We start from the raw sequence: 1,153,433 nt of genomic DNA on the forward strand, positions 1-1,153,433 counted from the left end.
TTGCACAAGCCACAATGGATAACGCTCTAGCCTTAAACTACACCCTGGTGGAGAAGAATATGTATGAATTAATATCACTAGATGGTGGAACAATTAGGGCCAAAGGTAACTATTAGAAAAGGCTACCCATCATGGGTCCCAAGAGCCCCTATACATCCTCCTCACCAAATGCACCAAACTGCAAGTACACCAACCAATCAATCCCCTGTCCGCCACCCAGCTGTAGCTAGTGATGTAGGTCAAGGCAACCACAGGATGACTGAGGGAGACTGCTTGCTCCCTGCCGGATCCCCAGCGAGGGGGACAGGCCTGCTTATCACTTGCTTCCATCGGTGTTACGCCCGTAGCCCTGGGCTCTGACACTGACCCAGCTCAACTAAAGCACAGCAACCATCCAGGCCCATCTCACTGTTCCTTGGGACTTGCAAGCAAGAGAATTCATGTGGTGATGCTGATGCTACTGCTGTTTGCTGTGCTACAATGAACTGTTCCTGCTCTCGTCTCTGAGTCTCACTGTCTACTTTCAGACCTACAGAGCTGTGGCAAGACATCCTACTTGCTTGCTTCATCACTTACTTTAGAGCCCTGGTACTCCTTGCCAACCTGCATGATGGCCAGCAAGTCACAGTACAAACCAACAAGAGAGTGACAACTTGTTCCATACACAGTAAGCCAGCACGTAAACCTTTAAAAGAAATTGTAAAAGAGAAAGTTCCACAAATCAGGATATTTACTTTGATGGATTTAACTTTTGATTTCACCAAACATCACAACTGATAATGCCTTAATATCACCTGAATGCATCTCCAAACAGAAAATTAAGTAAGCAGAAAGATAATGGGTCAACAGCTATAGAAATCATTTCAACTCTATCCTTTCACAAACAAACAAAAAAAAACTCCACTAATCATTTTACTGTTCTAAACACATTTATCACAAGTCTAAATAAAACAACCATTAGAAAAGTGATCTAGCACCATAAATCTTGCAACTAGTTAAAAAAAAAAAATGGTGGCATAAATTATCTCTTTCCTGCACTGCACAGCTCCCTTGAGACTAGGTCATCCTCCAGGGCCAAGATACTGTGTATATGTTTTTAAAAAGAAAATGATTTTATAGATTTTCATTTTCACTTTCAATATTTCAGTATGTACCCCTTGGTACATCCTCAGGAAACTGAAATCGAAGTGACATCTGGAAGACCACCAGTAACCAATCACCGAACTGAGTAAGTCCGTCTCTAAACAAAACCCAGCTTTATATAGTTACATATAATTTTCTTATGCAAACTGTGTTGAAACAAGTAACAGTTACTATCTTTCTCCTCTCTCTGGCCCTTTTCATCCATTGTTATTTCCTCACCAATTTGTAGTCAAGACTTAAACACCTACCACACAATGTGCAGAAAAAAACTGCAGTTCAGGCTATCTGAGGAAAGTGTCTGTTTTCTTATCAAAATCAACAATTTTCAGCTCTCTAAGGCTGTTTCCCCGGGTAACACTTGAGTTAGCATGAATGTGTTGGTCTCAATTTTTAAGAATACAAGAAAAAATACACTCATAAATTAACCAGCACTTCATATGTGTTGTTCACAGGTATGTTTTGTACTCAGTACAACACTCTCATTAGTGTGAGAAAAATTTCAGAGTAATAGTCTTTAATGTTTAAATCGGTTTGGGCACAATTAAGAAAAAGAAAAGAATTAAGAAAAAGAAAAGGCACACTCTTTGAGGTATGCTCCTTTTATATCTGTCGTATCAAACTTATTCCCACCACTCAGGAGACATCAAAAGGTCACTATAGAAGGCAATAAACAGTAACAAAAATAGCTTCCAAATCCATCATACCCTGGGGGAATGGGGAGATCAATGTTTTCCAAGAAAGGAAACATAAACATCAGCCACAATATTAAAGTTCTGAGGAGAACCTGATCAGTTAGGCAAAGCGAAAATCATACGTGCTAAAAACCCAGATTCAGTCGTTAGAAGGCAATATAGCTGTCACCTTAACACATTTAATGCATAGATAGCCACAAAATTAGGGGAGATAAAAATAAAACAATCATAGCTGATTTGGAGGAAGGCCCTGGTAAATTTATTTTTAGGTCAAAATGCACAATGGGAAGCAAGTCAGTATAATTATAGATCAAATCTCCTAATCCAATGTCTTTTCCAATTCTTGGCAATTCACAAATCACACCGCCTTTTTCTTCTATTTTCTTCAGACCCACTCAATTTGTGTTTCACTCAATGTCATGTACACTGACATCGTCAATGACACAGATCTAATTAAAAACCTTTAACTTAATCCATTTGAGTATTTTTATGTTTACACCCTTACCACATTATTTAAGGACCTATTATATTCCAGGGACTATTCTAGACTCTGGGCATACAACCTGCACAAAACTGACACGGGCTCTGCCCCCAAGGACCTTGTGATCTAGTTAAAAAGACTGACTTTGAGGGGTAGTGTGAGAAGTTTGACAAGTGAAAAATGCAAGGTGATAAGGGAGCATATAACAGAGCATGGGGTAGGGGACTGTCAAGGAACTCTTCCACTGCAGAGTATAAGAAGGTAAGCAGGAATTCATTTAGTAAGGGGATATGGGAGGGGGAAGGACTGGCGCAGAGAAGGCATTGCAGGCAGCACTGTCTCCATATAGGAGATATTCTGTCTCTTCCAAGTACTCATTATATACAGAAAGGTTACATTTCACGGACGGTCAGAGGTGGCTGTTAACTTTCAATATGTCAAAACTTGGTATTTCTTAAATTTCTTACGTTTTATATTAGACCACTATAATTCAAGAAATGACATTCTTAGTTCAAGTCAGAACAAGACTTGAATGAGACTTTAATAGATCTATCAAAAAAGCTTTACTGAGGCACATTCTGAATGGAGAGAAATTCATTCCCTCCCTCCCAGGGAGGTATAAAATGAAAAATGTACGTCTAAAGTAGTTTCACAAATCTGGATCACACACATAAGGAGACAATCATTGATAACACTTCTTTAAAACAAAATGTCTGCCAGAAAACCTGGCTTATCTCAACTGATGGATGCAAATTCCCAATCATAACAGAGCAAAGCTGAAACACAGACTAAGCAAAAAAGCCTCCCTTTTGAGAAAAGAAAAATAGAGAACATGGACAGTAACTGCTAAGTAAAAGAAACACCTCAGAGGGGGAAGATGGAAATCTATACTAATGTACCCAGTGTCTTGCTTGTTTGTATTCTGGAAACAGAAGAGTGAAGACATTCTTTTTAATACAAATGTTCTTAGTACCTTTCTGAAGTATCTTGTCCCCAGACTCTCCCAGAACCACCAGCAGTATTCTATTTTGGCTTAGAATGTTTGTCATTGCATTAATGAAGATAAGGATAATCTTGTAATCACTGCTGCCATCACTGTTGTGTTGCATTATGTGTATACATGCTTTAAAGTTGGTAAAGCTACTTTAAACACAAACCAAATTAAGAATCCTTAAGTCCACCATTAGTCCCAAATCTTCAAGATTTCTGAATGATCTAGAAAAATAATGCAAGAGCTCTATAAATATCCAAGCAGTTTAACTATTTAAAATGGAAAATATATTCTGAATTTTCCAAAAATAACCATGTAAAATTGGTCTCTCAAACAGGCTGACAGGAAGTCAGCCAAGCCTAACAATTGATGAAATAAAGTTCAGAATTGCACAGTGCTTTTATCCACTCATTCAAAAAAATACCACTTGGTTATAAAGTCAGAAACTAATTATCATAAAGAATTCTGATGCCTAATTAAGTAAAATATTATGCACATTTATTTATAATGTATCTAATGTATCTATTTATAATATATTTATATATTATAAATGTATCTATTTATAATGTATCTAATCATTTGTGAAAACAGTCCAATGAATAATGTCAAAGCCTTGCATACTACTAGAGAACTTACTATATCATGGATAATCAAGGAATATTAAGCAACATCAATATATTTTTTAAAAACAACAATCTGGCATATGCACATCTCATTAAAAAAATCAATTTAAAAAGAGCTACTGTTGATTAAGCATCAAACTGCTAAATGGAACAGGTACTACCAATACATACAACGTCCTAATAAGTCCAGGAGAGGCCTCTAAACTCCCAGATTTCTATCTGTGATGTCCTCTTACAAAAAAACAAAAACAAAAACAAACATATAAAAAAGAAACCAGAATACAAGAGAGGAAAAAAATTTTTTTTTATATTTTCTTCACATGATTTTTGAACTACTTAAGGGTTCCTGATGACATTAGACATTTAAAATGCCTTCTGAAGTAATTTGCTACGTTAATCTTGTTAACAGTGTGTCCCCAATGCTTAGAACATGTTAGACACACAATAGGCACCCAAGTATTTGCTGAATGAATGAAAAACATAAGGTCTACCTAATCCCACTTTGTCTTAGTGAACTTAAAAAGCTAGTGGTTAAAAACTTTTTTTTTTTCAAGATTTTATTTATTTTTGCGAGGGGGCAGGTGTGAGGGAGAGTAGGGGGTGGTGGGCTGAGAGAGAAGTAGGATTCCTGCTGGGCAGGGAGCCAGATGAGGGACTCGATCCCAGGACCCTGGGATAATGACCTGAGCCAAAAGCAGGTCACCGCTTAAGCAACTGAGCCACCCAGGTGCCCTAAAAACTGACTCTTATTGCTAATTCAGAGAAAAAAGAAAAAAAAATCAGGAATTTAGAATTTTGTTTCATGAACTGATTACTACACACGTTTTGGACATCATTAACTGTAAATGTTTATTTGCTGTAAGTCAGAAGTACTTCAGAGTAAAATGTTTATAAAGCTAACCATGCAAAATAATCAATTCACTGCAATTAAAGTAATCATCTTAGAATACCTGTCACTATATCTTCCACTGTGTCATTTCTTGGTTTAAAAATCTCTAATTGTTCTCCACTATCTTTAGAATAAAGTTCAAATTCCTTAGCCTGGATTGCAGGCCCCTATTTATTCAACAGGAATGTACTGACTTTCTTCTTTGAAGCTGGCAGGTACTAAGAATAAAAAGATAAACAACAAATGGACCTTTCCATTAAAGAGTTCACAACCTAGTGAAGAAGTGTTCAGAAGCATCTGGCAGAGATACAGCCAGTAAAAATTTTTTAAAAACTCTCAAGTTTCAGGCTCTTAGGTACAATCTCAAGATTGGTTCTCAGATGGAGAGTTATAGAGCTGGTTTTTCATTTTACAAATACCACTTTGGCATCTATAAGGGAAATGAATCAGAGCCTCATGTCCCACTACTTTTGCCAAACTGGCCATTTCTGAGCTTTAGAAATCCTAATTTCATCTACCGCAATGGCTTCCCCTCAAAGCACAGCACAAATCCCTATGCGCCCATGGGACCTTCATGGAGTCCATTCAAATCAAAAGAGAACTCCCCTTCCTTTGATGTCCCAGTAGCAGCCCTCTCCTAGGGCCTATTTCTGAGCCTCTAAGGACCTTCCTTATATTGTTAATGACACTATCAGTCCAGATTTTAAAGTCCTTGATAACAAAGGCTGTAGTAGATTCCTCCGAATCTCCCACCGTATTTACCACAGTTCTTTTTCCACAATATGCCTTCACAAGATAAAATGAATAACTATTGATTATCAGCAGTTGGATTGTATCTACTGAAACATTAGAGTGTGTGAAAGTCCATAACTAGGTGGTTAGCACAGAACAAAGAAAAAAGAGTTTAAAAAGAACAGTTCCTAAAGTCCGAAAACAGAAGCACTATTTCCAAAAAATAACCCTAAAAGCCCTGCATTGTTCTTTTCCAGAGAGCGTAATTACTCATAAGACTTACAGCAATCAAAGCCACAGGTCTAGCAGCAAGAATACCAACCAGAAAACCAACCTCAAGTCTTAAATCATGATTATAATCTTGGGCCATAATAAGAGAGCAGGCATACACAAATCTTTCTCCCTCTCCTCTCTCTCTCTCTCTCTCTCTCTCTCTCTCTCACACACACACACACACACACATACATTTACTCACGTCCATTTCCTTTCTTTCCAATTCAAAGCCTAAGATTAAAGCAGCCTTGCCCACTTAGAAATAGAGGTCAAACTGATCTACTTATTATTTAATATACAATTAACCAAAAGAGAAAAATCTAGAATGGTAAAACCATTAATGTATGTCCAACAACACCTCCCTAACTGAAAGCTAACCATCAGAGATTATGTACACATCTAACTCTTCTGGGATTTAGTTTTGTAGGCAAAAATCTTCATTATGGTCAAGTATATAGAAGCTGATTATCCTGATACCCTCTACTGACTTCTCTCTAATGCCTATCTTTTGATTATTTCACTCTTTATTTCCATCAAACAGAGATAAATCTAAAGAACATCTACCCATATCTTGTTTAATATGTCAAACACAAAGACATTTTTAAACTGTACATTTTAATCATTTTTTATATTTAAAAATAAAACCCAGTGTCCTAACAAATGCGATTATTTCATTAATTGACACAGTTTAACAAGGTCTCTATTTCAATTCAAGCACTTACCCTTTCACATGCTACCTTTAAGAAACTGATTTGCCGTACACTGGTAAACGTTAAAATAGTTTAAATTCATTATGTGGATTAGTCCACCATCCAGGTAGAATTTTCCAAATAATCATTTCTTCCATTATGGCACTGCATGAACTCTAAGAATCATGCAACCTGCTCATTTAGAACTTTATTTTTGTTACTGATTACTCCTTTGGTAATCTTACCAATATTATAGAGGAGAATCTCACAAACACAAATAATACAAGGGGAAAAACACTGGAATGTGACACAGAGGCGACAACTCTTAAGCCACTTTCTTTGTGACATCTGACCAATCCCTCAGAACCTTAGTTACCTCAAAGATCACATGAAGGTACTGGATTACATGATCTCCAAAATCCCTTCCAGTCTCAAAAGTCCACTCAATACTAATTTCTTCTGAAATAAACAAATAAGTCATGTTGTATAAATTCAGAGGTTTTTTATTCAAGTGGAACAGCAGCTATAGATTGTTATTATCGCAGAACAGAGCCTCCTAGGAATGCACAATTAATTCCCGAGCGATCCCTTATTAAAGTCTTCATGGAAGACAGCACTACTGGGGAACAGCCAATAAATGGTCAGTTAATTTGAAAAACAAAATACCAAGAAGGAAAAAAGGTTTGATTGCTTTGAATGACATATCAAGTATATAGCTGACCTCACAAAAAAATTAAGTTAATACTTCTGGGTTTGTTGTTTTCTGAATTATTTAAAGATGATGGATGCAATGCTCTAAGATTCCAATTTCTAATTATTAGTCTCCTCGAAGTAGCCTGGGAATTACCATGTGCTTAAAGTTAATGGGAAACTATATATAAAACAGGTGACATTCTCAGTTTCATAACTTACCCCCTTTTAACTGTTCCCACACAGATATTTCTCTCATATTAAAAGTCAATCTTTGGGGGCACCTGGGTGGCTCAGTGGGCTGGGCCTCTGCCTTCAGCTCAGGTCATGATCCCAGGGTCCTGGGATCAAGCCCTGCATCAGGCTCTCTGCTTGGCAGGGAGCCTGCTTCCCTCTCTCTCTCTGCCTGACTCTCCGCCTACTTGTGATCTCTGTCTGTCAAATAAATAAATAAAATCTGAAAAAAAAAAAAAAAAGTCAATCTTTGGGCACCTGCGTGGCTCCAATGGTTGTCTGCCTTCAGCTCAGGTCATGATCTTGGAAGGCCTAGGACTGAGCCCCACACTGGGCTCCCTGCTCAGTGGAGAGTTTGCTTTTCCCTCTCCCTCTCCCTCTTCCTCTTCATCTCCCCTCTGCTGGTAGGCTGTCTCTCTCTTTCTCAAATGAATAAATAAAACCTTAAAAATAATAATTTTTTAAAAAGTCAATCATGTTATAAGTGTATGTTTAAAGCATCATTACATAAAGTATTTTAAACAGTTTTTCCTATCATAAATCAACATTGAAAAACATGAGCTACAAACCCATTACTTATTCACACTTTTAGTAAACGACTGCGACTGTATGAATATAAATTGTTTAATAAGCCTGAGAATTTGTTTTCTGAAAATGGAAATTATATGTCTTCTTGAAAATACCTCATGTGGGTTCTCATTCAATAAGCAAAGCTACATTTCATTTGACTATTTTCCTAAAAGAGTATAGTGATTACCAAAAATTACTACACAGTCATAATTATCAACAAGAAAATGCTGTACCCAAAAGGGAAAAATATGTTAGGTAACAACAAAAGTTATGAATTCTAGCTTTGCCTCTATCATCACCCAGCAAATGCAAGATTAGGAAATCCACTTGCCTTCTCAGTGCCCTTCCTATGCCATCTGTCAAATGAGGAAAAGCCTGCCCATCCCTCAAGCAAACTCTTACCAAAAAAAAAAAAAAAAAAACCTCATTCAAACCTCTTTTGTCATATGCTCATCTAGCAATACAGTTAAAACAACAGGTTTCAGTGTACATCCTGAGTAAATTACACTTTACAATACGTAACAAAATGTTAGCAACATAAATACTGATTCTGAATTATTATGTAATGGCACTGCACATTAATTCTCTCTCTAATGCAAAGGCTTCTAAATATTTTATTTATTGAGAGAGAGAAAGAGAAAGCCTGCCTGTGTGCAGGAGGGGGCGGGGCACATGGGCCTAGGGACAGGGAGACAGAATCCCCAGCGGAAGATAAGGTGGTGAGCACTGAGCCCGCCCACCGCTGGGCTCAATCTGAGCCCTGAGACCATTACCTGAGCCAAAACCAAGTGTGGGATATTCAACAGAACTCAGTCACCCAGGCACCCCTACAATACAAAGGCTTTTAAATGTTATTTAAAAGTGCATTCTTAATTTGTGACTGAAAACCCAAAAGAAAAAAAAGGAAAAAAAATCTTCATGTTTCCCTATTGCCATGATTTTTATTTTCCAAATTCTGTGTTTACACATACTCTTCCAGCAAAATGAGTACCAATATGCTTTACTGACATCTTACACACTTACCAGTTTTGTACATTTAAAGAAGTTTTCACGGGTATCTTCTCAAAACTTCACAGTGGAGTGAATGGGAAAGAATTTTCGGATGACAGATGAGAAAACTCAAAAGAGAAAAGCTACAGGGCTTATCCAAGATCACATAAGAAGAAAACACTAGAACTCAGATTTCCCGACTCCTCTAAAGCAGTACCACATCCAGGCTATTTTGTGTGTTTACATACAGACACAGGCTGTAATGGCAGCTTCTTCCCGGAAATTGAAAGACTGCAGAAATCTGCATATGAATGAAATTTTCCCAGGCCCTGCAAAGCCACATTTCAAGGCTAGGGTTTCATGGGCTGTAAGGCAGTCCTAAGGCCATAGGAAAACTGTTCAGCTCAAAACCCAACCACATCCTGAACCAGCTCAGGTCCCAAATCCCCTGAGTTTCCTACATGAACAAACAGCTCTGCCATCACAAGAGTCCTCCTTATGCATCCTTCTTTACCAAGGATAATACTTCTGACCAGGAGAACGCTTGGGGCTTTCCAGTTTTACTGAGCAGTCATTGACAGCAGAAGTTTAAGGCATACAGTCTGATGGGTATACATACATTGTGAAATGATTAAAATGATCACCACAATGGTTCAGCAAGAATCCATGATCTCATATAAACACAATAGAGAGCAAAAACTGAAGAAAAAAAGAAAACAAAAGTTCTCCTTGTGATGAGAACTCTTAGGATTTACTCTTTTAATAACTTTCCCATATAGCGCTAACTATAATCAGGTTATACATTACATTCCTAATATTTATCTTATAACCGGAAGTGGGTAACCTTTAACCACCTTCCTCCAACTCTCCCTCTCCTCACCCTCCTCTGCCTCTGGTCACCACAAATCTGATGATCTCTTTTTCTATGAATTTGGTTATTTTTGGTTTTGGTTTCTTTGGTTTTAGATTCCATATATAAGTGAGGTCATACCGTATTTCTTTCGCTGACTTACTTCACTTGGTATAATGCCTTCAAGGTCCATCCACATTGTAGCAAATGGAAGTTAAAACCACAGTAAGGTATCACCTCATGCCTCTTAGAACAGCCATCATCAATTAGGACGGCCATCATCAAAAAGATGAGATAACAAAGGCTGGCAGGGACGTGTAATAATGGGAATCCCCATGCACTGCGAGTAGGATTGTAAACTGGTACAGCCACTGTGGAAAAATCCTCAAAAATTAAAATGGAGGATGGAGGAGCCTCAAAAAATTAAAAACAGAACTACCATATGATCCGGCAATTGCACTTCTGGGAATATATCCAAAGGAAATGGCAACTCTAACTCGAAAAGGTATCTGTACCCCCATGTTCACAGCAACACTTGAGTTTATGAATATAAGTTGTATAATTATTACATATATACAATTATATGATATATAACAGAGTATTACTCAGCCATAAAAAAACAGAATAATCCTTTTTAAAATAGTATTTATAATATCCCTTTACTGTTCAAGAATGCATATAAATTTCCTGTCACTTAACCATTAGACCAAATTTAAAACCACCTTAAGAATTCAAAGCTTGGGCGCCTGGGTGACTCAGTGGGTTAAGCCTCTGCCTTCGGAGCAGGTCATGATCTCAGGGTCCTGGGACTGAGGCCGGAGTTGGGCTCTCTGCTCAGCGGGGAGCCTGCTTCCTCCTCCTCCTCTGCCTGTCTCTCTGCCTACTTGTGATCTCTCTCTGTCGAATAAATAAATAAAAATCTTAAAAAAAAAAAAAATTCAAAGCTTGCTGGATAAATAAATAAAACAAACATTAAGGCCCATCCTGAAGAGTATCTATTTCAGTTTCCGAAAAACATGCTTTATGCTTAAAAAAGTATATAGCTTACAGTTTTAAAAATATTTTAAAACTGTTTTATTTTAAATATTTTAAAAATATTTACAGTTTTAAAAATATTTTACATGAAGAAAAACATCATTTTTAAATCCATTTTAAACTAAAAGTTACATAAGGATATACTTCTAAATGTTTTCATTTAACAGCTACAGAATGCTTAAAATGCAAGGTTCTATATCAAAATGGGTGACAAAAAATACATAAAAATCAATTTACCTCGCACCCAAAGAGCTTAAGATAGAGCGGGTAAGAAGTAATAAGGACAAACTTTCATGGAATTGTAATAAACTGTGATATTGACTATATTCCCTACCAAATTATATTCCCAAGTATCTAAGAGGCTTTTTTATATAAAAGGGGGGATTAGGTATCAAGTGATATCAAATGATTTTCTGTTTCATTTAGTTTATCATACAGGTTTTCTTGCTAAACCAAATGAGGTATTGAATCATCTAACTAGATCTTTTCTGTTAAACCATCTTCAAATGCTCAGGTAAAAATTTCTTGGTCATGATTAATGAATGACTCTTTAACTATTCCATTAATCTTAATTTTGTTACAGATTTGTATAGCAATATTCATTAAGTGTTTTCCAAACTCTGTTCCTTAAAACACCAGAATCCCATAAATTGTTCATTGGTAATTCATGACCAGAAAAATACAAAAGGAACCTGTAAAATCCTGGGCTAAATTTCTTGGAGATCCTAATACGCTACAGTGCCCTAGGAATCTCCAAAACAGTTCCTTATGCAGATTTTTCCAAACCAGTTCAGCCACAAAATTCTCCCATAAAACTTCTATGAAGATCTAGATCAACTCTAGTGATCTGTTGAACATAGCTTAGTCAATAGTTGATCTAAACATTTTCCTTCAGTACAATTTTTGGTATTAAGAATATCCTAACTCAAGGGCATGGATAGGAAGATTTCCATTTATTTAATTTAAAATTAAAATTTAAAAGCCAGGCCTAGAAGTCTGTTATGAAGGCAATCCGTGTAACTCTAATTCTTCCATAGTTACTGGTCTATTAAGTTAGTACATCTTCAGTCAATTTAAAAAACTACTCTTTTATCTTATTTAGTTCTTTTCTTCATTAAATTCTACTCTGGAATTTGTACTGTTACTCTTCTGGTCTTTTCTGTGGTGTTTTCCCAATAAATCTTGACCCACCTTTTTTTTACTTTTAACTCTTCTAGGTTTATTTGTGCTAAGTATACCTTTTAAAAACAGCACATAGTTGAGGATCATTTTTTTAGCCTGATTCAGTCTTTTAAAAGGGAAATTTAATAAACTATATGTAAACTGTTTTGCTGATACTTGTCTTTCTTAAACCTTGTTGCTTCCTTGCTGGTTGTTTTTTTTTTTTTTTTTTTTCCCCATCTCTTGCCATAATCTTTAATCTTGTCTAGCTATTTAGAAAACAAATATATATCTTCTCTTATTTTAAATTTTACTAACGGTGACTTCCCAGATTTTTTTATAGCTCTTCTTTCACCACTTTTTGGCGGATTATCAAAGGAAAAAATGAAATTTATCTTATGATACACAATCTGATGCAGGTAGGCCAAGGACTGATCATACCAGGACACTTGTCCCGCATACTCTATCCCTGAGTTCTCAGTCTGTAAATCTTATAACCACAGCCTATCTCTCTGAGTTATTTCCGGTACCCCGCACTATTTCCAATCCTGTATAGCAACTGTTTAGTCTTGTTTCTACATTTAATTTGTTTCAATGCTTATTTCCCAGTGCTTTGGACAAAAATGTCCTTTTCCCTAATTTTGACTTTTCTCATTTAAAAAAAAAAAATTTAAAGAGCACACATGCAATACGTTTTCTCGAACTCTTGAAAATCTAAAAATACCCTTCCATCTTCCTCACACATGAACCATAATTTAGCTGCGTATACAATTTTTTGGCCACAACCCTTTGTTTTGTTCTCTGCAGACCTCTGAAGCAACTGTTCTGTCACTTCTTGCATTTTGTGTTGCTGTGTTCAAAGTGTTCAAAGAGAATACTTTGATCCTTTCCAATTTCTCGGATAAAGATACCAGTTCCGGTGACTTTTGTCAGCTACAGTTAAGAAGTGTGTATGTAGAGGCGCCTGGGTGGCTCAGTTGGTTAAGCCTCTGCCTTTGGCTCAGGTCATGATCCCAGGGTCCTGGGATGGAGCCCAGCATCAGGCTCTCTGCTCAGCAGGGAGCCTGCTTCCTCCTCTCTCTCTGCCTGCTTCTCTGCCTACTTGTGATCTCTGTCTGTCAAATAAATAAATAAAATCTTAAAAAAAAAAAAAAAGTGTGTATGTATTTGCTATTACTTCATCTAGTACCAGCTTGGAATAAATTAAGATAGTAATGTGATTCACCACTCTAAGGGGCATGATAGGATATTCTTTTATCTGCCTTTTTCATTTCTATACAAAATACATCTTTCGCTCTATGATCAATAAGCAATTCTGCTGATCCTCTTGCTCAGGTTTCCTTTAATGATTCGTTCTCTGATTGTTTAAATCAATAATAGTGCATTTTCAGCTGGCACATAACCTGCCTCCTGCATACTAGTGATTTATGCACCAGGAGCTCCGGAACCTCATTTCCAATGCTACTTGTTCTTTCTGCCTGATTGCCAAAACAGAAATGTCTAAAATCTGGAAGATCTCCAACCTATTGTACACTGTTACTCCCTTTCTTAGTGAATGGCATTGCCACCCAGTCATCCCATATAGTTCCTAGGTCATACCAGACCCTCTTACTACCTCAATGCCATTTAGGTCCTCTACTCACTCTACCTCCCAAACATCTCTCTGCTTATCCTGAACCCTCAGAATTCTTGCTACTACTATTAACTTATCAACTGTTTTGCCTGACGTTGGCAATATAATTCCTACTCTGTGCACTCACCATAATGATCTATCTAAAATGAAAATCTAGTTATGGCATATTCCTTTAATGAATGAAACACACTTTGGTTAGCCTTACTTCTGGTTTGCCAGTGCTTTCCTTCTTATAAATCCTGTAGTCAGTCCTCATAACCACTTATACTTCCTCCAAATTCTAGGCTATTTCATACCTATGTGCCTCTGACAGAGGTTGTGCTAACTTACTGACAGCACCCTTCCCAAGCCAGTCTGCCCGGCCAACCTTGCTTCATCATCAGTGGTCCTCTGCCTGGGTGGTGCAGTTGGTAAGGCATCTGCCTTTGGCTCAGGTCATGGTCTCAGGGTCCTGGGACAGAGCCCAGCTTCAGATCCCAGCTTAGCGGGGAGTCTGCTTCTCCCTCTCCCTCTGCCTATCTCCCCCACCCCATACATACTTGTGTTCCCTCGTGCGCACTCTTTCTCTAATAATTTGTAAAAATATTTTAAAAATATAATAATCAGGGTGCCTGGGTGGCTCAGTGGGTTAAGCCTCTGCCTTCAGCTCAGGTCATGGTCTCAGAGTCCTGGGATCAAGGCCCACATCAGGCTCCCTGCTCAGCAGGGAGTTTGCTTCCCCCTCTCTCTCTGTCTGCCTCTCTGCCTACTTGTGATCTCTCTCTCTCTCTGTCAAATAAATAAATAAAATCTTTAAAAAAATATATAATAATCAGTGGCCCTTTGTAAATACCTTCTGAAATATTTGTCTTAATGTATTCTAGTGAATCAGTCATCTGTCCATCTGAGGTCCTAATCATTAACGACACTATAGCAACTACTACTTAAGGGCAGAATCCATTTCTTCTTCCTTTTACCTCCAGTACATATTAAGGTCTAATAAGTACTTGTTGAATAATTAAATTCAGAAAATGAGAAGTCATCAAAAATTCAGGTCCTAATTAATTCAAATTTACATGAGCATCTACTTCTGAATAATTAAAAACCAGCTATCCTCCCTAAGTCTCAGTTTAGTTCCCTCTGAATGAGGTTCGTAGTAAGCACATAGCATGTGGTAACAGCAAGGTCTAAATCCTTACCTTAGAGTAACAAATATAGGAGCTTTCTATGGCCAACAAATAGTTGGAAGAATAAAATATTAACGCTCCTCAAAAGTGTTGAGTGACATGTATACAAATGTAAGATAGTATTATCTTTTCTGTTTATCTTTACAGAAGAATCTCTCTGAGAGGAGGTAAAAGACAAGTGATCCCTTATCAGCCATTTCAAAGAACTTTGGCCCAAAAGCTTTACACAGACTTTCTATTTGTTTAGTTTACTGTGGGCAAAAGAGTCTGTTACAAATACAATAAATTTTCCCTTATATTTCTGCCATGTCATTCAGTTACTCACATAGCAACAACTGGCAAAAGCATATGATTACTAAGCTAACCATTCTGCTGTTAACACTAGAAAAATCATGGCAACTGAACAATACCATCCAGGCAAAAAAGACTGACACAAATAAAAAGCTATGATAAATAGGTTGGACCCATTTCCCAACCTGATTATAAAAAACATCCTACTGAATTCCTTGTACTAAATAATTCATAGCAGTGAATTCTATCATAACAAAGCTGATAAGACCCTGTGGAATACATAACAGTAGTTGGAAATGCTTCCATTTTTATGAATTATTTATTGTAAGGTCATTTGTTTTAACAGACTTTGGTCTGTAACAAGTACTCACTAACCAAAGAGTCATCAGAAAAAAATTAAAAACACTTCTCACTTAAATAAAGGGAAATTTTAATAGATTTTTTTTTCAGAATTAACACATGATTGTACATTTTATCCTTATTTTTAAAAAGCTTATTAATTGCTGTTTATTCATGCTTTTTTCACATACCCACTCTACTAGGCACTGTTCTATGTACTTTTCCCTGAATTTCCAAAATCCTCTTTTCTTTATGTACTACAGTTTATAGTAACCATAATAGTTTTAAAAAGATTTATCAATTATTTCTTTTGATGGTCCTAAAAACTAAACAAGTAAACTGACACCTAGAACTAAGTAGTAAAAAATGACCCCAACGTAGGTCCAGTGAACGTTTTCACTCAACCCTCACCCAGACCCTCAAAACGTTCCTGAGATCTGACTTGGTCATTAAAAACAGAGTCTGTCTAATGGATAATGAGGTTAGTAGGACATAATCAGTGTTTAAAAAACAAAGCTAGTGTGTTACTTTACTTCTGGGAAGACTGCCTTTTCCCTCTTCCTGCCCACTCTCCTCTCCACTCAAAAAGAAAGCAAGCAGAAGAACATCTGTATCTCTCGATGTTCTTCATCTCTTTTTTACTGTGCAAAGACTTCCAACGCAAAGCAAGTTAAGAGAAAATTAAGAAAGGAGGAGAAAAAGCAAGTATGTAAAAGTCATTTACTCCTAGGTTACACAAAACTTTCCTGACTTTAATAAAAATACTTTTCAACGTATTTACTTATAAGGTAAACCATGATTGTATTTTATAATTTAAAATTGGCCTCATGGGGCACATGGGTGGCTCAGTTGGTTAAGCCTCTGCCTTTGGCTCAGGTCATGATCCCAGGGTCACGGGACATGGGACTCCATGCTCCTTGGGGAGCCTGCTTCTCCTTCTCCCCCTTTGCCTGCTGCTACCCCTGCTTGTGCTCACTCGCTCTCTCGCTCTCTCTCTGTCAAAGAAATAAATATAATCTTTTTAAAAAAATAAATAAAATAAAATCGGCCTTCTAAGAAACTAAATGCAGTTGCTGCTATTTTATTCTTGATATCACAGAACTGAAAAAGTCTTTGAGTGGATCATACAAAATTAACCAAGACAGCTGCTAAGCAAACTTTCTCACCAAACTCTGCCAAGTTATTTCAATTCTGACCTGCACCATCCTGCAATCCCTCTCATGCTCTTTTTCACAGACCAGAAATCATGCCAAACTGTGTCCGTGTGTCTGTTAACATACACAAACAGATATACAAACAAATGTACTTTCTCTGGCACACTTACTATGTGAAACTATGATTTTAAGGAAATATTATCCAAAAAATAAAGATTGTTATTTTATTTTTTTTAAGATATTACATTTATTTATTTGACAGACAGAGATCACAAGTAGGCAGAGAGGCAGGCAGAGAGAGAGGAGGAAGCAGGTTCCCTGCTGAGCAGAGAGCCCGATGTGGGGCTCAATCCCAGGACCCTGGGACCATGACCTGAGCCGAAGGCAGAGCCTTTAACCTACTGAGCCATCCAGACGCCCCAGGATTGTTATTTTAAATTAGCAACAGGAATAACAAACACAATGTTTGTTCATCAGAAGCTATGTGGGATTTTATATGACAGACTTTAAATATAAATAACTCACAAAAAAATTAAAAATCAGGTTAATAGTGATTATAGACTTACAAACACTAAAATAGTTATACATAATTGATATCTAAATTTTATTTTCAGAAACCTTCTGAATCTATGAAAATCCAATCCTCTAACCAAAGAATCATAAAATCTCAGAAAGACAGCAAAGAGTAAGAAGCTTTAAAAGCACAGTTTTATTAAGGATGCAAATGGCAAAAAAAAAGATGCAAATGGCATTATTTGGGTTTTCACAAGAAAACACCTTACCTTACATAGTATATACTTAAAGTCAGACAGCAACACATGAGTTAACTTATAGCTTCTCTCAGTATTTTGTTGAGTATTTATTTATCTTCTTTTAAGTGAGCAAGGATGAACAGGACTTCTGACACACCTTCTCTAAACAGACTTCCGTGCTACCCCACATAACCCATTGCCCCTCTATACTGATGACACCAGAGTTCTACACCAGGCAAGACGTCACTGTTGAGCTCGAGCTCCATATAACCAATTGCCCAGATAGGGTCACTTGTATATCCCACAAACAGCCCAAACTCAACATGAGAGGCCTCCTCCTCCCACCACACTTGGTTAGTTTTGATGAATGTAGCGTCAATGAGAACTGAACACGTTATTCTCTACTCTCTGCTTAAACAACAGGACCCTGAATTTTAAGCTTATCCAGTTAAGATTTCTTTTTTGTTCTTCATCAGCATTAGGCACTATGACAACTTTATCTATGACTAAAGCAAAATGTATTCCCTTGTATCTTAGAGTACTACAACTCTCACTTTCTTTAGCCAACAAGAAGAAATGTATACACCATTTGATAGCCATTTGATTTGTAGGTACTCTGCATGGGAGGACCTATATGGTTATCTTAACACTAAAATGACATGCAAAGGCCAGCTGCAAACACATTTTGTAGAATACATGAGAAGGCTTCTAAAACCATACCGGGAAAAGTTTGATCATACTACTTACTGCTTATAAAAGATTATAAAGAAAGTCAAAATTGCAAAGGAATTAGAAAATATGCCAATAAAAATGGAAGACTATACCTTTCCACACTTAGTGAGAGCCATCTATATAAAGCAGTACCCTCAATGAGGCAACAAATACCACGGCATAAATAAAATGTCCTAAGTGAAGTTGCTAATTGCTTTATTTCAACCTTTCTCAGTAAAAGCCACAGTTACTCAAAGGTGGGGGTGAGTGAGGTAGGGAGAAAAAGGTGCTAGAACTTCAGGCCCCCTCCCCAAACTGTGGGCCCTCCTAGACTCCTCCTCTCTCTTACCTACTCCAACCCATTCACTGGGTCCACTTTTGAGCACAACCGACTCATCTATTACAGCTACTGGGAATACAAAAAGGATTCAGGCAGTTTGGATCCCTCAAGTTATTCCCAGGAGAGACAGAAGAAAGGACTTTTAGAGCATAAGGAAGCAAGTATTCTGACAGACACCATCCCAGGGAACTGCTACGAGAACTGGCAAGAGAGGTGCCTAAGCAGGCCGTCAGGTCAGCAAGGCTTTGCAAAGTAGACATGGGAAGTGAGTTCTCAAGAATGCGTGGGAGCTAACCGGGCAGAAAAGAGGCAGGACATTCCTGACTAAAAGCAGGGAGCAAGGAAGGAACCACAAGTGACACAGTAAGACAGGAGCATCTGACGCAACAGACACCAAGAGCCAACGGCCCAAATCATATTTTTAAGAGACGAAGGGATTAGAAATTATTCCAAAGATATTAAGTGAAGGATGTTAAGCAAGGAAAAAACAAAAAACAATAAACAAAACAAAACAACAACAACAACAAAAACCTTAAGTGGGTAGAAGGTATTGAGGGTGGTTCTTCAAAAAAATTAAAATAAACTTTAAAAAAAGCATACACAGATTGAATAAGGACATAAATACATAAATAAATCTAACCCAATACTAAATTTCAAAAGGGGGAAAAAAGAAAGCAGAAACTACAGTAGGCTCTGTTTATAAAAAACAAAATAACACTTTTTCTTGGTAAACTTAAAGTGTACTATACTATCACCAAAGCCTGGACTTTCTAGTCTAAACTTAATTTTTTCATATATCCCTTAACACATTTTCTTAACACATTTTTAAACAAATCTACCTCATAGCTGCCTTTATAATAATCTTGATTCAATTCTGACACTAGTTCCTGATACAGGATCACCTAAAAACCAGTAAAAAGATATCAAAGCACTATAGCTTTCATTGCTATTACAATCAAAATTTGAAAACATAAAGGTACAAAAAACTCTTTACAATCATATTAAAGGAGAGGAAGGGGGCCAATCTTCTTAGTATTGTATGTGGGGCCTTCCATAATGCAATATCTGGGTATCTTTTCTAGATTCATTTACTATGTGCTTCTCCATTAATTCATGAATATACACTGTATCTTTGGTCCACCTGACACAGGCCTTTTGTAAGTAACTTAAATGTTTTTAAAATAATTATTGACATTGTGATTGTTCTTTTAAACTTCCAGCAATGAAAAGATACTAAATAAAATATCTATTTGAAGTGGAACCACCTTTTTCTCTAGATCAGCATTTGTTGGCCACAAATCAAAGGATAACCCTCATCAATTCCCAATTAGTAGTTATTCTTAAGAGGGGACTTATTTCCAGTAGTCACCTAGTTACTTCTTTATTTAACTCAGTTCAATGTTTTCCTCATGAGGGGACTGTCAGAACATTAAAACGGGATTCATTTGGTGAACACAACATGGTCAGCATTTTTTTTGGCAGAGAGATGTCGCCTGGCCTCTGAACGTGAACTAGGAATGGGCTTGCCTCTAAGGAAGAGAGCTGTAAGGATATGTAATATATGGTTTAATAAATCAGCCTCAAATCAATTTAATCTGACTGTTGGTCCTCTTTTAACCTCGTGTCCTAATTTCAATTTGTTCCCTGTTGCCCCGGTCTCTAACTTGTACCTACCTGCTAAACTTACCCGTCTTGACTCCATACCTCTTCTCATTTCTACCAACTTCATGTCTACCCATTTTTCCTAGTCCTGGTTCCCATGTCATCCTATCCTGAGATCTTCCAGAACGTAAATTCAAAATCTGGATACCAAACCCCAACTCTCAAACTAGATCTCTGAATATCCCGACACTTACCACTTACTGATCAATCTTTCTCTATATCACACGGTAAGATGTTCCTCATACTCTGCCCCATGGGCCCTGCAGAGACATGCAGCTGGCCGTCATCACAGACTTCCCTGAAACCAACTGCTCAATTGTTCTGGACATTCTTTCACTCTAGGATCTGCCCAGACCTTCTGCCCCATATCATCACTGGGAGGAAATCACCTGTCATCCCCTGAATGGCTAGTTCTGGCAAAGATGGTCCCAGGCCCTGCAGGAAACACAAATATGTACAGCACATGATTCACACCTTCCAGAAGCTTATATTCCAGGAAGGAAGCTAAGACAAGTAACTACAGGGAGAGTCAATAGGTACTAAAGGCCCAAAGAAGCAGAAGGATGTCTTTATATTTGCTACACTAGGGAAAAGCCTTAAAGGATGAAGATTATATTAATATAGCGAGATTGAATAGCTAAAGCACAGAAAATAGGCATTAAACGGAGTGAGAAATGCATAAAGATAAAGTAGTGAAGCCAGAAAGGGTATAAAATTTAACTAAAAAAAAAAAAAAAAGGTCAAACATAACTAAAATATAGAAGAGTATAAAGAAGTGAATCTAGAAAGATAGGTCAGGGTCAGGCTGAAAGCAGAGGTTCTAATGTAGAGCCATGAGAGACTATGGACTCTGAAAAACAACCTGAGGGTTTTGAAGGGGCGGGGTGGGAGGGTGGGGGAACCAGGTGGTGGGTATTAGGGAGGGCACAGATTGCATGGAGCACTGGGTGTGGTGAAAAAACAATGAATACTGTTACGCTGAAAATAAATAAAAAATTAAAAAAAAAAAAAAAAAAAAAAAGATAGTTGAGCCAGGCAATAGGATGCAGCGTTTGGTCATTCCTGTGCTCCCATAATCCGTGATTAATAAAAACCGAAATATTTTCAAAAGCATAAAGCTAGATCTTTTTTTAGATTTTTTTTTCCACTACTCACTCCCAGCTACCTATCAACAACCCCCAAATTTCTCCTTCTTCAACCCATGAATTGGTGCAACCCAGTAGGAAAATAGGGAGATCATTAACGAACAAATAAAGTGAACAGAATCACAAAACCATTCATCTTACAACTGCTGGAGATCCCCAGAGATCAAATGGTCTGTCCCTCAGTTTGCAGGCATGTAAATCTTCCAACTTCAGAGAAACCTCACCTCATTGTGAAACTAAGCTTAACATTAAACCCTGTCCAGCCCACTGGATCATCTTCTGAAAAACATATGCAAATACTCCCACAATGTTCACCAAAAAAAAAAGAAAAATGGGCATTCATGTCTTACTGTGGAAACACTGACATTCAAAAGATGACAACACAACACATCAACAAAAAAGGCCTAGGAATGGTAGTAGCACTACCTTATCAGGGAACCACACACTGGGACAAGGGTCCCAATATACACTATGTCAACATCCTCATGGCATCATTACAGTCCAGGCTCCATTTTATTATCTGAACCATTCATCACATTACCAATGCTCTCTCCTAGGCTAGACACTCAACTCCTAAACTGAGTTCTATAAATATTAATTTAGTTCACACTAAGAGCTGGACTCTGTGCTTGGCATTTGAAAAGATATAAAAATGAACTGAACTTAATCCAGGACTTCAATACCTTCTTTATCAAGCTGCCTCTTCTTATTATATGAAAAAAGATGGGGGTAGAAATGAGGTCAAAAACGACAAAGGTCTAGACTGATTTGATGAACTCCAAATTAAGAAAAACATGTTAAAAAACACAAATAGAAAGTAATTTTTATTTTTTATTTTATTTATTTTTTTTAAAGATTTTATTTATTTATTTGACAGAGAAAGATCACGAGTAGGCAGAGGCAGACAGAGAGAGAGGAGGAAGCAGGCTCCCTGCTGAGCAGAGAGCCCGATGCGGGACTCGATCCCAGGACCCTGAGATCACGACCTGAGCCGAAGGCAGAGGCCCTACCTAACCCACTGAGCCACCCAGGCGCCCTAGAAAGTAATTTTTAAATGACCAAGCATTTGAATGAATGAATGAACTTAAAAGAACGAATGAATGACCAAGGAGGCTTTCTTGAATAAAGAACATAACTTGCATGCAGAGATCTGTATCTAACGACAAGGAGGGAAGTTAGAAGCCACTCAAGTACCAGACACTTGTTATCAGTGGAAATAAGACAGTCATGGAAAAAGGAACAGGTTACTCATCACGATGTTCTTGAATACTTTCCAACATGGCCAGATACGCAAGACATAAAAGCTTGGTGCAGCCAAGCCCAGAAACAAATTTGAGAACTACAGGTAGAAGCAAGGTAATGGTGACTAGAGGCAAACTCTCTAGGTGCAGGCAAAGGGCTTTTAGCCTTAAGCAAAAAGCAAACCATCTCAGAGGTAAGGAAGTGGTAAGCTTTCACACCTAGCTGAGAGAAATACTGTAGAAATGCCAAAAATGGTGAGAACAGCATGCACTATAAGCAGTACATTAACAAGGGACCATTTGTTGGGACAGAACAAAAACTAATACTTACATGGTATTATTTTCTTTTACTTGTTTGAAGTGGAATTTTCTCATTTGTTATTACTTCAATTGTTGTTTATAAAATATTCATACTTTATCTAAGTGATTTTCATTGATTTATAACCATCATTTCAATGACACCCATCCCCTGTTTGAGCTGAGACACAGGTTACACATGCTAGAAGAGTAATTATTAGATATAAACTGCTCCAAAGGGCTGCACACCCCAGGCCAGAAATGTTAACAGTACGAATGGGCTCTCATTACAAATAAGTATTTTTTTATTATGTTCAGTTAACCAGCATATAGTACATCATAAGTTTTTGCTGGAGTATTCAATGATTCATTAGTTGCATATAACACCCAGTGCTCATCCCAACACATGCCCTCCTCAATATTTTTTTAATTAAAAAATATTTTTTTAAAAGACCACGTGGCATTTCTTAGTGTGTCCTGAGGAACACCTGCATTAGAATCACCTGCAGTACTTATTTCAATGTGGGTTCCCATCACAGACCAGTGGCTTTCCAAAAATCATCTCAGTTGTTTACATTTTATTTTTTTAAAGATTTTATTTTAAAGCAATCTCTACACCCAACATGGGTCTCAAACTGACAACCCTGAGAGCAAGGGTCACATGGTCTACGGACTATCTAGCCAGGCGCCCCCGGGGTATTTGTTTTTAAATGCCAATGTTCATACTTAATAAATCAGAATCTCTGACACAGACATTCTGAGGACCACATTTTGCATTTTGAGCAGCGCAGTAATAGGACAAATCCTTTGAAAATACAACTTATCTTGGTGGTAGCAAAAAAGTCACCCATATACTCTTGAACAACTGTACAAATTTTGTAAATCATCTTCAATGTATAAACAGATATAACTCTTCCAAGGAATCATGAATAAATCCTTTAGGATTCATTTGATTAATCTCTAATCATTCTGCTTTGTAAAGCAGAATTTTCACTGAAACAGGGAACATATATCATAAACAAATTAAGAACCAACTTCTAAGAGATGGTTATGGCTACAGAAGTAAAGGAGACAGAGCCAATCATGATCTCTGAATCACAGCAAGAAGAGAAGATATTAGAGGGAGAAACTGGTCAGTGGCACTGCAGAACATTTCAGGCATATATACAAGAAGCAGTGGGGGCACCTAAGTTATTTTCAATATATCAAAATGACAAGCAACATGAAGGCTGGCTCTTATGAGTCAGGGTGTCTAATATAATGAAGTATGTACTTATGAAATATTGACCATACAACTACTCATGAACTTTCTAGTCGTTAGTATGCTATGAACTGCCTCTAACTAAACGCTCCTTCCTGGGACCGGCCTCCATAATGGTAAATTTCTTGTCCCACTTGGATCCTATTAAATAGTGAGGCTACAGCAACACACCGTACTGTTCCTCATTTTAGAAGGAAAAGAAATACTTCACCCCTGTGCAGTCAGGTACTCAAACACTTGCAACTTAAATCAAGGCCCTGATGTAGGCAATCGGAGATACACTGTCATCACTCTACCAGCAAGTCTCTATGAAGCAAGTACCATGAACAGAGCAAGATTCTGCTAATTCAGAAGTGGGGGAAAAAAGAAATCACTGTGCCTACTATCAAAAACATTACAAAGGTAACACAAGGCAATATTGACTGTTATGGAATCTAGCAGAGTGTGGGTTAGCAAGTTTACATCCTTGGGTTTTCGTTTATTCTCACAATAAATGAAAAGGTCAGTTTAGATAATTTGTAAGTTTCCTTTCAGTTCTGAAAATAACTGATTTAGTGAATCATACACTTAGGTCTCCTAAAGGAAACTATAAGATGATAATGGTAAATGGAAAACTTGAGTTTGGAACAGCTGTTTTGTGGTAGCAACAGACTACCAACTGCAGGGGCGCCTGCGGGGTTCAGCTGGTTGAGCTGCCGACTCTTGATTTTGACTCAGGTCATGATCTCAGGGTTATGAGATGGAGCCCTGCATCCAGCCCCACATCAGGCTCTGCATTCAGCGGGGAGTCTACTTGAGAGTCTCTCCTTTTCCCTCTGCCCCTCCCCCCACTCATGTGCACACGCACACTCTCTCTCTAAAATAAAGAAATAAAATCTTTTAAAAAAAGAGTACTAACTGCAGATTACATATGTACAGGATAACCTGGGCACCTTTATCTCTTGGGTATAATTTCTGCACAATCCCAAAACACTCTGCTCAGAACAAAAAGATCAGAAAACTATAATCTGTATGCTGAAGAATCTGGGAAAAAAAGTATCGATTTAGCTTGTTAAACTTTAAGTGCAAGAGTGACTGCTGTCCTTAAAAGAGGAGGAGAGACACAGACAGAGACACATAGGAAGAACGCCATGTGACAGAAGCAGAGACGGAAGTGATAAATGTCTAAAGCCAAGGAACACCAAGGAATGCTACCAACACCGGAAGCTAAGAGAGAGCATGGAAGGGCATGCAATACATTCTCCCTGGAGCCTTCAGAGGCAGCATGGTTGTGTGGACACCTTGATTTCTAATTTCTGGCCTTTGGAACTATGAAAGAATAAAATTATGTTGCATTACGCCATTCAGTTTGTGGTACTTTGTTGGGGCAGCCCTAGGAAACTAATACAGGTGTTAAGAGCCAGTGCCGGGGTGGGAGGTTGGGGGAACCAGGTGGTGGGTACTAAGGAGGGCACGGATTGCATGGAGCACTGGGTGTGGTGAAAAAACAATAAATACTGTTACACTGAAAAGAAATAAAACATTAAAAAAAAAAAAAAGAGCCAGTGCCCACAACATCCATTTCCTGGTCCACGGCAGGCAGAGTATGGTTCTAGAGATGCCAAAACAGCAGCATCTTCCTTATTGTGGCTGTGTCTTCATCAGGACAGAGACTGTGTACTCGCACACTGACAGATTTAGGATCAAGGATGAGGCAGCAACTCCCTTGATGGCCTTGCATTGGGAAACTTTGCTGAAGCAAAGTACCCCATGCCCCACAACCATCAAATACTATTAAATACAATGCAGTAAGTTCCTTTATAAAAACAAAGAGAATGATTATGGAACAAGAGAACTGTTTAATAAAATACAACTCTTTATCAGCAGCTCGTATTTTAAACACTCAAGGTCATAAAATGATAAAGCAGAGTTGAAAACGATATGCCATTCGACAACAAAAATACTTATCAAATGTATAAACTATATTAAAACTTTACTTTAGATATATGTTGAAGATGTTTAAAAACACCAGTTTTTACTGAATACGTTCCCTGCCACTACACTATTCTTACTGTGTTCTAACACCAAGGCCTATAAACAAAAGAAGTTAATTTGTAGGCCGCCATAAGAAACTGAGAATAAACATCAGTTTTTTTCCCTTAAATTCAAGCCATCAATAAGCATTCTTCCTGTCTATCTTTCAATTTACTTGTATTTGTTAAATAACAAACCATGCCTGGAAATAAATTGTTTGGATAAGGCCATGCCATTTGCCTAAAAAAATGACCTACTTTCCAGTTCTGGGTGTCTTTTTGACAGTATATAATCATATCGAATTATTTTACTATATGGTCCCCCTGTTAGATATAAAAGGCAATGGAAGATTTGCAATTCCTTACCTTTTAGAAGTATGATAACTTTTCTAAACACATCTACGCAATTTTCCCAATCATAATGTAATAGAGGATATGTGACTTTGTTATGGTTAAAACCACAACAAAAATTACATTAATCTGCCAGGTAAATATGAGAATATGAGGAAAACATTCTAAAGATTTTTTAAAAAGCCAAATTATAAGACTACTAGAAAGAATATTCTTAGTTTTGCCATTTTTAATCAGTACTTAAGGATCTTTTTTGCAACTCCCATTTTTTACTGTCCAAAATGTGAGCCCCCCACCAAACCTCATGTGCTTTTTCCTCCGTGAGGAACCAAGAATTGCCTTCTTCCCATACCCCAAAAAACATAAAAACATGAACTCAAACACGGGAACCACTTAATTATGAATATGGAAATCACAAGGTAAAGAGGAAAAAGAATTCAAGTAAAGAAGGTAGAGATGGCAGGAGAGCTAGGTAGGAGCCTGATGAGATAAAGCTGAGCCCAGGCAGAATGGGAAGCTGGGCGCAGGCTGGGCAACGGCACCTGCCACCAGAAAAACTGAGAACAGCAGATGCGTTTCCTACTGCCGAACGTCTAAAAACAGAAAGAGGCGAAATGAAACTAACACTTAGAGCCTACTATCCTATTTTTACAAAGATGTTTTCATTTATTCCTCAAAGCAATCTTACCTGAGTTGAGAAAACTATAGTCCCAACAAATCAAGTAACTCAACTAAGGAGACAAACCTGGGCTTAGTGTTTTTCATGGTAAAAACAGAAAATGATACTTGTGCACAGGGTCTGATAAAGAGGCTCCCTGTAGCTGGTGGCAACTAGCCTGGTAGCTATGAATGCCCTAGGCGCTACCTGACCGCTGAGAAAGGAAAATTCTGGCACACCCAGAACCCACTCCTGGCTAGGGCTAGGAAACTCGACCGAGTGATGTCAAAGCCGCTGCATTTTCCATTCCATTCTCAGGCTTCTCAGTAGCTGCACCCAGGTCAGCCTACAGCCAATTCTTCAAACAAAGGGAGGAGGTACCCACACATCCCCAGGCTACACACACCCTGACTGCTGGCCCTCTCACAAACAGGCCCTTTCCAGTATTTCTTTTTTTAAACTGGGGGGAAAAGTCTTTTATAAAAGACTAAGTCAATTTTTTCATAAAAAAAAAAAAGTCTGCCTATCCTCTCGCTTATGCCAGAAACTCCTTCTAAAAGCAACAAAGGTGGTGATTCCAATAGGTTTAAAATGAAAACTATGAGTTAAAGAAACACACAAAATACATTTATACAGTGTTATCTGTCAATCAAGCAAAGATTAAATATATGACATCAGATTTCATCTTGGTTTAGTAAGGAAGAAGCTGGATAGTTACATATTCATTCAATGTCACAGGATGGGTGTGGGATCCCTAAGGAGCAAAGAATGGTAGAAAACCCTGAAAAGGTAGATAAATCCAAAAGAGGTTCACATACTTACAAAGTTCTGAGATGAAACACAAAATTGGGGTATGAATAAGCGGGCATTATTCTCAGGGGATTGGGAAAGATCAAGAGATTGTCAAAAATGTCTAAAACCAAAAAAGGCCACAGGTACCAGATTCCTTGGCTGGTTAAGCCTCCAACTCTTGATCTCAGCACAGGTCTTGATCTCAGGGTTTTGAATTCAAGAAACAAAAAAGGCTATAAATACTCCTGTGGAAAATCCACATCACGTCAAGCATCAATGGCCCAAAATCATATTTAGATCTTTGGTATTACCTTCTAGAGCTGGGGTAGGCCTCCAACCTGTTTATATAAATAAAGCCTTATTGGAACACAGCCATGACCAACTGTTCAGGTACTGGCCATGACTATAAAGACCACATGGCTCACAAAGCCAGAATTATTTACTAGCTGGCCCTTTAGAAAGTTTACAAACTCCTATTCTATACAAAAGCAACGTGGAGTGAAAAAGTTACCTTTAATTACTTATACTGATTATCAACAGAAGACCAATGGCAAGGTTTATAGAAAAGTCTACTTCCATGAAGTAACAGAAAACATGTATTTCTAAATTTTTACAGGCCAATTAAATAAGTCATTCATTTATACACTGTTTTGATTAACACCTTGGATAGCTAATACAAAACAGCTTATTGTAAGCACATTATATAAACAGTATGGCAGAGCAGTTATTTTGACAAAAGTTTAAAAAAGCTTTCCTGCACAAGAAAATTAAGAAATGCTTCATGATCATCTGCCCTTCTCATTCCCACCGCTCACTAAAAACCATGAAATAGGTTCATTCAGTGTTTTCATCAGAATGAAAAAAAATATTTTATATAGATCTATAATGTATCATACAGAGATAATCAAACTATTAGTCACCAGAAGAGGCATAGCAGTTTAGAAGTTTTATAAATCTAAAAGTGAATCATTCTACATTAATTTTACATATATTTAAATATTCTAAGTGGCCATTATATCCTACAAATAAATATATTTCATTACAATCATATAACTAAATGTTACTCACCAATATTCCCTTCAAAAATGAGGGGAGGAGGAAGTAAACTAAAACAGTCAAAAGTATGAGGAAACACTTCTTAAAACATCTAGCTATATATTTATGGAACTGTCAATAAATTGTTGATAAAGCAATTCAGAGCAAACAATAACTATATGTGTCATTTCCAAGACACCCTCAAGTATTATACTAAGTATACGGCCATGTTTTATGCATACTGTACTAACTAGAGCAAATATCTGAAGGGACAAATATTTTAATTGAAGGAAACCAGGAATTTGGACAAAGTGCAGCTTTGTGCAACTGCAGCTACATTGCAAATTTTTTAAATACCAAAACCTATTTAAAAAAAAAAGATCAAAGGAAACAAAACCTGAAAGGAATTTTGCAACTTATTATCTAATTAAGCAACTTCTTTTCCAAAATATATTTAAGTAATCACTATTCTCTCCTGTCCAGATTCCCCAATGGTGGCTACATTTGTAACATTGCAAAGATACATTTTAAAACATGAGACAATTTGGTTCTAGAAACTCAGTAAACTCTCTAATGATATCTCAGACCACATCTTTAAGTGAAAAAAAGAAATCTACATTTTAGTAAAGGCACAATAGATGAGAAAAAAAAGAATACCTAAATTACGGTGATAAATTAGAGCCCAAAACTGTCAATTGTAACCACCAGGAAGACAAAGGGGAGGGAAGTATGAGGTTAAATACTTACACAAACTAAAACTGCACTTCTGGTCATTTAAAACGACAATTTTGATTTTTATGATTTGGATATGTTATTATACTGGCCTTAAATCTCCCCTCCGCCACCAGTATGTTGCCATCATACCAGATGTGCTTTCCTCATTCTTGGAGTAAGTGCTGTTTTATTGGGCTGGAAAAGAGCTCTTGAAATTGTCCAGCCAAGAAATGTGTAAGTGGGAAAGGGCCTGGAAGGTGCTACAGGTATGATCTTCATAAATAAACCGAAATAGTTTCAAGTATAGAATAAATCTGCACTCAAGTTACGCTCTTTACTTTTTAAATTGATCAAGATTTTTAACCGTGGCAAGACTCCCAAGTATTGTGGAAAAGCTTCACAATTTAGATTCTGACATTTCTTGGTTTTCATTTACAGATAATTTCGGAGTAAAACTCCATCAGTCCATCTGGACATTTAATTTGAGGGCCACCCTCGCTTCTTATCAACTATAAAGCTTCAGATGCAGAAGTGAGTTCAAGATGTAGCTCATTTATGAAACGAGACGTGCACGAGGAGTCAGAAGAAACTGGAACCTCCACACCTTTATTTTTACGCTTTTATTTCCCATCCCTCACACTAGAGTCCCTCAACCAGCAGACATCCCTGGAAGAGAACTTTCTCTCCCTCCTCCGAGCCCAGGGCCGAGGTAGGAAGTACCCGCCCTCCCGAGCAGGGAACGGCAGTGTCCTCGCCGCTCATTGGCTGCGGAGGCCGTCAGTGCTGCAGAGGGCGGGGCCTCCCGGCTGAGAGCAGAATCTCAGGCCCGCTCCTCTCCGAGGGTCCCTGGATTCCCCACCCCAGAAAAAGCGGCCAGCGTCCACTAGGGGTTCCTTCTCCTTTCCATTTTGCGGGCCCTCTTCTCAAAGTCCCCATCCAGTCTCTGTCCGTTTGACTCCTCCACGCGGCAATTTTTCAAAGCTCCAACATCTCTTCCCCACCCCCAGCAAGCTCCCAGTCTAGGACCAAACAGAAAGATGCTGCGGTTTTAGGAGTGAAGCAAGCTGTGGACTGGATCTCCCGAGGGTAGCAGAGGATTCCTTCCTCTGGCAACGAGATGATTGCTTAAGTCTTCTCTTCACTGTTTTAAGTGCACTGGCCTTCGCCAAGTACTAAAACCAAGAATACTTGGTGTCCACGCAGTAAGACTTGCCACAAGGTATGACAGAGTTAACTGAATCTCTTGTTGAACTGTCCACCGTTTTCAGTGTTTTGTCCGGTTGTCCCTAATACTGTGCCACTCTTCGACCACACCCGCAGCAGCTCAAGCCCCAGTACAGACTTATCACACGTGCATGCTGTACTTATCCTGTAAAGCATCCTGACAAGACACACTGCTCTTGCCTACACGGCGTGTGCATACTTCTGGAAACTACAAACTCTTCGGAGTAAGGATTAGAAACAATGGTTCTAGTCATGGTGGGCACACAACGCTCTACGAATTACGCGCATTCGAGTTTTTTCAACAGCGTCCTTATGATCAGTGGTTGAGGAAAATCATTTCGTTTTTGTGATGTTTTCAGACTTTCAGTTCCATCACCAGAACTGCTCGAGGATGAGCGAGAACCTACTGTAAAGTAAGTATATTTTTAGTATTTACCCCTAATAAGGACTACAGCTACGAGAGAGCACGATCTGTGTTTGACACATCATCTCCCAAGGTCTGCGGTATACAGGAAAGAGGCAACAAGAGTTCTTTAGATCTTACTGTACCATCCTCTAGGTTGCTGTGTTGCTTCCTGACACTGTCCTAAGACAATGTGGTCTTCTCGTTTTTCTTTTGTGGGGTCCCCTTCGTCCCTCTGACTTTGGCCTCAATTCTCAAAGTAATTACTTTCCACGGCCACCATCACATCACCATCTCTATTGCCTTGCAATCTCTCTCACATTTGCTGATCCCGACAGGACCCCGAGAAAGCCCATTCTCCAACAGGTTAGGCCGTCCTCCCTGTACTTCTCCAGCCACTTCAGCTTCTCCCTTCGCTGCACGGCTCCCACCACCCACTCTCTCCGTGAACTTCACTCCTCTCAAGTCTGGCTGCTGCCGAATCCTGACAGCTGGACCTGACCAATCCGCGACGGATAAATAACCGACGGCGCCAATGAGCAGCAGCCGGGGGGTGGGAGGCGGGACTTCGCCTAAGTTCCTCGGGTCCTGAAACCAAAGACCTGTTGCCGCCGCCGCGGTGGCCGCGGAGTTTCTTAGTTACCGCGGCGCCCACGGCGGCCTCCGGCCGCCAAAGCCAGTGCCAGGCACTAAGTTCCTGCCGCCCGCTCCCGCCACGGCCAACGAACCGGACCGAAACCCCCACCCAGCTCGAGGGCGGCGCGCCCCGCCCCACCTCCCCCGGCGTGGGGATCCTGGAGGCCGCCCCGCGCCCTCCCGGCCTCCCCTTCCCCGCTCGGCTCCCGCAGGCTGCCCCACCCGGCCGGGGCGGCCCAACCCCGGCGCCCGAGCCGCGGCAGCCACTCACCAGGAAGTTGGGAGTTTTCCGATCTCCTGCCCGCGAGGGACCCGGGGCGGGAGGGCGGCTCGGCCAGGCGGCGCCGCGGAGAGGCCCGCTGGGCCGGGGGCTGTGGCTGCGAGGCCGGGAGCTGATCGCCACCTCCCGCCGCGCCGCCCCCGCGGACGCTCGCTGCAGGCGCGGGCCCCTACCCTGCGCACGGCGAGGCGCGTCCCGAGTGCGAGCCTAGCGGCGGCCCATCCTCCCGCGACTCCCGCTCCTCCTCCCCCGGCCGCCGCTGTCAGGAGTGTAAACATCCCGGCATCCCCGAGGAGAGGGGCGGGGCGGGCGCCGGCCCCTCCCCGCGCCGGGAGCCCCGCGCCGCCGGTCCCGCCGACTGCGCGCCAGGGCTGCGCGTGGGGCTCCGCACGGCGCTGTGCGAACGCGGGGAGCCCCGTCACCTCCCCGATGGAGCCGAATCTGCTCTGAGGGGCCCCTCCGTCCTGCGGATCCCTGTTGTCAGACCCAGGGAGGGGTAGGGTGCGTCGATCTGCCTCCTGAGCCCCATTCCCCTCCTTTCGGCCAACTTCCCCGCGCTAAGCACACCTTACATTTAAGTAAGAGTCCTAGCATAGAGAACAGTGGCTTTTAGGACACTTCTGAAAAGTGAACGACTTTGTTTGGTATTGGAATCATTGAGGGGCGGGGTGGGTATCCCAGACCCCTAGTACAGGAACTGCAAAAGACTTTATTACTTGAATAATTGGACACGTATTACTGGAGATGACAGCTAGGAGGCAGTATGGAGTCAACCACGCCTTCATCCGAATCTTTGTGCAGTGATTAACTCTGTGACCTGGCAGCACGTTATTTCACCTCTCCCAAGTATCAGTCTCTTTATCTATAAAACAAGAATGGTAATAATACTGATCTCTGGGACTAAGGTTAGACTTAAATGAGATAAGCAAGGTGCTTAAATACAAGAACCTAGCTTATAAGTACTCATTAAGTAGTTGTTACTGCCCCTAGGTCTTTCATTAGTTTGACTTACCTACCCCAAAGGGATTCAACCCAAGAATGAGTAGATTATAGCTCAAAGACTTAAGAAGTTACAACTATGGAATTAAGATTTGGAAAGTTTATTTTTAGATGAAAAAAAATGTCAAGATCTCAAGAAGAGATGTTGATTCCTTTGGTTCAAGAAGTAATAATAAATGTACGAGTCACTGTTCTAAGGAATGAAGGTGCAACGGTTACCAAGATACAAAGTCCTTGCTGTGATGGAGCTTACATTGTACTAGAAAAGGCAATAATCGTCATCATAAGCCAGTAAATGCATACTATGTCAGATGGTGATTCATACAAAAATAAAGCAGGATAAGGAAACAGGACAAGGAGCATGCAGTTTGAAATATATTTACCTGGGAAGACCTCTCTGACATTTAAGCAGAGACCTGAAGGAAGTGAGAAAATAAGCCATATGTCTCTCTAGGAGTAAAGCGTTCAACACAGAAGGAACAGCAATGCAAAGACCCTGAGCGGAAGTGGGCTTGGCATGTGTGAGGAATAGCCAAGAGGTAAGTGTAGCTAAAATCCAGGGAACAAAGCGAAAGCCAAGCAGATGCGATCAGAAAAGGGGGTGGGGTACAGGAAGGGGACAAATGTAGAAACTTGTTAAGTTTTAGAATTTATTCTGAATGAAATGTAGAGTCATTGGAGGGGTGACCAAATCAGACTCCGTTTAGGATACAAGAGCTGCACTGTGAAGAATAGATTGCAAGTTAATAATAACAAGAAGAGGAAACTATTCTAAGGGTCAAGTGAAACATACTGATAACTTAGACCATAGTGCATATAGTGGAGGTAATAAGAATGGTCAGATTCCTGATATATTTCTAAAATTTGCCAATGGGTTGGATGTGGGGTAAGAAAGGAGGCAAAGATGAAGCCAATAAAGTTGGTATTTGAACTAGATCATTCTGTCACATTAGAACAAATTAACATCAGTCCCTCAAATAAGAACAGTGTCACTTGAGTCATACAAAAGCACACCTTGCAGGAAAAATAACCAGATATTCCCAGGGTGAAGACATTTCAACCCGATATGGTACAGGAAGTATGATTAAAGGTTTGGGGTGGGGGGTTGTATTTTACTGTCTTTTGGACCACCTTTTAAAAAATGTAGATAGATTGATAGATAGTAAAATATCCCAGTTTAAATAAACTTCAGATTCATCTATAGACCAGATATTATCGTTGGCATGGGGAAAAGTTTTATATACTTTATGAACACTAATAGGCAAGTAAATCAAAATTAGCTCACAAAGCCCTAGTAGCCACAAAGAATTTGTCTAGTTAATATCCTCTTAGTGGCTCTATGGTGCCCAAAGTATTGAAATCATCTGTATGTGCCCTCTTCTTTCACCTTAAAAGACTACAAAGCTACAGCCACGTAGTAAAGTGTTTTCAAGGTTGTTAAAACTGTCAGAACTGAATCCACTGCACTTTTTCATTGTGACTTTTTATCACCCTGTGTGGAGATAAGGGAGGGTTGCCCCAGCCACTGGCTCTTGGCCTGGAGCAAATGTTAATGGAGAAACAGAGAGATCTGGCCAAAGAGGCTCCTCTGGCCTCAGCCATCATTAGAACAGAGGCTGGCTTTAACTGCTTTTCTATTCATCTCCTGACAAACTTGCTCCAAAAATGTTGTTTGACCCCATGAAGTGCATTAATCACAGTGCTTTATATGAGCTGTGTTTACACCTAATTACTACATAATACATACCATTAACTATCAGGTTAACTTTGCTGTAAATGATATTTGATTATTTCACTGAGAGCCTGTCAGCTTATACCAAGTCTTCCTATTTTATTATTCATACAGCTTCGTTGGCCCACACAATTAAAAATAAAAATTAAATGTAGAATTGATTACTAAAACCATTTTTATCCATAGTCTAAACCAGACCAGATGTTACATACCATGTTCATGGTAAATGCAAATTCTCTGTAAGAAGAGAAGCTTGCTAGGGGGGAAAAAAAGTGTTTTCCTGATGAAGGATGGTGAAGTAATATTAAAAATAATTTTCCTTTGAAAATGATCCTAGCCACTGGGGTAGACCAGAAATGTCTAGTCTTCTTGACTCACAAACATAGTGCTGGCAACAGGTGTACTTAAAAAGCTACTAGTGATATTGGCAGCCACTGAACTTGGCAGCTAAATGGTGATGAGGCTTAGTCAAGCTGTTGAAATGTCTGGACTGAACTGGGCCAAGAGGAGGAAGTCAAAGTGCAGACTGCAGACAACCCAAGGGAGATCACTTTTCTCTAGTCCTGGCTGTGGTCACCGTATAGTGTCAGAAAATAAATCTTTATCTTTCTTTGAAAACACTCATGAAAAATATTAGAAAGCTACTTTTTCATTTTAATGGCCCCTTGCATTAATTTTTAATGGATCGTGTAGATGAGCTTCCTGTGTAAACAAAATAATCTGCCTTCATTTTATTCTCACATCAAATCCCTGGAATTCAAAATCACAGGAAGGCAATTCTGCTTGTCCCTAGAATCTACTTATGGTATTTTGAAAATACAGGTCATAGTTTAAAATTGGGGCATACTGATGGTGGTTTTTTTCCTGGCTATTTTTGTAGTAGTTACAAAACTGGGGAAACATTTCAATACACTACATACATATTTTTTAAATACATACTCTTAATGGAGGGAAATGTAACAGTTTATATTGCTTGCACAATACAGAAGAAACAGTACAACTGGTAGGTCATGTTTATATTATAACTTTCTTTGTTTAACAGAATCCAGTGGAATTTATGCTTTTTGTCTCTTTAAAAGCCAATATGCAATGGGCCAAAAGTCAAAGCAATGAAGGAAATATACTAAAAATCACTTCCCTTTTCACACTTGTACACTCTACCCTTGATGTGGAGCCAAACAGTGAGTCCATTTCACAGGACACGGTCTCCTCAACAATGATAGCATTTTCACATATTCACGAGCCCCTCTTAATTCTCTATGTTCAAAGAGAGTTGTGGTGATACAGTAACCAAATCCCAAAGATAATTTTTAAAAGTACAGATTTCTCTGGAGTATTTTATGTGCATGCATCTACCCTGAGAAAGGGATATTACAAATACCCTGTGATTTCACAAAGCTGAATGGAAAGATCTTGAAAAGGTCTACCTAATTTCTGCCTCCCTCTACATATTCTGACTCATCAAGCCCTCTTCTCTTAATCTTGGGATGCACCAAATCCATTCAGGTAAGAACAGCTGGAGCAATTTTCTATTTACTAAGTAGGGAAAAAATGGCAAATAATAAGTATTCCTGCTCACTTTTAGTATTTTCGCATGGTTGAATTGAGACAGTACTCTCAGGCTACAGATCCAAAAGCACATCCTAACAATGTCAACACAAGGGTGAAAAGTTGCATTCACTATTGTGTTCACCTTTCTAACCCTCTTTGCTCGTACTTCAGCCTTTATTGCTCAAAACCTACGTGTCTTCACTTTTCTATCTAATGTCCTAAGTGTACTTTAAAATACTTCAGTAATTATTTCTTTAGCAGTTCAACTGCACTGTTAATGTTCAATCTATTTGGAAATACAGGACGTGAGTAAACTAGATTTGGAATCTGGCCACATCAAACTCAAAGATATACTCAAAGCCAGCTCTTATTGTCTTTATGACAATAAACCTAGTTAATCATGAACAGCCTCAGTATCCTCCATAATTCTGCCACTGAATTCACTGTTGGGTAAAATTCAAATTAGGGAGACATTTTATTTCTTTAATCACTCTTGTTATATCAGCTTTTCCATCTAAAAGTTAGCATTCTGTAGAGGAAGGGCTCCCGAGAATAACACTCTGCAGAATAAAACAGGATCATTTCCAAAGCTGAGAATTTGAGGGCAAAAATCAGAGATGTACTTAAAAACTTTCATTTATTTATTTATTTATTTATTTATTTATTTATTTATTTGACAGAGAGAGAACAAGCAGGGGGAGTGGCAGGCACAGGGAGAAGGAGAAGCAGGCTCCCGCTGAGCAAAGAGCCCCCAGCAGGGATGTACTTAAAAATGTGACGAAGTGCCTGTTCTCAGGGGAAGAACCTTTAAATTCATAAACCTTTAAATTCATTCAACTACTGAAGAAGGCAAGCCAATATTTACCTATGGGTTTATGGGATAACCCGTTCTTTGAAACAGTGGAAGAGGACTAACAGTGGAAATAAGTCAAGTTTGTCCTTGTTTCACTCTTATTTTCCTTGGTACTGAGCTTTGTTCCCATTTACTATCATGGATTAATCATACATTTTCAGTTTTGCAGTTTTAAGAGTACTAAGCATTAGTGCCTATCTCTGGGGGGTTTTTTGTTTTGTTATTTTTTTAAGATTTTATTTATTTATTTGAGAGAGAGACAGTGAGAGAGAGCATGAGAGGCGAGAAGGTCAGAGGGAGAAGCAGACTACCCATGGAGCTGGGAGCCCAATGCGGAACTCGATCCTGGGATGCCGGGACCGTGACCTGAGCCGAAAGCAGTCGCTTAACCAACTGAGCCACCCAGGCGCCCCTCTGTGTTTATTTTTAATCTGAATCTTGTGATTAGTACGTCGTCGGCTTCTATTCCCTGGGTTCTAAAATGTGTCTTGATCTTCAATAATCTTTGCTAAAGTATATATGTTTTGGAAAGAAGCTACACCTTAAGCCCTACTTAAGGGGCACCTTGTGGGGATGATTAGACAGTCTGAAGAGAACAAAGGATAAGATGCTCTATGAGGGAATAACAAGACTGGATAGTCCAGGAATACCTCTCTGAGGAAATGACATGTAAATGGCAGCTGAAGGATAGAAAGGAGCCAGCAAGCCAGAGCACCTGCACTGGTCCAGCAGCAGCCACATCTGTTTTCCTTCCCTTCAACATGGAAGAAACGCACGCAGGAGCTTACAGGCCTGAGTTACAAAGATGTCAACTCAGGGGCTTCACTATGGATCACTATTGATATAATAAATAAAGTTTCCATCTGTGAAAAGGAAAATTGGAAAATTCTTCTACCAAGAAAATCTCAGAATTATGCTAATGCTTTGGGAAGAATATGTAATTATTCTTTGCTGACAGTTTTCTTGCTTTTCTTCCTCTCTCCCTTCTTATCCCTTCCCCCATAATCTTCTTCCTTGCCTGCTTCCTTCCTCCCTTTCTTCCTACCCTAGACTTATCTATTAAATGTCTTCCATGCATTAAGACTCTAGTGGATTCTGCAAATACAGCATTTTCATTGTTTCCCACTTTTTCTTTTCAACATTTAACCTCTGTGAGTTGGAATGCACCCCATAGCTAATGATATCTTATCATCAATGACCTAGGATACAATGATATAAGCAGTGAATCTCTGTTTTTTTTTTAAGCAGAATATTTTGATGAAATCTAAGTATAAAATACAAATTATAAGTAAATTATATGCAAGGATTATTGAGGAAGTCATTGAATCAAATCTTTTGTATTTCTTTGCAAGTTCTACTTAGAATTATTTACTTTACAATTCAATATTTTCTATTTTCATTGTTTGGATAATTTTAGAAATCTGAAAATAATGGGAAAATAATTTTGACTGGATCTCAAAAAATACATCTGTTAATTGGCCATTATGAATAAAGCACTTATCACCACCAAGTGGCTGAGTAGCTTAATTGCAGGCGAGAGTATGCAAGAATGAAAGAATGAGTTGCCAAGCAAACTCTTAAATGTTAAAAAAAAAAAACAAAAAAACTCTCTCAGGAGATAGCAAGTAGACTAGTTATATTCTCCACATTTTCCATAAATGAATTGAGAAAGAATAATAAGTGCCCAGAAAAGGTGGGAGTAACAAATACTTGCAAAGAAAAAGAAAGAAGTACTCCTTTACAGTATGATCTTGGAAAAGAGTTCCATAAAAACATGTATGTACACACACATATGCACACACACTTACACACACATCCACACACATACCCATAAGCCCAATTAGATGGATGCATGCATTTGGTAAAAATAGAGGTCCAAGGAAAGATACAGCTCAGTGGTCTCAACCTTGGCTCTGCCAGACCTCACCTGCACAAATTCGGCTTCAGTTAGTTTGAGAGAGAGGTCTTTGATAATTCATATTTTAAGAAGCTCTCTAATGATCTTAATGTTCAGCCTTGGTTAAGAATGACAAGTAATTGATATTTATTGATTTCCTACTATGGCTAAAGCTCCATATTAAGTACCCTTGGAGGATATAAAGGGTTAAGGAACATAAAGTTAAGTGTCCCAAGGAATATAAAGAATATGATATATAGGGGCACCTGGGTGGCTCAGTGGGTTAAAGCCTCTGCCTTCAGCTCAGGTCATGATCCCAAAGTCCTGGGATCAAGTCCCACATCAGGCTCTCTGCTCAGCAGGGAGCCTGCTTCCTCCCCTCTCTCTCTCTGCCTGCCTCTCTGCCTACTTGTGATCTGTCTGTCAAATAAATAAATAAAATCTTTTTAAAAATATGATATATAAAGAATTCACAATAATATGATCCTGAACCACCATAAACTCTACCACCATCATGCTAAGTACTTTTGAGACTTGTATTAGATAAGTACTATCATCTTTAGGTATTGGTAGGAGGCATGTGAACCTTCCATGTGCACACACACATACATACTCAAACAGCACATTAATAAGACATGTATTTAAAAAATTGAGAGTCTCATTATTTGTTTCATTGTGCTACACAAACAGTACCCTCTACCAGTGTTTCTCAAAACATGGTCTGCATTAAAATCAGGTGGATTTTAAAAATATCATTGCCCTACCCCAGGACTATAGAATTCCAGAGCCTAGGCCTAAGGATTCTAGAAATCTGCATTTTTAGTAAGCTCCCTGGTGATTTTAATTCACAGAAAAGTTCCAAACCACTAGCATAAACTACATTTTTTTTTTTTCCTTCTGGGGATAGCATTCACCTGTGTGAATGTGATCTTGGGGGTTAGGGGTAGGGAATGATATTATATCTAGGTATTGAAATAAATTTTGCCTGTAATCAAAAACATTGCCTTAAGCCTTAATTACAAAATATATTAATGACACAACCTTAACAGTCATTGTCTGGTGCAGGGGCATAGATAAAAAGGGTTGTTAACTATGTACAGTCCCCCCATCATAGCTGTTATCTTCATTGCTTCCCTCTAACTACAGAAAAGAAGTCCATGAGTGAGTTTTATTGTTCGAAAGATAACGTTAGATACACTCTTTATTTTTAAGAAAATGCTTGATATCCTCAGTATTCTAACTATTGTTGGTAACCCATTATTTGCTAAAACTGTGTTCATCACAGTGAACTCATCTAGGAATATTTAGGGATATTTTAAGTATTCAAGGGAATCACAGCGATACTGGAGACATTTGTCAGACATCTTATGAACTACTAACTCTAGGTAGTTCACTGTTTGGACATCAAATAGAGCTACCCTCCTTTTCATGACAGCATATCTTTGTGCAACTAAGTCTTGGAAGGTTGCTGAGGTTAAAAAAGCAAATAGCATGAGAAAATCACTGTAGGAACAAAAATGATGAGGGAGTGTCCAATCTGATACTGAGATTTAAGAAGCTAGGCATTGTCCAACACACAAGCATATCTTATTAGTAAGCAATTGTGATTGTTCAAAAATGAAATAAAAATAACATTTGTTCTTTCAAATTATATATATTATTTTTCAAATGACTACTAAGTTGTTAGGATGTAAGTTCTAAGTTGCTAGGGCATGAGTTCCAAGTTGTTTAGATTTAACTACTTGGTGAACTAAACTCCTAGGTTGGTTGGTTGGTTTTGCCAAGGACCTCAGTTTAAAAAAAAAAAATTACTGATACATGAACTGAGAAAGTTTGGAATCTCTGCTTATGGTATATCTGATTGCAGCATACCAGTGAATGGCAGCATTGGAGCTGAGAATTAGTGCTCTTGACGGTCTGAATTTTAATATACCTGCATTTGCTTTGTTTCCATCTCAACTTACCTATTTATTCAACCAGTATTTATTGAAGACTCATTATGAGGTACAAAATACCCACGGGCATGTACTGATGAATGATACAAGACTTCTTTTCTAAGTATCCTTTATATCTTCCTCCACAAATATGCTTTCTACAAAATGAACTATTTAGTTATAAGATCTTCCTTCTGTACAACACATGTAAGAATACCATATCCCTGAAGATAGAATTAGAGCAACTATTAATTCTACCACATTATCATTTTTACCTTCCCCAAATTATGCAGATTTATCAATAATTCAAGAAAACTTCATGTGCCATATACTTGACAATTTGAAACTGTCAGAACAATAGCTTTAGACAAAGTAGCAAGATGACATTTGTGGCTAAGGAACTGGAAGGCAGACTCAACATTCGCTAACATGATCATTACCCTTCAAGGGTGAAAAATTAGTCACTTCACCTTTAAGAGAGATTCCACCAGATGTGCTGGGCAACAAGAAAGAAGAATTTTAACTTTAGAACAATCTGATCCCACAGGATAAACACTCTTGGGAAAGTTCTACTAGTTATTTTTTTCTTTTTCTTAATTTAAACCAAATAATGCTACTCATATTTTAAATAAAGAGACTCCAAATACCAAAGTAAAGTGATAAAAATTTAGTACTAGAAAATGCCTAAGTGTTCATTTAAAGAATTATTTTATATTTTACCTCATAGCCATTGCCAAAGCACGCCAAAGGGGCATGGAAAAAATTCAGGCCCTCAAATATTTTAAAGTTCTGAATGTTTCCCAAATTTATTATGATTTCTTTTAGTGAGACAGACTTAGATTTAGAGTAAAGCATTGTGAAAAAAACTTAAATTTTTAAAACATTCTCTCCTATTTCTTCCACTATTCCCTAACTAGACTTTGAATTATTTAATTATCAAGAAAATGGCAAAAGAAGGGCACCGGGGTGGCTCAGTCAGTTAAGCGTCTGCCTTCAGCTCAGGTCATGATCCCAGAGTCCCCGGGGAAAGCCCTGCATCTGCCTTCCCGCTCAGCAGGGAGTCTGCTTTTCCCTCTGTCCCTCCCCCCCCCATGCTCTCTCTCTTTCTCTCTCAAATAAATAAGTGAAATCTTAAAAAAAAAAAAAAAAAGAAAATGGCAAAAGGAGGGGAAGAAAAAGGAGAAGGAGGAGGAGGAGGAGAAATAGATCAATATAATTACAAAAGAACTGAAATAAGCCAAATTTACAATAGTTATCCAAGCTGAACGTTGACATCCTTCTTGGCTTAGAAAAAAGAAAACAATCTCATTTTACATAAGTCTTCTTTGTTGAAAACACTCACTACATTGAATGGAAGACTGCCACCTACTGAGATCGCCAATACCTAAGGGAGGGAATTAATAAGCAGTCTTTATCAAAAATTTCCTTTGCTCCCCATATGTGTCCCAAATATGTTATTTCACCATTCCCAGGTTTCTTTGTTCTTTCCCCTATTCATCCATTAGGTGGAAAAGTGACTCCTCCTTCACTAACCATGAGCTGGTGGATTATCTATTTTGTAAATCTGAGGATAAATTAAACATATTCATTTACATAGGCAATTCTAACTGCTAACCATTTAGAATGTTTATAATCATTTTACCTATACAACTTCCTAAGGGCCAGTTGGTACTCTTTTCAATTTGAGTGACAACCGTAGGTAGCAGGTAGGCATATTTGGCAGGGGGGGTGGGGAGGTGGGGACATTGAGAAGGCTATCTGCAAAACTATTACTTAAATTCTGAAATACTGAGCTGGCTTGGCATTTGTGATGGACTGAATTGTGACCTTCCCAGGATTCATATGTTGAAGTTCTAACCTCTAGGACTTCCTAATGTAACTGTATTTGGAAATAGGGCCTCTAGAGAGGTGATTAAGTTAAAATGAAGATGGGGGGGGGGCTTAATCCATTCTAACTACTGTCCTTAAAGGAACAAGTTATTTGTAGACACAAAGGAGACACGAGGGATATGTGTGCACAGAGAAATGACCATGTGAAGAGGGAGCAAGAGGGCAATCATCTACAAGTCAAGGAGACAGAGCTCACGGGAAAACAAACCTGCTGACACTTGATCTTGAACTTCCAGCTTCCAGCACTATCAAAATAAATTTGTTGTTTAATCCATCTAGTCTGTGGTATTTTTTTTTTTTATTCATTTGACAGAGAGAGAGATCACAAGTAGGCAGAGAGGCAGGCAGAGAGAGAGGAGGAAGCAGGCTCCCCGCTGAGCAGAGAGCCCGATGTGGGGCTCGATCCCAGGATCCTGAGATCATGACCTGAGCCGAAGGCAGAGGCTTTAACCCACTGAGCCACCCAGGCGCCCCTAGTCTGTGGTATTTTGTTGTAAGAGCCCTAGCAAACGAATACGGCATCTTAGACAATAACTAGAGTATATTTGAAATCTTATGCTATTACTCAACCATGTTTTAGTCTGTCATAGAAGCTTCCAAAAATCAGAGGAGATTCAGTTTTCTTTTTTAAGGAACCAAAATGGAGCATGGTTTTTAAATAATTATTATAAAATTCTTCAATATTCTCCATTGATAGGAATGCTGGATAGAATTTTGGAAGAGAAATAAAAATGATTCTAGGTTTACTTTTGTTTTAAAACTCCATGAGAGACTGCCTGCCTCTCTGCCTGCTTGTGATCTCTGCCTGTGAATAAATAAATAAAATCTTTAAAAAAATAAAAAAATAAAAATTAAAAAAAAAAAAACTCCATGAGAGAAACAATGCTCTGCAAATTCCAGTTTTCTCAACTCATTTAACAACTATAATGTTTTTTGAGGTATGGCCAATTTACAGTGAAGGGTAGTTACTAAATTTGAGCTTAGCTGGAGTTTTACTGATGCTTAGTTAAATTTTATAGTACATTCTGATGGTTCTTTTTAATTTCATAGCTTTCTCTGAATTCTTATTTGCACAACATGTGCAAGTTCATATAAATCTGATTGGTTTTGGTGGTGTGTTCCCATGAAAATGAGATATACTTAGAAAAACATTGTTAGAGCTCTTTGTCTGTGAAGTCCTTACATTTATCTCAATAAAAATAATTAAATTCATAAAGTTTGTATTTTGTAAGCAACCAAAATGTAATTCAAGTTCTTAAAAATGTTGAGGTGACAGTAACATGGTTATGAAAAACTGGGGGCCCCACAAGAAGAAAATAAATGCTTTCTCATATCACTAACAAAATATTGGTCCTTAATGTGAGTTTAGTACAATCTGGAGTCAAAAATTTAATTCCCAAGGGTTTTATGTTAATATGTTTCTGCTGAGAATTCACTAGACAGTGCATAGGACCACTGTGCATAGTAACTACTTTCTCTGTTCCTATACATTCTACAGCTGACAGCTAGCTCAAAACCTAGGCTGTCTGTGAATCACTCATTAGGAAGGACACTAAACAAGTAGAAAGAGCTAAATTGGTAAGATTTTTCTTTTCATATTTTTGAGGGTTACATTGGTCGAAATGGTTAAGGGTGCTTATACTAATTTTGATCTTATTAAAATAGGTTATGCTCTTTCTCCTTTTTTTTTTTTTCTTTTTCTCCTTTTTAACTAAACTAGGTTTCTTTCTCCAAAATCTATCTCTCAGCCATTCGTCATCATGACAGCCTTACCAGAACTGGGGGAATTGATCACATACTCTCCCCTGAGGCAGGTGGTAATACAGCTCATTAATTTGGTGAGAAGACAGATTGAAGAGTGATGTGGCCTCCTCGGTCCCAAGTCAGTCAGCTGCCGCCCACTGTCCTCACTGAGTGGTAGACTGTAACCAGGTAAAAGAAATGTTTTAAAGAGTCATTAAAAGAGCAATTTAAAACAATATGGTGTGTTAGGGATAACGTTATCATACATTTCTTATCAAGACAGCATTATGTATAACAGATCAGAGATAGGGCTGCAAATTTCAATGGAAACAACTGGAATTAACATTTATTATTATTCAAAGGATGAACCTGGCACCTGGTAATCAGATTTCTAGAGTCATCAATGGAATTTCAGTTATGCATAAGAGTATATAACATCTTCATAAAGTAATTTTCAGATCCTGCTCTCCCACTTACATACATGTCATATATTCTTTTGTTTTTTTGTTTTTAAGATTTTATTTATTTGACAGACAGAGATCACAAGCAGGCAGAGAAGCAGGCAGAGAGAGGAGGAAGCAGGCTCCCTGCTGAACAGAGAGCCCAATGCAGCCTTGATCCCAGGACTCTGGGATCATGACATGAGCCAAAGGTAGAGGCTTTAACCCACTGAGGCACCCAGGCGCCCCTATTTTTTTTTGTTTTTTAATATTTTATTTATTTATTTGTCAGACAGACAGCACAAGCAGGGGAGCAACAGGCAGAGAGAGAAGCAGGCTCCCCAGTGAGCAAGGAGCCCGATGCAGGACTCCGTTCCAGGGTCATGACCTGAGCTGAAGGCAGACACTTAACCAACTGAGCCACCCAGGTGTCCCTATATGTCATATATTCTATACGTATTTTTGAGTTGCCAGAAAAAACAAACAAACAAACCTGTTTTTAGGGTTTCACTGCTATTTCTTATTACATAAAAATATTTAGAAATGCATTTCTGAACTATATTTTGCCTAGTGAAATGCAGCAGCATTATTCTACTTGTAATTTATAAAATTCCTTTCAGAGTATCATGTGGGCTATTATTACCTTTACCATTAAGAATGTGTAGAATTACCTGTCAATATTTTAGTTGCAAACCCCTTAGTTCATGAATCATCTATACCCGTATTTGGGACTCACATCAGGCAAATCAAAGAACAGGAAACTAAAAATAAGGGTCATGTTAGGATTTGATAAAGCTACGAGGTAGACACATGTATATTTATTCATTCTTTGCTCAAAATTTATCTTAACAAAAATAAAAAATTAGCAAGATATTTTGTCCAAAGGAATGTTGAAATTACTTCATTATTTTTATTATATTTGTTATATATGCTTTTTGCTTCTGTTTTAGTCAGTTGGAGTTTCTGTAACAAAGTACCATAGATTAGGTGCAACAGAAATTTATTTCTCCCAGTTCTGGAGGCTGGAAGTCCTATCAGGGTACCAGCATGGTCAGTTCTGGTGAGAGCTCTCTTCCACATGACAGACTGCCAACATTCTATTATATCCTCAAATGGCTGGCAAGAGAGAGCTCTGGGCTCTTCAACTCTTTCAAAGGGTACTAATCCCACCATGAAGGCTACACTGCCCCCCCATCCCGTGACCTTATCCAAATCTAATTATCCCCCTCAAAGACCCCTCCTCTAAATACCATTACATTGGGTATTGGGCTTCAACACATGAATGAGGAGACACAAGCATTCAGCCCATATCAACTCCTCATTGTAAATTCTGCCTTTTACTGATAAGGAAAATGTAATGATTTTTTTATTATATATTTAGAATTTTTATACACCATTATATTTCCTTGTATATTGATTATATTAAAACATAGTAAGTTTTTTGTCAAAATGTTATATGTACATGATTTTTAAAAATCAAAGAGTTCAGAAAGACTGCATGTGAAAAGCCACAGGGCTCTGCCCCACTTCTTTCTTCCTTCAGCCCTGTTCCGCAGTCAAAACCACTTTCTTGTTTTTGCTTTTAGCAATTCTGGTAGTTACCAGCACAATTCTAAATAATATATGCTTGGTTCATCAATTTTAGGACCTATCTATTGGTTTTCTGCTCTGATAAACCAGTTTGGGTAAATAAACTCCTCTAACTCTTCCCTAGAAAGTTCCAAGTCAATTATCCGTTCATCTGTCCATTCATTCACTCAGCAATTGCTTATTATTTTCCTATTCTAGGGAGATTTCTAAGTGCCTGGCTATATCAGCTGATAAAAGACACAAAATTACTGCCTTTCTTGAGACAGAAGATGAACATCATAATTATATAAATGATATATAATATATATAGAAGGTAATCAGAGATACAGAAAAAAAGATAAAGTGGTAAAGCAGAAAGGGTAAGTGAGTCTGGTAGGACTGAGTGTAGGTGGGTTTTCAAGACATGAGAGTGGGTCACACACATACCTGGAGAAGAGTGCTCCCTGGGTAGAGGAACCAATCAGTGCTAAGGGCCAAAGCAAGTGCTTAGGAGCCCATCACTCACATCTGGGGAATGACAAGAGACCACAGTGGCAAGAAGAGTGAGCAAGGGCAGAAGTACAAGAAGATGAGGTCACAGTGGGATGAGGGAGAGCAGTAGATCATGGAGGACCTGGAAGGCTCTGAGAAGGCCTTAGACTTTTACTCTGAGTTATCTGTGAATTCTTTGCATGATTGTGAGCAGAGACATAACAGGATCTTTCTTACATTTTGAAAGGGGCTGCTGAGTTCGAATATTTTGTAAAGGGACAAAGAATGAAGCAGGGGGACCAGCTGGGAAGCTATTTTAGTAATTTAGGGCAAAGACTGCAGGAGCTGGGATGAAGATGTTAGCAGTAGAGAAATTAAGAGAGGTCCTTTTCTGTATATAGTTCAAAAGGAGAACAACAGAATTTCCTCATGAATTAGATTCCGTTTGTAAGAAAAAGAGATAAACAAATTATCATTGCTTTATCAAGCAATAGGTTTAGTCTCCGTTTAAATTATCCTTATAACTTTAAATAACATGCCTTTATGTATTGTTCCTTGGTGTGGTGGACATCTGCCATTACCTCCAATAACCTTTTAAATATCATATTTGGGGGCAACTTATATTGTGACTCTTTTCCAAAAAAAAAGAGTCCAATTCCAAGTCCCATTTTCCTTGCATCAATGACAGAATCAGGTGACCTAGTTTCCCCCAACCAGATGCACCGATTTCATGGGAACAACATGAGGGAAAAGAAACAGGCTCCTCTGGAATTTCCATTTGTGTGGGTGTGTGGATGGCAGTGGATGTCAGATGGTGGCAATGATAGCGGCAATGGTTTGCCAGGGATGCATGATGGCATTGCTGAAACAAAGTCCAATTGGTTGGGCAGCTGAGGCAGTTTCTTGCAATCTTCAGTGGACAGCACCAAGAGTTACAGACCTGTTCTGCAACATGCTTTTGGGTATTGTTCTTAGAAATAGCCTTGAGCTTGTTTATTTGGGGGTGGAGGGGTGTTTTTTGTTTTTTTTGTTTTAGTTCTGCCAAAACTAAACTCATTGTTAGCTTTCCCATATAGTTTTAATGATCTCCTTCCTGCTTAGTAAAGTCAAAGTCACCCTCCCTTGCTTGGGTCTCAAGTAACACCCGTGGTCAATCCCCCAAACTGGAGACATTGTCTTTTCATTCCCTGTGTTGTAAGATGAGGACTCTTGGCCCTATCTTTCCCATCAGCTTACTCTCCACCTTCTACCTTCCAACTTCAATCATCTAAACTTGAGCTTTAAGGGAATCAAGGTTGACTTATATTTGGTTTTGCCCCCTACCTCAATCTCCTATGCTTTGTCTGTAAGTTAATTCCAGAAGTTAAGAGTCAATGAAACTTAATCTTTATGTAAATGTTGTTTATTTCATGTCCATAACCTAACTATCCTATGTACCTTTCTTGTTTATCTTGGAGTATCTCATTGCCTTTGTTTCTTGTACTGCCAGCATTTATTTCATTCTTCAGACCATTCAGCACCTTAAATCTAGGAATATGATCAAATTTCTGGATTTTGTATGTTGTCCTAGCAACTTCTAAAGTCCTCCATCCTCTGGTTCCAGTCAGGACTAATTGTCATCTCAGCCTGCTCAACAGGCTATTTTCAGACTTTTCTTTCTTTGTTATTGTCACTAATTCTTGCATTCCCTGTCTTCACCCCCACCCTTTTTTGTTTAATTCATTTTTAGGAGTATGTATTCAAATAATTTCCCAAGGAAGGTAATGTGGGCAATAATTTTCTAAATCCGTGCATGTCTTAAAAGATGTTTTAATTTTGCCCTTCTAATGGGTTGTTCTTTTTCTAGATACAGGAATATGGATTATAAATATTTTTCCTTTGAGATTTGAAAGGTATTATTCTATTACCTTTTCAGCATCTATAGTCTGATGTCTTATAATTCTCATTCTTTTGAACATGACTTTTCCCTCAAACAATACTTTTATAAGGCAGGTATTCTTCAAGGTTTTTTGTTTTTTGTTTTTTGTTTTTAAGATTTTATTTGTCAGAGAGAGAGAGAGAATGCATAAGCAGGGAGAGGAGCAGGGAGAGGGAGAAGGAGGCTCCCAGCTGAGCAAGGAGCCCGATGCAGAACTCAATTCTAGGACCCTAGGATCATGACCTGAAGGGCAGGTATTTTTATTGTTCCCATTTTGCTGAAGGGCTAATAGGAATTGAAGAAACTGAAGTAGAGAACAGGATCTTCCTAAGATTGCACAAATAGAATAGCCAGAGCCAGACTTCAGATCCAGGTCAGCTGGCTCTCAAGTCTGTACTCTGAACCACCATGTTACTCAGCTTCTCATTCACCATACAGTCTAGCATTTAGTATTGGTTCAGACCTGTGTGCGGACCTTGAGAGGAAAGAGAGCATGGCATGTTCCAGAACGGCAAGTGTAAAAAAAAAAAAAAAAAGTCCACTGTGGCTGTGGAGACTGGGGTCAGGATACAAAACACTGACTGGAATGTGGAGTGACTAAAAATACATGATGAGTATTTTGTTTTTAAAGATTTATTCATTTATTTGAGAGAAGGAGAGAGAGTGTGCACAAGCCAGGGGAGGGGCAGAGGGAGAGAGAGAGGAAGCAGACTGCTGAGCGTAGAACCCCTATGCCAGGCTCGATCTCAGGACCTCGAAATTATGACCTGAGCTGAAACCAAGAGTCAGATGCTTAATCGACTGAGCCACCTGGGAGCCCCATGATGAGTATTCTGAACAGCATCATAGGCCAAAAAGAAGCCAAAGAAATGTTTGAAGCAGAAGATTCACAAGTTATGATTGGCAAATAATAGTAGTAATACCTCATGTCAAAATTCTCTTTGACCTCTTTGTTGCCAGATCCATTGGGTACTTTTCTGTCCTCAGTTTATGCAACATTTTAGCAGTGTTTCCTCGTTCTTAAACCACAGTCATTTTCAACTTCTGTAATACCTCCTTCTCCTGTTTTTTCTCCTACCTCTCTGACAGTTCTTTCTTAGTCTCTATCGCTGGCTTTTCCTCCACTAGCCAGTCTCTAAAAGTGCCAGTTCCTTAGACTCATCACTGTGTCCATTTCCCTTACTATATTCCCACCCTCTGCCATTTTTCTGGCAATAAATACCATCTTCTACTGATGAGTCAAATTTATTTGATTAGCCCAAACTCCTCTGCTGAGCTCCAGATTTAGTATACAAGTGCTTACTTAAAAATTCAAGTAAAAATACTTGAATATACTGGATGCATCTCAAAATTAATATACCTAAGGTGACATTTTTTATTGCTTCCTTAAACTAATTCCTTTCTCCAGGTTCCATAATTTCCAATTACTCTCTTTCCTTCACTTCCCACATCCAATCCATTGAAAAGTCTTTTCAATTAAATCTACAAGATATTTCAAGGACTCATCCACCTCTCATCACTGCTTTTACCTCAGCCCAGCCTCCTCACCTCCCATCTGTACCACTGCTAAAGCCTCCTCATTACTGTAGTCTCTTTGATTCCACTAGTGCTCCCTACAATCCATTTTTCCACACAGCAGTCAAAGAAACCTTGAAAAGGGTAAGTCATTGCATGTGACTTCCCCACCCCCAAAACTCTTTAATGGCTTTCCTTTTCATTTGGAATAAAATTCAAACTTCTTTCCACGGACTACTAAGTCCTTCAGATCACACAGCTAATACTTGAAGACCTAAATTTAGTATTTTTGAAAGATAACTTTGGCTAATTAGGGAAAAATAGATTGATAGTGGCCAAGAGTGGATACAAGAAGATCAGTAAAGAAAAGTTTTGCAAAAATCCGGGTTACCTATTATGATGGCCTGACTGGGGCATTAACATTGACAATGGAGAGCAAAACTGGACAGATTGAGATATGCTTATCTTTTTAAATGATATAAATGTACCATCATGAAAAAAAAAAAAACCACCATGAAAAAACACCCACAATTAAAGATTGGAGAAAAGAAAATAAAATTTCAGAACAATATATATGACTTGATCCCATTATGGTATTGAGTTTGAGGTAACTGAGTCATCCAAGTAAGTATCAAGTATTTACTATACAGGTCTGAATACATATAGTTTAATTTACTTTAGAGAGGGAGAGAGAACAAGCAAACAGGGGCAGGGCAGGGGGAGAGAGAATCTTCAAGCAGACTCCACACTGAGCAGGGAGCTGATGTACAGTTCGAACACATGACCCATGCAATCATGACCTGAGCCAAAACCAAGAGTCAGATGCTTAACCAACCAAGCTACCCAGGTGCCTCGATAGTTCTTTGATTACTTACAAAATTACATATTCTTCCCTCTTTATCAATAATTAATACACATTTTCACCACAGACTCATTTGTTCCTGTCACGGTTCTTAAATTGTTGTGTATGATTTTTATGAGCTAAGAGGGAAATACACAGGACTATAGTACCCCCAGTAAAGATCAGCTCAATCTTAGGTAGATGGATCTCTTTTATTTAGACTTACCAATCTAAAAAGTGACACATACTACTAACAAGACAAATATGAAATGGCAAGTGTGATGTACATGAAATATGAAGTGTGAAATTACACATTTATAAAGGACAGTGGGACTATTTCTGAGGCTTCCTAACTGTATCTCTTAATTGAAAAATATAATTAAGTGCTGTCTTGAAATGAGATTTGACTAACTAAGCAAACTGAATCCTTGTAACTCAGAAATTCTGTGACCCGTCCACATAATATGATCACATCACCACATAGAATCATACACTTCATAGTAAGAAGGAAACTTGGAGACATCTGTACTCATTCTTTGTATTTCAAATGCATGTTTTGTACTCTATTTTGTTCCTTATGGGTTAGGAATTATTGTATTTGGTATTGTGTATAATAAAGTACATCATATTGCCTGACATATAACAGTCTTTTGATACAGTATTTTATATAACCCCCCCAAATATTCCATTTTGTAAATACAGAAAAAATCTGAGAACCAAAAAAGGGTAAGCGCTTTCATAAGCTCACTCAGATAAATGAATAGCCTATTGGTTGATAAATATGACCACTGGTTCAATCTAAAAATATAGAAGTAGTTTTGAGCAAAACATTTAGGCAGAAGTGACAGTCTAAGAGTAGCTACCCAATAATGTGAAACTACAACAGTAAAGTTGTTTTCTTTTTTTTTTTTTTCCCTCTGTTGTATTGTGACTGGTTCCCCTCCCCCAATTCAACCAACCTTTCCCCTTAAATAGATTAAAGGTAAAAACAAATACGCAATATTCAGCTTTTCAATTGCAATAATTGGTCTTCAAAGTCTGTCAGAAACAACAGATGGGAAACCTGGGTTATCCAATTCAAAAGCAAGGTGATTTAACCATACTGTAGTGAGAAAAATCTTGATGAGGGAGTGATTTTTTGCCTCACAAAGAGGAGGGACAGTTATTCCAGAGTGGGAGGGGGACCCTGGGGATAAAGAGAAAAGGGGAACAGGTTGGAGGTAGGGTATACCTCGGGATCAGTATTCCGAACTGCCTTTGGCCCTGTGGCTGAGAATGCTGGAAATGTGTGTCATTAGGGACCACCGGACAGATTTCCTGTCCTGAGCACAGGTGTTTATTCCTGTGCTACTTCCTACTTCCTCCCTGGAGCTCTGGGAAGAGAGGACCTCAAAGTCCTACCCCAACATGGGACAGACCCAGGGAAGTGTAAACAGTGATATGGCAGGGCTGGGGAGAGAGAAGAGGCTGAAATTGTGTAGGGACCATGGGCAGGCTGCCCCCAAATGGGCCACTTTGCCGCAGAGATTATTTTGAGTTAAAAGAAATGAAGACTCAGCAGATTCAGGAAAAGTCCTTCACTTCTCCCGACAACTGCCTAAAAAGAATTTGGATGAAAGAATTGCTCCAGGAAGAGAGTTTTCACTATAGATAACTACATTATGATATGAAGTAGGTAGAACAGTCCAGGAAAGAACCTAGCAAGGCTTGCTTGATCAAAGTCCTCTTTGACCCATTGTTTCTGAGTGGCCCAGCAAACACTGGTTTACCAAACATTTACTCTATTTCATCTTCATGAGGATTATATTCTTCCCCTTTGAAGTCCCAGACCCCTACCCCCCTTTCCTTAGTTGGAGATGATATACATATTTCATTTTGTGTAACCGTCTTTGGAATTTCCATGTCTATGGGGACTCCCTGTACTTATCCTATTAAATTTGATTTTCTCCTTTTAATCTGTATCATGGCAATCTGATTCTTAGTCTGCCAAGATGGACCTTTCAGGGAAAAATTCTTGCTCCTTGACAACTGTCCATAATTGTGGGACAGCACACACAGCTGCTGCAAGAAGTTCCACTTGAACTCCAACCCTTGGGAGACTGGAGAGTGTTGAAAGACCAGTGAGGGAAAGAGATCAGAGTCTGGATAAGGAGGCAGGGTTGCCAGAAAAAATACAGGATGCCCAGTTACATCTGAATTTCAGATAAACAACATAATATTTTAACATTAGTATGTTATATATAATACTAAAAAAAGGTCTTTATCTGAAATTCAAATTTAATTGGGCATCCACATTTTTATTTATTAAATCTGGCAACTCTAGTGCAAAACTAGATGCCAGGCTGATATATCATTATCATTCTTAAAGTCAGGAGTGACTTAAATATTGGTGACTGGAAAAATTATTGTGTCTACACTGGATTGGACAGCAGATCATGTTTTGAATTAAAATTTCTGCTCACCAGCAAATTTATTATTCACCTTTTCTGTGTTTTCAAATATTTAAATTTGTGCAATTGTATATTTCTGCCTCGGTGACAGTAGAGTCCGTGTTTTGTAAAATGACAAATGATATTGAGATGTAAGTTCATTTTCACCATTAGAAAAAACAGAACTTTCTAACTTCACTGATTGACCCTTTTAAATTATAAAAACATAAGATCATCTTAACAATATTTTATGAGATTTGGACTCCTAATGCAGCTAGTTACTAATTACCAGAAAATACCTGACCTAGGGGTCACTGTTATTATTGAAAGTGGCTTAGAATTCATAACATAAATATTACATAATCAATGTTTTATGTGTTGAAATGTGAGAAGTTGAATGGTCATTTGCCAACAGATTCTGTTCTGCTTGTACTTCTCGTCATTTTTTAAAAAATAGTTTAAAGAGTAGGAGAGTAACCAATTAGAAAGCAAGCTTTAACTCTCAACATTCCACTGGGTTTATAATATACAATAAACCTCAGGGCTACCACTTTTCACTAGCCCTGCAAATTAGCCTGTCTACATCGAGGTTGGAAACCAAGCCAAGAATGGAGTGTTAAAAGAAGTTAAAGTGGTCTCTATTTAATCCATAATTTCTGCAATCCAGACCTCACCACTGTTATGAGTGAAAAATGAGGAAGGTTTTAACACTGGCCAGTTCTATGAGGAATTTACACTGTGAGGAATTTGACAGTGATGAGTGAGCTCTGCTGTCTCAGAGAATGATTTCTTTGGTGGAGTGCCAGCATTCAAAGTCTCTGGTATTTAAAGCTCATCCTAATTGAGCCTTCTGTATTTTGTGCTCTCAGTGAAGATTCATGAAAAATTTTCACTCAGAGCTGCTTGGAAAGAGGGCATAATTTATTATTGGGGAGTTAGGTTTATTCTTTGCAGAATATTTATTTGATGGAAACATTTAACTGTCTATATTTCGATTCTACTCCACCACTCATTATAAGACACTTTGGATTTTAAGATAGCTTTTGGGGACAGAACAAGAAAGTAATATTAATTGTATATGTAATATAATGTATAATTAAATAAATACAGCAATTATAAATGTATTCTAATTTATACATTTAAATTTCTATGTAAATTATTTTTAAATTTCTATAAAAATATTACATTTTTAAATATTTTAACTTAAAGTTATTAAATTTATTATTTTATTCAACTAGTACTTATTGAGTTCCTACTTTTGCCAAGCTACTTTCTTAACAAGACAGACAAGGAACTTATATCTCATTAAATAAAAAAGAAATGTCTTAGAATTAGAGATATACAGTACACCTCAAGCGAGTTATTTAGAACTAGTACTCAATCAGGTGCTAGTGGAAATGAAGATGATTGAATTTGAATATTATACTTCCTTTTGGCTAGCTGGTAAGTGTGGCTACCTATTCATCATCTTTTTCACCATTTTAACAAAATTGTAATATGGAGGGGTTTTGTTTGTTTGCCTATCAAAGTCACTGACTCTCTTGTTTTAAAAAAAAAAAAAAATCTATACTGAGTCCTGTGAATATAGTTTTGGGCAACCTTCCACTAGAAGCTGCAGAGAGAATTAAAGATGACACATTAGTCCCTAGTTTAAAATTGCTAAATACCGTCATCACTTGTCTTGGAATTATCTCAGGTAGCTTCATAGAGAAAGGGAAGTATATGGGAACAGTTTCTGTGTTTTGATGCAGGCCCTTAAATCTTGTTATCACCTTTTCTATTAACTTCTATTTGCTTGCCAATTTCCTCATTTGAAAGGACTTTCAAGTTGCTGATTTAGTGAGAAATGAGGAATAGTCATTGCCAGCACTATCCTTTTTTCTACAATTAGTATTTCTAATCACATTAGACATGTTTTCAGTATCTAGAGAGGATGCCTGCTCCCTACAGCTATCATGAACCATTAACTTTAATTAAAATTTACAAGTCTAATGTTGTTACATCTGCTAAATGCATTAACTTCCATGTTAATTACCAAAATGTTAATGTTGCATTAAAATAATGTTCCCTTTTGACAGTTCATCTATAGTTTAATTATTTATTTTGTTGGGGAATATGTTCTAAAAATTGAAAAGAGAGTAGACTATGAAGTCAAATTAGAAAAATGAGATAGAGTAGCAAAACCTCCAACCAGTAAACCTTATGGTTCAGACAGACATTGATGAAGCAGCATACCTGTATTGTTTACTCTGCACTTCAAGGAAATATATCCTCTTGTCTTACATCTGAAATATTTTTTTAAATAACATTTCCTCTTTTTTTGCAGGTAGTTTATAGTGACTACTATTCATACTTATCCCTCAACTCCCAAGAGCTTATAAGGCTACGCATTCTTTTATCCATATAAATCATTTAAAACCCAATATTTCCTATTTAAATTAAATACTTTCGATTTAAATATTTATCTTTTAAAATAGATTTATTTCAATAAGCTAGCCAGTATACATTTGAGCAAATAAAAATATCCAAAGAAATTCTCAATGATCTACACAGATCACTGCAGTGAGCTAATCAGTATGAATACTAGTACAGCATCTCACACTTCACTGAGATATTCTGTAATAATAATATTCTATAATAGTATAATAATTAGCAATAGCATCTTCATGGGTATACTTAGCAGATATATCTTTGAAATATATAAGTCTAGGTAAATGAGTTAATTTTTAAATGGGATGCATCCTTCCAAAACAGGATTATAGTTGAGATTGAGCAAATCTTAACTAGTTTATAGGTTGCAGAGCCCTTGCCTCTGTTTTTTGTTTGTTTTTGAGAGACAGAGAGAGAGTGAGCACACGTGTGCACAAGTGTGCAAGCAGGGGAGGGGCAGAGGGAGAGAGAGAGAGAGATCTTAAGCAGGCTCCACGTTCAGCACCAAGCAGGACTCAGGGCTCAATCTCACAGCTCTGAGATCATGATCCGAGCTGAAATAAAGAGACGCTTAACCAGCTGAGCCACCCAGGTGCCCCACCAGTGTTTTTAACTGTGTGCCCAGTGCCTAGAACCCTACCTGGTGTATAGTAGGCACTCAATAAATATTTAATAGTTGGTTGAATGCCTTTGTACGTTTTTTTTTTTATAAAATATTATTGTGTACTTTTTTCCCTCTGTGAGCTTTTCTGTGTAACTATATAATTAAGTAAACATAACAAGTCTGTAGCCATCTCTTTAAAAATTATGAGTAGTCAATTGTCCACAGGTGCATATTATTTCTACTTATTGTATACAGATCAAATTAAGCTGAATATTTAGAGAAAATATTTATAGAATAAAGTCCTTTTAAATGAGAGTAGTAAGTTAGCTCTAAAAATAGCAAGCACTCTATCTAAAAGAAAGGGGAATCCCAATTTTTCTTGAACTGCCGAGTAATGAACCCTTAGTTCAAGTAGGTGCTCCCCTCAAATGTTGCTGAAAGTCGAGATGGGGAATTACAGAGCTCTATCTAGTGCTCCAAACCTTTAGTTGACCATATCTGAGACACACAGAAGGACTGTAAGGCAGTTGTTGAAAGACTAAAACTCTCATATTTATCTCCTATGTTTGTACATTTACAGTGATAGCTTAGAAAATGTTTCATATACATTATCTCTGATTGTATCAAATCTTGCTCCAAAAAGGATTTGAAGCAATTCACTGAAAACATATGTTAAAGAAACAAAACCAAACAAAACAAAAAACCTCTGGACCAACAGGGGGAAAATGGAATGGATGGTTAAGACCCAAGAGAAAACAATGCAAACAGATAAGCCACAAGTTCCTCATTGAGTTGGAATTTGGCCCTAAGCTTCCAGGATGACAAAGCAAAAGTTTACTATAATAAATTATGTAGTTCTCAATGTCCAGAGAATAAAGCAAATAGATTCCCCAGAGTTAACAAAGTTATTTTGAACCACCAGCTCTAGCCTCAGAAGAAATAGATCATGGATGGCTATTAATAAAGGGAACTGGAGAAATGAGGTATAGTGGTTTCTCCAACTTTGTTAAGAAAATAAAGTATTGGGGCACCTGAGTGGCTCAGTGGGTTAAAGCCTCTGCCTTCGGCTTGGGTCATGGTCTCAGGGTCCTGGGATCGAGCCCCACATCGGGCTCTCTGCTCGGCGAGGAGCTTGCTTCTCCCTCCCTCTCTCTGCCTGCCTCTCTGCCTACTTGTGATCTCTGTCTGTCAAATAAATAAATAAAATCTTAAAAAAAAAAAGAAAGAAAGTATTTTCCTTTAATTAATTAATTTTTAAAATAAAATCTTAAGACACATCCAATACATAAAACAAGTAAGAAAACAGCTGCTCTCATTGAACTGCAGCCCCAGGCAGAGTGCCAGCTGCTAAGCTTCCCCATCCCTTAGCCAAGACACTCCTGGGGCATTGTGGGGCAGCGGTACCATCCACCAGGTAGGAGTTCAGACCCTGAGTCTGACTAGCTCCTTCACCACTGCCTAGTTTGTAATCTGGAAACCTTCTTGACTTCTCTGTTAGTTTTCACACTGTAAAATAGGAATAGGCATAGAACTTTTGTCTTTCTTGAAACAGCATTGCAGAAGCCGATCACTCATTAGGTACTCTATCAATGTTTGTTAAATAGGTGAGTCAATGAAAGAAGCACAGGGGCTATGGAAATATTTTTGTAGATCTGATGGTGAGCAGTTTAGGTTGCATTTTTCTGAAATTTCACATTTTGTATGAAGTAGAAGTCAAAGTTTTCTGCTGAAAGGAAGGGAGAGGTTGGAGGGGGAGGTATGACCTAGCTTGCCAAGACAGAGAACATAGCAACTCCAGAAATACAGTGTTTACAGCCCATTAGGGCAAGTGCCCATGAACTCATACTGTACCAATCCTTCTTGCTGTGCTCAGTGGCCAGGGTGCAAGCATTAGAGGGTGGATCCTGGGTTGAGGAATGCCAGGCAGAAGCAAAGAAGGCATAAAAGGGTAAGAAACCTTACAGTTCAGGGAAGAAAAATACAAGGATTAAAACAAGTACTCACCTCATTAAGTTTCTGTGAGGGTTAAAAAATTAATACAGCAGAGGACTTAGAACAGTGTCTGCCACATGGTAAATACTTGGGAAAAATTATTATTATTATTATTACTATTAATTATTTTAAAAATCTAAGCTAAAGAGAGAGGGAACTGAAAACAAAAGAGAACACCTAAAGAAAAAGAATGCAAAGGGAAAGGCCTCATTATAACAAGAGCAGTTGTAGCGGGAACAATTGAGAAAATTATCTGGAAAGACAGGAGATTCTGGTTAAAGAATGTGATTTGGGGGTAGTTTTTCATGACAACCAAGTGTAGCACAGTGGATCTCAATATCACTTTGCCTAAGAATCACCTGGGAGGATTGCTAAAATACCAGGACCCCTTTTCAAAAACTGTGATTCAGTAGGACTGGGCAGTCAGCCTTAGAATCTGTATTTTATCAAGCTTCCTAGACAATCCTGGTCCAGCCAGCCCTAAGACCACACTCGGAGAAGTCTGGGCTAGGCTAAGACTCTGGCTGGTTGACATAGAGTTGAAGAGCAGGTAATTAGAGATGAGGAGACCAAGGAATTGGGAGGCCTGGGTGTAGGGTGACTCAGTCCAATGGCTGCTGAGGTCACTCAGGATGGAGACCAGACAGGGTGGAGAAAAGGACTGTGAGCCAAAAAGCAAAGTCATCAATTAATGGGGGAAGGTATAGTAAGGAGAGAAAAACAAAAGGCTCTTCATGACAGAGGTGCTGGGGGTGAGGTTAAAGGATGTAACTTCACAGCAAGAGTCTTATGGGAGTAGGAGTAATTCAAAAAGACTAGGAAGTAAAGGTCTAGTATTAGCTTTGAAAAACAAGTTAGTAAAAGGATATATAAGGAGATACTTAGAATAAGAAGCTTCCATTTAAGAATTGAAAAAGCCACATACACAGAGGAGGACTTGGCTTTGGTTAAAGAGTAGGATATATGCTGTTAAGAAATTCAGGACATGGGAGAGTCATTGAATCATGGACAAAGTTCCAGAGAGTACAATGAACAGAAGTTAAGGAGTATAAATCCAGATTACAGAACAGGAGGCAGAAAATATTACAAGATTGAGAATTTGGAAAAATAAAGTTGGCCAGAGAGGGTTGACATTTTGGGGAAAGACAGAGGAAATAGGATGTGAAGTACACAAAGTCAAATAATACTCACAAACTCAAGCAAACAAGGTACCTCCTCCTCACTAGGTCCTGGGGTGGCTTGGGAAGAGGAAAAGTAGTCAAGAGTTTTAAAATTATCTTTTCTTAAATTTCTGTCTCAGATGTGCAGGGTTCCCAAACTTCCTCAGTTTGCCATGCCCTTAGCAACTCAGTAATTCTTCTCACAGGAGTCCCAGGACAAATGAAATACCTAACAGTTCTGCTTATTAAGTAATTGGTCCAAACAATTCCCTAAGTAATTGTGTCTAAAAACATAACTCTTTGAAAATAAATTTATGTTCACATAAATTGAACAAAAAGGCAAATTTTCATATCATTCTTTAATAATCATTTACTAATGGAGTATGCATGTCTATCAGCCAATGAACAACATCTCAAGCTTTGGAATCAGATTGCACACCACCAGCCTTATTCCCAGTCCCACTCTGATTTTCACACTTGTTTTTTATCACAGAAATTTACTTGTTTTTCATCACAGAAATTACCCAAAACAAAGCTTTGCAAAGATAAGATATCACCACAAGAAAAGTAGCTCGAGCTGATATTGAAAGTCTTAATGACCTCAAGCTAGAGGTCATTTTTGCAGGATCTGACAGATGTCTCTGTTCATCTTGAAATTTTAAATAATCCACCTTACCACTCCCAAGTTTGATGAGATGTCCCTGAGTAACTTGGTGCACAGTTTATGCCACTATACTAAAAAATAGTAGAGAATTTAAGAGATTATTTATAACATGGGGAGCCATGAAAGGCTGTCAGAGAAGTAACATAGTCTTAGAAATATCAGCATGGGGAAGAGATCAGAGGAGAGTAAGAATAGAGGCAAGGAGACAAGCTGACATCCGGTGACAAGAGTTCAGGAAATATACTCGAAGCTAAAGCAAAGTGCTAATGGTGGCTGTGGAGAGGAGGAGGGTGTGGTGTGGAAGGAAAGAGCCACAGTGGTCTTGTAACTTGGTCCCTCAATTCTTTGACAATCTGCCCATCGAAAATTGTTATAACCCCTCTCCTCAAATCTGGGTTCTATGACTGCTTGAAAAAGAGAACACAGTTGAAGTGACAGTGTGCCCATTTCTGGGCCCAGGCCATAAGATACTAACAGTTTCCACTTCTTGTCTGTAGGGTGCTTATTCTTAGAATTTACCTCCTGTCTCCCCAGGACTCATTCTTTATACTGTGAGGACATCTAATGGGCAGAGGAGCACACATGGAGAAGAACCTCGGTTTCTGGGCCATAGCCCCAGGTGAACTCAGCTATAATCAGCACCAACTTACCAACCATCTGAGTGAGCCATCTTGAAAAAGACCCTCCGGTCCCACTGCAGTCACCCCAGCAGACGTTGCACAGGGCAGGGATAAGCTATCCTCTCCAAGACATAACTAATTTACAGTTTCATGAGCAAATATAGTCATCAGTTGCTTGTTTCAAACTACTAAATTATGGGGTAGCTTGTTACACACCAGTAGACAACTGATACAAAACCTAAAATTTACTTAAGGCATTGTATGTGCCAAACATTATCTGTGGTGCCTTATATGAATATTTCATTTAGTCTTAAAAAATATTATGGAGATCTCTATTTTGGTTATGAGAAAACTGGAGCCTAGAACATTTCCACAAGGTCATGCAGCTCCTTGGTGATGAATTAGGTGTAGGGAAGAGGAGGGCTGAAGGTGGGAGAGCCAAAGATGGTGACCAACTTGAAAGGTGGAGATGTTAGCAGGGTTGTTGCTAGCCATGATGAATATAAAATGTAAGAAAATACAGGATACATAAGAAAAGGGTTTGGGGGGAAGATGGTACTTGTAGTTTTGGACATTTAGGTGAGGATGCCTAGGGCCATTTGGCTGTCAGAGTCAAGAGTTTGAAAGAAGACTTATTACAGAGAGACAGAAACTTGGAAACTCCTAGAATATAAATGATAATTAAAACGTTGAGAGCTGGTGAAACCATCCAGGGAAAGAATGCAGATTTGGAGAATATGAAGAGGATGATACTTTGATTGTGATAAGATTTAAGATTTGAGGAAAGGAGAAAAGAAAACAGAGAGGCAGGAGGAAAACCAATCAAAAATGAAATGAAGAAATTCAAGGGATATGGTAATTTCAGACTAGGAGAGACTGGTGGATATTTTCAAGACTTACAGAAAAGACAAGCCAAATAACACCGGCAAAGAAGAGATGAACTGAGTGACAGAACTCTCCGTGGTGTGGTGAGACTAGAAAACGGATCATAGTAGATTGAAAAAATGAGTAACTGGAAACAGTGAGGAGTATCCCATAAGACATTTTTTTTTGCCTGAAAATGTCAAGGAAAATACAACTGAAACGACTTATGCAAAAAGCTATCTATTGGCTCATGTAACCAAAATATCCAAGACTATTTTTGGCTTTAGTCACTGCTGGAATCAGCAGCACCAATGACGTCACCAGGATCCAGTTTCTCTCCTTTTCTCCGCCAGTCTTCCGTGTCTGCTCCCTTCAAGGCTAGGATCTCTCCTTGTGTGGACAGACAGCCCATTGCAGCTCTAGCACCATGGATGTCCAGGCCCTGAGCCCTCGGAAAAGAATACTTACTTTCTCAATAACTTGTATACAATTCCCAAAGTTGAGTCTCATTGGCCTGACTTGGGTCACGTGTCCATCTCCGACTCAATCAGTGTTGCTTATGCAAATCAAGGCATTGGTTAGACAGGGTTTCCATCACTAGGGGGCAGGAGGGACTGGCTCCTCAGAGGGAAATCAGAAGCTAAGAAGGCCGGCTAGCAGCAAAAACAAGTGGGTCGTCACAGTGATTATGATCTGCCATCTTAGGGAGTCTGGCTGCAGAGGCAAGAAGAGAGAACTACAGTTAGAATAGGGATGAATGAAAATTTTAGGACAAACAGCTGAAACAGAGAGGCTGACTATGTCAGGAGAGTGATATGATGAAACAAACCCCCAATTAGGAAAGAAGTTGACTGGATCAAGAGAACAGCTGGCAGAATTAACTTCAAGCTTGGAGGAGGGTTACCACGTCCTCTGAGACCAGGCAGAAGGTGGAGGAGAAGCAAGTTTAGGAACGTAAGCCTCATGACCTGTTTTATCTGTGATTTAACAAGAAAGGACATGGGCAGAGATTGAGAAGGAAGAGTTAGCTGGGGAAGGAATGCAATGTTGTCTGTGGAGAAACGGGAAAGTTTGGACATGCAGAGAGATTGCTGGTAGATCATACTACATTTTAAAAACAGCGTAATTCCCAATTTAATATTTTTAACATTAATGAAATTAGGAATCTCAGTGAATAAAACAGAATATAGGCATCATCTTATAGGGTAAACGTGGGATAAATTATGCTAAACTATGAAGATACTTTTACTCACTGCTTAAGGATTATTTTAGTGAGAAATCTTTGCTGGGAAACTGATTAACACATTCACTTAGGATTCTAAGGTGGAGCTGATCTGAGGACAAAGAGAACAGTGTTTTCTTTGTTTCTTGAAGAGAGGAAGAGAGAGAGGCAAAAAAAAAAAAAAAAGCACAAAGAAGACAGCAAACTAAGACTGTATTTTGTTCTGTGATCTTCAAATCCTCAGTGAAATTTCTAAAATTTTAAAATGATTGGTAAGCGTAGTTTTTTTGTTTTAATAAAATTAGTGAAAAGCTGTGTTTCTAATCTCGTCGATGCAAGTACAATCAAGGCAGTGCTGTGGACATGAGAGCATGGAAGCTGGAGATATCTGGAGGGTAACTTTTCTTGGAGGGCATACTCACCAGTGAGCTTACGCATTTCTCTAGTCATCTTCTTACATTTACGAAAATAATACCAGACATGAGAAGTCATATGGGTTAAATAAAATATAAAACATTTTATTTACCATGGCATATAACCATTCAGTTCATAGAAGTTATTATTGGGACTCGACTCTATTGGCAAATGTCTTCATAATGTTCAGTCCTTCGCCATTCCAGTTTACTTGGCTTTTTCTTTCAGGGCTTGGATATATTCTAGAATAACAAGGGAATGCTGGTTGCAATGGTTACTGTAGCAGGCACCCTTTCAGATGCACATTGCCTTGAGGTTACACACTACAAGATAGTAAATATATGGATGTAAGATAGATTACACTCATTCTGTAAATACTTTTGTCCACTTGAGAAAAAAGAATTTATTCCTCTCATTCCAGCTTTGGATTTTGGAAGGCATAAGGTAATTATCATCCAAATTTACTCCAGTGTTACTTTATCCTCATAGTAACCTACGAGGAAGCAGGGAAGGGTGTTAGCCTTATTGTAATAGCTCCTATGATCTGATCAGGGCCACATATCCAGTAGTTCATTCATTTCGTCTCAGCCCAGGTGTTCGGCAAATAGGAGCATTCTGAGAAATACTGGTCCCCACAGCCTTCAAGCAACAGGAAATGCCCCCACTATACACACACACACACACACACACGCACACACACACGGAGCAGCTTCCACTTTGTACAATTACTATTTTTTACTGCACTGTGACATAAAAATGTGATGGAGGGGATGAGAGTCTGACTCCTAGTGTGGACCCAGTTCCACTCGACCCCACTGCCTCTTTGGGAAAACCATGGAATTCTTTTCTTGCAAATTAATTTATTATGAAAGAAGTAAATTATTCATACCTGTTGTCTTCATTCAATGCATTCAATATGTACTTAGCTATTTAGCTTTACAATGTGCCAGCCACTTCCTGGGCCAAGTTGATACTTCATCAAATCAAGATGGTTACAAAGAATCAGTGGGTGCTGCTGGAAAAATACCAGTGAGTCTGTTTTTTACTCTGTTAGCCTCTGTCTAGTTAAAAAAGATGCCCACACATCCTGCGTGACCTGAGCACCAAATCTTACAAACACCTGTGGTAGATCACAGCTGTAGACTCAATGTTTATGTCCCCCCCCCCACCAAATTAATATGTTGAAAACCTACAGCCAAATGTGATAGTTGAAGGTGGGGCCTTTGGGAGATGATTAGGTTATAAGGGCAGAGCCTTCATGAATGTGATTAGTGCCTTTATAAAAGAGACCTGAGAAAGGTCCCTTCCCCCTTCCTCTATATGAGGTGACAGCAAAAAGATGGCTTCCTCACCAGACACCAGATTTGCAGGACTTCCAAGCCTCCAGAACTGTGAGAAATAAATTTCTCTTCACAAGCTACCCAGTCTGTAGGATTTTGTTATAGCACCATGAATTAGTGAACACAAATTCCTCCCATCCCAGTATACTCACTCCCCTGCTGTGTGACTTTGCCACTTTTCTTATCCAGAGGTGGAATATATTTCTCCACCCCCTCGGATCTGGGCTACATCTGTTACTTGCTATGACCAAGAAAAAGTAGCAAAAGTGACACGACCCAATTCCAGGGCCTAGGCCTTTAGGGTTTCCAACTTGAGCCTCTTGGAGTGCTCCCCTAGGCTGCCATGACATAGAGAATCCCAGGATGTGAGACTACCTGGAAAAAGAGGCCCAACTGTCCCAGCTGAGAAGAGAAAATGAATGGAGAAGAATGAGTGAAACCAGGAAAAATCATCTAACCCACAGAATTGTGAGAAATCATTGTTACTATCTTAAATCGCTGAAGTTGGAATTGTTTATGTAGCACTAGATAACTGATAAAGAACTCTGGGGAGATGCTGGGGTATCTGTAGTGCTGTCGATCATTTTCTCTAATGGAATATTTCAGATACTTGGTAGAGAGACCATAAGTAACAAAATGACATATTTAGATTCTTTCTACATATCACTGGGTCCATAGATTTATTGGCCTTTCTGAAAGCCACTTTCAAAGGTGCAATCAAATATTTTGCATTTGGAAACATTTCAATTATGCACTTTTTTTTTTCCAAATGGGAAAAATGTGTATGACTTAGCATTGTGCTTTTTGGCAATGAAGAGGCTTTTGGGAAATGCACATAATTTCTGAAGGGCAAGGAATGGATTCAGCCAATCACTACATATTCCATTTTTGTGTTACCTCCTTCCTCCTTCCAGAGGAAAGGATGCAAATAATTGTAGATTCATTTCCTTTTACATAAATTTGAGCTCGTTTAAGAATCATTCTACTTTATATATCTTTAATGTAGAGCAATATTTAAAGAATCATATTCTAGAATAGAATAAGAGAAAGCCAGTTTTAGAGAAATCTTTTTTTCTAATAGTGCAGCAGAAGGCGGCCTTGCTCCTGGGCTTTGTTAAATTACATAGATTTAATTGCCTGGAGCAGGTCTTCTAAAGTCAAGTTTACTAAAATGTGAGCCTTTGGGACCATATTTTCTGGAAACAAATGCTTTTCAAACATCTCATTTTATAATATACTTGTATCCGGACTCTGCAGAATGTGAATATTTTAAGAATTAGGCCAGTGATTTGAAAAGAAATCGATATCAAATATACAATTCCTGAAAGTCACTCAAATTAAGGTAATTTTTTGCACATTTAAATGTTATTACCATTCGTAACTCACCCCACCCCCACCTCCTGAGCCTTTTAGCTCTTAAAACTGTCTGGAAACCAAACCGTACTTTAAAAATTATTTTTATGGAGGAAAAATGAAAACACATTTCACTTTTCTTTATGTACGATGGTGCACCTTCCCGTGACTCCTGTGGTTTGCCTGGGACCAGGAGTGGACTTCAGCACTTCTGCTTGGTCCCTTACATAGGGAAAGAGACAACAGCCACAAAGCCTTCATTTTCTAATCCCAGGACTTTTCTTCAAAATGCCTGCTCAAAATGGCAAACCCAACATAAATTTGCTCTAGTCAGCAGCCCCTGCTGCTCCTTTCTTTTTTTTTTTTTTTAACCTCACATGAGCTTAAGTATCTTTATTTAACTCTTTCACAGTGCAGCTAGACCTGTTTCTCTCATCAAGAATGGGGTGGGAGCAGGGGTGGTGGGTACTTGTCAGAATAAATTACAATTTTTGGCAAGCGTCTGTGTCTCTTACCCACTTAGGAACTAGAATATTGCCTTGTAAAACAGTGCAGCCCTTCTATTACTACTTAATTATAAGGCCAAAATAAGGACACCGTTTTATAGGCTCTTTTAAGGTCTATACATAGGATTTTCATCTTGGAACATATCAAAAGAGATTAGATTTTTCCCAGTCGCCAGTGGGCTGGTTCTGATGACACCAGCTCCACAGACTGGTCAGGATCGCCAGTCTCAGGGTCCAAGGGGAAGTTACACAGCACATTCTCTTTGTCTACTTTCTCCTTCCCATAAACGAAAGGTTCACACCCCTCAAACCTAAGCCAGGAAATCCCTGTTCTCACTCTTACAATACAACTCCATCTGGGTGCAAAGAGACGGGTGCACAATGATTAATCCATGATGTTGGAGGAGCAACAGGGCCCCTCGGCTCTGTGAGGCGCCTTCAGGTTGAGAGCAAAGTTCTCATATCTCCTCCAAACCCTTCTCAAGGGACACACACAGGCTCTGTCTCCCTGGCACCAGTGTCATCTTGAATCCCTGGCCTCTACCCTGCTTCCTTCACCAAATTTACAGGAGTACACTACAAAAAGGAGCAGATTCATAATCATGAAGAAATGACATTTGGGGAAGGGCATGGGATGGTTTGATATATTTCTGTAGGTCCTGATTTGATTCTCTACATCACTCCATCATAAGTCTTTAGAATCAATTTCTTCCAGGATCAAGAAACCCCTGGGAGAACTGGCTTTTACGACTAAAACTTAGGTAAGACAGATGTGAACTGAAAAATAGACTTGATATTTTAAAATAATAAATACTAATTCACATGCTACTAGGCGTCCAGCACATTTTACTTAAGGGTATTTATTGAGAAGACACACATTTCAGGGGCTTGGTGGGAATCTGGGGTTCCAACACAAGGGCTGAATCTGTGGGAGGAGTCTCTCAGGTTTTTGTCTAAGCTCCTTTACCAGTTTTAGGATTACACCAAGAACCAATTTATTTAATATATTATGTACAAAAGGATGTGCGGTCATCGACTACCGATGACAATAAAATTTTTTCACTTGTATTTGCACTGGATCTCAAGCTCTTTGGCTTTTATATTTTTAAAAGATTTTATCTATTTATTTATTTATTTGAGAGAGAGAGAGGGAGAGGGAGCATGAGTCGGGGGAGGGACAGAGGGAGAAGGACAAGCAGACTCCATGCTGAGCAGGGAGCCTCACTCTGGGCTCCATCTCAGGATCCCGAGATACAACCTGAGCCAAAGGCAGATGCTTAAACAACTAATCCACCCAGACGCCCTAAGCTCTTTGGATTTAAGGGGGGCAGGATTGATATTTCACAGTCTATATGCTGGAGTAACACAGTCAGTGGTTCTTGAGTGTAAAGGGCTGTTCTGAAGAAAAAAGAGTCAGTAGACCTACTCTTAGTTTCAAAGGGGAAAAAACATTTTGTTGATACTATAAAAATCAACAGAAACAGAAAGAAGGGAAATCTGTGCACAGATGAGGGCAATAGTAAGCACTAAAGGAAAATAAGAGTTCCATCGAATCAGGTACTTATGACATCCAGCCTCATCCACTGGGGAAGCCCCATGGAGACAGCCTGGCTGGTGTCCCCTCCGAGAGAGAGGTCTCCCCTCAGGTAAGACTTGCAACTGACCATCCCCCTAAGGCCCACGGTTATAAGGCAAAGGATAGGGTCTGAAATTAAACATGTGTTTGCCTACCTGCAGTTTGGAGCAAGCTGCATTCCTCTGTTATCACATCTTTACATATCTAAGGAGCCTGGGCTTCTGTGCTTGCCCAGCCTGGAGCCAGAGAGGGGATGTTAAGGCAAAATGTGTAGATAGCTCTTAGCATCCAGACCAGAAGGGCCAGTTTTGACCTGGAGGCCAGCTAATGTCAAACTCATCAGGCTCCTGAGGTCGCTTATGCAGCACAAGTCTCACAAACACTATGCTTTAGCCTGCCTGCCTATGGGTGGGCTGGGGAGGTGGGTGGTGTGGGACAAATCACAGAAACCTCCATCCATACAATAGAAGGGAACCACAAACCTGATTTCCCATGGCATCTCACCCAGGTCTTCGGTTAAATTTGTGTATCTGTTGTACCAGTTGAGAAATAATGAGCCAGATATTGATGAGAATAATAAAAAATTATATTTGTGTAAATGTCACTTTGTGCCACGTACTGTTTTAAGCACTTTTCTGGCATTTTCTATTAACTGTCATAAGTATCCTGTCTGCTGAAAGTTTTACTATTTGTTTTACAGGTGGAAAAACTGGGGCTCTGAAAGGCACCGTCATTTGTCCAAGGTCACACATGGGGGGAGCTGGTCTGTGTAGCTGAATGGGTAGCTATAGATGTAGTCTGGCTGACTCAGAGCCTTAGGACTTGAGGCACGGGTTCAGGCATGGGTTCTATATGGTGAGCCTCTGGATACCAACTTCTGTGACATGGTTATGGAAAGGACAACCTTAACATACAGCAGAGGAGACTTACCGTGACCCACACTCACCAACAGACACAGTCATTTCAATAATGCTAACAAAAGATTCAGTGAGGTGGCTGGCTCACCGGGGTGTTAAACACAAAGGGGAGAGATGAAAGAACGTGTAGGATGTATTAGTTTTCTAATGTTGCTGTAACAAATTACCACAAAGGTGGTGTTTTAAAACAATACACATGTATTATTTTATAGTTCTGGAGGTCAGCAGTTGGAGGTGGGTCTCACTGAACTAAAACAAGATGTGTGCATTCCTTCTGTAAAGGACCTGTTTCCTGGCCTTCCCCACCTTTTAGAGGCTGCCCACATTTCTTAGCTCAAGACCACCTTTCTCCCTCTTCAAACCCAACAGGAGCCAGTCCAGTTTTTCTCACCTCTCAGACACTGACATTTCTGTTTCTTCTTCCACATATAAGGGTTCTTGTCATTGTATAATTAACCTTGAAGAATGTAAGAGTTAAGGGCACTGACATCCCCTCTCCCCCGTACACACAGAGGAAAATCCAAGTATTACTTTTCATTCCCCCAAACTTAACTACTAATAGCCCGTTGCTGACTGGAAGCCTTACTGATAATGTAAACTGTCGATTAACACTTATTTTATGTGTTATATGTAGTATATACTGTATTCTTACACTAAAGTGAGATAGAGAAAATTGTTTTTAAGAAAATATTAGAGGGCACCTAGGTGGCTCAGTGGGTTAAGCATCTGCCTTCGGCTCAGGTCAGTCAGGATCTCAGGGTCCTGGGATGGAGCATTGTGCTCCCTGCTCAGCAGGGAAGTCTGCTTCTCTCTCTGCCTGCAGTTCCCCTTGCTTGTGCTCTCTTGCTCTGTCAAATAAATGAATAAAATCTTTTAAAAAGAAAGAAAGAAAGAAAGAAAATCATTAGAAGAAAAAATTCATTTACAGTATTGAATTGCATTTATTGAAAAAAAAAATCCACATATAAGTGGTCCTGTGCAGTTCAAACTCATAATGTCAGGGGTCAAACGTATTAGGCTTCTGTGAATAATCCAGAATAATCTTCCTAATTTAAAGTCAATGACTGGTGACCTTAATGCCATCTACAACCTTAATTCTACTTTGTCATGTAACTTAACATATTCACATGTTCCTGTGATTAGTATCACTGGGGGGTCATTGTTCTACACAGGTACCCATAGCAGCAAGTGGTCCAATGGCAGGTAACAAGGAGGTGTTTTTCAAGAGAAAAAAGGGAACTTTTCAAGAGGAAAAAGGGCTTCATTCTCTACTGAAATTTTATGGGCAAAGAATGAAGAACTGACAGAGAGCAGGGTTTCTGGTTTGGAGGTTTGCATTGAAGAAAGGGACTCAGGTTCCAAAGCATTCGACCCTGGAGCCGTATCCACAGCAAGGCCACTAATGCTGAACTACCTAAGTGTTCAATAGGAATGATGTCAATATCTTCGAAAGAAATTTAACCCCCCTCTCCCACAGAAAGCAAAACTGAACTCCCAAGTGCAGATCAAGTATTGGGTTTTGTTTACTCATTTAGAAACCATCAACTATGTGACAGAGGCACAGTAACGGGTTGTAGAAGGTTTCAGAAGCTCACAGAGATAATTGGAGGGTCAGTAAACTTCTTTATATATACCTCTCCTTGGTCTCTTCTTTCTCAATTCTTCACAGACCATTCAAATTGTAACTTGTGTCCTTTGTCAGTTTGTTTTAAAATTTTAAGAAGCTCCAAGGGTTTTCTTCAAAAAAAAAAAAAAAAAGTGTAGCTTGTTGGGGCGCCTGGGTGGCTCAGTGGGTTAAGCCGCTGCCTTCACCTCAGGTCATGATCTCAGGGTCCTGGGATCGAGCCCCGCATCGGGCTCTCTGCTCAGCGGGGAGCCTGCTTCCTCCTCTCTCTCTGCCTGCCTCTCTGCCTACTTGTGATCTCTCTCTGTCAAATAAATAAATAAAATCTTTAAAAAAAAAAAAAAAAAAAAAAAAAAAAAAAAAAGTGTAGCTTGTTGAAACTAAAAACAGAGGAGTACTCTAATGGAAATGAAGACCAAACCTGTTTCTCCACTGGAAGGGTGGGAAGCAAATTGCAGCTGGGGTCTTTCGTGCTGTGTGCCTTGGAATCCCAAGCCAACTGGGTGACTGATCAAAAAGAGCTCTCAGAAGCCTCCACCAAATCACAGCCAGCGATGATGATGGTCCCAGAATATCCAAGGAGAGACAAAGTCAAAAGAGCTACAATCTAAAAATAATTCCACTGCATTCCCTTCTCTAATATCATCTCTATCTTTGAAAAGGAAAGACAAGGAGGAAAGAAGAAGGAGCTGAAAGTTTGATGAGAGAAGACAGGGAAAAAAATGCTATCAGAAATTAGCACTTCGTATGCTATTTTCTTAGATTTATTTTTACTTCTTTTGATATTTTATGAAGAGCAAAAAAAATCATATTAAAGAATGTTTACTTACATAATAAACATAATTCTTTGATACTGTATAGACCAGCTGGTGGTTTTCCAAGTCATTAGTACGACAGCTGCTTAACATGAATTCATATCCTACATAGACCTCCATCATCACCCGGAGATAATAACACAAATAACAAACATTCATGTGGTATTACACAGTTTACAGAGATCTATACCCTGAATTCTTTTTAAAAAATCTTTCTGCCCTGAGCTAAAACCACAGTTTAATGATTTGGTTTCTGACCTGGTGACCTCATAGAAGTCCTTTCTTTTTCTCATATTTCTCAACCATAAAATGGGAAGAATTTTAACACTACATCTTTACTATTTGAAGACTACCATAAAAATATGTTGGCATGCTCTCTTTTGAGATTGCAAAATAAAATACTAATATCAAATGTAAAATATAATTTTGACTCTTTTCAAGGTTGTCTTTAAAAATTATACCTATAAAGTTCTTTTTTTCTTCTCACTATGCAAAATAATGATAATTTCCTTGACCTTAATGAGAAATTCTCAGATTCCAACAGAAAGCCAAAAGAATTGCTATTTTCCTTAGTGAATGCATAGGATTTTATCCCTCAGACTTCTAAAATCCAATTCATTTGCACATAGTAATAAGAATATAAAATATCTTACAGTGGTTTTTCTTTGGAAGCACCCAATATGCTAGACAATGCAGCTTGCTAGAGTAGAAGGCAGTATAATATAGTGGAAAGAAACTTGATTTATCAAACAAAAATGGTTTGAATTCTGCCTTTCACTTCTGTGTTTTAATTTCTGCATCAGCACAATAGGTAAAACGATTCTTGACTCCAAGAGTTTTTGCGAAGTTTAAATAAGATAATATATTTTTACATGCCTGGAAAATTAATCATTTTATAAGTATTAGATCTCCTTGTATTCTCCCTTTAAATAGGCTTCACTGCTTGGAGCTGTTACAGGTGGGGGTGTTTCCATAAGAATTTTACAGGATAAAACAAAGCATAATAATCAAAGTCTCTTGGCACCTCATGGACAGAAACAAACGCCAGATTGTGTGAAGGAGCCCTGCCTATTCCTGATTTGAAACTCACCCAGAATGCCTGAGACACTGGTTTTCTATGGTAATTTAGTAAGATCATATTTGATCTCTACGCCTTAGCACCATGCTTGGGCTCTCATGGTCACTGCTTAGGAGGGGTCCACAGTTAGGTTCTTCAATGTCATGGCATCAGGCTTGATGTGTCCAGGCTACTCCAGTGGTAGCCTTGATAGAAATGGCAGAGGCAAGGCTGGAACATGTATACTCTAACTTTAACCTCTAAGCTGCCAAAAAGCATAGTTGCATTTTTGTTCGTTGTTTACATTTGCCCAGCATTTAAACCAAGGTTAGATTTGCTTTCTGTCTTCTGAAGAATTTAATTCCAATTGTCCCAGAACCTAACAATGTCTAGAAATTTCCCATATTCACCTCCCATTACTTACAGAGTTAAGGTACTTGGCAATAAAATGATATACATAGAGGCTGTGTCTCTGTGTGATAGCCACGTAAAACCCAAACTAGCTGATATGGCACAAGAATTCAAAAAAACCCTCCAGGCTATAGCTAGAAAAGCAAGATTGTATCTGGTTTTGCATCTCTCACCATCTCTCTGCTTCTAGGCTGGTTATTTGGATCTCTGTTTTGTAATCCTTGCATTGTACAGTTGGCTATCATCTAAAGATCCAACTTATCACCCACAAACCAATGCCATAGACTTTTGACAAATGGCATTGTATCAAAATACATAAAGCAAAAACTCTTTTGACTATATAAGAAATGGACAAAAATGTAATTTTACTAGAAAAGCCACCTCTCATTGAGTAGGAGAAGTTCAAATGAGGGGGTTGGCTTTAGATGGTCTCCAAGGTTCCTTCCATCCTGGGAGCCTTTATTCTAGTTATGAGGTCACCAACGATATAGCTTCCCTGCTCCATCATCACATGGCAACCTCAACCCAACTCTGCATGTTCAGGGTCACAGAATGTATAAGGGAGAACTTCCAGGTTCTGTGTGATTAAAGCACTGCTTGTAGACAAAGCCACATCCTCAATAGCAGAATCTGGAACTTAAGACTGTCTCATGGATTTGACTGCTGATGAGCAGAACTCCCGGTTCTGAATGTATTCTTCCTCTATCCAGAGGAAGTGTTTATATGTTTGATTTAAGTGAAATGCATCTCAGGCATTTTCTTTTTCTTCCTTTTAACATCTATTTCTTTGCCACATTTAATGTTTTAGAGACCGCCCTCCTACTTCCTGGCATTACTGTGCTTAAGAGTAGATTGAAAGTTACAGCAAAAGTTAAACAGTTTGGAAATGTGGTTAACAGTGTGTTATGACTACTTTCAGCTGAAGTGTTAAAATTGCCAGTAAATCAGAAAGAAAAGAGAAGAGAGAGCATTTGCCCAAAGCCCAAAGCAGAATTTCACCAACATGAATAATTTTCAGGGCTTAGGAGGCTATTAAGCCTTTTCTTTACACATATTTCGAGGCTCCTTTGAGATCTCTCACTGAATTCACAGATGTTTATAATGTCTTGATGAGTCAAGCAACGTTCAATCTTAGAATCAAATTGTAAGTCCCCTCCAGCTCAAAAAATTTTCAATTTTATTATCTTTACTAATAGGTCTGGCATGCAGCTTTAAGACCATAATGTGAAACTGGATCAGACAGATGGTTGCACTAGTGGCTTATGACTTAAGTCTCAAAAATTTAGGAATGTGCTAAATCTAATTACCCAAATAATGCATTCACAAATTTTTATTTAAGTTTTATTTAAACAAACAATAATTGAGTCACTCCTCCCCACCAGTGCCCGGGTTAAGAGAGACTGCAAATATGTGGTCCCTGCGTTCATGGGGAGGTCTGAAATAGGCTTCATGTATATGCTGTTGGTTTATAGTTTTCATATCATAAAATTCCTTATTTCATCTTTTATGGAATAGTGCCACTGTTCTTAAACTCTGCAGTCTTAGGTACAACCAGCATACAAATGCATTACTTCAATGTGGTAATGAAACCCAAGGCTTTTCTGTGCTTCTGATTCTCATCACTTCCTCTGAAAATGAAGAATCAGGACCAATTCCTCCCTAACCCCACCCAAGTGTATGCAGAGACCCCAGGCTCCCTGTCTAATTCTCCCAGTACAATATGAATGGGTTTAATACGTTTGTAAAAGAAAAAGGAAGATTGTCACTTGCCTTGTGTAATCCTAGCTACTTAGGTAATTACCTTAGAAAAGATACCATTAGGTTTCTGCGAAATTGTGTTTTAGGACCAGAAAAGATATGATACAGAAAATAGAAAGATGTCTTCTTTTAATAAAATATCCCTGGTTACACTGACATGAGCTAGAATTAGTAGGTAATGTGATTTCCAAATGGGTATTTTCAGGACCCTTTGGATTCTTTTTAATTTATTTATTTGTTAGAGAGAGAGAGAGAGAGAGCACAGGCAGAGAGTGGTAGGCAGAGGCAGACGGAGAAGCAGGCTCCCCGCCAAGCAAGGAGCCCGATGTGGGACTCGATCCCAGGATGCTGGGATCATGACCTGAGCCAAAGGCTTAACCAACTGAGCCACCCAGGCTTCCCAAGACCCTTTGGATTCTTGAAGTTTTGCAGGGACTACTAGAGCAGCAGGTATACCTAGAACTCATTTGGTTATTTTTTAAACTGCATTTGTTTTACTTTGTTTAAGCCCTTTACAGAGCTTTAAAAAAAAAAAAAAGTGATGCAGGAGAGTATGAAAAGAGAATATAACAGAAAGCTCTTAAGTGGTCTTGGAATGATGGAGTTACATCTTTATTTAACTGCCCTTAGGTTCCTTGGTATGTTCAGGTATGAACCGGTTAGAGAAATTCAGTACAAATAACCTTGGCTGGAAGGGAATCTGAAGCTCAATCAAAAGCTGTGAGAGGAGTGCCTGGGTAGCTCAGTGGGTTAAAGTCTCTGCCTTCGGCTCAGGTCATGATCCCAGGGTCCTGGGATCGAGGCCCACATCGGGCTCTCTGCTCAGCGGGGAGCCTGCTTCCTCCTCTCTCTCTGCCTGCCTCTCTGTCTACTTGTGATCTCTGTCAAATAAATAAAAAAATAAAATAAAATCTTTAAAAAATAAAAAAAAAGCTGTTAGAAACAAACAAACAAAAACAAAATAAAACAATAAAAGCTTCTTATCAGATTCTGAACCCATTTCAGCAACTGTGGCTACAATTCCAAGATTATTCTTTCATGCTATATAGAGAAAACATGCCAAGATTTTCTAGTATAATTACAACTAAATCACCAGCCTCCATTGGCCCCTACCAGGCTGCCACAGGGTTAGAGCTAAACCCTTCCTGTCACAAAGAGTCACTGTCAATTCTGTAGTCAGAAAACAGAGGAAAATATGAAAACATCACAACCCATTCCTTCAGTATTTTATGAACCAAATACAGGCCCACGCAGCTTGTGTCCAAAATAATCAGGGCAGAAATAGTCAATGAGTCCAATTAGAATGGCTGAGCAGATTTAATACACATTTTAAATATATTCTGCATGTGTTTCCATTTTGCTTTCTTATTTATTAATTTTTTCAAATAAATCAGTCAAAGAAATTCCTTGAGTATTCCTTTTTCTGCAGGGAGAAAACAGATAAATTTGAGCAAGACTGATACAAATGTACTGAGTTTCTGAGACGAAAAATGCAGAAATCATTATATAAATTAAAAGGAAGGCACACTTACTATTATTGCTGTGTGTCAAATTTATTTGACCCACTAGTGAACATGCTATTCAGTATATCTAAATTATCTATGAAATAGAAAACATCAAAGCTACTTTTACCCTAAACATTCTGAAATGGAAATACTAGCAAAATAAAATAACCTGGACTAACCCAACTGTCTTTATTTCTGTTTCCAATTCTAGGCTGCTAGGAGTTACTGGATCAATTCCCATGATCCAGCTGGTTACATATCCCTGATGGATAATCTAATCAAAGTGCACAGGACACGTTGGTGAACCCTCAGTTTTTCTCCTATAGAAATCACCAGGTCAATTCTTTCAAACTGTTTTCCTTGTTAAGCCCACGGACATACTCTTTTGAGATACTACTTTGTAAACTAATTCATTAATGACGAGATAAACTTCTTCTTTCCTCAAATTTCCCCTTTCCCTTTGGTCTTGGAGGATGAAATGTCCTTTTTTTAAGGCAAAGTTTCCACCTGTTCTTTTGAACTGATTTATTATAATCCCCACCAGGTCCTTGCTTGAGAAAATTTACCTAAAAATTTATGCTTAGATCTTAAATACTATGGACAAATATAGTCACATCTCATCTAAAGGTACCCTCCAGGGACGCCTGGGTGGCTCAGACAATTAAGTGGCTGCCTTCGGCTCAGGTCATGATCCCAGTGTCTTGGGATCAAGTCCCACATCGGACTCCTTGCTCAGCGGGGAGCCTGCTTCTCCCTCTGCCTGCCACTCTGTTTGCCTGTGTGCTTTCCCTCTCTCTCTCCCCCTCTGACAAATAAATAAAAAAAAGTAAAAATAAAAATCTTTAAAAAATAATAAAAAAATAATAAAGGTACCCTCCATTCTCTTTAAATCATTCTGACCAGTGTCTGTACCTACCCTCATTACAACTGACCTGTGCAATGACATACCTAAGAGTCAGTTCTCAGCACTCCTCACACTTGCCCTGTCAGCAGCATTTTTACACAATCACCCACTATTAGTCGTTCAGGATGCTGTAACAAAATACTATGGACTAGGTGGCTTATAAACAACAGAAATTTATTCTGCTTGGTTCTGAAGAATGGGAATTCAAGACCAAGTCACCAACATGGTTGGGTTTGTTGAGGACATGCTTCTTGCTTCATAGATGGTCCTTCTTGCTATGTCATCAAATGGCAGAGAGGAAGGGAGAAAACTTTCTGGGATCTCTTTTATAAGGGCACTAATCCCATTCATGAGGGCTCCACTCTTATAATCGAATCACTTCCCAATGGCTCCACTGCCAAATACCATCACACTGGGTATTAGATGTCAACACAAGAATTTCATGGAGGGGCTCCTGGGTGGCTCAGTGGGTTAAAGCCTCTGCCTTTGGCTCAGGTCATGATCCCAGGGTCCTGGAATCTAGCCCCACATTGGGCTCTCTGCTCAGCAGGGAGCATGCTTCCCCCCCACCCCGCCTCTCTCTCTGCCTGCCTCTCTGCCTACTTGTGATTTCTGTCTATCAAATAAACAAATAAAATCTTAAAAAAAAAAAAGAATTTCATGGAGACACATATGTACTCTACAGCATACTCCTTCTTCAATCACTTCCTCACTTAGATTTCAGACCATGTTCTTCTGGTTTTCTCCCTTACCTTCTTCTGACCATTCTTTCTCCGGGTTCAGCTCTACTTCTTGATCTTTATGTGGTGCATTACCTAGGAACCCTTCATTATCTCCCCCACTCCTTGTGTGATGTCATCCAATCATTTGATTTTAGGAACAGCTTACATATTGATGATCCTAAGATATATATATACATTTCTAAATTCTCCTCAAGCTTTAGACTTATTATATCTGTTACTTAACATCTCCACTAAATATATAATGGGTATTTGAAACAGTATGTCTAAAACAGAATTTTTGATTTCCTACCTAAAACCTACTCCTCCATAAAAGTTACTTATCATTGAGTATTGTTTCCTTCCCATTTTCCCAGTAGCTCTTCCATGTCCTCACACCTCATATCCTAGCGTTCACTATCTCTTAGCACCAAACTTGAAACTGCATCCAAAACCCAAACTTACTCATCACTTCTACCATTACTACTCGGGTCTGAGCCACTATTAATTCCTGCCAGGACCTCAAAAGCCTTCTGTCCGGTTCCATTGCTTTTTATCTTATCTCTTAGGTTCCATTCTTCACAAAGGAGTCAAACGCCAATTTAAAATAATACATACAGGGGCACCTGGGTGGCTCAGTGGGTTAAGCCTCTGCCTTCAGATCAGGTCATGATCCCAGGGTCCTGGGATCGAGCCCCACATCAGGCTCTCTGCTCAGCGGGGAGCCTGCTTCCCCCTCTCCCTCTGTCTGCCTCTCTGCCTACTTGTGATCTCTCTCTCTCTGTCAAATAAATAAATAAAATCTTAAAAATAAAATAATACATACATACAATAATAAATATTCTAAGTTAATATGCAGAATAAAATCTACAGTTTTCTCCGTGGCCCTCAAGACCCTGCATGATCTGGTACCCAGCCTACCTCTCCAAATTCACCTCCTACTATTTTCCATTTGCTCACTGAGTTCCAGACACACAGACTTTCTTCCTTATCCTGAAATACTCTAACTTTGTTTCTAGCTTGACTCTTTCCTATCACATTTACTCTGTTGATAACCCTCTTGTAGATCATCAATGACTGAAGAGGCCAAATTCAATTAACCTATTATCAGATCTCAACTTACTGATTTTTCTACTATGTTTGAAGCCATTAACCAATCTGTTCTTTACTGAAGCTTTTGTCGCCTCCTGGCTTTCTTGATACTGAGTTTTCTTAGTTTATCCATTAATTCTCCAAATATTTCATTTTAGTCCTTGGGTGGAGTTCCTTTCCTCTGTCCAAACTTCAAATGTAGACTTTCAGTCACATCAACAAAAAACTACACGTAGAAAAATAGTTTGAAATAAATCACCAAAATGTTTTCCTAGAGAGGTGAGAGAATGTGTTACCTGTTTTCATTTTACTACTGTATATGTTGTTTTTCTTTAACGAGAATAACTTCTGGGTTTTTTTAAATCAATGCATGCACATGCTTAAAAATTAAATAGCATAGAAATATTTACAATGAAATGTTATGTTTATCTCCTATCCAACCACCACCCCACACTTGATTCTACTTTCCAAAAAACAACCTTTAATCATTTCTGTTTTGAGTCTTACATGTCTTTATGTCTCTAAACAATTATTCGTTCGATTACGATACAGGCTGTTCTAATATGGAACTCAAAAATACAGGGATATAAACTCTGGCCTCCTTGTGGAGGATGTGGCCCTTCTCTACAGGCTTGATAGACTTTCTACTTTGGCTGCACTCCAGCCTAGGGAAGGTGAAGAAAGAGAAGGCAGGACATGCTCCTTTATTTTAAGGACATGATCTAGAGATTATACAATACTGCATCTCAGCCTACTGCTGGTCATACCTAGCTGCAAGAAAATGTAGTTTTTAGCTGGGTAGCCATGTACCCAGATTTATTTTATTGTATAGAAAAGGATGATGAACACTAAGGGATCAATTAAAAGCCACATGTATTTAGTTCTTCTGGAATAATAAGCTTTAGTGTTATCTGTTGATTTCTGCAATGTTAAACATGAAGATCTAGTTCATCTGTAACAACCTTCTATTCTTCCCTCCTTTCCCAATAGAGTTATATCACTAATATTGATCCCACTATTGGTTATCTATATTCCATCTTTGTAAATGACCACATCATCACCTGCATCCTTCTCTCCACTTTTTAAATTTTACTTTTATATTGTCAAGACTGATAACATTTACATTCTTTTATGTGCCAGAACAAAGTCTTTGGTGTTTGCCTATAGGTTGATTCTATAAGTTGAAAAACCAATTAATAGCAGTTACAGCATTTGACAGCATTAACGACGATCACTTGTGCCAAGTTGTGTGTCTCTTCTCCAAAACACAAACTTATGAACATTCTCAAAGGAGGATCTTCCTGGAATCAAGCTCAGACTGATCCTCCTTTCTTATATCTTCACCATTTATTTAAAATCAAATGTTATATTGTAGTTTTTCTACTTTTGAACAATGAATTTATTGCAAATGAGACATGCTGAGTAGAACTCTTAAACCCCAACATTTCAATTCAAATAATATAATTCCTATGGTCAGTTAAGATTAATCATTCATCTATTAACTCAGGTACAAAAATGAGTTAGCATATTACCTACTCTTCTGATTATGCATTCTTCCTGGACCAGCAGTTATTTTGATTTACTGACAGAAGCATATGTTTTGTTTTCATGACATTTAGCAAGAATATGCCATTAATCAGCCTTTTATTTTTCCTAAATCTGAAAATTCATTCCAAAAGAGTTTCATAGAAACTCTTAATTACTGAAAGTCATGGTTCTGCTACTAAATAATGTTCTGAATAATAAATAGTATACTTATGGGGATTCATTATTAAATCCAGCTAGGAATCATAGCTAGGAATCAACTTTCCTAAGGCAAATAATAATAATAATTACACATAATAATGTCTAATTTCCATGATGGGTACTAAAAATGAAAGTGCATTAATGCTCATTAAAAATAGACAATAACAAAGGTTTTGTACATGATAGTAATATAATTCCAAAAACTCCAAGTAAAGTAACTGTTGGTCAAACTGATAAGCATGAAATATCTACTACCAGAAATCTATATGTCCTTCATGATGGATCTTTTAGGAACCTGTGTCTCTTCCAGCACTATCCATGGGAGGTGGGTGAGGCCAGAATAGGACAAGGTAATATAGATAATACTGGCTTTGTGGTCACACAATGTTGAGGTTAAATTCTGGCTCCATGTTCAACCATCCACTTGCTTTGTAATCTTGGGCCAGTTCTCTCTGATCTTTAGTTTCCTTACCTAAATAATGATTAAAAATACTACGATTCTAGGTAGGTAATTACAAAAAGCTTCACAGAAGGTGTCTTTTTTTCACATTCCTGAGTGACATAAAGAACTGACATTTCTAAGAAGTACACAAAACCTCAAACTCATAAAAGAAAAAATATATATAATTTCTTCATATACTGAGAAACCCAATTTGCAAGGAAAATGACAGACCTAGAGATGGTTTCCACAACTAATAAAGAGCTCACATAAATCAGTAAGAGAGCAATCAAGTACATTGAAAATGAGGTATAAAAAAGCAATTTAGAAAAAAAATACCTGCAGTCAGTGAGCATATGAAAAAAAATGTCTAAACTCTCTCATAATGTCAAATATTATCTCTTTGCCTAAATTTCTTCAAGGGGAACACTTGGGGGGCATTTGGTTGGTACAGTCAAATAAATGACTGACACTCAGTCTCAACTCAGGTCATGATCTCAAGGTCCAGAGACTGAGCCCTGCGTGGGGCTCTGTGCTCAGCACAGAGTTTGCTTGAGATCCTTTCTCTCCCTCCGCCCCTCCTGCTCATGCTCTCTCTCTCTAAAATAAAGAAATAAATCTCTAGAAAAAATAAGAAATTTATTTTATGTCTTTCTTCTCTAACATCCTGCACATTTTTTAAAAAATATTTAATTTATTTATTTGGCAGAGAGATCACAAGTAGGCAGAGAGGCAGGCAGAGAGAGAGGAGGAGGAAGCAGGCTCCCCACTGAGCAGAGAGCCCGATGCGGGGCTCCATCCCAGGACCCCGGGATCATGACTGGAGCAGAAGGCAGAGGCTTTAACCCACTGAGCCACCCAGGCGTCCCCGTCCTGCACATTTTTAATCAAGATTATGATATTTACTCATTTTGTTTGCTGTTGTGAATAAGAGTTCTTCATCCATTATAATTTCTCAATGTTTTTTTTTTATGTATATAGCAAAGGTCAGCCACCTACCAACCAACCAACACAGGTCTGCTGCCTGTTTTTTGGATAAAGTTTTATTGGAACGTAGCCATGCCCCTGTGTTTTCACCTTGTCTATAGCTGCTTTCATGCTGCAACAGCAGTGTTAAAGGATTGCAAAACACTGAATGGCCACAGTCTAAAACATTTACTGTCTATCCCTTTACAGAGAAAGTACGCCAACCCCTGATATATAGGAAAGCTACTAAATTTTATATATTAATTTATAAACAACTTCTCTACTGAATACTAGTAGAAAATAACAATAAAAAAATAAATAAATAAAAATAAAATAAATTTTATTTATTTACTTGACAGAGATACAGAGCATAAGTAGGCAGAGCAGCAGACAGAAGGGGAGGGAGAAGCATGCTCCCTGCTGACCAGGGAGTCAGATGCGGGGGGGGGGGGGGGATGTCAGGACCCTAGGATCATGACCTGAGCTGAAGGCAGACACTTGAACGCTTTACCGACTGAACCACCCAGACACCCCTCTTTTAATCATTTTTATTTTTCTTGGGTTTTCTAGATTTAAAAAACCCTATCACATGCCACTATGATAATACCGTCTTTTCTCTCCTTTACTTAAAACTTTTACTCTTTCTTTGTCTTCACTGCATTGATAGAATTTCCAGAGAACTATCATATAATTCTGGTGGTAGTGGGCATTCTGACTTTAACAGAAACTGCTTCTAATACTTCATTGTAAATTATGATCCTGGATTATAGCTTGAAATATGTGTTCTTATCATGCTAAGAAAAGGTCAATTTTATTTAACTAGAGTTTTAAGTAATTAATTATACAATTACAAAATTATAAAATTATTAATAATAAAATATCAATTTAATTAATTAATCAGACTTTTATCAAAAAAACATTCAATATTTATGATCTTTTTTTAAAAACAGTATTAACCCAATCTTATAGCACACTGGTAAATTTCCCAGTGTGGAAAACCCAAAGACACATCATCCATATCTCCCTTGTAGGCAGGATTTGCCACCCAGCTATAGAAAGTGTGGGGACAACATAGCTGCCCACTATCAGGGTCCTTCAGGGTCTGCCTCAGCTGCACGGAGTGGCCTCCTCCAAATCACACCCTTTGGGGGGCATCCCATAGGTCTGGTGACTGAACAAAGAAAAAGCATAAATTCCTTGCTAGACTACCTGAGATTTAGTAAGGCCTACTTTGCAGTTCTCCCTTTGCCTCAATCCTGCTTACTCCTTCTTCATTTCAGAGATACTGATCCCTAGTAAATACATCCCCAAACTCCATCTCAGCATACACTACCAGGGAACCCAATGTTTATGCCTACAGAGTTACTGAAGGGCTGAATCTGGAGTCATTACTATGGGAAACATTTAAAACCTGTATTCAATTCCTGACATGAAAAAAATATGAATGTCCTAAGAAATTGCATGTCACAGTAATTCTTATACTCTTGGTATTTCTACTATTAGTGGTTTATAATTTTTATTTTTATTTTTTAAGATTTTATTTATTTACTTGACAGATGAGATCACAAGTAGGCAGAGAGAGGGGAGGAAGCAGGCTCCCTACTGAGCAGAGGGCCTGATGCAGGGCTCGATCCCAGGACCCTGGGATCCTGACCTGAGCCGAAGGCAGAGTCTTAACCCACTGAGCCACCCAGGTGCCCCTAATTTTTATTTTATTTTATTTTATTTTTTAATAGATTTTATGTATTTATTTGACATACAGAGATCACAAGTAGGCAGAGAGGCAGGCAGAGAGAGAGAGGAGGAAGCAGGCACCCCGCGGAGCAGAGAGCCCAATGCGGGACTCGATCCCAGGACCCTGGGATCATGACCTGAGCCGAAAGCAGAGGCTTTAACCCACTGAGCCACCCAGACATCCTTTAATTTTTATTTTAAAATATAATTATCTAATCTATGCCAAAGATCCTTATTAAGTACAATGAAATGTGGCTGAAATTTAATGAATAGAGACAGTAATTACAAAATTATGTATTGGGCACAACTAAGTATCTAACAATAAGGAGTTTGTAGAGGAAGTTGGATATATCCGTGTGATAAAATATCTTATAACCATTAAAATTATACTTACAAAGATTTTTTAATGATAAAAGGATGAATAACTATGGAGTTTAAAAAAGAATATAGAGTGATTTTGTGCTTAAAAGGAGAGTATGAAATATGCTCCATTTGTAGAAAGCAATGAGTATAGAAACACCAAAGCATGTTCTCTGGGGGAAAGATGTGATCAGAATATAAAACTGTACATACAGAATGATTTCAACTTTCTAAAATAATTTTCATGGAATAAGGACTAAAAGAAAATAGCTCAAATGTCTATAGTGGTTATCACTTAGTGAAGAAATTACAGAGGATTTAAAATTTCTTTATCATGCATTCATTTTTATAATCAGAAAAAGATACTCTTAAAGAATTTCCACTAGTTTTCTGGAAACACCCAGTTCAACCGTACATAGTATAATTTGAATCTTTTGAACTTTATATTAATGGAATTCACAAGCACTTAAGAAAGGACATTTAGTAAGGCAATAGCCAACTTGTTAAATATAAGTTGGCATTTGGTAAGAGGTTTAGAATTTGATATTTATAAACTATACAGTTAGAAGCATTTAATATCTACAGTATGCCTGAAATTATCTTTTAAAACAGCTTCATGACCAATTATATTTCATGCTGATATTTATTCTTAATTTTCCTAAATAAAATTATTTTTTATTCCAAGTATTCTGTATAAAGTAAAATATATGAACTGCTAGATTAGAGTTAAAAAGTTAAATAGCCTTGCCATTAACCAAGTTCTAAGCTTGACGTTCTGTTTGATAAGAAGTATAATTACCTGAACATAATTTTAACACCTGTGTCAGCACACCCTCTATGAGTTACTTCCTCGGGTAATTAGTTCATGAAATATTATTTTTGAGAGGCATATTTCTCCCTAGTACTCCTTGGCTTTCTCCTTCTCTAGAATGGTCAAGATAGGTCACCCTCACTTCTTCACGGGTGCTTATGATTCAAGATTACATAGTGAAATGTAATTAGTGGAAAAATATATAATAGAAAAAAGTATATACATATATATATATATAGATATATATATATATATGCATATTCATAAGACTGTCTATGGTCACTGAAAATTCCAGTGAGAAAATGTGGTGTTTATTAAATGTCCATGTTCTCTCAGATGGCTGCCATGAGAAGACACTCAATTCCCCTTGGATTTGCCCCTGTCTGAAGTCTCGGCCCCATGTGATGCTTCCAGGACTTTGTATAACACTGCCACAAACACAATGGAAGGGAATTCAAACCACTGGTTGTCACCTAGGCTGTCTTGGTGTCTGTATCCCCTAAGGTTTATTTTCCACCACAGAGAACACACTTAGTTAAGGAAAAGGAGAGGAGAAGAGAGGAGAGAAGAGGAGGGGAGGGGAGTAGAGGGGAGAGGAGGGGGAAAAGAGAAGAGAAGAGAAAAATGCTCCAGTACCATTTGCTCAGTGCCTTTTCCTACATCATCATTTCTCCCAAGATGCCAAGGGAAAGAAAAAATTTATCTCTGTGAAAGTTGGGGCAAGTTTCAAAACCTGGCGAGGTCTCCCTCTAGTGACAAAGTCAATTCATTTCTTCCAAGATACACTATTTTTGGTTTTGGTTTTGTTTATTTCATAAAAATTCACCCCCCCACCTCCTTTTTCAGAATGTGAAACCTAGACCAAATTCTTTACAAAAATGCTATGGAGGGGGAGGAGTCAAGATGGCGGAGAAGTAGCAGGCTGAGACGACATCGGGTAGCGGGAGATCAGCTAGATAGCTTATCTAACCACTGTGAACACCTACAAATCCAATGGGAAATCGAAGAGAAGAAGAGCAACAATTCCAGAAACAGAAAATCGATCACTTTCTGAAAGGTAGGACCTGTGGAGAAGTGAATCCAAAGCGACGGGAAGATAGACCCCAGGGGGAGGGGCTGGCTCCCGGCAAGCGGCGGAGCAACGGAGCACAAAATCGGGACTTTTAAAAGTCTGCTCCACTGGGAGACATCGCTCCAGGGGCTAAACCGGGGGGAAACCCAGGCGGGGTCAGCATAACCCCAGGTCCCTCAGGGTCACGGAAGGACTGGGGTGTCTGAGGGCCGCGGAGCTCGCAGGTATTGGAGCGGGGAAGCTGGCTACAGCGACAGAGCCGAGGACTGAGCTCTCAGCCCGGGGTTACTTTGTGCAGGTTGTAGGCTAGGTGGGCTCGGAGCGCGGCCGGAGGCCACGGAGACGGAAGCGACCGAGCACTTTTCTCCAGGTTCCAGCAATTGACTGCTTTCCTCAAGGCGCGACCGCAGGCCAGGGAGGCAGGGCGGTTGGGCGCTTTTCTCTGAGAGCGCACTGAGGAGCGGAACGCCAAGCTCTCGGCTCCTCTGGGCCGAGAAATTGGGAGGCCGCCATCTTCATTCCCGTCCTCCGGAACTCTACGGAAAGAGCTCAGGGAACAAAAGCTCCCGAAAGCAAACCCGAGCGGATTACTTAGCCCGGCCCCTGGCAAGGGCGGTGCAATTCCGCCTGCGGCAAAGACACTTGAGAATCACCACAACAGGCCCCTCTCCCAGAAGATCAACAAGAAACCCAGACAAGACCAACTTCGCTCACCAAGAACAGCGGAATTCCACAGCAGGAGAAAGCGAATCTTATCTGGACAAAATGACAAGGCAGAAAAACTCACCTCAAAAAAAAGAACAAGAGGCCGTACCGAAGGCTGTAGACCTAATCAATACGGACATTGGTAACATGACAGATCTAGAGTTCAGAATGACGATTCTCAAGGTTCTAGCCGGGCTCGAAAAAGGCATAGAAGATATTAGAGAAACCCTCTCCAGAGAGATAAAAGCCCTTTCTGGAGAAATAAAAGAACTAAAATCTAACCAAGTTGAAATCAAAAAAGCTATTAATGAGGTGCAATCAAAAATGGAAACTCTCACTGCTAGGATAAATGAGGCAGAAGAAAGAATTAGTGACATAGAAGACCAAATGACAGAGAATAAAGAAGCTGAGCAACAGAGAGACAAATACTGGACCACGAGGAGAGAATTCGAGAGATAAGCGACACCATAAGACGACATAACATTAGAATAATTGGGATTCCAGAAGAAGAAGAAAGAGAGAGGGGAGCAGAAGGTATACTGGAGACAATTATTGGAGAGAATTTCCCTAATATGGCAAAGGGAACAAACATCAAAATCCAGCAGATGCTAAGAATGCCCCTCAAAATCAATAAAAATATGTCCACACCTCGTCACCTGATAGTAAAATTTACAAGTCTTAGCAACAAAGAGAAAATCCTGAAAGCAGCCCGGGAAAAGAAGTCTGTAACATACAAGGGTAAAAACATTAGATTGGCAGCGGACCTATCCAGAGACCTGGCAGGCCAGAAAGAACTGGCATGATATATTCAGAGCACTAAACGAGAAAAACATGCAGCCAAGAATACTATATCCGGCTAGGCTATCATCGAAAATAGGAGGAGAGATAAAGAGCTTCCAGGACAAACAAAAGCTGAAAGAATTTGCAAACACCAAACCATCTCTACAGGAAATATTGAAAGGGGTCATCTAAGCAAAGAGAGACCCTAAAAGTAGTAGATCAGAAAGAAACAGAGACAATATACAGTAACAGTCACCTTACAGGCAATACAATGGCACTAAATTCATATCTCTCAATAGTTACCCTGAATGTTAATGGGCTAAATGCCCCAATCAAAAGACACAGGGTATCAGAATGGATAAAAAAACAAAACCCATCAATATGCTGCCTACAAGAAACTCATTTTAGACCTGAAGACACCTCCAGATTTAAAGTGAGGGGGTGGAAAACAATGTACCATGCTAATGGACATCAGAAGAAAGCTGGGGTGGCAATCTTTTTATCAGATCAATTAGATTTTAAGCCAAAGACTATAATAAGAGATGAGGAAGGACACTATATCATACTCAAAGGGTCTGTCCAACAAGAAGACCTAACAATCTTAAATATCTATGCCCCTAACATGGGAGCAGCCAACTATATAAACCAATTAATAACAAAATCAAAGAAATACATCGACAGTAATACAATAATAGCAGGGGACGTTAACACTCCCCTCACTGAAACGGACAGATCATCTAAGCAAAAGATCAACAAGGAAATAAAGGCCTTAAATGACACACTGGACCAGATGGACATCACAGATATATTCAGAACATTCCATCCCAAAGCAACTGAATATACATTCTTCTCTAGTGCACATGGAACATTCTCCAGAATAGACCACATCCTGGGTCATAAATCAGGTCTCAATCGGTACCAAAAGATTGAGATCATTCCCTGCATATTTTCAGACCACAATGCTCTGAACCTAGAACTCAATCATAAGAGGAAATTTGGAAAGAACGCAAATACATGGAGACTAAACAGCATCCTTCTAAAAAATGAATGGGTCAACCAGGAAATTAAAGAAGAATTGAAAAAATTCATGGAAACAAATGATAATGAAAACACAACGGTTCAAAATCTGTGGGAAACAACAAAGGCAGTCCTGAGAGGAAAATATATAGCGGTGCAAACCTTTCTCAAGAAACAAGAAAGGTCTCAAATACACAACCTAACCCTACCCCTAAAGGAGCTGGAGAGAGAACAACAAAGAAAGCCTAAACCCAGCAGGAGAAGAGAAATCATAAAGATCAGAGCAGAAATCAATGAAATAGAAACTAAAAAAACAATAGAAGAAATCAACAAAACTAGGAGCTGGTTCTTTGAAAGAATTAATAAGATTGACAAACCCCTGGCCAGACTTATCAAAAAGAAAAGAGAAAGGATGCAAATAAATAAAATCATGAATGAAAGAGGAGAGATCACAACCAACACCAAAGAAATACAAACAATTATAAGAACATACTACGAGCAACTCTACGCCAACAAATTTGACAATCTGGAAGAAATGGATACATTTCTAGAGACATATAAACTACCACAACTGAACCAGGAAGAAATAGATAACCTGAACAGACCCATAACCAGTAAGGAGATTGAAACAGTCATCAAAAATCTCCAAACAAACAAAAGCCCAGGACCAGATGGCTTCCCAGGGGAATTCTACCAAACATTTAAAGAAGAATTAATTCCTATTCTCCTGAAACTGTTCCAAAAAATAGAAATGGAAGGAAAACTTCCAAACTCATTCTACAAGGCCAGGATCACCTTGATCCCAAAATCAGACAAGGATCCCACCAAAAAAGAGAATTATAGACCAATATCTTTGATGAACACAGATGCGAAAATTCTCACCAAAATACTGGCCAATAGGATCCAACAGTACATTAAAAGGATTATTCACCACGACCAAGTGGGATTTATTCCAGGGCCGCAAGGTTGGTTCAACATCTGCAAATCCATCAATGTGATACAATACATTAATAAAAGAAAGAGTAAGAACCATATGATACTCTCAATAGATGCTGAAAAAGCATTTGACAAAGTGCAGCATCCCTTCCTGATTAAAACTCTTCAAAGTGTAGGGATAGAAGGCACATACCTCAATATTATCAAAGCTATCTATGAAAAATCCACCGCAAATATCATTCTCAATGGAGAAAAACTGAAAGCTTTTCCACTAAGGTCAGGAACACGGCAGGGATGTCCGTTCTCACCACTGCTGTTCAACATAGTACTAGAAGTCCTAGCCTCAGCAATCAGACAACAAAAAGAAATTAAAGGCATTCAAATTGGCAAAGAAGAAGTCAAACTATCACTCTTTGCAGATGATATGATACTGTATGTGGAAAACCCAAAAGGCTCCACTCCAAAACTGCTAGAACTTGTACAGGAATTCAGTAAAGTGTCAGGATATAAAGTCAATGCACAGAAATCAGTTGCATTTCTTTACACTAACAACAAGACAGAAGAAAGAGACATTGAGGAGTCAGTCCCATTTACAATTGCACCCCAAACCATAAGATACCTAGGAATAAATCTAACCAAAGAGGCAAAGAATCTATACTCAGAAAACTATAAAGTACTCATGAAAGAAATTGAGGAAGACACAAAGAATTGGAAAAATATTCCATGCTCATGGATTGGAAGAACAAATATTGTGAAAATGTCTATTCTACCTAAAGCAATCTACACATTTAATGCAATCCCTATCAAAATCCCATCCATTTTTTTAAAGAAATAGAACAAATAATCCTAAAATTCATATGGAACCAGAAAAGACCTCGAATAGCCAAAGGAATATTGAAAAAGAAAGCCAAAGTCGGTGGCATCACAATTTCAGACTTCAAGCTCTATTACAAAGCTGTCATCATCAAGACAGTATGGTACTGGCACAAAAACAGACATATAGACCAATGGAACAGAATAGAGAGCCCAGAAATAGACCCTCAACTCTATGGTCAACTAATCTTCGACAAAGCAGGAAAGAATATCCAATGGAAAAAAGACAGCCTCTTCAACAAATGGTGCTGGGAAAATTGGACAGCCACATGCAGAAAAATGAAATTGGACTATTTCCTTACACCACACATGAAAATAGACTCAAAATGGATGAAGGACCTCAATGTGAGAAAGGAATCCATCAAAATCCTTGAGGAGAATGCAGGCAGCAACATCTTTGACCTCAGCCGCAGCAACTTCTTCCTAGGAACATCACCAAAGGCAACAGAAGCAAGGGCAAAAATGAACTATTGGGATTTCATCAAGATCAAAAGCTTTTGCACAGCAAAGGAAACAGTTAACAAAACCAAAAGACAACTGACAGAATGGGAGAAGATATTTGCAAACGACATATCAGATAAAGGGCTAGTATCCAAAATCTATAAAGAGCTTATCAAACTCAATACCCAAAGAACAAATAATCCAGTCAAGAAATGGGCAGAGGACATGAACAGACATTTCTGCAAAGAAGACATCCAGATGGCCAACAGACACATGAAAAAATGCTCCACATCACTCGGCATCAGGGAAATACAAATCAAAACCACAATGAGATCCCACCTCACACCAGTCAGAATGGCTAAAATTAACAAGTCAAGAAATGACAGATGCTGGTGAGGATGCGGAGAGAGGGGAACCCTCCTACACTGCTGGTGGGAATGCAAGCTGGTGCAACCACTCTGGAAAACAGTGTGGAGGTTCCTCAAAAAACTGAAAATAGAGCTACCCTATGACCCAGCAATTGCACTCCTGGGTATATATCCTAAAGATACAAACGTGGTGCTCTAAAGGGGCACGTGCACCCGAATGTTTATAGCAGCAACGTCCACAATAGCCAAACTGTGGAAAGAGCCTAGATGTCCATCAACAGATGAATGGATAAAGAAGAAGTGGCATATATACACAATGGAATACTATGCAGCCATCAAAAGACATGAAATCTTGCCATTTGCGATGACGTGGATGGAACTAGAGGGTATCATGCTAAGCAAAATAAGTCAATCGGAGAAAGACAACTATCATATGATCTCTTTGATATGAGGAAGTGGAGATGCAAGGCGGGTGGGGGGGTTGGGGGGAGGTAGGAAAAGAAAAAATGAAAAGATGGGATTGGGAGGGAGACAAACCATAAAAGACTCAATCTCAAAAACAGACTGAGGGTTGCTGGGGGGAGGGGGGACGGGAGAGGGTGGTGGGGAAATGGACATTGGGGAGGGTATGTGCTATGATGAGTGCTGTGAAATGTGTAAACCTGGCGATTCACAGACCTGTACCCCTGGGGATAAAAATACATTATATGTTTATTAAAATAAAAAAATTTTTAAAAAATGCTATGGAATGTATGGGAACACTATTAATGGGAATCCTGACTGCATGACAAATAAATATCACAATTTGCACATTAGGGAATAACTCATAATAAACTCCAAAAACAACACAAAGGAGCTCCAAACTATGACTGGTTAGCTAGTTATGTGGATGAAGTCATCAATTCAATAATACTAGAATTCTAAGATTACTTCTCCCAACACCATTGCTAGGTAGATGTTAGTATTCATTATTATTTTACTATGATGTGTTTATTTATGAAACTGAGGCTCAAATAAGTTGGTATGTTCAAGATAATGGAGCTAGTAAAAAGTGAACCTGGGATTTGAACTGTCCCCATCTGTTTTCCCAGTCTTCGAGCTCTGCCCCTCACTATGCTCATGAACATTCCACGCCACCCTACCATCTGCCCTCCCATCTTAACTGTACTGAGTCCAGCTTGGAAATCTAGTCCAGACTTCATGCTTTTGTGCATTATTATGTTCTAACAATTCCTGGTTATTCTTTAAGCTCAGTTCAGTCTTTGCTTCTTCAAGGCAGCTTTCTTTAGCCCCTGGGTTCCCATTTTATATAGTACTATGTATTAATATTCTTATAGGGATTCCAATCAAATAAAAATGTTGTCTGCCTCCACCCCCCATACCTCCTACACCCCTCAATTTGAGTCCCATAAAGGGAAGGACTTTGCATACTGATCCATAGATGTTTTCTGAATGAGTGGATGGATGGGTGGATGGATGAGCAAACCTCAAACAAGCTATGTTTCTTAACATCAATTTTTCTGGCACTTTTGCCTAGCTGAAATTCTGATTCCCATGTTTCTGATACTGATCTGATTATTTTACTCTGATTTCAATTTCTGGCTACATCCTTGCTCTAGAGTTGGCGTTTGGGGGCTGGGTTGAATCCCAAGTATCATACTTGTAGTTTTTTCATCCTAACTGGAAGAAAATAAACTCTATTCCATGTTATGATCAGTGCTATTAAACTAATGGGGAAAAAAGGAATAGAGGGTCCTCATCTCCAGGGGGATACAACTCTCCCCAAAGTAGATATATTTACTTATAACCCCCCATCTTTTGAGAAACCCATCTATTCTGCAGATCAAGAGAAATACAGTTAGAGGGAAGATACTTCACTTAATTGGTTAATATGTGGTATGTTTCTTGACCATATTGAAAGGTGAAATTTTCTTTTTTTTTTTTTTTAAAGATTTTATTTATTTATTTGTCAGAGAGAGTGAGCACAGGCAGACAGAGAGGCAGAGGCAGAGGGAGAAGCAGGCTCCCCGCTGAGCAAGGAGCCCGATGCGGGACTCGATCCCAGGACGCTGGGACCATGACCTGAGCCGAAGGCAGCCGCTTAACCAACTGAGCCACCCAGGTGTCCCGAAAGGTGAAATTTTCTATCTAGAGTCGATATGCTACAAACTTCACTGTGTAGAGAAATTCCACCGATTTTAATTTAAAACTATTTTATAAATACGTAAGAAGAGTACTATTTATTAAACATAATACAAAATGGTTAATTTTGATCCTGTTAGCATATGTACTACTTCAAAACAAAAGTTCTCCAGTGTTTGCACCTGACTGAAAAATACCTTGCAAATCTACGCATTTAACTTATGCATTTTACTATCTTGTAACCATAGGCTGTGATTTGCAACAATGCTTAGAATAAGCTGTTTTAATAGTTCAGTGACCCAGAAAGAGTACATATGTATAAAGCATATATATGAGGATATTTGTGATGGTGATTAATTATAGAGTATGACATCTTAGAAGCCTGCAAATGAATAACTGAATAACATATTCCATTGTTAACATTCCTCTGTGAGGTGAGAGGTACAGAGAAAATAGAACAATGGTGTGCAGGGAAGTTGGGTCAGACAAGTGATAAGTCAGTTGTGGAGAAATAGGGAAGGAACTGTCATAAGCATTAAGCTATCATTCTAACACAATGAATGCAGAACAAAAACAATAATAATATGGTAGTATTTATGATTATGATTATGTTCCTTATAAATTATAGATCAGTTCAGAAAATAGCACTTTTATATTTTTACATAAACATAGATAATATATCCACAACAATAATGAAAGGGTGCACAGTAAACCTCCATGAAATATTAAGTCTTAAAATATAGTTCTCTATATTAACTCAGGGTAGGAATTTTTAATTATTCCTATCTTCTTCATTAAGACCAAGAATTACTATATTCAATATCCTGAGCCTGCATACAATACTTCACCTGCCCTTCATCTCTGAATGCCAGCTAGGAAACCCTGCCAGTGACACTGTGCATAGGTTAAAACAACCATGACCTAGGGAAGCACTATCAATTTCTTGCGACTGGAACAGGTAGTGTAACGATTTTGCCTATAGCCTTACCATTTACAGGTTATCTTTGATCTCTCCTACCAGATTCTAACCTCCTCAAAAACTGGATTTTGAATGAGATTTTCTTTGCAACAACACGGATGGACCTAGAGGGTACTAAGTGAAATAAATCACAGAAAGACAATACCATATGATTTCATTCATATGTGGAATTTAAGAAACAAAACAAACAAATAAAGGAGAAAAAAAAGAGAGACAGGGAAGCAAACCAACAGTCTCTTAGCTATAGAGAACAAACTGATGGTTTCCAGAGGGGAGCTGAGGGGGATAGGTTAAGTAGGTGATGGAGACTAAAGAGGGCGCTTGTGATGAGCACTGGGTGATGTATGGAAGTGTTGAATCACTATGTTGTACACCTAAAATGAATATAACAGTGTATGTTAACTGTACTGGATTTAAAAAATACAAAGAGGGTGGCTCAATTGGTTAAGCATCTGCCTTCGGCTCAGATCATGATCCCAGAGTCCTGGGATTGAGTCCCAGTGCTGGGATCCCTGCTCGGTGAGGAGCCTGCTTCTCCCTCTCCATCTGCTGCTCCCCCTGCTTGTGCTCTCTTTATCTCTCTCTCTCGCAAATAAATAAATTTCAAAAATCTTTAAAATAATAATAATAAATAAAAAGAATTTTTAAAAAGAAAATGATAAAAAACAATCCCCCCAAAAATAAAACCAAAAACATACCATAAATAGAATAAACTTGTGGTTGCCAGAAAAGAAGGTGGTGTGGTGGTGGGCAAAGGGGAGTATGAGGTACCAGTTTCCAGTTATAGAATGAATAGTCACAAGGATAAGAGGTACAGCTTAGGAAATGTAGTCACTGGTGTTGTACTAGTATTGCATGGTGACAGATGGCAGCTGCCCTTGTGGTGAGCACAGCATAATATAAGGAATTGTCAAATCACTACATTATACACCTGAAACTAATGTAACAATGCATGTCAACTACAATTTTTTAAAAATTAGATCTTATTTGTATTTCCTAGAATGTTGCTGACAATGCTATGTACATGGTAGATATCTGGTAATTTTTTTTAAAAGATGTATTTATTTATTATTTTAGAGAAAGAGAGTGTAGTGGGGAGGAGCAGAGGGAGAGGAATTTTTTTTTTCAAGATTTTATTTATTTATTTGAGAGAGATCACAAGTAGGCAGAGAGGCAGGCAGAGAGAGAGGAGAAAGCAGGGTCCCTGCTGAGCAGAGAGCCGGATACGGGACTCGATCCCAGGACCCTGGGATCATGACCCGAGCTGAAGACAGAGGCTTTAACCCACTGAGCCACCCAGGCGCCCCGAGGGAGAGGAATTTTAAGCAGACTCCCCACTAAGCTGAGCACCAAGGGCAATGCCGGTCCCAATCCCACAATCCTGATATCATGACTTGAGCAGAAATGAAGAGCTCGACTGAGCCACCCAGGCACCCCTCTGGTGGTTTTTTTAAATGACTACCTTTAGAGGAAGGCTTGTTCTGTGATACAGAATGAAAGAGATTTGGAAGAATCAGAATGGAAAAAGCAAAGGGAAATCCAGTAGTTGGATGGATATCAGATCACCTCTGTAGTTTCAAAAATATACAGATTCCAGGGCACAACATCAGACCTACTGATCCCACATCTCTGAAGGAAGGCCTAAGAATCCTTACCTTTAATGTGGACCCAGGTGATTTTAATGTTAAGCTGAGAAAAAGAACCACTGTTTAGGTACCTAACCTTTCTTTTCCTAGCTGGTGTGCTATAAACGAGTGAAATAAATAACACCTTCTAGCTTTATATTTCTCAAAGTGTATACATATTATTTATATGTATATTAACATATATATATATTTTTTATCATCTCAGTTGAGCAATATATATTCAACAAATCAGTACCTTGGTATAAAATTGACCTGGGCAACTCCCTGCATAGTCAACGAGTTTGCTCCTAGTAGATCCCTCACCCAACCCGGGCCCTTTTGTGTATCATCTGTGCACTCACACCTTTAACCTCAAATGAAAACGAGTGAAAGACATCCAGCAGTCACGTCCAGATGGGCCAGTGTTTGAATCTTGGTCCTTTCACACATCCAAGCAAAGACCAGGCTTTCCCTCTACTCCAAATCCCTCTAGTTTGTTGACAAAAGGAAAAAAGAAAGAGTATCCCTCAACACAGACCAAAAACTTCAACATTTTCAGCTACAGTGATTGAAGTAAAACTTGCCAGGTTATGGACTTTATATTCCCTAAATAGCACTACATAGACACAACTTCTAATGCTTAATGCTGGCAAGATTTGTATCTTTTTCAGTCATACAAAAACATGCCACAAAGAAGGGAGGATTGACAAAGAGATCAAATTTACCTCAACCGACATGAATTCTGGAAAAGGGATACTAGTTACCTCATGGACTCCTTTAAGTCCATGATTACAGTTTTATTGACTCTAAAGATGGGCAATTTCTATACTCGTTATGACAATTTTGGGGCAGATGGCAGTAGGTGTCTCATTCTAATATGGTAAACGTATGTTATTCCACTTTGACTTAAAAAAAATTAACTTAAAAAACCTATTGATCTAACAACATCTAAAATAACCTCTGCTTTTAAACAAGGTGCAGTTTTTTTGCTTTTTAGACTGAAGTATTGGTAAATATCTCAATTTTTAAAAAATCTCTTGTTAGGGTATGATTGGACTGGATAAGTTGATGTTTCAAATGGCAGCTTTTGTCATCTGTTGTTTACTATGCTAGAACAGAATTTCTGAGTTCTCAATTTAAATACATGTTTAAATTAGTCATTGTGCTTCAAATCTTCATGTAATACCAATACTAACTTATCAATTATAACTCACAAGGTATTATTTAGACATAAATTATACATCTAATCATTACAGAATAATCATTATATAATATAATATCATTATATTATATAATGATTATATAATAATCTGATTATAACAATGTTTTTATTACAGAAAATCATCAATACAAAATTAACTGCTATTAAATGTAATAGATTATCACACATAATTTTTTCAAAATATTATAAATTTTTAAACAAAATACTAATCATAACATTATTTTTTTCACCAGATATCAGAAGAAAATATAAATTTAAAAATTTTCTGAGTCAGAAAACAGAATATGGAAAGCCATTAGAGAAGTAAAGTTTAAAATGTTTGGAATAGTGAATATATATGTGGCAAAAATAGATATAAATTTGCAGTAAAAGGACAAGTGTTCATAGCTACTACTTTGAACAAAGTGTAACCTGGAAACATGCTCTCTACAGAGAGTAGAGGTTGTGAATTTCACTTCTGCTTCCATGTCAACCAAAACTTATGATTAAAAAACTGCAAAACAAAACAAAATTTAAAAACTAAAAATTTCATTGAACTAAATGTATTTTCTGCCAACCCAGGTACATAGACATAAAATCTGAATATAATTTAATACAAAATTTTGTTGACAATTACCAAATCAAGTAAGAAATTTAAAGTTTAAAAAATGACACCACATTATAATATCAAACTATCAAAATGATAGTTTGAAGAATAAGAAGGGTGCAATTGTGGGTGGGCAGCACCTATTACAGATTTTAGTAAATATGAAGAAATGGAAATGTATGCCCATGCTAATGTGCTCAGTGTTAAAAAGTGTTATCTGATTTGAAAAATGTTATTAATAATGCTACAGCAAGAGAAGCATCTTGGTGGCTCAGTCAGTTAGGCATCAGATTCTTGATTTCTTGCTCAGGTCATGATCTCCAGGTTGTGAGATCCAGCCCTGCATGGGGCTCCATGCTCAACGGGGAGTCTGCTTGAGGTTCTCCCTCTTCCTCTCCCTCTTCCCCTCCCCCTCAAAAATAAATAAATAAATCTTTTAAAAAATAATGCTTCAGAAAGAAACAATACAAAAATGGGAGAGGGCACCTGGGAGGCTCAGTCAGTTAAGCGCCTGCCTTCGGCTCAGGTCATGATCCCAGGGTCTTGGTATTGAGCCCCACGTCAGGCTCTCTCTCTGCTGCTCCTCCTGCTTGTCCTGTCTTGCTCTGTCAGATAAATAAAGTATTTTTTTTTTAAATAATGGGGAAAACTGTATACTGTCATTGAACTCCTAAGTAATACCATTTTTGACAAGATAATCATGTGTTCAGAGAATCATCCAAGAGAACTTATGAACCTAGTAATGGGATTTTTTTTTCATTTTCCAGAAACCATAGCAATATCTGATAATAATATATACATTATATATCATGCATATATAATTTATAATATATATGCCATTTAGGGAATGAAACACAAAATCAAATTGTTAAAATTACAGCAGATGCAATGAATGATACTATTTTGGGTGATACAAAGCTTCTCAATTATTATATATTAATGTTAGTATTTCAATTATTATAGATCAAATTTTCCTGTAAGCCATGTAGCATTTTTTAAAAAGTTATTTCCAAATAATTTCCAAAATATAAGTATTTGGTCTAAGAACACATGGCTCCAAAAGAATTATACACATGTTAGTGACCTATTTTTAAAAACTGGATCTAGATAAAACTAATCTCAAAGGCTAAGCTTACAACAGTGTCACAAGTGTGTGTGGAAAACATAATAGATTGCAAAAAAAAAATGCTCAGAAAAAGAATTAGGTATTGTATATTACTTACAATGTACATTATGTAAATTTTATAATGAAAAATTCAGGTTAAGTTCTTTCTTGATATCATCAGGTTTATATTACCCAAGATCGATACGACCATTTTTCAGCTATAATCAAACTTTGGAGTGCAAACACACCTTGAGATTTTTGCTGACTAAACTATGAGATGGCCAAATTGATGCAATCATGTCACCAAAAACTCAGCTGAGAGTAGGATGCTTTACTCTTAGAAACTATTGATAATATTAATAAAAATTTTCTGGAACAAACCAAACTTCCAGTTTCAAATATTTCCTTTTTAAATGTTCAGGATTAATCAGTCATGATATTTGAAGTAAATTTAATGTTATGAGCAAAATTATGCAAGCATAAAAAATCAATGTACATGATTTTCTTGGAACTGTCAAAAGGATTAGTATCTTTTTTTTTTAATTTATTTATTTGACAGACAGAGATCACAAATAGGCAGAGAGGCAGACAGAGAGAGTGGGGGAAGCAGGATCCCCACTGAGCAGAGAGCCCAATGCGGGGCTCGATCCCAGGACCCTGGGATCATGACCTGAGCCGAAGGCAGAGGCTTTAACCCACTGAGCCACCCAGGTGCCCTGGATTAGTATCTTTTTGAAGAAAAATGAAGCAGTAATGTTGTCTAAAAATTGTTAATAAACAAATTGCAACCCCCGAATTAATACCAATATGTATCAATGTAACATAAATAATACTAGTGAAAAGAATAAAAGAACTGATTTTGGCTGCAAATTCCCTGATCAAGTGGGTCTATATTCCAAAATTAAATTCCCAAAATCAACTCACATTTTCTATTTTGGATATAGAAGTATTACCATGAAAAGGAAGATTTATGATACTGAAAAAATCTTGGCTTTAACTATTACATCTATGTCAACTTTTTCCCTTGAAATCAAATAACGACCCAGTACAGGCTGTGACATTAAAAGAATCAGAGGGGGAGACAAACCACTGAAAGACTGTGGACTCTGAGAAACAAACTGAGGGTTTTGGAGGGGAGAGGAGAGGGGTGTTGGGTGAGCCTGGTGGTGGGTATTAAGGAGGGCACATACTGCATGGAGCACTGGGTGTGGTGCATAAACAATGAATTTTGGAACACTGAAAAAATTAAATTAAATTAAAAAAATTTTTCTCAAACCAGACACCAGTGGAGAATATAGCATTTTCAAGTGAAAATATATTAAAAATTACTTAATGTCTGCAACATCTCAAGAAAAAACAAAATATTGGAACCAATAAACATCAAAAAGAATTTTATTCCAAAAGAGCAACTGGTAACCGTTCTTGATTTATTTTATCACAGTAACTCTGAGTGCCTATTTATTGTGATGAAATATTTGTATTCTCTCTTATTTCATGCTCAATAATTTCATTTAATTTGCCCCCAAAAATGACATTACATTTATTGCTATTATTGAGAAATAAATAATAGGCTGATCATTAAAAGTTTGTCTAAGAGAAAGGATAATTTGTTCAAATGCATACAAAGTCTCCTTAAAGTATTAGTGGAAGCCTGAGTTTTAAGAAGCTGGCTGCAAGCAGGTTCAAGTGCACACTTTCTTGTGTCATAACCTTAAAGACAAGCTGGACAAGTTCCTCCTAGCTAAAAAGTCTCAGGAAGAGCTCTCCTTGTTCCAACTTATGCTCATCAGCTCATCTCTGAACCCTTGGTGTGTAGGATGAATGGTTTGTGTGCCTAGATTCAACTCACACACCTAGTCTGGTCAGAAAGACGGGGGGTCAAGATACCATGGTTGATAACCTCAGGCATACTACATAGGGATGAGGGAGGTAAGCAATTTCTAAATGGGAGGGTTGAAGGCACAAATACCAAAAGGCAGAAGGAGAATAATTCAGCGGACTAAACCACAACCTCTGTCATCCCCTACTTCACATTTTGTATTTGAATTCTGGTCTTTGAAAAATTGCCAGCAAGCTGAGAATAGCCAGCAATGTACACTTTATCAGCCCTTACACAGGGAAAGGACCAATGTATTACAGATGAATATGACCAAGAAGTCTAAAAGAATGCAGAATGAGATGATAAATACAAAAAAGTTTGCAAATTAAGCTGGGAGAGGAGTAATTTCCTTAAATATATCAGGCTACGTACTTTACTTGCATATAAATGAAGAGAGCCTGAAAATTTAGCCTAGAATCCCACTGAATTCATTTCTGTATATTATTTGAATTTTGTAGCATAACATTTAATGTGTTTAGTGAACATTTTATCATCCATTCTAGATTGTAGTTTCAGTTATTATTTTTTGTCTTTAAAGATATACTGATTTATTTATGAGAGAGAGAAAGAAAGAGAGAGAGCAGGGAGGGAGGGGCAGAGGAATAGGGAGAAAGAATCTTCAAGCAGACTCCCCACTGAGTGCAGAAGGCTTATGCGGGGCTGGATCCAAGGACCCTGAGACCATGATCTGAGCTGATTGCTCAGGAGTCAGTGGCTTAACCGCCTAAGCCACCCAGGTGCCCTGTGGTTTCAGTCATTCTTAAGGAAAGCTTTTTGCCATATTGATAAAGCCCTAAGAATTTTCTCACCTTTTTAAAGAGAAAAACCTGAACTTAGTAGATCCCATCAGCAATTACAGTTGGATTATGGCGTGTGGACCAGGGAATGGTGCCGTTACAGAACACTTCCTAAATAATTTCTATTCTTTTCTGGGGGTGCTCAGTGAAAACTGTTTAATATTCTGTTGTTGTTTGATCCCTGGCTCTTGTTCAATAGCTCTTTATAAGTTCCGGCCTTAAACATGTTCTTTTGAATCTAGATTTTCAGTTGTATTACAGGTCCATAAATAGAGTAGGAAAGGGAAGTAAGCAATGATTCAAGTTTCCAGCCCCACATTTACCATCAGTTTATGATATCTCATTTATGTCACCTCCTTCTCTGTGCCTTTGGGTTTTGCTCATATAAAGAGAGTAATAATATGATTTAGCAAGTATGTATCAAGAGCTTCCCATGTCCCATATCAAACGTGCAGCATACAAGTAAATCATTTTCCTTCTTTGGGTGTCAGTGTAGCCATAAAATATGGACTTGGGGTAGACAATCTCTAGAATTCTCTGATCATACCATAGCATGTTATTGTAGAAGTCAAAAGAAAAAGACAATGGGTGTGAAAATTATTTGAAAAGCATAAAATCTTTCATAGCGATGATACTAGAGGACTGAAGGAATATAAATATATTTACATGATTTCTTTTAAAGAGCATATTTTATTAAAATCCCACTAATATCTAGACCTAATAGGAACTATCCAGCTGTAAGAGGAGCAAAGATGGAGTCACTTATCTTGGTCATGCTAAAAATTGGACATTTTAGATTATCAATATTACATCAGAGATGGCACCTCCCCCATTCTCCCCTTTAAAACTACCTTGTTACCATTATTAGCATCTGGTTCTTAAAAGAGTGGGTCTTCCATGAGTCTGCTCTCTCTTTTGTCCAAGAATCATTCTGAACTAGTTCAAACTACTGGTTTAATATCAGGCCAATTTTTTTTCTTTTTCAAGTGTAGAAGTTGGTTTGAAAACCGTTTGAAAAGAAGAAAAAAGGTTATAAACACTGAAAATAAGATAACATTAAAAACAATTTTACACTTGCATGCATCCACAGAACCATGAAGGGAAATTATCATTCATTGAAAGCATCTTCTTGCTGGCAGGTAATAATGATGGCTAATGAGACTGACATTTACACTGCTAAGCAAAAAAGTATTTTTCTAAACATGATGTATAATTAACATAACTTGCACACAAATCATATTCACAAAAAGCATCAAATTATCAAGACTTATGAGTGAATAATGTCCTCCAAAGATTTCTATTCAATCACTTTGTATTTTATGAGTAATTTAAGGCTACTTTAGAATTTTTTCTTCATTCTTCTAAGTGAAGATAAACCAGTTCACATTGATGAAAACTATCAGTTCTTTAATCTTGGACGAAAGAAAAAAGGACTGTAGGGAAAGGGAAAGAGGGAGGAGGAAAAAAAGAAACGGTAACCCTAGACTTTGAATAAAAGCCCTTTAAAAATGTAGGCTACCTTCCATAGAGTAGAATGTCTCATTATGTTTGGGTCCCTATTGTTTTTCTTCATAAGATGTATTTTCTGTCATTATGAATAGTGTTCCCTTTATTTCTATTAACAATTATTTATTTGTTTTCTGAATAGGTTTGGATCCTTTTTACATTAGCAGCTGAGAGAAATACTACTAATCACAGACTTTTATATATGATGAAGGATAAGCCTCTTACAAGGCTATGTGGAATTATTAACACCATGTGTGACTGCACAGGTAAATATAGTAAAACTATAAAGTTGGGGGTTTATTTTGAGAATATTGAACTTTATTATTTTACAACTTTAGAAAAGACTTTAAAGCAGACGGATGCAGGGGAATACTAACATGCTGAGAAAATAAATAGGAATCGCAATTTACATTGTTGAACAGTGCTAAGGAAGGTTCTAATCATAACTGTGGCTGAGTTCTGTACATGTTTTTATTTCCACCTTAAGAGTTTCCACAGAAGTCTCCACTGCTCAGTACTCACTCAAGGCAGGAATCAACTTTTCCATCAGCACTGCCTTTCCTGCAGCTTTCATTCCCCAGTTCATCCAAATCTTCCTGCGTCTCATTTCCTCAGAACTCTACATTCAGATAAACAAAGTCAATGTTTCAGCTTAGTGTACATTTGTTAGAATACCGCTGACTAATGGGTGTTAACATTTCTTTTTCTTCAGAATTTCTCCCCTTAGGTCTTTCTTGAACCTTACCAAATTTCAAAATAAAATTTCCTGTAAGTGCTATTTCTGTTCAAGAATCTGCACTAGCTCAGTGCAAGGGCTTTGTCAAATGATCTTCTCTTTTCCAGTTCAGTCTCTCTCTAGATAGTGATCTGTTCAACTCTGTGTCGTTAGGTCAGACCTCTTCACAGTTCCTCACGTGTACTGCTCATACCCACTCTGCGTCTGTGTAATTCTTTTGTCCTGAAATATCCTCCTGCCCAGTCACATCAATCTTTGTTCAACATATAATCAGCTAAGCATCTGCATATAAATACATGTATTTGCTAAAATATAATTCCATTTCCATATCCCTAATGAAGTCCCATGTCCATAATGATCTAATTCTTATTTAGTCTGTTTTACTAACTTGAAATGGTACCTGTTTATTTTACTTTGTAATCATAACTCACTATGTTAAAACATTTTTATATTAATTGCAGCTATTTGTTCCTTTAGGAACCTAGAAATCTTAAAACAGTCTGATCTTGATTGAGAAGGCTATGAGGAAGCATTCAAAATTTTTGAACTATGGGGAAATATGATGCGAGCTGCAATTTTTTTGACTCCATCTTCTCTCTATAGAATAGATAACAATTGGGACACTGCATCATTCCCAATGTTTAAAATCCTTTGGTGGTGTCCTACAGCTTTCAGCTAAATAATGCTCTAGCACTGATCTGCCTTTACAATCTTCTCTACTGCAAATTTCTGCTCCTCTTCCCTTTTGCTTTATGCCCTTCACTTCTGCTACATAGAACTATTTCTAAACACATGAATTCATCATGCTTCCGGATAAAAGACAGATGAGCAGCAGAGAAGGAGAACCCCAGAGTAGATAATTACTTTAGAAGAAAGAAAAATGCTTCGTCATAATCTATACATAAATAATCATTCATGAACCTGAAAACTATTAATAAGTCATTGATGGAACAATAAAAGGATCTATATACAGTTAATGGTTCAACTAATTAAGAGGGCCTGGGTTAGATTACAAAAGCTTGAAGAAATGTCCAGCTAATAGGATCAACTAAATATTTGGAAATGAAACCTGAAAAAATCTGCCACATGTATTAGCAACTACAAACACAGCATCATGATGCTTGCGGTTTTGTATTTAAGAGAAAATTTAAAATTCTGTTGTATTATTACTCATCATATTCCTCTATATGAAACATTTGTACATCTCTAGATTTCTCAAATTTTTATGCTGGAAAGCTGAAACTACTATAACTTCCAGGCTACCTGAAAGACATGCTTGGACTCATTCTGGTGGCAGTGACCAGTGTACAGACAACACATTATAAAAAACAAAATAGTCTCCTTAGGAAACAGTCTGAGATTGCACAGGTAAGTGTGATCAGTGGCAACAGTGAAAAAATGTCCTGTGACACCTGCAACTGTATTCAGTCCTCATTTCAGTAAACCAAAAAACTGAGGAAGAACATGCAAAGTGATCCTTTACTCCCTGGAGAAAACAAAAAATAAAACTGAAAATGGCCATGAGATAGCTGAGAGAGGCCCTTCTCCACTTGCAGCCAGTCTGATCTTTTTTGAAGATAACATCTTATGTCTTTCCCTTGTGAAAAACGTCCTAGTGCTCTTAGGATAGGACAAAACTTGTAATATGAACTGCAAGATGCTGTATCATCTAGGCTTGAGATGTCCAATACGGTTCCCACTAGCCACACGTGGGTATTATTTTTAAAATAATTAAAATCAAGTAAAATTTCAAATTGTGTTCTTCAGTTGTATTAGCCACATTTTAAGTGATCAAAAGCCACATGTGGTTGGGATTCTGGCAGGATTCTGTTTCTATTTCTTTTTTTTTTTTTTAAATAAAGATTTATTTATTTATTTGGCGGGGGGAGAGAGAGAATGTGGGGGGAAGGGCAGAGGGAAAGAATCCTCAAGCAGAATCCCCAGTCAATACAGAGCCAGACATGGGGCTGGATCCCACCACCCATGAGATCACAGCCCATGAGACCACAACCTGAGCTGAGGCCAAGAGTCAGACACTTAACTGACTGAGGCACCCAGGAGCCCCGGGACTGTGTTTCTTCATCTAACCACATATATTTATATACTTTCATATTTATATGTCCTACTTAAGCTATAAAAATTTTAAAATGCATTTGTTTCTTTTATTTAAATGTTTGGCTTCTAAAATATTGGTAAGGGCTTCCTTCTAGTTTGGGATGGCAGACGGAATATATTCATTTACTTCTAGTCTTTAAGGAGGTCTTCCTGAAAAGACATAAAAAGTGTTTTTAAAGGAATGAAACCAGAAGAGGGCTGGTAAACTAGAAGGAGGACTACCAAAGCACCAGAAAATTTCTGACTGATGGAGAAAATAAGTCAGGAAAAGTTTTATTCCCAAACACCAAAAAGAACAACTGCCCTTTCTAAAGAAAGGCTCAGTGTCAGCCACTACAAAGAGAAAGAATCAACGGTGATGACAATTAAATAGATAGCAGCTTTTGACACAACTTGATCATTTAGACAGCTTTTCCTCTTTCCCAGGCTCTTCATAGATAGAGTATATAAAACCGGGTTTTTAGCCCTCATGGATTGAACTTGATTTTGTTCCCCCAAATGGGAAAGGAGTCAATATATTGTTGGAGGCTGCAAGAGAAGCAGAGCAAAACCAAAGGTAGCAATGAACCATCACACTGGTCACTAAGGAAATTAACAGAAAGAGAAGGCAGCTCCATCCAGTGGTGAAATACACTAAAACACTCCACCCTGAGATAAAGCTCCCTTTAATTTAGGAATGATAAAACTTCCAATAGTCTTGAGGATATTGTAGAGTCTAGAACTAGCCTTCTCATTTAAGAGTCAGGAAAAGAGAACTGTACAAACATACAACTTCAGAAGAAACACATACCAAATGCCTACAATAATCAACTAAATCTTGATTCAAAAATATGAACAAAAAACAAAGATTCCAGTCACTTAAGGAAAACTAATAACGTAAAAAAAATACCATCAGAGAAAACAGAGATAATTTAAGAAAAAGAATAAACTTTAAAATACATACATTAGAATTTCTGTTGGTGACTTGGTAGGCAGTGTGAATACGAAGCTAAAGTAACTAACAATGATATAAAATAGAAAAACAACAAAAGAAATTAATACAAATTTGAACTTGGAGGAAAAGAGAGAAAATTCCTAAGAAACAAAAATAGGAATTGAAAAGCAAAGACATTAAATACAGTGTTGTAGATCTAGGGGCTTATAACACAAAGAAGTAAATTCGAACAAGGCACTTGGGTCCTAATTCCCATGGTGGAATAGAAGAAAAGACATTTGGTGCATAAGTGTGTAGTAATTGAAACTCAGAGATTTATATAAAACCAGTCTGTTTTCTCAGTCAAAGAGAGACTAGAATACTGTTCAATAGTTCATGTATATGACAAGGAAATTTATCTTTGCCCAGAACTTAAGGTTAGCAAAGAAAACATATCAGAGCCATATGGGAATTCAGAGTCAGAATTTAATCTATTTGATAAAAGACTCTCCATGCCAAAAAATAAACTGTTCCCAGTCTGGTTTCACTACATCTAATATCTGGCAGAAACAAACCTAAAACTGTTCTGTGTCACCCCTCCCACAAACAGGACCCAAGAACTGTCACAGAAAAACCACAATCCATTGAAGATGAACTCACAATCAAAAATTACAGAACACTTGTAAAAATGATCAAGCATAAGTAAGAGTCAGAAGATACAACAAACAAAAGGATCTGTATCTCAACCACTTAAGATGATATAATGCTCATAAATAGATCATAAGATAATTATACTTAAAATAATATAAATGCGAAAAGAAGGGAGAAACTACAAAAGATATAGAAGACACTATAAAAAGAAATAAACATATTTAAAGTGAACGAAATATAGCAGGTAGAAAAGGAAGACAAAGTCACTGAAATATAAACCAAAATGGATGGACTAAACACACTAGACACTGTTAAAAAGATAATTAGTAAACTAAATGACAGACTTGAGGAAAACATCTGATTATAGCACAAAGGTATAAAGGATTGGAGAAGATTAAAGAGAAATTATAAGACATGGAAGGTAAAATGTGAAGATCTAGTGCATATCCAAGAAGAGTTTCAAGAAGAGAATCCAGTGAAAATGAGGAGAGGCAATGAGATCATGGTTGAGAATTTTTCAAAATTGATGAAGATATGAATCCTAAAATGAGAGCTACCCTTAAAGAAAAATAAATAAAAGAAACTCACATCTTGGCCTACTGTTGATAAACTCAGGACATCAAAGGCAAGGAAAATCTTAAAATTAACCAAAAAGAAAGGACAAATTATCTCTAAAAATAGATTAACTGTAAGGAAAGGCCACAAACGATCTCTTCAAAATGGCAAATTGTTTTTCAAGGGAAAGAAAAATACACATTTTTAGAACTTCAAAGACTGAATTTAGCAAAATCTTCCCAGTGAAAGAAAGAACTGCTCAACAACATACTTTGAGAAGGAAATTAACTCCAAAGAACTGAGGGTTGGCAAGAAACAATAGGAAGCAAAGAAATTAGTGAACATGTGAGTAATTAAAAAATAACTGTGAGTAATTAAAAAATAACTGGAAATAAATTCTGATAAGAACATTTAAGTTTAAAGTGGTTATTCAGAGTTTAATTGTTGTAAGGTCCTAATTCTCTTTGGAAAAAAGATATAGGCATTAATTAACTTTAGACTTTTATGTCAAGTATGCATGTTCAAATTCCACCTTAATAATTAAAAGACTTGATTTAGAATCTGTCCGTTCACACCAATAGCAGGGAAAAGAGGGGAATAAGATAACTCAATCTAAAAGAAGTCAGAAAAAGAAAATAAAGAAGCTAAGTTAAAGCATTTGGGAATTGAAAGCAGTGTAATATATTTGGAAGTTATTATAATTACTCTTATTATTAAAGTAAATTATAGTCATCTAAACCAAGAATTACAATAATTATAAACTAATTTAATATATCTCTGTGTGCATATGCAATCCACAGAGATTAAAGGAATCACAAAGTTATGTTAAAAAAAAAAAAAAGAAGATGCCACCAAAAAAATAGCAATCAGACAATGAAAGACTTGGCATTTTAAAAAGGTGATTGTTGAAATAAAAATTCAATGAGTAATGTGATTAGAAAGAACAGCTCTCAAGTCCAAGTTAGTAACCAAGACATAAAAATCAAAGAAATCTCCAAAACATAAGAGTTATTTGTAGACTACTATATACTACAGAAAACATATTTTGCTCCTATTATGTGCCAGACACTGTTCTAAGGACATTACCATTACCAAATAACTGACTATTATTACTAACAAATTATATAATGCCATTACCAAATAATTGACATTACCAAATAATCCAACAACATATTATTACCCCCATTTTACAGATGGGAAAACTGAAGCACAGAACAATTAAATAATTTGCCAAAAAGACAAAAGAAAAATAGCAAAGTTCAGAAACACAGAGGGTAGATTCCAAAGTTCAAATATATAGGAATAAGAGTTCCAGAAGCAAAAATCAGAGACAACAGAAAGTAGAAGATAATTAAATTATAGACATTAACATTTTTAACTCAAAAGTTTTCTGAGTTAAAAATATAGTTGTGTATTTTGATTTAAAGAGTCTACCACATACAAGCATAATAAATTGTTAAAATTGTCTATGCCTATAAATGGTCTAGATTCTGAAAATAAAGAGAAAAATCAAGAAAGCTTCCAGAGTGGAAAATCTGGTATCTTAAAATGAAATGAATATCAGATTTCTCTTTAGCTTCAGTGAGTCCTAGAACACTAGGAAATAATTTCCTCTCCACATTTTGAAGGAATATTAATAGAAACTAACAGTTGTAAAAGAAGACATACAGAGAGAAAGATACAAAGAAATTTTGGCATATGCAAAGCAGCCGAAAACAATTACCATCCATGGACTCATGTGAAAAAGTGTGAGTAGATACCACAGAAAAACATAAAAGGAATACCCACAAAAATTATGTTTTTCTATCACTTTTCTGAGATCCAAGAAAGAACAGCAAAAAGAAAAAGTTATTAAGAAAAAATTCCATTGGACTGTGAGATTGAATCATTCATCTTAAGTATTAGAGGACTGGTTATATAAAACTGCATTCCCTTTTTACATGTCTCTTCAACTCAGTCATTTCTCTGGTATATAATATTTATATCATAATGTAAATGCACTTTAAATACATTTATGATACTATACTGGAAAAAATCCACATATAAGTGGATTCGCGTAGTCACACTCATATTGTCCAAGGATCAATCGTATGATACATGAGAATAACTATAGATAATATCCCTCATTAACATAGATGTACAATATCTAAACACAATTTTACCAATCTGATTCAACAATTTATAAAGCGGATAATACAACATGACCAGGTATGATTTATCTCAGGAACACACGATATATATTTCAGAAGAAATCAATTTGCAAATACAAAGTGAAACAAGCAGTGCTTTTAAATGTTTTACATTGTCTTTTTAAAGAAGAAGTTTTACATAGATAGTTAGAATTGAGTTCTTTGCACAATCCTGCAAATCCCTGAGCCCTTTTGAGATAGAGGGAGAAAAATATCATAAGCATTAAAAGGTGTCACTGAGGCTAATGTAACATGAATCTCCATTCTGGAAGAGTTCGCCTTGAGTTATTCTAGCTGAGCCAATTAAGCATCTGGCAGTGCAGGCAGGGAGAACACCGGGGCTCATAACCAGCCACCCTGATGCTTGAGAGGCACCTCCCAGGCCACTGTGATTCCTGAATGCTGGGGACCGGAGGAAGGGAGATACATGGTGATTAGAAAAAACAAAAAAGAGGCAGGTATTAACTGGAAAATTAAAAAGAGCTTTAACAGAAGTGCTAAAAATCATGCTTGTAATGCTTAATTTACTTTTATTTTCAGAATTGTCCCTAGAATTGTAAATCACTCTCCCTTATTTTTAGTACAAAAGATCTTTAAAAACGGTCTTTGTGGCCCTCCTAGGTTAATGGACCTCCCCCTTTGACCTTTTATTCTGTTATATATTCATAGGAAAATATCAGATATCTCTTTGTAATTAATAATAGTAGTAAATCTAGAAGAAAATAATAAATAGTAAGTTAGTTTCCAAAGTAAAATCATACATTGCTTTTAAAGTTTATTTCCACGAACTGCTTAAAATTCAAACTAAATTTGTATTATACCTTCCAATGAAAACCAGCAGGTAGATTAATTTTTATAAAACTACAAATTTACATAATCCATATCCTCAAAAACTGTTCTTTGTTCTTTTAAAAACATCTTTTAAAATTTAATTTTATAATCACCTTGAACTTACCCTTTCTGAAGGTCTTGCATAACCCATAGGCAAATGGAAGAAAATTTTGATGGGTGGGGCAAAAGGACTCCTCCCCTCCAAATCCTAGAGGAAAAGAACAATGAATCCATAAAGCAACCCACTTTCCAGACAAATGTTATTGGTCTTTATATTGTAGTTCTTTTGTGTGAGCTTTGTAATTAGCTGCTTACAGCACAGTGTTAATGACAATGAAGTCACAGTGTGAGCACTTATTAGCAAGACAGAAGTATGAACAGAAAAGGTCCATAACCATAAATCGCACCCAAATCCTATTCAGCTATCTTATAAACCACTATTGCTGACTATAAAGAGAACCAGGTAGGAAGCTACAAATGGTTCAGGGCAAACCATCATGATTAGAAAAAGAACTCAGTACTAATCCTGCTGACTGAGTTGCAGCATTGCTACATTAGAAAGAATGGCCCCTTTGTGATAACCGGTATTATCTCCTTAATAACTTGTAATACCCCGTTGTATGCATCCCCCTTATGTTTTAATGATAAGACATCACTGTAATAATTATTTTATTAAAATATTTAAATATAGGGGCGCCTGGGTGGCTCAGTGGGTTGGGCCTCTGCCTTTGGCTCAGGTCATGATCTCAGGGTCCTGAGATTGAGAGTCCCTCATCAGGCTCTCTGCTCAGCAGGGAGCCTGCTTTCCTCTCTTTCTCTGCCTGCCTCTCTGCCGACTTGTGATCTCTGTCTGTCAAATGAATAAATAAAATCTAAAAAAAAATAAAATAAAATAAAATTTTAAATATATCTACCTGCTTATACTCTGCTTATACTTATACCTTATACTTTGCTCTCAGAAGAGAAAAAATGTATATTTTTCAAATATTCATTGGCTTTGTTAATTTTTGGCCCTTCAAAAACATTATTTTAATCCCCTCTGCTGATACTGACATTCAGTGTGCACTTTTATTTATTTTTAATATTATTCTTTTTTAAAAGACTATTTATTTATTTATTTGAGAGAGAGAGCGCAAGCATGAACAGAGAGGGGATGGAGCAGAAAGAGAGGGAGAAGCAGACTCCCTGCTGAGCAGGGAGCCTAATGTGGGCTTCCACCCCAGGACCCTGAGATCTTAACCCAAGCAGAAAGCAGTCACTTAACTGACTGAGCCACCCAGGAGCCCTCGGTGTGCACTTTTAATCAGAAGCACAAGTCATCTATTTTTTTTAAGATACATTTATTTATTTGAGAGAAATAGAGAGGGAGCAGGGGAAGAGGCAGAGGGAAAGGGAAAGAGAGAATTCTCAAGCAGACTCCCCACTGGGCACTGAGCCTGATGTAGGGCTCCATCTCACAACCCCGAAATCATGACCCGAGATGACCTGAGATTTCACGATCATGAAATGAAGAGCCGGCCACCCAGGCGAGTCATCCAGGTGCCCCAGCACGAGATATCTGATTGGTAGATAATGTTTGACGCATTTATCTGTCATGCTGAGACCACAGGCAAGCCTTAGGATCATGCACTTTATATGTTCAAATATAGATTTAACACTAAGGCTAGACTCTTATTTATTCTATTCTATTTATTTCAATAAATAAATAGAAATTATAATTGGTTATGATTTGGTTATGGTTAATTTAGATTTTTCTATAGTAATGTCCTAGGCTGGGCCCTCTGAGAAGCCAGAGAAAGATGAGATCAAGAGTGGAGGAGTGCTATCAGAAAAAACACCTGGTAAGAGAAAATGGAAGGAGCTGTAAGAACTCAGACCATGATGCAAGTCTGACCGGAGGTGAGGAAATGCGGGAGGAAAGTTTGAATGGAAGGAAGCATCCCAGAGTGCCATGCAATCTAATGAAAGTTTGGCAGTTTCGACTCAGGTCATGATCTCAGGGTCCTGGGATCGAGCCCCGCATTGGGCTCTCTGCTCGGTAGGGAGCCTGCTTCCCCCTCTCTCTCTGCCTGCGTCTCCGCCTACTTGTGACCTCTCTCTGCCAAATAAATAAAATCCTTTAAAAAAAGAAAAAAAAAAAAGTTTGGCAGTAAGTTTGGAAGTCTTGAGCCAAAGTAGGCCATCAGAGGTGCCTCCGTGTTTTCAGTAACAGGCCTGCTTTAATATCCCTGTCACATTCAGTCACTGGCTGGAGCAGGGCAAACACATAAGTGGTTCTCAGAGGGCAGCGCCTGAGGCCCTTGGCCAATTACAATCCCCACAGCTGGAGATCAGCAAGGCTCATTTTCAAGGTTGCCACGACTGTCTGCTGTTAAACTTTTGGAAAATACTTTTCCAAAGTTATGAGATACATAATTTTGACAAAATACCACTACAACATCCTTTCAAACTGACATCTTTGGTTAGAAAAAAAAAAAAAAAAACCAAACATGTGGTGCCAGGTTTTTAAAACTCACAGAGATTTTAGAGACCACTGTTAATCTATTACTGTTACATGAATCAATTATGATATCAAATACCACGATAACAACATTTTTCACTTCAAATATTGTTCATGTTAATTCTAAAGAAAACTGTCTTGATTTCAAACAAAATGGTGGAGACACAGAAATTTAAAATATTTCTGGAGGTGGTTTTATTAAAGCAGATAAGAAGATAAATGACGCAATGGGATCAAAATTATATACCTTTTTCTTTAAAATATAGTATTTTAATCAATTACTGCTCATATTTCATTTGCTTTTCCAAAAAGCCCATGAATGTTGGTGTATCAACAAGCAAGGTAAACTTCCTTAAATGGCACGGAAATTTGTGACATCCCTAGAAAATGTCATCAAAAGGAAAGAAGTAACAATATTAAAACATCTCAGCAAACCCCGTAATGATGACTAATCTATTTCAGAATTTCAAGATTTTAAGTAGCTAGAGAATAATAAAAAGAAATTTCTACAAGCCTTTCATATGTAACAAAATGAAGCTTGCCATGCTCCCCCTGTGCATTTAATAATGCACACCTATTGATTTATGTTCACCAATCTCTTGTAGCCATTACTGTTTTAGGTCTTTCGCCTCCAAAACTGTCCTTGGATTTTTCAAAATTATAAATGTCAAGTGATTTGTTGTATTCCTTAAAAATACATTGAGCCAGAATAGTGAAGGGAGGATGCCAGGTCAGAAACAGGAGCATGGGTAACCACATCCAGCGTGCAAGACCCAGCATTCCTCCCCTGCTGCCCCCTGCAGACCTTCACCCCCACCACAGCAGAGCTAATCCAGAAGAAGCTGCAGGGAAAACTGGAGAAAGAGCTACAAGAGGACTTTATTAAATCTATGTCTGTGTGGCCGAAGCTTGAGATGCAACTAACTGGAAATGATACCATGAAGGAGAAACCAGCCTTGCTGGGTGCAACGTGGCCTTCACGCTTCTGGGTCCTGTGCTGGTCAGACAGGAGCAGAGACACCTTCGGGCCACAGGGAGCTAGAGGCTAGACTATCACCGCAGAAATCAAGTGATCAGAATCCCAGCTGTGGGCCCCTGAAGGACAGTTGGGGCAACTGAGAGAGAGCCTGGTGTACCCAGGCAGCCAAGGCAGAGGTTTCTGGGAAGGCCTGGCCCTGCAGTGTCAGGGGGGGTGGCAGAGGGTAGGCAGTGGGAGGTGAGGAGGGAATGGGGCAGCTCTAGGGTCTGTACTTCACTGAACAAAATGTGTAAACACCTGGGCTATGTTCTGACCAGCCAAAACAAAAATAGAAACAGAGAGAGCCAAAGTTAAATTATTCAGTAAACATACCCGGTGTATTTTAGGAGTTTGTTAACATTTTTCTCAGTTTGCTATTATAAAATACTTAATAGTACATTAATTCCTACATGTTTTTTTAAAGGTTTTATTTATTTATTTGACAGAGAGAGAGAGCACAAGTAGGCAAAGAGGCAGCAGAGAGAGGGGGGGAAGCAGGCTCCCCGCTGAGCAGAGAGCCCGATGTAGGGCTCAATCCCAGGACCCTGAGAACATGACCTGAGCCGAAGGCAGAGGCTTAACCCACTGAGCCACCCAGGCGCCCTACTTCCTACATTTTTTAATGCATTTGCTCCAGATTTAACGACTGAAATCTCACTCAAAGCAAGGATGCTATTTTTGTTTTAAAATATTCTGTGAAAACATACAAATAGTCACAAATATTGTGCTTTTGTTCTACTTCTAGATATTTATCCTAAGAGAATTAATCCAAAATGTTAGAAAATAATATGCTTTCAGATGTTCTTCACAGGATACTTATAATATTGATATTTAAGGGAAATTACAACATTAGGGGAAATGTACAATTATAATACACCTACTCAATAGAATATGAAGCAAACCTTTAAAAGTGTTTAAAAATTATAAGAAAATGTGAACAAGGATTATGATATCTTTTGTCAAAATATATGTTATATATGATACATAAGTAGCTCTATTTTTTAAAATCCTAAAAATACTATTAGAAACAACACTAACATTGCATTTATACGGTTGAGGTATATATTACTTAATATGTAGTTTCTCATATTTGGTAACATCCTTACCCTGCCTTTCAGAATGGAGAAATGATTAATTTATATCTTCCAGAAAATGAAGGATTATAATAGTTTTCAGTTCATTTTATGAGACCATCATTATTCTGATACCAAAACTTAAGACATCACAAGAGAGGGCACCTGGGTGGCTCAGGGGGTTAAGCCTCTGCTTTTGGCTCAGGTCATGATCTCAAGGTCCTGGGATCGAGTCCCGTATCTGGTTCTCTGCTCAGCGGGGAGCCTGCTTCCTCCTCTCTCTCTGCCTGCCTCTCTGCCTACTTGTGATCTCTGTCTGTCAAATAAATAAGTAAAATCTTAAAAAAAAAAAAAAGACATCACAAGAGAAAATAACTAGAGAATGATACCCCTCATGCACACAGATGTAAAATGTTTAAAGAGAATTTTCAATTTATAAGATGAATAATATATCATGACTAAATAAGATTTATCCCAGGAATGCAAGGTTGGTGTAATATTAAATATCAACCAATATAATTCACGAATAATAACAAATTTTTTAAAAATTGAATATGATTATCTCAGTAGACACAGAAAAGGCACTTGAAAAAAAGCCTGCATCCATTCTTTAAAAAAATTCTAAACTAATCTAAGAAGAGTTTTCCTGATACTAGGCATCTACAAAACATCTGCAGCTAACATCATATTTAATGGTGAAAGGCTGAATACTTTCCCCCCAAAGTGAGGAAAAACAACAACAAAACAAGATACCCATATAACAGATCAGGTTCTTGAACTCTTCTCCTCCCATAACCTTGTGTTCCACTCTACTTCAGCCACAAAGGCCCATGGTCATACATTAGGCCTAGTCATTACCAATGAATGCAACCCCTCTCTCACCTTAATTTCCAAGGATATACTTTCTAATCACTATCATCTATCTCTCTAGCTCCTCCTTTTAATCACTTAGCTATTGCTTTATAATTATACAACTCCCAACATTTGGTGACTTGAGATAACAGCTTTTTATTATCATTATGAGTCTATGTGTTGACTGGACCGTTCTGCTGGGCTGGGCTGCGCTGATCTCAGGGAATCTTATTCATTTGTGGTCAGCGGGCAAGTAGACTGTGGGCCAGCTAGGTTGGCTTCAGATGGAATGACTCAACTCTGCTTCATGTGATTTCACACCTCCCAGGCTGATTTTCATGACAGAGGCAGGGACCTAAAAGAATTAGCAGATATGCTTAAGACCTTATACCCTAAGATGACACTGGGTCCCTTGAACCACATCCTATTAGTGAAGGAAAGTCACAAGGCCAACCTAGATTCAAGAAGAGAGGGCTGTATCCATGCAGGTATTGAAAATTAGAGCCATATTTGGCAATCAGTCTATCACCTCCCTCTACAACTCTGATAACATCCTTCCACAGCACCACCTACAATCCTTCAAACCTACCTTCTGGTGTAACCTCATCCTCTGGTGTCCTCACATCCCTCCTATCTGATTTAAATGCAATGGTCAATCACTATCATCATTTTCTTGCACTCACCCTCAACACCACAGCATTCTCTTAAATAGATACAGGCTGGTCTAAAACACAGCTCTAGTTCAATGCAACTTTCTTTGAACTTCACTCCTGTGTTCCTATTGCTGAAGGTGGCTGGAGAACAAATGCACAATGACACTGACTTTTCTGACTTGAAATTCAAGACCGTGAACCTCACGAAGGTCCACAATGCTGCTGCCATTCCCTCCCATTTCCCTAGTGTTTTTACTTTGCATCTCCCAGAGAATTATTTCATGCCTTCCCTCTCCTCAAACCTTCAACAGTAGTTCTCCTGTGCTCACTCTCAGCTGGAGATTTGTTTCCTAGAGAGACAATGGAAGGAATGAAAAGATACCTTTCATACCTTATCTGCCACCTACCAGCATCTCTATTTCCTTGTACTACTAGAGATATAGAGATGCACCACAGGAGATTTGTAGTCCCACCTGCCTGGGGAAGCCAATCCATCTATTTCCATACTAGCTTCCATTCCCTCTTTTTCTTTTCCTGCATCATCCATTTCCCCCTCCTATTCTAGGTCATTCCCATCATCAATAAAAATCCTTAGAAAAAAATTAAAAACTTCAAAGAATCTTACTTCCCTTTCCAATGACCTCATTGTCTCCTGTTCTCTTTATAGCAAATTCTCAAAAGTTTTACCTGGTCTTTCCATTTCTCCCATTCTGCCTTCCCATTCTATTTTACAACCACTTCCTTTGGATTCCCATCTTATTTCACCTCCAAGAAACATTTGGCACAGCCATGATATCTTTCTTGAAAGCTTCTGTTCACTTGCCTGCCTATACATTACGCTTGCTTTTTAATACACTCATCTCCAGACTTTTGCACTTGCTGTTCCCTCTGCCTAGGATTCCCTTCCATCAAATGTAGGCATTTCTATCCCCCCTCCCTCTTCCAAATCTTTCTTCAAATATAAGCTCAGGGAGGCATTCCCTAACTACCTTACTTAAAATCCATAGCCTACATGGCACAGCTGGCACACACCATCTCCCTTAACTAAATTGTATCACTATTTCCATTCATTCTATGTATTTATTTTTTTCTGTCTCTCTTTACTAAAATGTAAGTCCTATGAGAACAGGGATATTTTTCTATTGTATTCACTCCATATCACTAGCACATAGAACAGTGTCTGACATAAGGTTAAGTGCTCAGTAAATATTCATTGAATGAACTTGATGAATTTCAATTATTTCACAACTGAAAAGAACACGTGTTCCACAGTGGTCATTGTCATGTTCTTAATTTGAAACTTCAGTTGTCATCAATCTGATAGCACACACAAATCTTAACTCACAAATAGCTTGGTTTAAGACATCATAAAGAAGTTCAAATAAAGATATAAACCTAGTAAACATGGTTCAGTTCAAGGAGTCGTTCCCAAATTAGATGATCCTAGGTTTCTCTTTAGATTTGCTCAATCACAGCCTTCAAGAACAATACCAGAGATCAGAATTTTTTTAGAAGAGTCTAGGTAATGCTAATGACCAGCTGGACTTGGGAATACCACAGTTTTCTCTTTGCCCCTATATTTAAAAACTTGGGGAAGCATGTTATTATGTATATTTTTATAACCAAATGCAAATGTTTTCAGCATCATACATTATACATTAATTATTTTCCCATTACCTAAGACAATCACAGCTGTTGTTTTGCCATATATGTCACTGAATAAGATCACTTTTTGTTCTGTCAGACCTTATGCTATCCGTCAAAATGTGTTGACATTCAACATCACCAAAGGGGAAGATTCTATCTTACTGCACAGAAAACATCTCTAGTCTCCTCTCTAGATTTCTCTAAAACACTTACATTGGTGCAATACATTTAGGTCAGCTCTATTTCCTTTGGTGAGAGAAGTTCTAAACAGCTGAAATTTGTTACTTGCTTTCATCATTTTTAAAAGAGGAATACAAACTCAAAATTATAAAATGACCTATCTATATACACTAACCATCAGCATAAGTTTTTGCTTTAACCTCACCCTTCTCATCAATGGACAGAGTTTAGCTTCACGTCTTCCTTATGGTTTCCAAGTCATCCTCTTCATAAAGAATGGATGAGGCTTACCTTGGGTGGAATGGAGAAAACTGGCTTCAGACTCAGGAACGTGTGTTCGTTTTGCCATGTGACTGTAATGAATGATCAGACGTCCATTGCCAGGCTGAGATACAGATATGGGCACACACATGTTCTTTAGATCTCCAAAGCAGAGCTGCATTCTCTTTTGAATTCAGCACTTATTAAATTGCAGAAGTACCAATAAATTGACACACAGTGATTCTACCTTCATCTCCTTCCCTTTGGAAACTTTTTATCTATGAAACTCATAGGCAGTCATGGTCTCAGGTGCAAAATAGATTTTAAAATATAATATAAAAGTAACAAAAATAACTGACATTTATTAAAAGCTTACTATGCACTAAGCACAGTAGTTAATGTTATAAGTACATTATTTCACTGAATCCTATGAGATAGGCATTATCATATTATTGTTGGTGTCTCCATTTTACTGTAGAAGAAACTGAGGTATAGACAGATGAAATCACTTGCCTGACCTCATACAACCCATAAGCGACTGATCCAAGACTCTGTTCCAGACCTGTTTGACTGCAAGGCTATCAATCACTTGGCCAAATTTCCTTGCCATGATGTAAAATTTAATCAAAGATGTTATAGGTTTCAAAATAGTTCTCTTAAAGAGATATTGTCCTGGAAATTGAGAAGAAGACTAATTCTTTATTCAACGTGGGTCCACTTCAAGAGAAATGCCAAGTGTCTGGGAACAGAGAAAGGAAAGGGGGCTTTAAAGAAAAAACAGACCACAGCTATAAAGAGTCAGATGGCCAACATCTGGACAGCTTGTGGTCGAGCTGAATTTGCTGCTGTGTGAATTACAAAGGTATGACAAATCTTTTACTCTGTTCTAATTTGGCTCAGCTAGCTTGCCTTCAGTTTTTTTGGCACAGCTTCCCACATTTGAACTAAAATGCCCTTTCATGAAGCAGTGTGTTGCTGAGGATTATCATGCAGACTTTCTGTTTTGTTTTCCACCTCACTTTGTTTATGTGCTGCAGGGGAGGGATCTCATAATGTTTGATGGCTCTTTACATCACATTCTCTACCCTGTGCATAGAATGTCCCTTTGCTTAAACCTTTGCAGTTATACAGGGATTTGTTATTTGAGTCTGGCTCTCCAGGACACCCATAGGAGTCCTCTTCTTGCTTACTTCTTTGGATAGTCATGGGCTGAGGGGCTCTTTGTGAGCTTTCTTATACCAATTTCTTCTTCAGCAGTAGCTCCCCTTATGTTCAAATGCATCAGGACAGTTTCTGTTGGCAACTGCAGGTTTCAAAGCAGATTTTAAGTCTTGATTAAACTTCCTACTATTATTATTATTATTATTATCATTATTATTATTGCTTTTAATTCCTACATAGGAAATAATTCATGTTGTGATGTGGCAGGAAACATAGCTGCAACAGCAATAATAATGAGTCACAGAGAAAGGGCCAGACAGTGGACTGAGCCTTGGTATGGATTACAAAAATGCCATTCATGCGATGGTGAGGCAGTCCTATGGATGAGGGAGCTCTGACTCTCTACATCTTATGGATGTGGAAAGTGAGGTATAGGGAGGTAAATGGGCACACAATTCTGGAGTGATACAGACACAATTAAAACTCAAGTCTGTCTTACTTGAAAGTCACCATTTTTGACTATCGATATTACACAGACAATGGAGGAGACCCATTTGCACTATGCTGGATCTGGAGTGTATTAACCCTTTGAGAAACTGGATAAATGTAATAAGGAAAACCAGTGAGAAAAGTAATAAATAGTCCATTTCTTCCTCTATAAAGAATAATACTGAGGTAAGCAACACACTTAAGAGACAGGAGACACAGGTTCTAATCCCAACACTATCAGACAAAGTTTCTACTCACGTGAATTAGGAAAAGTGCTTCATCTTTCACAGGCCTAGGTGTCCTCATTAAATGAGCTTCAATTAAGCTCCCCTTAAGACTATAACTAACTATATAACCACTGTGAGAGTATTCTATTTATAGAGATGTGACTCCAAATTCCTTTTATGCAAATGTTAAACTCTTCTCAGATGTCCTCTAAGATTCTTCACTTCCTAAATGTATTTCTAACATCGTTTCCATGTTTGTATTTAGAACTCTATTTTGAAAGGCACACCCTTGAGTTACCATCCCTGTTCCACTGCATGCTGGAAATTTTGTCTTATATGTACCTTGCTTTCAGAGATAGTTTGCAACTTTCTTCCTGAGAGGATACTGCTTTTTCTCTCACTGAAAGAAATTTTGGAGCAAAAGGAAATGATGTGTATGGTTTTGTCATCTCTCAAGCATCTAAGTACCCCCTGCAACTGAGTATAATTATTCACCAATCACCAACCCTGAGTCAGCCCACTACCAGCTTTATAATGACCACACTGGGTTGCAGATATAGGCAGGTGAGGGTTGGCAACAGTCTTAACCTTGCTATGGAATTCTAGAAACCTCTCCAGAGACCTCCAAAATCCTCCTATTCCTAAACTATTTTTCAGCAAAGTAGAAGAGAGCTGGGGGAGACAGCAGGGGGAGAGAAGATTAAAAAGCAAGCTGGAGGCTGATCAAGAAATCATCAGAAAGCTGAGAAGAAGTAAAACATAAACCGCTTGAGGTGGCCAATGATTGAGGTATGGGGTTATGATAAAAGCAATGAAATCCTTCCCTACAGATAATAGAAAGGTTTTAAGAAGGTGAAGAATCAAGTAGAGAAACAAGGAAATTACAGGCTGTTCTCACTTTCAAAGCTCTTCTAATGTCTTAGCACAAAAATGGATGTGATTATACAAGCAATGTGGGGGGAAAAGCCTATCTCCAGCATTTCAGGAGACTTTATTTTTAATTAAAAAAAAAAACTGCAATGAGAAAAATACGTAAGTAAAATCAACTTACTTCATCTTCATTTTATCTGCACCAAAAAACTTTATGATAACCAATGTATAGTTGCATTTTTTCCTAGTTGGTTTTAATATTATGTTTGTAATTATTTAGATCACAAAATAGACATCTGGACATTAGTTAAAAACTTAATTCCCTATAATAACAGAATATTCAGGTCTGACCTCCATTATTTAGATTTAGATGCTAATATCTAAAACCATAGTCCCCTGTAACTCAGAAAAAGTGTCTACCAATAATTCAAGACACATGGGCTCCTGGTTGGCTCAGTCAGAGCGTACAACTTTTTTTTTTTTTTTTTAAGATTTTATTTGAGAGAGAAAGCACACAGAGAGAAAGAGAGATCATGAGCAGGGGGGAGGGGTCGAAGGAGAAGCTGACTCACCACTGAGCAGGGAGCCTCATGGACTTGATCCCCGGATCCTGGGATCATGACCTGAGCCAAAGGCAGACACTTAACCAACTGAGCCACCCAGGCTCCCAAGACCATGCAACTCTTGATTTCAGGGTTGTGAATTCGAGACCCATATTGGGTGTAGACATCACTAAAATAATAATAATAATATTATTATTATTATTCAAGATGCATATGTATTAACTTTTAAAGTTGAAAATATTTTTAATGTGTGTGTAAGTACACAAACAATATTGTACAAATATATATCTATTATTCTAACTATATATCAAGCTATTAGAGGTTTTTTTTGAAGATGGTGGAATTCTTAGAAATTTATTTTCTCTTTGCTTTAGTGTATTTCCAAAAGAGAAATACTACTTTCATAATGAGAAAATGGCTATTTTTAAATATTTTAAAATTATATTTCATTTGTCATCTCTATCTTGATATCTGTTACCTAAATTATACTTTACATATGAAGTAACTATGTAAACTGATAAAGGTGAATGACATTTGCTGTCAGAATATCTAAACATCAGATAGAGTTACTAAACAGAGAAAATGTATTTCTGAAGATTAATAATATGAAACAATGGAAAGGAAGTGACAATTTTGGAATATCCAAAAAGTGTCATAGCTCTCTATGTGAAGATTTACTATTAATAGCTAGGCTGACAAAGATATCTGTAAACAGTGAGGCTTAATAAAATAAATGGCAAATCTGATGTGTGGGAATTTTAGAATTATTGTTCTTATAAAAATAGGGCTCAGATGACTTTCCAACTCTAATATTCTCAGTACACATGGTCCTTGAACAAACAAACATGGGTTTGAACTGCACAGGCCCACTTACAGGTAGATTTTTTTCAATAAATACACTATAATAGTGTAAATGTATTTTCTCTTCCCTGTGATTTTCTTAAAAACATTTTTTTCTCTAGCCTACTTTTTAAAGAACACAATATATAATACATAAAACAGACAGAATATGTTAATCAACTGTTTATGTTATCAGAAGGCCTCTGGTCAGCAGTGGACTATTAGTAGTTTGGAGGGTTTGGGGGAAATCAAAAGTTATATGCAGATTCCTGACTATGGGATTAATGCCTCTAAGCCTACACATAGTTCAAGGATCAACTGTATGTAAGTTTAGACTCAAACTCAGTTTATTTTGCAGGCTGAACAACCTAATAAGGAAGCAAGTTCTGAAAATATGCAATTGAATGCCATTAATTCATTTTTGCTATTTCTATTGAAGTCATGAAATAAATGTAATTTGCGTTTTTAGTATTTAAGAAATCATCTGTCAAATAAAGATTTGTCAAAATGCATTTTGGGGGAAAAATAATTTTATCTCTACTCTTCTAGGTTCCTGGCTGATAAGTAAATAAAAGACAAACGGGGGAAAAAAACGAATGAATGGAAGTTTAAAAACATGTATAACTCCTGTATAGAACTAGGAAAATGTAATTAACTCTCCAAAATAGCCAAGACCATTACATTAAATACTACTCTCCACTAAAGACAAAATAAGGATGTTGGGGTTTGAGGGGCCAGTTACAGAAGGTTACCAGGATAGAACAGTGAACAAGGGTGTGCAGATTTGACACCCTTATAAATGCAGATTTCCCTTATAAAATGCAAGTGTCTCTTACAAAAGACTAAACTTCTACTCAGTTTTCAGAGCCTCATCTGCCTCTGTGATTTCTTAAAAATAATCAGCCTAAAATAATCCTTGTACCAAAAAGACATATTTTGGGGCACAAATTCTGCCCCCAACAGCCAAAATGAAGATCTCACATTCTATTACTCCATTTAAAAAAAAAAAAAATCACTGGGGAAATAGTCCAGGAAAATAACTAAGATGACCCAGTGGAGTCAGGGGCTTCTTAAGAAGATTGGCTAAAAAGGCTGTCTGTCGCCCCTTACCTTGAGATGATTAATGCTGAAACTCAAGACTGAATAAAGAAAATAATATTTGAAACTTGAACAATATAGCAAGAGACATAAAATAAAATACTATTTATCTGACAGAATAAAAATGCACTTTTTTATTCAAAAGACTATAAGCTGAAAATTTAAATATAGTATGTCATGCTTTATAGAAGCAATGTACATGAAAAAAATGTTATAATTTGAATTTTGGTAAATAGCGTCATATGAAATGTACTGGGGGAGCTTGTGATTTAAAGTTAAATTTGTCTTACTTGTCCAAAGACTCAATCTTTTTCAAAATTATCTATTTTTCAAGTATTGGGTTTTGTATATTAGTGTCTCACAAGGAGGTATTATTAGAGATTTAAAGGCTTCTATAAAGTCATGTAACAACTGGTTCTTAATAGGTTATAAAGAATAGTTTGGGATAATTTTTTTTTAACTTTTGAATTTAGCTTTCTTAGGAGACTTTTGTGCTCTCCCAGAATATCCCCTCAGTTCTCTGTTATTAAAGAAACCACTGCCCTGAACCAGGATGGCATTTAAAATTCTTACTGGCTAGTTTAATTCTCAGCTCTATTATTTCCACAAAAAAAGGAAGAAGAAAAAAACCAGCTGATGGAGATGCATGCTTACAATGAGCAGATTATCTTCTCCCCAGTTAATTTTGTCATGCCGGATGCTTTTGCATCACCACAAATACAGAAATAAAAGAACAGACATTCAACTTTGTACTGCACATGCCAGTCTGTGTGAAAGAGATTCTGCCCATTCACATCACTTCAAATGGAGGATTATTTTAGATAGATACATGTATTACCTTTTCTAAAATGTTAAAACTCTAAATATTTCCAAAGATACCCTGTGCCAGGCACCATGCAGTTTCCATCACTTCAAACTTCCTAAAAGCCCCAGGAGATGAGTCCATATTACTTTCTTTGGACCGAAAACACAGGCTTAGCATGGTTATGTCCACACTGCTAAAATGTGACTGAACTGGGTTTAGTGGTCTTCCAAACTCATGCTATTTCTTAAAGTGTGGTCTTTAGACCTTCTGGATAAAAACCTGATTTTTCGTAAATACTTAAATTGCAGATTCCTGCCCCACCCCCCAGCCAATTCTTTTCTAGTAGATCTGGCTTAAGGCTCAGGAATCCTTTTTTTTTTTTTTTTTTTTTTTTTTTAAATAAACTCCATCTATGATTCTTCTCTGCCTAAAGTTGGAGAGCTACAACTTTACAACACTTTCTCCCTCCATCTCTTGGCTGGATAAACACATGTGTTTGGATCACCCCTCTTTTCTTGCATCCTCTCCCCTTTTTGCTCATATTGACTTGCGTAAGTATACCTTCTTCTTTGCCAAACAGGTGGTACAGGTGCGAGCATCCTTTTTAAAGCAAATATACACATTACTCCAGAAAAAAAAAAGTATGGCCATCCATTGTCCTAGTATACAATACCACCCTCAAATACGTGACATTGGCCCAGCACCAATATCTCAATGAGAAAAAAAACTGAATTTGTGTTTCCTAAGAATATGGAAATGAAACTGCTTTTAATCCTTCTTTCACACTGCTGTGGCATCAAGCTTCCCTGCCTTTGGCAGACTGTTGCGAGCATGACTCACACAAGAGTGAAAATCTCTTCAGCTGCCCTGTTGATCTCAGAGTGATTAGACTGCTTTTTCTTGCTTTTGTTTTCACCTCCTCACTCTTGGTGGACTTACAAGGCATACATTTTGCAAGAAAAAAGATTTTTAAACATGAAGTGCCTAGCATTATAATAGACACTGAGACTTTCTGGGGGTAGGGAGGGGTAGAAAATAGAAACGATACAGCAACAACAAATTGTAAGCTGATGGTGTAGGAAAGTATAACCATGACGTCGAGGAAGGCAAAGAAAAGACAATCTTGGAGGAAGTAAGGTGATTCTTGGGTTGGCGAAAATAGGTGGCTTCCACAGGTGGAAAGAAGACAGCAAGGTCTGAACAGGGGAAACCAGCATAAGCAAAGCCATGGGATGAAAAGGGAGGTAGTGGTTTAGAGAGTGGCTGGGAAGGAAATAGAATTGGCTGTAGAACAGGAATATATGAGGTCAGATACATCAGCATGCTTGTGGAAGTGTTCATCTAGATAGCTATTCAGAACAAGGTCCTTGACCTCTTGTGCGGAAAAGCTACCTGTCAAATCCTTGAACATCTGGGATCCCCACAGGAATCTACCAAAAAGATGCTGGAAGAGTGTGGTGGAAGAAGCTACCATTCCAGACACATTCTTTTCTCAGGCATGATTCCTGATAAATGAATAGACTGGATCCTGGGATGCAGAACCAGTTTTTTTTAAAGGCCTTTTAGTTGACCATGAATGATGATTTACTGGTTGACGACCACTCACAAAATGCTCATTGACAAACGATGTTACAGAGTGTGTCCTGATCTTAAAATGAAATCTTTTCTAGTACTGCTATTTCTTGGTACTATTGAAATTTCTACTGGAAGCTCTTTAGCCCACTTTTTCATAGATGCTTAATAAAATGTTGAAAGGGCTTCTCTACCATATAAACTGTATGATTCCCTTTGTATCTTAAGGATAACTGGGTAGTTTTCTTTTTCCAGAGATGTTGTCATCAACAAAGAATTTGGTCTATACCTATGATAAAAATAGAGTAAATTTAACTTTTTAAAATCTATTTCCTCAGGTGCCTGTGTGGCTCAGTTGGTTAAGTGACTGCCTTCGACTCAGGTCCTGGTCCTGGAGTCCCAGGATGTATGGAATCCTGCATCCGGATCCCTGCTCAGCAGGGAGTCTGCTTCTCCCTTTGACCCTCCCCCTTCTCATACTCTCGGTCTCTCTCATTCTCTCTCTCAAATTAATAAAATCTTCAAAAAATAAAATAAAATCCATTTCCAGCCTTCAGAAAAAATTAAAAAGTTGCATCCGGCTAGTAACATACTATGCTTTCTACAGAAATCCAATAATTATTTTTTGTCAGTGGGCCGTGATATTGAAGCTTCTACAATCAGATTCATCCATAATCCATTTAATGCAAGCTAGCATACCATGACCCCAAATCATTCATCATTCTTTTTATAGAGTGGATAAATTCTTACCTATCAGTTGTCCAAAGATTTAATTAGTACCATGCTCATTATTGATAGTATAATTTATATATTCTTTGCTCAGGTCAGAATCTTTGTCTTTCAGTTAAAGAACTTATTCAGTACACAAATTTGCAAGTAATACTTCTCTCAATGCTAGTGAAAATATCTATGGATACGTTGGAAGCCATGGAACAAAGTCCTTGGAAGGACTGAGAGGTGATGAGGGGGCCGGACACTGGAGTATATGACCATCATGGGCTACATTAAAACAAGAATTAGCAAGCTTCCAAAATTAGTATGTCTTATGCAAGCCAAGTTTGTTGATTTTCATAATAGTGGTGGTACTGTCTGATTAGAGTAGAATAAGCAGACAAGGGTGTGTGTGATGGACTGGAATGCTGGTGACAGTTTCCGGGGTGTTTTTATATTTCTCCATGTCTTGCAAGCACAGAAACCAACTGCCTTTGTTTGAGACCACCACTTCAAGGATGTTTCATAGCAAACATCTTCGGAAGGTAGAGATAAGAGCAAAGGGCAGATAAATTTACTCCTCAATATAAAAGATTTGGGTTCCATAAGCTGAGGGCTCCTACTTCAACTGAATGGTGCAGATGTCATCTGACCCTTTTCACATCTTCCTGTAGGAACAGGGGTTCAGGGGAGATCAGGGAAGGTGGAGCAAGAAAATACTGATACTCCAGCTACTGCTAATACTATGAGTAATAAAGGCCTTTGTCTTTGACCCAGAAGTCTCGTGTCTTCTTACTTTCATCTAAGTGGCAGGCTAACCTGTTTCCCCGCGAGTAGGATAAAATCTTGGGACCTTCCATATTCTTGACATAGAGTTGTCCTTTAACTCTCATGAGCAAATGAAGTTCTTTGATGTGATTATTTTGTCATTTGCAAGAAAGAAAGGAGGTGCTTTCGCAGGCCACTCAAGTGATAAAAACTATCCTAGATTTTTTGTTTTGTTTTTGGAGGTTGCTCAGTCAACTGAGCATCTGACTTTTGCTTTCAGCTCATGGCATGATCTCATGGGTTGTGAGATCAAGCCCTACTGCGGGGCTCCAAGCTCAGTGGGGAGTCTGCTTGAAGATTCTTTCCCTTTGCCCCTCTTTCTACTCATGTGCACACATGTGCTCTCTCTCCCTACCCCCAAAATTAATAAATAAATCTCTAAAATAAGTAAATAAACTTTAATATTTACCGAATGCTTTCTGTGGTCAATTCTTACATGAGACTTAAAATTCAGGACCAGTATGGAGAGGGCGGTTGGATTATAGACATTGGGGAGGGTATGTGCTATGCTGAGTGCTGTGAAGTGTGTAAGCATGGCAATTCAGACCTGTACCCCTGGGGCAAATAATACATTATATATTAATTTAAAAAAATTTTTTTTTAATTTCAGGACCAGTTCAATCTTTGATAAATAAGCCTGAGATGCTAATTCTATAACACGATCATCTTCAGGTCTAAGGCAGAATCTGGTTTTGGGCTGTTCTAGCAAAATATTCCAAACACTTCTGCTTTGCCACCTTCACTATAGAGGATAAATTCTAATTTCCTTGTTTCCTTAAAACCAGGAGAAGTTCAGGCCAATAAGATAAAACTGTAAGTCTGCTGAGGACTTTAGAAAGGCATTTGCTTTTTTATTCTTATTAACAGAAGCAAATATAACAAGTGTTGTACTCTTTTTCCTGCCTTGAACATAGATATGATGTTGAGAGCTGCTGGGGAAGCCAACTCTTGATGCTGAGGAAAATTTATGAGAATCTAAGAAGAGATCATTAACTGACCTCTCAGCAACTGGCCAACAGCAACATTGTAAAAATAAATTCCCATTTATTTAGGCCATTGTGAGTTGGTTTTCTGTTACATGCAGATGAGGGATTTCTAACTACTATTCTCTTCTAGTTCTTTTTGCTCGTAAAAGAGATAATGGCTTGCTTGCCATGCACTTTGAAGTTTATGCTTTGTTTGGAAATCCAAAAGCTGACTCAGCAGGCATGTGCAGCAAACAAATTTTATTTGTTCCAACATTTATTAATGAAAGCCAGGAAAAGGCCAATGAGATAAAATTTATATATGTGTGTGTGTGTGTGTGTTTGTATATATGTGTGTGTGTGTGTGTGTGTATAAAATTTTATAAACTGATAACTGGCTGTAGCTACATCACTTTTTTTATGTTATTATTTTTTAAAAAGATTTTATTTATTTGACAGACCGAGATGACAAGCAGTCAGAGAGGCAGGCAAAGAGAGAGGGGAGAAAGCAGGCTCCCTGCTGAGCAGAGAGCCAGATGTGGGACTCTATCCCAGGACCCTGAGATCATGACCTGAGCCAAAGTCAGAGGCTTAACCCACTGAGCCACCCAGGCGCCCCTAAAATTTATATTTTACTGCCACTAAAATACCCATATGATGGATAACTATTCATAATACTTAAAAGCAAGAGGAGTTGGTAGGAGATTTAAGGCAAAATGCAAACTTGAAAAAGGATCTGCAAACATTTACAATTCAGTAAGAATTCTGAGGAAAGGGAAAATCAAAAAAAGCAGGAAAAGAAATAATAAAGAAAGCAAATCTCAGTAGCTTTAAGGAGTGTAGTAGGCCCAAAAATACCACTACTGACCCTAAAAATATTCGCATCAAATCCCTGGAAACAACTGATGAAGTTCTAGAATATACATGACGTTTGGTGGGGTGAGGTCCAGAGCCGATGACCAAGACAGAATTCTTGAGACATCTTTGGTGCAAAATGGTGGTTTATTAAGGCACGGGGACAGGACCCGTGGGCAGGAAGAGCTGCTGCCCGGGTATGAGGGGTGGCAGTTTATGTACCATGGGGGTGGGGGAAGTAAGGAAAAGGAGGTTTCAATAGAACTTTCATATGTTAAAGAGGACCTACAAGATACTGGATACCAGAGGCCTTGCCATTGCCAAGGTCATTTTGCCCTTTTTAGCAAGCTATTAAGATAGTTGGGAGATTCCTCTCACTTATTTGTGGAGCATAACAAATAATATAGAGGACAAGGGTAGATGGAGAGGAGAAGGGAGTTGAGGGAAATTGGAGGGGGAGGTGAACCATGAGAGACTATGGACTCTGAAAAACAACCTGAGGGTTTTGAAGGGGCGGGGGGTGGGAGGGTGGGGGAACCAGGTGGTGGGTATTGGGGAGGGCACAGATTGCATGGAGCACTGGGTGTGGTGAAAAAACAATGAATACTGTTACGCTGAAAATAAATAAAAAATTTAATTAAAAAAAAAACCAGCAACAACTACACTCCTGGTACCCACAAAGTGGAAACAACCTAAATATTCATCAACTGATGAATAAAATGTAATATACTCAAAAAAAAAAAAAAAAGATAGTTGGGAGATTCCTAAAGAATGTCACAATATGTCCCACCCAGGAGTGGGGGTGGGGGCAGCGGTTGCAAGGTGTCAGCCTTTTGCTTTGTCCTCAGCCAGCCTTCTGTTCCCTCATCACAATGAATATTACTTTCTACTGTAAATGATACTGGGTGAAAGATACTGAAGAGAGTCCTTACAAAATAGAGGCAAGAGATTGTGGACACAGACCCACAGAGAAGTGATGTGAAGACAGAGGCAGAGATTGGAGTGATGTGGCCACAAGCCAAGGAGTATCAAGGAATGTCAGGCAGCCATCAGAAGCTACAAGAGGCAGGAAGCAGACTCCTTCTAGAACCTCCAAGAGAGTAGAGCCCTGCCAAACTTCAATTACAAGCTTCTGGCTTCCAGCACTGGGAGAGTTTGTTGTTTCAAGCTACCAAGTTTGTGGTAATTTGTTATGACAGTTCTGGGAACTAATACAAGGAATTAGTTGAGGGGTCAATGTATGATAAAGGAATCTGCTGATAACACACAGAATAAATAAATGATTCCATTCCTGTTTTTAAAAGATTTTATTTATGGGGGGGGGGAGAGAAGGAGAGGGAGAGGAAAAAAATCTCAGACACACTCTGTGCTGAGCATAGAGCCAACATGGGGCTCCATCCCAGGACCCTGAGATCATGACCTGAGCAGAAACTAAGAGTCAGATGTTCAGCCAACTAAGCCACCCAGGCACCCCAATGATTCCACTCATTTTAGCTAATGTTTCTTGAGTAATGACTATGTGATGGCCCAGGTTAGAAGTTTTAAGGTGAATAAAACATAATTCTTGCTTTGGGAGATCTCAATATGGTGAGAGAAGACATAATGTTTACAAAGATAATTGTAATATGAAGCAGAAGTGATAAATTTTTTATTAGTGGTACAAATGAAGTCTTCTAGGGATATGAAACAACTTCTATCCTTTGGAGTTTTAAGAAGCCTTAGTGACCATATTGGAAGACAGTAGGGTTTGAATTGGACTTTGAGGAGTAGACACTGTGGAAGAAGGACCCCAAGGCAAAAGACATATCTTGATTAAAGAGAAAAACAGGCACATGTATAGAGAGCTACACAACTGCTCTGGCTAGAATATAAAATTGTGGGGATCTCTGGACTTTCTTCTGTGTGCAGTGGGGAGTCACTCCAAGTTCTTGAGCATGAGCACAGTCTGATCATTCAGTCCTGTTTACAGTGACAACCCTGATGGCAGTGTATGGGACAGACTGGGCAAATGGTACAGAGAAATTGCAGGAAAGAGAACTGGGAAGCAGAGAGATCAGTTAGGAGACTATTGTAATTATCTGAAAAAGGGCCAAAAGACCTAAACAAAGCAATGGTAGTGGTAATAAAAAGGAGTAGATAAATTCAAGGAACATAGCAGAAGTAGATTCTTGGAATCAAAATTCTGAGTGTGGGGCACCTGGGCGGCTCAGTCAGTTAAGCATCTGCTTTTGGCTCGGGTCGTGATCCCAGGGTTCTGGGATCGAGTCCCACTGAGCAGGACGCCTGCTTCTGCCTCTCCCTCTGCCACTCCCCTGCTAGTACCCTCTCACTCTCCCTCTGCCAAATAAATAAATAAAATATTAAAAAAATAAAAAAGAATTCTGAGTGAACATGTAGTGAAAGAAAAGGGCGAGTGAAACATTTTCAGCCCTGAGTGGCTTGTTTTCTGTTGTCTATTACTGCAGAACAAAACATCCTAGACCTTAGTGGCTTAAGACAAGAACCAACTAATTATGCTCACTGTTTCGGATATCCATTGCTGCCTAATGAGCCACCCCAAACTTGATGTTGCAAGACAACAATTATTTCATTGTACTACTAGATTATGTATACTACTAGATTATGTACTACTAGATTATATATATATATGTATATATATATATATATATTTTTTTTCAGCTTATTCAGTGCTTTACTAAACCAAGGCCTGAATAGATAATTCTTCAAGGCCTTTAAGCACAGCCTTCCACACATCCTGAGATCTGGAATCCAGATGTGGCTCTGTCCTTGGCTTCATTGTTTCCATGACATTTTGTCTTGCATATTTCCAAACCTTAAAGTGTAAAGATTCTGTCCACACAGACAGACACACATATGCTCCTGCCACAGGCTGTCATGCTCAATGAAATGCTTCCACTCAGTGGTTTGTGTGTGCAGGGTATTAGGCATCCATGACTATCCATCCATCTATCATCCATCCATTTGCCCATCAGTCCATCCACAAAAAGATAGCAGGACTTTAGAAGGGCACAGTGGGGATGGTTTGTCTCAGTTCTGTAATGTCTGGGGCCCCATCTAAGAAGTCTCTATCATGTGAGAATGACTTGAACAGCTAGACCCAGAGCTATTTGGAGACTTATTTATTCACATATCTGCTACCTGGGCCGGGCTGATTGAACGGCTGGACTCAGCTGGAATGGCTGACTACAGTACCTACAAGTGGCCTCCCCATGGGGCTTGAATGTCCTTCAGCATGATACCTGGACTTTGAGTGGAAGAATTCCAAAAGGGAGCATCTAGAGAGAATGAGATCAAGGCAGAAGCTGCAAGGCATTTTACAACCTAGCCTCAGAAGCCACAGAGCAGCATTTCTTCTGCACTCAATTGATAAAGCAGTTGAGAGTCTATCTAGATTCAAGGGTAGGGGACCTAGATCTCACCACTCTATAGGAGGAGAGTCAAAAGACCATCTAGCATAGGAAGTTTTGTTGTAGTCATCTTTGGAAGACACAATCTGCCATACTTAGGAATTCTGTGGTTCAAGAATTCGAACATGGCACAGTCGGGATGGCCTATCCCTGCTCTACAATATCTGGAGCTTCAGCCAGAAAAAGTGAAATGACTGGGATTAACTTGATGGCTGGGAGCTGCAAGCACTGGAAGCTTCTTTACTCTCATGTCTGGTACCTAGTCTAGTGTGACTAATGGCTAGAGCTTATGGTGCCTCTCTCTGTCTCTGTTTTTCCTGGAGGCTATCCATGTGGCGCCTCCATGGTTGCCAGAGGAAAGTCAGACTTCTTACTTTGTGCCTTACGGCTCCAAGACCAAGTGTCCCAATATATAAGGAAGAAGTTCATTGCCTGTTATGAGCCTTGGAAGTCACATTCCCTCGCTTTCACTGTAGTCTATTGGTCAAAGGTGGTTAAACCTATGCAAAGTCACGGGGTAGAGATATAAAGCCACCCCTTAATGGGAGGAGTGCCAAAGAATTTGGAACCCCACCTCCTTTAATGGGAGGAGTGCCAAAGAATTTGAGGCTAGATTTTAAAATTGCCACGCTGGGAAATGGTGTTATCACTAACAGAAGTCAAGGATATATAGGCTTAAAAGTTTAAATGATGAGATTTGTTTTATTAATATCAAATTTGTGAGATCTAGTAGAATCTTGGCAACATGAATCTGAAGTTGAAGAGTCACTCCCAGAGAAATAATAAACTCATGAGTTAATTAAAACAATGAGAAAATTAAGAGTGAGTAAATGAAAAATCAGTGAGTAAATTAAAATTCAGTGAGAAGGGGCCAAAGAACCCAGGCCCAGTTGTAGTGGATCCTGTTGGTTATTCACCCAATATTCTTCCCCCAACCCTTCCTTCTGAGGGAATCTCTAGTCTGCTCATGGGCCCTGGTCACCATCCAAGATTAGAGCCTCATTTGTCTAAGCCAGCCCTGGGAGTCCTGTTCTCATTGACATGACTGGGTTTGCAACATCATTCTTGTCAGGAAACCCGAGGCAGAGTCCGTTGAGGGCTTCTAGGAAAGATTTCCATACTCCTATTAAGAGGCAGAGAGAGGGGGGCGCCTGGGTGGCTCAGTGGGTTAAGCCACTGCCTTCGGCTCAGGTCATGATCTCAGGGTCCTGGGATCGAGTCCCACATCGGGCTCTCTGCTCAGCGGGGAGCCTGCTTCCCTCTCTCTCTCTCTCTGCCTACTTGTGGTCTCTGTCTGTCAAATAAATAAATAAAATCTTTAAAAAAAAAAAAAAAAAAAAAAAGAGGCAGAGAGAGACGGTCCCTTTTTTCCCTTTGTGTGTAATCTAAGGATCTAAGAGTAGGCAGAGAAAAAGCATGGCAAAGAAGATTCTGGATGATCTTTCCATAACTGTGTACAGTTTGTTTTGTGAAAAACAAATACCTGTTATTTAAGTCAGATTGAGTTTATGGTTTCTAATACTTTGAACTAAAAGCTTCCAACCTAAATATAGTCCCTGCTAATTTTCCCAAATTCAAAAATTTCCAGGAAACACCTCAATGTTGGCTCTGAAATTGAGTTAAAGTAATTCAGTTAAAAAGGAACTTGAAAACATTTAGCAATATTCACTTAGTATTATTAATTACAGATATCATAACAATATCCTCTATTTGTATAGTACTTGACACATACTCTAACATATAATTACATCATTTGTGCTTTGTATCTTTTAGAAGTGGCAATGTGGAAATCATTTCTTTAATTTTCAAGTGAGGTAAATGAAATTCTGCCTAAATCTTTGTGAAATTGAAATGATTTAGATAACTCTCACTCTTCTTGTCATATTTCATCTCATGTTGTAGATAGTACCTGTTCAGTGCATATTTGCATATCTTAAATTTATAGCACTTGCGAAGATAATTCTGAAGGCAAAAAATAATGATTATGTTTAAACACTAGCCAATATAAAATACTCTGGCAAGGTTTTACTCATAGACAGGCAAAGAATCACAAGGTTTGTTTATATTAAATGCTCAGTCAGCTTGAAAAATGGTATAGACTTGTTTGGTGCTTAGTAACCCATATGCTTTATGGGAAGAGGTCAAAGAAAGAGGAGGAAGTTCAAGACATTATTCTTTGAGTCTAGCATAGTACCAGGAGCACAAGTGAGCCTATCTTATTATTTCACTGACAATAAATTTAAGTGCTGGGCTATGTCCCATGCAATGAGCATTTAGGAGCATGTTATCCATTTTAAATCATCTGTTTATGATGGCTCTTTCCTTAGCTGTTACAGATATTAATTGTAAAGGTAAACATTAATTTTAATGGCTACATCTTCCTTTACCATTTTTCTTACTCAAGCTCCATCAAATTTGACAAGGAAACTTTTACAAAAACATATTGTTTTACCATGTCTGCTAAATTAGCTTGTTGCTGTATATTAACTTAAAAGATTACTTTAACTGTTACACCAACAGTCAAAAACAGATGGGATTGCTACAAGATGGTGCAGAGAGAGAAGCTCTTGGGACGTAAATTGATTTTGTTGTCTTAATGAGACCTATTTGGGAATAATTCTTTTTTCAAGTCCTTGCCACAAAGGAGACTGATTTTGTTCTGTTTACAAAAATGTGGAAATTCTTAAACTAAAACAATATTCTCTAGTGGGAAGGTGTTATGCAAATCTAAAAAAATTTAATTATTCAAAGTGTATGTTCATACTACCAGAAGTCTATATGTATCTTGAAAGGAAAGTTGCTCTCCTTAAGCAATACTTTTGCAAGTATTTGCAAATTTTTTTAATGTAAAAAAGAATAAGAGCTTTGAGAAGGTAGATAAAATTGCAAATGAGAGAAAACCTGCAAGAAAAAAACCAGGAATACAAAAAGTGTTAAATTTCCTCTCAGTGCTCAGTAACTTGGGGTGTTTTTCTGTCCTCATATTTTTGATAACTCAGTAACAAGGCTATGCAGAGTTTGAGACTAGGCTTCTGACTCTAGAAATCATTTATTCATTCATCAAATATTTGTGAAGTACCTACCATATGCCAGGCATTGTAGTAGGTAAGCAAAAATGCGCACCACCCTGATCTCATTGTGTTTATAGTCAGGAAACTAAAAACACAAATGGCATGAGTTTACTACGTCACATTTTGCTATAAAATTCTGTAAAACTTTTGTTTTGGTTTTGGTTTTTCCTCTTTGGGCTATAATATCTACCATCTGGATTATTTTTATAGATGTCCATTCTTTTCATTTTCCCCATTGCCTCTCATTTCTTATTTTCTACCCATAGTCAAATCTCACCAATACATTCTTAGAATTTGTCTCATCAGGATATTCATTTTCTACCTAGGTATCCATCTGAGAGAGTTATTCCTCACTTGATCTTCCAACCAGTAGACATTAGGGGAAAGATCATTCCCAAATAAAGCAGCTGAAAAACACCAGGGAGTATTTCAACTTGGGATTCCGTGCCTTCCTGTTTTACAACTTTATCCCACCCTTCATTTTATTTTAAATGTTTGAGAATAAAAGAGCAGCTATGGGTACCATCTGCTTAAATCCCTCTACCTTGTCCAGATCATTAATGAAGGCAATAAAAAATAGTTCTCATGAGAAAATAAGCCATTATTAAAAGGAAATCAGAATATATACAACATTTTCTACTTCCTTTAAGCAACATATTTTAGATGTAATAAATGTCATATATTCACTTCAAAATAGATATTTCATGCATACCAGACATGAAAGGAACTATACTGTGTTTCATAATAGATTCTGCTTTCATGGACCATGGTTTTTAGTATGGAAGTTAGAACATACCCAAAACTATAACAACAAAATGAAAATTAGTATGTGCATGGAGAGACAGAGTTTTATGTTTTCATTTATGTGGTGCTTGTTGTGTGCCAGGCACTCAGCTAGGCACTTGGTATACAAAAGTAGATCAGACATGATCCTTCAGAGGTCTGGGTTTGCTGAAGTCTATGGTAGTTCAGTTACTTAAAGCTTACAAATGGCACTTGTCTATGCAACTCTAAATTTCATTTTCTTTGATTACTTTAAATGGATTTTATTCAGTTATTCTGGTAAAGCATGAAATTCATTTTTTTTAAGTAGGCTCCAACACAGAGCATATAATCATAACTGTGAGATCAAGATCTGAGCAGAGATCAAGACCTGAGCTAAGATCAAGAGCTGGATGCTCAACCAACTGAGCCATCCAGGTGCCCCAAGTATCAAGTACTTTAAGTGAGATATGCATGAAATTTCCTGCATGGTGTTGTCAAGCCAAGTAGGCTATATTGGATGGTAACTATACTTCTCATTCATAACTCATTCAAAGGCAAACCTGTGGGGGAAGAAGGAAGGCAGACATATTACAGATTAGGGGAAAAAAATCTATTTTATTGTTTAAAAGGCTTACTTTAGTGTTGCCAGGAAATGTTAATCTCAATATGATAGTAAATTTCCCCCAGTATTTTCTCAATTTTAACAACAAGAAGTGCTTAGCAAGTACCTGAACCCTAGCACATTCCATATCAAAAAGCCAACTTTTCTGTTCCCTTGCTAACCAGATGAGAGATGACAACCCTACTAGCACTTCACACAAAACTGATGTTTTGTTAATGGGGGAGCTAATTACTATGCCACTTCCTTGGCTTAAATGTCTTGAATTCTTCTACTTGCTTATGCCTGGGGCACAAAGAATAACAAAACCTAACAAAAGGTTTTCTATGAGCTACATTAATGAAATAACCCAGCTATGTTTTAGTGGAGTTGTTTGTCATCAAATAGACATGAAGGACCTGGTGCCCTACCTGACTAGACATGACAATTTAACTTGGTGTTTTCCATTGTGGCAACATGATCATAAACATATTAACAAGTCCCACAGTGTGATCAACAACAGATGTAGAATTAAAAGTGTTGACAAGTTTCATCAGGTATTTGGGCTTTATGTATTTTCCACCACATCTAAATCCCATTGCTCCTAAAAACTGCCCAAGCAACTGTTCTCTCTGAAAAGCTGTTTGCTGTGAAAACATTCCCTTTTGTTTCATGCTTCGACTGGATAAGCAGACATAGATTCCCTTGAACCGGCTCTGGGGAAAACAAATCTACTTTACAATGTCAGCTACTTACCACAGAATAGATCCTACACAATTCTCCAACATTTGAAACACGCACCCCTCAACACATTTTTACCATATACATCCACTAAAAGAAATACTTTTTAAAACAATCTTCTTGAAATAAAATCAGTGATTTGATTAATATCTATCAAAACAAAATTAATCTTTTAAATAATTTAAGGGGGGGGTTATTTAGCAAACCTCTGATGGTTTTTGTCTTCTAACATATTTCCCTTTGGAGAATTTTCCACTCTCCACTAATGGAGCTATCTGTACTTTGGCTTTAGGACCTCAGATACAAGACTGAGCACATCACCCAGGCTGGCTAATCAAAATCCTTCCCTCTCCAGGCCCTGAGATCCACTCCATCCATGAGTTCTAGTTCCAAGGCAGAGCTCTCAGCATTTTCCTCTGGGCTTTTGCTAATGCTCTTGGGAAATACACACTTTCTGGGTTCACTAACTATAAGAACAATTTAAGTCTAGGCTTAAATTGCAAGTGGTATATTTGCTACCACTTGGAAAGAATATTCCTGCCAACAAAACTAACCTAGAAAAAAGCAGAGCTGAGGGAGGGCAGAAAAGGAAGAATGTGTAAGAGCAAGAGTGAAAATAAGAATGAGACAGAGAGAAAAATCTTGGGGACCACATTAGAAGTCCCTAGTTCTAGCCAGGCCTAAAAACGTATCCACCTCTTCAATTTCTAGTTGGGTTAGCCATTTACTCCCACACCCCACATATATTTTTTTCCTTAAGCTGTCTAGTACCGGGGTTGGCAAATTTTTTCTCTACAGAGCCAGACAGTAAATAGGCTTTATTTAAGCTCTGCATGCCATATGATCCCTATTGTAACTATTCTCCCTGTAGCATGAAAGCAGCTGTAGACAATACATAAATGAATGAGCAAAATGTGTTCCAGTGGAACTTTTACTGTGGACACCAAAATTTAAATTTGGTATAATTTTCATGTGTCATAAAATACAATTTCTTAAATATTTTTTCAATCATTTAAAAATGTAAAAACCATTCTTCGCTTCTAGGCTGTACTAAATAGGTGGTGGGTGGCATATGGCCCACAGGCTATAGTGTGCCCAGTCCTGGTGTCCATCAGGTGTGGATTCCCCTATCCCCACCGCCTTCTGCCAAGACACCCGGATTTTTCTTTAGAATCAACTCTTTCCCCAATCTAAGCTATTCAGTGTGGGTGGGGTTGACAATACCCTTAGCTCTAGGAATGGATTTAACTGGTCTAAGCCAATAAGAGAATACCATCTCATTGGCCATAGAGTTGATTCAGGAGTGGATCCAAGATGGAATCTAATCCAATGAGAAAAGAAAACAGTTGCTAGGGCTCCTGAGGAAGAAGTTCTTCCCCTATGCTCTCCATATTCTAAGCCATCTATCAGAGGAGACACTCTCTTCTTTTTTTAGCTGGTAATGTAAGGAAAGAATATTTGAAAACCAAATTGTTACAGCCTTTTAAAAAAAACAAACAAGCAAACAAAAAAACAAGTTGGATTCTAGGAAGCAACCCTGTGAAGCCTGGGAGTACAGCTGATGCAGAGCTGAGAGATCCCATAAGCTAGTCATTGAGTTAGATGAATCCACATCTGAAGCCAAGCTACCCACAGGCTCTTCCTTTATATAAGCTGATAAATCTCTTTCTTTGCTTAGCTTTTAGGGCAAAAATTTAGGACGAATTTTCTGATAAGTTTTGCCCACTAAAAAGCTCCAAATTTCTTTTTTAAATTTTATTTATTTATTTGACAGACAGAGATCACAAGTAGGCAGAAAGTCAGGCAGAGAGAGAGGAGGAAGCAGGCTCCCCGCTGAGCAGAGAGCCCGATGCGGGGCTCGATCCCAGGACCCTGGGATCATGACCCGAGCCAAAAGCAGAGGCCTTAACCCACTGAGCCACCCAGGCACCCCAAAAAGCTCCAAACTTCTTACTCCTGCTACAAGGAGGCCTTGAATGGACTATCTCCTCTGCCCTCCTTTCTAACCTCACATCCCATCACTGTCCTCCCTGTTCACTCCATTCCAGCCAGAATGGCATCCCTGCTCTTTCTCAAACATGGTTTAAGTGAGAAGGATATTACAATTGCTTTTCCCTCCATCTAAAGTCCTCCTGATTCAAATCTTAATATGGCTCACTCTCATTTTATTTCGGCATCTGATGGAAAATCACTGCTACAGAGGCCTTTTCCTGACCACTTTGTCTAAAATAACATGCTCTTCCTCACCTACTTACATAACTTCATCCCATTTTTGCCCTGATTCCACTTTAGTATATTCAGAGAAACATCACCCAACTGAAATTATATTCTCATTGTTTTTAATAATCTGTTTTCCCCACTAATATGCAAATTCCACAAGGACAGGAAACTTGTTAACCCTATTCACCACTGTATTCCCCGTGCAGTGTCTAGAACAGTCTCTGATGCTCATAGGTAATTGCTGAATGAAACAAGAAAGAGACAGAGACAAGAAAGAAAGAAAGAAAGAAAGAAAGAAAGAAAGAACGAATGAAAGGGAAATCAGTCCATGCAGTCTTATTCCTCTAAGAAAATCCACAGATGCAAACAACTGACTTGCAGAAAATATCTGGAAAATATAAGTCATACTGAGATTTTCTCACCTAAAGATCACAGATGGATAATTTAAAAACAGACCATTATCATGAGTTTAAGTGTACACCATCTCCAGGTAAAGTATTTGCCAGATAACATAATTTAAGTGATTTACAAATATATAAGAATTTATAGCTTACAAAGCACTTTTCACCTAGATTTGCATTTAACTCTTATAAGACCTTTCTCAAGATGTTGTCATATCTCTTGTATTGACAGGAAACTGAAGCTCAAAATTTAAATAAGGAGTAGTTTATGGTTTCCAGGTGATAAATGGAAAAACAAAAACAGAATGTGAACTCAGAATCCTCTGATTTTGTTCTACTATAGTATGCTGCCTCCTTCTAGCAATGACAAATACCACCTATAAAGTGTTGATTTCTTTGCTTCAATTTCCCAGAGTGACCTAAACTTCTCTCCATTTTCTGGGACTTGACTGTACATCTATATAAGCCACCCTGGGAGTCCTGTTAAAGGGCAGATTCTGATTCAGTGTTTCTTGAGTGTGGCCTGAGTTGCTGGATTTCTAACAAGCTTCCATATTATCAGCCACAGGAATATACTTAGAGTAGCAAGTCCAGAGGTCATATATATATGGATTTTCAAACTGCAATGTAAGTATTACGATCTGAATATTTGTGTCCCTCTAAAATTCATATGTTGCAATCTCATCTCGAATGTGATTGTATTTGGAAATGGGGCCTTTGGAGGTAATTAATGTCCTTATAAAAAAGAGGCCAGGGAGCTAGCTAACCCTCTTTCTACCATGTGAGGATACAAGAAGATGGCTGTCTGCAACCTGAAAGAGGGTCTTCACCAGAATCCCACCATGCTGGTACCCTGATTACAGACTTCAAGCCTCCAGAACAGAAAAATAAACATTTCTCATGTAAGCCATCCAGTCTATAGTAATTTGTTATGGCAGCCTGAACAAAGACAATAAGTAATCAGTATCACAGTTAAGATCAAATATTTATTTATAATGTAATTGATGTTTGTCATCATTTTCTCCCCTCCAGCTAGTACCTCTCAGTTTTCCTGGTTTTCTCTGGTCCTGTTCTCTTTGGGCTAGATGCCTCAAACTCATCATTTGTCACTCTGCCTCTACTATCCCTTGTCTTCTTCAGAATCACTACTTGTTCTAAGGAGAACTGTACGGGCCAACATAGACCCTGAGTGATGTCAGGAACTATACTGAAAGGAGAAACCATTTACTAAAATAATGAGTTCTTACCCAGTTTATAGGTAGCAGCTAGCAGGCTAATGTGCTACAAATTCAAAACCAGTCACTGGAGGTCACCCAATGACCCATTTGCAGCTGAAATACACCTATCTGTCAAATAGTGTTGCAATATTTTGTTATCAAGCATAGTTTTGTCGGAGGAGCCAAGATGGCAGAGTAGCAGCAGGCTAAGATGACATCAAGCCGCAGGAGATCAGCTAGATAATTATCAAATCATTCCAAACACCTACAAACCCAGCAGGAGAGCAAAGAGAAGAAGAGAAGCAATTCTAGAGACAGAAAATCGATCACTTTCCTGAAAGGTAGGATGATCAGAGAAGTGAATCCAAAGCAATGGGAAGATAGACCGTGGGGGGAGGGGCCAACTGCCAGCAAGTGGCAGAGCAGCAGAGCACAAAATTCGAACTTTTAAAAGTCTGCTCCACCGAGGGACATCGTTCCAGAGGCTAAGTGGGGGTGGAACCCGTGCAAGGACAGTGTGGTCTCAGGTCCCGCGGGGTCACAGAAGGATCAGGGGTGTCTGAGTATAGCAGAGCACCCAGGTATCAGAGCAGAGAAGCCAACTACAGAGACGGAGCTGAGGAGTGAGCTCTCAGTTCGGGGTTACCTTAAACTGTAATCTATGGCACAGTCAGACCACTGCTCTTTGAGCAGGGACCCCACAAGTGGCAGATTGTAGAAAGAAAAAAATTAGAGAAAAATTTAGAAGAAAAAAATTTTTCTTCTAAAAAATTTTTGGAATATAATTTCTTTGAATAGATCAAAATATAGCCTAAATCTAGCAGAGGGCTTTGTTCTAGTCTCCAATATCCAGCCGGAGACTGGGAGGCCACCATTTTCATTCCCGTCCCCCAGAGCTCTATGGAAAGGGTTCAAGGAACTAAAGCTCCAAAAGCGAACCCGAGCAGATTACTTAGCCCAGCCCCTGGTAAGGACGGTGCAATTCCACCTCAGGCAAAGACATTTGAGAATCACTACAACGGGCCCCACCCACAGAAGATCAGCAAGAACATCCAGCCAAGACCAAGCTCACTGATCAAGGAGAAAAACGGAATTCCAGAGGAGGGGAAAGCAAAGCATGGAATTCATGGCTTTCTGTCCATGATTCTTTAGTCTCACAGAGTTAAATTTTTTTAATTGTATTTTTTTAACTTATCTTCTTTCTTCTTTTAATGTTTTTAAACTACTTTATCTTAACAATACCTTTCTTTTAAAAAAGTCTTTTTAAACCTTCATTATTATAGTGATACTTTATCTTTCATTGTGTCTAACTTCACTTTTTGTATACATATAGGGTTCTTTCTTCTAAAAAATTTTTAATTTCTTCTAATAGATCATAATATACCCGAAATCTGGCACAGGGCTTTGTTCTAGTCTCCAGCCTGAGTAAATTCTCTCCACTTTCTTTTCTTTCTTTTTCAAACAAACTTATCAATTCCTTTTTTAGGATTTTTTTTTAAATTTTCATCTTTACAGTCATATTCCAGTCCTTCATCATGTTTACCCTTATCTTTGTAAATATAAAAGTTTTTCTTTCTTTAAAATTTTGGGAAGTAGTTTCTTCTAAGAGACCAAAATACAGACAAAATCAAGTGGGTAGCTCTATTCTATTCACCAGTCATATATATATATGTATATATATATATATATATATATATATATATATATATATTTTTTTTTAATTCTTTTTAAACTTCATTTCACCCCCACACTTCTCCCTCTGATTTGGGGTCTCTTCTGATTCGGTTAGCATACATTTTTCTGGGGTCTTTGCCACCCTTTTAGTATTTTATTCTCTCGTTCATATATCCTTATCTAGATAAAATGACAAGGTGGAAAAACTCACAACAAAAAAAAAGAACAAGAGGCAGTACCGAAGGCCAGGGGCCTAATCAATGTGGACATTGGTAATATGTCAGATCTAGAATTCAGAATGACAATTCTCAAGGTACTAGGTGGACTTGGAAAGGCATGGGAAGATATTAGAGAAACCCTGACTGGAGAAATAAAAGTCCTTTCTGGAGAAATAAAAGAACTAGAATATAACCAAGCTGAAATTAAAAAAAAAAAAAAAACTATTAATGAGGTGCAGTAAAAAATGGAGGCTCTTACTGCTAGGATAAATGAGGCAGAAGAGAGAATTAGTGATATAGAAGACCAAATGATGGAGAACAAAGAAGCTGAGCAAAAGAGACAACTACTGGACCATGAAGGGAGAATTTGACAGATAAGTGATACCACAAGATGAAACAATATTAGAATAATTGGGATTCCAGAAGAAGAAGAAAGAGAGAGGGGGGTAGAAGGTATACTGGAGAGCAATATGGTAGAGAATTTCCCTAATATGGCAAAGGGAACAAGCATCAAAATCCAGGAGGCACAGAGAACCCCCCTCAAAATCAATAAAAATAGGTCCGCACCCCATCATGTAATAGTAAAACTTGGAAGTATTAGTGACAAAGAGAAAATCCTAAAAGCAGCCCGGGACAAGAAGTCTGTAACATACGATGGTAAAAAATATTAGATTGGCACCAGACATATTCACAGAGATCTGGCAGGCCAGAAAGAACTGGCATGATAGATTCAGAGCACTAAGTGAGAAAAACATGCATCCAAGAATACTATATCCAGCTAGGCTATCATTGAAAATAGAAGGAGAGATAAAAAGCTTCCAAGACAAACAAAAACTAAAAGAACTTGTAAACACCAAACCAGCTTTATAGGAAATATTGAAAGGGGTCCTCTAAGCAAAGAGAGAGCCTAAAAGTAGTAGACCAGAAAGGAACAGAGACAATATACAGTAACAGTCACTTTACAGACAATACAATGGCACTAAATTCATAACTTTCAATAGTTACCCTGAATGTAAATGGGCTAAATGTCCCAATAAAAAGACACAAGGTATCAGAATGGATTAAAAAAAAAAAAAAAAACAATCAGTATACTGTCTACAAGAAACTCATTTTAGAACTGAAGACACCTCCATATTTAAAGTGAGAGGGTGGAAAACAATTTACCGTGCTAATGAACATCAAAAGAAAGCTGGGGTGGTAATCCTTATATCAGACAAATTAGATTTTAAGCCAAAGACTATTATAAGAGATGAGGAAGGACACTATATCATACTCAAAGGGTCTGTCCAAAAATAAGATCTAACAATTTTAAGTACCTATACCCCTAACATGGGAGCAGCCAACTACATAAAACAATTAATAACAAAATCAAAGAAACACATTGACAATAATACAATAATAGTAGGGGACTTTAACACCCCTCTTACTGAAATGGACAGATCATCCAAGCAAAAGATCAGCAAGTAAATAAAGGCCTTAAATGACACACTGGACCAGATGGATATCACAGATATACTCAGAACATTTCATTCCAAAACAACAGAATACACATTCTTCTCTAGTGCAAATGGGACATTCTCCAGAATAGATCACATCCTGGGTCACAAATCAGGTCTCAACTGGTACCAAAAGATTGGGATCATTCCCTGCATATTTTCAGACCACTATACACCAGCAAATTTGACAATCTGGAAGAAATGGATGCATTCCTAGAGACATATAAACTACCAAAACTGAACCAGGAAGAAAGAGAAAACCTGAACAGCCCCATAACCAGTAAGGAGACTGAAGCAGTCATCAAAAATCTCCCAACGAACAAGAGCCCAGGGCCAGGCGGCTTCCCAGGGGAATTCTACCAAACATTTAAAGAAGAATTAATACCTAGTCTTCTGAAACTCTTCCAAAAAAAATAGAAATGGAAAGAAAACTTCCAAACTCATTTTATGAGGCCAGCATTACCTTGATCCCAAAACCAAACAAAGACTCCATCAAAACGGAGAATTATAGACCAATATCTTTGATGAACACAGACATGAAAATTCTCACCAAAATACTAGCCAATAGGATCCAACAGTACATTAAAAGGATTATTCACCACGACCAAGTGGGATTTGTTCCAGGACTGCAAGGTTGGTTCAACATCCACAAATCAATCAATGTGATACAACAGATTAATAAAAGAAGGAACAAGAACCATATGATACTCTGAATAGATGCTGAAAAAGCATTTGACAAAGTACAACATCCATTCTTGATCAAAACTACCTACAGTGTAGGGATAGAGGGTACATACCTCAATATCATCAAAGCCATCTATGAAAAACCCACCATGAATATCATTCTCAATGGAGAAAAACTGAGAGCTTTTCTGCTAAGGTCAGGAACACAGCAGGGATGTCCATTATCACCACTGCCATTCAATATAGTACTAGAAGTCGTAGCCTCAGCAATCAGACAACAAAAAGAAATTAAAGGTAGCCAAATCAGCAAAGAAGAAGTCAAACTATCACTCTTTGCAGATGATATGATACTTTATGTGAAACACCCAAAAGACTCCACTCCAAATCTGCTAGAACTTGTACAGGAATTCAGTAAAGTGTCAGGATATAAAATCAATGCACAGAAATCAGTTGCATTTCTTTACACCAACAACAAGACAGAAGAAAGAGAAATTAAGGAGTCAATCCCATTTACAATTGCACCCAAAACCATAAGATACCTAGGAATAAACCTAACCAAAGAGGCAAAGTATCTGTACTCAGAAAACTATAAAGTACTCATGAAAGAAATGGAGGAATACACAAAGAAATGGAAAAATGTTCCATGCTTATAGATTGGAAGAACAAACTGTGAAAATGTCTATGCTCCCTAAAGCAATCTACACGTTTAATGCAATCCCTATCAAAATACCATCAAATTTTTTTTTTAAAGAAATGGAACAAATAATCCTAAAATTTCTATGGAACCATAAAAGACCTTGAATAGCCAGAGGAATGTTGAAAGAGAAAGCCAAAGTTGGTGGCATCACAATTCCAGACTTCAAGCTCTATTACAAAGCTGTCATCATCAAGACAGTATGGTACTGGCACAAAAACAGACACATAGATCAATGGAACAGAATAGAGAGCCCAGAAATAGACCCTCAACTCTATGGTCAACTAATCTTTGACAAAGCAGGAAAGAATGTCCAATGGAAAAAAGACAGTATCTTCAACAAATTGTGTTGGGAAAATTGGACAGCCACATGCAGAAAAATGAAACTGGAACATTTCCTTATACCACACACAAAAATAGACTCAAAATGGATGAAAGACCTCAATGTGAGAAAGGAATCCATCAAAATCCTTGAGGAGAACACAGGCAGCAACCTCTTCCACCTCAGCCGCAGCAACTTCTTCCTAGAAACATTGCCCAAGGCAAGGGAAGCAAGGGCAAAAAATGAACTATTCGGACTTCATCAAGATCAAAAGCTTTTACACAGCAGAGGAAACAGTCAACAAAACCAAAAGACAACTGACAGAATGGGAGAAGATATTTGCAAATGACATATCAGATAAAGGGCTAGTATCCAAAATCTATAAAGGACTTATCAAACTCAACACCCAAAGAACAAAGAATCCAATAAGAAATGGGCAGAGGACATGAACAGACATTCCTGCAAAGAAGACATCCAGATGGCTAACAGACACATGAAAAAGTGCACCACATCACTCGGCATCAGGGAAATACAAATCAAAACCACAATGAGATATCCCCTCACGCCAGTCAAAATGGCTAAAATTAACAAGTCAGGAAATGACAGATGCTGGCAAGGATGCGGGGAAAGGGGAACCCTCCTACACTGTTGGTGGGAATGTAAACTGGTGCAGCCACTCTGGAAAACAGCATGGAGGTTTCTCAAAAAGTTGAAAATAGAGCTACCCTATGACCCAGCAACCGCACTACTGGGTATTTACCCTAAAGATACAAATGTAGTGATCTGAAGGGGCATGTTTATAGCAGCAATGTGCATAATAGCCAAAGTATGGAAAGAACCTAGATGTCCATCAACAGATGAATGGATAAAGAAGAGGCAGTATATAAATACAATGGAATACTATGCAGCCATCAAGAGAAATGAAATCTTGCTATTTGCAACGATGTGGATGGAACTGGAGGGTAACATGCTGAGCAAAAAAAGTCAATCAGAGAAAGACAATTATCATATGATCTCCCTGATATGAGGAATTTGAGAGGCAAAGTGGGGGATTTGGGGGGTAGGGAAGGAAAAAAATGAAACAAGATGGGATCGGGAGGGAGACAAACCATAAGAGACTCTTAATCTCACAAAACAAACTGAGGGTTGCTGAGGGGAGGGAGTAGGGAGAGGGTACTTGGGTTATGAACATTGGGGAGGGTATGAGCTATGGTGAGTGCCGTGAAGTGTGTAAGCCTGACAATTCATAGACTTGTACCCCTGGGGCTAATAATACATTATATGTTAATAAAAATTTTTAAAAAAGAATAGTTTTGTCTCATGCAATGAAATCTATAGTGTAGAGATCATTAAGTAGAACAAAAGCAGGGTACATTAGGGTGCCTCGGTGGTTTCAGCTCAGGTAGTGATCTCAGGGCTGTGATCTCAGTGTCATGATCTCAGGATTGTGAGATGGAGCACCCGCATTGGCCTCTGTGCTGAGTGCAGAGTCTGCTTAAGACTCTCTCTCCCTTTCCCTTTGCTCCTCCCCCACCACATGCATACGTACTCGCTCTCTCTCCAATATAAATAAATCTTAAAAAAAAAAAAAGCAGAGTGTATCTTACTTATGAGATAACCTCCAAATATACACCATCTGTTCTCTAGTCCCCTTTCAAGTTCTATTTCTGTAAAGGTCTAATTAGGGAAGCTGGTTTCCCCAGAAGTTTGCTGAGTATTTTTCAGTGGAGATAAGAACCTCTTTTTTTTGGGTACAACATAATAGGAAATTTGGGGTTTCTGGTTATTTAGCCTGTTGTGCTCATTTCCATCTATAAAGCCACCCAGTGGTTAAATTCATTTACCCAGGACACCAACTGATTACTGCAAGGAACTGGAGCCAAGGGAAGCTGAGTGGCCCCCTATACTAGGTAGAATAGTGCCCCACCCCCAATTCTTGCCCATCTAGAACGTGTGAGTGAGAATTTATTTTGTAATAGGGCCTTTGAGGATGTAATCAATTAAGATGAAGTTATACTACATCTTAGGGTGGTCCCTAATCCAATGACTGGTGTCCTTTTGAGGAGAGGGAGATTTGGACAAAGGCACATGGGAAATGCTATGTGGTGATGAAAACAGTGTTAGGAAAAAAAGAAAAAAGAAAAAGGAAACAGTGTTAGGAGTGATGTAGCCTTGAGCCCATGGCCACCACGGGGTGGGGGCAGGGGAGTAGCTAGGGAAAGACTCTCCCTTACAGGCTTTAGAAGGAGCAGATCTTGCTAACACCTTGATATTGGACTTAGAGCCTCCAGAACTATGAGGCAATAAATTGTTGCTTTTTTAGGCCATCTGGTTTGTGGTCATTTGTTATGACAGTCCTGGGAAACTAACACACTCCTAAATAAAGATATGCACAAACCCAGCTCTCAGTTCACTAATGAAGTATAGCATGGTACTGGGCTCATATCAAGGAATGATTAAGAATGCAAGAAGCAACATTAAGAATAGTGGCTCTATAAGTAATGTAGATAAAAGTAACTCTAAACCAGAAAAAGAGGGAAAAGTGTAGCTGGTTAACACCTAATTTACACCCACATTTCTACCAGTACCCATTTTCTGACCAGTTGGATGCAGGCATTCTATAATAGCCTCTTTGAACCTTTCCAGAGATTTAGTTAGGCTCTTGGGAAGTCTATCTGCCTGGCATAATGATCAATCAAGGTATTTCATTTTATTTTTTCAGTCTTCCTGGCAGTTATAAGCACCTACTCTTATAATAGCACCTACTTTTGTACAAGCACTTACTTTTGTAGTAGACATCTTAGGAAGTTTTGTAACACTCTAAAGTTCCTTAGGTTGCTGAGCATTCTTAATTGGGGTTCTTAATAAGGTCAGGATCCCTTTTTGTTCCAAAGTATTCCAAAATCATGTACCACCCCAAAATGGTATCTTAGCTGTATATTTATCCATCTGTAGCTAACAATAAGCTCTGTGTGCACAACAAGTTCTGCTATCTGGTCAGATTTTACCACTGGCAAGAAGTCATATTCTAGAAGTAAGATCTGTTACAGCATATTCTGCCTGATATTTTTCTGTTTCAGCTAGAAGATATGACCCACAAGAGAGAAGATTAAGTTCGTGTTTTCTAAAAGCATTGCTAACAAATCTATTTTGAGTACAGGTAGCTCATAACTAGAGGTTAAGTGGTCATGGACCTCCTCTTCTTCCAGTTATAGAAGAAGAATATCAGAATTTAAAATATTACAATATATGGAAATATGTCCCCAGAAAAATAATAGGATTTCATAGGTGGTCAGGCTACCTGTTGGTAAATGTGTGTTTTCAGCGACAAAGAATCTACATCATAAAAGACTCTCAAATTTAAAGGAAAGCCAGGATCAGGTCAGTAGAAACCTCTGCTAGTTTAGTTGCCCCTACTAATGCATTTAGACAAGGTAAGTAGACTTTTGCCACTAGATGTTCAAGAGAGAAACCAATGATCTCTCGTAATTACTATGAAATTAAATCAGAAGTCCAAAAGTTTATCCATATCTCTCACATATAAATAGACAGAAAGTCAAATGATAATTAAGGTCAAACCCAGTCCAGGTCGTAGGAGAAGGGCTTATTTTAAGTCACAGAAGTTCTGATCATGTTTAGATTCCCAGAAATGAGGCTCCACTACCAAGGATTAGTAAAGTTATTTGGGGTATAACAATTTCGGAAAAGTTACAAAACCATTGCCTAGAGTAGCCAGTGAGACTTAGATATCCACTTCACTGTCTCTTTGTTACTAGGGTAGGAAAGCTGAACAAGCCATGGTCCATCAGAGATAAAGAATTCATTGCCATAGGATAAATCATGCCTAGATAATGAACTTCACTTTGAGGAAATGGTAACTTCTCTTTGGAAAACCTACATCCTTTGTGAGCTAAAACAATAAGTACCTAAAGATACTCAGAGTTGGGGCACCTGGGTGGCTCAGTGGGTTAAGCCGCTGCCTTCAGCTCAGGTCATGATCCCAGGGTCCTGGGATCGAGCCCCACATGGGGCTTTCTGCTCAGCAGGGAGCAGAAAGCAGGGAGCCTGCTTTCCTTCCTCTCTCTGCCTGCCTCTCTGCCTATTTGTGACCTCTGTCAAATAAATAAATAAAATCTTAAAAAAAAAAAAGATACTCAGAGTTGACCTTACCTTTAGAACACAACAAAGACCATTCATATATTAGATAAAATTAGAATCACAATGAAATTTATGTCCTTAAAGTCCTGATTGATTATGTAGAGTAGGATGGTGCCTCAGCAAATTCTTAGAGCAAATAGTTCAGGTATATTGTTGACTTTCCCAGGTGAAGGGGAAAAAAAATATTGACTACTTTCATTTAAACTTTAGAATCTAAAGGGACATTAAAGAAATTTCCACAGAACACTAATCTACAAGTGTAAAATATGCCACCTCAAGGGCACCAGAGATGAAATATTTGGGTTTAGCCCAACAGGGATGTAGAGAATGATTATTCTAATAATGTCCCGAGGTCCTGTAGAAAGCCTTTAACCCCACCTATTGGGAATTTTAATGGAGAAGATGAGAGTTTTACAAGGGCTATGTAAGGTATGATGGATTTTATAATTATTGTTCTTTCAGCTATTAGTTTTAGTCTTTTTTTTAGCTTCTAGTTTAAGAAGGTATGGTGCAAGTTGGGGTAGACATTTAAATGAATCTGAACCTTGATGCATGCAACTCCAATAATCAGGACTATATCTGTGGAACTTTTTGTCCCTCTAAAAGCCTGCACCTCCTTGAGATCTTTAGTTTAGGCTTGACTTAGACATAAAGGTGCTGGTAAATCAATGTCCAAATTAACTATGACTGCATTATGGATGGGGTGGCCTTCAGGGGCTATGAAGAAGGCATCACCAGGCAAGTATTTAATCTGGCAATAACATTTGCACAGTAAATTCTTCCCTGTCAAGTTAGCTGGTATGGTATCACATATTTCTCAGTAAAGGTTCAAGGGTGACAGTTAATGGCTGGGACATGGAAAATATCTGAAGATTCTTAGAGACCATGACCTGAGTAGCTTGTTGACTTCATGGGTGATATTGGTAACAGTGGTAGGATTTAAGATTGATAAATCTATCAATATCAATTAAAAATTGCAAGTTTGTCTGTTAATATTCAGACAAATTTCTCTTTGTGAATTCAAGGGCCAAATAGGAAACTAGGTGCTCGCTTCTGCTTCCTCCAGAGCAGGGTCCAAGATGCCTCAGACCATTCTGTTCAATCTTAGGTGAGGGTCATAACCTCCTGCAGAGGTTAGTCTCAGATGGATCCCAGGGGCCCTACAAAATTGTTGAATGCCTAGTGTCCAAATATCACCGATTTTCCCACCCTGAGGATCCTGCTTGTTCCACCCCCTATAAAACCTGCTGCATCACCTCAGGATCTTGCTTACCATGAGCTGTTTTTCCATGTTAAATAAAATTATACCCATATCTTTAGACAGTGACTGGTAGAAATATAATTTGGTCTTAGAGACGGCCAGGATTTGAGTGAGCAACCACTTTCCAACTGAGTGACCTTTAATGGGCAAGTCCATGTCTCTGAATTTTTCTTACCTATGAAATGAAAATAATAAAGTATAAGCTTATAATGTAACATAAGAAACTAAATAAGTTTGCACTAAATAAATTTGTTAACTACAAAATACTAAGAAAAATTATTAAAATGATTAAAATAATGCAAAATTATTAAAAATGATAAGCAATGAAGTTAATGGTAGAAATTATAGGTTCTCTAAAACTGTAATGAGAAAAAGTATTTTTGTCAATAAACTGCACCACTATTTTATCCTTTATACGAATTTTTATTCATAGCACACAGAATTTTTCAATCTCAAATGAAAGCATAGTATCCTCCAGATTCTAAAGTCGTCATTGGCTAATATTTGTGCATTCTTTGTACCACTGTTTTCCAGGGTCGTTGTAGTTTTCTCCTCTCCTATGTGTAGTCTTGGGAATTTAGCTATATTAGCCACCATCTTCAACCAAATGAAACCTTATGAATTACACTGAGATGATACTGAAAAGTTCGGAAGAAGTTTAGAAAATAATCGAGTATCTCACATTAAAACAGAAAGCATAGTCTCAAACTAGCTACCTGGTATCACTGGGTAATTTTGCTGTTACCTTACCAAACTCCTCTGCCCCTGCCTCCTGGGTCCATTCCCTCATCTCTTGCCCTATGAGGCTCAGGTATGATACTTGAGCCCTTTAGTATTTTGCACTCTATAGTGCCAATTTCCTTTTCCAAAATTATAGAAGGCCTGAGATCTACAGAGGCAGCCTCATTCTGGCCACCTTAAATAGTTGGTCAAGGAAACAGAAATCCAAGAAGACTCCTTTGAAAGCAACAGCTTGGAAGTCACAGTCCTGATTTTCTTCTGGTGAATTAAGTATTCAGGTTACCTGAGTGACCTGCTCTTGCTCACAGTTGCTGCTGGTTTCATCTTTGCCTCTGCTCTGCCCTCGAAGACTTGCAAGTGCCTTCCAACATGCCCCTGCACATCCTCCCATGCTACACAACAGTCCATTTTCCACATTGCAGCCAGCATGATATTTTTAAACACACAAATCTGACTATATCCCTCCTTGTTTAAAGCTCTTCAGTGACTTCTTGATACAACAAGGCGGTAAAGCCAAGCTCCTCTTCTCAGATCACAGTTCTGACAAGATCTGGATCCCACCTGCTTCAAATCTCAACTCCCTATTACCTGCTCAATCTGCTCCATCCTTCCCCCTTCTTGCTGACTCAAACACAGAATGTGCAGTCCAATCTGTTTTACCTGCACTTTGCCCTCTCCTGAAATGTTCACCCAGACAACAGAATCTTTATCAGAATTCAAATCTCTGTTCAAGCATCATCTCTAGAGAAGACTCCCAGGCCACCAGCCAAAGCTGCTTCCTTTTCCCTAATTGTTCTCTATCACTCTAACCTGTTTACTGCCATGTTATTTTTTTTTTAAGATTTTATTTATTTATCCAACAGACAGGTCACAAGCAGGCAGAGAGGCAGGCAGAGAGAGAGGAGGAATCAGGCTCCCCGCCAAGCAGGGAGGCCAATGTAGGGCTCAATCCCAGGACCCTGGGATCATGACCCGAGCCGAAGGCAGAGGCTTTAACCCACTGAGCCACCCAGGTGCCCCTACTGCCATGATATTATTTCCCACTCTGGGTTTTTTAATTTTATCAATTGATGAATGTATTTACTTTCTATCTCCTCACAAGAACGTAAGCCCACCTGTCTGCTTCATTTTTAAACCCTCAGCACTGAGCTTGGCACAGAGTAAGTGCTCAATAAATACTTATTAAGGGAATAAACACAACCCATATAAATAAATATAAAGTTCTCAAATATTCTTAAGAGTCGTAAATGCAAACTTGACTATCTGGAGAGAGATACCATGTTTCCTCACTAGAGGGCTTAATATTATAAAGATGTTAATTCTCCCCAAGTTTAGCTATTTAATTAACACAATCACAATTCCAACTCTAATCAGTGAAAAGAATCTAAATTTTATCTGAAAATAATTATTAGTGAAAAATAAATTTGCTAAGCAGTCAAAATATTTTTTAAACTTTTTTTTTTTTAAGATTTTATTTATTTGGCAGACAGAGATCACAAGTAGGCAGAGAGGCAGGCAGAGAGAGGAGGAAGCAGGTTCCCCGCTGAGCAGAGAGCCCGATGCTGGGCTCGATCCCAGGACCCTGGGATCATGACCTGAGCCAAAGGCAGAGACTTTAACCCAATGAGCCACCCAGGCACCCCAAAATATTTTTTAAAACAAAGCATAATAAAAAAAAGAACAGAAAAGAAAAGAAACATCAGGAAGGGGGGCTTACCCACCAGACAATAAAACATGCAGATGCTTAAAGCACTAGGGATAGAAAAACAGAAATTCCAGAGGGAGCCTTAAGTATATTTAAGAAATAATGGTTGCCTCTATAATGCTGGGAAATAAAATCAGTAAAATTTACCTCTTGGATCTAATAACTTCTTTCTTTAAAAAAGATTAAAGATTTTATTTATTTGAGAGAGACAACAATCAAGAGAGAGAGAAGGATTGGAGGTAGGGGCAAGGGAGAAGCAGACTTCCCACTAAGCAGAGAGCCCAACATGGAGCTTGATCCCAGGACCCAGGGTCATAACCTGAGCCAAAGGCAGATGCTTAACTTAATAAGCCACCCAGATACCCCTCTGACTTCTACATAACAACAAAAACCCATAAAGTTGAGGTATGGAGTAGAATAACATTTTTACAATATACGTTATACTTTTAAAAGATTGCCTCCTCAATATATCAAAAGCTCTTCAAATTACTAAGAAAAAAAGGTAAATGTCCTAGCAGGAAACAATTTTAAAAATACAAAGCAGCAAAACACTGTAGGAAAAATACAAATGTCTAATAAATATACAAAAAATTATTCTCTCTAGTGACTTAACAAATGCACATAAGTACAACAAGATGAAATTTTCATTATCAGATTGACAAAGATTAAAAATAAACTACCTAGAGTTAGAGAGCATGGACAGAAATCAGAATCTCTTATCCACAAGAAAACATACAGGAATATTTTGGTATAGTTCTTATGGAAGCCATTTTTCCAATGTGATTTTAAAAATCTTTAAAATTGGCAACTTCGGACAAGTCTCCCTTTAGTAATTGATCATAAAAATTTAACTGTCATACATACAGGAGTGTTTCTTGTCTAGTTGTTTAGAAGAACAAAAAATTAGAGGCAACATAGGGACACCTGGGTGGTTCAATCAGTAAAGCATGTAGTTCTTGATCTCAAGCTTGTGACTCAAGCCCCAGGTTGGATGAAGAGATTGCTTAAAAATAAAAGTCTTAAAAAAATTAAAGACAGTTTAAGTGTATCTATCACATGAGTCTAACAGTGAACTATTATGCAGCAATAAATAATGACTGAGTAGCAGTATATGAAAAGATGTTCATATTGTGTGAAAAAAAGCATATTAACCGTTTGTAGAATTTAAATTGTTGTAAAACGAATATAAAGATATATGTGATTTATGTTATATATTATACTATATTGTTAGAAAAAAGTATAATCACTTAACAGAAGGTTAGCAGTTGTTATCTCTAGTGATTTTTTTCTTTGTGCCTACCTATATTTTCTAATTGTTGTATAATGAATACTGCTTACATAGTACAGAAAATTGGGGGGGGTGTGGAGGGGGAGTTAATTATTGATTTCTACTTGGATGCAGACAGTGTTTCCAAATCTATTTTTCATGAGCAAAATCTAAATTAAAAATTCAAGCATCCTTTGAGTTAAATAATAAAAAAGTATTACCCACACATAATTTCAGTACTCCACCTGCACAAGAAACCAGTTTGCAATTACAGCAGCCTCTTTTTCCTTTCTGTTACTACCAAGTAATGCAGCCAATAAAGAAGCTTTGAAAAGCAAAAATTAAGCAATAAGGTGTGACAGATAATGCGATTATTGTATGGTAATGAACTCCAGAGTCATCAAAAGTTTGATATATTGCTGAGCACAACTATTTCCCTTGAGTATAATTAAAATCTGAAAAACCTGCACTAGAATCACTGATATAAATAGTCCTTCTTGTAGATAAATATGTTTCCAACTGTTGTATGGTTGCCTTAGTTGTATTCAATTATACTGCATGGTAAAAACATAACTAAAACTGATTCTGAATTAAGGTTTGGGAACAATCAGAGCAGCCCAAATGACTACCCGTAATTCTAATAGCATAACTACACCAAATTAGTAAAAATGCTACAACAACAATTACCAACACAACATAGCTCAGAGATATTGCACATTCAGTTCCAGATGAACACCATAAAGCAAATATCGCAATAAAGCAAGTCAAATGAAATTTTTGGTTTCCCAGTGCATATAAAAGTTATATTTATACTATACTGTAGTCTATTAAGTGTGAAATAACATTGTGTCTAAAAAAAGCACATGCCTCAATTTAAAAATACTTTATTATTAAAAAATGCCAACCATCATCTGAGCTTTCAGTGAGTTATAATCTCTATCCTGGTGGAGGGTCTTGCCTCCATGTTGATGGCTACTGACTGATCAAGGTGGTTGTGGTAATTTCTTAAAATAGGACAACAGTGATATTTGTTTCCTTTCATGTGTATCATGCGATGCTATTTGATAACATTTTACCTACAGTAGAACTTTCAAAATTAGAGTCATCCCTCTCAAACCCTGCTACTGCTCAACTAAATTTAGGTAATATTCTAAGTCCTTGGTTGTCATTTCAACAATCTTCAGAGCATCTTCACCAGGAGTAAATTCCAAGACATCACTTTCTTTGCTTATCCATAGGAGCAACTCCTCTTCTGTTAAAGTTTTATCATGAGATTGTAGCAATTCACTCACATCTTCGTCAGGCTTCCCCCTAATTCTAGTTCTCTTACTATTTCCACCACATCTGCAGTTATGTCCTCCCCTGAAGTCTTGAGCCCTTCAAAGTCCTCCATGAGGACTGGGATCAGCTTCTTCCAAATTCCAGTTAATGTTGATATTTGACCTCTTCCTCCTCTTTCCACGAATCATGAATGTTCTTATTGGCATCCAGAATAATGAACCCTTTCCAGAGGTTTTCACTTTACTACTTCACTCAGATCCATCAGAGGAATCACTACCTATGGCAGCTATAGTCTTACAAAATGTATTTCTTAAATAATAAGACTTCAAAGTCTCGGTGGGCTATAGCATGGATGTTGTATTTGCAGGCATGAAAACATTAATCTTGTTATACATCTCCATCAGAGCTCTGACCAGGTATATTGGCAATAAGCAGTAATATCTTGAAAAGAATCTTTTTTTTTCTGAGCAGTAGTTCTCAGCACTGGGCTTAAAATATTCAGTAAACCACGCTGTAAATAGAAGTGTTGTCATCCAGGCTTTGTTATTTCACTGACAGAGCACAGGGGCAAGAGATTTAGCAAAATTCTTAAGGGCCCAAGATTTTGAGAATGGCATATGTGCAGTGGCTTCAACTTCAAGTCTCCAGCTGAATTAGCACTTAACAAGAGAGTAAGTCTGTCCTTCAAATCTTTAAGCCAGGCACTGACTTCTCTCTAAGTAGGAAAGTCCCAGATGGCACCTTCTTCCAGTAGAAGGCTGTTTCATCTACGTTGAAAATCTGTTATTGGTGTACCCACCTTCATTATATCAGTTAGACCTTCTGGATCACTTGCTGCAGCTTCTACATCAGCACTTGCTGCCTCACCTGGCACTTTTATGCTATTAGAGATGGCTTCTTTCCTTAAACTTCTTCAATCAACCTCTGAGGCTTCAAACTTTTCTTCTACAGCCTCCTCACCTCCCTCAGCCTTCACAGAATTGAAGAGAGGTAGTGCTTTGCTCTGGATTAGGCTTTGGTTTAAGGGAATATGTGGCTGGTTTGATATTCTATTCTGACCAGTCAAACTTTCTCCAGATCAGCAATAAAGCTGTTTCACTTTCTTATCATTTGTATATTCACAGGAGTAGCACTTTTAATTTCCTTCAAGAACTTTTTTTTTTTTTTAAGATTTTATTTATTTATGTGAGAGAGAGCGCATGAGAGGGGAGAAGGTCAGATGGAAAAGCGGACTCCCCATGGAGCTGGGAACCCAATGCGGGACTCAATCCTGGGACTCTGGGATCATGACCTGAGCCAAAGGCAGTTGCTTAACCAACTGAGCCACCCAGGCACCCTCACTACAAGAACTTTTCCTTTGCATTTTCAACTTGGCTGTTTGGTGCAAGAGGCCTAGTTTTCAGTCTGTCTTGGCTTTTGACATACCTTCCTCCTTGAGCTTAATCATTTCTAGGTTTTGATGTAACATGAGAAATGTGTGACTCTTCCTTTTTCCTGAACACCTAGAGGCCAGTGTAGGGTTATTCATTGGCCTGATTTCAGTCTTGTTGTGTCTCAGGGAATAGGGAGGCTGGTCCAAGGAGAGGGAGAGAGATGGGGGAATAGCTGGTCAGTGGAGTAGTTAGAACACATACAACATTTATCAATTAAGTTTGTCATCTGACATGGGTGTGGTTTGTAGTGCCCGCAAACAATTACAGTACTGACATCAAAGATCGCTGATCACAGGTCACCAAAACAAATATAATAAGAATGAAAGAGTTTGAAATATTATGAGAATTACCAAAATGTGACACAGAGACTTGAAGTGAGCGAATGCTGTCAGAAAAATGGTACCAATTAACACAGAATTGCCACAAATTTCCAATTGTAAAAAACAAAAACAAAAAAAAACCAAAAAACCCCCCATAACTTCTAAGAAGCACAGTAAGATAAAGTATGCCTATACAATTACAAATATCATAGTAACAGCGACAGCAAAAGACCTCTAAACACCTATCAGGACAGATAATCTCTTATGTCTTGGAGACCTAGAAAAGAAGCCCATTAAATATTTAACATTTTATTATTTCAAATAGAATGGATTAACTCAGCAGAAATTACATCTGAAATTTCAAGCCTATTCAACCTTATGTGGATCTTAATTAGAACACACAATTAAATGTCATGATACATTCTGAAATATTCAGAGATAAATGACATGACGTCTGGGATTTGCTTCAAAATAATCCAGTGGAGGCGGGTGGCTACTGATGAAATAAGACTGTTGTAGCAGAGTGTCAAGCTGAAAAATAAAACAGCCAGTTATTTTACCTGGAAAATGAATTTATTTGGGAATAACAGAGAAATTGCAATTTGGGACAAGCGAACTGTAACAAACCATAGGCAAGTCCAAAGAGACAAAGGGAAGGTCAGCTTGTTTAGGTTTTAGGAAGAAATTTGGGAGAATTATTTTTAACAAAATTGGCTGTAAGTGGTGATTGGAGCATTGTTGCCGGGGAAGGAAGGGAACTTCCTTTTTTTTAAATTTAAAAAAAAAATTTTTTTTTTGACAGCTAGTGATTGTGCACAAGCAGAGGGAATGGCAGGCAGAAGGAGAGGGAAAAGCAGACATAACCTGAGCAGAAGGCAGATGCTTAACCAACTGAGCCACCCAGGCATCCCTTCCTTTTTTTTCCTTAAAAGCAGGGGATAAATTCCTGTATGAAAAATGTCCTCCCTTGCTAAGATATCTTATCTTCCTCTTTCTTCCTGATTATGCAGGCTGCCGTGAGTGGTATGTGCTTGAGCACTCCCCCTCGAGGGTTTCCCAACTCCATTTGAAATGAGGTTTTTATTTTTTGATATGATTATCTGTTTTGTGTGTGTTGAATTTGAGGAGTTCTTTATAGATCCTGAATATCAACCTTTGTCTGTACTGTCATTTGCAAATATCTTCTCCCATTCCGTGGGTTGCCTCTTTGTTTTGTTGACTGTTTCCTTTGCTGTGCAGAAGCTTTTGATCTTGATGAAGTCCCAAAAGTTCATTTTCGCTTTTGTTTCCTTTGCCTTTGGAGACATATCTTGAAAGAAGTTGCTGTGGCTGATATCGAAGAGGTTACTGCCTATGTTCTCCTCTAGGATTCTGATGGATTCCTGTCTCACGTTGAGGTCTTTTATCCATTTCGAGTTTATCTTTGTGTATGGTGTAAGAGAATGGTCGAGTTTCATTCTTCTACATATAGCTGTCCAGTTTTCCCAGCACCATTTATTGAAGAGACTGTCTTTTTTCCACTGGATATTTTTTCCTGTTTTGTCGAAGATTATTTGACCATAGAGTTGAGGGTCCATATCTGGGCTCTCTACTCTGTTCCACTGGTCTATGTGTCTGTTTTTATGCCAGTACCATGCTGTCTTGGTGATCACAGCTTTGTAGTAAAGCTTGAAATCAGGTAACATGATGCCACCAGTTTTATTTTTGTTTTTCAACATTTCATTAGCGATTCGGGGTCTCTTCTGATTCCATACAAATTTTAGGATTATTTGCTCCAGCTCTTTGAAAAATACCGGTGTAATTTTGATCGGAATGGCATTAAAAGTATAGATTGCTCTAGGCAGTATAGATATTTTAACAATGTTTATTCTTCCGATCCAAGAGCATGGAATGGTCTTCCATCTTGACACTTCTCCAATGAAGACCTACAAATGGCTATCAGACACATGAAAAAATGTTCATCATCACTAGCCATCAGGGAGATTCCAATTAAAACCACATTGAGATACCACCTTACACCAGTTAGAAGGGCCAAAATTAGCAAGACAGGAAACAACATGTGTTGGAGAGGATGTGGAGAAAGGGGAACCCTCTTACACTGTTGGTGGGAATGCAAGTTGGCGCAGCCACTTTGGAGAACAGTGTGGAGATTCCTCAAGAAATTAAAAATAGAGCTTCCCTATGACCCTGCAATTGCACTACTGGGTATTTACCCCAAAGATACAGATGTAGTGAAAAGAAGGGCCATCTGTACCCCAATGTTTATAGCAGCAATGGCCACGGTCGCCAAACTGTGGAAAGAACCAAGATGCCCTTCAATGGACGAATGGATAAGGAAGATGTGGTCCATATACACTATGGAGTATTATGCCTCCACCAGAAAGGATGAATACCCAACTTTTGTAGCAACATGGACAGGACTGGAAGAGATTATGCTGAGTGAAATAAGTCAAGCAGAGAGAGTCAATTATCATATGGTTTCACTTATTTGTGGAGCATAACAAATAACATGGAGGACAAGGGGAGATGGAGAGGAGAAGGGAGTTGAGGGAAATTGGAAGGGGAGGTGAACCATGAGAGACTATGGACTCTGAAAAACAACCTGAGGGTTTTGAAGGGGTGGGGGGGTAGGAGGTTGGGGGAACCAGGTGGTGGGTATTAGGGAGGGCACGGATTACATGGGGCACTGGGTGTGGTGCAAAAACAATGAATACTGTTACGCTGAAAAGAAATAAAAAATTTTTTAAAAATGAAATGAGGTTTTTAAAATTTATTTTCACAAGTGTGATGATCACATGTGGGTTCATTATACTATTCTCTTCATTTTTTAAATGTCTGAAATTTTTCATCAGAAGTGTTTATAAAAAACCATTTGCTTCAGAAAGAGTTCCTATATTCTAATCATTCTGCATTAGTGTATAATATACACAATTTGGTGAACGAAGTCACTAGGAGGTAAAGTTGTTAAGAAATTAGCTTATCCAGTGATGCATAAAATCTCATTTGGTTCATAAAAGTCCTATGTTATTGAAAAGGGAAGCAATAATGATCATCAAAACATAAAATTAAATGAGTATAAGCCATTGAGATGAAAGCAATTAAAGCATAGAACTCTGGGTGTGAGTCAGGTTTCAATATTCCGGAACTAAGGTCATTCTAAAATGGAAGAGCTGGGGATGGCTAGAGAAAGCCTCCTATTTGAACTGAATTGAGATAAGTGCTGAAAGTAGTGATTTTTAAAAAATCAAATTCCTTCCAAACGACAAGTACTATCAAATAATAGGAGTCCCAGCAGTTGTTTATCAATGAAGTAGAAATAATTTTATTGACAAGATAAAAGGGCAAGATGGAGAAATAAGCAAATCAATTTGGTTTCAGATATAATTTGAAAGACTGCCAAACACCACACTTCCTCTCCTTAAATGGCAATTAGATTTTATTAACATTCTGTTTATTTTTTGTTTTTCAGATGTCTTCTTAAGACCGCTAACTGAGTACAAACAAAGTCTGTCTGTTCAACTGTCCACAGTAGGTCTATGCATAGAGAAGGCCGAAGAGAGTATCCCCTGGAGACTGTTCAGCTCCAGATACTTCATGCCTTCATCTATGTATTCTTCCCTTTATTCTCTTAACTACATATTGCTTTTCCTCTCTGTGTATGTGCCTGTGCAAGTCACTGGGAATATAACCAGGAAGAAAATACTGACGTGCGGCAATACTGCAGGTCAACAAAAGCCAGCTGACTGAAGCAGTCATGTATGATCTTACTCAACAAATCTGCCAATTTACTAGTTTGCTACATTTTTTTTAAAGATTTTATTTTATTTTATTTTATTTGACACAAAGAGATACAGCGAGAGAGGGAACACAAGCAGGGGGAGTGGGAAAGGGAGAACAGGCTTCCCGCAGAACAGGGAGCCCAATGTGGGGCTCGATCCCAGGACCCTGGGATCATGACCTGAGCTGAAGGCAGATGCTTAAGAACTGAGCCACCCAGGTGCCCTAGTTTACTACACTTTAAAAATATGTTAAAGTTCACGGAAATTCACATTGGATGGCTTGGCATCCTCTTCCCTGCACTAAAATCTCCTCTTCTCTCTAATTATTCTTTATTCTCCATTGTCTTCTCTCTTTCACCTTCTCCTTTCTCTGAATCTCTCCCCCTCTCTCGGACCCTCAGTCTCCTCTTCTCTCAGACAGTCAGTTTCCCTGAATCTGTTCCTCAGTTGCCCTAGTCCCCAAGCAGGCAGCTCAGAAGAGAGCTGTGTCTCAGTTCTTTGTCCCCATTCCCCCACATAGAGTCCCCACTGTGTTCCCAATCCTCCAGATGGAGCAGTAGGAAGCTGAGCTAGAAAGAGATTAAATATTTAAGTGTAATTATGAAAACCTACCAACTAGAACTTTTAAAAATTCTCCAAAAAACTATCTGAAAGCACTTTATTCTACAGAAATATCTATAAAGGTTATGAATATGTTTGAAACCAGTATTTTGAAGTCAGTAAGTTTAGAAAATTGGTCCTTGGGTGAATGGATTCTTTGATGAGTTGGCATTTGTAAATCTGGCTTTTGTTGAAATGTCATCAGGCAAATTATGTTACCTCCAAGTTTGAGAGAGACACTCCAGAGAGCCATGCAGGTGAAATGAAATACATGTTCAGAACTAGAGTCACTTGACTTTCTTTCCCCAAGCACTCCAGGCCCACCTCAGGCCATAGGATAGGGGAAAATGAAGACCTGCCCATCCATAGCTAAACCGACTTGGCAAATCCTGTGTGTGGATATAAAAACCAGATTCCTGCAATGAATCTTCTTCCTTTTTTTAAGGAAATAGAGGTATAACTGACCTATAACATTATATTAATTTCAGGTATACAACATATCAACTTGATATTTGTATATATTACACAATAATCACCACAGTAATCTAGTTAACATCTGTCACCATACATAGTTAACAAATTTTCTGTGTGTGTGTGTGTTGAAAATTTTTAAGATTTACTCTCTTAGCAACTTTCAAAATACGGCAATATGGTATTAACTATAGTTCGTACATTACACACCCATGATTGATTTATTTTATAACTCAAAGTCTGTATGAATTTTCTTATATTAAAAGCAAGGCTCTTCTCTGGATATTGAAAAGCTTTAATCAATTAATATAAGGCAACATTTCTCAAAGCATGTTCTGCTAAATATTGTCTCTATTAGATGTTCTGCCAAAAATCAGTTTAATCTTAAATAACTTGGGGGAAATAGGGAACACAATATCCTTTATTGATGATTCATAACACACACCAGTATATTGAATTCCTGCAATAAACTATGAATAAAAAGTCTCTACCTAAATCCTGTCCTATTGTGATTTTTGTTGTTGTAGTGGTTATTTTATCCCTTTCTCTTTGATTTATTTAAATAACTGTTACTACGTAGAGGTCATTCAGGACATGCCCTGCCATTTTGACACTTTGGAAGTTAGTTGTATGTTCTTTTTTATTCTAAAGTTTCTTTAAGGAGAGCCTTCTCTTGGCAGGGTATAGGGAAGGCAGGCATGGAGGAAATTAGCCACACAAAGGTGTGGTGAATGCATATATCACCCAAAATAATCAGAGCTGCACTCTAAACCAACAAGTGAACCCATAAGTGATATGATCAAAAATCTAAAATTAACAAATTACAATTGATGCTGTGATAGCTGTAGGGAGCTGAGGGTAAACTATAGACATAAAAAGTGCTAATCCCATAGAAGTTCTGAAAACCCCAATACTGAGCCTTGCACTGACTAAGTTAAGCAGAATTAAGGCCAAAAAGTCATATGAAAAAATAATGTGAGTGAGATTGTCACTTTCTCCAAGGGCTGATGAAGATCCCAAGTAAAAATAAGTTCGGTTTGATCTCCTTGCCCGGCTGTTTATAAAACTCAACCCAGACAGAAATCCTGCTGACAGATTCAGGGCACACCTTCCAGCAGTTATAAGTGGCAATTGCTCCACTAGCATTGTTCCCCATTTCATTCCAAATACTTCTGACTTCCATGACCTTGCTCTGTCTACACCCTCCCAAGGAATTCCAAGACACCTATAACAAAAAGGCAGTCCTGATCAAAGTTATTACTTCCCACTGCCTCCTGTATCTAATCAAAAGTAGTCTAGATTTTCACCAAGTTTCCTTTATTGCTTCTTAATTTTTTCTACTCTACCTACTTTTTTCTCCCCTTCTGTTCTGAAATTTTTAATTCCTATATTATAATAGCTTTTATCCAAATGATTTGAAGTGATGAATAAATATACAAATACGAACAAGTAAATAATCAGGACCCCAGTCTTAATGTTTAATTCTTGGCACTTCTATTGAGTATGAGTTTGTCACTTTTGACGTAATATTCCAATTTCTCAAATCCCAATTTTGTCCATTTTTTAAAACCATAAAACCTTAAATGAGGAAATAAAAAAGAGGCAAATGCCTTACTCTCACAACTTTGCTTTCTACTGCTTTCTTTAATTCAGGCTCAAATCATATCAACACAGAGTATTCCTATATTCTTTATGTTTGGGGGTTCCCAACAACCTCATATAATACATAATTGCCTTATTGTTTTGCATCATGGAAATGTTTTTTGCAGGTATGAAATCCTCTTATTTATGTACCCAAAAAGGAAAAAGAGAAGCTGTAGATGTTCAGCTCTGGGAGATGGAGTCAGAGTATGCTGAAATACCTAAATAAATCTTTAAGTGGCTCATAAATAATTGAATAAACCAACAAGCTAGCTCAATTATACCAAAAAAAATGATCACTCAGTACCCCATGTTATATCATTTGTGGTAAAAAGCATTTGAAGTTAAATATAAATTTAAACTCCCTTACCACTGCTTATGGTTTCCAAGAAGGCCTGTCTGGTAAGGTGAAATTTTCCATGCTTGGTTTCAGCCCAAAGGGGAAACACTGTTGGGGAGTTGAAGAAAATGCTCAACAAAGACTAATGATTTACGAAGGGTAAAAAATGTTGTGTTTTTTTTTTTATCACAAAGAAATTATTTTGAGAATACACAGTTAATCTAAAATATTTATGTTAAAATCTCTACATGAATTTGTTACATACTAAGGAAAGTTGTCAAATAATTTGAGGAAATTTATTTCCACCTGGCAAATTCTCAAAAGCTGTTAGATACATAAAACTTTGCTATTAAAAAGTGAAATGAATTTTTGGCTTTGCCTCAACTTGCTTTGATTTTATTTACCAATCTCTGTAAAGTCAACAATAAGTAAGCACAACTACTTTGAAAGCAACTCTTGACATCTTATTTGTGATCCAGAGTTTGTTGCAATGATGTACCTGATGGTCTTCTAATTCCTGAGTACATCTCACTTCCTACATGAAGTCTTCCCAGATTAACTCACCTGAGAGTTTGCATGCCATTCATCACAAGTGCTCTTTCATGAAGCAGCCCTTAGCAATGTGTTGTGTCCCTCCTTTATGATAGTAGAACTCACAAGCCCAGGATTCGGGCCTATTATTAATTTTATTTCTTCCCCAAACTCCTAATCCAAGAGAGTGATCTTGATAGATACATACCACATACATCCACTCCATCTTGCTCCTCACTGAATTTAGAAAAAGCCATCTGACCACAGAAAACATTCCCACATCTTCTATATTAGCACTATTATAACTGAACTAGAAAAATGAAACAGGGAAAAAAGACTTAGTGTTTCTATTTACAGTGTGATAATTGTTATCTTCAAATATATTAAATCTAGGGGTGCCCGGGTGGCTCAGTCAGTTGAGTGTCTGCCTTCAGGTCAGGTCATGATCCCAGGGTGCTGGGATTGAGTCCTGCATTGGGCTCCCTGTTCAGTGGGGAGCCTGCTTCTCCCTCTCCCTCTGCCTGCTGCTCTGCCTACTTCTGCTCTCTCTCTTTCTCTGTCAAATAAATAAATAAAATCTTTAAAAACATATTTATGGGGGCACCTGGGTGGCTCAGTGGGTTAAGCCTCTGCCTTCGGCTCAGGTCATGATCCCAGAGTCCTGGGATCGAGCCCCACATCGGGCTCTCTGCTCAGCAGGGAGCCTGCTTCTCCCTTCCTATCTGCCTGCCTCTCTGCCTACTTGTGATTTCTCTCTCTGTCAAATAAAAAATTAAATAATTTAAAAAAAAAAACATATTTATGAGGGGCACCTGGGTGGCTCAGTTGGTTAAGTGATGTTAAGTGACTGCCTTCAGCTCAGGTCATGATCCTAGAGTCCCCAGATCGAGTCCTGCATCAGGCTCCCTGCTCAGCAAGAAGTCTGCTTCTCCCTCTGACCCTCCCCCTTCTCATGTTCTCTCTCTCGATCTCTCTCAAATAAATAAATAAAATCTTTTTTAAAAAATGATTAAAAAATATATTTATGAAATCTATTTACAAAAATGTTCAAACTTATTTAGTGTTTTCCATAGTAACTGGAAACAGTAAAAAATTATACTATTTCACTTTAAGGAAGAATTTCTGAATGATCTGAGAAGTAAGAAAAATGGAATGAGTTTCATTAATAGACAGTAAATTCTCTCAACAGTGGAAGACATCAAACAGAAGCTGGATTACCAGTCAAGATACTGTAGAAGAAACTCAAGCCTTGGATAGAGAATTGCACCATGTCTATCACCTCTGAAGCAACACCAGATGCAGAGGTTCTTAGCAGATTCACTCTGATTTTCTAAACATCTTTGCTAATTTCTTTCAGGCCTCTGGTATTCAGGCAATTGCCAACACCTAAGACACTTTTAAAGAAAAGTTTAGGGGAAGAAAAAAAAGTTTAGGGGAGCCTAAGTGGCTCAGTTGGTTAAGCGACCGTCTTTTGATTTTGGCTCAGGTCATGATCTCAGGGTGGTGAGATCGAGGCCCACATGAGGCTCTGAGCTCAGCACACAGTCTGCTTGTCTGTTTCTTCCTCTGCTCCCCCGACCCCCACCCTGCTTATGTTCGTGTTCTCTCTCATATAAATAAAATCTTTTAAAAAGCTTTTAAAAAAAGAAAGAAAAGTTTAAATCCTCAACAGAACCATTCTTATCTCTTCTTTAAAATGCTCTTTAAAAACATGTTTTAAAAACCTTCATTGGAACTAGTCACTGAAAAGCTTTTGGTGAAGAGCTTTTACTGGAAAGAAGTCTACACTGAAGATAATTGCACCAGGAAATCAGAATTTTTCCTCACTAAGGTAACATTTTTCAAAAATCAATCTAACATGGCCAATTAATGTGTTGAAGAATAATATGCCTTCAGAAAGATAAATACTTGAACCTCCTTCCCATTGAAATAAATGGCATCCTAATGCTCGCAGAAGTTTCTTGGGAAATTTTTCTCTGACACTAAAATAAATACATACGATTCATCATCAGAGAATCAGAAATGAGCATTCAACTACTTGGTTTACTTCCACTGCAATGAACAGCTGATTTTGGTACCCCCATAGGGCAAGAGTCTGAAAAATGGAAGCTGTTCTTCTGCAGAACACCCGTTTGGTTAGGAAAAGAGGATATGCTTCTTCCCTCTGGTCTCAGCCTCACCATCTCTTCTACCATCTTTCTTCTTTGGCTTTCCCAGACTCAAGAGAATGTGATGGTATAAGAGGGATATTTAGAATTGGAATACCAGTTCGAATAGGCCATTTGGCCTGCTAATTTCTCCCACATTCTCAGGTCTTCAATGCAGTAAAATGCCTGTGCCTTTTCGACCAGAGCTCCTAACTTTTTTTCCAGAAAACCTTCCCTTATAAAGGTCGTTTAATCTCCAACCTACTAGCACTCTTTTTAATCCCTTTCCTCGTTTCTTCTCAGTGCATTCATATAATCACATAAGCCTTCCATTTATCTGTGCCAGACACAGCACACTTAACAGTTGCAGACTACATTTGCCAAATCTGATGCCATTCTGTGTTTTTTTAGGATTTTTTTTTATTATTATTATTTCAATGTCTTCGGTTTCACCATAGGTCCCACCAATCCCCTTACATATGCTAACATTCACACCTTTATATTACCTGTCTGGCCCCTGTAGGCATCTGAATTTGCATCTCTGAATTTTATGCCAAAGTACTTCCCTATTGACCATCAGGTTTGTGTCTCTCTCTATTATATTGCGAATTGAAGGTAGGATATGTCTAATATCTACTGAACATTTCCTAACATCTAAAACAGTGTAGGCATTGAGTATTGTATGCATTTGGCAAACACTTAATATTTGAGAAAAAAAGTGATTATCAGAAAGTCTATACTTCTTAGAGTTTCTTATGCATGTGTGTCGGACAGAGTCAAAATATGACTTTATTCTGCCTCCATCCTAAATAAAACTCCTGTTCCTTATTATGGCCTAATAGGTGGAAACATTTTTTTATAAACAGGTTTAAAATTTTTATTTTATTTTTTACAGAGGGCAAGGATTGGTGGAAGAAAGAATATGACTTTGTTAGGCCTAAAAAAAGCCTTTTTTTTTTTTTTTTTTTTTCATCTAACTGGGTCCTGGGCTTGATTATTAGCTCCCTGGAGGAGAATGCGGTGCCCATTTGACATTCTGGGCACACACAGGAAGAGATATTTTAATGAGGAAAGCTACTTTTTTTTAATCTTTTTTCAGTGTCCAGAGAAGTCTCATGGAAATAGAGTGTCTATTTAAATAAATATGATTTCAAATCTGTCATATGAACTTGGATATGCTTCTCCCAGAGCAAGATCTATCTTGAATTGAATGATTTTAAGTAAAATTTTCAGGATGGAAGTCTAAAGATTTAGAATAGGTGCAAGAGTCAAAAACAGGGAAAATATATAAACTTTACAAAGAGTTTTGCCAAGTACACAAGGAGAGATTTCAAATTAAAAAGACACAACTTAAAGTTGCAGATTTTCTTCACAAGTATAATTACCTACTTTTTGGCACATTTCCCCAATTCCTTTTTCCTCTTTTCTACTTTCTTGTCCCTGTTTTTTTCTATAGGTTCCCTCATCTCCTCCCCACCATCCTATTGCAACTCTGGCTTGTCTGGATGCACCATTTTTTCCAAATGACTCCAACGTCCATGTCCCGGTTCTCACAAACACCCACACCACTACCCTGCTCTCGTGCCTGCTTCCAGTTACAATGCACACATATCAGGTACCAGTCTACAAAAGCTATTTCAGGTACAGCACTCAACCAGCACATTAAAAACAACAGAAACAAGCACATGGTTGGGAACATTTATTGAATGGTAAAACATTTGTGTAGCTACTTCCCATAGAAATGAGTGGGTTTTGGAAAGGCCATTTCTTCTCTCACAGAAACTCAGATGTTCTTAATTCTTTTCCTCTCAGCACATTGGATAGCATGCCTCTTTCATTTATACACTCAACTCCCAGGCAAGAGGCTAAATCAGACTTTCAGGGCCCGCTGTTTCTGAACTTGCTTTTCTTTTTTAGTCTTATCCTCCACTGGCACATGGATATTTTTTTTAGTGTTTCCGGTAACACTGTTTTTATTTAGTTGCCATGTATTTTGTAAGGTTACACGCAATTCCTCTCGATAAACTTCTGCAGTTTTCATTGCTAAAACTTAGCATCTACAGCCAATGGCTAACTTTTGAGAGAAATATATGGCCCATCTGTCATCACACAGAAGCAGAGTTGACCACATGTCCTTTGAGAGTTTTCAAACAACTCCCAGAGCAAGTACCATGACCCTTTCTCTGCCTGGTTGAATTCTATCAATAGCCTTTCTTGGGGCCAAGGAGTGATATGGAAACTGATTAGGAATTATGAAAACAAGTGTGTCTAACAACTCTTAAAACACCCTTAAGAGAAAAGCACTATTTAATCCATTGTGTAGATAGCTGGAGACACAAAAAAATCTAGTTACGCAAGAGACTATCTTTCTTGATTTATGGTTTTTTACCATCTCATCCGTCAAATGTCTGAAGAGAGCTGATGTAATATTTTTAAGTGGCCTAAAATGCCAAAATGATCATTTTTCAAAGAATCATTTCTTCATTTAGACACATTGTCCCGGAGTCTTTTCATGAAAGCTTCTATCATGACTATAAGAGAGCACTCCTTTCCAAACCACTGTTAAGAAAAAGATTATTCATGAGAAACTTCTCATACTTTATTTAAAGTTTTCATAGGATTATGAATAACTTCAGAACAAGAATGCTTCAAAAGAACGCATTCCTGTTTAACTCTAATTGGAAGAAACTGTATTGAAATATTTCTTGCCATTTCATCCATTTTGATGCAGTGAAATTCAAGGGCAAGTATATGGGCTTAGGAGTTCAAACTCAGAATCTAGCTATCTACCATGCAATCTGGGATAAGTTACTTAAGCTCTAGAACCTTAGTTTCTTTATCTGTAAGTTGGGAGATAATGAGACCAGTTTTATATATTGGCTAAAAGGAGTAAATAAAATAATACTGGGAAAGCAGCAATCACAGTGCCTGACATACAGCATGCATTAACAACTGGAATTAACATTATAAATTAAATTTAAATGAAAATACTGCATAGTTACAATGATTTAGGTTAGACTTTAAAAATTGTAAAAGATACTTGTAAGAGAATAATCTTAAGGACTCTAGGTTAGGTCTATCAATTTATTCATAAACTTCTTTATATCATTATCACCATTATGACTTTCATGTAAAAAATGTATAAAATAAAAATGAAACTATTCACATAAACTGACTCTTAAAGTGGTTTGTATTAGAAGGGATCATGTGGACAGAAATATATTCAGTAATTCAAGTTAAATGTCACTGTCAGGCAGGTACTCCAGAAGTAAACACTGCCCTGAGATGAAAAAGAATATGACAGGGATAAAACGGGGAAGCACTCCCAGAAGAAACCAGTAACAGAGAGAGGAGGCTAGATAGGAAAAGGAAGAAGTGAAGCAAGGAGCCACTTCAAGACAAATCCCAGCCTTCCTGGGTCCTGTAGGGAAGCTCTAGAGTACAAATTACATACCAGGATTGCGTTTATACTTGCTCACAGCAAGAAAGCTGGACTTGGCACCCTTTAGTCTTTAGCAAAGAGCTGTAGATTGGGGGTGGGAAGAGTGGAGAATGTAAACTCCAAGCACTTCAGACCCTGTGGCAAATAGACCAAGCAGCTCCAGTAGGCCAAAGGCAGTCCTCCAGGAGAATGGCAGGTAGGTTATAAAAACCCCAAACACACAGAAGTGGGGGGAGGGTGGTGGGAAGAGACAGCACTCAGCAACAGTACAAGGGATAAAGGGATCCATAAGAATCTGAGTGGAGCACTGATAGTTTCCACTACCTTCACACACCTTACAATACACCAATAAACCCAATTTATAAGAGAAAATATTTGCAAATTCATGAGATTAAATGTTTAGAAGTAAAATAAAGACATAAACTAGCATATGTCTCCTAGCTGCCTGCTTTGCAGTCTTTCAGGAATGCCTTCACTTAAAGAAAAAGCTGAAAATTAAGCAAGTCCCTGAACTCACTCTGGCCCCAATTTGCCCCACTCTGTTTCCATTCCATTCCAAGAATGTAAGTCAAAGTATAATACAAAGCTCCAGTGGTTGATCACAGAGACTTCAATTCTAATGCACTTTGCAGTTTATAAGTCATTATCAAATGTGTTATCTCACTATCAACAACACCATGAAATAGGAATAACAAGTATTAAAAACTACCTCACTCCCCATCTTATGAATGAAAAACTGAGGCTTAGAAGTTGAATGGCATGCCCAAGGTCATACAACAAATGGAAGAACTGGAATTCAATCCCAAATTTGCTAATTCCAGTGCTCTGTCCATCATTTGTCTCAGTTGTCATCAGTTGTCTATGGAAGCAGCCAAAGTGCCCATTGATAGATAAATGGATAAAGAAGAGGTGTATACACACACACACACACACACACACACACACACACACACACAGGAATATTATTCAGCCATAAAAAAGAATGAAATCTTACCATTTGCAAAAACATGGCTGGAACCAGAAAGTATAACGGTAAGTGAAATAAATCAGAGAAAGACAAATACCATACGATCTCACTCATATGTGGAATCTAAAAAACAAAACAAATGATAAAAGGAGAAACAAGGAGACACAAACCAAGAAACAGACTCTTAACTATAGAGAATAATCTGGTGGTTATTAGAGGGGAGTTGGGGGAGATAAGGGAAATAAGGGATAAGAGCATACTTATCATGATGAAAAAAATAAATACAATAATAATAATTTTTAAAAAAGAAATCATCCTGGGGATAAAAATACATTATATGTTTATTAAAATAAAAAAATTTAAAAAAAAAAAAGAAAAGAAATCATCCTGTCCTCTTAAGGGAGCATGTCCATGAAGAGTACAATGCTAAAATTTTGAGATAAACTTGGCTTTCACCTCTCAATGAATGAATTCTTTCTATAAAAAGTTACTCATGGTTTTCAGATGACAATTCCTGATGAGAGTGCTAAGAGATTTTTGATACACATTTCTACAGAGTGAGATAAACATCTCTACATAATCAATCCTAAGCCACATTTTCATCTCAGCAAACAACAAAGTTTGCCACTTTCAAAAGAATGCCATGGTTCTACATCCTTATGTTATAGACATTAGTAGTCTGATTCTTCAGATACTAAATACTTGTTATAAAATTTATGAGAATAGATTTCTCAAAAAAAGAAAAAAATTCATACAATCCATCCACCTAGTTAAACACTAAGGTGCATTTACATGTGACTTAAAGTACCTTCTCACTGAGAGTTGGGCTCCCAGATGGTCAGATCCCTGTCTTGGCCATCTGTGGGTCCCTGGTGCCCAGCACTGGGTTTTGACCCCAAATGCTCATTGGTTGAGTGGACAAGTAAATTGAGAGCCAAAAAAATACAATTATAACATGTTTCTTCAATAATTTTCTTTAGTTGAGAAATTAGAACAGATAGTATCTCTGCAATTCCTTTTAGTTAAATGGTCTTAATTTTGCTGAACATACTTATATAATAAACACCAGAACTCTAAAATGGACGGGGGGGGGTGGGAGTGAGGGCCAATATCACTCACATTATGATCCAAACCCAGGCCTGTTTATATGTTCAATTTCAAGTAAAGGAATAATTTTGTTTTAGCTAAGTTCCCATTAGACTTCAACTTTTTAATTTTACCAATGTTTTATTTTGAAAATTTTTAAACTTACAAAGGTGTTGAAATAGTATAATGAACCTTCATATATTGCTCACCTAGAGTTACCAGTTTTCAGCATATTGGTATTTTTGCTTTATTTCTCTCTCAAATATCTGTGTGCATTATATATATGTTATATACACATATTATATATATTAATATATGCCTATCATATATATTTCAATTTTTTCTCAACTATTTGAAAATAAGTTACAAACATAACAAGCCACCCTAAACTACTCAGCATATATCTCCTAAGACCAAGGATATTCTCCTTCATAACCTTTTATCATATCATATCATCATACTAAATAAATGTAATATTACACAATAACACTTTAAAATATGAACCCACATTCAAATTTCTTCAATTGTCATCAAAATCTTCTTTATAGCTGTGCTCTGTGTGTGTGTGTACAGGTGTGTGTATGTGGTGTCCAGAATACAATCAAGGAATACACCTAACTTTCGGCTGCCGTGTCTCTTTTTATTTTTTTTTTATTTTTTTTAAAGATTTTATTTATTTATTTATTTGAGAGAGAGGCAATAAGAGAGAGCATGAGCAAGGAGAAGGTCAGAGAGAGCAGCAGACTCCCCGTGGAGCTGGGAGCCCGATGCAGGACCTGATCCCGGGACTCCAGGATCATGACCTAAGCTGAAGGCAGTCATCCAACCAACTGAGCCACCCAGGCGTCCCGTGCCGTGTCTCTTTTTAAAAGACTTCTTTGGGGGTGCCTAGTTGGCTCAGTCATTTAAGCAACCAACTCTTGGTTTCTACTCAGGTCATTATCTCAGGGTTGAGAGATCAGGCCCTGCACCCAGCTCCTTGCTCAGCTCAGAATCTGCTTGAAATTCTCTTCCTCTCTCCCTGCCCCTTCCCCATGCATGCGCACATGCACAAATAAAATCCTTTAAAAAATAAATAAATAGGGCGCCTGGGTGGCTCAGTGGGTTAAGCCTCTGCCTTCAGCTCAGGTCATGATCTCAGGGTCCTGGGATCGAGTCCCGCATTGGGCTCTCTGCTTGGCAGGGAGCCTGCTTCCTCCTCTCTCTCTCTCTGCCTGCCTCTCTGCCTGCTTGGTCTCTCTCTGTCAAATAAATAAATAAAATCTTTTAAAATAAATAAATAAATAAATAAATAAATAAATAAATAAAGATTTTAACCTATGGTAGTTTCCCTGTCTTATATTGTCTTTTATGATATTGATATTTTTGAAGAATCCAGCTAATTGTCTTGCAGATGTCAAAATTTTAATGATCTGGACTTTCCTGATTCTTACTTCATGATTATATTCAGGTTGCACATTCTTTGAAAGAGTACTACATGGGTGATGGTACGTCCTTTCCATGGCATCACATCAGGAGACACATGAAGTGAATTTATCCCATCACTGATGACCATACATTTGATGTCTTCTTTAACACAGTATCTGCCAGATTTATCCACTATAAACGTACTTTTCTCCTGTTTGTATTTAATACATAACCTGTGGGCAATAACTTAAGGCTGTGTGACTATCTTGTTCCACCACAAATGTTTACCTAACGAGTTTTATACCCCATTGATAATCCTTGCATGAGTTGATTATATAGGTGGTTGTGGAGTAGTGATTTTTTTTAAGTTCTATTATTCCTTTTACATTTATAAACCAGTATTGTTCTGCAGAGAATTCCCATTCCCTCTCTTAAAAATATCCTTATGCTTTCACACATTCTTGTTTATTTATGGTTATCATACATGCCCTTTTTTTTCTTTATGGATGTTTCTTTATGGATGTCCTATGTTTGTCTTATTGGATACTTTCTATGCAGCTCCTGTGTCCTTCTGACAAACACCCATCATTCTTTGTGTACTCTCTTGCTCTCTGAAACAACAGAATGTTCCAGACTTACACTGTATTTTTCCTTGCCCCAGGAATGAAATCAGCATGGAATCTCAATGGAGCCTATTTTCTTTAAGAGTGCAGAATGGAAACCAAGATCTGCTGGTTTGCTTATTGCTATAATTTAAAGTCTTAAAAACAGAGAAGGTTTCTAGCTTATTTTCTGTCACCAGTGCGTAAGCACATGATCCTGCTCAGTGTAGGTGCTCAATAAACACATGTTGAATGTCGACGTCCTATGAAACGCATGCACTTACAGAAATTACTTTGTATTTTTTAAGGGTATTAGAATTTGGAATATCTTTCATCCACAGGGTCTCCACTCACATTTTATTATGTCACATTGGCAATCCCAGACTTGGGCTTGGAATGGAATCTTAAATGAACTTATTATTTTCGTTTAGGAACACTGACCTAGTCATAAGTGTGCTCTCATTTTTAGGAGTCATTTTTGATAAGGATAACTATAACTGTGTGTGTGTGTGTGTGTGTGTGTGTGTGTGTGTGTGTGTATCCATGCAGAGGACCATATATATATGCAGCAAATACCACAGAAAAGAAATTTGAGATTTAGTGTTAAATTTTTTCCCCCAAATTTACAAATCATATAATTTCAAGGTTGCCCACTCCTTAGTTATTTGCTGATTTTCAGTGTGTCCAGACACAAGTGGAAGAAGGGTATCCATACTTCTTCGCTATGAGAGGAGCTGAGTTCTTTACACTGTATTTGGATGACAACTGCAGACGCTGTGATTTGGACTCTACTTCTACCAAACACTGAGTTTTAAAATAGGAATTAGGCATCTTTCTTGCTCACCCTACTTATTTTTTTCCTGAACTAACATTAGTTCCAAGGAGGTGAATTAAATGGCTTACTAGATTTTTTTTCCTCTTCTTTCAAAAGCTACAATTTTCCGAAATGGCAGCCTGCCATTAAGAGTAGGGTTGTGCGGCGCCTCTCTTGTGAATTTAATCTGTGGCTGCTGGCTAAAAGCTGAAAGGGCCATTTTTCAAGCAGCACTTAGGTTTTAGGAGCCAAGAGGGTCCTAAAATCTAAAGTGTCTCTACTTTTACTGGGGGGAAAAAAAGTTAATTTTTTTTGAAACCAGGAGAGAGTCAATGTTTTCACTAGTTTTTCTCTTTCACAGCCGTCGTAATTAAGAAAACCGTTTACCCAAGAGCTCTTACTAGCACACATTGGCATACAATATATTTTCCTGAAAGCATCACTAGTGTAGAAGCCACCTTCACTATTCCGATCTGAAACCTGGATAGGGACACTTCAAATATGCATCTTTTATGATTTTGTTTATGTAATTAACATTTTCTACCCATCTTCAGTAAATAAATATAATACATATTTAGTTATATGCTTATATGGGCCTTCATTTGTAAGCCAAGAAACTAGACATTGCTCATATTATAAAAGCATTTTGTTTACATAAGGAAAGGTGCAGCATGTTATGCTACAGCAACATATTTTAAATAATGTTTTTGCTATAATTTATCACCCATAACACTGAAGGCGACCCCCTAGGATTTCCATACCTAAGGAAAGGAGGAAAGGAACTTCAACATTTTCTAAAGAAAACAAAGAGAGGACTCTGATTCTAGGTGAAATACTCTAATGGCTGAATGATTTGAAGAAATCATTGAACAAATATGTGATTTATAAATAACAAACTCCAATCAGTCTTCCTTGGCAGCTTAGTTATTCCTGGTGCTGATTCCAGGCATTGCCTGGTCAGAGATGGCTCAGGGTTAGAAAGCCCTCATTCTTTTTGTTGAGGAACTTTTCTCTCTTGGTTCAAGTTTCTGTTATCAGAAATGGCCCCTTCTAAAAGGATAGATCCCAGGACAGCTTTTTCTTGACCTTCACCTCTTCATACACGCTTAAAATAATTCTAACAGTCAATAGTCAGAACAAATTTATTGATTGTCAACAGGATGCACAGTGCTTGCACCAGGTTGCCTGTTACTTTGATGCTTTTTTTTTTTTTTTTTTTTTTTACTGCTGCCAGGGAAACTAGCCTCTCTCTTTGCTTCAGCCAGCGGCACTTTGCAGTTGCTACCACTCATCTAAGGAAAGTTTAGTTTGAGTCTTAATTATAATCTATAGCAGCATTTGACTAAAGATGGAATTTTTCATCATAATTTGTTAAAAATGAGATAATGTTTATTAATTATATTCAGTCCACTTAGATCCATAAAAACAATCTAACGCATGGTATGGGTAGATGATTTAAAGGAAATTATTTAATGAAAACTCGGTTCGTTCATTTTCTGTGAGGTATAGAAATTATATGAAACAAACATTCTAGGGACTGAACAAGGAATGTCTAGGAATTATGCCAAATGAAATGTTGTCATTAATGCCCAAAATATTTGATGAGTTATTCATTTGACATCCTTTGTAAGAAAAGAGTAGTTAATAATTAAAATGTCCATCCACTCATGGTTAATTGCTAACTGATAATCTATTGATAAGAGACTGATTAATGAATAATGGGCTACCATGCACTCCACTAAAAATAGCTCTCTATAAATTGACTCTTTCAAGATACATTCTCTAGTAAAAAATGCAATTTGTTGACCAGTATGTATCATATGATCTCACGTCTGATATTACCTATATGCACATATAATTATGATATATATTTTAAATACGAAATCAAGTCTACAACCAATACATATATGTATGCATACTTCCCATACACACACACACACACACACACACACGCATGCACATATAATGAATATGTATCATTTTTACATTCAGAGGAAAGAAGCATTTTTTAAATAAAGAGGAGTCTTCAGTGATATGGCAAAATACTGATAAAGTACAAAACTTAGAGAAAAAAGTCACAAAGCAGCCTTATCATGGTGATCCCAACATTATTAAAGAAATATGCATACTCACATGCATTCAAAGGAAGCATATATAGTTGCATGGAAAAAAAAAAAAACTGAAATAGTCACCAAAATGTGGAAAGTGCCTATTTCTTGAAGGTAGAGTATGGTTGTTTTCTTTATCCTTCTATTATTTTCTTCATTATCCTTTTCTTTATATCCCATCCTCTAACAAATAGCAAATATTTTGCAATCAAGTACTTTTTAAAAGAAAAAGACTGTACATAAGAGAATTTATTGAAGCACTGTTTGTAACAGCCAAAATATGGAAAGATACACAGACAGTTAACATTGCTTACCTTGAGTGTGGGTGGGGTTGGGGACAGAAAGATAGGAATGAAGAAGTGTAGAGATTATATAATGCGCGTGTGTGTGTGTGTGTGTGTGTGTGTGTGTGTCTGTGCATAGTGTGTATATAGGTATGTATGCGAGTAACAGAAGACAGGAATGCCTTGAGGCCAGCCTCAGGTATTGTCTTGGATTATCTTCCTAAATTATAAAATTAAGAACCATGTTGTTGCCATTCTCTTGCTTCAAGGATCAACTCTGCCAGGAAGTTGTATTTCTATACCAGTTACCTACCTCAGTTGTTTCTCTTGGCCTTAATTCCTTCTGCTCTGGCTTCTCCCTTTTTACCCCCTGCCTGTCACTGAGGTCTCAACTGTCCAAATCTTGGCACCAAAAGCCTTTCCCATTATAAAATGTTTCTTATGACAATTTCATACCACATGGACTCTACCATCTTATAAATTATCACGTGTTACCTATTCCACATATTTTGGATTTTAACATTAGTCTCCAGTTCATCATTTCCCAAACTGTGTTCCATAGAACGCTAGTGTATTGAAAGATATGGAAGATGTTTCTTTTTTTTTTTTTTAAGATTTTATTTATTTATTTGACAGTCAGAAATCACAAGTAGGCAGAGAGGCAGGCAGAGAGAGAGAGAGGGAAGCAGGCTCCCTGCTGAGCAGGGAGCCTGATGTGGGGCTCAATCCCAAGACCCCAGGATCATGACCTGAGCCGAAGGCAGAGGCTTTAACCCACTGAGCCACCCAGGCGCCCCAAGTGGAAGATGTTTCTTTAATATGAATGGTGAATATGTCTACTATTTATTTAACAGACAGTATTTCTTAACACACAGGACTAGAGGAAAGAGAACTGTCCTGGGATCCACCTCTAGCTTTATTATAATTTCCCAGATGATCACAGGCATCCTTCTCTCTCTTCAGTCTCCAGTTGTTCACTACAAAATAACAACTTAAACAAGAGCCTCGCTGAGGTCATATCCAACCACGAATCTACAAACATTCAAGTAACATCCAGGATGAGAGTCTTTAAGTTATTTTCAGATAAAGAAACTTTTTCAAAAAGCTAGTTCCCACAAAGCTGCCACAGAGTGCACAAAGTATCAAATAAGAACATCTGATTTTTAAAGAATACATCCTAGCAGTTCAGTAACCAAAAGAAATCTGAGAAAGGAGTAACCAAAGCAAAATTTTGTTTTCCTTTAGATATTTACATTAGTCTGTGAACTTAGACATAATAAATAATAGATGCTCGGTCAAACTCCTGAATTTTCTGAGAATTGTGATGTTTTAAAACAGCATTTCTTGGGGTGCCTGGGTGGCTCAGCGGGTTAAAGCCTCTGCCTTCAGCTCAGGTCATGATCCCAGAGTCCTGGGATAGAGCCCCAATCAGGCTCCCTGCTCAGCGGGGAGCCTGCTTCCTCCTTGCTCTCTGCCTGCCTCTCTGCCTACTTGTGATCTCTGCCTGTCAAACAAATAAATAAAATCTTAAAAAATAAATAAATAAAACAGCACTTCTTTCTTAATCTCATACATTAATACTATATTCAATTTTGTATCCTAAACACCAATTTGAAAAGATCTATCCAGATTTATTCACTCATTCATTAGTTTGTGAATTAGAAATGTGAAGGTATCAGAACTGAGTTTAACTCATAAGTTCTTATGCTTGGGAAACCCCATTAAATCCTCTCCACTTTACCTTCTTCTTTGGCAGGAGCAACAAGGTCAATACCTGGCACACTGTGGCTGAGCAGTAATTGGCACTTTTTTTAAAGATGGTTCTTTAAAGAAAAATGAAGAGATTCAGACATACATAATTATGTAAAAGTCTCTCTGAACTTGGAGAGGACAGAATTTGTTGACCCAGTGATTTTCAAGCTTACTTATTAGTAATAACTTTTCTTTAGTGCATCTCTATTAATACTTATATGTAACACAAATATTTCTTGGGTATTCTAAACATATCTTGAATTAAACACAGTTATGATTTTATCACTTAAACTATCATTTAATCGCTTTCAATGAGATTTTAGTGTCTTTTATCTTTTAGAGCCAAAGTAGGACTGACAATATGATAGGTACTATGAATGAATACTTGTTAAGTTAATCTTAAAAGAACATATAAGGAATATAGGCAGGCTAAAGTTTTAGCAGATGTGGTACTCAATATGCTAGCATCTAAACTGGCCCAAGAATATTTGCAAAGAACAAAGAAGATGTTTCTGAGGCTACTGAGACTGCCAAGGGAGTCCAGAATGACTGACACCTTCTGTGTTTGCCACTTAGTCACTAGGGATATGCTGCAGGACACAGTGACTTCCCATTCAGCAAGAACAACTATGTAATTTGTAGGGTCCAGAGGAAGATGAAAATGCAGATCCTTTGTCCAGAAATTATTAAGAAAACAGTAATAGCAGAGCATCAGACCAACAGTAAGATGCAGTGTGAGGTGCAGTGTGTTTATACAGATTACATGCCCAAGAATGTCCAAGTTTGAGAGGAAAGTCAAAGAGAATAATAGAAACTGGAAAACTGTTCAGTGAGGAAATGATAGTGTACTAACTAAGAAGAATCTGGAGAGTCCTTTACATAGGAATGGTTTCCTTCTGAATCCTTCCTCCAGACCATGAGGCAGGCAGAAATACTTGAGGTCCTCATGGAAAAGGGAAAAGAGCAGCTCAATCCACGAATGAATGTACACTCTCTGCTTATTCAATGTATCACAAGAAGGCTAGCTGATCCCATGGGTGACTACTGTTCATGTAAGGAAGGGTGGTCAGTATAAAGATGGGGGGGGGGGTGGTTTGGGATTCAGAAGGAGCATCTGTAGGAGCAACAATGTTGCTACAGTGAAGCAGTTTCTTTTTAATATAGATAGGAGCTTATAAACATAAATGAAAAATAAATTTTAAAAGAACACTATGTATCTTGGAACACTGAAAAAATAAAATAAAATTTTAAAAAATTTAAAAAAAATTAAACTGCCAAAAAACAAAACAAACAAACCAAAAAACCCCACTGTTATCAAAGAGGTAGGTTAACAGATGAAGATACAGTATTATTTCTAAATAACCCAAAGGAATTATGTTGTCACTTATTCTAAAATAGTGACAATATATCAGAAACAACAGTCTACAAGTCAGTTCCCCTTTCAGCACGACGGTGTCAGGACTTTCAAGGACCCACTCCTAGTAAAAGTGGTGAAAAATATTTAAAGAAAAAAAAAACAAAGGACAATTTACTGGAAATAGTCTTAAAGTCACATACCAAATGAAGAAACATTTATTCAAGAAAATCTATAAAAACTCAGTAAGAAAAATGAGAAGTCGGTAGTATTTCATGAAGACCTACTCTTTTCTTCCCTACTCCCAGCTCACTGACTGAAACTTTACTCCAGATTGGAGCAGCCAGGAACTAGAGCTCCCTCTCCCCTCTGTTCCCAAAGGCCTATATTCTTAGGAAGGAGATGGGGCAGGGGAGAACCAAGATATCAACATTTATCATCCTGTCCCCAACTACCAGTTCTGAGTCTAATTTCCTGGCAAGTGCAGCCAAAAGGTAGAGGTTCCCTGCTTCCACCCCATATGGCACTCATAAGCTGGAAGCTCTGTCTTGGGAATGGCACTGCTAAGCATTCTAGAACACCAATTGCTCTTGCCCAAGCTTATAAAATAGAGGTTCTACACTTGGAGAGGCAAGCAAGAAAATCAGAACCTACTGATCTCCCATCCACAAAGCACTCAGTTTCTAAAGTGAAGATGTAATTAAGAGAGAATAGCATGCCATTGTCCCAATCCCTAGCTTCAGTCATGGCTCAGAGATTTGGCAGGGATGTGGGAGGGCATGGGAGGAGAAGCAAACTGTAAAACAGAGAACTCTGTATCTCTTTCCATAATTAGGAAGAGATTGGAAGATTCATCAGAGATGTCAGCTACACTATAGGCTTTCTAGTTTTCTGAAGACATCCGAGGAATGAGACAGCTAGGAGGAGCCCTCCTGAGGTCAGAACAAATCTCAAACCCTAACCACAAGGATTATTCTGTCAAAGGAGCCTGAATTTGACTGGATTCAACCGTGTAACAATTTATGCCTGGGGGCATTGTTGAAAACAATGGAAGAGCGGGCTGCCAAGGAGTTTAACAGCTGGTGTGCTCAGGAAAAGAGTCAAAGAAACTTGACAAAAACACCATCATCCAAAGGTGACTATGGGTGTACTCAAGGCTGCACCCTTGAGGAGAAACATCAAAATCTTCATGAAGTAGATGGAAATAGACTTCTCTATAATAATTCAACCAGTCACTACAAATAAAAAAAAAAAAAAGTCAGTAACAATCCCCTGAGTGAAAACCAGTACCCACAATTGCTATATTAGCTAAAATCCCTAGTTTCCAACAAAAAAAAAAATTATTAGACACACAAAGAATCAGGAAAGTATGACCAATGCATTGAGGCCAGAGGGGATGCAGAAGCAGGCAACAGAAACTACTTATCAGAGTGATCATATATCGGATTTGACAGATAAAGATTTCAAAGAAGTCATTATAAATATGTTCAATAAGGTGAGGAAACCATGATTAAAAAAATAAAGGAAAATATAACGATAATGTCACATCAAATAGAAAATATCAATAAAGAGATAGAAATCACACAAAAGAATCAAATGGAAATTCTGGAGCTATGTCTATGGCAACTGATTTTCTATACGGGTGCTAAGACCATTCAATGGGGAAAGAACGGTTTCTTCAAAAATGGTGCTGGAGGGGGTGCCTGGGTGGCTCAGTCATTAAGCATCTGCCTTCCGTTCAGGTCATGATCCCAGGGCTCTGGGATCAAGCCACGCATGAGGCTCTCTGCTCAGCAGAAGCCTGCTTCTCCTTCTCCCACTCCCCCTGTTCGTGTTCCCTCTCTTGCTGTCCCTCTCTGTCAAATAAATAAATCTTTTTAAAAAATTAAAAATAAAAATAAATTAAAAAGGATTAATCATCTTCAAGTGGTTGGCAGGTTGTTATGAGAAATGTCAGGGTTGTGCAGTCCAAAGACCATAGGAGGGACTTTGTACTCAGGGGGTAGGATGTGAGTAGGTATTATAGTATTCCTTCATGATCACAAGCTGACCAGAGAACCACTGGGGTTTCTCAACAGTAACATGTGCCTGCCTTTGCATCACCTTGAGATTGAATAGCTGTTGCAGATCAAATATCTATCATGTATCTTGCATGTACACTCAATAAAATCTGACTAATTAAACTGTCTATTATCTTCTACAAGTATTTTGAGAAAAATAAAATATTATGTTGGGGGGTAAGAACAAAAACTAAGACAACACAAACTAAAACTTACACTAACAACTAAAGAATCTTCAAAAGACACTTGAAAATGAAAATTATTATGTCAAAAAACAAACAAAATAACAACAAAAACACGATTACCATTAAATAGTCCATATTGGTTAAGAATATCACCATTCATTCCATTGCCCAAATTGGAAATCCCAACATCATCCCTGGCTCCCCGGCTCCATCTAAAAAACCACCTGTTCCTATTGATACTGCTTTAGTGATCTCCACGTCCATCATTGCTTGTCTAGACCAGACACTCATCCTTCATTCCTCCCTGAATTATCATTAAGGCTACTCTAATAAACCGCAGTATTTCTTCCCCTCCAACTCCCATTTTCCACATACATCTAACCTAATCACGTCACCACGATGCTTACAAACCTGCCTACAGCATCCAAACTCCATGCCTAAAAGGCTCTTCAAAATCTGCTCCTCTTTTGACTCCCCAGTCTTATTTCCCATCATCTACCAGCAGCACCCTCTTCTGGCTTGTTCCAGCAGCTTACCTCCATTCACTCTTCTATAACAAGCACTATGTTTTCCTGCCCCTGGGCCTCTTGCCACTGCCTAATATGATATTTCTCTTTCTCAGTCCCTCTCCCCTGCTGAGTTCTACTTTGACAGTAGTATTCACCTTACTCATCATTTCTCATTTCCTACCTGCAGTGCCCTCTCCTCCCCCTCCCTCAGGCAGAATTAATTTCCTCCTCATCTGTATTCTCATGGCCTCGTATACTTCCTTACTTATCACTTTGTGTTATGGTTATGTCGCTTACATGTCAATAAAATTTTTAAAGGAAAGGACTTATTTAGTATTATATTTTGGCACTGAGCCTGGTATAGAGTAGATACAGATTTTGTTGAATGAAACTTCCAGTAAAAACAATTCAGGCATTATGATCTTTGGACTTCAAGTTCTAAAGTTTCTATTGAGAGGTACTGAGAGTTAATATAGTAATAGGTAAGAGTTCAATTAGCAGTAATCGCGCCTCGGATAAACCTCATTGGCTACGATACTGCCACTGCGCAAAGCTAATAGGTAAGAGTTCAAACCTGTGCAGACAGCATAGACTCGAGTCATGGGTCGACTCATGACTCAAGTCAACTTCTCTGGGACTCAATCTCCTCTGCTACACATTGCTGATGATAGTACTATCAACTTCAAAGAACTGTCCCTAGGAATAAAGAAAATTACCCCTGTCAAGCACGTTCAATAATATTGAGGGCTAATTAAATGTTAGCTATATAAAACTTATGTCATATTGATGTGAAGACTCTGCATTACATATTTTTATTTCAAAATATAAGACTTCTAATATAATCAGGACATTTAAGGGCATTTAAGATTAAGATTAGGGCTCTTACAAAACTTAGGTATGAGTTATCCCCAGATAGTATAAGTAGGAAAAATCAACATTTGAAGGGGCAAGTTTTGAGTCAGACAGAACTGGTTTCAAATCCCAACTCAGTCAAAATTAAGCCATGCAAACTTTGGCAAGTCATTTAACCTCATCTAGCTTTGGTTTCTTGACCTCTAAGATGGGTGTTATAATACATAGTCCACAGACCCACAAAAGATAACATGAGCCTGGTGGTATATTATAGGCTCAAAAAAAATGGCAGTAATTATTACCATGAGATCAGCCAGCTGTGAAAAAAGCCCATCTTGAAATACGATCTAAGAGTAGATTGTCGAGAAACACTTAGAACCCCCAAGTCAATCAATCTTGCTAGACACTTAGCTACAGGAAAATATGATTGACTGGAAAAAAAAAAAACAGCAATGATTTACTAAAAGAATGTGTTAACAGAAGGGCTGCAATCTGCATAGAATGTGAAATGCATGGAAACACAAGACAATGTTTATCCAACTCTGAGTCAGAAAGGAAAAAAAGAGACACTGAGTCTAGAAGATGAGTCACAACAGAAGTATACCCTGTGGAGAAGCAGAGAAAATTCACCAAGATTTACCATGGCATCATTAAAATATCATTCAAAGTAATCCAACTCCTTTTGCTCTGATTCCACAATCACCAAGCAATATCCCATTTATTAATACATCCTCCCCTGTAACTTCATTCCAGAAACTACCTCCTTGAGTGGCAGAAACAAATACCTGGATATTGGAAGGGTATATTCTCTGGAAATTAATAAATTATTGCTGTTAATAAAATTAGATGTTTGTTGTTATTGCTGTTGTTCATAGAGTTAACATGAACCAGGCTTGATGAGCCTAATGAAGTCTGACGACACAGCCAAAACTCAGGATGTTTTGCTTTCAAACAAGGGGCAAAGTTCCCTGGGTAAGAAAACCCTACCACAAAGACTATTGCCCTGAGAAAACCTGTCTAGCTGTCCAGCCCACTTACCTCCATGACATCTCTACTCTGACAGTATGTCTTTAACATCAACCACTGAAGTGTAGTATAGATGACTCAGTTCGAGGATTTTCAGCCCTGAGAAGGACAACCATTAGATGCCATTCTCTTTATCACACAAAGAATAAGAAGACCCTCAAAATAATATTGGGTATCTTGCTGAAGTCCATACATCAAGTGTTAACAGAAAAGGGGTGAAAATCCTTTGTACCATCCTACACTCTGATATTATCTCAAAACCACCTTTATACAGATAGTAATTTTCTCTTATAAAATATTATTTGCTATTGCTAACACACCAATAACATGAAAGATTATATTAATAATACCTAAATAGGTATATTGATCTTGGTATACTACAATAATCTATGTATGTCCTAAAGTAACCTACGTGTCCCTAAAACTTCACTAGGAAAATTAAAAAAAGGCTATCCTTTATCTTCCCAGTCTGGTTTTTACTAAGATGTTTCTAACAACTCACCCACAAAAGATATTTTAAAGTTCTTTAAGTGAAAATGGAATCTAGCATTCTATTTTAAAAATACAGTCATATCAACACCACCAAACACAAGCTAAATGATTCCCAAGTATTTTAAATTAAAGAATCACAGAGAATTTCACAGTTTACTTCTTGGTTAAGGATGGCATCTCAAAATATGGGCCATCGGTTTTTAAAAGCTTCTCAGCAAGACAAATCTATAAGCCAAAAGGCATGCAAAACTGGGAAAAGAAAAATGAGCCCTAAATTTTATTTCCAAAATCTATTAAATGAAAACATATATCCTCTTAAGAGAGAGACACTCCCCTCCCCATTTTACTCTTAAAACTAAGGATGTGTGAAGTATTACAGCCCCGTGAGAGCAATATTTGACTCACAACAGACTACATGGTTTCACACCTTTGTTACTACAGTAATCCAAACAGTTGCAGAAATACACAGCCACTCATTCAGTAGAGTTTCTAGGTTACATATGAATCCAGAAATCTCCCCTAAAAATGCAAATTTCCCTTCTGTTAATCATGTGCCTACCACAGAAACATGCTACTAAATGAGCCTGTCGTCAAATTTGTTGAAAATCTTTGATACTGCAACTTCTTCAAATATTCTTAAATGTAATGAAATAAACACATTTAAATAAATATTTAGTAAATTGGTGTTAATGTGATCAGAGTTTAAAGAAAAACGAACTCCCCCTTAGTATCATCCATGATTCCAAGTCACTGCACTAGGAGAGAGAAGGGTCCAGAAGGCACCTAGCCCCTTGTTGGCCGGTGGTGAGCTCCACACGTTCATACCGCGTCACCGAGGCTTGTGAATACGGCAGGACGGTGACGCCGTGGAAAGAAGAGCCAGACTGAGCTAGCCATTAACGATGATGTACGATATGCCCCCAAACTGGTCAAGTCTCAGGAGAGAAATTGTTCGACATGTCAACAGGAACACAGTCGTACAAAAACCTGAACCACTACGCAAACTCTCCAATGCCCAAGTCCCGTTTAAATCAAGCCAGTGTATAAAGTCGTCCTCAGTCCTCAGTCCTGGGGCGTTGGCGCAGCCCACTGCCTTCTCAGAGAACGTCCGGTGCCCACCCACGTCCATGGGAACACATGGCCTTCTGGTCTGTACCCTATGACGCTGCGCGCCTGGCATGGCCCTGACCGCGTGCGGCTCTCAGAATCGCTCTCCAGGAGTTCGGAATGTTGAGACAGAAAAACCAGTCCACCGCCCTGACCTGTGCTCGCTACGCAGCAGCCATGTTGGTCACGTGTGGCGCCGCAGAAGTCGCACAGCCGGGAGGAGGGAGACGAGGAAGGCGGAGGAGCAGGGTGAGGAGAAAAGAGGGAAGCCGAGGCAAACAAAAACAAACAAAACCCAGTGAGGGCTGTGGGGCCGAGGAGGGGAGGGCAGGGAAAGAGAGACCCAAACCCGGTTCCCAGTATCTTTCCGCGTCCTCTTTCCAGTCCCTCACCTTCGGCGGCGTTTATTTCCTCAGGTCCGACTTGCCCTCGGGCGGGTGTGAGCGAGTTCCGCAGCTTAGTCTAGTCCAGCTCTTCGTACCCGCCTCGTGCGGAAGCACGCGTCCCGCCTTCTTCCCACGGTGTGGCGCTTGCCACCTGGAAATCGTGCGCTTCTTCCCTCCCAGCTGCTTCCTGCTCACAGAAGGCTCTCGAACTATTTCCACTATTTCCGTAGGTGTCTCTTGCTGCCGTAAAAGAGGCAAGTTTCAAATAATCAACCTTTGTTCTCACTTCGCTCTCGAATTTGGGGCTTTGAGGCCCCTTTACGAAAAAGTATTTTCTTTTAAAATCTCCTGACGTGTAATCAGAACCAGAAGCGGGCAGCCAACAGGCTACGACCACCGCCCGGCTGCACCAACAACGCCTTGCTTTGCCTTCACTTTGATTTCTGGTTAGTCTGTCTGGGGTGCTTGTTTCCAGGCTTAAAAAAGAAAAAGAAAGAAAGAAAAGACCTCCTATCTGACTTTCCATATTTTTTAATGATTTAGCACATTGACCTGCCAAAAAGCCTAAGGCTCAAAAACCGTAATAAGGCCTTACAATAATAGAGTTTCTCCTCAGAACAAACTTCCCCTCAAGAGCACCTGAGTCAGCTGGTTCACTCTGTAACAAGCCCCCTAACGAGCTGTGCTGCTTCAAATTCCTGCAAAACCAGAGTGGAGGGTGGTGGTCTGGAGCAGGCGACCAGAGGATTCCGGGTACAATTCAGGCCGATGCAAAGACCCAACAGAGAGCTCCCAGCTCTGATACAATATGGATTATTTTTTATAAATATATCAATTAAAAATAGAGTTTTGGAAATTTGAGTCTTACCTTTTATTCGAATTGGGGTTCACAATTTTTCTGAAAGAGATTTCATGCTATTCTTGAAAATACACATGAAGGTCATGCAGGTCCCACCCCAGACCCCCCGCAATGTGAAGGAGTGAGACTTTTTCATGTCCGTGAACTGTAAGGAATTTTCTTATGGGCCTTTTGCCATGAGAGATCTTTCTTTGTCTCCCTGCGAGATGAAAACCTTCTGCCAGATGACCCACTGGACACACAAAACTCTCTCTGGAAATTGCCTTCCAGTGTTTAAGGGTTACTGAACAGGTGATTTTTGACCTGTTCTTCTCTCCCCTAAAGGAAAAAAAAAAATTAAAGTACCCAGGCTTAAATTCAATACAAATGTTTTACAGAAACTATAACCTGATAAAGAGTTTTAGAGCAGAGAGAGGATTGAATTAGCTTAATGGTAACATTTCCTCTCCAAAGTGTTCAGACCTTTTGGGAGAAAGTGAGGTGATCTGAACTAGGACTTCTTGAAGTTGCTTCCAGTCATATAGTTTTATCATTACTAACTTCCCAAAATACACTAACAATTTTATTTGCCTGCACCCTGTTTGTGGAAATAGTCACAAATAGAAGTCATGGCTCCGGGGAACTCAGCCTTTATTTAAAACTCATATTAATTAATGGATTTCTACCTGTTAGTCAAAGGCCCTTCTGTAAATTGGATTTTGAGGAGTCAGGCTATAAGACGCAATCTCCATTTTAAGGCTCTCCCTGTCTGGTCTCCTCCTCCTGTCACCCCAGCTCACTTTCTCTGGTACCATGACTCCAGCAACACTTCATGGAGCTAGGGAACCTCAATCTGTTGATCCTGCCACCTTTTCAAGGTCCTCAGCCCCCTCATGTCATCACTCCTCCTCCGTAGCAGCTCAGCTTTCCTTGTCCATCAGGATAATTGCTCCCTTGGTTAGACCTTCACTCCCAGGACCCTCTCACTTTGTCTTCCTTGCTTGGCAAACCTCCAGCTCCTGCCTAATCTTTGCCTGCACCTGCTCAGCTGATTGTGGCTGGAGACAGGCTGGGCTCTGTTTAAATTCACCACCAGAACCTTAAAGGGGCCCTTACGGCTGGCAGGCAGCTCTGCCATCAGTCCCTAGTCCATTGTTCAGTCTCTACTTTTCGTCAAACATCCAACACCGCCTCACCTATTGTCTCTCTCAGCTGATCACCTCACTGCCTTTTCTACTGAGAAAATGGAAGTAATCACCAGAGAATTCTAACTCCCCTCCCCAGCTCCCTCTCCCTATCTTCACCATCACACTCACCCACACCTTGTGCCACAAACTCTACCTTTTTTAAAATTATTTTTTATTATTTATTATTATATTTATTATTTTATTATTATTTATTATTTTTTATTATTTCTATGTCCCTTGGGGGCACTCAGTCTCCGCTCACCTACTGGAGTAATATTCACCCCATCCCAGCAAATTTCCCCTCTCTCTTGCTACTATCAGTTTCCCATCTCTGCCACATCCTCCCCACCAGCAAGCACATATAACATCATTTATTCCATTTTATCCAAAGAATGTCAGTTATTCCATCATAACTCACCATCTCCACTTGAAAACCTAACGAGTACCTCAAACTTAACTTTTCTAAGTACAAGCTCCTGATATCCCATCCCCCCACCCCAAACCTTTTCTCCCATAGCTTTCCCATATCAGCCAATGACATCTCCATTCTTCTAGTTATTGATATTAAAGGTTTTTGAGTAGTTGTTTGTTTTTGTGTTTGTTTGTTTGTTTGTTTTGTTTTGTTTTGACACAGAGAGAGGGAGAAAGTGAGAGAGGGAACACAAGCAGGGGGAGTGGTAGAGGGAGAAGCAAGCCTCCTACTGATTGGGGAGCCTGATGCAAGGCTCGATCCCAGGACCTGAGCTGAAGGCAGACGCTTAACAAATGAGCCACCCAGGCACCCCTTTTGAGTAGTTCTTAACTCCTTCCTTTCATGTCCCATATCCAATCTGTCAACAAATCCGTTTTAATCTTAACCTTTAAAATATATCCAAACTTGATTGCTTCTTGCCATCATCATTGTTCTAGCCTGCTTAAACCCACTGTTTTCTCAACTGGTCTATCATAATGGTCTCCTAACAGGCCTGTTAGCTCCCTTCAAGTTTATTTCAACATAACACAACAAGTTATCGTGACGTTAAACATAGCGTGTCATACTTGAACTGCCAGCCCTCCAGTGGCTTCCCATCTCACACACAGTTAAAAGTAGAATCCAGGGGTGCCTGGGTGGCTCAGTGGGTTAAGCCTCTGCCTTCAGCTCAGATCATGATCTCAGGGTCCTGGGATCAAGGCCTGCATCGGGCTCTCTTCTTAGCTGGGAGCCTACTTTCCCCTCTCTTTTCCTGCATCTCTGCCTATCTGTGATCTTTCTCTCTCTGTTAAATAAATAAATGGAATCTTTGTGGGGGGAAAAAGAAAGAGAAGAATAGAAAAAAGAAAATCAAGACTTAAAAAAAAAAAAAAGTAAAATCCTTTGCAGGATGCCTGGGTGGCTCAGTCACCTAAGCATCTGCTTTCAGCTCAGGTCATGGTCCTAGGGTCCTGGGTTCAAGACTTGTATCGGGCTCCTTGCTCAGCAGGCAAGGAGCCTGCTTCTTCCTCTGCCACTACCCCTGTCTGTATTCTCCCTCTCTCTGTTGAATAAATAAATAAAATCTTTTTTTAAAAAAATGCTAGAGTCCAGTTAATCCTCTATAAGACTAATGATTGGCATCCCCTCCACCCAGTCGGATCTGAGCATAAGGCCTTTGGCTCTCCTGCTCCTGTCATGCTGGCCTCCCTTCTGTTCTTCCAGCATACTCTGGTCACTCAGGCCTGGACCTGCCTTTCCCCAGTTAGCCCCATGGCTCCCTCCTTCCCCTGTTTTTGGTCTTATTCAAGCTCAGCAACCTCAGCATCTGAAATTCTGACTCCTTCCAGCACTCCCCTCCTCTCTTGCTTTGCTGCGTTCTTCTCCATAGCACTCCATCAGCACCCACCACTATTTCTGTAGAGAACTTATGTCTGTGGTTCTGCTCTCTTTCACCATAACAGATAATGGGCTGGAATGCAAGCCTCATGAAGGCAAGACTGTTGTCTGCTTGCTGCTTTCTTCCCAGAGTGCCTGTCGTAAGGTAAGCCCTGGAAAACTGTTCGGTGAATCAAGAATTATGTTAAGTGATATGACTCTAGTTTGCAGCACATCTGTGTCTTAGGTAGTGCCCCATATTGCCTTTAAAGCAAGAATGGCAAAAAGTCACTCTCATCATCTCTTCTCTTTGGATGGATATAATTATGCTTTTCCTTCCCGATAGGATGATTGTGGGTCAATTTAATGCTCAAATTTGTTACAACATCTCATTCACCAAGACAAAATAAAAACACTATCTAGTAATGGAGTCTCAAGGTTCTACTCATGATCTGATATTTTAGTAGTAAATAAATGGTCCAAGATTAGCAAGTGGTCTTTCTTACTCCATTAATCCACCTACTAACATTTACTATGCTCGGGCACAAAGATACAGTCCACAAAGACCACAGAAGAAACTTGTAACACTGTCTCTGGGTTTAAGAAGCCTGTCTTCTTAGAGAGGAGAAATGAATTACACAGAGCACAGTGGTAAAATTATTACAAGACATGATAAAGTGGCAAATAAGGTGTCACAGACAGTACATGCTGTAGAATTAGAGATTTTCTGTGCCATTTGAACTAAATGAAGCCTCTTGATGGCATTTCTGCGTATGAAAGTAGTGTTGGCTTTTATAATCTCAGTCAACTTTGATCAAATATGCCATGTAAACTTCAAAAACAAACCAATAGAAAACAGTCGCGATCAGGATTGCAGAAACATCCCACAATACTACTTCTTATTAACCAGGGAGGAACAGATAACTGCTCTTTGGACACTGAAAGACTTTAAGGAAGAAGTGGAAAAGGGCTAGATACTGGTGAGAATGCCTTTGATTATACACTCACTGTGTTTTAAGTCTGGACAAAATTGTCAGTCCCGGAGGGAATTGACACAGGAGGCAAACTGTTATCTTGTAAAGTAAATGTGTGAGAGGGCAGAATGTTTCCTTAAATATTGCTTTCACACTTGTGAACGGGCAATAGAGTTTTTGAGGTCTTTTGGGGGAAAAAATTTTTTTTTCCTGCCTAATTTACTGGAATAAATACAAAACATTTGGCAAATTTCATAACATGTTTACTGCGTAACCTACATGAACATAAGAAATAAAATGCTCAAATTATCTGGCCATGTAGAAAGAACCTTAGTCTTATTTAATTCAGTTCTGTATCCATTGAGTGTTCATTACACAAAGAAAGTGATCCAAAATTTTTGATATTTCATAACACTGAAAAAAAATCATGTTTTTAAAGTGATATATTCTAAAACTAAGAGTTCCCTGAATATAAGTCCAACAGCTGTATTTCCTTTTTCTTTTTTTTTTTTTAAGATTTTATTTATTTATTTGAGAGAGAGAGAGAGCTGGCATGCACAAAAAGGGGGAGGAGCAGAAGGAGATGGAGAAACAGGCTCCCGCTGAACAAGGAGCCTGATGTGGGGCTCAATCCCAGAACCCTGGGATCATGACCTGTGCTGAAGGCAGACCCTTAACCAACTGAGCCACCCAGGCACTCCTAACAGCTGTTATTTCTAAAGACATTAATGACCAGTGGGGTGTGTCAAGTTTGACACCCTTTCACCCCGGTTGTGATTATGTGTGAACAGCTGGCCCCTTTTGAGGCCCAGTACTTCCTCATGACTTAAGCCCTCAGGTCCTGAGCCACATACATTCTACAATAGCCCTGGGAATTTTGCAATTTATCTCTGAAAATGGTTTGGTACAACAATAGCTGTCAAATCTACTCAGACAATAGTGAGGTTTTTAGCACCTTTCATAAAAAAGTAGAATCATAATGGTTTATGGTAACTTCTACCAGGACCTGCTTTTATCACCTGAAAACCAAGCATTACAAAAATGTCGACACTTTGGTTCCTACAATGTAGCTCTATGGATATCATATTAGAGACTGTAGTGGCAGAAGGGAGCATGGACTGGTTCACAGTACCCTCTGCCTTCCAGGAGGAGCCTCTCCTTTTCCCCAGGACCATTGTTCCCCTATCAGTGAGGCAGGTAGTAGAGAATGAAATATCAATATAGACATAATTTGGCTCCCCCCACATAAATGTTACTAACCCACCTTCTCTTAGGCTGCTCTCACTGCTCAGGGCCCTATTTTCTCTCCACTTTCTGACAATTTTATGTTCTTTCATACCTCCGGGTACCTCTTCTCCTCAGTATTATTATTCTAACCAGCCCTCTTTCTGATATTTTTCATCCTGCTCCACCCTCAGAATTCAGCTCCTCGACCCTTCCTAAATTCCTATAAAGCTAATTTTAAATCCTATGAACTATTTTTATAATAATTTCAGTCCAAAATGATTCTTCTTTTTCATAAACACCCATAGCAATTATTGGCCATAAAATTGAAGTAGCAATCAATAATAGATAATAGATCATAGTGTGTTTTTTTTCTATTTCTGGCTCCCATGATTTTTAAATACTGTATTTTTTTTACTCAAATTTCTCTTATCTATTATTTGCACTTGGACAAAATTATAAATTTCTTGAAGACAGGAACCATGTCTCAATCGTGTATTTAATTCCCCAAAGCAGTGGTCCTCAAATTGTGGTTCCTGAGCCAGCAACATGAGTATTACCTTGGAATTGTTAGAAATGTAAATTCTTATGTGACACCAGGACCTACTGAATCAGAAATTCTGGAGTAGAGGCCCACCAATCTGTGCTTTAACAAGCCTTCAGGTTATTCTGATGCTAAAGTTTAAGAACCAGTGCCCTAGAGCATCTAAAACAGTGCCCTGAACATACCATTATTTATTCAATCCACACTCACTCAATGAATATTTATGGGGTGCCTACTACATGCCAGGCATTTTGCTAGGGATATAGTGTAAGAGCAGAAATATCTCTGCCCTCATGAGTTTGTAGGCTACTTAGGAAGGCAGACATAATTAAGTAATCTCACAAATAAATATAAAATGGCAGCTGTCATAAGTTGTATAAAGGAAAGGCTATGAGGCTATGAAACCTTATAGTAGAGAATTGATCTTGTCTAGGCTGTGCTTCTGGAAAAGTGTCCCTTAAGCTAGAAATGAAGGATGAATATGTGTCTAACAGGTGCAGAGGGACTAATGCACATTCCAGACTGAAGGAACAGAATGTGTGCAAAGGCCTGTTTTGAGGGAGAATGTGGCCCGTGTGACTGGAGCCCAGAAAGTCAAGAAGAGCATGATGAAAGTTGGACCTTCCATCCCAAGTTAAAAATTGGTCTTTAAAAAAAAAAAAGAGGAAGAAGAAGAAGAAGCAATTTAAAGGAAGTGTAAACCAAGAAGATGGGGGGGGATGAAGGTGGTGATGTGATTAGACCACAGAGGTGGCAAAGGTGCAGGTGGAGATGAAAAATATTTTGGAATAAAAATTGATGCAACATGATGATGGGTTGGAGATGGGAGATGAAGAAAGCTAAGTGTGGGTATTAAACTAGGGTTTCTGGCTTGCATAATGGATAAATGATAGTGCCAGTCCCTCAAATTAAAAAAAAATTCAGATCAGTTGATATACAAGAGAGAAGATGAATGAATTACTATGGATGACTCCTGAAAACACTGGAGAGTCCATGGACCCACAGATGGAAGAATTGTATATAGGATAGGTAAACCTCCTTTATAGGGGAGGTACAAGCTGGCATCCTGATGTGGCTAGGTCTGTCTGTTTTAGCGAGAGTTGGTGTAGTCCTGTCTGATAGATTATATCTCTTAAGAAATGCACCAGGTCATCTGCATGCAAAGAGTAAGATGTGCAGATGGATGGTGTCATGGAGGAGATGATGTAGATAGAGGTTTGACAAGACTGGAGCAGATCTGAATTGTTTCAGAGGGTAAGAGGAATCCTCGGCCTACCAGGAACTAGTGAGGTTTCCATTGTGAATTTATCACAAAATCTATCTGACCTAGTATGCAAATCTCTCCAGCAGAGCTCAGCTGTTTTATTGTGGCCATGGGAAAAAAAGCATAGTGAGGCTCATCCAAGTCTGAATGTTTGTCACTCAAATGTGATGAAAAGATGGAGTGAGGGAACTTAGAGTATTAACAAAAGTGTATGGATGAGCGAATGAATGAATGATGAGTGATGAAAGAATTCTATTCCATAAATATTTTAAATTTAGTTCCTTGAACATTCATGTATGAAAAGAATCATAACCAGACCATATTTCATGTGCTTGTGTATCATAGTAACCTTACACTACTACTTCTAACCTTGCTTGAAGGCAGCCCTCATCTAACTATTCCAACATTTGCTTAGGATTTTGGCTGTCACGTCCCCTCTTCATATATTCCATCTGATGAGCCAAAATTGCAGTGAACTTGACTTTAACATCAGGGGCTGACCCTGGGGAAAGGTTCCAGGATCTCATTACTGGTGACCTGATTGGGAATGAAAGGGCTGGAGTTATGCCTGTGGCATTGATAGAAGCCACCATGTCTTTTCTTGTACTGCCTGTATTTCAACAAGGGTTGAAACCAGCCTCTCTATCAGCCTCACCTGGGTGATATGTATCTTCACTCTGAGTGAATAAAAACAGGAATATGGCCCTGGGAAAGTCAGGAAGAAAGAATGGAGGGAAGTTAGGAAGGAAGGAAGGAAGGAAGGAAGGAAGGAAGGAAAGAAAGAGGGAGGGGAGAGATCAGGAACTCAACAGGCCAGAAATCATACAAAAATTCATTAAGAAATTACATGAAAGTACAAAAATACAAGTTTTTTTGTATGCTCAGTTCTTCTGTCCTTTCCCTTTTTCTGATTTCTGCATTGTGAATATCCAAGCAAGAATTATTCTTAACAGAGAGAGAGGGAAGAATAGCCCAAGTAGTGAGGCATTTTCAGGTGAATGCAGAAATTTGGTGGGCGGGGAGGGGGCATTCAGCATTCATGTTACGGTTTCCAGACTCTGCAAAAGCCATCACAAACTGGGCCCTCATTTCATGACCATTGGGCCCTGCTAATCCAAATTACACAATGATCTGGGCATATCCTGAGTCATCTTCAGGAGTAGAAATATCACAAGGTAGGGTTATCCAGTCAAAAAACATCACCCTCCTCCTCCATGAGAACCTCCCAACCTCAGTGACTATGACACCTGCTCTCCCTACATCCTCATTTGGGAAATACAAAAGGGTGGTGGGTGTTATATCTTTTCTCAAATCTTGGATCTCTGGTATTGCTTACCACCCTCATCTCAGTCTCCAAACTTCTTCTTCATACATTTCATTTTTACTTACTGGAGATCTAATCATTATCCTCCCATTTTGTTCTTATATAGATTTCCTAAAGAATGCCCTTAATTGAAACAAAACTCAGAAAAAATTTATATGAAACCGTATCATGTCATAGCTTCAAAAATCAAAATATATGAACTCAAAGAGTACTACAGGTATTATAGAATGATCACTTTTCAAATTCTTGGTGGACCTTCATGTAACCAAATGAGGACAGAACAGCAGGAAGTTCGAGAGAGAAACAACAGCAATTAACTTGCTTGAAAAGGAAATTTCACTATTTTATAACTTTTAGAACACCTGTTCTCAAACATCTGGTCTCACTCTTACACTCTCTTTTTTAAGAGATTTTATTTATTTGTTTGTTTAAGAGAGAGAGAGAGAGAGAGAGAGTGGGGGGAGGGGCAGAGGGACAAGCAGACTCCTGCTGAATGCAGAGACCAACAAAGGGCTCCAATCTGGGCTCCATCGCACAACCATGAGATCATGACCCAAACTGAAGTCAAAAGTTTAATTGACTGAACCATCTAGGCACTGCTCAGTCTTAGATTCAATATTTGCTGAGGACCCCAAAGAACTTTGACTTTTACAGGTTATTGATATCAATATTTACTGTATTAGAAATGAAAATGGATTCTCATAACTGCTTCTGTTTTCAGTCTGTTACAACGTATTGTTTTGCTTACAGTATATGAAGAAAATTTGACCTTATTAGGGTATGTAATTGGAAAAGGGAGGAATATTTTAATTGCTTTTCAAATCATTATGAATAGCCTCATAACACCAGACCTTGACAATGGTAGTTTCTTAAAAGTTAGCTGCAATAGGGGATCTGGAAACATGACCATGAACTTCTCATACTCTGTACACTCATGAGAGAATAAGTGAAAACGGCAAGTTACATCTTAGTAGTATTGTGCAAATAATGATGACCTTGTGGAAGCCCTGAGACTCCCTTGGGAACCTCCAGTGGTCCTAGCACCATACTATGAGAACAGTTGTTTTAGAATATCCACAAGGAGATTTTATGACACTGACATGGAATGGATAGATTCAACTGTAATATAATGCACTGTGTATTATCACCTCCATCTCTGAAAGACATGTGTTTCACTGCCTGGAAACTGTAATAGATTTGCAGAGCATTAAAATCAAAAGGAACATTGGGAGATCATCCCAGTGGGATAATTTGTGTTTAGGATGAGGAAACTGTTAAAGAAGATCAAGGCTAAGTTAAATGGCAAACCTGAAGCCACCCTGGTATTTGGAGAGAGACAAAGAAACAAACCTTATCTCCTTTGTGGATTGTGTAAAGAAAACTGGGAACCTTAATTGTGTGGAGTATTTTCGTTGGCTCGGTTACTCTTATGCCACATCCCAAAGAGAAAACAACACACCTTTATGTTACTACCATTCTTTAAATCCTAGAGGAGCAAAAATACTTCTTTTTTTTTTTTAATTTATCTCATTTTCCAGCCAGACCCATTGGTGTATGTCTGATTTTAAAAGAAACCATCTTAGATTTCTGAATGGCAGACAATCTAAAGGAAAAACATGAGGGAAAAAAACAAGCAGAACAGTTTTTTATAATCATTTTATTCTCTGAAAATACTGTCTTTGGACTTGCACAGTCCACAGCCTGTGTAGCCATATGTGGCATCCCTGTCTACACTTCCAACAATGATAAAATGTTTATGAAAAAGCACAATGCAAAATTACCCCTTCCAGATGATCACAATAGTTTGAAAACATAACATTCCTGTATGGTTTGTCCAGCAGAGACTCATTGCCAGTCTTACTTCTCTGAGTCTCTTATCCCACGATATTCGAGGAAACAATCACATCACACCATTAGTTTATAGTGAGCCTATCTGGAACTAAAACTGATCACGTTTCTTTCACATTTACTGCTGCTTAGCTACTTCTTACTAAGAAGTAAGTACTTACTTACTTACTTCTTACTTAGCTACTGCTTACTTCAGTCTTCCCATTCCTTTCTCCTCAGACTCTCCCCAAACTCCCAGAGTCCAAGAGTTTTCAGACCGTGTTTTACCAAAACGGTGTTTACCAAAACAGAGATGCTTTGGGGAGAGGTGGCAAGGAATAGAAAGGGAGTCCCCAATTCTTCTACTCCCATGTCAACCAGAACAGATTTTATCTTACATACAGTGATTCTGGTAAGATTTTATTTGATGGAAGTATTATATGGTAAAATAAATTCAAACATAACCACCATAGTTTGTAATTGTGCAAGACGATTTTAGGACCTATATGTAGCTTTTTATCTTCTTTCTACTACATTTTATCTCTTGGGTTAAAACCAACCTTCCAATCTCTAAGGATCTTTTCAATTCTGATTTTCCCATGGACTGTACTTTCTGTCCCTCCCAGCTTTGTGCCATCTGCAAGTGTGATTAGCTTGACAGCTCTGTCCTCAAACTAATTCAGTAATATAAATGTTGAAAAGAACAGTCTTTGAAAAAGCCCCTAGCCACCTCCCTTGGGGTATATTAATTCATTAATTGGTACTCTCTGGGACTGGATTTTTTAAATCAGTTATCAATCTACATGGCTATATATAGTGGCTCTCCCACCTTGAGCCCAAATTGAGATTCAAATATATTGAATCATGTCTGGCAAAAGGGACAAGGCTAAGAAGAGTAGATTTGCAGGAGTTAGTTGTCTAATGACTTCTGGTTGGGGCTGAAGGAGGAAGGAGGATTGTGTACAGATGCCTGGGAGTAAAGGGGGGGTTAATATGAAAATGATATTTCTCCCACACACAGTCCTGTGTCCTGGTATCAAGGTCAGGCCAGAAGAGGCCACAGACAGAAATGGAGGGAAGGGCTGTACAAGGGGGTTCCCACAGCACTAGTCAGGTCCCAAGTGACAAGTGCACCAGTGAGTGGGGGAGAAGACATTCTCCTCCTTTGGAAACATTCAGGAAATAGCACCTTTGACACAAATGTCCTGTTCTCATGGTGGGTATGCTTGCATGGCTTTATAAGCAGAAGACACCCAAGGAAACCAGAACAGAAGGGGAGAATATTAGTGCACCTCCTATTATGTACCCGACAGACTGATAAATTAGTATGTCTAAAAACCTCCCCTGGGGACTCCCAGATGTTTCTAGAAGGGGGTGTTAAGAGAACAGTGGAAGTCCTTTAGAAACACAATGTGGGTAAACACTGAGATTTGGATATTTGAAGTTAATGTGATGCCTCCAAAGCCCCAGATTGACGAGGCCTGGACAGATGCAGAAATATACATTTCATTATTCAGTACACATTTCATCCCAAAGTATATTAATATTTTACTGAACCCCAAACGCATCCTTTCAATGTCCACCTTAGTTTTTGCTACATTCTAAAAGATTCCTGACAGCTGTTGAGGTGAGTTCTGTGGGAGGAAACACCTCTATACAGTTGCTATTTCTTCCATCTTGTTTAAGTTCCTGCCTTTCAGAGCTACTACACCCTTACCAATCTACAGAAATGTCCCCAGGTTGGTAGAATCCTAATAAATGTTGGTGATGAATGTTATCAAAGAAAGTATCTAAGCCTGTGTTTTCTTCCCAAATTCACATGATCACTTGACAATAATTATGAAATAACAGATTTCAGACCTCTTGCATGGAGTGAGGGTGGGATAAAACCTTCCCCTCCTTTTTTAGCAAGCTCTCCAGGTGAGCCTTAGGATCAGGTAAGTTTAGAAACAGGGTGGCCTTTCTTTCTTACAGCTGTTGAAACTAACACCAGCTCTGTTCAAGTGATTCATTCAAGATCATATATTTACTTAACATTTCTCTCCTTCCAGCTGCCACAGAAAATCACTTTTGTTCCTCTCCACACTTATCAAAATCTGTAACAAGATCTCAGGACTGGAGCCAAATTGTGGTTTTCGAATCCCCCAGACCCCATGGCAAGGCTCAGGGTTGTTGTGTCCGAAGAGGTTGGAGACAATGACAGATGTACAACTTCCCATATACCTTCTTCTTGCCACCCAAACAAGCCTTGTTCTTACTTGTTTTATATACTCAGTTCTGTGAAAAACCTTAGCAAGAAAGCTTTTGATTCCTAAAATAATTTGAGGGCAACTGATTTAAAATATTCCCATCTGCAAACTTGATTATACTTTCAAAAAATTCACTTACCACCTTGAGGCACCTGGGTGGCTCAACTGATTGAGTGCCTGACTCTTGGTTTCAGCTCAGGTAGTGATCTCAGGATGGTGGGGTCAGCCCCCATGGGGGCTTTGTGCTCCATGCAGAGTCTGCTGGAGTTATCTCCCTTTCCCTCTCCCTTCCCCTGTGCTCCTCCCCCTACCACTCCCCCTGTTCTCTGGCTCTTTCTATTTCTCTCTGTCTTTTAAATAAATAAATAAAATCTTTAAAAAAAAAAAGTTGATCTATCTCAAAAAAAAGAAAAATGCTTCAGAGCCTCTTATTTCAATGTTCATTAGCCTTTGTTGCTAGTAACACCTACATATATTTATCTAAAGGTCACATTTACTTTATTAATGGAAAAGTAACCAATAGTATACTGGTCGCTACTTAATCTCAAAAAGTTCATGCTTAATAAGGACTATTAGAGTGGATCTGGTAGAGGAAATTAATTTCTGTTTTCTATTGTGAAGAATACCAAAACCAACAGCCATCCTTGGAAAATAATAGGACCTATAAACACTAGAGAGCTGTGGCCTCTGGGAGAGGAAACAACATGCCACCATCTTACCATGGGGATTTTCAACCAGAATGAGGGAGCTGGTGGTCCTAGGCTGCGAATGCTTCGAAGGTTTGATGCCAAACCTGGATGTATGTATAAAATTTGGTTTTGCTCTGCATCTATATATTGATAAGATGATGCTGGTGGTTAGAGATTTGTGAAGCCAGGTACACTCGGTGCCGGCAAGAGGAGAAAACTCATCTGGCACCAAAAAAAAAAAAATATATATATATATATATATATATATATATATATGCTTATTGAAATGCAAAATTTGCCTCATGAATGTATGAGAAAGTCTGGTCAGGACAGTACACAATCCAAGACTCAGGCCAGAAGGATAGACAAGTGAAGGGTGTAATAACTAAATGACTTTGTCTCAGTGTAAGGCATTATGATTCAGTAGTATGATTGTGTTGTCATCATTAGTGATTAGTGCTCTTTGGGTTTTTTAATTCTTTTCAAGTGCACCTTCAAAAAGTAGGAGTGGGAAGTGCTCTTAATAAAATGGAAAGAATTTCCGTAGTAACATAACCAAATGGCTTAGGGCAAGGAGATCCTGTGCTTCCCAACCATGGCACCAGGACTGGTCCCTTGAGTGCTCTCCGTTTCAGAAATGTATAATGATGATGGGTTATTGCATTCTCCATTATATACCATACTATATGCTCATCATTCTGGAGAGGTCAACTCCAAGAAACACTTATTGATCTTAAAGAAGGAACGTAAGACTTGAGCAAGTCCTGCTAGACCCCCATCTGTAACCCTTCCCCTGAATTCCATCATCAAGAATTAACAGTGCTGGTAGTAATTCATAGTTAAAGCTGCTTTGTCCTCCAGAGTTCAGGTCAAAATGTCTTCATCAGCCTATACTATCCATTATCTGTGCTCCACAACTCAATTTTTAAAAATGCTTACCAAACAATTGCTGTTTTCCTAGCACCTTTAGAAAGACAATGGAAATATAAGACATCATCCCTTTTCTCAAGAAAAGTATAATATTTGAGGGAGACATAAAAAATAATTAGACATGCAATGTGTATATATTAAAGACCTAATATTACTCATGTCAAATGTATGAGACATACAGTGAGTTATACAGTGGTCAGGAAGGAAGACATCAATCATCACAAGTGTTGGTGGGAATGCAAACTGGTGCAGCTACTATGAAAAACAGTATGGAGATTCTTCAAAAAGTTAAAAATAGAATTACCCTATGATCCAGTTGTCACACTACTGGATATTTACCCCCCCAAATACAAAAACACCAATTCAAAGGGATACATGTACCCTTATGTTTATAGCAGCATTGTTTAAAATAGCCAAATTATGGAAGGAGCCCAAGTAATTGTCCCTCAATAGATGAATGGATAAAGATGTGGTATGTATAATGGAATATTATTCAGCCATAGAAAAGAATGAAATCTTGCCATTTGTAATGACATGGATGGAGCTAGAGAGTTTAATACTGAGTGAAAAACGTCAGAGAAAGATGAATACCATATGATTTCACTCATATGTGGAATTTAAGAAACAGAACAAAAGAGAAAAGGAAAAGAGAGAAAAACAAACCAAGAAACAAACTCTTAACTATAGAGAATGAACTGATGGTTACTAGAGGGGAGGAGGTGGAGGGCTTGGTGAAATAGGTGATAGGACTTAAGGAGGGCACTTGTGATGAGCACTGGGTGTTGTATAGAATTGCTGAGTCACTAAATTGTACGCCTAAAACTAATATAACACTGCATATTAACTATATATACCGGAATTTTTTAAAAAATTAAAGATTTTATTTATTTCACAGAGAGAAAGAGAGACACACAGAGAGAGACCAGGAGCGTGGGGAGGGTTAGAAGGAGAGGGAGAAGCAAACTCCCTGCTGAGCAGGGAGCCCAGTTGGGGCTTTATCTCAGGACCCTGAGATCATGACCCTAGCCAAAGGCAGACTCTTAACCAACTGAGCCACCCAGGCACATCTGAATTAAAATTTGTTAAATAAAATTTAAAAAAAACAAGTACTAATGAAGATAATTTTCATGGTGATACAATTAGAATAATTTGAAGAAATGATAGTTTTGAGATTCAAAGCAATTACCATTTATTAAGCGTTTCTCATGTCCCAGGTACCACACCATGAGCTTTAATGAAATTATTATAATTTCGCAAAAAATACCAGACTGGAAAAGAACATAGGAAAAAGTTTTGTAGATGTTATGTGATGCTTTGGGAGTGCTAGATGATTTTATTTCTTCTGAAATGTTGATTTATTGGTGTTATATATGAAATAAATAATGAAGAAAAAGGAATTTGTAAGATTTAGGCAGATAAGAAGTCACAAAAAATATCTTATGACTGGAGAAGATATGGTGTGCAAAACTGTGATGGTGAGAATACCCCTGCGATACCAACAATGAAGGATTAGTGTTGGGAAGGAGTGAGAAGTAAACTGAGAAAGTATGACAGTCGTATTATGAAGAATCTTAACTGTTTCCGTGAGTTTATATTTAATCATATATACCATGAGAATCCATTAAAATTCCTGAGGAAGAAGGTGTCACGGAAAAACAATATTTTGAAAGATGACCCTTGTCACATATGGGAAGGATTCTGAGTAGAAAGAAGCAAGAAGCAGAGGGACCCACAAAGTTATAATGGCAGTATCAGAAAGGTGGACAAATCAGGGCTTAGACAGAATCTCGGGGGAAGAGGTAGACTATGAACTCAGGTCTGCCTGTCCAAAAACTGTGATTCTGCTTCTTCATACACCTGTCACATATGGTTGGAACCAGAAAGAATCTTGGAGACTGTCTATGCTTCACAACTTCTCAAACTCCTCCACCTAGGTGTTCCTAAGGAACTGGGGTCCACCTGCAGACCATAATGTTCTTTGAAGTAGATTTTATGTTCCCAAGTCAAATGACACTTATTTTCTCCTATTGTGTATCTCTTTTGTTTTAATATGCAATTGACATTTTAAAATGTTTTCAAGTAAAACTAATGATAGGTATATTCTATTCCAGTTATACGTGGACTGTGAAAGCTCTTCTCCAGATCCTCCAAATAAATGATAACAAGGCTCTTTTTAAATCACCACAGAGAGTTCACCATCTTTCAGGTTATATGATTCTACATTAGTAAGAAAGCGATTTCCTATAATTCATTTGAATATAATCTTTTTTTTTCTTTTTAAGATTTTATTTATTTATTTGACAGAGCGAGGTCACAAGTAGGCAGAGAGGCAGGCAGAGAGAGAGAGAGGAGGAAGCAGGCTCCCTGCCGAGCAGAGAGCCCGACACGGGGCTTGATCCCAGGACCCTGAGATCATGACCTGAGCCGAAGGCAGAGGCTTAACCCACTGAGCCACTCAGGGCCCTAAATATAATCTTTTTTAAAATCCCCAACCATTGGTTCTACTCTTAGGGCACAGAAATGAGGAAGCAAAACAATAATGGAAATATCTTATGACCTCCTACAGAGAATATCTTCTCCCATGCTAAGAAAACCTAGTTCCAGTGAGTATAGTGGTAGAGGTATGGCAAAAAGAGGTAGATCAAGAGGGTTGATCAAAGACATACAATAAAGAAAGGATAAATAGGATTTGGTAACAGAATGGTATAAAATAATTTGTAAAGGAAAAGGCAATGGAAAAATTGCTAACTCAATGATTCTCAGCCTGCATGACCCACCAGGAGAAGAGTCCTATCATTACCAGAAATGGAAAAAGTCCAGAAGGACATTTGGCCAAAGAGAAGAAAATGTGTTCAATTTTATTTATGCTGGGCTGCAACGAACAGATCAGGTGGAAATAACCAAAGAAGTATATTTGGAGTCATCACTAAAAAGTTGAACCTTTAAGAAAGAATGCAGTTTCGAGAGAAGCAAGCAGAGGGGAGAGGCGGTGCTGGCCTGTGATGGGCTCGCTCTGAGTCGGCAGAGCCGGGGAGAGAAGCAGCAGGTGCGCTGCCTGTGGCAAGTGCCAATCAGGGACATCGTTTCAAGGACATGCAAGTAATAACGGGTGTAAAAATCTGGCAGGAAAGCAAATGTGAATAAAGGCAAGGAAAATGCCATGATTTGGGTAAGAAAAAGATCATTGCTAACTTGAAGGAAAAGGGTTTTAATAGTGTCATGGGAATAGAACTGAGATGAAAGAGAATTTCAGAGGGATGAGGGTGAGCAACTGATGAGCTAAGGAGAAGCTGTGAACATTTATAGAAAATTCCATTAAGGGGGTGCCTGGGTGGCTGAGTGGGTTAAGCCTCTGCCTCCGGCTCAGATCATGATCTCAGGTCATGATCTCAGGGTTCAGGGATCGAGCCCTGCATTGGGCTCTCTGCTCAGCAGGAAGCCTGCTTCCCCCTCTCCCTCTGCCTGCCTTTCTGCCTACTTGTGATCTCTCTCTCTGTCAAATAAATAAATAAAATCTTTTAAAAAAAGAGAGAGAGAGAGAGAGAGAAAGAAAATTCCATTAAGTAAAAGCCGTCAGTGTTTTGTAACCATTGTAATGTTTCTCGGTGGAATATGAATTGCACTAACAATGCAGCAGTGATAGATAAAAGGTTTTAGCAGTGGCTATATTGCTGCAATGACACGTTTTAGCAATTGTTTTTTTCTTTAAAAAAAAAAAAAAAAGCAAATCTGCCGAGCTTTAAACTGAAACTCTTTTGAGGTCCATACTTTTCTGAGAAGGGCCCGCAGTTGTCTGAACTAAAAAAACGATACATGTCTGTCTGAGTGTTCACTGTTTCAACTGAAAATAATAGTAATAAATGGGAATTTGAACCACACAACCTAGTAAGGCTCTTTCCAGCACAGAGAGTGATTCTGTGAGTTTATCCATTTCTGAGCCAAAACGCAAACAAAAACAAAGCCCATGGCGATCATCTTTACTAGTAATACATCCCAATGCGAGGTACTCCAGAAAAAGAATACCAGAATTGAAACCGCATGCTTCATAGTGCAACACTTAATAGGTTTTCAGGCTACTAAGGTGCATATATGGTGACAGGTCTTGGGAAGCCTCAGAATCTAGCTCAGTCCATGATATAACATGCATATTTAGCCTACCATAGTCTATGTTTATGTGTACATATACACAGTAGATGGGCCGATTTATACTTCTTGTTCACTAATGAAATCATGGGGGTTCAATCACCTTAACACACTAGTAATGCTCAATTTAAACCAAAACATCATCTTCCAATTGTAAAAGAAGTATTTGTTTCTAATGTGCCTCTTTTAATAGATGAAGAAAATTAAACTACTCATTCCAATGAAATCTGCCCTTGGCTGTTGTTATGGTTGTTGGTGTTGATATGCTAGCCTTCGTCAAACTTTGTTGAACAGAAAAGTTCAAAACAGCAACATGATTCCAGTAAAGAACAAAGTTATGGCCAAGCTCTGTGAAGATAGTAACCTACACAGAATCTAGAAAGATTATTGGTATTAATGGGAATACTTCCAGGAGCATGGCTCCGTGTTCAGTTAAAAAGAAGGCCTATTACAATATCTCCAACTGACAGAAAATTGCCATTATTTTGATCTTTTGTTTTGCTTTTAATTAAGAATTGGTTTACAAGAAATGAGCCTTCTTTCTTAAAAATATATATCTTTTCATGGCTGTTAGAAAATATACAAAACACACACAGACACTGACTGGTGATACTTAAGAAGAAAATTGAATTAAAAGCTATATTAGAACGCTTGGAAATACAAAGATCTCATTAAAATATCCAGAAGGAGACTGCATATGTATGCGTACTGAAATAATAAAGTAACTACATAATTATATTTATATAAATAAGTTGTCTCAATTTATATCATAGAAAAATACCATCATTTAATTATTCACATCATAACATTTTGAAGGTTTTATAGCTCTTTAAAATTCCTGCAGAGCACCTAGGTGAATCTGGTAAGATGCTGCAAATATTATATTTAAGTTAATTCTCCACTATATTTTTCCTTCTGAAAAACCACTCCTGAATTCAAACAGCTTTAGCTGCTTGAAATGGTGAAATACCTCTGTGCTTTTCAAAAATCACGTTTCATAAAGGGCATTTATTCTATAGAATTAAAGTTTACTGAATAATAAATATAACTTTAAATGATGCAAGCCGTCAAAACCCTTGAATGTCAGAGTTGAAGCAGATAGCCCCACATGATTTTAGCTACTTCAGAGACGGAAAAGAAGCAGAATGGGAAATACATAAAGGCAACTTCACCTTTGAATTTCTTCATCTTTATATATTTGTCATAAATAACAATTTAAATATCCTTTGAGGTTAATATTTTCTGGTTCAGTGGGAAAGTACTGGAAAAAATTAATATATTCGTGAATAATATGAGGCAACAGAGACTGGAGCATCTTATTTGTAACAAATTTTATTTTCAAATAACCATAAAAGGTATCCAGTTACTCTTCAGATTAATTTATAAGATCATGCAAGATGTAAACAAGAAGTTCCAAAGGAAAAAAAATTGTTCCTGACAATTCTAATATGTGAAGAAAAAGTACACAGAAATGCACACCAGGAACTTTCTAATACCTGGATCCTTATTCTTGCCTGCTTTTTGTCATTTCAGCACAAGATAAATGTAGTGCAAAGAAGCAAAAATTAATAATCCAAGGGGGAAAAAACTTGTTAATGTAATGCAGGATAAAGGTGGGTTTACTATATTAATATTCACAAAGAAACGTTGGAAGTGGGAAGTGATGTTGGATAAAAATAACTATTTTGCAGCACAGATAAAAAGGAATTTCATTGCGGTGATTATATTGCTACTTACATCATATTCATAGACTTTTCCTTGAGTACAACGCACAGTTCTGAGCTTTTTTTTTTTTTTTTGCTTTTTTTTTTCTTTTTCTTTCTTTTGCTTTGAAAACAGGTTAAATAAAAAGATAATTTTCCCAGAGGGCATTCAAAATAATATATTAACTTAGAATGATAATATATTTTGAAAATAAGGTAAATGGTAATATTACTCTGAAAAAAATGTTGGAAGGGCAGAGTAGGTAATATAAAAATGTTTCAGAATCAATGGCACACCGTAAAGAAAATAACTTCCGTTTTCACATTGGCTGTAAAGCAAAGGACTGTGGCTTTACATCAGAGGGCTTTTATTTATTTGGATATTCAGAGTTGGTTCCCAATTGCTAAAAATATAAAATCCAAAAGGCGAATCCAGAGTTTATGTATGTATGGTTTCAAAGACCACACAATGCCGTTTCTCTAATTTGGAATAAGTCCCAGTGTCCTTATTTAATCCTTGCATCCAGAGACGATACACGTAAAAAGTATTGAATCACCTTGAGAGTACACAAACTCTCTACCAGTAAAGCTAGCTTTGTTTAAAGCATAGTTGAAAACTAAATAGCTAACTCCATACCAAATTAGGTGTTTATATTTATCTTTTATGACAACGGTATCCTCCCTAGTATTCTCCTTAAGAGCCTAGAATGACATGATTCCACGTTTCCATTCCAGAACTTCCCACTTCTAACACTTTTCTCCATGATGCTCTTTGCAAGCACGCTGAAACAGAAAATGAGATGATAGGAATATGTGGTTTATAAAATGCTTTGACTTCAAAGAAACGTTATTGTAAAAGAGTGTGCTGTGGAGTCTACAGGGGTTTTGTTAAATAAAGCTATCTATCTTTTAGGTGATGAAAAATCACCCAGGTCTTAAAAGTGTTTGCTTTGGGTCCTTTATTATGGAATTTTATCCTTATTTGAGGTATGAAAAGCCTACCTACTCTGTAAGTCAACATGAAGGAGGCCACTCAACCAAAACTGACAGATGCTAACTCTGTAAAGCTTTTTTTGCCCGAGATCAATTTGCCAGAAGTTAGACTAACCCAGGCATCTGGGAGGTAGAAACTATGAAAATTTAGTACCTTGTTCCCTTCTAAGAAGTCCACATCCTTCTCTTCCATGCCCAAAAATAAATGTGTGGTTGCCCAGACTGAAAAACCACGGTACATCACAGGAAAGCATGACAGACCTTCCAACTCTCTCCATCGCAAACTTTTCTTCTCTTCCCACTCACATAATGAGTGCTCCTTTCTTTTACTTTTTAAAAATGTGTCTGTTTCAAATTTGTATTATTTTTTTCAGATGTCTAATTGCAGTTATGTTTTTTCCCTCTTTGGTCTCCTCCTGCATTTCACATACCAGACAAATATTTAAAGGTCTGTAAAACCAGGCGAGGCTTCAAAATATTTCTAACCGAAACTGTCATAGGTGATAGCACAGGGAGAGAAGGCAAAGCTGTAGGACAAGGATTTGAATAAACGGGGTGGAAATGTATTGGAAAATCTATTTAAGTTGCTATAGCCATAGATGAGGTTTCAATGAGGCATAAACATTCAAGTTACTGACAAAACCAACATGTTTCATGATCCCTCAAAATAGTCTACTTGTCATGGTGCATTGCTTTTTTCTTTTTTTATTATTAGTAAGTTGCTCTCTCTTTTTAATTTTTTTCCCTTCTTTAGCATTCAGGAAGTGAAAGCATTTAAGAAAACATTCAAAGTTCTGAGAATACATGTAAGTGAAATATTTAATGTCTGTCATTCATAAAAGTTACATCATTTACATAGGGTTCATTTGTATATAATAAAAATTTCATCATAATGAAAAATTTTCTGGAAAGTTATATGTTAATTTGTTTAACATATGCTTTGGATATACAGCTAAATAAGAATCGTTAAAAAATTCTTTCTTCAAATATTCCCTTTAACAATTAAAAAAAACCTCATTCTTACATATTTGTTTTTCTTTCCACTTGCTCCTTTGTTTGTAATATCATATGTAATTTGAACTATGCAAAGATTGGATCTTTTCATAGTTCAGGATATATTTGTATACTTCAATAAATTTGCTCATTGCATAGCAAACATGTAAACTTACAGAGGATCTATAAATTTTACCCTAATAATCTAAAAACATTGCTGAAATTTTATAGGATAGTTTACTCTAAGGTTTATTTTTTGTTGTAACTTGTGTTTGCTTTTTTTTTTAAATTTTTAATACATGGGTCAATTGAATACAACAAACAAAAAATCATGAAAAGTTAAAAACCAAGTAAGTCCTTTTATCCTAGACTACCAGAATTTCGCTTCATTAGATTGTTTGGACTTTTTTTCCCTAAGTATCACAAGTTGGAAATGTACGTGCTGCCTCTTAAGACAGTGTTCAAAAGGAATTTCAACAGTGTGTATTTAACATAAAGTTAACTATGTTTGCATCAAATAAAATGTTTATTAATGAAAGCTATTTATCATACAAGAAACAGCAAAGATAAGTCATCATACAGAGATGTACACTAGAAGTGACAGATGTAAAAGTGCATGCAGAGATTTCTGTTTAAAAAGGAACGAATAAACAATAATACTAAAATTACTGGGTTTTGATCCTATACTCTCAAAGGAGTGATAGCTTTCTTTGAATTTACAATTAGAAAATGCCATGAACAGATAGGACTAGTACACATTAGCAAGCAAGTGAAATGGATGTTTTTGGACTTTATTTTACAATTACTGTGCTTGACAAATGTGTGGGTTTTTTTTTTTTTAGCAATAATAATTTTCTTCAAATATGGGGTGGGCATATTACCGCCAGGCTGCTCTCCAGTTTTTACACGGCTTATCTAATTTTGTTTTAAACCACATAACTTTAAGCCTCCATTTGTGTTAGACACCATAAAGAACAGAATTTTTGTTAACATTCAGTAAATGACATTTAAGTCTCTCTCTCTCTCTCTCTTTTTTTTTTTTTTTGGCTCAATAGATTTTAAAATGTATGATTATCATAACCTAATATTGTCTTTGTCTTCACTGCAGTGGATTTCCGATCAAACTTTTCCCCTTCTTTTAATACTTTAGGGAATTTTCAAACGTCGGGATGTTTGGCTGTAATGCCCCAAGATTTGTTCTCCCTGAAAAAAATCATAGTGACAATTTATTAACTACAGAGCAACTTGGCTTTTAGGGGTCTGCAATTTCTATTTTGATTTACAAATATCCATTTGTGCTCAATAGACCTAATATTAAATCTTAATCATAGTTAAGTTTCTTTTCATGCAATTACTTTATCTGCTAATGATCTTGTTTTTAATTCTAAAAATTGGGCGGAGTCAAATCAGTGGGGCATTACTTTTATTATAAGAAAATATATTTAAAGGCAATTCTAAGTTGAATTACATTGCATATGCAATGGTGTGTACATTTAAAATGAATCAGAAGTTTGGAAATCTGAAAACTATTTGTATGTTTGAATATTTAAAAATTTTTTGTATTACCACTTTAATAACTTTTACATACAGATTTTGGAAACACACTAGTACAATTAAACCTTAAATAAAACTGATGGGAAATAAAACTCCTTAGATTCAAAATGGTTTATTCACACAAATTTAATAGGATATATCACAATTGTTTGGTCCATAAATATTTAGGGGAAATAGTTTCTATACAATGCATTTATCAATAAACAAAGAAACATGGACAATTTTGCTAGACCACTTACTGTACTATAAACACGAAGCTCAATATATAAGATTATTGAATTTATCAACTATATTTGAAAGAGTGCACAACTGCTTTCTATGACATGTTTGTCCCCTCTAACAGGATACACCATAAAAAGAGTTTCGGAAATAAGAGGTAAAACAGTACAAAACTAGTGAGGTGTCAAAAGGGCTTAAAACAGTTAATTTAACAAACAACACATATATCCTGATTTTTCACAAACTTACTTCCAAGTTATATCATAAGGCACATAGGAGAACTGAGTTATAATTAGTCTACTTAATAAAGTAGATCTATAGTACCATACATTGTTCTGTCAAAGAACAAAATTTATAAGTATCAATATTTTACCTGTAAAAGTGTATTAATAAGATCTCAGCCTTACCAAGGTTGTTTGGTCTGGTTAGTGGTAAATGCCCAAAATGTAATAGAAATATGAAAAGTCAAGATTTAAGCTCCATATAAGATGATAACCACACTTGCTAAATATATAATGGCAATCACACCTTTCTTCTGTTACAGTGTTAACTTATCTTCCACCATCTTTTTTTTTTAAAAAATAAGCTACTTTCTGTGCTAATTTTCTAAAGACCCTGAGCAAAAGTTACAATAATGCACTTTAATGTGGGCAGTGAACTGTCAATATGTAACCACACATTTATACAGCCAGAAGGACACCTTTAAAATCTATTAAATAGCCACTTTGACCACCGAAGGAGATTTAAGGGGTCCAAAAAGTGGAGAATATGTGCAAAGTTATTCTTAACAATCCACTAAAGCAAGACATATATCTTGACTTCTTTTTTATTTATTTTTTTTTTTAGGAAATCCACAATCTAATTGGTATTTAACTACAACAGAAGCATATAGATGAACATTCACCACTGCCCAGACCATTAAGATTTTAGCTTAAATTAAAAGAAAAAAAATGCTACTGTAAACTAGGAAATATATTCAGATCAGCATCCACAAGGCTTCTGAGTTTATCTACTTTAAGACTAATAACTTTAAATCTGTAATGTCAGAAAAGTCTCTTTTTCTGACAAATATATCAACCTATGCTGAAGTAAAATAAAGCAAAACAAACCATAGATTTCTTGTTGTTGAGATTAGTCTACTAAGGTTTAAAAAAAAAAAAAACATTATTCATTAGAATGCCAGATACAATATCATGGTACAGCTGAAGCCAATTAATAGATCTATCAATTAAATTATACTGATTTTTTAACTTCTTAAAAAATTATATTTTGCTTATTTCCATTTTCCCTAGGAAAAAAATTAATTTAGGAACAATGGTTTTACAACTATCATTTTTAGCTTTCAGTTAAAAGTATAGAATTTCAAACTTTATATGGAATTTTCATAGATACAGAGGGAGTATAAGTATTTTCCAAATGTTGAGAAACAAGTAACTAACTAACAAGTTTTGCTGGGATGTACATCCCGAAAAGAAGGAAAAGTCATATTCTTGGAACAGATTTCCCACCTAATTAATCTTTAGTATTTGGAGCTGCTATAGATAATGCTTTTGTTTAATTGTAGTCCTCATTTGTAGGAAAAAAGAATAATCAAAACATTTTTTCAGTTTTTTAAAATTAAAAAAACAATGTGAAGTTTTCAAAATTCCATAAATACACATACAATCCCAAGATTTAAAAAATGACTTTAATTATCTGATTATTTATTACCCTAATCATTTAACTGGGAATATAATTATTTACCCATCATAATACCACTTTTTTTTCTTCGAGATTCTGGAAATAAGTAACATACAATTTTAAGAGGCACTTATTAGAATAATTCAAAAACTCCCCTTACCAACTGAAAAGATCTAATTTAAAAAAAAAAAAAAACAAATACACTTTGTAGACAAAGAAAAAAAAAACACTTTGTAAAGAAGACAATACTGTAAACTCATTTGCCAAGTGGCTGCAGATGCTAATAACACCAAGCTGTTGTTTTTATTTCCCAAATACCTTGTGGGTTAGAAAAAAAAAAGTATTGTAAATAATAAAATAATAATAATTAGAATAATAAAAGAAGAGGAAGAATTAGGAAAAAAAGAAAAACCAATGTTAGAAAAGGTTCGTTAAGGTAGTTTGTGAGGGGCTTCCGGATTCGTGGCTGTCCATGTTAGAGGTCACGGATGTCACTACAGAGATAGTGGGATTGGTCAGGTCTGTTAAAGTGGTCGCAGTGCCGGGTGGAGTAAGAGCGCCGCTGTCTGCTGAGGGCGGGGCCGGAAGCGACGTGCCATCAGCTTTATCAACACCCCCATTCTCCTGCCGCAAAAGGTTCCTTCTGAATTTGGCTCGTGCGTTTTGGAACCAAACCTGCAAACCAATCCCAATTGATTTCTTTACCGATGTTTATTTTATACTTCTTTTGTTGTTTTTTTTTTTCTCTTTCTTTCCTTTTTTTCTCTCTCTCTTTCTCTCTCTCTCTTTTTTTTTTTTTGTTCTTGCTTGCTTTTCTTTTCTTTCTTTCTTTCTTTTTTTTTTTTTTGAATGTATGTTTTCTTTTTAAAATTGTTTATTTTTCTTGGGAGAGGAGGGTTTTTTGGGGGGGAAGCCTTCTTTTAGAATAGAGTAATTCAAGTAATGCTACAGATACTCTCTCAAGTGCATATATCCCCCCAGCATTAACAAATACTACTTGGGACAACTGATACTTAAGTGGAGATACCCTGGAAATGAAGGCACAGAGATAAAGGGGGAAAATATATCCTGATTCCTTAACTGTTTGTTATCTTTTGAGAATGGGGGAGGGGCAGGATCACTGAAAGTTTTGCAAAGTAAGAATAACTTGTATGAAATGAACATCATTGAAACAGATTTCAGGCTATCCTTGAGTCTGACACATGGTAAGTAGTCTTTGCATAGGAAAAACCCAGGGCCACAGAACACAGGCAGCCAGAAACTGGTTGGTGGAATTTTAAGTGTGTACAATTTGCCACTGAGAAGTAGAAGAGGATCACAGGTGACCCACAGCAACCCACAATTTCATTAATTGTATATTCCTACCATTGTGAGTTTAGGAAAACAATTGGACAGCACATCAAACCCTCAAAGTTTAGTTTGGAGATATGGTTTACTAAAACGGGAAAATACTTGCTACAGTTGGTTGCTGAGACACTATCTGTAGTTGTGGCTTTTCAGGAGTTGAAAAAAAAAGGGGGGGGGTTGATCTGCATTTGGAAGGTCCTGGCCTGTGAGTGAGGCTGCCAAGAGTTTGCTGAAATACAAAAGCCCCAGCAGGTCCCCCCTTCAACTCTGTACTGAGCCTAGTGTGAATGGAACTCTCTGAAGCCACAACGTGTACAAATAAGATCAGCCACATTACAGAGCAGTGAGGCAGAGATGGGTGGCCCCATCTCTCCATCTACAGCGAGAAGGTGGCCGCACTTTAGAAGATCCTGGGTCTGTCTTGGGACACCCTCCAGGAAGCCCCTGCAAAATTTCTGCCTACACTCTAGGGAGATAACTAAGGTAAACTAACGAAAAGCAGTACAGGAAATATCTGTATTGCTCTAAACCGGGAAGAGAACTCTTTTTGCTGGCAAGGATAAGGGAGAGGTATACATAGCCAAGGATGGAGGTTTCTTACCTGCAAAACTCTTTTGGTGAGGCCTGTTTTCTGAGCAAGCTGCTTGAGATCCTTGGCATCTGGGTTGTGGTTGATGGCAAAGTAGGATTTCATGGTCCGGAGCTGGTGGTGCTTGAAGGAGGTTCGCATGCGCTTGGTCTTCTGCGAGGGTGGGTAAGGCTGCTGATCCCGGTCCAAGTGGTCTGCCTCGTTCTCATTACAACCTGTTGCGGTGACAGCAAACGAGCAAGTGCTCAGTGTCAAGTCAGGCATTAGGGGCAGTGGTGGCAGGCCGTATGATGTTATGATAATAAAGCAACCAGGGGAAAGGCTGTCCCCCAAGTTACAAATGGTATCTAGACCAAACAAAGAGGTTAATTGCCAACGTCAGCCAGTCTCTTAATATGGACACAACCAAAGTTTATGTAATAGAAAAGTATTAGATAAATCCTCTCTTTTGCATAATGGTTCCTAGAAAGCTCGGGAAGACGAGTAAGTCCTAAAACTAAACTGTGTGAAAGAAACATCCGAGAGTGAAAAGGAAAAGCTCTAATGTGTTTATGCATATCGGCACCTGCCCTTCCACACACACACACGGTTTTTAGAGACTCCGTATTTTGTCTGTTTGTGAAATGAAACATACTGTCTGAAGGCACAGTTCTTTACCATGAGGAATATGCAAATGAGTAATTTCAGCTCTCTCAAATCAGAGTTACTGAGAACCCACCAACTAAGGAAGAACCTAAAGTCAGTTCCCAATTTTTAGTTTTTTCTGATATTCCTAGAGTCTTCGCAATCAGGAAAAAGGTAGGAAGTAGCTGGAGAAAAGGAAGAATTTACAAGATAAGAACTTGTAAATTTCCTATGTAATCCTAAGACTATTACTTTGGAGGGGTTTTAGCTATAACTGGTTAACACTGGGCAATCCCAGGAAGAAAACACTTTTCCCTTGGAGTTATTTTAGTAAATATTTCTGAAAGAGAATGAGCCCAGACTTTTCTTCACTCAGTTCATGCCTGAAGCACTCCCCACAGCTCACAGTTCAGAGACACTGATGGCGCTTATGTCTCAGCTCAGATCCTGGCCCTTTTTCCTGTGGGTGTGTGAGTGGCATTTGAGCTATGCCCCCTAGCCGGCCTGGCAGAAAGAGGGTGACATCTCTCTCGTTGCAGAACCCTTCTCAGCATTGAGGGCAAAGCAACCCAGCTTTGAAACCAACCTGAAAGTCATCCTCCCAGGATGTGAAGTTGCACGTTTAAAAGGCCATTTCTAATAACCTACTAGCTCTGCAAAGAAAATAGGATTACAAAATGAAATCTCTCCCTAAATATTGACTGATTCAGCGAACTTCTCAACTTAAAGGGCATGGCATTTTTTTCCCCTCAAACCCTGACTTCAAAAATAAATAAATAAATAAATCCTTACTTCGGTTATTAACATGATGCATTTTCAGATCTAATCATCCTACATTTTAGTACATTATAATAGAATATATAAAATCAACCTGATCATGTCACTTGGTGGGGGGCAGACAAAACCTGAATCTGAAGAAAGTAAGGCATTTCTTAATATTAGCTCTTCTGCCAGATTAAGTATTATTTGTCTGCTATGATCTGGTTAGAATTATGTCCTAAAACTTATTTTTAGTAAGTCAGCATATATACGGAAACCGTAGTTTTGGTCATCAACCAAGAGGTGTTCAGATTTCATCACAAAATCCATTTAATGAGAAATTCTCTCTAACGCAAGAAGACATTACATTAAGCATGAATTAATGTCTCCTTTGTTTATATTTCCATAAGGTACATAAGTAGGAGAGCACATTTGGTAAAAGGGCGGATGAGGGAAAGATTATATAACATTCACTTTGGGTCCCCTAATCAAGTACAGGGCCAGGACTCAAAAGCATTTCACCCAGATTTGGAATCTTTGCTCATCAGTAAAATTGAGTGACTATTAATGAAAAATCAAGTCAACTCAAATGGAATCCAAGGTAGATATATACATATAAATGTTGAACATAGACTCCTTAAACTGCATCAGAAGAGTAACATGTACTCAGAGGTAAGAGAAAGAATGTACTTAACATTATATACCATTTTAGCCCAGTGGGGATGTGTTGGGTTCAAATATTCTACAAAACTGTACTTTCCAATCCTCGAATGAAACAGCATCCTATGACCTATGATAAAACTACACTTGTCTCCAATAAACCGAGCTATATTTCACAACCAGATTATAAATGTGCCCACAACAAAATGGTCAAAAAGGCACAATTCAGTCATTGGAGGCTTCTTCAAATACAATTTCATTCCTATTATATGTGAGTAACATGTAACTTTTCCTGAACAGCACATCAAATTGAATATTACACTTGGGATAGAAGACTTAACTCGGTGTTTAAATAATGCCCTTAGCTATTCCCCTACCCCAGGATAATATTTCTTAGAGATGAGTATGATTCCTAACCTCACTATGTACTTCATTAGTCTTTAAAATGAAGTTTATGAAAAACAATTATAGAATAGTTTGATTAAACTGCTTTTCTGAGTATGCGTTCTCTATTCATTATTGCTGATTAAAAACTCAGCAGATAATTTTAGTTCATTAAATGTAATAATGGGACTTGTTTTCACATAGACCACAATCCAGTGTATAAGGAGATTCTTAGCCCTTTATTAAAAAGAGATACTGTGTGTTTTTCCGGTGACAGTGTCATCATATTATTCAACTTAAAAGAGCAATCTGTTTCTTCCACAGAGTAACTCAGTGCATTATCCTAAACTGTTTGTGTTTAACAACAAATGCATTATATAAACTTGCAAGTGATTGTGTTCCCCTGGGTCTACTTTGAAAGCTATATGTGTTTTTCCCCCTGAATTATGAGATGAAATGATAACGCTCTTCAAACTGCTTTAACCATACACTTGTAAGTACACATCTGGCATTATAAAGTCAGTGAGAAGATCTAAATATTTCATTTTCCAGTCGCTTAGGAAATGGTCACCTGTACTAGAATGAGTTTCTGTTCTGAAGGTGTGTAACCTTCTGAGAACTAACTGATCCCTGGGAGACCACTAGGGGTCAGTGCCAGGCTAATTTAACAACCATCAGGAGCTTTTGAAGTTTGGAATCGTAGAAAAACCTAAGGAAGAGAGATTTTTTAAACTAGCAAAGATGTACTCTCTACATTAATGCCAAATCACCCAAATAACAGCTGCCTATCCTGGACTAAATCTTCTCACCCCTGGAGGGCTGCATTTCAATCCAGCATTCCAAATAAACTCTGTCTCTTTCTAAAATATCTGCCGGGTATCTGCACAAGGAAGTATAAACTAAATTAGGAATATTTTCATTAAAAGGCATTTGCCAGATGTCAAGCACTAAGTTATCTTTACCAAGTTTCACATATTCTCTGGATGTCTTTTCTGTAAATGTTTTTTAAAATATACAAAGGTATAAATTATATTTGTTTTGTGTAAATGTTACTCTTTCTGAGACTAGTTTACATTTCAGCAGAGATGGCAATGTAAGATCCAGAGAAAGCTAAAATAGTGAGTTAAAACTGGGGACACATTTTATTTTCTACCATTTAATATGTTTTAAATTTGCCGAAGCTTTTCTTTTGCTAGTTTTGTAACAAACTGGCATTAGAGTCATAAAGTTTTTTTTTTGTTTTTGTTTTTAATTATGGGGTTGATTTCTGGTCATGTATCTTTAACCCAATTTCTCAAGATTATTTTCATCTGATTTTAAAGAAGTATATCCTCTTCATTTGTATCTCTAGGAAAAGTCCGGAAAGGATGGGGTGGATGCTAATTAAAAAGCATCCAGTCTGAAGTGGTGTGATCTACAAACTCAGGATAGGGAGGCCTCAGCAACCCTTTCTTTCGGCAGGAGCAAAACAGCATCACCTTTCTCAATAAACCTTGATGGCAGCACCAATCTGCAAACTAACAACCTAAGTGGAAGGAGATTTTCTTTCTTTCTTTCTTTCTTTTTTTTTAAGAAATAAATGTGCCCTCTCTAGAAGTAGGGGATACTAAATTCTACTGTTCTTAAAGTTCCCCAGATCCTTCTAACATAAAGACCCAAGACAAAATCAAATTTAGCTAGTTAGATTAAATAAATTAGCACAAAAATTAGGATTGCTGCCGCATGGCTAGAAATCTCCATCCTTCTGCACACTTTCTCGGAGCTGAAGGATTCCCTCTCTCCAAAGGACTGGCTTGTTATGTGGGTCTCGGCCTCTTGGTCTCTGTCTCTGTCTCTCTCTAATTAGGGCATTAGGGCCTTGGTGAGCGCCTCGAGATTCCGATGTCATCTTCTATTAATAAAGAACAATTAGTGCCCTGCCTGTCCTGCTCCGGGGACCTCGCATCAAAGGAGATGAAATGAGCGCGCTGGGCAAAGTGGCCCCGAACCAAAAGCCCTTGCGGAAGCGCAGCAGGGGCGAGCGCGAGGCCGCGACCCGCAGCCGGAGGTTGGCAAAACCCGGGGCTGCACCCGCTGCCCTAACAAAAACACGCCGGGGTGGGGTCTGTAGCCAGCCGGCTCTTTTCCCTTGGTCTAGCGACCCTGGCATGAACCCTCTAGGGACAAGCAGTGGCGCTGAGCTCCCGGGTCCCTAATCTCCGTGGGATGCCACCCGCGGCGATGACCAGGAAGGGATTCCTTCTCCTCGGTTAAATCAACAGTGAACACCAGGAGGGAACCGAGCAAAAGGCTGGGAGAGCCCGCTCTTCAGAGAGGCTTCCCCTAAAAACTCCCAGCTCAGAGCAGGACTATTAGTTCCAAATGGTTCACACTGGCTATGTGACCGTGGATAGATCACTTATCCGAGTGGATAACGTTCCTTTACCATTGAGCAAGAATGGCTCAGCCACCCCACCGGGCACTGAGGACTGGAAGACAAAAATTAGCAAGACCTGTGTTCTGGGATGTCCATGCTTTGGCTGGTATCTGGGTGCTCATGGTATCAGAGTGGGGTTGCCCCAGGGAGGTCCCCAAGGTCCCTTCCAATAGAATGGACTCCCTAGCCTGAGTCTCCTGCCTCTGGGATTCCCATCCAGGACTGGGTGTGGCATGAGAAACCAGTCCATAGTTTCCCAAATATTAACCTTGGGCTTTCCAGGCCCCTTTCCCCAGTGTCTGGAACTCAAAGAAGAGCTTCCATCCTGCTTGAAAGAAGATAGAATCTGCAGTGTCCTACTCCGTCCTCACCTGGGGGCTGGAGAGCCCGGCAGACTACCAACCATGGAAAGCGGTGAATGAGAGAGATTGATAAATGATAGGTGTCCCCCAAAGCAGGGAAGAAAGTGTGTTGTCAGGCCTGTTGCCTGCATTTTGTTTTTAATTAAGAGGGAAGACCGGTGGAGGACAGAAGAGCAGCCTGTCACACAACTAAGACTCCTCAGTGGGCCGGACCTGGAGTTTCTTTCAATTTTCCAAAGGGTCTGGTTGTCCGGATGGTTTATCATACAGGGAATGAGCTGGTTGGATGAGTAGCCTGACCTACAGAAGGGGCAGGCCGGCTCAGCTGTAGAGAGTGATTCCTACCCCCACAGCTGCTTTTCACCCAGATACAAGGATTTGGTTTTCAACACTCTTGCCAACTGTGTTCCTGATTAACTCTGTGCTGGTGACCACAGTCTCTGCCCTCTCTAGACAGACTGGAGTTGGGCTCTGAAGACTTTTTTTTTTTCTTCAGTATATAGGAAAACCTCCTCTAGGATCTATAATTTGGCTTCCACACAGGAATTGCCCTGGGGCTGTTTGGCTCCAACTGGGAGCCAGAAACTAATGGGCTCATTAACTAATGGGCAACAAGGATTTGGCTCTGCCTGTTTGGGGGAAGTCATTGCAGCCCCATGGTCATGAGTGTGTTTTCTGCCGCAACCTAAATAAAGGTCTTTCTCTCCCCTCCCCATTTCTCCTTCTTTCCCCCTCTCCTTCTCTCTCTTCTTTCCCTCTCTCTCCCCTTCCTTTGGGTGAAAGGGAGTTGTACTGACGAAAGAGGCAAGTTAAGCAAAACCCCCTCTTGCCACCAGATCTTGAATGAGAAAGGAGCTCTATGGAATCCTTCTCAGGACAGCCAGAGGCCAGGGCTGAAGGGGGGGGGGGGGAGTAGTAAGGGCCCACCTGAGTTGTAATTGACGATGTCCACTCCCAGCGCTGGGCTCTTCCGCTTCCGGGGCCGCCCTTTCTGCACCGTGCCAGTGCCATTGAAGTAAGGCAGGGCCAAGCCGCCGCTCTTGGCCGCCAGCTCGGTGTAGCTCAACTGCGGTGGATACTCCCCTTGCAGGAGGGTCTCGAAGTGGGCGCGGCAGTACACCAGGCTGTCCTTCATGCCGAAATGGTCGCCGGTGGTCAGGGTCTTGTTGCAAGTGGAGCAGGTGAAACAGCTCAGGTGATAGACAGAGTCTCGGGCGCGCATGACCATCTCGGAGGCGGAGATGCCAAGGTGGCAGCGGGCACATCTCTGCACAGAGAACCTTCTGGAAAAAAAAAAAAAAGTCAGGTCAGGGAGCAGGGTGAGGCAAAGGCAGGCCATTTCCCACCCGTGACACCTGGGGTTTGGTCAGCAGTGGTCCTAGACTGATACCTAGGAGGGCTCCGGAGAAGAGGATGCTGGTCCATTTGGTCATTAAATTTATTTCCTCATTGACCTGTTCTGGTGAACCAGGACAAAGAACCCTTATATTAAAATGAGAAGAATAGGGTAACATCTTCAGTTTCCTTCTCTGTAAAGTTAAGACTTAAAAAACAAGCTAAAGCCAAAAAAGGAAAGAAAAAAAAAAAGCCCAACAATCAAAAAATCCGTACTAGCTAACTCAAACGCTACGTAAAGAATATTTAATTGCAATGCCAAGGAGAGGGTTTCATCTGTTACAAAACATTCTCCTAAAGGTGGTATTATTATTATTTAGGGATGTGTGAGTGTGTATGAAATCATTCAGACAGACGCTTTTGCAGAAGAAATCTAATTCTTTTTTTAATCACCTCTCTCCCTTTGGTTGAGAGCAGAGCTAGGTCACTTGCACATAGTTCTCTTTCCCACTCCAGAAAAAAAAATAGCTGGGAAGCACCAAAAAACATCCCTGGAGTTTACTCTCCAGGCTAGCCCGCATGGTTCTAACTAGCAGCAAGTGGAACTCAGTACTGAGTGGCTTGGGTTTCACCAACGGCGATTATTCCTTTTCATGGTCATTTACGTGTTCTCCCGCCACCCTCACGAAAACCTAACACCGGGTCCCCCCCGCCCAGGACATCAGTTCAGTTCCAAGGTGCGGTCTCGCCCAGTTCGCAGTAAACGGAAAAAAAGAAAAAGAAAAAAAAAAAAGCCCTCTTTAGTCTCCAGGTTCCCTCTACTGAGCTGTGAAGTGCCGGGAGTGGGTGATAGTCACTAGTAGCTCTTGAACTTGGTGTTCCTCCCACCCATCCTCACCGCCCTTCGCGGGGTGGCTCAGCTTGACTGCGTGTGCAGTGGACTTCCCCGGTCTCAGGACTGATAACAGTACCCCGAAGGGGCGAAAAGTGGGGGACGGAGAGGAGGCTCCCGGGCTGGGGTAGGTGGCCCCGCCAGGTGTACCGGGGCGTAAGGGATGGGGAGGGAATACCTGTAGTAATCCTCCTTGCAGTAAATGCTACCGTCCTTGGCGAAGCAGGTGAGCTCAGACTCGAGGGCCAGCTTACATTCACAGCACTTCAGGCACCTCAGGTGCCACTGTTTGTCCACAGCCAGCAGGTAGTACCTGTCCGAGATCTTGCCCCCGCAGCCGGCGCACAGAGCAGGCTTCTCCGGGCTTAGCGGGGGCATGACCTGCAAGGCAAGCACATCGCACCGGTGAGGACCGAGCGAGGACGCGGCGCGGCGCGCACGCACAACCCGGAGTTCCCTCACCGCAGCGCGAATTCCAGTCGTTTGGGGAGCGCGGCAAGGGTCAGGGGCCACAGCGCAAAGGCAAACCGCGTCGGGGAAAAGTTTGCGATTTTTCCTTCTGCAAGTCATTCCCTTTCTGCAGTGTCTGCCTGAACCCCGCGTTCGCGCTCTCCCGGGGCTAGTAACCTAAGACAGGCTGGCCATCTCCACCCTCTTAAAACCTTAAAGACAAGCCGTCCACCTCGAGCCTCTTTTAAAAAGGCTAGGAGCGCATTGAGTATGGTTTGGCGGATGCTCCCAAAGTCGAATATACATGCTAAAAATTGTGGCTTTCAACGCACACAAAATAAAACAACGGAAATTTTTACCTGGGAATGGAAAGGAGATTTGAACGAACACAGGTTGTTTTGAAACCATTCCATTTCTCTAAATTCTTATATGCAGCGTTAACTTAAAAGGAAGGAAGAGATTATGATACCTGTGGTCGACACTGTTTTGACCGAGGTATATTTGACCGTTCTTTAATTTTCAGGGATACCGGTCCTATAAATATTGGTGCCTGTTCCCAGGAAGAGTCTGTTGTTCCGTCCCTTCTGCACAGTCCCCCTTTCCCCATTACTAACATAGCGGGGAGACCTGTGTCCTGAAAATCTGTTTGGTGCCCAGGTTAAGCTTTCCTCGCGCTTATCCACCGACCGGGCTGAAGATGAGGAGACCTCACAGTGACGAGCACAGCCCCGCCACGAGATTCGGGTTTGGGTTGCTTTTTGGCTTTAAACAGGATAGCCACAACAAGGAAAAAGAAAAAGAAGAAAGTAACCACTGGTCCTTTCCCCTCAAGACTAGCAGAAATGGGTTGGACTTCCCCCACAAAACTTTGGCGGGCCTGGAAAAGTAAAGTTTCTTCCTTTTCCTCAGACCTGGGGCCCTACACACTGCATTTGTGTTGCAAATGTGGAAACCTCCACCCACTCGGCTCCTTGGTGGAACCCAAAATACCACTGACCGCCCGGGGCAGTCTACGGGGTTGGTTTGCGCTACAATGCCCGGTGTGATGCCGAAGGATCTACACAGCTCTGTTTGGCTGAAATCATTTCCGGAGACTTCTGTAGTTTCCCCCTCCGGCTCGTTAGAGGGAAAGGGAAGCACATAGATTATCAATTGGTTTTCTTTATTAATTGGACGTGACTTTTATTAATATGAATAGTAGTAACAGTGGTAGCTGGTTATATCGTTTAAGGGTTAGAAAGTTCTCGCGCTTAGACTAGGTGCCCCGCTCCTCCGGATTTTTATTAGATTTCCCCCTACCCGTTACACCCGCCCGGCCCGGAAGTTGAACGCAGTCCTGTTTCGCTAGAGGGGCCGGGCCGGGCTGCCCGAGACCCCGAAAATCGCTGGGTTAGGCAGTGCCGAGCTCCGAGCGTCCCGAGACGCTCGAGCCCAGTCGAGTCTGAGATCTCTCCAAATACCCCGTCATCACACCCAGACTAGAGCCACCTGGGCTGCCGCTGGGCCGGGACGCCACGGCCGCGCGCGCCTCGGCGCATCGCCCGCACCCAGCTCGCCCTCCCTGCCGCGATCCTCGCCCGGGGGGCTCCCGGAGACCGGAGTTTGAGGTCTGCAGAAGAGGACATCCCGGTCCTCTCACTCCTGGCCCTCCCTGCTCTGCCGGGAGCAGCTGCGGCAGAGAGTGGGGAGCTCGGGGTCTCCGTTGCAGAGACATTTCAAGTCAGAAAGGGGGTTTTCTTAGCCCCGCAGGCAGTCACACCCGAGAAAACCCACCCGCCGGCCTGGAAAGGACGTCTCTAGGACCCTCCATCCTCAGCTCGGCCGGCCAGGGAAGGGAGGCTCGGTTTCGCAAAGCGCGCAGGGGCGCCAGGCTACCGCCGCCGAGGGGCCCTTCCTTACCGCATCGCGGCCGTTGAGCTGAGCGCCTTTGGCCAGGCGGGCCTCGGTCTTAGATCTGCGCTCCATCTCCTCCATGATGCCTTGGATGTGGCCTCCGGAGATCCCGTGGAAGAGCATGGCTGGGGGACGGAAAGGACACGCGTTGTCTTCTGCTCGGCACCCCACTATTTCCATATACACACGCCCGCGGCTCTCAGCTCATCCGAGGGAAGGAGCAGAAGGGACGGCGGAGAGCTGCGTGTTGGAGGAGTGCAGAGACGCTCGGGGACGGAGGGCAAGAGGAAGAGAGGGAAGAAGAAAGAGGCAGACAGAGTGGAAATTGGTCTGCTTGGAAAAGGGGGGGGGAGGAAGAAGGAAAAAGAAGGGGGGAAACCCCAGCGGCTCCCTGAAGGAGGTGTGCAGAAAACAGACAAACAGGGGCGGAGGGGAAAGGAGACGAAGAACGCGAATCTTCCTGCTCCGAGAGACCGAGAGATCGAGTTACTAATGGGAACCGACTGCAGCGGAGGGAGGAAAACAAAATCTGGTGAAGAAAGAAAATAGTTTTGAACACAAAGAAAGAAAAAGAAGTGCTATTTTCAGCGGTCCCTGGCTGCTTGCAAGTTCCCAGTGCCTGTAGGTTGGGTTGGGGACTGCTCCTGCCGTAGCTGTGTCCAATTTGTTAAGAGACTAAAGCCAGCCCATTTTTGATAATTTAGTAGGAGGAGTTCTCTCCCCGGAGCTGCCACGGATTTTTATTCAGACAACAAAGACCTGTCATACTCCTCTCAACCCCCTGGTGATGGGCAAGCAGGGACAAACATTACAAAGGGGAGGGGGCCGAAGGGGGGGTTAGTAGGAGGGGGCATTTACTTCCCCAACACACACGCACACACACACACACACACACACACCCTTCCAAGAGTTCTCAGTAATCATGTTTTAAAGGAGGAGAAGGAGCCCTTATTGTCCCCGCCCTGGTGCAGGAGGCAGAAAACAGGCCTATTTGATCCAAGTTCAAGATCAGACCCCAGCTCAAGGCATACAGGATGTCAGCTCCAAACTTTGGGTCTCCTCCTTGTGGACTTTATGGTCCCTAACTTACAGGGGACCCCAAATAAGGAAATGTTAAACACATATTTCTCCCTTCCCCTTTTCCTCAACTCACTTTTTAGAAGCAGGCCCCCTCACCTCCCCTAGAGGCCCTCCACCCTACCAGGGCCTGGAACATCACCCAAAGTGAAAAACGGACAAGGAGAACCTAAGATTCTGAAGTTTACTTTTGGCAAAAAGGTTTTGTTTGAAAAATGAATGTAGAGGACAGGGCATGGAGGAGAGAATCCTCCACTGAACCATGACACAGGATAAGATATCTTTTACCCCAGTTCAGGTTTGAAGGTAAACAGCTGGTGATTCTCGTGTCCCACTTGAAACTTCTGGACGTGAGCCTCTGTGGGAGGACCCCTGCAGGACTAGGTGCACGGCCTATTGCGTGCCATTCCCACCACCCTGGCAGGACAGGGGACTTGTAAAACTGGATGCGCCACACATTTAGGAGGATGTGAAAGGGGCTCCTTGCTGCGGAGGAGGGGAAGGTGAGAGCTGACAAGCAGAATGGCAGACCTGAGCCTCACAAGAGGCGGGATTGTTCTGTCTCCCTCTGTTCCCGCTAGCGGTGGCCCCTCCTTGGCCCTATTAAAAAGTGTCCACAATACTCCGATATTGTCGATTCATTCAAACCAGCAGAAGCCCCCTAGGGGCCCGAAGCATAGAGCAGCGGCAGGAATCAACCCAGCTTTAACCAGAGAAAGGAGAAAGCCAGGGCTACTCTCTCCTTCTTTCCTTCCTCCTGCCTGCCCTGTTTCCCACCGCTCCCCACCATCGGCTCTCCCAGGAAAGGCTCATGTCTCGACACATCCTGGATACCTCAGAGGAGTATCCTAGCGGCAGACGTGCTTCTCTCTAGGGGAACCGTGGTCAAAGCTGAAAAGATGAAGGAAGAGAGGAGGAAGAGAAAGAGGAGGGAAGGACGAAGGAAGAATAAAAGGGGAAGGGAAGAAATAAGAGGATGAGAATGAAATGGGAAGGAAGGAAGGAAGGAAGGAAGGAAGGAAGGAAGGAAGGAAGGAAGGAAAAAGAAAGGGAGGGAAAGAGGGAGGGAGGGAGAAGGAGGGAGGGAGGAAGGAAACTCCTTGTGCAGCAGTCTGACTTCCTGTCCCAAAGCATTGCCTTCCGAAGCTGCTGGAGTCACCTCTTCCATGAAACCCAAGACTCCACTGCTTCCCCTTGCTCTTTTCTCAGGGTCAAAAATAATGTTATTCGCAGACTGGACGCTGTTACAGTCCTCCGGGTGCCAGAATACAGCTCATAAAACACAATTTCACACAAAAATGAAGCCAATCAAGTGAACTAAGCTGGAGACCTCCCCCCCTCACTTTGGCAGCCCTACCGGACAGCAGGGCTGCTATTTACTGTAAGTAATGTAATTAGCCCCTTTCGATGGAAATCAATGAGCTTTTCAACCCCACGTGCACAAACGAAGGGCCCCAAGGAGGGGCTGGGAGCAGCAACCCTTTCAGAGACAGCAGGTCCTCTCACAAAGGGGCAGATTGCCTTCCCACAAGTCAGCAGCTAAATGGACTCAGACCCTAAGGAAGAGGAGGAGGAGGAGGAAGAGGAGAGACTCTGAGAAGAAAATCAGTCAGTTAACCCAAGGAAGCTCCAAGGAAAATGTAAATTTGGGACCTCAATCCAGGGACGTGCTTTGTCTCGTTTCTAGATTAAACTACCACTCTCCCCCATCAACTGCCTACCAAATGGGGGTGTTGGAACTGGGTTTAGCTGTTGTTGAATTTTGGTCCTCCTCAGCCAAAACAACAAAGAATCCAAGAACACAACCCTGTTCTGGTAAGAGACAAACTTTGGAGATTTAATGAAGTGAAAATTTAACAAACAACTCCAGGAAGAAGCCAGAGTTCTGTGAAGACTCCAAGGAAGCCAATCACAGAAGTCCTGTAAACCAGCCTTCATCCATTCATCTGTTCCACAAGTATTTGTTAACCGTCTATCAGGTACAGGCAGCACAGAGCACCTTCTACAGTCAGCTTTGGGTTGGATCCCGGTGATTCCTGCTTTTTCTTATAAAACTCAGGTTGTAAGTTCCCGCACCCAGTGGGTGTTGCTACTTTCCGTAAAGAAGTGTACTGCCAGCAGTCTTCTTTCCCAGCCAAAGCGGGAAGTTTGCAGAAAGCTAGGGGGTGCTGCTGGAGTTTGGGAGGTCCTTTCTAGTTTTGCAGAAATTACTCCCCAACCGCCCAGCTCTGCCTCCTCTCGCCGTTCCTTAAAGAGGATGCCCATGGTGGGGAGGAGATATTCCAAGAATTGGATGTGTGATCTGGGCTATCCTTTTTGTCTTGAAGCCCCAAAAGTTTACCTAAGAGGGCTCACCTCACTACCTCTTACTCAGGAAGGGCAGTAAGCACTTTAAGGAGAGCATCTTTGTAGCTCTGTCTTCTTTCACCTCTGGAGAAGAGGTACTGGAGACCAGTGTCCCTCAGAATAGCCCAGAGTGCTCTATAAAAGTTGGAGTGCTCCCTGGTTCATTTCCTGGGACTCTGCCTCTCTAAATGGGACAGGTGCAAGGGGGCTCGCCCCTCCTTTGTGGCCCATAGTAGGATCTCAACGCTCCTCCCTGAACTCAAAGCTCAATTCAGAGCAGTGGGGCAGAACCCTGGCCTGTGGCAACCCTCCTCACAATTGGGCACACACAATCCATTCTCTTCTTTGCTCTGCGATCCATCCATCTGGCTACAGTTGCCGCTTTCAGAAAAGCTGGCGGCGGGTTTCTAGCTGGGCAGAGCAGTAGGGGATTGATGGTTCAAGGTCCTGGAATCTCCACGAAGGAGGCAAGTTTGTCCCAAGCTCTGGCCCTGAAAAACTCCCCAGAGGGCAGGAGAGGGGAAATAAAGGGAATGCATGGCTTTACCCAGGGAGAAGAAGAGGCTTTTCCAGAGAGGAAAATAACCCAGTAGACCCATCTCTTGAGAGCACTAGCAACTTAAGTTCTCTTTATATCTGACTTTTGGAAGTCAAGAGCCTGTACCCCCGGTTTGCCCTACAAAGGGCAGAGGTCACCTTTCCTCCTGACCCTGTTAAACTGGTTGGGGAAAGATGCAGCTCTTGAAGCAGTGTCTGGCTTTTGGCACTGTCGGGAGTACCCCAGGGCTCGGCGAACTTGACGTCATCTGGGGCTGGGAACCGAGCGTTCAGTCCTGGTCTTCCCGGCTCCATTGGGCACGGGGTGAGCGGATGGCCCGGAGCCGCTAGGCCTTTCTCTAGTCGGTGGGCATAGGGAATCTCTATGTTCAAAGAGGTCCAGACTGGCACTGCTCCCCGGCGCATCTCTGATTCGGTCCTGCTGGGAGGGCCTCCCTCCAGACAGATGGGAGCAGGACGGGTGCGAGCGGAGCTGGGGCCGGGAGAGCCCTCCTGCTCTGAGGGGAGACTCGGGGCCGCGCCCCGGCCGCGCGCCGCTAGCGCCCCAGGGCCTTACCTTTCCGCGCGCCCTGACCCACGCACATCTCTGTACCCTTAAAGCCACGCGACTGTCGCTTGGTCCCTTCAAATCTCTGTCCTCCGTGCTCCCTGGTTTCGGGGGGAGGGGCGGTTGCCACATCCGAAATCCGAAGCCCCTTTACCTGACATTTGCTGCGCCGTGGGCCCTCAGCCGCCTGAGGAATAAAGGGAGACGTCCCGCACAGCGTCCTCTGAGGTCGCGAGCATGAATGGCTGCGCGGGGTTTGCATAGAACAAAAAATGCGGGGGAAGCCAGTTTCCAGTTAAGCCCTGCACAGGTGAGAAACGGTGTCAGCCCTGCCCCCCACCATCCCTTCCAGTGGGGAGACGCCCCCAGCAGCATGACGGAGGATCCAGGGCGCATCCCTCATGCTGCCAACAACTCTCGGCTCAGCTGCACGAAGACCTCCACCTCCCCCTCTCCATCCTCAAAGAAGTCAAAGACATTCAAGAGAAAGGCAAAAGGAGGGAAACGCAGCTTTCAGGAATCCTGGCAGGAGACTGAACGAGACTGCATTTTTAGAGCCTTCGAAGCTCGGTGTAATTTCTAACACACACACACACACACACCTCTCTTTCTTTCACCCAATGAAGGCGCGCACACGCGTGTGCGCACACACACACACACACCAATGTGCACACCAGCCCAAGAAAAAGGGCAGAGGAAACGATAAGAAACCTGGCGTGTAACTCACCTGCCTCTAGAGTGGTGCCGTTCAGCATTCTTAGAGCAAAAGGAGCTGATCACGCCGTAATGGTGGCTGCACTGGCAGAGAAAAGCCGCGCGTCAGCGGGGCGGTGCGGCCCGGGGCCCCCAGCGCCTCCTACCACCCCGCTGGGGCGCGTCCGAACTGCTCCTCCCGCCGCGACCTCGGAGCTTGGGCGGCTTCGAATGAAGCCCAGCCTGCCTCCGCTAGCGCTTGAGACGCTCTTGGGGTGCCCGGCCGTCCGGGCGCACGCCCAGGCCAGAAAACCGCTCCGACGAGACAACCCCCGTGGGATCTTACCTTGAGGTCCAGACGTTTTCCCCAAGAACCCGGTCCTCGGCGAGGGAGGGCGGGGGGCGGCGGCCAGAGGTGCGGGCTTGTACCCAGGTGTTGCCGAGGGTTCCTCTGTTAATCCAAATAAATAAACCGTTGGATGGAAATCAATCTCTCGCTCTCTCTCTCGGAATTGACCCGAATCCCTCACCTCTGACCCGCAGCTCCTTCCACCTGTCTTTTATTTTCAGTTTATGCTTCCAAATCGGGAGGAGGAGGAAGGGGTGGGCAGAGGGCACAGACGTGGGCTGGTGCGCGGAGACGCGCTCTGAGACTGCGTTCAGCCCTTCCAGCCTCTCAATAATCAGGGGAGGTGTTAATGGAGGACTCGGCCGTAACTGAACCTCGTAAAGCCCAGAACATCTTGAGGCTTGGGCGCAGCGGGGATGCTGGGGTCCCGCGGCGCGCCCTGGGCTCCCGGCCCCCCAGCCGGCCTTTGCCTTCCTGGAGCTTGTACCTAAAAGATGCTGCCGCCAGCTGGTGCCTGCGTAGACCGCGAATGGGCGGTAGCTCCTGCGGGAAGCCGGGCTAAGCCATGGATTGCTCCCCCGCGACATCCCCGCCTTCCCCTCCCGGTCCTTCACTCTCGGCGCTCCCGGGCGAGGAGCCAGGAACCCAGCACTTCGGGATGCACGCCGCGCGTCACCGCGGCGTTCCCAGACGGGCCAGCGCGGGGCTGGAGGTGTCTCTCCCACCGGCCCGGGCTAGGAGGTGGGGATGGCGATTAACCGGGAGAAAACCGACTCAGACCTTGGGAGATGAGCATTCTCGGGAACACAGACACCCAGACCCGGGACGGGGCGGGGGCCAGGTTACCTGGTCTCAGGTTCCCGAGGGGCTGCGTCGCCCCAGCAGCCCCGGGCGCAGTCAGGCCGCAGGGAAGCAGAGTGAGAACCGGGAAGCCGGGCCTCTGGCCAATTATTTACTCACTCCCCCATCCAGAGCGCTCCTCGAAGTCGGAGATGGGGGGCGGGGGATTGCTGGGAGGCTCCTGCGCGGAAGCAGGAAGGGGGTGTGAGCCGCGAGATTGGCCGCTCCGGGATGCGAGTCCGGGTGCGGCGGCGGCCCTCCCTCTCCGCCCCTCCCCGCTGTGCCACCTGAGCTGTTCCTCTGCGGTGCGTGGGCTGAGGGCGCCGAGGGCTTGGGCGCCCGCGCTCCTACCAGCCTCCTGAGGAACCCGCGTGGGATGGGGGGCGCCTGGGGCTGCGCCGAGCGGGGCGCGGGGCAGTGCACCTCTTAGCCAGCCCCGCAAGCTCCGCCACACAGTTTAGGGATGGCAAGGGAACCAGCGGGAACCACGAATCCAAGCCCTCAGTCTTTCTCTTTCCATCCCAAATCCCGAATGTGGCTCTGAGCACCCAGGACAGAGACCCTCGTTCCACCGGAACACTTGGCTTCACCAGCCAGTCCCACCAGCCGACTAGTTCCACTAGTTTATCTCCTATCCCCTTACCGCCCCACCCCCTTCCCATTCTGGTCTCCTTAGCTCTTTCTTCCTGGAGAACCCCTCTGTGTCGGTGGGTTTTCTCAGCCAGAGAGGGGACAAGCCTCTCAGGTTTAGCTTCTATGCTCGCCAGCTAGGCCATCGCACAGATGGACGGCAATACCGACGGAAGCGCTTAGGTGCTTTCATTCACTCCTATCCAAAGCAGACGTTTTTATCCTCTTTGGGGTCACGAACCGTTTTAGATATTTGAACAAAATAAAACAAACAAACAAACAAAAAGGCATTCCTTCCACACGCGCGCGCGAGATGCGCGCCCATTGAAGCGCACGGAGGAGCTCACACTTTGGCACAAATTTCGAGTGGGAAGATATGGTCGTCACCAATCTCCCAATCCCTCTACAGCCTATGATCCCCCGGTTTACACTTTTTTACATCCAGTCTCAAAAAACAGGGGGCCGTGAGTTCTGGAGATTTTGTGTCATGAGCCCAACCTTGAAACTATTTGTAGAGACGAGGGTCACTCTGCTCTCAGCGCCCAGGGTGCTCTGTCAGACATGCAACAGGGTGTCCAGAGACCCCTGGTAGGCGGGGAGTCCCAGGAATGACTCAACGTTTAGGTAAAGATATCTGTGGGCTCCTCTCCAACCTTTTGTCAGGAATCAAGTTCTCACAGAGGTGTGCAAGAGGGTCATGACAATCCCCTCCCCCTTACACACACGCACACACACTTAAACATATGACTTCTTTTTCTTTGTTTTTGAGGAGAGAGGATAGTTTTGGCACCCAGAAGTACCTTTTAATTGTTGCAGGATGCTGAAAAATAGCACCGACTTTTAAATCTTCCAACATGAGCAGACATCCAGGAACTCAAGCCGCCGGTCCAAAGTAGAGAAGATGAAAAGGCAGGTGTTGGTCTGGAGTGGAGGGGGAGGTTCCTTCTGGGCTAGCCACCGACTGTGAGGTCTCAAAGTGCTCGCAGGACAGCAGCGCGCTGATTGTCTTTTGCCTGGTGGTGAGCCCGCTTCCCTGGCTTTGTCTGGAGGTTCATTGAAGCCGGACTGGTTTCTGGCAGTGGAAACGGGTGTGCGCAATGGACTTTGCAAATGCCTTGGATAAGGGGCACTGCGGTGGAACAAAGGTTTGAGCAGGGCCCAGTAGCATCCCCCCTTCTCTTGGGTCCTTCTTTTCCAAACACACCAAGGCTGGGAGTCGAAAGTTTCACTCGGAGGGAGGGGAGTCCTTCTCTTCCTTGCGCTGCAAAATCAACGGGGCCAGTGTGTCTTCTGAAGAGAGGGAATCGTGCATTGCAATCCACCTGCAGCGAGGACTGCCGGGGCAGGGCCCTTTCCCCAGAGAAGGGAAGCACCAGTGCTTCAGGAATCGATGCCCATCCTCCACCCGGGGAAACCCCATAAGAAGCTTCCCCAGTTTCCACTGGGTCTTTCTGTGTTGGAAACAATCTAGAAATCAGTGCCCCTTGATTTATGGTGACTTGCAACTTTCTGAGTCTCCAGAAACCATGAAAGTGGAGCAGCACCAGGGTTGATTTAAACTGGGAAGTTTCTATTTCTCAGCATCCACATGTGTTTGTATACACACACCCAATAAGAAACCTGAATTTTTACTTTACAATGTGTGAATACAATATAGCTCGAAGCTCTTGCAGTGAGGCCCGTTTATGTGGCCATATTGTGTTTCATGTGGGAGCACCGACCCACCGCCACCCCTGATGTGTGGTTCACAAGCATCTCCACAGAACCACAGCGGAGAACTTCAGGCCTTGGCTCCCGGGCTCCAGAGGTGGGAGAGAGTAAGAGCACCCCCCACCCCCCAACAGTGGCTCCTTTGCTGCTGCCCACAAGGCTTCAAGTTCTGCCAGGAAGAGTTCCACAGGAGTATCATCTGGGATGGGACATCCAGTCCTTTCTCTTGGGCCCGTTCCCTACCTCAGGAAGAGCACTAGGAGGAGGAAAAAGCTGCCTCTAGGAAGGAGGAATCCCATAAGTTATTTCCTTCTGTCAAGGGGCTTTCCCAAAACTCTGCCTTAAATCGGGGCCCCTTTTCAGAATGAACTTTCTTCCCTCTCTCTTTTTTCTCCAGAAGGATGACCTTTTCAGGCTCCATTTCTTTCTCTTCTCCCTCTTGGGACTGCTGAAGAAAGAACCATCCAGCCCTCACCCAGAAATGGCCTTGGTAATCTTCAAATCCAGTGGAAAACATTGAACTATCTGGTTGCTTCTTGACCTGAGGATAGAGAGGAAATTGGCTCCCAGGAGTCCATAAACCTGTCTGGAAAGTCTAACTGCCTCCACAGTCATAATGTTGACCCCCTTCTCCTATGCACCTCCTCAAAACGATTTCTAGAGAGGACAACACCAGGCCACGAAGAGGGGTTTTTGTTTTGTTTTGTTTTGTTTTGTTTTTAATATCCAAGGCAGCTGCCCACACCTCACAGGGTCCACGGACAGGGTTGCTTACTGCACCACAGTGGGAGGACTAGCAAAATTGGGGCACTAAAATGCCAAAAATTGGGGGAAACAATTTAATATTTGACATACAAATAACAACATAAATCACAATCAAGGGGGAAATCAGAGCCTTCCTGGGCTTTTCACTTATTTCACAGTTTAGAATAGTTTTTACTTTAAATTGAGTATGTGAGAAGGCACCAGAATCTTTTGGTTGCCTCAGATCTCTAAAACTCTTATTGAGGCCACAGGCAGAGAGTAAGGAAGACCCCTGAGATGTTTGAGAACCTTTGGGATTCTGTTGGGAGAAAGGGCTGAAGGTTAGCTCTGGGCAGAGTGACAATGGGCAGCAGCCTCATTTTACAGAACAGCCTCCACTGGCAGGAAAAGGCTTTCTGGGGCCCTTGGGGAGAAAGTGTAGGAACAATAGTCCCTGTGAGCCCCTAACCCAGGTTGGATACTGATGCCCAGGGGTATCACTGCAGTGAATGGGATGGGTATAAAGATGATAAAATGTCCTAAGGCAGATTTGCCTGGGAAGTGCCGTAAGACATGGAGAAGGAAGCTGTGGGGGAGAGAAGTGAGAATGGTCTAATCAGAGGCATCTTAAGCGGCCTGACCTCCAAGTCAGGATGATTTAGAGTTTTTATTGAGAGAACAGATGGAAGATGAGAGCATTTCTTGATGCAGAATGGTGCTTCTTGGGCACTCATATGCTGCACAATATAGCATTATATCAATCTTCTTATAGTTCAAGATATAAATAAAATGAAGAATGTATTCAAACTCTTCTATTTGCCAGCAACCTCCCTTGGGTTGCTAACACAGAGGAGAAAACAGTAGGAGAACGGAGGCTATAAGAAAAATCGAGAGCGACTAATGTGACCCGATTGCTACTATTTATTTAATGGAACAGTCATTATTTTCTTTCTTCAACATATGTGTCTGATAATGAAGCAAAAAGAAAGGAAAATAACTATCAATGTGCCACTTCAGAAACACACAAACATTTGCTAGCTTTTTCATTTTATTGATGTTCTTTTAATATATGTACTTATAATTAAACTAGTGTTCAAGGACTAACAGCACAGGCAGCAATTCTGGATTAGGGTTTTTTTTTGTTTTTTTTTTTTTTAAATACAGGCTCAATTAGATGGAGAACAGAGATGAAATTGTTGTCAAACATAAAAATATGAATTGAATTTCTTCCTTTTAGATGGATCTTTAACATTGACTTGGCCATATGGACACTGCAGAAGAAATAAAACAAACCATTATTGAATTATTTCACAGGGATCTTGAAAAAGTACAACACTCCTCATGGTGGAAAAGGAGACTGCTAATCATGTTATACAGATCATTTGATCTACTGGGTCCTGCAGACTAGGAGGAGAATAATGGCAACCTCCGGCAAATGGTCCTAATTAGGGTCCAAGAATCACTTCCTAAATGCATCCTTCCAACTTAAAGAATTCTACTGTCAAAAACTCACTCTTAGAAAATTCTCAAGTCCTCAATTTATGCAAAGCTCTTAATGCTTTTGATTAGAAACAGCTAATGGCACAGGTAGGAACATACATAAAAGTGAAGGCTTAATTTTTCAATACTGGCTCCAGCCAATAATATATGCATTTAGTGTTTAGTCCTTAACTGTAAAGTGCATTAGTTAAAGGAAATCATGCCTTCTTGCTCCCAAACATAAAGTCCAAGTGGTCTGTAAATAGAGGTTGTTACCTGTTTACAATCTTAACACTGTAACAATTTACCTTACTAGTATGCTTTTAAAAATTTACAGTGATAAACCCAATCTCATTCATTTTTCTTGCTCAGCATGGGGAAGGATTAGCTAGTTCATCTTAATCAGTGAACATAGAGATACATTCACTGAAATACACATTTTAGGAAATGTACAGCACTAAGTTTGGGATAGATAGCTTCATGGTTATTTTTAAGATAGAGTACAAAACAGCCGTGGAAGGCAATGAGAGAGAGAGAGAAGGAAGGGAAGAAAAGAAAGGAAGGGAGGGAAGGACAGGAGAGGAAAAGGGTGGGAGGGAAAGAGGAAGGGTTAGAGGAATCATTATCATGTAAAGGAAACCCACTTCACAGTGCTGGTCAAATTGCTATTTATTCAGCTAATAATGCAGGCAAAAACACTGTCTGAGATCTAGTTTGTAATATTCTGGATTTCTTTTCCTGCCTTCTTTGTACTTGCCGAGTGAACGTACTTATTTGAAACCTCATGAAAAGTTTCCTTGTAATAAAGAACTCCCATGAATTTCAAATCACAACATTTCAAGGAACTGATGCTCACAAAGAAATGTTACAAAATTCCATTAACTTTAAAGGTCCTATGTTGGTCCTAAGGACTTCATTGTCCTTAGCTAAAGTAGCTTGTGAAAAGTGCACTCCAGGTCTATTTAGCTTTTTTATTTGACTTGTTTTTCAAATAATAGGTATTTACGAAGTTACAGAAGCACCGAAAGCTGCTGCTGTAATGCGAGAATTTGCTACTCACGTGTCTGCAGGCAGAACCACAGCATTTACCTCTCTGCAAGTGGGCGAGCTGCGTGAGCACGGTATAGCCAGTAGCTGGATCCACATAGTTTAACTGGCCAGTCTGAAGAATAATGAAATAAAACAATTCATTAATCTCAATACTCACCATAGCTCCTCACCATACTTTCTACTCATAAAATACTGCAAAATTTTCTTTAAACAATATTAAACTTCTTCCCAGCAATTTTGGTGGCACCTGCAATTAAAGACTGAATGCATTCCAACATTATATGCAATCCAACGTTTGTGACATAAGGAGAAAATATACAGTTTGAGAAAAATGAGAAGTTGATGGAAAAACAAGAACTCCTCTATACCCAATAACGATGTAGCCACTGCTCAGGTATTTTTCATTCAGTTTCTAGGTAACAAGTTTAATAACAGGTGATTTAGATGACTTTAAGAGCTTAAGAGGCTGAAAATGAACTTTCACTCAGAAGTTGCAGTTGCAATTTCAGTACTTAAAATATGTGGATAATGATTTAAACTTACAGAAAAGGTGCTAATCAAAACCAACAGTCCTTACAGAAAAGTATGACCTTGCTATTATTGAACACTTTTCTTTACCTTCATGATGTGTTACTCCATTGCACATTTTACACTATTTTCTTTTTGGGGGAGGGTTGTTAGTTCTGTTTTTAAGTGAAAAAAGTATTGTTTTAACATATTAACACTCACTGCTTTCACGAGTTTGATCAAAAGGAACTTTTACTACACCACTTCAGATGTCAAGGAAGCATACTCTACCAACATTCGAACACGGTTTTTAAAAAGTGTCCCAAGTACATTGTATGAAGGCAAAGAAAGTAATGCAGCCTATTCTATGGATTTGGGCCATGTGGGTGATTATTATCTATCCTCGAGATTCTGTAGAGGAACTTTCTCTTGGGCTTCTTATATAACCCTTTTACTCTGCATCATTCTTGTATGGAATAGAACCTTTTCATTAAAATATGTGTGACATGTGAATGTCTTCTAGCATATTTTAGTATGTTCCACAAGTTACTTCTTCAGAGTGTCTTTCTTCATAGCTGAATATTTTAATCTGGTGGAGAATTTAACCAATAATAATCTGGTTGAGAATTTGACCATGAATGGGGCATAAAGCAAAAAGACACATAGAGTTCAAGTCTAGGTCTACTCTCAGGTATTCTAGCCGAGCCAGACCCTGGCAGCAGAAATCCAGCAAGCAAGTCTCAAGGCCAGTCTATAGGGCCTCTCAAATCTTTTGGGACCACAGAAGTAAATTACATGAAACCAAGAACACTGAACTTTAATGACCAATTGTCAAGACCTTTAGAATGACCAGTTGTGAAGATCTCACTTCTTTATTTAAGAAACCCATGTTTGAAGACTTGGAAGGAAAACAAAAACAAACAAACAAACACTGGGAGCTCTGTTAGCTCTCTTCTTCTCACTTTTCATAGTTTCTGGAGGTCTTCTGAAGGCAATTATGGAGCAACTTGGAAGCCTAACAAACAGATTGCTTCTGCATTTGTGCCTGTTCTCCTGCTTTCCAAGTTGATTGCGAAACTTTGAGCTTATTGGCTGCTCCCACAAACTTAATTTGTCCACAGTAAAGGAGCCTCAGGTATAGTGGCAAGAGACAAAGGTGTGACAGGAGTGCGAACAGTGGCTGGAAAAGAAGATGTTCGTTCGTGCAGATCACCCCAGAAAGAAAGGTAAGAGACCCATCTGCCTGGAGGTGTGGGAAAAGGACAACTGAGAGGGGACTTCTGATCTGTTGAAAAAGAAAAACAACAAACTTGTTTTTGGACTTACTCTTGGTCTCCTGGACAACCATTTCACCTGTGATACTGACACTCATTGATGAAACAAGTGTGGGCTTCCTAAGTCAGAAAAAGTCCTTCTCCTTTCCCAGGCTGACTGACCTGTATTGACAAGTGACTGTTCTTTGCTCTAAAAAGAATGAAACCTCTGCTTATATTTACCATATTTATATGGTGATGTGTGGCAACAAATTATACATGTTATTTTTATTTTTTTTAATGGAGTATAAACAAGATCAATCAAAAGCTGTTAGTCATTTCCTGATGAATTTTTATGCAGAAGTGTCAACACCTGAGTGAGCCAGTGAATTCCCAGGGCCTACTAACTAGCAGTGGGGGAAAAAGTCTATTTTAGAAAATCATCAAGGTTTTCTTTTCTACCCCCGTTGCTCAAGCAACACCAGGTAAGTAACTCTCCACCGGACATCACGTACTAGTAACACAGATTGTATTAAATAGGTTACTTTTACATTGTTCTTGCATTTTTCACGCTAGAACTCCTTTGCTCTCTCAAGATAATAAAAATAAAAATATGCTCCCTTTAAACTTATGTAGTCTGAGGTGTCAGAAACTGAACGAAGATGGTAAGTTGTTATATTGGTACTAATGAGTGATTCCCTAAATCCTGCAAACAGAAGAAAACATAGCTCAAAACTGGGAAGAATGTAAACGCCTGATTACAGTCTCCTTTACAACTCTGCTCCATTAGAGCAGAGAGAAAAGAGGAAATCATAGTAGCAAAAATTAATATTTTTAAGTTTTGCATTATTAGTATGGTTGGATGGCAAAGTGTTTAACTGGTAACACAGATAAACACACAGCCTATTTTTCCTGTGAGTTCTCAGCTCCTCTCTACCTCCTCCATCAATGCCTTAACAAACACCCCCAACACACACACACACACACACACACACTCTCTCTCTCTCTCTCTCTCTCTCTCTCTCTCATGATGGGTCCCAAACTGCCACCAGTTTAGCTCGGACGCTGATCAGAAAGGACCCACACCTACTACAAATACACGTTAACTCTTTGCGCATAACAGGGAACAGGCTAGTTTTCAAGCGAAAGGGTCGGAGCGGGAAGCAAGCGTGCTTGTCAAGAGCCAGAGCAAGGACCGCGCGGGCTTCCAGCGACCTCTCCTCGCCTTTAGCCTAGGGCGCGCAGGCGCACGGATCCCGGGGCTGGGCCCGGGTTGGGTTGGGTTGGGTTGGATTGGGTGGGGCGGGCGGGGCGGGTTGGGTTGGATTGGGTGGGGCGGGCGGGGCGGGGCGGGGCAAGGCGGGGCCCGGCGGGCAGGAGGGGCCTCACCGCGCAAGCTGCGGCGTGCAGGTCCACGATCCGCCGCTCGGCCGCTGTTAACTCTTCGCTCTCCGGACGCCTGCCGTCTCCCTTTAGCCCGCCTTGCAAGCGGGGCCCAGAGCCTCTGCGGTCTTCCTCAGCAGCGGAGGAGAGGGTTAAGCTGAGGTGCTGCCGGAACCCTCCTACGACCCGGAGAAGTCGCGGCGGCCGGGAAGCTTGAGGTAGCCTTCCGAGGGCGGCGAGCGCCGACGCTGGGATCTGCCTGGCCGCCATGGCCGCCGGCGGCCGGGAGAGGCGGAGCGCCCGCCCCAGGGGCCCGGCGGGGCGGCCACGCGGGCCTGGGCGCCGGCGCGCGGGTCCCGGGATGCGCGCTGGGAGGCCGGCCGGGGGCCTGGGGGCTCGAACCCCGACCGCGCTGCGAGGGCCGGGCCTTCCGCAGACGCCGCCGGCTCTGCTGCGGAAATAAAATGGACTTTTTAGGCGGCCGATGAAGCTCTAGCAAGATGCGGGGACACGGAAGAGCGGGCCATTTCTTTGGGCCTACATTCTAAGTATTCCGTTTCTCCTCGGTGATGGAAAGTGTACATTTTATTTTCTCATGTCATGCGCGGCTTGGGATCATTCCGCATTTTCCCCGGCTTGGGTTTCGAAGAGTCGTCATTTTGTTCAGTGTCCTTCAGTGTTGAACAGCCGAGGGCTGGGGCTGGTCCCTGAGGGCGAGGGGGGACTTCTTCAGTTGCACCTAAGTTTGACTAAGCTGCCACAGGGCCATCACCATCCTTTTTTCTTTCTTTCCTTCCTCCCTCCCTTCCTTCCTTTCTTTCTGCATTTACCATGCAACCCTGCAATTGTATTTGGAATTTTCTTAGTAGGTGGTGACTGAACCGACCCTACTGGGCCATAATCAATCTCATAGCGAATTAATAAATTGGAATCCTGTTTTGGAAATCTGTTTCCTTTCTGTTGGAATAATAAATTAGTTATCAGGATCTCGAGATTTCTCGAGGTGTGAGAAAAGAGTTTAAAACCAGGAAAACTAACGACGGCCCTTAGGAAAAGCTATGAAAACATGGGACCAAACCTGAGAAGCGAATCCACCACAAATCAGGTGTGTTTGTGTGTTTTTTCCCAAACCAAATGCTGAAATAAGGGAAGTAAGTCTGGAAGATCAGATTGATTGCACTGTTTCTTAAATTGAAGATGAGGACCTGTTAATCATGACATTAATTCAAAGGGCGGGGACAGCATTTTACAGAAATGAGAGACTAGACCAGGTTCAAATGGAAATTAAATATTCATCTTACAACAGAGTTACAAAACTTTTGTTATTGGTGGATGAGGGGGTGGGTGTGAATGTACACATCAGAGCAAGGGAAATCTTTGTGTTAAAATAGTTCTGTATTTTTTTTTAAGATTTTATTTATTTATCTGACAGATCACAAGCAAGCAGAGTGCCAGGCAGAGGGAAAGGGAGAAGCAGGCTCTCCACTGAGCAGGGAGGCCAAGGTGGGGCTGGATCTCAGGACTCTGGGATCATGACCTGAGCGGAAGGCAGCTGCTTAACCCACTGAGCCACCCAGGGGCCCCAAAATAGTTCTTTATTATGATCATGATGGTCACACAAGTCTACGGGTATGATAAGATGTAGGACTATGTATACCTTGTTCCTATGTCAAATTCCTGCTTTTGGTCTTGTAAGTATGTAAGATGTAACCATTGGGGGAAACTGGATAAGGGGAACCTCTCTGTATCTATTTTTGCAACTTCTTGTGAATCTATGATTATTTCAAAACTTAAAAACAATACTTTTTAATAAAGATGTAGAAATGGTTTTCAAATTACTTGCTAAGATAGATGACTGAATTAACCAGAAGCTTTTCATATTGCCTCCATTCCCAGGTTTAAAAATCATCCTTTTCAGGGGCGCCTGGGTGGTTCAGTCAGTTAAGTGACTGATTCTTGGTTGACTCTTGGTTTTAGCTCAGGTCATGAGTCCAGGGTTGTGAGGTGGGGCCCCCTGTCCCACTCTGTGCTGAGCATGCAGTCTGTTGGAGATTCTCTCCCTCTCCGCTTCCCACTCATGCTCTTCCTCTACATCTCTCTCTCTCAAATAAAAAAAATAAATCTTTAAAAAAGTTTCTCAGTTAAGGCCTTTGGGCACTTAGACTAAGAAAGATGTTTTGTAATGTTCAATGTTAACCTGCATGTGCATTCCTTTTTTTAAGATTTTATTTATTTGTTTGACAGCACAAGCACAGGGAGTGGCAGGCAGAGGGAGAGGGAGAAGTAGGCTCCCCGAGGAGCAGGGAGCCCTATGCGGGCTCAATCCCCAGGTCCCTGGGCTTGTGACCTGAGCTGAAGGCAGATGGTCAACTGACTGAACCACCGAGGTGCCCCATTTTATGTGCATTCTCATAGACATTTATTTTTTAAATATAATGACAGGTAGAAATCTAAGAGTTTAATAAAATGTATTATTACAAATAATTTCCAAACATTTGATAATTGAGTGTCAGTATAGACACTGAATAGATTATCTGCCTCTTTCAATTTTCATTTGATCTTCGTATTAGAGTCAGTGTCGTTTCACATCAAGTTTCATTCATTGTGTCTCTAGTTTTAAAAAGCCTCCTCAGGGCTTGAACCTTACCTTAAGCTAGCATGTAGCATAATCTAGCATAATCAGGTTCTCTGCGCTCACAGTAGACAAAACTATACAAAAGTGGGGGCACAATGTTCTACCTTAGAAGGTAAAGTAAGCCCTCACTTTATTTGCAAGGCATTTACATCCAGATTTGCTTTAGAAAGAGTTATTTTGTGTCACATCTCTGCATGTAACATGAGATTGGATATATTTTATAATCCTTCCCATCATTTGAGATGTTTATGTTTATGTTGATACTGAACATGCTGGTTATTTGGGGGAGGAGGAGAAAGGGAGTTCAAAGAAATGCATTCCTCTAAGTTTCATCTATATTAATTTTTAAATAGTTATGTTAGGCTTCCCTAGGTTGCAAGAAATAGATCACACGACTTTATCTGGTGACTAAAAGGAATTTGCTCACATAACCGTAATGCACGACTTCATTTCGGGCCCAACAATATTACTAGGTCTCAGTCTTTCCATTTCTCAATATGCCTCTTCAGTCCTATTCCCCTTTTTCTTTTCTTTTTTTTTTTTTTTAAAGATTTTATTTATTTGTTTGAGAGAGAGAGACAGTGAGAGAGAGTATGAGCGAGGAGAAACTCAGAGGGAGACACAGACTCCCCGTGGAGCTGGGAGCCCAATGCAGGACCCGATCCCGGGATTCCGGGATCATGACCTGAGCCAAAGGCAGTTGCCCAACCAGCTGAGCCACCCAGGTGCCCAGTCCTACTCCCTTTTTAAGCAGGCTCTTTTCTCATTGGTGAAAGATGGTCGCAAACAGCTTTTAGGGCTTCATCCTTTCTCACCCTTGCCCACTTGAAAAGAGAGTTTTGTAATGAAGCTCCTAGACAAGAAGAAGTCTGTCTGCCCCCCCAGATTCCTAACAGCCATTTCTTTACCATGTGTCCATTCCTGAACCAATCTTTATGAGTGCTTGTTATCCATAAGCCAAACAGGGCCTATCCCCGGAACTGCCTATGTACAGCCCCACCCAAACCCATGGCTGAGAACGGCCCGTATTGATGGTGGAGGCACAATGAACAAATGTCCACAACCGTGTGACTTGCAAAGGAAATAAATTCTACCAGCCCACCCAGTTCTTTCAGTATTTAGTATTTGTTTGTCATTCCAAAACATGTTTTCAGTGTTCCTCTGGTTCCCCTCTAGACGTCATTTTGATCTCCCATAACGATTTGCTACATTTTAGCATTCCCTATGAATTTTATCTTGCACTGTTTTCCCAACAGATCCTAAATAAGACAGTAGATAACATGTCATTTTCAACTTTGTATCTCCATAGCCCCTCTTAGTGACACTTAGTGAATAATAAATAATGAATTTTCAAATGGATAAATGAGTCAGTGCTAATTCATTCTCAAATACATATTCCTAACTACTGAGGGGCAACTGGGTGGCACAGTTGGTTAAGCGTCCAGCTCTTGATTTCGGCTTGGGTCATGATCTCAGGGTCGTCAGATGGAGCCCCAGGTAGAGCTCCATGCTCAGCCGGGAGCCTGCTTCTCTTCCTCTCCCTCTGACCCTCCTCCCACTCGTATGCATGCATGCTCTCTCAAAAAAATAATTTTTTTTTTAAACCTGTATTCCGAACTACTGGGCAAAAATTCCATATGAAATTTTATTTTTTTAAAATATTTTATTTATTTATTTGACACAGAGAGAGAGATCACAAGTAGGCAGAGAGGCAGGCAGAGAGGGGGAAGCAGGCTCCCCGCTGAGCAAAGAGCCTGATGCCATGCCATGCCATGCGATGCGATGCAATGCGGGCCTTGATCCCAGGGCCCCAAGATCACGACCTGAGCCGAAGGCAGAGGCCCAACCAACTGAGCCACCCAGGCGCCCCTCCATATGAAATTTTAAAATTAACATGCTATACATAGGCAGATTTGGAAATATGTATATGATTTGTTGCAAATAAATACTTCAAAAAACTAGTTGATGAAGACACTAACTCTGATATCTTATTAAACTGTATTTCTTAAAGAACATGGGATCATTTTGCTGACAAACAGGACAGATGCATACATCATCAAATTATCTGATCTAAAGCTCCTGAAATGCTGCCTCTAAATAATTTTAAGTGTCATTTTTTAATACATTATGAATGTATTGCCCTATTAGTGGACGAATTAGTGCCAGAGTCACAGAGCTACCCACAGATTTCTTGTCCATACAGTGCCTGTTTTGCACAGTTCTTTTTGGACACCGATTTATGTATTTGATGTTTTTCAAATAGCTGAATGGTGTGTTATGACATGTCACGCTCCATGTAGAATGCATTTTCACTATCAATTCTTATGATTGAGAGCAAATGTTACATGCCCTTAAGGTTGCCTATAGGGAATCTTTGTTTCATTTAATCGGACATCCATAGCACACTTTTGTTTCACAGAGCTGGTCTTAGAAAATTCTTTGGGGAATTATAACCATTTTTATTTGCAAGCCCAGTGAATCTCTGCTGACTTCACAATGGGCACTCCTCCACCAATGCCACGTGCCCAGAGCACTTCTGCACTCGGCCCTTAGCTTCCTAGTTTGTTTTTGTTTTCTCAGATGAGCTGTAGAAAGGCTACACAATATGAAGCCATTTAGCCATTTACCTTCTCTTCCATCCTCTTTGTCATTCTTTAATGAGTAGTAGTTCTGTGTCCTACCCAATTGTCAGCTTGAAGCGTCAGGGATGAGTTGATGGTTAAATCCAGTGCACCTGATTAAAACTGCATGCTGCTTTTTTTTTTTTTTTTAAGATTTTATTTATTTATTTGACAGACAGAGATCACAAGTAGGCAGAGAGCCAGGCAGAGAGAGAGGAGGAAGCAGGCTCCCTACTGAGCAGAGAGCCCGATGCGGGGCTCGATCCCAGGACCCTGAGAACATGACCTGAGCCGAAGGCAGAGGCTTAACCCACTGAGCCACCCAGGCGCCCCCTGCATGCTGCTTTTTCAGCACTCAATGGTCTCCCCTTCTTCAGTAGTTCTCAGTCCTTCTCACTGTAAAATACTTCCCTGAGTTTTTCTGTGTTTATGTTCTAAATATAGTACATATATGCTAATGGTCTCTGCTTCAGAGTCAGTATGAGAACAACACACTTATCTATCCATCCACCTGCTGGACATACATACACACTTAAAAATTCCCCAACTTCATTATATCCAAAATGCACTTAGTCATCATTCCCTTTGAAATCATCTCTGTTTACTTTCTATTTTAAAGGTACTGCTGTCCAACAATACATCTAATTCAGAGATCTTAGAGTGATCCTTAACTCTTTCCACATCTTCCCCTCAATCACCAAATTCTACCAGTTTCAGTTTTGCTTATCTATGTCTGAACTGGTCCTCCTTTGCCTCCATCATTGTTCTAGTTCAGTTCCTTATCATTTTTTCCCCCATGATTACAACCAAAACAGAATAGTTCATTGATGTAGATAATAAGTAGTGGGACTTATTCTGAATTAGGACCCTCTGCTGAATGCTGGAGACTTAGTTTCATACGCTGTATGTGCTGTTTATTCTGAAAGAAAATATCCTTTATCTTTTTGGAGTGGTGAAGTTAGACTTGTCCTTAAATCCTCAGCCCTTATGTTGTCCCCTCTAGTAAACTTTCCCTGACTGTTCACTTGGCTTAGTGTTTCCCCAGCAACTCTGCAGGCTGGTTTGGGGCATGACCTCAGTGCTCCCAGTGTGTCCAAAATGTGTCTTTACACTGTACTTTCTTATTGTGTAGTTTTATGGTTATGAGGGCTTTTTAAAAATTGCCACATTGTAAGATCTTTAAGGGTAAAGACTGTCTTAATTATTTTTGTAATTATCTAGTAGCACAAATACATAAGAAAGGCTAAAAAAAATTTGTTGAAGTGAGTGGATGAATGAATAATGGGAACGCATCTGATTTGCATAGTCAAGAAATGATACAAATACCTTCTCCCCTAATATTTCATATTTGCTTTTATCAACACATCAGTTGTTCTCAGAATATTGTTCTGAGACACAAAATACTAAGATAACAAGGTAACTATGATTTTATTTGGCAATCTATTTATTAAGTTTCCCCCAAACGGTCATTGAATTAATGGTAAATGCAGTGTATGGGCTGCATTTCAAATGAAGTAAGTTTATGTTGACAGTGAAGTACAGCCTTGTTAACCCTGAACAATCATTCCAATTATAAACTACATGCACACAATCACTGTCACATAAAATATCCAGACTAATTACTTCTAGCCCTTTTGTTATGCAAGTATTAGAAATGAAACCTACTCTTATGTATATTCAATATGAACAATATAATCCCCACAAAAAACATTACTTAAAAAACCCAGCAAGAATGTAAGTCCATTTTTATCTTATTACAAAAAAATGGGTTGGTATTGTGCTTTTAAAATGATATGGGCAACCTGTCTTGTAGGATTTCCCACATACCAACACAGTTGTAAAGAGATCTTGGTTAAGGCCATAAATACAACATATAAATCAGAGCATTGTTCTCTACACTCTTGTAGCTGCCTGAGGGAGAAAAGCATGTCCACTGTTCCATGACTGGAATGAAAGGCACACTGAGTTTCAGGTCAAGTATCCATGACATTGACGTGTATGACTAGTCTACTGAGTATGATACATGTTAATATCTTCCCAGTGGTGGGCACGGGTGATACGCCTCAGTGATCAACATAGCACACACAGCCCCTTTAGGTTTTCTACAGGTGTAAAATTGATGCATCTTTGAAATCGGTGGAATGTGAATCTTTCACATGCAGTTAAACTGTAATATTGCTATGTGAATTGTCATATTTGTATAATCTGTAAGGATGTCATCAACACCAATTGCTCTATCTGATGATATTTTTTGATGGAACATTTTGGATGGCATTGTTGTGAGCTAAACCTGTTTGTACTACATCACGGGACCAGTAATAACAGGAAAATCAAAGTATCACGGCTGACTGAGGACTGCAAAGTAACAGTGATCTGGCCATATTGTGATTTTTTTGAAATAGTGATACATTTGGAACACGATCGGGTAATTCATCCACCAGTCTAAATTCATGATGATAGGAACATATATATTCTGCCTGCCATTTTATTCTGCTGTTAAGAACCGCACCTGGGGCGCCTGGGTGGCTCAGTTGGTTAAGCAACTGCCTTTGGATCAGGTCATGATCCCAGAGTCCCGGGATTGAGTCCCGCATCCGGCTCCCTGCTCAGCAGGGAGTCTGCTTCTCCCTCTGACCTTCTCCCCTCTCATGATCTCTCTCACTCTCTCTCTCAAATAAATAAATCAAATCTTTAAAAAAAAAAAAAAAACAGCACCTGACCCGTAATTCCAGGAATGAATAAATCCTTGAGTGGTAGCATGTGGAAAATAGTGTTGTCTTTGAGGTCTTAGAACTGAATCTCAACTTATCTACTTCCAAGTTCTGTGAGACTGAGATTACTTGATTCTCCAGCCCTGGGGTTCCTCTTCTATAGAATGTGAAAATTATCTCAGAGGTGAATTACTGTGAACATTAAATGAGGTATTGTATATAGAACATCTGGCATGGTACCAGGCTCACATTCTGCTGTTATTGAATTAAGAAAGTGCTTTTGGGTTCTATGTTAGCTAACTTCTATGTTAGCTCCCAGCTGCTCAGTAGTTGCATTGCTATTTTACTATCAGTCTTTTATGGTATGAGGCTTAGCTTGGTTGAATAATTTTTACTTTTGACTAGTAAATGATAAAAACTTGCTAGATGTGTGAATAATTAAACATTTTTCAATTAATTTAAAGAAAAATCTATATTAAACTAAAAACCTTCTGTACAGCCAAAGGAAACAATCAACAGTATGAAAAGGCAACCTACAGAGTGGGAGAAAATATTTGCAAACCATGTATTGGATAAGGCATTGATATCCAAAATGTGTAAGAAACTCATACAACTCAGTAGCAGAAAACCCGAAGACCCACCCAATTAAGAAATGGCAAAGGATTAAGTAGACATTTTTTTAAAAAGATTTTATTTATTTATTTATTTGAAGACAGAGATCACAAGTAGGTGGAGAGGCAGGCAAAGAGAGAGGAGGAAGGAAGCAGGCTCCCCGCTGAGCAGAGAGTCCGATGTGGGGCTCAATTCCAGGACCCTGGGATCATGACCTGAGCTGAAAGCAGAGGCTTTAACCCACTGAGCCACCCAGGTGCCCCTTAAATAGACATTTTTACAAAGAACACATAAAAATGGCCACAGATATATGAAAATGCACTCAACATCACTGATCATTACAGAAATGCAAATCAAAGCCATAGTGAGATATTACTTTAAAGCTTTCAGGATGGGTATTATCAAAAAGACAAAAAATAACAAGTGTTAGCGAGGGTGTGGGGGAAAGGGAACACTTGTGCACTGTTAGCAGAAATATAAATTATACAGCCATTATAGAAAACAATATTGAGGTTCCTCAAGAAATTAAAAATGGAACTAGCAATCCCACTTCTTGATATATATTCAAAGGAAATGAAATCACTATCTCAAAGATATGTCTTCTCTCCAATTTTCATTGCAGCATTATTTACAAAAGCCAAAACAACATGGAAATAACTATTATCAGTTAGGTATGTGTTATTCTGGATATCTCTTTGAAAAAAACAACATTATTAAGGTATAACTGGCATACAATAAACTGACATATTTAAAGGGCAAAACTTGATAAGATAGGTCCATTAAATCATCACGACAATCAAGAGAAGGAACATGTGCATCACCCCAAAGTTTCCTTATGTCCTTTTGTAATTTCTTCCTTCCAACCTTCCTTTGACCACACATCTGAAGAGCACATGTATTCTGCAGTTGGGTGGAGTGGTCAATAAATATCAGTTAGACTAAGCTGTTTGTCAGTGAGTTCAAGTCTTCTCTGTGCTTGATAATTTTCCACCTTTTCCATCAATCGTTAAGAGTATTGGAATCTCTGACAATAAGTTTGGATTTGCCTATTCCTGCAATTTTTTCAGCTTTTGCTTCATGTGTTTTTAAGCTCTGTTATTAGATGCATAAACATACAGGATTGTTATGTCCTCTTGATGAATTGAACTCATTATCATTATATTGTGCCCCTCTTCATTTCTGATAGTTTTCTGTGTTCTGAAATCTGTTTTGTCTGATATTAATATTCTCACTCCAGCTTTCTTTTGATAAGTGTTAGTATGATGTGTCTTTTCCTGTCCTTTTACTTTAAATTTATTTATACTCTTATTTATTTAAATTAAAAAAATATTTTATTTATTTATTGACAGAGAAAGAGGGAGCACAAGCAGGGGGAGGCAGCAGGCAGAGGGAGAGGGAGAAGCGGGCTCCCCACTGAGTAGGGAGTCTGACAAGGCTGTATCTCAGGATCCCCGAGATCATGACCTGAGCCCAAGGCAGGTGTTCAACTGACTGAGCCACCCAGGCACTCCTGTGTTGTTATTTAAAGTGTTTCTTGTAGGCATCATATAGTTGGGTCTTTTTTAAAAATCTGATTTCACAGCCTCTGCTTTTCCTTGACATTTATACCTGCGGTGGGCTAATGGTGACCCTCCAAAATATATGCCCATGTTCTAATCTCTGGAATCTGTGTTACCTCTTTTTTGGAAATAAAAAAAAGTGGGAGTGTCTTCAGATGTAATTAAGCTAAAGATTTTAAGATGAGGAGATCATTCTGGATTATTGGGGGTTGGGGTCTGGGAAGAGTCTAAATCCAATAATAAGTGTCTTTATAAGAGACATTGAGAGAAGAAGGCCACGTGAACACGGAGTGATGCAGCCATAAGCCCAGGAATGCTGGGACAGCCATGAGAAGCTGGAAGAGGCAAGGAATGTGCTCTCCCTTAGATCCTCTGGAGGGAGTGCAGCCACCCTGGATCTGGGACTTCTAGTCCTCTGAACTGTGAGAGAGTCAACCGTTGTGTTAAGTCTGATAAAATATTTTTGCGGGTCCACCTAAAATATAATTTCTCCCTTCAAAAATTCCACACGTATATAATGTGATCTCTCGGTCTTTGTGATGGCTTGTCTGTAAAATGACTTCATTAAATCCCCCCACCCATATACCCACATTCCCTCACATTGTGATTTTTGCATCTCCTCCCACTAAGTGGTGGGGTTTATCTTTCCCACTTGAATTGGAACTTTTATGCTGCTTGCTTTGGCCAGCGTGACTTTACCAAATGGGACACAGCAGATGCTTGAATAATATTTATGCACTGAGCTTCCCCTACGTTAGTCAGAAGCATGAGATCATGATGCAAACCAGCCCATGTTAGGCTTTGGCAGAGGTCTCGAAAAGAAAAATCGAAGCACCGTTGCTCGCATCCAGCACCAACTACAGTCATGTGAGTAAGGCCATCTTAGACCATCCAGCCCCAGGAAATCTGTCATATGAACACAGCCTCATGAGTGATTTCTAGGGAGAAGAGAAAGGTTCAACTGACCTGCCCAAATTGCCACCCACAGAGTCATGACCAACTTAAGTGGCTGTTGGTTTCAGCCTACTAAGTACTGAGGTAATTTGTATTACATCAGTGGTTAACTGCAACATTCTCTTAAACTCCATGTTTTAGTCAAAGGAGTAGTAATTGCAGTATTGCAGTAACAAATGATACCAAGATCTAAGTGAATTTACACAATGAAAGTTCATTTCTTACTCATGTAAAACCCATTGAGGATGTTTCTGGTCAGTCAGCTCTCCTGGTCAGCCCTCGTTCAAGTAGTGACCCAGGAATTAAGTCTTCTTTCATCACTGGGTGCGCTATTTTCTAATATATCACCTCTAAGTTCATTGAAAGGTACTTGACCATCTCTGCCTGGAAGTGACTTCATTCACTAGCCATATTGCTTTTTCAAGACGTAAAGTAGATGGGAAACATATCTAATGCTATATTTGTCATCTCTGATTTATCCCTATAGCCTTTTGTTCTTCATTCATTTCTTCTTAGGACATGAATAATTATGTGTCCCTTCTCTCCACTTGGGGCCATAACCTTAAAGAATAGAGTCATATCTACTAGTCTCTGTTGCAGTACCCAATCTAAATGTCGTATATGGTGGAGATGCCCTAGTAAACACTTAAAGTCTTATATAATTTTCAGCGTACATTCAGAAACTATTTAATTTAATTTTCACAAAATTTTAGGATAGTAAATATATAGTTATCTCCATTTTTACAACTTGTAGAACTGACGATCAAAATTTCTAAGTAATTTTTCCAAACTTACTGCCTAGGATATGGCAGACCTGGAACTGAAACCCAATAACCTGACTCTAAGTCTTTATCACACTATCAGATACTTTATTTAAGTAAACTAAGTCTTTGTCTTTTTTCCTCTAATTTATCCTATATCCAATACAGTCACCAAATTTTATTCATTCTTCTCTCATAATGTATTTCCCTCCCTTTAAATTTTTATTGAAATTTTACCTGGTTTAGGTTGTTGTCACTGTATGCCTAAGTTACTGCAAAAGACTCCTGAATTATAACTACTGCCTCTAGTCTCCTTCTTTCCTAATTATTTCTTAACACTGTTGTCAAATAACAGTACTTAACACACCATTTTTATAGTTATTTTCTGGTTCAAAAAGCCCTAATGTCACAACTTTACATGTAGGGTAAAATATGGACTCATTAGCTGGGCATTTATGGTACTCCCATACTTTGACCCCTGAAATACCTTTCTGGTCTTATGTCCTGTTACACTCTAAGTCACTCCATACTAGTCAGACTAATCTACTCAATCTCCCGTAAATTATCCATGTTGCAGGCATCCCATTTTGTTTCCACAACAGTTATTCATTCCCTATTTCCCAAATTTGTTTCACTGTCCATTCCTCCCCCATGGGCCCCTGAGAATAATCCTGACTCGTCTAAATCAATCTTGGAAATCCCATTCTTCCTGCATTTATTGATGTATGCAAATTCCTGGCCAATGAGACATGGGGGAATTTCTGTAAAGAGGCGTCTGGGAATGGTTTTCTTAGACTTATAAAAAGACAAAAGGAAGTTTGGTTTCCAGGCATATAGCACAGAAGATATGCTTAAAAACACCCCTTACAAAAAATCTAAATGGGAAAATGTTTATATGTATTTTTAAATACATAGTTAAATCTGAAAAAGTAAAATAAAACAAAACAAAAAACAAAAAACAAACCCTAGGTAGTAAAAAACAAAAACTGAGCTTAACATCAAAGTGGTAATTCATCCCTGGCACTACTGTTGTTTTGGAGAAATTTGTCAGTCTTGGTAACTATAATGCTTGAGTTTTAGTGGTTGAGTGAAGTCAGAAGATTTGGCCGTGGCCTGTGCCAGATAAGTAGTTTCAGCCAAGATCCTGTTATATAGTTTAGACATTCAAAAAGCTAAGCTACCCTTGGTCACGGCCAGGACTATGGTGAAGCCAATAAGGCACTAATTTACCCTATCCACAGCCCTGCCCTCAGTGAATGGGTAGACTGTAAAACAAATCTGTCTACCGAAAGTGAGAGTAGGAATGAAATTTGTTGGTCTCTGCCTGGACTCCCCTGAAAATTTGTAAAGAGAGGTCTGGCCACCCATGATTTAGAGGTTTGAAGTTTCATTTCCTACTGTATTCACCTGCTAGGGCTGCAATAACAAAATTCCCCAGGCTGGGTTGCTTAACCAACAGAAATTTATTTTCTCACAGTCTGGAGGCTGGAAATCCAAGATTAAGATATCATCAGGTGTGGTTTCTTCTAAGGCCTCTCTCCTTGGCTTGCAAATCACTGTTTTCTCCCTTTATCTTCACATGGGTTTCCCTTTGTGCACATACATCCTTGGTGTCTCTTTCTCTCCTCCTTATACAGACACCAGCCACACTGGATTACGACCTCACCATTATGACCTCACTTAAACCTAATACTTTTTACTCAACATATGAATTTGAGAGATGTACACAATTCAGTTCACTGAATTGCTTAGTCCATTAAAATCCAGGCCAGGATAAGAACAAGAATTTATCCTAAATTAGTAGAACACCTGGTTGCCTGACAGAAGCAAAATGAGGAATAAATTCTCTCTAGAGAGATAAAATTTCAATCCTGGCCCCATAAGATTCCTATAGAAAAAAGTCCTGCTGATATGATTCCACACACAAATTTATGAAGGACATGAGGAATCAAGGTGTCATGAACAACAGCAAACATAAATAACAAACAGTATACTCTGACAACCAAAACCAGTAATGAAATTATTGGTTATAGAACATAAAATAATGATCTAAAATGCTTAAAGAAATAAAAATGGGAATTAAAAGCATGAGACAGAAACAACATAGAAGATTTTCAAAACCAGACAGATTTCAATAACAGCTAAATGGAAATTCACTAATGAAAAACAGAAGAACTAACATTAAAAACTTGTTGGGAGGAGGGTCCAAGAAGGTGGCATAGGAAGATCCTGAACTAACCTCCTCCCCGGGACACACCAAATCTACAGCTACAGAGGCACGTAGCTGGCTCATTGGTAGAGCATATGACTTTTGATCTGGGTATTGTAAGTTCAAGCCCCACATTTGGTGCAGAGATTACTTTAAAATCTTAAAAAAAAAATACAGTTACATATGCAACATATCCCTGTGAAAAAAGGTCTGGAAACAGAATGAACTATTCTTCATGACAAAGGATAAAAGGACTATACTGACCTAGGTAGGAGTAGTAGAGAATGGTCTTCCACAGAACTCCATCCCAGTTGTTCTGACACACAACAGGGAGGGATGTTACCAGACAGGTTTTTCTCTTAGAGGAGCAACAGGTTGGTTCCCCACATCAGGCATTCTGGCCCCTGGGATACACACCAGTATGATGAGACCCCAGAATGTCTGGCTTGGAAAACCAATGGGGCTGACATCTGGGGGTCCCAAAGTGCTATAGGAAACTGAGATTTCCCTCTTGGATGGCTTTAGTATGGTCTCACTAACCCCCAGACCCAGAGTAAAAATAGCAGTTTCAAATGAACTCTGTGAGAGAGATTCATTGCTTTTCTAGGACTGGTAGGAGAGAGGCATGCAGTTGAGATGTTCCTTGGGGACAGAAGCACTGGCAGTTGCTGCTGTTGTACTCTCCCCATGATCTGCTAGCATAGGCAAGCAAGTTCAACCATCCCATCACATTGCTGAGATGAGTGGGGAGGAGGGAGTAGTGTTGGCACTTGCTGAGACCACAGAGCATGAGAGGTTGCTGAGCTCCCCAGCTCCCTGGCTGGGTTAGGCAAGCATAAGCATTAGAAGCATTCTTCCCCTTTCTAGTTAAATCGGTGAGTGTAGGCAGTTGAGACATTCTCCCACCCCATGGAGGGGGCTGGAGAGCAGGACTGGAAGTGGCATTTTCCCACTCATAGCTTCATGCTGGTGTGTATGCTCAAGCAAGTCACTCTCCCACTTGCTGAAGCCAGTGGATGCAGGCAGTCAAGCCATTTCTAGAGCCAGAAAGTGTGCCCCATCTCCTACATACTCCAGCTGCCTTGCTAAAGCCTTGCTAAAGCCAGTGGGCACCTGCAACCCACACAGGGATCCCCCTTGATCACTTGGCCCTGGTGACCAAGAGGGTTGGCATTTCAGAACTCAATAGGACTCCAAAAACCAGAAAGACAGTTTTTGCATACCACCATTCCCAGGGCACTGTAAATACAACAGACTGAAATACAAACCTCAGTCTTTCTGTGAAAAAGGTCTATTTACTTAACCTGGAACCTCAGGCTTCCCACACATCTAGAGACTAAGGAGGTGCTCCCAGGGAATGTAAGCAGAGAGACACCATCCTTGTGCACCCCCTTAACGTTGCTAAAGCTTGACAAGTCTTCCCAGAAAAGAGCTAATACACTTGTCTGGAGCACCAATTTTTGCAACAATCACCCAGGGAACACCTTCACATCTCCTGGTCTGGAGGCCAGCAGGAATTACAATTGCCCCTCCACAGTCCGTATATAACTGCACACTTTAAAAGTTGCTGCCTGAGGGTCTAACTTCTAATCAGCCTGAAACTAGATGCTAAATGAGGTCCTCGCATCACTGACAAGTCTTGGTACAACCTAAACAGTGGGGGCAAATCAAGAATAAATCAGGCAGTTTAGACATTCACAAAGGGTCAGGAGACAACCAAGACCTACAGCAAAGTTAAATCAGAAGATTCGTCATCTACATAATACCACTCTTACAAGACTGAGAGGGGTAGCTGGTTTGCCTAATACATAGAAACAAACACAGAAAGTCAAGCAAGATGAGGAAACAGATAAATGTTCCATATGAGAGAGGACAAACCTTAGAAAAAAACTTTAATTATATGGAAATAAGTAATATTTCTGATAAAAAGCTCAAAGCACACCAGGGAGGAGTCAAGATGGCGGAGAAGCAGCAAGCAGGCTGAGACGACATCGGGTAGCAGGAGATCAGCTAGACAGCTTATCTAACCATTGTGAACACCTACAAATCCAACGGGAAATCGAAGAGAAGGAGAGCAACAATTCTAGAAACAGAAAATCGATCACTTTCTGAAAGGTAGGACCTGCGGAGAAGTGAATCCAAAGCGAGGGGAAGATAGACCCTGGGGGGAGGGGCCGGCTCCCGGCAAGCGGCGGAGCAACGGAGCACAAAGCCGGGACTTTTAAAAGTCGCCTCCACTGGGAGACATCGCTCCAGAGGCTAAACTGGGGGGAAACCCAGGCGGGGTCAGCATAACCCCGGGTCCCGCGGGGTCACAGAAGGACTGGAGGTGTCTGAGTGCCGCAGAGCTTGTAGGTATTAGAGCAGGGAAGCCGGCTACAGCAACAAAGCCGAGGAGCGAGCTCTAAGCCCGGGTTACCTTGTGCCGGTCGCAGGCTGGGTGGGCTCCGAGCGCGGCTGGAGGCTGCGGAGACGGAAGCGACCCGGCGCTTTTCTCCAGCTCCAGCAATTGACTGCTTTCCTCAAGGCGCGACCGCGGGCCAGAGAGGCGGGGCGTTTGGGCGCTTTGCTCTGAGAGCGCACTGAGGAGCGGAACCCCAAGCTCTCGGCTCCTCTAGGCCGAGAGACTGGGAGGCCGCCATCTTCATTCCCGTCCTCCGGAACTCTACGGAAAGCGCTCAGGGAACAAAAGCTCCCGAAAGCAAACCCCAGCGGATTACTTAGCCCGGCTCCTGGCAAGGGCGGTGCAATTCCGCCTGCGGCAAAGACACTTGAGAATCACCACAACAGGCCCCTCCCCCAGAAGATCAACAAGAAACCCATCCAAAACCAACTTCAGTCACCAAGAACAGCGGAATTCCACAGCAGGAGAAAACAAATCCTACCTGGACAAAATGACAAGGCGGAAAAACTCACCTCAAAAAAAAGAACAAGAGGCCGTACCGAAGGCTGGAGACCTAATCAATACGGACATTGGTAACATGACAGATCTAGAGTTCAGAATGACAATTCTCAAGGTTCTAGCCGGGCTCGAAAAAGGCATAGAAGATATTAGAGAAACCCTCTCCGGAGAGATAAAAGCCCTTTCTGGAGAAATAAAAGAACTAAAATCTAACCAAGTTGAAATCAAAAAAGCTATTAATGAGGTGCAATCAAAAATGGAAGCTCTCACTGCTAGGATAAATGAGGCAGAAGAAAGAATTAGTGACATAGAAGACCAAATGACAGAGAATAAAGAAGCTGAGCAAAAGAGAGACAAACAAATACTGGACCACGAGGAGAGAATTCGAGAGATAAGCGACACCATAAGACGACATAACATTAGAATAATTGGGATTCCAGAAGAAGAAGAAAGAGAGACGGGAGCAGAAGGTATATTGGAGACAATTATTGGAGAGAATTTCCCTAATATGGCAAAGAGAACAAACATCAAAATCCAGGAAATGCTAAGAACGCCCCTCAAAATCAATAAAAATAGGTCCACACCTCATCAACTGATAGTAAAATTTACAAGTCTTAGCGACAAAGAGAAAATCCTGAAAGCAATCCAGGAAAAGAAGTCTGTAACATACAAGAGTAAAAACATTAGATTGGCAGCAGACCTATCCACAGAGACCTGGCAGGCCAGAACGAACTGGCATGATATATTCAGAGCACTAAACGAGAAAAACATGCAGCCAAGAATACTATATCCGGCTAGGCTATCATTGAAAATAGGAGGAGAGATAAAGAGCTTCCAGGACAAACAAAAGCTGAAAGAATTTGCAAACACCAAACCAGCTCTACAGGAAATATTGAAAGGGGTCCTCTAAGCAAAGAGAGACCCTAAAAGTAGTAGATCAGAAAGAAACAGAGACAATATACAGTAACAGTCACCTTACAGGCAATACAATGGCAATAAATTCATATCTCTCAATAGTTACCCTGAATGTTAATGGGCTCAATGCCCCAATCAAAAGACACAGGGTATCAGAATGGATAAAAAAACAAAACCCATCAATATGCTGCCTACAAGAAACTCATTTTAGACCCGAAGACACCTCCAGATTTAAAGTGAGGGGGTGGAAAACAATGTACCATGCTAATGGACACCAGAAGAAAGCTGGGGTGGCAATCCTTATATCAGATCAATTAGATTTTAAGCCAAAGACTATAATAAGAGATGAGGAAGGACACTATATCATACTCAAAGGGTCTGTCCAACAAGAAGACCTAACAATCTTAAATATCTATGCCCCTAACATGGGAGCAGCCAACTATATAAACCAATTAATAACAAAATCAAAGAAATACATCGACAGTAATACAATAATAGCAGGGGACTTTAACACTCCCCTCACTGAAATGGACAGATCATCTAAGCAAAAGATCAACAAGGAAATAAAGGCCTTAAATGACACACTGGACCAGATGGACATCACAGATATATTCAGAACATTCCATCCCAAAGCAACTGAATATACATTCTTCTCTAGTGCACATGGAACATTCTCCAGAATAGACCACATCCTGGGTCATAAATCAGGTCTCAATCGGTACCAAAAGATTGAGATCATTCCCTGCATATTTTCAGACCACAATGCTCTGAACCTAGAACTCAATCACAAGAGGAAATTTGGAAAGAACGCAAATACATGGAGACTAAACAGCATCCTTCTAAAAAATGAATGGGTCAACCAGGAAATTAAAGAAGAATTGAAAAAATTCATGGAAACAAATGATAATGAAAACACAACGGTTCAAAATTTGTGGGACACAACAAAGGCAGTCCTGAGAGGAAAATATATAGCAGTGCAAGCCTTTCTCAAGAAACAAGAAAGGTCTCAAATACACAACCTAACCCTACCCCTAAAGGAGCTGGAGAGAGAACAACAAAGAAAACCTAAACCCAGCAGGAGAAGAGAAATCATAAAGATCAGAGCAGAAATCAATGAAATAGAAACTAAAAAAACAATAGAACAAATCAACAAAACTAGGAGCTGGTTCTTTGAAAGAATTAATAAGATTGATATGCCCCTGGCCAGACTTATCAAAAAGAAAAGAGAAATGACGCAAATAAATAAAATCATGAATGAAAGAGGAGAGATCACAACCAACACCAAAGAAATACAAACAATTATAAGAACATACTACGAGCAACTCTACGCCAACAAATTTGACAATCTGGAAGAAATGGATACATTTCTAGAGACGTATAAACTACCACAACTGAACCAGGAAGAAATAGATAACCTGAACAGACCCATAACCAGTAAGGAGATTGAAACAGTCATCAAAAATCTCCAAACAAACAAAAGCCCAGGACCAGATGGCTTCCCAGGGGAATTCTACCAGACATTTAAAGAAGAATTAATTCCTATTCTCCTGAAACTGTTCCAAAAAATAGAAATGGAAGGAAAACTTCCAAACTCATTCTATGAGGCCAGCATCCCCTTGATCCCAAAACCAGACAAGGATCCCACCAAAAAAGAGAATTACAGACCAATATCTTTGATGAACACAGATGCGAAAATTCTCACCAAAATACTGGCCAATAGGATCCAACAGTACATTAAAAGGATTATTCACCACGACCAAGTGGGATTTATTCCAGGGATGCAAGGTTGGTTCAACATCCGCAAATCCATCAATGTGATACAATACATTAATAAAAGAAAGAGTAAGAACCATATGATACTCTCAATAGATGCTGAAAAAGCGTTTGACAAAGTGCAGCATCCCTTCCTGATTAAAACTCTTCAAAGTGTAGGGATAGAAGGCACATACCTCAATATTATCAAAGCCATCTATGAAAAATCCACCGCAAATATCATTCTCAATGGAGAAAAACTGAAAGCTTTTCCGCTAAGGTCAGGAACACGGCAGGGATGTCCGTTATCACCACTGCTGTTCAACATAGTACTAGAAGTCCTAGCCTCAAGAATCAGACAACAAAAAGAAATTAAAGGCATCCAAATTGGCAAAGAAGAAGTCAAACTATCACTCTTTGCAGATGATATGATACTGTATGTGGAAAACCCAAAAGGCTCCACTCCAAAACTGCTAAAACTTATACAGGAATTCAGTAAAGTGTCAGGATATAAAGTCAATGCACAGAAATCAGTCGCATTTCTTTACACTAACAACAAGACAGAAGAAAGAGACATTGAGGAGTCAGTCCCATTTACAATCGCACCCAAAACCATAAGATACATAGGAATAAATCTAACCAAAGAGGCAAAGAATCTATACTCAGAAAACTATAAAGTCCTCATGAAAGAAATTGAGGAAGACACAAAGAATTGGAAAAATATTCCATGCTCATGGATTGGAAGAACAAATATTGTGAAAATGTCTATTCTACCTAAAGCAATCTACACATTTAATGCAATCCCTATCAAAATCCCATCCATTCTTTTTAAAGAAATAGAACAAATAATCCTAAAATTTATATGGAACCAGAAAAGACCTCGAATAGCCAAAGGAATATTGAAAAAGAAAGCCAAAGTCGGTGGCATCACAATTCCAGACTTCAAGCTCTACTACAAAGCTGTCATCATCAAGACAGTATGGTACTGGCACAAAAACAGACATATAGACCAATGGAACAGAATAGAGAGCCCAGAAATAGACCCTCAACTCTATGGTCAACTAATCTTCGACAAAGCAGGAAAGAATATCCAATGGAAAAAAGACAGCCTCTTCAACAAATGGTGCTAGGAAAATTGGACAGCCACATGCAGAAAAATGAAATTGGACTATTTCCTTACACCACACACAAAATTAGACTCAAAATGGATGAAGGACCTCAATGTGAGAAAGGAATCTATCAAAATCCTTGAGGACAATGCAGGCAGCAACCTCTTTGACCTCAACCGCAGCCACTTCTTCCTAGGAACATCGCCAAAGGCAACAGAAGCAAGGGCAAAAATGAACTATTGGGATTTCATCAAGATCAAAAGCTTTTGCACAGCAAAGGAAACAGTTAACAAAACCAAAAGACAACTGACAGAATGGGAGAAGATATTTGCAAATGACCTATCAGATAAAGGGCTAGTATCCAAAATCTATAAAGAGCTTAGCAAACTCAATACCCAAAGAACAAATAATCCAGTCAAGAAATGGGCAGAGGACATGAGCAAACATTTCTGCAAATAAGACATCAGATGGCCAACAGACACATGAAAAAATGCTCCACATCACTCGGCATCAGGGAAATACAAATCAAAACCACAATGAGATACCACCTCACACCAGTCAGAATGGCTAAAATTAACAAGTCAAGAAATGACAGATGCTGGCGAGGATGTGGAGAGAGGGGAACCCTCCTACACTGCTGGTGGGAATGCAAGCTGGTGAAACCACTCTGGAAAACAGTGTGGAGGTTCCTCAAAAAACTGAAAATAGAGCTACCCTACGACCCAGCAATTGCACTACTGGGTATATATCCTAAAGATACAAACATGGTGCTCCGAAGGGGCACGTGCACCCGAATGTTTATAGCAGCAATGTCCACAATAGCCAAACTGTGGAAAGAGCCTAGATGTCCATCAACAGATGAATGGATAAAGAAGATGTGGGATATATACACAATGGAATACTATGCAGCCATCAAAAGACATGAAATCTTGCCATTTGCGACGACGTGGATGGAACTAGAGGGTATCGTGCTTAGCGAAATAAGTCAATCAGAGAAAGACAACTATCATATGATCTCTTTGATATGAGGAAGTGGAGATGCAAGGCGGGGGTGGTTGGGGGGAGGTAGGAAAAGAAAAAATGAAAAGATGGGATTGGGAGGGAGACAAACCATAAAAGTCTCAATCTCAAGAAACAGACTGAGGGTTACTGGGGGGAGGGGGGACGGGAGAGGGTGGTGGGGAAATGGACATTGGGGAGGGTATGTGCTATGATGAGTGCTGTGAAATGTGTAAACCTGGCGATTCACAGACCTGTACCCCTGGGGATAAAAATACATTATATGTTTATTAAAATAAAAAAATTAAAAATGTTAAAAAAAAAAAGCTCAAAGCAGTGGTCATAAAGATGCTCACTGAACTCGAATAAAGAATGGATGAATAGGGGTGCCTGGGTGGCTCAGTGGGTTAAGCCTCTGCCTTTGGCTCAGGTCATGATCTCAGGGTCCTGGGATCGAGTCCCGCATTGGGCTCTCTGCTTAGCAGGGAGCCTGCTTCCCCTCCTCTCTCTCTGCCTGCCTCTCTGCCTACTTGTGATCTCTGTCTGTCAAAAAAAAAAAAATGGATGAATACAGTAAAATTTTAACAAAGAGATAGAAAATATAAGAAAGTAACAAACATAAGTAATAGAGCTAAAGAACCCAATAACCAAACTAAAAATATACTGGAAGGTTTCAATAGCAGACTGGACAAAACAGAAGAACAGATCAAAGAGCTGGAGGATAAATCAGTAAAACTCAGACTCAGCAGAAGAAAGAAAAAAGAATTAAAAATAATAAAGATAACTCAAGAAACTTCTGGGACAACATCAAGCAGAATAACATTTGCATTATTGGGGTCCCAGAAAACAAAAGAGAGAGAGAAAGATGCAGAACATGTATTTGAAGTAAGGATGGCTAAAATATTTCCTAACATAAAAAGGGAAACAGGTATCCCAGTTCAGGAAGCCCTAAATGTTCTAAACAAGATGAACCTAAAAAGAACCAAGCCAACACACATTATAGTTAAAGTGTCAAAAGTTAAAAATAAAGAGATCATCTTAAAAGCAGCAAGAGAAAAATAAATTGTTACATGCAAGGGATACACTATAAGGCTGTCAGCACGTTTATCAGCAGAAACTTTACAAGGCAGAAAGAAGTGGCATTATATATTCAAAGTGCTGAAAGGAAAAAACACCTTCCAATCAAGAATACAATAGCTGACAAAATTATTATTTAGATTTAAAACAGAGATAGAGTTTTCCAGATAAGCAAAGGCTAATGGAGTTCATCGCTACTATACTGACCTTACAAGAAATAGTAAAGTGACTTCTCTGACCAAAAAATGCATGCCACTAATTAATAATAAGAAAACTACAAAAGTAAAAAAACTCACACCCCCCCCCCACACACCTATTAAAGGTAGTGGATTAATCATTTATAAAGTCACTACAAAGGTTGAAAGACAAAAGTAATAAGATGAACTATAACTGCCATAATTAGTTAAGGGATACAGAAAAAGTGACATCAAAACATGAAACACAGTACAGGGAGTGAAGATACAGGGTTTTGGAATGTTTTCAAATTTAAGTTGCTATCAAATAAAAATAGACTGTTATACACATAGGATGAGATGTGTGAACCTGAAGGTCACCATGAGCAAAATTTTAAAGCAAGCACACAAAAAGAAAATGAGAAAAGAATCTAAATATAACATACACAAAATTATCAAACCATAAGGGAAGAGAAAAGGAACAGGCAGAAACTACAAACACAGCCAAAAAACAATGAATTAAATGGCAGCAAACAGATACCTATCAATAATTACTTAAAATGTAAATGGTCTAAATTCTTCAATCAAAATACGTAGTGTGACTGAATGGATTAAAAAAAAAAAAAAGACACATCTATATACTGCCTACGAAAGACTCCCTTCAGAAGCAAGGACCCACACAGACTTTGAGAGAAGGAATGGAAACAGATATTCCATGCAAGTGGAAACAAAAAGAAAGCTGCTGTAGCTGTATCTGTGTCAGAAAAGGTAGACTTTAAAACAAAGACTGTTGTAAAAGACAAAGAGGGCACTACATAATGACAAAGGGGTCAATCCAGTAAGGAGATATATTATTTAATGAATATATATGTGCCCAACATAAGAGCACCAAAAATATATAAAGCAAATATTAACAGACCCAAAGGGAAAAACTGATAACAATATAATAATAGTAGGGGATTTTAACATCCCACTTACGTCATCCAGACATAAAATCAATAAGGAAACATCAGCCTTAAATTACAAATTAGACCACATAGATTTCATAGGTATTATAGAGAACATTCCATCCAAGAGTAGCAGAGAAGACATTCCTCCAAATGCACAGGGAACAAATATCAGATATCCAGATTGTAAAAAGAATGCAATTAGGACATGCATATGTATCAAGTTGGATAAACTAATAGTCATTGAGAGAGAACAGACAGATCATAAACAGATTTACACACACTCAGAAACTGATACAATGCAGAAGTGGCATAGAAGATCAGTGGAGAATATGTCAACTATTCAATAATTAGTTGTAGGACTTTGAGATAAGTGTAGGATTTCTATCTCAGATGCAAAAGTCAGTTTCTGATAAATAGTCTGAAGTTTAAAGCAAAACTTGAGTTTTTTTGGACAAAATGAGGGATTACTTGATGAACTTTGAGGTAGGAACATTTCCTTTTCTTTTTTTTAAAGTAAGCTATACACTCGAAGTGGGGCTTGAACTCATGGCCCCAAGATCAAGAGTCACATGTTCTACCAACTGAGCCAGCCAGGCACCCTGAGGAAAATCTTCTTAAACATGATATAAAAAGCACAAACTATGAAACGATAAATAAGTTTGGCTACATTAAAATTAAACTTCTGTTCTTCAAAATGTACCACTAAAAAGGAAAAAGACAAGTCAGAAACAGGAAGAAAATATCTGTGATATATTTAACTGACAAAGGTTATTGTTCAGAAAATATAATAAACTTGTACAAATCAAAAAAACCAACAGAAAATAAAAATAATGAATAGTTATTTCAAGGAGAGGAAACAAATCACAATGGGGAAAAAAATAAGATGTTAACCTAAATTCCTCAGAACAATCTAAATTAATACCACAACTTGATTTTTTTTTAAAGATTTTATTTATTTATTTCACAGATCACAAGTAAGCAGAGAGGCAGGCAGAGAGAGAAGGGAGGAAGCAGGCTCCCTGCTGAGCAGAGAGCCCGATGTGGGGCTCGATCCCAGGACGCTGGGATCATGACCTGAGCCGAAGGCAGCGGCTTTAACGCACTGAGCCACCCAGGCACCCCCACAACTTGATTTTTTTAAATAACATATAATATATTATTAGCACCAGGGTACAGGTCTGTGAATTGCCAGGTTTACACACTTCACAGCACTCACCATAGCACATACCCAACTTGATATTATTCTATAACCAAATGGATTATAAAAAAATTTTTAAAAATATGATAGTATGGAGTATTGTCTAGGAACTGGAACAAAGGAAATAGTTATAACTCTGTGGGTTGGGAGTGGAAGTTGGTACAACTTCTTTCAAAAACAGTTTGGCACTCTGATAAAGTTAGAGATATGCATATCTTACAACCAATAATTTCCCTTTTGGTGGCATATCTTTTATGTTTGTCTATAGACCTGTAAAATAATGTTCCTAACGTCAATTTGCAATAGCAAAAACCTAGAAACTATGAAAATATCTGTTGTCAAGAGAAAAAATATAGCAGCGGGATACTGCACAACAGTGAGAACAAATGAACTACGTCTATAAAAGCAACAGGGAAGGAGCTCACAAACATAATATTGATGAAAAACACTCAAAGAATATATACGTGTGAAGCCATTTAAATAAAGTTCAAAAACATGCAACATCAACAATATATTATTTAGCTACGAACAAATATATTTCAAAGGCTAGAAGGAAAAACAGACATTTATGTTATGAAAATGTACACCCCCTCACTGGTGTGTCAAAAACTGGTAAGATGCGACACAGCATGATTTTACAACTGTCTTTGTTTAAGCATTTTTAAAGCCAGATTCTCTAATTTTTAAGATTTTTATACTTTAAAAGTTTTCTGGATTATTTTGACTTGTCGTTCCTGTTCGCTGATCTTACTACAAAAATTAGGACAGAACGTAAGTATATAACAACAGAGAATTGTCCAACAATTTCTGGATAACTGAAATTATGGCAGGTTTTCAAATGGCATGTGTAGTCTGGCCCCATTTTAAAGTAAAATAATGCAGACACACGCATATACATACATACGTGAACATAAATCTGTAGGAAAAGATCTGAAGGTGTAACTGAGTTTTCTCAGGGTGGGTGGGATTGTATTAATTCATTAGGCTGTTCAGACTCACTTTTATGATATTGCCTTTGTAATAATAAAAATAGTAAAGAAAGTTAGAAGAGAAGTTTGTTGCTAAGGATTAGGTTGTTCCAACTCAATACAAGGCAGCATGCATTGCTGGCTCATAGCACCTAACCATTACGTTCCATTACTTAACTGTTGATGAGTTGGTTTTTTCCAACCAATCCTTCTTTGGATTTTGAATGTATTTTCCTTTTCAGTTAGGGATACTTTGGTGGAATAATTTGAAAAGCACTTATGACATGCTTTCCTCACTGCCTGGTTGATATCTAAAGTTAAATTTTGGCATTACCCAACTGAGGACAGCCTGATAAGTGAAGAAAGAGACTATCCACCAAGGAGATACAAGAATTATTAATAAGGTATACCAGAAAGAGTCAGTGAGTATCCATGGGATTGGGTTTTCACGGCCAGCAAATAAGACTGAATAAATAAGAATTCTTTGACTTGAAAGATCACTCTTGGAATTTAATACCCTGTCATGATCCTAGGATTTGGCAAACTCATTGCTAGGGTGAATTTTAGAAGTCTGAAAAAAAAAGTGAACACCGAATTAAGTGTAAATACTCAAGATGGCCTAGGATAAGAAAGAAGGAACAAAGACGCTGAGGGAAGTGAATATCCTGGTAACAGACACATTTTGTGAGGCCAGAAAACCTATGAGAAGAGTATGTTCAGTGGAATGCCCCAGAGGAGATATTATTCTCCGAGCCCACTGGGAATGCCCTGATGAGAGAGGTACCAATATCATCAATGATGGGTCTCCTCCAAAAGTCAGGTAGAAGGAAAGAATCATGATCCTGGGCTTGCTGAAATCCATGGCCATGATGGAGCTTTGACGTAACAGAAGCCAGGTAATTATGCTTACACACCAGACACCAGAAAGTAAGAACTACTGTAATATCTGGCTAGGTCGGAGGGGCAGCCAAGACAATTTAAACTGCAGGAAATTGTGGTGACTGTTAATAGAGCATAGCATCCTGGCAGGCGGGAAGCCAAGAAAACTGCTACTTAACATGTGCAAACAACAAAATTGGGAAAATATAATACTCAGGATGGTCACCCCAATAAAGTGTCCAATCAATCCATTTTTGGACCCAGAACCCATTAATGAAGAGGTTGCCAGGTTCCTAGGAAGTAGAACCTTGCAACACCATGACAAGCATAGAGTGTAGTAATTCCCTCGGTTCTTCCCTAATAGGAAGAGGAGGATGTCTAGATATTCTGAGGGCCTACTGGATGCAGATTCTGAGCTGACTTTAATTCTTCCACTGAAGCACCACAGTAGCTGTGACTGGAGAGAATGGCTGGCTGACAGCCCCAGCTGCTGAGCCGTCCGTCACCATATTCACACTGAGCATACTTTCCCTGGGTGCTTCCAGCCAGTGACTAAGCATGGCAGAGATACTAAGGCAGGACCATTCCTGGGAGGAGTAGGACTCCCCTGACGGGCAACTTTTTGGTTGACGATCCCCAGACAGCCTTGCCAAACTTCACTTAGAATTGCAGTGCTGACATGTCACCTGGCCTTCCCGCCCCCGCTCTCCTTCACTCAGGGTCGGAACTACACCCTGGTCTATTGGTTCTCCCAGCCTCTTCTTGGCTCTCCATTCACCTTTTCCCACAAGTTTTCTCCCCAGATAAATTTCTGACTCCCAGTGGGTCTGGCCCACTGCAGACACAGTGGGTCTGCAGATGCATCCAGTAGTCACTTTCCTAAGCCCTGGTGTGTCACGAGTATTGATATACTGGGCATTTGGAGTAACCCCAGCATAGGGTCCTAAACCTATGGGGAGAAGCTCTTACAGTGTTGAAGACCAAGTGGAAAACTGCAACAACACCCTTCTCCACCAAAATAGTGAACCAAAACCATTATTGATCCCAGGGCACATGGTAGAGGTTAATGCCACAATTAAAGGCCTAAAAGATGCAGGGATAATTTTCCATAGCATATCATAGCAGCAGTCTGGCTCCTAAAGAAACTGAAGAATGACTACAGTCTAGTATAGACTTGACAGGCTTCAACTGTGTTGCTATGCCAGATGTGGTACCAAGGCTAGAACAGATTAGTAAGTGACAGGTAAATGATATGTGGCAATCAAAGTAGTGAATGCACTCTTTTCCATTCTGATTAGAAATAAAGCAGGAAAAACAAAAATACAGCCTATGGATCAAATCTGGTCAGCTCTCAGCTTTGTAAATAAAGTTTTATTGGAACACAGTCATGTTTACTCATTTATCTATTGTTTGTCTGCTTTCACATTGTAACGGCAGGGTTGAGTAGTGGCAACAAAGACCATATGGCCTGCAAAGCCTAAAATATTTTCTATTTCCCTTTATAGAAAATTTTGCTGGCCCCCCAAAAAGAAGACCAGGATCAGTGCAAATTGACATGGGATGAATAACAATTATAATTTCACACTGACTAGACAAAATGAACGAGAGGTGGTAAGTAATCTGGAAGCCTTAGTAAGACACGTATACTCCAAGAGGTGGGACATAAATCCTTTGCAGATTCAGAGACCTGTCACTTCAGTGATGTTTCTAGAAGCCCAGTAATCAGGAGAATATTGGGATATCCCCTCCAAAATAAAATACAAATTGTCACATATTACATCTCCTACCACAGGACAGGAAGCATGATAGCTGACAGATCTCTTGGGTTTCTGGAGGCAACGTATCCACATCTAAGCATACCTGTCCAGGTGACATGTTGGGTGACTTGGAAGACTTCTTGCTTTTTTGGGCCCCAGAGCATGACAGTTCCATAGCAGGTCCAGGCTATAGTGCAAACAGCAGACCTATCACTTGAACTATACAATCCAGCAAACCTTATGGTGTTACAGGTGTCAGCAGAGGGAAAAGAGCCATGTGGTGCTAATGACAAGCCCCGAGGGAGAATCATAATATAGGCCTCTGGGATTCTGGAACAAGGCAGCATCTGCAGCAGAGCATGACATGCTTTTGAAAAACAGCTTTGGAGCACCCAGGTGGCTCAGTGAGTTAAAGCCTCTGCCTTTGCCTTGGGTCATGATCTCAGGGTCCTGGGATCGAGCCCCGCATCGGGCTCTCTGCTCAGCAGGGAGCCTGCTTCCTCCTCTCTCTCTCTCTCTCTCTCTCTGCCTACTTGTGATCTCTGTCAAGTAAATAAATAAAATCTTTAAAAAAAATGAAAAACAGCTTCTGAAAGGATTCTGCACTCTGATACAGAAGTAATACTTGAACATGGGCACTAAGGGACCATGCATGTAGAATAGCCCATTATAAGTTAGGTTATATCAGACATACCACATCATAAAGTCAGATGGGACAAGCAACAGGAAGTTGTAAGACAGTAATGGCACACCTGAAATCAAGCTTCTTAAGCAGGGCCAGAGTGTGAGTAAGCTGCATGAACAGACATCCCAGACCCCATGTTACCCCCAACATTTGCAGCACTATCCTTTCCACAGCTCATACCTATAGCCATATGGAGTGTTTCATATGACCAGCTGAAAGGGGGAAATGCCTGTGCTTAGGTTGCAGATGGACCAGATTATAAGTGTAGACAGAAAATGGACGGTGGCTGCATTTAGCCACATTTTAGGTATGGTTTTGAGAGACAGTAAAATGGAAAAATCTTCTTCTTTTTTTAAAAAAAAAGATTTTATTTATTTATTTGACAGACAGAGATCACACGTAGGCAGAGAGGTAGGCAGAGAGGGAGCGGGGAAGCGGACGCCCTGCTGAGCAGAGAGCCCGATGTGGGACTTGATCCCAGGACCCTGGGATCATGACCTGAGCCGAAGGCAGAGGCTTTAACCCACTGAGCCACCCAGGCGCCCCTGGAGAAATCTTCTTAATGGGCAAAGCTGTTAGCTGTGTACCTGGTCATTCATTTTTGGTGGAAAGAGAAGTAGCCTGAGGTTAGAATGCATACTGACTCATGGACAGTGGCCCTTGCCTTGGCCGTCTAGTCAGGGCCCAAGAAGGAAAAGAATAGAAAATTGGAGACAAAGTTTGAGGTAGAGGCAATAGACATGTGAGAGCAGACAGAGAGTGTAAAGATTTTTTATAATAACCACAAGAGAGGATTTACCATGGAAGAGACACCAAAACAACCAAGTAGACAACATGACTTACCCAGTTAATGGAGTTGGTATGATGGACACATGAATGACATGCTGGTAGAGAGGGAGGCTATGTACATAGGCTCAACAGGTCAGACTCCCACTTATAAGACTAACCTAGCTATTGCTAGATGTCCATCTTTGGATATATCTTCACAAGCAAATATATAACTATTCTAGGTAGGAGCCTTTATTCCTGCCCTCAGACCCTTAGCCAGCCCCATCATCCAGGGCTTTACAGAATGTCTGATCCACAGGTATGGAATCACATACAATATAGTATCCAATCCAGGGACCCACTTCCCAGTGAAGGAAGTGTGAGAGTGGGACCATAAGCAGAGGACCAAGTAGAATGTATAGTAGAAAGTGAGCTATGAGCCACCAGCAGTGACCAAGAGACCAACCAGCTACAACAATGGGAGATATAATTTGCCCCACTAACCTTCCTTTACTACGTTTACCCTCAGGGAAAGAAGCCTCCAGAAACCATGGACTGACTAGCTAGCTGTTTCCTAAACGTGCCTGGAGTGGTAGATCTTTGAAGGACAAAGGTGGATTGTTGCAGTCATGGAAACATGCTACTGGGATCTCCTGAGACAAGGAGCAAAACTGACTGATGGCCTCAAGCTGCTGCGCCACCGGGTCTACCCCTGTGTTTTCATAGATGCCACATGTCACACAAGCCTCTCCTAGCCAATGGCTAAGCATAATGAGAATACTAAAGCAGGCCCTCTCCAGTGAGATAAGGAACTCCTCTAACAGGTGACTTTAGGTAAGGACAACCCATCTGCCTGGCTGAGCTTTTCTTGGAACTGAGCTATATAGTCTGAGACTCTTCCCGCTCATTCCGCCTTCTTTCTCTCTCTCTCTGTCTCCTTCCACTCAGGTCAAACCAGCATCTGCTCCTTCCCCCAGTAAATCTCTTGCATGTCTAATCCTGTCTTGACAGCTGCTTTTAGGAGCAACCTGAACTAATACACTTACATGCTTACAAAATACCTCAAGGTTTATGTTATTATACCACAGAGCAGATGCATATGAAGAGCTGAGTTTTAAAGAGATTAGATGACTTGCCTGATATCACTCAAGCCCAAATGCACCTCAGACATCTTTCCAACATTCTTTGTTGACATTTAAAAGAAAGGCTGTGTTGTGATATGATAGAAATACTTCTTAATTGGGTTGTTTCAAGAAAATAGGATTCTTCTACACCAAATATGTCAGTAATTGGACATCTTTTGAAATGAGAATCTTGGATTTATTCCTTTCTGTGCCTTCCAGTTCCAAGAGCTGATGGTTTTTCCCTGTAAACATTTTATTTATTTATTTATTCATTTGACAATTTAAAGAAATGGGTCTCAGTGCTACAGACTAAAACTGTAGAATGAGCCAGAAAAAGGAAGGTTCTATTTTCAAAATAGTTCCATGATCTGGGGATTTAAAACCTGCCAAGCTGTCCTATCACTTTTCTTCTCCTTTAATTCTTTTTGGCTCTACAAGTTATTCTTCTTGCTCATCTTATTTAGAGCCAAGTTTTAGGAATCTGCCTTTATACTTCTCTACGCCTGAAGTGCTATTACCCAAGATCTTCACAGACTCAACCCCATAATCAACTAACCCTTCTCTCTAAAACCGACTCCTCTCCCCCTTAGCATTTTTTATTATCTTACTGCTTTAATTCTTTCATAGCAAATACTACCACATATTTTTATGTATTTGTTTACTTGTTGTCAGTAGTCTCCATTAAAATGTAATATCTCTGATGGTAGGCAGTTTTTTTCCTTCATTATATTTATAGTAGGTTTTTAATAAATATTTTTTGAATTAATTACTAACACAAAAAACACTTGCCTTGATCCTTTGGCAGGGCTCTTTCCCAAACTTTCCCTTGTCAATCACCTTTTCATATAGGAAAAATCTGGTTGAAATAAACACATATTTTGAAGAAGTAAGTTAGAAAAATACAGCGTTGTTGAATCCACTCATTCATTTGAGGTACTTTTATTAAGGACCTACTATATGCCTGTGACTTTCCTAGATCTGGAGATCCAGGATTGAAAAGGATATAAAAGATTCCTGCTCAGCTGGAACTCTCTCTGTGGTGGGGAGGAGACAGATAATAATAAAAAACAAACAAAATAACTACTAAGAATAAGATCATAACATGTGTTATGCAAAGAACGTTAACGAGGTGACAAGATGGAATGAGTGGGTGCGTACTGAATTAAGTGGTCAGGGAAGATCTCTTTGAGAAAATTTGCAGAAAAAAAAAATTTGAGATTCAGTTCAGAAGTTAAGAGGCCCTTAGAATTTTCCGAAGTGGTTGTACCAATTTATACTAGCTCAAAATAGCTCAAAATAGCTCATGTAAATGCCTTAGGCAAATATGAAGTTGGGGAGTGTGAGGAAGATAAGAGGAGAGGAGTGAGTGAAGGGGAGAGTGATCATAAGGGTGGTAAGAGACAGGCAAGCAGGATGAAAATCCTATAGGGCTTTGTAAATCTGGGTAAGAGGACTGGAGTTCAATACTGAGAGGGGAAGACATTGAGAGGTTTTATAGAAGAGCTAACATAAACTTGTTCACATTTTAAAATGAATGAAAAGTAAAAATAATCTAATTCAAAAATAGGCAAAGGAAGGGGATTCTGGGAAGATGGCGGAGAAGGGAGTATAAGAAATCTCTCTCTCACCCGGACAATAACTTGCACTGGCAGAATCTGTCCGATATAACTATTTTGGAACTCTGGAGTCTATTGGAGCTTGAAAGTTCCAGGGGAAGTCTCAAAGAGTAAATTGCAGTTAATTTTGCTATATTTTGAATCTTAGCATAGTAGCAGCTACCCATCTCCCATCCCTCAGCACTGTGGCAGGCAGCTGTACATGTGTTTTGGGTATAGCTTGCAGGAGCCAGGGTAGGCCAAAGGACCTTGTGTTCTAAATATTGTAGATCTGTGCTCTGATTGCTGCTTCAGACCACAGAAAGGCAGGCAAAGACGACGTCGACATTGTTACTGCACCTCCCCCTATTGTTGCAAGCCCCTCCCACTCTGGCTGAAGTGGTTTCCAGGGTGTTTAAAGGGCTGGTGCCTTTCTTCCTTACCCCTTTCATTTTTCCTTTTTCTCTTTTTGGGAGCCTGACATTGAAGAATAAATATTCAAAACCAACTGCATATATAGGGGAGTTTAGAAAGTGACTATGTATGTCCCCGGGAAGGTGTATGCTCACAAAAGACTTGAGATCTTAAGTTTATACCTCAGGCTGATCCCGGGCACAGAGACAACTTACAACAATAAAAGAAACAAAATGAAAACAAAATCCAGTTAACCTGGGTCAAGGAAGAGAATCTAATTTGAGTTACCATATTATAAGATTCAAATGTTCAGTTTTTGACAAACAAAACAAAACAACAAAACACAAGAGATACAAAGGAAACAAGAAAGTAGGGCTCCTTTAAGGAAAAAAAAAATTAGCCACAGAAGCTGTCCCTGAAATAGACTTGATGGTAGATCCACTAGATGATGATTTTAAAATGATTGCCTTAAAGATGATCAAAGAACTAAAGGAAAACATAGAGAAAATCATGAAAAAGATGTACAAACAAACCGGAAATATCAATAGCAACATGGAAAACCTACAAAGAAACAAACAAACAAAAAATTCTGTGGCTGGAAAATTCAATATTTGAAATGAAAAATTCACTAGAGGGATTCAAAGATTTCAACAGGCAGAAAAAAGAATCCTCACTCATGAATAGAGGACAGTGGAAATTTTTGAGTCTGAGAAACAGAAAGAAAAAAAAATGATTGAAGAAAAATGAACGAACAGAGCCTAAGAAATCTGTGGAACATCACCAAACAGACCAACATATCCACTGTGGGAGTCTCAGAAGGAAAAGAGAGAATACCTAGAGAAATCATGCCAGAAAACTTTCCAGATGTGAAAAAGACATGACTATAAATGTCCAAGAAGTTCAGTGAAATCCAAGAGACTCACCCTAAGACACGGTATAACGAAACATCAAAAGAGTAAGACAACAAATTTTGAAAGCAGCAAGAGAGAAACAATTTATCACATACAAGGGATCCTCAATAATTGTCAAAAGATTTGTCATCAGAAATGTGAGAGATCAGAGGGAAGTAAGCCAATATATAAAAAACGACTAAAAGAGAAAAATGTCAACCCCAAATCCTATATCTGTAAAAACTGTCCCTCAGAAGTGAGGGAGAAATTAAGACATTCCCAGATTATCAAAAGCTGACAGTGTGCATTACACTACACTTGCCCTCAAGGTGGCAACTCAAAGCTGTATGAAGAAACAAAGATCTCTCTAAAGGTAAATACATGAGTAATTATAAAGTTGTATTATTGTACCTCCACTTTCTGCTTTCTACATAACTTAAGAGACTAATAAATACACTTTTAAAAACTATTGGTCTAAAAGCAATTATTATTGTAATTTTGGTTTGTAACTCTTTATTTTGTTACTTGTTTGTTTTTACATAATTTAAGAGACTAATGCATTAAAATTATTAGTTTATATTTTGGGAGACTCAGTGTATAAAGACGTAATTTTGTGACCTCAACAACTGAAAGGAATGGGGACAGAAATGTTAAAGGAGCATAGTTTTTATACATTACTGAAAGTAAGCTAATACAAATTCAAATGAGAAGGCTATATTTTTAAGATGTAAAATTTTATCCTCAGGTAACCACAAAAAAAAAGAAAAAGCAGTTAAAGAATACACCCATAAAAAAGGATAAAGGAATTCAAACAATTCACTATGAAGAATTTAAATACCAAAGAAGAGGGAAATGAGGCAAAAAAAAAAAATCTGTAAGACATATAGAAACTAAAATGCAAGATGGCAGAGGTCTTTTCTTATCATTAATTACTTTAAATGTAAATGAATTCATCTCCAGTCAAAAGGATGGCAGGATGAATAAAAAAATGATCCAACTGTGTATTGCTTACATGAGACTCATTTTAGATCCAAAAACACAAATAGGTTGAAAGTTGAAGTGTGGAAAAGGACATACCATGAAAACAGTAACTGAAGAAGAACAAGGATAGCTATACTAATATCAGACAAAATAGGCTTTAATTCAAAAAAGCTTATGAGACAAAAAAGGACATTATATATTAATAATGTATTGACTATATATCAATAAATGTTCAGTGCAACAATACCATATGCCAATTATGAATATTTATGCACCTAATAACATCACAAAAATATATAAAACAAAAACTGACAGAATTAAAGGGAGAAATAGGACTACAGTAAGAGTTGGAGACCTAGTACTTCACTATCAATAATGAATAGAGCAACCAGTTGAAAGATAAGTAAGGACTTCAAGAATTTAACATTACAAACCACTAGATCTAACATGTACAAAATACTACTCAACAGCAACGGAATATACATTTTCTCAAGTGTAATAGGGCATTTTCCAAGGCTAAACCATATGTTAGACCATAAATTAAGTCTCACAACATATTAAAAGACAGATATCACACAAAGTATCTTCTCTGGCTACAGTAGGATGAAGTTAGACATTAATACAGAAGGAAAAGTGGAAAATCCACAAATTTGTGGAAATTAAACAACATAGGGCAAAATGTGATCCAGTAATCCCACTACTGGGTATTTATTTGAAAAAAACAAAGTCACTGTCTCGAAAAGATGCCTGCATCCCCAAGTTGATTGCAACACTGTTTGCAATAGTCAAGACATAGAAACAACCTAAGTGTCCACTGACAGATGAATGAATAAAGAATATGAGGTACATATGTATGTGTGTGTGTGTAAAATGGAATATTATTTAGCCATAAAAGGAAGGAAATCCTGCCACTTGTGAACAACATCGGTGGACCTTGAGGGCATTACGCTAGTGAAATAAGTCAGAGAAAGACAAATACTATATAATTTCACTCATATGTGGAATCTAAAAAAAACACCAAATACATAGTAATAAAGAACAGATTGACGGTTGCTGCAGGTGGGAGTTTGGGGGTTGGCAAAATGTGTGAAGGTGGGCAAAAGATACAAACTTCCAGTCATAAGATAAATATGTCCTGGGATGTAATGCACAGCATGGTCACTCTAGTTAGTAATACTATATGCTATAATTGAAAGTTGCTAAAAGAGTAGGTCTTAAAAGTTCTCATCACAAGGAAAAAAATTTGTAACAATATACTGTGCTGGATGTCAACCGAACTTATTGCGGTAATCATTTCACAAAAATATGTATGTTGAATCATTATGTTGTATCTAGAACTAATACATGTTAGATGCCAATTATATATCAAGTAAAGAAATGTCCAAAGTTAGCCAATCCCCTGCATATGTTCTACAGGAATATTTCATAGAAAGTTTCAAATAAATAGGCATATTAATTATTATGTATTTATCTATACAGTGGTTCAGAAAATTTTATGTTAACTAATTTTCATTAAAGTACACATTTTATTTTTATTTATTATTATTATTTTAATTCCAATGTGATTACTATACAGTGTTATATTAGTTTGGGGTGTACAGTGTAGTTATTCCATAATTCTATACATTATTCAGTGCTTATCATGATATATATATACTCTTAACCCCCTTCACCTATTTCACTCATCCCCACACCTGGTAACCACCAGTTTGTTCTTAAAGTCCACATTTTTAAATAGCCCATCCTCCCCACTTAAATTTAGAAAACAGAATATTAAGTCCCCAAAGTACTAATGACTGGTTGAATTATCTTTAATTTATTCAATTAATAATTAATAATCTAGTTCAAAGCTAACCAATAACAGGGATATTTGGATAGATTGAACAATGATTTTTAAATGGACATTGGGGAGGGCATGTGCTTTGGTGAGTGCTGTGAATTGTGTCAGACTGATGATTCACAGACCCGTACCCCTGAAGCAAACAATACGTTATATGTTAATTAAAAAATTTTTTTAAGTTCATTAATTTTAAAAAATATAGAACCAAATTTTATCCAAGTATTATACAAAATTGCTTACAATTTGCAAATAAGAAATGGAATAAGCAAAAAAACCCATAATCACCCAGTGAAGTTACATTTTCTTTACTAATTTTTATTTTTACTGTTTGGGTGGAGTGTTTAGTGTTAGGTTCTAAATTATTTCAGTGCAAGACAATAGTACATGGGTTGACATCTTGAGTTTAAAGAAATGATGATGGATGCACTGAGAAATAAGCAGTGAGGAAAATGTGGGGGTGTCATCAGGAATGAAGCTTCATCAGCTCTAGACCTCACACATGTGCAAATAACTTAGCAAAATAAAAGAGCTATAACATTCATATGGTCTGGATTTCAAGAAAATAACTAATTTTATTGCCCTTTCTGAAAGTGCAAAGGATAGAGAAAAAGTGAGAAAAAATAATCTTCTGGGGTGCCTGGGCGGTTCAGTGGGTTAAAGCCTCTGCCTTTGGCTCAGGTCATGGTCTCTGGGTCCTGGGATCGAGCCCCTCATCAGGCTCTCTGCTCAGCAGGGAGCCTGCTTCTCTCTCTCTCTCTCTCTGCCTGCCTCTCTGCCTACTTGTGATCTCTGTCAAATAAATAAATAAAATCTTTTAAAAAATCTTCTGATACAAGAGTTTATTATAAATGGAAATTATAACCTAAATCATAGGTTTTCTAAACAGTGAAAGGAACATAGTTAAAGACCTTGTATTAGTATATCCTCATTTAACCTTTGATTGACATACTAGATATTCATCACAGACATCTTACTTCCATTGTACCATCTGATTTTGTTTTCTATTTGAATTTTCACTAAATCCAACCTCAGGATAAAGCAGAAATTTTTGGTGATTTTGATGCTAATTTTATTATTGTATCTTCCACTATCTTTGAATACCTATAACTGGAACCTTGTTAAACTCGTTTCTTGTGCCATACTCTCTTTTGCCATTGTATTCTTAAAAGACTTAATCTTTAGGTATGTGAAGTATTCTGTGGGAGTCTTTTTAGGAGCATGCATTTCACTGATGGATGAGACTTCAAAAATATAATGGTGTTATGTTAGTGTTTCCTATTAACGTTTTGCGTTTTAGCGCTGGATACTTAATCCTTCCTCTGGAAATTTTCAGCTTTCTTTCCTATGAAGACACAGTCGGCTTGATTTGGGGTCTGTCATAAGTGAGAGATATGGACACTACCATTTTCTCACTGTTGCTACTGGGAGTGCTCTGAGCTGATCTTTCTTAAGCTTCCATTAAATACCCTCTAGTTTCTAGACTAAAAACTTATAGAAAAAGAACCTCTTAGCTACTTTCAATAAGTATTTTCATATGCAAAAGCTTTTAGGAGTATTCTTGGAAATAAGAGGAGTAGAAGTAGGAGCAATGAAACAAAAGTATGGGGAAAAAATGTTTAGGTCTGTAAAGGAAAAGGGTGGGCATTCACAGTTTTATAAACTTGCCTCTGGGAGGCAGTAGGGTGTAGACATTGAGTATGGCTTCCCATTGACTTCAGATCAACTATAACCATTTCCTAGCCCTGTGATCTGTGCCTTGGTTTATTCTGTGAAATAGGTGTAATAGTAACGCCTCCCCATAGGGTTTTTGTAAGGATTAAATGAGATGCTTCCCGCCGAGCACTTTCAATTGTGTCTGGTACAGAATAAACGTTCAGTAAAAGTTAGCTTTCTTATTATGGAATAGGCTATCTGCTTTTGTAGGTGCTCTATCAGAGAAATGTAAGCGGAGATGGAATAATAAATTGGTAGGGGTTTTATAGATTACAATTTAAGCACTGGATAGCCCCTTCAACCCCTGAGATTTTCTGTTTCTATCATTTTGTTTCCAGTGAATATCATGGTATCTTTCATATAAGACAAAGGTGGGATGAACCTAGATATCATGCTTTTTTCTTGGTAATACAATACGGATGGTACGATCTCCTGTGGGCAGTCTATGACCACAGAGTAGGGCAAAGAACATCACCGATCCAGTCCAGTCTCCATGCTGACCTCATGGAGGAAACCAACTACAAATGCAGAGACTTAAGCAAATAAACTCAATGCCGTTCAGGGAAAACGCTAAGAAATTTCTATCGACTTGAGATGTCCGTGATGTATCATTAAGCGGGGAATGTAAGTTTCAGTACAATGTGAATAGTATTATCTAATATTTAGAGCAGCAAACAAACAAAAAAACTTCCAAATACCGTGCGAGGGTTTATATACATAAGGGAAGAGGTGAGGATGATCACATGCCAAATTAGATGACATTGCTCACCTCAGACCAGCGGCGAGGAAGGAATCAGTTGTTTTCTATATATGTTAATGCATTGTTACATAATACATACTGCTTTCGAAAAGAAAAAAAAAAAAACTTGAAAAATGTTTTAATTAAAGGACTTAATAACAATGCAAATTTCTTTTTTTTTTTTAAGATTTTATTCATTTATTTGACAGACAGATCACAAGTAGGCAGAGAGGCAGGCAGAGACATCGGGGGAAGCAGGCTCCCCGCTGAGCAGAGAGCCCGATGCGGGGCTCGATCCCAGGAGCCTGAGATCATGACCCGAGCTGAAGGCAGAGGCTTAACCCACTAAGCCACCCAGGTGCCCACAATGCAAATTTCTTGAGAAAGATCATCCTACTCTCCCTTCCTACTTTATCTTTTGTTCATTTTTTCTTCTTTCTCCCGATCCCCCTCTTTCTTTCTCTTCCTTTTCAGCCTCCATTTCCCCTCAAAAGAACAAAGGTATTTTTGTGGAAGTGGGAACATACTACAAGTCAAGTGTTTTACCAAACTGGGAGTGTATTAAAAAGCAGTTCATTATCCCCCCTTTTCATCTCAAGCATTAAGTATATATTGCAAGAGTTCTTTTTAAGCAGAAGGCTAGAATCCCCCTGCGTCCTCCCCCCCATTAGTGGAGTTCTGTCACTTCAAGTCAAATACAATTTCCTGATTATGCTGTGCAGACATAACACAAAAACAACATGCCTTATATATATAATAAATATTTATATATTTAACATATAATATTTTCAATTATATTAAATGTCAGAATAGAATTAATTATATCAAATTAATTAAATAGTAATTAATAGTAAACAATCAATTAATATTGCTCTATATTTAATTGATTATTGGTTATAATAATTAATTAAACAAGATATATGTAATATATAATAAATACATGTATTATAAACATCTAATATACACAACATGTAATATATATATGAAGCACAGCAGCAGTATTTCTTTTTATGGTAAGCAATAATGACCAGTGCTCTAAAAGAAAAGTCAAATCCTTGACCCTGAGTTTATGTGAACAAGGGCAAAAAAGAATAAAATATATGAATTAGTCAAAATAAAGGGACAAATGAAGCTAAAATTTTTGTCTTGTGCTTTCAAGGTCTACAACATCTGGACTGTTATATTTTGTCACCACCTCAATAATGGAATGTCATTGCATATGCCTAACTCTACGACTGAAGAAGTCTGGTAACTCCCAGTTTATGATAATAACAGTGGCATCGCATCACTGATGTTCCAAAGTCAGCCTTTCATTCTCTGTCAGAGATATATCAAATCAAGAACTATTCCTCAAAGAAGATTGTTACTGCTAAAAATATGTAGTTTGCTCTAAGACCTTAGAAGCCAACCTGAGAATGTTTTCCCCAGTGTTTGACAGAAGTATCAGAACTGATCAGAGGCCCTTGAGAACAATCAAAGCTTCTGGATAGTAAGGACCCTTGCATTACATTTTTGTTATGTTTTCATCTGTTCTGTGACCTATTAAAAGTATTAAGCCTTTTGGTAAGTCTGTCAAATGGATGGGAACAGTTTGCTTAAATGTGATACATGTTGTTTCCAAAACTGAAACATGCTTACTAAACACTGTGTCTCTTTCTCTATGGTAGACAGTGAAAAGGTATAGGAACTTCTCTTTCCCTTTGGAGAGGGTGTACAGGTATGCTCAATTTCACTGGACCCCCAGAAATTTTACTGAAGCAGCAAATTGCTGCATTTTACTGGAACTAATATCCTATCCCTTGGCACACAAGTATTTGATCAAGGCATCTTGCACAGCTGCCACTACATGCTTTCTAGACCCTCATCAGCATGTTGTCGTCAATAGAGGGGACCGTGTGAACACCTATGGGATCAGGAGACAATCAATTTCTCTGTGGACTCAGTAGTGGCACCAAAACACTGAGTTGTCACCACTGTGGAGGAAGACAGGGAGGGTGTCCTGCTGTCCTGCCAGGGAAAGGTAAACGAGGTCTGCGCCTTCTGATTGTCAGCACAGAGTGAAGATGTTTACTACACCTCCGTAGCTTTGGCATACCATGTGCCAGCGGTATCAATTTGTTCCAGGAAAAAGACACACCTGAGGCAGCCGCTATAATTGGAGCCACATATGGATGAAAACGATGATTTATATAGTATATAAAACATTTACATGTGATAGGAATTTTAGCCAGTTGGATACTTATATTTTTACTTCTCAACTAGTTTTCTTCTCTGATGCATGTGTTCACTTATTTGAAAGTTTGGAGAGTAAATGACATTTGATACAAATTAATAATAATTTAATTTAACATACAGAAAATAAATACAATCTAGGGCCCTTTTATGTCATCTGGTTCAAATTCCTGTGTGACTCTAGAAGACCATTATGAATGGCTGTTTTTAATATCCATTCTGAAATGATAACTAAATAGGTGTAAAAAAATGTAGCTCTTACAATACAAATTATCTCTTTTTGCTTTTATTTTCTGATTTATTTTTTAAACACATAATTAAAATGTTAAAGTTATATCAGACAGATAACAAACTTTATCAATTTTAAGAAATACTGTAGTTTGGGGACAGAGGTCATTTGTGTTGAATAATAAAAAATCTGGTAGTTATTTCTCTAGACCTTTAAAATAATGCAATTCCATACAGCAGAATAGGTTTCTCCCCTATTAAAGATGAATGCAGTCATTTACCTGTGTAGTTTTTTATGAAAATACACTTCAATCTGGTAATATTTTATAATTTGATATTATGAATGTTTCTTCCTTGTTAAAAGGACTTCTAACTAGATGCTGGTTGGATTATTAAGTAATAATAATAATCTTTCATTTTCTCTGTTTCCAACTCCCTTGTTTTCAATTACAACTCCCGGTCATAAACATGCAAATTTAATATGCAAATTATACTCACTTAAAAATATATTCACAGCAGCTTTAGGTGAAAACACAACTGCCGTTCCCATAATTCAAAAATGAAAATCATGCCATTTTGCAAAATGAACATCTGTAAGTTTTTTTTTAGAAACAGTATAAAGCACAAACAAGTAACTGATCTGTCTGGAGATCCTGACATCCGTGAACAAAAAGGGTTCTGGGCTGAAAATTTAGATGAATGAAGCACTATGTGTAGAAACTCATAGCTTCAGTGAATCTTTGTACAGACCCAATATTGAGCTGTGCAAGGATTGAGCAATGCTCAACAAACATTAGATATTAAAATATCTAGGAAAAAATCTATTAAAACAAACATTAGATTTTAAAATATCTAGAAACATTAGATATTAAAGTATCTAGAACACATAACTTTTATAAAAATGCCAAATATATGGGCTCTGAAGGTGTTGTTCATAATGTCAATCATGGCTGTACTGATTTAACAAATATTTAGTGAACACCTACTAGGTGCTGAACTGTGTTAGATGCTGGGGATTGAAGGATGAAAGAGTCATAAACTCTGTTGTGACACAGCTTACTTATCTCCTTAGAGAGAGAAGCATGTACCAAACAGAAACCAGCGTGTGGCCATAGTGATGTTAAAATGTTTATGACCATTAGAGGAGAGACTGAAAGATTTGCATGAGGACACTGATAAAAGACTCCACTGAGGATGTGGATTTTGAGCATTAAAAGATACACAAATACGCTAAATACACATGTTGGTATTCAGAAGGTTGTTGAAGTAAGGTGTTAGAGAGGTAACAGGGTGAAGCATGTCCATTATCTACTGCTCTATGACAAATTTCCTAGAACTCAGTGGTCTAAAACCAAAACCATTTGTTATTATGGGTCATGTATCCATAAGGACTGTCTGAATTTCCACAGAAAGGCAATTACTTTATTCTCTATTCCCTGTGAAAGGCTTACCCTAGGAGCTAGTCATTTCTTTCTCTAGACAAGATCTCAACAAACCGCGGTCTCTAAGACAGATCTGGTCTGCCGGCTATTTCGGTAAATCAGGGTTTATTGGAACACGGCCATGTCCATTTGTTCACTCGCTGGGTATGGCTGCTTTTACCCCACGACCACAGATCGGAGTAGGTGCAACAGAGACTGTAAGAATCACAAAACCGGAAAGCCCTGCAAACTCCTCCTCTAGGACCAGATGATGGAAACGTGGCTATAGAACACGTGAAACGTGGTGGTTGTGCCTGAGCTACCGGATCCTAAATTTTATTTAATTCTAGTTCATTTAAATTTAAACAGCTACATGTGCCTAGAGGCCACCTCTTGGACAGCCCATTTTGAAACAGTAAGTTCCCTGAGGCCGGGGACAACTTCTGGATATCTTTTTTACGGAAATTCATCCCATCCTGCCCTGGGTACTGCTCTACGCACAGCAGATTCAATAACTCAACAAAGTGAGATCACGGTTGCTTTCCCTTATTTCAGTCAAGCTTTCCATAAGATATAAAGCTAAAATATTTTCCCCAAGATAATTATTGTGGAGTTCAGCCCAAATCCCCAAAAGCTTCCTCAAAATATCCCCACGTGTTGTCGTCTACTGGCGTTTTTCGTTCTGCAGAAACAGTTATTTTTGAGGGTCGAGTCCAGAGCATGGAGAGTCTAACTAAAACTTGGGCCACTCTCAGATGCTGGGGTAAGGCCCTTCCTCTCCAGGTCATTCCTTCTTGGAGGGGTAATTAAACAAAGCAAATTGTTTTTTTTTAATGTATCAAAGGGAGAGACAACTTCGCCAAACCAAACAAAGATGCTGTTACATTTTCCCAGAGGCAGGGAAACTGCCGTGCGGCCCAGTTGCGTGACTAAATGATATCGCTCAAAGGACACTGGGAGAGTGAAGTTGACTTCAAGGCAGCTTTTTGTTTGTTTTTTGTTCGGTCTGTATTACAGATGCTTTAAGGAGTGAAATGTAGCTGCTCTTTCCACTCTAAAAAAGGGATAGGTAGCATGGTAGAAAGGAGGAAAGAAGAAGAGAAGAAAAAAGAGAAGGGAAAGGAAAAAACAAAAACTAAAAATGTTTTGCTAGGCATATTTATGTATTTTTCCCTTTTGTGGATGTATTCAGTTGGTTTACACAATTCTTTATTGATGACCCTTTACTTCTACCCCCAACACCATTTTCAGCACTACAAATAACTGGGATTCTACATATATCTTTGCGTACTTGATAGGATTCTTCTGTAGGATATTGTTAAAAAGAAAACCACAGGTCCAAAATGGCTTTACTTGGTCCAGTCCACATTACCAAACCGGGGCTTAATACCTAACCTGATTGTAATTTCAACCTCCCCCAGAAATATGTCTCAACCTGTCAATCAGGAATTTTTTTGATAAGCACCACTGAGGTAATCTGTCACTTGGGCCCTCTCCAACCCCCCAAGGGAACATGAGGTAATCTGCCTAAGAAGACCCCACCCCAACTCCTGCCACTCCCCCTAACATAAGGTGATCTTGTCTGGAACAATCCTTTCTTTTCTTTTGTTTATAAATTTTCTCACCCCACCTTCCTTCCTGTAAAAACCTACCATTTTGTACAGCTTCTCAGATAGGATGCTGCCTGATTCATGAATTATTTAATACAGCCAATTAGATCTTTACGTTTACTTGGTTGAATTTTTTTTAATGATTTTATTTATTTATTTGATAGACAGAGATTACAAGTAGGCAGAGAGGCAGGCAGAGAGAGAGGAGGAAGCAGGTTCCCCGCTGAGCAGAGAGCCCGATGCGGGGCTCGATCCCAGGACCCTGAGAACATGACCTGAGCCGAAGGCAGAGGCTTCAACCTACTGAACCACCCAGGCTGAATTTTTTTTTAACAATACGTTTTTTCTTTAACAATACGTTAAGAGTATCAGCATTTTATAATTTGATAGGGTACCACATTGCCTTCTTATTGCCATTTTAAAAAAGGCTTCATTTTGGATTTCTCTTGAAAAATTGGAAGTTTGGCCAACCTGGGTCTGCATTCTTACCCCCTATCGGTGAACTACAACGGAGGAAGGGCAGGATCCTTTGTCAGGAGTCTATGTGGTCCAGTTCACCACGGTTTCCATGTTCCCACTGCCTCCTTCTTTAATTTGAGATACCCACAGGCTCCATGAGCATCTGAATTTGCAACCCCTGCCTTAGCACCTCGCTGGGAAGTAATGAGTTCAAAATAAGCGACTCTTTTCTGAATAATTAGGGAAAAAAAGTAAAAAGGACATTCTACTCTTCCCCTACTGGTACTGTAGTTTTAAAAGCTTGAGAACGTGAGTATGTTTAAGAATGCAAGTTGATTTTGAAAGCCAGATTGTTAATTGGTAGGAGGGTATGGAAACTATGATTTGAGCATTATGAGATAATCTACTCTGCCACCAATTCACTACTGTGTAAACGCTGAAGTGAGGATTTCTTCTCTGATACGGTCTGCGGAATGGAGGAAGCAGAGTAGGGCTAACCCACTGGCCTTATGAAGCTGAACACTATAGGAATTAGTTCAAAGTTAGAGACTCCTTGTTAAAGAACATTTTTTTGAGTATAGTTGACATACAGTGTTATTAGTTTCAAGTAAATAACACAGTGATTATCACAATATCATTGTGTGACTATCACAATATCATTGACTATATTCCCACATTTTATCCCCAAGACTTATTCATTCCATAACTTTCTATCTTCCTTACCCTTACGCATTCTGCCTGTCCCTCAGGCGCCTCCCCTCTGGCAACCATCAGTCTGTTCCCTGTCTTTATTAAGTCTGATTCTGTTTTTTGCCTGTTTATTCATTTGTTTGGTTTTTTAGGTTCCGCGTATGAGTGAAATCTTGGAATTTGTCTTCCTCAGCCAGTTTCACTTAGCATAAAAAGTAAAACACTACAGTTATTAGTTCAAAGTCAGAGCTCTTCTTTAAAAAAATAGAAAGCTCAATTTATTTGAAAATGTAGTTTTTTGAGTGCTGATGCAAATAAATTTATGTGAAAAAGTAATGTAATAATGTAGGAAATAAAAAGTGCTTTTCCTCCCAACTTTGCAAGGGCACTGGTATAAAATTGTTGTCACTTGTTAGTAGCTTGGACTACATCTTTACCAAAAGAGGAATTTTAGACCATTTGGTAAAATCCTTTTAACCCCTGAGTAGTTTACTGTGATACTGCTTCTAATTCTTGAGAGTCTATCTGGGCTTTAATTCTTCTCAACATGGTTATGAATGAGAGGGAATGGGGCTGGAAGAGGCTTGGAGAGTGGGATCTCTCTAGCGGACAGCACTGATGGCAACATTGGGAGAAAAAAATGAGCGGAGTGAAATAATGAGGTGTGTCCGGAAAGGGGATGCAAGAAAGGGAGAGGTGTGAGATCAACACTCCACTTGTGCGGGCAGGAGGACTGTAAGTTTTTATATGAGTAGTGGTCATGTTCTGCTCGTACCTTTCTTTGAGAAAACAGGCAATTCAGATAAAGGGAGTGTTGTTAACTGCTTCTGGTTGCCGAGCCTTCAGGATATACCTCCGTGGTTGGGCTGACACCATGCTCTTCCTGGGGAGCCTCCAGCTAGTAGCTGAGCACTAAGTGGGTAGTAAGGCCTTGCCATGTCTGCCCAACATGGGGCTCCTCTAACAGGGAACTATGTTCTCCAAGTTCCCCACCGGGTTGGCCAAGACTTTGTCCGATCTGCCTGCTGCTTTGACGTTCTCCCTGCCAAATTTTCATTCCTTTCCCCTGAAACTTTCACAGGTATCAGATCAGCATCTTGTTCTGAAGCTGTTCCTGCCCAATTCTGCATCCTTCTCCCTTTATTTTTCACTGATATTATTCCCCAATAAACTGCGCACTCTCCTATCTCCATGTCTGCTTCTGCTTCCTGGAGTGCCCAAGAGACAGTAATTATCCGTTGTTTGTAAAATCAGTGTTGCTAAGAAAGGTACTCCTTTTTATAGATCTCTAAACATTCACTAAGTAAATCTGATGCAAATGCTATCAAGTGTAAGAGAGTAAATTAATTATGCAAATGCTATGAGAATCTTTTTTTTTTCAGAATTAATCATACACTTTTAATCTGCTTAACATTGCTTCTTTTCTTTTTGTGGAGAAAAGAAAATAAGTATGTACTTTCAGCTTTTTTATTGTCATTACAGAATGTTTTCTTCGTATTATTTCTTAACGGAATATTCTTGATGTGTTGATGATGCTTAAATTGCGCAGGACATTCACATGCACCAGTTGTATGAGATGTATGAGATTGTGATACTTACTAAAATGAAGATTCTGTCAGTTTCAGATTTACATTCTGCTATCCTTTAATGCCCACAAACCCAACATCTCATACTTGTAACTGGATTCAAGTCTGTAAAGTACTTGTTTAAAATTTTTTTCCCTCTTGTTACTATGAGTTTCCCATTTCTTTACTGAAAATTTTAGACATAGTCTGTCGCTGGCTCATTGATAGGCACCTAAAGAATTGATTTGATGAAATCACAATAAGATACCACCTCACACCTGCTGAAATGGCTTTTATCAAAAAGATAACAAGTATTGGTGAGGATGCAGAGAAAAAGGAACCCTTGTGCACTGTTGGTGGGCATATAGATTGGTGCAGTCACTATGAAAAAAGGGTAGGGAGATTCCCCAGAAAAATTAAACATAGGACAACCATATGACCCAGCAATTCTACTTCTGGGTATTTATCTGAAGAAAATGAAATCACTGTCTCAAAAAGATATCTGCACTCCCATATTCATTATAGCATTGTTTACAATAACCAAGACATGGAAACAACCCAAGTGTCATCAACAGCTGAATGGATAAGGAAAATGTGGTACATATATATGGAATGGTATATGGTATACAATGGAATTTGGTATATAATGGAATATTATTCAGACGTACACAGACCTTGAGGTACTATGCTAAATGAAATAAGTCATGGAAAGACACTGCATGATCTCACTGACATGTGGATCTAAAAACAAAACAAAACAAAAAACTCATAAGTACAAATAACAGATGGGTGTTTTCCAGAGGTAGGAATTGGGGGTAGGGTGTGTAAAATGGGTGAAGGTAGTCAAAAGGTACAAATTCCCAGTTATAAGATAATGTGTTTAATGTATACATAACGTGGGAAGGTGTAATGTACAGCATGGTGATTATAGTTAATGATACTGTATTATATATTTGAAAGTTGCTAAAAGAGTAGATCTCAAAATTGCTCATCATAAAAAAATTATAATTGTGTGCTGACGGATGCTAGCTAAACTTATTGCAGTGATCATTTTGCAAATATACATATATTAAATCCTTAGGTTGTACACCTAAAACTGATACAATATTATATGTCAATTATATCTCAATAAAAATAAGTTTCTAGAAAAGAATTATTTTGATGCAAAACAGTGTACATATAAAAGACTGAAAGCAAATCTCTGAAGTAGATTTTTTATGTTTACTGCATTTGTTCTCCATATTTATGTTCACTGCAAGTAGTCATATGCATCTGTAAGTGATGTATTTAAAAAATCAAATGATTTATGTATTTGTATTTAAAGAGGCTCTGGGTATAGCTTAGGTTCAGTGGGTACAGGAAACAAACTATGATCTAATCTGAATGATGCCTCTTAAGAACACATAGTATATTTAATTTTTTTTCTTTTTGCCCCAAAGCATCAAACAAAATGTTAACAATCTATCAAATGATGGATTGATTAAATGACTTAAGATAAAGCTCAATAGATGATTTGATAAAAATCTTCCCGTTTTAGGTCTAGTTATTGTTTCAATGTTCATTTATGTTTTCATAAGTTTTTTTTTTAATAAAATATGTTCAGCCTCTGTTTCAAAAGACATCCTTTAGGGGTATCTGGCTGGCTCAGTACGTAGAGCATCAGACTCTTGACCCCAGGGTCATGAGTTCAAAGCCCCATGTTGCACATGGAGACTACTTAAAAAAAAAAAAAAAGCATCCTTTAAAGAAGTGGTAGTATATATACATACAACAGAATATTATTCAGTCATAAAAACTGAGGAAATCCTGCCCTTGAGAGCATTATGCTAGCAAAATAAGTCAAACAGAACTACACAAATACTGTATGATCTCACTAACGTGAAATCTAAAAACAAAACAAAAAATTCAAACTCATAAAAAAGGGATCAGATTTGTGGTTACCAGAGGTGGTGGTGGGGAGGACGGGAATTGAGGAATGTGCTCAAAAGGTATAAAATTCCAGCTACCAGATAAATAAGTACTAGATGACTCTAGCTAACACTGCTGTATGATATACGGGAAAGTCAGGAGAGTAAATCCTAACAGTTCTTATAACTAGGGATTTTTTTTTTTCTGTCTCTTTTTACTGTATCTATATGAGGTGATGGATCCTAAATAAACTTATGTGGTCACCATTTCACAATACACATAAGTCAAACCACTATGCTGTACACGTGAAACTTACACAGTGATGTGTGTCAAGGATATCTGAATAAAACTGGAAAAAAAAAGACATCCCTAAGTAATTGAATATTTTTTGACAGCAGGTTTTTTGGACTCTAAGAGAATATCATGCCTGTAATTCTTCTCAGCGTGTCTTACTTATTTGATAAGGGTGCGTGTTTAACACGTTAAGTGCCAAATAATACCTTCTGTCATTTCTTTGTCTTTGCATGCAATCTTATGTCTGTGTGTGTCTCTGTGTATTTTAAACTATTTTGACTTACTTCAAATGGAAATAGCTAAAAACAATGTGCTAAAGAAGAATACTGTCAGCACATAAATGTTTTTATTAAATCGTTGATCATTTATTGATGTGGTCATTGAATTAACCTATACGTGTGTATTTGTTTTCCATGGACAAAGTGTCCCAAACTGGCTGGCTTCAAACAGCAGAAATGTGTTTGGTTCCTTCTGAAGTTTCTGAGGGAGAATCTGCTCCATGCTTCCCTCCTAGTTTTTGCAAAAACCTTGGCACTCCCTGGCTTGGAGAAGCATCACTCCAGTTTCTGCCTGTTGTCACAGGGCATTTTTTTCCGGGTTCATCTCTGTGTCTCTTCTCTTTTTATAAGGACATTAATCATATTGGATTAGGATTCACTCTAATTTAGTTCAACATCATTTTAAATTGATTACGTACTTAAAAATCGTATTTCCATATTAAGATCACATTATTCACAGGTATCCAGGTTGAGGACTTCTTTTTGGGAGGCACAATCCAACTCCACGGCAATATGTAAAACGACATTTTTTTTGCTATGTTTGAGTTTAGAGATGGCTGTAACATATTTTCTCATTGGATTTCAGGTAAGACACTTTTTTCACAATACATCTTCTTTCTCATGATGACTTGAAAGTAATTATTATGACTCATAATAGTTTCATATTTAATCCTGGAACCATTAATGTTTATTGTCAGTATACGAGACACCGCTGCTTAACGAATTAAACCAATACAACATGAGCTAGGTTTTTTTAGTGTTCCAAGAACATGAACTAGTTTAAATATTCTGAACATTTACACCAAGATGTTAATCATCCATATTCCAATCCAACCTTCTAAATTTTTTTCAGTGTCTGATTGAAATCTCTCAATATAGGAACTGGACAATTGCATCTTACTATTTTCAATTTCCTTACACTGAAATATCCCCCAGTCACATAGGCTTTAGGTTAAATTTCATGTCCCATTATAAACATGGCTTTCTTATTAACACAGGGACTTGGTATGTCTCATAAACACACGAAAGAGGGTGTGCGGTGAAAAGAACACAGGCTTTGGACAAACCCAGACTTAACCCATGTTCCGCTACTATGAACTGTCTAATGTTCAATAAGTTTTTTAACCTTATCATAAAAGGGTGCTAACTGTTTGGAGGATTACATGACAGTAGCTAAATGACAAGTGCTAATAGCTTCAGTAGCACCTATTATAGGCCAAGCATTATTCTAGGTGCTTTACATATATTAACTTATGTAATTTTTGTGCAACATACCTATAAGGTAAGTACTGCTATTATCCCCATTTTATTTATATATTTATATATTTATTTATATATTTAATATTTTATTGATTTATTTGAGATAGAGAGAGAGAGAGGGCATGAGCGGGAAGTGGGGGGCAGAGAAGAAGAGAGAAGCAGGCTCCCCACTGAGCAGAGAGCCTAAAGTCCAAGACAGGGCTTGTCCCAGGACCCTGAGATCATGGCCTGAGCCCAAGGCAGACACTTGACTGACTGAGCCACCCAGACGTCCCCATGATCCCCATTTTAATGAAGGGAAACCAAGACATAAGAAGGTTTAGTGGTTCTCCCAAGGCCTATCAGCTAGTAATGATAGAACTGGAATCTGAACACAAGCAATCTGGTTTCAAAGTCCACACTCTTAATAACACCATGCTGGCTTTCCAGGAAGCAACTGGTTTATTGCAGAGCCTGATCCAGAGGTCTGTGAGCCTTTTGGGATTCATGCAGAAATGCATTCAGGCTCCTCTTTGTATCTGTGGATTAACAGAAATTCTGTTTTTACTGAAAAACTAGAACTAACAAGGTCTGAAAATTGGGAGTTCAGGAAAAAAGAAGGATTTACATTTAGTAAACATATCAAGCATAATGTCTTTAGAAGATCGTGGAAACCATTCTCTGCCTCGGATCAGTATTTTTTTCTTTTTAATTCATTTGATTTTGAAGATGCCTAACTTCTCCCATGTTGTTTGTGAGCGGCCAACAGACTACCTTCTAGTCTTTTAGTGACTATGAATGCATGCAAGTGTGTGCGCATGTGGGCAGTGGGGAGAACTTGCAATTTGCATGGGCAACGTTTAAATCATTCTTAAGAGTTTGAAACTGCTCAGCAACACTTAAGTGCCCTGATAATATTATAAACAAAATAGCTCATGAAATACTCTCTTAATCTACACAGGAACAAGGCATGTTGAACTCTAGAAATCAAACACTGTCTTTGATGAACTTATCTTGTGACTTCAACATTCACCAGGGAGCAAAGTCTAAATAACTCGGAAGGAAATTTAACTAGATGTGACAGTCGAGCTGCTCACACAGGGCGCAGCAGCAGAACGAAGGTTTGTTGGAGTGGACGCAAAGAGTTAATTTCTGGCTCATGGCACTAGATAATGGTGGTCCACTACTATCTGAGGAGGGGCCGAGGGAATCTGTAGGAGGGTAAATCAAAAGTGTCTGGCACGTATGAGCAGCAGGCTGTGGGAAGCCCCAGTCTCACTGCTGATAGCTTATCTTTCTCCTTCCATTGAAGCTGGATCATGGTATGTAAAATACAGTCAGAGTATATTTTATGTTTGTGGTACCAAGGAGGTATTTATACAAATTTAAATCTTTTGAAAATGTAAATCATGTCATATTTCAAACTTACCAAAATACATAGAAAATAAAATGACATGCAGTTGAAAGTTAAACCACCTAATGAATAGATGTTTATTTTTTTTCTTGTTTGCTCCCATTTTTTTCTCCCTTCTCCTCCTTCTCTAAAAGGAAACCTTATTTATAAGGTTTATAAATTTCGAACACATAAAAGAAGAAACATCAGTCTTGTTTCATCTGCACCTCTGCCCACTTCCTCCAGCTCCCCGGATTTATTTGGAAGCAGGTCCTAGCCTGCTTTCATCCATCACTTTATCCATGCTTCTTTTAAACGTTAATATTTTATTTTTTTAAAGATTTTATTCATTTATTTGACAGACACAGATCACAAGTAGGCAGAGAGGCAGGCAGAGAGAGAGGAGGAAGCAGGCTCCCTGCAGAGCAGAGAGCCCGATGCGGGGCTCGATCCCAGGACCCTTGGATCATGACCTGAGCTGAAGGCAGAGGCTTTAATCCACTGAGCCACCCAGGTGCCCCACATTAATATCTTAAACAAGAGAATTATTTGGATATAATACAACATGATTCTCACCTGAATAATAGTAATTCCTTGTTATTCTAGAATATTCATTCAGTATTCAAATTTTCCTGTTTTTTTCCCATAATTTTTAGTGGTTTATTTGTTTGAATCAGAACTAAAACAATGTCTATACATTGCAGTCAATGGATATATCTAACTCCCTTTTTGTCTGTAGATTCCTTACCTCTGTTTCTACTTTCTTCCTTGCCATTTATATGCTGAAGAAACCTACACTCCAGACTTTGTTGCCTGCAGCCCAGTGGTTCCATTTAATCTTTTTATTTGTCCCTTGTTTTTCTATAGATTGAGAATTGGATGTGCAAGTTTAAGTAGATATACATTCTCCTTTTTGGCAAGAATATTTCACAGGTATCTTGTGTATGTCTATCAGGGGTATGTAGTGTTGGATTGTCTCTCTTTCATGGTTATTGCTCAGATTATCATTTTCCCCTTAAAGAAATACATTATTATAGATACACTTACAGTGCGACCTTATCCTGCATCCCTTCCCCAGAAGCAACTACTACCTGAACTTTGTGTTTCATTTTCATAAATATTTTTATACCTTAATTATATAGACATATTTTTATAAACCAGATTTAAAATGTGTTTGCATGTTTTAAAGCTTTACACAATTAATATCACAATGCATGAAGGTACTTGGGGCTTTCTCTGGGAATTGATCTATGTTGATATATGAGAATCTAACTTATTTTATTTTTAAACACCATTTAATATCGAATCATAGTAAGCCCTAGTTTATTTATCAATTTGTGTACGTATGGACAGGGATGTCATTTTCACTTTTCCCTGTTATAAACACCAGTGCAATAGGTATTCTTATACCTACATCACTGAGCATATGTACTCATGTTTCTCCAAGGAAGGTACCTGAAAGGGAAATTTCTAGTTTGTATTAGATCTGGCTTGTGCCAGCTCAGGAGAGTCTATTGTTAAATTTTCAAAAATTTTGTGAACTGGTTTTTAAACACAGACATTATTAAAAATTATATAAACTTACAATTAAATAACTTATATCAAAACCAAAAGTAATATATCCCCAAAGTTCATCACTTACTAATTATTTTACTATAATTTATTATGTTTTTATATGTACTGCAATTATCTATGCTCTTGAGGTTATTTATATCTATTTTATCTGTATGGAGGAAATACTACATAATAGTGTGATACTGCTTATCTCTTCCCAACTCTGCTCCGAGTGGCACCACATGGGTAGTTTGAAATCAGTCATGGTGGGAGTATTCACACCACAGAAACTGGACACTATTATAAATTGGGGCTTAATTTATTCTTTTGTTGATAGTCTACTTAAGAAAGTAAACGGAAAAAGTTAACAATGCAGATTAACCTTAAAAGTGTATTGTGTCTACAGTCCTTACATTGTGCATAGCCGAGAGTGAGGAAACATTCTTCCAAAGTTTAAAAAATTATCCAATAACACATCCAGTGTCACATTAAATGGTCACATTAAAATTCTTGGAGATGTGATGGACTATTCAGGGAATGCCAGAGGAATTTAGAGTCCTAACTCACACCATACTCAAAAATAAAACCCTTGGGGCGCGTGGGTGGCTCAGTGGGTTAAGCCGCTGCTTTCAGCTCAGATCATGATCTCAGGGTCCTGGGATCAAGACTCACATTGGGCTCTCTGCTCAGCAGGGGCCCTGCTTCCCCCCGCCCAACCTCTGCCTACTTGTGACCTCTCTGTCAAATAAATAAATAAAATCTTTAAAAAAAAAAACAAAAAAACCCTCACAGGGGCATCTGGGTGGCTGAGTCGATTAAGCATCTGCCTTCGGCTCAAGTTATGATCCTGGGGTCCTGGGATCGAGCCCTGCTTTGAGCAGGGCTTCCGCCTACTTCTCCCTCTTCAACCACCACCCCCCCCCACCCCTGCTTGTGTTTCCTCTCTCACTGTCTCTCTGTCAAATATATAAATAAAAATTTTTTAAATCCTCATAAATGAAAAATCTCAATAAACAGCATTTTTCTTTTGAAAGAAAATATAAGCAAATCTCTTTGTGGCCACCAAGAAAAGGCACCACCCAGATCCATTTTCAAGAAGGGTCTCATTGGCTAGCTACAAGCATGTGGATATCTGTCAGCCTCCTGCTGTTAGCGTTGTCTGGCTCTACCTCAGCTTTTAGCCCAAATTCATGGTGTTCTTGGGGAGGCTGCTAGCCAATGACTGAGCGAGGTAGTAATTCAGGGTTTGAGCCATTTCCACCCAATGAGGAACTGCTTGGATGGGCAATCTTTGCTCTGGAACTCCTGTTGTGCTGTTAGAGATGTCAAATCTACACGTTGGTTTGACAGCTCCTTGCCCAATCCTAGTTTCTCTCCCCCCCCCTTTTTTTTTAAATATGGAACGCTTCACGAATTTGCATGTCATCCTTGCACAGGGGCCATGCTAATCTTCTCTGTATCGTTCCAATTTTAGTATATGTGCTGCCAAAGCGAGCACTTTTTTTCCCCTTTTTTATGTGTTTCCCCCTAATAAAACTTTCTCACACTTGACTTCATCTCAGGGTCTGCTTCTTTTTAGGGAAGCCACCTGCAACAATCTTTACGACTTTGAGTCAGAAAAGGACTTTTCCCTTTACTAGCTAAAAATTTCTACAATTGGTGTCCAACATTTTTTTTGCTTGGAAATACTGCCTGTATCACAGTATGGCTTGTATACAATTCCACTGAGTTTGGAATTCTTACACTGAATTCCGACTAGGTTCTAAAACGGTGTATTTGTTGTTAAGAGCAGCTGTCTTTGTGTGGTGAGATTAAACAAAGATTTGTTGACAACCTACAAGTTGCCAGGCATTGTTATAAAATAGTAGAACATTCCAATGTCAGTAGGATTGTCCTTGTTCCAAAAGATCATACAAATGAGAACAAGGCAGGAGACACTTTGTAAGGGTGCTCTGGTCAATTGATCATATTCTATCTTAATTTGTTCTGGTCAAATCAACTTTGAGAAACTTTCGATGTATCAGTTTCAGGTGGTAGCATCATCACAGCTAGAAAATTACCCTTTAGATTTATTTAAAGGAAGAAATCGTCCTTTTTGGGGTGGGAAAGGGTCTTTCTCGTTTTACTTCAACATGGCACTAGGATGTAACTATTGCACAATTGGGAAAATTTCTTACAGGACTTAGCTAGTTAGCTTGCCCTACCGAAGGTGTATCAGCCAGGTCCCCATCAGATGGGGGCAGCTTATGAAAGTTGCAACTATAAATAGAAAGTCTGTCCAAGCATGCAAGGAGTGCTCTTCTCCTACCATGTATGGTCCTGTTCTGAGAGCCCTTTCTTGATTTCTGGGAGTTGGCCCTTTCCTCCTTATAGTGGCAAGAAGATGAGCACCATATGCTTAGAAATAGGAGTAGGAATGAACACTGCAGCATTACTTGGCAATGAAATAATTTACAATTTTTAAAAAGCTATTTAGATTGATAGTGAGCGAAACACGTGTAGGAATGAAAAGGAAAGAGTTGTGTTGTAGGACTTTGAAATAAACTGGCCAACAATCCCTTATGACAGAGAGAAATATGTGTCTTAAGAGGCCAGTGGCACTAGACTAAACTCAGTGATAGCGATGATTTAGAATCTGGCATCGCAAGGTTTTTACTTCTGTGTGTAAATTGCAACACCCCCACATCACTGGAGCTGAAATAGAAAAGATACTCTAACTCATCTCACTCAACCTTCAAAGAAAATCTAATCAGAAGAGGAGTTGGGAGAGAGGTGCAGGGCTAGTTTTATATGTAACCTGTCAGAGAGTAGTCTCTGAATTTAGTCTTTGCAAACAGAAAAGTTTGCTTATTGTTTTCCTTGTAGACCTATCACACATCTGGCAATGTCCCCAAAACTCGATTTATCCTCTAGGGTCTTCGAACTAGAAAAAGACAAAGGAGAGATTTTTCTCATGGTCACTCAGAGGAAATGGAATGAAAATCTGGTGCAGCTGTAGTTAAAAAGGAAAAGCCTCAAAGAGCCAGAAAACGTCTACACAATTTCTGTGTTTGGGCTATTTTTAAATTTAAAGTGGAGAAGCCTGAGAAAAGGCAATCATAGAAATATTTCATAGACAGTCTAGTTTAAGTTTAGTTGCATTTTGTTGAAATACTTATGGCTCGATACCTGAGGAAAAAAGAGGAAAATGGGCAAAGTCATGAGTTACCAGTAGCCTTCGGTAGCATTTACGGAAACTGAAATGTTCTACTCTCAGACACCCAGGCTTCCCGTCTAAAGAACTGACTGCCCTTTACACACTTCTTCTCACTGTCTCCACCTCCCAGACCAGGGAGCCTCCCTGGGAGATGAGCTATTTCATGATCCCTCACTTAGCAAATTAGTATTTTTCATGTATTTAGAACATATTTTTTCCCCACATCGTTATCTGAAAATCAAATATATCGCATCTTGATGGCCCATTGTTATGTAATTGGCCACGTTTTCCTTCTTTCTTGGTGGTAAATAAAATAATGGTCTGTTTTAACATACATTAAGTGAAATGTAATAATGATAATAAAAATAATGTCGGCTCCATTTTTTGAGGACCTTCTTTGTATTAATCACGGTGCTAAGTGATCTGCAATTAGTATTTTACCTAATGCAACCCTCACAAAAATGTAGGAAGCTTCACCTTATGCATTAGAAAACAGAACGGGAGATCTTACCTTGAAAGAAGGAAGGCCTCCCAGAATCTAGGTCTATCTGAATCCAAACTCCACGCTCTTTCCACTATGCTACATTGCTTCTCAAGACAACAATGGCTGCCTCTTCTTACCCGCCTCTCTGGATAACAATGGCAAAATGATAATAGCAGCAAACACTTACAAGGCATTTATATACTCTGTGTGTGTGTGTGTGTGTGTGTGTGTGTGTGCTCATTTAGAACAACACAGATACAAAGTAGGTACCGTTTACCATTATTATTCTTATTTCATGGAATAGGAAACTGAACCACAGAGGCACTGCCTAAGGGCGCACAGCTAGTCCTTGGTGGAGCCAGTGTTGATCCAGAGACTTAACTAACCCACTGGGTTCCTACACAAGGATTAACAATAACATTAAGGAGCTCTCCTCTCAAAGAGAGCTCACAGCCGAGTTTCCACAAGATTTGACCACAGTTCATTCATTTGTTTTCAGGAAGTAGAGCAATTTATATTCAATTGGTTATCTTTTTCCTTCAGATGCTGTATGTCTGAATATAGAACAGGCTCTTGCAGGTTGTAGAAGAAATGCATACAATGCTATTCCTTCAGGGGATTTTATTGAATTATCAGGGCTTAGCCACACAGAAACATAAAATTATGGGACAAGAGAGAATGGAATAAATACATTTTTATACTTAAGATGAGCTAAGTATTTTGCTTATGCTGCACATATTATTTTCATAACAATCTATTATTTTTCCTCCTGTTACAGATGAAGATGTTGAATAAAAGCGACATGTGAAGTAATGTGAACAAAGTGACAGAACAGGTCTGTCTGTGACCAAAGTCAATACACAACTATTAGTGGCCAAAGAGGAGGATGGGAAGAGAGAGAAACATGAGTTGGAACAGAATATGGGCCCCACTGGTGGCACTTGCATAGAGGGCAAAGAGGGCGTTCTAGAAAGTTGTAGAAACTCCACGAGAAAAGCATGAGAGTCGGAGAAACTGTCACGTTGAAACGGTGGTCCTGAAAGGAATGAAGATAATTTGCAGGGGAGGCAGGGACACTTAGTTAACATTTCATTTCATAACGCTTAGCTTTAAAAGACCATATGGAAAATCTGAACCTGATTAAAAGCCAATATGAAGCCATTATAAGTCCCCAAGAAGTGTCCAAAGGACAATATCATAATTAATTAAATGAAATGATTATTCAGTGAGAGAGCACATCCATTAAACTACAACTGAGATTAATGGAAATTCTACAGTTAAAATTAAAAATCTGGCAAATGATAGAGAAAATTCGGCCAAGCTTTTACCACAAATCTGCTGCTTAAAAAAAAAAATAGCCCAAGATCTTCAAAATAATGCCCAGGCAATTGAAAAAGCCAGCATGCGATTTATAATACGCCACTGAATTTGAAGAGCATTGGAAGGAGGTTTACTTAAACCTCATGAAGACAATGATTTAGAGCATGGAATGGAGCCACTAGTGTGGGCAGAAGCGAGAAAGGTTATTGCAAAAACAGTCTGTCTTCTCTTGCATAGAAAAAAACCAGAAGCAGGGAGGATCTGTAGTCAATCAACATGTCTAAATGACTATATCACCCTAAAAAATGCAGGTCAACACTGGGCTTTTCAAAGTTAAGGTGGATTGCACCTCCCTACCTCCTCCCTCCTCCACCCCCTCAAGACCCCGCACCACCATCTTTTGTAATCACTACAGGATACGATGGGCAATGAGCTGGAACTGAGATTTGGAACAGAGCTCTGTCAAATCAATGCACCAGCTGGAGCAGAAAGTCCAAGAAACATAAATTTCTTGGAAAATGACCCTGTATTTTGGCAATTATTACTGTGAATGAGAATACTTTAGAATCTCAACCCAGAACAAAGTAGCAGTATTTTTCCCCCAAACTCTTTTACAGTATGTTTTACTCGTGTATTTATCCCTGAATCACAATTGCAGGAAAGTTTTCCTGTTTATTCCTGTATGATTTTGAAGGATTCTATGCTATAAAACATTAGACTTTATTGTATACTGCCCATTGAAGTTGTCTATTAATTTTTTTCTCACCATGAAGATTTTTCTTTTAAAGAAAAAATACTGAGAATATATTCTTTTTTTTTAATTAAAAAAAATTTTTAAAAGATTTTATTTATTTGACAGAGAAAGACACAGTGAGAGAAGGAACACAAGCAGGGGGAGTGGGGGAAGGGAGAACATCGGAAGCCTGATGTGGGACTTGATCCCCAGACCAAAGGATCATGACCTGAGCCAAGGGCAGATGCTTAATGGCTGAGCCACCCGGGGAACCCCGAGAGTGTATTCTGTAGAATGCTTTTTAAAATGGAAAACACAACAAACTTAGAATATACTAATGTTTACAGTGCAAACCTTTCCATTTTCAAGAATAGAATTGGTATAGCAAGTCAGCCTGACTTAGAACCTCCTATAATGAGAGCCCCACAGAGTGGAAAAGAGAAGCAAATGGTAAGTAAAATACTTCTGGCATTTTGCTGACTTATTCCTTGAATAATTCCACCTTATTCTATAGTAAATAGTAAATAGATACCAAAAATCCCCAGGTCTTTCTCCTGCAGAAATTAGTGTTCCCCAGTAAAACTCCAGAAATGATTTGAATGAGACCTAGAATTTAGGCTATCAGGATAAAAGACCCATTTCACATTTTTTCAATGTAAGGATTTCATTTTTTGCCTCTACATATTCTCATCTTCTTTCAGTTGAGCTCTGAAAAGCAAGTGGTGTGGAAATAACTTGAGAACAGAAACTCCTCTTGGAGTTAAGACCTGAGTTCTATCTAGTCATAGCTCTGCCCTTTACTAGTCTCGTCATGGGCAACCTTAACCTTTGAGACTCAGGTATTTATTTGTTGTTAGCTCACTTATTCAAGCTATATTTACTGTGCATCTACTATTGTGTGAGGCCCTGGGTTCCACACTGGGGTTCCAAAAATGAACACTGTATTCCCAAATGCTGTTTCCCTAGAGAGAAAAAGACATTAAACAAACAAACACAATCCATTACTAATTAGTCGATTATAGTTTTGTTAAATAGAAAATGACAGGACCAAAATGGCATCATTTAGGTTATGGCCCCAAGTCAGCGTACCAACACTTGACTACCTGACCTGACTGCAGTTGAGATAGGGAATCTGAAGGACTCTATAAAAATCTGCTTTTTGCTTCTTTTCCTGTTTCTAATCTTGCTACCACCTGCAAGCCCACCATGCACATGCCTCGTAATGCAAATACTGTATGTCCTCCTTATAAGGGACAAGGGGTTAGTGATGTTAATACTGTATGTCCTCCTTATAAGGGACAAGGAGTTAGTGATTTCTTTAGAAAAGATAACATCTCAGGAAGGACTCGGTGAGAATAACCCAATGAAGCTATCATATACCAGAATAGCACCTGGGCTATTGTCTTTGTTCCAACCAGTTTCTGGCTGCCTGATAAAATACATACACTGGACCACCATCCTCAATAAAAACCCCAGACCCTGATCATAGATGGGGTTCCTTTCTGAGTCTCCCAGACACTCTATACCTGCATTCCTCTATACCTTCAATAAACTGTCTTTTTATCTCCTGCTGGTTCGAATCTGATTTCTATCCTTTGCACTCCAGGTTCCCTCTTGAAGGTCCTGTGGGATCCCCTCAGTGTCCCCGGACCTGGCCTGCCCACATCACAACTTCAGCCCCCTAGAAATGTAAGCTTTAACTAGTTAACATGGGCACTGCCTGGTCAGCACTAGGAAATATACTGATAGGCCCCTCCCTTTCCCCTTTGGAGGGTAATTTTGCCTAAGACATGGATTCTTTGCTAAATATTTCCTTTTTCTATGCCTTTTCCACCTTTAAAAACCTTTCCTTTCCTGTAACCCTTTGCATCGTCCCTCTACTTGTTAGATGGGATGCTGCCTAATTCATGAATAGATGAGTAAAGCCAACTAGATCTTTAAAATGTAGTTGGTTGAATTTTGTTATTTAACAGATTTCATAATTGTTAAGAAGAAACAGTGGAGTATAGATCGATGTCTTGAAATTGAGTTTCCTAATTCTGCTTTTGTGAATCCTAAATAATATACTGTCACTGGCACATAGAAGTTCATGGAAAGTGGTAGCTAAATTTGAAAACATGCTGTTTGGCTAATGGAGAAACTGGGGGGGAAAAAGCAGGATCAAAGTTCTCTGATTCCTATATAAGTTCTCTTGCCTATCAGAAAACTGATAGCAATCTTCTTATCAGTGGGCTGGCAGAGGGAAAATGGAGAATTTCACGCAAGATATGCTTTAACTTGAGGACCGAGAAAAAAATCTTAAGGACTCAAATCCAGTATGTCTCTTGGTATACATAAACCTTAAAGAATTCATTTTTTTTCTTTTTCTCTACTTTTCTTTCTTTTTTTTTCTTCCTCCCTCCCTTCTTTCCTTCCTTTTTTTCTCCACCACTTTCTTTCTCTTTATACTGCTTTGGATTTTTACTCCAAACTTAAATCAAACAAGAGATTTTCTTTTCTTTCTTCCTCCCCCACCCCTTTTTTTTTTTTTAAGAAAGAGGCTTAGAACATGAAGCAACAGTTCAAGTGCCAGTGGGTAAGGGATTTAACTGAAATGAATCTAATTCAATTTTGTTCAGTTCACCACATTTTGTTGTGGGAAAAAAATAAAAGATGGCCTGATAACTGAGTGGAGGTTTGTTCTAATTTGTTCATCATATTCAGCGACTATTCCGCTCCAAGCCAAACTGAAGAGGGAATATTACAGACCCCAGAGGCAGCTCAGGGAGCTTCACAATGGCTCGCCTGCAGAATTCAATTTCTGAGGAAAAATACTGCTTTGTATGCAAGGGCTCTGTTTTGCATGTCATTGCTTGAGATATTTAGGATATCGAGTGCTTCTCTGGCCATCTTTAAGATCAAGAAACAAAAACAAAATAAAGAAGGAAGTTACCTCCTCAGGGAAATGGTATTAGTCATGAGTAAAGCCAGAAATACCGTTGTCTGACTCACTCTGGCTGGATTCAGCTTCAGGGGACAGTGTATGAGGAGGAGAACTGGCAAAATGAACAGAGAGGGGGGAAGGGGAAAAAAAAGTCCATATGAAAGAGAGGAGAAAAAAGTTGAAAGAGAAGTTAGAGTGGCTGACAATACTTTTGTAGAAATTTCCATAAAAATACATGCTTTGGAAAGTTTTTCTTTGTTTCTTTGTTTTTGAATGCAAATTCAAATTCTGGTAAATCAAAGGGTCAGAAGATCCAACACTGGAAGGGATAACTTAATAGGATAGAAAGAATCAAGAGTGAAAAATCACACAGTGTGGGGAATTGGGTCAAAACAAAGGACATAAAATGTAAAACTGATAAATTAGAATTCAATATTGAGATTCTCAATCTAATGACACAGATCCTTCCTGCCCTGGCTTTGTTCAGAGCTCATGATGCTGAGCCCCGTAGGCTCCATCTACTCCTCGCCTGACATCCGAGGCTAGTGGAACCGGACTTGTCAGTTTGTTTTTAATTCCCTCCTTACTACCTGAAATTAGTATAGGTCCATGTGCTGGAAGAGTTGTCACATTATAACATCTAAGAGTATGGGCTTTGTTGTTAAAAGGACTTTTCTTCGAGTCCAGAATCTGCAGGTGACCGAGTAATCTGCTGATTGATCTTCAGAAAATTACTTCACTTTTCTAACTCTCAGTTCGCTCATCTAGAAAATGGAAATAAAGACAATACCTAATATAGTGGGTTGCTGGGAAGATTAAATGGAGTAATACATAGCATAGTTAACAGTAGACCTTGGAGCCAGTGTGCCTGAGTTTGAATTCTAACTGTGCTAATTGTCCATTGATTTTAGGTAAGTTGCTTACCTTCTTCAGGTCTGTGTCCTCACCTGCAATAAAAGAGTGACATGTGCTATCTACCTTAAAAATTGTTAAGTATTTTAAGTATTACATAAGTGAACACAAGTCAAGCACTTAGAACAGTGTCTGGCATCTAGAAAGCATCAAATAAATGATAACTATTATGATTATATAATTGACAAAGAAACATTAGCTACTATCATGTGTCTTCATTTTTAATGTTATTACTACCACAGCATACATTACTACTATGAGGTCATGGGAACTACGGGGAACAGTGACCCAAAGCCTCCCTATTTAATGACTACCTCAGGTAGTCAGTAACTCTCTTATTTCTAATTTAAATTCAGATCTCTTCCGGTCCAGGAGCCTTGCTACGAACTACGATTCTTACTTTTTCAATTTGGCTGGACCTCAGTTTCCCTCATCCCAGTTCTAGATGCTAATATCAGGATCCTCCAACTCTGGCTTGATCCCCACGCCAGTGAAGACAGATTTCCATGGGATGACGACTCCGAAACCCTTCTGGTCACAAGAATCTTTTCTTCCTTGGAAAGCCACCTGCCTTCAGTCCTTTGGGCTACTATAACAAAATAAATGGGTGGCTCATAAACAGCAGGAATTTATGTCTTAAAGTTCTGGAGGCTGGGAAATGCAGATCAAGACACTGGCAGATTCAGAATCTGGTGAGAGCCCATTTCTTCAAATGTTGTCTTTTTGCTGTAACCTCACATGATGGAAGGGGTGAGGGATCTCTGAGGTCTTTTTTATAAAAGCACTAATCTCATTCATGAGGGGTCCATCGTAATGATCTAATCACCCAAAGCCCCACCCCATCATCTTAGGGGTTAGAATTTCGACATATGAATTTTGGGGGCATAAACATTCACTCTATTATGCCACTCATTTCTGTAAGGGCCTATTTAGCCAGAGCGATTCCATCTGGTTAAACAGTGTTTTTGTTGTTTATGCAGTAAAACTTAAACTGACCCTGCCACCCCCCGCCCCGGGAACTTACTTAAAGCAAGTCCGGGAAACTAGTAAAATATGGTGGACCAGTCCCAGGTAACAGAGCCCAAACAAAAAGGGTGGGTCAGGCCAGGTGGAGACAACCAATCAGTGGGGCGCACATACTGTCTCCCTAGCTACCAAGGAGTGTGGGCCCTGCCTTTTGGATGCCAATTCTGACCAAGTTGACAGGCTAGTTCAAATAGCTACTATGGGGTGAATTGTAATTCAATTGGCCACCCGTGTGTGACCTAGCATGACTGTGCAGCTTTCTCTGTGTGTTACAATCTCATTGGCCACCTGTGTGTGGCCAGGCTCAGTCACATGGCCTTTGCCCTTTAAAAGTTAGTCGGTAAGGCAGGGAGGGGTCGCCCTCTCTGTAAGAGGTGGTCCCAACCGGTCGGTTTGATTCTCGATGCTTGGAGCGAAAGAAAGCTTTGCTTGACCTTCGCTTTGTATCAGTCGCTCCTTTGATTACGGACCCATCAATTTCCACCTGCTGTAGTTTTTGGATATCCATGCTTGTGGAGATCAAAATCAAGTTTCACAGGGCTTGATTTAGAATTCTGCAACTCCCTGTGGACTAGGCTGGGGAAGCCTGGGGTTGGCAGGGATGACTTCCCCACCTCACCCATGTCAACATCTGACAGCCACTACTAATGTCTGATTAATTTATGGTGACCAAAGGAAAGGTGTGTATATGTGTATGCAGGCATCTTAAAAGATCCAATATATGAATTCTCAATTTTAAAATACTAAGCACCATTTTGACTGACAGGAATGATTAAGAGTATATCTAGAGTATCTAGAGTATATTTAGCTCACTTTTATATAAAATAAAATTCACATAATCATGTACAGGTCTTATATATTAATGAAGTCATTTTTATTATTTGCATTTATTTTTTTCTTTTCTCTAAAAATTTTTTTGGATTATTTTTTGTTTGTTTGTTTGTTTTTGTTTACAGAATTGTGGCACTGTTGGTCCCCAAAACATTTTGTAGGGAAGGCATGTTTGGATGTATAGGTGCCATCTAGATTTTCTTTTCTATCTTTTTCTTTTCTTTTTTTTAATGCTTTTTATTTTTATTTTTAAAACTTTATTTATTTATTTGACAGAGAGAGAGAGAGCACAAGCAGAGGTAGTGGGAGAGGGAGAAGCAGGCTCCCTGCTGACCAGGGAGCCCAATGCTGGACTTAATCCCAGGACCCTGGGATCATGACCTGAACGGAAGCCAGATGCGTAACTGACTGAGCCAATCAGGAGCCCCATTTTGTGGATGATTTCTTGTCTTAATATTCCATTTTGGGGGATCCATGACCAATGCACATAATACAGTGATAGAAAATTACTGAAATCTAATCATCCAATATGACCATTCAATCATTTTTATCTACACCCTATTTTGTTAATAACTTCACTGTAACTTCAAACATTTAAGATACTTACAATTTTTAAAATGCTTATATATCCAAAAAAGGAAAGTACCCAAAAGAAGTTTTCTTAATGAAACAGGCAACTATTAGTTCAAGTAATCATAGATGATTGGGTAAGACCAATGTGACAGTTAAGTAACCTAAAGTAGAATCTTTAAGGATGTCCATGCAATGTCTTAGGTTACAGGTTTAAGTCTGGTATAAGTGTTCGTTCCTCTGTCATTTTGTTCTTCCCTTAAAATTACACTATATTTTAACTGCTCATTTCCTTTGTTGTTGTTATTCAGCCTACAAATTTAATTCAACTCAACCAATGCTAAGTTAGCCCCTATCATTCTCAAAGATGTGCCCAAAGAGATTCAAGAGGAAAACTGGAGTAATACATAGTTTCAGTTTTTAAATAACTTATATATATGAAGTGATCAATTGTCTACTTTGGGATTTTTAGTTTTTATTTCAGTTTTTTTTGATCTACAGAAAAATTACAAAGATGGTACAATGACTTACCATGTACTATATAACTAGTTTCCCCATCCCCATTATTAACATTTTAAATTAGCATAGTATATTTGTCACAACTAATGAACCAATAGTGGTACATTATTATTAACTGAAATCCAAACTTTACTCAAGCTTCTTTATTCTTTACCATCACCTCTTCTGTTCTAGGACTCAATCCAGGATACCACATTATATTTAGTATCCATATTTTCTCAGGCTTCTCGTCTGCAACATTTTCTCAGAGTTTCTTTGTTTTTGATGACCTTGAGAGTTATGAGGAGTACTGGTCAGATAGTTTGTAGAATGCCTAATTGGGATTCATCTGAGGATTCTCATGATTAGACTGGTGTTATGAGTTTTTTTGAGGAGGATCACAGAGATGAAGTGTCATTCCCGTATGGAATGAAGAGTACATACTATCAACACGAGTTACTACCATTGATATTGACCTTGATCACCCGGCTGAGGTAGTGTTTGTCATTTCTTCACTATAGTTACTCTTCCCCTCGCTTTCCATATTATTGTCTTTGTAACAAAATCACGATACACAAGACACATTTAAGGAGTAGGGAGTTAAACTACACAAATTATTTGGAGTTTATGGGGGAAGGGTAGAGGGAGAAGAAGACTTCCCACTGAGCAGGGAGCCCAATGAGGGTCTTGATCCCAGGACTCTGAGATTATGACCTGAGCCAAAGGCAGACAATTAGTGGACTGAGCCACCCAGGTGGCCATTTAAGCTTTTATGTTTAAGTAATGGCTATGCCCAACATGGGGCTCAAACGTAACAATACTGAGATCAAGAGTAGCACGTTGCACCGGCTAAGACAGCCAGGCACCCCTAAAATTCTATCACATGTGAAATTTACCTATTTTTTCTCATTTATTTATTCATTCATTTATTATATTGATTTGACTCATTGATATTTATTTTATTTTATTCTTTAGGTTGTAACTCAGTACTACTTTATTTGTTGTTTAAGTTGTTCCAGCTTTGGCCATTGGGAGATCTTTCAGTTGGCTTTTGAATCTCTTTGACATATCTTCATTCTTGTGGGTTTTTTTTTTTTTTTCCCTTAAGGCATATTCTTTCTAGTATGAATATGCTGCAGGTTTATCTTGCATATTTCTTTTTTTAAAGATTTTATTTAGTTATTTGACAGAGAGATCACAAGTAGGCAGAGCAGCAGGCAGAGAGAGGGGGAAGCAGGCTCCTTGCTGAGCAGAGAGTCCGATGTAGGGCTCAATCCCAGGACCCTGAGACCAGGACCTGAGCTGAAGGCAGAGGCTTAACCCACTGAGCCGCCCAGGTGCCCCTTGTATATTTCTTTTTTAAAAGAAGTTTTCAATCATTTAAAAAAAAGAGATTTTATTTATTTATTTGTTTATTTATTTATTTATTGAGAGAGAGAGAGAGAGAGTCTGTGTGCATGCACAGTACAAGTGGGAGAAGAGGCAGATGGAGAGGGACAGATAATCTCAAGCAGACTCCAAGCTGAGTGTGGAGCCTGATGGGGGACTCGATCACATGACTCTGAGATCATGACCTGAGCTGAAATCAAGAGTCAGCCACTTAACCAACTGAGCCACTCAGGCACCCCCATCTTATATATTTTCTGATCCGTTCCTAGAATCAGCCATTTCTCTAAGGAGTTCCTGTCCTTTTGTTGAAGAATGGTATTAGAAACTAAATTGTGAGCAATAAGTGTACTTGTTACTACTAGAGAGTTGTTGCTTCTCCACCTTCTCAGCTGGTATAACAAGGAAATGTATGTGTGCATATGAACCCATGTATATACACATTAACTATAAATATATCTATATATAAGCATCTATATCTATATTAAGCTGAAGTTGTGTTCATACTGTTATCTCCAACTCTATTCTGTTACCACATAGTTCATTCTAGCCTCCATTTCTTGCTTATTTGCAAACTCCCACTTCAACAGGGAGAAACCCGTGTCCCACTCACTTACTGAAGTCTTTAGTTGCAATACCTACAAACATTGTGGTTTCAGAACTGTTAGCCAGTATCCCTGTGGGATACAACTTTATCAACAAGAGTACAGTTAATACCTCCTCTTGACTTTACTCCTGCAGACTCTACTCATTCTCATTTACTTAGGTCAGGATGTTTTTCCCTAGCCCCTTCACTAGGGTTGTTTCATAACCTTTACTTTGCAGTTAGTTTCTTTCTTTCTTTCTTTCTTTTTTTTTTTTTTTTTTTGCAGTTAGTTTCTTTTAGTTACCTTCTGCATTCCATCTTGGTTTTCCTGAACTCCTAAATTTTTTTTTTATTTAAATACATTAAGGTTCACTCTTTTTCCTGTAAAGTTCTATAGGTTTTGACAAATGCATAGTGTCATGTATTCATCATTACAGTTTCATACATAATATATCACCACCTTAAAAATAACTCTCTTGTGCTTCACTACTAAACCCCCTCCCATGAACCCCTGACACCACTGATCTATTTATTGTCTCTATAGTTGTACCTTTTCCAGGATGTCATATAAATAGAATCAAAGAGTACATAACCTTCTCACCTGGCTTCCTTCTCTTAACAATATGCATTTAAGATTTAGGCAAATTGGGGGAGAGAGCAAGATGGTGGAGGAGTAGCAGACTGAAATGACATCAGATCTCAGGAGTTCAGCTAGATAGGTATCAAACCATTCCAAACACCTACAAACTCAACAGGAGATTGAAGAGAAGAAGAGCAGCAATTCTAGGAACAGAAAATTGACTACTTTCTGAAAGTTAGGACAGGCGGAGAAGTGAATCCAAAGCGATGGAAAAAGAGACCATGTGGGGAGGGGCCAGCTCCTGGCAAGCGGCAGAGCAGCGGACACAAAATCAGAACTTTTAGAAGTCTGCTCCACTGAGTGACATCACTCCGGAGGCTAGGCAGGGGTGGAGCCCTTGAGGGGACAGAGTGGTCTCAGGTCCCGGGGCAGGGGGTGGTCACAGAAAGATCGGGGATGTCTGAGTGTGGTAGAGCTGCCAGGTATCAAACCAGAGAAGCCAACTACAGAGACAGAGCCAAAGAGTGAGCTTTCAGCTCGGGGTTACCTTAAACTGTGATCCAAGGCACAGTCGGGTCACTGCTTTTCAAGCAGGGACCCCACAAGTGGCAGATCTGGGGAGACTCACCTCCCGGCTCTGGGAGAAGCAGCATGGCAGGAATCTGCTGGGTTTGGAGACCCCAAACGGGACCGTGTGCCAGAGATAGAAATGCTCAGTCACAGGCTAGGTGAGCTCGGAGTGTGGCTGGAGACCAAGGAGACAGGAGCAACTGACTGCTTATCTCTTAGGGCACACTGAAGAGTGGGGCCCTGAGCTCTCGGCTCCTCCAGGCAAGAGATTGGGAGGTCACCATTTTCATTCCTGTCCTCCAAAGCTCTATGGAAAGCATTCAGGGGACAAAAGCTACTTAGCCCAGCTCCTAGCAACAGCAGTGCAATTCCACCTCAAGCAAAGACATTTGAGAATCACCGCAACAGGCTCCTCCCCCAGAAGATCAGCAAGAACATCCTGCCAAGAACAAGCTCATCGGTCAAGGAGAACAGTGGAACTCCAGAGCTAGGGGAAAGCAACACCTAGAATTCATGGCTTTTTTCCCTATGATCCTTTAGTCTTGCAAAGTTAAAATTTTTTTAATTTTATTTTTTTCTTATTCTATTTTTAAACTTTTCCTCTTTCCTCTTTTATTGTTTTTTAACTAGTTTATCTTAACAATACCTTTCTAAAAAAATATCATTTTAAACCTTCATTGTTATAGTCATATTTTATCCCTTCATTGTATTTAACCTTATCTTTTGTATATATATAGGGTCTTTTTTTTTTTTTTCTAAAAAATTTTGGGATACAATTACTTCTAATAGTTTAAAATATACCCTAATGTAGCACATGGCTTTGTTCTAGTCTCCAGCCTGAGCACATTCCCTCTTTCTTTCTTTTTTTCTTTTTCCAACTAACTTATCAATTCCTTTTTAAAAATTCTTTAGAAATTTTCATTTTTACAGTCATATTCCATGTATTCATCATGTTTACCCTTATTTTTGTACATATATATGTTTTTCTTTCTTTAAAATTTTGGGAGGTAATTTCTTCTAAGAGACCAAAATACACCCAAAATCAAGTGGGTGGCTCTGTTCTATTCACCAGTCTAATATATATGTAATTTTTTATTTTTTAAATTTCTATTTCTTTTTTCCCCATTTTTTCTCCCCCTGGTTTTGGATCTCTTCTGATTTGATTAGCGTACATTTTTCTGGGGTCTTTGACACCCTTTCAGTATTTTATTCTCTTGTTCATTTTTATATTTTTATTTTTATTTTTTATATTTTTATATTTTATATTTTTATTTTTATATTTTTATTTTTTCTTATCTGGATAAAATGACAAGGCAGAAAAACTCACCACACACACACACACACACACAGACACAAAAAGAAGAGGCAGTACTGACAGCAAGGGACCTAATTAATATGGACATTGGTAATATGTCTGTATTGATTAGACGATTCTCAAAGTGCTAGCTGGGCTCGAAAACAGCATGGAAGATATTAGAGAAACACTTTCTGGAGAAATAAAATCCCTTTCTGGAGAAATAAAAGAACTAAAATCTAACCAAGCTGAAATTAAAAAAAAAAAAAACTGTTAATGAGGTATAATAAAAATGGGGGCTCTTACTGCTAGGATAGATGAGGCAGAAGAGAGAATTAGGGATATAGAAGACCAAATGATGGAGAATAAAGCAGCTGAGCAAAAGAGAAACAAACAACTACTGGACCATGAAGGGAGAAATCGAGAGATAAGTGATACCATAAGATGAAACAATATTAGAATAATTAGGATTCCAGAAGAAGAAGAAAGAGAGGGGAAAGAAGAAGAAGAAAGAGAGAGAGAAAGTATATTGGAGTGAATTATAGTAAAGAATTTCCCTAATGTGGCAAAGGGAACAAGAATGAAAATCCAGGAGGCGTAGAGAACCCCACTCAAAAAAAAAAAAAAAAATAGGTCCACACCCCATAATCTAATAGTAAAACTTACAAGTCTTAGTACAAAGAGAAAATCCTGAAAGCGGCTCAGGGTAAAAAGTCTGTGACATACAATGGCAGAAATATTAGACTGGCAGTAGACTTATCCACGGAGACCTGGCAGTCTAGAAAGGACTGGCATGATATATCCAGAGCTCTAAATGAGAATAGCATGCAGCCAAGAATACTATATCCAGCTAGGCAATCATTGAAAATAGGGGGGGAGATAAAAAGCTTCCAGGACAAACAAAAATTAAAAGAATTCGCAAACACCAAACCAGCCCTACAGGAAATATTGAAAGGGATCCTCTAAGCAAAGAGAGAGCCTAAAAGTAGTAGACCAGAAAGGAACAGAGACAATATACAATAACAGCCACCTTATAGACAATACAATGGCACAAAGTTCATAACCTTCAATAGTTATCCTGAATGTAAATGGGCTAAATGCCCCAATCAAAAGACACAGGGTATCAGAATGGATTAAAAAAAAAAAAAAAAAAAAAAACCATCAATATGCTGTCTACAAGAAACTCTTTTTAGACCCAAAGACACCTCCAGATTTAAAGTGAGGAGGTGGAAAACAATTTACCATGCTAAAGAACATCAAAAGAAAACTGGGGTAGCAATCCTTATATCAGATCAATTAGATTTTAAGCCAAAGACTATAATAAGAGATGAGGAAGGACACTATATCATACTCAAAGGGTCTGTCCAACAAGAAGATGTAACAATTTTAAATACCTATGCCCCTAACAAAGGAGCAGCCAACTATATAAAACAATTAATAACAAAATCAAAGAAACACATTGACAATAATACAATATTAGTAGGCGACTTTAACACCCCCCCCTCACTGAAATGGACAGGTCATCCAACCAAAAGATCAACAAGGAAATAAAGGCCTTAAATGACACACTGGACCAGATGGACATCACAGATATACTCAGAACATTCCATTCCAAAGTAACAGAATACACATTCTTCTCTAGTGCACATGGAATGTTCTCCAGAATAGATCACATCCTGGCTCACAAATCAGGTCTCAACTGGTACCAAAAGATTGGGATTATTTCCTGCATATTTTCAGATCACAATGCTCTGAAGCTAGAATTCAATCACAAGAGGAAAATTGGAAAGAACTCAAATACATGGAAGCTGAAGGGCATCCTACTATAGAATGAATGGATCAACCAAGAAATTAAAGAATTGAAAAAATTCATGGAAACAAATGATAATGAAAATACAACTGTTAAAAATCTGTGGGACAGGGGCGCCTGGGTGGCTCAGTGGGTTAAGCCACTGCCTTCGGCTCGGGTCATGAGCCCAGGGTCCTGGGATCGAGCCCCGCGTCGGGCTTTCTGTTCAGCAGGGAGCCTGCTTTCCTTCCTCTCTCTGCCTGCCTCTCTGCCTACATGTGATCTCTGTCTGTCAAATAAATAAATAAAATCTTTAAAAAAAAAAAAAAATCTGTGGGACATAGCAAAGGCAGTCCTGAGAGGAAAGTATATAGTGATACAAGCCTTTCTCAAGAAACAAGGTCTCAAGTACACAACCTAACACTACACCTAAAGGAGCTGGAGAAAGAACAGCAAAGAAAGCCTAAACCCAGCAGGAAAAGAGAAATAATAAAGATCACAGCAGAAATCAATGAAATAGAGACCAAGAAAAAAACAAAACAAAACAGTAGAACAGATCAACGAAATTAGGAGCTGGTTCTTTGAAAGAATTAATAAGATTGATGGCCAGACTTATCAAAAAGAAAAAAGAATGGACCTGGCCAGACTTATCAAAAAGAAAAGAGAATGGACCCAAATAAATAAAATCATGAATGAAAGAGGAGAGATCACAATCAACACCAAAGAAATACAAACAATTATAAGAACATATTATGAACTACAATATGCCAGCAAATTTGACCATCTGGAAGAAATGGATGCATTCCTAGAGATGTATAAACTACCAAAACTGTACCAGGAAGAAATAGAAAACCTGAACAGACCCATAACCAGTAAGGAGATTGAAACAGTTACCAAAAATCTCCCAACAAACAAGAGCCCAGGGCCAGATGGCTTCCCGGGGGAATTCAACCAAACATTTAAAGAAGAATTAATACCTATTCTCCTGAAACTGTTCCAAAAAATAGAAATGGAAGGCAAACTTCCAAACTCATTTTATGAGGCCAGAATTACCATAATCCCAAAACAAGACAAAGACCCCGTCAAAAAAGAGAATTACAGACCAATATCCTTGATGAACACAGACGTGAAAATTCTCACCAAAATACTAGCCAATAGGATCCAACAATACATTAAAAGGATTATTCACCACGACCAAGTGGGATTTACTCCAGGGCTGCAAGGCTGGCTCAACACCTGCAAATCAATCAATGTGATACAATACATTAATAAAAGAAAGAACAAGAACCATATGATACTCTCAATAGATGCTGAAAAAGCATTTGACAAAGTACAACATCCATTCTTGATCAAAACTCTTCAAAGTGTAGGGATAGAGGGTACATACCTCTGTTAGGGTATGTGATCAAAGGAACGAGGCCAACACAAAGCAAAAGTCAGGCAAAGCTTTATTTCACACCAAGCATCCAAAATCAAACCGACCGGTTGGGGCTGTCTCTTACAAAGAGGTAATGACGACCAGGACACCGACCCCAATGCCGCCGCTCCCGATGATGCCGCTCCCAACTCTGCTACCCCACGACAACGTTCCCGACGACTCCCGTTCCCGACGACTCCCCTACCCGACGACTCTGCTACCAACAACGACCCTTCCGGTGGCGCTGCTCCCCGGCAAGGCCACTCCTGACACTCCCGACGACCGTGATGCTCCCAATGACTACAACGCTCCCGACGACTATGCTTCCCAGCCTCACAGACTAACTTTTATAGAGGTGGGGTTGAGCCTGGCCCACACACAGGTGGCCAATGAGATTGCAACACACAGGGAAAACTGCTCAGTCATGCTAGGTCGGCAATACGGGTGACCAATTGAATTTCAATTTACCATAGTAAATATATACGCGCCCCACTGATTGGATGTCTCCATCCGGCCTGGCCCGGCCCTATATCTGGGGTTTGCAAGGAAGTTCCTCTGGGAGGGATAGGGTCAATCCAAGTTTACAATGAAATGGCTCCCTCTGGCTAACCAGGCCCTTACAACCTCAATATCATCAAAGTCATCTATGAAAAACCCACAGTGAATATCATTCTCAATGGAGAAAAACCGAAAGATTTTCTGCTAAGGTCAGGAACACAGCAGGGATGTCCATTATCACCACTGCTATTCAACATAGTAGTAGAAGCCCTAGCCTCAGCAGTCAGACAACAAAAAGAAATTAAAGGCATCCAAATCAGCAAAGAAGAAGTCAAACTCTCACTCTTTGCAGATGATATGATACTTTACATGGAAAACCCAAAAGACTCCACTCAGATCTGCTAGAACTTATACAGGAATTCAGTAAAGTGTCAGGATATAAAATCAATGCACAGAAATCAGTTGCATTTCTATACACCAACAAGACAAGAAAGAGAAATTAAGGAGTCAATCCCATTTATAATTGCACCCAAAACCATCAGATACCTAGGAATAAACCTAACCAAAGAGGCAAAGAATCTGTACTCAGAAAACTATAAAATACTCATGAAAGAAATGAAGGAAGACACAAAGACATGGAAAAATGTCCCATGCTCATGGATTGGAAGAAAAAATATTGTGAAAATGTCAATACTACCTAAAGCAATCTACACATTGAATGAAATCTGTACATTGAATGCAATCTTTATCAGAATACCATCAATTTTGTGTATATATGGTATATATACACAATGGAATACTATGCAGCCATCAGAAGAAATCAAATCTTGCCAATTGCAATGACATGGATGGAGCTAGAAGGTATTATGGTGAGCAAAATAAGTCAATCAGAGAAAGACAGTTATCATAGATCTCCCTGATATGAGGAATATGAGAGGCAGAGTGGGAGGTTTGGGGGTTAGGGAAGGAAAAAATGAAACAAGATGGGATCAGAAGGGATACAAACCATAAGAGACTCTTAATCTCACAAAACAAACTGAGGGTTGCTGGGGAGAGGTGGGTAGGGAGAGGGTCGTTGGGTTATGGACTTTGGGGAGGGTGTGTGATATGGTGAGTGCTGTGAAGTGTGTAAGCCTGACAATTCACAGACCTGTCCCCTGGGGCAAATAATACATTACATGTTTTAAAAAATAATTAATTAAAAATAAGGAAAAAATGATTTAGGCAAATTGTTCGGTGACTTGATCGAACTTGTTACCACTTTCTAGTTATCATTTGTTCTTTTACTTTAGGGGCTTACCCATGATACTATACAGTTTGTGAGGACAAAGACTCATCTTTCTGTTTCTTTATTTTATCCCCAGTGCCTAGCATAGTGTCTAGTAGATAAAAAAAGATAAACAGCTATTTGCTGAATGAACTGACTCAGTTAAGTCCTTTTAGATATTGTTGTGTAAAAGCTCTTTGCTCTGTTCTACTGCATAAATACTAATATTATAATTATTAATATCTGGTTTATAACAAGAGAACTTGCTATCCAATTTTACTTGCTAATTACTAAAAATTTCTTATACTTTCTATATTATTTCTATATTTCTATGTATATTTCTATATTTCATTTTAACATAGTATTTCAGCTATAACCCTATTTGTGGCAAATATGAAACTGCAATAGCTAATTGTTTTTTTCTTTTAGTATTTTGCATATAATTTGAACATATAAAAATAGCATTTTATAAAGTCTAAGTAATAGCCTTTGGCATTAATTTTTACAACATGAAAGAAGTCTCTAGCTGTATTTATTTAAATGTTAAGAAAAAATTAGAACATTACTTTCTAAATCATATAAACTCCTTATAGAAATAGAAATCACATACAGAATAATGCATAAGACAAAAGGGTATAACTCAATGGATTTTCCACTGTGAACATATGCAAGTAAACTTCACCCAGATCAAGAAATAGGATGTTGCCAGATGTTCCTGTCATGTCCCGTTTTAGTCACTACCTCCTATTGAAGTTACTCACCCTTCTGACTAATTTTGCCTGTTTTCAAACTTTATATAACTGGAATCATTCATTACATATGGTTTTTGTGTTTGGCTTCTTTGGCTTCTTTTGTTCAACATTGTGTTTATGAGACTTATCCATACTGTTGTTTGTAGATCTAGATTTTTTTCACTGCTAGATTATCTTCCTTATATGAATACATGACTATTTATTCATTGAACTGTTAGTAGGAATTTAGGCATTTTCTAGTTTTGGGTTATTATGAATAGTGCTGCTGTAAACCTTTAAGTATATGGCTTTTTTAAAAAAGATATTATTTATTTGTGAGAGAGTAAGCAAGAGAGAGAGCACAAGCTGTGGGGAAGAGAGGGAGAGGGAAAAGCAGACTCCCCACTCAGCAGAGAGACTGTCTTGGGGCTCAACCCCAGGACCCTGGGATCATGACTTGAGCTGAAGGTAGATGCTTAACCAGTTGAGCCACCCAGGCTCCCCTCAGTATGGTTTTGATGAACATAACATAAAATGTGTTGAGTACATACCTAGGAGTAGAACGGTTGGATCATAGAATACGTATAATGTTTTAATATAACCTATTTTTAAAACTAGGTCAATATTTTGCTGATTGTCCTAGGAAGCTAGAGTTGAATGTTTTTAAATTCATAGTATTTAATAAAATAATATCGTATTGTATTTTGTTTAAGAATATGAATACACCTGTAGTGGGCAAAATCACCACTACCGCTCCCCCTCCCCTAAGCATCCCCCTTCTCAAGGATTCTACATTCTAATCCCTGATATCTGTTTAATATGTTACCTTACACAGCAGAAGAGATTTTTCAGGTATGATTAAGTTAAAGATCTTGAGATCCCCTTCTTGAGAAGGGGAGATTAGCCTGGATTATCCAGGTGGGGTTAATATAATCACAAGGGTCTTTGCAAGAAGAAATAGGAAGGTCTGAGTCAGGAAGGAGATATATCAACAGGGAAGAAGTGGTCAGAGAGTGAGAGAGATTTAAAGATGCTGCACTACTGGCTTTGAGGGCAGAGGAAAAGGACCATGAACCAAAGACTGCAGGGGCCCTAGAAGCCAGTAAAGAAAGGGGACATATCCTCCACAGAAAGTCATCGGCAAGGGAATGGATTCTCCCTTTGAGTTTCCAGAAAGAACACAAATTTGTCAACAATGATTTTAGCCCTGTATGACCCATGTCAGACTTCTGACCTGTAAAACCGTGAGATAATAAATTTGTGTTACTTAAAGCTACCGAGTTTCCAATTTGTTACAGCAGCAGTAGGAGACTAATATAATACTGGATATGGCCTTTTATTTCATTAAAAAAAAAAACAACAATTTAAACTTTTTTGCAGTCTCTTGAGAAATGTGAAATTGGATTATATTTCTAACACCAAGAAAAATTCCTTTTATTACCACCAGTGTATTTTATTATTTTTTGTTAAGTTTTTCATTTTTATTCTAGTATACAGTGTTACATTAGTTTCAACTGTCCAATATAGTGATTCAACCATTCTATACACCACTCAGTGCTCATTGTAATAAATGTACTCTCTTTTTAAAAATTATTTATTTATTTATTTTAGGGAGGAGAAAGGGAGGATCAGAGGGAGAGGAGAAGAGAATCTTTTAGCAGGTTCTGGCAGAGCTCAGAAGCCGGATGATGAAGGGCTCAGTCCCACAACACTGAGATCACGACCTGAGCTGAAACTAAGTCAGACACTCAACTGACTGTGGCACCCAGGTACCCCTTGGTAAGTGTACTCTTAATCCCCTTCACCTATTTCACCCATCCCCCTTCACCTCCACTCAAGTAATCATCAGTTTGTTCTCTATAGTTAAGAGTTTGTTTCTTGGTTTGTCTCTCTCTCTCTCTCTCTCTCTCTCCTCCTCTCCTCTTTCCGCCTCTGCTCATTTGTTTTGTTTCTTAAATTCCACACATAAGTGAAATTATATGGTATTTGCCTTTCTCAGATTGACTTATTACGCTTAGTGTTATACTTTCTAGCTCCAACCATTTTGTTACAAGTGGCAAGAATTTCACTCTTTCTTATGGCTGAATAATATTTTATCACACACACACACACCCATACCACATCTTTATCCATTCAATGGACACTTGGGCTGCTTCCATAATTTGACGATTGCAAATAATGCTGCAATAAGCTTAGGGACACATACATTCCTTTGAATTAGTGTTTTTGTATTTAGGGGATAAATATCCAGTAGTGTAATTACTAGATCATAGGGTAGTTCCATCTTCAACTTTTTGAGGACCCTCCATACTATTTTCCACAGTGGCTGCACCAGTTTGCATTCCCTTGAATGTGGTCTTTTAAAAATGAGATATAAGAAAGTTCCACTTACATTTAAAAAAAATCAAATCTCTTAATTTATTTTAGTACATAGTTTCATTATAACATTAAAGAGGACTCATTTTTGTAGGTTAAATTCTACTGCATAAGAATTGATAAACAGGTTAATTTCAACTAAGTACCTATACAAGCTACTTTTTAAAATATTGCATTTATTTTAGCAGTACTATATTAATTGTTTAGCTTGTCTTTCTTCTACAATTTTATTTTCCCATTTGTTGCGTTTTCTTAATTTTGTTTGGTCCCCCTCATTATTAAGCTCTCTATAGTTCACTCCATATTCTAAGACTATCCTCTTTTTCTTTGGAGGGGCAAAAGTTTGCCCTTTTCAAAGTCAGATATAGAGGAGTAGTTTTTTGTGCTGAAATTCACGAAATCAGTAATTCATGAGTGTCCTTTACTTACATTTCTTTTTTTTTTTTTTTAAAGATGTTATTTATTCATGAGAGACAGAGAGATGGAGAAGCAGGCTCCCCACTGAGCAGGGAGCCTGATGTGGGACTTGATCCCTGGACCCCGGGATCATGACCTGAGCTGAAGGCAGATGCTCAACCATCTGAGCCACCTAGGTGCCCCCTTTACTTACATTTCTAAAATATGGTCTAGTAAATCAATTAGTGGACATAGAACATATAGAAAATTTCAGATATAAAAATTGCTATTTCATTAACCTTCTTGATCTCTGTTTTAATTAAACTTGTTTTTGATCTAAAGTTGGAAAAGATTCCTATGATCTTCACCCTGATGTTTATAGCAGCATTATCAACAATAGCCAATCTATGGAGAGAGCCCAACATTGAGTGATGAATGGATAAAGAAGTGTGGTGTATATATACAATGGAATATTATTCAGCCATCAAAAGAATGAAATCTTGCCATTTGCAACAACATGGGTGGAGCTAGAGTGTATTATGCTAAGTGAAACTAGTCTGTCAGAGAAAGATAAATACCATATGATCTCACTCATATGTGGAATTTAAGAAAAAAAAGACATGAATATATGGGAAGGGGGGCAGAAGGAGAGAGGGAAACAAGCCATAAGAGACTCTTAATCATAGAGAACAAACAGGGTTGATGGAGGGAGGTGAGTGGGGGATGGGCTAGATGGGTGATGGATTTAATAAGGAGGGTACTTGTTATGATGAGCACTGGGTGTTGTATATAAGTGATGAATCATTGAGTTCTAATCCAGAAACCAATACTGCAATGTATGCTAACTACCTAAAATTTAAATTAAAAAAAAAAAAAAGATCCATATGAGCAACTAAGTAGATAGAGGAAAAGTATAAGAATAAGCAAGACCTATTAATGTTCTCTGGACTCCATCTTTCCCTGATTTCTCCCAAATGTTTCCATCTGTGTTCTGTGACCTTCCTTTTTCACTAGAATATAGGCCCCTCTTTAATCCAGCAAAGAAACATTTAACACTTGGATTCAGAACAGAAATAAAGAAGAACATGAGAATTAACTGAAAGTCCGGGAAAATTTTGATCGCCAACATTCCCTAAATTAGAATATGGCCACAACCCCTAGCTAAATCCCAAACCACAAAGCAGCAGCATGGTAGTGGGGATTATCTAATCTATCCCAGGGAAATCAAAACCACTTCAGGGCCTCTGAGGCCATGTATAAGGTGTAATAAAGACTCAAATAGCAAGATTTTTAATATTATAAATACTGTATTATTTTTGTAGAGATTAGATAGGAAATATTCAAACTGTCTTAAAGTACTAAGTGTACGAATACTTTGACTATCACAGTATTCCTAGTTCTAGATATAAAGTATCAGTTATACGGATGCACCATAAAGTCAGACAACATAATATTCAAAAATTTTGTAAAGAAATAAATTAGGGAGTAATTATTTGTGTGTATATATATACACACACATATGTATACACATATATGTGTATATGTATATACACATACATATACACATATGTGTGTATACATATGTGTGTGTGTATATATATATACGTCTTTGATAAATCTTTGTTTTGCAAAAGGATTACTGGAAAGTAACTGATACATTTAACATGTGATTCTTTTTTTAAGGTTTTTTTATTTATTATTTTAAAAGATTTTATTAATTTATTCGACGGAGAGAGAATGAGACAGCAAGTAAGGAAGGCAAGCATAAGCAGGTGGAGTGGGAGAGGAAGAAGGCTCCCTGCTGAGCGGAGAGCTGGATTCACTCAATCCCAGGACCCCAGGACCATGACCTGAACCAAAGGCAGACGCTAGGCCAACTGAACCACCCAGGCACCCCTTAACAAGTGCTTCTTGTCTAACTGGTGAACAATATTTAAAAATCCTCTTTCCTGTTTTCCCCCCTCCTGAACTTGCTCTTGCCTCTCATTGCAAGCTAATCAGGGTTAACTATCCAGTCCACTGTTTCCCACTAACTCAAAGTTCCTAGCCCTGAGATCTAAGCCTGTTGTAAATGTCTTTTGTTGAATTGGTGGTCTTGGTAGAAGGAAAAGCAACAGAAGACAGAGTATCAGGGTTAATTACTGGAAAGAGAATATGTGAATTCGAAGGAATCTAAATGGGCTACCAAACTGGGGGAGAAACAGACAAACTCAGCAGGAGAAACTCTAGTATGTTTACTTTCTTTGAAGCACAGAAATAAGGTAAGCCCGACATTCAAGTAGGTTAAGCTTTCAGTAAAGGGTGAATTAAAAATCCTCCACTCCTAGTTGCCTTGGCAGAGGCCCTTTCCCCTTGGTAATGACGTTAAAATGACAAAAGTTACAATGGCAGTATTATTCAGAACAGTCAAGATAGTGGGAACACCCTAAGTGTCAGCAGATGAATGGATAAAGATGTGAAATATATAGAGATACACAGATATTCTTCAGTTATGAGAAGGAAGAAAATTCTGTCATATGCCACAACATGGGTGAAACCTGAAGGCATTTAAGCTAAGTGAGGTGAGTCAGAGAAAGACAAATTCTGTATGATCTCATTTATATGTGAAATCTAAAAAAACCAAACTTACAGAATATAGTAAAATAGTGGCAAACAGGGCTGGGAATTGGTGGAAATGGGAGATGGTGGTCAAAGGTACAAAAGATGGTGGTCAAAGGTACAAAAATGATAAGATGAAAGGTTCTGGGGATCTAATGTATAGCACGGTGAGTATAGTTAATTATAATACTGTATTATATACCTGAGAGTTGCTAAGAGAGTGGATCTTAAATGTTCTTACTATAAGAAAAAAATGGTAATTATGTAACATGATGAAGGTGTTAGCCAAGGCTATGATGATATAATTATTTGCAATATATAAGTGTATCAGATCAGCACATTGGCCACCTTAAACTTACAGGATATCCTATGTCAATTATTTCTCCATAACAGCAAGAAAAGATAAATGCAAAGGCAGTAAATACTAATTAGTAGCACAGCAATACATGTTTTCGTTAGCTACATTTTGGGAGAAAGTCTTGGTAGAGGAGTGAGTCTATGAGAGGGTGGTGCTGCAGACAAAAGAATAAATCATGAAGGAAAGAATTCAAGCTAAAAAGTAAAACGAAGCTCACGTACTCAAGTGCCTCTGGGAGACTTTGGGTAAGTGGTGTTGGTAATAAATCTTTTGGTTCAGTATGCATATATCTTGCCTGGTCTGGTTATCTGCATTGCTGCTTGGAAGTAACCTTGGTCTGGGAAGTTACAGAAACTCATTTTCTTAGAAACATAAGTGACTTGTCTAAGGACTAGAGAAATTGTCTCAGCCTAGTTAGACTTGTTCTATCAGCCCCGTATGATCACTCTAAGAATTGTAACGACCCAGAATGGGAATAAGAAGGGAGCCAACACTTTACACCGTTCACTGGCCTCTCTCTCCCCCTCAGACTGGAGTGAGCTTAACACTTAAGGTAAGCAATTTCAAAAAAGATACTTCTTTGAGCCCTAACTGGTTGCTCTGGAAATTCTTTCTCATCCTCCCGCTACCTCTGACCTCATCCTTTTGTTTTGTATGAATAAAGTCTAGGCTGATGAATGTAAAACAAATTGTCTGTGTACTATGATTTCTCTGTTCTTCAGCTTCTTGTGAATGAAATCATACAGAATATATTCCTTTGTGTGTGCCTTCTTTTTTTTTTTTTTTAAGATGTTATTTATTTATTTGGCAGAGAGAGAGAGACAGTGAGAGAGGGAATACAAGCAGGGGGAATGGGAGAGGGAGAAGCAGGCTTCCTGCTCAGCAGGAAGCCTGAAGCGGTGCTTTATCCCAGGACCCTGGAATCATGACCTGAGCTGAAAGCAGACGCTGAATGACTGAGCCTCCCAGGTGCCCATGTGTGTGCCTTCTTTTGCTTAACATTATATCTATAAGACCAATGCACATTGTTGCATATAGCAGTGTTTTATTCTTTATATTGTTGAGTAGTATTCTGTGGATATACCAAAACTGATTTACATAGTCTTATTGATTGACATTTAGATTGTTTCAAGGTTTTGACTCTAACAGATAAAATTGTTATGAATATTCTTGTACAGATCTTTTGGTGGACATGTATACTAATTTCTCCTGGATATGTACCTAGAAGTAGAATTTCTGTTATAGGCTATTTTCCCTGCCATATTTTAGTAGATACTTCCAAAGAGTTTTCCAAAGTGGTTGTACCAGTTACACTCCCATTAACAATGTATGCAAGTTCCAGTTGTTTCAAAGACCTTCCAACACTTGGCACTATCAATCTTTTTATACTCTTGGCCTTATGGTAGGTATATTGTAAAACCTCTGTGGTATTAATTTGCATTTCCTTGATGACTATACCACTGAACACTTTTTCATGTATTTATTATCCACTTGGATATCTTCTTTTAATGAAATGCGTGTTTAAGTCTTTTGTCCATTTTTTTGGATTGTTTGCTTTTTTAAAAAAGATTTATTTATTTATTTATGTGAGAGAGACAGCACGCACACGTGAGTGGGGAGGGGGCAGAGGGAGAAGAAGAGACACAATCCTCAAGCAGACTTCTTGCTGAATCTAGAGCCTGATGCAGAACTCTGTCCCGGGACCCAGAGACCATCACCTGAGCTGAAATCAGGAGTTAGCTGCTTAACTGACTGAGCCATCTAGGTGCCCCTGGACTGTGTGCTTTTTAACAGAAACGATTAATGGGTGATTTAAAAACATTTTAGATATGAATCATTTGTCAGATATAGATATACATACCTAGTCAGATATTGATATATATAAATGTCATACATAGATTATAGATATGTTAGATATGAATTATATATCCCTTAGGTTAGTCTGTTAGGCAATACTCCAGAATAATCTTAAAAGGGCACACTATCATCATTTTGCTTTATTTTTACAATGTGCATAAGTTTTCTTTTTTTTTAAGATTTTATTTTATTTGACAGAGAGAGATAGAATCACAAGTAGTCAGAGCAGCAGGCAGAGAGAGAGGGAGAAGCAGGCTCCCCGCTGAGCAGAGAGCAGAGGCTTAACCCACTGAGCCACCCAGGTGCCCCACAATGTGTATAAGTTTTCTTAACACAGAAAACATTTTGGCTTTGTTTAATAAAATTAACATCACTATCTTATGGCTCTGTAGCTGTTCAAAGGTACCTTTCTTTCCACTTAATAACACATTTTAAGGATAATGTTGAGAAGAGCCAAAACAAATTGCTTTTGTTTAAATGCAGAAAAAGACAAAATTATAGAACAAAAATTGTCATCACTCCTGCCACTCACTCTTGCACATATTTCAATTCATAATATCCCAACATAGTCCAAAATATTCTGTCTTCACATTAAGAGAAATAAGTGGAGGAAGGGAAAAGGCAGGAAGCCCCAGAGTTGTGTAAGCCTTTATCATGATCAAAGATTCCCTCTTTATCTAATACCCCAGAAATATATATATATGTGTGTGTGTGTGTGTGTGTGTGTGTGTGTGTGTGTATAGTTTTTTATTAAAATTTTGGATAGGTGAGGTGCAGTTCTTTTCTTTGAAAAGTGAGAAGCTCATTCTCAAGCCGAAAACTTGAAAAATGGGTACAATTTCCATAGAAATAAAAAAAAATCTAGAAATTGATTCTCTTACAATAATCTCTCCCTGTATACCCCTTAGAAAGCATTCATGTTTGGAGACACACTCCTCAGTTAGAGAAACTCTGTATTAAGACTAGTGTTGGGGCACCTGGGTTGCTCAGTCGGTTAAGTGTCTGCCTTTGGCTCAGGTCATGATATCAGGGTTTCTCTCTCTTTCTCAAATAAATAAATCAAATCTTTAAAAAAAATAAGACTTGTGTTTATCATTCACAATGGAAACCACTTCATAACTTCAGTTATCAGAATTCTAAATTGCATTAGGGAGTGCTGGATACCTTCCATTGACCCCTTCATACCACTCATCACCCTTCATCACCCTACTCTCTACTCGGAAATGGACTTTGAGCTGGTCACATTCCTTTTCTGAAGGACATTCCTCTTTTGAGTCTCTCTCCTGGGTTCTATAACCTCTCTGTCTTCATCCTTTAGGCCCTAGAGATGGATCAGTTCTGGTGTTGGCAGCCCAGTTTCTTGTACTGTGCTTTGTAGCTTCCCAACATGGTCACACCTTCGCAATTAGTCCCTTTGTAAATAAACCCTTCTGAAACTTTATCCTAATTTGGGAGTGCCATCTGCTTCCTGTTGAGACCTTAACAGATACTCAATTTAGGGATTACTGGCTATGCCCAAGTTCCCTTGTGAATAGCTCCAAATATGTTCTGGAGCCAAGGAGCTCAAGTTGATCATGGATAAGATATTCTCATGTCTGAGAGGTGTAGAGGCCCAGCGCCACTCTGCTGGTTTTCCATTCCTTTGTTCCCTGCTACACCAGAATGAAGCAGGCATAAGAATGATCTAAACCTGGAAGATGTAGTGATTTTGGAGGCCTTCCTGGGAGGGTAGGCTGCGAAGTATCCCCCAGGGTCACAGTTGAATCTGCAGTGGTGACAGAAATTCCAGAAGGGCTAGGCAACCCACAAAAATCCTCCTAACAATAAAATGGCCATTTACTGAAGATTAGGGAAAATAAAAGTTATAACAGCATAGAAAAGAAGGACCAGTTCAGGATAGGCTGTGGCCCTCCAAATCCCATCAGAAAGCCCTGAGTGGAGAAGAGCACTCACAAGAGTGTTTAGCCTTCACTCGAGTACAAGAGGGCACCTGCCAAAGGGTAACCATTAAAGAAAGGCAAATGTTAGTTCTGACAGAGTGTAGCTTCTTAAATCCATAAGGAGAAAGAGAATCACTTTCCAAACTGCCTCTTCCTTTGCAAAGTTATCAACCCCTGCCTCCACATTATTAAGCAGAATGTTTTAAATTACTCATTTTCCTCCTTTCCCAAACTCTACCCTTTCCACATTGTCACATCTAGTCCTAACAGGATTAAGGACGATAGTCTTTATATAGTGATAGACATCGTAATGGCTACTTGCTTAGCTACACACACACACACACACACACACACACACACACATCAAATTCCTGCGAAGCTTTCATTTCAATGTCCTGTAGTACTTTGAAGCTTATCATGAAAAACAGCAGCACCTGCTCCATTTCTCCCCTCTCCCTGTCCCATCCCTTGAAGTGCCTTTTTTTTTTTTTCATCTTGTGTATTTACCTAAATCTGAAAAGTGTGCCTAGTTTGAAATTTCTGGGTCTTTCCTTTTTGGTGCTGCTGATTCAAATACTGCGATGAGCTGTTCCTTCAGGAATGAAGCAGCTGCTGAGGTGCTGCCGGCACACAACCTTGGTTGTCAGCTCTCTTCAGGAATCCCTTCTCTGCCAACATCACAGCCTCCTCCCAGGGAGGAGGACCACACACAGTGCCTCATATGCACAGAGTACAGATTACCAGCCCCCTCACCCTGACTTGGGTGAGACCAACTTTGAAGAGCAATCTAGTGTCAGAGCTTCCTGGAAGCTTGGCTGGCACCTTCCTTGAGACTCCATTACAGCCCAACTTCTGCTTAATCCTCCTTCTTTTCCTTCTCTTTCGAAGAACATTCTGTAATAAACTTCCAGCTGTTGCCCTCCCTCTCAGAGGAGGCTTCTGAGGAATTCACCTGGGACATTACTACATTGACTTCCTGCTGTAGGAGATGGGGTCTTTCCCGTCCTGCATATCACTCCTCCACCCTTTGCCCTGTCACGGCTTCCTTTCATTTCACATTCTCTGTGTACTTACATTATCGTTTTTAGATAAATTGAAGCAGACATGTTAGAAAATGCTTGACCTTTCTACCTTAAGGAAACTCTGGTTAACCTGATTGATTTATGAGCTTGTTTTGCAATAGTTGACTAGTCACTCGTAAGACTAGCTAAGACTGGAGAAAACAGAACTGTCGCTGTTGTGCAGAAGGAACCAAGAGTGAATGTAAGTTACCTCCGTGACAAAACACAGCCTGAGATCTCCCCCCACTCATCATGCTTATGCCACCAGTTAACGAACATGAGTCCCATGAAGACACATGATTCCTGAATGCTCATGCTCAGAAAGGAGGCATCTCCCTTTTCCCTATATCTAATCAGCATTTTCCATTGAATCTACGTACCTGGTGACATCCTGACCCCTTGTCCTTAAATATGCCCAACCCCAATCCTCCAGGGAGGAAGCAGATTTGAAGCTTGTCCTCCAGTCTCCTCCTTTGGCTTCCTCTCTAATAAACCCTTCTTTGTTGTGTATTGGATGTCTCAGTGGTTGGCTTTGCCGTGCATCCAGTGTATGAGCTTGGAATCAGTTACAAAATCAGCATGCAATAAACTGACAAGGTAGCAATATTCACAGCTGCATCACATCCTTTGCTATGACTATATTTTGTTTCATGAAGTTTTTTTTTCTCCTGATGTAAACAGTTACCTCATAATTTTATTTCCTTGGTTTTTATACCAGTTATCTCCTCTCTCCAATACTAAAACAAATTCTCCTTTGAACATGGTCACTAATATTAGCTATTCAGTTAGTCTTATATTATTCTTAGAGACATTGCTCTTGGGGGCCTCTGTTCTGTTCTAATCTGGTCAGTCTCTATGCCTGCTAATAGCTGTTGTCTTGGTATTTCTGTTCACCATCATTCTGGGAATCCCTTTCATTTACCTCCTGTCTCGAATTCCTTGTTCCCTGGATTCCATAGCTTCCTCTTTCTTGCTTTACTCTCTCATTTCACTCGGGGCACATTCTCAAGTAGCTTTCTGGAAAGGAGTGTATGGGAGGCAAACTTTTAAGACCTTGCATTTCCAAAAAGTCTGTTTTCGCCTCATACTTGGTTGATAGTTTCATTGAGTATAGATTTTTAGATTAGGGATTATTTCCTCAGAATCATGAAATCTTCCATTGTCTTCCAACTTCCTCAGATGCTGGTGGGAAGATCCTGTCCTTTCTATGTGAGTTTTGTTTGCTGATCCCTGAAAGCTTTGAGGATCTTCACAGTAACCCTGGTGTTCTGAATCTTCGTGGTAATGTGACATGTGTCTCTTTCTGGTCAATGGACTGGGAGTGAGCCCTTTCAGTTTTGAACCTCTTGTTCTTTAGTTCTGGGGAAATTTCTCTCACTTTGATGATATCATCTTTTGATGATATCATCTCCCCATTTCTTTGTTCTCTCTTTCAGGTGTGGGACCTCCTAACTTGATAGTCTAGTTTTGATAGTTCTAGTTTTCTTGTTCATTCACTTTCTCTTTCTATTTCTGAAATTTTATGCTAATTAGGGATAGTTTCTCAACTTTTTCTTCCAATCTTTCTGCTGATTATCTTTTTACTTTATTTTTGCTACAGTTAACTTTCAAGAGCCCTCACTCCTCCTTTTCCTTCTCCTTTTTCCCCTTCTTCCTCCCATTCTTCTTCTTCTACAGTATCTAATTTTTATTTCAGAGACTCAATAACTTGTCTGAGACTACAATTATAGGACTTTTTAAAAAGATTCATTTATTTATTTTAGAGAGAGAGCTAGTTGTTGGGAGGGGGAGCGAAGAGAGAGAAAGAATCCTAAAGCAGACTCCCAGCTGAGTGCAGAGCCCAATGTGAGGATGGATCCTAGGACCACAAGATCATGACTTGAGCTAAAAATCAAGAGGCAGCCACTTAACCAACTGAGCCACCCAGGTGCCCCTAATTACAGGCTTTTAGAAAAGATTTTTCCCCCTTGTTTCTCCTTTTTCCTTCCTTTTTATGTTCATTACCTTTTATGTTAGTGATTTTCTGCAGATGTTGATGACCCTTTGTTATCCATTTATTATTATTTTTTAAGAGCAAGACACCAGAAAGCAAATTAGAAGCTCTGCGTGCTCAGATGGAGCTTCTCCTGTGGTGGACTTTACTATTAGATCATTATATGGGGCTCAAAAGAGTTAGTATCTGTAGTTCTTTTCTCTTGGGCTAGTCCATTTTCTTGGAATAATCCCCCCCCCCCCCTTTTTTTTTACTTGGAGGTTGTATGAGAGTATAAAAATAGAGGCATTAAAATATACTCACCAAATTCACAAATTGGCCGCTTAGAGCCCTTAGTCATGTACCCGGAGGCAACAAAAAGCCTGAGGGGGAAAAACCCTACTCCCCTAACCACCCTGTAGTGACTTGGTCTAGAGGGCACTTAGCTCAAGTTGTTTAAAACTATTCAGTTTCAACATTATGTATAGTCTGTGAAGCAGTCTTTAGGCAAAGGCTTGTTGGGAATATGATACTAGAACACAAGTTCATGGAAAGATAAGGTCCTTGGTAGCTTAAAACAGATAGTTTTAAGTTTTCCATAGTTAGTCTATGTCTTAAATACTGATTCATACTCTCTTTCTAGACTATTCAATATTGTGGTTGGGTTTTTTTTTTTTTAAGATTTTATTTATTTATTTGAGAGAGAGAGAGAGAGTGACAGAGAGAGAGAGAGCACAAGCAGGAGAGAGGGGCAGAGAGAAAAGGAGAAGCAGACTCCACACTGAGCAGGGAGCCCAATGCGGGACTCAGTTCCAGGACCTGGGATCACGACCTGAGCCAAAGGCAGATGCTTAACTGACTGAGCCATCCAGTCACCCCTCATAGCTGATTTTTTTTAAAGTATTAATTTATAAAAAAAATTCCATGGAAATACTTGGTAATTATTAAGTACTAAGAACAAACATCATTTAGGGGAAAGAATATTAAAGAATATTATATATATATATATACATGTATATATATATAATATTAAAGAATATTAAAACTGATAATTTTCAGTCTGGAAATAGTGATAGATATGATATTGATAGATATGTTGCTTTTTAGGGGTCATGGTTAAAAGAAACACTGAAAGGAATATACCAGGAGCCTGACATATTGTTTTGCATGGTTAACTTGTGTGGGGATGGGGTAAGAGATCGCGTTCATTTTGTCAATATGTGAATATAAAACTCCATGGACCAGTTACACAGAAGCTGTCCAAGGGTTTTGAATGTAGATACTGAGCACTGTAGATAACAGGTGTGTTGGAAAAGCGTTAATTGATGGACCTGCTTGTGTAAATGCATGGTGAGAGATCATGATTACTGTACCCTTCATACGCTGCAGAGGGAATAAAAGCTTAAATAAAAGCAAAGAGAAAGGGGGAAGATCCTATGTAGTAAAATGCTGGAGAAAGCAACCTTTTAGTATACTATTTAGCAAGAAAATGATAGGCTTTTTTCTATGTCAAGGCAAAAACTGCTGTTGGTCGTATCGGCCAAACTTGTTGAGGAATGTACCCGTTTACTAAAGTCTTAAATGTCAGAGCTTAACTAATCTATCCATAAACTCATGATTATCCATGAGAAACCATAAGCGAGAAGATGCTGCAAGTTCAGAAGACCATGAGACAGGAGACTAGATTTCATTAACAACACCCTGAGAAGAGCCAGTCAGCCAAAGGGAACAGCAGGGGGAATCCCCACCACTTAACACAGAAGATCCTCATAACAGGCACACCTCTACATTTGCCACATCTGCTGCAAAATAATTCATTGGGATGAAAGCTGTAGGTGTGACTGAGGGGCAGTGCCAAGGCGATCTACAATTGTGAGAGGTTTACAATTTGTTCATTGATTTACGGAAATGCAGAAAACATATTTTTCAAACTAAATGTAATTGTTCTATAAAAATAAGTACTAAGTCTATGCAGTTTTATCACTATTGTCTTTAAATACCTAGAAGCTAGAAAAAGAAGCACTCAAAATATTTGCTGAATAGACGAATGAACAAAATAGTAACTAGGTTTGGTAAAATTTGAGGGAGAGGAGAAGCAGAAGAGTCTGGGAGGTTCCAAATTTCCTATTAGATAAGGTTATATGAAATCTAATACCTCTGAGGGAAATCTATTACTTCTGGAGGGAAGCTCCTCTTTTCTCCTTCCCTCTCTCAAATTATTGGAATAATAAAATAATTAAGCATTCATCTTCTAAGTCATTTAAGCTTTTTACAGAAAAATTCTTATTCATTTAATATTAATGTTAGATATGTATTTTTTCATTTTCTCTTTTAGCTTTTTTATTTTTCAAGCATAATTTTATATATTGAACCAATTGTCTTTCTGCACTCAAAATCTTAGAGAAACAATAAAGTTTTACAGATGGATCCATCATGAAAGTAATAAAATTCAGAGTCAAGATTTCCAGAGTAATAACACAATATACAGTTTATCATTCTTTTCTTCTTGACACGATGGTCATTCCATCATTGCTTGATTCAACCAGTAAATATGTATTACATACCAAATGGCCCCTACGTAATGTGGGGTGTTACAGAAGGAATACATGCACACACACGAAAAGCAGAAATCATAGTTCCTTCTCTTAAGATATTTATAATTAGAAGTGCTTAAATTATATATGTATATAAAGCAAAGAGCAGTTAAACACTGTGCAGCTGGAAATTGTCCAAAAGTGCCATGGAAACACAAAGGAGAGATGTTATTATGGACCCAAACTGGAGTTTTTATGAAGGAGGCAGGACCTAAGCTAGACCTTGAGGGACGGTTAGCAGGGGGATAAAGGGTCTTCCAGATGGGATGGATAAACTGAAACACAGGCATAAAAGCTGGAAGGAAAATGAGGCTGACACTTCTTACATCCCACGTTAGAAGCCAAAGTAAGGTGTGACTCTCACAGCAAGTGACAGGCTGTAAGTACCAGACTAATATTACTTGAGGAGAAATGTTGCTTTGGGACAGTGACAGATGGCACTATTGTTTGGGAATTAATTTCAGTCTTAATGTTTTGTGCCTGCAACAGGTGTGCCGTGGGTACTTTTAAAGAAGCTAATGGGGAGTAGCTGAGCTTCTGGATGTTCTGTGTGAAACATGGTTATGAAATTTAGAGTGCTGATTTGTTTTTGGGATTTTCTTTTGAGCACTACAACATAGTGATTCAATTTCTCTATACCTTATGCTATGCTCACAAGTGTAGCTACTATTTGTTACCATACATCACTATTACAGTATCTTCGACTTTGTTGTGTCTCTTATTCCTATGACTTATTCATTCCATAACCGGAAACCTGCATCTCCCACTTCCCATCATCCATTTTTCCTGTCCCTGCATCCCCCTCCCCTCTGGCAATCATCAGTTTGTTCTCTGTATTTATAAGTCTGATTCCGCTTTTTTGTTTGTCTGCGTATTCATTTGTTTTTTTTAGATTCCACATATGAATAAAGTCATATGGTATTTGTCTTTCTCAGCCTGATGTATTTCACTTAGCATAATATCCTTTAGTTCTGTCCATGTTGAAAATGGCATGATCACATGCTTTTTTATGGCTGAGTGATATTTCCATCACACACACACACACACACACACACACACATACCACATCTTCTTCATCCATTCATCTATCAATGGGCACTTGGGTTGCTTCCATATCTTGGCAATTGTAAATAATGCTTCAATAAAAATAGGGGTACATATATCTTTTTGAATGAGTGTTTTCATTTTCTTTGGACAAATATCCAGTAGTGGCATTACTGGATCATATGGTATTTCTATTTTTAATTTTTTGAAGAATCTCCCTACTGTTTTCCATAATGTCTGTACCAATTTACATTCTCAACAACAGTGTATGAGGGTTCCCTTTTTTCCCACGTCCTTGTCAACACTTGTTCTTTCTCGTCGTTTTGGTATTAGCCATTCTGACAGGTGTACGGTAATATTTCATTGTGGTTTTGATTTGCATTTCCCTGATGATTAGTGATGGTAAGCATCTTTTCATGTGTCTGCAGGCTATCTGTGTATCTTCTTTGGAAAAATGTCTATTCAGGTACTCTGCCCATTTTTTTCATCAGGTGTTTTTTTTTTTAGTGTTGAGTTGTATAAGTTTTTTATATATTTTGGATACTAACCCGTTATCAGATATATCATTAGCAATATTTTCTCCCACTCAGTAGGTTGCCTTTTTGTCCTGTTGACTGTTTTCTTTGCTGTGCAAAAGCTTCTTATTTTGATTTAGTCCCAAGAGTTTATTTTTGCTTTCGTTTCCCTTGCCTCAGGAGACATATCTAGAAAAATGTTTCTATGTCTGATGTCAGAGAAATTCCTGCCTATGTTCTCTTCTAGGATTTTTATGGTTTTAGGTTTCACATTTAGATCTTTAGTCCATTTTGAGTTGATTTTTAAATTTTGCATGTGGTGTTGGAAAGTTGAAGCAGTTCATTCTTTTGCATGTTGCTATCCAGTTTTCCCAGCAGCATTTATTGAGGAGACTTTTGTTTTCTCCATTATAAATTCTTGCTTCCTTTATTGTAGATTAATTGACCACACAAGTGTGGGTTTATTTCTGGACTTTCTATTCTGTTCTATTAAGCTATGTGTCTATTTTTGTGGGAGCACTACATTGTTCTTATTATTCCAGCTTTGTAGTATATCCTTATGTTTTGTGTATCCTTCGTAAGTTTTGGATTTGTGGTTACCATGACATGAGGTTCATATATAACATTCTGAATATATAGCAGTGTATGTTAATTTGATAGTCACTTAAGTTAAAACACATTCTAAAAGAAAACTTTTCCTTTTCTTACTCCCTCCCCCACATTTCATGAATATCTTGCCATATTTTATATCTTTTTATTCATAATTTCCTTATGTCTAATTATGGCTATTTCTTTTCCACTTAAAGAAGTCCCATTAACATTTTTTGTAAGTTTGGTTTAGGGGTGATAAACTGCTTTAATTTCTGTTTGTCTAGGAAACTCTATCCTTCCTTTAAATCTGAACGATAATCCTGCTGGGTAAACTATTCTTGGTTGTAGGTTTTTTCCTTTCAGCACTTTTCTGGTCTGCAAAGTTTCTACTGAAAAATCAGCTGACAGCCTTATAGGGTTTCCATTGTAGGTAACTATTTGTCTCTCTCTTCCTGCTTTTAAAATTCTCTCTTTATCTTTAGCCTTTGACATTTTGTTTTATTTTTATTTATTTATTTTTTAAAGCAAGAAAGAGAGTTGGGGGGGGTGGAGAAGAGGTAGAGAGAGAATCTTAAGCAGGTTCTATGCACAGTGCTGAGATGTAGGCTTTGATCTCATGTATAGGCTTTGATCTCATGACCCTGAGATCATGACCTGAGCCAAAATCAAGAGTTAGATGGTTAACTGACTGAACACCCAGGCACCCCTAGCCTTTGATATTTTAATTATCTATCATAGTGTAGACCTCCTTGGGTTCATCTTGTTTGAAATTCTGTGCTTCTTGAACCTGGATATCTATTTCCATTCCTAAGTTAGGGAAGTATTCAGCTATTATTTCTTCAAAAAAGTTTTCTGCCTCTTTATCTCTTTCTTTCCCTCTCCATTCCTTCTTCTCCTCCTCCCCCTCCCTTCTTCTTCCTCCTCCTCCTCCTCCCCCTACCCTCTTTCTCCTCCTCCTCCACCTTCTTCTTCTTCCTCTTCTGGAATCCCTATAATGCCAATGTTTGTTCACTTGATGTTGTCTAAGAAAGCCCTTAACCTTTCCAAAGTTTTAAACATTCTTTTCTTTTTATTGTTTAGCTTTTAATTTTTATTTCTTTTTATTGTTTACCCTGTCTTCCAGATCTCTAATCTGTTCTTCTGCATTTGCTAATCTGTTTATTCCCTCTGACATATTTTTTAAATTTCACTTATTGTTTTCTTTCTTATATATCTCTTTATTGAAGGTCTCACTGAGTTCTTCCACTCTTCTCTCCAGCTTGGTGAGCACTTTGATCATTACTTTAAACTCTTTATCAGGCATTTTGGTTATTTTCATTTCATTTAGTTCTTTTTCTGATGTTTTGTCATGTTCTTTCTTTTGAAGCATATTCCTTTGTCTCCCCATTTTGCTTGACTTTCTGTGCTTGTTTCTGTGGATTGGGTGGAACAGCTACTTTTCCTAAACTTGGAGACATGGTCTTGTATATGGTTGTCCCTTATATAGACTACATATACTTGATGACTTTTGCTGGCTGGCTAGAGCTGTGGCTGGCATGATTTGGGAGTCCCATGGCTCTACATAAGCAGGCCCCTTGGCAAGACAGCTAATAGAATGCTGGTTAGTTTCTAGGAATGTAAGTAATTTATTTCTTAATTTTTGCTACTATCTGACTGGCTTATTTATTCTAACTCTGATTTCACCTAGTAAAATCCTATGCTTTGATGGCTTAAGAGGAGACTTGGGTTTAAAGCTTACTTATATAACTTTGGGAAAGTTATCCTTCTGAGTCTAATCCATAAGAGAGGGAGAAACAGTTGGCCTCACTTAGTGATTATGAGGATGAAATGAAAAATATATTCAAAATATATTCTAAATCTCTTGGTACATATTTTTCCTCTTTCCTTCTTTTTCTTTCTCAGTTTTCAAAAAATAGGCAACTATACTCAAGAAGACCACATAACTTATCATATAAGCTTGTGACATTTTTTGGACTAAAATGGAGCATTACTGAAAATCACACTGGGGAACAGTAGTAAATTGAAACTGACTCTTATTATATTTCTTTATGAGAAGAGAAGACAAAAGACATGAGAAAAATATTTAAACCCCTATAAACCATAGAATAAAGCACTTGCATCACAAGAGATATTCTGTGCATTTCTCTACAAGTATCTCGAAATCAAAATCTCATTGCAATGTGCTTGAAAGTTCTCACTAAGAGTAGTGATGTACATATTATTAACTGCAAACTGCCACTCCTGTTCCCTCATGACATCACATCCTTCCTCTTTCATACTCTTTCCTCTCAAACTTTCTGGCTAATACATTCTAGGTATCCTGGGAAATTAGAGACACCAGTAATTTGGGCCTAAAAGGGCCAGGTTTAAATATATTTAGATTCCAGAGTGATTAAGTTTGGGAGATAAAATTGAATTTATATGATGGCCTTTCCTGAGAGGGATTTCAAGAGGTGCATGCAGTGTAATGTGGTGTTGAGGTGCATGGGAATAGCTAAACTTGTCATTAGAGACTTCTTGACATTTCATCACTTTACTTTATTTTTATGCTTTGAATTCCCTCACTAAAATGTGGGAACAGAGATATAATGAAAGTTGAAATTATTGCTGCTCTCTTTCTTTGATGACTGGACTCTTTTGTAAAATGCCTTGAATTTTGGTAGCAATTAATATTGTGTTTATAAACTTACCATTTAAACTTAATTCTATGCTTGCCAAACAAACAACATGGAGAATCTCAGCCCAAGAAGCTTTGGTCCTAATACATTAATTAGCACATGGCGTAAGTCTGACTGGATAGTGTAGGACAAAGTAAGTCAACAGAAACTGAGCTCCAATCTACTCTGGCTTTCTTGCAAGAATTGTTTGTAACCAAGTGCATCCAGTAGAGTGAGGGGACTTCTACCCATACAGTCACAGGGCTCAAGGTCTGGTTTCAGCATGTGTTGGGGGGGCTCTTAAAAGTCACTTCAGTGATTCTATGGAACCTGTCCTGGCCTCATTAAACTGCCAGACTCCTCCTACAGAACCCTGAAACAGTGTCACAGAATGTGAGGCAATCAGAGAATACCTCAGTACCTTCCTAGTGAGTGCAAGAATAAGCTCTTTTCTTTTCTTTGTTAAGTTTATGGATGCTTTTTCTTGCTATGTAATTAGACTTTTTGGTACATATTACCAAAATAATAGGTCTTTATTTTTCACTTTGCATAGGATCTTCTCGAGCAATGAATCATTAAAGCAAGCCCAGAGGAGACAATGCAGTTGATAACCTGAGTCAGAAAATTTTAAGCTATCATTGGGCTCTCAGGATGTCAGTCATCTCTATTTATAGATGGACAGAAAACATGTCCCCAGAACTTTAGTGTCTTTGTGAATATTTGATGGTAATAGTGAAGGTTCACGGGATAGGAATTCTTGGGCAAAGAAACTGAACCTCTCCAAAGAGTAGTGAGTACTAGTTATTATGATGAGCTAGAGAATATTATCAGGTACTCCAACTAAGGAGGTTTGGGAGCCAAGACACAGAGTTCGCTAGAAATGTAGGAAAAGTACAAGCTTGAAGCAAAAGGACAGTGTCTTTGGAGGCTTTGTTCATTGAAAGGAAGAGGGAAAATCTGGACAGGACAATAAGAAATTATACAACAGAAGATAGCATAGCCTGGAGCCAGAGGGGAAACAGCAGTTACACAATAGATGATAATATTTGAACACTGGTTCAGGGGCGAGTGATTGAACCCATCATAATGTAATTGCTAATTTAGATCTACCCAGGGAGCTGTTTCCAGCATTCATTTCCTATAACATGCAGCCTGACTATGTAGACAGTTTACATTCATTGGCCTCTTTTTTTTCTAGGTCCCCACCTTGCATAAAAAAAGTTCCTACTGTATAATTTTTTCCTAATATGTGATTTTAATGTAATAGGTTAAAAACTCTATGTCAAATGGAGATTAATTTCACAAATATATGACATAAAATACCAAGAATCATAATGTAAGGCCTAATTTCTATTTTTATGAATGTTCATAGAAAATTATACTTTAGTTTTGCTTTTTCATCTTTGAGAACCAGAAAATCCAATTTCCAGACTGTCTTTCCCCCAGAGATACAATTTGTCTATGGACTCATTACATTAATAAAGTTTCTTTCAACTTTAGCTTTCATTGTTTATAAAATGAGGAAGGAACAACTAGTTTTTTAGTTTCTTTTAGTTTTATATAACTCTTACAGTTTTTTGTGTAAGTGCTTTTGCTTTTCCTGCAACTTGTACAAACGATCTTTAAATAAAATGTATGACTTCAGAAATATTTAAGACCGCTTGTAATTTCGATAAAGATGTTGATGAGGGAGATGCCATATGGTAATACTTTTGAATTGAAATAGAAACCCAATTGAACCTCGCTTACTTTTGTTGAGCAAGTGAGTGAGTGAGAGAGAACAAGAGTGAGAGAGCAAGAGAGAGTGTGAGAAAGAGGCAGAGAGAGAGAGAAGAGATATATATGTGCTTTGTGAAGAAAATGGCTTTTAAAAATGGCTCAGTAGTATTTTGCAGACCAACTTTATTTCCTGGTGCCTCCGGCAAATGGGAAAGTGCATTCTTCCACACAGGCGTTCTTGGAATAAAATGTGTCTAGGGAGTTCACTTCCTGCTTCACCATGCATAGTACCTGTTTTACCTACTAATCTATACCTCACATGACTGTTGAGAGCCCTAGCTAATAAAAAATGATCATAAAGCACTTGGCAAAATCACAACAACTATAAAAGGATACATGCAAATGTGGTAAGGCTTGTCTTTCTGGTACATACATGACATCTTTGTGTGTGAAATGATGCAGTGACTCAAATGTTAAGCCATTTTTTTTTCTCGTTCACAAACTGGAAGTAGTTTTGTCAGCTGGCTTGCTGTAGCAAATTGTAGCGAATTGAGCTAACTAAATAGTAAGCCTTTTGATTTAAAGCCTTCCCTCCAATTCTAACATTAGGTCTCTCCCCATGAATTTGTGCATACATTATTTAAGAATTCATACCTGCTTATTTTAAGAGGAAGAGCAACATGCTTGTGTTAAAGAAAAAAAAATGAGGAAATAAATGGGTTGTATGGTGATCAATGGTCTTATGTCATCACTGAGTAGGAATTAGTAGCTCCTGTTTGGTAGTTTTCTTAAGTAACCACAGTGAGAACACATTGTAATTGCAATACACAGTGCACATACTAATGTCATATGTTCCTGATCCATAATTTAACCTGAAGGGAAGTAAAGGGAAGACCCAAGGAATGGCTGTATAGGAGACAGAAAGAGTGGTCAGTCCACATGGTGATGTCCCATTAAGTCACAAGCAGACTATCAGGCTTAGTCATGGGTCCAGATGCTTCCATCTCACTACACCCAAGTTCAGCTATCCTGGTTGGCAGAGGACACTAACTGCATTTGTTCGTACTGAATGAAAAATAAACGAGTAAGACTGAGGCCTTCTTACAAAGCGAGCAAATTCCCAACACACTAAGAAGTCTTTATCAGCTTCATTCTGCTGCTTCTTCTTTCCCAGAAAAGATGACAAACAGAGGTTTTCTTAGCAAATACTTGTCCATGTCTTGGGTCTGATATCAGAGATAACAGCAGAGAGATAAGATGACATCCCACACTTCTCAAGGCCGGGAGACCTCTCAGTCCTTGTTTATTTTTTAGCTTGACCTTGTTTGCAATAATAAAAAAAAAGGGGGGGGTGGTCAAATATTTTGACCTCTGCTTTTGAATCTCTGCTTATCATTCTAAGGATCTTCTGCTATGGAATTGTGCCTTTTAACCTGTTATTTGACTGAATTCTGTGCTGGCATGTAATGTTTTTCTCCCCCTCCCTGACCCCCAGAATCAATCAGATTTAAGTACCTGTAATATTTACCTAGTTATTTTCTTATATTTTAGGAAAGTAGAACTTGGCATACAAGAATGTGGGTTTTTTTTTCTTTTTAGAGGAATTTGTTTCGATCATTTCTCAATTTATATTAGGATTAGGGTTACTTATAGGGGTTATTGCTTTTGTTGGGCTATCAATGTCATGTAAGATGCCTTTATATGCTTCCTTCCAGTAAATTCTAATGTTGTGGCTCACTGGATGTGATTACGCATTCTCTTGAGAATATTAAATGGGTGTGAGTGGAATTGCCATATAGTAAAGATGTTTTTATTTATGTGGAATGTCTGGTGGGTGGGGCTAGGAGATTCTTTCCCAGGCATTGCCACAGGGTTACAAAAACATTACTCTGTTTCTTGTTACCCAAGTGAGGCTCCTCAAACAGTCCATGAAGAAAATTTGTCTCCTCTGATTACAGTCTGTTGGTGATACTCTGCTTCAAGAATTCTTTTTTCTTAACTCCAAAGACTATTTTAAGTTTCCAATGTCTGGCAGGTGTCAAGATAAAGGTAAAGATGAACTAGCAGAAGCTGGTCAGAGGTAAGAGCATTTGATTATATAATTTTGGGCAAATCACCTGAAATACAGGGGAAAGAGAGTATCTTTGCTGTATTATTTTTGAGAATTTTACTACCTTTTTCACTGAAAGTTTAGCAGCAAAAGAAATCATTATCATTTCCTACTTGAATTTTATAAATATTTGGATATGTTCAGATTTGCTAATAAAGATGCTAAGAATAATCTGAGTCTTTTTGTCTCCAAAACTGGAAGACACTTTTTTCCTTTTTTTTTTTTTTTGGCATTAGCTTTCAAATTAACACTGAATGCTAACTTCACAGTCCATGAGTTGTGACAGAAACAGGAGAAGCATACTTTCTCAAAAGGTATTGTTCCCAAATATTCTCTTCTACCATCTCTCTATTGAAAAGTACTTCAAATGCCATTTTGAAGTAGAACTTCATCTGCAGATTCAAATTCGTAATGTTGCTGTTAAGTATAAAAAGAATAATATTTTTGGAGAATGTTCTTAACAACACTATCTCAGTTGATACTAAAAGGCAATTACTGTTAAAATATTTTCAAGATGGTTTTCTAAGTACTTCAAGAAAATTTGACTTATTACTTCATATAAAGGTGATATCTATCTATATATACTATTAATAAATTTCACCTAAGAACATTAATAGGAGATAATACAGAGTTAGATTCTAGGGAATGTCTGACTTGGATACACACTGACTGTAACTCATGAGGGAATATGTCCAAAAGTTTATTTCTAAGTTAACTGTGTGGAACTCAAAACCTTGATATAAGTTGGTGAGGCTCACAGCCCATGAGTCTAGGTAAGTTTTATTGAAGTTGAAGAATTATTAACAGTATTATATAAAAAATACCATTCTAGAGTTTACAATATTGTTTCTCTTTCCACGCTCCATAAAGGGAAGGAGCTATCAGGGCAGGCACTCCTGGGTATTAGTGACTCTTCATTTATGTCTAAGGCAAATTTCCACATGGATATATTGTACAAATGGATGAGGGTTAGCGGACCAGGAGTTACCTTTATGGTTATCTCAGTACATTGGGAAGGACAGGTATCTCACTAAAGGCATTGAACTTAGATTTCCCCTACACCATTAGTATATAAAAATATACTATTCAGGGACTATTTGGGTATGGCTTAAGCAAGTTGGATAATATTGGGTAGAAAAAAAATTCTTACTAGTACTTTTTATATGATAGTATATTGAAAACTAGGCAATTGTGATGTCTCATCAAAACTTCTACTGACATTACTTAAAAATTTAAAATTAAATACTCTAAAAATTACTAAATGCATTCAAGAGTAGTCAAGGAAATAAGGAATACTTGGTGGTGGTAAGTGTGAGGGGTACAGGTTGGGAATAAGTAAAAGTAGCCATCAGAGCCACTGTTCATCTTGAAGGTATTGGTTAAGCTAGATGAGCTTGGGCACCTGTTATTATAGCTTCATGGGGCTTGAGGACCTTCCTAATGCAGGAAGTTTGATAGGACACCCTCATAACCTCACATTCTAAAGGGACTCAACCAAAACCAATTGTGTCAAAACACTGGAGCAGAACAGGACATGGAGGGGCAGAATCTTCAAGGATTCATAACTATAAGTCAGCTCTCACATGAGTGGTTTGAAAAATTTCCAGTTAAGAATTTAGTATGAAAGGGCCCTGATTGGGTAGCGACACTCCCCCAGACACCTACCAACAGTAAATGAATATTCCTTCCAGAAAACTCCTCTTTTCAGATCTCATTACATCTCCACATATAAAACTCCAAGGATCAGGTAACATAAAAAGAAATCACCAAACAGAAAACAAAACAAAACAAAACAAAACAAAACAAGAGACTATAAAGAAAAACCAGCAGAAGAAAGATAGTAGAATCAGACTCACAAATGCTTCAGATATTGGAATTATCAGAAAAAAGATTGAAAATATGTATGTTAAATATATCTTAAGAAATTAAGGAGATGCTTAAAATGAATGAAGAGAAAGTAGATTAAAATAACCAAACAGAACTTTAGAAATGAAAATAATACACATTAAAACCTAAATGGATAGCTTTAATAGAAGATTTAACAGCCAGAGAAAGAAGTAATGAAACAGAAAGATATCTGCAAAATTATCCAGAAGTCAGCCTCAAAAGATTGGAAAAACAAACAAACAAACAAACAAAAACCTATGAAAGAAATGTTAAGAGACATAGAGTGTAAATGAGAATGTGTATATAGTAAGAGTCCCGGAAGGAAAATGGAGAAAGAATGGAGTTCAGAATTTTCCAGGACTGATAAAAGTCAATTTTAAAGGGTTTTAAAGGTTCTTGTGCTGCCTGGGAGAAGGCTGATGAATTGATAAATTCTGAATTTAATCAATGAAAATTTACCGTTAAAATTCCTAGGATAACCACTAAATAAATAAGAATAGAGTATATAACTTCCAAACTAAATCTAGGAGGAGAAGTGGCAACATAAAGAAAAACTGTCAATAATCCTAAAGAAGGCAATGGTGAAGGAAAAAAAAAAAACAAACATAGATCAGAAGAAAACAAATGGAGAGCACAACATTAGAAGGCAGAAATAAATTGAAATATATCAGCAATTATAAAACATGCAATGTCTAAATGTTTGATCTAAGAGTCAAAGATTATCAGACTAGACTAAAAGTCAAAATTAACACTAGTTAGATAAATCTGAAATGTAATGATTTAGAAAATTTTAATGTAATAGAGTGGAAAGAGTTATACCAATACTAGACAAATACTAATCAGAGGAAAGCCATTTAAATGCTAAGGCAAAAGCATTACTAGAATCAAAGAAAGTCACAACATAATGATAAATTTGCTGGGCAAATAAAACAATTATAAACCTCTATGCATATGATAACACAGGCCCCAACCACATAAAGCAAAACTAGACAGAACTCTGAGAATGACAACTCTGCCATCGCATTAAGAAATTTTAAGTCATCGGGGCACCTGGGTGGCTCAGTGGGTTAAAGCCTCTGCCTTCAGCTCAGGTTATGGTCCCAGGGTCCCGGATCGAGCCCCGCGTCGGCCTCTCTGCTCTGCGGGGAGCCTGCTACCTCCTCTCTCTCTCTGCCTGCCTGTCTGCCTACTTGTGATCTCTGTCTGTCAAATAAATAAATAAAATCTTTAAAAAAAAAAAAGAAATTTTAAGTCATCTCTCCCATGAAGAAATTGTTAAGCAGATGCAAATTCAGTAATAGAAGATATCAATAACACAATCATACTAATAGAAGACATCAATAACGCAATCATAGTAATAGAAAACATCAGTAATGATCATAATACTTGATCAAGGCCTTTTGTTTGTTCTATTTTTCTTAGGAGCTGCAGCTTTCTCTCTCTCTCTTTTTTTTTCTTTAAGATTTTATTTATTTATTTGACAGACAGAGACCACAAGTAGGCAGAGAGGCAGAGAGAGAGGGGGAAGCAGGCTCCCTGCTGAGCAGAGAGCCCGATGCGGGGCTCGATTCCAGGACCCTGAGATCATGACCTGAGCCGAAGTCAGAGGCTTAACCCACTGAGCCACCAGGTGCCCCTGCAGCTTCCTAATTTAAAGAAAAACAAGTAAGTTTGGGGGGATTGAAGTTCCCCATCATGGCCACTGAAGTTCTAAATTAGTTTTGGTTAAGTTGATACATTTAGTTTAGAAATGCACTGAAGAGGTACCATAGTTTTTAAAACTAAAACCACTAGAGTCCCAGTAGTGGGGGGACCCACTACTCTCAAAGCAATTTGATGGGATGAGAAAAATTCCTAAACAGCAGAGTTTCAATAGGAATATTCTGATTCCAGAAGGACTCAAACTGAAGGCCATCACAGTTCCACCAGGAAGAGTCTGGTTCTGAAAAGGAATTGGGTTGAAGGCCAACACACTTCCAACGGGCACAGTTCCACTAAAAACAATCTGCTTCTGAAAGAGTCAGACCAAAGAACAAACAAGTACTCTCAGAAAGGATAGGCCTTAAAAATAGAACCTGAATAAAGCCTGGAGAGCTCAAACACAAAGAAAGCAGAGCTCTAAATCCAGGAAAAAACTTACCCTCAAACTCCAGGGTTGGCAAGAAAGCAATGGGCCCAGTTGACTCTGTGGCATCTATTTTCTCACCAGCCTCAGACCTGCTGAGGGTCTTCTCTAGATCCCACTTCTGATCACCAAAGTAATGTTAACCTTAAAAATAAAACTGTCACTTATTTTTCCAAACAAAAATGGGTTTATTTGGGAATAGCAGAGAATTGCAATTTGGGGCAAGCAAGCTATGGCAAAACCATAGGCAAGTTCTGATCAAGGACGTATTTTTAGAACACCTTGCCCAAGACCTGCTGAACATACACTCTTTATAAACACATGCCAAAAATTTAAAATGAGTTTAAAACATTGAAAAAGACTAACAGTTTATAGTTCTTTGGCATACAGTTCTATGTTTTTTGGCGAGAACATAGGCCACGTTCTTTGACTACTGTGGTCCTGAGAAATGTTAGTATCAATTGTCAAGTAGGAAATATTATTGCTGAAATATGATCTTGTAAAGATATAATACCAACTTGAAGCCTTGCCCTTTGCACACTTCTCAAACAGTCATATCAGAAGTTCCATATGAAATAAGCATTGCTAAAATTATACTACTAGCTTCATTAAACATATCACCAATATAAGTGTATAAAAATGTCCTTTTTTAGTAATTTTTAATAAATCATTCAAATTGTGTCAATCTGTTTTCCTATCTCTTTTACTTCAGTAATTTCAGAATAGATAAATATATCTTCTCATCATGGTCAGCCTAAGAGCTGGTTTAAAGAGATTTGGTTTACGCGTGCATATGCAGTGTTTTCCCTTCATATACTTAAGATAAATTTTAAAAAATAACATTTTCTATTATGCAGGGGTATGACGACAAATGGATAGGGAAAGCAATTGTATTAATATTTCTTTACCACTAACAAATATTCCTGATGTAGGCATCCCAGGTAAGTTTCCTTTTCTTGGGAAAAGAATTAATTATAATGAAATGAGAAGTTTGAAAAATTTAGCAACACTTGGAGCAGAAGTGGTTTTTATTACAGAATTTTTTTCAAGGCTTTGTACTATGTTAAGTACTTAGGTGGAAAGAAGCTTCATTTGGGAAAAAAAAAATTATGTGGTACAGACCGCCTAATTGTGAAACTGAAATCCACAGAACAATTTCTTAAAAGAGCACACCAGTGTGTAGTACTTTTTAACTTGAATATCACATTGTTCATGTGATATACAAGTAATAATTCCCATTTAAGAAATGTAGGAACTGAGAAACTGAAGTGTCTCACCCCAAGTCAAGCTATGACAGCACATCATGCTTAAATCTAATATTTTTGTTTCCCTATTCTGTCCTGGACCTTATTTTTGACTATCAGGTCTGTGTCTACGAAATATATTTCATTTTGTTGACCAAGAAGCACCTGCCTTTGGCAAGAACATTTCAGATCTGCATAACTGAATTTAATGTTAGGTTTTCCCTTCTGAATTCTTTATTTAATTCCCAAGACTCCTTGTATGACTTTCAGGTCTCATGACTCATCCTCTGTTCATACCATATTTGGTTTCCTCTCATCATCTTTCCTTTTCATGAATAAAGTCTGAAGCAACCTCTATATGGATGAAAAACACTGTGGCCATGTGTCAAGGGTGGTAACGTTAGCAGGAGAAGTCTTCTCCAGAAGATCTCTGCGCAATAGTCCCGTCCTGGACTATCTTTTAAATGTGCACCCTAAGACTTTTTCTACGTCTCTTCTCGGTAGATCCTAGATATAAGGCAGCAGACCACGACGAGGCAGTACGTGGCAGAAGTAACTATCAGCATCAAGTAGACCTGTTCTGAAATCCAGCTTTGCTAGCACCTACTGGATTAGCTTGGCCTGTTTCTTCATCTATAAAATGCTGACGCAAGTATCTATCACATAGAGTTATGGTAAATACTGTGACAATACCTATAACCTGCTTAACAGGTACTTTAGTGCCCTGTAAATTTTAGCTTTTTATTTTGGCCTGCGTCACCCTCAGCTGTGCCCTCCCAGAGCCCCTAGACTGCTGTTCTACTAGGCCTGCCGCGTGGAGAATGTGTCCAAAGTCAGTCTTTGGCGTGCTGCGGTCCTGTGGTATAAGAACGTCTGGCTTCCATATGTGCAGGCAAATGGAGCACTACCATTTTGCTACTAGACAAGGCTATTTAGCAGGTGCACATGTCTGAACATTCCTGAATCAGGAGGGGGGCAGCTCTGGATTTCAGAGAGCAGTAAGCAGGCCACAGCTGGAGTGGGGCAGGAGCCGGGAGCATCAACCTGAGCTCCAAAGTGCAGTCTGAAGCGAAATGAAACGCCCCAAAACGACGAAGTTTCTAGCAAACAGTACCTATTAATTGGTGATCCGATTCCGTGTGCATATATGGTGTGGAAAACTGCAAATCGAGGTACTATTTCAATTACTTTGCTTTCTGGGTGGGTTGTAGCCCTGGAGCCTGGAGTGGACCCAGAAAGGAAGTCGGCTGGTCCAGGGCTGAGGACACAGGGGGCACCTTGCGTTTCTGGCTCAGTTACAAAGCGGTACGTGGGCCATTCGGGCAGACACTTGCGCTCCACTCGACCCTCTGGGCACTCTGGGCGCGGGGACCCCGCCCAGTCTCCTCCTCAGGCTACGGCCCGCGGGCCGCGCGGCCCAGGTGAGGCCGCCGGGCGCGCCCCCGCGCGCCCCTTCCCCCTCCCGGCGACTTCCTGGTTTGCAGAAGGTGCAGGAGCCGCTGCGGGCGGCCCCGGTCGCAGGAACTGAGAGGCCCCAGCCTCGGAGGCGGCGGGGGCGGCGGCCGGCGAAGACGGGGGCGGCGGCCGCGCCTCCGCTGTTGCTGCTGCTGTCACAAAAAGGCTCTGGGGGGTGGGGTGGGAGGCGGGGAAGCGCCGGGGGCGCCGCAGACATGGGCCCGCCGCCACCGCCGCCGTTGTGAGTAGCCTCCTTCCCCGCGTGGCGGCCGGCGTGGGCGGGGGCGGCGCGACCCTTCCAGCGCGGGACAGTGGGCTCTCAGGCCGGCGCGGGGGCGGGACGGACAGCCCCACACCGACATGTAACCATGGACTGCAGGACCAAGTGAGTGGGGGTCGCGGGCGCGCGGGAAGGGGGGTGGCGTCCCGCGGCGGCCGGCCCCCCAGACGGCGACTTTGGCCCGGCCCCCCGTGCGCGGCCGGCTGGCGGGACAGCGCTAGGCCGCAAAGCCTGCCCGGCCCCGCGTCCCCGGCCCGGCGGGGTGGGCGCCGCGCCTCCGGGAGCGGCCGGCAGCGCCCCGGCGACGCCCGCATCTCTGGGTAGTGGAGGAGGCCTGGCGGCTCCTGCCACCCCCCGCTGTGGGTTTCTTGTTCCTCCCGGAGTGTGGCAGACGTGACTGTCGGTTGCCTGTGTCTTGCTGGTGTCCGGGAGGGCGTCAGCGCTGAGGTTAAGCGGTTGTTATTTACAGTATTTCCCTAACGTGAAAATAACCATTTCATTTTTAAGCATGGTTATCAGTTTCCCAGATGTTTTCTTCCAATTTTTCTTATACAATTAGATTGGCTTCTCATAGGTGTTTACATAGGCACTGGGTATATGCATGGTGGTATCCCATTAGTGTATTTGTGTCTGCATCAGTGGATATTTTTCATCAGGAGATTAATTATGTAAAAAGCAATTTGAGTAAGTGTGGTGATTTTGTTTTGGGTCTTAGAGGTATTAGGTTTATGTTTATTTTTTTTTCCCTGAAACTCACTTTGCAAAGAATTTCTTCTTCCCTTACTCCCTGTTCATGCCGCCACCCCCCCATTTAAAATAATAGATATTACATATATTCGTATTAGTGTGAAAGGTTTGTAAAGTTTCACAGTATAATTGAATCACTATTTAATTTTTACACCTAAGAGATTCTAAAAAAAATTAGGAAAATGGGAAAATTATGTGATTTAAAATTATTTTCTTCAGGGTTTGACATGGGGGGGCTGCGTAAGTGTTTTAAAAAGTATGCTTTTTGACATTAATTGGAACATGAGGGAGGAGGTCACCTAAATGCATATTATTTCCATTGAAACAAGTTAATAGTGGATGGGCTGAGGAACTGTATATTTGCAGATTAATTTATATAGCTTGTCACTTCCTGTGATTCTAGATTCTTGTAATAAATTCAGAAAAATGAATGTTTATTTGGAAGCCAAAACTGGCATTACTTTATTAAAGGAAGTGCATATTTAAAACAGCTAATGTACAAAGACACTAAGTTCTCCTTCAACAGGAATAACAGATTAACACTTTGGTCACGTGGGCATTGTGGTATCAGATTTTGCTTCATTTCTTATCTTCTAGCAGAAAGAGATTAAAACAGAACGGTTAAAGAAAATGTGTCTCAGTAGATTTCAGTTTGCTTTTTGAAATTAAACCAATGAATTGGTTGAATGTGTGAGAAGTTAACAAAGAAGTGGATAGCTTCTGAATGAAGCAAAGCAATCTTACTGTTCCTAGTGGGAAAATCTAATATTAAGGTAGATGTCTATTTCTAATTACTCTAAATAGACATAAAACAAGGTTTTTGTTGGTGTTTGTTGTTGGTGGTGTTGTTAGCCTTAGAGTTTATATACAGTGCACTACTTTATTTCAAGAGAAGCATATGCAAAGTGTCAAATTTAGGAGCATTATAACTGTGTTATGGTGGTCTAGAATATGGCAGGTGGAACCAGGTATTCATCATTTACATCAATACTGCAGGTCCTTTAAAAAAAAAAAGCCTGGGGCGGGGTGTGGGGGGGTGGTGGTGGGGGGAAAGCCTGAGAACCTCCTGGCCAGCTTTGTTGGCGGGAAAAGGTAGAAATATTTAGGAGCATACTGGCTTTCCAATTTTGATTCAGTAAGGTAAAGTCAATGCTTTACATTTATATAGCACTTAATATTTTATAAAGTACTTCCACATAAATTAGTTGATTTACAATCCTCAGAACTATTCTTTGAAGTGAGCGAGGAGGCACTTTATAGACGAGAAATCAGGCTCAGAGGTTAAATGTTTGCCCCAGGTCTCAGAACTCCTAAGCCTCTTACATTACTGAACTGGGAAAAAAACCAGTTATTTTCTACATTGTGCTCGTATAGTTACATAGACTACAAAAAGATCAGTTTTTAGAGTTAAGAAAGCATAAACTCTGCAGAGATGCTTTTTTGTCATAGGAAATAAATAAAACAAAATTATTTTTCTTTCAGGGAAAATCCAGAAAGAACCTTTGACTTGGTATTGAAAGTGAAATGTCATGCCTCTGAAAATGAAGGTATGTATGTTTTGTTCATTCTTAAAATAACTGAGTCTATCAAAACAAGTGTTAGTTTTGTAGATTGCTAGAACATGATAGTATCAGGATAATAAGAGTACTAAATGTATATTCTGCATCTAGTGTCTGAAGGTACTGTTAATAAAGTAGATGCTAGGTTTTTGCCATGAGATTGTAGAAACCATGAATGTCATCTGTGTGGCTTAAATTTCAGGTGTACATTAAGGCCATATAACTTAGAACTCAGCTTTATCGTTTGTTGATGGAGTGATCATTAGTTTTGGTAGTAGGGCACACCTTTTCATTTTCTTTCATTTGTCTTTGAAAACTTAGCTCCTTTTTTAAACATTAGTGAAAATCTCTTGCCAGTACATGGAAGCCACACCAACTCCCTCTAATGTTTCCAGAATGCAGAATGCAGAATGCAGACTGAGTAGCCCCTTCTTTTGGATTTACTCCAGTAGCAAAGCATTTTCAGAGAGAGGTAAATAATGGTGTGACATCATTTGGAAGGGTTTCACCTGCCAGTTCTATATAATTTCCTGAAAAGACAGGATACTTTTGTCAGTTTCCCCTCCACTTTTGTCATATACAATATGTATGCATCAAGGGGTGGTGTGGTGGAAAGGAACAAGGGCTGTCTCTTCTTGTTTATTTCCTTTTTGATGTGTCCTTGTGTGTAATGTTTTCCAGTGTGTGATTTCACTTGCAGTGTACTTAGATGCTAGATAACATGGTGATTGAGTGTGGGATTTTGTAGAGATGAGTTGTCCATTCTAAAGACTTAGGGGAAAGTCTGCTGACCCTCTTAGCTCCAGAAACAGACCAGCAATTATATGCTCTTAAGCAATTTGGAGCTGCACACCTTAAAATAGAGAAGCCCAACCCAGCTTGTGGTGAAATGGGCATGGCTAATTTTAGGTAGGAAGTCACACATGTTCCTGACTCCACTGGCCCTGCCTGCTGTATTTTTGGCTTGTTTGAACTGTAGCTGTGATCAGGTTTGTCCCCAGGCAGGGACTGATCCTAGGTTGTAGGGAGCTTTTTCCAAGTGAAAAGGTTATCTTTTGTTGTCCTATATGTATTAAAGTTGGTCTATTTACATTCTTTCCAGGCACAACCAAGTTTTCTTTGAAGACTCAAATGGATATATGTTTTTTTTTCAGCTCGAATTTAAATCTATTCTTTAGTGTATTTATGGTAAATAAGTCTTCAGAATAACCTATACCATAACGTTAGCAAGGTGGGTGAATTAATGCTCACCCGATGTGTTTGTAAAACAGGCTAAATTACTTTGGAAAATACGATTTCTTTGTAATTTTAAATGCATGCTAAAGTGATTTTGATACAAGGGTCAATCTACCTTACATAACACCTGATCTGTGCATGTGTCAGATTGTGACCTTTCCATAAAGACTTGTGAGTGTTTTACTCCTTCCTTCCTCCCTTTGCCCTTAGGAACTAGTTATTCCAGTTTTTATCTTCTTCTTGTGCCCTTCTTTTATTTCTTTCTTGCCTTTTTGCTGTTGTTATTGTTAAATCACTACTCATTAGAAACATCTTCTTGTGTATTTTAATAGTTTATCCAGCACAGTGAAGTTGGGAATATGACAAATGATGAAAATAAACACTTCAGCCTCCCTGTAGGTTGCAATTAATCCATTCTACCCATGTATTCCATCAATATGACTCACAGGCAGCAAATTCTAAAGATTTTTAGTAAAGCTAAAGTCAACTGTATGAAAAGCATTAACAACTTTTCTTCTTTTAGTTGTGACTTAAATAGTATAAATATGACTAATATTTTAGAGTCTAAAAAATTATACCTTTTTGAGCTTCAAGTTGAGACTTTAATGTTTCTAAATGTTTTTATTAATTTTCTACTTTATTGATAAATATTAAAGGGAAACAGTCCAGAAATTATTAAAGAGAGTTACTGAATATTCCTATTTAACTGTCAATAAAACCTATTTATTTATTACAAACAAACCTGATATGTGTATCCATTTGTTTAAAGTAGGATAGTTTTTTGTTTTTTGTTTTTGCTAACATTCGCATGAATATGGGTGACCTTCTTATATAGTAATAAACCTGGAAAACAAAATGTGTATATTAGAATGTTTTGGGGTCCAAATATAAAACCAATTTAAGTAATGAGGGAACTTAGTAGTTTATATAAGAGGATGTTTAGAAGCAGATCATCAAAGATCCAGGTTCTTTCTGCATCTCAGCTCTGCCACTCATAGTAATTGGTATCATTGGAAGATTTAGATTCCTGTGGTTATGGGATGGTGGTCAAGAGAAGTTAGAACTCTGGTTTCTCTTTAATGACCTTGGGGGTGAGAGACAGTGGCTTTTCATGGCACTCTGCTTAAAGCCAGAAAATTTCTTTCCCCAGAATCTTCCAGAACATTGGATCCCAGTGGCCAAAGGTGTCATGAACCTACACATTCCTAAAACAATAATTGGTGGGGTAGTGGTAGATGGATGAATGGTGAGATTATTATGACATTATTATTAAACAACTGGCAAGGAATAGGCATTGGGAAATCAGTTAAAATGTTCTCTGCATTTCTTAGAATATTGGTTTATTTATTTATTTTTTTTAGATTTTATTTATTTGACAGAGAGAGTGTGCTGGGGTAAAGGGGGCAGAGGGAGAGGGCTTGATCCCAGGACCTTGAGATCGTGACCTGAGCCCAAGGCAGACACTTAACTAACTGACTGAGCCACCCAGGGGCCCCGCTGGTTTATTTTTTGAAGACTATCTGTTTGATCCAATAGAAAACACCATGCTCAGGATAAATTTGTTTTATGCTGAGATTGGTGATATTACATTAAGATATTTGGCATGTTTCTCTTATTCATTTAGAGAGGTTCTAAATTCATTTATTTTGTGTAGTTTACTTCATAAATATCTCCAGACACAAATTATTATTTATCTGAGTTTTACTTGGTGTTTTGAAATGGTATTAGTTTTTGAAATATAACAATACAGCTACCTCTGGTAAAAGGGTGATCTTCATTTGATCTATTGCTGTTTGGACTTGTTTCAAAGACAGTACATTGGTTTTTTTAAAACAGCACATTTTAGAACATTGGGAAGTAGTTTCATATGGAGGGCCTTAGGAATTGAAAAAATTGCCATGAGCGTGGTTGGTTGTGTTTCCCTATCATATTCCCTGTTGTTAGCGGAACCGGTTCTGATGGTGTCTGCCAGACTGGTTGGCCCATATATTCACGGATGTCTCCCTGGTGGGACAACTTCCCTAATAACTTCTGCTGCAACTAATCAAGAGTGAAGCGCCAAAATTTAGATCTTAATACTCTCCCTGGTAGATTTCCGAGGGAATTGCTGTTGTCACTCCTCACTGTCTTTGATGCTTCCCAGCAGTCAGCGGCGTAGAGCCAGCAGTGATGGCCTCTCCTCAGTTCTAACAGCAGAAGTTATTGTTACCACACTGTCCCTGCATTCCCTGAAGTGGTGCAGGACTTCAGGGAACTCAGAAGTCACCCGTCCTCAACACAACGTTGACGATGCTTCCTCTTCAGGTTTTTCTTTCAGGCAGTGGCTTTGGCACTCTAGCTTTCTCTTTTATATTTTGTTGATGACTTACCTCAAGTGGTAGTTGTGCTGGTTGTGCTGTGCTCAATTGTAGCTGTCATACATGAACTAACTTTAAATCTCACGGACATCCTATGGGAGGGAAATGTTTATCTTCATTTTGCAGGTGAAGAAACTGAAGCACAGAGAAATGAGGAAACTTGCCCAAAGTAGTCTGGCTCCAGAGTCTGTATTTTAATCTGCTACTTTTTTTTTTTTTTTAAAGATTTTATTTATTTATTTGACAGACAGAGATTGCACATAGGCGGAGAGGCAGGCGCAGTGAGAGGGAGGAGGAAGCAGGCTCCCCGCTGAGCAGAGAGCCTGATGCGGGGCTCGATCCCAGAACCCTGGATCATGACCTGAGCCAAAGGCAGAGGCTTAACCCACTGAGCCACCCAGGTGCCCCTAATCTGCTGCTTTTTAATAGATTTAATCTAATTTAAAAAGTCTGCTCCATTGTCTCTCATTGTGTAGTGACCTCGAATCAGCTCAATATAGGCTGCATTATTACTATGGGAGGAACTATTAGAGTTTAAACCATATGCGGTATGGGTATATGTAATTTTAAACAAGAATGCAGTTTCTTCTCTGAAATTAATGAATCAAGGGTAATTCCACACAAAACAATTACTGAACTTTTTCCTTGTGATTATTGATGCTGGCTCAGGATATCCCCCTTCTGCACTCACTACTCCTCATGTTTAGGATTTATGTCTCCATGTTTAAGTGAGTCCTTGCTCTAACTGTCCTAGCTATTTATTCGTAGTTTTCAACACATCTTTATTAGGTCTTGTTTTCTTTATTCCTGTCTCTTTAGGTGGAAGAATTTCTCTTCTGAACAAATCCTCCTTTGTTACTGACTTTCCACTTTTATAAACCCATTCAACCCAGTATCAAGTTATCCACCTTTCTGATCATTAGCTAGGTTAATAGCTTAACTGCCTCTTACTTTTTTCTTAAATCAGAACTTGGACCTAGCATAGTGCCAGCCACTGGTCAAATTAATGATCAGATAAATTCACTGAGAGCTGCTTGTTGAAGAAGTGATCTGATGTGTGCGCTGGTATGGCAAGAGTAGGGACAATAGAAATAAGTGACCATATGATATGTATCTTGGACCAGTGGGTTTGTTTAGGGATAGTCTGTGCTTAAACTCTTCCCATTCAGGACCCACATTTGCTTGCTGCCTTCTCACATCACAAGATTTATTGGGACGGTTGCTGTATGTGTATGTTTTGGAGTCTACCTTCAAACCTATTTGTACCCATCCACACATAGCCAAAACCCAATAAAAAACCCAACGTTTAGAAAGTAGAATTGATGAATCATACATATGATTAAGTGGTTTAGGAGACTTTACATATTGCCTAACATGGAAGAAAAATCTGTGAGTCAAATGCGGTTACCATGTTTTTGCTCTAGCTGTGTGTTCCTTGCAGAGCTCCTTCTGAGTCCCTCTCAATCTAGATGCACGTGGATGAATTGGAGTTATCACCACTGAAAGTATTAGCTTTATATCATAGATTTTTGAAGAAAATGAAACTTTTATTTTCTCATCTTTGCTAACCTGGAACAAAACTTAATGTGGTTCTTTAGAACCATACCTTTGAGATATGTCATTTTGGCTTTATAAAGAAGATAGTTAAGAATAGCTGTACTTTTATATTTGGCTTTGGAACATTATGTGCTCCCTGACATAGCCGTCTGCAAGTCTAAGAAGCAAATCAAATGTCAACGTCCAGTATTTGTTGATTAACACTTTGATAGGGATGCTGCGGAGTTTATATTTCAATAGTTTGATTATGACTTGTCTCATTAGGTGCATTTATTTGTTCACATGTGCTTTAGTTTTGCTGCTTTAATCCAAGGTCACTTCTTAATTTTTAATGATGATTCCCACCGTTGCCTGTGGGGTGTGGAGTGTCTGCTGCTGTCCTCTTCACAGTGGTGTGCTGTTGGACTGGTGCTTGGGCTCTGCGCTGTGGCCGCAGCGTCACAAGTTTGTTCAGGTTTTTTCCTTGGAACATTCTTGTTTCATTGACCTTCAGGATAATATGTTCCTGCTATTCTTTTGATAATATTCTCTCATTTGGAGGATTTTCTTATGTGCAAATAGTATCCCTCTTTCTTTTCCTCCAGATTTTTATTTTTGATTGACAAGGTAGAGGACAATAATTTATCTTTTAAAATATACATTTTAAAGGATATACACAATATTAGCAATAGGCATTTTGGAGGTACTTTAAGCATGCAGCCATAGTTTTATGTAAAATAACAACGAAAATCAAGGGCATTAAGTGTGAAGTATGTTCTCAGTCAACCCCAAAAGAATCTTTCTTTACTGGAAATACTTTTTAATATTTAACATTCAGAAATTTTTTCTAGTTTCAGACTCTTTGGCTTACACTAAAGTAATATTATACAAACTAGAAGAAAGTTTTTGCTTGAAAATTTTTTTAAAGATTTTTTTTTTTTCACTTGAACCAGAAAGCATTAGAGATAGCTTTAAGAAACCCCTGAAATGCTGTGGTGTTCCTGTATTGTTAAGTTTAATGGTTTTCCTGTTGTTGTATTTATTTTGGACATAGTTAGACTCATAGTTTATATAAATTAAGGATAATTTGATTTATTCCAGGTAGTGATTTAATTTTAATTTGTAGGAAAGGGTATCTTGTTTCCCATTTCTATAGTGGTTCATTCATTTTTGCTTTGTGGGAACTTGCCAAAAGTGCTCTTCAATTGATTTTTTTAGAGGTATTTAGGAAGTTGGTACCACTTGGGGTCTTAGGGCATATTGCAGAAGAGGACAGTAGAATAATAGAACTGGAAGTTTCCTTAAAGAGCCCCTAATACAACCTAGTAGAGGGGAATTGGCTTTGATCGATCTTAGAAGTCCTGCAACCCTGTGCTTTCACCAGGTGCTGCAGGTGACATTGTCTTCATGCTGTCCCATGACTGCATAGAGATGCTTGCTATGAGCGTGAAACAGGCCTTCCCCATGCCAGGCACACTAGTTTTAAAGCTACCCCTCTTCTCGATACTTTTCAATAACAATTTCTTTAAGTAGGTGGTGTTAAACTTAATGCATTTATCTGATTAAAGTAATTCACAGTGAGGTGTGAACAACTGATAGACAGCCCTCAAGGGAGCATTTTAATTTTAAAGAAAGCCTTGTAAAGTTGAATTAATTAAAAATATGCGGTTTGCTATAGTGGAAAGATCTCTGAACTAAAGATCAAATGTGCCTCTGTCAGTTTCTAGTGAGGTTTCTACCATTTCTTCCCCCATCTGTATTGACACTCCATTTATAGTTTGTGATTAACAGCTTTAATAAGTGTGTAAGTGTATTTATATATTCAGTGAATTTCATTAAGATATTTTTGTTATAAGCTTTCAATTAATAAAGCTATAGCATTATGGTTTTAAAGCCTTATTTACTGATTTATTTTTTCTGACTTGGCTTCCAGTTAAATGTTTTACAGAAATAGAAATAAAAATTAACTATTTAGTATTTACAGTATGTCAGTAAATGTGCTCAGAGCTTCTATTTCTAATTTATATTCATGACAACCACATACAGTAGGGGCTGTAAACCTTTCCATACAGATGAGGAAATGGAAGCACGGAAAGGTTAAATAACTTGCTTATGTCACACAGCTCTAACAGATGGGGTTGGTATTTGAACCTGTTTTTTCGATTCTAGAGCCTGAACTCAACCATTACACTATGTTGCCTTTAAAATCCAATAGTCATCCCTTTATAATAGCATTGAAATTTGTCTCGGCAATTTTTGAAAGTCACCCATTTAGGAAATTCCTGGCTAATTCTAGGCTTGACCAGAGTTGTTGTGATACTAATTTTTAGTAGACATCAAAAGGTGACAATGGGAAGAAGAATGTAAACACTGTATAAGATATTCAGTTCTCTATTATTCATTCATTGAATGCTTCTGAGTGTCAGACACAGATGAAAAGCAGTTAAAAAGATGACGTTCTTGGAGTTTCAAATCACTGATTTTAATAGTGTAGGAAGGGTATGTAAGAGTTTGCAGTGTGTAGCACTGAGTCTGAAGAGGGCACTAATTCAGCTCTGTGTGAGGGGAATGGGGGACAGTGGGAGAGAGGGCAGAGGGGAGAGTCAGGGATCGTCCTAAGGTGGTGGAGGGAGAGACAATTAGATACTGTCTTGTCAGCTCTCAGTTGGGTACCAGGCTGTTATTTCTCTGAAGTTGGTTGGAGTTTTACTTCATATTCAAAATCTGGTGTGAATAAGAGTAAAGGATGTATTGCTTTTAGTATAAACATTTATATCTAATGAAAACGATTAAGAAGCACTCACTACTACAGTGTAAGCTGCCCTGGCAGGGGGTTGTTCAGGTTTGGTTTTGGTTACTCACAGCCTAAAACAGCATCTGATCTAAGGTGTGACTTACTGAGCTGTCGAAGCACTATTTTCAAGGTACTGAAATGGCTTTTAAGGTAAAGGAATAGAAATTGTAAAGGGTATTAAGACCTTAATAATTACTATTAAATTCATTTTTTCTCTTAAAGTATAACAACTGTAGAACAGATGAAATTTGTAAAAGTGAAGCTAGGGAAATAAAAGATATAAAAAGAAGTTGCTGAGTAATCCTTTTGATATCTGTCTTGTGGCAATTATATTCTGTCTTGAACTTGATTTTTATCACCCTGACTTATGCAACCACTGGATTTTAGGTTTTTGAGGATAAGTACCTCTTTGGATCTCTTACAGATTTTCAGAAAAACTGTCTTCCATATGGATGATGTTCAAATAAGTTTTGTCAAGTTTCACTTTGTTATTAAAGTAAAGTTAGTAAAAGTTTGTGCTATATTTTTAATACCTGTTTTAGATTTCTTAAATCTTAAAAAAACTTTAATGTAAAGAACTTTGAAAGGCTGTAGATTTTTATATCACAAGCAATAGATGCTGTTTTTAAAACTTTTTTTTTTTTTAAATAGAACTGTGTTGATAAACCACAAACTCTGTAGCTTCGTAGGCAGAACTGGTAAAGATCAGATAGAGCCTTTTCCTCTTTCAGTTCCTTCTTATTTATCATTTGAATCTGAAAATAAAGTCTAGAGCTATCAGTTTAGTACATCTGATGGTCTTCTGCAAATGTGTAAGTGTCCAGAAATTAGTCATTTCAAAAGAAATTTGTCTTAGTTTGGTAGCAGAAATGGCACCAAGCATAAGGATGTTTGTAGTATTCAAATGTATCATTAATTAAAATTAAACTGTCCTTTAAAATGTTGTCACCTGGGTGATTGTAAAATTTGCCTTCCTTTTAATTTTGACAAAAGAGTATTTGAAATAATTTATGAATTTGTATAGAAAACTTTGGTTGAAATGAAACCCCGGTAAGTCCAGGTGTGTTTTAATATGCTAGAGCACTGTATGTCCTTAGGTTCTATGCATTTAAGGTACAGTTGCTTTGAAATAAACTTGCATTTATTTCATAAGTAAGTGGTTCAGAAAGGATTCTTAAATGCCCCCCCCCTTTCTTTTTTTGAGATTCCAGTGTATTTTGGATATGATATTTGGAAGAGGAAGTTGGTGTTTTTTTTTTTTTTTCTTGGAAGAGGAAGTTGTTTAATATTTGGGGAATCTTTTTCAAGGTCTTGGTCACTGTTAATCTTTTATATAAACTAAAATAGTGTTTTAATACTTGCAAGCAATTAATGAGGTTGGTTTTTTGGTTTTGAGAGAATAATGTGCTCTTTTTATTTTTGTGCTTATTTCTACAGAGAATGTGAGAACTAAATTTTGAAGTTGTTGTTTTGCTATAAAATGTGTGATTTTGGTAATGAATATATGCAGGATAATTATTAACAATAAGGGTAACACAATTTCTTCAAGATTATATGTTGCATGTATTTGTTGTGTATGGGTTTAGACATGTTATTGAAGAAATAATAAGCAGAGAATTTTTATGTACTAAAATATTAGTTTCCAAGTTCTTAATGGTTACTGTTGTGTTTGTCAATGACAATGTTTACTCTGAAAAGTGGAAATATTAAAACTGAATACTAGTTGGAATTCAGAGTTTTAGTTTACTTTTAGTTGTAAATATTTACTTCATTTTTGGCTTAATAGTTGAAGATATAAATGAGTATATATATGTATATATTATATATTATTACATAATATATAATATAAATATACTGTGTCATTGTCCTAAATTTGGCTTTTAAGGCTAATGTAGCTGTCAAAAATTCTTTATAAAGCCATTATGAAAGCCATTTACTTATGGTTTACTTGGCTGGGAATCTGTAAGATCTTTTGGCAATTTTTTGGACTCATTTCTCTCAGGTATTATCCAGGTTGGCAATGATCATTTTTTTTTTAATAGATGGATATGGAAAGAAGAAAAATGGCCCTCATATCAAAATTTGTACTTTAAGCCTTGTATCGTATACTACTACTTTCTTATTTGTGAGATATTCAAAATGGTAGTCCAAGTATTGAAAATGAAGTTACTGAGTACTACTGATTGTCTTCTAAATCATTATAGTAAGACTGAATTATATTTAGCATGGTTTATGGTTTATATTTTTATGGTATTTTAATTCTTTGAAAGTATATGATTTCTGTTATGTTTAATAGGTATGTATAACAGATTTAATAAATACAATGTATATATTCTTTAAAACATACTGTTAAATATGACTAGAATCTTACCTTTTTAGATAGAGCTGAATTTAATCTGGTCAAATCACAAAAATTATTTTTATGTTGTTAATAAGGGACTTGACAATACTTATTCTAAGTTAAAACTCTGCATTTAAAAGCTAAGGTTGAAGAGAGTAGAGGATGGGTGGCTTTTGCTTAATTTATGCGTTGGAAAAGTCGACAAAGCTAGAGCTCAGTGCTCTTTAAGAGATATCTTCCTCCCACACAGATATTTTTAACCCAGAAGGACAGAATGTTGAATCTTCTGCAACTAAGGGAAAGACTAAAGACTATTTTATACTTCTGGTATCTGTAATCAGCAAACTGACCCGATGAAGGCCTGCTACCTGTTTGTACCACCTCATGCCATCTGCATGGAGGTGTTAAATTTTGGAAATTGTATTTTTGCCTTGTTTCACTTTTACTTTTTGTTATATTTGGTGTTTACTTTTCTTTCATTAGATATTTAATGTTTTTATATTTTTAACTGTTTTAGTTTATTCTTTAGCTTTTACTTTTCATTGTACTTTGCTTTTCTTATTATTTTGTATTAATTTCTTTGGCTCTTAAAATGTATTGTTTAAAGTATTTAATGAAATTTTTTTTTGGAAAAAGTTCTGCTCTTTAATATAGAGTGCCCTTTGAATGCTTTTTCTAATGAGGCAAGGAAAGCTAGAAGAGGAGGGTGAATACAGGCATACTTTATAGATATTGTGGATTCTGTTCACACTACCATAATAAAGTAAATATCACAATAAAGTAAATCAAGTGAAATTTTCAGTTTCCCAGGGGATATAAAAGTTATGTTTACCCTAGACTGTATTTTGTTAGGTGTGCAATAGCTTTATGTCTAAAAACAATGTACATGCCTTAATTTTAAAAATATTGCTAAAAAACACTAAGCTTCATTTGAGCTTTCAGGAGTCCTAATCTTTTCGCTGGTGGAGGATTTTGCCTAGATGTTAAGGGCTGCTGGCTGATCTGGGTGGTGGCTGTCAGCAGTTTCTTAAAACAAGAGATGTTTGCTATAGTGATTGACTTTTCCTTTCATGAAGGATTTCTCTGTGTGTGATGCTGTTTGATTGCACTTTACCTATAGGTAAATTCTTCCAGAATTGGAGTGAATCCTCTCAAATTCTGCTACTACTTTGTCAACTACGCATATATAATATCCACTGTTGTCTGATATCCTAATGTCCCGACATCCTAAATCCTTTGTTGTCATTCAGCAGTCTTCGGTCTTCACAGCATCTTCACCAGGAGTAGATTCCATCTCAACACCACTTTCACCCGTAAGAAGCAACTCCTCATCCATTCAAGTTTTATCATGAGATTGAAGCAATTCAGTCCTATCCTCAGGCTCTGTTTCTAATTCTAGTTCTCTTGCTCTTTCTACCACATCTGCAGTTACTTATTCCCTGAGGTCTTGAACCCCTCAACATCATCCATGAGGGTTGGAATCACCTTCTTCCAATCTTCTGTGAATGCTGATGTTTTGACTTCTTTACATGAGTTGTCAATGTCCTTAATGGCAACTAGAATAGTGAACTCTTTCCAGAAGGGCTTCTCCTTACTTTCTGCAGATCAGAGGAATCACTATGTATAGCATCTATAAACCTTATGAAATGTATTTCTTAAGTAATAAGACTTGAAAGTAAAAAAAAAATACTTTTTGATCTATGGGCTGCAGAATGGATATTGTGTTAGTGGACATGGAAACAACACTAATCTTGTACATCTTTTTCAGGGCTTTTAGTGACCATGTGCATTGTCAATGAGCCCTAATATTTTGAAATCTCTTTCTGAGCAGTAGGTCTCAACAGTGGCTTAAACTATTCAGCAAACCATGTTGTAAACAGATGTGCTGTCATCCAGGCTTTATTGTTTCATTGATGCAGCACAGATAGCATAGGCTTAGCATCATTCTTAAAGGGCCTTGGGATTTTCAGAATGGTAGATGAGCACTGGCTTCAATTCAGTCACCAGTTACATCAACCCCGAACAAGAAAGTCAGTCTGTCCTTTGAAGTTTTGAAGGCAGGCTTTGGTTTCTCCTCCCTAGCTATGAAAGCCTTATACAGCATCTTCTTCCAATGTACAGTGGTTTTGTCTGCATTGAAAATCTGGTGTATAGTGTAGCCACCTTCATTAATTTTGTCAGCTAGGTCTTCTGGATAACGTGCTACAGCTTCTGCATCAGTACTTGCTGCCTCACCTTGTACCTTTATGTTATGGAGACTACTTCTTTAATCTTATGAACCAGCCTCTTCAAATTTTTCTTCTACAGCTTCCTCACCTCTCAGCCTTCATAGAATTGAAACAAGTTTGGGCCTTGCTCTGGATTAGACTTTTGCTTAAGGCAGTGTTATGGTTGATGTGATCAAAAACTTTCTCTGTGTCAGCAGCAGTAAGGCTGTTTTGCTTTATCATTTGTGTGTTCACTGGAGTAGCATTTTTAATTTCCTTTAAGAACTTGTCCTTTGCATTCACAACTTGCTATTTGGCTCAAGAGGGCTGGCTTTCACCTTCTCTTGGCCTTCGACCTGCCTTCCTCACTAAGCTTAATCATTTCTGGCTATTGATTTAAAGTGAGAGACATGTGACTCTCCCTTTCATTTAAACATCTAGAGGCCACTGTGGGGTTATTAACTGACCTGATTTCAATATTGTGTTTTAGGGAATTGGGAGGCCTAAGTATAAGGAGAGAAATGGGGAAATGGCTGGTTGGTGGAGCAGTCAGAACACACTCAAACATTTACTGATTGAGTTTGCTGGCTTATGAGGGTATGATTTGGGGTGCCTCAAAACAGTGGCTCTAGTAATAATCAAAGATCACTGATCACAGATTGTCATAACAGATGTAACAATAATGACAAGTTTGAGATACTGTGAGAATTTCCAAAATGTGACACAAAGATAAAAAGTGAGCAAATGCTGTTGGAAAAATGGCACCAATACATTTGCCTAATGCAGGGTTCCCACAGCCCTTCAATTTTAAAGACACAGTTATCTGGAAGCACTGTAACAAAGCACAATAAAATAAGGTATGCCTGTATTATGCAAGGTAGTTGTGGGAACTCTCAAAATAGACTGGTGCTTTCTCTTTAATCGAATATGAATAGATAGTTAAATCTCTTTTTCAAGGTGAACAGAAATAAATGGGTTTGGTGATAAGATTTTCTACAAGCCTAAAGTCTGGAATCCCTGGCACCTGGGTGGCTCAGTCGGTTAAGCGTCTGCCTTCAGCTCAGGTTCTGACCCCAGGGTCCTGGGATCAAGCCCCACATCAGGCTCCCTGCTCAGTGGGGATCCTGCTTCTCCCTCTGCCTACCGCTCCCTGTGCTTGTGCTCTCTCTTTCTCTCTCTTTCACATTAAAAAAAAAAAAAATCTGGAATCCTCTTATGGCTAAACACAAACAGTGTCTTATAAACATCACGGTGGAGTGGAAAGTTATTAGACCAAGAGTTGAAACATGGCTTTTGGTCCTGGCTTTACTACTTATTAGTTATATAACTTGGGTGAGTCATTTAACTTCTATTTTTCTTTTCACAGTTACAAAAAATTTGCAATGAATAGCTCAAGAATTGTTATGAAAGTCAAATACAAAATGACATGAAAAGTTCTTTGTAAACTGTACTGTGCAACACTACATAGATATAAACTTCTATTTGGTTTCTAGAGGGCTGGTGGTATTTTATAAAAAAGCGTGATCAACAGAAATTAAGTGTTAATGATGAACTTTCCTTCTGTTTTGAAGTATATGATCCATCTGGAAGAAAGAGATGCTAAAGAAAGGTCTCATAGTAACTTCCAAGTCCCCCATTTAATATTGTAGATGTGCCAGAAATAAGGAGGATGGAAGATGGTAATGTATTTTAGGCTAATGAATTAGTTTCATTTTTAAAGGGATGTTTAGCAGAGAATATAAATTTGTGGCACTAAATCTGATGGTACTCATTTAAAGGCTTGTTGGCATCCAGAGGGATTAAGCATGATTTGGAAATTGCAATGTGACTTTTCTTTGCACTGCTTTCTTCCAAATTTTTCTTACATGGACAGACTGCAGCTGAAAGTGGGAATTCCAAACCCGTATAAAATTTCAAACTTTTAAGAGTTAATATTGACAAGCTAGAAGGCAACTAGAATGGAAATAAACTAAGGGTTCACATTTCTGACAGCGTGTTTGGTGAGATGAGATTAAGGGTAATGTTTTACAATGTAGGGTTCTCAATAGAAATGTTACCAGTTGTGAAGTATGTTGGAACTGGTTATGAGTTCTGTGTAAACTGATAATAAGTGTAGCAGTGTGTGAATGATTAGATGCTATAACAAATGCAAAGCCATCCCAGTAGTGACTTAACTCTTTCTTATCTGTATTCCTATATAACTTTCTTGAGTGAGTGCTAAAGGAGTAGTGTAGCTGTAGTTAGCACTAGAAATTATATGCAAACCATGGGCTATTTTATCAATGCTACAGAACAGAATAAGCCACTGATTGGATAAATAACTGATGATTGAAAATTATTCCAATGTTAATTACTTAAAAATTTATTTAGATTTTTACAGAATCTGGATTATGTGTGTAAGAGTAGATTGTGAATATGAGTGTTGTCTTTTATGTGAGAAGTAATTGATAAGAGTGGAGAACCACTACACATACACTAAAATCAGTTAACCTTGAAGCAGGATTCTGTTGTATCATTGATACAGATCTTTTTCAAAGATAATTTCATAAAGTTTATGAAGTTTACATTTAAAAAAATTTTATTTAAGACCATCCTTTATATTCCTGAGTTCTCAGTAGCAGTGTTCCTCAACTTTATTCATGTCACAACATGCACAGAAAATGTCAGTATTTGTATGGACATCTGGACAAATGGACTTCATGCAATGGTAAGGAGGTAGCTTGCCTCGGGCTTCCTAGGCCTCATGAATATTATATTCTCACTCTTCTTAACCATTAGAGGGACCCAGACTGGGATATTCTCTTTATGGTTTCTTTAGTGAGAAAAGAATCTGTTCTTTCATTCACTGTTTTTGTTCACTGCTGTTTGATGCTTAACTAGGAAGGCAGAACTGTAATGTTAGGCTGAAATCAGAAGAATTTGGTAGGAGGCCTAGCTTTGTATTAAGACTTGTAACCTCTCTGAGCTTCAGTTTGTCTTTAAAATGAGTACATTAGCAATCTTTCCTGTTCTACCATAAAGCTGTGATGATCATTGGAGAGAATAAAATATATGCATATGCTTTTAAATAATGGTTATTATAACTGAAACAAACTGCAAGTACCTCCCTTTCATAACTTGCAAGAAGAAATTATGGGATGCTTTTGATATGTATGTAGTGTGTATGTATATGCATATAATCTATAATGATACAGTGTCTGTCAGTGAGGGCTTTTGACTCCAAAGCTAGGAGGATAAATTTTAAAGATTTAATGACTATAATAATTGGGGATTAATGGAGGATGTATTACATTTATTTAAATATTTCTTTCTATTTTAGACTAAGGCCTAGTAAATTCTTTTAATAATCATTCTAATTATGGATTCTGATAAATATTATAAAATTTTATATTCACCTATCTTAATGATTTTTTTTAAAAGGGAAATGAATAAAATTCAGTATTAGTAATTTACATTTATTGAAAGTCTGGATATTCATACCATTTTTTTCCTAAATAATAATCAAAGCTAAATGTCTAATGGCAGCATATTTTAATTGATGGAAAAACACCCAAGAGTAAATAGCTTCTGGTGTTGCAGACTAAAGCTGCAAAATAGTGGTTATGTTAATTCTGTGCATCACAATTGACTAAGCAAAATATTTTTCTCAATCATGTTAGACTCTATATTTGGGATCACTCCTGGAACTTTTATTGAATAAGTAGTCTGATACCATTGATGAAAACAAGGTTTTTGGTTTTTTAGCATATATTCATAATATTCTTACAGAATCTTAATGGAGCTCTACACTATTGCTAGAGTGGGGCTGGCTATTCTGATCATGTGAACAGTATATGTGGCAGTCTTTGCCTGGCCAAGGGGCTATCAATCTTTATCATTAACTGCAGTTTTTCTCAAACTGGGGTCTGCAGATTCTTATGTTTGAGATACCCTGATATCCAGAATAAGGTCTACATTTCAGTCAGGTATTCTAGGTCATCCATGACCTGGACTCAGAAGACCATTTTAGACATTATTTTATTGCTCCACATCACTCGTGCTCAAACAAATCTTAGGTGATTTTTTAAAAAAGATTTTATTTATTTATTTGTCAGAGAGAGTACTAGCAGGGGGAGCAACAGGCGGAGGGAGAAGCAGGCTTCCCGCTGAGCAAGGAGCCTGATGCGAGACCCTGTGATCATGACCTGAGTGGAAGGCAGGTGCTTAACCGACAGAGCCCCCCAGGCGCCCAATGCCTTCAATTTCATAAAGTGACAGTAGTTAAGCTTGCTTTGAGAAGTAGAAAATTTCACTTGCCTATCTCTTGTATAATTTCTTTTCACCTTGGTATATATTGTAAAGACCTCGCTCCCCTAAAATTATAGTTTGAAAATATTCTTTCATTAATAGTTTGTTTATTATAAAATTTGGAAAATCTGGGGCGCCTGGGTGGCTCAGTTGTTAAGCAGCTGCCTTCAGCTCAGGTCATGATCCTGGGGTCCTGGGGTGGAGCCCCGCATCATGCTGCCTGCTATGTGGGAGGCCTGCTTCTCCTGCTTGTGTTCCCTCTCTCTCGATGTGTCTCTCTCTGTCAAATAAATAAATAAAATCTTTTAAAAATTTTTTGGAAAATCTGGGTTTCTTTTTTTTTAAGATTTTATTTATTTATTTTACACAGAGAGAGAGAGCACAAGTAGGCAGAGAGGCAGGCAGAGAGAGAGGGGAAAACAGGCTCCCCGCTGAGCAGAGAGCCCGATGAGGGGCTTGATGCCAGGATCCTGAGACCAAGACCTGAGTTGAAGGCAGAGGCTTAACCCACTGAGCCACCCAGGCACCCCAAAAATCTGGTTTCAAATCCATTTGTACTCTCTAATGTATGTGACTTTGGGCAAATTGCTTATCTTTTTTAATGTCTATCTTTCCTCATGTATAATTTGGATTTAATAAACATAACCATTTCACACTGTCATGTGAGAAAGTATATGTGGAAAAATGACAAATTGTAAAATGCTATACAAATTTTATAAGAAATTTAGATCAGTTTATATCTATATAAGCTTTTCCTTGACCTCTATCTGGAACAAGTAAAGAAAATTTGTCATCAAACTTTTTCTTTCATTTTCAAATTGTGTACAATTATTTATTTATTTATTTTTTACCTGAATGACTAATATAACTCTTAATGTTCCTCTTTCTTTTCCCATATGTTTTGGAAATTAGTTGGTAAGGTTGTTTGTTCTATACTGTGTATTTTTAAATAATGCCAGTTCTCTTTTGCATTTGTGAGCACATGTTATTTTTATTGAGAGAACCATTGTTAAATCCCTAACGTAAGATTTTTAAAAAACTTATCTTTTGCCCTGAAGAGGTGCTGGACTACTCGTTCTGTTCAGATTTCTCAATATTGATTGCTTTATTTTCTTTTAATGTCTCTCCTTGTTTTGTCTTTGTCTGTTTCCTCCATTCATTCATTTTTCTTTTGTTAGCTCTTCCTCCTGGCCTTTCTGTTATTTCTCAGTATGCTATTTCCTCCTGCTTTCTGCTGTGGAGACCATGTTGTAGTAGTCACTGCTTCTTTCTCCCTTCCAGTCACCTTCATGTGCTGTGTCATTACCTTCCCCAAGCCCGTCTTTAATAGCCAGCTAGTTTCACAAACATTCAAAGTATTCTGTTAAAATTTTAATCTCTGTGACATGCATCTATTTGTTGTTTCATGGTTTGTTCACCCATCCATCCACTTATCTATCCAGATGTATAAAAAGTCATTCTTGATGCTTGCAGGAATGCAGACCAGCCACTACGGGATTTATAACCTGATACGAGAGAAACATATATAAGATTTATTAAATTTGTTAGATTTTAGACTCTTTCAAAGCCCCGTCTATAACTGCTACTCTCAGCAGAAGAGTGAATGCTTGAGAGTCCAGAAAGTATAACCAAATCTGATAAAGTTTTACTTTGCTCTTTGGTTTTACTAAGTTTTTTAGTCTGTTTATTTTTAATATTTGTCTATTTATTTATTTACTTACGAGTTTTGGGGAAGCTCTCTAGGTCCTTAAAAAATTACCCCTTCAGCTTTTTTTAAAAATTTAATTTATTATTAAATTATTAATTAATTTATTTAAAAATTAATTTAAAAATTAATTTTTAAATAAATTAATGCGTGGGTGAACTCAGTGTCAAGCTGATAGAGCCTTTGTTTCCTGATGGCTTCCTCTTCCCGTCAGTTTTGGCAGCATTTCAGTAGGAACCCAGCACTGACCAGGTGGTATACTGAATGACAACTTATTTAATATTTTGTATATTATTGCCAGTGCCTGTAAGTAATTCCAGTTCCCTGGCCCAGTCATGCCTAGAACAGAAGAATTCAGGTCCGTTTCTGTGTAGTGTCAAGTTGTTCTTGCTGCTAACGCAGCTTAGATACAGGTGTGAGAACCAGCATCTGTCTTAATCCTGGGCTGTAACTCCATTCTTCTACCCTTTGCCACATGTGTCCCATTTTTTGTAATAGAGTTTATGTTTGTGTTGGTACTCCAGTTCCTTCCTCAAATAAATGGTCAGTTTTTCAAAAAGCAAGAAGTAATATCACATATACTTCTGAATTCCATATGCCTAGCTTAGTGCTCTGCGTGTAGCAGGCATTTAAATGAATGTGTGCTAATGAATGATGATGTTTGTTTATATTTTATAGGGTAGCTGTAAGTTCCTTTGATGACAGGGGCCAAGTATTATATTCATCTTATTCATTAAGAATGTAAAAAATATAAGGGTGCCTGGGTGGCTCAGTCGTTAAGCATCTGCCTTTGGCTCAGGTCATGATCCCGGGGTCCTAGGATAGAGCTCCGAGTTGGGCTCCCTGCTCAGTGGGGAGCCTGCTTCTCCCTCTCCCACTCCCCCACTTGTGTTCCCTCTCTCCCTGTCTCTGTCTCTGTCAAATAAATGAATAAAATCTTTAAGAAAAAAGATATAAGGGAACTTATGTTTCAAATACATTAGGTAATCAACATGTGGTAAATTATGTTCAAAGTTTTTATTCTGTATTTGGCTAAATTATTATTACTTTTTATACTTATTTTTTAACTTATTATTTCTTCTTTAAAGCAGTCTAGTCAATGGTTACTTTTTTAAAAATGGAAATTCTTATTAGTTTAAGCTCATTTTCTTTCTTCAGTACATATATTTACGTATTTCCCTTTTACTATTTTTCGTGCCATTTTTAAAACTGTTTTTTTTTTCTTTTTCATTGTTTTGTTGTCCTGTACAATTACATATATTTTTATTCTGCAGTATACTACAACTACTAATATTCATTACTTGGAAAGTATTTTAGTATTTTCTACATGAATTATTTGTTTGATCCTCCTATCAGTCTTATTACCAGTATCATCATTGTATATTTGAAGAAACTGAAGCGCAGAAAAGTGAACTGAGCAGGTTCAGATAAATGTCAGACCTGAAACAAGACTTTAACTCTAAAATGCACTTTCTAGTACAGCTTGATTTTATATCAGATGAGTAGAATCAGTTGAGGAACTTGCCCCAAATTACAGAATCAAGTGAATTAGCTCTTTAGGTATGATGGACTTTATCCCTGCCAGAATAAATTGAAAGTCAAGCTAGAGTAGCCAAATACTGTCAATGTGTGTGTCTATGTATATTTGTGAGTGTAAATGCTTTTATGTTTTGGGAAAAGAGATCCAGGCCTGTTGTAAAAAATTCAAGTAAAAGAAGCAAATACTGTGAAGAGACTAAAAATCTTTAAATCTGATTACCCAGAGAATATCATGATTAATATTGTGTTGAACAACCCATTACACATTTCACTGTGAATATGTGTACATTAATATCATGTACATATTACTAAACTGGCTCATCTGTCCATAATGTCCTATAATCTGACCTTTACCAATTGACAATTTGTCATGAACATCTTGTGTATAAAGATAGAAGTCTACTTCATTGGATTTTCTAGCTACCTAGAATTCTACCATATGGGCCTACTATGTGTACCTCTCATTACACTTCCATTACTCTGGATAAATTCTTAGCATGTCATTGTTGGACTTTTGATATGTATTGGCAGATTTTCGTACAAAAAGGTGTATATTCTTATAACTAGTTCAGGTGAGCATTTGTGTACTGCACTTCTCAACAGTACTAGATACTCTCTTCTTAAAAATATTAACGATCTATTTTATTCAACTCAGCACATCCAAAACATCATCATTACAGGTGTGCAGTCACTATTAGAACTAATAGCTCAGTCACAATTTTATTAATAGGATTAGTAAAATAATTCATATTTTTTCAACTTAGTCTTTGAAGTCTTATATGTATTTTTGGGAAATAAAAATAGACTATTTTCAAAAGTAGTTTTAGGTTCATAGCAAAACTGAGTGTAAAGTACAGAGTTCCCATATCTCCCCTACTTCCTACCTTACAGCATCCCCCACTGTCAACATTCCTACCAAAGTGGTGGTACATTTGTTAGAATTGATGAACCTACATTGACCTATCACTGTCACCCAAAGTCTGTAATTTACATTACAGTTCACTTTCAGTGTTGTAAAATCTATGAGTTTTGATTAATGTATAATGACATGTATCTACCATTATGGTATTTTACAGAATACATTCAAAACCCCCGAAATCCTTTATGCTTTGCCTAGTCATCCCTTCTTTCCTTGGCCCAACCTCTGGAAACCACTGATCTTTTTATAGTCTCAACAATTTTGCTTTTGCCAGGGATTTTGAAAATGTTTTTGCCTATCATGCTTAAATTTATATTTATGATTGGTTAGGAAAATTGGCCATTATTTCACGTTGATCTTATTTCTTTGAGGCATTTCCTGTTTTTGTCTTGTGTACTGTTTGATAGGTAAAGATTTTTATCCATACCTGAATTATTTATTAAATATTGATATTTTCCAATTTAACATTTCTCTTTTAATTCTGTTTATGATATTCTTCATTCAGGAGTTTAACATTTTTTTTTCTAGTCAAAGTAGGCTTTTTTTAATAGTTTCTGTTTTGGGTATTTTTGCCAAAGATCTGAATCCAAGGAAGAAATCAGGAGTTAGCATTTTAAACATATTTCTGATACAGGTCAGCTTTGTTACAATTATATTCTTGCTAGGATACAGGGAAAATCAAGTTAACTGAATTATACTGATTATTTTCTTGAATGTTTGGTAAGAATTTATCAGTGAAGCCACTTGGGCCTGGAATTTTTTTAAGTAGAAAGATTTTATTTATGAATTCAATTTCTCTAACAGATAAATGGCTGTGAGGGTTTTTTTTTTTGCATTAGTTTTAGTAATTTTTAATCTCTAAAGAATTATCCTGTTTCATCTAATTGTAAAATATATTTGCACAAAGTTGTTCGTGGTATTTTTTTTTAACATCTTTTTAATTTCTGTTAGGTCTGTGGTAGTAATCCCCTGTTTTCATTCAGTGTTGGTAATTTATATATTCTCTCTTTCTTTCTTTTTCTTTTTTAAAGATTTAATTTATTTGACAGACGATCACAAGTATGCAGAGAGGCGGGGCGGGGGGGGGGAGGAGCAGTCTCCCTGCCTAGCAGAGGGTGTGGGGCCTGACCCTGGCTTTAACCCACTGTGCCACCTAGGCGCTCTTCTCTCTTGTTTTTCTTGATCATTCTAGCTAGGGGTTTACCAGTTTCATTCATATTTTCAGAGAACCAACTTAGGATTTTGTTGATTTCCCTATTTTTGTTCATTTTCTGTTTCATTGTTGTTTTTCTGTTCTGTTGTTTTTTCCTTCTGCTTGTTTTGGATTTAATTTCTTATAGCTTCTTAATGTGGAAATTGTGCCTAATTTTAGAGCATTGAATTTTAAACCTTTCTTTTTTTCCTAATATAATCATAAATATATAAATTTACCTTTAAGGTTTTAGCTGTGTCTTATAAACTTGGACATGTTTTCATATTATGTAGTTGAAAATATTTTCTAATTTTCTTCTGATGTCTTTCTTGATCCACAGTTTATTTAGAGATGTGGTACTTAATTTCTAAATATTTGGGATTCTTTCTAATATATTGTTATTGATTTTTTTTTTTTTAAGCAGCACCTTTAATGACCATTGCTTTTGTAAACCCCAGCTACAGTGATTTTTTTGGAAGATTTTATTTACTCATTTGAGACAGAGGGATACAGAGAGAGCAGGAGCAGGAGGAGAGGCAGAGAGAGAAGCAGACTCCACGTTGAGCCAGGAGCCCTACGCGGAACTCGATCCCAGGACCTGGAGATCATGACCTGAGGCGAAGGCAGATGCTCAACCATCTGATCCACCCAGAGCTCTTCCCAGCTGCATTTATTTGGGACAGGGACTTCAAACTTCATTTTGCCATTGCTTCTGTGTAGCAGTTCTCTCTCTCTCTGTTTTTAAAAAAGATTTATTATTTATTATTAATTTTAGAGAGAGATTGAGCATCTGAGTGGGGGGGAGAGGGACAGAGAGAGAATCAAGCAGACTCCCTGCTGTGTGCGGAGCCCAACATGGGGCTCCATCCCATGACCCATGAAGTCATGACCTGAGCTGAGTCAAAGTCATATGCCTGGTGCCCCTGAGCCACCCAGGTGCCTCTGTATAGCAGTTTTAATGACTTTCAAATAAAATTCCGCTCCATCTTTAACTAACAACTCTGAAACAACCTTGTTCATTTCTGTCCAATTCTGTGTGCCTCATATACATCAAGGCATCTGTGTTGTAGCCAGTGGCCCTTGAGCTTGGGAGTCAGAAATTTTAACTTCTAGACTGAATTCTGTAACTTAGGCTGGAGTGTCTTATATAAGGAAAAAAAGTCATATCATTCTCTCAGGTTTGTAGTGAAGCCAAATTAGATACCAGTAAAAGGACGTATCACAATGCCTGGCACATTATGTACCCTCAATAATGGCCGGGTGTGTTGAGTAACTGTTTAGTGCTGCTTTTCAAACAGTGCTTGAACGTGAAAGGTGAGCAGGGGATTTCTTGCTCTACTACTAGTATTATTTGTGGTTGTAATCTGTCTTAGACCCAACAGATGCCACCCAGACCACTTCCCTCGCCAGTCTTGCTTCCAGTTCCTAATGCAGTCACACAGCTGCTGCCTAAACCTAGATGCTGACTGAGCAGTCTGCATCCAGCTCCTAGAATGCAGACTGTGCTGATTTTTTTTTTTTTTAAGATTTTATTTATTTGAGAGAGAGAGAGAGAGCATGCACGTGTGCCTGAGCAGGGGGAGGAGCAAAGGGAGAGGAAGAAGCAGACTCCCTGCTGAGCAGGGTCCTGGGATTGAGCCCCACGGGGTGGGGCTCTCTGGTCCGCGGGAAGCCTGCTTCTCCCTCTCCCTCTGCCTGCCACTCCCACCACTTATGTGCTCTCTATCAAATAAATAAATTAAATCTTAAAAAAAAAAAAAGAAAAGGAAAGGTTTTTTAAAATAGCCCATGATATGGTCTAATAGCCCATGATATGGTCTATATTTGGTGAATATTCAGTGCTTGAATAGAGTTTATATTCTGCACTTGTTGGATCTGTTGTATAAATGCCTCTTAGATAAAGTTATCTGTAGTTTTTCACATCTTTCATATCTTTACTGATTTGGGGGGTCTATTTCTTTCAGTTTCTGGGAGAGAGGAGTATTAACATCTTCAACTGTAATAATGGATTTGTTGATTTTCCCCTCTAGTTCAGCTCATTTTAGCTTTATGTATTTTGAATCTCTCTTATGAGATGCATACACATTTTTTATTTTATCTTCTTTGTGAGCCAACCCTTCTACCATATAGAATTTCTTTCTTTGTCTCTGGTAATGGTTTTTAAGTTTACTTTGTGTAAGGGACAGAACTTCTGTGCCTTTCCCATGATTAGTGTTTGCATGAAATTCTTTTTCCATTCTTTTTTTCTTAAACTATCTATATTTAATACCTATATATTTGGGTTTTCCTTTTCTATCCTGACAGTTGTTGTCTTTAATTAGAATGTTTGGTACTTTTACATTCAGTGTAATTATTAATTAGGTTTAAATCTGTCATCTTGCTGTTTGTTTTCCAGTTGTACTATAAGGATTTAAACATTTTTTTGTTTTCTTTTTTCTTTCTTCCTGCATTTTTCTATATTCATTTTTTTGAAGCATCTTATACCTCTCTTCTATTGGCTTTGTTTTTAGTGGCTCTAAAATTTAGTGGCGCTACATTAGGCATCATTAAATTATCAATCTACCATAAATTAAAAGCATTCCACTATAAGAACCTTCCAACAGTAAATTGTATTTATTCCCTCCTATCCTTTGTGCTATTGCTGTCATACATTTTATTTCTACATAGGTTATAATCCCCACAGTAAATTGTTATTATTGTTGTTTAAATAATTTTTTTGAAGATATTTATTTTTCAGAGAGGGGGAGAGAGAGAGAGAGCATGAGCAGGGGGAGCAACAGGCAGAAGGAGAAGCAGGCCCGATGTGGGACTTGAACCGAGGACCCGGGGATCGTGACCTGAGCCAAAGGCAGAAGCTTAAACGACTGAGCCACCCAGGCATCCCATCATTTAAACAATTTTTAAGGAAATTAGAAAATATAAAAAATAGCCTTTCATATTTACTTATATTTTTATTATCTCTGGCACTCTTCCTTTACATAGATTTGAACTTGTATCTCATATTATTTTCTTTTAGCCTGAAAAACTGAATATTCACTGTAGGTCAGGACTGCTAGTGAAAATATTTCTGAGCTTCTATTTATCTGAAAATATCATTAGTTTGAAGGATAATTTTTTTGGAAATAGACTTCTATTTTGATAGTTTTTTTTCTTTCAGCATTTTAAAGATTTTGTTCCATTGTCTTCTAGCTTGCAAAGTTTTTGATGCAATCTTAGCAGAAATTTTTAGTGATTTTCCCTCTATATGGTAATATATCTTTTTTCTTTCTGGCTTTTAAGATTTTTTGTTTTTATTTTGGTTTTCAGAAATTTGATTATTATGTGCCTAGATTTAGTTTTCTTTACATTTATTTTGCCTAGGGCTTTGTTGAGCTCCAAGGATGTGTGTGTGTGTGTGTGTATTCAGATTCAGAAAATTGTTGACCTTTTTTTTTTTTTAAAGATTTTATTGATTTATTTGACACAGAGAGAGAGACATAGCAAGAGAGAGCACAAGCAAGGGAGCTCCAGAGGGAAAGGGAGAAGTAGGCTCCCCCTGAGCAGGGACCCTGACTCACGGCTCCATCCCAGGACCTCGGGATCATGACCTGAGCCGAAGGCGGACGCTTAACTGACTGAACCACCAAGGAGCCCAACCATTACATTTATCAAACTTTTTCTGATCACCCCTCTCCTCCACTCTTTTCCCCTTAGGATTACAATTCATGTATGTTAGATTGTTTCACTAATCACAGAAACTCTGTTTTATATTTCTCAGTATTTTCTCTTTCTGTGCTTCACTTTGTATAATTTTAATTCTGTATTCAGAATCTTTTATTCTGTACTATCCAATCTGTTGTTAAGCCTATACAGTGAGTTTTTTGTTTCAAATAATATGTTTTTCAGTTCTAGATTATCCATTTGGTTCTTTTTTGTAGTTTCTATTTTTCCACTGAGATTCTTCAATGTTTACTCATTCTGTCTTCCTTTAAGTCCTAGACCTATTTTTAATAACATATTTGTTTCTAGTTGGTGCTATGTCAAATTAACACAAACATTGTGGCTTGAAACATCACAAATTTATTATCTTATAGTTCTGGAAGTCTGATATGGTTTCTCACTGAGCTAAAATCACAGTGTCAACAAGGCCGCGTTTCTTTCTGGTGGCTCTAGCAGATATTGTTTTCTTGCTTTTTTCAGCTTCTACAGGCTGCCTGCATTCCTTGGTTTGTGGCCCCCTTTCATCTTCAAAAGTGGCAGTGATCAACTTCTCCCATTTATCACTCTGACACTGATGCTTAGGCTTCCCTCTTTCACATCTAAGAATCCTTGTGATTGCACTGGAATCACCTGGATAATCCAGGATGCTCTCCCTATCATAAGGTTAGCTGATAAGCACCCTTATTTCACCTTTGCGACATTACCTAACATATCGATGGGTTCTAGGGATTAGGACATAAATATCTTTAGAGGGTCATCTCCCTCCTATATAACTCTTTTAAAATTGTTACCTTTTAATATCTGGTTTATTTTGGAGTTTGTTTCTACATACTATCCTCTCCCCACCTAGTTATGAGCTACATTTTACTGCATCTGTGCATGTGGGATAGCTTTTGATTAAATAGTAAATATTGTGGAGATCGTATTATTGGCAGTTTAAAATTTGTTATTTTCTTTTATTAAGTGGTTTTTGTTTTCATGAGCAAGCAGTTCTTTTTGGTAGATCAGCTTGGTCTTTCAAGGTTTTGTTTGTTTGTTTGTTTTTACGATTTTATTTATTTATTTGACAGACAAGTAGGCAGAGAGGCAGGCAGAGAGAGAGAGAGGAGGAGGCAGACTCCCCGCTGAGCAGAGACCCCCCCCCCCCCCCGATGCGGGGCTCTATCCCAGGACCCCGGGATCATGACCTGAGCCGAAGGCAGAGGCTTTAACCCACTGAGCCACCCAGGTGCCCCTCAAGGTTTGTTTTTAATGTTTATTTAGGTGGGTCTAGAATATTTTAACTTCCAAGGTATATGTTTAGAACATATGGGGTCTGAGATTTTACCCGATTTAAGTAGTAGTTAGCTTGTTACTTTCATGGATGCTGTCAGATATATAGTGCATGCAGCAACAGGGGCATCAATATATTTGCCTCAGTTTTCCTTGCCCCTAAATTATATGAAGGTGGTGTGGTTGGGCTTACATCGATGCCAGTTAATGCAGTTGGTCATATTATAGGAGAGAAACTATGAGCTTAGAGGACCCAAATAGTGTACAGTGTGCAGTAGCATGCCTTCCCTTTGCTCCCGGAGGGAGATCCTCTATGTTCCCAGGCTATAAGTTAATGTGCCCTTTGCTCTGGTCAGCTTCTGTCTTCTGAGGCTGTTTGCTTTAATCACATTAGTATCATATTAATAGTTTAAAACCGTTTTAGTGATTATATGTCTTATTAATCAAACATCCTAGAAAAAATGGTCTGGAACAAAACCTATTCCATGCTTCTGCTCTCAAGAAGTGAAGAAGGTTGAAGGACCCCTAGAATTCTCTCCCAACAGTTAACCTTTCTGTGGTAGTCTTAGTTGAATTCCCTGGGTGTTCAGTGTCATTTTATCTGTATGCTATATCTCTCAGTATTATGTGACATCCAGCATCTCCATTTAGCTATTTCCTGCCGGGTTTTGTAGAGTGTCACTTTGGGCATGTGCAAACTAGTGTTTGGCTAAAAGCTTAATGTGACCCTTATGTATATTTCTGGAACTCCTTGCATTTGGTATTCTAGCCACACCCCCAATTTTGCTGCATCCCTCAACTTTATTCTTTTCTTTCTCTGCTCAGCAAAACATATTCTTCACTTATGTGCTATAGTCTCGAAAGTGCCTCCAGACAGAAAGACAGAGAGAAGTTCATGCAGTGTTCATTTTGTGTGTTTTCCTTTACTTAGGGACCACAATCTTGCTTTGCTTATTGTTCAACACCTAAAACCACTTATTTCAACTAATTTTTTTTACAGTTTTAATTTACATCGTTTATGGAGGGCTGGCTAGTTTATACCTGTTACTGCCTTGGCCCACAGTGGAAGCCTTGGTATCACTTTAATTGAAATACTTATGCATGTATGATATTATGGTATCCAAACTATTAAAGTCATAGATCTTATTTTTTTCTACTGTTTTTTATTCTTTAGACTATTACATGAGTAGGTACTCAATCAATATGTCATGTTCCACAGAACAGACAGTAGAAATATGAGACCAAAGTACAGAGTTTATACTGACGCACAAAAATGCTTTCCCTTTATGTTGTCATGATGATGATGAGAATGAGGATGTTATATGACAGATTGGTTTATAGTTATGTACTTCTGTGTAAGCATATGCCTAAAGTTGGTAACATAAAACTTTTTATTAACTGTTGTTGAGTTCTTTGAAAGAAAAAGTAATCACTAGGGAAATTAGTAAAAATTAGACTGCTATATTTGGACTACTTTTTACTGAGACTCAACATAGTGCCATATATATATATCTATATAATTTAAACTTATATAGTAATTCATGGGTCATAAAGGAAGTTTACACACATCACTTTAAAGTTACTTTTAAATTTCTCAGCAACTCTCTGTGTTAGGTTCAATAGCTATTCCCATTTTGCGGATGAGGAAATGAAGGCTCATTGAAGTGTTCATACTTAAGGTTCCAAAGCTATGAAGTAGCAGACCTGGGACTGAAAACTGGGTCTCTGAATAAAGCTCAGTGCTCTTTCTGCTTACCATATATGTAGGTCTCAAGTTAGATTTATTTGTTTATTTATTTGAGTATGTGCAGTTTATGTCTGTTTGAGGTACTTTGATTTCTACAAGGGATCATGAAACTGAAAATTTAAATTCTTAATCTGATGAGATTGTGTAAGTGGTAAAGTTGTTAACTTTCTCTTTGTGATTGCTAAGTATTTGAAACTATGCTGAAAGGTTTTTATTAATAGTCAACTCTTCAGTAAAGGTATAAAAAATATTTTTCTTGTGTGTTATTTCAGTCCATAATTATTTATTTTAAATAATCATTTTGATAAATTAGGTTTAAACGATTGTGTAAAAACTTGTCAAGGATTGTATAGACACATTCTCATGTTAGACTTGTACTGTAGATATAGTATTCTGACATTAGAATCTACTTTAAATCATGTTAATGGTAGAAAACTGCTTTAATGATTATTTACGTTATTAATATATATCAATAAGGACACCACCATTATAATCACCTTATATACTTATTTGGATAATATGTTCTTAGTTGGATTGAGTTGGAAATGTTGACTGGAATATATTCTTGAGTTGTATTGGTTACTGTAGCTCAGAGTATTTCAGAAATACTACTACTTTAGTGGGAGGGCTTTTTGGCACAACATGTTATTTTCCACCAGCCAGTGATGTTTGTACTTGATTTGAGAAGAGGCTAGCTCTATCAACACATAGGATAATGATTTACTTGCCTTATTCTTTTTCTTTGTAGCCTTGAGAAATTCCAGAAAACAAAGTCTCCTTGTTAGAGAGAAAATACAGTCTTTATATGAAAAGCTTTGAATGCTTTTTTTAAAATCAGAATACAGAAAGCTCTTTATCTTTTGATCCATTGGATTTACTTATCAACATAGGTATCAGCTTTGCCTTTCACTCCTTCCCTTAGAATTGTAGGGCAGATCTTTGGGGCAGGCTGAGTAGCTGGTTTCTTTGGAAATTGTAACATCAAGTGGATGTGAAAATGCTTACCTGTTTGGCAAACGTGCTTTATAAATGTAGTCTTTTCTTCAGCTCATCCTTCGTAATGTTGCATTGCTTGACTTGGAATCTAAGAGAGCTTACTTTTAGTTCTACTTGAACCAATACTGGTTATACAACCTTCCATAAATCATTTCCCCTTTCTTGGCTTAAATTCCTTTGGTTAAACAAAAGGTATAGACTGTCCTAAAACCCACTGAAGTTAAAGTATTCTATCATTTTTAAGTGTATTTGTGTTTTGGTTCTTCATCTAGGTTATCAACTCACCAAAGACAAGGATTTTATCTTTTGGGAGTTTGTACAATATATAATGTGACACATTGGATATAGTAATAGAAATTTGTTCACAACCTAAATTTCCAAACCTCAGCTTTTCAAGATCCAGTTTTCTGGTTCTTGTATGTCTATGTTCTATGCATTGTCTTGCTAATTGTTCTCTTTTTTTCCATCCCTCTGACTTTTCAGATCATTCAAATAAAAATGAAAACTTTCCAGGGATCTACAATGGTCCTACATAATCTTGTTCAAATCCCCTCTTTTTATGTTTATAACCTCTATCATTCTTTCCTCTTCCTCCCTCAACTATAGCCAGATTGGCCTCCTTTCTGTACTAGGAACACATCAGAAATACTCTGTTAAGCCTGTGCACTGCCTCTAATGTTCACTCTGCCTCTAATGCTCTTCCCTAAGATACCTGCACAACTAATTACTCTCTTCAACTTTCTGCTCATTCTTAGTGAGACCCATTTTGACCAACCTAATGAAACTTCCACACTTTTCTCTCTGGCATTCATGATTAAGTTATGTGCCCAAACTTGAATCAAACACAAGTTCAATTGAATGGAACTATTTAACAGTATCTTAGCACATTACACATTATAATTTAGCAGTAAAGGTCTGATTTCCTAGAAATTGGTAGAAGTATTTGTAGACTCAGTTATGTTCTGTTGGATTGGACTCTACTCCTGGAGTTGGGAGTAATGTAAGTTCCTTGGTACCATATAGTTCCCCAATGGAAATCAGGGTCTTTGGAAAAAATATCATAGACTCTGATGAAAGAACTGTGTATGTTCTCACATATGTATGATGGTTAATCTATACATATATATATATGTGTGTATATGTGTATATATATATATGATAGTTAATCATGGATATATGAGAACATACATAGTTCCTTTATATGCTCTTCCAGTTATAATGTTGGATTTGATTTATGATATTGCCATATTGGGATGTGTGTGTATACATGTAGTTACATGTATACATATATATGTATATATTAATATTCTTTGAGTTGCTTATATAACATAAAATTTGATAGTATAAATTCCTTAGGGTAATTGAATAGAATTATTAGCAATATTCTAACACATTACACATTCTCATTTTCAGATAAAGGTCTGATTTCTCAGAAATTTGTGGAAGCATGTTGAACATAACTTGGTTATGTTCTATTAGAATGAATTCATGTGGGGGCCCCTGGCTGGCTTAGTTGGTAGGGCATGTGATTCCTGATCTCGGGGTTGTAAGTTTGAGCCCCATATTTGTGTAGAGATTACTTAAAAATAAGATCTTAAAAAAAAGAATTCATATGCTTCCTGTCCATCTGTATATCTTCTTTGGTGTAAATTCTATTCAAATCGTTTGTCTATGGAGTTTTTATATAATGCACAGACACACACACACGCACAGAGGATACAACTTCTTTGTTGGATTTCCGAGTTTTTTCTCCAAGTCGTGTCTTGTTTTTCCCTTAATTTAATGTAATAGTTTCTTTTACAGAGATGCATTCTTCATTTTGATAAAGTTCAATTTATCATTTTTCATTTTTATTTAGTTCAAGATACCTAGCTTGCCTTTTGATTTCTTCTTTGACCCATGGATTATTTTAAAAAGTATTACTTCAGTTCCAGATACTTAAGGGATTTTCTAATGATCTTTCCATTATATTTTAATAATATACTTCCAGAGAATAGACAGTGTATGATTTGAATCCTTGAAAATCTATTGAGATTTGCTTTATGACCCAGAATATTGTCTCTCCTCTAAATATCATGGGTGCATTTCCTTTCCCCAGCTTTGGGTAGTTTCCTCATATGTGTCCACTGATGAGGACTTCACTGAAGACTTTGGCAGAATGGGGGAGTTGGAGGTGGGTGGTGGCCTGCTACAGATGTTCAGAGCCCTTATTTCTGTGCAGCTTTCTCTTCTCCAGTACTCTTTCTGTGCACTTTAGCTGCCTTGGCCTCTTAGCCTCCAAAATCCAACTCCTCATCTCAGGAGACCACTAGCTCCTGCCTGGGTTTTCTCTTCTTCTGCAACATGCTGGGAAGTCTCCAGACAGTTAGCTGGCAACAGTTGTAAGGCTTACCTTATTTGTTTTCTCTCTGTCCAGGATCGTTGTCCTTCCCTGACTGATGTCTGAGAATTGTTTCGTGTTTTCTTCCAGATTTTTATTTGTTAAAGGTGGAAGTAAATCCAGTCCTTGTTACTTTCTCTTGGGTAGAAGCAGATGTCCTCTTTATAGATTGTAAAAGTGCTGCTTTAACGTAGTAACTTACATAACATAGTAACTTACATAAATAGGACAGATAATTTTTGGAAATAGAGTTACCACAATAGTTCTGAAGATCTTCTATCATCTTTTTGCCAAAAAGTGATGTTGTACTAGCATTTCCCATTTTGTGTGTTTCTTAGCTTCACAGTCCAAATTCTATAAAAGAGAGCTTGGTCCAGATTAGGTCATGTGTTTGGCTTATTCAGTTCTGGCCTGGGGTCAGCTGAACCAACTATGGATGTGGCTACTGGGTCCCCACCCTGGGTATGGGAATTATTGTGACCTGGGCTGTCACTCCCTTTGTAGATTTAATGTTATTTTTGGTTTTGAAAGGCAAAGGTTTATAAGCCCAAATGAGAAAAATAGCATTTACACTCAGCATTTAAAAAAATTCAGCACTGTTTTAAAATAATTTGTAATGAAATCCCCTCCAATTGTAATTATATTAGGTACTCTTTTTTCCTGTTGTATAACAGTGGGTACTCATGCTTGCTAGTTCATCTTGGATCAGAGAAAAGAGAAAATGTAATAAATAGGCATCAAAGAAATTAGTGTAAAAGCAATTGAAAGGGAATGTAAATGGAGAAGATAAATTATAAGGAAGTAATCAGATCCTGCTGGAAGAGAATGAGCTGGGTTAGGTACTCTTCAAGTTAGTATCCATATTTCATTTCTTTCCTTCTAATGCTATTTCAGCAGAACACTGGGAATTATGCCATTAGAGCTAAGTAATGCTTTCTTTCTTCAAAGACTAGGTGATTGCAAAACTCAGCTCTACCTAGACTGAACAGAGATACATAACTGAACACAAGAAGGAAGACAGACCTTTAAAAAAAAAGGATTTATTTATTTGAGGGGTGGGGGTAGTGTTGAAGGGACAGAAGGAGGGAGAGAGACAGAGACAGAGACAGAGAAAATCTCTAGCAGACCTCCTGATGAGTGTGGAGCCTGACTCAGGGCTCAATCCCATGACTCTGGGATCATAACCTGAGCTGAAATCAAGAGTTGGCTGCCCAGCCGATTGAGCCACCTAGCCCCCACCCCCCAACACATTCCCTCCCTCCAAACTTTTAAAAGCTGAGTTCTAAATACTTATTTTGAAATTTACCAGTTTTTACATAATTGGAATCTTGAAGCTTTACAACCTTTAGTAAACTAGATTCTTATTACCTCTGTGAATGTCTTTGCTGTCTACCTAAGGAAAGGCCTAAAAACTAATAAGGAATATGGCTGCACTCTTACTATAATGAGTAAGTAGAATCTCCTATAATGCGGTTGTAGAGGCAAACACATTTAACAATAATGCAAAGATCTCCATATTTTGAGAGGCCTTTGGAGTTTGGTCATGCCTCCTAGGTGGAATGTTGCTATATGGAAGTCCACAAATTTTTGAGAAGAGAGCTGCTTTTCCATGTTTGTTAGTATGCTTTTTGGAGCTACTGTTTCGTTGATTGAGAAATCGGGTTCCTGGGGCATACTTTAGATTATTTTTATGGGAAAAGGGAGATAGAAGTGAAATCTCCATTTTTGAAAAAGTTTCCCAGGTTATTGTTACGTATTTGAAAGTTTGAAGTAATTGTCTTAAGGAATAGGGCTATGGTGGTGCATGGATCCAGCTGCTTGAACACAGGCAATTGACAGAGTCTGAATCTTACTACTCTATGGGAGTAGTTGCAGTTACATTGATATGCTGCCTGATACCTGGTTGCAGGGGAAGGGCAGTGTCTCTTATAGGCCTCTATCAAGACAGTTGGGATGTGGTTGGTGGTGGGCAAGGGCTAAGAGAAGCTAACATTATCATATAATGAAAAAGACTAAGGATGATTTAGACTGATAATAGGCCTTCAAATGTGTAAATAGACAGTCTTGAGTGGTTATCAAGAGATGTGGTCACAGACTTCTGATGTTGTGCATGAATGCTTCTATTGAGAAATCTCATTGATGAAGTAAGTCTCAAAGAGACATTCACAGGAATAGAGGCTTGGGTATATACTGTTTATGGTTATAAAAAAGAGGGGGCTGTTTTCAGAATGAGTGGCACAACAAAAACATGGAAAACAGAAAAATATTTGAGATCAGTGGAGTGTTGAGGCTAATGAATAGGCATTCCAATACAGTGGGGATGGAGTGTGGGCATCTGTAGAAAAAGGTTACAGTAACAAATTTGCCATCAATCATCTCAGGGCTAATTTCTATAACAAAATATAGAATTTATCACTTCAGTTTAAAATAAAAGAATTGGGCAAATTATTTCATCTTTTTGAGTCTCAAAATGAGTGGGTTAGATTAAATAATATCTTTAGTTCCCTGTAAATCAAAATGTTCACTATTCAAATTCAATAAAATTACTAACTTATAGCTGATGAACTGTAGAGAGAGGGTTTCTTTATAGTTATTACAACCTATATTTTCCAATAATATTTTTATAAATTAATAAAGGTCTAAATACCCATTTTACATTGAGCATAGAATATGTCCCAAGAATAGATATATTTCTTTTGTTAAACTTGTTGGTCATGATCTCTTGAAGTTGTCAGGCTAATAATCATCTTTATAGGTTTCTACAAAAGCACATTTGTATTTCTTCTAAAATTTAGGTAATCATTTTATATTGCTCTACAGGCTATTTAACAGAAATTATTTATTCCTTAATTTTTTATACAGTGGTAGTACACCTCTCATTAGTTGCTACCCATTTTTATTCTGCAATTTCTTCTATTTTTAAATTATCAGTATAGTGTGTTATGAACAATTTTGAAAAAAGTAAAAAGAGTATTCTTTTTTCATATCAATAACATAAAAACATCTATTTTTGTGCATTCACTTTCAGATTTCAGTATGAACTTAACAGTTTTAATCATATATAATGTAGTCTTAATAATTTTCAGTATTGGTTGCTGTCATAGATATGAATTATAAGATTATGTATATTTTAAAAACTGCAGTCTTCTCCCCAGCCATTGTAAATATTCATGAACTCACCCATAATTTCACATGCTTGAGAGAATTCTTTTATTATTATGATACGGTCAAATATAAATTTGTCTTATGTATTTAATATTTACAGGTTTAAAAAAATTACAAATGATTTTTATAAGTGTGGTTCGGTTCATGTACCATTATACTTCCATTTCTAAATTTTAATCAAGTACCTGCTTTGTGGTTTACTATTTTTCCTTTGTTCAACATTTAAAAACTTGTAAAATAGATAAATATCATGAAATGTGAAAAGACAGGCTTTCTTTTAGCCAGTTCCTTCAGTGATACAGTAGTAAAATTTCTGATGAGAACTAGTGAATGTAAAAATAATAAAATTAAAAATTAAAAAAATCTGTTGCAATTTTTTGAATGTATCCTTTAGTTAGGCAGATTTTTAAATGCAAGAGATTAGAATGTCATAAATAAGCCTGTGTATTTTAAGGGAGTGTATAGAGGAAGGGGTTGTATATTAGTAAATACATCTACTGACCCATGTGTGAATTCATGACCAAGATTGTTAAAGCGTTGAGTTCCAAAAGTTTTTCTCTTATCTTTATGTTAAACAATGGAAAGTTTTACCGTATGGTCAAATAACATCTTCATCAGGTTCTCAACAGGATACCTTAGTGAATTTTCAGCTGAGTGCCTGACAGGATTTTCTCTTCAGCTAGCTGGTTGGATGAGAGTCTAGACACTGAGAGGCCAGGCTTTCGTGGGGCCTCACAATATTGTTATTGTGCATGTGGAGTAGAGCAGCTTCCTCTGATGTAGGGGCTCTGTGCCCAAACCACGAAGACAAAGACATAGCTTTTGTTCTCAAGGAGAGGGACTAATCCGACTGCTGCACACGGTGAAAAACCTTTTATGAGAGAGGAAAAAAAACTTTCCTGGAAGGTGAAGGGTTAGCAGTTTAACCTCTGACCATAAAATAAAAAGCCAGTAAGGAGGAGAAAGTATTGAGAGGGGAGTAAGGTAGAAGAAAAAGAGGAGAAACATTCATCGAGGTCTGTATGAAGTGTGTGTAAAAACAGGTTAAGCAGATATCTGTTAGAGATGGATGCTTGAGTTCTAGTAATACATGCTTATTTCCAACTATGACTTTTGACTTAATATTTTTTATTTGCTTAACTTAATTGTGTTTAACTTTATTTGAAGTTTGAAATCATGCAGACTACAATATAAATGCAGGAATCACAAGTGTAATGTTTTTCTTTTGCTTTTTCTCCCTCAATTAAAACCTCCATTACAGACTTCTGCCAAGTTCAGAATATTTATTTTCTTTTTATGTGAGGATAAAAGCCTGTTCATCTTTTTTTCTTGTTTTCCCCCAATTTCCTTACTTAATATGAACATGTATTTTTATAGACATAGAGAAGTGTAGTGTACTTCTCTGGTGCATAATAAGACTCCCTTCTATTTGAGCTGGGGCATTTTGGTACCTATTGTGTTACTACACAGGTCTTTGGGTCATCAGTGTTATTATACAGCTCCAGGGAGGAGCTAGTTGCAATTCTAGTGTAAAAAGAATGATGGGAGTTAAATTGTTAATTAATCATTGAGTCATCTGCCCTCTTTGATCAGCTAATCTGGCTATTTGTTTCCCCTTCTCTTCTCTGGTATTGGTCTTTGATAATAATTAAGGTGTTAGGCATTTGGGCTCATTGCTTGGCTATACTAATGTAGGTAACTTACTCTTGAAAGTAATCATGTGGAAATGTGGGTAAACAGTTACTTATATTCTGTTATGTGAGAAATAATCTAAAGCTGAGTCTGTGATGGTATCATCTTTGAGCTAACTTAGTATTTCTTCTTCTTTTTGGATTTTCTTTGGTAACAGTAGACATGTCTTCCTATAGTTACCCTGTTCCACTTTGCCCCTGACAGAAAAGGAGAAAAGAGAGAGAGAGGTTGAGAAAAAGAGAGATAGGTGGCAAGGGGAGAGTGTCTGCTGGCTAGACAGTGATGATGAGCCAATAAAGAGAGAAGGATAAGAAGTAGAAGTTGAGAGTGAGTTGAGGGAAAGAGGAAGGAGGTGAAACATAGAAAATGGATAGGTTAGGAATGGGTGGTGAACTACAGTGCAGGCCTATAAGTCTTCAAATCATACACAGCCCATAAATATAAACACTTGGTAGGAATTACCCCTTAAGACAAAAGTATGGAAGGGGTGGTGTTATAAGACAAGAACCAGACTTTGGAATGTCTTGGATGAGGAGAGGTAGATTTATGTGAAAAGACAGAAATAGGTAGCAATAGTAATGTGTGATTTGGGTTAATCCACCATCTTCATTCTCCATGGACACATTTGTGCATCCATATCTCGTGTTTTCCCTCTTGCCATACAACTATGAGTACTAATGATATTTAATATCAGTCTAAGAGTTCCTCTGTGTTAGGCATTGTTGTAAGCTGTGTATATATGTATGTATGAGTGCATGCATATAGTCTCCACTCATTCTAACAGCATCCCACAAGGTGGATACTATTACTGTCGCTGCTTTACCAAGGAGACAACTGAGGCACAGTGCAGTAAGTGTCTTGAGAAAGGTCACACATAGCTAGTGAGTGGCAGTGTGTGGCACATCAATGTGCAGTCTAACTCCAGAGCTTAAACCTCACCTCTTAACTACTGTGATGTACTTCTTTAAAAGTTCACAGGAGGTATAATTACATACAGCCTGAAGTTTTAATATTCAGCAGCAGTCCCCCAACTCTTTTATTATTTTACTTCCCTAGTACTTCTTGTAGAATAACCCAAACAGAAATCAATTACTTTCTCAGAGGAAAACCTGGTGTTAAATACACAAATAAATATAAAGGTATTTTTTATCTGTATCTCAAATTTTTTTTCTCCCATTTTGTCTTTTCTTCCTCATCTAGTTTCTTATTGTTCTAAATGTGTAATTCTGTTTGTTCTTCCCAGTGACATATTTCTCTTTCTGATTCCTATATTAATCTGTTTTAATCCTTTGACTATCTGGTTTTGTTATTATTTCTTCCAAGTTGTGACATGAATACTCTCAAGAAGTTACCAGGATAAAGTAGTATTTGCTGTTCTTAAGATAACTCTGCAGTGGCTCATATCTGTTGAGATTTCAGTTACCTTTATGTCACATTATGGAGTTGTCATATGTTGTGAGCTCTCTATTCTGTTTTGAGACGGTTTTCTTTTGCTAGTATGCTATAAAATTCAGACATCTCAAAAATATTAAAATTTCTATAATGTATATATGTGCCAATTATGATTAAATAACCTGTATCTGACTTGCTTAAAAAAAGGAATGTGGTTCTTAAGTTTAGCAACTGATTTGTTAATACTGTCTATTTTCATTTATTTTAAAATGCTATCTTAGATTCAGCAAAATTAGAAGGGATTGTTTCATTTTTGACATAAATGAACTTAGCTAAAAACAAGAACCATCTTGATTCTAAAAGCCATCAGAACAGAGAACAAAACTTCCAAAAAGTTGTTTACTTTAAGCATCTGACCAACCATTGAGAACTTTTTCCTTTTCTAATTTGTACCTTTCATAGTAAGACAGAGGTTAGAAACTATAGCCACCTGACTCACATTTGCCTCATACAATTTTTATGAAATGTTCAATTATTTTTCCCAATATAATAATTAGGTAATTTTTCTTCTTGAAAATTCTGGCTTTTCTTGAAAAGTCAAGAGTATCTGTCCATTCTTGGGCATTCTGTCCATTACTCATCAGGGCTGGAGCTAAATAAATAATAGCTACCTTCTTGGGAAGGAGCATGGTGTCTGTCTTTTACTATGCATCTCTCCATTTCCTGTTGTTTCCTGTAGGCTCACTCCACTCATTTGTATCATCTATCTATCTCCTGTAGGCATTTAATCTTGAAATACCACTTTTCCCTTTTCTTTCCTTAAAGAGGAAATATATATGTATAATGAATGCATAAATATACTTGGACTTTATCTCAGATTTTGAAGAAAATTTTAATTTTTTTTTTTTTACTTTATGTTACACTGAAACATTGTTTGGCAGAGATATTTGATTCATTGTATTACCCTTCAGTAAGAATTAATCAGATTTAAATTATAGACTGGCTCTCCTTAAAATAAGCAAATGAAAATAAGCAAATTCACAAAATTTACCCTGAAGAAATTGGTAAGATAGGCAATAATTTTATGTGCATTATATATGTTCATTGAGTGGAGCGAATGAAAATTCAATTAAAAGCTGAAAAAGCTACTTTTGTGTAGTACACATGAAGAATATAAAACATGATTTTTGCCTTCAGGAACTTTATTTAAACGAGGAGACACAAATAAAATAGATAAAGCAGTAGTGTAAAGTGGTATATTTCAGATATTTCTTTTTTTTTAAAAAGATTTTATTTATTTATTTGAGAGAGAGACAGTGAGAGAGAGCATGAGAGAGGAGAAGGTCAGAGGGAGAAGCAGATTTCCCGTGGAGCTGGGAGACCAATACAGAACTCAATCCCGGGACTCTGGGAACATGACCTGAGCCGAAGGCAGTTGCTCAACCAACTGAGCCATCCAGGTGTCCCTAAAACGGTATATTTCAGAATAACTGGTTCAAATTGAAATATGTTGCATGGAAGAGGGACAGTCTGTGTGGTTGCCGTGTTTTGGGAAGGCCGTATAGGCTGGGTCCAGACTAATGTGTAGAATTTGGAAAGATAAGGAAAAGAGAACATAGGATTTCAAGAAAAGGGTATAGTGTATGTTAAGGCATGAGGTAATGTTTAGATTGGGGAATCTTTATGTATATAAAAGACAGGAGATCCAGAATGAGTAGAAAATTTGTATTGCAGTTTGGTGGGAAATTCTCATGGATACGTAGGATGTAATTGGATATGATGCGCAGAATTTTGCTACACTGAGTTATTTATTGTGTTAAAACTGGGACATTTTATTTGGGGACTAAAATGCCTACATAGTTTAAGGACTTGAATTTTGTTAGCATAAACAGTAGGGAGCTACTGAAATTTTTCTGTGGAGAGAGACATAATCAAAACACTGTTTTTAAGAAGCTGAATTTAGTGGCCATGTGTTGAGAAGGGCTGAGTGGCAGGAAGACTGGTTAGGTGATAAGAGTTGGTATGGAAGAGGAGGATGGGTGAGAGCTACATTTCAAAGCAAGAACTAACACGATTAGGAAGTTGATTAGACATAGAGGATGAAGAAGGCACATTAAAGCTGATTCAGAGATTTTGAAAAAGCTTCAATGCTTGGGTCTGTTAATAGAGTTAGATGGATAGGATTCAGTGTTAGATACTATTTTAAGGTGTTGGTGCAATGAAGTCATTGCAAGAATTGGGCACGAGTACAGAATTTTATGTTATTGATGCTTCTGAGCAACTCATAAAGCACCTATGTTTTATATACGGCATTACACAATATAAGTCCAGCGTTTGAAACAATACTTGAAACTTGAGAAAGTCTGAAGATTTTTAAAAGGCTTGGACAGAAAAATTTCTTTATAGAAAGATTGGGGCAGTGATTCTCAGCCCTTGCTGCACATTAGAATCACCTGAGGAGTTTTAAAAACTTGCAGACATCGGGGCACCTGGGTGGCTCAGTGGGTTGGGCCTCTGCCTTCGGCTCGGGTCATGATCTCAGGGTCCTGGGATCGAGCCCCACATCGGGCTCTCTGCTTGGCGGGGAGCCTGCTTCCTCCTCTCTCTCTGCCTGGCTCTCTGCCTGCTTGTGATCTCTCTCTGTCAAATAAATAAATAAAAAATCTTAAAAAAAAAAAACAAACTTGCAGACATCTAGGATGGTCTGGAATGTGGCCAAAGGTGTCATTTTTTTTTAATTTTAATAAACATATAATGTATTCTTATCCCCAGGGGTACAGGTCTGTGAATTGCCAGGTTTACACATTTCACAAAGGTGTCATTTTTTTTGAGGGGCGAGTTGATATTCCTTAGGTAATTCTACAGAACAGAAAGGATTGAAAACCATTCTATTTATATAGAGGAAATAATTTGTGATGAATGGGAAACAGGGTTTCAGTAAAGGTTTTGAAGTTTTCTTTTAACTTATATGTGGGCATGGTCCACTTCCCCCCTAACTTTTCAACAAGAGAGAAAAGATTTAAATTGTCTTATGGGAGATTTAGTTGAATATTGGGAAGAACTTTGAACCATTAGGTTACTGGACCCTTTAGGAGGGGAACTGGGAGACTTGGAGTAGTTCCTGTGTATGAATATAAATAGATACATCTGTTTTAGTGGAATATAAAGGGGCCTGACATTCGGGGAGAGGAGACAAGGCCTTTGGAGACCACTCTAGCCTATGATCTACAACATGTATTTTTCATCTGTCATAAATAACTGTATCTTCTGTACACATTTATCTGTAATCTCACCTGACAAATGATCCTTGTGAAATCACTTTCTCATGTAGTCTACTTAGAATCCAGTCCAGTTGATGCCCAAACTAGATCACTGGTTGCTATTCAAAATATATAGCAAAGTCTTTTGAATTGTATGTTTTTTAAAAAGTGAGTGAAAATTACTCTAGGACTTAATTATTTGCAAGCAAGTTCACGTAATAGCTTTCTGCCCCTTCCAGGAAAGGTCTCCTGTTGCCAATGTCAGTGTTACATTTATCAGTCATAATATTGAACTCAAAGGTTGATATGTACCCATTATTAAGGATATTCTGGATACTACCAGGGAAGACGTTCTTTCACATATAGTAATACAGACCTAAAAGTTTTTCCTCTTGTAATTGAGAACTGAAATGCAGTATCTGGATTATGCCCATTTTGCTTATCATTATGCTTTTTCATGAACAAGTTTGTTAATTTTCACTGTGGACATTTTGGAGGTGTTACTCAGAAGTCCTTAGATCCTTAGGCTCCTCTAGCTTGAGGGTATAGATGACATCACACTGATATTCAGACTCAAATGTTGACTGCTTAATAACCCTTACTAGAGTACCTTCTAGGTTTCTGTCCCATTTTGAAGTATTCTTTCTTTTTTAATATTTCTGTCAATCCCCCAGAGGTATCTCATAGGTACCGAGGAATTTCTTACCTACCTCACATGTTATACTTCTTGCCTTTGCTCTTGATGTCTCACTGTGGTAATTGCATCACTGATGACTAATTTCTCTAGACCTTATTTTAGTGCTGCATCTAGAATGATGGGTGTGACATTGATTGGTGCTGACTGTCTCAGCCTAGGCTGCTTATTTCATTATTGCTGCTTTTGGCTTCAGCACTGTCATTCATGACAATGTAGCCAGTCATAGCTCTTTGCACTTTAAATGTCACTTGATTAGTCACATTGTGGATCAAAGTTCTGCAAAGTGGGTAAAGAGGGAGCTTCTCATCTTCTGTATTAAAGAAGTTCTGCAGAACTAGGGCTTATTTAGTTTTTATTAAAACACTGTTCTTTCCTTCCCTAGAATACCCACATGACACCAGGATTACAGGATCAGATCAGTTTCATAAAATGTCTACTATAATCTATTGGAAGACTTTCCCTTTGGCTCTTAGGCCCTATTGCCAGGAGGGTAGATCATGGTATAAGTTTTACTTTATCTGCTTCCTTCCCTTATATTTTCAAATTGTCCATATATGTCTGGATCCCAATCCCAATATTATGTAAGATCTAAATTCTTTCACCTGGAGGTTCATTTTATATGTTAACTTTTGTTATTGCAGTAGCCTTATAACTAGTTTCATTATTTTGTTTTCTTTCACTTTATACTCAACACAGCAGCCAGGTGATCTTGATACAATACATCAGAGCATTTTACTTCTCTGGTCAAATTCTCATGTGGTTCTCTTTCTTAGAGTAAGAGCCAAGTTCCTTTTTATGACTTAAAGTCCCTCATGTTCTGCCTGCTCCCTCTATCTTTTGACCTCAGCTTGCCTACTTGTTTTTATTTAACATTTTGTTTCAGAGATTTTTTTTTCCACACGAACAAATAACAATTTTTTTTCAGGGCTTTAGTCTTTTTTGAGGCTGTATAGTATTTCATAGAATAATTATGATATAACCATTTCCATGCTAATGGGCATATAGGTTATTCCCAGTATTTGTTAGTTGCAAACAGTGCTCAGTAAATTTTGATGTATGTATAGATATGTCTAGGTACATGAAACATTACTTCTTGCATTACACATTTGTTTTGAGAATTATCCTTTATTCTCATACTACAGTCTTTAGGTGTTCCTTTAGCAAAGGTTTATTTTTGATAAATCGCTTTTTATTTCTAAAAATATCTTTCTGTGTATACAGTTCTTCGAAGACAAATACACTTTTTTAGAAGTTTCAAATACATTATTCCACTGTCTTCTTGATTTCATTGCTGCTGATGAGAAGTCTGCTGTCAGTATAACTTTAGATAGGTAGGTAGGTAGATAGATTTGGAGTTTTCTCTTTTTTTCTGGGATGCATTTAAAGATATCTGTGTCATTTTTTATTCTGTAAATTCATTATAATGCCTCTAGATGTGTCTTTCTTGAGATCTTGTTTAGGTTTGTTGTAATTTTTAATTCTGAAGATTTATGTCTTTCACTGCTTTTGGAAAATTTAGTCATTATTTCTTCATACTATCTCCATCCTTCCCATGTTTTTTACACTTCAGTTTCTTGGGTCTGATTTTTTAGAACTCTAAATAGACTTATCATTCTGGTCTTCAATTTTCTGAGCTTCTCTTATATTTCTCATTTGGGGGCGTTCTCTCTGCCTCATTCTGTTTAATAACTTTTATGTCTGATGCAGTTCACTGATTCTGTCTTTAGTTGTATTTAAATTGTTTATTCTATCTATTAAGCTTTTACTTTAATAGATTGTATATTTTTTATTTCTTAAAGTTCTAGTCATTTTCAAAATTTGCCTTTTTTTTTTTAAAAAAGACCTCTCATTGTTTGCTCATGTTTTGATCTTTATTTTATTCTTTAACCATTTTAAACATCCTTATTATGATTGCTGTTTCAGATAATTGTATTATCTTAAGCCTTTGAGGGAGAGGTGATCTAGTTCCATTGTTTGTTTCTGATGGTTTACAGATTTTCTATAGTACTGAATTGCAAACTCATTTTTGGCATGACTTGGGTTCACTGTTTCTCCTTCTAGAGGGGAGATCTGCTTGCCTAAGGATCTCTCTGGTATCATAATTATGATAAGGAGTTATTGCATTTATAGTAAGTTCAATAGTGAATTTGAGTCTTAAATTACATTTCTTCTCTATTTAATTTGATCCTAACTTGAAAGTATTTTGAAAAACTAGATGGCCTGATCTATGTGGTTCTTTGATATTTTGTCTTATAATTTTATTTTTCATTTTAAAATTTGTTTTTAAATGTTTTTAATAGTTATTCTTAATATAGCTCACCCAGGTTTTCATTCTAGTAAACTTGAATAATTTTTATAGCTAGTATATTTTATTCAACCTCTTTGGCTTTTTTCCAAAGGATTGAAAATGTGTCTGTTATATCCAAGAGTGCCAGGAATCTACTATACTTAAGACTATATATCAAACAAGAAAAGCTTTGACCTGGTTTGCTCTTCTGCTTATAATTATTTTTTTTTTTTGCTACAATATGTGAATTATTTTAAATGTTATAAATATATAGTGAAACTGCTTAGGATCAGTTAATTTTACTGAGGTTTCAAGTTAATGCTGTATTTCCTGAAAATCAATTTTAGTTCAAAGAGTTAAATATGAGTATTGTAAATATAAACATGTCTTCTTTTTATTTAATTATATTCTTGTAGAAAGAATATATAAAAAATAAAGTCTCAAATGGTAGTCTGAGAGCTAGCAAAATAAAGTCTCTTATCTGCCCTCCTCTTTAAGGGGATCATAATGAAAGCTATTACTTTGTGATATGATGAACATCTCAGCTGTCTAAAAGGTATTTGGATTTTGTAGGAAAGATTATCTTTCTATAAGCAACCTATTAACTACCCCCACCCTGTGTTCTTATAAAAACTTTTGTGTTGGCTTTAAATGATTGGTATCTGAAAAACGTCAAAACATTGATTCTCAGTTGTAAGTTCCTTGTCGTAGATTAATCAAGATTGAACATCTGTGGTACAGCATTTCTTTCCCTTTTTTGTTGTTGATTTTTTTTTTTTTTTTTTAACTCTCACTGAGGGCCCTTGGGACAGATGGCCCCTCACTGTTGATGGTTCGATTACCATGATCACCCACAGCTTCAGAGGAGTGCGAAGAAAAGAAATTGCTTTCTTTGTCAAGGTGTTTTCAATTCAATTCTCACCCATTAGCCCTGTTTGGTTAAGTTTGGAATTACTCTATCAGGTGATTGATGAGGGTTTTCATTTTATTATAATAGGTCTTATTTAAAAGGAATGGAAGTAGCAAAATGATATATCTAATCTGCTATGGATTATATTTTCTTAAGGTTCTTTGAAGCTCCATTTTCATTACCTTAACTAGAATTTGCTTATATATGAGTAATTAGAGCTTCATTGTTTTCAGTTGTGATGCTAATTTTAGGTCATTCTGGGAAGAAACATTTGGAAAGACTAGAATTATCAATTAAAATGCTTAAATGGTTTGAGTTTCAAAAGCACCAAAGTAATTTTGCAGTAGGAATTGTTTGATTATCCAGATTATTCTATAGAATGAAGATAAACACAGTGGGATCATTAGATTAGTTTTTTGGTTTTTTCTTTGCACCACAGCTTATACATTTTTAAGGGGGTGAACATACTGACAAATTTCCAAAATCAGGTACTTTTAATTTAAATATGTACCTTGTGTAAGGCCACAAATAGAAGTGTAATCTGTGCTATTTTTGTAACTGGTTATAAAATAAAACATCTTCAAATAAGAATTTAATTTCCTTAAGGTTTTTGTATATGTAAATGAAACTCAAATGATTAAGTGAAGAATGATTTTAGTTCTAGAATGAGAGGGTGTTGATTTGGATCTATTAATAATTAATGTCCTTTCCTAAGTTTCTTCACGCACAAATTTCCAAGTATTGTTCAGGGGAAATCAGTAGGATTTAGGCCATTATTTTACAAAAAACTTAAATATTTAGTTTGCTGATTATGTCTTCCTGTAGGTAGTAAGGAAATTTTCTAAACTTGTGAATATGCCTTAAACTCAGTGAGCAATAAAAATAAAAATCAACAAAGTAGAAAAAAAATTTGTCTTATTTATAGTGTGCTTTCATATGCACCAGCATATTTTAGAAAGGATGTCATACTAGAAACAAGGATATCTGGATTCTAGTCTTGGTTTCAATAGTTACTAACTTCAGACATGGGGTACAATATAACTTCCTGACTATGGAGTGGTAAAAAGAATCTTTAGGGCCTCTCCCCTTCAGAAAACTCTGTGATTCTATTCACAAACAATGAACCTTTCTTTGAAAACTCTAAAAGGGGGGAAAAAACAAAACAGAGGCTTTAAATTAGTTTTTACATTCATAGATACTGGCATTCATACTTTCTATTATTCAAATTGGAACTAATCGCTTAAATTCTATGAAAGAAAGCATTGTAAGAAAACACAACAAGGGGCGCCTGGGTGGCTCAGTGGGTTGAAGCCTCTGTCTTTGGCTCAGGTCATGATCCCAGGGTCCTGGGATTGAGCCCCACATCGGGCTCTCTGCTCAGCAGGGAGCCTGCTTCCCCCCCACTCTCTCTGCAGGCCTCTCTGCCTACTTGTGATCTCTGTCTGTCAAATAAATAAACAAAATCCTAAAAAAACCCCACAAACAACACAAAAAGGATTTTCTCGCAGATATCTTAGGTAGTAGAGTACAAACAGACACATATCTTATTTAGATATGGACTACCAGTCTTTATGGCATGGGATATACATGGGATAGAGGGAATAAAGGATAAAGGGAATAATAGACTATGTATCTTATGTATCATACATATATCTATAGATATAGATATAGATAGATATAGATATAGTTCCCTGTCATTGTTCCTTAAATCATATTGTTCCAGTGTCATAAAATACTTAATTTTGAAATAAAATGATTTCCATTATTCTATAAAAGCAGAATTATAGTATTAATAATTATCAGTACAGAAATGATTTTTTAAAGAAAATGGTGTTTTTTAAACAAAAAGGTGCCCTGTATTTGACATTTTTCAGCAATGAATTTGTTTTTACTTTTACTGTTGCTAGTAGTCTTAAAATTTGTAATGTTGGGGCGCCTGGGTGGCTCAGTGGGTTAAAGCCTCTGCCTTTGGCTCAGGTCGTGATCCCAGGGTCCTGGGATCGAGCCCTGCATCGGGCTCTCTGCTCAGTGGGAAGCCTGCTTCCTCCTCTCTGTCTCTCTCTGCCTGCCTCTCTGCAACCTTGTGATTTCTGTCTGTCAAATAAATAAATAAAATCTAAAAAAAAAAAAAAAAAAAAAAAAGAAATGATTTTTTAAAGAAAATGGTGTTTTTTAAACAAAAAGGTGCCCTGTATTTGACATTTTTCAGCAATGAATTTGTTTTTACTTTTACTGTTGCTAGTAGTCTTAAAATTTGTAATGTTGGGGCGCCTGGGTGGCTCAGTGGGTTAAAGCCTCTGCCTTCGGCTCAGGTCATGATCCCATGGGATCGAGCTCTGCGTCGGGCTCTCTCTTCCACGAGGAGCCTGCTTCCCTTCCTCTCTCTCTCTGCATGCCTCTCTGCCTACTTGTGATCTCCATCAAATGAATAAATAAAATCTTTAAAAAAAAAATTTTGTAATGTTGCGTAACCTATGATTACAGGGTTTGGGTTTTTTGTTTTTTGTTTTTGTTTGTTTGTTTGTTTGTTTTTGGGTGGGTCAGGAGAGATGATTAGATATCATGTTGGGGGGCACCTGAGTGGCTCAATCTTGTTAAGCATCTGCCTTCAGCTCAGGTCATGATCCCAGAGTCCTGGGATCAAGCCCTGCATCAGGCTCCCTGCTTAGCAGAAAGCCTGCTTCTCCCTCTGCCTCTAACCCCCCTGCTTGTGTTCCCTCTCTTGCTGTGTCTCTCTTTGTCAAATAAATGAATAAAATCTTAAAAAAAAAAAAAGATATCATATTGGAAGTGACATCTTTCCACTAGTGCTATAAATCTGTGTTTTGCTGGAGTGCATGACAAGGAAAAATGGCAGGATATCGGTTTTCTGGATCTCTGGTTTCACCAAGGTCATATGTGTCCGTAAATGAGGGAATGAGTTGCTTTTTAAAATACTTTTATTGTGGTCAGACTAGATATAAAATTGCAGTAATTAATGAGTTTGCAAACTATTTTGGTAGAAGTAGTGAAAATTAAAACTTTAGGGGTGTGGCATTAGCACAAGATAGCCAAATCAGGGACCCCAGCTTCCATCCTCCAACAAAGATTAACAATTAGACCACTATCCACAAACAAAAACAGTTCTGGGAGAGCCCTGGAGTCCACTTAAGAAAGTTTAGCAACACACTGTAACAAAAAACTTGAGAATAACTACAGTGAGGAAAGAACACCTTTATTATGCCTGCATCATTTCATTCCCAAGCTGACAGTGCTTAGTGCCAAGAAGGAACTCTCCATCTAGAAAGAGTTTCCCTTGCAGAGAAGGGATAGTGGAATGAGTTTCCCCGCTTTTGGGGCACCGCATTAAGGTCCTCCTTCAACTTCACCCCACTCACAGACTAGCAAAGCTGCGATATATAGAGATGGCTAGGAGCCAAGAAGAAAAAGCATGCGACCAGTATCAGTTACACAGTGGGAGCAACTGTGGTTCCCGGTTTACCTGCTCTGTGAAATTTATTGGTTTTCATCTCACAAATATTTGGGCTCACTGACACCAGCTGCCTAAGTTCCTCTCTGCTTCCTCCTACTCCTCTCTTCCCCTGTTGTGACCATAGAAATCACGCTGGCAGCAGCCCAGACTTCTACAACAATATGATGCAAGACATCATTCTAGATGTCCCCATGGCTGACTTCCACAACTGTGTAAGCACTCAGAGTTAGCTCTTCCAGCTGTGTGCTTCCATGGTACCAGACTGACACCTATTATCAGCCTCCACTGCTATGTGTGTGCCTGGGGAACAACTGTGTGGCTATGGGAATGCATGTTAACAGCCAGGGTCCGCACAATGCTTGTGAGCTTGAGTTATGTCACTGGCCTGCACCATTATGCTCAACTGGAGGTAGCCCCTCCAGCTGTGCACTTGTATGTCTCTGGCTGGATCCCCATCACTAGCCTCCAATGCCATGCAGTCATGGCGAAACATATGAGGAACCACCCATAGTGCTGAGAGCACTTCACTGGCACTGGCTACTGCTGCTGCTTATTCTGGCTCTGGCCACTGGACCTGGAGGCACTGTTGAGGAGCCTCACAGCCCTTGCACTCTCAGTGGATGCCCTGCAGTACTTGTGAAGGACCATGCAGTTGGAGATGCTTTGAACGCCAGTGGCCTCAGCTGAATGAATCATCACATATCCCAGACCTGATGTCATTACACATCTTAAACTTGGTGTCCAATACCACTAGATTTCAAGTCACAGCACACTCCAGCATGCCCCAACCTGCAGGTGAAAATCTTGCCTTAAAGAAGTCAGTCTATAACATCTTGAAAAAATGACTGCTTCTTCTGATGCGTAGGCACCAATAACAAGGCTACAGGGATCATGAAGAATCAGGGAAATATGACTCCATCAAAGGAGTACAGTGAATCTCCAGTAACTAGCCCCAAAGAAATGGAAATCTAGGAATTACCTGATGAAGGATTCAAAATAATTGTTCTGATGCTGCTTTAGCACTATAAGAGAATTTAGATAAACAACTTAAATATACCAACAAAACACAACAAATATGAAGTACAACAAATATAGAAAACCTGAAAAAGAACCAAACAAATTTTGGAGCTGAAGAATGCAGTGACCTAACTGAGGAATTCAATAGAGAGCTTCAGCTGCGGGCTAGACCAAGCATATGAAAGAATCTATGAGCTCAAAGATAGATAATATGAAATTAACTACTCAGAGCAGCAAAAAGAAAAAAAAAATGAAAAGGAAGGATGAAAGCCTATAGGTCTTATAAGACACAATTAAGACAAACAGTTTCTGTACAACTGGAGTCCCAGAAGGAGAAGAGAGGGAGAATGGGGTAGAAAATGTATTTAAAGAAATACCAACTAACAACTTTTCAAACCTGAGATTAGATTTGGACATCCAGCTTATGAAGTTAATAAGTCACCCCCAAATTTCAATCAAAGGGTCTTTTCCAAGACATATTATAATACAACTGTTCATAGAGACAAGGAGAGAATTTTAAAAGCAGCAAGAGAAAAATATTTCTCTCCTGAAGGCTATCAGCAGATTTCTCAACAGAGACCTTTACAGGCCAGGAGAGACTGGAATGGTATGTTCAGAATGATAAAAGAAAGACTGCCAACCAACAATACCATATTCAGCAAAGTCATCCTTCAAAAATGAAGGTTGAGATACTTTTCCAAACAAATAAAACCTGAGGTAGTTCATCACCACTGTGCCTGCCTTACAAGAAAAGTTGAAAGGACTTATTCAAGCTGAAATGAAAGAACATGGACTGTGAAAACCCATGAAAGGAAATGACACACTGTAAAGGCAAGTATGTTGCTGACTTTACAATGCTCTAATACTCTAATAGGTGGTATGTTATTCTGTCTACTCTAGTATCAAGTTTGAGGGACAAAAGTATTATAAACAGCTATAGCTACAATAATTTGTTAATGGATGCACAGTATAAAAAAGATGTAAAGTGTGGGGCGCCTGGATGGCTCAGTGGGTTAAAGCCTCTGCCTTCGGTTCGGGTCATGATCCCAGGGTCCTGGGATCGAGCCCCGCGTCAGGCTCTCTGCTCAGCAGGGAGCCTGCTTCCCCCTCTTTCTCTCTGCCTGCCTCTCTGCCTACTTGTAATCTCTCTCTCTCTCTCAAATAAATAAATAAAATCTTTGAAAAAAAAAGATGTAAAGTGTGACATCAGAAACAAAATGTGTGTGTCAAGTGAATAAAATGGTAGAGTTTTTGTATATGATTGTTAAAATTTTTCAAGTAAGCCTCAGTAACTACAAAACAAAAATCTATAGTAGATACAAGATAAAGAGAAGGGAATATACCACTATGGAAAATCACAACGAAAGATAGCAAGAAAGGAAGAAAGGAACTACAAAACAGCCAGAAAATAATTAATAAGATGACAATAATATATCCTTATCTATAAATAATTTGTTTAAATGTAAGCGGACTAAGTTGTTCGAAGGCATACAGTGACTGAAAAGATAAGAAAACAAGACCCAACTATATGCTGTCTATAAGAGACTAACTGCAGCTCAAAGTGAAGTGATGAAAAAAGTGAGCAAGTGTAGCTGTATCAGACAAAATAGACTAAGTCAAAAGCTGTAACAGGAGAGAAAGAAGGTCATTATATGATGATAAAGGGGTCAGTTTGTGAAGACTGTACAATTGTAAATACACACACACACACACACACACACACACATCTTACATCAGAACATGTAAAGATATCAGGGAAATACTAACAGATCTGAAGGGAGTAATAGATATCAATGTGATAATAGAGAACTTTAATACCCTGCTTTCAACAATGGGTAAATCATTCTGGTAGAAAATCAATAAAGGAACATTGGACTTGAACCATATTTTAGATCAAATGGTCTTAGCAGATAATATACAGAATGTTCCATCTAATAGCAGCAGAGTACCCATTCTTCTCAAGCACATGGGGAAGTCTCTAGGATAGACTATATATTCATTCACAAAAAAGTCTCAGTAAACTCAAAAGGATTGAATTACACCAAGTATTTTTTGCATCCACAGTTGTATCAAACTAGAAATTAATAACAAGAGGAAAATTGGAAAATTTAAAAATATGTGGAAATTATTAACGTACCACTGAACAACTAATGGGTCAAAAATTAAATCAAAAGGGAAATAAAAAATACACCAAAACAAACAAAAATGGAAAGAGTATACCAAAAGTCAGGGGATGTACTAAGAGCAGTGCAAAGAGGAAGTTTAAAGCAATAAATGCCTACATTAGGGAAAAGTAAATATCTCAAATTAAGCTTTAATACTTCAAGACCTAGAAAAAGAACAAACGAAGGCCAAAATTAGCAGAAGAAAGGTGATAAAGAGCAGAAATAAATGAAGTGGAGAATAGAAAAACAATAGAAAAGATCAGCAAAAAGAAGAGCCATTTTTTTAAAAGATAAATTCACAAACCTTTATTTGGATTTACCGAGAAAAAAAGAAAGGACTTAAATAAATAAAATTATAAATAAGAAAGGAGACATTACAACTGATACCATAGAACTACAAAGGATCATAAAAGACTATCATGAGCACTATATGTCAGTAATTAGACAACCATTCAAACACACAACCTACCATGTCTGAATCAGGAAGAAATAGAAAATCTGAACAGACCAATAATAAGTAAGGAGATTTAATCAGTCATAAAAAAGCCTCAACAAAGAAAAACTTAAGACCAGATGACTTTGTGGGTGAATTTACTAAACATTTAAGAAGAATTAATGCCAGTTCTTCCAAAAAATTGAAAAGGGGGGAACATTATCAAACTTGTTTTATAAAGCCAGTGTTACCCTGATAAAGCCAGAAAAAGCTACAAACAAAAGCCAGAAAAGGCTACTAAAAAAACGTATAGGCCAGTACTCCTGATGCATATAGGTACAAAAATTTTAAACAAAATGCTAGCAAACCAAATTCAGTGGCACGTTAAAAGGATCATATATGAGGGAGCTCTCCTCTACTTGCTAGATGGGATGCTGCCTGATACATGAATCACTTAAACCAGTTAGATCTTAAAATTCAAAAACAAAACAAAACCCATGACCAAGTGAGATTTATTCTGGGATTCAAATATGGTTCAAGGTGTGAAAATCCATAAGTGTGATACATCACATTAATAGGATGAAAGATAAAAATCATATCATCTCAATAGATGAGGAAAAGCATTTGATAAAATTTGATATCTTTCATGATTCAAATTCTCAACAAGTTAAATATAGAATCTAGAACATACCTCAGCATAATAAAGTACACATGTGACAGTCTTACAGCTAACATCATACTCAGTGGTGAAAAATAAAAGCTTTCCTTCTGAGATCAAGAACAAGACAAGGAAGCCCACTCTCACCACTCTTATTTAACATAGTACTGGAAGTCCTAGCCAGGGCAGTTAGGCAAGAAAAAGAAATAAAAGGCATACAAATAGGAAAGAAAGAAGCAAAATTGTTTACTGATGACACGATCTTGATATAGAACATTCTAAAGTCTCCACTAAAATTTTTTTAGAATAAATAAATTCAATAACATTTCAAGATACAAAATCAACATACAAAAATCAGTGCATTCCTATACACAAACGATTAGCTGAAAAAGAAATAACACAATCCCACTTATAATAGCATCAGATACAATAAAATAATTAGGAATGAATTTAATCAAGGAAGTGAAAGATGTATACATTGAAAACTATGAGGCATTGTGGTGCCTGGATCACTCAGTCAGTTAAGTGCCCTACTCTTGATTTCAGCTCATGATCTCAGGGTCATGATCTCGGGTCATGAGATTGAACCCTGCGTTGGGCTCCATGGATTTACCAAGAAGTCAGGGGAGAATCTACTCTCTTTCCCTCTCCCTTTGCCCTTCCTGCTCATGTACTCTCTCTCTTCTTCTCTCTAAAATAAATAAATCTTTAAAAAAACCTGTAAGACTTCAATGAAAGAAATTGAAGAAGACAGGAATAAATGGAAAGATATCCCATGATCATGGATTGGAAGAATTACTATTGTTAACATTTTGTTCATATTACAGAAAGCCATTTATAGATTCAGTATAATATTTATCAAAATTCAATGGGCTTTTTTAAAACAGAACTGTAAGAACAATCCTGAAACTTATATGGAACCACAAAAGACTCCAAATAGCCAAAAAAATGTGAAAGAACAAAACTGGAGACATCACATTTGCAAATTTCAAATTGTATTACAAACTATAGTAATCAAAACAGTATAGTATTGTAGTATTGGCAAAAAAACAGACATATGGACCAGTGGAACAGAATCCAAGCCCAGAAATAAACCCATACATGTGTGATCAACAAATATTTGACAAGGGAGCCAAGAATAATCAATGTGGAAAGGACAGTCTCTTAAATAAATGGGTTGGGAACACTGGATATTGGTATTCAAATGAACGAAATTGGATCCCTGTTTTACACCAATCACAAAAACTTACTTGAAATGGATTAGAACTTAAATATCTGAACCCATAAAACCCTTATAAGAAAATATAGATGATGAGCTCTTTGACATCAGTTTTATCAGTGACATGATATGACACCAGATGCACAGGCAACAAAACAGAAAACAAGTGGGACTACATCAAACTAAAAAGCTTCTGCACAGCAAAAGAAACAATCAAGTAAATGAAAAGGCAACCTACAGAATGGGAGAAAATATTTGCAAACCATATACATGTTTTTAGATTCCACATATGAGTGAGATTGTGCAGTATTTGGCTTATATATCTTATATATCTGGTAAGGGGTTAATATACAAAATATATATGGATCCATAGAATTCATACAATGACAAAAAATCAAATAAATAATTCATTTAAAAAATAGGCAGAGGGGGTCCCCTGGGTTGGCTCAGTTAGTTACGTGTCTGCCTTTGGCTTAGGTCATGATATTGGTGTCCTAGGATCCAGTCCTGCATCAGGCTCCCTCCTCAGCAGGAAGTTTGCTTCTCCTCCTCCCTCTGCTCCCTGCCCCACTCATGCTTTCTCTCATGCGCTCTCTCAAATGAATAAATAAAAATCTTTTAAAAAATAAAAATAAAAAATAGAGGACTTGAGTAGACATTTTTCTGAAGAAGAAATACAATGGTTAACAAATATGTGAAAATGTGCTCAACATCACTATTATGGAAATGCAGATCAAAACCATATTGACTTGTTATCTTATACATGTTAAAAAAAGAACAAATGCTGGCAAGGATGTGGAGAAAAGGGAACTCTGGCTCACTGTTGGTGGGAATGCAAATTAATATAGCCACCATGAAAAACAGTATGGAAGTTTCTCAAAAAATTACAAGTATCATTACCATATAATCTAGCAATCCTACTTCTGGGTATATATCAGAAGAAGATGAAATCATTATCTTGAAGAGAGATCTGCACTCCCATGTTCATTGCAGCATTATTCACAGTAGTCAAGATATGAAGCAACCTAAATGTCTATCAATGGATGAATGGTTAAAGAAAATGTGAGGTGTGTGTATAGTGAAATATTATATATATATATATTATATACATAATATATACAATGTAATATTATTCAGCCTTAAATAAAAAGAAGAATATCTTGCCATTTATAAAAATATGGAGTGGTCTTGAGGATATGCTCAGTGAAATAAGTCAGAGAAAGACAAATACTGTATGATCTCACTCATATGTGAAGTCTAAACACATGAAACTCAAAGAAAGAAGGTAGAATGGTGGTTGCCAGGAGCTGAGGGAGAGGTGTTGGTCAAAGGGTACAAACTTTCAGTTACAACATGAGTAAGTTCCAGGGATCTAATGTACAGCATAGTGACTATTGTTAACAATACCATATTGTCGTCTTGAAAGTTTCTATGAGAGTAGTGCTTTAATGTTCTCACCATAACCACAACAAAAACAAAAAATTAGTAATTATACAAGGATTTGTGTTGTCTTAACTAACCTTATTATGAACCTTTCACATATTGAATCAAGTTACACACCTTAAACTTATACATTGTTGTATGTCAATTATCAATAAAGCTGGAAAAAATAATTTAAAAAGTAGTTACCTAACTCCATGCATGCTTTTTAATATTTTTTACATGATACCATATGTAGAAAATGATATTTGCATAGTAAACTTGGGAGGGAAGGAGTGGGCAATAAGGAGGAGAGAATGGAAATTGATTTTACCTTTTTCAGTACCTGACTCTGATCAGAGACAGAAAGCATTTTTATTCATTAGTTTAAGACCAGAACTTCAGCCACCTAATTTCATAATTATAAATGCTACATGTATTGATTTTACCATATTTGTCAGTCCTAAGTCTTAAGATATATGCAGTAGATTTTCTACTGAAAATATACTGTTTTAAAATGCATTAGCATGATTTGGTATAACATTTAGTGGTAATGGATTTTATAGGGAAAAAAAACCCACCTCACTTCCCTTTTTATTAGTTTTAAGTCAGCAATTCCTATCTATAACAACTCTTCTGTTTCAATTTTCTTTCCATCACACATGACTGACAAAAACCTCAACCCTGACTGAATCTTCCAATTATCTCTTTTACCTATGATGAAGTTCTAGAACCTAGGTGAGGTTCGGTGGGCTGAGGTCCGGAGCCAATGACCAAGAAAGAATTCTTAAGACATCTTTAGTGCAAAATGGTGGTTTATTAAAGCATGGGGACAGGACCCGTGGCAGAAAGAGCTGCTGCTTCCCCGGGTTGTGAGGGATGGCAGGCTATGTACCCTGCGGTTGGGGGAAGGTGAGGGAAAGGGAGGTTTCGACAGAGCTTTCATATATTAAAGAGGGCCCACAAGGTGCTGGAATACTCCCGGCTTGATCAGTGTTGTCTTTTAGCAAGCCATTAACATCGAGATAGTTGGGAGATTCCTGTCTTGCAGGATTGTGATCTTTGCAAGTTAACTATTTGTTTCTCGTTTATGGCGGTCAGGGGTGCCTGAGAAATGTTACACATATTACCGAGGGGAGCGGGTGGAGAGGGGGTGCAAGGTGCCAGCCTTTGCCCTGTCCTCAGTCAGCCTCCCGCTCCCTTATCACCTAAGCTGTTGGATGTTGCTGGGGAAATAGCACATTGTTGCCATTGAACACTAGGTTGGATACCTACCGAATCTGGTACTTAACAGTGCCTGAAACAGTCACACTTCTTCCATCAGCCACCAGCAATTACTCTTAAGCAGAGAGCTTTTCTCCTATTTCACAGAAAATAATTAGCGATTTTTACACAAAACTTTTGCCTTTGCACCACCAATTCTAAAATCTCCTTGGATTCAGATTTTCTCTTTTTCTTGTAACAATGGAAACCATTCTCCAGCTTCCTTCCAAGTCATCTCATTATCTTGATTAGGATGCCATTCTTCCCGCCTTCTCAGAGATATCATCTCTTTTCTCTTGGGCTCTCTGCTGGCTCATTAATTCCTGTTATCATTTAAACTTATTCAAGTCTGCATCATACTAAAAGAAAACAAATCTACCTAGCTCCGTCTTTCTCTCCTCCTACCTTTATTTTCTCCTTCCTTGTACAGTGTTTGTTAAGAAGTTCTCTCCATACACTCAGCCTGCCCTTTCTCGTTCATTCTCACTGCATGATCCCAGGGCTGCCTTCTGCTTCCCATCATTTCACAGAAGCTCATTTTATTGTGGCTTTATGCTTTACGTACGTCTAGTTGCCATTTTTTAGTAATCACTTTACTTAATATTTTGCCACATTTGAGAATTTTTTTAGATGTACCCTTTTCCCTTGACTTTCATAACAACATACACTCTAGCTGTATTCTTTATACATTTCCAGTTTTTTTTTTTTCTCATTTGGTTTATGTCATCATCTGCTTTAATTGCTTTCTAGGATACCCAGGATACATTTTAAACTCTAGTCTGTCCCCTACCTCTCCAGCTTCATCCCTTGAGATTCTCTCCCTTGTACTCTACATTTGGGATATATTACTTTTTTTTTTTTTCCCAGTTTTTTCAGTTTCTAGATTGCATTGTGCTTTCTATTAATATCCAAGACATCATATTATTTTTCCAGTCTGGAATGTTCTCCCTTGCCCATGTTAGAACTCAGATCATCCTTTGCGTGCCTGACATGTTAGTTTGCATGGACTTTCCTTCCTAAGTAGTTCAGTGACTTTAAATTAGATTTCCATATGTTGTAGTGTAGTATCCTGTCCATTTAGTGTAACAGTCATTAAATTTTATTGCATTATATGTTTTGGATACTTTCTTTTCCAAAAATTGTAGAGACCTTATTTTGTTTATTTCATCCTTATATCTCCATAGGCGGAAGAATAAACTTATATATTTTCCTTAACAAGTCTTGCTCGTTTATATTAAAGAAACATCACCATTCCTTCATTCAGAACATTTTTTGAAATTATTAGGCCAGTGAATTTTTAAGTTGAGCCCAAGTATTTCTACAGGATACCTTGTTTAAAACAATAGTTTGCATAAACGTGGAGAGCTCTTTCCCCATGTGTGTTATAGGACTTTGGAGTTCAGGGACTTATCCTATTTCTTTAGTGCTGTATAGAGTTTTGAATGGAATAAATTGAACTTAAATAGGACAGAGAAAGGTATTGATTCTGGAAATTATTTAAAGTAGCTGCTTTTGGGGTACCTGGGTGGTTCAGTCGGTTAAGTGTCTGACTCAGGTTGTAATCTTGGGGTCCTGGAATTGAGCCCCTCTCTGTGCTCAGAAGGAAGTCTGTTTGGCCCTCTCCTGCTGCTCCTCCCCCAACTTGTGCATGCTCCCTTGCTCTCTCTTAAATAAACAAACGAAATCTAAATAAAATAAAATAAAATAAAATAGGTGCTCTTTAGATCTCAACGAAGAAATTTCTGGTCTCTCATGTTGACTAGCCTTAGTATAACAAAGACAAACTCCTCCTTGTTCTGGCCTTGGTTTTCTCCTTCATAAAATTCTGATTCTGCAAGGTAGGTAAATCAAACACTGAAAGCTATAATCCATCATATTACTTACTAATAGTCTACCTTTCAAAAGTATATAGTCTCTGAACTGTGATTTTACAAATATGTAATTTTAAAGATTCATCTATGAATTCCTCAGAATTCAGTAAATGGTATTCATTTACGCAAATTAAAAAGTTTGCGTTCCTTTCTATTTTTTTTTTAAGATTTTTATTTATTTAATTGACAGACAGAGATCACAAGTAGGCAGAGACAGAGGAGGAAGCAGGCTCCCTGCTGAGCTGAGAGCCCAATGCGGGCTCGATCCCAGGACCCTGGAATCATGACCTGAGCCAAAGGCAGAGGCTTTAACCCACTGAGCCACCCCAGGCGCCCCTGCCTTCCATTTTTTAATAATGTAGTTAAATCACACTAGTATTTTAAGTTGTTTTAATTATTGTTTTCTGTGAAGGGCTGACAAATATGAAAGACCTGATTGCAAAGGGAAAAAAAGTGCTGAATTTATCTCACTTTACATTAAAAAAAAAAGTCATGAATTTGGAATACTTGTGATGGTGATGCACAAATAATATTTTACATATTCTTATTCCAAATTTACTGATTTAATAATTTTTGTATTTTCCTTTCTGTACTGTAACACCTGTTATTAAAATAAGAGACTAACTACATTTATGTGCAAATCAAGTCATGTATTCTTACAATCATATTTATTTGGTTTCTAGATTGTTGATGGCAAAAGTTGCTATAAGATTAATATATGGAGTCTCCCTTGAATTACTAGTAGACATTGATAAGAAAAGAAGCACAGTGTACATGGGGCCTTACCAGTAGCAGTGATTTCTGCCAGCAGTTCTCATCCTTTCATCCATAAAATAAGCAGAAAATTGACCTAACGTTGCCTGATCAGATCTGATATCTGGAAAGTAATCCTCAGGGAATAGAAGATTCAGCCTTTGTGCATACATTTGAGAATTAGGTTCTTTTTCAGAGCCATTTTTTTTCTTCCTTTGCAGTACTTGTGAAAAGTTTCTACAGAGATGTGTCAGATATGGTGTAAATTTAACAATACAGGCAGTAACTAAGTTAATCCATTTCAAAATGTGGATTCACATTACAATAAATTTTTGAGTGCTGAAGTGGAAATTTCATTTAATGAAAAGAAATAGGATATTTTTCAATAAATAATTAAACCAGTAGATGCTGTTTTCATGAATTCACCTGTTACTTCTTTCTGTGAAAGAATAGGCAATACAGAAAAAAAAACCCAGTATAATAAAGTATGAGAAAAAGTGAGTAAGCAAAACATACTTGGGAAAATGCTGTGAACAGTAGGGGCAAACCATTGCCTGTACAAGGTACACGTTCTAGTTTTAAAACATAAGTGTAAGAAATTTGTCACAAACATTTTCTTAAATGACAGCTGTAAAATTGAGGTTGTTCAAAAGGGATGTTTTAAATATTCACGTCGAAACTCTTTAACTCCATTATGTATAGGCGAGAGCTATTCTGCATTTCTGTATAATTGATTTGGTTATATGGCCATTAGTGTATTAACTTTATCGAAATAATAACACTATTTCATGAAGATTCCATCATTTAACTTTTGTTTTATGCAATTCAAATCTTAATACTGTCATTGGGGTAAAACTGACTCACACATACATATTTTCCAACATAACACATGTTCTTTACTCATACATATATATTTTCTAAAATAATCTTCCATGTCTCGAGTAATTTTTGGTGACCTATAATACATGTCATTCATTTTAGAATTTTACAGTTTGTTTTACATGAAGAGATAATCATTTAATATTATCTTTGTGAATTTGTAATGCATAATTTTTATATACGATGTTTTAAATGATTTCTAATTTGTATTGACTTATATAGAAACCTTCTATTCCTAAGTAAAAAAGGTTAATTATATAAAGTATGCTTTTTTTCTTTTTAATTTAAAGTAATTGAAAAAATTCCTTTGAACTTAAGTAATACAGCAAGAGGAAATAGCTCATGCTAAAAATGTTGCTTAATTATTGAGTTTTGGAATTAAAAACTTGAAATTATGCATTCTTAGACTGTTTTTATAAAAGCAATACAGAATAGTGGAAATAATGGAGTAGAACTAATTGTGAACATAAATGGTCTACCCTTTTTACTAGGAGTGGAATTCAAATCCTGTTGTATCTGTGGTACTTGTTGCTTTTACTATCTTGAGCTTGTAAAGGCTTTTTCAGAAGTAATATTATCCTTTTTTAAAGCACAAGTACAGATGTTCAGAAGTTTGTTTTTGACACAATTAAAAAATGAATGTACAACCAAAATATTTATTAGTGCTAATTAAAAAGACTTATTTTTAATATACTAAGTAGAAAAGAAATATTGTGAGAATTGATGAAAATGAAAAACCAGTGAGAATATTTATAAAACAACATTGGTTTTTATATATGAATAACTAGATATATTAGAAAAATTTCTTTAAAATGCCCTGCAGAGATCACTTGTCTTTTAAGTAAGCTTGATACCTTATAACTACTGCTTTATATCTATTATTTTATAAAAGGCTTCATAGAGTTGCAAGTATGGGATTTCAGAGTGAATTTTGATATAAAGCAAGCATTATTACAGTGTTCATAAATATTTAGGATTTTAAATGGAAATTTAAAATGATATATTTTGGTCTAATTTTTAAGAACTATAATACATTTAATTGCATGTTTGCCACATTTATATTTTTCTTTTCAAATTAAAACCAATATGTCAAGTGTAGTTAAATCTTAAAATTCGTATTTCAGAATCTTAAAATATAAAGTATATAAATAAAAAAGTGAGTTGTGAAAAGAAATAATGCATTTTAATAATCTAAGTTATTAATTTTATTTTTCCTGATTCCAAAGATCATTAAAATGCTTAAAAGATCAAAATGCTTTATTTTTAACCTCTTCAGCTGTAAATGTTTAAAGAGAAATTTAAAAATCATTTAAAAAGTTGCTCTAAAAATGTTTTAGCAAGAATATTGGTGTAAATGTGCTCTTTTGCCTCTGTTTAATGCTGTGTGTCAATTATTTACAGATCCGGTGGTATTGTGGAAATTCCCAGAGGACTTTGGCGACCAGGTTGGAACCACATAATTTTAAAAAATCATTTATAACTAGAGTACTATGATTAGTACTACTGTTACTTCAGCAACTACTACTACACATGAATTGCTATAAGTGTTTTCTCTTGACCAATTGTGAGGAAAAAGATCATCATGTGTGCAGAATGTATATGGAAAATCTTTTAAAGTTTCCAAATAGATGGGTGATGAGGAAGCCCTTTTATCAAAACTAGTAAGAACTAAATGTTTACAATTTCAACATATTTTTGCACTCTTTTAATCTACCCATGGAATATATTTGGAAACATTTAAAAATTTTTCCCATCAAAAAAACTTGATAATACCATACTTTGTTGAATACCCTCTTACTATTTCTGTCTACTTGAAGTAGTAACTGCTGTAAATAAGTGATTAGTTCTCTCCTTTTACAATGATGTCTGAATGATTTACATATATGTTGAATTGATATTTTCTTATTTTTATGTAATTTATACCTATAGCTTTAGTTTCTTAAAAGAAAATGAGACTTTAGAATGAGTTTATTCCATTTATATTTTAAATTGTAGTCTTTGATAGTCCCTTAAGTATTTAGTATGGCCAAAATTGTGAATTATTTTGACATGCTATATGTAAATAGAAAAATCTTTAAAATTTTATATTATAGATTTATCACTTTGAAATGACTTATGTAATATATGGTTAAAACACAGATTTCAATTTTTATGGAAATCTGATGAACATACTCTTTTTTTTTTTTTGCCTGCATAACAATGGTATAAAACAGTCTTGTCATTTTTAAAATTTAAAAATGTACTAGGATAAGCTTAACTGTTAAGTTCACATATATGATTCTTAAAATTCTCATAATTTATAAGTTGAGAGCAGACAAAAGTATTTGTTTAAAGCAGTTCATTCAGAAATAAGTATACAGAAAAATATTCGTTTAGAGCAGTTCATTCACAGATAAGTATACAGACAAGTGATTTTGATATGTAGAAGGATAACTTTCTGTGTGTGAAAATCTATACTAAGACTAGGAAGTTACACTGAAAAAAAATCAGTAAATGGGCATGTTAAATATTAACTGAATCTGATGCAATCCTGGACTATTTCTCACATAAAAAGAGAGGTATGCACTCTTAATTTGTTTTTAGCTCTTTAGAGAAAGAATAGATTTATAAATATCTTAAGTATGCAAAAGAAGTCCCCAGTGAAGACAGGGTTTGGCTATATGATGTGTAATTGGGTTTGTTTTCAAGTAATGTGTAGTTAGGTTAGAGCCTTACCGACTCATTTTAGCATTTTGAAATATTATTCTTCTTCTGGTATTCTCGATTCTTTCTTGTCGCTGACCCAAGAACAAACCTCCTGTCCAGGTTATGTTTTCTTTCTTTCTTTTTCTTTTTCTTTTTTTTTTTTTTTTTAATTTTCTATCTCTTAAACTGCCCCTGAGAATTCCTAAGAAATCTAGGACTCCTCACTTTGGGTTTCACGTAAGGGTGATCATGTACTTGAGTTCAGCTATGGTAAATTTTTCAGTGAGACCAACTATCACTGTCCCTCTTTGTGACTGATAAACTGGTGATAGAAATTTTTTAGCTGGGGCTGAAATGTTGTTTTGTTTCCCAAATTCGTGACGCTAGTGGAACATTAATAAGCCTTTACATATCTAGTAAAATGCAAAAGCAGTTAACTGGGTAATGGTGATGAATGTCCAGAATTCCAGTTTATGGCAATTCTTACACACTTTTTTGAAGGTTAGTACTGAAAGGACCATTAGATACCACTTTGTTTAAACACTTCACATTATATCTGGAGAAACCAAACTTTATATGGGAATCTAGCCAGGGGCCTTGAAGAATGGTTTTCCTATATGCTTTTAGGTGAATATTCTGAGTACTACAGGTGATTCAAGTACTCTGTGTGTATTTCTCATCTTTTTTTACCATGTACTGTTATACACTGATTCTTGCTAAACTACCTTTTCACTGGATCTGAGACTTGCTTCAGTAATAATAATTATTAAAAAGCTCTTTATTTAGCCCTTACCATGCACTGGGCAGTATACTATGTGCTTTATGTGCATAATTCATTTGTCTTCAGACCCACCCAGTACTGCTAGGAGATAGTATCTTCCCCCAAAGTGAGGGTTAAGAAACTTGCCTGAGATCAGGCTGCTTATCAGAGGCAGAGCTAAGATTTGAAGCCAAATTTGTCTAACTCAAAACCATGTGCTATTAGCAATGAAGCTATTTTCTTTCTGCTTGGATTGCTTACCCAGATCCTACTCAGTTATTTTATTTTAGCTCTTATAAAAATAGTTTATAACGGTTCTTTCCCCCTCATTATCTTTATAATTTGAAATCATTGTGTTATTTAATCCAAAGAAATCAATTCATTACCCTTTGTTCTACTACATGGAGTTGTTGCTTCATCATAATCGTTGATTTATTACAGGCTCCTCGAGTATGTCTTCCTTCTTTAGTTGGAAGAACCAGTGGGACAGTTCAAAGTCACATTTCAGGGGCTGTAATTCGATTTTTGGGGGGGTACAGTGGAGAATTTTGTATAGGGAAATAGGAAATGAAACTGTAAATGTAAATGGAGCCGGGTTTTGTTTACATTAAAGGCCTTGCTAAAGAGTTAGTCCTTCAGATGAACTTGAGGAGAGTGTGGTCCAGCAACATACGTGTATTAGTAGTCGGGAAGAGATTTCCGTATGGATTTGTTGTGGGAGAAACCGGAAACATGGAAATTAGTTGGCTATTGCAGTAGTTCAGCTGAGGGCATCAGAAGGATCTGAAAGGGTTGGTTACATTTGAAGTGAAAACGAAGATGAGTGTAAGGGGGAAGGAGGAAAGAGGTTGCATGCAGAGGTGCTCTGTGGGGCTTAGGTAGAGAGGAATAGTGACAAGAGGATGAATTTGATTTTTGTCACTCCAAGAAATGTTGAATTATCTTTGTGTAGGTGGTGGATGGGACTTTGGGGGTTGGAGAAGAATGGAGAAGTGTTATAGCCTGAGGAAGTACAAAGCTGGGAACGAATTTGAGGATTGCTAAACACACTGAGTTGATGTCAGGTTTATGTTTTGCAAATACATTGAGGGCTGTCTCTGGCTGAGAAGATTAATGCAGACCAAGTCTTCCCATCCATGCCACTGATACTCACAGTATCCCTTCACACAGTTGTGAGAGCTTCACAGCCTCTGTATAAAAGGAGTAATTTTGTTTCTTTTTGCTGCTACCAAGATGATCTCTCCATTCCCCTTAGTTCTCTGTTGTTCACATTTATACTTAATGGCTTGAGGCTGTTTTTCAGAATGCTTGCCATTCTGCTTGCCATTTTCATGGTTCATGTTTCTATAGCTTTGCTGCTTGCATATAGCACGCCCACTTCGGGCCATGGTTTCTCTGTGTTTCTTGAGTGAGAGGAGTCAATCTTTGTGAGAAAAGTACACTTTTAGAGAGGGGTCAGAAATAAAATCTTATAAATGTTGGAATCAAACAGATATGTGTTTGAATACTGGTTCTGTATTTATAGATTGTGTGAAGTGTTGCTTTAGATAGGGACTTAATCTCTCTTAGTTATTCATTTGCAAAATGGGACTGATTTTACTGATCTGACAGAATACGGTGAGAATGAAATGAGGTCGAGTCTGTAAAGCACTCAGCACCATGCCTGGCATGTGAAAAACACTCTGTAAGTGGGAACCAATAGTTTTGTTAAAATATTGCAAGGCCGTGAATGTTTACCGATTTATTATGAGGCGTAGATAAAATTGCTTTATGTAGAATATCATTTTTATAGGTGAATAACAAATCCGAGAATTTTACTACTTCATAGAACTTCAGGAAGATTTATAATTTAATGGCATAAGCGGTAGTAATATGTAAAAATTCTTCTCTAATGTGTGCTTTCTGACTTTTCTGAAATTTCTGTGCCATTAGTTGATGACTATAGTGGATATCTACTGTTTAACTGGCAAAGCTGTTACTTTTTAGTTAGTTTTTTTCATGAAAATCTTAAACTGTGTTTAAGATTTCTTTTTATCAGGATGGCTATCAGCAGAAGTCACAGGACCATGGAGCCATGATCTTTTAGTAATGGCCAAGGCGTCATTTGGATAGGAAAGAAGATTATGAAGACCTTACCCCAGGTCATACATCCTATTTACCTTCAGTCTTGAGTACTTTTCTATTTTCACACAAACTGCAGTCTTTTCATGCTTCTGGGCCATTTCGTATGTCTCAGATACCCTTTTCCCATTTCTCTGATGTACTCTCTCCATAATGCAAACGGAATGTTTTATCTGCTGTGACATTTTGAAGCATTCCTCTTTTTGCGATCCAGACTCATTTTTGTATTAGTGTGCCTGCCATGTTACCTGAGTAACCTGGAGTAGTTGTTCTTGGGTGTCTTATTTCAGTGAATGTTCCCACTTAAGCTTCTTTTCCAAGTCAAGGACTCTTGTGCATTTATTTTTTACTTCTCTGTCCCTCATGCAACTGCTATTCCCAATCTGTCCTCAAATCCTAATTCTTGTGCCTCTTTTATGTCGTGTCAGTCTCTCCACTTCTCTTTAGTTCCAGGATTCTTTCCTTAATTCGTATTTTCCTAACCCTTCTGTTTTTCTGCCTATTTAATTTATCCTCCACAGTGTAGCTAAAATGATCTAAAAGACAATGGAATGATCTCTCTAAAACACAAATACTGCTACTCCTATCACTACTGTCATTAGTTCCTTGATATGCTGGGTACTTTCCAGGTACTTTGCCTGTATTAGCTCATTGAATCCTAATAATGCCTCTAGGAAGTGAAGGGACTACTATAGTTCCCATTTTACAGATAAAGAAACAGAACTACAAAGTGCTTAATTTACATGGCAAAAGTCACACAATTAATAAGTAATGAGCCATTATTCCAAGCCAGACACTGACTCTGGAACTTCTAGTCCTGAAGACTCATTTAAACTCACTACTCCCCATTGATGCCTTTAAGATAAGGTTCAACTTCTCAACGTGATCAAGCTCCTTGTTTCAAGTCTTTTGTTTACATCTTTAGCATCCTCTTTCTCTGTGTCCCTTTCCATTCTCCAGTTAAGAAATGGTCTATATTTTGTAGTGAACATTATTTTCTCTTCTGTACCATTTATTGATCTTCTGTCTTTGAACATGTGAGTCTTTCTGTCTGAAATGCTAATCTTCTACTTGCACTCCCTTTTGCCTATCTTTCTAGTCTTGGCTTAGAGGTCATTTCCTCCAAGAAGTCTTTTCTTGATGTCACAGATTGAATGCTCCTCCTGGAGTTCCCTCAGCATTTTATGCTTCCCATATTATGCCATTTATTAGATCTGTCATTTTCCTTATTTTCTATTTATCCCATTAGACTAAATGTCTCTGAGACTAGTATTAAAGAATAATTTTTAAAAGAAGATATAATCATGACTCTAATGCAAATGTAACATTTAATTTTGAAGTTTCTTAAAACTCGTTAGTTGATGAGGGTGTGAGTAAAATGTTGCATTGTATCCAAAGGAGAGCTCAAAGTAGCAGAATTGTATAGATAAATCGGGAATACTGTAATAAATTTACAAATAGACATAGAAGTGGCTTTGTCCACATGGGGAGGGGTGAGGGAGGAGGGCAGTCAGTTGTCCCTCTATGAGACATGTCTGTGGACAAATATTATTTGCATTGCTACTATTTACAGAGTTGTAAAATAGCTTCAAGACAATGAAATTCTCAGAGCCCCTGGAAGAGTGTATTAGGGAATGGCTTATTTCCCAATGAAAACAACCAGTAATCTTTTGGTTCAGTTCAATCTTTTACAATTTTTTCCTATAATTTTCTACTTCCTTTGACAAATATAACAATTTTAAAGAAAGATTATTCTAGAAAACAAAATAAATCATGTCCCTAAAGGTTTGGCCTGAGTATTTACATGGGTGCAGCAAGGGAGTTAACTTAGTCTACAAGCCTCCATGAATTTACTTTACACACCTAGAACCATGTAGTGTGTAGAACAATTGCTATGTCTGCAAAACTAACTTTTTTTCTGAGAAAGTTTTCGTAAGGAATTGCAGATTAGATTTTTCAAACTTCTCTTTATTATCCCAAAGCTAGGAAGCTAGGTCCTCACAAATGTCTTTCCCAGATTTTATGTATACTGCCTATAACTTTGGTTAATTCTTCTCTTCTCAAGATTCACAAAATTTACTAAGATTCCTGTTCTGTGAGAAAGGGACCCTCTTTAACACGTTTAAGTTTAGACCCTGTGAGCCAGGCATAGGCCACTTTATCTGGGATGACTTTGTAGGCTCCATAAGTATAGCTAACCTTTGTTCCTTAAAAGTGTCTTGGCATGGGGTGCACCTGGGTGGCTCAGTGGTTAAAGCCTCTGCCTTTGGCTCAGGTCATGATCCCAGGATCCTGGGATCGAGCCCCACATTGGGCTCTCTGCTCAGCCAGAGGCCTGCTTCCTCCTCTCTCTCTGCCTGCCTCTCTGCCTACTTGTGATCTCTGTCTGTCAAATAAATAGATAAAATCTTAAAAAAAAAAAGTGTCTTGGCATGGCTGATTAAACAAGCATCTTTCTAAAAAATGACACTTTTAAGATGATGGTTGTGCAATCAATATTCCAGTTACATACTGGTAAAATGAAAGACAGATTTATCGAATTTGTTCAAAAAACAGTATTGGTATGAAAAAATGAAGGGACTTAGTAACTGAGTTTCTGAATTCAGGATTGGAGGGAATCAGTAGGAGTAAGATGTGATTTAAAAATATTTCAGTTTATAGAAGCAGAGTTTACTAAATTGTTTTAGGTCACAGACAATGTAGGAAGAGGAGGGAGGGCTTCCTTATATGTCCAAAAAATAGATAATTAAAATGGCATCAATAATATTTCAAGCAATGAAATTTCTCCATTATTATTTAATACAATGCAATTAATTATTGTTTTGCTGGATTTTACCTTAACCCTCTCATGAAGCTTTCTGCTTCTTGAATAAAATGAGTCTTGGGAGTTTGACCTTAGTCCACTGGAATGGACTGAAAGTTATCTAAGTGATGTCACTTCAGAAGATGTCCCCAGTCCTCTATTCTTTGAAGTGTCAGTAATTTGAAATATCTGCTACAACCTTTTTCCAAAGCTCTGAGACTGACTGACTTTGTTGAAAACACAAACTCTGGCCTGTAGGTTATAGCAGAGCCTTCAGGCAATCATCAGAAATAAAACTAAACTACTGTAGATAATAGAGGCTTAATGGTTATGGTTAATTTATTACCGATAATTTTCAAATGTGGAAGGTCTGGGGGGTATGGGCAAAATAGGTGAAGGAGATTAAGAGGTACAGCCTTCTAGTTACAAGATAAATAAGTCACAGGGATGAAAAGTACAGATAAAGGAATATGGTCAATAATTTTGTATTAATGTATAGTGATAGATGACAATTGCACTGCTTATGGTGAGCATTGCATAATGTATCGAATTGTTAATTCACTATGTTGAACACCTGAAACAAATACAACATTGTCCGTCAATTATAGTTTGCTAAAAAGCCAAACCTAACCAAAAAAAAACAAACAAAAACCAAAACGAAAAACAAAACAAAACCCAAAAGCAAATGTGAAAGGTCTGGTGAGGGTTCATAATAAAAATAAAATATGAAAAAGAAAATTTGATTGTTTCTGCTGTATGAAGAAAATAATGAAGCTGCTCAAAAAGGTGTTAGAGAAAATGTCTCAAAGAGCAAGGAGTACGACCATTTTCTTTCTTTCTTTCTTTGTTTCTTTTTCTTTCTTTCTTTCTTTCTTCTTCTTTTTTTAAAAGATTTTATTTATTTGACAGGGAGAGAGAGAGCACAAGCAGGAGGAGTGGCAGAGGGAGAGGGAGAAGCAGGTTCCCCAATGAGCAGGGAGCTCGATGGCGGGACTTGTCCCAGGACTCTGCGATCATGACCCGAGCTGAGGGCCAGTGTTCAACCAACTGAGCCACCCACGCTCCCAACACTGTTTTCAAAGGATTTGAAATTATATCTGATTTATAAAAGTGGGCGAATAAAATTTGAGAAAATTTGAGGAAAATCTTGAGATATAGCATACAATAATCCTGAGACATAATATAGCAAGAATATACCAAGAATATCAAGTAAAGAGATTGAGGATGTCTGGAGTAGGGCCTAGACAAATATATTTTTGTAGAACTTTATGGGTAAGTCTGATGTGCATACCCAGTTGAGAACCACTGTCCTGCAAGATGCCAGGGATTTAAAATAAAGAGGTAAAGGTTATGACCAAGTAAACATTTTAAATAATAACAAATTATAACTGGCAATATTATATTATTGTTGTCTAATATCATTGAGCAAAGTTACTGCCCAGGACTCTAATAAATACAAGAAAACCTAGCAACGATTTCATAAGAGATTTGATCATTGTCTTTCTGGAGAATAAAACATATTGTGGACAGCAAGGGCATTGAGGTATTTCTAGGGACTTCCTATATGGCATATGATTTCTAAAATACTCATATTCATATTCATAAAATTTACACATACACAATTTCATCCTAAGGCAGCTGAGCATCTCTTCTCATTTTCCAGCTTTTTGTGTGCAGCTTTTATAATAATAACATATCAAACAAACCAAATTATTTCTAGCATCTCATTTTATGAGGTAAGAGAAAATATCTCTGTGCTTTTCAAGGAACTGCTTGGAAATCTCCAAGATAATTTTAGTTATAAAAACATATCATGGAAGTTTTTGACTTTTTCTATATTCAGAGTCTGAGTTTGGGAAGGCAGAATTTAAAAAGTTGTTAGAAGATTTGAATGTTTGAGTAAAATTAACATTTGGTTATATGGTTATATGTTTAATCAAGGTGACAATGAAATATTTAAAATAAATATGTTCAGGAACACTATTGAATAGTTCTTTCATAAATGAACTTTTTTTTTTAACTTCCCCGCCCTTAAATAATAAAAGACATAACATAGTGAACTCAGTATTAAGTGCAGAGATTATTCTGTTAACACACAGAATTTCAGTTTTCTCAGAGACACACAGAGGTTAAGAATAACTTTTTACATTGTAGACAAAGGCATTAATCAATAATCCAAGGAAACAAGCCCATCAAAGTTGAGTGAATTTTAACAATTTTCATAGCTTCTTTTCAGTCAGGTGTTATCAAAAAAGACAGACAAAAGTTACATTATTTCAAGTTTTGTTTCATTATGCCCTCTCATATTTAAAAACAAACTGATATTTTTTGACATATTTCAGAGATGTGCAAGGCCACACTATTTCATCATAGTTATCACCATATTTATGTTGTCTTAACATGCAGTGCATCCATGATTGCTGTTCTCAAGTGTATTCATATATCTGTTAAAAATTTATGAGTTTTGGGACACCTGGGTGGCTCAGTAGGTTAAGCAGCTGCCTTTGGCTCAGGTCATGATCCCAGGGTGGTGGGATAGGGCCCTGCATTGGGCTACCTGCTTAGCGGAGACCCTGGTTCTTCCTCTTTCTCTGTCTGCTGCTCTGCCTACTTGTGCTCTCTCTCTATCTCTCTGTCAAATAAGTAAATACAATCTTTAACAAAAATTTATCAGTTATAATTTCTAATGCAATAAGTTTCAGTATTCAATAATACATGATTATATAAACAGTAGCTCTTCAACATCCTTAATAACTTCCAGGAACACAAAGATTAAAAAAAAAAAAGCCCAAGAATTGCTGTTTTTAGGACAAAACTATTCTTTGAAAATAAAAGTATATATATACCATTATATTTATCCAGTGCTGTTGTCCCCATTGTAGTCTTAACCAGTCAATTACAACTTTTAATCTAAGTTACTAACTTCTGTTTCAAAGAAAAAGAGAAACTCTGAGGGGTGGATAACTGAGAACTTTCTGGCATGCACAAGCATTTTAGCAGACCACCAGAACTCGTGAATACCAGTAATACAACTTTCTGAAACCATCTACATACCATGAACACTTTTGTGAAGTGGAGAAAATGAGCACATTTGTTAAAATGACCCAAAGGCATAACCATATTTTTATAGCATACAAAAATAAGAAGCACATAGACTTTTTAATTATGCTTAGTAATCAATATTTTAGTATTCTATCTTAGAAATTACCTGGGTACCCAATAATTACACATTAATTAACTCAATTTGATATCAGTTTAATATTTTGGTAACCTAAGATTTCAGAAATTCTGTTTAAGCACATATGTAACAAAATATAATTATGTTTCAGCAGATATATAACAATATAATTCTTGATGAAGTAAGTTTATCAGAATAATGATTCAGTTAAATAGAAATTAACATTTTTTAATAACCTTAAACATACCATGTTAGCCTATTTGTTCAGTACATCTGCATAAGTTTGGAAAAACAGCCCAAGTAGAACCAGTCAATCCTTGTATTATATTTAACATTGATAAATCAGAGAACACAGCTATATTTATTAAACCAAAATGATAAACTTAGATGAATATGCTCATCTACCTTCATTATGCAAATTTGAATTCCCTAAGAATTTTTTTTGAGGTCTAGCTCATTTGAAATTTTAGAAATTCAGTTTCCTTATTTTATAGGACTTTTAAGGATATTCACTTTATGTACATACCTCTCTATAAGCCATTCAGAACAGTGCTTCTTTATTAAAAATTTTTTTAAGACTTTTTAGAGCAGTTTATGGTTCATGACAAAATTGAGAGGGCTATAGAGATATCCCATATGCCCCCTGCTGCCCTACATGCACAGCCTCCCCCATTTTCAGCATCACTCACCAGAATAGTGCATTCTTTTTACCAAGGGTGAGCGTACATTGACATATAAATGTCCCAAAGTCTGTAGTTTACCTTAGGATTCACTCTTGGTATTGCACATTCCATGGGTTTGGGCAGATGTAAAATGACATATATTCATCATTATAATATCCTACAGATATTGTGACTGCCCTAAAAATTCTCTGCGCTCTGAGTATTCATCTCTCCCTGCCATTCCCACCCCTAGCAACCACTCATCCTTTTGCTGTCTCCATGGTTTTACATTGCCCAGAATGTCATACAATTGGAATCATAAAATATGTAGTCTTTCAGGTTAGCTTCTTTCATTTAGTAATATGTATTTAAAGTTCCTCTGTGTCTTTTCATGGCTTGATAGCTCATTTCTTTCAAGTGCTGAATAATTTTCCATTGTGTGTATGTACCTCAGTTTGTCTGTTTACCTGCTGAAGGACATCTCGGTTGCTTCCAAGTTTTGGCAGTGATGGATAAAACCGCTGTAAACATCTGTGCAGGAGTTTCTTTAATTTATGAGGCTTTATAATCTACTTTACTGATACTCTTCAGATTTAGGGAAACAGTTCACAGTGATTCAATAAGAGGAAAGGCCTCTGAATTATAGACACGATAGATTTCACAAATACCAAAAATCTGGGTGGTATTTTTAGGTATGCTATATATAGTGAACAGATTATACAGATATGTAGGAAGTTGAAAAATAGATTGTTAAAAGTAATGCTTAATTTGGGAGGCCTTTTTACCTTTTTAGTTATGTTTCTGGTTGTTTTTCTTAGATGAAAAATTTTGCCAAATACTGAATAATGAATAAATGAATAAATGAACTTAACCTAGGCACTTAGCATGTAGCTAAAACTGTCTTGAAATTATTTATATAATACTACTACTTCTTTTTTTTTTTTTTTTTTTGCAAGATACCGGCTGGTCTGGCAATGTAAGGTTGTAAACAAAAGCTGTTGTATCCTCCTTACCTTCTAGGAAGCTTATTAGGCAAAGGAAGATTGGGCTGGGAATCAAAAGTGAATGAACTATCATTCTGTTTTTTTTTTTTTTTAAGATTTTGTTTATTTATTTGACACACAGAGATCACAAGTGGGCAGAGAGACAGGCAGAGAGAGGAGGAGGAAGCAGGCTCCCCACTGAGCAGAGAGCCCGATGCGGGGCTTGATCCCAGGACCCTGGGATCATGACCTGAGCCAAAGGCAGGGGCTTTAACCTACTGAGCCACCCAGGCACCCCCATTCTGTTTTCTTGATAGAAGACTAACTTGTGTGTATGAGTTTAAGAAAATATTTTTTTTCTCTCTGAATTTCAGTTTTCTCCTCTATAAATGGGGGATGTAGGAGCAAATGGTTGTTTCATGTTTTAACAATGTTCACTTCTACTTACAATTCCAACAGAAGTCCAGGTGGAGTAAATGCCATGAAAGTTACTAAAAATACAGTGTGGGAATTCTGGGAAGGAAGACATCACACATTTAAACAAGCTTAAGAGTTTAGCAGTTAGTGAGGAAGAAGAGTTAGTAAGTTTGACTAATTTTCTTGGTGGTGGCAATATGTAGTATACTTCTGGTACCTTCTAGAATTAAAAGGCTTGAGGAGGGAAAGCCATGTTTATATAGAATGGCAAGAAGCCACATTAGGTGCACCTGGGTGACTCAGTCCTTGAGGATCTGCCTTTGGCTCAGGTCATGGTCCCAGGGTCCTGGGATCGAGCCCTGAGTTGGGCTCCCTGCTCAGCAGGAAGCTTGCTTCTCCCTCTCCCACTCCCCCTGCTTGTGTTCCCTCTATGGCTGTGTCTCTCTCTGTCAAATAAATAAATAAATAAAATCTTTAAAAACAAAAAAGAAACCACTTTAAAAGGAAAGACTGAAGGTAGAAGCTAGAAATTGATCACTTATGTAGCAGGAATTCACAGAGATGGCAAGATGACAGATGTTACTGAATACACTTATGCATTATTTTTTCTAATACTAGGTGAATAAAGATAAATATAAGAAGTTCTCAGCTCAGAAGGACCTCATATTCCAGTAGGGGAGACAAAATTAACTTAATCATAATACAATACCACATGAACTATGATACTAATGTACATGCTCTAATGGTGGTTCAGCTGAGACTGAATCACAACTAAGTGGAAGGTTTAGCTTTGGACAGCAACGGTAAGGTGTGCTTCCCTGTTTACAATAGGTGGAAAGAATGAAGAACAGATGGCAGGGGCTGGGTTGAAAAAAGACAATATTCTAGGAAGACTCGGTTTCAGGAATGTTGAAAGTCTTCTTGATTGTCATTCCTACACCGGCATGATTTGAGAAAAAAGGGATAATGGGATGTGAGAGAGGAAAGTTTGTCCTAGATATTTTTCATAGGTCCTGTCTACATTATTGTCTCTTGCTTCACCAATATTTATTGTCAGCTGGTGTATATGGAATAATGACAGTTGATCTGGTGTGCTGGAAGAGTATGAATCTGCATTGATTATTTTGGGACTGAGGGTTATCAGAGACCAGCTTTTAAGGTACCACTGAAGAGAAGGCAGTTTACAGGTCTCTAAGCTGGCAGTAGAAGAATATTTAGGAGGAGAATGTGGATGTAGCATTGGTTCCATGTTTTGATTACATTCTGAGATTCCTTTGGAGATGCTGGTGCTTAGGAGGAGTGCATGGTAGGTGATCTTTAAGCCTTATTCCTGACCACTGAGTATTTTCCTTAATTTGGTCCTTTGTAAAGGGTACGAGTACAAGACAACTGCCATGTATGTGGGGGTGGTGGTGGTGGTGGTGTAACTGAGTATGGCACCCTAGTGTGTTGGAAGACGGAACGATGAACTTATTTCATGATTTGACAATGAAGCAGAGTGATCGCATGAGACTTCAGAACTTTATTTCTTACATTAGATAGAAGACTTCATGTATTTTTTATAGTATAGATTGGAGTTTGAATTTTGTCAGTTCTGTGCTTTGTTCCATGAAGCAAGTATCCTCTGCAGTGAATGACATGATAGTTACTTCTTCGGATTCATTGTAGAGATTAAGGTCTACATGAAGCCCTTGGGTAGGCATTGAGCAAATGAGAGGACATGATCAAATTTCCTTGACACCATGCCCCTGGCTTTTCCCAGGCCCCATTTCTTATTTTTGTGTGTGGCATTTCTGTTTTTTTCTCTCCATTTCCATTCTTTTTCTTCTTTCATTGTCATCCATTGTCAATCTTAGCTTGAAAATTAATTAGTCTTTGAAGGCTTCCCTGACCTCCAGTGCAACCTGTCTATACTTCCATAGCCTCTTGGGTATATTTCTGTATTCTATAGTTATATTTCCTTTTTGAATATTTTAGTCTCCTCTACTCCGTGTGTGTGTGTGTGTGTGTTTAAGTTTCAAGGGGCAGAACTTTCTCATTGTTCAATTCCCACATCTCGCACAGTGGCTGGTACATAATAAGATCTGAATAAATGATTTTTGAATGACTGGGTGAATGAGTGAGGAGCCAAGGGAAATTGAATAAACTCATGATAGGTTATCTTAATCTTCTTAGAAAAACAGGAACAGGATAATCTAGGAGGAATGTATTTAAGAGTGCAGTGGAATATTACATTTAGAAAGATTTCAGACTGGTGTTATGTAATAGGGATTCATCAAAATATGAACGACAAGAAGTGGTGTTGCAGACAGATTTAGTAGTTCCTGACTGTGTTCATGAGTACCTGACTTGTGTGTTCCTCTTCTCTTTCTTACATTTCTTATATTTCTATAGGAGAATAAAACAATTAAAAAAATTAAAATTCAGCATATGTTGACAAACTAGTATGCTAGATGAGACAAATGCATTTAGAAATGCTTTGAGAAAAGGGTATATTTTAATAGTAATTTTAAATTACAACAATAATAAAAATTCCACTGCGCAAATCTTTGGAGGAATTATCTGGAAACACTTTGAATTACAGTTCTAAGAGTGGATAATAGTAAGAAACTATGTATTATATACAGCAACAGAAGAATATTTCAAATCTTAACCCTTTAGCTATATCTTCATAGGTCTTTTATAATTGCAAGTAGCCAGCTAGTTGGCAGATTCCAAAACAAACATACTCGACACTGTCTATAATTTTCTTTTCATGTTCAATAATGTGTAATGATTGGTCTGCATGGTATAGCAAGAATGCTTGTTCTATATTTTAAAAAAAAATCGTTTTACACATCCATCATTTCAGAAAACACAGGTGACCCTTGAACAACATGGGTTTGAACTGCACAGGTCCACTTACATGCAGATATTTTTCAGTAAATACAGTACAGTATTATAAATGTATTTCCTCTTTCTTATGTTTTTAAATAATAATTTCTTTTCTCTAGCTTGTATTATTGTAGAAATGCAGTATATAATACATATGACATACAGAGTATGTGTTAATTGACTATTTATGTTATCAGTAAGCCTTCTAGTAAATAGTAGATTAGTAGTAGTTAAGTTTTGGGGGAGTCAGACCTCTGCATTGTTCAAGGCATCAATTGTATTTCTTCTTTTAATGATTTTAAATGGATTTGGTCAGAATAATATATAAAGTCTTGTGATTTGCAATTGCAGTAGGCTGGTAGCTGGAAATTTTGTAACTTTGCTTCTTGCATCAGTTATAAAGATGATGTAAATTATTTGGAAATAATCTATTAAATCTTAATATATTCAAAATAAATGCTTAAATTATTGCAGATATATAAAAATTAGATTTTTTTTGCTCATTTGGAGTTGATTATATCATTTTTAACTGTCAGTTGATTATATCAGGAACACACAAAATAATCTAATTGTATTCTATGTTTTTCTAAATGGAAAGGATGAAATGTCTTGCACAAATTTTTGATGTGTGATGGCTAGTTTTTATATCACTCCCCCATAAGCATGTATTTTATATATAAACATTTCTAAGGCAAATTGGTTTCTTATTTTTTAATTAAATCAAATTTTATAAAGAGATATGATGGCTGATATAAGAGAATTATATCATGCCTGCATACTTTGTTTCATATGTCAGTATTTTATCAGTAATTATCTAAATAACCCTAAAATATCAATTACTTCTTGTTAATTTGTGATATAGATAAAGCATTAGCTGTCTTGTTCATTCTTGTGTCTAAAGAAGAAGAATCAGAATAAAACCTTATAAATAAGTGGCAAGCATGTGGGGAAGTACTTAAAATTAAATCTAAGAAAATCATCATAATTAGGTCTTTTTCTCTTCCCACCTTTCTTTATATAGACAAGATTGTTTCTTTTGTAGATGTAGTGTTAGAAAGCTCAAGACGGAATGAGATCACATTCTTATTTTACCTGCATGTTTATCTTACATTTTCAACCATGAAAGTTTAAAAATTGTATTGCAAACAGGGAAGCTAATTTGGAAAACCATCTTGGTCTTTTAGAAATTTTGCTTTATGGCTTAAGTATTTATTGGGAAACAGAATTATGCAATCTAGGAAACTCCTATTGAAGAGTATTTCTGCATACATTTTAAGTAATAAAATTTGAGCCCCTGAAGAAATGACTGTATTTTTCGGCTTAAAGGTGAACAAGTTTTATTTAATGAACTCTTAGAGATAAGGTTTTTATGTTTATTTTGATGGCCATGAAATTTTTATATTCTAGCTATGCAAATGATTCAGAGCAGTTCTGACACATCAGGTGTTACTCATCGATCTACGGAAATTAAATAATGATAGATGATCCAGATTGAAAAAGATAAATGTGGTTTCACAACAAATTACTTTTTATCGTGCAGTAAACATTTGACAAAATAAATTTGGAATTAGTTCTATAAGAGGTTTTGAATCTTTGAGAGAAAACAGTTGAGATAGCTTGTTCAAAGTGACCTAACATAGGCTGATGAATCAGAAGTAGTTCTTTGGAAGTCAGGAGAAGAAACAAGTATTTAAATATAAGATAGAAGCATGAAAGTCTGCCAGTTCAAACTGTTACATTTCAAATTTTGTTTATTTTTAGTTAAAAAAGAACTTAAGATTAGTTAACTATGAAACAAAAGATGGAAACAAAAGTAACATTTTCAGATGTTACTTGATGGAAAAATTAAAATTCTTCAAAATTGACATAAAGTCAATATTAATTCACATGGGATATGTTATTTTGAAATAATCTTGCTTGTTATAACTGCATACTGCTTTAAAAATTACCTTTGAGGGAAATTTCTTTTTTTTGGAATTGGTATAAGTTGAGTGAGGCTTGTAGGTTACAAGAATCAGTAACTAACCATAAGTTGCCGGCTTACATTTTTGTTTGGTTACTTCTATTTTCCAACCCCATTTCAGTACATTAATAATAGATAAGCTCTTTTAAAGTAATAATGCCAGGTTGTTTACTAATGTTTTAAATTTAAGCCTAAAATACAACTGGGGAGAATAAGTAGATATAAAAAACATTTTACTATTAAAATGTTGAAGCTTAAAAAATATTCTCTATTAGCTGAAAGTATTGAACTTGATCAACATATGGTATGAGCTAGCCTCATCCCCACCCGTTCTTTTGTTATCTTGTTATTGTTGTAAGGCTTAATGACAGTTGTAAGCCATAGTTCTGGATGTGGGGGTTAGTCCACCCTGGGGAGAAGAGGAGGAAACAGCAGTGTGGATTATGGAAATATGGATTGATCTAAAAAGAGACCTCTTGTAAAAGAATGGGCTCAAAGAAAAGCTAGGAAAAACTGATGAAAAGATGATGGAATATGATGTGAAAATGATCATTTGAAATCTTTCCTTTCATTCCCAGCTGCTATGTTTTGGGGAAAAGGAATGCATTTGTATGTTAAGGGAGAGCTAAAAGAGGCCAGATGAATAGTACTATTTATTAGATATATTTTCACTTTGGGTAAGATAAATTATGTGCATTTTAATAGACTTTGCATATGTTAGACTTTTTAAATCTTAAAGACGTAATGTTAGGTATGATATTTCGTAGAAATGCTTCAAGTAGTACATACACTTGATTTAAGATTTGCCTTTAAATAGATTTAATTTCAAAAATTAATTTGATGGTTGTTAAAAATTAAGTATTTTAACTAATTGTGATAGTAAATATTATGTTAAAATATTAATTACTGCTTATTCTTTAAATTATTATTCAGATACATAGTTACCAGTTTATGCATATGTATTTCTTCTAGACAACGGATAACATGGCAGTTTATCTGGGTAAGCTAGTATTAAATGGTAACACATGTCTTTACCCTTAGCCTATTTGACAAGAAAAGACAACAATGCAGTCTAGTGGTCATCTTGGTGAATGCAGACATGAGGTCCATGTAGTTTTAACTAGTTCCTGATGTCCTTGTGTGTAGAGAAAGAAAAATTGTTGCCCGATTCTAAAGTTTGGAAAAAGTTAAATTGGGAAAAAGTTAGCATGACAGCATAGAAATAAAGCATTAGGGAGAGGAACATATTTTGAAGGAGGAATGATGTTTTCAATTTTGGATATGCCAGGTATTATGGAAGGGATGTCTTCTAAGTAGTAGAAAACTTCTGACCAGAGTTTAGGAGAGGATGATGACATGTTTTCACATAGCTATTAAGTAGCTGACCTGGGTTCTGAACCTCTCATTTTTTGCTGGAGTGCCCAGATTTTCACCCACTGTGTTTAGCAATGAGATTGGATTTCCTATCGAGAAGCGAAGGCTAAAGTCAGAAAGAACCCTGGGACCACCAAAAGGAGAAGGCTTGTGGAGAAGGAGATGTGAAGCAGCTGGAAAAGAAATGACACAGATGGGAGGAGAGCTAGATAAAGTGGACACAGACAACTCAGGAAGATACTTGTAAGCAGGCGTGGTTAGGGAGAAACCTGAGCTTCCTCAGATCACAGGGAGGATTACTTTCATCTAATCCCAAGTGTCTCATGCATGGTAGATACTGAATAAATGTACATTATATGAATAAAAGAAACATGATACATTGTAGAAAAGTCAAATAAGATAAAGACTGGAAGAAAGGCTATTAGATGAAGAAATTGGAGATCACTGGTAGCACCAAGCTGAGAAGAATCAAATCTGAGAAGTGACGGAGACTTGCTGAATTTACATCATACTTTCAGGAAAATTTTCAGTGAAAGAGAACTATTTTAGATCTACTTTTTTTTTTTAAAGATTTATTTATTTATTTGACAGACAGAGATCACAAGTAGGCAGAGAGGCAGGCAGAGAGAGGAGGAAGGAAGCAGGCTCCCTGCTGAGTGGAGAGCCCAATGTGGGGCTCGATCCCAGGATGCTGAGATCATGACCGAAGCCGAAGGCAGAGGCTTTAACCCACTGAGCCACCCAGGCACCCCAATTTTTGATCTACTTTTTAGCTGACCAAAAGTTGAAACTAACTTTGCAGAGTTTATTTTAGTATTCTTTTACAAATAAACCACTCCTGTTTTTATAATTATTCTTGGTCTCCATATATTCCAATACAGTAACATATTGTAAGGAATATGTAGAAGGTATGAGATAATTGATTCAAGAGAATTATTACTTATTAATTGAGAAAGTTTATCAAATGACAACATGTAGTTTCTGGTTTATTGAACAAAATCGTTTACAAGAGATTCAGGAAATTGTGTTTTCTCTTTAAGGTCGTTTATGCCAAAGTGGACTAGACTAGGAGTGATCAAAACTCATTGCTATTTGGTGAGGCCTGTTTGGTGGCTTTCTGCGTGTGAAAAGAACCAGTGTTCACAGTTCAGTTTCTCATAGAAAGAGTTTTCTGCATTACAAGAACTAAAACCAAAATTGGCACCTTATAATCTCAGCAAGAGGCCAAGGATTACATCAGCAGAGAGTGTGAACTAAATTTTTATTCCAAGAGATGCATGTTCTATAATGGGTGTGGTAGAGTAAGTTTGCAAAATAATAGCTCACAGTATTTCTATTTAGAATTTCAAGAAATATTCCTTCAGAAAAACCCACTATGACTTCAATTTTAATTGTAGTCTGGCATAGTAAAAATTATAGGCATGTACATTTTTTATAAAAGAAAAATCTTGGATAATTTAAGATAACCTAAAAAATATATATATAAAGTCAGAGCTCCAGGAGTCTTGATTTTTAGTCCTGCCTGTTGACTGTATCTGAATAAAGTTTTATATTAATAACTAAGTACTTTAGTTCTTGCTTTATATTGAAAGGAATAAAAATGTCTAGCAGATTTCATTGAATAGAATTGCTAAAGGTATAAGTGAACCCAGGGTGTTCACTGTCTGAGCTACAGTTTTCCTTGTCCATCTGACCATCATATACAGACAGATTTGACCTATCTATAAATCTTCATTCTTGAACCTAAGATAAATAAATACTCTTTCAACCCTAACCCCCTCCCTTGTTTAACCTCATCCTGCTTTTGTTACTCTAGTATTGTTTGCTTCTTCTGGTATGGTCCTTGTTCTGATATGTGACACATGATTTTGTTTCAGATTTTAAATATTGTGCTTGAAACTTAGTTACTTGATATTTTATTCCTCTGTGAGAATCAATTTAAGCTCATTTATAAGTCTGTTATTTGAAAGGAGTTAGGTGTTAGTTTATTGTGAATCCAATATTCTCAGTAGTAATAAATAAACAAGCATAGACATAAGCAGCATTTTTTTTTCTTTTCTTTTCTTTTTTTTTTTTTTTTGCCTTGAAAGTTAATTTCAGGGACTAGAACAACTTAGGGAAGGTAAGACTCACATTTGTAATTACATACTATCTCATGTTTCTTCTCATGATTCCTTCATGTCTTGGCCCCTTTTGTATTTTTCATATACCAGATTGAACTTTAGTTTTAAATTATTAATTGTATAATTTGAACTCTTCATAAACATGGGAAATATCCACCACATAGAGGCCAAGTGGGCATCAAATTTAGGCATCAGCTGATTATGTGTTGGAACCTTCATGAAAACAAAGTGAAAAAAAAATACATAGGGTGGAGGGTAATGGTTAGAAGCTTTAGCCTATAAGTCCTGACTCTAATGTTTGCTAGCTGTGGGACTTTGGTCAAGTTACTTAGTCTCTTTGACTTCTTTTTGTTTTTTTCCACATATAAAAGGAAACAAAACAGAAGTTGTTGGTGAGGATTAAATTAGGTAATAGATTTAAAGTGCTTAGGTCAGAACCTGACATTGAGTAGGCTATTATTATAATTATAATAATAGTAGTTATTATTATTATTCACGGGGCTTGAACTCGCAACCCTGAGATCAAGAGCTAAGCTGAGATCAAGAATTGAGCTGAGATCAAGAGTCAAGACTTATCTAAGTCAGCTACCCATGCACCCCAGCAATGATTGATTGATTGATTGACTGACTGATTAATTTAGGAAAGTGATGAAATAAGAGAACATGCACACTTTTAAATCACATTTCCTTGAACTGTCTACCAAAGCAAATTTATTCTGCTGATGCTAAAATAGTAATCTAACATGAGTTCAACAAATTTTTTTCAGAACATTAGTAATGTACCAGGCACTGGTTAGGCATGAGAGGAACTCCAAAGTTGACTAAACCCCCAAAGATTTTAGACATTCATTTGTTTCCATTTATCATGTCAATTGTAACTAGTAAGACTTTCTTGTTTGCTATTAACTTCGTTGATCTCTGGTTACTGATGAATGACATATGTTCATTATAATATTGGAGGTGGTTAAACACTCTATAACCTGTATCTTGAAACAAATCATTAGGAGAGCAAAGATATGTTTTTTATCATTGTATGAGAAAATTTACTGATTTTATAATTTGGGGATATTATAATGGAGTATTTATTGAGGGGAGTATAAAAATATGAAGAATAACATTGATCTTTCATAATGTTGGAGAATAAAAGTCATAGCTCTTATCCATATGTTTTCATCAGTGCCATTCCCTTTCTTTGTCTTTATCTAAGCTTGGTTCTCTCTCTAGAGCACCAGTTCATCCAGCTACTTCCTGATGTCTCCATCTTTACCCCCATATATATATATAATATATATATTTTAAAATATATTGTATATTTTATTATTATAAAATTAAAAGTTATTATAATCATAATACAATACCACATGAACTATGATACTAATGTACATGCTCTAATGGTGGTTCAGCTGAGACTGAATCACAACTAAGTGGAAGGTTTAGCTTTGGACAGCAACGGTAAGGTGTGCTTCCTTGTTTACAATAGGTGGAAAGAATGAAGAACAGATGGCAGGGGCTGGGTTGAAAAAAGACAATATTCTAGGAAGACTCGGTTTCAGGAATGTTGAAAGTCTTCTTGATTGTCATTCCTACACTGGCATGATTTGAGAAAAAAGGGATAATGGGATGTGAGAGAGGAAAGTTTGTCCTAGATATTTTTCATAGGTCCTGTCTACATTATTGTCTCTTGCTTCACCAATATTTATTGTCAGCTGGTGTATATGGAATAATGACAGTTGATCTGGTGTGCTGGAAGAGTATGAATCTGCATTGATTATTTTGGGACTGAGGGTTATCAGAGACCAACTTTTAAGGTACCACTGAAGAGAAGGCAGTTTACAGGTCTCTAAGCTGGCAGTAGAAGAATATTTAGGAGGAGAATGTGGATGTAGCATTGGTTCCATGTTTTGATTATATTCTGAGATTCCTTTGGAGATGCTGGTGCTTAGGAGGAGTGCATGGTAGGTGATCTTTAAGCCTTATTCCTGACCACTGAGTATTTTCCTTAATTTGGTCCTTTGTAAAGGGTACGAGTACAAGACAACTGCCATGTATGTGGGGGTGGTGGTGGTGGTGGTGTAACTGAGTATGGCACCCTAGTGTGTTGGAAGACGGAACGATGAACTTATTTCATGATTTGACAATGAAGCAGAGTGATAGCATGAGACTTCAGAACTTTATTTCTTACATTAGATAGAAGACTTCATGTATTTTTTATAGTATAGATTAGAGTTTGAATTTTGTCAGTTCTGTGACAGTTCTGAAATATATATAAGATTATATATAAAATATAAATGACATATAAGTATAAAATTAAACTAAAGTTATAAAATATGAATTTTATTAGTATTTATTTTATTATATATTAAAATATATTAAAATTAAGTTTTGTGTATGTACATACAGTTTTGTGTACATAATTTTGTTCCCTTCTCTGCATTCCAGTTTTACTTCAGGCTATCACCATTCCCCTTGGTTATTGCAGAAGACTTACCGTCTTCAATCTTGTCCTTTTTAAATTTGTTCTGGCTAGTATAGCCACCCACAGTGATAGCTCTAAAATTCAAGGCCAGTTGGGTCCCTTCTTCGCTTTAAACCCTTCAAAACTTCCGTATTCCTTTTAGGTAGAGTGAACCATGATTTATTGTACAAACTGAGAGACTTATTTATTAGGTTTTTTTTTTTTTGACCGAAAATTTATATATGGTACAATGCAGGTCTCAAGTGTACAATGAAATGAGTTTTGACAGATGCATACACCTGTGTAACCCACGTTCCTTTAAAGATATAGACTTTATAACCACTCCAGGAAGTTCCTTCTTGCTGCTTTTTGGTTACTCATTGTGTCCCCTAACCCACCTCACAGCCCCAGGTTACCACTGTTCTGATTTCTATTATAATAAATTATAACTTGAATACCTTTGAGAGTAAAAAGGGATGCTATTGATCATTTTTGTATGTGAAGTGTTGTGGGCAAACCAGGTGGAATGGTTTCCCTACTCTTTGCGTCAAGTCCAAACTTTTTAGGTAGCTTAAAGACCTTATGTATTCAGTTCCTTGCTTATTTTTCAAGCTACATTCCCTTATCATTCTTCCAAACTTTGTACTTGTTCTTTCTCATGTCCAGACTTTTGAACATTTTCTTTCCTATGAGGGAAGACCATTCTTATATCTTCTCTTCCTCTCTCTTCTCATTCAACAACCTGGTCAATTTCTCATTTTCCCTTCATTTCTCTACTTAGATGGGATTTCTTCCCTTGGGTCTTTTACTCCACTTTTCCAGAAGCACTCTTCCCTAATTTGGTTTACATATCTGTCTTCTAGTATCCTAGTATCCTAGTATCCTGGTATTCTTCACTTTTCCTGCCAATGCTCTTACTATATTACTGTGTTCACACATTAAATATTTGGTAAAAAATATACATAAATATATTGATAATTGATATAAATAAATTCACGTTGAGTTTATCAATATATAAGTACTGTTAGATCTTATACCCTTTAAGTAAATAGCCTTCATATAACAGGTTGTATTTCATAATTGTGTACTTATAAGTTAATTCTTCCAAACAAAGCCTCCAAATAGTTAAGCAATCAATTAAAATTTTTCCAGACTTTTAAGATATACTATAATTCGCATTTTGCTAGATGATTTTACAGATTCCAAGGGCTTTCAAGGCATAGAGAAATAATAAATATACCGTTGCTCCCAGAATATAATACTCATCTAACGGTATATTTTTCAAACACTTTAAAGTGTACAGTCCCTGATTCATGCTTTAAAACTAAGACTCTGTTCTTAAAAGCATCAGACAAACAACAAGATTCCTGTCTGGTGTATCACAAGATTCACTGTCTGGGGAAAATTAGCAGTTCAGGCATAGTTCTGAACTAGGTTCAAGGCAAGACCAGAAAGAAAGGATAATTATAATTTACTGCCCTGGAACATATCATACCTCTATTTGTCATCTGTAATACAAAAATCATCTCTCTAATGTGTACCCTACACAGTGAATGGAGAATATGTCATGCATATCATGACAGATGGATTATCTGCACATGGCCCAGGTATGAAGAATAGCAGAAAAAACATGAATCAAGAATTTGACAACCTTTGACTGAGGAAAAATATAAAATCAAGATTACAAAGAACAAAGAGAGATAACACTATTACAGGGCAGTGAGAGAAAGAGAGGATATGTTTTCTAAGGATACCTTTAACAATATCTTTGCCAGGACAGTTGAAGGAAGGCTTAATTTGAGGTTGTAGAAGAAAGCAAGAGATAGTTTTATTCCTCAAGTTGGTCAGTACCTTACCTAGAATTGGTAATTAATCTTTATTATGTGGGTTGATAAATAAATACATGAAAAAGGAATTTTGTTAATAAATCCTCCTTATATGAAAAATGTCTGTTGGCACAATTCTTAGAAGATCGTTTTAATTCAAAACAAGTAGCTAATATGACAGCTCAAAGTAAGTTCCTACACTTATTGGATCATGAGATATGCATATGGTATAACTTTGCAGAGTTAACAGAGTCTGCTTTTATTGTGTCTGGTTAAATAGAAATAGTAGAATATGTTCAAATATATATCTACATGTATATCTATATCCATATACAACTATATTAAATATATTAAAATTTTTCAAATTTTTGAAATTTGAAAGGCAGATAAATTATTCAGTATGATATTTTTCATCAGTTTATGTCTCAGGATGCTAATGTTTTGGCTTAGGTCATTGAACATAGGACCTTTAATGTTTGAGTTATTCGGTAAATATTTATTGTGTAAATAAATATGTTCATTGGAATTTCATATGATGTTTGAGAATTCTTAAAACGAGTAACTAAATAATAAAAGAGCTAACGGTTGTTAGGAGATTTTTATGCCTGACATTGTCTGATCATTTGTGTGGATTTCTCCTATAATCCTCATATAAATCCCCACATAAAATCCTCAGTCTTACAAGACAGATAATAGTTTTTGCCCATTTTCTGAGTGAGGTTAATGAAGCACATAGCCAATACCTCACAGAGCCAGAATTTTTATATTAACTGTTGACTCCAGAGCATTGTGAACTTGACCACTGTGATTTTCCATCTAATATGTGTGTGCTTATGTGGGTGTGTGCGCCTGTGTATGCACGCACGCGTGTGTGTGTGTGTGTGTATGCATGCATTTATTTTGTGGTGGATCTAATGTGAAGTCTCCCTTGTTCTGAAAATCAGGAATCATATTTCCTTTATTCTACACAACATCTAGTTGCAGGGTAAAGTCATGGTAGCCTTTTGGTTGACTGAGGTGAAACTTGTTTTTTTTTTTTTTTTCCTAAAAATTGAAGTATTTTCCTACTTATCTTCATTCTACTTATCTTGATTTAAATGATTGACATTCAATTTTAAATACTTTAGAATTTGTAAATGCAGAATTTTATAGGCAGTGTTCTATTTTATTATGTATTTCCTTTGATCTAGGAAATGTTATTAGTTAAAATAGGGTGAATAAAGCAAGGAGGTATTAATCTGAAAACAGTGGGATGGTTATATGGTTATTAGAAAACAAAGGGAGTCTTCCTAAATGGCTTTTTCTTGATAGAGTTGATTAATTGTTATTCCGATCCTCAGTTAGAACTTAAAGTTAACCTAGGGATAAAAATTTGAAGGCAGTATTTAGTAGAATTTTTGAAAAAGAAACTTTGGAAACTAATTTACATATAAATATATAATTTTCTTTCATGGCTTTTAAATGCTTCTTTTGAATTAATGAGGGAAATATATCTTGTTGGCCAAGCAAACCACCTATCTAATTGTGAATAAACATATTTTTTATAATGTCACTCCGCCCTGCTTGAATCTAGGCTTTGTCATTGGCAGTAGGTTAAACTAAAGTGACTGCAGACCATAGAGGTCTCCTCATCCTTCTAAGACTGATACACAGAGAACCCAAATCCTTAAAATTTATGCTTCAACAGCACAGTTCTTTTAATGGCAGAATATATTTGCTTTTTGGCAGTTATTTAAATCTTCCAACAATAAAAATTCATTTTTAATTTTTAAAAGTGAAAAATAATTTGATCAGGGTTCAAAGTCTAAATAGTTTTAGTGTCAGAAATCACAGACTTACAATGCTTTCCCCAATTTAAGGAGGAATGACAAAAATAAGTTTATTTCTAATTGAAATAGTACATAAAAATAAATACCAAGAGAAAAATAACACAGTGGGCTCAGTTATTCTGATAGTTACTCCTTAGTTTTAAGTTTAAAATCCATTCTCTTTATTTAAAAAAAAAATGCTTCTTTAAAAAAAATGAGAAGATGATGTCAAGAGGCTAGATGTATAGCTTACCATATTAATGTAATTCTATCTTTTAATAAAATGCCATCTGATTTAATCACCCTATCACTATAGCTGTATTTCCCTTGAAAATTTAAACCATCTTGCAGTGCCCATGTGAGTTTGCTGTGCTGCCCAAAAGATCTCAGTGCACAGTGTGGGAATCTCAGTTCTGTACTGTGCAGCTTGCTTGTGACTAAGCAGCTTAGTACATGTTTCTTGGAATTCGTAGTATTAATTATTTTTCACATATTTGAGGAGATAATATTCAAAGTGAAGTAATCACCTTTTCAGAAATCGATGCCCTTTGTGAAAAATCAGATTAGAATTGACAAATGGCCCCCTTGTTACTGAAATGAATAAAATGGTGGATATTTGAAAACTGTTCTTATGTAATATTATGTTATATTTTTCTTGAGAACTTTGGTATAAATTTAATTATCCGATTAAAATTATTTTGAGGAATCTTAAGAAAGCTTCTTTATATAAAATTACGTGCATCGTGGTTAGCAGAAAATGAATAGGTTTGAATTTTGACTTTTCCTCTAACTAGTCGAAGGCTAAGCTAAGCATAGATAACCATTTCCCTTGCCAATGATTAGTTTAGGAGTGGCTAATTAAATATATTGGGAAAGTTAGCTCTTGGCGGGGAGGCACTTCTGGGAAAGATTTCCTCACTGTTAAAAAGAGATAACAGAAAGATACGCTTCTTTCACTGGATGCTGCTGTGTCTTCGTGGGTTGTGCTGAACTCTGGAAGCTTTTTTCTGTGACCATGAGTATAGGTAGCTGAGAAAAAATCCAACAAACGCAGGATGGCAAAGCAGAAAGAAGGACTGGAGTTTCTGGAGTCCTTAAAGAGGATGTTGAATTAACCAATCCCTGAACAAATCTTGTCACTTTTTGCAGTGAGAGAGTAACTATTCCTTAAGCACCCTTAATACTAGTCTTTTTTTTTTTTTTTTTTTTTTTTTAAATTTATTTGAGAGAGAGAGAGAGATCACAAGTAGGCAGAGAGGCAGGCGGAGAGAGAGGGGAAAGCAGGCTCCCCGCTGAGCAGAGAGCCCGATGTGGGGCTTGATCCCAGGACCCTGAGATCATGACCCGAGCCGAAGGCAGAGGCTTAACCCACTGAGCCACCCAGGCACCCCCTTAATACTAGTCTTATTCCTTAATTTAAGTTAGTATATTTCTTAGTTACAGTTAGTCTTATTCCTTAATTATGGGTGGTACTGGAACTAAGAATCAAGACCCTCATGGGTCTATAGTGTAGGTGATCAAAAGTTATTTGAAAAGTCCTCCCAAGTGATTCTTACATCTTCTTATCATCCTTCTAATTCTTCCTGCCCTCCCATTGAGAACTTCTGGAGTGAGATAGTTATGGAATTGACTTAAGAGGGCTTGATGAGTGACTGATTATATATGGAAGTTAAGAAAAGGGAGGGGTCTAGACAGCTATCATGTTTTGGTTTGGGTAACTGGGTAGATGGTGCTGCTGTTCTAGGTGATAAGGACTACAACTAAAACAATTGTTTCAGTTTTGTATATTCTGAATTTGAGGTGTATAGGGAACATTTAGAAATTGATACTAGAGAGTAGTTAGATATATAATCCTGGAGTCAGAAGTATCTAGACTATAAGACTTAGAGATTGGTAGTTGTAGTTGAAACTGTGGATGTAAACAAAATTGCATAGGCAGATACATTTATCAGCATGGAAGAGAGCAGTATATGGAGCCCTAGAGAACATTAGTGTTTCAATATAGTGTAGGGGAAGAAGTAGTTGAGAAAGAGGAAAAACAGTTACTGGTGTCAATAATGACATATCTCATTTCATTTTAGATTTTTCTTTGAGAAATTCTAAGATCTTTGTAATTAATGAACTTCAATTAGGAGGTAAACGCTGCATATTTTAGTTTTTTCAAAAAGTAGATTCTTAAATGCTTTTTTCCTTCTTATTTGGTCAATTTGTAATGCCGAACAGTAGCCTCATGGGATAAAGAGTTAATAAACCCCTCTAACACTAGCAGTTTGCTCTCTTCTCTCTATGAGATCAGTTTGACTGTAATGCTTATTAATACAGATCTGGGATATAGTGCCAAAAAGAAAAACCCAATTTATAAATTTTAATCAGTCCTCATTTCTAGTCATTTCTATGGTGGTAGATATGTTGTTTTTAGGGTAAATGCATATATATATGTGTTACGCCCTTTGTATTTTGCTATTCATAATTGTATATTCTATTTCATTCCTTTTGTTATTACTATTTTTAACATTTGATGTTTTAGAGTGTTGTTTTGTATAAAAATAAAATATTTCAGAGAATTAAGATGATTTGGAAAATTCAAATAATTTCTCTTGGCTGAGGAAATTAGGTATTTCCTGGAAACAAAAGCCTGAAGAAAATAGAAACATAACTTCTGAAGAGTTTTATCTTAAACCTTTCACATAACCTATGGATCCCCATCTAGTGTGCATGTGTGTGTGATATCAGAAGCACTTTATGATGGAAACATCAGCCTTTCTGAACACTTCCAATACATATAAAAGTACAATTTTCAATTAACATTATTGTTAAAAGAATAAAAATAAACCCCACCAAACTTTTTGCATGTATCTTATTCCTCCCTTCAACCTCTCTCTCTCTCTTTTCTTTTTTAACTTCAGTTTGAATAGCACCTGTAATTAAGGAAGAAAACCCGAGCCCTGGGAGCTAGGTAGGACTTTCAGCTATTGATCTGTGTAAACCCAGCTTATACTGTCAGGGGAGAAACAGTCAACTGCTGAGCTGCTTTGTCACTGACATAAGCTGAGAGAGGATTTTTTGTCTATACTGTTTATACACTAGTCTATAGACCTGCTGGCTGGTTGAATTTTAAAGAGTGCGGAGGTTTAAAGACTTGTCCCCTGAGGGATGCTTCTGCCAGTTGGGAAGCGAGCTGAGGCTGTTTTGCAGAAGTGTGTGCATGTGTGTTGCTTGTGGAAGAAGGGAGGGGGAGGGTGTGAAAGATTGAGCAACTATGGGAAACATTCTTCTTAATTTGAGTCTTAAAATTGATGTGAAATATATTACCAATTTGGGTATATTTAGAAGTAGACAGTGAGTTTTGAATATGTATCTGTTGTTACAAAAATTATATGAACAACTTTGCACAGGGGGAATATTGAAATAGTGTTCATATGTGTAGTAAATATGGTAAATGGCTTCACTTTTTGTAGCACAAGATACAGATTAGCAATGGACAGATGAACTGTTCTTATTTGTAATAAACTGTTTTCCGTTTCAGTAATTTAAATTCTTTCAAGTTTCAATGCTTATATTTTTAAATGAGCAGGGTACCTTTCCCTGCTCATTTAAAGGATTGCTTTTTTTACATGCTGCTTTTCTTTCTGTTTCAATGTCTTAAGGCTCTCAAAGCTTTCTTAGGTATTGGCATTGGAATTTTATAATGTTTTATTATCAATTAATACTTTATTGCAGTCTACATTTTAAAAGAATGTGAAAAATTCTACTTCAAAACACTCAGTACTAGGTTTCTGTAGAGGGATTAAATATGCAGGTACTAAATGATTTCTCTGAATGTAAATTTTGTTGGTAAAGAGGTAGTATTTTTGTTGGGGGTGACTACTACATTAAGATATTTGTTCTTTTTTCTTTTTAATAGGAAACATTCTCATAAATCTCTGCTTTGTCTTGTAAAATCTCCTGACTTTGAACTTATATGATGTTATCTTCAATTCTAGAGCTTAACTTTATAATCAGAGTTAATTTTTAATTGTTTTTCATGTATAACAAAATAAATCTTTTTCTATTTTTTGCCAAGTATCTGACAATTATTCATATTTTGTTATGATAATAATGTGTATGATTTCTAAAAGCTTATAACATTATTTTATAATGACTGTATAAAATCACTGCAGGTTATTTTCTGTGCTTAATTAAAACACTGATTTTCATATTAGGCAATTCATAAATGAAAGTGCATAGAAGCTATGTTGTTTTAAATTTAAAGGCTTAGTTTTAGATGCACATTTCTTTTTTAAAGAATGTTATTTGAGATAAACTTAATGTTACTGTTGTTGAATTTACCAAGAGTTGAAACATATAAATGTGTTTCTTTAGCTATAGAAGGTCTTTTTTTTTTTAACCATTTTACTATGGGACATGTAGGGTTGTTATACCTCTCAGTAATTCATGCTGCTGCCAACTTCATTCCCTTTTCTCTGCCTGCATTTTAATTGAAACAACATTTATATTTTTGAGCCAGGATCTGTCAGAAGTCCCTGTGGCTAGTCTGTGGTACAAGTAGCAGCAGACGTAGCTTACCCATATGGTGCGGTGCTTCTTGTAAAATCCATATGGCCTTGTTGAAGGGAATCCCAGCGGGGATGTGAAGGGTGTTAATACCCTTCAGGCCAGGCCTTTCCCTCCTGGGGCTTCCGTGGCATTGTCAGTGCAATCTGCCAAAGCACCAACTTAATTCCATTTTAATAATCAATTATTTTAGTCTAGGAACCTGTGCTGTTTTCTTAAGGAAAAAAAAAAAAATAAAAAACCAAACTTTTTTTCGCTCTAGAAAAGGTCTCAAGAAAAGTTTTGAGTGCATCTTTTAAAATATTCTAAAGCTTTTTTTTTTAATTTGCATTTGCAGGAAGTACTACAGAGTGTACCCAAGTTCTGTTTCCCCTTTGACATTGAAAGGTACAGTATAAGCTGTCATTCAAAGTAACTTCAGCTCATTTTAGTGAGCACTTTAAAATTGTTTAATGTGTTTTTTAATAAAAAGAAATGTACGTTCTCTTCACCGCTTTTAACAACAAAAAAAGGACTAGAGTTTCAAAATTAAATAATATTTGACAGGAAGAAGCCTTTTTGCATTATCATATCTTTTGTTTTCTCTGCTATGGTCCGTTAGAAGTTTTAAGGTTTCATTTCTTGCTTTTGCTCTTCAGGTGCATATTGTAAGCACCTGCAGAAAAAAAATATTACTATGTTCTTAATCAGAGCCTTAGAATTGTGTCTTTTAAAATTAGATGTATATATCCTCGTTTCTATCTCACTTCACCCTAATTGAAAAGACCATCTGTGTGATATTGTAAAACTCATGGCTAGTTGTCTCCCAAGAATAGCTGTATAGAAATAGTGCAATATTATGGAAGGCTGCAGGGAAATCCTCCCAGCAGTTTTGAAAATCTCATTATGTTTGTATTTTACTGAACAAATACTGAATGAATAGAGTATTACCTGTGTGTAGTTGGAATTTCACAGAATATATAGACCTTTGAGCTTAAAAATAGATCATTTATTGTTTTTCATGCGATTTTCACCACACCCTATTACCAGTTTTTTTAAGAGTATGGTATGAGGGGTTTTAAAAGAAAATTGATTTTTGGAAAATATTTTGCTAAAGATTAGTAAAAATCTGATATTTTACAATGTTAAAGATAATGCGTTCTGAATGAGGCTAATTGATACTATAAGTATTGCTGATGAATGATACCCCTTGTTTGACCTCCTTTCTGGAGAATCAGTTTTTGCATGTTAAAGTTGCAATTTACAAATAACTAACAAAGATAAAATACAGCAAGAAAAGCTTTCGAGGGTATGTTGTGAACACTGGGAACTAGGGGGCACATCAGGCACTAGAGGTTCTTTTTGAAGTTTGTAAAAATTTTTCAGAACTGTCCACTTAAATGTGTATTTTTGAAATGTTCAGCATTTGAAATGCTGTATTTCCTGACAACTGCAAACAATTTGTCGTATTGGCACACTGGTAGTAAAGTAACTTACTTCTTTTTATCTAATTCTTGTGCCTATTTCAGAACCAAACTTAAGGTGTCATGGGTATTTTATCTTGGGACCAAGAAGTAGCTGTTCAATTACGGTTGTCTAACAGCAAGATGATAGCCAGTAACAAAAAGTATTTATATATTTTAAATGGTGAGGAAGATTTGGTGTGATGGTTTATATTGCACCTTAGGCTACAGTGTGATGCATAGTAGGATAACATGATACTTAGGTCAACAACTGGCTAAAATTCCTTATAGTAAGCTTTTCTGTGGAAACTGTGTTCTTTCTTTGTGCTTGGAAATTGTTCTCAGTATATAGGTAGTTCTAGACAAGAATGCTCAAAAATGCCAATAGTAATTTTTATGGTACTTTACTGGGTGAGAATGTCAACAGAAGAAACAATTAAACAGAGGTGGTCGTGGCTGCCATTGGTACTAAAGCAGCCTGATTTGCTGTCTAAGCAGTCTTAAAATAGTACGACAAGAGAGGCTGGAGTTGAGCAGAATCAGTCATCATGTCTTGCTTCTTACTGCCACAGTCTCAGTAATGGTATTTTCAGATTTATGAAATATTTTAGAAGTACTTTAGACATGTGCAAACTTAACAATGAAATACCTTATGATTCCTCAGCCTGTAAGGGGCTACAACTTAATGTGACATTTGACTTGTGATTTAGTTTAAACATTTCACAGTCATTTGAGTTTTATAACATAGTTCTAGGTTTGAGAACCAACTGATTGAGAAGGTGAGACCAATGATGCATGTGATATATATTCTTGCTTTGTTTTCCTTTAAGAAAATTCTCACACACAAAAAACACGTTAAAGTTTGATATAATATTGCTGTATTTTAGAGTATCTCAAAATCAAGTCGGACAGCATTTTACCTTTGTACTGACAGACATTGAAAGTAAACAGAGATTTGGATTCTGCAGACTCACATCAGGAGGCAAAATTTGCTTGTGCATCCTTAGGTGAGTATTTGTAGTAAAAAAAAATTGAAAGGATTAATACATTAATTGTGCCTTTCTTTTTTACTTTGTTATGCTTAGGATGCTTAAAAATATGCATATAATATCTTTTTCTTATTTGTTTTCTCTAGATCCAAGTAAATTGAAAAATAACTTTATTTTCTATATGGAACATCAATTAAATTTAAAGATATATCAGTAACAGTACAATTTTTCTTGAAAGAATTGGCTCTTTTAAGATTAGTTTTTGTGGGCTTATTTTTGAAAAATTAGATATTAAGATGTGAGTTTAAATAATATATATTTTACCTACTAAACAAGTTGCAAAAGAGTCCATTAAACTAATGCATTCTCTTTTCTATCACTGACCCAGAACCTGGATTTTTGAAAGTGAAGTACTGCTTTAAGGCAAAGGTTGTAACCTGGTGATTCTGGACAAAAATGTTTAATAGAGATGTTTTATTTGCCCATATGGTGTTTTAAAAATTTTCAAAGATGTTTCTAACTTTATCAATTTTAGTGAAATTTTGTGTAAAATTCAGGTTTCTAATTTCTTTTGGTAAATGGGAGTATTTCCTGGTTCTGGTCTTTCACTTTCCAGTAGGAGCAATATGCTGGAACTAAGCAGTGGATGTTTAGTTGTGTCATAAGTTTACTGCTTTGCCACAAGTCCTACCTGACCCACTTCAATCATTTGCCTTGACTCAGTAGGTAGTTAAGAGTGTGCCTTAACTACATCATTGCTTACATCATTTGCCTTGACTCAATAGGTAGTTAAGAGTGTGTCTCCTTTTTGTAGACCTAGGATTTGAGATGCTGACTGTTTACAAGGAAGGATTCTAAAAATTAGCTTCCCTTTGTTATGTCTTGATGAATCGGAAATCCAGATATAGTCCATAAAAATAGTATCCTATAGCATGGTTATAATATGTATATTGGTCAAGCTAGCTTCTGTAGAAATGTTTGTAGAAAAAGAAATAACATTTAATTTAACAATTAAAATGTTATAAAGAAAACTTTGGTATAAAATTGATGTTCATTTGTTGTTTAGCTACATTCATATCATTCTTTGAGGTTTAGGTTATAAATTTACCCAGAACATTTGTTGGAGTTGGAGAATTTTCTTCAATCTTTATTTAAAAGTAAATGCTTAACTGCTTTATAAGTAATAGAATGTGGAAGTTCCTCCATTCTTTCTTGAGGCAACAACTCTTTCATTTGGATAATAATTTTATTCAAAACTTATGTTTGATCTGGAAGAGTATTATACTTCAAACGGTAGGTTGATTCTTATAATTTGAAGCCAGTTGATTGTGCAGTGAGTGTGGGAGTGGCATGTGGAAAATGGGTAAGGAGAGCGCCTTTTATCATTGTGTTGAAGGCTGAAGGTTCAAAAGCTATGCCTTTAAGGGGAGTAGAACTTTATCGGCTCTGCCCAAGACAGGTTTGTCCTCATAGAAAGACCAAAGCTGTTGGTGCTTTCTGATTTTTTTCTATGAATTTTTAAATCTTTACATTGAAAAAGTCAAGTTTACAGAAAAGTTTCAAGTTTACTACAGTAAACTCTTGTGTATACATCACCTAGATTCACAATTGTTAACCTGCTTCTCACTCTCCTTCATCTCCCTCCGAGTGCACACACACATACATGCAAATTCTTTGTCTTTCTTTTTCTCTTATTGTTGTTTTTGCTGACCCAGTTGAAAAGAAGTTATAGACATCAGTTTTCTGTAATATTTGAACCTGCACTTTACAATTTTACTTTACTGCCTCCAAAATGAGTTCCTGGTAGTCATAATTAAAGAGGATGAACCTTTGTCTTTCTTTTGAACTTTTAAAATATTTTTAGTACACTGAACCTGTTAATAATTAGCAAATAGTGGGGCACCTGGGTGGCTTAGTCAGTTAAGTGTCCAACTCTTGGTTTCAGCTCGGGTTGTGATCTCACAGGTTGTGAGATGGAGCCCCATGTTTGGTTCTGCACTCAGCGCGGAGTCTGCTTGATATCCTCTCTCCCTGTCCCTCCCTCTCTGCCCCTGCTATGCGTGCTCTGTCTCTCAAATAAATAAATAAAATCTTTTTTAAAAAATCAGCAAATAGTCACTAAATGTTCAGAATAATCCCTATAAATGTGCTTAGAGAATAAATATTCATAGAGATTTCTGTTTAAATTTAGGAAAGCCTGCATTACTTAAAAATGTTTACATAAAAAATGAACTGTAGCTATTTGTTAAATTCCTGAAAGACTGGTATAGTGTTCATTTCTCCAAAGCAGTGGTCATTAATTTGTAGAAAACAGATTCTAAAACAGTTACAGTAATCAAGTTATTGTTATCAAACTTGTGTATGTGGAAAAACACTGGAGTGTCATGGTACTTTTTGAATTAGGAATGGTTTTACCTCCAGAAAATAAAGTTATGTTACACAAATATAATTAAAAAAGTAAAATCATATATGCCAATAAGGAAAACCTTTCACAGTATGCATTATTGGTTATTTTATCTTTTTTTTTTAAGATTTTATTTATTTATTTGACAGAGAGATCACAAGCAGAGAGAGAGAGGAGGAAGCAGGCTCCCTGCTGAGCAGAGAGCCCGATGTGGGGCTCGATCCCAGGACCCTGAGATCATGACCTGAGCCAAAGGCAGAGGCTTAACCCACTGAGCCACCCAGGCGCCCCTATTTAATCTTTTTTTTAAAAAAAGTTCCTTTTATATTTGTTTTTGTCATGTGACAGTGCTTTCTGATAGATAAGAAATAGGTAACAAAGCTTTATGAAAAAAGCAAAGAGTCTTAAATTGAGAAAATTCTATTCTCCAGCTTATTTTTTATTAGGAAATTTTCACAAGATTGCCATCTCATGATTTTAATGGGATAACATAATCTTTGTCCTGAAAGCAGTCTACTGCATTGAGAATAGCCAATTTAGGGAATAGCCAGTAAAATTAGAGAACTGTTTAGTTTTAATAGTGAAAGAGAATTAGAATGTAATGGAATTCAGCAACTTATTAAGAAGGCTGTTATAGATAGGAAAATACCTGTTTTTAAGCTGTAATGAATGTGTTTCTTGAAAATAATTTAAACAAATGTCTTAAGTGCTATCATTAAGGTGAATAATGGTGTTTTGGGTCCTGGTTTGTCTGTGAACTAGAGCAGGTCTCCCCCACTTTAGATTTAATTTTATAATTGTTGAAAGGATAAAACTTCAAATGTATTGGAAGAAAATACTGTTGGTTTTTAAAAATTACTGTAGGGGTGCCTGGGTGGTTCAGTCAGTTGAGCATCTGACTCTTGATTTCAGCTCTGGTCATGATCTCAGGGTTGTGAGATTGAGCCCGGAGTCAGGCTCCACACTAGACATGGAGCCTGCTTGGGATTCTCTCTTTCTCCCTTTGCCCCTCCCCCCACTAAAAAATAAATAAGTAAAAATAAAAATTACTGTAGGTGTAAGTGCCTTTATATGCCTATCATTGAATCTTGAGGCCAAAAAGATTGGCATCTTTGCCTGTATTATGATGAAAGATTTTGTTTGATGACCAATATAGTAAGGAAATTAAAAATACCAGTAATTAACTGATAGGAATTTATTTACAACCATAGTAACAGCGAGTTAATAGCTATAATACATAATAAGTAGCTACAAGTTAATGTGACAGAACCCAGTGGAAGAATAAGAAAAAACATTTGAGTAATATATTCACAGAGGAAATTTAAATAGCTTATGTACCTGTGAATGATGCTCAGCCTTACTAAAGGTGAAAAAAATAAATACATTAAGATTGTAAGAAATGAAATTTTAAAAAATAAGCCTGAGGGGAAACAGACATGTCATATGCTATGTGAGGGACTATAAAATGACATAACCTTTAGAAGAGAAATTAAATAATATCTATCAGATTTATAAAATCTTATACTCCTTGACTCATTTATAGTCCTAGAATTTTAAATATCAGGAATATTCCCAGTAGTGAGCAGTAAAGTGTGAACAAAGTTATTTATTATGGTATGGCTTATAATAGCAGAATAATGGGATATAAATGTCCTTCAATAGGAATTGATTATGTATATTATGGTACATTCCCCAGTCTCCCCTGGCAGCTCCCCCTCCCCCCCCCAGAATGTTCTCTGGTTTTTTTTACTGATGGATTATTTTCCCAGTGCCTACAATAGTGCCTGGCACATATTGAATTCTTAATAGGTATTTGTTGAAAAAATAAATAAAAGGATGACAAACAGAATGGAGTATTATTTATCTGTTGGGGAAAATTATATACTCATCAGACTCTAACTCAGAGAAATGTTTATGGTATATTGTGAAATGATGAGATGTGTCAAAGTAATATTTATGGTATGTTCTTATATTGTAAAGAACAATTCATATATGTATGTAAATGTATCTATTTTAAGAAGTAGCTAACAATAAGAAAGATTTATGGTTAATATATGAGTGTATATACTTATAAAAAAGACTAGAAGGATAGATCTCCAATTTTTTTTCTACTTTATATACTTCAGCATTTATCCATTTTTTTTGCAATGAATGAGTCATTTTAATCAATTTTTTCCTGGTTCTAAAAGTCTCAGATGTTAGATAAATAGCATATTAAAACTCCATGGGAATTTAACCAGATCACCTTTTGCCAGATAAAATATGTAGTCTGTTTGCAGCATAAGAGATTATTTTACTAGTGTATTTTATTATAGGCACTTCAGAGGCAGTCAGTTGATCATTGTGGTATAGCAGAATTAAGAATGGGAAGGGTCGTTTCATCCGGTGCCCTTGAAATTTGGAGTCATACACAGGGTGTGAAAGAATGACCTTGGGAAGAGAGAAAAGTATTGCTTGTGAAATGACTTACCTGTTACCATCTTGGAGCCGGAGATTAGTGTTTTTCTGTAATTTCAACACAAAATGTTTAACATAGTAGAAATGCTTTGTGAGTTGGTAGGAGAAATGCTACTACATCTACAATTTATTTCCTATTATTCAACAATGCTCGTTTAATTTCATTGTATCCTTAAGATGTAGTAGAAGAAAATTGTTTAGTTTCAATATAAAACCAAGACATAGAATTTAACTAGTAATCTTCTGAGGTGAGTAGGGAAGGAAGGTAGAAGAATTACCTACTAAACTAATTCATAGAATTGGTTAGAGCAATCCGCTTCATTTGAAGGCTAGAGGTGTGTGTGTGTGTGTTTTAATTACAGGCTGTGCTGCTTGCGGGGGTTATATGAGAGAATCACCTATATTGGTAGTCTGAGTATTAACTGGTGGCTGCCCAAAGCTTTGGAGTAATATTTGCATTCAGTTTTGTGTGAGTATCCTGATCTTAGAATTCAGTGTTAATTCTAAGGCTTCTTGAGTTTAGCCTTATTAGGGGTAAAATTTCAGAAAATTGACAAAATACTTGCATAAGCAAGACACAAATATATGTCTTTAACCATGTTTTTCTGATAACAAAAGTAATATGTTTTATTCAGGAAAATCTAGATGATCTAGAGAAGTTTAAAAAAGAAAATAAAGGACTTGTATTTGTAACATATAATTGTTATTTACATTTTCGTGTTTCACTCTTGTCATTTCTGTAAGAATTGTTTAGATACATTTACAAATCTTTCTATTGGATAGCAAACTAAATAATTAACTGAAGTCTTTAGTCACAATTTCTAAATTAATGAATGCATGGAAAGCAGTTTATAATTTGGAAAAACTGCTATGGCTTTTCTAGTATCCCATGTAATGCTGAGAGTTTCTGCACATGCTCAGTCGGACAGTTGGTCATTTCATTTTTCTCTTTCCTTGAAAGTGGAGATTTAGCACAAAGATGATTTCCTTTTTGATTTTAGTTTTTAAAATTAGTTACTTATGTCTTGAGGTGGAATATATTATGACTTTTGAATATGAAAAATCTTAATACTTTGTCCATGAAGCTGTCTCTTATGCAAAATTAGTGCATTTATGTTGAGACTTAAAATATTCTTAGGTTTTCTATTGTGAGATAATACCGGTTTGATTATTTAGGAGTCATTCTCATTAAATGATTTAATATTCTTAGATAGAAATTGATATTTCTCCTGTTGTCTTTATACTATGCTGCTAAAGACTTTAATTTTTTTAATGTGATCGAATGTATCTTAACAAAAAAAAATCTTTTCATTTATATTACCTTCTAGTGTTTGTATTTTAATGATCTAATTTTAAAATGAAAAATATAAATTTTCTTGAGTTTGTTGATATGGAACAGTTTAAAATATTTCAGGTCCTTAAAGATAGTCATAATGAAAATGAGATACATTTAAGAATAGTTAAAAATTTTAATACAAGGTAAAATCAGGTAGAAAAAGTTGATGTTTAATTTTGAATTTTCAGATATGGTTGTATGCTTTAGCTCTTTTCATGACATGTTTATCCTTAAGGATATAGCTTAACAGGGTTTCAAAAAATGTTCTGAGATATTACTAATTTAAATCTTGCCATTGTTTGTATTTAGAATTGCTTTCACAGGCTAACAAAAATGCAAGAAATAACTTTTTAACCCTAATTTGATTAACATAATTTTAGAACTATAAAATTGTTGCCAAGGGTTCAAAATGAAATAACCTAATAAGGAAGACAGATTGATGTTTAGGGCCTTTGTAGTCTCCTCCCGCTCCTCCCCCCCTTAACTCATACCAAACTTGAAGCTTTCACACTCTTCCTTTGGGCAAATCCCTTAGAAGCAGAATGTTTCAATTTTACACATTTTGTGTCAATTTTCCAGACAGAAAAACAGCCTCTAGACATTAGACGTTTTTCTACGGAAAGGCAGTTTCCTTAGTTTTATTTGATTACTATAAGTTAAGGTTCCTGCTGATCACTTAGACTGTTAGTGGTTACCTATTTGACAAAAAACATTTCCTTTCCTTTATTTAACCTTTGACTTTCGAATGTAAAAGTTTTATCAGCTCTATAGTGGAAGCACAAGTGTGGGGGAAGTCTTCTTACTGCCACAAAATGGATTCATGACTTTATATGTACTCTGTGTTTTGCCCTATGTCTTTACAAAAAATTAAGAAAGTAGTCTTAAAACTAAACTTTGAAGAATCTCTTGCCTTTTTAAAAAACAGTTGGTCTTAATGTTTTGCATTTATATATGTTTGCAAGACTCTAAGAGTCACAGTTATTCTTTATTAAAGAAATGACACTTTCAGTTTTATAAGATTCAAGTAAAATAAATTAAGTCGTTATGGTATGTTGAGTACATTTTTTTACCTTTCTAGAATTTTTGCGGTTGGTTGTAAGAAAACAAATTTTGACTGTCTTTTGGTCTATAAAATTTAGTGAAAAAATATTTTAACTTATTGATAATTAATCAGTTTAAGGGCTTATATGTTAGTTAGAAATAACTTTGAACAATTATCGTTTGAAAATTATCTAAAAAGCCACAAAAATAAAAACATGAGAATAACATTTCTTACCCAAGCTTATATAATTTATGTTTTATAAATCTATAACATTTATAATATATATGTTATTTTGCTACACATTTTGTCTTTAAAGTTTACAATGGAATCTTGTTAAAATATTTGAGTTATTGACAACTTTGTGTACTCCAAACCATTTTCTTTGTCATATAAAATAATGAGCCGAACTTCCTGTTGTGTAGTTGCTCCATATCAAGGACTGGAATTCAGTTACTTACAGGGACCAGGAAGGGATTCAAATGAGACATATAGGTTAAATGTCTGACAATTAGAAGTTGGGATTAGTGTGGTGATCCAAGTAAGACATGCCATATCTAAAGACAGAAGCCATTACTTAGCTCTGGGTACTTGTTACAGAGTGAAACATGTGTGACCAGTATTGCCAGTTCTTTTGACTTTTAAGAGGAGCAAGAGATCCAGATTTTTTTTTATCTCAGATTTAGAAGTTGGCAACTTATTCAGTTAAACCAGGGGGTGTTGACCAAAAAAAAATATGTTCATGGACTAGAGATTGTTAGTCTGCCAGTTGCCAGTTTGCACCCTGTATTCTAGATGCTGTTGTTGATTAGCAGCGGAAAATGTCCCAGCTTCCCTGACATTTCTAGGAACACGACTAGGTTACAGAATCGCTCCATTTTGATATGTGATATTTTTATTAAAAAATGTGGATGATACATAGTCTTAAGAAGGACCTTTTATCACCAAGAATCAGTCCATGTTCACAAAGTGCATGTTGTATGAACTAAACTCAGCTCTTTATGACACTGGTGTATGAGGCAATGCTGTAGAAATTTGAGTCTGTTCCTTTTCGCTCATGAACAAATTATATATAGAGAAAAATACTGGCTAGACAATAGATAATGAAGTTGAGTCCTCTTAATGGTGAAAGTATCATACTTCGATTGTTGGTAAATAGGCACATTATTTTGGGAGGGATCTTATACCATATTGTAGGCCATGTCCTTTTTAAAAACAATTTTTTGTAAAGGATTTTTATTTATTTATTTATTTGACAGACAGAGATCACAAGTAGACAGAGAGGCAGGCAGAGAGAGAAGGAGGGGAAGCAGGCTCCCTGCTGAGCAGAGAGCCCAATGAGGGGCTTAATCCCAGGACCCTGGGATCATGACCTGAGCTGAAGGCAGAGACTTTAACCCACTGAGCCACCCAGGTGCCCCCCTTTTTAAAATTTTTGTCCACAGTAATGAACATAGAAACAGTATTAAAACCTACAGTTGGAAGGAATTACCAATATATTAGATGAAAGAATTAAATGGATCTTCATCTGCTGGAAGATATGCCCATATGAAAAAAATATAATTTAAAAGGCATAATGATAATGCTCTGAACATTAGTTAGGTAAACTTTTGGAAGATAGAATTTGCTTCGGTGGATAGAAATTATAAGTAGACTCATTTAAGGTTAAACCAGAACATATTTTTGTCATAGTTTATTTAGCTGCCTGAAAATTTGTGGTCATTGGACATGTTTATTTAAAGACTGAATGTTACAGAATTACATGCCTGCATTGAGTGATGGGCTATCTACAGTGGACCCCTGAGCAAATATTGCTCAGTCAGATTGATCAGAGTTCTAATCCCAGACTTGCCATTTGGTAGCTTTGTGACCCTGGATAAGTTATTTTACTTTAGTTTTGTCAATTATACATTGTGGCATTATTTTAATAATTAAATGAGATAATACATACTAAGTACCTAGCATGTTTTCATACATATAGTTAGTGCTTAAGAAGTTTTATTCCCCGTTTTCTAATTATTTTAACATACAGAGTCTCATTCTTGGATTCTGCTCTGTACTCCCTAGAGTACAGACTGACTAGTGAGTCATATTGCCCAAATAGAAATAACAGAGCATCATGGAGCCTTAGAGATGACCGTGAGAAATATGCCAAGTGTAAACTTTGTTGCCATAGTTTTTTAAAAAATAGTGTTAGTCTAATTTATAGATGAAATCATATTAGAGGTAGTTATAAAATATTACAGTGTCTAGCAGTGCTATAAACATAGTAGAGTTGAGGGTTGAATTTGGTGACTAAGAGAATGAATGTGAGAATAAAATCTAGCATATCTTGTATCAAGAGCAAACATAGCCTGGTACCAGGATGAAATTTGGCCAGAATTGGTATTCTTGGAGATTATAAAAAAGAGCAGTAATTATATAGGTAGCAAAATACCTCACACTGTTAAATTTTGAGAAGTAACCTATATTAATTAATTATTTAATTCAATTTGTTTTTTCAAGAACAGTTAAATAATCTTACAGGTAAGTTGTAATTTTATAAGTTAGCTTTTATGAAAAATTGTTTCAGTTAATCTTCACAATTTGAAAGAAAATTGAGGGGGAAGATAACTAATGAAAAGTAATAATGTAAAGATGAGAAAACCAGAACACTGAAGAGTATTTGTGCTCTTAGTAGGAATGCAAACTGATGTATAGCACTGTGGAAAACAGTATGGAGAGTCCTCAAAAAGTTAAAAATAGAACTATTCTATGATCTAGCAGTTGCGCTACTGGGTATTTATCCAAAGAATACAAGAACACTAATTCAAAGGGATATACACACCTCTAGGTTTATAGCGGTATTATTTACAATATCCAGGATATGGAAGAAGCTAAGTGTCCATCCATCGGTAGATTAATGAATAAAGATGTGGGGTGTGTGTGTGTGTGTGTGTGTGTATATATGTCTATATATACATATATAGACATATACATATATATATAGACATACACACACACACAGATATATAATTTGGCCATTAAAAAGAGTGAACTCTTGCCATTTGCAACAACATGGATGGGCTAGAGAGTATAATGCTAAGTCAGATAAGCCAGAGACAAATGTCATATGATTTCACTCATATGTGGAAATAAGAAACAAAACAAACAGTAAAGGGGTAAAAAATGAGAGAGAGAGAAAGAGGGAGAGAAGGAAAGACAAAGCAAAAAAAACAGATTCTTAATTACAGAGAGCAATCTGATGTTACCAGAGGGGAGGATTGTTGGGGATTGGATTAAATTGTAATGGAGATTAAGGAGTGTCCTTGTGAGAAGCACCAGGTGATGTATAGAACTCTTGACTTTATTATGCACCCATACAGTTTTTTTTTTTTTTTAAGATTTTATTTATTTATTTGTCAGAGAGAGAGAGCACAGGCAGACAGAGTGGCAGGCAGAGGCAGAGGAGAAACAGGCTCCCCGCTGAGCAAGGAGCCCGATGTGGGACTTGATCCCAGGATGCTGGGATCATGACCTGAACCAAGGCAGCCGCTTAACCAACTGAGCCACCCAGGTGTCCCTGCACCCATACAGTTAACACTGTATGTTAACTAACTGGAATTAAAATAAAAACTTAAAAAAAGAAAAGCATGCAAGGCAAAAAAGTGTTAAGGTATTTTGTGTAGAAGAAGATCCTCACTTTGTAATAACTTATGAGATAATTTATTATAATTTCTTTATAGTGGTCTAAGAAAGAAGGTTTAAGGTTAAAAGGCTTCACATTATTTGAGTAAGATGGGAAATGACAGTGTAAAGATTAGTAGACATGCAGCCATCTAAAATCAATAAATTTTGCTTTATCTAGAAATTCTTGAGAGCAAGACAGAAACAGACCATCATGCTCCTTGAATAGATTAGATGACTAGATTAGATCTCATTTTATGTGAACACAGAGATCTGAACTACATGACATACTGAAGTTTTCCTGAAGTAACACTTTCTTCAGGTCATTAAAAGTTGAAATATGAATATGAAATGCTTGCAAATGAAAAAGTGGCACTCTGTCCAAGGAACTGTATTGTGTCTTAGTAGAAGGACATTCTCCATGAAAATCATTTCATTGAGTTATAATGAGCATAGAAAATAAGATGTGGTTATTTGTGTGGTATTGAGTTGAAAATTTAAAAAATAGTGTTAATCATCTTTTTCTTTTTTTGTGAGAGGTATAGCAGAATAGCTGTCTAAGCACTAGAGTTAAAGAATTGTTGCATCATTTAAATATGAAAGTTGAGAATACCAATACTGATCTGATTTTTAGGTTTCCCAAAGGGTATAACTGGTTGCTGTTTAGGCCTTTGTACAGTTTATTCTTAGATTTAATTGTTCTTTCATAGGATTAGATTTGTCTCCTATATCTTAGTGTTCCTCCTTTTTGTTTCACTCTCTCATTTTGTCAAAGCCATCCTTTAGTAGTTTCCCCAAAACAGTACAAAAGTGGTAGATTTTTGAGTCCTAGCATAACTGAAGATGTCGTTAACCTAGCCCCACACCTGACTGGTTGTTTCTCGGGGCAGAGAATTATAGGTTGCAAAAGGATTTAATCTTTGCATTTTGAAGGCGTAATCTTCTCACTGTCTGGGATTGCTGGTGAGAGGTTCAGTGGCATTTTTAACTTAATTCATTTGTATGTTACCTGTTTCGTCTCTTTGGAAATTCTTAGGTGCTTTTCTGTCTCCTAGTCTGGAATTTCACTGTGATATTCATTTATTTTACAGTTCACCCAGTGGCACTCTCAATGTGGACACTCATAGGTGAAGTTCTAGGAATTTTTCCCGCAACTTTAAAGAAGAAATTTTCATTCCTGTTTTCCCACTTTTTCTTTCTTTTTTGGAACTAGTACTGTTAGTCAGCTTCATAATTGTTGAGATCGATGCCGTGATATTTTAACATTTATTCTTCTGTTATCCATTGGTTTATCCCTTTATTCTAGTTGCTAGAAGATATTCTTGATTTAGTTCCTAATCTATCAATTTTAATTTTTTCTTTTTTTAAAAAGATTTTATTTATTTATTTGACAGAGAGAGAGATCACAAGTAGGCAGAGAGGCAGGCAGAGGGGGAAACAGGCTCCCTGGTGAGCAGAGAGCCCGATATGGGGCTCCATTCCATGACCCTAAGACCATGACCTGAGCTGAAGGCAGAGGCTTAACCCACTGAGCCTCAGAGGTGCCCCAATTTTAATTTTTTCAACTTTTATATTTTGAATGTCTAAAAGCTCTTTCTTGTCTAAAATTTTTTCACCTCTTTTTTTTCAGATTTCATTTTGTTTAGTAGCATCCCCTTCTTTATTCACCTCCTAAGGATTTTTATGATAACTTTGTAGAGTTCTCATCTGTTGCTTTTATAGTCTGTGTTTACTTGGAGTTCCTTTTTTGTTTGTATTCATGTATATATTTCCCCAAATATCTGGTTTGTTTGTATTCATGTATATATTTCCCCAAATATCTTAAATACAGTATCTTCATATGTATTTAAGATAGAGGCATTAACTTGAATTAGAAACTTTTTATGTGCAATGGTGGATTTCATTCCAAGAAAATAGGACATCTGAAGGGTCTTTTTGTTTGTCTGTTTTCTTCCTTTGAGAGATTCACAGATCAGTGTTTTAGGATTCTTTGGGGGCAGGGGAGAGGAGAGCTGCAAATATACTGGCTACTGGTCATTTTCCCTTCTATTGGCACCTAGGTTTTGGTGTTTTGTCTTTTGCTGAGTTAGTTATCATTGTTTCCTTTTCATCGTTATGAAACCATTCACCTGTGTTGCTCTTTGTTGCTTTTTTCTCCATTTCTCTTGTCCTCATTAATTTATAACCTTTTTATTCATTTACTGTCATTTTGGTGCCATTTCCAAAGGGCACAGAGATAAATGCATGTCTTCAATATGCTAGATTTAACCAGAAGTTGGTAGATATTTTAAAATATCATAGGTATATTTTATATCATCACTTAGTATTTATAATTATTAAAAAACTATATAACAATTCTGCTGAAAAAAGATACTGCACTTTACCCAACTGTACTTTTTTTTTTTTTAAGATTTTATTTATTTGACACAGAGAAAGAGAGAGGTCACAAGTAGGCAGAGAGGCAGGCAGAGTGAGAGGGGGAAGCAGGCTCCCCACTGAGCAGAGAGCCCGATGTGGGGCTCGATTCCAGGACCCTGAGATCATGACCTGAGCTGAAGGCAGAGGCTTAACTCACTGAGCCACCCACTTGCCCCCCAAATGTACTTCTCTTGTGACTTTAGGTTACTCTTGAATCAAAAAGCATCTTTCGTAGCCATTAATAAATCAGACATTATGTGAAAAATGCAGATAGAATGTTGTTTTTCTCAGCTCTATACATTGATTTTTAAATTTTAAATCTGTTATATACATGTACTCTTGTCAGAATACAGTTATGTAGTAAAAGCATCACATGGTTTTCTCTTAGAAAGTAATCTGTTATAATAATTCTTTGAAAAAAAAATACTTTTTTTTTTTTAAGGATTTTGTTTATTTATTTGACAGAGAGGGTTCACAAGGAGGCAAAGAGGCAGGCAGAGAGAGAGAAGGGGGGAAGCAGGTTCCCTGCTGAGCAGAGAGCCCGATGCGGGACTTGATCCCCGGACCCTGAGATCATGACCTGAGCTGAAGGTGGAGGCTTAACCCACTGAGCCACTCAGGCACCCAAAAAGAATACATTTTAATAAACAATTAAACCTTTGGATAGATTTTAAATATACTAATATCTTAATTTGTTAATAAGGAGTACAGATTTTGGGGGTTTAATTGAATTTTAGACAGTATTTTGCTTTCATAAGAATTAGTTATATTTGCATCTAGTAAAGTGAATCAAAATGAATTTTCAGTTATATATATTTTTACAGTTTTTAAAATGGGCTTTCTGTTGTGTATATTGATGTTTACTTTGAAATTTATCATCCTACTTGAAGGTCAGTTTCAAAATAATTGATTAATTAGGCACATATTTCTCTTGTATTATATATTCACTTCAGTAATCACTAATAAGAAATGATTGTGTATTTTGAAATCTTCTTAAGATTAGTTTTTATTTTGTATTATATTTTATTACAGTGGTTAACTTTTATTCTATGAGTGCTTTTAGTACACTCGTACCATGCATACCATGATATAGGATTAAATAATTTTACTGCAGAAAAAATAGAAGTGTGTAATGCATAACTTTCATAATAGAACTTTGGATCATTATTATGTTATGAAAACTAGTAATAGATAATATTTAAAATTTTGCTATAATAGTAAGGAGAGCATTGGTATAGTTCTTTTCTGCCATCTAGGATTAAGCTGTTTGAAATAATAAAAATTTAATGTTTTCATCTATTTTCTTGATTTTAAATAATATATCCATATACATTTTTAAAGGTTTTTGGTTTTTTTGTTTGTTTTTGTTTTTGTTTTTTGTTTTTTTACAGTTACCTGCCATGGTTTGAAGTATATTACAAGCTTCTCAATACTCTGGCAGATTACTTGGCTAAGGAACTGGTAAGCTATGTTTTTCCCCCAATTTTTTCTCATGTTGTAAAATACAACATAAAGTTTACCATTTTAAGTATCTTCAAATGTACAGTTCTGTGTCATTAAGCACATTCGCCTTGTTCTGTGCCACCATCAGCAGCGGCATCTCTAGAACTTTTCTGTCTTCCCAAATTGAAACTCTGTGCCCCATAGAACGACTTTCCTTTCTCCCCTGAGTCTCTGACAACAATCATTGTATTTTCTGCCTGCATGAATTTGAATGTGTACCTCATTTAAGTAGAATCATATAATACTTGTTCTTCTGTGACTAGCTTATTTCCCTTAGCAGGTTTTGGGGGTTCATCCATGCTGTCGCAAGTGCCAGAATTCCTTTCTTTTTTAAGGCTGAATAAAACGTCATTATATGTACACACCACATTTTGTTGATTTGTTCATCTATAGATGAACAGCTGGGCTGCTTCTATCTTTTGGCTGTTGTGGACAGTGCTGTTAGAAACAGGGGCATACAAGTATCTGTTTGAGTTGCTGTATTATATTTGAATTGCTGAATAATATGGTAATTCTATGTTTAATTTTTTTGAAGGACTGCCATAATATTTTTCACATGGTGTCACCATTTTACTTTCCCAGCAGCAATGTACAAGGTTCTAATTTCCCTACATCCTCCCCAACACCTGCTATTTTCTCTTTTGTTTTTGTTTTGTTGAATTATTATTTACATATAGTATATTAATTTCAGGTGCGCAGTATAATGATTTGACATTTGTGTACATTGTGAAATATTATTATAGTAACTCTAGTTAGCATCTGTCATTACCAACTATACAAAGTTACAGATTTGTGTGTGTGTGTGTGTGTGATGGGAACTTTTAAGATTTATTTTCTTAGGATCTTTCAAATTTGCAATACAATTTTGACTATAGTCACCATGCTGTACATTATATGCTCTTAACTTACTTATGTTGTAAGTGGAAGTACGTACCTCTTGATCACTTCACCCATTCCACCCATCCCCCAACCTCTTCCCCTCCAGCAACCATCAATCTAATCTGTTCTCTGTATCTATGAGTTTTATTTTGTTTTGTCTTTGTTTTGTTTTGATTTTTAAATTCCATATGTAAGTCAAATCATACGGTGTTTGTCTTGCTCTGACTTATTTCACTTAGCATAAGTGCCCTCAGGGTCCATTTATGTTGTCACAAATGGAGAGATTTTGTTCTTTTTATGGCTGAGTAGTATTCCACTGTGTATGTGTGTTTGTGTGTGTACAATACCTCTTTATCCATTCATCCACTGATGGACACTTGGCTCATTTCCATATCTTGGCTGTTGTAAATTACGGCACAATGGACATAGAGGTACATGTATCTTTTCAAATTAGTGTTCTTATGTTCTTCACACATATACCCAGAGATGGAGTTGCTGGATCACATGGCAGTTCTAGTTTTAATTTTTTAAGAACTTCCAAACTGTTTTCTACAGTGGCTGCACCAGTTTACATTTCTAGCAATAGTGCGCAAGGATACACATCCTTTTTCCACATCCTTGCCTATACTCATTATTTCTTGTTCTTTTTGCAATAACCATTATGACAGGTGTGAGATGATAACTCATTGTGCTTTTGATTTGCATTTCCCTAATGAGTAGTGATGTTGAGCATCTTTTCATGTGCCTATTGGCAGTCTGTTTGTGTTCTTTGGAAAGATGTCTATTCAGACCTTCAGCCCATTTTTTAAATCATTGTGGTTTTTTTTTTGTTATTGAGTTGTATGAGTTCTTTATGTATTTTATATATTAAATGTATTTTGTATATTAAACCCTTATTGGATACATGATTTGTAAATATCTTTTATTCAATATATTACCTTTTAATTTTGTTGATGGTTTCTTTCACTTTGCTTTTTAGTTTGATTTAGTCTCATTTTCTTTTTTCTACCTTTCTTTTTCTTTTTCTTTCTTCTTCTTCTTCTTTTTTTTTTTGGCTTTTGTAGCCATTGACTCTGAAGTCAGACCCAAAAATTGTCTCCAAGACCTGCATATATTTTCTTTTAGGAGTTTTATAGTTTCTGCTCTTACATTCAAGTCTTTAACCAATTTTGAGTTAATTTTTGTGTGTGGTATAAAATAGTGATCTAGTTTCATTCTTTTGCATATGACTGTCCAGTTTTCCCAGCACCATTTATTAAAGAGAATGTCCTTTATCCATATTCTTGCCTCCTTTCTCATGAATTAATTGACCGTGTATGTGTGGTCTCTTTGTTCCATCCCACTGATTTTTGTGTCTGTTTTTGTGTCAGTAGCATACTGTTTTGGTTACTCTATCTTGGTAATATAGTTTGAAATCAGGAGCATGATGCCTTTAGCTTTGCTGTTCTTTCTCAAGATTCCTTTGGCTATATGGGATCGTTTGTGTTCCAAACAAATTTTAGAATTATTTGTCCTAATTCTGTGAAAAAATGACATTAGAACATTGATATGGATTATTTTGAATCTATAGATAAAATGGGTAAAATGGATATTTTAATGTGGTCTTTTAATTCATAAGACCAGATTATCTTTCCATTTATAGTGTCATCTTCAATTTCTTTCATCAGTGTCTTCTGGTTTTTAATATATAGGTCTTATACTTTCTGGGTTAAAATTTTTTCAAGGTATTTTATTCTTTTGATGCAATTATAAATGGGATTGTTTTCTTTATTTCTCTTTCTGATAGTTCACTGTTAGTATAGAAACACAACAGATTTTTGTATGTTGATTTGGTATCCTGCAACTTTGCTGATTTTATCTGTTCTAACAGGTTTTGGTTTTTGTTTTTTGTGGCATCTTTAGGGTGTTCTCTCTCTATATAGAAAATCATGTCATCTCCAAATAGTGACAGTTTTACTTCGTTCTTTCCAACTTGGATGTCTCTTATTTCTTTTTCCTACCTACTTGTTCTGGCTAGGACTTAAAGTATGATTTTGAATAAAAATGGCGAGAGTGGGCATACTTGTCTTAGTCCTGATCTTAAAAGAAAGCCTTTCAGCTTTTTACTGTTGAGTGTGATATTAACTGTGCACTTGTCGTATATTGCCTTCATTATATTGAGGTACATTCTGTCTATACCCACTTTGTTGAGAGTTTTGGTCATAAATGAATGTTGAATTTTATCAGATGGTTTTTCTGCATCTATTGAGACGATCATATGATTTTTATGTTTCATTTTGTCTATGTGGTATATCACATTAATTGATTTGCAGATATTAAACCATCCTGGCATCCCTAGAATAAATCCCACTTAATTATGGTTGATTGTCCTCTTAGTGTACTGTTAAATTTGATTTGCTTATATTTTATTGAGGATTTTTGCATCTTTATCAGGGAGGTTGGCTTGTAATTTTCTTTTTTGTGTTATTTTTGCGTGGTGTTGGTATCAGGGTAATGTTGACCTCATAAAATGAGTTTGGGAACATTCCCTCCTTTTCAATTATTTGGAGAGTTCAGGGAGGATTGATATTAAATCCTCTTTGAATACTTGGTAGAATTCACGTGAGAAACCATCTGATCTTGGACTTTTATTTTTGGGAGTTTTTTGATTACTCATTCAGTCTCCTTATGAGTAATCACTCTAATTAGTTTTTCTATTTCTTCATGATTCGGTCTTGGAAGATTGTAAATTTTTAGGAATTTATCCATTTCTTCTAAGTTGTTTAATTTGTTGGCATAACATTATTTTAGTAATCTCTTATGATCATTTGTATGTTCCTTTGGTGTGAGTTGTATCTTCTTTTATTTTTGATTTTATTTATTTGAGAACTCTCTCTTTTTTTCCTTGTAAATCCAGCTAAAGGTTTGTCAAGTTTGTTTATGGTTTTTTTTTTTTTTTAAGATTTTATTTATTTATTTGACAGGCAGAGATCACAAGTAGGCAGAGAGGCAGGCGGAAAGAGAGAGGGAAGCAGGCTCCCTGCTGAGCAGAGAGCCCGATGTGGGGCTCAGTCCCAGGACGCTGAGGTCATGACCTGAGCTGAAGGCAGAAGCTTAACCCACTGAGCCACCCAGGTGCCCCAAGTTTGTTTCTGTTTTTAAAGAACCAACTCTTAGTTTCACTGATCTTTTCTATTGCCTTTCGAGCCCCTATTTCACTTACATATGTGCTCTGCCGTTTATTATTTCCTCCCTTCTACAAAATTGGGGCTTCATTTTTTTTTTTTTTACATTTTTTTAGGTGCAAAGTTACTCTACTTGATATTTTTCATGTTTCATGTGGTAGGTTTATATCACTATAAACTTTAGAGCTATGGTGCTACATCCTATAGATTTTGGTGTGTTATATTTTCATTTGTCTCAAGGTATTTTTTTAATTTCTTTTTTTTAAAATTTCATTGAGCCATTGGTTGTTCAGCAGTATGTTGTCTAATCTCCATCTGTTTGTGATTTTTCCAGTTTTCTTGTAATTGACAAGTTTTGTACAATTTTGTACAATTTTTGTTGGAAAAGATGTTTGATGTGATTTCCATTTTCTTAAATATATTGAGACTTGTTTTGTAGCCTAACATATGAAATATCCTGGAGATTGTTTCATGTACACTTGGAAAGAATGTGTATTCTGCTGTTTGGGGATGGAATGTTTGTTATATATATAGCTCATCTGGTCTAATGTGTGTCTTAAGGCCAGTGTTCCCTTATTGATTTCCTGTTTGGGTGATCCATTCTTTGATGTAACCAGTGTATTAATGTCTCCTGCTATTATTGTATTACTGTCAATTTCTCCCTTCACAAATGTTGTATCTTCTTGCTAGATTGACCTCTTTGTCATTATGTAATGCCCATCTTTGTTTTTTTATTACGTTCTTTGTTTCAAAGCCTATTTTGTCTGCTATAAGTATAGCTACCGCACTTTCTTTTGGTTTCCTTTTTCATGAAGTATCTTTTTCCATTCCTTCACTTCCACTCTGTGTGTGTACTTACCTATGATGTGAGTCTCTTGTAGGCAGCATATATTTGACAAAAACAGACACAACAAGAGAGGGAACACAGGCAGGGGGAGGGGCAGAGGGAGAGGAAGAAGCAGGCTCCCCACTGAGCAGGGAGCCTGATGTGGGGCTCAATACCAGGACCCTGGGATCATGACCTGGGCTGAAGGCAGACTGAGCCACCCAGGCACTCCTGTTTTTGTTTTTGTTTTTAATTATTTAGCCACTTTGTATGTCTTGATTGGAGAATTTAGTCCATTTGCATTTAAAGTAATTATGTATACTTATGTAATTATCACCATTTTGTTTAATTGTTGTCTGGCTATTTTGTAGTTCTTCTCTGTTTTGGTCTTGCTTTCTTCCTTGTTGGTTTGATGGATTTATACTGCTGTATACTTTTATTCCTTCTTCATTTTCTTTTGTGAATCTCCTGTAGGGTTTGGCTTTGTGGTTATGATGAGGCTTACACATAACAGCTTATATACTTAATAGTGTATTTTAAGCTGATAGCAACTTAAATTTGAATGTATTTTAAAACTAAATTTTTACCCACCTTCCCATAAAAACATGTTTTATTTTTTATTTTTATTTTTTTTTTAGTGAGAGAGAGAGAGAATACTTGTGGGGAACGGCAGAGAGAGAGAGAGGGAGAGAATTGTAAGCAGGCTCCACACTCAGTGCATATGGAGCCTGATGGAGGGCTTGATCTCATGACCCTGAGATTATGACCTGAGACAAAATCAGGAATCAGACACTTAATCACCTGAGCCACTGTGGTGCCCCCATGTTTTATGCTTTTGATGTCAATTTTAAATCTCTTTATTTTCTTTGTTCCTTAACTAATTATTGTGGTTGTTATTTTCACTACCGTTGCCTTTTAACCTTCATACTAGCTTTATAAGTGTTTAATCTACTACCTTTACAATGTATTTACTAATGAGATTTTTTACTTTTGTATGTTTTCTTAATAATTATTACCCTTTCTTTTCAGCTTAGAGAAATCTCTTTAACATTTCTTATAGGGCCAGGTTAGTGGTGTTGTATTTCTTTAGCTTTTGTTTGTCTGGAAAGCTCTTTCTCTTTACTTCAAATTTGAGTGATAATCTTGTCAGGTAAAGTATTCTTGGTTGGAAGTTTGTTTTCCCTCAGCACTTTGAATGTGCCATGCCATTTTCTTCTGGCCTACAAAGTTTCTGCTGAGAAATCTGCTGATAGCATTATGGGTGTTCCTTTGTAACAAGTTGTTTTTCTCTTGCTGCTTTTCAGACTCTCTATATTTTGGTATTTTAATTATGTTTCTTAGTATGCGTCTCTTTAGGTTCATCTTGTTAAGAAGTCTCTGGGCTTCATGGGGTGCCTGGGTGGCTCAGTGGGTTAAAGCCTCTGCCTTTGGCTCCGGTCATGATTCCAGGGTCCTGGGATCGAGCCCCGAGTCGGGCTCTCTGCTCAGCAAGGAGCCTGCTTCCCCTCCTCTCTCTCTCTGCCTACTTGTGATCTCTGTCTGTCAAATAAATAAATAAAATCTTTAAAAAAAAGAAGAAGTAGTAGTCTCTGGGCTTCCTGGGTCCGGATATCTGTTTTTTACCCCCTGTTAGGGATGTTTTCAGGTATTATTTTTTCAAATAAGTTTCAAATAATTTTCCTCTCCCCTATAATATGGATGTTATTCTGCTTGATATTATCCACAGGTCCTTTAAGCTATCTTTACTTTTTAAAATTATTTTTTCTTTTTGCTCATTTGTTTGGGTGAGTTCCTCTGCCTTGTCTTCTGGATCACTGATTCTAGTCTGCTGTTGAACCCCTGTAGTGTATTTTTCAGTTTAGTTCTTTTTCTGTGACTTCTATTTGGTACTTTCTTATATATATATATTTTTTTATCTTTTTGAAGTTTTTGCTGTGTTCATCTGGTCTTCTCCCAATTTCAGTGAGCATCTTTATGACCATTGTTTTGAGCTCTTTATCAGGTAAATTATTCATCTCCACTTCTTGTAGGGTTTTTTTCCTAGAGCTTTATCTTGTTCTTTCATTTGGAATATATTTCTGTTTCCTCATTTTGGTTGGTTTCTATTCTATGCATTAGACGAAAAAGGTATTTCTCTTACTCTTGGAAGAATGACCTTGTATGGATGAACCTTATCATGGTTGTCTCTTGAACCTTTATGATTGTCTAAGCACCCTGATTCATTATTGATAACTCCTAGTTGTTGAGATAGTCCATATCCTCTGAATGTTCCAGAGGGAGGGATCTCTCAGCCCAGAGTTTCGGCTGGTTGGAAGCTAGATCTCAGGCAGCAGCTTTAAAGTTATGTAAATAATTTGTGGAACAGCAATCAGAAAATCTGTTGGTCTTCAGACTCATCAATCTGGAAACATACATACCCTTGGTGACAGTGGCAAAAAGTGTGGCTTCATACAAGTTATGAATTCCTTTTAGGGAGGTACCAGTGAGCTGCAGCAAGGCCAAGGGAGAGTGCAAAGATGATATCACCCGGTCTGTGTTCACTGAGAATACATTGATAGCCTTTAGGTGTGTGGTAATCCTAAAGTGTACCTCTCAGTAGAAGTTCCAGGATAAGTAAATAGGAAGACTGTGTTTCCTTCTACTGTTTGTAGAGCCCTGAGGGTGGTAGCCTGCCAAGAACTTTCTCTTCTATTATTTCAGACCTGTGGGGCCCAGAAACACAATTCTCCCTGGCCACTAGAGCCAGGTGTTCAAGTGGCATTCCCTGTGTAGGCTGTGAATTCTGTTGGCTGTGGTGGGGCTGCAGGGATGGCACAGGGCCAGAATGTGCCCACTAGCACTAGAAAGGTAGAGGGGGAAAGCAAAAATGACACCTACCAGCACCTCTATCCTGGACAGAGTTTGAATAAGCTCCTCCTCCTCTGGCAGATGCTTTAAGATTGGCAAATGAATCTCCTTCCTGTAGGTCCAGGTGGTCTCCATACTGCTGCTTTTGTGCTTGGTCCTGTGGCAAGTGAGTCTGTGCACAAGTTCTTCAAGAGTAGGAGCTCTATTCCCTACAACTCTTTGTTCTCCTGGATGTAAGCCCTGTTGGTTTTCAAAGCCAGACATTTGGGGAGCTCATTGCTCTGGTGCAGGTCTGAAGGGTTCAGGTGCCTGATATGTGTCGCAAGCCCCTTGCTTATCAGGGAGAAGCTGCTTGAGATCCTTCCTGACTGTGGGTCACCACACGGTGGATGGAGTTTTGGATGAGACCATATCTCTGCCTCTTCTACATTTCTCAGTGTGGTTCTTTTATTCTTTGTTGTGCAGGAGCTATTCAGCTAGTTTTCAGGTATTTTTCTGGGGGAATGATTTCATATGAAGCTGTAGATTTGCTGTATCCATAGGAGGAGATGAATTCAGGACTTACACTGCTCTCTTGGAATGCCTCCTTGTTTTGTGTTTATAATAGCCATTCTAATGGGTGTGAAGTGGTATATCATTGTGGTTTTGATTTGCATTTCTTTAATTCTTGATGGAGAGTATTTTCATGTGCTTATTGGTCATTTAGTTTTCTTCTCTGGAAAAATATCTGTTCAAATTCTTTGCCCATTTTTAAGCATATTTTGTTGTTGGGTAGTAGGAGTTCTTTATATATTCAGATATTAGTCCCTTATTAGATATATGATTTGTAGATATTTTCATCCATTCCACAGGTTGCCTTTTTACTTTGCTAATTGTGTCCTTTGATTCACAAAAGTTCTTTTAATTTACATGAAGTCCAATTATGTATTTTTCTTTTGTTGCTTATGCTTTCAGCGTCATGTCAAAAAATCACAAATTCAATGTCATGATGCTTTTCCCATATGTTTTCTTCTAAGAATTTTAGTTTTAGCCATTACATTTAGGTCTTAATCTTTTTTTTCTTAAGAATAAAAATGAAAATGCTGAAGTATACTTTTGAATTAATCAGCTTTTCTAGGATGATATTTGTAAACTTTCCCCCTTAATTATTGTTTGATGTTTTTTACAAGAACTAATTTACTAAGATATGAGCTGCACTATTTGATGTAATTTAATTCAAATAAAAGTTTTTTTTTTTAAATTTTGTAATGATTGCCTGTTATTGTTTTCTAATTTTTAAATTCAGGGTATATCCTTTTGTTATCTTTTTAAATTCTCATTTGAGGTGCACCTGGGTGGCTTAGTTGGTTAAGTGTCAACTTATGGTTTCAGCTCAGGTCATGATCTCCAGGTCATGAGATTGAGCCCCATGTTAGACTCCATGCTCAGTGAGGAGTGTGCTTGAAATTCTTTCTCCTCCTCCCTCTCCTTCCCCTTTGCTCCTCCTCCTGTTTGTACCTTGTTCTCTCTCTCTCTCTCTCAAATAAATAAATAAATAAATAAATAAATTCTTTAAAAAAATAATCTCAATTGATACTTTATTACTCTCGAGATTGTATTTTTCTGGATTGGCCTGACATTGTTTTTCCTTTGTTTCTAACTATATAATAAGTCTTTCTTTGATCTTTTTCACCTATCTATACCTAAAACTTTGATGTTCTTATTTCATATTCTTACTTTTCTCTTCTTTCTATACACTTATGGCCATTTCATACGTACTCATAGCTATAACGACCACTATATTTTGATTTTTAAGAATGTTCTTTCTGAAACCTGATTATATCATTCCACTGCTTACAGTCTTCTTATAGCTTCCTTTTTTCTCTTAGAATAAAATCTAAACTTGTCTGCAGCTGACATATAAGAAGTTCCATGATCTGGTTTCTGATATTCCTTCCTGGCTAAACTGCTTCTTTCTTACACATAATGTACTATCCAATTATCCTGAATAATTCAGGTTTTCCAGAATTCCTATATAATTGTCTTTCAGGATTATGTCACTCAGTCATGATTACTGATAGAACACTCATCTTTTAAGATTAAAAGTGTAAATATCTTTAAAAACAAAACCAAACCCGAGTTCAGCACAAATACTATTCCAGATACTTCTTATTAAATAGAGTTTAAATGTATTATTATTGAATTACGATACTCCTTTTATGCTTCTGGTGAACAATCTCCTAATTTGACAACCAAATTTTATTATTATATCATAATAGCAAGGTTTGCTGTTTGTCAGAAGTTCAGGTGTTTTTGTATGTGTGTGTGTAAATATTTCCCTCTCTGTACTTGACATACATAATTCTGTGAAGTATTCATTAGAAGGTCATTTTATACTTGAACAGTTTTATGTTGAAGCTATACAGTCATTTTCCTAGCAAAATAACTGGAAATAAAAGAATTTAATTATAGCAATGGAAGCTTAAAACCAGAATTTTACTTTTTGATTATTTCTTGTTCTTTGTTTTTATGAGTATACATTTGGAACCAGCATTAATGCTATTAGTCATTCAAATTTTGAATACTTTACTTTTAGAAACTCTTATTGTTAAATTAATGCTTATGTATCTATAATATGTCATTCTCTCTGAGACCATCAGTAATACTGAAATATATAAAAGAATACTGTGAACAAATCCTTATAATTTTAGTTTTCTGAAAAGAGAGAATAAGAGAGACTACATTTATGTTCCTAATCAGAGGAAACTATATCATGGGTTCACAGTATTAATTAAATAACCAGAAGTAAATCTATAATTGTAATATTTTTTCTTTTTAATCCAGTGCCACAGGCTATATAGATTGATATTTAGATTTTGTAATTGAAGTTATCCTTACCTGATCAACATCAGGCGAGTATAAAGACATTTTAAAAGCTAGACTTTAAAAAACCTTATGTAGTCATAGGAGTTTTATATAGACAGAGCATTAAATATCATCCAGGATATTCTCTGGATATATTTCATTGCTTAATGGTCAAGAGATAAGTTCTATAGTCATTTTTTTTAAGTCATTCTAAGGAGAATTCCAAATAGGCAGTTTTGAGCACGTACTTCACAAACACTTACAGAAATTGGAATTACTAAGGTTTGTTAGTTAATTTATAAGACAAATTGTGAGAAGTTATATGTCTCATATCCAAATTCCTTAATATTAATTATTACCTTTATTGAGCAATTGTCATTTTCTCTGGTATATTGTCCACACCTAAATATTTTAACAATAAAAATCATGTGTATAAAAAGCTACCTTTATATATTTATTATTGGGTTTATATGCATAATTTGGAAGAAGTGAGCGTGCATATCAAGGTACATTATTATTATACATATTCAGGGAAGTAGATGTGTTATATCTTCTATTTAATCCCAATTATTGTGAGTCAAGTAGTGACTGGTAGCTCTTTAGAAAAGAACTATGTAGAATAACCTGTATGTTGTATTTTAGTACAATGGTCATACTAAATTGTATCTATTCCTTAAAAATTAAGTTTAAGATTTTAAAATTAAAATGGAAAATGGAAGCATTCAGTGATCTGATAAAAAGTTGTATTGTTGGGGCACCTGGGTGGCTCAGTGGTTTAAGCCTCTGCCTTCGGCCCAGGTCATGATCTCAGGGTCCTGGGATTGAGCCCTGCATCAGGCTCTCTGCTCAGCAGGGAGCCTGCTTCCCCCTCTCTCTCTGCCTGCCTCTCTGCCTGCTTGTGATCTCTGTCTGTCAAGTAAATAAATAAAATCTTTAAGAAAAAAAAAGTTGTATTGTTGTTTTTATTCAATCCCATTGTTCTTGAATTTAATGATTTAAATGATTTCTTCTATAGATAGCATCAGCGTATTTTATAATAATGAAGTTTTGCCAAATACAGATTTGTACTCAATAGAAATACTGCTGTTATGCTTTTTGGATAGAGATATTTGATTATCTTTTTCATATTTATTAAATTTAAATATTTCAATTTCTGTTATTTCAAACATTCTTGAGGAAAGCAGTTGTGTAAAACTTGTCTAATCTGAAAAGGCACAGTGCATGATTTATCAAGTAGTTTTAATTATATCACTTAGTATATAATTCATTTATAAAATGTACTTTTTCATTTTACTCTAGGAAAATGATTTGAACGAAACTCTCAAATCACTCTATAGCCACCCAGTACCAAAGGCAAACACTCCTGTCAGTTTGAGTGTGGTAAGTATTCAGTTATTAATTGATTTTTTTGTCATAGCACTTTGTCATTTAAGAACACATGTACCTTCAGCAAACTCTGCCACCAGGGAAATGTCAGTGCTAGTAACATTACTGTAGGATGATAGTGGGACTTTTTGCCATGCTTCAACTATCATATTTTAGATGTATATTTTTATAGATCGTAAATCACAGATTTTTTAAATTTACAGTAGCAGTAACCAAATCTGTGAGAATATTTTGTGAGGAATATTGATTTTCAGGTGGTAAACTTTATCCTTACTAAGGAAACACACACACATGTACACACACATGCACAATACCCCTCCTAAAATGAAAACAGTACATAAATAAGAATTGAAAGTTTAGCATATAACTAACTATATGATAAAAATTGTGGGTGAAAAGTTTCTTCTTCTTTCCCTACACTGTGATCCATCTTCCCTTATAAACACCAAACACTGAAAATATGGTTGAAGTTTGTCAAACAGTAAGCCTGTGGTGGTGTAGATTACTTACTGCCGAGACTTTTAATGTGCACATTAGTATTTTGGAAGATTTTGTAAATGTTCAAAGTTAATGATCACACATGTGGATGTTTTCATTAATAGTCAACATACCAAATCAAATGTTAAAATTTATTTATATTCATTTTAATTCTTCCAATGTAATGGCAAATTGTGCCACTTACAAGGAAGAAAAAATATATAATGATGCAAGAGAAATTGAAAGAAAAAGTAAATTGAAGTGTATATAATCATATTCACAGGTCTTTTGCTTTTTTGCACGATGAAGTTGTTATTTTCATTATATTCTTTGGTAATAACTTTCTTTCGCTTGAATTTTTCCTGTAATTTTGCTTAATAATAGTATTCTCTGACATTGTTCTGTTCTATTTTTACTGTCAGCACCCTGGTTCAGATGCTTAGCACTTTAAATAGTTCTTACTTTAGACTCTCTCTTTCTAATCCTTTCTACAAAACTCTGTCAGATTAAACTTCCTTAAACTATATAAAGTTTCTTTCTGAAACCTAAAAGCTCCCCATTTTCTGTAGAATTTGTCCAGACTTTCCACCAGGCTTTCATGACCATACACTACTTAGCCTCAGTCTACCTTTTCATTTTTCTGTCTCATTTTTTTTTTTCTAAGTTGATTTTCTACTCTGGTCACATTGTTCTGTTCATCATCTTGAATGAACATCGTGTTTTCTCACTTGTACACCTTCCTTTTTTACTAAAGCCTCTTTGTAGACTATCCATCTTTAGTCTAGAACTAGCTCACTTCCCACCTTTGTGAAACTTTCCTGTGTCGTTAACAGCGTAAATTGTTCTTTTTTCCCCAGGATCTCTGTACCTTTATGTCTGCACCCTCTTTTTGAACACTGCCAAAGTGGAAATATTTAATAGTCATTTGGAGATTGCACACTGGAAATCTAAGGATAACCTGAAATTTTTAACCCAGATATAGCAGTCATCTGCAGAAATAGTTGTAAGAATACTTGAGCTATTTAAAGGACAGAATATAGAGAGAATAAAGCAGAGGCTGATGTCTAATTGCCAAAATACACTATAGAAGAAGAAAGGAGGTCAAGTGAAAGAATTAGAAGAAGGAACAGTTAAGGAGAAACGGATTTGTAGGTCACTAAACTGAAAAGAATGCAGGGTTAATGGTTAGTGGAATGAAGTAGAAAGGTCAAGGAAAAACATCAAGATCAAAGAAAAGGTCTAGATTACCAAAAATAAGTGTCATTCTTTGAAGGAGTTGTATTTATAAAATTATTCTAACACTTTGTTATAGGGTAAAGGAAATATAGGTACTAAGATAATAGAGGGTAGCTGTCCTAGATCGTTAATGGAGTTTGAGTGCTATGAATTCTTTAAGACTGATGATTCATAGACCTGTTCCCCTGAAACAAACAATACATTATATGTAAATGAATAAATAAATAAAATCTTTTAAAAAAGTGTGCTGGTTTTAAATTGGAGTGTTATTTGTTCTGGAGTAAATAAATATCTTCTAAAAATACATTTCAAAAATACTGGATATTGAAATACTTCACCTTTATTAGTAAGAATCATATATCAAAAACTATTAGATCTCTTAATATCTAAGAATAGAAGATACTGGTTTAAGTCATGGTCACTAAATGTGTGATGTTAGCAAAAAAGTTAATATCTTTTGATGATTATTTTTCTTCATATGAAAAATTGAGTCCATTTTTGAGAAACTTGTTTGGGGAATTGTGTGAAATGATATATCTAGATATAGTATGAAAAACTATTCTAACATTAGTTGTTAATGAAATGAAATTTTATTTCATTTGGAAAAGATATTTTGTACTGTAGCTGAAATAATCTTGTTTAGGGAATTTGAGTGACTGTGTTCTATTCTATGTATGGCAGTCATTTCTATAATTTAAGCCTTTTTGTAAGCTTTTGAGTCAGTGTCTATGGTACCTTTCAAATCTTGTACACCTTTTCTCAGTACAGTATCTAAAGAATTGGCAGATTCAGCTGGTTGATAAAATATTGTCTTAAATTCGTGTAAAGTCCATTTAGTAATTTCATTTGATTTCAGCTAGAGCTTACTAAAGTGCTGTGCCTAGTGCTATGCTGTTCCAGATTGGCAGAGTTGGGATCCAGAAACATTGTCCTCAGCTACTTGTTGAGGTTTTAGTTTTATGATGCCCAGTAACGATTGATCATCCTGGGAATTATTGTTCTTCCACAAAGTGGAAAGAAAATTTTGTTTGCACAATTTCTGATAGAAAAATGTGAGAAGCCTTGGGATACTACTATGCTTTCTTACAATACCATATTTTGTGAATGCTCCAACACATGAATTTTTCAAGGCTTGACATTGAAACCATAAGAATATCATAGAGATTGTATAAAAAGTTAATATTTAATCTAAATGCTTATTTTGAAAGTACATTTCAAATTCATTAAATATCCACAGCATTTTCTACTCTCTGTTGAGAATGAAAATACTTTCTTTGAGATTTTTCTAGCATAAAATTAGCAAAAGAGCATTTAAATAGCATTTATAATTATAGTTGGATACTGTGGATAATGTGACTACATGAATTTGTCTCAGATACACAGCAAATTGTGTAAACTTCCCCCATGAAAGTAAAATATTCATTTTTTCTCTCATATATTGTAAGAACCAAGAGATATTTATTGCCAGTGAGCAAGTTCTGAAAGATCAGCCCTTCCTAGTACCGGTGAGTTAAAAGGTCATTGGCTTCTAAAAATCACTATTAAATTGAGAAAATAATTACTTCTTTCACTGTGCTTTTAAGATTCACTCCAGTCCTTTGGGAAATGGTTAATTTGACTCTTTTAAGAAAATTAATCATTTGGAGTATATTTTCTGTTTATACTATTTTTTAGAGCATAGTTTTATGAAATACAGTACTATTAAAAACCCTTCCAAATAAAGCAGTTATTAGAGACCAAATCTATGCCTATTCTCCATTGTCAGTAGTAGTAATGTTGACGCGCATTCACAGCATGAGATTTCTGTCACATTTTTTGTCACAAGGTCTCAGGAGACCTCGTGATTTATCTCATATTGTTCTTCTACTCTGGAAAATTATACATTATGACTGTGCTAACTAGCCTGTTCTGACTGGTTAACTGTGCCCAGTATTGGCTAGAATGTTTCCTTTCCAGTTTTTAACTATAAGACAGTATTAAAGATGTCCTTATGTGGTTAAGATAGGAAAATAATTTTGGAGATTAATATGAACAGAAAATAAAACAATTCTGGTGATTTAGTTTTACTGATTCTGGGTGGTAAAATTTGGGAACGAATGGGGAACATGAAGACATACACAATATACTTTTTATATAAATGGATCTATGAACTATTGTATTGCTTTGAATATTATAGAAGGTAATTACTGTTTAGTGGGCATATGAGGGTCATATTTTGAGATCATTACATTTTTTAAAAGGTTTTAAATATTTAAAAATTATGTCCTATTGCTGCTTTCTAAATAATATAGTAGCTGATCTGTACCAGAAGATTTTGTTGTGACTTACCACAGACACTCTGGAATCTATGGCAAACCTCATTATTTTCCAGTCTCCCTAAATGTTTTTATATGTATATGTGTGTATTATATGTCTACATCTATCTATCTATCTACCTATCTATATATCATTCAGTAATGTACTTTTTGTCTTAAACTTTTTCCATGATTCTTATTTTCAGTTTTAAAGTTGAATGTTTTTAACCAACACTTAACTCTTTGTCTGAGGTTATTGTTCAATATCATATAAACCTGCCATGTTATTTAAGAATCTCTCAAATTCAGCAAATCCTGAATGTTAATCCTTGGCATTTATTAATTTAGTTGATGTATATTTTCTTATTTTTTTCAAATTATATGTATTGCTACCAAATTTTAATTCTGCTTTTCTTATGTGATTTATTTCTATTTATTAGCATTCCTACTTCATTGCCCCAGATGTAACTGGACTCCCAACAATTCCTGAGAGTGTAAGTTTTCTGTTTTCTGTATTTTTTAATGCTACTCATATTATGAATTATATTTACTTTTGTCTCAATGCCTAAAGATTTCTGTATAGAGAAATAGAATACATTGTAATTACCTGTTTTGTTAGAAATAAGAAATAGGAATAATGTTATTATCTATTTTTCTTCTTGATGTGTCTGCTACTTTACTCCCTTCTTAGTATCTGGTTGTAGGTAAGGAAAATTTTATGAGAAAAAGTGTTTCTACCATTTGAGATAGTTCAGTAGGATCATACACACACATACACACTCACACACACACAAACACATATGTATATTAGGTCCTGAGCTCCCCTGGATGAGGTAGAGGAAATATCTCAGATGACTCTACTTGGTAGGGGATAAATACTGGCAATGGGAAATACTTTTATACACATAGTTACTTTGGTGAAGTGACTGTAGCATTTTAGATTACTTGTATAACTCCATGAAAATCTTAATGTCCTATACTTGATTTCTTTTTTTTTTTTTTTTTAAAGATTTTATTTATTTATTTCACACAGAGAGAGAGGGAGAGAGCAAGCACAAGCAGGCGGAATGGCAGGCAGGGGAGAAGCACACTTCCCAGTGGTCAAGGAGCCCAATAATGGGACTTGATCCTGGGATGCTGGGATCATGACCTGAGCTGGAGGCAGACACTTAACTGACTGAGTCACCCAGGTGCCCCCTGTACTTGATTTCTTGATTTTGATTTACATGATATATATTTTGTAGGGCTTGAGGGATACTACAAGAAATTATAAAAATTACTAAAGTTTGCATTTTATTTAAAGTCCTAATTGTAGCCATATTGGAAATAGTTTCAGTGTTTTAATAGTTTATATAAATTAATATTCTGTAGAAAAATTTACATGGAAAGTAGAAGTGACAAATAGGGTTTTGGTTGCTGTGTGAAAAGGAAATTTTCTCTTAAATAATTTTTTTCAACTTCTCTTGGAAAGATACAATGGATCAATAGAAATAATTCAATAAAAAGTGAAAGAAACATCAATAGGAAAAAAATAAATTTCCAGAAATAGTTATTTTTTTCAGAACTTTACTGTTCTTCCCAAAATGTTTTCAAACCTACTAAGTGTTTGGTTTCCAAAAGTATATGGGTGATGAGTGCATGAAGTCTGGAGAGATAATTGTAAATTTTCCAATATCAAACCAAGACTGTGGTGTTTTTAGTACAGGTGAGTCCAGATAACTCCTATGAAAAGACTAGATGAAAATGTTTTTAATGTGGGCCTGATGTAGATTATCCACACAGCATTCTATGTTGAGAAATACTTATCCATCTAGAAATTATTTTTCTTTGAGACTATAGGAAAAATACCAAGATTGAATGCCATAAAAGTAATCCATATGAAGAGCTGAATTGGAAAGTGAGGTAGACCTCAGATATAGAAAACAGTAAATGAATTTCTCCCCACTAAATTCAACATCACTCACTGATACTACAGATTCTGTTATATACCCTTGCCATTACAAGTTTGTCCTGGTAAAGTTTCTGCCTTCTGGAAATCAAAGAAACTATTTATTGGATTTCTTGTTTTCTTGCCCAATAAAAAGTTTTCACCTCCTAGGTCATAGTCTGCTTGATACTACAATTTCATTTTATTATCATATCTTATTCAGTCTCTTCATTACTTTATAACCCTCCAGCATGCTTAAGTTTGAGTATAGAAAGTTAAAAATAAGAAAGAAGGAGAACTTCTAAAAGTCAAAGTTAATGTAGCTTATCCCAATTTTGATCTTATGTGGGGAAAATAAAGTCTTAAATCAAGGAAATTAGCTAAGCTAACACCAAAATGTATTTGGTTAGAGGAGCATAGAATAGGTCTGACATGGGATATAAACAAGGAGTTTTCCTTAATAAAGGAACAAAGATCTGCTTTATGAATCCATCTGCTTTATGAATCCATCTCATCCTTTGGGTGCCTTGTACATAGTGCATACTATCATAGTGCATACTATCAGACTATCACTATCACTATCACTATCAGGTGATGTTGCGTACTGAGTGGCAAACATAAAAAGACTCTGGAATAGCATTTCTCAAAGTTCAGTGTATATAAGAATTATCAGGAATTATTAAAAAAAAAAAGATACTTGGAGTCACACTCTGAAGATTACAATTCAGCAAGTGTACAGTTGGGGCCCGGAAATCAGCTTCTTTTATAAGTACTTGGGAGGAGGGGAGAGTGGAAAATGTGTGATCCTCTGATTACCCTCTGAGAAACGTTTTCCTGGGGTAGGATTATGTTTCAAATAATAATAGAATGTTATGTGCTTCATGTGGCAGCAGAATAGTATTAAATTTAATTATTTTAATGAATACCATCTTTAATAATAACATCCTTTGAACTTTAAGACTTGTTGGTAAATGTATAAAATATTTTCCTTCGTAATCACCATGAGCTCTAACTTACACAATGACTTTTCACTTGTACAGAGAAATCTTACAGAATATTTTGTTGCCGTGGATGTGAATAACATGCTGCAGCTGTATGCCAGCATGTTACATGAGAGACGCATCATTATTACCTCTAGCAAATTAAGCACTGTAAGTACTTCACACTTCTCCTTTTAAGTAGAACATATTGAGCATTTCACAAAAAGACCCACGAACCTCCGCAGACTTAGAAATATTCTATGTGTACTTATGAGACAATATCTACATACTTTTTTGATATATGGTTTTAATCTGGCTCTTGAAGTACAAAAGTCTGATTTATAGAAAGCCTTCTCAGATGCATTAAGTCAGGTTAATTATTTTTTCTTATCAGGAGATGAGAGTTTTTTTTTTTTCTTTTTAACTCTCCAGAGTTCATTTTAGTGCCTTCTACCATATAAAGAATTCTTAAGAGCTATTATGAGATCTTTATTATTCACTTGTGGCTTTTTCCATTGGAGCTACTTGAAAGAAATCAAGGGGCCATGATAATAGCTGCTATCCTAACCTGGTAATAGGTAGATTCATCTTTGTTGCCAAGTAGTGGTTTGGGAGTAGCCTCTATAATAGTTCTGATTTGGAGGAGCTCTTCAGGCTGATAATAACTTAAAAGTCAAAGTAGCATTCTTTTTTTTTAATCACAGGTTTTATGCTACTTGCTGAAATGTTCTTTTGGAAGGTCTTCATTACTGTGGTAAAGGCAATGAGAATAAGAGTTTTCTTGGGTCATAGAAAAATATTCAAGAGTATTTTGCTAGGTTTCCTAACCTTTTTTCTACTGTAAACATTAAAATTTTAATATTTTGACTTAAAACTTTTTTAATATAAATTTAAACATAATTTTTAGTAATGTATCAGATATTTATTAAAACATGTAATGCTGCATAAATTTCCTTCCTTGCAAATTTGGTTAATTGATAAGAATAAGGTAATATTTTTTTGTTTTGTTCTCTCATAGTAGAAATGTAAACCTCATTGTATGAAGTTTAGTATGTTAGCAGCAGTTTCAGGAGTTCTCTGGGATATCTATTTAGTCTTTAACAATGAGAAGTGGGGGGTGCCTGGGTGGCTCAGTCAAACGTCTGCCTTCAGCTCAGGTCATGATCACAGGGTGCTGGGATCAAGTCCCGCATTGGGCTCCCTGCTTGTCGAGGAGTCTGCTTTTCTCTCTTCCTCTGTCTGCTGCTCCCCCTACTTGTGCTCTCTCTCTGTGTCAAATAAATAAATAAAATCGTAAAAAAAACAACAACAAAAAACTCAATGAGCAGTGTATTTTTCAACAGGTTAAATGGCCATCCCAGGGCCAAACAGCTAGTTAGGTACAGGTAGTGTGAAACCGGGTGTCCCGATTCTAATTTGGGGTTATTTCCATTACTCTACATTTGAAAAAATATACTTTTGAGATTTTTGAATTATAATATTGATATGCCCACTTTTCCAAAAATATTGAAAATATATTATTTTATGTATGAAAAACACATTATATGCATTTAAACATATGATGTAGTATAATCATAGAGTAAGCACAAAGCAGTGACACAGGTAATTTGTGTTTTCTTAAAATGATATTGAGAAATTTAATCGGAGTCATTTGGTACTTTTTATATATTTGCTTTTCTGCTATTTTTTTTTAAAGATTTTTATTTATTTGACAGAGAGAGAGACAGCGAGAGAGGGAACACAAGCAGGGGGAATAGTAGGGGAGAATCAGGCCTCCCATTGAGCAAGGAGCCCTATTCGGGGCTCGATCCCAGAACCCTGGGATCATAACCTGAGCCGAAGGCAGACGCCCAACAACTGAGCCACCCAGATACCCGTTTTCTGCTGTTTTTAATTTGCCGTTGAAGTAAAACCATTCTTCTCCCCATTCTCTTCCTCCTTATTTTTTAAACATGATTTTTTCAAGATTATAAATAATATTTCTATACGGTTATTATCCTGAAGATTAAAAAGATTGTACAAACTGTCTCAAAGGGCTAGGAACTAAATCTTGTCATGAGACCTACTATATGCTAGGCACTTTCTAGGCTCTAAGGATCCAGCACTAAGCAAAGCAAAGCTCAAACACTCTAGGAGCTTATATTGGACTAATGAAACAAAGAAATGAATGAATAAAAGTAGCTGTTACATCTTCTGGTGGTGAGGGGTAAGTGATAAAGCGATTGTGTATGCAGGATGAAAGGTGTGAGGGGCGGGTTTCAGTTTATGGAGAGTGGCCATGGGAAGCTGCTTGAATGGGGTAGTACTGAGCAGAGACCTGAATAAAGTACAGGAGTGAGCTATGTGAATGAATGTATAAGCTTCCCTATTTACAAAAACATTTGAAATAAATCTGAGCATATGACTATTGTGAAAGACTGGTGTTCTCTTTATTGCAATTTATAAAGACCTCTTAATAGCTCAGTAACCTCTCTCTGACTCAGTTTCTTCCCATGTAAACTGGGAGAATGGGAGTAATACAATCTTAATCTCATAGGGCTGTAAAGATGGAGGAGATCTATCTCTGTCTCTATAGTTATATAAACACATATGTATATGTATACACATGTATAATGCATGTATATATATTGTGCTTAGAATTGTATCTGCATAACATTCAATGATTCAGTGATTATTAGCTATAATTTTGTAAAAGACTAGATCTGCACTTTAGACTAAAAATTAACATGCCTACTACCCTTTAATTTCATTTGAGTTAAGTAATAAAATTATTTTAATAAAGGCTTGGAATTATTCAAGGAGTTGTTTTTATGTTTGAGGTAAACTTCTGCCAATTGTTTGAAAATTCATAGAAACTTGATGGTAATGTCACTTATACGTTACCATCTTTGTTTTGGTTCATTCCTGGGGACGGTAGGACTGATAAAAGAGACATAATTCAAGCTTGCTTTCAGGATCTCCTTACCCTTACTATGTGGGAGAAGCTGTTTTACTTGAATCTATCTTGAAAAATTCATGTGTATGTATATATCTTCCATAAATTCCATGCATAGTAACATTTAAGGTCAAACACTAGTACTATAACATAAATTAGAAATAAGCTATTTTTTAGGAAGAATTCAGTGAAATCTCGAAACAACCAAGGAAGGAATACTTAAGTGTTAATTAATTGACTTGCTTTTAAGCATTTTACATTCTTATTCTATATACCATGAAGACAATACTGTATTTAGTAATAATACAAGAAATTTTACTCATTTTTCATATTTTGAATTTACAGCCAAACTTTTAACAATTAGAAGAACATATATAACTTAAGGTGTCTTTACGTTTATAATTTTATTATGATTTCAAGAATTTTGTTTGTATGGGTTTACTCTTCGACATCATATTTTGTTAGAATCATAGTCGTCAACTGTTGCTGGGTGTTTTAGTGATGATACAATGACAGAGAATCAGATTGCATAAAGGTCCCTTTCCTTAGGTACCGTTTGTAGTTAAAATTAGAATTTGTAATTTAGAGAGGTAAACTTTAAAATAAAAAAATAATGTTGAATATCAAGAATAATGATATGTTTTTAAATTTTTCATGAATTCCCTCCATATTAAAGTGTGGTATTTTTTATTTGTTTTGTTTGTTTTTAAGTCTTTATGTAAATTCCAGTTAGTTAACATACAGTGTAATATTAGTCTTAGGTGTAGAATTTAGTGATTCATCAGTTACATACACCACTTGGTGCTTATCACGGGTACCCTCCTTAATGCCCATCACATTTTTTATCCCACCCCACTCCTTCAAGTGTGGTGTTTTGTTAGGACCCATTATTACATTGTTTTTTATTTAAGTTTAATGAATTGGGACATAAACAAATTAGTGTTTATTCTATTGATATATACACTACCAAGTTCATACAGAAGCGTTCCTGTAACCCTGAACAAGAATACTGATTTTATACATGCTGTAGGCAGGCCCTAGATGTTTAAGCCCCAAGTGCATCTCTGGTAGACTAGCAGAACATCATACCAAAGTCTCATGTATTCAAAGCAAAGGAATAAATCATGATATTACAAGAGTATATCAGTTGACTTATTGCTGTTTTGTGACCAGAGGTAGAGAAGATTGCTGTTTAAAGTCATGTCATTGGTTCTCAAATCAGTCAGGCATGAAGTCTTGTCATATGCCTCTATAATTGTACCTCACCAGACTTTCTTTAACTAGTCAGCTGGGGCTGTGCATTTTGTCTCAAACACCCGGCTGGCCAGCGTCTGACAGGAGCTTTCTCATCATCCTGTCAGTAATATGTTAACTAGAGTGTATCTTTGTGGCCTGTAGAAGCAGGTGGAAGAGATGCTTCTCTTTAAAGCAGATGTCTAAATGTTAGCTACTATTTTGACCAATATTTAGCTGGTAAATATCACCCTCTTAAAGTCTATAAGCACATTAGTTACAGAGATTGGACTGTAGAGTGCATGTTCTTTCTGGAATAATTAGAACAAGCAATATGCTCTGAGTGCTGGAATTGTGTTAATAAACTGTAATTTCTTCCTTTGTTATAGTTGCCCCCAGGCATTTAAGCATATGCTTTTCTCTCCTTCTCTCATTAATTCCATCAAGGGCATATACAAAAAGAAATCTTGCGGTCTCTGGAAAATCGGCTATTAAAATGTAGATTTTATAGGTTTAGACTGAAGGGGAATCCAGAGGATTTTAACCTCTCCATCTGCATTTTACATATTCTTGATTTGTTTTTTAATGGTGCCACCTGTATCAGCATTTATTCTGAAACCTGAAGCACAGAGAATCTTCTTGGAGATGAAGAATTGAACAGTTGGTGAGAGAACAAAGATTACCCAGGTCTACTTCCTACTTAAGACTATTGAAGTGTGCTTGTGCCCCTTGTGTTTTTAAAGCTGCAGCAGAGTGGTGCAGTTAAAAATTGTTACGAAGACCTTTCAGAGAGAGATTCTAGGAACAATTTTTAGATTTTTTAATTCTTCCCAAAGCCCATAGCAACCAATTATGTCAGCTGAAACTACAGATAAGAATTCTGTTTACCAGTGTATTATTTGACATGTATACCATTCTTCTGAACATTGTATTTTCATTTGGTACTAAATGAATGTGACTGGAGTGTGGAAATAGGACTGTTGTGGTTGTCCGGTGGCACTGTGTTGGAAGATATATATGCAGGTCAGTCAGAGGAAACCTCTAAGCAGGAAAACTGGAGGTCTTGTATCTTCCAACTCCTGTGGTAATAGGCATTCTGTTCTTCACAGAAACAAGCATGTATTTCTGCTTTATGGTTTAGTCTACTTGTCCCCTTAAAGTAAACAATTGGCTTTTAATTTAAATATCTGTTTTTAATATAACAATTATGTTCTTATCTAAGGGGCATATTGTCAATCACTATGTTCTCCAAGTTTTGTTCCTACAACTACAAACAACCTCAAGATTTTAGTTTACTGTAGTATTTTCTATCTGAAATGACTGAATTTTGTGCTGTTCATGGTTCTTGATCTTAAATATAGGAAAAGTTATATATATCTGTATATTGTTTCTGTTTCCTTAGTAAAACTATTGAGAGCAATTGGTTTATTTTTAAATGTACCTTCTATATCTATGTTTATGCACAGTATATATTTTTGTGTGTGTGTGTGTGTGTGTTTATGTTTTGTGTTTTGCATTTTGCAGTTAGGCAAGTTTTTCTATTCTGATGAAATGTCCTAGATTATATTCCCTTATCCTACAGTGGGACTGGTTTGGGGATTGGCCCCTCCATCTCATCTTTTTCCCCCACCTACCTCCTCGGTCCTTTCTTCTTTGACCTCTGTTTTTCATTCCATTGCCCATTGCCTTAGTTCAGGCAGTTGTCACTTCTCACAAATACTATTTTCAGATCATCTGTTGTGAACGTGTTAGCATTTTCTCCATTTACATAAAAGGATGGTAATGATGAAAGGAGTAGTTATAGCTAAGAATTATGTAGTGCATTCTATGACCTAGTTGTTCTTTAACTTAATCATCACTTACTATAAACTCAGGGGAGGAACCTTATTTGATTCATTCACTACAGTAAACCTACCTCTTAGGATAGTGCTGATACCTAGTAGGTTTCTAGCAGTAATTTTTTGAGTCAGTGCCTGAAGCTGCACTTTTTTGGGTCTTCCTCTAATGTGTTTAGAATGCTCCCATCTTCATCCCTCTGAATGTTTCCCAGAATCTGGTTTGCTCTTTAAAGTTCTAGTTTCTGTCAGTAACTTCTGTTTATCTTTCATCCCAGAACTACTGTAGTACTTACCACATACTTTCTCTCAAGTTAGAATTATAAGTGAATTTGTTGAACTCCAGTATTAGATATTTATCTCTTTAAAGGTTAGAATCACGGTTTGTGTCTGTTGTGTGTGTGTATATATTTAAGTATATTTTTAAATGGATTTAATCTTTTAAATTGTGGATAACCGAAAAAAGGTTTAAAATAAAATTTTTATTAATTATGTTATGAAATACGAAGTGTCCATCTGATACTGAAAATGCCAGAGTAGAAATTTGTCTTTCTGACAAGTAAAAATGTGTCTGATTGTTGCTATGACAACTTGGCTCTTTAAATAATAGTAATAATAATAATAAAGATTTCATAGATTCTGAAGTTTGTAAGTTAGAGGCTAATCTTCACGTAGGCTTTGTCTTTTAAAAGTAGATTTGTGTTTAGCCATTTTCTACTAGAATCTTTTAATTTTTTAGAAAGTCTTTGTCTAAATGGTTATTCTTTAGGGAAAAACTTAATATATCTTGAGCTCTTTTCAGCTTTATTAGTTTCTGTTGCTATACTGACTCCTGTTCAGCCTGTACAGGAACATGGTTTGGTATCTTTTGACCTTCATATAGTCCTAGGTAGAAAACATACTGCTTTCTCCCTATGAAGATGTTTATTTCTTCATTCAATAAACTATTTCTTATTTATGGAGTACCTAATTCATGTCAGACAGTGTTCTACAAGGAAGGTAATGAGGTCATGGCATCTGTAGCAGTCTGAGTCCAATAAAGTGAGAGAAAGTACACAGTAATTTGATCAAGAAAAATTTAACATAAAGAATGTAAAGCTGAGGCAAGGGCCTGGAGTACCAGGAGATGAGCGAGCATGCAGTGAAGAGAATGCTAGAGAACACAGGTGCGGCAGATGTAAAGCAGCCAGTACCCTTAGGGCCGAGGTAGAGTACCCAAGGAAGGAGCCCCACCTGGGCCTGAGATTGAGACCCTCTTGAGAAGGGTGGAACCATGGCTCATTAGATGGCAGAGAAGTTGTTGTGGTGCTACACTGGCAGAATTTTTGGAAATCTGCCCTTTGGGTGACAGGCGTCGTTCTTTCAAACTTGCTGGAAAGCCACTTTTGGGGTACTGAGGAATCTGTTCACAGAGAGATACCTCATTGGCAACACACTGCTGTGAGCCCACCTGAGTGGAAACAGCTTTCCTGTTTATCAGAGCTGTCTCACTGGAGGCACTGTCTCACTGCCCTGAAGAACCAAGGCGGGGAGAGGGGGATGCCAAGGAAAGCTGCTGGCTGTTTGGTGCAGCTGACAGCTGTACACTGCCATAACCACATGCAGGTGCTTCACACATCACAGGAGCCAAGTTCTGGAAAGGCTGCAGGCCCTGCAAGAGCCAGAGGCACTCCTGCGGTAGAACTGCCCATGGTGGGGAGTGCTGGGAGAACCTTCTGGCCACTGTCGTTGTTGCCTGTTAAACAGGGGCCCGGTAGCCTCCTGTGCTACAGGACCTCGGCCTGGAAGAAAGCAGGCCCTTGACAAGCCACAGGGTTGACAGGAGCCTGCTGGGTAAGTATACTGGAACCAGGAACCAAAACCCTTGCTTCCTGAAATGTCTCTTCAGTGTCCTTTCCTGACAAACCATAACATGATGCCAGCTGTTAAAAAGAATAGATATCTAAAGGGCACAGATCTGTTTTCAAAGACCAGACAATAAAGGGTGAATTAGGCAATAAATTGATAACTGGTATAGTCCACCCCTTTGGATATTCAACTTCTGTTTATGCTCTTCTAAACACATTTGTACTTCTATACAACAACAGGACAAATCTATGTCCGTAGCTATTAAGATATAGTTATCCTTTTTGCAAATGTAGACATTTCCCAAAATGAGGAAAAGCAGTCCCAAGAGTCATTATAATCATCTCTTCAAATTTAATTGCAATACATTTAAATTTCTGTTAATCACTAACAACACACATAGAAAATAAAAACGAGAAATAGAGGGAAAAATGGTTAGCAGATAAAAATGAACACATGCATATGAAAGGCAAATAAACAATATGCAAAGCTACTGTGACCTCTGTTTGTATAACTAATCATGAGACAATATTGGTATTTATGGCTTACTTGTTTCATTACCCATTCCGTATTTTCCTCACCCTCAGCCAGAACCTTAGTTAGTTGAGTTTACCTGGTATAATGACATGAACTTTCATTTATAAAAGGTCTGAATCCTCAATAGTTCTGCCTTTTTTTCCTTAATGATTGCTGTAGTTCTCCGTTAACCTTTATTATTAGGCATAGAAAGAGGTACCCCAGAGAACCTCCCAGTTTCAGACATAGTCCTTTTTGCCTGTTTTTTTGTAGAAGCAAACCAGTTTCCCTTTGGTTATTGAGATCAGTCAGCCGGTAGATCAGCCCCAATTTTTAGCCTGTTAGTTCAGTGACATTGGGGCCTATAATGGCCAGGTGTCAATATCCTCTTCCAATTCACATGGAAACATTTCTTGTTGGGAGGTAAGATCTCCAAAGCAGAAGATTTCTAAACTACTGAGACTGGAAATAGAATTTATGCAAGTAGGTTATTAAGTGTAATAATGAAATGGCCACTCCCACTTCCACCTATTGATTCCTGGTCCCGTGTATTCTGGCTATAGGAGAAACAACACCATAAAGTGCTTTCTGACTTAAAGTCACTTAAAGTCACTTAAAGTCTTCAGTAAGCCATTCCACTTTTCAGTTAGGCCTGTTCCTTCTGTGTTGTAAATATGGATAAGACTAGTTAGTTTAATGGTCATGAACCCATAGCTTTACTTACTTTGCTATTAAATGAATACCTTGATGAGGTCCAGTGCTATACAGAAGTCCATGCTGATGGATATGTTATTCTATGCATCTAGTGATTTTGGTTCCTGGGAGAAGCATTGTTGTCAGAGAAGACCTTATCCAGATTATTTATTCCAAAGAGGATGGACTTATGCCTCCTCCTCATTGGAAGAGTTCTGGTATAATTAACCTGCCACCAGGTAGCTTGTTGATTGCCGTGGGGGTTTATCTCCCCAGAAGAATTCTGCCACAAAATCACCTGAACAAGCTACCAGATATTACTGCTGGGTGTTACTGGCCACTGTGTACTGCAGAAGCCTAGCCCTGTAGGAGCCTGCCTGAGAGCACACTGGAACCAGGAAGCAAAAATCCTTTCCTCCTGCAGTGTATCTCCAGTGTCCTGTACTAAGTTCTTCTTTGTCTTCTACTAACATTAGGCTATCTGGTAAAAGAGAAAAACACCAAGAAAAACACATTATCACAGATGGGTAGCAAAGAGTGATTTTGGAGCTAATGGGCAATATGTGAAGGGCACAGCTTCCATGAATCAGCTATTTTATTTGATTTCCTAGTGTATTATACAAAGAGTAGAAAAGGAAGACCTTTAAGTTGAAGGAAATATTTAACATTGGTAAATTTTTCCAAAGACCAAGTATAACAGTATTGATTTATTCATTTGTGCATTGTTATTATTATTTACCAGGTATTATGTATTGGGAATTTCAAAGTTATTAATTAGAATCATAAATATAAATTAAAACATAAATCATATTATGTCAGTGAATCAAGGCCAGTCAATGTGATAAGAACTCTAATATGGGAAATGTAAGAGGGAGAGTAGTAAGATTAAAAAGTTGACTTCAGGACGACACTGGTTCTTGAAAGGCATTGATGTCTTGTGTAGGAAATATATACTTGTTTAACATATCTCTGTATGTGTGTGTGAAAAGAGAGAAAAGTTGTGCTATGTAATGTAGCTGGAGAGATAAGTAATAGCCAGATTGTGTAGAAACATGTTTGCTAACTTAAGGGGCTTGGATTTTATCCAACAGATTGTGGGGAGGCAAATGAGGTACATAATATGACCAGTTTTGTTTTGGGGAAGATAACACTGGTGGCATTATAAAAGAAAAAAATGGGGTAGGGAAATTCCTTCTAATAGGAGTCCAGTTAAAAGGCTGTGCAGTAATAAAAGCAAGGGGTGACGTAAGACGAAGATGAAGTTGGGTTTTAGAAACATTTCTAAGGAAACTTCTGTTGGATATAGAGTCTGTTTGAAAGTAGGTAAGGAAGAGGGAGAAGTGTAGAATGACACAAAGGACCAGTCTTCATGAGATATTTGTTTAGTTCCTGTCTAATGGTAGTGGGCTTGATATCATTTAATTACCAGTAAATTGCAGCTTAATATGGGTATGTGTGCATATAAATATTCACATGACTGTAGATACTTAAATAAATGTTCATATATAGATGTATATATTTAAATATATTTGATGTGCATGCTAAACATACATATATATGTATGTTAAGTACATATGAGGATATTATGTACAATTTTAATATTAGAATATTTAATATATGTGTGTGATTATTCATTCTTATTTAATTATATATGCCTTAAAAATTAAGAGCTATTTAATTCCATTTATAAAGATTTAGAACTTCCTTTGTGATTGCTTTGCAATTGTGATTGTCTTTTTTCTAATTGCTAATAGTCTGCAACCAGTTTTATTTTGTTCCTGGTAAGGGATATTTTAAATTATGATTTTCAGAAATGCCTAATAGTTAAAACGAGCATCAGCCAATTGGATTTCTTTATTGGTTGTTTACAGTATTACTCTACCCCAAGATATGGTAGCAGAGCAATTATATTAGTAATATCTTCTAAATTAGAGATTTGTGTTTCAGTCCTAACTACTTAACAAAGAAATTAGACTTCATATAAGCCATTTAACTTTTTTCCTGCGGTTTCTTGTTTAAAAAATGAAAGAATTGAGCAAGAAAGATCCTTTCTACCTATTAAATGCAGTCATTCTTTAATTGTACTGTTTATTTCTTAAATAATTGCCTAAATTATATAGTCTTTATGTTATTCATGAACTTCTTAACTCATAATCCTTTAGAATTCAGTATCTATGAGTTTTTGAGGAGAGAAGATAGATGGATACATTTGAGCAATGTTGTAGATTAGACTGCTAAACTTTGGTGGAAAGGTAGACGGGCCTTTTTTTTTAGGAAAAACAAAACTGGTATTGAATCAAATTTGAGAGTCAGAAGTAGAAAGCAAAAAATTTAGTAATAGGGAAAGGTTGTGTAGGGGAAGAAATTTGTTTTAAGCCTATGGCATATATGCGTAATGTTACCGCTACAGAGAACCAAAGAGTCGAGGAGAGTTGGTATGACTGTAATGGTAGTTTATAGAGGGTAACTAGAAGGCAGACTCCCTAAGGGCAGAATTTTTGTCTCTTTTTTCATTACTATATCCCCAGAACCAATAATAGTAACTGGCACGTGTTTGGTGTCCCATTTACTAGTTGTGTGATCTTGGGAAATTTAACTTTCCCTCAGTTTCCCCATCTGTAAAATCATTAAAAGAATAAATATGTAAAAGAAGTAAGTAAGCAGAAAAATTTAAAGTTGTTTGACTAGGAAAAGCTAATGAACTAGTGATCAAATGTGAGACGATTAAAACTCTTCAGAGGATTTGTGTATGACGGAAAGAGATTAGGTTGATTTTTTAGCAATTAAGTGGCAGAATTTGCCATCCCAATAGAATGAAGAAAGAGAATGAAATATAAAATAATATTTTAGTATAAACATTAAAAATGTGCAAATACTGTCTTTTTTCATTATATAAAATTGCTGTTTTTTTTCCCGAATATTTTCTAAACAACTGTCACTTGATTTAAATTTTAGAATTTTGCTTGGGTAAGAATATATTTTTTATAGATTTATTTATTTATTTGAGAGAGAGAGAGAAAGAGAAAATATGAGTGGGGTGGGGCAGAGGGATAAGAAGAGGGAATCCTCAGGTGGACTTCCTGCGGAGCAAGAGAGTCTGGACAGTGTGTGTGTGTGTGTGTGTCTGTGTGTGTGTCTGTGTTGGGGGTTGATCCCAGGACCCTAAGATTATGACCTGAGCTGAAATCAAGAGTCAGATGCTTAACCAACTGAGCCACCCAGGCGCCCCTCCAGTAAGAATATTTTATAGTTAGGATAACTTTGTAGTCGTCAGATACCCTACTGCTACTTCCTTTGGTCTAAACTTTTAAATGGGAGTGTAAATTAAACATGTTTAAACAGATGGTTTCTCTATGCTTTCCACTAATTTTTTTTCATTCCATGAGGAATTTATCATATTCCCATCTGCAGCAATTTATTCTGTATACCTTTAGTTATTTATAGTGCATAAATTTCTGAATTAAATATTGATTCAGTTAAAAATCAAATGAAGTCTCTAATCTATATTTCTTGGTTTTTGTGCATAAATGCATTCTTAGGGGACATAAATCTGCCCCTCAATAATTCATATAGAACTTTAGCTGAAGTGAATAGAACTTATCCATAAGAATGAGGCACAGTCTACGAGATATGGGAATGACTTTGCGTCCATACGAGAGCTTTACTTGTAAAGGGGGTTGAGTTTGAATTGTGCTGTTTTCATTGTGGTCATCACACTAGATGGGTTGTTTACCTGTGGTCTCTTTGGGAATCTGGTAATGCTGTTTCCCCTTCCCCCCAAATACATGTCTATTTAATTGCTTAAAACATTGCCTAGTTTTATTAGTGGCTGATTTCCTCTAATAAATATAGTTTGACTTTAAGAAAGTAGAATGAATGTGATTTTATATCACAAAGGGAAAGAACTTTAGTTTGGTTTCCAACTCAATATTCTTGCAGATCCAAACTGAGATGATAACTGGTAGAATTTTTATCAATTATCTTTTCAACATCTGAGAGAATCTGTTCCATTGGTTTCCTGCTGAATGCCCACTATGATGCCTGAGGAAAGTTTTAGAAATTGGATCTCTGTCACAGATATCAACTATTTCTTATAAAGGTCAGGTGTTCTTGTTCGTTGAGTGTAAAGACTCATTCTCCACCATATAACTAAGATAGAATATTTTCAGCCAGTAGATGTTATTTGGAGCCCCATAATGATGGGAATTTTTTTTTAAGATTTTATTTATTCATTTGAGAGAAAATGAGTGAGAGAGAGCATGAAAGAGGAGAAGGTCAGAGGGAGAAGCAGACTCCCCAAGGAGCTGGGAGCCCGATGCGGGACTCCATCCTGGAAGTCCGGGATCATGACCTGAGCCCAAGGCAGTTGCTCAACCAACTGAGCCACCCAGGCGCCCGTTTTTTTTTTATTAAAGATTTTTGTTTATTTATTTGACAGAGATCACAAGTAGGCAGAGAGGCAGAGAGAGAGGGGGAAGCAGGCTCCCTGCAGAGCAGAGAGCCCAATGCGGGGCTTGATCCCAGGACCCTGAGATCATGACCTGAGCCGAAGGCAGAGGCTTAACCCACTGAGCCACCCAGGTGCCCCAATATGGGAATTTTGAATGCTTATGTATCAGAAAGCAGTTTAGGGACACCTGGGTGGTTCAGTCGGTTAAGTGTCTGCCTTCCGCTCAGGTCATGATCCTAGGGTCATCCTTGCTCAGCAAGGAGCCTGCTTCTCCCTCGGCCTGCTGCTCCCCCTGCTCGTGTTCTCTCTCTTGCTCTCTCTCTGGCAAATAAATAAATAATGTCTTCTTTTTAAAAAAAGGCAGTTTAGGTGCACCTGGGTGGCTCAGTGGGTAAAAGCCTCTGCCTTCGTCTCAGGTCGTGATCCCAGGGTCCTGGGATTGAGTCCCACATCGGGCTTCGTTCGGTGGAGAACCTGCTTCCTCCTCTCTCTCTCTCTCCCTGCCTCTCTGCCTACTTGTGATCTCTGTCGAAAAAAAAAAAAAAAGGCAGTTTGACATTGGGGAGGGTATATGCTATGGTGAGTGCTGTGAAGTGTGTAAACCTGGCGATTCACAGACCGGTGCCCCTGGGGCTAATAATACATTATATGTTAATAAAAAATTTTTTTAAAAAGGCAGTTTAAAATAATGGTTATTTATTTTTTTTAAAGATTTTATTTATTTATTGGACAGACAGAGATCACAAGTAGGCAGAGCGGCAGGCAGAGAGAGAGAGAGAGGAGGAAGCAGGCTCCCTGCTGAGCAGAGAGCCCGATGTGGGACTCGATCCCAGGACCCTGGGATCATGACCTGAGCCGAAAGCAGAGGCTTTAACCCACTGAGCCACCCAGGTTCCCTAAAATAATGGTTATTGTGCTCAGGAGTTTGCTTGGGTTGGTATCCTGGCTTTGCCACATACTAGGTGTGTGATCTTAGGGCATTGGCTTAACTTTGTTGCAGTGTCCTGATCTGTAAAATGGAAATAATCATGATAGAAGCTATTTCATAATGTTGTTGTGAGGATGAAGTCTGAGTACATCAAGTACTCAGGATAGTGCCTGGCACATAGTAAGCATTACATATACACTTGTTGTTGTTGTTGTTGTTATTATTATTATTATTATTGACAATATCTCTGTTAGACCCTGGTGGCCTGGGACTGGAAGTTCCAAGTACATTTATTTGATGATGGAGTTCACTGTTGTCCACCTTCTTTTCAAGTTTCTCCCCCTGATTTTATAGGCCTCATCAGTTCTTTCCTCTTCACATCGTTTCCATATATACTTGTTTTATAATTGTAGTGCATGGGAGAGAAATGTTCCCAGTGATTTTATTGTGCATTAGTCAGTACTGTGGGACCATACCAAGTCAATATTTTGAGTATGCTTTGTGAAATCATATGTGCATTTAAATATTCATTTGTCATTTAACAAAGATGATAAGGGTTTTTTCCTTAAATCTTTATTTGGTAATTTGCTTTTCTCTGAAAATTATAGCCTTATTATATATTATTCCTCCTTTATTATTTCTATAGTTTCCAGAGCATAGTGACCAGGATATGTTCTGACTCAAATACTGAAACAACTTCTCCCACCCTCTTTGCTTTCATGAAGAACAGCTGTGGTATTAAAGAAACCGCTGACAGAATATTAGCAAAGAATATAGAGTTCTAGTCCTGTCACGAACCAGACGTAGAGTCTTGGGTAATTCTAGTCCAAAGAAGTATGATTGTCATTTCCCTCTGTGCTTAAAGAATCAATAGATCATAATAAACTTATAATTAAAATGATTCTTCTTACTTGGCTTATAAATTGATCTCATTTCTTTAGAAGTACTTCAGTCTGCAAATGAGACTTCTAAAATACAGTTTATTTTCCTTAACCTGCATAGGTGTTAGAATGTTCTAGATAAATAATTTGTTGTGACAGCTCCCTTCAGAGGTGTGGAGAAATTTCCTGAAGAGTAAGACAAGAGTCTCTGCCATATCCCAGAGGGCCCTCCAGTTCTGACCACGCTTCACTGACCTCACCTCCCACTGTTCTCCCACTGTTCTCCCGCTTACTCCAATCTAATCATGCAGACCTCCCTACTCCTCTGTGAAGATGACGAGCATGTTCCCACCTCATCTGCCTGGAATGCTCTTCTCCTCAAAGCCGAAACAGCTGGCTCTCTTCTAGCATTCAGGTCTCAGTTCAGATGTCACGGCATCAGAGTTTGTCCCTAATTCTCCCGTCTAAAACTGCCCCTCTGTCACTTTCTACCCACTTAGCCTACTCTAGGTTTCCTCTTAGAACTTACCTCTAACCCACATAATATATACTTGTTTATTGTTTGCTTTCCCCACTAAAATGTAAGTTCCATGAAAACAGAGACTTTGTTCTGTTCAGTACTGGGTCCCTGTGGCCTGGTAGAGATTTATGATAACACATAGGCAGGCACTTAAAATTTTTGTTTAATGAAGCAAGTAACTTATGATATTTCCAATTGCTCAGTTACTTCATGTGCTGTAAAGGTTTTAGAGATGATCTTAGACGTATTTTGAAGGTGGTCTGATTTGTAGTCTAATTCTGTTAACCACCTATCTGGAAAAAAAATCGTTAACAACATTAACAATTAAAATGTTAGAATTGAACTGATCTAAGACTGAAGAATACTGTATCTCAGAGACAGTGCTTACAGATCGATTAGCGTATACTTAAAGGTTAGGAAGCAGATCTGGTTATACTTGTACATATGCCAGTGTCACACAGCTTCTTAAGTGGCAAAGCCCTAATTTTGTGTACTTCGCTCTTACTGTTTTATACAGCTTATATGTAACTGTGTTTGATTTCCTACTAAGTTTGTTTTTTCTTAGTTGTGTTTTTTTGCTTACTACTTTACTAACTCCTCCAGAAAGGAGATGCTATAATAGTGTTCTCTCTAGTTTTCAATCACATAGTTATTACATGCTGCTAGGGGGGTAGGGGGGATCTTTGGTCTGCTTCTGCCTGCTTTGGAAATCTCCACGTGAATGTCTCACAGTTAACAGAATCAATATTTGCAAAAACAAATTCCTTGTAGTTCCACCTGAACCTTAAACTTTGTGCTGTATTATGTTAAATAATTCATTCTAGTTGCTTTGGCCAGAAATCGTGGTTAGGGAGGGGTAGTATTTTTACCTCTCCTTTTACCAGTCACCTATCCCCTAAATCCAAAAAATTGTACAACTTTTTTCTTTCTACAGGCCAAATCCTGTAGAACTTCCTTCTTTCCTGGCAGACCTTGATTAGCAGAGATGATCTTTTGCCACATGCTAGCAGTTGCAGGTGTTTTGTAACTGTCTATCATCATGTAGAGCAATCGCCCTCTGTGAAGCCAGTCAAATTCATTAGATGTTATTCTGCCTTCTTGGCAAACAATTCATAACTTCACTTAAGGATGACCGTTAAGGGCATAAGAAAGGTGTCTACAAAGCAATTAACAGAGTGCTTTGGACTCTGGATGTATCCAATAAAATAAGTTAGCCTTATTATAATTCCTCATTTTAAGAAGGCAGTATTATTCTTGTTACACTGTTATTTTCTTAATAATGTAAAAAGAACACTTTCCCTTTTTTTAAGGTTTTAAATAAGTTGTTTTAAAAGCCATCTGTGTGCAAATGGAGAAATTGAGTGAAGTAGCCCCCTTTGAAAGCTGTATAAATGCTTTTAGCCACTGAGTTACACTGAAGGGATGGAAAGTGTTAATACAGCTTTAAAGATGCCAAATTTAGGGGCACTTGGGTGGCTCAGTGGGTTAAAACCTCTGCCTTAGGCTCAGGTCATGATCCCGGGGTCCTGGGATCAAGCCCCGCATTGGGCTCTCTGCTCTGTGGAGAGCCTACTTTCTCCTCTCTCTCTGCCTGCCTCTCTGCCTACTTGTGATCTCTGTCTGTCAAATAAATAAATAAAATCTTAAAAAAAAAAAACAAAAGATGCCAAATTTACAAGCAGGGAGTACCTGAGAGCTCTCAGAGAATTTGACCCTGTTAGATCAACCTTATTTCATCTCCCTCTGTGAGAGTTCAAATGAGACAAATAAATCCAAGGTCCGTAATTGTTAAGTGAAGGTATTTGAATGCCTCCTAGTGGTATATCGTATGCTCCAATTAAGGAATTAAAAAAAAAATACATGTTGAAGGAATACTGTAGATAAAATATTAAAGCTTGTAAGTGCAAAGTACTAAAATCCTTTAATGATAGCATACTAAATAGAAACAAATACATTGTTTGCCATATAAAATTAATAAAAATCTAACTGGAAAAAATATATATGATGAAGATGAGTATATTTTAATCCAAATTCTTATGTTTCTGGTTCAAATTAGATTGCTTTAATTTTTAAATTTTTTTTAGCTGAACTATTTTACACTTAAATATAGACAAATGTTTCTATTAAGATTGAATTGCTTTTTGTACATTTATCCTTTTAAGTTAATTTGATTACTGTATGTGAGTTTCAGTTCTCTATATAACAGGAATAATGGCTTACAGAAAGTCTGTTGTTCATATTCAGATAGTTTTATTTTTAAATTCCGATGTTCAAGTTGGATAAAATGATTTAATTAGTAAGCTTGAAATGCTGACTTAAAATGAAGAATGCTGGCTTAATTATTGCTTTAAACATTAAAAAATGATTAACACTTACAGAAATATAATTTAAGATGTAAAAAAAAGTCCCATGGAAAGAATTCTGATGAGGGTCAGTAGGAGGGAGAGGGGAAAAAAAGTGATATCCCTTTGTTAAGCATTAAAAAATATTTAATTAACTGCTTGCCAAAACAAAACAATTAAAATGGCAATTACCTTTAAAATAGCATCTATGTATTTGCAGCTGTTGTGATTTAAAGCTAGGAAACAAAATGTTAATCTGAAATGAACAGTTTAAATATGAAATTATGATATACTTGGCTTCCTGTAGTACAGCTGTCAAGCTTGGGCAGTTTGCTGGTCAATAGTGACATTCTATGTGTCAGTGAACAGAGTCTCTTGATACCATAACCCGCAGTTCACACATTACTGAAGCTCCAACTGTCGAACATTCAAGTCCCCTGGTATTATCGCAGCTTCCAGACTCTCCTGACTGGCTCATGTTTCATTCTTTGGCAATTTGCCCTAATGATATCCCTCAGGAGCTTTCAGCCTCTCTTCCTTTCCATATTTAATCGTGGTATATTAATCTGAGTGATGCGCAAACTGTGCTGCACAAATTGTAATTTCCTACAATTTCTTCAAAGATGCTCAACTGATTTTTCAGTTTTACTTTTATTTATGTTCTCAGTTTTGACCCTAAACACTATATTTTCAGATAGTTATAATTGTCCCCATAAGATGCCCAAGAAGCCACTTTTGCTATTTATATATTTTTCAAAGGGGCTTTTGAACATAAGATTTTTTCCCCCCTGGCAGAATTGGTAAAGATAATGTGATTTAGGTCACTAAACAAATAGTTTTGTGATTGTTGTTAATCTTTGAAAACCTGAGCATGTCTTTTTGTTTGGAGGGTCAGCAGCTACTTATTATTGTTATCCTCTTGCAAATTTTAGTTAACTGCCTGTCTCCATGGATCAGCCGCTCTGCTGTACCCCATGTTCTGGCAACACATATACATCCCAGTGCTTCCTCCGCACCTGCTGGACTACTGCTGGTAAGATGACCTTGGCCAAACTCCCTTAAATTCAGCCTTTATGATTCGAAAGAATATGCTTATTCGTAGATTAGGTAAGCTTGGTGTGTATGTAGACAAATGCAAGCTCTGAGACTTGTCTTAGAGATCGGTAGCAAATATCAAAAGGTGTTTTTATGAAGGCAGAGTAATTCTTTTCAAAGCTAGCAAAAATATATACTTGGCAAACGTAAAGTTCTTTAGATTTTGTGAGGTACTTCCATAGTCATTTAGATAATTAAATGTGTAAAGAGAAGCAAATATAGTCTTGTATTTGGTGGTTAGCAAAAGCATACGGAAGTTATAGTATCAGTTAGAGAACTCTGTATCCCGGGTGTCAGGATTTGTCTGCCAAGTGTGTCAGAAACCAGATTGTCTCTGTCAGGGCACGCTTTCATTACCTTTACCTCAGGACACACTTTCCTAGACCCCTCTTCCCTCAGCACACTGAATATCAAATACCACCAAAGGGATTGCCTCTAATTCAGGGATTCCTTGAGTTTCTGGTTTAAAGCAAAGTCTCAGCCCTAAGCCACTGTGAAAAGCAATGTTGAAAATGTTGAGAGTAATTTTGAAAAGCTTCCTGGCATTAGAAACAACTCCCAATGATCTCACCCGATTTGAATTCAGCTATACCCGTAGAACTTTTCTGTTCTCTTCCTCTGGAAGAGTGCGTATAGTCACAGTGAGGCTGGACAAGGGTTAGACTCTGAAACAGCAGCCTTGAGATCTTCTTCTGGACTGTAGGGTTAAATGTTCTCTTCCTTGATAATTATCTTTTGTGGATATTTAAGACTTTCTAAAATACTGTTATTTAGAAATTATTCTGTGATGTAGGTAGTTCTGTGCTAATTCTTTCCAGAGATGTCTTCCTGATACTTTCTAACCCTGCCATCAAGTCCTTCTGCTGCTTCACTATAAGGAAGGAAGCTTGTTTCATATTTTAGTCCCTTGAATTTTCTTACTAGTTTCTAACCTTGAAATAGCCTTTAGGACAAGTTCTACCAGCCTCTATGCCAGACAGTTCCCTGTTCTGGAGAGTACAGCAGTGATAATCAAACAAGGAGTTATCTGAAACTTCTGAACCTTCAGGTCACAATGATAGGCTCAGCTTCTATCCTAAGAACTGAGCAATATAATGTAGTTTTTTCCTTTTTCTTTATTTTAAAGAAATAGCCAAGACTCTGGCTCTCTTCTGTCAGAAAATTTTATGGGCTAAAATATTTCTAATAGAAGAAAACCATTTTCTTCCCATTGCATCCTGGCGAATGATCTTAGAATCATACTCATCTCTATGCAAAAGAGAGAAAAATATTAGAGATTGTCCCTTCAATCTCATGGTTTTTGAATAAAGAAATTTTTATATGCCTTTATATAGACATAGAACAGGAAGGTTTGATGGGTTAGATGTATATTTGCCAACTCTTCAAGGTGATTGGAACTTTCCAAATCCTAAAATAATCCTGTCTTCTGGAAATATTTTTATTTGCACACCTGGTATCACTGGTGTGACATAGACTGTGGAGAGCCATAATGCCATCTTGTGACCATGCATGAATATAGCATCTGGGTCCACTAATGAAGGGCTAGCTAATTTGTCGACTCACTCATTTATCCATTTATTTGTACATCAAATATTTGGTGAACACCTATTTGCCAAGCAGTGAGTATGTGTAAGGCACTGAATGAAACTTAGTTTCTGCCCTTTCAGTATCTACAGAGAGGAAGAAATTCACACCTATGTGCATGGAGCGCACACACACATGCACACACAAGAGGAACACAGAGTAATACTTCAGTACTATAAGGTTTATACCAGAGGCATGTAAAAGCAACTTGGATGGGGACACCTAGGAAGAAGTGGCCCACACTGCTTAGTAGGATAGGGAAGGTGTCTGGGAGGAAATAACACCATCTACCTCTTCTTTTAATCTACTAGTATAAAGGAAGAATGGGAATTTCTATTTAACAGGTATAAGATTTCAGTTATACAAGATGGTTAAGTTCCAGAGGTCTGCTGCACAATATTGTGCCTATGGTTAACATTTCTTAAGAAGGCAGAGCTCATATGAAGTGTTTTTACTATGAGAGAGAGAAAAAGAGTGAGGGGCGGAGAGGGAGAGAGAACTTTAATGTGGCAAGTCCATGATATTGCCACATAGGCTTAACCTTTCTGAGTACCTAAACACCTAGGAGGTAGTATCACTTTAGTACCAGTAAAATTATAATCATCTTTATTTGTTCAAGAGTCACTTTTTTATGTCGTCTACCTATCTGACTCTTCTTTCTGTGCAAGGAACAGATTTAGCTTTTGAGAGAATTGTTTTTTAAAGCATAAATGGAAAATTGTGCTGTTTAGACTACCTAAGTTAATATACTGCTGTTACTGTGTACCCACGGGTGGTTTCTGTAAGAAAACCTAGAAAGAAAGAAAAAAAAGGTATTACATGATGATTATTTTTGAGTAGAGATTAATTGCTACCCAAAAGAAGAAGTAGTCATAATAGTCTCCTGTATCCTATCTTTGCTGAATAACTTCATTGACAGAAAGATCTAGGACAATTTTGCACGTGGATGATAAAACATCTGTGTTGCCAAGGATCTCTTCCTGACTTATTAACACCCTAATCTAATTAGGAGATTTCAGCTAGGGTTGCAAAATTACTTTTCATGAGATTGGCTGATTTAATATTAGGAGATGCACAATCCAATTTTCATGAGAAAGAAATAACCAGTAAAGTCTGTATTCCATAAAATACAAAATCTGTCTATAAAATGTATTTTATAAAATCTATATGCAAAACATCATGATTATTTTAAGAATTTGTGCTCTAGATTAATAATGTTTACAGTTCTAACATCTCTATATGTTTTTGGTTTTATTAGTAATTAGTGAGATAAAAACACGTAGAAACCCAGTAATCTCACAGAAACAGTTACAAGTTACTTCATTACTAAGTTCTACATACGAGCCCTTTATTGAATTTTTATTCTAGTTTAACAACTGCTAAACGTTTTTTGTTTTTTGTATTTCAAGAAATCACTAGCTCTCATGAAGTTTTTTTTAAAAGTGTTAGCTGTATTTCATAGAACTTTGGTAGGGTAGCTACTACTTTTGGCTCTGAATTTTTTTTTTTTTTTGGCTCTGAATTTTTGAAATCTGATCCATTCAGTGTTTGTCCAACATCTATAAAATGGATATTTTAATTGTTAACTTTAAAAAGCTTATATATTTTTGATGAACACTCATTGTATTAAAATGTGCTTCAAAATTTGAGATACCGTGAACTTTCTATGTTGTAAATTTTGTAGGTAGGATATACCTGGGGTGAATTGGAAGTTTGCACAGTAACTTGAATAATTTTATGCTGTTTTGGACATGGACAGCTTGACATATTTAAGATCTTGGGATTTGCTACCCTGTTTTGTGAAAATGTTCTGAACCCAGTCGTGGGAGCCCGGAATAGTTAGTGACATATATTTTATGTCTTCTGTGGAGTCCCAGAAGGAATTCCAGAGATGAGAACTTGAACTAGGGAAGTAATCAGCCTTCCTTTATTTAAGCAGAAGTGGAACAGTTCACATTTATTCCTCCTGTTTCCTTTTGAAGGCAGAAAATCTGTTAGGTCTTAAGGATATCAAGGCCTATAAATAGTTCTTAACTTTCAGTCAAATGATCCAGAATATCAGATCAATTCCAGATGGTCTATTGTATTAAAAAAAAAAAAAAAGATGGGAAGGAACAAAGCTACAAAAGGGAATTAGATGGAATCTAATAAAATAAGAAATAATGAACAGGATAATGAGAAGTCAATTATAAACTTTAACCATCCTTATTTTTGGTGAATTTGGGGTATATGTTAGTGGTTAAGCCATCTTTAAATAAATTTGAAGCTGTTTTAGGTTACTTTGGAAACTGTTGAGCACCGTTAGCTTTATCTGTGACCGGTTTTCAGTAGCAAAGTGGATATGCAGGAGTTTGGACAGCTCAACTCTAATAGTGAAAATGGTATTTCGAAAATTAAGCAAATTCTTTGAAAAAGATTATCTGTTTTCATTAACATAGAAAATATTTCATTAACTATAACACAGAGATATCTATACAAGAAATGTCAAAATTTTTTTATTTTTAGATAGCTATTTATTTGCATATCTTCTATCACCTTTGTAGACATCTGTCCATTCTCACGTTTTCTTGTTAAATAATATTTTGATTTCAAAATGTCAAGTTGGATAATTCCCTTCTTGTATTTTGTGAGAAATATTTCTGAACTTACTTGTAAGCCTGATTTTATGTTACAAAAATTATTTAATATCTGTATCCTCTGCTGGAGTGTAAGATCCACAAGGGAATATATTCTGTTCATATCATTTATTATTATACCTAGCCCATAGCCCAGGTTGTAGCATCTGGTGTGCTTCAGGTATTATTTGTTGAATTAATTATTTCACTATTATTCTTACACATACTTGAATATTGTGATTTGTTAAAATTATTTTATTACTAGAAGTGAAAATGGGATAAATAGGAATGTGTGACATTTATTTATGTATTTACTTACTTATTTTGTTATGTCAGTCACCACACTGAATGACATTTAAATAAAGGACAATGTACATGAGCAGAAAGCACAGAAAGAATGATAACAGTAGAGGAAGAACTTGTTTATCTTTGTCCTTCTAGTTCCGAAACAGTGCCTGGCATATAGTCGGTCTCAATAAATATTGGGTGATTGACTAAATCAAAACATTTTGTTGCCATTGTAGGTGTGAAACAGTGATGATATAGTAAGAAAATGACAGAAATAAGAATCCAATTGAATTTTAAAAAGGCATATAAAAGAAATGTGAATAAATTTGATAATTAGGATATATTTGATATGAAGTATGTGGAAGGTTTAACTCAGACTATGGCCTAGACTCTAATATTCCTCATAAATTAAAAGTTTTTTTAGGCATTACCACTCTTTATTTAATTATAAATGATTTTGTGATTTTTATGCAAATAAATCTTAATTTGAATATATTCATGGCCTCTCCAATTGAATTTGATTTTTATGTATTGAGTAATTTTAAATACCTATAATGGGCTATATTAGAACTGTACCTTTAATTAATTTTTTTTTAAAGATTTTATTTATTTATTTGACAGACAGAGATCACGAGTAGGCAGAGAGGCAGGCAGAGAGAGAGGGGGAAACAGGCTCCCTGCTGAGCAGAGAGCCCGATGTGGGGCTCGATCCCAGGACCCTGGGATCATGACCTGAGCCTAAGGCAGAGGTTTTAACCCACTGAGCCACCCAGGCGCCCCACCTTTAATTAATTTTGTAAACTTTCTGAATTACTTATATAGTTAAGTTGTAATGAACTTATAAATATATATATTATATATCTTTAATTTAGTGCTCCAATGCCATACCTGATTGGAATACACTCCAGCCTCATAGAGGTGAGTATCTTTCAGACATGAGATGCATGAGTGGTAAATTGATTAATAAAAATAATAGTTAAAACAGTTGTGTTTTCAAAGAGTATCAGTTGAATAGTATAAAGCAGTTGCAAGTGTTGAATTATTGTATACTTACACAATCATTTGCAAAAAGGTAATATTTGGAATAATTGCATTTTAATTAATATGCTGAATGACCATCTTTGAGGGCATGAAAACCATGAAAATATGTTAAATTTGGTCAAGGTCATGTGGTAAGTATTACATACTAAAAACTTAGTCTTTGATGAACCACTTTTTTTATGGCACTTGGGAACTTTTATACTTATTTCTTAGATTCTATGTACTTATGAGTCATAAAGGGAAAATGTTTCATTTTTCAATCCATTATGATCCAGTTTGTCAGTGTGCTTTTTCAAGGTGTGATTTTAATACACTAATCATGAAATTTTAAATTAGAATATAGCTTTAAATTTTTTAAAATTTCCAGTCCTGTTAGGGTTTTAAAATGCATTGATTTTTTTGTACTGTTATCACTTCATTCCAAAATGATTTTTGTGACTTGTCATCATTATAGTGAAAAACTTTGAACTTTAAATACTTTGTACTTAGAATCAGTGAAACTTCCAGAGAAGACTTCTTAAAAGATTAGATTCTAAAAAAAGCATAAACAGAAGACTTGGATCCAAACAGAAGACTTGGGTCAGTTGCATAGCATCATTATGCTAGCTGATTTCAGTTTTATTCAGTTTTCTTTTTTTTTTTCTTTTGCTGATTGTGCATATTGTATATTAACCCAATTTCTAATCAGCAACCTAAATGAGTTAGATTTGATTTTCTTATTAGTTGTTGTCACCGTGTACACCATCAGTCCTCACTTTGCAGATCAAGGAAGATCCCATTGATTATTTTAAAACTCCTGAGGATCATGTCTGGAGAAGTCATGTTCCTGTAGTAGTCCTTCCCAAGTTAGAGAATCCTACATGTGCTCTGGTTTTGGTCATTTTCTCCTTTTGCAGAAAGCTAGGGCAACATTTTTTATTTGTTTAATCATTAACAATACATTTTAATGACTTTCTTTAGTAGACTTAATTTGTTTTTAATTTTGAAGTCTGAGTTGGATAACATTATGAATCTTTATTAATTTTTAGAAAACTTGTTCTTTTATGACAAGGTGCTGGCAGTGAAAGGTCAATTTGCATAAAATAAAACATGAATTTGTAGGTATTTAGTCTGTTATTTGATTGTAGAATATATAACTGGTATTTTGTTCATCAGTATTTTCACTGTATAAAATCTAACCACGGTTGGTATGGTTTCAAAGAAGTCATCAAATTTGAATTTGATATCAGTGCACATGTCTCTTCTTATTTAATGTATCTGATAGAATACTTCATTTTTATAATATGTTTATTTGTACAGATGAAAAACATTTAAAGTTGTTTATTGTACCTATTGATGTTATATATATTTTTTGCATAATGGTTCTATATCAAATTTTAATACAAATGATTCAGCTTTTCCAAAATATTATGGAAATGGGTACATGTTTTAAATATTTGATCACACTTACCATATATTTATTGGATATCTATAGTGAAAATCAGTCCTTTTTTTAAGGAGCAAATTGCTTAAGAATTTTTTCCTTCTTGCAGTATTATCTTAGAGAAATGGTCCATTCTGTTTTAAATTGGCTCATCATTAAATGAGGCTGTTTAGAGCCATGATTAGATTGCCTGAAATCTCAGTACCTTTTTATACTCTGGACTTATTGAACTGTCTTTGTAGTCAGTTCTGTTTGGTTTATTTGGTTTAATAGTGAATGAAAAGGTATAAAAGGAACTTCAAGAATGTCTTTAAACCAGTTGGGTACCATTTAGTAACTTTCTCCTTAATTTATTACAAGATAATATGCATCCTGCAATTCCATTCTTACTTAATCATTAATGGCACATTTTTAAAAATCTTTTGTGCTTTCTTATTTTATATTAATGGTATTATAATTAAAATATGGGTATATCTATTTAGATATTTTATATGTGAGACTGAACTGAGTAATTTTTTACATTTTGCTTGGCTGCATTTACAACAGATTTTTTTTTATGAATAATCAAAATATCCCATATTCTCTCTCTTGGTCAATACAGTTTCAACATAACAGCTTTACAAAGACTTCTAATATAATTGTTCAAAGATGTGAAACTAATATCCTTTCAAATCTTTCTTTTAATTATTTTTATATAATCATGAGTGAAAGATGGCTAGAAATTTCTTTTTAAAATGTAAATTTGCTTCAAAATAAAGGATAAGGACATTTTGTTCTCCCTGAAAATTAGACTTTAGGGTTGAACTCAAAGGCCTGTAAATGATGAGAAATAAGTTAGTGGATTGTATTATGTGTTTTAAAATACAGAAGAAATTCTAACTAAAATGTTGACTCAGTTTTACAAGAAGGTGGGACTACTGCCACTCATAGTAACATAGTGCATCATAGTAACACACATGATGCACATTCATAGTCACATTGCCCGGATGCGTTATTATATAGAGAGGATGTGGGAGAAAAACTTACTACTTTAATACCTTACTGTTTTCCTTCATAAGACTTTCAGTCTCTGTCCTGATATTATTTTCTTATTTTTGAAGAAAAAAGCAAGTTCTCCTTTTTCTTACTCTTTCCCAATCCAAGCAAGCTGATGAATTTTATGAACTATTAAAATATGAGACAGAGAAAGTGGTACCATTTTATATACTGTATAACCTTTTACTCCTGTTTAGAAAATAGTTAAAGCCTGACTTGGAAGGAAAGGTAGATAAAATACTGACATTAATCCAAATTTAAAAAAATTTTTAAAAATTACATACTATATTTCACTTGTTGCTGCTTATGTAGAATCATTCTCATTTTAGTGAGTCTCATTGTATTGATTTATTGAAATTAGTACATTTTCCATTCTTACCAAATGGTCCCTTGAACAGAATTTAATATTCATCTTTTATCAGACTTTTTTAAACTAAGTGCAACTTGGAAAAAAGTATATATTTCATGTTAATACTGATCTTATTTTTCAGAGTTTAGCATTTGTGTCATCACAAAATATTTAGGCATCACATAACCATTTTTCCAGGCTATTTAGAGGAACTCATTTCATCCTTTAATAAGTGGGTTTCTGGATTATCTTTATAGTTTCTGTTAAAAGGGACAATTTAGAATTGAAGGTGGAAATCAAAATTATGACACACCTTTCCCACCCGTATGCCACAATTATAAATGTATTTTTGCATCTGAAATAGGTTATTTTTTTTGAAATAGGTTATTTTTGTATTTATGCTGTAGTTAACTCATAGATAACTACATACTTATGTATGTGAGCCTTTTTTGCGTATGTGTATACATATGCAAAGGAAAGAGGACAAGTTTATTTATAAAATGTTTTGTGAATAGTGTCACAATTGTACATGATTGTCTCTTAATTTCTAAGAAACAGCCATCCTGACTCTTATTTTAGAGTACTTACAATGTCTTTTATAAGATGGATTTTTAAAATGATGTGTTCCCTTGAGAATTCATATTCCACACAAACATTATGGCTTTCTTAACACATACAAATTCCCTACTCTAGACCACCATTTCCCTAGCAAACTTAACATTCTGCCTAAAATGCAGAGATTGGAAGTTCTAAATGGATCAAGGAAATTTCGTTCCTGAACAACTTAAAAAAATTGGTTTGACCAATTTAAAATTTAAGGTATTTAATAATTCTCAAAAATGGCTATTATTCAAGAACGTCATTTTTTAAAAAATACTATACTGAAGAAAAATACTACACTGAAATTAATTTACTTATTGCCAATTGACCTATGCAATTATGGAATTCTGATAGATAGATCTCATTAATGAGCACCTTATTTATTTGCATCAAAAAGTAATACTATTTGCTATCATTTAAATAAGGCAAATAGATTTATATGATTTTAATATACGTGTTAGTTTAGGAAAAATAAACTGTGTTTTCTTTCTTTAAGGATGAAAAATTTGGTGAAATTCTACTTTACTGTCATTAGTCCACATATTGAGATAATTTGGCCATTTGATTAAAATGTCAAACAAATAAGACAAGTCAAACAATCTGATAGGCTATTAAATTTGATCTGTTATATTAAACTCATGTGATAAATTTTACTAACAATTCCTTATTATGGCCATCTTTAGCATTTTACTTATTCAACTTACAGTCCTCATCATCAGCTTATACTGAATTGATAGGGAAATACAGAGAAAATGTTTATTTAAAACTTAGTTCACTTATAGAAGTCATACTTATTGGCTTATGTTAGTCCTACAATATGATTTATGCTAAAAATAGGTATAGAAGTGGCCACAAGTTCCTGTATCAATAGGATCAAAATTCATTTGATAAAGTTGTAAATTTGGAGAGTTTAATGTAGCTGTGCCTATTTTGTGAGTTTTTGTTATAATATCTCTTTGGTAGTTAAATTATATTCAACATCTCTAAACCAGATCAATGTGTTTAGATGACCAAGCATTCTATTTTAAAGATTTTTTTTACCCAATCTTTTTGAATGATTATGAACAAACTTTCTTTCTCATAAGGCAAAGTCATTTATATGTTCTTATAATAGAGGATTTTCCTTTTTTCTTTTCCCAAAGCTAATTATCATTAAGACAATTTTCTCTACATTTCTAAGCTCATTACAGTTTTGGAAGGAAAATATACTAAGATATTTATTTATGATTGTGTTTTTTGAACAGAGAGTGAAAAATAAATCATTGGAGGATGTGGTTATGTTAAATGTTGACACAAACACTTTAGAATCACCATTTAATGACTTGAACAACCTACCAAGTGATGTGGTAAGTCTGAAGGCTATTTTGTGGTGTACATAGATGAAGATTATAGATATAGATATAGTAATAGATATAGATAGATATGTTTTCTCCTGGACCTTTGAATTGCCAAGAGTTGTTTTCCCCAGTTTTCTATCTGAAATAAAAGGGCTGAGTATGTGCATGGGTGTGAGAGGAATCTGTGTAGATTCTATATTTAACATTTTCTACCTTTTGGCAGTTGAGGAGATGTTGAATGGAACATCCTATTCCTATTGTAAAAGTGGGATCATAATTAAAAAGCTAGATGCATTCATTAGGCAGAGTTTCTTTAAACCTAAGTCTCTTCATCTCATCTTAATCATTATATTACAAAGTAGGCATTTCTGTCTGCCTAGTGGCATGTCTTGCAAAAGAATGAGAGAGTTTTTGAAGGCAAGGAGAAGAAGGGGGCCAATTACCGGCTTTTGCTTCCCTGCCACCTGCCAGTGCTTTTCCTTTTAATTAATGATCTGATGGCACTGGTCAATATAATAAGAAATGCTTGTACAGTTGGGGTCAGAAAATTCTGGCTTTGATCTCCCTCAACTTTCTGAAACATTTATTTGTTTTCTCTAAATTATTTCAGTTTTATTTTAATCTTTTCTATCCTGCTGAGGGCCGCAAGAATGAAAACCTACACTGTTTGTCATTTGCTTTGGCAGAGCAAAGACTGCTTACTTAGAATTCTATTTGTAAATTAAACTGCAAACCCAGTTTGTCATAAAAGACATCTGATCCTTTTGAAATGACGAAAACTGTCTTTTGTCTGTAAAGGCTGATAAATTAAGTGCCAGTTCTCTTCTGGTCTTTGATCTTGCAGAGGGTGTGTGTGTGTGTGTGTGTGTGTGTGTGTGTGTGAGTGTGTGTGTGTGTCTGCAGCTTATAATAGGATGTATTCTGTGTTTCATGTTAGTCACCAAAAGTGCATTTTTTTGGCCTTCGTATTCCTTAAAACAGGGCAAAAATGCAGACTAGTACTGTTTCTGTATGTATATTAGTGGCTACTTAAAAATATCTTTATAACATAGTTCTAAGTTAAAAATAACTCTCCTAAAAAAATCCACTTTTTTCAGGGATAGTAAAATTTGGAAATAAAAATCCTCCATCATATATTTTCCTGTAATATTGCAAGTACTTTGAAATCATTACCAGGGAGTTTGAAAAAGTGAATTTAAAAATTTCAAGCTCAAAAAATACAGTAATACTGGCTTTAATTGTTCTTATGGCTAGTGATAGGAAGAATGTGATTTTAAAGTTAAAATCAGATTATTTATGCCCATAAATAACCTAAAATATTTGCTGACCTTGAAGCAAATTAAATTGAACTACTTTATCTTACTGTAGTAAAATTTATGCTATGTATGAACAAATCCAAACCCAGGCCAGCAAAGAATTATATTATCTTTTTAGCTCATTATAACTAGATTGCCTCATTACAAAAATTTTGCAGAAGCTGCTAGAAATGATTAGAGTTATTCATTTAGAAATTCATCAAAGAATTCTTCATTGGATAGAAAAATAATTATGAAATAAAGTCCCAACTTTTACAAATATTGTCGTTATGTGCAATGCATTTCCTACTGTTAATGCCCTAATGAAAAAGGGTTGTTTATTGAAAAAGAAAAAAGGAAAAAAGAGGAGAAAGAAAAGAGGAAAGAAAAGAGAGAAATAATTCAGTGTTTTTGTGTCAAAAATTTTTATAGTCAGTTTCAATGATGGTTGATTTTATTTCTTTGAGAAAAACAATCCTTAATAGTAATTCTTAATAGTAATTCTTTCTTTGAGAAAAACAATCCTTAATAGTGATTCTTTTTTAATTGAGAAGTACTATTTTCCCAGTAGGATTAGTTTGTTATTAAGACATTTATTTTAAGATGTGAAGAAGTTAAATAGTACTCACAAAATGTGGAAGCCTAAAAATGTAAAATGACAGGAGGAATCATCTCCTTTATTTACAAGTAAAGGTTAACTGTACATAACTGAAATTTTAAAAAAATCATAATAAGGCACACTGCTAGGTGGTGTAGATATAACTATACATTTGCTCGAAATTAAAGGCTACAGACTTACAGACAAATTTGAACAGTGAATAAGTGGATACAACCCTGGGGTGGAACTAGGACCACTTGCTTAAAGTATGAGAGGTTTTAAAGTTATGATCATTTTCTAAAAATATTTTAGGTGATTGTTTGTTTAACCCCTCTGTAATAAATTTAGCTTTTTCATCAGTTTTCCAAAAGCTATCTCTAATAGTTCTGTAGGAGATATGATAAAGTTATCGCATCATACTTTCTCTAAATATAAATATTTTAAATGAGTTGTGTTAAAATTAACAAATGATCTTACTGAATTTTTTTGTGATTTGAATTAATAAGATATACTAGAATCCTGAAAAATTTTACTACTGGTATTGTTTGATTATTTAATAAATTAACTGATATTTAAAAGGGGTCCTTTTAAAAATCATCCACCAAAGCATTTAAATTATACTTACAGGCTAGATGACTTTCTATGCATGTGCACTCTATTACTGTGTCAGCTTGACCAGTGGTCTTGGCTGTTCAAAGGTCAGTGGTCACAGTTGTCCTGAATTACTAGTTCTTTTTTCCTGTGGACCCTCTGCTGTGTTGCATGCTGTAATCTTCTTAATGGCTTCATTCCAATATTCACACATAATATTTTAGATTTATTGACTGTTAGAAATACTACCATGCCAGTAGCAGTTCCGCTACTCTTAAGGTATTTAAAATTGGAAAAATAAATCAGGGCAAGGCTTTCAGGAATCCTTTGTTTTCCTTAAGGGAAAGGGAAAAACTCTCTTCCTGTCTTCTGACAAGAACACTTGTTTTTCGATTTCATCATTTCACTATAGATTTGGATCATTAAAAGAAAAAAAATTTTATTGAGAGCGATTTTAATGATATTGATTATTACATGGACTATCTTTGAAAAGCAGTAGATCCATTAAAATGTACTTTTGTAGTTTTCTGTCTTCATGCACTGTGATTTTATTTTTTAGTGGCTATGTCAAATATGGATACCTTCAAACAAGTAGGTTGTTTTTATATAAAAAATAAATTTTAGGGCTATCTAACAATATCAGTTGAATTTAGTGTTACTGTGGTATGTTTTTAAGTGTGGGGAAATTGTAACAGTTGAACTAAATACAATATTTGAAATTTCAAGTGAGTTCATTTTAATCTAAGATAATGTACTATTGAGACCTCCTCATTCCAAATATATATACAAATTTAGTTTTCAATTACATAATAATTTAAAATGTTCTGTTTCTAAGGTACTACTGCTTATTTTAATTTTTATCATCATTAATATTTTTAAAAAGAATTTGGAGAATTGTTAACTATTTCAAAAATAAATAGGATAACTCACTTGTTAGAAAATTAAGCTAATTAGAATTATAATGAGATTTAGGAAATCTCTTCATGAGAAAATTAAGTTGGAACAATTATAAACTAATTCTTATAGATGAAAGCAGGTTAGAATTGACATCTGAAAAAGTTACATGCATTAAAATATCCATTTCCAGGAAAGTGAATTTTGGCCTATGTTGCTTAACAGTCTTTAAATAATTTTAACTCATTAGATTGTAAGAAAATAATATACTCTCAGGTCAATATACTTATTCCTATTTTAGATTAGAAGACGAAGACACAAGAAGTATACTGTTAATGGTATTTCTAGAGCTTTAGTTCATATAGGTTGATCCTGTCATACTTATGCCCCAAACTCTAGATCATGGTCCCTCTCATATAAACATGACATACAGTGTAATGAGTAACTGTTTTAGAATTTAATACAGAAGCTTACTCTCTATTCTGATCTTGCTGAAGAAGTATCAGTATGATCTATTTGATTTAGATTAGGATTGTTAACACTTTTAAAAACTTATTTTCATCTTATATAACACACTATTGGAAAATTATTTTTTTATTTTCTATTATGAGGGTATGGACATAGTACACTTAAGGTTGTGCAATTCACTATACGCCCTGGTATGTTATAGGATAGCTACATTTAGTAGAAAGCATATTTGATTACTAAAATATTGAAAATACTTTATTATAAAATGGGGTCCTCTAAAATATTTTGCGTCTTTTAGTGATACTTTAAAGTATCACATGAAGGAAAGGTTAATGGTTTTATTGTGTAATGAAAAGCAAAGACACCAATTGTTCTGAATCACCAAAAATCATTAAATTAAAAGCCTGAAGACCTGGAGCAAAGCCCCAAAACACTGACTTTAAGTAAAAATGTAAGATACCTGCATTCAAGTGAGTTAATTAATTTTGAAATAAGTTTGGAAAAGAGTTGGCTATTTCAGAGAATTTTCTTAAATCAACTTTATAAAAAATGAAAGTATGTAAACAAATATAACTCTTGCAAATGTGCATAGAGTTAATAGATATGTTTAATTTTTGTATATTTCCTCTAACCTAACATGAAGGTTTAATATGTTAAATTGTCATAGTATACGTTATAAAGAAAAAAAAAGGCCCCAGAGAATATTATATTAGTTCCAGGTTTGCCACAGCTCTGCTAAAATCCTTATCATATTTAGCAGTAAATAAATTCCCCAGCAAATTTTTGGAGTGGCCAGGTTAGAAAGATAAACTGAATTCATTCAAGTTCTAGAGTAATTTAGAGTAATTTAGGGTAATTTTTGTTGGGGGGGGTGTGGTCAATAGAGTAGACTTTAGGATACAAATACTGCTTTCAGTTTTCCCCTGGAGAAATGCAGTCCTGCTCTCTCCTCGATCTCCCGCTGTCAGAATTCAGGCACCTAGATGCACATTGTCCCTGCCACAGAGCCTTACTTAGCACAGGGCTTTGTAAATAGTAGTCATTCAGTAAGTGATGGTTGAAGGGAAAGGTAATTGCATTTCTTTTATCTTTTGTAATAGAAGTTGCTTTTAAAGTCACTGTTTAGAGTTATTTCTTAGAACATTTTATAAGGATATTTTCATCTTTTATAGTAATAAAAAGAAGAAACCTGGATGCATGTTTAACGTATACTTTTTTGGTTGTGAGTGGAACTTATTTCCTCTCTCTGGAAAGGGAGACCTTGTTGTGATGCCCGTCATTGTGCTTCTGCACAGGACTTCGGGTGTCTGTGGAAACTCACTATTCTTTGAAATATTTTGAGAGATGTGATTGTTTATAACAGGTGTTTTGTTGTTTGTAAGTAAACTATAGATATTGCTATTTTTTGTACTTTTTTCTCTTTTTAAATCTAAACTTTAAATACAAAAGCAAAAGAAGACAAACAAACAAAAAAAGTCAAAACCTTAATTAACTGGGCTTCCAAACTTTTAAAGGGTCTTTGTTATTTACTCCCAACTGAGTAAGAGAATCTGTCCCTCCCACTGCAGTGAACAGACTTTAGCAGTTCACTTCTTTATGTCTCTGTACTTTTGCCATTTTACAGTTGATTTATAGTTTGTTACTTGTAGTGATTTTAAGTACTCATGAAGTTCCTTGGCTTTCTCATAGGTTTTCACTTCCAACTAAATTACCTAGCCTTTCTCCGAATGTCTTTTTTTTTTTTTCCCTGTAACATCTTAATGGGATGCTTCTCTCTCTTCTTACTGCTAATACATACATACATATATACATATATACTTAAATGTAAAGACCTTGATTTGGGCTTTAAAGATAATTTCCAATTTGTTTCTAGTCCTTTAAGTTCTTGGCTTTTCCACATTCAAGAGAGTTTTTTGTATGCATGATACTGTGTGCACTGTCACAACAGTGGTTCCCAAATCTTGCTGATATCATAATGACTTTGTGAACTTTTCAATGAATTATGTTCCTGGGTCCCATCATAGATATTCTGATCCATTGAACTAGAGAAATTAATGTAGAAGTATGATAGGTTGCTTATTTATTTATTTATTTATTTATTCATTCATTCATTCAAATAGTCATTCATTTGATTATTTATCAAGCACCTATTATAATGCCTGTATTATGCTAGGAGCTGAGTAAACAGGAAGACATAATATACTGCTCTCATGGAACTCACATTCCATTCATCTGAACCTAACCACATGGCCATACCAAGCCATGAGGAATGTTGGAAAATAGCTGGGTCAGCATAAGGAGGTTGAGCAAGCACTAGTTAAAACTTAGGATTTCTTTTACCAAAGAAAGGGAGAGTGGATGTTAGCGGACCAGTAGTCATATTGCCATAAGTAAGCTGAAATGAAGATGATTTTAGCCAAACTGAGATGTCGTTCTTATCAGTCGAAATCCTCAGATTAGCCATTTGTGGTCCAGCTGAGCTCAGTGTGTCAAAATACCTGTTCCAGAATTGGCCTGAATGATAAGTGTGAGTAAGCTGTGCAAAGTGAGAGGAGGAGGAACAGCATGTACAAAGATTCCACTGTGGGGAAGCGGTTGGCAAGTTCAAGAAGTGGAAAGTCTTGTATAGTTGTAGTGAGATGAAGGAAAGAGAGAGTTATGTAAAATGAGGTTGTAGAGATAGGTGGTGCCATCAAAAAAGATCTGTAGTTCTTGTTAGGGACATTTGGACTTTATTGGAAATTCGTTGGAGATATTTAGCAAGGAATAGTGTGATCTACTTTGACTTCTAAAAAATATCATCTTGGGGTCTAGGTCCTGAAGATTTCTCAGTATAAGGAATGAAGCAGGAAGATCCACTGAAATGGTTGAGACCATTTGCAGTAGTCTAGGTAGAGATGCTAATTGCTTGAACTTGATAGTGGCAGATGTAGAGAAAAGTGGATAGATTTGAATCTCCATCAGAGGACTAACTGACAGTGCTTGGTGATGTGTTGCATATGGGAGATGAAAAAGGGTCAAGTGTTGAGGAAGACCTGCAAGATTCCTTTTTGAGTAAATGGATGAATGGAAGTGACATTGACAGTAGAGATGCTGGCCTAACATTGGGCTTGCAGTGGAGCAGTTTGATTGTCTCCATTTTATAATGGCCTCTGAAAGGAAATAGTTAGAACTGACCCTATATTAATTAGGTTTTGATAGGTAATTTAAGCATAAAAAAGACCAGGGTAATGATAACCTTCACAAGTATATCCTGTGCTTTTCACTTAAAATGGTTACTGTTTTAATCCTTAAGTAGAAGCTCACTAAAAAATTACATTAAGAGGATAGGGTGTTAATTTTGTTTCTAAAAAACCCTGGACATTAGAAGGATTAAAGAAATGTAGGGATTTGGGGCGCCTGGGTGGCTCAGTGGGTTAGGCCTCTGCCTTCGGCTCAGGTCATGATCCCAGAGTCCTGGGATCGAGCCCCACATCGGGCTCTCTGCTCAGCAGGGAGCCTGCTTCTCCCTTCCTATCTGCCTGCCTCTCTGCCTACTTGTGATTTCTCTCTCTGTCAAATAAAAAATTAAATAATTAAAAAAAAAAAAGAAATGTAGGGATTTTTCATGTGTGACCATAAGATGTTTCAAGGGAGAGTACAACTTTTTATCTTTGTAACTTTTTTCTAAAGCAGATAAGTTGAAGCTCTAACTTTTATAAATGGATGTGGATTCTCTAGTACAGTGTAGTTCACAAAAGGAGGTATTTAAAAACATCAGAGGGGTGTTTTAGGGTTGTGTAGTTTATCTCAATATTATTTCTGGACATTTATTTTTACCTTCTGCTCTTTACCCTAATGTTTATCTTTGTGATCCTAAAGAGCAAAATTAAAATTTCTGGGTATAAGGGTTAATTTATGTTTCCTGAAAAGACACATCTAAAAGTCAAGAGAAAAATCTGTCACTTCTCTGAAAAACTCAGCTCCTTTAATGTGCTCTCCCTTCCTAACTCCCGGTTGGCATAATTACTTCATTACTCAGACTGTGTGCACGTGGCTTGCACTCTTTTAATTTATACCTATTTGTTATGTTTACTCATGTAATTCCCTACTTTTATTCATAGTCACTTTAGTGTTAAGAGGGTAAAAATGGAGAATTGTTGGTAATATTCATGTTGCAGTGAACTCCCACTGTGCTAAACCCAGGTTATAATTCCTCCCGTGGATGGCTGCTTGGAAGCCTGAATTCTCACTGTATAAAAGGAATTTAAACATTTGATAAGAGCCATGAAATGATATTTATTTCTGAAGTTCTTTTCACTGTTTAACTTTTTTTTAAATCTAGTATACTTGATTAGACTTAGAAAGATAATTTATTCACAGATTAAAGAGTGTCATGATAAAATCAGATGTCAATTTTGAAGTAGTCTTCAGACATTGGAGTTTGAGGCTGGCTTACTTTCGTAAGAATAAAAAGAGAAAACAATGAATACTTTTTCAGTGTCTCATAATGGGATTGTGTGATAAGAGCCAGGTAACTAAAGTTCCAAAGGCTCTTCTGAGTTCAGGGTTACATGTGAATATAAACTTGATGATTTGCGGGAAAATGTACATTTATTTCATAATTAAATTTAGAAGTTTGAAAATTAAAGCAGAAATGCCATTTCCCAGATGAAATATTGAAAAAGTACAGAGGAGACATCACCATTTTTATAGATAAAAACTGCTAAAAGCTAATTAGCACTGCAGAGGGCATTGGTAACTGGTGCTAATTTACTCCAGTGATCTAAAGGACAGGGAAACAGCAAGGTTGACACAGTCACTTTATATTAGAGTCATATCTTTCTGTCTAAAACTGATTTTAAAAACTCTTTCATTCTTACAAACTATTTTTGAGCATTCATTTGTACATCCAAGAAACAGTTAACTCACCTGCCCTCTTCGTCTCTGAAAAATAAGAACAACTTCAGATCTACTTACTGACAGTCAAAGCCCTCCTAGAGTAGGTCAAGGAAAACCTTTTCAAGCAGTTTGTGAAGGTAGAAGTAATGTAGATATAAGCAAAGTAACAATGTAACTGTATTTCTTACCAGGCAATGTTTTAGTCTTATATCTCACATTGGGTAGTATGGTCATGTAGAATAGTACTATTCAGTGGAAATGTGAGCCACATACACAATTTTAAATTTTCTGGTAGCCATGTTGAAAGTAAAATAATGGGTGAAATTAATTTTAATATATTTTGTTTAACCAAATGTTCAAAATACTGTTTTGTTATGAAATCAATATAAAAATTATTAATGAGGTATTTTACTTTTGGGGGGGTATTAAGTCTTCAAAATCCATTGTGTATTTTATACTTAAAGCAAATCCCCATTTGGATTAGTCACATTTCAAGTGGCTACTGTATTGGACCACAGAGTTCTAGAACAAGTGTTTTCTGAGGGATCTCAGGAACTACATTGAATTTTGGAGGTGAAGACCCCATATTTACAGTTTGGCTAAAAAGGCTTGCGGCAAAATGATTAAGATCCTGGCTAGCTTAAGAAGTACTGAATTCAGCATCTAAAACCTTGGGGTAAAGAAGGCTAAGGCATGGTTTGACTTGCCTGCATTCACTCTAAGCATGTATTATTATTGTCCTAAGAATACTCAGTTTGTGGAGAGCTGATCTGTCAATTTCATGTTTTATAGAAAAGTAAACTTTGAAGAATTTTCTTTTGCTAAGATGTAAGTAAGGCATGACATTTTAATTTTTTTTATTTTCAAAAGTAAATTAAAAATAACGCAACCATTTACTTTTTATAATACATGGAAAGACATATTCCTTCCATCTTAAGCCTTTTTTGAGGGGGGCAGTTATTAAATAAATGTATTGATACTCACTTCAATTGTTTTTCATTAACAGCAGTTGAAGCTTAAAAAATAACATTATTACAAACTTTAAAATAAAAAAACAAGTCATAAGACTTGCATCATTTAGCTACATTGTTTGAATATGTAGGTTGCCTTAAAATGTGCATTTATCGAGTTTAGATTTTAATAATAAAAACTTCCTCTTAAATGAATTGTGATTTATGTACTTTGTGGGCTAAATGAATTAGGCTCCAAACTTTTATCTGAATCTATGGAGCTTGGATATAAATTGAAAAGATCACAGCTATGGGGAGAAGACCTATACTGCAAAGGCCTTTCTGCATAGATTATGAACATCATAACTCAATAATTTTTTCAAAACTGTGGTTATAATTGGACCCAATGGGGGTCTCTTTCTTTGATCAGATCACAGTAACTATGACTTTACACTGGAAAATGTCACTACTGTGAAGGTTTATCACCTGTAGAGCTGGTCTTTCCTCTGATGCTGTGTTCATTTCTCATTAGCATTATTCAAAGTTTAGTTGTTAATTAGGTTGACACTTCAATTATAATCATCATCTACAGAAGTAGTCAGGGCTGCTTGCATAAAGAAATTTTTAAAAATACCCTTCCTTGGGTATATATGTAAAGGAGAAATGACATTATTTTATTTTGTTATCTGGTGGTTTCATAAGGGTCAGAATATGCTCTGTTAAGAGAGCAATCCAACTACAATTTCTCCCATCGGTTTTGTTTTCTTGGAAAATAAAAAGGGTTTTTATGTGACTTCATGTTCTGTTGTAAAGCATCAGTGAGGAATGATATGAGCACCAATACTTTTTAAGTGTAGACGGTGTAGTTTTCTATAACGCATGAAAAGAATTGGTCGGGTGAATTAGATGATAGGAACGTATCACATAATTTCCCTTTAAAAAAATTAGAGTATACGTTGGGATTATGATTATACCTACAGAATACTCATCTAAGTAAGGGTCGTTCATAAATAGTAACCATTCTATAAAATACAGAGAACCTGAACTTGAAGGACAGAAGTGTATGAAAAATGATAACAAATTCGGATGCCTTGGTAAATTATGCAAACTCCTGAGAAATAAATATTTCTTTGATTTAAAAACATTAATCTGATTACTGGTTCATAAAGCGATGACATTGAACTCAAACCCAGCACATTGTGGTGGGGAAAAAACTGGACAGAACTGGGTTGAAATCTCAGTCTTGCCATGGAGTAGCTGTATAGGGAGGGCAAACTGATCACATCTTTAAGTCCCTGTTTCTTCATTCATAAATGGTAATACAAATGTCTTTCTTAGAAGGCTGTGAAAACTAACTGAGACACTCTATAACATGTGCATAACGTGATTCTCTACTCATGGTAGGTTCTCAATCACTTTAACTTCTCCCCCCCCCCTTTTGTCTAATAATGGTGAAAACTATTCAACAAACGAGTAGAAAATTACATATGTAAATGAGACTTCCAAAAATAAAATTAAATGGTAAGTGATCCTGGAGGACCTGTAACAAATAACCTTACATGGCAGGAATGAACGATACCAACCAGCTTCTTCTCAAAACAAGTAGACACATGTTGTAATTGCTAAAAATCTGCAGAAAAGTGGCTCACAGGCAGTTTACCGTAAAATAATTAAAGCTTATTTATGTCAAGAGGCCTTGGGAAAAAAAGAGAGCATAAACCAATTTGCATTAGCACGTTACTATCAGCTCCTGCTTTCGTTTCAATTAACAGACCAGCAGGTGCTCTCTGCAGTTAAAAAGATAAGCTATCAGGGAGGAGGATGAGTTTTTGGCTGACCTGCAGACACTGTGGTTTGCCTGCTGATTGGGTTCGTACCTCGCTGTACCAATTTCTGAGGTGTTAATTTAACTGTTCCTCTCTGTCATGCAGGTCTCGGCCCTGAAAAATAAACTGAAGAAGCAGTCTACAGCTACCGGTGATGGAGTAGCTAGGGCCTTTCTTAGGGCACAGGCTGCTTTGTTTGGATCCTACAGAGATGCACTGAGATACAAACCTGTAAGCGTTTTATTTCATCCCTATTTTAATTTGCTTTTTAAATGGTTCTTTAGAATGGGGCAGAGAAAAGAAACATTTTACTATCACACACAGAGAAAGTGTCATAAAGGTCTTTTAAAATCCAAAATAATGTGCTTTAAGGCATTGTGCCCTGTGTCCAATTCCTTGACTTTCCGGTTTTAGTTCTTTTAGTAACCTTTAATTGCTATTTCCCACATTCTTTGGCACATCATCTTACGTATTGTTCTAAATTGGCTTACCTCTTAACTAATTAATGAATTGTGTGTTAATGAGTTTTAATATAACCACCTGACCTTAAGATCATTAAGAAATTATCTAGACAGTTGGGTTTCATAGATTAATCCATTTAGAAGTGACTGTACAAAGTGGAAATTTAAAAATACAGGGGCTTGCAAATTTTGCAATGTTTGGAAATTTATCGTCTTCTTATTCCATAATACTCTTCTTAGTGGGACATCTATTTAGCATATGCTAGCTCATTTTGGCATTTCTTTTTTGTTTTAATACCCTAAAAATGATTATTATGTAGAATTGTAGCCAGTCAAGTTTTTAAATAGTCCAAGAAGGTATAAATCAAAATATGCTTGTTTCTCTCTCTGAATTATTGGTTAAATATGTTAGTCTGATTTTAAGGAACGTAATTACACTGCCCTTCCATGACCAGCTGACTATGTTGTAATGGATAAAAAACATTGAGTTAGTAATAAGTAGTAAGACATGCTATCTAATAAGAATTCCACTGTTACTAAGCTGTGTAACCTTGACCCATTTCCTTGGTCTCTCTAGACTTTGATCTTCTCATTTGGAAAATGAGAATTTTTATACTTTACCTGTCTACTTTTCAGAATTGGTGTGTGACCCCTATCATAAACCATGAAACACTAAACATGTGTGAATGGGTTATATCCTTTCTAAACTGGCTTCTCAATTAGTAGTTCCCACCCAATGGCTCTTACATCTCTGAGGAGTTACTGAGTTACTAGGAGTCCTTAAATGGAAGGCAGATCAACTGCTGTCTCTAGAGAAGTACATATGTCTAATTTGCATGCTAATCTTTTTGAAATATGTGTCTGTTTTTTAAAGCCCTGTAGAAGTCATAATACTGCACATAGTATACATATTGAGAAACACATGGGGGAGTCTTTAAAAATTATTGACAGTTACATGGTTTCATTTATTAAAAGACTGGAAACCAATTGTCTGTACTAATAAAATTGTAAAATCATCTGGTTGTCAATTTTTTTTTTTTTAAGCAAGTTGATTTCAAGTTTACAGTACAGGAGGGAAATTTAGAAGTACCACTTAGCTTAAATTTTGCCACATTTAAATAATTTTTAATCTTTGCAGGCTGCATGTTTCTTTTCCTTTTTCCTTTTTAAATTTGTGAAGGACTTCAGATTTGAGGAAAGCAAATTGAAGAGAAAATTTCCTTAAATGATTTAAATCACCAGTTGAGCAGATAGGGGTTTAAGATTTCAATGACTTTGATTTTTTTTTTTTTCAAAGCCAGATTCCCAATTTCAGCAGGAAAATATATAATGTCATTAGAGGATATCTTTCCTGTTTATTGATCACATCTTATTATAAACTTCTTTGATAACTTATCTACCTTTTTCCTTTTTATGTTTCGTGTTTTATTTTTTACTGCTAATTCTTTCTGTAAGTTGAGGGACAATATTCTTATTCTGTATTCTGTTTTTATATTTCTTCTGAATCTCGAATGAAAGTTTAATTTTTAAAGTATACTAAATTTTATTAAAGTATACTAAATTTCGATACTATTTTCAAAAGAAATAACTTTTTTGGAAAATTATTTCTTTGTTATGTATAAAGTATATTTTGTTGTCATTTAGGCATTATCTTTGCAAATTACTCTATATTTTAATTTATTAAAAGTACACTTTTTATTTTGTGAACTCTTTTGGACATTTATATAATAGGTATATGTCTTTAATATATTTTCTGATTAATATTAAAAAAGAGCCATGTTTACAAGTTACAATTATTTCATGGTTTTGTCTCTTTTTTTTTTTTTTAAATTTTTTATTTATTTTCAGCGTAACAGTATTCATTGTTTTTTCACCACACCCAGTGCTCCATGCAATCTGTGCCCTCCCTAATACCCACCACCTGGTTCCCCCACCCTCCCACCCCGCCCCTTCAAAACCCTCAGGTTGTTTTTCAGAGTCCATAGTCTCTCATGGTTCACCTCCCCTTCCAATTTCCCTCAACTCCCTTCTCCTCTCCATCTACTCTTGTCCTCTATATTATTTGTTATGCTCCACCAATAAGTGAAACCATATGATACTTGACTTTCTCTGTTTGACTTATTTCACTCAGCATAATCTCTTCCAGTCCTGTCCATGTTGCTACAAAAGTTGGGTATTCGTCCTTTCTGATGGAGGCATAATACTCCATAGTGTATATGGACCACATCTTCCTTATCCATTCATCCGTTGAAGGGCATCTTGGTTCTTTCCACAGTTTGGCGACCGTGGCCATTGCTGCTATAAACATTGGGGTACAGATGGCCCTTCTTTTCACTACATCTGTATCTTTGGGGTAAATACCCAGCAGTGCAATTGCAGGGTCATAGGGAAGATCTATTTTTAATTTCCTGAGGAATCTCCACACTGTTCTCCAAAGTGGCTGCACCAGTTTGCATTCCCACCAACAGTGTAAGAGGGTTCCCCTTTCTCCACATCCTCTCCAACACACGTTGTTTCCTGTCTTGCTAATTTTGGCCATTCTAACTGGTGTAAGGTGGTATCTCAATGTGGTTTTGATTTGAATCTCCCTGATGGCTAGTGATGATGAACATTTTTTCATGTGTCTGGTAGCCATTTGTATGTCTTCCTTGGAGAAGTGTCTGTTCATATCTTCTGCCCATTTTTTGATATGATTATCTGTTTTGTGTGTGTTGAGTTTGAGGAGTTCTTTATAGATCCTGGATATCAACCTTTTATCTGTACTGTCATTTGCAAATATCTTCTCCCATTCCGTGGGTTGCCTCTTTGTTTTGATGACTGTTTCTTTTGCTGTGCAGAAGCTTTTTATCTTGATGAAGTCCCAGAAGTTCATCTTTGCCTTTGTTTCCTTCGCCTTTGGAGACATATCTTGAAAGAAATTGCTGTGGCTGATATCAAAGAGGTTACTCCCTATGTTCTCCTCGAGGATTCTGATGGATTCCTGTCTCACGTTGAGGTCTTTTATCCATTTCGAGTTTATCTTTGTGTACGGTGTAAGAGAATGGTCAAGTTTCATTCTTCTACATATAGCTGTCCAGTTTTCCCAGCACCATTTATTGAAGAGACTGTCTTTTTTCCACTGGATATTTTTTCCTGTTTTGTCAAAGATTATTTGACCATAGAGTTGAGGGTCCATATCTGGGCTCTCTACTCTGTTCCACTGGTCCATGTGTCTGTTTTTATGCCAGTACCATGCTGTCTTGGTGATCACAGCTTTGTAGTAAAGCTTGAAATCAGGTAACGTGATGCCACCAGTTTTATTTTTGTTTTTCAACATTTCCTTAGCAATTCGGGGTCTCTTCTGATTCCATACAAATTTTAGTATTATTTGCTCCAGCTCTTTGAAAAATACTGGTGGAATTTTGATTGGAATGGCATTAAAAGTATAGATTGCTCTGGGCAGTATAGACATTTTAACGATGTTTATTCTTCCCATCCAAGAGCATGGAATGGTCTTCCATCTTTTTGTGTCTTCTTCAATTTCTTTTAGGAGTGTTCTGTAGTTCCTGGAGTACAGATCTTTAACCTCTTTGGTTAGGTTTATTCCGAGGTATCTTATGGTTTTTGGTGCTATAGTAAATGGAATCGATTCTCTAATTTGCCTTTCTGTATTTTCATTGTTAGTGTATAAGAAAGCCACTGATTTCTGGACATTGACTTTGTATCCTGCTACATTACTGAATTGCTGTATGAGTTCTAGTAGTTTGGAGGTGGAGTCTTTCGGGTTTTCCATATAAAGAATCATGTCATCTGCGAAGAGAGAGAGTTTGACTTCTTCCTTGCCAATCTGGATACCTTTTATTTCTCTTTGTTGTCTGATTGCTGTTGCTAGGACTTCTAATACTATGTTGAACAAGAGTGGTGAGGGTTTTGTCTCTTTTTATAAAAATATCTCAGTGGTGTCCTCTAGCTATTAGAGTACAACTGGAAAAAAAAAATCACTAAATAGCTTTAAATGAATATGACTTTAAAAAAAAAAACGATTTTATTTATTTGACAGAGAGAGAAATCACAAGTGGGCAGAGAGGTAAGCAGAGAGAGAGGGGAAGCAGGCCTCTGCTGAGCAGGGAGCCCAATGTGGGGCTTGATCCCAGGGCCCTGAGATCATGACCTGAGCCGAAAGGAAGAGGCTTAACCCATTGAGCCACCCAGGCACCCCATGAATATGACTTTTTTAACTGGGTATTACTTTCCAAATTTCATGATTGTATACACACACACACACACACACACACACATATGAAATACATATGTATATAAAATATATAAATATTACTTACATATATTTATATATATATATATATAAAAGCAAACTATTCTTATTATGTTATTTCTCTTACATTGCCAAAATTAGGCCTGTAGATTAGTCATAGAACTGTCCTTCAAGACCCTCACATTGGGCAAGCAGTCTGTCTTTACTTTTTTTCCTGATTTTTGACCTCAATTCAGAGAATTCTACTTGAGGCTCCAAAATGTCCCAAGCGTCTCAGGCTTCCAAACATTCCAAATTACTACAGTTAATGTTTTTTCTTCCTGGGTAGTGCTTTTATCTTTCTTGCTTTTAGTGGCCATCTAGTTCCTTCCTGATCCTTAAAGCTGTAGTTTATACTGACTCTTTTTTTTCTATGAATTGATTATACTTACTTTCTTTAACACATTTCTTCTCCCTTTTTTGTATGGTTTTTATTATGGTTCTTTTATTATTTTTACTGAAATTCATAATTAGTTGCTATTAAAACAATAATTGACCTTCATGTACCCTCTGGGTATCAGGCATTAATAGATACTTTAGATAGACTATTTATCCTTTTCATGTTAAAGATGAGGAACATGTTGATCACAGAGTGTAAATAATCTCTCTGAGGTTCTTGGGCTAGCAAATAGTTGGGCCCGCACATGAATCTCTTCTTCTGCAGTCCCCCTCTTGTTCCAGTGTGGCACATTTCTGCTTGCTGTGGCCTCCATTACTGGATCATACTCTCCTTGAGATGAATGTCCTGAACTAGCATTTCTTCTAAATGAAGATGCATGGAAGTCATAGTGTGTCATTCAGGACACACTATGGAAAGACTGAACAAATGATGCAGTCTTAGGACTTTTCTCAAAAGGAGCATATGGTAATGACATCCCACAGCGTGTGTGTGTGGAGATAGATATATATAGATAGATAGATAGATATAGATAGATAGATATATAATATAAATTGGGGAAATAATTTGTTATTCATGCTGCATATTTCCATTTGTGGTTTTGTTGACCTGGGGTAACTGCCACTGCTCATTCTGCACGTTCCTCCTCCCTCAGTCTTCAGGGGTGTTGGCAGGGAGCCAGTGGGATGTGGCCTGTGAGGGAAAGCCCTCAGGATGATTTGAATGTCCGTTTTCAAATGCAAATACTAAATACCTTTGCTAAATGCAGCCAAAGAGGAACTTATGTTACAAATAAACTTAGAATGTCTGAGTGACAACTCTAAATATGTTGTTGCTCTTCTCAGATTTCCTCACTTTTACCTTCTGAATGACACTATTGACAAATAAATGGTGCCTGCTCTTACTTACAGAGAGAAATATACAAGTCCTCAAAGTTGTGGGAAAGTGATTTAAATAAAACAGTGGATATTTTGATTTTGGGGGATTTTAGCCAGCAGCAAGTTAGTTACTTTTTAAAAATTCAAAAATGTGAGTTCAAAGTAATGTGCTACATGGATTGAAGAAACGTGGTAAGAACACAAGCTCTAGAAGCAGGCTGCCTGGGTTCAGATCCTCCTGCTGCGACTCACTAGTTGAGTTTGGGCAAATGAATGTCATAGTGCTTTAGTTTCCTCTTGTGTTTTTTAAAAAAGGTAGTAATTCTTCTTGGGTCATTTAGAGAATAAAATATGTTCACATATGTAAGTTACTTAGAACAGTGTTTGGCATATTATTAATGCTTTATATATTTGCTATTATTAAAAATGACATTTTAGAAGTACTAAGTTTGGGGAGGAAAATTCCTCTAACAAAACTAAAGTACCCTCCTCTGATTTCCCAAAAGAAAAACACTGTTATAAACATGAGAATACTTGTAAGTGATTGTATTAAATAACTAGTAAAGGGTCATCAGTTGTACCTCTGTGTATCATTTGTGTCACAAGCTATTAAAAATAAAAAAGTCAATTTTTGACCAATAGCTAATGCTAACGAAATGTTTGCCCGAGTTAAAATACTGCTTAATATGTTCAAAGGCATATACTTGGTTATCCTAAGCGCAGAGAAGTAACACTTAGATCTAGTCCTTTGAATACTTGGGGTGCTGTCATTTGTTTCAATCACTCAAGCTTTTCTGGGCAGCTATGAGCCTTGCTGATGGATAAAAGGTGAATTCTTTTTAAAATAAAGATTGGTTAGTAATCTAGGCCTCTGTTTGGCAGTTTGGAAGAGTTGTCCTTTTGGAATATATTTCTTCAAACATTATCAGTAAATAATGTTATATTTTGTGATTAAACTCAAACAATTTAAGCACAGGATTGGTATCCATAATTTAAGTGGACATTCACTAAATCTCTGCCTTCAAGTTTCCATTTAACAGATTTGTAACTCTCAACTTGTTAGAGATTTAAAAATCCAAGCTGAAATGTACATTTGCTCACCCCTCTTGGTTTTATGGTTACTAAAACATTTTAGGCACCCATTCATCTCATTACCCAAGCTTGGGTATAGACCTTTTGGCTTTAGAAATGGTTGTAACCAAGGAAATATTTGTTGTGTATTTGGAGACTCATAAAATATGGTTGCTTTTATGGCACTTTCTTTCTGCTCTTTTTTTTTTTTTAAACAGAGAAGGAATCTTGCTTAACTGCTTTAGCAAAAATGTAAAAATTCGGCACCACCGCTATAGGATAGATAGAACTAGGGACTCTAATAGTAAGTGTTTCATTTTTATATTACTGGTAATATGTTTCATGAGAATAGAGAGTGTTTTTCTTTAAATTGTGGAAAAGAAAAATATATATTTTTCATAGTATGTATAAAACTAATACATTGCTCTATTAATCTTTTTAAGTGTTCAAGTTTAGAGTTCTAGAAACAACTGTGTCTAATTTAGAAAAATCAATTTCTTTCCCTATCTTAACTTGCTGAATCACAGGCAAATGGAACATTGATAGCTATTTTTATTCAAGACAGATCTAATAACTTTAGGACAAACTCATATAATAATATGTACAGAGAGAAGATTTTGCTGTAAATAATGATTAAAGTTTATGATTTAAATATAAGGCTTTTTTTCCTCAATAATTTTCAGCAGTAGAAAAAGTGTTGTTTTCATGGTTAATAAACCCTGAGCGTAGACTTGTGGTACCTTACATAATAATAGCACTGGGATACTTGGAAGAAAAATGCTATATAATCTGAAAAATATTTTAATATTATTTTCTGCGAGAACCTGAATATATTTGACCATTCCCTTGAGAGAACTGATAACTGAGTATTTAAGAGATTTAAAAATTTAAATATACCATCATTAAGCAGACATTTTTGCTTGTTTATATTTGTTACATAACAGTGACATTACAAATTAAGCCCAAGTGTATTAGGGAACTGAATAAGTATTATGTTGATACCTTGTTTATTATATTTCACATTTTTATGCAGCATCATTCTTCATGAAACCTTAATTTTTTTCAATATGAATCCTTACTAAGTCACATATATCCTTAAAGCATTAAGATCTAATCCATGTTTTTTTTTTAATTTTAATTTTTTTATTAACATATAATGTATTATTTGCCCCAGGGGTACAGATCTGTGAATCATTAGGCTTACACACTTCACTGCACTCACCATAGCACATACCCTTTCCAAGTCTATAACCCAGCCACTCTCTCCATACCCGCCTCCCCCCAGCAACCCTCAGGTTTTTTTTTTTTTATAATTTTTTTTATTTTTTTATAAACATATAATGTATTATTAGCCCCAGGGGTACACCATAGCACATACCCTCCTCAATGTCCATAACCCCACCACCGTCTCCCTACCCCCCTGCCCCCAGCAACCTTTAGTTTGTTTTGTGAGATTAAGAGTCTCTTATGGTTTGTCTCCCTCCAGATCCCATCTTGTTTCATTTATTCTTTTCCTAGGCCCCAAACCCCCCATGTTGCATCTCCACTTCCTCATATCAGGGAGATCATATGATAGTTCTCTTTCTCCGATTGACTTACTTCGCTAAGCATAATACTCTCTAGTTCCATCCACGTCGCCGCAAATGGCAAGATCTAGTCCATGTTTAAGTATTTTCTTGTTCTTGCAAAGTTTCCTACTCCAGAAGACAATATAGGACTTGAAAGATAGCCATCCTTAAAAACACACTAAACAAAAATACTGATTTGATGATAATCACTTTGAAACTGAACATAATAGTAGGGTAGGAAAAACAACCCCATCTTCCTCCATATCTTTCTAGTGTCTTAATTATCCTGTAAAAATAATTCAAATTATTAACCAGTGGATATTTACTGAACACTCAGAATACAAATACTATGGTGAGTATTACAATAAAAAGCACAGAGATATATAAGGTTATAGTTCCAGACCTCAAAAATGCACAGGTGAGATCTATAAAAATAACCTTTTAATACAACTTAGAAAATAAATGCTAAAAGAAAGGTACACTCTGGATTTTCAGAGGAGGGAGAATTTACTTATTTATGTTAAAGATGGAATCTAAGACTTTGCGAGGTAAATGCTGTATTCCATAAGGGCCAGATTTATGCCACTGGAGGGCATTTCTAATTCATTCTCCTGCCACAACTACTTGAAGAGTCTTATTTAAATACCATCAGGTTGGGGTTATGGACATTGGGGAGGGTATGTGCTATGGTGAGTGCTATGAAGTGTATAAACCTGGCGATTCACAGAACTGTACCCCTGGGGCTAATAATACATTATATGTTTATTAAAAAATTAAAAAATTATAAAAATAAATAAATAAATAAATACCATCAGGTACAAATGACATGTAGTTTTCTAGCGCACTGGCTCTAATGATACCTTTTTCCTTCCCATTTATTAGTCATTATACAAGGGACTGAGTGTGACATTTGTTATTCTGTGGATAATCTTGAATTTGAATCTGCTCTGATTTGTATGTTTTAACAGGTAAATCAAGTATGAACGTTTGGTATTTTTATTGTTATTAATAACAAACTACCTAGAAAGCCTCATCATAGAATGCCCAATAGGTTGTTGATTCATTCTTAGTATATATTTGTTGATTGGTGTAATCCTTTACGGGCAGGTAATGTGGCAGTTCATTTCTGGAAAGTCTGGTTCTCTTCTCTGAAATAAGAACTTCATTCCTACCCTAGTACAGATTGTATTTTTTCTTACATCCTTTCACGCTCTTTTGTGTGTGACAGTCTATGGAAACTATTTTAGCTTTAGTTCCTTTCTGTTGCCTCATCACTCTTCCATGGAGCAAAAGATTCAGTAGCTTAATCATCACATCAGACTTCTTTTAAACTTATTTTATTTGAGTTCAGTTTTTTGTTTTTTACCATGAAGAGTTTTTCTTGTCCACATTTTAATGTTTCTACATGATTATTCTGTGTTTCCACAGAGCTATATTCTTCTTTACTTGCTTTTTCTGTCAATAAACAATATAACTTTTAGAAAATAAATTGGGTTACAGATGCATATTTCTCAGTTGTATCAGTCTTTTTCCCTAAGTAATGATCTGTTTAACCTTCATGCTTGGTTCTGTGCAGATAATTCCTAAATATATGTTAAAGAACAAGTTTTCCAAACTTGGGTTTCTACCCTTGTCTGCGTGCCTTCAAGCATCTTCCTTGCCTTAACCATGCCAGGATGGACATTGCTGGTGTCCTGACCAGATCCCCTGTACTGGCTGGCATCCTTTTCAGAGAAAAACTGTCCTTGGCTAAGTAGGAAGGGCCTCCCCAGGCACCTCTAATCTCCACACTCCTTCCACCAGGGAAGACCTTGCTTAGTGAATGACTGATAAAAGGTGTAAGAAACTGGCGTCCTTGCTTCAAGATGGGAATAACTCTGCCAGTACATTTGATGCTTTTTCATAGGTTTAAACTGAGGTGATTGCCGGCTGAAATCACATTGTTGCTTGGGTTTTTTCTTCTGCCCTATTTTGCTTCCCTCAATGCTTATTTCCTGAGCATTTTCCACCAACAAATCACTTAAACAAGAATCCTTGTCTCAGGCTCAGTTTAGAATCTGACCAAAGACATATCCCAAAATTTATTTTATCAACTTCTTCTTAAATCTGGTTTGTTTCTGTACTTCTGGTCTTTAATAAATGGTATCATCCATCTTTTAATCCTCAAGCTTGAAATCCAGAAGTCCTCTTTGACTTCTGCTTGTCTTGTTTCTGCGTATCAGTGGTTCTTAAACTTTTCGCCTCTAGATGTCTTTATATTTGTAAAAATCATCAAGGGTTTTAAAGAACTTTTGTTTATGTGGGCTCTAGCTTTCACTATTTACCGTATTAGAAATCAAAACTGGAAATATTTTAAATACTTATTATTTAAAATTAATATAAAAGTACTACAGATAAACATGAAACATTTTTTTGAGAAATAACTATTTTTAAACAAAAAATAATAGAAGAATGGATTTGTTTTATATTTTTTCAAAAGTATGTAGTTTAAAAGAAGATGGCTGCGTTCTCATATTTGATCCTGCTTTCTGTCTGTGGCAACATCGCCAGTTGTGTAGGCTCTATTGGATCTCTTGAGAAAATAAAAGTGAAAGGGCAAATAATGTTTTAGCACTGTTATAAAAATAGTTTGGATGTTGCAGACCCTGTGAAAAGGTCTCAGTCCCTGGACCATGCTTTGAGCACCACTGCTGTACATCAGTTGATAAACAGTCCTATTGATTTTGCAGTAAAATTGTACTTTTACACATTACATGATGTGGAATAAATAAAACATTTCATGTAGTATTGAATACTCAGAAATGGGATAATTTGAAAGCGTAGACTGAGTCTAAATCAATCTTCTACAACTTACATGCTCTGTAATCTTGAGCAAGTTACTTAACCCTTTCTCGTATTTTAGTTTATTCATGTATAAAGTAAGACAACAGTAAGTTTGAGGTTTATGTGAATTAATACATATAAATTGCCTAGAACAGTACCTGGCCCGTAATAAGCATTATGTAGATATTAGCTATTGTTATTATTATTAGGGATAGTAATAAGTACTCTATCAGTGTTGACTAATTGTAGTCATCACTTTGTCTTTCTACCTCCTGGTTCATCTTTTCTTGCCAGATTTGTATTTCACTTTTACTTGGTCTGCCTATTTCCAGTATTTCCTCTTGCCTATTAGCTTTCCTTTTAAAGATTTTATTTATTTGAGAGAGAGAGAGAGAGAGAGCACGAATGGGGGAGGACAGAGGGTGAGGGAACAGGGAGCCTCACACAGGGTGGGATTCCCAGGACCCATGAGATCATAACCTGAACTGAAGGCAGACACTTAACGGACTGAGCCACCCAGGTGCCACTTAACTTTCCTTTTAAGACATACAATCTTGTCACTTCATTGAGTAGATACTCTGTGAGCTTCTTGATGTCTTTAAGAAATAACTTTTAGGGCACCTGGGCGGCTCAGCTGGTTAAGCGTCTGCCTCAGGCTCAGCTCATGATCCTAGGGTCATGGGACTGAGTCGCATGTTGGGCTCGCTGTTCTGCAGGGAGTCTGCTTTTCCACCTGCCCTTCCCCGCACTCGTTCTCTCAATTTCTCTCTTGCTTGATTGCTCTCTCAAATAAAGAAATAAATAAAAACTAATACCTCCCATAGGTTTAAAAAAAAGAAAAAGAAAAAGAAAATAACTTTAGGATATAACTTAGGCCTTTTCCAGTATGCTTGACCTACATTTTACTTCTCTCTCGTACTTTCTGTAATTCATAACCATTATCCACTAGGCCTTAACCAGTCTTTTATTATCTTTGGCGCTTTCTCTAGTGCATACCCATCCCAAACACACTACCCACTTTTTGTCTGTACCTGCCTCGCTCAAGACTATGTTTTTCATCTTTGTTTCAGAGGCTTCCATTAGTTTTCAAAACCAGCTCAGGTTTCCTCTGTGAAGCCACAGAGGCTTCATGAAATCTTTCATACTTAAATCAGCTGGGAATTAACTGGGCAACACTGGACATACAGTCACTCTACTTGGAGCAAGAAAAGTTTTTGAAAACCACTCCATCCTAAGCTTGATTTTTAACCAGATCATAAGTAAATCAGAAGATCCTAAGCAGAGTTCCTTATCATGCCTTTCAACTTAACTCAGATTTAAAAGAACTTATACTGGGAAGTCATTTATAATTTGTTTGATATCATACATACCCCATCATGACAATGACTGAGTTTCCTGTGTATTAAAACAAAAATTTAGAGCATTGTTAATCAAGACTTATTTTTCTTTCCCTTGAGAGAAAATTCCAATATGTGTCAGGTTTGTCTTTTTTGTTATTACCAGAGACTCTAAGTAAACAGGCTGTGTTAATCATTTGAAGGTTAAGTTCAAAGCTTTTACTATGATTGGTGTTATCAAAACTGGATGGACAGCATATTTCTCTTTACTATTTCTCTTGAAAGATTGAAAGCATTTACTAGAAGATTAATGAGGACAGAGTTCGGCCAGCATAAGTCACATTGGCTAAAAATAAAAACTAAGTTAGCCCAACTCTTAAGAAGACGTAGGTAGATTTTCCTCTCATCCATTTCCCTCACCTGAAGATTCTTGTCTTCCATACCTTCCAGTCAAAAGAAATGCTTGATTGTGACATAGAAAGTATTAAGTTTTCCATTTTTAATGATAACTTTTGGAAAAATCATAGATGCTAGTAAAATACAACTCACATGTTAGAGAAAAATCTGTCTAATAAAAACTGAAATTATCAATTGTACTGATCACTGTGTAATAATTGTGGTATAGTTAGAACTGCCATTGAAAACAATGATTGTATTTATCTTTAAAATTTGTATTTACTTTTGGAAAAGAAAATAAGTGGTATGGAGCAAATCTTAGCTCACTTGCTACTTTGTTTATTGACTTAGGAAACATTTTTGGGCTCCCACTGTAACTAGATATGATGCTGATACCTGGGATGCAAAAACAGTAGACCTTTCTCTTAAATAGGCTTGCCTGTTTGTTGTAGCCACTGCCCCCCCCATAGAGTCTAAGTTGTGAATTCTATAATAGTGGCAAATATGATGATTTTTGATCATACAAAATATATTTATATAAATGACTCTAATTTTTAAAATATATAATTTAAAATCATCTTGTGGCAGTTAAGAATGGCAATAATCAGTATCCAAATAATAATGGCAGTTTTATTATGAGGTCTTGGCTGGTGGCTGAGATGGTTGTCTTCTTTAATAATTTGAATTTTATTTTCTTCTGTAGCAATGCTGTTCAAGAACACTTTTTGTGATAAATGAAATGTTCTGTATTTGTGATATCTAATAGTAGCCATGGACCACTTGTGGCAATTGAACATTTCAGATGTGGCTAGTGCATTGAGGAACTGAAATTTTAATTTTATTTAAATTTTTAACTAATATTTATTAATAAAATAAAATAAAATTTTAGTTAATATTTATTAATATATTATTTGCTTCAGGGGTACAGTTCTGTGAATCATCGGTCTTACACAATTCACAGCACTCACCATAGCACATACCCTCCTCAGTGTCCATAACCCAGCCACCCTATCCCTCCCCTCCCACCCCTCAGCAACCCTCAGTTTGTTTCCTAGGATTAAATCTCTTATGATTTGTCTCCCTCCCTGGTCCCATCTTGTTTCATTTTAATAAATTTAAATTTAAATTGCTGCATGTGACTAATAGCTACTGTTTTGAACAGTGCAGATCCATAGTATCATTAGCTTCCATCAGCCAGTGGTAACAGGTGATTTGCTGTTAAATTTTTAGTCTCATTTCATTCATGCAGGAGCCAATTTTCAGAATTTTATTTACAGATACCTGTAATCAAGGCATTGAGTTGTCCTTAAAATTAAATTATAATTAATATTTTTTCAAAGTTCTGTTGGATGATGAGGTTTTTTCCTTGTTACTGCCAACATAGAGATGGCTACAGGATTCGTTATCATCAGTGAGTCATTTTCACTTACCTCAGTTGCATTTGGATCATATTATCTCGTATTCATTTGGATCACTTATCTTCACAAGTATTGAATGGGCAAGAGGACCATTCAGGCTACCGAGGGAAATAGCAGGTGGTAGAGATCAGCAAGTGAGTGACAATTTTCTGACATCCTGTATGGGAATAAATGGAATGAGTGGAATCTGTATTCAGAATTTAAGTTCTTGATAGTTTGGAGGAGGAGCAAGCTAATGGAGCATAAGCTACCAGAAGACACTTGCAAAGTTATGGTTACTTTAAAAATAGGATAAATTAAAGCAGGTACAAAGTGGGACTTAATCTAGAAAGTAGCCAATCAGAATTGTATGTGAAGTGATGAAGAGAGTGTTATTGTAAGAACTTTTAATTAATTTAAAAAGAAATTAATGATCATATATAAATGGCAAAAAACATGCAGCAATTTTTATAGCAAGAATGTTTTCTAATTAGGGTAAAACTGCAGTTGTTGACTTTTTTCAGCTATGCATACTCTTTTTAATGCTCCTAATTCAATCTAATAATATTAAACCTTTGTTTTTAGGAGATTCATTCTTACTTTGAGGACGTGAAACTAAGCAATATTAAGACCCCACGATCCTTGATTAGGAAGCTCTAGTAGAAGCTCGTCAGTAGAGGAATATTTTTCTACGATGCTGAAATCCAGCTATTATGTCTAAGAGTCTGTTTGACTCCCTTTAGACTTCCAGCACCTTGAAGCTATTCTGTGTCTTACACTCCCCCGGGACCCTCCATGTGCCTTTTTAGAGAGACTTTTTCTCTCTGACTGCCTTTCTATTGACACCCTAAAATCTTCATTTCTCTCTAGGGTGAGCCCATCACGTTCTGTGAGGAGAGTTTTGTAAAGCACCGCTCAAGTCTGATGAAACAGTTCTTGGAAACTGCAGTTAACCTCCAACTTTTCAAGCAGGTAAGAGGGGACCTCCACATCGCCTTCTGTAACAGATTATAGAAATGTAACACAAATGCGTAACACATTTTTATCACTTTTACCAAAAGTATGTCAAAACCCCGAGTAATGTCTGTTCTGGAATTACAGGAAATTTTTCTTTCTTTTGTAACTCTGTAGTTATCGATGGCATAGCACTCCAGAAAATGGTAGAAAAGTAACTTTGTTATTAAAAAATTCATCATTGAAAGTGCTGACCTGATGGTCTGAGGAAGGGTATTCATCCATACAGTTATGAAACCAACATGACTAGTTCCATGTAAGGCATCTAGGAGTTTACTCTAGTAGATTGGTAGTGGCTAAACAAACCATATTTCTTGTACGACAGTCCTAGGACAGTCCTAATGTAATCCAGTTTATAAAAACAGATGTCATAATTATAAATTTAAAATTCAGAAAAAAATTCATAGTCCTACTATGTATCTTTACTTTTGGCTCAGAAAATGTAAATGCCATTTCAAAATGCAGGTAGCTTAACATCAGAATTCAGAATGTTTATAAGGACTAGTTCTTTCATTCCAGTGTGTGATCATAGCAAGTCTCTTAATTCAGGCTTATCTTAGTTTCTGTTTATGTAATTTAAATTAAGTTCTAAACACTTTCTTTTCTTATACCACATGATAATTTAAATGTATAGTTACTCATGTGAATTCAGCAGTTAATGAGAATTACAGTGGGTCATAAACCACTCAGGGTACAAACATGAATAAAAATTCAGTAATGCCCTTGAGAAGCTGAAAATCTAATAGAATCCTTTGGACTGTTTGGAGAAAAGTGTAACTTGAGATCAGCTTTAAACTAAACAAGTCATTTAATTTGATAATGACAAAACCAATACTATTATCTATATTCTGAGGAAGTTTTGAAAAATAATTAGAAAATACTCTGGGGGGTGCTATAACTGCCTTCTAATATGTGATAGAAGAAGCAGAATAAGGCTTGATAGGTTTCAGGGCCCAAGGTGTTTTGTGAATTTCTAAAAGTGGATGGGTTACTTTTGGTGCTCTGTCTCTAGAGGGCTCCAATATTATACTGAATTGTTTCCCAAGGTTGTGTGAGGACCATGGGATGGTCTTTATAAATGCTGAAGTATATAGCAAGTGTAGCCCTGTACTAGTCTCCTAGTGCATGCTTGTTGAGTTAAATAACAGTACCCTTTTTGTTTTTTTGTCTCTCAAGGAGGGATAGTACTACTGCCCATTATCAAAACCGAGTTGTGGGGTACCTGGGTGCCTCGGTTGCTGAAGTGGCTGCCTTCAGCTCAGGTCATGATCCCAGGGTCCTGGGATCGAGCCCTGCATCATGCTCCCTGCTCAGCAGAGAGCCTACTTCTCCCTCTCCCTCTGCCTGCTGCTCTGGTTGCTTGTGCTCTCTCTCTCTCTGTCAAATAAATAAATAAAATCTTGTTTAAAAAAAAAAAAGAAGAAAAGTACCTTTGGTTTTTTTTTTAAGATTTTATTTATTTACTTGAGAGAGAGAGTGAGCATGAGAGGGGAGAGGGGCAGAGAGAGGAAGCAGACTCCCTGCTGAGCAGGGAGCCTGATGTGGGACTCAATCCCGGGACTCCAGGATCATGACCTGAGCTGAAGGCAGTCTCTTAACCAACTGAGCCACCCAGGTGCCCAAGAAGAAAAGTACCTTTAAAAAAAACAAAAACAAAAAAAACGAGTCGTGAAGATCAGAATATATGGGGTCAAGAATTGAATGGGTGGATAGAATATCCAACTTATTACTTAACCTTTCACCATGAGAATGTAACTAAAGTCTTTTTGTTAGATGTAGTTCAGACACAGTAATTTTTTTTAAAGATTTTATTTATTTATTTAACACACACACACACACACACACACACACAGATCACAATTAGGCAGAGAGGCAGGCAGAGAGAGAGGGGGAAGCAGGCACCCCGCTGAGCAGAGAGCCCTATGTGGGGCTTGATCCCAGGACCCTGAGATCATGACCTGAGCTGAAGGCAAAGGCTTAACCCACTGAGCCATCCAGGCACCCCAAGTAATTTATATACTTACAAAACATTTGTATTTTTTACAAATCAGATAGAATTGGGTTAGATCTTGGCCCTATCACTTAATAGCTGTTTGTTCATAAGTATCTGTTTCTTTTTCTTTAAAATAGAAATACCACCTAACAGGGTTGTGCTAAAATTTATGTTAATTAATACATGTATACCTGAGCACAGTGCACAACGCTCTGTAGAAGCTTACTAAATTTTAGTGTCTGCTTCATTTTAGAGCAATTACATTAATAGAATACAAATCTATGCAGGGTTTTTTAAAAATAAAACTCGTTCAGAAAAGCTAAATGTGAAATATTAAAATAGTCAAATTAGAACCCCATTATAGGCAACTTGGATAGTTTTACATGTACCAACTGACCATATTCTTAAGCTTGATATCATTTTATGACCTTTAAGAAATGATACTTGACGATAGCCCTGAAAGAATTTAAAAGATTCCTGTTAACAGTTTCATAAACTTCTAAAGATGAGTGAGTTCCAGAGATTCACTATACAACATAGTGCCTATGGATATAATTGTGTATTTAAAACTGGTTAAGAGGGTATATCTCATGTTGACATGTGTTCTTAGCACAAACAAAAACACAAAGGAATGCAAGGAAGCTTTTGAAGGTGTTGGATACATTTATTACCTTGATTGAGGTGATTATAGCAGGAATGTATACATATATCCAAACTTGCCACATTGTCTATATTACTTATGTGCAATTTTTTGATTACCAGTTACACTTTACTAAAGCTTGGGGGGAAGGAGAAAAAAAAAACAAAAATAGGAATTAGTTAGTAAAAAATTATCAACAGATGAAGCCTCAAAGGTACTATTGCTATTTCTAAAAGAATATGAAAAAATTTATTAGGTACACATGGTTACTATTCATTATTATGAATTTATGATCCATTATAGGTCAAGAGCACCTCAGGTTCTCTATTTAGCAATGCTTATGCATCAAAATTGAGAGAACAGGGACCCAGGAGAGCAATGTGTAATTTTAAGTTAAGAGTTAAAATAAACTGTTACTTCTTTTTCTTTTTTTTTTCTCTTACTGTTATTTCTGATAATATGGCAGGAAGGATTCAGAGCTAACTTACATACTGAAACAATTTTAAATACAGTATTTAAAACATTTTTTGTGGTGGGGGCACAGGAGACAACGCCCAGTGCTTACTTCCCAGGTTGAGAAGTGTATTAGAAGACCCTACTCCCACAATTCTGGGATGACTTAGTGTAAAAGTAAACAAGAAGTAAGGTTGCTCTTTCCCTTAACTCATTTCCCCGTGATTGTACCTCTGAAGCACTGGTACTGAGTGGAAGGGAGGGGAAAAGTGCTGCTGAGAAATAAACACACCAGCTTGTAGAGGAATTTGAAGTCTGAATTAATAATTTCAGATTTAGTCTGACACAACTCAAGCCAAGTTTAAAGTGATCCTAGAGTGTTAGCACTGTCAGGCCCTAGGCAGAGGCAAACACACATCTTCTCTTGAGGAATCCAGGCACCAAAGAATTCTCCCACCTATAATTCCAAAGAAAGATTTCTGTGCTAGAAATTATTAAATACACAAGGAAACAAATCATGAATGAGAATTAGAAGAAACAGCAGACAAAAATTGACTTGCAAAGACTTTAATTATTGGAATTATCAAAAATAGAACATAAAATAGCTATGCTTAAGATGTTCAGAGAAATAGAAGATAAGCTTTAAAAATGTTGAGGATATAAAAACATTCAAGAACTGGAACCAATTTTAAGAATGTAGCAGATATAATTCTGGTAGGAAACATGTAATTGAAATGAAAGGAAATTGATGGGTTTAACAGAAGATCAGATCTAACTGAAGAGAGATTTGCAAAACTGGAAGATATATCTGAAAAAGAAATTAGCGAGAAGATAATGCAGAGAAATGAAGAAATAAAGAATGTAGGGCAAGTTAATAGGCATGAAGGGTAGAGTTGAAAATATCCAAAGCCATTTAATCAATTCTGAAAGGAGAAGACAGAAAATGGAGGAGAGGTAGTAAAGGACAATGCCAGAACCAATAAAACACACCACTTTATGAATTTAGGAAGTTCAACATATCCAAACTGAATAAATAAAAAGAAATCTACAGCCACACTATATATTCAGCTCTAAAGGATTAAATAATAAGGGAAAATTTGAAAAACAAGAGGAGCAAGATAGATTACCTTCAGAGTAACAATATACTGACAGCTGGCTTCACAGCAACAATCCAGACGATCCTGCCATATCTTCGGTGTGTTAAGAAAAAATATTCAGAATCTTCTGACAACTAAAACACATCCTCATTATAAGAGTAATATAAAAACATCCCCTCCCCACCAAAAAATTGAGTTTTCCCCTTGTGTTGGCTTTATTGATGTGTCTACTTGGTTAGGCTAATACCCCAATTACTTTAAATGCTTCTCTCGGTGAAGGTGTTTTTACAGATATAATTAAAACTTCTAATCATTTGACTATAGATAATGTGAGTAAGCCTGTCTGAATCAGTTGGAATGCCTTAAACTCAGAACTTAGGTTCTGAAGAAATTCTACCCTTGGATGACCGCTTTGGTCACCTCCTATGGATTTGGACTGCTCATAATTTTTCCTTCCTGATACCTCTCCTATGAATTTCAGACTTGCTTAGCTAGCCCCCTAATCATGTAAACCAATTCCTTGTAGTAAATCTCATGTGTGTGTGTGTGTGTGTGTGTGTGTATGTATCTATCAAATCTCCTACTGGTTCTGCTTCTTGGTTGAACCCTGACTACTATACTAATAGCAGAAAGAAATCTTTGAGAAAGTACTTTAAGAAAGTACTTCAGGGAGAAAGAAAGTTTTCTCAGTTCCAAGATGGAAGGTCTGAGATGCAAGAAGGTAGAACAAAATAAATGGTAAATATGTAGATTTGTGTAACATAGGCAAGTTCTTCCACACATTCAAGAATGAAATTGTTCCAATTTAAATTCCAAAAAATTCCTGTTTTGATAGTGGAAAAAGGGAGATCTTCTTCAATTTGTTTTATACAGCTAAGATCATCTTGGTTGCAGATCCTAAAACAGCATGAGAAAAGAACATTATAGGCCAGCTTTACTCACGAACATAGATGCAAAAATTTAAACAAAATATCTGCAATCAATTCTAGCAATATATAAAAAGGATACTACTTTATGAGCAGGTTGCATTTATTCCAGAAATTAAATGGCAGCTGCATATTAGGAAATCTGTGAATGTAATTCACTACATTAGCTGATTATGGGAGAAAAATCATTAGATCATCTCAGCAGATGTAGAAATTGTTCATAAAATTCATGGTAAAAGCTAAAAAAAGGCATGATTAAAGATATTTTCCACAGGGACTCCTGGGTGGCTCAATTGGTTAAGCAACTGCCTTCGGCTCAGGTCATGATCCTGGAGTCCCAGGATCGAGTCCCACATCGGGATCCCTGCTTGGCAGTGAGTCTGCTCTCACTCTGAGCTCTCTACTCTCACACTCTGTCTCTCAAATAAATAAAAATGTTTAAAAAAAAAAAGCCAAAAAACAACAAAAAAAGATTTTCAACAAATTTCATACATAATATTGAAACACTGACAATTTCCCTCTGAAAAAGGTGTTACCTGTTACCATTGAAATTCTTAACACATTATTTAGCTAAAAAAAAATAAAAAGGTTTAGAAAGAAAACACCAAACTGACTTATTTTTATTACTTTCAGGAGAGAGACAAGTTTCTTTTTTAAATTTTTTTTTATTTTTTAATTTTTTTATAAACATATAATGTATTTTTAGCCCCAGGGGTACAGGTCTGTGAATCGCCAGGTTTACACACTTCACAGTACTCACCATAGCACATACCCTCCCCAATGTCCATAACCCCACCCCCCTCTCCCGACCCCCCTCCCCCCAGCAACCCTCAGTCTGTTTTGTGAGATTAAGAGGAGAGACAAGTTCCTTAAGACATGATGGAATAGCTTGAATAAATTTGACTTTACTGGAATTAAGAACTTTGGTTATTAAAAAACACCGTATTTGTAATACATATAAATCACCCACGGATTTAGAATCTAGAATTAAAACCAAGCCAAAACAAAACAAAACAAACTCCTACATGTCTGTAAGAAGCAAATCCATCCAATAGAATTGTGCAAAAGACTTGAATTAGCGTATGTGAATGAAGAAGCCTGAATAACTAATAAAAGTGTGCAAAGTACTCAACCTCATTTGTGGTTAGAGAACATAAAATTAAAAAAAAAAATAGCACCTCATACTCACCAGATTGGCTGAATTTTAAAAACCTGAAAATCTCAAAATTTGGGAAAGACATGGAGCAAGGCACCAAGTTTTAACTGTTCATGGGAGTGTAAATTTGCACAAATTGTTTAGAAAACACTTTGGAACTAGCATTGAAAGTTAAACATGCAAATTTCTTATGAATTCCACTCTAAGTGGTGCACCAGAAATCATTTACTACACTGCTCATAAAAGTAAAATACTGGCAATAATCTTAGGTGTTCATCACTATTAAAATGAACAAATGGTTATATTCATATAATAGAACATTATACACAGGGAAATAAACTGCAGCAAAACTGATTATGAATGAATTAAATGAACAACAAATCACTGAAGAATTACTATGATGATTCCTCTCTGTCATGTTTAACAACAAAAAAATTAAATAGTATATTATTTAGGGAAACATTTGTGTGATAAAACTATAAAAGCAGGCAAGGAGAGGATAAGCTGAGGGATTATGGTCTTTTCTGTGGAGAGAAAGGGGCACTCAAGGATGGACCTTCTAAGGAAGGGGATGTTTTGGTAGTTTGCTTTATCATTATTATTTAAACTTAATTATTTAAATTACTGTTATTTGAATTATTTAAGTACTATATGAAAACATCATGTTTTGTTTCTAGATCAGCCTGTAATAGGCGGTTTTCATTGACAGTGGACTTCTAACTTCTTGGGGCCTCAGTTTCTGCTTCTGTACGATGAGTGAGACTGACAGGTCACTAAGTTTGAGATACCTTTTTGCTCTAACATTCCATGATATTATGAAATAAACATAGCTTAGACGGATGATGGTAGGTTCCATTTGGATAAATTCCTCTTTAGATAATGGATTTGGAAGGATTCCCAGAAACAGCTTCTTAAATCCACAGCTCTGACATCACCCTGTTTCTTTAGATAGCAGCTGTATGAAGATTTAAGCTATTGTATCTAGAACTCTTACCTTTATCTCATATTATGCTAACACAATAAAGGAAATTATTTTCTTGTGTATATTATTTGTTATTAAGGCCACTGGAAGTAAAGTTTTTTCTGCTCATTTTATTATACACTTTTCCTGGCTAAGGACCGTAGCTGAGTTCATTGTGTTGATCCAAGAGCCTAGTCTAGAACTACAAACTTACGAGATCTCCATGAATATAGGCCCTCCTTTAGCTGGCAACCAAGATATATATAACATGTAAGGAGTTCAAGTATAGATACATATTCAAATTGGAAAATCCTCTTTTACTGTTCTTCCAAAACCCTTTCCTACCTCTCTTAAGATAATACAAATGTGTCTAGGAAAAACTTTTCCATCCAACAAAATGTCCCTAGTGGTGGAAGAGAATATTTTTAAAAAGAATGGGAATGTGGCTGTAGGAGCCCTCTGAAAAGCACAACATTTAATGAAGCCATTTGTAATTTTCAGAAACATTCATGCATATCGTGCATTTTGTACCACAGTATAGCTGTTTTATTTTAAAATAAAAATATTTGGGGGCACCTGGGTGGCTCAGTGAGTTAAAGCCTCTGCCTTCAGCTCGGGTCACGATTCCAGGGTCCTGGGATCCAGCCCCGCATCAGGCTCTCTTCTCAGCAGGGAGCCTCCTTCCTCCTCTCTCTCTGCCTGCTTCTCTGCCTACTTGTGATCTCCGTCTGTCAAATAAATAAATAAAATCTTCCAAAAAAAAAAATGTGGGGCACCTGGGTGGCTCAGTGGGTTGAGCCTCTGCCTTCAGCTTGGGTCATGATCTCAGGGTCCTGGGATCGGGCCCTGCATCAGGCTCTCTGCTCAGTGGGGAGCCTGCTCCCCCCTCTCTCTCTGCTTGCCTTTCTGCCTAGCTTACTTGTGATCGTGCTGTCAAATAGATAAATAAAATCTTTAAAAGAAAAATAAAATAATAAAATAAAATGAAAATATTTTATTTTTTTTAAGATTTTATTTATTTATTTGACAGACAGAGATCGCAAGTATGCAGAGAGGCAGGCAGAGAGAGAGGGGGAAGCTGGCTTCCCACCAAGCAGAGAGCCCAATGCAGGGCTCTATCCCAGGACCCTGAGATCACCACCTGAGCTGAAGGCAGAGGCTTAATCCACTGAGCCACTCAGGCGCCCCTAAAATTAAAATATTTTAAATAATTTACTGGTTAGATTACCTTTTTCCTCCCTTCATCTTCAAGTAAAATTAAGTTTTCAGTTAAATACACTGTATTCATCCTTTGACTTTGAGTTCCTGGTCTCACCATCATGTGTCCCTAATTGCATGCCTACCCCATTGTTAATAGCATTGGCTCGGGAATGCTCTGGAATCCAACAAACCTGGGTTTGTATCCTAGCATGCCACTTTCTCAGAGTAGCATACACTGTAAGTTGCTTTGTCTCTCTTTCGGCTTTAAATCCTTGCTCAGTTTCTTATACTAAAGCAATATCCAAATACATTGAATATCCCTTCAAATACACATTTCACAACATAAGGTTTTGTATATTCTGTACCATGAAACCAGTATTAATCTGCTGTCATTCTTCCATAGCTTGCTCAAATGTCAGTCCTATCCAAACCAACCTTTCCCTTTACATCCTGTGTTCCCTTAGAGCTTTATTTCTGAGTTTTAGCATTTAGTCTATGTTACTATAATTTATCTCTTTGTTGTGTTTTCCTTCACCTGTCTAAAGCCTGATTTTCCTCCCACTCACTAGGTCTGTACTCCTTTCTCTGTGCCTATACTATCTTGAAAACATTTTGTTTGTTTATTCACCTTAACAGTTATGTACTGAGCATTTGTTTTTGGTCAGATAATGCTACTTCAAGCACTTGAGACCCAGAGCTATGTAACATGCGTTCATGGGAGTTGTTATTTCTAGTGAAGGGAATGGGTTAACAAGCAGCAAATGATTAAGTTCAGAGGGTATGAGTTACTGATTGGATGAGCAATTTTAGACCAGAGGATCAGAAAAGACATTACTGATAATTAAGGTGATACTTAAGTTAAATCTGAGAAGGGAATTAGTTTTGGAAGGAACATCATTTCAAGTAGAGGGAATTGCTACTGCAAAGACCCTAAAGGAGGGAAAGAACTTGGCATTTCCTAGCACTGGAATTAAATCAACTATGGGCAAGAAAGAAAGTTATATTAGATGAGGTTAGAAGAGCAGAAAGAGGACAAATCTTACTGGACTTTTTGAAGGCGTAAGGGTTATATTTTATTCTAAATGAAGTAGTATGCTACTGGAAAGCTTTTGCTGGGGTATGACTGGATCTGATTTGTATTTTATAAGATTGCCCAGATTATGTTGTAATGTATTAGAGGAGAGAGAGGTAGCAAAAGTCCAGTATGGGTCTTTTGCAGTTGTGCAGGGGAGAAGTGATCATGGCTTGGATGAGGAGGGTAGTAGAAAAGATGGAGCGAAACAGAGCACAGTTCAGTTAGGTTTGGGAGGTAGAATTGCCAGTTGTTGCTGATGGATTAGAGAGAGTAAAGGGAAATGCCAAGTCAATGTTAATGCCCATATCTTTATTTGTATATTGGCACTTCTAATAATTCTCTCTTTAGTTCACATATTAATTTTCTGTAAAGATTATGAGCTACTCCAATACTGGGACCATATATGATTTGATTCCATAGATGTAGTTTCTTACATAGGATCTTGTTAATGCTGGGTGCTAAGTAAAATGTTAGTAAAAATTCTCTGTGCAATATTTTATAATTACTACTTAGAGAAAGTGATTTTGAATACTAAGATATTTAGATACTACAGTGATTAACAGCCATAAATTATATATAAGGACTCTAAGATTAGGGAGATGGAATTCTGTTTCATGAAAGTAAACTTTTCATTATGACCAAAGAATACAATTACAAGCCTACATCCAATAAACAATAGATTAAATAACAACATTATATAAAATTCCTCAAGATCAGTCCACTTCTGATGAATCACTGTTTCATTTTGTAAACATGCCACCAATTCCATCCAGTTTTCATTATATAAGGAACATACTTTTGTGGATATAAGTAGAAAATTCTCATGTCAGTTCATTAAGAGGATACTTACCAGAAATTTGAATTAAAATTCATTTAAAGGGGCGCCTGGGTGGCTCAGTGGGTTAAAGCCTTTGCCTTCGGCTCAGGTCATGATCCCAGGGTCCTGGGATGGAGCCCTGGGTCGGGCTCTCTGCTCAGCAGGGAGCCTGCTTCCTCCTCTCTACCTGCTTCTCTGCCTATTTGTGATCTCTGTCTGTCAAATAAATAAAATCTTTAAAAAAATAAAAAATAAAATAAAATTCATTTAAAAAGTCTTTGATGAGCTTTGGACAACTGTTATGTCCAACACAACTACTGTTCTGAGGGAATACCTGAAAATTTATGATTTAATCAAATATGTCCTGTGCATTTTTGGATGGGGGAGGGTGTTCATGCTCAGCTCACCTTCAGAATTACTGTGAAGATGAACTATGATACATAAGGAAAACTCAGTGGCTATGATATAGAATGATATTTCTTTTTCTAAAAGCATCTGACGAAGTACCATATCAAAGATTGATAAGTATATTACAGTCTTGGAATATGAGGCAAGGTAATGATGTGTGTGTGATGTGTAAAGAGCCGATTTGGGCCCATAAATACAACTTTCTGATATAATCAGTACTTGATTTCAGATCATAATTTATAACATATATTTCAAAATGCATTGTATAATAATTCTAAAAACTTAAATTAGAAATTTATCATATAATAATAAAACATTATAGGTGGTAATATCTGTTTATTCAATAAGCATTTATATGGTAACTATTTGAATGTCTACTTGCTATGCGATGATTAGTGTTTTCATATTTATCATAGATTTTTAAACAATTGATATATTTCCCTAATATATTATTGTACACAGAAAAATTGTAACTTTATGGTGGAGAAACCCAGCAGACATGACCTTAACCAGGTGATCAAGGTTAACATCACCAGTAGTAGCAACATAAAGTGACACCATGTACCCCCTGATGAGATCTGCTGAGGGCACAGTCACCCTGTGGTATTCTTGCCAAAATACATAACCTCCATCTGATGATGAGAATACAGCATACAAGCCCACATTGAGGGGCATTCTACAGTATGACTGAGCAGTGCTCTCCAAAGGTCAAGAAAAGTTTACGAAGGGCAGAGAAAGACTGATGAAATACAAATGGAAAAGACCGGATTACCGGAGTAGATCTTGCAATAAAAACATTAGTAGAAAAACCAGTGTAACCTGAATATAGTCTGTAGATTATTTAATGGTACTATAACTATGTTAATTTCTTGCTTTTGATAAATGTACTGTGGTTATGTAAGATATTATCATAAGGGATATGAGGAAGTGGAGATGCAACATGGGGGGTTAGCGGGGTAGGAGAAGAATAAATGAAACAAGATGGGATCGGGAGGGAGACAAACCATAAGTGACTCTTAATCTCACAAAACAAACTGAGGGTTGCTGGGGGGAGGGGGGTCAGGAGAGGGGGGTGGGGTTATGGACATTGGGGAGGGTATGTGCTATGGTGAGTGCTGTGAAGTGTGTAAACCTGGTGATTCACAGACCTGTACCCCTGGGGATAAAAATACATTATATGTTTATAAAAAAAATTTAAAAATTAAAAAAAAAAGATACTATCATAAGGGAAAGTTGGAAGAAGGTTATATGGGAACACTCCATTCTATTTTTGTAACATTCCCATAAATCTAAAATTATTTCGAAATAAAAAGTTTAAACAGATTCTCAAAGAAAAACAAAACCCAACAGGGCATTCACATTAAGGTATCTTAATATCTACGTAATAGAGTCTCTTTCATGCCACTATTATTATCCTTTGTGTTATGGTTTCTCCTGAGAGAATAGGTTTTGTTACACATGTAATGAAGAGGAAAAGAATCCTTGCTTTGATCCTCTTTAATGTACCTTTCTTTTATACTTACTTCTCAATCTGTGACATAGTTTTTAACTTTTTTCCTTTTTCTCTAGGCTGTTCCTTTAGTGTCCTTTACAGTTACACTTGCCTTCTACCCGTCCTCTAAATGTTGCATTCCTCTAGGCTTTATCCTTAGACCCCTACTTCTTAACTCCTATATCTCACAAGTGGTTCTTATATAAGACCATCACTGCATTAATTACCCATATATGATAAGTCCCTAATACATCTTTATTATAGACCCATATAAATGTAAATGTATGTCTGTGTGTTTGCACAGTATGTATCTTTGTGTACACCTCCATATGTACACATGCACATATCTCACCCTTATACATACCTGTATTTGTACATGTACACACATACTGGGACCCCCTGCATTCCTTCTTTTGGGAACTAGTGCTACCCTGTTGCCTAAATCAGAAAATGAGGAGTCCTCTTTTCCTATATTATTACTGCTGACTTTTCTGGTTTCCAGTTGTTTACTATGTTCTGCTGATTCTGCTTTCTAAATATTACTTAGATTATCTATTTTATCCTCTTCAATTTCAATGTCAGTGACTTATGTTGGATAACTGGTTTAGTTCTGTGTAAGCCATCATCCATTCTACTTTTTACTTCCTTTTTTTTTTTCCTTCTACTCTAAGATGGCTCTTTCTGAAAACCAAATCTTATATTTTTCCTATTATATTTAGAATGAAGTTCAAACCCCTAGCATGGCACACAAAATCCTTCATCCTATGGCTTCTGCCTCTCTAATACTTCTCCAGATACCTTTGCTATAGCCATTCTGAATGATTTGTTGTTAGGTCTCTGAAAAATAGTTTCATGTCTCTCTGAAAAGCCCTCATTCAGAGGCATTCTGCCATATGACTGAGCAGTGCTCTCCAAAAGGGTCTAGATCACCAGAGGGAAGGTGAAAGACTGATGAACCACAAATGGAAAAGATTTGGTTTGATCCTGGGGTAAAACAAGACATTAGTAGATTAACTGGTGTAACCCGAATATAGTCTGTAGATTATTCAATAGTGCTGTATCTATGTTAATTTCTTGCTTTTGGTGAGTGTACAAAAACATAACTTGGGTTATAATAAATGCTTATTAACGAGAAAAGTGAGAATGTAAAAGGCAGTGATTATGAAGTAACAAAAATAACATTTATTAAACATTGATGAATTGGATCATAATCCAGATTGATTTGTTTGACTCTTTCTTGAGTTGTAGGCTCTGTAGAGACACGGATCATTTTTTAAACTGTTTTGTATCCAAATATGTAATACATGATAGACATTTAGTGTTGTCAAATAAATAAATCAAATAAAAACTGCTGAGTAACTCATTTTAAAGAATAGGTTTGAAAATATCTTGAAAAATTTTGATAGAAGACCTTATAAAATTGATTATAATGAAGCTCACTTAGGAATAATCCAAAACTTGTAGGAGTCAAGTGTTACTCTGTTTTAAATTGGTGTGTATAACTTAAACCTATAGTCATATAATGACCTAAGATGTCGAGTGAAAATTCAGTGACATCCTGAGCATTCTCTATATTTTGTGCTATGACCTACTTTCTTTGATTTAATAAGATGTTGAATAAAAGGAGTGAGTCAAAAGCCATATGTCTTCCTTTTATGTTAGCTAAAGATTTTGGAAGATTTTAGAAAGCTTTTAACATAAATAATAAAATCCTATGAATTCCTACATTATCCTATTAATCTTTTTTTAAAAGAAGCATGATAGTGGGACGCCTGGGTGGCTCAGTTGGTTAAGCAGCTGCCTTCGGCTCAGGTCATGATCCCAGCGTCCTGGGATCGAGTCCCACATCGGGCTCCTTGCTCAGCAGGAAGCCTGCTTCTCCCTCTGCCTCCGTCTGCCAGTGCTCACTCTCGTGCTCTCTCTCTCTCTCTCTCTCTCTCTGACAAATAAATAAATAAAATCTTTAAAAAAAAAAAAAAAGAAGCATGATAGTTACTTTATATGGTATATAATCTATAGCTAAGATAAACACATGCACTAAAGATTCAACAGCTTTGGAGTATTAGGAAACATTTGATATATGAATTATTAGGAGATGATAATTATATCAAGCACTGATTTTATAATGTGAAAAAATAATAAAAATAAAATGTGACATAGGGGAGATCTAGAGACTTACTGGCAGAAGGAAGGAATGCATAAGGAGAGATAGCTTATCAGGACAAGAAATACATTATTTTTCAGCATCCTTTGCTCACTTACTTCAATTAGTATTTTTTTTTAAATTTTATTTATTAGAGAGAGAGGTATAGGTGTAGGGGGAGGGGCAGAGGGAGATGGAGAAGCAGACTCCCTGCTGAGCAGGGAGCCCCTGGGTCTCAATCCCAGGACCCTGGGATCCTGATATGAGTCCTGATGTGAGTCGAACCCAGGCGTCCTACTTCAATTAGTATTTTAAACAGTGTTTCTCTAAGTGGGCTCTTAAACCATCTGCATCAGATTTATCTAAAAAGCCTATTAAAAATGGATATTCTTGGAGCGCTTGGGTGGCACAGTGGGTTGAAGCCTCTGTCTTTGGCTCAGGTCATGATCCCAGGGTCCTGGGATTGAGCCCTGCATTGGGCTCTCTGCTCAGCGGGGAGGAGCCTGCTTCCTCCTGTCTCTCTGTGCCTGACTCTCTGCCTACTTGTGATCTCTGTCTGTCAAAAAGTTGAAAATAGACCTACCCTACAGCCCAGCAATTGCACTACTGGGTATTTATCCTAAAGATACAAACGCAGTGATCCGAAGGGGCACGTGCACCCGAATGTTTATAGCAGCAATGTCCACAATAGCCAAACTATGGAAAGAACCTAGATGTCCATCAACAGATGAATGGATAAAGAAGATGTGGTATATATATACAATGGAATACCATGCAGCCATCAAAAGAATTGAAATCTTGCCATTTGCAAGGATGTGGATGGAACTAGAGGGTATTATGCTTAGTGAAATAAGTCCATCAGAGAAAGACAACTATCATATGATCTCCCTGATATGAGGAAGTGGAGATGCAACGTGGGGGGTTTGTGGGGTAGGAAAAGAATAAATGAAACAAGATGGGATTGGGAGGGAGACAAACCATAAGTGACTCTTAATCTCACAAAACAAACTGAGGGTTGCTGGGGGGAGGGGTGTGGGGTTATGGACATTGGGGAGGCTATGTGCTGTGGTGAGTGCTGTGAAGTGTGTAAACCTGGCGATTCACAGACCTGTACCCTTGGGGATAAAAATACATTATAAGTTTATAAAAAAATTTTAAAAAAAGTTGCTGCTATCTTGGGTATTTTAAGTAATGCTGCAGTGAACATAGGGGTACATATATCTTTCTGAATTAGTGTTTTCATTTTCTTTGGATAAATTACCCAAAAGTAAAATTGCTGAATAGTATGGTAGTTCTGTTGTTAATTTTTCGGAGGAAACTCCATACTGTTAGTGGCTGCACCAATTTACATTCCCACCAACAGTGCATGAGGATTTCCTTTTATTCACATCTTTGCCAGTACTTTTTCTTTCTTTTCTTTTTTTGATAATAGCTATCTCGACAGTTTTGAGGTGTTATCTCATTGTTTTGATTTGGATTTCCCTGATGATTTGTAATGTTCAACATCTTTACATATGTCTATTGTCTATCTGTATGTCTTCTTTGGAAAAAATGTGTGTTCAGGTTCTCTGCCCACTTTTAAATTGGATTTTTTTTTTTTATTATTGAGTTCTGTGAGAACTTTATGTAATTTGGATATCAACCCTTCATCTGTTACATCATTTGCAAGTATCTCCTCCCATTCAGTAGGTTGCCTTTTCATTTTGTTGATGGTTTCCTTCACTGTGCTGAAGCTTCTTAGTTTGATATAGTCTCATTTGTTTATTTTTGCTTTTGTTGCCCTTGTCTGAGGAGATGTTCAGGTCTATCTCAAGAAACAAGAAAGGTCTCAAATAAACAGTCTTAAGTTTAAAGGAACTAGAAAAGGAACAAAGTTAGTAGAAGGAAGGAAATAATAAAGATCAGAGAGGAAATAAATGAAAATAGAGACTTAAAAAAATAGAAAAATCAATGAAACTAAGACCTAGTTCTTTGAAAAGATAAATGAAATCAATAAACCTTTACTTAGATTCATCAAGCAAAAAAGAAAGAGAGCCCACAAAGTCTGGAATATTTGTTCTATTTATTTCTGTATTTTAGGCATCTAGGAATGTATCTGGCATATAGTAAACATCCAATTAGATACTTATCAAATGATTGAATTGATTCTTTGGTCTTGGTGGTCATGAAGTTTAACAGACTTGATTTTGTTGCAAATTATCTAAAGACTATCTGTTGATATATCCTAGAGGATAGAGTTGTTCCGTTAATGTTTTTTAGGTTATTAGTTCCAATAATAAATCACACTGAGCGGGCTTTTTTATACCCTTCAAAGTGTTTTCCTGGTCATTATACCATAGCAGTGTAATTTAGTATCCTTACAGTTTTATTTGCCTAGTATTTGTAATGGAATAAAGATAAGTTTATTTCTATTCCTTCATATACTTAATTCTATTGGTTTAGCTCTAAACTGACCTTCCTCATTCCCATTTGTTACAGCAGTTTGTGTTTATATATATAGTGACTAACTGAATGACTTACATTTAGCAGTTGTCTATAAATATCTGTTGACTTAATTTATTGTAACACTTTAGTGTAGTTTTCACTAACCTGTCAAGGTTTACTGAGCATTTATAAGAAGGAATATTTAACTTAGACTATTTTTTTTTTGAGCCCAAAGCATCATATAGAAAGGAAATTTTAAGGATCTGTTATAAATTAATACATTTTAAAAGTACCTTTTTTACAGTATTTACATTTTTTTCTTTAAATTGCTGAAGATTTCTACTCATTAAATATGCAATTTTTTCTCTAGCTCTCAAGCCTTTATTAGATTAGTTAATCTTACGTTTGTGCAGGAAGAATTTCTTATAGGAGGTAAATTTTGAAACATGTTCATTTTTCCTCCAGGCAAAAAAAGGAGCTGGGGAGCCTTGATTTGTTTTTTGTGTTGCTCCACTGCCTCTACTGCTTTGCTTCGGTAATAAGACCATCGTGTTAGCCCAAAAAGCAGCACTCCGTCTTCCCGCTTCCCCAGCTGGACGAAGAATTGCACCACTAACTTTCTCTCCTCAGAACAGTGTTTTTTTATGAGCTTTTTTAAAAAAAGTCAAAATCTTTAAAAATCCTTTAAGACTCATACAGTTTAATTATTGTCATCCTCAGAGTTTTGATGGATTGATTACAATTAAATATTTATATAACATATGTCCACACCACTGAAGGCATTGAGAACACTAATTAATAGCATAACTTATTTTGGATTTTTAGATTAAATGCCAGAAGTGCACTGACTTGTGAGGAATTAAGGAACTGAGAAACATACAATTTATCTCTTAGAGCAAAGATGCATAATCTGCTGGGCCATATATTTAAGTTTATTCTGTGAATCTGATGAGAACATATTCTTTATATTTTTTGGAAAGAAGTTTAACACTAAGTCTATTCACATCTTATTGTATTTTTGAAACATATATATTTTATTTGAAAATTGATATGGTGAATGTTTGTTTTTATTTAATGGTATTGCTTACTGAAGTCCATTTAAAACAATAGATAATTTTTTCGGGGCACCTGGGTGGCTCAGTGGGTTAAAGCCGCTGCCTTCGGCTCAGGTCATGATCCCAGGGTCGTGGGATCGAGCCCCACATCGGGCTCTCTGCTCAGCAGGGAGCCTGCTTCCCCCTCTCTCTCTGCCTGCCTCTCTGCCTACTTGTGATCTCTGTCTGTCAAGTAAATAAATAAAATCTTTAAAAAAAAAAAAAAAAAAAAAAAAACAATAGATAATTTTTTAAATGGATTTAATTTCCTATTAAGATGATTATTTAGGGGCGCCTGGGTGGCTCAGTGGGTTAAGCCTCTGCCTTCAGCTCGGGTCATGATCTCAGAGTCCTGGGATCGAGGCCCGCATCGATCTCTGCTTCCCACTCTCTCTCTGCCTACCTCTCCGCCTACTTGTGATCTCTCTGTCAAATAAATAAATAAAATCCTAAAAAAAAAAAAAAAAAAGATAGTTATTTGGAGATAAAAACATTTTGAAAAACCTTAGCAATAACTATCAAAAAGAGTAGCAGGAAGTAGCTTTACTGCTTAAAAACATTTCTCTTGTAACCTGTCACACTACTTCAAGATTGTGTCATAAGGATTAACAAAATGCAATTCTTGCAATTGGAATAATATTAATGATCTTGTTAATTATATATATCCTTATTTAAATGACTTATTTATAATTTATAATAAAATTATGGACTCCATGCCATAGAATTATGTCTATGATTTTTTTTGAAATTTCCAATTATGTTATTTATGTTTTGGTGTGATTATTTAGCATGTTTAGGTCCAGGTTTTAATTTTCACTTTTGGAATGAAAAGCAAAATATTAAGATTTATGTAAAAAGCATCATCTTGGGGCGTCTGGGTGGCTCAGTGAGTTAAAGCCTCTGCCTTCGGCTCAGGTCATGATCCCAGGGTCTTGGGATCGAGCCCAGCATCAGGGCTCTCTGCTCAGCAGGGAGCCTGCTTCCTTCTCTCTCTGCCTGCCTCTCTGCCTACTTGTGATCTCTGTCTCTGTCAAAAAAAATAAATAAATAAAATCTTTAAAAAAAAAAGCATCATCTTAATTCACACTCTTAAATTCCTTTAAAAATCTACTTGCACCCTAATGTTTTATTATATCCATCTATCTACTATATCTATAGCACTTTCATTGTTATTAAGTGTTATTTCATTGTTATTAAGTGTTACTTGTCATTACTTTCAATTCCAAATTAATTCTCCTAAAACTTACATCTTCCAATTACCTAAAGATATGTGTTTACTAAATTACAACTGAAAGGTTACAGTGCATTTTAGTTATAGCTTTTCCAACAGATAATATTTTTTAGTTCAGAATTACTTCTATGCAAAATAGCTAAAATGGTCTTTTTTACTTACTATGAAATCCTCCAGAGGTACTAGAATGGAGTGACCATGTGACCCAGCTCCACTTGGAAAAAAAAGAAAAAAGGTGTTACTGGTTACTGAATCAGAACTAGAAAAAGAAATTTAGAAACTGTTACCTTAAGCATGTTTTTCTCCATTAATGCCACTTCTCAGCTTATCCCTGGGTATCTATATTTGTGTGTATGTATATAGAATATGTGTGTGTATGTGCACAAAATCCATCTTTTATTTTAAGAACAAACATTTGCATTAAGTATGCATGCAGATTAATGTCTGATTGTCACTGACAGAATTGTTTGTAAAGTCAGTTGATAACATGAAGCATTTTACCAAGTGATTAATTTTTATTGGCTCAATTCACTAGTTCAGTAACACGAAGTAGTTACTCATGCTCAAAAATGCATAATCAGTAAATAGTTTTGGGATTTATCTCCTTTTAGACGTTGAACTATTCCACTCAAACTAAAATGGATGGATTATTTCTAGTAAACATAAAAATGAAAACCTTTTAAAAAGTCTTGTAGTCTTAATCTTTTAAAGCAAATTAAGTCCTTTAAAAGGATGTCTTAGTTTGCTTCATTTGTCAGTAATATATTGCTTTAAATTTATCATTTTGCTTCACCTTTTTCCTTCAAAATGATACTTAGTCCATCAAATTAGATCCCTTTAGTTTGATTTATAGTGCTGTGTTGAAAATATATGAAAGTCAAATCTTGCAAGCGTTTTAAACCACTTTATTTTCAAATTAACCATTTATCATATGTAGGGAAGATGCCAAGATTGTTATTACCTTTTATCTCAAGATACAATGAAATGAATAATTACATACACATGCCTTTCACATTGTTTCCGTATACGTGAGTCTTTCAGCAAACATTCATTTCAAACTATATGTGAGGCTTTTGCCAGGTATTCAAGATACGTACACGAGAAAGACAGTGATCCTACACTCAGGAAATCTGTAAATTGACAGAGGTTGAAAAGGTGGTGGTCGTGGGAAAAGGCCGACTTTAGTATTTAACATTTATTCTCTGCCTGCAATCTAGGTACTTCATATTGTTTCAATTAACCCTCACAAAACATCATAAGATATTTATTATTTTTCCCATTTTATAGAAGGGGAAGCAGACTCACAGACAGCAAGTTGCCCAAGATCATAAAGCTAATAAGTAGCAGCGATGTGATACAAGCCTTTCATTTTCCAAACTCCTGTTCATATTTGCTTATATTATTGGAAACTTTTTTATTCCATTATATCCATAATGAGGATATAAAATTGGGTTATCTATGGTCTCTACCCTCAAAAAGTTTTAATTTTTATGAGAGCAACTCACTCTCTTAAAAAAAGCCAGTACTCTACATCTTTTAGGCTACATCTGTTTAAATCCTTCTAACCACATTTTAGTTCAAAATTATTCTATGATAATATAAGGTAGTTAAACCACATTTTGAACAGGACTCTGTTGATTTCATTTGTTTCTTTCTTAATTTTGGCCTGTAAGAGATTTCTGTCTCAGAGTCTTAAAAAACTGATGTAACTTACTGCCATTAAATAATTTTTAAAATGCTACCTCAGGAATACTGTATTGCTCTATAGAACTTCTCTAAATTAGTTTTGTTCGTTTAAATAGAAAACTTTTTTTTTAGAACTATGACAGAGTGAGAATTGTTTAAAAGTCAAGCTATTTTAATTTGGCTAAATTTAAATTTTCCAGAGTAAAAAAATTATGGCCAGGATTAATTCCATCATGAAAGTGAACATTTCATATTAATCTCCAAATCTTCAGGTTTATCTTTCAAACATCATTTAAGTCTTTCTTATATTATATTGTCTCTTATGCAAGGGACCTCAAAGATACTTCACCTTCGTTATGGATGGAGAAACTTGAATACATTTATAACATTTTTTTATAATCCAAAGGTACAAATTTCAGATGCCACAGATAGCAAAATAGAAAGTAGCCAGGTGCCAGTAAATCATACATTATTTTTCTCATTAATGAAGTCACAGTCTGTACCATACATTTCTGATTTAACTAAAGTGCTGTTAATTTACCAGGCTATTTTAATTGTTTGAGTTTTCTTGACATGTATCTGTATATGTATGTATATACATATATATGTGTAATTTATATTTATATAAGTATCTGATATTAACATTTTTTCTGTAAGTAAAATTAATTTTATGAAGAAAGTGAAAATTAACATATTTGACACTTTTTAATTTCAGTTTATTGATGGTCGACTGGCAAAACTAAATGCAGGAAGGGGTTTCTCTGATGTATTTGAAGAGGAAATCACTTCTGGTGGCTTTTGTGGAGGTAAAGACTAGTTCCAGTGTGATTATCCATTTTCTGAGTAACAATTGTTTTGATTTTTACACTCATATCTGATATAATCTACTTCATAAGGAACTATTTTCTCTTAAACATAAAATGTCTTAAATATATTTTTTTGATCTTATAAGAGCTATGGTGTTAACTTATTTTATTATTCAAGGTTTTAAGATGGTCTCATGAATTGGTAGCTGTTTGCTTGAATAATCTTTTAATATTAGTAGAAATAAATGTCACAGAAATGCATTTAGCTTGTATCTTCCTGTCTTTCATCCTGACTAGTGTTGTCTGCTAAAAATAACCTACAGTGATGTCTACTACTAAGTAAGATTTAAAGAACTAAAATTATAGTTGAAATATTTGATTATAATATTATCTAAAAAAAAAGATTTGAATACCACAGTGCTTTTACATTTTAAGTAAGTGTATTGTTATAGTAGTCTTTGCCTTTTGTTTTTCTTGCTTTGCAGAACATTGCAGCATGAGGAAAAGACTTTTCAGTTTACCATCCCATGTGCTTACACTTGTCACTGTAAAAAGTGCTCACTAAAAAAATGGAAGGCGTCGTATTATTTTATATGTGTGAAACATAAGCTAGGTGATATCTCATTTTTATTTAATATAATGCACTTTAATATAATTAAACAAATACAGTGTTTCATATGTAAGTATTCAAACAACATTACGATTACCTAGACAGTTAATGACTTATGAACTGGTACTTGTACATGATTGCTTCAGTATATAGTCCTGACTCTGGCAGAGAATTTTGCTTGAGTCCTTGAAATGTCACAATCATTCATTCAGCTGGCGTTGTGCTAAGTGTTTACATATATAGTAGGCACTGTTCCAGGTACAGAGTGAACTAAACAAACAAAAATCTCTCGTAAGTTCATTTTCACCATGTATAATAGTAATTTTTTATCTGTAGGTTTAATTTAGGGAAGACATGTCTTTAGTGTGTGTTTGAATAAATAGTTGCTAGAAAAGAGAAAAAAAACATGAAAAGACAAATAGTAATAAGTATGCATCTACAGTTTTCCCCAAATTTAATTTTATTCTTAAATAAGATGTATTTTTGCACCATCAAAATACAAAAACCATTGAGAAAATTTGTTCATTAAAAGATAGAGATGAACCGAGCATTTACGGACCTTCATCTGACCTAAGTATAGCATTTCACCGAAAGCATTTAGCTTTGGGAAAAACTTAGTTTACTTGACTCAGCGAATAAGCCAAGCTCCTTGCTTTCCTCAACTCATGGGTAAAAATTTAGCTTCAATGGAACTTTTGTGTTAAAATAAGGCTTTTTTACTTTTCAACTCAGACAAGCAAAATATTGTCAGCTCATGGACAAATTGCTTGAGGCATCCATTCAGTATTTATATAACTGCTGTCTCATTATTTTTATGACCTGTGGGGCTAGTATCGTATATGGAATTGAAGATGACATCTTGTGACAGTAATGGGGTAGAACTGTGATCGTTCTGTAGAGTCGAATTCTGTAGTCTTAACCATTGGTCCAGATACCTCTGTTCTAGAATAGAGGATAAGTGGGTGGCTTTTCTGGTGGGAGAGGGGTTGCTAAAATCTTTCATTAAAGGTCTCATGATTTAAAAAGAATGCAATATTGATCACCAGTTGGCATCTGACTTAGAGACTGCTACTTTGCTGTACAACTTCATGCCAACCGCTTCGTTGTTCTTTCTTAAAATGCAAAAAGTTTTGAATGCTTATCTTAATTTGGTGGTGGCAGGAGCAACAGTGAATGAAAGGGAAAGCATAGTTCAACAAGTATTAATTTCAGTATGTACAGCAAGAAGGTACAAATTATGTCTGGCTATCAAGTGTTATTTTTTAATCATTGTATTTTAGGTTATTATTTTAGAGATATATAGAGATTATTCTTAGAAGAATATAAAGCATAATTTATTAGGATTTGAAATAAAAATATGAATATAATAAAAATTAGTAATGTTCTTATAAATGATATATATAAAAGAACATTATACATTTGTCATTTAGACTATATTTATAAGAAAGATGTCTGTATCATGATATGAAACTATTTTTCAAAGAACTAAACTATTACAACTCATTTCTCTCATAGTTACAGTAAGAATAATTACAATTGTTCTTACTGAATATTAAATATGTGACAGAATCTCTTATAAGAGCCTATAAATTTTATCTCATTTAATCCTCAGAGCCCCTAAGGTATTTTGATTACCCATCCCCATTTTTATAAGGGCACTTATCTCAACAATTTGCTCAAGGTCACACAGCTAGTAGTGCTAGAGTCTGAACTCAACATGTATCTGCCTGCGTTCAAAGCTCTTGCTTTAATAACTATAATATATTGCTTTCTTATGATAAGAAATCTTCTTAATTAGAAGACATTCAGTAAACAAGAGCACTGCCCAAGCCTTCTCCACTCCGAGTGGATAAAAGTAAAATTCCTGTCTTGTGATTATCCATTGAAGATTTTTTTACTAAGCCCCAAGAAAGATCACCATAAGAAAAATCAACATTCACTAAAGCTAAGCAAAAATAATTAGGAAATTTCAAAGAAGCATCTAATTTCTCCCCTTTTTGTGCCATTGCAGTAACAGTTTATGTATCCTGTTTGTTGCCAGTATGTACGGTGATGATAAAATGAATGTGAGCACGGTGGGACTTCATAATTATTGTGGCTCTGATAAGAATATACAAAGCAGGACAGTCATACATAGAAAATCTAGATACACACTGAATCTAGAACTATGGCTAAAGACTGTGAATGCATACAGATTTCCAAAAACTGTTTTCTGTCCTGTGAATTCCTATGCTCAGGACTGTTAAAGGAATCCCTGTTACTCCTGATTTTTTCATGAGACCTTTGTAGAATATTCAGCCTTAACAGAGAAGTAATATCAGGAAGTATGTAAAGGGAAGAGTATCTATAGAGACTAAAAGGTAATAGAAGTGGACGTAAGTAGGACAAAGGGTACAATTAGGTAAATAAAAATATTGGTCTATGAACAAGCAGCCAAGGAATATTGAGTAGTTAAGAACGTGGTCGGGGGAGGGTTACATATTTTTTTCATTTAAAATCAGGCTAGTTTTTTAAATCCACGTCCAGTTATCTAAACTTTCAGGAGAAACATTTTCAGATTGATTTTATAAAGAAGTGTATAGTTATTGTTCATTAGCTCTTGTTTCCTCATTAGTTTCCTGATATAATCTGATCAGTCTTTTATTTATTTCTCTCTCTTTCCTGTACTGACTGAGGCACCAAGGGGATTGGAAGAGATAGTATGTAGTCATCCACTTTACTGGCATTTTTCTGGCTTCACTGAACAGTTTAGGTAAATTTATATATTTTTTGAGAAATAACTACAAATTGCTGGAATTTAAACAAATATATTTAAGGAAGAAGTCTTTGGACAAGTGGGAGACAAAGATATTCTGTCCTTGAGTGTGAGAAAACCACTCATATGTTTAATGAAAACAATGCTAGGAATTTCCTCAATAATGCTTGTTATTTCCATAATCCAGTGACTTTAGGAAGGACTCGGATTTTTTTTTTTTTTTGGCATTCAGATTCATTTTTAAGAAGAAAAACAGCCTTTAAACAATATTTTTAAAAATAACATGTTTGTCTCATAAATTTTGTGGGAATAGAAGCCTTCAATCTGAAAAGCACTAAATTTAGAGAAACAAATATCTTTAAAAAAAATTTAACAGGACTCTACCTATATCATACCACATGTTTCCCCATCATCTCAAGAAGTTTATGTAAGGACTTCTGTTTTCCCCTGTGCATATAATTCTGGATTATTATTGGTGATTCTGTGAACTATTTCTTCTCAAGGTATCTGCTTTGAACAGACCCTCTTCATATCTAATGTGATTAGTGTGAAGTGATATGGGGGAAATCTGTGATGTGCTAGGTACTGTACTAAGTAACATTGTAGCAGCCAGGTTAAAGACCTTGTCCCAAACCCCATAGTTTACAAGGGTACAGTGGACTTGAACCCTCAGACCATTGGACTCTAAAGTCCACTTCCTTCTCATTGAACTGTGCTGCCCAAGATACTACCTGCTTTACCTATCTTTGAGTACAAAAACACAACTCAAATAAGGGAATGTAGGTATAAAAACATTTTGTGACCTGTGGAGAGTTGAATATGAGAGCTATTTTTATTCCTCACAAGTCTAAATAAGACACTGATCCTTCTGTAACTGCTCTGAAGTTTTATGATACTTATTTTCTTTGTAGTTTAGGGGCTTAAAAAATTATTTTCTGGATTGACAAATGTTCCAGAATGCTAAATAGTTATCGTATAGAAGTTAGTGTTTCTCTTTCTATTTTCTTCCATTTATTTTGGGGAAAGAATGAAACTAAAGCACTTTCCAGAATACTATAAATAACAACCAAGTCTTAAATGTGTGATTTCTATCCAATCATTTTTAATAGAGAAGTTAATAAGTATATGAACTGTTGAGAACATTTAGGGAGGTAAAAGTATATGAACAATCTGGAAAAAGACATACTGTTTAGTTTTTTGTTAATAAACTTTCCTTGGAAATAAATTAATAGAATAACTTGAATTTTTTGTCATTTTATAAAGGAAATATAATTTAAAAATTGTTTAGGACAAATACCACCTGAAACTCATGGTTTTTTAACAGTGCAGATTTTATTTACATAGGTTATTTTAAGAAGGTACATTTTGCTATAATCATTTCATAAGATTGGAAAAAATATTATTTTTGCTCATGTATTTTCTTCCAGAAAAGTGAAGTGCAGTGCTGAGTAGTAAGAGATGTTTTTTACAATGGGGGTTATTTCTTGATTTTTCTCTGTGAGTTAGAAAAGATTTTAATTACAGAAGTAAGATCAGAGCTGGACACATTTTGCCTGATGTTGGTTAGGAATGCAAAGAGAACAGCTGGAAATAAATTCTTGGGCTGGGATCATTCTGCTTCTATTTTATAATAAGGTAATGAATTTTTTAAAAGAACACAACAATATGCAAGTAGAGAACATATATGGTGAAGATCTTAACTAGGCTTATGTGGTGATCACATTGCAATATATACAAATATTGAATCATGCTTTATATCTGAAACTAACTTAATGTATGTCAACTATACCACAATTGAAAAAAAGAAGAGACCATAATCTGTTTTAGGGATTACTTGTACTTGGAGTAGCCATCAGGACTTTGTTTTTTAAGGACTTTGTTTTTGAAATCTAAGTCAGTTGATATAAAACATTACTTAAGATTGTTGTGTTCTCTTTTTTTGCCCTTTGATGTCATTTTATTGATTAAATTACCATATTTGGAACCAAATATGTGATTACTAGCTTTATTAGAACTGGTTTTAAGGAGTGCACTTGTGATGAGCACTCGGTATTGTATGGAAGTGTTGAGTCACTGTATTGTACACCTGAAACTAATATTACACTGTATGTTAATTAACTGGAACTTGAATAAAAACTTAAAAAAAAAAGAACTTTGTCAGCATTTGAACTTTCTAATAACCATGATGCACTATAGACTAAAACCTTCATTGGCTTCATATTTCCTTGGGTGGTATCTTTCAAACTTGAATTTACAACTAGAGAATATCTTCAGAACTTGACTGTATTGCATTACAGTGGAATTTGTGATCCATTAATGTTAATAGTTAAAAACCATAGAATAATCTCTTTTGTCTTCAAGTTTCTTTGCATTTTTAAATTCCCATCTAGTTTTTTTTCTTTTCCTATGCACTGGCAATATTATTTTTAAGTGAACACAGTTGCATAAAAGAGGCACACTTTTACAAGACAACATAGATATAAAACATTGAAAAATTAGTAGAAAAGACATAGGAATCTTGGATTTCAAAAAAGAGGGTTTATTTTATCCCTCTTAAATTGAAAGAAAATAGAATAACATACTACCTTCATACATGAGAAAAGAAAAAAAAACTCTGTTCTAAAACATTCTAATCACTGTGTTCCTAAGAGAGCAATTTAATAGTTTTGCAATACCATTGCTTTTTTCACAACATTGCAAATAAATAAAATTTGCCTACTAACATCTGGAAATATTAGTTCTTGATGAATTTTAGTTTATGATTTATTTTAGATCAAATATTCCTGACATCTTATTTTTATATTTTCCAGGGAACCCAAGGTCATATCAACAATGGGTGCATACAGTCAAGGTAATGATAACTCTTCACTGTTCTTCCTCTTTCACTCAAATGTATATGGAGAAGTGTTCAGTAAAATGATGCTGTTTATACTTATGCCGTTTATTGGCAATATTTGAAATGTTTGTACTTTTTCACATTTTAAATATTTTTATTTTATGCTATTATAATTTATTGGTATTCATAATTTTAAAATGAAAAGCTTTTGTCCAGAGATAAATGGTGTGTTTTGAAAACCAAGTTGTTATTGTCAGCTAATATTCTATCCTAGAACAAAGAAATTAGGAGAAGTATCATTTGAGGGGAGTTTTATCATTTCTGGTAATGTGCTTGTTGTTAATATGATCTTTTTTTAACTTGCCTCCACACATTTAGACTTTATTGTCCAACCTAAAACAATTGATAAACAGTTGATTTTAGTTCTTTTTTTTATTAAGTTTTAAATATACCTATTACTGGTCATATTTCTTAAGTCTGCCTAAACTGCAAAGATGAAATGATTTTTTAAAATCATGTATTACATCAACTAAAAGAACAGAGTAGAATGTTTACATTTTGTCTGAAATTACTATAGTATATGAAAGTTTGAAAACACTTAATGTGACATAATTTCTGTAGGTCTTTAATTTGTGAGAAAAGCTCTTTTTCCATACTATTAATAATATTTCGTTTTCAGGACAGTCTGGCTTAAAATTTTTTGAAATATGTTTCTTCTTTTTCTTTACAGAAAGGAGGTGCACTGTTTAACACAGCAATGACCAAAGCAACTCCAGCTGTACGGACAGCATATAAATTTGTAAGTTTTCTTTTGATATTTAAAAATTCTATTAATAAAATTATACATTTTCCTAGCTGACAGGCATGTACATCTAGAATACTTCTTATTTTTTCTTTTAAAAAAAAGCTTTAGGGGCGCCTGGGTTGCTCAGTGGGTTAAAGCCTCTGCCTTCGGCTCAGGTCATGATCTCAGTCAGGGTCCTGGGATCCAGGCTCTCTGCTCAGCGGGGAGCCTGCTTCCCTTCCTGTCTCTGCCTGCCTTTCTGCCTACTTGTGATCTCTGTCTGTCAAATAAATAAATAAAATCTTTTAAAAATAAATTAATTAATTTAATTTAATTTAATTTTAAAAAGCTTTAAAAAATTTAGAGTTAATATTGACCAAAGTGAATTCAGTTATTAAACTGTTATATAGAAAGGATATCCCCTTTATATAATCTAAAAACAGGTCTTGTTTATTTCAAAGCTATCAGTAAAATTGCGCACTCAGATTGAAGCAGTCCAAACGAAGTGCCATTTTTAAAGATTTGATTCTTTCATTTAACAACATATTTTAAATTGCCATTGTATACTTGAGGCTAAAGTAGAAAAAATACGAAAATATTGCACGTTCTCTCCCCTCAAAGATGCTTGACTCTCTATAATTAAAATTCTTCAGTGATTCTCCATGGCTGAAGTAAAACAAAAATTGCCATATCAATAGCAGTAACAAAAATAATTAATAAAATAAAAATCTCCTTAATATAATAGCTAAGACCCTTCAAGACCTGATCCCTCTTCTGTCCTTTCAATTCACCCCAGCAACTAGAGCCTGCCATATTTCTAGAGATACTGAGCTACTCCTCATTTTATGAATGCAAGATGTTCTCTTCTGCCTCTATTCTTACACAATCCATTTCTACTAACTGGCACATTTATTTCTTGGATTTTATCCACCCAATAAACACTAATTCATTCTATAAGTCTTAGTTTAAGCATTAGCTGTTTCCCTTTAAAATGTCCAACCCCACACTATAAGGGTTCACATACCTTCTGGGTCCTCATATCTCTGTTTCAGCACTTCTTTTGCCTGTGTGCATCTTTATCTCTAGTATTAAACTGGCAGGAGTTAGTGGGTTGGTATTCAGTAAAATAATTTTTAAATGTAGTAGGTCATATGTATTTTTTATTTCTAAAAATATTCAGGGCAGTAGGTTTTTTGTAAAGATTTTATTCATTTATTTATTTGAGAGATAGAGAGAGAGAGCACGTGCAGGCAGGGGGAGGGTCAGAGAAAGAGGGAGAGAGAATCTCGAGCAGACTCCACACTGAACATGAGCCCAATGCTGGTCTCAATCTCAGGACCCTGAGATCATGACCTGAGCAGAAATCAAGAGTTCAGGGCTCAACCAACTGAGCCACCCAGGCGCCTGAGGGCAATAGTTTTGATTTTATAAAAGTTTATCTTCAAATGCTCTCTCAGTAAAGGAAGTGGTATGATTGAATTAATACTGGGATAATATATTTTAATAAGCTTAGAACTTATATTCTTATTTTGACTTACAATTATGACATACATGTAGCCACCATTACTGTTAAAAAAAAATCCATCTCAAAGATTACATTTTATAGTAGGGTAGCTAATCTACAGAGTGGATTCAAAAATATGGTGCCACAATTCTGAGCTGTTTGAAGCCTCATCATAAAACGAGGAATCCATTTTGAATCCATTTTGCCTGGAAGCAGCAGCCTGTGCATTTTGTTTGGTTGTTTCATAGTTTTTCTGGAGAACCTCTCTGAGTGTATCACTATCTTACTATAATACTGGTGGTTTGATTTATATAGAGTTTTTGGAGAAATTTTATGCTTTTATGATGAAATAGCATATGGCTGCCATGCGAAACATCAGACTAGCCTTGTTTCTCACATTCATTTAAGATTATAAAAAAAGGTTTCTCAGTCAAGTGCCCCTTATCTTATTCCTTGAACAAGCACTTGGAAATTTTTCCTCAGTCTAAGAGGAAATGTTTTGTATTACTTTGCTAAATATGTTTTTCTCCTTAATTTTTCTCTATTTTCAACAGAAACCCAGAAATGTTCAAAACTTATTCATTATTCATATTTTTTATCTTTCTCATCAGTAGAGTGTTTTATTTTCTGCAGAACAGTAAAATGTTAACAAGTCAAAATTCTGCTCCCTGGAAGATAATTCCCTAAATTAATTTCAAGCCAATTAAGGTCTTCAGAATGTTCTTAATTGCTTTCATCATTTATTTTGTGATCATGTTGCACATGAATCAAGAGGTCAAGAGGTTTGGGACAAGTAAAGTCAGTTTGTGACTTTCGTAGTTGTACCTAAAACTCATCTTTTCAAGGCTGCTCGAACTATGAACGCTTGAACTTCCTCCTTTGACCACAAATTACTGTGAACAAAACTTCTGATCTCTCTCTCTCCTGAATGGGTTTAACAGGATTTATTTGCTTGATTTTCCATAGATGGTAAGTTTTTAAAAACTGGGAACCATGTTTTAAACTGTTTCATTCATTCAGTAAGTTATTTGAGTACCTCTCGTGTACTAGGCGTTGTACTGGTTATTTGAGTTAGAGCCCTGAGTGTGGCACATAGTGTGAGTGACAGAGGTACTGCCCCTGCTAGTTTTATGTTTGTATCATGGTCCCTTCGCTCTGTGTTTTGGACATAGTACAGAGGAACCAAATATGTATTGGTTGAAGGAAATAATGGTTTTGTCCTGTTGTTAAATCATTCTTCTATGCTTGGAACATTTTCTCTACGCTTTTTTATGCTTACATTTTTCTGTCCTTATAGAGACCAGAAAGAAGACTAGAACTAACATGTATACTTTTCTTATAAATCTAAAAATAACAGTAAAGTAGAATACATGATTGATTTGGCTAAAAGATTTTCTGAGTCAACTTTTTTGTTAGGATTTTGCCTTTTAAATTCTTAACTAAAGCCATCTGCTGGATACTTCTCTGTAGAGAATACTTGTTTATTGCTTAGTTTCAACTTGGTATTGAAAAGGATAGTGAGAACGTCTGTACCCCATCTTCCAGACAGTCTGAAAAAGGTCCGTGGAGGAGGTAGGGCAACAGCCATTTAAATGAATCAGTGCATGAATTACAGAATCATGACTGACACTAGATTCAACTGTATACACCAAGGAAAAGATAAGTGTGAATCAAGTGAATTTTGAAAGACTAAAGGACATTTAGATAAATTAGAATATAGACAAAATAAGAGGAAGGATGGATACAAATTCTGAGAGATGGAAACAGGAATATTTTCTTGGTAATTATTCATTTTTACCTAATGGGAATGTAGGGATTAATATAGGACCCTTTAAATAGATAGAGTGGCTTTACCAATAAAATATGGAATGTGAAAAGGCTTTAATTCTAAAGAACCATGGAAATACAGATTAGGGTTATTGGACTTTTTAGGTTATCTTATACTGTGTGTAATATGTTTTAATTTTGCCTCATTTGCAGTAAAGAAATTGTTGTTCATTTGAGTTCAAGACATAATTTGAGCAGTTACTATATACCAAATACTGTATTTGGTACTACAGATATTAACAGGAAAGAAATGAGACACTTCTCCTAAATGAACTTGGGAAGACATGTATTCACTCTTCCTAGAAGTAACTTGGGAAGTTACTTCTAAGTTACTTCTAAGTTACTAAGTTACTTCCTAGAAGTAACTTAGGATGGTTTGGTAGAAGGAACAAGAACATTGGAGTTGGAAAGTCTTAAGTCCCTATGACCTTAGTTTCCATGTCTGTAGAAGGAGACTCATGATGCCTTTTCTCTCGTAAGACTTATATTCAATAGATATATTTTAAAATCTTAGTTCTTTCTTCCCTTTTGTGATGGTGGGAAGTTGGATTTAGAAATGAAATAGACCCAGATTTGAATCTAGGCTATGCAGACTGATGCCCTCTGAGTCACTTTCCTTATTTGTAAAATGTAATAATAATAGCACCAGCTTCACAGACTTGTGATGATTAAATGAGCTAATACATGCTAGGTACCCAGCACATAGTCATATACCAAGGAAACACAAGAAAAATGTGAATTTCCTTTCTTTTCCACTCTGGCCACTCTAAAGTGGAATTTCCAGTGGAAAAAAGGCCAAGGCATAAGGGAGGTCCCCAGTTATTGGTCTTTAGTTAAGTTATATCCCACAGGAATCATTTCAGGACCTGAGAAGCTCAAACGCTGCAGTCAGGTTCCCTGTGGAACATGAGGATAACATCTTTTGTTAAGTGACTTTTAATTTGTACCAGAAAAACTGGATGTAAAATAGCTATAACATTAAGATACTTCTGCTAATAAAAACCTATGTCTGCCTGTAAAAACATTTTAATAAAGTTTTGTAAAGTTGCCTGAGTTTCTTAAAACCCAAACATTTGCCCCAATAGCCTGCTGCTGGGATGACGTGGATTCTGCTTTTCACCCCCAGTTAATCACAATTTCAAATTAGGACTGGGCAGTAGTCATCTGGTTGACTCTTGTATTTTCTATAGTTCCGGAGGCAAAACAGGCTATATGTTAGCCTTTGTATGATAGTAGTATGCAAATAGAGACTAATCATGTTTTCACTAATTTAGATATAATAGTAAGTGGGGTGGTCTTCCTGAAAATAAAGTTTTAGATTATAATTTGTTCTTTTTCTAAATAATATGAAATTAGCAAGTTTCATGAAATGAGATCTCATCTGCTTACTCTTTAAGTGGTAATAGAACCACGCTGAACCAGATTCTTGTGTTACCTTTTTCTAGGCAAAAAATCATGCAAAGCAGGGGATAAAGGAAGTGAAGAGTAAGCTAAAACACAAGGTATGTCATATTCTTCTTTTCATTCTTCCTTGATTCTTGCATTAGTTTGAAGCTTATACTTTACAGATCACATGAGATTTATGTTTTTAATGATGTTTGAAATATGCTTAGCCCTTTGTTCAACAATGTATTTTTCATAACAAGCCCTCTGGCAACTATCTGCCATTCTATATGCAGTCACTGAATAATCTCTTTATTGTTTGCATATTTTATCACAGAACAACGGAGATCTTCAAAGATGCTTTAACAGGATGTATGTTTTCATAAAGTTGATTGCCTTGATATCACAATTGAAATTCTTGCTTCAAGCCGAGAATTTCTTTAAAAAGATGATCTTTGGTGCAGAATTAAGCCAGGAATGCCATCATTTGGTTTTATAGGCTCTTTCCAGTAGTCACTACTTTAATTTGAAGCATGTTTTTAATTTATAAAAGATTATGTTTGAAGATGTATATTTGAATCTATGAATATTGCATATATATGAATATTTATGTGTATGTGTATGTATTTTTTGAGTACATATTACATCTTTGCAGATTTTTGTCAGTTGTTTTGAATTTCTATCTTTGAAGAAAAAATATTACTTAAAACTTCCATTTTTATGATGGAGAGTAAATAATCTTTATAAAAATTTTATCCAAATTTTTCAAAATAGAGACTATTTTGGAAATTAGTAACTCATAATATAGAAAAATGCATTTTCTTCCTAAATAGATTTATTTTTAAGATTTTATTTATTTATTTGACAGAGAGGGATCACAAGCAGGCAGAGAGGCAGGCAGAGAGAGAGAGAGATGGGGAAGCAGGCTCCCTGCTGCGCAGAGAGCCTGATGCGGGGCTTGATCCCAGGACCCTGAGATCATGATCTGAGCCGAAGGCAGAGGCTTTACCCACTGAGCTACCCAGGCGCCCGATTTTTAAAAATTGTATCTGAAGTGTTATTTTGCTATTTGCATCTATATCAGATAGTTTGTCTAAAAGTAATACAAGGAGTATTTTAAAATAATTACTTGTATATTTCCTCCTGTGTAGGAAAATGAAGAAGATTATGGGACCTGTTCTGGTTCTGTACAGTATACTCCAGTTTACACATCACACAATGAAAAGGGAGGAAATACAGAAAAGCGTAAGCTTGCCCAGGTGGGTTTATTTACTCTTATGTCTCCAAATTCTAAAATTATGTAATCCTAGTTAGTTTTTAAAGAACAGTTTTGGACTCATTCTTTTTTTTTTTTTTCATCATTATGGTAAGAAAGTTTGTGTTTCCAGTCAAGGAGGTTGAGTAGGTAGTATCTGAGCAGGCTGCAAGAGGATTAGGAATTGGTCATTCCAGATACCAGTCTCTGCATACTTTATTATGTCGTCATAGAGTTCACAGTCCAGGAAGGGGAGAGAAGCAGTTAAGCATGTGATTGCTATAGGATGTGAATAGCTTGGTGATGAGGGAGAAATCCTAGATTTCTACTACAAAAATAAAATGAAATTCATACATGGGAATTTGACTGTTAAAATCCTCTATAGAAATTAGAATATAAAGTAATATGCCTGTTTTTTTCTAAAGTTAGATATTTTATTTGCTATAAATATTTAAAGCTTCTGCTTATATGTTGATGTTATGTAAAATACTGTCCTAAAGAGGGAAAGTGTTCAGAATTATAGCTATATGTACCTCGGTTTTGCTTTATAAATGTTTCTGAAGTTTTATATGGTCCAGATTTGTATACACCAAATCATATTTTAAGTGGCCTTAGAAAACTAGCTTTTAAAAAGAATTTTCAACTGGATTATAGTTCATTTATTGCAGTCACTGATGTTTACAGATGAGGGAGGTGATAGCCAGAACAGTCACCTCACCTAAAACTTATAAGGAGTTAGTGGGAGAGTGGGATGCAATTGCATCCCTAATGCTCACTTAGCTTTCCTGGATCTGCACACACTTCAGGAGCAGGGATGGCCTTAAAGTGCTTCTCTGTGTCATTGGGGATGGGGAGAGGCCAGTGAAGCTGTACTAATACCCTCGCCTTTATAAAGAAAACTCATTCATTTCTTTATAAAAAAAACTGGCACCTACTGTGTACCAGTCATGACTCTAAATGTTCCAGGAGAAGCAAAACACATCTCTGCCTTCATGGGACCATTTTTATACCATACTAAGTGCCTTCTCTATGATCTATCCATTTATAAATTTGTATTTTCCATACATTAGTATTGGTTAATTGCAGCATATTGGTAATAATGCTGATTGTATGACCTACAGTAAGCCCTTCAGTAAATAATTCCACAAGTATAGAAACCTTCTCTGGCTACTGTTAACTGGGAAACATATATTAACTTGTAAACTAATGATGGATTTACAATCAATTTCTCTATATTTTTTCCATCACTAGCATTTTCAATTCCTCTTGGTTCTCAAGCTTCAGCATCTTAAAAACTTTTGCAAAATGTTTATTGCCTTAATATTGGAGCAGTTATGTTTTATTTACAATGGTGCACTGATTTTTATGTGAAAAAAGAGTGAGATCTTTGTTACTTATCAGATGCTTTAGGGTAAAAAGAAAACACGTGAATTAGAGAAACCCTTGTCCCAAATGTCAGTTTTAAGTTAGGAATACTATTTTTAGCTCCTCGTTTAAATTTTTAAATCTTCCTTTCTTTAACACAGCAGTGTATTTCTATGATAATTTAGTTATAAGGTATATTACAGATTTCTGTTTTTGTTTTCTGTTTTCTGTTAGACAATTTCTGATGGAGAGAATTGCATTAAGTTACAGACAACCTTACAGGATAATAGGTTATATTTATTGCATACTTATCCTGAAATTTCATGGCCATCACTTATTATAATATCATTAATTCAACTATCTGTATTCATCAGTTAGCATTTTGTGGTTTTCAGGCGGACATGACAAATGATGACTCTAACAAGAATTAAGAGAAATAGGGCTTATTCTTTTAAGAATTATAATATAATTTTCCTACTTGGTACATAGGAATTTGTTAAGCAGCATATTTAGATTTATTATGCAGGTGCTGGTAATTTCTGAATATTAATCTTTTCAAGTGATAAATATCTGACTTCTAGGTAATGTGTAATCCCTATATATGTATTTCTTTGTATACATGTGTTCCATTATAGAAATGGGTGTATATACCTGTGTGTGTGTGTGTGTGTGTGTGTGTGTGTGTATGAAATGGGTGTATATACCTCTGTGTGTGTGTGTGTGTGTGTGTGTGTGTGTGTATGTTTTAACAGGTCAATTTGTTAAGGATCCATATTTCCAATCATTTGTAACCCAGCAGTATTTATCACAATCTGCTGTTTTTTCTCTGCTTAGGTTAGGCATAGGAATGTATGTATCCCTCTGGTAGGACTGGAACCAGAAAATGGAAAAAGCAAAAGCACCCAGGGAAGAATATCAGCCCTCCCCCCTGCCCCCTTACCCTCATCCCTCCCCCTGTTCGAACCCATCTTCTCTCTGTCTCTCTCTCTCTCATCCGGCTTGTTCTTTTCTCTGCTTAACTATTCACTGTGCCTTCCGTAGAGAGGTTTTCTCAACTCCTCCATGTGCCTGACACTGTGCTTACAGGCCCTCAGCTCAGCCAGCTGCTAGAAATGGACCGCAATCCCCAGATCCCCTCTCTTGTGGAAGAGTGTCATCAGCCCACTCGGATCAAGCATTAATCCCTGGGTCAGTCAACTCTAGCCAGGAAAGCAAGGAGAAAACCATGTACCAAGAACACTGGCAAGTAGTAGGGGTGAACAGGGAAATCAGTTCTCAGAGGAGGGTTTTAAGGCCAGTGACAAAAATCTCAGAAGATTTTTTGCTACCTCCAATTGCCTTGTAATCATTTGCCAAAAAGTCGCCTTTGTAAAAAGAAAAAAAAATCTGTATTTTTAAATACTTAGGGGCTGGTCTTTGTACCATAAACCTGAAGCTTGGCAAGTTTAAGGTCAGCCTACCCTAATGGGTCATTGTTGCCTCAGTTCCCACATGAGAATTGAGACACTTATACAAACAGACTACATAGAAAATAAGCTTCAGATACATTGTTTGCATTCAGGGCAAGGAAATCAGTAGGGACCGGGCATAGTCTACTGCCTTTTCTTTGTGGTCTGATACCACAGAGGCTTCCTTGGTTCACTTTTTGGAGGTAATACAGTCTCAATGATTTGCTAGAAATAGGATCCATTGTATAATACAAGAAACAGAGGCTCATGCTAGAACCATGAAGATACTGTTTTATGATTATCTCCAAACCAATAAATAGTCTTACTATTGTCTCTCTAAGCACAATAATATTAGGATCTGAGCCCATTAAGATTTCCAATTACGTATGTAAGCATTTCAAGAAATAGATATGGTTCGAGGCATAATCTGGGTATCAATAAATATGTCAGAGACATTATGTTTATTAACTTGTTTATATTCTACTTATTTCCAAAAATAATTGGACATTTTACCAGAAATCATAGAACAAAAGATTGAAATGTATTTAATTTAGATAAGATTCAAGGCAGAGAGAAAGTGCAGTAAGAAGCTAAGGCCTGGGGCGCCTGGGTGGCTCAGTTAAGTGTGTGCCTTCAGCGCAGGTCATGATCCCAGGGTCCTGGGCTGGATCCCCGCATCAGGCAGGCTCCCTGCTCGGTGGGAAGTCTGCTTCTCCCCCTCCCACTCCTCTCTTGCTGTGTCTCTCTCTGTCAAATGAATAAATAGAATCTTTAAAAAAAAAGAAGCAGCAGCAGCAGCAGCTAAGGCCCATTCCCTTGCTTAGCGGCCAAAATGAAAAGACAAACACACTTACCATGATTCATGATGTACAAGGATTAAAATAAAATTGTTCAGGAGGCATGCAACTATTCCAGGAAATAGGGCTAGACATTGTGGATCCACAGGTGAAGTCAGTGTCCCAATAGCTCCCATCCAGGGGAGTAGCCAAGAGAGGCAAGGAACACTGTTTTAGGGACAGAAATCTGATTTTCCTTCTTTCTCTCTTCTGTGTAGTGTCCGTCACTTGAAATACTCAGGTTTATTAACACAAAGACAGCTTAATTTCCTAAGAAACTATTAAAAAAATAAAGGCTACAAGTAGAAGTAAACTTAGAAGGCACTCTTTTCTTCTGTCAGTCAGGCTCACTGAATTAGAAGAGTAACATCACTGTCTCATGTTAGAACCAGCCTCTCACTGAAGGACCATTCTCTTTGGGCCCCATCTCACATTTGATTATTCAATACACTCTCTCTCTCTCTCTCTCTCTCTCTTTAAGATTTTATTTATTTATTTGACAGAGAGAGACAGTGAGAGAGGGAATATAAGCAGGGGAAGTAGGAGAGGGAGAAGCAGGCTTCCCGGGGAGCAGGGAGCCCGATGATGATGCAGGGCTCGATCCCAGGACGCTGGAATCAGCCACACTCTCTTAAAAGTCTTGCCATGTGGTAAATTCAGTTACCTAAAAGTGAGATTCCATAGGACCTCTAGGATTTGGTGATACAGATAATTTTGAGGTCTTAACTACCGTTTCCAAACTTCAATTTTTACAGAGTGGAATAACATTGAAGTACACTAGAGTGAACTTGGAAAACATGAGGAAGAGACAGCAAAGCTGTCTGTATGTTTGTGTATATTATATGATTAATTTAAAACTCCCAGCAATCCAAGCACACTGGGAATGATCATCCCCATTTTTCAGATTTAGTAACAGCAGAGGGATGAAGAAATGTGACCAAAGTTCTACAGTAATGAGTATCAGAGTAGGGATTGAAAAGCAGACTGATTCTGGAAGTTAAATAGCTAACTACTGCTGTCGCGCCTTTGTGTTGGGTGGAGTGTTTGTGGAGGAAGGGCTGTTGGAGACAAAGTTATGGTGTTGAGAGCCAGAGAGACTTGACTTTGAAAAGAGTACTAGCAGTTAGCATTGAGCAAAACACAGTGTCCCTAAGCCGTGCTTTCTACATTTATAAAATGGTAATGACAATACATGTCATTTTGCTAAGATGCTATAGGCATTATGGATAATGTGTATAAAACACCTGCCACATAATAGGCACTTAAAAATTGGCAGCTACCCATTAATGCATATACACATATCTTGAACTTCAGGTCTCTTACCACAATGGCCCTGACTTTCTTCTCTCTTGGTAGTAACTGTCCAGAGCCACTAACAGTCCTCTAGTCCCCTAAATTAGTGTCTGTCTTCATTCTAAGTACAGATAACTTTACATCCCAGTTTATGATTTGAGAAGAAATATATAGCTTATTTTCCTGAGAAATGTCTTAAGTTCTAAGTTTAAAAGACCTCAGATATGTCACTTTATTGTCAGTAGAGGTATCAGAATAAAGAATATGGGCTTTACTTATCCCAATTCTTTACCATTTGAGAAGTTGATCTCAGCTATGTAAAAAACTTTACATTTCCAGTTTCCAGCTAGACTTGGATAAATGAAACACTTTATTTTCACCTGTTTTTCAAAAGATGAAAATGAGATCATGGTTGCTTAAATTCCAAGAATGTATTTTAGTAAGTTAAAAAAATCAAGTTCCATAGTCTGGGTACTGTAGAAAAGAACAAAAATTAAAATGTATGTTGTTTTAAGCCTGTATTCCATTACTTAGCTTGTGTTTGGAATAGATTGTGAATCTGCATCTACACCCCAACAAATAGTAATTTGTGTGCTGGTCTGCTAATTAGTATGGTTATTTCCCGTTTTGTTGATGAGGCTTAAATAAATGTCAAGGGTACAGCCATGAAGATCTCCCAATTAGGCTTCACATTTGTAAAACCCAACCCTTTTCCCTTTTGTGTGAAGATGACAGTTCCAACAGCAGCCCCAGCCTAACAGGACTCCAGGGAAAGGATCCTCCTCTGGTTTTATTGAAAACAGGGCCAGTTGGGTCCAGTGAGAATACTGCCACCGGTCATGGTGCAGAACAGTTTTAATCTTGACTACACACTTACCTTCTTTCATCAATTTTATTTTAGAATACTGACTGTAGTCTTCGTGAACAACGTTTATACTAAGTCTGTCCCTGAAAATTATGTTTTAAGAATATTTATTTGTAAAAATTCATGGGAGTTTTCTAAGAATGAGAAATCCCTTTAAATCTGCAAAATTTATATGAATCTAAGATGCTACTCCATTTTTAATAATATTAGCCATTCTTAACTTATTCTGGCAATTGTAATATATATGTATCTGCATATCTATATAGGACACACACATACACATACATACGCACACACACACATCAACTGGACTAGTGAACTGCAAGCAGGAGCTTAGCTATATTACAAGTCAACATTAACAGATGGATGGCCCTAAGCAAGCAAAACCACGGCAACAAAATCTAGTGAAAGTAGAGGATTGAAGCTTTTTGTTGTTAAGCCCTATTAAAACCCTGGCACACATATCACTCTTAACTATTTCATGTCTGAGACAAATAGCAATACACTCAGATTTATTTCCAACCTTTCCAATTAATTGTATAAAAGCAACATGAGAAAATATGAATGGAAGATTATTTTCTCATTTGCAATATGATACAGTGTGCCTGTTGATAAATACTTACACTTGGAACATAGTCAAGTCTTTAACCCAAGTACAGTGTTTACAAATAGAAATATGTGTAATAGTCATAATGTCTACTAATAAAACCAAGTACTATGAAACTAGTGATTGTTGATTCTACTGTTATTTTTTAATGATTATTTTTTATTATGTTATGTTAGTCACCATACAGTACCATATTCACATACAGACTAAAGTTTAAGGTATGAAGAGTTACTTTTTGAATGCATAAATTAGGAAGATACTTACACCATAAAATGTAATCTATGTGATTTTCCTTTTTACCCATTATACACTGTTAAACTATACTGTCATTTTGAATCCTTATGTATTTAATGGCTTATCAATCATCCTAGTAGATTTATGGAATATAGCACAACAGCCGTGAGCTCATTTTATAATTGACAAGTAATATAATTTCATCTTTAAAGAATGGACTTAGAGGTATTTATTTATACATTTTTGGCATCTAGAGACTTGCAAGTAAGGCATTTCAAAGCCACATTTTTGTTGAATGGGGTCTTAAAAGACATCCTGGTACATAAGCATGTTTTTAAAAATATGAATAATCAAGAGTACATTTTACAGATATAAATTTCATATTTCAAAATGTCACAAGTTAAGTTGCTATGAAATTTATAAGATAAAAACTTAGATTCTCTAAATTATTTAGTTCCTAAGTATAATAAATAATGGGATATTCATACCTAGTAGGATGTGGTTTATGGTATTGTGTTTATGACCCTCTTTTCTTCGCGGGAATTCAGTGGACTCTGGGAATAAAATGAATGTAATTAAAGATAGCATTTTTTGCTCAGGTGACACAATAGATTTAAAAAAATAGCACAATTGTTGGGATCTTTGGAAATACACAGTTCATTCAGTAGCTTTGCTTTATTAGTCAAGAAAGAAATGGCATAATCATTATTTGCAGAGGGAAGACACCACTTATTTTCTATAACCAAGAAAAAAATGATTGCAAATCACAATGAGAAAGATAATAGTGACCTGGAGAGACGGGGAAGAAATGGGTGTATGAAGGAGGGGGGCCCAGATAACTGGAAAGAATACTTAATGTAAATTTTACAAAATAATAAGTTTAACCAAATCATGATAAGCAAAAAAAAGAAAAAAAAATCCCATTTTTTTTTTAGCACTTTCTGTAATTTGGCTCAATATTGAGAACACTATTGTGATGATAAAGCTAAATTGTTGAATTAAAGTGATAAAATCGATTAGAAAGTTTCAAATGATAAAAATACTTTGAAATAAGTAAATGTGTCTCTATTAAAATATACCCACAAAAATATTGCTTAAATGAAAACACCATTTTAGATGTCTCTGTCCCAAAGTCACTCTTTGACATAGCATGTATTTACTCTAATTTATATTAACGTCACTAATTTTAAAGAAATTGATGATTCACAGACCTGTACCCCTGGGACAAATAATATATGTTAATAAAAATAATTTTTTAAAAAAATATTTTTTCCTCTGTTGTTTTCTGTTGAAATAATATTAATTTCCAACATGTCAAATTTCATTATGGTTAAAATCTGTACCTTGCCACCCACCTCCCCCCATTCAGTTATGGATTACAAGAATGCCCTCTAGTGGCATTGTATAAATACTTTGTTTCATTGAAAGATGATAGTTACAAACCAAAAAAAATTATAAAATTTGCCATACAGAATAGTCTTTTCTAGAAATGCAATAAAATACACATTGAAACATTTGTATTGTCATAAAATTATTCAAGAATATTATTTTTTCAAAGAAATAATTCAAAACTAGCTCCTTTCAGTAATTGACTGGGACTTCATTTTTTGAATGTTTGGTTCTGCAAACAATACCAGGTATATTAAAAAGACATGTGAACATGTTCAGTATGTACTATGATATCATTTTAGGTTGAAATATACCTTTCCAGTGTTATATTTTACTCTACAAATTTATTGCCACAACTATGTCATTTATTACAAAGTCTTGAAACAAAAACCAAGAAATTATTTTTTATTATGTTATGTTAGTCACCATACAGTATCATATTCACATATGGGTTTTCCTTTTAGTAAATATAATGAATATTGACATTCTAGACTTTACATCAATAATCACATTGCTAATATTTTTCCTTGTTACTTTCTATTCTACTTAACTTAGAGTTTCCCCCTGTTTTTTTTTTTTTTTTCAAATTATTTTAAAGGCTTTTGGTGAAATTAACAATAACTCTCTATTCCAAAAGCACCAAATTTTTAATGGACAAATTTTTGTGTTCTGCCAGGCATCCTGGGATTAAAAAAAAAAATGATGATGTTCTTCCTATTTTGTATCTAGAACTGCTTTTAAGGTTGGGCAGAGATCAATGTTAGTGTTGATGAAAGAGGAGGCCAGTCTTTTCTTTGTAGGGGTTACTGCTGCTGCCTATTAATGTCCCTCAAGAGAGAAGAATTTCCAGGAATGTCAGTAGATTATAAATACAAGAGTACAATAGAATCTTATTATAATTCGAGCTGGATTTGTATCTACTACACATTGTTATGTTTCCTGATACAGAACATAAAAATATTAGAATAATACATAAATATCTTAGCAAGTTAGCCTGTGCCCTCATGCCAATTACAAAGTAGGACTACTGTGTGGCAGCCTTTTCTGGAAGTTCTTTATGGTTTTTCTAACGTTTGAGTTTAATACTGGTCATTTCACAGAAGTCTGTTCCCTCTTTGAGTTTACTAATGTCTGATAGTTGTAAGATAATGCTTTTGAAGCCAAAATACATATGGAGTAGTTGCAATTTCTGTTAAGATTATGCTACATTCAACACAGGAACCATATTAAGACTCCTTCCACACATATACACATTTATGCTCATGATATGTTGATATGATAATCTGAAAAATAAAATCAGCTATAATTATAAATTAAATATTTTAATCTTTAGTTATGTGCTTTTTACAAACATAGTTTATTAGGTGGCTGGAAATAATGTTGTTTTGTTGGTCACTGCTGAGTTTTTAATTGTTTATTCCAGCTAGAAAAATCATCTTCACATCACTTGGTAAAAAGAATCAAATTCTGTTTTATTAAAAATACAGTGGACTTGTTGTGCATGAAGAAACCTTTTTAAATGTTAAAATATTGAAACACTGTCAGCAAAAGTGAAATTACAGATAGTTTGCCATTTATAAAAAATTTATATATTTATCTATTTTGCTTTGTGAATAATTTTAAGTCTTATACATATTCTTATATTTATACAGATCAGTAATTTCTCAGTAGTGAAAAGTTACTGCAAGAGCTTTGTTACATTTTGCATTTTCAAATATTAAAGAACAAAAAAATAATTAAACAATGTATTTTAAATATTTATAGTTAACATAATTATTTGGCATATGAACTGTCTTGAAAAACTGGCTTTAAAGTATTAACAATTCACAGTCATATTGCTTATAAACACAGATGAGTAATGAATACTGTGAATACATGGTCTTCTTTCCATTTATTAACACATGTCAATGAGAGAAGGCCTTTTAGAATAGCTAGTACAATGTTGCCATTGGGTATGTTGTATATAATCTCTAACAATGGAGAGATGATTTGTGTTTCTAGGATGACTTTGATACAGTATTTTCCAAAGTAAAAGAAGTCAAAACTTCCTAAAGGAAACTTCCTAATATCAATAAAAGGACTCTGTAAAGTGGTCAGTTCCGATTTCAAATGCTCTGTCTCTAAAATCTAAGATGGAGATTTCTTTAGTCTAATTCTAGAAGAGTCCCCAACTTAATATTAATTAAAATAAGCATCCATTAATGTAATTAATGATGTAATATAGACCTAATGGACAACATCATGATGGAGAAACTATCTAATTCACCTCAACAAAAACTACTGAATATCTGCTATGTGCTAGTTTACAGTTTTCAAGGTCATGTACCTCCTGTGAACAGTACTATGTGCAAGGACTGCTTTCAAGATCATTTACCTCATATTACCTTACTAAGGACCATCTTTTACAAATTCAGAAAGACTTCCCTTTGTAAATACCTTTGTATTTATTCTTCCTTTTAAGTTCTTTACATCGCATTCATCACTAGGCACTAAGACCCCACATGGAAATGTAAAAGATCTTGGGCTTTGGAGTATAACGAACCTGGACCTGAATACCAGCTCTGCCACTTGCATGGTTTTTGATCGTGAGCAACTTGCCTAGCCTCACTAATCCTCTCAGCTTTTGGACCTATAAAATGATGATAGTGTGTCCACTCCTTTAGTTATTGGGGAGATTGGGGTTAGTATAGTGATAGAATTTGTTTTTCCAACACTCACCAGAAGTTTAGTAAGTATTAGGTGATATTGTTTCTGTTCTATCCACTACAACAGCAACCTTCACAAAAATTTAATGAACACCTACTCTGTGTTGGGAACAGAAAGAATTGGACCCATTCCTCGGGGCTTGGTTGCTTTATTCTGGTTTTTCGTGCAGTTGTTGCTGCTCTTGCTGCTGCTGTTGTTTTTCCTGTTCTCTTTTCTCTTTGTGTTTCAGTTTGGATAATTCTTTTAGATTTGGTACACGTATATATTATGAAATGTTTACCACAATAACATTACTTAACACATTTTTCACCTCACAAGATTACCATTTCTTTGTCTTCATGGTGAAAACGTTTAAGACCTACTCTCTAGCAACTTTCAAGTATACAATACAGTGTTAACTGTAGTCACCATGCTGTTCATTAGATTTCCAGAAATTACTCATCTCAAAACTGGCAGTTTGTACCTTTCGACCAACATCTCATTTCCTCCACTCCCAGACCTTGGCAACTACCAATCCACTTTCTGTTTCTATGAGCTTGGTTTTTTCAGGTTACACAGGTGAGATTAGAGAGTATTTGTCTTTCTTTGACTTACTTCACTTTGTTTAATCTTCTCAAGGTTTACCAATATCACAAATAGCAATTTTCTTTTTTACTCTGACTGAATAATATCCTATTGTATACATACCATATTTTCTTTATCCACTTATCCATCAATAGACATTTAGGTTGTTTCCATATCTTGACTACTGTGAATAATGCTGCAGTGAACATGGGGTACAGATACCTGCATGAGACAGTGATTTCATTTCCTCCTGAAAAATAACCAAAAGTGGAACTGCTAAACCTATGGTCATTCTGTTTTCAGTTTTTTTGGGGGAATTGTCATACTGTTTTCCATAGCGATTGCACCATTTACATTCTCGCCAACAGTACACAACAGTTCCCTTTTTTCCACATCCTTGCCAATGTTTATTATCTATTGTCTTTTCATAATAGCCTTTCTAACAGGTGTGAGTTGATATTTCATTGTGGTTTTTATTTGTATTTCCCTGATGTTTAGTGATATTGAGCTCGTTTTCATCTACTAATGGCTATTTGTATGTCTTCTTTGGAAAACGTCTAATCAAGTTCTCTGCTCATTTTTAATTGGATTATTTGTGGGGTGTTTTGGCTATTGTATGAGTTGTAGGAGTTCCTTGTATATTTTGTATATTAATCCCTTTATATGATTTGTAAATATTTTCTCCCATTCCTTGAGAATGGAAGAAATTTTCATTTTGTTCATTATGTCTTTTGCTATGCAGAAGCTTTTTAGTTTGATGTAGTTCCATTTGCTGTTTCTTTTTCCTGCTTGTGCTTTTGATGTCATATCCAAAAAACCATTACCAAGACTAATGTCAGGGAGGTTTTTCCTCTAAGAGCTTTATGTTTCCAGGCCTTACATTCAAGTCCTTAGTATATATTGAGTTAATTTTTGTGAGTGGTACAATTCATGCAGCTTTATTCTATTGCATGTGAATATCCAGTTTTCCCAGCACCATTTCTTGAGAGACTGTCCTTTCACCATTGAGTGTTCTTGTCACCTTTATCAAAAATAGTTGACCATATATGGATAGGTTTATTTCTGGACTCTTGATTCTGTTTCATTGGTCTTTATGACTGTTTTTAAATCAGTACCATACTCTTTTGATTACTATAGCTTTGTAATATAGTTTGGAATCAGAAATTATGATGCTTCACCTTTGTTCTCCTTTCTCAAGGTTAATTTGGCTATTCAGGGTCTTTTGGAGTTCCATACAAATTTTTAGGATTGCTTTTCCCATTTCTGCGAAGAATGCCATTAGAATTTTGATGGGAATTGCATTGAATCTATAAATCTTTGTTTAGTATGGACATTTTAACAATATTAACTCTTCCAATCCATGAACATGGGATATCTTTCCATTTTTTGTGTCATCTTCAATTTCTTTCATCAATCTCTCTCTCTTTTTTTTTAAAGATTTTATTTATTTATTTAACAGAAAGAGAGGCACAGCGAGAGAGGGAACACAAGCAGGGGGAATGGGAAAGGGAGAAACAGGCTTCCTGCTGAGCAGGGAGCCCGATGTGGGGCTCGATCCCAGGACCCTGAGATCACGACTGAAGCTGAAGGCAGATGCTTAATGACTGAGCCACCCAGGTGCCCCAATTTCATCAATGTCTTAAAGTTTTTGTTGTATAGATATTTCACTTCCTTGGTTAAATTTAAGTATTTTATTGTCTTTGATGCTATATAGCACATGGAATTATTTTATTTAGATAGTTCACTGTTAATGTATAGAAATGCCAGTCTGGATAATTTCTTTTCATCTGTTTTAATGTTCATTGATACTTTCTTCAGTCTACTGATAACACGATCAAAAGAATTCATCCCCTATGTTTTTTTCTATCATTTCAATTTGACTCTTTTTTTTTTTTTAAATGGATTTCATCTTTCTGCTGTTATCTCATCTGTTTATACATGTTGTCCATTGTTTTTTCCCCTTACTCTTAATGTGTGGTAGTTCTTGAGTACTGGACCTCATGTGTGAAAGGCAGTAGAGAATAAGTTAAACAGTACTTATATCCAGAAAGACCAAGAGTCTTCTAAATGCTGTTAGTACAGAGATTGAATACATCACAAGTTGAACTGGTTTGGATTTTGTTGTTGATATCATTATCTGCAGTGGACTGCTATTATCTTGTGTTTAGAATGAACTACTTCTAGTAGAGGTTCTAGAAGGTTTTTCTTAGTGTTTCTCCCTCACCCTCACCTATATCAGAGCCACATAGGGGGTCTCTCTCAATATTTTTGCCCCTCATCCAGCTATTAACTTCTGTTGCTGGTTACTTGGTCCTAGCCTTTTGGATTTTCTACACTGTGGTCCAGCTTCATTCTTGACAAGCCATGTGCCCCTGTGCCTCAGATTTTGGGCTTTCTCAATATCCCTCCACTTCTTTCCATGGCAGATAAACTTTCTCATACCTGTAACTGATCTTGGGCAATTTGGAGGCTGCCTGTCCCTCTCCGCTGGTGATAGATTTCTGCCTATAGTCAGTGTAGAGTCCTGTGTTTAAGAGGGTTTCCTCCTCTTCGCTAAAGGATTTTTTGCTCTTATACTTCCCCTAAAAGTTTTGGGATTGAGTTTGCTGACTATCTGCCATCAGTTTATGGCTTTTGTTGTATATAAATTAATGTTTTTCTAAAGTAAGTAGGGCTTTATCCCTGATCCCTGTAGCAGCCTATCACTTCCTGCATGCCTTATACCACCACAGGGAGCTTGTTTTAGTTTCCTATCTTGCCCTTAGTCTTTCTCTGTAGCACTAGGTAGTAGGGTTGCCTGATTGAGCAAATAAAATTATAGAGTTTTATCTGTAGAAAAGGGCTTGCTAGTGCCAGGTCCTCCTGCCTTTGAGATTGCCAACTCTTCCAGACCGACATCTTAGCCCATACTTGGTCTTTTTTTTTTTTTTTCACTTTTTTTTTAAATTATGTTCAGTTAGCCACTATATAGTACATCATTAGTTTTTGATGTAGTGTTCAATGATTCCACTAGTTGTGTACAACATCCAGTGTTCATCACAAAATATGCCCTCCTTAGTGCCCATCGCCCAGTGACCCCATCCCCCCACCCTTCCACCCCCCTCTGAAACCTTCAGTTTGTTTCCCAGAGTCCATAGTCTCTCATGGTTCATCTCCCTCTCCAATTTCTTCCCCTTCAGTTTTCCATCCCTTCCCCTATGGTTCTCTGTGCTATTCCTTATAGTCCACATATGAGTGAAACCATATAATTGTTTCTCTGCTTGACTTATTTGACTTAGCATAATCCCCTACAGTTCCATCCATGTCGATGCAAATGGTAGGTATTCATTCTTTCTGATGGCTGAGTAATATTCCATTGTATATATGAATCACATTTTTTTTATCCATTCATCTGTTGAAGGGCCTCTCAGCTCCTTCCACAGTTTGGCTATTGTGGACATTGCTACTGTGAACACTGGAGTGCATGTACCCCTTCTTCTCACTACACCTGTATCTTTGGGGTAAATAAATAGTAGTGTAATTGCTGGGTCATAGGGTAGCTCTCTTTTTAATGTCTTGAGGAACCTCCATCCTGTTTTCCAGAGTGGCTGTACCAGCTTGCATTCCCACCGACAGTGTAAGAGAGCTCCCCTTTTTCCACGTCCTCACCAACACTTGTTGTTTCCTGTCTTGTTAATTTTTGCCATTTTAACTGGTGTAAGGTGATATTTCATTGTGGTTTTGATTTGTATCCTGCCACATTGTTGAAAGGACAGCCTTTGCATTACCAATAGGTTCTGGATCGATGTGTTTTCATTCTCATTATTTTCCATGACTTCTTTAAGTTCTTCCTTAATTTCCTGGTTGACCCAGTCATTCTTTAGTAGGATGTTCTTTAACTTCCACATATTTCAATTCCTTCCAAATTTCTTCTTGTGATTGAGTTCCTGTTTCAAGGCACTGTGGTCTGATAACATGCAGGGAATAATCTCAATCTTTTGGTATTGGTTGAGACCTGATTTGTGACCAAGTATGTTATCTATTCTAGAGGAAGTTCCATGTGCATTCAAGAATGAGTATTATGTTGTTTCTGTATGCATCTACAAAGTCCGTCTGGTCCAATCTTTCATTCAAAGCTCTTGTTTCTTTGTTAATCTGCTTAGATGACCTGTCCATTGCTGAGAGGTCTCCTACTATTAATGTATTATTATCAATATGATTCTTTATTTTGGTTAACAGTTGTTTTATGTAGTTGGCTGTGCTCATGTTGGGGGCATACTACTTAAAATTGTTAGATTTTTCTGTGATATAGACCCTTTAAGTATGATAATAGTGTTCCTTTACATCTCTTACTACAGTCTTTGGTTTAAAAATTCAGTTTCTCTGATATGAGAATTGCTACATTTTGAGGTTCATTTGCATGATAAATGGTTCTCCATCCCCTTACTTTCAATCTGGAGGTGTCTTTAGGTTCAGAATGAGTCTCTTGGAGGCAGCATATGGGTGGGTCCTGTCTTTTTATCCAATCTGAAACCCTGTGCCATTTCATTTTTCAGGCTGTTCACATTGAGAGTAACTATCGAAAGATATGAATTTAGTGCCATCGTATTGCCTGTGAAGTCCCTGTTTATGTATATTATCTCTGTTGCTTTCTGGTCTATATTACTCTTGGAGTCTTTTTTCTTTTATGGACAACCCCCGCCCCCCCCACCCCGGCTGGCTTGGTGATCACATATCCTTTCACTTTCTGCCTGTCCTGGAAGTTGTCTTTCCATCTGTTCTGAATGACAGCCTTGCTCAATAAAGTATTCTTGGTTGCAAGTTCATCTGATTTAGTACCCTGATTATGTCTTGCCAGGTCTCTGTGGACAGGTCTAATGTTATTCTCATGTTCCTCCCTCCATAGGTAAGACATCTCTTCCACCTAGCTGCTCTCAGGATAGCTGCCTTGGCTCTAAGATTAGCAAGTTTTACTATTATATACTGGGGCGTTGGTCTGTTTTTATTGATCTTGGGAGGGGTCCTCTCTGCCTCTTGGACACGGATCCTTCTTTACTTCCCCAGATTAGGTAAGTTCTCAGCTATGGTTTGCTCAAGTATACATCTTCATCTGCTCTTTATCTCCACCCCCTCAGGGATCCCAGTAAATCTGACTTTGGAATGTTTCATGGTGTCATTGATCTCTCTACTTCTGATCTCATGAGCTTGTAGTTGTTTATCTCTATCATTCTTGGCTTCCTTCCTTTCTATCAGCTTATCTTTTAGATCACTAATTCGTTCTTTCGCATTTACCCTGGCATTCAGAGTATCCAGTTTAGATGACATCTCCTTCACAGCATTTTTAATTTCGGCGACAGTAACTCTACATTCTGCCCTTAGAGATTCTATACTGTCACTAATACTTTTCCCAAGCCTAAATAACAACTTTATAAATGTTACTCTGAAGTCTTTTTCTGACATCTTCCTTAGATCCATATCCATGAAGTCTGTGGCAGAGGTCATTGTCTTTAGTTCTTTCCTTCATTGGGAGTTCCTCCTCCTAGTCATTCTCTTGAGAGATGTTTGAGGGAATGTACAGAGTCCAAAATATCAACCACGACTCAGGCAAGATGAATCCGAGGAAAATCTGGAGTGTCGGAAGCCGCCATTCACCCCGGTGGAGTTTTTCCTGCATGTAGAGATCCAGATAGATATTCTTACATCTCATGCTGATTTTGTGGGTGTTCAGGTTGGTTTGGTAGATATCCAGCTCAATTCAGGGGACCGGCAGCAGCAACGAGGTTCCCTACTCTTCTGCCATCTTGCCTCTCTCCTCCAGCCCATACTTGGTCTTTAAGACTATTCAATCTTAGAAGATTTCTTCTCCCCTGCTTATATGCCATCTACTTCTTTCCTTGTGCTTTGCCTGAATGAAATAGGCCTTGTCTCTCATCTCTCCTTGGAGGGACTTGTAACCCTTTGGAATTCAGTTTACTTGATTGCCTTACAACTCAGCTCTCTGATAGGTTCAAGAAGAATTATGACTTTGGGGTTTTGTTGTATTTTATTTTAGATAACTCAGCTTTTTCTCATTGTTAGGATGGGAGTTGACATTATTTTGCTGCTCTTTACATTCTAAATGGAGGTAGAATTAGAAGCAAAATGAATTAAAAGATAGGATTCTTGATCTCAAGGACTTGGTAAGGCAGGAATGTACTTAAAATGAAATACTACCTTTGTAGGAGAGCATATATCAGGTGACAGCTGAGTGGTAGAGAATAAAGTGAATAAAGCAGACCAAAAAGACAAGATCACTGTGATCTAGGAGAACTGACAAAGGGTTCTTGGATGTGTCTGGACCACTTCAGTCATCCCTCCTGAACTAGTCTCACATAGCACGCAGCTGCTCAGAAGTATAATTTTAATGCTTCTATGAAATCTTATTTCCTTAGCTTAATAATAATAGCTCTCATCGACTGAATTCATTACACTTCACCAAACACATATCTTGTTAATCCTTCCAGTTTACTCTTTTGCCCTGACAGGAATATGTCTTCAGTATCTTTGGAAAAGTATGTTAATCTTCTGACTGCACCCTGCCATTTCACCTACTTGGAATATTAGCACTCCTGGTCATTCTGTAACTACCACCTGCTTTAAAAATGAGGTTAAGGGCACCTGGATGGCTCAGTCATTAAGTGTCTGCCTTCAGCTCAGGTCATGATCCCAGTGTCCTGGGACCGAGCCCTGTATTGGGCTCCCTGCTCGGTGGGAAGCCTGCTTCTCCCTCTCCTACTCTCCCTGCTTGTGTTCCCCCTCTCACTGTGTCTCTCTCTGTCAAATAAATAAATAAAATATTTATAAAAAAAGAGGTTAAATCTTGCCATTTTAAGAAAGTTTCTCAGGGGCACCTGGGTGGCTCAGTGGGTTAAGCCTCTGCCTTTGGCTCAGGTCATGATCTCAGGGTCCTGCGATCGAGCCCCACATAGGGCCCTCTGCTCATCAGGGAGCCTGATTCCCCCTCTCTCTCTCTGTCTCTCTGCCTACTTGTGATCTTTCTCTCTGTTAAATAAATAAAATCTAAAAAAAAAAAAAAGAATATATGTTTCTTTAAAAAAAAAAAAAAGAAAGAAAGTCTTTCTCAGATTAATACTCAGACAGTTACTTCTGAGTCTCTCAGAACCTTCTTATGTAATATAATTATAATGAAAGAAGTTCTGTTCAGGGAGTCAGAACACCTAGATTAGAGTCTTAGCTCTGTCACTAGTTGTCTAATCTTGCCCAAGTCACTTTACTTTTTTAAGCTTTTGGTTCCCTATTTTGTAAAAAAAAAAAAAAAATAGGGAAAATGTTGACCAAAAGTTGTAGTGAATTAGGTATTTAATGGAAAACAGTATAGTGGGGTGCCTGGGTGGCTCAGTTGTTAAGCATCTGCTTTGGCTCAGCCCCACATCTGGCTCCCTGGTCAGAGGGGAGCCTGCTTCTCCCTCTCCCTCTGCCCGTACTCCAGCTTGTACTCTCTCCCTCACTTGCTCACTCCCTGTCTCTCAAATAAATAAATAAAATCTTTTTAAAAAAACTGTATAGTATGTAAAACATCTAACAGACTGAATCAAATCAATCATGGATTAGTCACTTAACCCTGTCCCTTAGTTATACCTATAAAAAATTACAACATGTGTTTTAAAACTCTATTCAGTAAAATGCCATGCATTCTTAAGGTATAGCTAGTATGATTATGTGTGGTAGAGTTTCTTTCATTTTTTTTCACATTATTTCATCCAAATATGATTTTTGGTTTTTGGGTTTTGTTTTTTTTTTTTGTCTTAAGTCCAGGGGTTTGCTATGGCTTTTGGGTAAGCAAGGTCACATTTCTAGACCTCAGTTACCTGAACTCTAAAATGGGGGCAGTAGCACAGAGAACACAATTTTTTAAAAAATTAATATATTAAAAGCATCTTAATTTTATGTAGTCTAAAAAATTGTGTTTTCCCATTCATCTGCCTATATCCCTTATTTTTCCCCTACCCCCTAGCTACCCCCATGAATTTAAACTTACCCAGTATTTTGCCTTATTAGTATCTGTCTGCCACCTAGTGACAAAAATGGTAACTGCACAATTACCAGGGCCCTTGAGCATCAGGGGAATGGTTCTCACCATCCAACTGTCAGAAATGATTGGGGTGAAAAAGAAAAGAAAAGGAAGCATTGATCTTGCTTAATGTAAGCTGAACCAAATTTATTTCTTGAAGTCTCTTTAAACATTAAGTTTTAAGGTTTTATGAGTTGGGCCTTCTGCCTCTCTCACTCTTTATACATTTGCTTTTGGTTTTTCCTTCATATGAAATGCTTTACCTTCTCATTTTTACCAGTCTATTTTCTTTATTCTATTCAATGTCTAGCTATAGATTGAGCTTTGCTAGTAAAATATCTCCTTGGATAAATTTTATTCCATGCTGAAACGCTACCTTTTGCTTTAATGTAGTGTTTTTTCACATTCTCAATAAGCATCCCTTGCTATACAAGTGTTTCCTTCCAAAATATTGTGAATTTTTATGTATACGTGATGCGTATTTTCCATTTCCACATGAACAGAATTTTATTTTACAATCATCTGTTTTAGGACCGAGGAGTCTGTTTGCAGACATACGACAGCCAGTGTTCCATCTTATTTTTAATTCCTCATATCAGAATGATGTAAAATTCTCCAAAACTCTACTTACTTTGTTTCTTATGATGTCTTTTTGCATCCAAAAGATGTGTACCCTTTTCTCATGTAGCACTGGCTCCCACAAAAGTTGCAAATGCTATACTTATTTACTAATTTGTACAGCCTGTGAGTGAAATTGTGAAATAGTAAAGTGACCATGGTGAATATTATACCTTCACCAGCTCTGTACAGTTCAGAAGCTTCTAAACCTCTTTATTTGATCCCAGAATTTTCCATTGTTTATAGTATGTAATTATAGCTCTATATTGTTAATATTGTTAATCTGTTGACTGAGCCTACTTATTAGAAATATTACAATTTGACATTAATCATGACGTATTAATGGTCATTTAAGTAAATTTTCATCTCTGATCAAAAAGTTTGTGTTCAGTTGTATTCCTACAACGAAGGATAAGTTTATATTTACAGCTACTTTATTATATTCAATAATTGGTATTTATACCACATATTTGTTGAAAATCTTGAGAGGAGGGATATCTTTTTCTTTTCTGTGCCTCACAGTATGGAAGACAGTAGCATGCATAACTGGTGTTTCGTGGATCTTTGTGGAATGAAGAGATGCCAAGAATTTTTTCTTTAATTTTTTTTTTAACTTATTTGACACAGAGAGCACAAGTAGGCAGAGAGGCAGGCAGAGAGAAAGGAGGAAGCAGGCTCCCTGCTGAACAGAGAGCCTGACCCGGGGCTCGATCCCAGGACCCTGGGATCATGACCCGAGCCGGAGGCAGAGGCTTAACCCACTGAGCCACCTAGGCACCCCAGAATTGAGATATGGTTACTACCTTATTTTAAGGAATGCACAATAGCAGCTTTCAGTAGGTTCTCAAATATTTGTTGAAAGAAAATAAAACAATAATTGACTTTCTGTTATTCTCCATTATCGGAGCCTGCAAGGTTGGGGTGTATCCCCCCACCCCAACCAATTTTTCATCTCCCACTTTTTCTTGCTAGATCTTCTGAGCTCTCCCCCATTTCCTTAAAACCCTCCATAAATTTAAATTTATCCAGTCTTTTGCCTTCTTAGTATATATCTGCCATCTAGTGAGCAAAAAGGTAATTGCAAAATTAATGCACACTTAAAGAGCCCTGTGCACCAGCACAGGTTTTAACCCACAGTGCTCTCATAGCAGCCTTTCCTTCCATTACACATGCTGTGCTCGTCCTACCACAGGGCCTTTGCACATCTTGTTCTCCTATCATCATCTACTTAATAGCTGCTGACCTTTTAGGGCTCAATTCAAACATCTTTCGTGGAAAGACTTCTCTTGATTTCCCCAACTAGGTCAAATTCCTCAAAGAAATCATACTCTAGTACAAATTATCACAGCCATATGTAATGTTTAATTTATGACTATTCAATTTAATTTGTATTTAACTTATTAGAATTTAATCTACATGAGGGCAGGGAGCCTTGTTCTCATTCATCATTGTACCCTAGCATAAAACCCAATGCCTAGCACATAGAAAACGTTTCTGTAATCTTTGTGGAATGAACAAATGAATATAATGGTTTTCTGTACCTCATGAACACTGAAAATGCTTATGTCAGTCAATTACAATAGTTCTTTGCATTATATAATTTATCAGTTTTTTAATTATTTTGAATACTCAACAGAAACTACCTACTATGTATGGAGGTATTCATTTATTCAGGAAACATTAAATGCTTGCTTTAAAGAATAATTTTATATAACTCTCTTCTTTTATTTTGTTCATTACCTATTGAGGGAATTAGTAAGATGTTAAAAGCTAATTTGAAGAAGAAGATAATTTGAAGGACAGACACTTAGTCAGGAATACTGAAGTGTATATGGTAATGAATACCCAAACTTATCAATATCTACACCATAATAATTGCATCTTCACTGGACAAAATTATATCTCTATGGACATGAAGCTGTTGCATTGCCACCAGTCCTCCATAGGTTGACTTCTGTTCCTGTAGGGTTACAAATAGTTAGAGACTATGAATGGTACAGACCACATTAGTATCAGATAATCCTGGGAAGGAATGCTAGACAACAGCAAAAATTCCTTCGAAAAGACCCAGGTAGTTTTTTGCCCGTTTCAAAATCTTTTATAGTTTTCCCTATAATAATAATCCTGAAGATTATTTTTGAATAAAAAAGAAAGGCTGTTCTCATTAGGTTTGTCCTATTATTTATATTGAAGCAATAAGAATGATAATTCACTATATAAGTCTTCTTGACTTTGCTTTATAAATCTAGAGCTATGCAATACTGACTAGCTTTAAGGCCAGAGAATTAATTTCTTACTGGAACTTTTCTATTCTTTTTCCCTTCCCTTCCCTTCCCTTCCCTTTTCTCTCTCTCTTTCCTTCTTTCTCTTTCTTTCTTTCTTTCTTTCTCTATTTTAAAGATTTATTCTAGAGAGAGAAAGAGATGGAGAGAGTGAGTGGAGGGAGGGGCAGAGGGAAAGGGAAAGAGAGAATCCCAAGGAGACTCCCTGCTGAGTGTGAAGCCTGACACAGGTTTCCATCCCATGACCCATGAGATCATGACCTGAGCCAACATCACCTGAGCCAGACACTTACCTAACCGAGTCTCCCAGGCACCCCTTTCTGGAAGTTTTCATAAGAAATCTCAGTTTGGGCTTGTAAAAGTCTGTTATTTCCTATCTTGAGACTAGGAAACCAAGTCCAAGAAATCTTTCCACCATAAGTCCTATCTGAAATGCCTATAAATTAGGGTGAATTTCTTGAAGTTCTCCAGATTTGCTGTTCCCTGACTTGCTCGGTGAGGCACTTGTAAAGCTGGACTCTGTCATAGACACCAGGCAGGTTTTTGGGGGAAGGCATTATTGTCATTGGCCCCATAAATATAGCCAACCTTTGTTTCATAATAGTGGCTTATCCTGACTTCTACTTGGTTGCGTGATTTGTGTCCAGTTGTATCCTGACAAGGTAGATAAAGACAATGAAGGATGCAGAGTACTGTAGAATCAACCCCACAAAGGCTTCTAAACAACATCCAGAATTCCACTGATAAGACACTCCATAATGTTTTGTTCTTTCAAAGTCTTTTACAGTTTTTCTGACAATAATATGTACCACACACATGCTTGGTGAGGGTATGAGAGGTAAATTAGTAAGATACCTGCCATCAAGAGTCTCCTGTACAGTGGGAGAAAGAGAATTTAACCATGACCATGGTACAGTGGGGTGGACAAGTACTCTAGGTGGCGTGTGAATTGACTGATGAAAGAGGACATATTTCCTGAAGGTGGAACTCATGAGCCAAGGCACGAGGGATAATTAGAAAAAGAGGGGAAACACCATGGAAAGGGAAGTTCTTGTAGACACATCAACACCTTTAGGTCAGGGGCAGAAGACACTGGAAAGCATACAAGCAAGGAAGAGGGCATGGTAGTGGGGGAGCAGACATCTGTATAGCAAATGGAACCTTCAAAGAGATTAACTCAGCCTGATCCCTCTGGGCAAAGGTAAGGAGGATGAGATTTATCCTCAAAATTGTATGGGACCATTGAATTTATTTAAAGAGGAATATAGTATTGTTAAGTTTGCCTTTTAAAAGATCTCTCTGTCAGCAGTTTAGAAGCTGTAGCATTCTACAGAGCAGGATAATAGAGACTTAGACTTTCAAATGAGAATAGGTATGTACAGACAGATAGTAGGCATAGGGACAGGGAATAAATGTAAGTGGAGAACTTTTCAGGGAGAGAAATCAACATGTGTAAAGGTCCTGTGGTAGAACAAGTCAGGGCAAATATAAGAGATTGAAAGAAGGCCATAGCAATGCCTGTGGGTTAGAACAAAGTAAATGAAGTGAGCAAGGGGCCAGGGGCCTAGACTTGCAAGACCTGATAAAGGAAGAGCAAAACAAAGAAAGTTATTTATCCTTTTTTTGTTGTTTGTTTCCTTCAACAAATATTTCTTGAAAACCAACTAAAAGCTGCTACTCTGCACTTCCTGAAAACAAAGCAGCAGCTACATCTCATTTTTCTCTGACTCTTTGGTATCTCTTTATTCCACAACCAGTAAGCACCTATTATATACATACCACTGTTTTCCATGCTGAGAAGTCATATAAAGAGCCCAGAGGTCACAAGCGTGAGACGTGGCTCTCGCTTACAGAAAGCTCAGGGTACAATAGTGCAGGCAGACACATAAACAAATAATACAGCATCATTAATCCACTGGCCAGATGTTTGCCAAATACGTGGCTACACAAAGAGCAGGTATTTACAGAGTTACATTTGAGTTATGTATTGAAGAATGAGTAGGATTTTTTTTTCTAGTAAAGAAGAAAGTGAAGGTAAATTCTGACAAAGGGTACCTTATGTGCAGTGGTATAATGATGAATTCTATATGGGAACTAACAAGTCATTTGCTGTGGCAAAGTAGTGGGTGGTGGCCAGTTGGACATGGGGAGAAGAACAAAAAGAAAAAGCAAGAAGATAGGTCTTGACCATGTTTGGATGGGAGTCTCTCCTTAATGCCAAGAAGTTTGACTTTTACCTTGAAGGAAATTAATGCTTTTAATCAACCAAGGGAGTAAAATGACCGGATACAAGGTTTTTTAAAAAAGGAACATTGAGTCATATTCTGGCAAATGTATATTTAGGTTTTAAAAATTAAATTGTGGGATGCTGAAGGATGGAGAGATATCCTCTTAATTTTAGTTGTATTTTTTTGTAATCTATGTGTATGGTAAGACATTTTAATGGTTGAAATGGTTGCATTTCATTGGCAGAAACTCTATGTGTACATTTTTATAAGAGTATTGTTTATCTAAATAAAATGTTACTTAAGTGAATTTATTAATCTCTAAGTTGGATTTGGTCACTGGTATCAAACAAATAACAGACCAAGGGATTTTGCCTGAGATTATGAAAATCAGTGTGATACCAAGTGCTAAAATGTATACAATGTAACTGTTTTCTTTTTTGTGTGACTTAATTATTAACTATAGTACCTCCATTTCCTATAACACTAATCATGTTTTAAAATATTAGAACCTGGAAAGCTTGAATTTTATGATTAAAAGAATCTGGTGGCTAACTTTGTGGACACCCAGAAAATGTCATCCTACTCCATTAACACGTCCTAAAGATTGGAGGCAGCAAAAACAACATTATAGTTCTGTCCCTTGTGGCAATAAATTTTAAAAATCAGGCTATTATTGGTATTCTGACCAGGAAAGAAAAAGTCTCTTCACCCTTTTTATAAAAAGTTATGGGGGCACCTGGGTAGCACAGTCAGTTAAGCATCCAACTCTTGATTTCAGCTCAGGTCATGATCTCAGGGTGGTGAGATCGAGTCCCATGTCAGCCTCCCGGCTCAGCGCAGGGTTTGCTTGAGATTCTCTCTCTCTCCCTCTGCGCCCTGCACTTGCTCTCTCTCTCTCTCTCAAATAAATAAATAAATATTTTGTAAAAGTTATGAAAAAAGCTACACAGATTTCAAAATGCAGAAAAGGGAAGAGCCTAAATAATGGCAAACAGCAGACACCCAGGCGGTGACCAGCTTGCCCCGCTGTCCACTAAGTTCCCAAATGCATGCAGGATGTCACATCATTCAGTAGATCTTTGAAAAAATATTTTTAAGTTTTTTTTTCCCCTTAGGAATCCACTTATTTTTTTCCCTTTTCTCCAATTTTTTTTTACCATGTTGACTGTTTATAGCTTTATCTCTCAATCACTTCATAATCATTCTTTAAAAAAAAAAATCTGTTCATAACTATAGCCCATGTTATGACTGTCTTGGAGTTTACTTCAAGAAGTGGGACATAATCATTTATGATGAAAGCATTTATCTCCCATTGCAAACTTTCCTATTCCATGCTTCTTCCTGTGAGATTTCTGTCCAGATCTTAAATAGAAATTTTTTCTCTGAATACATATAATATACAAAACTCATTCTACTGGCATTTGTACCTGTTCATTACTGTTACAGTTAAAAAAAAAAAATCTATACTTCTTCCCAAAGGTCAGTTGTATTATAAAAAAAAAAAAAAAGTGCATGTATTTTATTTTTATTCTGTGTATTGAGATTACTTTTCTCTTTCTTAGTTGTTTAAATTTCAGTTTCTGTTTAGTTAAGTGTGCAGGTTTTCAGTAACGATGTCTCCGTGATTTGTGAACCCGGGTAAAGATGTACTGTTACTGGCTATAATATTTTCTGTGCTCTAAGCTTATTTGCTATCAATTATGCATGAAAGACTTCGCTTTACAAAATTGTGACCAGGTCTTTTTGCCTTGTGTTGTGTGTTCTGGGCATAGTGGAAACAATCCTTTATTTCCTCTGAAAGCATGGTGCCTAAGTCCCAGCCCACCAGAAACAGTAATGGAGGGATAATCTGGGTTCATAAAAGCTCAGAAACTGATGATGCTCTTGTTACATAAGCTGCCATTTTTCTCTGTCTTGAATGTTAATCAAATTGTAACTTTTTTCTCCCTTTGTTTTTCCTGTGCGACCTTAACCAATTATGTAATTTGATGTCCTCAAGCACTTGACACACTGATTATGTGTTTGGACCTTGTCACTTCATATATGGAGACTGCATTTCCTACTGCCTGATATAGATCCAGTCACTACTAATTAGGAGCTTATTTCAGATAACCAAACAACTTGTACGTGCAGGTACTAAGAGTTTAGAGAGTACAAATCTTAACACTCATAGAAAGTAGAATATTATACTGATCCGTTGTACTTCTGGTTTTAATTCTATTGTGAAAGTTCATTACAAGATGTACCATTTAACAACATCTCTATTTAGAAATTGATAGGACCCTTGCCTAGCTAGGAAATAAAAAACCAAATTCAAACATACTTGTGAAGCTTATATGAGTAGCTTCATAAAAAAAAAAAAAAAGTTGTGGTTAACAACAACACAGAATAAAACAACTGAGAATCTCTAGTATATGCAGGCAGATGTAGAATATAAAAGTAAATTGTGAAAGAAAATGAACAAGGGACCAGCAACACAGCAGAGAAAGACATTGGCTCTGGTTCCTGTCCTTGATAAGGTGTATGGCCTTGGGCAAATTATGGGGCCTCGTGGTAACCCTCCAGATTGATCGTGGGGTTCATTAGACTCTGAGCTCCTTAATGGCAAAGACTCAGCCTAACGCTACTCTGTATTCCTAGACCCTAGCCCCACTGTGTGTATATGAGAGTTCTTTCTGTAGTATTTACAAACATAAATATTAAGCTATGTATTTAATATCTTGTATTAATTCTTAAATAGTCAAAAATTATTTTTTAAATAACAGCAGGAAGTCTCAGCTCCCTCATAATTTTGTTTTGTTTTGTTTTTGCAAAAATTGAATGCATGACCCCTAGCTGGCATAATGTTAAGCATATACAGATGTCAGTGTAATAGTAATGACTTGTTTTTAGAAACAAAGAATTGTACTGTATTTTGTGAGTTTTGGAGGGGATGGATGAATTGTATTTTCCCTTCAGAAATAATATCGTAAGTGGCAGTTGTGTGCCTAGGCCATTCCTCAAATTTCTTTTTAACTCACATACCTTAAACTTGTCGTAAAATGATATTAGAGTTTGCACCCAAATACATAGCTAATCACCAAACTCCTGGAGAGACTCTCTACACATTCCACCAGTGGTTACAAAAATGTATTTCTCTCTACTCATTCTTTCCCTTCCTACCACCCCCGGCATGGGCATAGAGGACATGGAGGAGTAAGGATCGAGTACCATAGATTCCAGACACTTGCTTACTCTTTATGGCTGCAGTAGAAGAAAACAGTTACCTAGATGTGGAGATTGGAATCGGAAGACAGAAAGTTAGCCTTCTGATGATACGATGGTTCAAGCCTTCAAATTCACCTTTGCTGCCGTCCATTCAGAAACATGGTTTGCAGCCACGGCACCCATGGCACCCAGACTCTGGCCTTTAAATATCATTGCCTACTTAAAAGAAAGAACCAAACTCCTTTAGGAAGTGGCTGATTCCATGTCTGATGCAGAAAATGCATAAGTTGAAGTGACACATTATGTTAGGCCAAAATGAAGAAGCTTACTAAAGAGCTTCTGAGATCATGTTTAAAGGACATAGGAAACAATTTGAATGGGCTAACACTGACCCAAGATGGGACGATTAAAAAAAAAAAACTTAAAAAATTATTTTATTGTGGATAGAACACTTAACATAATCCAAACATATTAAAGTAAAAAGCTTAGAAGAACTACTACGTACCATGGGACATCTGGGTGGCATGGTTGGTTAAGCATGAGATTCTTAGTTTTGGCTCAGTTCATGATCTCATGGTTCTGAGATCAAGCCCCACATCGGGCTCCATGCTCCGTGTGGAGTCTGCTTCTCTCTCTCTCTCTCTCTCTCTCCATCTGTGCCTCCCATTTGCTCCCTCTCTCTTTCAAATCTTTAAAAAAAAAAAAAAATTCCTGGATACCTTTCAAAAGTACAGCTTCAACGGTTATCAGTGTATGGTCAGTCTTATTTCAGTACCAGCCCTTCCCGTGATCCTACCCCACCCTGGCTTTTTTTGAAGTAAAGTAGCACGTCACACATAGTTTAACCTGCAAATATTCAAGATGTATCTCTAAAAGTTAAGAACCATTAATGACTATGTTTTAAAAACATAATTATGGTGTCATTCAAAAGTCTAGACTGATCAGACATCAAGAAGGGTGCCCAGGTCGCTCAGCACAGAGTCTGCTGGAGATTCTTTCCTTCTCCCCTGCCTCTGCACACACCGCCCCCCCCCCCCGCCACCGTGTACACTCTTGCACTCGCATGCTCTGTCTCTCCAATAAATAAATCTTTTTTAAAAAATCAAGAACAACTGTGATAGGCTGAGCCATGTCAGATATATACAGATGATGATGACTTTTTAAAAACCCTCACAGCTCACCTTCAGAGATTGGTAGGCATAAGCTCGTTATTCTGGAAATTGTTGAACAAAAGGAAAGCATCAAGGATTTATCCTACCTCTACTGTACACCTCGTATTTCAGAATAGCCAAGTAGTTAATAGAACAAAACTCTTGGTAGAATGTCAACAAATAAAGATAGAAGGAATGCTTTTGAAAAGCATAATTTTGAAGCCCCTTCTGCATAATTAATTTACCCAGGGATTATCGTTGGGTACTAAAACCATCAAGTGAAAGAAAATTCATAATGGGTGGTATCAGCTAACCTGAATCCTGAAGCCATTAATGGATCTTAGAACCCCCAAAAGTGAGACATCTTAACATTACGTATGCAGTATAAAAACACATCTCAACACATGTAGCATAATCTTGTCAAAAACAGAGAAAAACAAAAAAAAAACAGAAACAGTCTAACCAAGCTTCCAGATGAGACTGCCAATTTATAGGAGGAGGAAAAAAATCACATATTCAAGGACACAAATAGCAAAAGGCTGGGGAAGGCAGCACTGACAGTCTCTGCAGGAGACTTGACAGACATGTCAACCAAATAGTGTTAACCATGTTGAGACTCTGGTCCACATAAACTAAAATATTTTGGGGTCATAAGGGCATATGAGAATGGTCTGAGAATAGAGGATGTTAAAGAATAATTGTTAATTTGTATGGTATAATAATGATATCTGTTAAAAGTATATACTGAAGTGTTTACAGGTGAAATGATAGGTTGTCTAGCATTCGGTTCAAAACCTTGCTATTCAGTGTGAGACCTTCAGATCCGTCAGCACTAACTTCACCTAAGAGCCTGTTAGAAATGCAGAAACTCCGGCCTCATCCTTAGAACTCAGAGTCAGAGCTACATTTTTACCATGATCTCCAAGAGAGTGATATGTACATTAAGTATTGATAAGTACTGCCTTAAAATAATTGGGGAGACAGATAAAAGAAACAAGATTGGCAAATATTGATGATTATTAAAAGTAGGGAATAAGTGCATGGGGATGTGATTGATTATAAGTCAACTATTTTTAAACCAGGGACTGGCAGACTAGAGCATTGTGTGTGTGTGTGTGTGTGTGTGTGTGTGTGTGTGTATTCAATCCAGTGATTTGGTTTTTGTCTGTTGGTTTGAGCTGTAAATGTTGACATCAGTTGTCTGATTCCCTCCCCTTCTTAATCCACAGATTGTCAAGTGATTGGTTAATATTTAAAAATCCTGAATTCATATTTCTTTTAAAAGTATTCCTTGTTAGATCAAATTATTCCTTTAAAATTCATGAAAAAGACTTATTTTAACTACTAATGCCAATTTATGGTCAATTCTCTCTAGGCACGCCTAAAAAGACCCCTGAAGAGCCTTGATGGCACTCTGTATGATGACGACTATGATGAGAGAGCGAGCAAGTAAGTCATGATGGATTTTAGTGTCCTACTAAGTGTTGTGGCTGAAAGGCAGAAGTTTTAGGATTTTAGAAGATAATTCAAAGGATGTATACTCCTAGAGATTAGATTTTGTTCCCTTGCAATGTTCTTCAGCAAAAGGAACCAGTGCTCCTTGGAGTCTCATGGGGAATGAATCTTGAGATGGGAAAGCAAGATAGACCTGAAATATCTTGTTCTTGGAAAGCGGTAAGGCCTACAGAAATATCTGCGATAGTGTTAAAGGGGAAATAGAAGCCCACCTAAGTTAGGCTCTTACCCTGCTAGTGAAGAGGGACGGGTTAAATGGCAGAAACAGTAAGAAAAGTCCATTAAATCAAGTTGGGGAAGGGGAGGGTTTTAAATCTGTGGTGATATCAGAAGAGGAAATTTTAATACAAAGTATTAAAAATTAATTTCACTATAAAGTAAGGGAAATAATAGTAGTAGACATTCAGTTTTTTTTTAAATAATTTAAACTTATATGTGGGTGACAAAATCCAGTCTTTTTTCTCCATTAAGTATATCTTTGTCTACATTAAGGAATATGCATTCTTCTCTAAAACAAGTGGGTAAATAAAGGGAAAACCACATACAAATACTGAACATGAACTCAGGCTATAGCAAAGTTTCCAAATGTTCCATCTACTATTCTAAGGCTATTGTCCCAAATCCCACAAAATTAGACTATGTGAAAAGCACTGCTTCTGCTTCCAGATTGAATAAGGTCCCATAGCTATTTGTTTGTATTTTCATAGTGCACGTACTCAAAAGTTCCCCTGTTTGAATTGGTTTACACACATCACTGTAAAGAATTTGGCCTTGAACCAATTCGCCATTTTGTTATGGTCCCACTGAAAAGCACTTTGGTTTCAAGACTGTCTCACTCATTGAATTTAACTGGGTGGCTGTGGGATGGCTAGCACGTGCTTCATTTTCCTTCAGGTTGTCCTCTGAAGACGGAGAAGAAGCGTCTGCTTATTTTTATGAAAGCGATGACTCTGTTGAAGCAAGAGTAAAGACTCCTTACTCAGGCGAAATGGACCTCCTAGGAGAAATCTTAGATACGTTGAGCACACACAGCTCAGACCAAGGAAAGCTAGCAGCAGCTAAGAGCTTGGATTTCTTCAGATCAATGGATGATATTGATTATAAACCTACGGTTAGTTGATTTTTTCAACCTATAAAATTAAATGAAAACATTCTTACCCTTGGGTGTTAATTGCCTCATGTTATAATCTTAGTTGATCGAAGCATTTAACCTCTAACGAACAGGTGAGTAGTCAGACCTTCAAAAATATGAAATTTTAATCATTAAGACTTATTTCTAGTTTCAGAATTCTAGTATTTTCTCATTTATGTATCCAATTCTGGTGGTTATTGACATTCATTGAAAATAATTTTTTCAAGCCGTAATATTCTCTTACAGTCTAGTTTTAGAGTTGTCTTTTCTGGGGAATTATTTAAATGTGAAGTGTTCCCACTTTTTTTCTATATTTCCTGGGTCTTCAGAAAATGTTGAAGAGATGTCTCAATTCAAGTACTTTTTCATTATATTGCTTCAAAAATGAAGGGTATTTTAAACAAACTGATACGAATGTTTTAAAAACACTAGAGATGGAAGTATGAGTAATGGCCACCCTGTGGTGACTGTAAGTAAGTCCAGAACTTGGCATTGAGGTAGTTGGTCTATTTAGGGGTTTCGGGGGGAGGGCGGTTGGCAAGTTCTTTTCATTTGCTTTTTCAGCTTTGTTGAAGTATAATTGACAAATAAAAAATTGTATATGTTTATATATTTTCTTGTTAATAGAGCCATTTACAGGTGTTCAGAATTAACTGTCGATGCTGTATTTCCTCTGGGGGGAACTTCCAAGTTGCCAGCCTTGAAAGATATTAATATTTTATTTCAAAATGGAAAAAAAATGCTAATGTAACATTATAATCTCATTAAAATATTTCTGAATGTGTTGTTTCTCCTTTCAGAATACATCCAATGCACCTAGTGAGAATAACCTGGCCCTGCTTTGTAGTGGTTCTGGTGATCAAACCGAGTGGCATCTCGGACAAGATGATAGCGCCCTCCACGGCAAACACCTTCCTCCCTCTCCCCGGAAGCGGGTTTCCTCTAGCGGCTTGACAGATTCTCTGTTTATCCTGAAAGAGGAAAACAATGAAAAATACCTCAGTGCTGACAATGTGAGGGGGCCTGCGGTCATGGAAAAGGCAGCTTCTACTTCAGGATTGACTCTCCAGCTAGCTTCGCCTGAAGTTTCTGAAAATGAAAAAACTAAACCAGAAAAGAAAGAAACACTAAGCCAGATTTCAGACGATCTGCTTACACCCAGCCTTGGGCGACATTCATCTACTTTTGTTCCTTGGGAGAAAGAAGGGAAAGAAGCCAAAGAGACTTCAGGAGATACCGGACTGCTTCATGAAGTAGTGTCCTTATGTCACATGACATCTGCCTTCCAGCAAGACTTAAACATTTCAGAAGAAAACGCAAGTGGAAACCAAGCTTAATCAATGATTAGGAGTCACTTTGCATCCGTGCTTCTATGGAGACATTTTAGGATTCCTTGTAATCTCTGTAGTAAACAGAATTATTTGTAAGGATGACAATTCTTAGTACTGTCTAAACGTTGTTTTTCATTTGGAGCATACGTTTTCCCCACTCATTCATCTCGGGAGTATATATTATCGATTGATTTTTAAATGTAACGCTGATTCTCCTACTGTGCTCTTAAATCAGGTACTAGTGTGTATGGATCATGGAAGTATATGTCAAACATATGATTTCCCAGTATTTGGTGCTTAATGCCATTCATTTTATTTAAACTAATATGCATATATAACCCTTGCACATAACAAGTAGCTACTATACTAATCTGGTCGAGCATGAACTGATCAGGATATCAAAACTTATCAAAACTAGCCTGAAACTGCTGAAACTGTTGACCTACTAACTGCCTTAATCCTAAGCCTATATTTAGCATACTTTAATAATTTATGGAATTACCTGTAAATTTTGAAGGATAAGTTATAAGTGTTCTGCAGAGCAATAATGCCTTTTTCTATTCGTTACATCAAGGACAAAATTCATTTTTCAAAGTTGAAAAGCTCTCTTGTGGACACTGCAGCCATGTTTTCCAAAATGTATAAAGGTACATATTGACCTTTCACTCAGTGAAATATATGAAGTGCTGAATTACAATGTGAAATTAATGACTTCTGTTTACAAATGAGACACTTTAAAATTTTTTCAGTCTCTCTGTATGCCTTTGCTGTCTAGGAACCCAGCCCCAGAAAGCCAAGTGCAACACGAACTGTCCTGATAAAGAAATGTTCCTGTCTTTCTTTTTTTTTCTTAAGTAGTAATTCCAAATGTTTCTTACCATCTCAAATTTACTTTTTTTAAATAATTGACTTAATATCTTAAAAGTTTTAGATCTACAGAAAAATTAGGAAGACAGTACAGAGAGCTCCCATTATGTCCGTCATACAATTTCCCCTGTGATTAATATTTCACATTGGTATGGTACATTCGCCACAATTCGTGCACCAATATTGATAGTCCATGCTTTATTCAGATTTCCTTAGTTTTTCCCTGATGTCTTTTTTCTATCCTAGAATCTAATTCGAGATACCACATTACATCTGGTTGTCGTGTGTCTTTCGATTCCTCTTGGCTGTGACATTTTCTCAGACTTTCCTTGTTTCTGATGACCTTGATAGGTTTAAAGAGGACTGATCTGCTGGTTGAATATTTTATAGAATGTCCCTCTATTAGAATGTGTCTGCTCTTTTTCTCACAATTATACTGTGATTGTGGGTTTGCAGGAGGAAGATTACAGAAGTAAAGTGTCATTTTCATTATACCATAACCACGGTACATAATGTCAGCATGATTTGTGAGTGTTGATGTTGACTTTGATAACCGAGCTGAGGTGGTGTTTGTCAGGTTTTTCCACTCTACTCTTTTCCTTCCCTTTGTGTGCCGTAGTCTTTGGAAGGAGATCACTGTGTATAGCCCACACCTAAGGAGTAGGGCTTTTTGCTTCCTCTCCCTTAGAATGGAGTATCTACATAAATTATTTGGAATTCTTCTACATAGGAAATTTATCTCTTCTCCCTCAATTTCACTGCTGAACATTGAAATTCATGTCAGAAGGCATTATGCATTGACTGCTTCAGGATAGGATAGATTGACGGGGAAAAAGTCAGGAAAAAAAACAGTGGTGTTATGGTTCATTTAATATTTGTATATTCACTATATATTTTGTACATCCCTAGTTGTCATTTTAGAAAAGGTGTTTGAGAAACCATTCAAGAACCCCATCAGGACTGTACCCTAAAATATTTACTGGAAGAATTTAGTTTTCAGTTAAAAGACCCCAGAAGGGGGTTTGTTAAAAACATTGCTTAAAAGTGTTTATCCAGGTCAGTCTTTAGATAATTTAAAGAAAATGACCAAGTTTTTTTTATTTTCTAAGCTGCATTCCAAAACCTAAACAGATATGTTTTACTGGGCACAATTATTCATTCATGTTTGTAAAGAGAAATCTTGTTTTCCTTATAAGGAGGGAGTCAGTATATACTAAGGAAAAAAGTTTTTAATCCTTATTTTATTAACACAAAAGTAAGACTCATGGTTCTTGTCAAACTTTGCCTTTATATACTCATTACAAAATTCCATTTCACTTTGCCGAAGCATGTAATAAAAGTAGATTTATCAGAAGAGCTGTTTTAAATGAGAAGGAAAAAAGGTCACTCTGGTTGTTAATCTGCTTGGCAAATATTTCTTCGTAATTTTTTAAAAAAAGAAGTCTTTTAATATGACTATTGGAATGAAGCATGTTTTCCTTCAGAATTCATAGTCTGAAGAATGAGATAATTGTGAGTGTAGCATAGGTAAAATTTGCTTAATAAACATCATGGCCTTAGAAATGGAGGTTCTTCTATCATCTGGTCACCTCATGAGATGTTTGACTACAAGACTGTTACTGTGAGGAAATTTAGCCACTCACAAGTGCATTTGCATCAAGGTATTTTGAACTGGATCTGTGCCTTATTTTAACATGCAAAATCAGCTTTTATATTCTGTTGAAAAACAAAAGCTCTACATGTTACTCTTGGAAAAAATCCAGAAGGCTACTATCCAAGAGACTACTACTCCAAAAGTATTAGTATTTCAAATCATTAATATTTTGAGTGTTCGATCTGCTCTTAAGCTAGACTTCCCAGTATTATGATGGATATAGGGAGAATGAAGTGAAATTAAGGTGAATTCTGAAACAAAGTGTTATTTTATTTTCTCCTATGTTCATATTTTCTATTATAACGAAATGAAATATTTGTAAACCCCTCTACTCTTTGGATTTGTTTTTCAAAGAAGCTTTACCTGTTCTTCCAGAGTTGTATAAATGAATAAGTCTTTGGCTTTCATGCATAGTCTTTTATGTGGCCTCTAAATGATTCTCCCTGAATCCCAGTCTAGGTTTTACCTTTTTTGTCCCTAAATATTGCATCCGGATTATTTTGGGGGGAGGGATAGAAGAGTCATGTGTGAATTTAGGAGCTGTTGTTTTGTTAGGTCAGTGTGTTGTTAAGTGGCAAATCTTGATGGTTACCTACTTTAGCATATTTTAGGAAGGCACCAAAACATAGCAGGATGATTTTTCTATTAATAACTCATCGCACTTAGGAAATATTTATCGACTCTTTGTACTGGTCATATGCAAGGTACAGTAACAGGGGCTATAAGGAAATAAAATAATAACTTAGTCCCTGCTCTGAAGGGACCAATTAAAAGGAAAAGCAGTGACAAATCTCTGTTAATAATAATTATATATTTTGCTTTGAAGTTATTAGCCCAAGATTCTAACACCAAAATAAGAAAAAGTCCTTTAAAGCTGCTGAATCTAAAACATGCTCTAAGTGTAGAACCACGGTACCACTTCTAATTTCATTAACTTTCCTTATTATTTTAACAAAGTATAATAATGCTGCTATTGAAGATACCTACTTTTAAAGGACAGACTTTGAAGCTCTTAGAAACTAAGTGTCCTTGTTTCTCTGATCTCTGTCCCCGTTCTGCTTAATCTTTTGACCAGGCAGCACAGGGCTCTAGGATGGAATGATGCTCCTTCACAATACTTAGGCCACTTCACTTACTTTAGGATTAACTGAGGTTGTGGGTGCATGTTGACGGAAACTAGTTTTTACTGTCTTTATCTTGATAATAGCATTCTCTAGAAACAGCCTCCCTGCCCACCCCCTGACCCTCCACCCCCGTCCCCCCTCTTTAATTAAAAGTGTATGTAACAGTGCTGTTGTTTGGGTTCTGTACCAATATCCTTATAAGAGGATTCAGGAATGTTCATGAATTAGTTGTTTCTTAAATAACATGAAGAGTCCTCATCAAGAGGAGAAAACTGTGAATATTCTCATAATCAGCAGTAGATCTTCCTTCTCATCTAGAAAATCTGGATTTTCAGGAAAAAATTATTTTCATCAATAAATTTTCTAGTGCAAATACCATTTTGTTTAGCATAAAAGACCCCGACTCTGGGTAGATATTTGTAAGTCAGAACACAAATTTCAGAAAGTGGAATGAATACCCAAATCTAATTCCCCAAAGCACTTCTTCATCTAAGGAAATAGCTTTCACAGATTCTGTGTGAGGACTCCCATCTTCCCTGTGTCGAGCCTGATACTTTGTGTCTGTTTCTTAAAGCTTACTTAAGAGGCAGAATTGTTTTGAGCAAACTGGTTATTAACATTTTTATTTGGTCAAGATATAACGAATCATGTGTATTTAGAAAGAAGCCTATTTAATTTTGAAAATAATAGGATTTTGTGCAATATTTTTCCTGCATAATTTAGTTCCTATAAATATGCACATCTGCTTTTCTAGCAGATGCCTTAAGGTCATGTTTTTCAGTATTTGTATAAAGCTATATGTAGCAACGTTCTGTGTGATCTTAGAAAATTCTTTATATTGTTGGCAGGAGAAATGTTTTTGTTTATTTAAAATAATGATGGATGTTGCATTATTGTATTATAACTAACTGCCTCAGCAACAGTAAATATGCAATAAGAAAATCCTGAACCTTCGGTTAGTATTGACAATACTATTACTTTAAAAGAAATGTATATAGTGCAAAATGCTGATTCTACATGTGTACATTTAACAAACAATTCAGTTCTGTACCACATAAATCTAAATGGCATTTGTATGGTGATGACCACATACATAGATTGTAATATCCTTTGTGATGAATCTTTGGTAAGATTTATAAAGGGCATTGCCAATACTTCTTGACTGTCTATAAATTAATTTTTGTATAATGTACAGTTTGTTTAACCTTAGAGCTTCTATAGATTTCTACTTTTATTGTACTTGAATGAGGCAGAAAAGCACTGTGGAAAATCTGTAGCTCTCGATGCGATATGCAAACATACCAAAAAATTAAACAAGGTACTGAGCAGCAGTGTCAGCTGAAGCTTTATATCCAGAAAGCTCTGTTTTCTTCAAAATGTACTTCAGTTAAGTAATTTAAAATACAGTCTTTTATCTTAAAAAAGGTTGCATAGTCACAAATGATTACCTCTTTGATGTGAGAAATCTCTAGGTATCTTTTCGTCTCCGTGTTATTTCACTTCCCAGATGAGAGCCTTAATGAGGTACCTTAATGAATCCGCCCTCTGGTTGGTTCTGTGATGTTTAGGACAGGACAGAACTGGAACTCTGTGCCCATTAGTAAATGTACCCCAAGTATCCCATCACCATCCCTTGGGCAGTGCATCTTCCATGTGGTCATTTTGAAAACCATTCAGTGATCCTATACCAAAAACAAGATTGCTTCAATCTGTTCTGATGTAGTGCTTACAGCAATGCCTAGAACAGCAAACAAGTATGAACTGCATGAAGTCTACAACTTAATGTGCATTGTCTTTTTTATATCAAAAGGTACGTGAGAGGTAAAACAGAATTTTCCCAAAGCTTATTTCTTTTGCTTTAAATGAGTAACTGTTTAAGAGGACTGAAAGTCTCGAGCTTTTTGCCAGACATGGTGACAGATACCTGTTAACCTACCCAGCATTGAGATTTGTTTCACTGTTCTCGCATCCTTGAGGCTACAGTATAAATCATCTCGAAAGCTGACTACTATTGGGAGGACATTGTGCATCGAAGTATTGTTTGGGGAATTTTTTGAAAAATATGCAAACATAAATCTTGGATGAACTCCATACTACCATAAAGTGCCCAACAATGCAGTTATGAAATAAAATTGGTCATAATGAAACTTTGGCGTGGTGGTGACCCTTCTTTGCTAATTATTAGCCAGTTATCCCCCTCAGTGTTCCAGGTGGGGTGCTGTAGGACCCGGCCGTCTTCCTCTCTGAACTTTGTAACTTCCACGGTATCAATCCCAGACTGACTCTTTCTGCCAAGTCTGAGAGGTGTCCATTCTTTCCTGTATTGTCAGCTAATCTTATTAGACTCTAAAATCATGGAATAGGTAAGTAGAATGTCACTAGATAGACCACAGCAGGGCTGTCCAAGTTCAACAACTGTATTTATTGACTTTGATTTAAAAGTCAAGGACAGGGGCACCCGAGGGGCTCGTGGGTTGGGCCTCTGCCTTTGGCTCAGGTCATGATCTCAAGGTCCTGGGATCGAGCCCCGCATCGGGCTCTCTGCTCGGCAGGGAGCCTGCTTCCTCCTCTCTCTCTGCCTGCCTCTCTGCCTACTTGTGATCTGTCAAATAAATAAATAAAATCTTAAAAAAAAAAAAAAAAACCTTTTTAAAAAAAACCAACATATAGTAGACATACAATGTTAAATTAGTTTCAGGTGTATATTGATTTTGATTTTTAACATTTTGCCTACCACCTTTACAGAGATTAGTCTCAATGCTTGTAGGTGTCTGTGTATGAGACAGATGGTCATATCTTAATTTTATAGATGCAGAAACAAAAAAATAGGATTTTCCTTATGTATAATTGAAAGAAAATTTCCTCTTTGGAATATTATTATATAGTGAGTCTGAGGACTTTCTTGCCTAGAACTAACAGAATGAGTTACAGGACACAAAAAACTTTGTACATATGTGAAATACAGTATGTGTAGCATAAAAATAAAATAGTGTACTGTGAAAGTTTCCAGGTGATTTAAAACCTTCCCCCAAGTTCTGCTATTGATTTGGGTCTGTTACTTAATTTCCCCGAAGCTTTAGATCCCTTTATTTAAAATAGAAGTATCTATTCTTAGAATGAATTATTACTGAGAAACTTTTGTCTATATGTTTGAATTCATGGCATGAATTCAACATGCCATGAATTCAAACCATATCATAAAGCTATACAAATCTTATATTTATGTAATCCAGTGTCTCTCAACATAGCATTTTATTGGAACTACCTGTATGGCTTTAAAAAGGGGAAGGTGGGATGCCTGGACCATGCTCTTAGGAGTTTCTGGACTAGGGGCACCTGCGTGGCACAGTCAGTTGGTGACCAACTCTTGGTTTCTGCTCAGCTTGTGATCTCAGGGTCGTGGGATCAGCCCCGCACTGGGCTCCGTGCTCAGCATGGAGTCTGCCTAAAATTCTCTCTCCCTCTCCCTCTGCCCCTTCACTCTGCCATGGGGGCACTCTCTCTCTCTCTCTCTCTCTCTCTCTCTCTTTAAATAAATAAATAAACCTTAAAAAAAAAAAAGAATTTTTGGAGTAGGTACTATAATTAGTCCTTTGTAGACATGAAGAAACTGAGGAACAAAATAAATGGGTAATATCCTTAAAGTCCCATACCAACAAATGACCAAGCTGGGAAATGAACCTGACAGTTATCCAGCCTGACAGTCTGGCTTCTGCCTCCATGCTGTATGAGGGAAAAATGGGACAGAAATGAAACAGCATGCCTAACGTGCATTCTCTATATGATCTTCTTTTCTATCAACTCTCTCCTTTATTAGACAAGCCTGTTTTGTTTTGTTTGACAAAATGGACTATGCAAGGTTTTAATGTTGAGTACAGAATTTCCTGATATTCTTTGGCGAGATTGGGCTAATGTACAGATTCTCCTTTTCTCTTTTTCTTTTGATCCTGCCATAGTCTCCAGCTTAGCTAATTCAATCTCAACTAAACTTTGCTGTATATACACGTGTTCTCTGTGGTATCTTTTCCCTTTCAGTTTTATGTGCTGAGAGCAGGTGGGGGAGCCCCACTTTGATTCTGCGCAGTAAGAGAATGCTTTGTGGGATCGAGGAAGCTATTCAGGGCATCTGAACCTCCTCTCAAAATCTTCACAAATGTCATCTATAATTTTTAAATTTTTCTTCTGGTCAAGAATGGGCATTGGAGGCAAACTTCTTACTCTTCAGTGTTGTTTTGTTACTTTAGAATGAAACTTACTTGAAATATGGAGACCGTTTCATGTTGATGTTTTGTTTTTTGGTTTTTTTTTTTCATTTTACTTTATTTTATTTCTTTTCAGTGTTCCAAAATTCATTGTTTATGCACCACACCCAGTGCTCCATGCAATACATGCCCTCCTTAATACCCACCACCAGGCTCACCCAACCCCCCACCCCCTCGCCTCCAAAACCCTCAGATGGTGTTTTGTACTAACACCATTTAAGCAAAGCTTTCATTTTAAAGCATGTATTGAGAATGGACACATTCCTTTTTACAACTCCAGTTTCTAATTTGAGGTCTCACTTTGGGGTATCAAAATACACTAGCGGTATTCATTTAGTGTTTATTCAGTTTTTCCCCAAATTTAAACTTATTTTTAAAGTAAGAGCTAAGCTTTCAGAGATTTGATAAGTGTCCGAATCGGATACAGCCCATTAGGCAAAAATCCCAACTTGTAAGACAGATGGTAGGAGGAAATGCTCTGTTTTATATTATAGGTTCCTTATAGAAGGGACATGCTTTTTGACAAACTGTTAGAAAATCACTTGAATTTCTAAAGAAATAACAATTGAGAGACACTTGAAATTAGTCTTGTAAAAATTTCCTGCTAGAAAAATTAAAGCAGTTCTTTCTCATCAAAATTATATTTAAAACACGGGGGATCAGACACATGATAGCAAAGTAACGTTCTGTATCATCATCAAGGAATGCTATTTGGGGAGATTATTGCAAAGTATTAATATTCATGTTTCACTTGCAATTGTAAGTTGAACTAAAAGTCTCTGGACATCTTGATATTAAGATTTTAGGAGGATTTTTAAATTGCTCCACTAACACTCTTTGATTACAGGCTGTGGGTTAGTCTGGGTTAATGGTGTTAAAAGTAGAGACCATTACATATTTTAAGGTTTAAACTAAATAATATGCACAAGCAGCGGACACTGGGTTTGTTCCAGTGATTTCTCTGTACATATTTGTTTAATGGTTTTGAAAATGTTAGCATAGCAGGGAAGAATTTAGAGGTCATTTAAAACTTACCTGTATTTAAATTATTTGACAGACGCCTCATCAGCTTTGACCTTTGGCTCGTGGGAAAGCAGGTCATGATCTCATGTTGGTATCATGGCCACTTTGAATGACACACTCAGCACTGTGGAAATTTCAGCATAATTAGCTGCATCTTTTTTTGTGATTTGTCTTGGGTGCCCTTGCTTGCCAGCTAAACTTTTTTTTTTTTTTTTTTTTTTTACCTTTCTCATCCTATCACATTTAAATGTCACCAGACCAGTGTTTATATAGTTGGCTTCTCCCTTCCTTCTTTTCCATCCATTACTACCTCCCTCCACACAGGACCATTTCTTTTGGAGCACTCCTGGTTTTTTTGCCCAGGATGGTAAGACTCTCTCCCTTCAGAATAATTGACTCCTTGTAGAAATTTCTGTGTGTTCTGTGGAATCTTTTCTACCACCACCATTTCTCTTCCCAGGTAAGATTTCAGATCATATTTGATCTCAATTAATTATGTTGTACTTAGCACCAAATGCAAGACATTTGGTGATTTTTTTTTCTCATTAAATGAGTCAACTGAATAATTCTGCTATTTAGAATGAATGTGACGGAAGTATTACTATACGTACTGGTCTTAAAATGAGATTATGTTCTAGATATGTTTGAATAATTCAAAGTACATGCATTTGGATAACCCTATGTGGGTTGGGAAGTGCCGAGAGCCTTAGAGGTCTGGGCATCCGTGAAACTGTCCGTCTGCAAAAGAACAAGTTGGAAAGTTGAGACAGGGGCAGGAGACCCTTCAGAGAGATCAGACCCCTGTATTTAATTAACTTCAGGGATCCAACACCTAGAAGGGGAGAGATGCGGGATGTAGAGCGTCGCCAGGAGTCGCCAGCTGGCTCCGTTACTTCCTTTTCCTACAGGTGGAAGAGGTGGCAGGTGATTAAGGGGTGGACTTTAAAGCCGAACAGAGCCCTCTGCTCTGGAAAGTAAGTTGTACTGAACAAGGAAAGTGAGATCACATTTCCTTTCGTAGGTCACAAAGGGTGGCGATGCTCTATCACAAGAAAGTTCACTGGGACACAACACTGATGGGAGAAAAACAGCTAAATCTGCCTATGGCTATTTACACTAACATGACTGGTTCTCAGTAGACAGATTTTCAACATCCACATATCGATCCAGGGCACCGATCAGAGTGGTGCGTGCATATCTGCCTTGCAGAATCCTGGGGTTACAAGGCTCTTATCTTTGTGTCCTGAGATCCAGCCATGCTTAGGAGCAGGTGGAGAGATTTGTTCAAACTCTTCAAGGGACTTAGTGCCTGGGAAGGACGGTGTGGAACAGAGGACTCTGAAGAAACTGCGTGTGACAACTCCTCCTAATGAACTTGAGGAGACTAGAAAGTTCTGGAAAGCACCAAGTGTCTCAGGAGCTCTGTCACCCTGCCAGCTCAACGTTGGATTGGGTTAAGGGAACAAGGCTTCTTTGTGCAGCCACTGCTGGCCCAGGCTGATAGGAGGTTTAGTAAAATGCTTTCAGTAGATCAAAACAATACTCATGTAAGTTACTGAACTCCATTAAATCTAAATAAATGTAATTTTATCACATGGGTGTGTTTGGCCAGTTTTTTTCAAGAGAGAGTTTCTGGACTTAATTTGTATTTCGTTTCAAATAATTTAGGGTGATCTCTATCAATATTGTATTTTACTTCCTAATTACAAACAATGTTTCCTTCATTCCTTTTTCCCCCTTTGACAAGGCCTCTCATTCTACCAAAGCAAGAGTATTTTACCAAATGTTAAATAAAACAACAAGCTGGAATGATTCTGTCCATTAGCTGTTTCCCACGGATCATCCATAACTAGTAGATTGTTCTTCCTCCTCTTTGGTTTGAGACACTTAAGTGCTATTACTACAGAGTCAATATTTGAACTAAATTATTAGTCGGCCATGGAGGGATGTTGGATTGGAATCCATGTACTACTCTGATCACCAGTTAAGAGGACCTGACTTCCCTCTGCCTACAGGAAAATGAAATATCAGTGCATTGGAAAAATAACAAAGACTCTTAGGAAACTTGAGCCTGGGTTCCTGTGGGGACGTCTATATTCTGGACCTCAGATAATTTTAGGATCTCCATAACAGAGACCATAAGAGTAAGACTTAACTGAATTTTTCTATATGACAAAATGTTTTCAAATTAAACCTACTCTTGGTGGTACTGTTTAGTTTATCTTTTTTGCAAAATTAAACGTTCCCAAATTATTCAAATGGAGAGCAATTTTCTTCCTTCCTTCCTTCCTCCCTCCTTCCCCTTCTCTTCCTTTCTCTCCCTCACTCTCCTCCCCGCCCTCCCTCCCTCTCTCTCTCTTTCTTTCTTTCTTAGAAAATCTGGTCTGACCGGGTAAAATAAGTATTCTGGATTACCCGTTATGGGGGAGCTAATCCAGATATTACCTTGTGGTGGTTAAAGGCTTTCAGATGATGAGCACCTTACTGAGCCAATTAACGTAGGAATTGACATATCTATACCCATGACAGAAAGGGCTGAGTCACAACAGGTTTCTGAAGCACCTATATTTTGGGGCCTTTTAACAACACATATACTTGTTTCCACTCAGGGTTTGCTTCATGTCAGCCCTGAATGAGCTCTGATTTTAAAGCCGCAAGCTGGAAACCCTGAGCACCTCCCAGAAGTTCTCCACTTAGAGCTGGAAGATGTGGACTTGGGAGCCATTTCCAAGGGGACATTGTCACCTTGTCACCCAACATATTAGGAGACTCTGGGACTGGTTCTTCAAGCGGCTGTCCTTAGGCCAGGACTGCCAGATATGTTTGATGGATGTTGTTCCCAGGGTTCTGGAACCATGTGAAGTGAAGCCTGGGCACCAATTCACAGAAGAATGGCCTTAAATTGGAAACACGCATTTTTGTCATCACTATTCAGTGCAACGCACAGCAATAAAGTTGCACTTTTGCTGGAAGCAGATTGAAATGTGAAAGGTCATATTCACTCCAGAATTAAGGAAAGTTTCATGGTTTGAATCATACCCCTGCAGAGCATAAAACCAGGTGAATTTGGGTCGCTAATCTTTAAAAGGATGATTTACATCAAAATACAGGGTCAATCTCTCTTGCTCTGGGTGACTGTAGATGATTCGGATTCTTTAACAAAAGAGGTGCGAGGAGTGTTCCCTAAAAGCCTGGGCAAATAAAATAAAAAAAAAAACAATTTAAAAAGTCATCTCTGTAAAGTAAAACTTTAAAAAAAAAATTACTCTTATCGTGAGTTGTTTTGGGAGGCTGAGAGACCGGACACCTTTTGATTTATTTTTCTGACATTTTATTGAGAACATACAAGTAGTATGTGCAATTCATGTCCGTCTTATAGATGAAGTGATTCCTTCGTTTGGGTGGGAGAGCCATCACAGAGCGATGGAAAAATCATCTTTCTCTGCACAAAGCCTGCTTATTTTACAAATACACCCGAGGATGGATGTAAAGGAGAGTAAGATGGGTTACCTGCGTGGTTTGTTTAGGAGACAGAGTAGAAGGTGGGAGAAACGGAGCACACCACTTGTCCTGCAGACATCCCGAGTTACCTGAATAATAACCATGACCGCTAGACATCGTGTGGCTACTCAGAGCTGAGCGTTTGAGGCTACCAAGTATGAAATGCCCAGGAGACAGAAGCAGGAGTCCCACTTGTCAGGCGAAGTTCACGTCACCTGGATGGGGCAGATCCGAAATTTAAACCTGTGTGTGTTCCTTTTTCTCCAGAGGCTCTTAAAATGAGGATAAAAGTTCCTCTACCAAAGAGCTGTTCTAAGGTTTTAAAGGAGACCTAATGCCTGTTGTGCAGCAAGGTAAATACACCCAGGCCCTTAGCTGCGCTCCCCGTAGGGTCCCTCATCATCATTATAATAATCAAAATTATCATTAGAATGGTGCCTTCTAGTTCTACCTCTCCAATTACTCTGCAGTTACTACTGCTAATACTAATTGGTCATCACACAATCACCGCAACCCGGCCCGAGAAGACCTATAAAGCAATAGGTAATTTAAGGAAGTAAAAATCCAGGCAGATTTGACCTGATTCAAGTTATAGTCATTTGTCATTTCCTGCTTCTCTCTGCACTCACTGTGACTACAAGAGTCACGTGAGAGGCCACCGGCAGGAGCCTTCTTGTCACTCCTTGTAAACACACACCAGATGCGCTTTTTCCATCAGCTGCCTCAGCCAGGGTTCACCTGGGGCAGGAAGGAGGACGGCTGTGACCACTTTGAGCCCTGCCCCGAAGCCTGCCAACAGCCCCCCTGGAAGGACCACAACCCTCAGCACCACCCAGAGCTGTGTATGGATTTAATGGGTCCTCACCTTATTTTCCACTCGCACAGAGATCATCCATTGGTCATCTTTTATTATGTACTAGTTATTATGATTATGCAGGCGGATCCTGCATGGTCCACTCATTCCCAGGGCAACAGTTTCAGAGACAAAAGAAATTAGAATCAGAGAAGTGCTGTATATTGCCATATTCCTATGTTTGCCTCCTTAGTGTGAATAATTGTGTCTCAAATCAATTGTCACATAATAAACCGCCCTAAACCTCTGTGGTTTCAAACAATGATTTCTTATTTCTCTTTGTGGATTGATTGGGTTTTTCCATTGCTGGTCTCACCGGGGTCACTTTTGTGGCCCCGGTGAGACCAGCAGGCATGGTGGCAGGAAGGGGGCTCAGCCGGGATGACTGTCATAGCTGGGCTTCTCTCTCCACGTGGTATTTTCATTCCATCCAAGAGAGAAGAAAAAACCTCGCAAGCCTCTGGCACCCAGCATCATTTCTGTGACATTCTTTTGGTCAAACAGATCCCGGGCCAGCCTGGATTTCACCTCTAGAAAGGGGGCCTGGGAACGTCACAATGCAAAGGAGCACCGAAGAAATGGCTCCTGCCATCTTGGAAACCAAGCTAACACAAAATGCAAAAATTTGTATGAAGTGAAAGTTGCACCAACCCTGGGATGCAGATACTAGATTTTTGTACTTAAGGTGAGCTTTATCTTGTTAAAGATAGCTCGGAATACATAATCCATGGGGCAAATTTGGAAGCATTCCTGCATAAGATATTGTCCATTTGGCTTGCTCAAAGATGTAGAGCTTTGGTTTGCAGGACCAGCCTGTACATGACCTCATTCAGTATTTGGAGCACGCACATGGCACCAGGCATTCACTCATGCCTGCATGCATTTATGTGTGCATCTATTTGAATATGTTTTTCCACCCAAATCCTGAAGCTGGGCACTGTAACAGGGTGACTAGCCAGAATAATTAGACAGCTCTGTTAAACTGTAGGGTATCACCATGGATAGTAATCTTTTTCATTTTACCTGTGCTAATCTCAATAGGACCAGCTTCTACTCTGATTTCTATTAGTGTGTTCGTTTTTTGTTTTGTTTTGTTTTTAACTCAACTACTTATTTTTTTCCTCTAATAAGAGCTCTTTTTGTCTTTTCCATGTAAACCTCTATTAAGAAGTTTTGACTTGGGGCACCTGAGTGGCTCAGTTGGTTAAAGTATCTGACTTCAGTTCTTGTCATGATCTCAGGTGCCTGGGATCAAACCCCATGTTGGGCTTCGAGCCTGGCAAGGAGTCTGTTTGTCTGTTTCTCCCTTTTCCTCAGCCCCCGGTCCCACTCCCATCACACCCACGCATGCACGCACACGTCTCTCTCTCTCTCTCAAATAAATAAAATCTTAAAAAAAAAAAAAAAAGCTGTGACTCTAATGAGATCCAAGAGTAAAGACAATGTCTAATGGCATACTCCACATGTGGACACCTAGACACATCCATTTTTTTTTTTTTAAAGATTTTATTTACTTGAGAGAGAGTGAGAGATAGCAAGAGAGAACAGAGCAGGGGCAGGGGCAAAGGGAGAAGCAGTCTCCCCGTTAAGCAGGGTTCCTGACACAGGGTGACCTCAGGACCCTAGGATTATGACCTGAGCCTAAGACACTTAACTGACTGAGCCACCCAGGCGTCCTGGGACATCCATCTTCTTGAACTAACAGTTAAAGCCGTAGTAGAAAGAGAGTGAACGCGGGAGATAAAAACGTTACACTATAAAGCTATGATAGTTTCGATGTCACTGCAGCATCCAATGACAGCTCACACAAATCTTGGACTTGCCGGTGGCAGCTACAAATTTGCACAACATTCAACCATTATTTGTTCATTTATGCAGAAAATTTTGTTGTGTTTTTGGCCTGTTCTAGGTGGGGTATATTGCAGTGAAAGAAAAGAAGTTCTTGTCTTCATGTAACTTAAATTCTAGTCAGGGGAAATAGCAAAAATGTATATGATTTGACAAGTTGTGATAATCATTATGGAAAAAACAGAGCAGAGGTCAAGGAGATGAGGGGAACAATGGAGAGAACTGGACAGGGAAGTATGGGGAAGATCAAGATGAAATGGTGTCTCACTGGGTGGAAAGTATTTGAAGACAGGAGTGACAATTGTTTCAAAGACTGCTGAGAGCCCACTTAGCTGAAGATTTAAGACTGACCACTGTGTTTGGGAACGTGGAGGTCATCAGTTCCCCTGATGTGAGCTATTACATGGAGCGGGATGCAGAGAAACGAGTTTGAGTTCAAGAGAGAAGGAGGGGAAAGCAAGGAGAGGCAGAAAATGTAAAAAATCTTTGGGGTGTTTTGCTGAAAGGGATGGGGAGGAAGCAGATGGTAACTGAAATGGGCCACAGGAGAGAATTTTGCATCATGGGAACTATGATAGCATGTTTGCTGCTATCGGATCGATCCAACATGGAGCGAAAACTGATGACGTGGAAGGGAGAAGGACAGTTTCTGCAATGACGTCCTTCAGCAGTTGAGGAAGATGGATTGCTCTAGGGCAGATTTTAAAATTCATGTCATTAAATTTTTAATATATATATGTGTGTATATATGTGTGTGTGTGTGTGTGTGTGTGTACTTTTATTTATGGGCGCCTGGGTGGATCAGTCGGTTAAGCGTCTGCCTTTGGTTCAGGTCATGATCCCAGGGTCCTGGGATCAAGCCCCGCATAGGGCTCCCCACTCAGTGGAAGCCTGTTTCTCCCTCTGTCTCCTAGCCCTCGCTCTTGCTCTCTCTCTACCTCAAATAAATAAAATCTTAAAACAACTTTTATTTATATGTTACTTTAATGTTTTAATTTCAAAACTTATATCAAATTCTAACCAAGTCTTTGGGAAAAAGTATACATAAATAAAAGGCTTGGTATTTTCTCTCTGTACCCCACAGATGGTCTTAGACATGTACCCCTTAAAGCGCATATACCACACTTCAGGCTTCTTTCATACCCTTAGACGATGTCACTGACATCAACTCTGACTTATCAAAGAACAGCTGGAAGGAAAGAGCCTGGTCTTTTAGATTTGAGAATCTGAGTTTTCCTTCCATATTGTTTCCTGTCTAGGGAGGTATGTTGATCGTAAGCAATACCTTATAGAAAGCATTGACTTTGGAGGCACCTGGGTGGTTCAGTTGGTTAAGCATCTGCCTTCAGCTCAGGTCATGATCTCAGGGCCCTGGGATCGAGCCCCGCATCGGGCTCCATGCTCAGAGTGGAGCCTGCTTCTCCCTCTCCCTCTGCTCCCCAGCTCCCGCTCTCTTGCTTACGTGCACTCTCCCTCTCTCAAATAAATAAATCTTTAAAAAAAAAAAAAGAAAGAAAAAAACGATGACTTTAAGTGTAATGCTTGATGTGATGTAGTTAAAAGATATAATTCATAAGAAGGTTCTACAAACACAAATAGAGACTACTTTTGTCACACGTAATATCACAAAATACAAAAAAATACTCAGAAAGGTCTATAACCACATTTCCATTTTTATTAGTTGACATTGGATCACTTTTTTTTTTAAAGACTTTATTTTTTTATTTGACAGACACAGATCACAGGTAGGCAGAGAGGCAAGCAGAGAGAGAGGAGGAAGCAGGCTCCCTGCTGAGCAGAGAGCCCGATGCGGGGCTTGATCCCAGGACCCCGGGATCATGACCTGAGCCGAAGGCAGAGGCTTTAACCCACTGAGCCACCCAGGCACCCCGACATTGGATCACTTTTTAAACATAAATCATTCCCATGGCTTTCTTGAGTCCATGATTAAAGGGCAAAAATGTGCATCTCATCATAGGTATACAACTACAACCTTTCACTGCGTGATCAGAAGAGTGAGAGATGCGTCTTGTAGTTTTTGTATTAAAAACAATGCAGTTGCCAGTTAGTGGGCAAACTAATAAAGCGGTCCCTAGGTGCCAGGGTAAAAGGCTAAGTGATAGGCACTAGTGCCTTTCCCAGAAGACACTGTCCCCTGGGGGATATTTTTGCTAATCATGAGGCTGAAATTACTGGCACAGAAACATTGTTCTGAGATTGATCGGCTAATATAATAAAATGATGATGTCAAGTTGAACCAGAAAGTCTTTAAGGTGACCAAAGGAATCTTTCCCACGGTTCCCGTGAAAGTCCAGTTGTAAACTGATGAGCCCAGGTAGGTCGGAACGACGCTCGGGTGCGGTCATCACGTTCACAGTGTCTGGATCTCTCTCTCTCAGGGAGACAGAAGGCTCCTAAATCAGCCTCTCCACGGCAGAGGGTGGCATCATGCTCCACATTTCCACTCGAGAGCCTTCTTTTTCCTGACGGCTGGGGCTGTAGGTTCCCTGAGTCGCCCTCTTATTGGAGGCAATCACAGAAGCGACCACCACCAGAAAGAGGATCAGCAACAAGGCTGACGTCACTGAGCCGATGGCGGGGAAGATGTCCGTGATCAGGTCACCTGCCAACTGGAAGGAGTGAATAATGGTGAGTTACAGAGAAAAGGTAAGTGTTCAGGACATTGGAACTACCTCGGAATGAAAACCATCCAGAGCTCTGATGCCACTCAGTACTGTAAAAAGACCAAGGTGTGAAGGGGAAGTCAGCTTTTCTTTTTCCCAGGTTCACGTGAAAATGACTAGAGATGTAACAGCCAAGGTCTAGAGTCAGAAAGTGTGGCGTGAAACATCTACTCAGTTCACTCTGCGTCTTCATCTCTGTGACTGGGATCATTCCTATGACATCAAGGGCAAAAGACTGCCCCGCACGTATATTTGGAAAATAATTCTACATCTATACAGACACATCATCCACAGGATCTTCCCTCCCTTGTCAGAAGCTCTGGTTTTGGATTGAAGGAATAGCTGCTTTACAGCCTTTTGATGGGGTGGGGGTGGGGGGCGGAGTGGGGAGAAGAAGCAAATTAAATGAGCTGGGTCTCGTGGGAAAGATCCCGAGACAGAGGAGGAACTGCAGCGAGCTAGTCCCGTAGGCCCTTTCCACAGTCATCGCTTTGATTTGGATTTGATGTGACAATTGAACTGTTGTAAAAACACAGGAGTTTGATGTCGACCCAAACATCTAGAAACAGAAAACTGCAGGTAAAGCCCTGTCAGGAGGAGCTGGATCCCGGGATCTCAGGGGTGTTGCTCGTACACAATGGTTTCTTTAATGTTCCCTCCACCGGGTTTGCTGAGCACTCTCGAGCAGTGGGTAACATGCGTCCATGATTTGGTTGCAGAGCAACAGGAAAGACAGGAAGCAGTCACTATGTGAATTTTTACACTGATCTTTAAAGAAATTGTTCTGTCACAGTAAAAGTGGGATTAAACCAGTTCACCTCTTCATTTAACTTTCTCTCGGACCCATCCCCACATTATGAAACCAAGCTACTAATATATATGGAAACTTTGTTTATTTGAACGTCCTTGGGAATTTTAAATATCTTCACTCTCCACAGTCTTTTTTGTTGTTATTGTTCAATGTGCCTTGGTTCAAAGTATCACACAATTAAAATAATAATGTATCTCTTCATAGTGTTGTTCCGGGTGTCCTCACTACCAGTTCTGCTCAGATGAGTTTCATTAGTTCGTTCATTCATTCAACAATATTTATTGACCATCTGCTATGAACACTTCATTGAGCTAGGAAATAAAAATGCAAAATGCAAAGATAAATCAAAGTATGTAAAGTGATGGACCATTGAATTCTACTCCTGAAACCAATATTGCAATGTGTATTAACTAACTAGAATTTAAATAAAATCTGAGAAAAAGAAAAGAAAAAAACACCAAAAAAAAAACCAACCCCAAAACAAACCCCACATCAAACCTACACAAAGTTTGGAATCTAGAGCTCAGATTCTGGTGATGAGAGAAGAGGAAGGGGAGACACACACACACACACACATGCACATAGATCATAATACATTATAAATATAGATTATGATAGTGTCATAAATGAACTCTATTGGGGTGTAGGTGAAGTCATGTTGGAATGAAGCATGTGATTGTTCACTGAAGGATGAGAGAACATTCAAATATTTCAAGCAGGAAATTCTATTTGGATGAAACAACTTGAAATAAAAAGGGCAAGGAAACATAAAATTCTTTGGAGTTTACATCAACAGTAAGAAATCCAACGTGACCAAAAATATTGCCCAAGAATGTACGTATTTGAACTGAGAAAGGATTTTTAAAGTTGGTAAGAGATAGATCTATAAAGTAGATTGATCTTATAAGAAATTTAAATACCACACTGATATTTGGATTTTGTCCTATAGTCAGAGGCGGGGTATGGAGGGAGGCATTGAAGGAATTTAAGCAGTAGCGTCATAGATCTGATCTGTGTTTTATTAATTTGGCTGTGGTTATAGGGTGACAGATGGTGACAGTGAAGGTGGGGAAGAAACTGGAGGTGGAAAAAATAGGAGTTTATTTTATTAGTCATGACAAGCAATGACCTAGGTGTCTATTTACCAATGGAATGAGAATTGAAAGAAAAGCATGGTTGAGGGAGATTTCTGAGGTAGAGTTGCTCCCTCTCAGACTGTGTGAGGCTGGGGAGCAGCAGAGGAGAGACGAGACGGCTGATACTTCTGCATTAGATGACTGAGTGGCTGGGGATAGCCTCAGCTGGGATGGGGGGTATAGGAGGAGAGAACAGGTCTGTGCAGGAAGACAAGGAGTTCAGTTTGGGAAGAGCTAGTTTCAGAAAGCATTCAGCTATGTCGTGCTAGCAGAAGGACATAATTCCTCTTCCCTCTCCACTTATCACATTGCTGTAAAAAACTCTGGGTTGTAACCGCTTTTCATCCCTCAGTTATAGGAGCTTAGGAGTAAAGTAGATAGAGAATTTAGAATCACAGGAGTCTGTGGTTTTTGAGCAAATGGTTTACCTCCACTACAGGGGGAGTTCTCCTGCCATACTGTGTCCTTCTGTGAGTCATGACATCCTATATCTGCAAAGACAGCTGTGGGCTGGGAAAATTGAATAGAGCCATAGACTTGGCCTTGAAAGGTCAAAAGTCTGAGAAGGACAGATGGATTCCGACCAGCAAAAACCCTTGGTATTATCTAGGGACCTTCAGATAATGTTCACTCTTGTTCCTACGTTCTGGCTTCTTCAAAATCTGTCCTGTGAATTCTGTCATCTTCAGGAGGAAATGACGGTTCTCCTGCCCCACTGGGTTGTAAGTGTCTACATCCAAGCAGAGACGAGACAAACTGGTTTGCTTCTGCTTTCTGACCTCCTCTGGGCCCTTCTCCTTTCTCCTGAGTCCAATCGCACTGGGGAAGCTAAAGCAGCAGAGAAGGCTCCCATCCCCGACCTTGCAGGACAGGGAGAGGGACTCCTGGGCATAGGCTGAGGCCTCAGAAGAACCACAGCTCTGGCCAAATCAGACGGCCGATCCACTCACATTCCTCTTGACCCATGAGGCATCAAAGACCCTTGTCTCCAGGGGCTTCACTGTTCTCAGAAATTCGGTAAGAATGAAAGCACCAGCTCAAGGCATGAGAGGCAGCTGCGTCTGTCACTCCGGGCCATGGGACGTGGGACGTGAGGTTGACGCTCCAGCTTACAGAGCCCGAGTCCTGGGTTTGAGGCCCAGCTCTGCCACTCACGGGTGTGAAAGCTAGCTGCTCACTTTGCCTCCTAGAGACTTATTTGCATCACCTATAAAACTGGAGATTGCTGTTGATATCAAAGGTTGGGAATAAAGCAAAAAAATGAATGCAAAATAACAAAAACCTGGTCTATGGTAAGTTCTCAACTCATAAAAACAAAAGTGGCCATTTCTATGCCATTTCTCACCCTCCCCGATTCTGTTTACTTGTCAGAGATAAACTAGTACTCCCTCAGTGCCTTGTGGTATGGCCAAGGGAGCCAACCTACAAACCTGATATTGTGATTCCGAGCTCCAGATAAAGGTTTTGATGAAACAGTCTGGCCGACTCTATCACATAGAGCATGTCATTAAGCTTTGGAATAAAGCTGAATGAGGAGGGTTTTGAAATCGCCTCTTGAGGGCCCTTTGCTTTTGAATTCCCATGGTTGAAAGGCCTTTTTTGCTCTGCTATTCTTCAGCTGGGCTTAAAATACACAGCCCGGAATGGATCTTTTGATAATTGAAACTGCTGGGGACTGATGAAGGCCTCCAAGCGCGGGACTGTCCTGAAAACCAGCACGGACGTTGAGCCACACCTGCCCGGCTGGCTTGTGCCCTCACTCACACTGCACTTCTGAGGAAACTTCTTCTGAAAAGATAGACCCCAAATTAATTGCACCTTCCCTGTAAGATGATTTTTTAATGACATGCTACAATCTGTATTCAGTTATTATGTTTACATATTTTTAAAATGTATATTTTACATGTGATTAATTGAAACTGTAATTACTTTGAATTCTGTGTTTGCAGAATAAAATAAATAGATGTTCCTTTTTTTTTTTGCTAAAGAGGATTCATTCTGAAACACTGACTCTCTGGTTGTAGCTGATGGATAACCCAAGGCAAGGGTATACTCCGGAATGCTGAGGAGAGACTATTAAGCCTTATAGTGATTCTTTTCACTTGAGAGTATGCTGGAATATGCTAGAACCATACTTTAAAAAATATATATTTATTTTAGAGAGAGCGCATGAGCTGGAGAGGCAGAAGGAGAGAAAGAGAATCTCAAGCAGACTCCGAGCTGAGTGCGGAGCCCAATGTGGGGCTCAATCACACAACCCCGAGATCATGACCTGAGCCAAAACCAAGAGTCAGACATTTTACCAACCGCACCACCCAGGCGCCCAGCTTTTTAAAAATTCTTTAAAGGGAATTAAATACTGTGTTCCTTCTAAAGGAGACTAGAAACAGGATGCACCTGCTAAACAAACAGAACTAGGTTTAAATGCAGTTTTGCCACTGGTGTAGTTTACATATAGGCTAAGTTTCCCCACCTGTAAAGTGGGGCTAGGAATCCGCAGGTTAAGAATTGTTCCGAGTGGGACGCCTGGGTGGCTCAGTGGGTTAAAGCCTCTGCCTTCAGCTCAGGTCATGATACCAGAGTCCTGGGATCGAGCCCCGCATGGGGCTCTCTGCTCCGCGGGGAGGCTGCTTCCCTTCCTCTCTCTCTGCGAGCCTCTCTGCCTACTTGTGATCTCTCTCTATCAAACAAATAAATAAAATCTTAAAAAAAAAATTGTTCCGAGTATTGTAGCATTCAGGCATTTAGACAGCGGCTCATGAGGCATGGACTTAATCCCTGTTCGTGGCTCTCGTTTATCATTACCCGTAGTGACCCCTCCCTGGCTGGTGTCCCTGGTCCTCCTCCCAGTCACAGACCAGCTGTTGGGAAATGTCAGCACCTAGGGCCAAGCTTGGGGACGGCAAGGGCCAGGGCATCATCACCGGGGCCACGCTGATGGGGAGTCTGGCCCATCAGGGTCCACAGGTCCCTCATTAATTGATTGCAGAACAGTTTACCTAATTTTGAAAACACAGAATGAGCTAGCCTGTCTGGAAAGAATAAAAAATGAGACCACTTCTGTCCTCAGCATCAAGATCTGCCTGTCACAATATTTAGGGCTGGTGACAGCACTCAGAAGGATGTGAAAACAATGCACACATTGGAAGGAGCCTAAGAAGAAGAGAAAACATTCTAGAGTTTCTTGGGAAACTTGACCTCACATTTCCAAGTGAAAACACTGAAGCTTTGCCTTAAGGCAGGGACAGTCAAGGACAGATGTTACAGTTACCACCTGTTAGAACTTCTTTTTCTCCGGCCTGGGTTTTGTAACATCAGGGAAAAGTATGTTTGTGGTTAAGCAGTGGTGATGTTTGTGGCTTAAAATTGGCTCCTGGAAAACACTACTGTGCAGTGAACTACTTACAGTCCTTCCTAGAATTCACTTATACATGTCATGTAAAAATACTTAGAGACAGTTCAAGATGGGAAGTTAAAATGTTTGAACGTACCCGTTGAACTCTGGTTATGTTCCAGCTTCAATAGGAGTTTCTGAAACTAGTTTGTGTTGTTCTGTGTTACATGAGTAGCTAAGTAAGGCCATTATGTCCTATTATGAGAATTAGTGATTAATAGTGAAAATTAAAGATGTGTTTTTAAAAAGCTGGTTATACTATGTAACTCCTATCTATGTATCCAAAGCAAAATGAGGACATGGTTCTCGTCCAACAAGTTAACAAAAAAAAAAAAAAGAGAGAGAGAGAGAGAGAGAGAGAGAATATTCCCTACTTAAGACTGAGGAGAGCAATTCTTGTGAATTACTGTTGCAATAAGTAGGTCTTCAGTTTGGTGGATGTTAAAAACCTCCCACACAGACTTATGTCCTTGAACTAGAGCTTATCAGTGAATTGCTAGAAACAGCCATTTCCATAGTAATATTGAAAACATGCCAGAACTCTGTTTTTAAAATTAAACTTGCTGCAGCAGCCAATTTCCAACCATAAATACACTGTCCACTTTACAGTTATAAGGGGGCAAGAGAGAGTCCCAGAAAGCCAAAAGAGAAGACTTAGGAAGTGTCCTGGCACAGTGAGGGGGTGATTCAGCCAGACACGCCTCTCCCTGAATAAAGGGGTTAGTAAGGTAGAGGAAGGGTAGACATCGCAGGGTTACTGCACCTTTCCCCCGGAGCAGCGGGCACGCAACAGGGGACGTGCAATGCAGAGTAGAATGTTCTCCTTAGTCCTGCTCCTGCCTCCTCATCCCCTGCTCTGCTTCTCCTGGAAACACTCATGGTCTCGCTGGGGATTCCTGGGGACGAGACCGCGGTGAGCTCCAGCCCCCTCCCGGGACCGTGTAAGACCACACTTAGCATCTGAAGTCCGTCCCTGGAAAAAGGATGCCTACATGAAGTCTTTCCCACTAATTCTCACCAAGTAATCACACTCCCTTTGGACTGTACTGACTGGGAGTTGTCACAACGGTCTGGGGACAGAAAAGCAGTGCTGAGATGAGAGTTCGGCCAATTGCAGCTCTGAAAGGTGCTGTCCCAGGACTCTCCCCAAGGGATTTCCATATCTGGGCTGTTGAAAAGCGTGGAATAGCTACTGTGGAAATCTCGTGTGGATCCATGGGAGACAGACGAGAACTAGGAACTAGGAAATAAGAACTAGCCGAAGGCTCCGTGTGTGATGTTCTAGCTCAATTCAAACCATCAGCCTCGTTTATGCATTAGCCCAAGCATGGTGTGTGTCCTCCTGTGGACCTTTCGAGAAAGAGTTTGATTATTCTGAGATGTGAAATGCCCTGTGACGTTGATCACAAAAGGACACGCTTAAAGCTGCGTTCGACAAATAATTGTCGATCACGTACTCTGTACGAATGGAAGGCTAGCGAGAAATACAGAGGTGAGCGAAACTGTCTCTGTCCCTGATGGTTGAGGCTCTGGGTCTGTAATTCTTGCCCTGATGTCTCCAACCTCCTTCTTGCTTAAGGTGAGACTTTAGGCAGGAGCACAGAGGAAGCTGAAAGTTTGGAGATACTGCCTTTGTATGTTTCTCTCCTTAAGCGGGTGGCGTAAGGGATAGAATTGGTTTTCCTAGGAACACAGGCCTTGTGAATAACACTTCCTCTCTCTCTCTGTCTCACACAAGAACTAAATCCCAGCAGCCCACAGTCAAGAGCTTATTATGTTTTTTGCTTTGTTTTGTTTTGGGGTTTTTTGGAAATTTATTGTTCCAAGATAATAGCTACGGTTTCTGCCCGCCCAGGGTCAGGGGTTTACCAGATGTTGTGCACACAGAAACTATTTTAATTCTCTTAACAACCCAACCAAGGGAGGGACGATCATTTTCTCTCACTTTCTCAGGGAGGCCTTCCCAATTATCCTCTATTTGCAAATAGTTTTATTTCTCCCTAACACACAACACCCTATGACATCTCTGGGGTTCATGCACGTCTCCCCCACTGCAACAGAAGCGCCATCGAGGTGCACATGCTTGTCTCCCTTGTTCCTGTCTGTCTCCCTAGTGCCTGGAACAAAGTCGGTCCCACAGAGACACTACAACAACTGCCCTCTGACAGAAGGGAGTGTCCAGTGGCACGCCATGAGCTCCAGACCTCACCCACACAGGACATCTCCCACTTGGGGTTCTTACCAAATGCCAAGCCCAGCATGCGTCTGACCAAGGAACTGAAGCAGCCTGTTCTCAGACTCCCACTGCAGGGTAGATGGTGTCAGACCTGATGCGCTTTCCCTCTTCATCCCTCCGCACCCCGGCCTGCTTGGACCCGAGTTCCCCACCCCGCTGCCATTTCTATCTTCTGCCTTCCCAGTCACAGCCGGGTTAATACACAGATTTTCTTTTACCTGGGTAATTAAGCTATCCTCTAACCACTGTGTCTCTCCCTAGAATTGACACCATCCGGCCAGCCCTATGAAAAATAAGTAGTAAATAAATAATACATAAATAAATCACTTGCAAGGAGCCTGGGTGGCTCCACGGGTTAGGCCTCTGCCTTTGGCTCAGGTCATGATCTCAGGGTCCTGGGGTCAAGCCCCGCATCGAGATCTCTGCTCGGCAGGGAGCCTGCTTCCCCCTCTCTCTGCCTGCCTCTCTGCCTACTTGTGATCTCTGTCTGTCCAATAAATAAATAAAATCTTGAAAAAAATAAATAAAAAAGTAAATCACTTGCTTACCTGGCGTGGAAAGCCGTGGGAGCTGACCACAGCAAACTTAACCAACCCAAACCTAAATTGCTGTGTATTAACACAAAGTCCTTTATTCGTGTCCCCCATTTCCTCGTGAACAACACCCATCACGTACAGCCCGACCAGCACCCTGTGTTCCTGCACAGCCACTCTCTTTACCTGCTCTTGCTCAGATAGGAGTCATCTGCTCTTGTCAATGCCACCTCTCCATGCTGAAACAAGCCATCTATTCAATTCTACTTTGCCTCTTTTTAAAACACCACTAGAACTTTCTCTGCACTCTACAAAGCCTCCCCAGGGAGGCCCATGTGTCTTGTCTCCCAGAGTCTCTTACATAGCAATGCCCAGGGCTCACCATATGCATGTGGCGAGCTGTACCCAGGTTTACACAGCATGCAGTGTGCACTTGAACGTGCTCTGGTAGCTCACTGTGGGTTTGGCCAAATGCTGCCCCTCCCCTTAGGATGGTAAGGAATGAGTATCTATTTCCTCTGGAACTTTTCAATATTACAAGGTACAGCGTTTTGCACAAAGGGGCTGATCGATTATTATTGACTCCCATACTTGTAATGCTCATTGCTGTTTAATGCACTATTAAATTCTTTTCAGTCATAAGAAGACTTCTATATAATAGCCTAGAAAGGGTGTGTGGGTGGGTCGGTTGGTTAAGTGTCTGCCTTTGGCTCCGGTCATGATCCCAGGGTACTGGGATCGAGTCCTGCATCGAGCTCCCTGCTCAGCGTGGAGTCTGCTTTTCTCTCTCCCTCTACCCTTCACCCCTGCTCATGCTTTCCCTCTCACTCTCTCAATAAATAAATAAATAAATAAATAAATAAATAAATAAAATCTTAAAAAAATATAACAGCCCAGAAAGTTGATTGGTAGTGAATGAATATTCGCTCACCCAATAAATTTTTACTGAATGCCTTCAATGCTTCAGGCAGCATATTAGGTCTTGGGCATATGGAATTTAAAGGTATAGTCATTGTCTTCTATTTTATTTTATTTTTTTTAAAGATTTTATTTATTTGACAGAGAAAGAGAGAGAGCACAGCAGAGGGAGCAGCAGAGGGAGAGGGAGAAGCAGGCTCCCCACGGAGCAGGGAGGGAGTCCGATGCAGGACTCCATCCCAGGACCCTGGGATCATGACCTGAGCCGAAAGCAGAGGCTTGACCATCTGAGCCACCCAGGTGTCCAGTCACTGTCTTTTAAAAACTCACTATTTAGTGCTATGCCTGGGGGTTGCAATAGCTGTATAAACAGTCACAGTTCTGTGAGAGAGGGGTGATGTTCCAGGTGAGTGCAAAGACCCCCCTTTAAGTTTCTCAAAGGAAGTCAGTGGGAGGATGCGGTAAAGAAAGGTGTTGAAGGCAGAGGGCAGCGGCAGGATCCAGTGGTAGGAAGAACAAGAAGCGTGGCTGGGGTGCTGGAACATGTCCTGTTCCTGAGAAGTTTTAGGGAGGGCTAAGTGCACACACAGAGCCACAAATGGAGAAGAAATAGAGTGAGGAGTAGCAGCACAATTTTAGCCAAGTGTTGACCCAGCCTGGGCATGGAACGCACCTCCACACCACTCCAGGAAGCTTTGTTCCCTCCTCCTCGTCGAAGCGAGGGGCCGGACTCACAGGAGTGATTTCATGTCTGTTCTCTGCTGGTTCTTCCCTAACATATAACCTGCACCCCTTGTTGCAGATGTATCTGCTTCAAATGTTTACTTCTCTTGCTATCTGTATGCCAAGAGACCTTCACCAACCTGGGGTGGGGCAGAAAAGGGTTTCAATTTCTTTATACCCTATCTCTGCCATCTTGCATAGGTTTTAGAAGGTGACTGATACATATGTCAATTGATTTTTTTTTTTTTAATTTGTCAGAGAGAGAGAGAGTACAAGCAGGCAGAGTGGCAGGCAGAGGCAGAGAGAGAAGCAGGCTCTCTACTGTGCAAGGAGCCTGATGAGGGACTCGATCCCGGGACCATAGGATCATGACCTGAGCCGAACGCAGCAGCTTAACCCACTGAGCCACTCAGGCATCCCATGTCAATTGATTTTTATACATGATTTCCAGAACAAGACAATAGCAAATGAGTTAAAAGGCAGAGGGACTTTGAAATTAAAAGATACTAAAAAGACATGATAACTAGCAACTAAATGCAATTGACTATATCCTGAACTGAGAGCAAAATCTGTAAAGGACTTTATTGGGATAAATGGAGAAATCTGACCATGGGCGATGACATATTTCTTGAATGGAATACCAGTATTTGTGGCTGTAGAAGGAAGTCTTTTTCTTTGGAGATACTTGCTGAAATAGTGATAAAATGTTAAAGCGTCTGCAACTTACTTTCTAAATAAGCAGCAAAAAAAAAATGTGTATATACGCATAGAGGTAAACAAAGGTAGCAAAATGTTAAAAAAATTGTCAAAGCTGGGGGATACTTTTACATGTGTTCATTATACTATTTTTTTCCTGATTTTCTTAGGTTTCAATTTCTTCCCCCCTCAAAAAAACTTGGAACAATATTTTTAAAGTAATGTTTATAATGCAAATAATTCCTCCAAACCCCTAATTTGTAGACCTTGCTTCTACCACTATCCCTTTCTCTGCTGTTCCAGATCTTGCTGATTTCTCGCTTCTCTATACGTTTATTGCCCTGTAAATCTTGTTCCCGCTGATGGTCTTATCTCCCCTACTAGACACTAAGATATTCATGGATTACATCATATGTTGGTTTCCTCAACTATCTGTCCCTAACCCTATCTGCCAGCGCCTAGCACAGTGCCAGGCACACAGCGGGTGTTCGTGAACCTTCCCATGATCCACTGGCCTCCTCATTCTTGACCTAAAAGCTGCACTTTGGCTCTTTTCTCTATCAGATTTCTTTCTTCTTCCCAACTTTCTTCAGTTGGTCCAAAAGCTGCTATTAATTCCTTCTCACATTATGCAGGAAAAAGCGTGCCGGATCCCTGACATCCTTATGGCTTATCACATATCCTTCTGGCAAAGGTAATCTAGTCTGTGTCAGTGTATTTATTGCCCCCAAATCAAAACCAGTTGCCAAAGTAATGAAGGTCTATTGGTTTGTGTTGACTTAATCCATGTCAGAGAGCTTTAGGAGCATATAAGGATAATTTGACCAGCAAAAGGAAAGCCATAAAAATGATCAAAAAGCCAATAGATATGCTGAGAACACCAAGCTTATTTTACTGAGGATTTATGGCCAACTTATCAGAAAATTATTTGGTCCAAGTCTACATTCGAGTAAGTCCCTCAGTAATTCAGCAGAGATTCCAGCCTCTGGAAAAAAATCGCCTCCTATAATGAGATGCCCCCGTCACCCCTGCTTTGCAGCACATGGAGTTCAATTTTCAACAGTTGTGAGACCGCAGTAAATCCAGCTTTGGAATAACCAGTCCCACTTATGCTTCAGACCTGCGTTAAATTACTGGAGCATGAAGGGCCACCGGTCCCATCCCTCCTGACATACCTGCAGAAGTGTTTATGAGTCAAACAGAACCGAAACATCCGACATCCCCCAGATGGGCAGCAGAGCCAACTCCGGCTCTGTCCCAGCCAAAGGGGATGCCAAACCACCAGCCTCCACCACACTGTCAGCTGTGCCCCCGGCCCGGCTCTGGAGGTTGTATTTTATTGACCAGACTCAAATTGGCTTCCCCTCGTGTAGGTGATAAAGTGTGGCGTCAAGTCATCCACGAAAAATATATTACTTTAACTCGGACAGCTTGTCATTGAAGTCCTTGTTTATATCATCTAGTGTGCCATTTACTCTCTCCTTATTTTAAAAAGCGAACATAGAAATAAAAACCCTTTCTTCCAGCATTTCACTGATGAATGTCTCTACCCTGCACCTTCTCTTAAAGAATCCCAGAAGTAGCCATTTCGGATGCCATTGTCTGTTTACATCAAATTATTGGACTTTCCGTTTCAAAGTCTGCCTAGTGCAAGATGAAAGACACATAGCTTGCTTTAATGGAAGTCCTTTCACTGCACAGCCTTCTCTGTCCGAAAGCGTTGGAGACGTGGTATGTCTAAATAGAGATGGATACTCTGAAACTGAAATTGGTCAGAACATTACGAAAATTTATGAGTTTGTAAGCAGTTTAAAACACCAAGGAATCTTACCGCCAGCAAAGATAGGAACCTTCACATTGTGAAGATTTGTATTAAAATAGTATTTAGTTTTGGAAATACAGAATTCTTTCAGAAGTCAGGCTTTCAAATTCCAAATAAGCCATTTGGTAGAGTCTGTAGGTTTTTAAATTGGCAAGATTAAAACACACACACATACACACACATACACACACAGGAAAACACTATGTTTGACTTTGTTAACAGTCCACCTAAATGCCCAAGAGCACAACTGGGGAAAAGGATATGTTTATATTAGCGATGAGGAATGTAAAGCAATCTTTTAGGCGCGACAAAATAAAGTCTAACAGCATTTTCCTATTAGTTTAAAAATAGAGCCAAACTAAAATTGCCCCAACTCTAAGTAAAAATTCAGCACAGAATTTAATAGCTTATTATAAAATTAGATCAGACAATGTACCCAAAATGGTTATTTTATACCTTTGGATCTCCAAGGCTAAGTATATACATTAATTGTAATATTAAAAATGTCTGCATTATCTTTTGAAATAATAGTTTAGGAGATCCTTGCCGGGAAAAGACAGGACCTGGACAGGCCAAGTATTCTGTTCCTTTCCTACAAAAGGCTCAAGGGAGAAATCACGTGAAGACGCCTCTTCTTCTGCCATGGACTAATTTTTAGTGATAATTTTTAGTATTTTAGTAAAATAGAAGGTCAAATTTTCTATTTCCTACCCAGTTCGTAGACCAGTTTAAAAAGAAATGACATAATCCAGGTACAGTATTTGATTATATCTTACTTCTATAAAATTTATTATTAATATTCTCAAAATGTCAGGGGAATTTTTTTCAGGATAATCTCTGTTGATCACTACCTATTTTCATATCCTGTGTCATACTGACATTGGAATGATATATATATTTTTTTCTGAAGTCTGAAGTGACTGCCAGAGGAATATTCCTCTTATTAACTTAAATAATCTGAATCAAAAGGAAATTTTGTGTTCTAAACTCCCCCAAGAGACTTGGAACTGAGAATTCAACCCATAAATGAAGTTTCTTCAGCGTTGTGATGCAGTATATCTCTTTCCTCTTTTTCCCACACACCAGAATAGCACTCCTCCCCCATCCTTAAAAAAACATTTCCCTTGGGTCTGTAACTTTTCTATTCAATCACCATTTAGATTCCTTGTCCTCAGGGAGAGGGCTGTGTTAAGAGCCTCAGGAAGAAAACCGTGATTAGTCACTAGGCTTGAAAAACCCTCCCCAATTCTGTTTACGAGGATGGGTGCCAATCCTCCAAACGCGTTCAGTACTCATGTTCTTTTCAGGGTCATTCTGCTTGCAAAGCACAGATTAAACACACAGCCTCAGTATTTTCAATGTTGTGAGGAGACGCATTTACATTCCACTGACAGCGCCGGGTGTAAAAGGAAGCCATCTGCTGCGATTTAACAACACGAGGAGCAGCTACAAGTTTGGGAAGAGAAAAGGAGTCACAACATAGCTCCACTCAGCCAAGCACCCCCCTTCGTGTGGGAGGCCTGAGGACAAACCACCTCCACATTTAAAGGCATCTTTATTCTTAAGTGGGTCACAGAAGTCGGTCCTCCATCAAATGGTTTCATTGTATCTTTTACTGACATTTGTTTGCTACGATTATTAAGGGCTCTTTTCCTAGTCTCGGGAATGTAGACTAGATACGTAATTCTACCAGGGAGATGACACCCAGGTTTTGATTGTTTGTGCATTCCACCCGGCCAGTCAGTCTTCTCGACATGTAGCTCATTTTCTACAGTGGGGTTACCTGTAAAATACTCTGGAACTAGAAGGTGATACACAGAGAAAAAGGAAAAGTAATGGAAATCAGGGGATTTAAGAAGTTCGTGGCATTTTACATGCATCTCATCTTAACCTTCACAACAACCTAATGATGCAGAGATGATTGCCCTTGTTTAAAAGATGATTTAAGCAATTTGTCCAATGTCACACGGCTTTGAAGCAGCAGCCCTAGCATCCAAATTGTCAGAGCCTGTTCAGGAATGCACAGACACATCCTAGGTAGTGCACGATGTGGCGGTGACCTCAGATCTACCCTAGATTTCAACTCTGTTCCCTTTAGTTGACATATTTACACACAGAGAGTAGAATAATAATAATGGTTCTTTTCTCTTTCAGGTCTCTTACTATGTACAATGCTTACCTAACGAGCCATGCTTGCCTGCTTATCCATGTTTGTTTAGTTTTTCCTTTTAGGACTTTGCACGTAAGAATTCGCTTCAGTAAAGTCTGCTGATGGATGGGACGGGCTTTGGGAGCCCTCGGAGGGTGCCTTGCACACAGGAGGCATCTAGGAGGCCAGCCGCATCTATAAACAGTGCCTACATAGACCCTGAAAAAACCAGCAGGAGAACAAAGAAAAGGACCCATAATTCACAACTTTCAGTCCTATGCTTTTAACACCCCAGCATGTCTATCAAGAAGTAAAATAACTAAACAACGCAGAAACTCTCCCAGGGTTGTTGCTTGTATGAAACAGCCATGTGCTCCCCTCTGGTTCTAATGCAATGTTATCAGGCGATGATTAAGAAGGTAGCTGTTTCAGGGCTTCACAGTGTCAGGAAACAAGGTATCAAGCCAACAACTCCCTTTTTAGGCGCAGCATTTCCATTGCAGCCATGTGTTGCTTCCAACTGTAAACATTAACAGTGAAGAAAAGAAAGAGATCTTCGTTGGCTCTGGGCTGCCTGAGCTCAGCATATTACATGACACCCTGGCATTATTTGCTGAGATGTAGATAATTGTACTTCTTGTTAACAAGTTTCCGTGTGGTTTTTACTCCATCAGCAGGTTCTTGAATCAATGCCTAGATTAGGTTTGACTAACATCAGCACAATTTGACTTTGATAGAAAGTTTGAAATTTGTGCATAATTAAAAATTGGACATCCATTTGCTAATTTCCAAGTAAAAGCAGCTAATCCTTTCGGATGCCCTGGCGTTCAGACCTGGTTCCCGAAACACACTGGTACCTCTGCCTCTGGCTGGAATGAAAGAGGCCATAATGTGTTTAGAACACCGGGGAACGTTCAGTAGCAAACGACGGAAGCCTTTCCCATTTCACCCATTGCCTGAGGATTGAAGGTTTCCATGAGCATGGGGAAATGCAGAGCTGTTTTTATACTCCTTTTGAGACACTAAGTTTCAAAACCATTATATAGGAGCTCCTATTTTCTTATAGCTAGAAAAAAAATGGCCTCAACATTATTTATGTGAAAACATGCCCACATATATCACTCTCTCTAAAGTATTTAAGTATAGTGCCTGAATTCAATAAATGCCAGTTGATGAGGATGGTGATACAAGAGTCCCTGAAATGCACTTAAGCTGTCTCATTGCAATGGCACATGGCCACCTGTATAAAAAGTCTGAAGCAAGTAGGTTATCCTGCACCACCACTAGAAAATCAAGAAAGACAACACCGCATATGTATAAAACGCTCTAAAGTCTAACTACATTTATTTATAAGAACATACTTTTATTTTATGTAGCAAAAATTCTAATTGACATATCCTCTGCATGGATCCCTACAATTCAAGGCATACTACCCTTCTGCCTAAATGTAGGATTTCAAGATCCATACTGTTCTGTATTTGCAAAGCTGTATTCAAACAGAATATGCCATCTTTTCCTCCTCCGTCAATTTCAGAGTTCATGACATATCGTAAGTGTTCAAAATTTTTTGAACCGAATTGGTAACTTACATGGCATAATTTAAACAAATGCAAAAACAGATGCCTCACCATAATTGATGAGTGGCTCCCGAGAGAGCCAGGTGATAATTGGGACACTTGCCAGCTAGGGAGGAAAGTTCTAGAGATCCATGCACCCAATCTGGACCTCGCTTTGAACTAAGGATGTCATAGGAGCTTGTGATGCTGATCGCAATTCAGGTTCACTGGAATGAATACATCTGTGAACAAATCCTTAAAAAGGAATTGAACTAAAGACGGTGTCCTTGCTTTATCCCACTCTGGCTAACAGTGCTCTGTAAGTCCATACCCAAGACAAAACCTAGTCTTCTCTCACAGTCTTTTATTCTAACACGGAGCCACTTGGATGTTTTGCCCTTAGGTACATGCCCATCCCCTTCACACAATGCATCCCAGGCTCTTCACTTCCCAGAATGGCTCTTTACAGGGTGTGCATCTTCTTCCTCAGAGGAGCAAAGGCCCATATTCCCCAGTCATGGCAGGATTCTGTCTCAGGGCAGAAGACAAATTATACACAATTATATAGAATCTGTACCTCTTCAGCTCACCCCAAGGGGTGAATGTGAAGCTCAATGCTACTACTGAAGGTTCTGCAAATAAATATTTAAATCGAGGTGCTTATATTGGTTTCTATAATTCAAGAGCATTTATAACGGCAATTAGGTGGCAATGGAGTTATATCAGCCCAAATACGCACAACCTTTCACCTCAAGAAGCAGCAAATTGGGATAATTTACATACTGCCAGCTGTTAATATCTTTAACATCCACAGGACTTAATGGCAAAAATAAATAGATACTGGATCCCATTTGGGGCACAGAGCGGATTTGCAATCTCTTTCCCATTTACATTCCTCATTTGCTCCCCCTGAAACACTCATTCCACAGAGCTCCCTGGGTATAGCGGGTTTCATGAAAAACTTGTGTTTTTGTAAGTCGTTGGTAATGGTACCTATTTTAAACCCTCATTTACAATTGAGGAACGTTAACATTTCTCAAAGTTCCAGGTAGGGCGGTCTACTTAAAAACAGTCTCCAAGTGTTGAACTTTACAAATGAGGAAACAAAACCCAAGATTGTGTATGACAGAAAAGGACAAGGATTTGAGTTTCGATGAAGTGCGTGACTCTTGTTTGGTTCATGATTTGTTAACTTGCTCAGGCCTCAGTTTTTGCACCTGCAGATTGGAAATTACACTACTGTTAGTGGTTAGGGTTACATGAGGCATGGCATGCTGGCTACTTTTGGTCATGGGGACAAGCCACCCTTGGAGAAGGCACAGCGGCTGGCAGAAGAGGCTCCATGAAAACCCCAGGCCCCTGAGGCCTGAACGGTGGGGTTTCTCGTGCACTGAGCTGTTCACTCCCCGCGGACAGTTAACGGCTCTGTTTCAGAATCTCCTGGCTTCCTTAGCTTTGAAAATGGATTACAATGATCACAAAAAAGTTCAAACCACCTACTGCTAGGTACAGGGTGCATTTTATATTGATCTGCTCAATGAGGCGTTGTTTTAAGTGAATAAATATATTTCTTGATTTTATATACTTCAGTATGATGAGAAACAACAGCATCTGTGTCCTGCCCCAAAGACTCTTTCTTAGTGGTGCTGATCTTGGGAACGTGCTCAGTGTTCACTGAAGGGAGACTTCATCTGATTATACTCGAACCTCCTCAGACCAAAACAGCACAGGCCTGAAAACCCTCCATTAATGAATAAGAACTTTAGAAAGATCCAAATGAAGTTTTTTTTTTAAAAGATGCCTAAAGCAAGACATTGTAATAAAACTAAGCCCACAGAAAACTTTTAATTAGCAGAAATAAAAAATTGGTTTAAAGAATATCTGCCTTGGGGCACCCAGGGGGCTCAGTCAGTTAAGCGTCTGCCTTCTGCTCAGGTCATGATCCCGGGGTCCTGGGCTCCCTGTTCAGCGGGAAGCCTGCCTCTCCTTTTCCCTCTGACCCTTCATCCCCCCTGCTCATGCTCTCTCTCTCTCTCACGCAAATAAACAAATAAAATCTTAAAAAAAAAAAAAAAAGAATATCTGCCTTTTATACACTAGTTTAAAAAACCCAAAAGTCCCCACCACCTCCCAAAACCTGCTCAACGAAAACTCCCTGTCTATACAGCATTATACAGAAAAAAGAATTTTTCTGGAACAAGGAAGAGTTTACATTGATTTGGTTTCCAATAGGAAGGAATAAGTCTAAGAATGTCATTCGGGGGGCTCTCATTAATTAAATAAAACCATCATTAAAGAAAGCTGCTTCCAATTTTGGTGTAAGCCCCTTCTAGTGAGAAAGTGGGTGACAGCTCCCGTGGGATTCTGCCAGGAAACAGCTCAGAGGAAAACACGGCACAGGGGCGCCTGCGTGGCTCAGTGGGTTAAGCCTCTGCCTTCGGCTCAGGTCACGATCTCAGGGTTCTGGGATCGAGTCCCGCATCGGGCTCTCTGCTCAGCAGGGAGCCTGCTTCCCCCCCCACCCCCGCCTGTCTCTCTGCCTACTTGTGATCTCTCTCTCTCTGTGTCAATAAATAAATAAAATCTTAAAAAAAAAAAAAGAAAAAAAAAAAAAACACGGCACAGGCCTAAAACCCCGAATTATGGAGCAACTCTTCTTTCTGTGGCTGGGTTTTAATAGAAGCTCGGGTGATTTAATCCCTAATCTAGCCCCACCCTTCATCCATCCAATTTCATATCCCATTACTTTTCAGCATTACATTCCAGGCAGGCCTCTCCACTCTCCCGAGTTCCTATCACCCAAACTTTCTCCCACTATCACATCGTTACTTATTTAGGACCTTTATTCTGTCCTGAATGCTCTCCCATCATCTGTCCTCCAAATAATCTTTCTCCAATTTCATGGCCTAGCTTAATTCCTATATGCTCTACGACAACTTCCCTTCCTGTAACAGCTCATCGTGACCAAAATGAGGGGAATTTATCTCGGGCTTTTCACTTGGGAACAAAATTCGGGCTTATTTCTTTTAACATGTCTTATTTTTTTCCCTCTGAAACTAGATTGTAGTTTTCTTGACGTTATGATATTCGGGATTATATATTCTCTCTCCTTCGTGCCCTGCTCTCCCTACCTCTTACCCATTGTCAGACAGGTTGTCGAAGCAAATGTGTGGGCAGAATGGTCACTTTGGGAAGCTGCTCTCCTTCTTTCAGCTCCCGGGGGTAGATGGAAGGCCCACCACTAGCAGCTCTCCGTGCCACGACGGGACGGATGAGAAGACAGAAGACGAGTGGCCGGAGCTCTGCATTTCCTGCCACGAGGCCCAGAATGTCCGCCTGCCCCGCCAGGAGCAGTTAGGGCAGGGGGCTTCGAGGGAGGACGAGCGGGCAAGGGGGAGGTGCGAGTGGACAGCACGAATTCTCCAGGCTCTGCTGAATTCGGAAAAGGGAGAACATTTGGAAACGTCTTTGGGAGGCTTTTCTGACCAGCGGTCTTGTAAAAAAACAATGCTAAGTTCTGGGCTCCCGGATGATGCTCTTGGGGCAAATCGAGAAGATTCCATCTATTTCCCTATGCTCCTCTGGCTCCTTCCTGGATCCTCCTTTTTCTCCTGGCACCACCTACTTTTTCTAAGCATATTTTCCCCTCTCCTGGCTTCGGGCCTCTTCAACAATCTGTGTGATGTTTATTATCTTTCGGGGCCCAGGCCCATACATTTCCTCCTTCTCTCCCATCTCTAAGCCCCGCTAGGTGATCCCTGGGGAAGTCTGTGGCTCCGATGGTGGCTTCCCAGGTTTTCCTTTCACAAACCCTCACGCATATCAAAATGCAGTTATAGAAAGAAGAACTAGTAATCAAAGCAGCAGATAATTATACACCTTACATGGCTTTTCTACCAGAAACAAAGACTGGGGCATTCAGAGCTCTCTTTGCTAACAGGCACACAACTTTATGTGTACCTTAATTTCTTCAGTGAAAAAAACAGTGCAATTAACACTATGGTAACAAACAAATCAAGCAAAACAAAACAAAAACACTTTGGGGGGAGGTAAGTGGGGGAGGATATGCTTTTTGTTTCGCTAGGAAAATTCCTGCTCATTCTTTAAGACCTGGATCACGTGTGCTCTGTGTGAGACTTTTTTTCTCCCCACGTCTGGAAAGGTCCTCATTTCCTCCTCTGTGCACACCTCCCCCAGTCACTTCCTCCTTCATGAAATACCCAGGCACCTGCTCTATCAGACACCATGGCCAGGCACTCAAGTGACAAAGGTCAATAAGACATTCTTTCTACCTTCCTGTAGCTTGCAGGATGGAGGACAAGGAGACAGATAAAGTATTGCAGTGTTGCTCATGGGTTAGAGGTAAACATACCCCACCTTGTGGACTCTTTACCGCCACTTCTGAGCTGGATATCCTTGGGAAAGGTACCTAACCTCTCCCTGATTTCGAGTTCTCATTAGCAGAATGGGGAAATGCCATTACCCAAGTCTTGCGACTTTTGTGAATGACAAATAAGATAATGTGTGTAATGACCTCAGCACGGGGCCTGGCTCGGAGTAAGTGCTCCACAAATAGGAAATGTTATGACAGAGGGTAGAGGTGCATTTGGGATGGTGGGAAAACGTGACGCCACTCCCAGGACTGATAGGGTAGGGGAGAGGAGCAAGGAAGGTTTCACAGGCAAGGTTTGAGAACCTATCTTTTGACCAGGCAAAGAGGAATGAAATGAGGATTTAAGGCTCAAAAAGAAATAAGCAACATATCCTTTTAAATGTCTTTTTTCAAAGTTGCAACAGTGGTTGGCTCTTTTCTTTCTGTAGAGGAGTTAAGAGGACATGGATTTGAATAATTCAATCATATTTATCTTTGAGGAGAAGTTACGCTCCTCTCCCTGTCACTTGAGATTTTGAGGGGTTCTGTCCATCTGATAAAATGGAATGCTTTTCTAAAAGCAAAGAGAAAGTCACATTAAATATATCCTCGAGGACTGCTCTGAGAGTGTCTTTGGGTGTCCACAGGATTATGTTACAGGTGTGAGCCCATGTCTTTAGGCATCTAAGCTTCCCCTGGAATTGGCTCAGGAAAAAGCCGGGTTATACCAAATTCTACTTCAGCATAAATAATAGGGTTTCTGTGCATTTGGTTTTGGATGGAAATGTTCCCTTCATGGAGAGTGTGACTCACTTATCCTTAAGACAATCTCATTCCCGAAGTGGTTACAAATGACTGAGACTTGCCTTTTGCAATTTGCAAAATTGGTAGGGAAAATGGGCCAACTTTCTGTACCTAATACGTACTATCACTTTCATTAATTTCAATAACTGTGAGGCAAGTTGAATACATACATACGCACATGATTCTCTAAGCTAGAAGATGCCACTTTGAACTTACTTCAAAAACACTTGCTCATTATATCAGTAAGTTAGTGAATATTTATTGAGTACTATTATATACATAACTTGATGCTGGCTATTAAAAAATTCAAAGGGAGGGGCCCCTGGGTGGCTCAGATGGTTAAATGTCTGCCTTCAGCTCAGGTCATGATCCCAGGGTTCTGGGATCGAGTCCCACATCCGGCTCCCTGCTCAGTGGGGAGTCTGCTTCTCCCTTTGCCTGCTGCTCCCCACTGCTTGAGCTGTCTGTCTGTCTGTCTCTCTCTCTCTGACAAATAAATAAATAAATAAATAAATAAAGTCTTTTTTAAAAATTCAAAGAAACTTTTACTTTTAAAATGTAATTTTCCCCCTGAGTTTTAGGTTATCAACTCAAGTGATTTCAGTCATTTTTCAGGCATTACTATGTACTTTACCACTCTGAATGACAAATACAGTGTTCTCTCAGTTTTCCTTTACAGCAGAGTCTTGCTATCTGCACAGGATTATCAAATAAATAGTAGGAGGAATGGGTGGAAGTCCTATATACTCAGAATCACATGTGAAACTAAATTAAACTCAGGTAGACAATGAGAATCATGAACATGCTTTTCAGGTGATTAAACACATTTCACTCCAAATGCCCATTTGTTTGGGAAGAGCTGTGTTAATATGCTGTTTCCTTTCTGTATACAATTAGTTTCCAATAGATTTCTGCAGTTTACGTACAACACTCTGTGATTCAGAAATTATAATTGTGAGTAAAAGATAATAGCCATGGGGCACCTGGGTGGCTCAGTGGGTTAAAGCCTCTGCCTTTCGCTCCGGTCATGATCCCAGGATCCTAGGATCGAGCCCCGCATCAGGCTCTCTGCTCAGCAGGGAGCCTGACTCCCCCTTCTCTCTCTGCCTGCCTCTCTGTATACTTGTGATCTCTGTCTATCAAATGAATAAATAAAATCTAAAAAAAAAAAAGATAATAGCCATGATCTATATGCCCTTTAAGAAATAAAGAATTTTTTGTTTTTACAAAAGATAGGAAGATAATATGCATACAATCCATAAACATGTATCATGAGTCATGAAAGCTTTAAGTAGAATATGAAAATAATTACTACTTCCAAGTCAGTTATCTTGATATTTAAATGTGCTCCCATGTTACATTCCCTCGAGTGAACCTACTTTTCTACATGTCACTCCATTTGTTCTCACAAAAAAGATCAGCTATGGATTCAATGAGCCGAGGCCTCATTTCCTAAAGGGAATATAAGTCATTCAAGAAGAAAAGCCATGTTACATAAGAATCTACACTCTCCGTTTGTGAAAGTTAAAATTTAGGAAAAATTAAATTCACGTCACATCAAACCAGACAACAGCATGATATTTGATTGCATACCAGCAATTTTCAGTTTGGTGGATCACAACTATGTTCTGAAAAGATGGAACCAACGTCAAAGCTCCTGAGTATAAAACAAGGGAGATCATTCAAGAAATTGGTAACTAGATGGAACCAATGTCAAAGTTCTTGAGTATAAAACAAGGGAGATCATTCAAGAAATTGGTAACTAGATGGAACCAATGTCAAAGTTCTTGAGTATAAAACAAGGGAGATCATTCAAGAAAATGGTAACTAGCAAGATGCAATTGACCTCGTTGTTTGCTTTGAGTTACTTGGCCAACTAATTGGTTTGTATAATGTACATCTCATTACTGAAATGATCTATGATAGACTTCAGCCACATTTGGAAGAGAATGGAAGTGTATGCAGTGAAACAAGGCATTCCCCCCAGGGCAATACCTAGGATATATCTCAGTTTGCACAGAACGATATCAGTGTAGGCTGATTGTCCCAGCATGATTATTCATAGTTCTTGCTTTCACTCTTAAAATACTCTAGTCAAACAATAAATAACGTGGTTACCCTGGTCATAACCAACATATGTCACTATGGGTACATTTCAAATACCTTCATGATTCACAAACTTGAAAAACGGTATGGGTGTAGCTAGCTGTACAAGGAAGTCACTCAGTTCTCCTGCCCAAGCTCTTGGAGAGCAGGAATACATCCTCTGTGCGTATTTTAGTTGCCCACCATTCTCGGGCTCAGAGCTTTGCTTATAGCAGACTCCTGATCAATGGTGGACAAATGGATAAATAAATATTTTAAAAACCAGTTGCCACAAAGTCCACTATTGTAGCAATGCAATGATCCCATAAGGGAGATTTAAAAGACGATGAGATTAATTTGACAGGTACCTAAAAAGCTGCTTGCGTTGGTTAGCTAGTCAATTCAGTGGCAAAATTCAACCTGGCTATTTCTCACAGTTGTCCGTGGCTTAACACGAACGAACTCAGTCATGCCTGCAGTCCAGGGGCCCACTCCCCATAGCCTGTTTCTGTTCTATTTTGGACACACAGAGAAATGTGTTCTGAAGGTGAAAGTCTACATTACATGATTTCTGTGAAGCTGCTGGTGATGACCCCACATTAAGAAATGAAGAGCATTAATTATACTTGGTGAAGCAGAAGTCTTAATAATGTGTGAAAAGATGAAAGGAAAACAGATTAGTGCACTGAATCAGACCTGATTCCAGTGATTGAAATACATCAAAATAACATTTCAGAACTGTTTCTTATGTTAGTGCTATATTTACTCCTTCCTGAATGCTAATTAGTGGAATCTCAGTGAAAAGTGACAGTGTTTTTTAAAATAATAATTTGTAGAGAATGTCATTCTGGGTATCTTGTTCCTGAAGGCCAAACAGAGAGCACGAAGAGACTGCCATAGAGAGAAAGCCTCATGTGCCACTGGCCAGTGCTCTGTTCTTCACAGAAGCCCGAGGATGCGGGCCAGTTGGCATCATCCTTGACATCAGCCTTTATGATCAAGCATAGCTCTAACCCTCTCAGAAACCATCTGTGACTCTGTCATTCACAAATGACTCCAAATCCCTGCTGAGTTTATTTTTACTTTCTGCTTTATTCTCTTAGTTTAATGAGTTCTATAAATTTTGTAGTGTGGACAAGAATTTCCTATCACTTGCTAGACTTACTGTGTCTCAAAGAATGCCTCCCATCCTGGCACTCTGGGACTTTTCTGAACAGGTTCCCTCCATCAGGTCATCCATTAATATGCATGTATGTGTAGGCTCTTCATGTAGCCAGGGTAAAGAGTCACACTAACAGTCAGACATGTCTGCTTACTCCTCAAATCCCCCCTCTTTGGTTATTCTAGTTATCCTTGCCATCATTTCTATTAGTGTGAGTTCCTTTGAGAGATGTTGCAACGAGCCAGAGGCACCAACAATTAAGGGTTGCATTGAAAAGAAGTTCTCATTTTCCAAACCATTCCTGATGGATTCCAAACCATCCCTAACATATTTCTTGACCAGTTTGGATGACAATCACAGGGAAACTCCTGCTAATTACTCCAAGATCCCTTTCCCAGGTCCTAACTGACAGACCTCAAACCTCTCTTTAGCATTAGACTTAGAAGTAAATGATGTGGATAAACCCTAACTTTGATGCTTCCTGGATACTTGCCCTGGGGAAATTCAGGTAACCTTTTAAAATCTCTATTCATTTATCTTTAAAATAAAGATAACAATGCCTCTCAGAGATATTATAAGAGGGGGAGACTGGACTTACAAATATGAGAGCCTCTCAAATTGAAAACAGTGCTAGTGCATGTCATTATTCACAGTTTCAAAAGTATCTCTTCCTTTTCTACCTTTTCACAACAGTTATTTTGGTGATAGAAATGTGATCACTCAACCTCCCAACCAAGAAAAGCCCGGGACCAAATGGCCTCACTGGTAAATTCTACCAAGCATTTAAAGAAAAATTAACTCCAGCTTTTTCAAACACTTCAAAAAAAAAAAAATGATGAGGAGAGAAAAATATCCAGACTCATTTTAGAAGATCAGCATTTTCCTGATACAAAAGCCAAATGATACCACAAGAAAAGAGAACCACAGGTCAATATCTTTGATGAACATAGATGCAAAAATCTCAACAAAATACTAGGAAAGCAAATTCAATAGCATATTGAGAGAATTATATATCATGGCCAAGTGAGACTTATCTCTGGGATGCAAGGACAGCTCAACATATAAAAACTAAACAATGTAATACACATTAGCAGAGTGAAGGATAAAAATCACGTGATTGATCGTTTCTTTTGCTACGCAGAAGTTTTGAAATCTGAGGTAGTTCTATTTGTCTATTGTCACTTTTGTTCTCTGTGCTTTTGGTGCCATACCCGTGAAATCATTGCCAAGACTGGGGTCATAAAGCTTTTTCCTTATGTTTCCTTCTAAGGGTTGTTACAATATACAAAAAGAAATAGTGTTTCTACACGCCAACAACAAACTATCTGAAAGAGAAATAAATAAATAATCCCATTTACAATAACAACAAAAAGAATAAAATACTCGGGAATAAGTTTAACCAGGGAGGTAAAAGATCTGTACACTAAACACTATAAGATGGGGATAAAAGAAATTGAAGAAGACACAAATAATGGAAAGATACTCTGTGCTCATGAATTGGAAGAATTTATATGGTTCAACTGTCCATACCCAGAGCAATCGACAGGTTCAATCCAATCCCTATCAAAATTCCAATGGCATTTTTTAATAGAAGTAGAACAAACAATCCTAAAACGTATCTAGAACCACAAAAGACCCTGAATAGCCAAAGCAATCTTGAGAAGGGAGAACAAAGCTGGAGGCAGCATACTTCCTGATTTCAAACAGTATAGGTTTGGCATAAAAACAGACCCATAGACAAATGGAACAGAATCAAAAGCCCAGAAATAAATCCAGCCATATATGGCCAATTAATTTATGACAAAGGAGCCAAAAATAAGGATTATCTTTTCAATAAATGCTGTTAAGAAAACTGAGTTGCCATATACCAAAGAATAAAACTGAATTCCTTTCTCATACCATATACAAAAATCGACTCAAAATGGATTCAAAACTTGAATGTAAGACCTGACACTGGAAAATTCCTAGACAAAAACATATGGTGTAAGTTCCTTGATATTGGTCTTAGCAATGATTTTTTTTTGGATTTAATACCAAAAGCAAAGGCAATAAAAGCAAAAGTACACAAGTGGGATTACATCAAACTAGAAAGCTTTTGAGCAGAGGAAACCATCAATGAAATGAAAAGACAACCTATGGAATGCAAGAAAATACATGCAAATCTTATATCTGATAAGGGGTTAATATTTAAATTGTATGAAGAACTCATACAACTCAATAGCCCCAAAGCCCCAATCTGATTAAAAAATGGGCAGAGAAACTGAATGGACATTTTCCCAAAGAAGGCATATCAATGGCCAACAGCCACATGAAAGGGCATTCAGCATCATCAATCATCATGGAAATATAAATCAAAATCACAATGAAATATCACCTCACACCTGTCAGAATGGCTATCATCAAAAAGACATAACAAATGTTGGCGAGGATATAGAGAAAAGGTAACCCTAATACACAGTCAGTAGAAATGTAAATTGGTGCAGGCACTATGGAAAATAGTATGGAGGTTCCTTAAAAAGTTATAAATAGAACTACTGAATAATTCAGCTGTTCCACTTCTGGGTATATATACAAAAGAAATGAAGCCATTGTCTCAAAGAGCTATCCGTACTCCCTTGTTAACTGCAGCATTATTCACAACAGCCAAGGTATGAAAACAACCTACATGTTTAACAACAGGTAAATGGCTAAAGAAGATCTGGTATGTATATGCAAAAGAATATTACTCCACATGAGAAGGAATGAAATGCTGCCATTTGGATCTTAAGGGCATAATGCTAAGTGAAATAATTCAGACAGAAAACAAATAGATCATACTGTATGATCCCACTCATATAGAAAATCTAAAAACATTGCAAAAAACATAGAAACAGAGTAGCATGGCGGTAGCTGGGAGCAGAGGGTGAGGGAATGGAGAGATGCTGGTTGAAGGATACCAGCTTTCAGTTACAAGATGAGTAAGTTCTACTCGAATATTCAGCATGGTGACTAATAGTTCACAATACTACTGTACTGCACACTTAAAAGTTGCTAAGAAAATAGATGGTAGATATTCTCACCACAAAAAAAGAAAGGGTAATTATGTAATGAGATGGAGGTATTAGCTAAGGCTATGATGGCAGCCATTTTGCAATATGTAAGTGTATCAAATCAACAAGTTGTATACCTTAAACTTACACATGTTTTATGTCATTTATATCTCAATAAAACTGGAAAAGATAATAAGAAACAACACAAATGGATTATAGATATGGAGACTGGAATACAAAGTATCAGTAGATCTATAACATGACACCCAAATTTAGACACTCAGCTCAGCTATCTCTCTTGAATTCCAGATTGGATTTTTGTTAATTAGTAACAGTATTTGGATATCCCAATGAACCTTATATTTATTCATTTATTAAATCTTCAAATACTTTTAAACATTCACCAAATTTAACTGGAGTATCTGCTCAGAACTACGTTTTCTCCAAACAATCGTGCTGTAGGTCTTACAGCTTCAACCTTTGTTCAGCAACCCCTCCTCGAATCCCCTTGGACTATATAACGTAGCGCCAAGCTCACTTCCTTTTATCTGTATTACAGCAATAGCCCCGTAAATGTGTCTTTGGGGGTCCAGTCTTGCATTTCTTTTAATCCATTCTCTACATAGAAGCCCAATTGATGTTTCTCAAGTGCAAGTGCGATCTTGTTACTTTTCTGATTGAACCCCTTTAAAGAGTCCCCATTACTCTTAGGAGAAAGAGCCAAGGTCCTTGATCTGACTTAGGAGGATTCATTTCTGGTCCTTCTGTAGTCTCAGTCTTACTGTGTTCCCCACGGCCCTTCAGGCTCCAGTCACCGTGCAGGGGCTCTGCAGCCCCTTCTGCCAGAAGCAGTCTCTGCTATTCCATCCCTCCTGTCACAACCTGACACCTGTTTACCTTTGAATCACAGCTTTGGCTTTGAGACCTTCCATAGGCACCTTTAAGACTGGGCAAAATGCTTCTCCAAAGTGCTGCTTTATAGTTGGTACTCAGTTTTATCCTAACACTGACCCAGGAACTGTCTTTCACTGTTTGTTGACCCACATCTCCTACCAGACCTTCAACTTGTTGTAAGCAAGCATTGTGCCTAATTTGTAGTTGTATTCTCATTACCTAATCCAGACCATAGCACATGGTAGGGATTCATTAAGCTGTTGTTGCATAAATTCAAAGAAGAAAGAAGTCCATATTAGTGATAATTTTGGTAGTTGGACAACACAGATTTCTTTTCATTGGTTTCCTACCTAAATCACTAAACTCAAATTTTATGTATCACCATTTCCAGAAGGAATTCCACTTTAATTTTACAAAATTAAGCTGAATAATTTCAGAAATGGTAAAAGGATCTTTAAGCATAATTTAGTGAAGATTTTGGGAGGTGAGAGACTTTGGTTGCTCTTATACTGAAAAGAAGTATATTTAAAAACAGCTCATCACAGTCCCTGGCACAGGATAGGTTCTCAATAGTGCTACTGGAATTTAATTGTTTCCTCATGCTGGCCGAACACTAATTTCTGCAAACGTTCCTATTTCCTCTACTTCGCTGCTCCCTAAAAAGGAGAGTAATAAAAACCATTCTTCATGTACACACACACAAAGAAGAAAGAGGCATGCCCAAACACAGAGATATGGCCTCATTTAGCTCATATATTAAATCTTAAAAATAAGCAAAAAGAAATGATCTGTTATTCAACTAAATACAGGTTTTGTTTCAGAGACTTGTTCTAGAAGAGTTTGTGTGAATTTCTGTCAAATTCTCTTTCTCAATTTCTGAGATGGCTTCTCTGTGGAGCAGGTTAAACTATGCGTACTATGGGCGGAGACATTGTAAACCAACAGTGAGAACAATTAGGGATATAATCAGTTCTAGAACACCAGCCAGAGGTATACTTGCCGAGGAGGGAAAGTACATGGGACCCTAATTTTGATGCCCACAGGTATTTACTTTGCAGGGACACATCTGGGGAAGCAGATCTCAATTCAGGAAGATGAGCACTGATGCTTGGGTGTTCATTATGAGGTGTGTGTGTGTGTGTGTGTGTGCGCGTGCATGTGCATGGGCATGCCTGGCTTGTGGACATCTTAACCACGCAAGACACAGTCAAGGCAAATGAAGACAGTTGTCAGAGGATGAGAAGTAGAGATACAGAAACACAAGTTTTATTTTTCTATATAAATATGTAAAAGGCAGAATCATACACAATGCAATTAAAAATAGAGAAAAATAGAGAAGGGAAAGTATTTTTTTTTTAAGTCAGGCATCTCATGACAAGACATTTGGAAAATAGAAAAGTGGTTGACAGTGACAGTGACATGGAGACAAAAGAATTTCAGAGAGAAAGCGTTTGTGAATGACTCATATATATCTGGAAGGTAAAAAATTACACGGAAGTGGTCTGTAAGTATGTAAGTACAGATATGTCCAAAAAGTGAGTCAATATGAAAGCCATATGTACGTGACCATAATCTATTTTATACTTGCTTCCATGCAAACATGGAAGGGGGTTTTCCCCAATCTCTTGTCACAAATTCTAAGTTTGGAAGGGATCCATCTGAGACAGCAGGAAGGTGCGTGCTGCCTGGATGGGAGGGAAATGAAGGAGGATAAAGGAAAGACTTCAGAATCAGTTGCTTCCCTCCCATCCAAGTACCAACCAGGCCCGACCCTGCTTAGCTTCCGAGATCAGACGAGATCGGGCGCGTTCAGGGTGGTATGGCCGTAGACCAGAATCAGTTGCTTCCCGTTTGAAATGACTGCCAGTGTCCAAGAGGATATGAATTTGCTGCATAAAATCTTCTAGGACTATTGAAAGATAGAATTGAATCCATTTCCTCTGTTTTTATGGTATGCCATTTTGTCCTTTTGTTTTGATTGGTGTATTTAGGTCTTCCTTGGTCATTTCCACAGAAAAACAACTTTCTTTACACAATTGGGGCCAAATGACTATTGGATATCACCCAAAGGATAAATCAACCTTGTGTTGTCAAACCAGGGCAGCTCCGAAAAACATAGACACATTTACAAAACTATATTTGTCAGATCATTGTTATTGTAGCTGTTTTATAAATTAATTCATAGGATCAAACCACTTTTCCATTTAAATGAGCACAATGTCTTCTTTGGAAGGGTATACCCACACAGAGATATTTAGCAGAAATTCTAACGTGCCAGTGGAAGGAATTAAAAATATTCTCAAATAAAGTTCTTTCAATTATTATTATATTTAGTCAATTAAAGCTAAGAAATAGCTATAATTTTTTTGTATATCTTATTAATTTACTTTGTAGAGCCATCATTTCAGGTATATATTTTTAAAGAAATATAATGTCAAATATATTTTGATAATGAAAGCTACTCTGATTCCCTGTTTTTTTTTTTCAAAAAGATAATTAAAGATGATACTTGCAAATTTTAGAAAAATATGCTTCCAAGAAATCAAGTTTTATAATATATGCTTTTTGGTGTGTGGATATACAACAGTACTTACTTTTATTAAATATGCTTCAAAAAGCAATTCAAATCAGTCTATTTGACAGAAATGTCACCAAGGTCAAAATTTATAAACAATTTACCAAAAAGTACTCTATTTGAATAGAAAGTATTACAGGAAAAAGAAATGGAAGCAGGGTTTCCGTGTCACACTACTGGAGGAGAGGTTTTGTGGAAACAGGAAGTATACTGGTGAGGCATAATTTGAGTTTTGATACCAATCAGATCAGAAAATTTTCTTTCTCCATTTTAGGGATCTTGTGTAATTCCCTGCTTTCTCTTTATATACATTTTTAACTTCCCAGAGAGCTGGCAACACTTCATTTGAATAGCTATGTATAAAAACATAGACGGCTGCAAAACAGTTTAATTAGTCATTTTCAAACTGTCACGTCATGATGGGAATGAAAGAACGTAAATGCCTTAGGATCAGGGTGCACAGGGCAACTTACACTACAAAAGTATACACAGAAATGGAGTGTGGGAGAGAATCACTTCTTACTGTAGTCGTCACTCAAATATGGAAGCACTAAGAAAAACAATGTACTTGTACAAGTATACTCAATGAGAAGTTCCTGGTTATGTTAAGAACAATATTTTTTACACATATCGCTGAAATACGTAAATACTTAATATTCTCGTATGACACTCATGGTGTGCTTCAAACAGTCCTTGAATTTATTTTAATTTTCAAGGTAGTTTTTCTTTTTCTTTTTTAGAGTCTCAAATGAGTCAAGACATTTCTGGAGCTTCAACGGCTGTTAAGTTTAGGAACATCTCCATGAGTGTTAATCATCTTCCTGTTCACCCCACTCGACAACTGCCTCGTCGTTCATGTGCAGAATGAGGTAAGAAAGAAGCTGAAAGAGATTCTGCCACAGTAAGAGAGACACATAAAAGGAGATCCCGCTTACATCCACCTCGCAGCGCTCGCCCGCGAAGGCCACGTCACAGAGGCACCGGAATTTGTTGACCAGGTCCTGGCACAGTCCCCCATTGAAGCACGGGTCTGAGGCGCACTCATCCACGTCCTTTTCGCACCTTGAACAGAAACAGAAACAGCAGCAGCCTTGGTTCTCTGTTGAATAAACTGGCTGCGGAATGGGGAAAGGAAAAAGGTTGCCTTGTCTACCTGGAACAGTACAGTCTGATTTACCAACTCCCATGCAACTTACGTACATGTCATGTTGTGGGGACATACTCCTTAAAATTCCTGTCCCAAATTTCGTTTTTAAGGGAAATGATCCGTACACACGCACAGCTAATTAGAATGAAAAAACAGGTGTGAGTTTTTAGAAACCAAGAAAAAACCCGAGGAACGGCCGTTTTGTCCCCAAAGGGCATTACCATCTTTGCCACCTTCGGTTCAGTTTACTGGGGACACATGGGAACCGTGAGGCTGTGTTTTGCCAACCTGGAGTCTACAGAGCAGACCTGTGCCCCTGCTGCCAGGACTCTACTACATCCATGCCCTCAGGCTTTGGGGGAAAGAAAGCCCATCAAAAATAGAAGGAAAAAACAGTTTATTCTTGAAGATTTGGGGTTATTTTCCTTTGGAATCTTCTTTTTCTTTTTGGAATCCTATTTTTCAACAAAAAGCAAAAGTAGGTAATTAGAAAATTTCACTTCCTGGAGCGCCTGGGTGGCTTAGTGGGTTAAAGCCTCTGCCTTCAGCTCAGGTCATGATCTCAGGGTCCTGGGATCGAGCCCCATATCGGGCTCTCTGCTCAGCAGGGAGCCTGCTTCCTCCTCTCTCTCTGCCTGCCTCTCTGCCTACTTGTGGTCTCTGTCTGTCAAATAAGTAAATAAAACCTTAAAAAAAAAACAACAAAATTTCACTTCCTAATAAATATGTTTTAGAGCTAAGTGTAATTTTTAAAATATTCAGGTAGAATGACTTTCAAAAGCTAAATTTTCCCCAACAAGTGATATCAATACTAAGGTATACTGAAATTTTCCACTTCCCTGGGACACTGTCATCTTTCCCCTGACCTTCGGCCAACAACTTGTATTTTGGTAAACTCACTGATTAACTCACCAGTCACTTTCATTCAGCCGTTCAGTACTTGTGTATTTAGCACTTACTATATGCCACTCTGTTAGGCCTCGGGATAGAGCAGTAACTAAAGTATCTCTTTTACTTTGGGAAAGTCATATAAAATGCTAGCTTCAAGAATCCCAAAAGAGCAATTTACAATGTCCAAGTGTAATGTAAACCAGTTTTCATTCCTCGCCCCCCAAAAGGTAAAACTTGCTTGCCTGGGTCATCGATGAATCACTAGGCTCAAAATGAAGGGGGATGGCAGGGTGCGTGGGGAGGGCCAACCCGAAGTACACAGGAAAAAATTTCTTCCCAGGAAAACAGCTCCTTATCCCGCTGGATACCAAGCATAGCTGAGACATTTTTGTTTTCCTTTTTTGGCTCAGGCTTCTGGACTGGAAGGAGGCCTCTCCGATTAGATCTGAGCAAAACCTGACAACTTGGGAGAGGCTGCCAAGCACTCTTTGTCCTGGGTGGGCTGGAGTGTTCACACCATCCATCATTTGCAACCTGCCAGGATGACACTATAAAGTTGGGGGTCTAGCCAGACAGAAGAGGAGGCAATTTGCAGGAACACAGCTTTTCAATATCTTTGGACCTTAAGGAAGTCCCATGCCCCTAGGCCTTGGGAGACTCTCTAGTATTTCCCAGTCTTCTCGGGCTCTTCTTTCTCCATTTCTTATCTACTTCTCTCCTTTTTTAAAAATTTATTTATTTATTTGACAGATATCACAAGTAGGCAGAGAGGCAGGTGGTGGGGGGAGGTGGGGGGAAGCAGGCTCCCCACTGAGCAGAGAGCTCAATGCGGTGCTTGATCCCAGGACCCTGAGATCATGACCTGAGCTGAAAGCAGAGGCTTTAACCCACTGAACCACCCAGGCACCCCTATTTCTCTTTTGAGGTGCACAGAGTACCACACATACACATTCATTATAAACATTACCGGAGCTTTCATTAGAGATTAATTAATAGATCGACAATCAAAATAAATAAATCCATTAACACCCAGTGAATTAACTGACCATGCTTAAGGACTTTGAAAGTACAGCATCTATTAAACATGTGGTCACTATTTTAGAAATCTTTTTGGAACAGAGAAGTTGATCCAGAGGAGGGTCCCCGGAGAGGAAGGAAAACTTGGAGCGTCCTTTTCTTACCGTATTTCAAAGAAGTTATTTGCATTTAAGTGCAAGACTCATCTTTTAAACAAATGTTGGAGGAAAAAGAAATGTTTGTTGTAAATAGGGATAATGTGTGAGGAGCAGAAAAATAATCCAAGGCTTGGGATGCGTCTGTGCCTTGTGCCGTTGAACGTGAGTGTGATATGAAGCATTCACCTGTGACACGGAGGCAGGAAATAACCAGCACTTAAATATAGGGAACGAGTTGGTCAAGGAAATATTTAGGACAAGGAAATATTTGCACTGTTTCAGAGGGATATGGAATTAGAGGCCAGGTGAACGGTCTCTGGGTGAACAGTACGTGGCATGGTAGAAGGAGCTCACTAGAAAATAGAATATGCTTGAGGGCTCCGTCCTTCCGTGCACATTTACGGCAGGTCTGCGGGTGCTGCTTGGAGCCCGCAGCTGAAAGCAGGCTGTGAAGGCAAGAGCTAGATCGGTCACTGAATGCCGGCTGGGTGAAAGGTAGGTATATATGAGATTGCCAGCTATTTTGTAAAAATGGCAATATACCTGTATCTTGTGCCGAAAGAACCAGCTGGAAAAGAGAAAATTCCAATGACTCCAGACTGCAGTCGTCACGGAGCACAAATTATACCCATAATCTTATTAACTTCTCTTTTGAGAAAAATTCATTCAATCAAACTCTGTCAAATGCCTTGTATTTTCATTTATCTAATTTGTTCAATGCGGGAAGTTTGATCAGAGATCGCTATCCTGTGCCAGACGGCATATGAGATGAAGGAGCACTTTTCCCATTTTTTTGAATTGTTGCAAGCAAAGATTTACTCATTTCTGTCAGAACATCATCCAAACGAGGAGCCCAGACCCTGAGGGCAGCCGGATCTCCCTGCATCACACACCTGGATTGGCAGCTGACCTCTAACTTAATCCCTCAGCCTCAGTTTATGCAAATGCAAAGTGAAAGGAATAACAATTAGAGATGATATTTATAAGATGCATGATTTAGTGCTCAACAAATGGTTAACTATTTATTATCTCCTCATATAGATATATATAAGAGCATAGAGAGAGCCCTGGTGTAGAATCATTTTGAGGACACTGATCCTTTTGAGAAGCTGAGAAAGCTGTGCAGTATATTCTTTTTTTTTTTTTTTTTTTTTTTTTTTTTTAATTTCTAACCTCACCTTTGGCCTGGCAAATGCATATCCAAATTTGGCTGCATTTTCAGCCATCGTCTGAAGACACTGGCCAACTCCATATCATCATCCCCATATTAGGTGAAGAGCTATTGAAGGGTTTCTCTGGGAAAGATGGGCTCATACAGCTAAGGTGTATATACTTTTGAGGTTCTAGATCATTCTATGAGGCAATCTTTTAGGTATATTTTATTTTACTTCAACAACAACTATATTTGCATCCCTTATTAGAGTCAGCAGGAAAGAAACATGAAACCAGAAGTCCTTATCAGAAAGAAAAATAGCACATTTTACATTTTTCAAAAAGACATATTTTCTTATTTGAAGTCTTGGCTAATGAAGTGTTCTTTGCTTTGACCTAAACTGTGATTTTTCTTCTTTTTTATTATCTGACTCTGGTTGGACCTATATTTCAGCCTGGGTTTTCCTATGGGAACTGAGATGAAAAATGAGAGGAGACATCAACCTTGTATAATCCTACTGTTTTTCAACCCAGAATTTTCTTCTATAAAGTTCTTTTTTTTTTTTTTCTTCTATAAAGTTCTAAGGGGACTCACCATTCCCCAGTAAAACCTGGCGGGCACAGACATGTGAACACACCCTGGAACTCGGAGCAGTTGCCTGCATTGTAGCAAGTGAGATTTGTCTTCTCATTCCCACAGACTGTCGAGGGTAATCTGGTGTGTCTAGGGAGATAAAAGAACAGCTGTTCATCTTGTTCATTTCATTCAAGAAAACTTTTTGGAAAACTTCATATATGTAGTTGATGCCAAACTAATTAAGTACTCAGGCTGGCTGAGCTACAGATGCTTAATTGTGCTGCATTAGACACAATCACTTTCCGTAAACAGCTCCTGCTGGAGGGCGCTATAACAAGCGGGCTATATATCTTCCATTCCTACAGTTTTCATTGATGAGATAAGATCTGTGCCGTGGGTGGAGTGGCAATAAATTTAGGGCTGGGAAGAAACTTGCTATAGCTTGGTTTGCTGCTGCCTGGCTAATAAATCAACGCAGGCCACGGAAAATTGCATCTCTATAAAGGCCGGGAAAGCGAGGACAGCACTCTGGTACCCGAGCACCCATGTGATTTCTCTGTAGGCTCTCAGAGCTGAACTGCTGTTACCCCGCCAACACTTGCTGTTCCCTACCTCATGATTCATAGCTGAGCGGAATGCAAGCCAAATGCTGTCCAGGAAGATTGTATGTAGCGCTCGGGGGCAACTGTATGGGAATTCAAGAGGGTGGCTCTTTTGTATTACAGCAAAGCTGTACGTATTAAGGAACCCTTATAAAAGGCAGAACAAATTGTTAGAAGCTAAGCAGAACTTGAATGCAAAGGAAAAACCCAGGAGTGTGAAGGGACATAAGTGATTTTAAGGGTGTTGTTAATGACCCACTGTGCATGGTATCTGGTACATAATTCATGTTCAGGAAATATAAGATGAATTTAATTTTGTCCTGTTGTGCGCGCTGCCGCTAATATGGAGAAACTAGCCTGTAGGACGGTAAGTGTGTCTCTTCCCACAAGAGCTAATCAATTCGACTTTAAAAAGAAAATATCATAAGGACTTTTCAAAAGAACCAAAAATGTCAACTGGCTTTGAAAGAGGTCAATTAGCAATGCAAATGTGAAGCTTTGTATACATCTTCCTTTTAATAAACAATTTTTGAATCTCATTAGAAGGTACTTTTGAGAACTTTAATCTTTGAGAACTTGACTTTGATGAATTAGGCAGGAAAAAATACTGGAGAACTAGTTCCTGGGGCATATATGTTTACTTTACTTATCCAAAGTGTCCACGGCAATCCTATTAATTTTGATCCTGAATGTCTTTTGCTTTTAAAACAAGCACTTTGCCTGTTGGCCAATGAGTCCGTTTTAACTCAGGGAAAGTGATGTACAACTAAAATGTCAACACTGACACCTAATACTGCACCCTGCCTTCGCAGGTTCTGAACCGCAATAAATGTTATGGAGATAAATTCATCTTCTTATAGGTATGGCTACCTGTTCTGTCTGCTGGGAGACTCATCCCATTGCGGTACCAGCTCTGAGTTAGTGTTAAGTCTACAGGCTGCCAACCCACTCCAGGTGTTCCTGCCAAAGTCTGGGAATGTATTACTTGTTCTTAATAATCCTCTCACCTCCCCATAATGACTCAATTGTTTAGTGAATTTAAAAGCAGTATAAGTTATAAAATAATGAATTCTACGTGGAAACACTGAAGCTGTGTGACTGAGCGGGAAAACACTGTTTCTTATTTCTGTTTATGTAACACAAGATGGAGGTCATTACTAGAATTAAAACACTGCTTTAGTAGTTTCAGAAAAAATTGTGAAATATGTCGAAATGGGCAAAAGGTATTCTTGAGTAGTCTTTCGACGGAATGTTGCATGTTATGTAAAGGACCCTCTAGGATTGTTTGATTTTGTAAGGTGTATGCCTTAGATTTTCTTCACTAAGCTATTTTACAACTCTATAAATTGTGGAAAAATGACATTAATTGAATGGATCCTGCTCACTGAAATGGAAATGAGTTTGCCCGTAGTGATATAACTGTCACATGGCAAAAAATATACTTTCAAATATTAATTGTAATGCTTTATAAAAGATTAAATGGTTTTGCATTTATTAGCAACTTCATTTCCTCATCTCTATGTACATATATTTATGTTTATGTGGGTAATAAAAATATATACAATTATTATATATACACATATATATAAATAATTAGGTTGTCCTTTGACCTGGTTTTTATATTATATTTATTTCCTCATTAATTAATGACTTAAATGAAAACATCAAAACATGTTCATTTATAAGTCATAATTTCGCTTTCTCAAAATTATAATTTAGCACAGACTTTTCAAGATTTTACAAGATTTACCTGCCTGAAATAGCTGAGGGCATTGTTTTAGGGGTAGAAGTCATGCTTCCTCGAACGATATGAAAACCAAGCTTTTGGGAGGCACCTGGGTGGCTCAGTCAATTAAGTGTCTGACTCTGGATTCTGGCTCAGGTCATGATCTCAGGGTTGTGAGGTCTAGCCCAGCTTGGGCTCTGCACTCAGCGGGGAGTCTGCTTGAGATTTTCTCTCCCTCTATCCCCATTTGCTCTCTGTCTCTCTCTAAAAATAAATAAAGGAATCTTTAAAAAAAAGAAAAGAAAAAAACCAAGCTTTTGCATTTTATTGCAAAAAAATATTTGTTTCTTGAGGCCTTAAAGCTGTCAAACTCTGGGACTACAGTTCATGAGATATATTCTAACGAAGATGTCGGAGAAAACGTTTTGCTTCAAATCTGGGCAAAACACTACCATTCTTCCTTGTGGAACATCCCACCACGTGAGATCCCGTCTATGTGACCAAATTGTGATGGCAGGGACCCTTGTCACTCCTGTTCAGCACAGCCGACAGATGCATAGCTCAGAATGCTTTCCAATTTGACAAGGAAATGCTCACCTGCAAAATTTTCCCGTGAAATTTCCAAAACAGCGACAAGAATAACCATTGGGGTTGCTGATGCAGGTGGCCCCGTTTGCACACTGGTGACTCTGGCAATTGTCTATATCCATTTCACAGTTCACACCGGTGTATCCAGGCTCACACCTGCAGTGATAGGCTGCAACTCTGTCGGAGCAGTTGCCATGGATACAGGGGTTTGAAAAACACTCATCAATGTTGAGTTCACAGCGTGTCCCTGACCATCCCAAGGGACATGAGCAGTGATAAGAGCTATAGATGTCTTTGCAATTTCCTCCATGCAAACAGGGGCTAGAGTTGCAGGCATTCAACGGCAAACAGCCAGTAGCCACTGCATTTGTAGAGATTTTGAGAAACTGCTCTTCCTGGGGCTTATTAGTGAAACCAGGAACATTTTCAATGTAAGAGAGATAAATGCCACTGATTTCTATTGTACCTAGACACCCTTTCAGGCCCTGCGTTTTGTCAACAGCTCGGTGACCGACATAAATGTCTGTATTATCTTTCAGAAAGTTGAGGCTCCCAGTGGCAACTGCACTGGTCACAAAAGATGCTTGGTTGTCCACTTCCATTTGCCACCTGGAGGCCTGGGCCAGTGGGTCCATCATGGAAAGAGTCACTTGGTGCCATATGCCATCATTCACTGACTGTGAACTTGTCAGACTCAGCATATAAAAACTGTTGCCACTTTGCAACTGAAATAATAATCTGGAATCTTGAATGCTAATATTAAGAAATTCAGGCTCCTTCTCTGCCCGCAATATGATCACATTGTCATCCCTTGTTCTGAAACCAAATGTGATATTGGTGAGTTCTCTGGTAATATTCCCATTGCTCCTGAATAATATTTCACTGCTTTGTGCATTAAAAACAGCATTTCCAATACCTAAAGAGAGAAGGCAACACAAATAAGCAACTTTATTAAATCTGTAATGTTGGCTTCATTACCTTTATTACTATAAATGATCAGTTAATATCATCATGTATCAATTGTCTGATATGGGTTAGGCACTGTGCTAGTTCTTTTTGTATTATTTCCAATACAGAATTCTAAAGCACATTATTATTATTATTACTATTGTCATCCCCATTTTGTAAAAGAAGAAATTGAGACTCCCTGAAGTTAAGTGATTTTTTTGATAGCCATATGGCTAATAAAGGATGAGACCAGAATACCAAACTTGGATGGTCTGCTACCAAAACCCAGACCATACCTTTCTTTTCCGTTGAAAGAAAGGTTACATGTAGAAACAATGTCAAAAAAAGGTGAAAATGAATGGGATTCAACGCGTGACTAGACGTGGACCTTGGTAGGGGTATTGGAAAAACCTATGACTGTTCACTTAAGTAGAGAAAATCCAGTTCTCCACGTCCTGGGTGGGTCTCTTTTCCTCTCACACGACTTCTCTATTCACAGGACCCGTGACACCAGATGTGTGGGGCTTTCCCCACCACGCAATTCTGTGCATCATCATTTCCCCTCTCTTCTGGTTGTTTCCCACCAGCATACAAATATACTGAAACTGCTCCAACATCAGACAATCAAAACACACGCAAGACCCAAAAGCACGATTCACCTCCCTTTCTCCTGTTGCTTCCTTAATTTTCTATTCCCTTTCCCGCCACAACTCCTCTAAATAGTTTTACATTCTCATTTTCTCCAGTTACTCATCTCTCGTTTTCTTTTTTATACACACCACTCAGCCTTTTGAGCCAATCACTTCAACGAAGCCAAGCTTCTTGAGTCACAATGACCTCTGTGTTAGTGAATGTAGTGGTGAATTCTCTATTCTCATTTTCTGGCACTTTTCAGTAAAAATCACCCTTAAAATGCTGTCTTTGCCTCAGCTGTGGGGCACTACACTCAAACAACTCTTTTCATATAGACTATTTTAATTATTTCTCAGTGTCCTTGCTTCTGTCACTCTGCAGATCAATATAACAACCACTCCTTAGCTCAAGACATCCACTGGTTACCAATGCATCTAGAAAGAAATCCTAAATCCTAAACATGGCCTGCAAAAGTTTGGGTGATCTGTCCCTTGATTAACTATTCAATTCTATTTGCTATCATCCTCTTCCTTATTCACATGCTATGCCACAAAAAATTCCTGTCATTCGTTGAAGACATCAGACTTGTTCCCAAATCAGTCCTTTTCAGTATTCCTCTCCCAGAACATTGCCAGATATATCATAGGTAAATATTATTAAATAAAAAATCTATAAAAATAATTCCTGTGTCCTCAATTCAGAAAATTGAGATAATGGTTAGAAACCACTGCAGGAGAAAACTCAAGAGTATCATTCAAGTATACAACTCAAATGTATTATTTGAATTAAAATTTCACTTGATTTTTAATAAAATTTTGACTTTTGGCTGTGGTGTTTTTTCCCACCAAGTTTGGGGTTGGGATTAGGAAAGAAAGGAACAGCAAGTGTCTTATTTCACGCTTTAAAATAAATGTTAAAGTAACAAATCTCGATAGCTCTCTCCAACTCCAAAAGGAAGAATACAGTTTATGATGTTAAATAGGTTCATTTTACTACTACACTGAAATCACTTCTCATCTGGGGAAAATCACAATATACATAACAGTATTTGTATTTCACCTTTTCTTTGGGGAACTTTATTATAATAAACACACCTGTATGTAAGGTGGGTTGTAAATTTTAAGCCTCAGTTTTCTGATAGGATGCCCTAAAGGCAAACTCAGGGTGATGCATGAGCTATATTCTCAAGAGTATGTTATTCTATTAGACCTAATCTTCTCCATATATCTTACTTGAAAGAAAATACAATAGGGTCATAAGATCACATAAAATTAAAATTACACAAAGTAGCAAAAGTCTGTTCTAGGGTTCATACCTGTCAGTCAGTAAAAATTCACCCCTCATATTGGTTTACATTTTCTTCCTTCATTAAGATAAGTCATACTTTAAAAAAAATGTTATTGAGAATTTTGGGGAAATCAGAGGCCAACTTTCCACTCTTTCTGTACTGGGAATGCAGTAGCATTGAAGATTCATTTAAGTTCTTTCAGATGCGATATGTCCAAATCCTAACCTGCTTTATGCATAGACTAAAGACCAATACACACCAAGGGTATGGTTCTCGGTCTGCCACTGTTTCTAGAAATCCTCTTCTTTTTTTTTTTTTTAACCCTGTGCAAATATTCCAAACGATGTAAATGCTTTTATAGAACATAACTGGGACTAAGAACTTTAGAACTTAAGGACATCTATCGAAAGATTAACAATAAAACTAATATTATGTTATTGCATTATTTGAAGTAGGAGAGAAGAGAAAATGTAAATAATATTGTGGGTAGTATGTAGACATGTCAAAATTGTGAAATAGTATTCAAATTTGCTAACATTGGTCTTTAGTACTGAAGATGGGCAAAGAAACATTTCAGATTGAGGAAAATACTCAGAAAACATCAAAATGCCCAATGTGTTTGCCTTTTTATACTTATGGTTATAAAATCATCACATACACACAAAATCTTTTTATCTACCTATAAATTATATGTTTTATCCTCATTTACAGTGAAAGCTTTAGATTACAGAAACTGTGTGAACTGCCTGAGACTTCATGGTTAACTTTAGGCCGTGAGCTCACACTAGCACCTGACTCTGTATTCCCAACAATGAGGAAAGGAAAGCCAAATATTACTTGGTTAATTTCTCCAGAAATTAGCTTTAAATAATCAAAGATCTAGGTCTGGTGTTGCTCTGACCTCCACTCCCCATCTCCCCTCCACCCCCACGGAAACTCAGGGGGCAGGATGAGGCATGAAGCCAATCTGGATATTATTATTATTATTATTATTAGATGATGATGATGATGATGTTAGGTTTATGGTACTTCTCAAGTCAGGGGAAAGAGCCACAGGTTCCTTCGGAAAGCAGGTTTTGTCTGAATTCTTTTTCTTGGGTTGCCTCATGGAACTGAAATACCCAACTTAATTGGATCAGTGACAACTTTAAACTCCACCTACACTCAAATCCTCGAGGCACCGCCCGGCACTGGGCTCTGGGAGGACACGGGCTGAGCTCACACCACCGGACGTGCTCACACGCTTTCCCAGCTGTGTTTGCAGGGCAGGAACATGAGAAATCATCCCACAGGGAATAGCACACACCTCCGTTGTGACAGGGGTTGGACTGAGCAGAAAAGAAAGCAAAGCTGTAAAAAGCACTGGCAACTAACTACAGAAACAGTAAAGGCATGACCCCATAGCTTTTCTTTTTAAATGCTTATTTTCTACATATTTACACTTTGAACTTTTTATATCCATTGGTTGACAAATGGAAAAAAAACTTACTGCTACCATTGCCAACTCTTTTCTAAAAGAGAAATGGGGAGAGAAAGAAACAAAAAGAAAGATGAAATGAGAAAGAGAAAATAGATAAGACCATTCTCTACAATACAAGGAGAATTTTAAAAGGTGTTATAACATTCTCTGGAATTTCTAAGTTACAAGGCACTTTCAATCACACCAATTACCTCTTGAGGTAGAGGTTATTACCCCTGTTTTTACTAACGAGAAAGCAGAGGGCCCTCCTGTTATCCAAGATCCTAATAAATAGGCCAACGGTGAAGCTTGGTACCTAGATCCTCTGGATCCAAAGACAGTGACCTCTTCAGGTGCCGGCCTCTCACTCAGAAACATACTATTATTATCTGAGTTCTTAAAAGGTTTCTCACAAAATATCCAAAATGAAAGTATTTAAAAGGGAATTTCTGAGAGCTGAGATGGTATTGATCTCAGTCCCACTGTTAAGATGTGATTTAGTTGAGTTACATAACCTTTCTAAACTTCAGTTTCCTTATCTGTCATTGACATAAATGGGTAATAACAATGCTGGTTGTACACAGCAGTCCTTCAGCAGAATTAAATGGATTTATCTATGTAAAGCAGTGCCTGGCACATTGGCAGTACTCCTCTAGTCATATGAACAGGATTCGTTTTTGTACATTTAAAAGCAAGCCCAGTGCATGGCGGTAGTCAGAGCTCAATAAATGTTCAAAAGATATAAATGTGTTTCCTTTGAAAGGTCATGCAGAGCTGACAGATTCACATATTTAAATAGCTTTTGGAAGAGCATACAAAATACATAAAGTAAAACATAGGCTCAGAGAAAATATATTTTGGAGAATTTCAAGTCCAACTACCAGAAGAAAGTTACCATTCAGGGTTTCTTGTTGTTGTTGACTTTACAGTCAAAATAGTGATAGCTGGGCATTTAAAATACATGATATGATGATCTCTTCCAAAATGAGTTAATTCAGTTAGATCTCTGGGATGCCATTAAGAGTTTGGGAATTAAAATACTATTATTCTTGAGCAACTTGTTGTTGGGGCAGTAGAAGCCTGTGGCTGGAGATATCTTGGATGGTTAAATAGACCATGACGCCACCAAGGTCAAAGCCATTTTTTTAATGGCTCCATATAAATCCCCCAGTCTTGCTGGAAAAATATTGACGAAGTGTTATTCTGGCTGGTGGGTCAGTAACATTATCTTCACATACAAAGAATGGTTATAATAAATTATTTAATGAAACAACAGGTGAACATACAATATAGACATAGTTGGTGTGAAAATCCTACCTTGCACATGTTGTCTCCAGGACAGCCTTGGGTCACATTGACAAGAACTGGATTGTGGGATGCATTGTTTGTTGAACTGGGGAAGAATTCCAGATTCTGGTTGTTTAATCTTATATCTTGGATACAGCCTTTAAAGAAGCCACCATTAGCTTCGGTCTCTGGTCCATCAGGCAAGCCACCAATGTAGATGATATCTCCTTTTTGGATTTTCCATGTAGGGGCAAAAATAAATCCTAGGTTTTGTGAAGACTGATATAGTTCAATTTTATTTGGCTTGATTTTCAAAGATATCAAGTGGACATTTCCATCACTAAGAACAAACTTTACTACTAACTTGGAAGAATCTGGATGCAGCATTGCTAGTCTGCCATGCTCTAGCCAAACGCGGATGTATTGATAAGTCCTGTTTTCCAAAGCTAGGAGTAAGCCTGATGGTCGATGTGTTCGAACAAACATAGAGATGGTGAAGTTCTCTCCGTAACTCTTGTCAAGATTAAAAGCAGCATATCCAGTGGAGTCATCCTGGCCAAATCTGCCTGCCACATACTCTTCAGTGACAAAATAGAGGAGGAGAAACAAAGAAGAAACATTTTAAGACTCAAGTAAGAAGGGCCAGAAGATGAAAATGCACACACACAAACATACCCCTATACGTATTTTTTAAAGACTAGTACAGGCTTATTCAATAGAATGACAATTTGGCCTCATTTCTCAAAACTTCTGAGTTTACTGAAATTTACTTGGTTTACTGAGTTTTCTAAAAATAACTACATTTTGGTTTATGGTTTATAGTTGAGGCCCACTGCTCACAAAACGTAAAAAGAAAAGATCTCTGTGCTGATAAAGTTAAGATTTACCTCTCCTTCACTGCCCTAAAATGATGGGGGTTAATGATGGAATATCAGATATTCTGTCCTCCAACTTACTGGAAGAAATCTGAGGAATAAGATCTTTTCCTGTAACATCTCAAAGCACTGTTCAGGCATCCACCATCTTTGCTATTTGAGGACACGGGGAAACAAATGTCATTAAATCTAATCATTCTTACTAAAGGACAGGGATCAAGAATTAGATTCGCAAATCCCCTTTGGGCATGATACTTCAAATAAAATAAAAGGCAAGAGAGTTGAACAAAGAAAGAGAAATCTTCCTTCTATGGTCCTGGTTGGGAGAGGCATGGGAGACAGACAAGTAGTAGGAGGGGGGCAAAGCTGGGCACTGAACTCACCCAGCATTTCTTTAAAGAAGTTAGTCATGCACTAATATGATGAAACTATCCATGTACATCAACTCAAGAAAACTCTTGAGATGTATACAAATGAACCCTTACTCTCCAAAATACTGATGATATTATAGGAACTAAAGTTCCTGTCTTTTTATTTATTTATTTTTTTTGAGGTGGGTGGTGTTGGGCAAAGGGAGAGGGAGAGGAGAGAATCTTATTGACACAGGCTCCACACCTAGTGTGAAGCCTGATATGGGGCTCGCTCTCACGATCCCAAGATCATAAGCCCAAGATCATGAACTAAAATCAAGAGTTGGATGCTTAACTGACTGAGCCACCCAGGTGCCCCTAAATTTCCCATCATGTTAAGGCTTATATTCTCGTTGGTGGACACAGACCAGACACAGTTAAAGAAACAAACTATATAGTATGTCAGGAGGTGGTAAGTCTTTAGGTATCCAATAAATCAGGTAGGGAAAGGGAATGAGTGCTGGGGAATAGAACTAGAGTTGCAATTTTTAAATACAGTAGTGAGAGAAGTACTGTCTGATATCTCTTTGATAACATTTGAACAAGAACTAAAAGAATGTAGAGATACTGTTGCAGAAACTCAAGGGAGAAGGAATGATGGCTTGGATCAATGGTAATAGAGAAGGTAATGAGAAACAGTTAAATTTTGGAAATATTTTGAAGGTAGAACCTACATGATTTTTTAGGGCAAGTTTAGCAGTTCAATGCCAAGGTCGTTTTTTGTTTGTTTGTTTGTTTGGGTTTTTTTGTTGTTGTTGTTGTTTGTTTTGTTTCCCAAACAACTAGAAGCATTGAATTTCCATTTGCAAATTGGAAATTTGCAATTTCTGAAAAGAAAACAAGAGACACAGATCTGGGGGGAAAGTGAGAGTCCATATTAAATTTGAGGTGCCCTTTTAGGTATCTAGGTGGAAATGTCTAGTAAACAGTTAGCTATAGAGGTACAAAGGAGACATTCTGGGGATGTCTCCTTCTAGCTAGAATAATTTTGGATTTATCAGTGTAATTATTGCTATTTAAAGCCACAAGAGTGGATGAGATCACCAAGAGAGTGAGTACATACAGAGGAAAGAACGGGTCCAAGAACTGAGTCCTTAAGCACCAGACATTTGGATTTGGAGGTAAAGGAGATGACAAAAGAGTAGCCAGTAAGATAAGAGGAGAGAACCAAGGGAGAGTTATGTCCCACATGCCTAGGGAGGAAAGAGTTGTCAGGAACAGGGAGTGGTTAACTGTGTTTACTGTTGCAGCAACAGGTATCATGTCAAGAGAGGGGCAGTAAATGAAAATTGACCATTGCACTCTGCATCTAGAAATCACTGATGAATGTGATGAGAGAGGTCTTGAAGAGATGGCTACCTTCAAGTTTTTTTTTTTTTTTTTTAAAGATTTTATTTATTTATTTGTCAGAGAGAGAGAGAGCACGAGCGAGCATAGGCAGACAGAGTGGCAGAGGGAGAAGCAGGCTCCCTGCGGGGCAAGGAGCCCGATGTGGGACTCGATCCCAGGACGCTGGGATCATGACCTGAGCCGAAGGCAGCTGCTTAACCAACTGAGCCACCCAGGTGTCCCTACCTTCAAGTTTTTACATCCCATTGCTAACCAGAAACAAGACAGATTTTACCGTATTTCATTGTGTTTCAATATCGCCATGGTCCAGCTGAAGTTTGCACAAAAGGTAAGACACATTTTAGTGTAGCTGAACTACAGTTAAAACTTGCTTAGGCAATCATCTGTGTTTGAAGACCTCCTGCATAAAAGGCTACATATGCGGGGCACCTGGGTGGCTCAGTGGGTTAAAGCCTCTGCCTTCAGCTCAGGTCATGATCCCAGGGTTCTGGGATCGAGCCCCACATCGGGCTCTCTTGCTCAGCAGGGAGCCTGCTTCCTCCTTTCTGCCTGCTTCTCTGCCTACTTGTGATCTCCGTCTGTCAAATAAATAAATAAAATCTTTTAAAAAAAAAAAAGCTACATATGCATAACTCTGACTTGATTTTCTATCGGAATACTGCATTTCGAATCTGCGTTTGGAGACCACCTGCTCCGGGCAACTACAGGTAGCTATCAAAGTGTACTATTAAATAAAATAACCCATTTGAAGAGGTTAATGTCTCTGAATACACTGCAGCACTTTCATATGAGATAAAATGTTTAATAGGAAAATGTGGCTCTTGAAACTCCTGAGGTTTGAGAATATGCACAAAATCATTCAACCTCATGGGTGATGGGGCCCTTGCTGGTAATCCTAGAATGCCTGCAGATCACTTTGTGGATCCAAATTAAAAGACAGAACACAGAGCTGTTTTAGGGGGGTCTTTTGTTTGTTTATTTTTTTTCTTAGACGCTTGTGTCTCCAGCAATCCCATTCTTCTTCCGAAATCACAAGCAAGTAGTCAGAGAATGTGATTTACTACATAATTTTTGGAAACACCTGAAGCCATATATGACTTGTCTGTGAACATGGGAGGAGTGATTCTCAACTGTGTTGCTGATATGGCATGAAGAGGGATGGCAAATGCAGATGAAAAACAGCTTCAAGTTCTGATGGGTAGAATACAAGAAGGTCAAATTTACTAGAGTAAATAAAAGCCTCTTGCTTCCAAATATACCTCATTTAGGGTGGAAGAAACAGGATTTTGTGGCACCGTAAGTAAGAATGATTCAAAGTGAGCCAAGCGTAGAATGTGGTTGCCAAAAGGTCAATGTAATACTAGGCTGAAAACAGAAGAAGATTATCTAGAAAGAGAGGTTATAGTCCTGTGTCACTCTGCCTCATCGGGCATATCTAAGAACCAGATAAACAAATTTATTCCAAAGCAAGCAACAAGCGAGCAGCTGATGAAGTGTGTGAAAGCTCTGTCATATGGAAAACGTTAGAAGAAACTGGATATGTTTAGCATGATAGGAGTGATGGCTTGGATGGTATGAGATACTTCAAATATGGAAGTGCACCCAAGAAGGAGAAATGGAAGACTTATATTAGTAGGATTTCAAGCGTCACAATGCTGCCAATGAAGGAAAGCTATAAGCAATCATATTTTATTTTGGTATAAGAAACAGCCTTGGGGCAGTTTCTGGAAAGAGAATAAATGAGCTCTTCATTCCTATAAGTATGTAATCAGAATTGTGGTCACTACCCTCGGCAGGCACGATCGATGTATGACTAGATGTATGACTGAAGATAAATCATATGTAAATTGCTTCTACAAATAAAAAGTATTCTCTAGAAGGCAAGAGGTTTTCCTTCTGAATGGTATCTTGGCAGCTCCACGGTCTTATACACAGCCAACAAAAGAAGATATGTTGAGACATCTCTGGGAACTAAGCTTTGAGAAACACTTTCCAAAACTCCCCTTATTGAGACATTGGATTATTTCTAAAAGATCAATGCAAAAATATTGGAAATTTCCATGTTATTCATATTTAGTCAGCCAACTAAATTCTCCATTGATCCTGCTTGTTCATTTCAATGGATTGGGAAATACTGAGCCAAGATCATTAACTGAATGAAGTTTGCCTTAGTAACAGTTCGTATCTATTCTCTGTATTGGGAGTACATGTGCAATGATAGAAAGGCTCCGTGTTCTCACTACAGCCCATAAGCGTCTTTGTAATGAGAATAAACTCCCGGCAAACATAATATATAACACCAATACAGAATATTTTAGTTTTACGACTGAGGCCATATGAAAAATATAATCTTTCTTAAACTTATACTGAGAATTTTTGGAAAGAGAAGATTTTACAGAGAGATTTTACAGAACTCCCTCCCTATATAGGTCACTTTTGAAGCCAAGTATTTCCACGAGGGCTAAACAGTTTCAAATAGTCGGGGGAGGGAGCGGGTAGGGGGGATAAAGAAACTGGGGGAGGTAGGGCACGTAACAAATTCAGGAACGTTGTTTAAAAACATTATAATTTTCCAAGTTGGAAAAAATAAACTAAAGAAAACCAGAACCACTGGACTGGCATCCCTTGAAACTATTTACAGGACAGTTAGCATTACCATGGTCAGTATTAACCTTACGGGTCGCTGCATTTGGAAGCCAGTCAAAACAAGTCAGCATCTGTTTGTTATTTTGTATATGTAGTAAAAATATTGCCTTTGGGTCAATTAAATTTTTCTTCAAAAAGTGAACATTGCCTCAGCATAATTTCCCCTTTTCTCCTTTAAAAAAATCACAAAACAACTTGCCATTCTATTTAAAATATTACATAGAGCTAGTAGATGCCATACCTCATTGTCAAACAGGTCCATGATTTGTAATGAATATTGTGGTTAGCAGGGAGACCCATGAATAGTTTCTAATAACTCTTAGCCACTCATACATGGAATAGGGTATAGGCTAAGACTGGTTTTAATTTTAGTTCATATAAAGCAGAGAAGACTATTTACCAGATGTTGTCCTACTTCAAGTTGCTCTAAAATCATAGGGTAAATTACAGCTGAACTTCAAAGCAGTCTGTTGCAATTACCTCTTAGACATTTTCAAGGCATGATGATAATAATAAAAAGAAACGTATGTATTGATCACTATCAACAGCAGTCTTTGGAACAATGTTGGAAGTTAAAGATTTTAAAATACATTTCAGGCTGTGATTTGCTAGAAAAATCAGATCAATTAGTTTATGGTATCTATAAAATTTCACTGTTGTTACTATCCATATTTTCTTCCTTCCTTCCTTCCTTCCTTCCTTCCTTCCTTCCTTCCTTCCTTCCTTTCCTTAGGAGACCTAGGTAGAATATCCGTTTTCTCCAAAGCAGCCCTGGAAAATACACCTCTGACTAGAATCAGTGGTTTATAAAAGTGCTAAACATGAGCATGGTTTTGGAGCAAGTGGGAATTGCATAGAACGGACAGCAAGGAAGTAAATATTTCCTAAGAGTCTACTATGCACAAGTCATTGTGCCAATACTTGGCATTGACTAGTTTCATGTCTAATGGTCCTTTTTTCCAAAAGATTATCTCTCTTTCAAATATGATTTATAGTACATTTCTGACACATCACAAGTTGTAATAACACTTTGTAAACATATCAAGATGAGAACTCATTTAGTTGGAGCTATCGGCTTAATTTATTTCTTACTTTTTATTTTTTTTTTTACTTCTCTGCATGAATGACACCTTGGTGCCTAATGAATCCACTCAAAATTAATTAATGCACATTACTAGCCTTCTCTTTTTTCTCGTTAGCTGGCAACCAGAAGCAGAAGTGCTGAGGGGTCATTATGTTTTGTAACGGGAATGGCCCAGTGGCTGTTTTTGTTACCGCCGCTGTTCTGAGGCACCGCCCTCCTGGGTGCCCAGCCCTCTCTCACCTCTCAGGCAGTTTGGGCCTTTGTAGGGCCTGTAGCAATCACACTGGTAATTCAGCCACAAGTTGATGCAGCGTCCTCTGTTTTGACAAGGTTGTCTTTCACACCAATCCCTTCTCACGCAGCCTGCCTTGACATTTAAAGACGAGCCAGATGAAATGGCCTCTGGAGTAACGTGATTCAAATCAATTTTAACGTCTTGGAGACAGCCTACAAATGAAGGTGTGGACGGTATATTATAGAGGTTAAGCAGAGCAATGCCACTGCTGGCCGTTTCTCTGGGTAAACCACCCAAAAAGGAGTTTTGAAAAGCACATATTGATTGATTACTTTCAAATGGAGAAGGAGCTTCCGTGATGCATTTCTCCTTACAAGAGTTGTCAAGTAAAGTAAGGGTCACAGCCTCTGCAAACATCACCTCCACTGAATGCCATTCTCCGTCGCTGGTGTTGTGGGAAATGTAGAGGAGCACCTTTGACTGATTATTGACTTGGATTGATAAGTGAATGTAGCCACTTAGCAACTCCAACATTATAAACATGTCCCTGTTGCCTCGGAAAAGTAGGAGGGCCATTGGCTGAAGAGTCTGGAACCTGAGGGCAACGTGACAAGCTAAGCCCTCGCCTGTAACTGGGCCACTTGTGATCCACAGGAAGCCATTGCCCTCAAAAGAAAGCGTGGTGACAAGTTCACACAATGACCCAGTGTAGCCAGAGGGACACAGGCAGCTGAATCCATGCTGGCCATCTTGGACGTGAGGGATACATATTCCATTATTCAGACACTGGTGATGGGTACATCCCAGGAGAATATCAGAACAGTTCCTTCCTCCATAAAATGTTCCCGAGTGGTTATCAAATGGGCAGTGGCAAGTGTAATGACCAGGTAAGTTCTCACAAGTACCACCATTTTGGCAAGGGTTTGAAGAGCATTCATCCAAGTCTTCTTCGCAGTGGATCCCTGTTAAATAATAAATAATCGGTTGAAATTGCATATGTTGAGATCAAAAATACAAGTTTCACATGATTTCCATGTATGATCTGTGGAAGTGGAGAGCTAGCTCAGTTTTAGGACTGTAATGGAATAAAATGTGAATAGTTTTCAAGGAAGTTAAAATTGATTATATCATTCTGTGTGTGTCGTGCAGACAAGTGCAATCAAGGAAGACCCTCAATTCTTCCTCTAGAAACAGGCTATTTACCAAATATAGGGGTTGACTCAAACTACTATTGTCAGACATGTACGTGGCACTCAGTATCATAAAAATGATAACAGAGAAAAAGCAATGCTTGGTAACAAATTATTTATGTGGGGACTCCATTCTCTGATACTGTTTATCCTGTACCGGGCTTCTGATTTTACTCTTTTCTACTTGAAATTGGTGATTTTACCTCTTACCTTGTTTTTATCTCCCCATAATCCCTAAAACCAAAGTTTTCCAGATATACAGATAGTCTAGACAACCCTCACCATGGTCAGCTTCTAAGATGAAGAAAGGCCCTGTTTACTCCTGTGTACGCCTTTCCATAATTCCATAAACCATGAAATATATCCCATCACATGCTCTTATAGTTTTAACTTCACTTTCCTTTCCTCTTTTTCCTGATTCCAAGTGTCTAATTAGAGAATTATTAGAATTCATGTAATGAAAGTAAGGAGAAGAACTAGAACGCCTTTCGAGAGTGATGGTTATTGCTTCTCCAATGAAGTTCAAACAAAGAGGTTAACAATGATTGACATGTGTAGAGCACTGTCTGGTTTCCCCGACACCTTCATCTACATAATGTGTCTGTGGCTACCCCATTCTTCTGAGGTTTTCATAGCTTACTTTTACAGAAGATACTGAGGCTTAGAAAGACTGAAGTCTAAACTCCAAAGCACTCCTACAATCTGGTTTCTGGGTTTTTAAAATCCAATCTAACATCATCTGTTCTTTAATTGATAACTTAGTGCATTCTCACTTATTGTTATTACTAATACGTGTTCTTACTTTCCCATTTAATTCCCTGCCCACATATATGTATTAAAAGTACATAAAACATAAAAAAAACGTTAAGTAGAAAGTTTAAATTACAAAAATTTAATCAAAGGCTCTTATACTGATAGGGTTGGATCTGAATTCTAGCAAGGCTGTGAGCAGGTTACATTCACTTTTTTGTGTCTTGTTTTCTCATCTACAAAATGGGGTTAATAATAGTCCTTACACCACAGGGCTTTTAAAAGTTAGAATTAATCTCTCATCTATATGATGATCATCTAACATGATCATAAGATGATCGCAACATTGCTTGATATATAATAAATTCTCAATCAGTGTTGGCTGTTATTAGGAAGTAGTAACCAAAGGAAATACCCTCTAATGACCAAATTCAAACAGTACTATAGTCATTGAGAGAAACTGTTTGGAAGGTGTGGGCATATGGAGTGACCCACAAATTGCATAACTTTACATAATAAGCACATTAGGCTAGAATCTCATTATATTGTATTCTTCATGAGGGAAGAGAAAGTGTCTGTTTTATTCACCAAAATATGTCTAAACCATAGCATAGTGTCTTGCCCACATTTGACACTTGGTAACTTTTGAATTGATTAATGAAGACCTTTGTAAGGTGATTAAAATATTTATAATGCATTTAATCTGATCCAATCTAAAACCTGAAGTGCTCTTCTTATGCAAATTTTGAGATAAACATATCCATTGTTAATCTTTGCCCTCTGCCATTATGTATGCCATCTAGACTCTTCATAAGATTATGTTATATTTTTACACTACTTGGATTGCTTTCACACAAGCTTTGTTGATCCAAAAGTATTTCAAGCTCTGTGAGAAGAGTGAACATTTATTCTCTTAGAACCTCCCACAGCACCTCTAGAGGGCCGAGCATATATGCATTATGAAAAGCTTGATGAGCAGGAAAAGTAAAACCAAACTGAACTGATTTATTTGTTTTGCCTTTTTTAAAAGATTTTATTTATTTATTTGACAGACAGAGATCACAAGTAGGCAGAGAGGCAGCAGAGAGAGAGAGGAGGAAGGAGGCTCCCCGCTGAGCAGGGAGCCTGATGCGGGGCTCAATCCCAGGACCCCGAGATCATGACCTGAGCCGAAGGCAGAGGCTTAACCCACTGAGCCACCCAGGTGCCCTGAACTGATTTATTTGTTATGTAATCATCCTTATAAGTAAAGAAAACTGACACAGGAATTATAGGCTATATTCTAAAGGAGTGTTCTAATACAAATTTAATTTAACCGAATTTATGAAAAATACAAACGTTTGTATTTGAAGTTTTTTTTTTTAAGATTTATGTATTTATTTGAGAGAGAGAGAAAGAGAGAAAGTGAGAGCATGGAAGTGGGTGGGGGAGGGGCAGAGACAGAGGGAGAGAGAGAATCCTGGAGCAGACTTCCCACTAGGCATGGAGCCCTGATATGGTGGGGCTCTATCCCAGGACCCTGAGATCATGACCTGAACCGAAATCAAGAGTCAACTGCTTAACCAACTGAGCCATCCAGGTGCCCCTGTCTTGGAAGATATTTTACTTAAATTTGATTTTCATAGGATTTTGAGACAAAAAAACTGATCAGTAATCATTAATTAGGAGGAATACAAAAAAACTCATGGGTCATAATCAAAGCTAAGTACTTTATTTTTCCTCCCACTGTGACTTTACATACACTTAATTCAGGGAAAACTTTTCCTTCCCTGCTCTGTTCCTCCATCTAAATCCCCCAGAGACCCCCGTGAGGCAGACATTGCTTCTCCTTTGACCAGCTGCTCTCACCCTGTGCCTCCCCAGCCCCTTCACTCTTGGTTTACTGAGGTTCTCGTCTTCACCAGCTCTCTCTGTTGGGGCTCCGTCGCCCTCTGACAGAAGCTTGTTGGGCAGGACCTCCTTCACACTGACTACTGATTGATATTCCTACCATGAGTTCCCCATGCAGGCCTGGGGGCTCATGTGACTTTGACCTGTGGTTGGAGGGGGGCATGCTGACTTCCCTGCACGACTCAGCAGCCTTTCTCACTCTCTCTTTCCTGTTGCCTTAGGTTAGATTGTAGATTCCTCCGGTAGCTAGAGAATCCGGTCTAAGTTGCCTGTGCCACGCAGCCCCTCCTCAAATTTAGATGAGAGTGGATTCTTCTTAAAGCAACTTGTTCTGCTTGGGGTCTGCATCTAGCTACCAAACCCTGAAACTGTGCGGTGGGGTACAACTCAAAGCACAGCAGCAAAATTCTCCCAAAAACTTTCATTACAGACTCATTGGTTCAAATTGCCTTTTAAGAACTTTCATATATACTTAAAATGCATAAACATTTCAAAGCCTAAAGCCTAGTATTTTAACATTCTGCATTACAGTTTTGTTGTTGTTGTTTTTTGTTTGTTTGTTTGTTTGTTTGTTTGCTTTGGTACCTCACAGTGACCCTATCCTGACCTCTTAGTTGAAACTTCAGTGTATTGGTTTTTCAAATTTACAAAATATCTTCTCTGTGCCCTACCCTCACAGAGGATTGCAAAGTAGAAGGGACAGACCTGGCCTCAATATGCTTACCCTGATAATATTATATTATAATTACATTAGAATAACATAGCACATATTTATGAAAATACAACGTAAAGAGCAGGTTCCCAATGAATGTGTGGTTAATATGTGAGGTTCACACTCAGGGGACTTCAGAGATTTGCAGATTTGTCTCTAGACAGAGAGAACTCTTCAGCCTGGCCTGGGTGAGGAAGGCTGGAAGGAGATAGGATTTAGTACAGGTTTTCAAGTATGGATCTATTTGACAAAAAAGTATGAGGAAATAACTGACTACACAAAAACAGATCAATGGAAAAGCGTAAGACATTTAGAGGTGATGGTGAATTTATCAATCTTGTTGGCATAGAGGATTTATGTAGGAAAAATCAAGTCAGAAAGATTAAATACAGCCAGCTTGGAGAAGGCCTGGGGATATACTGTTTTTATTGTTTTACTTTATTTATTCATGTGTTTGTTTATTTACTTTCTGAATGCAGGGGAGAAAAATGGGTAATTGTTGAATGGAGAACCAACATGGTTTCTCAAAAAGATCATTGACACAGGGACTTGTCACAATAAAATGAGAAGAAACCAGACACAATTAGACACAGAGACAGCTACTGAATTGTTCACACCTAAGACTATTAGGGTCTGCTACAAGACATTTAAGTCCTGGGGCACCTGGGTGGCTGAGTGGGTTAAGCCTGTGCCTCCAGCTCAGGTCATGATCTCAGGGTCCTGGGATGGAGACCGGCATTGGGCTCTCTGCTCAGCAGGGAGCCTGCTTCCCCCACCCCACGCCCCCCCCCCACTTGTGATATCTCTCTCTCTCTGTCAAATAAATAAATAAAATCTAAAAAAGAAAAAAGAAAAAAGACATTTAAGTCCTTTAAATTTCCGGTATTACTCTTTCATTCATCCTTGGTCAGCAAGTAGGGGCAAATGGTAATCCTTTCTTCTCTGTTGCTTATTATATTTTTTCTTGTGACTCTTAAAGTTAATACATTTGATCTTTCACAAAATAACTACCAATAACTTGGTTATGTTTTTCCTTTAAGTATAATATAAGCAGAGAAGCTAGTTTTAGACTTTACCATCATGGACAAAAATTTTTTAAAAAAATTTAAAAAGAGAAGAGAAAGCCTGTATTATGTCTAAAGCATATAAACAGAATTAGATATTAAAAGTAGAACAATGCACAGTTATTTGTACTTTTGCCCTATTTAAAACCAGTTCTATTAACATCTCCAATGTAAAATAAGGTCAGACATATTTAATTGATGAACCCAGCAAACTAAAAGTGGGAAACAAGATTGTAACTTCTTTTATTGGTTATTCTACTGGCTGGCAAAGAATAAGATCTGCTGTCAATCAAGATAAAGGGATTAGGGATTACCTGTGTCATTCAGTCTTTTTAATGGGGCTTTAGTTGACAATGAATTGGTTATTTATGTCCATGTACTTAAGAGTATGAAGTGGATTGCTTGAAGCTTACTGTTGTTTTTTTTTATGTGAACCAGTTTATTTAATTAACTAAAAACTGTCACTTTATTTTATTTTTCTGAAGTTCTTTTAGTTTGGTATCTGGTTCTATTATAAGACTATTTCAAAAATAATCATAATAGGGAAAATTTTTACTATCTGGTATATCCCATATTTTCATCAGAATGTATAATATTAATGGATCAAAAAGATACAGACTTTGTTTAATACAAATTATCATTGACTATTAAAACGACTTTTAGTTCTATTCTCACTTTGCTGAAAGTCATAGTTAATAAAATATCTAATAAAAATTATTTCTACAAAAACTTGCATGCAAATGAGTTTCATCTTTCTCTATTTTAATTGATTGGATATTTTGATTTTAATAAATCAAAATCCAAGAAAAAATGGAATATAAAGACCAAGAGTTCAGTGCACAAGTATTTCCTTTACTCATTGCTTTGAGTGAATTTATTTCACTCAAAAGTTCAAATCTTCACTTGATAGTAATTTTTATCATATCATTAACATAAATTGTTAAGTAAACATCTTAAAAACTCTAACAGTGGTATCAGTTAGCTTATATAAGTAATAAAAAAAAGTTACCTATGAGCATTGCCATTAAAATGTGAAAACCTTGTGTCTTGGATCCAAACATTTTTCTGTAGAAAGAGAGATCCATAAACACCTACTGGGTTGACAAAGCCAGGTCCTGATGATTTCATACCATTTCCAAAAGTGGGGGCTTGTTTTTCAACGTCGCCTTCTTTCTCTCAGGTAAAGTGTGTGGACTTAGTTTTGCCTCGTTCCCCTCCCAGACTGGCTCAGTGGGGCTTAGCCTAAGACCCATTTGTGCTGCTTACCAAGCAGACTTGTTATATTTTTAGGTACTCTTTCTACTTAACACATGGTACCTCCCCTTTTCAAGTCAGACTAGTGAATGTTACTATGATCCTACACTAAACATGGACACTATTATCCTAGAAAAATGAGTTTTGGGGAGTCAAATAAGATTGGTCTTATCTGGTAACTTTTCATGCAGAAAATTAGAGCTTGGTTTCATTTTTGTTCACAACAATGGGAATGCTAGTAGGCTTTTTGGTTTTAATTTTTTTCTGTTTTGCTTTTGAATGAGTAGTTAAGAAATTCTGGGCAATTTCAAATCTACTGAATATCTACGCAAGGAATGAAAATGAGAAATTAAGAAAACAGCAGGAGACTTTCCTGGGTCTAATCTTCATTAGACTTCATTAGACTTTATTGGACTTCTCTGAGATTGCGCCATGAGTTAATTGTGTGGTGCTCCCAGACTTAAACTCCATTTTCTATGAAAGAATAACTATTTTCTATTACTCTTAAATATAATTTTATTTTATTTTATTTATTATTTTATTTATTGATTGATTTTGATTTTTTAATAATTTTTATAAAGCAGGATACTCTGAATAGGTAAGGTGTTTGGGACATACTTAGAGAAAATGGGTGGTTGACTTTCTTTCTTTTCTTTTCTTTCCTTCCTTTTTTTTTTTTTACATTTTCTGAGAGGGAGACCTGAAGACCTACAACGGATTCGCCTAGACAGTATAGACTAGAAGGTCACTGAGTCCCACAGACTACCACAATGCCTGAAATTCTAACCATTAGAGAGCAATTTCTTCAGGCTGAGACCTTATCTCTTGGAAGTCTTAGTAAAGATGAAAGTAAGACCTGAGAGGGGCGGTAACTATATCATGAGGCCATTGTTAGGGCTTTATCATGGACTAGTATCTGACCTTCAAAATCTGCCATAGAACTGATGTCAGATAAGTTGTGAAGGAAACCAGGAGATCAGGCAGGAAAGATGTAAAGCAAAAGACATTGTAACAGTGTATTTTTTCATTCATTTATTACTCATTCATCCTTCTAACAGATGCTGGAGCTAGAGATATGATGATGAGTGAAATTGACATAGTCCTGCTTCATGGGACATAGAGTTTAGTCAAGTATACAGTCGTAGGGAATGTTGGGCAGACAGGGACCCCGGAGACTGAAGGAAGAAGTTAATCCACTGGGGCTAGCTGGTGAAAGTGGGGTGGGGAGGGGAGGCAATATATTCAGAGTTCTTATTAATGGATCATCTTGGAAAGAGTTTCTAGTAGTCCTCAGGGATCCAGAATGAAGTAGAATAAACATTGACTAAAGATCAAACGAAAATGTGTTTTAAATCCGAGCTTTAATATTTATGAGGCTATGAGACCTTGGGCAAACAGCTAATTTCTTTAAGTTGAAGTTTCTTCATCTATGAAGTGGACACAGTAAAGTGCATTAAACAGTTATTTTTGTGTGTACAAAATGAGAATTGTAAATGCTTGGAGCATAGTAGTCATTCAAAATCATTTCAACAGTTTTTTTTTGTTTGTTTGTTTTTTGCTTTGGGAGGGAGTGAATGTCAATACAAATTACTTGGATAAAAATATAAAAAGCATGCTTACCAAATTTGTAGGCAACATGAACTTGTTAAAGATCATGAATACTCAAAACAAAAATAATGATTACCTACCCAGCAGTTTTTTTCCCTAACACAACCTCCCCACTTTCCTTATGGATAGAACATGCTTCCCACCCAAAAGGATGCAAGTGACAAATACAGTTTTTCACCTCCTCCTCTACAAGCTGGGTCATAGGCAAGTGATTCAATCCTGGTCAATAGGACCTGAGAGGAGTTCTGCTAGGGGAAGTCATTCCTAATATAAAAAAGGTATGCACCTGGGGGCGCCTCGGTGGCTCAGTGGGTTAAAGCCTCTGCCTTCGGCTCAGGTCATGATCTCAAGGGTCCTGGGATCCAGCCCCGCATCAGGTTCTCTGCTCAGTGGGGAGCTTGCTTCCTCCTCTCTCTCTCTCTGCCTGCCTCTCTGCCTACTTGTGATCTCTGTCTGTCAAATAAATAAATAAAATATTAAAAAAAAAGATATGCACCTTTAGCTTGCACAGATGTGTTCCTGAAACTTCATTAGCCATGTTACAGCCCTAGAGGGACAAATCTAAAAAACATGCAAGATATTGAGAATGGGGGCACCTGGGTGGCTCAGTTGGTTAAGCAACTGCCTTTGGCTCAGGTCACGGTCCTGGAGTCCCGGGATCGAGTCCCGCATCAGGCTCCCAGCTCCATGGGGAGTCTGCTTCTCCCTCTGACCTTCTCGCCTCTCATGCCTCTCTCACTGTCTCTCTCTCAAATAAAAATAAATAAAATTAAAAAAAAAAAAAGATACTGAGAATGGGATCCTTGTTAAGTCAGATTTCGTTGTGACCCCAAAGCATACTAACCAATGATTTTACAATTACCAGGATCAAGAAAGGTCTTTATAGGTTTAAACAATGTACTCTAAAAGGAACTCTATCAAAGAAAAAAATGTAAATTTGTACATTTTTCCTTAAATTTTATTAAATTTTAAACAAAATTAGAGTGCATAAAAACTGGGTTGGGCATGAGGGCATGAATTAGAAAAAATGGCAGGATGTACACCCTGGAAATGTACAGTACAGTTGGAAACAGATGTATACCCAGCACCATGGATAGAGCTAAATAACATGATGCCGAATGAAAAAAAAGGAAGAAAGAAAATGGGAACTTTAACACAATACGTATGTATTAACAAAACAGGAATTTATATGAATACATGCAGACTGAAGTATATATAGCCAATATATTACTGAGATTTTCAAAAGGAGAGGAGAAAAATATGAATGGGGGATAAAGGAAATCAATAGAATAGAATAGAATAGAAATAAAACAAGTAAGCCAAGATTCTCATGTAAACTAAACAAGGCAGTTTTCTGTAAACTGGGATGGCTTAACTCTTTTCACTTGAGATTAAACAACCACAAAATTTGATGGAGAAGACATAGTTTATCAGTTGAAGATGGAGCAGTTTCAATTGATAATAAATTTAATAACGATCAATGATAATCAGCATTGACATTATGAAATGTAGTTTATGGTTTACTTTCATATATATTATCCCAGTTTATCTTGGGAGTATGGGGCCATGGTGATATAGCTTCCAAAATTTTATATGGCTCTGAGGCTGTCACCGTGAATGACAGTTTCTAGGATCCAGGAAATGCTAATCCCTGTAAGTCTGCTTTTGATCTCAAAATATTCATATTAAGTTTTGAGTCCTTCAAGAGGACGAGAGGCACACTCCAATAAGGAAATCTAATAGAATAGTAAGTTTACTTGAAATCATGTCATTAGAGAAATTCTATAAGAAAACGAAGAAGTTTAACCTGGAGAAAAGCAAATACCAGTCCCTTCATGGAGCTGAAAGCCCATCCCATGACATTTTATGTTTTATTTGTTCCCTCTGAGGAAAACGGGCATCCTTGGTAAGACACCATAGAATGGTACATTTATGCTCACTTTGCAGAATCTTCTAGTAGTTGATGCTGATCAAGCATTGAATCAGCTGTCCTAGGAGACAGGGGGTTTCCCGACATTGAAGATGTGCAAAATCGGAAAAGATGTTTTAGACGAAATTCAGGAAAGGGTGGGGTGTGGAGTTCAATCGCCTCTCAAGACTCCTCCAGTCTTGAGAGTCAATCCTCATTTCTAAGTAAAGAGTATGTTACATGCATCATTTCTAAGTAGATAGTATAAGTAGAGAATTTTTAGGTGGAGAATATGCTGAATATAGTAAGCTCTACCATCTTCATAACTTTGTCACAGTTTAAAAAATCTATAAAAAGGGGAAAGCAGTACTTTATTGCTTTTATAGGACTGCTATAAGTTAAATGAGACGACTGCTCAAAGCATGTAGTTCCAGGTCACTTTGGTGCTTCTGGAACACTTCTTGTCCTGCCATAATTCCCTACCTCCATTTTTTAAATAAAGATTTTATTTGTTCATTTATCAGAGAAACAGAGAGCACAAGCAGGGGAAGCAACAGGCAGAGGGAGAAGCCGACTCCCTGCTGAGCAGGGAGCCCTATGTGGGACTCCGGGATCATAACCTGAGCCCAAGACAGAAGCTTAACTGACTGAGCCACCCAGGTGACCCTCCCTACCTCTATTTTTAATTGCTAAGAGTACAGTTAGGTTTCATGACATCCCTAAAGGTTCTCTGTGTTGATTATGGTTAAATTTCATTTTTCCAGCGGTCACTCTAAGTGACCTCAAGAATCCAGAACATAATCAAGAATCAAGATAAATTTAGGATTTATCTTAAAATCTTCTACGTTTAAAAATAGACATTGCAAAGTTTATTCACTACTTCCTCAGACCCTCATTCATCATTTGTTATTTTAGACACAACTAAAATAAGCTTGATTATCAGTATCAGAGCTTGGAGTGAAACAGAATCAGCAAAACAAAGGGATGGGGTGGGGAGGGCTACCAGGGGATTTTTCAGCAACAGGAAATGAGAGTTGAGAGTTGGGCCATGAATGCAGGTGGACAGAACTAAGACTCACTGAGACCCGAATCTGTGCCAGGCACTGTGTTAAGGACTTCATTTAAACGCTTCAGTAAATGAGGAAGACTATGTTGCCACCCTCATTTCACAGAATATGAAACTGAGTCAAGTTGTGAGTGGTGCCCCAGGGCCTCTAACTCCTGAGATGAGCCTTTGGTTTTTTTCCTCTCCAATGTGCTGCCTCCAAGGAAAACAATATAGTGAGCTACCATAAAATAATATTAAACAGCAGTTAGGAGACACTGAAAATAGGAGGAAATTGTTACCTATCTCAAGGCCTAGGACAATGACAGGAGTTAATAAAGGAAGTCATCAATTAAATAAAAATTGCATGCAATTTTTTTAATTCGGAAATGCAAGAAAAGTGGTAACATAGCTCTGAAGTATTTTAAAGCAAAATGAGGAAAAGAAAACACAGTTTCCCAAGAAAATTATAAAAATGTGTTATGCAAGACCTCTTTTATGTGGGCCACGCCCAAGATGAATGATATCAGAAAAATGTTGTATGGTTGGTGATTTAGTTTGTTTATTAAGATTGTGTATGTGCGCAACATACACAAAGCAAAAGATTGTTTTTCCAGTATCCATTCCTATGTTCTATTTTGTTATTACACTATTTTAAAGTTATGATTTGAGACCCACACACGCACGCGCGCGCGCACACACACGTTCTCTCTAGACCTGACATTTGTTCAAAACCATACAGTAGCTTAGATAAAAAAAAATTCGGAACCCAGAGGAAGATTTGATTCAGTCTATTGTGTGAAAAGTATTCTGAGATCTTCAAACGAAAGACAAAATAGCTGCCACAAAGCTTTGCATTTCAGTTCTACGTTTTACTTGATTTTGCACTTCAAAAGTCACACTTTGAAGCTCAGTGGATATAGGTAAGTGATTTTTAGTTTTCTGGGTTTTTTTTTCTTTTTTCTTTCTCTTTCTTTCTTTCTTTCTTTCTTTTTTTTTTTTTTACGGACTAACAAGTAGAAAATACAGCATAGCACAGGCTCACTCTTGTTGTCTTTACTTTGAAAAGTAATTTCAGAGAAACTCAATCCAGTTCAACCAGAGCTATCCTAATTGGCTTTGATCAGTAAATCATCAGAAAGGGCTCTGCTCTTGCTTGGTCCTTTTTCCCTCTTCTTGTCAAAAGTAAATGATTAAACACTGCAGTTACGGGGAATTACAAAAACCTGCTTTGTATTGGGTTGGATGTGTTGCTAGTCCCTGTAATGTTTGCTTTCTCTCTGCCACGGTAAGAATTGGCCTTCCATTCTTTAGGAGGGCTGACTGCCATTTCTCACAAATTTATTCATATTTTTGCTCTGCACAGCCACAAAAATAATGTCAAAGGCCAAGTAAATTGCTGACCTGGTAAGGCCTGACGTTCAAGGCTCCCGACAATCTGGCTTCTATTTATTCCCTTTCCGTGCCCCTCCCCCCATTACTTTCTCCACTATTCACTACATAAAGAGTCTGTATTAAAACATTTTTAGGAGAGTAAAAATTAAAGTACTTCCAAAGCTCTCTCCCACCCTTGAGTTATTCAAAAACCCAACTTTCTTTCAGGGTTCAGCTTGGTGGGCCCTTACCCCTGCGGCAAGCCTTCCCTCCTGTCAGGCATGCGCTGTCCTCAAACATCTGGGGCTTGTCTATCTGGAACTCAGGATAGATTACGATGTACTGCGATTTACTGTTTAATGTTTGTGATGTGCTTTTCTCTCACTGTATTATAAGGTTTGTGAGTGTGAATGCCTCTTTCTAGCTTTACTTTCTAGTGTACTTATCATTGAATATAAGACTGTAATGCTGTGAGCTGCCCTGTGTGTGTGCTTGATGAAGGGTGGGCAATACTGTCATAAGTTTCCAAAATTCAAGCAAATTTGCAACCAGCCTCCTCCTGCATAGAAGCAGTTTAATGCATCAGAAGACCGCTCGAGCTTTTATATAAGCGTTTTGGACCTGACATTCATAGAGCTCTAAATCATCCACGAATGGACATTACAGGTCTACTGATCCCTTGAAAATATACGAAATATTGTGATTTGTTGTTACTGTATTTTGTGCTTTCTCTGGGTAGAGAATTTATAGGCGCAACTCTCTAATAGTATTAGAAATGCTTAGTGGAGGTATGTGTTCCAAAGTGTGCATTCCTAAGATGCAGCTCTAGAAATTCTGATTCTATAAACCTGAATTAGGCCCAGATTATTTGCATTTTTACAGGCATCCCAGGTAATTCTGATAATGGTCCTCAGGCACGGTCTAAAATTTCAACAAGATTTCAAAGGGATATTTTATCCCAGAAAAGCTCATGAAACTCTGTTTGAGGAAAGAAAACTCTTATACAGATACAGATTATATCTACTCATTAAAACGTATTGATTTGGGGAAACTGGCTTTGAGGTGACATTTTATTTTTTATTTTTACTTATTGAGTCTACATCTTAAACAGTCCCTAACCACGGCAGTGACTTTCAGAACAAAAAAAAAAAAAATAAGTTGATAGAGGTTTCTTGTTAAAAGTCTGGAACTACTTCACCAAAATATTTCTTTAAAATTACTATGTGGTCAAAACTTGAAGTCTCAATGTACCGTGGATCATATCATATGCTGCCTATTAACTGATTAAATCTCATTATGTCCCTCATAAGATAAACAGAACATACTAAATATGCACCAAGGCATTTCCTCCCATATTTTTGTATTTTTCCTCTAATCATTTTTCCATTTCACCCTTAGTACATTCTTAAGATTAAAAAAAAAATTGGCATAATGTAGCTAATTGTACAAACCGACATAATTTCTTAACTGTTTTCCAAATATTAATGACTAGACTATTTAATAAATAGAGAAGAGGAAGGAGGTGTTTGGGGGCCAAATGTTCTAGTTAATGCTTCCATGGAATGTGTGCTCCTACTGGAGATCATTTAGTTCTTCTCAGTCTTAGCTTTGTCAGTAGCAAAGGGGAAGTGAACACCTTGTCCTGCTTGCCTCTATATGCTGTTGTGAGAATTGAATAGGCAAGCAATATGCAAATACTTTGGAAAATATAATGTACCACACAACTGTAGGGTTATATATTTCTCTAAATGTTTTAAATTTGTTGTTTGGTTTTAAAAAAGTAAAAAATCCGGGGCGCCTGGGTGGCTCAGTGGGTTAAAGCCTCTGCCTTCGGCTCAGGTCATGATCCCAGGGTCCGGGGATCAAGCCCCGCATTGGGCTCTCTGCTCAGCGGGGAGCCTGCTTCCCCCTCTTTCTCTGCCTGCCTCTCTGCTTGTGATCTGTCTGTCAAATAAATAAATAAAATCTTTAAAAAAAAAAAAAGTAAAAATCCCATTATATTAAAGATTAAGTGGGGCGCCGGGGTGGCTCAGTGGGTTAAAGCCTCTGCCTTCAGCTCAGGTCATGATCCTGGGGTCCTGGGATGGAGCCCCACATTGGGCTCTCTGCTCAGCAGGGAGCCTGCTTCCCCCTCTTTCTCTGCCTGCCTCTCTGCCTACTTGTGATCTCTCTCTCTGTCAAATAAATAAATAAAATCTTTAAAAAACAAAAAATTTAAAGATTAAGTAACAAAAGAATTGTTTGAAACGTTAATTTATGTTAGAAATATGTCTGTTTTATAAATATATATTCTAAGTTATTTAATTAAAATATGCAGAACATTAATTACACGATTAGCACTGCCTGCTGTACTGTGTTCAGATCATTGTGCTAAGTATTTAAATATTATTTACTTATAAGAAATAAACACTGTTTATAGTTTCTTCCTTTCTTTCTTTGGGGGGGGAGGGGTAGAGGGAGGGGGAGAGAGAGAATCTTCGGCAGGCTCCACGCCCACTGCAGAGCCTGATATGGGGCTCGATCTCACAACTCAGAGATCATGACCTGAGTGGAAATCAAGAGGCAGACTCTTAACCGACTGAACCACCCAGGCACTCCTGAAGTTTATTTCTTACAACTTCACAGTGAGATAAGTATTATGAAGCTGAACAAATTGAAACTGAGCTTATAAATTTGCCCAAGATCACGGAATTAGCAAGGGACAGAGCCAGAATTTATATTCTGATCTGGCAGTGTCCAAAGACCATCTAATTAATGATTATGTTATTTTGTTACTCAAAGTTTTCTTTATGCTTACTCAGTACCTGTCATATGTGTACCTATATTGTGGTCACAAGAGATAAGTTTGAAAAGTACAAACAACAGTGACAGCCATCAACAATAGTAGTAATGGCTTTATAACAGGGGCTCATCTGTCTATCATCTATTTAGAAGCTCCTGTCCATGTCCCACTAAAATACATATGAAGACATGACAAAGATGAGGGCTAATAAAATAACTAAAAAATAAAATTAAAAGATAACTTACTATCTGAACTGAAGGAAGTGCCTAACTATAAAATCAAAGGAGAAGAATTAAACAAAGCCAATGTAATACATAAATATAAGACAAAACAAAAAGTAGCAACGGAAGTAATAACTGAAGTTATCTCATAAACCCCATCCCCCGAAGGGAGAGTCTGAAGACACGGTCTGTATTAATGAGAAAAATTAGAGAAACAGGCAATGCCACTCTGCTGTTTTTTAGAGGCAGGCAGAGTACGATTTCCCTCTTCCATCCTTAAATTTGTTCTTTCTACATGCCTTCAGAAATGACAACTTGCAGAGAAAATGAGGCAAAGGTAAAAACAGATAAATATACTTTGTATAATGCATCCCACAAGTGCCATTAAAGTGCCTGCCTGAGAGGGGAAAACCCTGGCTGGAATTGGAACTTTGCCTGTATTCCACTGGTCTGAAGTATCTGCCTGGTAGGTAAGATCCCACTTCAGCAATACGGCAACCGATGAGTACCAGTCACCTAAAACTGAGCAGGAACTGCCTTCCTACTGCTGACCTGAGGTGGAAATCCAGCCATGACCCAAGGTAGTCAGTGAACATGTGCAATGTAGTGCACAAATTTATTCTGTCAGCAAACACCGACAGAATAATCACCGGGTCTAGCTGTGTCCTTGCTAAGGAGACAGGATTGAGATCATGTGTAAGTTAAGATGATTTGGCATCAAGGAGTATAAAACCTAAATGAAATTTGCTTAAATAGTGGTTATTGGCTCATTCAAGAGGACGTCTAAGAAAAGACAATGTCATGGTTGTTTGACCTCAAGACTCAACAAGGTGAAGAATACAGGTATCTACCAGCTCTCCACTCTGCTGGGTGAAGGCTCAACTTCATCCCAGAGCTATTCTCATAGTTATGGGATGGCTGTAAATGGCCCCCTATCTACATGTTTCCTCATTCATATCCTTTTCTTAGGTCTTCCTTAAGAACAAATAAGAACTCTTCTAGAAACCACCAGTAAATCTCTACTTACGTCCTTTCCTAAAGGAATTAGTGGCAGGTAGAGAGAAGGAATAGGATTACACTTTGGAATTGAGAGTGGAACTAGCTTCCCTGCGATAACTAGATGCTAGAAAAAGGGGGTCATATTAAGAAAATTAACACTCTTTTAGGATGGAGTAAGGAAAAAGGGAATGCACGGTGGTTGATATATATCATATATCCATCACACATCCCTAGTGCTCCACAAAAGAAAGAAAATATTACTCTCAGAAGTCAAATAATTTATTTTTTTAAATTTTGATTTATAAAGGGATATGAAGAAAATTTTAGGAGATTACACTATTTTTCTGATAATATGCATGAAAACTGGTTGCTATGTGTGACATAATAAGAAATATATATTTGCTCTCTAACCCCTGTTTCCACATAGGACTCCTAAAACTTGTAATTTCCTGAGTGAAGCTGTTGATAGTAGCATCTTACACAGAGCTCCTAAATCCCTTGGCATTTCCTGGGTGATAAGAGGGTCTTTTGTTAGAGGCAACTTTGGTGGGCTCCTGGATAGCCTCCAGAGTAGGGCTGATCCCCAGCAAGACCAAGCCAATATTAGTAGCTTGTAAATTTCATCCTTACCCCCACATCCTTCAGGAAGAGGAGAGGGGCTGGAGGTTATTAGCAACCAATCCTATCTATGTGATAAAGCTTCCATAAAAATCCCAAACTATGGGGTGTTGAGAACTTTCAGATTGGTTATATACATTAAAGTGTAAGGGGGGCATGTTCAGAGAGGGGATGGAAGCTCCACACCCCACCATCTGACATACCTTGCTGGACCACACATCCATTTTGCTGCCCCTGAGTTGTACCCTTTATAATAAACAAAAATGCAAATATAATATTCGAGAACTTATGGGACCAGCAAAAACAAGATTAAGAGGGTAATTTATAGCGATAAACATCTATGTCAAAAAGTTAGATGATTTCAAATAAATAACCTAACTTTACAGTTCAAGAAACTAGAAAACACACTAAGCCCCAAGTCAACAGAGGGAAGGAAATGATAAAGATTAGGTTTGAAATACATAAATGGAGAATAAAAAAAATAGAAAAAATTGATGAAACTAAGAGTTGGTTTTTTGAAATTAAAATAGACAAACTCTTAGCTAGACTAGCCAAGGGAAAAAAGAGAGAAGACTCAAATTAATACAGTCGGAAATGAAAGAGAAGGCATTAATAATCATGACACAGCCTTGAGAAAGAAGGAAATCCTGCCATATACAGCAACATGGATGAACCTAGAGGACTTGATGCTAAGTGACATCAGTGAGAAAGAGAAAAAAGACAAATACTGCATGATCTCACTGATATGTGGAATCTAAAATAGTCAAACTCAGAGAAACAAAGAGAAGAATGGTGGTTGCCAGGCATAGGGGTGAGAGAGAAACAGGAAGGTAGTAGTCAAAGGGTACAGAATTCTAATTATGAAAACTGAGCCACCCTCAAGGAATTGAATCCTGCCAACAGCCACGTGAGTGAGCTTGGAAATGGATTACTTCTCCACCGAGCCTTCAGCTGAGACCCCAGCCCTGACTCACACCTTCACTATAGGCGCAGGAGAGACTCTGAAGTAGAAGCCAAGGATATAACACATAAACTTTGAGGTAATAAATGGGTTATTTTAAGCTGCAGAATTTTGGGAATGACTTGTTAAGCAATAGTAGATAACTAATACATCACAATAACTCTCTGAAAGAAGTAGCATTACAATCCCTGTTTTATAGAAACCAAAACCTCAAAAGAGATTAAATCATTTAACTAGGCATTCATAGTACTAGATACAAGAGGTAGAATTCAAAATCAGATCTGTTTGATTTACTAAACCATGTTCTTACCAACTCTATAATGCTACCATCCTGTTTAAATATTCCCCACAAGCCAGGCACTGTATAGGGAACCGGGGATGTAGACAGGAAGGACATTAAGAAGTTCACAATCTTATTGTGGAAAATGACAACTAAAGTAATCAACAGTTGCATTAGGGTATCCTAAATGTTACATTCATTAGAGTGCTTAAATGTGAAATTGTAATGCACAAAAGTTGTGCATCTAACAGCTTGGGAATAGGGTGAAGGAGCATCTGAAGGCAGGAGGTAAACCAAGGAAGGTTTCTTCAAGATGACAACTGAACTAATAGTCACGGAAGGTGAATTAGAAATAACACTGCAAACAGAAAAAAAGCACAAGAAAGTACATAGAAAATGGAATATTTCCTGATTCCTGAAAAAAGTAGAAACATATTTTTATTGTGTATATGCACATATATACATATCTATATTTTATAGGAAATACATACCTATATTTTATAGGAATATATGTATAATATATGTATACACTACATATATTACACATATAATATATATATGTAATGACTTGATGCCCTTCCTAAAATACACACCTATTTTTAAACTACCTTTTCTCCACTTATTTGCTTTTATATTTGTCCAAAATAAATTAATCATATATGTGTGGTTCTATTCTTGGACTCTCTTGTGTTCCATTTGCCTATGTCTATCCTTTGCCAATAGCATAATGTCTTGATTGCTGCACCTTTATAGTAGATCTTGAAGTTTTCTGATTTGTTTTGGGTATTCTATTTCTTTTGTCTTTCCATAAAAATTTTAGAATCTCATTGTCAATTTGTACCACAAAAAAATCCTCCTGGTGTTTTGATTTTTACTACATTTCATACATAGATCAAATCTGGGAGATTAGATATCTTAACAGTATTGAGTTTTGCAATCAATGAACATATCTCATGTATATATCTCATTTATTTGGGCTCCTATGATTTCTTGCATCTGTGTTTTATAGTATTCAACATGCTAATCTTGCAACTATTGTGTTACATTAATACCTAAGTATTTCATGACTTTTGTGCTATTTTAAATGATACTTTTAAAAATGGTTCTGTTTCAAACTTATATTCAATACCAGTATACAGAAATGGTTATTTTGTATATTTGCTTTGTATCCTGCAGCCATATTAAACTCATCAGTTCTAGCTGATTTTTGGAAAATTATTTGAGATTTTCTGCTTAAATAATCGCATCATCTATTAACAGAGAACATTTTAGTTATTTTTTTCAATTGGTATAACTGGGTTTTTTCTTTGTTTTATCATACTGTACTGGCCAGTGCCAATAATACAATACGGTCGAAATGGTTGATAGTGGACAACTTTGCATTATTTTGGTCTTAGAGAGAAAAGAGTCAATCTTCCAAGTGTCTTTTATTCTTACCTTGCTTGAGTCTACTTTTTTTTATGCCATTTCCCAAGATATTCATTTCCTTGTATAGATCTGGATTTCTCTCTGGTATTCTATTCTTTCTGCTTGAAAGACTTCACATAATAGAGTATCACAGGCTGCTGGAATGCATTCTCTCAGATTTTGTTTGTCTAAATACAGTCTCTATTTTGCTTTCATTTTTTAAAGACATTTTGATGGGACATAAAATCTCTGGGTTGACTTTTTAAAAAGTATTTTAAAGACGTCCCATTAGACGCAGTGCCTGATGTCTGCTAAAATTCCTATCTTTGCTCCTCTGTATGTACTATATCTTTTTTCTTTGGCTACTAGACTTTATCTTTGGTTTTCTGTAGTTTCATATGAGTATTCAGGAGTGTGTGTATGTGTGAGGTGTGTGTGTGTGTGTGTGTGTGTGTGTGTATTTCTTCTTAGGGTTCTCTGAGATTCTTTAGTTTGAGATTTGATGTGTTTCTTTACCACTACTTTTAGAGAATTCTAAGCTACTTTCTCTTTGAATATTTTGTTTGTTTCATTTCTTCTCTTGCTGGTACTTCAATTATAGGTATGTTAAACTGTTTGATGTCCCAGAGCTCTTGGATATACTGTCTTTTATTTTTTTTAATTTTCACTTTTTTTCTCTTCATGTTCAGTTTGGATAACGTCTATTTACTTATCTTCAAGTTCACTGATTCTTTCCTTAGTTGAAGTTGTTTTACAACATTCTTCATTTCTGACACTATTTTTTTAAGCAGTTTATCCAATTATATTTGACACTTAGAGGAATTTTAATCTCATTGTTGAAATTAACAATCTATGTATGTATAATTCCTTCTTTCTTTATTGATCATATTTGATCAATTTATATTGATCATAGTCATTTTAAAGATCCTATCTGCTAGCTCCAACATCCGGACCATCTTTGGGTCTTAGCTTTTAGTTGTTCCCATATGTCTGTAGCACAGAGATCATTTCTCTGTATATTCTTGTCTCCTCTGGTGGTAAACTGTTGCTTGTACTTAAATGCTTGTTAGGATGGTGGTAAGGGGCAGGTGTATTCTCTGTTGTTAGCATAGCCTCAGTGTTAGGTAGCTTTCATGTGCTTAGGTCTTCACGTTGGGGATTTTCAACCCCAATTCCTTTCTCCCTCTCCTTCTCATGGCAGCCCAAATCACTCTTGTGTCTGCAGCTAATCCTGTACAAGAGAAAATTTCTGGTCTCTCTTCCAATGGCGGAAGGCTTCCAATGTTCTAAGTGTTAAGAAACTGAATACAGGATTCTTTTCTGTCTCTCCCAAAAGATAAGAAGCTTTTCTTCTACTCTTCTCCTAGCAGCAGTGGGTCTTCCCTGTGCTCTGAAAATGACAAGGTTTACTGTCCCTTCCCCAGTGGCTTAAGATTTTTGTTCCATATGAGAGAAGGATCTGAGTAAGGGGTGAGTTTTTTTTCTTCTCTGCAGTGGTTGCTGATCACTTCCTCACAAGAGAGCAGTTCTCTCTGGTCTGCAGCCCTGATTCCTGCAATTTTTCTAGGGAGTTCCCACTGAAAGGCTGTGGAAAGGGACTACAAATGAGTGCAAATTCCCGTTGTGTCACTTCTATGTTGTCACAGTAGCCTACACCTGGCTTTTAGCAATTTAACAGAACTGATTTCTTTTTACTGTTTTGCAAGATGACTGGTGTCTCTTTCTCCCATGTTCTGCCAGAGTTGAACCAGTATGTGTGACTCTCCTTAACATGGCCCTCCTTTGAATTCAGTCTATTTGGTTGTCAATCTGAGTCCAAGAGGAGTTACGATTTTGTATTTTATTTGTGTTTGTCTTATAGTTAGGGGAGAAGTGATGTTCTTTCCAGAATTCTGCATTCTAGACAAAACTAGAGCTACTTTTAACTTCTGTAATTCCCATTATATTATAAAATGAAGAATTACAAAAACAGAGTTCAAGAACTGGATTATGAATTAAATGTTTATATTAATTAAATTAATAGTTTAAGACCAACCCATGCAAACAACAGCAGGCTCTTGGTGGTAACTCTAAAAATCTAAATTTAAAGCTTTCTTGAATGTGAGGCTAGGTCTCTGTTGTGATGTCACTAGAGACCCAAAATATGGAAACTGGAAAGAAGAGAAAAAAGGAGAGTAGCCAGAAGAACCACACACCTGATAAGGTTTTGTTGTTACTGCTGTTGCTTTACAGCATGGGAGATGGGAAAAAGAGGAACTGAATGATAATGAGACTTTAGGAGAAGAAACTATAGATATAACCAAAGCCCTTTTCTAAGTGACAATTCCTAAGAAAGGCAGATTTTTTAAGTGCTGGTCTATGAATGAGTGCCTAACACAGTTTATTATTTCCTTCCTTTATCACAAGTCTGCCCTGATTACCCCTGTATAAATTAACCTTTCACTCCCTAGAATCCTTCTCTTGTAGCATATCATGTGACCCTCACTGATGGTTAGACTTTGTTTACATGAGCCTTACCTTTTTAATTGGAATAAAGGCTTTATGAGAGGAGAACCAAAGTCCCATTATTATTTAGATACTCCTTAGTACTTAGCATAATATAATTACACAGTACATCTTTAACTGGCAAAGGGCAATTAATTTTTTTCTCCACAGATAGTAACCATTTGTTCAGTTTGTCTAGGTATATCATGATACTGGTCTCTTGAAATTCTCTGACCAAACTCTGCCAGGGACGCTTACAGAAATGGGTGAGCCCAGAAAACACACAGTTGTCTCTGAAATTTTCTCAAGACCTATCTGGCTCTTAGGCTGTAGAATTTCTAAGATCTGGTTAAGTTCTTAACTTCATGCTTTAAAAAAAACCTGTTTAATACTTTAAAAAAATTTTTTTTTACTTATTTGACAGAGAGTCCATAAGCTCGGGGAGCAGGAGAGGGAGAAGCAGGCTCTCTGCTGAGCGGGGAGCCCAATGGGGGAATCGATCCCAAGACACTGGGATCATGACTTAAGCCAAAGGCAGAAGCTTAACAGACTTAACAGACTGAGCCACCTAAGCACCCCCAAAAACCTATATATCAAGAGTGCATAATGCTAACTTAAATAAGTCAGTCAGAGAAAGACAAATACCGTATGATTTTATATTTACCGTATATGGAATTTAAAAAACAAAAGAGATGAACATAGGAGAGGGGGGAAAAGGCAGGGAAGCAGACCATGAAAGACGCTTACCTACAGAGAACAAAAACTCAGGGTTGAGGGAGGCAGGTTAAATGGGTGATGGACACTTGTGATGAGCACTGGGTATTATAGCTAAGTGATGAATCACTAAATTCTATACCTGAAACCAATTTTACCATATATGTCAACTAACTAGAATTTAAGTGAAAAATTAAAATAAAAAAAAAAGAAAAAAGACATGTATAGTTTCTTGATGATGTTGAACAACCGATCACTGAGAAATTCTGCTCATAAGCTAAGGGGGTAGGAGAAACAGATGTTCCTCACACCAACCCCTGATCCCATATTATCTATTTTATCACCCATCTACCTGTGTACACCTTCATAGTTTATCATTCTAGGCTTCAGAATTTGCCCTTCCCCGTTTGTTTGAAATAATCTTATTGCTGTCTCTCAATTTTTGTCTGATTTGGTTTTGTTTCCGGAATTTCCTTATATGCCTAGCTCCTTTTGGGTTGTTGACTGCATTTCAAAAACAACATCTCCTTCAGGTCCCTGCACTAGAACCCAACATCCATGCTATTTCCTCGCCCTTTCAGTTCTACATTCCCAGCTAGGAGGAAGCAGGCACACAGGGCCCTTTTACCTAGTCTTTGGACCAGAAGCAATATCCTGCTTCCATCAAGGTAGTTATGTGGCATCAGTTAAAGGAGAGAAAATTCACACAAGATGTGTGTGTGTGTGTGTGTGTGTGTGTGTGTGTGTGTGTATCTATATCTGTGTGTGGCCTGGAGAGTTGATGCCAGCAGAGAGAGCGTGTTAAGTAGATGGGGTAAAGAGGTAAGGAAGGAGGATCAGAACACAGGGAATATCTGGGGATTCTCTAAGGTTAAAAAAGGTGGGGGAGGGGGTGGTTTGTGGAAACACAACCTAACTTATTTTTATACAGCCTTTCTCTCATGATCGAACTTGGGGCTTTATATGAGGTAGTCATCTCAGTTTTTACAGTTCCCTAGTGAATATTATGCAATCTCCTAAGCAACTCACCAAAGGCATGCACCTAAGGTGGGAAAATATTTCTGGCTTATAATTAATGTGTTTCTTGTTTCCATTTACAGAAAATTTCAGAGTTTCTAATAGTTTCAGGTATAATGTACCTAACTTAAGTTCAGAAGAAACTTTTTTAGAAAGTTATTTCTCAACTATCACTCTGAATAATGTTGGAATATAACAAAGTTATTAAATAATTTTCATTTAGGGAGTAGAAATAGTTATTTCTTTCAAATAGTTTTTCTGCTGCATATGCTCTGGAGACATCCATTCATAGCTCTTCAAATTCTAACTTTCTGTGGAAACTCTAATGTCAGTAAGTGCCCAACCTTTCATCTCTCTACAAAGCTGATAATACATACAGGTCAGGGCTGATATGAAAACAAAATGGTGTAAACAATGCTCTTTGAGAAAGACAACTATCATATGATCTCCCTGATATGAGGAAGTAGAGAGGCAACGTGGGGAGGTTTTGGGGTAGGAAAAGAATAAATGAAACAAGATGGGATTGGGAGGGAGACAAACCATAAGAGATTCTTAATCTCACAAAACAAACTGAGGGTTGTGGGGGTGGGGGGTGTTGGGGAGGGGGTTAGGGAGAGGGTGGTGGGGTTATGGACATTGGGGAAGGTATGTGCTATGGTGAGTGCTGTGAAGTGTGTAAACCCTGCGATTCACAGACCTGTACCCCTGGGGCTAACAATACATTATATGTTAATAAAAAATAAAAAATTATATAAAAAAAGAAATTAAGAAAGAAATTGTATGCATAATAACATCCAAGATATATAAAATAACTAAGAATAAATTTAATCATGTAACTGAAAAAAAACCAATGTTCTTTGATTCTAGAGTAAGTCAGACTTATTTATTTCTCTTGTTGCCTTAAGAACTAATGAAGGCATAAAACGCAGAGCTATAACTTGGAGATACTCTGTCTCATTTGAGCACAACCTAATACAGGTTCTCTGGTATAAAAGGATCCTGTGGGTTAGATAACTTGCTGAATTAAAATGTTATCACCTGAGCACTGGGTGTTATACACAACTAATGAATCATTAAACAGGACATCAAAAACTAGTGATGTACTATATGCTGGCTAATTGAACATAATAATAAAAAATAAAATAAAAATAAAATGTTATCACCAGATCTACAGAAATAAGAGAGTAACAGCTAATCCTATCAGTGAATAGAATGATGATCCTGCATTAAAAGTGACTTCAATACAAGTGAAATAAGAAAGACTCCTTGAAAGGAAATAGCAAAAAGCAGATTAAAGATTAAGGTTATCAGGATTTCTGGATAAAACAAATTATAATCTATATACAAATTAATGTATATAATTATAATTTGTTTTAACTGGTACAAAATTAGTACTTTTATACTACCTATAATAGGTAGATATTAGATATATATAATACCACTCAAAACTTCCTAAGTTTTGTTGGAAATTTTTTAAAATGGTGCATGAACACTATTTATATATAGTGAGATTTTAAAATTGGTCTCGAGACCTTTATTGTAATTTTGAAAGAAAAATATTTTAACAGAAGCACCTTTTATTACTATATAGTCACCTCCTTTTATCCTGTTTTCCAAAGAGCACTTTGTCAAGGTAAGTAGTTTGGAAAAAAAAAAAAAACAAAGTGAAAAAACACACCAGTGTGAACTAATCTTCATAAAAATTCCATTCTTGCTAATGGAAGTCGAGTTTATAAAGGGCTATGATTAGAATAATATGTCATAACCCAAACATTTTAAATTCCATTGGGTGAAACACGATCTGGACTATTTGGGCAAGACTTTCTTGTAAGAGTTTGATTACTAAAATCCCTAAATCCTTAGACCTTTTTTAAAGTAAAATAATAGTATTTTTTCCCACTGGTTTCACCTCTTAAATAATGATTTTTTATCCTTTGAAAAAAAGGAACTCTTTTTAAGCAATTAGTAGTGCTGAGAGTACCTGGTACATTCATCTAGATTTGCAAAGGAAAATTGAAAACAGCCCAGCAATTTAACTGCAAATATTAGCTACTGAGCAGCTCTAGCCACTCCTTTTGCTCAGCTGTTGCTAGGCTCCCACTCTTTCCTGAGGATTCTCCACCTAGCACACTGCAGAGGTGGGATCCTGTTCGTTTAGCAGCAGCAAGCCTAGCTTTTAAGAAACAGTGGTTTATATTAGTTCTCACGACTACTTCTAGAAAGGATAATAAAACATTGAGAGACCAATCCTATTTTTCTTTGTCTTATGCTCATTCCTGTGCTCCTTTGCATGTACTTTTAAATTTTAATCTATTTTTAATTATATTTTTAATGCTATGAGAAAACTGTAAATTGATTCACAGACAGTCCTAATTGTGTTTATGCTGTAATAGAGACACTCGAGTTAATTACCTGCTTTATGTTTGGATACTACTACACACCATATATATATATATATATATATATATATATATATATATATGCATGCCAGGAAGCACCTTCTCCCTGGACCGTAGGTCATCAGGTGTCAAGTTTAAACACTACCTGCATTTGTAACTTGACTCCCTACTTGGCTACTGTGATGGCCGCTCCAGAATATGAAATTTCTACATATGCAGTTGCACTTTCTCATTTCCAATAGGATTTAATTTCCTTGTGAGGGCAACTTCCCTGGTCCACTGAAGATCTGTCGAATTTCTATCCAGTTGTACATCTTATATCTGATCCATAGTGTTTCTTGAAGTTATATTTTATTACAAGCTCTATGTGGTCATATTGATTCATTTAAGTGAGGATTTCGAGCTCTGCTGTTTCACATTTTGTGAAGCAGTAGTTTCATGGAAACAATTCATCCCATTTCCTTCTTCCCTTGTAGTTCCTTGGGTCTTTTCTTGGCATTCAGCAATATTACTCACAGAGTTTGGGAAATGAATATCTAGTAATAGTACCAGGAGAAATCATTATTATACCTTAGAGAAGCTTACATTCCGAATATCAGTGTGAAGTGTATTTGCTGCCATTTGGACTATTGTTTCAAAAAATTTAAATATACACTTTCCAATCTGGCCAACTCCCAAGTTGGTATTTTTTACACTGTGCTTAAGCAAGTAATTCTGTGTATTTTCTATATAACGTATTTCTTTACTACTTAGAGTGTAAAGTTCAAGTAGAAAGGGTTGAAATATGGAAATTATGAAAGAAAATTATTTGAACCATCTTCATAGCTTCATTTCCTATCCAGCCCAAGCCTCATTCCAGCTGTCTGTTATTAGGACCCTGTTAACCTGTGGGACTCCTCATCCAGCTATACAATCTCTGAGGTTTTAGCTACAGCAAGATATTATGTGCTATTTTCCTCACTTGCAAGTGGGAAAATTATACACATACAATATATAAATTGAAATATTAAATCCCCAAATACATTTTATATTAAACTTTATATTAAAATTTATACACATATAATTGTATGCATGTATTTTTGGTTTCCTGCCTTGTCATCAGAGAGAAAAATTAAAACCACAGGTGTAGAGTAAGAGTAGAGGAAGGCCCTCAGGTGTTAGCCACACCATCTTGGTACCTCTAATTGAATGTGATGAGGTGCTAGCAGGATTCTTGAGTTCCTTACTCTGTGGGATTTGGGCACCGCATGATGCTGTATCCTGTACCAGACTTGGAAGCCCGCCTGTGGCTCATCCCTTACTTTGTGAATACATTCCTCATAATAAATTGTGCCTTCGCCCTGGGACTCCCAAATTTCAGCTGCAAACTCTATAAGAAGTTCCCTGCACACTCCTGAGCCCTCTCAGATACTACTCTATCTAAGACTTGAACTTGACTTGTCACGTTAGTATATATTATTGTGGGAAGGTCTACGGCTTCCTTCCTGACACTTTCTTTAATTTTTGTTTGTGCCATCCACAATCTCACTCACCAGCACCTCTTAGAAAGCTCTTCCATTATGGCTACACACTTCTGGGAACTAGTTAAGTTCAACTGTAATAAACAAGAAGTCAGCCACTCAGATGCACAAAACCCAAGAGTGGAATTTATTATAAAGTTTCAGGATGCAACGATCAGAAGCAAAGATGCCTGCTAGTCTGTGGAGTTACATATGATGCTCACTTTGCTTGTTAGCAGGAAACTACAAGGCAACTACAAACATTCTTTTCCATTTGAACTTCTTCTGATGTAATCATCTTCCATTACAGTGACAACTTCACAGCACAAACTTGGTTTGCTTTTTTTATTCTCTTCGAAATGATATCATTAAACAACTCTTCTGAAGGGATCAGAAGAAACTACAAGAAATTTATGAGACTCTGTCCAGCTGTAGACCCTTTGCCCCTCTATCAAAGTTGGGTGAAATTAGCCTATGGGATCAATAGTTATTATAGGAGGTGGACAGGCCAACAAGGCAAGTGATCTTATAAGGCTTCTTTCCTGAGGATACCACACTAAAAACAAATTTGTTTTCACTCCAACAATCTCTTAAGGGAATTTCGGAATGTTAGCTGTTCGATAAATACTACTATTGAGAGGGATTGGGATGTTTCTAATAGGCCATAAAAGGAATTGTGTTTCTGGTCTCTAGGTGAATTCTCTGGCTTCTTCTAATTGCAATTGGCATGTAATCTCTTGTGCTGTCTACCACAGGATTGTTTCTGCCTTCAGCTCTTGCCTGGGGAAACAGTTTCTTGGGAAAGTATTTCAACAATTCCTAGGACTTTTTTTTTTTTAATTTTGCTCTAAAATATATGAATCTGCAATGGATAAGTGGCTATGTTTGTATAACCTTATTATAAAATCCTATGACAAAATATTCTTAAAGGCCTCGGGCTAGAAAATGATAGTTTTAACAGGAAATGCCTTTCTAGAAAGACACTTGATCACTGAGAATCAAGGAGAGACTCTCCTGGATTGTCTTTTTCATGAGAGAAAAAAAAGGAGGCTTAAATATTTTAATTAGCTTATTTTCTTCCTTTTTTCCAGCGTTACTGAGATATAAAGGACATAAAACTTGGTATAAGCTTAAGGTGTACAACGTGATGATTTGATACATGAATGTATTGTGAAACGATCACCACAGGAATGTCAGCTAACACATCCAGCACCTTGCATATTTATTTTTGTGTAAGAATGATTTTTTTTAGAACCTTTAATATCTACTCTGTTAGCAGTCTTCTAGTATTCGATACATTATTGTTAACTGCAGTCACCTGCTCTACATATGATGCTCAGACCCCATTCATATTGTAACTGAAAGTTTGTGCCCTTTGACCACCTTCAGTCAATACAAGAGAATTAAAAGTTGCCTAAAATTATAATAGAATAATAAAACTAATGATAACAATGGTATATTTAGTTAGGATACAATTGATAATTAATACTAAATTATAATTAATATAACAATTAGTATTATACCTGTATTAATATTTACATATTCTATTAATACTAATGTGTGTTAATACTAATGTGTATAGAATACATGTTATTATAGTATCTTACAGTATCATATGTTATTATAAATAACCTGTTGAACTTAGCACCGTTTAGATTTGGGAAGATATGAGGAAAAAACTAAAGAAAGGAGAGAAATCCAAAAACTTCCTTCCTATTTCATAATTTTCTGTCCTACATTACAGACATATCCTTTTCTGATAGAATATCAAAGAGAATAACAAAGAGCAGTTTCAGGAAATGCCTCCTTTATCTATTTGCATTTAAAAAAAACACTATTTTGGGAAAAGCAATTCTCAGTTGCTTTTTTATTTAAATTACAATTTGGGAATCAGGAACACAATTTCAACAAATGATAATGTACAACTGTACAACTAATTCAGCTAATTAACAAGAGTGGTTTGTCTCAGGGGCTAGAAGTTGTGATATAGAGGGGAAAAAGAGGTCTCCAATAGCAGCATTTCAGAGGAAAATTCCCTTTTTAGAAACAAGTTACCTGAATTAATGAGCTTAGCTGACTCGCTGACTAAATCATATCCTTTCCTCCCTGGAAACTCCTCAGACAGAAAATCCTTCAAAGGTTTCTGCTTATCCTCTGAAGTGCAGAGCAAGTCCCATTTTATTAAAAGTCTCTCCACCTTTAATGAAGGAGATTAGTTTTACTTTCACTTTTTTTCTCTCCAGGAATCTTTACCACAGAGAGGAGATAACTGACAGAGAACAGGTGGTACACAAATCCTTCTAAAGCAGTGACTACTGCATACAGGGCAAACGAGCAACATAAATATGCAAATGTGGTCATTCATGTCCTTATTATCCGTAAATGTGAAACAATTACGCGCGAAATGCTTTGGGGAATAATTGAGGTAAACCGGCTTTTATGTGCTGTGCGATAGGGAGATGTATTTTGGTTCTCATTTGCCCGTTTTAGCGTCAGTGTTGAGGACTTCGCGGGAACTCTCAAGGCCTGTGGGACTCATGAATGTTAATTAACCTCAAGCAAAGACTTCACCTATGAATGCAGAAAACATTCAAAACGCAGCTCCCTTCCCAAGCATAGGCTCTAAACTTGGTGCGAATTAAGGCCAGGGTCATAACCTGAAATGCCTACAAACACCAGGGGGTCGCCTGAAGAGCTGAGGCTGTTTCCACTTCCGGCTACTGGTGCTACGTGGTCAAGTGGGAACGTGGGTCCAGGACTTTGGATTTCAGGTAACAGCAGGATCTATCTGGGAGTGTCTGGAGCCCGGGGTGGGAGGTGCGGCGTGGGGGGGGGGGCAGATCATTCAGGTCCCAGCTGTGCTATTTGCCACCTAGGCCATTCTGGAAAATAAGTTCCTGAATCTCTCTATGCCTTAATTTCCTCATTTGTGAAATGACAGTAATATGGGTAGCACTTCAGAGGACTTTTTAGAAGATTAAATATGAGCCCAGCATCTGGCACAGACAGAATGTTATTACTGCAAGCCATTAAAACCACTTAAGAGAAGTTCAGAAATCCAGTTTTGTATCCGGAATCTTCTAACTTTTAAATGCTAATAACTTGTTTTTCTTTTAAAATTATTGGGTCTGCTAGAAAACAAACAAAGAAAGAAATCAATAAACAAATAAATACATAAATAAACCGCATCCAAAGTGAAAATCCGGTCCAAGGCCCTGATTTTGCGACTTCCGCATTTAGCTTATTTGAGCCCGTTGAAAAAGCTCTTATGAATTTCTGCTGGTTTTAAGGTTTAATAGCCATTGTTCAGAATTGTTTATTTGCTTGCATTTTCTCTTTCCATTTGCAAAAGAACTCGGACTTTTGCTAGCTGACACGAAAAGCCATCATTTCAGCTCAACGGGTAGTCAGTAAAACAAAAAACCGCACAGGTCATTTTAATAGCATGAAAATGTGTAAAGAGGAGAATAAGTGTCCCAGAAAACTGCAGCTTGGAACACTTATTGACACTGAAGAGAAAATGACCCCTGAGCCTCATGGCAGCCGACACAAAAAGGGAAGTATCATGAGTGTGTAGGAACCACATGCTCCAATAGAAGAGGGCGGCATAGCACGTTGTCAAAAGAGATTTCTTTCAGCTTGGAACTCTAAAATTTCTAAAATGGGTCTTTGTAAAAGGAACATTGGACAATTTACCAAAGAGTGACTTCAGTAGCAGTTATATTTGAAAAAGTGGGGAATTTCTGTATACAGCAGCTCCTTAATTCAGCCTCTCTTTGCATGCATATTCCTAGCCATGTAGAGGTATTTGCAAGAGGCAGAAAGAGAGGGTAGACCTTTCCAGATATATCTGGACCACACCGAGACGAAGCTTAGAAAACTCTGAGGTAAGAATTGTTAGTATGATCCTCATTTTTCAGCTTTCTCAAACATCAACAGTTTCAGTATGGGTCCATATTACGGACATGCTATGGCAATGTAAATATGTGTTGACTAAAAGAAGACCTGTTTACCCCACGAGGCAAGGATGTGTGTGGACTGGAGGAGAGAGGGGTAGCAAGGAGGAGTGGAGAATAGCATAGGAGGGGAGGAATTCTCCAACTGTAACCGTGAGCCCATTCAAGTCCTTGAAAGAGTCTGGAACAGAGCTCCGGAATTCTGCAGCAAAAACAGCACAGATAACCTTATCCTAGAAGATTTTTTGAGGGCAGTTATCAATTTTCTATTTCTATTATAGAAGAACTTTAGTCTAACTCCTGTAGAATGGTGGATTTGGAACAGGCCTGCATCTTGACAGGTCAGCAAGGTTTAAAAGAGCAACAAAATACACCCTGAAAATGAGTTCTAGAAAGTGCACCTTTATTCTCTTTCTCCTTCCCTCGAATAGACGCCACATGATGGCAGAGGTTATTGTCTGTTTAGTATTTTCAGGGTGACTGACACAATGTCTGCTCTTAATAAATTGTTGAGCGCATGATCAGAATGGTTGTTACATTCAGAAACATACACTTTTTTATTTATTATTTTTTCAAAGATTTTACTTATTTATTTGACACAAAGAGACAGAGAGCATGAATGGGGGAGTGGCAGTGGGAAAGGGAGAAGCAGGCTCCCCACTGAGCAGGGAGCCCGATGGGGGGCTGGGTCCCAGGACCCCAGGACCATGACCTGAGCTGAAGGCAGACGCTTAACCAATTGAGCCACCCAGGCACCCCTACATGTGATTTTTTTTTAATAACTATTTGTTTTGGCATATTTCCTACTTTGTAGCTTTGGCTGAATACAATTGAGAAATAGGTTCATCTGATACTGAAAATAGGTTGCCTTTATACACAGATGGCTCTTTAGAAAATATTTTATCTTCTTAGAATGATCATTATAGTATCAATGATCAGAGATTTACTTTCTTATACTAACAAATGCATAAAATATTGAATGAATTAACAAGTTTGAAATGTCTATCATTAAAAGAAGTAAGACTTTGTCCATTCATTCATGCGTTCATTCATCATTCACCTATCACATACTTCATGGTTATTCCGTCTGCACCACGCCTGGTACAAAGTATTGAGGGAGAACTGTGAGCCCACAAATCCCTGGGCTCAAGGGGGATATGTCATGATGGAAAACACTTATTAGGCTTTCTGTGCACCAGAGGCTCTTCTCCACTTTTTGTATTTATTATCATCATTTATTCCTTACAACCACTCTGTAAATTAGGTTACTATTATTATCTGTATTTTGTAAGTGAGGAAATAGGACGAGAGCATAATTCGCCTTCACACCAAGGAAGTCTGGCTCCACGGCCCACGCTTTCAAACACCATCACAGTTTCACTACATTTTGCTCAATAAGGAATGCCCAGCCCAGTGATAGGCACACAGTCTGTATTTGAACATGACCTATTGAGTCAAATATCTTATGGCATAAAGGAGGAGATGCTGTTTGGAAAGCATCAAGCATTTCTGCAGAGAAGAGTTTACTCCCCAAAGCCCATAAATTATTTGGCTCCCTCACATTAAAGAGTGCAAAACATTTTTGAGCAATCCAACTGTCTCACTGGTTGGTATGCACTTGACTTTGCCAATCTGTGTGTAAATTTCTAAGTGTTTCCTGTGCATTAAGAGGCTGTGGAAAGTTTTTATATTAATTTAGAACAGGAACAATGCTCATTATTACTATTGCCATGAGTTGTACTGTCATCTGACAAATTAGAGGCTGTATGCATCACCTCTTGGGTCTTTAATCATTTTCTGTGGGTTCTTGGTTTGACCAAATCAATTTTATACATTACAGCTAGAGAATTTACTACAAAGGACAAAACATAAGTAGGTTCATTGGGGAGGCCCTTTTAGTTGCACAAATACAAATTAAGTTTATGCCTAAATTCCCTATATAGAAAACCTGTAAAGGCCCTAAACACTGTAAGGCCCTAAAGGCCCTAAAAACAATCATTACAGTTGACCCTTGAACAACATGGGTTTGAACTGTGCAGGTCCATTTGCAAGAAGATGTTTTTCGATAAATACAGCACAGAACTGTAAATTTATTTTTTCCTTGTGATTTCCTTAATAACATTTTCTTTTCTCTAGCTTACTTTATTGTAAGAACACAGTGTGTAATACATATGACATAAACTATGTGTTAATCAACTATTTGTGTTACAGGTAAGACTTCTAGTCAAGAGTAAGCCATTTAAGAGTTAAGTCTTGTGGGTAAGGGGGTCGAAAGTTTTATGTAGGTTTTCAACTGCATGTGGCGTTGACCTATTGAAGGGTTACCTGTACTTACTCTGTGCAACTGAAAGAATACTGTATTTACTTTCTCAGCATACTTTTTGCCATCTATGCTTGCCTATGAAATATGGAGCAAATGGGGATTATGCAGACAATCTGAGTGACTCAAGTATAGTCATATTCTAAGCCCCTCTTATTTCTCCATTACAACCTATTCCTTAAAATCACTGAAAAATTCTCTAATTTCTCTACTATATATTGCTTGGATAGGCTAAAATAGGAAAAGGGGGAGAATAAGAGAAAACCAGAATGAGGAACCCATTTAATGGAAATTGATGAAAGGTCTTAGTGAGGTATTGCTTAGATGAAGACTCATAAAGCTGATATTATTAATGAATGATCTTTCAGGATCTAAGCGTAATAATTCAAATGGGAATGGTTGTCTGATAAGATCGTGGGGTCACGAAAGGAAATATATCCTTCCCTAGAAGCGGGGAGGAACCGAGGAATCTCTTCCCTTTTCCGACTGCTTTTGGGTGCATGATTTGCATGCGAAAAATCGTCACCAATGAGGACAGTTCAACTAGGAGAGATGCGCCAGACACACACTTGCACTGGCTCCTGGGCCTTGTCAGTCCTGCTGGGCTACTTTGTGTAACTTGGCATGGTGATGTGTTCAGACAGGATGGATCAAAGCGCCCAGGAGCCAACTGTGAGAATTCAAAGGCAAAAGGCTTCAGATGATCTGGAATCTATCTTGGTGTAAAGCTTCCCGGTGTTTTAATTTCTTGTAACATTTTACCTTTTGGGGCTTTGCAGAATTTAACTATGGTTGAAGTTAAGTGCTCAGTTGGGTGTCTGCTTCTGTCACTTTTCCTAATGAATGCAGTATGAGAAATTGGATTATCTTACATGGATTTTCTTACCTATTTGTCTAAGCTGGTCAAATCTTTTCACTGGAACAAATTCACTGAGCTTCTTCCTGCTTCTGTGGGGGAATAAGAGATACAGGGATGCCCTTAACTGCTAGATAAATCTAGCTACTAAAGTGAAAAACCACAGCTGGATGGCTGCTCCAAGCGATATTATGAAAGTGGGTTAAGACAAGAAATATAGGGCCTTATTAAAATTTCAAGGTCGATTGAGACAGCCAAGATATAATGAATGGTATTGGAGTTTGGCCAGGTCAGTGGTGTTAAAACTCACTCAAAGACATAGATAAATTTGAGGCCTGGGCCTTTGTTTAACCTCCCATCCAAAAAATGATTCTTCTTTGCCAAAACTTTTGATGCTGTTCCAGAATATTGTTTAATAGGTAACTCCAAAGCAATGCTGCCTTCAATTTAATCACCTTGGACTCTGCAGAACCCAGGTGTTAAGGAGAAAATTAGACAATTTTTATCTTTATTTCCCCCCTTTCCTATTTGTTAAATCATTAAAACAAAATAGCATATTAAAACATTTAAGTCACAAAATGAAATGGTCAACGTATAGAAGAATATTAAGAAAACAAACGTCCTCATCATGAAAAAGTACACAAAAATGAAATCTTAATTCTGTTGTTGAATTTGGGATGCGTAACTATGAAAAAGTTTTATAGTCATCATCTAGGTAACATCTTTGCATTAAAATAAAATCATGTTAGCTTTAATAAGAGGAGATTACAAATTTCGCTATTGGTCAAAATTCACCCAAGTAACAGGATGAGATATACATCTTTCATCTTAAGAAGCTTATTCCAGTGGGGAGGAGTCAAGATGGCGGAGAAGTAGCAGGCTGAGACGACATCAGGTAGCAGGAGATCAGCTAGATAGCTTATCTAACCATTGTGAACACCTATAAATCCAACGGGAAATCGAAGAGAAGAAGAGCAACAATCCCAGAAACAGAAAATCGATCACTTTCTGAAAGGTAGGACCTGCGGAGAAGTGAATCCAAAGCGACGGGAAGATAGACCCCGGGGGGAGGGGCCGGCACCCGGCAAGCGGCAGAGCGACGGAGCACAAAACCGGGACTTTTAAAAGTCGGCTCCACTGGGAGACATCGCTCCAGAGGCTAAACTGGGGGGAAACCCAGGCGGGGTCAGCATAACCCCAGGACCCGCGGGGTCACAGAAGGACTGGGGGTGTCTGAGTGCCGCAGAGCTCGCAGGTATTAGAGCGGGGAAGCCGGCTATAGCGACAAAGCCGAGGAGTGAGCTCTAAGCCCGGGGTTACCTTCTGCCGGTCGCAGGCTGGGTGGGCTCGGAGCGCGGCCGGAGGCCGCGGAGACAAAAGCGACCCGGCGCTTTTCTCCAGCTCCAACAATTGACTGCTTTCCTCGAGGCGCGACCGCAAGCCAGGGAGGCGGGGCTATTGGGCGCTTTGCTCTGAGAGCGCACTGAGGAGCGGAACCCCAAGCTCTCGGCTCCTCCGGGCCGAGAGATTGGGAGGCCGCCATCTTCATTCCCGTCCTCCGGAACTCTACGGAAAGCGCTCAGGGAACAAAAGCTCCCGAAAGCGAACCCAAGCGGATTACTTAGCCCGGCCCCTGGCAAGGGCGGTGCAATTCCGCCTGCGGCAAAGACACTTGAGAATCACCACAACAGGCCCCTCCCCCAGAAGATCAACAAGAAACCATCCAAAACCAACTTCAGTCACCAAGAACAGCGGAATTCCACAGCAGGAGAAAGCAAATCCTACCTGGACAAAATGACAAGGCGGAAAAACTCACCTCAAAAAAAAGAACAAGAGGCCGTACCGAAGGCTGGAGACCTAATCAATACAGACATAGGTAGCATGACAGATCTAGAGTTCAGAATGACAATTCTCAAGGTTCTAGCCGGGCTCGAAAAAGGCATAGAAGATATTAGAGAAACCCTCTCCGGAGAGATAAAAGCCCTTTCTGGAGAAATAAAAGAACTAAAATCTAACCAAGTTGAAATCAAAAAAGCTATTCATGAGGTGCAATCAAAAATGGAAGCTCTCACTGCCAGGATAAATGAGGCAGAAGAAAGAATTAGTGACATAGAAGACCAAATGACAGAGAATAAAGAAGCTGAGCAAAAGAGAGACAAACAACTACTGGAACACGAGGAGAGGATTCGAGAGATAAGTGACACCATAAGACGATGCAACATTAGAATAATTGGGATTCCAGAAGAAGAAGAAAGAGAGAGGGGAGCAGAAGGTATATTGGAGACAATTATTGGAGAGAATTTCCCTAATATGGCAAAGGGAACAAACATCAAAATCCAGGAGATGCTAAGAACGCCCCTCAAAATCAATAAAAATAGGTCCACACCTCGTCACCTGATAGTAAAATTTACAAGTCTTAGCGACAAAGAGAAAATCCTGAAAGCAGCCCGGGAAAAGAAGTCTGTAACATACAAGGGTAAAAACATTAGATTGGCAGCGGACCTATCCACAGAGACCTGGCAGGCCAGAAAGAACTGGCATGATATATTCAGAGCACTAAACGAGAAAAACATGCAGCCAAGAATACTATATCCGGCTAGGCTATCATTGAAAATAGAAGGAGAGATAAAGAGCTTCCAGGACAAACAAAAGCTGAAAGAATTTGCAAACACCAAACCAGCTCTACAGGAAATATTGAAAGGGGTCCTCTAAGCAAAGAGAGACCCTAAAAGGAGTAGATCAGAAAGAAACAGAAACAATATACAGTAACAATCATCTTACAGGCAATACAATGGCACTAAATTCATATCTCTCAATAGTTACCCTGAATGTTAATGGGCTAAATGCCCCAATCAAAAGACACAGGGTATCAGAATGGATAAAAAAACAAAACCCATCCATATGCTGCCTACAAGAAACTCATTTTAGACCCGAAGACACCTCCAGATTTAAAGTGAGGGGGTGGAAAACAATGTACCATGCTAATGGACATCAGAAGAAAGCTGGGGTGGCAATCCTTATATCAGATCAATTAGATTTTAAGCCAAAGACTATAATAAGAGATGAGGAAGGACACTATATCATACTCAAAGGGTCTGTCCAACAAGAAGATCTAACAATCTTAAATATCTATGCCCCTAACATGGGAGCAGCCAACTATATAAACCAATTAATAACAAAATCAAAGAAATACATCGACAGTAATACAATAATAGCAGGGGACTTTAACACTCCCCTCACTGAAATGGACAGATCATCTAAGCAAAAGATCAACAAGGAAATAAAGGCCTTAAATGACACACTGGACCAGATGGACATCACAGATATATTCAGAACATTCCATCCCAAAGCAACAGAATATACATTCTTCTCTAGTACACATGGAACATTCTCCAGAATAGACCACATCCTGGGTCATAAATCAGGTCTCAATCGGTACCAAAAGATCGAGATCATTCCCTGCATATTTTCAGACCACAATGCTCTGAAGCTCGAACTCAATCACAAGAGGAAATTTGGAAAGAACGCAAATACATGGAGACTAAACAGCATCCTTCTAAAAAATGAATGGGTCAACCAGGAAATTAAAGAAGAATTGAAAAAATTCATGGAAACAAATGATAATGAAAACACAACAGTTCAAAATCTGTGGGACACAACAAAGGCAGTCCTGAGAGGAAAATATATAGCGGTGCAAGCCTTTCTCAAGAAACAAGAAAGGTCTCAAATACACAACCTAACCCTACACCTAAAGGAGCTGGAGAGAGAACAACAAAGAAAGCCTAAACCCAGCAGGAGAAGAGAAATCATAAAGATCAGAGCAGAAATCAATGAAATAGAAACTAAAAAAACAATAGAACAAATCAACAAAACTAGAAGCTGGTTCTTTGAAAGAATTAATAAGATTGATAAGCCCCTGGCCAGACTTATCAAAAAGAAAAGAGAAAGGACGCAAATAAATAAAATCATGAATGAAAGAGGAGAGATCACAACCAACACCAAAGAAATACAAACAATTATAAGAACATACTACGAGCAACTCTATGGCAACAAATTTGACAACCTGGAAGAAATGGATACATTTCTAGAGATGTATAAACTACCACAACTGAACCAGGAAGAAATAGATAACCTGAACAGACCCATAACCAGTAAGGAGATTGAAACAGTCATCAAAAATCTCCAAACAAACAAAAGTCCAGGACCAGACGGCTTCCCAGGGGAATTCTACCAAACATTTAAAGAAGAATTAATTCCTATTCTCCTGAAACTGTTCCAAAAAATAGAAATGGAAGGAAAACTTCCAAACTCATTCTATGAGGCCAGCATCACCTTGATCCCAAAACCAGACAAGGATCCCACCAAAAAAGAGAATTACAGACCAATATCCTTGATGAACACAGATGCGAAAATTCTCACCAAAATACTGGCCAATAGGATCCAGCAGTACATTAAAAGGATTATTCACCACGACCAAGTGGGATTTATTCCAGGGCTGCAAGGTTGGTTCAACATCCGCAAATCCATCAATGTGATACAATACATTAATAAAAGAAAGAGTAAGAACCATATGATACTCTCAATAGATGCTGAAAAAGCGTTTGACAAAGTGCAGCATCCCTTCCTGATTAAAACTCTTCAAAGTGTAGGGATAGAAGGCACATACCTCAACATTATCAAAGCCATCTATGAAAAACCCACCGCAAATATCATTCTCAATGGAGAAAAACTGAAAGCTTTTCCGCTAAGGTCAGGAACACGGCAGGGATGTCCGTTATCACCACTGCTGTTCAATATAGTACTAGAAGTCCTAGCCTCAGCAATCAGACAACAAAAAGAAATTAAAGGCATCCAAATCGGCAAAGAAGAAGTCAAACTATCACTCTTTGCAGATGATATGATACTATATGTGGAAAACCCAAAAGGCTCCACTCCAAAACTGCTAGAACTTATACAGGAATTCAGTAAAGTGTCAGGATATAAAGTCAATGCACAGAAATCAGTCGCATTTCTTTACACTAACAACAAGACAGAAGAAAGAGAAATTGAGGAGTCAGTCCCATTTACAATCGTACCCAAAACCATAAGATACCTAGGAATAAATCTAACCAAAGAGGCAAAGAATTTATACTCAGAAAACTATAAAGTACTCATGAAAGAAATTGAGGAAGACACAAAGAAATGGAAAAATATTCCATGCTCATGGATTGGAAGAACAAATATTGTGAAAATGTCTATTTTACCTAAAGCAATCTACACATTTAATGCAATCCCTATCAAAATCCCATCCATTTTTTTTAAAGAAATAGAACAAATAATCCTAAAATTTATATGGAACCAGAAAAGACCTCGAATAGCCAAAGGAATATTGAAAAAGAAAGCCAAAGTCGGTGGTATCACAATTCCAGACTTCAAGCTCTATTACAAAGCTGTCATCATCAAGACAGTATGGTACTGGCACAAAAACAGACATATAGACCAATGGAACAGAATAGAGAGCCCAGAAATAGACCCTCAACTCTATGGTCAACTAATCTTCGACAAAGCAGGAAAGAATATCCAATGGAAAAAAGACAGCCTCTTCAACAAATGGTGCTGGGAAAATTGGACAGCCACATGCAGAAAAATGAAATTGGACTATTTCCTTACACCACACACGAAAATAGACTCAAAGTGGATGAAGGACCTCAATGTGCGAAAGGAATCTATCAAAATCCTTGAGGAGAATGCAGGCAGCAACCTCTTTGACCTCCACCGCAGCAACTTCTTCCTAGGAACATCGCCAAAGGCGACAGAAGCAAGGGCAAAAATGAACTATTGGGATTTCATCAAGATCAAAAGCTTTTGCACAGCAAAGGAAACAGTTAACAAAACCAAAAGACAACTGACAGAATGGGAGAAGATATTTGCAAACGACATATCAGATAAAGGGCTCGTATCCAAAATCTATAAAGAGCTTATCAAACTCAATACCCAAAGAACAAATAATCCAGTCAAGAAATGGGCAGAGGACATGAACAGACATTTCTGCAAGGAAGACATCCAGATGGCCAACAGACACATGAAAAAATGCTCCACATCACTCGGCATCAGGGAAATACAAATCAAAACCACAATGAGATCCCACCTCACACCAGTCAGAATGGCTAAAATTAACAAGTCAAGAAATGACAGATGCTGGCGAGGATGCGGAGAGAGGGGAACCCTCCTACACTGTTGGTGGGAATGCAAGCTGGTGCAACCACTCTGGAAAACAGTGTGGAGGTTCCTCAAAAAACTGAAAATAGAGCTACCCTACGACCCAGCAATTGCACTCCTGGGTATATATCCTAAAGATACAAACGTGGTGCTCCGAAGGGGCACGTGCACCCGAATGTTTATAGCAGCAATGTCCACAATAGCCAAACTGTGGAAAGCGCCTAGATGTCCATCAACAGATGAATGGATAAAGAAGATGTGGGATATATACACAATGGAATACTATGCAGCCATCAAAAGACATGAAATCTTGCCATTTGCGACGACGTGGATGGAACTAGAGGGTATCATGCTTAGCGAAATAAGTCAATCGGAGAAATATAACTATCATATGATCTCTTTGATATGAGGAAGTGGAGATGCAAGGTGGGGGGGTTTGGGGGGAGGTAGGAGAAGAAAAAATGAAAAGATGGGATTGGGAGGGAGACAAACCATAAAAGACTCAATCTCAAGAAACAGACTGAGGGTTGCGGGGGGGAAGGGGGATGGGAGAGGGTGGTGGGGAAATGGACATTGGGGAGGGTATGTGCTATGATGAGTGCTGTGAAATGTGTAAACCAGACGATTCACAGACCTGTACCCCTGGGGATAAAAATACATTATATGTTTATTAAAATAAAAAAAAAATAAAAAATAAAAAAAAAAAAAGAAGCTTATTCCAAACTTTAAGCCCAGACTTCAGTGATACTATTATTAAATTAAAATAAAACATTCTATGAATATGGAGAACAAAACCCATCTCACTGTTCTTTCAATGTACCTACTGAAAGGACTTAAGTTATTTTTAAGGATCTTCTAAATATCATCTTCACTGATATTAGAAAATAGAATTTCATTACGCATACAACTGCCTAGGACACACTTTTCTTCAGTTTGTTTTTACATATATTCTTAGAGTTGAAAAGAGTCAAAGAGGTCGTCTAGTCCAACCTATCACTTAGTGCAGGACCTCGTCTTTCCTACCCATGAAAAATAATTCCAATCATGCAGAACCTTGTTTCCTCACAAGGGTGCTTGTCCCATGTGTAGATAGCTTTAGTCATTTGAAAGTCATTCCTTTCATTGAGCTGAATTTTGCCTCTGTTACTGCCTATACAGGTTCTAGTTGCCTCCTTCAGAGGAAAGTAGCTAAAAAATTTATTGAGCTATGACTGTACAAAGTGTACACTCTTCTGCTTGTATTGTATTGTATACTTCAATAAATTGATTACAGGAGACAAAAGCAAAAAAAAAAAAAGGAAGTGAAATCACTGTATCTGAATTACTGCAGTTTTCAGTAGAAGGCAAATCACAATTTTGAGAGAGATATTTTTAAAGAAAACCCATGGAAGAAAGAAAAAAAAAAACCCACAGCTTTTAACTGGTTGAGTCTCTGTGACATTTATGAAATGTTTCATTCAAACCTTCCATTGTGGGGTCAGACGACCATCAGAGAAGCTAAAAATATGCCTGAAGTTTACAAAAGTGTGTCTCAGATGCATCAAAAGTTGCATCCACTTTTGTCAAGCAGTTTTGACAGAGTTTTGGATTGAGGAACCCTACACATAAAATTTTACTGAATTTGTTAAAAACCATTATAACTGAGAGGGAGACAGAGATGTGAGCAAGAATGAAGAGAGAGAGAGAATGAGATTAAGCAGGAAGAAAGATGGGAGTAAATCAGGCTAATCTCTACCTATAAAACAGTGATCTAATTACTACCTGGAAAAATTTTAAAATAACCTAATGATCTAAACTGTGAGTCCTATTTAAATAAAAGTCAACTTCTTTGTAGAAAGCAGACTGTTTTGCTTGGTTGGACTTTTAAAATCTTAAGTGATTGGCTAGCATCTGCATCATTGTGTGATACTTGGAAAATACCAAAAGTTTCATATGTGCCTAAAAGGGCCTACCCACAGTCAACCTTATCCTATCCTTTTATTATGGGAGATAAACCAGGGAACTCAAAATGGAAAAAACAATTCAAAGATATTGTTATATGTCAACAAAACCTTGTGCACCTGCCTTGAGAATCCAGCTCAACACGAGTGGATATATGACAGCATCTAACTGGTAAAGTTACTTTTGTCGCAAACCAACGGACTAAAAATACTCATTTGACTCAAAGATAATGCCAAAGGGAAACACGAGGCACACACAGGGCAGCCTTGTTTTAAGCTATGAAGCGCTTCTAATCACATTCCCAATAACTTATACAGAGTTAGCCTGATCCATTAAAAAGAGAGATCATGAAATTTTTAAAAAGAGTTCAATCAAATCTTAAAAGATTTCATTTTTAGTAAAAGCAATTCCCACAAAAATACAAGCCCTTTTATAAGAGCATTGAGCTTTTTTTGTTTTGTTTTTTGTTTTTGCTAATCTTTAAATTTTTGACAAGAAGAAAGTTGAAACTGAGAAACTTAAGGATATTAGATGCTCCTAAAAATTGAAGCTCAATCAGAAATATACAGAACACATTTTTCAAATTATGTCAACTGGCATGGAAAACTTAATTTATCAAAATTGGCAGAGACCATAATTGGGGCAAGAATTCTGAACTCAACTAATTTTATTTGGTTTAGGAGAATGAAATAATCTTCCTAGGATTCATTACTGTTTTTAGCTGCTAAGGGCAAATTTTACCTGATATGTCGACTAATGATCAATATTTGCCTCTGAGAGTTCTGAGATTTGACTGAAGCTTCCATTGAATGGTTTCAGCTTTTATATTCAACAAATATTTGTTGGGCCTCCTGTTATGGACCAGGCACTGTGCTGGGTCCTGGAGCTATATAATCAGCAAGACATTCAAAGCGTCTTTCATGGTGGACAATTCTAGTAAGGGCTGGGAGGGGGGAGCTAAAAAATAAACCAAAGAGTGTGTATGTGTGTACGTGTGTGTGCATTCACACAAACATCTGTGCATTGACCATGTAGTAATAAATAATATGAAGAAATTAATGCAGGTAGGTAAGGAAATAGAGTATGTGTATGTATATGTTGGGCTGTGAGTGAGGTCATCTTATTTAGTGAAGTCTAGAAAGACTTCTCTGGAGAAGTGGCATTTGAACAAAGATCTAAAAGCATAAATGAAACACCATCTTGGGGACTTGGAATTTCCCAAAAACAGAGAGAAGTAAATGCAAACCACCAATTCAGGACTACGTTTGGCCTAATTAAGTAACTCTGAGAATCCAGTCTAGTTCAAGAAAATAGAGTGAGAAGTCAGGGAGTGAGTTTGGAGAGGAAGGCTAAGGTGAGATTATGCAGGGGTTTATAGAACATTTTAAGGAATATAGGTTTTACTCAATATAATGTGAGCCATTGGATTGTTTGAATGAAGACTTATATGATCTCTTGTACATTAAAAGTTACTTCAACAGCTGCATAGAAAACAAATTGAGGAAGTCAAGAATAGAAACATCCAAAAAAGCTAGATAGCTATTGCATCAGTTAGGGTAAGAGATGACAATGGCTTGCTCTGAAGTAGAAATGGGAGAGGTGGGAAAGGATGGTCATGCTTGGGATACATCTTGAAGGAGAAGACTATAAAACTTGCAGATGAATTGAATGTCAAGTTAAGGAAAGAGAGAAATCAAATAGGACTTCTTAGATTTTTGGCCAAACTGGGTGAATGTTGCTAATATTATCCAAATGGGGAAGAAAAATTATTTTTTATATTATCTATGTTGTGGTTGTTAGTTTTGTTGTTGCTTGTTTGCTTTAGTTTGATTTTCTTGTTCTGGAATGCATAGAGGAGGACAAAAGGTTTCATTTGGAGTACATTATGTTTGAAAATCATTTTCATTTTCTGAGGGGGAAAGCTAAAGGAGGCAGATGTTCAATAAATTGTATCCAGAAGATGGGGGAGAGCACCTGTAAAATGGTACTGAGAGGTCAAGTAAGATGAGAGACAAAAGTTAAGCTTTGAATTGGCAAAATGGGAATTGCTGACAAAGTTTTCACTGAAGCTATGGGGACAGTCTGACTGGAGAGGGTTAAGAGAGTGAGAAAGAAGAGTAAGGACAGACATCTCCCCGGAGGAGGTTGGCATAGAGAAGAAGGATGATACCTGGAAATGCATTTTAGAGACCATTTTTCTTTGGATGAGAGAGAACCCAGTTGATGAAAGAGATTTAGAATAGAGTAGAAATCAATGATGTAAGATTTAGAAGGAATCACTGGTAAAGGAAAGGCCTTGAGTCACTGAGGATCCAATGCATAAGTAGACAGCATTGAGTGAGATGGGAAGGTAGCCCAGATATGGGCAGATACTGGGAGGTGGTGAGTAATGGAAAACAGGTAAGTGGGCACATGTCAGAGAGTCAATCTGCCCTGCAAATTGCTGCTGGGTGTGCATAAAATGCAAAACCCTAAGCATTCTTTACCGGGGCCAATGTTCAGGGTGGCTTTTTATAGCAAGCAACTTTGAGGGATGCAGGGTAGACTTTCGAAAACTCAGCCCCAAAAGATTTTTTTTAAAGATCTTATTTATTTCCTTATTTGAGAGAGAGAGAGAGAGAGAGAGAGAGAGAGAAGGAGCAGAGGGAGAAGAACAAGTGGACTCTGCCTTGAGCACAGAGCCTGTGGGGTCTCGGTCTCATGACCATGACCCCAAGATCATGACCTGAGCCGACATCAAGAGTTTGATGCCCAACCCACTGAGCCACCTTGGCGCCCCAATCCCAAAAGATTTTTTACTCAATCTCCTTCACCTCTTTCTGCTCCACACACCTTATTGAGGCAGTTATAGAGCCATCACCACCAGGAAATATTTACTTGTGTTGACCATTTCCTGGGTAATGATCAGGATGAAAGGAGAGAAGGGTCATACAGATTATTTTGAAAATTCACAATTCTGCCCTTACTGTTAATGAGCCTGAAGTTTCTTTCTTTCCCCTAATGACAATGCCAGGCCAGCTTGGCTTGTATACACTTTGCCTGGCAGACTACCTGAAGGAGAGACTAAGGGATTCAAACTTAACTCTGATTTAGCTATCTGGATTCTTTTATTGAATTAACATGGTCCTAGCTCATTAAGAAAATGACCACTTGGTCGAAAATACTGCTCACCAATTCTACTTACAATGACTCATATGGACCAAGTTGGAAAAATATAATGGGGATTACTGTAAATTTTTTTTAGTTAGCTTTTTCCTACTTATATCTGACTCCTCTCATTGAGAGGTATTGGTTCAAACAGATGACTGGAGAAAAGTAAAGTTATAGTTTACTTTAACTGGGCTATAACTGGGCTGGGATACACCAGTTTCATGGCCATGGAAGGAGAACGACAATTCTAGCACCAGAGACAGGACACTTTAGACCTCACGTGTTTCAGGGGAAGGGAGCAATTCACATGCTCCTTGTCCCCTAGACTCGGCATTGAAGACTGGCAAGCAATCTCATGGTCTATGAGATTGGCAGTATCTGGCAGTATCTGCAGCTGACAATTTAACTCATTACTGGGTATTCCTACATACAGATCCTAAACTACACTGCCATGCCTGACACCGCCAGTGGCAGTTTCAGAACGTGTCCTCTTTTCAATCTTGTATGTGTACAATAGATGGACCCCTATAATCTTGTTTCCATCCTAATGATGGGTGCCCAAGAAGCCTTGGGTTGCCACACACAGAAACCAAGGCTGCAACTACTCAGTGACACTGCCCCACGTACCACATTAACCAAACCAACATAACCCTGATCTAAATCAGGTTCAACCACAAATTCCAAACTGGAGTGAAGTGTGTTCCTTTGTGTTATATATTTGTATGTGAAAGAATGTCCTTCCTTCGAAGGTGAGGTTTATTCATCTTTTGTCCCTAGGATTATTAGTAATGACATTAAAGAATCAGCAAGTGGGTCTAAACACCCCTCCCTAGGTCACAGACTGGCTTTAGACTATATCCTGGCTATCTGAAATAAGACCTGCTGGTACCCCTGGCATTTATTCCGTTGCTGAGTCCAGGACCTTGGGGAGTAAAGTTGAAGTTGGTATTACATGCTGACCTCATCCTATTTCTTAGAGTCTCGTTGACAGCATCCTTAATTAAAAGCTATATGAGGCAAATAAAACAGACTTGGTCCCAACCTTTGACAGTCAGATTAATCAGGGTGGCTAATGGAATGGCATATTTCTTAAGAAAATTCAAGTTTTTCCAGGAATGTGTACAGCAATGGGACGGTTTGCTGGAAGAAACAATCCATCTCGGGGCTTTGTGCATCCTTGTAGGCTCTTGCTAAGAATGCCAAGAATGCAAGGCCCTGACTGCTCCATACCCAGGCCGTTTCTCAGGGTTGGTATGGTAGCAAGCAAATTTGAGGAATGAAGTAATTAATGTCTCCCTCTCAGACAAAGAGTAGGTTTCAGACAGCTTGCTATGAAAACAGTGAATTCCCTAACTCAGTATTCTTTGGTTGTTCCTGTGGAGTCCTCATCTGGCCCTTATGTATAATGTCAGCCCTGTGGGGTGTGGGTGCAAGGGCAATTGAGGTCAATCTGATGCTCATGCTGCTTGCTGTGTGGGCCATTTTCGGTGACTCAAAAATCCCGTGTCTTCTGCCAGCATCCATGAAGAATTAACACACTAAGTTATGAGCTTGTAATTAGGATAAAATCAAATCTCAGATCCAACAACAGGTTTAGTAGATGGGAGATGAGGTAGTCCTTCTCAAGTGAAATCAGAAACCCAAAATCCATTTAGAGTAACAAAGAGGGAGGAAGGTTTGAGGAAAGAGAAAATATAAATGGTCACCTTGGGAAGCAGAACTCCAAAGGGATTGTGGTCCAGTGCTAAGAGCTTCTTTGAGATGGGGTTCCTAAATTTAAAGTGATATTCATCAGTGCAGTGGGTGATTTATGAGTTTTTCTCTAGCCGCATTCAAATTGCTTGGAGGTGTGGAGAAGGTAGAGTGTTGGGTTTAACCATAAGTATGATTTTGCCAGGTAAGTACAATAGAGAAAGACAGGATCAGGGTTGCTGACAGTAGACTCAAGGGAATATAGTTAGACCATGAAATTCAAGCTGAGATAAAGGAGAAGGCAATTAGTTTAAAAAAAAAAATGGTTAGAACAATTGACTAGGAACAATGAAAAAAAATCTTTGAGCTAAGAGAACTGGGGAAATAGAGCTTACGGTCAGACAATAGAATGACTGAAAGTGAGGTGGTTTTTTTGTTTTGTTTTGTTTTGTTTTTGTTTTTTGTGAGGTTACTGGTGATAGCTGTGACCACAGAGTGGGTAGAAGCTATGGGGTGGCAGTCACAGTCATTAGAAATAAGTAGGCCACTGGGAGATAACGGGTGCATGGACTTTCTGCATAGGTGTTGAAGCTTCCAAGAATGATGAAAAGAGGATGATTTTAAGATCTTCAGTGACAGAGGGGAAGGTACCAGGAGGTAGAAAGAAGGTTGCAGCAAGGAGAGGCAGTGGGTGGCATCATCTAAAGACACATGCTTTGGGGCACCTGGGTGGCTCAGTGGGTTAAAGCCGCTGCCTTCAGCTCAGGTCATGATCCCAGGGTGCAGGGATCGAGCCCCACATTGGGCTCTCTGCTCAGCAGGGAGCCTGCTTCCCTTCCTCTCTCTCTCTGCCTGCCTCTCTGTCTACTTGTGATCTCTGTCTGTCAAATAAATAAATAAAATCTTAAAAAAAATAATAAAGACACATGCTTTAAAAATAAATTGAGATTTTGAAAATTAGTTTTGAAGTAGAATTTAGTGATTCATCAGTTGTATATAACACCCAGTGCTCATTACACCAAGTGCCTCCTTCATGCCCATCCCCCAATTATCCTTCGCCCAACCCACCTCTCCTCCGGCAACCCTCAGTTTGTTTCCTAGAGTTCAGCATCTCTTACGGAGGAAAAGTGAATGCTTTTTCAGTAACATATAGTGTCCCTCTCAATTTTCATCTTATTTTAAACAGAAGAACATAGGAGGAGGGAAGGAAAAATAAGATAAATCGAGATTTCGAGTGAAGAAAGAGGAGCAACTGCCAAGGGTAGCAATGAAATGAGAAGGACATTTAGTTTATTTTCAGAACATGGGATTTGGGAGAATAGAAAACTGCTCCCACCTGAGAGGATTGCAGAAGAAATAGGATCCTGAGAAAATAGTCTGATTTCAGCTAAACCAAGTAGGTGAAAGAAATGTTTGGGTAAGAGGTTAAGAATGTTGGTAATCGAGCTTAGAGTAAAGCTTGAGATATTTAGCACACAGTGGACAGTCCAGAAAAGGGTGGGAAATTGGATAAAATTAAGCCATGCCCAGAGCATTTGGGCATAAGAGACTGAGGCTCGATGGACCTGGCATGGAAGGACCTGAGATGCCTGGGCATCTAGGGGTGACTGAGGAAAGTACACCTGTAGGTCATGGCAAAAGAGATCCAAGTCTTCTATAAGATATTTAGTTAATCTAAGGCTTGGAATACCTTCCTTAGAACTAGGACCTCAGCTGCTCAGGACTTAACTAAAATTCCAGGTGAACATGATGTGGAGGTGGTTGGGAGGAGGATGTGGGGCACAAAGTTATTTCTGAAGTGTCTTCTGTGTTAATGTCAGAAGACAGACTCTCAACAACCCCAGCAGTGAACTTGGGCATAAAAGCTCTAACCATTGATTAGGTCAACTAAAGGTCACTAATATTGTTCTTCCTCATGATTAACATGCTTAAAGAAATTTTGGGGGATCCTGGGCAGCTAAAAAAAGACATGTGGTGTCAATATTGCCATCCTCCCAAGCAGTAACTATGCAGGTGACCAGGTCATATGAGGGTTTGCAGCATTGTTTACTGCAAGCACAATTCCTCGTATCTTCAGCCTTTTCTCTGAACTTTCGGTTCAATTTCTTATACTAATAAACACCTGCATATTATTAGGAACTGCTGCTGCTCTTACCGCTCTTTTAAATGGTGAGGTCCACGTTTTCACATGAAAATAGGGTCTCAATGTGAAAATGTGCCATTCAGGTCCTCAGATTTCAAGGATAGCACCTATGGAATGACAATGTGGATTACTGAGAATTTAATTATTAATCTCTTGGTGAAGAATTTATAATGGTTTTATTCTCTTGTTTCAGAAAGCTAGTCTATTTCTAACGCATGTTGACCAGAGTATTTGATTCGGAGCGCTGGCATCTGTCTCCTGATTATTCATTTGAGAGGTTTTCCTTAGGTCTTAGATTTCAAGTCAACAAAACGACGCTAACCTGATAAAGTAGCCAAGGTCCCTGATGTCATGGTTACCTATCTTTGTCATTAAGGTATCACAGACATGCCCACTCTCTGTGTTTGTTCTGTATTTGGTCTAACAAATCATGACCATTACATTTTCCTACTAGCTATAATATCTTTATAGATAGCAGATAGTAAGCACAATAAACATGATTTTCAGAATTAATCTAATAAGTAGGTGGCATACTTTTCCTAATTGTTGTAGTTACCATAGCAAAACCAAAAGTAGTACAAGCAGAAATGTGTTCATACACACTACAAATAGTTTTGTGTTTAGAATATGCATAACAAAGGCAAAGGAATGAATTAGATGCATCAATTGGACATACTAATGCACATTTTATTAAGTAAAGATTGAAGCAACATTTGATCTTTTAGAGTAATAGTTTATGTATATCTAATATCTGTTCAAGTTATTTAGGATCTATACTCTCAAACGTGAAATTGTAAGTAAGAAAAACAATGCATGTCTAAGAACAACAATAAGCCTATAATATAAAATCAGCAAATGAACAAATTCTATTGAAAATTCCTCTTTAGGCAGGAGATTTTGACGGTCCCCATATACCTCAATGCTTCATGAATACATGACACTTTCAGTGTTACATGTTTGGCCCTATGTGGCTATTTCAGTCAGATTTAGGTAAAGTGACAGAATTTCATTTTTAAGGAAAAGTGAATGCTTCATTTTTAGCAACATTGTGCTTGAAGCAGATGAACCTGAGAATTGAGAGTTCCTGCATACAGTCACTTTGCCAGGTGGCTCACATCGGGGTGTTTATTGTTAAAAACCCCGCTATTTCTGCCTCAGGTTTGAAGCCAGGACTTCATAGGATCCCCTGCTGCACTCCTCAATTCTTTCCATGCAGAGAGCAGATGGGTGAAGCAGAATAAATCCCAGGCTCGGAGGCAACAATGTAGCATTCCAGAGACCAGTGATGGTGTTGCTTTTAGTTGGAGGAAATGCTAATTGGAGTTGGGAGTGAAAGTTAGCATTGAAAATTGGACTTGGTTTATGAGACAGTTGGGAAACTTGTTAAAGGTATTATCACAACCATATTTTGATAAACAGAGACAAAATGTGAACATTACAAACATTAGTCAATTGTTTCCAATTTAGCTGGGTTGGTTAGAACAAGATGCTTCGAGGGTAAGCACACAGGTCATGAGATCCTGTCTTAATTTTTAGAACTTACATTGTCCTTTGTATTAAACAAGGCTAACTTATCAAGTCGTTTGGATTCTTATAATTTCCAATAAATTCCATCTGGCAGAAATAGCATGAACAGGTCTTCTTTTTCTGATTTGTCTGACTGCTTTTTTATGGCTTCACTGTGGCAGTTATTATATTGTATCTTGTATTTTTGTGCATCTTTTTCTCATGGTTTTTTAGTTTCCTTTAGGAAGACATCATGCATTTTCATCATTATATCCCTAGAACTGAGTCCATTGCCCCAAACTGGAAAGCTAACACATAATAGAAAGAAGCAGCCAACATTCCTTCCAGTAATGGTCAAGGATGGTCATACAAAACAGAACTAATTTACTGATTTTGGAATGGACTGAACAATATTATTCAACTATAGGCCTTCTTTAATTATACATTTATTTAACTTGCCATTAAAATTATGTGAAGGGGCACCTGGGTGGCTCAGTTGTTAAGCATCTGCCTTTGGCTCAGGGCAAGATACCAGGGTCCTGGGATCGAGCCCTGCATCGGGTTCCCTGCTTTGCAGGAAGCCTGCTTCTCCCTCTCCCACTCCCCCTGCCTATGTTCTCTCTCTCACTGTGTCTCTCTCTCTGCCAAATAAATAAATAAAGTCTTTTAAAAATAAATAAATAGATAGATAAAAATTTTAAAAATAAAATTATGTGAATACATGGGCTTAAATAAATGCGTTGACCTTTAAATCAAGTGTTTATGCACCATTATTATTTCAATTTGAGCACTGCAGCTATGGGCACAGAGCAGTCATGACAGTATGTGAAGATATTTTGCCAAAGAAATTTTATTTAATAATTTTGGGGAATTGGAGAATAGTAACCATTACTGCAACTAGACCCATGAGCTTCCAAGTCATTAAAATACCTAAATGGATATTCATATTTTTCTCAATTATCTCACTGAATGAGACTTTTGGTTTCTCTGGGCCATGATAACTTGCTTTACTTGTTGGAATTCCCAAAAGATACCCTGGATCAAAAGCTAGTCTTCCTTCAGAGGGGCTTGGAGCTTCTCACCAGAATACTCTGTCTCCATGTTTTTACTATTTCTCACTTTCTGTAACCTTAAGCTGTCTTTATTTCTATCTCCCTGAGTATTGTCTTCCAGGACTCTGAGTTAATTTCTACTCTAGTATAGTTCACTCTTAATTATAAAAAGTTAGAAAATCATATTGTATATGCAACCACAACCATTTTCAACATAGAAGGTAACTCTACATGTAGTGAAGAGTAATAAATACATCCCTACTTACAATAAAAAAGAATAGTTTGTGGTTATATTTAATAGCTCTAGTGGTTTCTTTGAATGGAGCTCTACCATTAAATGTATTATAAAATTTACATTTTTTATTATGATGGAAATTTTATTTTAATCCAACAAGGGATAAAACTGAAAAAATGCATAGCTTGTAAAAAATAAACTGTGTGGCATTTATTTCATTAACAGAGACCAGTGGGAACCCCAGTGGCACCAGATGAACTGAGCAGACCAAAACAACACTACAACAGCTCTGCAGTTTAACTGGTCATTGGATCCATAGCCCATCAGAGTAGGCAAGGACCTATCTGCCAAAACTAAGCAGGTGACTGCCAGCTAAAATTAAAAAACATTCTGACAGGACTTGGAGTCTCCTAAAGTAACATCCCAAATGTCCAGGATTCAACTGAAAATGATCCATCATACCAAGAACTAGAAAACTACAAACTGACTGAGAAAAGAAAATAAACTGACATCAACACTGAGTTACATCAGACGTTAGAATTATCAGACAAGGATTTTAAAGAAAACATCATAAAATAATTTAATAAGTGATTACAAATTCTCCTCAGATAAAGACTTCCTAAATTTGGCAAAAGACATAAATCCAGATTTGAAAAGCTTAATGGAGCCCAAATAGAACAGACACAAGTAAATTTACACCCAGACACATCATAAATAAAATTTTGAAAACTAAATACAAAGTTGAAGGTATTATCACTATCACGTGTTTTCTTTTCAAGCAGCCAGAGAAATGATGCATTACCTATATGGCAACACTAATTTCAATGACACCAGATTTCTGATTGTAAACCATGGAGGGTAGAAAGAAGTGGTACAGGGAGGAGGAGCTAAGGTGGCGGAGCAGTAGGAGGACCCTAGGCTTGCCTCTCCCTTGAACACAGCTAGATAAATATCAAATCATTCAGCATAGCCAAGAAATCAATCTGGGGACCGACAGAACCAGCTGCATAACTAGAGGGAGAGAAGAGGCCACATTGTGGAAGGTGTGTGGAGACATGGTTGGGGGGGGGAATGGATTGGGAGTGCTATGGAGGGGAGGGAGCCCTGCTGATGAAGAGAGGTGAGAGAGAGAGAGAGAGAGAGAGAAGAGGAGTGCCAGGAAAGCACTTCCCCCAAAGCCACTGACTGGGAAATCAAGAGGGGCTGATTTTTGTGAGTTTTTACAACCAGCAGGTCTCAAAGACTAGAGTTTTTTTGGCTTTTGTTTTTCCTTAGAGAGAGAGAGAGAGAGAGCACATGCACATATGTGCACACACAGGGCAGAGGGGGGAAGGGCAGAAAGAGAATCTTAAGCAGGCTCCATGCCTAGCACGGAGCCCCACACATGGCTTGATCTCATGATCCTAAGACCATGACTTGAGCCAATATCAAGAGATATTGGCTTAACTACCTAAGCCACACAGGCACCCCTCAAAGACTAAAGTTTCAGAGGTCCCAGGTATGGCTCGTATAGAACCCAGTGGACACCACAGTGCTCCTGTGGAGAAGAATGTCATATAGCCTGGGGGCAGAGGATGTGACCTGAGGATTCTCTGGAACACACTGGGAGAGATGATTCCCCTATTTTGCAGCACATTTGGGAGAGGAGGCAATGCCTCTCCAGGAACAAAAGAGCTAGCTGGTCCCCAGGTCCCTAAAGCTGGCTTGCCTGGGATAGAACAGAAGTGGGCAGACAGCCTGGACACAGTCAGGTGGTGATCTGGGGAACACTTGGAAAACACAAGGAGAGATTGTTCACTCTTCTGGGAGGGCTTCCTGGACAATGGTAGGCACAAACACCCCTTCTGGGGTCAAGGGAGGGGGCTGGCCCCATTTGCCTGTCTGGCCCCTCAGCATAAACTAACCTCAGTAAGCATCACAGCACTAGCAATGGTGGCCTAAACCACTTACACTAAGCCCCACCCCCCTGCGTGCTGCTGGTGCTGCTTTTGTCGGCAAGTGTACCTAAAACCCAAAGCAGCAGGCCCTTCCCCTAGAAGACCAGAACAACCCCGCCCTCCCCCACAACACACTCCATGTCTACTGACCATAGAGTCCTGCAAAGCTTCAGCTCTAGTGGAAATAGCATCAGGTCTCTTTTAACACCCAGACCGGAACACACCTACTTAAAACCCACCACGCTTTCGCCAAGGTACAAACACTCCCCACTGCAGGCAAGGAGAAACTATAGAGAACTGACCTGAAGAAAAGAGCAGCCAAAACACAACAGCAGGGTGCACACAACATGCACCAGAGATGCTTCCTGAAGCACTGGGCCCTGGGTGGTATATGACTTCCTCTTAATAAAGCCATTACTCTCAGGACCAGGATGCATAATAGACTTTCCTAACACATGGAAGATAGAGACCTAGACAAAATGCCCAGACAGAAGAATTCATCCCAAAAGAAAGAAGAAGAAAAGGTCACAGACAGGGATCTAACTGAAACAGATATAAAGAATATCTCTAATCTAATATTTAAAGCCATAATAATAAGAATACTAGTTGGGCTTAAGAAAGGCATAAAAGATAAGGAGTCCCTCACTGCAGAGATAAAACCCTTAAAACAAGTCAGGCCAAAATGAAATAAGCAAGAGCCAAGATTAGAAACCGACTGGATGTAATGACCACAAGGATGGGAGAAGCAGAGGAACAAATCAGTGATATAGAAAATAAAATTATGGAAAATAATGAAGCTGAAAAGAAAAGGGAAAGAAAAATACTGGATCATAAATGTAGACTTAGGGAACTCAGCGACTCCATAAAGCATGATAACATTTCTATCATAGGGGTCCCAGAAGAAGAAGAGAGGGAAAAGGGGGCAGAACGTTTATGTAAGGAAATAACACCTAAAAACCTCCCTAATCTGGGGAAGGAGACAGACATCCAAATCCAGGAGGCATAGAGACTCCCATCAAAAGCTGTAGTCATCAAGACTGTATGGTACTGGCATAAAAACAGATTCATGGATCAGTGGAACAGAATAGAAAACCCAGAAATGGACCCACAGCTATATGGTCAACTAATCTTCAACAGAGCAGGAAAGAATGTCCAATAGAAAAAAGACAGTCTCTTCAACAAATGGTTGGGAAAACTGGACAACAACATGCAAGAGAATGAAACTGGACCACTTTCTTACACCACCCATGAAAACAAATTCAAAATGGATGAAAGATCTAAATATGAGACAAGAAGCCATCAAAATCCTAGAGGAGAATGACAGACAGTAACTTTGACCCTGGCTATAGCAACTTCTTACTAGAGACATCTCCTGAGGCAAGGGAAACAAAATAAAAAATGAACTATTGGGACCTCAAAAACTAAAACACAGCCTACGGAATGGGAGAAGATATTTGCAAATGACATCTCTGATAGAGGGTTAGTATCCAAAATCTATAAAGAACTTATCAAAGTCAACACCCAAAAAACCAAATAATCCAGTGTAGAAATGAGATGAAGACGTAAATAGACATTTTTCCAAAGAAGACATACAGGTGACTAGCAGACACATGAAAAGATGCTTAACGTCACTCATCATCAGGGAAAAACAAATCAAAACTATAATGAGATACCACCTCACACCTATCAGAATGGCTAAAACTAACAAGTAAACAACAGATGTTGGTGAGGATGACGAGAAAGGGGAACCTTCTTACACTGTTGGTGGGAAGGCAAATCGGTGCAGCCACTCTGAAAAACAATATGGAGGTTCCTCAAAAAGTTAAAAATAGAGGTGTGTCAAGGTGGCTCAGCTGGTCAGGCGTCTGACTCTTGATTTTGGCTCAGGTCACCATCTCAGGGTTGTGGGATCGAGCCCCTCATAAAGCTCTGTGCTGGGCCTGGAGCCTGCTTGGGATTCTTTCTCTCTCTCTCTCTCCCTATGCCCCTCCCTTGTTGCTCTATCTCTAAAAGAAAAAAAAAAAAACAAAAACAAAAAACAAAAAAAGGGGTGTATAGCTTTTCAAATGCTGAAAGAATTGTCAGTTCTCTTCATGAGTTTTCTAAATTATATGGAGTGATTAAAATAAGGATTATAATACCATCTGATCTTGAAGACAACAATGTTCTAAAATGGAGGAAGATAAAGGGACCTAAAATGGAAGTAAGTTCCCTCCACTTCACTCAAAGCAGTAAAATGTTAATACCAATAGGCTTGATAGATCACGTGTGTATACTGTAATACCCCAAACAACCACTATGAAAACTACACAAAATACCCAAATAAATAACTCAAGATGAAATCCTGAAAAAATGGTCAAGTAACCCATAGGAAGGTAAGAACAACAAAGGAATCCAGCGGAGAACAAATAATAAAATGACAGAGTTCAAACTGAACATATCAATAATTACTTAAATGTTAATGGCCTAAATACACTAATTATAGGGAAGAAATTGACAGGATAAATTTTTTTTAAAACCATGAGAGACTGTGGACTCTGAGAGGCAAACTGAGGGGTTTGGAGGGGAAGGGGTTGGGGGGGTTGAAAGGGTTGGGTGAGCCTGGTGGTGGTATTGTGGAGGGTGCGTATTGCATGGAGCACTGGGTGTGGTGCATAAACAATGAATTCTGGAACACTGAAAAGAAATAAAATTTTAAAAATACTAAAAAAAAAAAAAAGGTTGACCTAATAATATGCTGTTTATAAGAAACTCACTTCAAATTCAATGACAAGTAGGTTGAAAGTATAAGAATGGAAAAAGGTATACCATGCAAACATCAATTTTTTAGCATGACTGTCTACATAGAAAACCTGAAAGAACTCAAAAACTTTCCTGGAACTAATAAAAGATTATAGCAATGTTGTAAGGGATAAGGTTGATATACAAAAGTCAATTGCAATTGAACAAGTGGAATTAGAAATTAATAACACATTTATATTAGCATGTCAAAAATGAAATACTTAGGTATAAGTCTAACAACACACATACTAGATCTATATGAGGAAAACTATAAATCTCAGATGAAAGATATCAAAGAACTGTGTAAGTGGAGAAATATCCCATGCTCATGGGTAGGAAGATTCAATATTGTCATGATATTAGTTCTCTCCAATTTGATCTATAGATTCAATACAATCCCAAACAAAATCCCACCAAATAATTTCACAGATAACAACAAACTTATTCTAAAGTTTATATGGACAGGCAAACGACCCAGGATAGCAACAAGATATTGAAAGAGAACAAAGTTGGAGAACTGACATGACCCAACTTCAAGACTTCAGATAATAATTGCACGTGGTATTGGCAAAACATACACAGATAGATAATTAGAACAGAATAGATGGCCTGGAAAAAGATACATGTAAATAGAGTCATCTGATCATGGACAAAGAAGCGAAGCAATTGTCTTTTCAGTACATGGTGAAACAAGTGGATATCTACATGCAGAAAAGTGAATTTTCATACAAACCTTACATCCTTCACAAAAATTAACTTAAAACGGACTGACTGCAGACCTAAATGTAAAATGCAAAACTATAAAATGTCTAGAAACTAACATGGGAGCAAACCTAGATAACCTTAGGTAAGCTGATGACTCTTGAGATACAACACCGAAGGCACGGTCCGTGAAAGAAATACTGACAAACTGAACCTCATTAAAATGTAAAACTTTTGCTTTATGAAAGACAGTGTCAAGAGAATGAGAAGACATAGGGGATCATTGTTCATAAAAACTCTTTTTATTTTAGCGACACAACAAAACTAGATTTCTCAGTCTTTGTGGTCATATGACTAAATTTGGCCAATGGAATGTGAATAGAGAGATAGCCACTACTTTTGGTATTGGCCTATAAAAACCTTCCAGATGCCATGCTCTATTTTCCTTCCCCCGCCAGTGGCCTGCTGCAGAAGAATATGATAAACTTGGAAACCACTTTTGAAGATGGAAAAAGAGAAAGAGAGAGAAGAGCCTGTGACCCTGAATCTCCCTTCAGAGGACAACTGATCATGAGAACCCATTTTGGATTTGACATCAGTGAAAAATAAGTGATTTCATTAAGCCATAGAGATGTGGGACAGCCAAGACTTCTTAACTCATATAATCATTCTTAGCAGCTCCTCGGATATTGACGCCAACACACTTTCCCAGAACATCTGACTGCCTCTCCTGTTTGGACATGCAGATGCATTGGTCAAAAATGTTCTTTTGTCCAATGAGGCAATATCTGCAGTGGCCTCTGGGTTTGACATAATTTTCTCTTTATAACCCTAAATCTAACATTTAAAAACATTTATAACTCCGCTACCTTGTTTCAAGAAGAATTTAGAGTAGCTGACAAAAAAAAAAAATACATTATACCAATATCAAATAACTTAGAAAAAAATAAGAAAAAAAGAGCAACCATAAGAAACAGAAACAGGAAATTTAAATAATCCCAGGTAAGGTAAATACATAAATATGTTCCAGAAAAAAGCTAATGCTGTAGAACCCACATTAACCAATAAGATTTCTAGCCACCTACATAATTGGGAAATATGATATATGAAATTATTTCATGTTTTTTATCATTTATTAAGATTTATCTGCATGCCTTTTTACTAAGGGAAAAAGAAAGAAAGCTAGAAGTTGTTCAGGAAAAATACTACTTATCCTGACCTTGAGGAGATTTTTCTCCTATGTGTTCTGATAGAGAGGACGGTGAATAAGAAACTCTCTCCTATAGCAAACACTGCCATGAATCAAAAGATTAAATTTCTCAAGTGAAACACAAAAAGGAATAGTAAATGGAGACAGACACCCACCCTCCTCTTTTTTCTTGTTCCTCATTTACTATTCTCAGAAATCTTTAATAACAATTGAAATATTTTCCTGAGATATCAATTAATCTATTGAGAAAGAAATAAGATAGAAAGGTAGATTGTAATTAGTTTTCTCAGTGGTATCTATGCAGTTGTAGGTCAGTTGCTACTCATTACCAAATATGGGGACTGTCTCCAAACTTCTTTTTGTTTAATCTCCAAACTTCTGAAATTTTTCAGAACATGGAAGCAGACACAAATACAACTGCTCATTGGAAAGTATACATGCAAACTTCCTCTGAGTTTCAGAGTAAGAATGCTGTATAAAAAGATAGAGTCACTTAACTTTGACATAAAGAACACCTTTAGCTATAAAGCAGTGAGGAAGATTACTTGAGACTAGATGATTTTTCTCAGTGTAAATATAAATAAGTGCACTAACTTTTTTTAGAGCAAATTTGAATAACGTAAAAGTTTAATATCACTGTAAAATAAAACTTCCAACATTTTCCGTTTATAAAATGAATTGGAGTTGGGTTCCAGTTCCCAGCATAATGTATAAAAACATTTCCCTCTTTTATCCTTATTTTAAACATTTTCTTCATGATTTGAAGAATTAGGGTCTATGAAACATGATATTTTTCATGCCCACAAGGGGGACCCTTTGCACCACAGCAACAGAGTTTATACTGCACAGATCTTACTGCTAATACACCATTTCATTGAATGCATGATCTGCCATAAAGTACTAGAAAGTCAAGTCCTCTCTCCTCTTTGCCCTCACCTGTGAGTCCAGCTGGACAGATACAAACATAACCTGAGGCTTCAGGGTGGCCGAATGAGGAAGGCAGCTGCACAAGGTGTCCATATTGTGTCTCTGGGGACAGCTCTACACACGTCCCACCAGACCGGCAGGGGTTCCCGTTGCATTCGTTGATATGGGTCTCACATTGGACACCCGTGTATCCTGTGGGATAAAAGTTCAGAGAAGCAGCTGAGTCAAAACTCCTCCATCAGAGTTTATGCCTGAAAGGAAGCTGACCACCGTGCTGGTACCAATTAACAAGACCATGTGCTGCCCTCAAGGAGCTAACAGGGGGAATCTGTAAGAGAAGCTTTCCTTGTCAACAGCAGTAGCAAAGGAATCATGTGTACCATATTGACCAATATTTTTTAAAAAAATATTTGATTAATAAGGTAAAATGGGACTTCAGGATAACTTCGATTTCCTGATTATTTTAAAGACTCCATTTCCTCAGATATTCCAATTGAATTTTTAGCAAGAAAATAATATTTTTTAAGAAAATAGCCAAAAAGAAAAAAAAAAAAAGAAAATAGCCAAAAAGTCAGTAGAAACTACATAGCCAGCCCTAAATTCTTTTCTTAGAACTCAAAGCAAACGCAAATGATTACTTCTTCACACTGAGTTAGACAGAATACAAAATTATTTTGTATTTAAATGGATTTAGCTGGGTCATTTTATTAAGGATAAGAATAAAAACAAAACATTTAGTACTTTATAAAAAATTTAAATATTAAATATAAAAGACAGTCCATGCCAGAACTATTTATTTGGCTTTACATACATGTGCACCTATTTTAAAAAAACAATATATATACTCATAAATACAGTCTTATTGTGTGCATATTAACCTAACTGGAATCGTACACATCCTTCTGTAATTTACTTTTTTCACTCCCTCGCACAATCTATCCATGTTAGTAATATAGATCTAACTCATAATTTTAAACTATTCCAAGTATTCTGTAACATGGAAATACCATAGTTTAACCATAGTTTAATTATATATGCATGCTTCTGTGAATATCTGGGTGTAACACTGGGGTCTTTACGTAGGATGGACTTTCTGAGTTATAGATTATGTACATTTTTTATTTTAATAGACACTGATAAACACCTCTGGAGTAGTTGTGCCATCTATATACTTACTAGCACTGGATGAAGAGGCATATAGTTCCAAACTTGCCAAAAATTGCTATTACCAAGTACAATGTTTTACCTATTAGTTGGGTTTTTAAAAAATCGTATTTCATTAATGTTTGGGTTTACATTTTCCCCAGTTACTATTGAATTTAACATGCTTTTGGATTTTTCAAACTCATTTCATATCAGTTTCCTGTTTTTCCCATTAGACTGTCTTTCTGATTGGTTTATAAGATGATTTACATAGCATGATACATACATAAGCTGAAATAGGAAGTTCTTAAAGAACATAATTTGACTTATAATACAAGTGACTTCACAGTCAACTAAAGATCTTTGCACTGTCACTTAACTCTGCTGAGAAATATGTTTTTAAAATGAAATTTACAATCCAAAATTATAAAACCTATAAATCTGATCACGGTATTTCTTTACTTTAAAATCATTCAGTGGCTTCTGCTTTCCTACAAAATAAATTCAAAATCCTTAACCTGAAATGCCCTTTATTATCTGGCCCCATTCCCATCTCTACATTCTTTCCCTAGAATGTTTTGTTCCCTGGGGCCTTTATGACAGGGTTTCCTCGCCTAGAAAATGCTCCTCCAAGACTGTGGTTGGCTAAGTCTCAGTTTTGAGACTTAATCTTGTATGACTGTCTTGGAACGGCTTTTTCTCCTGAAGATATTTAAGTAAAATCCCTTTGTTTTCTCTCATATCACGCAGTTATTTTTTTCATTGCTCATACAATAATTTATTATTTTTGTTATTGTTTTTATGTATAGTGTGTCCCTCAATAGACCTTAAGCTCCAAAACAGCGAGGACTATTTTTTATTTATTTGCCACTCTAATACCGAGCAATGCATAAATAGTAGACTTTCAATCAATGACTGAATGAGAGCCAAAGAGTAATAATCAACAGTTTAGATTACAATTCTAGTTTAGCAAGTAAATTGGAGAATTGACTATTAATAAGCAAATAATGAGGATGTGATATGATTACTCATTTTGTAATTTAAATAAAAGCCTTAATGGGGTCATATGTCAAATCATAACCACAACACAAATTCTGTTGCTCAACAGTATAATATCTTTGTCACATATGACCCTTGAGGTCTTTCTCAACTATTTGAAGAAGAAACTTCCAGATGAAAAAGAAAATAAAAAGCACATTCAGATCAAATCCCACAATCCTTTGTGGTGACTCTCCCCCTACCAAGAACCCTAGTTAATGGTTCTTGGTTCTTGGTTCCAAAGTTCTCTCTCTCTCTCTCTCTTTTTTTTTTTTTTATTAAGATTTTATTTGTTTATTTGACAGAGAGAGATCACAAGTAGGCAGAGAGGCAGGCAGAGAGAGAGGAAGGGAAGCAGGTTCCTTGCTGAGCAGAGAGCCTGATGCGGGGCTCGATCCCAGGACCTGAGATCATGACCTGAGCTGAAGGCAGAGGCTTTAACCCACTGAGCCACTCAGGTATCCCTTAAACCCACTTTTTCATAAATTTTTATAAAGTGGTATTCCTTGTGCTACACTGAACTTATTGAAGAAAGCTCCAACTATTTTCAATTTTCTTCTCAGTTTAAGTCTCAAGTCTCATACCCAGGCCAGGTTACGAAGTAATTTAAAACCTTCATAAATCCTTTCTTGCTTTCTGACTCATGCATGATCCTATTCCTATAGTGAACATTAGGAAGGTTCTGATTTATGGTTTTCCCAGTCCTGTCCCCACCACTGGGGCCCTGTGGGAATTCTGTTTGCTGCTCCCTTTAACCATGTATATAAATAGACTCCTTCAGTGAAGGCTATATTCAATAGTTTTAATAAGTTCTTCTACAAAACTTTGTATAAAGGAACAATATGATATTGAGTCAAGTCCCCAGGGTTCTTATGTTTTTCTTTTCTTTTTTTAAACAAATCCAATCTTACCTGGGTAACAAGAAAAAATTTAAGATAAGCATTTAAGATGACTGATACTTCTTGTAATTAATTACTTTTGAAGTGAGGACCCCAGTGGTGGATTCTTGCCATTGCCTTCAGTTGTGGTGGTCTTGTAATCCAAAGGAATGGTCTCTTTTTCTTAGATACAGGGTAGTCTGAAGCATTAAATCTTCTCTTTATATATAACAGTAAGAATAGGATACAAAGACATTCTGAAATTTTCTGTCTAGGCAAAATCACCATCATCCAGTAACCCAAGAAAGAAATTCAAGCAGAACTGTCCTTGGGCTATGCCCCTTTCTTAATTCCCACATCATAGCTGCCCTCTCAAGAGTCTCAGAGCTGTCCATTCCCTCATCCCCACCCTTAACCCTATAGTCAATAGTTCTGGCAAATAGCCTTATCTCTTGTTTAAACTACTGGAGAACTTTTTTGTTGTTTTTTTTTTACTAGAATCGGTGCCTTTTGTTTTATTTCTCTCCATCATCTTCCACTCACTCTCACTTCCTTACAGAAAGTTATTACTAAATCTGCAGGCCAGATTATGCTGCATCTCTGTCCCATAGTGTTCCGGGAAGACAAGCAGCATTGTGATCTGGCTTGAGTCTTGTCTTGTTCCCCAAGCTCAATGCTCTACCACCAGCGCTATGTGGTCCAGCATTTTGGAACAGTCACTCAAAGTTCTACAACTGGATATGCTCTTTTCCATGTGTGCCTATAGCCCTTTCTTCTGTCTTCCTTTCCCTTCCTCTCTTCTTTCCTTAAATCAATTATGAGCTACTACGTGCCAGCCACAGGGTCTCTTAATTTTGGTACCTAGTTAACATTTATTGAGTGCTTACTATGGTCTAGGCTGATGTAGGAACTTCATGTATATTACTGGATTTCTTTCTAAAGTAATTCTACAAAGTGAATATTATTATCATCTTTGCTTTATAGATGAAGAAACCAAGGCTCAGAGCAGTGAAGTAACTTCTCCAAAGTCACACAGTTAGTGAGTACATTTCTGGGATATGCTTCGTGATCTTTCAAATTTTCTAAAATGGGGCCTACTGGATCAGGCCATCTCTATACTTCTTCTCCCCTTATTCCCTGTTATAGAATCTATCTTAACCTTTTACTGTACCAAAAATTGTACTATGCACATTTTTTTACACTCTCTCTCTACTAGAATTTAAATTCTTTGGAAGAAGGGACCATGTCTTTTTGATTCCCAGACCCCTGAAACATATAAATGGTACTGCAATCCATGTGGCTTAAATGATTGAATCCATGAATGAATAGAACCCATATTGATTTGTCTCTCTCTCTCTCTTTTTTTTTTTTTAGATAGGTCTTCTTAACTGCCTGACTTCATTACAAACCCTCTAGAGAACAGAAACCATTCTCATATGTAATTCCTACCTCCTGTTGTAGAACCTGGTACATGATAACAGTTGCTTTTTTTGAGTACCTAATATGTTCCAGGCCCTATTTTTATAATTTTATTCTTCATAATAATACAAGTCATTTTTTCACCCCTCATTTGCAGATGAGGAACTTAAGAATTGAGAGGTAACCACCTTAGTTCACTCAGTTAATAAGGGATAGATTTGTTCTAGTCCCAAATTGTCTACTCTACCCATATCCAGATAGAATCTTGTACAGAGTGTTAATTGAGTGTTGGGTGTTGATTGATCACAAGAAAGTGAAAAGACACATTTTGGATTATTTTCATTATTTAAATTAAACCATTGACCAAAGGGCAAAAAACAGGCCCTATTCGTTTTCTGGAAGTGGGTAGACGCATGACTCCTAAAGATTCCTGAGCCACAGAATTCAGAGCTTCCTTTTACACTTTCACATTTTTTTTTTAAAGATTTATTTATTTGACAGAGATCACAAGTAGGCAGAGAGGCAGGCAGAGAGAGAGGGGGAAGCAGGCTCCCCGCTGAGCAGAGAACCCCGATGTGGGGCTCAATCCCAGGAACATGGGATCATGACCTGAGCCGAAGGCAGAGGCTTTAACCCACTGAGCCACCCAGGCGCCCCTCACATTTGTTTTTTACCTACAAAATATATGCAGCCAAAGCATGCTAAATGTCCCTTAGACAATGAGATGCCTTTCAATGGGAAGCTAACAACTGGATTGACCTCAGTCTCCATGTTTCCTCCCCAACCACAGGATTATTTTTTCTTTAGACAGTAAAATGAAAGGGAGAAATGGATAGATGCTCGGTAAGCTTTAAACAGCTAGATTCGAAATAATCATAAGTTTATCATTTTTTACTATAGGATCAAGAAAGAGGAGATAATACTCTTTTATTCTTATCAATGAAATCAAAGTGAGAATTAGTTTAAAAATATGTCAAGCAGGTTTTTTTTTGCCAAAATTAACATCAATATTTAAAGATGACTTGTTGACTTGAGTGTTATGTAATGTTTTCTACTGATTCTGGTATCACCTCTACACTCAGCTTAATTGTGTAATTTTTAGTTGTGGTTTATGTATATTAAACTTGTAATCTCACTTATAATATAAATGCCTAGGAGAATACACCCATTTCTGGAATATTCTATATCCCCTATGGGGACCATCATAATTATGTTGACTGACTCCATGAATTATAATATAATCTCCTAGGATTTTAATACTGTTTCACGAGTTTCCATATATTCTAGGTATTACGGAAAACATCTTGGAAGAAAAGGAAGCATCTTCAAGTGAATTTTTCTCCATGAAGACCATGCTGAAATTGACTCTTCTACTCATTTTTTCCTCTCCATTTTTTCTAGAAACTTCTGATGATTGGGCAGCTTGGTAACCTACTTTAGATAATGCATAGTGTAGCAATAGGTATGTGTGAACAATGAAGGATACAATTAAATTAAACAATGATAAGTAGAAGAAAGAGTTGGTTTTATACTTTTAACAATAAGAATTTTTAGTTCGTATTTGCTATAAGTGATTTGTTTCTATTCTAAGCTTCCCCCCCCCACCCCAAAAGGAAGATATTTGTCACTTACCAGGCCAGCAGTGACAAGTGTAATTGTCAGCACTGTCCTCACATGTAGCGTTATTATGACAGGGTTTTGACCAACACAGAGGCATCAGGGTCTCACAATGTGTCCCTGTGAATCCACTACCCGTGCAGTTACAGCTATAGCTGGAGAGTAAAATGAAATTTTCACATCAACTCTTGGTCATATCGAGATCAAATATCGTTATTCTATCTCTTCCCCTGGCCATCTGAGACCCAAGGCATGGTTTTAATACTTATAGCAAGAACTCTAGGGAATCATCTCTATAAGCCTGAAAACATTATGTATTTCCATACTAATATCTGATTATCTTTTTAAATTTATAGTATGGCTTCCTGCAAAATGATTGGGAAACCATGATGATTTACTTCAGTTTTCTCATCCATAAATTGAAGATAATAATACCTAGGTCAAGGGTTATTGTGATAATTAAATGTGCATAAAAAGAATAGACACAGTATCTGAAGCATCAGAAAAATACTGAATTACTACTAAGTAGGACTAAATAAAGTTGTTAGTATTTATGAAGGCAATAGAGAATGATTTATACCACTGTGTCATTCTTTTATATATACAGCCCACTAATAAGGTCCCTTATGAAAAATGAAACAATAAATTATTTAAAAAACAGGAAAAGCCCTCGTTATATGAACTGTGACTTATGTTCTCTTATGTTTACGTTACAGAAATATTTGAGTCTTGCTCTGTCTAACCATTCACTGGTTGAGTGAGATTATCTGACAGATTCAGAACACAAATCTGATGGAGAAAGTTGTTGACTTTATCAAGAGGAGTCTTTTAATTTAGATGGGGTCTCCTCACGGGCTTAGTACTGTAAAAAGATGGGCTTGCACACTCAACTTGGATAAAATGAAGGTCTGGAGGAAAGAATGCCCATGAATATATAAAGAGTTGGAGTCCTGTCCATTATGGTTTGTCTGTATATTTACCACCAAATACAGAGACTAAGATTTCACTAAGGAAATTGAAATACTAGCAAATGTAATAAATTACTATAATTTTGGTATGTATTACTAGTGATAAATCCTCTTATTAATTAAAAACATTTACCAAAAATCTACTATATACAAGACGTTAGAGACAAGAGCCATGAACTTAGGCTGACTAGTGGATCTCAATTCCTAGAATTAGAGACTCTATGGGCACATTCCTTTGGTCTGCAAGAACCTATTTTCTGTGTGTGTGTGTGTGTGTGTGTGTGTGTGTGTGTGTGTGTGTAGTTTCTGACTTTCCCATTAACCTCATAGCAAATGTGGTACTTTCTTGTTGTGGGAAATCAAAATCAGGTTGTACTTATTGACCTTGGGGTTATCTTCTCAAAATTTAGGTAGTAAGAGAAATAAGGGTAAAATAAAAAAGTTATTCATGGCACATGAGTTGAAGACATGAAAGGTAGCAGGAGTCAGCCTTGTTCTGCTTGCATTTCCATAGGAAGCAAAAGCTTTGTGTGTTTTCTGTCTGATGCTTTGTGGAGACAGCAAAGCATGGATGGAAGGAGCACCTGCTCCTCCTCTGGACTGCCTGTATGGAAACTTGCATTCTGGTGTGTGTTCATGTTGGTCAGTAACCTGCCTTCAGGAATGTAGATTCTTGACCCTGGAAGATGATTTGGGTAAAACTGAAAGTCAGAGGCAAGATGTGGAATGTGATTAGAAGTTAGGCTTTACAATTTACAAAAGAAATATACATCTACATTGTCCTATTTATTTTTTTAAAAAGATTTATTTATTTATTTGGGAGGGGGAAGGAGGAAAGGCAGAAGAAGAGAGAGAATGTTAAGCAGACCCCACTCGGGCTCAGTCCCATGACCCTGAGATCATGACCTGAGCCTAAACCAAGAGTTGGGTCATTTAACCAAGTATGCCACCCAGGCACCCCATATTGTTCTATTTAAAATTGTATCATTTTGCTGATAGTTGAAATACACGTGCCCCTTTTGAGTCTGATTCTCTTTGAAACTCAGATTTGGGATAAATTCTATCTTTTTAAATAAAAGATAATTGGATTCTAGTCCTTCCTTTGCAAACAATTAACTGTGTGAACTTGTGGGAGTCACCTAACTTCCCTGAGCTTTAGACACCTTGATGTAATGGGAGATTATTAATGCTCACCTTGCCTTCCAGTGAGCTGTTGAAGGACCCAATAAGACATTAAGTACTAATGCTGTTCAAATTGTTACACATGTGATAACTCAATATTTGTGTTAAAATAGGTATCAGGGGCGCCTGGGTGGCTCAGTCGGTTAAGCCTCCAACTCTTGATCTCAGCTCAGGTCATGATCTCAGGGTCATGAGTTCTAGCCCCATGCTGGGCTCCATGCTGGATGTGGAGCCTACTAAAAAAAAATTAGGTATCAGAAAGTTCTCTAAAATATTTTATACCAATTCAACTACCATTACCTAAATTTATTGTATGTATCATATTAAGGTGTTATTTGTTTGTTTTTTTATTTTACTGAAAAACCAATGATAGAATCTGCTTTGGAGCAGAATTACATGGCTACTTCTCGCCATTCTACTCTTTCAACAGTTTTCACCCAATTCCCAAAAAACCTGAAAATTCAAGATATAATCAATTTCATACCACTGCCTTTTCCAACAGTGTTTTTATATAAAATTCCTGAAGAATTTCTATTTTACCACTTGATTTATATGCTTGTTATTATGTAAATACAACCTAATATTTACTTACAGAATGATCTCTAGCTTTGTTTTTGCACCTTCCCTATCTACAACAGGTTTAACTCATGGAATTTAAAAGCTGGCATTTTTCTGTATCATAAAAGTTCTAAACGATTATGAGAGTGACTCGGAAAATCCTCACTCTTGGGACAAATGTCCTCCAAAGGATGCATTTTTAAAGTAAAACCTGAATGTTACTACTTGTTGTCCCTTAAAGGGTAAAACAATATGAACATTTTCGGCCAAGGACATGAGCTCTCCAAACTCCCCAGAGTGGTGTAATAGCTGTTGGTCCATGAGTTCTCTCTAAGCCAATCACCCAAACAGGAGAAAACGTACCTGCTGTGCCCATCTACGCACAGCCCTCCATGGAGGCACGGCTGACTGGCACATTCATCGGTATTGAGTTCACAGTGTTCACCTACGAATCCAGGGGGACAGTCACAGAAATAGGCCCCCAGAGCATCCCGACAAGTTGCACCGTTTCGGCAGGGCTGGGACCGACATTCATCAAATTCCATTTCACAGTTCACACCTTTTAAGAGAGTCAGCACAGAAAAAAGGAAAAGTTTTAGCGCAGCATTCATATTTTAGCTCTTTGCCAGTTCTTTATTTACCAGAGCGCTTGTCAAATGTTATGTTACCCAAAATAATTTTCCTCCTTAATTGTAATTGATATTAACTTCCTGGCACACTTGTGGGAAGTTGCACAATGCACAGCAGCTGTTACTTACAAAGAGCTGTTGCATACAACAGCTTGTGGCTCTTTAGTCTGTTTAAACAAGTCATTTTTAGAACAAAGTTACTGTTAACTGTACTTTTGTTGGAAGCTTAAAAGGGACTGGTCAATGTTTTCAAATTATTTTTAAACAGTTAGTTCGCCATCATGTAAAGAAGTGGGTAAGAGCTCAGACTCCAAAGTCAAACAAGCTGAGTTGGGATCTTGGCATGGCCACTTATTAGCCGTGTGACCTTGAACTATTCTTAACCTTTCCGTATCTCAGTTTCTGCACCTGAAAAATGGGACCACCACTTGTAATTACCTCACAATTACAATGTGTTCTAAAGTGCTTATGATAGTAGGTGAACATACTAAATGTCATTAGAAGAAAAAAAACCAATACTTGTTCTTTCAACATTTATTGTACAAATACAATGTGCAATTAATTCCTTAAGTGCTCCTTCTGCAGAGGCTTTTTTTTTTAATTTAAATTTTCTGTAGTGTTGTAAAATACTACTTTCAATTAGGAAATCAGTTTCTGATTTAAACTTAATATAATTAGTGGCACTATTAGGAGCTACTTTATTTTAAGGTAATGTTACATTAAAATATATGTATTTATTCCCCTCAAAATAGTAAGTGAAAATTATTTAGTATGCAAAGAAGTCTAAGATTTACAAAAGTAGTCACATGGGACAAACTACCCTACTGAATCCGTCAAAATAATATTTGATAGACAATAGTCAAATTTGCATACGTTTTAAAAGATGCAAAATGGAGAGTATCTATTTTTACATATCTTTATTTCTATGCCTATAACTCAGGATAATAAATTATGTATTAAAATGATATTGAAGGATTTTAAAATGACTCAGAAGTTATTAATAGTTTGATTATGTGCCTCCTTTCCTGACAACAAAAGTGGTTGAATATTCTAACATTGCTGACCATTTACAACTGTGACTAGATTCTGTAAATACCTAAGTTGAAAGGGATGCCAGCATATTAAATTTGGTTGTTTTTTTTTAAGAAGAAAAAAACTTAAAAATTAAATTTTACGTCGATAAGAATAGAAAGCTGTGGAACAGTAGTATTTGTTGCAAGGTAAATGGCTTGCCGTGTGAGGCCTGGCCACTTCTTACCCAGTCTAGGAATGAGATCAATCATAGCTGTTGTATTTGGCATTAGTAATGTCAAGAGAAGGAACACTGAACTGGCCGGTAGAAGACCTACATTCTCATTCTTACTCTCTCTGAAATGGCTTTTCAGCAGTATTTTAGTATCTCTATTTCTGCCATGCAAAATAAATGACAATAGATATCTCTATTTCCCAAGAATGTGAGATAAAAATAATAAGTTCTTTAAAAAATTTTTTCCTCAAAAAACAGACTGAGGGTTGCTGGGGGGAGGGGGGATGGGAGAGGGTGGTGGGGAAATGGACATTGGGGAGGGTATGTGCTATGATGAGTGCTGTGAAATGTGTAAACCTGGCGATTCACAGACCTGTACCCCTGGGGATAAAAATACATTATATGTTTATTAAAATAAATTAAATTAAATTAAAATTTAAAAAATTTTTTTCTTATAATTATTTTTTTAACATATATAGCAGCTCATATGGTAAGGGGTTAGCCTTCAGTAATTATAAGGCACAAAATTACCTCCCTGAAATGACAATAATCAATCCTAACTTTAAGAAGAATGAACTATGCCCACCCAAGAATATGTGGTCATTGTGGGTTCCCGTAGTGCTCTCTGAGCAGCGGGCAACTGGCACTTAGTACCTGCCATATGCAGGCTCAAAGCATGGTGATTTCACCTGCATTCTTGCCTGTGTCCCATACCCGTCAATGGCTGTCTTTGTGCAATTCCTATCACTACATACTCCCTATGTACAATTCCCGACTACATACATATTGTCAATCCAGTTATCCAGAGTGCCTTTGCCTATGTGATGTTGGACTATGTCCTTTGGTAGTTTAATCATCTATATTTGCTGGAAAGTAGTAATATATCAAGCCAAATCAGTGGTTTAGAACTTGTTAAAGCTTTTCTAAATTTTATCTTGTAACTCAAATAAAATTCATATAGCCATCTGATATACACCCAGATTACTTCCTAGTGCTTAAGAAATACATTTTAAACCATTATTTTAAATTCTGAAGCTCCACTTATATGTTGCAGCTCAACTACGTTAGCTTTAAAGTGATCCTGATGTACAAATAAGAATGGGCTTGAGTAGTTTAGATACAGTTTAGACTCAGCTGGTTAGTTTGGGGTGATTTATTTGTATTATCTTGATATTATTTAATGATACGATTTTTACTGCATCTTATCACTACTGCTGATATAGACAAAAACTATTGGGTCAATGTCTGCATGATGCAAAAGTAGCCAGATGAAATGTGGTGAAGTACAGTCAGTTATCCAGATGTCTTTGTGTTTCCAGATGCCGGCTTCATACATAAAACATATGGATAACTAACTATGATTTTCATTTTTCATTTGGATACTTGCTGTCAATCACATGCTTACATCCACTGAATATACAATTATTCAACCTTCAAAACCATACCTGAACTGTGTGGCCCATTCTATCTGGAAACATTCACTTTATGCCTAGTGTTAGTAAGTACAGCACCATGTTATTGTAACTGTATGTGGTAATAGAAATTGAATAGAGTCACGGCGAGTAGTATTTCTGCGGCTGATTGTCTAAGAAACAGAAAATTCATAATTGTACAGTTGTTTCACAAAAATCCACCCAGGAACCAAACCAATCTGTTGGAATTCATTAATAGTTCATAGTATGAAACATAAAAAAATAGAAAGTGTGTGTGGGAGGGGGAAACAAACCACACAGGACAAGAAGAACTCTGCACCAAAAGAAGAAAGTATAGGTAGGACAGGAAAAGAAAAATCCACAGACGTCATTAGCTTTGGTAACTCATCATAACGAATACTGTGCTAATACCCACAAGGCATCCCTACATAAAAATGGGGACCTAAGGTGTCAGGTCATTAATTCCTGACAGTCCAAGATAATTTCACTCTGAACTACTCTATTTGCATTAACTGTTGAAAGAAGTTCAGAAATTTTCTCACAGCCAAATATTAACTAATATCTGCAACAACTTTGTTTTCAAATAAGGTCACAGTCTGAGGTACTTTGACGCAGGGTTTAGAACTTCAATGGAGGAATTTGTGTGTTGGGAGAGGTCAGAATTCAAGCTCAACAGACTCCTGCTTGATTTTTTTTTTTAAGATTTATTTATTTACTTGACAGAGATCACAAGTAGGCAGAGAGGCAGGCAGAGAGAGAGGTGGAAGCAGGCTCCCTGCTGAGCAGAGAGCCCGATGCGGGGCTCGATTCCAGGACCCTGAGATCATGACCTGAGCCAAAGGCAGAGGCTTTAACCCACTGAGCCACCCAGGTGCCCCAGACTCCTGCTTGATTTGTGTTTCTGTCACCATCTTCAAATTCTTAATAATTTTTGAACAATGGACCCCACATTTTTTATTTTTCAACAGAACCCACAAATTACGGAGCCTTTCTGTGTAAAGCCCTTAATTACCATTTAAACTTCTTATAAATGATATACATAGACTGAGTTCTTTTTTTTCTGACCAAAACCTGATTGATACACAGACCCGAGACAGGAAAGATCAGAGTAGAATATTCAAATGAGCAGAACTGTTCAGTTTTTGGCCCACCTCAGGTGAGAGACAAACAGAAAGTTAAAGATGTAGCAAAAATGAAGGAGGAACAGAAGCCCCAGACTCTTCATCCGCACCCTCGGTGAGCTGGGAATTTGATACTATGCCAGATAAGTGCTGGGATCCCAGGAGAGAAGTTGTCTCCACTTCCTTATAGAAATCTGGAAAGACATAAGGACACACATAATTTCCAAGCCACCATAGTACAGAATGGTAGAGCAGAGAAAACTATGTAGGATCTGGGTAGATGGAAATTAAAGAGTTTTATAGAGAACGCTAATTGAAGCATGCAAGGCGGACAAACGCTTTCGCAAATGAGTCCAGCAAATACTTTTTGTATCATGCTGAGTTAGGAAATTATAAAAACTGTACCTGCTATTATTATCTTCCTTTCTCCCCTTTTCCTTTGCCACTCATCGTGAAAGAGTAGAAAGAACATGGATTTTGTAGACAGACCACTTAGGATGAAGCTCTGCTCTGCCACTGCTAACACCAAGGTTGGATTATAGTAAATGCTCAATGAATGGTAGGTACTATCTATAATCTATAATGTATTATATCTATAATGTATTATAGATTATAGGTATTATAGGTATACAGGTATTATAGGTATAGGTATTATAGGTATATAGGTATATAGGTATTATAGGTATAGATATAGGTATAAACTATAATAGGTATTACCTATAATCTATTTTTTCTTTCCTATTCCTTCTTCAATTCCTCAGGGTAGATAGGATAAAAAAACATTTTTGAAAAGTCTTTGGAAGCAAACATATTCCTTGAAGGGAATTTGGAATAGATTCCAATTCCACTAAAACAAATAGAGATGGCATACTGGACAGATTTGGAGGAGCCACTATACTAAATATGATTTTTTTTAAAGGGCTACAATGGACATAGACGTAGCTAATGAGCAACGGTAAATATATAGCCCAAATTAGGTAGTAAATATTTGAGGTAGCTCAATCGACTTTAAATTAGGAGAAAAGAGTAGACAATGAAGGGCTCTCCAGAACGGGAAATCTTCAAGGAAATAATTGCAGGTCGAGAACAAGAAGGCTCAGAAAACAATACAGGCTCTGTATTGTTTGTAGAACAGCTCTCCACAAAGCCCAGGCTCCTAAGGAGACAGCAAGATGGAGAAGGAGCTTTGGACAGTATGAGTGTGGAGAAGCCAGGTGGTTGATACTCTGCCAAAGATGAGGTAAAAATTCAACGGAAACAAGGACACTGGAAGCTCAGAATGTGGGAACTTTGGTGGGAAAGCGGTTTGGAAGGATGAGAGGGTCCAACTTGAAACTGCACCAGGTATGGCTGTCGGGGGATAGAGAGGCAGGTCACTGAAAACAGGAAGCTCAAGAAATGCAAAAAGCATGGCCCATAAAATTCTGAAATTGCTCCCAACTGGATCTGGACAAAGTGAAAGTCTTCATTTTTGACAACTAAAAACTTTGGTAATACTTCTGGTTTCACATCTCCTCACAATTCTATCAGCACTCTCTATGCCAGTCGTATCAGATCATTTTCTTCTTCTCAAACCCGCCATACACTCTGACCTCCCAGAGCTTGGACACACCAGTTCTCTCTCTCTCTCAAAGTTTTTTTCCTACTTGTCCATCTGATGAAATCATCCTTTAAGACTTATGTTAAATGCCTCATCCTTAGTGAAGTACACTCCCCGATTTCCTTACTGGCTCCATCCTCTTGTGTTTTCATAGCATTTTCAGCATTATAGTTTATTATTTGTTACTTGCTGATCTCCAACAACTGCTTTAAGGACAAGGATCCTTCCTTATCATCAATAGTAAGAGCCGAGATTCACCGAGAGCTTATTTCACATCGGGTATTGTGCTAAGCACTTTATGTACATTATTTGATTTTGTTTGATCTTTGAAAAATTATCCACGAGGCATTATCATTATGCTCCTTTTCTTCATGATGAAACTGAAGCACAGGGGAGGTAAGAAACCTGACACAGACCAAAAGGCTAGAAAGTGGTAGAGCCGGATTCGATTAGAGACCATCTGAGTTTAGAGCCTGTGCTATTGGCCATGAGCCTGAATCACAGCCCAGGGCCTCACGTCCTTCAAGGATGTGCATCCTCAGTGTCTGGCAAACACCTGTCCCGTGACAGGTGTTCAGCACATTTTGCTGAATTGAACCAAATGTGAAGAAGTTGGCTGGGAAAGAGAAGAAGTTATTGAGAATGCTGGTAGCGTCTTGGAGGTTGGGAAATAATGGCTTGTGAGGAAAAGAAAAGAGTAGTGTAAATGAATGGTGAATCAGTGGTCTTTCAGGAGCAGGGGGGTTAGCGAGAAAGTGAACCTTCCCTCCTGGCTCTGAGAATCAAGTAAAAAACAAAACAAAACAAAACAGAAAACAAAAACAAACAAACAAAAAACAACCCTTTAAAAAGGGTTGCATAGGGGCGCCTGGGTGGCTCAGTGGGTTAAGCCTCTGCCTTCAGCTCGGGTCATGATCCCAGGGTCCTGGGATCAAGCCCCACATCGGGCTCTCTGCTCCGCAGGGAGCCTGCTTCCCCCCCCTCTCTCTGCCTGCCTCTCTGCCTACTTGTGATCTCTCTCTCTGTCAAATGAATAAATAAAATCTTAAAAAAAAAAAAAAAGGTTGCATAGAAAGTGGTTTCATCAAATTCCAGCAAAAGTGAAGGAATCAAAGGCACTTTGGAAAAGACTAAAGGGTTGTATTTATCTGACTTGTGTTTAAGAAAGACTACGAATCTAGAAGCAGGTGACCATTCTAATGAGTATCAGGAATTTTTTTCCAGTGACATCTTCACATAAGATACACATTAGCAGTCTGTAACTCTAGGCCACATTACTCTTCTGATTCCAACTATTGTAGGATGTCTTCTCCAACTATCTCAGCAGACATCATTCTACAATTCCAAATATAAACTCTCCTCAATCCACCCTCACTGATCCCCTACACCCCTATTCCTGCCAAACTTCTCTTCTCAGTGAATGGGATTATCTCCAAATCACCCAAGCCAGATTTCTAGGAGTTATCATCATCTTGTTTTTATTCCCCACATTCCAATTAGTCACCAAATCCTATCATTTCCCCCATGGAAATGGATCTAAAGGGCCATCCCCATTGTTCCAACCTTATTCAGACACTCACCATCTCTCTTCTTGTCTTACTGCTACTGACATCTCTCTTTCAAGTCATTCTCTACATTTCTGAGGGTGATCATTATAAAATACAAATCTGATTATATGATTGTCTGTGCAAAATTTAGAAACAGTTCCTCTTATCTCCAGGATAAAGCTTTCGAATGGAGTAGAAGATTCAGAAAGATGTGGACTCCATTGGGACCGCCTACAATGATGTTCCTACATCTCCACTGTCTCTCATATCTTTGGGCTGCAATAGCATTCCCCTTGCTTGTGATGTCCCACACCTCAATCCTAGCCCCCACAGTTAATTCTCATTCATTCTGAAAAATTGAGTTTGAGTATCCTATGATGCTGGACACTCTACTTAACTACTTATGTCTGCCTTGGGTGCCACTCGACAGTTCTCTTATAATCCCCTGTCATATAAAAGTACATATTATATTTTACCACAAATGCTTATTTGTTCATTTTATCTACAAAACCATCAAAGTGAATTTTTTTGTCCTTTAACACTAAGATCTATAGCATTTAGCACATATTATTAAATATAGAAAATGCTCAAAAAATAAAAGAAAAGAAAATGCTCAATGAGTTTTGAATGAATGATCCAGTCCTAGCTATGGATTAATCCATCATCTGTCCCAGAAGGCAATCTGGTCTGCCAGGACGGAGGTCCTCAATTCTTCTTTGAGCCTGGACCCACTCTAAATCAAAAGGCGTAAAGGCAAATTTATGACTTTGGCAAATATTTAAAATGAAACCCTGTTTCTGAATGACTGTGCCTTAAACTTCTGATCAGCATTAGAGATTTTGCACCTCAATATGCGTCTTTCAGCAATTATAGATCAATGGTAACATTCTGTGCCCCAAGATAGCGCCCATCATATGTTATCAGCCTGAAGCAGATCTCGTCATCGATGTTGTGCTCATCACTCATTGCAGTGGGGAGAGAATGCACAACACATGCAGTGTGCCATCGACAGACCACTCTCAACACTGTTCTCATTACCTGCAGAACCCGTGCTTTGGAAATAATAACACCTAGCTTTTAGTTATCATCCTAAGTTTCAGAGTCTGCTCAATATATTTAGTATCTAACAGGCCACTATGCATACTATTTCCTTTTGAATAAGAATTATATACACTATTCCTGCATTCTTAAAAGAATGATGCATGGTGGATTGATTACAACAATTACCCATGCAAGTCTGAACCACGTATCACTGCCAAGAGGTACTCCAGCACCCCTGACCACTACAGCTGGAGATTATATCGCCCATTCCTCTGCTAGATCATAGTTTCGACATTTTTAACATCCTCGAGCAAAGAGGCTGATGACTTCGTGCTCTGGTTAATAGTGTAAAACAAGCATCACATTGATTAGCAAGATGCCGTGGAAGATGAAAGGCAGATTTTTAATTTTCACGGGAACATCTTTGAGTTTTTACCCAGTAAGATTTCTAGCTTGTGCGATTAGGTATACCTTTTCCAAGGACGCTAAAATACCTTTTACAAAATAGTCACTTAAAGTAGATTCTATAAGCCTGGGATTCATCTCTGAAAGGTGACTGAATTTTATCCATTTGAAGACGGCTCTTTTCTCTGTCACAGGTTTAAATCTAGGAATTAGGAGCCGCTCCGTAAGCAAGCGCGTCTTGGTGTTGTATTCTATTTTAGCCACAGATTTTTTTTGTCTCCTGATATATATGAAATCAATGTAACTATCAGTGATTCATTCTGATGAAATATGAAAATGGGTTTATATTTGTATATTATTTTATACTATTTACTTACTGTATTTACTTTACCATTATTTCTTATTAGTATTATTAATACTTTATTATTACCACAAGAGTCCACTCCCTGACCTGGCCTCTCTCTGCCCCTGGACCAGGTCTCCGTGGCCTCTCATTGGATGATCCGCACGCCAGGCTACCCACCCAGCCAAGGCAAGGCAGTCATATTCCCATTAGGTTGCCTTCAGGGGACCAGGTGCCTATAGCTAGGTTAGGGATGAAATTCCATGCTTTGTTCCCTAAACTCCCTTTCCAGGGAACTGGCATCTCTCGACGGGGTTCCTCCTGCAGTCTCCAGCCACACGGAACTGCACTGCACAGCCTGTGCTGTACGGTCTTCTCTCTAGAGCTTGGGCATCTGGAGCCCTTCAGGCCTGTCACATTCTGGACAGCCCCGTGGCCCCTCTCCCCTCAGTACAACCTGATACTACGACTACAAAGATGGCAACAGTCACTCTCCGTTTGGACGCACTGCCTGATGGGGAATCCAGGCCTCTCCAGGAACCAGAAATCCCAGATGTTTCTCATTCCAGGGCGCCTGGTTCCCCCAAGCAAGGCTTCAGAATTCTGGAGATATCTTGTTCGGAGTGATAGGGTCCCTTTGTGAAGCTGCAGCCTTAGACGGCGGCAGATGCCTGATTTCCCACAGAGAACACCACAGGAACCCAGCCTCTCTTGAACCGGTCCTGGCCTGGTTTAGGAACCAGAGCTGGACCAGATCGCTGCTTGCTCCAGAAAGCTGTGCCAGACCAATACGCCCTTTCTGGATCCAAAACCCCAGTAGCCAGGCCTCTGGGTACTAGAACTCCCTGGTGTCTCTTGCTGAAGGATCCCCAGGCAAGCATGCCCCACCTGGCCCTGGCAAGGTGGTCAAATTGCCCCAGATCTGCCTTCAAGAGGAATAGTCATCAGTTAGTTGGTTGTGACTTGGAATTAGGCAGATGTTTATTTCCTATTAGAGCCCACTCTAGTGACCTGGCCCTTGCAGACCCAGGATGGCTTCCAAATCCCTGACTTCCCAGGGCAAGGCCAGTAACTACCCCTTCAGGAAGTTTCTAGCAGCCTGTACTCCTCCAAGCCTGCGGAACTAGGGTCTGGAGCCAACCACCTGCATATCCTCCTGGGTGCAGGGGTGCCCCAGCTCTGTAAGTCACTCTAAGGCAGTGGCTGCAAATAGGCCATAGTCCCCATTTGAACGTGCTGCCTGATACTGACAAAGGCCTCTCCAGGAACAACTGATCCCAGATGCCTTTTATTCCAGGATATCCCAGTGCCACGAGGCAAGGCTTCAGAGTTCCTCCAATAACTGGCTCCTGGATGTCAGGGTCCCTTCTGTAGGTGCAGGCCTGAACGCGGCCAGATGCCTGCCTTTCCCCAAGAGCCCAGAACAGGGACCCAGCCTCCCCTGAACCGGGTCATGGCCCAGGACCGGGTCATGACCCGGGACCGAACTGGGATGGGCGGGATTCCCGCTTGTCACGGAGCAAGGAGCGGGTCCGCAAGCGCCGTTGGCTCTCCAGCGGAGAGCGCTGCAAGATGCCAGCGACTGGGGCTCCCCAGGCCCGCGCGCCCGCCTGGCCAGGCGGTCAGGTCCCCCCGCCCCACCCCAGGCCTGCCTTTGGGGAAATCGGCGCCACTGGGTATGGGGAGGGGGGTGCTGCACCTGAGCGGTTACCTTGTGTCTCCCCGACCCTCGAACTCTCCCCAACCTCTGGTGCTGTTAATGGCAAGACGCGCCTGGGTGCAGAATGAGCTGTTTTCCTGATGAATTAACTGGTTTTATTGCTTTGTCATTATAGATACAGAAATCTTTTTCGTTTCTACCGGATTTGCCTTCACGGAGACATAACTGGAAGAACCTCTGCTTTCCATCTTAAACTCGTTTCCTGAAGTCTTAGGGCTATTTGCCCTCCCGTCTAGTCCTTCTACCGTCGGTGCGCGTTGAAGAATGTTCTCGACGCTACTGCAGTATTCTCAGCTTTCTAGAAAGATCATAGAAGCTAGAACTAGTTCTAGGGATAGAAAGACTGGCTCCTGTGGGTCAGCCCTCAGAGAATAGGGCGTGCGTCCTAGTGCTTTCTTGAACCTAATGACACTTTCAGGAATACGGTTGTCAGTGGAAATATTAAATATTCTCCTTCCCTACGCCCGACTGCTGCTCCCAGTACTAACAAACTCACCCTTCCTTCCTCCTTCTCAAAGTCTATCTGTACGCTCTTCCTCTCACTTTACTCCTGTCATAAATATCGTAACATGTGGGAAGATGTAATTTGATTTTAAAATGTTCTATTCCTAATTAATAGGCATGACTTCCTCAATCTACTGTCTATATTTAATGTGTATGCGTATGTATACTTTTTAATGTATAAAATTAGTAAAGTTTAATTTAGAGTAACCCATATCCAATCTCTAAGATGCTATGTTTGAAATGCACTTTACTTTTATTAGTGGTTTCTATCTTGCTTAATTTTGTGAGTTTCATGGGAAGATAATAGGAAAATTATAATATTTGCATCTTATGTTAATATGCCAATGTTATACATTTCACACTTCTGTAATTATAATGTTTTAATCATTATAAATATCTTTCTTGTGTTTTTATCCATTAGGATAATTGTAATTCCTGAATGTTTGAAATGTTATAATGCACATACATTCCTAAATCTTTTGTTCAATGATATGGCAGGTTCAGAGAATAAATTCTTGCCTACACATATCGTAATTTTCCAGTTTTTTAAACTTGATAAGAGAGCACAGAGATTATGACCTCGGTTAATTTATCCCTGAGTACGGTTCTAATATATTTTAAAAAAAAAATTCAGTTTGAGAAACAGATTCCTGTAAAAAGTATAGGTAAATATTGTTAAATGCTAGCAGCAATACTTGAAAATATTAAATTAGTGACAACCAGCATTTTCATGGCTTCGTAGTTTATGGAAAAAACTTTTAGCAAGTCATTTCATTGTCACCATGACCCTGAGAGTTAGGTGGTGTTATAATGCCTGTGTGTTAGAGTGAGGACACAGTTCAGAACTATTTATCAATGTCAAACCACTAGAAACCACTAGGCTGCATCAGAGGTGGAACTGGAAACCTTGTCTTCTGCTTTCAAATTCCACAGTCTCTCCATTTCACCCATACTTAATAGTACTGCGTATTTTTTAGCTCTTCCCCTCCTCACTCAGACCTGCACACACATCCTACTGGTAGCCAGGAAGTCAGAGAAGTACTCAGACAGGGAGTTTAAAATGGCGCAAATTGCCATTCACAACTATTAGCTACACCACAAAACAGGTGTCAAAGCAAAGATGGCAGAAGAGCCGTTTGCCCCTTTCTTTTTTTTTTTTTAAGATATTTTTTTTTTTTAATTTGACAGAGATAGAGAGATCACAAGTAGGCAGAGAGGCAGGCAGAGACAGCGGGGGAAGCAGACTCCCCACCGAGCAGAGAGCCCGATGCGGGGCTCGATCCCAGGACCCCAGGACCGTGACCTGAGCTGAAGGCAGAGACTTAACCCACTGAGCCACCCAGGTGCCCCATGTTTGCCCCTTTCTAGAGCCTCTGTAGTCCCTCCCCCCTTGCTCTTCAGCTCATTATTACTCGTACAATAATAGTAATAATAAATGTTGCCAGAAGACATGAGTTTCAGTTCAGCATCCTGAAAGAAGCGCATTTTTGCTCTGCTCACAGGCCGCTTGTTCTCTGAAGATCTTCCTGACCCTAAGCAGTGTCATGGGCTCCTTTCTCTGTGTTTCTTCGGCATTCTGTCCAGCGAGAGACTGTGAGTTTTGTTTGCACGCCTCCTCCCAGAATAAACTGTGAGCATTTGTCAAGGATAAATTTTGTCTTAGTCATCTTTATGTCTCCAAGGTCTGGCACAGTGTCCAGTGCCATGCAAGTCTGTCATACATATTTGCTGAGTGTGTAATATATGATATTTTGTTCTCTCATTCAACAAACATTTGGCAAAAGCCAGCAACTTCATTTCTTCATAGAAGTATTTCACATGGCTCTCATTCTGAGCAAAAGCCTGAACAAGTGTTTAGGTTTGTTATATGACACTAAAAAAAGTGATCAACTTCATAACTAAGAGCTCATAGAAAAATAGTCGTTTTCCTTTGATGACATGAAGATACTACCTGGGAAATTCAAATACTCTTTTCTGGCTTGTACACATTATTTGCCTTTTGGGTGTGAAAGATATTAGTTATGAGCATATATATTGGATGGTGTGTGTAATGTGAAGTATTTTGGTTGATGTTAACAGAAACAATATTTAAATGTTCTTTGAATTCGTGTCCTACATATTGTATATCCTTATACAAATACAGACAATTAATTATTCCCAATAAGTTGATTTAAGTTTATCAAATCATTTATGTATTAACTTTGTATTAACTTATGTATTAAGTTTATGGAAAAACTTCAATCAGTAATCAGTAAATCAGTAATCAGTAAAAAACTTCCAGTAATAATGGTAATCATAATGATAATAACAATTTTTCTCATGAAATAAGCTTGGATTTTATAATATATAATACTTTCATTTCCCCAGGTTATGTTCATGACCATTAAATTATCTATATGATTTGTCATAGAAAAATGATATTAGAAAAGTGATTTAGTTGATCAAAAATAAATCTAGAAAAGATGGAACATAAGCCTCATTCAAATCTCCAAATTGGCTGAAATTCAAATTATGCTTTTGATAAGTGCCGCTGTAACAGCAACATCAGAGTTAGTGACATCATACCTGTTGGTCTTATTCATCAGAATGGATGAGGACGATTGGAGAAGGCACAGAAAAGAACATACAAAATTATTAATGGAAGAAGGTCTGATAAGAAATTATAAATGAGTAACCATGTAATGCAGAAAGGTAGAGTAAGTTTCAGTTGTGCATGTGAAAGACTGTGTGACAATGCAGTTGATAGAAACCGGTACGGAACCACACTGTTGCTGGAACTGTTCTGAAGGCTAGACCTGTCCTGCATTATCTGGACTTCCCACCAGAGGGCAATAGAGAGCAGGTCAGTAAAGGTGTGCTCACATTTTGTTTGCATGATCCATGATCCTCTGTGTTAATTCTTATCTTAAATTTTAAAAGAGGAAAAAGGTGTTGTTAAAACTTGATACTTTTCTTTGCTTTTTCCCACTTAATAATAGTCCACTGACTTAGATTACTGTATTTTTGGACACCTAGTTCTACCTTAACCACCTACTTCAGTATATCCTCAACATAACAAGGAGAGTGATTTTCTTAAAATATAAGTCAAATCATTTCAGTCCTCTGCTCAAAACTATCCAACAACTTCCCGTCTTATGAAGAGGAAGAGCCAAAGTCCTTACAATGGCCCACCAGGCTCAGTAGTCGATTATGTCTCCTTCTCCTTGTTTACTCCACTCTAGTCACATCAGCTTCTTTGCTGCTTCTCAGACATTCCGGTACTCTTGACCTCAGGGCCTTTGCATTGAATGCATTAAATATGCACTGAATGTTCCTGTTTTGAATGCTATTTCACAACACATTTGCCTGACTCCCTTCCTTTCCTCTATAGAACTTTATTCATGTGTTACTTTCTTAATAAGCCCTTCCCTAGTCATTTAACTTAAAGTTCAATTCCTAATTCCCCCTTTTTGTTTTACTTTTACTTTTCTCCACTATATTTATCACCCCTTAACCCACTAATTATTTTATTTATTACTTACTTTATACACGTCTATCTCGTCCCTCTAGAATGTAAGAGGACTTTTTCATCACTTTCTTTATTCTTATATTTGCAGAATCTATAATGATGCCTACTAAAATGTATATACATACGTAAGTGTGTGTGTATTGACAAAATTAACAACTGAATGAATTCAACAGATAATTGTTCTTGTTTGTATCATTTATCCAGAAGTGTTACTGTCAATAAATAACTACACACACACACTACTTTGTGCTGTCACATGAAAATCTACATCATTGTCTACATCAGTGGTTTCTCAAACTGTGGTTCCCACCCCAGCAACGTCAGCATCAGTATCACATGGGAACTTGTTATAAATGCATAAACCCTGCCACAAATCTACTAAATCAGAAACTGTATTTTAATAAGCTCTCTGGGTGAGTCTGATGCATGCTAAACTTTGAGAACCACCAATAGAGATAAGTTTATTAAGTTGGAAATGAGAATTGAACTTTTAATGCATTCTTATTTTTCGTATTAGAGATTTCAAGTTTTTCATGGGTATGATAAGTTTGGGAATATTCTGGCTTTAGTAAATGGTAAGTGAATCATCTTCTTAGTGAACCCTACACCTACCTTCCCCTTCATCCCTGCAGTCAGCCTTTCAGGTCACATTCTAATGTCTTACTCCTGCTATTGCAGTGAGTTTCTAACTAACTAGTCTCCGTGTGCTAACTAGTCTTCTTACTAGTCTCCCTATACTAACACAGTTTCTTGAATGTAAAATGAATTTTTTTCAGATGATTTCATTTCTGGAATAAAGATGCGTCTTATAATCAGTAAGTAAATTTGATGAAGTGGGGTTTTTTCCCCTTATTTTCCACAAGATTGTTTTTATGCCAAAAACCTATTTTATAATGGAGGAAATAAGATATTTTCCTGCAGTGTTTTGCTTCATCATGCATCTGATTGCCCTTTCCCTGCCCTCTTGTGGCCCCGTTTTTCTCATATTGCGGCATCTTAACGTGAAAAATGTTCATTCATCAATCTGCTCGTTTTAAGAAAGACCTCAGTGAAAGAATGATGTATTGCATAAACTTGAACTAAAAGCAGTCACATGCTCAAGGCTAATATTCTTTTCATTAAAAAAGTTTGCAGCTGTTTACTTTCAGCTTAAATTGGAGTTTTTGCTTATGCCTGGCATATTCTCACCAACATCTTTAGTAGCTCTCTCTAAGCCTATTTCTGTAGTTCATGAATCACCACTTAGGAAGCACAGTGGAGCGCACAGAGTAGGATTCCCGCAGTGTGAACCCTCTCTCCGTGTGCTATGGCTCTTTTTCCTCTCCTACCTCTCTGTCTTTTAAAATTTATTACGTTTTCTTACTTTGCAGCTCTGAGGAGCACAGGCTTTTCCCTGGAAGCCAGGTTCTTTATGAGTCTCTAAATTTGGATGTACCACACAGCAGCTAGGTTATTGTGATAGCTTCCAGGATTCATTGGGAGGTCTAGGTTGAGCCAGAGTATGCATCCATGCTGATTACTAATTCTTTTTCTTCCCTTCCCAGCTCTGGCTTTTACCCTGGTCCTATAGACCTTCATTGAGTTTCTCATTAATTGCCACAAATACTGGTAGCCAGGGGATGGCACTGAGGTGAGCAAGCCTCCTTGTGGGGCTACATGATGGGATATTTCAAGGGAAGTTTCTAAATTAAGTTCACATAAATCTGATTTCTGGCTCCCAGCCCTAGCTATACATTAGAATCGTCAATTAAATTTGACTCTCTGAAGGTGGGGTCTGAGCACTTCTGTTTCAGATCTCTCTGGGTGACGGCTGATGTTTAGTCAGGGCTGGGAACCACTGATGAGCTCCCAGAATGTGGGCTGTTTGACTTGTGGAGACTGGTGATCAAGCCTAAAATTGCACCTTTGTGTCCGAATAAGCCTAACTAGCTCATAACAGACATGATTCTTACTGCCTGATGAGTGTCATTTAAACTCTGTCTGTAAGCAAGTTATAGTTATGTCAGCAGAGCTAAAATAATAAAATTTAGCTGATTTCTTAGAAAACAATAGAAGAACATAGTCAAATAGGGAACAACTCTATTATATCAGGGTTTGAGCAAGGGAAGTGTCCTCACTGTGGGCTTTGAGCTAATGTTATGGTGAGAAAAAGGCATTGATTTTCATTGGGTCCAGCTGGGATATGATATATCCACAGTATAAGTTAATTCATTGTAGAGTGAAGTGTTATAATGGAGGTACTTTACTACATTTGGAATATACCCTTGACATCTTTTATGCCTAAATTTATACCACTGAAAGGATTCATTATGATCTAATTAATTGAAATGTAAAAAAAAAAAACCCACATACGTTGTAAAACATCCTTTTTCAAGCTGTGTTTTGCAATTACAAGACTATTTCAGAACACTGTAGCTAAAATGGCTGAGATATTTCTCTGATGTCATGTCTGTTTCTTTTAGTCACCATTCACAATATTGTATTAGCAGCAGGAAATAGAAGATACTATCTTAATAAACCAAAGCAGTTGTTAAATGTGTCCATTATAAACAAAAGCAACCCCAGCACCACAAAAATGTATCTCTTATTTTTAATCAAAAATTTTAAAAACTGAAATTGAATTGCTGTAACTCAATTTTAAACAATGAACATGATGATTTGGCACCTGAATAAGAAAATTTCATGTATAAGTACTGTTTCATAAACCCCTCCATTGTTCCTCGTAAGTTTTAGTTTAATATTGGTAGTTGAAGGCAATCAATAATAAAAGAATTTCCACTTAATACATCATTCTATCGTCATAACAGATGCGTAGAGAAGGCAAACTCTGATATCTATTTACCTCAGTTTCATTACCACAAAGGGTGTCCAGAAAAATATCGTGTATAGTAAGTATACATAAGAATTTAGGCAGTTAGAACAATTCAGAAACAGTTTATTAAGCAGCCATTATTCACTGGGAACCTTAAGAACTATTCCTAAGGTGTCTTAATACAAATGTATGTCTTAATACAAATGCTGACATATAATAAATACCCCCAAATGTTGATGAATTAAAGAATACATATAAGACATCTGCCCTTTTGGAAGTAATACTTCAGTGGGAAGAGACAAAAACACAGATATCTGAAGAATAGGACAGAGTTCTTTAATAGAGGCACAAACTGCTACAGAAGTAATAATTACTGTAGCAGCTTAGAAGTATTATTTCAGCAGACAGTAAATCAGAAATGTTTCTCGAGTTAGGCGAGAGGTGAACAAAGTTCTGCAAGTACAGAACTTCACAGAGTAGACATTGACTTGAAGAAGGACATCCCAGAGGGAGGGAAACCACTTGAGTAAAAAATGAAGACAATTCAGGGAAAGGGAATACCCTGGTGGAAGAGGTTGTAGAGATAATATGTAAGGGACAAATTGCGAAGGGTTTTCAATGAGATGTTAAAATTATTCTGTGTGGTGGGCAGCTCTCAAGCTTCTTCAGAAGCAATGGCACAGTCAGATCTACTTTAGAAGGATTATTTCAGAGGCATTGTTCAGAATACCTTGAAGAAGGTAGAGGCTGGAGGTAGAGTATGGGAGGTTGTATAATAAGTATACACAAGATGAGGAGGACATGAGCCAAGGCACTGATAAAAAAAATGGAGGAGCTCAATTTGGAAGACATCTTGGATGTCCAGAGAGACTTTGAGGCTTGGTTGTAGGTAAGGATTGAGGGAAAGGGAGCAAATTTCATGTCAGAGCAACTAGGGATATAGCTATTTTATAAAAGTGACATTTCCAGAATGTGTAATATTAACAAGATGACATTGGAGGATTCTGGTATAAATTTTGAAGAGAAGTACTTTCCAAATATATTGCTTAACATCCTCAGGGAAAGAATGACAAGACAGAGAAGTAAGTGTGAAGGGGTTCAGAGAAGAAGGTAAGTTGAAAGTCAGATACCGCAGGAGGTTACAAAAGTAACAAGAGATCAGGGAAAAGTGGCATTAAAATGTAAATAATGTCACCCAGATGTGAGTCAGGAAGCACAGGAAAGCTATGAGCAGGTTAGAATAATGAATGTGAGAAAGCATAGACGACATGAGTTGCCCCCTTACTGTAAAGAATCCAAAGAGTTGGGGCGCCTGGGTGGCTCAGTGGGTTGAAGCCTCTGTCTTCGGCTCGGGTCATGATCCCAGGGTCCTGGGATCGAGCCCCACATCGGGCTCTCTGCTCAGCGGGGAGCCTGCTTCCTGCTCTCTCTGCCTGCCTCTCTGCCTACTTGTGATCTCTGTCTTCAAATAAATAAATAAAATCTTTAAAAAAAAAAAAAAAAGAATCCAAAGAGTAAAACAGGGCGAGAAGGATGGTCACCGTGAAGAAATGACCTGACTGGGTAACTGGTTCAGGAGGGTGGGGAGTGTAGACACGGAGCACGAGGATAGTAAATGGCACATACCCTTTTAGTGAATGAATGGTCAGCCTGTTACTCTGTGCTCAAATACCACGTCAACAGGAACTTTGTGAATAGACAGGAGGTACGACTATTTGCTATTTCCAAGAAATTAAAGAAGTGACTTCTTTATTTTAGAAAAGTGCCCTCCTTATTAATAAAATGGTGGTTTATTTTATTGACCATGCTCCATCACTTGCTGTCACTCCTCTGTTGCTTGCACTCTAGAACCCACTAACGTCTGTCCATCCCATGGCCTGCCTTCCCGGCAGGCTGCAGGGGCAGGCGTGGGCGTTCCTGGCACACTTCAGCTAGCACAAAAGGCATCTTCTCATGAAGAGACTTGAAGGGCCCTGACCTGGAAAGCAAGGCCCCATAGAGCCCACTAACTCTAGGCTGAATCTGAGAATTAAATAATGGAAGGGCTCCATTTAAAACAACAGTGACAGTTGGCAGATATTTAGGCTCTGGGAATTTTCATGGTTTAGGGAGCTTTCTATCTAGTGATTAATTCCCGCCAAGACCATTTTCATAAGCAATTGGATGAGACCTAAAAAGTCACCTCTGCTTCTGTCATATTAAAAGAAGGGAAAGCTAACTACCCCTTCTGGTCCTCAAATGTGATGAGACTTACCAGAATAGTCTTGGGGACAAATACAAGTGTATCTTCCTATCTCATTGAGGCACGTAGCTTCATTCTTACAGGGATCCGAGACACATTCGTCCACTTCCAGGTCACAGTGCCTGCCTTGATAACCTGGGACACAGAAGCAGGAATAGCCGTTGACTGCGTCCTGGCACACGGCCCCATTGTGGCAAGGGCTGGAAGCGCACTCATCAAGATCGTTTTCACAGAACCTTCCAGCATATCCATCAGGACAGATGCAGACAGAGCGAACAGCGTCCTGGTGGCAAACACCTCCGTGCTGGCAGGCGTCTGTGCCACAGGAAACAATGGCAGTTTCACAGGTTGTCCCACTAAAACCAGGCAGACATTTGCAGAGGAAGCTCCTTTCTCCCGGGATGTTCACACACGTGGCATTTCCTTGACAGGGATTGGGGAAGCATGGGTCTCTCTTGCTGTCGCAGTCTTTGTCCAAATTAATGGCTGCGTCTGAACAATGGCAATCGTCGTCTTTTGAATAATCGTTGCATGTAGAATTGTTTTGGCAAGAATTTGAGAGGCACCTGGTGTCATTTTTATGGCAAAAGGAACCTACAAGGAAATAAAAAAAATATCAAGATGAAGTTTACAGATAAATGGCTAAGGATACAATCAAATATCTTTCTGCTCTTCTGCCATCTCAGACTCATTCATGAAATACAGTTGGCTGCATTCTGTTGATGAGCTTGATCACATGATGTCTAATGATGAGGGTTTTCATGAATGGTGATTTGTCAAATCTTATCATGTAGTTGCTAATAAGAAACAAAAATAACGAGGTTGAGAATTCTTTGCTTCTCCACTTCCCTTTCTCAGGGCCAAGTGCCGTTGAGCAATGGGGTGAACTGAAGCAACTGTTAAATTGTCCTATACACGTACATTTTTGAAATTCACATTCTCCCATGGAAGATTCTGGAGTGTATTGGAAAATGAGATACAAAATTGTCTCTGAATATAGTCTAACTGAAACTAATATATTTTTTTAAGATTTTATTTATTTATTTGACAGACAGAGATCACAAGTAGGCAGAGAGGCAGGCAGAGAGTGAGGAGGAAGCAGGCTCCCTGCTGAGCAGAGAGACCGTTGCGGGGCTCGATCCCAGGACCTGGGATCATGACCCGAGCGGAAGGCAGCAGCTTTAACCCACTGAGTCACTCAGGCGCCCCTGAAACTAATATTTAAGTGAATGTTACAACTTGGTTTATGACTGCTTTATCACACTTACCATTTATGTTCTTAAAAAAAAAACATAGAATAATGAAAACATTAAAACAAAATAAAATACCAACTATTTGTTGAAGCACTACTCTTTGTACCAAGCTTGCCAGGTATGTCACATACATTGTTTCTAATCCTCAGGGCAACACAGTGTTATTATGTACATTTTACAGATGACAAATTAAATCCTTCTGCAAGGAAATAGATGTAATAAAGTTTATGGAATTTGTTTTACTTTTTTTTTAAATTTGTTTTTCTAAAAGCATCTCTATTCTAGGGATACATTTGTAAATTCTATTTGGAATAATAACCAATGGAAAAACAATAATTCTTTCATTTTTTGCCAACTCATTAGATATTTGTATGTGTAGAACTTTTCCCCAAATATACATGCCTTATGATCACAGCATTCTTATCTTCTGAATCACATATACAGAGAAGCTTGATGATTTGTCAACTCAATTGTATTATCCCACAAAACACTGTCTTGCATGTGAATTCATCTACTATATCATTCTCCTATTTTTACTTCCTTTCTTACAATATTGCTCACAAATATTGTAGTAGACAACAGTACAGGCTTGTAATTAAAAAAAGGTACAAAATGGAGAGTTTGCTCTTAGGACATGAGACATAAATCAACTATCATCAGAAGAAAATAGTGTGTAAACTTTGAGAAATATGGAATGATAAATCTTTTCCCTCTCTTCCTTCAAAAAAGAGACGTGGTTCTCATAACACGGTGTGGCCACCAACAGGGTGATGGGAAGATACTGATAATAAACGACTAATTGGTACATCATACAAGAGTGAGAAGATTTTCATAATTATCTTCTATGGAGTCTTCCTGGCAGCCAACAATTTTCCTTTAGTGCCTACACATAGAAAGTTAATATATGCTTCTATATTATCAGGAGGGTTGATCAGAGAACAAACGTTTTCTACTCCCTATGAGAAAACTCAAGTAATCATCCTTACACTTTAGATTTCCTTCTTTCTTCCTTTCTTCCTTTCTTTCTTTCTTCCTTTCTTTCTTTCTTTCTTTCTTTCTCTCTTTCTCTCTTTCTGTCTTTTGTCTTTTTTTCAGATGCTGGCTTTCCTATCACATCTTCAAATGTGATGTCTTCGCTCCAGTGTCACTTCCTGAGAGCTTTCTCTGAACTCTTCTAAGTTTCATTTGCTATGTAATAAATGCTGTTATTTCTTTGTGTTTGTGTTTGTTTTTTGTTTTCTTCATTAGAATGTTAGCTCCATGGAGGAAAGGAGGAGACCTTGTGTCTCTGTATGTTCTGGGTCTACAACACCACCTGTCCCATCAAAGGTGCTCAGTACATACTTAACATTGGAAGGAAGGGGGGAAATGTCACAATGGAAACATGGAAGGGTGCTGTGCAATCACAGGGACCAGAAAAAGTGTTACCCAGAAAAGTCTCAATGAAGAAAAGGTACTTGAGGTGTCTTTTTAAATGAATGCAAGTGAAGGAAGGAGAGTATTTTCAAAAGAAAGAACTAAAGCATGAGGGATATTGGCATTCTCTGTCAATAATAAGAAAAGCTTGAGAGGGTGTGGGGTAGCAAATAGGGAGGAATAGAAGAAAATATTTAATAAGTTCAAACTTTGGGCAGCATTTAAAGTTCTTGTGTCCAAACTGAGAAAATTCGATTAAATACTACAGTTGCCCTGTTCACCATCAAGGGCATTTATGAATTTAGGTTTTCCATTTATTTTTATTTTGTTAGTGATGATGGTGATGGTTTTTTTCTTCCTTTAATACTCAAGTATTATCATTTAAGCCATGAAATGAAGCATTTGTGTAGAAAGACAGACAGCAAAGGAAATTAGCTTTTATACCCAAGGCCCTTCCAATGCAACTTTTAAAATGGATTTCTTGTAATATTTGCGTAAAGCATTTTACAGATGGAAAGCTAAGTTTTATAAGGACTAAGTCATCTGCATAGTGTCAGAGGTAGGACTTGAACCTCTGGTTTGTCTGATTCTAAAGTCCATTTCTTTTTATGGCATTATTTTAGAAGTTAGGATACTTATTGGTTAGAGTTTCTTATGTAAACATGATGATATTTACATAAATGTTTAATTCTTTTCCTTTTCAAAATTCCATGAAAGGCACAAATAAGCTAATAAGCATATTGAAAAATGCTTAACATCATTTATCATTAGGGAAGCAGAAATTAAAAACAGTATCTAAAATGGCCACTAGAATGGCCAAATGACAAAAATTGACAATACCAGGTGTTGACAGGAAGTGGAGAAAATGGACGTTTCCTTCATGTCTCTCTCTCTTTAACTAATCATTGTTGCCTACACATTACCAGTTGTATTAATGTTTTCAAATATTGGCCTTTGACTTTGTATAGTTTGTCTATAATATCTTTGTTTTTGATCCTCAATTTCTGCTTTTGCCTTTTTATTTTCTTAATTCTACTTGCTTTGGGTTTAACTGCTATTTACTCTTTTAGGTATTTCTAATTTTTAATTTAGGACTAAAAATTTCTGTGTAAGCACAGCTTTACTGCATTTCTTATAAATTTATTTATCATTCATATAAAAATATTTTCTGATTTTCATGGTGATTTCTTCTTGGACCTATGGAAAAATCTATAAAATCAATAATATGAAATTGTTAACTGCGTTATTCAGAACTTCTATAGCATTGGGGTTTTTTCATACTATTTCCTTTCATTGAGATTGATGCATTGACATTTCCTATAGTGAATATGAATTTCATATCTCTTCTTTTAGTTCTGACAATTTTTGCTTCTGTATTCAGAAGTTGTTTTTTTTGTTTTGTTTTGTTTTTTTAGATTTTATTTACTTGTTTGTCAGAGGGAGAGAGAGCACAACGAGGGGAGCGGCAGGCAGAGGTAGAGGAAGGAGTAGGCTTCCTGATGAGCAAGGAGCCCCTTGCAGGACTCCATCCCAGGACCCTGGGATCATGACCTGAGCTGAAGGCAGATGCTTAACCGACTGAGCTACCCAGGTGTCCCTGGAGCTATGTTCTTATGTTCATAGAAATTTAAAATAGTTATATCATTCTGCTAGTTTTACCCTCATATATTCATAAACTATCCTTTTTATCTTTAGTAATGCATCACACCTTAAAAGACGACTTTTCCTATTGTTGTAGTGTTGTATCAGTTATATATCTCATACATGGCTGGTGGGAATGCAAAATGGCACAGCCACCTTGGAAAACAGTTTCCAAGTGTCTTATTAACTTAAACATACACTTATTCAGCAATTCCACACCTAGATATTTCCCCCAAGAAAATGAAGACATAATGTCTACACAAAAACTTGCTTGCAAAATTCATAGTGGCTTTATTCATAATGCCCAACACTGGAAAAAAAATCCAAATATTCATCAGCTGGGAAATAAATTTTAATATATCACACATTGGACTTCTACTCAGGAATAAAATGGGCAAATTACTGACCCAGTGAACAACATGGAGAAACCAGACACAAACACTACCGGCTGTTTGATTCAATTTAGTGACATTCTAGAGAAGGCAGAGTTGTAGTGATGGAAAGCAGCTCAGTGGCCACCAGGAAATGGAGGTGGGTGAAGGGAACTAACTATAAGGGGACATGAAAGAGTTTTTATGGAAACATTCTGTGTTGTGATTGTGGCAATAGTTATTGATCATATGTGTTTGCCACTGAAATTGGGTTAATTTTATTATCTGTAAGTTTTACCTGAATAAATCAGACAAAAAAATAGTCCAAAAAAAAAAGGACAAAAGGGAATGAAATTGTCCTATTCACAAGAACCAAAGAGAGATTGAGGGGACAGCAATAAATACCCATATACATACACTCATACGTAATGGAAGGTAGGCTGCGGGTGGGTGGGCTGTAATAGACTTAGCTGACCAGCAGAAGCGAAACCCCACGAGAGACACCCAGAAGCAAGACAATTTATGCTGTAGAACCCCCAAAGTTTCAGGAATTAGAAGCTCCAGGTACTCAAGTGGTGCTGAAAATGGGAAGGTCGTTTCGAAAACTTACCAATAGTACAGTTAAATTCTCATGTCCCATATTTCACCCCAGGAAACTACAGGACTGCCCTTCCCACATGAAGGCGATCTAAAGGCACAGGCACAACTAGTGGGAGTGGCCGGGTCTGGTCTGATAACAGGGTGATGGAACGAATGAATATCTCCGTAAAGAACTGTGAGACACTTCCCAGCCTCATTTTCAATTCAGTTCTAAAAATGCCAGCAGCCAGATTTACTCCTTATTTCTCTTGACCAGCCCAAGAGAAAATATGTACAGATATTACAGATGCTGATATTGGGTGTCACCCTTTGAAATGAGCCAGCCCAGTCATTGGAGAACAAATCTCAGTAAGCTCGAAAGCTCTGCAAGAGCAACTAAAAGTGTTTTCAAATAGCTCTTCTTATTTTTTTATTTTTTTTAAGATTTTATTTATTTATTTGGCAGACAGAGATCACAAGTGAGCAGAGAGGCAGGCAGAGAGGGGCGGGGGGAATCAGACTCCTTGCTGAGCAGAGAGCCTGAAGTGGGGCTCGATCCCTGCACCCTGGGATCATGACCCGAGCTAAAGGCAGAGGCTTTAACCCACTGAGCCACCCAGGTGCCCTCAAATAGCTCTTCTTAAACAAACACATGTTTAAGAGTATATATGAAATATATATATGTATATAGGCCATTACCGTCCTTTAAGTATACTTTATGTTACAAATATACTCTAAAGAATAATGATAAACAAACATCCTTGTACCCATTAATCAGCTTAAGAAACAATAGTACCACTTTATTAAGTATGAATAGATTGTATGAGATGTACCGCGTGGAGGAAAATCTCTAAGATAAAACACTAATATCAACACACACACAAAAAATGTTTTTAAGTAACTTGGAAGAGACCAAGACCATTTAAGGAGTGGTCAACAATTTATGAAAATTTGAACATTAATATAGTCAAAGAGTTAAGAAAGGATAGTGCAGCAATGAAATAAGTATAGGTGGTTATTAAACTTCTAGAGAACGAAAGAGGTCTTTAAAATTAAAAATACAGTGGTGGATGTCTTTCGCTGCTTGATGATAATTGTCTTTCTCTGCTTGACTTATTTCGCTAAGTGAAATAAGTCAAGCAGAGAAAGACAATTATCGTATGGTTTCACTCGTACGTGGAACATAAGGAACAGACTACAGGGGAAGGGAGGGAAAACTGAAGGGGAAGAAATCAGAGAGAGAAACAAACTGAGGGTTACAGAAGGAAGGGGTTGGGGGTGGAGTAACGGGGTGATGGATATTAAGGAGGGCACGTGTGGTGATGAGCAGTAGGAGTTATACGCACTAATGGATCATTGAACACTACGTCAAAAACTAATGATGTACTATATGCTGGCTAATTGAACATAGTAAAAAAAAAAAAAAGCTATGCAAAAAAAAGAAAAAGGAGAAAAATACAGTGGTAAGAATTAAAAGTCCAGTTAAGTGACTGAAAGATAATGTTGAGGAAAATCTAGCAGACACTAGAAAAAAATACTAAGAGATTGTAAATGAGAGGTAGAAACAATAGGTGCATAAAGGACCAGTCAAGGAGGGGTTTCAAAATAAGAGAAGAAAGAAAATGGGATGGGGTGAAGGAGGCAAGGAGAGGAGGGAGAAGGGACTTAAAATTATGACAGAAATATACGAATTGTTCCTATAACTAAAAACAAACAAGTTTATAGATTTAAAGTTTCTACTAAGTGCCCTGCACAAAAAATTAAAAAATAATCCTCAGCAAAGCACATCATTTCCCTAAAACAGGACAGGGAACAACTCATTTACAAAGCATCAGAAATCAGAGTAACATTTGATTTATCAACAGAAATATTAAAAGCTAGGGGATATTAGAAAAATACCTTAAAAATCCTGAAAGAAAATAATTTCTAAGTTAGAATTCTATGCCCAGCTAAACTATCAATCAAATGTTAGGGGGGAAGACAAATATTTGCTGAGATTCAGAAATTTAAATTCTCAGCTTTCATGCTTATTTTTCAGGAAGATTCTAAAAGATAAGCTCCATGAAAGTGGGAGTGCAACCAAGAAAATTGAGAGACGTGGAATCTAGCCTACCAGGGATCTAATAAAGGAAAGAAGCAAAACATTTTATGAAAAAATCGCTCACTGGACTACAGATATGCTACCAGCATAGAGAGTCACTAGCGCTGAAGGCAGGAAGAGAAGGCAGATCTCCAAGAAGAAAAATGGCAGATTCTCATATAGAGAAGTAAAGGAAAACAAAACAGGACAAGTGTTTTAAACTCTTACTAGTATTACTTCTAGGGGAAAGGCTGTGCAAGAAGGGAAGGGAAATCATAATTTGCTATGTGGTGGCACAGTTCTTTATAAGTAGCAATAAAGATAATGATTCTAATTGGAGCAGTAGAGTTGCATGTGTGTGGGGGGCAGTGGGTATGTGTGGTTGAGAACTTCAGGGAAATCAAATCTACTTTTCCGTAGCAGGATTCCAATAGATGATGCCAGTATCTAAAACAAGGGAGGGTGGATCTGCGGTTAAGTGTCTGACCCTCAATCTGGGTTCAGGTCATGATCTCAGGGTGGTGAGATTGAGACATGCCTCCAGCTCCGCCGTGAGTATGGAGTCTGCTTAAGATCCTCCCCCTTGTCCTCTGCCCAGCTCCCCCTGCTGCCACCCATGCTCTAAATAAATAGATAAGTAAATAAATTAATTAAATAAAATGAGGGGGGAAATCAGCTTATTATTGACAAGTTTATAAATAAAAACTGTAAGAAATGACTGAGAGTTTTAAGTAGTTGCTTCTGGGGAGCGCACAGTAGGAGTAAGAAGGAGGAATGGGGATGGTGGAAAGTGGACTGTTGTTTCCTTTATAAGTATTACTGAACAAATTTGATAGAAATATTTTTAAAACAAAACCAGGTAAATTTATAATCTGGTCACACACAGTGCCCCCCCCTTTTGTTTTCACATACACTTTGAGTTATGTTTTCAGTAGTTGTTCTGGACAAGATCATCTATGAAGCACATCCTTTTACTGGATCTCCTCTGGGCTGAATTGTGACATTGGTAACAATTTGCTTCCTGGGGTTATGGTGTGTCCATAGGTGAGATGCTAACTGGCCCTCTTGGAAATGCAGCCTATGACCTAGGCATTGTTAACTGATACTTCAGCTGACTATATAGTAAATGAGCAAAGACAATTGCCTCTCAAAAAGAAAATTTTTATTTTTTTAATGTTTTATACGTACATTTTATATTATACATATTTATATTATATATTATATGAATATATATTTCTTCTTATAAATATATGTTATATATTTATATTTTATATATTTTTCAAACATATAAATGAATTGCAGTTTATCTCTGTATTAAACATAACTAGGGGCACTTGGATGGCTCAGTTGGTTAGGTGTCGGACTCTTGATTTCAGCTCAGGTCATGATCTCGGGGTCCTGGGACTGGCCTCACAGGGCTCCCCACTAGGCGGGGAGTCTGCTTGAGATTCCCTCTCTCCCTCTTCCTCTGTCCCTCCCCCAGCTCATGTTTGTTCGCTCACTCTGTCTCCCTCAAATAAATAAATCTGAAAAAAAAAAAAAAAAAAACCAAAAACTAAACACCCACTAACGAAGTAAAAAGCAAACTATGCACAGAACAATGATGTCATGAAGTGAGGGTTGTAATTATTCCAGTTTTGTGCACCTAATTGAAAAAAATCTGTCATCTATATTATTATATTGTACCTAGCATAATGTGCAAACAGCCTACAGTATAATAATTTTCATAGTAATAGTACATTTAGAGCAAAACTTACATGGACACACACATAAAACCTTATAGGACTACTTAAAACTCTAATTGGAGGAGTTTAATTCCAAGGGAAATGACCATTGAGAATTTTGTTCCCAGCTTCCATTTGAGACTTAGATCCAGAGCAAGAAACTTTCCAGGATGTGAAGTGTAATTGATATTTTCAGACCAATTTCTAGTGTGGCAGAGTTTCCTTGCAGTAAAGTTTGCCACCTACTGGATATTATAAGAAGTTCCAGAATTGTGGGTTTCAGACTTTCTCTTTTCTTTCTGTAAGTACAGCAGTACTCCTTCAAGGAAAGTATCATGAATAATCCCAGTATGCAAAATCAGAATGTGGACCAGCTTGGGTTGAAGGAGGGAAGGAGACCCTGCAGCCCAGTCGGGTGGCTTCCTGTCCTTTCAGGAGATACCTCCAAGGAGCCCTAGAGGCTGAGAATAGCGATTTAAAAATCTCTGTTCAGGAGAAAAGACAATATTTTCTATGGTTTTTGTAATTCTTAAGTATTTGCTCTTTTGATTCTGTTTGGGCATATATATATTCATACACATATATATGCACTATGTAATTATTTATATGTATATATTTACATATATACATATAAATATTTTTCAGAGAAGTAAAAAAGTAATCTGACCAGTTTCAAAGACAATGAATGCCCAAGCATTAAATATATTAATGCCCAAGCATTAAATGTATTTCATGTCTGTGTGTGTGCATTTTCTAATAATTCAGTGTATTTAGAAAACAGCCATATTGGTAATCTAGCTCAGTCATGCGGTGGAATATATTTATCCAGAGCAAAGAAACACTACAAGGTGATTTCAGGGAACAGCATTTAATTTCCCAGAGATTATTACAAATAGTATTTGTTCCTTTGTCCTTGATGGTTTTAACACACTTACCTATGAAACAGGTGGGTAAGTCTCTGATTTAAAAATCATCAGTCAAGAATCTGAAATTTTTATCAAGTGTTTTTTTGTTGTTGTTGTTATCGCTGTTTTGGTAACTTTTGTATTAGCCAACCATGGGAGATTTGCCCCAGCAGGAAAGCGGACAGTGTAGTGGTGAGGAGCAAAGTCTGCGCAGTAACACACACCTGTCCCGAGTCTAGCTCTGCCGCTCTCAGCCTGTTTCCTCAGCTGCAAATAAGGGAAAGAATAGTAAAACCTTCTTAAATGGTTTTTGTGAGGATTACGTCACTAGATTTAAATGGTTGGCCGACATATCATAGATGCTCAATAGATGTTCTGTTTCAAGATGTTTAGAGATAGTTTTGTGCTCTTAATAGAAAATCTACTATGTTAGTACAAAATGCAGCATTAACAATAATAAGCCCCCCAAAAAGAGTAGAGTCCACTAATACAGTCTCACTGCAGGAAATTTATTTGGAAAACAAACTCAAGTATGTGTGTGTATATATATATATATATATATATATATATATATATATATATCTCCTTATATAGGGAGCCTACTGGTGAGCTAGTGCAACATGTCCATACATTTTTCCCATGAAGTACCCAGACTTGCTTAGGATCAAATGAAGATAAATGTCAATTAGAAAAGATCTGTCCTTCAGAGTTTAGTTTTCACAAGGAAGTATTTAACGTCTCTGTATTTTGAGTGCTCCTTAAAATTTTGGCAAAAAGAAGTACGCACGAAGTGAGAGTTGTGAGAGGCTTTCGTTGTTCAGGAGATCTGCTCTGTATTTGTGGCCTCCTCGGTGTCTATTTATGCACAACAAATGCTCAGTGAATTTCCGGGGTATTAATTGTGAAAGCCACAATCTTTACCTTAAAGATTTCCCCTGCTGTGTAAACTTTGCATATGCATGTGTACACACACACACACACACACACAACCATTGAATTTTTTTTTCATTTTTTTAATTTAAATGCCTTCTTATTACAGCTATCCTTAGTCTTTTCTTAGGATTTGCTAACCTAATTCTGCCCATATAACTCTCTAACCACCTCTGTCTCTCATTTTTATTTTTATTGAAACTAACTTAAAAGTCAAATCTATCCTCTGTCAGCACAAGGGATGGAAGGAACAGTCGTTAAGGCTCATATTGACTTGAAATGGCAATTTTGAATGTGCCTCAGATGAGTTAGGGTAAACACTCACCAATGTACTTCCAACTGTACAAACAAAGCTGTTTGCTCTCATTGTTCTGGAAACGTATTTTACTTTGTTTTTCCCTCAAACTATTGAGAGATGGGCAGGGACCTGAGAAAGCAGATAACTGGGCAGGGACCTGAGAAAGTGGGTAACTGAGAAAGCAGTTAGCTGTGGTAGGAGTGATGTTTTAAACATGCAAAGGTGCAGGGTTTTTTTTCTATTTTAATTCTATTTTTAATATACATTTAATCTAACTTCATTTAAAAAAATGGGGAAGGAAGAGAGGAATTGTGAGCATAAAATTTGATATTTCCAGTAGCATCTACTGAATGGTTTCTGATGTTCTTCCATATAAAAGATCTTTTCCTATAGATGAATTAGTAAGTAAACATTTGCTAATGAGTTGCTTTTATTTTATTTCATTTTCACTTTTGATTTGCTTTTATTAAGACAACAAACTTGTGTCTTTATATAGGTTTTTGTTTATATCTTTGATATTTTTAGGATACAGTTTTCTATATTTTATTAAACTACCTTTCAAAAGCCACAATGGATTTCTGTACATTGACACACCATTGACTTAATAAAGAGGACTTAATTGAGCTGTCAAAGAAAAAATTTTTCTTTATTCAAGATTTACTGTCTCCTCAATTCCATTCAGAAATTTGACAGATTGGTTAGCCCTTGACATTTCGGTGAACCACCTAAAGCTTTCAATCATAGTTCAGATTTGAAACAGCAAATATTTGGTGCGTACCAGGTTTTAAATCACATCCAAAATGAATTGCTAAAATAAAAGGGATAAACAGTACTACTGGAGATAGAATAGAAATTTCCAGATCTAAGAATTTCAACTTATAAGAGAAAAGTGGCTTGTTGAATTTTCTTTAGCCAGGCTTTCTGAAGAGAACAAAATTTCATCCCAGGGTTGGGGCAGGAGGTAGCAGGAGAAGTGAGTGCAGAAGACACACATCTTTATTCAGGACGTAGCCAAAATGACCTACACGTGGAAGGTAGTCGATAGAAATTTGTTGAATAATGAATGAATGAGCAAGAAAACCTGAATTCTCATTTAAGCCTTGCTGTGGCGTTCTTACTTTGACCTCTTTTGATAAAATCAAGCAAATCATCGGGTAAATCAGTGACTTTGATGTATGCTGTGATAGGATCCCCATGGAACAGTTAAAATAAGTAGATGGGCTCGTTTCTTTTGCTCTCCTATGGCCTCTGAAAAACGAGGCAGTCATTGTCGTATAGTGGTCTTCAATACTAACCTGAGACCAATTGCATGTGATGTCAAGAGTATAATTTTGTGGTCACACAGATAGAGGTTTAAATTTTAGTTTGGGCTATTGGCCATATTTGTGGTTGAGCAAAACCAGTGTCACTGGTCCTCAGTTTCCTCATTTAGGAAGGAGATGCATAGTGCTGAGGAGCATGGACTTGGGAGCCAGGGTTTAAATCTTGCCTCTGCGATCTCCTAACTCTGTGGATTTTATTAAGATACTCAACATTTCTGTGCCTCAGTTTCCATTTCTGTAAAAATGATACCTACCCTATAGGTTTATTGTGGAGATTAAATGAGTTAATGTACATAAAATGCCTAATAATGCTTGGCACAGAGTGAGTGTTAGCAGCCATTATTATTATTATCATTGTGATTATCGTAAGGGGTGAAAAAGATACCATACATAAAGTTCCCTGTAAAAGTCTGAATAAAGTATTTAATCAGTATTATTTCCTTTCAATGCAGGGTCCAAAGCTTGGGACCCTTCTATTGTCTAGGAAAGTACCATGCACACACTTGGAGCTTTGTAAATGCATGTTTAATGAAGGAATAAATCCAGGGAAAGTGAGACTATACAATATTGTAAAGAGTTTTTAGTTTTTGTAGTTCCAGGAAGTACAGTACTGTGGTCAGCACACATTTTCTGACGATCTTATCTCCTAATCCAGGCAGAGCCCAATACTGCGGGCTGTGTACTTACCCCAGTTAAATCACATGCAAACTCTGAAACATAACTTCCCTGCTCCAGTTGAGAAGATTGTAGCCAAATCTCCCTGGTGTCACCTGAATCTCAATATCCCCCTTCTATTGTCTCCTCTACAGAGTCCATGGACCCATAGAGAAACTTTCCCATGAAGATATTTTAAATCCACTGTTAAGAACGCCATTTTTCTAGGTGCTTTTACATAACGTTTTTGATCATCCACATCATCGCGGATGAAATCAAGGGCCTGCTTCTCTAAAGATTTCTTTTGCTTTCAGAGATTTCCCATGAGAATCAAACCTTCTGGGTCCTCATTGACATAGCCCACACACCCAAGCACAGGGTCAAGATTGGATCTGGTGTCTGTTCTTAGGGCTAGAATGATGGACCAAACGCACCGTGCAGCCACACACACTTAGAGAGCTCAGAGAAGATGCCCTGCCCTTTGTCATCCTTACAACATAACTAAATAATGCAAATTGTGAAGGTCATTTTTACTAAATGTCAATCATTGAAAATGTTAATAAGGGTCTAATTATGTTCCTTTGACATTAAATTCATTTAAAGCTAATCAGGCCTCGACTCTCTGACCTTATTATAATCCATGTATACTTTAATAATGACAGACTTTCCAGTGACCTCTTTGACTTATGGAATAGACTTACATTTTGCCAGCTCCTTTGCCTCTAGCAAATTGAAAATCCCACTGCAGAGCTATGTTCTAAATGTTCTAAATAAAAAGAAAAAAGTTTTTTCCCACTCTATGAAGCCATCACTTTTTTAAGTGATCAATGATTAACAAATATAATTTCAACATTAATTATAAAACCATTATGCAGAATAATTTAGCCACATGGTATTTTAACTCTAAAAAGTGGCCTGAAAGTTCTAATATTTTCCATTAGATTTTGTACCAGAATGTTAAGTAAGTATATTATACACAATTAAGGGTAAGGAAAAAAACTACACAAAATTGGTAAAATAACTGAAAACAGCCCTTCAAACTTTAGCCCATTGCACTGTGTACCAAAATTGTATAGACCGTATGAGAATCTAAGAACATTGAATATTTTTTCATTTTTATTACTGATATTACACAAACATCACAAATCTATTGGTTCCTGGGGATAAGTGCATAACCCTTAGTGTCTCATTTGATGCTTACAGAAAACTCACGGGGTTGGAGGTATTATATCCAATTTATAAGAACTGAGGTTCAGGATTGTTAAGTAACTTCCCTATGTTATGCAGTTAGGGTGCCAAGAAGACTTCAAAACAACTATTTGAGAAAAATCAAAACAAAAAAGAAGATGATAGAATCATGAAAAAGAAACATTTTGCAAGTAACTAGGTCAGCACTTCCCAGCTTCATCATTCATATGAACCACTGAGCAGCTCATGAAGTTGCCAATTCTGATTCAGCAGGTCTGGGATGAGGCCTGGGATTAGGTATTCCCAGTAAACTCCCAGGCCGCTGATGCTGCCAGCCTGTAGACTACATTTTAAATAGCAAGTGTTAGTAGAGATCTAATGTGTATGTAATGTCACATATTAACACATACAATGTTAGGTCTTCTAGTAAAATGTATAATTAAAAAGCAAATTAAAAAGTAAAGATAGGCAGTTAAAATTAACTTGAATAATATATTTTAACCAACTATAACTAAAACAATATCATTTCATTATGTAATCAGTGTTAAAAATTAATGAGATACTTTTTTCATACGAAGTCTTTGAAATCCTGTGTGTCTTTCACACTTAGAGCATATTCCAAAAAGTCACAGTTCAAATGCTCAGTGCCACACGTGGCTAATGGCTTCTATATTGGAGAAAGAGATCTGAACCGTTTTTCCATATTTTTGTACCAGGAACTAAGGTCTAGAAAAATAATGTGTGCTTACAACTATGAGTAAGACATTAGTCCTTGAGGATTTGAATTATCTTCTTTTATGACATGATTATAGTAATAACCACAAATAAAGACATTTCAAAATACTTTCCAAGAGTTTATTAGTTATAATGTGTATCCAATTTGTGCGTATCCTTAGAAGTCTACTTTTTCATGAATCCTTTCTGTGTCTTTGCATTCTTGTTGATCTCTTGGACTGAGCAGCTTATCATTGGCAAGACACAGTGTTACATTTATCTGTGTATTTCCTTAATTGTTGTCTGTTTCATGTATGGACACTTGTCTTTACAATTAGTAAATGAACTCTTTAAGTTCAGGAACTGCAATATATGCTTCTTTAGCGTCTACATATATGCTTTATGTACTGGGTCTCAATCCCATCTAGAATATGAGCTCCTGAGTGGTGCAGTAAATGTGTACTGATTGTTTGCTGATTAATTGGTTTTACCCCAAGGAAATTTATTCTGCTCAATTTATGGCTCACTACACTTGAACAGAGAGAGAATGATTTGTTCCTGCCAGGTCATTCTACGTTGTGGACTCGATTTGGGAAAAACCCAGGTTTCTGTGGTTACTGGATAACTTGGAAGACATTGTGAATATATTTCATTTGCTTTTTATTCAGCTAAAAGCCCCATGGTCCTGAGTGCAGCAAATACAATGCTGCTGTGCCTTTGGTCTGGGTAAGATTTTGAAGAGTTTATGAATGGCTCCCTGCCCAACGTGTTCTGGAACATGCTGTTCTGAGCAGGGCCTTGGTGTGTACAGATATGCCTCAGCTCATCTGCACAGCCCCATGACACACATGGAGAATGGGTCTTGATCTCCCAGGGACCTATTTGGCAAACTCTGTCTCAGAAGGCTATGGATGGCAAATGCATATGTAATGAATTCTGAGGCTTCGTTACTGAGGACAGAACACCAGGGAAATGAGAATATCGCAGCTGAGTTTGAAAACTCAGGGAGATGCATAGTTGCTGATATCTTTCTGAGAGTTGAAATGGAATATGTCATATTTGGAACTGGCAGCTTCACTAAATAGAAAATAGTAAAAGTGTAAGGATAGCTCTATTTTAGAAAACGCATGGAAGTGAAACTCCATGTGAAGACATAAAGTATCATCTCTTAGATGGAATCACCCTTGCTCAAATATGCCAATAATCATTTCTTTTAGGAAGGCATGGATATGCCTTTGCACTTAAAACATATGGGGGTAAAGTGGCAAAAGAAGAAAGATGAATCCAAGCAGATAATTTATTAATTTCAAATCAATAAATTTTAAAAGTCAATTAATGTTTAGTAACACAGAGTGTCTTTACTTGATACGATAATTTAGTTTTTTAAATAAATACCATATATTTTCATCATTATATAAACCTTCAGTATCCAGCATGGAGTAGATAATCAATAATTCATTATGGACCTGAACCAAGCAAGCTTAATCCCCATCTCCGTAAATTTACCTGATTGTGTGACTACATTTGAAGTTTCCACTTTTTTTTCTCTTAAAACATCAAATCCAGTCTACCACATTCCTTCTTGTGTGTTTTGTCATGCATCCCCATGGATCTTTCACTTATAAGGGGCTCCTGAATGACTTATAGATGAAATGGGAGCCTTCATTTTCTTGCACATTATGTTTTACTGTGTTAAGACTTACATAAATTCAGAACAATCCCATAAACTTCCTCTTATAATACTTAGTAAATTGTAAGTTGAATAGGAACCACGCCTAATGTGAAGCATACCGAACAGCTTAACAAAGGATAAATAATCAGGCTCCCTTTGTTAGAACAGATATGGTAGAGCAGATTAGCACCTGTCAGGGAACCTAACAGGTGTAATGATAGTGTGGAGAAGGTTTCACTAGAGCAAGAGCCTTCAGGTAACCCGTGAGAGAATTAATATATGTTATAATGAGGAATATTTACTACTTTCCATATTTTAGGGTAGTACAATGAAAGAAACAGCTTTAAGACTATTTTGATGCCATCATGGGGGAAATAGAGTAAGGATGCTGTTATTTTCTGGAGGTACCTGGGTGGCTCAGTGGGTTAAAGCCTCTGCCTTCGGCTCCGGTCATGATCCCGGGGTCCTGGGATGGAGCCCCACATGGGACTTTCTGCTCAGCAGAGAACTTGCTCCTGCCTGTCTCTCTGCCTACTTGTGATCTCTCTCTCTCTCTGTGTCAAATAGATAAATTAAATCTTTTTAAAAAAAATTATTTTCTGAAATGAAGGAGTCTAAGATCCTATCAGCTAAAGCCAGGTCTTTAAAAAAAATTAAATGTTTAATCTTTACAAAATAAAAACGATATTTTTAAGGCTTCCATCAAATAAGCCAACTAATATTTATCCTTCAAGGGGATGCTGATCTTACGGAATAAAAGGGGTTAAGAGACCCTTATAGAATCTATTTACCTCTGGGCTATTTCTAAAGCACCCTATCATGTTGTTATAGAAACCACTTGCGGCTGAAAATCTCCCATCATGATTATTGCTATAGTAACCACCCAAAGACAAGAAGCTAGTTTTTCATTCATTTGCTATCATCTCCCTTCCCCAAATGGTTTTGCTTTTAGATGTTCCTATGTTGCTGGAAATGAAGCAGAAAAAAAGGGTAAATAAATTCAGTGGGGAAGAAAGAGAGGGAGAGGGACAGAGGGAGAGAGACAGAGAAGGAGGAAGGGAAAGAAGGAGAGATAAAGAAAGGAGGGCAGTACTATAAGCAAAGAGATCCAAGTTATTTCATTTATACTTATCTAGAAAAGAAATTATTAGACAACAAAATCAGCTTTTAAAGATTATTTACTTGAGAGAGAGAGAGAGAGAGAATGCAAGCTGGGGGAGGGGCAGAAGGAGAGACAGAATCCCACGCACCCTCTGCATTGAGCTCAGGGCCTGCTCAGTCTACTTCTAAGATTATCCTTTTAGAATGTCTAGTACAAGGAACAATTGCTATCATTTTCTAAACATGTTATTTGAAAAGGAATAATTTCAAGCATTCAAAGGAGTATTGGCCGTTTTCAGTATATCAGAGTATACTCAAAAAAACCCCCACAAAAATGCACCTAATTAATCTCTCATATAAGAGCAAGGTACTTTGTACAAACCGACCAACCTAACTCATTGCACTTGGAGGTGATTTTTAACTAAATACATTCTTTATAAAAGTCTAAGCAGATATATGGGAGTTGATTCAAACGTGTTACTGATTCATCTGGTTGTCTTTGCGTATTTATATTCATTAAGTATAATTCAATTCTTAGTCTAGATGAATGGAAAAATAAATGTTGTTTATACTTTTCTTTACATTTGTGGATTTTTGTAACCCTTGGCACTTTTTGCTTCCATTCTGTTTATTTTAGCTTTGTTCAGGCATAGCTTTGGAGCTAAAATAAGGAAATTCTCTAAAACTGTGTCTGGCTGAATTGTGTTGACATAGTATTTATAGTCAACTCCAAGCTTTTTCCAAAGTAGTTACGATATGATAATCAAAAGTGTGTATGTGTCAAGTAGTAGGTAACACACAGACACACAGGAAATATAAAATACCACTCTGTGTGTGATCACACTTTGGCCATTTCAATTGAGTCAGGTACCAAATGCTTTTCTGGGATTACTCAAACTGACTTAAAGATCATAATCACTGTGATCATACATAGTGCATATATCTTTCTTTTTTCTTTTTTTATGATTTTATTTATTTATTAGAGAGAGAGGGCACGAGCAGGGGGATGGGGCAGAGGGAGAAGGAGAAGCAGAGTCCCCACTGAGCAGGGAGCTCGATGCAGTGCTCGATCCCAGGACCCTGAGATCATGACCTGAGCCAAAGACAGACCCTTAATCCACAGAGCCACCCAGGCACCCCAGTGCTTGTATCTTTCTTATCTAGTTTTGAATTGCATTCTTCTCACACCTGAACACATCACTAAGCCCACTTGGGTTTTGTTGTTGTTGTTTATTACGCTGCTACTAAGTGTTAAATAATTTTAAGAGATAAGTGCCTTTCACCAACATCCGCTTCTGCCTAAGACAGAGTAGCTAGCATAGGATCTATCCTCTTTGTGTAACTAACAAAAAAAAGGGGGGGGGAATATATGAGTTAAATATTTTCAGGCATTGAGCACAGTATAAAACTATAATTTTTGTTAGAAATGAAATAAAGACACCTATCGGCTCCTGGAATTTATATTTAGAACTACTTTAATGTTGTGACAGGAGTATAATCAGAGAAGCAGCAATGTTTCTGAGCTGCAGAAGATGAGATCAGAGTCATAGGCTGCAGAAGCAACTAGAGTTTGCAGGTCAGAGAACCAGAGAACAAAAGAACACTCATCATGAGCCAGAAGGTCTATTATTCATAACAAGTTTTGGGGAATCTTACCAGAAATCATCTGCTGAAAGACTGAAATAAATTAAAATACCAAAAATTGGACAGTTGGAATTCTAACCCAGCCATACTAGAGACACTTCACTGAACATCTCAAGCACTGAGAAGCCATAAAGTCCTTGTTTTAGGAGTAAGAACCACACCATAGGGGAAGGAAGATGTCATAGGAGAAGGAAGCTGTTCAAAACCAAAACAGAGCCACAAAGGATAAATGCAAGATTTAAAAGTAAAACCCATGGGGTGCTTGGGTGGCTCAGTGGGTTAAGCCTTCTGCCTTCGGCTCAGGTCATGGTCTTGGGGTCCTGGGATCAAGCCCCACATTGGGCTCTCCGCTCAGCAGGGAGCCTGCTTCCCCCTCTCTCTCTGCCTGCTGCTCTGCCTACTTGTGTTCTCTCTCTCTCTCTCTGTCAAATAAATAAATAAAATCTTTTTTAAAAAAACCTTTTTTAACTATCTGCCATACAAAAATCCAAATTCTTTAGAGAAAATTCACATAATCAGGAAGCCCTATGCTTATCATTTGAATACCCAGCATCTGACAAAAAGTTAGTAGATATGTGAAAAGCAGAAAAATGTGACTGACAATCATGAAAAAGTATCATTAGAAATAGATTTTGAAATGATTCAAATGTCTAAATTAGTAGACAATAACTTCATATTTTCGAGGACTTAAAGAAAAGGATGAACATGAGTAAACAAATAAGAAATCTCAACAGAGAAATGGAAACTATGAAGAAGGCCAGATGGAATTTCTAAACTGAAAAGCATATTATCTGAAATGAAGAGTACTCTTGATGGTCTTAACAGCATATTAGGACCACAGAAGGAAGGATCCATGAATCTGAAGACAATTAATAGAAAATAGAAAAAAACTTTTAAAAATGAACAGAGTTGCAGTGAACTACAGGATAATTCCAACAGGCTCTCCTATGTGTAGTTGAAGCTCCAGAGGGACAGGAAGAAAGAACAGGGGAAAAAATATTTGAATTAATAATAATCAAAATTTCCCCTGATTTGGTAGAAAACAACTTAGACATCTAAGAATTTTAGCAAATCCTAATCAGTATTACATGGAAAATTATACCTAAGCACATTATAATAAAACTGTTAAGAAAATATATAAATTTAAAAATCTTACAAGATGCCTAAGGATTGAGAAGAGAAGAACCACATTGCATGCACATGAATGGATTGATGACTAATTCCTCATCAGAAACATATGGAAGTCAGCAGACGATAGAATGGAATCTTCGAAGTTGGAAAAGAACTGTCGAGCTAGAGTTCTATACCAATGAAAACATCCTTTAAAAATGAGGATGAGGGACGCCTGGGTGGCTCAGTTGGTTAAGCAGCTGCCTTCGGCTCAGGTCATGATCTCAGCGTCCTGGGATCGAGTCCCACATCCGGCTCCTTGCTCGGCGGGGAGCCTGCTTCTCCCTCTGCCTCTGCCTACCACTCTGTCTGCCTGTGCTTGCTCGCTCTCTCTCTCTAACAAATAAATAAATTAAAAAAAAAAAAACTTTAAAAAATAAAAAAAAAAATGAGGATGAAATAAAAACATTTTCAAATAAGAAAAAGCTGGAAAAATTCATCAGTCAGCAGCATATGTCACTCCTCAGGCCGAAGGGAAATGACATCAGAAGAAAACTTGCATTGGGTTCCTGGGTGGCCCAGTCAATTAAGTGTCTGCCTTTCATTCAGGTCATGATTCCAGAGTCCTGGGATTAAATCCTGCACTGGGCTCCTTGCTCAGCGGGGTGTCTGCTTCTCCCTCCGACCCTTCCCCCAGTTTGTGCGTGCACACACTCTCTCTCTCTCTCTCTCAAAAATAAATAAAATTTAAAAAAAAAGAAGAAGAAAACTTGCACCTATAGAAAGACATGAAGAACACTGGAGTTAGAATATGTTTCAGTAAATACAAAAGGCTTTATATGCTTTGCTCTTGATTTTATTGAAAGAAAACTTACTGTTTAAACCAAAACTATTAGTCATTGTGTTGTAGCATATACACATACATAAATGTAAAGTACGTGTTGGAAATGGCACAAAGGACAGAGAGGGTAAATAGGATTTTACTGTTGTAAAGCTATCACATTTTATGTGAAGTGGAACAATTTTAATCTAAGTTCAGAGTGATAAGTTATGCTGTTATTGTCTTTTAATTTTTTTTAAGATTTTATTTATTTATTTGACAGACAGAGATCACAAGTAGGCAGAGAGGCAGGCAGAGAGAGGAAGGGAAACAGGCTCCCCGCTGAGCAGAGAGCCCGACGCGGGGCTCGATCCCAGGACCCTGAGATCATGACCTGAGCTGAAGGCAGAGGCTTTAACCCACTGAGCTACCCAGGTGCCCCAAGTTGCACTGTTATTATAAGAGAAGCAATTCTCAAAGTGTGGTACACAGACCTCTGGGGTCTGGAAACCTTTTTTAGGGAATTTGTGAAGTAAAAGTTATTTTCACAATATAAGACATTTATTTCGGGGCACCTGGGTGGCTCAGTGGGTTAAAGCCTCTGCTTCAGCTCAAGTCATGATCCCAGAGTCCTGGGATTGAGCCCCGCATCGGGCTCTCTGCTCAGTGGGGAGCCTGCTTCCTCCTCTCTCTCTGTCTACTTGTGATCTCTGTCTGTCCAATAAATAAATAAAATCTTAAAAAAAAAAAGACATTAATTTCCTTTTGCCCTGCATTATTTGTCCTGGAAAGTTTGTAACCAGACAAAACTAATCAAAACAATGATCACCTTTGGATGTAGGGACTGACTAGAAGGTAGTGTGTGGGATATTTTTGGAATGATGGAAACATCTGTTATCTTTATTGTGACGTTGCTTATCTAAAGGTATCTAGTTATAAAAATTCATCAAGTTACACACTTAAAATCTTTGTATTTCACCAGAAGTAAATTTTACCTTGTTAAAAGAATATGAAAATTTTAATACATCTAAATATTGACCAAGGAAAACATGAGTAATTTTTTAAATGCTATTAGTTTACTCTGTTCCTGTTTGACACTCAATATTAAGTAGAAATACAATATTTTCTTCTCTGAATGATTGCATGATCTCAATTTAAGCCAGAGTTGACAAATAGCTTCTAGAATCTATAAAAGAAGTGGTTTCAATATTAGTGGGCATTTTACTAAAACTGCATAGTGTTTTAAAGTCAAATTAGATCGCTACTTCAGGTCCTTTTTCATGCCATATGATTCTTTTAATTTTTACACAAACATTTTTATAGCATTTAAGATAAATGTGAATATAAAATTTCGTGGGTTTGGGGGTATATTTGATATATCAAAATAATAATATATATATATAGAATATGTAAGTATGATGCTCAAAATAATTTGTGTCCCTATATCCAATTTAAGAAAAAGAGTTTTGGGCCAAGATGGTGACATAGGAACCCCATGAACACCCCTCCTCCCATGGACTTACTAAGTGTATGACTGTACATGGGGCAATTCCCTTAATTCCATTAATTGAAATACTGAAGAGAATGAAAAGTATAAGAATACTGTAAAATGTTACTATGTGTAATTTCTAAAGAAGTACAGTATAAAAGCATTTTCATTTCTTATATTTGAATAGATAACAACCCCTACTTTGTAGCTATACTGTGTTTTTCCTGCCTGAATAGTGTGTTATGAATGACAAAATGTGCATACTTTGGTTTCTATGGTGGGGTGTTTTTTTGTGTGTTTTATTGAATAGCAACTAATAAATAGTATCCTTACATCCCAAAGTTTATTTTTATTGTTTTGGTTTTTTTTTTAAGGGAAATTAATTTTTTTAATCTTACCAAATTGGGAGCAACATCAGACCTAAGTATATTGTTTATGGGAAATCTAGGATATGATAATTCAAGTATAATTTACAGAAAAGAACAGCAGACAGGCGGGACACCTGGGTGGCTCAGTTGGTTAAGCCGCTGCCTTCGGCTCAGGTCATGATCCCAGCATCCCGGGATCAAGTCCCATATTGGGCTCCTTGCTCAGCAGGGAGCCTGCTTCTCTCTCTGTCTCTGCCTGCCACTCTGTCTGCCTGTGCTTGCGCTCTCTCTCTCTCTCTCTCTCTCTCGGACAAATAAATAAAATCTTTAAAAAAAAAAAAAAAGAAAAGAAAAGAACAGCAGACAGTATGAGAAAATCCTTAACTTTTATTCAAACTTCCATTGAACATCATGACATAAATAATTTTAAACTTATTTTTTTTTAAATTTCAGCGGGAAAGAAACTTTAATATCTGACAAGAGTTAACAACAGCAATGAAATATCTCCAAAACTTCTAGTCATTAGAGCAACTTCATCTAAAACAATCCAAAGTATTTAAAAATTTGCTCATTTTGTAAGTAACTGTACTTATTCTTACACAATAGTATAATCTATTACTGAAACTGGCATGAGAGATTAAAGACATTTTGATAATCCAGTTAAAGTGTTAACAGAGATTGACAGCTTACTTACAGCTAACCATACATCCTAGGTAATACAACTAAGGCACCTTAGTTAAGGACAACCAAAAACTACTTTAAGGATATTTGTTCTGTAATTGTTTTAAAGGAAGAAAAGACAAATTCGTTTCTTATCTGAGATTAGCCAAGGCAGTATGCTGGATATCATGTGAGTTATTTCAGAGATGTTTGCTAAATTGAACAACCAATAATCAAATGCTGGGTTGCATTGGAAGGATGTAGTCTAGGGAGTTAAGCCAGGTCTGCATTTGAACCCTTATCTCTGCACCTGGTCCAGAATTTGACCTCTGAGCCTTCACATTTGCAGATGAAAAAACAAAGTTTAAGTTACTTAATTAAGTAACTTGCCCAAGCTCTTATTGCCAACAGCCAATTCATAATTTCCAGATTTGAGTTGCATTTTGGAAACTTGCAGGCAAAAGTATCTTGACTAATATTCTGATAGTATTTTCCTTTTGCGAATTCAGGGTTTTTTGTCTTGCTTAAGAAAACCGTTTTCTTTCTAAGATTATAAAAAATATTTGCTAATATTTTATTCAGATATTTTATAGTTTTTGCTATTCTTACAACTACTGTAGAAATCTAAAATTATAGCAAAATTTAAAAATTAAAATGAAAAAAATATTTTATATTTCAGGTTTGGATCTTTAATTCATCTGAAATTTATTTCTGTGCTGGATAGATTATTATTTAGCAAAATACTCATTTTTCTCCTCCTTCCATCGGTAAAATATATTTTCCTACTCTACAGATGACATGTCTGGCTATGTCGCTTGCTTTGGCCAAGGGAATATTAACAGACATCATGCAAATAGAAGCACATAGCATTTTCTACCACTGCACATCACCTTAAATATTTATATTATTATTTTTTGTTAAAAATCACTATTTAATTAGCAAAATTATGCAATTATGGTTCTCAGTGAACCACAGTGAAAATATATCTATATATAGCTTTTTTTTCACTCACGGTTTTCTACATATCTGTTAATTCATCAATCTAGAAGTTTTCTGGTAGAACTCTAAAGCACCTCTCAATATATAGTAAAAACACATTTTGAAAATTTATGAATCCATTCCCCTCGTAGACTGTCTACTCAACAAGCTAATTATGTAGCGGTTATCCTGGGGCTTCCTTTCACCACCATCTTGGGAATTCCCTTTCCCTGTTGCCTGAAGTCTAAGAAGCAGCAGAAACAGCAGTTTGCAGATGGCGGGGGTCTGACAACTTCCAGACAGGAGACAACCCCCACTCTCCAACTTTGTAAAGGGAAAAGAATTTAGAGAGCACACAACACTCTACAAAGATTTTGTGATAGGGAAGACAATAGGAAGAGAATATATTCTCCTTGGCTCCCAGATTCTCAATTTTTCCCTTGTATTTTCCTACGCTGGAAATTGCCAAACCAGTTGGGCTCCTCTCATTCCTTGAGAAGAGAAGGAGATTCTCAAAATTAGGGTCTTACTTGAAGTTTGACTTGGAAAATTTAATTATTTTGCTTTTAATAGGGCAGTGACTTCTTGTAACCCCACACTGTGGGGTCACCTCTGTGAACAGGGAATTATATTGTTCAAAAACCATATAAACACCATACCCTTGCACACATGTTTCTCAGGCCAGATGAAAAAGTTAAAAGAGCACTGATTTAACCATTTTTGTTTTCTCAACCAATGTACAAGTGTGGATTTTTTTCCAGTTTCTTTTTTTAAACATGATGTTAGACCGACACATGTACATTGGGCTAGAAGAGTGTCAAAAGCTACATTCAGGATCCTACGCTGATGCAAGTATGCTTGTAAATAGCATGCTCAGCTTCAAGAGGTCCCTGTAGTCCTCACTTTGAACCACTACAGTCAAGAAGTAAAATTCTTTAAATATAAGGATTGTGGTGTTATTCTTTTGGAGGTGTGGGAGCAGTGGAAGAAGCAGTAGGAGGACAGAATGCAGAATACCTTTACATAGAAATACTCAGGTCAGTGCAGATACCAGCTATCACTTTTATGTCTGTTTCAGCAAAGGCACACTATGACATTCAAAAAGCTTCATAGGGGACACCTGGGTGGCTCAGTTGGTTAAGCGGCTGTCTTCGGCTCAGGTGATGATCCCAGCGTCTTGGGATCGAGTCCCACATCGGGCTCCTTGCTCGGCGGGGAGCCTGCTTCTCCCTCTGCCTCTGCCTGCCACTCTGTCTGCCTGTGCTCACTCTTTCTGACAAATAAATAAATAAAATCTTTAAAAAAGAAAAAAAAAGCTTCATAGAAGTACAAACTATTCTAACAAATGAACAACAAAATGTGAATAATGGAACAGAACGATCTATCCTGTTTATCTCCTTGTCACCAAATATACATCTGTACATTTTAACATCCATATTTACATAAATATATTTGTACATTTTTAGATTTATATATTTATATGAAAGCAGTTACTGTAATATGAAATGCTAAACATAGGTAAGGAGTTATTTTTCTTAATAATCACTATCATGATAGCTCACATTTACTGAGGACCTATCATATCAGGCATTATTTTTAAAGATTTTATCCATTTATTTGACAGAGAGTGGGAGAGAGCAGGAGAAAGCACAAGCAGGGGAAGGAGCAGTGCAGGGCTCAATTCCAGAACCCCAGGATATGACCTGAGCCCAAAGGCAGATGTGTGACTGACAGGCATTTTAAAATTTCAGCTTTATAACACAAATAAGAGGTAATTCTTACTATTGTCCCTATTTTACAAACAAATATGCCAAAGTATCATCACCATCATCATACTGAAAACATTAGCAATAGTAGATAACTTTGACTCCGAACTGTTTGCCAGTATTTTTCTAAGCAGTTTATTTATAGATTAGCTCATTGAAACTTCACAAAAATCTTATGATGTAGAACCTGTTGTTACCCCCATTTTATAGATAAGAAATAGCAGAATGGAGAGTTTAAGTAACTTCCTCAAGATTACGTAGCTGAAAAATGGAAGCACTGGGTAGAGAGGATAAGAAATATTCCCCAGGTCATGTAGTTAAGGTGGGCTGGGCAAGAGCCTGACATAAAGCTGGGGGCTCTTGCCCACTGCACCATAAAGCTTCCAGTACTGTTAGATTCATGAGTAACCCATCAGCCATTAATGTAAATCAGCTACCCATCAGTGATCATTTTTGGACATTTCTGTTCATTGTTTTTAATTTTTTAGATTTATTTATTTACTTGAGAGAGAGTGAGAGAAGGAGGGAGAGAGAATCTGAAGCAGACTCCTCACTGTGCACAGAGCCCGACGTGGGGTTTGATCCCACAACTGTGAGATCATGACCTGAGTCAAAACCAAGCATCAGACACTTAACTGACTGAGCCACCCAGGCAACCCCATTGTTTTTAAATTTTAAAACAATTTAAACAAACAAAAAAAGAATCAGCACTTACTGAGCACCAACTGTGGTCTAGGTAGGGATGCTATTTACCCCCTCATGCAAGCAGCTTCTCTCTGCCCTCATAATTCCCGTTGTTTTCTCTAAGGTTATTTAGGTGTATTTGTCTCCTTCAGACTCAAGACCTCAATGACAGAAACCCAGCTTATTTTTCTTTGTATCCCCAGGGACTTGCATGCTGTTTAGCACACTGTATTGTGTTAATATAAATATATTAACATATTAAAAACACATCCCCTTTATCCTGTCAATTTTATAAAACAGCTTTCATAATCCTCATTGATAACTGTGATGACTAATGACCAGGGAAGTAATTTGCTCAAACATTTTGCCACTTAGAGATTGGTCCAAAACTTGAACCCACAATTCTGACGATGGATCTAAATCCCTCACTACTCATCAGCTCAAGTTAAAATCATCAGGCTCTACAAATCAATGTTCTTTTATTAATGTGATGCAAAAAAGCATAAGTGACAACATGACATGGTTAGAACACAGAACATTCTATTGAGTTGTAATGGTGTAATTCCATTTGTCCTGCTTTAGAAATGAGCACCTGTGCGCTTTGGTTAGCAGTGAAAATGACTGTGGATGATGGCGAGAAAGGTAGAGCAGGACCTCTCCCTACTTGACTTTGGGTGTTTATATCCTTTTCATGCAAGTGAATTTTCAGCACTGGACTAATTTCTTTCTTCTTTGACCCTGTCTCTTGAGACATCTGTGCCCAAGCCCTGCTCTTGGCAGAGAATTCTCTTCCCACAGCCTGAATGCCCCTCATAACACCATACCAAAAATTTCACTTGCTGGATATGCCAGCCCCTATGTCTCTAGACATTTTTTCAGTCTCTCGGCACAGTACTTTCAACTTCCTGGTCAGACTGGACTGTCCACTGCGGGATAAGTTCTTCCCTAGGCTTTAGAAAAACCATGAATCTCAGATAGGAAATCTATCTCCTTTATCAACCTGATTCTTTTTCCTGACACTTCAAATTTACTCTTTGGTTTCTTCTGGTTCTTGGTTGGAATTTTTTCACAACTTACCCTTCCTTCACCATGTAATTTCTTTCAGACAACCCAGGACCTACCGATTGTCCTACATGTAGAAATTTACCCCAATTTGAAGCTCCCTGTTTTAGAGCATCCCAGCCAAATGCCTCATCTAAAACATGACCTTGCACATGCCCCCAGCTCAGTTGTCTTCCTGGGTCTGACCTAGTCCTCTTCTCACCTTCCCAGATGCTCTTCATTTTCAGACACTATTGACACTGAGACTGCCCCTAAGCATCTTTGGTTTCACTCCCTATGATTCAGTTTCAAAAATATTCCCAGAATTGAGCCAAAGACTTGCTCAGTTCTTGTTTTGTTTTGTTTTCTTAATTAGATCCCAAGGATCCGTTTCTAAAATGAACAATTCATCATCTGCATTATATAGAATATCTTTCTATAGCATACTCTTTAAAATATAAACCTTGCATGTTGGGGAACATATTCAGAAGGATTGACAGTATTTGCGAGTTTTTAAGTTCAAGAAGATGTAAAGTTTTCAGGTACGGTTAAAATTGATTATCAAAGACATTAAGAAGCTGATTATAAAGTCACATAATTCTTCCGGTGCTGTATATAACAGTTAATCCAAGGTAAAACTTGTAAAAGGACCCTGGGGAAAACTTTCAGATTATTAGCAGACGTCCATGTAATTATTATTTCTCTTCTCAGTCTTTCTGGGCATACAGATACACACACACACACACACACACACACACACACACACACACAGATTTTAATAAATATTTTAAATATATATTATATATACAAAATTCTTGTCATTATCCTAACCACAAAAGTTTTTTACAAAAAAACACTGAATTATATATTTTAAAATCTGCTTCAGACATTTTAATTCACTGTAGTATTACAAAAAAAATTTTTTTCAAACTTACATGTATGCTTTTTATTTTTAATTACATCCAATAGTTACCCACTCTCCTTACTTTAACGGCTATTTGTTGGGGCACTTGGGTGGCTCAGGTCATGATCCCAGGGTCCTGCGATCAAGCCCTGCATCGGGCTCTCTGTTCAGCGGGGAGTCTGCTTCCCTTCCTCTCTCTCTGCCTACCTCTCTGCCGAGATGTGATCTCTCTCTGTCAAATAAATAAATAAAAACTTAAAGGCTATTGGTTCATTACCAAACAGGTTTATATACTTGACTCCCATATACTCAAAACCAACTAGGACAGTTATTGGATAGTATTAAAATTACATTACAGATAGACTCTACACAGAGAGAAACTGAAATGATTTAAGAAAATTACCATAAAAATTAGAGACTGTGTATTAAAAACATGAGGAAAATGAAGAAAATAGAATCAAAGAACATTAGACACAAAGAAAATCTGGATTCTGTGTCAGGATTCAGTAAAAGGCACAAAAATACTCTAAATATTTTTAGTACAAGTAAGTTTAATATAGAGAATTAGGTGCAAACATCATGGGAAGGGCTCCAGAGTGTGCTGCAGCTGGGCTTCTAGGAATGTCTTCCAGAACAATCCAGAATGACCTTTGAGCCCACCACTAGAATTGTTGAGTTTAAAACACAGGGCCATAACTATGATCTAGGGACAGGGGCTGCCTGCTTGTCCCTGTCACCACTGTCATTGTCTTTGGACAGCCGCAAAGCAGGTGAATAAACACTAGATGTGGCAGGTTGTCACTCTTTTTCCACAGCTGTCTCAACATCTAGGTAGCTGGAGAATGAAGAGTGGAATGCTGTTGCCAAAATCCTGATGTCTTCATGGCTGTGTGAGCTTATAGACATAGCCAAGAGAAGGAGGATGGTCTTCTACTTCACTTCTGCCTTCCAAGTGCTTTTAACTTGTGGCATCTAATTTATTTGTTGAACCCTACCTGCATGGAAACTGAGAAATACAGATTTTAGCTGTCCAGCTTCTGTAATACAGAAAGACACATGGAAAGAGGATGGCCGTGTTAAGCCACAATATCCACCGCAGAGGACACCTAGATGAACTCCCCTAATTTATAAATGATGAATATGAGAATTATAGAAGTTAAACATGAATAGGGCCCAGCCAAGACATATATTTGCCTTTATTGACTAAACCCAATGTTCTTTTTTACTACATCACACTGTCCCAAATCAGTCTCTCCCAAATGTGGTTAAACATTTAATGTCATTTGAAATTCATATCAATATATTTTTTTAATGTGGCCATTAGAAAAGCAAACACCAAACTAAACTTGAATTTTAAAAATTAGATAAAATCATTAAGAAATATACTATATTCCATCTTTGAGAGCTGGGCTTTGAGAATTTGGGCATAGGATTGTCTTAGTTGGTACTTCTGATAGTAGGAACTGGAGTTCCTAGTATTTCCTGACACCAATACCACAACCAAATAACAACACATAACTTCTATTTTTTAAAGGCATGCTAAAGATTTGTTGAAAGATCTCTAGAGTACTGCTTTATTGTTTTTCCGGAACACAATGTCTATTTTTAAATATTCTCAGTGTTTTTTCCAAGTATGTGATACTCTTTTTCAGTGCTACGATAAAAATAGATTTACCTACTAGATGAAAGTAAATAGAAATGGGAGCTCTAACGTGACTTATTTAGATTTTATCCATGGAGAACATGCATCAGAAGATCTAAATTTTAGTTTGGGTCCTATCATTAGCCTCCCCGGGACAAGTCACTTATTTTCTCAGTGTCTGAATTTCCTCATGTTTAAACTTGGGATGATTAATGCCTGAATTGCCACTTAATAGAGGGGTTGATGGAATAAAGCTAGATAATAGATACTTTTAAACAATATCCAGAGCCATATAAAAATATAAGACACCACTCTTATTTGTTATTTTATATTCTATTTAATGTTAGAAGTTATAATTCTTTTGCTTCAGAGTAAAAATAAACAGAAAAAAAAAAACGGAGAAGGTTTTCTCTTCATTAGGCATAATGGGCCTAGCTGTTTGGATTTGGGACTCATTTTAGCAAATAACGGCTAATGAGCAAGTAGGATGCTGGAGACCAAGTTAATAACATACAAAATGCTTGTACTTAGTGCAGCCTCGTTAAAGATGAGAAATTTAGAAAATGCGTGTGATTGTAGGTATGCCTTGAGAATATATCTTTAATCGCTAAGAACCTGACATACCTTCCCACTTTGCTTCTGTTGCTTAGAGGGGCATTCAACTGCAGTAACCTGTTCAGTTCTGCTGATTTTAATTTGATGCTCTTTCTAACACTGACAGATTTCAGTTCAAGCTGACCTAAAGAGGCTCCCATGCCCCAGGTTCGTATCCTCCACTTTCTGCCATGAGATCTTATCTTGGACTTTCTTACTATGGCCTGACACGTTCGCTTCTCTGTCCGGCTTCTCCTGGATTTTTTATTCTGTCAATTAGTCAGTCTGAGATGGATTAGCAGACTCAGACTTGACTCTCTCAACATTTAACTCAACAATGGCCACTTTTGCCCTCATCTTGTGTGCTGTCAGCCCTTTTTAGGCCTTATTTTACTTAGATTTGGTTAATTTTGAGCTTCATAACTATATCATATCATAGTCTGTGGAGTCATGCTTCTTTTATTCAATATCAGGTTTCTGAGAATCTTGCATGCAGTGGCATGTAACAGTAGTTCACTCATTTCAGTATTCTCTAATCACTATATAAATATAGTTTATGTATTCCCTGTCTGGTCAACACATTTTTTTTCAAGATTTTTTGTTGTTAGGATTAACACTATGTGGACATTTTTGTGTGTGTGATAGAGGTTTATTAAGTGAAGATACAGAAAAAGCTCTCAAGAGTGAGAGGGGTCCCGACAGTGTTTCCCTCTATGAATATTTTTATACACATTTTCCATTGCACATACACATTGAAGATTTTTCTTTTGGCATGTATTCCTAGGAGTGGAATTACTAGGTTGTAGATGATACCATGGTCAGATTTATAAACTAATGTCAAACTGCTTTCTGGAAAATCAGTTTTATATTCTACAAAGAAGTAAAATGTGTAAATAAAATCTTTATCTATCCTTCATTTCCCTGTAGCTATTATAGTATTTCTTTCCCTCTTCACAGCCAACCTCTTAAAATAGTTGTCTATGCCCACCCGTGATTCTTGCTCAGCTTTTACTCTGTACCCAGTCAACTGCCATCTGAGTTCTGTCCTCAGCCCTCCATGAACCCACCAAAGCCTGGGTCATGGGTAAGGCACTTGGAATCACTTTCTTACTTGAATTCCTGGCATTTGAATTCTCTGGTCTCTCCTTCTTGAAAGTTCCTGCCCTCGAGTATTCTCAATCTATTGCTTAAAATGAATATTTCTGGAGAGCCCTCTTCCCCTCTCCCCATACACTCTCTCTGCCTACACAGTCCTCAACTATCCTGTCTTCACTTGTTAAGTATAAGTTGATGTCTCCCAAATTTGCATCTCCAGGGCGCCTCTCGTTCTTCAGCTTGAGGCTTGTGGATCTAACACCCTATTCAGCACCTCCATTCTCATTCAATTTGCACACATGCAAACATTCCTGACCATCACTTATCCTTGTACTTCCCACCAACACTTCTCCTCCCACCATATTCCAAATCTCACCTAGGAAGCTGAGGGCAGCCCTGGCCACACAACTGACCAAGCCGGGATCTGGAGTGTCATTTTTTGACTCTTTCCTCTCTTTTACCAACACACTCAATTAATCACCAAATCTTATAGACTCTAGCTCCCAAAGGCCTCTCATACCTGTGTAATAGCACGACCAGTATTCTCTTAGTCTAGAAAGGGACACAGGATCAGATGATAATGATTAAGAAAATCATTTAAAAGAGAAAAAGCACAGTTTGAATAGCAGGACTGCTGGGCAAGGACCAAATAAAGAACATAGTTGAGATCATGGTAAGTAACTGGAGAGGTTTCAGATGGCCCAAGTGCTCACAGTAGGGAATCACGCTACAGGATTCAGCCATCCAATCACAGAGAAATTACATATCAAAATGAGAAAATCCAGATGCTGGGGAGACCAAGTTAATGGAACCAAACTCACCTGTTGGGAATCAAGAACAATGAATATAAATCAATAGAGACTCGGTTACCAGGAGAAACCGGTTCCTGAAGCCTAGGGTTCTGATGTCAGCTAAGTGGGGTCGGGAGCAGTGTCTTAAATCATTTACTCTTATGATGTCAGTAAAGCTTTATAAAAACTGTTTTGTGGTGCTTGCTTCGGCAGCATATATACTAAAATTGGAACAATACAGAGAAGATTAGCATGGCCCCTGCGCAAGGATGACAACACAAATTCATGAAGCGTTCCATAAAAAACAAAAAACAAAAAAACTGTTTTGTGTAAGTATAATTCTTATTCCCATTTTACAGATGAAAAAAAAAACTGAGGCTTGGAGAGATAGTTTCCTCCAGCCAAACATCTGATAAGTGGTAGAGGCAAGAATCAACCCCCGAAGTCTGGCTCTAAAGACTTTGTTCTTCTATGAAAAAATGTTTTCTTTTGCTACAGTTTTAGACATTACTTACACCCCTATTTTACATATGGAAGAACAATCCCAGAAGATGAAGCAAGTTGTATTTTATAGTTTAGTCAGTTCTAGAACTCAAATCTCCCAGTCTGGTGTTTAGAATCTCAGAGCCCCATTATTCCCATGAAATGCATTCATGAAGGAATATATTTTGTCTTGTCTGAAGAGGAAACCAAAAATCTCAAAAGACTTCAGCTGCAGTCTTTCTTCAAGCCAGCAGGCAGAAACAAAAGAAGCTCCCTTCCAGCTACGTGATGCCACACTTTACGGAATGCCTGGCTTTTGTCTTTATGAAGACACAGTCCGTTATTAGGGTCATCCTAGGTACACTGGGTCTCAGACAGAAATGAGATTAGTTCCTCAGCCATGTGTCACACTTAAAAGAAAATCTAATTCACAATCTTGTTCTGTCCGACAAATACCTCCATTAACAAATCTTAATCATGTGGTGGAAGAGGGGAGGGTGACCAAATTAAAGCTCCTGAAATACAGAGCAGGTAGGAAATGTTGCAAGTGCCACAGATATGAAGGCTTGGGATGGAGCCATTCCATTATCAGTGAAATAGAGTCTAGAAGCTAGAGGGCAAGAGAAGAGCATCTACAGACTGCTGAAAAAGATTAAAATCAAGAATCCTATGCCCTGCCAGTAGGTTGAAAAATGTTTGTAGTTTCATAAGAATTAAGAGGCTATCACTCGTACCAATTATGAAAAAATTGCTCCCCACCCAAATACTCAAGTAAAATAATCTGAAGTCTTCATCTAACACACACCTCCCAGGAGAATATAGATTGGAAAGAAAGAGTGGTACATAATGAAACTTACACTGTTATGTATGCATACATGTATTATATATGAGTTATTAAATATAATATCTAAATAATGTATGTGTAATTTAAAATTTAAATGGATAAAGACCAGCTGTCTGGAAACTTAGCACTAAATTCCCAATAAATGAGGCCAATAAGACCAAGAGATGAGGCCTCTTGAAATAGATATGAAATCTCTGGCTAATTGTGATTTTACTATAGAAATATAATAATATGAACAATATCTGACAATGTTATATATTTTTAATGATTGAATTGATATAAAAGTCAATCAAGTGGGATTTTGCCATGTAATTTGAGGTAATTTTGAGTATGGGATAATTGCAATAATCAAGAACATTAACTTTAAAAAAACCCGTAAAATCAGATAATATTGGAAAAATTATTTATATTAATTAGAATAATTAATAGCAATTATAACAATATTACCTTACTAATATTAAATTCCCTCATGTAATGAAAAGCTACAAAAAACTACCTCAAAGTCTCTTATGATTGTTAGCCCACAGTGATAGAAAAGCAAAACTCAGGGGCACCTGGGTGGCTCAGTTGGTTAAGCACCTGTGTTAGGCTCAGATCATGATCCCAGGGTCTTGGGATGGAGCCCTGAGTCAGGCTCCCTGCTCAACGGGGGTCTGCTTCTCCCTCTCCCTGCACTCCTCCCCACTCTGCTCATACTCTCTCTCTCAAATAAATAAATAAAATCATTTTTTTTTAAAGTAAAACTCAGTTCATTAGAATGGAAGAAAAAGACATAAATATCCACTTTCTTGAATATTTTAATTTTTTTGTTATTAATAACCCCATTCAAATGGCATTTTTAAAAAGGATGTTGCTCAAGAAATGAATCATCTTGTACAGATATTTAAATATTAATTATTAATGTTTAAGATCTTAAGTGATTCTGGTTCTTGAAATTATTACCTTTACTTAGAACCTACTAAATGCAAACTTACAGAAGTAGCCAATTTTGAGATTGACATATATAAAAATTGAGATGATTAATGTTAATGGTGTATTTAGTTTCATCTCTTATTTTGAAAGGTATTTATTTTAAAGAAGGCCTCGTCTTGATAAGAGTCCATTACAATTAAAAATGCATTTACATTTACTACCAGGAACCAGGAACAAGAAATAGTAAAAGCCTGCCATTTCAACAGATATCTTTACTTCAAGAATGGATAATTAACATTTTTTAGCAAGATTGTAATGTATATAAACCTAAAATTCCACCATTACAGATGCTCAGGAATACCAAATCAAATAAAACAAATGTGTAAGGGAAGGAAAGAGAGCTCACCAGGTGATACAAAGAGGGAGTTGCAAATCAGCAGGATAATTATGTATATCAGCGTTGTGTGGGTGTTCATCAATGGGGGAGAAATGAAGAGCGGAGTATGGATCTTGTATAGCAGGAGATTGTTTTTTTATGTCCATGCAAAGGAGCTGGGGGATTTGGAATTAACATGTTCAGTGAAAAGAATCTTCCCACTATCAAGGGTATGGGGGAGCAACCGTGAAGCTAATGACTTCCTAGCCTTTGCACATCAGATCTCCAAGGAATCAAAACCAAAAGACTGCATCTGTCCCATTTATAGTGTGCATATGACCTGAGGTCCCCCCACTCTGCACACACACACACACACACACACACACAAGAATGGGAACATAAAAACTCCCTAATCAATAGAGCACTTGGCTACTCAGCAAAAGCAAATAAAAAATGTATTCAAAGGGAATCTCCCATAATTCTGATCACAAAATGTTCTCATGGAATAAATAAAATAAAAATTTTAAAGAAACCTCTCAAAAAAAATCAATAAAAAAATCACAAGTCATAAAAGAAAACAAAAGCAATGAGTGACAGAAGCAATAAACAAGAGACTAAACCCCAATCCTTGAGATAATAGACTGACAAATGCAACTTTTATATAACTGGATAAAAGTAACTATATATGTAGCCATTTCAAACTCAATAAATTAAACAGCTGAAGATAAAAAGAGAAAATATGTTAGCAAGATTAACAGAAACAAGAATAGAAGAGAAAGTTCCGTAATCATCTAAAAGGGGACACAGAATAGAGAATGGGAAATCAATAGTACTCAGGTGATAAAAGGCTCAGAGTCCTCAAAACCCACGAGAGTTCTGAAGCTTCAGGAAAAAAAAAAGGCTCAAAAAGGCTTCAACATGATAAACGAAATAAAATAAAATTAATAAAAATAAATAAATTCCCAACCAAGGCACATCACAGTATACAGAAGATAGAGAGAGAGAAAAGAGAGACACCAAAGGAACCAAAATTAGGGTGAGATCACAATTCTCCACAGAAACAATATTGGCCTGAAGACAAAGACGTAGATACCTTCAAAGATACGATACCATTCAAGAGTTAAGGAGAAAATAATGATTTTTCAGGAAGATATTTCCCACTTATTGCGGCACTATGGAAGACAAAGATATATACCTAAGGAAGAGAAAAACCGAAATTGGATGGAAAAGATAATATGTTAAAAGCTTACAGGGAAAGAAATCATTAATACATAAACTTACGAGTATAAAACAAGGAGAGGCAAGAAAAATAATATAGTAACACTATATTATGTGAATAATAATAAATGAACTGCATGGTCACAAGTGAAGCAAATAAGACATTCATTCAACAGGAGTGCAGGGATATTTTTTATCTTCAGACTTTTTAAAAAAGATTTATTTATTTATTTGAGAGAGAGTGTGCATGGGTGGGGGGAGGGGCAGAGAGAGAGAGAAGCAGACTCCCCACTATGTGCAGAGCCTAACACAGTCCAACTTCACAACCCTGAGATCATGACCTGAGCCAAAATCAAGTCAGTCAATGAACTGATCGAGCCACCCAGGCACCCCAATCTTTAGATTTTTGAAAATAAGATTGTGTCCGTTAAATGTTCAAGAATAACACTTAAAGAAAAGAAACAAAATAATATTGTCAAATCAGAAGGTGGAGGTGGGGAAGGAATAAAGAAAATTGCATCAATCCCAAAATAGACATAAAAGGAGGAGGAAGGAAATCAGAGTATGAAAAAGCATGGTAAACAGAGAGCACAAAATAAGATGATATAAACAAATTCACATTTATTAATAATCATGATATATATAAATGAATTTTTAAAAGTCACCACTTACGTGATTAAAATTTTCAAATGAAATATAAAAACAAAATTTAGATGTGGGTCATGTTCAAGAAATTACCCTAAAATGTGAGGATACAGAAAGGTTGAAATGAAAGAATAAAAAGGTCACTCCAAAAAAATTGTAAACCAAATAAAATGGGTATACCTAAATTAATACCAAACAGATTTCATAGAAAATATTAAGAATAAAAAGGAATAATTACAAGTGAGACAACTCACTGGAAAGATACAATAATCACCAACATACTGTATGCATGTAAAACAAAGCTTAAAAAGACCAAAAGTTAAGGAAATTACAAACATAATTTTCCATATTCCTTGCCAACCATGTAAAAGATTTTTAGGTCAGTAATCTTAAAAATTGATAGGTAGGGGCGCCTGGGTGGCTCAGTGGGTTAAAGCCTCTGCCTTTGGCTCGGGGGTCGTGGTCCCAGGGTCCTGGGATCGAGCCCCGCATCGGGCTCTCTGCTCAGCAGGGAGCCTGCTTCCTCCTCTCTCTCTGCCTGCCTCTCTGCCTACTTGTGATCTCTGTCTGTCAGATAAATAAATAAAATCTTTTTTAAAAAATTGATAGGTAAAGCATTTTAAAAATTTCTAATAATTAATATCATGTGGTATTGGTACAAGGGTAGATAAGAGAAGAGTGGAACCATGAAGAGCCTTCATTTAGAGCCATATACACATACCTAGAAATCGATGACAAGGCGCTGGGAAAACAATGGGCCATTCAATAGGTTATAATTTATGGGGAAAACGATTTTAGTTGCCAACTACAGAATCCTCTCCAAGTATTTTAAACAGAAAAGAATTTTATAAAAGAATATTGGATAGCCCCGAGCCTCACTTGAAAGTCAGACATCCTGGCTCTGAGTGTGCAGCCAAGAAAAGTGGCAGTCCTACCACAAGAAAACTCCATCGCTACAGCAGCTTGGCCTCAGTAACCATCAGTACCAGATGCCAGAATTTCACCAACTTGCCAAACAGTTCTATCATCCTGCTTGCCAGAGTATTATTATATCAGTCCCACTGGGCAGATCTGCCACTTCATCTGCCTCCTTCCCAATCCAAGTTTCGTGCATGTCTATCTGATTGACAGAGTCTACATTTCATGCCTGTGCTTTAGTTATCAAGAAGTCTGACTTTTATCTTGAGAAGATAAAACAAAGTGGGAAATTGCCTAAATACAAAAATGGGTTTTAAAAAAATTGCTGGATAGCAAAAATCATGTAATTTTGTGTAAGCCTACTGGTCATCAACATGCACCATTGCTCCATATGTAAACTTCAAAAATAAAACAGTAGACTCCCACCTAATATAATAAAGCCCTTCCTCTTGAAGAAGAAAACACTAGGACCCTTTCCACTCATATGCTCATCATTCATAGATGTTAAATACAGAATGGAGACCAGACTTGGAAATTCCCTGAGCAAGAAAACCACAGAAGTGAAACTTAATTTAACTCATTCTGCAAAACAAATGAAACTCAGGATATGTCTTGTAAATATCTTTGATAATCATACCAGAAAACATACGAGAAAAAGATTAACATTTTTAATGAACGCCCAGCAATCTGGAAACCCCCATTGTAATAATCAGTCATTGTAAAGGTTAAACAACATCCTCATTTTCACTTGATAAGCCTTCTTGTAATGTCACACCTGTGAGATTCCTATCAGTCTTTGAATTTAAAAGCTCCCAGTCCATGAACTGTTCTTAGATGTGCCATGAACTCTTACTAAATGCTGTTGATTTTGATGGTTTTAATTTTCCTATTTCTGCATTTTTGGCACATCATTCTCCAATTCTAAGAGCTCTGAGTGTAGTAGTTCTCTATTGCTGTGTAACAGATCACTTTCAAAACTTAGTGGCCTAAAACATCAAAGATCTATTAATGTGTAGTCTCTGTGTGTCAGAAATCTAGGCACAGCTTAGCTGGAAACCTCCAGCTCAAGGTCCTTCATGTGGTCACAGTCATCCTGTTGGCTCGGCGGCACAGCAGTCTCATCTGAGGCTTAGCAGGGGACAATCTGCTTCCAAAGTCACCAGTGTAGTTTTTGGCAGAGTTCAGTTCCCTACATCTTTGGATTGAAGGTCTGAGTTCCTCACTGGCTGTTAGCCTTAGGCAGTCCTTTGCCATGTGATCCCCTCTGTAGGGATGATCACAGTAGGACAACTAGCTTCCCTCAGAACAATCAAACAAGAGAACACGAGTAAGTACCACAGGTAGAAGAGTTTTTTTTATAATCTAATATTGAAAGAGACATCCTATCACTTTTGCATTATTTATTCCTTAAGAACTAGGTTCAGTCCCTACTCACGGAGGAGGAGTTTCACAAGGGCATGAACATCATGGGTGGGGTGGGGGAGATCACTGTGGGCCATCTTAGGAGATGTCTACTACATTTCTTTCCACATTGAGTCAAAATTTTATGCTGACATTTTATAACCCATGAACTAAACTATAATATTAAACATCAGCAGTATTCCTAGTATAAGACAGGATAGCAATAGGAAAAGGCAGAAATGATTTTGCATGGAATAGCATGATATGACTATAGCATTTAGGAGTCTGTGCATTGTGTCGCTTTGATAACTGTGGTGGGTGGGAGAAACGAATCCAAATGTAGGATAATTGTCCATTTCAGTTGGAATGAATCACTTCTCCTTCATATGAAAAGTGGTATAATCAGTCTGCCAGGAGATGGCTCACTGGTTATATATTTACCTGAGGGGAAATGCTCCCATTCTTGTCTTTGTTCCTCTGTATGGTCATATGTCTTTTTTTCCCCCTCTGGCTGCCTTTAAGATTGTCTCTGTGCCATTTATTTGGAGCAATTTGATTATGATGTATTTTTGTGTAGTTTTCTTTATGCTTTGGATGTGTTTGGGGGGTTTTTGCTTTTGTGGGGGATGGGGGTATTGAGTTCTTTGAGGGTTTTGTTTTGTTTTGTTTTTTCTTTTGTTCCGTCCGATTTGTGATTTGTCCCCTGGAGAAGTTTGCCCATCATTTCTTCGAATAATTTTTCCCTTTATCCCCTTGTTCAAGGATTCCAATTACACCTATATTAGACCTCTTGAAGTTGTTCCACAGTTCACTTGCTCTGTTTTATGGTGGGTTTTTGTTTTTTTATTTTTTGCTTATTTGTTTGTTTTACTTTGTTTTGGTTTTAATTCTCATTTTTCTAGTGTTTAATTTCGGATAGTCTCTATGGCTGTGTCTTCATTTCTCTAATCTTTCTTTCAATGTCTAATTTGTCATTAATCCCATCCAGTGTACTTTTCATCTCACATATTGTTGTCTTCATCTAAGTTTGATTTGAATCTTTTTTATATATCTGCCATCTTTCTACTTAACTTTTTAAAACATCTGTAATACAGTTGTAATACCTGTTTTAATGTCCTTATTTGATAATCCTAACTTCTGTGTCAGTTTGTGATTGGTTGTGGTTGACTGATTTTTATCCTCATTTGGGTCTTATTTTCCTGTTTCTTTGCATGCCTCTTTTATTTGATTGTGAATTTCACGTTGTTACATCCTGGTTATTTTTATACTCCTATAAGTATTCTTGAGGTGTGTTCTGGGATGCAGTTACTTGGAAATAGTTTGATCTTTTTTCTATTTACTTTTAAAATTTGTGAAGCAAGAGTAGGCTGAGTCTAGAGCTAATTATTTGCCAATACTGAGCAAGACCCTATTTACTCTATCCAATATCCTATAAATCATGAGGTTATCTGGTCTGACCAGTGAGGACAAGTGCTGCTATCAGCATCTGTCACTGCTGGCCACTATAACCTGTAATCATTTCAAGTCATATCCTTTCCCAGGTCTTGGGTAGTTTCATCACATGTATGAGCTGATCAGAACTCAGCTGAATATGCAAGGCGAAGCTTCTGGAGATCTCTGGTATTCTTTCTCTGTGCAGAAATCTTCTCTAGTACTCTCTACTGTGAATTCTTTCTGTCTCAGTGTCTTCAAACATTCAACGTCCCCTTCAATTCAGTGATTTACTGGGCTCAGCCCAGGCGCCCCCTTCCTATGCTGTTGCCTGGAAATTCTGTCAACATAGAAAGCTCAAGCAATGGTAGGGCTCACTTTCTTTGTTTCCCAGTTCTTGGGGAGGGCTGTCCATTACCTAATAGCCCATGTCTTGAAAACCATTGTTTCATATATTTTGTCAAATTTTTTATTGCTTCAGACAGGAAGGTAATTCTGGTCCCTGTTACTCCATTTACTCAGAAGCAGAAGTGCCCTTCAGACTATGACCTTTAAATGCAATGGGTTTCTGGTTCATTTTTACTTAAGGCTGTACAGCTGAGAAGGAAGGCAATTCCAGGTAGATCATTTGATTAGTTGTATTTCTTTCTCCTTCATGAGTAGAGCGATTCCTTTTTATCAGGCAGGCCATAGATAAAGTGAGCATGAGTGAATGTTGCCTTCTTACCACCTCCAACATCTTTCTTTAGTATCTCTGTTCTGCACTGTAAGAAGTCAGCATACCCATTCTGCCTTGGGCTCAATCGGGATCGCCATTATACGGGCCACTATAAGCAGTTTCACATGCTTAAAACTCTTCCAAACTCTTCCACAGTTGATCTATTTAGGTCTTCTTGCTTCAAGTCGCTAAGTTAATAAACTGAAAGGAAATCTATTTGATGAGTTGTTGGATTGATATAGAATCGCCTTCTAATAAAAGAACCTTCTGTGGAGGTGCAACTAACAAAAGCACGAAATTCTGGGGAGAAGATTTCAGGTAGTACATCAGACTATTTGGATATGTTAGGCTAGTTTTAGTAGGATGAAAATATTCTGTAGTTCCAACAGCTGGAACCACTTATGTGATACCTTCCCAAATTGAGGTTTATCAAATTCAGCCTCTTTACTCTCATGTTCTGCCTTTCTGATTCTAAAATATAACATAATACATAATATAACATAATATTTTATTTCTTTTTTTCTATTAGTTTTCTTATTTCAATTCCAGTATATTTAACATACAGCATTATATTAGTTTCAGGTATATAATATAGTGATTCAGTAATTCTATACATCATTACTTAGTGCTCATCATGATAAGTGTATTCTTAATTAACTTCTACTATTCAGGCTATATTCCAGAAACTCATTTTACTTCTCTTGTGACCTATGAATGTGAATACAATCTGATACAGTGTAAATGTTTAGAATTCCAGAAGCATACAAATATTACACTATAAACTAATTTATCATCCTAAATTTACTTTGAGAATTTTCTGATATTTGTGAACTTTTATTCATAAATGTCCAATACTCTATGAAGAAAACTAGTAGAATTCAAAGTAGTTTTCCTTTTACCCTTGAACCTGAGAAGATGATTCACATGCTTAAATAATCAAATCAAATTTTAATTATTTTTGGCAACCATATGGCTTTGCTTTAAATTACAGATATAAAAAAATTATCAAATTATAATGTAAAAAATGAGAACTGTGTCAGTGATTTCTTTATAAAGCTAGATGGTGCATTAAGAGGTCATCCAAGGTATGCAGTGGTCTTTAGGCACTAATAACCTATGATAACACTGAAGATTAATTCTAACAAACACTATGACTTTCCAGTGCTGACTGAGAAGTCCTAGAAGTACACAGAGACCCAAGAAAACATACATATATATATATATATATATACACACACACACATATCTCTCTAATTCAGAGTAAGCAAAATTATATTTGTAATTATTAAAAATTATAATTTACTGGGAAAGTTTCAGTTCTATCTAGATGATTCTCCTCATTTAATCAGCATGTGTCTTTCCCCTGATGTGACCTTCCCTCCGTGAAATGGGAGAAGCTTTGTCTCCCGAGTCACGCATCCCTGCTTCACCTGTGCACAGAATGTTTTACCACGTGGGCTACTCCTCACTTTGCTGTCAGTCACCACCTCAAAATTCCGGACTTTGATCTCTCAAAAAACTCTTGTTCCCATCACACTGGCCTTGGCAGAGAGGCAAGACTGAATCACACTACATCTGTTTATAGCTCAATTTCACCATTATTCACCATTCCACTCCCCAAGGCTATAAAAGTCATAAAATCTCACGGAAGTTTTGGAGACACAGAGAGGCTTTAAAATGCCGTAATACATATGAGTTAGAATTGAGAATTTGACATTTTTGTCCCTAGTCCTTAGTACATGCCTAAGAGAGGAATATTTCACTGGCTGTTTTTCTCTGGACCTATCAATCTTCTGCCAAGTTGACCAATCTCCTCCCTCATCCTCCATTTTCTCCATGGTCTCTTTTTTTACTCTCTGACCCCCACATCCATGGCCATTTATTATTAAAGGTAGTTTAGCTATCATTTCCTTGCATGATCTTCTTAGAAGCCATGTCTTTGGGGCAGATGGAGCTTCACCTTTTCACTCCCTCCAAACAATTATCCCAACTACCATCGAATAACTTCCTACTCCAGAGGGACTTGCGTGCGGATAAGAACAATCCTTCACAGTTTAATGATGACCTTATACTTCAGTAGCCTTCATCCCCATCCTGTTTCAGCAACCAGCTCTCAAGATCACAGCTTGTCCTCATCCCCCAATCTCCAACACTGAATTTTTAAAGTCTTCTGCAACAGAATACAATTTGAAGGGACAGAATAAGTTTAAATTTTTATTAAAAGTGAAAGGATTGTGACAGAGGCTTGGGAGAACCCCTGATTTTAACAATGATCATTTCAAAAAACTATCAAAGAGGAGAAGATTCCAACTAAGCAGCAGATTTCCTTGTTCTCGTTCTAAAACAATTACAGTATTATAATGAACACTTGATCTATCAGCTTTTAAAAAATCAATGCAATGACTGAAGGTTTTTATTTGCTTACTGTCTCAGCATTTTACATACTGGAAAAGAAGGGTTAACAGCTGTTTCTTTGGCCTTTTCCCTAGAGTCAGACATGCCTGAAGGTTTGACCTTTAGTCTTGCAGCAGCAACTCAGGAATGGTTATAAATTACCTATGTTGGGTACAAGATAAACGAAAGTGCTGTGTACTCGACCAAGCACTTGAAACTCATTGTCAAGTCTGTTTAATGAGTGATCGGGAATGAATGAAATGGAGCCGCCCTGCAGTGTGGGAGCTATTCGCATAAACCTAAGATTAGACTAGACAGTTGCATGCATATGGCTCAACATAAAACCTGAAGGAACCTCAGAGCCGATGGCTTCCCTGAGCTGAGGTTGTATCCAGTCAACTTCGTTCCTTGTGACTTACACACACCCAGTGTGGAGAAGGATTGGGACATCCAAAGCTGTACCTAGGGATCACAAGACCATTGCTGTGTTGTTGTGTGCGCCACGATGCTTGTCCTGTAAACTTTCTTTTTTTTTTAAAGATTTTTATTTATTTATTTGACAGACAGAGATCACAAGTAGGCAGAGAGAGAGAGAGGACGAAGCAGGCTCCCCGCTGAGCAGAGAGCCCGACGCGGGGCTCGATCCCAACACCCTGAGATCATGACCTGAGCTGAAGGCAGAGGCTTTAACCCACTGAGCCACCCAGGCATCCCTGTCCTGTAAACTTTCTTAAAGATAACCAACCTTAGTGCTTGAAGAAGCCTGCTGTGAATCTCGAGTTTCTCAATCTGAGGTTAAGACCACAATTCCCGGTAAAGCAGAAGGTGTCACACATACATGATTTTATTTAATCCTCACAAATTCCAATGCAGTTAGAAGTTATACCCAACTGATGAATCATTGAACACTCACTGCAACAAAAACTTATGCTATCCTATATGTTGGCTAATGAAACATAATGAAAAATAAAATAAAGAAAGAAATAAGAAAAATTATCAACATTTCCATTTCGCAGATGAGAAAAAACAGAGAAAACAGAGTTTAAAGTAAAGCAGGTCAAGGTCATACAGCTTGTGATTGAAAAACTATTTCTCATTTGTTAGATATTTTCAAAACCGATTTCTCTCTTATATGCATATATTTTCAGCATCTTAAAAATAGGAAATATTTACTTAATATTTTTGTCTATAAATAACTCCTCTTAGCAGGAGCTCTGTGACTTAAAATTTATTGTTAGAATATCTGTATTTTTTTAATGTAGTATAAATAATATTCTATTTTGTGATTATTCAAGATTTTTTGCCTGCCTTTTTTTTATATCACATATATGTTGTACATGACACCCAATTTGACATTATGCATGGTTTTTTTTTTCCACTTATATTTTGGGGGAGACAAAAGTTACCTTTGGCAAAAGTGTTGACATTCTTTCCCCCTTTCCTTGCCCTCTAGAGTAAATTTGGTTTTATTTGTTCCTCTTCCCTACCCCTCTTCCAACCTCTATGAATCATTTTATCCTTGCCATCTTTATCCCTGGGGTTTCTGATGCAAAATTAATATAATGGGGAAGGAGAGAAACAGATTTGAGAATCGGAGACAAGAGGACTTAGATAAGAAAGGGTTGAGATTTGTTTCAAAGATGAAAAAAGAAGGGGGAACCGATGAGGCCTTCAAGAGGAAGGATCTTTGGGAAGGCCGAGAGATTGGACCTGGAAAATTGGCCAGAGATGTTGAGAACATAAAAATGGAGAAAGGGTATTTTTATTTTTAAAGATTTTATTTATTTATTTGACAGAGAAAGACACAGTGAGAGAGGGAACACAAGCAGGGGGTGGGACAGGGAGAAGCAGGCCTCCCACTTGAACATGTGGTGCTCAATCCCAGGACACCGGGATCATGACCTGAGGCAAAGGCAGACACTTAACAACTGAGCCACCTAGCTGCCCTGAGAAAGAGTATTTCTTGTGAAGTTTTTTTCCCTGTGCATTATATTCTGTATTTCCATGTGTTTAAGAGACACCACAAAACATTTAAATTGCTTTAATTTAATTTTGGCTACTGGATTTTGTTTCTATCTTTGAAAGTAACTCTAAGGGTAGTGGGGTTATGGACATTGTGCAATGGTGAGTGCTGTGAAGTGTGTAAACCTGGTGATTCACAGACCTATACCCCTGGGGCTAATAATACATTATATGTTTATAAAAAAATTAAAAAAATTAAAAAAAGAAAGTAACTCTAGATACTAGATCATAAAGCCACACAATTTGTTTCAAATATTTTCTTAGTATGAGTATGTCTGATTGATTTCATTAGGGCTGTTTCTAATTTCTCACTATATACAAATGTTACAACTACCTTGGCACATTAATCTTTGCCCTCATTTTTAATTATTATTTTCCTAGAAGAGTTACTGGTCATTAGGTATGAACAGTCATATTTAAGGCTTTGATCCAAAGCGTAAAAAGTTTTTGTAGACTTTCTATCTAGACTTTTTCTGTTCCTATCATGTAAATAGTCCAGAGTATGGGCTCAATGATAGTTATTAGCAAGTGAGGACTCAAATATTCATCTCCTAATTGAGCTTTGGAAGGGCATCTCCAATTGCCTAATGGACATTTTCACCTGAATATCCCCATTATATTTCAAAATAAAAATTTCAATTGTAGGTATTTAACCTCGATTCTTCCTTGCATTTACTATTTGAGATGCTGTCTTACCATTTAAGATTTAGAAGCCTGAAGTCATCATTCACTATACCCCCTTTCCCTCTCACTCATTTCTCATCAAATGCTAAGCTGGTTTTCCCCTAAATATTCTAAGTCCCCCCTGTTTCCTCCTCTTTGCTATGACCACACTGTTTCAGGTCCCCATCACTGTAAGCTAAGCCTCTCAACCTACAGCCTTTCCCCTCTTTAGTACATCCTCATTGTGGCCAAAGTGGAGATTCAGCACTCCTGTTTAAAGCCCTTCAGTGTTTGGGGCGCCTGGGTGGCTCAGTGGGTTAAAGCCTCTGCCTTCGGCTGGGGTCATGATCCCGGGGTCCTGGGATCGAGCCCCATATCGGGCTCTCTGCTCAGCAGGGAGCCTTCTTCCTTCCTCTCTCTCCCTCTCTCTCCCTCTGCCTGCCTCTCTGCCTACTTGTGATCTCTGTGTCAAATAAATAAATAAAATCTTAAAAAAAAAAAAAAGCCCTTTAGTGTCTTCCCATCTTCATAGTGGCTCTTCCAAATATGTGTGCAAAGAGTAGGTTACAGGAGTGCCAGAGCCGTGGGAGGCCCCAGGTGGTCACCCTTGGTTGTCCGCAGTCCTGACAGTGTGGTTAGAGTGTAAGCGTATGTTACCCTTTCTCTATGGGCCTTGATATGAAAACACCTGAGCAACTCTGACAAGAGAGTAACTCTTCCTTATTGCACTTAAAGCCTGTTCCTACATGAACCCCACCACACCCCCTTATCTCACATCACTTCCCCACTGGTGCATTTTTCTGTTAATAGGTCCCAAACGTACCGCGCCCTTGGTTGCTTCCTGCCTTTTTCTTACCTGTTACTCCCCTACTCTACCCACTTCTTCCCTCACACCAGCCTTTGCCACACTTAGAGAATCAATAATCTCCCAGCTCCTATTTTGTTAAACTATGGATTAGTGTCTCTTAAAGTCTGGTCTGTCATGTGAGGCTTGTTTAAAAAACAAAACAAAACAAAACAAAAAACAACTGATTCCTGGGTCCCACCTAGGAATAACTGAATTATAACATTTGGACTTGAAACTCATAAAAATCCACCACTTAAATCACCTCTCCTGTGTTTATTTTGCACATTAAATTGTGTAAAAACATTAGTGTGCACAAATCTCACTGACTGTTTACAAGTAGTTTGCAAATCATGGTTAAGATATGCCATAAAAAAAAAAGTATGCCATAAAATAGCAGAAACAAGTAGAGTTAAGTAGGAAAATTCAGTGAAATATTTGCAAGAAAAAGAATATGAAACTACCCTTCATTTAAAAAATAAATGATTATATTGATGGTAGGGACTATAATTCACCCTACAAATTAATGAGATCTATCTTTATGACAATCTATACTCTAAGCAGTTCCAATATTAAAGTAAAAAAGTAATCACCTATTAGAGTAAATTAAAATGCCTTAGAGAAATGTGCCTGGTAGAAACATGGTCAGTATGATATTTGGAATTTTTTAAAGCCAGTTTATTCCCCAAGTTCAAGATTCTTTGAAATTCCATCATCATTCTCACATTTTTTCCCTTCAAGGATATACAGTATGTCGATACTTGGAATTATACTTGTAGCATATGCACTGGTGATGAATGAGGTGGAGAACAAAGGCAAGAGAAATGTAGAAAAAAATTAAATTTTCTTACAACTTACAACCCATTGATAAGTACTTGAGACAGGCAGAGTGACCTTCCTCCAGGAACTCAACTGCTACAATGTTAATACTTTGCAAAGGGCAAAAGGCAGCCTTAGCCTGACATTAGCCCCACCTCCAGGATCCTGTAAGTCTACTTTAACATCTAAAAATGCTTTTGGAAACGTTGTTTATCTCTACCCCCCAAGATACAAGTCAGAAATTATCCTCCAAGCATTTGACACACCAATATACATCTGAAGGTTCTCATGACTAAAGTTTTACTAGACAGTATAAATGCCTTATCCTATCAATAGCTAGCCCCTCAAGGTCCTGGAAACCTTACTCCCAAATTCCTTGGAGACTCACACTATCTCCAACCCCCTCCCAACTTGAAAGTGTATAATCAGCCCTTCCTTAGGATCCCAGTGCAGCTCTTTCTGTCCACAGGTCCTGTGCTTGTACTGTAATAAAACCACCTTCTTCGCACCAAAAATGGCTCAGAATTCTTTCTTGATTGTTCGCTCCCAGATCCCAACATTCCACATTAATGATTATATGATAAATAATTTTTATTTGATACCTTTCTTTCTAATGACTTAAGCAGTAGCTCATTACTCATAAGTGGAACCTACTTATAGGCTTAATTGATGCTCTTCCCCTTGTATCTCCCTCCCTAGATTATGTTTTCTGATTTGTGATTGCCAGTTATATTTACATTAATGTTTTAAAATAAATGTTTTAAAATTTTAATTTAATAAAGCCAAAAGTTTGGAGGCAGAGTTGTCTTACTGTATCTATATAAGGTCTATATAATTCTGGGAGACCAAAAGTTTTAATTATACAATGTTTAAGAGGTCTAGTGAATACTGGAATCAATATTTCCAAATTCTGAATGTATGATATGGCTATATTGAAAAGTACATTAAACAAAAAAATTTTTTTAGATATTTGAATGAACTATTTAGTGAGTGGCTTTACTTTTCCTCTGTAAGCCTTAGATTTCTAGGCAAAATGAGAATAATTATCTTTATCACAAGCTTTGTATTAAATGTGATAAAGTATGTCAACTACTCAGTAGTTGACATGGACAAGACAAAGTTTAGTTGTATCTGACATCCCAGCGAAGTATGAATCACTGACTCCCCTAATTTAAAAATAAATAGGATCCTCGAGATTTATTTAGATCCAAACACAAGGAATATGAGGATAAAAAGGTAGGGCTTATGGGGTTGCTTCTGCGTTTTTGACACTGAATGCTGTAAGGGCCTACTGAGCCAGAGCGATTCCATCCGGTTATTTTGTTGTTTATGCAGTAAAACTTAAACTGACCCTGTTTCCGCCCACCCCACCCCCCCTTACTTAAAAGCAAGTCCGGGAAACCAGTAGAATGTGGTCGACCAGTTCCTGATAACAGAGCCCAAATACAAGGGTCAGGTCAGGTGGAGACAACAGAGCCCAAATGCGGGGATGAGTTGGGCCAGGTGGAGACATCCAATCAGTGGGGCACGCATACTATCTCCCTAGCTACCGAGGAGTGTGGGCCCCGACTTTTGGGCGCCAATTTTGACCAAGGTGATCGGCTAGTTCAAATATCTACTAGGGTAAATTGTAATTCAATTGGCCACCCGTGTGTGACCTAGCATGACTGTGCAGCTTTCTCTGTGTGTTGCAATCTCATTGGCCACCTGTGTGTGACCAGGCTCAACCATATGGCCTTTGCTCTATAAAAGTTAGTCTGTGAGGCTGGGAGGGTCGCCCCTCTCTCTAAGAGGCGACCCTGACCGTCGGTTTGATTCTGGATGCTTGGCGCGAAATAAAGCTTTGCTTGACCTTCGCTTTATATCAGTCTTAATCCTTTGACCACGGACCCAGCAAGTATCTCCATGTGGACACATCTGCCTCTCTTCTCACTCTTCCAAGTCTAGAGGAAGCAGCAAGTTTATGTACACTTTCCCTTAGTTCTAGGGCTTAGTTCAGAACCTCAAGCAGTTCCAACAGCTAGTCAGCTAGCTGCAGCTCCTGAGCAGAAAATTAAATGTGCATACATACCCTGTTTTCAGTTCTCCATAGAGGGTTGCATAAAGGAACCCAGGAGGCAAAATAAATTAGATATAATGAGGTTAGTTAGGAGAAGAACGTTTCTATTTATTTCTATAATTACTTAAGTTTATAAATAGAGAAAATAGTTCTTTAATTATCTCATGATTAGCTAGGGAGAAAATGTAGAGACAGTCAATAATGTAAGAGGCAGATTGAAGAGACTTTACTTAAGGCTTTTAGTCCAGAAAGTATTAATTAAACATGGAGGCCACTACACTGAGATGGCCCTAACGCGTTCACAAGCCTTGTAAACAAACCAAGACCTATACCTGTAATGCATCAAGGTTAAGAAATCAAAACCTAAGGACAACCAATCACAAACAGCCAACCAGGCTTTCCTAAATAAAAGCAACAGCTTAAGCATCGGCCAAATAATTGCCTCATTTTGCTTCTGCCAGCTCTCTGTAACAGTCCTCCTCTTAGCTCTTTGTCAGGGAAATGCTCCTAACCCTGTCCCATTTGGCACTGCCTGATTCAGAGATTTTTTTTTGCTCAAATAAACTTAAAATGGGTAATTTGCTTCAATTTATCTCTTAACAATAGCTTCTTGCAATAGTGCATTTGATGTAATTTTTAGGCACTGATACCTAAAATGTAAAGCTTTTCTTTTTCTTTTTCTTTTTCTTTCTTTCTTTCTTTTTTTTTTTTTTTTAAACCAACCTCTGGTAGAGGTTGTGATATAACTGATACAACTCTTCATCCATAGTTCCTGGCACACAGCTCCTAAAACTCTTGTAATTTCCTAAGAGCCACTGAAGCATCGTTTTTTTATGATATTCAGTCTTTTGTCCTTAGTTCCTGAAACAGTTCCAGAGAGATAAAGGTGAAAAGAGTGTCTTGTTAATCATAGTGAGCCCTCTAGGCACATCACTATTTGTTAATTAGCTGATTTTTGGAAAGCCCCTAGATAGCCACAGGGTGGGGGCTGGTTGCCAGGGGAACCGACCCTGTAATTAGGTGGTTGGAAGTTTCAGCCCCATCACCTGATCTCTAGGGAGGGGGAAAGAACTGGAGGTTGAGTTAATCACCAATGGTCAATGATTTAATCAAACATGACTATGTAATGATTTAAAAAAAAAACAAAACTGAGGGAGTTTGGAGAGCTTCGGCGTTGATGAACACGTGGAGATGTCTGGTGAGGCCACAAAAACTCTGCACCTTTTTCCACCTTCCATCCCTTGCCCTATGCATCTCTTCCATCTTACTCTTCCAGAGCTATATCCTTTTACAACATGTCCGTAATCGGGTAAGTAAACGGACTTTTTCTGAGTTCTGTGAATCACTCTAGTAATTTACCAGGCCCGAGAAAATGGTTGTGGGAGCCTCTGATTCATAGTTGGTCTGTAAGAAGCATGAGCGGCAACCTGGACTTGCAGTTGGATATATGAAGTGGGGAAGGTGGGAGTGGGTGGTCTGGTGGGACAGAGCCCTTAACCTGTGGGGTTTGCACTGACCCCAGGTAAATAGTGTCAGAACTGAGCTGAATTCAACTCAGGTTATAATCCCAGAGTCCTGGGATTAAGCCAGGTGTCCTGGGGCTCCCTGCTCCGTGGGGAAACCTGCTTCTCCCTCTTCCTCTGCCCCTCACCACCGCTTCTCAAGCTCTCTCCCAAATAAATGAAATCTTTTAAAAAAAAAATGAAGATGAAGAGAAGTAGGAATTTATAACCTACAAACTAGATATGCTGTTCCCTAACTTTGGTCTGAAATTAACATTGAAGTATAATTTTATTAGGGCCAATGATTTCAAAGCAAGTTTGATTATATTTCCTTACAGAAAACATTTCTTCATATCACAAGATGAGCTGGACCTTTTTGGACTAAATTTTCTATCGCTACATCTGGAAAGAATGCCCAGATCAGTGCACAGAAGTCTGGCAATATCTCAGAGTGTGATATTCTCTTAGATAAAGTGTGAACATTATCTGTGTGCTCCACGTAAAGTACTGATATGCCTGGAGGATAATGGTCTTTTTTTCTAGTCAATACCTTACTCATATTAACTGCTTAATATTTGTTGAAATGTTTGTCAGTGTCTTTTAAATTTTTATTATTCACTTTATTATTCATTCATTTTGAATATTCATGGTTACTTAAATTTGTTTAGAAATATCTTCTTAGAAGTTGGAAACGACAGAAAAAATGGAGCAAGCTATATTATTTGTTTCAGATATTTTCTGCCTCAGTACATCCCTTGTCCAGTGACATCAGGCTTAGCTACCCGACCTGCTTTGGACAATGAAATGTGAGCCAAAGTGATGTAAGTCATATATGAGCTAAAGATTTAAGAGCCTTTACATGGATCTACCATTGCTTTTTTCCTTCTGCCATAAAAAATACCATTTTCTGGAAAGGGACCGTGCCTTCCACTTAGGTCCCCAAATGAAAAAGACACATGAAGTAGAGTTGTAGTCAAAGTGTACTGTGGAAACACAGTATAGACCTTTGTTTTAAACCATTCAAATGTTGAGTTTGTTTGTTGCTGCAACATTACCTAGTGAAAGGTAGTTCTTCAGGGTGAGGTTACTAGAAATACCCTTTACTTATGAAACTCTGTGACTCAATTATTTAAAATAATCAAGGAGTCATAAAATGTAGATCTCAAAGGAAACTTGGTAATGATAGAATGTAACCCCCTCATCTGACTTGTGAGGAAAATTAGAGACCTGTGAGCTGAAGTGATGCATTTATGGACAGGTAACTAACTAATGATGGACTAGGGTCTGAATCTGAATGTCCTGGCTCTACATATTTAAAAATATAAATAATTGCTCTTTATCTACATTTTGAAGGAAAAAAGCTAAAATTATAGAAAGGTAAGAAATCACAATAATTCATCTACCTATTGCTGCTAACTTGCGGTTGATTTTTCCAGTAATGATACTAAGAGTTTTTGCTAAGAGTTTTCATTCTCTTTCCTTGTGCTCAAAACTACAAATCTGACACTGACTGGACAGACCATTGCTTGTTGAACAGACTTGGTCTCTGCGTGAAGCAGACTGAACTGTCCTGAGATTGAACTGTAAACGCAACCTCGTTAGCCGCCTGTTCTCACTAATTTGCCTAAAGCAGGCTCATTTTAAAGGGTCAGAGAATTTTGAATTTAGAGAAAAGAACTATTCATTAGGAATTATCAGGACAATTATGTAAAGAACCAAAAAGACTACAGTGAGAGTAATCTGGGTTACAGATGAGCAATTCCTGTCTCTCTGGAAATTAGTCACAAGAGTAGGATAGCAGTTGAAACTGTAAACATTTTAATTTGGAAAAGTTTTAAAGGTGAAATAGATACTTAATTACCTAGGAATAGTAATTTTAAAAAAACCTCCTGATTTGTTGTGTTTGCCAAAATTTCTGTGATGCAATTACTTCCACCATTGCAAACTAGAGTGGTTTAATAACAGACATGCAAAATTCCTGAATGTTTACCTTTTGGTTTTTATGAGCTAGTATGATGCTTAGAACCTGACAGACCTGAGTTTAAATCTTAATTTTATCATCTCGTAACTGTGTAGTAAATATTTTACATGAACTATCTTGGCTTTAGGTGTCTTAATCGGCTTCCTAATAGCTACTGTGTAAGATCACTGTAAGAATAGACACGTGTAACTGATACCTCTCCTACTACTTTGCCCTATTTTGCTTAATTTACTCCAGCTATGTTGAACACCTTGCAATAGCTCAAACACTATAGGCACATGCCTGCCTCAGGACATTTATACTTGCTCTTTTCTTTGCCAAAATATTATTCACCCAGATACCCTCACATCTCATCTGCTCTCTTTCTTTCATCTTTTGCTTTTCTCCAAAGCACTATTGCCCCCTCACAATTACATATTGTGCTTATTTACTTGGTTTTTCTTTCTCTCATCCCATTAAAATATAAACTTAACAATAGCAAGGATTATGGTCTCTTTGTTGACTACTGCGTCCTCAAAGCCTAGAACAGTATCAGCCGTAAAGACGGAGTAGAAATCTTGGAATAAATGAAGTGATTGAATAGAAAACTTTTAGCATTTATTAATTATCCTATCTTGAGGCTAGGGACAACTAATCTTACCTTGATTTCCCTCTAGAACCAAGAAACCGGAACCATTCAGCTCTAAATATTCCTACCCATTCCTACCACAGTATCTTCTCTTATTCTGTGTCCCTTACTATTGTTATTGGCTTGAATTTTACATTTCATAGAACTTTGTTCTCTACAAAGGAAAAGCTAGGGAATATAGGACAACCTACATAACATACTGCTGTAAAACTTTGGAGAAATTGCTGCTTTTTATTAAATTGTGAAAGAAACTCTAGAAGATTGATTAAAAAGTATAAACAATATCAACAAACAGGATCTAGTGCTAGGTGACCAAGTTACTTTCCTTCTCTAATTTCACTTGTATGGCAAAAACGTAAGAGGAGAACAGATAACGGCATATTAATAATATAACAAATAATGCACCACAGTAATTTATAATCAGTGTTTTAATTGATAACGAAAGACCTAGTAATCTTTTGGTGCCCCAAGTAACAAATACAGTTTCTGAAAGAAAAGCAGCTTCAAATAATGAATATTTATTTAGGTAAAGAGTTAAGCTATTTGTCCCAAGTAAATATGGAAACACATTTATAACCAGTTCTAGTGCCAACCCTCAATATTAATCAGACACTGACTAAATTTCATAGGGCAGATCTATGAAGGAGAAAATTTCTGAGCGTTCAATTCAAACCAGAAGGTTGAATGTGTAAAAGGTGGTGATAGCGTAAAGAAAGATGTAAAATAGGAGCAAAATAGGAGCATACTGTACTGACCAGTTACCATGTTTTAGAATCCTTTTATAATTCAGTTTGCACATGAAGTTAACTAACCAATAAAAGCAGTATTAATCAAGCAGTTTTATCCTATATCAGAGTTTTATTCGGAGTAGGTATTATAGGCTGAATTGTCTCCCAAGAAGACATATATATTTTTTAAGATTTTTATTTATTTATTTGACAGAGAATGATCACAAGTAGGCCTAGCTGCAGGGAGAGAGAGAATGGAGGAAGCAGGCTCCCCACTGAGCAGAGAGCCCGCTGCAGGCCTCAATCCCAGGACCCTGGAATCTTGACCTGAGCAGAAGGCAGAGGCTTTCACCCACTGAGCCACCCAGATGCCCCAAGAAGATATATTTTTTAAAAAATATTTTATTTACCCATTTGAGAGAGAGAGCATGTGTGTGCTTGCGTGTGAGCTGAAGGGAGGGGTTGAGGGAGAAGAGACTGCTGAGCAGGGAGCCCGATATGGGACTCAGTCCCAGGACTTTGGGATCATGACCTGCCCTGAAGGCAGATGCTTAACACACTGAGCCACCCAAGCAATCCCCCTTCACAAGAAGATAAGTTGAAGGGGCGCCTGAGTGGCTCAGTTGGTTAAGCCTCTGCCTTTGGCTCAGGTCATGATCCCAGGGTCCTGGGATGGAGCCCCACATCAGGTTCTCTGCTCCGTGGGGAGCCTGCTTCCTCCTGTCTCTCTGCCTGCCTCTCTGCCTACTTGTGATCTCTGTCAAATAAATAAATAAATAGAATTTTTTAAAAAAGAAGACAAGTTGAAATCCTAACTCCTAGTACCTAGATCTGTAAACAAGGTCTTTGTAGATGGAATGAAGTTAAGGAGAGGTTAGTAGGATTGGTTCTCACCCAATGACTGATGTCTTTTTTTTTTTAAATGTCTGATGTTTTTATAAGAAGACAAGACAGACAGACAATGGGAGAACACCAAATGATTAGAGATTGAAGTGATGCAGATGCAAACCAAGGAATGCCATAGACTGAAGACCACCACCAGACACTAAGAAGAGGCAAGTATTTTATACAAGAGTCATAGAAGGAGGATGGCCCTCCTGACGCCTTGATTTCAGACTTCTAGACTCCAGAACTATGGGAGAATAAAGGTCTGTTGTTTAAGCCACCCAGTTTATGATACTTTGCCATAGCTGCCTAAGGAAACTGATACCATAGCCAAAAGCCAGAAGAAACCAAGATAACTTTTGATAGGTAAAGGAATGAACAAACTGGTACGTACAATAAAGTATTATTCAGTGATAAAAAGAAATGAGTCAAGTCACAAAAGACATGAAGGACCTTAAAATAACTGCAACTTGAAAGAAGCTAACCTTATTTTACAATTCCAATTATATGGCATCCTGTAAAAGACAAAACTCTACAGGCAGTAAAATGATCAGTGCTTCCCTGGAGGTTGAGGCAGGAAAGGAGGGTCAAAAAAAGTAAAGCACAGGGTACTTTTAATGTAGTAAAACTATTCTGTATAATACTGTAATATATCATATTGTCAAAACCTACAGAACTTCAGGGCACAATGGGAGAACTTTATTGTATGCAAATTTCAAAAATCATTTTTTGATCCCAATTTTGATCCCAGGAGAACTTTATTGTATGCAAATTTCAAAAATCATTTTTTGATCCCATTTTGATCCCAGGAAGGAATGTTGACTGACACAACAATCTAACTGTATTGTAAATGTATGTAACAATCACACAGAAGGGAACGAGGGAAAAAGAGCACTGGCTTAAGTAGCATTAGAAACAGGCAGAGTGTTTTGATTAAAGATGAAAGGAAATGTACATAAGTGCTCTACTCAAACACATAAAGTTATTTCTACAGGATTATGGATAAATAATTTGATGCTGCTGTATATTTTATATACTTTTTAAACTATATTTACTGAATTTCGGTAAGTAAATGGATGACAGATGGTAGGAACCAAGTTTCTCACTATTGGAGTGGGAATTTACAGAGAAGCAGGGGGAGGAGGCTAGAACTGTCTAATCCATGTGATAATAAAGTTAGAGGTATTAGTATTAATGCATATCTAGCTCAGTATGTACCAGTGAACATATTGTATACACACACACACACACACACACACACAGACTGATACAAAGCGAAGGTTAAGCAAAGCTTTATTTCCGCAACAAGCATCCAGAATCAAACCAATTGGTCAGGGCCACGTCTTACAGAGAGGGCGGCCCCTCCCTGACTTACAGACTAACTTTTATAGAGCAAAGGCCATGTGGTTGAGCCTGGTCACACACAGGTGGCCAGTGAGATTGTAACACACAGAGAAAGCTGCACAGTCATGCTAGGTCACACACGGTGGCCAGTTGAATTACAATTCACCCCATAGTAGCTATTTGAACTAGCCTATCACCTTGGTCAGAATTGGTGCCCAAAAGGCGGGGCCCACACTCCTTGGTAGCGAGAGAGACAGTATGCACGCCCCACTGATTGGATGTCTCCTCCTGGCCTGACCCACCCTTGTATTTGGGCTTTGTTACCTGGGACTGGTTTCCCAGACTTGCTTTTAAGTAAGTCCCCTGGGGGGGAGGGGGCAGGCTCAGTTTAAGTTTTACTGCATAAACAACAAAATCACTGTTTAACCAGATAGAATCGCCCTGGCTAAATAGGCCCTTGCATAGTACAAGGGAACCAGGGCCTGTTGGAATGAGGGCCTAGGCTAGGGCTGGGGCAAGAAATATACAAGATAAGTCTAGAACATCTTATAGACCCAGAAAGTAAGGTAGTTTTCAAAGTAAAAAAAAAAAAAAAGCACCTCACATTGATGGGGGGTAAGTTAAAAGAGAACAAGGAGCCAACTGAAAGAACTCTGAGTGGCCAAACCTGGAACAATTTGAGTAACAAAATAGAGTAGTATTAGATTATAGACCAGAGTATAAAATAAATAACCATGCATCCATGCTGATATCAATAAATACTTGAATAAATTAATAAATGAACAAGAAGAATCAAATCTCGTGCAGAATAATCCCAAATAATTTATGTAGATATTCCTCTCTCCAAAAGCGGGGACATAACTCCCCCACTCATTAGGTGTAGGCTGAGCATAGTGACTTCCTTTCCAAGAAATGAGAACAGACAAATACCACCTCCCAGGTGACTGAGGTCAATATCGATAGTCAAATCATGTTGATCATACGAATCCTTGATATGATGTAATGGGAATGATAATTTACCTCTGTGGTGGTCCTTTCAATGACCGATTTCTCCAGTCTTACCATGAGAAGAACATCAAATAAATTCCAATACTGGAAGATCCTGTAAAATACCTAATCAGTACTCCCTAAAATTGTCACGGTCATCAAAAACAAAAGGCCCGAGGAACTGCCACTGCCAGGAGGAACCTAAGGATACAGGACAATTAAATGTAACGTGGTATCCTGAATGGGATACTGGGTAGAAAAATGATACTCTGTAAAATCTGGGGAAATCTGAATAAACCATGGACTTTAGTTAATGATGTATCAGTATTGGTTCATTAATTGCTATAATTCATTGACACAGATGTAAGATCTTAAGAATAAGGGATATTGGGTGTGGGATATAAAGACCCCTCTGTACCATCCTTTCAATATTTCTGTGAACTTAAAATTATTCTAAAATAATAAAGTCTATTATAAAAAAGTTAAACAATGTAAGAACCTTAAAAATCATGCAAAAATGTTATGAAAAGGGAAGATACTCAATTCTTACATTCAATTCTTTATGTTACAAAAATTCCTTCATTAATGTATCTATTTAGTAACTATTCCATGCATGACTACCCCGTTATGTGGTTCCCTCCCACTGGTTCAGGATACATAAGTTAGCAAAACACCCATGGTTCATAGAGTCATGTAGTATAATCTACATGATTATAGTATAATAGGTAAAAAAAGAAATGAATCAATTTGAGAGGTAGGGCAGGGGGTTGTGGGGGGTAGGGGAGGAAAAAGTGTGCCTGGGGGTGGGGGAATAGGGATAGGGTGGCTGGGTTATGGACATTGGGAGGGTATGTGCTATGGTGAGTGTTGTGAAATGTGTAAGCCTGATGATTCACAGACCTGTACCCCTGAAACAAATAATACATTATAAGTTAATAATAAAAAAAATGAATCAACATAAAAATAATAATTCCAAATTTTGATGCCATAGAAGATAAATACAAAGTTCAGTGTAAGTATAGATCACAAAGCTGAACCTGTAATGAACAGAGATGGTGTGAATGGGAAAGAGTTACACTTTTATTTTCATTTTCTCAATGGAAAAAATTGGACATCTCAGATTTCCTGATAAACTGGCAGTAACATTTTTCTTAAGATTTTATTTATTTATTTGACAGAATGAGAGAGCAGAGAGCACAAGCAGGGGGAATGGCAGACAGAGGGAGAAGCAGGCTCCCCACAAAGCAGGGAGCATAAGGGGTCTCCATCCCAGCACACTGGGATCATGACCTGAGCCGAAGGCAGCTGCTTAAATGACTGAGCCACCCAGGCACCGCCTTTTTTTCTTTTTTTAAAAGATTTTATTTATTTATTTGAGATTAGCTGTAACATTTAAAAGATAACTAAAGACTGGTTTTTCTTGTCCACTTGAATTTCAAAATATGGTATTTTAATACCATTAATGGTAATTTTTGAAAATCACCAAAAAATGAAAAAAGAACAGAGTACCTGGGTAGCTCAGTCGGTTAAGCATCTGACTCTTGATTTTGGCTCAGCCACCATGATCTCAGCGTCGTGAGATGGAGCTGTGTGTGGGGCTCACCCTGGGCATGGAGCCTGCTTAAGAGTCTCCTCTCCTTCAGCCTCTCCCCTCTTTTCTTAAAAAAAAAGAAAAAAGAAAAAAGAAAAAAATGCAATTCTTCAGAAAAATCTGATTTACCCTAGATAAGTATCAAAAAACAGAAGCTAAAATTAATTCTGTTGTATTATTTAGGGAATAGTGAGTAACCTTCATGAAGTAGAAACTATTTTATTATAAGCCAATGAGATAATTATGAAGAAGCAAATACATCTTTTTCTCTAATAATTATGTAGGCAATTTACAACATGCTGTTGCAAGGATATTAGCTAGCACAGTGAATACCAAACTTTTAAATGTCTCCACACATGTAGCATAACCTTCTGTGACTCATTGAGCACACTCAAGTCTTTCTTGATAATGGCATTAAGATTGGATAAATCAGACCATATCTTCATAGATTCTATTTGTTCTTTATACTTGAGACAGGTTAAAAAGAAAGTATTTTTTAAAATAACTCTATTCAGATTCATTCACTTAATAATTGCTGAAAGGTTCTGGAAGACTGGATAGTACCCCAAAGTCACTGAAGTTATTTAAATAACTTTAATAATAGTTCTATCAAACCATGTGTTATTTACATACTGTGGCCATGCTTAGGAGATGGGTTGGAACAGTTACTTTTAAATTAGTCTAAATATGGCATTTACATAGAAAAATATTCAATTTACCTCAAAGTGTATAAAAGACTAGTGAGATATAGCCATAAATGACTTTTCTGATTCATGGTTGCTTTATTGTGATAGTTTTTTTAAACCCCTTCACAACAGATTCATATGTCAAGGTTGCATAGAGTTATTACAGGGTGCTCTCGTTATTTAAACAGCCCCCAGTAATGGACTATAGGAAAGTCTTTCTCCAATAAAATTATTTCTTAATACATCAAAAGCAAAAAATTATAGACCTTCCTGAATTATTAAAATTATTAAAATTAAAATAATTCAAATTTAAATAATTCCTGAATTATTAAAGTACATGAGAATCAATTTTGCAAATTGTGGAATGTAGAAGAAAACAACGGGGAGAGTAATAGCAAATTCATTGCAACTTCATGGAAAGGGGAATATCTACAAGCTCAGGAAACTGAAGTAAATGTCACTTCCTGAACCCCGCTCTAATATTCATCCTGTCCCGTGTGCTCACTCATCCAGAAGGAAATAAAGAGTGTAGGACATTGGACAAACGGTATAAATGTCACAGCCCTGATAGGAGAGCAAGGCACCACTTTTATAAAACATAAATACATATATATATAGGTATATGTATACCTATATATATATATATATACACACACACATATATTTATGTGTATATATATGTAGCTTGTAGTCAAAGTGATTCTTTTCTCACAAATTTAAGGGAATGTATTTCAAAAGTCAAGAGGAAGAATTACTGATTCATTCAACTCCTATGTTTATTTTACTGTGAGCAGCGTGTTGAGGGCCTTCCACTGTATCATTTCCAGGGAATCACTACAGGGAAGCTAAGAGCTCAGAATGCCGAGCCGACCACTGGATTCTAGTCCCAGTTCCACCATTCACTAGCAGTATGGCCTTGGCCAAGTAAATAAACTTGTGCGAGCCTCTGGTTCTTCAGCCGCAAAATGGAATTAATGACAAATTCTACTTGATAGGTACGTTAAGTATATTAAATGGGAATAATGCTTGCAAGACTTATACTACCTAGCTTCTCTCCTAAATCATCACTTCGAGGGGAGAGATATGTTTATATTTTACTATTTTAATGACTCCTAGCATCATCTTGTTCTCAGTAAAGATCTCAAGAAAGGTATATTGGGTATTGCAGAACTTGTGATCACCTGCTTTTGAAATGAAGAGCTGGATCAACGATAGGCTCCTAGGATCTATGAGACATACTAAGTATCTAGAGCTGTACTTGAGAAACTGCATCTCCAATTACCATTCCCTCTCTCTGATGTGCACCGAAGGCTGAGATACACTGATACAGTGATCTGAGTCTTGGTCTCATTCTATAAAATGCCTATGATTCTAACAGTATCTATTCGTGGAGTTGTAAGAATTAAATGGAATATAGCATATGTAAAATGTTAACACATTCAACACTTGTACAGTTAGGTATTATTTTGTTTGACTAGAACATTCCCAAGAGTACTAAGAGATAAGGGTAGGAAAGAAGGCTAAGGCCAGGATGTAAAAGTTTTAAAGCCAGGTACCAAAAAAAAGTCTAAAGTAAGTGTTTTAACATGGAAGGCAATATCATCATATCTTGCCAGCAAATGCATTAACACAGAAAAAAGTTGGCCTGCTTAAAACTTAAACAAATTGAAGCTTCAAATTTGTTTTTTAAACTGTTGAAATAGTGTGCTAGAGAATAAATCAAATAATTACAAAGTACTTAGAGATAGCAGTAAAATCACCCACTCAGAATTCATTTGTGTGTAATTATATGTTCATAACTATAAGATCCTTAAAAAAAAGAGATGTGTATTTCAGAGGTTACATATTATCTCCTTAAAAGCTAACTGCAGCTGGGATACCTGGGTGGCTCAGTCTGTTAAGTGTCTACCTTCAGCTTAGGTCGTGATCACAGGGTCCTGGAATCAAATTCTACATCAGGCTCCTTGCTCAGCGGGGAGCCTGCTTCTCCCTCTTCCTCTGCCTGCCACTCCCCTGTGCTCTCTCTCTCTCTCTCTCTGATAAATAAATAAAATCTTTAAATAAAAAAAGCTAACTGCAGCAATGCTAGGAATTTTAATACATACTGCATCGACATTACAAAGTTCTTTGCTGTAAAATGTGCTATAAACTCACTTCACTTTTCATTTTATGTGTCTTATTTCTTTTGCTCCCTTTCTTCTCCCACTGGTACATCTCAACATTAACACTTCCCTTCCTCACTTCCTATTGCATGGGGCCCACTTTAAGTTTCAAGATGAATAACTATTTAAGTAACAATTCTTTTTAACAAATACAGCACCAAAACCCCCAAATTCCGTGTGTGTTCACTGCAATCAGGTAGATTTTACTATTCATTTATTTAAAGTTTGACCTGGATTTTCTGTAATTGCCTTGAGCTCCTACTTGCAGAATCTACTCCTATGTCTGCCCAGCCTCTGATACATTATCAGATGTAAACTGTACAAGTAACAGTCGCGGGCTACAGAAGGTGACCCAGATTATACAACACTGTGCATTAATGCCAAGTCGTCTTGTTCACTGGCAGCTGCCCTAGGCTTTGCCTTACTGATACTCAGATTCAACAGACAAAAATCACATAGCCCCTTTGACAAGCACGCACTCTGTCTTCATTTTTAATGTATTCAGTAGCTACTGTCCTTCATAAACACACAGCTGAGGCCATTCAGTCTCCTTTGATTTTCCACACTGTGATCCATCTGACAAGATACCCTAGAAACATTACCTTTGTTTTTGTTCGGAGAAGTTTGTGGAATCCAGTATCTTAATTTATAAAACAGAAGCAAACACAAAAGAAAAGAAGCCCATTTCTCTCTGGTGTTTTGAACCATTATCCTTTGGGGGAAAATTGAGACTATCCCCTTGATTATGAGAGCAAAGGTGGCAAAATGAAGTTCTTTAAAAGTGAAGATACATACGTAGTATTGGGAATAAAATGCAATATAGCTTATGATGAACTTCCTTTCAAAGGGTATCAATTATCAAGTGCCAAATCCATTTTGTAAAAATGTAAACACAATAAAATACCTTCTTTTCTATGTGGCCATTTCAAGCCCCTGCTCACCACAACTGTAAGGGTTAAAAAAGAACATATTCTGTGTCTAGTTATTGGAAATCATAAAATCAGAATATTATTCACACTGACTGGTACTACTGACTTACTTAACACAGGACACTTTCCTATATCAAATTCTTTGTACTTCTTTTTTAAGTGTTGTATTCTGTAGAACATGCAACATTATCAACTATTGCTAGAAATATTTAAGTCAGGTGCCAAAGTTCAATAAATGGAAAAAGCTTACTTTTTATGTAGATGACCAGTGAGAAACTGAGGTAGAAGATGAGAAAGTAGTTAATTTTCATAAGCGCCATGGTCTTACTCAGAAGACATGCTCTGATGTGTTGCTGGTGGTTCTGGTCCAAGTCTGCTCGTGACCCCCGTCTGACTCAGAAAGGAGTGGGTGCCCCAGAGTGTCCAGATGCCATCTCTGCCTCTGCCCCTCTTACATCTACTTCACTGGAAAACACAGGGACTTAGACTCAAAAAGCTGTTGTGCTTCCAAGCATCTTACATGGGAAGGTGGGGTGATTTTTCAAACCTGGTGCAGATTTTTTTCAGGCTGGACTGGATTCATCCCCCTCTTGGGTCTTTTCTAATAGTTTTCTACCATCCTTATTGTTTGTGAAGTTTGCTTTATACCATTTTAGAACATAGTTTGAGAGATATCCAGATGATAGTTAATAGATATAAAAATCACTTTTCTTATGTTTTTTAAATAATGATATCATGGGCGCCTGGGTGGCTCAGTGGGTTAAAGCCTCTGCCTTTGGCTCACGTCGTGATTCCAGGGTCTTGGGATCCAGCCCCGCATCAGGCTCTCTGCTCAGCAGGGAGCCTGCTTCCTCCTCTCTCTCTCTCTCTGCCTGCTTCTCTGCCTACTTGTGATCTCTGTCTGTCAAATAAATAAATAAAATCTTAAAAAAAATAATGATATCATACTGTGTGTTATCACGCGGCTTGCATTTCTCACTCAGCAGTATTTCTAGCAATGTTAACAGGAGATGTATGGCAGAAGTTTTTCTTTTTAACACTGAAATACATGAGAAATAGAGAAGGAACTGTAAAGTCAAAGATGTGGAGAAGATGAGGGACACTTACTAGAGCAAGCTTCCTGAGGACGTGGGGAAAAGGGATTCCGGTGAGAGTAAGCGTCAAACAGAAGAAAATATTAAGTACTTCAGTAGTAAGAACTGAAGAATCACTGAACATGTCACGTACCAGGTACAGTAACAGCAGGAAGGGAAGGGTCCCACTGAATTACAGTCTCGTTCATTCGTAATCCTGCTAATAAACACACTGGCACGATCTTGCAGGGCAGCAGCCGTCCGGTGCGGAAGCATGGCTGGGAAACCAGGGGATTCCTCCAGAGTTCGGAGTTTTCAGAATGAGGGTAAGTAAGTGATGGAGGGACTCATAAGTGGTGGTGAGAGACACTGGGTACTGAGCTGTGTAATGAAGAAAGTGATTAACAGACAAAAAAGGAATACGGTCCTATGGATAGATGGTCTTAATCTGATAGAGGAACCGATGATAAGGGACAGAGGTTGATTGAATTCAGGCAGTGAGATATTGAAGTGTGTACATACAGAAGAGATTGCTGATCAGACTTGATCTAGGTTATCTTAGAAACAACTGGTGGAAATTACAAGAAAGTAGATTTGGGGTTAGCCTATGGAAGCTGTGTGTTAATAAAGTTTACCTTGACATGAAAGTATTTAAGAAGCTTATGACCATTGGAGGGGGGGAGGGGGGCACTAAGTAGAGCTTTCTCCTCAAAGACTTCTAATGTGCCTCCCAAATCTTTTTAATGCAGTATTCTGTGCCCTAGAAAGAAGTAGAATAGGGAAAGTTGAGAAAAGTAGTTTTCTTAATGTAAAAAATTATATATTACAAATTTCCTCAAAAGACATAGAATCTCTTTTTAGGTAGCTTTATACTACTGGAACCCTTTTGCATCTAGATTTTTTTTTTTTTAAGATTTTATTTATTTATTTGACAGACAGATCACAAGTAGGCATAGAGGCAGGCAGAGAGAGAGGGGGAAGCAGGCTCCCCACGGAGCAGAGAGCCCGATGTGGGGCTCGATCCCAGGACTCTGGGATCATGACCTGAGCCAAAGGCGGAGGCTTTAACCCACTGAGCCACCCAGGCGCCCCTCTAGATTTTATTTTTATTTTTATTTTTTTTTAAAGATTTTATTTATTTATTTGACAGAGATCATAAATAGGCAGAGATGCAGGCAGAGAGAGAGAGGGAAGCAGACTCCCTGCTGAGCAGAGAACCCGACATGGGACTTGATCCCAGGACCCTGAGATCATGACCTGAGCTGAAGGCAGCGGCTTAAGCGACTGAGCCACCCAGGCGCCCCTAGATTTTATTTTTAAATTCTTAACAGAATATAACAATTCTTGAATTTTGGGATCAGTAGATAGTTCCTGGCACATATGTTTCTGCTTCATATGAACTCCCTTTTCCTGGATCTGGTAAGATCTTGTCATTTGAAAATAAGGTTGAATATTATCTCAACGAACATAAATTTAAATGGTCAATATTTCTTTCAGATGGTTGAATACACCAAATTGCCTAGGACAGTTTTAGGTGTGATGTCTAATTCTCTGAATAATTTTAATGTCATAAATTGTAAAAAGATAAATAGTGCTTAATGATAATCTTAAAATTGAGTTTTGATAAAATACCTACAAGAGATTTTTTTTGTACTCACTTCATTTTAACTGTGTGGTTATGATTCTATTTTGGGTTCCCACAGTCTAATATTTCCTTTATCCATTCTTGTTTATGCAACTGATTTCTGTTATAACTACGTTGTTGAAGATCTCCATAATCTTCCTCCCAAATATCAATTATTTTTCTCAATAAAGGTTATTTGTAAACACTATCCAAAAATAAATTTCAGGGTGCCTGGGTGGCTCAGTGGGTTAAGCCGCTGTCTTCGGCTCAGGTCATGATCTCAGGGTCCTGGGATCGAGTCCCACATCAGGCTCTCTGCTCAGCGGGGAGCCTGCTTCCCTCTCTCTCTCTCTGTCTGCCTCTCTGCCTACTTGTGATCTCTGTCAAATAAATAAAATCTTTAAAAAAAAAAATAAATAAATTTCATATTGAGTTTAAAAATCTATGTATTCAAAGAGGAAGAGCTACTTTTTAATCCAGAGAAGTCTTTTAACTTTAATTCTTTTCCATTCATCTTATTGTTTTCTGATTATATAATAACAATGTTTATAATGTCATTTTCCCATACTGTTGACTTAAAGAGTTTTTCATTTCTTTTTGAACTATGTTTTAGATTTGGAAAAATTGTAAACTATAAAAACAGAAGAGAAAGCTAGGTTTCATGAATGGATTTTAATTGCTGGTTCAATTTCCTCTTCAGCTAAATACAATTAGCATTAATTTTATATGAACATTATCTATAGTCTATAAGAATAGGTATGTTTCCTTACAAGTATAAGAAAACAGTATAGAGGAAACAAGACATTCTATTAAAGATGCACTGAGAATACCTAGTACCAGTGCTAGGGCTTTCTCTTTTACAATGTCATAGCCCCACAAGGAGTCAAGGGCTCTGCCTTCTGTTTGGGGGAAACCTTCTAAGGAACCTGGTCTTATAACAAGATGTTACGGACACATGGGACAGGCCCATAGGAAGTTGTCAGAGAAAGGTCTACTACAATAACCAGGAGAACTACTGGCCACTTCCTTCACATAAACAATAACGTATGCTCACAAGAATGGAGAATAATAATTTCAGGCTTTGGTTCAACATTCATATGTCTCCTTGGTGATTAACCATAGTCTTCCGAAGCTGACTCGCCTATTACTAATCTACCCCCACCGCTCCCACCCTCAGCCAGGCACAACTTACTCTTTTGTCTCCTGTCACTGACTTCTCCAGAGTCAAGCTGTATTACCCCCTCTCTGTGCCTCCAGATCAGTTGGCCCTCATCTAATAATCAGGAGGGTGGACCCTGAGTCTCTGATTTTATAGAGCCCAACGTCCTGCAATACGAAATATACATATATATAAAAATCAAGGAAAGTATCAAAAAGCACAAATAAAAAATAACATAATAAATGATAAGAGAGAGATAATGATTAAAGAGGAATGTTGTTAAATTTTAAGAGATTACTTTTTGTAATTCTATGTAAATAAATATGGAAATCTAGATTTAGTGCATAATTTTGTAGAAAAATACTAATTACCAAGTCTGAACCCAGTAGAGACAGAATAAAATAATGCTTTTTTGTGTGTGACTGATGAAGCAAGGGACAGTTAATGAAAGTACCATTTTATATTTCCTCCCATCCTTTTCTCTTTCTCATTTACCTCTTTCTTCACTCCTTCTGCTCTAGGATTAAACCTAAAATAAAACATTAGCAAGTAAGCCTTGCATCATTGTAGGAAATCCAAACAAAGAAACATAAACATGTAGCATGTTAAAAAGGCATTCATTTGAAATGTAATCTTTATTGTTATTCATGTAGAGTAAGGCCAGTGGATCAGTACATGATTGCCACTGAAAAGGTAGTTTGTTATTCACAGTGTCCAAGACCAGAGGGAATGGCACGCTATGCAGGGACAGACAAGGAAGCACCATGGTCAGTCAAGAGACAGAGGGAATGGGAGAAAAATGTGGGCAAAGGTTTGATTGTGATTTCTGCAAGAAGAAGCAGGTGAGACTGTAAGCAGATTTAATTTGAAACATTTTAGCGGGCTCTGGAGTGTAGAGTAAGGAGAAGACTGGTTGAAGATGTCGGAAAGGCAAGAAGGGACTGGTTCTTGGGAGGTCCTTTAAACTATTGTAAATCTGCCTCAAGTATAATGTGTTACATACCAAATAAAGGAATTATGCAAGAAAGCAGTAGGTGTAGAGAAAATGCTCCTAACTTTCCTTAGGAAAGTGGCCTCTAAGATAAATCTTAAATTATGAATCTGAATTAATGATCTGAATATGGAAGTGGAAGAGAGGTCGGGGTGTCCTAGACCAAGAAAATAGAATGTAAGACATAGACTTATGATGTATACTTCACTTGAGTGTAGAATGAATGTGGGAGAATGAGAGGGAATGAAGCTAAGCTAGAAATACTGTAGTCAAGTCTTAAAAAGCGAAGGTAAGCAGGCTAGACACCATCCCGTGGAGCATCTGTCTCCCACTGGCTATCCAGTATTAGGTTCTCTGGGGTAGGGCCAGGAATTCACATTTTGAATACTTCCTAGGTGATTCTGATACAACTAATCTACTTCAGTGACTCCCAATATCTAAGAGGTTTTTTTTTTAAGTGGAGAGTAATACAGTATATAAATTAGAGGAGGACGGCTTTGAAAGGGAACAATTGAAGGCAGAGAGTCAAAGTATGAGGTCAGCACATTTTTCTTGGCTGAGATACAAGGGTCTAAACTGGACACTCTCACAGAGGAGGGGTCAATTCAAGAAGCCCTGGCAGGACTTAGTTATTGAAAGAACGTAAGAGTGCAGGAGAAGGAGGCATAAGGAGTGATCCCAGCCTTCTGGCCTTGCAAAGGGGGATATTTAATGAAGACAGTAAAGCCAAAGAAGTAGGAATTCCTTTGCTTCTCAATTCTAGGCAAAGTGAAAAAACGAAAGAATACAAAAACACAGAATTTACTGTCATATATAAAAATATATTTTGCTACAGAAAGCATACACACATGCACATCTATAGGGAACGGATAGGATGCAAATAAATGCATAGCAAAGCATGTGTTTCCACGAGCTAGTGTGTAGATTGCACGGTACAGCAGCAGCACTAGATAAAGAATGATACCCAGAGTCAGGAGGTTTCAAGTTGGTCTGTTTCTAACAGAAGTTCAGCCAGTGGTCATGCTCTAAGGCACTGGGCTCGATCACAGTGGAGAGAATACTGACATGATCTACTTAGGGTACTCAGGACTCCAGGCTCATGGGTTATATTCAAAACAGGGACTCACGCCCAGAATGGGAAAAAAACAAATCAGCAAGCTCAGGCAGAAATTTAAATGTGCTGAAAAAAATATAATAGGAATTAAGCTGAAAGAACAAGCTTTGTAATCATGTGAGAGAATATTCTAAGGGCAACCAGACTAATTCCAGTTCCCAGTGTTGACTACTTTGACAAAAAAATCAGCAGCTCTGTAAGGCTTAGTCTAGAGTTTGAAAGTTCTCTTGTGACTATAGCTGAGCAACCTGGAATAAAGCAACTGACAGACAGGAGAGTCTGTTTCTCCAAAACAGACATATATGACAGCAATCGAGGTACGTTCAATTGTGGGCTCCTTCTCGCAATTATTTTTTTTTTAAGATTTTATTTATTTACTTGACAGATAGAGATCACAAGTAGGCAGAGAGAGAGAGATTGGAGGAAGCAGGCTTCCCGCTAAGCAGAGAGCCCGATGCGGGGCTCGATCCCAGGACCCTGAGATCATGACCTGAGCCAAAGGCAGAGGCCTTAACCCACTGAGCCACCCAGGCACCCCACCTTCTTGCAATTATTAACGCTCATTGTTAGCCAGGATGTGAACTACTGAAAGGTATTGACTCAGTAAATATTTTCCTTGGCTACATTCATATCTAAGAAAGAGTTCTTAGATTATAAGTAACAGATTACCTTAAGAAACAGAATTTATTGGCAGAGTACTTAATGCCTCATAGAATAGATATGAACTCAGGAGAGCAGGTTTGACTAGAATGGAACCATGGTAATGCAGAATCAAGACAATAAAAATCACATAATTTTATCAGGGTTAATATCACTCAAATGAATTTAATATTCCCATCTGTCAAAGTTCAGAGAGAGAGAATCAGAGTAGCATACCTAAGTAGCATACCTATGTTGATTTGCACATAGTACTGCCAAACTACAGCAAATGGCAAAGTGATCAAGTCCTCCAAAGTAATCGAGAATGTTGCTATCAAAGGAAGAGGAAGTGGATGCAGGCAGCCAAAAGGGGCAAATGCCTATTATGAGCCTAAAGAGAAAAAAATTAAGAATCCATGACAAGTTTGAGTATCCTTAAGAGGCTTTTAAATTTTAACAACAACAAAATCCAATGAATAAATCATTGTACGTTATGACATAGAAAAAAAATTAGTCCCCATTGAAGACAAGTCTCACTGCAAATGTATTGGATATTTTTTAAATGTCCTTATTTGTGTTACCAAGTTCTGCAGAAGTTTCATTGAGATATTTTTTAGAATTACAGGGAGAGTACAAATATTATAAATTTAGAAAGTCACATAATAGGATAAAGCAATTATTTGATTAATTAATTGGCATATATGAACTTAGTATTTTCAAACCCTATAATTGCCTTTAGAAATTATTGTATTTCATTTAAAGATCTATAAAGACACCTTTTTAAAAACTGATTTACTGAGTTCACGTGGCAGGCCTGGTTCTAGTTAATCTGTGTCAGAAATCTACTCAGAAATTCAAACAGCTGAGGCTTTTTTTGCTCTCTCCCTTCATTCAGTCATCACCACTACAGAGAAGTAGAAATAGCAACAGAGCCTGAGATTCAGGTAGGAGAGACAATATGAAAAAAAAAAAAAAATCTGTTCACATGATAGATCATTTTGACATTATTAAGAAAACACAATTCTGAGTAGTTGTTATTAATGATATAAATATTAATTTCTAAAATTCTTAGTGGACTGAAAACTTTAGCACCCTATAGTAATGTTTTCTTATATCTTGATATGAATAATGATTCCACAGAGTTTTGTGTGCATAGCTCATGACAAAGGAGGGCAAAGGGATACAGAGGAATTCATGTACTGCCTCTGGTCTTTGAGGGGCCTGAGTTGCCATTCGAGGCGAATAATCACAAGGTGTTCGAGCCTGTAGAATCTCCAGGAAGCTTTTTATCCAATGCATGTGTTGTGGCTTTCTTCCCTGGAATGCTGCTTATATCTATAAATAAATTTATCAAGCCTCTGTGTGAAGAAGAAGAGGGAATGTATGAATTGGAAGCTGAAGAGAGTAGAAGGGAGGCTCGGAGTTTGGATCAATAGCCGCCTGAAGCTTTTTCATCATTAGCAGCCCTAGGACATTTGGGATAAGCTCTGAGAATATTTCTGTGCCCAAGTACTTATTACTGAAAAAAAAAAAAAACTCCCAAACCTCAGATTTAGAATTTTGATCTCACCGGGCCTCCCTATAAGTGGTAGTAGAACCTATCGACACAAAGAGCCCGTTATTTCTTTAAAACCTTGATCGTTTTAGCAACTGAAAGCGTAGCCTTAAAAATTCAAACCCACTAGGAAAAAAATTCCAAACAAATTTTAGAGTGATTTTTAATTTGCCAGCTGAGTCTTTGTTTTGCAAAATGACAAACCCCTATACTTCTTTCCTTCCAAAATGCGCTATGTATCTTTTTGTTCATTATAAAACAAGGTTTGTATGAGTTATGGCAGATGTGGACATTCAAATCTAATTCTTTTGTGGTAGCATCTGAAGTCATTCATCAAATCACAAATATGTACCAGGTTTTGAGAAAGTAAGAATAAAGTCTCTTACATTAAGAGCTCATGCCAAAATTTTTATAGATAATCATGGATACAATGCATTATAACATCGTGAGATAAATGTTTTAAAGCATGTTCAAAGTGCTATGAAAGCATGAATGCAAAAGTAATTATTTTTTCCTGAATATTTAGAAACAACTTCATGGAAGGGATAACATTTTTAAATTTATTTTTTTTTTTGGGAGGTGCTATTTTATTTTACTTTTTTAAAAAAGTAAGATTTTTATTTATTTATTTGACAGAGAGAGATCACAAATAGGCAGAGAGGCAGGCAGAGAGAGAGGAGAAGCAGGCTCCCTGCCCAGCAGAGAGCCCGACGCGGGGCTTGATTCCAGGACCTTGAGATCATGACCTGAGCCAAAGTCAGAGGCTTTAACCCACTGAGCCACCCAGGTGCCCCTGGAGGTGCTATTTTAAATAGACTTTTAAAGAATAAGTAAAAATATGCCAAGTAGCAAAGTGAGATAAAGGTATTCCAGCCCCAGGAGAGAGTAGAATATATTAACATATTTGTGGAAATGGCAAATAACTGGGACGGGCTTGACCAAGGGATGCTAAGAGAAAATACTGGAAGATAGTCTAAAAGAAGTAAACTCACAGATTTTGTGACCAGGAAGGTCATGCCAAGGAGTTTGGAGAATCAATGAAATATCATAAGGTAGGAAATGATAAATTAGATTAGTAGTTTAAACTTAAGAATGATAATTCAATCTTCTGGATAATAGGGATTGTGGTGATCTAGGGCAGGAGGAGGGCGAATACAAACTATGGTTTGCAGACCAACTCTTAACAGCTGCCTATTTTTCTGTAACCTGCAAGCCAAGAAGGGGTTTCTGCATTTTTAAATAGTTGAAGAAGTTTGAAGAGAATAATGTTTCATGATGTTTAAAATGCCAAAGATATATGAAATTCAAATATCTGTGTCCATAACTAAAATTTTATTAGAGCACAGCCATGTTCATTTGCATTCATATAAGTCTGTGTATTTGCACTACAGTGACAGAGTTGAATATCTATGACTGAGACCATGTAGTCCACAAGATCTAAAATACTTATTACTCAGCCCTTCACCAGAAAAGTTTAATGACTGGCAATCTAGGATATAAACCAGCTGGATGCCTAGGTCCAATATGAGTTCCATTCAGAAAGATTCTACATCATTTGTAAAGCACTGGCATCACCTAGAAATATTAATTGCTCTAAATATTGACCCTGTTCAGGTTCTGGTAACTGATCAATTCCTCAATAGAAAAAAATTTTACTACAGTAGAATATTGAGTAGACTGGTAATAAGCAGATAATTTAATTCTCCTCTTTCTTTCTAATACACAACACCAACTGGAATGATTTTGTAGAAAACAACATTAAAATATTGGAAAATCCCATATTGCACTGAAAACTCTGGGAGGAAGCCAGCTCTGTGGGACAAATTTCGAGGCATTTTTGACAGAATGTTTTGCAGATGAGACTGAAAGAAGCCAGAGAGAGTCACCATGCTACTGCTTTGGGACAAAGTGATAGTAATTGGTGGGAAGTAAGTAGAAGAGATATTTAAAGAAATAGTGATTAAAAGCACAAGCTTTGATGTCAGCTTTATCTTCACAATATAACTCTGTCCCTATAACTTCACTCATCAAATATGTATTTAATGAGTACCAACTGTATGCCAGGCAATTACATGATATTTTACGAACTTAACATCTCTGAACCTGTTTAAACCAGTACCTTATCCTGTAAAAATGAAATCACCACTACCATCATTCTGCATAAAGAAAAACAGACAGTTCACAGTGCTTGCTATGTGCTTAGCATTTCTCTAAGTACTTTGTATACAGTGGTCCCCCCATATCTGCAGGGGATGCATTCCAAGACCCCGTAGTGGATGCCTGAAACCACAGAGTAGTTAACTCTGTATATACTGTGTTCTTGCCTATACATTCATACCTGTTCTAAAGTTTAGTTTATAAATAAGGCATAGTAAGAGATTAACAGCAATGATAATAAGTAGAATTATTATAACAATACACTGTAATAAAAGTTATGCAAATGTGGTCTTTCTTTTAAAATATCTTATCATCCTGTACTCAGTGATGTGATGATGTGAGATGATCAAATGCCTTCATGATGAGATGAAGTGAAGGCAATGACATAAGCACAGTGTCATCCTGTTGGGCTACTATTGACCGTATAATGGTTTATCAGAAAGAGGGTCATTTTCTTCCAGACTGTGCCTGACCCCAGGGAAAGGGGAACCATGGATTATGGGAGACTACTTTAAGCATTCCTTTTAATCCTCATGACACCATTTTACAGATGAAGAAATCAAAGTTCAGAGAAGTTACATAAATTGCACAAGCGTCCACAGCTTGTGACTGCAGAGCCACGACTGGAAATCAGTCTCTATGCATTCCTGCTCTTAACTACTGCACTCTTATTTATTGCTCCAAATAAGATAAAATATGCAAAGCAGCATGAAGTCTATGTTTTGTTGTTCAGTAAATGGTGGCTATAATTATATTTGGGGGATATCATTTTAATGTCAACATTATATATATTATTATATATATTACATTATTATATGTGCTACATATAATATGTATTACATTGCTAAACTGGTACAATTTACATCAAGTAACGCTTCAAAGTAAAATCTGAAAGGGGCCATTAACAGAATATAGGTGGATAGTAAGGCAGCCTGAAAAGAATCTAACTGTAAGTTTTTTGGAAAATACTAGTCTACATATTCAAAAATGAGTAAAGAGAAGAAAAGGAGTTTTGTCCTATCTTTGAAATTAAAGAAAACATTTACTTTATTAAACAAGAACTAAGCGATGAGAGAAATTGACTGAATAAAGGGGACAGCATAAGCAAATGCCACAGGAGAATTGAAAATAGTTTTCAAAGTATTTTTCCCTGCTTAAAACTATGCATCAAGAGAAATTTCTAACGGGAGAAAGATTTACATGAAAAAGATAAAACGGGCACCTGGGTGGCTCAGTGGGTTAAGCCTCTGCCTTCAGCTCAGGTCATGATCTCAGGGTCCTGGGATGGAGCCCTGCATTGGGCTCTCTGCCCAGCAGGGAGCCTGCTTCCCCCTCTCTCTCTGCCTGCCTCTCTGCCTACTTGTGATCTCTCTCTCTCTTTGTCAAGTAAATAAATAAAATCTTAAAAAAAAAAAAGATAAAGATAAAACAATAAATAATGCATAACAGAATATAGGTGAAACTACATCATTTTAGCATGGGGAAAACTTTCTACCACTAATGCCAAACAAACATTTTAAAGAAACATTTCATATTTGAACCAATTGAAAAACAAATGAATAAGTGAGAAAAATAATGGTAATATATATATATGGCGAAGGATAATTCACATAGTCTTCTTCCTACTACAGCGCCTTTGCACATGCTGTTCTCTCTGCCTGTAAATGCTCCGGTATATTATCCTTCAGTGCTCAGTGTCATTACCAAGTGTTATTTCCTCAGGAAGGCTTTCATGGCCTACTATATTTGTTTTGTGGGCCCTGCCATAACAAAGTACCACAGCTGAGTGACTTAAACAAGAGTAATGTATTGTCTCACTGTTCTGGAGGCTACAAGAACAGGATCAACGTGTTGGCAGTGTTGGTTCCTTCTGAGGGCCACGAGGAAGAAATTTATTCCATCCTCTCTTCTAACTTCTAGTGGTTTGATGGTAAGTGTTGATGTTCCTTGGCTTCTGCCACACCACCCCGATGTCTACCTTCATCTTTACATTGCTTTCTCCCTGTGTGCCTCTTTCCAAATGTCCCCTTTTTGTCAATATACCAGTCATATTGGATTAAGGGCCTATCCTACTCCAGTATGACCTCATTTAAACTAATTATATACCTTTTTATACTTCCTATTTTTGAGTTTATAATTATATTCTTTATAAATTAAGAAGAAGTTTCATGACTTATTCTGACAAATCTGAGAAATCTGTGGAATTTAATTATATTTTGTTTAGAAAGTAACCTTTTGTTTTAATCCTGCACCAGAGTTTAATTGTTGTAAAGGCATTTCAATCAGTAATAAAATACAAATTAAAGTTAAAAAATCACTTACCTGTATTTCATAAATTGACAGACATGTAGTCAGTGTTAACTGTATCATAATTTAGTCCTTAGCTGGTTTTTTCACCATTTGTTTTAACATCAATTTCAGAAAACTTCCAATGTAAGAAAATAATAATTTTATTAGTATATGAAATAAGAGAACTTTTTAAGGTCTAGCTCTAGTCTTGACCACAGTAAGCTCATCTTTCACTCATCTCATTGGTCTCTTTTTTCTCTTTTGGTGTTTTCCTGCACAGGCCTACCTCAGAGATATTGTGGGTTTAATTTCAGACCATTGCCATAAAATGAATATCACAATAAAGTGAGTCAAGAGAATTTCTTGGTTTCTCAGTGTACATTAAAGTTATGTTTACAGTGCCATAGCCTATCAAGTGCACAATAGAAACATGCCTTTAAAAAACAATGTACATACTTTTATTTTTAAATGCTTTATTGCTAAAAAATGCTAATCACATCTGAGCTTTCAGTGAGCATAATCTTTTTGCTGGTGGAGGGTCTTCCCTCAATGTTGATGGCTGCTGATGGATCAGGGCGGTGGTGCTGAAGACTGGGGTGCATGTGGCAATTTCTTAAAATAAGACAACAATGAAGTTTGCCACATCAGTTGATGTGATTTCTCATCATGAGTGATTTCTCTGTAGCATGCGATGCTGTTTGATGGCCTTTTTTTTAAAAAAAAGATTTTATTTATTTATTTGACAGACAGAGATCACAAGTAGGCAGAGAGGCAGGCAGAGAGAGAGAGGAGGAAGCAGGCTCTCTGTGGAGCAGAGAGCCTGATGTGGGGCTCGATCCCAGGACCCTGGGATCATGACCCAAGCCAAAGGCAGAGGCTTTAACCCACTGAGCCACCCAGGCGCCCCCCACAGAAGAACTTCTTCCAAATTGGAGTCAATCCTCTCAAACCCTGCTGCTGCTTTATCAGCTATGTTTATGAGATATTTAAAATATTTTTTGTCAGGGCACCTGGATGGCTCAGTCGGTTGGGTGTCTGCCTTCAGCTGGGGCCATGATCCCGGGGTCCTGGGATTGAGTCTCGCTTTGGGCTCCCTGCTCATTGGGGAGTCTGCTTCTCCCTCTGCCTGTGCTCTATCTCCTTCTCTCTGAAAAGTGGATAGATAAAATCTTCAAAATACATATATATTTTTTGTGTCATTTCAACAATCTTCACAGCATCTTCAGCAGGAGTAGTTTCCATCTCAAGAAACGGCTTTCTTCATTCATCCATAAAAAGTAACTCTTCGTTTGTTTAAGTTTTATCATAAGGATGCCCCAGTTCAGTCACATATTTGGACTCCACTTCTAGTTCCAGTTCTCTTGCTGTTTCCACCACCACATCTGTGGTTACTTCCTCCACTGAAGTCCTGAACCCCCCAGAGTCATCCATGAGGGTCAGGATCAACCTTTCCCAAACTCTTGTCAATGTTGTCATTTGGACCTCTTCCCATGAATCACAGATGTTCTTAATAGCATCTAGAATAGTTAATCCTTTCCAGAAAATTTTCACTTTACTACTTTGCCCAGACCCATTAGAAGCATCACTGTCTGTAAGAGCTATAGCCTTATGAAATGTATTTCTTAAATCATAAGACTTAAAAGTCAATATTACTCCTTGATCTGTGTGCTACAGAATGGATTTGTGTTAGCATGCATGAAAACAAAATTAATTTCGTTGTACATCTCCAGCACAGATTTGGGTGACCAAGTACATTGTCAATGAGCTGTAATCTTCAAAAAGGAATTTTTTTTGAGCAGCTGGTCTCAACAGTGAGCTTGAAATACTCAGTAAATTTATATGTTGGCTAACTGAACATAATAAAAAAAAAGAAAAGATACTCAGTAAACTATGTTGTAAACAGACATCCTGTCATTAAGGCTCCCCCCCCCTCCAATTTATGGAGCACAGAGTAGATTTAACATACTTGTTAAGGGCCCCAGGATTTTCAGAATGGTAAATAAGCACTGGCTTTTAGAGAAAGTCATTAGCTGCATTACCCCTAACAAGAGAGTCAGCTTATCCTTTCAAGCTTTGAAGCCAGGCATTGATTTCTCCTCTCCACCCATGAAAGTCCTAGATGGTGTCTTTTCCCAATATAAGACTGTTCCTTCTACATTAAAAATCTGTTGCTTGGGGTAGCCACCTTCATTAAGTCTCTTAGCTCACTCACTGCAGCTTCTCCATGAGCACCTGCTGCCTCACCTGGCACCTTTACCTTATGGAGATGGCTCCTTTCCTTAAACCTCATGACCCAACATCTGCTACCTTCAAACTTTTCTTCTACAGCTTCTTGACCTCTCTTAACCATCACAGAATTAAAGTAAAGGTAGGGGCTTATTCTGAATTAAGCTTTGGCTGATGAGAATGTGTAGCTGGTTTGATGCTCCACCGAGACCACTAAAACGTTCTCCACATCAGCAATAGGCTGTTTCGCTTTCCGTTGTTTGTGTGTTCACTGAAGCAGCACTTTTATTTCTCTTAATTTTTTAATTTTTACTTATTTATTTATTTTAATTTTTATCGTGTTAAGTTAGTCACCATGCAATACATCATTTGTTTTTGATGTAGTGTTCCAAGATCCATTGTGTACGTATAACACCTAGTGCTCCATGCAGTATGTGCCCTCCTTAATACCCAACACCAGGCTCACTCATCCTCCCCACCTGCTTCCCCTCTAAAACCCTCAGTTTGTTTCTCAGAGTCCACAGTCTCTCATGGCTCATCTGCCCCTCTGATTCCCTCCCCTCTTCACCTTTCCTTTCCTTCTCCTCATGTCCTCCATGTCATTCCTTATGTTCCACAAGTAAGTGAAACCATATGATAGTTGACTCTCTGCTTGACTTATTTCACTCAGCATAATCTCCTCCAGTCCCATCCAAGTTGATGCAAAAGTTGGGTATTCATCCTTTCTGATGGCTGAGTAATACTCCATTATGGACCACATCTTCTTTATCCACTCGTCTGTTGAAGGGCATCTTGGCTCTTTCTGTAGTTTGGCTGTTGTGGACATTGCTGAAGCAGCACTTTTAATTTCCTTCAAAAACTTTTCTTTTGCATTTACAACTTAGTTAACTGTTTTCTGCAAAAGATCTAGCATTCAGCCTACCTCAGCCTTTGACATGGCTTCTTCACTAAGCTTGATTATTTCTAGTTTTTTATTTCAAGTGAGAGATGTGTGACTCTCCTTTTCACTTGAACACTTAGAGGCCATCGTAGCATTACTAACTGGCCTAAGTTCAGTATTGTCGCATCTCAGGGAATAGGGAGGCCTGAGGAGTGGGGAAGAAATGGGGTAACGGCCAGTGGAGCAGTTAGGACACATACATTTATTAAGTTCACCATCTTATATGGGCATGATTTGTGGTACCCCAAAACAATTGTAATAGTAACATCAAAGATCACTAACCACAGATCACTATAACATATAATAATAATGAAAAAGTTTGAAATATTTGCAAGAATTAACAGAATGTGATACAGAAACATGAATGATGCTGATGCTGAAAAATGATGCTGATAGACTTGTTCAACACACGGTTGGCACAAAGCTTCAGTTTGTTTAAAAAAAAAAATGCAGTGTCTATAAAGCACAATAGACCAAAGTACAATAAAATGAGGTATGCCTGCCTTTGAAATACTTACTGTATTATTTGGAGTTGTTTACAGTAATCATCATTTACCTAACCCTTACTCCAACCCTGTATGTTAGGTAATATTGTCTTATTTTATAGATGAGGGAACTCCCAAGGGAGTTAGGTAATTAAAAAGATTCAGAGCCTGGGTACTTCCCACTCAGCTATATTTTGTTTTGTATCATTTTTAAATTATTTCATTTGCTAATTTTATAACAAATTAGGAGTAAGCCCTTTGTAGATGGAAATACTAACAGTGCTCAGTTTTGTCCTTCACAGCACCAAGCATAGCTGTGAGAACTTAATCATTATTCATAAAATGCTTTTGCATGACAGGGGCATATTTTGTTGAAAATCACGGTATTTGGGAAAAGAGCCATTAAATATACGTTTATAATTAAAATATGAAAATATACTTTCAGGCTTGAAATATGCAGTTTTGATTGATATTAATGTAATCTTTTTTGTGTCACAGTACTTTAGAATGGGAGTATTTATAAGAGCTTATAACATTTATAATAATTACTACAGGGTTAAACTCAGAGTATACTTCTGTGCTTATGGATTTAATATTAACTAAAGCACCTACTCGTGGTCGATTAAATTATTTAAGATTCAGATTCATGTGATGGTTGCTTGTCCAGAGTTCCAAAGTTCAAACTGTTTTTCTTTAACATGCAAACTTCCTCTGAGCACTTTGCATTTTCTAGACCAAACAAACTGACTCAGATAAGATGCTAGCTACTCTCTAGGGAGTTTCTGAAAGCAATGGTGTGTGATACAGCTCTGCTTACTTTTGATGAATTCCTCCATGAAGACCATGTTTTCCCTGCCTTGCCTGTGGTTGATACCACCAGGGAGCAATTCCACTGTCACTGATGAATGCTAGCTAGGTCAGACCTTGTCAGTGCAAATGAAAGTCTTGTGATTAGTATTCTGTACCTTCTTACTAATGAACCTTCTAATCATGAAATCTGTCTGTACTTATAATGTTCTTCTAACTGCTAAGTGCCCTTGAAAGGTTAGATAAGTGGGAAATAGTACCATTGGGTGTTTTTTTTTCCCCTTACATCATGCCTTTCCAAATTAGTTTTGGACTTACTATTTATGACTCCTAGGATAAGAATTGGTCAACATTATGACAGTGACAACCTTGGTTATACAATTAGAACATGAAAACAGAATTACAAATACACAAAAACATGTACAATCATAACAAAAAATGTTTTTTGGAGATGTTCAAACTTCTTGGAGAATATTTTGACAGTAGAAAAAATATGTATGAATATTTGTACCAGACTTTGCTAGAAAAACATCTAATTGGAAAAAATTACAGGTGAAAATATTTTGCACCAAGAAGAATTTAAAAAGTAACTTTGAGGTCAATGTTTAAGGAAAACTGATTCAGTATAACCTGAGTAGATTTTGGCTTAAACTCAAAAAGGTATGTTTTCTTAACTGCGCAAGAATTTATTTGTAATTGCTCCAGATCATTTGCATATTTCAATAAATCTAAGACATCATCAGTTCTAAGGTACATCATTAATTTATGCATGATTAAGAAAGAAAAAATACCAATTAAACTATGACAAGATACTGGTTGTAGGTCACATCAGAGATGTTCAAATGTGAGAAAAAGTACTTCTTAGAATTGATGAGATAAGGATTGTTGTAAAAAAATATGGATACTAGGCAGTAGGAGTGGAGGAACCTTCTATGATAGCATCATCTTTCCTGACCAGCATTTCAACTAAACCTGTATTCACCAGAGTATAAACCTGAGTAGAGTCTGTCTGAGTTTACATATCCCTTTCTATTATTTTTGTTTGAGGAGGTACTCTACTCAGTTCTGTTAATAAAATGCTAGTAATTCATTCCATTAGGTGACCCAAGGGTCAGCAAATTTCTATAAAGGATCAGATAGTAAATATATTCTGGTTTGTAAACCATACAGTCTCTGATGCAGCTACTCAGACCAAGTCAGTATACCACAAAAGCAACTATAGACTATTAAAACTATTTATAGACACTAAATTTTAAATTTCATATAATTCTTGTATATCATGAAATTTTATTCTTATATTGTTTTTTAAAAATCTCTTAAAAATACAAAAATATTCCTGGGACCTGTTCTGGAAAAATGGAGTCACATACTTTCCCTATTCCTTCTGCTAATTATAACTTAGGACCCTGGACAGTATATGTAAAGCAAACATAAAGAGACTCTGAGAGAGAGAGAGAGAGAAGAAAGCAGACTGGCTGGTGTACTCAGGGCTCAAGAAATGAAAATAATTTAGTTCCTTGGGTGTTTTGTTTTGTTTTGTTTTGTTGTTTTGTTTGCCATCAACATCCCAGACTTGGAACTCAAAAAACCAGCAGCTCAGAAATGCCAGTGGGTGTAGACAAACAGAGGTCCAAAAAAAACCTGCCCTCTTCGCCAAAAGACCAGGAAAGAGACAACCTAGCAAGACAGAAAACTTTTAAACAGCCACTCAAGTCTAGCCAAAAAACATAGAAAAAACCTGTGGTCCCACTTCTACTGATTCCAGCAGAGGTCAAGTGGGGAGCCCAGACTCTCATGCCATCAGGCTTTAATAAGTCACCTCAACTCTCCTGCTGAGGTATTGCTGGAGAAGACTAAGCAGGGGACTAGTATTTATACCCACTCAGTAGTAACAGGCCCTTCCCCATATTGGTAGTGGAGACTATGAGGGAAGCCTGTATTTCTAACCACATTCAGTTATGAAGCATCCCTCCTCACTGGGATGGTATCATAGGAGCCTTATAGAAAAATTAGAACATTTGCCACTGCCCAGAATTAATGAGATCACTCCCACTGCTATCATGTTAGTGAAGGCCCATCAGAGCAGTGAGACATTTCTTCCTTTCTCAGCCAAAAAAGTTACACGACTCTTGGATGTCAACAGAGACTGAGTGAGTTACCTAGATTTCTACCCACCTGACAGTAATTATAATACACCTGTCTCATTCCCATGCAGTAGTGTCAGAGGAAGCCAACTAACACAGAAGGTTTAAATAAGACCCAGAATCTCTTAACATAATATGCAAATTTCTGGGTTTCCATAAAAAAAAAAAATACTCTCATAGCAAGAACCAGAAATACCTCATATTGAATGAACAAAATAATAATAATAATCACTGAATGCCAACATCACTGAATGCCAACAAATATGTTAAAACACCCATAACAAAAATGCTTTATTGAGCAATTACAAACACCCTTGAAGTAAATGAAAGAATATAAACCTTCAGGAAAGAAAAGGTCTCAATAAAGAAGTAGAAAACATAAAGAAGAGCCAAATGGAAATTTTAGAACTAAAAATACGATGACCTAAACAAACAAAAAAGCACTATAGTTAAATCAAAATGGAATTACGACCCACACCGAGACAGAAAAAAAAAGTAGAGAAATAAGAGAAAACAAAAACTATAATGGCAGACTTTCACCCTAATGTATCAATAATTGTATTAAATATAAATAGACAAAATTCACCAATTAAAAGACTGAGATTCACAAAGTGAGTCTAAAGTCATGGGCTAATTATAAGTTCTCTCTTTATAACAATATAGGCAGATTGAAAGCAAAAAATGTAAGAGGATACATAATGCAAATATTACTTAAAGCAGAAGCGGCTATATTAATATTCTTTTAATTTGACTTCAAAGAAAAAGGAAATTCCCTGAGAGAAACAATTATACATACCAGAAATAAAAATACAATCTTAAATGTGTATATACCAAAAATCAGAGCAGCAAAATAAGTAAAACAAAAGCTGATAAAACTGAAAAGATAAGTAGACATGTCTGTAATTATAGTTAGAGACTTCAACACCCATTTATTAAAAATCGATGCAAAAATATGGAAAGTCAGCAAAGAAATAGGAGAACACAAAAACATAATAAACCACTGTGATCTAAGTTACATTTATAGAACATTTTACCCAAAAACAGCAGAATACACATTCTTCACAGGCTCACATGGAACACATGTCAATATAGACCATAACCTATGCTATAAGCAAACCTCAATTGAAAGTAATTGAAATAGCTTATTCTCTAACCATATACAAAAAAAAAAAAAAAAAGAAAGAAAGAAAGAAAATTAAACAAACAAAAAAAATCAGTAACATAAGGATAACAGGAAAATCTCTAAACTTGGACAGTGAGAAACATCTAATGTTGTATCTTACCAGCAGGCTGGTTAGTTTCCTCATAGAATGTTTCAGTGTTGTTCTCCATTGCTATCAGTTTGGACTTCCAGGAGCAGCAGTAACTGAATAGATAAACATCATGTTGTTGGGACCATGAATAGCTTTCGTTCCTGCGTCATGTCTTCCTATTCCTGCAATCATTTTACTAGCACCGGAGTGGCTGATGACAGAGGCTGACTGATGACAAGTGAGTTGTCATTTGTGTATTTAGTGCTTCTTCAATAGTGGATACTTTTAGGTGGTGATTTACAAGCACGTTGATAATCTGTTGCTATGTAACAAAGTCCTCCAATATATTTTATTTAACCTGCATGTATTTGTGTTTGTTCCAGATTTTTTCCTGTGGTTGATTTCTAGATTTATACTTTTGTGGTCAGAAAAGATGCATGGTATGACTTTTATCTTCTGAATTTTTGGAGACTTGTTTTATGGTCTAGTATGTAATCTTTGCCAGAGAATATTCCATGTGCACTTATAAAGAATGTGTATTCTGCTCTTTGAGGATGGAATGTTCTGAATGTATCAGATCTGTCTGGTTCAGTGCGTCATTCATATATGTCATTCATATAATTTTCTTTTTGAATGATCATTCCATTGAAGTAAGTGGGGTGTTAAAGTCCCCACTTATTACTGTATTACTATCAATGACTTCTTTTATGTTTGTATTAGCTACTTTATATATTTAAGTGTTCCCATGTTGGGTGCATAATATTTACAATTGTTATTTCTTCTTGTTGTATTGTTCTCTTCATGGTTATATAGTGTCCTTTTTGTCTCTTGTTACAGTCTTTGTTTTAAAGGCATTTTGTTCAACATGAGTATTATATTACCTTTGTTTCTTTTTGCTTCCATTTGCATGATAAATACTTTCAATCCCTTAGTTATTTTTCCTATTCACTTTTAATCTGCATTTGTCTTAGGTCTAAAATGAGTCTCTTGTAGACAGTATGTCAGTTGTCTTGCTCTTTTATCCATTCCATCACCTGATGTCTTGATTGGAGCATTTAGTCCATTTACATTCATTTATAGTTATGTACTTATTTCCATTTTGTTACTTGTGTTACAGTTTTGGATTTTTTTGTTCTGTTTTTGTTTTTTAGTTCTTTTCTGTTCATTTCTTCTTTTGCTCTCTACTTTCATGGTTTGCTGGCTTTTTTTTTAGTGATATACCAGATTTCTTACTGTTCATTTTTTTGGCCATTTATTAATGGGTTTTGACTTATGGGTACCATTATATTTGTATTTAACATACTATGCATATAACAGTCTATATTGTTGATGGTCACTTGAGTTTGAACCCCTTCTTTACTCCTTACCCCCTCACCTCCGCTTTAGGTATCATACTTTACATGGTGTCATGCCTTACATCATTTTATTTTGTGAATCCCTTGACAAATTTTGATAGATATCCTTATTTTTACTGCTTTTTTTGGTGCGTCCTATTTTAGTCCTTATATATAGTCTTTCCTTTCACTCAAAGGGTCCCCTTTAACATTTCTTGTAAGGCTTATTTAGTGGTCTTGAATTCCTTTAACTTTTGTTTGCCTGAGAAACTGTTTATCTCTCCTTCTATTCTGAATAATAGCCTTGCTGGATGGAGTATTCTTGGCTGCAGATTTTTTTCTTTCAGTACTTTGAATATATTTTGCAACTCCCTTCTGGCCTGCAAAGTTTTTGCTGAAATATCAGCTGATAATCTTATAGGTTTTTTCCCCCTTGTATGTACCTCTTCTCTTTTTTCTTGATGCTTTATCACTAGTTTTGCCATTTTAGTTACTATTTGTCTTGGTATAGACCTCCCTGGGTTGATTTTGTTCAGAGTTCTCGCTGCCTTCTGGATCTGGATTTCTGTTTCCTTCCCCAGATTTAGGAAGTTTTCAGCTATTATTTTTTCAAGTAAATTTCCTGCCTCCTTTTCTGTCTTCTCCTCCTGGGATCCCTATAATATGAATGATATTACACTTGATAGTATCAGTGAGTTTCCTATGTCTATTTTCATTTTTTATTATTTTTTCTCTCTCATATTCAGTTTGATTGCATTCCATTACTGTGCCCTCCAGTTTGCTGGTTTGTTCTTCTGGTTCCTCTAGTTTACTTTTTATTCCATCTAGTGCACTTTTGAATTTCAGTTATTGAGTTCGTCATCTCTGATTGGTTCTTTTTTACGTTTTCTCTCTCTTTTTTAAGAATGTCACCAAATTCCTCCACTCTTTTCTCAAGTCCACTGAGGATATTTATGACCATTAATTTAAATTCTCTATGAAGCATATTATTCATTTTAGTTTGTTTATCTCTTGCTGTGACTTTGTCCTGTTCTTTCATCTGGGACACATTCTTCTGTCTCCACATTTTATCTAACTCTGTGTTTGTTCTGTGTGTTACAAAAGTCAACTACATCTCCTGCTTGAAAGTAGAAGTCTTATGAAGAAGAGGTGCTATAGGATCCTGCAGTGCAATGTGCCCTGTTCATCAGAACCTGACTCTTCACGGGTGTCTCCCATGTGTGTGGTGCACCTAACTGCACCTAACTGTTGCAGCTGAGCCACTTTTGGCTTCAGTCCTGTCATCTGCAATGACTCTCTTTGCCTACTGTGAGCGGGGTTTGGTCCCTGGGTTGTTAGTGGACTAGCTTGGGACCACATTGGACTTGAGTTGAGTCAGACCAGGCATTTTCGAGAGATGTAGTAGCACTAAACTGTGATGTACTTTCCCTATTTTATCCCCTGAAAAACTTTTGTTGGTGGGCAGGATCTACAGTCAGACCAGATGTTTGCCCCCATCCCATTGCTGGGGCGGCAGTGTGTGTGTTGTTCTCTTCCCCTGTCCCTAGAGCAGGAGTCACTCTGGAGTGGTACTGGCCCCCGTTGGGGCTGCGTGCACACTGCCAGGCTTCTGGCACCTCTTTGAATAGGCTCTGTCCAAGGATGTGCTGGAAGGGACATGTCCACAGGAGAACATGGGAGCAGGAGGCATGATGTTAGCAAGATTTGAGCAGGTCTTTGTGGGATGGGACCCGGAGCTACTTTAGAAATTCCATCCTCAGGGCTTGAGGAAGTAAGTCTGCAGGAGAGTATGGTGGACATGTAGTACCAGCAAGGTCAGCATGGGTCCACTATAGGAGGGAACATGCAGCTGCCCAAAACTCCTTCCAACACTAGCCATTGGAGTAGGGGTATGCCCAGAGGAGTATGGGGGAGAGGTGTTAGCAAGGTTTGCATGAGTATGCTCTTGGAGAAGAACTGGATAAGTCCTTGCTAGAGGAACATGTACACAGGAGAACACAGGGCAAAAGTGGGGTACATTGTTAGCAAGTTAGGTAGAGAATGTTAGCACCATGCTGGTTTCTGAAGGTATCTGTGTGTCTAGGCTGGGGGATGAGGAAGGGAAATAGCACCCACCAGCTCCTTTGTTCCTGAAGAAGTCTCCCAATCATACCTGCCCCTGCAGCACATGCTCTAGGATTAGTAAACAAATCTCCTGTGTACCCCAATGTTTTTCAAACTACTGCTTCTATGGTGTATCTCCATGGGGCTGTTTGTTGTGCTGTGTCTTTAAGGACATGGTCTCAGTTTCCTCTTGCCCTCCCAGCACTCCCAGAGCTGAGCCTACTGATTTTTAAAGTTCCAGACGTTAACCCCCACTGATTGTAAGAATTCATGAAATGATTCTCTTCTGGTTTTCTCAAAGTCAAACATTTTGGGGATTCATCTTCTTTTTGTGGGTTCCCTGTGCCTGGAGGGCCTGGTTCAGGGTATGGTCCTTTCCCCTCTGCATCCTAAAGTGTCCCTCCCTCAGACAGTTCCATGAGTCCATTTAGCTCCAGATTGTATCTCCACCTTTCCTACCCTCTTCAATGTAGCCTCTTCTCTATATTTAGCTGTGGAGATTCTGTTCTGCTAGTCTTCCAGCCATTTTCTGGGTTATTTACACTGATGTGGGTGTTATCTAGTTGTATGCATGGGATGAAGTGAGCTTAGAATATTCCTACTCTGTCATCTTCCCCAGAAATCTAATGTCGACAACTCTATAACATTTTTTAAAAGAAGCTATTAGGTATTTGCTTTAGTATGGTTACCAATTCTAAGTTGCTGATGATGTATACATTTTATAGTATCTCTTCTCTATAATAGAAAGCAAAACCCAATTAATAATAGTCAACATTTATATAACACTTGGTTTGCAAAACACTACCATTTGTATCTTATTTGATCTTCATGATAATTTTATAGAAGATATTATCATTAGCTAATTCCACTAGTTAAAAACTTGATCCCTCCCAGAGATTCAGCAACATAGCCACATTTTCTTGATTAATGAATTGCAGAACCAAGATTTAACCTATATCTCCTGACACTGAAGTACATACTCTTCATATTTTACTGTTAACTTCTGCTTGAGTAAATTATCTTGGCCAAGTTTTTTGATGAATCTGAAACTTATTTCCCTCTACAAAATACAGGGAATATTTAATTTATTTTAAAGTATCTTTCCAGCTCTACATATCATTTCCTTTTGGATATTCTTGGTAGACATGGAGGTGGATAACTTTATTTACCTTCTGGGCCAACTATAAATAAGAGAACTAGACATAATCAGCACATTATCAAACTGAATAATTTGATACCTGGTGATTCTTTCCCAAGACTGAATCTAAACCTGAGTTAAAACATTTATCCTAATACCTACATATGGTGAGGTCATAGAAAAATAAAAAAAATATGAAGAATTCAAATGAATGCTATGACTGTTTCCTTTGGAAGTTACTTAATTTAGTAAAAAAAAAAGTTAAAATGTTAAATTATTAATGTAATAAATATTCAGATGGTGATGTGCATAAATTTACCTTTCAATACTAAGAAAGAGAATCTGAAAAGCATAGATCAAAAACTATCTTTAATAGTTTTATATACTTTTCCAATTGTATTTTTGATTTAGTTAATTTAATGCAATAATTGTAACAATTCTCTGAATGTATTATATGTTTTTTTAAAAAGATTTTATTTATTTATTTATTTATTTATTTATTTATTTATGAGAGAGAGAATGTGAGCTAGGGGAGGGCTGAAGGGAGAGGGAGGGGTAGAAAGAATCTGAAGCGGGCTCCCCCATGCTGAGTGTGGAGCCTGATGTAGGGCTGTAACTCATGACCCTGAGATCATGACCTGAGCTGAAATCAAGAGTCAGGTGCTTAACCAACTGTACCACCCATGCACCCTGAAATGTATTAATACTTTATAATAATAATGCAAGTTCAAAAAACATGGGTTCAAGTCCTGTTATTTCCACTTTCGCTGAGCGATCTAGAGCAAGATGTTTAGTATTATTGTGATTCAGTTCCCTCAGCTACCTCTCAGAGTATTGTGAAGGTCAAATGACATTACATACAAATCACTTAGTACTGTGCCAAATACATAAGTACAACATAAGTAAGATGGTATTATTAACAAGCATACTATGTTGCTACTGTTATTGTTACATACGGCAATCTTAAAACCTGTGTGATCTTCATAATTCCCAGAGACTTTTGGTCATCTAATCTAGAATGAAGTTTATGGGGTTTCCCCCAAAAACTTCAATTAAACCACAAGGAAAGGGCCTTGAGACAACCCTCATTATTCTTTTCCCTTAAATAGGAGGCTGGCAGCAAGTTTAAAGAGAGGACAGCAGAAGCTAGGCTTGTGTCTGAGCAAAGAGGATATGCCATGAAATAAAGCTTATGAGTTCCTTTATAGGAAATAACTGTGTCATTCTTATTCTTTACTGCAAAACCATGATACTAATCTCACAAAATACTTTTTAATTTATTTGACTGCAAGAAAAGTACACCATAGTATTCTTCCTGGTTACAAAAAGGGAAAGAGAACCTGGCAAGAATTAAAATATTTTAAATAATTGACAACTTAAAAGTGGGTCACAAATTGTTAACCTGAGTAGAACAATTTGTACAATTGATTTTGAACTATAGGTAGAAAAGATCTTTAAGAAAATTATGGTGTAAAAAAATAACCAATGTTACTAGCTTAAAAAATATTAAAAATTAATGTAGTCTGAAAAAATAATTGATGACCTCATGGTAGAGTCACATCTATTGAGTAAGTCAGGAGTCTAGTGTTGATAAGATTAAAAGATAAATGGGCTCCTAGGGGCACCTGGGTGGCTCAGTGGGTTAAGCCTCTGCTTTTGGCTCAGGTCATGATTTCAGGGTCCTGGGATTGAGTCCCGCATCGGGTTCTCTGCTCAGTGGGGAGCCTGCTTCCTCCTCTCTCTCTCTGCCTGCTACTCTGCCTGCTTGTGATTTCTCTCTCTGTGTCAAATAAATAAATAAAATCTTTTAAAAAAAAAAAAGATAAATGGGCTCCTAATGCTATCAAAATCTGTTAACTGTTAATATAATTAACTACAGTTGCCTATAATAGAAAAATTCAAAATAGAGGCTTAAGGGAGACAGAAGTCCTTCCCTCTTGCTCTGTCATTCTGTCATTTATCTTGCCCCAAGGCTCAAAGTGGCTGCTTAAGATCCAGCTGCTCTTCATGCCAGCACTACAGGCAGTGCAAAGAATAAGGAGTAAGTATTCTAAGGCATGGACCTTATTTTTCAAGGAGATTCCCCAGAAATCCTACACAACACTTCATAACACTTTATGACCCACTTCCTTGTGCAGCCGTGCATCTCTGAGACTGCATGAGATTGGGCAATGCAGTCTCCTACCCGGAATGACATGTGCCAACCCAATATTGCTCTTCTGTCACTGACAGGGAAGATGGGTTGCCAAGGTAGGCAATTAAGAGTCTGTGCCACAAAATCATTTATCTAAATTAACAGGAGTTCTAACAGTTTGGGCCAAGTTAAAAAGCACATTTGATTGATTTTTTTGAGATATTAACCCCACCGTGGAAAGTACCTATCTGCAAGTGTCCAAAATAAAAATCCAAGACCTTACTATCTAAGTAGACATGGTTGGTACCAGTGAATTTCACATAATTATTAAGCAGTGATTAAGTCTGGGCCATGGATTTAGGCTACCTATGTTGAGTCCTGGCACTAACTGAGTCAACTTGGGCAAGTCACTTGACCTTAGATTCCTCATCTGCGGAGTGGGGGAAATGGTGCCTATTTGTTGAAAATGTTGTGAGAATTAAGTAAGTTAAAAATGGAAAGTTAATTAATTTAGAACTCTACCTGACACCAAGCTGGTGTTCAATAAATATTGGTGTTACTATAATTCATATTCTATTAGTATTATATCTAAAGCACACATTATCTAATAGCCTTCATACTATGTGAGGTATATAATAAAAGCAAACATATTTTCAATTAAATGTATGTATTGGTAGTATGTTTATTAAAATTTACATTTAATGTTAGACTCTGTAATTACTGCATGTGAAATCTAATAATGGGAAAGTGATTTATATTTTGTAGAGAATTTTAATGAATACATAGACTGCTGGGGAAAACAACTGCAAAACATCATAATATATAGGTAAGATTGTATTTTTCTTTATTATGAATTATTAACATACACTTTTGCAGTATTAATAACCAAGAGAGGGGTGTTTGGGTGGCTCAGTGGGTTAAAGCCTTTGCCTTTGGCTTAGGTCATGATCCCAGGAGTCCTGCATCTGGTTCTCTGCTCAGTGGGGAGCCTGCTCCCCTGTCCCCCCGCCTGCCTCTCTGCCTACTTGTGATCTTTGTCTGTCAAATAAATAAATAAATAATCTAAAAAATAAATAAATAACCAAAAGAGTCATACATAGTATCCAGAAAAGAGAATAAAAGAATCAAATATACTCAGCTTATAAATCACTTGATTCCAGTTATATCATAAGTATATTGTAGAATAAAGCTCAGATTCCTCTTAGTGAAATTTCACTTATTTAAAGTTCATGAAATCTACTCAGCATTCTACATTAGCGTCTTGGCAATAATCAGCTCTCTTTATTATTTATAAAGTACACTCATTTAAGGAACTGTGGAAATCTTGATACACTGACAAATTGCACCCTCCAGTGGAAAAAAATCTTTATCGATTAAAACTTAGTGTGTTTCTGCATTGTGGGTTTGTTTATTCAAATGTGTTTGTACCTAAAAATGTTTAATGCAATTGTGTTTTATGACCTACAGTAATGTATATCAACCACTATTCATTTCCTCTGGGTCTCCAGGAAGTTGCTCTGAGATTCAGAGTCTGTTATGTAAATAGTACATTAAATGTTGGGAAAGTAAAAAAAAACTTGAAAAGAAAAATTTAAAAAAGAAAAGTAAAAGTGGGGGGACGCCTGGGTTGCTCAGTGGGTTAAAGCCTCTGCCTTTGGCTCAGGGGTCATGATCCCAGGGTCCTGGGATCAAGCCCCGCCATTGGCTCTCTGCTCAGCAGGGAGCCTGCTTCCCTTCCTCTCTCTCTCTGCTTCCCTCTTTGCCTACTTGTGATCTCTGTCTGTCAAATAAATAATAAAATCTTTTAAAAAAAATTAAAAAGAAAAGTAAAAGATGAGATTGAGCCCTAAATTAAATATTTTCTAGAAGAGTATCCTTGACTATGTATTTAAAACAAAATTATTTCAGATATACCATATCATCAGGCAAATGTTTCCCACTTCAAAATGTATATATTTTTTTCAATGTAGAAAATAAAAATTACTATTAGTAAAATTAGTAGTTTTTACAAAGGACCAAAAGACTGATCTCATCTCAGTTTTTCACTCTAGTCTGAGAAGCATAAAAGGTGACACTAACAGGATGTAAGAGGTATGTTTTGAACCCAGATCAGGTTGACTCCAAAACTGAACTCATATCACTATATTCTATGTCAGTTCTATGGTTATTGATCCCTTACACTATCTTCTGTTGCTTATGAATTGGGGGCACACGATCAAAATCAGCCACAGGTATCACCTAAAACTGAGGTCCTTTTCTTAACTGTCATCGCTCCTTGAAATCCCTTCCCTCTTGGATGGGACAGGGTGAGTGATGGGCAAACTGGGAGAAGAGGAGTGGGGGATACAGGCTTCCAGTTATTGGAATGATTAAGTCACGGGGACAAAAGGGAATATAGTCAATGGTATTTTAAGAGTGTCATACAGTGATAGATAGTAGCAACACTTGTGAGTCTCACATAACTTGTAAACTTATCCAATTGCTATGTGTATACCTGAAACTAATGTGGCATTGTTGTCTCAACTATACCTCAATTTAAAAAAAAGTTTCCTCCCTCCTTGGCTTTCCTCTCTCTACTGCAGCATGACCTCTGAAAATCTCTTCTCTTTCCCTAATTCTTCTCTAGCCTTCATCTTACACACCTTACACACTCCAGGCAAAACAAAAGCCTGATAATCCAACTGTGGCTACCTTTTAACCTCAACATGCTCTTTAGAGATTTACAGGTCTCTTTCTTGCAGAGAATGCTGCTAGGAAATAACGTTTTCTCTCTGTGTTACCACTCTGCCAAACAAACATTTGGCATCCTGCACAAGTCAACCTAAACCTTTCTCTGAAAAGAAAGCAAACACAGTATTTCTATCTTTTGCCTAAAGCTCTTACAGCCCATGGATTAATTCTGACCCCTCCCCTTCTTCTCCTTTGACCTTGTCTCATTTTTTTTTAAGATTTTATTTATTTATTTGACAGAGAGAGATCACAAGTAGGCAGAGAGGCAGGCAGAGAGAGAGAGAGAGGAGGAAGCAGGCTCCCCGCTGAGCAGAGAGCCCGATGCGGGACTCAATCTCAGGACTCTGAGATCATGACCCGAGCTGAAGGCAGAGGCTTAACCCACTGAGCCATCCAGGTGCCCCGACCTTGCCTCATTTTTGAAGCCCCTGTTTGGAAGCAGCCCGGACATTCACCTGTCAGGGGAGGTTTGTTCTCACTCTTCTTGAGTACCTTCCTTATCCTAACTCAGTGTTTTGATGTTACTTGTCCCAGGTCTTATTTCTGCTTCTTCTAAGTCCTTTATTTACTTCACTGTTTCACCTATGTATAAATATTTCTACTTTATCATACTTAGATCTTACTTTTTGTTCACCTGTTTTAAAAATAGATGAACTTCCACTTCCTAAACTATTATACTGATTTTATTCTTTAAACTATTACTATTTCCTCTTATCTCTTTTCTTTTCTTTACCCACTCCAATTCATGTTTTTCTTTTTCTTTTCTTATCTTTTTTTTCCCCTTTCAACCCCACCATGTTAGACAGTAGGTTAGGCCCATGGTAGAGAAAAAAGAAAGAAGATGGTCTCAGGTCTAGTGGAGGAAACCTGTGAATCAAAAACACACATGTACACTTAAAATTGTAGCTATCTTAAATGTTACAAAGGAGAGGTGTGTGGTTTTATGAGAGCATATTCACTAGGTTACTAGCCTAGTCAGAGAAATTAGCGAAAGCTGCACTGAGGTCTCATGAAAGGGTGAATATTTGTAAGACAGCAAGTGCCAAAGATGGACAGCAGTACACAAACCCAGCGAGAGGAAGAACATGCAAGTTGATTTGCAAGGAATCAACCAAGGCCCTTGTGACTGGAGCACAGACAGAGGGAATCATGGCATGAGATTTAGGCGCAAGTAGGGTTTGGATTATACAGATTTTGTTCAGAATTCTGGTGTGTATCTTAAAACCAAAGGGATTGTGTTTGAATATTTTAGCAGAGATTAGAGTGGTGTGAGGAGATTTCATTTGAAATTGTATTCCTTTACATATTAGCCATGCAACGTGACTTTGGGGAACTTTCTTAACTTCTCCTAGTCTCATCTGTGAAATGGCAGTAAAACAGGCATGACAGTAGCAAGAGTATAAAAAACAGTAATGATAATGATGGCTCAGGTTTATGGAGCATCTACCTTGCACCAGACACTCTTCTTAGTGTCTCAGGCATTGCTCCTTTAGGTCCTGTTACTACCATCCCTGTTCTACAGATGAGAAACTGAGGTACAGAAATGAAGTGAAACAAAGCAGCTAGTAAATGGTGGATTACCCACATCATAGGATTTTGTGAAGACCAGAAGAATTCATATATTTAAAGTGGTGATCACAGAATCCAGTACCTGGTAAGCATTTGGCAATTATTAAATACTGTACTGGAGATCCAGCATCTAATTAAAATATGGGTCAGATTTTAAAAACACTAGATTGAATTCTAAATGAATTTTGGAGATGAACCCTTTATCAGATAGGCCATTTGCAGATATCTCCTCCCCTTCCATATGTTTCCTTTTAGTTTTGTTTATTGTTTCTTTCACTGTGCAGAAGCTCTTTATCTTGATAAAGTCCCACTTGTTCATTTTTGCTTTCATTTCCCTTGTCTCAGGAGATGTGTCTAGTAAGAAGTTGCTACAGCCAAGGTCAAAGAGGTTGCTGCCTGTTTTCTCCTCTAGGGTTTTGATGGTTTCTGTCTCACATTAGGTCTTTCATCCATTTTGAATTTATTTTGTGTATGGTGTAAGTAAAAAAGTGGTCCAATTTCCTTCTTCTGTATGTGGCTGTCCAGTTTTTCCCAACATTATTTGTTGAAGGGACTATCTTTTTTCCACTGGATATTCTTCCCTGCTTTGTCAAGGATTGGACCATTTCTGGGTCTTCTGTGCTGTTCCATTGTTCTATGTATCTGTTTTTATGCCAGTACCATAATGTCTTTGACTTTGTAATATAGCTTGAATTCTAGAATTGTGATGCCTCCTGCTTTGCTTTTCTTCTTCAAGACTGCTTTGGTTAGTCTGGGTCTTTGTGGTTCCACCTCAATTTTAGGATTGTTTGTTCTAGCTGTGTGAAAAATACTGGTATTATTTTGATAGGGATTTCATTAAATGTGTAGATTACTTTGGGTGGTATAGACATTTTTAAAATATTTGTTCTTTTAGTCTATCAGGAAGGAATGTTTTTCCATGTCCTTGTGTCATCTTCAATTTCTTTCATAAGTGTTCTATAGTTTTCCGAGTATGGATCTTTTACCTCTTTGGTTAAGTTTATTCCAAGTTACCTTAATAGGTTTGGGTACAATTGTAAATGGAAGTGATTCCTTGATTTCTCTTTCTGCTGCTTCATTATTGGTGTATAGAAATGTAACAGATTCCTGAAACTTTACTGAATTTATGTATCAGTTCTAGCAAGCTTTTGGTGGAGTCTTTCAGGTTTTCTACATAGAGTATCATGTCATCTCTGAAGACCGAAGGTGACTTCGTCTTTGCCAGCTTCAGTGCCTTTTATTTCTTTGTGTTGTCTGATCGCCGAGGCTAGGACTTCCAGTACTGTGTTTTTTATTATTTTTTTATTAACATATTATGTATTATTTGTTTCAAGGGTGCATGTCTGTGATTCATCAGTCTTACACAATTCACAGCACTCCGGGACTATGTTAAACAACCATAGTGAGTGTGGACTTCCCTGTCTTGTTTCTGATTGCAGAGTAAAAGCTCTCAGTCTTTCCCCATTGAGAATTAGGGTAGTGGTGGTTCTTTCATACATGGCCTTTATGATGTTGAGGTATGTTCTCTCTAACCTTCTTTGTTGAGGGTTTTTACCAAGAATGGATGCTGTATTTTGTCAAATGCTTTTTCTGCGTCTATTGAGAGGATCTTATGGTTCTTATCTGTTCTTTTATTAATATGGTACATCATGTTGATTAATTTTTGAATATGAAACCACTCTTGCAACCCTTGCACCCGGGAATAAATCCCACTTGGTTGTGGTGAGTGTACTGTTGGATTAGATTTGTCAGTATTTTGCTGAGAATTTTTGCATCCATGTTCATCAGGAATTTTGGCCTGTAATTCTCTTCTTTAGTGGGATCTTCATCGGGCTTTAGAATCAAGGTAATGCTAGCCTCGTAGAAGGAGTCTGGAAGTTTTCCTTCCATTTCTATTTTTTGGAATAGTTTGAGAAGAATAGGTATTAACTCTTCTTTAAATGTTTGGTAGAATTCCCCTGGGAAATCATCCAGCCCTGGACTGGTTACTGATTCAGTTTCTTTGCTAGGTTATCAGTCTGCTTAAGTTTTTTTTTCTTCCTGTTTCAGTTTTGCTAGTTTATGTGTTCCTAGGAATTTATCCCTTCTTCCAGATTGCCTAATTTGTTGGCATACAATTTTTCACAGTATCCTAATTGTTTGTACTTCTTTGGTGGTGGTTGTAATCTCTACTCTTTCATTCATGATTTTATTTATTTGGGTTTTTGTTCTTTTGGATAAGTCTGGCTAGGGATTTATAAATTTTATTAATTCTTTAAAAAAGAAAACCAGCTCCTAGTTTCATTGATCTGTTCTAGTAATTTTTGTTTGTTTGCCTCTACATCATTCATTTCTGCTCTATTCTTTTTTTTTTTTAAATGTTGGAAATCTTTTTTTTTTAATTTTATTTTTTTTATTTATTTGTTTGACAGACAGAGTTCACAAGTAGGCAGAGAGGCAGGCAGAGAGAGAGACAGGAGGAAGCAGGCTCCCTGCTGAGCAGACAGCCCGATGCGGGGCTCGATCCCAGGATCCTGGGATCATGACCTGAGCCGAAGGCAGAGGCTTTAACCCACTGAGCCACCCAGGCGCCCCCCGCTCTATTCTTTATTACTTCCCTTCTTCTGCCGGCTTTAGGCTCCGTTTCTTGTTCTTTTTCTAGCTCCTTTGGGTGTAAAGTTAGGTTGCATATTTGAGACTTTCCTTGCTTTTTGAGATAGGCCTGTATTGCTATGTATTTCCCTCTTATGATGACTTTTGCTTCCTTCCAAATATTTCAGACTATCGTGTTCTCATTTTCATTTGCTTCCGTGTATTTTTTCTTCTTTCTTTAATTTCCTGGTTAACTCATTCATTCTTTAGTAGGATGTTTTTAACCACCACGTATTTGTGGTCTGTCCAAATTTTTTCTTGTGGTTGACTTCAAGTTTCATAGTGTGTGGTTGGAAAATATGCATGGTATGATCTCAATCTTCTTGTATTTGTTGGGGCCTGATTTATGACCCAGTACATGAAGTATTCTGGAAAATGTGCACTTGAAAAGAACATGTATTTTGCTTTAGGATGAAATGTTCTGAATAGATCTTTTAAGTCCCATCTGGTTCAGGGTGTCATTCAAAGCCATTGTTTCCTTGCTGATTTTCTACTTAGATGATCTGACCATTGCTGTGAGTAGGGTGTTCAAGTCCTCTATTATTATTGTGCTATTATCAATGAGTTCCTTTATGTTTGTTATTAATTGTTTTATATATTTGGGTGCTCCCAACTTGGGGACATATTTACAAATGTTAGATCTTCTTGCAGGATATACCCCTTTATTAGATATAGTGCCCTTCTTTATCTCTTGTTACAGTCTTTGGTTTAAAATCCAGTTTGTCTGATATAAGTATGGCTGGTCCAGCTTTCTTTTGACATCTGTTAGCATGACAAATGGTTGTCCATTCTCTCACTTCTGCAGGTGTCTTTAGATCTAAAATGAGTCTCCTATGGGAAGCATATAGATGGGTCTTATTTTTTTTATCCATTCTGATGTCCTGTGTCTTTTGATTGGAGCATTTAGTCCGTTTGCATTCAGAGTAATTATTGATAATATGAATTTAGTGCCATATTACTACTTGTTTTGTCATTGTTTCTGGAGATTTTCTTTGTTTCTTCCTAGTCATTGTTGCTTTTTGTCTTTCTTTGCCAAATATTCCTTCCACTTCAATTTTTTGTAATAGTTTGAGAAGTGTAAGTACTACTCCTATTTAGATATTTAGTATAATTCACCTATGAAGCCATTTGGTCCTGAAATTTTGTTTGTGGGTAATTTTTCGATTTCTGGTTGAATTTCATTAATAGTAATCAGTCTGTTCAGATTTTTTCTCTTTTAAAGATTTTATTCATTTAGTTAACACACAAAGAGAGGGAGAGCATGCACACACAAGCAGGGTCATCAGCAGGCAGAGGATGAGGGACAAAGCAGGGTCTTGGCTGAGGAGGGAGCCCAATGCGGGGTTCTATCCCAGGACTCTGGGATCATGACCTGAGCCAAAGGCAGCCACTTAACTGATTGAGCCACCCAGGTGCCCCACCCTGTTCAGATTTTCTTTTTCTTTCTCCGTTTTGGAAGATCGTATGTTTCTAGGAATTATCTATTTTTTCTAGGCTGTTCCATTTGTTGACATGTAATTATAATCTCTTTGTATATCTCTGGTATTGTTGTGACTTTTTTTCTTTCATTTCTGATTTTGTTTGGGCATGCTTTCCTTTTTTCTTGATAAGTCTTGCTAAAGGTTTCTCAATTTTGTTTTTCTTTTCAAAGAACTAGCTCTTAGTTCCATTGATCTTTGTTGTCTGATCATTTCTTGTGTGTGCTGTAAGTCTCCGTTTCATTTATTTCTGCTCTGATCTTTCATATCTCCTTCCTTCTACTAACTTCGGATTTTGTTGTTCTTTTTCTAGCTCCCTTAGGGGTAAGTTTACATTGTTTGTTTGAGACTTTTGTTTCCTGAAGTAGGTCTAGATTGCTAGAAATTCCCCTCTTAGCACTGGTTTTGCTACATCCCATAGATTTTGGAACATAGCATTCTCATTTTCATTTGTCTCTAAGATATTTTTTTATTTCCCCTTTGATTTCTTTGTTGACTTACTGGTCATTTAGCAATATATTGCTTAGCCTTCATGTGTTTGTGGGTTTATTTTCAATTTTTTTCTTTAAAAAAAGGTTGTTTTCTTTTAGTAAGATTTTATTTATTGGGGCACCTGGGTGGCTCAGTCATTCAGTGTCTGCCTTCGGCTCAGGTCATGATCACAGGGTCCTGGGATGGAGCCCCACACTGGGCTCCCTGCTCAAGGGAAACCTGCTTCTCCCTCTCCCACCACCCCCTGCTTGTGTTCCTTCTCTCGATATCTCTCTCTGTCAAATAAAGAAATAAAATCTTTAAAAATAAATAATTAAGATTTTATTTATTTGAGAGGGAGAGAGCACAGAGAGAGTGAGAGGGAGAGGCAGGCTCCCTACTGAGCAGAGAGCCTGATGTGGGGCTCAGTCCCAGGACCCTGAGATCATGACCTGAGCCAAAGGCACATGCTTAACTGACTGAACCACTCAGGTGCCCCTTCAAGTTTTTTTCTTGTAATTGATTTCTAGATTCATACTATTTGGGTTGGAAAAGCTGCTTGGCATGACTTCAGTCTTCTAAGACTTATTGAGTCTTGATTTGTGAGCTAATACGGGATCCATCCCAGAGAATGTTGCATGTGCACTTGAGAAGAACATGTATCCTGCTGCTGTTGGATGGAATATTCTTTATATGTCTGTTAATTTCATCTGGTCTACTATATAATTTAAGTTTAATGTTTCCCTGGTGAACACAGATGTAAAAATTCTCAACAACATATTGAAAAACCAAATTCAACAGTACATTGACAGGGTCATACATCATGATCAAGTGGGATGTATTCCAGGAATTCAAAGGTCATTGAACATCTGCAAATCAGTAAATGTGATACACCACATTAACAAAAGGTTAAAATCATATGATTACCTAATAAATGAAGAAAAGCGCTTGACAAAATTTGATATGTGTTCCTGAAAGCCTCTCAACAAACTGGCTATATAGGGAATGTACCTCAACAGGAAAAGGCAACCCCACATCTAACATAACAAGCCCACAGCTAACATAGTTAATGTAGAAAACTGAAGATTTTCCTTTCAGACTAGGAAAAAAGCAAAGATGTTCCACTCTTGCCACTTTTTTATTGGAAGATTTGGCCAGAGTAATGAGGCAAGTAAAAGAAATAAATGCATCCAAATCAGAAAGAAAGAAGCAAAATTGTCTTTATTTGCAGATGATATGATACTATATAGAGAAAATGTTAGAGCTTCCACCAAAAAGCTATTATTAGAACTGATAAACTAGTTCAGTAATTGTAGGATACAAAATCAACACACAAAAATCAGTTGCTCTTCTATACACCAACAACAAATTACCCAAAGGAAGAAGAAATTATAGGGGTTCCTGGGAGGCTCAGTTGGTTAGGCATCTGCCTTTGACTCAGGACATGATCTCAGGGTCCTGGGATTGATCCCATGATGGGTTCCCTGCTCAGTCGGCAGTCTGGTTCTCCCGCTCCCTCTGCCCCTCCCCCCAACACATGCTCCTTCTCTCTCTCAAATAAATAAGTAAAGCCTTTTTTTAAAAAAAAGAAATCATAAAAACACTTTGATTTATAATAGCATCAAAAGAATATATTCAAAAGAATAAAAAACTTAAACATAAATTTAGCCAAGGAGGTGAAAGATCTGTGCACGGCGCATTGTGAGACTTTGATGAAAAAAAGTAAAGAGTACACAAATGGAAAGATATTCTGTGTTTGTGGCTGAAAAACTAATATTGTTGAAATGTTCATAGTGTGCAAAGCAGTCTACAGATTCAGTGCATCCTATCAGCATTCCAACAGCATTTCCCACAGAAATTTTTTTTTAAAGTCCTAAAATTTGTATGGAGCCAGAAGTAGCCAAAGCAATCTTGAGAAGAAACAGAGCTGGAGGCATCACGCTTACTGATTTCAAGCTATGTTACAAAGCTATACTTATCAAAACAGTAGAGTATTGGCATAAAAACAGCCCCATGAATAAATGGAGCAGAAAAAGGAACGCAGAAATAAACCCATGTATATATAGTCAGTTTGGTTTTTTTTTTGACAAAGGAGCCAAGAATATACAATTGTCCCTTTGATGATGGTTTTGGGAAAACTGGACAACCACATGAAAAGAATGAAACTGGATGCTGATTTTTACACAATACACACACAAAAAATCAATTCAAAATGGATTAAAGACTTGAATAGTAAGACCTGAAGCCATAAAATTTCTAGAAGAAAATATAGAAGGTAATCTTTTTGACGTTAGTCATAGTAATGATTTTTTGCATCAGACAACGAAAACCAAAATTAACAGGTGGGACTATATCAAACTGAAAAGCTCCCATACAGCAAATGAAACATTCAGCAAAATGAGAAGGCAACCTTCAGAGGGAGAAGTATTCACAAACCACATAACCAATAAGGGGTCAATATCCAAAATATTCAAGGAACTAATACAACTCCCTAGCAAAAAACCAACCCAATTTAAAAATGGACAAAGGGCCTAAGTAGACATTCTTACAAAGAAGATATACAAATGGCCAGTGAGGACAAGAAAAGGTGCTCAACATCACTAACCCTCCGAGAAATGAAAATGAAAATCAAAATCATGAGATACTGCTCATATCTGTTAGGATGTTTATTATCAAAAAGACAAGAGATAAATGCTGCTAAGAATGTGGAGAAAAGAAACACTTGCAAAGTGGTGGTGAAAATGTAAACAGGTATATCCACTACAGTATGGAGGTTCCTTAAGGAATTCACAAAAGAACTACCATATAATCAAGCAGCCTGAATTCTGGGAATATATCCAAAGGAAATACAACCATTGTCTTGAAGAAACATATGCACTCCCACGTTTATTATAGCATTATTCACAATAGCCAAGGTTTGAAAACAACTTGAGGCATGTAGACAAAAGAATGGATAAAAAATATTTTATATATATATATATTATATTATAATAATATATATATGTGAATATAATTCAGCCTAAAAAATAGGAAGTCCTGCCCTTTGCAACAACATGGAGGGCATTATGCTAAATGAAATAAACTAGAAAAAGAAATATGAATGCTGTCACCTACATGTGATATCTAAAACAAAGAAATAAAAAAACAAAACCCTTGAAGTTATAGAAATAGAGAGTAGAAAAGTGGTTGGCAGGGGCTCAAAAGTTAGGGAAATAGGGATAGATTAGTAAAGGGTACAGATTTTCAGTTATTAGATGAATAAGGTCTGAGAATCAGATGTATAGCACGGTGACTAAGTTGGTAACACTATCGAATAATTGAAATTCACTAAAAGTGTAGGACTTAAATATCCTCATACAAAAAAGGAAATATATGAGGTGATGGATGTGTCCATTAACTCGATGGTTGGAATCCTTCCCCAATGTACATGTATATCAAATCATTATGTTGTACACTTTCTTTATTTTTAAAGATTTCACTTATTTATTTGAGAGAGAGAAAGGGAGAGACAGAGGGAGGGGTAGAGGGAGAAGGAGAAGCAGTCACCCACTGACCAGGGGGCCCAGTGTGGGGCTTGATCCCAGGACCCTGGGGTCATGAGCTGAGCCAAAAGGCAGATACTTAACCAACTGAGCCACCCAGGTACCCCTATGTTGTACACTTTAAATCTTACAATTTATCAATTATACCTCAATAAATTTGGAAGCAAATTTTTCCCCTTTATTTAGCAGAGAACTCCCTAAGACTATGTGAAGTTTTTAGAGTCATGATGTTTTCATGGTAAGATGGGGGGAAAACCCAAAAACCTTTCTTATTCCTTGCCCAACATATGTGACAAAACTCTGACTTTGGAGTCTGAAGTTTGTATGAGACCACAAGTACTATGACATTATCTGACACTTATTCTTTATGGTATTTTTTTTTAATTATAAAAATGCATGTTTTCCATAGAAGAGTTGAAATGGTTTTTTGTTTTTGTTTTTTTAATTAAAGAAAAGAAAATCTGAGACACCTGTGTGGCTTAGTTAAGTATCCAACTTTGATATGGGCTCAGGTCATGATCTCAGGGTCATGGAGCCAAGCCCATGGTCAGGCTCCAAGATCCGTGGGGAGTCGCTTGAAATTCTCTCCCTCTCCTTCTGCTTATCCGCCCACTTTTTCTCTCTCTCTCTCAAATAAATAAATAAATCTTAAGAGAGAGAGGAAAGAAGGAAGGGAGGGAGAGAAGGAGGAAGGAAGGTCAACCTTACATCACCCCACCACTCAGAGAAGATTTCTATTAATATTTTGGTGAAATGTCTTCCAGTCTTCACTCAGTATAATTCTTTTCTAAACATGTGACCATACCATACAAACAAAAAGTACTCTTTTTTACACATAAAAATGATTACATACTATTACAATTACATAAACAAATATACCATTTTTATTGAGGTATAATTTGTATACCATATGGTTTATCATTTTAAAGTGTACAATTCAATAAATCTCAGGATATTTGCAAAGTTGTACAATTGTTACCAAAATCTAGTTTTAGAACAGTTTCATTGTAAGGACCTATTTTATATTTTTATACTTTAGCAAGAGGCTTTCATTGAGGTTAAACAAAAACCTTGTTGTTTAACCCTTAAACTGTCCCTGCTCCCCTTCCCCCAGGGGATTCACTTAAAAACAAGTCCCGGAAACCAGCTCCAGGTAACAAAGCCCAGATACAAAGTAGGTCAGGCCAGGTGGAGACATCCGATCAGTAGGGGGTTGCATACTGTCTCCCTAGCTACCAAGGAGTATGGGCTCCTGCCCTTTGGGAACCCTTTTGGCGCCAATCCTAATCAAGGTGTAATAGGCTGATTCAAATGTCTACTAGGGTAAAATTGTAATTCAAATGGTCACCTGTGCATGGCCAGGCCCAACTGCATGGCCTTTGCCCTTAAAAGCTAGACTGTGAAACGAGAAGGGTCGCCCTCTCTTGCAAGAGGTGCGGCCCCGAACATTTGGTTAGATTCTTGATGCTTGGCACGAAATAAAGCTTTGCTTGACCTTCGCTTTGTATCAGTCTCGCTCCTTTAATCACGGACCCGTTATTGGGGCATAACATCATCACCCCAAAAAGAAACCTGTACCCGTTAATAGTTATTCTCCATTGCCCCCTTTCTAGCCTTTAACAACTACTAATCTTTGTCTTTGTGAACTGCCCTGTGTATTTCATATAAATAGAATCATAGAATCATGTAAACAGAATCACTTCTTTCATGTAACATAATTTTTCAAAGTTCATCCATCTTATAGGATGTATCAATACATTATTCCTTTTTATGACAGAATAATATTTAATGTAAAACTATACCACATTGTGTTTATCCATTTTTGAGCTAATAGACATTGGGTTTTTACCACTTTGGGGCCATTATAAATAATGCAGCTATGAATATACATGCACAAGTTCTTGTGGAAACATGAGTTTTCAGTTCTTCTATGAGTGGAACTGCTGAGTCATATGGTAACTTTATGTTTAACATTTTGAGGAACTGACATTTGAGAATGTTTTCCAAAGTGGGTGCCCCATTGTATGTTTCCATCAGCAATGTATGAGTGTTCCAACTTCTCCACATCCTTGCCAATGCCTGTTGTTATCAGTCTTTTTAATTAGGGCATCCTAGTGGGTGTGAAGTGGTAAGTACCTAATTGTAATTTTGATTTGCATTTCCATAAAGGCTATGATGTTGATCATCTTATGTTTCTTGGCCTTTACCTTCTTTACAGAAGTGTCTATTCAAATCCAATGCTCATTTTTTTTTTTTTAAGATTGTATTTATTTATTTGACAGGCAGAGATCACAAGCAGGCAGAGAGCAGGCAGAGAGAGAGGGGGAAGCAGGCTCCCTGCTGAACAGAGAGCCTGATGGGGGGCTCAATCCCAGGACCCTGAGATCCTGAGATCATGACCTGAGCCGAAGGCAGAGGCTTAACCCACTGAGCTACCTAGGCGCCCCTCCAATGCTCATTTTTAAAGCTGCATTACTGTACTTTGTTTCTGATTTATAAGTTTTACAAAATATATTCTTTATACCAGATCCTTAAATATACAAATATTTTCTCCTATCCTGGGGTCCTCTTTTAACTTTCTTGATAGTGTCTTTTCTTTTTGGTACTTTTACAAGATGGAGGGCTTGAATGTCACTTTCCAACTATGTTTTTCTTATTTCCTCCAAATCTTCACTATTGTTCTCGACTGATAGAGACTAAAGGGAGCCAGCCTGCAAAGCTGAGTTCTAGCCCCACATCACAATGCAGAGTATTGAAGGGTGGACTTGAAGTCAATAAACAACAGCTTAATAAGTGGCACACAGGAAAGTAATTCTTCTAATGGGTTTGTCATTTATATGTGGTTTTGTTTTTTTACCAGAAGAAATTTTTTTTTCGTTGAGCTTGTGTGTTAAATGGTTATTTTCCATTTTATTGATATCAGTTATTTGTTATTTCCAGCCTTGTAATCTCTTTGAAAAAAAAAAATTTTTTTTGGTAATTTCTTGAAAGGTATAGATCAATATTTTCAGGTTTTTTTCACCTCTAGTATATGCATTTAAATTTAATATTGCAGAAGAAAGTTAAAATTGCCCTCTATGATTTTAGTTGTATCTCACTTGTTTTGATATATATACTTTTTAAAGATTTTATTTATTTATTTGACAGAGGGAGAGAGATCACAAGTAGGCAGAGAGGCAGGCAGAGAGAGGGGGAATCAGGCTCCCCGCTGAGCAGAGATCACGATGCAGGGCTTAATCCCAGAACCCTGAGATCATGACCTGAGCAGAATGCAGAGGCTTAACCCACTGAGCCAGCCTAGTGCCCCTTGATACGTATTTTAAACTAATAAGAACAGATACTACACTTGATCTTAGCCAAAAGGCTGAGAAGTGATTGATAAATATTTTAAAATTATTATTCAGTTCAAAATATTTCCTAATTTTCCGGCAGGGAGCCTGCTTCTCCCTCTGCCTCTGCCTACCACTCTGTCTGCCTGTGCTCACTCGCTCACTCTCTCTAACAAATAAATAAATTAAAAAAATATATATTTCCTAATTTTCACTGTGATTATTTTCTTTTATCTATGAGCTATTTCCTCATGGGCTATGCATGTATTAATGCATTTCCAAATATTTGGGGTTTTTAAGTTACATTTTGCCATTAATAAGTATATAATGATGTTATATATAATAATTAATGTACAAAATATTATACTATAGTATTCTTGTCTTTTTATATCAGGATGTAAAATAGTGATTATATACACATATGGATAGATAAATAGAAATGTATAAATATATGAAATATATAGATAATTTCATATGGGAATACGTATTTGAAATTACTGTATCTTCTTCATAGATTACAAATTGTATTATTATGAAATGTCCTGTCACAAGTAACTCATCTTCTGTTAAATTTTACTTTGTCTGATATTAAAATAGGTACGTCAGTCTATCTTGGTTAGTACTTACATAGTGCATCATTTTCCAAATATTTACTTTTAACTTTTCTTTAAATTTATATATAAGTTTGTCTATAGTAATCATCATCCAATAGCAAGTGTTGGTGTTTTTTAATCAAGTCTGTCAATTATTGTCTTTTTTTAAAAAGATTTTATTTATTTATTTGACAGACAAGGGATCACAAGTAGTCAGAGAGGCAGGCAGAGAGAGGGAGGGGGAAGCAGGCTCCCCACTGAGCAGAGAGCCCAATGCAGGGCTCGATCCCAGGACCCCGAGATCATGACCTGAGCCAAAGGCAGAAGCTTAACCCACTGAGCCACCCAGGTGCCCCAATTATTGTCTTTTTAAATGAGTAATTTGGTCAATTTACAGTTAAATAGTTATCATATTTGGTTTTAAATCTACCATCTTACTATATTTCTCTATTTTTTCACCTGCTCTGTTTATTTTTCTCTCTTTCCTTCTTCTGGATTCTTTTTTCAATGTTCAATTTCCCTCCTCTATTAGCTTTTAATATTGATTTTAGTAGTTACCCAGAGATCATACACTTGATCTTAGCCAAAAGGCCGAGAAGCGATTTTACCCAGAGATCATAACAAACATCTTTGAGTTATTTAAGTTATATATGAATTAGAAATTTTAACATACACTGGACAACACAGGATTTGAGAATCTCTTAATTCCATTCAGTATATCTTGCCTTTTATGTTATTATTTTGTTAATCCCAAAGTATTATTATTACTGTTTTCAGAGTCAATATTTATTTACATGTACTCATGTTGTTCTTTATTCTTTTCTTTATTACTTTAGTTCCTCTGTGATCATTTTTTTTCTTTGTCTTAAAGTCTCCATTTGGTATTTCTGTAACTATGAGTCTGTAGCTAATGAATTCTCTCAAGATTGGTTTAGTCCAAACAGTTTTTATTTCCCTTCTTATGTGAAGGGTTTGTTGACGAGGTATAAAATTCTAGCTTGCCAATTAGCATCATTAAGATATGAAGATGTCTTTTGGATTCTAAGGTTGTCATTGAGAAGTCAGCTTTTGGTCTAATTTTCCTCTGATAATGCCAATACCTTTTTTTGTAGTTGTTGTTCTGGATTCTATTGAGATTTCTCTTTTTCCTTATCTGATTTTCAGTACTTTCAATATGACATGTCCAATTTTCTTTTTTTCTTTTTTACTTATCCTGCATGAGTTCCTAGTGTTTCTTGAATGTCTCACTTGATCTTTTTCATTAGTGATAATTCCTCACCCACTATCTTTTAAAATATTGACTCCTCTTCATTCTCATTTTCCTCTCATTCTGTGGTTCTATTAAGATTTACGGTAGGTCTATTCATGTTTCACTTTTATGTTCTCTTTTCTGTATTATCCATTCTTGGTCTCTGTGTTTTATTTTGGAGATTTCTTCTGATTTATCTTTAGCTCAATGGTTTCTCTTTAGCTCTTTTTAATTTCAAGTTAAATTCATACATTGTTTTTAATTTCATCATTTGTCTTTTCCTATTCTAGAATTCCTATTTAATTTCCATTTCTTAGTTGGAATCTTCAATATTGTCTGTCAGTTTCTTGAACATATTACTCACAGTTTCTTTGTTGTTGTTGTCTTAGTCCAATAAGTTCATTTTCTTGATCTTCTGTGGAACTGTTTTGTCTACTTGTCTGTTTTGTCCCTTCCTTTCTTGGAAATACCCTTTTCTGTCTATGTGTTTGATTTGATTTAGGATATTGTATATTAAAAATTAACAAGTTAAGAGTGTAGAAGATGTCATTTTAATTGAAATAGGATTTAGTTTTGCTTCTGGCCAACAGCTAGGCTGAGAGAAGAAACAATTCCAGATTGCCTTTCTCAAATAAGTAACAAAAATATTAAGGACTGTAGTCTTGTGATTTTGACTATTTCAGTTACATTTTTTACTCATAGGTCAGGCTTTTTAGGGTCCCAACTGAAAACAAGAGATGTTTATTAAGGTCCTTCATTTTTTTGTGATCCTTTAATTTCAGTTTTTATCTCCTTGCTTCATGAGTCAAACTTCTCTCATCTTACCAGCTTTTCAGTTGTTTTTCAATAAATGACTGCTTTGAGGGGGAAGCTCCCCCATGTGACAGGATCATCTCTAGACTTCTTTTTCTTGCTGATTATGATGTTATAGTTCCCCACACACAACTTCAGTAGCTATCCCATGCATTCAAAACAGAAACTTTGGTTAAAACAGCATTTTGAGTCAAACTGTGGAAGGAGCAGAGAGGCCCTTCAACAGATGAATGGATAAAGATGTGGTCCATATATACAATTGAATATTACTCAGCCATCAGGAAGGATAGATACCCACTGTTTGCATCAACATGGTTGCAACTGGATTGACCTGGAGGGGATTATGCTAAGTGAAGTAAGTCAAACAGAGAAAGACAATTATCATATGGCTTCATTCATATGTGGAACATAAGCAATAGCATGAGTACCAAAGGGGAAGGGAGGGAAATCTGAAGGGAGAGAAACTGGAGAGGGAGATGAACCATGAGTGACTACGGATGCCGGGAAACAAACTCAGGGTTTCAGAGGAGAGGGGGAAGGAGGGAGGGGGTAACAAGGTGATGGGTATTAAGGAGGTCACATGTTGTGATGAGCCCTGGGTATTTCACGTAAGTAATGAATCACTGAACACTACATTAAAAACTAATGCTGTACTATGCAGCAGTTAACCAAACATAATTTAAAAAAAAAAGAAGAAGAAAGGAAGAAAACCCCAGCATTTTGACCTAGCTGTTCACAGCAGGAGAACTGGTTTGAGCTACTTAATATATCATTACTAATACTAGAACAACCCCATGCAAATTTTAAGTTTATGTGGCTAATTTAATAATTTTATCCCTTAATTGCTTCTGAATTCTGGTTCATGTTTAGAGTGACCCTTCCCATTTTGCAGTTATTAGGAGTTTGTGTTTTGTTACAGTACTTTTATGGTTTCAGTCTTCACATTGAAAATTTTGATCTATTTGGAATTTATTTTGATCTGCTGATTAAAATATATATACAACTTTTATTTTTGATGCCCACCTCTTTATCTATTCTCATTTACTTGAAAGTCTATCTTTTTTCATAGACTTGAAATTTTACTTTTTTATATACTAAATTCATCTGTGAATCTGAACTTGTGGGCTTTCTGTTTTTCTGTTGCTTATTTGTATATCTCTATTCATGTGTCTGACATTCCTTGTTTTTTAATAACTTTATTTATGATTAATTATCATGCAATACTCTGCATGCCTGTAAAGTGTATATTTTGGTCTGTTATAACATATGTATACACTAGTGAAACCATCACTACAAGCAAAATAATGAACAAAATTTTTCTTTTTGTCCTATTTCAATGTATCACAAAGTGACCCCATTTGCTGTAACCAAGCAACAAAGTGATTGGCTTTCTGTCTTTATAATTTACAGTTCCTAGAATTTTGAAAAATGGAATTCTACAGACTGTATTCATTTTGTCTTTTATTCAGTGTAGTTGTTTTCAGACTCATCTATGTTAACTTTATCAGAAGTTTGTTCTTTTTTATTGTAAAGTAATAGTATTCTATATTTTGAATATATAACTTGTTTATGAAGTCACTTATTGTTGGACATTTGGGTTAATTCCAGTTTTTGTTAAATTTTGATTCCATGGTAGTTGACATACAGTGTTATATTAGTTTCAGGTGTACAATACAGTGATTCAATAATTATATATATTTCTCAGTGCTCATCATGATAAGTGTACTGTTAATCCCATTCATGTAATTCACCCATCCTTCCACTCACCTCCCTTCTGGTAACCATCAGTTTATTCTTTGTAGTTAAGCGTCTGTCTCTTTTTTCTTTGTACATTTTTTTGTTTCTTAAATTCCACATAAGTGAAATCATACTACATTTGTCTTTCTCTGACTGACTGACTTCACTTAGCATTATACTCTCTAGATCCATTCATGTTGTTGCAAATAGCAAGATCTCCTTCTTTTTTATGACTGAGGGAAGTTCCATTGTATTTACATACTACTACTTTATCCATTCATCAGTGGACACTTGGGCTGCTTTCATAATTTGGCAATTGTAAATAATGCTGCAATAAATACAGGGGTGCATATACATTTTTTAAATTAATGTTTCAATTTTCTTGGGGTAAACACCCTGTAGTAGAATTTACTGGATCATATGGTAGTTCTATTTTTAATTTTTTGAGGAACCTCCATACTGTGTTCCACAGTGGCTGCAGCAGTTCGCATCCTACCAACAGTGCATGAGGGTTCTTTTTTTTCCACATCCTCACCAACACTTGCTTTTTCTTGTGTTTTTGAAATTAGCCATTCTGACAGGCAGGTGTGAGGTGATATTTCATTGTGGTTTTGATTTGTATTTTCTTGGGGATGACTGATGTTGAACATTTTTTCATGTGTCTGTTGACCTTCTGGATGTCTTCTTTGAAGAAACGTTTAGTCATGCATTCAGCCCACTTTTTAATTGGATTATTTATTTGTTGTCTTTTCTTTTTGGTGTTCAGTTATGTAACTTCTTTATATATTTTGCATACTAACCCTTTAGCATATATGTTATTTGCAAATATCTTCTCCTATTCAGTAGATTCTCTTTTAGTTTTGTATTGTTTCCTTTGTTGTGCAGAAGCTTTTTATTTTGATGTAGTCTCAATAGTTTACTTTTGCTTCTGTTTCCCTTGCTCAGGAGACATATCTAGAAAAATGTTTCTGTGGCCAATGTCAGAGACCTTACTGCCTGTGCTCTCTAGTAGGAGTTTTATGGTTTCAGGTCTCAGTTTTAGGTCTTTAATCCATTTTGAATTTAATTTTGTGTATGATATAATAAAGAGGTCCAGTTTCATTCTTTTGCATGCAGCTATCCAGTTTTTCCAGCACCATTTGTTGAAGAGACTGTCTTTTTCCCATTGTATATTCTTGCATCCTTTGTCAAAGAATTATTGACCATACAAGTGAGGGTTTATTTCTGGGAGCTCTATTCTGTCTTATTGATATATTTGTCTATTTTTGTGCCAGTATCATACTGTTTTGATTACTACAACTTTGTAGTATGTCTTGATATCTGGGTTTGTGACACCTCTTGTTTTGTTCTTTCTCAAGATTACTTTGGCTATTTTAGGTCTTTTTGGTCCCACACAAATTTTAGGATTATTTATTTTGATTCTGTGAAAATTGCTGTTTGTGTTTTTTTTAAAGATTTTATTTATTCATTTGAGAGAGAGAGAGAGACAGAGCACAAGCAAGGGGAGGGACAGAGGCAGAGGGAAAAGCAGATTACCCACTGAGCCGGAAGCCTGACGTGGGGCTCAATCCCAGGACCTGGAAATCATGACCTGAGGGGAAGACAGACACTTGACTATCTGAGCCACCCAGATGTCCCTTGTTGTTGGTATTTTGATAGAGATTGCATTAAGTCTGTAGATTGTTTCGGTTAGTATGGACATATTAATAATATTTGTTCTTCCAATTGATGAGCATGGGGTGGCTTTCTTTTTCTTTGTGTTTTCTTCATTTTCTTTCATCAGTGTTTTATAGTTTTCAGAGTACAAATCTTTTACCTCTTTGGTTAACTTTATTCCTACATATATCATTATTTTTGATATAATTGTAATTGAGATTATTTTCTTAATTTCTCATTCTGCTACCTCATTATTTATGTATAGAAATGTAACAGATTTCTGTATATTGATTTTGTATCCTGTGACCTTACTGAATTCATTTATCAATGCTAGTAGTTCTCTGGTAGAAACTTTATGGTTTTCTATGTAGTATCATGTCAACTGCAAATAGTGAAGAGTTCACTTCTTCCTTACCAATTTGGATGCCTTTAGTTCTTTTTCTTGTCTGATTGCTACGGCCAGGACTTACAGTACTATGTTGAAGAAAAGTGGTGAAACTGGATATCCTTGTCTTGTTTATGATCTTTGGGGGAAAACTCTCAGTTTTTCACCATTGAGGATACTGTTAACTGTGGGTTTTTCTTATATGGCCTTGATTATGTTAAGATATGTGCCCTCTAAACTTACTTTGTTGAGAGTTTTTAATCATGAATGGACATTATACTGTGTCCATTGCTTTTTCTGCATCTATTGAAATCACATGGGATTTATCCTTTTCCTTTTTGATGTGATACATCTCATTGATTGATTTGCAAATATTGAACCCACCCTTGCATCTTGGGACTAAATCCCACTTGATTGGGTGAATGTTTTTTTTTAATGCATTGTTGGATAATTCCCATTTTTTCACTCTTACAACTAGAGTTGCTATGAACTTTTATATATAAGACTTTATAGATAGAATGCTTTTGTTTTTCTCAGATAAAGATGGAATAGCCAGCTTGTGTGGTTTGTGTAGGTTTAACATTGCTCGACTATTTCCAAAGAAAATGTTTTTATTTTCTTTAAATTTTACATTCCAATAAGAAGTGTATGGGATTTCTGGTTTGATCCACATCATCACCAACACTTGGTACCATCAGTCTTTACAAGGTTAGTTATTCTAATGGATATATAGTGGTATCTCACTGTGATTTTAATTAACATCCTCTCTAAGATGCAGTATAAAGATAAAAACAATCCTTCATGTGCTTATCTTCTTTCATGAAGTGTTTGTTCAAAGATTTTGTTCATTTGCTCATTTTATGTATATTTCCCCTTCTCATTAGTTGTAAACACTCTTTTTTTTATTTTGGATATAAGTCCTTAATCAGGTACTTTTTTTAGTATCTTCTAATCTGTGAATTGCCTTTTTATTTCCTTGTCTTTTGGGGGGGGGAAGCATTTAATATTGATGAAATCCAATTTAATGATGTCTTTAAATCTACACACAAATTTGTGGACAATTGACATCTTCACAATATTGATTCTTCCAATCTATGAATATGGCCTCTTTCTTCAATTATTAGGTTTTCTTTAATTTTTCTGAGGTATGTTTTAGGGGAAAGGCTCAGAAAACAATGGCCAAAAGGTCAAATTCAGCTCATGGGTTGTTTCTGTATGGTCCATGAGATAAGATTAAATTTTACATTTTAAAGAGTTGTCAAGAAAATAAGGAATAAAATGGGATAGAGATTATCTGTAGTTTATAAGCCTAAGATATTTAATACATGGCCCTATACAGAAGAAAATTTGTCAGCCTTGTAGAGAATTATGTATAATGGTCTTGAACATAACTCACTAGATTAATTCCCAGGTATTTTATATTTTTAATGCTGTTGAAAAACATATTTTTATCATTGTTTACTTAAAATGTTACATTCTTGGTACATGTTAGTTCAATGGATATTCAGTGAATAAGTGAACAAAAACATTTCACCTTCTCACATAAACTTGTGAAACAGTCTGTTAAAGGATATTGATTTAAGGCCATGACAGATGAGCAAAAGGAGAACACAGGGAAGAGATTCTGGAGGGTGTAGGTTTCATTTCTTTTGTGGGTTTCTACTTTTCCTCTTTCCTCATGGGCCCTTTTCCCAACATCTACTTCCTCTGAACTTCTGACACCTTGGAGAAATGGCAGTTGGTGCTATATAATTGAGGAAATTTAAAAGACATTATTTTTAAATTTTTTATTTCTTTATTATTCACTGCTGGTATATTGGTCAGGGTTCTCCAGAGAAATAGAAGCAATAAGATAAATGTTTTAAGAAATTGGCTTACAGAAACAAAACAGAGGGTCATAGGGGAAGAGAGGGAAAAATAAAACAAGATGAAATCAGAAAGGTAGATAAACCATAAGAGACTCTTAATCATAGGAAACAATGTGGAGGGGGGTGGGACATTAGTTAATGATGGACATTAAAAGGGCATGTGATATAATGAGTACTGGGTATTATACAACACTGATGAATCACTGACCTCTACCTCTCAAACCAGTAATACATGTTAATTAATTGAATTTAAATTTAAAAACAAAGAAATTGGCTTCATGTTTGATTGTGGGTTTTGTTAAGTTTGAAACCCATAGGGCAGGCCTATGGACTAGAAGGTCAGGTAAGAGTTGATGTTTCACTTGAGTCCAAAGACCTCAGGGCAGTAGGCTGGAAACTTGAGCAGAGTTTCTAAGTTGAAATCTCAGGGAAAATTGCTTCCTTTGGGAAAGCTCAGTCTTTGCTCACAAAGCCTTCAACTGATTAGATGAGGTCTAACAAAGATTCTCTCTTTGACCAAACTTTAATGAGGTTCCTCTAAGCTGTCCCTCAACAAGGACCTGACTTTTGAGTTTCTGAGTTGATTTCCTCATTGTTCAATTTTAGCAAGAACCCACTAACTCAGCTTAGCCAAAATCCCTCACTTTTATTGTCCAATATCTTTCTCATCCTCCATCACATCCCAAGTGATGACCGAACATGATGGCTTGCGTTCAGCAAGATCCTGTCAAGTTAGTTTAGCCAAAACCCCCCCACTTAACCCTGAGGTTTCCTCCTAATAATTTTCCATCCACTGACATGCCATCTCCCTTAGCCTATAAAGTCCCACTATTCTTTGTATGTGAAATTAAGGCCAATATCTGTTTCCCACCACAAAGCCCCATGGAGGTAGATCTCCTAAATAAAGTCTGCATTACTGTTCTTTAACAAGTGTCAGTAATAATATCTCTTTAACAGGCTCATCCACATTATGAAGGATATTTACTTTAAGTCTACTGAAATGAACATTAGTAATGTCTAAAAAATACCTGCACAACATCTAGAGGGGTATTTGACCAATTTGACTACATTGACAGATACGATCATCTCATATAGTATAATCTCTATACTCATATAGTATAATACTATTTTATTTTCATATTAACTTTTGTTGTATAATTTTTTGTATTAATTAATAACATATCCATAGTTTTTTCCCTAAATGTCTAATCATGTCTTCAGTAAATAATAATTTTATTTTTCCATTCCAAGCCTTATATCTTTTATTTCTTATCCATGGTTATTTCTTCTGGGTAAAATCTCCATTAACATGTCAAATTAGGGGCGCCAGGGTGGCTCAGTCATTAAGCATCTGTCTTCAGCTCAGGTCACGATTCCAGGGTCCTGAGATTGAGCCCCGCATAGGGCTCCTTGCTAAGCCGGAAGCCTGTTTCTCTGTCTCCCACTCCCTCTGCTTATGTTCCCTCTGTCACTGTGTCTCTGTCAAATAAATAAATAAAATCTTTTTTTTTTTTTTGATGTCAAATTAAAGTGAAGACAAAAGGCATTCTTCGTGCATTCTCAATCTCTCTGGAAATCTTGACTTTTTTCTTTTGGTCAAGTATGGTATTTGCTGACTTTCCATTTATCGTACTGAGAAGATATTTTTATTTCTAGTTTGAGATTTTTTTAAGTCGGACTACATGTTTAATTTATTAAATATTTTTCTGCATCTGTTGAGTTGGTTTTTCTTTTATTCAATTTATAAGAATTACATTAGTTCATTTCCAAATTTAAACAATTCATGCATTCCTGTATTAAATCCAGTTTAGTTGCATTGTAACTCTTTTTCCCTCCCTTTCCCTCCCACTCCCCATACATATACACACAACACACATACAGAACATTTGGATTTGATTTTGTTTAAGACTTTTGCACCTAAATTTTGAGTATTTCACTTGTAATTTTTACTTCCTGTAATGTCCTTCTCAGATTTTGATATTATGATTATGCTGGCCTCCTAATGTAAGGTATATATTGCTCCCTTCCTCTTTTTAAACGCATTTTTTGGAAGAGTTGTATAAAATTGGTAATATTTCTCCCTTAAGTGATAGAATTTATTATCTGGAGGACATTTTATAATGAATTTACTAAAAATAAGACAGTTAAACTTTTATTTGATTCAATTTTGATAACTTGTTTTCCTAGGAATTTGTCTATTTTATATACATTTTGAAATTTGTTGTTGTAATTTGTTTATAGTACCTTTTTGTTATGTTTTTAATGTGACTAGAATCTGTAATAATACCTTTTTTTATACCTCATGTTGTTTGTTCCTTCTTTTGGTGTTGACTATTCTTTCTGGTAAGTATATATCAATTATATAAAGTTAAGTTTTAATTTCTGAATAATTTGTCCATTTTATATTATTGAATTTATTGGAATAACACGCTTATTAACTTTTAATAATTATAGGATGTGTAATGTCTTCCTCCTTTCTTTTTCTGGGGGAGGGGCATAGGGAGAGGCAGACAGACTCCTAGATGTGCCGGGAGGCTGATGCAGGGCTTGATCCCAAGACCCTGAGATCATGACCTGAGCCGAAATCAAGAGTCCAGTGCCCAGCTGACTGAGCCACCCAGGGGTTCCTGTCCTCCTCCTTCCTGATATAGGTATATGTGTGTACACACACACACACACACACACACACGGTCTGTTTATAGATTTTTTTTCCTGAAAGAACATTTGGCTTTGCTGATCTGTAAGAATGCTTCCTTTCTTTTTCATTAATTCCTGTCTTGTTCTTTTTCTTGCTTTTCTTTGAAATATGTTGATAATTCCATTATGGCTTAATACCTGATGGTTTTTTTTTTTTACCTGATTGGTTTATATAAGTGCTCCATATGTATACTGTAACTGTTAGATGCACTATTTCATGTGGGTCATTTAGGTTAATTTTGTTAATAATTTTTAAAAAATGGTATAACTCTTAGTAATTTTTATCTTCTGATCTAATTAGTTACTCTAAGTTAGTATATTAATCTAGATTTGCCTTTCTCATTTCAGTTCTGTCCATTTTTAAAGTACAGGTTGATATTTTGTTAGAGGATTACATCCATCATTTTAATTACTATTGCATTCAGTTATATTCTCTTTATGTTTCTAGGATTTGGCGACCCATCAAATAGATTTACAACTCATTCAGTTAAGCATGCAGGGAATAACAGGTTAAAGACTAGCAAATTACATCAGAACAGCTAAACTCTTTTACATATTTAGACATTATTAATAATGGAATGTTTGGAATTTTTAAGGTAAATTCTAAAGAACTCATTTAAATGTCACTTCGTTAACAGTGATAGTATGTGCATTCCACACGATTGACAAAACTATTAAAGAAAATAAACTCTTGGGTTTATATTTGTATTTTCTTTTTTCTTTAATAACCATATCTTCCCAGAAATGTCTCAACTTTTCAAGTATTCTAATAGTTAGATTTTAGTTCTGTTGTTTCTCTTTTTTACATTTCAGTAAGGTTTTCTTTTTTCATTTCTTTGGATATATTCATTTTCTACTTTGTTTAAACCTTTCTTCTGTTTTAATATAAGAATTCATAATTACACATTTCTATCTATGTTCTAAGTACTAGTATAATGATAGCTTTCATATCTAAGTTATTTTCTTAATCTGCTTGGTTATTTTTAATATTTTTTTGTTCATTTTCCTTTCACTTTTTTTATTTTTAAAAATATTTTAAATACACTTATTTTGTTTTCTGTTTTTGAAAAATACAGTATCTTCAGGCTTGGTATATCCGAAACCTGTGGACATTGCTTTTATAGTTCTTTTACTCTCTTATTTTTTATTTACTCATTTACTCTCATTTTAGACGGCTGGTTTTTGTGGGAATGAGTCACCCAGGTGATAGGCATCCTTGTCTGGAATTCGTATGAGTGCTTTTGCTAGGAATCTTCATTAAAAGTTTTAACCATTTTCAAGTCAAAGAAAATTTGAGTCAGTCAAGTTTCCTCAAGTTTCCGTTTTCGTAGGAGAAATTTTCCACCCCCACAAGTTCTTCCACTGACAGCGGTGGCCCCTCTAGATTCCCAGCTATACCTGTGGGGGAGAGGGGTGATGGCTGGAGTGGGTAACCAGTTTGGTTACCTATTCTATTTGGCCTCAGTCTCTTACTTGTCTTGCGTCTGTGAAGTCACCTGATGAAGGACCTTGCTACTAAAAATGTTGTGCTTAGAGCAGCAATTACCAGCATCTCTTGGGACTCTGTTAGAAATGCAAAATCTTAGGTACCGGCTTCAAAAGTTGTTCTTGTGGATTTTTCTTTCTTTTTGTTTTGGCTGCCCTTCCTGTCCTAACACGTACATTTTCCAATGTCTTCTGTGTACATTAAGAAGCTAAAAAATAATTTTAGGAGCAACCGCGTTAGCCATTTAACGCAGAAAAAAAAAAAAAAAAACCACCACGAAAGGATATCGACATCTGTTCTTTACACGCAGTGTGTTTGCTAAGACGGGCTTATGTCCGTTGGTGCGTGATCGATCACATGCTATTAAATATTTCAGCGAGGATGAAATCCATTCGTGCTTTCGTGCCTCTGCCAGGTTCTACTAAACTCATCGGTCTCCCCACCTCACCCCCCGCCATTCCCCGGCGAGGTTTCCTGCAAAGGTTCGTCTAGTTCAATCACAGTAGGCCACCAAACCACCGCGAAAACCCGGAGTAACGGATTTGGGGCGTAGCTAGGATCCCCTAGGGAGCAAGTAGACTTTACAGAGCATGCGCAAAGACGGGTGCGCACACATGCGCAGTGGCCCGCTCAGGGCCGCGCGCCTGTCTCTCCGGGAGGTTTGGAGCCTGCGCGCGGTTGACGTGTTCCGTGGCTGTGGAGGCGGCGGGGCTCTGGGAGGGAAAGGAGCAGAGGGAGGGAGGGTGAGGTGGGGGGCTGAACCCGGAAGTGGGTAGGCGCTGGAGCGAGCGCGCCGAGAGTGGAGCTCAGCGGCTGGGAGCCAGCGGGGGAGCCCTGGGTTCCCGGTAATGGATCTGTGGGGCGTTTGCCCAGGGAAACTGGGGTGGGAAGGGTAGCGGGTTCGCGTCGGCGAGTGCAGTCTTCGCTTGGGCAGGGCCCGGGAAGGCTCTTCTGCTTCCTTTCGTCGTCCCTGTGGTTGACCCTACTCCTGCTCAGCGCCCCTCCTGGGGCCGTCTCCTGCGGGGTGGTTTTGGCCGTGGGACGCTCTCGGTCCCCGAGGAGGTGTGCCTTGCCCGCCCTGGGAAAAGGCATGTTAAGGGAGAGACATGGATTTCGCGGCCGCGACGGCCTTATTGTCACCAACCCAGCGCCCCTAAACATGAATGTAGCGCGCCTCAACCTGCACCCTCAGCGATCTTGGAGGGGGTCCTTTCAAAAAGCCCTCCTTTTCCCCACCCCGTTCGTGAATCAGGCCTGAAAGGTGTGCCCCGGCTTCCTTTAAAATTATTCTTTTGTTGGCCGTCTTTTATAACCCGGCCCTCCTTGTTCTCCACCCTGAAATCTTAGCCACGAATGAGTAGAACGTGTGACTTTATCCTAATTTAGTTCTGATTTAGAAAGGGTTAGAGACGAATGCCGCGAATAATTTAGGATTGCTTTGCCATGGAGTTTTTTTTTACGTGGTTGTTACTCTTTTGCAGACCATGAAATCCTCGGGCACGCCCCTCCAGAAGCTGTTAACCAAGACAATCTAGTTTTTTGTTTTTTAAAATAAATCCTTTAAGACACTTATGAAGTTTCTTGTTCTGAAATTGTTGTACTGCAATGAAGAAAAGGAGAAAGGTTACTTCAAATCTTGACGAGAAGATCCATCTAGGCTATCGCAAAGATTCTTCAGAAGGCAATGTTGCAGTGGAGTGTGACGAAGTAACCTATACTCATTCCACAGAGAGACCAACTCCTGAAGCTCTTCACTGTTACCAGGAACTTCCTCCCTCTCCAGATCAGAGAAAACTTCTGAGTTCTTTGCAGTATAACAAGAATTTGCTGAAGTATTTAAATGATGATAGGCAGAAGCAACCATCTTTCTGTGACTTACTTATCATAGTAGAAGGAAAGGAATTCAGTGCCCATAAAGTTGTTGTTGCTGTTGGCAGTAGTTATTTCCATGCGTGTTTGAGCAAAAATCCAAGCACTGATGTTGTCACCCTGGATCACGTAACACACTCAGTTTTTCAGCATTTGCTTGAATTTCTTTACACATCAGAATTTTTTGTGTACAAATATGAAATACCCCTTGTTTTAGAGGCAGCAAAATTTCTGGACATTATAGATGCAGTTAAGTTGCTAAATAATGAAAATGTTGCCACTTTTCAGTCTGAGCTGGCTGAAAAGTCATCACCAGAAGAAACACTAAGTGAATTAGCTGGAAGACTATCAAATAATCATCAGTGTAAATTCTGTAGTAGACATTTTTGTTATAAAAAGTCTTTAGAGAATCATTTAGCTAAAACTCATAGGTCCCTTTTATTAGGGAAAAAACATGGGTTAAAAATGCTGGAGAGAAGTTTTTCCACAAGAAGATCGAAAAGGAATCGCAAGTGTCCTGTTAAGTTTGATGACACCAGTGATGATGAACAAGAAAGTGGTGATGGGTCAGACAATTTGAATCAAGAAAATTTTGATAAGGAAAAGTCAGACAGAAATGATTCCGAGGACCCTGGAAGTGAATATAATGCTGAAGAAGATGAACTAGAGGAGGAAATGTCAGATGAATACTCTGACATTGAAGAACAAAGTGAAAAAGATCATAATGATGCAGAAGAAGAACCTGAAGCTGGTGATTCTGTAGGAAATATTCATGAGGGGTTAACTCCTGTAGTCATTCAGAACAGTAACAAAAAGATATTGCAGTGTCCTAAATGTGATAAAACTTTTGACCGCATAGGTAAGAAAAGAAAGCTTGTTTTCTGTCTCTAATAACTTCCTGATATTTTAAAGGTGATAATGAAAAACTAAACCTTGAGGGTAACTTTTGAAAGGAATGCTTAACTAGGGTAGGTATTTGATAGTCAATACATATTATATCCTGTTCTTTTAAAATTGTTTCGATTCAGGAATTTATTTTTTATTAGCTTTTATTTTCTCTACCCCATGTCCCATTAAAAGGCGACAGATCATTAGTTCAGGTATTTGGTATGAAAAAACTCGAGACTTAATAATTATGAATGTACTGTTTTGATTTATATGTTGATTTAATTTCATAGATAAGTGCTATTTTTGAGTGATAGAAAATTGAATTCGATTATATTATTCAGTTTAATAATTTGTGTACTATTTCCCCTTGAACCTGGCTGTATTTGGATTAGAAATACAGTCACTTCTCTAGAATCTAGTACTATATAGAATTGGAATGTTTCAGTTTAGCCTTGTAGTTAAGAATAAAACTGAATTGGATATAATTTATTCTGTAGGTAGAGACTTTAGGAAATGTCTTGACTAGTAGTAGTCATTGGTTATTATAATAACTAATAAATCGACTTTTCCTTTATTAGAAAAGTATATGCAGGCAATGTGGTCTATAACCTTAAGTTAAAAATATGTCAGTGAACATATAATTTCAAGAGGTCTAATATTTGCTAGTAAAATAATTTTTAGAGATGTTTTACATGAGTTCTAATGTGAACTTTTAAATTGCAGCAGTTAAGCTGTTTCTATATAAATCAAAGTTATGAAATTATTAAATATATTCCACCACATATAATGTTAAAAGGAACATTTAAGCGCAGTTTGACCTTGTAACATTATTATGCAGTTTAATATATCCCCATGTGTTTTGCAGTGTTGAGTTACTTATGTTAATTGGTTTAGGTAGAAATTGATTTAATAAGATACTGGTAATCATTTGCTCTCAAAATATAGGACAGTACACACTATAGCATAAGTGGTAACCGCTTTTTGCTTTTTATTATGCCTTGGAATCTCCAAATCAGAATGTTTGACAGTACAATTTAATAATTACTTACCACTTTTTACTGTGTTTGAGACTCAAACATGAATCAAATAACTTTTTATGAGTAATTCAATTGGAAGAGCATAAGAATACAAGGAACTTGCTAAACTCAGACTAGATAAATACTTTATTTCTCATAGAGCTGAAACAAGTACTGTGAGAAGAGAATATTTTTGGATTCAGATACCTGAGAGCACATTATCTTTTCAATAGGTTCTGCTTCTTCGACTTTATATTCCTAGTACATGCCTCCTCTGTTCTGCCTTAACTTGGCCTAATTTGACTTGAGATGAATGAACGAGTCAGGGCACAAATGGCATTGTAGGCCCAACACTTAGATTTCTGAACTGTCCTGTTGAACACTAGGGCTGTGAGATACTTTAAGAGAGAGGATTTCTTGTTCAAGTAAGATTGGAAAAATTATATACTATAATTCATAGTCTGTAATAACTGTCAAATTCTCTAGTAAAGAAACTTGGTAATTTCATTTAGTCTGGTATTTCCTCAAATAATTTTTATCATAAGACCCTTCTGTGGTACTTCTTTAATGTTCAGAAAACCACTACAGTTCTTTGCACACAATTTACGAAAACACTGCCAAGATTAAGTTCCTGATATACTAAGAGGAAGGTGTTTTGCAGTATCTTTAACCAAGAGCAGCCCAAATAATTGTGAGATCAATAGGTTGTAGACATTGTAGACTACCTGCAGCCTACCTTTCTAAATGCATTGGATGTTATACCCCTCTTTTATCCACCCCTCTCTTTTGCTTAAGTCTCACACAGGGCTGCTTGCTTTTCAAAACCCAGGACTGAGAGAGAGAGGGGAAGATTGAAAGTGAGATTATATCATACTGGCTAAAAAAACATGAGCTATAGTGATTTCAGACAATCTGCATTTTTTAATCCAGGTTTTGGGCAGGTTACTTAACCTGTCTGTATTTTTGTTTTCCTCATAGGTAGAGTGGGATGATGCTAATGTAATGCTAATAGTACCATCTCATGGAGGTGGTTACGAGAATTAAGTGGGATAGTCTTGTGACTCACTCAAAATACTGTGTGAAATTTAGGTGTTCAAGGAATATTAGCTGCTCTTATTGTTAATTAATCGAATATAGTTATTGAGTCGCTCTAATACCAATAAATAGATGTGAAGTTATATTTTCCTGTGTTCTCAAGAATGTTCAAGTTTAATGAGTACATGCAAAAACACAATCATATTGCAGTGAAAGTAATCTTACCAGGAAAAGTACAAAGGACTAAAGGAATCAGTAAAGATTTCATGGAACATGTAGCATTAGAGCTTAGAACTAAAGAATAGGGAGGAATTTATATGGCAAAAGGACCAACATGTGCAAAGACATCAAGGTATGTTGTGTTCTGGAAATTGCTGAGGGGTGATTTCAAGATGCATAAGGAGGTAAAATGAAAATGATAGATGAAGATTGGCACCTAAGCAGAGGTCAGATTTTGCCTGTTTTTTTTTATGCTGTATAGAATGTTTAGATTCTATCCAGTGAGTGATAGAAAAAACTTGGACAAAGGAAATGGCAGCCTATTGAAGTTTTAGGAAGGTCATGCTGGCTTCAGCACAGAGAATGAAATTGGAAAGGACCAGAAGGATATTGTAGGCTTGGACTAGTTAGATGAGTAGCGTTGAGAATGGGCTGTGGGACGACGGTAGATCAGAGAGTTGCACTGAATATAGACTAAGTGGACTGGGTGATGGATAGAATGTGAATGTGGAAAGAGATCTGTGTTTCTTAAATGTCCTCCTTTCTCATTTCCATCAGAAGTCTGTTTATTCTCTAAAAAAAAACAAAAAACAGTTCAAGGACCATTTTCCAGTAAGCCTTATAGCATCCGTATTCCTAGCATATGATTTAAAAATGCCTACCTAGATTTTTAGTTATTTATTTCTCATTAGATTTTAAGCCTGAAAATTTTGTCTTCTGGTTCCTGTCCTTTGTTGATACTCTAGGTTATTTCACATATTAAGTTTTCATTCAGTAAGCTCCTGTTCAAGTGAACAAAATTGAAAGGTTGGTGTCTGACTTAACTTTGGACTTGTAAGAAGCCAGTTGGGCCTCTTTATGAGCTTCTAACTTTGGTATCTTGGAGTAGGTTATGAGAATTAATGAATAAGCTGTGAGACCTGCTGGAACCATTAGCTCCACAATTTGTAGTCGACTAATTTGATTCCATTACTTTGGATCTTTTATCCTTTCTGATGTTTTTAATAGTTGCTTGGGGTGGGACTCCCGATCCAGTTATATTTTTCCTAAGGCTACCAGCTGTCTTCCTCTCTGTGTATTCTCATGCAAAAAAAGTCCTTTGACCTTTCCCCTTAAGGTTAAAGTGGGTGAAAAAACCTAGTGGGTGAAAAGGCAAAAATAGGGAAAAGATGACAGATGGGGTGAGAGAAAATTTGGATAATTTATCCTTTTTATTGTTCCTACTGGGAACTAAAATCTTTCCTTGGATTAAATTTATAATCTCTTCTAGAGGTAGAAAATGCTTTATAGCTTTTTAAAAAATGTGACTCTCTAGACCAACCTGACAGAGATTCCACTTTGTTCTTAATAGAGAAGAGTTATAGTAGTGACACAATTCTTTAAGGTCAAGTATTTTAGTTAAGTATTCTTTAGAGTATGCCATATGAATAAATTCAAGGAATAATAGAAGATTTAGCAATATCAAATAAATAACAAGCTAATTTGAGAGTGTTTCTCTTTGTAAAAACTGCTCATGAAATCTGACAATGGTAATTTTGCATAACCCACACTGGGGGGCGGATAATAAATTCTTAAGCACAAGGTCAAGTGTTTTCATGTGAAAATTTCTTTATTTGGCGATGCTGTTCATATTGGGATTCATTTCAGAAAAATTCTGTGGGTGAAATTTGTTAGTATTATGCATTTTCTTTTGGCGATCAAGAATGGTTGGATATAGTGTATTCTCTGAAGGAATACTATTTTTTATTGAAAGTTTATTTGAAATGCACATTTTGACTTATTGTTGAATCCCCCTGCACCCCATAAAAAAAAGAAGAAACAGATTTAGATGTTGACTGTATTTATGCTGAGTACCTCCCACACTGCTACCAATTTTTTTAAACATGAAATTTCTTTAGAGATTACAATTCTTCCCCACTGGCCCCAGGAGATCTACCTGACTCTAATGGGTTCAGTGTTTCCACAGAAGTTGTGTCTCTTCTGTTGTTAAGAAAAACAAATCCATATAGATAACTGGCCTTGCAATGCTTATGTGCATAAAACTGAATTAATAACTTAAAAGAGTTTTTTCACCTTAGAGATTCTTAATGTCATAATCAGTCATTCAGTTTTATGTTATTTTCATTCATCTCTTTGGACTCTGCTGAATTTATTGAATTTTTAAAAAATTTTGTCTCCTCTTGGTTGAATCTTAAGTCTACTTGTCTGTAGGAGAATAGAAGTTGAATAGTTAAAATTGCTTTTGATTTTTAATTTGGCTGTCATTTTGATGGTTTTACTATTCAACTACATGTTTCTTAATTTGTATTTGTAACCAAGAAAGAATTTATTTAATTAAAGGGAAAATGTTACTGATGATTAACATCTTTTCAGCAAAGACATTTTCATAAAATTTACAAAATTTGGTGAAATATTTTTCTTACTTTTCTCATACTTTAAGATTTTATTAGATTGCTGTTTTTGTTCACTTGGGTATAAAAATGAGATTTAAGCATTAGATGGATGGTTTTCTTTTAACTAAACGTGCACAGTTAATGCCCAGTTAAGAGTGGGCCTAGTCTAAAAAAAAATACTTCAAGTTAATCACTTAAAATCACACACTATATATATACACTCTTGATTTGTTTATACTTTTTTTTAACCACAAATACGTGTTACTTGCATAATTTGAAATTTAATAAAAATGAAATGTGGAAACTTTCACAATCAAGGAAAACTTTTTAATTGCATGCAAAGACCTCAATCTTTTTGAAATTAAAATTGTGGGATTTTAATACATATTGATAATGTTTAAATTCTATACTTTATATTTAATTGGTATGTAATAAAGGTTAAGGAATCTAACACATACATGCCATATTATAATAATAGAAAATGAATAAAGTCAACTCAGAAAATATTTTCCCGAAGAAAATACTTTACTTGAGAAAGATTATTATAACAATAATGGTCTGATTATACCTGCAAAAAATAATATAAATCAGTGTTTTGGATAGTTCAAGGTCAGAGATGCATATTTTATTATATAACATACATATTTACACATGTGCTCATACATAAATTGAAGCAAAAAACTGCACAAAATTAATGTGAATACACTCTGGTATTTTCTACTCTTTTCTTTCCCCTAATTCTAGTCACAACCTAAGGAATTTATTTCATGAACACTAATGACCTTTAGTTTGTAAAACACTGATTGAAACCATAACAGCTCAACTCTTGTTCTGTAGAACCTACTTGCTTGTGCTGTTTCAGATTTCACTTTGGGACACAAGAACACCTTTCCTTCAATAAATTCCAGAATTAAATCTCATCCCTTGAAAAGACAGCAGAGGAAGTGCTGGTAGGGTGTATGTTTGCATGTGTAAGTGGAGAGTATGCCCCAGTAGGGCAGAGAGAGGACAGAGGATACTGGCCATTTTAACGAAGGCAAGGGGAAAAGTGAAGTTCTTTTTTTTTAAGATTTTATTTATTTATTTATTTGACAGAGAGAGAGAGATTACAAGTAGACAGAGAGGCAGGCAGAGGTGAGGGGGAGCAGGCTCCCCGCTGAGCAGAGAGCCTGATGCGGGACTCCCATCTCAGGACCCTGAGATCATGACCTGAGCCGAAGGCAGAGGCTTAACCCACTGAGCCACCCAGATGCCCTGAAAAGCGAAGTTCTTACAGCGTTCTCAGAGAGCTGAAGCCCCACTTTGATCTATTATAATGTATATTCATTAGTCAGTTTTATCCATGTTTATATTTGAAGTATACCTACATGTCTGCACTGTGACTAGTAACCACATAATAATAGTACTAAATGACTAATATTTCTTAGCGCTTACTACGTGCTGGAGTGTCTTAAGCATTGTGTGTATAATAACTCATGTACTTCTCACAACCCCATGCAGTATTACTAAATTCAGAGAGGTTAAATTGTTAGCTTAATTAAGATCACACAGCTAATTTAACAAGTGACCAAACATTGAGTTTTCTGACTATATGTATGTAAATAATGCATCAACCATCATCTCTGTGGTCTATACATAAATACCTAATGGATTTTTCATCATACTTCTGTTTTTCTTTGCCTGTAATTGTCAGTCTTCCCCCCTCCCTTGAGGAAACTATTTTGTTTCCCTTTCCTGCCTAATTTTTATGTAAGTGTAGTGGAATTAACTTTTAGGTAATATACTATGTGTTTATTAAATTTAATCATACATAGATATATGTAATAGATTGGTGAACTCATTTATTTTACTAAGTAGAAAAATAATTGTGATTATCTTTTTTCTTCAGTGGTCTGGAATATTTTGTTTTGGTTTTTTTTTTTCTAATTTCCATGCTATATATAGAATTTTTTCTAAGTGTATGAAATGCTCCTACACTTTTTACATTAGCTTTGGCCTGAAGAAAAACACACATTTATTTTGCAGAGCATAGCTAAGCTTTTAATTGAAAACTACTGTTCTTACCGATAATATTTTTTTCTTACTTTTATTGCTTTTTGCTCAGAAGTATCCTTCATTAAAATTTCTACTTTAAACTGTTAGATGTGCACATTCACAGCTTTGATTCCAGAGTAATAATAGCAAACGTCAAGTGATAGTTTATGATGTGTCAGACTCTGTTAGAAGTGTTTTTGTTTTTGTTTTTTTAGAAGTGCTTTAATGTGTATTGATTCATTTATTCCTATGACAGTCATATGAAGTACATATTTTCATTTCATATTTTCACTTGAGAAAGATTTTAGGCCATAGAAAGGTTATTTGTCCAGGGTCCCACAGCCTGTTATTTTAAGAGCTAGCATTTATATCCAGGTGCATGGACCCAGGATCTGTGCCCTTACCTATTTCCATTCTAAATAATGTTGTGAAAAAATTTTAGTCTAAATAAGAAAATAAATAAAAATTAAACCAGTTTTTACTTAATTTTTTATTGTAACTTTTTTCCCTGGAAAGTCCATGTTAAAATTTCTTTATAGTTTTTTTTTTTCCCCTTGCTGGAGAAACCTGTAACATTTGTATAGAATTTAGATATGTATTCAGATTATAATGCAAATATCACAGTAATATAACTCTGGGTGTCTATGTATTATACCAGTTCATCTTTTCCTTTTCCTGCTTTCTTCGATACTGCCCGTATATGTTGGATTTAGCAGTGTAATGTTAAACATGCACCAAGTACAGGTGATTTACTTGTTTCCTAATATAAGTTGGAGAGATTTTATGTGAATATGCTATAGTGAAGTATAGGTTTTGTTGAATATTCTAGATATGTGGTACCATTTCCAGATTACTTTCTGTGGGAAGATAGATAAAACATACATATAATATACTTAAGTATATTATTTTGCCTTTTTAAGGTATTTTTGGAAGGACTATCAAATCTGAAAATTTCCTTCAATTCATGCATATACATAGTAAAAGTGAACTATAAAAATAGTAAGTCTTAAGTGATGAGTAGAACTTTTAGTGAAGGTTAATTTTAAATTTAAAAAAATATATATATTTTAAAGTTTTATTTGCATTTGGAGAATTTGCCAACAGAATTTTAAGCAAATTTACCCAAAGTCTTGATTTTTAAAATGTGTAAACATGAATAATTGGTTTTTTTAATGCCTCAAGTTTTCAAGGAAAGCAGTGAGATCAAAGTAATAAGTCTTGAGGTTTATCAGAGAGATATATTTAAGGTAAACTTTTTTCTACTTTTGTGTGTGGGTGGGTGTGTGTATTAAATATGTTATTAATCATAAGATTTTATTCCACTGTCAAATTTCAGTCACTGTGTACTAAATGTACTGAATTTAATTTTATCTCTTTTTATAGGGAAATATGAGAGCCACACACGTGTTCACACAGGTGAGAAGCCCTTTGAGTGTGATATTTGTCACCAGCGCTATTCGACAAAGTCTAACCTAACTGTTCACAGAAAGAAGCACAGTAATGAAACAGAATTTCATAAGAAGGAGCACAAGTGCCCTTACTGTAATAAACTTCATGCAAGCAAGAAGACTTTAGCCAAGCATGTTAAGAGGCAAGTATTATCTTGCTTCCATAATATACTTTATTGTGCCTTCCAATTTAAATATGGAGTAAGCTAAAAACATCTAAGGAGTGCTTGTCTCCAGTTCTTTCTTTGCTTAATATTTTGCAAACAATTTTGATTGCAAATATATTTGATCACGAATTTATTAAAAACAGCAAATGTTAGTTTGGTTTTTTTTAATGCTATTGAGATGGAGGGTTTTTTATGTTGAAATGAGAATTATAGAAGTTTAAGACAGCATTTTGGTTATCCTTTTTTATTTTGGGTTTTGACAAGTATATTTTCAGAATACATGGTTTTAGAGTCCTAGGAACCTTATTCCTCATGCTCAACTTTGTCTTTAGTGTATAAAAATTTGTGAAAGAAAGCATGTTTAGTACAGTATTGCATATTTAATTTTAAGAAAGGAATTGTTTTGAAATGTGGACCAAAAAAAAAAATCAAGTGATTATCTGTGAATAGCTAGGTTCCTGAATGTATGACTTTTCTTTGACGATTTCTGCATAAATTTAGACATATACATTTTTAAGTTTTAACAATACCTGTATTCTTAAGGTATTTACATGTGCCTCTTTATGAAAGGAATCAGCACCTGATTCTTATAATCACTGTTGACAGATCATATGGAATATGGACTTAACTAATACAATCTTTTCCTAATAGTCTTTTTTTTCTTGTAGATTTCATCCTGAAAATGCTCAAGAATTTATTTCCATTAAGAAGACCAAGAGTGAAAGTTGGAAATGTGATGTAAGAGCTTTTGATTTGTAGTAGAAAACCAAAATAAATGTAATGTTACCTTTGGGGAAGGTAATTAGATTTTAGAGTAATACAAAACCTAGCTTATCTCACTTTTAGAATCGTTCTTTTATACAAGGTTATCCTAATTTTTGTAAATTAAGCCCCATAGTGGTTAGTTTTTAGATGGTGGACCTGATGGAAATCTTAATTTTTATTTTTAATATGAGTACTGTGCTGTGTGCTTATAGTTATATATATAAACTGACATTACTGTTTAAGTAGGAGTTAAAATTTATGTTGGAATTCCCCCCCGCCCCCACTTCTGGATATCTATCTCAGAACTTAGTGGTCTTTAACAACCGGTTTTTTATATCCCACCATTTTATGGGTCAGTAATCTAAATTTGGAGCACAGCTTTGCTGGGTAATTCTGTTCCACATGGTGTCAACTGAAATCACTCAGTTTTCAGCTAATACAGGTGGTCTGGTTTGGTGTGGAGCCACTTCCAAGTGGCTCACTCACATGGCTGGAACTTGGTGTTGGCTGACAACAAGGAGCTCAGCAAGGACAGTTGGCTAGGGACCTTGATTCTTCTTTACAAGTAGTCTACTCAAGGGGCTACTTAATCTTCTTTCTGTCATTGTAGCTAAGCTCCAAGAAGCATAAGTAAAAACTATCAGACTTTAAAAAAAAAAGATTTATTTATTTTTAGAGTGAGAACACATACCTATAGGGGGGAAAGAGCAGAGGGGGGAGGGAGAGAATCTCAAGCAGACTCCCCACCAAGCATGGAGCCTGATGTGGGGCTCAATCCCACGACACGATAACCTGAGCTGAAATCAAGAGTCGGATGCTTAACCAGTTGAGGCACCGAAGCACCCCAAAACTATCAGATTTTTTACGGCCTAGCTTCAGAAATCAGAAGCCCATTCTGTTGTTCAGACAAGTCACTATAGCCAGGTCAGATTTAAGGGGATGGGGATTAGTTTCTGTTTTTCCAGTAGTAGCAAAGAATTTTTAGATAGCCTACCATACCCCCTAAAGTACTTTTTATAGGTACTATTGTTTGAATATAGGTAAATATATAGGTATACAGGTAAATATTGTTTGAGGGAGTCACAAGCTTTCACTTGTCTTCCTTATTTTCAGGCTTCAGTTTATGTATACAGCAAAATTACCACCATTTCTCTGATTTCAGCTTCTAGGGATTAAAGTTGATTATTAACTATTTGGATTTACATAAGTTGCTTTCTTCTCCTTGCTAAGCTTCATCATCCTCAGCTGTAAAATGATGATAATAATTATATCTACCTCATAGGATTATTGTGAGAACTAAGTAAAATAAACCATGAATTATTTAGCATGGAGCATTGTGTACATTACATGCTCTATTACTGTTTTGTTGTTGCTGTCATTGTCATCCTAGCAGCCCCTTCTCCTCTCCCACTTTTAATAAAAAAAATTAAGACTTTATTTTTTTAGAACATTTAAGAGTTTTATAGCGTATTTTTTGAGGAAAGTATAATGATTTTCCATATGCCCCCTGCCTCCACAAATGTATAGCTGCCCCCATTATCAGCATTCTCCCATCAGTATATCTGTTACAATGATGAACCTGTAATGACCTCCCCCTTTTTAAATCTCATGCCTGCCAGATTTCTTTAAAAAGCTGTATCTCTTACTGTTGACTACTTTAAGAGATAAATTCTAAAATTATTTTTCTGTGGTTTCTTATTCCTATTGCTAATTAAATATATGGCAACAATAATAAACCATTTTATTCATGACATATAAGTGATTTAAAATATAAATTTAATGGATTTTAGAAACATTGACTAAGATACTGAGATTACTGTGTAATCCTAGAACTTAGCCTGTTAGAAATGTAAGGAGTTGAAATTCAGCTACCTTTAGTACAAATTTAAAATAATCCCATACTATAATTCCTCCAAGGCATTTTTTTCTGCACAATGAGAATTTGATTATACGTTTGGTAACTTTTCTGTTGGAAGCAATTTCTCTTTAATACTTGAATTTATATGTTTATTTCACATCATGAGTGTGGTATTTTAATTTTTAATCCATGTTCCCTTACATTTTGTGTACATTTTATTTTAGATTTGTAAGAAATCTTTTACTCGAAGACCACACTTGGAGGAACATATGATTCTACATTCTCAAGATAAGCCTTTTAAGTGTACCTATTGTGAAGAACATTTCAAATCACGATTTGCACGGTTAAAGCATCAAGAAAAGTTCCATCTGGGTAATATGCAAATTACTTTTTCTAAGAGCAGTCATGGCAATTATTTTTTTAAATTTTTTTTAAGATTTTATTTATTTTGGGGGAGGGAGAGGCAGAGGGCGAAGGAGACAATCTCAAGCAGTCTCTGCACTGAGAGCAGAGCCTGACATGCGGCTCGATTTCATAAACCTGAGATCATGACCTGAGCTGAAATCAAGAGTCAAGATCAAGATCAACTGACTAAGCCACCCAGGCACCCCAGTCATAGTAATTATTGATTATCACATAATGCTAGAGGAGCCTGCTGCTGTTGAACCACTTAGGAGAAGGAAGTCAGCTAAATTGGGAGGAACACTGGTCTTGTTGCTGTTCCTGCAAACGACTAAATATGTTGAATTTCTGTTTTGGTGGCAGATGTGCCTGTGGTCATAAACTATTTTTATTCACAGTTGATTGTTGGATAGGTCTGTGAGTGCTTGAATAAGGCATTTTTGTTTTTGAAAAAACTCATTTTTCAGGGGATGGAATGAACCTAGTATATGCGGAATTCCGTATTGTGTTTGATGAAACCTCTGTCTAATGCTTATGGCCACAGTGGAAACTTGTGTGCTAGATGGTAGTACAATTAGGTACATTTACAACAGTTAATACTGCTAAGGAATTACTCTAGTCCAAAGTAGAGGCTATTTGCTCTGCAACATTTGGTGGTATAGTGGTAAGCATAGCTGCCTTCCAAGCAGAAGGCAGCCTTTTGCCTGTCCTAGTCAATGTTTTTATTGACAAGTTAGATAAAAATATATACTTTGTGCTTATGAAAAATTTGTGGATGACATAAAGCTGGCAGGGGTAGTTGATATGGCAGGAAATAAAAATGTAAAAAAAAATATTTGTTATAGAAAAGGTCAAAATAAATTAAGTTGAAATTAATTAAGAGTAAATACAAAGTCATAAACATGGGAATTATCTGACTTTTAGTCATAGAGGATTGCAGAACTATAAAATGGTACAGAAGTTGAACTCCTCTATTTATAGATGGGCTTAAAAGCAGAAGGTTTTTAGGCACAATCTAAACCAAGAAAATTGCTGACAAAAACCACTATAGTTTTAAACTATATTAATAAAAATCTGTTGTTCAAAATCAGGGAGGTAATTATCTCACTGATTTTAATTTCATCTGGAATATTGCATTCATTTCTGAATGCCACACTCAAGATGGATATTGAGAAGTACATTCTCAAGAGGTGGGTAATTACGGTGACCTAGAGTCTTAAACTTATTTGAAAGAACCTTGCAATAATTTGTCTGGGAAAGGTAGAATAATTGTGCTGTAAGGAACCTTTAGTCTTTGCAATTTTATTATATAAGACATGTATGCTGGAAAATTATTTTCTTAGTACTTTTTGAATGGCCTTTAGTAAGTTGTTCTATTAGAGTATTTCATCTTAGCGTTTCTAAGAAGCCATCATATGAAGCAGTTTTTATACTCACTAGAACTGTACTTAGAGACATATTCATGATCGCATGTTCCATGTGAGAAATTTCTTTATACATTAGTTCTAGGAAAAAGAATTTCTTTCTTTTTTTTTTTTTTTAAAGATTTTATTTATTTATTTGACAGATCACAAGTAGGCAGAGAGGCAGGCAGAGAGAGAAGGGAGGAAGCAGGCTCCCTGCTGAGCAGAGAGCCCGATGCGGGCCTCGATCCCAGGACCCTGGGATCATGACCTGAGCTGAAGGCAGAGGCTTTAACCCATTGAGCCACCCAGGTACCCCAGGAAAAAGAATTTCTTTTGGGGAATTGGGGGCTTCTTCCTTTTTGAGATGAAAACCATAGGTAATCCTTTTGTCCCTTGTTAGAGAAACATGCAAAATATAGTAATTTTTATGGTTAACATAGTTGCTTCCACTTCCTTTTTCTGTTCCTGATTTTCTATTTCAACATTTGTTAAATGTATCATTTAGTAAATACATAGACATTATAAGACTATCAAGTGAATATCCTAAGGTATAAGTTTAGTTTCAATTTAGAAATTTTATAAAGTATTGGAACTTATAAATTGAAGTAACTTATCTTGCACAATAGTTATTTTTCTATCAGTAAAATTATACAAGCAGATCCTTGAACTGATAGCAGTTAGAATTACTGAAGAAAGCATTCCTGAAAAGGTGGTTGAACTAGAACTATGTGCATATGTTTTATATATGTATACTATTTGTACACATATATATAATATGTAGTTTATACATTTTATGTATACATACATCATACCTCTATGCTTCTGTTTACTTGAATCACTGTATGTTAGGTGAGTGGTTCAAGTCTGAGGGGGGGCCCAAGAATCTGCATTTCTAACACGTTTGCAAGTGATGCTGGTGCTAATGGTCCTGTATTTTACCGTGTATTACAGACAGTGTAATTACTGCTGTGTGTATTACTGCTTTAGGTTATTCAAGGACATACATTCGGATTACATATTCTGTAAATCAGAGGGAGAGATTTCTAGGAAATACAGTCTGAACAGTTAGGGTAGAAGAATATTTAATATATCTCTGTGTATAAGTATAAAAATCATAGTTGGCTTTAAAGTCAAATCTTCTAATTTTATCCTATTTAGAGAAAATGAAAACTGCTTTAGTAACTTCTGAGCATAGCTTCATAAATACAAGTTCAAGGAAGTTTAACTGCATGCAAAACTGGGCTTCTAATATAGGGGAAAGAACATCGGTATTTCCTTTGACGAACTGGTAGATAACTGAACATGAAAGAGAATGCTCCTTTCTTTCTTTACCCAGCTGGAGCCTTCAGGAATACATATAATTATTTCACTGTTTGCCTAACATACACTTGCCATAATATGCTCATCTCACTTTTATTTGCTTCATCTATTTATCTTTTAACTGTGCAAATACAGAATCTCTTTTTTTCCACCTTCTTGGAATTTTTTCTGGGGTGGGAGAGGGATGTAAGAGGAGGTAGAAGGATTTTCTGTAGCACTCACTAGTTTACTTAACCTAGTGCTACATATTAATTAAGAATCAATGAATACTTGTTGAATTAGTTAATAAATGAATAAAAGGCTCAGACCTCATGGAAGATGAAATATTAGAGATTTTAAATGAGAATATGTTAAAGATACTTAATATATTTTGAGGTCATTTCTCAAAAATATGTTGAAACTCCCCCAAAACTACTGCGGCTACTGAACAATTCTGCTTATAGACATGCTTCTGAATTTCAGTGTCCAAATGCCATTTTCTTCCTGTTGTTCTGTTGTGGTTAATTTCTCATTAAAGTTCACAGTAGAGTCTACAATATTTTCAGTCTAGGCAACATCATTAAAAATTTGTGTTTTTGAGGAACAGCAGTTCATTTCCAGTTTATGAACTCTCTGAAGTCCTTTGTTTATTCTTCCAAAGTTTCTCAGTACCTTCTTTTCCCAGAAATCTGGTATGTAACGTTTTTTACTTTGTTCCAGTCTGATTTCAAACCAGGAATTGGCCATTTCAGGTTATTGACCCATTAGATTATACAGCATTTATTATATTAGATGCCACACCCTAAACTCAGCTCTAGGCATACAGGGATGATTGTAACTTGGCTTCTAGGAATAAACAATCTAGAAGAGAAGAGAAAACTGTAAGTGAATAACTGCATTGTGTTATAATACATGCATTTACAGTGGTAGATAAACATTCATAATATACCTATTAAATTTAATTTAGTATCTATTCTTTAAACTTTAAATATACACTCTTCTTTCCTTTTTAGGTCCTTTTCCATGTGATATATGTGGTCGCCAGTTTAATGACACTGGAAATTTGAAACGCCATATAGAATGTACCCACGGTGGAAAGAGAAAATGGACTTGCTTTATCTGTGGAAAATCAGTACGAGAAAGGTGAGGAATTATCTACACACCCAGAAAAATCCTGGTACCCATTATTTAGAAATAATTAATGAATATAGTTTATAAGGATTAGGGTAATGCCAAATATAAGATACTTAAATTATACTTTAACTTGGAATTTAAGGACACAAGAAGAAATAACATAAAATGATATAGAAGTTGGCATGAAGTCAGGATATGCAGGTTTAGATGGTAAATTTTTTCTTTTTTTAAAGATTTTATTAATTTATTTGACAGAGCGAGATCATAGTTAGGCGGAGAGGCAGGCCGAGACAGAGAGGGAAGCAGGTTCCCTGCTGAGCAGAGAGCCCGATGCAGGGCTCGATTCCAGGACCCTGAGATCATGACCTGAGCCAAAGGCAGAGGCTTAGCCAACTGAGCCATCTAGGTGCCCCTAGGTGATAGATTTCACATAGATACCACTTTGTCTCTTTCTGAAACCCCACTAAAACTACATTAAAGGTTATTGACTGGTAGACTCACTTAAAAGACATTAAGCTACGAAGACAGGGAGAACAGAAGTGTGACAAGAGTAACACAGATTGGAAGCTCGAAAGCAGATTGTTCAGTGGAAACTGACTTAACAGATCAAAGAAAATAAATCCTAAGGTGGCAATGGAGAAATCAAGAACATGGTTTACATCATAGAATCCACAAAAGGTATAGGAGTGGGCAATATCAGGTACGTCTGGAACTAGTGCAAAGGAGAGGCAGAACAGGGAACACTAGAGTAAAAACTTCTTAGAAGTTAGATTATTTGGATTTTCTTCTGCCACCTATACAGGTCATTGCTGCTGGGCACCTACCCCTATCCCAACTTAAAAGATACCTGGACTCAAGTATACCATGTTGTTACATGATGAATGTATTCTGAATGCTGAAAGCAGTGAGTCCCAGGCCTTATCCCTGCTGAGATTTGGATTTTAGATTTTAGCCCCCAGGCAGTAGATTAGAGAACAATTCCCTGAAAATCTGAAAAACCAAAGGGCAAATATATTTCCTAACAAATAGTACACTCAGGTCACCTACTGTGAAGCCTAGTCATCAAGGCCCACTCCTGCATGCTCTTTGATTGTGCCATCTGCATTTTAGTCTGTCACACATAATCACAGACAGATAGAAGAATTAAACACAGAAGGAAGACATTTAACATGGAAGCTAGGTTCTAACATAGGAAGAAAAAGGAAAAAAAAAAAAACCTTGAAGGAAACAGATTATTCAGAAAGAAGAAAACTTGCAAGAAAATAAGTAAACAACTGGGCGCTTCATGAGAAAAATATTCATATTATGAATATCCTCAGTTGAAGATCTAGAATCCGTTCAACAAGAACAGAGTGCTGTAACAGATCAGAGCTCTCAGAAATTCAAGGCATAATAGACAAAGTGAAGACCTTAATGGATTGAAGAACAAAGGATTAAAGAACAAAGTTGAGGGAATCTCCCAAAAGATAAAGGCAAAAAGTTATACAAGTGTAAAATAAGGATTAGAACATTAGAGAACAGTCAAGAGGTCCAGAAAGAAAGAACAAACAATGAAAATAGCAAGGGAAAAATCGTCACTGAATAATTCAAGATAATTTCCCAAAACTGAAGGACATGTGTTGCCAGACTAAAATTATCCATCAAATGCTTAGGACATCAGATGAAAATAAACCTACTCCCAGATACATCACTGTGATATTTCAGAACACTGGGGACAAAGTGAAGCTTCTATATGCTTCCAATTGTTCAGGGAAAAAAGTTACATACATTGAGTTATGAATTAGAATTACTTTGACATCTCTCTGAACAGCAACACTAGAAATAAGATGATACAGTGGTACTTTGAAGATTTTTTTTTTAAGATTTTATTTATTAATTTGGTAGAGAGAGATCACAGGTAGGCAGAGAGGCAGGCAGAGAGAGAGGGGGAAGCAGGCTGCCCGCTGAGCAGAGAGCTGGATGCGGGGCCCAATTCCAGGACCCTGAGATCATGACCTGAGCCAAAGGCTGAGGCTTTAACCCACTGAGCCACCCAGGCACCCCCCGACTTTGAAAATTCTTTTTTTTTTTTTTTAAGATTTTATTTATTTATTTGACAGATAGAGATCACAAGTAGGCAGAGAGGCAGAGAGAGAGGGGGAAGCAGGCTCCCAGCTGAGCAGAGAGCCCAATGCGGGTCTCAATCCCAGGATCCTGGGATCATGACATGAGCCAAAGGCTGAAGCTTTAACCCACTGAGCCACCCAGGCACCCCCCGACTTTGAAAATTCTTTTTTTTTTTTTTTTAAGATTTTATTTATTTATTTGACAGATAGAGATCACAAGTAGGCAGAGAGGCAGGGGGAGAGAAGGTGAGGGGGTGGGGAGCAGGCTCCCTGCTGAGCAGAGAGCCCAATGCGGGGCTCGATCCCAGGACCGAGATCATGACCTGAGCTGAAGGCAGAGGCTTTAACCCATGAGCCACCCAGGCACCCTCCGACTTTGAAGATTCTTAAAGAAGCTTATTTCCGGCTAGAATTCTGTTCTTAGTCTAACTGACAATCAGGTCTGAGGATTATTAAGACATTTTTCGTGACATCAAAAAGTTGGCCTTTGATGTGCTCTTTCTCATGAAGCAACTGAAGGGTATGCTTCACCAGAATGAGAACATAAACTGATGAAGAGGAAGACAAGGGCTACAGGAGATAGAAATTCTAATCCTGGAAAGAGGCAAAGGGAATTCATAGGAGGATGGTGCATAAAGTTTCCAAGTTGTCAGATGTGCAACATGTGTAACAATGGGTAGTCAGTCCACACTAGTAGTAGTAATGCCATGGGACAGATTGAGGTTATCATTGCTAAGATCCCTGCTGGCATGTTTCCTCTTTTACATAGGGGACAAAATGCGAGAGTAGGTCTGATCCCAAAATTTATTTCTTATTTTCTGTGGTAAGAACATTTGACATGAGGTCTACCCTCTTAACAAATGTATAAGTGTACAATACAGTATTGTTATTAAGTTATAATATAGTATTGTTACTAATACAGTTTTATTATGTTATGGCACAATGTTGTACAGCAGGCCTCTAGAATTTATCCATCTTGCGCAACTGAAAATACCCAATGAATAGCAATTCCCCATTTCCTTCTCCCTGATTCAAATTGTTATCTATACTCTGCCACTGTATAGTACGTGCATGCTAGAGAGGTTCCTACTATTGTATTTATCCCTTGCTACTTGATTTAACCATACTTGTTTCATTTCACAGAAATGTTCTTTTTCGATCTGTCTCTAAGATTTAGAGGTAGTTCATAGTAAGCTTAGAAGCAAAATATATACAGCAGCCTATTTACGTTGGCTATATTTCTATCAGACTTGTAGTACCTGATCCACTCTAGATTGAATCAGATGCTCTAATTGTGCTGTACCCTCTTTTCCAGTATTCATTTTTTACTTTACCTGCTGACATGTTGGAAAGGGCTCTTGCCAATGCTCAGGCAAGCTACAGCCAGGCTTTGATACGGAGACCCTGTTCATACTATTCCTGTAGGCTCTTTAGCTAATAGTAGCAATATTGTTAGATTCATGCTTGCTACTGTTTTTCAAAAATACATAGTATATATATACTGCTAGGTAGTAAAACAAAGGAGAAGGGAATGGTTAACATAAATGGTTATCTCAGAGAAATCAAGGAGGAACATGTAGAGGCATTCTAAGGTGTAACAATGTTCTAGGTCTCATCCTGCATTGAAGTGTAATAATAGAATTATACATTTTATACATTTTATAGCCTTCATTATATAAAAGTTCCATAATTTTAAAACATTAGAAGTGCCACGATCTTAAAATATCAAATTGATGTGATGGTAAAATAGGAAAATCAGTATGCTATATTTACATGAAAACTTAGAGATGGATATAGTTCATTTTATGCATTATACATTCTTTTTTCTTAAAAGTCTTTCTGTAAAAACAAAAAGCAAACCAAAAACTAAAACAATCTATCTTTTCACTTTTAATTACCTAATAGGTAGGGGTCTGGAATAGTTCTAGGGATAATTTCTACGAAGCAGAATATACCTGCACATGCACCTGTCAAGTGTTGATGGGCCTCGTAGAAGAGCACCATCTACTGGCATAGATCTGCCTTCATTACAGGTTCAGCCTTAATACTCACTAGATGTGGGATTAAAATAAATACGAAGTAGTAGAAACAGTAAAAAGCCTGCAAAAGTCAGACACATTGCCTTTTAATGTCTTTCCTCCTAAAATAACTTTGCTGTCCTTACTCAGCACTTTACATATGTAGGAAATTTCTGAGTGTTAGAACTATAGGAAATGCTAGCTGTGTGTTTGGAGCAGCAATGGTTGTACAATACCCTGTTCAGAAGTAACAGAAGTAAAACCAATGCATCACCAAAGTAGTAATTAGTAAAAGCTTATTGTGCATTTATAAAAAGAGAGTTTGCAAACCAGGAACACTCAAACCAAAACACAGAGTGAGACTCAGGTATGTTGTTATATGCAGCTTATACAATGAGAAAGCAGTGACTGATTATTCTTTACAGTGGTTGGTTGTGACATTAGGATTTTCTTAAGTGATAGGGAATTGGTTAATGGTTACCTCACATCAGCCTTGGGAAAGAGTTTAGGTTTGTGTATGGTTTTCAGAGGCACGAACAAATGACCCAGCGCAAGTTATCCTTGCAAAAAAGCTAAGTTAGGCTTTGTTTGTGGACTAAACTGGTTTTGTCTGCTTGGGGAATTTTCAAGGCTAATCTCTGTTTTTTATTTTAACAAGTCTATCCCAGGTTAGTAGGCTGGAGGATTTAGGAATGACAGTAATTGTATTTTTTATATGGTTTTCCTTTGGCACATTGGCATCTGGAAGTTACAAGGACCTGTAAAGCTTTCTTTGCCCTAAAACATTCTTTTCACAGATAACTGAGCACATATTTGAAGGGAATTCAAATAATCAAATAATTCAAATAATTCAAACTGGATTGTTTATTTATTATTAAATTCTCTCTGCTAAAATTCATATCAGCTTTACCTAATGCAGTAGTACAATTGAGCATTTTTTTAATTGTACTTTTTTTTCAATGATTTTATTCATTTATTTGACAGAGAGATCACAAGTAGGCAGAGAGGCAGGCAGAGAGAGAGGGGGAAGCAGGCTCCCCGCAGAGCAGGGAGCCTGATGTGGGGCTCCATCCCAGGACCCTGGGATCATGACCTGAGCCAAAGACAGAGGCTTAACCCACTGAGCCACCTAGGCGCCCCTTTTATTGTACTTCTTGATAGCTGCTTAAGTTGATGGCAAAGGAAGCCAAAGTTAATTTTGTGTATGTGTATGTGTTTTTAAAGAAGAGAGACAAAACAGGCATGATTATGCACTGGTGAGACCAACCCAATAAAAAGTGAAAATACTGTAGGAGAAAGGGAAAATTGTTATAAGATCTTTTAGCTTGAATACCTTTCTAGCTTTCTGAAAATCATGCCTGAGAGAGAGAGAATGCAAGCAGGGGTAGGGGCAGAGAAAGAGGGGGAGAGAGAGAATCTTAAGGAAGCTCCACACTCAGCGTGGAGCCCTATGCAGGCTTAATCTCACAACCCTGAGATCATGACCTGAGCTGAAATCAGGAATCTGATGCTTAACTGACTGAGCTACCCAGGCACCCCTGAAAACCTGTTTAATGTAAATATTGACAATAGAAGTCTTTAGATAAATGTATATTTTTTTAACACAGGACTACTTTGAAAGAACATTTGAGAATCCACAGTGGAGAAAAACCTCATCTTTGTAGTATCTGTGGGCAAAGTTTCCGTCATGGAAGTTCATACAGGTAAGTCAAGCCACTTTCCCCCTGTATTAGGTAAGATAAATTATTTTAATTCCATTTTATCATTGCATTAGTTGTTTGTTGAATTAAAACATTTCTTAGCACTTACAATAAAGTTATGCAAAAAAACTTTACTTACAGACTTTCCCCCCACATTATAACTTTTAATAGTCTTTATTCTATAGTGCAAAGTATTAAATATTTCATCACCAGGTTTGCTAAATGCTTTACTGTCAAAGTAACTGTCATTTAAATGTTTATTGCATTACTTTTCTTTGAATCAAAGCTTATTAAAACTCTGATATTCTAACTTTAGTGTATTTCATTACTCTTGATCATCTGAAAATATTTCAGTATGAAATATGGCAAAATTAAAAACTCTAGGACTCTAAATGTTGGAAAGTCTTCTGTGTATTAGTTGTAACCTGTGTAACTGTTTTTATAGCTGAATACCTGACCACATTTCCAGTTTATGAAAAGTTGGCTTTTTCCTGAATAAATAATAAGTGACTACCTTCTGTGAAACATGTGTACATTTTACATGTTTACTAATGCTCTTGGGGCTTTTAATCTTAAGGCTTTAATGTTTCCACTTTCACTTATTATTTACCTCTTTCACCTCTTTTTAAAAAAAATTTAAACTGAATGTCACCTTTTTAGATGTAGTTCAGTCATTTACTGGCTTTTGTTATGGAATCAATATCTGTTTTGGCAACTTGAATGGGAAAGCTATTCATTTCACTGGGATATATATAGGTGGAGGATTATGGTGCTAAAAATAATTCAAGTTAATTGAATTTTAATAATTTAAACCTTTTATAATCTGTCTTTGGGTGACTATAAAATGAACTACACTTTGGTTAGTGTGAAAAAAGTAACAAAATGTAATAGTCAGAAAGTTGATTACTTATAAAATTTACTAAATTTTCATGTGTTGATTTGTAAGTGGTATCAGTTGTACAGAGAAGGGTTAATTCTTAATTATTTGCTATATCACGAGTGTAAGTCACTTACCCCATTTGTCTGATTCTGATTCCTCCTGGCTCATTCCTACTTTTGCTGTCTCTGAAACTCCACCAGTCAGATAGATAGCGACCCTAGACATTTAGTATGTTCAGTGAAGTAGATTTAGGATCTAGGTCAGGAAGGAAGGTCTTGGAGACATAGTGTATGTGCAAATGTTGAGGTGTTTCGTTTTTTGAAAGAGATGAGTAGGAACCCTGGAGTTAGGTAGTAAGAGAGTGGGGAAAGATGAAAGTCATAGAAGTGGAGCAAATAATGTATGAAGGTAGGTGAGTAAACAACCCAGTTTCCCTTACTTAGAGTTAATCAAGACTTTTACTTTGGTGTCACCAGTTTTTATGGTCTTCAACTTTTTTTTCTTTATAGACTTCACTTACGAGTACATCACGATGATAAAAGATACGAATGTGATGAATGTGGGAAAACGTTTATTCGTCATGACCATCTTACAAAGCACAAAAAAATACATTCAGGTACTTTGTAATGATATTTACAAAATCCTTTGAAAAAGCACCTACTAGAGGACATACTACATCCTGTTTATGTTGGCTATAATTTTAACAATTTGGCATTGATAATGCTGATTCTGAAAACTCTTTTTTAAATATCTGAAAGGAACATAATTTTGTGACATGTTTTTGTTCGCTGTAATTTTAATCATTTGGTTACCTGTTATGACTACAGACTATATTTTGATGTTTGTTTTAATCAAATTCTCAAAATTTGCATTTTACATATTATGTGGATGTCTGCAATAATTGGTATTGACATTTCTCTAAAGAGAGATGCCAATATAACATTTCTAATTTTGATTGGATTTGAAAAATGTTAGCAAAACGTAGCAAAACGTGTTTGAAGAGAAATGATTATAATTGGGTTTTAAAGTTTATGTAATAGGAATTTTTAAAACCCTATTTTTGGAAAAGAGTACCTTAATAATCCTGATCAATTTCAGATCTTTATACCATATTTATAATTTTTATATTCTTGGGCTTTCTTTCAATATTTTCCTCTTGAATTGATGTTCAGGAAGTGCTTAGAGAGTCAGCTATATGAGCACAATAATGGGAAGGAGCCGTCTATGAGCACAGTAGAACAGGTGATTATTATTATTATAAACATAAGCTAAATATAAAGTATGCAAATTATTTTTATTATTTATTATTTATTATTTTAATTATTTTCTTAAATGATCTCAGGTTGCAGGATGCAGTTGTTATCAATACTTTTAAGAGATGCTAACAGTCTGGTGACATTTTCACTGAAATTATACATTTTCATTTTCAGGAGGAGAATTCTAAATTCCTAATTCTAGAGATCACATGCTTTAATTGCATACTGGATTAAGTTGAGACAGTGGTTTTTAAAGGCAAGCCTTTGTAACTGAATATAAGATAGAGATGAGAAATGGGACTCATCTAGAATTTGACTTCATATTTGTATTTTGGCTCATTACAAATAAATGTGTGAAATCCCCACAGATGAAGAGCATTTTAAAAATAAAGTACAAAGAGGGGCGCCAGAGTGGCTCAGTTCGTTAAGGGTCTACGTTCAGCTCAGGTCGTGATCCCAGGGTACTGGGATTGAGCCCCTCGTCGGTCTCTCTGTTCAGTGGGGAGTCTGCTTCTCTCTCTCCTCCTACTCTTCCATCCTGCTTGTGCTCTCTTGCTCACTGTCTCTCTCAAATAAATAAATGAAATCCTTAAAAAAAAGTACAGCAAAGATCTGAAAATGTTCAGGTCCTTTTTATCAACAGTAAAACAGCCTCTTTTTAATTTGCTATATTTTCATTTGAAGTGTTTGACATCTAGATCTACTCTACTCCCAGAAAGTTACTGAGGTTTGAAGTGATTTCATTTATTTTGCTGTGTTATGTTGAAAGGTAAGATTTGAAATCTACAGCAAAAATCCAAGTGGTTTCTTCTCCAAGTGAGGGAAAAGGGCTCACATCCATGAAAAAAAGCATAGATTCACTGAAGAAAGATATTCGATTAAGGAATATAAAGCAAATAGCCCAGAATAAAGGGTGGCTTTACTTTTCTGGTATATTTCCCACTATGTTATCTTACTGTTTGATAATATTTCTGGGGGTAAAAGTGAAGTGCATATTATAATCAAAATATTTGGGTCTTTAAGGTGAGAAGGCTCATCAGTGTGAAGAATGTGGAAAATGTTTTGGGCGTAGGGATCATCTCACTGTTCATTACAAAAGTGTACACCTGGGAGAGAAGGTGTGGCAAAAGTAAGTGAAAAAGCAGTTTGATTACTACATTGAATAAGTGTAGGTCAGAGGAAAGCTCTAACTTGTCTCATAGTTTATTTTGTTTAGCTGGAGATAAGTTAACTAGCTCTGTTTTTCTGGCTTCTGTTCCTTCTCTGCTGACCTAAAGGAACTGAATGAAACATTTTTGTTTTACTTGTTTTCATTTGACTTAAGGCTAAAGTTGGTAGATGTTGAAGTTAATGATTAATATAAAATCTTGAAATTCTTTGGGCATTTCATTTATCTTTGGTTGCTGTGGCTCTTACTTAAAAATATAAGTGTGCTGCCTCTATATTATACTTAATAACAGCAGTTATTGGGACACTTTCTAGTCAGAATTTAATTTCTTTTTAACCACACTGAGCATTTAAAATGGTATTTTATTTGAAGGAGGCATGTGCTGTCCTAAACACCAACTTTTTTTGTAATTCCAGTATACTTAACATACAATATTATATTAGTTTCAGATATACAATATAGTGATTCAACAATTCTATACATTATTCAGTGATCATCATGATAAATGTACTTCTAAATCCTCAGCCTGTTTCACCTATTCCCCCTGCCCATCTCTGATAACTATCAGTTTATTCTCTAAAAGTCTGTTTTTTTGGTCTCTCTTTTTATTTTGAACACCAGCTTTTTAATAAAGTTTAGTTGAAGTTTAACTGAGATGAGTTGTTGAGTGTAAAATGTTCAGAGAATCCATGTTCTTGGACTAGATGTTGGAACAAACGCTAAGTAATAGACATGGTCCAGGGTGCTAAGAAGCTTAGGTTAATATAGTGAGCATGATCAATGAAATATACATAGTATCTTTAAATGTAGTGTGTGATAGACCATTTTGAAGAAGAGTAGGAAGTGCTGATTTGTATCTGTTTTTTATATTTCCATATACTGGTTTATATTTTCTTTCACTGATTTTGTTTAGCGATTTACTCATTGAATCAGTGTATTCATTGTAGTCTTGAATTCTTGTATTCATGAGATAATAGGAATCCTAGTAAGTGCTAGGATAGAAAGATACATATGATGCTGTATCGAAAAGGAAATAAGGGGGCACCTGGGTGGCTCAGTCAGTTAAGCATCCAACTCTTGATTTTGGCTCAGGTCGTGATCTTGGGGTCATGGGATCAAGCCCAACGTCAGGTCCCTTGCTCAGTGCAGTCTGCTTGTTCCTCTTCCTCTGTTTCTTCTGTGGATCGGGTGCACTCTCTCTCAAATAAATAAATACATAAAATCTTTTTTTTCTTTTAAAGGAACTAAGAAATTCCACATATTGTATGAATGGGTGGAAAATAGACTGAACTGCAGAGTCACTTGCTCCTGAGATTCCATAACTTTTTCTCAACCCCTTTATACTTTTAAAAATTGTTCAGTATCTCAGGAGCTCTTATTATATAAATTACAATATAAAAATTACATTATTTAAGTTATGTAAATGTATTAGAAATTCAGTTGAGAAAAAATTAAGTACTTATTAATTCACTTAAAAATAGTAATATGCCCATCACATACTCACATAAAAAGCAATTTGTGACGAATAGCTACTTTAGAAAACAAATTAAAAAATATTAAAAGAGTGGCATGTTTTATACTTTTGTAAATCTAATGGCTTAATAGAAGACAGTTGGATTACCGTATTTACTGCCATGCATTATTTTATTTGAAGTAAATGAAAATCCAGCCTCTCTCTATACATAGTTGGTAAAAGGTGGAGTATTACGATAGCAGTCTTAGATAATTGTGGCTAACAGTCTTTGCTACTACACCAAAACTGTTTAAGTGCTAGTTTCTTCAAGGTAGTTGCAAGGTGCAGTCTGAAATAAGAGTAATGAAATTGCATACTCTGTTACAGTCTCTTGGTCTTTTATTTGAATGAATTTTTTTACCTATGCATAAATTGTAATATGCATTTATCATTTGGAAAATATGGCTTCAATATGTTATGCCAGTTGTCTAAATGTTAGCACATTTCCCAGTAGCAGATCAACAAATCACGTTTGTTAATGTTGCCTCCAGTCTCTCAGAAAGGTGTATTGGGAAGCTGTCACTGTGACAAGGGCAGCCGCAAGTTCTCCAAAATCTTTATACTAGCTCGAAAGCTCAAACTTTATCATTGATGACAATATTGAAGTAACAGGTTTACTTCTTTTAATTTTCAAGAAAATGTCTGCCAAATACTCAAGTCTGTAACCATGGCTTGTCTTTTATTCTTTCAAGCAAAATGGTATTTCATAAAGAAAGTGGTTCCTTCAGCCCATCCCTCAGACTCATGTACTTCAGTGTGCAGAAGTGCTTGTGTCCTTGCGCCTTCATGACTGAGAACAGGACAGAGGCCACAGTCTGAAAGGCTGAAACTTAGTAAAATTAGTAATTTAACTCCTTACCACATTTTTCTTTTCTTTTTGTGAGTGCCTGGCAGTGAGGAGCACAGTGATCATTAGTACATTTTGGTTCCACTGCCTTATTTAGAGCTCAGATACCAGCACCTTTACCTGCCATGTTTTTTGTATATGTCATTAGTGTAAATGCCAACACAATGAGAAAGGCATATAATGTTACAGTATTATTTTGAAAATAACTTTGATCTTGGAAACCTTATGAAAGAATTTTGGGATTCCCTCACTGCTACAGGAGCCTGTGGGCCTATCTACTGGCCTAGATAATTTTGGAACCAGAACCAGTGGGTTCCACTTTCTACAAGGGCTGGCTAATGGTGGATCGAGAATATGAAGCCTTGCATATCATTTTATGGAACCAATACTTAATCCTATGTGATACAAAACCATTGAAGATTTTAAACAAGAGGGTGACATAGTTGGATTTCTTTTGGGGTAGATCACTCTTATTGGTGTAGGGAGGCTGGATTTGTGGTGGATAAATTGAGGGAAATAAATCAACCAGTTAGAAAGCTGTTAGAATTTTGGGAAAAGATAGTGAGGGCCTAACTAGGGAGTAGCATTAGTAATAAATAGTAGAAGGTACTTATTTGAAAAATACTTAATTTTTTGAGAGAATGGGAGTAGTCATAGATAATTCCTGTTCTCAAGCAATTCCTCTTTTCAAATGGATGGTTGATAAATGAGCCACTGAGACAGAGAATACAGAAGATGGACTAAGTTTACAGAGGGAGATGAATTGTTTGGTATGTATTGACTTTGAGATGCTTAATAGAAACTCAAACATAAAATGTTATAGGTAGATCTAAGTCTGAATCTCAGGAGTGAAGTCTGACCTGTGGATAAAGATTTATACATGAATACATAAAAGCCCATTATCCAGGAAAAGAATGTGGAGTGATGAAGGTTAGCACCCCTCCTCCTACCCATTATTTTCTACGTTTCTTCTTCCCTTTTAAACATTTAAAAATGGTGTCTCTATTTCAGTATCCATATCTACTTCTCCACTTTCCATTCACTTTAACAAGCTCTTGCGATGTGATCTCTGACTTTACTATATACCTTTTAAATTGCTGTCAGCATAATAAGTTCCTTATTTCCAACTCAATAGACTTTTTCTTTTAAAGATTTTATTTATTTATTTGTTTGACAGAGAGATCACAAGTAGGCAGAGAGGCAGGCAGAGAGAGAGAGAGGAGGAAGCAGGCTCCCTGCCAAGCAGAGATCCCAATGCGGGACTCGATCCCAGGAACCTGAGATCATGACCCGAGCTGAAGGCAGAGGTTTAACCCACTGAGCCACCCAGGAGCCCTCAATAGACATTTTTTAAAAAATAATTTTATTTATTTGAGAAAGAGGGAGAGAATACAGGTAGGGGGGAGGGCACAGGGAGAAGGAGAAGCAGGCTCCCCTTGAGCAGGGAGCCCGATGCAGGGCTCGATCCCAGGACCCAGAGATCATGACTTGAGCCGAAGGCAGACACTTCACCGAGCCACCCATTTTTAAGTCCTTTTCACAATGGGCATCTCAGCTTCATTTGGCACTTTTTATCACTCCTATCCTGAAAATCTATACTCCAGCATCCATATGAGAAAGAAGAGGTACATGCATAGGGCCTGACCCATTGATGTCTTTGTAGATTTTATCTTTATCCTGTGTTCACTGTGAGGCACTTAAAGTGTTTTGAGCTCATGTATGTTTAAAACTTCACTCTGTTCATAGTATAGACCAAGATTTCTTAGTCACAGCAATATAGACATTTGGGGCCAGATAATTCTCTGTTGGGGAGCTGGCCTGTGCACTGTAGGAGGTTTATTTATTGGTATTCCTGACTTCTGTCCACCAGATGGCAGTAGCACCTACCTAACCCCAGTTGTGAAAACCAAAAATGTCTTCAGGCATTGCTAAATGTCCCATGCAGGGCAAAATTGCCCCTAGTTGAGTACCCGTGTCTTTCTATGTGTGCCCCTGTTTGTATCTCTATTTGTACTTACTGTGGATATGAACAGAGTAAGACAAAACAAGTATACTAGTTACAGGTCTCTTGCTAAGTTTATCAGTGACACTCCCAAGTCACTAAATCTAGATTATCTTTTTAAATGTTTCATCGAGTAGAAGTAAGTTTCTGGAAGACAGGGCCTTGCATGGAGTTTTTGTAGCCGCTTTGTAAATGTTGAGTTGAATGGCTTAAAAAGTACCAGTGGCATTTGAAACCTTAGGCGTACTGTTGCTGTTGAATATTGGTAACGATATGCTATTCCAGTAAGACTCAGTAGATAGGTTAAAAGCAAACTGTCTTACAGAACATTGTAGTAACCTGTGTTTGAGTTAGTTTGGCATGTGCTCATCAGATATGAGTTACTTCCAAGGTGAGATGATAGGTTTCCTAATAAACACCACTTAAATGCTAATCATTTTACAATGTCTTAATCCTCACAATGAAATTGGAATCTAGGATTGTTTAAATCACAAACACATATTCTTAGGTACTGCACTTTACTGCCTGATAAGGTAGATTTGAGTACCTTATAGCTCCTTATGTCTATTCATCTGTGATAAAAATAAAGGTCTGGTATTGTGTTCTTTTAAAATTTAAGTATAAAATTTAAGTTCAAGTCTGTAATATTTATTATTTGTGTTATTAAGAGAACCAATTGGAGCAATGTCACCTTTTTGATGGAGGCACATTTTGAGTTGCTGCAGTTTCTCTTCATTCAGCCCCAGCATCTATTTTTTAAATATAACTAAGGTGTACTCTACATACAGAGAAATTCCTTGTTTGTAGTGTATAGTTCTGCAGGTTTTGACAGATGCATGTAGTCATATAACCATTACCACAGTCAAGATACAGAATAGTCCATCACCCCTAAATTTCCACCAGACCTCTTTGTTCAACTCCTTTTTTCTTCCGTGAACCTATAATTGGTCTGTTTCTGTCCCTATAATTTTTCCTTTGATATTTTTAATAGCAAATAATAGTAATACAAGAGTCCAGTAATTTAAATCTTAAAATTAAGTGGTTTAAGGTCTAAGGCCTCTTTTTATAGATTTGCTTATTGAATGTAACTAACTGGAGGAAGAAGAGCCAGAGGTAAGGTTGGTACTTTAAAAGTATTTCTACATTCCTTTGGAGTCCCGTGCTGTATTAATGTGAGAATTATATGTAAACTTTCTAAGTGTTATAACCTATTTTCATTATGTTATTAAAGTTATATTGAAAACTCAACCCTTTTTATGTTTCTTAGATACAAAGCAACCTTTCATCAATGTGATGTTTGTAAGAAAATTTTTAAAGGCAAATCAAGTCTGGAAATGCATTTTCGGACGCATTCAGGTAAAAGTTAATGGGTACTTTATTTATACCTTTGTGTAATTATTCAGGAGTAAAATATGGACTTTTAAACTTGGTTGTTCTAGGTTAAATTTTTTGTCTTTTCCCCATATGATTTTTACTTACTTTATTAAAATTGAGGTCATGGATGAGTGATATTCTGCCCTTCAGTTCTCTATAAGCTTCAATATTTTTTAATATTATTTTGTAAAATGTGGGCAAATTTTTCTCCATGGGGAATTTACTCACCTTTTAGCTCTAATTTTCCTCTTTTCTGGATGTTTATGTTTGTGCTGTATCTGTGTAACTCTCTGAAGACATTCCTTTTTTTTTCCTCTTTTGAAAGAATAAATCAGGATTTGATTGTCTTACCAGGTTACTCTTTTTTTAAAAATTATTTTTATTAACATATAATGTATTATTTGCCCCTGGGGTACAGGTCTGTGAATCGTCAGGCTTAACACACTTCACAGCACTCACCGTAGCACATACCTTCCCCAATGTCCATAACCCAACCACCCTTTCCACCCCTGACCCCCCAGCAATCCTCAGTCTGTTTTGTGAGATTAGGAGTCTCTTATAGTTTGTCTCCCTCCTGATCCCATCTTGTTTCATTTTTTTCTTCTCTTTTTTCTTCTCTACCCCCCAAGCCCCCCACTCTGTCTCTCAATTCCTCATTATCAGTGAGATCATATGATAATCGTCTTTCTCGGATCGACTTATTTCGCTCAGCATAATACCCTCTAGTTCCATCCACGTCGTTGCAAGTGGCAAGATTTCATTTCTTTTGATGGCTGCATAGTATTCCATTGTATATATATACCACATCTTCTTTATCCATTCATCTGTTGATAGATATCTAGGTTCTTTCCATAGTTTGGCTGTTGTGGACATTGCTACTATAAACATTCGGGTGCATGTGCCCCTTCGAATCACTACATTTGTATCTTTAGGGTAAATACCCAGTCGTGTGATTGCTAGGTCATGGGGTAGCTCTATTTTCAACTTTCTGAGGACCCTCCATGCTGTTTTCCAGAGTGGCCACACCAGCTTGCATTCCCACCAACAGTGTAGGAGGGTTCCCCTCTCTCCACATCCTCTCCAACATCTGTCATTTCCTGACTTGTTAATTTTAGCCATTCTGACTGGAGTGAGGTAGTGTCTCAGTGTGGTTTTGATTTGTATTTCCCTTACCAGGTTACTCTTATATACTTTCCTTTTCACATAGTGAGTTGTGATTTGTAGGTAGTTTATCGGAGAATGATTTGTTTCAGCTGCTTTCCAGAAGATACCATTTTCTAAACCCTTCTTTGTTCCCCCTTGGTAATGCTACCATATTTTGAAATATACACTGTGTTGGATTCTTTCTTAGCTGTTGTCATAGTCCTTGTTTGACTTCCCATAGAAATTAAGAATTCTTAAACCTTCCCTTTCTTTATTTAATTTTGTTTTTCCTTCCTTTTTTTTTTCCTTTCTTTCTTTAAAAAAAAAATTATTTGTGCATTTATGGCTGTTTTGTTTTATATGTATTTGGACTTTGTCAAGCTGCTGTTCTAGAGGAGAAAAATAATTGATTTCATAAATACCAGAATGGAAAATAACTGGATTTGGACAATTTCATTTATTACTTGTACAGTGCTGCTGTTAAAAATAAAATACATCCCCCCCAAGGAAAATGTCATAATTTGGGGGTATATAAATAGGAATATAAAATGAGGAAGCCATATTAATGCTATCTTCCATATTATTTATGAATAATAAGCTTTATAAACTTATGTTTGAAAGAGATGAACTTACAGGAAGTTAATTCAAGGCCATTAATGATTTAAGAATTGTAAAACTGCAGGAATTATTTAAGAGGAGAAACTTAATAAGGGCTAGCTTCATAACTACATTAAGTTTTTGAAAACATTGATTTATAGTAATTAGTCAGTGACCAGTGACAGTGTGGAATTTCCATCTCTGAATGTCTCAATTGGAATTAGGGACAAGTCACTCTGCCCATTGAGAACTACAGAAATGAACTCAGTTACAGAATAAGATAAAGTTTATGGCAGTTAAGAAATGAGAGGGAGAAATCACCTAAAGCAGAGGTCAGTGAACTTTTTTGGTAAAGAGCTAGATAATAAATGTTTAAGACTGTGGGGCACCTGGGTGGCTCAGTGGGTTAAAGCCTCTGCCTTCAGCTCAGGTCATGATCTCAGGGTCCTGGGATGGAGCCCTTCATCGAGCTCTCTGCTCAGCAGGGAGTCTGCTTCCCGCCCCCCCACCTGCCTCTCTGCCTACTTGTGATCTGTTTGTCAAATAAATAAATAAAATCTTTTTAAAAAATTAAAAAAATTTAAAAAATGTTTAAGACTTTGTGGCCCAGACAGTCTCTATCACTGAACTGTGCTTCTGTAGCATGAAAGCAACTGTAGACAATGTGTAATCAAATAAGCATGACTGTATTCGAATAAAACTTCATTTACAGAAACAGGCAAGAGGCTGTATTCGGCTTTCAGGGTATAGTTTGCCAACTCTTAATCTTAATTTAATCATCAGGCTACCCAGACAGTGTAGCCCTTCCAAAAACTGGTTGCCATATTCCCAAGTCCATTCCTGAGATTTCTGGGTCCAGAAACTCACTTTTATATCTGTACACTGAGAGTTATAAATACTCTTAGGAGTCTTCATAATAACCACTGGAAATAGATTCACGAGAATGTCAGCTTATTATTACTCATTTTCTAGAGAATGAATAATGTACTAGCCAAGGTATCCTTTTTCTCTAATCAAGGAGGCAGAGTTGCTAAATTTATTAACTAGAAAAAATTGCTAAATACAGTTATAGAGTAAAATTAGATAGTAATTTTATGGAATAGTTTATCAAGGAAATGGTGAAGGATACTGAATCATCTTTAGTTTTGTAAAACTAAACTTAGTACCTCTCTTGTGACCAGAATAATTTTGCTCCCCAGATTCCTTTTGCCCAGCCAGGATACCCTTAGTGCATTATCTGTACTGCTTTTTTCAAGAAACAGATTCAGGTTTTTTTGGAATCCCCTTAACTAGATTCCATATAAACCTTTTCTTTTCTCTTAATGTATTCTTTCTCTAGGCAAGCTGTAACTAATGGATTGGTTTCAGTTTTGGCCAGGTCAGTGTACTTAATTGGTTCAGATGAGTAGATATGATCAGTGCCTAACCCAGGACTTGCAAATAGTAGGTGCTTAATAGTATTTGTTGAATGAATGAATTTATCATATTTACCTATGACTAACAGCTAATCTATATGATGTTTTCAAACCGCACAATTAGGGAAATAAGTTGGAATACAGATGGCTTACTCTCATCTGTTACATGTTTTGCTTGTTGTAATTCTCAGAATAGTGATTAGATCTGTTCTCAGCAGTAGTCTTGCTGAAATGTATTGCATTTATTTAAAACAGGCATTAAAGCTGATAAATTTAGGGCCTGACTTTAGACTTGGTAGAATTTTTTAAGCTGCATGTAAAGTACCCAAATCTTAATGAACAGTTCAATGAATTTTTATAAATGAATATATGTACGTAAACACCACTTAGATTAATATAAAGTATTAATATATTACTAGTACCAGAATTGCAGAAGTATCCTCTCTGGTCCCTCCCAGTTAATAACCTCCTTGCAAAATAATCTTTATTATGACTTCTGTCACCACTAATTAATTAGTTTTACCTGTTTAAACTTCATATAAATGGAATCATACAGTATGTACTCTTTTTTTTTTTTTTCCATCTGGTTTACTTCACTCAGTATGATGTCTGTGATATTCATCCATGGAAATGGGTTTATTTCTTTTAATTTTCATAGTAATATACCACAGTTTATTTATCCATTGTACTTTGATGGACACTTGGTTTGTAATTACCTGGATCTATTATGAATAAAGCTGCTCTGAAAATTCTTGTTCATGATTTTTCGTTATACATACGCATTTATTTCTTTTGTGTATATGCCTGGCCAGGATTGTTGGCTGATAAGATACTTTAGTAGACATGACTAAACAGTTTTCTAAGGTAATTATGCCAGTTTGCATTTTTACCAGTAAGTATATGGTTTATGAGAATTCCGATTGCTCCATATTTTCACCAACACTTGATACTGCCTTTTTTCTAAGCTATTCTGATGGATATGTAACACTGCCTCAAAGTGGCTTTAATTTGCATCTCTGTGAAAGTAATGGTACTGAGCACCTTCCCATATACTCATTTGAATATCCTCTTTCTTGGAATACCTGATTCATTCTTCTGTTGATTTTCTTAAACCGAATTGTCTGTCTTTTTCTAATTGATCTCTGGGAGTTACATCTATATTCTGGATGAGTCCATTGTTGGATGTCTAAATTACAGATTCATTCTACTCTGTGGCTTCCCTCTTCACTCTAGTAATGGTATCTTTCAGTGAATGAAGTTTTTGAATTTTATAGAAGTCATGTATCAGGTTTTTTTTTCTAGTTAGTTTTTTACTGTATCCTCTTTAAGAAATTTTTGCCTATTCCAAGGTTGTTAATATATTTTCCTGTTACCTTCTAGAAGATCTGTTTTAACTTACATATTTAGATTATGAGCCTTCTGTAATTTACTTTTGTGTTCATTATTAGGTAAAGATCAAATTTCCTTTTTTACATTTTTCTTTTTGCATGTAGCTCTCTAGTTACCCTAGCAGCATTTATTGGGAAAGACCATCCTTTCCTTACTGCATTTCATTGTCATATTTGTTTTAAATTAAGTGATGATATATGTATGGTTTCTTTTTGGGCTTTGCTCAGTTCTTTTATATTGTTTATATATCCTTGCACCATTGCTATATATGTAAATTACTATGACTTGATATCTGGTACTGTAAATTATCCAACTTTGTTCTTTTTTGGTGTCTTTATTATTCTTGTTCCTTTATGTTTTTAGACAAATTTTGAAATATCTTATTAATTTCCAAACACAAACACCTGCTGCAATTTTATTAGAATGTCCTTGAATATTATATTCAATATTATATTATAATATTACATTATAATTATACTATAATATAGATCATACAATATGTAGTAATTATATAATTATATATAATCATATAAATACATAAACAAGTTATATATAAAATATATAATTATATATCTTATAATATATAATTTTACAATATATTGTTATATATTATACATTTAATATATACTAATTATATAATATAACATTATATCAATATTATATTCAATTTTCAATTATATAGTCAATTCTTCCTTAATTGATTATCTTTATAATACTGAATCATCCAATCCATGAACAGTCTCTATATTAACTTAAGTTCTTTTAAATGTTTTTCAAAGATGTTATGGTTTTGGGGAGTACCTGGTTCATTTGGTGGAGCATGTGACTCTTGATCTCAGGGTCATGAGTTCAAGTTTGCCCTTGGACATGGAGCCTACTTAAAAAAAAAGTTACAGCTTTTTAGTGCAGATACCTCACACATTTTCATTAGATTTTTACCTAGATATTTAGTGTTTTTATACAAAATTGTAAACTGTGCTTTTTTTTTTTAAAGATTTTATTTATTTATTTGACACAGAGAGAGAGATCACAAGTAGGCAGAGAGGCAGGCAGAGAGAGGGGGAGAAGCAAGCTCCCTGCTGAGCAGAGAGCCCGATGTGGGGCTCAATCCCAGGACCCTGAGATCATGACCTGAGCCGAAGGCAGAGGCTTAACCCTCTGAGCCACCCAGGCGCCCCGTGTAAACTGTGTTTTTATTTGTATTTGTTTCTGATGTATAAAAATGCAGTTGAGTTTGTATATTGACTTTCTAGCCAATGACTTTCCTATAAGTTCTCTTATAGTTTAGCTCTTTTTTGGATTTTTTAGGAAACAAACTGGCCGTCTGTGAATAGTGACAATTTAATTTATCCCTTTCTAAATCCTTTTCTCTCCCTCTTGGCCTTACTGCTTTGGTTGACATCACTAGTGGTATGTGATTAGAAATACTGAGTAGTGGACGTCCTTGTCTTATTCTGAATCTCCAGAGAAAAGCTTTCAGTATTTCATAATTAAGTAAGATGTGTTCTGGGGCTCTTGTGTGGCTCAGTCAGTTAAGCACCTGCCTTCGGCTCAGGTCATAATCCTAGGTCCTGGGATTGAGCCCTCCCGCCATCCAGGCTCTTTGCTCAGTGGGGAGTTTGCTTGTCCCTCTGCCCTTCTCCCCTGCTCATGCTCTTTCTTCTCTCAAATAAATAAAATCTTAAAAAAGTATGATGTTTTCTATATACTGTTTATCAAATAAATTACCATCCATTCCTAATTTATTTAGAGTGTTATGAATAGGTGTTGAATTTTATCTGATTTTTTTTCTGCATTTATTGAGGTGATCATATATTTTTCCCTTATTAATAAGATAAATGACATTGATTTTTTAATATGAGATCTTGCATTCCTGAAATAAACACAGATTGGTCTTTTTTCTTTCTTTTTTTTTGGCCTATGTTGATTAGACATACTCCTTTTTTCCCCTCTTGTAATGTCCCTGACAGGTTTTGTTACTGTGACTCTGCTGGCCTCAAAAATTATTTGGGAAATAATACATCTTTTTAAATGAAATGGAGAAGTTTATATAAAGTTGGCATTATTTCCTTATTAATATTTGGAGGAATTCACTGATAAATCCCTCTGAATTTATTTTCTTTGGTGAAAGACTTAAGTGAAATATTATTTAATATAGAGCTGTCAGATTTTTTATTTTTAAAGGACTCTATGCAATCCGTTCAGAATTAAAGTTATCATATTATGTATCTTTTTAATGACTGTAGGAATTTGTTGATTTTTCCCTTCTTTATGCATTTTTTAAAAAATTTCATTTCTGCTTTTTCTTTTCTTCTTTTAATTTTGTTTGGGTTTAATTCTGTTTTTCCCTAGCTTTTTATATCCACGCCTAACTTACTGAATTTTAGCATTTCTTTTTATTTTTTCTTGTATGTATTTTAAAGTTGTAAGTTGCCCTCTAAACACTGCTTTAGTGAGATTCCACCCTTTGTTTTATGGTTCCTGTTTTCATCATAGTTCAGTTACAATATTTCCTAATGTCTATTCTGACTTATTCTCTTATTAATGGCTTATTTTGAATTGTATTGCTTAATTCCTAAATATTTGGGGGGTTTCCTAAGTATTTTTATGTTACTGATGTCAGTGGTATATTTTTTCTGTCTTTACTTTTAGTAGTTCTGTGGACCTCTATTTAAGATGTGTGTCTTTGGAGCATCATTTTATTATCCATTATAATCTCTTTTAATTGGGATGTGTTTAGTCATTAAAATTTTACATGATATTTATTTGGGTTTAAATCTGTCATCATGCTATTAGTCCCACCTGTTCCTTGATGCTTTCTCTCTCTTGTCCTTACTTCCCTATAATCATGAAAAATTTTTATTACATATTTTCCCTTCAGTTAGCTTGTCAGTTGAATGTTCTTGCATTGTTCTTTAGTAGTCACCCTAAAGATTGCTATCTTGTTAGATAGCACCCTAAAGAGTCTATCGTGTTAGTTCTTTACCAGTTCCTAGACAATGCAAAGACCTTACAATACCTTTATCTCTGACCTTTTATGCAGAATGTATTTTAATTGTACATATACTTTAAAACACAAAGACATTATTTTTTGGTTTGTTTTAAATAACCCATATTACTTATTTTTAACCATATATTTTGCCCTTTACTGTTTACTACTTCCTGCATTTGCATTCTTCCACCTGGGATTTTTCCCTTTTGCATGAAGAACTCCTTTGATGAGTATCTGCAGGATAGGCACCAACTTCTCTTAGGTTTTGATTAGCTGAAAATGTTTTTATTTTTTTTTTATGGAGAATATTTTTCCTGACTATAGAATTTACATTAGAATTTAATTTTCTTTCAACATTATAAATATGTCATTTTTTCCCTTATTGAACTTATTTTGTTTTTGTTGAAAAGTATACTGGTGTTATTGTTGCTCATTTAAAGGAAATGTCTCTTTTTAATCGGTTGCTCTTTAAGATTTTTCTAGCTTTGGTTTTTAGTCGTTTTATTATAGTGTGCTCAGGTGTACTTTTTGGCTTTAGGGTTGTTGTTTTTTTGTTTTTTGTTTTTTTTAAATATTGTGAGGTTTGTAGAACTTACTGCATCTGTGGCTTGAGAAGTCTTTCTGTTGTTTAATAAGATTCTCAGCCATTTTTTCTTTCAAATATTGCCTTTCCTCTGTAGTCTCTCCTTTTTCTGGGATTCCAATTTATGTATGTTAGATATTTTACTTTGTCTTTTATAACTATCTCTCATGCTCTTTCTGGGTTTTTTTGTTTTGTTTACAGAGAGAGAAAGAACCTATGTGCTGGTTGGGAGGGGCAGAGGGAGATGGAAAGAGAGAATCTCAGGCAGGCTCCACGCCCAGCCCTGAGCCCAGCACAGGGCTTGATCTCACAACTCTGAGATCATGACTTGAGTTGAAATCAAGAATCAGATGCTTAACCAACTGAGTCACCCAGGCACATTTCTGTATTTTCTATCCTATTTTTATATGGGCTTCCATATGGATAGTTCCTACTGATCCATTTTTCAATATACTGATTATTCTTCTCTAGTGTCTAATTTGCTACCACATCCATCTACTGAATTGCTCAGTTTTTTTTTTAACCTGTTCCAGGATTTCCTGTTTTCCCATAGATTCCAATTCTTGAACATGTTACTCATATTCATTTTAATAATCTAGTCTTAATGTAGTTTTTCTTCACCTTTAGGTATATGTTATCTTTTTTTTTCCTCCCTCTTTTGGCATTTGGTCATTTGGTTCTGTTCTTGATATGCCTGACAGCTTTGAATTGAACTTTAGATTTTGTGAATGAAAAATTATAGAAGCTCTTGAAGTTGTATTTTTTCCCAGATATATTTAATTTTCTCACAAGCAGATAGACTGAGATGGCATTGATCTCTTCTGGTCTGTTTCTACTCTACTTTTCTTCTAGTTCATCATCATTTTGGGGTCTCAACTGAAGTATGATGTTTATACCAAGAGTCTCCCCACTTTGATGAGACTTAAACTCTAATCTTTGTCTCCCTAGTACCCTTGGGATTGCTGCAGTATCTGTTCAAACATTCAGTATCCCAGCCTCTGGTTTTTAGCTATCTGATCCAGCAAATGGTCATCTTGGGAGTTGGAAAATACAGGTATTTTGTTCATTTCTTTGTTCTTTTTTCCAGGCTCTTGACCCCTTAAATCCTTGGTAGTTCCAAACTCCAGCTTTTACCTTCCAGCTGCCACTTGCCTTCTGTTTCCCCATATATTAAATCCGAAAGTGCACTGAGGAAAGAAGACATCTCTGTATCTTCTTGTGTCTCCAGAATCTTGGCTTCTTACGTCCTGGGTGCCTTGTTTGTACTTCAGTCCCTTTAAAGAGTAGATTGAGTTTTTAAAAATCTTGTGTCTTTTCCCCTTCAGCAAGAGACATAGTGTGACATGAATTACTCCATTAAGTCTGAATGGAAGTTCTAAGTTATATTTTCATATACTAATTTTTTAAAAAATTTATTCATTTGATAGGGAGAGATCACAAGTAGGCAGAGAGGCAGGGAGAGAGGGGGAAGCAGGCTCCCTGCTGAGCAGAGAGCCCAGTGCGGGGCTCCATCCCAGGACCCTGAGATCATGACCTGAGCCGAAGGCAGAGGCTTAACCCACTGGGCCACTCAGGTGCCCCTCATATACTAATTTTTAATATCTAAATATAACTGATCCACTGGAAGACTGTTTTTAGTTCTAAAGATTTTTATTTATTTAGAGCATGAGTGGGGAAGGGGCAAAGGGTGAGAGGAAGAGAGCATCTCAAGCAGACTCTGTGTTGAGCACGGAGCCTGATGTGGGGCCTGATCTCATGACTGAGATGATGACCTAAGCCGAAATCAAGAATGCTTAACCGACTGAGTTACCCAGGTGCCCCAACAGTTTTTAATTCTAAAAACTCATAAGTTACTGTGGTTTTAGCTGAGAAATAGATTAGATTTCTTTGAGCGTTGTTTTATCTACTTCTACTCTTAAAAAATAAACTTCTTTCTATATATCTTGTAAGAGACCTTTCCTTTGTTTCCTTAGGTTTATGATTTATGATCTTGAGATGCATCCAACTTGAATTAATTATTGTCGAATAGGTAATTTTGCTACAGAAAGACTTGCTGTAGAAAGTATGTTTCTTTGATATGTATTCCTCTTTTCATTAAGTTCATAATTGTTGACCCTTTTCACTATGTTTCTTTAAGCACTCTAGATTTGCTTTTTATATATGATAATATCAACATTTCCTTTGTGGATCTTTATTTTTTTACAAACCTAAATTGATATTTGTTTAAAATGATCGTAGAAACTTCTCAAAGAACTTCTCAATATGCCTGTTTGGGTCCCAGTTTTCTTAAAAGTATTTGTGGGACACTGGAACTGATTGTGACTTTGTTAAGTCCTTTATAAAAGCTTTTTAAGGAATGTGCTTAAGAGACTATCATGGCTAGTGCTGTGCCAAAGGAGAACACTTAAAACCAATACTTATATCTTTAAAAATAAATTCTATGCTTGGTGGTGGTGTTAATAATGCTGTGCTAGGGTTTTTATTTTTAAAAAAAGTCAAAAGCTCCTGGTGTGACTGGTTTTGATGCCAGGAATTACAGAAAGAACTTTATAGTTCTTCTTGCATTTTGTAAGTATAATTTTGTTTTTCAGAACACTCTTTTATAACCTTTTTCATATTGTCCCTGATTCTGGGTATTTCAGGCGAGATCTTGTGTTGGAAGCAGTGTTTTCTATACATGGTTGCAAATAGTATCTCTTCAGGAATTTTAACCCTTTATATAATGTGTTACTTCAGGTCTTATTTCTTCTTTAGTGACATCAGTAATGATATCAGTCCAGAAATGAGTAGGAATCTAATAGTACCAGAAACTAGCATCCCAGTCTGTATAAATTTTCTTCATGGGATTTGAAAGTTCTAATGGTCTACAAAGTAACAATTAAGCAATAATATTTAACAAATTAATTGTTTGATATTAGTGGCTCAACTTGAAGATGCAGTTCTCTTAATTTTCTTAGAATTGGCCTTGTTTTGATGGAAGGATGAAGAAAATGGTGCTATCAATAAACCCATCTAACAATATAAAATCTTTTCATTTAGCTTTAAAAATACGTGCCTTTATGTCTGTTGTACAGTTGTATGTCTGGATTTATTTGTTTTGTATTGCTGCTGTAACAAACTACTACAACCTTAGTGGCTTAAACAATACAATGTATATGATCTTATAGATCTTTGGGTGAGAAATCTGACACAGGCTAAAATCTGTATTTGGGTAGGGCTGCATTTCTTTCTGGCAGCTCTAGGGAAGAATTGGGTTCCTTCTCAATTGTCTTATTGGTAGAACTGATTCTTTGAGCTGTTGGACCAAGACCCAAGTTCTAGTTTTATTACTTACTGTAAGCTGAGAGTTTTTCCTAGCTTCTGAAGGCCACCACATTTCTTGGTTCCTGGCCCCCTTTTCCCTTTTCAAAGCCAGCAATGCAGGGGTTGAATTCTTATTGCATCTCTCTGACCCATTCTTCATCTGTTCGCCACTTTTGAAGACTTGTATGTTTAAACTGGACCTACCTGGATAATCCAGTTAATCTTCCTGTTTCAAGATCTTTATTCTTAATCAGATCTGCACAGTCCCTATTGCCATGGAAAATCACATATTTATAGCTCCCTAGAATGTGTATGTCTTTGAGAGGCTGTTATTCTGCCTACCACTTGGCTAACCTAGAATTTATAATGTTTCATATTAAAAAAACAAACAAACCCAGAACTACAATGTGGAAACCTGACTCAGGGAGAAGTGAAAACCAGTCCAGCTTCCTTGTTCTTTACCCTGATTAACTCCCCTTCTGTTGACCTCAGGCTAGACATAAATATCACTACTTCATAGTATAATTCTAAGAACCTGGTTAATCGGAGTTGCTGTTTTACTTTCTAGCCTTCTTGTGTGGGAGAAAATCAGATGTTTTGGTTTTACAACTGGTAAAACAACTGGTTTTTTAGGGGTTGTAGTAGGAATAAAAGAAAGCAATAGTAATAGTCTGAGTCCATTAAGTACTTATGCCAGGTACAGATCTAAGCACTACTCATTTTCTTATTCAGTCCATTTACCAACTCTGAGGTAGGTACAATCATTATTCCATATTACTGGCAAAGAAACAATGCTTAGAAACTATTTTGCGGGGCGCATGGGTGGCTCAGTGGGTTAAAGCCTCTGCCTTCGGCTCAGGTCATGATCCCAGGGTCCTGGGATGGAGCCCTGCAATGGGCTCTCTGCTCAGTGGGGAGCCTGCTTCCTCCTCTCTCTGCCTGCCTCTCTGCCTACTTGTGATCTCTGTCTGTTAAATAAAAAAAATCTTTTAAAAAAAAAACTATCTTGCTCCAGGTTTGGCTGGTAAGTGGTACAGATAGAATTCAAGCCTGGATCTTTTTAATGTTTGAACCTGTTTTCTTTATTGTGATAACATATAATATCACTGCTTTTATTAAGTTCTTATGAGTATTCATGTGGATAATTTATTACTTTAAATCATTGTCTTACCAAGCGAGTGCATTTTACACTTAATTTCATTTTTGTTCATACAGGTGAAAAACCATACAAGTGTCAAATTTGCAATCAATCTTTCAGAATTAAGAAAACTTTAACAAAACATTTGGTTATTCATTCTGATGCCCGGCCTTTCAACTGTCAGCACTGTAATGCAACATTTAAGCGGAAAGACAAGCTGAAATACCACATTGACCATGTTCATGGCATAAAATCTCCTGACGATCCTCTCAATACTTCTGAGGAAAAACTTGTATCTTTGCCAGTAGAATACTCATCTGATGATAAAATCTTTCAAACAGAAACAAAACAATATATGGACCAGCCCAAAGTTTATCAGTCAGAAGCCAAGACTATGTTACAGAATGTGTCTGCTGAAGTGTGTGTTCCAGTAACACTGGTTCCAGTTCAGATGCCTGACACTCAGAGTGATCTGGTGCGTCATACAACCACACTCCCGCCATCTTCTCATGAGATCTTATCGCCACAGCCACAAGCAACTGATTATCCCCGAGCAGCTGATTTAGCTTTTCTGGAAAAGTATACTCTCACTCCTCAACCTGCAAATATAGTTCATCCAGTACGACCTGAACAAATGCTAGATCCTAGAGAACAGTCTTATCTTGGAACATTGCTAGGCCTTGATAATGCTACTGCTGTACAAAGTATTTCTAATAATGAGCATCATTCATGAGTAAATCTAAACATTCCACAGACTTTTTTGATGGTTTTGTGCTAATGGTAGCCTAGACTGATGGCTTTTAAATTAGTAAGGCTGCTATTTTTCATTTTCTCTAGATTCTCCAGTCCTCAGAACCATTTCAAATCAAGAAAAATATATGTATCTGTTTACTGAACCTAATATTGGGACACATTTTGAGGTATAATATTTGAAATGAACATTTTTATGATTTTTAAAGATAACTTAGTGCTAATTTTTAATGGTTTCTCAAACTTTTCAAAATTATTAGCTGTTGACTTTGTGGTTTTGTTTTTGGGTTTGTTCTTAATTATCCATGGAAATTTTCATTCTTTAGTTTCAGTCCGTTTTTCTCCCTTGACCGTCTTCTAAACAAGATTAAGGACTGACCATATAGCCTTTAAGAAAGAATATAAGAGTACACTGATAATTGCAACTCTTCCTTATTAAGATTCATTATTATTTCTTTCGCATTTTAAAAAACTGAAATTAGGAATTTAAATTTATAGGGAACTCTTGGCTATTTCTGTGGTGGTTTTTTTTTTTTAATGTGGCCTTAATTTCAGGTTATTATTAATCCTTTGGTCTTTTCACAAACTCAAAGCGAGGAAGCTAACTTAATGTAAGATTAGTTTGTTAAATGAAACCTAGAACTGAAATAATTATCCAAATAATTGATTTTTGCCTATGCTTCAATTATTATGAATAAGAAATGCAAATTTTTAATGTATAGGCATTAAATTATACAAGTTGAAAATGTATTAAAGGCAAATTATGACAGTTTTAACTAGATAGCTTTAAAGGTAAGTTCATCTTTTAAGTTTTATCATTTAAGAAACATCAGCAATACATCATAGCATGTATCTTCATCTCACTAAAGGAGGGGCAATTATAACTAATCAATGAAATTTAATTAACAAGCTCCTTTTGGTCTCATTTACTTTGGCTAATAAAATTGTGGGAAATAGAACCTAGATATTTCATATATAATCGTAAGGGAAGGTGCCAAAGTATAAAATTCATGTCTAACTAAACTTAATGTTTACTTTAATTAAAGGGAACCACTACTTGTATACAGATTTACATGTAATCTAGACTTTAATTTCGCTTTTCACATAAGCCCAATATCTATAATTATCCTTGATTTTTTATTTTTGTAGGAGATAAAAGTTGAGGACTTGGTGAAAAGAAATAGCAGTTAGAGCAAAAACCACACTGATAAAAATTAATCGAGGAAAAAAGTCAGTTAAAATTATAAAATACCTTTAAAGATGTGCACTTTCCATATTTTCAAGTCAATTTAAACTTAAACTAGGATAATATTTCCTAGTAGAGCTGCTTGAAGGATTAGAATAGGCAGGGTTGATTTATTATTAGCATGTCATTTGTATGTAAACTACTGGAAAAGAGCAATTTTAAGAGTTTTCTAGTTCAGTTTTGTTTACACTCCTAATTGCTTTAAGCACTTTTTTTTTGTGTAAACTGTAAAGTCTGGCCCAGCCCTTGTGAAAAAAATCACAAATAAAATAATGAAGTTTTAATGAATAAAATTTAACCACTTAATAATGGGGAAACTTGTTTCCTGAAGCACTTAAGAAATGAAGGTACTTTACAGGAACATTCACCATACTAGTGGAAATAAAAGAAAAAAAATGTTGAGATTGAGGCAGTTAACCAAAGTAGCTCATATAAGTAACAAAACCAACCTGAGTTTTGCCTCAGTTGTCAAGGTTTGGTTGTAATTAATCTAGGACCAGTAGATATAATTAATGTATTCTTCTTTTTAAAAGGTTCTTACTTTTGTGTGGAAATGTTGTATCTGGGGTACTTACATGATTGAACTTGACTATATGAGGTACTATTAATCTGTTAGTCTTTCAAATTGACTTTTAAAAATGCAGATCCTTATGATTTTTATCATAAAGACCAGCAAGACTTTTAATTAAAAATCTTACTATAATGAGATGAAATAATACCTAAAAGTATACCCTGCCTTACATATAAACCATCGTAGAAAAGTTTGGACTTATAAAAAGGCAGATGGTATGTATGTGTCTGTGTATGGTATATTATATGCTTGGTAGCAAGAAAGAGGGTGTTGCATTTTCACATTGAAAAGAATACTTTGCTTTTTGAAGGTATTTACTTTAGGATTCTTTTAATAATAATTTCCTAATGCTTTAAATATATAATTTGATTGTAGGAATTGGTTTACAGTATAAAACTTTTCTGGAACACATCTCTTATATAAAGTGAAATAGAATGATACTTAGTTATTGTTGTAGATAAACTTGAATACTGGTTTACTCTTTCATAAAATGCTTTCAGTTATCTCGTTTAACCTCATAACCAGCTCTAAAAGAGAAAAGACATGTTATCTTCCCATTTTAGAGGTGAAGAATCTGAGGTTAAAATAAAGGATTCATTAAGCTCGCATCATTAATAAATGTCAGAGCTACTAATGGGGAAAGAAAGCTAGCATTAATAAATGCTTACTGTGTGCCAGGCACTACATTTTCTCATGTGATCGTAAATAGTCCAGGAATTAGATTGTATAATTTTTATGAAGAAATTACTCAGCGGGTGGACAAACACACACAAATCTGCTGCCTCTAATTTCCAAAATTAGAATATAGGAAATTTTAAAATTGTGAAAACCTCATGGATTTGGGCAAACTGAATGTATATAAGTTGTTGAAGTTGGCACAAAAAATATGAAATGAGGCCTACTCTTTTCAGTTAACCTTTTATAATATTTAATTTGGAGTATTTGGACAAATGTTCCATTAACTCTAAAATCCATTAATTTTGTAACTATACTTAAAATTTTGAATCTTGCAACTAAGCTTAGCCTCATTCAGAATTTTTATTTTATGAACATAATTTATTGTTTTAAATTAATTTTTTAGCTGATAGCAGTTAGCACTTAATATGTAAATTGAATAATTTATCAAGTGTAGAAATTTGTTAACCTAATCAGTTTTTACTTAAATGCACCAAAGATTTTTAGTAGGTATTAAAATAGTTTAAGAGAATTAAAATTCTTTGTTGTTTGAATAAATATTTGTCCAAAGAAGCACAGTTGAAGTCCTAGGATTATGGATTGTTAAAAAAAAAAATCATTAGTTTGAATACTAAGATTAAGTGTTTGTGTTTATATGTATAAAAATAAAAACAGAAGAAAATACTCTGGGAATAGTCATACTGACAAACCAGTTACAAGTAAGAATACTCAGTTTTCCTCAGTTTAATTAATTGAATGTTATCTTTAAGTGGACACTATTAAATGCTAAATAATAAGCTTATTTTTTACACTACACTATTAAAATAATTTTGCCTTAGAATTTTTTTTAAGACAAGTCAAAGTTATTTTTATAAGAAACCCCACCTATTTTTTGCAGCCTGTAATACCATTTAAGATTAGCATTTGTTCTTCATGCCAGCAAGATTTAACCAACAACTGTAAAGGTAATTATCTTTGCATACTTTTAAGTAATTTAGTCATTTATTGCTGGGAGAAAAGGAGTAGAATAAATAGGGTTTTAAACTGGTGCTTTATTAAGTGACTTCCTTTTAAGTGATTGTAGGTCATGAAATAGGTACACTAATAATATTCTGTCAACTTTAAAAGTGTCAAGACATCTTTGCAGAGTGACTATAAACTGTTAAGGGCTAATAAGTAATTAAATATCATTCATTGCTTTTTACTCTTTAATTGCGAACAAAAACACAATTAAACTGGTGTGTTTGTAAGTTTGAGTTCTCTTCCTACCAGATCATTTTAACATATCATTGATGAAAAGTCAGATTTAGAGCATTAGCTCTTTGACAGTGTCCCTTTTATACCCACTCTTTTCTGAATTGAATGCTTTGTGCCTTTTCACTGTGTTGTAGTTGCTTCAAATTGATTCTGCTGGCTAGATTGTACTGGTTAATAAATGATTTTGATTTTGTTGTTGTTGTTATGGGTTTTATGTTTGTGCTACCTGCTGGTCAGGAAGCACTTTTTTTTAGATTACTTTATGATTATTTAGGAAAATGGCACTAAGTACTAGTGTGAACATTTTTTTTTTAAATCTCTTTTGTGGCCTTTATAGTTACTGTGAAGCCACTCCAGGGCCTGTCTCTAGATGCTTATTAGAGGAATCTGACAAAATAAAATGAGTAGTGTGTCTGCCTCTCTGTCTTCTCCTCCCACTCACCCTCCTATCCCTTTTTAAAAATAATCAGTTCCCATAACTACACAGCTCTACATTGAATGGCTTCTCATTTCAGTTTGCCTAAAACTGAACTAGAGGTGATGGCTTGAGATGAGTTTCTCATTAGGAGCAGCAACATCCCAACCAACATGCAATTTGAGTTGATGAACTCAGGAAAAATCAGGACTTTTAAAGTCCTATTTGGATTATTCTAAGATCCAGTGCCAAATTTGAAGTGACTCAAAATGTATTCTTTAATAAGGAACAAGTAGCATTTCTAAGACTTTAAATAGTGTTATGATAAATGTTACTTGTGATTAGGGTAAATAATGGATAATGTGAGAATAATTTTCTAAGTAATTTCTAGGAACTATAGGCAATTCTTCCTTAGATCCTCCCCCTTTCTTTTGCACATTCCTCTCTTGGTAAAGTCTGTAGTGTTCTTTTGGGGGACTTACCCCCTTGTTTCCTCTAATGTTATTTCAACTTAAAGATACTTTTATGCTAGAATATTAGCATGCTTTCTGCCCTTCTCTTTGGAAGTAGCATTAATAAGATAGAAGTAATAGGATTAGCTTGTGTGGAAGATGAGAGAAAGAAGGTCTTGGTAGAGAGAGTGACTATGTTTTGTTTACTCTTCTTGTTTCATTCACCTTGCTATGTATTGATCTTAAATCTATGACTATTGAAGAATCCCAAGACAATTTAAATTTAGCCTCTGCAGCCATTTATACAAAGAGAAAATAAGAATTATATTCAGAGAATAGAGGTTATGCAAAGATGGATGTATCTTTTTTTAAATCTTAAGTAAAAAAGTAATTTCAGTGCTTGCATTATTGTTGGAGGTTCTAAAACATTTCTTGAATGAAGAGCATGTATACTTCTCATTGTTACTTTGCCTCTTTGCTTGGTATTCCTGCTTGTGTTAAAGTTGGACAGTGTACTGTGGTGTAATTACAAAATTTTTATTCCAACAATTGGACTCTTCTTATCCCTATAGATACAGCTGTATTACAATAGATTGAGTGTGGCTGCCAAAAAGAATGAGTACAGAGGTGGGCATTTCGCTGCTCCATGTTGTGTAGTAAGTATTATAATTTAGGGGATTTATGATGTACATTAAAGTGGAAAATGCTTTTGAACTTAGCCTTCAGTCTCAAATCATAAGTTTTGTTTTTAATCATTAAAGGACACTTAAAAGCAATTACAAAGAAAAATCTAAAATATCAAAATTCATTATTTTGTCAACTGTGTGTGAAGTATCTTGTGAGTTACATAGATATTTTAGCCGTCTCATGTTTCATAAGTACAAATGTCTTTATAGAAAAATTCAGTTCTCTGTGAAGACTAGGAAGTGTATTGTATATTGAACTAGTTCTTTGTGTTATTTTGATATTTAAAATAAATATAAAATTCTTTGGTCCTAATAAAGTATATCTAGGTTTTATTGAACACCTTTTAACTGCATGGGAATGCAGAACATGCTCTGCATGCCTCCTTAAAAATTGAATGCAAAGACCATAAGCAAATGTAAAATCTGGCTTTCCATACAGTTCCATCCATAAACCAGGCTTTTCCTTCCTTTACGAAATGGTCAAAAGGAAATCCCAGTTTTCCCAAGGTGTAGATTGAAAGAGAGGGTGCAAAATGCAGTTGACTCTTGAATAATGTGGGTGTTGGGGGAACTGACCCCTGGTGTAGTTGAAAATCTGTGGATAACTTTTGACTCCTCAAAAAGTTAACTACTAATAGCTTATTATTGACCAAAAGTCTTACCAATAACATAACACATTTTGCATGTTATATGTGCTATGTACTATATTCCTAACAGTATAGTAAGCTAGATAAAATAAAATGTTACTAAGGAAATCATAAGAAAGAGAAAAACATTTACAGTACTGTAAAAAGTCATGTAGGTGGGCCAGTGCAGTTCAAAGCCATGTTTTTCTAAGGTCAACTGCATTTGCAGAGATGTGACTGGGATGTAGGGAAACAAGCAATAATGCAATACCCTGGAACTATTAACAACTATGTTATTCCCTCCCCCAGGGGAAGGGAAATTGAGGGGAAAGACCCATGTGGAGAGGGTACCTGTTCAGCTGTGTGTTGCTTTTAATGTTGAGATGTAGTCAGCCCAAGGTGGAAGAGGGGAGAAAGTAAGTACCCTCACCTCCCTCTTCTCCCTCAGTGACCTCCCTCTTTGAAGCAAAACAGAAGCCACAGAGTAAAACTATTAATGTAGCATATACAGAATACAGATCAGAATCCCACAGCAAAGAACAGTCTGGAAAATAGCGGGGAGTGGAAGTGGAGGTGCAAATAAAATATATCCAGCACAGTTCATTGTGCTTAAAAAAAAAACAAAAATTGTGAGTTAATAGCATTTCTTAATGAAAAACTACAAAGGGAAAACAAGCAAAATGTGCTATCACCATGTTAAAAGAGTTGAACTAAACTATTTCAGTGACAAGCTTTAAGCGGGTTTATATTTGCAATGTTAATTTGATGAATAACATTAACAATATGAAATAAATTAAATGTAACTGAAAGTCATAGTAATTCATATTAACATTTTTTGCTTAAAAAAACCAGTAGTGTTCTTATTGTGCATCAATCCTAAGGGCGTCCCCTGCCCCAGAAAACAAACAAAACCTAAATAAACAGTTTTGTTTAAAAATTGTTAAGAGATTCAACTTCAGGGTGTGTTGGGTGTCCATGATTATAATTTAATATCTCCCCTTTCTCATTCTTCTACCCAGACTTTGCTTTCCATATAGTTGGTGTACCCATACACACATCCATACATTATTTTAGTTTCTTACTACCTTTAGAGGCAGTATAGTATAGTAACAGCAAGACTACAAACTGCCTGGGTACCCATCCTAGCTTTGCAACTTGCTGTCTGGTATGCCCTGTATTGTTCATCTGTAAAATCAAGTAATAGTTATTTCACAGAGTTGAAGTGAAAGTTGAGGTAAATGTGTAAAGGACTTTAAACAATCCCTGGAATATAGTAATATGCAAGCCATAATCGTTATTATTCGATACCTACAATTAAAAACCGAGAAGTTGTCGAGGGCACTGGCTGTCAAAACCATTACTTACGAATTCTTGGGAATCTCGGTTTTCTCCATCCACTTTTTCTCTCAGAATCCCAAGATAAGAACCCGCATGTAGAATTACTGAGCACTTGTAGGGTCAGTCACTGAAATAAGCACGTTCACACAACTATGAATTTGATTTTCTTCATTTTTTTCTCCCAACTCTTCACAGGAAACCGCAAAAGAAAAGCGAATTAATATAATTCTGGGTGGGGTATATTAGATGAAAGGGATGATTTGTTTTGCCTACGTAACGGTTTTACCTAGGGTTGTCTCGGGCACCCGCCATGATTGCTACATTTACTGTGGCAATGCTATTACTTTCTCCCCTTTAAGTCAACCTGTTTACACATAAAAAAGCTAATTGCGAGTCTAAACCACGGGTTTCGGGGTGTCGCCAAGATTGCCCCAAGGTTTTCGCCCCCTTCACGCAGCGAGCGGCGGCCCACGGAGTCGTTTAAATAAGGCGCTGTCGTCTCATTGGCCGGAGGCTGCTGCGCGCTGATTGGCCTTCTGAGGAAGCGGCGGCGCCCCGGCGCGCCCATTGGTGGAGGCGAGAAGTTTAAACCGAGGTTAGGGCCACACTTGTTTTGCTCCTCTTTGGAGTTTGCGAATCTGTGGCGTTTGTTTCTTCTTTTTCTGGCGTGTCGGCGACTGGAAACGGAAGGGGGGCGAATTCGCTGTCCGACCTCCACGGCCGCCTCGCAGAGGCCGCGGCCGGGGTCCCCGCTCCGCAGCAACCTTGTGGGAGTTGAGTCAGAATCTCCGGGCGGCGTCTCGAAGCTGCCATGGGGACCCGGCGTGTGGGGCGAAGCTGGGAGGTGAGCCCCACGGAGCGGAGGCCGCCGGCCGGGCTCCCGGGCCCCAGGGCAGAGGGTGCGGCAGCTTCCCCGCCGGTCCTGTCTCTCAGCCACTTCTGCAGGTCGCCTTTCCTCTGCTTCGGAGATGTGCGCTTGGGAGCCTCGCGGACGCTGCCTCTGGTCCTGGACAACCCTAACGAAGAGGTCGCCGAAGTGAAGATCTCCCACCTCCCGGCCTCCGAGCATGGCTTTAGCGTCCCTCAGCGCTGGTTCCAGCTGCAGGTAGGTGGTGGGCGGGGCGTGCCCGTGCCCCCGCCCCGGCTCCCGGCTCTCCTGTGCCCCCTGTGGTGGGGGGTCGGGAGTAGGACGACTTGGAAAAGAAACCCACAAACGAAGGACCCCTTAGCTCCTCCTCACTGATTCTGGGCTAGTCCTTATCCCAGATGCTCTATAGATGGGTAGGTAGGCGCTGATTTGGGCGGTGACAGCAATCACCGCGCGTGCACCGTGCATCTTTAGAAGAATTTTAATATATTTATCTATTTATTTATTTTGAGGATTGCTAGGAGTAACCTCGAGCAGCATTTAAAAAATTATTGCTTTCTATCAGTCATCTTAATATGGATTTTAGTTTCCATATGTATCGGGGAAACTGACTCCAATAGAGTCAGGTAACTACTTTTGCGGGTGAAATAGTGAGCTTTGTTTTGGCTGAATATGTCTACAGTCAAAAACAAAACAAAACAAAACAAAAAAACCCAAGCATGGGCGGTGCATATGCTTTAATATCTTAACCCCCCCCCCACACACACACACTTTGCTACAGTGTAGTTTTAATGGTGAATCAAATTTAATTTTACAACTGTTGCTTCAAGAACAACCTGGCTAGCTTTTCTGCATTGCACTGGCCATAGTAATAATGTTCCCATCCCTCTTACCAAAAGCTAGAGAATTACTGTTCTTATTTTGACTGCTGTGGCCTCCCCATTGAGAACTCTGAAAGTATGAAAATAATGCATTAGCTGAGAGAGTCTAATTGTCTGTAGAACTGCTTCATAAGGTAGTGAGAAGAGGCTCTAATCTGAGGTCCATGTAGCTTGTGTGCCAGCAGTGGTCCAGTTACACTTAAGAAGTGGTCTCTCCCCTCTGCTTTGTGAATGCCTGCTTTTCCTTCTATGAGAAGATAGAGTTTTTTTCCACCTGTGTAATACTTTTTATTTTTGTTATGTGGCCTAGAGTTGTTATGGTTTTTCAATTTATTTTGTTAGAATTTGCTGTTTTATAGAGTAAAAGTTCACTTTTTTAAAGTGTTACTTTTAAAAGCTAGCTGTTTATGATGTTTTAGGGGTTCTACTTTAAAACAAAACTTGTCTTTTTTCCCCTGAAAAACAGTGGATACAGAGTTTGTTTTGTCATTGTTAGGGTTTTGCCTTTGACAAATTCCTGCCAGGCTGTGGGGTGTAGATGCAATTAAGATTTCATTATAATTTTTATTTTCTTGTTGAACCTTATTATTAGTGGTTTTTTTCCTTATAATGAAATTAGATAGAGTAGGAAAATATATTCGACTTGTTAAATGTTATTAGGGTGTAGAGCGTTGGTGACTAATAATTAGTAATCATCTACTGTATTCTAAACTGTATATAATGTTTTGATTATTATGCATCACTACTTTTATATTCATTCAAAATGCGTTCTTTGATTATAGCCTAAGGAAAAAATTGTTATTTCTGTTAACTGGACACCATTAAAAGAAGGCCGAGTAAGAGAGATTGTGACATTTCTTGTAAATGATGTTCTGAAACACCAAGCTATATTACTAGGAAATGCAGAAGAGCAGAAAAAGAAAAAGGTAATAAGTTTTAATCATTCTGTGATTTACTCTAAGAAAATAAGAATGTGTAAAATTTTTGAGAAGACTTTTGTGGGTTTTTTTTGTTTCAGATTTTTATTTGAATTCTAGTTAGTTAAAATGTAGTGTAATATTGGTTTCAGGAGTAGAATTTAATGATTCATCATTTACATATAATACCCAGTGCTCATCACAAGTACCCTCCATAATACCCATCACCCATTTAGCCCATCCCTCACCCCACCCACCTTCTCTCCAGCAACCCTCAATTTGTTCTGTTTGGTTAAGAGTCTCTTAAGGTTTGTCTCCTTCTTTTTCCCCCCTCCCCCTATGTTCATCTGTTTGTTTTTTAAATTCCACATATGAGTGATATCATAATTTTTATCTTTTTGTCACTGACTTATTTCCCTTAGCATAATACACTCTAGCTCCATCCACCTCATTGCAAATGGCAAGATATTCTTTTTGATGATGGAGTAATAGTCCCTTGTGTACATATGCTCATTTTCTTTATCCCTTCATCAGTCAATGGACATTTGAGCTCTTCCCATAATTTGGCTATTGTTCATAACACTGCTGTAAGCTTTGAGGTGCATGTACCCCTTTGAATCAGTATTTTTGTATCCTTTGGGTAAATACCCAGTGGTACAATTGCTGGGTCAGAGGGTAGTTCTATTTTTAACTTTTTGGGGAACTTCTATACTGCTATACTGTTTTCCAGAGTGGCTGTACCAGTTTGCATTCCTACCAACAGTGTAACAAAGTTCCCCTTTCTCTGCACCCTTGTCTTTTGTTTCGTGTGCTAATTTTATCCATTCTGACAGGTGTGAAGTGCTGTCTCCTTGTGGTTTTGACTTATATTTCCCTGGTTATGAGTGATGTTGGACATCTTTTCATGTGTCTGTTAGTCATCTAGATGTCTTCTTTGGAGAAATATCTATTACGTCTGTTCTTGTCTTCTGCCCATCTCTTGGTTTGTTATTTGTTCTTTGGGTGTTGAGTTTGATAAGCTTTTTATAGATTTTGGATACTAACCCTTTATCAGATAAGTTATTTGCAAGTATCTTCTTCCATTCCTTAGGTTACCTTTTTACTTTCGTTGATTGTTTCCTTCACTGTGCAGAAGCCTTTTATCTTGATGAAGTCCCAATAGTTCCTTTTTGCTTTTCTTTCTCTTGCCTTCAGAGACCTGTCTAATAAGAAATTGCTACAGCTGGGGCGCCTGTGTGGCTCAGTGGATTAAGCCTCTGCCTTAGGCTGAGGTCATGATCTCAGGGTCCTGGGATCAAGCCCCACATCAGGGTCTCTGCTCAGTGGGGAGCCTGCTTCTCCCTCTCTGCCTGCCTCTCTGCCTACTTGTGATTTCTCTGTCAAATAAATAAAATAAAATCTTAAAAAAAAAAAAGAAGAAGAAGTTTCTACAGCTGATGCCAAAGAGGTTTTTGCCTTTTTTAGGATTTTGATGGTTTCCTGTCTCACATTTAGATCTTTCATCCATTTTGAGTTCATTTTTGTGTATGTATAAGAAAGTGTATGTATGTATAAGAAAGTGCTCTAGTTTCCTTCTTCAGCATGTGCCTGTCCAATTTTCCCAACACCATTTGTTGAAGAGACTTTTTTCCATTGGATATTCTTTCCTCTTTTGTTGAATATTTGTTGACCATATAGTTGTGGGTCCATTTCTGGGTTTTCTGTTCATTCTACTGATCTATGTGTCTGTTTTTGTGCCAGTACCATGCTATCTTGATGACTACACCTTTGTAATATAACTTAAAATCTGAAATTGTGATGCTTCCAGCTTTGCTTTTCTTTTTCAAGATTGCTTTGGCTGTTCAGGTTTTTTTGTGGTTCCATACAAATATTAGGATTGTTTGTTCTAGCTCTGAAAAATGCTGGTGGTATTTTGATTGGGATTGCTTTAAATGTGTAGATTGCTTTGCATAGTATAGCCATTTTAACAAAATTTGTTCTTCTAACCCGTGAGTATGGACTATTTTTCCATTTTTTGGTGTCCTCTTTGATTTCTTTCCTAAATGTTCTGTAGTTTTCAGAGTACAGATCTTTAACCTCTTTGATTAGGTTTATTTCTAGATATCTTATGGGTTTGAGTACAATTGTAAATGGGATCAATTCCTTAATTTCTCTTTCTACTCTTTCTTTATCAGTATATAGAAATGCAATCGATTTCTATACATGGACTTTATATCCTGCACCTTTACTGAATTTGTCTATGGTTCTAGCAATTTTTTGGTGAAGTCTTTCAGGTTTTCTACATAGAATATCATATCATCTGCAGATAGTGAAAGACTTCTTCCTTGCTGATTTGAATGCCTTTTATCTCTCTTTGTCATCTGACTGCTGAGGCTAGGACTTCTAGTACTACGTTAAATAACAATGGTGAGAGTGGATATGCCTGTCTTGGGTCCGAAGAAGAAAAACTCTCAGTTTTTCTCCTTTGAGGATGATATTAGCTGTGGGTCTTTCGTATATGGCCTTTATGATATTTAGATGTGTTCTATCTATGCCTACGTTGTTGAGGGTTTTATCAAGAACGGTTGCTGTACTTTGTCAGATGCTTTCCCTAAATCTATTGAGAGGATCATATCATTCTGATCCTTTTATTAATGTGGTATATTACATTGATTGATTTGTGAATACTGAACCACCACCTCCTCCCCTCCACAGCGCTTGTGATTCTTTTCTCCCCCAAATCACATGTCCGCACCTCCTGCCTTCCACCGTGTGACCTCTTTTATCCCTCCAGTTGTGCATTTTGTTTCTCAGTCTTCAGATCAGTTTCTTGGGTGTTCAGAATGATTGTTTATCTAGCTGTGCTTGAGGGACAAGGCAAGCATAGGTTCCCCCTACTACTCCATCATCTTAACTCCTCTGAAAGATTATTTTGGTAAGTCTTAAGGTAACATAAATAATGTTGCTAATCAGTAGCTATCAACTTAACCTGTATGTTTTGCTTATTTTTTGCAGAGGAGTCTTTGGGATACAATTAATAAGAAGAAAATGTCAGTCTCTTCAAGTAATAAGAGGATTTCCTGTATTCAAAATGTTAACAAAACATTTTGTGTTTCACAAAAAGCTGACAGAGTTAGAAACCCACTACAAGCTTGTGAAAATTTGGCTATGAATGAAGGCCATTCCCCAACAGAAAACAATTCTTTAATCCTTGAAGAAAATAAAATACCGATATCACCTATTAGTCCCATTTTCAAAGAATGCCATGGTGAGACTTCCTTGCCTCTTTCTGTACGTCGATCTACAACATACACATCTCTTCATGCATGTGAAAATGGGGAACTGTTGAAAGCAGAAGATGCCAGCATTTTGGAAGATTTTAATTTTAGTGAGAAAGTTGTAAATGAAACTTCCTTTAACTCCACAAATAATATTAATGGCCAAACTGAAGAGAATAGTAAACTTACTCTTACCCCAACTTGTTCCTCCACTTTGAACATTACACAAAGCCAAGGAAATTTTCTAAGTCCAGATTCCTTTGTAAATAACAGCCATGCAGCTAATAATGAACTAGAAGTAGTGACATGTCTTTCATCAGATATGTTTATGAAAGATAATTCAAGACCTGTGCATTTGGAATCAAAAACTGTACATGAAAATTACCGGACAATCTTAAGTCCTGATTCTTTCATAAATGATAATTATGGACTAAATCAGGATCTAGAATCAGAGTCAATTAATCCAATTCTATCCCCAAATCAATTTGTAAAAGATAATATGGCATATATATGTATATCTCAGCAAACATGTAAATTATCACCATCATCAAATAAAAATTCTCAATTCTCACAGTCTCCTCAAGATCAGAGAACAAATGGAGTTTTACCTCTTATTCCTGAAGGTCAGGGTTCACAGTCTCCCAAAGCTATTTTTGAAGAACCCAAAGCTTTAGAAATGAAGCCAAATCATTGCAATTCTACAAAAGATCGACCTAAATTTTCTACAATTCAGGATGTTTCTAGTTACAGCCATAATAAGCTTATAAGACGCCCAATACTTTCTGCTACTGTTACTAAACGGAAACCCACTTGTACCAGAGAGAACCAAAAGGAGACTAATAAGCCAAAGGCAAAAAGATGTCTTAACAGTGTAGCAGGTGACTTTGAAAAAGTATCAGATAATCAAAAAGAGAAAGATGATTTTCAGTCTTGTCTTCCAGTTATAGATCCGATATTCAATAAATCTAAGAGTTATAAAAATGTCATAACTCCTCCGTCAAAGACCACTTTAGTTGCCCGTAAAAGAAAGAGTGAGGGAGACAGGGATGATGCAAATGTTAGAATTACAGAACATACAGAGGTACAAGAAATCAAAAGAATCCATATTTCTCCTGTGGAATCTAAAACATCAACTGTTAAAAAATCGAAAAAAGTGATAATACCCATCTCAAAACATATGAACAGAGAGAAATTAAACCTGAAGAAGAAAACAGGTGAGTCTCGTTTATAAAATCTTTAATGAAAGTATATCTACAGGGTGTGTATTTGCCGTTTCTTTAGGTTTAGTAAATTTCCTATTGATAAGCTTGAATTAAGTTGCACTTTTCATTTGCCAGTTTGCTTAGTAGAAGATGGGGCCGAATTCTAAACTAGTTTTGATTTGTTCTTATTATAACTTTGATATTTTGTTCATTATCTTTTTTCATTAATTTCAATTTAAAAAACTGCATTAAAATATTTATCTTGATTAGAGAGTTATTTGGCACATCCTCAAGTTTTATACCTAGGGGAAGTACTTTACTTGCCTCATCTTAGTCCAGGCCCTGACTGGAACATCCAGTCATGTGCCTGGCCCCCATCATACCATCTGAGAAAATGCAGAAGAGGCTTTGCATACCCTGTGCACCTCCTGACATTATTCTCCCTCAGCCTTTACTTAGCTCTTAATTAAGAAAGAAGATAGGGCCCTAGATTTCATCATACCTCGGGGAGAAATATTGTTCTTGTTACTCACAGCCTTACTGTCAAGGCTGCGTCAAAAACAGGACTAATTCCATCATGCCCTTTTTACCCAAATTATCTCATGATAGTCAAGGTCCAGGCAGGAAAACGAATCACACCACTTACTTAGCAGATAATTTAAAAGAATCCTGTAACTCCCAGGAAGTATCACACATCTCATTTCTGTCATTTATTATCTCATTTCTCTTTGAACATCCCCTAATTTGAAACATTTTCTCTATCTCTCCAGCTCTTTAAAGTGTCTATGCCCTCTGAACTCATGGTCCTTCATTAGCATTGTCTTTTATAAACATTCCCTCTTTCTGTTACCTTGCTGAAACCTGGCTTTCCCCCCAGAAAACCTCTGTGTTCACTGCAACCCTCTCAAGTTGCATCTGTTTTTCTTTCCTATTCCTTTGACTGTGGGCCTTTTGATGGGATAGTGGTCCACCTTCCTTCTCACATCTACTTCTAGACTATTTTTTCTTCTTTTTCCTTGAAAACAAACAAAAAGAAAGCAAACAGCAACAGAACAGCTGGAAGTTCATTTTTCATTCTCTTTCACCTATATTCCTCCTTGTTTATAATGAAAGATTACTCTCAAGATTTTTATATTTGGCTCATTTGTCTTTTCCAAAACTACCATCATTATTTTTTACCATTTAAAAATCCTTTCCAATATCTGGCCTTTTAGTTCCAACATACTTAGTCCTAAAAATATCTCCATCTCTAATCACCATTTATGATTTTAGCGTTTTCTCTACAAACCGAACTCCCAACATTTTTTCTCCCCTTTCTACACATATAATCTTTTAATCCTTCATGCATTCATCTCTCTTCCCCTCATTGTATTTGTCTAGCAAATTCCAATCCTAATCCAACTCTACCTGCTCTGTGCCTGAATCTTGCTGGTTGGTCTTTAAATTAATGACCACAAATCTCTAGTAAGTCCTTAACTCTTTGGCTGTACTTTGGGATTTATTAACTTTTATCACTTTGCCACAGACTGTCTCTTCCCTCCCTTCTTTTCTCCTGAAACCTCTAGCACTTTTCTTACCTCCTCTCTGATGATTGAGAATGATAGGTAATATTTACTGAACATGTCTTCTGTCAGATCCAGTTGTAAGTGCTTTACTATTACCCCTCTAATACTTATGACAGTCACACAAGATAACTGTTATCAATACAACATTTTCAAAATGAGGAAACCAGTGCATCCAGAAATTGAATAATTTGCCTAAGATTGCAGAGGTAGTAAATGATAAAGCTAGGGTTCTACCCCAGGCACTTAGGCTCCAGATATTGTCCTCTGAACCTTGTCTAAGCTGATGATCTGCTTCCTACTTCATTGAGTCAGCAGAAGTATCGAAGAAAACCTTAACACACTCAACATTTTCCTCCCTTACTTGTGTTCAGTCCACTACTTTCTTCCCACCTACTAAAGCATGAAGTGTCTATGCACTCGATGTAGCTGGACTCTTCACTGGTACGACAGATCCTATGTCCTTCTACCCAGTGATTGTCTTCTCTCTCCCATATCTTCCTACTGAGTCATTTCTGATACAAATATGCTGTTATTCCATCTTTTAAAAAAACAAAATCGTATTAATATCATTTATACCTCCGTCAGCCCCTCCTCCATTTTTCTCCTTTCTTTTGAGCAAGACTCCTTTGAAGAACCTAAGTCTTCACTTTGTCATTGTTCACTGTGATATATATACTTTTATGTGTAAACATGATACTTGAATTAAAAGGTGCTTTTTAATGTAAAAAACTCATTTTGAAGGTTGCTTGAATTAGCCGTTCTACTCTGTCTCTTATTTTTTGAACCCACTTCAATCAGGTTTTGACTACTGAAATTTCCTTGTCAAGGTTATTAATACCTCCACACTATTAAATCTGATAAATATTTGTCAATCTTTATCTTGAACTATTAGCAAACTGTTTGATACTTTGAACCTCTGTCTTCTTGGAATACCTGATTCTGCCACCCCCACTTTCTCCTGGTTCTTTTCCTACTTTACTGGTTGCTTCTCAGTTTTCCTTGCGGAGTGCTCTTTATCACCCAACCTCTAAATCTTGGAGTAAGTGAAAGCTTAGTCACTGACTCTTTTTCATACTTTTTCTTATTTGTTTTTTAAGATTTTTATTTATTTGTCAGCACAGGCAGGAGGAGCAGCAGGCAGAGGGAAAAGCAGGTTGCCTACTGAGCAAGGAGCCCTATGTGGGATTTTATTCCAGAACCCAGGGTTCACAACCTGAGCTGAAATCAGCCACTTAACTGACTAAGCCACCCAGGCATCCCCCTTTATCATATGCATACTCTTACTCATTCCCTTAGTGATCTCATTCCATTTCCTAATTTGCAGTGCTACCCATACATGGAGGCCTCCCAATTTTATATTATAGACTGATTTCTTCACTGTCTAGTGAACATCTTTATTTAATTTGTCCAAAGTCAAACCTTTGCTGTCCCTTCTCCCAGGATACACCTACCTGGTATGTCATCCCCATCACAATCCTTCCTGTTGGGACCTTTCGTCTCAGGTCCAAACCTTGTAAATGTCCTTAAGTATATTTCTGTCCGACCTTTTCTTTGTAAGTTTAGTCTGTCTGATTCCAAATTCAGTCCATCAACAAATCCTATCTTCTCTTTCTTCTAAGTACAGCATCTGATCACTTCTCACCATTTCCAGTGGTATCTGATTTAGTCTGTGTCATTGCAGAGCCTACTAATCGATCTTACTTTCACCTTTGGCTTCTATATAGTCTATTTTCCACACAGCAACCAGGGTAGTACTTTAAAAATTAGTTGGATTCTGACATTCTCCAGTTTTGTACCCTCTAATGGCTTCCCATTTCACTGAAAGCCAAACTTTTTACAATGATATACAAGGCCCTGAAAGATCTGTATTACCACCCATCTCACCCCCACCCCTAACTCTTATCTCTCTCCCCCTTGGTCACTCTGCTCCTACCACCCTGGCTTCCTTGTTATCCTTGAATCCTCAAACATGCTCTGTCCTCAGGGTATTTCAAGTTTATTGTCCCATCTATATAGAATGACTTCCTTCTCTAACTCCTTCATATCAGATTCAAAAAGGCCAATAATTTGCCCAAGGTCACAGAAGCCACTAAAATAGAGTTGTAATTTAAACTCAGGTCTCCCTAACTGCAAAGTAAATATTCTTTCTACCATATTTTATTATACTCTTATGGTTTAACAGTAACAGTATACTGTTAGAAGGAACAGGTAAATATAAGGGTTTTATTTTGGGCATCGCCCAATGTTAGTGATTGGGATCCACCTGGCCTCAAATTTCTGATGTGCCAAAATAGGTGGAGGCAACGAGTGGTATCCAATATCTGGATTTCCCACTCCCTTGCTCAGGAACCTTCAGTTGCTCTCTGCTGTTATCAGATTATTTACAGTCTTGTTATTCTACCATTTAAGGTTGTCTTCTTGTGACCTCTGTGTAGCCAACCTGCTAGCTTATATTCTACAACATCCTTTGCCATGCTAGTCCTGTCATTCCATCCATTTATCTTTTTTTTTTTTTTTTTTTTTTGCTGTTGTTAACCTCATACATAGTTACACAATTTTTTTCTTGTGATGAGGACTTTTAAGATTTACTTTCTTAGCAACTTTCAAATAGGGACAGTAGTATTAACTAATCATCATGCTATTACATTCCCATGACTTATTTATTTAATAACTGGAAGTTTATACTTTGACCCCTCTCACCCCCACCACTCCCCACCTTAGGCAATCACAAATTTATGCTCTGTATTTATGAGCTTGGTTTTTGTTTTTGTTTTAGGTTTCACATATAAGTGAGATCATACGGTATTTCTCTTTCTCTGTCTGATTTATTTCACTTAGCATAATCCCCTCAAGGTCTTTCCATGTTGTAACAAGTGGCAAGATTCATCCATTTTTATAGTTGAATAATATTCCATATATATATATATATAGAATTTTCTTTATCCATTCACCCATTGAAGAGACTCTTAGGTTGTTTCCATATCTTTGTTATTGTAAGTAATACTGCAGTGAACATGGGAGTGCATGTATCTTTTTGAGTTTGTGTTTCTGTTTTCTTCATAAAAATATCCAGAAGTGGGGGGCGCCTGGGTGGCTCAGTGGGTTAAGCCGCTGCCTTCGGCTCAGGTCATGATCTCAGGTCCTGGGATCGAGCCCCGCATCAAGCTCTTTGCTCAGCAGGGAGTCTGCTTCTCTCTCTCTCTCTCTCTCTCTCTTTCTCTCTGCCTGCCTCTCTGCCTACTTGTGATCTTTCTCTGTCAAATAAATAAATAAAATATTTAAAAAAAAAAATCCAGAAGTGGAATTGCTGATATGGTAGCTCTAGTTGTAATTTTTTGAGGAACTCCATACTGTTTTCCATAGGCTGTACCAATTTACATTCCTACCAACATTGCACCAGGGTTCCCTTTTTTCCTCATCCTCGCCAACACTATTTCTTGTCTTTTTGATTATAAACAGTCTAACAGGTGTGAGATGATAACTTATTGTGGTTTTGATTTGCATGTGCCTAGTGATGATGAGTGATTTTGAGCATTTTTTCATATGTCTGATGGCCATCTGTATGACTTCTTTGGAGACATGTCTATTCAGATCTTTTGCCCACTTTTTATTTGGATTATTTAGGGATTTTTTTTTTGTTATTGAGTTGTTTGAGTGCTTTTTCTGTATTTTGGATATTAACCCCCATCAGAGTTTTCTCCCATTCAGTATGTTACCTTTGATTTGGTTGATGATTTTCTTTGCTGTGCAGAAGCTTGTAGTTTGATGTAGTCTCACTTGTTTGTTTTTGCTTTTGTTGCCTTTTCTTTTGGTGTCAATCCAAAAACTCATCACCTAGTCAAGGAGCTTACAGCCTGTGTTTCTTTCTAGGAGTTTTATGGGTTTTGGTCTCACATTCTTTAGTCCATTTTGTGTTGATTTTTGTGCATAATATAAAATAGTAGTAGAGTTTCATTATTTTGCATGTGGCTGTTCAGTTTTCCCAACATCATTTATTGAAGAGACTATATATTGTATATTCTTCCCTCCTTTGAATGTAAAACAATTGACCATGTATGTGTAGATTTATTTCTGGGCTCTCTATTCTGGTCCACTGATCTGTGTGCCTGTTTTTATGTCAATACCATCCTGTTTTATTTACTATAGCTTTGTAATACAGTTTGAAATCAGGAAATATCATGCCTCTAGCTTTGTTCTTCTTTCTCAAGATTGCTTTCCCTATTTGGGGGCTGTTGTGGTTCCACAGAAATCTTTAGAATATTTGTTCTATTCCTTTAAAAAAAAGCCATAGAAAATTTAATAGGGATTTCATTGAATCTGTAGATTGCTTTGGGTAGTATGGACATTTTAACAACATTAATTCTTTAAATACATGAGTCTGGAATATCTTTCCATTTATATGTCTCTTCAGTTTCTTTCTTCAATGTCTTATAGTTCTGTATATTTATTTTGTGTCCTGCATCTTTACTGAGTTCATTTATTCTAATGGTTTTGTGATGGAGTCTTCAGGGGTTTCTAGATATAATATTTCATCTATGAATATGACAGTTTTACATCTTTCTTTCTAATATGGATTCCTTTTATTTCTTCTTCTTGCCCAGTTGCTCTATTGAGGACTTCCAATACTGTGCTGTATAAAAGTGGCAAGAGTGGTCATCCTTGTCTTATTCCTGACCATGTATCCTCTTGTTAAATTTCTTACCTATTGTTTTCTCACTAATTCAGATCTTTCACTTATCTCAGGTACTATAGTCAACTTTTATTAACTCCCTGATGGCTTTCCCTCTAGGTATGTTCCCTAAGCAAATCTGAATTCCAGCATATGTAACATCTCCTATGTTAACACTATTTCTTTGGTTGTATTTCTTGTTTCTTATAGATATTATCTGATCAGATAACAAATTCTTTCAGTATAAGGAACATACCTATACCTGTTTTGATCTCCTACAAGGTGTACAATAAATGATGAATGATGAGTTTGTTTAAGGTGGCCACCTAGTTGGGCTTCTTTGTAAGGGTTTAAAGAAAATTGGACACATTGAGTATCTGACTGATGAGCTTATATGAGAGCATGGTAACACTCACTAAGAGTAACTGACTCTTTCTATTCTGGCAAACCCAGGAAAGCAAAGAAAGAAGTCCATTTTCCAAGATATATTTATTCAGTATTGGTAAGGTGCCTACTGTGTGCTATGCGTTGTTTGAGACTCTATGGATACAAGGAGAAAAGGTATTGTTCCTATCTTCAAGCTGCTCTCAGTCCTCTGACTGAGCTATGCATAGGGAGTCATGGAAGCACAGAAAGAGAGGCACTTTACTTGGCCTTTCTGAGTGGTGAGGAGCTGTGAGATGGTTCCAGGAAAGGATTCTCACAGAATAAAATGATTCCACGCAGAGGTACTAGCTTCTCTGGTGTTTCAGAATGAGGATTTTTTCCTCTTATTTTTTATTTTCAAATGTTCAAATACAAAGAAATTATAACCTCATAAATATGTCACAATGTGACTGTGTTCCTTATTTTCACATTTGGTGCAGATTTGTAATTCCTCTAAATCAAAACTAAGTAACTTTTTCTCTAAAGGTTCAGATAATAAATATTTAGGTTTTGTAAGCTAAATGATCTCTATCACAACTACTGAACCTCCACCACTGTAGAAGGAAAAAGAGCCACAGACAATGTATAAATCAATAAATGTGACTGTTCCAATACAATTTTCTTTTCTTTTCTTTTAAAGATTTTATTTATTTAATAGGCAGAGATCACAAGCAGGCAGAGAGGCGGGCAGAGAGAGAGAGGAAGGGAAGCAGGCTCCCTGCTGAGCAGAGAGCCCAATGTGGGGCTCGATTCTAGGACCCTGGGATCATGACCTGAGCCGAAGGCAGAGGCTTTAACCCACTGAGCCACCCAGGCGCCCCTCCAATACAATTTTATTTATGGACACTGAAATTTGAATTTCATGTAATTTTCATGTATCATAAAATACAATCATTTGAATGTTCCCCCCAATTATTTACAAATATAAAAACTAGTCTCAGATTGTAGACCATATAAAAATAGTCAGTGGGCTGGATTTTGCCTGTGGATCATAGTTTGCTCTCTTCTGCCTTTTCTTAGCTCTTTGTTTATATTTAGTAGGTGTATCATCTGGTATGAAACCTGCATTTGAGGGAGTGAACTGCTGTTCTGATATAACCTATATTAACCTATAAAGTATATCACTTTGCCACTGTCACCTTTATTGCAGTTTCCTTTGTAGTTACCACCTGCTATCTCCTTCAGTCACCTGGGTTGGATACCTGGAAATCCTCCGAAGTTCTCATTCTTTAACACTTGCCTAGCCAGTGGTTATTAAGACTTGTAGGTTCTACTATTAAAATAACTCTTCTTTCTAATTTATCTCCACTGCTTCTGTTTTAATTTAAATTCTCGTAATAGCTAAGTTGCACCACTGTGATAGCTTCCTCTTAGCTTTCTATCTCTAGTCTTGACCCCTTTTATTCCATTGGCCACTGTTTTCTAAAATGTAAATGATAGTGTTACTTCCTGGATTTAAATCTTTCTTTGGCATACCAGAGACATCAGACTGATTAATAGTGCCGGCTCTGGGAGTATACTGTCTAGCTCTGCCACTTACTGGCTTGTGTGACATTGACCAAGTAGCTCAATTTCTCTAAGCCCCGGTAGCCTAATTATATAAAATATGGATAATAATAGTACATTTCTTAGAGGTTTGCTGGGGTGATCGCCTGAGGTATTCTACATTAAAAGACTGTGATAGTGCCTGCAACAAAGTATTCAAACATTAGCTGCAACTACCTTTATTATGATTCAACTCTTTTCTACTTTTTTCAACCTCTTCTATTGTTCTTCTGATAGGTATTTTTTATTCCAATCACATTGCAGTTCTGTCAAACAGGCCACATTCCTCATGCCTAACTTCCACTTTAATAAGAGTCAGCTCAAGTGTATTTGCATTTAGGAAGGCTGTCCTACCCTTCTAGGTGAAGTTAACTCTCCCTTCTTGTTCTCACAGCTGCTTAAATGTACTTCTTTATGCGATGTATTATAATTTCTTTTAAACTTCTGTACTAGACTGAAACTTCCAAGGGCTGGGACCATATCTGCAATTCTGCATTCTCAGCATCTAGCACAGAATCTGCAATATATACATAACAATAAATGGTGGTTTAGCTTCTGCAGACACAAGAGAAAGTGTAGCTTCTGGTCTCTCACTTCCAGATGTCAGTTTTATTGACCCCCAAGTTCATAGCATAGTACCAGGCACATAGTAGTTATTTGCTAAATGGATGTGATATTGAAGAACTCAAATATAACTTTAAGAGTTCATTCGTGGAATTTATTTCATTTTTAATGCTATCATTCTGCTTTCTAATTTATTTTAGATTCATTAGTATACAGAACTCCTAATTCTAAAACAAACAAAAGAACAAAACCCATTGTTGCTGTGGCACAGTCTACTTTGACCTTCATAAAACCATTAAAAACAGGTAAGTGTTCATTATTTTTTAAAGTCACTGAAAAACTGACATGGAATGAAGCATTAACTGCATTTCAAGTGGAAAGGAATTGATACTTTCTGTTGAATTAAAGCCTTGGAGAATTGTAAATATGTGTATTCAAATAACAGGATATTTTCTCAGACTTTGGTGAAATTAACTCATGGTGACTTGGGATTTTTAAATAACCAGGAAGTACAGTGGTGTTTTTTCCCTTCAAACTTTGACTACATTTTATACCTAAAATGTTTTCAGTGGTTATCTGCAAGTAGTAGAAAAGCAAATATTGTTCAGTGTTTTAGGTGGTTTTGCTAATAAAAATGGTCTTTGCTATATATTGCATAATAATTTGAAAGAGAATTTCTCATTTAATAAACCAACTGTATTCTTAGATATTCCTAGACACCCAATGCCGTTTGCTGCAAAAAACATGTTTTATGATGAACGTTGGAAGGAAAAGCAGGAGCAGGGCTTCACTTGGTGGCTAAATTTTATATTAACTCCTGATGACTTCACTGTAAAAACAAATATTTCTGAAGGTAAACATTAAATTAATGATTAAATTAAATAATACTCTTGTTTAACAGATAGTTCTTAACATAAATTGCCATTTTTAAATTATGCATATATACTATAGTTAATGGCATGGCTCACTAACTCATTGTCATCATTGCTAAAGATTGTGTAGGTAAGAATTTTTAGGGAATTCTTTACTGAAAGTACTAAACTTTGCTTTTTCCTTTTGCTTTCCATTCTTGTTCATCAGCCAATGCAATTCCAGCCTTTCAGGGGAATGATTTTTATTTTAATATAGATTCAGTCTGAGTTAACAGTGAAACATGGCTACTAAGAAATCCAATTCAATCTTCACTGCATAAATGAAGTATACTATCCTGGTGAATAAATCTAACAGTCTTGTATGGCAAACATCTCAGTGCCTGTTCTGGAAAAGACTTGGGTGTAGAACAAGATGAAAGCCTGCTGTCCTTCAGATATTTGAAGGCTTTTTTCCTGAGAGAGAAAGAAACTTAACTTGTGGTGCTCTTGAATAGAAATTATAGGGATCAATTCAACTCAAGATAAGGAAACATCTTTGTAAACATTTAAATTGCCAAGCCATTATATAAGCTGTCTTTAAAATGATAGTTACTCCATTGTTGCATGTTCAAAGAGCGGCCTGTCTGTATTTGTTAGAGAATAGTGTATAGCGTATTTACATTAAAAGGCCCTTTGGCGAGACAGTCTCTAAAGAGAGCTTTTCTTTTTCCCCAGAAGTAAACAGAGCCTGATTTTTAGTTTTCTTCTTGAGAGAAAAAGTGTTTTATAAAAATTCAAGTTGCATTTCAAAATTTAATTGATTTTTTAAAGTCACATTCTTTAGAGACCTTTTTTAAATTTATTAAAAGAATGGAAACAGAGGAACTTAGTTGGGAGACTATTTCATAAGCATAGGTTAGGGATGATAGTGTGTGAACTTGGGTAATAATGGTAGAGGTTGTGAGAAATGGTTAGACTTGAGATCCATTTTGTAGGTAGAGCCCCAAGTTGCAACGATAGAATGGTCTAAGGTACTGAATGAACCAGATGACACCCATATTTTGAGAAAAGAAAAAAAAGAACAAGCTTGGAAGGGGCGGAAAAAAGACCCTATTTTGGCCATCTTAAATTTGCACTTACTGCTAGATTTAAGGATATATGTATATATTATTTAACCAGAAACATTCTTCCTTTTCTTTTTGCCCAGTAAATGCTGCTACTCTTCTTTTGGGATTGGAGAGTCAACATAAAATCAGTGTTCCTAGAGCTCCTACAAAAGATGAAATGTCTCTCAGAGCTTATACTGCTCGGTGCAGGCTGAATAGATTACGTCGTGCAGCATGTCGCTTATTTACTTCTGAAAAAATGGTTAAAGCTATTAAGAAGCTTGAAATTGAAATTGAAGCTAGGCGGTTAGTTGTTAGAAAAGATAGACACCTCTGGAAAGATGTTGGTAAGATTATAGAAATCTTTATAAAGATTCTTTAAAGATGTGATTGTTTATATTTTTTAAAGATTTATTTATTTTATTTATTCATTTGAGAGAGCGAGAGAGAGCATGGGTATTCATGGGGGGGGAGGAAGATGGGGGGAGAGGGGGAGAGTGGAGGAGAGAATCCTCAAGCAGAGCCCCCACTTAGTGCAGAGCCTGAGACAGGGCTGATCCCAGGACGCTGAGATCATGACCTGCACCAAAATCAAGAGTCAAATGTTTAACTGATTGAGCCACCCAGGCACCACTTGAAATTAATTCTTTAAAAACACTCAACATTTTGTATTTCAGAGTCAAATATGTACATGATTTGACTTTGCTGCCTAAAATCATGTGTACTTTAATACAATCATATAGGGGCACCTGGGTGGCTCAGTGGGTTAAGCCTCTGCCTTCAGCTCAGGTCATGGTCTCAGGGTCCTGGGATCGAGCCCCGCATCGGGCTCTCTGCTCGGCGGGGAGCCTGCCTCCCCCTCCCCCTCTGCCTGCCTCTCTGCCTACTTGTGATCTATCTCTCTCTCTCTCTGTGTCAAATACATAAATAAAAAAATTTTAAAAAAAATACAATCATAAAAAAAAAATTAAAAAAAAAAAAATACAATCATATATATAAGAATGCCATATATTTTCTTAACTGATTTCATATAAGTGATTATCCCTATTTTTCAATGATTTTCCTCCATAAAATTTTATTTATTGTCTCTATTTGAGTAGTGGTCTGAGCTTACTTGCTTTTCACATACATTTCAGGAGAACGGCAGAAAGTCCTGAATTGGCTCTTGTCATACAATCCTTTATGGCTACGAATTGGCTTAGAGGTAAGTATATGCTTCAGTTTTTGAAATTTTATCCCTTTCATTATATACTTTTATTGTATACTTCTTTTGTTATATATACCTTTAGTAGGCTTTTTATTATGTATTTTTAATAAAATGTGATTTCACTTATAAAGTCATTTAGTTAGCTTAATTGATTTTTCAGTATAAAATTTAAGGTCCTGGGGAGCCTAGGTGGCTCAGTGGGTTAAGCCTCTGCCTTCGGCTGGGGTCATGATCCTCACGGTACTGGGATCGAGCCCCGCATCAGGCTCTCTGCTCAGCGGGAAGCCTGCTTCACTTCCTCTCTCTCTCTGCCTGCCTCTCTGCCTACCTGTGATCTCTGTCTGTCAAATAAATAAATAAAATCTTTAAAAAATAAATAAATAAATAAATAATAAAATTTAAGGCCCTTTAAAAAATGCTTAGTAGGTAATTAGATCATGCCAGTATATATTATTGCCATATCATCACATAGTAAGTAATTTTCTTGTTTTCTTAAATATGTATAATTTGGTACTAGATATAATAACAAGTATTATAAGCTCCTTCTTGAGCTTTTACAAATGATATACTAGGCTGTTTGAAATACATTATCTAATTTAAGCCTCTTCAAATCCCAGTGAGGTGTGTCTTGTTTTTTTCACTTCACTGACAATACTGAAGCTTAGATTTTAAATGACATGCTATATGCCAATTATTAGTCAGGATTTGAATCTATACTTGTCTGATACCAAGCCTGAACTTGTAACCATTTTAATGCAACATTTCTTATAAAAATGTTGTCAAATTTGAGTTTTTCACTTGGTGCATGGCTCAATAATACTTAGAATTTCTTTTTTTAAGATTTTTGAAATTTTTTTATTTGACAGAGAGAGATCACAAGTAGGCAGAGAAGCAGGCAGAGTGAGAGGGAGAAGCAGGCTCCCTGCCAAGCAGAGAGCCTGATGCAGGGCTCGATCTCAGGACCCTGAGACCAAGACCTGAGCTGAAGGCAGAGGCTTAACCCACTGAGCCACCCATGTGCCCCAATACTTAGAATTTTAAAACTAACTGAATGTGGGAGACCTGGGGGGCTCAGTCGTTAAGCATCTCCCTTAGGCTCAGGTCATTATCCCAGGGTCCTGGGATAGAGCCCTGCATCGGGCTCCTTGCTCTATGGGAAACCTGCTTCTCCCTCTCCCTCTTCCCCGGCTTGTGTTCCCTCTGTAGCTATCTCTCTCTCTCTCTCTCTCTCTCATAAATAAATAAATAATCTTTAAAAAAAAAAACTAAATGAAAAAGACAGTAATAGTTGACTATTAAAAATATGATTCTATTTTTAAAATGCCCCATGTTTCCAGTTTTCTTTTGTCTTTTACTGGTATACTTTTACATTTTCTTTAGGCTTTTTGCCATTGTCATTTGGGATATTCTATTCTTCAGTTTATTCCAGGTGTTAGAATAGAATGGTCTTTGGGACCATTATTAGGAATTATTAACAGTAGTTGGCTTTTATTTATCAAGAAATTGAGGCCCAAAGAGAACAAATGATAAGCTTTCTGTGGTCACACAGTTTGATAGTATCTTTACTAAGTTTTCTTATTTCAATTTAGTATGCTTTTGTTAATCAGAAAATTACATATCAACTAGCTCTGCTTTCACAGTCAAATAATTCTGGAACCTTAATTGAAGTAGAACCCCTCTATTTGGGCCGAGGTAAAAAACAAGAGAGTTAGGCAGAAACTTGCAATGCCTTTTAAAACTTCTGCTTAGGAGCACCTGGGTGGTTCAGTTGTTTAAGTGTCTGCCTTCAGCTCAAGTCACGATCTCAAGACCCTGGGATTGAGTCCTGCATCAAGGTCCCTGTTCAGAGGGGAGTCTGCTTCTCCCTTTGCCTCTCCTTCCCTGGCTTGTGCTGTTTCTCTCACTCACTTGCTCTCAAATAAATAAATAAAATCTTTAAAAATAAATAAAAAATAAAACTTCTGCTTAGATGTAGTAGGTATCCCTCCATCTGTATTCCATTGGCCAGACCGCATTATTTGGCCAAACACAAATGAGGTAGGAATATTATCCTCCATGGACACAGCAAGTCCATGTCGTTTGGTGGGAATGTACAATCTATTTTAGATAGAAAGGAGGTATGAGTACCTGTGAACACCTTAAGGTTCTAGTGGTGGGCATGACCTTTGAAGATTTTAAGAAAACATCAAAGGAAAAAAAATAGGTAAATATAAAGTTTTTCTATTTTAACATATATTTACCATGCTTTTATCTCTACAATTGGTCAATGTAAGCTTATAAGATATAATCTGATACGGTTTTAGTTTTTTCTAATTGCTTTAAAAATCATTAATAATAAACATGTTGGTGTTAAGTTAATTTCATATTTAAATCAATTATGTTATACACAACTAATGAATCATTGAACACCACATCAAAAACTAATCTACTATACAGTAGCTAACAGGACATAATAAAAAATATTGTTAAAAATCAATTATAAACAGGGGTGCCTGGGTGGCTCAGTGGGTTAAAGCCTCTGCCTTCGGCTCGGGTCATGATCCCAGGGTCCTGGGATGGAGCCCTGCAATGGGCTCTCTGCTCAGTGGGGAGCCTGCTTCCTCCTCTCTCTGCCTGCCTCTCTGCCTACTTGTGATCTCTGTCTTCAAATAAATAAATAAAATCTTTTAAAAAAAAATCAATTATAAACATATCTGAACTTTCCAAATTATTATGTTAGATTATTTGCAGATGGGTTTCCACTTGTTAACTATTAAAAATTTTTGAATATTTAAGTTTCTGTTGTACCTTCATGATATACTTAGTAGGATAATTAAAATTGAATTTGAGCAACATGCCTACATTTGATAGTTCTTTAAAGGAAAAAATTAAATGTAAATATGGTTTGTCAGATGATTTTTAAGAATTTAACTTAGTCCTGAGCTTTTGCCTTTTTTCATCGTACATCATATACACTAAGGAATGCACAAAGCATATACAGTTTTTTTAGCAAATATCCATGTTATTTCCATACTACTTAGAAAATAGAACATTGCCAAATCCTTAGAAGATTGTAGTTTGCTCTCCCCCTGTTGTATCCTTTTGCTTCTTGAAAGTCATATAGTCTTGGGACGCCTGGGTGGCTCAGTTGGTTAGGCCGCTGCCTTCGGCTCAGGTCATGATCCCAGCGTCCTGGGATCGAGTCCCACATCCGGCTCCTTGCTCAGCAGGGAGCCTGCTTCTCTCACTGCCTCTGCCTGCCTCTCTGCCTGCTTGTGTGTACTCTCTCTCTGACAAATAAATAAATAAAATCTTTAAAAAAAAAAAAAAAGAAAGTCATATAGTCTTTAATTTCTTTTCAGACAATTTTTGGAGAACTCCTATCTTTGGAAGACAATAGTGATGTCATGGGGTTGGCTGTGTTCATTCTGAATCGCTTACTTTGGAATCCTGATATAGCCGCTGAGTACAGACACCCCACTGTTCCTCATCTGTATAGAGATGGTGAGTAGTTCTGCCTCCATTGCATTCTTTCCATGCTATGCATAAATGGCTTCTTCTTATTATTCTTTCTGGTCTCTGTTTAAATTTTACCTTCTTAGAGATGCCAATATAAATAGTTCCTCTCTCCACTATCCTCCCTTTCTTTTCACCCATCATTCCCCATCACTTCCTCCATCACTATAATTATTTTTACCTTTTTGTTGTCTCTACCCACCCTCTCCTCACAAGTAGGCTGTAAGCCCTGTGGAGATCATATTTCTTTTAGCTTGTTAACTATAAATGTGGCATCTATGATGCCGCCTGCATAGAGTAGGTGCTTATTAAAAATTTGTTGCATGAGATAGACTAAATCACTTTTTTAAAGATTTTATTTGTTTATTTGACAGAGAGGGAGATCATGAGTAGGCAGAGAGGCAGACAGAGAGAGGGGGAAGCAGGCTCCCCTCTGAGCAGAGAGCCCGATGTTGGACTCAATCCCCGAACCCTGAGATCATGACCTGAGCCGAAAGCAGAGGCTTAGCCCACTGAACCACCCAGGCGCCCCAGACTAAATTACTTGATATCTCTGTGCTTTTGCTTCCTCCTCCATGAGCTGGAAATATTGGAAACAGAGTTTTATAAATATTACATGAATTCATACATTTAAAACACTAAGAAACAAATAATGTTCTATTTGTGCTTACTATTAATTTTCTTTATTAGTACGTTATCATATTTTAAGGTGAAGCTTTTCTTTCACAGATTAACTTGCTATGTTTTTTGTACTTAAGGTCATGAAGAAGCTTTGTCTAAGTTTACATTGAAAAAGTTATTGCTGTTGGTTTGTTTCCTTGATTATGCTAAAATATCCAAACTTATTGATCATGACCCTTGTCTCTTCTGTAAAGATGCTGAATTCAAGGTATAGTTTTCATTTTCTCTTCTGGAGTTCACATTTAAGATTTTACTTGTTTTTATTGTATATTTTCTCTTTAAAAACTTCTCTTAAGTTTCCCAAAGAAGAGTACTCTGGAGTGGAATAGGATAGGAATACTTATCTAGTCTGTCTTATTAATAGTTCTGACCCTGCCTAACTTATTGGTTGACTTTTTACCAACACAGTACCCTATGAAGTTTTGTTGATTTGAGAATTCTGAGGATTAACTGGGTAGGGGGCGGATTTCTTTCCTAATTTAGCATACTATCAAATGAAGACTAATTTTTGGAATCTGTTGTTAATTATGAGCAATTTTTTAAAAGGCCTTAAATTGGAAATAGATGTACATTATTACCATATGATATGAAACTGACTTTTTTTATGCTACCATTAATTTGACTTCATTTCTATATGCACAGAATAAGAATTTGTTGTTATTATAAACAAAATTATAATCTTGGGATTTAATACCTGCATCTTGTTTCTCCACAGACTAGTAAAGACATTCTTCTGGCTTTTTCACGAGACTTCCTAAGTGGTGAAGGTGATCTTTCCCGTCACCTTAGCTTATTGGGATTACCTGTTAACCACGTACAGACACCATTTGATGAATTTGATTTTGCTGTTACAAATCTTGCTATAGACTTGCAGTGTGGGGTGCGTCTTGTGTAAGTATGAGAAATAAGAATTATTTTACTTAATGGAATAGACTAAAATTTTCTGGTAAACACTTTTTTTGTATTTACGTAGTCTTTCTTGCTCTTTCTTTTTTTAAAATTTATTTATTTGAGAGAGAGAGAGAGAGAGAGTTGGGGGAGGGGGGAGGGGAGAATACTCTTGCAGATTCTGCTGAGCACAGAGCCCAACATGGGGCTTAATCTCACAACCCTCAGATCATAACCTGGACTGAAATCAAGAGTCAGACACTTAACAAACTGAGCCACTCAGGCGCCCCTCTTTCTTGCTCTTTCGTATGATGCAGTAAATTTTTTTAGGGTAAAAAGGATTGGGACAAGTATGTGCAGCACCTTTGTAAAATAGTGTCAATTTTAGGTCTAGAAACCTTGTCTCCTATGCACATTTTTTTGTTTCATGATGACAGTGACAAAGGTCTGCGAGTAGTAACCAGTGATGCCCTAGAACAGAAGCTGGGACAAGCATGGAACCGTTTAAAATATCAAACATTTAAGTAACACGTTATGGTGACAGGGTTTCATAAGTACTATTATTACTTGGGACCAATTCCAGTCACATTATTAACCTTGTTTTGCACAGGAGGAAAATCAGGCTGGAGAAGTAAGAGAGTGTGCCCAAGTTTTATATCATGACATTGAGACATAAACTCAGGATGTCTGGCTTCAAATCATACAACACTTCTCAGTAACAAACCAGAATCGTCAAAATTGGCTTTTGTAGGAGTCCAGTGGATTAGCAGTTCCTGCGTTGGCAGGAGTGACCATGAGCACTGTACTACAGTTGGCCTCTTCGGGATTTCTGCATTGGAGACGTTTGTCTTGTTTCTAAGAAAGTCTCCAATTTACATTACATTTGACATATGTGAGGAAGGGATCTCTGGAACTTTATGAATCCCTAGTTCTTCAAAAACAACATACATGTCACTTGCTTCCTTCCAAATTAAATTTCCATGAATATTCTTTTCTGATTATATGTTCTCACGACAAAGTAATGGTCTTCTGAACTTTTCTGTAGTTATTTATCACTTGAGTAATTTCCATATAGTCTAGAGCATTTGCTGAAAATGTTTCACATGTTATTTTTATATTTAATTTGTTCATTTCATACATCCAAGCCACTACATGTGTTTTCTGGCCAATAGGAGTTCATGTTTTTAGACTTTCTCCACTTTCCAGGAGGGGCACTGACTGATTTTATGTTCACTGCTATTTTCCACAATGGAAGACATTTTTTAGGTTTTTACGAGAGTTACTAAGGACTTAGCAGCGTTGGATATTGATGATTTTTGTTGGTCAGGAATTCTAACTAGTTAAGAGACTTGATTTTGCATACCAGATTTCTACTTTCTTCGGTGTCAGCAAAATGATCATGAATCTTCAAGGTCATTTGAGAATGCTTGAGAATGGTTAATCTACTGATGCCATAGGTAATGGATTGACCTACTGTTGCAGAAATACTTCATATGTTGATTGAGTGGTTAGCCTGGAATGATCTTGAGTAACTTTCTAACCTTTAGAAATTAAGGTTATATAAACGGTTCTCCAAATTTTAGTTCTATAAACAATTCTGCCAAATTTTAGCTATCTGCAATAATCTGTTGGGGTTTGCTTTTTCTGTAAAAATATTGATTATTGTCTAGTAGATAAAATACTAGTGACATAGATGATATTAGAGGTTTGAATTTAAGTTGTAGTATATATTTCTTTTTAAGATAGGCACTCAAATATTTTTACAATAATCTGGCATAGATATAATGGCTTTTGAATCTGATAAAACTGAGTTTTAGTTCATATTACTAACTATATGACTATAGGCAGTTTACTAAATTCCTTTGGTCTTTGGTTTCTTCATCTGAAGAAAGAAAAAAAAAACAGTAATAATGCCTGATTGTGGGACTTGCTATGAGGACTAAAATAAGAAAAGAAAGCACTTGCTTGATGTGTAGAATATAGTAGTCCCTCCACAAATATACTTTCTCCTTTCCTTTCCCTTTCTTTTTTCCTATAGAACTCTGTTATTTTGTTCATGTGTGCATTTGTGTATGTCTTATCTTTTTTTCTTACATTCTGTTCATAAACCTCAAACTGCAGGCTTAAAATGAGAAATGACTCTTATTTGCTAATTGTGGAGCAAGAGTTTTCAGTTAGTCTTTGGGGATCTTTCTCACTTAAAATCCTTCAGATTAGGGGGATTTATGTGGGTGGTAACTGTAATTAAATAAAGTTCATCTTGTATTTTTTTGTTTGTTTTTTAAAGGAAAGTTAAGTTTATTTCTTTACATGGTAAGAAAAATCATACATTGGTTCTTAGTGTCTCAGTGTGGGGAGGGTAAAGGCAGGATAGTGATGATATTTTGGGGTCTAGTTTGAGCCTCACCTTTTGATGCCAGGAGCTTTTCACATATGTTTTTATATGAGAGTGTCATCTGAAAATTTCTTTATTGTTAGGCGAATCATGGAACTTCTCACACGAGACTGGAATCTCTCAAAGAAACTCAGGATTCCTGCAATAAGTCGTCTTCAGAAGATGCACAATGTTGATATTGTTCTTCAAATTCTTAGATCACAAGGAATTCAATTAAATGATGAACATGGTAAAAATTGAGTAAAGATAAAACTTTTTCATCTCATGAAAAACTGATATGTACATATATTGTGCTAATAGGCTGTCTTTTCATTTATAGGAAATACAATCCTATCTAAGGATATTGTGGATAGGCACAGAGAAAAAACTCTTGCATTACTTTGGAAAATAGCATTTGCTTTTCAGGTATTGTACATTTGGTAAATGTTATACTTTTTATCAAATTTTTATACTTTTTTTAAGTGTATCAACCAATAATATTGGTTTATAAAAGCATTTTCATCAAATAGACAACAATAACTGTTACTTACTGGGGTTTATTCTGTCCCAGGAACTGGAATAATTGCAATTTAATCTTCACAATACCCCTGTAAGGTAGGTGTTGTCACTGCTTCATAGATAAGGAAAGTGAAGCTAGATGTTAGAACATTGATAGGAAGAAGCGATGAGATTAGAATCCAGGCTTATGTGACCCCAGATCTTACACACGACACACTATACATTAACCACTATGCATTCCATCACTTCTGCATAAATTATGTTTGTGTTTAAAAAAAAATGAAGACGACAATGACTAACTTCTGTGGGTTAAAATGGTATATGAAAAACATAGAGATATTTATCCTTTTTTGTGTGTGTTTCAGGTGGATATTTCCATTAATTTAGATCAGTTAAAAGAAGAAATTGACTTTTTAAAACACACACAGAGTATGAAGAAAACAATGTCTGCACGATCTTGTCATTCTGATGCTATTATCAATAAGAAAAAAGACAAAAGAAATAGTGGTTCCTTTGAACAACATAGTGAAAGCATAAAGCTGTTGATGGAGTGGGTAAATGCTGTTTGTGCTTTCTATAATAAAAAAGTAAGTTTCTTTGTTTTTGTTTAAGCTCACTGTCTTTATATTTTGGTTAAAGTCAAACTTTATTCATAAAATATTTTGTTGCATTTCTTAAATAATGTAGTTTATATATAAGCAAACTTTTCCTCAAATGAGTGAGGGTGTTTTCACATACTGTATTTTATCTAATGTAAGATGTCACCAGTTATATAATGCACAATTTTTTAATGTATTACCAAGAAAGAAAAAATGCCCTAGTCAGGAGCCTCAGTAGGAGACATTTGTCAGAACAGGGGCACCTAAGGATTACACCCCTGTTTTAAAGGTACACGCAAATAAACTCAGCATGCTTCTAGAAGTGGATGATAGAGAACCTGACCGCTGGTTACAAGGGGGAGGAAAAAAATCTAAGTTGAGTGTTTTGTAATCATTTGTTAGATTAATACTGTATTTCTGTACCCTTGATGAAGTATACCCTTAAATGTAAATATGTGAAAATGAATAAAATATCTGGTAAAGAATATGAAGCCAGAAAAATGATAGAGTTCATGTTACTAAATATAAAAAACTGTTACACCTTGAACAGTATGGTTAGTAGAAGATTTGTCAGATACATGGATAATCATCTACGTTTTAACTAAATACTAGAGAGCTATGGAAGGCTCTAGGGGAGCATGTGTTCCGTAACTTTGTCTTAACTTCTGGTGTTGCTGGCAATCCTTGGCATTCCTGGGCTTGTGGATCCCTTACTCCAGTCTCTGCCTCTGTCCTCACATAGCATCTTCCTGTATGTCTGTCTCTGTGTGTCTCTCCATATAAGGATACCAGACATTAGATTTAGAATCTACCCTACTCCACTGTGAAAATTAAACCTGCAGTGGCCCTATATCCAAATAATGTGATAGTTTGATATTCTGGAAAGGACATGAATTTTTTGAGGGACCCTATTTCTCCTAGCACAATAATCAAAATTCTATTTTTAAAAGAGTATTTTATCATTGAGAATTTGGCTATAAATAAAGTATTAATTATTCTAGGTACTATTAGCCACTAATATGATTTTCCTAGCTATTAAAAGGAAATATGCACTAGAAAACCATTAATATCTATATTACTGTCCAATATAGTTAATCATTTTCCTGCTATTTCCAATCAGGTGGAGAATTTTACAGTATCTTTCTCAGATGGCCGTGTATTATGTTACCTGATCCATCACTACCATCCTTACTATGTGCCTTTTGATGCTATATGTCAGCGGACGACTCAAACTGTAGAATGCACACAAACTGGCTCAGTGGTGTTAAATTCATCATCTGAATCTGACGGAAGTTCTCTGGATTTGTCTTTTAAAGCATTTGATCATGGTTAGTCCTTTTTGGCTGATTCACTTTTCAAGTTTTTTCTTTGTCCCATCAGATTTCTGACTGGAGCTGTCTAATCTCTTCTTTATTTGCATAGTAGAAAACACTTCAGAACTATACAAAGAACTTCTAGAAAATGAAAAGAAAAATTTTCAGTTGGTCAGGTCTGCAGTTAGAGACCTTGGTGGAATACCTGCTATGATTAATCACTCGGATATGTCCAATACAATTCCTGACGAAAAGGTAAGTGTTCTTCAACTAGTAAGAGTCTCAGCAGGTGACAGTAAGATGCGTATTCTCTGGCAAACTTCTGTTTCCATCTCTTCTGTTTTCTTTTAGGTGGTTATCACTTATTTGTCATTTCTTTGTGCAAGGCTTTTGGATCTTTGTAAAGAAGCAAGAGCTGCTAGACTTATACAGACAACTTGGAGAAAATACAAGCTAAAAACAGATCTAAAACGCCATCAGGTACTCCCCCAAAATGAAAACACTACAATGTGAATTGTACTTCACAAAATACCAGTTGATTGAATTTCGTTATGATTTTTGCAGTTTACTGATATGTGAAGTTATTGACCTAATTTTAATAATTGTTTGTGTTTTGGGTTAGGGATGGGTATTTCTCCCTAAGCCTTGATGTTTCTTTCACTGGATGTGTCTTCCAGGCACTGTTCCCTCGCTTGCTCTGGCGGAAGTAGAATAACTTACGCCCTTTGTAAATTTACAAAAGTAAACTGAGGATACCTGACTCAGCTCTTTTCTCCTTCATGGGTTCTAACCTATCCCTTCCTGGAATCTAAACTATCTCTGGGAGCAGTTTTCCATGAATTTTTTCATGTGGTGTTCTGGGAGTCTTGATCTTGGTGCTGGAGAGTGTCCCTGGAGTCTGGGTGTCTGTCTGATTTTGTAGTGCAGTTAGCCAGCTCATTCTGTTTGTCTGAAACTGTTTTCCAGTGTATCCTTTATTTGTTTAAAAGTGGAGGGACGCCTGGGTGGTGCAGTTGGTTAAGCATCTGCCTTTGGCTCAGGTCATGATCCTAGGGTCCTGGGATCAAGCCCCACATCGTGCTCCCTGCTCTGTGGGGGAGCCTGCTTCTCACTCTCCCTCTGCCTGCCACGCCCCCTGCTTATGCGCTCTCTCTCTCTCTCTGTCAAATAAATAAAATCTTAAAAAAGAAATTTTTTTTAAGTGGAATTTGTTTTCTATTGTTTTACTTATTGTTTGGGATCTGGGCACAGGGATAGTGATGTTATTTGTCATTTCCCTTTTTGACCCCAACAGTACAAACTTTTACATTAATGTAAGCTTTTTTTTTTTTTTTAAATTCTGAGAAAAATGTAATTTTTAACCAACTGTGAAATGATCTCCTTGGTCAAGTTGAACAAACTATTTTAATCCTTTTTTATCCCTACCCCTTCCACTAATGATCTTATATTCACTTATTTGGAAAATCAAATAAAATAAGCAGCTATGTTTGATAAACTTACCAGGTATTTCAGAAATACTTTCCACTTTATACTGCTCCTCAATTTCGAGTTACTGTGCATTTATGATAGAGTTCTTAATAACTCTATAAAACAGCTACATTTTGGCAACTCTTAAACATACCATGTATTTTGTCGTAGTTTGTCAGACTCGGAAATAACAGTAATTGAGGTAATTTGCTGTTACCCCACTCAAACTCCTAGTAGTAACTTTTGGGAAATAGGCAGTGGCTTATACTCACAAATGGTCTTTTCTGCTAACGTATCTAATCTTTGTGCCTTCTTTTGCACCTTTTCTTCTCAGAATCTGCCTCCTTGCCCACATATGTCTTAGAGGATAACTTTGTACTCTGGAAGCTTATAGGAGAATTGCTTTAGGAGAGTTTTCAGCAAAGACTCTTTCCTGGCTGGTCCTCAAATTATTTCACTCATTCTGTTTATATGACATTAAATGAGAGAGTAAAAATCCCATGAAACAGATATTTATCAGAATTGGGGGGACTGGTAAATGAAATCTGCTTTATTTTCTGCTCAAGATGACCTTATACAATAAGATATAAACTACAAAGATTTCCTAGCTGTTTGCTGGGGAGATCTCTTTTCCTGATTTAGGAAGTAGAAAGTTCCCTGTTTTTTAAAGACAACTGCTTCTATCCTTTCTCCAGGTGACCATTCTCCCTCTCTTATACAATTACACTAACATCCAATTACATGTTTTCGTTTGCTATTTGGAACATTAAGCAGTAGGTTCCCTATATATTGTCATAGAAATATTATAATCTAATAAACATATAAAAATTACCTTGAGATAGCTAATTTTTCAGGTTTTATATTTTACTTCCATGTCATTGTTATAATTCACATGAACTATCCATTGAGAAAAGACTGGCTCAAGTTTTTGTAGTGATAAGTGAAAATTGACTAATGACCCAATTCCTAATGAATGAGGTGGGATTATCCAAGGGTACCCTGACACATTAGTTCTTCTGTCAAAGAGTAGGCATAAACTGTAAAGCAAAGTGAATCCCTGTATGTGGCCTATATGCAAGGTAAAATAAAACAAGCTTGTAGTAGGTTAGCTTAGCAATAGCGTAAGATTAAAAATGATAACATGCAGTCTAATTTAGCAAAGAAACAGTGACTTAACCAGCATTGGAATTTTTACCATCAGTTTATAAATAATTTTTCAAACAGTTGCTAGTTTGGATTTATCTATTTTCCATCTGTAGCTTCTCTAATGTCACATAAAATTGTTCCATTTTAGTTTGCTTGAGATTGAGATGATCTACAAACTTACCTTAGCCCACTGTATCTAGGAGTGCCCCTTGCCTTGGAACTTTTGACTCTTTTTTTTTTTTTTAAGCTAATAGGAAATGCTTATTTTTAACCCAGTTTTTGTTTAATTGTGGTAAAGAACAGATCATGAAATTTACTATCTTAACTCTTTTTAAAGTGTATAGTTCAGTAGTGTGAAGTATATTTACATCACTATGAAACAAATCTCCAGAAATTTTTTAAGTTGTAGAACTGAAATTGTGCTCCTTAAATAACTCCTCACTTCCCCCTCCCCCTAGCCCTGGTAACCACCATTCTACTTTCTATTTCTACAAATTTAACCATTTTAGATACCTCATATAAGTGAAATCATGCAATATTTGTCCTTTCATGACTGGATTCTTTCACTTAGCATATGTCCTCAAGGTCCATCCATGTTGTAGCATGTGGAAGAATTTGTTTTTAAGTCTACATAGTATTCTGTTTGTATGTATATAGCACATTTAATTTATCCATTCATCTTTCAGTGGGCATTTAGGTTATGCCCACCTATGGGTTCTTGTGAATAATGCTGCTATGAACATGGGTCTATCTCTTTGAGACCTTGCTTTCAGTTCTTTTGAATATATACCTAGAAGTGGGATTGCTGGATCATATGTGGTAGTTTCATTTTTTAATTTTTTTGAGGAACTGCCATACTACTTTCCATATTGGTCACTGTGTGTCACATTTTACAATCCTGTCAGTAGTGGACAAGCATTCCAACTTCTCCACATCCCTGCCAATACTTGTTAATAGTGTGGAATATCTCATTGTGCTCTTGATTTGCATTTTTCTGACAGTTAGTGTTATTGAGCATCTTTTCATTTGTGTGTTAGCCATTTGTATGTCATCTTTGGAGAAATGTCTATTCCTTTGTCCATTTTTAGATCAGGTTATTTGATTTTTTTATTGTTGAGTTATAGGAGTTCTTTATATATTCTAGATATAAGTCCCTTATTAGATATATGATTTGCAAATACTTTTTTCTCATTCTGTAGATTGTTTTCACTTTGTTAATTGTGTCCTTTGCTGACAAATTTTTTTTTAAGTTTGTCTGTTTGCTTTTGTTGCTTGTGCTTTTGATGTCATCCAATAAACCATTGCTAACTATGAAATTTTCTCTATGTTTTCTATAAGTAGTTTTACAGTTTTGTGTCTTACATTTAGGACTTTAATTTGTTTGGAGTTAATTTATGTATGTGTATGGTGTAAGAAGAGGGTCCGACTTCTTTCTTTTTTATGTGATTATCTAGTTTTTCCAGCAGCATTTGTTATAGAGACTCTTCTTTTCCCATTGATCGCTCTTGGCACCCTTGTCAAAGATCACTCATCCGTGTATATGAGGGTGTATTTCTGGGTTCTCTATTCTATGCCATTGGTCTGTATGCCTGTCTTTATACTAGTGCCACACTACTTGATTATTGTAGCTTTGAAATATATTTTGAAATTGTGGCTGGGTGGAGGGATGGTTTTAATTTGTATATCTATAGTCTTTTTTTTTAAGATTTTATTTATTCATTTGATAGACAGAGATCACAAGTAGGCAGAGAAGCAGGCAGAGAGAGAGGAGGAAGCAGGCTCCCTGCTGAGCAGAGAGCCCGATACAGGGCTCGATCCCAGGACCCTGGGATCATGACCTGAGCCGAAGGCAGAGGCTTTAACCCACTGAGCCACCCAGGCGCCCCACTGATATCCATAGTCTTAAAGGCCATATGCTCTACAGGGGTACAGACTGTGGTTAGATCACTTAATCAATTTGTTGGACATAATTCTACCCCAATTTTAGAATTGTCTAGTCTTTTTCCACTTAGGAGTGATGTAATATATGACTCTCACCATTTCTTAGTATTTGTTTCAATCCATTAACTACATTTTTCCTTTTTTAGAGTGGCTGTTTGATCCCTACCATAGTTGAATGTGTTCCCATACTGTGCAGTTTCCACCCATAGATCTCAATGCCTGATTATAATTAATTAATAATTAGAATCTAATGTCTATGTAGAGCCCATCCTTGGATAGTGAGCTGTTCCAGATAGCTACATAAAGTTATAAATAACTGTAAATTTATAGCTACATGCTAAAAATTGTTCTTTCCACCACAGGGAATAATTTATATTCTAGTTTCCAATTCAGGTAACTGAAATGATAAATCTGGCCTTGAGGGTGTGGCAAAGTGATTGCTTCAATCGAATACTGGTTATCTGCCCAGTAGACTGACAGTCTACTTGACTTCTCTGTCTCAGTTTCCCCATAGTCATAAAAGTGGTACCTGTTCATCTGTTCTTATGGTTGTGTGAGATTTAGATGAAGCATTCATGAAGTGTTTAGAACGGTGCCTGATGCCTAGTAAGTATTTGACCTATGTTATTTTTGCTAGTACTTCATCATTAGAAGTAACAGAAATAGAGGTATATAGGGTATCAGCCTGTGGTGCTCCCAGGGCAGGTAGCTCTTTTTCGGCCACTTAAGCTATCAAGCAGTCCTGCTACCACTTCCCATAACCTGATATTCTGTCATCTTGATTGCTATGCCTTAAAGCCATAAAGTATTCTGTGCTAAAAGTAAATATTTTGCTGCTTCTCCCTTTTTGTTAATTTCTTTGTTCGAGTTGTTACAAAGCAAGACTACCTTATATTGTAAGGCATTTTGTTTATTTTAGGACCTCCTTTTTTCTTTTTTATTTCCTCCTATGGTCCACCGCTTTTTTTAAAATCAAGCATGAATTCTCTGGGCTGTAATCTGAGAAACATACTTCATTCGTTCATTCATTCATTTTTAAAGATTTTATTTCTTTATTTGACACAGAGAGACAGCAAGAGAGAGAACACAACCAGGAGGAGTAGGAGAGGGAAAAGCAAGCTTCCTATTGATCCCTGGACCCTGGGACCATGACTTGATCCCAAGGCAGGCGCTTAATGACTGAGCCACCCAGGCACCCTGAAATATACCACATTTAAATAGCCTTTGTATTGATTATTGAGATGATATATCAAACATGCCTGTGATCTTTATTTTAGGATTATAGTCTTGGGAATTTTTGTTCCATTATATAAATATATATATGCATTTCAACATATCAGACCTTTCAAAATTCCTGGAAGTATCTATATTCCAAAGATGAGCATATCTTAAGTCAGGGGGATGTTTTATGTTTAGGATCAATTTGATTAATATTTAATAGATGATTTTCTTACAAACTTAAGTAATTAAGCTTTTTTTTTTTAAAGATTTTTATTTATTTATTTGACAGACAGAGATCACAAGTAGGCAGAGAGGCAGGCAGAGAGAGAGAGGAGGAAGCAGCCTCTCCGCTTGAGCAGAGAGCCCGATGCGGGGCTCAATCCCAGGACCCTGAGATCATGACCTGAGCTGAAGGCAGAGGCTTTAACCCACTGAGCCACCCAGGCGCCCCAGTAATTAAGCTTTTGATTCATCTTTGCTTTTTTGATTCATCCTTGCCTTTTTTTTTTTTTTTTTTAGGAGCAAGACAAAGCTGCAAGAATTATTCAATCAGCTGTAATCAATTTCCTAAGTAAACAACGATTGAAGAAGGAGATTAATGCAGCAGTGACCATTCAGAAATATTGGCGAAGACTCTTAGCACAGAGAAAATTATTAATGTTAAAAAAGGAAAAACTAGAAAAAGTTCAAAATGAATCAGCATTAGTTATTCAGGTATAGTATCCTGGTTTTTGGAATTTAAAAAGTTTTAATGACTTTTTTTTAAGATTTCATTTATTTATTTGACAGAGAGAGAGAGCTCACAAGTAGGCAGAGAGACAGGCAGAGAGAGGGGGGAAGCAGGCTCCCCACTGAGCAGAGAGCCTGATGTGGGGCTCGATCCCAGGACCCTGAGACCATGATCTGAGCTGAAGGCAGAGGCTTAACCCATTGAGCCACTCAGGTGCCCCTTTTAATGACATTTTTAAGGAAGGAAGTAAAATATGATAAAGTTTTCAATTATATTTTAGGCTTTCAAATTTTTCTGGTACTTGAACAAATATTTAATATCTTCCTACTACCTCTAAAACTCTTTGCTATATTCAGCATAAGTCTCAAACAAATTGAAATACCTCCTTTTCTCTGAAGTCTAATTCTTTACCTCTTCTGTCTTCTTTGTTTTATAGTAGAGATTTACAGTCTTATGCTCCATGGGACATGCTGACATACTGCACCATTTTACTTTGTATATCCACACACTCAACCAAGCTCTTCATTTAATCTCCACTGTGGGTTCTGGAACTTATTTTGGGATAAATGTGTGCATGTTTTCCTCTGTAGCCCATATAGTTGGCATATAACAAAATATCACCTATAATCTATAGAATACCTATGTTAGTTTTCTACTTAGTAAAAAAAATTGAACATATCTACATAACAGACAAATTCTTTATATGTTTTTGATATTAGGTTCTGTTTTAATAACAGCAGAGGTGTGCTATTTAAATTTGCCTTATGTAAGTGTCATTGAAGCTTCACCCCATAATTTTATCTGTTTTATAAATTTAGAAATTTTTGTGTCTGGCTACTACTATTGATAAGTGAAAGATTCTGATTTAATAAATTCTTTTTTTAAAACTTTTTATTGTGAAATATTACACATAGAAAATGGCACAGAACACAAATGTAAAGCCTGATAGTTTTTCACAAAGTTAATACCCATTTAACCACTACTAGGTCAAGAAATAAAATATTGTCAGCTTCTCAGAAGCCATTTCACAATCCATTAAGTCCCTTACCCCTGCCCATAACCATTATTCTAATATATGCCATTTTTCTAGTCATCTTCTCTAAACACTATAATTTTGTCTTGCCTGTTATTTGAGTTTTATGTAGCTAGGTTCAAACCATGTAAATTCTTTTATTCTACATTATTAAATTTGTGAGATTTATCAGTGTTGAGTGTCACTGTGATTTAACTTTCAGTCTATAATATTCTGTAATTTACTTATCTTTTCTATTGTTGATGGACATTTGGCTTTCCAGTTGTGAGTCATTATGAGTAATGAATGCTTCCATGAATGTGCCTTCTGGTGTGAAATGTATTCACTCTGTTTGATATATACGTGAGTACAATTGTTTGGGTTTTGAGTGTATAGATTTCAGTTTTCGTAGATAGTGCCAAAAAGCTTGTAAAGCGACTGTAGCACACACCAGCTGTTTAAGAGCGATCATGTAACTCCATGTTCAGGTAAATAAATACTTGGAAATTGTCTTTTTAATTTTAGCCATTCTAGTGGTTGTGTAGTAGTATCCTGGAATAGTTGTAATTTGCATTTTCTTGATAATTAATGATATTGGACACCTTTTTAAACTGGAAATCTTCTCTTGTGAAGTGCTATTTCAAGTGTCTTTTCAGTTTTTCATTTTGATTGTTTGCCTTCTTATGGATTTGTAAAAGATGTTGAATATTCTGGTTATTCGAATTTTGTTGGATCCGGGTGTTAAAATACCTTCTCTTTGACTGTGATTTACTGTTTTATGAAATGAAAATTCTTAATTTTCTATGATGGTTAGTGTTTTTTTGTGTACCATAACCCAAGGCCTTTTGAAGATACTCTTCTACATTATATTCTAAAAGCTTTAGTGTATTATCTTTCACATTTAGATCTCTCCTGATTTGTGTTACAGAACTTTTTTTTTTTTTTAATGGATATCCAGTTGTTTCAGTCTCTTTACTGAAACAACCATCCTTGCCTTATTACTGTGCCACCTTTAGCATTTATCAAAAATTCTTATATCTGTGCTTCTGTTTCTAGATTTTTTTTCTGTTCTATTGTTCATTTTTGTCTTTCTTTGGGCCTTGTATTCTGACTTCATGTGAAATCTGGATATCTAGTAGATAAGTCCTCCTTCTTTGTTTTTTTTTTTAAAGAAGTTTTTGGTTTTTTTTTTTTAAGATTTTATTTATTTATTTATTTGACAGAGACAGACAGCAAGAGAGGGAATACAAGCAAGAGGAGTGGGAGAGGGAGAAGCAGGCTTCCCAGTGAGCAGGGAGGCAATGTAGGGCTCGATCCCAGAACCCTGAAATCATGACCTGAGCCGAAGGCAGATGCTTAATGACTGAGCCACCCGGATGCCCCAAGTTTTTAGTTATTTTAATTCTCTGCATTTTCATACATATTTAGAATCTGAAGTTGAGAAGTGTTGGAATTTGAGATTTAATAAATACTGAATATGGTATCTATTCCCTATTTATTTTGGTCTTGTTTAAATGTCTCCTAATTGGTTTTATGATTTGATGCAAGAGGTCTATCTGTATGATACATTTTTTAAAATTTAGTTTAAAAATATTAAAATTTTAATTTTTAACTTAGCACTCAGTAAAATAGGCCTTTTTTGATGTGCAGTTCCATAAAGTTAAACACATGTACATATTTGTGTAATCACTATCTCAGTCAGGTTACAGAACAGTTCCATCACCCAGAAAAACTTGTATGTTGTCATTCCTCCAGCTATACTCAGCTCCAGGTGACCATAACTCTGTTCTCTGTTACCATAGTTTGGCCTTTTTGAGAATGTCACCTAAATGGAGCCATATAGTATGTAACCTTTTGAGATTCACGTTTCTTCACTGAGCATAATGCCTTTGAGACTCCTTTAAGTTGTTGCATATATGAATAGTTTGTTTTCATTGCTGAGTAGTATTCTGTTGTATGGAGGTACCACAATTTGATTTTTTTTTTAAAAAGATTTTATTTATTTATTTGACAGAGAGAGAGAAAGAGATCACAAGTAGGCAAACAGGCAGGCAGAGAGAGAGGGGGAAGCAGGATTCCTGCCGAGCAGAGAGCCCGATGTGGAGCTTGATCCCAGGACCCTGAAATCATGACCTGAACTGAAGATAGAGGCTTAACCCACTGAGCCACCCAGGTGCCACCCACAATTTGATTTTACATTAACCTATTGAAGGATATTTGTATTATTCCCAGTTTTAGGTAATTTCGTTTCTTTCTTTTTTTTTTAAGGTTTTATTTACTTATTTGACACAGAAAGAGAGATCACAAGTAGGCAGAGAGGCAGGCAGAGGGTGGGGGGGAAGCAGGCTCCCCGCTGAGCAGAGAGCCCGATGCGGGGCTTGATCCCAGGACCCTGAGATCATGACCTGAGCCGAAGGCAGAGGCTTAACCCACTGAGCCACCCAGCGCCCGGTAATTTCATTTCTTTAAGGTAAATATTTATGAGTGGGATTGCTGGGCATTTGGTAAGTGTATGTTTAACTTTATAAGATACTGGCAAACTGGTTTCTAGAGTGGCTCTACCATTTTTCATTCCAACCCTAGTGCATACGAGTTCTCATTGTTCCATGTCTTCCAATACTATGATGTGAATGTTTTTTAGCCATTGTTTTAGATGTGTAGTGGTATCTAATCTTGGTTTTATTTTTCATTTCCCGAATCACAAATGATGTATATGTTTTCAAGTGCTTGATTGTCTTCAGGATATCTTACTTGTGAAGTGTCTGTTGAAATCTTTTGCTTGTTGTTGTAATTGAATTGTTTATCTTATTGTGGTTTGAGAGTTCTTTCCATATTCTGGAGACAAATTCTTTGTCAGTGTTTTGCAACTATTTTCTCCTAATCTATGGGTCTTTTACAGGAAGTTTGCTGATCCCTAGTCTTGGTGAATGTTCTGCATACTTAAAAAGAATGTGTATTCTGTTGTTGTTGGGTAAAGTGTTCTGTAAATGTTAAATCTATTTGGTTGGTGTTATTTAGTTCTTTTGTATCCTGACTGATTTTCTGTTTGCTCTCTCAGTAAAAGGAATAGTGTGTAAATCTCTCAACTCTAATGGGATATGTGTTTCTTCTTTCAGTTCTTTTCATTTTGTCATCATGTATATTGACGCTCTGTAGTTAGGCACGTGCACATTTGGGATGGTTCTGTTTTCTAAAATCTTTTTTTTTAATTTTTTTAAAGATTTTATTTTATTTATTTGACAGAGAGAGAGATAGAATCACAAGTAGGCAGAGCAGCAGGCAGAGAGAGAGGGAGAAGCAGGCTCCCCACTGAGCAGAGAGCCCGATGTGGGGCTTGATCCCAGGACCCTGAGATCATGACCTGAGCCGAAGGCAGAGGCTTAACCCACTGAGCCACCCAGGTGCCCCTGATGGTTCTGTTTTCTTGGTGAGGTGGGTCTTTTATCATTATGTGATGTTCTTTTTTTTACTTTTCATAGTTTTCTTTGCTGTGAAGTCTACCTTGCTGGCTGTAATTTAATTACTCCAGCTTGGTTGTGGACTTCACTACCATCTGCAGGATATTTTTTTTTCTTTCCTTTTACTTGTTAATTACTTACATGATTATGTATGACATGAAGTCTAGACAGCATTTCATTTTTTTTTCATGTATCTCTGTCTTTTGATTGCTGGTTTAGACTATATTTTAAGCATTTATTGATACTTGTGAATTTAGGTCTATCCTTTAATTGTTTCTGAATGTTTCCATTCTTTCATTCTTCCCTTTCCCCTTTCCTGGCTTTTCAATTCTTTGAATGCTTGATAGTGTTACATTTTAGTCTATTTTCTTTCTGACTGTTTCCCTTTGTACAGGTTTTTATTGTTTGTTTTGTCTTTTGGTGATTGCTGTAGGGGTTACAGTATATGTAACTTTTAATATACTTAGAATTAATATTTTATTACTTTAAGTTGAATATAGAAAGCCTACCACTATCTAAGTCCCTTTGTGCCCTGTCTCCCACTTTTACGTTTAGTTATCTTGCTTACTACATCTATATGCAATTAAAATCACATCAGGGAATGTTAATTTTTGCTTAATCATAATAAATATTTTAAAGAATACGTGAGAATAATATTCTATGCTGTTAATGCAGATGTTTATCACTTCTGTTGCTTTGCTTTATTTTTTTGTAGTACATTTTTTACAACTTATAAACCCACAGTAATACATTATTATTAACTAAAGTCCATAGTTCAATTAGGGTTCACTGTTTGTGTGGTGTCGTTATATGTGTTTGATCAAAATCCTGCCCTGAAAATTCTGTGTACTCCACCTAATCATCCCTTACCCCTCCTCACAATTCCTGGCAAACCCTGATTTTTTTTTGTCTCCGTAGTTGTTGTGTTGTTTTTTTTTTTTCCCCAGAATGTCCTGTAGTTTGAATCCATCAGTATGTAGCCTTTTCAGATTGGTTTCTCTACCTTAGCAATATACACTTAAGTTACTTTAATGTGTTTTTTTGGCTTGATAACTTACTTGTTTTTATCATTGAATAACATTCCATTGTAAGATTCACTTCAGGATTTTTTTTTTTAAATCCATTTACCTATTGAAGGGTATCTTGGTTGCTTCTGATTTTTGGCAGTTATGAATAAAGGTATTATAAACATCTTTGTACAGGTTTTTCTGTGGACCTGTTTTCAGCCTCTTTGGGTAGGTACCTTGGAGTGGAATTGCCTGATCATATGATAAAACTAGGTTTGTGAGAAACTGTCAAACTGTCTTTCACAGCAGCTATATCATTTTGCATTCCCACCAGCAATGAATGAGACTTCCTGTTGCTCTCCTTCCTGGCCAGCAGTTGGTGTGCAGTGTTTTAGATTTTATCCATTCTAATAGATGTATCATTGGCATCACGTTGTTCCAGTTTGCAATTCCCTAATGCTGTATGATGTTGAGCATCTTTTCATATGCTTATTTACCATCTGTATATCTTCTTTTATGATGTGTTCGGATCTTTTGCCAATTTTTAAATTCTTACTGTCCATTTTTTATTTTCTTGTGGAGTTTTAAATGTTCTTTGTTTAAAGGATTTGGATACAAATCCTTTATCAGATATGTATTTTGCAAATATTTTCTCCTAGTCTGTGGCTTATCTTTTTGTTCTGTTAACAGTTTTTCACAGAGCAGAATTTTTTAATTTTAATGAAACCGGAGATGAGTTTTTTTTCTTTCATGGATTATACTTTTGGCATTATATCTAAAAAGCCATTGCCAAACCCAAAGTCCCTCAGATATTCTGTTGTTATCTTCTACATGTTGTTCTATGATTTCACATTTTACATTTAGATCTATGATTTATTTCAGTTAATTTTTGTGAAAGGTAAAGAGTCAGTGTTGAGATTCATTTTTTTCTTATGTTTGTCTGATTATTCCAACGTCATTTTTTGAAACCAAACAAAATTATCCTTTGTGTACTCACTTGGGTTGTTCCTTTGCTAAAGATCAATTGACTGTGTTGCATGGGTATACTTCTGGACTCCCTATTCTGTTCTAGTGACCTATTTGTCTATTAATTTGCCAATACCACACTGTCTCAAATACTATAGTTTTTTTTTTAAGATTTTATTTATTTATTTGATAGAGAAAGAGATTACAAGTAGGTAGAGAGGCAGGCAGAGAGAGGGGGAAGCAGGCTCCCTGCTGAGCAGAGAGCCCAATGCGGGGCCTGACCCCGGGACCCTGAGACCATGACCTGAGCTAAAGGCAGAGACTTAATCCACTGAGCCACTCAGGCGCCCCTCAAATACTATAGTTTTATATTAAGTTTTGAAGTTGGATGATGTTGGTCCTCCAGCTTTCTTTCCCTTTAATATTATGTTTGCCAGTCTGGGTCTTTTGCCTCTCCATTTAACTTTAGAATCAGTTTGCTGGTATCCACAGAGTAACTAGGCAAGATTTTGATTAAGATTGCACTGAATTTATAGACTAAGTTGGGAATAACTGTCAGCATTGAGTCTTCTACCAATGAACGTGATCTCTCTCTCCATTTAATTAGATCTTCTTTGATTTCTTTCATTAGCTTTATAATTTCCTCAGACAAATTCTGTGTATATTTAGGTGCATTTTGAAGTGGGTTTTTTTGTTTGTTTTTTGTTTGTTTTTTTGTTGCTACTAATATGGTGCTATATCCTACAAATTTGCTCTGTTTGTTAGTTCCAGGAGTTTTTTTTGGTCATTTCTTTGGATCGTCTACATAGATGATCAGGTCACCTGTGGACAAAGAAAGATTTATTATTTTTGTCTTTTGTATACCTTTTATATCCTTTTCTTACTACATTAGCCAGGACTTTTAGTAGATGTTGAATAGGAGTGGTGAGGGTACCTCCTTTTGTTATTCCAGATCTTAAGGGAAAAGCATCTAGTTTCTCACCATTAAGTTTGATGTTAGCTGTAGGTTTGAATAGATGTTCTTTATCATATTGAAAAAGTTCCTCTCTATTTTTAGTTTGTTGAGATATTTCTTTCTTAAATTATTTTTCTTTTTCAACCTAGATTCTTTGTATTGATCTTAAAGTATGTTGATTGTTTTATCATCTTTTTTCTGTTATTGAGCCATTCCAATGAGGTTTTTTTATTTCGGTTATTGTGTTTTTCAGTTCTAATATTTTCATTTGGTTCTTATTTATATCTTTTATATTTTTACTAAGACTTTCTATTCTTCCATCAGTTTCAACTTTTGTAACATTTTTACATCTGCTGTTTTAAAGTCTTTGTCAGGTAATTCCAATGTCTAGGTCATCTCCATTAGCATCTGTTGATCATCTTTTCCTATGGAAGTTGACGTTTTCATTCTGTTTTTATGTCAAGTAATTTTTAATTACATCTTGAATATTTTGAATGTTATGTGAATGTTGATATTTTAGTTTTATGAGATGATCTGCCATGCTGGGTTCAGGCCACAACTTCTTATCAGCCTTCTATGGGTACGGCTTCAACATCAGTTCCTTTTTTAAAGCGTTTACAGTGATACTTGTATCCGCCCCATGTGTATGTCATCAAGTGGCCAGTTTGGGATCTAGATGGTGATGTGTTTCTTAATTCATTACTCAAAGGCTAGTCTGCTGTCAGACCCACGTGTACACAGCTTAATGGTGAACCCAGGAATTCTTAACATTAAGGGATTGCTTTTCTGAACTATCCCTTCTCTTCAGTCCCCCTGGGACTTTCCAGGTGTTTTTAGGGCTACCCTGTTTAGTTCTCTGGCCAGAAACCTCTGTAAATCTCTGGTTACACTGGTATGCTGTGTTCTTTCTATGACTACCCTAGCCAAGATCAAGCAGAGACTCTGTGTCTTTAATAAGAGGACAAAGGTTGTAGAGATAGGGAGAGATGAAGAATTGGAGCTATGAAAGCAATCTTCTACAGATATCTACGGTGGAGAAGAAAGAGCACCTTATTTTATATGAAAATCTAGGCCCTAATATCAACTGTTGGTACTTGCTATGTGACTTTGGGAAAAGTTTTGCATTGTAAGTTTTCTTTATTTTTGTGAGAATTAAATAAGTGAATTATACATAATGCTCTGTAGTTAAAGCTACTTAGTTGTTTTGTTTTTATTTTTTTATTTGACAGAGAGAGACACAGAGAGAGAGGGAACACAGGCAAGGAGAGTGGGAGAGGGAGAAGCAGGCTTCCCTCTGAGGAGGAAGCTCAACTCGGGGCTCAATCCCAGGACCCTGGGATCATGACCTGAGCCAAAGGCAGACACTTAATGACTGAACCACCCAGACACCCCAAAGCTACTTAGTATTTATAGACAGATGGCAGTGCTGCTCAATCTCTACTGTGATGAGAGGGGAAGAACTTACCTTCCATGAGCTATATCAACACTGATTACCATTTCAGTAACAGAGACTGGTAACAGTATTCAGAAGAAATGATTATCAAAGTATAATAAGCTATCCACATTCACTCTTTAATTTTTGAGTTTGAAGATTTCACAAATGAACATCTAGATGAAAGAAAAGAAAAAGAATGACAACTGCAACTCTGAATAATAACTGCTTTACTTTTCCCTACTTTTTTTGAGGTGGCTTAATAAAATACTTCACATTTGCATCAAACTTACAGTTTTCAATGCCATTTTGCATTAATATGCTTAAATATAGTTGGATAAGTGTTTTAATTACTTATGCATCTCTTCATAGTAATGTGACATTTCATTATTTCTTATCAGGCTCAAGAGTAGGAACAAAATCACAATTGACACATAGTACAGAATAAGGCAATATCTGTTGGGAAAACATAGAGTGGTCCTAACTCTCCTCTCCCATGGATAGGTGTGCTTGGAACAGGTACAGATGCATAACAATGTTAGTACTTCTAGGAGACAGAAGTACTTAGCCCCTATACTGTTTAGCTTATATGTAAGCTAAAGTAGGCTACGATAGGTAATTCTCCCCTCAGTGTTGCCCCAATGAAGGAATTAGGGAATGTGGGTGGTATGGGAAGAAAGCAACGTTGGCTATTCAAGAAACAAATGGTTTTCACTTCTTGTATCTTTTCAGAATTCTACTTTTTGACTGTCCATAATTCCTAAACTTATGAAGAAGTAGTAATTTAATTCTTAATGAAAAAAATGACTAAGAATGATCTAACTCACTTGTTTCTAAGTGTAGGATCCCTCACATAAACATTTTCCAATCATTACAAGATAGCTTAGCAGCCTTGAGATTAAAGGGAGAAAACAAAATCCAAAACTATATTCATAGGAAATTGCTTAGAATCGATAGATAGCAGAATATTACTATAGTTTATTTAGACTATTTTTTTGTATGTTATTCTTTTAGAATATGAATTTGCTTTATATTTCTTTTGTCTTTGGAATACAAATGCAATATAAATACCATTAGGATTGAGACAAGGGTTTCTGAATTGGCTACAGCTCTATCAATATAGAAATTAAACTACAAACAAAAGAAGAATTTTCCAAAAATAATATTGTTTTTTTAATTTAACATGTTTATTTTTAAGCCAAATGTTAGAAAAATTAATACTTGCAGAGGTTCTAAGTATAGAAAGTTATGTGTTTTACTTTGTTTCCCTTCTTACCTTTTTCAGAGATATTGGAGAAGATATTCCACTAGAAAACAATTTCTGAAATTGAAATATTATTCGGTCATCCTGCAATCTAGGATAAGAATGATAATCGCTGTTACCTCTTACAAACAATATCTTTGGGCTGCAGTTACAATTCAGAGACATTGGCGTGCTTATTTAAGAAGAAAACATGATCAACAGAGATATAAGATGCTAAAGTCATCGTGTCTCATAATCCAGTCTATGTTCAGAAGATGGAAGCAACGTAAAATGCAATTACAGATAAAAGCTGCAATAACACTGCAAAGAGCTTTTAGAGAGTGGCACATCAGGAAACGAGCTAAAGAAGAAAAATCTGCTGTTGTCATACAATCATGGTATAGAATGCACAAAGAATTACAGAAATACATTCACATTAGATCTTGTGTTGTTATCATTCAGACAAGATTCCGATGCCTTCAAGCCCAAAAGTTATATAAAAGAAAAAAAGAGGCTATACTAACCATTCAGAAGTACTACAAAGCGTATCTGAAAGCAAAGATTGAGCACACCAACTATTTGCAGAAACGGGCTGCGGCCATTCGACTGCAGGCTGCTTTTAGGAGGATGAGAGCTCGCAATCTACACAGACAAACCAGAGCTGCTTGTGTTTTTCAGTCCTACTGGAGGATGAGACAAGACAGATTTCGATTTCTAAACCTTAAGAAAATTACTACCAAGTTGCAGGCACATGTAAGAAAAAATCAACAATTACATAAATATAGGAAGATAAAGAAAGCTGCCATTGTAATTCAGACTCATTTTCGAGCTTATGTTTCAGCGAAGCAAGTTCGAGCATCTTACCAGAAAACACGTTTTGCTGTCATTGTTCTCCAGTCGGCATATAGAGGAATGCAAGCCAGGAAAAAGTTTATTCACATCCTCACAGCCATTATAAAAATTCAGTCATGTTACAGAGCTTATATTTCCAGAAAAAAGTTCCTGAGACTAAAAAGTGCTGCAGTAAAGTTACAGTCAATTGTCAAGATGAAGCAAAGCCATAAACAATATTTACGTTTGAGAGCAGCGACACTGTTTATCCAGCAGCGGTACCGCTCCACAAAAATGGCCGCACTACAGAGGCAAGAATACGTGCAGATGCGGGTGTCCTGTGTCAAACTGCAAGCTTCTGTTAGAGGTCACCTGGTTCGAAAGCAGATGCGGTTGCGAAGACAAGCTGCTATCTCACTACAGTCTTATTTCAGAATGAGAAAGATGCGACAGTACTACCTGGAAATTTATAAAGCAACTGTTGTCATTCAGAGTTACTATCGTGCATATAAAGCACAGGTCAATCAGAGGAAGAACTTCCTGCAAGTCAAGAGAGCAGTCACTTGTTTGCAGGCAGCTTACAAAGGTTATAAAGTACGCCAGCTAATCAAACAACAATCCATAGCTGCTCTTAAAATTCAGACTGCTTTTAGAGGCTATAGTAAAAGGAAGAAATATCAATATGTGCTTCAGTGTACTATCAGGATTCAGAGATGGTACAGAACATACAGGACTGCCTGTGGTGTTAGAATGCAATTTTTAAAGACCAAGGCAGCTGTGATTTCTCTCCAATCTGCTTATCATGGCTGGAAAGTGCGAAAGCAGATCAGAAGGGAACATCAAGCTGCAGTGCACATTCAGTCTGTTTTTAGAATGGCCAAAGCCCGGAAACAGTTTAGGTTGTTCAAAGCAGCAGCATTAGTCATCCAGCGACATTGGAGAGCATGGACTGCAGGAAAGAAGCAACGCATGGAGTACATTGAACTCCGTAAGGCAGCACTGATTCTTCAATCTACATGGAAGGGCAAAACAGTGAGAAGGCAGATTCAAAAGCAGCGCAAATGTGCGGTCATCATACAGTCATACTATAGAATGTATGTGCAACAAAAGAAGTGGGAAATCATGAAAAAGGCTGCTTGTCTGATTCAAATGTATTACAGGGCTTACAGTGTTGGAAGGAAACAGCGTCAGTTGTACTTGAAAACCAAAGCAGCTACAGTCATTTTACAGTCAGCTTACCGAAGTACGAGAGTAAGAAAAAAAATAAAGGAGTGCAACAAAGCAGCAGTCACTATACAGTCCACATACAGAGCTTACAAAACCAGAAAAAACTATGCAACCTGCAGAGCTTCGGCTGTTAAAATTCAGAGATGGTATCGAGATATTAAAATTGCAAGCCATCAACGTAAGGAATATCTTAATTTGAGGAAGACAGCAGTTAAAATTCAAGCAGTTTATAGAGGTATTCGAGCAAGAAGACAAATCCAACACATGCACATGGCAGCCACTATTATTCAAGCCATGTTTAAGATGCATCAGGCAACAGTGAGATACCATAAAATGAGAACAGCAGCTGTCATAATTCAGGTAAGATACAGAGCATATTGTCAAGGTAAAATTCAGCGTGCAAAGTACTTGACAATTCTGAAAGCTATTACTGTTCTTCAGGCAAGTTTTAGAGGAATGAGAGTTAGACAGACTCTCAGAAAGATGCAAAGTGCAGCCACACTCATTCAGTCGTATTATAGAAGACACAGAGAACAAACCTATTTTAGTAAGTTAAAGAAGGTAACAAAAACAGTACAGCAAAGGTACCGCGCAGTGAAGGAAAGAAACGTACAATTTCAAAGGTATAACAAATTAAGGCATTCTGTCATATGCATTCAGGCTGGTTTTAGGGGGATGAAAGCTAGACAACATTTAAAAATTATGCATTTAGCTGCAACTCTTATTCAGAGGAGATTTAGAACTCTCATGATGAGAAGAAGATTCCTGTCTCTCAGGAAAACTGTTCTTTGGGTTCAGAGAAAATACCGTGCAACTGTTTGTGCAAAGCATTGCTTCCAACAATTCCTGCAGTTACAAAAGGCAGTCATTAAAATCCAGTCATCATACAGAGGACAGGTGGTCAGGAAAAGGATGCAAGAGATGCACAGGGCTGCTACGGTCATCCAGGCAGCTTTCAGAATGCACAGAGCAAATGTGAGGTATCAGGCCTTGAAACATGCCTCAGGTGTAATCCAGCAGCAATACCGAGCAAACAGGGCTGCACAGCTACAGAGACAATGGTATCTCCAACAAAGACATTCTGCTCTGATCCTTCAGGCTGCGTTTAGGGGGATGAAAGCTAGAGGACGTTTGAAAAATATGCATTCCTCTGCAACCATTATTCAAAGCAGGTTTAGATCTTCAGTGATGAGGAAAAGATTCATTTCCCTCAAAAAAGCTGCTCTTTTTGTTCAGAGGAAATATCGGGCCACTGTTTGTGCCAAGCATCACTTGCACCAATTCTTGAAATTAAAAAAGGCAGTCGTTACAATCCAGTCCTCTTACCGAAGGCTGGTGGCAAAGAAGAAGTTACAGGAGATGCACCGGGCTGCAGTTCTCATCCAGGCCACTTACAGAATGCACAGAACTTACGTTGCATTTCAGACTTGGAAACATGCCACAATTCTAATTCAGCAACATTACCGAACATACAGGGTTGCAAAATTGCAAAGAGAAAATTATGTCCAACAAAGACATGCTGCTTTGGTCATTCAGGCCACATATAAAGGAATGAAAGCAAGACAGCTTTTAAGGGAAAAACACAGAGCTGCTATCATAATACAAAGCTCATATAGAATGTATAGGCAGTATCTTTTTTACCAAAAGATTCAGTGGGCTGCAAAAGTAATACAAGAAAGATATCGAGCAAATAAAAAGAAAGTTCTTCAACACGATGCCCTCAGGAAAGCAGCAACCTGTACTCAGGCAGATTTCCAGGACACGATCATAAAGAAAGAGATTCAGAAACAGCAGCAGGCTGCCACTATTATTCAGAAGCATTTTAAAGCTTCCAAAATAAGGAAGCATTTTCTCCACTTGAGAGCAAAAGTAGTTTTTGTTCAAAGAAGATACAGAGCACTAACCGGAGCGCGCACCCAAGCAGTCATTTGTCTCCAGTCTTCATACAGAGGTTTTAAAGTGCGAACGGATATCCAGCATATGCACCTGGCTGCCACACTAATACAGTCAGTCTACCGAATGCACAGGGCCAGACTTGATTATCAAGCAAAGAAAACTGCCGTTGTTGTTATACAGAATTACTATAGGTCATATGTCAGAGTAAAAATGGAAAGAAAACGATTTTTAGCAGTTCAGAAATCTGTACTAATTATCCTGGCTATTTTCAGAGGCGTAAAAGTTAGGCGGAAGCTGAGAAACCTGTCGGAGGCAAACACTGCGGCCGTGGCCCAGCAGTACGCATCCTGCCCGCACAGAACCGAAATGCAGTGTGGGGCTGGGAGCAGCTCGGCACGTGGGATTCAGAAGTGGCACAGAGCTTCCCTAGTGGCGTGTTCACAGGAGGCAGAGTACTCTCAAAGAGAGGCTGCAGGAACAACTCAAAAAGCTTTTTGTGAAATGGTCACAAGGAAATTGGAAACGCAGATGCGTGCTGCCCTCCGAATTCAGTCCTTCCTCCAGATGGCGGTGCAGCAGAGAAGATTTGTTCAGCAGAAAACAGCCGCTCTGACCCTCCAGCGGTATTTCAGGACGTGGCAAACAAGACGGCAGTTCTTATCTTATAGGAAGGCAGCGGTGGTTTTACAGAATCACTACAGAGCCCTTTTGTCTGCACAGCGTCAAAGACAAGTGTATTTACAAATTAGGAGCAGCGTTATCATTACTCAAGCTAGAACGAGAGGATTTATACAGAAACGGAAGTTTCAGAAAATTAAAGATAGCACCATAAAAATCCAGGTAGTTATATATTTAAATGTAAAGCTTGCATTCTTTCTTTAACCAATATTTGTTAGAATTTGTAAAATTAACTTGAGCAGGTCATAAAGAATAATACTTCATTTATGTGACCATTTCATTTATCTTCTAAAACGGGATATTTGAGAGCGGGTAAAGGGTGCTAATAATAATTCAGCTAATACAACACAGAACTGGGATTCTTCTGAGCATGATCACTCTACGCATGATGCATTTCAATAGGTGTTAATTTTGAGAATATAGTTTGATAAATGGGAGTTCTCTGCTGAATAAAAAAAAATTTAAGTGAGAAATTTAAGCTAAGGTAAAATGAGATTTGGCAAAATTTAGACCAAATTGTATAACTTTATTCCTCTACCAATCTGTTAATAAGACCACTTAAAGTAGATAGACATGTGCTTTATTCAGAGCATTTTGCACTTTTAGTTTCCAGATCAATTTTATATAATTTTTTCGTTATATTATTATTGTTACACATAAATGTGTATTCTATATAACACATAAAAATACATCTGCCCTTCTCACACACATACATATATCTGTGGGAGAGAAGTTAGAGTATTACTTTTCTTGAAATATGAAGGCACTGAGAAAGGTTAAATAACTTGCTAATATCACATAGGGAGAGGCAGATCCAGGAATTGAATCAGGTACTTCAGCAACTTATTTTCTACCTGTTCATACCCTGGGCTTTGCACCTTGGTGTGATATGTTGGTATCCTGTTGGTTTGCCATTAAACTTAGATACATTGTTTTCTTTCAGCAAATAGATGTCCAGTGGTGACAATGTGCTTAAAATGCTATTGTAGTTGATTGGCATAGACAGATATAATTAGTTGCTGTCCTTAAAGCACTTAATTGAGCAAGGAAGCTTAATTATAAAACAAAATGAAAAGTTTATGTTGCTGGGAACATAAAGAAGGGAAACCTAAATTAGTCCCACTGCTCAGAAAAAGCTTCCCAGAACAAGTGGCATTTAAGTTGAGATGTTAAGCCAAAGGATGAGTTAAAAATAGCCCAGTAAAATGTATCCAATGTATGCAGCTGTAGGAGATAACACAGAGTTCAAAAATGAGAAAGTGTGTGTGGTACAGTATAGAGAATGATAGGAGACCCTGGCAGTACAGGGAGTAAGGTTGTGCATAGCTTTGTAAGACACAGACACAAGTTTAGTCTTTTCTACTGGATTAAAAGAAGTTCTAGAAGAATTTAAAAAGTAGAAAAGCAGAATCTTTATTTTTAAAAAAATTTACTCTGGCAGGAATGTGGAAGAGGGATTGGAAGGGGAGGAGGAGGACCAGCCAAGAGGCTATTGGCATTAGGTCAGGTAAAAGGTAGTTTAGTAAGGTGTAGTGACGATGGGATTGTGAAGATTAGTTTGAGTGGAAGGGGTACTATTTGCGTTATATAGAGTGTAAACAAGCATCCAAGCCATGTGCATGACTTAAGTAACTCAGATGTTACCATTCACTGACACAGGGAGTGAGGAGAAGAGCGGATTGGAAGATTGGTGATGAGTTCAGTTTGGGGTACCTGATGAAGTTGAAGTACCTAACATGTCTCAGTTGAGATGTCTAGCAAGGCAGTTGGCTTGAAGTTTGAAGAGTAGTATGGATTTCAGAATTTGACTTCTACATTATTGGCATCCATGTAATAATTGAAGTCGTGGGAGTGATGGAATTATCCAGGAATAACGTAGAAAATGAGTTAAAGAAGAGAGTCAGCCTGGGACTCAACCTTGAAGAACATCAACATTTGAGAATACTGAAAGAAGGGGCACCTAGGTGACTCAGTGGGTTAAAGCCTCTGCCTTTTTCTCGAGTCATGATCCCACGGTCCTGGGATCAAGTTCCACATTGGGCTCTCTGCTCAGCAAGGAGCCTGCTTCCTCCTCTCTCTGCCTGCCTCTCTGCCTACTTGTGATCCCTGTCAAACAAATTTAAAAAGCAAAACAAAACAAAATTAATTATTTAATTAATTAAATTAAATAAATAAAAATTTAAAAAAAGAGAATACTGAAAGGAAAAGCCAAAACATGGTAGTAAGAGAGAACAAGGAAAACTGAAAGATTTATGGTATTAAGAAGCCAAGGATTGAGGGAGGAAGAAAAGAATGCTCAAATTCCAAGCATGAATGCTGCCAAAAAGTTAATGGTTGAAATACGTTAATTGGATGTATTACTTAGGGTTATATTCAACTGAAATGACAGAAAAGCCAAAATAACAATCGTAGGAAATTTTGGCTATTTTTCTCATGTATAATTAAATTTAAAAATTATATTTTGCACATCTTGTTTTAAACATATAATCAGTGGTCTCAAACTTTAGTACACATTGGAATCACTTGGAATTTTTAGAAATATTGATGCCTGGCTCCCAGTTTGAATACCAGTATGTTGGTATTCAGATTTGTTTACATAAAGACCTCATATTATATACTTCGAGTAAGTTAAGGACATCAGAAAAGTAATTTTGACATTCATATACTTCTTGCCTATGAGCTGACTTTGAATCCTGATCCCCATGCAAGGCGTGGCTGCAGTATTTGTTTTAGGTATTTTGGAGTCCGACAGACTTGGGTTCAGATCTTGACTCTGTTGTCTTCTGGTATAATAGGTCTCTTCTTCCTCAGCATCAATTTCTGTTTTGTAAAATAGAGATCTTAATCATCTCATGAGATATTTGTAAAGAATAAATAAGACACCTTTTCCACTAATTACGGTTGTATCAACAAGTTACTCAGTTTCTCCTGATTTACTCACCTCTAAATTAGATAATGATATTATCTATGCTTATTGTAAGGACCTACAGTGCTTAGTACACAGTGCTAAAGACTTAATAAGTCGTATTGTCACTAAAACATTTAGTCAGCCTCAAGGTCACAGAAATGGAAATGCTGATAGTTCTGATAGTCCTCTGACAGAGAGTTGCTCTCAGGAGGTTTGCTGCAGACTGGACACCAAACCCAGGATATAAGTGAGGTGGGAGGTGTTAGGATTCCTTTCCTTCCCAGGAAGTAGAGTGGTCAGTGTTCCTTCTCCTTCTGTTCTTCCAAATGGATTGAGATAGTGAGGACAATGCACATATCTGGCTTTTCAGACACTGTACATATATTACAATTTAGAAAGATTTGTTAGGGTTATATGAATCTTAGCTCCCAACTGGCCACGGGTTATGTGTGATAAAGTATATAGGAGGTGTCCATCATGGTTAGCCCCACGGTTTTCAGAGGGCTCATAAGTGTCAGGAGTGAATGAGCCTAAACGAAAAGAGAGTGATTATATGACTATATAAGAAAATAGATCTCATCGCATATTTGTTATGTGTTTCATAGGCTGTGTGGAGGAGCTATAAAGCGAGGAATTATTTACATAAAGTGAAAGCTGCCTGCAAGATTCAAGCCTGGTATAGGTATTGGAAAGCACGTAAAGAGTATCTAGCTGTACTTAAAGCTGTTAAAATCATTCAAAGTTGCTTCTATACCAAACGGGAGAGAACACGGTAATATATGATATCTGTGTGGGGGGAGTATGTGTGTGGGGTAGCCAAGTCTGTATATAAAATAATATTGCTTACTGATTTTTCTTTTAAATATTTGCTATGCCTAACTTGTATGGTTTGTTTTGTTGGTGTTATCCCCATTAATGAAACAAAGTATACCTCTAAGACTGTCTAATTTTTTGAGATAGAGCCTTCCTATAATTCAGTAAAAAGTACTTAAAGTTGATTTGGTTTCATGGAGATGAAGGTAAGGGGAAGTAAATGAAATAATCTAGTAAAATCTTGGTTTCCTTATTTGGTCCATTTTGTTTGTCAATTTAGCTACTAGCAAAATTTGTTTTCTCATTCATTTTTCTTTTCTCTTCTTTTCTTTTTAACTTAGCCCCCACACTCTTTTACCTTGATGATGAAGACCTAATTATCAAATTATTTATGTTCATTGTATTTTCCTATTCCTTGTTCATTTCTTTGAAATACCTTTTCTAAAGCTCTTGTCAGGTTATCAATACTATTTTTTATTTCATAGCATAAGAATTTTTCTTCAGTTACCAGAATTGATGAATTATTGTATCAGTGGTGGTTTTTAAAGATTGTTTTAGAAGAACACAAGTGTTAGAAGAGTTCCTTGATAAATTCCATGGGTAGAAGCCCAGTGCTTACTGTATAAAGATATGTTGCTGCTATCAGCTGTTAAGGACCATTATCTAAGTTTCTTGTCCCAAAAAACTGAATTTTTCTCATTAACATTCAGCTTTGTTTTCTAAGAAATGTGACAACATGATGTAAGTTAAATCCATTCTTAATTTTTACGAATTACACCATATTGATGCCTAAAGTTTAATATCTGACCCTCACTTTCTAAGTTTTTCTCCAGTTTTACTTACAGAATATTTCTTTTTGGATCTTTGCATGATGCCTAGCTTTCCTTTCAAATAAGTGTCCATGCCTCATTTGCCTGATGCTATTCTAATCTCCCAACTTCTCTTCGTGACCTTGTCCTGTCTGCTTAATGACTTAATTGCAATACGGACTCGGACTTTATACTCTGCCATTATTTCTACCAGCACCCGCTTTATCTAGGCTCTGTCTAGGTCTGGGTAATTGTACTTTCTTTTGATCCTGTTCAGAATTCTTTCTCATTCTAGAAATTCATATTTCTTATCACTGGAATATTGCTAATTGCAGAACTTCTTTTTCATTGTGTCAGTTCAGGGTGTGTTTATGTATATGTATAGAATTCTGATTGCTACAATTTAAATATAAATACTTTTCCACTTTTTTTATTCTCATTATCTTTTTTATATTTTCTTTCTCTACTATTTGGGGGGGGATGTACATAAATTCTTATTGAGTAGATTAAAGACATTTGTAATTGCTTTCCAATAACTACTTTTTAGGTTTCTGAATGTGAGGGCATCAGCAATTATCATTCAGAGAAAATGGAGAGCTACGCTTGCTGGAAGAATGGCTCGTGAACACTTCCTAATGATGAAAGTAGGTGCAGAAAGAAAAAAAGAGCTCATTTGCAAAGAACTATTTTATGAAACAAAACAAAAATTGTTTTTTGTTAACTACACATTTTAAACATATCATTGCAGTTAATTAAAAATTGTGTTTGCTCATAAAAATATTTTTATGAATACTTGTGTTTGTATATTTATATTTACAAAATACTCTCAAATCCAAGTTTCAAGTAACTAATTTTAGAGTAAATAATTTATTTGGAGGAAGTCCTAATAGATATAGCAAATTTTATCTATTATATTCTTTAATAATATATTCTTTCAGCTATAATTGGTGATCTATTGAAAATATTTAACATCAAAGTCTGGAATAGCTGCAGTACCTATAGCCTTTTTATTAAAAAAATCAAAACTAAAATTCTGCTTACAAATTTTAATATTCATGTAATACTCACTATTATCGTATAGCCATTATTATTATACCTACTAGTGTATATTTGCTGAATGGATCCTCATAATCACCCTCTGAAGTAGTTATTATTAGCAGACCTATTTTACAAACAGGTCTAGAAAGGTAAAGTGACTTGCCCAAGGTCGTTCAGCCAGTTGATGGGGCAATCTATGTTTTAAAGCAAACCTCGTTCCCATTTTAATTTATATACTTCTTCAGGTGTCTTAGAATTTGGTTGTCAAGATGTTATTTATTGAAAAAACTAAGATATGCTGGTTCTAAGATGTACTTTATGGTTCTTGAAGGAACAAACAGCTTCCTTGATAGCTGTTTACAATGCCCATTCTCTTCTTTACATTGCTAGCATTTTTATTAAGTGTATTTGTCCTGTGGTGATATTATTCCTTTTCTCCCTCACAATGAGAGGTATCAAGAAGATGAGAGGGAAACAGAACCAGATATCTATTGACTTTGGCTTGCACATTCATAAAAACTTAATGTTTAGCTGTAGACCTATATAGGTTTAGAAATTATACACCATCACCTTTCTTGTATATGAAATATGACATTCTTAAGCTAAAAATGTAAAGAAAAATCACAATTATACCATCTCATTTACACTGAGAAATTAAAAAGCCTCCAGTGGGTTGAAATTATTAAACCTTTCTATTAATGCCACTTGCACTTTTTTCCTTATAGAGACATCAAGCTGCTTGTTTGATCCAAGCAAATTTTAGAAGATATAAAGGAAGGCAGGTCTTCCTTCAGCAAAAGTCTGCCGCTTTGACCATACAGAGATATATACGAGCCAGGAAGGCTGGGGAGTATGAAAGGATAAAATACCTAGAATTTAAAAAATCTACAGTTGTTCTGCAAGCACTAGTGCGTGGTTGGTTAGTAAGAAAAAGAGTAAGTATTTTCAAGTAGAATATCTCAGTCATGTGAAATGAAAGTGTTTGGTGTTAAATTGTGTCCAGAAATTTTAGATTTTGGACAATAATTTCAGAGCTCATATAACCAATAACTTGACTTTATTCAGCTTCTGCAGAGCCATGTAACAAGATCACTGGTTGCTATCAATTTTTGTTCTATGAGCCTGTTTCTCATAGATGCTCACCAAAAAGGCACACTAACTTTTCTCTTGTAATGAATCTTAGCAAAGGAACTGAAAGAATGAGGGAAGAGCTCCACACATGAAGGAGGTTGTAATTCAGGTAGCCCTTTGCTACCACCAAGAAACTCTTGAGGTGTTGTGAGCTACCATTCCTGTCATAACTGCCACATCATCAGCAAGAGAGAAAATCCCTCTGAGAGAGTTCATGACATTTTTGGCATCCAATATATGAAGTACTGACAAGGACAAAAATAATTAAATTTGAAATGGAAAAGGAAATCTTTTATGTTGTGTTCATTAAATATAAGTTGGAAGCCTAAAGGCCACTATGGAGAGGTTCTACTACAGGAGTCTTGTGCTAGATTTGTGCAAGACTGCCTAATAACTGGAGAAATCAGTTCAGATAATTTTGTCTGACTTACTATGACCATCTTCAGCAGTTCTGCTTAGAATACTGTAATTTGAAAAAAAAAGAATACTATAATTTGTTTTGAGTTTAGTATTCATATACTTCTCTCATTATAGTTAGTACATTCAAAGCTTTAATTAGCTGTTTTGGTGTAGTCAGGTTAAACACCGTTCTTTAGTAAAGTGCCCAAAATAGAGTTTTGCTTCTTATAGCCCGAGTTAGGAGTTACACATGTGGAAATATTTTATAGTAAAGGATTATAATCACTTTGAGTTACAATGTAAATAATCTTAATAATTTAAAGTTAACTTATGGCTAATTTATATAATTTGGTATTGAGGATATACAAAAGTAAACATTGATCAAGTTGTCTTAAGAGTCAAATATTTGGTTAATTTTTTATTTCTCTGTTAGATTTTAGAACAGAAAACGAAAACTAGGCTTCTTCACTTCACAGCAGCCGCATATTATCACCTGTCTGCTCTTAGAATTCAAAGAGCATATAAATTTCACGTGGCTTTGAAGAATGCTAAGAAGCAGGTTAATTCAGTCATCTGTATTCAGGTTAGCTTTTCCTTTGCAGTAAAACTATGTGGTATAATTTTTGTTAGAAATTTTCTATTTTAATAATTTTCAAATACCTTATGCTAAAGTCATATCACATTAGCCTTTTGCTTATAAGATGATATATTTAGGATGGCTTGATGGGTTGGAAATAGGTTGGTATTTTAAGGCACAGGAATAAAGCTATAAATTATTTTCTGAAATAATTGTATTCATTTATACTCATCTCAAAGTCTGAGGGTACCTGTTTCTCTACACTCTTGCCAACACATAGCATTAAAGACTGATTTTTGCTATTTTGATGAATGGCAAATTGCATCTCATTTTTGCTTTGAATTTCCTTTGATTGCTAGCAGTTCTAAAAAATGTTTCTGTTGGCTATTCAAATTATTATCTGTATATTGTGTGCTTTTTCTTAATGTATGCATGTGTGGATTGTTTTTTTTTTTTCATATACTCTGCCCTTTTCTCTTTTGGATGTTCTTTTTTCTTATGATTTATAGGCATTCTTTATGTATTTTGGATAAGAACTTTGCTTTATATACATTAACATATACTTATATGTAAAATATTGAGTGAGAAAACAAATTGCAGAATGACACAGGAGACTTGATAGAATTTGTATAAGTTGTGAAATGAAGGCTATGTTGTGTAGGGTTAAATTTACATACACACACACCCAGTGAGGACTAGAAGATTTGCACCAAGTGGAATAGCTGGGGAAGGTTGAAAGATATTTCAATATATGTTGTTTATTTCATTTATGTATGTATGTGTATATATGTATTTATTTGTTTTTAAAACCTGAAGTAAAGAAAATCTCTATGTTTTAAACAGAGATGGTTTCGAACAAAATTACAGCAAAAAAGTTTTGCTCAGAAATATCATAGCATCATCAACAGTCAGCATCAAGTTCAAGAATGTATGAGCCACCAAAATAGGGCTGCATCAGTAATACAGAAAGCAGTACGCCATTTTCTCCTCCATAAAAAACAGGAAAAATTTAATAATGGAATCAGTAAAATTCAGGTAACTGGAAATATTGTGAAGTTACTTCCAGCTTTTTTTATAATTCACTTACATGCTATCTAACATTTTGAAAACACAGTAACATACATTTTAAAAAGCTGAGGTTCACCAGTTGAATAACTTATAAATACTGTATCATTATTAAGCCCTTCATTTTCAAATTTCCCTAGAGACATTTAGGATTGAGATGAAAAAGTATTTTAGCATTTGTATAGATTTAGACATCTTTGGTCAATGAATTCAGGTTATATATAGGAATATTATATATATTTCTTTTCAGAAAAATTGCTTTAGGTATTTATTAGAACATGAATTGAGGTTTTATTTGCAAAGTCTTATATCCTATCAATTTACTGAAAATACTTATTTTATAGAAATGGATGTAGATATAAGTTCAAAACATCATGGCTTGTAATCTTAAAATTACTGTTTGTCTCTTTAAGGCATTATGGAGAGGATACTCTTGGAGGAAGAAAAATGATTGTACAAAAATTAAAGCTATACGACTAAGTCTTCAACTTGTTAACAGGGAGATTCGAGAAGAAAACAAACTCTACAAAAGAACTGCACTTGCACTTCATTATCTTTTGACCTACAAGCACCTTTCTGCTATTCTTGAGGCTTTAAAGCACCTAGGTTAGTTTGTCTTAATGATATCTTGTATAAGGTTAGAAATGCATGTTTACCTTTGAATGTACAAAGAATGTTATAATACAGTATTAGCTAAAACTTCATTTTGTTGCTGTGAATTTCTCTCTCTCTTTTCCCTCTTTTCAGAGGTGGTTACTAGATTGTCTCCACTTTGTTGTGAGAACATGGCCCAGAGTGGAGCAGTTTCTAAAATATTTGTTTTGATCCGAAGTTGTAACCGCAGCGTTCCTTGTATGGAAGTCATCAGATATGCTGTACAAGTCTTGCTTAATGTGGCTAAGGTAGTTTTCCCTTTTAATAAGGAATTGTTCGTTGATCAGGAAATCTGACCCAACAAATTAAGTTCATGCTTGCTCACCACTAGAACTTACTAGATCACCCAGTTAGAATTCATTTATATGCAAGAGTCTTAGGGGGAAAAACGTTTACTCTGATAACATAATTATACATAGAAACACTAATTGTTGATGATTTTATTTTTTCTGTCTTTGTGATATTAATAATAATTACTAACATTTATTGAGTATCTCCTACATGCTAGTGTTTTTCATGCATCATTTAATTTTTCTTAAAATAGTAGTCTCAAGTAGTCCATGTTATTATTCCAATTTTATAGAGAAGAAATAATAATTCTTATAGAAATTAAGTCTCCTGGCCTAAACCCTTGAGTGTGTAAGTGGTGAGGCTGAATTCAGATCCTTTGTCCACCTCTAGAGCTGATGTTCTTATCCACTGCATTGTATCAAAACGATAGAACCTCTTATAATCATGTCTGGCAAAACATGATTAAGATATTGCTATCACTTGGTTACCCTGTATTTAAGACTCTATATAAGTATTAGCATTTAAGTTTTTTGGCTTTGGACTGGTAGCGCATATCTGTACTAAACCATAATGCATGCAGCCAAAAGTATTGAGATGACAAATTTATCTTCCCCACCCAACCGCTCAGCCACAACTCTTTACCTGATATTTTCATACTGAGAAGTGGTGGTTAAGAACACAGACTGATGCCAAACTGCCTGGGTTTGAATCACCGCTCTGAGGCTTATTACAGGTTACTTAGCCTCTCTGTGCTTTACTTTCTTTAACTTTAAATGGGTGTAATAGTAGTATCCACCTCACATTGTTATTGTGAGAATGAAGTGAGTGAACGTACATATCATGTGCTTCATAAGTAAAAGTGCCAAATAAATGTTAACTGTTAATATTATTTTGTTATTTTTATCTTAGTATCATTAGCATTATTTGTTTCCACGCAAATTTCCATATGAATCTAGTGATACAATTAGGTATATGAGGCAAGAAAAATGTATCCTAATCTTAGTCTTTATCACTATTTTACCCTGTGATTAACTACCACAGATAAGTTATCTTTTTCCTGCGAGGTTCTCAGTAAAATTGCCTTGTCTTTAAGCTTTTTATTTACTCCAGGGTGTTCATGTTCAAAGATTTTTTTTTTTTAAAGATTTTATTTATTTATTTGACAGACAGAAATCACAAGTAGGCAGAGAGGCAGGCAGAGAAAGAGAGGAGGAAGCAGGCTCCCCGCCGAGCAGAGATCCCGATGTGGGGCTCGATCCCAGGACCCTGGGACCATGACCTGAGCCGAAGGCAGAGGCTTCAACCCGCTGAGCCACCCAGGCGCCCCTCATGTTCAAAGATTTTAGATTTGATTCCTATTTTGTGGAACTTTCAATTAAAATGCAGATATGCCTATAAGATGGATCAAAAATGTTAGTAATATCAAGAAATCATTTCACGAAGTCCTTTGTACTTGCTGTAGATAGTCCAAAAAGTTGGTCCTCAGCTTTCTTTTTGCTTGGGCTGTTTCTAAGGCTACATGTGTGTGTTGTAACAGTTGCTTTCCTTCTGTCCTCTTCAAGTATGAGAAAACTACTGCAGCAGTTTATGATGTAGAAAATTGCATAGATACTCTGCTGGACCTTTTGCAAATGTACCGAGAAAAGCCTGGTGACAAAGTCGCAGACAAGGGTGGAAGCATTTTTACAAAAACCTGTTGTTTGTTGGCGGTTTTATTAAAAACAACAAATCGGGCCTCTGTAAGTATTCGTTATCGTCCTTTGAGGTTCTCTTTCCAGGTTTTTAGGGGGTTTTTTGTTTGTTTGTTTTGTTTGTTTGTTTTTTAATTTTATTTATTTGTTTGACAGAGATTACAAGTAGGCAGAGAGGCAGGCAGAGAGAGAGAGGAGGAAGCAGGCTCCCTGCTGAGCAGAGAGCCCGATGCAGGCTCGATCCCAGGACCCTGGGATCATGACCTGAGCTGAAAGCACAGGCTTTAACCCACTGAGCCACCCAGGTGCCCCTCCAGGTTTTTAGGTTTAAGAATTTTACACTTTTCCTTCAGTAGTTATCACAATCTAAATAGGGTTTTGTGTATATTCAGACCTGCCTTTTGTGTTGATAAAGGAGGTGTTTGTGTGTTGTGTTGTGTGCTGGGTGTGTTGTGTTGTGTGCTGGGTGTGTTGTGTTGATAGTGGTTTCCTAATGTAGTAAACTGAATTTTAAAAAGAAAGCTTATTACAGCTATGTAAGTAGCCATTTCCCATTTACTTGAGGAAAGTAACAAATTATTGAACAAGGTAGACTGCAACATATATGTGACTCCTCATCCTCCTGTTGTAACCATAAATACATTTCAAGCTTTTCCACGGTGAGAACTCTGTTGGTGTTACTTACAGTTGACATGGGGGGGCCACAGGCTATGATGGGATTCTGGCCCTCATCCTGAGAACAAAACCACTAAACAATTATATACAAGGGAGTGTGTTCTAGTTTAAGTTCTAACATGAATTTGGCTCCTGAATGAAGAATGGTTTTGGGAAAGCATGTGTGGATGTAGGGAGACCATTCAGGAAGGAGGGAAGCATAGATATGGTGGTGGTCTATGCAAAAGACTGTACTTGACCTAGGGTTGTGAGAGATACGTAGATAACTTTGGAAATTTAGAGAAAATTCATAGCACTTGGAAACTGGATATAATAGGCATATTGACTATAATATTTACCTGTATTCAGTATGGAGTAAGGTGTACAGTCTTTAAATATTTACGTTTTTGTAATTGTCTTACAAATTAGTTTATAGCTAAAACCTGTCTTAACTACTCAACTTGGAAAGCATGGCTTTTAGATTTTGTTAAAGACTCATAAGTTTACTGTATGGTGTTGTTATGGTTGATTTTACTAGCATATAAGGGATACAAAATTTGTTTTAGTCTTAATAATTTGTGTTTTCTTTTTTAGGATGTTCGAAGTAGATCCAAAGTTGTTGACCGTATTTATAGTCTCTACAAGCTTACAGCTCGTAAACATAAAATGAATACTGAAAGACTGCTTTATAAACAAAAGATGAATTCTTCTATAAGTACTCCCTTTATTCCAGAAACACCTGTAAGAACCAGAATAGTTTCAAGGTAAGCAGTAAATGTACTCTATAGTTTTAAGTCACTGTTCATTCATTCATTTAGCAAACATTTACGGAGTACCTACTATAAGCAAGATACTGTGCTTGACAATGGAGAAACAACATATGAGTAAAAATAGAATCTTTGGCAAATCTAAAGTAGACAGTCTCAATAAAGAATAAAGTAATAACACTGTGGTTTTGGGTATTAATAGTTATTTGATAAATTCCTTGTATTAAATAGTTAAGTGCTAACAGTTAACTTTTTTTTTTTTTTAAGATTTTATTTATTTATTTGATAGAGAGAGATCAGTAGGCAGAGAGGCAGGCAGAGAGAGATGGAGAAGCAGGCTCCTTGCTTGTGGAGCAGAGAGCCCAATGCGGGAGCTTGATCCCAGGACCCTGAGATCATGACCTGAGCCGAAGGCAGAGGCTTAACCCACTGAGCCACCCAGGTGCCCCTAACAGTTAACTTTTTATAAGCTTTGCTGTATAAACTTTCTTTTCTTTCATGAAGAACAAGCTACCCTGTTTAAAAGCTGCCAAAATTCCCCTCCTGGCTATTCTCCTAATCATCCTGACACTTGAAATTTCTCCTTCTAAAGAAGTTCTTTATGAGACTTGGTACTACTTTCCCTAGAGCTGCTGTAACAAATTGCCACATACTTGGTGGCCTTAAACAACAGTAACATTCTCTGAGAGTTCTTGAAACCAGAATTTCAAAATCAGGGTGTCAGCAAGGCCTCACTTTCTCTGAGGGCTCTAGAGCAGAATCCCTCCTTGACTGTTTCCAGTTTCTGGTGACTATAGTGCTCCTTTGCTTGTGGCTGTCTAACTCCATTCACCGCCTCTGTCTTCACGGGTGTCTTCTCCTCCTCCTTCTTCCTCAAAAGGACGTGTGTTGGATTTAGGGCCAATTCAGATAATATGGGATGATCTGATCTCAAGATACTTTGGTTAAGTAAATCTATGGAGACCACTTTTTCAAAATAAGGTAATATTACAGGTTCTGAGGATTAGGATGTGGATATATCCTAATATATCCTAACATATCGCCACCATATCTTTTTGGTGGGGGGTGGCAGCCATTCACTCAACAGCAAACCTATAGTGATAACAGTAGTTTAACTAGTTTAAGATATGTAACTTTAGAAATTTTTAAAAATGTATTAGCTTATCTGGTTAACCAAATAGACACCTGTATCAGTGTGAGAACAAGCATAGTATGGAGCTGCACCCTATGCTTTAAGGTCCTGAGCTTGTGATTATGGCACAACATGGAGCCACATAGTTCGGGAGAATGACTGTAAATAAGCAAGTAAGTGAATAGAGTAATAAAGATTTTGGTAACTGCTAGGATAGAGAATAACTTAGAGGACGTGCTCAAATAATGTGGCTGGGAAACTGTCTCTGGGATGTAGCTGCAAGAAGTAAAAGTCAGAAAGGATAGGAGATGATATAGTGGGAAGGGGCATTGAATCATGGGTTTTGTTTTGGAAAACCTGAGGTTTCTGTGACAAATTAGAGGAAGAGACAAACAAGCTATTAATCAGGGCTGTGGTTCTAGGCAGAAGTATCAGTCTAGAGGTTTAAATTCAATAATCCTTAGATTAAGGAATCATTAGATCACATTTACAGCTATGGTAATAGATACAGTCACCTTGGGGGAAGAGAATACCTAGAAAAGAAATAAATTCCCAAACTGAACCTCAAGGTAGCCCCAATTTCTCCAGAAAGAACAAGCCAACAGCTCTGAAAAGGAATTGGTAATTGGTTAGAAGATATTCCACAGTGGTGTCTCATCAGCTGTGTGGAATGCTGCTGAGAGGTTGTGAGACAGGGTAAGAAAAATGCCCATTGGACTTGGCAAGATGGAGGTTAGTGGTTAAAGTAGTGACAGGGATAGATTAAGGAGGATTGAAAAACAAATGGACCAGATCATATGAAAAATTCATCAGCTTATGATGATACTAAGAAAAAAAAAAATCATTGTTTACCCTTGAAGGATGCTAGACAAACAACTCATGATGCTTACTATGGGTAAAAGGAAAAAAATCAAGTATGTCCCATTTTTCTTATATATAGTGCATCTTAGGGTAACCCAATGTTTGATGTAGGAGTTTTCTATTAAAAAAATTGTTCAATAAATGCAGAAAGAATATGAAACTATCATTATTTGTAGTCCCTAATGAAATAATAAGTCTATTCTAAGCCATGATCCGTGCAAGCCTGCTTCTCCCTCTCTCTCTGCCCCTCACCTTGCTCATGTTCTGCCTCTCTCTCTCTCTCTCAATTAAATAAAATAAAATCTTTGAAACTATGATTAACATGAATTAATAGCTTCTCTTTTTTTCAACTGATACAAAATATTTCTGTCACACCAAAGTTCCCTGGTGCCCCTTTGCAATTAGTTATCTCCTTTTAACCCCTGGATTCTGGCAACTGCTGATCTTATTTCAATACTTTTGTTTTGTCTTTTTTTACATTATTACACAAATGGAATCATACAGTATATAGCTTTTTGTGACTGGATTCTTTTTTTTTAGCTTGATTTTTTAGATTTATTTACATTGATGCATGAATTAGAATTTCATTCCCTTTTATCACAGAGTACTAGTCCATTATATGGCTATAACCACACTTTGACCATTTACCAACCAATAGATATTTGGATTTTTAACCAAATGGAGAGAATAAGGAGATGGAAATGCAACGTAGTAGGGAGTTATATGAGAAAGATGTATGAGCTCCCCTCTGATGGATGTTATTTTCTTAATGAAGAAGAGATTATAAGCATCAGCTCAAAAGCAGACCAGGGAGGGTATGGTGAGGACATTTGAAAAGAAGAAAGGAATACAATGGTCATCTAGGGGAAAGAGGAAGGGAGCATACAAGGCAATTTCAAGCACCCATTTAGTTTTGTAATTATTGACACAACATCAGTCAGCCTGGTTCTGCAGTCTCTCTTTTCTTCCTGTTCAGCTGTACAGGAATGGAGAAGGCAGAAATTTGGATTCAATTTGGAATCCAAATAGAACTTTACATTTGAATTTAATAGGAGAGAGAAACAATAGCATTAATGAAATTGCCAAGGAGATTTTATTGATGGAGCTAAGCTGGACAAGGAGGAAAGTGAGGTCAGCATTCTGATGGATGATGGGTCTGTGTTGAGGTCAGTGAATTAGAGATCTCAGTGGGGTGGAAGACTATGTGCAGTATTAAATCGAATGACATGGGTGAATTAGGAGTGGTGGGGGAATGGCAGTCTCGAAGTGAGATGTCAGTGGTGGGGTACTTTCTGATAATGATGAAGGCTATTATGTGATCATGTAAGAAGGAGTTGGTTGAAGTAGAACAGAAGGAAGGGATGGCAGAACTGACAGATGAGATTGTAGGATTTTTTGCTAGCTACATGGATGTTGAAGTTACTGAGAATGGTGGCAGGAGTTGAGAGAAGACCAAGAACCAAGGTTACAAAGAACAAAATATCAGGAGTTTGAAAGATGACTGGAAGGCAGTGGTGAGCTAAATAGCATAAGCCTCAAAGGAGGAAGGATGGTGAGGAATAGCCTGACAGTGGTAAATGGCAATCATATGACCTCACCTGTTTGAGAGGGTTGTAAGGGAAGTGATTTGTTCAGGAGGAGCCACATTTTTGTTAAGACAAAACAGAGAAGGTAGCTCTTTTAAGAGAAGAACTTCATTAATCCAAGGTTTTTATTCTTTTCACAGACTTAAACCAGACTGGGTTTTGAGAAGAGATAAAATGGAAGAAATCACAAATCCCCTACAAGCTATTCAAATGGTGATGGACACACTTGGCATTCCTTACTAGTAAACATTTTCAGTATGTACAGTAAAAAGAAATATTAAAGCTGATCATGAATGTGTAAAGTGTTTTTGGCTTTCTTTTGTATAACTTCTAAAATCTGATTTTGTATTAAAATTTTAAAAATGTGTAATAACAACTGAACTGTTTTCATATGCTTTATTGTTTCTTTTATTATTTTATGGGTTTATGCATGTAAGAAAATACTATGTCATAAAACAATTCTATTATTCATGTCTTTATCTTAAAATATTAGTCTAAATATAATCATATTCCAAGAGGAAAAGAATAACTTATCACTCTCATTTTATAGATAAATTGGAGCATTTTTCTAAAACAAATTTGGAAATGTAAGATTCTGCCAACACACTTAGAAGTGACAAAAGGATAAAATAATCTCACAAATGCTAGAAACTCTCTGACTGGACCATCCAGATAGGCAACTGAACTCCTCTAGGGAAAATTAAATTCAGCCAGCCCATTATATACTAAAAACCCTTAACTTTGAACTGACTAGAGTTATAATTTGACCTGAAAAGAGCATCATGCTGTTATTTATAAGAGAAACTTGTCACTTAGTCACATACATAGACCTGATAATGATTAGGTGTTGAAATCTTTCAACAGCTTTGGGTCACTATTACCAGTACTAAACCAGTGTGGTTTCTGGACTATAGAAGCATGATTCCAGTGGCTGTTTGAAATTAGATAGCATCCCAAAGTCTGTTCATTTATGGGAGCCATAAAAGTTTTTAACTGTTTTAAATGATTCAATAGCTAAAAATGCAGAGATTATTTAACTACTTAGTTTACTAATTTGTCAGAATAAGGATTAAATCTAATTAGTCTGAAATTGGCTGAGATTTAGTTGGGATAGCTCTAAAGACCATTTTTGGTGTATTAGAATATAGTGAAATTAACTGTAGAATTTTTAGTATTTCTTTGCCATTTTTTTTCTTCCAATAAAGTATTTTATAAATTCTCAGCACTCAGTATTTTTCAAACATGATTTTTGTTGACTTTCCCAAGTGTTTTGCTTTTCTCTTTCATTTAAGAAAATCTTAGTGTAAGCAATCTATTTAACTGGTAAATTATACCACTAGGATATAATATTTATTGGTATTCATTTCCTTTAAGATGGTTCTAACCAAAAAGTATTTCTATGTAGTATACTATATATACGATAGTACTATACTATATACTATATGGTATATACTGTATATACTATAGTATACTATATGACTTCCAGATGTTAAAAAAATTTCCTATTGTTGAAACTCAGACTAAATTTTTTAAAGATTTATTTATTTGAGAGAGAAAGACATGCTCGTGCACTGCAGGAGGGGAGGGGCGGGGCAGAAAGAGAGGAAGAGAGAAAATCTCAAGCAGACTCCCACTGAGTGTGAACCTATTTCCCAGGCCCTGAGATCATGACCTGAGCTAAAACCGAGTCCGATACTCAGCCAACTGAGCCACCAAGGTGCCCCAGACTAAATTTTTATAAATTTTATATAATATCCTATATTTATATGAAGAACTTTCCTCCTGAATTTATCTGATAAATCCATATCAGGATTCTAAGACCCAAAAGCTAAAAGGTTTGTCTGTGTCTGTGATTGTGATTTGGAGGACTGGTTGAGAAGTAATTAAACCTTTTTTACTTTAGAAGTAACATTTTCTGCAGAGATATTACATTATATTAAAGAAGGAAAATAAATGTATTAACTGCAATCTAATTTTATTTTATGATTTTATTGGTCGTGAAGTTAGGTGAATTTCAAATTAACCTTCTTGTTAACTGTTATTAACCCGAATGTCCAGTAGATGTCATTATGCCCATACAGTGTCATTTTTAATTTAGTTTTAAATGTATAAATAAATCTATTGTTATATAGCTATGGTTTTTGTAACTAAAATACATACTTTTAGACCCTTGGAAAATGTTATCTATATGACCCAATATATAGCTTGTTATTCCTACTGTATTTTGGCTTCATGCTTGAGAGGAATGAATTCACATTAGGCATTCTGTATTCAAAATTGTTGAATTTTTCTTGATATGTAATTTTTTCCAGGTTTATTATCTTTGTAACTTACAAAATTTTTGCCTGTAGCAATGAAAACCTGGTACATCTACATTTTCTGAATAAGAAAATACTATCTTTTGGATTGCTTGTTGTTAGTAGCTAAATTTGCTAATAGGCTTGCTTGCTTTTTTTTTTTTTTTTTTTTAAGTAAACCCTACCCTCAACATATGGCTTGAAATCCCAACACAAGGGGCATCTGGGTGGCTTAGTGGGTTAAAGCCTCTGCCTTCGGCTCAGGTCATGATCTCAGAGTCCTGGGATCGAGCCCCACGTCGGGCTCTCTGCTCTGGTGGGAGCCTGCTTCCCCCTCTCTCTCTGCCTGCCTCTCTGCCTACTTGTGATCTCTCTCTCTCTGTCAAATAAACAAATAAAATGTTTAAAAAAAAAAAAAAGAAATCCCAACACAAGATCAAGAGTAGTATGCCCTAGGGCACCTGGGTGGCTCAGTTGGTTAAGCCACTGCCTTCAGCTCAGGTCATGACCCTGGAGTTCCCAGATGGAGTCCCACATGGGACTCCCAACTCTGCAGGGAGTCTGCTTCTCCCTCAGACCTTCTCCCCTCTCATGCTCTCTCTCTCACTCTCTCTCTCTCAAATAAATAAAATCTTAAAAAAAAAAAGAAGAAGAAGAAGAAGAAGAATAGTATGCTCTACTGACTGAGCCATCCAGGTGTCCCATCTAATAGGCTTGCTTTTAACTTCTATATTGTTCAGTTGTTTATTCTTATTATAAAGAAGGAGATAATAATCTTCTATTGTTCTAGTTCTATAATTCTCCCTCAACAGAGAGGGAGAATTCCAGTGAAAATACTTTAGTTATAACTTCTTTATTATTTCTCAAATATGCAGAGAAATATTTATTTCAATTTATATTTGAGTGTGTGTTAAAATTTCCAACCTATGGGGATGCCTGGCTCAGTCGGTTAAGAGTCTGTCCTCAGCTCAGGTCACCATCCTGGGTCCTGGAATCGAGCCCCACATCAGGATCCCTGCTCAGTAGGAAGTCTGCTTCTCCCTCTCCCCACTGCTCATGTTGTCTTTCTCTCAAATAAATAAAAAAAAATTTTTTTTCAAATCTCAAACCTATGTAAAGGAAGAAGGAAATATTCTAAAAACTTGCTCATTTCAAGAAATGTTTATAGAGGTCCACCTAAAATAACTTCTGAAGCTTGTGTAAATTAAGGACACTTATTTACCTAAAAAATTTATAGAAGCCTATTTCAGAATGTGGACTTTTATTCTATGAATAATACTTCATTATTACTTCAGATAACTTTTTTATTTGTAATAGTGGTATTTTTATTTGTAATAGTATTTTTTACAATTTTACAATTATGATCTAAATGAAAATAAAATGAATTTGATCGAAACTTAGCCCTTGCTTTGCCAAAGCATCATTAAGTTTCACACATGCCGAACATTGTTTGAATATTTGAAATAAATCCTTGCTGTCAGTCTTTGTGACTGATCTTTATCAAGGTACATCAAAAGAATAGTCCAATAGTATATTTACTTTCATGGTGTTACTGAAGACATAGGTTTACAGTGTTGCTCAGGGTCTTCCTCCTCCTTTGAGGCCATCTGAATTCCATTGCTAATTCCAATTCCATTGCTGCTGCCATTTTCCTAAAAGGCCTTTCAATTCCCTTTCTGTTCATATTTGCTCTAAAGAGAGTACTGGCTACGGGTTAGAAGAAGCAAGCTCCTTCCCATCATACCCAGGCAGCTTTCCCAGAGAAAACCCATCTTGATTCAGAGCCTCACTGTCAGTATGAAGATGTCTGCCCTTTTACAACCTCCATATTGTGCAATTTGGGGATACTGTTAATCCAGGTTACCTGGAAACCAATCAAGGAAATTTGGACCACAAATGAGCCAAAAAGTGGCTCCAGGCAGATACTGGTGTTCAAATCACAGTGTTGCATCACATCTTCTGTGTGTCAAAGGGGAGACTGGGCAGACTCATCAATCAGCTTGTGTCCAATTTTCCTTTTCTGGGAAAAAGGGGTCAAGTGACTTCGAGCATTAGTCATCAGCGCCAGACCTGAGAGAGACAGCCAAGAGGATTTTCAGGTAAAACCCTCTTATTTGCCAGATGTCCTGTTTCTTTTATTGCATACTGTTTTAACCTGGACCTCCCTCCCCTGGCTCAGCTTTTCTAATTACCCTTAACTTAAAGCAGATAGTAACATCAATCTTACCATGGCCTCCCATTTGTCCTTTTCCCAGGGAGATGTGTTAGACTTGACAGATAAAGAATTATAGGACTGCCCTTGCTGCTTAGTAATGGGACTGCATTCACCCCTAATTTGGCCACATCAGGAAAAGGTGTGATGACTCTGATGTTCCTTTAGGAGCACGTACTGTCAAATTTAATGGTGTGGATGTGACGTCTTGTGCATTGACAGTGTGCTCCACTGGTACACAGCAGTGCAGTGCTGGTCTTGAGACAACTGAATCAGTCAACAGAAAAGAAAATGTTGTGAGGAACAAAAAAAGAAAAAGTGTTATAACTCCATCCATCACCCCTCATTCTCATTTTCACCTCTGGTTCTAAATGCTTTTCCAGTAGAGTCTCCTCTTGGCTCTTTATATCATACCGAATGTGTGAACAAGTTCACGTAATTGACTTTCTCAGCTCCTCACATCTTTTCTCCTCCTGGTTTATGAGACCACTGCTCTGAGGGTGTGAAGCAATGCAATGTGTCTACCCAATATGCTTCTTTGCATATTTATACATTAGTAACATCTTCAGGAACACTCGTTATGGTCAAACATAATAGTAAAAATTCTATATGGATGAGTAGGGTCATTGTGTTTTAATTTACATGTCTCTAATTATAATGATGTTGAACATCTTTTCATGTGTTCTTTTGCCATCCATATGTATGATGAAGAGCCCGTTCAGGTGTTTGTCTACTTTTTAAAAAAGATTTATTATTATTTTAGAGAACGCCAGTAAGTGGAGGAAAGAGGGAGAGGGAGGGACTCTGAAGAACACCCCTGCTGAGCGCAGAGCCTGACCTGGGATTCCATCCCAGGATCCATGAGATCATGATCTGAGCTGAAACCAAGAGTCAGTCACTTAACCAACCGAGCCACCCAGGCACCCTGTCTTTGTCTCCTTTTAAAAACTGGGTTGTTTTCCTAAGTTTTGAGAATTCTTTATTCTGGATAGAAGTCATTTACGAGATAAATGATTTGCAGATATTTTCTCCTTGTCTGTTACTTGTCTTTTCATTCTCATAACAGTCTTTTGAAGACCAGAACTTCTTAATTTTGGTGAAATCTAGTTTACCAATTTTTTCTTTTGTTCATTATTCTTGTAGTGTTGCATCTAAAAGCTCATTACTTAACTCAAGGTTACAAAGATTTTCCACTGTTTTTCTGCTAGAACTCGTGTCATGTTTGTTTGTTGTATGTTTTTTTGAGCCATTTCAAATTAATTTTTGCATGTGGTACAAAGTATGGATCAAAGCTTATTTTCTTACATCTAGATAACCAATCATTCCTACATCACTTATAGAAATGACTACCCTTTCTCCACTGAATTAATTGCTTTTGCATATTTGTCAAAAATCAGTTAACCATATACACATTGGTCCCTTTCTGAACTATTTTCTTTTCCACTGACCTGTTTATTCTCTTGCCAATATTATGCTGTTGATTACTATAGCTTTATAATAAAGCTTGAAATCAAGTAGTTTAAGTTCTCCAAGTTCTTTTTCAAAGTAGCTTTGATTATTCTAGATCCTTTGCATCTTCATATGAAATTTAGATCAGTTATTAGTTTCTCCTGTTTACTTGCAATTTCATTTGGTCTTCATTTTCTAATTCTTTTTTTTTTTTAAGATTTTATTTATTTATTTGAGAGAGAGAGACCACAGGCAGAGGGAGCAGCAGAGGGAGCAGGTTCCCTGCTGAGTGAGGAGCCAGATGGTGTGGGGCCTGATCCTAGGACTCTGAGATCGTGACCTGGGCTGAAGGAGGATGCTTAACTGACAGGGCCACCCAGGTGACCCATTTTCTAGTTCTTGAAGTAGAAGGTGAGTCATTGTTTTGAAATCCTTATTTTCTAAGATAAGTAGTCAGTACTTTAGATTTACCTCTAAGTATTGCTTTTTCTGTGTCTCACAAATTTTGATACGCTGTTTTTCATTTTCTCTTACTTTAAAATACTTTCTCTTTTAATCTCTTGTTGTTTGACCAATGGATTATTTACAGATGTGTTTTTTTTTAAAAGATTTTATTTACTTATTTGAGAGAGTGAAAGTGAGAGAGATCACAGAGGTAGAGGGAGAAGCCGACTTGCCGCTAAGTGGAGAGCCTAATATGGGGCTTGATCCCAACAACCTGAGATCATGACCTGAGCCAAAGGCAGAGGCTTAACCAACTGAGCCACCCAGGCGCCCCTACAGATGTGTTTAAATAACAAATACTTGCAAATTTTCTGGATATCATTGTTAGAGGTCAATAACTTAATCCCACTCTAGCATTTTTTATGACTTGACTTCTTTTAAATTGATTGAGGCTTGTTTTATGGATCAGAAAATGGTCTATTTGATAAGTATTTTATGTGCACATGAAAAGAATGTCTATCCTGCTATCATTTAGAGGGTGCTGCAAATATCAAGTAAATCAAATTGGTTGATAGTGTTGTTCAAGACTTTGGTATACTTACTGGTTTTCTGTCTACTTGTGTTAGTTATTGAGAGATGATTAGTAAAACCTTGGACTATAATTGTGGATTTGTCTATTTCCCCATGAGTCAAAAAACAAAAACTGATTAGACCACATGTATTTTCAAGCTCTCCTATTAGTTTAGAAATCTTTAGGATGATTATGTCATCTTGATAAATTGGTCACTCTATAATTGTGGAATTAACTTCTTTAACCTTGGTAATATTCTTTGTTCTAAAATCCATTTTATTTGACTTAATATAGCAACTCCTGTTCTACCTCTCTCTCTTAAATTTTAAAAATATTTGTGTTAAAATACACATATCAGGGTGCCTGGGTGGCTCAGCGGGTTAAGCCGCTGCCTTCGGCTCAGGTCATGATTCTAGGGTCCTGGAATCGAGTCCCGCGTCGGGCTCTCTGCTCAGCAGGGAGCCTGCTTCCCTCTCTCTCTCCCTGCCTCTTTGCCTACTTGTGATCTCTCTCTATCAAATAAATAAATAAAACCTTTAAAAAAAAATATCATAAAACTTAACGTTTTGATCATTTTAAGTTCATTGGAGTTGACTACATTTTCAATGTTCTATATTCCAGTTCTTTTTTGATCACTGTTAGCATGTATATTAGTTTCATAGAGCTTCTGTAACAATTACTACAAAATTTCTGATTTAAAACAGCAGAAATGTATTCTTTCACAGTTTTGGAGACCATTCATCTAAAACTAAGGTGCTGGCAGGGCTGCACTCTCTCTTGAGGACTCTGGGAAAGAATCTGTTCTTGATTTTTCCAGTTTCTGGGTGGTTCCAGAGGTGCCTTGGCTTCTGGCCACATCAGTCCAATCTCTGCAACTTTCGGGCTCACAGTGTCTTCTCTTCTGTATAATTTCCCTCTTCCCCCCTCTTACAGGACATTTGTCATTTGATTTAGGGCCTGCTGTGCTAATCCAGAAGAATCTCAAGATTCTCAACTTAATTATATCTGCAATGTAATTAGAATATTTTTTGGAAAAAAGGGTCACATTCATAAGCTGCAGGGATTACACTATAGACACATCTTTTGGGGGCCACCATACAGCCCACTATGGTATGGTATATCTATCCATATTTTACTTTTAACCTATATGTATATATGTGTAAAATGGGTTTCTTGTTGAATGCATATAGTTGGGCCGTTATATTTTAATCCAATCAGCCCATCTCTGCCTTTTAATTTGGATATCTAGACTTTTTATAGTTAATGTGAGGACTGAGATGGCTGAGTTTAAATCTGTCCTCTTGCTGTTTATTTTCGATTCATCCCATCTGCTTCCCCCATAATCATCTTTTTCTTGTTTTCTGACCGGTTTTGGATTAATTAAATAGCTGCTGCTGCTGCTGCTTCTTCTTTTCTTCTTCTTTTAATGATTCCAACTTATCCACTTTTTTTGGCTATTACCTGTAAGTCTTTGTTATGTTTGTTTGGTTACTTCCAGGTTTTTAGTAAGTATCTTCAACATATCACAGTCCATCTGTAGATATTATACCAGTTCACATATAGTATAAAGAAAGACCTTATAATGTACTACATTTCTGCCTTCCTAAGTTTTGTGCTATTATCAACATTTTACTTTTAGTATGTTATAGACCTACAATAAATTGTTATTATTTTCATCATTTTTGCTTTAAACCATCAGATATCTTTTTAAAAGATTTAAATAATCTAAATATCCTTAAACTTACATAGGTGCTATTTTAAGGTGCTCTTCAGTTTTCATGTAGATCCAGATTTCCATCTGGCATCATTTTCCTTGTGCCTGAAGGAATTCCTTTAATATGGTTCAACCTTCAGGCCTGTTAGTGAAGAATTTCAGCTTGTATATGTCTGAAAAAGTCTTTTTGTTTATCTATTCTTTCGTTCTCATTTTTTAAAAGTATTTTTACTGGGCATAGAGTTCTAGGTTGCAGATTTTCCTTATTCCTTTCTTCTTTTTCTTTTCTTTCTTTCTTTTTTTTTCCTTATACTTAAAGAAGTTGCTTCTACTATTTTCTGGCTTGTAGTGTTTCTGACAAAAAGTTTACTCTCTTCTTGTTTTTGTTTCTCTGGGGTGTTTTTCTTCTGAGTGCTTTAACATTTTCTATCTCTAGGTTTAAGCAATTCAGTTATGTTGTGCTTAGCTGAAATTTTCTTTATGCTTCTTTTTTGTAGTGTTTGATCATCTTTGATCTATGTTCTTATAGTTTCCATCAAATTTGGAAAATGTTCAGCTATTATTTCTTCAAATATTATTTTCTTTTCTCTGCATTCTCTCTGTTGGGGACATTGTGAATTTTATATCTTTGATGTATTGGATAATTTTGTACTCCTATAATACTTTTGAGTTTGTTCTGGAATTCAGTTGGTTTACTGATCTTTTCTGGTCTTGCTTTAAGCTCTGCTGGGCAAGACCAGTTTTTCCCCTGCTACTGAGGTAAAAACCTCAGAGCACTATTAATGCCATGTAAATCATGAAGAGATCCACTCTGACTTGTGAGAACAGGAATTCTCCCCAATTCCAAGTGAACTCCAGGCATTCTTCCCTTTAATCCTCTCAGGTGATTCCTTCCTTGGCTTCAGATATGTTTTTCATTTGGATGTTCTGGTCAGTGCCAAGCTAAAAACCGAATGCAGACGCTCTGCAGATCTGTCTGTACAGTTCTCTTCTCTCCTGTACTTGCACTCTGAATCCTACCTGCTTTGGTTTCATAATTCTCAGTTCCATCTCCTCACCTCAGGAAGACCACCATACTATCTAGCGTGGCAGGAAACCCTCAGGCAGTAGGCCGCGATGATCAAGCGCTCATTTCATTGCCTAATCTCCAATGTCTTAAAAACTATTGTTCTTAAAATTTTTTCTTTTTCTTTTTTTTTTTTTTTATGTTGTTTCAGGTGGGGAGGGGGGTGTTAATATCCAGTTCCTGTTATTCCATCTGGACAATAAGCAAAAATCTGACCGACCAGTTTTTGTTCCTTCTTTTCTACTTTCTTATCTTTAATTAGTATAATCAAGTGTGAGTTTTTTGTGATTACTTTTATCCCTTTAATCTATTAGTTACACATTTTTTTTTTAACATTACTCTGCGGTGGTTAACCTAGAAATTTTAGTACTGAAACTTGAGGTTGAGAATTAAGTAGGCATTATTACTTCTACAACTTCCTTGAGAGTTCTAGAAACATAGAGCACATTGAGTCCATTTCCTCACTCCTGGCTTTTACATTATTAATGCCATGTATTTTAATTCTATGTCTTCATTTGCTGTGTAAGCATTACTGGTTTTCTTTTGTGTAGTTAATATTCTATTATATTTACCCACAGACCTAAGCTCCTTCCCCTACCCCTTATTCTTTGCTCTTATTTCCTTCCTGAATTTACATGTTTCATTTTCCTTTAGTCTACAGCACTGCATTTAGCTATTCTTTGAGTGGAGTTCTACTATTAACATACTCTTTACATTTCTATTTACCTGAAAACACTTTTATTTTTGAAAACATTTTTAGTAGTTATAGCATTCTAGATAAGCAGTAATTTTCATTTAACAATTAAAGATGTTATTCCACTTTCTCCTTGTTTTTATCACTTATGTTAAGAAGTTTATCAGTCCTATTATTGCTTTTTTGAAAGTAATGTAGGTTTTTTTTCCTCATAATAATATCAAGATTTTCCCTTTCCCTTAATTTCTATCAGTGCTATACTGGGGCTCCAATTAGATGTATGATATCCTTTTTGATGTTGCCCCACATGTCTATATGCTCCCAGTACTCCTAGTTGCACACTACAAAACTGGCCTGGGCATCTACTGTTGCTGCCATGATCTTGAAGTTGAATCAGGAAGACACCTCACAATGCTGGGCTCAGGACCATACCATACTTACTGTATTTGCTATCTACAGTAAATACTCCCTAACTTGTCCCTTGACCTCCATGAAGTGAGGCACAAGAGTCTCAGGCTTCTGCTGTAGCAGTTTCACTAAAGCCATGTGCTCCCAGGACTGTTCAAATTAGGCAAAATGGTAGAACCAACATAAATGTGGCTTCTGCTTTATGACATTCACTTTTGACATCTGTTTTTTCTGAGCATGCATCTACTGGGTAAAATCTAGGTTGGTACAAGAGCCATGGTGTCCTAAAGTCTTGGAAGTGTACTTTGGCATGTATTAAGCAAACGTTACAGGAGATACAAATAAGAGATGTGAGCCAAACTTTTCATTGTTTATCCCTAATATGCCAATTTTGGAAAAATGTTGGATATAAATGGTATTTTGTCAAGTATATATATAGTTCATAGAATATACTCAGTTATATGAATAACTTATACTGTATGAAGTAGAGAGATTTTAGAGTTTTGTTATTGACAGATGAGTTTGAGAGATAATGAAGGAAAAAAGAAGGGAAGAGAATTAGAAAGAATGACACATCTATAAGTTATCTTTATTATCTTTTATTATTTCCACTAAATGTATTATTACCCCCTATTTCCCCTGAATTGAAATATACTTCCTTGGAATGTATATGAAATTTGGCTTAGGATTTTGTTCTAAAACCATTTTTAGTAGTGACCTTTTTTAGGGATCAGCAAAATGTGGAGTACTAAATTATCCTCAGCAGAATTTCCACAACATGCTTGAGGTAGCTACTATTTTTATCATTATTTTAGAAATGTAGAAATGTAGGTACAAATGAGTTCTCATTTTCCAAAGTCACAATCTGGATATTGAGATTATAAGACAGAGCTGAGTTACTCCAACGGCCTCCTCTCAACCTGTAGTACATCAACAGTAAATAAGCAAACAGCACCAGACAGGAAATTTCTGCAAAGGAAGACTACAGTGTAAGGACTACATTTATTAAATGCTCACATATGTTCTATAGCTAGGGTAGCGAAAAGTATAGTACTAAAAAACATGAGTAGGTGCTGAAGCATGCAAGAGTTCAGCATATAAGAAAGGTGGAAATTCAGATCAGTGACAAAAAACATGAATTATTTGATAAGTAATTGGAATAACATGGCAACTCTCTGGGAAAAAATGAGGTTGTGGGGCGCCTGGGTGGCTCAGTCAGTTAAACACCTGCCTTCAGCTCAGGTCAGGATCCCAAGGTCCCGGGATTGAGCCTGAATCCAGCTCCTGCTCAGTGTGGGGGTCTGCTTGTCTCTTTCTCTCTGCCCCTCCCCCACAACTGCGAGCGCTCATGTGGGCGTGCTCTCTCAAATAAAATCTTTTTTTTAAAAATGAGGTTGTGTACTTATCTGACACTGTTCACAAGGATTTATTTTATATTCATTGGTTAAAAATTAAACCAAAGGAGCATTATAAAATACCATGGCTACAGAGAGAGCTCACAGGGGTGCTGGTGGGGGGTGGGGGAGAGGAAGGGAATCATTACAGCAGACTCCTCATGAAACAAGGAGCCCAGATGTGGGACTCAATCCACAACCTATGAGATGTTGGTCTATTCTGTTTCTTATTATGAAATGTGTTCACCTGGTAAGGATTCATTGTTCTGTGCTCTTATGGCATGTGTACTTTTCTCTGAATATATTTTATTTTAATAAAAAGTTACAAAATGAAAATAGTAACAGCTCTCACCTCACTAGATTATTTTATAGTTTAAATTAAAACACATTAGAATGTAAACTCCATGAGGACAGTAATTTTAATCTTGTTTTCCACTGCTGTATACCCAAGATTAGAGCATGACCTGGTATATAGTGATCATTCAAAACATTTTTCAACATGAATGATAATATAGCACAGTGCTGATTTCATCACCCACCACAGGTTACAAACACTAAACATTAGACATTACTATCAGTAATATAGTTTTATCATTGCTTGAGACAAGTAGGTCATTTTTCTCTTTAAGAAATGTAACCTAGACAGCACTGTGTTTTAACATGAGGTATCCATTATCTCATGTTTCTAAGTTCATCTCTCCATTTGATCAATGGTGGCAAAGAAATCAATGGCCACAGGTGAACTTTACTCCATGGACTTACAATAGGGAATTGAAGTTGAAAATTTACCTTGATTTTATGCAGTCTGAGTTAATGATTTGTGCTGCTGCTACTGTTGCCCTTATAAGTTATCACGTTTTTATTGGACTCTGGCATGAAAAGTATTGTCAATTAACATAGTCATGTTATTTTAGTATTATTTGAAAATATTTTAAATGAAATATAAGTTTTGTTACAAAGACACTTTGACAGATGTTGTAAATAATTAACTTTTTCTTCAGGCAAAGTATTGTGTACTTATGAGTCCCTAGTGCTTTAGAATTGTTAAAATCTTTGTTGGGCACACCATTGACGATGAGGACGAAAGAGTTGGCTTTTATCATCATATTAATCATCTCAGGAGAACTCTATGCAGAAGGTAAAATTAATTTTTCATAATCTTTATTCTCTAAAAATTATAAAGGGAAATTCTAATTTTCATTTGACTTGAACTTTTATTAATAGTCTTTCATTTGTGTATCAACTTTATAAAAAGCATACTTCTTTTAATTGTTATAAATATTTAGGTAGCTTTTTTTCCTTTGGGCATAAGTAGTAAACTATTCTTATAATGACAAACTTAGAAAAACAACACAAGACAAAAAAGAAGAAAACAGCTTTGTATCTCTAGGTTTTGTGGCATAGGAGATGAGGATCTAAAAACTTGAAAGGGTTTTCAGTCTAACAGTACCACTGATTAGAAGTCGTATGTTAACCTTAATTCTAATTTCATACTAGAATTTATTCCTAATGCTGCATAGCTTGTACAATTTTAATTCTCTGTTCATAAAGTGAGAGCTTAGTGTTGGCAATTTGAAATATCCAAGAATCATCAAGATTTTGGAATCTTTTACCCTTTGATTTTTATCCTAATTTATTCATTGGTTGAAATTTTTTAGTGATTAGGAGGAAGACTGTATAATTGATTATACAGATAAAGACACTTTTGAGGATGAAATGGAGCTCTATTAATAGTTATATGAGCCAACAGTGTAAGTTAGGACTGTGCAGACAAACCAGTACACATGGACTCCTTAACTCTTAGAAATCTTTATAGCCAGATGACCTGGTGTGTGAATAAGTGTGAGTGAGACAGGCAATGTGCAAGTGTGGGTTATTTAGGAATAGTTAATAGTGTTATTAGGCTGTAGGGATAAGAAACAAGAAAGGATAATTAGGTGTCAGCAAGAGTGAATATACAAATGAGGAAACCACACAGCAATAAGACTTTTCTAAAATAAACATTTTTGGAAATTTGTTAAAATAAAATATCCTATGAATTATAATTGCCTTTTAGGTAATAGTTTACTATAAATTTCCTGCCAAAAAAGTGTCTGCCCTTAAAATTATGAAAGTGAAATAAATAGAAGTCATCTTATTTGATATATTCAATTCTACAATAAGATAATTTTTGCATGAATTATTTCCTTTGGTTTTATTTTTCTAAATAGGGAAAAATCAGCTGATGTAATTCTCTACATCTATATACCATGAAGACATCGCATTTTCCTCGGGATGCCTGGGTGGCTCATTTGGTTAAGCATCTACCTTTAGCTCAGTCATGGTCCCAGGGTCCTGGGATGGGGTCCCACATCGGACTCCTTGCTCAGCGGGAAGCCTGCTTCTCCCTCTGCCTGCCATGCCCCCTACCTGTGCTCTCTCTCTCTCTCTCTCTGACAAATAAATAAATAAAATCTTTTAAATAGAAGACATTGCATTTTCCAGATAATTTCCTAGTTATTATATGGTTATAATCTCCTTTTACTCAAACAAACAAACAGACAAAAAAGCTAACCATAATCTCATATTTACATGCTTTCCCTCATCCCATTAGGAACATTAGGGGCAAGAATTGAATTAATGGTACCTCTCATTTTATAACATTCAATCATCATTGGCCTATGAAATGTTCCACTTTTGCATTATTTATACATTTCCTCCCTATATCCCTGACCCTGAATTCCATTTCCCCTAGCATCAAACTGGGAGCCACTGTTGTGTATTTGACATATTCATATATATGTAACTATCTTTCTGAACTATGTCTTGTTTTGTGTATGTGCTTTATATTCACATAAATGAAAGCTTGCCATCAGTTTGATCTCCTTACTGTTTTGTTTTACTTGCTACCTTTTAAATATATTCCCGTGTTGCTGAATCAATTCTGTTGCTTTTAACTGTGCATAGTGTTTCATATATTTTACTTATCTATCTTCCTTGTGATGGACATATCATTACTTCTAATTTCCTTCTAACCACAAATAACTCTTAATGAATGTATCCTATAATCACCTTATTTCTTTGTTACAATTTGCTCTGTATGTGTTCACATGTGTGTTAACAAAACTGTATTGTCTATTTAAAAGTTGCTAAGAGAGCATATCCTAAAAGTGTTCATCACAAGGAAAAAAAATTATAAGTGTGAGGTGACAGATGTTAACTAGATTTATTGTGAGATGATTTTGCAATATGTGTAAATATATATGTGGAATCGTTATGCTGTACACCCAAACGAATAAAATGTTATACATCAATTATACCTCAATAAAAATTTATATCAATACATGTAATGTTTACTTACGTGTGACAGGCTTCTTTCACTGAATAGTATGTTTGTGAGATTCACTATTCAACATTCACCACTGCTGCATGATATTCAGCATTGTATTATTGTATAATATTCCACAGAATGCATGTCTAAAATGTGTTTATCTTTTCTTCCATGAATGGGCATTGGCTTGTTTCCAGTTTGGGACTGCACGAATAGTGCTGCTATGAATATTCTTTTACATATGGTTGGGTGGACAGAAGAAAACTTTCATTCCTTCTTTCATTTTATTGATGTGATGTATAACATTGACCAATTTTCACATGTTGAACCATCCTTGCATTCCAGGGATAAAATCTACTTGCTCATTGGTCCTTTTAATATGCTGCTAAATTCTGTTTGCTAGTGTTTTGCTGAGAACCTTTGCATCAGTGTTCATAAGGGATGAGTGCTTTTTAAAAAATAGTACGTGTATATTCTGCTTTAATATTGCCAAAGAAAGCTGAGTACTTTTTATGAAGTCTATGACCATATATATTTCCTGTTTTGTAAAGCTCTTGCTCAAGTCTTTTATTTATTTTTTAATTAGTTGTCTGTCTTTTTCTTTAAAAAAAAAAGCCATTCATTTCAAAATTTTGTGGGTTTGCGTATCTTAAGTGGAACTTCATCTACTCTAAACGCTGTCCAATATGGTAGCCACTAGCTGCATACAGCTGCATACAGCTATTGAAATGTGGTTATTCCAAGTTGGGAGTGCTGCAGGTATAAATATACTCAAGTTCAGACTAGTAAGAAAAAAAATGAAAAACCTTTTTAATATTTTAATGGGTTAAATAAAATGTATTATTAAAATTAACTTCAACTGTTCCTTTTATTAATGTGACTACTAGAAATTTTAAAATTACATATGTGGCTTGCATTATATTTCTATTAGAAAGTGCTGTTTTACAAAGTTAGGGAAAGCTTCCCTGAGGAAGTGGCTTGACCAGTTTTATTCTGACTATTGGTTATTGGGGTTGCTAGTAGATTAATTCTGATTGAAAAACATTGCCACAGAAGTGCCTTAAAAAGTGAGGTAATAAAAATAAGTACTGGTCCAAGTGGCTTCAAACACTTTGAATTTTAAAATTTGCTGCCATTTGATCACATATCCTATGATTTTAGATATACCTTTCTGTTTTCAGCTTGATATTTACTCATTTCAGAGAAACCCTGTGGTCTTCCTAGTGTGGAAAATGGAAGGATTGCCCAATATTACTATTCTTTTAAAAGCTATTACTTTCCAATGAGAATAAATGAAAAACTGTTGTTTTCCTGCTTGGCTGGTTATACAACTGAAACTGGGAAACAAGAGGCACGAGTCACATGTACCCGAGAGGGCTGGTCTCCAGAACCACGTTGCTTCAGTGAGTGTGTGGGTTGTGTCCACAAAATATTTATATTATTTAAGGAGATCAGTTCATAAAGGTCCAAGAAAATCTGGTGGGTGGTGAAACCTTTTGGTAGATAAGAACAAATTACCAGCCCATTCTTTCTTTTACAAAATGAAGGCATATTCTGAAATTCTGTAAATAGTATTTCTTATTAAAATGTTATTGTCTTTGTTCTTTAGAGTACCTGTAAAGAGAATATGGATACTTACTGAAAATGGTATTATAATACTGTAAGAAACAGATGCAAATGAGTTACTTTAAGGAATGAAGAACTTATACAGATAATAGTGCATAGGAAGCCAGAAAAATGCTTGACACTGGACTTAGGAAGAATAAGATTGTTACTCTAGTGTTTTATTCTTTGAAAAACTTCTCTCTTCTTTGTGTGCCAACTCCTTCTCCCATAGATTCAGAAAAATGTGTTTTCTGAATTTTGAGTTCCAATTTAGAAAAAGGAAATCTGATTGGTTCATCTCATTATTTCATGCCAGGCTACCCTATAGTCAAACTATTAATGGGCTTTCATTAGATCAGCTGACCTCTCTTGAACAAAGAAAGGACTCTCTAAGCTCTGTTTTACAGAGTAGAGGTTTCAGTTGGGCCTGTTTCATTTAGAAGAGGAAATGAGTATGATGGTGCTTGGTATGTATAGTGAGCATATCCATGTAGGATAATTATCCTTTCCATGACTTGAGAACAGACCATGAATTTAAGCATTGCACTTTTAGTGTTAACATAGACCACAGAAAGAAAGGAAGAAAGAAAGGAAGATTGTAAGAAAGAAAGGAAGAAAGAAAGAAAGATTGATTAATATATAGAGCTTAAAAATAAATGAAACAGGGGCGCCTGGGTGGCTCAGTGGGTTAAGGCCTCTGCCTTCAACTCAGGTCATGAGCTCAGGGTCCTGGGATCGAGCCCCACGTCGGGCTCTCTGCTCCGCGGGGAGCCTGCTTCCCTTCCTCTCTCTTTCTGCCTGCCTCTCTGCCTACTTGTGATCTCTGTCTGTCAAATAAATAAATAAAATCTTTAAAAATAAATAAATAAATAAATGAAACATTAGCAAGAGCTTTGAAATAAGAGCCAGAAAGAAGAACTCAGGTTTAGCATGTAGTCTAATGGTTAAGATAGAACCTCTACAGTTAACCTGCCTGTATTTCAATTCTGCTCCCTCACTGGGAAGAGAGCATTGTGAGCTTAAGCTTCTCATTTATAAAGTGGGCATAAACCTGCTTCACTGAGATAATCTATATATATAGTTCTTGGCTTGTTGTGAGGATCTAATAGTAGGGCTTAAAAAAATCACTGAGCTCATTCAGTGCTGAGGTATATTTATTGTCTAACACAACACTGTTGCAAGTATCTGCTGCTTAATAACTGCAAACTCAAAGGTTTTGAGTAACAGGTCTATGATTCAGTCACGGTCTACACAGACTGACTGGGGACAGGCTACACAGACTTACTATATGGCTAGGTGATCGTTTGCTGAGTTAAAAAAATGAATGTAGTTTTCATGTTAAGGTATCTGCAGACTTATTTAAGGACCCATAAGTTAGGTATGTGCTTTTGTTACATGGTGTTGAAAATTGTCAAACACAGTAGATTTAAATATTAGGAAGTCAACCCAAATGAAATTCCTTCTATTTGTCATTAATAACAATTAGGGGAAGAGTTCTATTATGTTTTCTAAAAGTAGATGTAATGGGACACCTGGGTGGCTCAGTTGGTTAAGCTGCTGTCTTCGGCTCAGGTCATGATCCTGGGGTCCTGGGATCAAGTCCCGCATCAGGCTCCTTGCTCAGCAGGGAGCCTGCTTCCTCCTCTCTCTCTGCCTGCCTCTCTGCCTGCTTGTGTGTACTCTCTCTCTCTCTGACAAATAAATAAAATCTTTAAAAAAAAAAAATAGTTACCTTACTTTTAAATAAATAAATAAATAAAAGTAGATGTAATAGGGGTGGGAGTCACAACAAGAACTGAAGTTAATAAACACAAAGAATGTCATTGTTGAGTTGAATCAGTTTTTTAAGAAATTTGATTCAGAATATGCAGGATAATTCCAAAATCAAATCAAATCAAGGAATTCTGGAGTGAAATTTTTTTCTGTCCTTTAAATTCCAAGAAAAATATTAAACTTTTACCTTAGTTTTACAAGTAAGTAAAAGACAAGTTTAATTTCACCAAGTTAAGCAAAGATTTTTTTTTCCCCATAGAAAAATGCGTTAAGCCTGAGTTGAGAAATGGTTACATCTCTGATGTAAAATTAATGTACAAAATTCAAGAGAACATGCGTTATAGTTGTAATTCAGGATATAAAACCACTGGAGGAAAGGATGAAGAAGTAGTTCAATGTCTTGCTGATGGATGGTCTTCTCAACCTACCTGTAGGAAGGAACATGGTATGTGTTTAAGAATCATTTCCTAAATTGGTAAAATTGATTCTGATTGCCTTTCTTTTAGACTAACTCATAATTTTTCTGCATTTATTTCTAACAATTATGAGGACATATTTTTGTCATAATGCTTATTATTAAAAAATTTGGGGCTACAAAAAAGAAGAGTCATTTCCTAAAACTGAAGATAAAAGACTGTGAGGCTAGTACTTTCTTATATTGATAGTCATTTTTATTTAATATAATTGATTTTTTGGATGTCTGTAAGTGCAAGAAGTTATCATATTGTTTTTCTTAGATGTTTGGTGTTCCCTTTACCCACGAGTTCCCAACTCCCACAACTCACCTACTCCACTAGTTCCTATTTAATTTTTTTAATATTAATACACTTATTTTTAGAGCAGTCTTAGATTTGCAGAAATACTGGGCAGCTAGTACAGAGAATTCCCATATACCGTTTCCTGCCCTTGGCCACACTTGATTTCCCCTATTATTAACATTTTGCATTTGGTATGGTATATTTGTTGCATTAACCAAAGTTCATACTTTAGGGTTCATTCTTTGTGTTATACATGCTGTGGATTTTGTCCCATGTATAATGACATGTATCCACCACTGAGATATCATACAGAATAGTTCCAATGCCCTATGAATCCTTTGTGTCCACCTGTTCATCCATTTTTCCTTCTGCCAACCATTGGCAACCCCTGACCTTTTTTTTTTTAATTGCAGTAAAATATACAGAACATGAAATTTTAACTATTTTTAAGTGTACAATTCAGTAGCCTTAAGTACATTCACAATGTCGTATAACCATCACCATTATTTCTTCTTCATCACCATTATTTCTTCTGCATCAACCCAAACAGAAACGCATACCCATTATACAATAAACCTGTCTATTCCCCACCCTACCCCCAGTATCTGGTAACTTCTATTTTCTGTCTCTATCAATGTCCTTTTTTTAGGTACTTTATATAAGAAGAGTCATGCAGTATTATCCTTTTTTGTCTGACTTATTTCACTTAGCATAATGTATTCAAGGTTCATCTATGTTGTAGCATGCATCAGAATTTGTATTCTTTTTATGGCTAAATAATATTTTGTTGTGTGTATATAGATAGATAGATCATATATAGACACTTTATCCATTATCCATTGATGGACACTTGGGTTGGTGCCAGTCCCTCTAAAAATTAAACATAGAGTTACCATAGGATCTAGTAATTCCACTTCTAGGTCTATACCCAGAGGGAAAGCAGGGACTCAAACAGACTCTTGTACAACAATGTTCCTAGCAACATTTTCACAATAACTAAAAGGTGGAAGTAGTGAAGAAAAGAATGGAATGGAATAGGGGTGCCTGGGTGGCTCAGTTGGTAGGGCATCTACTTCGGGCTTAGGTCATGATCCTGGGGTCCTGGGATTGACCCCCATGTCCAGCTCCCTGCTCAGCAGGGAGTCTGCTTCTCCCTCCCACTTGGGCTCTCTCTCTCTCAAGTGTGTAAATGAAATCTTAAAAAAAAAAAAAAAGACTGGAATGGAATGGAATGGAATAGGATGAAAAAAAAAACCTTAAGCCTATTTCTCACAACATATATAAACTGCTAATTCCTTTATTAGAGAAGAATTTGAGGTAATGCCCATTATCTTTATTGGTAAACCAATATCAGATATATTTAAAATAATCCAATAATTTGAATACGTATACTTTGTTAGTGTGTTGTTAGTTGCTTAAATTGTATAAATCCTCAAATGACACAGACTCAAAAAATTGTCACTGTACAAGCCTTCAGTTGAATTGTGGCCTTCTGCCAAGTATACTAGACCAGAATTTTAAGAATAGAAGACTGGTGGCATTAAGACACAAGATATATTTAAAAAACAAAACAAAACAAAACAGGAACTAGAGATGCAAAGGCAAACTGGCTATTTTTCAATTTTGCTGAAGTTTGATTTGGCCAAATAGGCTTCAGATTTTGTGAAAATACATTTTGAGATTTGTTTTTAATATTATAGTTTTAGTGATAAAGTTCATAAAATAAATAAAGTTGATTTTTTTTTTTTTTAGAAACATGTTTGGTCCCTGAATTAGATCATGGGAATTATTCCACAACGCAGAAAACGTTCAGAGTGAAGGACAAAATACAGTACGAGTGTGCTACTGGCTACTACACAACTGGGGGAAAGAAGACAGAGGAGGTAGAATGCCACACATATGGATGGTCTCTCACACCAAAATGTACCAGTAGGTTCTCATTTTAAGGACAATCTAGTCTCATTTAAAAAACTTTCTCTCATCCAGTAGTGTATATAAATTGTCACATTCATGTTTCATTTTTCATACTTTTTTTTTTTTGCTTCGGGTTTTAATTATGTTGATCACAGGCTTTGATCATTTAAAGCTCTCAAGGAGAAAAAGAATTTCTCTTTGCTCAGATAATTAAATTAGAATAAGCCTAATGATATTTAATAAATATAGGAATTGACAAGCTTTTGTTATGTGTAAAAAAATATGGCAAATTTACTCATTTTTATTACAGACATGGTATATAAGTAGGTGAATTTTGTTCAACAGAAAAAATAACACATTTTTTGAATTTTATTTGTGCTTTCATTTTTAGAATTAAAGTGCTCTCCTTTAAGATTTATAGAAAATGGTTATTTTCATCCTATAAAGCAAACATATGAAGAAGGAGACGTAGTTCAGTTTTTCTGTCATACAAATTATTATCTAAGTGGATCTGACTTAATTCAGTGCTATAACTTCGGTTGGTACCCAGCATCTCCTGTATGTGAAGGTAATTTTTAAAATTTCACACTCATACAAATAAAATATCATGTCTTAATTAGCTTAATTTCTATGAAAAAATGTTTCTGATATTATCTAATTCTTGTCCTGAGTGCTATTTTTTTTTTTTCAGTTTCAGAGGTAGACTTTAGTGATTCATCAGTTGCATATAACACCCAGTGCTCATTACTTCAGGTGTCCTCCTTAATGCCCATCACCCAGTTACCCCATCCCCCCACCCACCTCCCCTCCAGCAACCCTCAGTTTGTTTCCTAGAATTCAGCGTCTCTTATGGTTTACCTCCCTCTCTGTTTTTGTCTAATTTTATTTTTCCTTCCCTTCGCCTGTGTCCATCTGTTTTATTTCTTAAATTCCACATATGAGTGAAATCATACAGTATTTGTCTTTCTCTGACTGACTTATGAGAACTCAGCCATCAAAAAAATGAAATCTTGCCATTTGCAATGATGTGGAATGACGTGGAGGGTATTATGCTGAATGCTATTTTTAAAAATAAATATGGTCTTTTAAATCATTGCTAGATATTTTTCAGCAATATTTAATCTTAAGAAATTTAAGAAAAATTTAAGAAATCTTAAAGGTTGTATTAGTTTGTAGAGTGGATGTAACTTTTAAACTCTCTTATTATAATGAATACATTTTACTTATTGGGAATTACTAGATTCAATTATCCCACGCTGGTGGTTTTGTGAGGGTTCTTAGTTGGCCACATATTTCCTGATGTGAAAATAAAGTCTTCAAAATGGTGGGGGTAAAGAACAGAAAAATTAAAAAAAATTACCCAGAGTAAAAATGAAAAATATGGTCCTCAAGTAAGAGTATTCCTAAAACGTAATGTCTATGGCAAGTTTCTATCACTGGACATGTTCAAGCAGTCAGTATGATCACCTGTTGGGAGACAATTCACACATCATTTAAACATACCTACAATGATATATGAAGGAAGTCCAAGCCTAGCAGAGGAAACAAATTTAAAAAGGTAATTGACACAATGTGACAAATATAATAAACTCAGATATAAATTATTTGAACAAACACTGAAGATTTTGATTGGTATGATGTGGGATAGCATTTTTGGAGGTGATGGGTAACATTTGAACTGAAAGATAAATAGGATTTTGAGGATTGGAGGGGATGGAGAGTATATATACTCTGTAGTATAGAAAATAATATCATTATTGATCGATAAGAGAAAGACAGGAAAGTGGAAACTTGGAGGAGGGGGAGAATATTTGAAGCAAATGTTGGGAGGGGTGAAAGAGGGAGATGACCACGGGTATGAGATGAGATTGCCCAGAATGATCCTAACTCTTTAAATGCACCAAATGATAACATTAATGTTTTTGGTTTTGTTTTTAATTTTCTAGTCCTGCCCAAGAGACTTGGTCTAACAGTAGAGAAGAAGATAGTTAGCAAATTGTCGTATTTTATTACAGAAATAAATTGCAAGCCTGCTTAATATCTACTCTTCCCCATCCAAATTAGCATGCCAACATGCCTATTATTTTCTCTAGTAAATAGTCATTAGATGTAGAGTAGGCAGTGTAGTTGGCTCAATAATAATAAATTATATCCTAATCCCTGGAACCAATGAATGTTACCTTACTTATATGGCAAAAGGGACTTTGCACATGTGATAAAGTTAAGGATCTTGAGGTAGGAATAATTTCTGATTATTCTGAGGGTCTAATTGTGGACCCTCAATATAATCACAAGCCTCTTTATAAGAGGGAGGCAGAGGGAAATTTGACTACCAAAGAGGAATAGAGATGTGACCATGGAATAGAAGCAAGAGGTTGGAGCACTAGGAGGAAAGGTCATGTGCCTCAGAATGCACGCAGCCTCCGGAAGTCTGAAAAGGCAAAGAAGCTGAGTCACAAAGCCTGCAGGAGGAATGCAGCTCTCCTGACAACTTGGTTTTAGCCCAGTGAATTCTGGACCTTTGGTTCCCAGAACTGTAAGAGAATGAATTTCTGCTATTTTAAGCCACTTAATTGTAATAATTTGTCACAACAGCAATAGGACATTAATACAGTCTGTGTTTTAGAATACTGAAGGACAGATTTAATTCATGTAGTCATAGGGACAAGAATAGATCCATGGGGTACCTGGGTGGCTCAGTGGGTTAAAGCCTCTGCCTTCAGCTTGGGTCATGATCCTGGGGTCCTGGGATCGAGCCCTGCATCAGGCTCTCTGCTCAGCAGAGAGCTTCCTCCTTTCTCTCTGCCTGCCTCTCCGCCTACTTGTGATCTCTGTCTGTCAAATGAATAAATAAAATCTTAAAAAAAAAAAAAGAACAGATCCACCACTTAATAGTTAATTTATTTACTTCAGAAATTTCAGTTTATTTATCTATGAGAGAAATAATTATCCTTGCTTAATAAAGTTATTTTAGGATTAGAGGAGATAACGAATGCTGTTTTAATTCGCTTGCTTTTTTAGTTTTCTATTGGTGCATAACAATGCATTACAAATTTAGCAACTTAAAACAGCACACTTGTATTATTTCACAATTTCTGTAGGAGTCTGAGCCGAGCTTATCTGGCTCCCCTGCATTCCTGTTGAACAAACTGCAATTAAAGTGTCAGCTGGGGCTTCAGTCTCATCTGAGGCTGGACTGGGGAAGAATCTGCTTTCAAACTCGTGGTTATTGGTACCATTGAGTGCTTTGCAGACAGCTGAACTGAGAGCCTCAATTTCTTCTCAGCTGCCAACTAGAGGCAGCCCTTTGCCCCTTGTCTTGTTGCACCACCCCCCTTTTGGAAGCTTACAATGTGGGTGCTTGCTTTTTATCAAAATCAGCAGGGAGACAATCTCTCAGCAAGAATGGCCTTACCATACTATGTTGCATATCATGCATACGTAATCACATACTCCCTCCATCTTTGCTGTACTCATTGATTAGAAGCAAGTCACAGTTCGTGCTTATGGGGAAGGTTATCACACAAAGAAGTGAACATTAAAAACATCAAAAGTGGAGATCAACGGGTGACCCTAGGGTCTGCCTACCATGCTTCCTATGGTACTTGGATCTAGGAATGGTGCTTATTAAATCTACATATTATTTTTTATAATTATATGACTAACTCTGGTAATATTTTATATCAGGAAGAAGAAATCGATGTCCTCCTCCACCTCTGCCTCTACACTCCAAAATTCAAACATACTCAACAACTTATCGTCACGGTGAAACAGTTCGTATAGAATGTGAACTTAATTTTGAGATACAGGGATCAGAAGAAATACGTTGTGAAAATGGAAAATGGACAGAACCTCCAAAATGCATAGGTTAGCAACACCTTTATCAGTTTTCCCTAAAATGAAGTCTGCATGTGTAGCTATACACATGTGTATACAAAATGTCTCTTTTCAGAAGAAAAGGAGAAGACAGCCTGTGGGAACCCACCCATCATTGAGAATGGTACGGCAAACCTGGACTCTACGATTTATTACAATGGGGATAAAGTGGCATATGAATGTAAAAGTGGGTATCATCTCCGAGGATCAACAGAAATAACTTGTAAACGTGGAAAGTGGACACGTCCTCCTGAGTGTGTTGGTGTGTATGCTACATTTACCAGCAATAGCTAAGGCTGTTGTGAAAATTTTTTCATTTTCCTTATTTAATCTATATATTTCTAGCAAGAGACTACTGCTTAGAAAAGTTATAAAACACCCTGATTCAGCACCTACTCTGCTGCTTTCTTTGTGTATATGCAGCCTTCTGTAGAATTTGACCCAATATAAAGAATCGGGAAACTAAAAAAAATTTTTTGAATATACATTAGTGCTAAACACTGTTATCTGATCTGTTGACACCAGGACTCTTGAGGTAAACCTCAAGTGAAAACACATAGTAATAGTCGATTGGGTGACTGGCCATAATCATGATCTACTTCCTCTCCCTTCATGCCCTATAAAGTCACATTAGAGCACTCTGTTCCTGCCTTTGGGTCACCCCTTCTGATATTACTTACGTATCTGGCCAGCCTGAGTCCTATACCCTTCTGAGACCTATTCCCGGTCTTTTGTTTCACGAACATGCACAACCAGGCTACATTGCCACTCCCAGGTGCTACCCTTCCTGTTACCCTTCTCATTTCTTGATCTCTCCTAGAAAGATCTCCACAAACATGTTTACTTATGATATTTATTGCATTTATTGCATCCTATTAAGGATGCTAAAGAAATGAGAAGAGTAGGAGAAAAACTAAAGAGAGAAAAAGTAGACAATGTCATCCATGGATTGACTGAGATCTGGAATGAAAAGAATGAGAATTAAAAAATAACAGTGGGTGATGACAAAGGGTAGTTTTAGAACTGACCATAATCTTCAGGTTATTGTTTACCTTTCAATACATTTTAAGAATATTTGTGTCATGATTCCTTCATAAGCAAGAAAAGTGACAGATATGCATATGTGTTTTTAGGTAAAACATTTGCTGTTTCTTCTTACTAAGTGAATTTTTAAAATATTTGGTCTGAATAGCACTTTTCTCATTTCTGGAGAATTTAGAAAAAAATTGTCCTAAACTATATAATATAAATAATGAGGTACAATAGTATAAGTAACTATATGATATCATTATGTTGTTATAAATTCATATTAATTTTAATATAACCTCTTTTCTTAGAAAATAATGAGAATTGTAAGTCACCACCTGATATACTAAATGGGGCTGTTGTTGATGGATTGTTAGCAAGCTACACAACAGGATCCTCAGTAGAATATAGATGCAATGAATATTACTTACTGAGTGGAGCAAAAGTATCTCGTTGTGAACAAGGAAGATGGTCATCCCCACCTATTTGCTTAGGTAAGACAGAGAACACATTGTATATTTTTAAAAATTTTTCCCAGCTTTATTGAGATACAATTGACATATAACATATGAATTTAAGTTATACCATGCAATGAGTTGATACACATATATGTTTTACAATAAGGTTAATTGACATTCCCTTCACTTCACATAGTCATAGTTGTATCACTGTTGTTCTTGTCATTACTATGAGTGCATTTAAGATCTGCTCTCTTGGCAACGTTCAAGTATTCAAAAAAAATTGTAAACTGTAGTCACCATTGTATACGTTAGATCCCTAGAACTTATTCCTTTTATAACAACCCATTGAATTTCTTATACCATTATGTTTGTATTTTTATGTGATTTTTATATAACATTTTATTGCATGGAAATGATTTTTTTGTATAAATCTTTTTTTCCAAGTGTTTTTCCTTTTCATTTTTGTAAGCAGAAAATCTAATATCAGAGAGTCTAAAACTACAATATTCTTACTTACTATTTTTTTAAATTGTGGTAAAATATGAACAACAAAGCTTTACCATGTTAGCCATTTTTTTTTTAAAGATTTTATTCATTTATCTGACAGACAGAGATCACAAGCAGGCAGAAAGGCAGGCAGAGAGAGGAGGAAACAGACACCCGGCTGAGCAGAAAGCCCGACGCGGGGCTCGATCCCAGGATCCTGAGACCACGACCCGAGCCGAAGGCAGAGGCCTTAACCCACCGAGCCACCCAGGCGCCCCCATGTTAGCCATTTTTAAGTGCACATTTAGTGGCATTAAATAGATTCACATTTTAGTGACTGATTATTTTCTCCTAACTGATAGCCTCAGTGTCTCTCTCTATATTGTTCTCGGAATGCCATTTGGAGAGAATAATCAATCCAGTTCTTTCCTTGGTAGAGGATATTGTTAATAGCTTTCTTGGCTGTCAATTCCTCACTTAAATGGTCACCTTTGTTCTATTTTGTTGAGCAAATAAAAACATATTTATAATTAAGTATATTTTAGATTGAAACTTAGTATAATTAACATTAATGATTCAAGTGGAGAATGAAGGGAGCTATCTAAATAATTATGTAAGTTGAGATAACTTTCAGAACATAAATATTCACCTTTCATTTCAAGCCTATATATTTGCCTCGTTTTTTTAATTTTTAATTTTTTATTATGTTATGTTAGTCACCATACAGCATGTCATTAATTTTTGATGTAGTGTTCCAAGATTCATTGTTTATATATAACACCCAGTGCTCCATGCAGTGCATTCCCTCCTTAATACCCATTACCAGATGCAGCAATTGCTTTATTGGGTATTTACCCCCAAAATACAGATGTAGTGAAAAGAAGGGCCGTATGCACCCCAATGTTCATAGCAGCAGTGTCCCCAACAGCCAAACTGTGGAAAGGGCTGAGATGTCCTTCAACAGACAAATGGATAAAGAAGATGTGGTCCATATATACAATGGAATATTACTCAGCCATCAGAAATGATGATACCCAACTTTTGCATCAACATGGATGGGAATCAGCATTGGTGGTATAGTGGTGAGCATAGCTGCCTTCCAACATGGATGGGACTGGAGAAGATTATGCTGAGTGATATAAGTCAAGCAGAGAAAGTCAATTATCATATGGTTTCACTTACTTGTGGAACATAAGGAATAGGATGGAGGACATTAGGAGAAGGAAGGGGAAAATGAAGAGGGGAAATTGGAGGGGGAGACGAACCATGAGAGACTGTGGACTCTGAGAAACAAACAGAGATTTGCTTCATTTTTTAACTTTGCTAGTCAGAATTACATGTAATTGCAATGTAATTGGTCACTACAGTTGCAATGAACTTGTTACATTGTGACTTTTGCAAATAGGTAATGGTATCGTAAACTTTCTCTAAGTTAAAATAAAATAGTCACTTAATTACAAATATTAGCATTTCAAACTATATAAATGCAAATCATTGTTATTTACCAAAAATTGAGAAATATATAGAGGCAACTAGAAAAAAACAGAAAATATCAGTAATTTGGGCTGAAACAATTGGTGTTAATGATTTAGACAATGGTTTTCTAAACCTTTTTGTATACACACAAACACACACACACAACACCTATTTACAAAAAAATATATGCTGTCACAAGTGGCTATGTAATTCATTTTTCCCCACAAACTGTATTATGAACATGGTTTGATATACCTCTACAATATACATTTTAATGGCTACCTAGTTTTCTATAATATAAATATGTCATAATTAAATTAATCACTTTTTGATGGAAGTTTAGTGTGTTTTCAACATTTTTATATTCCAAACAATACATTTTTTACTAAATGTCTGCACATATAAAAAACATTTTATTTTTTAATTTTTAAAATTAAGTATATTTATTTCACATGATTTATTTTGTTTTGGGTATGTTTTTTTCAGATTTTCTGAAGAAGAATTTCTGGTTCAAAAAGATCTGGAATTTAAATTATTTTTCTGTTAATTGCTAAATTGTCCTTCAGAAAGTTAATCTGGTTTACAACTCTACCATCAGTGGATTAATGTAGTAGTTCTCTTAATCCTTGTCAACTTGAATATTTTAATCATATATTGTTAACCCAACAATTAAAATTATTTTAATTTGGTTTATTTAAGTACTAATCAACTGAGTTTACGTTTATTTGACTTGGTTGATTTAAGTTATATTTGATTTGACTTACTTAAGTATTACTCAACTGAGCATTTTTTTGATTTTCTAGTGGCCACAGGTTGTTTTTTTTCTATGACTTTAATTTTTCATACTTGTAATAAAAATTTTATTTATATAAATTATATTATTCATTTGACAATGATACAAGATACAACAATGTATATTGCAACCATTTTTATTTTCCTTTTATTTTATTTATGTTGTGTATATATATTTGAATTTTAAGTCTTTAGCTATTTCTTGATGGTTTCTCTATTCCAAGTCATTCCTAAGCTGCTGGTCCCATTCAAATTCAAATATGTCTACCTATAACTTTTCTATTGCCCTCATATTTTCATAGAGGTTTTTGATACTAAGGTTTTGATGATGTGACTGATAATGCATTGAATGGAAGTACAGTCATCTCTGAGGATAAAGACTGGAAAGTTTAAGGAAATCTATCATGCTGTTTCTGGAAAAATTGCCTCTAGACACATAGACTTGGTGCTAATAAATCAAAGCAAATATTGAATGAAGATCATTTACTGTCATCAGGCCAAGAGGCAGAGTTCGGTACATCTTATTTATCCTTAGGAACTGCAAATATTCTCACTACAAATGGGAAAAATGGTGTAATAACAAGCAGAATCTTCCATCTGTGAATTATTGTTCCAGACATTATGAACCTTTTTAACCTCCCAGTACTGATCTTCCCTATCTCATTCTACTCCAGCCACTCTGTCTCCTTGCCCTTCCTCACAGAAGCTAAGTATGCTCTCACCTCAGGGCTGTTTCCTCTTCCTGGAACACCCTTCCCTCAGAAAATGCCATGGTTCACTCATTTGTACAAATACTATTTTTTCCTTAGGCCTCTCCCAACCACATGGCTTCAAAGTGTAACTTCTCTTACCTCATCCCTCTCTATAGCCCCCTCCTCTCCCTCCACTACTCATTTCCCTTCTAATTTGTGGCATGTGGTTTAAATATGGCCATAGATTATAAACCCATATATTTATTATAGTTATTGCTTGTCCTTGTGTGTTTCTCCCATTTAGAAGGTATGTTCCATGAGGGTGGGGATCTTTGTTTTGTTCTTTGATGTACCTCAAGTGGTAGGTCTCTCACAAATATTGTACAATAAATACATTTTGTATTTCATGATTTTTTATTTTTTTTAAAGATTCATTTATTTATTTTAGAGAGAGAGAGAAAAAGAGAGAGTATGCCCATGAGTGGGGCAAGGGACAGAGAGAGAGAATCTTCAAGCACCCAACCTGGGGCTTGATCTCAAGACCCATGAGATCATGACCTGAGCCAAAACCAAGAGTCAGACACTTAACCAACTGAGCATCCAGCATCCAGGCATCCCTCATGACTTTTATTTTATAGAGAGGAGATCAGGCTTAACCTAAGTGACTGTAATATACATTAATATGTATACATATATGTATATATATATTTTTTACTGAAGTATAGTTGGCACACAATGTTGCATAATTTTGGGGGGTACAGCATACTGATTCAACAAGTCTAAATGTTATGCTATGCACACCACCAATGTAGATACCAACAGTGACCATATAATGTTATTACAATACCATTGACTAAATTCTCTCTGCTGTACCTTTTATCCTCATGACTTACTCATTGTGTAATCAGAAGCCTATATCTCCCAGTCCCCTTCACCTATTTTGTCCATTCCCATCCTCCCCTCCCCTCTGGCAGCCATCAATTTGTTTTCTTATATATGACTTAATTTCTGGGGTTTTGTTTATGCATTTATTTTATGTTTAAGATTCCACATAAAAGTAAATCATATGGTATCTGTCTTTCCATGACTTATTTCACTTAGGATTATACCCTCTAGATACGTCCATGTTGTTATAAGTGGCAAGGTTTCATCCTTTTTAATGACTGTGTAATATTCCATCATATGGCCACTTGTGTTGCTGCCATATCTTAGTTATTGTAAACAATCCTGCGATAAACATAGGGGTGCATACAGCTTTTGAATTGCTGTTTTCATTTTCTTTGAGTAAATACCCAGAAGTGGAATTATTGGATCATATAGTATTTCTATTTTTAATTTTTTGAGGAACCTCCATAATGTTCATCACAGTGGCTGCAGCAATTTACATTCCAACCAACGCAGCATGAGGGTTTTTTCCTCCCTCCACAACCTCACCAACATTTGTGACTTCTCTTTTTGATTCTAGTCATTCTCACAGCTGTGAGGTAATATCCCATTGTGGTTTTGATTTAATTTCCCTGATAATGAGTGATGTTGAGCATCTTTTCATGTGTCTGTTGGCCATTTATATGTTCTTCTTTGGAAAAATGTCTATTCAGGTCCTCTGCCCATTTTTTTAAATTGGGTTATTTGGGTTTTTTGTGTGTTGAGTTTTATAACTTCCTTATATATTTTGAATATTAACCCATTAGCAGATGTATCCTTTGCAAATATCTCCTCCTGTTCAGTGAGTTGCCTTTTTGCTTTGTTGATGTTCCCTTTGCTGTGCAAAAGCTTGTTATTTTGGTGTAGTCCCAGTAATTTACATTTGTTTTTGTTTCCCTTGCCTCAGGAGACATATCTAGAAACATGTTCTTAAGGTCAAAGCCAAGGAGATTATTGCCTATGCTTTTTTCTAGGAATTATGTGATTTCAGGTATCACATTTAGGTCTTTCATCCATTTTGAGTTAATTTTTGTGTATGGTATAAGAAAGGGGTCCCGTTTCATTCTTTTGCATGTCATCGTCCAGTTTTCCCAGCATCACTTATTGAACAGCTCTCTTTCTCTGATTGTAATATTCTTGCCTCCTTTGTCATAGATACCACATGAGCATGGATTTATTTCTGGGCTCTCTATTCTCTTCCATAAATCTATGTGTGCATTTTTATGCTAGTATCATACTGTTGTGATTACTTCAGCTTTGTCATATATCTTGAAGTCAGAGATTGTGATACTTCCAGTTTTGTTCTTCTTCCTAAGGATTGTTTTTGTTATTTGGAATCTTTTGTGGTTCCATACAAATTTTAGGCTTACTTGTTCTAGTTCTATGAAAAACGCTATTGGTATTTTGATAGGAATTGCATTGGTTTGTAGATTGCTTTTGGTAAGTATGGACATTTTAACAATATTAACTCTTCCAATCCATAAGCATGGAATGTCTTTCCATTTCTTTGTGACAGCTTCAATTTCTTTCATCAATATGTTTTGTAGTTTTCAGAGTACAGGTCTTAACCTCCTTGGTTAAGTTTATCCTTAGGTATTTTATTCTTTGGGCATATTTATAAATAGAATCGTTTTCTTAATTTCTATTTTTGATACTCTGTTATTAGTGCATAGAAATGCAGTTGATTTCTGTGTATTAATTTTGATTCCTACAATTTTATTGAATTCATTATTTTACTTTTAATAGTTTTTTTTTTTTGATGGAGTCTTTAGGGGTTTTTGTGTATAGTATCATGTCATCTGCAAATAGTGACAGTTTACCTTTTTTCCTTATCAATTGGGATGTCTTTTTTTCCCCTGATCGCTATGGCTAGAACTTTTAGTGCTTTGTTGAATAAAAGTGGCAAGAATGGACATCTTTGTCTTGATCCTGACCTTAGAGAAAAAGCTCTTCATTTTTAATCACTGAGTATGATGTTAGCTGTAAGTTTATCATAAGTGGCCTTTATTATGTTGAGGTAGTTTCCTTTATTAGTGTTTTTATAATGTCAAATTTTTTTTTTGCATCTGCTGAGATGATTATTTGTTTTGTCGATGTGTTGTATCACATTGAATGATTTATGACTATTGAAACATCCTTGCATCTCCTGAATAAATTTCACTTGATCATGGTAATTTTTTAAATGTGTTGTTGAATACAGTTTGCTAATAATTTATGGAGGATTTTTGCATCTATGTTCATCAGGAATATTGGCATTTAGTTATCTTTGGAGTGTCTGTCTGGTTCTGGTATCATGGTGATCCTGGCCTTGTAGAATGTATTTGGAAGCTTTCCTTCTTCTTTTGTGTTTTGGAATAATTTGAGGAGAATAGGTATTAACTCTTTAAATGTTTGGTAGAATTTGCCTATGAAGCCATTTGGTCCTGGACTTTTGTTTGTTGGGAATTTTGTTTTATTACCAGTTCAATATGTTACTAGTAATTGGTCTGTTCAGATTTTCTATTTCTTCCTGATTTAGTTTGGAAGATTATAGGTTTCTAGGAATATATCTTTTTCTTCTAGGTTGTCCAATTCGCTGGCATATAATTTTTGTAGTATTCTCTTATAATCCTTCATATTTCTGTGGTGTTTTTACTTCTCTTTTCTTTCTAATTTTATTTATTTTTGTCCTTTTTCTCCTGATGAATCTGGCTAAAGGTTTATCAATTTTGTTTTTCTTTTCAAAGAAAGAACTCCTGGTTTCACTTTCTTTCTTTCTTTCTTTCTTTCGTTTTTGTCTCTACATCATTTATTTCTACTCTGGTCTTTATTATTTCCTTCCTTCTACTAATCTTGGGCTTTTTGGGGGGGGGCGGTTCCTGTAGGTATAAGGTTAGACTGGGGTTTTTTTTGGGTGCTTTTATGTTTATAATTGTTATATGCTCTTATCGTTATGATTACATAATGATTCTTTATCTCTTATTACAGTTTTTGTTTTAGGTCTCTTTTTTCCAATATAAGTATTGCTACCCTGGTTCTTTTTTTTATTCCCTTCTATTTGCAAGGTATATCCTTTTGTATCACCTCACTTTAGGTCTAAAGTGCATCTCTTGTAGCTTAAACAATATTTTTTAATGTTCAAATTAAGTGGTTTTAATTCACAAGATAACAATATTAAGAAATATATAAATTAATTTGATAGAAATAAAGTGTGTATATGTGTGAGGAATTTTAATAACGTAAATGTTAAATATAAAACATTGCTTTTGAGACTTATCAAATTTTTCTTTTAAAAATACATTAAACTTCATACTTGTCAAATGAATAAATAATTTAAAATAATATTTTGTTTTACAGAGCCATGTACTATTAATGTGGATTACATGTACAGAAATAACATAGAGATGAAGTGGAAGTATGAAGGAAAGGTCTTACATGGAGATTTAATAGATTTTGTATGTAAAGAAGGATATGACTTATCTCCATCAACCTTGTTGTCTGAATTTTCTGTACAATGCAATAGAGGAGAAGTGAGATATCCTTTATGTATTAGAAAAGGTAAAACAGTTCTTTCTGACAATTTCTCAGGTGATTAATATTACCACTTGGGTTCAAAGTATAAGAAAGACCCCACCCAACTTACCACCATCATCTTCTAATCTAGAAATTGGGAAAAATCTGATCATGTACAGTAAGCACATACACTTAAATAGGATGACTATGCTGGCATCTTTTAATTCCAATAAGTCAGTTTTATAAAGGGAGAAATTAATAGGTCTGACAGATAATCACCAGACTATCAGAAGACTGATCCCCCTAATGTGAACAATCAACAAAGGTGGAAAACATTGCTTTTCTGGGGGTTTGGTGGAGAGTATTGTTTCAGAAGAGGGCTTGATGCAGATTGAAAGACTCTGTGTGCTCCTTGGATATGGCACTATTGCTTTTAATAAGAAAATAATTTTTAATAAGAAAATATTAGAGAAAATTTTTTTCTTTAATAAAGAAAAAAATACATACAGAAAGCATGGCCTCAAAGGGGTTTTGTACATTTTCACTTTAGACTCAATAAAAAGGGAAAAATAAAATCATGATTATTATTATTATTATGCCAGTTTTAAATGTTTTTCAGTTTTATAATATGAGATTCTAATTACAATCATCAATTTTATAGTACAAAGTTATTGTAGAACTATGCTCTCAATACTTAAAATTTGACAGACATCTTAAAAATGCTTTTACGTGAAATATCTCATTTTATTCCTTTTAAAAATATTTATTTATTTTAGAGAGAGAGAGAGAGAAAGCATGAGCAGGGGGTGGGGGATAGGAGGGGCAGAGGGAGAGAAATCCTCAAGCAGACTCCATGCTGAGCATGAAACCTGAGGTGGGGCTCAATCCCACACCCCTGAGATCATGAACTGAGCCAAAATCAAAAGTCAGTGTTTAGCCATCCGAGCCACCAAGTCGTCCCTATCTTATTTTATTTCTATAGTAATTATTAAAGTGTTGGATGCTTATCATAGAAATTCATTGTATGCTTTTAAAATCATTTTTTCAGAATCTAAAGGAGTGTGCACATCTCCTCCACTTATTAAAAATGGAGTCATAATTAGTTCAAGATTAGAAATCTATGAAAATGGTTCCTCGGTAGAATACAAATGTTTTGATCACCATTTTCTTCAGGGGTCTAGGGAGTCCTATTGTTTAGAGGGAGTGTGGACTACACCACCATCGTGTTTAGGTATGTATTATGAAATATTCACCTATTTATTTAATAAAATAAAACCATAATTTTTCACTTTCTCTTTTCCGTTAGTTGATATAATACTATTATAATGCTTAATTTGCAATATTTGTGTATCAGTGTGCCTACCTCATCACTGGTTTCTGTTCTTTCCTGTAGATCATAAATAACTATAGTCCATCTTGCCCTAACAAATATTTATTAAATACAAACCATACACCAATACTGTTGTTTTATGGGCTAAAAGATGAATAAGTCATGGTGATGTGAGTATATATATTAACAATTATCATTCAGTGTGATTGGTACTATAATAGAAATCATGAGTGCAATGAGGAAGCAGAGACAGAAAGTTGTTCTCAGGCAAGTTATGCCTTATTAGTGAAGCATTTGGATAGAAGTAACAGTATCTACCAAGATTCTCAGGAGGTGGGGCTCCTGGGTGGCTCAGTGGGTTAAAGCCTCTGCCTTCAGCTCAGGTCATGTTCCCAGGGCCCTGGGATGGAGCCCCACATGGGCCTCTCTGCTCAGCAGGGAGCCTGCTTCCTCCTCTCTCTCTTTGCCTACCTCTCCATCTACTTGTGATCTCTGTCAAATAAATAAATAAAATTAAAAAAAAAAGATTCTCAGGAGGCATTAAAAAAGCATTTCCTTAAATAAAAAGAAAATATTTTTTGTTTCTGTATCTGACTATTTACTATCTTATTTTACCAACTTGAACCTGAGTACAATACTGAGTAGAAGTCGTGGGTATCTTGTTTCCCTATCTCATAAGTGAAACTTTCAACAATTTATTTTTATTTATAGTGTTATAAATACTTTAAAATCAAACTTAAAATGTAGAAAGCTTTAATTTCTATTTTTCTAAGAGTTTTTTTTTTAAATCTTCAGTGAATGTTTAATTTTAGTACTATCTATTGAAATAATCATATTATTACTTTTTCCCCCTGGAATTATATTGCTTCTTCTTGAATATTAAAGTATAACTACATTCCTACAATAAATCACACTTGGTTGTGATGAATTATGCTTTTTATATATTGTTGGATTTTATTTGCTTATATATGTATTTTTTTATTATTTATTTATTTGACAGAGATTACAAGTAGGCAGAGAGAGAGAGGGGGAAACAGGCTCCCCGCTGAGCAGAGCCCGATGCGGGGCTCGATCCCAGGACCCTGAGATCATGATCCGAGCTGAAGGCAGAGGCCCAACCCACTGAGCCACCCAAGCGCCCCATATTTGCTTATATTTTTCTTAGAAGTTTTCCATCTATTTTCATGAGAGAGATCAGTCTGTTATTTTCCTTTTGGGTTTGGTATGGTTTCTACTACCCTCATATGGTGAACTGGTAAGTTCTCTATTTTTCATTCTCTGGAATTTGTGTAAGATTGGCACCATTTCTTCCTTAATAATTATAATAATCCACCAAACATGCCATCTGAGCATCAGGTTCTCTTGAGGAAAGATCTTGACAGCTGTCAGTTTTGGTAGGGTGGTTTATAGAAATTTGTCCATAATATCTAAATTGTTAAATTTGTTGACATAATGTTATTCACAGCATCCTTTGACATTCTTCTTAATGCCTTTAGTGATGTGTCATTCATTTTTACTGCTATTAAACTGTATCTATCTCTTTCTTGACATGTCTTGCTAAGGGTCTTTTATTTATTTATTTTTTTTAGAAGTTCGGTGTTTTTTTTTGTTTTTTGTTTTTTTTGTTTTTTAAGATTGATTGAGTAATAGATTGGCAGCGGGGCAGGAGATCACAGGAAGAGGGAGACAGGAAGCAGACTCCCGCTGAGCCCGGGGCTCAACCTAGGGCTCCATTTCAGGACCCAGAGATCATGCATGACCTGAGCCAAAACTAAGAATTGGCCAGTTAACTGACTGAGCCACAGAGGCACCCTGGTCTACAACTTTTATTAGGCCTTTCAAACAACTAATATTTGTATGTGTTACCCTTTCATCAAATGTTGCTTACTGTTTTAATAATTTATATTCTTATCATTATTTCCTCTCTTCTAATTTCTTAAGTTTATTTTATTACTCATAGCATTTTAGGTGGATATTTAGATTACTGATATTCAGCCTTTGTTTTTTTAAAGATTTTTAAAGAAAGTTTAATTTAATGTGTTAAGGAAGCTTAAGGATATAAATTTCCCACTGAGCCCACCTTTAACTTTATCCCCACACATTTTTATGTTCTGGAATTTTATTATTATTCAGCCATTCAGTTAAAAAAAAAGTGATACCCATTTTGATATCCTGTATTCATTCTAAGTTATATAGAAGCGTGGTTTTTAGTTTCTAAACGTTGAAAAATTTTCTAGTTTTCTTTTGTTATTGATTTCTAATTTAAATCCATTGAGACACACTTTGAATTACAACAATCTTTTAAAATTCATTGATACTTACTTTATTACAAGCATGTATTTGTTGTAGGTACACATTCTTTTGTGCTTGAAATAAACTAATAAACTGTGATCATTTTTGGATTCACTGTTGCTGCATATATGTCAGTTGAATTTTGTTTTTCATATTAAGTTCATTCATATCTGTGCTGATTTCTGTCTGTTTTTCTATCAGTCACCAAAAGAAGTATGTTAAAATCCCTTATACTCTGTGCATTTAAAAGCATTTATCATATTAGTTCTCTCAATTTTTGCTTTTATATTTTTATACTATTCTACTAGGTCCACACAAATTGGAGCATATTAAATCTTGGTGTACTGACCCTGCATAATTTTAAAAGAGTCCTCCTTTATCTATACTAACACTTTTTGTTTGTTTTTGCCCAAAGATTCCTTACCTATACAAGCTTCAACAACTATTTACAAGGCATACATTTTTTCATTCTTTAACTTTCAACATTTTGGTTTTTGAAAAGCAATATATAGTTATTTATTTTAGAGCATACTTATTTAGTCTGACAGTCTTTCTCTTTCTAGTATTTGCCCATATACATGTTAATATAAGTGCTGATATATTTGGTTTATAGCTACCATCTTACTATACTAAATATATATCCTATCTGTTCTTTATGCTTCTCTCTTTCTCTCTTTCTTCCCAGTAAATCAATTTTTTTTCATGCCATTTCACTCTCTACTAGCTTGTCGATTATACTTTCTTCTTGGCTTCCTTTCACTGTTTTCACAGAGATTACATAATTCAACCAAGACTTATTACATTTAAATATAAGTTAGTACTTATACCACCTCTCCAAGCCCCAGAAAACTTCAGCTTGATTTACCCTTCCCACTTTTTGTATTACTGTGTCATGCATTTTCGCTCTACATGTAGTTTAAGTCCCGAAGATACAATGACTATCACATTATCCAGAAATATTCTTTAAGATTTGTTGATATGTTTTTCAGTGATTTGTTTCTCATCTTCTCCTGTTTGCTGCTATTTCCGATTGGGATTATTTTGCACATGCCTGAAAAATATTATTTCTTTATTATTTTCTCAGTATTTGTTTGCCTGAAAACTTTTGAGGAGTAATTTTATCAGAGAGAGAATTCTAGTTTGGCCTCTTTTTCCTTCCCTGCTTTAGAAGATGTCATTTTATCCTTTTCTGCATTTTATAGTTTTTGTTAGTCAATGTCAATTTTTAAAGGATTTATTTGTTTATTTGTCAGAGAAAGAGAGAGAGGAGAGAGAGACACAAACAGGGGAAGTGGCAGGCAGAGGGAAAAGCAGGCTCCCCGCTGAGCAAAGGGCCCCATGCTGGGCTCAATCCCAGGACCCTTGGATCATGACCTGAGCTGAAGGCAGGCGCTTAACTGACTGAGGCGCCCAGGCGCCCCAGTCAATGCAGTTCTTACTGGTATTTCTTTCAAACTAAGTTTCTTTTTGTACTCTGCTGATTTTGAGATTCTTTTCCCCTTTATTTTCAGTAGGCTATTTATGGGGGGCCTTGATGTGTGTTTCTCAGAGCACTTCATTCTTTCTCTTTTTATTTAAGATTTTATTTATTTATTTTTGCGAGAGAGAGAGAGAGAGAGAGAGAGAGAGCGCGCACGAGCGAACATGTGCATGAATGGGGGTGGAGGGCAAAGGGAGAAGTAGACTCCCCACCCAGTGGGGAGCCTGATGTAAGACTCGATCCCAGGACCCTGGGATCAGGACCTGAGCCCAAAGCAGATGTTTAACTGACTGAGCCCCCCAGGCACCCCTGAGCATTTCATCCTTCAAGTTGGTAGCACTTCTTGAAACTGTGGCTTGATGGTTTTCATAGGTCTAAAAGTTACCTTTAATATTTTAATCTTCTTTGTTCCCACTTGGTAGTTTCTACTGATACATCTTACAATTCATTAATCCTTTCTTTAGATGTGTCCAACCTGCTTTAAACTCCTCTACTGAGGTCTCAATATCCGTTGTATTTCTAGAATGTCTGCTTTATGCTTTTTTTTTTTTTTGTAGATTTCAGTTGTCTGATGAAAGACTTTATCTTAACATCTATTTCTTTACCATGTTACTCACACTTATCTTTAACTCCTTTCCTGCAAACTCCATTATCTGGATCATCTGTAGGCCTATTTTGATTTCTAGCCTAATCTTTTACTATTTCTGTTAACAGTTGATTGAATATCAAATATTATGTATGGAAATTTTTAGAAACCTGAAACAATGATGTCATCTGGTTCCAGAGAATACTCGTCTCTTCTTTTGGCTGATAGTGTAGGAGAAGTTGGTCTCAATCTAATTAGATTTGCAGTTTTTTCTAAGCTTATTTTCAGACCTTTGTTTGTTCCTACAAATAGAACATAACCCTGCAGGTTTCTTCATTATGAGTTTGGTGTTTATACCAAGGTTCCTCCTTCTTGACTGGCTTTCATATTACTGGAAGACTGCCAAAAAAACCTTAATGTATCTCTTCATTCACTTTCTGCTTGGCTCTTTATCCTCTCTCTTTGCACAAGTCAAGAATAGGTAGATGCTTCAAGAGAAAAGCCAGTATCACGTTTGTTCTCTGTACCTCCCATTCTTCTGGGTTCTTGACCACTCAGATCCTGGCTGTCATGGCTGACCAAAAGTTCCATTTTTCTATTCCCAACAACATGAGATTTCCAAAAGCTGTGCAGCTCCATGTTTGCTGTTGACCATTCTCTACAATTTCTCAGCTCATGATGAGAATCAACAAATGCCCCAAGAGGAAGATGCCACACAGAACGTTGGACTCATCTGAAGGAGCTTTTTCCAGAACCTTAGCATCTTGAGTGCCTTGGAAATGCTCTAATTCTGTGAAATACTGGCTTCATGTCTGTTTTCATATTTTCTAGTTTTGGTAGAAGTGCTGGTCTGATATAGACTATTCTGTCATAGCTGAGAACAGAAGGTCCATGAATTAATTTTTAACTTTTTTAAATTAAAATTTCATGTTTTGTAGAACCATAAGATTTTAAATTGTAGTACTATTTGACCTAATTTTCAAACATATTTTGCAGTGATTATATTCTCTTAGAGTCTTTCTGATTATTCTTCTTCATTTTTATTCTGTCTATAAAACTTCTAGCACAACATCTGACACCTAGGGATTCAATAAATACTTATCAAAAATATTGAATAAAGAAGTTTGTAAATGTATTACAGTTGTATGATTCATATGCTATATTAACAACTCTGGACCGTTAGCCTTTTTTGGGACCTACTGTTTGGTGTTATGGCAGCCAGGAGGCAAATAAGGACAGAAACTCCATTTTCTGAAATAACTTGTTATTTCATTTTACATTCATTATTATTATTTCATTGTTTCATTATTCATTATTTCATATTATTTCACTGTTATTTCATTTTACATTCCTGTTAGTGCTAAGATGTGTCAAGATAATCTTCTTTTTATTTTTTCAGAGCCTTGCACATTATCTCTTGTTGAAATGGAAAATAATAATTTACTCCTGAAGTGGGATTTTGATGATAGACCATATATTTTCCATGGCGAGTATATTGAGTTTCTTTGTAAGAGAAATACATATGTGGCTGACCTCTCTATTTTTGGATCTGAACTCAGAGTGCAATGTAACAGAGGGCAGTTAAAATATCCAACATGTGTTCACAGAGAAAGGTGAGAAGAAGCTTCTGCCTACAATTAATTATCTTCTTCAGGTTGTTATTCAAGAGATTCTTTATATTATAAATCTAAGAAATATTAGGTTTTACAAAACTACTTCATGGTCATTATATAGGAAAAAATAATTTCATTTTTTAAGCCAAGCAAACTCCTAGAAGCATTAATTAATTCAACAAACTCAAAAAGTTTTCATATTTGTGACACTTTGACAGTTTGGCAAATAAATTGATTTATATGTACAATATTTAAATATGGAAAAATTAACCTATATGTTGATATAGAATATTATATTTTCTCCACTTCCCAGTATATGTCCAAGTATAAATTGTAAATATAGGAAACAAAGTTGCACAAATCTTTCTATTGATAGAAGAGCATATTAATAACAATGAATAAAATTAAGTCATTTTCAGGAACATATATCTGTGTAAGAGCTTGGAAACTCTAAAGTGTTTCCTCGTATGGTAATTTTAAAATACATATTTTATACTTTTTTATTTGTTCTTTTCCTCCTTTTTTGGTTTTTATTTGAGTATAAATTATGCACAATATTACATTAGTTTCAGGTATACAGGTATATAACCCTATTGTTATGCTATGCTCACCACAAGTATAGCCATGATCTGTCACCACCCAATGCTAGTATAATACCATTCACTATATTCCCTGCACTGTACCTTTTATTCCCATGATGTACTTGTCCCATAACTGGAAGCCTGACTCTCTCACTTGGTCCCTTTTCCCATTTTGCCCATCCTTCTATGCCCCTACTCTCTGGCAACCATCAGCTTGTTCTCCATATTTATAGATCTGTGTCTGCTTTTTGTTTCTTGTTTTGTTTTTTTAGATTCCACATATAAGTGAAATCATATGGTATTTGTTTTTCTGTCTGACTTATTTAAACACCCGAATAGCCAAAGCAATCTTGAGAAAGAAGAACAAAAATGGAGGTATTTTGCAATTGTAGATTTCAAAATATACCACAAAGCTATAGTAATCAAAATAGTATGATACTGGAATAAAAATAGACACATAAAAAAATAGACACATAGATAAATGGAACAGATTAGAAAGCCCAGAAATAAACCCATACTTTTTTTTAAAGATTTTTTATTTATTTATTTGACAGAGCGAGAGATCACAAGTAGTCAGAGAGGCAGGCAGAGAGAGAGGGGGAAGCAGGCTCCCTGCTGAGCAGAGAGCCCAATGTGGGGCTCGATCCCAGGACCCTGGGATCATGACCTGAGCCAAAGGCAGAAGCTTTAACCCACTGAGCCACCCAGGCACCCCATAAAGCCATACTTTGTGTGTGTGTGTGTGTGTGTGTGTGTACAAATCTACTTTATTTATTTTTTGTATTAAATTTTAAAAATTTTTTTTATAAACATATAATGTATTTTTATCCCCAGGGGTACAGGTCTGTGAATCGCCAGGTTTACACACTTCACAGCACTCACCATAGCACATACCCTCCCCAATGTCCATAACCTCACCCCTCTCTCCCTAACCCCCTCCCCCCAAGCCATACTTTTATATGGTCAATTAACCTAGACAAAGGGAGCGAGGATATACAATGGAGAAAAGAAATCTTTCAATAAATGGTGTGAAGAAACTTGGACAACTACATGCAAAAGAATGAAACTGGACCACTTTCTTACATGATATACACACACACAAAACTTCAAAATGGGTAAAAGACCTAGAAGAAAACAGGTAGCAATCTCCTTGTCTTTGGCCTTAGCAACATTTTTCTAGATATGTCTCCTAAGGAAGAAAAACAAAAGCAAAAATAAAGTACTGAGACTACATCAAAATAAAACAAAATAAAAACATTTGCATAGCAAAGGAAACAACCAACAAAACAAAAAGACAACCCACTGAATGGGAGAGGATATTAGGAAAGGACATATCTGATAATGGGTTAGTATCCAAAATATATGAAGAATTTTATTTTATTTTTTTAAAAGATTTATTTATTTATTTGAGAGCGAGAGTGAGTGCAGAGGGGAGGGGGAGAGGGAGAGAATCCCAAGCCAAATCATCGCTGATCATGGGGCCTGATGTAGGGCCGATACCATGATCCTGAGCCAAAACTGAGTGTTGGGCTCTCAAGTGACAGTGCCGCCTAGGAGCCCCAATATATGAAGAACCTTAACCTCCACCCCCCAAATGGGCTGCAAGGGTGGCTAAGTCAGTTAAGTGTCTGACTCCTGATTCTGGCTCAGGCTGTAGTCTCATGATTGAGATGGAACCCCACATCAGGGTCCATGCTCAGTGCGAGTCTGCTTAAGAGTCTTTCCCTGTCCCTCGGCCCCTCCCCACACGCTCATGCTCTCTCTCTCTCGAAGTAAATAAATGCCCAAATAATTCAATTAAAAAGGGGGCAGAGGACATTATTCTGAAGAAGACATGTAGATGATCAACAGACAGATGAACAGACAAAAAGACACTCGACATCACTAATCAGGGAAATGCAAATCAGAACCATGAGATATCACCTTCCACTTGTCAGAATGGCTAGAATCAAAAAGACAGAAAAAACACTTACCAACAAGTGTTGGTAAGGATGTGAAGAGCAAGAAACCCTCGTGCCCTGTTGGTGGGAATGTAAATTGGTACACCCATTATGGAAAACAGTATGGAAGTTCCTAAAAAAATTTAAAAATAGAAATACTATATGATCCAATAATTCTACTTCTGGGTATTTACCCAGTGAAAACAAAAACAGTCATTCAAAAAGATATATGCATCCCTTTGTTTACTGAAGCCTTATTTATAATAGCCAGGATATGAAAGCAGTCCAAGTGCAATTGATAGATGAATGGATAAAGAAGATGTAGGATATTATATATACAACGGAATATTATTCAACCATAAAAAGGATGAGATCTTGCCATTTGTGACAACATTGGTGGTCCTAGAGGGCATTATGCTAAATAAAATAAGTCAGAAAAACAATAACCCTGTTTTATATTTCTTGATGAATGAAATATAATCTTATCTTTAGTAAAATATTACAATAATATAATAAAATGATGTAAATCACTTTACAGGATCAGGATTTTGAGACTTTTAAGGATACAGTATTAAATGGAAATTATACTTTATGTCTGATTAAGAATATTATAAAAATAGGGGGGCCTGTATGGCTCAGTCAGTTAAGCATCTGCTTTTGGCTCAGGCCATGATCCCAGGGTCCTGGGATCAAGCCCCGCATCAGCTTCCTGCTCAGTGGGAGTGCACTTCTCCCTCTGCCCTTCCCCCTGCTCATGCTTGCACTTGCTCTCTATCTCTGAAATACATAAATAAAATCTTTTTTAAAAAAATAATATTATAAAAATAACTCATGATAAAGTGTATGTGTTCTAATCATGAACCATGAACTATGTGAACAACATAAGGACAACTTTTTGATACTTTAAACAGTCTATAAAAACATTCATAAGACACACATGGGTGGAAAACTTTAAAAATTTTTAACTATGGTAAAATCAGGACAGAAAAATTTTATATGTATTTAAGTGTTTTGGTGTATCTTGGATTTCTCATTTCAAAAAGAAAAAGAGGTAAGTAACTTAGAAAAAATTGTTTAAAAAGTGGTATTACTGTATCAGATAACCCTGAGATTTGAAAAAGGAATTGGTGGTAAATTTACCAAGCCTGTCTACTTGCTTTTATCAATAACTAACTAAAACAATGACTAATTATATGAAACATTGAAGAGCTAAGTTATAATAAATACTTGACCAAAAATGGTGCTTACTTCAAAAAATCTCTCTTCCTTCCTCTCTCTTTGTCATCAAGGATGCTGTCTTATCAACAACCCTTCAGGACGTAAAAATGTGTGACAGAAAGAAGAATAGTATATCAACACATCATAAAATCCTTTATAAAACATAATTTTTAGAAGAAAAATTACAAATCTCTAAGTTTTAACTTGCTTGAAGATTTGAATCTAAGTTGTCTATGTTGAACATTTTTTATTTATAGATAAGCCAGAACATGTTGTTTCCTTTCTAATTTGACTGATCTGACATGTAACCTAACCTTTATTGCATGCTTTCCCTCTGTTAAAAAGATTAATCTACATGTTAAAATATTTGTTTCCTAATATCCATTCATCGTGCTATATTGTTGCCTTCAAGATACTTGTTTTTATGATATTCACTAATATTAGAGTTTTCTGGTACTTTTAATTCAATCTTTATGTCAATACTAAAGAACCAAACACACTAGAGATAAGAAACTACATCAAAGGGGTGCTTGGGTGGCTCAGTCGTTAAACCTCTGCCTTTTGGCTCAGGTCATGATCCCAGGGTCCTGGGATTGAACCACATCAGGCTCCCTGCTCAGCAGGAAGCCTGCTTCTCCCTCTTCCACTCCCCCTGCTTGTGTTCCCTCTCTCGCTGTGTCTCTCTCTGTCAAATAAATAAATAAAATCTTCAAAAAAAAACACAACTATACATCATATTGGAGGATTTATTGTATTAAATATGGAAAAGACTGCCCTTCACACTTTCTAAATGTAAAAATCTTTAAAAATTAACTGTAGTATTAGTTTCAAGGTTAATAATAATAATAATGGTGAACTATCCATATGTTAAAATGTTGCCCAAGGAACGTGACAAAAGAAAGAATAACCCTTCCCATTTTTGTATTTTACTCTTTCAAGTAATATTTTTAAGTTAAGGAATTATCGGAATGATGCAGATTATAACATCAAAAATCAGTCCTGCAAGCAACAAAGCCTGAGAGTGTCAATATTACCGAGATCTGTTGAAGACTTCAAAGAGTCACACTGTCACTTTTTCGTTTGAAGTAACAGTCATACTTCCATTTGTTATTAGGGTTCATGCATAAGCATATGTAATAGCACTACTAGGGTACCAGGACCCCTAGTAAGACAGGTTGTTGTTACTAGAATAGCACATTTTCTTATCTGGGAGCTAATCAGTTCACCTAACTCAAGACCTTCTCAATATGATGACAATTTTCTACAATTACAATTTCCTAATGAAAGACAACTGGACCTAACTGTGGATTAAATATGAATTCATTCAGTGTTAAACGTGTATATTTCAGAATTGTCCTTGAGTTCATAATCATTCTTTCACTATTCTAGTAGTTATTGTCCACAGTGGATCCCATAAAATTGAAATTTGATTGAAATTAAATATCAACAGAAAAGGGTTAATTATTTTCAATTAATCAGTCAACCCATTAATACACAATATTGAGCACCGGCTCTATCCCAGAAGATAGAAGATTTGCTCAAGGTGGGTAACTGTCTTGGGACTAAGTATTTAGTATTGTCATGTCTTCTGATTTTTCAATTTGTGAAATCTACTGATTTTTAGATGTGGAGGGGGAATCGAAAAATATTTTGTGAGCCGTGTGGCTCATGAGCCGTCAATTTGTAAACTAAATGCTAAATAAATGAATGTGTGAAAAATGCAACACAGGAAACATGTACAGAGTAAAGTGGTGACATGGAGGAGGAGGAAATTAACTTTTTAGGGGGTGTGTTGGAAGCTTCCCAGGAAAAGCCTGAGGTCCACCAGCCTAGAGAAGACATGCCACAGAGAGGGGATGGCACCCACAAAGTCAAATATTAAGCATGTGCCCTAGGCTAGGCATCTGCTGAGCACTAGTGATAAAACAGGGATTAAGACACATTGTTTCTGTTGTTGTGGATCATGTGCCCTCATGGGAGAAGAAGATTTTGACCAAATCCTCACAAGATGGCGTCTATCAGGAAAGACACTCTCTTTGTTAGTGAACACCAGGGGGTGCAGCCTGGTCCCAGAGGATGCTCGAGAAAGGCTTCCCTGAGGAAGTGATATATAAGCTGAGCCTTGAAGAGAGAAAAGAAAATATTTAGGGAGAGGGAGGCTCATGTGGAAAACATATGCAGAGAACACGATGCTTCTAAGAAGCTAGTAAATAGCCCATGTGGATTGAGTGGAAAAGAGTGAAGGAGGGAGTGGAACCAGTTAAACCTGGAGAGACTGGGGTCCTGTGATGAAGGCCTTTGTAGCCCAAACTAAAGATATTGGAAGTCACTGATTGAAATGAGATGTTTATAGCGATTGCTAAAAAGACAGCACTGAGTGCCGTAAGGAGAGACTGGGCTGAAGTAGGGGTAGGGAACGTAGGCATAGTGAAAGTACTTTCTTTTAAAATTAATTTATAATGTATTATTTACCCCAGGGGTACAGGTCTGTGATTCATCAGTCTTACACAATTCACAGCACCCACCATAACACATACCCTCCCAATGTCTCATCACCCAGCCACCCCATCTCTCTCACCACTCCACTCCAGCAACCCTCAGTTTCTTTCCTGAGATTAAGAATCTCTTATGGGGGGCACCTGGGTGGCTCAGTTGTTGAGCGTCTGCCTTTGGCTCGGGTCATGATCCCAGGGTCCCGGTATGGAGCCCCGCATTGGGCTCCCTGCTCAGTGGGAGGCATGCTTCTCCCTCTGCCCCTCCCCCTGCTTGTGTTCCCTCTCTTGCTGCATCTCTCTCTCTATCAAATAAATAAATAAAATCTTAAAAAAATAAATCTCCTATGGTTTGTCTCCCTCTCTGGTTTCGTCTTGTAGGGAAACCACTTTCAAGAAAAGAATGCCATCATCCAAGTGAAATATGATGGCAATTTACACTGGAGGCTGTTGGGGATGGTCATGAAAAATATATGGCCACCAGCTGACCTGTGAGCTGGACCCCAGCTCCTCACTCCCTCCCTGTCCTTGGAATGTCAGTTCTTTTGCCTTTCCCACCCCCAGAGGTTACTCCAAAGACTCAGATAGACAGTCATGCAGTATTGAGAACACCTGCATGGTATGCATGACTGAACCTAGTTAAGACCTCTATATAAACTTCAAGATCTGATGAGCAGGTACCGGGACCTTGTCATCTTGCTTCTGCCCAAGGCGAGCTTCATATGTAAGTTCCCTTTGTTTATTACACCTGCCACCTACCCACCTGGGGTGGGCTGCCTTTCTTCAGTTTCTCCCTGCCCTGTGAGTGCAGGGGCCAGTTTCAGATTCTACCTGGGAAACTCCTGGGAGGGTTGCAAATCAACAGAGACCGCCGCAGGGAGGATGCAGGCTAGATTGGAGCAAGAGATATTTAGGGCGTGACGTCATCATGACATCTAGACCTATCAGATGTGGGTGAGGGTGAGGCAGACAAAAGGTTCAAGAGGATACTTTGGTTTCTGGCTTGATTAAGTGGATGATAACTGTCTAAGTGTGGTAGGAGGAATCGGAAGACAAGGCAGTAAGAGGGAGTGGAGTTTAGCATGAAGTATTTAGTGTCAAAAACGTTATTTTTGAGCTACCTGTTGGGTAGCCAAGGAAAAAATACTAAGTAAGCAGTTGATTCTTGCAGTGATACTGTGATGACCGGCCAGATTCCTTTCAGAAACAGAAGACTGACTCTCTCAGCTGCCAGAAGTTCTCAATTATCAGCTTCCTAAGGCAGTTGATTCAGCGGAAGAAAATCTTTCCTCCCAAGGTCATGACTCCTTCCAAGGGTGGCCTGTCATTAACCAGTCATTGGCCGATAGGAATTATTAAGAAAAGACCCTTCATTCCAACTTGGGACACTTCTACAGGGACACCCCAGCTTCAGAGGTACCCAAGGTTCGCAGACATCACTGCTCCCCTCCAATCCCTTCCACAGAGGTGAATCCTAAGAGTACACCCTAAAAATGTTCTTGGCTGCTAATCTCCATCCCACAGTCTGGGAACCCAACCTATGAGAATTATACGAGCCTGGGTATCAGAACAGAACTCGGCAAAATTTGCAGTTATCGGTTAGCAGATGTCTATGAAACTAGGGGAATAGATGAGTTTTTCAGGGTTAGCTGCAGGCCTGGTTCAGGGTTTAGAGGGTATCTGAAGTGTAGTGATTGCCATAGGAAAAGCTACGATGAAAGCAACTGGTAAGGAATGGCTGGGATGCTCCAGTGGAAACCGGAAGAGATGAAGCTCGAAAATGCTGTGTCGATGTTATTGTTTACCTTGAAAGGAACATCACTGTTAAGTGTGAAATTGAGAGAGGAACAGGTTGAGGGATGAACGTAAGGTACAAAAAACAGAGACATGACTATAGTGAGCTGGGCAGTAAGTGTGATAGTGAAGGGGAGAGAGGTAGGGTGGCATGGGGGAGGAGGGATAAGGATAAAGCAGGGATTTTTTTTTTTAATTATTTATTTGACAGAGAGATCACCAGTAGGCAGAGAGGCAGGCATTGAGAGAGAGAGAGAGAGAGAGAGAGAGAGAGAGGAGGAAGCAGGCTCCCTGCCAAGCAGACAGCCCGATGCGGGGCTCGATCCCAGGACCCTGAGATCATGACCCGAGCTGAAGGCAGAGGCTTAACCCACTGAGCCACCCAGGCGTCCCGGGATTTTTTTTTTTTTAAATGGAAAAAATTTGAGCATGTTCTAATCGGGATGGGAATGGGTGAATAAAGGACAAGTGGAAGACCTGAGAAAATTTTGCACAACAGATTGCAGAGGATTCTTGAAAAAGGGAGGAGAGATGGGGCCCAAGACACAAGTAGAGGGTGGCTCTTGGCTGGGAGGTGATTCTGGTCAGGCAGTTTCTGTCTCTCCTGTGGAGGAAGGGAAGTCACTGCTGGGAATGTGGCAGGATATGTGGACAGGGGAGCTGAAGGAGTGAGGAGACCAGACACACTGAACAAGTCAGACAATGAGGAAGTAAACACAATCCAACAAGGCGGTTTGGCAAACTGTTTCAATGAGTCATCACTTCAGTGAGAATGTGTGAAGTGTTGAGAATAATGTTACAATAATGGCCATTTCGCTTTTTAGAGAGCATTATGTTGTAAGATTATCTTTAGCAGGATGAACATGAAAGCAAACTGTGTTTAGGTGATTTGCCACCCCTGCAGGACAGAGCAGCTAAGTCAACAACCAAAGAATCCCTACCATGGTGACTGACCTTACGGTATTCCAAAGTTTAAAAGAGCGCTGCCTGGTTCTGCAGAAAGAAACTAATTTTTCAAAGGGAAGTTAAGTTCATAGGTATCTGTTCATGAACAAATCTGTTCATTTGTTACTTTCGCAGCGAAAGTAACAAAAAGTTACTTTGTAGGGAAAGATGGAAACCCCAGAGAATATTACACATTAAAACCGAATTCAGGGAAACTCAGCATAATTCCTTTGGAGGAAAAATGGAGAGCAATGGAAGTATTAAAAAGTCTAACCCAAGCTGAGAAATACGTTACCTAATACACTTTTTCTCAAACGTAATTTAAGACTAATCATCCCACAATAGGCAAGATTTCAACTGACAAGGATTTTAATTTGTTTTTATACACTTCATTTCCTCAGGAACTATTTTAGTCTTTAAATGAGCACTGTGTTGTATTTTATATACTTCAGTGCACATTACAAGGCCCCCAGAAGGGAACCTGCTAGAAACCCACTGCCGCTTTGTGGCTTGTGGAACCCAAAACATACAGATGTTCTCAGCAAGAGAAAGAAAGTATGGTCCTAGTTAAATTTTCCAAAGATTAAAAAATTCACTTTCTATAAAACGTATTTAGCATCAAGTAAATTTTTCTGGGACCAGATATTTTTTAAATTACAATTTTGAAGTAATGTATTATTTTTGTCACATGTAAGAGCAACTCTTTGACATTATAAAACAAACATTATAAATGTAAACAGAATAAAGAACGAAAATTCCCTTAATTCCCCTCAAAACTCCAGATTTTACTTGCTCAGTCCAGAGATTCTGAATTTGCTCTGTGTCTTCCAGATGCTACTATACACAGTTAAAAATGTATTTTATACATGTGTGCCTATTTTTGGTTTTGTATGTATTAGGCGGCATATATATTGCATATCATACATTGTACACGTTGCTCTTAGACTTTTATTTTCACTTGGTATATGATAGACCTATCCCCATATCAGTACACACGGATTGATCTCATTATAAGATGTCAATAGTCAAAAGCTAGAGTTAACAGATAATTAATCATTCTCTGATTGATGGACTTTTCAGTTATTTTATTTTCCTCACTTCCTTTCTACTTTCTTCTATTTTTAATTCCTTCCTCCCTTCATTCCTTCCTTCATAGGTTATAGGTAGATATCAAATAATTTAAAGCTGAAATGAAATCAAATTCTAAATATATGTAAAACAACAAATACAAACACCAAGAAAGATCTTAACATTCAATAAAATTAGATGATGGAGGAGAGGGAGGGAAGAAGAAAGGAAAAGTTGTAAGGTAATTTTATTGTTTCTTATCGGGACAAATAGACATTGCCTGAAGCTTTTGGGAGTAAATTGTATAAAGCAGGAACTACATCAGACAGGTAATAAGGCGAGTAACTTTTTCAGTCTAAAACACTTCATGTGAACAAAATACAGATAAAGGACATAGGACATTCCAACAAGTAGTCAATAACATATATCTTACAAATTTATGTTAATTTTGTACCCAAATAACAGTGGGCATGAAGCAGTCATGAAAACTGTCTGTATATATTCAGCCATTAAAAAATCTAATTAAATTCCAAATAGATTAATATAAGTAATAGTCTCTGGTTATATGCAATACATTTACAACTTAAGCAAAACAAAAAAAGCTATTCTAAAAATGTACAAACTTTTTATTAGACAAGTTGGGTTGAAATGGAAATATGAACTAAAATTGCAGGATTTCTTTATGGACTTTATGGACTATAGATAATATAGTGCTCAGAGAAAATATTAGCTTAAAAAACTATATCAGTTAATGTTCTTAAAAATTTATTGAACAACCAAATCTAATAGTTGGAGAAAGAATATAAATAAAACAGAAAAAAAAAAGGAAGAAATTGGACACCTGGGTGGCTCAGTCGGTTGAGTGTCTGCCTTCGGCTCAGGTTGTGTTCCCGGGGTCCTGGGACTGAGTCCCGCATAGACCTCCCTGCTCTGTGGGGAGGCTGCTTGTCTCTCCCTCTTCCTCTGCCTCTCTCTCTTTCATAGATAAATAAATAAAATCTTTTTTAAAAAAGGGAAGAAATTAACCCAAATAAACAGAAACCTTAATAAAATGGGAAACATACGGACAGTAAGAAAATAAAAACTGACCTAAAAAAGGATAGAAAAATAGAAAAATGAATAAAGATACCGTACAGCACAAATACAAATAACAAGAAATGATACGGAGTAATAGCTCCTCAACTCACTGCAAATTGGCTTCTTGCTCCATTATTCAGGTTATTCTAATATGGAAAATTCAGGGAACATAGGTGCATTTCAGCCTTAATTTTTTTGTAGTTGAAATATTGTTGACACGCACTATTACATTAGTTCCAGGTGTACAACACAGTGATTCAAGAAATTTATAAATTACGTTGCGTTCACCACAAGCCTATCCACCATCAGTCACCACACAATGCTCTTACATTACCATTGATTATATTACCTACGCTGTGTCGTTTATTCCCATGATTTATGCATTCCATGACTGGAAGCCTATACCTCCCATTCCCTATATCCCACTTTGCCCAGCCCCCGCCCACCATCTTCCCCTCTGGCAACCACCGGTTTGCTTCCTGTATTTGAGAATTTGTTTCTGCTTTTTGTTTCTTTGGGTTTTTTTAGACTCCACATATAAGTGAAATCATAGGGCATTTGCCTTTTTCTGACTAGTTTCACTTAACATAATTCCCTCTAGGCCCCAGAAGTACACAAGAGAGGTATGTATACACTGTATCTTCTTTAGCCATTCATCTATCAATGGACATGGGAGTTGTTTCCATATCTTGGGTATTGAAAATAATGCTGCAATAAACATAACGATGTATGTATCTTTCCAAATTAGTGTGTGTGTGTTTGTTTGGGCAAAAATCCACTATTGGAATTACTGGGTAATATAGTATTTCTATTTTTAATTTTTTAAGAAAACCCCATGCTGTTTTCCACAGTGGTACTGTGGAATTGAGTATGAAGCTAGGTGTGGGTTTTTCATATACAGCCTTTATTATTTTGAACTAAGTTCATCTAACCCACTTTGTTGAGTATTTTTATGACAAACAAATGTTGAATTTTTTCAAATGCTTTTGCCATTATCTACTATTTCTTATTATCTCTCTATTAAGATAATAATATGATTTTTACCCTTTGTTTTATTGATATGGTATATCATGTTGATTTGCCAATATTTAACCATCATTTCATCCCCAGAATAAATCCCACCTGATTGTGTGAATATCCTTTTAATGTGTTGTTCAATGTGGTTTACCAATATTTTTTGAAGACTTTTTCCATCTATGCTTATCAGGAATATTGGCCTGTAATTTTCTCTTTTTGTAGTGTCTTTGGTTTTGGTATCTGGGTGTTGATGGCCTCATAAAATGTGGTTGCAAGTTTTTCTTCCTCTTTTATTTTTTGGACTACTTTGAGGAGAACAGATATTTTACCTATTAACTCTTCTTTTTCTTTGGTAGAATTCACCTATAAATCTATCTGCTCCTGAGCTTTTGTTGTTTTGTTTTTGTTTTTGTTTTTTTGATTACTGATTTTTTTGGTTGTTATTACTAATAATCAGTCTGTTCAGATTCTTCATTTCTTCCTGATTCGCTTTTGGAAGATTGTATGTTTCTAAGAATTTATCCATTTCTTTATCCAATTTGCTGGCATATAATTCTCCATAGTCATATCTTAAAATCATTTCTATTTCTTTTGTCTTTCTTTTCTTCTTTTGTTTCTGATTTTATTCACTTTTGTCCTTTCTTTTGTTCTTGCTATGTGTGGCTAAACATTGATTGATTTTGCTTATCTTTCCAAAGAACCAATTCCCAGTTTCAATATCTTTCCTATTATTTTTATTTTGTTTGTTTGATTTTAGTTTTTATTTCATTTGTTTCTACTCTGATCTTTATTATTTCCTTCCTTCTGCTAAACTTGGGCTTTGTTGTTCTTTTTCTAGTTCCTTTAGGTGTAAGTTTAGATGGTTTAGTAGATTTTTCTTGTTTCTTTTTTTTTTAAACAATTATTTTTTTTAAGATTATATTTATTTATTTGACATAGATCACAAGTAGGCAGAGAGGCAGGCAGAGAGAGAGGAGGAAGCGGGCTCCGCATGGAGCAGAGAGCCCAATGCGGGACTCGATCCCAGGACCCTGAGATCATGACCTGAGCCAAAGGCAGAGGCTTAACCCACTGAGCCACCCAGGTGCCACGATTTTTCTTGTTTCTTGAGACAGGCCTGTAATGCTAAGGATTTCCCTTTTAGAACTGCTTCTGCTGCATCCCCAGAATAAATCTCACCTGATTGTGGTGAATGATCTTTTTAATGCATTGTTCAATGTGGCTTACTAATAATATTTTATTGAGTATGATACTGTTGTGGTCAGAAAAGTTGCCTGATATGATTTTCATCTTCTTAAATGTATTTCAAGTGAGAAGAACCAACAGTAAATAATAGGACCGACAGGTTTTGGGACACCTGAGAAGAGCTACTGGTTTACAAGAGTGGCTTACATTTTCCTTCTCAAATAAGGTGACTGAAGGATAGTTACCAGGAAAAACCCTGAGAAGGAAGAGACTATAGCTAAAAATTCATGTAAGAGTCATACATATTTCTTTTTTAAAGAATTTCTGTTTAAAATTAAGAATTTAGTTAACATTATTATTATTAATTATTATTAGTTTCAGAGGTAGAATTTAGTGACTCATTAGTTGCATATGACACCCAGTGCTCAACACATCAATTCCCTCATCCATGCCCATCATCGAACTACCCCATCTCACCTCCCCCAGCAACCCTCAGTTTGTTTCCAAGAGTTTAGCATCTTTTATGGTTTGCTTCCCTCTTTATTTTTATCTTATTTTATTTTTCCTTCCCTTCCTCTGTGTTCATCTGTTTTGTTTCTTAAATTCCACATATGAGTGAAATCATATGGTATTTTTCTCACAGATTTCACTTAGCATAATACCCTCTCATTCATCCTTGTTGTAATTGGTAAGATTTCCTTCTTTTGATGGCTGATATCTATATCTATATCTATATCTATATCTATAGATATGTGTATATATAACAACTTCTTTATCCATTCATCTGTAGATGGACATCTGGGCTCTTTCCATATTTTGGCTATCACAGATATTGCTGTTACAAACATTGGGGTGCATGTGCCCCTTTGATTCACTAAGTTTACATCCCTTGGATAAATACCTAGTAGTACAATTGCTGGGTCATAGGGCAGTTCTATTCTTTTTGTTTTTTTAATAATTGTAGCATATAGTTACAGAACACTTTATTTTTTTTTAATTTGTTTATTTGACAGACAGAGATCACAAGTAGGCAGAGAGGCAGACAGAGAGAAAGAGGGAAGCAGGCCCCCCGCTGAGCAGAGAGCCTGATGCAGGGCTCAATCCCAGGACCCTGGGATCATGACCTGAGCCGAAGACAGAGGCTTTAACCCACTGAGCCACCCAGGTGCCCCAGGCAGTTCTATTCTTTAACTTTTTGAGGAACCTCCATATTGTTTCCTAGAGTGGCTGGACCCGTTTGTATTCCCACCAATAGCATAAGAGTGTTCCCCTTTCTCCTCATCCTCACCAACATCTGTTGTTTTCCTGAGTTGTTAATTTTAGCCATTTTGACAGGTGTGCAGTACCTCATTTTGGTTTTGATTTGTATTTCCCTGATGCCAAGTGATGTTGAACATTTTTTCATGTGTTTGTTGGCCATTTGTATGTCTTCTTTAGAGAAATATCTATTCATGTCTTCTGCCCATTTCTTAACGGGACTTTTGTTTTTTGGGAATTGGATTTGATAAGTTCTTTATCATTTTAGATACTCACCCTTTATCTGATATGTTGTTTGTGAATATCTTCTCCTATTCTGTAGGTTGCCTTTTAGTTTTATTTCTTGTTAACTTTGTTGTGCAAAAGCTTTTTATCCCAATGAAGTCCCAATAGTGCATTTTTGCTTTTGTTTCCTTGACTCTGGACATGATTCTAGCAAGAAGTTGCTGCAGTCAGGGTCAAAGAAGTTGCTTCCTGTGTTCTCCTCTAGGATTTTGATGGATCCTTGTCTCATATTTAGGTCTTGCATCCATTTTGAGTCTCCTTTTGTGTGTGGTTTAAGGAAATGGTCCAGTTTCATTCTTCTGCATGTGGCTGTCCAATTTTCCCAACATCATTTGTTGAAGAGACTGTCTTTTTTCCATTGAACATTCTTTCCTGCTTTGTCAGGGATTAGTTGACCATAGCATTGAGAGTCCATTTCTAGTCTCTCTATTCTGTTCCATTGATCTATGTGTCTGTTTTTGTACCAGTACCATACTGTCTTGATGATGACAGCTTAGTAATAAAGCTTGAAGTCTGGAATAGCAATACCTCGAGTTTGATTTTCTTTTTCAAAATTACTTTGGCTCTTTGGGGTCTTTTCTAGTTCCATAACATTTTAGAATGATATGTCCCAGCTCTATGAAAAATGCTGGTGGCATTTTGATAGGGATTGCATTGAATGTATAGATTGCTTTGGGTAGCATAGACATTTTCACAATATCTGTTCTTCCTATCCATGAGCATGGAATGTTTTTCTATTTCTTTGTGTCTTCCACAATTTCTTTCATAACTGCTCTACAGTTCTCAGAGTGCAGTTCTTTTACCCCTTTGGTTAGATTTAGTCCTAGGTATCTTGTGATTTTGATGCAATTGAAGTGAGATAGATTCCTTGATTTCTCGTTCTGCTGCTTCATTGTTAGTGCATAGAAATGTGACAGACTTCTGTATGATGATTTTAATCCTGTGACTTTGCTGAATTCCTATACGAGTTCTAGCAATTTTGGGGTGGAGTTCTTTGGATTTTCTACATAAAGTGTCATGTCATCTGTGAAGAGTGAAAGTTTAGACTTCTTCTTTGCTGATTTGGATGCCTTATATTTCTTTTTGTTGTCTGATTGCTAAAGCTAGGACTTCCAGTATTATGTTGAACAATAGCAGTGAGAATGGATATCCCTGTTATGTTCCTCACCTTAGGGAAAAAGCTCTCAGTTTATCCCCATTGAGGATGATATTTGCTGTAGGTCTTTTGTATATGGCCTTTATGATGTTGAGGTATGTTCTCTTTATCCCCACATTGTGGAAGGTTTTTATCAAGAAAGGATGCTGTATTTTTTCAAATGCTCTTTCTGCTTCTATTGAGAGAATCATATTGTTATTATTCTTTTATTAATGTGGTATGTTGTGTTGATTGATTTGTAGATATTGAGCTACCCCCACAGCCCAGAAGTAAAACCCCTTGTTCATGATGAATAATTCTTTTAAGGTACTGTTGGATTCTATTAGCTAGTATCTTGGTGAGAATTTTTGCATCCATGTTCATCAAAGATATTGGCCTGTGGTTCTCCTTTTTAGTAGGGTCTTTGTCTGGTTTGGAGATCAAGGTAATGCTGGCCTTGTTGAATGAGTTTGGAAGTTTTCCTTCTATTCCTTTTTTTTCGAAGAGTTTCAGAAGAATAGGTATTAATTCTTTGAATGTTTGGGAAGCCATCTGCCCCTGGACTCTTATTTGTTGGGAGATTTTTGATTAGTGATTCAATTTCTTTGCTGGTTATGGGTCTGATCAGGTTTTCTATTTTTTTCTTACTTCAGTTTTGGTAGTTTATATGTCTTTAGGACATTTTAGGATAATTTCTTCCAGATTGCCTAATTTGTTGACATATAATTGCTCATAATATTCTCTTTTAATTGTTTGTATTTCTTTGGTGTTGGTTGTGATCTTTCCTCTTTCATTCATGGTTTTATTTATTTGGGTCTTTTCTCTTTTGTTTTTGATAAGCCTGGGCAGGAGTTTGTCAATGTTGTTAACTCTTTCAAAGAGCCAGATCCTAGTTTTATTGATCTGTTCTACTTTTTATTTTTTTTATTTTTATTTTTTAAATTTATTTTACAGAGGGAGAGATCACAAGTAGGCAGAGAGCTAGGCAGAGAGATAGAGGGGAAGCAGGCTCCCTGCTAAGCAGAGAGCCCGATGCGGGGCTCGATCCCAGGACCTGAGATCATGACCTGAGCAGAAGGCAGAGGCTTAACCCACTGAGCCACCCAGGTGCCCCATGATCTGTTCTACATTTTTAAAAAAAATTTCTATATCATTGATTTCTGCTCTGATCTTTATTATTTATCTTCACCTGCTGGATTTAGGCTTTATTTCCTGTTCTTTTTCCAACTCCTTTAGGCATAAGTTTAGGTTTTATATTTGAGTCTTTTCTTGCTTCTTGAGGTATGCCTGTATTGCTATATACATTCCTCCTAGGACTGCCTTTGCTTCATTCCAATGGTTTTGAACTGTCATGTTTTCATTTTCACTTGTTTCCATGTATTTTTAAATTTCTTCTTTAATTTCCTGGTTGAGCCATTTATTCTTTAGTAAGATGTTCTTTAACCTCTATGTATTTGTCGTCCTCCCAAATTTTTTCCTCTGCTTGACTTCAAGTTTTATAGCATTGTGGTAAATATATATATATATATATATATATATATATGGCATGATCTCAATCTTTTTGTACCAGTTGAGTCCTGATTTGTGACTCAGTATGTGATCTATCCTAGAGAAAGTCCTATGTGCACCCGAAAAGAATGTGTCTTCTGCTGCTTAAGGAGTAAATGTTCTGATTAAATGTTCCATCTGGTCCAGTGTGCCTTCTATCCTTGTTGATCTTCTGCTTGGATGATCTGTCCATTACTGTGAATGAGTGTTAAAGTCCCCTACTATTACTGTATTATTATCAATGGATTTCTTTTAATTAGTTACTAATTGATTTATGTATTTGGCTGCTCCCAAGTTAGGAGTGTAAATATTTACAATTGTTAGATCTTCTTGTTGGATAGATCCCTTTATTTTGATATAGTGTCCTTGTTTGTCTCTTATTACAGTCTTTGGTTTTAAATCTAGTTTGCCTGATATAAGGTATGGCTACTCCAGCTTTCTTTTGATGTCCATTAGCATGATACATGGTTTTCCACCCCCTCACTTTCAACATGGAGATGTCTTTGAGTCTAAAATGTATCTCTTGAAAGCAGCATATAGATTTTTTTTTTATTCATTCTGATACCCTACATATTTTGATTGGAGCATTTAGTCTTTTTATGTTCAGAGTAATTATCGAAAGATATGATTTCAGTGCCATTGTATTAGCTGAAGAGTCACTGTTCCTATAGATTGTTTCTGTTCCTTTCTGGTCTTTGTTACTTTTGGTTTCTCTTTCCACTCAAAAGAAGAAAGAAAAAGAAAAATACCAACAAAAACAATAACAACAATAAACTCAATCTGGGATGTGTTTTGGTCTGCTTGTTAAAAAAGAGACTAGGGCGCCTGGGTGGCTCAGTGGGTTAAGCCGCTGCCTTCGGCTCAGCTCATGATCTCAGGGTCCTGGGATCGAATCCCACATCCGGCTCTCTGCTCAGTGGGGAGCCTGCTTCCCTCTCTCTCTCTCTGCCTGCCTCTCTGCCTACTTGTGATCTCTCTCTGTCAAATAAATAAATAAAATCTTTAAAAAATAATAAAAATAAAAAAATAAAAAAGAGACTAGATCCCTAAAGAAAAAGAGATATATATATTACATAAATATATAATATACATAATATTATATATTAATGTATGTATGTGATTATGTATGTATTATATATGCACTATGTAGTAAATATTATAATTATATATAATTATGTATTATAATTACATGTAATCATACATATTGTACATATTACATATATTATATTTTACATACTATACATATTATATATAATAAATATATTGTTATGTATTATATGTATATATTATGTATATTATATTATCTATATAACATATGTAATATATTATATATTATAATTATATATAATTATACAAATTATAAATAAAATACAATGAAACGAAACAAAAATAAGAAAAAATATACAAAATATATGTAAAAATAAAATGTAAAAGGAATTAAAAAGAATTGAAAAAAATAAAATAACTGAAAAAATAACACTGAAAGACTAAAGGATAAAAATACAAAGAATGCTATATACTGTTTTCCCCAACAGCTGAAGCTCCGGAGCCCTCCACGATCAGTAAACTTGGTGTGAAGGAGTTCTTTGATCTTGTCTTCTGAGGGAGGGGTCTGTTGCGGGGATTCTCACGTGGACTTGCCCTAGTGGACATGAGCCTCTAGGGCTCAGGGAGGCAGGGCTCAGTGTAAGCAGCTCTGGACTCCACTAGGTGGTGCTGTTTTGCTCCCTGAAGGCTTTCAGCACTGATGGGTAAGAACGTGGCAGTGCCCCTAGTCCCCAAGCTGAAAATATGCACCCACCACTCTTCACTGAGCTTCCACAGAAGAGCAATGAATCCCTCTGTCTCCCCAGTTTCCATAAGAACTCTGTGTTCACCCAGAATTTGGCCGAGCGTTTTTATCTCAGGCATGCAACTGAGTTTCAAAACTCCAAATTTTAAGGAGTCCTGCGGTTCCTCCCGGGGAGGGTCTTGCCCCCCTTTCTGCCTTTTGCTGGGCCCCTTCCAGGAAAGCCGTCTCAGGAGCAGGCAATGGTTCGCAGTTCATGGCAGCACAGAGCAGAAAGCCGGCGCCTACGTTCACTGTTCTCAGCCAGTTTCCGGGCTCTGAAGCCTGGGAACTCCTCCGCACTCGGGCTCCACCTGATCTTCTGGCGACCCCAGGGATCCTCAGACCACCCTGTCACACCTAGCATTCCACCCCGCTTTGCCATCTGAGCACATTTAAGCCAGGCACATCCCCCACTGTAGCAGACTTCTAAAAATTCGGATTTTGGGGGCGCCTGGGTGGCTCAGTGGGTTAAAGCCTCTGCCTTCGGCTCAGGTCATGATCTCAGGGTCCTGGGATCGAGTCCCGCATCGGGCTCTCTGCTCGGCAGGGAGCCTGCTTCCCTCTCTCTCTCTCTGCCTGCCTCTCTGTCTACTGTGATCTCTCTCTGTCAAGTAAATAAATAAAATCTTAAAAAAAAAAAAATTCGGATTTTGCACTCTGCTTCTTATACTACCTTAGGGTAGCCCCTTAAGCAGGCTCCCTCCCCTCGCCAATCCCAGGCTCTCTGACCCTAGCTTCAAGTCTCCCTACCTCCTATCTTCCAGACAGTGGTCATTTTCTACTAGAATTGCAGTATTTGTTTTCTGAGCTCTCTGCTTCCTCAGGGGTTCAGAATGATTTGGTAACTATCTAGTTGTATTCGAGGAACAAGACAAACTTAGGGTTCCCTAACTTCTTTCTCTGCCCCTCTAACTCCCCATGCACACGTTTTTTTCTGATAGTGCAGTTCTCCTGGCAAGGACTTGCCCTAGTTAATTATTTTACTTTTCTTATTTCTGAAAATGTGCTTATTTTGCTTTTTTTTTTCCTTGGATTTTATTTTCACTAGACATTATTTTGGGCTCAAAATGTTTTATTTTCGTACTTAAAAACTGTTTTTCATTCTCTTCCAGCTTCCATAACTGCCAATAAGGCAATACAATTCCATTGTATGAAATGAATCTTTTTTTAAATGGCTGTTTTCAAGAGTCTCATTATCTTTCACTATTGGTAGTTTGTATATATTATATTTTCTTTGTAGTTATCGGACATGGACTTTATTAATTTTCTAGATCCTATATAGTTATCTCAGCCATCAAATTTGAGGAATTGATGGTCTTGTTTCTTCAAGTAATTTTTCTTCCATATTCTTTCTCTTTTCATTCTCAGACTCCATGTACACGTTTCCTTTTTCTATTGTCCAGCCATTCCCACAAACTCATTTTATAATTATCTTTCTTTTTTTTTAAATTGGATTATTTCCATCATTTATTTCCATTATTTCCATTTATTTATATGTTCATGGTCCTTTGTCAATTCCATCTGTCTCCTTTATGGTTTCTCTTTTTCTATTGATGTCTTATATTTTTATTCATTGAGAGCATTTTTTATAGTGCCTTTAGAATAGCTATAAATCTTGTATAAAATACTTGTCTATTCCAATATCTGGATCATCTCACACTCAGTATGTTGATTGTCTTTCTCTCTCTTTTTTTTTTTTTCAAGACTTTATTTATTTGGCAGAGAGAGATACAGCTAGAGAGGAAACACAAGCAGGGGGAGTGGGAGAGGGAAAAGCAGGCTTCCTGCAAGCCCAGTGTGTGTCTCCATCCCAGGACCCTGGGATCATGACCTGAGCCGAAGGCAGACGCTTAACAACAGAGCCACCCAGGCGCCCCTTGATTATCTTTCTCTTGACAATGGGTCTGGATCACGTTCTTCTAGTTATTTGTATATCACATCATTTGCTAAGCTGACAACTGCCTATAAGAAATGCTTCTGGAATTTCCATTCCAATCCTACTCCTCCTTTTTTTTTTTTTTAAATTTCTTTACATCTTGGAGGAGAGTAGTAAGCTAAGGATAGCAAAGCTTCTCAAATACGACACTGCTGCTCGAGCAACTTGTTAGAATCGTGTGCCACAAATAGTTTGAGAAGGAAAGAAATTGTCAGAAACTGAGCAAGAATACCCAATTTCAAAATACTGTTCTGGGCCATTTGGGTGGCTCAGTCAGTTAAGCATCTGGCTCTTGATTTTGACTCAGGTCCTGATCTCAGGGTCATGAGATTGAGCCCTATGCCAGGCTCTGCACTCAGTGGAGAATCTGCTTGAGATTCTCTCTCTCCCTCTTCCGCTGCCCTTCCCCACTGTGCGTGCTCTTTCTCTCAAATAAATAAACGAAATGTTTAAATAAAATACTGTTTCCTATTGTCCTCTAACTAAAACATTTTTATATGTATTTTGTCATTCTAAAACTTTTAAGTTAACAGTTCCCTTTCAAGATTTCCCCCTCAGCATCCAGGAGGAGAAATGAAACTTCTACCTGCCTTCCTCCTATTAGCTGTTTTAAGAGATAGCCAGTGTGAGTTATAAGCTTTTTTAAAAAATTAATTTATTTATTTTAATAAACATATAATGTATTTTTAAAATTAATTTATTTATTTTAATAAACATATAATGTATTTTTATCCCCAGGGGTACAGGTCTGTGAATCGCCAGGTTTACACATTTCACAGCACTCATCATAGCCCATACCCTCCCCAATGTCCATATCCCCACCACCCTCTCCCGTCCGCCCTCCCCACAGCAACCCTCAGTCTGTTTTTTGAGATTGAGTCTTTTATGGTTTGTCTCTCTCCCAATCCCATCTTCTTCCATTTTTTCTTTTCCTACCTCCCCCCATCCCCCCACATTGCATCTCCACTTCCTCATATCAAAGAGATCATATGATAGTTATATTTCTCCGATTGACTTATTTCGCTAAGCATGATACCCTCTAGTTCCATCCACGTTGTCGCAAATGGCAAGATTTCATCTCTTTTGATGGCTGCATAGTATTCCATTGTGTATATATACCACGTCTTCTTTATCCATTCATCTGTTGATGGACATCTAGGCTCTTTCCACAGTTTGGCTATTGTGGACGTTGCTGCTATAAACATTCGGGTGCACGTGCCCCTTCGGAGCACCACGTTTGTATCTTTAGGATATATACCCAGTAGGGCAATTGCTGGGTCATAGGGTAGCTCTATTTCCAGTTTTTTTGAGGAACCTCCACACTGTTTTCCAGAGTGGCTACACCAGCTTGCATTCCCAAAAACAGTGTAAGAGGGTTCTCCTCTCTCCACATCCTCTCCAGCATCTGTCATTTCTTGACTTGTTAATTTTAGCCATTCTGACTGGTGTGAGGTGGTATCGAGTTACAAGTTTTTACTTTTTTATTCAACCCCATCAATCTTTGAGTTAGTACAAATTCATTACAAATTTTGATACCGTCTTAATTTTTCATTTTACTTTTTAATTCCCAGTATTTGTCATGATTTTAAAATGTTGGCCACTATTTTCTTGAATTACTTTATTGAGATATAATTCACATATCATACAATTCACTCATTTATTTATTCTTTTTTTTTTTAAAGATTTTGTTTATTTATTTGACAGACAGAGATCACAAGCAGGCAGAGAGGGGAAAGCAGGTTCCCCGCTGAGCAGAGAGCCCGACGCAGGGTTCCATCCCAGGACCCTGGGATCATGAGCTGAGCCGAAGGCAGAAACTTTAACCTACTGAGCCACCCAGGTGCCCCCAATTCACTCATTTAAAATGGATTGTGCATTCAATGTTTTTTGTTATAATCACAGGGTTGTATAATCACCACCACAATCAATTTTAGAACATTTACTGCTGTTAGCTATCAGCCCCTGCTTCCCTACTCCAACACTAAGCAACCACAGATTTACTTTCTGTCCCTCTATATTTGTCTATTCTGGACATATCCTATAAATGGAATCACATAATATGTAGTCTTTTTTGACTGGCTTTTCTCACTAAATCTAAAGTTTCTGAAGTTCATCCCTATTGTGGCATGTAATAGTATTTTATCCTTTGTTATAACTAAATAATATTACATGAATAATAACTAAACAATATTAATAATAACAATATTACATAATATATGTGTTTTAACTAATAACTAAATAATATTAATAACTAAACATAAATAATAACTAGTGTTAATAATAACTAAATAATATTACATAAGATATATGTTTATGTTTTTTGCTAAGTATCTGGGTTGTTTCTATTTTTTATTATTATGAATAATTCTGCTATGAACACTCATGTCCAATGCTTCTGTGAACATGTTTTTATTTCTTTTGGTATATATCTAGAAATAGATTACTGACTCTATGTTTAGCCTTTCAAACAACTTCCAGATTGTTTTCCAAGTTGGGTGCACCTCTTTACATTCTCATCAGCAGTGTATATGGGTTCCAATTTGTCCATATTCTTAATAACACTTGTTACTATCTGACTGATTAAAGCCATTCTAGTGGGTGAGAAGTAGTATCTCATGGTGATTTTTATTTGCATTTGCTTAATGATTCATGAAGTTAAGTATCTTTTCATGTGCTTACTGGCCATTCATACATATTTTTTGGACATATGTCTATTTAGATCTTTTGCTCATTTTAAAATTGGGTTGTCATTCTATTTTGAGTGGTGAGTTCTTTAATTCCAGATATGAGTCCCTTATCAGATATATAATTTGCAACCCTTTTCTTCTATTATATCTGTTGTGCTTTCATTTTCTTATTGGTATTGTTTAAAGCATAAAGGTTTGTAATCTTGATGAAGTTCAATTTGTCTATTTTTTCTTGCTTGCTTATGTTTTGATGTCATATAAAAGAATCTATTGCTATATCCACAGTTGTGAAGATTTTTTTTTATTTTATTTATTTATTTGACAGACAGAGATCACAAGTAGGCAGAGAGGCAGGCAGAGAGAGAGGAAGGGAAGCAGGCTCCCTGCAGAGCAGAGAGCCCAATGTGGGGCTCGATCCTAGGACCCTGGGATCATGACCTGAGCCGAAGGCAGAGGCCTTAACCCACTGAGCTACCCAGGCAGCCCCTTAGTTGTGAAGATTTTAAGCCTTAATTTTTACCTGTATTCGTTGTCAGCATATTCATAGATACTTAAGGAAAAAAAGAAACCTGCTGACCAAAAAATATTTTAACTATGAAATGCTACCTAAAATACAGGAACATGCAAATTTAAAAAGTTAAAAGTTCCTGTTCAGTACTTCCCTGAACTATAGTACATCAAAAAAATAATGGAGTTTTTTTCCTGAAATCAGCTTCATGACCTACAGGGTCTTTACACTCTCTTCTTCTACTTTCTTGGTCTCTAATCACAGTTCTTGATAACTTTCATCTAACTGTAATAGTAATATAATTCAAAATGAAAAATTATAAAATATGGGAAATATAAAAATTTGCAAGTATTTAATTTCTTAACCTACTAACCTCAAACTACATTGAATTGTTACAGCCATACTTTGTATTTCTTCCCTATCCCCTCTAAGTATTTACACATGTCTAGGTAATCTTGTAAGTGCAGTATTGTAACCTCATAACTTTCACTTATAACTATAGTTACCTTTGGGTATGTTTTATCACCTCTTGACTATACTGGAAGTGCTGTACGAAGATCTGTAAATATTTCAGTCTTCAACTCATTTGTGGAAGATGATGTATTTGTGCCTTTAAGGATTATTTAGTATTTGATGAATAATTAGTCTCCCATTAGAGGACTTATTAATACTTACTAATGCTTGCTACAAGCATAAGAGGTGATAGCTTTTGTATTTTTATGATGTTAGGAAGATAGATAGTACATTAACAACTTTATTTCAGAAGAAGTAGGCTCAGAAAGCATTGAAGTTATCTTATAATTTTTAGACAATTGGAAGAGGTTAGAGGGAATTAACTGAATTGAGGCCCATGCCCACTTTCTGTGGGTACTGTAGGTACAGGGGACCCAGTGCTAAGATTTGCCCAGGTAAAATGTAGTCCACCTAATACCTGAAGCACTGCTCTCAGCTTCTAAACTTGCGTACCTCTGAAAATCCAATTTCAAAGTAAGATTGAAAGAATAAAGTAAGTATAGAAAAGAATGCATACTTATACATGTAGGATTACCTTTTCTTAAGGTTTTATTTGTTTATTTGAGAGAGACAGAGAGAGAAGGAGCACAAGTAGGATGAAGGGCAGAGGGAGACGCACACTCCCTGCTGAGCAGAGAGCCCGATGCGGGGCTCGATCCCAGGACCCTGAGATCATGACCTGAGCGGAAGGTAGACGTTTAACCCGCTGAGACACCCAGGCACCCCATGTATGACTATTTTTTTAAATTATATTCAACGGAACTACGCTGGTTTCATTCACACATGGGATATTCAAATTTTCCTTCCTGACAGACTACCCGAAAAGATTCCCTTGATGTCTTCGCTTTATACGGCTGTTGACAGTCAAATTCAACAAAATCCCCCGTTTTCACATAAAGTTTTTTGGTGTCTTTCCATCTTAACTGTATCTTATTTTTGTTCATGTTAACTTCAGAAATTATACAGGCATCTGAAAGAAGAAATGATAAAAAATAAATGATTAATAATAGAACTTTTCCTTTCTAAGAATTAAATAAAATTATGAATGAATATTAAAAGCTACTATTTATTGAGTTTGCCAGATACTGTTCTCAGTATTTTGTATGCATTTTCTTTAAATACCACACATCATTTCCCTGGGCTACTTAAGGGGAGATGGGGGTTCAGAAAGGTTGAGTAATTTTTCCAAAGTCATGTAATTGAGTGAGTTTTTTGAGCCAGAATATGGAAACTGGCAGTTTGACTTCAGACCTTATGCTTAATTCCTATGCATTATATACCTAAACCCCACATACCAAATAGGATTAAGTTAAAATGTTCTATTAGGGTCAATGTTATTCATTCACCCTCCTTTCCCAACTCAGGATTCTCTTTTACATTGTTTCCAAAATGTGCACAATGTGAGCACATGAATATATTAACATCTTACTAAATATTATAGTAAAAATAAGTTTATTTCCATCTATCAGATATATAGTACAGAAAGTTGGCTGAAGAAGACAACAATAGATATAAAAACCAATCATCTCTTTAAGTATTCACTTAGCATATTCTTGAAGGTAACTATCAATGAGCTATTATATTACTTGTTTAGCACTCCTTCTCCACAAACTAATTATTGATGGTTCGGGACTTTTATGAAACCTTGATTTCTGTAGAAGAGAAGTGTTACTTTCCCCCATGATCAGAGTCCACTCCTTTTTTAAATTCAGCATTCTGAGAGGTAGCATCCTCCTGAGTAAATAGTACACCCTGTCCCTACTAGCAGCATGTTCTCTATAGCCCATCATCTCTGATAAGGGACTTGTTCAGAGTTGATGAAATAAGTCCAAGGTCAAATTGGAGGAGCCATCCGAGGCAGTGGCAACCATAAGGAACTTCTTTTAGTCCCTAGATTTGCCCAAGCCCAGGAGATTGTAAGATACATTACCAAGTATTTTGCTGATGACATATGACAGACCAGTCCTTGTACTGTTAAGGAGAGGCTGACTTTTTTTCTCCCTTACTTTTCTGCAGACATGAGATGAGAAGCCACCAGAGCATCAGGCTTAAATACATGAAATTTGGGACCAGATTGCTGCGTCTGAATCCTAACTCCTCCAAATACTTGCCAAATGGCTTGATCAATGTCAGGCAGGTTTTCAGCTCAATTCAATTGAAGTAGAAGTCATCCTATGAAATTAGTCCATGAAAAGTTTACTATGAATAACAAATATCAGATTCCAGGAGAACATGAAGAACTCACCTAGGCATTTTGGTGGTTCTGACCACTGTCCATTTCTGCATATTATATCTATGGAGCCCCGAAGCTCATAGAAAGACTGACAACGGTACCGGACTGTTGATCCTGGAGGATATACTGATAATGGGAATGAGGTGATGTCTCCATTGCTAACAGGTGGAGGGGGACCACAATATAGTGTGGACTCTGGAAAGTAAATAACATTTATGTGTTGAGAGAAAACCAACATGTAGTTTAAAATAGTACAAATAAACCTCCTTATATTAAATCTTCAATGTCTTATATGATGTCTGAGAGCTCAAGTATCTGATTATATAATTTTGATAATACAAGCTGATAGCCAAAACTATTATAGTGGTTCTTTTTACCCTAAAGTAAAATACACTGAAGTATTAAGTATATATGTATTATAAGGACATGCAAGTATAAGTATTAAAAATAGTTTTTATTTAAAGCAAAAGGAACAGATAAGTAAATCTTATCTGGTCTACTGTCCACCATCTTCATAAAAATTTTTATTTAAACAGGAAAGGTAAAAATAAAAAAACTCCCTTTCCATTTCTATTCTCTAGGACTACTGTTATTTTATGCAAATAGAATGTGCCTATCAGTACATGATCATAAACTCATAGTTCTACTGAAATGAACTATTGACATACTATTTTCCATTTGTTTTCTGATTCCAAACAATAACACAGCATCTTTCTCTGTCAATAAATGTTTGAACTTCATTTTAAAGGTAACTGGGATAGGGCGCCTGGGTGGCTGAGTCAGTTAGGTGTCTGCCTTCAGCCCAGGTCATGATGCCAGAGGCCAGGGATCGAGTCCCACATCAGGCTCCCTGCTCAGCAGGGAGTCTGCTTCTCCTTCTGCCCCTCACCCCACTCTCGTGCTCTCTCTCATTCTCTCTCTCTTTCAAGTAAATAAATAAAATCTTTTTTAAAAAAGAATGGCTGGGGAACAGGGGCAATTGGGTGGTTCAGTTGGTTAAGCCCCTGACTCTTGATTTCTGCTCAGGTCATGATTTCAGGGTTGTGAGATTGAGCCCCACACTGGGCCCCACGCTCTGTGAGGAGTCTGCTGGAGATTCTCTCTCCCTCTCCCTCTGCACCTTCCTCTGCTCGCTTGCTCTCTCTCTCTCTCTCTCAAATAAATAAATAAATCTTAAAAAAATAAGAAAAAAAGGAATGGCGGGGATACATTCCATTGTACTGATTTCTCTTCCCATACATCACCAAAGATATAGATAAGAAATGGCCAAATAAATGCTCTTATCCCAAATTTCTTCTACCTCTTGTTTCACTGAGTTACTATTTCTGCATTTTTCTCAGACTAACTCTTTCATGTGAGCATTAGATTCCTTCCCCTTTAAATTCAGCAAAGCCCGTACTCCATGAATTGTCCCCTTTTGTCTGTATTATCAATTTCTCCTTACCTGCCAAATCATTCACCAACATACAAACATGCTGAAAATGTCACAACTGAGTAAGGTAAAATTTCCTTTTATCCATACCTGCTCCCCTTACCCCCCATCTAGTTACTGCCTCATTTCCCTATGCCTGTGAGAGCAAAACTACTTGTTTCCTAGCCCCCCTGATCTGACTTAATCACCTCACATCCTCTCCTGAACACACTGCAAATAAGTATTCCCCCCTACTGAAATAACTAAGCAAAGTTACCAATTACTTTAGGTAGCTAAATTCATTGTTCAACTATCAGTCAACTTGTCTCGTTCTAGGTAGTCTCTGACATGTTCGCTGTACTGTTGAATGATATTTTGCAATATGTCCTTGGCATTGCTTCTGGGACACCAGCTCTGGTAATGTGATTTATGATAAATATTTGGTTTTTCTCCCCATTGCTGGCACAGAGGTCCTAAAACCTCGGGATTTCCCAAGTGATGAGAGCAGTACATGTGTCTTTTGCTATGTCAGTGAGACGAATTCTGGAAAACTCAAAGGTAACCTGAGGATAGGGTGGTTGCGAGGAGAACTAATCATGTGATTAGAAGGTGGAACCTGGAGGGACCTGAGATTTGAATCAATCACCAATGGCCAAAGTTTTAATCAATCTGCCTATGTAATGAAGCCTCCATAAAACTCCAAAAGGACACGGTCCTAAAGTTTCTGGGTTGGTGAACTTGTGGAGATGCGGGGAAAAAGCGTGGGCTGGAGAGAGCATGGAATTTCCTGCTCTTCCCCCATACCTTGCCTTGTACATCTCTTCCATCTGGCTGTTCCTGAGTTAAGTCCTTTTATAATAAACCCATAATCGAGTAAGTAAAACATTTCTCTTAGTTCTGTGAGTTGCTTTAGCAAATTAATCAAACTCAAGGAGAGGGGTTGTGGGAACCTCCCATGTATAGCCAGTCAGTCAAAAACACAGATGACAACTTAGACATGGAACTGGCCTCTGAAGCGGGGGTACCAGGAGTAGTCTTCTACGAGGGCATTTTTAACCTGTCACGTCTGAGGCTATCTCTGGGTGGGTAAGACAGGGTCAGAACTTAGGTGAATTTTAGGACACCTAACAGGTGTCCAAGACTTGCTTGTTAGATGTGGGGGAATCCCCCCCCCCACACACACACAATGTAATTGTGTCCTAGAATCATTTTATCAGCCTGTCCTAGTTTTTCTTCCACAACTCTATCTGGCTGCTCCTCATTTCCCAGATCTCTAATAATGGAGAGCTGCCAAGGCTGTCCCTTTGACCTTCTCTCTTATTTAGCCATTGAATTCTCTATGGGGTCCCATCCAGTCCTATAGCTTTAGATATTCTCTATACTTACAGTTGCCAAATTTACATCTTAGCCCTGACCATTTCTGTATTGTCCATTATACATCTGTCAAGTAAATATACTTAATAGAAGTGGGTATCCAGTAGAGATCTCAAACTTATTTCTTCTATGGCCACTGTTGCAAGTACTTCATAGAGGAACAGTTTTTGAAAGTCACAGAATTGGATAACTAGATGACAATTTAATGCTTTAGAATAATAAGTGCAATAAATAAATCACAAGTTCTTTTTCCTGTTCTTTAGATAAAACAAAGGAGATTAGTAAACACTTTTAAAGTAGTATTAGAAATAAACTACTAACCAATACACTGTGGTAATGACTGCCATTGTCCATCTTTACACACAATTTCTCTTGGTCCATGAAGTAGATAATTTTCTTTGCAGAGAATGGCTACTTTTGCTTTATTCCGATAATTCACTGTGGTTAGCATTTTCTGAGCATTAGGTATCTGAGGTGGAGGTGGGCAGAATTCTCTCCATTTTCCTAAAAAAGTTTGGAATTTAATTATTTCACTAATAAAAGCTAAGGAAAAACATCTCAACAAGATAATATTTCAGTATAGTGGAACATCCAATAACTAGTAACTCCCTTGGTATGTGTGTGTATGCATGAGTGTGTGTGTATATACATATGATGCTATAGTAACAAATATACTTTATCTTTTTTAAAAGATTTATTTATTTATTTATTTGACAGACAGAGATCACAAGTAGGCAGAAAGGCAGAGAGAGGGGAAGCTGGCTCCCCACTGAGCAGAGAGCTCGATGTGGGGCTCGATCCCAGGACCCTGAGATCATGACCTGATCTGAAAGCAAAGGCTTAACCCACTGAGCCACCCAGGTGCCCCAAATATACTTTATCTTAACATAGTTTATGGTTTGTAAAGCACTATTGTGCTATAACCACTGGATTAAAATTTCTCTGGTATTCCCTTCTATTTCCTATTCATTATTCCATCAGTTCTCTTATATAATTTTCAAATTAACCCTTTTACATTTTTTCTAGCTAACTCACATGATTTAAAAGTTATGTACGTGTGATTCAAACAAGTTAAAACAAAAAAATTAAAATGGTAATAGTAATGATAATACCAATGAAGACTTTCCCTAATAACCTAACCCTTGACCTCAATGAAAGATTTTCATGATTTGCCTTTTGTTCTAAACATGACAATGACTGGCAATTGGTGTAATTAGAACACCTCTGTTTGAGTAGGAATGAACTTCATTTTGATGGCTTGGTTTATTCTAAGGGAAAAAAACTTTAAATGGTCAATTTGGATGCTAAAATACCATTATCTGAGCCACATCCCACCTCCTGACCTGGGCTGATAAAGTGTTCTCCTTCAGCTCTTTTTTTTTTCCAGGATAGGTGTTGCTGTCTAGTGGCAATTCCCTTCAAAATAATTATAAATAAGTTGTTAGATATTTTTTATTTCCCACTATACTGTTTTTTTTTAAAAAAACCAAGATAGAAGAATGAGCTAGTATCTCTTGTTTAAGTACATTTAAAAATATGACAATAGAATAAATATTTCAAAAATTATCTTAAAACTGAATCTAAGAGCAATGTAAATTCAGCCAAAATACACACATTGTCTCTGAAACCTGAATTTTACATTAGGTTGTTGTTTATTTTTTCAAGGGAAGACAGACACACTAGAATTCTATGCTGCAAATCCTCTAAGCAAAAATTATTTCTGTGAAAAACTAGAGGGGTGTCTGGGAGGTGGAACCGCTCATGCCTGTGTTCTATATGACTTGCCCTATTTATTTATTGGTTTGAGAAATATGTGACATAAAAGAATTTAATTCCAGTGGCATCATTATTCCAGTCAACCTTTCATGAACTGTTTTGGCTTAATAACTCACCCTTCACAAGAAAATGAAGACTAGCCTGACATTTTAGTCTGACCTTGGGGTGAGTGAAGGCGCTTCGATTTTGATTTAGGTCATGATCTCAGGGTCCTGAGAGCAAGCCCCACATCAGGCTCCAAACTCAGCACAGAGTTGGCTTGGGATCTTCTCTCCCTTTCCCTCTGCCCCTCCCACTTGTGCTCTCTCTCTAAAATAAATAAGTAAATCTTTTTTAAAAAGATTGGCCTGGTGTTACTGTTACTGTACATTTTCAGTTAGTAAAGTCTGATTCACAGGCTAGAGGACAAGCTATAGAAAGCACATGAAAAGAAGACCAGGCACATTCAATAGATGGATGGGGCTTTACTATGTAGAAATTTTCCTACTTGTCTCATTTTCTCTTTGTTGAGGAATTTTGCATGTCATTTATTAATTTTGGTTTAGGTGTTCAAATATTTTTATATAAATACAAAATCACAAGGGTGAATACTTGGTAGATTTCATTAAGACTCTTGGAAGGGCACCAAGGTCTGTGATACTAATCCTGGGAGTCAGCAACCACCTGCTGTCTACCTCCTAGAAGTCCCAATGCAGGGAAATAGGGAGGTTGATGTTGTCTGTAACCTCAAGCATATAAATAATAAAAAAAATTGTAAGCTAAGTCCCAACTAACCAAGTTAAATGTTCAAATATCATATAAATATCATTGCTGTTACATTGAGGTAAAAAATTACACATCATTATGTCAGTTGTCCAACTTACTTTCCTTATTGAAGTATGGACGTTGTCTTTAGAAATTTCAACCTAGGATAGATACAGTGTAGTTGAAACGGCACTGATAGAAGAAACTAGAAACAAATTCCAGTTTTGATTTTGACCAAGTGACTTCTTGGGGCCTTGTATTCCTGATTTGTAAAATGAAGGACTTTGTTGTCTTTCTTGAGAATAAGTCTGACATTTCCTGTGACAGATATTTGCCACTTGTTAATGTCCTCACCTAATCTCCACCTGCCACCCACCTTTACTTCCCAAAATTCGTATTAGACTCTTCTCTCAACTTTGAGGAAGGCCTCCTCCTAATTTTTGTCCTCACTCTGGAAAGATAATTTAATTATCAATAAGTACAACCTTTAAGAAAATCAAGTTGATACAATAAATCAAATTTTTTTTATGATTTTTATCTAACTCGTATTGGGTAATTGGGGGATTCTAAATACCACTGCTAATGTGTTCTATAAATTTTATATAGTGTTTTTAGTATTAAAAACTATCAGTAATCTGGCAACAGGCAATGGAGGAATGGAACATTATGTACTGCCTTATCTAATATAAAAACATATTTAGGTTCTAATGTTAAATCAACCATGCAAAATATTTATTAATGTAAAAGATATGATAATAAGGTTAATGAATGAAAGATCACTGAGGTATAATTTTAAAAGCTGCTGCTTCTCCACATAGGCAGGTATGTTTTTCCCAAAGTCACTTGAGTAGCTCTCTCAGACAAACATAAAACATCATAGGGAATGAGAGTGGCAGGATATTTTTTTGTCATTTGGCAGAAAATACCTTTTCTCCCCAAATGGAGATAAAGGTATGAGTAGACTCGAAAGGAGAAAGGACCTGTCAGGAAGTGAAAAAAAATTACACAAAAAATTCTGGGATTTTTAAGTAGCAATAAAACAATAATTGCATTCTCTTTTTCCCAAGATTTTTTTTGTGTAGATTTTGCCAAGATGAAGAAACTGGTCAAGAAATATTGTTTGGAAAGGGAACTCAGGACTCCAAAGAGAACTCAAGGCAAAGACAGGTGAGCGATCTGAAGTCATCTCAGCATTAAGGCTGGGGAGAGACAGACTCCCTGGATGCTTTATTTCGATTTTCTTGCCTTAACGTCAGATGTTATCAGGATACTTGGAAAAGACTGACACATGTTTGTTTGTTTGTTTCTGATCTCTTGGAAATTTTAAGTTATGCTAGCCTTCATTCCACTTATAATATTCTTTAAAAACTCTACTATTTTATTTATGTTTGTGTTTCTGGTGGGTTTCTCACCCTCTCACCATTCCTGGAAGGATGAAAGCAGCAAAGTGACTTTCTTTTTTCCTTGGAGAGAAATTTCTGGAATTTCACTAATTAGTTTCTTAACTCTCTGATAGACTTTTTGTTTAAACTATAATTTTATAGTTTATCTTGATTTTTTTCTTGTTTTCAGAGTATAAGTAACATTATCTTCTTCCTTTTCTTAATAAAAGAAACTAAATTCTACAGATAGTAAAGTTACTTTTGTGACCCAGCTTGTCTCATCATTTTTCCTTCTCCCTACCAAATATGTTTAATTTCCAGTTTTTATTTTCTACTCTAAACACATACATGTGAATCCATATTTAATACTGTGAATTTATTTTTTTAGCATTTATAAGGGCTATGCTAGAGCATATTATAAGGCAACATGCTTTTTTCATGGACTATGATGTTTTGAGACCCATACATGTTTGCATATAAAACACAGAGCATTGAAAGAATACTCTTATTTCTTTTTTCTGGTCTTCCAAATTCAATTATACCAAGATGTAAAGTGAGATAATAGAGGCACCCAGGCGGCTCAGTCAGTTGGGTGGCTGACTCTTGGATTCCAGCTCTCAGCTCCTGATCAGTGTCCTGAAATGGAGCCCTGGGTCAGGCTCCGTGCTCAGCGCGGAGTCTGCATGGCATTCTCTCTCTCCCTCTGCCCCTCCCTCTACTCTATGCCTGCTGTGCTCTCTCCCCCACCAAAAAATAAAATAAGATAAAATAAAATATAAAATAAAAAAGTAAGATGATAGAAACTTTTATAACACGGGCGAAGAGATTATAAAATATACTCTGTCACCTTTAAAATAGTATTACAGACATTCTTGAGAAGCAAAAGAAATGAGTTTTAAAGAGCCAGTAGTGAAGGTTTCTTTAAAAAGTGCTGTCTGCATGTTATATCACGGGAGAGAGAAGGGGAAACTCCCATTCAACTTAAACCAAGTAAAAACAGGAAGCTTCTAAACATCTGCTTTTTCCATGGAATTAATGGTACAGGGAAGAGTCTCTGACCCAGTTAAAATTTAAGATTAACTGAGGTGGTCTGTCTGATAAAACGCCTAAAGACATAGCTGCACTGGAGATTCTCTCCATTTCCAAATCTTAGTGGCTAGAATTGAACCCATGGGAAAAAGCTAGCTGTGGGTTGCCTTAAAAGGGCTCTCCCAGAAAAGTCAACTGTGGGGAGTGAAATAACTCTAATGAAGAAATGGACTCAAAATTGAGGGCTGGTAGAGTTTTGTCAAGACAACATCCTTGTCAAGGCAAATCCCTGGATAAACGAAATCTCCAGAAACAGCATTCTCCCAAGATCTGTAAATGCCCTTTTCCTAGTGTTTTCCTTTTCAATTATGTTTTTAATGTCTTTATTTTCAAAATTGTGTTCTTAAATTATTTTTCCTATATTTGTATTTTTGTCTGCTTTTTGGTTATAGAAATGTCTATTTGGACCTGCCCACTATTCTTCTTGACTAGATTAGAATTGATTAGAAGGCCTATTTATTAATCTTTTCCAAAATTAGTATTATTTCATGGATCAGCTGTAAGTAAAATATTCTATTTCATTTACACTTCTTTGACTTTTATTATTTACCTCCTATTATCTGGAGTTTACTTTTCCTAGCTTTTGGGGAGATAGATAGATAGATAGATAGATATCTCCAAGCTTTTTTTTTTTTAAAGATTTTATTTATTTATTTGACAGAGAGAGATGACAAGTACACAGAGAGGCAGGCAGAGAGAGAGGAAGGGAAGCAGGCTCTCTGCTGAGCAGAGAGCCCAATGTGGGGCTCGATCCCAGGACCCTGAGATCATGACCTGAGCCGAAGGCAGAGGCTTTAACCCACTGAGCCACCCAGGTGCCCCACCAAGCTTATTTTTTTAAGACTATGAATGTCACTCCAAATTTTGGTTAGGTTGCATTTCATAGGTTTTACCACATGTTCTTACAATTATTATGTAGTTCTTACTATTTATTAAGTCATTTGGAAGTGAATTATTTCACAAAATGAAGGGTAGGGGAGTAGATAAATGTTATTATTTTAAATATTATTTCTCTGTGGTTATAGAAAGTGATCTATAGGTATTAGTATTTGAAACTTGTAAGAATTATTGAATGCACAGTAAGTGGTTAATTTAAGTAAACATTCCATGGGCATGGAAAAGGCTTTATAGTTCCTGAAACTCTCAGAACAATATTTCTTCCTTATATAAGAATAAAATTATATTGAATAAAGAAATTTAATAAAAATAAAAATATTTTACTTATTTTTAAAAAATTAGCTACCTTACCTTCTTGAAATAATTGCTTACTTAAATTTAACATTTTCTACGTTTTACTCACCATTTCTAATGACATCACATACTTTTGTTAAGAATTAATACTTCATCTTGCTGATTGGTATATATTTTTTATGACTTCTTTCAAAGGATGATTTTTTTTTTAGGCCACTCTTTTTTTTTTATTAACATATAATGTATTATTAGCCCCAGGGGTACAAGTCTGTGAATCTCCAGGTTTACACTTCACAGCACTCACTATAGCACATACCTTCCCCAATGTCCATAACCCAACCACCCCCTCCCTACCCCTTCCCCCGGGCAACCCTCAGTTTGTTTTGAGAGATTAAGAGTCTCTTATGGTTTGTCTCCCTCCCAATCCCATCTTGTTTCATTTTATTCCTTTCCTATCAAAGGATGATTTTGAGTGGTAAATTCTCTTGGTCTTTTCTATGTTTAAAAATTTCTTTATTTTGTAATCATCATACTCATATGTAATAATAAGTAATTTTGGTATAGAGAACAATTGGTTGCCAATTATTTCCTTTAAGCACTTTGGAGATATTACTGTGTTTATTCTTACTTCTTATATTGTTGGTGAGAAATCTGAAGTCTACTCTATTTTCTCTATTTTATTGTGATTTTTCTGTAAGCACTGTATCTTCTCTATATCTGGTTTATTTTAATTTAACATGGTGCCCATTTTATAACTGTTTGTAATTTATAGTCCTGTTGCTCAAATAATTTGAAAATAAACCTTTGAGGAATGTGAAATTTAATCTTAGGAAAATAATTTTTTAATCAGATAATTTTCCTTCCCTACTTTCTACTTTTGGTCCAGAATTTATAGTATCTGTTAGTTATCCTTCACAATGTCATTTGGGTTTTAGTTTTTTCCTAATGTCATTGAAGACTGAGTTTTTGTTCTGTTTTTACAGTTCTCTTTTTTCTTTTATGATTTCTAGAAATTGTAATAGAGTAAAAATGGGCTTATTCCATCAGGGCAAGGGTTTTTAAATGATAATATTTGTCTGAAAATAGTGTTATGAGTTTCAAACGTCACCATCAACTTAAAAATTACATATTGGGGCATATGGGTAGCTCAGTAGTTTGAGTGTCTGCCTTCAGCTCAGGTCATGATCTCAGGTCCTGGGATAGAGCCTCTCATCAATCTCCCTGCTTGGCAGGGAGTCTGCTTCTCCTTCTCCCTCTGCCTCTCCCTCCTACTTGTGCTCTCTCTCTCTCTCAAATAAATAAATAAAATCTTTTTTAAAAGTTACACATCACAATAAATAATTTAAAAACATACTAATTGGGGCACCTGGGTGACACAGGGGGTTAAGCCTCTGCCTTCTGCTCAGGTCATGATCTCAGAGTCCTGAGATCAAGCCCCACATCAGGCTCCCTGCTCAGTGTCTGCTTCTTCCTCTCCCTCTCCTACTCCCCCTGCTTGTGCTCTCTTGTTCACACACACACTCTCTCTTATTCTAATAAATAAATAAAATTTAAAAAAATAAAAAATAAAAACATACTAATTACAAGAGAAATTTTCTATCAGAAAATGAGGTCTACAAAATTTTTTTTTAAGAATTTATTTATTTATTTGACACACAGAGAGAGAGCACAAGCAGGCAGAGAGGCAGGCAGAGAAAGAGGGGGAAAAAGGCTCCCCACTGAGCAGAGAGCCCAACACGGGGCTCGATCCCAGGACCCCGAGACCATGACCCGAGCCAAAGGCAGAGGCCCAACCCACGGAGCCACCCAGGTGCCCCATCTACAGAATTTTTAAAACCTTACCTATGCAGTTTGGTTCAGGATACCATTTCCCATTTATGCAGACTGATCGTATGCGTTTGTACCTCGGAAGACAATTGTAATATATTCTGGTACTATGATTATATTCACTCAGATTTGGCCTTATCAGTATTCCTGGATGAAATGGTGGTCTTCTGCACCCTTTAAGTTGGTTTGTTTCTATAAAAAAGAAAAATATTCATACATGATAAGAATATTGAGCAGAAACTAGCAATTATTTCAATAAAACTTCTGACATATTAATAGCGTATTTAAATTATGTTGGATGCCTTCAAGCAATATCACACAAAGCTATTCTTAACTTCATTGCACAGACTATGCTGTTGAAAAAGGGAAACAAAAATCTGTATTCCATTTTTGAATGACAGAAAAACATGATGAAGTCTTTTGGGAAATGGAAGGGCAAGATGGGTTAATCTGGTCCAGGGTCTTGACTCGAGGACAGTCCTTACGAAATGTCATTCAGCCTGATTTTGCAAGGCACGAAGAGGCATACATATGTGATTGTTTTCCACTAAATTATGTTAAGTAAATGTTGTCAAAGCATTTCAGTAATAAAAAGAGGTGATGCATGAGTAAGTCTGTGGGAAGTACAGTCTTAAGAGAGAGAAATCTGGACGCCTCTTGAGGTTCAATTACTCCCACATTTCAGAAGCTTAGTTAAGACCCTGACTCAATAAGTCAGAGTTAAGCTCAAAGGAAGAACACCCTGATGACAACAGTCAGACAAGAATTTGCAATGGACTACTTGCTAGTCTAAGTAGATTTTACTGTTACAATTCTTCCCTATTGTCCATACATATATAGATCATTGTGGAACCTTTCCTGAGGGTGTCAAAGGATGGGGTAACAAGACATAGACTGCTCTGCTACCTCTCTCCCTTTATGAGTTTTTCTCCAATAATCCCTATTTATAAATTTACACTATGTGATGCTAGTGATTGGATGTCTGTGTTCTCCTTATATAAAAACTGTTGGCCACGAACGTATATAATTTACACCTTTTTATAACGGAGTCCAGGCTCTTGGGGATGGAACATATTCCTTCCCTGCAGGTCATCATGAGTGGGCAGTGACCCCCTTCCCCAGGAAAGGGGAAGACAGCTGATAATCCAAAAATCTAAGAGATGAGGGAAGAGAGTGGTTTTGGATTTTCTACTTTAGAATCTTGAAGAATAACAGCAAAGAATCTGCTAGTCTTTAAAGCTCAAAATTAAAGGCTTGACTATATTGGGATTGCTGGACATAGGACAAAGGAGAATAGTATCCACTATTACCCTGAAGTAGAAGCCCCAGACTCTCTTGGTTCACAGAGCCCTTAGCATCTCTGTAGTTTTGCACAGTGTACAGAGATCAAAGGAAATCTTTAACAGTTCAGTTTCTTAGGTAATTAGGGGCGAAGAATTTAGGGTCTTATATCCTAATTAGAACACATGGTGTTCTAAACATATCTATTGATTTAAAAAATTGTAAACAATCAAATACACAAGTAGGAAATGTATTCTCACCAACACACATAGGAAGTTCAGTCCACGTTCCATCAATACAGGTAATTACATTGTTTCCAATCATTGTATATGTATCTCTGCAATTCAGCTCCACAGAAACACCATGTTGGAAGGGAAGAATAGAGAACTGGGCATAGCCATTCTCGAGGTGAGGTACAGGGCCACATGCTTTAACTTGTCCTAAGAGAATGTAATAAAAGATATGCTTGCTTTTAAAAATATTTAAATCCATGTTATGCTGAGTGAAACAAGTCAATCAGAGAGAGTCAGTTATCATATGGTTTCACTTACTTGTGGAGCATAAGGAATAACATGGAGGACATTAGGAGAAGGAAAGGAAAATGAATTGGGGGAAATTGGGGTGGGGGGACAAACCATGAGAGACTGTGGACTCTGAGAAACAAACTGAGGGTTTTGGAAGGGAGGAGGGTGGCAGGATGGGTGAGCCTGGCAGTGGGTATTAAGGAGGGCACGTATTGCATGGAGCACTGGGTGTGGTGCCTAAACAATGAATCTTGGAAAACTGAAAAAATAAAATTAAAGAAATAAATAAAATATTTTAAATCTTTTTATGTATGTATTTATATATAAGTGCGAAGTTTAAACCATTCTGCTTAAACATTAGCATCTATTTACCAACGCAAGTGGGCAAATTTGTCCATTCTCCATCGATGCACTGTATTTTCTCGGGCCCCGTCAGTAGAAAGTAGGGAGGGCATTCATATTCCACCGTGTCGCCGTGTTCATATACTGCTTTCCTCATCCCCTTTATTTTACCATTGAGGACCTGAGGAGGTTGACCACATGACTGTACTTGCCCTATCATAAAGAAACTATTTAAGTAATGCTTAAAGAATCTTAGGACTCTGACAAAATGTAAAATTACTGTTCTGGTTGACCTAGAACTAAATTATATTTATGCTACATTCTATTTTTTTTTTCAGGTTTTCTTTTTACAGGGTACATAGTGTCCTGAGTATTCAAATGTTGGCTTTTTATTATAAACAATTCTGAACAAATTAAAGAAAAATGGATACATATACTGATCACCTAGATATATATATGAATGTTACATTTTGCCCAAATTACTTAATTTTTTGCGAAGTTATTTATTTATTTATTTAAGATTTTACTTATTTATTTGAGAGAGAGAGTGCACAAAACGAGTGGGGGCACAAGTAGGAGGAGGGGCAGAGGGAGAAACAGACTCCCTATTGAATGAGGAGCCTGACACTATGCTTGATCCCACTGGGATCATGACCTGAATGGAAGACAGACACTTACCCCAACTGAGCCACCCAGGTGCCCCCCAAAATAATTTAAGGTAAATGATAGACATAATAAGATTTTACTTCTAAATTTTTCAGAATGCCTATCTAAGAAATAGGATGTTGACCTGCATATACGAAACACCTTATTGCATTTCTTTAAATTAACAATAATTCTTAATGCCATCTTATATTTTTTCTATATGTAAATATACTGATTGCCCCAAGCCCCAATATTTTACAGGTTATTATAACCAGGATATTAATTGTACCCTAAGGATTTTAAAGTAGTTTGATAATCTGGATATCATACAGAAGTAAGTACTTATCAAATATATGGTATAATATAAATATAAAGTATATTTATTGCATATGTTTTTATTAATTAATATCTATAAATATATATAAAATAATTTTATCAAATATTTTTTAAAAGTAAGGTCATCTGAAGCAAGTAACAAATCACTGGTTTATACTGAATAATTCATATGTTTATTTGATTACTTCTTGATTACTTAATAAAATATAAGAAGGCCTATGCAGTATTTTTTAAAGCATAATTTTTTTATTGACCTTGGGGAAAAATTCCTAACACTTCCCCATTCTGGCACCTATATTTTGATCTGTAAAACTCCATTACATATTTCAAAACAGAGGTAGAATTACTCCCTTGTTAAAGGGAACATAACTAATTGATGGCCCAGCTCCTCTTCTCCTTCTCAGTTAAAATATCATTACCATGTTTTTACAGTTTGTCTGATTATATATATAAGACCAATAAAATACATAGACATTAATATAAATTGATATAAGTTGATTCATCAGTTCTAAAATAAATGTTGACCTTTGCATGTTGGAAAATTAGGTGACCATCCAAAGTGATAGCATTGACTTGAATCTGGTCCAACTCTTCTAAGTCCTCCTTCACAGGAAAATTCCAAGACCTCTCCAGCTTTGTATATTGCTTTTTTTGGATAAACATCTATATTTGGTTTTAAAACTGGAAGAAGACATTCTATATCTAAAATGAAATAAAAATAAGTAAGTATGTGTGAAATAATCATTGTAATATTAAATTTAATATATGCTATTAAGTAGCAGGCGGCTTCATTCACAGGAGCACTTATAGTCTCACCTTAAAAAAAAAAAAAAAAAACTCTAATTACTTACACCCAACAAATATGTGTAAGCCCCTTTAGAGAAATTAGGGTTGAACAGAAAGGTAAAATTTTGTATGACAATCTCCTCGGTATTGTAATAAATAAGTCCCGAGCAATCACTTATAAAGTAAATTATTTTATTTATTTATTTAACCGTATAAGTTTAATAACTTTTATTTGTCTATAAAACAGCATAGGAGGGCACCTGGGTGGCTCAGTGGGTTAAAGCCTCTGCCTGCAGCTCAGGTCATGATCCCAGGATTCTGGGATCGAGTCCCACATCGGGCTCTCTGCTCAGCAGCGAGCCTGCTTCTCTTCCTCTCTCTCTGCCTGCCTCTCTGCCTACCTGTGATCTCTGTCTGTCAAATTAAATAAAAAATCTTAAAAAAAAAAAAATAAAAAAAAAATAAAACAGCATAGGAACAGTTTTCACAGATCACGTGAAAATCAGTTTTTCAAGTAATAACAATTAAAATGCAACATATTTAATTAAATGATAGGTATGTTTAAAAAGTTAGTAACTGGAATGGCCCAAACAAGAATGATGTCTAGTGCATTTTAAGTAGGAGGGAACGTTCAAAAGCAAATAATTCTTAACTTTACAAGGGGAACTGTATTTAGTATGTGGACTTTTTCAGAAACACATGGCTAAGCTGCCTTCTGAGTGTTCAGAATCTTTCCATTACACCCAACCTCATCTCTAATATTTTTCTAAAAACCAACGCAGTATGAATACCTTCTGATTTAAGTAAAAATGGATACCTATATGAATATATAGGTGTATTTTTCTCATTTAATCTGTTATTTGTGGTTCATTTATAAAATTCGATATTGAAATTCACATGTGAAAATATAAATGACAGGGGCACCTGGTGGCTCAGTCAATAAAGCATCTGCCTTCGGCTCAGGTCATGATCTCAGGTCCTGGGATGGAACCCCACATCGGGCTCCCCCGCTCAGTGAGGAGTCTGCTTCTTCCTCTCTCTCTGCCCCTCCCCCCTGCTCATTCTCTCCTTCTCAAATAAATAAATAAAATCTATTTTAAAAAAATAAAATATAAATGACATGCAAGACAAATACTCTGAATAAATCAAGCATGTATCACAAAAATATGATGAAATATTTCTAACTAAATCTCAGAAATATTATTTAAACTAGCCAGTTTTATGCATTGTTACTGGCAATTTAATATTTTTTTTAAGATTTTATTTATTTATTTGTCAGAGAGAAAGAGAAAGAGAGAGAGCACACAAGCAGGCAGAGAGGCAGGCAAAGGCGGAGAGAGAAGCAGGCTCCCTGCTGAGCAAGGAGCCCGACGCGGGACTCGATCCCAGGACTCTGGGATCATGACCCGAGCCGAAGGCAGCGGCTTAACCCACTGAGCCACCCAGGCATCCCAATTTAATAGTTTAATAACAGTTTTTACATATCCCCTTGGAATGTGACTCACTCAGCTTTAGGAAGAGCTGCACACCTGTATCTCTGTATTTCATTCCAGTAATTTTGCATGACAATTCTTTATTTGTTGTTTATATTCCCTTTCTAATCCAACTGCAAAAAAACAAAAGTGCTATTGAAAATAATTGATCTTAAAAACAAAAAGAAAGAAAAAGATCAATCTTGGCTGATGTAGGATTTTCCAACTGATTTATTCAAGTATGGTTATTACATGGTATTAGAGATAGAACAATGGCCTCCCCAAAATATCCACATCCTAATCCATGAAACACGCAAATATGTTACCTTCCTTGGAAAAACAGACTTTGTAGATACAATTAAGTTAAAGACCTTGAGATGGAGAGGTTATTTTGAATTATTTGTATGGGAGTGGACCCAGTGTAAGCAGAAGGGTTCTTACAAAAGGGAGCAGAGGTATCAGAATCAAAGTAGGACGTGTGACAACAGAAGCAGAGGTTGAAGCGGTGTAAGGAAGGGTGGTGAGTCAAGAAACGCAAAGGGATTTGAGAAGCTGTAAAAGGCAGAGACAGATTCTTTCCTAGGACCTCCAGAAGGAACTGTAATTCAACATCTTGATTTTTGGACTTTTGACCTCCAGAACTGTAAGATAATAAGTTTGCACTGTTTTAAGTAATTAGGTTTGTGGTAATTTGTTACAGTAGTGGGAGAAAACTAATATATATGGGGGGAAATGTTCAATCATATTTAAGGAAGGGTATGATTTGGCATAACTTGAAGGCATTCTGTGCAGCATTTATGTCAAAGACTGTGCAACACCAAGAATGGACTGTAATATAAACTATAGACTTTGGGTGACTATGATGTGTCAAACTGTTCGTCAATTGTACAAATATGGCTGGTCAGTCAAGTTGATATTGGGACAGACTATATTGCATGTATGGGCCAAGGGATACGTCTCTATACCTCCCCCTCAGTTGTGCCATGAATTCCCAATCTGCTCTAAAATAAACAAACAAACAGAATACAAGTTTCTGACTACAAATTTCTTTCTAAGTTTTATTTATTTGAGAAAGAGAGAGCACACGCACAGAGGGAAAGGGAGAAGCAGACGCCCTGCTGAACAGGGAGCCCGACTTGGGACTCGATCCCAGGATCCTGAGATCATGACCTGAGCTGAAGGCAGACGTTTTATTGACTGAGTCATCCAGGTGCCCCAAGTCTCTGACCATAAATTGTGAATTTATAATCAAATGACAAGGAAAATGATGAAAATCCAGGAGCATAATATCTAAATTTCCTGTAACAGGCATAGCAAACTATAACTGGTGAGTTTGCTTAGTTTTGAATTATTTGGCAGCATGAATTCAAGGTACCTTTAAAACAGCATTCACCTTGTTTGTAAATATTACAATGTGTGTGGCATATAAACAACATTATTTTGGATGAGCTAAGTTGCTCTTCAAAGATCTGTTATCAAATCATTATTTAATATTGGTCTCTTAAAGCTATTTGGGGACACCTTAAATTTTGATGATTGTTCACTAGGAAACATCTTTCAATAGAGTCTACTAAAAAGAAATACATTCAGAATTGCTTTCGTTTCCTAGAAGAAACAGTACTTACCATAGCCTGTCGGCAACATGGGACGAGCCATCGTCACCCCATCCTATGGACACTGGGGTGCTCCCATCTTTGTTTTATATCCATCATGGCATTCATAGTCCAACTCATCACTGAGGTTAAACCATATGCTCTTACCTTTATTTCTGGCATGTGCTAATACTGACACATCTTAAGATTTGAAGGCATATTAAAAATCAGGGTCTTATTCCTAATGTTATCCCAAGCACACAACAAGTGGACAAAAACCTTTAATCTTTATGTACCAATGCACAAATTATCTTTTGGGAAATATTACTATGAATAATTTACTAAAAATTGATTTTATGTGCATTAGAAAATATTATTATTAATAATTTAGTAAAAATTGATTTTATGTACATTTTCCTTATATATAAATGATACTCCTAAATAAATGATACTATTTTTAGACATACTTAAGTATTCTACTACATAAATATATATGTCTAAGTATACTTGTAAATATATACATATACATAAATATATATACATATATACATAAATATATATGTCTATGTATATACCTACCATCCATAGTATACTATATGTTGTCATAGTGTACAGTAAGTACCTGGTGTGTGTGTGTGTGTGTGTGTGTGTGTGTATGTCCACGCACATGGAAATGTATCCTCCTTACAGGAAACATTAGTTCTCTAGATCAGAGACGAAATAAGTGATGACTTGCAAAGAGCCATTTTGCCAGCTCTCTGAGCTCTAGTCTCTAATCTGTCAGAATCCATGTAATCAGACGCAGTGACAGCCTGAGGTGCTCGTGCTCGGGCAGTGGCTTTGCACCATGGGAAAGGAACCTCTGAAGTAAGAGACTTGGAGGTTTCCAGGGCAGCTGGCCCATTGGTCCATTCTCCCCGCAAGAGAGAAAGGGAAGGAAAGCTTTGCTCTGGAGCAGAGACATGTTTGTGGGGAGAGAGAGAGGAAGGTTTTTGCTTCTCTGAAATGTAAGCAAAAGCTCCAGAAAGATGGCTCTCAGTCTCACTGGAGGCATACGTTAGCTCTGACGTCCAAGGTGTGTTTTCTATTTCATCATTTTCTAGCTAAGTTTGCTAACACTCTTTGTTCAGAAAGCCTGGACTATGCAGAAATGTGAAGACATCCTAGGAACTGTCTCCTAATAATGTGTGGCAATGAACTTGCTGAAGCAGAACATGCATGTAGATAAGTGTAAAACTCAGAAGTTCAGGGTGCCTGGGTGGCTCAGTGGGTTAAGCCTCTGCCTTTGGCTCAGGTCATGATCTCAGGGTCCTGGGATCGAGTCCCGCATGAGGCGCTCTGCTCAGCAGGGCGCCTGCTTCCCCTCTCTCTCTCTACCTGCCTCTCTGCCTACTTGTGATTTCTCTCTGTGTCAAATAAATAAATAAAATCTTTAAAAAAAATCAGAAGTTCAGTAAGTTTTTACAAAATAAACACACCTCTATAACTGCCATCCAGTTAAAACAACAGAATGATCACTCACATGTTTGAGGTTCCTCATGACGTCTCTAGCCACTAACCCTCTCTTTTCTGCAAATACCACAGAATAATTTTGCCTATTGTAAAATTTATGGAATCTTTAAACCTCATTTTCATATTGGTGAATGTCAGCATTGTTTTTGTGATTAGCTGTAGTTTATCACGTTATTTCATTATTTAAATAGATCAAATTTTTAAAGGTTAAGTACACGTTTTAAAATCACCTAAAAGGGGACGCCTGGGTGGCTCAGTTGGTTAAGCAGCTGCCTTCGGCTCAGGTCATGATCCCAGCGTCCTGGGATTGAGTCCCACATCGGGCTCCTTGCTCGGCCGGGAGCCTGCTTCTCCCTCTGCCTCTGCCTACCACTCTGTCTGCCTGTGCTCGCTCGCTCTCTCTCTCTCTAACAAATAAATAAATTTAAAAAAAAAATCACCTAAAAGGACCAGTCAGTGGTAACATCCTTCTGATAAAATTACTAAAGTTGAAAATTTAATTTAGTTGCATATTACTTTCCTAAAGACTTGAAGCTGCTTAAATATGAACAGTATGGATGGTTTTCTTTTTAGGACCATAGCATTAAGAAAAAAGCCAATACATTTTTTAAGACGCGTGATTTACAATGTCGTTAACATTGCCACAAAATTCAAATGTATGTGTATATCATGATTGGTTTAATGAAGTGATTAATGATTTTATCAGTATTCCCGCAGTTTATTTTGGGCAACAAAAGATGTGCAAGCTTCAGAAAAAATTTAGAACTCTTGTTCTAGATATTTATTTTTCTCTATTCTTTTCCTGTATTCCTCCTGTTTTTTTCATTTTTTGGAATCTCTGCGATTTTGTTATCCAGTCTTTATCTCTTCCCTTGATACTCTAATTCTTGTTAAAAGTCATTTCTCACTAAATATTTGTCCATAGATCTAACACAGTTGGCAGGAAATAAGAGCTTCCACCACAGGTGGAAACAATTTAGGGATTTAAAGAAAAATGGTTGGGTTTTAATCATCGTTACCTAGAAAGTTTAACATGCTCATGTTGTGGATCAGTAACCTTAGCTCAAATGGGTGATCATTTACTCGTGGTCACAGAGGTGACTTTTCTCAGAACCCATGCTAGAATCCAGTTGCCCTGAAATGTCATTGACTTTCTGTGGTGTTCTTCATCCAACACCCAACCTTGGATACACAGAATTTTTCAAGGGCTAATAGCATCTCACAACATATACACAGGAGCCAGCTTGTGTGGGTTACCACTAGTCAAACTGAGTTGTCAGGCCTCTACAATACAATTGGTGGTCTGACAACTGCCATTATCCCACCAAATGAAGAGAAATGGTTCTCGAGATGAAGATGACAATGAAATATTTATAGCATAACTAAAGCCTTATAAATCATGAGACCTGTTCAACCACAGGACATTTCAGGTAGGAAGCCACTAAATGTGTTCTTTTATTATTCTTCTGCAAGTATTGGTCATGTGTAAGCCCCTTGTAATTGAAAGAGATTGTGGCCCAACTGGGAACTAAGTATTTTAATTCAAGTTGCTTTAAAAAGACTCTATTTTCTAGAAGTTTAAATTTAAATAATGAGTTCTGGAATAATTTTTTTTTTAAAAGCATATCAGAAGCGGGGCGCCTGGGTGGCTCAGTGGGTTAGAGCCTCTACTTTCGGCTCAGGTCATGGTCCCAGGGTCCTGGGATCGAGCCCCGCATTGGACTCCCTGTTCAGCGGGGAGCCTGCTTCCCCCCCTCTCTCTGCCTGCCTCTCTGCCTACTTGTGATCTCTGTCAAATAAATAAATAAAATCTTAAAAAAAAAAAGCATATCAGAAGACTTCATTTCCTGATAAGATAGATTAGCTGGTATCAGCATACATTTCTATCAGAAAAAAATGTTAGAAGACTGTACAGAACATCTCTAAAAAACTGGAAATTGCCCAGTGCAAGTCTGTGATGATTAAAAAAAAGGGGGGGACACCCAAACCCCAAATAACAGTCTATGACTGTTTCAGCTTTCTACTAGGAGAGTAATTTCCAGACTGTATTTGGGGGGTGGAGGGGGGCAGGGGGAAGCCAAGGAGGGTCCAGGGTTCTTCCTGAATTGAGCAGAGCAAGGAGGATCACAGTATGGGAGACCATGGTGGTTAGAACGGCTAGAATTTACAGGGCAGAGTAACGAGAGGGTATTAGGAGGAGGTAGAGCTAGAGAAGTTTTCTTAAGAGTGTTCTTGTGTCTTTGGTTGAGTACTAAACTCTGCAAGCCTAGGCTGGAATTCCACGAACTGCCTTAAGAATGATTGTCAGGGAGTCGCAAAGATGAAGAATCCCAAGTGTTCACACAGGTCTAGGAGAGGCCATCGTATTGTACAGATTCTTAAGGAGTAGTTTTCCAAATTCTAAGCCACAGACAAATAAACATAACGCTCACAGGTACAAAATATTTTAAACAAAGAAACTGAGTGCTTATTGAATTAAGCCTGTAAATTTAATATGCACCCATAAAATAACTACATAAAACTGTCTTGGTCATAAGACATTTTAACTAGGATTGGACTTATGGTCACCTAAAAAGTCTCTTTTCAGTTTGACCCTCCAGTTTTAAATAAAGTTTATTTCCAACTAACGTGATAATTTTCCTGTAAGCAATAAATGGGTGTTCCTTTAACATAAAGGGACTGCCTTCAAAGCCTTTGTATTATCTAATATTTCTATTTATTGCATGCACTGGATTTGTGTAGACAGGCAAAGTATGATTTTTGTATATCTACCAGACTCAACTGGAACTGAAAAACAAATGCATAAGCATAAAAGCCAGTGATGAAACCTACACATAGCCCCCAACAACAGATATATTTTTTTAAAAATCACATCACATGTCAGGATGTGACAGGACAGCATTTTACTTACTGGTGGCACTGCATTTGGGAGGAAAAGACCAGCCGTCTTTCAAACATGAAATGGTGTCACTATTATGAGGAAGGCTGTAGCCAACATCACAGACAATTTGTACTCTGTCACCTTCCAAGTGTGTTTTTCCTGAAGATGCAGAATGACCATTTTCCACAGAAGGAAAGAAACACTGCCCTAAGGACCAAAGATTGTTTAATGTACAAGATGGAACTGATTTAAAAACAACAACAACAACAGTTAAATTTCCTTTTTACAATACTTTAAGAAGAATGGCAAACTTTCAAAACTGAAATCAGGTATGAAAACAAAATTTCTAAAGAATTCTGATCATGGGGCGCCTAGGTGGCTCAGTGGGTTAAAGCCTCTGCCTTCGGCTCGGGTCATGATCCCAGGGTTCTGGGATCGAGCCCCGTGTCGGGCTCTCTGCTCAGCAGGGAGCCTGCTTCCTCCTCTCTCTGCCTGTCTCTCTGCCTACTTGTGATCTCTGTCTGTCAAATAAATAAATTAAAAAAATCTTAAAAAAAAAAGAATTCTGATCATGCTACTATAGATATATTACTTCCATGTATGAAATGTAAATTAACATTTCATTCCGTTTTATGGTTTTTACAAAAAATATTTTGCTTTTATAAACTTTTTGAGGTACAAAATTAGATTTTAATATATCCATTTCTCTCTTAGTTCTCATAAATGTTGCTTGCAGAATGAGAAAGACCATTACTGTCTCCTTTGTTGGCACGTATTTTCTGCCTCCCATTGCTTTTCTTCTTTTTTCTTTTTTTTTTTAGATTTTACTTATCTATCTGAGAGAGACAGAGCAGGGGGCGGGGGAGGAGAGGGGCAGAGGGAGAGGGACCAGCAGACTCCTCCATGAGCACAGAGCCCAGCACGGGGCTCCATCTCATGACCCTGAGATCATGACCTGAGCCAAAATCAAGCATCAGGTGCTTAACAGACTGAGCCCCCCAGGCACCCTCCCCCCACTGCTTTTTCCTTAATATACCTATTCCCTCCTGAGTCTGCTCTTCACATTCACTGAAGGATTAATAGAGATATCACTGTAAGAACAAAAGACGTGTTTTACGGAAAATATGAAAGTGAAAATATTTACCCTCACACGATCTTTGCAATATTCAAAAGAATGGTAAGTTTCAAAATAGAATGTGCATGTAAAAAGATTTGTTTTAAAGGAAAAATATGCCCAGGCTGATACCAAACAAATATTAGGAAATACATATTAATGTCAAATATATAAATCTTTGGTTTTTAAAATTAAAATATGTAAAGCACTTCTAGGTAACACAAGAAATTTCACATATTTCTTCTTCATTTGGTTTTCAGAAAAGGCCTCTCAAGAAAGGATTACATTTCTCATCTTCGCTGGCTAGTCCTGATCCCTGGGACTGTCTGCTGAGACATCTGGGCCACGTCTAACCACCGAATGGTTCAGCCACATCTGCTGAGCAAGATATTTACTCACCAAGACACTTGGGTGTTGGTGACCATCCTTCCTCCGTGCAGATGATGCGAGTCCAAAAGGATCGTGAAGGAGATGCAAAATTATATTCACAAGAATAATAATAAATTTCCCCAATAGTAACCAGGGGAAGTTCCTCCGGCTCTCCACCATATATAATTCCGTGGTTTATTTTTGGGAAATTACAGTAGGAAGATGCTGGGAAAAATGAAACAAAACTGAAGAATTAACCCACATCAGTGAATCATTGAGTCATATTTTAATCACATCTTTGATTTTTTTTTTCTTTCACGCAGCTCAGTTTCCTCTACTATACATGCCTTCCAGTGTACTCATCATCAAGAACAAAAAACGATCTCAAATTAAGAGTACAAGAGTATTTGAAAAGCCCATTGTCAATGAACATGAAATTTATGCTTGGAGTCACGTGGAATAAAAATCTTTTCCGCAGTAACTTTGAGAAGAAAATCCCGCACAACGATCTATGAGCGGCGGCAGAGAGGAGCAGGCAGCGGCCGGCTTGGGTCCACACTAGGTGCTGCCAGGTAGGGACAGCATCGTGTGGGCTCCCTGGGGCCTTTCCTTTCTCTGTTCTGATTCAGTCTCTGTGGTGTCTGGTTTTTCCTGGTGCCGTGAGGATGAAGAAGTTTTGTTTTCTCCTTATGTGAATAAGGAAAACAACTTCCAAAAATTCAGCTCACCAATCAATTACCTTGGGAAATTCTCTCTTGCATTTGTCTAGAGGTGACTTTCCATGTGGCACAAAAGTGATTCCCATGACGTTTAACCTGCAAAACCTGAGCTAACTTATCTGTTTACAATTTCACCCGTGGTAGTTTTGGAGAAAGTGCAGGAAAAAAAGACCCTTATAACATTGATAGTCGCACCTCCCATAATTCTTTTTTCCAGATATGCCTTGCCCTCCCCTCAAATTACAGCATTTGATTTCCATCCATTTCTACCTCACTTTGCTACCCAGAATAATATCCCTTCCATTCTCCGATCGTCCCTCTTCTACCTATCCTTCAATGCTCATTCTGCCACATTTAGCAAAAATATTCATTGTGTGCACAGCGATGGGCTAGCTTTCGACCTTAACCTCTCTTGGCAAACCTCCTTTAGCCAGTCACCCCCTCCAAAAGGAAGAGATGATGACTCCCATCTCTACATTCTGATAAAAGCTCATGACTACATTTCCTATGAAATAGAGCCATACCCTTCTACACACACACACACACACACACACACACACATCACACATACATACATGGACACACACACAGTCTTGCAATCTGTTTACTTATTAACACATTTTGCTTTCCTCCAAGGACACTCGAAGCTATGGTAGGGCACATAGTTTTCTTTTTCTTTCCTTTTTTTTTGAGCTTCCTTGCTGCAGGATACAGCCTAATCCAGTGCTCAATCAATATTTCACCATGGCAAGCACACAGGGTTTTTCTATAACATGCTGCTTTTGCTCTGGGGCCAGTTTCTCACAGGCCTCTGAGCCTCAGTGCAACACAGACTTGGAGGTCATTTAACGTCGACACAACTTCTGGGTGGATCTTCACTTGACGGTTCTCTGGGAGATGAGTGTGAAGTTTGAATATCTTTTTCTGGGTCATGGGTTGGAAAAAGTCTACCTATTATCCTCATCTTTTACACTTACTTTCCTCTGCTTTTTACCCATTTCGAAATCCTCTCTTAATGTCATTGCTAACAGATGTTTAAAACAATCTATACCAGCTACACGGATTAAAGAAAAAAATCAGATACACCTATCGACCCATCCATACGGTTCTTCAGTGAGACTGTCGTCCAGTCTAACCAGAGAATTTGGTATTTCTAATTGAGACGAAGCAATGCCTGTTGTACTTTTACCCCCATCAGCTAATTACTCTCCTGTGAGTCTATCTCAATGCTAAAAGTAGTATCAAACAAAAGTTTGATACTACTGACTTGAGTTTCAAGTCCATAGAAAGGAGGTTTTATAACTTTTATGAGGGTGGCTCTTAAAAGAAAAGCATTTGTATTGTTCCTATTTTCCCCTTATGTTAGGATTAAAGAGAAACTTCCCCCAAAGAATGTCCATTAGATGTAAAAATCAGCAAGCAACAAAATAGCAAAATACACCCCTTCTGGAAATCAAACAATAAAAGGCAGGACTGAAACTCCACTTCCACCCGTGGTCTAATCAGCCGTCCTGTATCTTGTTAGAGGTTTTGTTTGCCATTATTTGGATATGATGATTTTTATCTCAACATGAAATAAGATGAGACAGTTTTTAAGATATTGTAAGACGTGGTTTCTAGTTTTAATAAGCAAAGGATGGACAATTTCTTTTAACTTTTGACCTTTACTGAAGAGCTCAGAAAGAGCAAATAACAAACAACAACAAAAAAACTTACTGACATCTCACTGGTTTATTATTCACAAAAATTAGAATACACTGTACTGTTTTATTAAAAGAGATTTCCCTTTGTTAAATGACAGTTAGATTGAAAAAGGATGCTCCTGGTTTAATAATACTTAAATTAGCAAATCTATGAAAATGCAAACATTTCCAGATTTTCTTAGGATCTTTTTCCTGGCCAGTGGCATTGCAGAGTTTATGCAGAAATACCCTGGTACTGGACCCTTTGGACCTCATTATATGTAGCTTTTTCATCCTGTAATTCCTCTCCAAATGTTGTATTTGGTGGCTTTCACACTTGGGAACTTAGAGGACAGAGAAAATAATTTCATTCTATTTTCTCTTAATTTCATATTAGAAAAAATTTTGATAAAATAAATCGTAAGCCTTTATCCAAAATGTTCTTACCAATTTATTCATTTTATTTTTTTTAAAGATTTTATTTATTTATTTGACAGGCAGAGATCACAAGCAGGCAGAGAGGCAGGCAGAGAGAGAGGAGGAAGCAGGCTCCCCGCTGAGCAGAGAGCCCGATGCGGGGCTCGATCCCAGGAGCCTGAGATCATGACCTGAGCCGAAGGTAGAGGCTTTAACCCACTGAGCCACCCAGGTGTCCCTATTTATTCATTTTAAAACATATTTACACACACACACACACACACACACACACCCAACATCCACACATAAGAGAGAGGAACTAAATATTCAGATCTGCTCTCATGTTTTCAACTTACCTTGCACCCCAGCAGTAGAAATCCAGAAGATTAGAATGGCATTAATTAAAAGCAGCATGGTAGATTATCTCAAGCACATATGTTTAGAAATGGCCCAACAGCGGTGGTGTTTCTCCAAGTCCTGCTTTCATTTGGGGTGACATGCATGACTTTTGAATTTCAGGGCACTGCCAGGAAGCTGGTGTAATGAAATAGCGTTGGTAAATACCAAAGTTCACAGAGGGTCATGTGAAAAAAACTAAATAGTGTCTTATTTGTGTTTTCACATCAAGACTCTAAATTTCCCTCTTGATATTTATTTGAGCAGGATAATAGGTTTGCAGCTTCCTTGCTGCAGTCACAAAGTTTCTGAATTTGAAGCATTCAGAAATGGACCCCTGAGGAGGAGAAATGAAGCTCTTGGCTCTCTCCTCGCTAGCCAGGAGGTCACCTGTTTCAGAAGGCAACCAAGTGTAGCTTGTCCGTCCTAATTCTAAAGGCATGTCCAGCTTTAGTTATTATAAATTCCTCTTCAAACTGCCACTAAGAATTAGGTTCCCTCTTAATAGTTATTATAGGTTTGTAAATATTTTTTAAGTGCAGTCAAGAATAATTATGTCAAATAATGCTTCCTGAAATTTTGAACAAAGTATATTTCAAACTCCTTTACGTGGGTCTGGCAAGAATGGCTAGGACAGGGGTGTGGTAGATTCCCTCTCCAAAAGACAAATAATGTTTGACAAAATTATTTTGAAAAACCAAAACTATTTATAGTTTCTGTAATTTGGCCAAAGAGCATACTGTCAAGAAATGCTTATTAAAGGAAATCTCCGTTAAGTCTCACTAAAAAAGAGCGGCTGCTCCCTTCCTTCTCTGACCTCTGCCCCACTCTGTGGCTCACGTGGGTAGGCAGGCATTGTGACCGGCAGCTCTGCTGTCCTGCTCGAGTAGAATGACATTATAGCAGATCTTGGAAAACATCTACAGCCAAAGACACTGGTGAACACAATAGAGATTACAGTGGGAAACAATCCAGGAAGGCTAATGTCTCTACATGATACTGTTGGGGCAAGAAACAAAATGGCAGCCTGGCCGGAAATTTAACAGGGAAATTTGGAGGAAAAAGACCAAAAGGACCCCACTAAGATAATACTTCCTGCTGGTGGTCCAGAAGTCCCTTGACATACAAGAGTTGTGCCCAATCAGAGAAACCAGAGAGGGTCCTGGGAGCTGCTAGTCCCTGGTTGAACATGGAGCAGACTTGCACACTCCCTGAATGTTGAAAGCACTTCCTAAACCACACAGAGTTTCAGAGACAAAACATAGGATGTTTAGTGGGTCGATGTGTTTAAGCATGACCTCTGACCCATTATGGGTTGACGTAATTAAGTTATGCTGATTCAGGAATGATTCCTAGGAAGTCAGACTAAAAAATAAAAAGAAATAAAACCTGAGCAATGACATTCAATTCCAAGGCCTGATCGACACAAATGTGCACATTAGGGGCAGAGCTGGGGAATCTGCACTGCATTGGCAGAGTGGGGCCGGCAGTGCTGACCAGGGCAGTCTTGAATAAGAGATACCTGGGGGCCCCCGGTTGTTGATAAAGATCAAGACCCCATCAGACAGTCAGTCCAAATGAGGACCCTATTGCTAGGTTAAAGCTATGGCCTCAGAAAGACTTCCCAGGGGTGGGCTCCTTCTACTCGGAGGACATTGAGGTCATTGGGGTGCCCCTGCCACCCAAGGCCGGGTGGCAGGGTACAAAGTCTGCATGAGCAGGTCTGGCAGTTGAGGCCAAAAGGAGACTTGCAACAGCACCACTGCAGGCGAGGAGCATCACAGAGAAGAGCTAGTGGGGGTACGGAGTATCGGCCTAATGGACAAGGCCTACCTACATTATGGAATATGCCCCCAAAAGCAGAGCTGGAGGTTTTTCAACTGCCTTACTAGGAAGTGGCCTGCGGTATGGAGACCCAGGGGAGTCCTGATTCCCCCAGAAGGCCTGGAGCCCTGCACGCAGCAAGTCTGCATGATGACTGCCTGTCGCCTTTTCACACCTATGGACTCAGAGCGATTTTCAAAAGGTGGGCTCGCTCCCCACCAGGGGCGATGCTGGCAGTAGAGGCCTATATTTCACAAGCTCGGAGGTCTGTCCAAAGGTCTGTCCAAGGCAAGGTCTGTCCAAAGCCGGCTTTTGGGGTACATACTGTCCATGTGCACGCCTCCGAGGTAAGGGTAGCCAGAGACCTGGAAAAGAGGGCAAGCGTCCAGAGATACCCGGTCCCAGGAGCATGCTCTTGGGGTACAAAGAATCTAATTCTAAGCCCCAACCTATGCAAATGTAAATATTCCCTCTGAAGGCCTAGCTAAAGTAGTCCGGATTGCCTTGCCCTGCGTGGCTCGTACAGAGGCCGTGCTTCCTCCAGTAAGAAACGCCCCCTGGTTGCTAGAGAAGCCAAACACCCATCAGGCAGCTGGTCCAAATGGGACCTTGCTGCCTCTAGTTGAAGCTGGAGCCCCAGCATGATTTTAGTAGGGGGTGGGCTCTCTCCACCCTGCAGGCCAGCAGGTGTTTGGGGACCCCTGCTTGACCTCCACAGGCATAGATGGCCATGACAGCCAGAATCCAACTGACAGAATATGGACCACGGAAGCACAGGCCCCACAAATCCGAGTAGCCAGTGTAATCAGGGACCTTGAACTGGGCAATGTTGGCTGAGGCTGGGTCACAGGATGGGGTAGCTGGGATCCCGGGCATCTGGTATACCAAGGCTTAACAGACAAAATGGCACATATTCTCCCCGAAGGAAGAGCTGGAGGAATCCACAGGGCCTTGCCTCAGTGGGGCAGGAAGGGGTGGCAGACAAATGTGTAATAAGAGACACCTGGGATCCTTGATTGCTGGAGAAGTCAATGGGCAGCTGCTTCCAATGGGAATGAGCCATCAACAGGTCAAGCTGAAGCCTCAGGAAGGATTTCAGGCTCTCCCCACCCTGGCAGTAGGAAGTATTTGAGGACTGGCTTGAGCTCTGCAGGCCTCTGAGGGCCCCCAAAGCCAAGGGCTGGCTGACACGGTGTAGACCACATATATGTGGGCCGCGCAGGTCAGGGCGGTCAGGGACCTTGACCTGAGCAATGTCCGGTGAGACCAGTCACAGGAGGCGGCCATTAGGGAACCTGGCATCTGCCTAATTCCAAGGTTTAAGCTCCACAAACGCATATACTCCCCCTGAAGGCGGAGCTGCAGAAATAAGATCGGCCTTGCCTGGGCAGGGCTAGGTTAGATGACCAGAGGATCCCCCAGAAAGAAACACCTGAGGATCCGGATGGTAGAGAAGCCTGACACTCCATCAGGGTATCTAAGGCTGCTGCCTTAGAAAGATTTTCAGGGTTGGGCTCCTGTGTCCTGGAGGCTACGTAGGTGGTTGGATACTGCCCTCCTGTCTTAGGGCAAGGCTGAGCAGGCCAGCTTGGGTATCCTATCATCTAATAAGAGATACCTGGGAGTCTTGATTGTTGGCAAACCCATCAGGAAGCCAATGCAAATGGAAGCAATGCAGACTGCTGCCTCACAAGGATTTTCAGGGGGTGGGGCTCCCTCCACCCTGAGGTCATTCAGGGGCCTGAGTTCAGGCTGGGATTCCACAGGCTTGGAGTGCCCCCTGCAGCCCAACGCCAACTGTGGTGTGCCAACAGCGCATGCGCGGGTCTCAGGTTTAATTGGCCTGGGATCTGGAACAGGGAAGACCTGGAGGTTTTTCAACAGCCTCGCTTGGGGAGAACCAGACCCATAGGACGGGTTGTCTTCCGTTTGGAGATATCGGGGGATCCTGGTTCCTAAAGAAGCTCAAGACCCCATCCAGAGGCACGTCCACACGGGGACTGTCTCCCATTAGTGGGTCCACTAGAAGTAATTTTCATAAGGTGAGCTCCCTTCTCGCGGGTCGCTATGTAAGTGGTGGGGCCTGGCCAGCATTTCACAGGCTCTGAGGGCTGGGTCTGCCCAAGACTGGCTTACAGGATATGCGTGTGGCTGCGTGAGGGTGTAGGTCAGGGAAGCCGGGGACCTGGAGCAGGGCAAGCGCCTGGAGATGCCAGGTCAGGGGAGTAGGTTCTTAAAGTTACAAAGCATCTGCCTAATTCCAAGCCCTACCCTACAGCATTGTGCATATCCTCCCCGAAGGCAGTTCTTGAGAAATCTGGAGTACCCCCGCAATGAGAGACACCTGGGAACGCTGGTGGAGGCAGAACCTCGGACCTCGGGAGATAGTAAGGCCACAAGGGACTGTCGCTCATTTCAGCAGCTCAGAGTGATTTTCGATTTTCCAGGAGCTGGTTCTCTCCATTTTTGAGGCTATGCCAGTGGCTGGCTCTGGGCATTTGCTCCACGGGCCTGGAGGGCCCAGCGGCCAAAGGGCAGCTGATGGGGTATGTACTGCACGTGCACAGACCAGGGCAGTCAGGGATCTGGAAAAATACAAGTGCCCTGTGAGGCCGGTCACAGGGACAGGCTACGTCTGAACTGCCTTGCCAGGGTGGGGCCCAGCAGCAGGGCCAGGGTCCCTCCAATAAAGGACACCTGGCAATAATTGCTGGTTATACCTGGGACCCTTCAGGCAGCAAAGCCACACGGGGGTGTCTGTCGACCGTTGTAGCTATGGGCTCAGTGTGATTTTTTTTGAAAGGTGGGCTCCGTCCATGCCGGAGGCTCAGCAGGTGGTTGGGGCCTGGCTGGATTTTCACAGGCTTGGAGTACCAGGTCTGCCAGCGGCCGGCTTTACAGGGTATGTGCTGTGAATGTGTGGGCTGTGCAGATCAAGGTAGCCAGAGACCAGGACCAGAGCAAGTCTTGTAAGTAGTAGGGTTCATAGGAACAGGCTCTTGGGGTTACAAGTCATCTGCCTAATTCCAAGCCCCAACCTACACGATTGTAATTGAGATACGAACATGCATATTCCGGGTGAAGGCAGACTTTGAGGAGTCTGGACTCCCTTGCACGGCTAGATCAGTGGGCTGGCAGGTTATCCTACAGTAAGAGACTCCTGGGAACTTTGATGGACGCAGAAGCCCAGGACTTCAGCATGCAGCGAGTCAACATGAGATGGACTTTTGCCCCTTCCCATGGCTGTTTCAGAGCAATTTGGGGGCAACTCAGAGCAATTTAAAGCTGCTGCCTTGGAAAGATTTTCAGAGTTGGGCTCCTTTGTCCCCGAGGCTACGCAGGTGGTTGGATGCTGGCCCCAGCTTCAGGAGCCAGTATCCGAGGGTACTACCCTCCTGCCGTAGGGCAAGGCTGAGCAGGCCAGCTTGGGTAACTATCATCAAATAAGAGATACCTGGAAGTCCAGGTTGTTGGCAAACCCTCGAACCCTTCCAGGCAGCAAGTTCAAATCGAGACTGGTGGTGGCCAGTCTGCAGCTTCTGCCTCCACGTGATTTGGGGGCTGGGCCCTGCCCCATGAGCCTGGAGGGGCCCAGCTGCCTCAGGCCATCTGAGGGGGCATGAACTGCCTGCACAAGGTCAAAGCAGTTCAAGGTAGCCAGGAACCTGGGGAGGGGTATGGATCCAGGTGGGCCATGTCAAGGGATAGGATGGGGTAGACAGAGGCATGTGCCTCAACTCAGACTGTAACTTAGCAAATACACAGGCTTCCTTTGAAGACAGAGCAGGAGGATACCGGTCTGCCCTGCCTGGGTGGGGCGGGGCTTTCTTAAGGGGTGTTACCTAATAAGACGCACCTGGGAATCCTGGTGGCTGAAGCAGCCCAGAACCCCTGCAGGCAGGAAGTGCAAATGGAGAGTGACTGTGGCCAGTTTGCCGCTAAGGCCCCAGGTACCACTTCCATTCCTTGGAGGTCCCTAGCTGTCTCAGAGGAATGAACCACGTGTAGCCAGGGACCTGCAACAGAGTGCTGGTCTTGGGAAGCTGGATGAGAGGAGTGGCTCTTAGGGACAAGATATGTGGGTATTTGCAATCCCTACCCTTCCCCACAGGCACTGTCCCCTCTGAGGCAGAGTTCGAGGTCAGGATAGACCAGAACCTGTGTGTTGGCTGTGGGTCAGGGTAGACAGTAACCTAGAATGATGACCTTTGGTGGGTCAAAGACATCTCCCTAATTCTAAGCCCTAACCTTCATAAATGCACATATTCCCTCCAAAGGTAAGACTGGAGGAAACCGGATATCTTGCCGGGGTGAGGCTGGGCAGTCTGACTGGAGTATCCTTTAATAAGAGAGACCTGGGAGTCTTGATTGCTAGAGAAGTCCAGGACCCCATCAGGCAGGCAGGCAGGCAATCAAATGGGCACTGTTTCGAGTTTGAAGGTGATACCTCAGCAGGATTTCGGGGCTGAGATCCCTTCATCCTGCTAGTAATTGTGGACCAGCCTGACTCCACATGCCTCAAGGACCCTGGCTGCCAAGTTCAGCTACTGGGGTACATAGTGCACATATGTTTGCCATGTAGACTTGGAAAGCCGGAGACCTAGAACCTGCAATTTATGGAGAATCCAGATCTCAAGAGCAATCTCTTGGGGTTCCATGGCATCCTCTTTATTCCGAGCCTTAACCAACCCAAATGCACATGTGAGGATCAAGGCAGGCCACCAAAACTGTGCCACTTTGCCATATTAATAATTTTGAATTAAAGTTATGTAAGAAAGAGTGCAAGAAAGACACCTCCCTTTGTCTCCAGAAAGCAGGAAATAAATCTTCTATGTAAAGAGGAGACATCTTGAAGCGGGAGATAAAGAGCTATCCATCACCAGAGACAGGGAACTCAGAGCCAAGAAGGCTACATAAACAAACATTTCATTTTTGCCAATTTACCACCCCTGTCCAAATTCTGTTTTAAATCCCTTACTAAACACATCATCTTTGTCCTGTCAACTTCTCACAGATTTATTGTTTCTTTGTCTAAAAAAAAAAAAATAACAGCCACCTGCCTTAGTCATTTGAGTCTCAATTTTAATATCTGGCCTCTGTACACATAAAATTTTACTTCTCTCTCCTAATAATCTATCTTATGTCAGTTTAATTCTTAGGCCGGCTAGAAGAATGTTGAAGAGTACAGAAATATTTTGCCTCTGCAAAACTTGGTGTGATGGGCAGGGTGAACTTCCCTGGCTGAACAGAACAGCAGCTGAGAGGGGGTGGGGCGGGGAGGGGTGTCTAAGGTACCTGCCAAGTGGTGAGAGTCCTTTTTCTCTTTCTAAATTTAGATCAGCTAGAGAAAATATTTGTGGAATCGGTTGCTTGGACTTGGAAAATCTAGTAAATTTGGTAGAATAGTCTTGGTTTGACTAATCATGTCCTTCTTGAAGTGGTCAATGCTTTCTCTTATCTCGTGTCATCTGTCATAAATAGGAATCACTAAGGGAAAAGAATGTCACCCTGGGCCTTACCAGCCTGCTGTTCAAGTCGGGCTCATAAGACTGGTGTGTTCATGGTTCTTCTCCAACTGGGGTCTGTTTGGACAAACTTTGATGTGGGCTCCCCTTGTAAAAAACAAAACAAAACAAAAAAACAGATGAAGTTTTTCCTTTCATCTTGTTCTATGTCCCGAGAGTTTGACCCTGTGACCAGCAAGAACATTCTGTTTATCTCCACCATTCAGAGAGTACACTTACTTGGCTATACCTTGCTCGTCTATTGAATAGACCGGGGTTCTGAAGCAAGAGGTTATAAGCAGCACTCTGTCCAGCAATATCAAGGGAGTTGTCACAAGAGGTTGCCACCCAAAGGGGACCTTTGTCATCTTAAAGTTTGTTGCTTCTTAGCCCTGGAAAAGTCCCATTCTAGTAGTATCTGCCTGGTGAAATAGCTTAGGGGGTCTGAGTCTGGAGACCTCTTATATTTTCATGGGATACCAGAGACACGGTCTTCACTACACCATCCTTTTTGTTACTGGACAAGGGCCCATTGCTCAATGTACACCAAACCAAACACCGATGCTGGTTTTGTGGTAGAGGAAAGGGGTTTTATTGCAGGGTGCCAAGCAAGAAGATGGGAGAAAATTTCTCAAATCTGCCTCCCCAAAGGGTGGAAATTGGGTGTATTTAAGGATAAGGGATCAGGATGTGACAGGGTGTGTAGGTTGATTGGAATATGCTGATTGGTTATATGGGAAAAGGGAGGCCTCCTCCTTTCTGCGTATGGGGATTCAGGAATCCTGTCTTTTCATGGGACACATGTTCATTAAATGTCAGAGTAAGCATGATGATGGGGGAGATCTCAGAGTGTGTGATCACAAAAGTTAATTTCATTCACTCTTGAACCCGTCTGTACAACTGCGAGAATTCTTTCCGGTTTGCTCTAGTCTTAGCTAGTCTTACTGGTGGTCAGTCAACTTCTGCAAAACAAGCTCATAAACCAATCAGGTTAACCAGAGTTTCCTTAGGGTGGAACAGCCAAGCGTTCTTTAACTCAGCATATTGGTTTTAGTCCCCTCTATCATTTGATCATTTTCCAGTCTTGAGGGATTGGGAAGATGACCACTCTGGCTACTTCCTGCTGATTTTAGGGGCACAGTTTGGGGCTTGAGGAATGAAATTGTTTTGTACTTACTTGGAAGTGTATTCTTGTTCCTGGTTCTGCATGTTCATTTTGCATAACTAGGATATTAGTGCTTTGTTTGACCACCTTGAAACAACCCCATGCACACATTTTGTCATTCCAGATCTAATAACTGGTATGATGCATATGGATAAATCCACTTTAATTAGTCCCTGTAACATCAATGCCTGAGAGAATCTGTGAAAATAAACCTGAAAACCAGTCTGAGCCCAGAATCCCCCTGTCACCATATCCAATTTTTTTAAATACGCAACTGGTTCTCATGTTACCAAGTCTTTCATGAATGGACAAGTCAAAGGGCTTTCTTAGGTCTGGAAGTCCCAATGCTGGTGCCTTTAACAAAAATTTTTAATGTGTGAAATGCCTGGTGACATTATCCTGTCCAGTTACAGAGTCATTGTTTCCTCAGTTGATGGCTTCATAGAAGGGCTTCGCTGTGAACCCAAAGTAGGGAATCTAGATATGGAAGAATTCTGCCATATCTAAAAATCTCCACAGTTGTCTCTGGATAGTGGGTAACACAACCCTGGCTATCAGGAAGGAAACTTCTTTGCCCCTAAGAAGACCATTCAAACAGCAAATATTTCACAGAGGGTTGAGAAATTTGCCCCTCTTTTTTGGATACTTCATCCCCAATCAGCTAGAAAGTTCTGAGTCAAATAGTCTTTAGTCTCTGGTCCTACTGGCTATCAAAATGTCAGCCACATATTGAAGCAAGGCACCCTCTCTGAGCTGAAGTTCTTGAAGATCTTTAGCCAAAACCTCACCAAAAATAGGACATTCTTAAATCCTTGGGGGAGTACAGTCCAGCATTACTGCTGCTTAACCTTCGTGTTCAAGTCTTCCCATTCAAAGGCAAATAGTGCTTGAGATTCTGGACTTAGAGGCACACAGAGAAACACCTCCTTTAAGAATCCAATGAACTGGAGCGCCTGGGTGGCTCAGTGGTTTAAGCCTCTGCCTTCGGCTCGGGTCATGATCCCAGCGTCCTGGGATCGAGCCCCACGTCGGGCTCTCTGCTCAGCGGGGAGCCTGCTTCCCCTTCTCTCTCTGCCTGCCTCTCTGCCTACTTGTGATCTGTCTGTCAGATAAGTAAATAAAAAATCTTTAAAAAAAAAAAAAAAAGAATCCAATGAACCAGTGAAAAACTCCAGACAAGGTGATGAGCAAGGTGTAAGGGTTAGGTACCACCAGGTGACCATTTTCCATTATTTGTCTAATTGCTCTGAGGTCTTGGGCAAAGCAATATTCTTTTGTGCAGTCTTCTGAACCAGCAAGATTGGAGTGTTGGAGGTGAGGGACAGGACTGAATTAGTCCTGTTCCAAAAAGGCAATCACCAGAGTCTGCAAATCTCATTTAAGATGTTCTCTTAGGGAACACCGTTTTAGGTTTGGAATCTTTGCCTTAGGCAAAACGTCACCTGAATGTGTGCTATGGTTTTTGCCCCTCCAGTCATCCCATCTGCCCGCGTTGGGGTTTACCTTTTGTGGAAGCTCTTCGGACACGTCCATTGGCTGTTCCTGTCCTTACTGTAATATTGCCTGGAACGCTCACGTTGCTCTGGTGGTACTCTGATATCTCTTTATGCAGACAAAAAAGTGACATAAGTATTGAGCTCATTCAGCAGGTCCCTTCTGAATAGTGGAGTGGGACACTCAGGCTTATACAAAAAACCATGCTGCAGGTAAGTTTTTCCAACTTGATAACCTAGGGGTTGGAAGAACCATCTTTGCAAAGGTTCTCCTGATACTCCCGTTAATTTCATAGAGGATAATTTTATTAATCAAGTATTTAATTCAGAACAGGTGGTGCCTGTGTCGATCGAAAACTTTGTCACCCACCTTCCCACTCTCAGTTGCGCCAGGGCTCCTTGTGAGAAAGGTTAATGGAGCCTGTGGGTTGTACTAGAGTGAAGGGTTCATCACTTTTGATCAGTCTCAGGAAGCTGGGACATTCAAGAGTAATGTGATCTTGCTCCCCTTTTTCTCCAGGAGCTTTATTTAATCTGGGGACAATTCTTTCTTCCAGTGGCTTTCTTGTTTACAGTAGGCACATTGCCAAGGCCCCATTGTAGCGTGCCCCTTCTGATTCTGCTTGCCAGGAGTTCTTACCTTGGGTTTGTCACCTCTTTGTCCTTCCCGTGTAAGGGCAGTAGCAAGTAAGGTCACTTGTTTCACCTTGCATTGCTTCTTTTTCTCCCATTTGTGATCTCGACCGTTAAAGACCTCAAAGGCAGTTTCTCCCAGTTGTGACATAGACCTTTCTAGGGCCCTTCCAACCTTTGTCATTTCTTTTGAATATTTAGGACCCTAGCATAATTTCCCGTAGCATTTGCATCTCAGTTGGGGTCAGCCACCAGCACCACCATGGCAGCTGCAGCCCTTATCAGATTGGCTAGAGCCTCAGCCGGGAGCTTGTCAGCTTCTTCTAACATCATTCTCCACTCTTCCGACATATGGAGAGTGATTACTAAACTGTGTACATTTGCCCAGATGAGGTTATGGGTGGCAAGATTGGGGAGAACAAGTTTTCTATTCCTTTTGGAGTCATGTCTATATGTTGGCTTATTATTTTTCCAGTTAAACAAGTTGGAAGTAGAGAAAAAGCAAAGGTACACAAATCATTTCAACCGATTGGTCACCATTGTTTCCTCAATGGTCACTTGCCTTAAAGGGAATTGCCCTGCCTCAATTTGAGTGGCTCCCTGGCCAAATTTTGCTCCCTGCCCTGTTGGGTATGAGGAGAGACTTCCTTTTTGACTCCTCACGAGCCTGGGACCCTAGAGCCCAGGGCTCGGAGGTTTGCGTAGCTGGAGCCCCTGCTGCGCCACCCTATGGAGGTTGACCTAGACCTTTGGTAAATTCAGCTGTATTAGTTAAGGGGTCATCCTGTCGCTTATTAGATTCTGGTAAAACACTGCCCTTTGGGAGTTTATCCCCCTGTTGGACCATAATCTTACATTTATTCTGTATCAGCTTGTTTTGCTACAATAGCACGAAAGATTGTACAGACAGAATATCCTCATCTCATTTCTCCTCTCTTTTACAGAACAATTCTAACTAGAGAATAGCATTATAATCCAAGGCCCACTTTCAAGTTACATTTCTCCTGAGTCCAGGGAGCACTGTGGCCAAGCAATACTAAGGAAAAATATCATCTTGTTTTTCATGGGATCTTAACTACAAGCTGCTGAGATTTTAAGTATGCGTGCCAAAAGGCTGCATGAAGAGATCAAATTACTATTACCCATGCTTTGGCTTTAACTTACTTCCTTTATCCTAACCAAGATATTGCCTAATATAATGCTAACAAAACTAGATGCACATTGTCAAAAAATTCAAGAAGTAAGAAAACAAGAGGACTTCTATGGGTAGGGTCCCTAACTCTTCCTTGATGTCAGGGTTTCCCCCAGCGAAGGCTTCCTTTCAGAAGTCAAAGCTTCCTTGTGGAATTCTATCAAGTTGGCCCCTAGAAGAGGATCAAAAAGAAGAAAAACTTGTCCTATGCTGTTGCACATGAAGTATTCAAGAACAGACTTTTTCCGAATCAAGTCCTGTTTTTCTACCACAAAAATGAAACTAAAACGTGAAGGTTGGCATCATCCCACCATGCAGGGACCCCTACACCTTCCTGGATCAATGGTCCTGGAAGCCGCTGGACCCTTCACAGAATCCTGGGTGAGCAAGGGGCAGTGAACCATAGACAAGTGTCCAGAGAGGACTTAGGGTCCTTTCTTGGTCACCAATTTTGTTACTGAACACGGGTCCATTGCCCAGTGCTCAGCAAGTCCAACGCTGATGCTGGTTTTGTGGTAGAGGAAAAAGGTTTTATTGCAGGGCACCAAACAAGGAAATGGGAGAAAATTTCTCAAATCTGCCTCTACAAAGGGTTGCAGTTAGGTGTATTTAAGAACAAGGGGGGATGTCATAGGTATGTAGGTTGAATGGACCATGTTGATTGGATATAGGGGAAAAGAGAAGTGTTCTCCTTTCTGGGTATGGGAATTCAGGAACCCTATCTTTTCATAGGACACATGTCCATTAAATGTCAGGGTAGCATGATGATGGGGGAGAGCTCAGAATGTGTCATCACAGAAGTTACTTTCGTTTACTCCTGGTCCTGTCTGTGCAACTGCAAGAATTCTTCTTGGTTTGTTCCAGGCTCAGCTAGTCTTGCTGGTGGAAAGTCAACTTCTGCAAAACAAGCTCATAAATCAATCAGGTTAACCAGAGTTTCCTTAGGGTAGAACAGGCAAGCATTTAATTCAATATTTTGGTTTCACTACCTGTGGAATGAAGACCTTTGCTTTCTTAGACTATTTTGGGGAGTAAAGTTTTGGATCACGGGGGCTGTGTTATCTAGGCTCTCTCTGAGGACACTTGTGTCCATGGTCTAAACCTGGAGAGTGGTCCCCAGTATTTTTTTAATTAATTAAAATTTTAATTACAAAATAGTGATTGGACAGTTCCACATATTACTCAGTGCCCTTCAAGGTCAGTGTACTTTAAATCCCCTTCACTAGTTTCACCCATCCCCCAGCCCACCTTTGGTAACCATCCGTTTGTTCTCTATGGTTAAGAGTCTGGGTTTTGGCTTCTTTTTTTTTTTCTTTGTTCATTTGTTTGTTTCTTAAATTCCACATAGGAGTGAAATCATATGGTATTGGTCTTTCTCTGACTTAGCTCATTTAGCATAATACTCTCTAGATCCTTCCATGTTGTTGCAAATAGCAAGATTTCATCCTTTTATGGCTGGATAATAATCCATTGTATGTGCATGTGTGTGTACAGCTTCTTTATACATCTATCGATGGACACTTGGGCTGCCTCCATATCTTGGCTACTGTAAATAATGCTACAATAAAACAGGGGTGCATAGGCCCCTTTGAATTAGTGTTTTCTTACTCTTTGTGTAAATACCCTGTCGTGTGATTACTGAATCATAGGGTAGTTTTATTTTTAACTTTTTGAGGAAACTCCATACTGTTTTTCCACGGTAGCTGCACCAGTTTGCTTTCCCACCAACAGTGCAAGAGGGTTCTTTCACCAATATCATATAGTTCAGAGTTTTACCCCTTTGGTTAGGTTTATTCCTAGGTATCTTATTATTTTTGGTGCAATTGTAAATGGGATTTTTTCCTTAATTTCTCTTTCTTCTGCTTCATTATTAGTGTATAGAAACACAAAAGATCCTGCGACTTCACAGAATTCATTTATTAGGTCCAGCAGATTTTGAGGGAGTCTTCTAGGTTTTCTCTATATAGTATCTTGTCATCTGTAAATCAAAGTTTTACTTCTTCTTTACCAATTTATACATATCTTATTTCTTACTTGATTGATATAACTAGGACTTCTGGTACTATGTTGAATAAAAGTGGTTAGATCATCCTTGTCTTGTTCCTGACCTTAGGGGGGAAGCTCTCAATTTTTCCCCATTGAGTATGATGTTCATTGTAGGTTTTTCATAGGTGACCTTTCTTATGTTGGGGGTGTGTTCCCTCTAAACCCACTTTGTCAAGAACTTTTATCATGAATGGATGTTGCATTTTATCAAATGCTTCTTCTGCCTCTATTGAAATGATCATATTGGTTTTTATCCTTTCTCTTATTGATGTGATGTATCACATTGATTGATTTACAAATATTGAACCACCCTTATATTCCAGGAATAAATACCATTTTATCGTGGTGACTGATTTTTTTTTTAATGTATTGTTGGATTCTATTTGCTAGTATTTTGTTGGGGGTTTTTGCCTCTATGTTCATCAGAGATAATGGCCTATAGTTCTTTTTTGTGGGGTCTTTAATGGGTTTTGGTATCAGGTAACACCGACCTCAGAATGAATTTTGAAGTTTCCTTCTATTTGGGGGAATAGTTTGAGTACAATAGGTATTAAGTCTTCTTTATGTGTTTGGTAGAATTTGCCATAGAACTGTTTGGTCCTGGACTTTTGCTTATTGTGAGTTTTTTTAATTACAATTCAGTCTCCTTGCTGGTAATTAGTCTGTTCAAATTTCTTATTTCTTCCTGCTGCAGTTTTGGTTATTTATATGTTTCTAGGAACTCATCCATTTCTTCTGGGTTGTCTAGTTTGTTGGCATATAGTTTTTTGTAATATTTTCTGACAATTATTTGTTTCTGTGATGTTGGTATTTCTCCTCTTTCATTGGTGATTTTGTTTATTCAAGTCCTGTTTTTTAGGAGTCTGGCTAGAGGTTTATCCATTTTGTTGATCCTTTCAACCAACTCCTGGTTTCATTAATCTATTTTACTGCTTTTTTAGTTTCTATTTTGTTTACTTCTGCTCTGATCTTTATTTTTTCCTTATTTCTGCTGGTTTTAGGTTGTTTGTTCTTTTTCTAGCTCCTTTAGGTGTAAGGTATGTTGTTTGAGATTCTTCTTGCTTCTTGAGGTACATCTGTATTGCTATAAATTTTCCTCTTCAAATAGCTTTTGCTGCATCCCAAAGATCTTGGATGACTATGCTTTCATTTGTCTCCATTTATTTCCTCTTTGATTTCTTGGTTGACCCATTCACTGTTTAATATCATGTTATTTAATCTACATATAATTGCATTCTTTCCAGATTTTTTTCTTGTGATTGATTTCTAATTTCATAGCAGTGTGATCAGAAAAGATACATGGTAGGAATTTGGTATTTTTTAATTTGTCTTTTTTTTTTTTTGGTCAAGATTTATTTTGTGGACTCATATGTGATCTATTCTGGAGAATGTTCCATGTGCACTTGAAAAGAATGGGTATGCTTCTTTTCTAGTGTGAAATGTTCTGAATATATCTTTTAGATGGATCTGATCCAATATGTCATGCAAAGTCACTGTTTCCTTGTTGACTTTCAGTCTGGATGATCTATCCATTGAGGTCAGTAGGGTGTTAAAGCCCCCTACTATTATTGTATTACTATCAATTGCTTCCATATTCGTTAGTAGCTTCTTTATGTACTGGGGTACTCCCATGTTGGGTACATATTTACATTTGTTATATTTCTTGTTGGATTGTTCCTTTTATGATTATATGGTATCATTCTTTGTCTCTTGCGGTAGTCTTTGTTTTAAAGTCTTTTTTGTCCAGTTTAGTCTTAATAGTGTTGTCAGTGCATTCAACCAACTCCAAGGATTGAGGATGGTGTTCACAATGAAAGTGTAAAATCAGCCAAACAGCACAGACACATCAAAGCACCCGACCAGTACAACGGGTCTCTTAATCACTATGAAGTTTGAGAGAGGTATTCCAAGTAGGGATAACCTTTTCTAACATAATTTTAGCCACAGAAGAGGCATTGGAAAGCTTCAGTCCAGTGAGAAAACATACAAACCATTACTAAAACACTTTATTCTCGAGATGGAGGGAGCTCCATCCAAGCCTCAAATTGTTCATTTGGCAATTTAACATGCCCAGGGCCAGTAGGGATAGGTTTTCCAGTATTATAATTTGGACAAGAGGAACAGCCAAGGTAGGCAATTTTTGTGGAATGGTTAACATTTCCCCATCAATATTGGTTCATGAACACTACCATTTTATCAGTAGAACAGTAGTTTAATACATATTCAGTTGTAGGTAGTGGGAATTTTAGAATTTTCTGGAGCCAATTTTTGGACATCTCTCATCAGTTTTTTCTCAATCGTTATTTGAGAGACCATCCCTTTGAAACATAACAGTGGTTTAACTATTGGTCTCTGTGAGAGCTGCATATTTGGAAATACCAGCAAGGTAGTTTCCTTTAACATGCTGGGAGTCAGGTCTGGAATGTCTGAGAAATTTAATAGTTATAGCCCCTGGCAAAAGTATGGTTTCTAATACATTTTGGACATAGGAACGATTTTTAAATGTATTCCCATTGGAGGTAAGGAGACCTTATTGTTTCTGTAACATTCCAAAATTATGAGCAACCCCAAAGGCATCAGTATAAATGTTTAGTTTTACCCTTGGCCAAAGTACACACTCAGGTAAGGGCATATAACTCAGCCCGTTGGGCTGCAGTAGCCAAAGATAAAGGTGCTGTCTCAGTTACTTCAAAAGGAGTTGCAATAGCAATGCTTGGCATAATATTAACCATTTTTATCCTTTAATTAGTAACCATAAGTAAACTATGAAAATGCATTGGTAGTAGGGTTGGTTAGAGGGGTTTCCTGTAAATTGTCACAGGGATTCAAAAGGTGCAAATTTCCATCCTCAGCCATTGGGTTTTCCACAGGTAAAAAAGGAGTGTTACAGGGACTAGTGTAGCAGAGAATGAGACCCTGAGCCTTGTAATCTCCTGTAACGGGCTTGATACCTTGAAGGGGTTCTCCATTTATAGGGAATTAATACCAGGGGGAGGTTTTGAGTGATCTATTTGAATCCTGCTAGGAGGTACACTGTGGACTCTGTGGATATCACTGAAGACTTTACCCATAAAGAGGACGGTGGTTGATCTAATGGGAACAAATGATCAATGTCCTTGGACTCTGCTCTAACGCCATTAGAGACTGAGTATAGAGAAGATGCCAAAGCATCATTTATTTTCCTTGCTCGACTATTTTATTTGTTACTGTCAAATTCTAGAACTATTTCCCCCTTTTGGGAGAAAGAAATGCCTGCACGATATTTTTCTAAGAAATTTTGAAACAAATACAGGTGGAGGAACTAAAGAGAAAGGAATGTGTATCTCTCAAAGAGCCTAGACAAAAGGGGATAGGTTCGGAGACAGGAACTTGTTGGGGTTTATTAGAGCCTGCCACTACTGGAACTGGTTTAGTACTCCAAGGCAGGGGCTGCTTTATAGCAATGGGGTTGAGCTCCAAGAATGAAGCTCTGGCATTAGTAGGAGCAGGGAGAGATTTCATTCCCATTCTAAAGGATGGTTCCTCTGATCTGATTGAGAGAGAAGATTGGGAAGAGCCCCTTAGCTCCTTGGAGCCCCATCAGTGGAAATTAGGAGGACATTAAAAAGGTTGGCTAGAGGGCACCTGGGTGGCTCAGTGGGTTAAAGCCTCTGCCTTCGGCTCAGGTCATGATCCCAGGGTCCTGGGATCGAGTCCTGCATTGGGCTCTCTGCTCGGCAGGGAGCCTGCTTCCCTTCCTCTCTCTCTGCCTGCCTCTCTGCCTACTTGTGATCTCTGTCAAATAAATATATAAAATCTTAAAAAAAAAAAATGTTGGCCAGAGGGTCGAAGGCATCTGAAGCACTTGAATTTGTAACAGTCTTCTTTCCAATGCCCTTGTTCTTTGCAATAAGAGCAGAAACTAAGTTTCCAGTTTTGTTTAAAGGTCTTAATTCCCTGGAGTTGAACACTGAAAATTTTAGTACTCTTTCCTTTAAATAATTCATCAAGGGTGCAAGTGAGCTGGTTTGCCAAATTTACTAAATTTGGAGTGGATGTGATTTCCCATTCATCATGGTCTTTTTAACTAAAAGGGAAAGATCTCAGATCCACCCATTAATAAAGTGTTAAATGCTACCCAAAGGGATTCAACATCTAAGATAAGACCAGAATTTTTTTTTTTAAAGATAGTTTGGAATCAAGTGTAATAATCATGAACAGATTCATCAGGCTTTTGTGTTCAAGCCTGAATTTTCTTCCAATCAACAGGCTTTCTTAAAAAAGCTATTATAGGGGTGTCTGGGTGGCTCAGTCAGTTAAGCATCTGCATTCAGGGCATGATCCTGGGGTCCTGGGATGGAGCCCAGCATCTGGGTTCCCTGCTCAGTGGGGAGCCTCCTTTCCCTACTCCCTCTGCCTTCTGCTCCCCCTGCTTGTGCTCTCTCTCTCTCTAATAAGTAAAATCTTTTTTTAAAAAATGAAAAGCTACTATAATTCTTCGGTGGAGATCTCCAGCAAGTGTTCTAGCGTCTTGCCAAAAGTTAGGGCTCTGTTTCTCTAAATCCTGTTCAAGATGTTCCCATCAGGCTAGTTTCATCTAACATTTGGACTGATTCTCATCAACAAGCATGTGGACTAATTGATATAAATCAGGTTGGCAAGTTTGAAAAACTATGTTAAAGTCTTCAGCCAACTTAGAGGGTCCTCAGTCACTATAGGAATCTCTTTATGGCTCACAATTCAGCCTTAGTCCAGGAACAAAAGAAACTTGGGATTTATTTAGATCCTCAGAAGCCTTAACTTTAAAGGGGCAGGTTTTAATAGGTTCGGGAGAGGAAGGGGTGGAGGAAGTTTCAGAGGAAAACAGAAATTTAGCAAAAAGATTAGAATGAGGGATCAGAGAGTACAGAGGAGATGCGAAGGGTGCAGAGAGAATAGAGGAAGGTGATGCTAGAGATGGGGCCTGAGCATAAGACAGCTTTTATGTCAAAAAGATGAAGGAGAGGGAAAGAAGAAGCCTCAGAAGCCTTTCTGCCTTCTCTCTCTCTCTCTCTCTCTCTCTCTCTTTTAATTTTCACCTTCATTAATAGATTGTATTTTGCAGAAGTGATTTTGGATTCCTTGTCCGATTTGAATTCCAAATGATGAGGTTTGGAAGTTTCAAAATACCAATTAAGATGGGAAACTCATTCAGTTTTGTCAATTTTAGGTCATGGCTGCCCAACTCAGTTTGGGGACTATTAAGTTTGGGGAGACTGGAAGTTCCGCATAATGCCTACTGAAGTTCTAGATTACTTTTGGTTAAGTCAGTCCACTTAGATACAAATGTCCATGCAGAGGGATGATAGTTTTTAAACATAAAACTGACCAAAGTCCCACAAGTTGGGGTGGGCACCTTCAAAGCATTTTGATGACTAGGATCCCATTTCTTAGAGGTTTTGTTTTGTTTTTCACTAAAGCAAAAAGAAAATTTCTAAAGAGCACTGTTTTGACAGGAACAGCCTGGTTCCAGAAAGAATTGGAACAAAGGCCAGCACAGTTCCAGTAAGAACAGCTTGGTTGCAAACAGAAGTCAGACCAAAGGTGAGCACATTTCCATTAGTAACAGTCCAGTTCCAAAAAAGAGCTGGACCAAAGGCCAAAAGGCTGCTCTCAGAGATGTTTTTATTTTTTTTAAAGATTTTATTTATTTATTTGACAGGCAGAGATCACAAGTAGGCAGAGAGGCAGGCAGAGAGAGAGGAGGAAGCAGGCGCCCCTCAGAGATGTTTTTAAAAGGGGGAGGCAGGGCTTAAAACTTACCCCAAATAAATCCTGGAGAGACTGAACACAAATTGGAGAGCTCAAAACCTAGGAGAAAACTTACCCTCAAACTCTAAGGTCAGGGAGAAAGTGGTGAGCCCAGTCAGCTGTGTGTGTACCAGCACCTGTTTGCTTGCTAGCCTTGGAGTTCTTGGGGGGTGGGGGGGTCTTCTCTAGATTCCACTTCTGATCACCAAGCAATGTTAAAATTAAGCTGCTAGTCACTTTGCCAGCCACATATAGGTTAATTAGGAATAGCAGAGGGGGCGCCTGGGTGGCTCAGTTGTTAAGCATCTGCCATCAGCTCAAGGCATGATGGGATCAAGCCCCACACAGGGCTCCCTGCTCAACGGGAAGTCTGCTTCACCCTCTCCCACTCCAACTGCTTGTGTTCCCTCTTTCACTGTGTCTGTCCCTGTCAAATAAATAACAAAGAATTGCAATCCAGGACAAGCAAGCTCAGGCAAAACCATAGACAGGTCTGGAGAACAAAGGTGGGGTATGCTCTTTTAGAGAGGAGAGGGGAAGTCGGGAAGGCCATTTTAAATGAAGAGTCTATTGGAGGGGCGCCTGGGTGGCTCAGTGGGTTAAGCCTCTGCCTTCAGCTCAGGTCATGATTTCAGGGTCCTGGGATCGAACCCCTCATCGGCTCTCTCTCAGGGAGCCTGCTTCCCCCCCTCTCTCTGCCTGCCTCTACTTGTGATCTCTCTCTGTCAAATAAATAAATAAATAAAATCTTTTAAAAAAACAAAACAAAACAAAAACAAAAGTCTCCTGGAGTAAACTGGGAGTTTGAAGTATAGTGGCTTTTCATTGGCTAAGTTGTGACTGTATCTCATTGGCTGGGCTGTGGGGCGGGGAAAGAGGAAAGCCTTTCTTCCTCCTGCTGGATTAGTAAAGTGGTAAACATGTGCAAGGTCCCTCTCTTCCTGTTGATTTGCAATTTATAAGTGGTAGGTCATGAGAGCATCTCCTGCGGAACCTCCCAATTCCATTTTAGTGAGGTTTCCCTTTATTAATTTTCACAGTATTAGAGCTAATTTAAAGTTATTGGTTTAATTAAAGTAGACGACTTCAGAGTTAACAGCATTCAATATAATACGTTATCTTACATGAGTTCACTAATCAAATAACTTCATATTATCCCTGTTACAAAATTTGTCAATGATAACTGACTGATATCTCATGAATTATTCATTGGTGATTTAAACATAACTGTTGGGAGCAAATGATTTACATATATGTAAGAGGAATAAGAATTTGTACATAAACTTTTTAGCAACAATTACATTTTATAGCATGCATATTTAAAACAACTCCCAAAATGTTTTTGGTAAGCTGAAACCTTTAAATTATTTCCAAATAGGACAAAATAATGAAATATTAATTGCTGAACATAGGCTTATTTACTTTTGACTTCCCTATTTCAAACAAACTAAAGATAAAGTTTGGTTAGTAAACGTGTTCGTTTACTAACTGCTGGTTAGTAAACATGTTTCATGCTTTGTTGAAAGATTGTGCTATGAGGAAGCATGTTTCTAGAAATTATAAAATGTGTTATAAATCTAAACAAAAATGCTGGTGTAACAACAGTTCACAATTGCTTACTACTTATATTTCACTAGAAATTTAGGTTTCTATGGGTTGAGAATTCTAACTCATATATGTGGTTAAAGTGACTACAAATAAAAACATTTTCATATGCAAGCAAAGTAGATTATATGCCTTCAGTAAAAGAAGGTATGAGAAACAGAAATGCATTTTTTTGAGGGAAAAGAAAGTAATTTTGTCCTAAAGAGAGGCTGGAAAGGAGGAAAAATACAGGACAAAATCTGAATGTAAAGAAAAAAAAAGTGTAAAGGTTTATGGAAAAGGAATCTTTGAGAAGGAATTGTATGTGAAGTCAGGACTGCCTAAGATTCAAATAAAGTAAATTACGTAAGTGAACTTCCGTCAAAAGTACACTGGTAGAAAATTAAAATTAGGTTTTCACTTTGGCAAAAGGACAAGGTTTTCTTGAACTGTTGGTTTGTTCTTGGTAAGAGATTATAAAAGGCCTCAGCTTTTCTGCTTAGAAAAGAGGGTTTTATGTTTTATCAGAATCTGTGTTTTATGATATCTTTATCATCAGATTTTTCATTACTTAATGAAACTGAATCTTAATATTAAGAGTTTTGCTCACAATTATGTCACCTTCTGCATTTGCCTTTGAAATCTTTTATTGTCATTTTGTTTAAACAGAATTGTTGTTTCATAATGATTTGTGATCTTATTTAATCAAATGTTCAAACCTTTTTACATTCTTTGACAAATGTCCCGATATCAAACTCTAACATGAGATCTTTTGACCACAAACTGTCTAGAGGATCCCTGGAACATTTGGAAGGATTTGTTCTTCTAACATAATAAGACATTAAACTAATTAGGTGTATTAGGTGTGCTAAATAACATGAGAATCATTGTCAAATAAGTGATACCCTCTTTGATTGTACTTGTGTAGATACATTGTTAAAAAAAGTGTTTTAGAAATTATATGAAATTCCTAAAAATCTGATATGCAACTGTAACCAGTTGCAGTTGTATTTATTATCTTAAAATGTGTGTGTCACAGTTATAACCAAATTTCTTTCTTAATTGTGTTGTAATAAACTCTAATCAGATCCCTACCCATTGCCATTTTTAAGGCTTTTATCATTTACAGATAATTATACTTTCTCTCAGATAATTTTATAAGTGTTCCTGCAAAAACTCTTCCTCAAGAACATTCATGAAAATGACTCTAGAACACAAGTTTCTTGTAACTTGAAGATCAAAAACTGAACTGGGTTAGCAATTTCCAGGACTAATGGAAAAACCAGATTTAAGCAAACCAAGAATTAATGACATGGGACTGAATATTTAGGAAGATGATTATTATATTATGACTATTTTTTAGAAATATTGCTGTTTTTTTAATGTTTTGTTCCATATTTAAGGAAACCTTTTCTCTTAAGGGTAACTGATTTATGGCAATTGTTGAATAACACATTTTTAAGCAGAATTGAAATATTTATCTTTTTCTCCCTACCTGATCCCTCCAGAATTCAGAAACTCAGTAAGCATTCTTTTATCTTCTTGGCAATAGATTTATTTGCATAAGTTCAATAAGAATGTTCTCCTTGTAACAGGACACAATTGGAAATATAGGTAATATTATCAAGGCTTCGACTATAATGTCATATTTGAGAGAAAAATGCATAGACTTATATATAACCAAACATCTTTAAGGAACTAAGATTGACTTTATAGAGCCAATAAAGACTCCTGGAAAATCAGCCTCATACTCTGCTTACAGGGTTCCCAAAAGCCTTACCAGTTCCGTTTAAAAAAAAAAAAAAAAAAAAAAAAAAAAAAAAAAAAAAAAGTCACTTCCTGGCAGGTGCCAGAACCTCAGGCTATTTTGAGGACCTTGAGAAGAGAAGTAACCCAAACCTATAGATATTGCAGGCAAAGTCTGAGGGCGAGTATTTGGGTTGGCTTCTTAGCCTTGAGAGGCTGTTAAAAATTCAAATCTAAGAATTTTTTTTTAAAGATTTTATTTATTTATTTGACAGACAGAGATCACAAGTAGGCAGAGAGGCAGACAGAGAGAGAGGGGGAAGCAGGCTCCCTACTGAGCAGAGAGCCCGATGCGGGACTCAATCCCAAGACCTGAGATCATGACCTGAGCTGAAGGCAGCAGCTTAACCCACTGAGCCACCCAGGTGACCCTCAAATCTAAGAATTCTTTATAAAAAGTTCCAGCAAAGCTGATTTAAAAGAATCTATATGATTAATCACTATTCTCACTACACTTATGTCAATAATCAGGACAAGTTTATAAAAGCTAAACGTATTTTTAAACAATTTGGTCCTAACTTGGCTAACTTTGAAAATGAGAGTAACTTAAGAGAAAAAAAAAAAAGGTTGTTTCCGTAACACACCTCTGTGGATATTAGATTCTAATTCTGTTCATTATTTTTGAGGTTTTCTTTCCTACCTATAAACGAGACTAAATCCTGAATCCTTCTACTTCCTTCCAAAGTCTGGCTACAACTCTCCATAATAATGTTTCTAATTTTCTCCCACCTATTTGACTTAGAATCACTAAGAAGTAAAACATCCTTTTTCCTGAAGTCCTACAAACTGAGCAGGAATGACATTATGTAAGCTTCAGGGAAATAATCCTAATAGCTCATATAAAGACAGTCTTCATACCTGTCTCTATGGGCCACTCAAAAATATAACTAGAGACACTCAAACTACAAATCAGGAAAATCGGTCTGATTGCCACTGTCTGCCTTCCCTCTTTAAAGATGCTCTTCGAGCCTGACATCTGTGCAGGTGGTTGTGGACAGGCTTGAATTCCACAGGCTTGGAAGACCCCAGCTCCCCAAGGCCAGAAAATGGGGTATACACTGCACATGTATGGGCCACATAGGCCAGGTTAGGCAGAGACCTGGAACAGGGCAAACGTCAAGGCCAGATCATGGGAACGGGGTCTTGAGGGTCCGTGGCATCTACTTAATTCCAAGTGCTAACCTACACAAATGTGCACATTCCCCAGAGAAATTTATCCATGTGCAACAGGTGGTATTCACTATTGTGCAAATGCCTTTTTGTTCAGTGAGTAGATAAGAACTCAGCAATTATCCGATGAATTAAGTGATCACTGTATGAGTTGTGGAGTCAGCCAGTTCTAACATTAGGGAGAAATTTTTCATCACAAGTTTATTGGCATGTACTTCAATCCATGGGAGAAATATCTCCCTATGGAGGCAAACCCAGAATCATGTGAGCCTCCTGGATGTTCCCATTTAAGGCAGCCATGGAGGCTTAATGGGGTGGACCAGTGGGAGGCTTATGACTTGTTACAGATTTTTTTAAGTAGGCTCTACACGCCATGTGCTGCCCAACGCTGGGCTTGAACACCTGACCCTGAGATCAAGACCTGAGCTGAAATCAGGAGTTGGATGCTTAACTGCCTGAGCCACCCAGGTGCCCTTGATTTGTTATGGATTTTAACAAGTATAGTTAAATGTCCCAATAAGCATTGGCTTCTGATCCATCTGCCATCTAAACATTCATTTGTCCATGGGAAATACTGTCCATCTCAAAGAAAAATGACTACGTAGAGTGTAGAGGACTCCAGCTAAGGTATAATTATTGACAGATTTGGTAGCCGGTATTTTGATTGACCCATTCAATCCATGAATCAAGGAGTTGGAATGACATTATATGAAAGGCTATCTCTTCTTAAAGGAGTCTTGTCTAAAATCCTTACAAAGAGGTATAAATCTATTTGGTGCAAAGAAACAGGTGGTAAGGAAAAGAATGTGCAGGAGCAAGGGTTGTGCACTGACCAAGGTGGAGATGTTTAGTTGAGCCAGTAGGTGATGACCGGGGAAAGGCTGAAGCAAGGTACAGTAACACTGGTCGTAACAGCTCAAAAGGTAATATCCATGGACTGGCAGGTATAAGTGACAGCAGCACTTGGGACCAAAGAGAAGTTAGGTCCAGGTAAGACCAAAAGTCTCCAATATTATGAACAGATTAGAGTTTCTGGTGTCAGATCCAACAGAGAGGTTTCCCCCTTTTGCCATAGACAGGGGAATACAGCAGATAAGAATGGTTTCTCTAAGTAAAAGAGGAAAAAACAGCAAGGTAAGAAGCAGCAGGGACAAAAGCATATACAGGCCTAGTCCAGTCATCTTGGGAAAGCTTGAAGTCCTGGAAATCTTTATGTCAAGTTGGGGTGCAGGTCCAGTCAGGGTTTGGTGCTTTCTTTAGTTATAACATGTGAATCTAAGAATCTATTCCTTGGAGTCTGACAGCACAAGGATTGGTTAGCACTACTTGATTTGGGTTTTTCTCATGGGGTTGAAGAGAGTCTTTCTGGAGATGCCTTTTTCAATAGATGAATCCCCCATGTCATAAGGTATGATGTTCAAGGTCTTCATCCCTTGGGAGTACACTGTGAAAAGACTGCTGTACAAAGTGTGGTTATTTTTAAGAGAAGCCATTAATTCTTTACAATATTGAGGTATAGCTCCTTTTATAAACTGAGTCAAAGAAGCAGGGGTCAGGGATATTGAGTGTCCTGTTACAAAGAGAACAGATTCTTACTGAATCTGTGTAAATACATTGTCATGAAAACTAAGAATATTCAATAAGAGTTTCAGAATTCTGGAGGGATCGGATAGAAAAGGATAAATGCTTTAACCTTTGTTGTAAAGATTATACTTTACCAAATTGCTGTTAAGTGATAGATTGTTTAAAGAGAAAAGAGAGTCCATTAAATCTGGAAAAACATATTAAAGTAATCAGTTTTCCATTTGAGTTTAAGAAATTCTACCAAGTTCAGTGTTATGATCTGAAATTTATCAAAACCTGTGATCTACAGTGCTTGTCAAGTCTTTGTCATGAATCTCTTTGAAGATGAAGTACTTAAACAATAACTTCCCATAAATGACAAAGACATAAAAATAAGAATGACTAGAGATCTGAGGAGAGTTCATTATGATGTAATTGACAAGGAAATTGGGTTATTTAATAGTAGATAACACTTCAAGATAATAATATACCAGGACATATCAGATTTCTAGGAGTTTCATACCATTTCTAGAACACCTATTTTAACAATATCCATATAAATATCTATACAAATCAAAGAAATTTTAGCATCAATTACTTGAAAGTGCTTCCTATATACCAAATAAGCTTAATTTAGCATAATGCCTCCCTTTTTACAAGAAGAGAGAACAAACCTGAGATTTTCCAGAGGGTCTCTGGAAATTGTTACTTTTAGGTAAAAAAAAAACTTGACTTATGATTTGATTTGGAAAAGTTTGTCAAAAATATCAAAATTTTTTTTGTGGTACATGGGTGGCTCAGTCAGTTGGGCTGACTCTTGATTTTGGCTTGGATCATGATCTCGGGGTCATGAAATCAAGCCCCTTGTCAAGTTCTGTGCTCAGTACAGTCTGCTTGAGATTCTGTCTCCCTCTGCTCCTCCCCCTGCTCATATTCGCTTTCTCTCAAAAAAATAAAATTTCAAATAAATAAAAAAGTTTTGAATACTTGATTGAATAGAATCATAGACCATTATAAGTGATATTTAATTATCTATTTGATCAAAATGACAATAAAAGATTTCAAAGGCAAATATAATGGCCACATACTTACAAGCAAAACTTACCTCTTTTAATATACAGAAGACCTCCGTTTACTTAAGTAATCAAGAAGCTGATGAAGACCAGCCATAGAAATTTTGTTTTCTAGGCAGATTATATTAAAGGCAAAGAAAAATCTTTGTTTACAATTTCTTACTGAGAGTGGATCAATCTAAACTTTATTCTTTTAACAGAAAACCAAATCCTAATTATATACTAGTGTGTTTTTTATCTTAAAATTACCTTTTTAAAAAACTTAAACCTAATCTTGACTACTTATAAAATTCCTTTCTTAATAGTCCTTTTCCATAAACCTACAACTTTTAAGATCTGTTTAGGGTTTGTCCTATTTTAAAAATTCAGGAACAATGATTTTGCTTTAGGACAAAATTACTTTTCCTTACAAAGTCCATCATACCTTTCCTTATAAAAAAAATTCTATTTTTTAACCTATTCATATATAGTCATTTTCTCTCTTACTGTTTCTAGTATTATTTAAAAAATGCTAACAATTTCATCAGTTCAAATGTCTTTTTTTTTTCAATTTCAAAAATGTATAAAGTTTATCTAGAAAAGAAATGATACAGGATATATTACAGAATAATGATATATTTACCCTTAGAAGATAACATAATTGCTTATGCATTACATTGGGGAAAATTCTTTTAAATATTGTTTCAATGAGTTAATAAGCACAGGGTTATTCCCATTTTCTACATTTATGTTTGCAAATACCTACATTTTTTAAAAGATTTTATTTATTTGACACAGAGAGCACTAGTAGGCAGAGAGGCAGACAGAGAGAGAGGGGGAAGCAGGCTCCCTGCTGAGCAGAGAGCCCAAAGACCTGAGCTGAAGGCAGAGGCTTAACCCATTGAGTCACCAGGCACCCCGCAAATACCTACATCTTAATGAAAGAAGTTGTTACTTGAAAGACTGATTATACAGTTTATACCATCTTTTAAATAACCTCTTTTAATAAAAGGTAAACTTACATGTAAAAGCATATGGGAATATCCCCATGGTTAACTCATAGACACTACATTATGTATAAGCTGTCCTTCAAGTAACATCTTTTTTTCTTCGTTAAAATATGTGTTTGTTAAATAGGCAATGGGGATTAAGGAAGGCACTTGTGATGAGCACTAATGTTAGTTTTAACTAACTGTAATTTAAATAAAAACTTAAAAATAAGTAAAAACAAGCAAGCAAATGTTATATCTATTTGTTGTTGTCTGGCTGCAAGTCTGAAAAGACAAGCAACAAAGTACGAGTCTGCTAAAAAAACAAAAACAAAAACTCCAGTTTGGCATTGAGGAGTTATCACTGTGCATATACAGGACAGAAATGGTCATTCTTGTACTGGTCTTTTCAGCTGGCTGCACAGCCCCTTTTGTTGCTCAGTTATTGTGATCTAAGAAGAATGTCTTTCAAACACATGGGTCATTCCCCAGCAAAAAATATGTGTATACCAGGGCTGAGCATATATCTATATATATATATTAGGGTGGCTAGGTGACTCACTTAAGTGTCTGCCTTCAGCTTGGGTCATGATCCTGGGGTCCTGGGATCAAGCCTTGTGTCAGGCTCTCCGTTCAGTGGAGAGTGTGCTTCTCCCTCCCCCTCTGCCTGCCACTCTGCCTACTTATGATCTCTTGCTTTCTGTGTCATATAAATAAAACCTTTAAAAAAAACCCTACATATATAAAACCATATAAGTAACTAAAATTTTAATCCACTGACATGTATTTCCTATTTTGCATTTTATGAAATTGTCCTATTTTATTTATTGATAATAAATAGAGTTTATGAATTATAGATAAAATTGAAGATCTATATTATCCATTGATCTGTGTAGATATAATGTATGTGTTTTCTATTTAAACAAATGTTAGTCATAATTCATCAATGGTGATTGACCATAGTTTGAAAACTAAAAGTGTATGGTAAATCCTTCCGTAGGAGGAGTCAGCTCTCATGGGAGTTCCAATTGTTTCTCCTTTTACAAAATGGTGGTAACCCAAGATCATGTTTCCTTCCTTAAGTGCCCATGTTCTAATTTCATAGATGCCCAAGGAATTACAGCCATTAGGATATGTTGTACCTACTTCTGCTTGGGCTGTCTGTTGTCTCAGGAGACAACCATTGACCCAAGATTATAGCTATCCTAAGTGTACTCCACATATCAACCAACTGTACACTGATAATCTACAGCTAGAGAAATTTTTTTTTGGTATTTTGTTATTTTTCAGCATTTTCTTCAGCTGCTTTATTTGAATTTTTACCATCATGTGGAATTTGTTTTGTAATATAAAGCTAATTGTATCCATCTGTGTACCCAATGATGATAAAAGTGTCATTTTATGTGTGTTAAATTGAGCTTTTTTTTCCAAAATTTTAAAATTTAATGTGACTTGATTTGGAATTGAGAAAAAGTGACTGCCACTGTTCCTTAAGTTAAACCTCCTACCAGTCCAACAAGGAACTTTAAGATTTTCCTTCCCTTGAGCAAATCTGTTTTTGGCATATGTTGGAAATTGGGTATAAATGAGATGGGTAACCCAAGCATAATTTGGGGATCTGTACTTACTTAGAAAGTTCTATGTATTAAATTTTAATGTATAGGTTACCATGATAACTTGCAATATGACTGGCATGGATTTATTAATATGGATTCCTATATTCTTTGGGTAGAAATCTATGATATGAGCTAGAAGCTTCATGTATACACCACTAAGGACAATGATATGTGTTATATGCTAGGTTTCCTAGGTGTTCTCTATACATCATACTTGATATCCCTGTTGTTTCAAAGTCTGGACATAATATCCATAGACCTAGTGCTCATTTTCTAATAGGTGAATATGGATTAAAAAGTATAAATTGGGAGTACAGTAAATGATCAATTTTTGGCCTGGTATATTTAAAGATATAGTTACCCATTCTGCATAGTCAGCAGCTGTTCTTTTACAATAAAATGCTAGCACACAAACCAGGAATTAAATCGGGATTATTTGCACAGAGTTCGTCATGTGTCCAAAGCTGTACTCAATTCAGTAAGATAACGGAAAAGAACAAAATTCAGTACTTGGATGCATTAGTATATATGCTGGGTTATAATACCAAGAACCAGATTGGTTCAGACCAATCTTCATCCCTGAAGTCAGTGTCTAATAGGAGTTGTTGTTCAGAATCCTTGCTGCTTCTTATGGAGATTAAAGAGGAGGTTTCCACTGCTTCATTGGGTTCCCTATTGATTGAAACTTTCCTAGTGAGTAGATGGTGCTGACAGCAAAGGGTGGGGTGAAGACGTTGGGTCTGATGATGCTGGTGATATTGATGAGACCTCCATTGCAATAAGGTGACCAGGATAATGATTCCTGGAGAAAGTAGTGGATGTCACAGCCAGTGGAGTTGTATTGGACCAGAAGGCGACATTCCAATTCAGAATACTGGCACAACTGCTATTGCTGGAGGGGTCAGAAGAGTATTCATTGCTGCAATGAGAATGGTATCCAATAGTGAGCAATAGGCAACGGAGTATGGCCAGCAGGCGGCATGTTGCACTGACCTGCTTAGTAATCTTGATAGGGTTAAAGATGCATGATGGATTCCTGCCTGCAAAATAAGGATAGTACCCTAGACGTTTTTAATTGTTTCTTGTAGTTCTTGCCATTCAAGGATATCTATAATTACTATGTCCATTTTTGCCAACATCTCTGTAAGCATAGTCACCCTGCATCATTCTAGGCTAACTATTAGACATCTAGTGTTAATACAATAAAAGATGGTGTTTTTCAGCCTGCCATTTTTATAGAGGCATCATATTATTTTCTTTAATGTGATGTAATGTGTTTTCTTCTTCAGTCACACCCAATAGGTTTTGTTAGCAGTAGGTGTGATAACTTCCCCAGTACTGTATATAGATCATTTTTTATTTTAATTAATACTTTTCCTTCTATTTTAGACTCTGGGGTATTGTTAGTACTCTTACCTCTGTGGGTGCTTGCAATATTAATTCAATCGGAGTTGTCTAATTCCTTCTATATACAGTTTAGAGATCTTATAATTGCTCAGGCTGTTTTAGTCTAAGTTTTCAAATCAGGATTATTAGTGAGCTTCTGCTTAAGCCATTACACCTTTCATTTGACCCAGATGTAGTTGGCTTGTAGGTTTAAGTGGAGGTTCCACATTCTGCTTTGTTCCTCAGCCCATTCTAACATTTGTTTTTCTTTGAAGTGTGTGCCCTTATCTGATGGTTGGGATACCATAACAAGCAATCCAGATTTCTAATACTCTGATGGTGGATTTTTGATAATTTTTCTTGCAAAAGATAAGAGTAATCCTATTTCAGATCGTAAGTCTAAAATGGTGCATGCATACAGTTGATTCTGACATGGGCAAGGGTTCTATACGATCATTTTGTTTTGTTGTATTTTTTTGCTTTTTACTAATATATAATGTATTATTAGCCACAGGGGTACAGGTCTGTGAATAGTCAGGCTTATACACTTCACAGCACTCACCATAGCACATACCCTCCCCAATATCCATAACCCAACCCTCCCCCTACCTCCCTCCCCTGGCAACCCTCAGTTTGTTTTGTGAAATTAAGAGTCTCTTATGGTTTATCTCCCTCCCTATCCCATCTTGTTTCATTTTCTCTTTCCCTACCCCCCAAACTCCCCATGTTGCCTCTCAAATTCCTCATATCAGGGAGATCATATGACAATTGTCTTTCTCTGATAGACTTATTTCGCTCAGCATAATACCCTCTAGTTCCATCCATGTCGTTGCAAATGGCAAGATTTCATTTCTTTTGATGACTGCATAGTATTCCGTTGTGTATATATGCCACATCTTCTTTAGCCATTTGTCTGTTGATGGACATCTAGGTTCTTTCCGTAGTTTTGCTATTGTGGACATTGCTGCTATAAACATTCGGGTGCACGTGCCCCTTCAGATCACTACATTTGTATCTTTAGGGTAAATACCCAGTAGTGCAATTACTAGGTCATAGGGTAGCTCTATTTTCAACTTTTTGAGGACCTCTCTACTGTTTTCCAGAGTGGCTGCACCAGCTTGCGTTCCCACCAACAATGTAGAAGGGTTCTCCTTTCTCCGCATCCTCACCAACATCTTTCATTTCCTGACTTGTTAATTTTAGCCTTTCTGACTGGTATGAGGTGGTATCTCATTGTGGTTTTAATTTCTATTTCCCGGATGCCGAGTGATGTGGAGCACTTTTTCATGTGTCTGTTGACCACCTGGATGTCTTCTTTGCAGAAATGTCTGTTCATGTCCTCTGCCCATTTCTTGATTGGATTATTTGTTCTTTGGGTGTTGAGTTTGATAAGTTCTTTATAGATTTTGGGTACTAGCCCTTTATCTGATATATCATTTGCGAACATCTTCTCCCATTCTGTCAGTGGTGTTTTGGTTTTGTTGACTGTTTCCTTTGCTGTGCAAAAGCTCTTGATTTTTTTTTTTTTTAAGATTTTATTTTGACAAAGAGATCACAAGTAGGTGAGAGGCAAGCAGAGAGGGGCTGAGCAGAGAGCCCAATGCAGGGCTCAATCCCAGGATCCAAAAACCATGACCTGAGTAGAAGGGAGAGGCTTAACCCACTGAGCCACCAGGTGCCCCGCAAAAGCTCTTGATCTTGATGAAGTCCCAATAGTTCATTTTTGCCCTTGTTTCCCTTGCCTTTGGCAATATTTCTAGGAAGAAGTTGCTGTGGCTGAGGTCGAAGAGGTTGCTGCCTGTGTTCCCTTCTAGGATTTTGATGGATTCCTTTCTCACAGTGAGGTCTTTTGTCCATTTGGAGTCTATTTTTCTGTGTGGTGTAAGAAAATGGTCCAGTTTCATTTTTCTGCATGTGGCTGTCCAATTTTCCCAACAAAAGAGACTGTCTTTTTTCCATTGGACATTCTTTCCTGCTTTTCCGAAGATTAGTTGACAATAGAGTTGAGGGTCTATTTCTGGGCTCTCTATTCTGTTCCACTGATCTATGTGTCTGTTTTTGTACCAGTACCATACTGTCTTGCTGATGACAGCTTTGTAACAGAGCTCGAAGTCTGGAATTGTGATGCCACCAACTTTGGTTTTCTTTTTCAACATTCCTCTGGCTATTGGGGTTTTTTTCTGGTTCCATATAAATTTTAGTATTATTTCTTCCATTTCTTTGAAAAAAATTGATGGTATTTTGATAGGGATTGTGTTAAACTTGTAGAGTGCTTTAGGTAGCATAGACATTTTCACAGTATTTGTTCTTCCAATCCATGAGCATGGAACATTTTCCCATTTCTTTGGGTCCTCCTCAATTTCTTTCTTGAGTACTTTATAGTTTTCTGAGTACAGATACTTTGCCTCTTTGGTTAGGTTTATTCCCAGGTATCTTATGGTTTGGGGAGCAATTATAAATGGGATTGACTCCTTAATTTCTCTTTCTTCTGTCTTATTGTTGGTGTATAGAAATGCAACTGATTTCTGTGCATTGACTTTATATCCTGACACTTTACTGAATTCCTGTACAAGTTCTAGCAGATTTGAGTGGAGTCTTTTGGATTTTCCACATAAAGTATCATATCCTCTGCAAAGACTGATAGTTTGACTTCTTCTTTGCCCACTTGGATGCCTTTAATTTCTTTTTATCATCTGATTGCTGAGGCTAGGACTTCTAATACTATCTTGAATAGCAGTGGTGATAATGGACATCCCTGCTGTGTTCCTGACCTTAGCAGAAAAGCTTTCAGTTTTTCTCCATTGAGAATGATATTCGCTGTGGGTTTTTCGTAGATGACTTTGATGATATTGAGGTATGTACCATCTATCCCCACATTTTAAAGAGTTTCGATCAAGAAAGGATGCTGTACTTTGTCAAATGCTTCTTCAGCATCTATCGAGAATATGGTTCTTGTTCTTTCTTTTATTAATGGATCACATTGATTGATTTGTAGAATATCATATGGTTCTTGTTCTTTCTTTTATTAATGTATTGTATCACATTGATTGATTTTGTAGATGTTGAACCAAACTTGCAGCCCTGTAATAAGTCCCACTTGGTCGTGGTGAATAATCCTTTTAATGTACTGTTGGATCCTACTGGCTAGTATTTTGGTGAGAATTTTCGTATTTGTGTTCATCAGTGATATTGGTCTGTAAGTCTCTTTTTTGATGGGGTCTTTGGTTTGGGGATCAAGGTAATGCCTCATAAAATGAGTCTGGAAGTTTCCTTCCATTTCTATTTTTTTGTAACAGTTTCAGGAGAATAGGAATTAATTCTTCTTTAAATGCTTGGTAGAATTCCCTAGGAATTCAAGCCGTCTGTCCCTGGGCTCTTGTTTGTTGGGAGATTTTGATGATTACTTCAATCTCCATACTGGTTATGGGTCTGTTTAGGTTTTCTATTTCTTCCTGGTTCAGTTTTGGTAGTTTATACATCTCTAGGAATGCATCCATTTCTTCCAGATTGTCAAATTTGCTGGCATATAGTTGCTCATAATATGTTCTTATAATTGTTTGTATTTCCTTGGTGTTAGTTGTGATCTCTCCTCTTTCATTCATGATTTTATTAATTTGGGTCCTTTCTCTTTTCTTTTTGATAAGTCTGGCCAGGGGTTTATCAATCTTATTAATTCCTTCAAAGAACCAGCTCCTAGTTTCGTTGATTTGTTCTATCTTTTTTTGTTTGTTTATTTCTATTTCATTGATTTCTGCTCTGATCTTTATTATGTCTCTTCTCCTGTTGGGTTTAGGCTTTCTTTGTTGTTCTTTCTCCAGCTCCTTTAGGTGTAGGGTTAGGTTGTGTACTTCTAGTACTATGTGTATACTTGTGTACACAAATACTTGTGTATTTGAGACCTTTCTTGTTTCTTGAGAAAGGCTTGTACTATATGATCATTTGTATCATCTGGAAGTGTCTGTCAGCTTTGACCTTCCATGGAGTATTCATTAGTGACCTCCAACCTTTAAAATTTCAGCAATTCCCACATTCCTTAATTTGAATTGGAGGCATTTGGTAGGTATATATGTGTTTCTTTTTTATTTAAAGTTTTTATTTAAATTCTAGTTAGTTAACATATATGGTAAAATTGGCTTCACATGTAGAATTGTGATTCATCACTTATATATAACACTCAGTGTTCATCACAAGTGCCCTCCTTAGTACCCATCACCCATTTAGCCCATCCCCTACCCACCTTCCTCATCAACCCTTAGTTTGTTCTCTATCATTAAGAGTCTCTTAGAGCTTGTTTCTCTCCTCTCTCTCTTTTTGCCCCTTTCCCATATGTTCATCTGTTTTGTTTCTTAAATTCCACATATCAGTGAAATCATAATGGTATTTGTCTTTCTCTGACTGACTTACTTTGCTCAGCATAATACACTGTAGCTCCATCCGTGTCATTGCAAATTGCAAGATTTTATTCTTTTTGATGGCTGAGTAATATTCCATTGTATATATACACCACATCTTCTTTATCCATTCATCAGTCGATGGACATACGGGCTCTTTCCATAATTTGGCTATTGTTGATAATGCTGCTATAAACACTGGGGTGCATGTGCTCCTTTGAATCAGTATCTTTGTATCCTTTGGGTAAATACCTAGGAGTACAATTGCTGGGTTATAGGGTAGGTCTATCTTTAACAACTTGAGGAACCTCCAAACTATTTTCCAGAGTGGCTGCACCAGTTCACATTCCCACAAAGAGTGTCAGAGGGTTCCCCTTTCTCCACATTCTCACCAACATCTGTTGTTTTCTGTGTTGTTAATTCTAGCCATTCTGACAAGTGCAAAGTGACATCTCATTGTGCTTTTGATATGTATTTCCCTGATGATGAGTGGTGCCCAGGATCTTTTCATGTGTCTGTTAACCATTTGTATGTCTTCTTTGGAAAAATGTCTGTTCATGTTTTCTGCCCATTTCTTAACTGGATTATTTTGGGGGTATTGAGTTTAATTAGTTCTTTATGGACTTCGGATACTAACCCTCTATCAGATGCCATTTGCAAATATCTTCTCCCATTCTGTAAGTCATCTTTTAGATTTGTTGATTGTTATGTGTTTCTTTCCTAACCATGTTCTAGTGCTTTGTGTCTCAGCATGATTATTTGGTAATAGGTGCCCATGCAATGATCCAATCAATTGGCATTGTCCTTCTTGTTTACATATGGTTGCGTTTTGAATTGGTTTCCTCATTAATCATGAATCATTGTGGTTTTTGTTAAATTTCAGGAATTTTGGCTTTTTTTCCTAGTGAGTCTGTCTGGTCATTAAGTTTCATTACTCAGAGTTGTCTTTCTGATGTGCAGAGACATGTGTGATGAACATGGAGACATCAGCCTGTGCCATTTTCTCTCATATATCCTTACTCCATATGTTCATATTTCCTTTTCCAGTCATTTTTCCCACCATGTTGCTGACCAAAAGTGATTCCATTAGCTATTGCCCATGAGTCTGAGAAAAGATGTCATTCTGATTTTCCTTAACAGATTGTTCAATCACCAATTTTATGGCTATTAACTCAGCATATTGTGCTGATTTTCTCAAGCCTGATTCTGACAGGGCTGGACCATCATTAGTCCTCAAGGATGCTGCCTGCCAGCATTTTCCAGATGGTGTGTCATGGAGGCTGATCCATCTATAAACCAGGCATTGTTGAATGCCACAGACCATGGCAGTCCCCATTGCCCAACTGCTGGAGCTTGGATAGGCTCACCCCTCAGGAATTCTGGCAAGTCCACTATTGGCATATTCGGAGATTTTCTCAGTTCACACAGAAAGTCGAACCTCTGCTTGAAAATATACCATTTCCATGTTAGGACTTGATGGTCAGGAGTAGTTTCTTCTGTTTGTCACGGGCCTGCTTATCCTGCTTGAAAATATACCATTTCCATGTTAGGACTTGATGGTCAGGAGTAGTTTCTTCTGTTTGTCACGGGCCTGCTTATCCCACTCCAGTATAGGATGTTGGAGTTTAAGTATAATTAGCTTGTTTTCTGTTAGTGGCTCTGTATTTTGTAGGGTTTATAGAGAGCCCAGGTGAGCCTTTAATTGGTTCGTTTCTGTTCTTGGGCCATGGGAACCTCTTAATCCAAAATACAGTTGGGTAATATTTGGGGTCCTGTGATGTTTTAGACCACAGAGACCACATTGCAAACCCTTGTGATTGCAGGCACTCTGGTTTATCTCTAGAGTCCTCATTAGCTGATGCCAGTGAATTATAAGTTCTGACAGCAGTAGTGAAATAAGTAAAGGCTGACTCTTGAGTCTCTGACCATCTAAACTCCTTAGTCCTCCCACTTATTTCATAAATATGTTTTAATATGATCCTCATGTGTGGTGTGTGCTGTTTCCAATAACCAAACAGTCCAATCAGTTTCAGAGCTACTGCTTTTGCAGTACAAATGGAATGCGATCTAGCTTGTCCGTGACTGGGTCTGGGTTTTTTTTTTTTTTTTTTTTTTTTTTTTTTGCCTTCAGAAACCCTAGAAATTTTACTGTAGTATAGGGTCCTTGGACATTGCTTGGGTCAATGGTTCATTCTCTGGGTGTAAGAAATTCAATGAACTCTGTTCTTCCCAGTTATCACCATAAATAGTATGTTGTCAATACAGGAAATGCTGGTTTGTGTATGTGTTGTTTTCTTGAAAGGCTTGGATGTTTTGTGTTAGAAAGTTGTGGGCTCTTACTGATATATACTTTTAGTGGACTTATATTGTCTGCCTTCCCATATGAGGGCAGGCATGGGTTGGCTCTTCTCATCAATGGGAACAGCAACGAACATGTCAGATATGTCTATCAGTATGTGATAAGTTGCTGATCTAGTAGTAATATTGATTATAATGCCTATATCTGAGAGTGCTCCCTCAATTTTGATAGAGTATTTGTTTAACTTCCTATTATCTACTGTGAGTCTATATGACCCATCTGGCTTTTTAACAGGCCCGACTGGGTTGTTACATGGTAAAATAATAAGGACAGTAATTTGTTCCTTTATGAGTTCCTGAATGTTTCCCTTAAATTTTGTATGTCCTATTACATCTAGTCCAAGAATTTTTTTTTAAATTGGAACCAATAAGGCTTTTATCCTTAATGAGTGATCTATCACCAACTGTTAGGAATCTATATACCATTGTCCTGGGGTTAATTTTCATCTTAATACTTCAACTAATTCCTTTTTTATTGTTAAAGTTTTCTAAATTAGTAGGATAACATAGTGTAATTGTTACCTAGGACCATATATCTAGCAACATAGTGATACATGTAGCATTTTTACTTATAAAGATGGCTTCTACTGATATGGCCAGGGTGCCCGGTGATTTTCTCCAGCCTGGGCCAAGAGACAGACTTCCAACTCCCTGTGGGGTTTGCTCTCCTTTAGCTACCAGTGGCTTGTCTGTTAATGGGATTAGGCTTTAAAAAGGAGTATTTACAATAAATGGGAGTATTTTTCATAGGTCTATTTACTCTAAGAAGTGGTCGTTTCCATTTTTCTGACACTGAACATATGTAATTTCTGGGGTTTCTATTTTTATAATTTGTTATAAAGGGTGCTATTTTAAATGGTTTAGGTGGCCAAAAGGATCTTGCACACTTAGTTCTAAATGGCCTATTTTTATTAGATACTTATATTTGGTGTAGGCCTGTTTTGTCTATATACTTAAGTTTTAAATCTATAGCCTTTCTCTAGACTTAGTTCTCCAGCTGTTTTTATCAAATCAATCAGTTGTCCTGTGTTTCTGGCACCTGAAAATACTATAAATAATGCTTCTCTATTCTATGGGGGCTCAACTTTTAGACTGACCTTTTCAATTTGTTTTGTTGCTTCCACATATAGCTGTGAGGGTGTCCGTTATCATGAATCACAACTAATAGTTCTAAGTTCATATTAGTAGCTTCCCCTGCTGTTCTCAATGGATATGTTTCAAGGAATAATAGGTTAGGTAGAGACCATCTTAATCTCCAGGTTGTTGCTACTTAAAGATCTTTATAAATTAGTATTATTTTCTCCAAATAATCAAAGGCGTCAATTTGTGTTAGCATCAGTGGTAATGGGCCCAAACTGCACAATCTCTCTTCCTGTGAGGAAGGTTGTTTTCTTTTGGACCTTGAATCTAATAGTCGCTGGGTTTCTGTGTCCAAATGAGTTTGTTGGAATTCTATTCTAATTTTTGTCATTTTTAGTCTAGTAAAGCTCTCTTCAGTGACTCTGATTCATCCCATATTGTCAAAGATTAATTAACCATATAATTGTGGGTTTATTTCCGGGTTTTCTAGTCTGTTCCATTGATCTATGTGTCTATTTTTGTGCCAGTACCACCCTGTTTTGATTACTGCAGCTTCGTAATATAACTTGAAGTCTGAAATTATGATACCTCCAGCTTTGCATTTCTTTTTCAAAATTGATTAAGCAATTTGGCATCTTTTGTGGTTTCATATACATTTTAGGATTGTTTGTCCTAGTTCTGTTGGTATTTTGATAGACATTGCATTAAATCTAGATTGCTTTGGGTAGTACAGACATTTTAACAATATTTGTTCTTCTCTGCCATGAACATGGAATGTCTTTCCATTTCTTTGTGTCATCTACAATTTCTTTCATCACTGTTTTATAGTTTAGAGTACAGGTCTTTCACATCTTTGGTTGGGTTTATTCTTACATATTTTATTATTTTGGGTGCAATTGTAAATGGGATTTTTTCTCTTGATTTCTTTCTGCTGTTTCATTATTAGTGTATAGAAATATAAAAGATTTCTGCACATTGATTTTGTATCATGTGACTTTATGGAATTCATTTATTCTACTGGTTTTTTGGTGGAGTCTTCTGGGTTTTTTAAAATATAGTATCATCTGCAAAAACTGGAAGTTTTACTTCTTCCTTACCAATTTATATGCATTTTATTTCTTTTTGTCATGTAATTGCTATGGCTAGGACTTCCAGTACTATCCTGAATAAAAATAGGGAGAATGAACATCCCTGCCTTCTTGTTCCTGACCTTAGGGGGAAAGGTCTTAATTTTTCCCCATTGAGTATGATGTTCACTGTGGGTTTTCCACAGATGGCCTTTATAATGTTGAGGTATATTCCCTCTAAACCTACTTTGTTGAGGTCTTTGATCATGAATGGATGTTGTATTTTGTCAAATGCTCTTTCTGCATCTACTGAAATGATTTTGTGGTTTTTATTCTTTCTTTAATTGATGTGATGTAACATGCTGACTGATTTGTGAATATTGAACCATCCTTGTATCCCAGGGATAAATCCAACTTGATCGAGGTGAATGATTTTTTAATGAATTGTTGGTTCTCTTTACTAGTATTTGTTGAGAATTTTTGCATATGTTTGTCAGAGATATTGGACTATAGTTTTCTTTTTTTGTAGTGTCTTAATCTGGTTTTGGTTTCAGGGTAAGGATAACCTCATAGAATGAATTTGGAAGCCTTTCTTCCTCTTCTATTTTTTTGGAATAGTTTGGGAATAGGTATTAACTCTCCTCCTTTAAATATTTGGTAGAATTCACCTGTGAAGCTGTGTGGTTCTGGACTTTTGCTTTTTGGGAGTTTTTTGATTATTGACTAAATCTCCTTGCTGGTAATTGATCTAGTCAAATTTTCTAATTCTTCCTGGTTCAGTTTTGGTAAGCTATATGTTTCTAGGAATTTATTCATTTCTTTAAATTGTCCAATTTGTTGGCATACAGTTTTTCATAATATTCTTAGAATTATTTGTATTTTTATGATGTTGGTTGCTATTTCTCCTCTTTCATTTGTAATTTTGTCTGAATCCTTTCTTTCTCAGTAAGTCTGGCTAGAGGTTTATGAATTTTATCTTTTCAAAGAACCAGCTCCTGGTTTCATTTATCTCTTCTGATTTTTTAGTATCTATATCATGTATTGCTGCTTTAATCATTATTTCCTTCCTCCCACCAGTTTTAGATTTTGTCTGTTCTTTTTCTAACTCCTTTAGGTGTAAGGTTGGGTTGTTTGAGATTTTCTTCTTACCTCTTGAGGTACACCTGTATTGCTATAAACTTCCCTCTTAGAAGGGAAAGGTTTTAGAACATTCTGTTTTCATTTTTAATTTGATTCCAGGTACTTTTGGATTTCTTCTTTGATTTCTTCTTTGATTTTGACCCATTCATTGTTTAGTAGCATATTACTTAACCTTCACGTATTTGTGGTCTTTCCAGATATTTTCTTGTGATTGACTTCCAGTTTCATAATGTTGGTCAGAAAAGATGCATGGTATGACTTCAATCTTTTTGAATTGGTTGCAACTTGTTAATATCTGATCTATTTTGGAGAACATTTCATGTGCACCTAAAAAGACTGTGTGATCTACTGTTTTAGGATGGAAAGTTCTAAATATATCTTCTAAATCCATCTGGTACAGTGTGTCATTCAAAGCCATTGTTTCCTTACTGATTTTCTGATTGGATGATCTGTCTGTTGATATAAGTGGGGTGTTCAAGTCCTCTACTATTACTATATTACTATTGATCAGTTCATTTATGCTTGTTATTAACTGTTTTATGTATTTAGATGCTCCTATGTTGGGTGCATAAGTATTTACAATTATATCTTCTTGTTGAATTGTCCTGTTTATGATTATATAGTGTCCTTCGTTGTCTCTTGTTAGTCTTTGTTTTACAGGGTTTTTTAAAAGATTTTTAAAATTAGTTGACACAGAGAGAGAGAGAGAGAGAGAGAGAGTGAGCACATGCACACAAGCAGAAATAGGCAGAGTGGCAGGCAGAGGGAGAGAGAGAAACAGTCTCTCTGCTGAGCAGAGAGGCCGATGCAGGGCTCGATCCTAGAACTCTGGGATCATGACCTGAGCTGAAGGCAGCCGCTGAACCGACTGAGTCACCCAGGCTCCCCTACAGTCTTTGTTTTAAAATCTATTTTGTCTGATGTAAGTATTGCCACTCTAGCTTTCTTTTGAAATCCATTTGCATGATAGAAGTTTTCCATCCCTTCACTTTCAATTTGCAGGTGTCTTTAGGTCTAAAATTAGTCTCCTGTAGGCAGCACAGAGATGGGTCTCATTTTTATATCCATTCTGTAACCCTATGTGTTTTAATTGGAGCATTTAGTCCATTTAAATTCAAAGTAATTATTGATATGTACTTATTGCCATTTTACTACTTGTTTTGTGGTTGTTTCTAAAGTTTTTCTTGATCCTTGTCTTTCTCTCTCTCATAGTTTGTTCATTTGTTTTAGTGATATATTTGGATCTTTTTAAAGTATTTTTATTTTTGCACATGCACAGATGCATGTGCACACAAGAGAGAGAGAGAGATAGAGAGGGATGCACACATGAACAGAGGGGAGGGGCAGAGAGAGAAGCAGGCTCCCTGATGAGCAGGGAGCCCGATGCAGGACTTGATCCCAGGAACCTGGGACCATGACCTGAGCTGAAGGAGATGGTTAACCAACCGAGCTATCCAGGCCCCTGGACTTCTTTCTCTTTATTCTTAGCTCTGTATTGGGGTTTTTGATGTGATTACCATTAGGTTTGGATGTAACATCTTCTGCATAACAGTCTATATTAAGTTGATGGTTGTTTTTAAGTTTGAACTTATTCTTTACTCCTCTCTTCCCCACATTTTAGGTGTCATATTTTACATCCTTTTGTTTTGTGAGTTCCTTGGCTGATTATTTTTTTTTTTAAGATTTTATTTATTTACTTGTCAGAGAGAGAGAGAGAGTGAGCACAGGCAGACAGAGTGGCAGAGGGAGAAGCAGGCTCCCCGCGGAGCAAGGAGCCCGATGTGGGACTCGATCCCAGGACGCTGGGATCATGACCTGAGCCGAAGGCAGCTGCTTAACCAACTGAGCCACCCAGGCGTCCCACCTTGGCTGATTCTTTTAAAAGAATCTTTCTGTTTTTGTGTTTCCACTTTCATATTGTCACTTTTGGTCTTAACTTTCCACTCAAACAGTCCTCTTTAATATTTCTCGCAGGGCTGGTTAGTGGTCATGAACGGCTTTAGTTTTTGTCTGAGAAAGTCTTTATCTCTCTATTCTGAATGATAGCCTTCCTGGATATGGTATTCTTGGGTGCAAGTTTTTCCTGTATGGCACTTCCAATACCATACCACTCCCTTCTGGTTTGCAAAGTTTCTGCTGAAAAATCCACTGATAGCTTTATGGGGTTTCTCTTGTACATAATTTTTTTTTGTGGTTTTTTTTTTTTTTTTTGGTCTTGCTGCTTTTCAATTTTTTTATCACTACATTTTGCCATTTTAATTACAATATGTCTTGATGTGGATATGCTTTTATTGATTTTGCTTGGGAGGGGGGACTCTATGTCCCCTGGATCTGACTATTCATCTCCTTCCCCAGATCAGGGAAGTTTTTGGCTATTATTTCTTCAAATATGTTCTCTGCTCCCTTTTCTCACTATGAGTGTTATTATGTTTGATGGAATCACTGAGTTCTCTAGGTCTGTTCTCATTTTGCATAATTCTTTTTCTCTCTTTTGTTCAGCTTGATTACTTTCCATTACCCTATCTTCTAGGTCATTAATTTGTTCTGCTTCTTCCAGGCTGCTGTTCATTACATCAGCATGTTTCTCATTTGATTTATTTATCTCTGCTAGTAATATAGCAGATATATCTGCATTAAAGGTCTCACTGATGTCTTCAACTCTTCTCTCACGTTTAGTGAGTATCTTTATGATCATTACTTTAAATTCTCCATCAGGCATGTTACCCCTATCTTTCACTTAAAAACTGACTGTGGCATTGTTCTGTTCCTTCATTTAAGGCAAATTCCTTGGTGTTATTTTCTCTAAGGCTCTCTGTGTTAGGAAAGTCAGCCAAATGTCCTGTTCTTAAGTATAATGGCCTTATGAAGAAGAGGTCCTATAGTGCCCTGCAGTGTAGTGTCTCCTCTTCCCCAGGGCCTAGCACTTCTGGGAAGGTCTGCAATGTGTGCTGCCTGTACTCTGCTGTTGTGTCCTGGCCACGTTATCCTACAGCCAGTCATCTAGAGAGCCTCTCTTTGCCTGTTGTGGGCCATGTTTGGTCCCTGACCCAAGTGTGGCAGGTTTTAATTAGATGTGCTCTGGTCTGCTTGTAAAATGAGACCTGTCACCACTGCCACCAGAAATCCAGAAATGAGGCCCTGCAAAGCTCCTAGGTTGGGAGATGAAGTGTTGGCAGGGTGTTGGGCTAATCTTTTTGCTGGGGGGCGGGGGGGGGCAGCACTGGGACTGAGGCAAGCATGACTAGGAAGGGCGGTTCCACCAGAGCATGGAGAATGGTGTTTGGTCTAAGGTAGGTAGTGAATGTTGGTGCTGTGCTGGTTCCCACAGGTGGCCCTTTGCTTAGGTGAAGGGCAGAGGGGAGGGACATGGGGCCTGCCAGTTCCTTTGTTCTGGTCTCTCCATGAATGCTGCCTCTTTGGGACATGCTCTGAGCTGAGCAAGTAACCTCCCCACTGTGTGCCCCAGGAACTCTTCATATCATGGTTTCCACCTTGTATGTTCATGGGTTGTTTACCCTGCCTTTTCTCCAAAAGCACCCCCAATACCATCTGGGTTTTTCCCAAGGCAAGCCTGCTGATCTTAAAAATTCCTGGCTTGAAGCCCTGATGGTTGCAAGAATTCATGAAATTCAACCCCTCTTGCTTTCCAAGCCAATTGCTATGGGAATTTGTCTTCTCCGTGTGGGGTCCCTTGTGTGCTACACTATTTCTCACCCTTCTCTGGAATCAGCTTCCTCCCCATTGCAGCAACCATGATCCATTACTCTCCCAAACTGCGTCTCCACATTTCCTACCTTCTTCATTGTGGCCTCTTCTCTACCTTTAGTTGTGGAGTTTGTTCTGCCAGGCTTCAGGTTGACTTCTGGGGTATCAGGTGCTCTTTCTCTTTTTTTAAAAGATTTTAATAATCTCTATACCCCATATGGGGCTCAAACCCATAACCCCAAGACCAAGAGCCTCCTGCTCTACTGACTGAGCCAGCCAGGCATCACCTCCCTCAGTTATTCTTTTTTTATTTTTTAAGATTTTTTATTTTATTTATTTGACAGAGATCACAAGTAGGCAGAGAGGCAGGCAGAGAGAGAAGGGGAAGCAGGCTCCCCGCTGAGCAGAGAGCCTGATGTGGGGCTTGATCCCAGGACCCTGGGATCATGACCTGAGCTGAAGGCAGAGGCTTTAACCCACTGAGCCACCCAGGTGCCCCAGTTATTCTTTTTAATACAAGATATAACAAACTGAGTTGATCAGGCCAAAATTTGGAGTTTCCTCAATTTTAAGTTTTATCCAAACTAAGTCCTCAGTAGGTCTCTAGGAATCCTCAGAAGTTAATATATAACCTATTTGGCCCTTAAACCACCTGTTGAGTAATTTTAACAGAGTTAGCTCTACCAAGGCATATTTACTCTTTTCCTCCTGTCTTACCCAACTGTGTTCAAAATGCAACTAATGAATCACTGAACACTTCCTCAAACACTAATGATGTACTGCGTGGTGGCTAATATAAAAAAAAAAAAGTCTTATCATATGAAACTATTTGGAATGCTCTATTAAGTGTCTATTGTATGGTAAAGCATCACAAATAATTATTGTACCGATGTAGTACCAAATTATATCAGCTGTCAGTTTTGTCCATTCAAAGGCTGTTTATAATTTCAGTAGGCTGTTACAGATGTAAATAGTATGTTAAATTTAAAATTTCTCAATCTGAAAATGGGCCTAACCAGATTTTAGTCAATTACAAATTTAATATAATGTATCAACCTATATTTCAAATTTGGCATGGAGTAGGATATATCCCAGAGCACTGACCAACATTATTACTACTTTGCTTTGGATTGTAGGCTACCCAATTATTTTGGTGGGGGAGACACATAAATACTCAGTGAAGGTCTTTGGCAACAGTTTCCTTCACACAGTTTCACTGTGGGATTTTACAAGTCAATAGCATATAGGAGCATATCTTTAATAAGCCAATAAAGAAATAACATACTGTAAATCAACTGTTGACCAACAAAAGACAAAACTGCAAGCCACAAAATAAAATACATGCATTTAGTTGGAGTGTCAGGGATTGCAATCTGGGAGACACAGATTCAACCAAAATCAAAATTGTGCTCTGGAGGAGAGATAAAGGAAATTAGAGATTTTTCCCTTATGCTCAATTAACCAACATAGCCTCATTAGTTTTTGATGTAGTGTTCAATGATTCATTAGTTACATATAACACCAAATTAGAGTTTTTAAAGAGGAAAAAGAGGGAATTTAAGTTATTTCAAATTAAATGTAATTGGTGCTGATATAGCTACTATAACACTAATCTATATGTGATCAGTTGCTAGGGCTAGTGTTAATTGGAAAATCCATTTATGTCCACTTTAACATGCACCCAGTGATTTTTAGGTGAGTTCCAGAACTCCAAGAATTTGAGACAGAATATGTACATGAGCCCCACTTCCTCAGTATTCTCTGAGCTCCATTTTAAATAACCCTCTTAGCAATGCTTTATTTGATTCTCTCCATTATCATTACCCCCTTTTGACTGAGATATTTGCATACAGAAAGCATCAATGATCAACCTTTGGTTTTATAATCTCATTGCAATGCTGAAGTTGCCAATAACCTGCTCCAGGTCCACCAAGTACCTAAGTGGACAGTCTCATGGTTAGTCAATATTCATCACGTTTAACAGGGTTGCTATGCAAGAGTCTTAAGGCCACATTTGAGAAACAAGGAGGTTTAAGGAAGTGGACCTTAGACTGTCAGCTGAAGTTTCACTTGTTGGTTGTCAGTGGGTAAGTTTGATGAATATTTTTAAGCCTTTAAGCAACTAGTACCAAAACACTAAATACAACTTAAAACAATAATTAATAATACAATTTGTATACTCAAAATGCAAGAGTCCTGAGTCCTGAGAGAAGCCAATTAAAAAGATGAGAATTTAAAATCAAACCATTCTAGTACAAAGCTTGAATTTCTCTTTAAAGATTTAGCTAATTTAAGTAGTTTAGTGAGCTCCAATTTCACTTGTTGGGAAGTGTTTAAGTACAACATGAGGTTTTAGCTATGGCACAAACCCCTACTTGGACTGCAAGTAAATAATCTGATGCTATTCTAGGGAATCTAAAGATTTTTCTTGAACCTTAATAGCTCAGGCCATCAAGCAAATAATTTGACTAACTGTTCTAGTTAAATTTTGTAACATGTTACATTGGAAGGTACCAACCCCCCAGCCAGGAAAATAAAACTTGGAAGAGATAATTACTGATCTCACCAGGAAAGCCCACAGACAGATCACATCCTTTGGAATGTACATAGCTATTAGCTTCACAAAGATTCTCAGGATAATTCTTTTATGAACAAGGCCCTTTTCTTGATGGGAGGTTAACTGGGCTCTAAGAATGCTGAGGGGGAAGAAGGCAGCCCCAGAGGCACTGGCCAGTAATTCAGCGATCTAAACAATCAAATGCCTAAGGTGTGGTAACATGTGTGCAAAGATGTATCTTTTAGGGGTGCATAGAATGCCACATAATTTTTGGTTGTTTAAACTTTCATTTTGAGAAAGGAGAAGGAAGATAATATCTAGCCAAGGGATCAGAGGGCCTTGGGAGTCCAGTGGTTTGGTTAAACATATTTCTCATAAAACGGCAATCTTGAGTTGTCAAAGGATAGTACAAGAAGGCGTGGTGCATAATGGGTCAGTACTTTCAAAAAGAGATATGTAAAGAGTTTGGCCTAATGGAAATGGACAGTTGGAAAAAATTCTATTGGAACAGGTAAAAGATACACAATTTGTATAAAGGTAATTCTAGGAGAAGGAGGGAGTAGGTTTCCATTTTTTGCTAATTAAAGTTCTGTTAACATAGGAGGTGTTCTCTAATTTTTTCTAAGTTTTTATTTTAGTTCATTAGTTAACATGCTGTTATATTAGTTTTAGGTGTACAATATAGTAAGTCAGCAACTCCATACATCACCCAGTGCTTATCATGACAAGTTTTACCCTGCAGTGTGATTGCAGGATCATAGGGTAGTTCTATCTTTTTAACTTTTTGAGGAACCTTCAGTGACTGTACCAGTTTGCATTTGAGGTGGTCTCTAATTTAGGGGGAAATAAGCATAAAACACGGAGGCTTTTCTTGAGGCAATATCTGACAGAATAAGTGTTAGAGGGGGCTGTTTTGCAGTAACTAATGGAAGTATTTGGCACCATGGAGAAGTTGCATATAAATAACATTATGGGGTCATTATCAGTAAACTACCCTGTAGGTGTACAGTCAGAAAAATTTTCAGAAGTAGCAAGGGATTGAGACATCTAAATTATGGCACTGTTCTTCCAATTGAAAGCAGTAATGAGGGGGAAGAGAAATATTAATAAACTCATAAGCCAAAAATTGGCGTGATGACTCTTGCAAACATAATACTGGCCTGGTCCTGGGAGAACAGTCTATACAGATGTCATCTGCTTTTTCTCCCTTTAAGGTCTCTTGTTGGTCTCGCAGTTCAGTTAGATGTTGGAGATTTTTTTAAATAGGAAGCATAAACCCCTGAGTCCATGCCTTTTCATTTAGCAGCACAAGGATTAGTCAATAGTACCTGGTATGATCCTCCATGCCCTCCTGGAGGGAATCTTGATGGAGGTGTCTTTTCCAATAAACTACGTCTCTGGGTTGAAGGCCATGATGTTTGAGGTGTTCATTTCCCTGCTAAAAAGGGCCTGAATTAGTTCCTTATAGTGAGTCATCAACTTACCTTTAAGTAAGCTGAGTTCATATGTACCCTGATGTATTCTCATTGGTTTTCTAGTTATTTCAAAGAGTAAGAGCTTAGTCTCCCAGAAGGAATGGGTCAAAGATTCCATAGTACCAAGGGAAGAGCTCTGGGTCATGGCAAGTAGAAAAATTCCATTAATTTGCCAAATGGGTTTTTAAAATGTCATTGGTACATTCTACAAGGCTAGATGATTGAGGATGATAGGCACAGTGGAAATGTTGTATAATTGGCCAAGTGTGGCAAGTGACCGTATAATATCCAGTGAAATGGGTCCCTCAGTCACTATGAAGTTCTGAGGGCATTCCCCAATTTGGAATAATCTTTTCTTTCTTTTTTTCTTAATTTTTCTTTATTTTTCTTTAAATTTCTTTTCAGTGTTTCAGAATTCACTGTTTATGCACCACACCCAGTGTTCCATGCAATACGTGCCCCCCTTAATACCCACCACCAGGCTCACCCAAACCCCCCACCCCCCTCCCCTCCAAAACCCTCAGTTTGTTTCTCAGAGTCCACAGTCTCTCATGGTTCGTCTTCCCTTCCAATTTCCCCCAACTCACTTCTCCTCTCCATCTCCCCATGTCCTCTGTGTTATTCCTTATGCTCCACAAATAAACGAAACCATATGATAATTGACTCTCTGCTTGACTTCTTTCACTCAGCATAATCTCTTCCAGTCCCGTCCATGTTGGGTATTCATCCTTTCTGAGGGAGACATAATACTCCATAGTATATACGGACCATATCTTCTTTATCCATTTGTCCATTGAAGGGCATCTTGGTTCTTTCCACAGTTTGGTGACTATGGAATAATCTTTTCTAATGAAATTTTTCTACTGCTAAGGCCATAGCTCTGTGGCAAGGAGAGGCTTCTACCTAGGGAGAAAATAATATAGAGATGGTGACAGCTAGATAAAATCCAAATGCTGTATCTCAAAGGGCCCAGAAGGGAAATTTTCTTTTGAACTATGAAGAGGTTTTCTAGGGTTATGTTTAAGGCAAATCTGACATTTTTCATAAATTTGAGGATATTTTTGGAAATGGTTTCCAAAAGTATTGTTTTCCCTGTAGGACCATCTTTTCAACATTCCAATGGGTAAGTTCATGAATACAATTAAAAATTTGTTTCTACAAAGAAGATGTGATATATATATAGATAGATAGATAGATACATACATACATACATACACAATGGAATACTATGCAGCCATCAAAAGAAATGAAATCTTGCCATTTGCAACGACATGGATGGAACTAGAGGGTACTATGCTGAGTGAAATTAGTCAATCAGAGAAAGATAATTATCATATGATCTCCTGATAGGAGGAATTTGAGAGGCAGGGTGGGGAGATTGTGGGGGGTCAAGGGGGAAAAATGAAACAAGATGGGATCGGGAGGGAGACAAACCATAAGAGACTCTTAATCCCAGGAAACACACTGAGGGTTGCTGGGGTGGGGGGTGGTGGTTAGGGAGAGGGTGTTTGGGTTATGGACATTGGGGAGGGTATGTGCTATGGTGAGTGCTGTGAAATGTGTAAGCCTGATGATTCACAAACCTGTACCCCTGGGGCAAATAATACATTGTATGTTAATAAAAATAACTTAAAAAAAAAAGAAAAAAATTGCTTCTGGACATAATCAGAGAGGACTGGTCTGTCATTTGACATATACCAAAGATTTCACTGAGAGTCAAATTGGCAGCCTTGATCAGACCAAGTTTTTTTTTAATCTTTTTCTGAGGCAATTTCTTGGGCCTAAGTGTTTAAGATTTTTGGTAAAGTCAGAAGGTACAAGTGGGGATTCAAAAAGTGGTTTATAATTTTTAAAAGCAGCCTGTTTGGCAGCTGCATCAGCCAAATGATTCCCTTTGTTTCCTTGGTGTTGGCCATTGAATGGCCAGGATTTTGATAATGGCTAAAGACTTACATCTTGGAACTATCAGATGCTATGCAAGGACCTAAGGACTATTTTCAATCTGTTGTCCAATAGAGGTTCAACCCTCTTTGTTACCAGAACATATCAAAATCATGTGCTATGCCAACAACACAGCGACTGCTGGTGTAAATATTAATGGTTCGTCCTTCTGCCAAAATCAGGCTCTGGTTAAGGCAAATAATTCAGCTTCTTGAGCTAAGAGGGCTGCAGTGATTGGTCCTGCTTCAGTGTTTTCTGTTAAGGAGACAACCACATAGCCAACTTGATAGTTTTTTGTTTTATCTTTAAGTACGAACCACTGGTAGACCAGACTAAGTTTGCATTGTCAAGTGCTATGAGAAGTCTGTTAGATACAGTCATGAGTTTCATCAGAGGGTAAAGGCAGTAGAGTAGCAGAATTTAAGAAATTACGGCATGTGACAGTAACACTCGGGGGTGAGAGAGAAGAAGTCCATAAGAATTTGATCTGCTAGAGGATAAAGGTTGAGTATGATGAGATGTGAGAACTGGGGCTTTCAGTATAGCTCTGTGGCACGACAGTCCATGCATAGTTGTCCTTCCCAGATGAAGGCAGCTAAGAACCGACTTTCAGGATCAACAGGTAGGTTAAAGAAGGCATTGCAAAGGTCTGTAATAGTAGAGGTATTGTTATTAGGGGAATGGTTATGAACAAGGTGCGAAGGCTGGATCCTATAGGGTGCTGAGGAATATTAATATTGATTGCCCTGAGGTCCTGTGCAAACTTCCATCCTCTCCCATGTGGCTTATAGACAAGGAGGATAGGGGTGTTACAGAAACTAGTACAGGGAACAATGAAATCTTTTTGTAAATAATCCTTAATGATAGGTTAAATTGATTGGTGCTGGTATAGCTACAGTTACACTAATCTATTTGTGATGGTTTGCTAGAGCTTGTATTAAGTGGCAAGTCCATTTACTTCCATTTAAACATGCAGAAGATATCTTGATTTTAGCTGAGAAATTGAGACAAAAGATGAATAGTCCCACTTCCTCTATGTCCCCCCCCACCCCGGCTCCATTTCAAATAACCCTCTTAGTTCCATTTTCTCTCCATTATCACAATGATAGATTAATCACACTTGTTCCAGGCAAGGGAAGGTGAAAGGGATAAAGTCCAAATTTACTTAAGGTATACCTTTTGTTAAAAAAAAACAAAATTCTACTGCATAAATGTGAAGATCTGCTTGGCTTATTAATGATTCATGAATCGAGCAACCTCCTATCCAGCAAGTAGAGAGATGC

At 37.3% G+C, this 1,153,433-nt stretch overlaps 9 protein-coding genes across 14 annotated transcripts in view; 4 read left to right on the forward strand and 5 right to left on the reverse strand.

The window, feature by feature from the left end:
- Positions 1 to 32,430, reverse strand: part of NEK7 (NIMA related kinase 7) — a 149,432-nt gene extending 117,002 nt beyond the window's left edge. Inside the window, exon 1 of the mRNA XM_080825279.1 lies at positions 32,132 to 32,430. The gene's annotated coding sequence lies outside the window, so the exon portion shown is untranslated. The remainder of the gene's footprint in view (positions 1 to 32,131) is intronic.
- Positions 32,431 to 214,129: 181,699 nt separating this feature from the next.
- Positions 214,130 to 228,854, reverse strand: LHX9 (LIM homeobox 9). Its single transcript, XM_080824972.1, has 5 exons — positions 228,255 to 228,854; positions 226,084 to 226,286; positions 224,606 to 224,961; positions 218,486 to 218,688; positions 214,130 to 214,287 (listed from the first exon to the last, which is right to left on the reverse strand). The coding sequence occupies exons 1-5, from the start codon at positions 228,426 to 228,428 to the stop codon at positions 214,231 to 214,233; spliced, it is 993 nt and encodes a 330-aa protein (XP_080681098.1). The 5' UTR covers positions 228,429 to 228,854; the 3' UTR covers positions 214,130 to 214,230.
- A 9,921-nt stretch (positions 228,855 to 238,775) lies between these two features.
- On the reverse strand, positions 238,776 to 243,704 carry LOC308356220 (uncharacterized protein C1orf53). Its single transcript, XM_080825049.1, has 3 exons — positions 243,421 to 243,704; positions 240,282 to 240,383; positions 238,776 to 239,013 (listed from the first exon to the last, which is right to left on the reverse strand). The coding sequence occupies exons 1-3, from the start codon at positions 243,682 to 243,684 to the stop codon at positions 238,942 to 238,944; spliced, it is 438 nt and encodes a 145-aa protein (XP_080681175.1). The 5' UTR covers positions 243,685 to 243,704; the 3' UTR covers positions 238,776 to 238,941.
- A 107,019-nt stretch (positions 243,705 to 350,723) lies between these two features.
- On the forward strand, positions 350,724 to 607,091 carry DENND1B (DENN domain containing 1B). Of its 2 annotated transcripts, XM_080824961.1 has the most exons (23): positions 350,911 to 351,270; positions 353,395 to 353,459; positions 415,632 to 415,675; positions 447,154 to 447,203; positions 449,146 to 449,265; positions 463,959 to 464,028; positions 475,930 to 476,010; positions 479,175 to 479,234; positions 480,464 to 480,517; positions 482,991 to 483,101; positions 502,041 to 502,141; positions 507,563 to 507,608; positions 512,383 to 512,484; positions 524,084 to 524,209; positions 539,468 to 539,569; positions 561,123 to 561,213; positions 567,389 to 567,429; positions 568,145 to 568,213; positions 572,975 to 573,031; positions 574,064 to 574,171; positions 604,386 to 604,459; positions 605,420 to 605,636; positions 606,458 to 607,091. In XM_080824961.1, exons 1-23 carry the CDS (start codon positions 351,254 to 351,256, stop codon positions 606,992 to 606,994), a joined length of 2,343 nt encoding a protein of 780 aa, XP_080681087.1. In that variant the 5' UTR covers positions 350,911 to 351,253; the 3' UTR covers positions 606,995 to 607,091. The 2 variants fall into 2 exon arrangements, with proteins under 2 accessions (XP_080681088.1, XP_080681087.1); XM_080824962.1 differs by lacking the exon at positions 479,175 to 479,234 and having other exon boundaries at positions 350,724 to 351,270.
- Positions 607,092 to 624,534: 17,443 nt separating this feature from the next.
- CRB1 (crumbs cell polarity complex component 1) lies at positions 624,535 to 830,433 on the reverse strand (the record flags this gene model as incomplete). Of its 3 annotated transcripts, XM_080824426.1 has the most annotated exons (12): positions 624,535 to 624,750; positions 656,635 to 656,761; positions 660,660 to 660,788; positions 663,567 to 664,473; positions 667,589 to 667,754; positions 669,203 to 669,750; positions 675,778 to 676,734; positions 736,565 to 736,747; positions 742,666 to 742,805; positions 745,722 to 745,917; positions 765,522 to 766,103; positions 830,364 to 830,433. In XM_080824426.1, 12 exons carry the CDS (start codon positions 830,431 to 830,433, stop codon positions 624,535 to 624,537), a joined length of 4,221 nt encoding a protein of 1,406 aa, XP_080680552.1. The 3 variants fall into 3 exon arrangements, with proteins under 3 accessions (XP_080680552.1, XP_080680553.1, XP_080680554.1); XM_080824427.1 differs by lacking the exons at positions 742,666 to 742,805; positions 745,722 to 745,917; XM_080824428.1 differs by lacking the exons at positions 663,567 to 664,473; positions 667,589 to 667,754; positions 669,203 to 669,750 and having other exon boundaries at positions 660,660 to 660,779; positions 675,729 to 676,734.
- Positions 830,434 to 886,240: 55,807 nt separating this feature from the next.
- Positions 886,241 to 931,601, forward strand: ZBTB41 (zinc finger and BTB domain containing 41; the record flags this gene model as incomplete). The annotated part of the gene is made up of 11 exons (XM_080823796.1): positions 886,241 to 886,357; positions 886,994 to 888,240; positions 896,350 to 896,557; positions 897,250 to 897,319; positions 899,429 to 899,576; positions 903,325 to 903,454; positions 909,176 to 909,271; positions 910,658 to 910,764; positions 912,428 to 912,533; positions 918,202 to 918,290; positions 930,946 to 931,601. The coding sequence occupies exons 2-11, from the start codon at positions 887,118 to 887,120 to the stop codon at positions 931,599 to 931,601; spliced, it is 2,733 nt and encodes a 910-aa protein (XP_080679922.1). The 5' UTR covers positions 886,241 to 886,357; positions 886,994 to 887,117.
- A 7,849-nt stretch (positions 931,602 to 939,450) lies between these two features.
- On the forward strand, positions 939,451 to 1,006,621 carry ASPM (assembly factor for spindle microtubules). The gene is made up of 28 exons (XM_080824033.1): positions 939,451 to 939,989; positions 941,416 to 941,559; positions 944,545 to 946,021; positions 954,979 to 955,083; positions 955,485 to 955,631; positions 956,837 to 957,082; positions 957,872 to 957,939; positions 961,284 to 961,425; positions 962,196 to 962,326; positions 962,834 to 963,009; positions 965,485 to 965,630; positions 965,721 to 965,806; positions 966,265 to 966,486; positions 967,619 to 967,826; positions 967,924 to 968,066; positions 968,163 to 968,291; positions 974,106 to 974,300; positions 984,432 to 989,183; positions 992,535 to 992,701; positions 994,099 to 994,195; positions 995,315 to 995,524; positions 996,553 to 996,702; positions 997,540 to 997,731; positions 998,175 to 998,367; positions 998,509 to 998,663; positions 1,000,269 to 1,000,445; positions 1,001,646 to 1,001,815; positions 1,005,538 to 1,006,621. The coding sequence occupies exons 1-28, from the start codon at positions 939,696 to 939,698 to the stop codon at positions 1,005,638 to 1,005,640; spliced, it is 10,425 nt and encodes a 3,474-aa protein (XP_080680159.1). The 5' UTR covers positions 939,451 to 939,695; the 3' UTR covers positions 1,005,641 to 1,006,621.
- An 11,868-nt stretch (positions 1,006,622 to 1,018,489) lies between these two features.
- Positions 1,018,490 to 1,052,008, forward strand: F13B (coagulation factor XIII B chain). Of its 2 annotated transcripts, none has more exons than XM_080825076.1 (12): positions 1,018,490 to 1,018,784; positions 1,022,159 to 1,022,359; positions 1,024,594 to 1,024,779; positions 1,026,845 to 1,027,021; positions 1,027,398 to 1,027,574; positions 1,030,694 to 1,030,873; positions 1,030,959 to 1,031,144; positions 1,032,220 to 1,032,402; positions 1,040,076 to 1,040,276; positions 1,041,280 to 1,041,462; positions 1,047,319 to 1,047,532; positions 1,051,343 to 1,052,008. In XM_080825076.1, exons 1-12 carry the CDS (start codon positions 1,018,721 to 1,018,723, stop codon positions 1,051,374 to 1,051,376), a joined length of 1,986 nt encoding a protein of 661 aa, XP_080681202.1. In that variant the 5' UTR covers positions 1,018,490 to 1,018,720; the 3' UTR covers positions 1,051,377 to 1,052,008. The 2 variants fall into 2 exon arrangements, with proteins under 2 accessions (XP_080681202.1, XP_080681201.1); XM_080825075.1 differs by having other exon boundaries at positions 1,030,959 to 1,031,006.
- Positions 1,052,009 to 1,072,763: 20,755 nt separating this feature from the next.
- CFHR5 (complement factor H related 5) lies at positions 1,072,764 to 1,101,765 on the reverse strand. Of its 2 annotated transcripts, XM_080824573.1 has the most exons (10): positions 1,101,605 to 1,101,765; positions 1,098,461 to 1,098,655; positions 1,096,978 to 1,097,154; positions 1,089,230 to 1,089,406; positions 1,087,754 to 1,087,936; positions 1,087,118 to 1,087,297; positions 1,085,592 to 1,085,768; positions 1,077,889 to 1,078,071; positions 1,074,795 to 1,074,977; positions 1,072,764 to 1,073,519 (listed from the first exon to the last, which is right to left on the reverse strand). In XM_080824573.1, exons 1-10 carry the CDS (start codon positions 1,101,660 to 1,101,662, stop codon positions 1,073,323 to 1,073,325), a joined length of 1,710 nt encoding a protein of 569 aa, XP_080680699.1. In that variant the 5' UTR covers positions 1,101,663 to 1,101,765; the 3' UTR covers positions 1,072,764 to 1,073,322. The 2 variants fall into 2 exon arrangements, with proteins under 2 accessions (XP_080680699.1, XP_080680700.1); XM_080824574.1 differs by lacking the exon at positions 1,087,754 to 1,087,936 and having other exon boundaries at positions 1,101,605 to 1,101,743.
- Between the last annotated feature and the right edge of the window lie 51,668 nt (positions 1,101,766 to 1,153,433).

This window comes from Martes martes, assembly GCF_963455335.1.
Source record: "Martes martes genome assembly, chromosome: 15".
Classification (NCBI taxonomy): Eukaryota; Metazoa; Chordata; class Mammalia; order Carnivora; family Mustelidae; genus Martes; species Martes martes.

Bases quoted from the DNA above. Each gene is read 5' to 3' on its own strand.
- DENND1B (XM_080824961.1), top strand. The intron at 507,609-512,382 runs GTGAGTATCTTT...TTTTTTGAACAG, and splicing joins TACACTCCAGCCTCATAGAG to AGAGTGAAAAATAAATCATT. The intron at 604,460-605,419 runs GTAAGTCATGAT...ATTTTCCTTCAG, and splicing joins TATGATGAGAGAGCGAGCAA to GTTGTCCTCTGAAGACGGAG.
- CFHR5 (XM_080824573.1), bottom strand. From the start codon at position 1,101,662: ATGCTGCTTTTAATTAATGCCATTCTAATCTTCTGGATTTCTACTGCT. The intron at 1,087,937-1,089,229 runs GTCAACATTTAT...TCTTTATGATAG, and splicing joins TAATTTTCCAACATGCAAAG to GGCAAGTACAGTCATGTGGT. The intron at 1,078,072-1,085,591 runs GTAAGGTTTTAA...AAACTTTTTTAG, and splicing joins TCCTGAACCAAACTGCATAG to GAAAATGGAGAGAATTCTGC.
- LOC308356220 (XM_080825049.1), bottom strand. From the start codon at position 243,684: ATGGCGGCCAGGCAGATCCCAGCGTCGGCGCTCGCCGCCCTCGGAAGG. The intron at 240,384-243,420 runs GTGAGGCCCCTC...ATTATTCTTCAG, and splicing joins TGCACGCCGCAGCTTGCGCG to ACTGGCCAGTTAAACTATGT. The intron at 239,014-240,281 runs GTGAGTAGCAAA...TTTCTTCTGCAG, and splicing joins GTGGTTCTGCCTGCAGACAC to TGTCCATATGGCCAAGTCAA.
- F13B (XM_080825076.1), top strand. From the start codon at position 1,018,721: ATGAGGACGAAAGAGTTGGCTTTTATCATCATATTAATCATCTCAGGA. The intron at 1,040,277-1,041,279 runs GTAAAACAGTTC...TCATTTTTTCAG, and splicing joins TCCTTTATGTATTAGAAAAG to AATCTAAAGGAGTGTGCACA. The intron at 1,047,533-1,051,342 runs GTGAGAAGAAGC...TTTGTCATCAAG, and splicing joins ACATGTGTTCACAGAGAAAG to GATGCTGTCTTATCAACAAC.
- LHX9 (XM_080824972.1), bottom strand. From the start codon at position 228,428: ATGGAAATAGTGGGGTGCCGAGCAGAAGACAACGCGTGTCCTTTCCGT. The intron at 226,287-228,254 runs GTAAGGAAGGGC...CTTGCCTTGCAG, and splicing joins AGCTCAACGGCCGCGATGCG to GTCATGCCCCCGCTAAGCCC. The intron at 218,689-224,605 runs GTGGGCCCTTAC...TCACCGCAACAG, and splicing joins CATCGTCAATTACAACTCAG to GTTGTAATGAGAACGAGGCA.
- ASPM (XM_080824033.1), top strand. From the start codon at position 939,696: ATGGGGACCCGGCGTGTGGGGCGAAGCTGGGAGGTGAGCCCCACGGAG. The intron at 961,426-962,195 runs GTGAGTAGTTCT...TTTGTACTTAAG, and splicing joins TCCTCATCTGTATAGAGATG to GTCATGAAGAAGCTTTGTCT. The intron at 998,368-998,508 runs GTTAGTTTGTCT...CCCTCTTTTCAG, and splicing joins TGAGGCTTTAAAGCACCTAG to AGGTGGTTACTAGATTGTCT.